Here is a 926,150-nt window from a genome sequence, read left to right as displayed (position 1 = left end):
CGTATATATACATTTTTAGAGAAATTCAACCTGCTCCACACCAAACAATATGCCTATCGATGTCACCGTTCGTGCGCCGCCGTCATTCGCGAAACGCTAGATAGCATAATACAAACTAAGGAAAAATCATCACACGTAGCCATTCTTTTGTGCGATATGACGCGTGCCTTTGACATTTGCGACCACAGTTTGAATACTTCGGATTGCGTGGTTAACTACTCATGGTTAACTACTTAAAAAATAGGCAGCAGTCAGTCGTACTGGAAAATGGACGGGTTAAATCGAACGAAGGCAGTGTTGATATAGGGGTCCCGCAGGGGTCGTCGCTCGCAAACCTACCTTTTAAAAATATATTAATTACTTACTTGCAGGTTATCGTCAGGTCCACTTCATTCTTTGTTTTCGAACGGATATGCTTAAACTGCCTAAAAAACACCTTAATCACCGTTAATGTTCTCTCTATTCCCTCAATTCAATTTCGCGGGCGATTTTGTCAACCATAGATTTTAAGCGAGCGAGATCGTTTCCGTGCGATGATTAAGTACCTATGTTTAGGTACTTATAAGTTTGGGCTAAATGCAGAGAACGATTAGTTTCAGCGTTTGGTCTGTGCAGTGTGCACTATCGCGTGCAATCATTTTCAGTGGTTTGCACAATTTTAATCATACTTATTTTATCATCTTTCTCCTTGAATGATGATGAAAGAAGTCCGCCCTGCGACTTCAGTTAGAGAAGAAAACAGCTTAACTGTAAAAATATATGAAGAAAGATTAAGAGTGAATTTCTCTTCCCGAAAATCAAACTTGGACTTCGTGACACGCGATTTAACAGGCCTCAGGATGCTCGGAATGCCTACTTGCAGTACCGGGAATGCTACAAATCATGGTTTAGGCGGATGAACCGACGCAAAAAAGCTAAAGGAGTTCCTATTTTTCGAAACTGTTATAAAAATATTTAAATAACTAGTATTTTTTTGTATCTCATAATTTACGTAGTGTGCAAAGGTAGGCGAGTCATTCTACATTTTCATGACCTAATAATCTATTGCCAGAAAAAGTATGATAGATATTGAATTCGTGTATAAAAATTGGATTCCCAAATTGTAACCTGAACCGAATGAGAGGAAATTTATGACCAAAATTCGTATTAATATTGATTAATTTAAAAAGATGGTAACGCAGTGGTAACTAAATGCCTTATTTTCATACAAATCGGGAGGACAATCAAGGACGTAACCAACGTGCAATCGCTCAGTAGTGAACGAAACGCAACTGTCACTGCCGCACTAGTGGAGAGGGTGATAGAGACTAGAGAGCGATGACTACGATACGCTACGGAGCGTTAACGATTGGCACGTTGGCTACGTGCCCTAGACCACTGAGTTGCTGTGACATACAACAAAAAGTAGAATGGCTCAGGTACATCATTCGTTGTCTTTTAAAGCAAGTTTTAGGTTTCTTAGAAAGGTTTCCGATTAAGTAAGTAAACCTTGCCGCTTAGAAACGCCCTTTTGGGGATTTATTACGTAGCATGAAGCTACCGAACCCTCCATTAAGGATGACTCACGCTAGAACGGCCCGGGTCCGGGCCGTGGCAACCGACACTCCAATTTCTATGACAAGGGACCGGTGTTCACGAGATGCTTCGTTCGTTCGTCCGGGCCGTTCTAACGTGAGTCACCCTTTATGTGCGGCCCGCCCGACACACACTTGTTTGTGTTCGCTCTGTACTATAAGGCTGTAAATTGTACGTTTTAATGTAAGTATTACAATATTGAAGACATTTAAATATGTATATTTTTTAGGGTTCCGTACCCAAAGGGTAAAAACGGGACCCTATTACTAAGACTCCGCTGTCCGTCTGTCCGTCCGTCTGTCCGTCTGTCTGTCACCAGGCTGTATCTCATGAACCGTGATAGCTAGACAGTTGAAATTTTCACAGATGATGTATTTCTGTTGCCGCTATAACAACAAATACTAAGAACAGATAGCCATCCAGCGGGGCAATGCCGTGAGCATTATGGGCACTTTTGCACCGGGAGATTAAAGAACGGGGTTGACTAATAGTTACTTCATGTAATTATTTGTATTCATAGGTTTATTTGACATTTGTATATATTTAGATAATAATAGTACAATGTTTCATATTTACAATTGTTTCTGTCTTATAGAACATGCATTTGAAAAAAAAACTTTCATTGAAGTGGGTTCAATAATAATAACATAATCCATTATAGTTAAAACAGAATAATATAAATATTTAAATGGGGCTCCCATACAAGAAACGTGATTTTTTTGCTGGTTTTTTTCCGTAATGGTACGGAACCCTTCGTGCTCGAGTCCGACTCGCACTTGCCCGGTTGTTTTTTTATATCGAAACGAGACTCGCAAAACAAAGCACCGGCGTTTTGCAAGTGATGCTATCAGAGAATCCCTCAGGAAATGAGACGGATCATTGACTTGATATTATCGCATTATTGCGTATTTTCGCTATGCCTTACGCCTTGAGGACTCACGGAAAAGAGATTGCTTTTGGAAGATTAGTTAAATAATTTGAAGGGAATAATCAATTTGCCGGCTGAGGAGTGGTTCAATGTATTTTATCAACGGCGCCCTGCAAAATTAAGATTTGTAGGTTTTAATGAGCTTAGAAGCCGTTTTCATCTCCGTCTCGTTAAATTGTGAAGATTTTTTTGAAAAGAAACTGTGCGGTGTGACCATCCAAGAACTGAGATTTGATGAACACCCCAGCGTTTTTCATAGTTTTCATGTGCAGCGCCACGCGTGGTAAATTAAAGAACTAATTCGAGTACAGTCAGCTGAATGCATAGAAGTTTTGTGCGAAGGAGGATACTTACGAGGGCGGTTTGATAAGTACCTGTTTTTAGAGACTGTCAATGCACAATCGGAGTAGGACTAACCTCGAAATCACTTCCAAAGTTATGAAATTTGGTATGTATGTTTATTAAAGGTCTCTTTTTCATGTCCACACTATTTGACATTTGGGGACCTCGAGTAATCGCAGCCATCTTGGAAAATGTGTACCATCCTTGAAAATTTGCGTTTTACTCTAAATCTACGTTTTCTGTGAAAATATGGTGTTAGGCAACATTAAAGCTTGTAGTATTCACATTAAACCCAGATATTCCGAGAGAAAAAGAAAAACCAAAAACGACATACTTTTCAAGATGGCGTTTGATCCTCGAAGCTCCAATTTTATGACACACAAACAGGGATTCCTGAAATTGTAGGTGTCAAATTTCATTACTGTCACTATTGCTTAAACCCCATTTAAGACCTAAAATCTGTTTTTGCTATCACATTTTTTAGTCCTAAACTTTTTTCTTCCGTTTATTTTAGTAAATTTGTATTGCATAGTACTCAAGTACCAATTATGGATCTACTGATGTCTATTTTGTTGAAACCCACTCAATAGTTTAGGCGCTAGAAGTAAAAATATGATTTAATATTCGGCGTCCTCTCAAGGCGGGCTGTATTGATTTTTCTTTAATAAAACAAGTGTGAACAGGTTGTGAAGGGTAAGAGGAATCTACCGATACGTTATTTTTAAAAATCCGTCCAGTATCCTGAGCTACAGGGTGTACTGATTATCAATATTTAAACGCATAACCCTACTTTCTGTTTAAGTCGCAGTCGAGTAAAATGTTAATATTGGGGTATAACGTGTACAAATGTATAGACAAAAGTGGAATTCATATTCCTCCAAGTTTCCTATTAAGAGAATATCCCCTGAAAGTGTATAAGCGCTAAATCTGGATTCAGCAAATATTTTCTATAACAAGATGTATTTTTCCGCAAAGATATCTAGGACTTTTTAGTGTAGAATTTAATAAGCTTTAAAGTTGCCTTACACCATATTTTCACAGAGATCGTAGATTTAGAGTAAAACGCAAATTTCTCCAGGATGGTACACATTTTCCAAGATGGTTGCAAGTCCTCGAGGTCCCCAAATGTCAAATAGTGTGGACATGAAAAAGAGACCTTTGATTACTTATATTGATGATGATTACTTATACACAAACATAACATACACACACACCACCTAACTCACACACACACACGCACACTCACACCTGCAATCGCCACATTTTAGTGAATTTTAACAACTGTATATAAAATATTAACTTAACTTCTTAGCATGATAGGTTAGATTAATTTATTTGTAAATTAATTTAATAATTTTCTTTCTAACAATTACTGCCTACCTACTTATATGTCTGATTGTGTTAATGTTTGCGCTACATGTCGTTAGAATACTCGTAACTGTGCCGGCTACCTACAGGACAGGCTCTGCCTAGTGTAGGAACCATGTATAAATTACTCCTGATTTATATTATTCGAGTATCTGCTAATGTTTTAAGATTATTATGTTTGATCAACATCATATATGTACTGAAATAAAGATTTACTTAAAAAAAACATACATACCAAATTTCATAACTTTGAAAGAGATTTGGAGGTTAGTCCAAATCCGATTGTGCTAATGTCATTGGTCAAAATAGATATTTACGATACAAGTGCGGAAAAGAGGAAATTCGAAACGAGTGGCGATAAATTAAAACACGACCGCACGGAGTGTTTTAAATCGACACGAGTTGCGAATTACCTATTCGCACGTGTATCGTACAACGTTTTACATTACATATGGCCCTTTATACTTTCGGCATATGCATAAAAAGTGTACTTTACGAACTAGCGAGAAAGTAGCACCATATGTACTGTAAATGTATTTTTCTACTCGTCGAGTATAATCCGTGTATTACAACTTCAGATGCAACACTACAACATTACTCTTTTCAACGTTGGATAGTCTATGGCACTTCCGACTCAAGCATAAGAATTTTATCGATACGGTTTAGTCAATTATAAAAATTTTGAAAATAGAACTTCATACATTTCAGTAAAATATTTCTTGTTTAAGGAGACTCGATTCAATGCAAATTAGCCTACTTGAACACGCTGCTGCGTCGCATCTGCTTTGTGATTGGTTGGCCAACAATTGCTTCATAAGTCATAAACGCGCATGTGACACCCTTCATATAGCAACATCCATATCCTACGATAACCGCTTAGCGTTGCTTGTTAGTCTCCATAGGCTACGGTGGCCACAATCGAGTAAAACAATTTTCTTAAAATTGTATTTAGCGCGGAGCAGGTACCAGGGCCTCATGAGTTACGAGGAGGTGTCGTTGACCAACCCGCCGGGGGCGCCGGGCCCGGCGGCCGGGGCGCGTACGAGTATGAAGGTTTCGCGGGCTGCGGGAGCTCGCGTATCTTAGCTGTATACTTTTGGTTTGTTTACCTAAGTATATGATTCTACTAGTTGAAAGTATTATTTTTTTATCTCGTAGAAAAAGTATTGTATACAATACTGATATAATCAAGCTTTTCAATCTCGTACCTTAACTTAAGCAACTCAGCAAGCTTCGTTGCTTAAACACGGTACTCGACTGAAAAGCTCTCTATTATATCACGATTGTATAAAATACTATTTGCACATTTGTAAGGCACCTTACATAAGCCTTAAAAGTAAAAAAAAAATTTGCGCTCTCTTGTTTTTTCGTCCTTAGAACGCTATCAAAGGTAAGCGGTCGACTATATTTGCAACTTGCAAGTATGAAGAAAGAACGGTATCAGTCCGTAGTTCGGTTCTTATTTTTAGAAAGAAAAACGTATGACGATATAAGAGTTATAACGACTTTTCTTCTTCCATAACAACCCTCATAACATGATGTTTAACGAATTTAAGCGTGGCAGTACATCTGTTTTTGATGAGGAGCAACCTGGTCAGCATATTGAGGTGACTTCAGAGGAAATGGCTAAAATAATCAAAATATTGTATTAACCTACTGCCAAATAGAATTTCGCAGAATCATTGACATTTTCAGAGTTGTTATCACGGATTTAGCGATATAAATTGACATGTAAAAGTGCCCCTGTGGCGACTGTGGCCTATTTGCTGAATAAATGTTTGAAGTGTGCTGTTTGATAATAAAAATTAGCAAGATTTCAGCAAGATGCCCGCGAAATTATGAGTCTCCATGCGCGAAATATTTGAACTAATTTAATACTACTATATAGTAAATGTGTTAGAATTGGCACCTACCTGTGAAATAACGATCATATATTTTATTATATATGAGAACCAGTTACATCCATTTGACATTTTCCTCCGTTCATTTAGTGACAATGCTAAAAAAACGAAAGTAATTGCGGATTGTTTCTCATTCACTCATAGACTAAAAGTAATAGCGTGTTGTGAATAAGATACCTTTCACCAAGCTTTTATTTTTGCCCGGTTTCTATATTCGTTATTATTCTGAGCTAAAGACATAAGTACATGCGGCAGAAGGAAATTTGTGCCCTGTGTTGCCTGTTGAAGCTCAGTGGTGCCCTCAATAAATTTATAGAATTTCTATTCGGTTCGTATACTAAAGGAATCTAATAAGAACAAAAAAATGATTCGTTAATAAGTTATAAGACAATAAACACTGACACATTAAGCTGTAAGACTAAGCTGGATGGATTGCTTCAAATACCTCTCGTAAGTGCAATCATCGTACGTTACATATTTGCTCGGGAATTTTCCTTAAGCATTTTCACACAAAGGAATTCGATTACTTACATTGAAAGCACTTTAGAGTTAAAACCTTTGCGCCATTCATTTCTTGAAAGAATCTGCAAATAAAAGATCCGGATGTCTTTTATTTATAATTCAAAGCACTTTACTTAATTTTCATATAATTTGCTTATCTGTAGGTATAAAAAAATATATATATAGGTAAATTTATCGTACCTATAAAATTTTCATTGGCGTATTATGTATATATATTCCAACTATCTAATAAAACTTAAACATGATTAGGTACGTTAAAAAGACATAGGCCCCTTATTGTATCTGTAAATTATCAGTTAAAGAAAATTAACCATTCATTATATAGATCCCCCCCCCCACCGCCCTTCTCACACGTAAAGGTAGGAGTAAGTAAATACCGGAGGGTGGCCTTTTATAAAATCCGGCCTTCTCCTATCTTATATCTACAGCGTAAATAATGCCGCATAGCATCACGTTTTAAATTTATTTTGTGAGGTACTGGGAAAAAACTTCGCCGTTACAACCCTATCACGATCAAGAAGGATGTTAACAACTCCGACCATCAATCAATGTCTACCGTCAGGGTTGAGTGAAAAATATTGTCGTATTTTCATTAAGCTTTTATTGCCGAAAAATTTAACGTTTATTTCAAACACTTATTAATACGTTTTATGTAAGTGTATGCGTGTAAGGTGTAACAAAAATAGTAAGGATCCATTTTAAATCGAACTATGATATGGTGATACTATGATAACAAACATTTTACAAAAATATTATCTATACTTTCATTAGAGTTAGGTACGTAAATGTTCCCCTTACGCCGCATGGTCCGATCGGCTTGTTCGATCAATCGGACTACGAATATATTTTTTCCCGCTGGCTCGATTGATCGAACTTTAAAGTTCTCGTAGCCCGATTATCGAATAGGTAAATAGAAAAAAAATTGATTTTTTCCTGTTGGATCGATTGATCGGAATATTTTTATCGAAACGGTTTTGTTAAGTCCAGCCAAAGTATATTAGATGAGTCCCGCTAATGATTCGAATCAAGGCCTATTGACTTCCTTGGAAATATATGACCCTTTATAATTGCGTATGTGTTGTCCGTTTTCAAGATAAAGTTGCCAGTAATTAACATAAAAATATTTTACTATAGCAACATTGCTCCCAACTGACTTTCTCTATACAAGTTTGGGAACAAATAAGTTATCTTTATCAAATATTTTGATTCGTGTTACACTAGCCTACCAATTATGTAAATAATTATTATTAATAATGTTTTTTTCAATATAAATTATTATCTATTTCAATTTGTCTTTGATTTATAATATTTGTCAATGTCGCTAATGTCGCTGTCCAACTGCTGCTGTCGTTGAACATCGACGCGTAAATTTTATTTATCACTGAACCAAAATATACCTAGGTGCTGGTGATCATGAACTACGGCAATGCCCCCCTGCTACAACTAAGTACTAATGGTAGCAGGTGGACGAGCGACGAGGTGTAATGCAAGCGATTGTTTTGTTATAGAGAGAGCTCACGTGCCACGGGTGATTCTCGCAGCAAAATTACACCTAAAGCGCGCTCCAGACTACGCGGCGCGAAGCCACGAACGCGAGTGTGGAACTGATTTCGCTGATTAGCGAACTAGACTCCACACTCGTGTTCGCGGCTTCGCGCCGCAATTCGCGCACGAGTATGGAGGGGCCCTTTAAATTAAAAAAAACCGGACAAGTGCGAGTCGGACTCGAGGGTTCCGTGTTCCGTACTTTTTAGTATTTGTTGTTGTAGCGGCAACAGAAATACACCATCTGTGAAAATTTCAACTGTCTAGCTATCACTGTTCGTGAGATACAGCCTGGTGACAGACAGACGGACAGCGGAGTCTTAGTAATAGGGTCCCGTTTTTACCCTTTGGGTACGGAACCCTAAAAACAGTCCCCGCCGCATCTGTCTGTTTGTGTGTATGTATGATCGCGATGAACTCAAAAAGTATTGAACAAATTTTCATGCGGTTTTCTCCTATCAATAAAGTGATTCTTGAGGAAGGTTTAAGTGTATAATTTATTAAGAGTCCCCCGCAAGCTCAGCCGAATTTCACCTTCCCATACAAACGGAGTTTCGTTCTCATTTTACAACTACGGGTTGGATTGTAATGAAACTCTGCATATACAATGACATGAGGTATATGTAGGTCTGTAATTAGTTTATATAGCTCCAGTTTATAAAACAAACGAAAAGGAGCAAAAACAAGTTTTGTATGAAAAACAAATTCGTACCTGAAGCTACATAAACTAATTACAAACATAGATATACCGTATCCTATTTATTGTAAGTACAAAGTTTCAGAGCAAACTAACTACTTGTTTTAAAATGAGAGCGTAAATACGTTTGTATGGGGAACCGAGCTTGCCGGTGTTGTGTAACCCGTGCAATGCCGGGGCGAATCGCTAGTCTATTTATACGACGTACTATTTCGAGTTCCCAATTTAATTAAACATTGTATTTAAATGGTGTTTTTACGCGAATAAATTATTTATAGGGCAGCAGCTTGGGCTACATATTGTTGGCCTGATCAAGACTGGTCTTCATCACTAAAATCTCTTAAAATGTTTTATGATAAGAAGAAGACTTGCGGAAGACATTTTCAAAATTCCTGCTACAATGATTCAAACAGGACAGCCCTCAGCCGGTATGCAGTTCCAGGGACAACAGAATATGTTGTCAAAACTTTATATTTATTAAAGTCAACCATATCAGCAGCTTCAATTGTACAACAGGTAAATATTATTTTAATTATAATGACAGTGGGTTTTACAAGTCATTAATTTAAAAATAATTATCATTCCAAATAAGGCAGCCATACGCGTATCTTATCAATAGGCGAGTCCACACAAAACGATCCGGCCCGCGAGGAAATCGCCGTGTGAAGCAGCTCGGTCGGTAGAAGTGGGATGAACGTCTGGGTTACTGTCAAAGCCATTTTTAGGGTTCCGTACCCAAAAGGTAAAAACGGGACCCTATTACTAAGACTCCGCTGTCCGTCTGTCCGTCCGTCTGTCCGTCTGACACCAGGCTGTATCTCATGAACCGTGATAGCTAGACAGCTGAAATTTTCACAGATGATATATTTCTGTTGCCGCTGTAACAACAAATCACAAACAACAAATACTAAAAACAGAATAATATAAATATTTAAATGGGGCTCCCATACAACAAACGTGATTTTTTTGCTGTTTTTAGGGTTCCGTACCCAAAGGGTAAAAACGGGACCCTATTACTAAGACTCCGCTGTCCGTCTGTCCGTCTGTCTGTCCGTCTGTCACCAGGCTGTATCTCATGAACCGTGATAGCTAGACAGTTGAAATTTTCACAGATGGTGTATTTCTGTTGCCGCTATAACAACAAATACTAAAAACAGAATAAAATGAATATTTAAGGGGGGCTCCCATACAACAAACGTGATTTTTTTTGCTGTTTTTAGGGTTCCGTACCCAAAGACGGATTAAGATTCAAGTTAGGGCATGTCATGTGCCAAATGAATAAATGGTTTTCGGCAAACGGGATGTTACTAAATGTTGAAAAAACGAATATAATACATTTTAGGTTAAGGAAAAGTAACATTCTACTGAATATAGCGACCAACAATACTCCCGTTCCGTAAGTGGACGCCACCAGGTACCTGGGCTTCGTGATCGACTCCGGGCTGACTCCGCACATCGACTATGCGTGCGACAGGCTGTCCTCGGCGTGCTATGCCCTCTCGAGACTGGCACCAACGTTAACAAGTGAAAACTTATAGAAAGCCTACTATGGCTATTTTCACTCCATACTAATACAAGGTGTCGATCTCTGGGCGGCGTCAGCTGGCCGGGACAGACTGTTCAGATTGCAAAAAAGAGCGCTGCGCATCATTGATCACCCGGCCCAGGACCTGTTTAGAAAACATCGAGTCCTGACTTTGCCCTGTGTCTTTATCTTAACTGCCTGTAAATATGTTCGGTCTGACCTACACAATTATAAAACTTACAGCGACAAAAATAAAAGGCTAGGCAGACAACACCTTCTAGTACCACCTCGACGAAGACTGGCAAAGGCCCGTGCGATGCGTGATGTTGTCGGACCTAACCTATACAACCGTGTCCCTATGGACATTAAAAATTCGCCTAGCGATGCCATATTTTCCAAAAAGCTTAAAAAAGTCGATCCATCCATCTCCGAGACATGGCTATCTCAGGCCAAAGGCAACCTTATGTCCTTTAATAACCACCATCTAGCAGCATCATTCTTTCGTGCGAAACACAACGGAGGTGGCATTTCCATATTACTACGCGATGACGTCGACTATGCTGAGCGAAAGGAGATATCGGACATGTCTGTCGAATACGTCATAGAAGCTTGTGCGATTGAACTTTTAAAATTTGATATTATATTGATATTATTGTGTTGGAACGGCAGAGAGACGGACACCTTTTATAATCAACTAAAAATAATTTTAGAATATCTTCAAAATAAATTTCCTAACAAAAATATTATCATTGGCGGTGACTTCAACGTTAACGTGTTAATAAAATCGCAGCAATCAAGTAACTTATTAAACCTAATGCTCGAATACAACTTCAAACAATATGTTCGTGAACCTACAAGGGTAAATAAAAATAGCGCGACATGTCTCGACTTAATTTTTACTAACTTCACTAAAAACATTACAACATCGGTAAACGAATTAGGTTTTTCGGATCACAGGTGCGTAACAATAAATATAGAAGATTTAAACATAAATCAACAAAGACGGAAAAAAAAACCTTTTGGTATCAGACATAGCGGGTATATAATTCAAAAAACATACAAACATTTAAACAAGAACTACAAAAAATTAACTGGGACACATACATTTCTCCACATCAAACTGTGAATGATAACTATAATTCGCTGAACAGGAAACTAATTGACATTCTGGATAAAACCATTCCAAAAAGACGTATAAAAATAAAACCAGTAAATTCAAATATTTGGCTCACACGAGGTATCAAAATATCATGTAGGCATAAGCGACTGCTGCGAATTCATGTTACGACATCTAGAAACCAAATCTTTAGTCAACACTATAAGTATTATGAAAAAACTCTAAAAATAATTATCATAAAATCTAAAAAACTACAATATGTTAGGAAGATGAACAAAGCATCAAATAAAATAAAATGCATGTGGCAAATAATTAATCAAAACAACAATAAGAAAATCAGGAGTAACAAGCAAAATATACAAATCACTATCAATGACAAATTAACATCTGATCCGAGGTTGGTTGTCAATGCTTTCAATAATTTGTTTTGTCAATGCTTCGCGGTCACGGCCGGACTCGGAGCCGTAGTACGCTGCGTTAGGTAATCCAACATACATCCGCATCTTTATCGAATTGCACCAAAATCACTATGAATATATGGTTTAAAATTTGGCTTGGCACCGACTTCAAACATATCAGTTGGTAACGCATATACTTAAACACGGAACCCTAAAAAGGATAATATTTTATTTCATCCTTTTTGAAGTCGGTTTATCTTTTTTTTATAAGTTTTTATTGCTGTGCCCTTACAGGGTTGTATTGAAACATAATAATAATCTTAAGATCTTTTTGTACACACAAAGCAATGATTAAAAATGAGTATGAGTATGAGTATGAGTATGAGTATGAGTATGAGTATGAGACATGCTCATCGAATTAGCATGTTATAGTACTAACGAGTTTCTGCAAAGAGATCGTTGCACTTACTTATAAATTTTGTATTATAGGTATATTTTATGCCTACTGTTACCATGTGTAATTTGTGTATAAAGCCCTACTTACTGTTACTGTTGGTTCTGCAATTGTGAACATGTAAATAAATAATATGCAACACTTAGTTATAAATTTTATCAACTTAGTTATAAGATATTGACGTGTAAACTGTATTTAATGTATGTTTATAAATAAAAAATCTGAATCTGAATCTGAAGTGTGATGTCCTGAACACAAATATATGAGATGATAAGCGCGAAAGTGGTGGGGGTAGTTGCTGTGACGTCAAAAATTTGGCAGTACACAGTTTTTTTTAGTTTTTTTTAATCATACCATGTGGGGTATCAAATGAAAGGGCTTTGTGAGTAGATCACATATAAATTTTGAAAATGGCGCCCACTAATGAAAAAAGGGTGGGGGGGGATTGTTTTTTTTTTCTTACTATAGCAATATGGGTCTCAAATGAAAGCTAGTGAAAATAGCATTTCAAAAATATATGTAAATAGTCTGGTTTTTTGTTTGTTTTAATGATAGTTGCAGTTTAATGTAACAGAAAATTATACTTTTTTTCAACTTGATGTACTTTTCTTATTTTTGGTTATATCTGGTTAACGTTATATAGAGGATATTCACAGTCAGTTGGTATGTATTTTGGAATGATCCATTCAGTCATTTTCAATTTAGAGCAGTTCAAAGTCAACTGTGGATTGTGAAATTTTTGAACGTTTTCTAATAATTTGTTAGACGAAGTAGTGAAAATGTTACAGTATGTTATATATTTGTGATCTACTCACGAAGCCCTTTCATTTGATACCCCACATGGTATGATTAAAAAAAAGTAAAAAACTTTGTACTGTCGTATTTTTGACGTCACAGCAACAACCCCCACCACTTTCGCGCTTGTCATCTCATATATTTGTGGTCAGGACATAACATTGAATGCACTGATACCAAATATATCCATATTTGCGACAACATGAGCGAAAAGTAACCTAAAGCCTGTTTAGCCAAGCCAATAATTTGCAGAAAGCGATGATGTTATCCCAACATTCCCAACACAATTTTTATTTAACACCAAGTTCACGTGTGTGCCGCGAGCATATTGATGCCGAAAACTGGCACTGCGTAATTAACGCCACTACGGCTGTCACGGATTTCAATGAGACCCACGCGGCAGATATAGTGCAAATTTACAAAAGTGTCCTTCAGTTGGCACATATGACTGTATCGTCTGCCTTAGAATAATATATATATATATATATATATATATATATATATATATATATATATATATATATAGATAGATATATATATATATATACCTCTACTATTCTCAAATAAATTGTATTTTATTTGACATACTTGCCTTATTCCGTGTTACTAAGGTTAGTTCTAGGGGATATGTATTTCCACCGAATGTTGATTTGATTTGTTTTTACCAATATTTCGTTGCATAGCTAGGCTATTATTGCAAAAAACTAGTGATTTTCCATCGCACTATACGATATTCTATTCAAGTATCGAAACAAACCACATATGAGTAGAACACAAAATTCCACGAAAATATCGGTGGAACCACCAGGAAAAATGAAATTTGTGTGATCAAATTAAGAGGATTTTACGAAGTCTAGTGGTTCGATCGATCGGACTAGATGTACGATTACAAGACTTTGAGAAGTCCTTATTTTCCGATCAATCGAGCCAGCAAAAATAATAATTCGTAGTCCGATTGATCGAACAAGCCGATCGGACCATGCGGCGTAAGGGAAATGTTTAAGCCAATTTTAATGTGTATTAGGTTACTGATCACGCGTACAAATTTCAATTGTGTGCGTTTCAGGGTGATCCTGTGCAAATGAAAATTTGTATACGTGTGATCAGAAACAGTAAAACACGCATTAAAATAAAGTGTTTTCTGTATTCTAAAACTTTCAGTTTGCCTTCCGTGTATTCTTAGCATTTATTAATACGCCCAAATCCAATAACTGCATTTAGGTATTAAAACAGTGTAAGTAACACGGAAATAAAACCCATTTTATACCTACAGCTTGTTTTATGCTGTCATACAATTTACTTTTTATGGGCGGCAGGAATCGCAAAAGTCATAACATTTCCAAATGCTTCATTCCATAAATATGACAGAAGGGTATAAAGATTTAGCAAAACAAACAGGGTAGGTACCTACCTATCACATTTTAAACGAGCAGTGAGAGGAATGGTTAGCGCTTCGATAAAGGTTGTTTAGTCACAAAAACAAATGGCCAATTTAGGTAACGTCGTCGTAATTGTACTTTTAGGGGGATTCACTGTTTATCCGCCTTAATTCAGACTTCTGGGCTACAGGGTAATAGTGCAGCTTAGTTCTAATAACAATGCAATGCAATATATAGTGGTTCAAGCAAATCTTCAGTAGAAAAAGGCGGCAAATTAGAAAAATCGCGGGTTAGCAACACTACGATTGAATTCTTCGCAAATTGCGTGTCATTTATATCCTCTCTGTGGAACTTTTTGTTGCGGTTTTCAGATATATAGTTTGTCAAAGGACTGTCTTATTTCAAACATAGACAGAGAGAATCATACTATCTTTATCTTACACTAGTACTAGCACCCGAAAGAAAAGGATGAGTATAGTTTTTTTTGTTCTTATTTACTGCCAATTTGGTTTGACCAACTATATCTTTGACATCATCATTGAAAGATAGACTAATAAGGCTGTGCGTTTGGCAGAGGGGAACGCCTGTAAATGACCTCCATATTGGTTTTATCCTCCTAGACACGTAGGCATCTGCTGTTCCTATGGATGGTATAGAAACCATATAAGGCAACAAATAACCCGACCAAATTACGTAGGTTATTTTTGGTAGTATTTCGGTGTATGGTGGCGCCGCCTAATTACTGTTTTTTGATGGACACTTTTTATACATAGAGATTTGGCTCCTTTATATAGTCTCCATGGCTGTTCCGTATACAAAATGTCAATTTTGAACATGGATGTAAGTAAAGGGAGGTAGATATGGCACCAGGCGCTTAATCGTGAGCCATCAAATATAGGTTCCGGAACCTATATTGAGTAAATGATTAAGTCGTATGGCTGACGCCAATGTGTCAAGATTGTCAAAATCATCTACTAAATATTGCCTGCATTTTAGTTTTGTCAACTATGAACGTCACGCGTCTATTATTAACAACAACTAAACCGGGACCCTTGGGCAGGGTTCCCAACAATTAACAATTTCTCTGGAAATCGACTTAATTTCAACATAATTTTGATACTTGAACAATCTACAACATTTGCTGAAACTATTCTTACTCTCTTAATACGGTGGTCAATTATACAATTTGTATAATTGACCACCGTAATTTTTTGATACATTTTTAGAAACTGCCCCTTCTCACAGATTAATAAATAGTTACTACGTAACAGATACATCATTCCCATACAAAAGCGAAAATACCTACGCTATAATAGCCTACAAAATCTTAATAATAATACCTGCTTCTCAGGACGAGAAGAAATGTACCATAAGTACGCGCACAAAGAGTCGAGACTGCCTTGCTCGCCGTGCGAGTCACGTTCCAACGCGTCATCGTAAGAATGCGCTAGGGTTGTACTGTTACTTATGTTATTATTGTAATAAAACAAATGTTGCGAATCAACCATATTTATTATTAGTCAATCAAATATTTAAAAACAACACTTATAATACCTGACTCAAAAAACTCCTTAATTTACGATTTATCTACTTATGTTCAAAGAAATAAATGGTGACAAAATTCATAAAGATAGATTTAAAATACTACTCACCTGATCAATGAAAAAACCGGCCAAGTGCGAGTCGGACTCGCCCACCGAGGGTTCCGTACTTTTTAGTATTTGTTGTTATAGCGTCAACAGAAATACATCATCTGTGAAAATTTCAACTGTCTAGCTATCACGGTTCATGAGATACAGCCTGGTGACAGACGAACAGCGGAGTCTTAGTAATAAGGTCCCGTTTTTACCCTTTGGGTACAGAACCCTAAAAAAACGAGAAATTTTCTTTTGTTTTTTGACTTTTACACCCATCTACTGCACAATAATTACGTGGTTTCGGCATTTCGAAGCGTAAGCGCGGGAAACGTGCGATGCGAGTCACGCGCGGGCGTTCGGCGGCCCTCTGTCGGTTGTATCGTCGACGATACGCCGAGCGGTAGGCATATAGCGCGTGGCCTTGAGCGAGTGAACGAGGCCTGCCCTTCTCTTCATATATTACCGGTGACGCACGCTTGCGACCTCATTATTAAAAGGCAAGATGAGAAGACGAAGACGTGCTAATAGAAACCAATACTTGTTATTTAGATATTACGTAACACAAAACGTGTATAATTTCAACGACTAAATCTATCAATTTTACATTTTTGCTTACAATTATGCTTGTTATTATTACTCAATGTTATTGTTAAATTCAACTTTAAATTCAAAATACCTAATAATTGTACTTTTTTTTCGGAGCAAAGGAATTTTGTATTAACTATAAGTGGAAACTCTTTTGGCCTATGTTCTTACTATATCTTTTACCTTATTGTATTATTATGTGCTGTATGTTTCCCAAATAAATAAATAAATAAATTAAAAAAAAAAAAAAAAATCGTTACCGGTATTAATCGTTATTTGAAAGGTCATTGATTTTGAAAGTACAAAATGTCAACTCATTTAAATTAAAAAAGAACAAATAACCGTAAGAGCAGCGAAACACTAACGGATTTTCATATTCACTGCGTAAACGTTGCGACAGATAATTGCATAATCTCCCACTAATGGAATGAAAACACTAATTTCCTCCGTGCAGTCGGCGGGTGGGTCGTGCGAGCGTTGCCACGTCGTCACGTCGCACGTTTTCTGCATTCATAAGTGGCTAAGGCTACCGCCGGAGATTTACGTCTCATAGAATTGAAACAACAGGATTTATTTTAATATTTTACACTTACTGCAAAAAGGCGTTTTGCCAACGAATAATTTTGAAAATCTCAAAACTTTTTCGATTCCTTTAACAAACACGATATATTTTTCCGAATCTGATAATTTTCTGGGAATAATCTTATAATGATAAAATTTCGCCTTTGCCGTACTTAACTTCAAAACGTCAGATTCTTTAGTAGGTACAGGTTTAGTGTAGTAGGTAGGCGTGGATATCTGTAATGCGTTTAATACGTTTTTTGAGAGTGTATTTGATACTACAAACTCTTCTTGTTACCTTCTTGTTCTATGAGCAGTAATCAGTGCGATGTAATGTCCGGAATCGATGTAACTTGCGAAATCGTACTAAAGTTCTTAAAGCGCCTAGATAAATCTAAGGGACCTGGCTGTGACGGCGTTCCATCGAATTAAATACGAATCAATACACTTAACTAAATTGCAATCCAATACCTGCTACCTACGTATAGTAAACTGGACTAACTAACTGCCAAAACATCAATCTACTAACGTAAATTGCGAAAATAAGTCAACTAAACTAAGAACCTACCTATTAATAAGTATAAAAATAATGCATGAAAAAAGCTTAATCCTACGACAAACAACAAAAGAGGAATAAGTATGAAAAAGACAACTAATTGTTGATGTAAGTAATGTTTTTTACGACATATTTATAGTTGGATATCTACCTAAAGACCTAAGTTTTTGAAATAAGCGTAGTCAACCCTAAGCGTTGTGTTGGCGCGCGCGGTGCAGGGAGCGGCGCGTTGAAGGTCACTCCATTGTATTTTTATGTAGGTATCAAAACGGTAGGTATTTGATTTTTCTTTGAGGGATAAGCATCTGTTAGTAAAAACAATTATATAATCTGTGGTTATTTATTTATCGTATGGCTTCGTTATATGTCACTGGATACAAAAATAAACTTAAAATTAAAATTTCGCCCTACTCAGGTAAGCAGCCGCTTCTTCAGCCAGGATATTGAAGGCACTCACATGGCCCGTGTATTTTGTGAGGGGACATTCCAGCACTATGTGTTCGATGGTCTGGTCTGGGTATCCACAGTCGCAGGCAGGCGAGGCGCTCCAGCCCCATTTGTGCCATTGGTGTGCACAGTTACCAATTCCGGTTCTAAAGCGGTTAAGAGGCCGTAGTCGATTTTGGAGCAAAAATTTTAAATTGATAGATTTAGTCGTTGAAATTATACACGTTTTGTTATGTAATATCTAAATAACAAGTATTGGTTTCTATTAGCACGTTTTCTCATCTTGCCTTTTAATAATGAGGTCGCGAGCGTCCGTCACCGGTAATATATGAAGAGAAGGGGCAGTTTTTAAAAATTCATCAAAAAATTATAGTGGTAAATTACACAAATTGATGTATAAGAATAGTTTCAGCAAATGTTGTAGATTGTTCAAGTATCCAAATTACGTTGAAATTAAGTCGATTTTCAGAGAAATTGTAACTTGTTTTGAAGTAATTTCTGGAGAAAATTGAATTCGTTTAACTTTCATTTTCTCGAACTCTAAGTCATATAACAAAAATGTAATCTGATAAAAGTCAAGTACAGAATATGTGTAATACAAATTTACCATTCTTAGCAGTCCAAACTTTACGAAATTTACAAATAAGAGCGACAAATTCAGTGCTTTACGCGCGTTTACCTAAACGTCCTTCAGAAAACTAATCATTACTAATTTAGTGAGTCTGTTTTCAAAAAATTGATCTGATAAAAGGCAAGATAAGAAGACGTGCTAATAGAAAGCAGTACTTGTTATTTCAATTTGGTAACAAAAGGTGTACAATTTCATCGTCGAAATCTATCAATTTTACATTTTTGCGACTAAAATCGACACCGGCCTCTTAAGGGCGGACCATACGCGGCGGGGATCTTTAAAGAAGGTAGGAGGTGTTCGAGGTGAGAGATGGATGAGAGGGTTTATTTGGTCCCCATGGTGCTCCCATTCCGCTTGCCACGCCTCCGCCAAACTCCAAGTGGTTTGTTGATTGGGCATCTGTAGGGCAGGAGGGTTTCTGGACTTTAACCTTTTTATGCTCATCTCGTTGAGGTCTCGGTGGATGGGAAGGTTAGAGCAACTGTGCATTTTGATAGCTTCTTGGTGAAGGCTTTTGTTCCTACGGAGGTGTGCAGGAGCTATGTTGCCCAGAATAGCGAGCCAGTGGGCTGGGGCATAATCTGTGGTGGGGGTTTATGATACGAGCCAACAGGTAAGATTCATAATAATATCGCATGTGTTACCTACAGTTATTATGACACTCGCCCTTCCATTATGTAACAGTCAAATAATAGCAGTTTATGCAACTGATACATAATGAAAGGCCTTAAAACACAAGTGTGGTTTTATGAAACGAGTGTCAGCGAGTTTCATAATAGAATCATACGAGTGTTTTAAGGCCTAATTATGTACAGTTGCATACACTACTTTATCTACACACATATCATAAGTACTCTAAGATGAGTTCAGAAGCCGTAGAGAAATGACCTGCATTGCTGCTAGTGCTACCTGTAAAATATCTAAAGACTATAGATATTAAAATAATGCAATAAAAAATAAATTTGAACAAATGCAGAAACAAACTACTCATATTTTCAACTAAAATATAAATTACAAACAATTTTTCACTATTCTACTTTCGTAACAGCAAAAAAGTCAAAAACCAACAAAACAATGATAACAGTACAGATTTTACCTACTACCACAGATAAGAAAGTTCTCATAGTAAAATTGGTTGTAATAATGCTGGTCATTTCCTACGGTTTCTGAACGCATTTTGAGCACTAACGATATGTGCGTAGATAAACTACTATTATTAGCATGTGTCAAGTTATGTTACTGTTTTATAAGAACATTAAGTATAAATTGGAGCACTATGCTCAGAAAAATATTAGGTCAGGATGCATTTGGCGTCGATCCAGAAAGCAATCTTGTTGCTGCGCTCTTTTTTTGTAACGAATAAGAACGTAACCAGTGTGACAAACACGTAAATTAAAAAAATTAAGGAACCCAACATCGTACATCAAATGAAGTAAGAAATTGTCAGTGACAATAGTTGCTAATATAGATGTACCGACTAGTCGGGAAAGCAGACTATCGGGCCACATTTTTAGTCAGCGATTAGTGGGCGACTAGTCGGTAGAAAAAGTTAGGTACAGAAAAACATGAAATAAACGAAACGAAATACATAAGAGGGGAAGCGAGATAACCATTTAAAAAAAAACTACAAGTTTCACGAATCTACCACTTTGGACGAAATATGTGTCAATGGAAAAAAAATATCTTACTTTAACGTAAAACGTAAAAGGCGATTTTTGTTCAAATGTAATATACTTTACTCTCTCTCTCTCTCTCTCTCTCTTTCTCTCTCTCTCTCTCTCTCTCTCTCTCTCTCTATGTACTGTAATGTACTCTGAAAGAAGTGTGGAACGTTGAAACATGTGTACAAGGATGTATGGAATATAAAATATACACATTTGTCATTAAAATCTGCAAACCCCATAGAAATCGGTTTAGTAGTTATTTAGATACCTGTTGCAGAAATTGGCTTAGTTTTTATTATACGATTTTTAGTCTAGTTTATAACCATAAACCGATTATTTTAAGAAATAGCTTAGTTTTTTTTTTCAAAATATAAATAAAGACTAATTCAATTTGTACTTATATTGATAGTACTTACTAGTTGAACTAGAAGAAACACATGCCACCAAACTATCTCTTTACAGAATTTGCAGTGACAGAGTGTGGCATGCCACCATACTCGTAAACGTTAAATTCCTATCAAAAATAGGACAATTATAGTGACATCATCACACTTTGTCACTAAACATTGTTTGCAGAGTTACCTTAGACGAACAATAATGTTGTTAGGGTTACCTAGTAGGTGTAGTCAAAGATAGATATAACTCCGTACTACTCCGTAGATGTTTACAGTCTAAGGAAAAAACGTACCTCGAAAATCAAGAAAATTTGATTCTCGTTCAGATTGCGCCACTAGTTTTGGCCCACTGTCGTATAGATGGCGTTGACTGTTTCGTTTGTTATTTAACAATTTTAACGCATATCAGTGAGGGAACATGGGTCAAAATCATAAAAATAATTAATGCATTTAAAAAAAATCATTTATCTATATTTAAATACATTTTATCGTATTTTTATAAATCTTAATTTTTAGTTTTAAAGTGTGTCGACAGATGGCAGTGAATTTACTGGGGTTACAAAATTTACTATTACAGTACCGCTCTAGTATAAGTTACTCTATGGTGTAGTGGACATACTAAGACAGTAAAAGGTTAAATGGCAGTATGTAGTAATAAATCCCTTGAACGATCAACACGTGTTCGCCATATATAAGAGGCATACTTACATAGGAACCGATACCTTAATCACTATCGAAAAGATTGTGTTTAACTTACCAGTTGCATTTATCTTTTTAACTACTCTAGAACTTCTATTTGTCAAGAAATTGACTGCCGGTGATGTCTAAATTAACTTCATTAGAGGCGCGGCGCGTGCGGCGTGGGGCGATCCGGCGTTTGTCATAACGAAACTGCTTAGCAGTTTTCTAATGATAGTCATGAATATTGATCCATAATTGTACATCGTTGTATTTATTTTAAAAGCTAACTAGGCAAAGGTTTACAAATCAAATTGATTACTCATGTATGGGTAGGTAATTCGATTTTATCTATCGTTTGATTGCTACTGTCTTAGAGAAAATATTACGTGCAACGGTATATAGTAATTAGGTCTTAAAATTCTCGGGCCTGTCTTTACGAAACTTGACTTCGTTTCGTTTTGTAACTTCGGCGTTTGAATTTTAAGAGTTACAAGCATAACTACAGTATTTTGTGCCAGTTGCACAAAATACTGTAGTTATGCTTGTAACATAGTTATAATGAGGCACTATACTAATAGGTACCTATTGTATTGTGTACTGCCAATATGCATGGCAAGTGACGCAGCACTATGCCTCGTAATTAAAGCCTGCATTTCAAGCATATTGGTCGTGGGCTTTTAGTTATATCATATCATTGTGTTGAAGGTGGTCTGGAAGAGATTGTAATTTGTCGCTAAGACCGGCTTTTTAAGATTTTTTGGGTCATTTCTCACCACCAGTAGGTCCCGTATCTTTTATTCGCCTACGGCTCATAAAATGTATAAAAAAAGTATTCAAAGAAAATTATGTGTGTGTGTGTGTGAGGTAGGTATGTAGGTATTGTGAAAAATGTAAAAATATTTGTTTTTTAGCTACCTTCAAACTAGGTAACTTAGCCCGCTTTTCGAAAAAACAAAATTTTCTAAAAAATATATGTGTGGTTAATTTTTTTTATTGCCTACTGCATCCATTTTACTAACTTGAGAAATGACACAAAAAATCTTAATGTATAAATTTACTAATAATGACACTTGCACATGTACATTTAACGTTTTTTAAATACATTTGGTTTTGTGTACTGTCTAGGCATCTTATCCCTCCACAATTTTTACAAATTACTGCCAGCTACCACGCACAGAAACCGATTGCCAACCGTTACTAGCTTTTATAGTGAAACTTCAAACACGGGAGCATAATGATTATAGGAGTCATCAGATTCCTGCAGCACACCGCTAGTATCGCGATTATCGCGCAGTACCTCAAAGCCTGTGCCCTGTGAATTGCACCTGTACAAGCGTCTTGTCCTATTTATATATTATTTTTTCATTATCCTTCACTTACTTAAGCCTTTAGTAATAGCCTCAGTTTTACTTTTAGATTAATTGTAATTTACGTATATTTTTAATTTGTATTTTTTTTAAAGATATAGTTGATGCCCCTTTGAACCCTTTCTTGTCCAACCCCAGCTGCTGCATCAGCAGAAAATCGAGTACGCTGTCCTCAATGTCCGGAACCGCACTTTTTTAAAGGCTCCCGAGGGGTCAACATACACCGGAAAGAAACATCGGCTATGTCACAGTCAACCCACTTGTCCCACGCTGTCTTAGCCTACCTTCCCAGCGCCTCTTCGTTCGCAAGTACCTAACACACCGTTTTGGAAAATCCTAAGGGACCTAAAAAATACACGCCCCGTTCTAAACCGGATACCGCGTGGTGCCCGCGTTTCCGTCGCCAAATTCCTATCTGATACCATTAAAAATTTATCTCATGTAACTCAATTCATAGCTGGGAAAATTTGTTAACTTTGATATTTAAAGTTCTCCATTTTGTACCAAATCAAAATTCTAAATCATTAACAAAAATAGTCAAAGACAACTGTAGTGCTGACATTTCACATTCACCAACAGCACATGGTTTTAGGCATCTAACTAATAATTTGTACAAAAAAGTCAAAAGTAAGGTCTCAGATGGCGACATCAAAGGGGCCGCTTGGCTCCTTTTTTCTGATGTGGCTCCCAACAGTTCAAACACACTGTTAGCCCTTCTTGCTAAACATCCATCTCCAGACATGAACTTTTGTCTGCCCGACCCACCCACCTAACGACCCCACGCTCATTGCTACCACTGAGGATGTTTTTGGCGCCATAATGTCATTTCCTAATGGCTCCGCAGCCGGCCTTGACGGTCTTTCACCACAACACCTGAAATACCTGCTGTTCTGCGGCTTCGGAGACACTAAGGAAATGCTTTTAAAATATTTGACGGCTTTATTAAATATAATGTTGGCAGGTGAAGTTCCTAGTGAAATTACAGGAATACTCTATGGAGCCAACTTGTGTGCGCTAACCAAAAAAGACGGTGGAATTCGCCCGATCGCAGTTGCCACTACCATACGCCGTCTCACAGTCAAAATTGCTTGCCATTCCGTCCGGGAGGAACTTAGTTCACTACTACAACCTGTGCAACTAGGTTTCGGGGTCTAAGAGCGGCTGCGAAGCCGCTGTCCACGCCGTCCGGACCTACATCGAGCACCACACAAACCGCACCGCACAAATTTCTTTTGCAATGTTACAGTACTCCGTCTAAATTATTATTCCAATCCAACGTTTTGGCTTCTTCTGTTATCAACAAGACAACAACACCCTCACAACAAGGCGACCCTCTCGGTCCAGCAACTTTAGCCTTGCCATTCATCCCATAATCAAAGAACTAAATTCAAAATTAAATGTATGGTACCTAGATGACGGTACCCTCAGTGGTGAAGCGACTTCAGTTCTCAGTGACCTAGAAAAGTTAATAACAGACCTTAAATCAATCGGCCTTTCCCTTAACTTTTCCAAATATAAACTGCTTATTACAGAGTCTTGCGCAAATGAAGAACGCGCATTAGAGCAGTTTAAACAGTTAGCTCCAGAAATTAAAATTATTACAAAAGAGTCGCTTCACCTCCTCCGGTGTCCCATTTCGGACCAATCTTTTAAAAATTTCACAAATACCAAAATTCTAAATTTCAAAGCATCTTCACATCACCATCAATCATCACTTATTTCAGTTCATTTTCACATCGTTTGCTAAAAATTTACATACATTCGGCTTATTGCATCACTAAACATTGTCTTTTTGTGCCAAAATCTACATATATTTATTGCGGATCACACTTTTGGAAACACCCTACTTTGATTTCAAACTTGGACGATTTAGTTTTAGAAACGCTCACTTCCATTTTTATATTTAAAATATATGTTATATGTTGGTGAATGAACATGGTCCCAGGCTAGCTTACCCATTAGGTTCGGCGGCCTGGGCATCCGCAAAATTTCTAGCGTGGCGCTACCTGCATTCTTGGCTTCGGTACACGGCACTCAAAGCCTCATTAGGATAATTTTGGCCCCATCCGTTGGGGTCCTGGAGGCTGCGCACTCTACCGAAGCCAAGAATGTATGGTCTGTAACATGCCCCAACACGGACGCGCCTGCCAACCCGTGTTCACAGAGACAGTGGGATGAGCCGCTTTGTCGTCTAACAAAGACGGCGCTCTTAAACACGGCGTTAAACCCAACAGATCGGGCTCGTCTCATTGCCACCGCGGAATGGGAGTCGGGTCTGTGGTTGCAGGCACTCCCCTCCACAACCATAGGTACATTGCTGGACAATACCACCTTCCGTCTAGCCATATCTTTAAGAATAGGGGCACCAACCAATGTACCCCACCGTTGCCAATGCGGAGCCACGGTGGATGGTCTCGGTCACCACGGCCTCTCATGCAGTCGAAGTGCTGGGAGAATCCCTCGGCATGCCAGCATCAACGACGTCATCCGAAGGGCCCTTGTTAGTGCCAAGGTGCCGGCAGTCCTCGAGCCCAATGGTCGGACCAGGGACGACGGCAAGAGGCCCGACGGAATGACTTTGGTGCTTTGGAGTATGGGTCGGCCCCTTGTCGGGGATGCTACTTGTGTAGACACCCTGGCGCCGTCCCACATTCCGGGCACCAAAGTTGATGCTGGTGCGGCTGCATCTTCAGCCGAAAACCTCAAGCGTCGCAAGTATGCTGCCCTTGGCAGTAGCTACTTGTTTGCGGCGTTTGGGGTTGAAACCCTGGGGCCGTAGGGGCCCAGGGCGCGCCGACTTCACAAGGAGATATCGGCGCGTCTTATTGAAGCTTCCGGCGACCAGAGGGCTGGTCACTATTTCGCGCAACGCATCAGCATAGCTATACAGCGCGGAAATGTGGCCAGCCTTCTGGGCACCCTACCACACGACCGAGACCTAGGTCTTGGCTAGTTCTCATATACGAATTATATTATAGCCTTCGAAAGTTCTAAAGCTGTAAGTTCTTATTTAATCTTCCGAAAATTTGGGTTGTTGGTAGAAACTAACCATTGAACATAGATAGGGCTCTTCCATGGCTGTTTTAGTACTTTTAGTAGGTAGGTACTTAATAATATGAGAACTTGCCAAGTGGAACCTTAGGCTTCAATATTATTATCCTGTTTTAAGAAAAAATGATATTTTGAGTTGTTATAAAAAAAACCGGCCAAGTGCGAGTCGGACTCGCGCACGAAGGGTTCCGTACCATTACGGTAAAAAACAGCAAAAAAAATCACGTTTGTTGTATGGGAGCCCCATTTAAATATTTATATTATTCTGTTTTTAGTATTTGTTGTTATACCGGCAACAGAAATACATCATTTGTGAAAATTTCAACTGTCTAGCTATCACGGTTCATGAGATACAGCCTGGTGACAGACGGACAGACGGACAGCGGAGTCTTATTAATAGGGTCCCGTTTTTACCCTTTGGGTACGGAACCCTAATTATGTTATCAATAAATTTCGGTGGAGCGACGACCTGGTGAAGGTCGCGGGAATTCGGTGGATGCGAGCGGCACAGGATCGGTCGGAGTGGCGAGCCTTGGGGGAGGCCTATGTCCAGCAGTGGACGTCTATCGGCTGACATGATGATGATGATGATGATGAAATTTCAGGACTGACCATTGATCAATCAATCAATCGTTTATTTGCACAAAAAACATAGTACAATGCATGCAAATACATTTATATGACACATTACTCCACTGGTAATGTCAAAGTTAATTACACAAAGAAAATACATTATAAAAAAAAATATATATATATGTATATTATATGTCAGTTAATTCATAAATTGCCAATAAAATTAAGAGAATAAGTTAAAGAAAGTATATAAATGTCAGATATTAATATTAATCTAAAGCTCTAGCAAAATATTTTTTGATGGAATAATAGGGCTTATTAGGAGAGGTTGTGTGACAGGTATCTGAGGGAGAGGGTGCTGAGTAATGTGCCCCTACATCCCAACCAACATGTCTACAGCCCTGGCAAATCGACAGAGTCGGCACTTCATGCAGTGGTAAGCAAAATCGAGGTGGCGATTAAAAGCAGGTCCATGTGCTTAGGAACCTTCATTGATATAGAGGGAGCTTTCGACAGGACCAGGTTCAGCAGCATAACAGCAGCACTGGTAAGGCACGGAGCGAATGCAGTTATGACCAAATGGATAAACAACATGTTGAGCCAGAGAGTCATCAAACTCGGGACAGGTGAAACACAACAGGCACTAGTGGCAAAGGGATGCCCCCAAGGCGGAGTCCTATCATCACTTCTATGGAACCTAGTGGTGAACGACCTGATCACTACACTAAACAACAATCACTACTACACAATCGGCTATGCCGACGACATAGTGATACTAACGAGCGGCAACCATTCAGGTACGGTATGCGAGGTTACCCGCTCTGCACTAGCCATCGTGGAGCGCTGGTGCAATAACAACGAACTCACAGTCAATCCACGCAAGACGGAGCTGGTTATGTTCACCAACAAACGCAATTTGGGAAACTACCGCCTTCCCAAACTGTTCAATACAGAACTCCAACTATCTGCAGAGGTAAAGTATTTAGGGGTAATACTCGACAGCAAATTAAATTGGAGTAATCACTTAAACGGCAAAATTGACAAAGCTACAATCGCATTCTGGCAATGTCGTAGAATGGTGGGTAAAACCTGGGGACTAACTCCCAGGATAACTCTATGGCTTTACCAGGCAATCATACGACCAATAATAAGCTACGGCGCGATAGTATGGTGGCCACGCACCAAACTATCCACAGTGGAAGCTAGACTACAACGACTCCAGAGGCTGGCCTGTATGGCGGTCACGGGCTGCATGAGGACAACACCAACTGCGGCCCTGGAAGCCCTACTGGGCCTGCCGCCGCTGCACCTCTTCATACAACAGGAAGCATTAGCTACGGCGGTACGTCTCAAAAAATCTAATCTCTGGAGACCGCCTAGGGTGCCACACACCGAGATCCTCTACGAGGCCATAGGTAAGGAACCGCTAATTGAGGCGGTGACTGACAGGATACCCAGGCAATTCGTCTTCGACAAAAAGTACAAAATACAATTATACGAAGAACCCCGTGAAGGACTCAACCCAAGGGAGCTGAGAATCTTCACGGATGGATCAAAGACAAGGTCAGGCACTGGCGCTGGGGCATTCTCAGAGGACCTAAACATACACATCTCGACACCACTTGGTACACATAACACAGTCTTCCAGGCAGAATGTATGGGCATCATAGTGGCAGCACACGCAATCGTCTCAAGGAAAGTATTGGACTACCCCATCCGCATACTCTCCGATAGTCGGTCAGTACTACAAGCCCTGCAAAGTTATACTTTGACCTCAGGGCTAATCTACGAATGCCACAAAGCTCTGTCAGAGGTATGTACCACCAATAGCGTAACTCTGCAGTGGATTAAAGGACACAGCAACTCGCGAGGTAACGATGCAGCCGACATATTAGCAAGAGGAGGCTCGGAACTGAAGGTGGCAGGACCGGAGCCAATCCTACCTCTGCCATATGCCTGGCTCCGGAACATGCTGCGACACAACACCAAGGTAAAACACCAACACTACTGGACTAACCTAGGTACTTGCAGACAGGCGAAGGAAGCCCTCCCGACGATAAACCCAGGTCTGCACGGAGGCTGCGACTGCTGAAGAGGCCACAGCTCCGGCTATTAACTGGAGCTATAACTGGCCACGCCCCACTAAACAAGCACTTACTAACCATGCGTGTTACAGATAGCCCCCTTTGCAGGGCATGCATGGAGGCAGAAGAGACAGCCGCCCACGTCATCCTCGAATGTCCAGGGGTGGCAGAATACCGGGCACAATACCTCGGCTCGCCGGGGTCTCTCCCAGAAGTCGTCGGCAACATCAAGGGTCTGCTAGGCTTCCTGGAGGAGTTGGGTTGGCAGTAGTGCCGTCAACCCATTACGCAAAATAGGCGCATTATATGACGTCGAGTTGCGGAAACCAAGCCCGCGAAAACCTATAACCTATATAGGGCTTACTAATAAAATATTGTTTCAGTTTTCTTTCAAATGTTTTTAGATCCTGGCATTCCTTTATATCTTTATCTAATTTATTATACACCCTTACTGCGGTATTGTGTAAACTCTTGTCAAAATATCTAAAATTACTTTTAATTACTAACATGTCATCCTTAATTCTAAAATTCCTACGAACATTCTGTCTGGCTGTTTTAAATAGGTCTTTATTTTTAATAACATATAGGCATATAGAGTAAAGGTAGAGAGAAAGAGCAGTTAAAATTTCGTATGTCTAGTTTGTAAGTATAATTTTCGTTTATTGAGACTACATTTTCTTATTCCTTTTGTAAGCCACGTGCGGTGTTTTTGTTTCAGTAAAACTTTTTTTATGGTAGTTTCTAGTATCGTTTAGGTAGCTTCTGTAAGTAATCATAATTATTTTTAAATGAGATGGTTAAGGTGGTTAATTAATTAATGGTATTGATAACATTTAGTTTTATTTGTAATTGGGCCATTTGCAATGTTTAGATTTAAATCGAAAGTAATAAGTGAGCCTGACCATAATTATGGTTTTTAACTACTTATCGTTAATTTTTACTGTCATACAATAGACGTACCAAATTTCAAAACTACTAGGTACTACAATAGTGAAATTTACTATCATATTAAGAAAAAACAAACGGATTTATAACACTTCACTGTGTTATAATCAGGCATCGTAAATTGCGAGCGAAATCCATTGGAATGACGTATGACAACCAGTTAGACGTATGAAAACCCTAGAACTTTAATGGATTTCGCTCGCAGTTTACGATGCCTGGTTATAATAAAAGCAATTGTTATTCCATCAATCGATTTCTTCTTATTGATTAGATTGCCAAAAATTTAAAAAGTTTTAGTATTATAAACTACTACTTGCGTCATCATGTAAAAGTCGATATTTGATATTTGGAAATTATATAGACGGTAGGTATAACAGTGACTTTTTTTATAGCAATTAATATTCAGAAATAAAAAAATGCATGGTTACTAAACTAAACATTATATTAAGGCGCTTCGCGCAGCTTTTGGCCAAAAACTGTTACTTTCTAGGGCTTATATCTTCTAAACGGGTCAACACAAAATTATGAAAAAAAAAATATGCATCTTCACTCTATGCACAATAATTGTAACATTTGACTTTTTTCCTGAAGTTTATAGTTTCACCGAAAAAATAATAATACGACAGGCTGTTTTGCGGCTAACTTTGCTTATAACTACTAAACGGCTTAACCGATTAAAATTATTTTTAAACTAACAAAAATGTTTTAACAGGTTCTACAAATGCAACATAGCTTTTGTTAATTAATATATATTTTGAAATAAAACTATGAAAACGGATTATATCGCGTATATTGAATTTATAATACATCCCGACGTTTCACCCACCCACCCGTCACCCGTTGACCACGAACGCTGTAAAGGGTTCGAAACGTCGGGATGTATTAAAAATTCAATATACGCGATGTAATCCGTTTTCATAGTTTTATTTCATGAGTAACTATCGCGGTAACCGAAGACAATACAATATATATATTTTTAAGAAATTGAACGTTTTTCCACATTTCATGCGTATGCAGCCTGAAAATGGCGTGGCCGGCAGTCGTGTGCCAGCTTTGAGACGAGAAGGCTGTGTCTCTCGTCGCTCCGTGCCTTCCTTGGACTATGTTCGCTTGTGCATAGCCCAAGTGCTATAATATCGGAGTTATTGTGGCCAAAGAATAAATAACTGCAGAGCGCTGATTTGGTTGTACCGCGCATTAGCGAGCGCAACACGGTGTTTCGCGGTCTATTATTACGAATGTAATGAAAATATCCGTATATATTATACTATAATATACGTATGTTTGAAAAAACTTAATTTGAAATAAATAAATAAATTCTAACAGACATATTATAATGTCATTCAAGTTTAACGTTTTGAATAATGTTCCATTCCATCTCGAAACAATTAATAATTACAGGATTAAACGAACTTACCTGAAGTGAAGTTCTATCCTGATTATATGAAGTACTTAGTCCGTGGTAAATCATTGTAGTTGTCCTCAGTTCTGCCTTGAACGTCGCGAATTTCAGAGGTAAAATAAAAGAGAAAAAACCCCGCCCCTAGCAATACTCCAGCCAAATGTCAGTAAGTTTAGAGCTAAATCAAGAGGCTAACAGGGGAAAAAGTTAACAACATTAATGTTAACTTGGGAGGGCGGGAAACTCCTACCACGGACTAAGTACTTCATATAATCAGGATAGAACTTCACTTCAGGTAAGTTCGTTTAATCCTGTAATTATATTTGTACTTAGTCCGTGGGAAATCATTGTAGATGTTTAGAGCATAACATCAATGAGTAACTTGTAATGATATAAAGTTTAACCTAGCAGGAACATCCTTTTGTCCATATTCATAATATGTAATTAAAATGATTGAGAGTACACAGATGAGAAACAAGTTAAAACTTATTATTAACAAATTTATAGAACTGTGTTATGGATTTAATAGCAGGCCTAAGGATAGTTATCGAAATATCCCATCATAATCATGATGCGCGGCTCATCTGAGTCCGCTTTGAAATATTTGTAACTATTAGTAAAACGTCTAATTAGCATTTTAAAAATGATAATGATTTGGGCACAATATGTATGGCAAACAATGATATCATACTACATCTTTCAATGCCTTAGTTGAGATTCATTGTTCTCTTAAGGCTCTAGAGAGTTATCTCGCTATTACAGACTTGATGTCTGTTAGATTGATTTGCTAATCTTAAATTGCAACCGTGAAAGTGTTTTTATATGATATGAAAATTGAAATAAGTTATTGTTTTTTTTTGCAATGTTATCATCGACGAACGTAATAGTGGTGAATTAACAATATCATTCAAGTTCAATGGAGAATTTGTAACTGCAACTATGGTGCTTGAGAGGCAGACAGAGCGAAGCAGATAGAAGAGACTGCGACAAGACTATAAGAAATACCATTCGACAATGCCTAAATCGTGTAGTAAATGTAGCACAGTGACCCACAAAAAATTTTTGGATTGTTGTTCCTGCCACTCCAGGTACTGCCTAAATTGTTTTGAAGAAATGGGCGTAAGTTTTAAACGGTTTACTCTTATGACCATACAAAATAAAAGTAACTGGAAATGCCGTCAATGTAACCAAACTTCTGTAAAGACGAATATCGTAAATAAAACAAAGAAGTCGATTACTCCTTTACCCAAACCCAGTACTTCCAACGCTCCTTCTGTTCCTATCGACGTAGCAGATAGTTCTGGAAACATAACAACACGACGAGAGCGGTCCCCAAATGTACTAAATACTAGTGTGCAGTATTGCAATGAGACTTTCCGCGACGATATTCTCTACTTTGAAAGTATTCGATCAATTGTACGCCAGGAGATTGAAGAATCATTCAGTGAACGCCTAGTCGATAAAATTTGCAAGAGGGTGTCAGAAGAATTAATCCCGACACTTATTAATAAGATTACTGCCTTACTGCATAATAATGTTACAGGAATAAGTGAGCACAATGGTCCCATTGCAGCTACCGGTCCCGTCGCTAAACCTGTCCCTGCCTTCACCTTCACCCCCGCTGCTCCCGTAGCAGCTTCTGCTACCACCACCGCCACTACCAATACTTATCCATCGTACGCCGCTGCTGCCGCCGCTATGACCACCACCACCACGCCAGCTTCTCCTGTCCTACTACCAGTCCAGCCCATTATTATTCGCTCCAGTCCTAAGGCAAGAACAACCAACAATTCCAAACCTAACAAAAATAAAGACAAACGAGTGTCTACCACTCCTGCCGCACCGCTTAAGGTACCGCCATCAACATCTAGCAAAACAAATCCAACCCAAAATGGCCTGTCAGAAATTAACGACCATAGAAAGTCACTAAAGGGAATCACACGGGGCTGTGCTACCACTTGCATTTCTCAACTCCAAGCGTCTGAATGGATGAGACAAATTCACCTATATTATGTAAAGTTGGGAACCCCTGAAGATGTAGTTAAAGATCACTTAAAAGTTATCACAGGTTATGATTGTGACACATTCAAAGTTGAGTGTCTTAAATCCCGCGGTCAATATGCTTCATTTAAGCTCACTGTGCCATCGAGTATGGTTGATAGAATTATGATCCCTGATAACTGGCCAAAAGACGTATGTGTAAAACCTTGGAATCAGCCCTTTCGACAAAATTACGCAGACCAAAACAATACATAGCTATAACCGCTTTACAAGAATACAATTAAGGTGGTTCGATTTTCATACAAAATTCAATCTGCTTTAATTAAGGCACTACACACTATTACTACACAAATATTTGCTCATTTATCTACTTTCGAATATTCGTTTGCGCTAAATTAATAGAAAAACTTTGTTTCATACAGAAATCATACATAAATCAACGTAATTTTTTCATCAATTTTACGTATGTGTGTGTCACAAATGTCGTGTACAAATACGTTGCGTGCGGCGTTGCCACTCTATGACGTTGGCGACGTTGCCTGGCCGACCTGGCAGGATTTGCAGTGCCGTCATGTTTAGTGCATTTTTATTTGACAGTGTTGACACTGACACATAGGGTCATGTTTATTGTGTCAATTTGTTTGTATAAATTGAAAATGATAGCAACGTCTAAATCAAGTTACAAAAATCATCGGTGTTCTGGTCCGCGAAAATCCAAAAAATTCAGACTCAATTGAAGCGGAATTCATGATGGTGAAGTTTCGTAAGGTAGGTACAGTTTCATTCCTTCATTGTACATTGTAATTTTCTCGTGCCGATCTTTTTAGAAAATAATTCTCACTTCTTCCGTAATGGTAGATATAAGCAGTGAACAATACCTCTATAATGTAATTATTACTGTTTTGGTTGCCGAATAGTCAATGTGTCACTAACTCTAGGTTTTTTTTAGGTATTGTGCAAAATGAAGAGGCATTCTTGGAAATAAAATGTTTTCCTTCATTAGCCAGAAAAAATCAGGACATCCTCACTGCAATAAAGTAAAATAAAACATTTCCTGGGGATGAAAATTATGGAATTTTGTCTATGAATGAAAAACACAATTATTACTAGGTAAGTAAATGATAACTTTATTAGAATCCATATTGTTGCATCATCTTTCTTCCTATAACATTAGAGATTTTGTGCTATCATGATATTATTTTTCTTTCAGGTACAGGGACAACTACGGATAACAAATATGAAAAAATGTTATTTCATTTGTTGTGTGAATCCATCTACACCAACAAGACATCCACTGCTGGACATAGGCCTCCCCAGGGATCTCCACAACGACTGGTCTTGCAAGACCGGCCAAAATATCGAGAAATGAATAATATAAATAAACATGATAAATATCCCGTTTTCTATAATAGTTATAATTAGAAGGCCATGCAATGTTGTTACTCACTGTACCTACTTGAATCCAAAAAAAAATTATAAAAAAAGTTTTAATTTTATTTTACAATTACTACTTTATTATTAGTACATTACGATACAAGTGCGAAAAGTAGGAAATTGGCAACGAGTGGCGATAAATTGAAACACGACCGAAGGAAGTGTTTTAATCGACACGAGTTGCGAATTTTCTCTTTTCCGCACTTGTATCGTAAATAACTATTTCAAACTGCAAGGGTACGATGATAGATCTCAATTCAATATAATTTTGCAACATTTGGCATTATTAGGTTATAAATTGTATGGAGATGAAATCTATCATCGTACCCTTCCAGTTTGAAAAATACTATAGAGGCTGGGCAGTAAGGGATTGCTTTACTTGTAGAACTATATTTAGCCCTTTAAAAAAAACTGATACCTAACACTTACAAACCTGGACTTCCTTGGGCTAGTGCTACTAAGAATCGTCAGTATTCTCCATCTTTCTGAGTTGGAAGAACCCAAAAAGGTGAGATTTGTGAGTCAGGTTTTCAATATATGTGGCGTTTTCAACCAAACGGGTACCTACTTATTGTTGTCATATTTCCATAAAGCTTCAAAATGAAATCAACCTAATCGACAACCGACAATGTGGTACCTTTTAGTTCAAAACGTCACATATTTTTATAAAACGTTATAAACTAATTTATTAATAATACTGAATATCTGGGAGAAAAAGAAAACATAAGTAAAAACTCAAAAATGCTCGTTTTCCCAGAGATAGGACCTAGCTAGATCGAACCCCTTACAACAAATTTCATCGAAATCGTTAGAGCCGTTTCCGATATCACTGAAATATATTTCGGTTATATCGGAATCGGACAAGAATTCGAAGAATAAAAGGTATAAGAAACATAAGATAACACAAAAAGGACAAAAAAAGTACCCCTGTCGTACCAGTCTCGAACCCGAATCCTCTTGCACGTATTTCCACGAACATACCGCAACGCCATTGCAGCATACTTACACTGCATGAAATTGTCTACTACAAGCATCACGGAAACACTGTTTGCATGTGTGAGTAATAGTAGGAAATAGCATGACAGAAACACTCTGTCGACTTTAAAAGTGTTTTTTGCACTAATGAAGTATTCAATGTTTATTATAATAGTTCAATATTTATGTAAAGAGTGCGCTAAACATACTTTTAAGTAGACAGATACCAACACTATTCCACAAAAAAATAAAACCTGAAAATTTGCGAAAGTGACGCCATCTAGCGGGGTTTAAGCTTTATACCAAAATGTTAGGGGACTACGTAGCCGAACCTCGCTCTTTTATAGAAATGCCCTCGCAAGTGCCTGTGACATTTTTGCGCTCACGGAAACATTTCTAACGAGCTCGATACAAGATGCTGAGCTCTTCCCACCAGGCTACACCGTGTTCCGTAAGGATAGGGCAGGTGACGCGGGGTGGGGAGGAGTACTTCTAGCAGCGAAAGATAAATACAAACCTCAGTTAGTAACGCAAATTGATGGCTGGTCATCAGACATGGAACTATTATTTGCTACACTTCATATTAAAAATAATAAAATACTTATATGTGTGGCATACATACCGCTAAATTATAATAGTAATCAATTTCTTGCAGTACTGACTTGTATCGAAAATGCAATTTGCACTTTTTCTGCTATAAAATCCATAATTATTGGTGACTTCAACCTCTCCTCCTGCACAAAAACTGTAGTTGACCAATTTAATTGTTTCACTGAATTTTGCAAACTTAGGCAATTAAACAAAATTTGTAACGAATATGGTGGCATTTGCGCATTTGGCAGTGATGTGTGCGTGGGTAGTGATGTAGAGCCGTTGATACCTATAGATCCATATCATCCACCTTTAGGAGTGACTGTCACCCTGCCAAGAGGACAGGCAAGGCGGGCCCTACCTTTACCGCGTAGTGTTGAACATAGTGATGCTCCGACCGGATGGAATTTTTTTAAAGCTGATTTCCCTGTCTTGTATACAGAGCTAGAGTCTATTGACTGGTCTGATGTTCTTAATACAGACAACATTGATTCTGCAGTGGACGTTTTTTACAAAAAACTCTACGGCGTTTTCAATGTTACTGTGCCCAAACGTCTACCCAAAACTAAAGTATATACATATCCATCGTGGTACACTCCGGAAATGAAAAAATATATCGAACTAAAATACTATCACTTAAAGAAATTTAAATCATTAGGCCTACAATTTAACCTCGAAATGTTTAAATATTACAGGTCTCAAGTAAAGGAGCTAATTAACAAATATTATAAAAAATATCTTCACGATATTGAATGTAATATAAGTAAAAACCCTCAAGAATTTTGGAAATACGTCAAAAGTAAACAACAGAATAGAAATCAAATATCTGAATACATATATAAAGGTAAAACAGTCGTTGATCAAGAAGCAGTCGATGCTTTTGCGTCCTTCTTCAGCTCAGTATTCCAACCTGAAGCTCCACAACTAGATCCCAAAAAGGCGGAACGGGAGGCTGGTAATAACAATGAATCTATAATTGCTATCCCAACGATCAGTATTTCAGAAATTAGAGCCGCTATTCGGAAACTCAAACCTAAGTCGTCAGCTGGGCCTGATGGTATACCCCCGTTTCTAGTCAAGGACTGTGTATATGTGTTAGAACACTCGCTACTTCACATATACAACCTATCGCTTAAGCTGGGCGTATACCCATCCCAATGGAAGGTCTCAAGAGTGACCCCAATTCCTAAGATAAGCAAGTCTTCTGATATCACAAACTTCAGGCCCATTGCTGTATTGTCCGTGTTTGGTAAAGTGTTTGAGACCATTCTAAACCACTGTTTACTCAATCAGATAAATCGTAAATTAGTAGATTGTCAACATGGATTTCGCGCTTCCCGATCTACTACCACCAACCACATCTGCTTCTTCGATAGCGTTTTACGCGAAATGGATACTGCACGACAAGTTGATGTTGTTTATTTTGACTTTAAGAAAGCCTTCGACTTAGTTGACAATGATACTCTCCTATGCAAACTATCAGCTTTAGGTTTCACCCCTCAACTTCTTATTTTCTTCTCTGACTACCTCAGGAACCGCAAACAATATGTTCAATTAAACTGTTACCAATCTGAAAGGTATTACACACGTTCCGGGGTTAGTCAAGGTAGCACTCTGGGGCCTACTCTTTTCTTAATAATGGTTAATGATCTACCAAGTAATATATCAGGTGTGGAATCACTATTCTATGCGGATGATCTTAAAATAATTCAACCGGTCGTAAATGCATCCGACTGTACGGTACTACAGCAAACAATCAACGAGGTCGACAGCTGGAGTAAAACAAACCGCTTGTACCTAAATGAATCTAAGTGCAAAGTAATAAGTTTTAGCCGGTCTCTAGATCCTATCCTCCAGACATATACTTTTACAAACATTCCCCTTGACCGAGTAACAGAAATAAAAGATCTAGGGTTAACACTCGACACTAAGCTAAACATGCACTCTCACATTATAAATATCTGCAAAAGTGCCTACAAAATTTTAGGGTTCATTATAAGAACGACTTCAGAGTTTCGTGACCCAAAAATTGCAATAATTCTATATAATGCCTATGTCCGTAGCAAGCTTGAGTACAGTTCCATCGCATGGGACCCTCGGGAAGCAAAGTATAACATCATGGTCGAGCGCGTCCAACGTAAATTTACTAGACATCTTTACAAAAGGTATTATGGATAATGGTAGGGTTGGAGTCTCTCGAGCTAAGGCGTAAGCAAACGCTTGCCTTACACTACTGTCTACTTCTAAGAAATCAAATTGACAACCCATCTGTTCTGGAGCGTATGCGTATTTTTACCCCAGACAACTACATAGCTGCAGTAGGGCGTAGCGCACGTAGAGCCAGAAACCTTTTCGCATATCCAAATGTCCGCACCTATCACGGTTCAAACGCACCCACGTACCGAGCAATAGAATTACTAAATAACTTCTTAGCTTCAATCCAAAACGCAGACATATTCGCAGACAAGTGGCCGTCCTTACAAAGTAGTGTCAGGATTTTTTTAAACTCTACCTATGTAACTTTGTAGTATGTATGTTTAATTTAAGTTCCTAGAGATACTCGTAGTTCGAAAAATGTATACATGTTTATGATACTGACTATGTATTAACAGTATAAGTGTCTTGGCGTAGGTCGCTGTAAACTCATACTTGTGTTTGTTTGAATAAAGAATAAAGAATAAAGATCAAGCAAATCGTGAGTAACTACATGACCTTACTAATTATCATGAGTTGTCTAAATAATCTGTGTGCCCATACTAAAAAAGTAAATAAGCTTGTAATTTATTCTAGTTCGGGAATAATCAAATTACCCACACAATATTTATTTAATAATAATATATAGTTGGGTAGGTAGGTACATCGCAAGTTATGTATTCGTATTTAAATAAACTATTATTTGTTCTTGTCATTTGTGCCAAGGCGCGCCTTAAATAATAATAATTATTATTTATCAGATAAAAGTTGCACTCTTGTGGTTGAAGTGAATCACACTGCTTCATCCTCTCTCTCTCTCATTATGAATAATTAGCTACCCAATAATATTTATGTTTAACAAATTACATTTTATTCAATAAGCTTGCACTATTTATATCTGTAACTGTTGACAAGACTAATGAAATGGTAAAATAGAAACATTAACATTATTATATATATGTCTATTAGATGATACGTCAAACTCGTTGAACTTTCAAATCGATTTCAATTTAATCTTTGTGTGTGTGTTTTACCATTAAAGTAAATAAGTTGTGACAAATGTTGTGAATGTAACAATTATAAATCTGGAGAGAATCATGGAATAATAAACTCTTTTTCATTGCGATATAACGCGATACCTAACGCGATAAATCGTTAGCCTTTGTACTTATTAATCTGTACGGATCTAACAAGCTGAGAGCTAGAACGAAGTATGTCTAGTAGCGTGTGTGGTGACACAATAAATAGTAACCCAAGTCTATGGTCGACTATGAAGTAGTTACAGATATGTACTACAAGTTAACAAAAAATTAAATTAAATACATTAAATTTGACATAATTAACCCCTTTTAGCGGGCATACAATGTTCAAAATTGTACCCTAACACTTTGAAATAAAGCTTAAAATATATTCAGTCAGCCTTGTTAAAGTCTGACGCCATAATTAAATAGGTATATATAAGTCAGTAAATAAATCTTTCCTCTCCTCATGTATGATAGGTTGGAGAAAATAATGATACCTATGCCTAAGTCTTAACTTTTGTTGAATGTGTAGCGATCTTTTGAATGCTACCTCTTTATTTCATATAATCCACCTATCCGCAAATCATTCAGCCGACTGACATCTACATTTTAAGATTTACTAGTTACGAAAGTAAAGATCAGTATGTATCTCAATCAAAATTATTATCAATCTGATATTTACTAATATATATATATATCTATAACCCCCAATCCTTTGGTGGTTACACACATACTTTTCCAGTTTCTTTTAATAGCATGATGAAGAGCGAATCACATTCCTCAATGTACAGATGGGACATGTCTAAGTATTGTGTGTTTCCTGCCTTTTTTGTTTTTAGGGCATTCAATCTACATATGTACCTATATATAGTGCTTGATTGCAATTATTTTGTGATACTACTTTATATCTCAAATCACTAGTTATCCTTGAATAGTTAGACTTGTTATAACAAACTGTTATCAAAAGAGACAGTTACCATTTTCAGAACCTGATTTTTCTAATATTCATAGACATAATTTATTGTATCTATGTACATGTTATTGGTAATGTTGGTAAACATATAAACACACTTATAACTAAATTCGATATTTTATGTGTTTATTTTATTTTATAACCATCTTATTTAACACCTAGCCAAAGAATCCAGGTAAATAAGGACCAAAATAAAGATTTCTCAATGTCATCTTAAAATGTGTCATTCTTATTTGTTATGTTATATATTGTTACAACCTCATGTGATTATGTTGTTTATGTTATTATTTCTCTGGGCAATTATAATAAATGTTTTATGAATGGTAAAAAGTTATATTTATTATATAGGATACACATATGTAAAGTTAGTCGGATATTTATTATCTATTTACTGTTATATAATGAATTATTCCATTATATTCAAGGGGAAATTGGATATTTTAGATTCTTTATTAATTCATGACACGAAATACAAAAAATGATGACTGCTGGAATGGAACATTGTGTATATATGTGCGTGTGTGTGCATAAATAGATGCAAACACTGCATTGCACTGTGTACTTTATAAATATAGATCTTGAACACCTATCTTATTGAGGATCCAAAATAGAATAAATATAGTCTCTAAAAGGACTGCTATCTTTAATACAGTAGTATTAATAAGGCCTAGGCAAACCCTTCTTGGTTGGCAACATAAATCATTTCATTTCATTTCTTTACCTATGTTGACTGAAAGATATTCTCTTTAAGTTAAAATCCATCAATTGAGTATAAATTTGTAATAAATTTGTAATATTTTGTAATAAACTATAGTTGGGTCCGAGAATATTATTATGATTATCTGTTTGTAATTAATAAAAATATACACATATATTAAACCATAAAGGTTGAAAAAACCTTATACTCCTCAATTGTCCATTCTGGGTTTTTAATTTGTGTGAGCAAAGTCGCTTAAATAAATAGATTGTTTTAATAAAATGTCTCAATTATGTAGGTTTCTGATGGTAATACCTATATATACCCGTATAACATTATAGCCTTAGTCATCTCATCAAATCCACTTCTTGGCGTTTGTTGTACATTAAGATTCATGTAAGACAGGAAATAAATTTAATGTTACTGTGTCACACTTACTATGACAGCTTGATGCCCCTTGAGTTATAATACTCGACTTATAATTGTATAAGAAACTTATAAAAACCATGACACTATCAGTGTTTGGAATTGAATCTGCTCAAAGTATTTAATATTTTGAGAACTTTGCTAACATTCACTTGATGGTATCTTAATATCAGGTATCTACTTACCAAAATAATAGACTGTTCCTTTAGTCACTTTAGTGTATGAATCAATTACTATTATCTGTCTGTACTTGCATTTTACACCGACTCTCCACCGCTGTCAAAACTCTCCATCTCTGTTTTGCTTGTAGTAGTTTATGTGGGTAATATGGAAGCATATAACATATGATTCAAATACCTAGATATTATTTGTATCTGAGCATATAAAAACTGAACTCTATCAAACTGTGACAACAGGGACGGTAATATCTACCATTACTAAGTTCCTTTTCCAAAGGTATCTTTTCTTGTCGGCCATCTTCTTCCAATCCATGACATATTTAATAGTTTTATTTATGTTAGTGTCCAGTCTATGTTATATTGTGGTTCCCATACCAGGAAACAAACCCGATCTTCCTGGGTGAGAGCCAAGCCAAGTATCTTGGCCACTAGACCATATGGGATCTGTATTTGGTATTCCCAGCATAACACTAAAATTGGATTCTTAATTCTCATTCTCATATGGAAATTAAGTTTAAGGGGACTTCATCTATTTATTTTACATTTGTTATTCCTCTTCTGTGGGTTCTTTTGGTCTAATTTCTAGTTTTGTAAAAAACAGCTTTTAATTCTTTAGTAATGAAAACATTGAGTCTGAGGCACATTTCAGATTATTGTATGACCAAAACTAACATCTTCTGGCAGTCTAATTTAGTACAAGGACAGATATAAAATCTTGTATACCAGGCTCATCCAAATATGTGTACCTATAGGTACTTACCCCAACTGTTTAGTTTCAACAATAAGTGGAAATGGGAATTGATATAGGTTGGTTCGACTTTGACTAGAACATCTATTGGAATGCCAGACATCTTAGCCCAACGGGCCAGAACAAATGAATATTTAGTTGTTTATTCACATGACTGCGAAAACTTATGCACTTCTCTCCCACCGGGAGGAAAACATAATATAACATATTATTTTGTAAACAGTGTATGTCCTGTACATATAACTTCACTCAACGAGTGACTGAGTAAATCTTATTTATGTATCTTGTCTCCCATCGGAATAAAAGATGTCGTGATTTCGCTTCCTTGTAAATTTGAAACTGTGCATACTTTTCCACCGGAAAAGCACCCTTTTCCAACGAAAAGGGGTGAAAAGGCGATCAGAGTAAAATCGTGATCGTGAATAAACAAATTTCGACACTGCAGGGACTGTACTGCAACGCAGTGTTATTGAGGTTATCATAACCTTATTCATTGTCATTATCATTCGCATATTGTCACAATAATATTGTTTTCCACCGGAAAACAAGTCATAATATTACATACTATGCCAGTAATAGTATTTGTATGAAACAACATATTGTTTGGATGACAGAAACATGTTATGGCCTCGTAAGTAAACTTCTCAATTTTTCGTCGTTTCTTATAATAATTCTTCTTTTTATAATAATTCAAACTTCCACTTAACATTTTAGATATAATAATTGGTCTGAATTCCTGAAATTCACTGAAAAAAAACTATTTTTCACACCGAAAAACCGGTTTCGCGATACGTTCCGTTAGCGCGAAACTAAAGACTGACATTTGGCTGGAGTATTGCCAGGGGCGGGGTTTTTTCTCTTTTATTTTAGCTCTGAAATTCGCGACGTTCAAGGCAGAACTGAGGACAACTACAATGATTTACCACGGACTAAGTACAAATATAATTGATTTAACATAAGCTACCTATTACCTATAACGTTGTATGTATGTATAGTACCTGTTAAAACGTTTTGTTTTTGTAGTTTTTTTAATTTTAATCGATTAAGAAATAGCAAAACGGCCTATCGTATTTTTATTTACGGAAAAACTTACTATTAAGCCCGTCACAGATGGAGCGATAATTCAGAGGCACTGCCTTATCATCCTTTTCTTAAAGCCACTCAGGCCATTTTCAACGTCCTGTAATTTTATTTAAAGATAATAAGTGTATCAGACTATTATATGACTATATTTTAGTACTTCAGTGTCTAAGTTCGCTACAAAAAAATCATGAACATAACGTATTGTTTCACGGAAAGTTGAGTAATTCAAAAGCTTGGTATCGGAAATTTAATTTCCTACACTCAGCATTTTTATAGGAAAGCTATCAGGTTATTTAGTATCATTTCAAAGCTTATTAAGTCTTCTTAAAATTGAGTACAAAAAAAAACTTATGTTATCGCTTTAGATTTTTTTATAAAAAATAGTTTTTTACAAAAATCCAGTAATTATTTCATTGGGTCAATTTGGTGTATTTTTAATTATTATTTTTATTATAACAGCACATAACTAAAGTATAAAAATAAATTTTTTCGTTTTGTTATCTTTATAAAATAGAAAGAATCGTTGCAAATGCTTTGGTACAAACAGTTATGGATTTTTGAAAATAACATGTCACTGTGCCGCCGACCCGTCGTATGAGTCGTATCTGCAAAATGTCAGAGCAATTCAGGGCACCTTTTGTTTAAATCGGAATCATGTGAGTGGCTAGAGCCTATTTCTTCTAAATGGGTAAACAAAAAATTATGAAAAAAATATATATGACTAGCTGTTGCCCGCGACTTCGTACGCGTGGATTTGTATGTTGGTGGTTATATATTCTACATGAGCATAATATAGAACATTACGCAGCACAAGATATCAGTAGGGATGGTTAATCATTTGTTAATAATTATACAACACATGAAATTTGTCTTTCACAAACTACGAAGTTTCAAGACCCTAACTGAAAAAAAATGTTCCCGATATAATCCCTCTCGACCCTCTTAGAAGATTTACAAGTCCACTATAAAAAAAAAATATTCGCTCCCGAAACAACGGTGTCATGTTCCTACCTTAAAAGAAAATTTGTACCACATATAAACTTACATCCTCTTTTTAACCCCTTTAGGGGTTGAATTTTTAAGAACGTTGAAATAACTTTTTTGGAATCCTATACAATGCCTTTCTAAGAAGTTTCAAAGCATTTGTAATAGATTCACTTTCAACCCCTTTTTAACCCTTTTAGGGGATGAATATTTAAAAACACTTAAATTACTTTTCTTGTATTCTAATAATATGCCTTTATACAAAGATTCAAGTCCCGCACTCAAATAATATTTGATCTCCATACAAACTTTTAACCCCATTTTTACCACCTTGGGGGATGAATTTTCAATAATGCTGAAATGTTTTTTTCTCTTTTAATTATATATGTTTCTATAAAGTTTCAAGTACCTAGCTTGAAATAAAATTAGGACCACGACAAACTTTCAACCCCTTTTTAACCAGTTTAGGGGATGCATTTTTAAAAACGCTGAAATAACTTTTCTTGTATTCTACTAACATGCCTTTATGCAAAGATTCTAGTCGCGCACTTAAAAAAATGTTTGACCTACATACAAACTTTCTACCCCTTCTTCACCACCTAGGTCAAACGGTTTGGGCTGGGCGTTGATTTAAGTGAGTCACTCAGTCAGTCAGGACTTTTACGTTTATATATATATGTCGGAGCGTGACTCCAGAAGGACACATTGCAGCGTTACATTTCAGTTTTAGACGCCTGTATACAATCGATTAATCGATTAGCAAAGTTTTGCTAACTGTTGATAATGTAATTTATCGAGTTATGTAGAGAGTAACGCCATCTATTGGCATTCTTGTTGAAATAAGATTAGGTACAGGCTTCGGAACGTCAAGTGGTTTAGCTTGCGTGAAGTTAGGTACGAGTTGGCAGTTTTGTTGGTAACTGGTCAAGCAAGTTGGCCTACATTCACTTTGGCGGAAGCGGTGAGGCCGCCGCATTCATTCTCGATCGGAATCGGACCGTGCTAGATATCGGACGTTAACCAACCTCGTGCCTAAACTCACTACGTTCCTGAAGGCTTATACCTGAAGGATTATTCTGAAAGCTTATAGATTCCAACATTATTTAATCATTTAGCTAAGTGTTTTATTCCAAGTGTTAATTTGATTTCTTATGAGTCATTAGAGGTTTACTATTGTAAAAATTAGAAAATAAGTGTTGTTTTGAAAAGATACGTCCCGCCGAGTTTGTTGCCGGTCCCATATAGGGTTAAATCTTCTCGGGTCAAGAGGTGTACGGTTGGAACCGGAATAGCTTTGTTTGACGTTCATAATCGCATTGTAATATGCCTACCTACTTGAATAAAGAATTGAACATTTCGTGATTCTTTTATTTTAAATGAAATCGATTTCCGTTGCTAGTGTGACGAGTTATTTTATCATTTAGTACGAAAGTATAGTAGGCACTAGGTTGATGAGTCCGTTGTATTATTTCATACACTGGTAGCAATGGTAGCATACTATTTAGCTGTGTAGGCATACATCGATGTACTGCGCCCACTACCGCCATCGTTATAGGCCACCACGCACCACAATCCACGACATATAGATTTATTTATTGTTCAACTATTATAACATTTAACTTTTTTCCTGATATTTATAGTTTCGCCGTAATAAAAACCGGCCAAGTGCGAGTCGGACTCGCGTTCCAAGGGTTCCGTACATGACATAATTTTAACAATGTATTATTTTTTATGTGAAACGTGAGTGAAATGTCTTAAAAAAAACCCGTAGGGGCCGGATCATAAACTAAGTAATTAAATCCGACTCACGCTTGACTACACATTTCTAATAGGATTTCCTGTAATCTATAGGTAAAGATCTATTTTGTTTATTTTTTTTTTAAATTTTAGACCCAGTAGTTTCGGAGGTAAAGGGGGGAATGGTCATTTTTTGCCTATTTTCTTGAATAACTTCTAAACCGTTTATCATAAAATTATAAAAAATATATATTTGAGATTCTCACAATGAGCTCTTTCATTTGATATGTAACACAATATAGTTTTTTTACGTTACATGTCCGTCTTTGGGTCACAAACTTACATATGTATACCAAATTTCAACTTAATAGGTTTCGGAGAAAATAGGTTGTGACAGACAGACAGACAGGCGGATAGACAGACAGACAGACACAGACAGATGCACGAGTGATCCTATAAGGGTTCCGTTTTTTCCTTTTGAGGTACGGAACCCTAAAAATAATATAACTGGTTATTTTTACTAAACGGCTAAATCAATTAAAATTATTTTTAAACTAACAATAATGTTTTAATAGCTGACGGTCTTTCCCCACCACGATACAACCGACCGACGATTTGTTTTATTAACAAAATCATCTAAACTACCGTCTGACAAAGTATGAAATGGGATGCGATGACTGAAAAGATTTTTTTTTACATGTTCATGTGACCAGCTGACGGTCCACCAAGATACAACCGGCTGACCATTTTTTTTATTCACAATAGCATCTAAACTATCATCTGACAAAGTATCAAGCGGGAGGCGATGACAATTTTTTTTGCGTGTTTCGGTGGCTGCCATTCCTCAACCCATCAACGGAGCGGCAGCTGACGTCCACAGCGGTTCATCATACATATCCGTTAACCACTAAAAAAAAATTGCAAATCGCTGATTTGGTTGTGGCGCGCTTGTAATATAATGATGATATTCCCACGTAATGTTTGAGAAATCTTCGAACTTCGAAAAATAACACAGTTGTAGTAGTATAATGTAGGTAGTAGGTACTTTAATTTGATAAGTTAACTATTAGTGGCATTATTTATATTTATTTAACACGGATAAAAAAAACTGTAAAAAGTAAACGCACTGTACGCCTCAATTTAGTACATACCAAGCTTTAGCTACAAATCTTAATCTGTCGATTTGACTTAGGTATTTATTTGTAAGAAACAGATAAAACACAAATTAACTAATAAAATTGAGGCTTGTAAAGCATAATGCATAAGGGAATATATTTTTATTATAATTTACGACCTCCACTAAACGCATGATCTACTCATACTCAAACGACAAAATATCTGCAAAAGATACACAAATACGAGTATAGCGCCAAATGCCGCGCGCCTCTGGGCTGTAGCTTATTCTTTGAACCTCGTTGTGGTGCACAGAGATGGGTAGGGGTGAGTAAATACTCAGTATTTACTCGGTATTTACTCAAAGCATACAGTAAATACTCGTATTTACTCATTTTGGTGAGTAAAAACGATTATTAACAAAATTTCAATACTTTGGTGAGATTTAAGTACTAAATTGGTTTTTATTTAATTGTGTTAACGTGTATTAATGATATTTATGTTACAAGAAGCTTATTACGCTTAGTTTTTGGCAAAAAGGTGATTATCAGTGAGAGGTCATTTGGAATTTAGCGGATATAGACGTGATAAAGTATAGTTAACAATTTTGTTTTAAATAAGATGGTACTTAATTAGTAATTACTTTCAAAGTTACTTAATTACTTGCGTTCTAGATAAGTGCATGTTGCAAGCTGATTCACATATTATACAGTTTTTAACCAGTTGTTTATTAAAATAAAACTGCGGCGATAATACTTTACAATGTTATATATCAGATAGCGCGGCGATCGTTACATAGTATGTATAGTAGTTCTTACGGCTAACTCTTTGTCTATTGTAAGTAAAACCGCACGTGCTACTACCTGCAAAAAAGGTTCGGTCATTGGCATATAATTCTAATAGGGTATTTGACTACTAGTCAAATCAGTTTCTTTTTTCGAACTGTCAAAACGATTTTGCTACTATGGAAACACTAGCATGTGACGTCACAATCAAATTACCTACTCTTTATAGTTTTATACGGGCTTTAAAATAGAAATTCTGTCTAAAAATAACTGCTGTCTACGTTTATCTATTAATCTTCTGGTGCTTTATTTCATGCATGGTGTAAAATAATAGCATGTATTTAACAGATCACCAGATTTAGTAAAATTTAACACCAAAAAATTCGTTTTTACCACCAAAAATAATGAATGATCACCAAAATAAGAACTCCTATTTAATGAGTAATGATTCCCAAATTTGTACCATATTTTTATCCTTTTAAAACAAATAACACCAAAATAATCATTTTTAACCCAAAAATTTTTAACGATCACCAAACTTAGAACTCCATTTTAATGTGAAATTATAACCAATTTTTTACACGACTGCCCAAAAAAAAGAGTGTAATGTTTTCAGCGTTCATGTTTGTATGTATATGTATGTATATATGTAAAAACTCGTACGAACAATCCTAGCATAGAATAAAAGCGGCCGCGTCGCGTCAAGTAGCACAGGTTCCTCGTCCGACGGCCATGAGGCGACTGCCCCGCGTCGCCCGCGCAGACACTCGCGCGCCGCGGTTACGCACGATATTGAATAGTATCGATTACTCAAAAACTATTGAATTAATTGAAAAATCGATAGATGCAAATGAAGTGTACATAATTTTTCACTATTGGTTAAAGTTTCATGTCTTAACGTTGCATAATAAGGTATTTAGCTCGAGAAAAGGGTTCACGGAAAAAATACGGATTTTAGCTCGAGAAAAGGGTTCACGGAAAAAAATATTTTCTTATGATACAGTATCTTTTTTGAAATATCAGTAGACATAATTAAAGAACAATTACCAAGCTACAATATTGTGTACAGAACTTTATTGTTTATACAATGTTCAAGTATGCTATAGCGACGTAAAACAGCGATTTCGGCCAGGTAGCCCCTTAAATGTGGATAGTGTTGCAGCAAAGCCACCACATTGTCCGCGTTACAGAAAATTTCTCGCCCATAAATTACCCAAAAGTTTACAGTTATCCAAAAAAAACATGTTTTCATCTTCGGGGAAAATTATATTACAGTCCTCAAATTCATCCGTGAAAAATAACATTGAGGCTAATAAATGGTCTGTATAAGTACATAAATCTTTCCTTAATTTTCGTTATTACGACGTCCATATATTATCTCTTTCCGCATTACTGTAAGACTCACATTACTTGGCCGGCGTTTTTTCTTGGACGAAGCGGGACCGAATTTTGTAACTCGCCTACAGTTTTCTCAAAGGCCGTAGCAGGATAAGGGAAGAAACAATGCCCTTCATGATTAAGAGCTGTTTTTTTTATAGTTACATCTAGTAGTACAATTGTGCCAAGTCTAGTTGAAAAATTCTCAGTACTTCAGCCGGGAAAAAATAAAATCCGAATTCATGAAATATGACTTTTCTCAAAAACTATTAAACTTTATCATACTATATTTGTTTCATTTTGGTTAATTAAATAGTATATATGCCCTGAAAGAAAATTGAGTCTTCATCTTTAAAATTTCTGTAAAAAACATTTGATCAAAATCCTATGTTAGCACAATCGGATTAAGTCTCACCTCGAAATCCTTCCAAAGATATGAAATTTGGTATGTATGTTAATTAAAGGTCTCTTTTTCATGTCCATACTATTTGACATTTGGGGACCTCGAGGAATCGCAGCCGTCTTGGAAATTGTGTACCATTCTGGGGAAATTTGCGTTTTACTCTAAATATACGTTCTCTATGAAAATATGGTGTAAGGCAACATTAAAGCTTAATAAATTCTACACGAAAATGTCCTAGATATTTTTGCGGAAAAAATACATCTTGTTATAGAAAATAATAGCTGAATCCAGATTTAGCGCTTATACACTTTCAGGGGATATTCTCTTAATATGAAACTTGGAGGAATATGAATTTCAATTTTGTCTATACATTTGTACACGTTCCACCCCAATATCAACATTTTACTCGACTGCGACTTAAACAGAAAGTAGGGTTATGGGTTTAAATACTGAAAATCAGTACATTCTGTGGCTCACGATACAGGACGGATTTTTTAAAATGACATATCGTTAGATTCCTCTTGACCTTCACAACCTGCTTACTCCTGTTTTATTAAAGAAAAATCAATACAGCCTCCTTGAGAGGACGCCGAATAGTAAATCATATTTTTACTTCTAGCGCCTTAACTATTGAGTGGATTTCAATAAAATAGACATCAGTAGATCCATAACTAGTACACGAGTGCTATGCAATACAAATTTACTAAAATAAATGGAGGAAAAATGTTTGACTTAAAAATGTGACTGCAAAATCATATTTAAGTCTTAAATGGGGTTTAAACAATAGTGACAGCAATGAAATTTGACACCTACAATTTCAGGGATCCCTGTTTGCGTGTCATAAAATTGGAGCTTCGGGGACCACGGGGATCAAACGTCATCTTTTCTGGTTTTTCTGTTTTTCTCGGAATATCTGGGTTTAATGTGAATACTGTGTATAGCGAAACAAAAGCTTATTAGGTTCTACACAAAAAAGGTATAAAACACCATGTCCCTAAAACGGAGCTTTCTTCTAGAAATATGGCTCAGAAGTCAAAAGGTTATACTTAATCATCTCCTACAAAAAATTTATTTTAAGACGGGTCAGAAAAAAATACTTGTATAATTTTTTTACCAATTTTTGGAACACAAAAACATTATGTACGGAAAAAAAAAATGTGTGGAAACTTGTAAGCTTCCCTTGTAACTTGTAAGCTATTTCTAGAAAAAGGCTTCGTTTTTGGGACATGGTGTTGTATTACTTTGTAGTGTGAAATTTAATAAGCTTTCGTTTCGCCATACACAGTATGCACATTATTCCAAGAAAAAAAGAAAAACCAAAAAAGACTTATACTTTTCAAGATGGCGTTTGATCCCCGTGGTCCCCGAAGCTCCAATTTTATGACACGCAAACAGGGATCCCTGAAATTGTAGGTGTCAAATTTCGTTACTGTCACTATTGTTTAAACCCCATTTAAGACCTAAATTCTGTTTTTGCAGTCACATTTTTAAGTCTTAAACATTTTTCCTCCATTTATTTTAGTAAATTTGTATTGTACTAATAATTATGGATCTACTGATGTCTATTTTATTGAAATCCTCTCAATAGTTAAGGCGCTAGAAGTAAACATATGATTTACTATTCGGCGTCCTCTCAAGGCGGCTGTATTGATTTTCATTAATAAAACAGGTTGTGAAGGTCAAAGGGAATCTAGCGATATGTCATTTTTTAAAATCCGTCCTGTATCCTGAGCTACAGAATGTACTGATTTTCAGTATTTAAACCCATAATCCTACTTTCTGTTTAAGTCGCAGTCGAGTAAAATGTTGATATTGGGGTAGAACATGTACAAATGTATAGACAAAAGTGAAATTCATATTCCTCTAAGTTTCATATTAAGAGAATATCCCCTGAAAGTGTATAAGCGCTAAATCGGGATTCAGCTATTATTTTCTATAACAAGATGTATTTTTCGCGCAAAGATATCTAGGACTTTTTCGTGTAGAATTTATTAAGCTTTTATGTTGCCTTACACCATATTTTCATAGATAACGTATATTTAGAGTAAAACGCAAATTTCTCCAGGATGGTACACATTTTCCAAGATGGCTGCGATTCCTCGAGGTCCCCAAATGTCAAATAGTGCGGACATGAAAAAGAGACATTTAATTAACATACATACCAAGGCTCGGAACCGGTATTCAAATATCAGTTAATATCGTTCCTAAACCGTTATTTTATTTCGTTCATTAATAAACCGGTTAATTGATGGAACGCGAACTTTAAAATTTAGTTCTCTCTTCTTACCGGTTAGTTGAGAGAACGATTTTTTTTGTTTTCGAGGAACGATATAATATCGGTTAATCTCAGCCGTCTACAATTCTCCGAACATCAAAATGTAGGTATTTGCTAGAACATTTGCATTAAAGTTTAAAAATCCAAATTGGTCATTTTCATGTTAATCCACTTATGCTTCTAGTATGTTTTTAGCAATATGCCCTGGGTTCTAAAACTGCCGGGAGACCATCTCTATTGTCCCTGACTGACAAATAATGACGTCATAATCACTGCCGAAATTCGTAAAATGTAAATTATAGCTATAACATGAGTCACACATCCACGTGTGCTATATTACTACATTTTTTTGCAAGCTACATGAGCGACAGACGTCAGTATGCTGAGTACGCGGGATTCAGGTCTGAGTCTTATTTTGTGAGATCTGGCGTAAGTCAAGGAAGTAACCTTGGTCCGCTGGAATTTATAGTAATGGTCTATGACTTGCCTCAGGTTATCAAAAATTCGGCTTGCCTGCTTTTTGCTGACGATCTAAAGATATATTTACCCATTAAAAATACTTCGGATTGTGCTAAATTACAGTGTGACATAGATAGGGTGGTTTCATGGAGTAAAGCTAATAAGTTGTATTTTAATACTTCCAAGTGCGTGACTATTAGTTTCACTCGAGTGCGAGACCCCATTGCACATGACTACCAAGTTAACGCGGAGATTTTAAATAGAGTGACAGAAGTTAAAGACTTGGGCGTTAAATTCACAGCTGATCTAAGGTTTAGGGATCATAATCGTCAATATCTGTAAAAAAGCCTATAGAATGCTGGGTTTTGTGCTTCGGCGGTCCCATGGCTTTACAAATATTGGCGCTATTATCGCCTTGTACAATGCACTAGTCCGCAGTAGCCTTGAATGCAACGCAGTGATCTGGGCTCCCCATGAAACGAAATATAGCTTAATGGTGGAGCGTATCCAGAACAAGTTTGTACGTTTTTTGTACTGGCGGAAATATGGTGTATACCCTTTCTACCCCTTAATGTATCCAACTTTATATGTGCTTGGTATGGTAGGATACAACGAGTTGCGGGTGCGCAGGGAACTATGCCTGGTAACATATATTTTTAAGCTACTCAGGGGCAAATTGTACAACAGTCAGGTGTTGAGTTATGTGAGTGTCCATGTGCCCGACAGGTATGTGTGGCGCCGGCTTCGGCCGCGACTGCTGGCCGAGCCGCGCGGGCGCACCAACTTGCTCGGTCTGGCGCCGTTAACGCGCGCTGTGCGGACCCTCAACATAACAGCGGAAAATATTGACATATTCTCATGTTCTCTGAATGAATTCTCAAAATCAGCATTGTATATATTATGTTATAGACGTGATGACATACTCTAGATATTTTTTATTGATAGTTACACTATTGTCTTAGGTTTACCTGTAAAAATAGTTGTGTAGAAAATAAATAAATAAAACGAAAGTTTATTTAAATATATTATGATTCGTTAATACATTATTTATAAAAACAATGTATATTTTAGGAGCTACAAATAAAGAAAAACCACTTTTCATGAGAAAAGCTCGTGTATATATATTTTATAGCTCAACTAAAAACGTTATAACAATGTTGCGTGTAATATAAAAGAAACTAGTTATTCAACTATACGACACAGCTTAAATTTTTAATTTCCGACAAAAATTGTGGAAGTTGTACAAAAAAAATTAAAACGCGCCAACAATTCTACCTTAATGCGCTTATATTATGCATAGAATAGTCCTAATTATCGGGTATTAAATGAAAGAACATTACATAAAACACATGAAAACGATATTTTGGAGTGGAATTATAATTTATAAATTGAATTTATTTGATAAATAAGCAAAACAACGGTTTGGTTTCGTACCTAATCTCCTCCTTTGAAAGTCGGTTAAAAGTTAAGTTTAGTGCACCTGGGCTACAAAGGCGAATAAATTGACACCTCATTTATCAAAAACAGTTTAGTAGTTCCATGTAAACAATACATCACACGTAGACAGCAAATTCTGCCTATTTCTATTGTCTGGGACAGGACACTGACTTGACTGGTTAGATTAGGTACCCCCATTTTTTTCCCCAATAGCTTTTGTTCCATTCGCGTTTTTCCCCATTCTGCTTTTTAACCAGGCGTTTATTTTTTCAGTAGTGAATTTAATCACACGCGTAAATCCCAGTCGCTTTTTTCTCCACAGAAAAATGTTTTCACGATAGTCACACTAAGTCGACAGATAGGTAGGTTAGGTTCGTTAGGTAGCTTCAGATGCCCGAAGGGCAAACCGCCCAGAAATAGGAGCCCCGCAAGGCGGGGCTCCGTCTAGTAGCGATGGAAATGTTCTCGGAAATATTACTTACTCTTTGGGGAAAAAAGCGACTGGGACATACGCGTGTGATTAAATTGATGATGATGATGATGTATTCCTGTTATCCCTCATTAGGGACATAGGGCTCGCAGAAGAATCCTCCATTTGTCACGATCTTGCGCGGCTACTTCCAGCTCTTTCCAGTTGAGTCCAGTTGAGCCAGCCTCTTTGTCAACTGATCGCCTCCAGGTCGCTTCGTCTGCAGGTGTTCATAAACAAATGCCTGCGACGCATTCTAGGGATTTACTGGCCACGAACCATCTGAAACGTCAGACTATGGCAGATGACTGAGCAGAAACCCATAGGACGTGAAATCCTTGAAAGGAATTGGCGTTGGATCGGACACGTACTCCGTAGGCCGGACAGCCATCTGGCCAAGCATTCGGCTGGCAGTAGACGGTCGGGGAGGCCGTGTACTACATGGAGGTGATTAAATTAACTACTGAAAAAATAAACGCCTGGTTAAAAAGCAGAATGGGGAAAAACGCGAATGGAACAAAAGCTATTGGGGACAAATATTTTTGGGTAATGAATCTATATACTACAGTCACTGACTTCTGTAACACAGGTTTTTTTACCTAGCTCAGAAGTCAGGGACTTCAACACCTATGTTCTACTTGCTTCTGTCAATATATTTTTTTTCTTCAAATTCAATTTATAAATTATGATTCCACTCCAAAATGTTTTCATGTATTTTATGTAATGTTCTTTCATTTAATACCCGATAATTAGGACTATTTCTTTGCATAATATGAGCGCATTAAGGTAAATTGTTGGCGCGCTTTAGTTTTTTTGGTACAACTTCCACAGTTTTTATCGGAAATTAAAAATGTAAGCTGTGACGTATTATACGCAACGCAACATTGGTATAACGATTTTAGTTGAGTTATAAAATGTATATACATGAACTTTTTTCATAAAAAGTGTTTTTTCTTTGTTTGTAGCTTTTAAAATATACATTGTTTTTATAAATAGTGTATTAACGAATCATAATATATTTAATAACCTTTTTCCTGTTGTAGTACACGTGTATATATGACTCATGGTATCGTTATAATTTAGATTTTGCAAACTTCGGTAGTGGTCACAGGTATGGTGCCATTATCTGTCACTCAGGCACCGTAGAGATTGTCTCCCAGCAGTTTTATGATCATTTTTATATTGCTAATAGGCATTTTATATTGCTTATTAGCAATATAAAAATTATATAAACCCTAATCTATTATAGTATAGAAATTTACTGAAATCGTATAGACTTTAACACTACAAATGCTAGTCTGTTGCGATCTAAAATTTGAATCATATTTTAGTAACGACTCCGATTGTATTAAATAAATTACCGTTCATGCAAATTACTTAACAATGCCTAAGATTTTTTTTTAGTTTTAGAATTATTTCAGTTCATAGGTACGAGTACTACCTTTATTTAGTACCGTTTGGTAACCAAAATTTACTAAATTTGGTAACTAGCTACAAAACAGGAATTTAAAATTCCTTGTATGTAGCCAGTTACGAATTGGGCCAGAGTGGAATTGTTTGGTAAATAAGTTTTGTAACTGGCTACAAAATGGGAATCCAAAATTACATTAAATCAATAGGTAGGTAGGTTAGGTTCGTTAGGTAGCTTCAAATGCCCGAAGGGCAAACCGCCCAGAAATAGGAGCCCCGCGAAGCGGGGCTCCGTCTAGTTACGTTGTGAAGTAATTTAAAAAAAAAAAACAGTCCAACGAACTCCAGATAACTAGACGGACGAACTAGATTTCTGGGCGGTTTGCCCTTCGGGCATTTAAAGCTACCTAACGAACCTAACCTACCTACTGATTTAGTGTAATTTTGGATTCCCATTTTGTAGACAGTTAGGTACAAAACATTTGCCAACCGTGGCTAGGAATAATCCATTTGAGTAAATAAGTATTATTAAAATTTAGATATCATATTCAAACGATACTGTCGTTACTAAACTCGACTAGGTTTTGTCGTGAATAATATTTGAAAATATGTAAGCAAAAAGCTAATCCATTTGAGTGACTACTTTTTACCGAAATGGTATAGATATTGTTAACTAATATGCATAAACAAAAGCTCCCCGATTATAATCTGAGGCGTGACTGAAATAGTTTAGCTTTTGTAAATACGCATCCCGCGTACGCACAAGTCGCACAACCATCTCGCTCATGCTTACGCTCAGTGAGAGTGAGAGAAGAACCTGAACCCACTGGACCTTAAGTGCACCTACTTATATTTTGCGTATAAATAAAAGTAGGTACAGTCAGCTGCAGAGAAAAGGCACCCCCCCTGCATACAAAGTTCTGTAAATTAGTATGGACGTGGGGTACCTTTTCTCTGCAGCTGACTGTACAACGCTCAGTTTCAAATTTTAGTTAAAAAAGACAATAATTATAATAAGAAATGACAGCAAAATAATATGTAAATTCAATTCAATTAAACGATTGCTTTGTTTAAATCGAGCTTAACGTAATGACGTACCTAAAGCCATTAATCAGTTTAATGGCAGTTTAATAAAATATACTTCACAGGGTAACTTGATAGTGCGCGTTGGTAAGAGCTATACATAAATTCTGATTAAAACGCTTAATTCCCATCGAAGTGATCCGTTTGTCGATAAACTGTCCTGACCCTGATGTGTGCCATACAGGGTGTAATCGCTAAATGTACCTAATCGGGCGATTATTACGTATTTAAACAGTCGAGGTCCATTGTAAACTATCGTGAGACATATTAAATTTAAGCGTTGTGACCACTACTCACTCATGCACTGTTAGTGCTTGAAAATGGAGACCTAGGCTCTCCGAAACATGTCGCGCGAGTGACTAAACATACATGAGTGAAACCGTAAAATTAGCTTAAAGTCAAGGTCCATTTCTCGAACGGTATTAATAGTACACGTGTAGTTATTTAGGGTTCCTTACTATTCCCTAGTCAAGAAACCCTTATAGTTTCGCTATGTCCGTCTGTATGTCTGTCTGTACGTCCGCGGCTTTACTCCGTGATACCGTGATCGGTAGTGCTACAAAGCTGCAATTTGACATGGTTATATAAATCAATCATGACGACAAGTCGGTAAAATTTAGAAAAAATAATTTTTTTAGAATACTTGCCCTACACATAGAGTGGGGATGGTTTTTTTCACTTCAACCCTATGGTGTGAGAGCCGTTGGATAGGTCTTTCAAAACAATAGGGGTCTCCAACAACCATTTTTTTATAGTGAATATTTTCGGAAATAATCTCTCCGGAAGAAAAATAAATGTATCCCTTGTCTAACTTTTGAACCATGGGTTCAAAAAAAAATAAAAAAAAATCGAGAAAGTAAAGCTTAATATAAACTTTTATTAAAATAGTAAATATGATCGGTTAAGCTGTTATTAAGTTTGTGCAAGCCTTCCCTTCTTAGTAAAAGACGCACAGCGCTGTTAAAGGTACTCCCTTAGTTATGTACAGTCAGCAGCAAATATAGTTGACCCCCCTGCAAACAAATGTCTATGCAGGGGGGTCAGTTATCTCTGCAACGGACTGTATATGATATCTAATAGTAGCCCCCGTTCAAGGTATCCTATAGGTATTGTGACGGAGGAGTAACTACGGAACCCTACACTGAACATGGCCCTGTGGCAACGCCACCTGTATGTATATACTTATAAATACATATTACTTACCTATATACATAAATATTACATACATACCAAGTATAGAAGTATATACTTAATAGTAAACATAACTAAATATATACATCATTACACTTACATATATAAATATAATAATACTAAACATAAATAATAAAGTTACTCATACAGTACATATAAATAAATACAATACAATACATATAAGTATAAACACATAAATAAATATATAAAAACATTCACTTATACTACAGTAACCCACATGCAGTACATACGTAAATAACGCATTAAAATCAACATAGATACAAACAAAATATTCCTATATATTTAATATCCCTAGCTAGGTACTGTATCGAAACGCCGGGCGCGGTGGACAGGCTGCCGTGACGTCACACCAGAAAACCGGATCGACGAGCTGCGCGCCCGCACGGCCGCGCCGGCCAGCCAGCCAGCCACGCCTCAGTGAGACACCCAAACTAACGGCGAATGCAAGTCGCTCCGCGCTCGCGCCCGCGCTTGTCTATCGCTTCGATCTGTGCTTTGTTTACATTATCTTCTCTTCGCTTGTGCCTCAACCTATGTACCGCTTTGTTTCAATACCGCTGTAAAAGTGAGTCGGTTGTTTTCTTTGGAACCAGATACCACAACAACTACCACAGCCCGACATTTTTATTACTCGTAGTTAAGTTACTTAGTCTAGCCATAAATTCTGTTACAAAGTTAATTGTCTCTAAGAGACTATTAATTTTCTCACCTCACCTTAATACATACCTTTTAAGGAGCAAGCCAAGAGGGCCTAATTTACGTATATTTTTTTGCGGAAATATGACCTTCTTGTTCTGAAAAAAATATTCTATGACCAAATGTTTTACACTTTTTAATGCATTCCTTCTCTGAATACAGATCTAAGGAAGCGGGAGATGTAGTTAACAAAGTGCTGCGAGTATCTCATCTCGTGTATTTTATGGTTTTATGAGCAGGCCCAGATAAAAGGGTCACTAAGCCCAATTTTTGCGAAAAATTTGTCCATTTTAGTGAATACACGTGCACGAATGTAACAAAATACCGTTAGAGACGCTTAAGTTTAACCTATTTGCAACACCGTATTCCATGATAAAAGATTGACATTTTGTTAAAGCTCATACCTAAAAGACGCAACTCCTACTTCTCAAACCAGAATATGGATTAATTTACCAAAGATATTGAGGCAACTTACTGACTCGGCAAGTCAATGTTTGATCCACTGGATAAAAATGTTATGTATCTTAGAGAACAAGGCCTGCACTACGCGTCGACATAAAAAATAGTTTGTTCCAGATTTTTTTTAAAGCTATGGGGTCGTGTTTTCCGATGGAGGTGGTGAAAAAGACGTGCGAATTTTCGCAAAAGATGACAAAATCTAATAATCATTACATTTTTTATAAATTCATCATTAGTTGACTATTTTGATATATGAAATTGGTTTCAATAACTTTTAATTTACAGCTGTTATGTGTAATTTACGTTATAACGGAATTTATGGCTAGACTATAGGTACAGTACTCGTTTATTCTAACCGACTGAAAGAAATGCGCACTTGTGAGTTATAGAAGCCTAATTTCGTTCGGGGATATGGACGACGTGCCTTTTATCATAATATACGTAAATATTAATAAATAGATAATTATAATTACTTTGTTCTTTCGGGTTCGCATTCCTGATTCAATTATGTGCGATTTGAATATCCATCATAAAGCTGTCACTGTATCGTGCGTAATTAATTTCACTCGCAATAGATACGCTGTGAGCGACACTCATTTGCATGAGATCTGTATCAGCGGTGCAAAATAGGTTCCATTCAAAGTGGACTGGACTGATTCTGTCATCAGGTTTGGTTCATATTATTTTACATTTGGGGTGAAATGGCGGTGGTTTTTAAATATGTAACATTTAACCTTATCATGAACCCAACTTGCAGATGTCCCTTTGGCTGCAGATGTTTCCATTATGTATTATTACCTATACTGTGTACTGTGACAGCTTGAAGTGAAATCTAATGGCGGATAAATAAAAGCAAATAATAATTTTAGTGCATTGTGCCGGCGTTATCTGCGGATTTATGATGGCGAAATTAATTATACTGTCAATAACTACATGTATTATTAACAAAATTTTAAAGGGACTGATATTTTGCATATTTATCTAATTGTAATTTATTATATATTTTAATTCGAGGTCTAACGCATTTAATTCATGAAAAATTTAACAATATCCGTGAATTCCGGTTTTAAGTATAGTAATAGAAACATTAGGTGAATATTGAGTAAAACTATCCGTTATTATTTAGTATTTGACATTCTAATTTATAGTTTTTGTTTTGCTTATTGTTACCTTAACATGGTGCAGTAGGCTTAGCTTGTAAGTAAGTCTAATAATAACAGTATAAGATGTATTTTCGTTCGTTTTGTAGCTGGTCCCGAACACCTAATCCTTTGTCTATTGTAAGTAAAACCGCACGTGCTACAAAAAATGGTCGGTCATTAATTGACGTATAATTCTAATTGAAACATGAGCGCAAGCTACTTTCAACGCTAAAAAAAGCAGTGTATGCTGTGGATGTAAGTGCGCTCTCCGATAACGCGCCTTTCTTACGCATCTGGATGACACATTTAAGACTGGTTCTGTAGCGTGGACTCGCCGGCACTCAGTAGAGGGACCACACAAGAAATCGCAAATTATTTTTCCATTGGTTAATTTTAAATCTTATTGCAATTTCCATAGGTGTAATTCAATAACCGGTTAAAGTGACCGGTCCTTTTTTATGCAGGTAAGTAGCACGTTCGGTGTTACTAACTATATACAATGAGTTAGCCGTAAGGGCCAGTATGAAATATAACGCTTGTCTGTGACTCATAACTTCTAGGTTCGACTGTAAGTTATACAAGAGAGTTGTGAGTGCTATACAAGGAGATATAAAATACTTTTTCTCAAATATACAATGAAATATTGATATTATGTTCCTTATATTAGGTTGGGTAGTATCACGTCTGGTGCACGGCTGGACGAGGGGACTTTAATTAAATTTCATACAAAGTTGCAGGCCTAGGCCGGGAAGCGGCACTTTTTTAATTTCCATTTTACATATATATTTCTGACACAGCATCATGTCAGTCATTAATAAAAAGTATAAGCAATATTATATGTGCTTTTTGGTTCGTTATGACATTCTGCCAATACGCCTATAAAAAAATAGTATTTTATGCAACAGTTGCATAAGTGGGGTCAAAAAATGCGAGTGGCGTGGGTAACATGCAATGCAGCATGCAAGGCGAACATTGTTAATAAATACGCCATGAGCATTTTTTGACTACTTATACAACGTTGCATACAATGCTTTTTCTATGAGTAGGCAATATTAAATAAAATACAAAAATTAATACACAAAATTTTATTTATGAAAATGTAAATGTAAATTTGTGGATAGTATTATGAGATATTGTTATAGTTGGAATGCTGGTCGATGCTGCCGTGTTGATGCGTATATCAGAGTTTTTCTGGATAATTTGTGACACAGTCTGTTGTGCTTCAGGTGTAGTTGGAGGGTTCTGCAGTTAATTTTCGGTAACATAAGCAGGTAAATTATTAATGTGTGGCTTAGTTTCTGGTATAAAAGTGAATGTAACATTCTTTTGTGGCATTTTTTCTTCTATGGATGTCATTAGAAGGTTGGAGACCTTTATTCTGCTCTTTATTGAGTTATGTATATAACCTTCGGCTACCGTAGTAGACTTCCACCCACCATGCCGTTTCAAAGATGTAATATCTCCCCCTGCATCCACTAATAGTGTTGCCGAGGTTCTTCGGAAGCAATGTCCCGTGTATAGCTCTGGGTTTGGAAGTTTCAAATAGGTTGCTATTGTCTTAACCATCATGCCGAATGTGTTAATACCTATATTTTGTGCTAAGCATTTGCCTTTTCAATATCTTAAAAACAGGTTGGGACTATTGCATACATTAGGGCGAAGGTTTAATTATTTTTTGCAAATTGCATAATATTTTCCAGTCACAGTAAATGTCCGGTCTATCCTGTTTTTGGTGTTCATTATATGCACTATAAGAGTATCATAAGCATCAACTACATCTTTTATTTTTAAATTATGTAGCTCTTGTCTGCGACAAGCACCCATTATACCAAATATTACTGCAACCTGTAACAAGGAAACGGAGATTTGTATAATATTCAGTTTCAATGCAAAAATATAAAATGTACATAATATATTATAAATATAGTTCGTTGTACTGTCTACACTATAATATGGAATCAGAAATGTTAAAAACATATACCAACCTTGCTTAAAAGATAGATCTGATCCGGTGCTTCATCAATAAATGTTTTTAAGTCGTCAGGCTAAAATGTTTGGGCTTTCTTTGCCTTGAAACCTTCATACTTTCGTTTCAATAACGCTAATAACTTTGAATATTTAAATATGTCGGTCTGGTGATATATATTAAGGGTCGACTTTAATTTGGAGTATTCCACCCACAGTGTTGAGGCAGGCCTATAGAACTCTCCGCGCGAGCTCGGATTTATACCTACGAATCGCCTCCCGTTCACGGTAGAAAAGCAAGCCAGTTGGTTGCCACACGCGCTCACGCACGCATGTCACCGCGCGCCGCACTTGCAATTTTTACGATAGTTACAAAGTATGTAGGGACTTATTATTGAATTTCTTTCATTAAACATACGACAAATTTATAGTTACAAAGTAAAACAGTTGTAAATGAATGACTAAAATACATAATATAAGATTTAGATTTCATTTTATTTCACTCCGCTGTTAGAAATGATAAATACCTATTGGCATTTACCATTTCTAATGATTCTCATGATAAATACATATTGGTGTTTATTATTTCTAAACATCGGCAACCCTAGCGTTGTGCCGGTGCGCGCGGTACGGGGAGCGGCCCGCCGAAGGTCACTCCATTGTATTTTTGTGTAGGTATCAAAACGGTAGGTATTTGCGTTTTCTTTGAGAGATAAGTATCTGTTCGTAAGAACTATTATATAATCTGTGATTGAGGGCTTGAATTTTCCAATTAGGCTTTGAAAATAAGCCAATAGGACGTTTTCAGAGAATGACGAAGTTATGTGCTCCAATCTCCACGCCATGAACTTCGTAGTAAAATTTAGTAGGTAACAAATTTTTGGTCGCTGCTTGTGCTGCAGTAGATATTTCTTCAGGTGTAGAAACAATGTTGTCCTCTTCGTCCATTTTCAATACTTTTTATGAACGCTAAATTGTAGTAACGCAAACTACTCAAAAAATAAGAAATTACCAGAAAAGGCGGGAAACGTAAAAATGTTTTTTTAAGCCCGCTTCAGACTACGCGGCGCGAAGACGCGAACGCGAGTGTGGAGTCGATTTCGCTGATTAGCGAACTAGACTCCACACTCACGTTCGCGGCTTCGCGCCGTGATTCGCGCATGAGTGTGGAGGGCCCTTAATACGCCCACCTTCCATTCCAATAGCGATGATACCAAAAAACGGTATTTTTTATTATGTTGGTAGCAATGAACTTGGTACAAATGTTTTTTAAATAAAAACTGTACTTATGCATTCAATTGTTTGTCAAGTTTGTAGCAATGTATCGGCATGTGGCACCTGCTGCTCTGCACAAGCGTACCGTGTCGTAATGTCTCTAAAACGACACAAGTGCTTTTTTGGGCAATAGACTATAGACTTTTATAAGGAGTAAATAATGTATGTCCTTATATGTACGTTCGCGTCTATCTAAATGACAGATAAAAGTACAAGAGTAGAAAAAACAATAAACGATATTTGATATATAGTGTCAAGCAAATCTTGTCAGTAGAAAAAGGCAGCTAATTTGAAAAATCGCGGGTTAGCAACACTGTGTTCGAATAATTCCAAAATCTATTCTCTATTCTAAAATTAACAGCCCCAAATGAACTTTCATTAGAGAATATCTCGAAAACTATTTGACATCGAAAAATTTTACTAAATTTAACTTGTAGCAAATTTAATCGGCTCAGTCAACGGAGTCAAAAATTGTGCTTATAGCATTTCCCTCTATACCTTCTTATTGCTTGGCCTACCAAACTGTAGTCGCAGATTACAATCACTCGACATCACAGTGTAATATATATAATTTGTTGTAAGAAATGTAAAAAATAGAATAAAATGTGTTTTGAAACCATGTTTATTTATTTTATACTCAATTACAAATTATGTCCAAAATAACAAAATTAAGTTCCAAAATACAATAATTAATAACCTAACAGATAAAATGAACAACGAAACATAATAAACTAAAATCTTCTTAACTATTACAAAAATCTTTGAAATCTTTGAATTTTGAGTTTTGAAATAGAATTGTTGTTTTTTAGTAACCCGACTCTTTCATGCCACTCACTAGTCACTACCCATGTCAAAATACAGTTTTCTAGTACCAATGATCACTGAGCTAAGCCGCGGATGGGCAGTCGGGCAGGCATACAGACAAGCGGACATATTTTACTACGGAACCCTAAATAGCGGGCAAATCAAATATACATACGAAAGCTGTGTATCCCGAAGTCTTTTCTGCTTTAAATCATCGAGCCAGACTTTGTCATACTTCGCTATGCCGCCACGTAGGTTACGCCATTTCGCTCTTTTAATAGGCTAACGAGTAATATAACACAAATAATCCACAGTTTTAGGGTTCCGTACCTCAAAAGGAAATCCTATAAGGACTCGTGCGTCTGTCTGTCTGTTTGTCCGTCTGTCACACCCAAATTTCTCCGAAACTACAGGACCATGCAAACAAATAAATTTTAATCATGGGGGCACTTTTGGGGGGTAAATGAGAAAATTAAAAAAAGTTTTTCAAACTATATCAAATGAAAGAGCTCACTTTAATATATATCTAATATTTTTTTATAATTGTAAAATAATTAGTTTTGAAATTATTTAAGAAAATAGGCAAAAAATGGCCACCCCCCCCCCCCTTTATCTCCGAAACTACTGGGTCTAAAATTTTGAAAAAATACCTATACACAAAATAATTCTTCACCTAATGACAGGAAACCTATTAGAATTGTACAATCAAGCGCGAGTCTTTGACCCGACCCCCTACGGTTTTTAGGGTTCCTTAGCCAAATGGCAAAAAACGGAACCCTTATGGATTCGTCATGTCTGTCTGTCTGTCTGTCCGTCCGTATGTCACAGCCACTTTTTTCCGAAACTATAAGAACTATACTGATGAAACTTGGTAAGTAGATGTATTCTGTGAACCGCACACAAAAATAGAAAAAAAAAAACAATAAATTTTGGGGGTTCCCCATACTTAGAACTGAAACTCAAAATTTTTTTCTTCATCAAACCCATACGTGTGGGGTATCTATGGATAAGTCTTCAAAAATGGTATTAAGTTTTCTAGTATCATCTTTTTTTTACTGAAAAGTTTGCGCGAGATACACTTCTAAAGTGGTAAACTGTGTCCCCCCCCCCCCCCTCCCCCTGTAATTTCTAAAATAAGAGAATGATAAAACTAAAAAAATATATTTGATGCACATTACCATGCAAACTTCCAACGAAAATTGGTTTGAACGAGATCTAGTAAGTAGTTTTTTTTAATACGTCATAAATCGTTAACCGCAATTTACCTTTCACTCACGTTTCACATAAAAAATACATTCTTTAAATTGTGTAATGTACGGAACTCTCGGTGCGCGAGTCCGATTCGCACTTTGCCGGTTTTTTTATATAATGTTTTCTCCGAAACTACTTGACCAATTAAGTTTAAATTTGGTACACGTATGTAAGTTTGTGACCCAAAGTCGGGCATGTAACGCAAACAAATGAATTTTAAACATGGAGGCCACTTTTGGGGGGTAAATGAGAAAATTTAAAAAATAAAGTTATTTAAACTATATCATGTTACATATCACGTGAAAGAGCTCCCTGTGAGAATTACAAATATATATTTTTGGTAATTTTAAAAGAATTAGTTTTGAAATTATTTAAGAAAATATCCAAAAAATAGTTCTTTACCTATAGATAACAGGAAAATCTATTTGAAATGTGCAGTCAAGCGTGAGTCGGACTTAATTACGTAGTCTTTGATCCGACCCCTATGCTTTTTTTTATTATGCTGAGGTAAAAAGATTAGAAGTTGATTAAGAAAATAGGCAAAAAATTACCATTCCCCGCCCCTTATCTCCGAAACTACTGGGTGTAAAATTCTGAAAAAAATACAATAAACAGTAAATAATAAGTTGAGTAAAGCGTTTCGTTGTCGAAGCGATAGCGATTGTCACATTGGCTAGGCCGGCAGACTAGATCAGAATACATATCCCTATAAGCTCTATACTTGACGTAGCACTTGGCATGAAAACTTAGCGTGGACCGACGCTATCGCTTAGGAATCTTGCCATAGTTTGTGCTTACCTATAAATAATAAATAAATAAATATTATAGGGAACATTCTTACACAAATTGACTAAGTCCCACGGTAAGCCCAGGAAGGTGTTGTGGGTACTCAGACAACGACATATATAATACTTAAAATACATAGAAAACATCCATGACTTAGGAACAAATATCTGTGCTCATCACACAAATAAATGTCCTTACCGGGATTCGAACCCAGGACCATCGGCTTCACAGGCAGGGTCACTACCCACTAGGCCAGACCGGTCGTCGATAGATTATAGGAAAACCTATAAGAACACTGATTTAAACTTTTACGAATGTACACATTATTCAATTGTAAAACGGGACTTAATCGCGTATTTAAGTATTTGAATCTTCTCTGAGACCACGGCGACAACTCTGTCCTCGAAACCTCGGAGGTAAATCTTAAAACTTAAATATGCGATTGTCCCGTTTTACAATTTAATAACCTATAAAAAATGTAAGAGAAATTTAACAAAAATGTATGAATTCCAAAGTATATTGAGATATTATCAAAAGATAGGAATCATTGTAGGAATGTAAAAATATATTTGTTTTTATCATTTTACCTTGTTTTTATAATGAAATAATGATTTTATTTTTAAACCTGTGGCGACAATTTTTAGTATTTTTATAAAGAATATAAATGTAATAACATTCAAATACCGTTGCGGTTTCGCGCGATGCGAGCGCGGTGTACAGGTACTTGTCTTATCGCTCGGTTAGTTCCGCCGTAGATCGGCGGCCCGATCGCGCATTGGTGCGCGCTCGGAAATTCCTGTTCTGTCAGTCGGCAATTTACTACTCTCGAGGCTGGACGCATGCGCTCGCGCCGCTCGAGCTAACGGTTATTGCTTACGCGCCGACTCGCTTGCATTATATTCGGTTTGCGTGCGCGCCGAATACGCTTATAATTTTAGTTTTTATGTACTCCTTCTTTATGTGCTATTTCTATCTTCTGTTTCCTCTGACTCTCTCTTCAACTATACTGTGCTGTGCTTTATACACTTACTTCTATTCTTTGTGCTTGTGACTCTTGTGTGCCGTTATTTGACAATATAATAATTAATGTGGAACTAGCTGTTTCACTTATCTCTTTAGGCTAGTTCACCACAAACCTATACGAATATGTAGTGTATGGTACCTAAAGTAACATGGCAAGTTTTCAATATTTGTGCGTATGCATTTCATCTGCAAATCTCCGAGCAATTTGCTTTGTCTACAATTATACTAGACCGTTTATCTGTGACCTTTACAATAGGTTTATGAACCGCCAGTTCTTTAACATTGTTTACGATGCTACGAGTAGATAACTACTAACTAGTATAATAACTTACTACTACTAAATTGTCAAAAACCTGTTAAAGGTACCTACAGTATATATAAGCTACTCTATGGTTTACTTAAAAGGCTAGTGCTGCACTCTGTTGGCAGAACATCACAGAAATATCCCCTAATGACACTACTTTCCTAAATCCGTTCATAGAATTATGAATTATCACTATAAACACCGCGCATAAAGGTAATTTTAGCTCTGAATCCGTCGTTTTAACGCAAAATCAGCGCCATCTCTATCAGCGGTACATTCAATTAGAATTTAATTTATTTACTTATTTTCTCTAGACATCATTATAAGCAACTTCACTCACGCTTCACGTCAAAAAAACATTGTTTAAAATCTTGTGATGTACGGAACCCTTGCGACGCGAGTCCGACTCGCACTTGGGCGGTTTTGTTTAATATCAATAGTTTTCTTTTAGTTTCTTAGTTGCCCAGGCCCGGTAACATGCGACAGTGCTATCTCATTTACTCCGTTACAAATAGACAGTGTGCGCGTTTTAGGTATTGACAGCCTCTTAACATAACTTTGTAGGGTTTCGTAAGGTTTACCAACTTTCGTCAGTCTCTGTTAGCGGTAATCGGTAGGTAAGTACTGCAGTGTGTAGGTATTTCTATTATCGCCGCCACGGCGACTAATCTGTTGCTTTCGTTTTGCCTAAAATAGCCCAGTGTGTAGAGAAGCCGATCAATTGAACAGAACAAACCCAAAATCGTAACGAGAGATCGGTAGATATACTAAATGTGTGCCGTTGCCGTGTGAGCGACGAGGACGAGGGTGACATATTGTGGCAAGTCCACCGGAATAAATCACTGACTGTACCTGAATGGGTATGCAACAAGAATACCGTATTGCTCTAGAATTGTCGTACTAAACTAATACTTTTATCAAATCACACTATTAACCAAAAGGTTTAAATTATTCGTCAGCAAATGTCATCATCTTCCTCGCGTTGTCCCGGCATTTTTGCCACAGCTCATGGGAGCCTGGGGTCCGCTTGGCAACTAATCCCAAGAATTGGCGTAGGCACCAGTTTTTACGAAAGCGACGGCCATCAGACCTTCCAACCCAGAGGGGAAACTAGGCCTTATTGGGATTAGCCCGATTTCCTCACGATGTTTTCCTTCACCGAAATTCGTCAGCAAATGTGAAGCCATAATTCTGGCGTATAAAATTGTGTGTTACGTATCTCAAACAAGAGGTCATAATGTGGTGACTAGGGAATGCAAACCGGTTAACCGAAAAACCAGTTAACCGAGACATTTTATGCTCGGTTAAAAACCGGTTTTTGAAGCCAACAACCGGTGAATAACCGAAATTATATTTATCGTATGAAACGACCTAAAAAGGTATAAAATAGCTTTAAAGTTACATTATTTTAAATGTAATCGTTATGATGTTATGTATTATTTATTATTTTTCAATGTAAAAACCATATTTAAAAATTTTTTTGGAAGTTGTTAATGCCATCCTCATTATTTTTTATAAGTGTCTTATCTCCCTGACAAAACCTGACAGTAGTTAGAATACTTGTAAAGTAAACGTAATATCCGTGAATTCTGTGATGAAACAAACAGCATTTACTAGACTTATATTGACCGTGATTACCTTTTGTATTATTTATGAGCTCCCGATATTTCGACGCATTTGTATTTGTGAATTTTAATGACTTTTCTTACCAATCTTGGCATATAAGAACAATGACGTTCGTAAGTCAGCTATTGCTCAGCATGTCCTTGAGTCGGGTACAAATCACTGGATCGAGTTGCATAGTCCCAAGGTCATTTCAACATAACGCCACTATATACCAAGATTGGTAAGAGAAGCCGTTGAAATTCACAAATACAAAAATTTCAAGATGGGTTTTCAAGTGAAGATGGGTTTAAACTGTCAAATGTGTGGAATCCTGTGATTTGTTCGTGTAAAAAACCAGTGATATCCGAATCAAACACGCGTAGTGACACTGTGAGTATAGTATGCTTGGACAGACCAAAGAGTGTGAACGCGACCAGACCAACAAGTGTGAATGCGACCGATGGTAACGTTGAAAGCGAGCGCAGCCGACCCACAAGAATGAGAGTAGACCGAGCGCGGTCTACACAACTATCTTCAGTTACCCGTGAACATGATGCATGTAACTGCGTCGAAATATCGGGAGCTCATAAATAATACAAAAGGTAATCACGGTCTATATCCCGTCCAATATAAGTCTAGTGAAACTAACCGTGAATCATTCAAAACTCTAAACAGCATTCATTTTCACTCAAAAACGTAATAAAGCGAAACCGTAATTCATCGATGAGAATGACATTAGTTACACATTTATAACAAATTAACTTAAGTTCATAGCGCTATAATGATAACATAGATGTACCTAAGCATGCCAATCGCCTCGTGCAGACTGCAAGTCAGTACGGTGTATTGATGTTAAGTGAAACATTCCAAAAATTGAACGCAGAACAATTTTGTAGCCTACCGTTATTATTGATCCGCGCTGGAACTGGTGATATATGGCGTCAAATTCATTGTATTTATATTTATCCAAGGTACTAGAAGTTGTTCATTTTCACGACAGATTTGTCCCCTACCCATATTTTAAAAGGACTGGGATACTAACTTTAACAGGAGATATAAGTATGTCAGACCAGATATCTCTCAAAAAAACCCTTAAATAAATGGCCATTGGCGTACTTTTCTTGTAAATGTGATGTAAGACTCACGGTGAGTCACGCATGTGCAGCAGTATCGTTGGTTTGTGATTGTGATACGACCGTGCAAGTAGTGAGGGAAATAAATAACTAGACCAACACAAAAAAAACTACGAAACTGTTACCTAGTCAACTACCCAGTTTACCTACCACCAATTTTTATTTTTTATTTTTGGATCTTATCATTATGTGCACATATCGAAATTGAATACTTAATTCCTCATCAATATCATCGCCGATAGTGTAGAGGTGCCATAAAGTAAAGCAGAACATCTAGTTAGAACCCTAAAGCGCTGAAAAAATGTTCAGAAATAATGTTTTGCAATGTTTTTCGTAAAACCGGTTTTTAATCGGTTAACCGGTTTTGTGTGATGTTTTTCGGTTAATAACCTGTTTTGAATTTTGTCCAATTTTTGCATTCCCTAGTGGTGACCGCTTCTTTCATAGAAAATTGTTATATACCTAGAACGTAATGTTTCGCAGAATTTTCATTTAATAGAAACTTTTTTTTCCCCTCACTAGCTCGGAAAGCCGTCTTTTATCCTTTAAAACAAGCGGGGAAAAACGCATTTTATCCACTAGTGGGGAAAGTAATTTGACCTTGGATGGAGCGTGTTTAAGTAGCTTGACAGATAACAAAACGTAAAACGCTCATAATAATGGTTCGTTCGATATTAATTATCATTAAATAAATGGTTTGAGAATCTAATAAAAAAGACCAAATTTAGCTTTATTTAATAATTTTAAGTCATAAACCTTAAATTTCCATAGGAAACGTTAGATTTTTTATTTATATAAATATAATTCTGAACGCACAAGTTGAGTCGAGAGAGTTGAGATGCAATTTCAAAACGCATCGTTGACATTTCATACGTCAGAACAGAAATGTCAACATTGTCAACAATTTTTTTACTTAAAAACACTTCTCACCGTTCACCGACTCACGTAAAAATCAGAATTTCCAGTGTTTTCTGTTATAATATCTTAAAAAAATAAGTGATTCCAGTGATGAAGATGATTTAACGCCTGTGGATGTTGCACTTTCCTCGCTATAGTGAGGGGAAAAGTTTTGTGTTACACACGGGTGCAAATGTATTTTACTTCTCGTGTGTTGAAAGACTCGCTACGCTCAGGATTCTATTTTAGAACCACTCGCTTCGCTCGTGGTTCAACTATAGAATCCCTTCGCTAGCTCGTGTTTCAATTCCACACTCGCGGGTAAAATACAACTTTGCACCCTTGTATAACAAATAACTATTTTTCAAAATCGGTAACTTTTTAGGTACAGCTAAAAGGTCATTGTGTAGAACCCATTAGTTCTAACAGAAAAGTAGGTTAGGTTAGGTTGGAACTGCGAAAAAATATGTTTTCTATGAAATGACAATTCTGCGAAACATTAAGTAGGTACATTCTATGAAAAAAAAACTGCAAAACAAGGTACAACCGTCATAATGTATATAGATCTTTCTCAAGTTATTGAAAAACAATCAAATGAAGAAGACATAAGGGACCATCTGCAAACACCTTTCATGACATGTTTTAAATACATTTATTATTATAAATAAATGTATTTAAAACATGTCATGTCTCATCGGAAGATCAGCGCTGGAAGTCGCCAGCCGCCAGCAGCATGCTGAGATGGGGCCATTTCGTGACACTTTATTTTCACTATGTTCTTTAAATGTTTACGAATAAAAAATATTCTATTCTATTCTATTCTATTCTATTCTAAATGTCTACAGTGATAGTGAATTGCCAGTAAAAGATAGGTAATCGTATCCTATTTCATAAATGACATATCCAGTATTTTATGTTCGTCTATACAGTGCCTACTGATATATACACTGAGGGCGAAATGCGGGTGATCCATTTTTTCCATGAATTATGGCACGGTGGGGACATATGAGCTGCGGCATTGCTAAAGTTTGATATCGTGCCACACTAGGTACTATGAACCACGACACATTTTCATGATATTTTGTCAGCTATTAGCTCTAGCAATACCTTAGGTACATTTAATGGCAAAATGGTAGTATAGTTAGTTTTCGTAATTATATTTTTTTACCGAACCTTGTGCAACGAGGGGAGGTAAGCGAGATTTTATAAACGAGGTCTATAATTCCCGACAGCCGCAGGCTGAAGGGAATTAAAGACTCGAGTTTACAATATTCTTACCCCCGGAGTTACACACAACGTTTTTCATCACACTTACGAAGACAAAACTAAATTTTAAGCGAAATAATTATTAAAAACGGTGACATTTCAAACATTCGTCCGGCCATATTGTCATTTCTTGACAGGTTAGGCATCGAAGGCACAGACCTTCTGCATTCAGCCACTATTGAAGATTGTGGAAACATATTTTAAACGGCTATTAAATTAATCAAATTAAATATTTTTAAACATAAACAAAAATATTTAGGTAATTATAAATGTCAGTATTGTAACAGCAATAGTACATTATGATACAAGTGTGCTACGTTGGTCATTACACACGAGGCGATATTGTGCGCGCGAGCTGTAAGCGAGTGCGCTATAAGAAAGCCGATGTGTGTAATAACCAATGCACACGCGTTTCATACGACGTTTTTCAACACACTTGCAAGGAAAAAACACTCACTTTTCACTCGGTTTTGATGGTAAAAGGCTATCGTTCTCGGCTCTTGCCTCTATTAGAATTGGCAGCGTCCACTTTATGCGTTCTTGTAGGACGGGGAGGTGAGGGCGAAGATAAAAGCCGGCGTTAGGTTAAGCGCGTGTATTTCCAACTTGGAGGTTTTACAATATTAGCACTTGCTTGCCGAGCAAGGCCTAGCAGTGGTAGGAGCAAGCTTGACCTGTGAGTTTTCTACAGCAGAGACACTACAACACTTCAGCAATAGTGAAGGTGTTGTCCCGAGAAGCTACTTGCATTTCTCCTCAAATAATCATCCGAGGGTCATGTTTCTACGTTGCACAGTCGTTAGCGAGATCTATCTCGATCACTGCGCCATCTATTGGTGGGCGCCGTAACTAGTATCCATAGTGGAGTGGTATCGGTGCGGCGGCTGCACTGCCCGTGCGTTGTGTGCTTTACGGTACTAGTAGCGCCATCTGTTGGCGTGTGGTGGTAGGGGCGTTACATTCTTCATTTTCAAGCATTTTCGTCAATATATAAACTAAAAACATGCAAAACTATTCCAATTTTATTACAAATACGGAAAATGGCTGGCGCGTTATTTTTTTTAGGCACGATTCCTATGCGCGCGCAAGGCAAAGGCGCGAACGAAATCGACAAACAGCCAATTAAAAAAAATGTAAAAAAGCTGATATTTTCGTATTTCTAACCGAAGGATGGAGATCAAATCGATAACCTATTATTTTTATTCATTAATCTAATTTACGAGATAATTTAATTTATAAATTAATATTTGGTGAGATAAAACCTCTTTGAACCCTAATAGTTGGTTAAAAAAATGTATTACTCGACCAAATTAAGAAGGCTCCGTTTCCATGCATATAATTAGCAATCAGTTACTTTCTTAACTCAGTCGGATAATATAATGAAAAAGCACGAGTGTTATAATATACTGAAAAACGCGCTTGTTTAATATCTAGGATTATGACCCAAAACTCGGTGGAATAAAAACGTCGTTTTGAGCAAGTGTGTTGAAAAACTCCCTTGTACCTTGATTTTAAACAAAGTATTTTACTTACAACCTACTTGGCTATAAATGGCCGTATTTCACGTTAACTTAGAAGTTAGATTTTTTTACAGCTTCAATTCAAGGGACCATAGACCTGAGCATATAGTCTTTATTTCAACTCGATATCTTCACGCGTTCCCGAGATAAAGGGTCTTGACAGACAGACGGACGGACGGACAGACGGACGGGCGGTCAACAAGATGATCTTATAAGGGTCCCTTTTTTTCTTTTATAGGTACGGAACCCTAAAAAGAAGGTTCAATCAAATTGAATAGGCAACTTAATTTTAATAAAAGATTTCTACTTATTTGTCTTGTTTCAGGGTTTATTATACGACGAAAGTAATATTTTTTTAATACAGTTGCTCAAAAAGTGCTACTATACGTATAGCACAATTGGATTAAGTCTAACCTCGAAATCCTTCCAAAGATGTGAAATTTGGTATGTATGTTAATTAAAGGTCTCTTTTTCATGTCCACACTACCTACATTTGGCATTTGGGGACCTCGAGGAATCGCAGCCATCTTGGAAAATGTGTACCATCCTGGAGAAATTTGCGTTTTACTATAAATATACGTTCTCTATGAAAATATGGTGTAAGGCAACATTAAAGCTTATTAAATTCTACACAAAAAAGTCCTAGATATCATTGCGGAAAAAATACATCTTGTTATAGAAAATAATAGCTAAATCCAGATTTAGCGCTTATACCCTTTCAGGGGATATTCTCTTAATAGGAAACTTGTAGGAATATGAATTCCACTTTTGTCTATACATTTGTACACGTTATGCCCCAATATTAACATTTTAGTCGACTGCGACTTAAACAGAAAGTAGGGTAGGGTAGGGTAGGGTTTAAATACTGATAATGAGTACACCCTGTAGCTCAGGATACTGGACGGATTTTTTTAAATGACATCGGCAGATTCCTCTTGCTTTTCACAACCTGTTTACACTTGTTTTATTAAAGAAAAATCAATAAAGCCGGCTTGAGAGGTTTTTTTTTTTTTTATAAACATTATAGGGACATTCTTACACAAATTGGCTAAGTCCCACGGTAAGGTCGAGAAGGCTTGTGTTGTGGGTACTCAGACAACGATATATATAATACTTATATAGGTACAAATACTTAAATACATAGAAAACATCCATGACTCAGGACCAAATATCTGTGTTCATCACACAAATAAATGACCTTACCGGGATTCGAACCCAGGACCATCGGCTTCACAGGCAGGGTCACTACCCACTAGGCCAGACCAGTCGTCGGATGCCGAATATTAAATCATATTTTTACTTCTAGCGCCTAAACTATTGAGTGGATTTCAATGAAATAGACATCAGTAGATCCATAATTGGTACACGAGTGTGTCTTGGAAAATGTGTACCAACACATTTTCCAAGATGGCTGCGATTCCTCGAGGTCTCCAAATGTCAAATAGTGTGGACATGAAAAAGAGACCTTTAATTAACATACATACCAAATTTCACATCTTTGGAAGGATTTCGAGGTTAGACTTAATCCGATTGTGCTAGTAGCTGTTTAGCGTGCGGAAAGTTGGTTTTCGCAAACTAGTGCTTTTCACTTTTCCAATTTTTTTTAAATTTATACTTGTTTCAATTCATGACTACTTATTGATGAGTGTTAATAATTAGTAGTTTCCTTTAAACGTAATCAACATAAAAACCTACTGTTAATGTAAGAATACGAAAAATACACATATTTCATTTATTATTACCACGAATTAATAAACTAGTGGATGTGAAATGACTGCTATTTAGTATGAAAACCAGTGTCGCTAAACTCACACATTCATAGGTGGTGATGTCGAGAAAATGTATAGGGCGATTGATCTTAACCCTTCTCAATGCTCTCTTCAACAAATAATTTGGCGATATGATTCCTCACAGCCTTTAAAAACCTATACTCTTAATACCGTCGGCTTTGGGCAAGCTTCGGCACCGTACCTAGCAACGAAGTGTTTGGTTTCATTGACATCTATTGCCATCGATAGCGATGTCAAAGAATCGATTCAGCGGGATTTTTATGTTGACGGTTATTTAACGATATTACTTTCTTGTTTTTGAAGTATTGACATTGTCGACGTTATGCACAGGCGCAGTGGTAACGTTGAGCACCGAGGTTGAAGCTATCTCATTTGTTAGTTCCGTGACTTGCTTTTGGGAGAGCTCAGAAGCTCTGCACATGGTTACCGCCTTTTGAAGCGTCAAATCCTCCGTGCGAAGAAGCCTCTCCTTCATTGCGGAATTAGCTATGCCTATTACGATGACGTCTTTCACCAGCTCCTCTCTCTTATCACCGAAGTCACAGGACATACTTTTGTTCTGAAGGTCAAGGAGAGGTCTTGAGGAAATCGTCAAATGGTTCTGTAGGTCCTTGCGCCTTTGTGAAGAATTTATGGCGTTGCATCGTTATATTTATTTTGGGAATAAAGTAGGCGTTGAATTTTTTTAGGACATCTTCAAAACTTTGTTTTGGCTCTAAATTAAATAAATTATAAATCTCAACACCTTGTCACCCATGTAACAAAGCGACTTTACGTTCATTAGAAACGGCTTCTAGGTCCTCGGCAAGAAGAAATATCTTAAATTTTTGGACCCAAATTTTCCAATTTTCCTCCATTGAATTATTAAGTTCTAATGGACGCATGTACGAGTAGGCATGTCCTTGCATATGTTGTGGACATTGTAGTGCCGGCGAAGTGGCCGCGCTTGGTGAAATTTTACCAGACTCACCCATTTTCAAATTTCACATCTATTATTTTATACTTCTGACACCATATTTGTTAATTTAATCACTATTTGGAGAATAGTAAATTATAAGACACCATTATTTGAAGCCATCATTTATTAAACTAGTTCTAAATACAAAACCCAACCATAAACTAAAACCATAGACTATATCATAACGTAACAGTAACTGCTGTAATTCTTCCATAGGTAGGTACTAATTATGCGATACTGCGAGGCAATGTTGCCAGCATTACGATACCATGCCACGTGGGGAGAATTTGTTTAACCGTGGGGCTTAGTTAATTTGTGTACTTAATAATGTCCTATAAAATTTAGAAGAGGCAGTGATCGCGTTCAAAAAAGGCGTAGAAGAGATACCGACAGAAACGTGGACCGATTCTTCACACAATGGTTTTATCGCATGAAGTATAAACTGTCGAGGATAATACTTCGTAAAGCAATATAATGTTAATGTCTTTATAGAGTCTGTTCGGAAAGAGAAGAGTCGTGGAATGTATTGGGCCCCATACATTCCACGACTGTTCTCTTTCCGCACACTATCTTATACGAATTTTGAGATTCTGAAATCTTTCAATGTTTTTAACGTAACCGAGGCAAGCCATTATTGCCGCGTGGATACATATATACCTATAATAGTATTAGGTATCTACAAATACAAGCCTATTAGAAAGTATCTTAAAGTTGAGAAGGCAGCAGCTTATATTCAGAAAATTGTAAGGCATATAATAAGCAGCGGAAGCATCAATCAGTCCTAGTGTACGGAACCGTTAATTGCAAAAGTTTAGATGCGGTGAACTCGGCGCCTCGTCGAAACCAATTTGTTGAAACTTACTGTGAAATGTGGAACATTTTACTTGTCGAGCCGATTTTGAGGTGAAAATTAAATAATAACATCATTAAGCTAATGATACGATAAAGATTAATTTACAGTCTACAATACAATACAAATCAATAATCATTTTTATGGCACAACCTCAAAATAAATGTACATGGAAATACAAATAAGTCTAGTAGGTATTTGCTATATACTTGGAGTTGGAATGTTTGGTGGCTTTGGGGTGAACAAGGAAGCATTGGAGTCGTTGTTGTAAATATTTTTGATTGAATGATTGAAAATGAAATAAAAACAAACTATATTGCTAAAATTCTCATGTGTTCAAGAGCTTGAATAACTTGCAATTGGAATAAAAGATTCAAAATCTTTTTCTTCTTTACCTGTTCCTCTTCTCAATTTTATCTGAAGTTGACAGTGACAGACTGACAGCGCCTGCTTCAAGGCCGCAGGAGTAATACCCTGACAGTAATGCAGTTGCTATCTGAATGTCACCTTCATTGTGGGAGTGTAACTCTATTTCAAATAGTCAATTATCACAAATCATTTCTTCCCTTCAGACCAAGAATAAAGAAAGCAGCATATTTTGGACATATATATAGAAACAATAAGGTAAATACAATTTACTGAAATTAATAATTGAAGGGAAGCGTGGTAGCGGTAAAAGGTGCACATCATGGACTGGAAATATAAGAGACTGGTTAAAAGTGAAGAGCATAGATAGACTAATTTGCATGACTGAACATAGAGAGACATATAGACATATGGTCGCCGACCTCCTGGACGGAGATGGCACGTGAAGAAGAAGACCGAGAATATATTGTGATCTCTCGAACAACTTGTATGAGGAATCGACGATTTTTAATTTGACTGTAATGGGATTAGCGCTCAATCGGGTAAAGAAAATTTAATACATTTTCCTGAAAATGGCACGTCTGTAAACAATAAATACCAACTTTATAAACATAACTGAATAACACATTCAACCCAGGCTTGTTAAATTGTAAAGGTTACCGTAAAATCTAGTCACGGGTACAAAGGGCCCTTAAATCACCACTTGAGATCTGTCAACCCTAGTTAATTGAACCCTATTAAATCGGGACATAAAGGATAGTAATGTTGGCATAAAGGCAATGTTAACTCGAAGCTACAAATTGTTGAATTTATTACACTCATCGTGTGTGAGGGTCGGCCGCTTGTCAAAAACTGACTCGCACTAATCTGCCCCACCACGCATTTTAACATCAGTAACAGCCATTGAAAAAGTAGTTTTAATTTAGATTTTGTATTTTGTTGCAATAAGGGGTGGTGACCATAGATCGGCTCCTTGTCGTCATTAATGACAATGATATGGGCATGGGACCTATGCATATTATTGAGCATGCCTCCAAAAATTATAATATTATTTCTTAACTGAATACCTAATCGATTTCTAGCCAGTAGTAAATAAATAGCACCAAGATTTGTTTTTGTATAGATTTATTAGGGAGAATAAACTGTATTTTTTGTTGTTTATTTGTGTGTAAAAAACCATCGTTGAAAAATTCAGCTCGCGCTCCATTAATTTCAATAAATTGAAATGTAATCTCAGGTAAGAAATCAATTTATAAAAAATATGGAGTCATTTCCACATCACTGCGAGTAATGACGCCAATAATTCGACCTCTGATGATGACACGATGAACAATCTGAGTGAAATGGGTCGGAAATTAGCAACCAATCATAACAAATGGAAATTGCAGATGAATATTGAAACTACCAATGGAATAAAACCCAGGAAGTCGAATTTAGTGTTTTCTCGATGAGTCACATCATGAAAAAAGTTGGAAGCAAGCCGCTTTGCAAGATGATAGTATATAGACCAAAGTAAATGTTTTTTTTTTCAGAGCACCTAAAATTTCATCCTTTAGGAGCTGAAAAAAAATCTACACGTTTCTTGGATCAACCGATTTCGATAAATAATGTGTCAGTTGAAAGAAAATGTTTAAATTTCACTGATTTAAACTTTCACGATTTTATTCATTATTAATTATTTAAACGGGACTTAATCGCATGAAATTAAGTTTTAAATTTACCTCCTACGTTTCGAGGACGGCGTTGTCCCCGTGGTCTTGGAGAAGCTGGCTAAAGTTGACATCAACATCTTCTAGCCGCGCGAGTTTTTCGAACTACCCGCACTTGGTCTTGTTTATCAACTTGAACGTTTTGCGCACTAGGGATGTCACCGAGTCGACACACGACACTCACGTTGTTGGGTTTACCTACCAACCCACGACATTTGTTTTTCTTATATTTACTAATGACTTGTATTATTTCGTTCCTTGGCGTGTCTCAAACAGAGACGCCTGCGTTGGCTAGGGCATATGCACAAGATGAAACCTTCTCGATTACCTCGTCTTGTTCTTCTTGGTGCGGTTGCGAATGCAAAACGTAGCGTTGGAAGACCATTGCTTTGCTTTAAGATTGCGCAGAGGGACATGATTGCCTTCCATATCGACCACCGAGACTGGGAAAGGCTCGCAGAACAGCGGACGAAATGGCGCAAACGTGTTGTTGAGGGATGCTGGTTCGCCGCACTCGCTGACAAGAGGAAAAAACGACGACAAGGCGTCTCAGTACCGTTTTCCGTAAATCTCTCTTGTCAGGCCTGTGGTAGACCGTCTGTCTCGCATCGATCTAGGTATTCAGCCACCTAAAACGGTGTTCCTCCGGTGTTACACCATAAATCGTCTGCTATAGACAAAAAGGCAAATGATGATGGTTTCATGTGTAAATCATCGTCTCGGTTGATTTGCTATGTTTTTTAATTTCAATAGCTTCACATATTTTTCTACTATAAACGTATCGGCTAATCGGTATAATTTTTTTAGGGTTATGAAGCTCAATCTTCATCTTGTTAGCATTTCATATTTTGTACTACTTTTATATTATATAGAATTAGTCCAAGCTTTACAACCAAACGGCTTAATAAAACAATATGGCTAATACAGTGTACGACCGCCAAAGGGCATAATACTTTGAGCGCGTAGGGCTGATATATGTTATCAGTGATAAGGTGGGCTATTCAACACTTGGCGATTTTTAACAGCTGCGATATGCTCCTTTACTCTTTCCACTACTAAGTTTGATGAATACAATACAAATCCTCTTTATTGTACAACCTCAGAATAGATGTACATGGAAACACAAATAATTAATGTTTTTTTTTCTCTTTTTTAAACAGCACAGAAGTTGTATCACAGCCGCTGAAAGCATGTAGAAACCAACTAATTTTTTTTGCAAGGGGAATTTTGTCAATTTTTTTAAGGAATACCTACTATAACTTTCGTTTTAAAATCTGTGCATGATCAGTAAATGATGTTAAAATCACTTTATAGTAGATATATGTTATGAGCACGAATATAGATGCTTTCCTTGTATTAAATGTTTTAAGTGTCACATAAAGCAATTACGGCCTGTAAAAACACCTCGTCATGTTTTTAATAAAAAAAAACTCAGTCGCCGATTTTAAGCGGCAGGTTCTGTTATTTCCAAAAATGATTGATTGCTACACGTTGTTTCCATGTCTGAGGTAATTTTCAACTGCTTGCACAATTTTTCCATGTCAAAAAAATTACATCCAGTTGTCGTAAACCAGCTAAGTTTTGACGGTATATATCGTGTGACATTTATTATTTTGTTCTCGTTCACACCAATATTGACATACTAAACATAAAAGTAGGTAAGAGGTACTTTAGTTTTACTGAAACCATCTAGAATATAGTTACATTACATAATCGCCGATAGTTATATTATTTATTGGTTATAAATACACAGTACCTAATATACAAGTTTAGTACATAGTACAACCAGTTATTGTGTCATAACATAATAACAACGCCAAAGAGTATGCTCGTAATAATACCTCAAATTACCAATTTTGTTAATTTCTTCAACTGCGATGAATATTTCTTATTCTTTTAATGTACTTGTCCCCTATAAAATTTATCTAACAGAAAAGTACCAGGCGACACAATTTTTTAAGTTACCTAACACTGTACAACAGTCACAAACCCTCAGTAGGCCATTCCATAAATACAAGTCGTAATTGTGACGTGTGATTCTAAGCGTTTAATGTGAAAATAATAATTTATAAAATAGCTAGAATCCTACAGAACGTGATTTTGATAAATAAATACTTGCCGTGTAAATGAACTTTAATAAAAACCATTTTATTCAATCCTCAAGCAATTAATGGTTTTATTGCTACTGACACAACTGCTGCAAGAATATGAAACTTTACCGCCTGACCGCACATCACAACAGCGCCACTAATGGCGAATTCACTCGCGGTAATCTTCATATATACTGGTTACTATTTATTATTCATAAAACTTTACAAGCCTCGATTAGTTTTTATGGGTTATCCTTTCTAGTGCGGCGGTTTTTAGTCTGAAGTCTTCTGGAAATCGATTTTCGCTCATGTCGTCACAAACATGAACATATTTGGTATCAGTGCATTCAGTGTGATATCCTGAACACAAATATATGAGATGACAAGCGCGAAAGTGGTGGGGGTAGTTGCTGTGACGTCAAAAATTCGGCAGTACAGTTTTATATTTTTTTTAATCATACCATGTGGCGTATCAAATGAAAGGGCTGTAACATACTGTAACATTCTTTTTAATACAGTTGCTCAAAAAGTGCTACTTTTCGTGGCTGTTTAGCGTGCGGAAAGTTGGTTTTCGCGAACTAGTGCTTTTTACTTTTCCATTTTTTTTAAATTTTTACTTGTTCCAATTCATGACTACTTATTGATGAGTGTTAATATTAGTTTCATTTAAACGTCGTAATCAACATAAAAACCTACTGGTTATGTAAGAATACGAAAAATATGCATATTTCATATTTTATTACTTACCTCTTCATCATTATAAGTATTATAACACGTTTATTTTTTAATGTTGAAAAACCGTTCTTAATAAGTTGTCTGAATGGAACGGAACGCCTGTCAAAGAAGAGGCGTATTTTCTTACTGCAAGAATTTTTTAAGTTTCCAAAGGCAACATTCGATATTGTTTTTATAAATATACGACACACAAATAATTATAAATAACGATATTAAGGTAATAATAGTACAATGTTTTAATATTTACAATTGTTTCTGTCTTATAGAACATGCATTTGAAAAAAAAAACTTTCATTGAAGTGGGTTCAATAATAATAACAAAATCAATTCTAGTCGAATAAAAGCTAGAAAAACACTTCTTCATAATGTCAATGATGTCACAGAATTAATAATATAAAAGTTTCGAATTCCGTTCCTTACTTGTTGCTTTTCTTATTTTTTCGCAACTGTATTAAAAAACGTCGTTCGATACACGTGCGGAAATGTCATTCTCGTGTCAGGCTCGTGGCAAGATATCTCGGTACTCGTGAAGTAATGACATACTTTCCGCACTAGTATCGAAATGTACTATACTACTTCGTCTAGCAAATTATTAGAAAACGTTAAAAATTTCACAATCCACAGTTGACTTTGAACTGCTCTAAATTGAAAATGACTAAATGGATCATTCCAAAATACATACAAAGTGACTGTGAATATCCTTTATATAATGTTAAAAATAATAATTAACCAGATATAACCAAAAATAAGAAATGTACATCAAGTTGAAAAAAAGTATAATTTTCTGTTACATTAAACTGCAACTATTATTAAAACAAACAAAAAACCAGACTATTTACATATATTTTTGCAATGGTCTTTTCACTAGCTTTAATTTGGTACCCATATTGCTATAGTAAGAAATAAACAATCCCCCCCTCCTTTTTTCATTAGCGGGCACCATTTTCAAAATTTATATAGCCCATATGTGGTTGAATTCGTCAGAATTGTGTTAGTGACAAAGGCTATATAAATTTTGAAAATGGCGCCCGCTAATGAAAAAGGGTGGGGGGATTGTTTTTTTCTTACTATAGCAATATGGGTACCAAATGAAAGCTAGTGAAAAGACCATTGCAAAAATATATGTAAATAGTATGGTTTTTTGTTTGTTTTAATAATAGTTGCAGTTTCATGTAACAGAAAATTATACCTTTTTTCAACTTGATGTACTTTTCTTATTTTTGGTTATATCTGGTTAAATATTTTTTAACATTATATAGAGGATATTCACAGTCACTTTGTATGTAATTTGGAATGAACCATTCAGTCATTTTCAATTTAGAGCAGTACAAAGTCAACTGTGGATTGTACATAATTCGTATGTGAAGTGAGTACAAGTATGTAGTCATTATATAAGAAATTGCTGGACCATAATTTACTGACAACATATTTTATCGGGTTATTTAAAATTTGATTCGTGCTTACTGACTTCAGTTAGTTTATTCTGCACCTGTTTATCCAACAACAAATCGGTTAAAAGGTAGGAACTTTTTTCTATCGTTATTTACATTTCGCTGATTTTGTATTTAGAGAATAATAACTGAAGTTTGGTAAAAATATATTGTATAGGAATACGCATAAATTTTATCCGACACACTTGGCTGACACAAATCGGAAGCTTGGCCTCACTCCAAATTCAGTAATGGCTCATGTGGAGATTGTGGAGCCTCAAGACGTAACGGATTACAACTTAGGGAATGTGATTGAGCAATAGTATTTTATACAATCGTGATATAATAGAGAGCTTTTTAGACGAGTACCGTGTTTAAGCAACGAAGCTTGCTGAGTTGCTTAAGTTAAGGTACGAGATTGAAAAGCTTGATTATATCACTATAGTATACAATACTTTTTCTACGAGACACAAAATTAATACTTTCAACTAATAGAATCATATAGGTAAACAAACCAAAAGTATACAGCTAAGATACGCGAGCTGCCGCAGCCCGCGATACCATAATACTCGTACGCGCCCCGGCCGCCGGGCCCGGCGCCCCCGGCGGGTTGGTCAACGACACCTCCTCGTAACTCATGAGGCCCTGGTACCTGCTCCGCGCTAAATTCAGTTTTAAGACAGTTTTTTTCTCGATTTTGGCCACCGTAGCCCAAACAGTAAAGTAAGTATAGGTAAAGAGAGCCCTCTTGAAGCATTTTATGGAAACTCATTTGAAAGCGCCATCTCTGATCTCATCCTGAAACTAAGTATGTATGTGTGCGTGCACAACTACATTTGCATCCATACGTGTACTTTCGTCCCACATAATATTAGGTCTACTTGGTCGGTTTACAAGTCATTTTTTGTTTGGTTTCTTTTAACAAAAAACTTATACCTACAGATTACAAGAAGTGAAATAAAAAATGGACTTGTAAACCGACCAAGTAGACCTAATATTATGTAAAAAAGGTTTTAAAGAGTGGAATGATTATAACAAAACCATAACAGTCAAGTAAGTATTTTTATTGCTTTCAATTTGGTATACAAATATAGTACCTACCTATTATAAGAGCAGGTGTATGTGTAAGTACCAAGTAAGTTGAATGTTGAATCCACCGCTTGCAGCTTCCGACTGATCCATTTTCTTGGAATAATAATTGTCACATCAGGGGAATTTCGGGTAATATCGCCACGCCACACTCTGTACACAGTTTGCTCCAAATATTATTTAAAATAAACACATGAGTAATGTAATGTTTGATGTCGTGATTCGGGTCCTTCTTGTAGCTGATTTATTTCACGCATAGGTCGTATGTTTTGTCTACGCACGTATCTTCATAGATGCACACTATCTTGTCTTACTTAGCGGAATCAAATTGCACAAATCTTTGCAGTGTCATCGGACAAGTTTGTCGTAAACAAAATTAAAATAGGTAATTTTAAAGGTATTTATCATAGCCAGCCTTTTTATCGCTGATTGCAATGAGCGCCCCGGATGGTATTTTCTTCTTACTTTCGAGGATATAGGCCTCCCGGCATTGCCTTGACTTGAGCACCGTTAAAAATTTAAACCTTCAGGTTTTGTAACAGAACTATTGGGATTCTGATTACCCTATTTGAATTTTAGTTGTGTTTTATGCTGCTTGCTTGCTTGCTCCGATTTTACTGTACTCTGCTATGCACTTTAAAGATATTAGTGAAATAATAAGTTCATATCAATCATATCTCTGTTTACGATATTTATTTTTTCTGACAGTATATATAAATAACGGTTGCTTGGTAACTACATTTCAACATTATGAATAAAGAAAGGTCTTGACGTACGAGGTATTTGCAACCTTTTTAATGTTGTATTCATGCCTTTAAATTGTATAAATTTTATAGTGACATCTGGCGACGTAGTTTGCATAATCGGAAGTCACCTTTACGCAATTGTTCTTTCATTCTTTCAAATCTACCCCATCGTCCTCCATCTTTAATGACGTTAACTATATTCCTAGTGTCCCCCCCCCCCCCCTGGTTGCCTATGGAGACTAACAAGCAACGCTAAGCGGATATTGCTATATGAAGGGTGTCACATGCGCGTTTCTGACTTATGAAGCAATTTTTTCTACTACAACATTAAATAAAATGTTTTTGTTAGCCAACCAATCACAAAGCAGATGCGACGCAGCAGCGTGTTTAAGTAGGCTAATTTGCATTGAATCCAGTCTCCTTAAACAAGAAATATTTTATCGAAATGTATGAAGTTCTATTTTCAAAAATTTTATAATTGACTAAACCGTATCGATAAAATTCTTATGCTTGAGTCGGAAGTGCCATAGACTATACAACGTTGAAAAGAGTAAGGTTGTAGTGTTGCATATGAAGTTGTAATACACAGATTATACTCGACGAGTAGAAAAAAATATTTAAGAGGCTAATAATAACATGTTGGTGGGTGTTTAATGGTTGGTGAGTGTTTAACTGTTTATTACCAACTGATATAATAGTAGTAAATAAATTCAAATAGGTACGAAATTTGCATATTTCCCTTTACTATATTATGTACTGCTGCGGTTCAATGAATTATTTGGTACCTACTAATAATAAGGAGGAGTTTTGGCCGAAGGGTGTCAAGTTCCGGCGGTTCTGCGGCCGACTCTGTAAACGATTACAGGCAGCGGCGGCTGGTGACTATACATTATGGGTGTTCACTCACAGTAATAAGACTACAATTACACATACTATTAACCGTCGCAAAATACCTATAGATGTCGGTTTTCGTCCACCCGGTCATTGAAGTCTAGGTTAACCCGGTTATAGATTTTCGGTATTACGAATATCTTGACGACCGATAGACGCCAACTGCAGTTAATTTTTCAAATGGATTCGAGGTTGTGAATGTTTTTTATTTTATTTTATGGAAAGATTTGCTAAATTGTTAACACACCGGTTTCGGTCCAAACAAACTCACCGCAAAGCCGCCCGCGCCCGCTCCAAACACAAGACATTAGGTAACACGAAAAACAAAATTCCTAGTAACTTTTATCACACTCGCACAACACAGCCACGGTGTTTTTGCATCAATATGCACCTGCAAACTTATACCTATGGCATATCAGACCAATGTCTGATATGACATAGGTATAAGTTTTTGTTTTCCTTCCAGTTCGTCCTTTTGTTTGAGTCAATTTTGTAAACTTTTATCAGAATCAGAATCAGAATCAGAAACATTTATTGTTCAAACTGTGTAGGTACACGAAGTATAGGTAGGTACATTTTTTATGGGTATCAACAGTTTTACCCTTTTCGGGCATACAATTTATTTTATCTTAAACTAAGGAATCTTAAACTAAATTTTAATATACATTTAGGTTTACAGTTATAAAATTCTTTTAGGTTATAGAAGACTGTCTATTAAAAAGTTTTTTAAGCATCTTTTAAAAGTATTTCCTTCGAGGCTTTTTATTTCATTAGGCAGATGATTAAAGACATTAATAGCGGATATGAATGTGCTTTTTTATATATTAAAGTGCTAACTCTCGGAAGTACCATATTATATTTATATTGCGATCTAATATTATCTTTGCATGAGCGCTTTGTGAAATGTTCAGGGTGATTTTTTTACAAATAGACTTAATTCTAATATATAAATGCCGGTAAGTGTCAAAAAGCGCTTTTCCCTAAACACGTCAATTATCACATTCTCACGTTAAATTCATTCATTTTTAAACACCTCACAACAAACAAATTGTGTGCACTCACTGTTTAAACTCTTGTTTAATTATTTAAAATGAAAAAAAAAAGCCAATATTTCATTCACGCGCGTACTTTAAAATTGACTAAGGTCTGTTTACAAACAAGTGACAATATGGCGCGCGTACCGAATGCACGCGCATTCGATGAAAGGGCGCAAGGTCAAACGGGCTTCCTATCCCGCTCCAATTTTACCTCTTTCTTTATAGACAATCTTCTGTTTCACGTGCGGAACTGTGGCGAAACTTCTATTTCGCTCTTATTGAATTTCCTATTGATTTCATGTACTAAATCTTTTTCATAGGAGCGCAATTCAAAACGCTATATGAAATTATAGGACTAGTAGTACAATCGGATTAGGTCTAACCTCGAAATCCTTCCAAAGTTATGAAATTTGGTATGTATGTTTGATGCCCCGAACAATAACCTACTTGAAAACTAATATCTGGTCGCGTTTTATTCGAGAGGTATATCAATGACCCTATCATCTCGCGATAAAGCTCATGAGACCTGGTATCAACTTTAACAGATGGATGTTCTTCTATCATAATCATTGGACATTACATTCTTTTGCATTATCAAGATTGAAGTTTTTAATAATTTTCTTACTATGTTTTCTAAAAAAACTGTAATCCCTTTTTCATCTTGCTTTATATCCAAACCTATGTAGTTATTTACTTCATCTAGAATTCTGAGTTCAAATGACTTTTTAATTGTTTCTATTATTTGCAATAGATCTTCTTCTCTTTCTTCAACTATTAATCCGTCATCAACATATACCGCAAGGATAATTTTTCTTTCACCTTCCATGACAAAGATGCATTAATCAAGTTTCATTTGTTCCCCCGGCATTCGATCGGGTCTGGCATCGGGGTCTCCTGTCGAAGTTACCATCTTATGGATTGCCGGAGGGACTATGCAAATGGATCGCTAGCTTTTTGTCCGGCAGACGCATACGAGCCGTAGTAGATGGAAGCTGCTCCGATAGCATGGACATTAACGCTGGCATTCCGCAAGGTTCTGTGCTATCCCCAACGCTGTTTTTGCTGCACATCAATGACATGTTGTCTATCGACGACATTCATTGCTATGCAGACGACAGTACTGGGGATGCCTATTACACAAGCCGTGCCAACATCCCTCGTTCCGTGGTGCTGGAGAGTCGTGAAAAGCTTGTGTCGGATATTGAAAGCACTCTATCCAGAGTCTCGGTGTGGGGCCGAGACAATTTAGTGCGATTCAACCCCACCAAGACACAAGTTTGCGCGTTTACCGCTAAGAAAACCCCATTTACTGTGGTCCCTCAGTTCGAAGGCACATTCCTTACCATGTCAGGGAGTATTGGGATCCTCGGTGTCGTGGCGACATCTCCAGTGACGTCCAATTCCGTAGCCACTTAGAAGGGAAGGCTGCACTGGCATCCAAAAACTCGGTGTGCTCAACAGGCGCGGCCTGCCTTAAGGAGCGCTTTGTGCACTCCCATAAATAATCATAATGAAATTATAGTACCTAATTAATATATTACTATTTAAGATCTATCGTAAAAAAGTCAATACCAATTAAATAATTACCTTTATTCATTATAAGTTTATAAACAACCTATACTGGACCCGGGTAGGTCCTTAAACTGCGTCCGGACCCGGAAATGTCCTTAAACTACGTCCAAAAGAGAGGTATGGGCACTGTGAATGACATCTCGCTTTGTGTGGTAGGGCACAGGACAGCGGATGTCATTCCAGATCTAGAGCAGAGCCCAACTGGGGAAGTACCTCCACCTTACAGAAAACTGCAGCCAAATAACACTAGACCCTACTCATAGTGTTGTGTTCCTGCCGATAAGTAAGGTTGCCAGAGCTCAACGAGGGAGAGGAGTGTTAGGGTCGGCAACGCGCGTGTAATATCTCCGGTGTTGCAGGCGTCCATAGGCTACGGTAACTGCTTACCATCAGGCGGGCCGTATGCTTGATTGCCACTGACGTGGTATTAAAAAAAAACTACTCGGCCTAGTCCTATAATTTCATATAGGAATCATAGGTATCGCACGAAGCGGAGCGCTTTGAATTGCGCTCCTATGAAAAAGATTTAGTACATGAAATCAATAGGAAATTCAATAAGAGTGAAAGAGAAGTTTCGCCACAGTTCCGCACGTGAAACAGAAGACTTTCTATGAAGAAAGAGGTAAAATTGGAGCGGCGCTCCTAGCCCGTTTGACCTTGCGCCCTTTCATCGAATGCGCGCGCATTAGGTACGAGCGCCATATTGTCACTTGTTTGTAAACAGACTTTAGTCAATTTAAAAGTACGCGCGTGACTGCAATTTTGGTTGTTTTTCTTTTTCATTTTAAATAATTAAACAAGAGTTTAAACAGTGAGTGCACACAATTTGTTTGTTGTGAGGTGTTTAAAAATGAATGAATTCAACGTGAGAATGTGATAAAAGTTTACAAAATCGACTCAAGTTAAATACAAAAGGACGAACTTGAAGGAAAACGAAAACTTATATGTCATATCAGACCAATATGCAAAAACACCGTGGCTGTGTTGTGTGGATGTGATAAAAGTAACTAGGTATTTTGTTTTTCGTGCTTCGTATGAGGGTGTGTGGTATTTTGTCTTGTGTTTGCGGTGCGGCTTTGCGGTGAGTTAGTTTGTTTGGACCGAAACCGGTGTGTTAACAATTTAGCACATCTTTCCATAAAATAAAAAATAAAAAACATTCACAACCTCGAATCCATTTGAAAAATTAACTCCAGTTGGCGTCTATCGGTCGTCAAGATATTCGTAATGCCGAAAATCTATAACCGGGTTAACCTAGACTTCAATGACCGGGTGGCCGAAAACCGACATCTATACGTATTTTGCGACGGTTAATAGTATGTGTAGTTGTAGTCTTCTTACTGTGAGTGAACTCCCATAATGTAAAGTCACCAACCGCCGCTGGTGCTCAATAAAGCGAGGCGGTACTTTACTCCGGGGCAAAGACTGCTGCTATATAAATCGCGTCAGACCCCATATGGAGTACTGCTGTCACCTTTGGGCAAGAGCACCTGGATGCCAGCTTGGACCCTTCGACTCAGTCCAAAGGCGCGCTGTACGAATTGTCGACGATCCTAAACTCACAAGCGGTATTGAACCTTTAAGTCTAAGGAGAGACTTTGCCTCCTTGTGTGTGTTCTACCGCTTGTACAATGGGCTGTGCTCTGAAGAATTGTTTGACATGATGCCAACGGCCGCTTTCTATCACCGCACCGCTCGCCATCGGCAGGGTGTCCATCCTCACACCCTAACACCTAAATGGTCGCGTACTGTGCGGTTTAAGAGGAATTTCCTCCCGCGGACGCTTCGGCTGTGGAATGAGCTCCCTGCCGAGGTTTTCCCGAGGGGCTACAGTATGGGGTTCTTCAAAAAAGGAGTGTACAGGTTTTTAAAGGGTCGGCAACGCGCATGTAATACCTCTGGTGTTGTAGGCGTCCATAGGCTACGGTGACTGCTTACCATCAGGCGGGCCGTATGCTTGTTTGCCACCGTCATGGTATAAAAAAGGCCCATCTTTGTTAAGAGCTCTTTAAATTTTATATTCCACATTAGTGATCCTTGTTTTAAGCCGTACAGGCTCTTGTTTAGTTTGCATATTTTGCCCTCTTTGTTAATGTAACCTTTAGGCACCTTCATATACATACATTCCTTTAAGCCTCCATGTAAAAAGGCCGGTTTCACATCAAACTGCTTCATTTTTAAAACTTTCGCTGCCGCAATTGATAATAATATTCTTAAAGAAGTAGTATTAACTACCGTACTATACGTCCCGTCGTAATCTATTTTGTACTTTTTTTGAAAGCCCCTTGCAACTAGTCTGACTTTATATCTACCATCAGACTTGACAGTAAAAATCTACTTGCTAGTAACTAATTTTCTTCCTTTTGCTTCTTGTTATTTCTTATTTTCTTCAAGTGATTTAATTTCCTCTTCTATAGCTTGTTTCGATTTGTCTTTCTCTCTTGATTCTATTGACTCCTCATAGGTCAACATCGATGTTTCAGTATCATAATTCATCAAAAAATCTTTATATCTGTCGGGTAGGTTACGTTCTCTGGCAGGTTGAACTCTTCTATTTTGATTATTATCACTATCATTATTTCGATTTTCATTACTTCCAACTCGACTTTCAACTAGTTCAGTATTAACAGGTTCTTCATTCCCATCATAATATTCTTCATTGCTTTCTTTTTCATCCGCTACTTCGTTTGGTTCTGGTTCATTTGTTTGACATTCTCGGAGAATGTCAATGTTATCAGATAATTCTGTTTCATAGAGACCGTTTCTAGTTTTGTAACCAGTAAGAATAATGTTATTATGTTTCTTTACAGATACCTTGTTTCCAACGAAGAGTACAGATGCGCCATGATCAGTGATTGAACTTATAGATATTAGGTTTCTAGAAATTGCAGGAACATATAGTACATCTTCCAGTTCAAGGCCATTTGTGTTGACTGTATCTATGGTTTGAGCGACGAGGTTCTCTGTATTGGCACATCTTATTTCAACATTTATATTTTCTGTGGAATTTATAATATTTAATTTTATTTATTGTCACTTAGCAACTATCCTTACAGGTTAACCCTAATACAATAGTGCCTTACTACTTACTAGCTATGTAATTTATATTAACTTATATTAATTATAATAATAACATAAAACATTTAAACAGATTTTTACAAATTCGGACATATTACACGAAAACAAGTCAGTTTGATCAGCCACTAAATTTAGTGTACGGACGGTGCGACTGAGGGGCGCCTTACGAAGCAGGTTGGTTCTGCCGATCGGCTCCACCAACAGACGCGGTTGCCGCCTCCGCTCCACGTACCCGTCGGGCACACATATGTACATTTGTTGCAGGATCCCCGGGTTGTAAATGCTACCACGAAGGATCTGCACTAAGTAGCATGCGAGTGCTAGATCCCTACGTGTTTCTAGTTTATTATAGCCCACCATGCCTATTATGAACAGCGTGGGATACATCAGCGGATAGAAAGGATACACTCCGTACAGTTTCCAATAGATGTACCTAGTAAACTTATTTTGTATCCTTTCTATCATGACGTTGTACTTCGACGCATGTGGAGCCCATATTGCAGCATTGCATTCCAGTTGGCTTCGTACTAGGGCATTGTACAAGGCCGAAATGGCCGTCACGTTCGTAAAGCTTACTGCTCGCCGAAGTACAAAGCCTAGGATTCGGAACGCCTTTTTGCACGTGCTTACAATATGGTCCCTGAAATTCGGGTCTGCATTCAAACCCACTCCTAGATCTCTTACCGATTTCACTCGTTTCAATTGCGATTCCGATATCAGATAATTATAGGAGAGTGGTGTTTTGGCCCGGGTGAATGTAATTGTCATGCATTTATTTACATTAAATTCTAACTTGCTTCTTCGGCTCCACTCCACCACTCTCTCTACGTCACTGAAGTCGCTTGCAGTCTTCCTCGTCTTTGACCGCCAGAAGCAACTTGAGGTCGTCCGCGAATAGTAGACATTTAGCTTCCTGCACTACTTTCGGGAGACCGTTAATCATGATTATAAATTCTAACGGCCCCAAGTTACGTCCCTGACTTACTCCGGTCCTGGTAAAATACGGTTCGGACTTGTACCCTGCATACTCAACATACTGCTGGCGGTCCCTCATATAGTCTGCGAAAAACTGCAGCAATTTGGGTGTGCAGCCAACCGCTGCCATCTTTGCCAACAAAACATCATTATCCTCCATGTCAAATGCTTTTTAACCGACTTCAATTTCATAGAAGGAGGAGGTCCTTTATTCGGTTGTGGCTATTTTTTTTTATGTATGTTCACCGTATATTCCGAGACCCGTGGTCCGACTTGAACAATTCTTTTTTTGTTTGAAACGAACTACCTCCAAGGTGGTCCCACATTAATCTGGTGCTGTTCTGATGATGGTATCCTCAAAAAATCCTCAATTTTTAAAGGCACATGTATGGTGATTTGGTCGTTTTCTTAAGCAACTTGAGCATTTTCTCTCGAAAACCACCAATTTGATGAAGTGGAGCTGATGATGGTGATTGTTTTGATGATAATGATTTCAGCGATTACTCCGGTACCCATGATTCGATTTGAGTTATTCTTTTTCTGTTTGAAACAAGTTACCTCTCCAAGGTATTTTCGTAATATTTATGGTTTTGGTCTGATGATGGAATCCGTGAAGAATTGAGGGAACTCCTCAATTTTTAAATGCACGTGTATGGTGATTTCGGTGTTTTCTAAAGTAACTCAAGCATTTCCTCACCAATACCACCAATTTGATGTAGTGCAACTGTAGCCTAACCACGAGTTTGGCACTAAATATTCTTCGTAACTTACTTTGTACACTAATACGCCAGTACGAGCGAGATGCATAAACAGTAAGTTACGCACACGATAGCGAATATATCAATGTCAAACTCGTGGTAAGGCTACTGATAACTTCCCTCGTATGTGTATTATGATTTTTGATGTAGGTAGTGTTGGAAACAACCAAAGAGACTGAGAGGTGAAGGTAGAGGGTATTAGTGTTTGGGGGGTTTGAGGTTGGGGGTTGAGGGGAGGTGAGTTGATGGGTCGGGGACTGAGGGGTTGGGAGTTAAGGAATTGGGGGTTAGGGTTAGGAGTTAAGGGGTCTGGGGTTAGGGGTCGGGGAATGGCGGTTGAAGGTTTGGTGGTTTAGGGTCGAGGGGTTCAGTGATCAGGGGATGATGTGCTGTGAGGTTGAGTGATCGGGGGGTTTGAGGGATTGGGTCAGTGGCGGGGCGGAGAATGGATTTAGTGACAGGAATGATTTCCCAGACGGACTCGAGGAAAATTCTGATTATTTAATAAAGTTTACGAATTTACAGTTAAACATGAATCTGTTTTTCATTCATGCATCACGCTCTTAACAATGTCTTAAAACTAAAAATGGAAAAATAAAAACTTTTATAAAAATAAGATAAACCGACTTCAAAAAGGATGAAATAAAAATATTATCCTTTTTAGGGTTCCGTGTTTAAGTATATGCGTTACCAACTGATATGTTTGAAGTCGGTGCCAAGCCAAGTAGTAACAATACCAGTCAAAAATAATCAGCTTTATGTCTATAAATCCCATTACAACTTTACAAATATTATAAACGTGAAAGTAATTATGTCTGCCTCTTACTTACCTTTTCATGGCTAAACAACTGAACCGCTTTAGCTGAAATTTTGCATGAAGGTTCCTTGAATTGTTTTATATTTTGAAATGTAGTCCTCTGGATAAGCGACAGAAAATAACTCAGTCCCAATCCCATACTTGCGTGCTATGACTGTTCAAGAATTAGTAAGAAATGTTCTTTAAAAAAATACGACGACAAAACGTATTAGATTTACACTAACGTGCCGACAAGCATGGTACGAACTGCGCTAAGAAGGTTCAACCGTGTGTTCTGTTCTGAGGTGTGTTCTTAAATACCTACAGAAAGTTCGTTTATTGTCGTCGTGTAACGCTGCGTCTTACATAGGCGGTTCACTCGCGAACGCGAAGCGAAGCAACGCGGCACGGCGCGGCCGGCCCAAGGCGTTCGCGTTCGCAACGAGATCGCCCACGTAGGACACTTCTATATAGGATCTATATAGATATTAAGGCGCCGTGCCGCGCCGCTTCGCATTCGCGTGTTGTTCGCCTACGTAGTACGCTGCGTTAGGTAATACAACGTACATACTTATATAGCGTACATCCTTATCGAATTGCACCAAAATCACTATGAATATATGGTTTAAAATTTGGCTTGGCACCGACCTCAAACATATCAGTTGGTAACGCATATACTTAAACACGGAACCCTAAAAAGGATAATATTTTATTTCATCCTTTTTGAAGTCGGTTTATCTTTTTTTTATAAAAGTTTTTATTTGAAGTCAAAGTACGCAGCGTCCACCTGCACCCCAGCGTCAACATAAGGGACCGCGTAAGCCATGGCGTCGAGTAGGTTGCTGGTCGTGCTCCGCGCCTTCCGGAATCCATGCTGAGCTGAGCCGACACCTGCTCTTGAATGCTGCGCTGCATAGGCGACTCGAAAACTTTTGCTGGCGTAGATAATATTGCCACTGGTCTAAATCCACTTACCTCCGACCCGGAATCCCCTTTGGGTATAGGAATCACCCGAGTGACTTTCCAGCGTTTCGGAAAATGCGACCTCTCCAGACACAAATTAAATATGTGCAGGAGCGGTTCCTCAAGGGCTCTGCCGCAATCTTTGACAATGAAAGCGGGAATGCCGTCCGGTCCTGCCGAGCGTTTTGGCTTGAGCGCAGTGAGCGCAGCGCGCACTTCACGCAGCGTCAGCCGCTGCAACGACACGCGCTCCCAGCCCGTGCCACCCTCCCGTATTGCGCCCTCTACGTCTAGCTTCGCCGGTGACTTCCCGTACACTGAATGAAAGTAGATAGCAAACTCCTTAGCACATTCTGGATCCCTTAAGCTACTTCCATTCTTCGTAACTGTCTTACGGTTTCCCGCTCCCCGTTTGGATCGGACGTAGTTCCAGAATGACTTCGGATCGTTTATTATCTCACCTTTCATCCGTGTCTGGTACTGATCGTGCGCCTCATTTATTCGTTTCTTAACTTTGGCCCTAAAAATAGAAAAAGCCATATAATCGTCTCTCGATCCGCTCGATTTATAAGCCTTGTGTAGTTTAGCTTTCTGTTGTATACACTTAATTATATCAAACCATTTAGGATAGACGTACCTGTCGTTGCCAATTTTCGGCTTCTTTTTAGGGACAGTCATCTATAATTCCCTCCACTATATCATAAAAATAATTAAGTGCATCCTCTGGCTCGCGTAACCCAAACAAAGGATTCCAATCTACTTTGGAGATTAATAAATACAATGCATTGAAATCAGCTTTTGCAAAATTCCACTGCGATGAAATTTTACCTCTATTTGATTGCGAGTTTTGTACGGAACCAGGAGTACAGTCCTCGCGGACCCCAACACGGTCGCCGCGCACCGCCATGGCCACCGCCAGCGGCGGGTGGTAAGCATCCACCGGCACCAGCGCCTCGTCCGCCGCCTCCACTGACACCCTGTCCGACATGTCCCTGTTACATAACACTAAATCCAGTTGCCGATCATTACAGTTTGGCACATTATTTTTTTGGTCAAACTCGCAAAAAATACGAAAATATTCAAAGTAATTCTTAACATTATCACAACATGAATACAGGTTAAAGTCACCTAGTATTATATAATTTTTATATTTAACACACCATTGTTCTAAAATTCTAAATAAAGTCATATATTTGCGTTCATTACTTTGTGGTGGAATGTATACCACACAACATAAAAACAAGTAAATATTATTAAGATATACTGCAGCGCCTACCAACTCAAACGCACAGCTATCTATATCAACGTCACTCGCACTCGGCATCGCGACCGGCCGTAGCTCAAACCGGTGTGTGGTCACGAAAAGCGCGCCGCCGTGTTTTCGCCCATCCGCTCGATCACACCTTATAATTTGGTACCCTGGTGGGATAATTTCTGCATCTTCTATGGAGGCATTGCATCCAGATTCCGTGATTCCAAATATATCTGCACCTGAACTTAATATTACTACTAAAATCATTCAGTTTCGTTCGTAGACCTCGTGCATTTTGGTAAAATATGTAGATAGATAGATATAGAGATAAATTATTTATTGCCACAACAAGGGTTTTTTTTTTCAAATTATTTTTACACACTTATGCTATACTTAATCTAGACAATTTATGTATAAATAAGTTCAGATTACATATCTACGTGACAATAGGACAGTCTCAGCTAATGTGCTGGAAGCCCCGCCGTTACTGCGCGGTTTCAGCGCTGGTTTTCAGCCTGCCCGAATTGAGGCGGTGACATAAGACGACTGCTAAGTACTAACATATTATATTATTACTATATTTTATTTATAGGTACTTATTTATACGATTAAAAATTACTAACGAAACTGAACCAAATTAAAGAGTAAATTTAACTACAAGACAAATAAAGTAATAAGTACCTAGATAATTATTTATGGATATGGACATTAGAGCTAGATAATTAATCATGTTCCTGTAGGTAATAGGTACACTGAATATGGAGTATTAAAGTCAATTTGCCTTTTAAGCAACACGGGTTTCAGTTTATCTTTGAACGATGTTTGGGACATGTTAAGTCGAAGAGGTGGGGGCAGGTTGTTCCATATCTTCGCTGCACTGACTTTAAATCCGCCTCTACATCCCTTGGTTTGGTGTTTAGGAATGACTGCCTTGTTTAATATTTTGCTGCGCGTATTAAAATGGTGTTGATCCTTTGCCCATGCAATTTTCTTAAACAAATATACAGGCCTTTTTGTGTGTACAACTTTGTGCACGAACGAAGCCAAATGCAATTCCCGTCGTAGGTTCATTTTCAGGATTCCCTTCTCGTTTAGGTAGGGCGTGATGTGCGCCCTACGAGGAACATTAAAACAAAACCTCGCGCATGCGTTTTGCACACGCTGAATAGCTTGTGCAGTTTTACAAAGTATCCTGGGTCCGTACACAGTGTCACAAATGTAAATCCTATTATGTTCCTTCTTTTGTTTTACTCGCTGTTCTCCGAAACCAGATCCACTCGCTGAACTCAGTATTCAAAGGCCAAATTTCCGGGTTTATTAATTTATCAGAATCCCTTTCCGATACAGTTATTATAAATGAAGCATAACCTCTATCCTTTTTTTGCGTTACCTTTTCTACTTTTAAATTAACTTGGGAGCCACATATTTTTTTAATATACATTGTTAAATTTTCTACAGTGGTATCCTTTTGTAATCGCCATACGTGCAAATATTTCATTCGTTCCATAGCCATAATATCCGTAAGGCTCTTGTTACTACCTCTTTGAACATTTTTCAACCGAGATGTTCCTTTTTCCTTTCTATGTGTCTCGAGTCCTTGAGTGTAATTTGTTCCGGTATTCTTATTTGCATGCTCATTTCCTGACGAGTGCGGTAATACTTCGGTGAAACAAGTTGACGGTTGTACAGATTTAGGCGATTTTATATTCCTAGTTGTGTCACTCTTAGTTGGTTTAACTTGTAACGTATTCGAGACCACTAGTTCTCTTTTATCTTTAATGCATGTAGAAGTATTCAACCCAGTAGTTTGCAGCTTATCTGTTAATGGGACCCCCTCGCAAGAAGTAACGCCCGCCGTTTTTGTGGCCCAACTCTCGATTTTATTCTGCATACAGTGGGTACTGGCCGAATCGCTTGCGCTTGCTCCTGCAGTTTCTATCCGCGCCCCGTTAGTATTGCACTTTATGTTTTGGTTACACGATCCAATACTTTTTTCTATGCCTTTCGATTCTGCTATAAACTTATCAAGCTGTTGAGTGGTAACCGATAGGTTATGTAGTTGTTGATCTAATGTCTTGTTAGCAGTAGCATTGTTTTGCAAGGTGGACTTTAAATCATGCAACTGCTCGCTCGTAGCCCGGCATACTTGATGGATGTTTGTAATTATGTGTGTCTGGGTGTCTAATCGGCTAATTAACTCGGATCGTAACTCAACTCGGCCAAAATACTGTGTTGATCGGTGTTTACATCGTGATCATGTGTAAGTGATGGTTGTGTTGTTTTGATGCGGTTACCGCGGTAAGTGTTCATTTTTGTACTTATTATTAATGTAAAACATGTGGGAAGAAGCACCTGAATCAATGATAGCTCTAGTACTAGTCGTATGCTTTATTTGTTCACTCACCAGGCTGAAATGCAACAAAATCTTTCAATGTGTCCCTTCCTGTTACATTTGCTACATACTTTTGTGGAAAAGCATTCACTGGAAGTGTGTCCATTTTTATTGCAAATTGTGCACTTTTTATTAAAGCAGAATCTCGCAATATGACCTTTTTTTTGTTTGTTTTCGGAGTGGGTAATGCATTTACGCACCGTCCCCCGGCCATGGCCATTGATGGGGGGGGGGGACTCGCCGCTCCTGTCCCCTCTCAGAGAATCTCGCAATATGACCTGCTGGTTGATTATAGTTGTAACACTTCTTTTCATCACTTTTCATGGCTTCTTCGAATGCTGATAGCGACCCTGCGGCACCCCATCTAAGGTGGATTCGGCACTCGTTGGTGGTTTTAGACGGTAGTCCTCTGGTTAGTCCGACATCCCTCCTGGTTCCCCCGGACCAGGTGGCATGCGTAAACGCATTTCCCCATTGTAAAAAAAAAATGGCTTCTTCTAATTGTGGATGTATTTGTGAAGGACTATTTTCAAAAAGCTTAAATTCTTTTTGAACACGTTCAATGAGAGTATGTATGGTTTGGTCGGATTTTGGAGTTACCTCCCATATAGTTCTAAAGTAATTTAATTTTGGTGGTAAAATTGTTAAAATCTTTTGTATAAGCATGTCATCACTTATTTTGTTTTCGGTAGACTGTGGTTCATAACACATATTTGGTAGTTTGCTGATGTCCTGAAGTATATCTTCGGTGAATTTATAGTTATAACATTCAATGTTTAAGGTGGCTGTCTTTTTCCACTTTGTAATTAAAAACAATATGTAATTTATAGAAAATGTCCTTTGTAGTTGAGGAATTAATAACGTTTTTGAATTGAATTTAAGATAAAATATTTTGCTTTTGCGCATTTACCTTTATCTTCGCTGTCATCTCCAATTCCTTTGGCATCCAAGAATAATTTTGCTAGTTTTTTCCAATTTGAATAATTTGTATTAGTTTCCAATTTGTTTAAGCAGTCCATGTTGTTCATGTTTGAAAGTTAAAGTTACGTACGGTTTTTCTTCAACTGAAATTCGGTCTGGTTGCTATCTTTATTTTATAAATAACTCCGTTGCTAGGAATATATTTTGAAATATTAGTGTATGAAACTAATTCGTTTTCCTGAAAACACTAAACAATTGTTTATAACGCGTTCTTTAGGGCTTCATAACCTGTAAACGATTACAGGAGATCCTTGGAGCTTCAGTGGAATAATGGGAAGGCACTTCTTTAAAATCACAACATATTTATTATTAAATTTATATTCACAATATTAATGACATCTATCTTGTAAAACAGTTAGAAGGAGAGTGACATATCAATTAGAAAGCCACTGACATATTCTTATTTGATATTCTATATTCGAAATCAGCTTTGTCAAGCTCGAGTCGATTGCTCATAAAACCTCTTTACACCAACATACTCCCTGAGTCCCTGACACAGCGAGATTGCGAAATGCATCGCAGCTCGTGTTTTTTAGTTTTTAAGATATGTTTTATAATATGTATGCTAGTTTTAAGGTATTTATCTATTTGCCATAGTTGCCTGAAAGATAATAATAATTTAACACCAAATTCGATAATTTGGGGAACATGAAAAAACCGGCCAAGTGCGGGTCGGACTAGCGCACGAAGGGTACCGTACCATTAACTGTCTAGCCTGGTGACAGACGGACAGACAGACGGACGGACAGCGGAGTCTTAGTAATAGGGTTCCGTTTTTACCCTTTGAGTACGGGAACCCTAAAAAGATCCAGTGGACCTCCTTCAAAATTTTGGTGTAGGTCAAAAACTGTTTTCTTCTTACGTAAGGTAAACCTGGCTCTTTTGGAAATACGGTCCTCTATCTGAGACAGACTTTTCGGTAGGTAAATACTCGTGATAGGCCATAGGTTTAGACTTTTGAGTGATGTATTTAACTGAAAATTTTATATTGTGTAGGATTTATATATGTTACGACTAACCGACGTAACTTGTGGTAGAGGTCATAGCAGCGGTAACGGCCCGTTAAAAACACCATATTCAGTACTAAATTGCGTTTAAAAGCAACTGGATACTAAATAATACCTTTACAACCATTAAAACGACGTAACAACTGTACCAACGAGCTGTACTGTTGTGGGGACTAGAGCCTTGCAATTTATAGCGACACAGCTTGCTGGGCCGATTTGGACATTTTGTTAGTGGTATTTTACTTGTTTTCTTTTATAGATGAACTACTATCCAAGCATGCCGGTAGCGGTGGCCTCCCTCGTCGCCGACAATGTATACGGGGAACTAGACGAGGCGGCCGGAGGTGGAACGAACATGGACGAAAAATACCTTCTTGTATTCAACTTTTAATAATTTATAAAAGTTACGTTTAAGTATCGAGTTAAAAGTATATTATTTTTTACCTTAACTCCCATTTCCTGAGTGTCGGCACTAAATTAAATATTGGGATACATGAGCCATTAGCAATGCAATATCTGACTGAATAAAAACAGACACAGACTAAAAAAGTCTGAACAATGTGTGTGGTACATAGGTCCTAGAATCAATAATCGTTTGCCAAATAATTTGAAGTCAGCTGAATTATCAGACAATATGTTTATAAGTAAGCTTAAAGAATATTTAATAGATAAGGCGTTCTACTCATTAGATGAATTTATGACTAAAAACAATGTTATGTGATTATTATTAAAATGGGATACTGATTATTGTTAATATAAAATAGACACAAGATGTAAATAATCTGAAACTGAAACTGAAACTGAATGCCTACAAACCAGAGACGTGCCCACAGTCGAGTTACCTAGAGTTACCCCAGCCGATCTTGACCGTATCCTAAAGTCCCTCATGAAATGTCGAAGCACTCTTGACATATATGACATATCCGTCAACATCATATTGTCCATCTGGCCGATACTTTCGGGGATGCTGGTAACTTTGATAAACGAAATATTTTTTAATTCTCATATATCCAGCACAGGTCTAAACTATTCTTAATAAATGAATAGAATTTAAGTTGGAGAGTTCATCTATTTATTTTCCATTTGTTATTTCTCTTCTGTGGGTTCTTTTGGTCTAATTTCTAGTAATTCTAGTCTTATCAACAATAGCTTTTGATTCTTTAATAATGAAAACAACCTTTGGTCTGAGGCACATTTCAGATTATTATATGACCAAAACTAACATTTTGTGGCAGTCTAATTTAGTACAAGGACAAATATAAAATCTTGTATACCAGGCTCGTCCAAATATAATATGTACCTATCTGTACTTACCCAACCGTTTAGAGTTTCAACAATAAAATATTTTCGACTGGTGTTTATCCCGATACGCCTAAATGCACAAGAGTTTGCCCCGTATACAAAAATAAGGGCGAAAAGATATCAGTCGATAACTACAGACCTATATCAATAGTACCCAGTATCTCCACAATTATCGAGTCAATGATATCACAGTGTTTAATTAACCACCTCGAAACTGACTTACTGACCGACAGACAATTCGCCTATCGTAAAAGCATGTCCACCACCACAGCAGCCTTTAGCATGATCGATAGCATATCATTGGCAATCGACGACAACTACAAAGTAGCCGGCATATTTTGTGACTTGTCGAAGGCTTTTGACGTGATCAACCACGATCTTTTAATGAAAAAGTTAGCATGCTATGGACTGCGGGAAAGGGGATATGAGTTGTTAAAATCTTTCTTAGGAAACCGAACTCAGACAGTAGAGGTAATGACCGGCGGAAGAATAATGCGGTCGGAGAGAGGCAGTGTGACAGTTGGGATTCCGCAGGGATCAGCATTGGGAAACACTCTTTTCCTTGCGTTTATAAACGACCTACCATCCACCATAAAAGAAGGAGAAATCACTCTGTTTGCTGACGATACGACAGTTGTAGTTAAGGCACGCACGTATGATGAATTAAACCAAAAAATCAATATAATATGCGGCCAGCTGCAGACGTGGTTTACGGCAAACGGTTTGATACTCAACATGAACAAATCAAACGTAATGCTGTTCTCTGGCAGGTGCGTCTCGGGCGTGAGTATTCAGTGCCCAATACCGATGAGCGACAAGTGTAGGTTCCTAGGTTTCACGCTAGACTCTACTTTAAATTGGAAACACCATGTGGACTCGTTGTGCGACAGGCTTGGTAGTGCAGTGCTCGCACTACGTAAACTAAAGCCGTTGATTTCCCGTGATGCTCTGAGGCAGGCTTACTTCTCCTATTTCCACTCGCTTGTGACTTATGGTGTGATTCTGTGGGGCAACTCAACGATGCTGAGAGAGTGTTATGTATGCAAAAACGGGCGTTGCGGACCATGCTCGGTCTTAATCAGAGACAGTCCTGCAAAACCTTGTTTTCTGAACACCAAATAATGACCCACTACTCTCAGTATCTTTTCGAGGTAATTATGTATACACGAAAAAACCTAGGACAGTATAGGCGAGTGGAAGTAATAGGCAAGTGCCTACGTAGTAAGGGTAAACTCTGGACAGTGCCGCGTCGCACAGTACTGCAAGCAAAAAACGCACGAGTTATAGGGCCGATATACTATGAACACCTACCTGACGACTTGAAAAATGAGACTAACGAAAAAACGTTTACGCAGACTGAAGAACCTTTTGTTGGAAAAGGAACTTTATTTATTTTATTTATTTTTATTTTATTTTGGTACGGGGAAAACCAACAGCGCTAAACATATCAACAAACTATAATAGAATTAGAGAGCCAATTATAGGTTTTCACTTATAGAAACGGAATAAAATATAACAAGCTTATTGCCCAACTTAATTACACATGTACAAGTTCATACAGCACAAGAACAGAGGATCGATATGAATATGATCGATTATTACAAAAAATAAGTAGAAAAGAAATACAAAAACTGGTACACTCCGCTGTTAGAATGGAACATTGTGTGCTATAAGTACATATAAGTAGATGCGAATACTGCATTGCACTGTGTAGTTTATAAAACAAACACCACCACACCTATGTTATTGAGGACCCAAAATAGAATAAAAAGATATAAATAGTCTCTAAAAGGACTGCCTTACTTAATACAGTAATAGTAAGGCCTAGGCAAACCCTTCTTGGTTGGTACCTATGTTGACTGAAAGTAATCAAGATCAAGATTTAAGCAAAAATCCATCAAATGAGTATATATGTCTATATTTTGTAATAAACTATAGTTGGGTCCGAGAAGATTATTATGATTATATATTTGTAATAAATCTGTTTTATTCACTTATGTAATATTGTATATTAAACATATATACATAAATTAAACCATAAAGGTTGAAACAACCTTATACTCCCAAATTATAAATTCTGGGTTTTTAATTTGTGTGAGCAAAGTCACTTAAATAAATAGATTGTTTTAATAAAATGTCTCATTTATGATGGCTTCTGATGGCAATATGCCTGTATAACATTATAGCATGAATCATCTCATCATTTAGTATTCAAATCTACTTATCGTTTGTTGTACATTAGCATTCATGTAAGACGGCAAATAAATTTAATGTTACTGTGTCACACTTACTATGACAGCTTGATGCCCCTTGAATTATAATACTCAACATGTACTTGTATAGGCAACTTATAAGAATCATGACACTATCAGTGTTTGAAATTGAATCTGCTCATTAAAGCATTTAATACTTTGAGAACTTTGCTAACATCCACTTGATGGTATGTTAATATCAGGTATCTACTTACCAAAATAATAGACTGTTCCTTTAATCACTGTAGTGCATGAATCAATTACTATTTTCTGTCTGTACTTGCATTTTCTACCGACGCTCCACCTCTGTCAATACCCCCGTCTCGCTTGCAGTAGTTTATGTGGGTAATGTGGAAGCATCTAACTAATCTATATGTTTTAAATACCCAGATATTATTTGTACCTGTGACAACAGGGATGGTAATACTCTCTATGGTTTACCATTACTAAGGTCCTTTCATTTTCTTCCAATCCATGATGTATAAAATAGTTTCGTACCGGGAAACGAACCTGAGCCTCCTGGGTGAAAGCCACTAGACCATACGGGACCTGTTATTCCCAGCATAACACTAAACTTGGATCTTTAATTCTCATATATCCAGCACAGGTCTAAACTATTCTTAATAAATGAATAGAATTTAAGTTGGAGAGTTCATCTATTTATTTTCCATTTGTTATTCCTCTTCAGTGGGTTCTTTTGGTCTAATTTCTAGTAATTCTAGTCTTATCAACAATAGCTTTTGATTCTTTAATAATGAAAACAACCTTTGGTCTGAGGCACATTTCAGATTATTATATGACCAAAACTAACATTTTGTGGCAGTCTAATTTAGTACAAGGACAAATATAAAATCTTGTATACCAGGCTCGTCCAAATATATATGTACCTATCTGTACTTACCCAACCGTTTAGAGTTTCAACAATAAGTGGAAATGGGAATTGGTATGAGTCAAATCGACTCTGACTGGAACATCTATGGAAATGTCAGTCATCTTAACCCAACGGGTCGGAATTAATAAATATTCAGCTGTTTATTTACATACCTGCAAAAACTTATGCACTTCTTCGCTCCCACCGGGAGGAAAACATAATATAACATATTATGTTGTAAACAGTATACACACACGTACACAACACAACAGTATACGTACAGGTTTATACTATATACCTTCACTCAACGAGTGACTGAGTAATCTTGTTTCCCACCGGGATAAACGATATCGTAATTTCGCTTCCTTGTAAGTTAGGAAATGTGCATACTTTTCCAACGGAAAAGAGTGGAAAGGCGATCAGAGTAAAATCGTGATCGTGAATAAATAAGGTACCTACTGCAACGCAGTATTATTGAGGTTATCATAACCTTATTCATGTTATTATCATTCCTATATTGTCACAAGAATATTGTTTTCCACCGGAAAACAGGTCATAATATTACATACTATGCGAGTAATAGTATTTATATGAATCAAACACATTATTTGGATCACAGAAATATGTTATGGCTTCATAAGTAAATTTCTCAATTTTTCGCCATTTTCCATAACAATTCTTCTTCTTATAGTAATTTACACTTCCAATTAACATTTTAGATATAATAATAGGTCTGAATTCCTGAAATTCACTGAAAAAAACTATTTTTTCACACCGAAAAAACGGTTTCGCGATACGTTCCGTTAGCGCGAAACTAAAGACTGACATTTAGGGTGTTGCCAGCGGCGGAGGTGTTCTTTTTAACCGACTTCAATTTCATAGAAGGAGGAGGTTCTGTATTCGGTTGTGGCTATTTTTTTTTTTTTTATGTATGTTCACCGATTATTCCGAGACCCGTGGTCCGATTTGAGTAATTCTTTTTTTGTTCGAAAGGAGCTACTTCCAAGTTGGTCCCATATTAATCTAGTTCTGATCTGATGATGGGATCCCTGAGGAATTGAGGGAACTCCTCAATTTTTAAAGGCACATGTATGGTGATTTGGATGTTTTCATAAGCAACTTGAGCAATTTCTCTCGAAAACGACCAATTTGATGAAGTGGACCTGATGATGATGATTGTTTTGAAGATAGTGATGATGATTTTTTTTAATGTAGGATGTTCAGCGATTACTCCGAGACCCGTGGTCCGACTGGAACAATTCTTTTTTTGTTTGAAAGGAACTACCACCAAGGTGGTTCCACATTAATCTGGTGCTGTTCTGATGATGGGATCCATGAGGAATTGAGGGAACTCCTCAATTTTTAAAGGCACATGTATGGTAATTTGGTCATTTCTTAAGCAACTTGATCATTTTTTCTAGAAAACCACCAATTTGATGAAGTGGAGCTGATGATGATGATTGTTTTGATGATAATAATTTCAGCGATTACTCCGGCACCCATGATCCGATTTGAGTTATTCTTTTTCTGTTTGAAAGAAGTTACCTCTCCAAGGTGTTTTCGTAATATTTTTGGTTTTGATCTGATGATGGAATCCGTGAGGAATTGAGGGAACTCCTCAATTTTTAAAGGCACGTGTATGGTAATTTCGGTGTTTTCTAAAGTAACTCAAGCATTTCCTCACCAATACCACCAATTTGATGTAGTGCAACTGTAGCCTAACCACGAGTTTGGCACTAAATATTCTTCGTAACTTACTTTGTACACTAATACGCCAGTACGAGCGAGATGCATAAACAGTAAGTTACGCACACGATAGCGAATATATCAATGTCAAACTCGTGGTAAGGCTACTGATAACTTCCCTCGTATGTGTATTATGATTTTTGATGTAGGTAGTGTTGGAAACAACCAAAGAGACTGAGAGGTGAAGGTAGAGGGTATTAGTGTTTGGGGGGTTTGAGGTTGGGGGTTGAGGGGAGGTGAGTTGATGGGTCGGAGACTGAGGGGTTGGGAGTTAAGGGATTGGGGGTTAGGGTTAGGAGTTAAGGGGTCTGGGGTTAGGGGTCGGGGAATGGCGGTTGAAGGGTTGGTGGTTTAGGGTCGAGGGGTTCAGTGATCAGGGGTTGATGTGCTGTGAGGTTGAGTGATCGGGGGGTTTGAGGGATTGGGTCAGTGGCGGGGCGGAGAATGGATTTACTGACAGGAATGATTTCCCAGACGGACTCGAGGAAAATTCTGATTATTTAATAAAGTTTACGAATTTACAGATAAACATGATTATGTTTTTCATTCATGCGTCACGCTCTTAACAATGTCTTAAAACTAAAAATGGAAAAATAAAAACTTTTATAAAAAAAAGATAAACCGACTTCAAAAAGGATGAAATAAAATATTATCCTTTTTAGGGTTCCGTGTTTAAGTATATGCGTTACCCTGATATGTTTGAAGTCGGTGCCAAGCCAAGTACTCCAAGTAGTAACAATACCAGTCAAAAATAATCAGCTTTATGTCTATAAATCCCATTACAACTGTACAAATGTTATACACGTGAAAACAATTATGTCTGCCTCTTTGCTACCTTTTCATGGCTAAACAACTGAACCGCTTTAGCTGAAATTTTGCATGAAGGTTCCTTGAATTGTTTTATATTTTGAAATGTAGTCCTCTGGATAAGCGACAGAAAATAACTCACTCCCAATCCCACACTTGCGTGCTATGACTGTTTAAGAATTAGTAAGAAATGCTCTTTAAAAAAATACGACGACAAAACGTATTAGATTTACACTAACGTGCCGACAAGTATGGTACGAACTGCGCCAAGAAGGTTCCACCGTGTGTTCTGTTCTGAGGTGTACAGGAAGTTCGTTTATTGTCGTCGTGTAACGCTGCGTCTTACATAGGCGAACACGAAGCGAAGCGACGCGGCACGGCGCGGTCGGCCCAATTCGTTCGCGTTCGCAACGAGATCGCCCACGTAGGACACTTCTATATAGGTATCAAAGGATTAATTAAGGCGCCGTGCCGCGCCGCTTCGCATTCGCGTGTTGTTCGCCTACGTAGTACGCTGCATTAGGTAATCCAACGTACATACTTATATAGCCGCATCTTTATCGAATTGCTCCAAAATCCCTATGAATATATGGTTTAAAATTTGGCTTGGCACCGACTTCAAATATATCAGTTGGTAACGCATATACTTAAACACGGAACCCTAAAAAGGATAATATTTTATTTCATCCTTTTTGAAGTCGGTTTATCTTTTTTTTATAAAAGTTTTTATTTGTTTTTAGCTTTAAAAATTCGCGACGTTCTAAGGCAGAACTGGGACAACTACAATAATTTACCACGGACTAAGTACAAATATAATTAAATAAATATTGAACACGCCTTGATTGATTAATTAATTTGTTATATAGTTATTTGACATTGATGCGTAGTGTTCACGCCACCACTGCGTGAAGACGGATGACGATTCCGGGCAGCGGGTCGCGGGCGGCGGGCACCGGCGCCGGAGCGGCGCGGCCGCCACCTCCCACAGTGGGAGTCCCACTCACACATCACGAACGACCGGCATGACATCATGTCGCGTCCGCGCATCAAGCGCCTGTATTTTTTACCGTTATACGTTATACTAATAAACAACATTTTACTGTGTACAGGGTTGTTTGTTTGCTGCCGAAGCCCCAATCCTGCACAAGTTGGCGACCAGCAACAGGACACTGCCTGCAAGAAATGGCCAGTGAAGTCCACAAGAAAGAATAAGAAGCCATCCCAGTGCCTGCACTATCACGCACTCGTCGGGCGAGGCGATCACCGGTCCAAGGTCAAGCGGCGGATCTTTCTCGAAGTCTCTCGGACAGCCATCGCTCTGGCTGGAAGACCATTCGCAAAGGAAGTAACCCGTTCCGTGTAAACCCCCGTTTTGATTCCCTTGCAACCCCTTTCGATTTGTTGTGAATAGTGTCGTGAGTTTGTGGATAGGTATAATTAGTGTTAGTGTGATCCAAATTTGCACTACCAAATCGTAAGTAAAACAAATAGTTAACTTACAATTCAAGTGAATTTAGTTCAGTCGCCGGTAGGTACAGAGAAATCTACCTAACCGGGATTGCAAACATAAAATATAGCATAGATTCAATAAGGATAATTTGCTTTAAATTCATCAACGCCGAGTTGTTTTTCAAGTTTCCAAGTAACTTGTTATTTACATATAAAGATATACTTAACGTAAATTATAAGAAATAACGTTTCTTTGTTCAATTTCGACTCCTTATATTTAATTTGCAGTTGCCTACCTACGTAAATACGTACAGTTTGAGAAATTAGTACGATTTATTGAATCTTTATTGCCTCCGTCAGACATTTAGGTATTTAGTCAGTTGTGATTAATATTGCAACGTGACAATTAACAACCCGAATAAAAGGTACAATATTTGTTACCATTTGTGCGCCGAGCATAAAAAAGGTGCCGATTAAGGATAAATACTTAAAATTACAATAAATAGTCCCACTTAACCCTTAGATGGTCCAAACTTACTTTTACTTAAAATATTTGTTTTCATTTACGCATTTTCGTGTTTATTTCACGGTGCATTTAATCGCTAAATATTCGTTTGTGCTCATCATATCTAACCTCCATATCTAAACTTAAAACTTATTTGCACATTTTGCTTCCCCCTGTTATCGCATCCGCAACAATCATTGCACCTCGCTTAGCCCACGCACCAAACATTCCAGGTGGTTGTGAAGAGGCGCTCGCTCGGCTACTTCGTTGCCGCGTGCTTGTTGCTAGGAGGTCAGCGCGCCGGCTACGGGGCCACGTGTCCGCGCAACAGCGCGTTCGCTTATCTTCTTGCTTCGCCTCGCTGGAATTTGGTTTGCTTGCACATTTTAACCCTTCTCTTCATTTATTTATTTGGGTGCTTCGATTCAGTGAATAAATAAAATGTCAGACACTGACAGCAAGGACAGCGGGGAAATGGACGAAGTGAAACTGAAAATGTTAGTTCGCAAACGCGGTACTATTAGATCGCGGATTACTAAATTTAAGGAATTTCTTACCGCGTATGAACAAATTAATAAGGAAGAGTTGACCACTAAGAATATAAGCGATATTAAGTTGAGACTGACAAAGGTCCACGAACTCTTTCAAGAGTTTGAATCTGTTCAGACGCGGATAGAATCCAAAGACAATGAAGAACATTTAGATAAACGTTTGCAAGAAAGATTTGAAAGAGAAAATCAGTTTTACTCTGCCATTTCTAGCGCTGAGGAAATGGTCTCCGGCCATGAGAAGCGAGCCGAAAGCCCCAGTAGGAGGCTTTCAATTGGAAGTAGTTCTAATTATCATTGCGCTGGTCACTCTGGCCAGCTACGTCTCCCGACGATAAAATTGCCCACTTTTGATGGGAATTACACAAAATGGCTCGAGTTTCGGGATACGTTCGACTCGCTGATCAATGGAAATGAGACTATTCCCAATATGAGCAAATTTCATTATCTCAGATCCTCCTTAGAGGCTGGTGCTGCAGTCACAATAAAATCAATCGAGTTTACGGCCGATAATTATCAAATAGCGTGGGACCTACTTTGTAATAGTTACAATAATAAGAACGTGCTGATTAATAATCACCTCAAATCATTTTTTACACTTGACTCTCTTAACAAAGAATCTCATAAGTCGCTAAGATTTATTGTAGACCATGTTTCAAAAAATTTGAGAGCCTTGAATACGCTTGGGGAGCGCACAGATATGTGGGATACTCTAATAATATACATAGTTGTTCAAAAATTGGACAGTGTGACTAGCATTAAGTGGGAAGAGTACAAAACCACCCTTGCGGAGTCTCCACGTCTTGAAGACTTTTACCAGTTTCTAAGAAATCGTGCTGACGTGTTGGAGACTGCAGGGAGGCAGCGCCAAGAGCGCTCAGACAAATAATAGTCAAAATAAAAATGATAAGTTTAATCATACAAAATATGGCAAGTTTAATAATTACAACAAAGAACATAATCAGGTTAAGTCCTTCTTTTCATCAGCGTCAAACAACAGATCATGTATCATGTGTAACCAGAATCATAGATTGTTTGAATGTAAAATGTTTGCAGAGATGTCACCTGAGGCAAGGGAACTTGAGATCACCAAGAGGAAGTTATGCCTCAACTGCCTTCGCCCCGGCCATCTCACACAGAACTGTCGTCTTAGCTCCTGCAGGGCCTGTAGTCAAAAGCATAATAGTTTATTATGTAGAAAAAATAATAATGAAAATAACAATAAAAATAAAAATGAGCCTTACCATGAAAACAAGAACATCAACTGCGACAAACCTGGTCCTAGTAGCGAAGGGCCAAATAATCATAACTCAGCGGTTGCTAGCACTTCGGTGACGTCACTTACAACATGCTTGGACGATAGCGAGGTTCTTCTGGGCACCGCGATCGTTGAAGTCAATGATGATCATGGTAATACTCACCTGGCACGAGCTATGATTGATTGTGGTAGCCAAAGATGTTTCATAACTGAAAACCTGAAAAGGAAACTTAATATTAAAAGTAACAATTCAAAAAGACGAGTAACTTTGCTCAATAATATAACATCAAGTGCCTCTGATAGCTGCACAATTAAAATTAAATCAAGATTTAATTCATATTCTGTTGACGTAACTTGTATGATTATTGAAGCGGTTTCTGACAATGTACCCGAAGTGGATCTGAATCTAGACGAATTGAACTTACCTAACAATATACGCTTGGCGGATCCTCTGTTTTATAAAAGCGACAAAGTTGATATTTTAATGGGGTCCGACATAATGTGGAATATTGTTAAGGCTGGGTATCAAAAAACGCTAGGCAAAAATGGACCTACGCTAATTTACTCAAAGTTAGGTTGGTTGGTAGCGGGTCCCATGTGCCCAACCACACCTATTTTGCCGCGAGGTAAAATATTATGTAATTTTAGCCAAGAGATCAAGGATTCACTTTTCAAGTTTTGGGAGTTGGAAACGTTTACGCACCTACTAAGGTATGTTCCACTGATGATCAAATATGTGAAGAATTGTTTGTAAAGAACACAATCCGGTTAGACTCCGGTCGATTTCAAGTTTCAATGCCATTGAAAGAGTCCCCAGAGGTCCTGGGAGACTCATTTGCTTTAGCTAAAAGATGTTTTTTCAATTTAGAGAGGCGCTTTCGAAAGCAGCGTACTTTAAAACAAATGTATAGTGAATTTATTCAAGAATATGCAACACTGGGCCACTTGACTGAAATAGAAAGGCCACCAAATGGCAATTTCCTCCCCCACCACGCTGTGTTGCGGGAAAAAAGTGAAACTACCAAATTGCGTACTGTATTTAACGGATCAGCACGCACCACATCAGGTAAATCATTAAATGACATTCAGTACGTGGGCCCAGTGGTGCAAAATGACCTATTGTCTATTTTGCTGAGATTTCGTCAACATAAGTTTGTTCTTACTTTCGACATAGCCAAAATGTATCGCCAGATCTCATTGGACGAATCTCAACGTCATTTGCAGCTGATATTATGGAGAGATAACGAATCTCAACCTTTGAGAACACTGCAACTCAACACTGTCACGTATGGCACGGCATCAGCATCTTTTTTAGCCTTCAGATGTCTAGTTCAGCTTTCAAAGGAATGCACAGATCCTAAAATTGCATATGTAATCAAAAATGACTTTTATTGCGATGACCTCATTACTGGCAGTGATGATTTAGTATAGTAGTAGAGTATAGTATAGTATAGTAGTAGATTCAGTGGTTGACAAGTTAGCCGAAGCTTGTCTCCCGCTAAGAAAATTTCGAACAAATGAGCCAAGTATATTTGCGAACGATCCCACTTCCACCACATGTGATGAAAAGAATTTATCGCAAGTAAGCGATCAATATTCAAATTTACAAAATCAGTCATCAGTGCTCGGTTTGAATTGGTGTCCTTCGCAAGATAAGTTCAATTTCTTAGCTGATATTGATATTGAGCCTGTGTCCACAAAGAGAAATATTCTGTCAGCTACGTGCAAGATATTTGATCCACTTGGCTTGCTAAGCCCTTGCACGATAGTACCCAAAATGTTGCTGCAGAAACTTTGGCTTTCTGGACTCGGGTGGGATGATCCGGTGCCTTGCGATATTGACAAAGAGTGGAATAATTTAATATCCAATATAAATCAAATTGCAGACATAAGGATTCCACGCTTTTTCATGCAAGACTCACCGGCATCGATACAACTTCATTGCTTTGCGGACGCATCCCAGAATGCATTCGCAACTTGCATTTATATACGTTGTGTGGACTCAAAGGGCAATGTTTCAGTAAAGTTGCTCTGTGCTAAGGCCCGGGTCACTATTAAAAAAATCGACTATTCCTAGACTTGAATTAGCTGCTGCTTTGCTGGGGGCTCAATTGAGCGCGAAGGTATGTCAGTCACTCACATGCAATTTTGACAAAAAATACTTTTGGAGTGATAGTACTATTGTTTTAGGTTGGGTCAAGAATGTGAACCTAAGCAATCTCAAACAGTTCGTTTACAATAGAGTAAATGAAATACACGAGCTGACTGACTAATCTTCGTGGAATCATGTACTTACGGATATGAATCCGGCAGACATTGCCTCGCGAGGCATCAGCCCGAGCCAATTGCAAAATGCTAGTATGTGGTTCAACGGTCCTTCATTCTTGATGAAATCCGAGAATAAGTGGCCTAGTACTGAAATGAGCAGCGTCGAGCTGCCAGAATTAAAGGTTTATACTTGCTTAGTCTCAAAGCAGCCGTCATTCGACTTTGATCGGTTTTCCAAGTTCCACCGAATGATTCGCGTGGTCGGATATATTTTAAGGTTTATTTTTAACTGTAGACAAGCAATAGATGCACGTCAAAATGGCTTTTTATCGACTGACGAAATAAATAAGTCTACTCGAACTCTCATCAAGGCCAGCCAAAGGGATTCTTTCGCAGACGACCTACAGTGCCTCAAGCAAGGTCGGCCTGTGAACCGTAAGTCCAAAATTTTAGCTCTTAATCCCTTCTTGGATGAGCATGACTTGATTAGAGTTGGAGGACGTATACAAGGATCGATTTGTGACTATTCTAAAAAACACCCAATATTATTGTGTTCAAAACACACATTTACTAAACTTTTATTGAGAAAGGATACATGAGAGCCACATGCATTGTGGTCCTCAATTGTTATTAAGTATTGTCAGAGACCAATATTGGCCTATAGGGGGAAGAAATCTTGCGCGTAGCACTTTTAGAAAATGCATAGTGTGCGTGCGTATTCAAGGCAACTCAATCCAGCCCATGATGGGTAACTTGCCCCCTCCCAGAGTTACACTGACCTACGCGTTTACAGTAACGGGCATGGATTTTGCAGGTCCCTTTTTAATTGCAAATCGCCAAGGCAGGGGCTGCAAGTTATCCAAATGTTGGCTATGTCTGTTTGTATGTCTTAGTACCAAGGCTGTTCACTTGGAAGTAGTAAGCAGTCTGAGTACTGAGGCCTTTCTCATGACTTTCCGTCGATTTATAATCCGCAGGCCTCATGACCTTTATTGTGATAATGGCACCAACTTCGTGGGAGCTTGTAACGAGTTGGGTAAAATGTTGCGAGCAAGCCAAAAGGCTATGACTGAGGCCGCCCATGATAAGGGCATCAAATTTCATTTTAGTCCGGCATATTCGCCTCACTTTGGAGGTATCTTTGAAGCAGGCATAAAATCGGCAAAGTCACTTTTAAAACGTGTAATTGGTAACTCTAGTCTGACGTTCGAAGGGATTACGTCACTATTCACTCAAATTGAAAGTATTTTGAACTCCCGGCCTTTGACCCCTCTGACGTCAGATCCCTCAGACCTGTCTCCTCTGACTCCACGGCACTTCCTGATAGGGCGTCCACTCACCGCCTTACCAGAGCCACCTGTTACTACAAATTGTCCGAACAGATATCAAAGAATAGAGCAGATGAGACAACACTTTTGGACCCGCTTCCACGATGAGTACCTGAGCGAGCTACAGCAGCGGACCAAATGGAGGAAGAGGCGGAACGAGCTAAAGGAAGGTGATCTCGTCGTAATCAAAGATGACAACGTTCCACCGATGCGGTGGCGCTTAGGACGAGTGCACCAACTGTATAAAGGCCAGGATGGCATCACCAGAGTGGCGGGCTTCAAAACTGCCAGAGGCATGGTCAAGAGGGCAGTAAACCGAGTCTGCCTCCTGCCAGTCCGAGACAGGGGAATGGATGGTTCTCTTGCAAGCCAGGGCTTCCAAGGCGGGGACCCTGTTCACGCCACCACTGCGTGAAGACGGAGGACGATTCCGGGCAGCGGGTCGCGGGCGGCGGGCACCGGCGCCGGAGCGGCGCGGCCGCCACCTCCCACTCACACATAACGAACGACCGGCATGACATCATGTCGCGTCCGCGCATCAAGCGCCTGTATTTTTTACCGTTATACTAATATACAACATTTTACTGTGTACAGGGTTGTTTATTTGCTGCTGAAGCCCCAATCCTGCACACGTAGTATATGCGTAGTGTAGATGCAGTACTAGATTTATTTCATAATCCTTTTTATTATTTTATCATATTTTAGACTTTTTTTAAATATTGACATCATTTACATTGTTTTCTTGTGTTCTTGTATTGACATTGTTTTATATATATATTTTTTTTACTATTGTGACATTTTAGCGTTCTTAATTTATTTCTATTTGCATTGTTTTATTAATATTAATTGTAACTTCATTTATACTGATGTTCAATTTTAATTCTTATTATTATTATTACAAAAAAAAAACGATCATTATACGACAAGTAGTACAAGCTGAAATGTACGTATATTTTACCTGTGTGAAAATTGTATACATGTGATAAATAAACTAAACTAACTAAACTAAACACAGCTTTTATATATACCTAAATTTAGCTGGCTCAACCGAATACAAAAATAGCTAAACTCATATAAATACATACAAATACATTCTCATTAGTTAAGAAAGTCCTATAACTTCAACAGATAACACTGTAATCCTCAAAATAAATCCGCACTTTTCTGCTGGGCGTACATGCTCCTGCATAGCCTGCCTGGAGAATCCTGATTTAGTACCTATACATTGAAAACTACTTATAGTGTGCGGTGTGTGTTCAGGGGAGCTTCTTTTAGCACGGAAGTAATCTCGCAGGTACTTGGCACTTGTTTCGCGTATCGTTCATATCTAAATATACCTATGTATAGTTTACCACCTCCATGGTAGATACTCACGACCTAGATATAAAACGGCAGATTTCTTTTCTGTTTTGAATAAAGTATAGGAAGTTTATTTTAAATACTGTGTACAAACATTTTTTTAGAGGGGGCTAACATTAAATTGTAGTTTTACCTATTGTAATCAAGGGCAAAATACTATATTTCCTTAAAAGGATACAGTTGGCTCGACAGGTAAAATACACGAAAATATGTCTATTTTTTATTTTATTTATTATAATGTATAAAAAATAGCTAACGATAATGCCGAGGGAGCTGATAAGCAAAATTTTAAACATAATTATATTTTCAGACTAATTGAGATAAAAGGTAAAATCCAGCACGATGGTCATTTCTTGCGTCGCTAAATTCGCGCGGCGCGCCGTATCTTTTGTCTCAAATAGTATGTACTGGTCTGTGGTATGTACTTACTTGCAGTGGCGGAAAGTGGAACGCCCCGTGTAGTGACGTCCTCAAATTGCAAAATAGAGCGGGGAATCTAACGAAAAAGGTTTTACATAAACAAAACTGCGGCTGTACGGAAACTCACAGGTGCAGCATAGCTGCGTGGCCACTAAATCCGAGTACCGACAAAGCATCCGGTTAGTTTTATTGCTCATTGCAGTCAGAACATTACTACAAATAACTAAACAGGTCGGGTTTTTTGGTTTCAATTTATTATAATAGTGGTTTATGTGACTGCTACTGCTACATAATCAAAGGCATCAAAACTCGAGTGTGGGTTTATGAAACGAACGAAGTGAGTTTCATAATAGAATCACACGAGTGTTTTAATGCCTAATTATGGATAGTTACATACACTGCTTTATCTACACGCATATTATAAACTTTCTATGATATATTCACTAACCTCATATTACAGCCGACATTGGGGCATAGTTGCTCTCTGGCGGAATCTTTACCGCACATTTTACACGAAACTTTTGCTAGAGTTACTTTAAAAACAACAAAACAAATTATTTTTTTACTTACAAACGAATTAAAAGATAAACTGCTCGTCAAATGGCGGCAAAGAAAACTTTTTTCACGCATATGTCACGCATCCGTAGTTTTTTTTTAAATTCAGAGACAAACTAGAGTGGGGGTCGATTGCCATATCGTTCGATACCAACTAACGGTCCCGGTCTTTAGCATCACTCAAAGTTAATCTGAAAAAGCTTTGGCTTTCCCACGAACTGTGATTTGGTTGAGTGCTAATATATATATTTTATTTATATATTATATATATATATATATATATATATATATTTAATATTTATTTAGTACTATATATTTATGTATGCTAGTACATATTTATTTTATTGCATAATGCTATTGATGTATTTTAGTTATTCGTAGACGTTAATATTGTAGTTTTCCTTTTTAAATATTATTGTACGTTCTGTAAGTTTGTCTATCTATCTAATTCGAATTTTCCACTCATTTACTCTAAGGTTAGCTGGAAGAAATCCCTTATAGGGATAAGCTCGCCTTTGTACCTAAATTTATATGAATTTCATGTTAACAATTTTTGTTTTGTACAATAAAGTGATTTACTACTACTACTACTACTAACAAGCGAGATTTGTCAAAATTGTATGCAATTGACATTTCATTTCGAATAAAACGTCATCTCGATTGATATTAGAATAGAGGTCAAATCAAATTTCTTTATTTTTCAGATGTTCGAAATTTGAATGAAATAATATTATCGAAATCGATGTTATTATTTAGCAATAAATATAAATTTGGTGCCGAACTCAAGCCAAACGCGAGACACGTCATCTGCAGCAGTTGGTTTTGGTAAACAAGTCGCAAGAACCTGCGATGACTCTTCACAATCGGGATATGAAAATATGCTTGAGACAGGTCTATCTTTGCAAGCCCTGCTCTGTACAAAATCCTGTATTTTGACAACGTTTATCAGGCGGAACGATTCGGTTCGGACGTAGAAATTCAGGGCCCGAAGGTTGAAAATGGGCCTCTGGGAGCCATCCGCCTTTTCTACCAAAAACATTGTGGATAAAAAGCTTGGACTCGTGGTGGCTGCCTCCAAGGTGCCCTGATCTTTCAGTTCCTGAATCACTGCAGTCATTTCTGGCGATGCCTGTGTTGCAAAGTTCTCGTTTTGAAGCGGTGCTATGAGAGGCGGTTTTGTTAAAAAGGATAGGCGATAACCCTGTACTATTTTTAAAATGAAAGGCGGTGCTTGTAAGTCTTTCCAATTTTTGTAAAAGCGTTGTAGCTGTCCTGCTTGGAAGGGCCTCGAGTCAAAAGCGCCTTCGTTTATTAGATTTATCCTTGTAAGAAGCGGATGCGCTCCGCTTATTGCCACGGGTGTCGCGCCCGTTCCTATTAGGTCGCCAGTTTCGGGGACGATAAGTGGTGTTATCGCGGCGTTGATTTGCCCTCTGATCCCCACCATTGTTTGTTCCTTGCGCAGGACAATGTTGGCAGTTGCTGGGACCTGCTCCCTGCGGGGATAATGACTGCACATACCCTGCGCGGGTGTGTATTGAGGAGGGCCACGCCTCTTACTCTGATATTGATAGCCTTGCGCAGGCATATTAGTAGCAAAGGACCACTGCGCGGGGCGATGCACATTTCCACTGCCACCTGCTTGCGCAGCAGGGGCACTGGTGGATGACTTTGGTTTAGGCCAGAAAGCCTTGCGTACGCCTCCAGCCTTCTCGAGCACAGCTGCGAAAGGTTGATGATCAAACAGGTTGGTAGTAGTGGGTGGAATTTTCCGTAAATTGGACTTATCGAGCGGGTCCCGCACTGCCCGCAATATCAAGTCCCTTCTCTGTTCAACTATATCAGCTCGATGACCGCACACAAGTTGTAAAGTATCTACGGACACCTTATGAAATTCACCGGTATCGAAAAGTCCTTCTAGTTTTTCTTTAATTGATGTAAACGTCAATTCACTATAGCCCTGTGCCCAGTCAAGGAATTCACGAATATTGTTCTCAATAGTTTCCTTTTGCTTTAACAACGCAAAAGTAAACGCAGCGTACGATCGCTCTGTATGTGACAGTGATTTAGATGTATCATAAGCTAGCACTTCCTCATTGGTTTCTAACTCCACAAAACCGGGAGAATGCGTGTATAGTTTTTGAACATCCAGATAACGCACATCGGTCCACGTCTTATTAGTAAAACGGTTTAATTTTTGCAAAGCTTCGAGATAACTATCAGGCGTTGTTGGAATAGCGGGTGCTTTTACGATAGTTTCTAAATTTATAGAAAACTTTGACTGGGCAGCGGCGTTCGCAGTAACTTGTTGCTCGATAACGATATCATTACCAACATTAGCATCAGCCAACACGTCGTCATACAAATCGCCACTAACATCATGATCGATAAAATTTAAATTATCGGCTGGCGGGTAGTTTGGAGTGCTGCTACCAGGGCGGCAAAACAATTTACGTAACTCGCTTAGCTCCTTTGCCAGTTTCTTCACCTTGTTGTTTGAATACTGATTCCGCCTTTTATGACGACGTCTTTTCTTTGCAGACGAATCACTGCTCGAACTTGAAGACGAACTCGAGCTTTCCGAATCATTCCTATTTCTCTCGGGGTCCTTACCTTGACCACTCATTGTTGCTGCAAGCAAATCACGTTAAAACAAAAAGAACAATCTTAAAATTACGTTAGACCGGAAATGTAACAGTTAAAATTTTACTTTTTCAAATATCGAACGGCAATAACCGTTATTCATTCAAAAAATGCTATTATTTAGACAGAACTAAAAATTCAATAAAGAATTTTAATGATACTATACGTTATGAAACTTGTGAACGGCTAAAATTTAAAAAGACTGTTCTCGGTAGGACGAGACGGGCTCATCTTAGACCACGACCGTTCACTTTGGGAAACAAAACGCTAATGAGGCAAGGGGCGAGCAGCTCCATCCAAGATGGCTGACTCACCAGGCTGGCAGTAGAGGGGGTGGTAGGGATACCGGAAAATGTAGGCAAATTATGTCTGATACTATTGGGAAACGGAAATGCTTCTCTCATTATGTTTGTAGGCTTCGAATACAGGTACAGGATTTAATAATACATTTTCAATCATTAATAATACGGAGAATACACAAGGCAGGGCAACTTGTGATGTGAATCAATTAGGTAAATTAAATTAAGACATTATATTTATACGTTACAAATACATTTTGAAATGCTACCCAAAGCCATTTTAGCCAAGCCAATATAGGTAGGTATATTTGTATGATAAAATGTTAAAAACAAACAATTTGATGTGAATGATTTTCGTTTTCCTACCGAAAACTAATCCATGCACCTAGCGGCGACGACAGTTTTTTTCGGGTTCCGTACCTCAAAAGGAATAAACGGAACCGTTATAGGATCACTCGTGCGTCTGTCTGTCAGTCTGTCACAGCCTATTTTCTCCGAAACTACTGGACCAAATAAGTTGAAATTTGGTATACATATTTTTTTTTAATTCAGAAACAAACAGTCATACATAGTTTATGAGCTTATTTTAAAGACAAGAAAATCAGACCTATAGTTTCATAACAAAATAACATATAAATAGGTCCGTTGCTATTAACTACATAAGAGAAAGACTAAGTTTGTATTTTACAATTACTATAAATATACTTAAAATATGTAAATCAATGAATTGATACCTTTGTCAAAATTAAATTGTAAGTGCGTTTAAACAAGATTTAAATTTAGTTATACGTAAAACACCCTAATCTCACCTGTCAAGCCAAACTTCGCCTAAAATAAAAATATTCCATTATCTACTAAAATTAGTATCAAACTTGACATATTAAACTACCATATCTATTGGGTAATTTATTTGAGTCAACACTGCTGTTACTTTTTTGTGTCTACCTTCAGCTTGTTCACTTTTAGAGTGTCTTAAAGAGTGTTAGGTGTGACAAAGATTTTTTTGCTCATGAATACTTCTGTCCCCAGCGGCACATATTTAACAGTTGAGAATACTTCAATCTATATTCGAAATTTAATGATCTTTCGCATGAAATAATTAGTTTTCACGTATCACTCGTAATTAAAAAGTTATCTTGTAATATGTCGCCTGGGAGGTCAAAACGCCATCTTCCTTCCAAACTTCGCCTACCCTTAGGGTTGTCACTTTAATGGAAAAAAGTAGGTAGTACTCGTTGCTTTTTTTTGTATTTCAAAACATGTTATGCACTTAAGTTATTGTTCCTCACCACTCTCCCTGCCCGTTACATTGGGTATTGGGTAGTGTTATGCACACGTTATGCAAAATAGTAATTAATATGTAATTAAATTACAAAAATATTAGTGGCGGGTAGTCGGTGTTTATGGTGTGGGGGTAGGGGGGGTTTGGGATTGATCGGTTACTAGTGCGGATTTAGGGTTGGTGGACGTTAACTCTTGAATCCCTTACGCCCAGCTCAGGACTCTATTTTTAATTAAGGATTTAGAATATTCATAGAAGAATCAGAAACTGAACCCGAATCGTGGGATCACTATAAGAGTTATCTATTGGATTCAGTAAATGACGAAGAGCATATTGATGAATTAAATACGAGCGCAGAATCAATAACCGAAGTCACATCCAGGAGATTATTCCTCCTGATTGTTGGCGACACTTGAGAACTGGCGACAACCCAGACAACTGTGGGTCGCGGGGACTCTTGCCGGACGACCTGATCCGCCATAGTAACTGGTGGAAGGGTCAATCTTGGCTCGTGATGGACAAGTCTGACTGGCCTAAGTCAACGTTGTCAGTCGACGTAGATGTCCTACACGAAGAGAGCAAGGTGACTGTCCTCACTGTCTCAGTGCAGGAGACGTGGACAGACAACTTAATGAATAAGTTCTCGGCACTGAGGACATTCCAGCGTGTCCTCGCATATTGTCTTCGTTTCGTGCACAACGTGAGTAACAAAAAAAGTCGCCCAACAACCTGTTTGACGGCCCTTTAACGCCCCTGGAAATAAAGCACTTATGTTCCTCGTGCGGTTTGTGCAACAACACCACTTTGCTTCGGAGAAAGTGAAGAACAATCTTTCAAACTCTCTTCTTGAAGCGAGCTATCCACGCAGTCACGTCGAAATGCATGAAATGCTTCCGTGTTCGACCACTCGGTGCTCCTGCGCCATTCATGGGTCATGGGCGACTTGGCGTCTTATCGGGTAGCCCAGCTCAAAGCGTTCCTGAGCGCTGCTGTCGACTTCGGAGCACCTTTTGACATATCTCTGGGTCATGGGCGAGGCAACAAGACCTACAAGGCTTACATTTGCGTCTTCGTGTGCACCTTGACAAAGGCTCTATCTGTACACTCGTCGCCCGTCGTGGTCGGGGTAATCGGCTGATGTTCGACCAGGGGAAGTATTTTGTCGGCGCGAGCAACATCCTGAAACGTCTCGTAGGAGATGTTGCTACGCATAGCGAGACTAAGTTCGAGTTTAATCTGCCAGGCAGCCCTCACTTCTCAGGTCTCGCTGAGGCCGGTATCAAAGCTGTCAAAACACATTTGGTTCGAGTCATCGGTACCAGAGGTTGACGTACGAAGAATTTCTAACAACCTTGACCCAGGTCGAGGCTCTTCTTGTCCGTTCTAACACAAAAGGAAGCCGCAGAGCGATCGCGCGAGGACAATGCGAACTCGCTCCCTCAGCGCCGAAGGGGACCAGGTAGGCGGCGAAGAGCCTTCGCAGCAAGGATGATGCCGCCTTAACGGGACCCAGCGGGTGATGGGTCGGGAGTTTCATCACTCGCATGAACAGGTTTTGAGCTGGAAGGCCCTCAAGTGTTCCGAGGAGCCTTCAACGAAGTAAGCTGCTAGAGCAGCTGCAAAGGATGGGTTCGCAAGAGCAACGCCGACGGGGTATTGGAGGTCTACAATCGAGTTCCCGAAACCCCGTCTACAAAGCGCGCGGCGGAACACCCCAGGGGGTTTAGTCCGTGGGAGTCGGACATACCCACTAGGCTTCTCCCGGGCCAGTGGGATCCATAAAGGTTTCCCCTGGGTCATCAAAAAAAAACCGATCCTAACGACTTATCGGCCCTCACTCCGGACCATTTTCTCAAGTTTAGTCTATCCCATTCAAAACATAAAAAATGAAACACAAGAAACACGTGACCCGGCCATTCTGAAATAACTGAGACTCAGTTATTTCAGAATGGCCGAGTCACGTGTTTAGTGCTCAGTTACTGTCATGTGGTGTTTTTGTTGACATGATTTTTAATAGACCATGTGTTTGGAAATGGATTATAAGAAGTTATTTTCTTCTAAGATAACTTGGTTCATGATATAAAATATTTACTTACTTATTGGGTCACTACCTACAAATCTTTGTTTTCAATCAGCTGCAAAATTGCGTGGACACTTTGATTTGCATGTAGGTGCATGCAATTATGCAGCTTGCTTTATGTTTTATGACATGAAAACCAGAAATCCTCTTTAATTGCAACAGTTGGTTAAAAACATGATTTTTGACAACCCTGAATTATCGTCGTGATATGTATGAAAACACGCTGGATGTCTTCCTATTTTCGCCTATGATGAAAAAATGTACGTAATAGGACCTTAATAACACCGGCGTACGATTCAATATAAATTACGTGAATCATACAGAGGGTAGAACTTAATTTTAATGGCGTGTGCCTATGTTGAGTCATGTTTGATAGGGTAGGCAAAATTAGGCAAAAAGATGAAACTTCGCCTATTGTCTTTGAGCTCCTTTTTTAGGTATAAATATACATAAAATTGGGTTATTTTTAATTTAAATTTAGATGTTATCATAATATACACCATTTAGACACTAGTGTTGACACAATAAACATGTACCTTAAGAGGAAACTTCAAAAATATGTCAAAAAGTAGGCGAATATAGGGTGTTTTACGTCGTTCCCGACGTTCACGTCGTTCGTTTACCGACGAATAGTTGTATTGTATAACTAGCCTTATGAACCGATTTTGCATGTACAACCAGCCTTAAAGTTTTAGTCTATGATGGTTCATTATTTTTAGTATGTGGGTATTTTTGCACTTTGTAGTTTTTCCTCAGTCACCCGATGACCACGAACGCTGTAAAGGGTTCGAAACGTCGGGATGTATTATAAATTCAATATACGCGATATAATCCGATTTCATAGTTTTATTTCATGAGTAACTGTCGCGGTAACCGAAGACAATAGGTATTTCTTAAAAAGATTTGGGTACAATTATAAAACCTGTACTCAATGTTTTATACTTATTTCTGTATCCTAATTCTAATTTTCTACGTGATATACGTACTACGTAAACTACGATATTAAAAAGCATCGATGGATAAAATAAAATATATACAAAATACCGCTCGCGGTAGGTATTTACTATTTAAATGCATTCTTAAGTTGTGTTAGTGTACAGTTAAAAATGTCTATATCATTAAGTTTAAAGTTCTCATTAAATAGTTAACATGCGCGTTTGATGAATACATTCCCACCGTAACCAGTACGGCTACCATGAGTTCCGTAAATGACAGTCGAAAGTGAGAAAGTTAAGGAGAATGTATGGAGTAATTGTACAGTGCCTCTACCGGTCACGTAAAAAACTAAAAAAATCAACTGGCACCATGAGTCACAAACGTTTTTACGTGAGTTTTCGATACATGCCTAACTTCACACCTAAAACGTTCTCTTTCTAACTATATAACGAAAACTGAGCCAGAATTATTCTAGTACCTCTACCATCAGTTGCCACAGTAAATTTCACTTACTTCAAGTGAATAAACGCGGCGTACATCACATATTTACGTCGGTTTACATCTCATACCGTCACAAGAAACGACTTCATCCATAGTTAATGTAGCCACTTTCATAAGTTTTACAAACAAATTAGAGGACAAATTGTACGTACAACAAACGCGTAACTGAACAAGACCACATCGACTAAATCTAGTTTGTCAAACATGAATCTAGATTCATGCTCATTTCAAACATAGACAGAGAGAATCATACTATCTTTGTCTTTCACTGGTACTAGCACCCAAAAGAAAAGGATGAGTATAGTTTTTTTGTTCTTATTTACTGCCAATTTGGTTTAACCAACTATATTCGGTTAGCCGCGACCACGACCAGTGAAACCGTGTCGAAACGTCGGTAAATAAGGCCCCATACGCACGAGAGTTTTTTCAACGCGCATTAAAAAAAGCGTTTGAATGACAAATGGATAACCATTTATGTATTCACACGAAGGCGGTTTTTAAGCGCGGCGCTTTTTAGGGTTCCGTAGCCAAATGGCAAAAATCGGAACTCTTATGGATTCGTCATGTCTGTCTGTCTGTCTGTCCGTCCGTATGTCACAGCCGCTTTTTTCCGAAACTATAGAAATTATAATGTTAAAACTTAAGTAGATGTATGTTGTGAACTGCATTAAGATTTTCACACAAAAATAGAAAAAAAAAAACAATAAATTTTAGAGCTTCCCCATACTTAGAACTTAGAACTGAAACTCAATTTTTTTTTCATGTCTTCAAAAATGATATTGAGGTTTCTAGTATCATATCTTTCTAAATTGAATAGTTTGCGCGAGAGACACTTCCAAAGTGGTAAAATGTGTGTCCCCCCCCCCCCCCCCAGTAACTTCTAAAAAAAATATATTATGTACATTACCATACCATATTACTATATATGATGTAAACCGCATTGTACCTTTCAATCTCGTTTCACATAAAAAATACATTGTTAAAATTGTGTAATGTACGGAACCCTCGGTGCGTGAGTCCGACTCGCACTTGGCCGGTTTTTATCGAGCACTGTTCGATTTTCGGCGTTGAGCGTTGGCCGTAAATTGAATTGAGCATACGGAACTCCGTGTATCTTATGGATGGTATAGAAAGGATGCCAACTCTTATGGCAGAATTGTTGCAAAAGTGACCGCTTTTAGCTTTAAATAATAGTTCCTCCGGTGGCGCCAGTTAGGCTCTGGGACATGAGTATAACATGAACCATATAAGCAATGATATAAGGCAACAAATAACCCGACCAAATTACGTAGGTTGTTTTTGGTAGTATTTCGGTGTATGGTGGCGCCGCCTAATTACTGTTTTTTGATGGACACTTTTCGTAGATAGAGAATTAATTGGCTCCTTTATATAGTCTCCATGGTGTATCTGTTCTCACAAGCGTTATAAAAGCGCTGGCGCTGCTGTCAGATGGCTGTCGATTGTCAATCTTTGGTGTCAATCGTCATGGCTCTGCCGAGACGCGTTTGAATACATAACTAATATCGTACCATTCGTAACAAATAACTATGTGGGAGCTCGATCCCGAATTATTAATTCAAGAAGTCGAGTCCCGACCATTACTTTATGTTAATTCTTTACCGGAATACGCAAATAAACTACTTAAAAAATGAAGCGTGTTTTTATTACTACACGTCCACAAGGCAGGGACTGCTTGCAGGGAGTACGACTCACAAGTGATTTTTAAACACAAATAATAGAAAAGGTAAAAAAGCTGCAACGTCGGGTTTTAACGCGACGCTTTTTAAGCTCTCGTGCGTATGGGGCCTAATCTAATATGTGTTCAAAACGCTAAAGTTTTAAATGTTATATATATATATATATATACCAACAAATAGTTATATTCGTTATAAGGCGGTTCCTAGGGTAGAGCGGAAAAGCAAGCCTGCGAGTGCAAGCGAATAGCTAAACATATCCTACGACTGATTTCTTTCGCGCGGAAGGGAAGTGGCGCCACGGCAAAAGTTTGCAACGCTCGCTGTCCGCGCGTTGTCGTTTGAATTACTAGGGGTTCATTTGGCGCGCGGTTTAGAAAACAATTATGTTGATCTTATCACTACGTAATGTCGGTGTAAGGCAACTAAGGTAAGCCTGGCTATTGGGCTTGTATGGAAGTACCGCCTAAATCATAGGTGCACTCCTCAGTTTGTCCCTAAAAAATTTGAAGTTGGCAAAGTGCCCTGGCAGACTGGCAGCAAAAGCCATTTTAACAAAAAAAAATACTTTCTATGCATCTCGCTCGTACTCACACATTAGTAACCCGACCAAGCCAAGCCTAACAGCAACACTTGGTAACAACAGCTTGGTATCATGGCGGCTAGGCATTATTTTGCTTGGGATATGCTTGCGACGGCCGAGCGTGAAGACGAAAGACGGAAACATAGCATATTCCAAGCAACCATGCGGGATATGCTTCATAATCCAATTGAAAATACAAGTGACTCGAACTTTGTTAAAGACTACCGAATAGACAAGGCGGCATTCGCTACCTTGTGCGACTTGTTGTCCAAAGAAACCGACTTGAAAGGGTCGCAAAGAGTGTCTCTACAAGCTAAGGTAAGCATGTTTCATAATACATTATATATATGTACTTGATTTGCATTCTACGATAGGTTAATTTTAGTCAACAATAAAACATCGTTTGCAGGTTTTATGTGCATTATTATTCTTTGGACACGGTAGCTACCAAAGGGTAACAGGAAAGGCGCACCATTTCTCCTAGGAGGCGGCCAGCGTGATCGAGGAGGTCACAAACGCGTTAAACCACCCCAACGTTTTAAATAAATTAATAAAATTCCCTTGTACACGAGAAGATCGGAATGCCGTCAAAGAAAGGTACATAATAAGATATACATAAAACTAAAGGTTAGTCAGGCAGGATGCGCCCACAGGAGCATCGCGAAAGCGACAGCGAGTCGGGTGTGTTGTGAACGCAAGATACCTAACACTCCTCCTCGCTTCGCTCGTCGTCGTACCTAATTTAACGCTGCCTCTGGCGCTGTATTTCCTTGTTGATAGCGAGTCGGTTGTGTTGTGAACGCCAGATACCTAACACTCCTCCTCGCTTCGCTCGTCGTCCTACCTAACGGTGACTGGCACTGTATTTACTTTTTGATGGCGAGTGGGGTGTGTTGTGATTGTGAATGCAAGATACCTAAAATTGTGTCACCTTTGAGGTCGAATATCTCGGCCATTTTTGATTTTAGAGAAAAGTTTTTCCTAAAAGACATGCTTATTTTAGCGTATTCTCTACGATTAAACAATAATAAATACCTGGTTACCCTTTCGTACACCCCAACCCCTTGTAGAAAAGCCCTTATAGTTATAGCCCTAAACATTTTTTTACAGTTTTTACAGTAAATATGGTATCCCGGGAGTAATTGGGTGCTTAGATTGCAGCCATTTTAAAATTTTCACCCCCGACAAGGGAGAAGAACATTTATACTTCTGCCGGAAACATTATCATTCGATTAATGTACAAATGGTATGTTTAATATGATAATAATTATGTAAGATTAACGTAGTAGGGTCTGTCATATTCCGTATTATATCCGTATTTTTTTGACATTTAGATTTTTATTCTAGAGTTTCTAAGACTAGTATTTTTTTATACAATTTTGGTGTTTGACGATCCTTTTGTGAAATTCTTATTATTAAGTTTGACATATCTATAATAATGCAATGTTTTTAAGAATAATAACTGCATCAATACATTGCTCTGATATTTAGATTAAGGTAATATTTGTAAAACTTGACAATTTAAAAGTGCTTGTTGCTAGGCCTATTTGAATAAAGTATCTTTTGCAATGCAATTCTTCAGTTCTTATTTTTCCTTGATGTAAGCAGCGGCTTGGCACTCGGCGAGTTCCTGCATGTCTGGTTGCACCTTAAGGGTAATACAAGATGAGACAGAATGTAGTAGTAGTAAAGAAAGTAAAAAAAGTGAAATATCTATCTCCTGGATGACATTAATTATATTTCTGAATACCTAACTCCTATTAGGTAAAAATACTCATACTAGATAAAAAATTTCAGATATGTGACCATGAATGCAGAATTTTAGCTGTGAATGCAAAGTATGGAGGTGCTGCCCACGATAGTTTCATTTGGGAAAACAGTAACATCAACGATCTCATGCAACTATTGCACAGGCGCAATGAAATTGTTTGGCTTCTGGGTAAGACGTTATTATTTACAACGTAATATTAAATATGTAACTATCGCTAACGATGTTGGTACAGCGATATTCTATGTTAACAGGTGATAAAGGGTATCCTCAACGGCCATGGCTAATGACACCGTATATAGACCCAAACCAGAACTCTGCAGAGGAAATTTACAACTTCGCACACAGTACTGCTAGAGTTCTGATAGAAAACACTTTTGGGCGATTGAAAAATCGTTGGCGTTGTTTACACCAGGAGAGGGCGTCGCACTACAGGCCAGAGAAATGTTCGCGGATCGTATTAGCATGTTGTGTATTGCACAACTTTGCTATAGATCATAACGTGCCGGTTCCCGAAGTGTCACCTGCAGCAGAATCTCAAGGTTGTTATAAAAAAAACATAATTATGATAGATCGAGTATAAGGTAAATGTACGGTTCACCGAACATTTAAGACCTGTATGTACGTTTCATTTTTTTATAAGGCCTTGTATGTTCATACGAGTATGATCAAGTACTTGAATAGAAACTTCGATAAATTTGACTTCGTGTAAATATACGTATAAATTACTAAAATGATTAGACATATACATATATAAAACATTTTTTTAATCTTTTCAACCGCTTTCCTTGATTAGTACCATTTACCGAACCAAGAAACGTGATTTGCACATAATACCGAATTGGGAGGCCGCATTACCGAACTAGAAAATAAATGTATGAAAAATATGGTAATGAGTGGTGCTCAAACTTTTTGTAGCTCACTGTTGATTACTACAAATTTCATCTGCTCTAGATTATGACAAGTTTCATTTCATTAAAAACACGAGTGATATTTATATTCTGTAAATAATTAATAAATATAATATTTAATTAATATACAGTGTGTATATCTAATACGGGCAATAAATTAAACCAGATATAGAATTTATCCGTCTAATCATTAATTAAGAAGTTTTTTTAAGTTACACTTAATTATGACCCCGTAATTATTATTTTTTTAATTTACCGAGCAGCAATGTACTTCTAACATTAAGAAACATAAGATGACATGACATTACGAGATACGAGCTTTTCATAGTAACTGCCAACAAGCGTTGACAGTTACTTTTAAAAGCTCGTATCCCGTTACTTGTGTGGTGTATTACATTTCGGGCCGAATTATTTTGTATGGTTAAAATATTCATTGTATTTCTAAGCAAAATCTATCTCAATATATTTGAATTTTAAGGACCGTTTTCGTCCGTTCGGTGAACCATACATTTACCTTAATAGTACTTATATGTGTCGTTCTCAAGCAAAAGGTACCACATTGTCACTTGCCATAAGGACGCTCTGACTCGATTTCATTGCACCTGTAACCAATCTTAAAGCCTTGGACTGAATAGAATCAATTTTTTTGATCGCTTGAACATTTCCAGGGTGTAGAAGGAAAGTGCCATAATCTAAAACACTTCTAATCAAAGCGTTGTATAGCAATCTCATAGTAAAAGGGTGAGCCCCCCACCAGACTCCTGTCAGACATCTTAAAATGTTCAGATTCCGTTCACATCTTAATGCAATATTTTCAAAATGAGGAAGTCCAGTAAGTTTACGGTCCAATATAACTCCCAAAAATTTTACTTTATCTTTAATTACTAATGGACTACCATTATAATTTATGTTAACAGGTGGAATATTCTGCTTGCGTAAAAAAACTACAACAGAACTTTTAGACGGCGAAAGATCTAATCCATTATTATTCAACCAATTATTTAAGGCACTCAAAGATGATGATAATACATTACTAATGTTTTCTAAAGATCGCCCAGAAACATATAAGAGCAAATCATCGGCATATTGAAGAACATTTACCTGCCCTTCAACAGAAAGTTCCAAATCATAAGTATAAATGTTGTATAGTAAAGGACTCAAGACAGATCCTTATGGCAGGCCCTTCCAAACTGTTCTTTGAATGACTTCATTTCCAGACTGGTCTAGTGGATACTTTATGTACCTTTCATGCAACATATTTATTATAAAATTAATTAAAAAGTTAGGAACATCTAGTTCAATTTTTTTTTAAGATTGAAATGTTGACGGTCGTATGCAGCATTTATATCTAGAAAGGCAGCAACTAAAAAGTCATTTCTAGAGAAACTTATTCTGATATCTGTGGTAAAAATGCTTAAACTGTCAAGAGTACATTTACCTTTCCTAAAACCAAATTGATTACAAGATAACAGTTCTATAAACCATTTTAATCGAATTTTTACTAAGTGTTCGGCAACTTTAGACAGTACAGTTGATAAAGCTATCGGTCTATACGGCTTCTGTATTAAAATTAATGTTTGAGTCCTCCATTCTTTAGGAACAAATCCTGTTATCATAACATTGTTAATCAAAGAAAGGAAATAACAAAGACTGTTATCGTCAAGTTTTGACAAGAAAGAGTACGGAATCACGTCTTCACCGGGTGCAGTCTTTAGTTGACGAAAGTACTCCTTTCAGTTCAAAAAGCGAAAAAGGGGAATTTAAAACATCTTCAGCATTATTATTAGATAACATGACTGGTCTGAGAATCATAGGATGCTCTGGGACGTAAGGTGGACCCAAACGATCCATGACTTGTTCTGCTAAAAGTGGAGATATTTTACTCTGTGTGTCTTTAAATGCCGACCTAAATCGTCTAATGTTTTGCCAGACTATAGATGGTGAAACGTTAGAACTTAATGATTTACAAAACCTATGCCACCCTTCAAAGTTTTTTTCTAAGTAATTCTTTAGTGGATTTAGCAACTTCTAAGTAGTTATCAAAGTTATTATTAGTCATTTTCTCTGCCTCCTTTCTTTGTTTAACTGCAAGAGTGCAATCTGAATCCCACCAAGGTGGAGATGGAATGAATTCTGGACCACTACTTTTCAAAGGAAAGGTTTCATTAGCAGCGTCAACCAAAGCTGTGGCAAATGCTTGTGAACTGTCTAATATATTCAAATGGCTTATTTCTGGCAAATTATTAATTTTTTGTTCTACAGCCTCTATACTGATGCCATCTATCATCAATCAGCTTGTGTTTTATACGGGGCTGTCTGACATGCCTTTGAGGTTTCTTAAACAAAGGAAAGGTAATGAGAATAGGAAAATGGTCGCTACCATAAGTGGAAACTGCAGTTGACCAAGATAGAGATGAAGCAAGATCTGGAGTACAAATGGACAGGTCTATTGCACTTGGATTTCGAGCAAGTCTAGTTGGAGATCCAGTGTTTAATATGCATAAATTACGTGAGCTAATTAGTTCCAACAACTTTTCTCCATTGTATAAAGTTTGAGCAGAGCCCCAGAACTCATGGTGAGCATTAAAATCCCCTAAGCATACAATGGTTTAGGCAGGACCTTAAAAAGTTGTTCAATTTCTTTAAAAATATTATTATTAGGTTTATTATAATATAATGATACAAAACAAATGCTATTTACAACCACTGCTATAACAGATAATTCATCACTATGTACAGTTAGAGTGATAAAATCATATGTTAATGAGTTTTTGACAAGTATGGCCACTCCACCATACCCATCAGGTCTGTCTTCTCTCAGACAGACATATCCTGGTATTTTAAACATTGAATCCTTTCTCAACCATGTCTCTTGAAGACAGATTAAAAAGGGATCATGTTTATTAATAACATGTATTAAATCTTGTTTTCTATTGATTAGACTGCGAACGTTCCACTGAACCACTAAGGCTCTCTGATCCATTATTGTTGTTATTTAGTTGGTATAAAGCATTAATAACTGCTGCAACGTTGGACGGTGATACTGTGTTAGATTGGGACATTAAATTCATAAGAGCTTTTACTATAGCATCAATACTAGGTGTTTCTTCTTGGTTACTATTAAAAACAGGTTTTTCCCAATGAATAACTGGTTGTCTTACTATTTCTGAATGAGCATTCCTATCATACCCTTTGCCTAACTTTACAGGAAAGGGTTTAAGAAAAACAGTTTTTTTATAAGATTGGTTGTTCAACACTGGTATTACTGCTGATTACTTTGTGAATCATGCTGTGTTTGTGAGGAAGATGACAATGGTGTTGCAAGCAAGGCCTCCGCATATGAGACCCTGGACACAGGCGGGTGAATTTTGGAAGCTTCCATGTAAGAGATGCAACTTTTGCTCATAGTTTCTTTAATAGCTCTTTGTCGGTTATTTTCTAAACATTTTTTGCTAGTGGCTTGACGTGAACCTTTACACAAGCAACACTGATAGTCATCCTCCTCTACATCACAAGATTCACCAGAGTGACCTTGTCCACACTTGAAACACCTTGGTGTTGAGCGGCACTGATTTTTAACATGTCCATAACGGCAACATAGGAAACACTGAACTGTTTGATATATATATAGTTCTACTGGCAAGGCCATGTAGCATATGTACACCCGGGTTGGTAATACTTGCCCATCAAAAGTAAGTATAACGGTACCAGTATTCACAAATTGAGTAGTGTTATTGACAACAATTTTCCTTTTAATTCTTCTTATTTTTATAATTAGCCCACAGCCAATTGGCAGGTTAATAGAAGTCTGTACTTCATCATCAGTTAAGTCAAGTGGTACACCTTTAATCACTCCCATGCGTGTGACATTGAATGTTGGAATGAAAGCATTGTATTTGTTTTTTCCTAAGCTGTCATTACTTAAAAAATTGTTAGCATCAGTGAATGAAGCAAATGCAATGCTGACTCTATTTCTGCCTATTCTCTTCAGACTGCCGTTCACAACACCTTGAATGTTATTTTGACGCATAAAACGACCAAAGTTATGGGATGGAGAGTTGTGCCGTCACTGCTGGCTTCTCTTTGAACATGTACAACAAAAGGTGCAATGTCAGACTGTTGGTAGCGGTCACGACCAACAGGCACCACTGCAGGCATGCTGTAGGTGGGGTCGAGATATTATGAGTAATTGTATTTTCAGAATTCAAGTTTACAATGGGATTTGGGTTTATTGCAGGCTGTGGAGTGGTAGCATTCTCTTTTAATTTTGCTTCAGCAATGCAAACGCAATCGGTATTTTTATTCTTGCTTGACGCAAATTTGCGTTTTCTTTTATTACAGGTGGTACACATTCGTGATAGAATTTTTCTCTTTAAAGTAACGTCTGTGGGATTTGATACTGACGCATCAGTATCCATCGATGACTCCATCGCAGAAATTAAAATATCTATTGGTGTTTTCGACCCTGAAGGAATTGTTCCCCCAGGGTCAGGGGGCTGACCATCCCCCATAAAACTACATATAACTAGCACTTACCGATCAATATGTACACCTAACTACTAAATAAAACTAAAAACTAAAACTAAATCTTCAAATATATACACTAAAAACAGACTCCAATCCTTTAAAAATACAATTTCAAAACTAGTTACGAGAACCGCGTCCGCCGCGCCCGAAGTTTCCCGCCCTTTTTTTTCTGTATAACATTTAAAACTCGCATTTTGAACACATAGTAGATTAGGCCCCATTCGCACGAGAGCTTAAAAAGCGTCGCGTTAAAACCCGACGTTGGAGCTTTTTTACCGTTTCTGATATTTGTGTTCATATGAACGCTTAAAAATCACTTGTGAGTCGTACTCCCTGCAGTCCCTGCCTTGTGGAAGTGTAGTAATAAAAACACGCTTCATTTTTTAAGTACTACGACTTCTTGAATTAATAATTCGGGATCGAGCTCCCACATAGTTATTTGTTACGAATGGTACGATATGCGTCATGTATTCAAACGCGTCTCAGCAGAGCCATGACGATTGACACCAAAGATTGACACTCGACAGCCATCTGACAGCAGCGCCGGCGCTTTTATAACGCTTGTGAGAACAGATACACGGAGTTCCGTATGCTCAATTCAATTTACGGCCAACGCTCAACGCCGAAAATCGAACAGTGCTCGATAAAAACCGGCCAAGTGCGAGTCGGACTCGCGCACCGAGGGTTCCGTACATTACACAATTTAAACAATGTAGTTTTTATGTGAAACGTGAGTGAAAGGTAAATTGCGGTTTACGATTTGTGACGTATTAAAAAAAACTACTTACTAGATCTCGTTTAAACCAATTTTTGGTCGAAGTTTGCATGGTAATGTACATCATATATTTTTTTTAGTTTTATCATTCTCTTATTTTAGAAGTTACAGGGGGGGGGACACATTTTACCACTTTGGAAATGTCTCTCGCGCAAACTATTCAGTTTAGAAAGATATGATATTAGAAACCTCAATATCATTTTTTAAAGACCTATCCATAGATACCCCACACGTATGGGTTTGATGAAAAAAAAAATTTGAGTTTCAGTTCTAAGTAACCTCTAAAAATTTTGGTTTTATTTTTGTGTGAAAATCTTAATGCAGTTACCCAACATACATCTACTTACCAAGTTTTAACATTATAGTTTTTATAGTTTCGGAAAAAAGTGGCTGTGACATACGGACGGACAGACAGACATGACGAATCCATAAGGGTTCCGTTTTTTGCCATTTGGCTACGGAACCCTAAAAAGCGCCGCGCTTAAAAACCGCCTTCGTGTGAATACATACATGGTTATCCATTTGTCATTTAAACGCTTTTTTAACGCGCGTTGAAAAAACTCGTGCGTATGGGGCCTTATTTACCGACTATAGTTGGTTAAACCAAATTGGCAGTAAATAAGAACAAAAAAACTATACTCATCCTTTTCTTTTGGGTGCTAGTACCAGTGAAAGACAAAGATAGTATGATTCTCTATGTCTATGTTTGAAATGAGCATGAATCTAGATTCATATGTTTGACAAACTATAGCAATTTTATTTGGTATGAAGTTAGCTGCATAGTTCGTACGAGCGCGTGTTTAATAATCAACATCAAGTATATTATTATTTAGTCGATGTGGCCTTGTTCAGTTACGCGTTTGTACTTACAATTTGTCCTCTAATTTTTTTGTAAAACTTATGAAAGTGGCTACATTAACTATAGATGAAGTCGTTTCTTGTGAAGGGAAGGGATGTGTCCACGTATTACTCAACGAAGGCAAGGTAAAATCGTTAAACTTTGTAGAAAAACGGGATATCATTTCCGCGCCAAAATCAACACACGACTTTTGTATTCTCAGATAAGTCAGTCGCATAAGAGAAAATTCTGTACGGCCGTTTACAAAACACAAGGGATTGTTGTTTTACTTCGATTAAGGCGTAAATAATTAGTGTGACAGAGAAAAATGCCTGCAACTTGCAAACTTCGGTGCATGGAGACTATATAAAGGAGCCAAATCTCTATGTATGAAAAGTGTCCATCAAAAAACAGTAATTAGGCGGCGCCACCATACGCCGAAATACTACCAAAAACAACCTACGTAATTTGGTCGGGTTATTTGTTGCCTTATATGGTTCATGTTATACTCGTGTCCCAGAGTCTAACTAGCGCCACCGGAGAGATTAAGAACTATTATTTAAAGCTGAAAGCGGTCACTTTTGTAACAATTCTGCCATAAGAGATTGGCATCCTTTCTATACCATCCATACTTCGGTGTTCGCGGATATATGTCAATGTCAAAACTGGTAGTTTGCTAAGGATTTCGATAGGTAATTTACCGTTTACTCATACGTTTGATATTCAGTTCTTTAGGTGACACCTAGAGGCGCTGTACAATACTCCGATATAATTCTTGCTCTGTTTTTTAGTATACTTAGAAAGGGACAGCATCGTTTGCAGTGGAGTGAAGTTGGGCACATGATACGTAAACCGACGTAAATATGTGACGTACGGCGCGTTTATTCACTTAAAGTAAGTAAAATTTACTCTGGCAACTGATGGTAGAGGTACAGTCCTACTGAATGGTATAGAAAATAAGTTTCTTTTATAGGCCAGAAAATAAATGCCCAAAAAAGGTGTAGAGGGAAATGCTTGGAACACAATTTTTGACTTCGTAGCTTTGTTTGGACTAGTTAGGAGGTGAACATATCAAAAGTCCCCGGCCATAACCCTGGTGCTGGGGGGAGAGTGGGGTTTGAAGGTTTCATTTTTAGGTTTTTCGATTATATCTCGGAAACTATGCGTCTGAGCGACTTGGCCACTTATACAAAATAAAAAGAGATTTAATTTGTTACAAGTTTTATTCCATGAAGTTTTTTGATATTTTGTATAGTTTTTGAGATATCCGCTCTTGAAGGTTTATTTAGGGCTCTCATTTTTATCTTGATTATCTACATCAGTGAAGCTGCTAGGCCGGGTTTGGGATCGTTTTCGTATAAATCGGGGGTGCTGAATTCATTTATGGTATCAACATTGACACCATTCCTAAGTAAAAACAAAATGTAAATTTTTTTTTTATAAAAACCGATTTCGTTGAAATTTTGTATACAGATGGTTTGAGCCCCGGGACAGTACATAGGACAGTTTTTATAACCAAAATCAACTTTTAAGGGTGTGAAAAGTGGGGTGGAAATTTGTATGGGGAATCAAAAACCGCTGAACCTATTTAAATAATATTTGGGATGGTCTACATGTTTGATTTAGTTGATAATGATACTGTTAGATGTTGAGGATATCTCAAACGGTCTTTTAGTTTTATTTTTAAATATCTGACAAGTGACAGATGGTTTGCCGCGGTTTTGGACAATAATGACATTGACAGGGGATTAAGTTAAGACAGAGAGAAAAAAGCAAGTTGTTGGATAAGAGATTTGTATTGCTTTAATTATAGAAAACTCAAAATAAATAATCTATTGTAAACTAATTTGGAGTTTTAGTGAGTGTCTTATATCAGAAGTGGCAAGAACGTTGAAGAATGGGCCTTAAATGTCAAAGAACAAATGATATAAAAGCGAAACCTACTGACTGAGCAAACTGAATGCTTTAGTGCAAAATCTTGAATATTGAGTATTGCACATATGCAAACATTTTAAAGCCTACATTCTTAGCTATGATGGCATATACGCATGTCAACAACTCAACAACAATGACAACCTTAGTGACAAGGTTATGCTAACCTTAAAACATGAAGAGAAATGTGTAAAATAAAAGTTGGGTTATTTATATAATGTTGAGTAATTGCTTCATGTTGATAAATATTTTAACTATTCTAAGATGAAAAGTAACGAGATTGAGAACTACATGCACAGATGATGATAGTTTGGGTGTTTGGATATCCACAAAGGCCTAATTGTTGAAGAATTATAATGAATTATTGCAATGTGCTATATCGCCATATATAAAAGCGAAAGCAAAGAGCATTGGCAAAAGAAAATCTGCGGTGAGAGATGACTGCAGCTAACTATTATGTCAAAAGTTACCAAGTGGATACTGCATTTGCTACTATGACAAAAGTTAAGTATTCTCTACACAAGTTCTTTGTTTGTTGGCTGTTGGCTTAAGGGTATACTTATCTAATCAGGTGAAGGATATTATTATTATTTTGTTTTAGACAGGCAGCTAATGCTGGTACGTCTAAATCATAGTTCACTTAGCATGATTTCACAGTTTTGATAGTTTGTCTAGTCTATTTTTAAATTGATTCACACTTGTAGAGTTCACAACTTCAGAGGGTAATTTGTTTCAAGCCTTTACTATTCGGTTTGCAATAAAGATGCAAGATAGTATGCTATTTGAAGTTCTCCAACAGTACTGCCATAAGTCAGTATTGGCTCACACTTCAGTGTCAGACACTTAAGGTTGAGACCAATTTGTGAGACTTCAGTGGAAATCGTGGATCGTGTAACTGTATGAGATATATGTGTGAGTTATCACTGGGTTAAGTGTTGTGTATAGAGGTGTTATGAAAAGTGTAGGATGCTGGCATACAAGAGAAATAAAATAAGACAGATTAGTATATGAGGATGGTAAATGGGCGATTTATAGTTATTTAAGAAGGGAGTAAATTTAGAGGTTGAGTTTTTGATCAAAAGTTGAGGGTTAGATAAAATAGTTGGTAAAAAGGTAAAAAATAATAATATGATATTAGACCGAGCAATTATTCCGTAATTTGGGTAAGGTCTACTACAATCCATTAGAATTAAAAAAAAAACTTGATTAAGAACAGGAACATTGGAGGAGGGGTTGGAGTAGTGGAGTGTTAGGTAGAGGAGCAGGTACTAGTTGTCAAGAACGGGCTGCGCAGTAGCATAGGGCTGGTCTCTGGTCTTGGTCCAGGTTTGAGCATGTTGGTGACAGTGTGAGGGGAGAGATAGATGGAGCCTCACTCAACAGGGTGTTGTTAAAGGCAGGAACCAGGAACAAGGATATTTAGAGGTGGACTGGTTACAAGAGGTCATGTATGTTCTTAATGGATTTACTATTTGGATCACATCACAATATAAAATATAGACTTAGAAAACTATGTAAGAAAATGTTGATATTTACTGATCAAAATTTTGTATTAAACTCAAAATTAATACTAAGAAAAGGGAATTTAGAATGTTATGTGCCAGAAATAGTATGAAGGTTGATAGTGTAACGCTTCGTAAAACCGTGGTACAAAAACTATAGCACAGGTTACAGTATTGGACCTACACCTTAGATCAATATTTTGATCACATGTTTTATTGATATTACTGAATGCTTATAAAACTTATTTTTACAAGTTTTTTATTTTTTTATTTACTTGCAATGTATCTATATAACTATGTATGTTTGCACGGGTCAAATCTTGCAAGCTAAATTTGACCCACTTTCTGGTTTCCGATGAAGCTAAAAATTGGCACACATAAGTGCCACAACAAGTTGGACAGCTTTGCAGCTATTTTGCGCAAAAGAGTGGCATCCTTAGTGAAGAGGTTGCGGGGCAGCCCAAACAGCATACTGAACACCATTGCAGAGCGATGTGAGGGGCGCTTCCAGAAGCACTGGAACCTTTTGCATTGCTCGCTAGGTTATGTATGATTGTTCTTGAGTGTGTTATTATGTATATATTAATTTAAGGTGCCTACTAATACTAGCTCTAAGTAAACTTTTTTTTTTACTAACAACTATGGACATTGTTTCCGAAATAATTTGAATTTGAATAAGTAAGTTGCGTGACAATGCAATATTATGGTACCATCCAGCTGATCTGATGATAGAGACAGGAGGTGTCCATAGGAACTCGGTGATAAAACAAGGCAACCTAATTTGCAAACCAAACCGTGTTTGGGATTATTGGAATTGTCTAAGTATTAGTTGTCTGTGAAAAGAAAAGTACAGTCAGCGATAAAAGCTTGAACCAAAAATGAAATATTTGCCAAAAATTTTTATAATATGAGGGATAGAGTTAAATCAAGAATCTCAATAGAGTATTTGACTTGTTTTGTAAGTGTACATCTTAGTGCATGTTGATATTGTTGATGTAATTGAAGCCTTCATCATTAATAACAGATGATGTCCCAGTGCTGGGCACAGGTCTTCTCCGCAAGGTCATATTTAATCCTTCTGATCACACATAAGTTTGATAAATTATTAGAAAAATGTTAGTGAGTCAAGAATAGTTGAACCGAAATTTGAAATGTTGAATCCAAACATGCTTTAACATGACGAATATAGTTATTGCCCTGAATTATGATTGCAGAATGTACTGGCAAGAGTCTGCGCACTTGAGCGGCGGTGCGAGTCTGCGCACTTAAGCGGAGGTGCGAGTCTGCATACTTGAGCGGAAGTGCTAGGCTATACGTCTAAGCGGCGGTGCGAGTGTGTGCGCCTGTGTGGCGGTGCGAGTCTGCAGGCCTAAGCAGTGCACAGTCATCGGGGTCAGTGGAGTCGCTGAGGACCAACTTAGCTACGTCGCAAATCTCCTGATGCGATTTAGAAGGCGCACGAGGTGTAGAAGATCTGAAGTGCTGCTTGCTGACCTTATTGGGCGAAGGCTTTTCATCATGAGGTCGAACTGATAACTGATTATGACGCTTGCTCGAGTGCAGTGCAGCCCTATGTTCAATGTTGCAGATGGTCTGATCACTATATACTGTTGTGGCCAGAGCATTGCCCATCATTGCTGGCGTCATTATGTGGTCTACCTAAACTAATGCTTATCCTAATATAATATAATATCTAATGGTTAATCCGTTATTTAATGATACATGTATGGTGTTTCTTCTTTAACACTACTAAACGCTTGTGACATCTCAGAAAAAATATGTCTAGGTTAATAATTGTATACAGTCATGCATGTCAATAGTACAAGATTGAGATGATTGATATGATATGTTGATGATTCAGGTTCGGTAGATTCATTAAAATATGATTGACTTTTACATGAAATATTATGAAATGTACGATATTATGGTATTAGGATATCTGAAACAAAGTAACAGATAGCGAAAAGAGAATAGTTAGTAAAATAGAATTATTTGGTTGAGAAAGAAGCTATTCCACCTAAGTAACGTGATGTAAATAGTAAGGAAAAATGAAAGTCAAAGAAAATGATTGTTGTTTATGAAAGTCATGTTTATATATGTGAACATATATTTAATTATGATAATACTTACTGCCTTTAGATGAATACTAAAGGTTATAATGTTGCCTTTTTGCCGCTGAGATTGTTATTTGTTGCAAATATGGATAAGTATACTAAACAAATGAGCAGGTTCACCCAGCCACACTGGTGACTGGTGTGGTGCAGAGCAAAATGCCTTCTTAGGTGAATACTGTTAATGTTTTAGACTGAGTGACCAGGTTCATCCGGCCCTAGTGTGGTGCGGAGTGAAATGTCACCTCAGGTGAATATTGTTAATCAGTTAATGTTTAGACTGAGTGACCAGGTTCATCCGGCCCTGGTGTGGTGCGGAGTGAAATGTCACCTCAGGTGAATATTGTTAATCAGTTAATGTTTAGACTGAGTGACCAGGTTCACCCGGCCCTAGTGTGGTGCGGAGTGAAATGTCACCTCAGGTGAATATTGTTAATGTTTAGACTGAGTGACCAGGTTCACCCGGCCCTAGTGTGGTGCGGAGTGAAATGTCACTTCAGGTGCATATTTTTAATGTTATAGACTGAGTGGCTAGGTTCGCACTGCCGCAAGTAGAGACTAATATGGTACGGAGTGGAATGTCACATCAGGTGAATGTTAATAATGTTTTAGACCGAGTGGGTAGGTTCACACGGCCGCATTGGAGGCTAATGTGGTACGGAGTGGAATGTCACATCGGGTGAATATTCTTAATATTCAAGACTGAGTGGGTAGGTTCACACGGCCGCAAGTAGAGACTAATGTGGTACGGAGTGAAATGTCACATCAGGCTATAATTTTTAATGTTAGGTATAGACTGAGTGGGTAGGTTCACACGGCCGCAAGTAGAGACTAATATGGTACGGAGTGGAATGCCACATCAGGTGGATGTTAATAATGTTCTAGACCGAGTGGGTAGGTTCACACGGCCGCATTGGAGGCTAATGTGGTACGGAGTGGAATGTCACATCGGGTGAATATTTTGAATATTCAAGACTGAGTGGGTAGGTTCACACGGCCGCAAGTAGAGACTAATGTGGTACGGAGTGAAATGTCACATCAGGCTATAATTTTTGATGTTAGGTATAGACTGAGTGGGTAGGTTCACACGGCCACAAGTAGAGACTAATATGGTACGGAGTGGAATGTCACATCAGGTGAATGTTAATAATGTTCTAGACCGAGTGGGTAGGTTCACACGGCCGCATTGGAGGCTAATGTGGTACGGAGTGGAATGTCACATCGGGTGAATATTCTGAATATTCAAGACTGAGTGGGTAGGTTCACACGGCCGCAAGTAGAGACTAATGTGGTACGGAGTGAAATGTCACATCAGGCTATAATTTTTGATGTTAGGTATAGACTGAGTGGGTAGGTTCACACGGCCACAAGTAGAGACTAATATGGTACGGAGTGGAATGTCACATCAGAGGAATGTTGATAATGTTCTAGACCGAGTGTGTAGGTTCACACGGCCGCATTGGAGGCTAATGTGGTACGGAGTGGAATGTCACATCGGGTGAATATTCTTAATATTCAAGACTGAGTGGGTAGGTTCACACGGCCGCAAGTAGAGACTAATGTGGTACGGAGTGAAATGTCACATCAGGCTATAATTGTTGATGTTAGGTATAGACTGAGTGGGTAGGTTCACACGGCCGCAAGTAGAGACTAATATGGTACGGAGTGGAATGTCACATCAGGTGAATGTTAATAATGTTCTAGACCGAGTGGGTAGGTTCGCACGGCCGCATTGGAGGCTAATGTGGTACGGAGTGGAATGTCACATCGGGTGAATATTCTTAATGTTTAAGACTGAGTGGGTAGGTTCACACGGCCGCAAGTAGAGACTAATGTGGTACGGAGTGAAATGTCACATCAGGCTATTATTTTGAATGTTATGGACTGAGTGGGTAGGTTCCCACGGCCGCAAGTAGAGACTAATGTGGTGCGTAGTGGAATGTCACATCAGGTGAATGTTAATAATGTTCTAGACCGAGTGGGTAGGTTCACACGGCCGCATTAGAGACTGATGTGGTACGGAGTGGAATGTCACATCGGGTGAATATTCTTAATGTTTAAGACTGAGTGGGTAGGTTCACACGGCCGCAAGTAGAGACTAATGTGGTACGGAGTGAAATGTCACTTCAGGCTATTATTTTGAATGTTATGGACTGAGTGGGTAGGTTCCCACGGCCGCAAATAGAGCCTAATGTGGTGCGGAGTGAAATGTCACATCAGGTGAATATTTGTCGCATTAGAGACTAGTGTGGTAAAGGTTGCATGAAGGCATGTCACGTAATGTAAATAAGGCTAATGAAACAAATTCTTTACGAGACTTTAGACTAATCTGTGATAAGTAAAAATGTTAAAATAAGTTAATATTGAAATGTAATAAGAGTCGTGTGGTACATTGGACAAGAAGGTTGTGAAAAGTTAAATCCTAGAGTGAGTTTGAGGACAAACTCCTAGATTGTCAGGATGGCCGAATGTTAGATGTTGAGGATATCTCAAACGGTCTTTTAGTTTTATTTTTAAATATCTGACAAGTGACAGATGGTTTGCCGCGGTTTTGGACAATAATGACATTGACAGGGGATTAAGTTAAGACAGAGAGAAAAAAGCAAGTTGTTGGATAAGAGATTTGTATTGCTTTAATTATAGAAAACTCAAAATAAATAATCTATTGTAAACTAATTTGGAGTTTTAGTGAGTGTCTTATAATACCAAACATGACTTCAAACCTAAATTTAAACAGTATTAACCTCAGGAATTCAACTTCGGCGAAGAAGCTGAATTCCCCTCACACCAAATTTCACACTTTCAAAGTATGATTTTTGAGATAAAACTATATTATATCCTGTCTCGGGACTTAAAACACCTATTTACCAAATTTCAACTAAATCGGTTCAGCGGTTTAAGCGTGAAGAGGAGTTAAAAAAAAGTTATTTGTTTAAAGTTTATATGTTTTTACTTCGGAAAGGTGTCAATGTTGATACCATAAATGAATTCAGCACCCCCGATTTATACGAAAACGTTACCAAACCCGGCCTAGCAGCTGTACTAATGTAGATAATCAAGATAAAAATGAGAGCCCTAAATAAACCTTCAAGAGCGGATATCTCAAAAACTATACAAGATATCGAAAAACTTGACTGATTAAACTTTGTAACAAATTAAATCTCTTTTCATTTTGTATAAGTGGCCAAGTCGCTCAGACGCATAGTTTCCGAGATATAATCGAAAAGCCGAAAAATGGAACCTTCAATCCCCCCCAGCACCAGGGTTACGGCTGGGGACTTTGGATGTGTTCATCTCCTAACTAGTCTAAACAAAGCTACGAAGTAAAAAATTGTGTTCCTAGCATTTCCCTCTATACGTTCTTATTGCTTGGCCTATTACGACAACGGCGCTTTCGTCTTCGCGGAACTCTAAAACAGATTTTATGTAAAAGAATAGGGGCTTCTAATTGAGAATGGAAAATTTTAAAGAGCAAAACGGAATCAGTGGAATCACGACGGTCACTAAGAGTTTGAATATTATAACGTTTACAAGTGTCGGTATAGGTATAGGCTAGTCCACTCCTGAAGGCCAGTGATTTAATAAATCTTTTTTGAAGACGCTCAATTCTGTTAATGTGTACTTTGTAGAAAGGTTTCCATACTGAGCTACAAAATTCAAGGTGGCTTCGAACATAACTGTTGTAGAGAATTTTGTATGTTAGGCGGCTTTTAAATGGTTTGCCAACGCGCATAATGAAACCTAGTGTACTAAAAGTCTGATAGTGTAAGGGGTTGCCATATAATTTCCAACGTTTATGATATTTTCGTTTTTCTCTTAATATCTTACGTAGGGGTAAGCTATGCCAGACAGGGGCGGAAAGAGTAGGCTGACGAACAATTCGTTGTGGAATATACTTGGAAATTAAAGTTTTAATCAAGTCATTAAATTTTGTCAGACAATCATCTATGTTCAAGTTTTTAAAGAAATTAATCCAATTAATAACCGAAAGTACAGCATTAATTCTTTCAAAATTACCAGCATAAAAGTTATAAACGAAGTGCGGCGCCGGCTTTAAGTGAGATAAAGTATTCAATTTTAAGTCTAAACAAATAGCCCCGTGGTGTGCATCCTCCGGCGTGAGTGGTGAATCGCAAGCTGATAAGCGGCAGTCATTGTTGGAAAAAATTAAATCTAATATTCGGTCATTGATATTAATTACTGAATTATACTGTTTAGTTCCCGTGTATGATAAGAATTCATATATTAATTGTGTACCAAAACTACAACACGCCGTCAGATCCATCCCAGATGCTGAATTCATAGCCCAGTTCGCCTCAGGTATCACCAGAAATTAAAAAGAGGTCATCCGGCCGGTCGACAATTATTTGACTAGCAAGGTCAACGAATGTGGTTAGTGCATCTCGGTAATTGGGTCCGTTATGAATATAAATACAGGCTATGTTAAGAAACGTTGTTTTTCATTATGACAAGGGAACGATGATGTCATGTTGTGTATATTACGTACAATGGTAAGTAAAACCCATAAACATTCACAATGGGCGAGCGATGGGACAGGCCAGTCACGGCGCAGCGGCTGGTACTCTGAGCGCACAGCAACCGCGACCCCTCCGCCCCGCGATGCACCACTCGCCTCTGCTGACCGATCACAACGTATAACGCTATAGGTACCTATTATCAAAGTACTCAGTCGTAAAAGTCAGCAGTCAGCCACGTCTCCGTTAAGCAAATAAAGTCATAGTCAGATTTGGTTACTTGTGAGAAAAAATCATGTGACTTTGTTCTTAAGCCCCTAACATTTTGATAATAACCTGAAAATAATATTCTATATATAGCAATAAAAATAGGCCACCCTGTATTAGTATTTCTATACAGAGGGACCCACCGACACTGTCCCTAAATTTTTATCGTCGTAACATTTTTTTGCAAAGACGGGAGCAAACGAGCGTTTGTAATATACAACAATAAGTGTAAACGGTAGGTACTGAAAGCCAAACCATTACAATTAAAACCAAACTGTTGAGCTTATAACGCTCGGCGGAACAAAGTACCGTCCACTGCTCTTGTTGTGAAGACTAGGGGCCCGTTTATCAAAAGCTTGTAGCTTGTAATACAAGTGGAAGTCCCTGTCAAAAAGCCCTTACCCTTTACCCTTATCCCACGTTATGTGGGGTCGGCACAACATGTTTTTCTCTTCCATTCTCCTCTATCTTTCGTCACCTCAGCACTCACTCCTTTCTTTCTCATATCCTCTTTCACACAATCCATCCATCGCTTTTTGGGTCTACCATACGCTCTCCGTCCATCAACATTCATCCCTAACATTCTTTTGCCTATATGGCATTCATCCCTCCTCATCACATGCCCATACCACGCTAACCTACTACTTCTTATCTTTTCCGTTACTGGTGCTACTTTCAAACTTCCCCTAATATACTCATTCTTAATCCGATCCTTCCTCGTCACTCCACACATCCATCTCAACATTCTCATTTCCGCTGCGTGCACTCTTCTTTCATCCGTCACTTTCGACGCCCAGCATTCTGATCCATACATTACAACAGGTCTCACGATCGTCCTGTAAATTTTCCCCTTAAGTTTAAGAGGCATTCGTGGATCGCAAGTTGTTCCAGAGACCTGTCGCCATTTCATCCATCCCGCATTTATTCTATTTTTCACGTCACTGTCGATGCGTCCGTCGCTCTGGATCAATGACTCAAGGTACCGGAAGTCGGAGCAGACTGGTAGGGATACACCATCTAAGGCAATATGGGAAAAACTGGTTAGACCACCGAAATCGCAGAACATGTGCTCCGTTTTGGTTCTGCTTATTTTCAGTCCCACACTTTCCAGCTTTTCTTGCGATTTTACCAGCCTGCTCTGGACCTGAAGTGCATTATCTCCGACAAGAACAATGTCATCGGCAAACAGCATACACCAGGGTGCCTCCTCCTGTATGTTCGATGTCAGAGGTCAAAAAGTCAAAAAGGGACTTCCACTTGTATACTGTATATGTACAAGCTACAAGCTTTTCATAAACGGGCCCTAGGTCTGGGTAGTAGTCAGTGGTCAAGTCTCCATCGAGCTGATTTGATATATACATACATACTAACTAAATAATCGATGGTATTTTCTTTATCGGAAGTCCTCTGTTCTAACTGGCCCTCTTCGGGACATTTTTCTTTTGCAAGTTTTACCTAAAAATGGTATGGTAACTATGTGATGAAATAGATAAGTATTAAAATTTACCAGTTATTCTATTTTTGTAGTAAAAATTATCCTTACGATATCATCCGATGTTGTTGCCTTCCTTTTTTCTTTTTTTGACAGTGGCACCTGCAAGCCGCTTCATTATTAATATTTTTTTGTTCACACTAAAATGCGAATTTGTATGTAAGTTTACCAATACCGACGCATATTAAAAAACATAAAAAGAAATAAACACATTTAAATCGCCAATAGCATGTTTTATTTTATGATAAAACTAACTGATATCCTAATGTTATAGTTATTTGTTATACAAGGGTGCAAAGTTGCAAGCAAGCGAAAGGATTCTATAGTTGAACCACGAGCGAAGCGAGTGGTTCTAAAATAGAATCCTGAGCGTAGCGAGTGTTTCAACACACGAGAAGTAAAATACATTTGCACCCGTGTGTAACACAAAACTTTTCCCCTCACTATAGCGAGGAAAGTGCAACATCCACAGGCGTTAGATCATCTTCATCACTGGAATCACTAATTTTTTTACGATATTATAACAGAAAACACTAGAAATTCTGATTTTTACGTGAGTCGGTGAGAAGAACAGTAAAAATTTTGTTGACAATGTTGACATTTCTGTTCTGACGTATGAAATGTCAACGATGCGTTTTGAAATTGCATCGACTCAACTTGTGCGTTCAGAATTATATTTAACATCATTATAAAAAATCTAACGTTTCTTATGGAATTTTAAGGTTTATGACTTAAAATTATTGAATAAAGCTAAATTTGGTATTTTTTATTACATTCTCAAACCATTTATTTAATGATAATTAATATCGAACGAACCATTATTATGAGCGTTTTACGTTTTGTTATCTGTCAAGCTACTTAAACACGCTCCATCCAAGGTCAAATTACTTTCCCCACTAGTGGATAAAATGCGTTTTTCCCCGCTTGTTTTAAAGGATAATAGACGGCTTTCCGAGCTAGTGAGGGGAAAAAATTATTTTAAAACACTATATAAGATAAAGCATCATCTCAAATAGTTTTCTTGAACTACCTTCGTTTAAAATTGTGAAAGGATGCATAGCTCAATAGTACATTTAGTATTCAATAATTATTTGTAGTAAAGTGATGCATTCTTAATTAAGCCAGTTTATCATGTACTTATTTTTTTAGTAAAACGCGCTAACTTGTAATGTTCCAATGTTTTACAAAAGATAGTTTAATTACTAACGTGACTTTTAATACAACAACGATTTATCTCCAAATGAAACACGAAAGTGACGTCTTCCTCGCAAACAAGTCGCAACAAAACTGAAGTCGGCTGCTTTAGCATGAAACGAAATATACCTTGTCTATGAAAGTAAACCGTAGCATAGTGTGCTATCTCTTTTTAACTCACGTTTTAGGCCGGTTTAAGAGAGAAATCTGGTAGTGCTATTGGTAATAGGCTGTTTTAATACAAAAACAAACTTTACACGAATTTTGAGTTAACTCCGTTTATCACTAAGCGAGCGAATTATGTAGGTCCGAGTATTAATCCGTAATTCCAGCGTAGTCAAATATAGTGATTTTCTGAAAAATGGTACAAAAAAAAAAAATCGGGGGTTAAAGGAGTATATAAAAAAAAACGGTGACGCCATGACCCCGGTTGACCTTAATTAGAATACCGGTGTGTTTGAAGAAGTAACTTAATTTAAGCTCAGGAATGCTGCTTCTTTGAAATTAACGTAGTTTATTGTAATAAAATAGTCAGATGAAAAATAGATATATATGGATATATATCCAAGGACTTACATAACTATAAAACGTGACTAGCGAATTGTGTTACATAAAAGTATCTTCAGTTATATTTTTGGCCCATTCCCGTATCTAGTCAAGTATAACACAAACCATTGTCGTCTTCCTTTCTTTTCGGGGACATAAATAAGAATTTTAGCGTGCTTGTAATGCGAGGGATACGTTACACTATCACACAAGGCGGGATTTATCGCGCCCGCTTGATTATGGCTTAGGGTGGTACGAGTCTAACGCAATTTATCTAAAAGTACCTATTTAACATGAAATTATAACTAGTTTTTCAAATGATCACAGGATATTAATTAGAAAACTGTAATGAAACTTAAATATCTCAAAATATTTATAAATCGAATCAGTGACATAATTTAGGTTGAATTTATTTAATTTATGTGACTGCTACATAATGATAGGCACTAAAATACGAGTGTGGGTTTAAGAAACGAACGAAATGAGTTTCTTAAAAGGATCACACGGGTGTTTTCATGCTTAAATAGTCTTTAACAATATACATCAACAGTTTTCATCTATAAAACCCACGGAGTAGGATGGAGATGGCAAGTGGGCGTTCCCGCCTATCCGACAGTTAGTAGCGACCGACTCACTTTATGCACAGACTATGCTCAGTTGTTGTGTAAACTTCATGCTCGAATGACATTCACGTAGTACGTACGCTCGTCTAACAAAAATTGATAATTAAATTTAAAATGCCGTATTGTGCAGTATTAAGCTGCAGAAATCACAGCGGTTTAAAAAATCTTTCACGTGGAGGTATTTCCTATCACCGGTGGTTATTTATTTAAATATAATCCAATAAATACGAAAAATCTGTTTATTTTGCATTATTTAGGAATGTTCGTCTTTGTCACTATTCTTTACGTTTATCTGGAATATTCGCTATCCTAAATGTCAAATAACTTCGCTACTCAGATGCTGCGCAATGTCGATATTTATATCGATAAAGTTAAAGTTACGATATTTCAAGTTTGATGTTTGGTTCTGTGATAAATTATTATTTTAGACACGTTTCTAATTATTATTTGGGATAATCAATGTCTTAGTAAATATGGCAGCTCTGGTCATCAAGCACTAAGTTAAGTCGGGGTCATTTCATGGTAACCTTTCAAACCTTCGTATTCCTTTACATACGTTTTTGTTTTTTACACCCATCATATTTTCATCGTTAATATAATTAGACTAGGTACTTAATGCACTTATGCGTAAAATGCATGCAATGTGCCATGAATAAACGTTTTATATTTTCTATTTCTTTATTATTAATTATTGTAGGTTACCACAAGTTGCCGATATTAAAAATAAATGGATCAATGCTACTGGGCAAGAAAATTAGTTTTCGCAAAAATATAGCACCATTTGCTAGGAGCATTTCTTAGAGAAAGATTTCTGGGGATAAAATTGCCATACATCTCATCTAGCGTCCACACGCAACTTAGTTACTAATTTAGTAATTATTAGTGACATTCGGGCTCACTAAATTAATAAAAAGTGTTCCGTACCACGCAAACTAGCGTCAAATATTGGAATTTTGCCGCCCCCCTTCCTGATTTGATAGGTCACAATCTTACAATCAAATCAAGTGGGATCGATGAGCCAGTTTCATGTATGCTTTCACACCATACAATTAATTTGACAATTTAATCAGGTTGTCCCGTCTAGATTGGCCTTAAGTGCTGCTACAACTAAATATATTGTTAAAGACGAATACTTACCTATGTAAGTAATTGCAGATTTGTGATTACAAAATAACAGCAATACCGAGTTAATAGACCTTTAAAGAACTATGATTTTATCTGTTTGACTTTAAGATATATTTAATGTTCACATTAACAACCTAGTTGGTCAATTAATAAGAAACAAATTTCTAGTTAGATATTTGTTGTACTGTACTACATATTATTTTTCATACAATCACGATTATCACTACCTATATTATAATCATAAATAAAGTATCATCTAAATGTGTTAAAACATACGGTAATGAAATATCAATACCTAACTGAACACACAAATATCGATAAAACACTCCGATTACACTGTCCCCTCCCTATATCGTCGAATGGAAAGAAGTTCCAACGGTTAGCTACTCGCAGGCGTGTAGAGATCTCGAAAGCACCAGTGTAACGTGACCGTGAGATCCGTAACAAACCATGCGTAATTAGACCTTACTTATACTGGTTTTTTAGCCCTTTTCTCGCCTGTAATAAGTAAGTGATTTTAAAATTATATAAAATAACGCCATCTGGTGTTGAGTAGTTGTATTAGGTGAACGTTGAGCGAGCTTTTGTGAGATGAATGAGATAATGAAAGAGTCGTATGTCATATAGCTTAGACATTATATTTTAAACCGTCACTCATGTAGCCTACAGTTGATATTCGTTCGAGAAATGTCCACCGGTAATAACCTTTTGGTATGGATAGTTGCTACGAATCAGAGCAATTTTGTAAGTGTGTGACATATTTTAACGTGGCTATGAATGTGTGAGTTTAGCGACACTGGTTTTCATACTAAAAAGGAGTCATTTCACATCCACTAGTTTATTAATTCGTGATAAAACCTAAAGTTGCCCGGGGCATCGTCCCCAGCACGCTTGCTGCGTTTCCGCGTTGGATTGCCAGACAGCCGCTGAGCGAAATATTCACCTGCTCGAAGGTCACTAGACACCCAGAGTCCAGGCAAGTTTATGAGAAATTTCTTTCACAATTTGTCGGGTGTCTGATGACCATGACCCAAAGGTTTTTGACTGGAAGCGCCACAAATATGTAATTGTCTTAAAAAAAAGCATATTTGCGGTGCTTATTAAGTTGGGCGTCTTCTGCAGCCGTCCCCGGTTACCGGGCCGAGCGCTGGACGTGGGACGAAGCCAAAGTACTCACGCAGGTCACATCCCACGCCAAGGATCGCCCCAAAAAACAAGGCACAAGCGAGCATCCATCGGGTCTTTTCCCATCCGCCGCTGACAAACCAACTGGTTCGAGGGTTGCTGGTATATGTTAACAGTGCCGAGGGCTCTGCGGATCAGATCATTGAGCGCCGCGTGCCTGAAATTTCAGCTCGCACTCGACTGGCAGTATAGTCCATGGCGTCCGAGGGCGTCGACTGCCTCCGCAGCGGTAGCAGGGGTGCGGTACACAGGTCTTAAGGCCCCGTCTGAGGCATACAGCTACACGCAGTGCGGCCGGGTCCAAAAACGATCCTAAGTTCCGCGACGGCAAAGCGTTGTTTAACCAATGCCCCGGCTCTGACTAAGATACTGCCAGTAATCGAGCACGCTCACTGGAGTTACAACTGTCGTTCAAAAGTGTTGTGTGGGCTGATTTTATATTTACCGCGTCCCAGGCAGCTTGGCTAGATTTTTCTGTAGGTGGGCTCTCGCCGGGAAATCTGGCTCCCCATGTACACTACCGCTCAAAACTCTTTAGGCACTGTTAAAATTTAGTTAATTATTATTTTAACAACTAACAACGTATTTGTTTTTTTATAGTGTAACGTATAAACAACGTAATAATTTAACTTTAAACAAATCACAACAATAATATTATATTTTCGCCTCATCATTATGCCCCTCCTTGTTTTTGATAACCGCGTCACATAGTCTAGGCGTCCTATCTACAAGTTTTTCTGAAGTTTCTGCTGGAATTTTCGAATGTGAAATACCCACTTTGCACAGCTTTGAAGAATGCTTGGGGTCATTGTCGTGTTGGAAGATTAACCAAAATTGTAGACTTCGAAGAACGCTGCACTTACTTGCTTAAGAAAGATTATTAGATGGCATCGCCTTCAAAAACTAAGTAATTACCCGGATGGTTATTAATTTGCTTATTATTAGGTATTAATTACTTTTTTTAGAAATTTGCTTTACGACGAGATAGGGACTGGACAAGAATAGGGGTGGGGTATATAACAATTATTTTGTGCTTTTCAGTGGGTTGGTTTTTTGAAGGCGGTTCCCTTTTTTTTAAAGTAACATAATTATTTTGGTTCCTTTTTTTTTAAGTTTTTTGTTTCAGTCTATTATTAGTTTTTTACGTTTAAGTGATAGTTATTTTTTTTTTATTTTTTTTTTTTTTTTTTTTATGCATATATACTTTCCATCCTCAGCTACAGCTAAACCCGCCTCATTATACCGCACCATCGAGACCAAAGTACATGACGGTGATCTGAGAGGAGCTGTCCGATTGCTTCTGTCAGACTCCGTACTTGCTCCCTCTAATGAGAATACCCTACTTGCTTTAAAACAGAAACATCCGCCACCATCTAGGTTAGTAACATTGCCGCCTGAGCCCAGCATTGCAAGCCCGTTTCTGTCCGTAATGTTTTCAGACGTTGCCACGGCAATCTCGTCCTTCTACAATGGGTCGGCCTCTGGTCTCGATGGTTTGCGGCCTCAGCACCTTAAAGAACTGATCTCGCCGGCCGCGGGGAACAACGGCCCCCGTCTACTAGAGGCCCTCGCCAAATTATGCAATTTCCTACTAAGAGGTATGCTGAATTTGGAGGTGTCCATTTTTTTATGGGGCCTCTCTTTGTGCCTTATCTAAAAAAGACGGTGGCATCAGACCGATTGCAGTAGGTAGTATTTTCCGGCGCCTCAAGGTTAGCCTCTAAAACTCTGTTGCCGAGCAGTGAGAGAAACAATGTCTGCCTATTTGCAGCCCAGACAGCTGGGTTTTGGCACAGTTCTGGGCTGCGAGGCGGCAATACACGCCACTCGTCACTTCGCAACAGAATACCATACAACCAATGACATCATCATCAAGATAGACATAAAAAATGCCTTCAATAGTGTAGAAAGAGACACCATCCTCAATGAAGTCCTAGACAAAATTCCACGCCTATACCCCTTTATTTATCAATGTTATGCCTCCCCGAGTAATCTCTTCTACTCGGGTGAGCTCATCCAGTCTCAAGTCGGCGCTCAACAGGGCGACCCCCTAGGGCCCCTTTTATTGTCTGGCCATATATAAAATTATTTCTGCAGTAAAAGCACCATTAAACGTATGGTATCTTGATGATGGTGTCATTGGAGGTAGCCCAGAGGTTGTCATAAAAAATTTAAAGACCTTAATACCGGCATTAAAAACAATAGGACTAGAAATTAACCCTTCAAAGTGCGAATTATTTACCTGCGGCGATATAACTTTTGAAACACTCACAGATCTCGAAACGGTTCTGCCGGGAATGAGGCAGATCGTTAAATCCTCTTTCCAACTCCTAGGTGCTCCCGTATTTTCCGAGGGTGTCAGCTCTGTTCTACAAATCAAAAGGCAGGCACACTCGGGGATCCGGCAGCACTTGGTGCATCTGTCTGGACACGTTTCCCTTATTCTTCTGCGGAACTGTTTCGGTCTACCTCGTACCGTGTACACCTTACGAACATCTCCGACTTGGCTTTTCGAACAGGACCTACAAAGCCTTGACGACACATTAAAACTCACCCTAGAAACAGTATTGAACGTAAGTTTGAGCGGAGATCAGTGGCGTCAGTCGTCTTTACCTGTTCGTTATGGCGGTCTCGGTGTCCGTTGAGTCCAGGACATCGGCTTGGTGGCTTTTTTGGCCTCGGTACACGGTTCAGCTGATTTAGTTGGGCGCATACTTGCAATAGAGAGCACCAATATCTGCATACCTTTCGCATCCGATGCCTTAGCAAAATGGGCAACATTATGTCCATCCAACGAACGTCCGGAAAGCCCGGCCGCTCAGAGGGGCTGGGATGACATCCTCTGCAGGCTACGTCACGCAAATTTACAGGCCGGTGCCTTGGGAACTGATCTGACGCTTCTTAAGGCCGCCTCCAAGCCTGAGTCGGGTGCGTGGCTGCACGCCTTGCCATCCCCTCATCTAGGCACACTGCTGGACAATGATTCCCTAAGGATCGCAGTGGCCTTAAGGTTGGGGTGCAAGGTGTCCGCTGCATTTGCAGAGTTATGGTGGAGGAGAACGGCTACCACGGGCTCAGCTGCCAAAGATGCGCCGGTCGTTTCCCCAGGCACCATGCTCTTAATGAAATTGTTCGCCGAGCGATGCTCTCGGTAGGTGTTCCGTGCCTCCTGGAACCACCAGGGCTGTCTCGAACAGACGGCAAACATCCCGATGGGCTGACGCTGGTTCCCAGCAGAGAGGGCGGTGTCTTATATGGGATCCAACCTGTGTGAGTATATTTGCTGCATCCCATGACACACTGCTAAGTCAGCAGGCTCAGCGGCAGAGACTGCCGCCAAAAGCAAGCGCCTCAAATACTCTACTTTGGAAGCCACCTATGACTTCGTGCCCGTCGCCGTCGAGACTGCCGGGCCCTGGGGGCGGGAGGCGCGTGAGCTCTTCCGAGAGCTTGGCAAGCGCCTCAGAGAGAAAGGGAGTGACCCACGTTCTAAGTCATGGCTTGTCCAACAGGTTTCCATCGCCATACAGCGGGGTAACGCTGCTAGTGTAATGGGGACCTTTGGACCCGGCATGGCTCAGAACGGGTTTTAGTTTCTAATTTTTTATATTTCTTGTATTAGAAATTAATTATATTTTTATATATTATGATTCCAGTCTAAAATTAAAATTACATTTGATTTTTATTTTTATTTTTAACTTTTGAGTGATAGTTGATTTTTAGTTCAATTTTTATTCTTTTATTTATTCATTTTATTTTTTACTTTATAGTGATAGGTACCTCATTTATTTTAGATTTTTCGCTAAAATATTAGTTTGTTTATTATAAAAGCTTAGTTTAGTTATAAAATCTCTCCATTTAGATTTGGGCTAGTAGGTACTAGTGTTGGCGAAGGCCAACCCCGATGATATTCTCGACGAAACTGACGTTTTGGTACTAAACGATTTGTAAATGTTGTTAGGTATAGGTATTATGTTTCGTCATATCGTGTTATTGTAACTAAGATTTAGTTTGCCTAGACACTCCCACTCCCAGGTCCGACTCCAACTCCCACTCCCACTCCCAAGTCCCACTATTTCATCTAAACACAAAATTTCATCTAAATCGCTTTCAGCAAATCATATTTAACGATAGGTATACCGATAGCAGCGCCACCTATCGAGTAAAATTGGTTTTTCAAACCATCCGTGTATACTAAAATCTCCAGAAAGTCCAGAATATAACAAGCATTTTTCTAAAAACCGCATCAAAATCGGTTCAGCCAAGGCGTGTCAGATGTCCAAAGCAGAGTGTGCCTATGTTGCACCAAACCTGAGTTCCACTAGGTACTGCCAGGGTTCAGCATCAGCTCTATCTTGGGTACTGCTCTCCTAAGCGCTCATCAAGACGTGTTTGATGACTAAAACAGCGTGTGCCTATGTTGCACCAAACCTGAGTTCCACTACAGGGTGAGTACAGGCACAAGCGTAGGATGGTTAATTTTAAAAAGTAAGTCGGAACAATCATGGAATTTTTTTAATTTTGAATTTATGGCTGGAGGGATGCCATCCTCGTATATTAGTGTGCCGAGTAAGGGATTCACGGGTTTTCAAGATAAAATTGGGCGTTAGGCTTGTGTAGTACATGTACTAAAATCAAAACGACACGATTCCCTCCACTGTACTAGACCGAACTATTCCCTAATGAAATAAAACTATGAAAACGGATTATAATCCGTATCCGATATATCGCGTATATTGAATTAATAATACATCACGACGTTTCGAACCCTTTACAGCGTTCGTGGTCAACGGGTGACTGAGGAAAAACTACAAAATGCAAAAATACATACAAAAAATAATGAACCATCATAGACTATAAACTTTAAGGCTGGTTGTACAAGCAAAATCGGTTCATAGGGCTAGTTATACAATACAATTATGTATTCATTCACAACATTTATAAATTATATTTAGTTAGTATTTAGAATAAGTTTTTATTTATTTAACTATCGATTACGAACACATTTCATAGTGCATTTTATATTGTTTAAACGGTATTCCATAGCTTATTTTTAGCATTTGATTAAACAATATTCTTGTGGAGCTTGTTTTCCTCTTTTTAGTGTGCAGTCGGGTTTTTTGTTTTTTTTTTATAATATTTTTTTTACAGTACCTAGGCATGATTCTATGAGTCTGTTTAACAAAATTTGTTAAACAGATTCATTTAATGACACTTGTGCAATAACCCGACTGCCATGTTTGTATGCGTCATATGTTTATAATGAGTCGACTTTGCTCAGGAAACACACACTTGCTTCTTACTACTTCTGCAGTACACTCGTTAATTATACGACAATGTATATTTCATTTACAGTGTTCTCTTTGCTTATTATTTTTGTAAACGTAGCAATAAAAATAACACGTCGCAATAAAGATGACTGTAAGTATGAAAAAGTGTTTGATCATGTAGATAACGCGAAATCCTCTTATTAACCAATTTGTATTGAACAATATAATCTTACTAATAAAATATCATCATATTTTATTATTGTAATATTGTTATTAACAAAATGGGGTTTAATCGCGTAAATGATATACATCTTGTATTAATAAAAAAAAACAAGAAAACTTATTTACGATCGCGGTGAGAGGGTGGGAACATTAATTGCATGCAAAAAAAGTATACTTATTCTTTTGTTTTTGCGTTATTCATGTATGGATACCTAATGTATATATTTTCTTATAATAAACAAATAAATAAATAATAAAATAAAAATGTTATTTATTTAGGTATCAACCCATTATATTAAATTTATAAATGCTAATCTATATTAAATTTAACTATTCTAAAACTAAACTAAAATTAAATAATCTAACACTAATTAAATATTTGCAGTGGAGGCCTTGCTCATACAGTAGCAGGTTGCGTACACTACGCTAACAATGCTGTTCGTCGATTCGGTCACTCTCCCGACAAACGAACAGTGCCTTTTACGCATTATAGCGTAAAAGTCATCTACTCTGTTCAAGGCGAACATGCCAGATGCACTACACCGCCACGGTAGCCGTAACATTGCACGAAACGCGTTGTTGTACCGTACTCGAAGCCTATTGAACGATCGTTTCGTGTAATGGTACCACAGCTGACTGGTGTAGAACGCCTGACAGTACGCCCTGAACAAAGTTATGTTGGCTTGGTCGGAACAATGAGCAAACCGACGCGCCAACATGTTGCTTCTCATCGCTATGGCCCGCCGCTGTTTTTCGAGATCGTCATCGTCCTTTAGTCTGTCTGTCAAAACGTGCCCTAGATACTTCAAACTATTTACAGTTTTTAATTCTGTCCCGTTTAGCCTAACAGGTGGAACGATATCTTGGCCCTTATCATATTTAAATACAATTAATTCAGATTTTTTTAACATTATATTTTAGTCCGTGTGTTGCAGCATAACGCTCACAAATCGACACTAGTATCCTAAGGCCCGTGATAGAGGGGCTCAACAGCACCATATCGTCCGCGTAGCTAAAGTTGTTGGCACATACGCCCGCGACGTGACATCCGACGGCGGCGCTGCTGAGCTCCTCTATCAGGTCGTTCATATAAAGATTAAACAGCAGTGGCGATGTCAGCCTTCCTGTCTAACTCCGCATTGCAACTTGTACGGGTCCAAATTAACATTTCCCCATCTAACGCTGTTTATCTGGTTACCGTACCAGTATCTCAACAGATTGGTTATTTTACTCGGTACACCTGCTTTTGACACTACCCCATAATAAATTATAGTCAATAGTATCAAAAGCACGGCTCAGATCTAGGAAACAGCCGTATACCGATGTCCTTTTCTTAAGATAACGATAATATCTTTCCCTCAATATTTTCTTAATGCGGAAACACGATATTAAGCTTTTTTGCACCTTGTGCCTTAAGACTGAAAGTCAGCACCTCGCAGCAAACACTTATGCTAAAATTGACTATTGTTGCATAGATGGGAAGCAAAGTGTTCCGATCACCCTTAAGTTTACCTAATGCAGTCCACTCTTAATAGTCCCAATATTTTTTTACTAAACTATCGCCATAACTTGAAGTGGTTTTTTGGCTCATTTGTAACGTGAACTTCATTTTCTAATGTGATAACTGCCTCCAGAATACTTGACCGTACCTCTTCATTGGTAATGTTTGTATTAATATGCACATTCGAGTACAAATGATTGTTTCGCATTAGCCACTCTAATGCTTTCTTTTTTTTTCAATGTCTACCGAGTATCGTCGATTGTTTGTCACGTTATCTATATTTTCAGTGACCACACTTATTCCCGCATTTGCTATATAAGCTATATTCAATGGAAGCTGTTCAGGTATCTCTTCAACTTGCTGTGCATAGAGAATGGCTTGACCCTTAAATCCCTGTTGTCTGAAACGACCACCCAAACGTACCACTTTTATAAATGGTTTTATCCGAGAAATGAGTCGCAGCTCCATCTCTGAAAGACATTCAATTTCAGGTGGAATAAGTGCAACATTCATGTTGTTCCAAAATGTATTTGATGGGCACTGATTCCTTGACTATTTGTTGGCACATCTATTGCAACAATATTGAGGTCTGAAACATTTTGTGGTAGAATAGTAACATTAGCAAAATATTTATCAGTACGGTTTTTACTCACTATAATTTTTAGTCGCTTTGTTTTTTTTTTGTGAGTAAAAACCGTACTGATAAATATTTTGAAATATGTCTCACGATAGTTTAAGTGCGAGTAACATTAGCAGTTAAGATACTGCGTGACTGTTTCTTGTATAGAAGCTTATGGCATACGTAGCACACCACATCCGCCACTTGAGAAATCGCTTCATCGAATGTAGCATCACTATTTATGAACAATTGCCGTCGAATACGAGACTGTGACCTCATAGCCGAAAGTCTTTCTAAACGTGAGACAGGTGATTCGTTGTTACGAGACTGCACAGCATGCTCTCTCATCTGCTGGAGGCGTGCAGTGCGGGATAGCAAAGACTCATGCTCAGGGATGAATTCGGTTTGCTCCCGCATTTGCTCGAGTCGAGCAGCGCGAGATGATGGGGATTCATGCTCACGAACATTTCCCGCATGCTCTCGTATCTGCTCAAGTCGTGCAGTGCGAGATGATGGGGACTCATGTTCACGAACATTTCCCGCATGCTCTCGCATCTGCTCAAGTCGTGCAGTGCGAGATGATGGGGACTCATGTTCACGAACATTTCCTGCATGCTCTCGCATCTGCTCAAGTCGTGCAGTTCGAGATGATGGGGACTCATGTTCACGACCGTTTGTGGCATGTTCCCGCATCTGCTGGAGTCGTGTAATACGAAACGACGGGGACTCAGCAGCTCTCTTTTCAGATTTGCTAGCTGCAAGCCTACGTCGCCTTTGTTGCCTATCAACGCTAGACTCACATGCTTGTAAGGTACGTCTATGGGTACTATTATTATTTATAAACTCTTGACGTGAAGTAGGTGAAAGTTGGTTGGCTGTCTTGCTTCTTTAAGGCATTTTTCGCGCGCCCCAGGAGATTCAGTTTTTAAATTCTTGGCCTGAGCCTGTGCCTTTTTAGTTTTGCGAGATAATCCCATATTATGTATATTTATCAAAATGGTCTTATACCTATTCAAACTGCCGAAAAAATCAATATTTATAGAAAAGTTATAAAGAAAAAGAGGAACCAGTTAAACGATACCTACAAATATTTACAAAAAGAATAAGTGAGGATAGATTAAAATTTCGGATAGATAAAGACTTTAATTAACAAAATGGTGATTAGTATATCACACACAGTTTAAGTATAAACTGTGTCGAAAAATAAATACCAATGGAAAAGTAATTAGAAAAGAGGCACCAGATTAAGTATTCTGTGGCACCACTTAAACGAAAGGTACAAATATTTACAAAATAGAATAAGTGAGGATTGATTTTTAAAAAAAGTCACTTTAACTAACAAAAAATAACGAGTTATTTAATTAATATGAAAGAACGTAAAAAAGAACCGAAAAGAAGGAACGAAATAACAGTGTGTTTATTTAGAAAGAACGAAGGAAGTAAAAAGAAGGAACGAAAGAACGAGTTAATTAATTAGAAAGAACGAATAAATGTAAAGAAAGAAACACGAACAAAAAAGAACACGTTATTACTATATAATTTTCGCTTCGGACGAGGAAGTATTGAAAAAAATCACTTAGAAAAGTCGACCGTCAACGACGTGTGCCCCCATGCGTGTGCCCGCGTTCGGGTTGTAGACTCGAGAATATCCCCCTCCGTACCGCACCGCGCGCCACAAGGCAGGCCACGCCCTCTTTGCCCGCTACCAGACCGCTACGCGAGAGGTGCGCGGGAGTTGCAGAACAAGTTATTTGCTCATTGCTTGCTGACGCGTGGGTAGCTTGAGTTTACGAAGAATTAACATGTTCCTGTAGGAATTTCGGGGTAAAATGTATCCTATGATCCTCCCGTGATCAAGGCGATTCTAATGATACCTCATACAAAATTTTTTTTTCAAAGTGAAATAAAGAAAATATTATCTCTGTATCCCGTAGGACTTTCGGGATAAAATGTATCCTATGACACTCCCGTGATCAAGACGAATCTAACGATACCTCATACATCAAAATCCATCAAGCCGTTTAGGCTACAGGAGGCCACAAAGAAACAGACATACATACATACATACGTACATACATACATACTTACATACACTCGAAAAACATTACCCTCCTCCTTTGGCAGTCGCGTAAAAACAGACTTTACATGTAATATAGTTCACGTTAACAACTTTTAATTGAGTAGATGTTCAATTTGTGGTGACATTGAGATATGAAATTGTAGCTCATCTGCCGTAATTGCGACTGAGTATAATCCCTTACCGCTTGTGATGGATCCCACATCACGCCCCTGTCTCCTATCACCTGAACATTGTGATTAATGACAGAAGTATTGTCATAGTTATGTAGAGAAGGTAAGAAAACGGTATTGTACTTGGTATCTATTTACATAATATATGAAATCATGCAAGACCTTCTTATGTTTGACAGGAATGTGGTATTTATGAAAAACCCGCCAAGTGCGAGTCGGACTCGCGCATGATGGGTTCCGTAACATTACCCAAAAAACGGCAAAAAAAATAACCTATGTTGTATGGGAGGTCCAGGACACATTCTTCACTTTGACAAAAACGCAATTATGTATTTTTAGTTCGCTTTCGGCACAGTGACGAATGTGTACTTAAGTTTATTTTTTGTGCGTTTTGGTCACTTCTGACCACTCCGGTCCGGTCCGGTCCGGTCCAGTCCGGTCCTTTAATATGTTCTCACTACTGAGGTGAAATTTTTTTTTACATACAAAGTTATTTTACATCTCGTGTTTTTGAGAGTCCCTCGTGATTCAATTATTGAATCTTTCGCTTTCATGGGACTCAAAATAAACACTCGCAAGAAAAACCGACTTTCCTCTCTTGTCGCACAAATAACTATTCCTGTAATATTCATGATTATGTTATTATTATGCAAAAATTTCATTTTTCGTTGGTAAACTTCGGAGATATGGTAGTAGGGGTATGGTATAATTTTTCACATTTTCCATCATAAGTAAATTTTTTTTACTATGAAAACTAATAAAAAATTGTTTTGTTATGTTCAAATATTCGAGCTCTTTCAAATGATATCCCACTCGACCCAGTAACTAGACTGATATTTTGCCCCCTCTTTATATTGGGCATTTTTCATAATTAATAAAAATAAAATAAAATAAATTACACTTCGAATTTGTGTTTGGGTAAGCGTTGTTCATAACCATTTCAAATTTCAAATCGATAGCTTCAGTAGTTCTCGAGATATTTAGCAATGTGACAAACAGACAGACTGACATAGTCGCACCATAAGGGTTCCTTTTGTACCTTTTTGGTACGGTACCCTAAAAATTTAAGCGGACTTTTAATGCTTTTAGGCTTACTCGTAGTAAGTATAGGTGCGCCACGATAATATCGCGCGAGGGTGATAAAATATTAAAATAAAATAAAAATATTGAATACTTACTGTTTCACTTCTTAGTTAATACTGTTAGAAAAAAAAGGTAGTCTATCTCAGGATTCTCAGGCGCGAGATACTGTTGCAGCGTACTCGTGCTAAGCCAATGTATGTCCGAGAGGTAGGTACCGTTTTTTTTTCTAGTTTTTTATTTAACCATTTTATCGGCGTAATTGATTTTACAAGCTTTACAACTTTCTAGTACTAACGATCACTGAGAACAAACAGACATGGCGAATTTATAAGGGTTCCTGAGGAAACCCCAAAAACCCTACAAAATCTAGAAGTTGCTGTTGTTTAAATCTTGTTAAAACTCACGTATTCTTACAAACACAAAACGCTCGGTCATTACGCGTTAGTTCAATTTACAGTTTGCTTCAAACGGATAACTGTTCTCTCATTAGTGAAACGTGCCAGCCCTGACCACAAATCCTAATAGTTTATGTGGCGATGCTCGTGCTTTTCTAATTCGGCTAATTTGTACTTATTCGTACATGCCTCATTAGTCATTAGCGTTTCATTAATTATTAATGGCATTGTTTTAATTTATAATATTATTTATGAAACTTAACACGCCTGTGGTGGTACACGAGAGCAAGACGTTGCTTTGACATGTCGCAATTTTCGACCTTCATGCATTGCGTACATTTCAAAATGCAGAGAATGGCAAAGTGACAAATGAAGTAAAAAAAATCATTTTTGTTACAAGCTTTTATCGATGAGGAGCGATTTCCATGTGTGTCGGTCTGCCTTCTCCTTGACAGCCTGATACGACACAACGTTGAGTTTTTCCTTTACTTCATCTATGTATGTTCTCCTTGGTCTCCTTGCCTCAACTCTCCCTTCAATTGTGTGTCGTAGCAGGTGTCCAAGCATCTTTCCCCTTCAATTTATATGGTTCTCAACAAACTCCTCTTCTCTCCTTCCATGCGTAAAACGTCTTCATTTGTTTTCTTCTCCGTCCACCTGACCTTTTCCATTCGCCGCCAGCACCACATCTCAAAAGCCTCCAGCCTTTCCCTATCACGTTGCCTCATTGTCTACGTTTCGCTTCCGTATAGTGCTATTCTCCAGATGTACACTTTTATGAGCCTCATGCGTATATTTCCGTTGCTAGTGTGACGAGTTATTTTATCATTTAGTACGAAAGTATAGTAGGCACTAGGTTGATGAGTCCGTAGTATTATTTCATATACTGGTAGCAGTGGTAGCATACTATTTAGCTGTGTAGGCATACATCGATGTACTGCGCCCACTACTGCCACCGCTATAGGCCACCACACGCCCCCATCCACGACAAATATAACGTCACGAGTCTGGCCACTTTTATTACATGTCTACGGTACCGCCTTTTTTCGGTTCGCCGAGGAAAATTTCTACAATCTGGGAGCGTTTCATATCACACGTTCTTTCATCATTTCTTTTTTATACTCTCTTATCGTGAAATTTCCTTTGAAGCTGTGCAGGATTTTGAATGAAAAAGTAAAAAGGAAGATACGTTTAAAACGTCTAACATGATTCAAATTACATACGTACTTACATACTCGTATGAAACGTAACTCAGTCATGGAATTGCAGGAAGGCAATTTTGTCTTTGGACGTTTTCTTAATAAACAGACAAGGCGATCGGACTAATGATTATTTTTAAACTAGAAAAAGTTAGTTAAGTGAGTAGGTATCTAAGATAGTTAGACTTATAAGCTGGCAGTCGATTATTAATAATGTATATTACTGACCCACATACCGTATCATTATAGTAGTTTATGCAACTGATACATAATGAGAGGCCTTAAAACACAAGTGTAAACATAATAGAATCACACGAGGGTTTTAGGGCCTAATTATGTACAGTTGCATACACTACTTTATCTACACACATATCATTAGTACTCTAAGATGGGTTCAGAAGCCGTAGGGAAATGACCATTGCTACTAGTGCTACCTGTAAAATATCTATAGACTATAGATATTAAAATAATGCAATAAAAAATAAATTTGAACAAATACAGAAACAAACTACTCATATGTTCGACTAAAATGTAAATTACAAACAACTTTTCACAATTCTACTTTCGTAACAGCAAAAAACCAACAAACAAATGACAACGGTAATGGTGGCAATTCGATCCTCCGCCAAGACGAATCTTTTTTAATTTTATTATAGACAAACGAATGAAGGACGTCCCTATTCTCATGTCACTCGAGATCAAATGTAGTGCGGTTTATATTCAAAAAAATCGGCCAAGTGCGAGTCGGACTCGCGCACGAAGGGTTCCGTACCAGTACCCGAAAAACGCCAAAATAAGGTTTATGTTTATGAAATTAAATTAAATGTTTTTTTGTTTTTATATTTGAGTTGATTGAATGAAAGGTCCCTTTGAGGGATCTCTTCCAGTTAACCTTTGAGTAACCGTAGATCTCGTTCAAACCAAATTTCGGTGGAAGTTTGCATGGTTTTTGTTGCAATATAAGTCTAAAAACCAAATTATTTGTTGTATAACTTGTATTTATTTCTACTTACCCAAGGACCATGGTAATTTTTAATTACAAGTAGTTTTTATTCTTTAATTTTTGTTTTTTAAGTCGGACGATGACGATGATCAATATTTAATAAGACGACAGGTATATAAGGTATATAAGGACAGGATCAACTTTACTTTTGAAAATAGTGCCCATCAGTTTTACGAAATGTTTCGTATGAAACCTACTGTTCGAGACAAGTCTGAACATAGCTTATAAAATTTTGTATGTTTAACTTTCGTGCTAATATTTGTTGCTTGCAACATTTTAGGATAAGTTTGTCTGGCGCGCTGTCAGCTCTCTCTTCATTCTGTGCCATAACCGATTGTAGTAGCTTTTAATTTAGCTTTCAATAAAAGTTAATTTTTTGTATAAATATAATCGCAGTTTGATTCAAACATGCGATTGTTGGTCCTTCGAGTGTAAAAAAAGTTTAGAATCAGTGATTCGGTCGTTTAACTATGAATTTCGTTGCTGGCTGGGCGAGCGTGACTTGCTATCTCTAGTCACCGCCCGCCGCAACCTCGCCCAACCTATAGTTTAGGCGAATTTATCATTGTGATTTCGGTTGATATTATCCCGAAATCGTTTATCTCCGTGCTGCAACAATCATCAGGAAAGTTCCCGTTCGTCGGCACAAAGGAATTTTTGTACAAGTACCGACAGATTTATTTGAGCGGTACATCGAGAACACTAACTTTGACAAGTTGTCAACTCAGGTGGGACTAGATTGCGAGGTTGGTACTACGGATCATAGTCATCGCTGCGTGTGTGCCTGCCTTTTCAGAGTTGGCGGTAAAAGTGACGTTTGGCTGTCAACGGTGACGTCTGTCAAGTAGAATTTTCACAATTTGTTTGTGCAAGTGCATAGCATACAGCTACGGCATACGGCGGCGTGGCGCTGTACACACGGGATGATATTAGTTATCGTCAACGTAATGACCTGCAAAAACCTTGGTCTTGAATTTCATTTTGAATTTACTGCCATAGAAATTTGTCAACTGAGATTAATTGTTATTGTTTTATATCGGACCGGAAACGGTGATTTTGACTTATATTTAAATAACTTGGAATTATTATTAGACAGACTTATTATCGAGAATAAAAGGTTCATTCTGGTCGGTGACCAAAACGTCGATTTTATGTCAGATAACGTAATGAGGCGGCGGTAGACGAGATCCTACAAAGCTATATGTGTAGAAATTGTGTTGAGTTTCCAACCCGTGTGTCCGCGCACAGTGCCAGTAGCATTCACTGCGGGCTAGTGCCGCGCGACTGCGGGGACATTCTGGCTACGCCACTTGACACCCCCATCAGTGACCATAATGCACAAGTGTTTACCTTGCCCGTTACGGAAACAAGACAAAAAATCAGACCAAATAATTTTATCTAAAACAGACTGTTTATTGATCAATCATTTATTGCATTTTATGTTGACGTCGACAAATACAATTGGAATTTTGTATTTGATGACATGGTCCCTATTGACGAAAAATTTTGTAAATTATTTAATGTATTACGATATTATATTGACATTCATTTTCCGATAAAAAAAGTATTAATTAAAAAACATAAACATGGCCATGGCTTACAGATTCCCTTTCGAAACTTATTTTAAACTATAATGATCTGACTGAAATAAAACGTCAATACCCGGAACTAACTAATATCTCTGAATGCATTAGTAACCAAGCAGATCGTATCAAAAATGAATCTCTTAGTGCTCGCCGAGAATACTATGCAAACCGAATAGTCAATAGTAAAAATCCGTCGAAGGAAATGTGGCGCGTAGTCAACGACGAAACGTCCACAAAACCCTCGGTGACTACTATCTCACTACTTAAAGATGAAAGTAGACACTCTGTACCGCCTCGCAACGTACCAGAACACTTGAACCAACACTTTCTTACAATAGCTTCAAAATACAATATAAACAACACAAAAAAATCGGACTGTACAGTACCTACGAAATTACCTTGAAAATTCAGATATACCTAATTTTGTCCTCCCTACTATTACACTAACGGACTTAACTCAAACCCTGAGGTCTATGTTGAGAGCTCGGACCACCATATATATGACATATCTCTGAACGTACTTGAGTACATATGGCCGATTATTGCGGGGATACTATTAAAACTCATAAACACTATGTTCTCTTGCGGTGTGTACCCCGACGTACTGAAAAGCACTCGAGTATGTCCAGTTTATAAGGGAAAGGGCGAAAAAAGTTCTGTGGATAATTACAGGCCAGTAACTATTGTACCTAATATTTCAAAACTAATTGAATCAATATTATCAAAATGCTTAATGAATCATCTGGAGACAAATGACTTACTGACAGACAAACAAAATGCATACAGAAAACATAGGTCTACTACAACTGCTGCATTAAAAATACACGATTGCATAACAACGGCATTGGACATGAAGGATAAGGTGGCAGGGGTATTCTGTGACCTATCTAAAGCGTTTGATGTGATTAGCCATAATTTGTTGCTAGAGAAGCTAAAGCACTACGGAATAAAAAAATGACGTTCATAGGCTATTCACATCATTCCTAGAAAACAGAAAACAGACAGTTGAGATCAAATTTGAGGGTAAAAACCTCAAATCCACGGCGGGTAAACTAGAACTAGGAATACCTCAAGGTTCGTCGCTTGGAAACACCTTGTTCTTGATGTTCATAAACGATCTTCTGTCATTGCTGATGGTACGATGGTGCTGTTTGCCGATGACACCACGGTCATAGTAAATGCGTCCACATACCCACTGCTTGAACAAAAACAGTCACTGATATGCAGCCAACTACATGAGTGGTTCTCGGCAAACGGTCTCATCCTCAATGTCGCGAAATCCAACATAATTCTGTTTTCAACCGGAAACAACACAAATATCCCACTGATACAGAGTCCGATGCCACGCTGCGACTCGACAAGGTTCCTCGGATTCATAATTGACGCCAAACTGAACTGGAAAGCACACGTAGACCAGTTGTATGAAAGGCTGTGCAGTGCTTTATTTGCACTGCGCAAACTAAAACCAATTGTTTCTGGTGATGCATTACTTCAGATTTACTATGCATATTTTTATTCAATAATGTCGTACGGTATAGTTTTGTACGGCAACTCGACAGATTCGGACAGAGTATTTAAACTACAAAAGCGAGCCGTACGTATCCTGGCAGGTGTGAATCCGAGGTACTCATGTCGAGAGTTGTTCAAAAAGTTTCATCTAATGACGCACTACTCTCTTTACATATACGAGGTGATTATGTTCACGCGTCTTAATATTAACTCGTTTAAACGTGCAAAAATGCCCGGCAGAATAACCCGCCAGACAGGGAGATTACTACAGGTGCGGCGGCGGTGATCGACGAGTGATCGGCCCGTCGTTGTATGAGCGACTACCCGCCAGCCTCAGAAACGAGACTTCCAATGACAAGTTTGCACACGAACTGAAAGAACTTTTAATAGAAATGTCGCTATATTCAGTTAAAGAATATAGCCAGAAATAATTTATTATGTTATAATTTTATATTGATTTTATACCTTGCTTAAATTAATAGCACAATCGAATTAAGTCTAACCTCGAAATCCTTCCAAAGATATGAAATTTGGTATGTATATTAATTAAAGGTCTCTTTTTCATGTCCACACTATTTGACATTTGGGGACCTCGAGGAATCGCAGCCATCTTGGAAAATGTGTACCGTCCTGGAGAAATTTGCGTTTTACTCTAAATATACGTTCTCTATGAAAATATGGTGTAAGGCAACATTAAATCTTATTAAATTCTACACAAAAAAGTCCTAGATATCTTTGCGGAAAAAATACATCTTGTTATAGAAAATAATAGCTGAATCCAAATTTAGCGCTTATGGGTTTTCAGGGGATATTCTCTTAATATGAAACTTGGAGGAATATGAATTCCACTTTTGTCTATACATTTGTACACGTTCTACCCCAATATCAACATTTTACTCGACTGCGACTTAAATAAAAAGTAGGGTTATGGGTTTGAATAGTGTGTAGAACTTAATAAGCTTTTGTTTCGCCATACACAGTATTCACATTAAACCCAGATATTCCGAGAAAAACAGAAAAACCAAATAAGACTTTTCCTTTTCAAGATGGCGTTTGATCCCCGTGGTCCCCGAAGCTCCAATTTTATGATACGCAAACAGGGATCCCTGAAATTGTAGGTGTCAAATTTCATTACTGTCACTATTGTTTAAATCCCATTTAAGACCTAAAATCTGTTTTTGCAGTCACATTTTTAAGTCCTAAATATTTTTCCTCCATTTATTTTAGTAAATTTGTATTGCATAGCACTCGTGTACCAATTATGGATCTACTGATGTCTATTTTATTGAAATCCACTCAATAGTTTAGGCGCTAGAAGTAAAAATATGATTTAATATTCGGCGTCCTCTCAGGGCGGCTGTATTGATTTTTCTTTAATAAAACAAGTGTAAACAGGTTGTGAAGGCCAAGAGGAATCTACCGATATGTCATTTTAAAAAATCCGTCCAGTATCCTGAGCTACAGAATGTACTGATTTTCAGTATTTAAACCCATAACCCTACTTTCTGTTTAAGTCGCAGTCGAGTAAAATGTTGATATTGGGGTAGAACGTGTAGAAATGTATAGACAAAAGTGGAATTCATATTCCTCCAAGTTACATATTAAGAAAATATCCCCTGAAAACCCATAAGCGCTAAATTTGGATTCAGCTATTATTTTCTATAACAAGATGTATTTTTTCCGCAAAGATATCTAGGACTTTTTTGTGTAGAATTTAATAATCTTTAATGTTGCCTTACATCATATTTTCATAGAGAACGTATATTTAGAGTAAAACGCAAATTTCTCCAGGATGGTACACATTTTCCAAGATGGCTGCGATTCCTCGAGGTCCCCAAATGTCAAATAGTGTGGACATGAAAAAGAAACCTTTAATTAACATACATACCAAATTTCATATCTTTGGAAGGATTTCGAGGTTAGACAATTCGATTGTGCTATAAGTGATGTTTATGATCTTTAGCCAATGACCTAATGTAAATTTGCTCAACTCGCCCGGCCTAATTATGTTCGAGAAAAGTCTGAACATAGCTTATAAAATATTTCATTTTTCACGCGGCGTTTCATTATTTCCACGCGGTCACGCTAAAGTAATGGCATAGCAAGGCCTGATGTTATGGAGGAGGATCTCTAGTTTCTCGTCCTCCGGTAAAGGTTTTGAGAGACGTGAGAATAACCCGGCCATGATTGATAGGTACACGGATTACCGTGGGAACATTAGTTTTCAGATTCACCCTGCCTATAATCATAGTCCTTGTGACCAAAATCTTGTTTAAGCAACGTGGCGAGTTCAACCCAGCTGGACACTTGACCCTTAATATTTCGGTACCAATGTAGTGCATCACCAGTAAAAATCTCTGTGGCATACGACAAAAGTTTTGAGTCCGAAATAGACCTAGCCTGACAAAATTCCGTTATGCGTATCGTTCGTAGTTTTCAAACAGTCCCCTTTCGGCTTATCCTTTGTCTATTGTTAAATGAAACCGCACGTGCTACTTACTAGCATAAAAAAATGGTATGGCCGTTTTAACCGGTTATTCAATTACCACTCTATGGAGATTGCAATAAGGTTTAAAATGAACTAATGGGAAAACATATTCCTTAGCTGTGTGGTCTTTGCGGTTACTGAGTGCCGGCAAGTCGAACGCTACAGAACCAGTCTAAAATGTGTCATCGATATGCGTAACAAAGGCGCGTTATCGGAGAGCGCACTTACACTGGTTTTTTTAGCGTTGGACTAGCCCGCGCTCGCCACGATGCACGAACCAGGTAAGGGACAGAGACGGATTGCGATTAAAACATTTTGATGGATTCATGACAAGTATGTATTTACATATTTAAAACAAACAATAATAACATTTTTTACTAATCAGTTAAATAATAACATTAGGTAATAATCCGTTTTACAAATAATCAACTATTAAAATATTCCTCTCTAATGTTACAGACTAAAAACTAAAACTATATTTAACAAAATTAATACATATATGCCCTTTTTAAACAATATCGGCTTTTTTACAATATATAGGTATTACAGACAAATTTTTAATAAACTAAAATAACGTTTTTTTATACAATGTAAATAATAAACAACCAGTCAAACAGTAATGAGTTATACATACATAAAATATAAATTACTAACTAAAAATATAAATAAACATGCATTGGTACAATATAAATAAAGATGTAGATATATTCAATTAATAAATAACAAAAATCACGACTACTTTTTTTAACTAGTTTCTTCATCTTCGGAATCTTCTGTCACATTAATTATGACAGAGGGGTGCCCATAATCTCGTTTCATTTTCTTTTCAATCTCTACAACATGCCTGCAGCAATTTTTCCATTGGCCACTAGTGCTGTTGACGATGTCTCTGATGTGTTTTAGCACCGCCTCGCTAAATTTGGGATCAGTGTTTCTTTTCCTGACACTTGTTTTCAGATTACCCCACATTAATTCTATGGGGTTAAGTGTGCAGTAATATGGGGGTAATCTTAGCACTTTACAATTATTTTCTTTCGCCATTTCGTCTACATAATAAACTTTTTCGAAATTATGTTTCTTCAAAATAGTTAATAATTCTTTTTTAGTGGCTTTTGCCGGGTAACTAATCCCATTCTTGTGCAAGAACGCTTGAATTATGCCCTTCCTTGTATTGGTGCAGGGAACTAATTCTTTCTGACGCGAGTGATAGGATGCGTTGTCCATTATTATAACGCTTTCCGCTGGGATATTTGGTAATAGTTGCTCCCTGAACCATGTTTCAAACAGGCTTGCTGTCATGTCCTGATGGTAGTCGGCGCTGCAGTTTGCAATATTTTTTGCTGATAGAAGTAATGCGCCGTCTACCCAACCACTTTCAGAGCCAGCGTGTAGTATTATTATGCGTTTTCCTCTAGACGCCGGCACATTTAAAGCACATCCACTGCTTCCATTGGCCCAACCTTTTTTTACGACATCGTGTGTATCATACCACGTTTCATCTAAATAAAAAACAGGCTTTCCCTGCTGTCGGTATTCTTCAATTTTGTTTAAGTAATCGTCCCGCAGGTTTATCAATCTCGGAGAGTCCAACAACTTTTTTCTTGTATCTAATGTCTTGTATTGATATCCCATCTCCTGCAATATTTTGTAGAGATATGATTTTTTGTACGGAAAAGTGCCCCCTTCCTTCGTGAGCTCTTCGTAAATCAGCGGAACCGTCGGTGAAATGTTTTTTGCATACAAATTATTGATAATTCGATCAATAAAGTCTTTTGCAAAACCGTCAATTTTATGAAACTTTGATTTAGTCATTCGTGTTCGCTGTTGTCGATCGCGATTGGCCACTATTCTCTTCACACTCCTTGTACTCGTATTTGTGAGAAACGCTGTACGTTTTACGGAGCCACGTCGTCCAATTTCACCTCGAACTCTGTCATATACTTGAAGAACACTACGTCGAGTACTAGCGTCCAAATGCCGCGATCCTCTTGTGGTCCGTTTATCAACCACGGGCACATTCGAGTGATGGCTGCTAAAGCTTGCATTTATTATCGGCGGCTGCGACACGTTATTATCGGGGGCTTCCCATGGTCGGAACATGACGCTGATATTAGCGCCTTCCCATGGTCGAAATATGACGGTGGTCTTAGCGCCTTCCCACGGTCGGAACATATTTACAATCGAATTATAAATATGCGATCGAAAGTCCAGTAAAACACAGCCAGGGGTCGAACAAAACTCAGTACACCAAGGTCCAAACAGTAGCAAGCAAAATCCAAAAAAACTGAGCCAGGTCGTAATAAAAAGAGCGGTATAGAATAAAGAGCACATGTATATGGGTATAGTATTCGTATATGACTGCCCACCTTCCTATAACTGGACGGTCCAAGTATTTTTTTCGGAACGTATGATAATGAGTAGTATTTTAATGCCATTACAGCTTTTGTTTACTTAAGGCAAGTACCAATTATTTATTTGTGAAACACATTTTAACAAGACTATGACCTTATGGCAGTCCACACTGGCTGTTAATACAAAGGCGTTATAATTATAGTATCGTGTGAAACAAACGATGTATTATTACAAAAAATAAACCAATATTCATTAAATTTAGCTGCTTCCGCAATTTAAATACTACCTGAAACGATGTGCTCAATATGATTACTTAGGTGTAAACAACTAATATGACAACAAATATTAAAAATCATACGCTTTACAATAATAGATGCCAATTTATTATTTAGTTGCCAAACTATCATTTCAAGATCCCAATTATTATTTTTGTGGTTTGAATTTGATGCTAGTTTTTTTAATAATATGATGCTTATATTTGGAGTTAATAAATTATTGGCCTTTAAAATATTAATACACGGCCAAATTATATTATTATATATTATGCCCAATGAAAGTTCCTGTTTAATATTTTAGTTGCCCAGTGAATAATAAGCCTTAAATAAATACATACTTGTCATGAATCCATCAAAATGTTTTAATCGCAATCCGTCTCTGTTCCTTACCTGGTTCGTGCATCGTGGCGAGCGCGGGCTAGTCCAACGCTAAAAAAACCAGTGTAAGTGCGCTCTCCGATAACGCGCCTTTGTTACGCATATCGATGACACATTTTAGACTGGTTCTGTAGCGTTCGACTTGCCGGCACTCAGTAACCGCAAAGACCACACAGCTAAGGAATATGTTTTCCCATTAGTTCATTTTAAACCTTATTGCAATCTCCATAGAGTGGTAATTGAATAACCGGTTAAAACGGCCATACCATTTTTTTATGCTAGTAAGTAGCACGTGCGGTTTCATTTAACAATAGACAAAGGATAAGCCGAAAGGGGACTGTTTGAAAACTACGAACCATACCACAAAGGAACGGACGCAAGACTTGCCATCAAACTTCTTGATCTTGCAAAGCTCATTGTGACTACCACGGTCGCAAGTAACATTAACGCTTATCGGCGCCGTGCTAACAACAGGTTCTGCGTTCGGAGCAGGCAAAACGGTCGCGGCAGCCGTGTCCCTGATGGAATTAAATCTAGCTGTAAGAGCTCGAAATTCTTGGTCGCAAACTTCATACATGGGCTTGGTCGATTCATCACATACTATACGGTTGAGACGGTGATGCAAGTGATTTAAAAGGTTTTGTGTGCGAAGCAAAACGTTCCGACTGAACTTTAGCGAGAGCATCACTGACATCCTTCAAGTCGGCAGAGACAGAGAAATTGCTTTCTAAAATATCCTCGGAAGGAAGCAAAGGCCCTAATTTCGAAATTTGTTTCCGCAAGTCCTGGACAGTGGATGCCGGCGTGTCACCACGTATGCTAACTTCATACTCCAACTCCGGCTTTTGGAGTGACAAAAATTTCACGGGAAATTCCATTTTGCTAAAATTTAAATAAAAATAATAATAATTTACCTAGTAATAATAACGTGCAAAATGGCAACCGTGGAAAGTGTTGAACGCTTGGTTTTAACTAACACTACTCCGCCTGTTACAATAATAAACTACGTAACGTTCTGGTTGGCAAAAAATAAAAACGCAAATTAAAAAATAAAAATAACAAGCACAAAAATAAAAAACAGAAAAAGCATTAAATAATCGCAACTAGTGTGTACCACAAAACTACATAATATATTATTGCACAATAAAAAAATATTAATAAATTATTTGACCGACTGTACTAGTCTATACTGCAATAGCACAGGGTGATATAAAAAATCAGAATAAATTAAAACACAAAATAAATTAAATTATTATAGAATATTAAAATTACAATTTAATTATTAATAAATAATTAAAATTATTACTGTAACGTCCGCTGTCATCGTGAGGGGGCTTGCTCAATAAAACACAAGGTTTAGTTCCGTCCACGTACGACACGTCCACCGTCTGTCTGATCTACCCACAGAATGGTCATGACAGCTGGCGGCTCGCCGTGCACATTTATTTATGTATACATTACAATTATTATTATTGGGGTACACCTTAGTTACATGCAACCAAAAAAAACAACGTTTCACAAAAATAAAAACACAACAAACACATAAATTCTGCGGGGCAAATTTAGACCATTTAGACCACGTTTAAGGCGCCAATGTAACGTTTAGGGAAGTTAGGTCCCTAAGTTGGTAGGGAAAGTAAATAAGTAACTACCAACTCGTTAACAAAATTAATGTATTTAAAAAAAAAAAAACTAAATAGGGTCGTGGGTGGTCAAGGCCCGTCCAAAATTTGCACCCGAGATCCGGTACTGCCCTGGCTGACCGAAGGTCCGGATCCGGAGCAGGTAGGTCCCACGTCCCACTCGGCAGCGCTTAAGAGGAGCAGGGGGCGACGGCGGGCGAACGGCTATGGCTCCAACCCTGCCGCCGAGGTGGTAGGTGGCGTGTTGGTATGGTTGTCGGCCGACGGTCTTCTTTTTTAATTATAATGACGCACCCTGTGAATTTCCAGACGTCTTAGAAATGTGTTCCTGCTCGCTCTGCTTTTGTTAACACCCTGTGATGATGATGATGGGACCATGGTAAAGCAGGTGCACCTTAAGCAGAAAGCGTGTTTGTGTTCACAAGTAGAGCGGAGTTACAAAAATGAAACAATAGGAATGTTATTAAAATGCGGAATATTGCGTAAGCAGAACAGCTACAGATATAGCATAGATATTGCACAAATATTTTAAGAATGTTAACATTTTATGGGGCAAAGGGTCTCATTCTTCAATCTTTTGTAACCCTTTGAATTTCCAATATCCAACCTGGATTGTATAATGGAAATTACCCTTGTACAGTCAGCATCAAATCCAAAGTGATGGTCAAAGTGGCCAAATACATTGAGACACTTCCTTATTACTATGGTAACATTGGTAGCTTCCACCGTCACTATCTATTTGATGAGACTGTACTAGCTTGCAGTCACCTTCAAGCTTCGCTATCTATAGATAAATATTGCAACTAAGATAAGAGTAAAATAGGAAGGAAAAAGAAAGCACCCACTACCATTTCAGGTATGTGGATCTTCTTCTTTGTCCGTCCCTGCTCCCGTTATCTGGGGTCGGGTCTCCTCACATTTCTGCGCCAGGCCGCGCCTCACATTTCAGGTATGTGGATAGGACAGAAAAAAATAGAAGGGTCCTCATAAGATCACACTATGCTTAGTATGCTGACATATAACTATGTGACACTTTTTAAGCGTCTTATTATTGACTTGTTTTTGCTGCATGGTGATTGATCAGATCATCAGATCATAGATATACACTAATCAGGGGAGGAGTTGGTTATAATATTTGTGTGCTTAGAGCTTTCTTTAGATTTCTATTTCAGCACTTACCATCAGGTGAGATTGCGGTCAAATGCTTGCCTTTTTGTAATAAATAAAAAAGTTGCAAACATAAAATAATACAAAGGCACCTCAGCGGTAAGATTCCTTTGCCATAAAGCTATGCCACAATTTAACTTTCAGCTTTGGCATAACAAAGTTGAGATCTACCCAGAATAAATTCTAAACAACTAAATTACAAACTTGATCAAAAACTTAAAATAAAAAATCTAAAAACAATCAGTCAATATACCTGCTGTCAAAATCATTGTTATACCTAGAATGTGTGTCGTCAATGTATCTAAGTGATCTCTTGTTCTGTGGAGGTGGGTTACTCAGCTTGAAGAACATAGCTAACAGTAAATAAAATCCTCCAACAATATTGCTCAAAAAATCTAAAAAACCCAAAAACGCTGGAGTTGAATTTTTAACCAAAATTAACAATTTTCTCAACAAAACTAAAATAAAATTGCCAAGGAAGTTGATAAATGCAGTGCTCCCAGTAAAAACTGCAATAACAAGTGCAAATATGAAAGTAAAGAATTCTTTTACATTGGTTATAGATAAACCACTTTTTAAATTAGCTTTTATCTCGTGAACAGAGTCACTAATAGCCTCAATAGGCTTTTCAACTTTGCCTTCACTTTTTTCCTTACTCTTGCTTGTACCTCCAGACCCTCCAGTCAGTATAGACTCCAATTCAAGAAATGCATCTGATATGTGCCGCAGACACTTAACACTCACTATAATTTCTTCATCCCTGAATTTAAGGTTCTTCACTTGAAACCAAAACACCCCGAAGGGTTGGTTGTCTATTTCGGTCCAGATGCATACGCCAGATGTGTAACCAAGTGGTTCAGAGTCAGTGATGCCTATCCATTGGATGTTTGGACAAACAATATGGAGACTGTTTTGCACTTCAAGCAAATCTCTCTTCAAGTCAACCTCAGCCGGACTAACAACAACAACATCTCTGTAGCCAATGCGTTGATTAATTAGCCGCCTTTCTATGTAGCGACCCAAGAAAATTCGAGATTTCAGCAAGTCCTTTGCGAGATTTTTCTTCTTCACAACATTTATGTCGCCGTGATCGTGGCTCTCTTGCGAAAATCCCGTTGAATCGAACTGCGCGCTTCTAATAGGACTCATCTTTCTATTAAACATAAATAATACAAACTGGTAATTTGGCTATCTTGATTTTTAAAGAAATAATAATGAAATAATGAATGCACTGACTGGCAGTGTTACCAGCCCGTATTCCCAGTTTCGGACGATGTTTAATCTAAAAAGGGACCACAATGGGACCAAAGATTGATACAACTCCGTAATAGATGGATACAGTCTAAGGAAAAAATGTGCCTCAAAAATCACGAAAATTTGATTCTCGATCAGATGTCGCTACTACCTTTGGCCTACACTCGTATAGAAGGCGTTGACGGTTTTGTTTGTTATTTAACAATTTTAACGCATATATCAGTGAAAGAACATGGGTTAAAATAATAAAAATAATTAATGCAAATAAAAAAAATCATTAATCCATATTTAAATACATTTTATCGTATTTTTATAAATCTTAATTTTTAGTTTTAAAGTGTGTCGATAGATGGCAGTGAATTTACTGTGGTTACAAAATTTACTATGACAGTACCGCTCTATAATATTATATCCTCTTTGATGGGACGAAAACGTCGGCAGTCGGCCATATTTGGAATTCTGGCCAATGAGGACAGACGTCAATATGGTGGATGACAGTGTTGACAGTTACCGCCCCTCAAGTATGGACAGTCAAACCTGTCCGCAATAGAGCGCAGGGTGGGGTGGGGTGGGGTGGGTTATGCCAAACAGCTAGAATGGAATGGGATGAAACAATAGGAATGTTATTAAAATGCGGAATATTGCGGAAGCAGAACAGCTACAGATATAGCATAGATATTGCACAAATATTTTAAGAATGTTAACATTTTATGGGGCAAAGGGTCTCATTCTTCAATCTTTTGTAACCCTTTGAATTTCCAATATCCAACCTGGATTGTATAATGGAAATTACCCTTGTACAGTCAGCATCAAATACAAAGTGATTGTCAAAGTGGCCAAATACATTGAGACACTTCCTTACTACTATGGTAACATTGGTAGCTTTCACCGTCACTATCTATTTGATGAGACTGTACTAGCTTGCAGTCACCTTCAAGCTTCGCTATCTATAGATAAATATTGCAACTAAGATAAGTATAGAATGAAAGCCAAGGGTCGCAATAAATAATCTGTATAATTAACTTGAACCAACGAAAGTACAATTAATATTAACAATTATCAAGACAACCTCCTCGCACGAAGTCAAGTACAAAAGTGAGGCGCGCCCGTCTTCTCCCTTCCACCATAACTTGGTGGCGTGAGAACCCGTCGGCCCCACTGCTCGCTGCTCGGATGTGACGTCAACCTACGTCACCAAGTGCTGCCATCTCGCGGCGACAACATAAGAGTAAAATAGGAAGGAAAAAGAAAGCGCCCACTACCATTTCAGGTATGTGGATAGGACAGAAAAAAAATAGAAGGGTCCTCATAAGATCACACTATGCTTAGTATGCTGACATTTAACTATGTGACACTTTTTAAGCGTCTTATTATTGACTTGTTTTTGCTGCATGGTGATTGATCAGATCATAGATATACACTAATGTATGTTATCAGATGGAGGAGTTGGTTATAATATTTGTGTGCTTAGAGCTTTCTTTAGATTTCTATTTCAGCACTTACCATCAGGTGAGATTGCGGTCAAATGCTTGCCTTTTTGTAATAAAAAAAAGTTGCGAACATAAAATAATACAAAGGCAACTCAGCGGTAAGATTCCTTTGCCATAAAGCTATGCCACAATTTAACTTTCAGCTTTGGCATAACAAAGTTGAGATCTACCCAGAATAAATTCTAAACAACTAAATTACAAACTTGATCAAAAACTTAAAATAAAAAATCTAAAAACAATCAGTCAATATACCTGCTGTCAAAATCATTGTTATACCTAGAATGTGTGTCGTCAATGTATCTAAGTGATCTCTTGTTCTGTGGAGGTGGGTTACTCGGCTTGAAGAACATAGCTAACAGTAAATAAAATTCTCCAACAATTTTGCTCAAAAAATCTAAAAAACCCAAAAACGCTGGAGTTGAATTTTTAACCAAAATTAACAATTTTCTCAACAAAGCTAAAATAAAATTGCCAAGGAAGTTGATAAATGCAGTGCTCCCAGTAAAAACTGCAATAACAAGTGCAAATATGAAAGTAAAGAATTCTTTTACATTGGTTATAGATAAAGCACTTTTTAAATTAGCTTTTATCTCGTGAACAGTGTCGCTACTAGCCTCAATAGGCTTTTCAACTTTGCCTTCACTTTTTTCCTTACTCTTGCTTGTACCTCCAGACCCTCCAGTCAGTATAGGCTCCTATTCAAGAAATGCATCTGATATGTGCCGCAGACACTTTACACTCACTATAATTTCTTCATCCCTGAATTCAAGGCTCTTCACTTGAAACCAAAACGCCCCGAAGGGTTGGTTGTCTATTTCGGTCCAGATGCATACGCCAGATGTGTAACCAAGTGGTTCAGAGTCAGTGATGCCTATCCATTGGATGTTTGGACAAACAATATGGAGACTGTTTTGCACTTCAAGCAAATCTCTCTTCAAGTCAACCTCAGCCGGACTAACAACAACAACATCTCTGTAGCCAATGCGTTGATTAATTAGCCGCCTTTCTATGTAGCGACCCAAGAAAATTCGAGATTTCAGCAAGTCCTTTGCGAGATTTTTCTTCTTCACAACATTTATGTCGCCGTGATCGTGGCTCTCTTGCGAAAATCCCGTTGAATCGAACTGCGCGCTTCTAATAGGACTCATCTTTCTATTAAACATAAATAATACAAACAATAATGAAATAATGATATAATGAATGCACTGACTGGCAGTGTTACCAGCCCGTATTCCCAGTTTCGGACGATGTGTAATCTAAAAAGGGACGGTTTTTATCACAATGGGACCAAAGATTGATATAACTCCGTAATAGATGGATACAGTCTAAGGAAAAAACGTGCCTCGAAAATCACGAAAATTTGATTCTCGATCAGATGTCGCTACTACCTTTGGCCTACACTCGTATAGAGGGCGTTGCGGTTTTGTTTGTTATTTAACAATTTTAACGCATATATCAGTGAAAGAACATGGGTTAAAATAATAAAAATAATTAATGCAAATAAAAAAAATCATTAATCCATATTTAAATACATGTTATCGTATTTTGATAAATCTTAATTTTTAGTTTTAAAGTGTGTCGATAGGTGGCAGTGAATTTACTGTGGTTACAAAATTTACTATGACAGTACCGCTCTATAATATTATATCCTCTTTGATGGGACGAAAACAAAGTTGGAACATTTTTATCATAATTTGTGTACCTGCGATCAATGCAAATAGTCAAAAATATCAAAGTTAGTGTGTCGTTAGTACATTAGGCTTCTTCAAAACAGGCAAATGATCGATGTATAGACAAATACATAGGTAAATGCTACTTAGTTACTCGATATTTACCGTCGATGGACGGTATTTCGGTAAAGATTTTCAAAATCTTTTATACTGGACGCTTGATGCCCAAAAGGGACGGTAGTTCGGAAGGGACTACAAAGGGACGGTGTGGCATTAAAAAGGACGGAAAATCTTCCTATTTGGGACGATCTGGCAACACTGCCAAGGAGGGCAAGGAGCGCAGCTGGCGGCGTGGATCCGTCGGTAAAGCAGTCGCATAAACGGCGCGGGTGAGAAAGCGAGACAGCAAGCATCTCCGTCGGTAAAGCAGCCTGCGGCGACGGATATTCGTCGGCAGTCGGCCATGTTTGGAATTCTGGCCAATGAGGACAGACGTCAATATGGCGGATGACAGTGTTGACAGTTACCGGGTCTGACTGGCCCGCGGACAGCGGCGCGGGGGCAGCGATCGAGAACCCGGCTTCTTCGATCTTTCCATGACGTCACTCAATGGACCAGTCGCGAGTATAGTCAGTACGGATAAAAAGCGAACGCCCGATAACATGCAATACCTATGAAATAAAACTATGAAAACGGATTATATCGCGTATATTGAATTTATAATACATCCCGACGTTTCGAACTCTTTACAGCGTTCGTGGTCAACGGGTGACTGAGGAAAAATTACAAAATGCAAAAATACCCACATACTAAAATAATGAACAATCATAGACTACAAACTTTAAGGCTGGTTGTACATGCAAAATCGGTTCATAAGGCTAGTTATACACTATAATTATTTTTCAAGTAAAGATATATATATATACGCGATAAAAAACTATGCCGGCTCCAACCCTACACCACGGACCCGAGAAGATTTAATTCCCTCCTAAATTGTAGGAGGGTATCCCAATATGGGACCGGCAACAAACTCGGCGGGACACATCTTTTCAAAACATCAGAATGTCCAGCATCATCCAACACTACGGTCTCACAGTCTATGTCTCGCTTGCTCCTTTATCAGGTGGACTACAGGATCCCAAGCTGGTGGTAGAGAAAAGCCATCTTCCCTATTAAAGTTTGGATATTTCTTAATCTCAATGGCCTCGCGCAGCATTCTGGGTATGTAACGCTTCTCCTTGGCAAGAACCAGAGGCTTATCAAACTTGATTGAGTGATTGGCTTTATCCATGACATGCTCACAGACAGCAGACCTAGGTCGACGGTGCTTGACATCAGCTATGTGTTCCTTCACCCGAGTGGAAATGCTCCGTTTCGTCTGCCCGACATATGATAGGCCACACTCACAGTCCAGCCTGTACACTCCTGCAGTCTGTAGAGGGGTATTGCATTTTACAGGCCTCAGGAATTGTGACATCTTCTTCATTGGCTTGAAATATGTTTTTATAGAAGCACGCTTCAAGATGTGGCTGATCCTGTCCGTGACCCCCCTGACAAAAGGCAGAATGGCAGGCCTGCGCTCAACTGTGGGGATCTTAATGTGGGACCTCCGGTTGACCCGCGGTATCCTGAGCTCGTTTGCCTGGAGCGCGCGCCTGGCATGCTGGAGCTCCGCGGCCAGATGCTTTGTACTTAATACTTCAGATTATAACCAGAAAATTAGGGAATTATTAGCGGATACTACAACCTACAAACATGTAAAGACGGACCCGACTATGAAAGTATTGAAAACCACTAAAGAACTAATTAGTGATTACTCGGACAGCCTTGATCTGAATGTTGCAAGTTTAGTTCCTGACTGCCCCGTGCCTCCAAAGTTGTATGGGTTGCCAAAAATACACAAACCTAGTGCCCCACTACGTCCCATAGTGAGCCAGATAGATGCTCCCACATATAAATTGGCTCAGTACCTCGCGGGAGCCCTCTCAGCATTACGTGGTAACACTAGCACGCATACAAAGGATTCTTACCATTTCATCGGTGAGATTAAAGACCTAACATTGACTGATGATGAGATCATGGTCAGTTTTGACGTCCAGTCGCTATTTACAAGCCTACCGGTACAAGACTGCATTGAAATTGTCAAGAAGAGGTTATGTGAGCAGAACATGTCAGAGGAATATGCTAAGCTGTTGGAACATTGCCTTACATCTGGCTACTTGCTATGGAATGGTGAATTCTACCTTCAAGTCGACGGCGTGGCCATGGGGTCTCCGGTGTCTCCAGTAGTCGCTGACATCTTTATGGAGGACTTCGAGGAGAGGGCACTCTCATTGGCTCCTGTGCGACCGAAGATATTTAAAAGATACGTAGATGACACTTTTACTATACTTCAAAAAAGTAGTGTTTCAACTTTCTTGGATCACCTAAATTCCATCCATAGCAAAATAAAATTTACTATGGAGTTGGAAAAAGACTGTTCTCTCCCCTTCTTAGATGTATTGGTAAAAAGAAATCCTGATAACACCCTAGGTCGCACTGTGTATAGGAAACCTACTCATACGGATAGGTACTTAAATGGCAAATCGCATCACCATGCCAGTCAACTTGTTACAGTATGGCAAATCTTTGTTTCAGAGAGCCCAGAGGATATGTGATGACCAGCATCTGGCCGCGGAGCTCCAGCATGCCAGGCGCGCGCTCCAGGCAAACGAGCTCAGGATACCGCGGGTCAACCGGAGGTCCCACATTAAGATCCCCACAGTTGAGCGCAGGCCTGCCATTCTGCCTTTTGTCAGGGGGGTCACGGACAGGATCAGCCACATCTTGAAGCGTGCTTCTATAAAAACATATTTCAAGCCAATGAAGAAGATGTCACAATTCCTGAGGCCTGTAAAATGCAATACCCCTCTACAGACTGCAGGAGTGTACAGGCTGGACTGTGAGTGTGGCCTATCATATGTCGGGCAGACGAAACGGAGCATTTCCACTCGGGTGAAGGAACACATAGCTGATGTCAAGCACCGTCGACCTAGGTCTGCTGTCTGTGAGCATGTCATGGATAAAGCCAATCACTCAATCAAGTTTGATAAGCCTCTGGTTCTTGCCAAGGAGAAGCGTTACATACCCAGAATGCTGCGCGAGGCCATTGAGATTAAGAAATATCCAAACTTTAATAGGGAAGATGGCTTTTCTCTACCACCAGCTTGGGATCCTGTAGTCCACCTGATAAAGGAGCAAGCGAGACATAGACTGTGAGACCGTAGTGTTGGATGATGCTGGACATTCTGATGTTTTGAAAAGATGTGTCCCGCCGAGTTTGTTGCCGGTCCCATATTGGGATACCCTCCTACAATTTAGGAGGGAATTAAATCTTCTCGGGTCCGTGGTGTAGGGTTGGAGCCGGCATAGTTTTTTATCGCGTATATATATATATCTTTACTTGAAAAATAATTATAGTGTATAACTAGCCTTATGAACCGATTTTGCATGTACAACCAGCCTTAAAGTTTGTAGTCTATGATTGTTCATTATTTTAGTATGTGGGTATTTTTGCATTTTGTAATTTTTCCTCAGTCACCCGTTGACCACGAACGCTGTAAAGAGTTCGAAACGTCGGGATGTATTATAAATTCAATATACGCGATATAATCCGTTTTCATAGTTTTATTTCATGAGTAACTATCGCGGTAACCGAAGACAATATTATGCAATACCTAATTCATCATAATGTTTTCCTAATTTTACTTTACTATAGTAAATTAGAATAAGACCATTAATGTAAATATAAAATTGATTAATTAAATTGTATAAATACATAATTAATTGTTTCTAATAATTAATAAAAATAATAATTGATTAGGATTAAAAATAAAATAATAATTCATGCAGTAATAATTTAAAATCTGTTATAAATAATTTAAATCCTAAAATTGTGGTAATTTAAAATGTAAAAATAAAATAATAAAAGCTTATAAATAAAATAATAATTCATGCAGTAATAATTTAAAATCTGTTATAAATAAGTTAAATCCTAAAATAATGGTAATTTAAAATGTAAAAATAAAATAATAAAAGCTTATAATTAAAACATGTACGTGCAACGTTACAGCATCACTAACCATGGCCGATTTTGAAGTAAAATCGCATTAAAATTTTCCATAAAAGTGTGAAAGTATGAATTATACATATTATTCGGACTCATGTTGGAAGACAGAAAGGGTAGCGCCTGAATTAAAATTAAAAATCCTTACAGTCTCAAACACCACTAATTGGCCTAAGTGGTCTGATTCTAAATTGCTGATTGTCATTACAAGAAGTAATAATAGAGATGTCAACTGCAAACATTACACACGTTTCATTTAGGATTTTAGGCAGGTCATTGATGTATATATATCAAGAATAATAGACACGAGAGGGCGCCACCTTGTGGTATTGAGCTTATTATTGGCAGTGAGTCGGATATAATTTTATGAATATTTCCGGGTATTTTGTCAATATTTTGAATTTCGACGTATTGTATGCGGTTTTGCAGATACGATGAAAACCATTTGTGATATGTCTCACGATAGCTTAAATTCGATCATATTTATAAACATATATTATTGACCGAGTGAGCGTTAGCGTTAGCTTTCGTTTGTCCAGCTCTACGGTCGCATTACTTAACATGAACATAATTTTTAGGGTTCCATAGTCAAATAAGAACCCTTATAGTTTCGCCCTGTCCGTCTACCTGTCTGTCTGACCGCGGCTTTGCACCGGAATCGTTAGTGCTAGAAATCAATTAATTCGACAAAGTGGTAAAATTAAATAAAATAAAAAATCTTTTTTACGGTGCCTCCCCTACACGTAAAGTGGAGGTGATTTTTTTATGTTCAACCCTATGGTGTGGAGGTGCCGTTAGATAGGTCTTTCAAAACGAATAGGGGTCTTTAATAATATTTTTTGATAAAGTAAATATTTTGGGAAATAATCGCTCCAAAATAAAATAAAAATGATGTCCCCTCTAACTTTTGAACTATAGTCCAAAAAATATGAAACAATCATAAAAATACAGCTTAATAAGGATATTCAATGAAAACTATAGCAAATATGATCAGTTAGGCCGTTTTTGAGTTATCGCAAAAAGTTTTCCCTTCATAGTAAAAAGGCGTACCAAGCGCTGTGAAGATACTCCCTTTTGCTTGTTACGTACATGATACTTACTAATAGCACCCGTTTAAGATCTATTGTGACGGACGGGTAACTACGGAACCGTACACTAAGCATGGCCTGATATGCTCTGGCCGATTTTCAAGACAAAATCGTGAAGAAACCTGCCTACATAACCCTCATCCATGAGAGGAAGCCCGTGCCTAGTAGTAGGACGAATATGTGTAATGTGTATAATTTATAAATAATATTTATGGTAATTACAAGCACAAAAGATTATTTGTAAGTACTTACTACCGATAATTTTCTAATGTTTGCCCACCAAACATCTCGAATGTACTCCCAATTTCTGATTTGGTTCACAATCCCCAAGCTTTGGGCGTATGCACCGATTTCTTTCCAGGGGCCCGTTTCTCAAAAGCTTGTAACTTGTAATACAAATGGAAGTCCCTTTCTAACAAAAGCTGTCAAAAAGTGACATCCGCTTGTATTACAAGTTACAAGCTTTTGAGAAACGGGCCCCAGGCGTTACTGCGAATATCTTTAGTAACCGTAGTTGAAAAAGGGCCGAACAAAACATCTTTATGCTGTTTCATTTTTGTTAAAACACACATTTTAGTTTTTGTTGCTCTTCTCTTTTACCAACAATGTTTGATAATGATAATTCGCGTGTTTGATAATTCGGAAAAAGCTCTTGTTGGTGGAGTAACCGCCACTCCGTTCTTCTTTCTATTACCACTGTTTTGAGCTCCTGATACGTCACTAAGTTACCCCGTACACCGGAACCATAACTGCGTTAATCCGGTACTGCTACGCGAAAATGGTACTTAGAAACCTTTCTAGCGAAGATACATAAAATGCGCTAATAAGTCGGATTTCGATTTACTACCATTATAGTTACATTGTTACTATGCGAACAGTGTAAACCCTTTGAACACAAAACTTAATCAACTTTATCAACTATTCATTATGTAACAAGATTTTTGTTTATTAAAAAAATTAACAGACGACAAAAATTGGCCTATCGCTAAATTTCTCCCAGTGCGAACTTTTAATCACCGATTCCTGTCCGGACAAGGAAAATACAATCGACCTTTTTAGACAACTCGCGCCGGGTATCAACCTATCAATATTATAAACACAGAATCGCTTCATCTCCTTGGTTGTCCCGTCTTAGATCAACCCTTTGAAAACTTCGTCGACTCAATAATTCAAAATTTCAAAGCAACATCACACCGTTTGGCCAAAATTAATCTTCATTCAGCCTATTCAATCATTAAGCATTGTCTTTTCGTCTCAAAATTTACACATATACTTCGCGGAACCCATTTTTGGAAATACCCCACTTTGGTTTCAAAATTAGATAAGTACATTAGTGTTAGAAACACTCATCTTCAATATTTCTTTTGACAATAGATCTTGGGCCCAGGCTTCTTGCTTCTTGTGTTGCTCTACCTGCGTTCTTGTCCTCGGTGCATGGTGCTCAAAACCTTATAGAGAAAATATTAGATCCTCCCATTGGATCCATGGAAGCCGCACACTGCTCCGAGGCCAAAAACGTTTGGTCCATAACCTGTCCCGATACGGACCCGCCTGCCAATCCCTGCTCGCAGAGGCAATGGGACGAGCCGCTCTGTCAACTAGTACGGAAAAACCTTTTAGATACGTCAACTAGTTCGGCACACCGTGCTCGTCTCCTTGCGACTGCGGAGTGGGAGTCGGGTCTGTGGCTGCAGGCGCTTCCCTCTCCAAACATAGGTACTAGATAACACTACCTTCCACCTGGCACCTAGCTTACTGCGGCGCCATGGTAGACATACTGGGCATCATGGCCTCTCATGTGTCCGGAGCGCTGGTAGGATCTCCCGCCACGCCAGTATTAACGATGTCATCCGTCAGGCCTTTGTCAGTGCGAAAGTGCCGGCAGTCCTCGAGCCCAGCGGGCTGGCCAGGGACGATGGCAAGAGGCCTGACGGAATGTCATTAGTGCCTTGGAGCATGGGTCGGCCGCTAGTTTGGGATGCCACTTCCGTTGATACCCTGGCACCGTCCCATGTCCAAGCACCAGCGCCGCCGCTGGCGCTGCGGCATCCTCGGCCGAAAACCTCCTGCGCCGCAAATATGCCGCCCTAGGAAGCAGCAACCAGGCCATGGGGGCCAAGTGCGCGTCGGCTATAGGGGTCACAAAACCGCCGCCGGTGGGGTCGCGCATGAGTACGCAAGCGTTCCTGTAACCCCACCAATAGGGCGGCGAGGCGGCATATGGGGGGTTTTTTAGTGGGTACACCGTGGGCCTCATTAGCCTAGACGGGAGTCCCACATAACTACTCAGGGCACCCCCCGTACCCGGGTGGTATGCGGAATGCATTTTTCCCTCCTAAAAAAAGGGGGTCACAAAACCGTGCGTATTTCATAAAACCGGTTCTTTGTTTTTTTTTAAAACATCAAAACCGGGTTTCCGGTTTTTTCGGTGATTTCGTGTTAGATCCGGGCGTAAAAGGAAACTATGAGAAGTCCATGTGAAGATATATATATTGTCAAGAGAATAAGCACTGATACAAATTTAGACTATTCAGCAGCAAAGTCGAAAAGAATGTGACGGCATCACGCACGCGAACAAAAGCTGTATATTATTCAAACTTGTCTCAAGCACAGAATAACTAATATTACTACCGTACAGAAAATTCACTCCTTCACAAAAGCCAGATTTAGGTATAAAATTATACCTACACTCGCCGCCTGCAAGCAAAATTGAAACTTATAACCGCGCACGAACCGTGAATCTTCTTTGCGCGCCGCAGTTTTATGACCGAGCTGCGAGTGTCGGCACGGGGTTGTCACTTGACAAGTTTTTGTACCTATACCTACTGATTTATTATTTTTAAGATAAATATGTAGGAATTACAAACATATTTTTTTTTGCCGGAGATTAGTATGTCTGATTCTCACGGAAGTAGGTATGCCACAGAAGTACTTATTCCTTTGAAAATATGTCGGTCATATATATAAATATGTATAGTCCGGAATTTAAAAAAAATGTTTTTTCTGCTTCCTTGTTCTTCCGTTTATTCAGACATCCGTAAACAGAACATTATCTTTTATACAGATTAGATCGCGATTTTTTAGGTTTCGAATTTAAAATTTCGCGCGAGCGCCACGTGACACGACTATTGTGCGAGCCGAGCGGCAGCCCACTGCCATACACCTGCCCGGGCGGTGTGCCGGTCAAATATACCTAAACTGCGCAGTGACACCCCCCTGTCTCAAGCGCGTTTATGCAGTTACCTATAAAACAAGATTCTTTCAGTTTACGAAGACACATTCTAACACTGGCCCTTAAACCAAAGCACTCTTGTTTGAACACACAAACACAAAACTAAAGTAGTGACCACACTTCACTACAACATAAAGTAAATTAACAAAAACATATGCACTGAACTTTCGCTACACTTCATCAACAAAGTTCAGTTATCGACATTTTGAATTGTAATTCAATAAATGTTTATGAAATAAACGAGCCTTTTAATTTCATGTAATCACTATCATGTTTGACTTAACCAACAAGTAACCATGATGGTAATTACACACACAACTATTACACAATACATAGTTTAAATTCAATTACCTATGTGAGCTATCTCACAAAGTATATCTGCCCACATATCATTAGTATTTAGATACTCAATAATAATCTTATTACTATTTACAAGTTCTCTAATAAAATGATGCCGTATATCAATATGTTTTGTCCTAGCATGATGTAAAGAGGTCCTACACAATTTTAGCGCTGACTGATTGTCTTGAAAAATTGTCGGTACAATTTCTATGTTTATAATTTCTTTCAGAAATGTACGAATAAACAAACCCTATTTACAAGAATTTGACAAAGAGTAGTATTCGGCTTCGGTAGAGCTAAGACTAACTGTCTTTTGCTTGCGACTTTCCCAAGTAACCACTGACTCACCTATTTTGAAGACATAGCCCGTGTACGACCGGCGGTCCACGTCGTCCCTGCCCCAGTCTGCATCCGCATATCCAGTGATGTCCAGCTGCTGCTTGCCTTTCTTAAAAGTCAAACGGAGATCCAAGGTACCTTTCAAGTAGCGCAGGGCTCTTTTGGCTGCTTTCCAGCGGGTCTCTGTAAATGATGCATTAAATTTGTAACCAGTATATTACGCTATGGACTATATGTAGGTTCTCTCAGTGTCGTGGGTCTCGACGCCTTTATCACAATACCCGTCTGGCAGTTTCCTAAGGTGTCTCCTAGTAGATAAAGTATATTAAGCTAAAGAAAGATTGGGCGCCAGCACACATAAAGCGTGCAAAAGAAGGAAGATTAATATGAGATGAAATAAACTATTGTTTGAGCTCAGTTACACATTTAATTACAATCCATAAATAAATGGATGACGGGCAGTGGGCCTGATACAGAATTTACATTACTTATGGTAATTATGCTATGAACTATACTATAATGAGACGTTAAACGTGAGAAAGTCTATGAAGTTCTGTTTCTATGCTTAACACTTCGCACTTGAAATCAAGGTTAATTAAGTCTTAAAAGATCACTAAGAGAAATTAGAGTTGACCACACCTGAGACACATGTTGCTACAGAGGCAGCAGAACTGTGGCCACGTGCCATCCCAGTGGCGCGCAGCAGACGGCAGGAGTTCTACTGGTACGCCACAGCCGCGATGAACAGCACGGAGTCACTAGGACGATACCGCAAGAGCAGGCTGCGCCAGCACGTTCCAGAAGATAAAACCAGGTATGCAGGGGCACAAGGAAGGATGCCGTGGGGAAGGAAGGAAGGAAGGACCGGCTTTCAAGCTACGAACAAAATTCCACATTGAAACACATGTTGGCAAAATTGGCATGTTGTACACCTCGATTTCATCTTCCACGAAAACAGACCAGACAATAATTAAAACTCCTACATTACTCTATTATTCATGAGAAAACTATTTAATTTAACCCATGGTCATTATTGCCACGTGTGCACAAAGACAAAGAAAACTTCACTTTTCTAAATTAAATCACAAATCCTTACCCGGACTTTTGATGAAATTGTTGGTGTCAACCTCTAACATGTTGACCCGAAACCATATTAAATTGTTCCCACAAGGGATTCAAAAAGCAGAGAACGCCATTGCCACGTTGTTCTATAGGTAACAAAGAAACCAAAAATTAATACATATCAGCACGGAGAAATTGGGCCGTGCCTTCACGATGACAAATATCAAGAAAGTTACCTTGCTACGGGTTATAAGCTGTAATGCTTAGTGTGTTTGCATTTTAGGGCTGCTTGCCCGAAGAGATTTCCTTTCGTGTCACGTTTTACATCGCCGTCAGATTCCAAGTGATCGAGCATTGCCCACCTTTCCACGTCCTCACGTACGAGTATTAAGTTGCCACAGAGTACAAAAAAAAACTCACACTCAGTCATCGAAATTATCTTTATAGTCGGTCAAACCAATTTGTCAGTCAGTAACAACCAGGAAAATTACATTCATCCCTTTCTTTCGGGCGCTAGTACTAGTGTAAGACAAAGATGGTATGACTCTCTCTGTCTACGTTTGAAATGTGACAGTCGAGTCGAGTGATAATGTGGCGAAACATCTGAAAACACGCCTTGCAATCAATGTTGCCAGGTTTTATGCAAAGGTGTTACCCGACCTCGACAGATGGCGTTAGGAGTATCAAAACGAGATTGATTCCTATATAAGCCAAAACCCAAGTTACGATTTTAAGACCGTAACAAATTGACTCAAGTAGCTAACAGCGGATGCGATGTCTGGTCGGGTACAGATAGCAATATACATAAGAGAACCTACAAGACCTCTATAATCATAGGTATCATCTCTTTGATTGCCCTTAGGTAATCTAAGTCCTGTTTTCATGGGAGTAGGCGAACACTTACACTCTTCCATTTTATATTTCTTCAGCACCATCGCGATGTAACTCGATTGATCGAGAGTAATTTTGTTTTCATCTCTACACAATCTCATACCTAACACCTGATGAGCTGGCCCTAGATTTGTCATATCAAATTCCTTTGACTTTGACATCTAGCTTATCACGTTCATCACCTGTTGAAAACAATATTATATCATCAACGTACAGAGCAATAATTATAAGCGAGCTGAAAATAAACACAAGTCTCAGATGATGACTTGTTGAACTTCAACTTACAACATAGAAAATGATCAATCTTCTCGTTCCAAGCCTTTGAGGCTTGTTTCAACCCGTAAATGGCTTTATTTAATTTGTAGACCTTACTTTCTTGACCTTTAGCTACAAAGCCTTCCGGTTGTTCCATAAACCCAGTTTCCTGCACGTCACCGTTGAGAAATGCTGTTTTTACGTCAAGATGTTCAATATTCATACTGTACTCGACCGCTAAGGCTAACAGAGTACGTATAGTGGAGTATCTGACAACCGGTGAAAACGTCTCCGCATAGTCTACGCCATATTGTTGCGTGTAGCCTTTAGCTACTAGACGTGCCCTATATTTCAGTAGTTCACCGTTCAATCCACGTTTCACTTTGAACACCCACTTGCATTTGACAGGATTTTGTGACTCGTCGATCTGTCAGTGTCCAACTCTCGTTCTTAATAAATGAGTTGTACTCACAAGACATTGCTTCCCTCCAATTGTCAGCATCTGGACCACTCAGTGCTTCTTGTACCAAAATAAATCCAAAATGTAGTAAACCCGATGAACTGTCATATTCCGAAGTATCCGTACTCTCCTCCTCTGGAATATAAGTTTCATCGGCCGGATCATCACATTCACTAGAACTAGACGAGTCATACTGTATTGTGATCGTACTCGTTCGATCGCTCGTACTCTGAGAATTTCGTGACAAATTAGCATCATCAGACGTACCGCTCACTACCGATGTTTCTGGTTGTACAGAAGTTGGGTCAGACAATTCGGTTTCAACATTTTTATTTACATTATTATTCTCATTTTGTGTAAATATTTCAATTGACTCAATGACATTGTCAATGTCATCATTTGATATTTTTTACACGACTGCCCAAAAAAAGGAGTGTATTGTTTTCAGCGTTCATGTTTGTATGTATGTATGTGAGTTTCTTTATTCCACCATAACTTCTAAATGCCTTAACCGATTTAGACGTATGATATATCATTAGAATCCTTACGTCATCCCGGGTGACATAGGATATGTGACGTCATTATAAAAACAACATGGCGGACGTAATACACAATAACGCGCGACATTTGAAAAAAAAAAACTTGCAAACTTATCGAGTGGGGTATCAAAATGAAGAGCGTTGAGAGACGATTCAAAATATATATGCAACATATGCGTTTGATTCTTACTTTAGTACAATAAGGATTTTTAAAATATGTTAAGAAATTAAATCCTTCTATCTTATTTAGTGACGTCTTAAATTTAAAAGAATTTTACCGCTGATCATAAAAGTATACGTACATAAAAAGATAATATGGTATAATGTAAATTTAAACTAAACACAAAGATTTTAAAATCGCGCTATTGAAATATTTAAAATCAAAAATTTGTGTGAACTTCTATTTAAACGATGATATTCGTATTGCTTATAAATTTGTACTTGTCTACTGATTTAAACCGGTTGTAAAGGAAAAAAAAACAGATTTTGTTTGAACTCGTGCATAGGTACCTACTAACTCCATTTCATATTAGCTTTAGTACTAACCGAATTTTCATGATTGTGAAAAGTGTTTAAGTCACAATGTTTATACTATATGTATGTTGATTTAACATGTAGGTATTGTAGAAATTGTAGGTATTGGTCATCTGGAAAGGGAAAGACATACGGAACCCGTTCTTTCTACCCATTCAGAGGCCAGCTACAGATTTGGTTTTAATGTAAACTATAGGTACCTAAACGGTTGGCATCTTGGCTAGGCACCCTGAACAGACCCGATCACCTAGGCGAAACAATTTAATATTTGTGCTATAAAATGTACCTATGATTACATTGATCACCTAAGGATCAAGATTTTCTAATCGCAGTATACTCGTACACCACTTCTCGGAACTAGCTCGCTAAGCGCGCCCGGCGGAGACTGAGCGCGCAGCGTCCGTGCAGCGTGATTTATACGTCTTTTAAAAATATTTAAATTTACGGCAAAATAGGTCCTAAAGTTATGATTTTTTTTTATAGGTTCACATAAAGTTAAAGTTTGCTATAATATTATTTTGAGGGCAAAATATAAGTACAATTTGCGATAAAAAAATATTATGCGACCCTGTTTTCACCGAAAAAATGAAGAAAACTCTGAAGGTATTTTATCAATCTTTTTAAATGAATCTTTGATTTTCAATCATTTCAGCCCCTCGTACAAGATATGGTGAATTGAATTGTAATCATTCATGTACCAAATGATTCTTGTTTATATGATAACAACAAATACTAAAAACATAATAAAATAAATATACAAGTGGGGCTCCCATACAACAAACCTGATTTTATATGCATTTTTTTGCGTAATGGTACGGAACCCTTCATATGTAAAATACAGATGTAAATACATAAAGATTGCTCTCATTTTTGTCATTTAGGATTGCTAAAGCTGCGTCCACTTTCGGTCGGTTAACGCATCGTGTTTGGGGATCGCATGATCTAAAGCTGCAGACGAAGTTGTCGGTGTACAAAGCCATGGTTCTTCCGATTCTTTTGTATGCTTCGGAAACATGGTGTTTGTACAAAGGCGACATTCGCTTGCTGGACACGTTCCACTTACGCTGTCTACGTTCCATTCTGCGAATAAAATGGCAAGATCGTGTCCCCAACACAGAGGTACTTCGTCGTTGTAAAATGCCTGGCATGTAGGCGCTCTTGATGAAGGGTCAGCTGAGGTGGTGTGGGCATGTTTGGCGTATGAGTGATTGTAGACTACCTAAAGCCGTTTTCTACTCTCAGCTATCAGCTGGTAAACGGAAGCAAGGTGGGCAGCACCTACGTTACAAGGACATGCTTAAGCGTCACCTAACTGCCTGCGGTATACCACCTGACAAATGGGAGGAGTATGCTTCTCAGCGGCCAGAATGGCGTTCTCGTGTTAAGATGAGCGTAAAGAACTTTGAAGACGCTCGTCTCATTGAACTTGATACGAAACGTCAGATACGTAAGTCCCGGCCGAAACCCTCCTATAATTACACTTACAATGATTCTGGTCAGCTTTACTGCCCCACCTGCGATAGAGTTTTTAAAAATAAGTTCGGCTTTGCCAGTCATGTCAGAGCCCACGCTCGTAATTAGTTAGGGTCGCCGTTGCCGATTACGGCGTGGAGCTATATATACATATGGAAGAGTGATAGAGGGACACAAAGCATTTCGTTGTCGTAGCACAAACAATGGTCACCTTGGCTAATAGGCACACTGATGAGAAAGTGGCATATTAAGTAATTAACTGTTTAACATTAGTATTTAAGTTTTTGTTACTAACACTTCTATGGGAGGGAAAATAAATGATTATTTAATGCATAAATTGCATTTTATCCACTGGTAAGGCAAAGTAATCTGATGCAAATTTTGAGTTGTTTCTTTATGTTAGCCGGTAAAATTTACTTTTAAATGATGATTTTGAATGACAAGTTTAGTATAACGTTCATTTGGATATGATTTTGGTTTGATTTTTTTTGATATTTTGCAGTTAGTATTTTCCTTGCGTCGATGTGGTGAAAAATCTTGTGTTTCACTTGGTGGTAAAATTTGTTACGTCACGAGGCCTTGACACCCTAGCAACGCTCAAGATTCCATTTATCAAACTTATCGAACTCGCTACGCTCGTGGTTTCATTTCGATATCTTTCGCTGGCTCGGGTATCAATATGAGCACAAGCAGTTAAACAAGAACTTTGCCCCTTTGTATACAACAAATAACTATTTTTACAGGGACGTAATGACGAATGACGATGAATACAGAACAGGATGACTCTTCCAAATGCTTTTGGTCGTCATCCGGAGACAACGACATTAACATCAACTATCAAACTCCAGAGTTTACCCAGGCCATTATGATTATTTCTTAGAATTCACACATTTTTATTACACACTTTTATTTAGCTTGACGCCGTATATCCAAACTATCTTTAGCCGTATATCCAATTATCTTTAGTATTTGTGTGTGCTTCAAATCTTGTACCTAACTTAAATTTGAACCACTTGCCGATGTCTGATTCAGTTGAAATTTGGAGTACATCCGTAATTCCCAAGACAATGCAATAATATGCTAACATGGAGCTGATCTGATGAACCAGTAGCAAACGTAAATCTTCTATGGAAAAACATAAACACATCGAATTTGGGTTCATTAGAAAGGTCTCGTACAGTCAGCAGTAAAAGTGTGTCAGTAACTTGTATACTCCACAACATGTGACATTATGAATTGTCACAAATTAAAATATTTTCTATAAATAATTTAATTTGTTCTCATTCTTCAGAAAGTTTTGTTATCTGAGAAGCCGCTTAATATTGTAATGATACTAATGATAATACATACTTATACGAATTCTTAGTTAAAATTGTAAAACATGGTCACTATCTTGAATTTGTTTATTCTTGGTATGAGCATGTTAAAAATGTATAGAGTTAGACCAAGAAAACTGCAATGATTTTGGTAGCACACGCAGTGCGTTATTTTAAACATTAAACTAATTACTAATGTAATTATGACGTTTAAATAACACTTACACTACGTTTGCTATTTAAATTGTTGCAGACTTACTTGGTCCAACTATGTATCTGAGGATTCGAAAGACTTTGTCATAGGAATCCGAAGTCAAAATTGTAAATAATGGCCACCATCTTGAATTCCTTAATTCTTGCCCTGCGGTGTCAACATGGTTGCATTTTTATCACCTGTCACTATGCCTGTCACTTTTGCACTTACATACTTGTTAGAACGTGACAGGCATGGTGACAGGCGATAAAAATGCTACCGTGCTAAGCCCGCGGATCATAATGAAAATTGATATAAGAATGGGGATTTAAGTGGCCCTTTAACATATTACATATTAATTCGTAGTTAAAATTGTAAGAAACGGCACGTGTTATGAATTTGTACATATTGTGTTCAATTGCGTCGAAAATGTAATAGGTACTGTAGCATGACGCTACATCTGTCGTTTTGTTTTGGAAACTACTTGCTTGTCAGTCATATCTAGTTTGCTTGTTTGTTTAGTCGTGTCGTATAGTGTGAATTGATTGACGCAATTACGGTTAGATGGCGGTTTAAAGAAACACATGGAACCTTTTTTGGACGATGATATTTTCGAGATTGGCAGGTTACAATTGCGTTGAATTTTGAATTTCAATTCTGATTCGGAAGGAGAAATTTGTTTTCTTCGGGGTACTTCAGATGGATTTTGGGATTGACGTGTAAAGATCTGTTTGTGATATATTAGATTTTTTCCTGGTTTTATTCGTCAAAGTTAACATTTTAAGCTTGAAGAGGAACGTTTTCTTCTGAGGTTGCTAATAACAACTTCGAGTGCGCTTTACTTCTTTACTTAAGATAAAAATGAGAGCCCTAAATAAACCTACAAGAGCGGATATCTCAAAAACTATACAAGATATCAAAAAACTTGACTGAATAAAACTTGTAACAAATTAAATCTCTTTTCATTTCATAATCGAAAAACCGAAAAATGGAACCTTCAAACCCCCCTCTCCCCCCAGCACCAGGGTTATGACCGGGGACTTTTGATATGTTCATCTCCTAACTAGTCCAAACAAAGCTACGAAGTTAAAAATTGTGTTCCTTGCATTTCCCTCTATACCTTCTTATGGCTTGGCCTATATAGAAAGAGCATAATACAATACAATAGGTATTAATAATAAATAACATAATAATTAAAACTAATAATAAACTAAACGTCTAATATGCGCTTCCACCCTGCATCGTACCAGGCTCAAAAGTTCCCATGATGCCTGCAGCATTCCCTCGCTGCACTGCAATTGAGATCTGTTGAATCAGGTACATTTTAGGTATTTATAGGTATTCTGTTATTTCAGGTCATCACGTGAGGTCAGGTCATTCCTATTTAGATACGGCTGTGGGATATGTACACATTTCTAGAGAAGGCGGAGAATGTAAAGTTATAGCAAGAATAGTGCCTGGGCATAGATTTAATAACAAACTATACAATTATTTTCTGGTTCAACAAGAGTAGAACCTACATCAACTTCAATTGAATGCTACTAAACAAAGCCCTCATTGTCAACATCATGTGCAGAACATGTTGAACATATAATACACTTTTTTGGAAAACATGTTTTTCCTAAATTAATAAAAAAGTAAAAAATAAGACATGTTTTATTTTTCACAACTATTTATTAACTTTAGTTTTGTCCGCCATGATCGTGATATCAGCAGCTTGAACCTTGAACTGCAACTTGTACCTGGAAATTATAAATTATCTTTTCAGTTTCATGTTGTATTTTGAGTATGACTATGTATTCTTGTATGTATTTTATTTATTGCTTACAAGATGGTTATAAGTTACATATATGTATGTCTGTTTATTGAATTTAACTTCAAAGCAGTAAAACGGAGCTAGAAGGGCAAAAGCTGTGTTAAACGGTTTGTCTTTAGATATTCTGGCTACATCATCACAGAAAATAAATAGGTAATAGTGATCCGACCACCAAAATGGACTTTTAAATATTCGTAGTAAAATAATATTAATTTTATACTTACATCGACGTGATCCTCGCAGCAATATTGTGTGTAACACTTGAAGTATTCCATTCCACATTTACTTCACGACAACACCGTCTTTCACGTAGGTCTTCGCGGACTATTATTTTTGTGAATCATTCCCACAAATGGGAACAAGGTTTTTGATATATTAAGCAATCAGAATCTACTGTTTAGGGTGGTTTAGGTATCTTCTTCTTCTTCTTCCTGCCCTTATCCCACGTTATGTGGGGTCGGCACAACATGTTTTTCTCTTCCATTCTCCTCTATCTTTCGTCACCTCAGCACTCACTCCTTTCTATCTCATATCCTCTTTCACACAATCCATCCATCGCTTTTTGGGTCTACCATACGCTCTCCGTCCATCAACATTCATCCCTAACATTCTTTTGCCTATATGGCATTCATCCCTCCTCATCACATGCCCATACCACGCTAACCTACTACTTCTTATCTTCTCCGTTACTGGTGCTACTTTCAAACTTCCCCTAATATACTCATTCTTAATCCGATCCTTTCTCGTCACTCCACACATCCATCTCAACATCCTCATTTCTGCTGCGTGCACTCTTCTTTCATCCGTCACTTTCATCGCCCAGCATTCTGATCCATACATTACAAGTCTCACGATCGTCCTGTAAATTTTCCCCTTAAGTTTAAGAGGCATTCGTGGATCGCAAGTTGTTCCAGAGACCTGTCGCCATTTTATCCATCCTGCAAAATTATAAATCAAATCGTAAAAAACTAGCGGTTTAACTGAAAATTTTAATTATGACAATTGATGACAATGACAACTTCGACAATTACGTGAGTGACGGATTTATTTACTATGGTTCGATAACTTTTATTATACGATGACTTTATTATATTCAGCCTCGCGAGAAGGTCAAACTAAAGTCATCAGTATATTTGTTAAAATATCTTTAATCCTCAATTATTATATCGCAGCAAATGTCGGAAACTGTTTAAAAACCTCATATCTCGAAATGGTTTTCGAAATAGAACATTAAAAAAAAAATGAACAATCCTAAAATCGGTGCGGGAGGACTTGGACTTGCTTCACACACCTGGCGTGACTTTGAGGTGACGTTACAGGAGGCGGTCGGAAGCGCGGGGGATACGCCGACGGTGCGTGCGGTTTATTTTATAGTGTCAGCAACACGCAAACTAACCGACTCGACACGAGTTTTAGATCAGTAATCGCTATTGAAATTTGAAGCTGCCGACCGAGTTGGAGCATTCGCAAACTTCTCCCTTAAACACTTTACGGGTTATAAAATCTGTTCTATTGGTCACAAAAATCTGTTCCTGGCTCGCGGTTTAAATATAATGTCCTGAGGAGAAAAACTGCTTAAAAGCAAATTGCGCTTTTGCGTTTACGTCGACCGAATACAAAGCCTACCAAGCGAAGTAAACGTACCTATACAAATTGTAATTAAAGTATTGTTTACCCCGCCTCAGGTGCTGTGATGTTATGCACAGCCTAAGTCAAGGAAGAAAGCGGCAAAAGGGCAATGCAGAACTGTCTTTACTAGTATGTTACTAAACTAAGATTAGGTCCTTGGTTTATTAAAAAAATATTGGTATGAGTATTTCCCTACGAAGTCATACATTTTCACTGGAAGTACTTTACGATTTTTGGAACAACCCTAAAAATTATATAGCCAATATAAATAAATTATGATGAAACTAAACCAGTACGTAGCTTAAGGATAACTGAAAAAAAAATGTAAAGTAGGTATACTGTGCGTTGGGGATGAAATAGATGTAACGAACAGTGTTGTTGCATTGGAACCACCGTAAAACAAAACACAAAGTTTTGTGAACTTTTGTGTTGAAAAACAGTACATTAGGGGGTGGGCAAATACTTAAGGTTCAGTGGAAGAGATCCCTGAAAGGGATAAGTTCACCTTTGTACAGATGATTAAAATTATTTATTTTGGTAGCATACAATGTTTCGGTAATTGGACTAGTATCTCTTTTTAAGTATTGTAAATGCTTGTATTAAGAGAATACCGCTCTTCCACTATAGGTAAGTTACAGATTTTTACATCAGTTGTAGTTACGCTAAAAATTTACAATTACAATTTAACATTAAAATTAAAATAACAATATCATGTTAAAATATGAATATTCGAGTAAATTTACACATTAAAGTAATAGCAGTTTATTATCTGAACAGTAGTCAGCAATTTGCGTACGAAATAGGTAACAATAAAGATAAAAATACTTTAAATAATTAGTATGTGAGTAGGTAAATCAGTGTGTGAGCACGCACGCAGGCGTGTGTGTGTGTGTGTGTGTGTGTGTGTGTGTGTGTGTGTGTGTGTGTGTGTGTGTGTGTGTGTGTGTGTGTGTGTGTGTGCGTGCTATATGTTTTAGATTTTAAACATATAGTGACATAGAAAAAATAATATCTAAAAGCTAATCATATCAATTCACTTAAGCAGACAAGCAATGATGTGTTTTTTCTTGTTTTATGTTTCTTTTTGTACAATAAAGAGTTTTACTACTAGTACTACTACTACTACTTAATAAACTCCTATTCTATCGATTTAAAGTTTTAGCTAAGTTTGTATTTTACTTTTACCTCATTGGGGTATGAAGCATTGCATATGGCTAATGCAGTTGACTATGTACTTCTTGAAATAAATAAAATCACATATGCTCATCAAACCTCGTGAAATTTTGCTGCGTAACGTGTTGTAAATCACAAAGCAAGAAAAACAGCCTTATTTAGATTTAATAAATCAAATAAAATAAAAAATTAATACATTAGTTATTTTATCTGAAAGAAGTTAAAGGATAGGGGATAAGATTGAAAATCGTTGAGTGGGTGACGATAATATGAGGAGTGACAAATTTGATCACAGCACACGACTTCGCACTTCCAGTCGGGATTGATCACTGAGCGACAGGGCACAACTAAATGGCAATCAGAATCATGATGCCGGCAATAAAAACCATCGCACTCATTTACAACAACTTAGGGTAGGGTGGTGTAAGATTGCGCAGTTTGCAATCAATAGCCCATAAAATAAATAATGTAAGTCTTATATGAGATTACTCATTTAAACTATTTTTATGAAGCAGAAACGTCTGCGAGCGTTACTCCAAATTTTTAAATTAAAGGAAAAATTGAAAATTTTACACCTAATGTATGTGTATTTTTTTGGTGTGTGTGTATTTTTTTGTTATTCGCACACATCCGGTAGGCCTTCATGGCTCAGTTGGCAGAAGCGATTGGACCGGTGTTCCAATGGTCGCAGGTTCGAGTCCTGCCGGAGGTGTAAATTTTTCAATTTTTTATTTAACCTTGTTTTGGCAACAAACTATTATACGAATTGTAATAAAAAATATACAATCTTCTTAGCAATAAAATTAAAACCACAAATCGGGAATTGCGCTATTTTGTACATCCTAGTGTGTAAAATTGCGCTTTGAGGTCGATAAGAATGCGCAACTATACTATATTATAAATTGCAAATACAAGCGCTGGAGTCATTGTAGTCTAAACAGTTTTCATGCCACCACTCCTTACATGTATTACAAGCGATCCATTCTTCTACTATTGGCTCCTTATATATTTCGTTACATTCTTCGCACCTCTAAATCTTCTTTTTATTCTTAATCTCTAATTTCGATACGTTTTTTATATTTTTTGGCGTTACATCCTTCGCACATCCAAATCTTCTTTTTATTCTTAGTCTCTAATTTAGTTATTTTTTAATATTTTTTGGATTTGTTTTTATTTGTTCTTATTCTTTTTAGGGTTCCGTACCTCAAAAGGAAAAAACGGAACCCTTATAGGATCACTCGTGCGTCTGTCTGTCTGTCTGCCCGTCTGTCACAGCCTATTTTTTCCGAAACTACTGGACCAATTAAGTTGAAATTTGGTATACTTATGTAAGTTTGTGACCCAAAGACGGACATGTAACGTAAATAAATGAATTTTAAACACGAGGGCCACTTTTGGGGGGTAAATGAGAAAATTAAAGAATAAAGTTTTTAAAAATATACCGTGTTACATATCAAATGAAAGATCTTATTATGAGAATCTCAAATATATTTATTTTATAATTTTAGGATAAACAGTTTAGAAGTTATTCAAAAAAATAGGCAAAAAATGACCATTCCCCCCCTTTATCTCCGAAACTACTGGGTCAAAATTTTTGAAAAAAATACACTAAATAGATCTTTACCTATAGATCACAGATCACAAAACTTATTAGAAATGTGCAGTCAAGCGTGAGTCGGACTTAATTACTTTGTTTTTGATCCGACCCCTTCGGGTTTTTTAAAGACATTTCACTCACGTTTTACATAAAAATACATTGTTTAAACTGTGTAATGTACGGAACCCTTGGAACGCGAGTCCGACTCGCACTCGTATTGCGAGTCAAAGAAGGAACAATAAATAAATAATTTCATTAGTCAAAATTTAACACAAAACTGTAAAGCTGACTGGATTAATGTAATTTTTTTTAAATATTTAACTACAAAAATAGGAACGTGTAAGATTGCGCGCGCAGTCTTACATGCACTCAAAGTGCATGTAAATTTTTACACAATTCAATACCACTCTAAACATTACTATATTACTGCCATCTCTTAGAAAATGTTCAAACTGCTTTCTATGAGGTCGAAACTTGAATGATACTGCCGTGACACATAAATTACTTCGATTTTTTGTACAGTAAGACAGTAACGCATTCATTTCAAATGTGAATAAAATCTTTGTACTTACGTATTTGTTATCCTTTTTTCGCTTTGATAATAATTATTTTGTTGGGAGCGCGTGCCAGTTGTGACAGCTAGCAAAACACAACTGAAGTTGACTACCTACGAAGATCACTCTGTTGTCCTGTTATGGCGTGTGTGTGTGTGCAGTTTTATCGACCGCACAATTTTATACCACCCTATTTATTATAATCATTGACCAATTTCAATGATTTCAACTGAAATTTTAGTTTAATTAGAGGTTCCGCCATTTTTTCAAACGTTTTGCTTCATGTAAAGCCCTTGGCGATACCATTTAGTTAGTGGGGGATAACGCTTTTACAAAAAACTATTATATATATTATATATAATAATTGTACCTATATTGTGTATTACGAGCAGTAAGAAGCGAATTACTAACATGATACACACAATGTTTTTCATCACATTTGCAAAAGAAATGTTAAATCTGTAAATAGTGTTAAATACTGTAAATTTACTGATATCGTTTCGATTAATAGTTTACATTTACTTCTGCGATTTAAGGAATCGGTATCGGACATACCTACTCTTAGCTACTACTTAGCGCCACCTGTCAGAGTCAATTATCCAAAAACACAAAAAAGACATAGGTAGTAACATACTTACATAGGTACGGAAGATGAGGTGGTAATCTTAGTAATCATGGCTAATTATAATTACAGCTATTTCAGGAACATCGTCACTTGTTTTTTCTCGCCGTTCGCTCAATTTTTTGTTGGAAGATTGACTACTTACCACTTATTGTAATGAGTGAACTCTCTCGTAACAGAGAAAACTCAAAACCTTGCCCCTACACGTGTTTACTAATTTTGGGTAGGTAATAAAATTCATTGCTACGCCTCATAAAACATAATAATATTAGGTTGGTAGGTACTAAGACTTTTTTTAGTCGAGCATAGAACTTTTATGTGATATATAGGAAAATCTGTGAGAATACCTAATGACTGATACTGACTATATTTAACTACCTACCCACCTTATTATGTTATGCGAGGCTGCGCCTACATTTTACATTCCCATAACTTAATGATATGCTTTGTAATTAGGTAGGTATAAAATGTTCGCTTCTCACTCGTGCCGAGAGGTTATTGTTACGTTTACCCTATGAATGATGACGCGGTCGCTCCATAATTGTTGCTCGTATGTTTCGTTGTTCCCGAATTTGTTGCGTGGAATGTTTCTGTCGTTTTGTGTTATATATAGGGATTTAGGGTGCTGTCAGATTTAATGTTTCGTGGTGAGTGGACATAAATAAGAGCTTGGGGAGATAATACTCATGGATTTTAGTTGATGATTGTTTTATCCAAATATCCACGTACTTGTTTATAAAAAATATTTACCTAAAAACATATTACTCGAACTCGGTTGTCAGCGTTTCCCTCCCAGCTTTTATTATTATTATTCCTTTATCTATATATATAAATGCACGTGTCCTGACTGACTCATCAACGCAGAGGCGAAACTATAAAAGCTAGAAAGTTGAAATTTGCACACCAGCGTAAAACCACTACCACACACACTAACCCAAGCGCAGGATATTACTAGGTTACCCTGTCTCGCTTACATTACATGGTACTGTCTCTTAAAACCCTTATTTTTCGAGCGCATTGGTTTTTTTGTCCTCATTCTGTTCCTGACAGTTCCCATCTGAATGGTTTGTGTGATTTCTTACTGTTACTGCTACTAATTCTATTAAGTCTATAGGATCTTATAAGAGTTAACCAATTAATTTCATTTGGACACACAACACACCTCATTCCAAACAGCGTATACAATTTATAGTATAATATGTTAGTTATACATGAACCTAGAGATTAAACAACTATACTTTGTCAACTTTAGCTTTGTCGTTAAGTGTACCAATTAAACTTCGCTATTTCGATATGAGCTTAGGTTGCTCCCAAGATTAAAGAAGCATATTTCGTCCCCCAATGAAAAGCTATTATTGTATGTATTTATTAGGTACTTTATTGTTTCGTAATTGGCCAATCACTAATTATCTTTTTTCTTTATCGTCTGGGCTGAAACGAAAACATTCTGACGCGACATGACCAATTAAGGAACACTTGTGCATTTTTTAAGGGCTTGGGACACCTTGACGAAGGATGCCCATCTCGTTTGCAATTATCACGAATTAATAAACTAGTGGATATGAAATGACAGCTTTTTAGTATGAATACCAGTGTCGCCACTCACACATTCATAGTTAAGTACAACACGGCATACATTACCGGTTGACATTTTTAGAATGAATATCAACTGTAGGTAACATATAACACGGTTTAAAATATAACGTCAAAGTTATGAACCACAATCTGTTCTTTAATTATTTCACAAAACCTCGCCTAACACTAATCTAATGCAGCTACTCAACACTAGATGACGCTTCAATAAACTTCAATCAAAATATTAAAATCATACGCAAGTGAAGGGCTAAAGAAACTGGGATAAGTAAGCTCTCCGATTACGCATATTTTGTTACGGAGCTTATGGTCACGTTTCACTGGGGAGTCCGAGATATCTACACGCCTACGAGTAGTCAGCTGTTGAGACCTGACCGACACACCAGTGATGGCAGTGACGTCCGAAAACAAAAGGTCAGCTTCCCATTATGATAAGACTACTTGGCATTCGCAGTAGCATTTGAGTAGCGTGTTATTTGACATTTAGAGTATCGAATATTCTAGACAAATATAAAGAATAAAGACAAAACCTTTTTAGTATTCAGTTTATATACAATTTAATTTTAACACTGATACTCTTGCATTTTATTTTCATTATTGTTGTTATTGTTTTTGTTCTTGTTTGCACAAATAGCTCTGTTTTACTCTGTAGGAACTTTATTAAACATGATGTTAAAATATTTTTATTAAGGAAACTGTAAGTCTAGCTTTAAGAAAATTTCCAGTGTTATGTATAACTATAAAAGACTGTTTGTTTCTTAAATAAATACATAAATAAAAGAATATGAACTCAAGTTCTTAGAAATAAAATAGAATTTTATTAACGTATTACGTAAATAATGCAACAGAAACTGTATTTTTGTATTTATCAGGTAACATTCTAAAATAATATTTTCTGGTTATAGAAAATACCTACGTGTGAAAGATTTATTATATAGCTATTATTTCGGCACCAGAATACGGCATTTTAAATTTAATAAACCATATTTTGTTACATAAACGCGTATGTTTATTTGCATGTGACACGTATGTCACATGAACGTCATTCAAGTAAATATGTAGTCAACCACGTTCATAACCAAGATTTCATAACCAGTTATGAATATGGATTTTTTTTCACTGTTTCATAACCAGTTATCAAACAAAACTTTGTTTTCCATTTTTACAACCCTTCATCCACGTTCATAACCAAGATTTCATAACCAGTTATGAATATGGATTTTTTTTTCACTGTTACATAACCAGTTATCAAACAAAACTTTTTTTTTCCATTTTTACAACCAGAACCTCCTATACATGTCTGGTCTCCTGGTACTTTTCTGAATAATAAGAGTTTACTCAAACATGCAATTGGGTATGAGATTCAGTTAAACTGAAAATACAAATTTAATAGTTAAAAACACTTATAACTATGAACACGAAAATAGTTATTTTGTCATTTTGATAAATAGTAAAACTTAAACTTGTTTGTTAAATATAGATATTGTATAATAGGAACTGTATGGTAAAAAACTGGCTAGCTTACACTCATAGATAACTGATGTATATAAGTGATAGATTATCATATTAGTTTCAAGTGTCAAATGTTTATTGTTGTGGAAAGTCATCCTGAAGAATTGATTGTATTTTCTTCTTTGTGTAAATAACGATGGAGTTTATTCCTACTAAACGAGGAGGTACAAAATTAATTTTTAACGGCCGTGAATACCATCTCCGAAAAACATATGTTGATGGTAATAAATTTTGGCATTGCAATCATACCAAGAAATGTAAAGGAAATTTAACGCTTAGTACCAAAAACATCGTGATAAAAGATAATCCCCACATCCCAGACTGTGTTCCAAATATGGCTAAATATATAATATCTCGTAAGATGGTTCAGTTAAAGAGCAAAATTTGCGAAAATTATGATCCTATTCAAAAACAATTTGAAGCGGCAATATGCGAACTAAAGGATGATGGTTTGGATATGATTGCGGAGCTGCCGACATATGAAAGTGTCAAAAGTGGTATGTACAATGCACGAAATAATGTATTGAAAGTTCCCAAACTTCAACATAAACTGCCCAAGGAAGTGATAGTGCCCGAGAAGTTCGAGAAATACCTAATAGGTGATTATAATGATGAGATCCGAATTCTAGTTTTCTGTTCTCCGGATACTGAAAGCATTTTACAAAACTTTGAAGTTTATTTACTCGATGGTACTTTCAAATCTTGCCCGCAACCATTCAAACAAATATATAGTATCCACGGTTACAATACTGACACAAAAAAAGTGATTCCGTTGTTTTTTGCCTTTCTCCAAGGAAAAACAACCAAAACCTACCAAAAATTGTTTGATATAATCAAAACAAGATTTCCAAATTGGAATCCATCAAAGATATTGTTGGATTATGAGGAAGCTGCTATGAATGCTCTTCGAAAAGTATTTCCAGATGCGACATTAAAGGGCTGTTTTTATCATTTTTGTCGCAGTCTCTTTAAAAAATCCAAACAGTTAGGAATCAAATCAAGAGTGCAGAGGAGACATGTTGCACGATGTGCTGGCCTGGCACGTTTACCCTTAAAATACATTACTGCGGGCTATAACTACATAATGAAAAAATCTCCAAAAAATAAGGAGGTAGCAAAGTTCAATGATTATTTCAATCGATTTTGGTTAAAGGATGTGCAATTTATTAAAACGTGGTGTTGTCAAGGCGAAGAAATAAGAAATACTAATCATCTAGAAGGGTGGCATTCACGAATAAACCGCTTTGTTGGGCAGAAAAGGCCCTCCATAGCTAAAATTTTGGATATTTTAGAAAAAGAATTTAAAATGAGGAACAGAAAAACCAAACGAAAAAATGATAACTACGTCGAAATCGACAAAGAAATTAATCAAACAATATAAGAATTAATGGCAAAAGAAATAAATGTAGGACACTGCTTAGAAATAATTGCACCTTTTATGTTCTAAGATAAGAAATCAATTGTACAATTAAACCTAAACGAAATTACAGTAGGTCATTGTATAGAATTGATATGTCCATTTCGATTTAATTTTTTTTCTACTTTAGTTCCATTTTTATTTAAGCCAGTTATGCGTAGTTTTTTTTTAGAAAAGGCTAAGCTTTAGTAAAGAAAGAAAGTAGCCCACTGGGAGAGTAAATTTGTTTTGTTGATGAACCTAATAAAAATATTAAAATAGTAAATACTTTTTTATTTGTCACTCATTGGCCTATATTGTGTAAAAAACATTAAATCTTAATCTATTTACTATACTGTCATATGTCTGTGTAAGTATATGTCAAACACTTCGTACGTCTTTTACGGGAACAATTATTTGTTACAATAAGAATATTTGTGTTGGATTGTCGTGAAAAGAATACTGAATTGTCGCGGAAATAATAACTAGTTGCAAAAAATAGATACTATGAACTTCGAAATTAGCCCAGTCGTCGAGCCGTTGACAATAATTAGAGCTGCAGAAAACATTGAAAAATGTATTTTTAATAGATGCGAGAACATTGAATCGCTGCAGGAAATACCTAACACGATAAGAATAAAACTATGCGATTTCGATTTCTATATTCCTCGGCATACACGTGTGTGCCGGGAGCATTTAGAAGCAGGTGCCTGGGAGGAGTTGGTTGTAGCACCCGACGTTGCACAAGATTTTAATAGAATGCATACTCAAGACATAGTAAACCTTATGAGACAAGCGTTGCTGAAAATTAATGGTATTGCCTCATCTTTTCTTTTTTATTCTTAGCTTGTTATGTAAGAACCTAACAGTACATTGTAACAAATTGTTAATTAATAATATGTGAAGGCAAATATATAACAGTTACGAGCACTTAGCAGTATTTTATTTATTTCAAAAGAAAACAATGAAGTAAAATTCACATACACCATAGAATATTGAAGATTTAAGTTTCTATTATATTCATTAAGAGTTTGTTTCTGACTATTCATCCTACCTGTAGTATACTGCACCTGCAGGAGTGGGGGTAGTTGGCTGTTAACCGTGGCGCCGAGCGGTCGTGCCAAGAGTGGTGTAGTGGTGTTATTGTGTATTTTACAAGTGGCGAACGAGGAAAATGTAAGTACATTACAACTATTTGTTAAAAGGAAAGGGAAGGAACATTAATTAGCTAAAAAGTTGTAGATACGAATGGAAGCGAACTTTATATCGAGGTGTTGTTTATTGGCTATGGAATTGATATAATATGAATAGTAAACAACGGCTTTTACCTATGATGAATAGTTAGTTGATGGAAAAGGTGATAACTGTTTTGTTTACGAAATTTGCAACGGCAGACGCAGCGCGGGGCAATGATAACTCGATGCATTATTGCACCTGCAACCATAAGTACCTACCTACTAGATGGAAATCAGCTTTCTTTATTATATTCGGAAGTACCGTTAATGAATGATCAGATAATTATTACTGGATTCCTTTCATTAAGTCTATTCTAGTACTTACCTAAGTTATAAAGAGGTTATTAAAGAAAAAACCCTTCATAATATATTGCAACATATTTACCACATTGAAATACCTACGGATTAAATGAACGGTCCTGTGATTGATTGTGGTGCATAATTGTTATTACTTCTACACCGCTATTTGTTTAAATGACGCGTGCTACCAAACGGCCAAATAATACAGTATTCGCTTTCATAAGTAAGAAATGTTTGCGGATGTTATTAAATGAAAAGTTATTACCGGTATTTTGACATACACGACGTACTGTATTTAAATAACTAAGATCTTAGGGTAGGTATTATAAGCGGTCGATACGACGGGCCATGCCGGTACCTACCTATGGCGGGTATTACAGTTACACGTAATGTCAATATGATAGACCATAGTTTCACTGTTGTTATTGTTTGTTGTACGGGTATGAAAGGTCAATTTGACAGACCATGTATGTAGATATTAAAAGTGTAATGGAAGACTTTTATATGGAAGGTCAATATGATAGGCCACGGCTTTGCCCGAGTTAAGTTATATATGAGAGGTCAATTTGATAGACCACATAATAATAAAAGTGATTTGGAAGACTTTTATATGGAAGGTCAATATGATAGACCATGGTTGCTGTAATTAAAGTTAACAGTGTGTTATGAGAGGCTAATTTGACAGGCCGTATATAGAAGTGATTTGGAAGACTTTTATATGAAAGGTCAATTTGACAGACCCTGGTCGTAGATGTTTACGAGATATAGTTGGTCATGTGTGATGTGGTCATGTGGTGAATGTTGATTAGGTACTCAATGGATTCTGTGTAGTTGCAAATTAGACTATACAGAATCACTTGTTGTTGCAGATCGCACCAAATGGCTCAAGTAACATCAACTATTCCAAGTTTAGACCATTTCGACTGTGGAGGCGACCCGGTTTCCGTCGGTGTAAGATGGGAAAAATGGAAACGCGCGCTGGAGATATACTTTCTGGCCGCTAATATTGTCGACGGTGTGGTCAAGCGGGCCACTTTACTACATCTTGGTGGCCTTTCTTTGCAAGATGTCTATTACAATTTGCCGGGTGCTCACGCCGAAGAAGCAGAGGACGTGGATGTCTATAATGTGGCTATGGAAAAATTAGATGCTTATTTTTCTCCTAAGCAGAGTAGATATTATGAACGCTACATCTTTAGACTTATGAAACAAGATGAAGGCGAAAGGTTTGAAGCTTTTCTTGTGAGACTTCGTCAACAGGCTGACAAATGTAAATTTACGGCAAAGGACGAACATTTAATTGACCAAATCACTGAAAAGGGAAATAGCTCTGAATTGCGAAAAAAGATTTTGTCGGCCGGCGATAGTGTCACTTTACACCAAGTGATCACTATAGCTACCACACTGGAGACTGTCAATAGGCAACTAGACACGTTTGGGAAAGCTGGATCATTTAAGGCGGGTGACATAGATAAATCGGATATCAATAAAATTGACACTAAAAAAAGTACCAGCTAGAGGTACCGCAAAGACTTGTTACCGATGCGGTAACAACAAACACTTGTCTTTTGCACCCGAATGCCCTGCCAGGGACAAAAAAATTTTGAAATGTGGGTTTGTCGGACATTTTAAAGACTACTGTAAAACTAGAAAACGGAAATTTGAACACAAAAAAGATGGAAAATTTGATAAAACAAAAAGGCAAAAGTTTGACAACCCACAAAAGGATACCGAAGAAGTGGACTATGTATTCCATCTAGATGACGATGAGGTTATCAACTGTCAGGTCGGTGGTGTCACTATTGAGATGTTGATAGACTCTGGGTGTAGATGCAATATCATTACTGATGAAACGTGGGAATATTTAAAGAGCCATAACGTGAAAACTTCAAACCAAATCGCAAAGCCTGACAAAACATTAGTGGCTTATGGCAGTCAAACGCCGCTGGCGGTAACGGGGAGATTCGAGGCACAGATATACATTCGTGATGGACTTGAAACAACGGCAACCCTATATGTCATTCGAAATGGGTCGCGTAACCTCTTGGGAAGGACAACCGCAAAACAACTCGGCGTTCTTCAGACTGGCATACCGGTTAACAACATCAGTACATTTCCTAAATTCAAAGGTGTTAAAATTCAAATTCCAATCGATGATAAGGTAAAACCGGTTAGCCAACCGTATAGAAGGATACCGATACCTTTGGAAGAAAAAGTAAACTACAGGTGTTAAAAGACAACGACGTCCTGCTTGATGAATCCAAATGCATTTATAAGACAGATAAAATTGAGTTCCTTGGCCATGAACTCACTGCTAAAGGGGAAAACCACTCGACAAATATATCCAAGCCATTCAGTCGGCGAAGAGACCAACCAATGTTGAGGAGATTCAAAGTTTTCTCGGATTGGTTAATTATGTGGGGAAGTGGATTCCTAATTTGGCATCATTATCGGAACCCCTTCGTCAGCTCGTACGACTTAAATTAAGCAAAACGACGGACCTTCGTAAATATTGGACTAGCTCCCAAGAACAAGCGTTTGACAAATTAAAAACGAGGTTGTCAAGCATACAAACGCTGGGCTACTATAATCCGGCTGACAGAACGCAAATAGTAGCTGATGCATCTCCCGTAGGTCTTGGGGCCCTGCTGATACAAATAGGTCAAAATGGTCCCCGTGTCATAGCGTTCGGTAACAAGAGCCTAACCGACTGTGAGAAAAGATATTGCCAGACCGAGAAAGAGGCCTTGGCCCTAGTCTGGGCAGTCGAACATTTTAAAACGTATTTGTTCGGCAAAGAGTTTGAGATTATAAGCGACCACAAGCCCTTGGAAACCATATTTGGTCCCAGATCTAAACCGTGCGCACGTATTGAGCGCTGGGTTCTCCGCTTGCAGGCCTACAAATACAAGGTGATTTACCGGCCAGGCAAGGACAATATTGCCGACCCCATTTCTCGGCTTTGCCAATCAATCAGTCCCAAACCGTTTGACAATGAAAATTATATTAATGCGATCGTACAATACAGCAGGCCGACAGCAGTACCACTAAAAGAAATTGAAGCCGTCTGTGCCACAGATGAAGAAATAATGGCGCTTAAAAGTGGAATGTATGAAAACAAATGGCATGAATCGGTCAGCGCTTATAAAGCCTTCCAAACTGAGATCTGTTTGCACGAAATATTGCTTTAAGAGGGAACAAATTGATTATCCCCAAAGAACTTTGAGACAGAGTACTGGAAGCTGCACATCAAGGTCATCCCGGTATCGTAGCCATGAAGACTCGTCTCAGAACTAAAGTGTGGTGGCCAAAGATAGATCGAGACGCTGAAAACAGAGTTAAGGCCTGTAAAGGATGCACACTCGTTTCAGCACCTAACGCCCCACACCCTATCAAGAGACGAGAGCTTCCAGTCGAACCCTGGATCGATGTTGCGGTTGACTTTTTAGGACCTCTGCTATCAAACGATTACATACTGGTTCTCATCGACTACTATAGTCGCTACAAAGAAATCAAGATTATGCGAAGTATCACGGCTGTAGATGCAGTTAGGGTCCTAAAAGAAATATTCTCCCGTTTGGGATATCCTGCGACTCTGACATGCGATAATGGTAATCAGTTTACCAGCCAGACCTTCAAGACTTTCTGTAAGGAATGCAACATTGTAATATACAACACGATTCCTTATTGGCCGCAGATGAACGGCGAAGTCGAACGCCAAAACAGAGATGTACTTAAACGGCTGAAAATCAGCCAAGTAGAGAAAAAGAACTGGAAAGATGATCTCCTAGAATACCTAATTATGTACAACAGCACTCCACACTCCACCACAGGTAAAACACCTTCAGAACTCTTCTTCCGAAGGCAGTTCCGAGACAAAATACCCACAGCGGCTGATATGGAGTGCAAAATATTCGATTCAGATGTAAGAGATAGGGATAAAGAAAAGAAAGAAAAGGGACGGGAATATACGGATAGGAAGAGGAAAGCAGCAGACAGTAATCTAGAAATCGGTGAAAAGGTCTACGTCAAAAACCTAATAAAAGATAACAAACTTACCCCTAACTTTAATCCTGATTCGCACACTGTTACAGACGTAAGCGGTGGTGATGTTAGAGTAAGGAATGACGCGACTGGAAAAGAATATCGCAGAAATGTTGTTCACCTCAAGAAAGCTGAAACTGGTGAATGGTCTGTTATAAATAAAAATAGCGAAAGTGCACCCCTACCGGACCAAGATCAAAATGAAGATTAATATGATTGTTGTATTTAATCTATAATTAACTGAAATATAAAAATGTATCGATTTCCAAATAATTGAATGATTACAAGACTGAGCGAATCAATACTCTTTTCTTTTCGTTAAAATAAGGAAGGGATGTAGTATACTGCACCTGCAGGAGTGGGGGTAGTTGGCTGTTAACCGTGGCGCCGAGCGGTCGTGCCAAGAGTGGTGTAGTGGTGTTATTGTGTATTTTACACTACCCTCGTACGAAACTAGTGTCGGAAAAAAACATAAAAGTTGTCGCTCGAATCCAGTTACGAAAGAATTACTAGGCTTTGTTTGAGTAAAAAAAAGACTCGTTATTCGTCGATTATTTCTTCTGCCACAATTGGTTACGAACCTGCGGTTTCGTACGCGGCCGAAGGGTTCAAGTTGACAAGATTAAGTTTTACGTGTTCATATAAGTGTTTTTTTACTATTAAATTTGTATTTTAAGACTTAATTTCACATTTTCAGTTTAACTGAATCTCATACCCAATTGCATGTTTGAGTAAACTCTTATTATTCAGAAAAGTACCAGGAGACCAGACATGTATAGGAGGTTCTGGTTGTAAAAATGGAAAAAAAAAGTTTTGTTTGATAACTGGTTATGTAACAGTGAAAAAAAATCCATATTCATAACTGGTTATGAAATCTTGGTTATGAACGTGGATGAAGGGTTGTAAAAATGGAAAACAAAGTTTTGTTTGATAACTGGTTATGAAACAGTGAAAAAAAATCCATATTCATAACTGGTTATGAAATCTTGGTTATGAACGTGGATGAAGGGAACAAAACTACTGATCATAGTCTGTGCATAAAGAGAGTGGACCACGACAATATGTACAATACATGGGAACGCCCACGATATTAGAAAAAGTTTCCTTGTTACTTTTATGAGAGGATCCAAGATTGTCTAACAGCTTTGTAAATTGAGATAAAAACTCACGTAAAGTATCTTTTGTAGCCGATGATTGCAGTTGTCTTCGAGAGGCTTCCCTAGATCGGTCGTAGCGTCGCAGTGGTTCCCTGGATCTGCTGCGACGCCGAGATTCCTGTTGATCGTTGTGGTGTCCGCTGCACCGCTCATTGAAGTAGAAACAGCTCCGGCTTCGAGTAAGACTTCTGTGTACATGTGAGCGTGACCTCACTGACGGTGAACGCTGCCGTAGGACCCTCCGTGGTGAAGGGCTTCGCAACGCTCGTCTTCGTCGAGTTCGTAGTATGTTACGTCTGCGAGCATCGTCGATACCCAGGTTGTCATCGACTGCTTCGGCTTGGAGTTCAGCCGGCAGTGGCGCCTCATCTCCGTCACTCATTTGCAGCTGTAAACAAAATACACGGCAACACTAATATGCTCATAGCCACTTTATTTCACTTACATCATATTTTGTTTACATTTTACTATTGTTTACATTTTACTATTGTTTACATTTTACTATTGTTTACATTTTACTATTGTTTACATCTTACTATTGTTTACATCTTACTATTGTTTCCATTTTACTACTGTTTACATTTTACTACTGTACATTTTACTATTGTTTACATTTAAGTATTGTTTACGGTTACATTTACTTTACAACAAAACATGTTAACATTGTTTATAGAGAAAATAAAATAATGCACTAATGTTACAAATATTAAAAAGTAAGATATTACCAGTCTATAATTGAGTCAAACAATTACTCATTACTCCTTTTAACAGTAACCGTTAAAATTTGAACGCTTTTTTTTACACGTGGTTTTGAAGGTTATAATTTCAACAACAATTATTTTTGGCACTGCATTCAGATTTAATTTCAGTAAATTTACTCAAATTATTAATGTAATCGTTCGTAGATATCGAATAGAATTATTAACTAGAAATCACTTTCAACTGGGTCAATTTATAAAGCACAAAATTCTAATATGTATTTAGAAAAAAGGATCACGTACCTTTAACGTATCACCACTTCTGAAATTTGTAAAACCACTACCACACACTAACCCAATGCCGCTAGATAGATAAATCAAACCACGGTTTCACTTTAAATAACTAGATTATATTTCGGTCACCTCACTTTACGATCATTTGTTCACAGTTTGCAATCCAATAACAGAATGGCGCTCGGACTTGGTATCGGTTACTGGTAAAAAACATCTCTCCTACTTCGTTTTAATAAAAGAGCGCGAACGGAAACCGCTTACCAATTCCAAGTCAATTACAGTACTTTATTATAATTGGAGGAATTAAATCATTTTATTCGTTCATAGAATATGTCTAAATTGATCTAATTATATTTATGATAATGTAGATTTGCTATTTAACACACATAACTTTTAACCATTGGACAACACTTTAGTACCATATTTGCACACTAGGGGATTTCACTCGAGTTTACTTAGTCAAAATATGACTATTAATTATAAAGAAGCTTACAAATATATTGGCAGAATGAGGCTGACTGATTTATGACGAGATGATGGTGCGAATACCCTCTTTGCGCCAGTTTTTTTCTGTATTGCCTGCTCTTTAGACTTCAATAATAATGTTACTGTTACAAATAACTTACTTGCTTCGTATCCACTCCCATAGTCAACCTTGATAACACTAAGTATAAGCCAAATAAAAATTTTAGGAACCATAACTAAATAATTCTCACAAATTGTGTAAGTATTGAGTTTCGTGTTACACGCCTTCAGTCAACTGTAAACAATAATACACTATCTCTCGTTATATACAATTTGGCCCGCATTAGTAATATGCAAATTTTACTTTCGATCGATAAAAACCAAATTACCCTTCGCTCTGTTTTCAGGTTAGTTTAAAACAAGTACATTGTCTCTACGGGTAGTTAAATATGTCTGTTAGGAAGTTTATTTAATTGTACATTAAGATTAGGAGCAGCTCGTTTATTCCGCGTAGCAAACTTTCCATTCGCATTTTTACCCACCCGAATTTCTACCCATACCTTTTTTTCGGCATTCGCCTATTCGCATTCTCAATACTCTCCAACTCCAAGTAATTTTGTTTCGCATTATTTTTATTTCTTAGACGATAATATTACAAAGCTGCTGCAGTCTCAATCTGAATGTAACCTTTAGAGAAACATTAGTAGAGGAACCGCTTTCGGTGTGAGATATAATATTAGTTATGCCTTCAGCTTTTTTTCTTTATTTAGGATTTATATTCTCATATTTATTTCAAGATACGATATGAGTGTCTAACAGATCATTATTTAAAATTTTAAACTTATAAGTACCGATTACTGTAGATTTACACCTTTCAAAATCCTTATGAAATTCAAAACAGTTATATTTTACCCTTAAGTTATTAAAGAAAGTAACTAGACACTGTAAAATTAACAAATACAAATAATATATTCTTAGAACAACGAAGAAAATGAAAGTTTTATTTATAGCCCTCGGACTTTAATTCAGTTAAAAGGACAACAGAGAAATTGGATAAATGTTTTTGAATTATTTAACGTCATTTTTGTTTGTTACGCACAGGGAGGGCGAGATCCGTATATTTAGTAAGAACCGTTTCATTCTTTATTTGAGTTTATGATGCTATTGAAAATATGTATGGAGATCAAACCTTTTTTTGAGTGCGACACTTAAATCTTTGTATAAAGGCATATTATTAGAATACAAGAAAAGTAATTTAAGCGTTTTTAAATATTCATCTTGTAAGAAAAACTCCAGCTTTCATAACAACAATATATTTCTTGATCACAATATTCCATTACAGTTCAACATCCAATCACCTCTCTTCACAATCGTCCACCCTTCACCTCTGCCCGTAACCGAATGCCCGTTAACCGCCATGCCAGTCGCATTTTTCTTTTCTTTAAACTACCTTCCATTTACAAATGTTAACAATCAATAACTTTACTTTTAAATTTAATTAATTATAGATTGACAATTATTATTCAACTCTTTATTTCATGAAATCTTTTCCAAATAATTAGTAATTTTAACCCTTAACTACCTACGTCCGATTTCTATAGCATAACCACCTACGAAAGGTCTGGTAGACCACTATTTGAAATGGGTCTAAAATATTTATAAGAATTATGTTAGAGGGACAATTAAATAATATTTACCTATCTATTGGTTGAAGTCATTTATTAACAAATACCGATACAAAATTAATCAATAACATATAGCTTGAACTTAACATATAAAATTTTTCCTACTTTTAACAAAAAAATCATTGTAAATCCTTTGGGACAAGGGATCACAAAATATTATTTGCATGATATATCCTTTTATTAATAAATCTTAAAGAACAATAATCAGTCTAGCTAATCAGCTATAATTTTTGTATAAAAACGTATTATTATTATAAAATTGCAAGCTATTCAAATAGCCATTTTTCGCGGCAGCCAATGCACAGCCAATAAATACAATACTTACACATTTTATTCAATACTTTATTATATCTGTCCTAGAAAGCTGAACTTTCCCATGTAGTCCAGGTTTTAGATACCTACATAGAACAGTAAAACTAATAAATCTGTATCTTTCACTCTCCCACCTCTAAAAAAGGGGGTGAAGTTCTGAATATATTACAAGTAAAACTAGGACACTTCTCGATGTCCTGATGAGCCTAGGGTTTACATAAAACGCTATACCGTGACCCCCCCCCCTCCCCCCACCCCCGCTTGCTATCCTAAAACTGCACCCCGTTATAAAGGGGGTGAAGTTCTAAATACTTATACAGAACTAGTGTACCCAGGGCACTTCCCGATGTCCTAGAGAGATAAAATATTTGGTATGAAGCCTATATGATTTCTATACAAAGATCATAAAAATTAAGAAATTTGTAACTTTTACCCTTCATCCCCTATTAGTGGAGTGCAGGCATAACAATTTTACAAAGAAAAAACATAAAATGCGTTAAAATATTAAAAACTACAAGCCCATAAAAATAAACGTAACCTTCTAGGCAAGCGAGATATATTAATATTTCGCACTCAGAAATTCTTCTATATTATAGAACGACTCGATACTTATGGACTAGATAATTATTGTATTTGATTCGAATAGAACATTGCTAGGCGTTTCTGTTGAGAAAAACAAGTGCCAGTACGGCTACCATGAGTTCCGTAAATGACAGTCGAAAGTGAGAAAGTTAAGGAAAATGTATGGAGTAATTGTACAGTGCCTCTACCGGTCACGTAAAAAACTAAAAAAATCAACTGGCACCATGAGTCACAAACGTTTTAACGTGAGTTTTCGATACATGCCTAACTTCACACCTAAAACGTTCTCTTTCTAACTATATAAAGAAAACTGAGCCAGAATTATTCTAGGTAAATACTTTACGCCGTTTACGCGAATAAACGATGATATTTCTATGTGACATTTCTGTTAACCTGGAAACAACAATATTTGAACGAAATATTTTTATTCGGATGTTTATTACCGTTATATCATGTTACAAATGCATTTCCGATTAAATTATCATTTATATGCTTAGTTAATCATTGTAGTTTTATCACAACTTACCTAAAACACACGAAAAAACAGAAGTATTTGAACGTACGCTAAGAGTGTCAAACATAAAAAGGTAAATTGCGGTTTACGATTTGTGACGTATTTAAAAAAAAAACTACTTACTAGATCTCGTTCAAACCAATTTTTGGTCGAAGTTTGCATGGTAATGTACATCATATATTTTTTTTAGTTTTATCATTCTCTTATTTTAGAAGTTACAGGGGGGGGGGACACATTTTACCACTTTGGAAGTGTCTCTCGCGCAAACTATTCAGTTTAGAAAGATATGATATTAGAAACCTCAATATAATTTTTTAAAGACCTATCCATAGATACCCCACACGTATGGGTTTGATGAAAAAAAAATTTGAGTTTCAGTTCTAATTTTTTTTTCTATTTTTGTGTGAAAATCTTAATGCAGTTCACAACATACATCTACTTACCAAGTTTTAACATTATAGTTTTTATAGTTTCGGAAAAAAGTGGCTGTGACATACGGACGGACAGACAGACAGACATGACGAATCCATAAGGGTTTCGTTTTTTGCCATTTGGCTACGGAACCCTAAAAAGCGCCGCGCTTAAAAACCGCCTTCGTGTGAATACATACATGGTTACCCATTTGTCATTCAAACGCTTTTTTAACGCGCGTTGAAAAAACTTTAGTGCGTATGGGGCCTTATTTACCGACTATAGTTGGTTAAACCAAATTGGCAGTAAATAAGAACAAAAAAACTATACTCATCCTTTTCTTTTGGGTGCTAGTACCAGTGAAAGACAAAGATAGTATGATTCTCTATGTCTATGTTTGAAATGAGCATGAATCTAGATTCATATGTTTGACAAACTATAGCAATTTTATTTGGTATGAAGTTAGCTGCATAGTTCGTACGAGCGCGTGTTTAATAATCAACATCAAGTATATTATTATTTAGTCGATGTGGCCTTGTTCAGTTACGCGTTTGTACTTACAATTTGTCCTCTAATTTTTTTGTAAAACTTATGAAAGTGGCTACATTAACTATAGATGAAGTCGTTTCTTGTGAAGGGAAGGGATGTGTCCACGTATTACTCAACGAAGGCAAGGTAAAATCGTTAAACTTTGTAGAAAAACGGGATATCATTTCCGCGCCAAAATCAACACACGACTTTTGTATTCTCAGATAAGTCAATCGCATAAGAGAAAATTCTGTACGGCCGTTTACAAGGGATTGTTGTTTTACTTCAATTAAAGCGTAAATAATTAGTGTGCCAGAGAAAAATGCCTGCAACTTGCAAACTTCGGTGTTCGCAGTAAGCCCTGATATGTTTGTAAAATTATATCTAGTAGTAGTATGAGTATGCCCTGTGCGCTTTCGGCTTGCCTTACTCCAAAATTCTAGGCACGCCACTGATGATTTAGCCCAGAATTTTGAATTCAGAGAATTATACTCATACTCATACTCATTTATTTATTATTTATATTATTTATAAACATTATATGATAGCTTAAATAATATTATTAATATTAAATTAACAATAAACACATACATATATACAAGAAAGTAAATTACGTTGACCGCGTAGACGTGAGTAAATATTATGTCAATGTCAAAACTGGTAGTTTGCTAAGGATTTCGATAGGTAATTTACCGTTTACTCATACGTTTGATATTCAGTTCTTTAGGTGACACCTAGAGGCGCTGTACAATACTCCGATATAATTCTTGCTCTGTTTTTTAGTATACTTAGAAAGGGACAGCATCGTTTGCAGTGGAGTGAAGTTGGGCACATAATACGTAAACCGACGTAAATATGTGACGTACGGCGCGTTTATTCACTTGAAGTAAGTGAAATTTACTCTGGCAACTGATGGTCGAGGTACAGGTGATGTAAAACGTTATTCGTACCCGCCCCGCCTGCGGTTTTTGTTTTCGCAATCCATAGTCCATACTATTATACTATAAATATAATATTATAAATGCTAAAGTTTGTCTGTCTGTCTTTCTGTCTGTGTGTTTCCTCTTCACGCTTAAACCGCTGAACCGATTTAGATGAAATTTGACATAGAGATAGGTTGAGTCCCTGAGAAGGACATAGGATAGTTTTTATCCCGAAAATCATCCCTTAAGAAAGTAAAAAGCGGGGTGGAATTGAGATAATTAACGAAGTGCCTGCTAATTTGTGTCATAATATGCTTAAATTTAGATTGCTATGAGGATTTTTCCAGGCGCTATTCTTACTCTAGCTGCGGTTACTAAGTCCACGCAGACGAAGTCGCGGGCAAAAGCTAGTAATATTATAAATGCGAAAGTATGTTTGTCTGTCTGTGTGTTACCTCTTCACGCTTAAACTGCTGACCCAATTTAGTTGAAATTTGGCATAGAGACAGTTTGAGTCCCGAGGAAGGACATAGAACAGTTTTTATGTCGGAAATCATCCCTAAAGAGGGTGAAAAGGGGGGTGGAATTGAGAGAGTTAATGAATTGCCTTATGAAATTACTAGCTTTTGCCCGCGACTTCTTTTGCGTTGACTTAGTAACAGCAGCTAAAGTAAGTTTAGCGCCTGGAAAAATTCTCATAGCAATTCAATTTGAGCATATTATGCACACAAATTAGCAGGCACTTTATTAATTATCTCAATTCCACCCCGCTTTTTACTTTCTTAAGGGATGATTTTCGGGATAAAAACTATCCTATGTCCTTCTCAGGGACTCGACCTATCTCTATGCCAAATTTCATCTAAATCGATTCAGCGGTTTAAGCGTGAAGAGGGAACACACAGACAGACAGACAGACAGACAGACTTTCGCATTTATAATATTAGTATGGATTAAGCTTATATGCTAAAATTGAATTATTGCTATTACACTTTATCCAGGCGCTATACTTACTCTAGCTGCTGTTACTAAGTCCACGCAGAAGAAGTCGCGGGCAAAAGCTAGTAAATAATTTTTCGCTATGTTTTTTTATTCTAATGACATAACATAGAACCTGTCCTCTATTAATGAGACAACTTTGGCACTTTTCACTTACTATGACTTTCCTTTTTCCTTTGCTGGACTGTCATTCTGACCTCCACTGACATCAAAGTAACTAGACCAGACATACTAAACTTTCATTAGCTAGACTATAGTCAAAATATCTACTGCTAGTTGAAATAGTACCTAAATCATAGTAGCTCTTAAAGAGGTCGTAAGTCGTAAAGTGGAATTATATCTTAAAAACCATTTCCCATTAAAAACTTAGCCATTATTTCTTTAGGGGTGAGACTGGTTGAACTATGTTTCGTCCTTTATCGCCTGTCTGCAGCTTGCGACGCTGCAAAGTATATTTAAGATTATGATTTCAGGGTATAATCTCGGATTAAAGAAGAAATTGAGAAATTATTTTGACGAGAAATCGGAGAGATTGGGTACACACTAAGACTTAAAAACTTTCCGTTTTATAGTTAACTGGCGACCCGCCCCGGCTTCGCACGGTTAGACTTAAGAGTTTAGAACAACACAAGACAAAATTACAATTTTACTACGAGCTACGAGTACTTGTAAGTTTTGCCATTTTATGTTTTATTTTGTTTGGTGATAGAAGAAAATCTATTACACTTATGCTGAAGAAAATCAATGTGTGAATATTTCATGTTGTAAGCTCTTGCTAGAAATTTGTTGGTTACATATTTTTGCGACTGAATGGAACAGATAGCAAAGCGGTGGACCGTGTACGATACGTACCTAGGCCATAGTCTAAAATAACATCTTGCTGAGAAGATCTTCCGAATCAATTAAATTATTTAATAATTTGTACAAGAAAATTGCATCTCGTTTTTCTCTTCTCTCTTGAGCGATTTTTTTATACTTTCTAATAAACGTACATTAGTAAGTCTTTTATTTTTAGTGTTCCGTGCAAAACCTTGTTTTGACAAACGGAATACTTATGGGATCACTTCGGTCTTGCAAATCAGTTAAATGCGTTTTTTGATAATTTGATAAGCTACTCGTTACAACATGCTACTGCTGCGGACTTCTACTGCTACTTCTTATCTTTTTGAGTTTCAGTTCAATGTTCAGTTCAGTGTATAATACTATAGTGGCCATCATTAAATAAGCATCGTCCACAGTCAATTCTTCAAGAAAAATCTTAAAGTAATCGTACTCGTAATTATCGTCTACGTCACAATTAGATCCGATGTAATGAGGTGAAGTTAAATTATTAACACTTTTATCTACACACATATAAACCCTCTATGATGCCTTCAAAATCCGTAAATAATGGCCAACATTAAGATAAACTGTTTTGTGCACTGTGTAATTTTTTTATCTGTCCCTGATAATTGCAGTCGGCTCAAGAAGAGCGGGTACATTGATGGTGGCAAGAGACCGACGGATTATGACATTAATGAAAAACGGCTGGCACTTTTTTGACAAGATAATCCATGGTGTCATTGGTGTCCCAGTCGGTCCACGTCCGTGCCACAAGAGCATAAGTGTGGTGTACACACCGAAACCCCGAGTCGCAAACCAGTCGCCAGTCTAAGGGAGGTCGGAGCCAAGAAAGTACCAGTATTAGGCGAAGGATGGGCATTTAGCCACTAGCCAGTAACCAGCTTCCCGGGCTCCGGCCATCAAAAGCCTCGCGCGGTCTGGACCTGTACAGTTGTTTAGGAGAATATTGTAAGTTAAATCACAGTAAACATGATCCCAACTCCTTTGTGAATTTGGGTACACTTGGGTATACTTAAAATTAGAATTCGCATGTAACTAACATATTACTAACTCGAGTCATAAAAATCCTCCGCTAGGTACGCATGTCGGCTAGTACCTACATATATTAAGTCTCTCGTTTACAATATTGTTTTTCCTCCTGCGGTGCACAATGTCTAGCTTAATTATGTGCCCGGACCCACAGGTATGCAGTAAACAAAGATTTGCGGCATTTTTGACGCTATCTTGGTCCTAAGGGCAGCAATTACGCAGCTCCCGAGCTGTGGTTTTACTGCGTCTCAGCCGCGATGAGCGGAGCCGCGCAAGTCAGGGACGGGCTACCTAGGACAAACGCTATTCCTACAAATATTGTTATTATTTTTTATTTGTTATTATATCTACATTTTATATGTGTCAAATGATAAAATTCAAACGACAGAAGCAATAAGATGCACAAAAAAACACAGAAAAGGAAAAAAAACATAGTAGGTTGGCGAATAAGGTTTCAGGTTACTTTCCGTCCAATATGTCGAAAATTTAATATGTACTGTAAAGCATTGTAAGATACACGAATAGGTAATTCGCAACTCGTGTCGATTTAAAACACTCCCTTCGGTCGTTTCTTATATCTAAAATTGTAATTTTTGAGAAGAGTTTGCTTCCAATTGGATAATATGTTTAAGGTAGTGAAATCGCCCAGGGTCCACATTTCGCCCGCTGAATGATAATGTGCTATATTCTACAAGCGCCTTTTACTTGCACCAAGACGACAGCGATTATTATCTTTTCACTAAATTAGACACAGCCGTGGAGAAGGGTTGAGTTTATCTCGCTCTTTATGTGAGTGAATGCGGGTTATATATTGTTTAGCTACCCTAAAACATTTATTCAACTACTGATCTTGGAACAACAAGTGTTAACATAAACACAGTGTTATACTTTTTGAAAAATTATGAAATTTACCCCCGGCTAGTACCAATGAGTTTTTCGGAACTTATGTACGGAATATCATTTGATATTTATACCAGTCGCTTTTAGGTGAAGGAAAACATCGTGAGGAAACCTGACTAATCCTAACAAGGCCTAGTTTCCCCCTCTGGGTTGGAAGGTCAGATGGCAATCGCTTTCGTAAAAACTAGTGCCTACGCCAATTCTTAGGATTAGTTGTCAAGCGGACCCGAGGCTCCCATGAGATGAAATTTACAATTTTCTTTTGCTATATTAAGCTGTGAAATGAAATGAAAAAGACAGCATCTTTTGCCTAATTATGTAGAAAAGGAGGTAAAACCACCCATTTTTCTAGTAGCATTTCGTTTTTGTAAGGGTCGCAGTTCTAACCTAACCTACTTTTCTGATAGCATTTCGTTTCTGTAAGGGTCACAGCTCTAACCTAACCTACTTTTCTGATAGCAGTTCTGTTCTGTGAGAATCGCAGTTCAAAACCCACCCACCCACCTAACCCACTTTTCTAGTAGCATTTCCGGGTCCGGGTCTGGGTCCGGATCCGAGTCCGGGTCCGTGTCCGGCTGTCCGGTCCAAGTTTGGGTCAGAGTTCGTTCCGGGTCCGGGTCCGAGTTGGGGTCCATGTCCAGACCCGGGTCTGGGTCCGAGTCCGGGTCCAAGTTTGGGTCTGGGTCCATGTCATTGAAGAGTTCCATTCTGATCATCATCAGCAGTTCCACTTCATCAAATGCCACTTTTTTAAATGTAAATGCTGGATTTGTTGATGAAAGTACAAAAATCACTATATGTACGCCTTTCACATTTGAGGAGTTCCCTCGGTTCCTCGTGGGTCTCATCATCAGAACTCGAGCTTGGCAAAAATATGTCTTAAAAACTTAAGTTGCTTAACAAACATAACGAAGAGGACAAATCGCCAAACGTAACTATGCGTCATTGAAGAGTTCCGTTCTGATCATCATCAGCAGTTCCACTTCATCAAATGTCACTTTTTTAAATGTAAGTGTTTGATTTGATGATGAAAATACTAAAATCACCATATGTATGCCTTTAACATTTGAGGAGTTCCTTCGATTCCTCATGGATCCCATCATCAGAACTGCTTTTTGACAGGGACCAATCTGTATGTATATACTTACAATAAAAAAAAATCAAAATCGGTCCAGAAATGACGGAGTTATGGAGTAACAAACATTAAAAAAAAAAAACAACCGAATTGAGAACCTCCTCCTTTGAAATCTTGAAGTCGGTTAAAAAGAAGGAGGTTATCGTGGAAGTTTATTATGCTGGCACTTCTCATGGCGTTGCGTGTTCGCGTATTTGCTTTATTCGACCAAAAAAAACATGTGAGGAGGATTTTGTCGTCTTTTTTGGATGGACCTCGTGGTTCTGAGTAAAAATAACATTTTTTCTATGAATTTTTACAGAAAAAATCATACATATCTAAAAGCGGCATTTTTTGAGAAAGTTTTTATTACAATTTATGATAAAAACATAGAAATAAACAAACATAATAAAACTTACTATTTAAGTACAAAAAAACCTACAGATAAAAAATTTGGCCCAGATCGCCGTCAACGGGCAAAGTGCCCAGAAGGCTGGCCGTATTTCCTCGCTGTATGGCGAATGATGATACTAATACGCTGTGCGAAATAGTGGCCAGTTCTCTGGTCATCAAAAGCCTCTGTTAGGCGCGCAGACAACGCTTTGTACAGTCGACGCGCACTCGGCCGCCATGGCCCCAAAGTTTCAACATCAGACGCCGCAAATATGTAGCTGCTTCCCAGAGCGGCATATTTGCGGCACTTGAGGCTTTCGGCCCAGGAAGCCGCAGCGCCAGCAGCATCTTTGGTGCTTGGAACATGGGACGGTGCCAGGGTATCAACGCAAGCAGCGTCCCAAACTAGCGGCCGACCCATGCTCCAAGGCAGCGTGTCATTCCGTCGGGCCTCTTGCCATCATCCCTGGCCAGACCGCTGGGCTCGAGGACTGCTAGTACTTTGGCACTAACAAGAGCCCGACGGATGACATCATTAATACTGGCATGGCGGGGGATCCTTCCAGAGCTTCGAACACATGAGAGGCCATAGTGGCCTAGAAAGTCCACCGTGGTGCCGCATTGACAGCGATATGGCTGATTGGTTGATGCCCCTAAACGTAAGCTAGCTGCTAGGCGGAACGTAGTGCTGTCTAGAAAAGTCCCAATGTTTGGAGAGGGTAACGCCTGCAGCCACAGACCTGACTCCCACTCTGCAGTTGCAAGGAGACGAACTCGTTCCATCGAACTAGTTGACGTATCTAAAAGGTTTTTCCGTACCAGTTCACAGAGAGGCAGGTCTGTGTTGGGACAGATTATAGACCAAACGTTCTTGGCCTCGGAGCAATATGCGGCCTCCATAGATCCAATAGAAGGATCTAGTATTTTCCCTATAAGGCATTGAGTACCATGCACCGAGGACAAGAATGCAGGTAAAGATACACAAGAAATTTTGCGGATGCCCAGGTCGCCAAATCTAATGGGTAGGCAAGCCTGGGTCCAAGACCTTTTGTCAAAAGAAATGTTAAAGATGGATGTGAGTGTTTCAGCTACTAAGGTATCTAATTTTGAGACCAAATTGGGGTGTTTCCAAAGATGAGTTCCGCGAAGAATATACGTGAATTTTGGAACGAAAAGACTGCTTAACGATCGAATAGGCTGAATGTAAATTAATTTTGGCCAGACAGTGTGCTTTATAATTTTGAATTTTTTAGAACGTAATTTTACGTCATGCTCCGTGGAAATCCCACTGTCTGTTTTGTGATTTATTGAAACGTAATGCTGTTGTACACAATATGTACTGAATTAGTACATATATGATCGTTTTATAAATTTTACCCTTCAACCGAAGGGGCATACGGGCGTCACAAATGGTTCCCGTAACCTGTCGCCATTTCATCCATCCTGTGTTACTAAATAATTTTTACATATATTCATGGATTTTAATATATTTAAGAATTGTATCAGATTTTTCAATATTTTAGTGTAGAAACATGTTTTAATTAATCTGATCAAAATTTTACACAATTTTTTGTGAGATTTAGATTTAGTGAGATTCGGCTTGACCCCCTTCCCCTCCCGCCTCCTTTGAAGCCCTCGCGTAATTAATGGACGCCCCCTCACTAATAAACTGTCAACGAATAAGCTAGGGTTTGCCCTACGTAAAGTGTAGTTCATATAGAATTGGTACATAATTAGTTGTGGCTAAAAATATATTTTTTTCATTACCGGAAAAAAATTGACAATTACAATTCAATCACCAGCCAAAGTATTCATGTTAAAATATTATTTTGCTAGCTGTATGCATTTTAATGTTTTCGACCATGAAAATTGAGAAAAATAGATTAATCGTGAACAAATACCTCGAAAATTCTTATCGGTCCGGAAGAAATACAGCTAAGTCGCATAAAACGCTAAAAACTAGTGCTTGTAGGGTCATAAAACGTTGCAAGGAGTCTCTATCCGCCGTCCGCCGACACGAAGATACAAACTACTTGGAGGTCTGGCACTAGAAATAAGATTTTGGAAAAAAGTCCTAAGGTCAGTCAAACAAATTCCTGGACTGTCTGATTACGATTTATCATGGATATTTACGAATTGGTAGTTGCGACCTTAAGACGAAAAGTTTTATTACATCGTCAACCATGAAGTCGGACATTTATATTAAAGAGTGCTTAGAGAAACGAGTTTTTCCATTTATTAGAACCCCATAACGGTCCCGTGAAATTTTGGCCTGATTTAGCCAGCTGCCACTACTCAAAAAAAAGTTTTGGCAATAATCAGGTTGATTACATGCCGCGAGGTGAATCCTCCGAATTGTTCCCAATTTCGATCTATCGAAAACTACTGGGCAATCAAAAAAAATTAAACATGACTAGCCAAAAATTGTCCAGGATATCAATTCGTTGCGATCTACATGGGATTAACACGCCAAGAATGTCGACAAAAACGTTGTTCAGAAGATGATGGGGTCTATTCCGAAAAAAGTTCGTAATTATTTACATAACAAACTTTTTATTTATTTATACATATTTATATTTCTTTGTAGTTTTACATGTATGTAAAATGTATAATTTTGGTGCAATAAAGAATATTTACTTACTTACTTACTTAAAAGCTATATACATTACTATTTAAAATTCAACATTATTTTTGTTCTTATATCGTTTGCTTAAAAAATAACAGTTTTCTAGTTGGTACTAATTCTATATGAACTATACTTAATTTATGAAATAAAACTATGAAAGCGGATTATATCGCGTATATTGAATTTATAATACATCCCGACGTTTCGAACCCTTTACAGCGTTCGTGGTCAACGGGTGACTGAGGAAAAATTACAAAGTGCAAAAATACCCACATACTAAAATAATGAACAATCATAGACTACAAACTTTAAGGCTGGTTGTACATGCAAAATCGGTTCATAAGGCTAGTTATACACTACAATTATTTTCAAGTAAAGATATAAATATACGCGATAAAAACTACGCCGGCTCCAACCCTACACCACGGACCCGAGAAGATTTAATTCCCTCCTAAATTGTAGGAGGGTATCCCAATATGGGACCGGCAACAAACTCGGCGGGACACATCTTTTCAAAACATCAGAATGTCCAGCATCATCCAACACTAAGGTCTCACAGTCTATGTCTCGCTTGCTCCTTTATCAGATGGACTACAGGATCCCAAGCTGGTGGTAGAGAAAAGCCATCTTCCCTATTAAAGTTTGGATATTTCTTAATCTCAATGGCCTCGCGCAGCATTCTGGGTATGTAACGCTTCTCCTTGGCAAGAACCAGAGGCTTATCAAACTTGATTGAGTGATTGGCTTTATCCATGACATGCTCACAGACTGCAGACCTAGGTCGACGGTGCTTGACATCAGCTATGTGTTCCTGCACCCGAGTGGAAATGCTCCGTTTCGTCTGCCCGACTTATGATAGGCCACACTCACAGTCCAGCCTGTACACTCCTGCAATCTGTAGAGGGGTATTGCATTTTACAGGCCTCAGGAATTGTGACATCTTCTTCATTGGCTTAAAATATGTTTTTATAGAAGCACGCTTCAAGATGTGGCTGATCCTGTCCGTGACCCCCCTGACAAAAGGCAGAATGGCAGGCCTGCGCTCGACTGTGGGGATCTTAATGTGGGACCTCTGGTTGACCCGCGGTATCCTGAGCTCGTTTGCCTGGAGCGCGCGCCTGGCATGCTGGAGCTCCGCGGCCAGATGCTGGTCATCACATATCCTCTGGGCTCTCTGAAACAAAGATTTGCCTACTGTAACAAGTTGACTGGGATGGTGATGCGATTTGCCATTAAAGTACCTATCCTAGTATTTAAGTAGTTATGTGAGCAGAACATGTCAGAGGAATATGCTAAACTGTTGGAACATTGCCTTACATCTGGCTACTTGCTATGGAATGGTGAATTCTACCTTCAAGTCGACGGCGTGGCCGATATATATATATATCTTTACTTGAAAATAATTGTAGTGTATAACTAGCCTTATGAACCGATTTTGCATGTACAACCAGCCTTAAAGTTTGTAGTCTATGATTGTTCATTATTTTAGTATGTGGGTATTTTTGCACTTTGTAATTTTTCCTCAGTCACCCGTTGACCACGAACGCTGTAAAGGGTTCGAAATGTCGGGATGTATTATAATTCAATATACGCGATATAATCCGTTTTCATAGTTTTATTTCATGAGTAACTATCGCGGTAACCGAAGACAATATTATATACTTTATTTGTTTAATAAAAATTTGGCTGTAATTGCTAGTCAGACATATAGTACATAACTACCTACTTAGCAATTTCTAAACAGACACCCAATCTGTCGCCAAAGCCAATAAACCCGACCCGATATTATGTGCCGAGGGTACGTTTACACATCGACTGGATAAATGTTCTAACTTAATCAACGCCTAGAAAGCGTCGCAAGTATTTGTTCTCACAGATTCTACTCGACACACTCTATAGCAATTACAAAATTTATTTACTTCCAAAGAAATTCATTTATTTACATTTGACAATAAACGAACAAATAAATTTAAAGTTAACGCTGTTATTATAAGTTGCCGCCTAAGGCAGTTAATCACACGGATGCGGTTTCGTTGGGATGATTGAGTTTCACCGTTCCCTCATCCGGTTGTGGAACCGATGTATTTAGTGCACAATACTGCCGTGTCAGACGTATCTCTGCTATCTCAAAAAACATAGTTTTGAGTAAATCGACTAAAGTTTTTGGTGAGCGTGAAAACTAATAAACTCATATATTTCGTGAGTTTATTGAGTTAAGTCATTTTTAATATGTGTTTTGTGTTTCAATAGACGTGAAGAATAATATTTCTTTACTTTTTTTTGTAAAAGTACATAGTTTTTGAAATAAACGCATAAACATAGTTTGGCGTAACCACTGTTTCATACATTTGGTGGTTGCGCGTAACTATGTTAACTTAAAGTTAGACGAGTTCGTTGTATGAGCGCTCATACTATTTCGCGTGGCCACGGCTCGCGGGCTTATTGCGGTTTTCGTTTATCTAAAGTTAGAAGACTACATTGTATCAACTTCTAGTAAAACGTGTAACCAGGGCATGGGGAATATTGAGGTGGTCACGCGTAGTTCTTTTATCTTAAGTTGTAAGAGTTCGTTGTATTAGTGCTCCTAGTAAAACGCGTAACCAGACTACACAAGATAATCCATTTTATATTGTGCTAACTCACATTACATACAAGGAGCCCGATTTCCATCAGTCCTTACATCATTGGTTATAAAGTAGATCAATCGTATGGTGAAGAGCCTTATGTTTAATAGCGTTTGCATGTATTGCATGTATGTATGTATGTATGTATGTATGTATGTATGTATGTATGTATGTACGTATGTATGTCTGTATGTATGTATGTGTGTGTGTGTGTGTTTGTTTGTATGTACTTTATTTAATATTTAATCCCAGTAAGTGTAAAAGGCGGAATTAACGGCAGAAGGTCAGTTACTCCAAAAAATTTAACCGCCTTAAAAAAAAGGTTCTCAGTTTGACCCGTATGTTTGTCCGAGATTATCTCGCGTTTGGCTCAACCGAGTTTGATGCGGTATTCAGAAAAATGTTTGTTACATTTTGGAGAAGGTTTTAGTATACATAGATCTGAGCTGATGCTGAACCCTGGCTGTACCTAGTGGAACTCAGGTTTGGTGCAACATAGGCACACGCTGTTTTGGTCATCCAACACGTCTTAATGAGTAGTTGGGGGAGCAGTACCCAAGATAAAGCTGATGCTGAACCCTGGCTGTACCTAGTGGAACTCAGGTTTGGTAGACAAACGCTGTTTTGGTCATCCGACACGCCTTGATGAGCACTTGGGAGAGCAGTACCCAAGATAGAGCTGATGCTGAACCCCGGCTGTACCTAGTGGAACTCAGGTTTGGTGTAACATAGGCACACGCTGTTTTGGTCATCTAACACGTCTTAATGAGCAACTGGGAGAGCAGTACCTAAGATAGAGCTGATGCTGAACCCTGGCTGTACCTAGTGGAACTCAGGTTTGGTGCAACGTAGGCAAACGCTGTTTTGGTCATCCCACACGCCTTGATGAGCACTTGGGAGAGCAGTACCCAAGATAGAGCTGATGCTGAACCCCGGCTGTACCTATTGGAACTCAGGTTTGGTGTAACATAGGCAAACGCTGTTTTTGGTCATCCCACAGGCCTTGATGAGCACTTGGGAGAGCTGTACCCAAGATAGAGCTGATGATGAACCCTGGCTGTACCTAGTGGAACTCAGGTTTTGGTTCAGGTTTGGTGTAAATTTATTGTGGGTATTAGAAGATATATAGTAAAAATATTAAGGTCAGTTACTCCAAAAAAATTATTCAGAATCAGAATCATTAACTATACGTTTCTATATATTTCAAAATAAGACACTCCAGCGATCCAAATATATGTTTAAACTAATATTTTACCTCTACTGACACTGTTTGAAACTTTTTCTTGCTTTTAGTAATAAAAATGAAAAGTAGAGTAAAAAAATATGTTTTATAAATTATGTTCATAACTTTACTTACTTTTTATGCATTTATTAGTTATCTTCTACAGAAGAAAGAAACTACTACAGAAGTATGTAACAAGATAGTACTCGTGCATTACTTATATTATATTGTCAGTTATTTCAATTAATTTTGTGTTTGTCATTTTTTATTTTTTATTTACGTTAAGATTTTTGTAAGTCGGGGCTTCTAACCTCCGTGGCGACCTGACATAGACCGACTGACTGACTGGCTGACATACATATTTGGAATATTGGAACATTTGGAACGACCGACATTTAAATTCAAAATTAGACATGACAATCACAAGACCAGTTGACGACTAGTTTATGACAGACAGCGGACGACGATAAACAGTTCAGTACCTATGTAGGTTATCTTAAGATTTAAAAAAAAAAAACGAAATAGTTTAGTTTTTCACAGGGTTTTCAGCAATGATTACAAAGTGAGATTAGCTAAGATAATTAGTCGCACAACCTTTGTTTTCTACCACATTTCTATCACTACACATTCGTAACAAGGCTCTACTTCGTAAAAAACTCATTTCAAAGACTAATTTATCATATTTTGAACAAACAACATAAAAAAACACCGGAACGCTAACTTAACCGGGTCAATATTACGTACGTAATGAAATGTAAATGTGACGTTTTCAATCAAAAGGTACCACATTGTCGCTTACCATAAGGACGAAAATTGCTTGTATCTTTATACGAAAAACCTGTCAGAATGTCCTTATGATAAGCGACAATGTGGTACCTTTTGCTTGAAAACGACACAAATAAACAAATACTCGTGGCAAGGAGCGACGAGCCGCTCCCTCCGCGCCTACCTGCGTGTGGTTACGCGAAACTATGATAACTCGAGATAGTAGATATCCAGTTTGCCGTAAAAAAACTGCGAAGAGTTACGCATAATTATTCTAACTTGAGTTAGAAGAGATACGCATAACTCAATGTCCAAAAATTCGAAAACGTCTATCTTAAAACATGAAATATCTCAGTAACTAAAGACATTTTTTGAAATTTTGTTTAAGTATTATATAAAGCATAGTGTCTAGTTTCATTAAGCACTGGTTAGGCGTATCTCTGCTATCTAAAGATAGCAGAGATACGTCTGACACGGCAGCATTGTCTGTCTGCGGACCCACCTGAAGGTTGTCTGGATAAGAAAATCCCTGTTTCTGTTTAAATACATTTATTTTACACAAAAAAAACTGAGTAGTTTAAAATGCATACAAGTAAAAAGTTATGACAATTCGTGAGCGTCTACATAGGTAACGTGGTTGTAGAAAGAAAAGAAATAAAACAATGTTATTAAAGTTATTAGTAAATATGAAACTAACAGTTAGGTACCTATGTATTTAAATTTTTTTCCTATTTTGCGACTATATTTAGTCGTATATGGCAGTTACTAAGTTTTGTATATGGCAGGCACCAGGCGATCGGCCAGTTGCTAAGCTCACGATAAGACATTGTGTTTCCCATGTACTTAGGTACTCGTATTTAGGTAACCGGGATTTCAGCATGTAATTAAAGCAAAGATTGACAAACTTGGCGTAACTTTAATATTTATTTTTGTGATTCTTGAAACAGAATCGATGAAGTTACAAGGGAAGCGTCAAGATTGCTATTGCAGTTTGCATTTGCAGTTTTTGGCAACCGTATAACTATCTTGCCTTATTTACTTGTTCAGGTTAGTCTGCCTAACTTCGACGACATTAATCGTGCGATAGCTATGGGTGTAGCACATAAGCAGATAAGGGGTTGTGAACATAAATAAATGTGAAAAAATAATGTATCAAGTGCCCCTTTTTATTTAAGCCTAATGACTGTAAGCCTGGTGGCCTTTATTAAGTAGCTCTTTCTGGAAACAGTGCAAGTAACAAAAGGTTCTGAAGGTTAAATTTATTTTTATAAAAGGCTTTTCGTTGTATTTGTAATGAAGTGTATCGTGACCTTACGATAAATACTCGCTTTGTATTGTTTGACGATCGATATATAAGTAGATGAACTTAATTGTCTTGACCCTTAACTTAAAAAGATTAAGTGTACTTTGACTAATTAATGTATTGTGCTTTAGTTTACTAGTTTTTATTTTTATTACCTATAATAGATTTGTATTTGATTTTTATTAATTTTAATGGATTGGAATGGAATGAAATGAAATGAAATTTAATGGATTTTAATGGAATGGATTATTTTATGTGGTTTAATTTTATTAGGTTAGGTTATTAACTATTGTATTTTGGAACATTTTTATTTTGTGATTTTTGATTGTGAACTATATGATTGTAATGAATAAACAGTATACTTTTCCAACATTGAATTAGGTATTTAACATTCGGAAGTTCGTTCAATATAACTTTTTCTAGTTATTACAATAACAATGTCGTACAAATTACCGACAACGACATAAGGCGGAGTTTAATTTTGGTTCTGAAATACATTGTCTTGTATAATGCGTTTTTTTGTAACAATACGGGTGGGTTTCCTTATGTTAGCTGGCAGAATTAACTTGTAAATTATAATTTTAAATGTAAAGTATTTAATAGCGCCTATTTGGATTTGAGTTGTAACATTTGACAGTCAGTATTTTCTTCGCTCCCTCGTGGTTTACTTTTGGAATCGTTTGCTGGCTCGAGTATCAACAACAACTTTGCTCTGCAAATAAAACAGATAAATCTATCTTTACCGTCATTGAAATCCTCCTACGTGATTAATTGATTACTAGGCCTAATAAAACATGTCTTTTTTTTTTGTTTATTTCATTCAACGATCTTAGTAGATAGTCTTCTTTCATGATATGTAATTTGGAATTTGATTAACCTTTAATAGCAGGTAGGTACATCAGTTTCCAAAGGACCTCTGGCGCCTCCTGTAGGTTGTGGTCCATAGTGAAACTGCCCCTGTGTAAAATGTAAGTTTCTTACGTGTAATATTTGTCTTATTAAATAGTTATTACTTATAAATTTTATGGTATTTAATTTTGAGATTATTGTTTTAGAAGAATAAATGTTTTTTTTAAAACACTTTTTTTGGACATAACATACCCATAATGATTCATTGTAACACAAAACATAAGCGTTCAATAATGAATTTAAACACAATCGATAACTAAACTTTTTGTGGTATAACCAGCACTGGTGTTATTTTGGTCGGTTACAAGTGAATTTAATATGTGATATGAATGAATTCGTTGTTTCCTGTAATTATTCGTCAACCTCCATGTAATAAGTTCTGGATTAGGAAGCGCACAGTTTGTGGCGTACTGTAAAGCGGTTGAGTAAGGTTTATTTTTATTTTTATAAAATGTATTTAGTTAGGTTCTGGTATACCTACAACGATCAGGCTTGTCAGAAAAAAGTAGCTACTTTGGTTTTGTCCGTCGTACCTAATGTCAATATTTCGTCAATTTAAAACAAATAGTATAATTACTAAGTAGCTATGTGCTAAGAAAAAAGGAGCAATTAAAAATACGGCAAGACAAAACTACATACTAGTTATATAAACAAGGACACAAGGGTACAAATGACGGCGCGTCTAAAAATTGCACAATTTGATATTTAAATACACTAGTATCAAAATGTATAAGCCGCCAATGGCACTCGAATTGCAAGTCATTTACTTTACCGTACTAAATATGCGGTATCATATCACTACTTCTCTCACAGTCGAAGTTCATTCTTGCTACATTTAGCAGATTAAGTATATTATCTTAATTTTATCAGTTTTAAATAAGTGCCATACAAATCGAGTTATAATGTTAAAGAACAATGTGTTTGGTATGAATAACGAAAATGAGTAAAAATGCTGTAACGTGTCGCTGGAGAATAATGCAGTCGAGCGCTCCTAAAGACAAGGATGATGATTTAAAATTGACAAACAAAATAGTTAATTTCGTCAAGGACAAAGGTATAGTTAAATAATTATTTTGAGTTTGGAAATTTATTTTGATATGGGTTTACTTATAGGCTATTTGACTAATTTTTGAAAATGGTTTTAATTTATTGTTTATGACTTAATAATTACACTACATTGATATTTCCGTGAAATTTACTGTATTAAATATAAAAAAACAATGTTAGTTTATTTATTTTGAACGCATCTTAAACGCTGTTTTTGCAGAGGGGCTAATCACGTGACACGTGTGACGTCACGCGCAAGTAAACTCAGTTAATGACCTTAGATAATCTTATGGTTTATTGCATTGAATTGATTATTTCACTGTAAAATGGTATATTAATGGTGTATAGTGCCGCAATGTTCAAGTACGACTATAAAACATCCAGACAAATCGTTTGTTTCCATTCCAACGAATCCCAAAAAACGAAAAATGTGGTTAAAACTAGCGCCACAGAATAACTAATAGTACTACTAGCGCGAAGAGACCCAAAGAGCATTTTAGCGCATACAAATGTTTTTATGTGTGCAGACCACTTCGATGTAAGTAATATTTAACTGTAAATAAATATGGTACTTAAAGCAGCGGATTTTGTTCTATTTCACGAACCAAGATCTAGGTATTTAATGTATTACTAGATAACCTCATAACATAGCTCTTTCAGCATTAGTAGTTAGTAGCATCATAGAGTAACTTATACTAGAGCGGTACTGTCATAGTAAATTTTGTAACCCCAGTAAATTCACTGCCATCTATCGACACACTTTAAAACTAAAAATGAAGATTTATAAAAATACGATAAAATGTATTTAAATATGGATAAATGATTTTTTTTTATTTGCATTAATTATTTTTATGATTTTGGCCCATGTTCTTTCACTGATATGCGTAAAAATTGTTAAATAACAAACGAAACCGTCAACGCCATCTATACGACAGTAGGCCAAAGCTAGTAGCGCCCTCTGATCGAGAGTCAAATTTTCTTGATTTTCGAGGCACGTTTTTTCCTTAGACTGTATCCATATATTACGGAGTTATATCTATCTTTGGTAGCATACTTTTTCTTACTTTTTCTTTTGTTGTAGATAATCGGCTCCATTTTGAGATTCTTATGAATATTGTGCCACTAGATATACGGATAAATCGGAATATATTAGAAAACTGGAACAATAACTAAAATTAACTAAATACAAATAAAACAGTTAAAACACTCAAGACAATCAAGAATGTTTACCCGCGTGTGACGTCATTCGAGCGTTGACCAATCACAGAGCGTTCACGTCCCTGATGATATTTCAAAAAATATTATATTTTCTTTCGTTTATTTTCCAAAAAATAACATAATTTATATCCAAATATAGTGAAATATACTTTATTAGTTTATTATCTTTCAGGATGACAACAATTCGTTATATATTTTTAATGTTGTCAAATACCCTATTGAGAAGTTAGTTAGTTATTTAATTTATTTCAAATATGTATACTCTTATTCAACAAGCCACACGGTAAGTGGAATAACAATCAACATATTAAAAAAAAAAAAAATTATATAATAATAACATATAAGTCGGTATGAAAATCGAGGCGAGTACCTGGTATCAAGTCACTTTATTGTGCCAGGCAATTCAACTAAAGCGGAAAAATCCAACAAAATTCCAAAAGGAGGCAAAATAAGATGATTCAGACATATTTATGTTATGTTAGGCCTCGAGCAAAATTAGATCAAAGGGACAAAAATATACCTAAATCAAAAGCTCAGATTTTCTGTTACCTAGTCAATTCAATTTTGCTTAGATAATATATGTTAAAGAAAACATGTACTCGGTCTAAGTATATTATCACGTAGGTATAGGTAATTTTAATATCATAGCAGAATGCTCATTAAATAATGTATAACAAGTTCGCGAACTTAGTAGTTATTGAATCGCATAAAATGTTTAAAATTTAAATGAAATACGCATAATGATCAATTTACAAATCAAACTTAAGAGTTGCCAGAAACTTAATATGAAACTAGCAATTTTTAAGGCAAGAAACTTAAACTTCTAAGCTTAACTAAAACTTCACAGACAAGCAGGCAAACTATGCGTTCCTAGAATTAATAACTACTACGGGGATAGAACTCTTAGGAAAAGAATTCCATATTTTTGCTTAATAGTTTGCCCGAAGCCATAAGATGTGAAAATAACAAGTCTAAATTTAAATCTATGTTAACAATACACTACCTCAATATTTTGTAGTAATTGCACTACTATAAAATTAAGTTAAGTACATATGTAACTAGAGACTGATGACCCCACAGTCAAACTCTTTATTGAGTTTTGCGGGGCTATAATTATTGTAAGAATATTCTTTATTTTATTAAATAAATAAATAATAATAAATAAAAGCCCTTTTTACAATACGAAAATAAAATAAACATAAATATTTACCCAAAACCATAAAAGGTACCGTACAACTTTATTTCTGAAGAGATCAAAAGTCTCTTAGACACCAGACAAGCAAAATATGTGGTTAGAGGTAATGGTCTAAAGTATAAGTAATCCCTACAAATTATAAAGGAAGTCTACATTTAAAAAAGTTGACTAATGGGGTACCATTATGACACCACTATTTTATTTCAAAATTATTAAATATATGCAAAACAAAATGGTTATAAACCATTTAAATTTTGATTTTTTGTCAACGTAGATTTGATTTTATTGTAGAAAATATACTAAAAACAGTATGGACGACCGTTTTTTTCACTGTATCTTTAAATTAAGATAAACCGGTACTGATACAAAACACTCAAAAGTATAAAACCCATTATAAAACTAATTCGCTACTTTCATTATGTAACCACCGTTTCTAAAAAAAAACCGGCCAAGTGCGAGTCGGACTCGCCCACCGAGGGTTCCTTACTTTTTAGTATTTGTTGTTATAGCGGCAACAGAAATACATCATCTGTGAAAATTTCAACTGTCTAGCTATCACGGTTCATGAGATACAGCCTGGTGACAGACAGACAGATGGACAGACGGACAGCGGAGTCTTAGTAATAGGGTCCCGTTTTTACCCTTTGGATACGGAACCCTAAAAACGGTCTTTAAATCCACATCCGCCACAGAAACGGTCCCAAATTTATTTAGTAGGTTGTTTCTGTGCCTCCAGTGTAAAAGGGAAGTCGAGTTCGTCCAAATTACAAATTTTGCTAGTAACAGGTTTATATTATAAAACTACATCTTTTGTGTTGACACTTACAGCCCTACGACTTCTAATTGCTGAGATATCGATTGTGTGAAAGGGTTAAAGTTTGCCAAAAATCTTTACTATTATGTTCAAAACGATTTATTTTCATATTATCTAGTTAAAAAATCGGTACTTAAGAATCGTGTTACGCACGATGGTTAAAGTAAAGTTTAATCTTAGTGAATAAACTACATTTCAAGTAACATTCGGTGTCAAGAAATCAAAATTCACTTAGATCTATTTCAACTACCGGGTCTAGTTCGTGAATGACGGCAAAACTTAAGTTTTTTTATGATCCACAAACAATTTTTAGGATTTCATGATATGTAAAGGGGTATAAATTCATTTACTTTGATCGTTTTTCACAATCTAGTTTAGCTAAATTGAGTCAACGATTATGGTTAATGTTCACATAGATTCCTTTTCATATTTAATTTTTAGTTGGTCAATGTGAAATAAAGTAAATTTAGCCCACTTTTACAATGTTATTCCATTCATATTTTACGTTCACATTGAAAAAATGTAGTGTTATCATAAAATTAAATAAACTGTTCGATGTTGTGCAAAATTAAGTCAAAACGGTGGAAGTCAATAGGATTCGCGGGCTGCAGAAGAGGGGTCGGCGGCGCGTACGCCGCTCGACTCCCAAAACTCCCGAGAGTCCCGCTCGTGTCATCATGACTTTTATAACTTCAGTGTGCTATAGAAAACTGAATTCACTGCAAGAAAAGTAAACGAAAAAAAGGAAAAGTTCTTGTAAATAAGTAGAGGTAAGTAAATTCAAATATCAAACAAAGTCCTGTAGAAGGAAATAAAACTGGAATGAGACTGATTTTGAAATAATTGGGAAACATAACAAAAAAGGAAAACAAAGGTGGGGAAGAAAAACCATCAAGTACAACTGCCCTGTTGTACTGAACCATTAGCAATTTCAGCAGAAAAATTAAAGATACCTCACTCTTTAATTACATTGATATTATTATTTTTGGTTTGGTTTTTTTACCATCATACTAAAAAAATGCTATATTGAATTCCCCAAATGGTTTCTTTACACAATACAAAAGTTAAAAAAGATTTTAGCAACGCTAGAAAAAGTGCACATTCATTATTTTTGTGAAAAGGGATATGTTTTTTTTGAAAGCCAATATTTCTGTTACGTTCACAAAAGCCAGGTCAATTTAAATGAAAATTTATTATTCATCACCTATCTCAACTAAAAACAAAAACCTAATTTTTTTTTTAAAGAATCCAGAGAAAACACGGTTTGAAACGTTTATCGGCCATACTGAAAAATGGCAGTTTTTGAGTTTAACCCTTTTACACTGGAGGCACAGGTTTAGTGGGGCTTATTAAATAAATATAATCATACAATGTAAAAATTACGAATGGTTAGCTCAAAAAATATTTTAGGGCGTCTTGTAATTTCAAACGGCCTTATAACTTATAATTTGCACCGGCCACCAAAACTGTCCTAAAAAAATGTAGGTACGCTATCTAGACTCTTCTATAAATTGCATTATACAGTATGTATCTAAACCTGAAGCAAAGCTTTAAACTGGCTAACGTCTAGATGGAGATGGAGCATAGTGTAATGGCATGGTTTGTATTAACGTTGAAGCCGTTTTTAGGGTTCCGTAGCCAAATGGCAAAAAACGGAACCCTTATAGATTCGCCATGTCTGGCTGTCTGTCTGTCGGTCCGTCCGTATTTCACAGCCACTATTTTCCGAAACTATAAGAACTATACTGTTGAAACTTGGTAAGTAGATGTATTCTGTGAACCGCATTAGGATTTTCATACAAAAATAGAAAAAAATCAATAAATTTTGGGGGTTCCCCATATTTAGACCTGAATCTCAAAAAAAATTTTTTCATCGAACTCATACGTGTGGGGTATCTGTGGATAGGTCTTCAAAAATGATATTGAGGTTTCTAATATCATTTTTTTTTAAAGTGAATAGTTTCCACGAGAGACACTTCCAAAGTGGTAAAATGTGTGTGTGTGAGGGAGGTAGTATACGTTTGCGGATTATAGCACTGAACGCCTCCACTCTAGCCCTAGCCCTAGTCCCATCAGCATGCGGAAACCATTATTGTATTGGAAGCGCAGGGCATTAAGGGTCTTTTTCGTGTAATTTGTCCACAGGCTGCACGCGTAAAAGGACTGACAAAAAGCCTTAAAAAGGGTCTCTGTCACACCGTGCGAACCTACGTGACAGCATGTTACACCTTACTGACAATGCCCTGCGCTCCCTTTCCATGTCAGCATCATCTTGGAGGTCCTCGGTGACCCAGTGCCCAAGGTACTTGAACCGTGACCTTTAACAGTTTGACAAGAGCGCTGATCGAGGGGCACAGCAGCACCATATCATCTGAATAGCTGATATTGTCGACAATGGTACCGCCAATTGAGCATCCATGACCCATGCTGCTTTATTTTATACTTTCGGTAATACATAATTTGAAAAAATCGCGTTATATACCACAAGCTTAGGGGGTCATCCATTAATTACATCACACGTATAGGGGTCAAGAAAATGCGACATGATGTGACATGGGGGAGGGGGGAATCACAAGCTTTGTGACGTCACTTTAACTTATTTTATTCGCTGTACAGTTAAATAACAAGTTTTTGGAACGATAATCGTTTTTAATCGTTTAATTTTCTTTCCTGACTGTTTTGGGTTATAAAATTACTAATTTTTCTTTTGTCAGAAATATTTTGATCAAATATTATTAATACTTACTTAATACAATTTGCCGATTTCATTGAAAAAATATGACGTCACACCAGGGGTGGAGGGGTTTGCCAAATGTGACCAAGTGTGACAAGGAGGGGGGGAGTTTATGTATAAAGCCCACTCCACACTCGCGGCTTCGCGTATGAGTGTGGAAGGCCCTTAATGTTGCCTGTTTCGTTGAACTCATATAATAGTGATGTACCACAACCGATACCAACCGAAAAAAATGAAGGTACCCACGTATACGTGCAAAAAAAAAACATAAATGTACGTAGGTGAAACGAAGTTCACCGGGTTAGCTAGCCACACATGCTGGTGGCTCGGATGATCGAAATCATAATTTTGGATCTTAGCCAGCCCATTACTACACTAAGGATTCTGTTTCACCGGTTTTCTCTTCTTCGGCGGATTTTAGGACGGATAATACCGGACGTGAGATATAAGAGGGGGCGTCGGTGTCTACGACACGGATATGAAATAACGCCTCCCTCTGTGCATCCCAGACACCGCGGCAGCTCTGCAGAGATCCCCGCGAAGTCCACCGTCGCTATCGGTGATGATGGGTTTTCTGACCACCTTCCCTTAAGCGTGCTGGCATAGCTCACAAAATAGATCTCTAATTTCGTTCTGGCGTCGTGTTATTAAGCCACCCGTTTTGCAGCAGAGAGCGTGGTCGACGATGAAGTCATCATTGCCGCAGCCATCACATGATTTGGGCATGGAGACAGGTGTTCTGTGGTATCGCAGTGCCTTTCCTTGTCGGTATCTCAGGTTATTAAGTGTTTAAGACGTACTCTTTAACATTTTATCAGTTCATGTGGTTAGGATTTTGATAATTTAGGCTACACTATTATTAGACACTATTGCTCTCATATTAGTATACAAATAACTATTAATGCGATACCCATTTTTATTAATGTTGAAGTTATGGTTCATCAGTCATCACGTTAAAGCCATTCAAAATTGTGTAAATTTATACGCATATTACTTAGAGAATATGCGTTTTCATATTAGGATACTTAATGTCATGCCAAATAGAGGACACACTTAAACTTGACATGGATGTTGGTATGTTTATATCCTTTTCGACTTTTACTGATAATCTTTTACCAACTTTTACTGATGATCTATTTTTCCGATATTGGCTGTCTCTACACCGAGATGAGAATCGGAAAGAACGATGTATGATGTACTTGTGACATATTTGCAATTTATTTATTGTAAGTTTAGTTAAGTAGCAATTAGTGTTAAATAGTGTAATTGTAGTTATGTCTGTAAATTTTTCATGGGTGATCCTTGGCTGTCAATAAACGTTTTATTTATTTATTTATTATTTAATTTCTGATAATTGTTTATCGATGTTAATCGATTCTACTTTCTGTGAAGTTCAGTGTTCAAACGTTGTTTAATAAACCTGCTAAATATGTACTACGAAAATAAATGTGGCCCATGGCTATGCTTTTAAATACATAGTTTCAATACAATTTTCTTTCTCGTTATGACATTACATAATAATAGTAGTTTATGCAACTGATACATAATGAGAGGCCCTAAAACAGAAGTGTGGTTTTATGAAACGAGCGTCAGTGAGTTTCATAATAGAATCACACGAGTTTTGTAAGGCCTAATTATGTACAGTTGCATACACTACTTTATCTACACAAATATCATAAGTACTTTAAGATGGGTTCAGAAGCGGTAGAGAAATGACCTGCATTGCTACTAGTGCTACCTGTAAAATATCTAAAGACTATAGATATTAAAATAATGCAATAAAAAATAAATTTGAACAAATACAAAAACAAACTACTCATATTTTCAACTAAAATGTAAATTACAAACAATTTTTCACAATTCTACTTTCGTAACAGCAAAAACGTCAAAAAACCAACAAACAATGACAGCAGTAATGGCGGCAATTCGATCCTCCGTCAAGACGAATGTTTTTTTTAAATTATAGACAAACGAATGAAGTCTTTATTCTCATGTCACTCGGAATCAAATGTCGTGCGTTTTATATTAAAAAAAACCGGCCAAGTGCGAGTCGGACTCGCGTTCCAAGGGTTCCGTACATTACACAATTTAAACAACGTATTTTTTATGTGAAACGTGAGTGAAATGTCTTTAAAAAACCCGTAGGAGTCGGATCATAAACTAAGTAATTAAGTCCAACTCACGCTTGACTGCACATTTCTAATAGGTTTTCCTGTGATCTATAGGTAAAGGTCTATTTTGTACACAAAAGTACCCAACACGCTACTCAGAAGGGCTTCTCGCTGCAGAAGAAATACTGGGGCCGCCTCAACAGAATCCGCACAGGTCATAGCAGGTGCAACTACTATATGCGACACAAATGGGGATGGAAAGAGAGCCCGTTGTGTAACTGCGGCCTTGAAGACCAATCTACCCAGCACATCGTTGAACGATGCTAAAAGAGACGTTTCCAAGGCAGCCCGGAAGACACACCCTACCAATCTGACACCTGACGCGATCGGATGGCTGCGTTGGATGTCGACTTATAATACCTATAAGTTATAATATTAGCATATATACTGCCTACAATATTACGCCATACGCTTAAATAAATAAATATAGAGGCATATTATTAGAATACTAGAAAAGTAATTTCAGCTAAGACGAGCTAAATCACTCCCCATTTTTAAGGCTCAGCTCAAAATCCACTATCTGTCCCTTCCTCAAACTCGTTAATTATTAGATTCTGTCTGTCTATCTGTATTGTGTGATATGTTTATGTATGTATGTATGAATATATATATATGTCGTGGATAATGGGGGGACGTGGTGGTGTGGTGGCCTATAGCGGTGGCGGTAGTGGGCGCAGTACATCGATGTATGCCTACACAGCTAAATAGTATGCTACCACTGCTACCAGTGTATGAAATAATACTACGGACTCATCAACCTAGTGCCTATTATACTTTCGTACTAAATAATAAAAATAACTAGTCACACTAGCAACGGAAATCGATTTAATTTAAAATAAAAGAATTACAATTAAACGTTCAAATCTTTATTCAAGTAGGTGGGCATATTACAATGCGATTATGAACGTCAAACAGAGCTATTCCGGTTCCAACCGTACACCTCTTGACCCGAGAAGATTTAACCCTATATGGGACCGGCAACAAACTCGGCGGGACATATCTTTTCAAAACAACACTTATTTTCTAATTTTACAATAGTAAACCTCTAATGACTCATAAGAAATCAAATTAACACTTGGAATAAAACACTTAGCTAAATGATTAAATAATGTTGGAATCTATAAGCTTTCAAAATAATCCTTCAGGTATAAGCCTTCAGGAACGTAGTGAGTTTAGGCACGAGGTTGGTTAACGTCCGATATCTAGCACGGTCCGATCGAGAATCCTTGAATGAATGCCGCGGAGCGGCGGAGCCTAAATCGCTCCCACCAAAGTGAATGTAGGCCAACTTACTTGACCAGTTACCAACAAAACTGCCAACTCGTACCTAACTTCACGCAAGCTAAACCACTTGACGTTCCGAAGCCTGTACCTAATCTTATTTCAACAAGAATGCCAATAGATGGCGTTACTCTCTACAAAACTCGATAAATTACATTATCAACTGAGTAATACATAGCAAAACTTTGCTAATCGATTGTATACAGGCGTCTAAAACTGAAATGTAACGCTGCAATGTGTCCTTCTGGAGTCTCGCTCCGACATATATATATATATTTATTGTATATATTACATTTATGCATGTATTGATATTGTTATATATTTAGTTGTGCTGATATTTTTTTTTTTCCTGTACTCGTTCTCCATTTATTTTTGCTACCCTTATACATATTTCTTCCTTGCGCTAATTTCTACTACCTGAAGGTTGTCTGGAAGAGATCGCTTTTAAGCGATAAGACCGCCTGTTGCTGCTTAGTTTTTTATGTTAATTTGCTGTATTTAATCATGTTTCATTGTGCACAATAAAGAATATTATTATTATTATTCAGCGTTTTTAAAAATTCATCCTCTAAAGTGGTTAAAGAGCGGTTGAAAGTTTGTAGGGGTTCCTCGTCACAAAGCTAGCACGCGACTGCCGGGTGCCGGCCACACCTGTTTTGTTTTACCTACGCAGGAAATGATGAATAATGCTCAATTTATTTAAAAAAAATAGTGACATATGACATGTTCACAATGTCAAAGTTAAAGTGACAAGATGGTTGAATACTTTATCTTATGCTGAGACGGAAAAACTGACAACGAAGGCTTAACCTACCCACATAATACAAACCTGCACACACTCCTTTTTGGCACACACACACACCACCCACACAAACACACGCTCACGCCGAAACTCGAATAACATGTTTAGATCATTTAGTTTAGTTATTCTGTATTCTTTAGCTTATATTGTAGTAATTACTTTTAGTATTAAGCAATGTATAATGTGGACATAATTGTCAATCGCTCTCGCAGACTTCCAAGACACAGGCTCAGCCTAGTTTGGAGTCAGATGGATATATCTGACATGAAAATTCACTATGAAAACTTAATAAGGAATAAAAAATCGACTTATTACATTAATTTAATTAAATCTAGCACTAATGTTTCAAAATGTATGTGGTCTGTAATTAATAAAGAACGGGGAAAAAATAGCACTCCGCTGTTAGATGTCGCAGATGTGCTGTTGACTGATGGAAAGAGGCGATGTAGATGCCTACAGGCCTGTTTCGATTATACCAGCAATAGTTAAGGTTTTTGAATGCGGCCTCAGTAGCCGGCTCACAGATTTCTTACTTGTAACGAATGCGCTATCAGACAGGCAGTATGCGTATCATGCAGCAAGGTCTACGACATCCTTAACCCGCGAACTGGTTCGCCGTATCATGGCCGCTAGAGAGGGTCAGCAGCAGGTGGCAATCTTGTGCTGCGACCTATCCAAGGCGTTTGACGTTGCTGATTACGCCTTACTCACCTGTAAGCTACAACATTATGGCATAAATGACTCGTCACTGTCCCTACTAAAGAGCCTACTCCACAATAGATCCCAAAGTAGTTGGAGATGGAGGAAGTATCAGATCTGATCCCCTGGAGGCAGACATGGGTGTAGCGCAAGGATCGTCAATCTCAAATATATTGTTTTCGCTGTTACTAAATGACTTACCTGATACGATACAATCAGCTGAGATTTTAATGTACGCAGACGATGTAGCGGCGGTGGTCACTGCACCTACAATAGAAGACATCGGCATGGCACTAAATGAAACGGCAGCTAAGATGGCTCAGTGGTGCGAGTGCAACGGACTTGCCCTAAATCTTAAGAAGACACATTATATACATTTTAACCTGTCAGGCCGTTGTGCGATGCCACTGACTGTTAGGTTGGACGGAAAAGCTCTCGAGCAAGCTGCCTCTACCACCTTCCTGGGTTTTGAGATTGACAGTGGACTAAAGTGGGACCAGCACGTCAACAAACTGTGCTGTAAACTCGGAAGCGCATGCTTCGCCCTTGGCCGGGTAGCGAAGACCTAGAACTAGACCTAGAAGAAGACCAGAGGTGGTCCGGTCGTGCTACTTTGCCACTGTTCATTCCCTTATTCAGTATGGTGCAGAACTCTGGGGCCGCTGTGCCCAATGGGAAAGAGTGTTCCGACTCCAGAAACGGGCAATTCGGTGTATCGCACGGGTACCTCCAGATACGCCAGCAAAGGAATTGCTTTAGAAATTAGGCATACTCACACTGCCTTCAATTATGGTTATGCAGGTAGCTATGTACGTAAGGGCCAATATATCGAACTACAAAACGAATGCAATGATACATAACTTTAACACTAGGAATGCCGAGAAACTAGTTAGTGTAGGTCGCAAACTTATGAAATCAAATAAGCTCACCCATGTAATGGGGCCCACTGTTTATAATAAACTGCCCAGAAATATCGTCGAAGCTCCCAATTTAATTAGCTTTAAGCGCCGATTAAAAAACTGGCTTGTCGAGCACCCATTCTACACCTACCAAGAGTTCTGTGCACACAAATAATGAACATTGTAGAAATAGTACACTTAATTACAATAATTTTTTTTTTTAAATAATGTATGTATAAATTGTAAATAATTATAAATCGACTGTTGACGTATAAATTGGTTTTATAAATAAAGATGATTATGATTATGATTATCGATGCACATGTAAACAACCTTTATGTTAATAAACTATTTGTATTTGTAAGCTATAAGCTACATTGTATTTCATCATCATCATTAGGCCTTGTCCATCTTTACAGATGATTTAAGCAGCATCCCTGAGTTGTGTTATCTAACGACAGCGTCGCTCGTGGCTAAATAACCCGATCCTTGAACGGCACAGTCGTCCACATCTATAACTAGCAAAAGTACATTGAGGGTCCACAGCGAGGCGACCCTCATCGCGGATGTGTCTTATTGCGCGTTTTCGGGCCAAGTCCTGAAACCAGGACCTATCGTGGGTTTCGCGACCTCTTAACAGGCTGTTCCTCCTCTCAGCGCGGTTTGTTGCCAGGTCTTCCCATGAGCCGCAGTTGATGTTAAACGCAACCATGTCGCGCTTTACGCAGTCCTTAAAGCGGAGTAATGGGCGTCCCACGTTGCGCTTGGTTTGTCTGGGCAGGCGTGCATTTTCCATGCGTTGCACATGCCCCAGCCACCGCAGAACATTGTATTTACAGAACTATTTACAGAACTGTTAAAAAATGTTTAATTTCAAGATAATTTTAATCGAATTGCCGTTTAGTAGAAATAGGTAAAAGCATACCTAGTAGCAAAACGGCATGTAGTAGTGTTTTTTATGAAAAAACTACAAGTCACAGGAAAAAAATAGTTCCGACTATAACTAATAGTTTGAAATTGATTACCTATTTTATTTGCCTATATTGATTAACTCGAAAAAAACAATAGTTTAATAGTAAGGTAACGATTCTAAAAATGTAGTACTTAGTTTACAAGTTAACTATTAATGGCATTATTTATATTTATTAATTTATTAAAGAGATAAAAAAACTATAAACGCACTATTAATTAATATATTTTTCTTATAATTTTCGACCTCCACTAAATGCATAATCTACTCATACTCAAAGGACAAAATAGCTGCAAAGCAGTCTTTGCAGTCAAAAGATACACAAATACGAATATCGCGCCATCGGCGCGTCTCTGGGCTGTCTTATTATATTCTTTGAACCTCATTGCCGTGCCGCGAGTCAAAATTCACGTACGATCGCAGTGAGTGCGGGGTGAAGCGGGTACATTTGCCCAGACGGTCAAGGCCAAATCAGCGAGAATCGTCTTAAATCTGCATAGAGGAAACCATGCCAATTCGCGTTGCATGGAATTCATGCCCTAAAAATAATGATTCCAGGAAATCCTGCTTTACAAAACTGAAGCTCCTAGCCTACTTGCTGCAGCTTTCTAAATTCGTGTCCGGCTGGTGACTAGTGGTGGCGGCTGGTGTGGCGGAGACTGAGCTGAAGGATCGCTCCTACCCACGATGCACATATTGCAGTTGACATTGACAAACTGTTTATTTGTGGATTTTATCGACATGTATCGATTATAAAAATCTTTGAAGTTATGTGTTCTTATGCTCTGAAGACGTATAAACACTGTTATAAATCTAAGATACATAAGCAGCAGGCTATTGTATTTTGGCATAGTTTAATAATAAACCACATGGGCTCGCAAATGTAACGGGATAATCAAAATTATTTTGTGTCAAACTTTGGCATGGGGAACAATACAACATACATTACATTCAATTTACTTATCCATATTAAACATCGAAAACTCACCAGATGTACGAGGGGTGGCTGGAAAGTAATATACCTAAGTATGAAGTAAAAAACTGTCGTGGCTAGTTTTTTTTTATTTTTCTATATAGTCTCCTGTAAGAGAAATGCACTTATTGCATTTGTCATAAAGTGACATTAGACCGCTAAAATAATATTCTTTTGTTTTGCTGTCAAAATGCTCGTTTACTGCAGACTTCATGTCTTCATCGGTCAAAAATCGCCGCCCTCTTAGGTCTTTTTTTAAAAGCCTGAACAAAAAGTAGTCGCAGGGGGCTAAATCTGGGCTATAAGGTGGGTGATCCAGCTGTTCGTAGCCGTTTGCTTTCATAGCTGCCTTCACAACTTGAGCGGTGTGCACGGGGCGTTGTCGTGCAATATAAGAATTCCTTTGGCAAGTTTGCCTCGTCGTGTCTGTTTTATTTTTTCTCGGAGCTGATATAATAAGTTTGCATAATATGTACCATTCATCGTAGTATTTTTTGGTAGATAATCTATTAATAAAATCCCCTCGGCATCCCAAAAAATTGTCGCCTACAGTTTGCCTGCTGACGGACGGACCTTAAACTTGCGAGAAGGCTTCTCACCCTTAAATATCCATTGCATGGACTCCTGTTTACTTTCAGGATCCCATTGGCGAATCCAGGTTTCGTCACAAGTCACTATTTTAGAAACAATTTCTTCCTCCATACCTTTGCTCATTTCTAAAAACGCGTTGCAGCACTCGACACGTCGCTCTTTATCAAACGGAGTCAGCATTCTGGGCACCCATCGAGCACTGACCTTGGACATTCCCAAATGTTCGTGAATAATTTGGTGCACCCGTTCTTTACTAATGCCAATATCTCGTGCAATCTCCCACTGCTTAATACGGCGGTCTTCCATAATGAGTTTTTTGACACCGGCCACATTTTCACCAGTAACCGCTGAAACAGGCCTTCCGCAGCGATGATCGTCTTCAAGGCTCTCGCGGCCATTTTTAAATTGTTTCGACCAAAACTTTACGACAAATTCGGAAGGACATGAGTCACCGAACACCGCCAACATGCGTTCTCGGATGTGCGATGGAGTATTACCCTCCCGAGTGAGGAACTTAATAACCGCACGTTGCTCAATTTTTACCATTTTACTTTTTTCTTCCGATATATTCACCAATTAATGCTGCCAATTCAAAGCAAAACGTAATAAACAAATAAATGGCGGCAAATTTTAAAAAGGAATAAACAGACATTTGGAAAACATAGTGGCCAGTGTGACTTTCTAATTGTAATAGACAAAGGAGATTACTTTCCAGCCACCCCTCGTATTTTCATAAAACAGTAGATTGTAACCATTACTTATGGGCTTACCACCACTACGCAATTACTTGCGCCTGAAATTATATGCGCTTATTTTCTTCTGTGGGAATAGGGCAAAGGGAGAGGTCGGAAAATCGTAGCATTTTGGAAGTACACCTCCACCTTTATTGTTACCACTTCTGATGACGAAGATTAATGATACTCGATGAATGCCGTTGCAAAAACGATACAATTGAAAAAATACAAATAACAGGAATGTAGTGAGGTTGACTGCGACACTTTCCAATTCAAATCTGACTGACGGTTTCTCTCAGGATGCCAGCCCCTTTCGCGCTGTCATCAGAATCAGCCAGTAACCAATACATTAAAGCAGCTGTTCGGGTCATTCAAATAAAAGCCACTGTATCGCAGCCAAACACACTCAAGCATAGACAATTTCAATATTTGACATTTCATCATACGCAGCCGTCATAAATTCATAATAGACGGTCTGCGATATATATATATATATATATATATATATATATATATATATATATATATATATATATATATATGTGCGGAAACACAATGACGGAAATGACGAATACACTTAAGTTGGTTTTAAGAAAATTAAAAGAATGTGAATTTAAATTAAAAGTCGAAAAGTGTAACCCGTGTGTCACCCGTTGACCACGAACGCTGTAAAGAGTTCGAAACGTCGGGATGTATTATAAATTCAATATACGCGATATAATCCGTTTTCATAGTTTTATTTCGAAAAGTGTAAGTTCTTCCGAAAAAGTATAGATGTTTTTGGCTATTGAATAGATAGACAAGGAATTAAAATTATAAAGGAAAATATTGAACCCATATTGAACCCACTTTATGAATGTACAAGGCAGGGAACTTTTGTCTGGACTGATGAGTGTCTAAAAGCTTTTAATTTAGTAAAAAGAAAATTAGGTTCTGCTACTAATTTAACCCATTACAATCCTGATCTCCCGATAATTTTAACATGCGATGCCTCTGCATACGGAGTTAGTGCTATAATTTCAAACCGAGGTACTAATCTAACAAAAAACTAAATAATACAGAACAAAAATATACCACCTTAGACAAAGAAGCTTTTGCAATAATCTTTGGGGTTACCAAATTTTACAATTACACATATGGCAGATCCTTTGAGCTAGAGACATACAATGCTGCTCTTACTCGGATATTTGGACCGCATAAAACAATACCCAGAATGGCAGCTGAATGCCTTCAGCATTATGCAATTTTTCTTTCAGCGTTTAATTATACTATTAAACACATCAGCACATACAGAAACCCAGCAGATTATTTGTCAAGACTGCCAAAAGATAATGATGATACAAAGTATCATGCATTATGGATAAATAACACAGAAATTGTAAATGAAAAATATATTAATGAGTCTGAATTGAAATCTCTGAACTAGAAATTAATCCAAAAAAATACCAAAAAAGCTGAAATTCTTTCTAAGGAACTTATGTATTGTCAGGATGGTTGGCCAGAAAAAAAATATACCCAAATTACTAAAGAAGACACGAGATTAGCACATACAGAAATTGCATAATGTGGGGTCATCGAATTGTAATACAAGAAAACTTACAACAAACTATTTTAGAAGAACTCCATCTTACACACTTTGGAAACTCAAGAATGATTGAAATGGCCAAAGCGTACTTTTGGTGGCCTAAGCTTAATGAATATACGAGTATTGAAAAGGTAGCAGGCTCTTGCAAATTATGTTTAGAAAATAAACATGACCCGTCTGAAGCGGCTACAAAGTGCTGGCCAATACCTCCGGGACCATGGTTTAGAATCCATGCAGATTTTTTAGGCCCATTATTTGGGAAAATGTATCTAATTATTGTTGACAGTTATTTCAAATGGCCTGAAGCCTTTCAAATGACTAATATTGGTTCTAGCTTAACAATAACTAAATTTGAAAAATTATATGTAAGATATGGGTTCCCCGTTTACTTCGTAATGGATAATGGCAAGAATTTTGTAGAGTCACAGGTGTTAAGCATACTTTCACTGCTCCTCACTATCCAGCCACTAATGGCGCGGCCGAAAGATTTGTAGAGACGTTTAAATTACACAAGATTTTTTTTATTGAAAGATATCTTTGTTTGATTACCGCACGACCACACACAAATCCAGCGGAGCAACTCCAGCTCGGTTGATGATGGGTAGGTAGAGAATTGCGAAATAGATTTTCACTATTAAGACCTGCACCCATATACATATCAAAATCTTGTAGAGGCCCAAGAAAAACAGTTAAAGTATGCTAAGGGTGCCAGAATTTTAGAATTATCTGAGGGTGACTTAGTTAATGTTAAGGATTTTAGAAGGGGGAAGAAGTGGTCAAAAGGTCACATAGTTAAGGTTTTGATGCCTGGCTCTACTTTCATGGTAGAAGTGGAAGGAGTAAAATGGAAGCGTCATGCTAACCAATTGCATAATCTTTAAAATAAGTATTTTAATTTCCATTAACTGTTATTTTGTTATGTAAGACTTTTAGAACTCTATAGAGTTCATAGTTTATTATTATTATTTGTATCTCCTGGATTTCACGGGCCTATAAATCCCGGTCTTTTGATAGGCTTGCGTGGGGATATAGATCCAACACGTAGAGGCCCCGTGGAGAGCTTTAATGTCATGTAGAATGCCTGCTGGTACCCGTTCACAGGTGCAACAATTTATTATTATTATTATGTGTATCTCCGTTTTAAAACTCTCGGGTCTTTCGATCCCGGTCATTTATAAGGCGTGCGTGGGGATATAGATCCAACACGTAGAGGCCGTTTGGAGAGATTTGATGTCATGTAGAACGCCTGCTGGAACCCATTCATGGGTACATCAATAGATACCCGTGAACCGGTTTCAGCAGGCATTGGAAGCTATTATAGAGAATATGGACAGAGTACTGGTCTATGGTTTAAGTTTGGGTGGAAAAAAGTCTGGGCTATTGCAAAGAAGTCCGGACACCTGCCATAACATTGCTTGCACAAGTTATCGAGGCAGGCGGTGACTCGCCACTCGTTAGATGGGCACCTGATGCGCCATCGTAAAGACGGCCAGGCGCAACACCGGCGTGAGCGGCTCAGGGGTGTCGAGAGGTGTGCTGCGCTTTCTCCGAAGTTACTCGCGGCGTTATGCCCTTTAACACTTCCACCCCTGGAGCATATAGCTCTTACGACTCCCCTCTGGACATCCAATGAAGGCAAGCCAGAGCTGAGAGTCCTGCGGGTCCCCTTGGGGTCCACTCCGACCGACGAAGACACGCCGGAGACGGAGACCCTGACCGACTCTCTGGAGCACTCGGGTCCGTGGGGTCGTCACTCCCCAACAGCTCGCCACAATTATTATTATTTTATTATTTATTTGATACACTAGCAGCTCTTGGAGCTGATGCGTGTATATCGAGCACTTGTATTTTGTTTAGTTTTAATTACTATTCGGAACGCATCCTTAAATTGTTTCGTTATGCCACTTTTGTCATCTCTTTCATTCTCACCTTTTATCATATATATATATATATATATATATGTTTGGGAGGTTAGCGATTGAGGTCTCAGGAGCAGCAGGCGGGGCTCTTCAATGACTTCTTCTTATTGTGATTTTACAGAATTGTTTTTATTGTATTTGTAAATTATTAAATGCAAATTTACAGAGCTTGAAAAGTAAGGCGATTTTTATATAAAAGTGCAAATAATCGCGTGAGCGGCTTGTGTGTCGTACCGTGTAGATGTTAAAGTGTTAGCTATCGCCGCGCCCCTGCGCGGCCGTGGTTGGAAACTCCGCCTCTTCCTGGGATGCCCGCTAGGTGGCGTTAGGCTCGCGAACAATATATATACCTATATATATATATCTCGTTTGGGGCATGCGCATAACATAAGCGGAAGCCATAACAAATGGAAGAGAATTTTGAATTTGATGGAAGAAGAAAGAAAATGTCAGAGCTCCGTGCGGTCGGATTTAATTGTGATTCGGTGAATTTTATAGTTTAAATACTTTAAAGAAAGTAATTGGACGGTGAAGATAGTGAAAGTGAAGTTACACTTAAAGTGGAGTTTAACTGGATCCACGAAGACCAGCACAAGCGCCACGGGGGTGAGTGTAGGGATATATTTATATATATACGTCTTTTTATTTTATCATTGCATCGGGAAACGGGTGCAAATTCATCCGAGGCGCGAACTAGAACCAGCGCAACAAAAAAGAGTCAAAATCCAGGTCAACCGGGACTGGAAGGCTTAGAAACCATATTTTATTTTGCACTTTTCAAAGTTCTAAAATGTGTATCTAGTCTATTTTTGAAAGTGTTCACTGACGGTGCACTAACAACAGTTTCTGGTAGAGAGTTCCACACATTTACCACATTATTTGGCAAGAAGTGTTTCCTAAGATTGCTAGGATACGGGGGTTTCACAAGTTTCTTAGAGTGTCCTCTAAACTTTACATTCTGGCTTGATATGTATAGGTCTTTAATATTTGTAACATTGTAGTGTCCAGACAAGATTTTGTATGTCTCAATAAGATCACCTCGCTTCTTTCTGTCCTCCAATGTTGTAAGACCTAGTTCCTGAAGCCGTTCTTCATATGGCTTGTCCTTCAATGAAGCAACCGTTTTCGTTGCTCTTCGCTGTACTTTTTCCAGCAATATGATGTCCTTTTCAAAGTAGGGGGACCATATCTGAAAAGCATACTCAAGAAAAGGGCGAAGGTATGACTTATATATTCTAATAAATAGGTCCTTATTAATTACATATAATGAAGAATTTGCTCTCTTGGTGATTTTGGTGATATGCGTGTCCCATTTAAAGTTGTGTGACGCAATGATGCCCAAATCTCTTTGACTAGCTACTGCTTGAAGGGGAACAGAGTCAATGTGGTAATTTAGTTTAGGGTTTGTTTTTCCTATGTGTAGAACTGTGCACTTGTCAGCATTTAGTGATATGAGCCAGTCTTTAGTCCACTGAATTATGCGATCTAAATCACTTTGGATAATATTATGAGTTACTAATGGATTACCCATGACTTTGGTGTCATGAGCAAATATTGACAGTTCCGACTGTACTACACTCTTCAAATCTGTTATAAATATGCCAAACAGGATTGGTCCAAGCACTGATCCCTGAGGAACACCACTATAGACGTTGTGTGCATTTGATAGAGTTTCCCCTACTCTTACTTTAAATATCCTGTGGGTTAAAAGGTCCGATATCCATTCAAGGAGCTGACCACGAATCGCAAAGTGCTCCAATTTCGCAATCAGCCTTCGAATAGGTACACGATCAAATGCCTTTACGTAGTCTAAGTATATGACGTCCGTAGGCTGACGATTGTCCCAGTCACGTGTCCACTTATCAAGACAAACAAGAAGATTCGTCACTGTGGATCTTTTCTTTTGTGGGTTTTTTCTTATTTCTTTTCTTTTCTTTTTTCTTTTTTTTTTTCTTTTTTTGGTATGAAGCCGTGCTCGTTGATAATTACAATTACATTCTCTTTACTTATGAAATTTCGCAATTCAGTGACTATAATTTTTTCCATGATTTTGCAGACTATACTTGTGAGGCTGATCGGACCATAGTTTGCAGCAACAAACTTATCACCCTTCTTGTATATGGGAGTGACATGTACTACCTTCCAGTCTCGAGGTAGGGTTCCATTCTTGAGGAACAAATTCATTATATAAGCCAGCTCATGAACAAGCACGCTACGAAGTTTATAATAGATTATAGGCTATTTAGGCTTAAGGGGGTGGAGAGTGTAATAACCTGTCACAGAGTTTACAGTGGCAACACTGAGACATGAACTGTCATTCATGCCATGTAACAGAACGCATGTGTATAGCTATTAATAAACCGTAATTAATTAATTTACAGTTTTATTTGGCTCCAAAATATAACAGTATCTCTACTCGCATTTGTTTCGTAGTACTACAACTCAACAAACGCTACTCCGTCAAGATAATCCAAGTATACGCTCAAACCTCAAGTCATCCTGATGAGGAAGTAGAAAACTTTTACGACTATATAGAAAAAGCTATTGAAGATTGTCCGTGCCAATACTTCACTATAATGGGTGATTTTAATGCCAAGGTTGGACAACAGCTGTCTAGTGAAAAAACTATCGGAATGTTTGGTCTGGGGCTCCGTAACAACTGAGGACAAACCCTAGCCAATTTTCTTGAACGAAGACACCTTTACGCAATGAACGCTTTTTTCCAAAAACGTGCTTCCATGAAGTGGACGTGGGCGAGTCCCGACGGCAAAACTAAGAACGAAGTTGACTACATCATAAGTTCTCGCAAGGATGTAGTCACTGATGTGACCGTTTTACAAAACTTCAGAGCTGGGAGTGACCACAGGTTGGTTAGGGCAACGTTGAGGTTTGATGATTATCACTCCTCCGAGACATTACAAGAAGGATATCGCTTTTCTTCAGAAAGCCTTCCGGCTAGACCTCCAAAACCAATTTGAGGGGCTGGAAGATAAAGAACCTTGACGTTGACCATATTAATAGTATGTTAAGCAAGGCATTAACTGAGACAGCAAATAAACATCTTGGCAAAAAATAGAAGAAGGAGGGAAAGCTATCACCGGAAACGCTAGCATTGTTGGAAGAGAGAAGGCAAATGAGGCATGCAACAGTAATAGATCAGAAACAAATTGAACGCATCAGTAAAAGAATTATCAAAAATATTAGAAAAGATTTAAGGAAACATAAAACTAAAATTATAGTCAGTACAATTGAAGACTGCAGAGGTTCAAAAGTATTCAGAAGGAAATTAAGAACAGGATTAAAGGAAATAGTCAAATTGAAAGACAATGATAACAATTTGGTAACGGACCGTGACCAAATTGTTAAAACTGTTGAGGAGTTCTATGGCACACTAAATTCATCGCAATCAGACGCATCAACAGTATCGACAATAGATCCGAAAGCATTCCCAATTCCATTGAAAGATAACGAGAGCATACCGCCAATAATAGCCAGTGAAGTCAGAAAGGCATTGTACCAAATGAAAGCCGATAAATCTCTTGGCGAAGATGGCATTACATCTGATCTACTTCGCGCTGGTGGTGACCCCGTCATTAATGTCCTTGTAAAACTTTTCAATCAGGTTTTGCAAGGTACTCGCACACCAAAATCATGGAAAACTGCCATAGTCACCATCCTACATAAAAAAGGAAATATATCGAAGCTAATTATCGCCCCATAAGCCTCCTTTCCCATACGTACAAACTCTTTGCAAAGGTTTTATGCAACCGCCTAACTCGTATCCTCGATGAATGCCAACCTCCCGAGCAGGCTGGTTTCCGCAGTGGATTCTCTACGATCGATCATATCTATGCGGTAAAGCAGTTAATGGAGAAAAGTCACGAGTACAACCGGACCCTGTGCATGGCCTTCGTAGATTACGAAAAACTGGCCAAGTGCCGGACTCGCGCACCGGGATGTGAAACGTGAGTAAAGGTAATTGCGGTTCACGATTTATGACGTATTAAAAAAAAACTACTTACTAGATCTCGTACAAACCAATTTTCGGTGGAAGTTTATCATCGTTCATCATATATTTTATTTAGTTTTATTATTTTCGTATTTTAGAAGTTAGGGTACGTATGGGTTTGATGAAAAAAAATTTTTTGAGTCAGTTCTAAGTATGGGGAACCCCCATATTTTTTTTAAAATATTTTTGTGTGAAAATCTTAATGCGGTTCACAGAATACATCTACATACGTACCAAGTTTCAACAGTATAGTTCTTATAGTTTCGGAAAAAAGTGGCTGTGACATACGGACGGACAGACAGACAGACAGACAGACATGACGAATCCATAAGGGTTCCGTTTTTGCCTGGCTACGGAACCCTAAAAAGCCTTTGACAGGTGTCGAGCACTGGGCCGTGTTTGACTCTCTCCATCGCTGCTCAATCGACAATCTCTACGTGGATCTGCTCCGGGAGCTATATAAATACATTGGCAACAATGCAAGTTCGGCTTCACAAACGCAGTAACCCAATATTCATCCAAAGGGGAGTGCGTCAAGGGGATACCATTTCACCCAAGCTTTTTACGGCGGTACTAGAAGACGTCATAAAAACGCTACCACTGGTATCAATATCCATGGTGTCTTCTTGTCGCACCTAAGATTTCCTGATGACATTGTCTTGTTTGCCGAGACCCTGGAAGATCTTCAAGGCATGGTTGAAAGGCTTTACCATGCTTCTTTGAAGATAGGTCCTAAGATTAATATGTCCAAGACTAAAGTTCTGACGAACATTCCCGGTAAATCGATTCCAACCATTATGGTTCGGAACGAAAGACTGGAGGTGGTCGAGCAATAAGTGTATTTTGGACATATTCTATCATTTGACAAAACACATCAGAAGAAGGTGATGTGAAGAAGAGGCGAAAATGTTAACGGAATGGTGGCCGCTTTCAGACGAAAGGAGTGCCTGGCGTCCATTGGCTCGTTGGGTGGACGAGATTGGCTCAGGACCGGGATAAGTGGCGTACTCGAAGAGAGGCCTATGCTCAGCAGTGGGCGATAGGTCATAGAAGGCTGATATGATTATGAATGAGAAAATTAAGAAAAAAAAATTAAAACTATATCGTGTTACATATCAAATGAAAGAGCTCGTAATGAGAATCTCAAATATATTTTTTTTGCAAAAAAGTTACCAGTTACCAGGGCCCTTTATCTCCGAAACTACTGGATCAAAAAATTTGAAAAAAATTATACAAAAAAGCTCTATACCTATATATCACAGTAAAACCTATTAGTAATGTGCATTCAAGCGTGAGTCGGACTTAATGACTTAGTTTTTGTTCCGACCCCTACGGATTTCTTAGAAATCTCACGTTTCATATAAAAAATAGGTACATTGTTAAAAATTGCGTAATGTACGGAACCCTTGGAACGCGAGTCCGACTCGCACTTGGCCGGTTTTTTTAAATATAATGTAGATGTAGTAAGTATGGTTACAGAATAGGGACTTTAAGTTTTTTTCGCATAATTGAATAGTTTTCATTTTATTTAAGTCAAAGGAGTTTGGCATGACCGACTTTTCTATCTATACTATACTATGCTGTGTAAGGATTACTCACGTTAGACCAGGCCGGGACCGGGCCGGAGCCTCCGGCGCTTGGTTTTCTATGGAAAGCATCACGTGATCACATGTCATGTCATAGAAAAATAAGCGCCGGAAGCTCCGGACGGACACGGCCCGGTCCAACGTGAGTCATCCTTGGTCACACGAAGGTATGTAAGTTAAGTTAGATGACATACGCGTGATTAGACGTGGCGCGTTATTACTTTACCCAATAAGTTACCTGACATTTTCTATGCATTTGGAAAATTATTGTACATGATTCATTTTCCAGTCATGCGTAACTCCGGTAACTTAAGAAACAATGGTGATATTTTGGTTTTGCCAGTCATGTATATATTATATCACGCAACTCAGGTTAAATGACTTGTGCTTGACGCCATCGGCAAAAAATGAAGTCATCCATGTTTTTTTTTTCAGTAATAAGAAGATTTTCAAAATTTTCTTTTAGTAGATATATTAGGGACATACATAGGGTTTTAAAGACGTTTTAGACTGGTTTAGGTTATCCGTAACTCATTAAAAACCGCTTAACCCCGGGTTAACTAGTGGGATGGTGCAAGTGGGCCTAAGAAAAACAAAATCCTAAGAAAAATTTCGATCCACCCTAGTATAAACAAATTAAATCGACCGGATTACTCCATCAGCGTTGCGGGCTGGCACATACATCGGTGTGATGTGCAACTTTACCTAATATTTAAAGGTACCTTATTCTATGTAGATTGTAATTTACATAAACATTTTTGCCGCACAATGTGTTTGTGCTTGTACACGAAACATTCTGCAATTTGAATTGGTACTGTTCAGTATTCTCACCATACCATTGTCTCTATATATTTATATTTGAACGTCGAAAACCGTAAGATAATAAAACAATGTTTTAAAGTAATTTAACTAACTTAATTTAATTACAATTAAATCAGGTTTCAATAATGGATCATTTGACAAAGTATTTATTATACAATCGGACACCAAAATCAAATGACAAAATGGATTATGAAGCGATAAAGGCGCAGCAAAAAGGGAACCAAGAAAAGGGAAATATTGATAAAAGACTACTTTTGCTATCACCGGATCTTGGGAGAAAGAATGAAGGTATGACATAGTTAAGCAAATAGTTGATAATATTAACGGCCAAGTCGTTGTTTTAGGGCAGAATAGAACTTTATTTTTCAGATTTTTTTAACGATCGCAGCGGGATAGGGGATAAACAAACGGTATTTTTAAAAATAAAACTAGTGCCTACACTAATTCTTGGGATTAGTAGCCAAGCGGACCCCAGGCTCCCATGAGCCGTGGCAAAAATGCCGGGACAACGCGAGGAAGATGATGAAGTCCATAAATTACTTTCAGCTAGTAGGTAGTGTAAAGATAGTACCTACACTATTTTTGTATTTCCTAATCTAGGTACAGTCAGCATCAAAGGTAGCGGATCATACTATGCGTCAAAAGTATCTACTATTCTCCATTCTCTAATAGGTAATTAGCTTAACAAAAAGAGTTGTCTCTTTATGTAGAACATTAAGACTGTAACGCCTACTTTTGAACGCGTAATGTAAAGATTTATCTCTAGCAAATGAAACATTTGTTGTTTTATTTGCTACTTTTGATGTTGACTGTACGCATTCATTTGAAGTATTAAAACTAGCAGCAAATATCGTAAAATATAAAATAAACGAAAAAGGTTAGATTATAATTTTATGAAAGCTGCTTGCTATTTATGATTTAAGTCACGTCCAGAAACTGGTCAAAATTATGTCAAGGCATATTTAATGAAGGATTCTGTAGTTGCATTCAAAGGGGTATTTATGTACATACGAGGGCGGTTTGATAATTAAGTAAGTACCTGTTTTTACACATTGTAAGGCACCTTTCATAAGCCTTAAAAGTAAAAAATAGCGCTCTTTAGCCCTTTGAAATCGTACTCAAAAAGGGGGGTTGCCTTTCATGAAATCGGGCAGTTCTGTTTTTTTTATGTTCTATGTGACGAAGTGGTTATGGCAAATCCGAGTTCTCGACCTCGGAAACCCAGCGGATCATTGTCAAATTTTTGAAAGGCAAAATGTACCATTTCAATGGATCAGCTTTTGTTTTTTCTTCCTTCGAACGCTATCAAAGGTAAGCGGTGGTGGAAAGAACAGTATCAGTCCGTAGTTCGGTTCTTGTATAGGGTTCCGTTTTTACCCTTTGGGTACGGAACCCTAAAAAGTAAAAAACTTTGTACTGCCGACTTTATGACGTCACAGCAACTACCCCCACCACTTTCGCGCTTGTCATCTCATATATTTGTGTTCGGGACATCATACTGAATGCACTGATACTAAATATACCCATGTCCGAGATGACATCAGATCCCCCGCCGCGTCTCTCTGTTTGTGTGTATGTACCTAGTTGGTTACTAAGTTCTGTTACTCGATTTGCAACCTCTTTCTTTGCGTAAAAACAAATGCTACCGAAAAAAAAGGAAATGACATAATATGGTGGATTTGTGAGCTAAAATTTTATACCACACATATCACTTATCTTCGTCGTATTTATAATGAATTGGGGTCTAAAAGAGAATCGTGTCGCTGTAATTGCGTTGCACAAATGTGGGCACCCGCCAAACATGATTTTGAAGTTGCTTCAAAACCTGAAAATCAAGAAACAATTCGTTTATCGCACAATTAGTAAGTACAATAGTACCCTGAGCTTCGATGACCGCAAGAGGTCTAGAAGACCACGTACCGTTCGAACCCCAGCTCTAATTACGGCAGTGAAGGCGAGAGTCGCAAGAAACCCCGTCCGGAAGCAAAAGTTGTTGGCAATTCAGATGTCTGTGAAGAGAGCTCCCTAAAAAAAGTTATCAATGAAGGACTACACGTTTGCCGCAGACCAAAAGGTCATTTGCTTAATGGACGATTGAAGACTATGAGGCTGAAGAGAAGTTGCGTGCTACTGAAGCGGTACGCAAAAAATGGCCACTGAAAAATACTATTTACCTACAGCTGAAAAAAAGAATGTTGTAACCGCCAGAATGACAGAATGTATGCAAAAAACAGTCAAGAGGCGAGTGTGGCTATACCGAGACTGCAACGAGGCCATCATCCCTCTTATGTGATGATTTGGCTGGATGTGTCTTACTCAGGGCTAACACAGGTCCATTTCTGTGAAAAAGGTGTGAAAACTGGGGCTAAAGTTTACCAGGAAACCGTTCTCGAACCAGTAGTGAAGCCTTTAAGCCACACCCTACCTATTTCAAAACCAGCCATGGGTCTTTCAACACGACTCAGCTCCTGCACATAAGGCCAAAACAACTCAAGCCTGGTTTCGAAGGAACAAAGTTGACTTTATTGCCCACGAAGACCTTAACCCCCTGGATTATGCCATACGGCAGGTTATTGAGGAGAAAGCCTGTGCTAAACCCCACACAAATCTTGACTCCCTCAAGCGGGCCATAATTAAGACAGTGACGGAATTAGATATGACAACCGTGCGTGCCGCTATTGATGACTGGCCTCGCCGTTTGAAGCCCAGTGTTTAGGCCCAAGGAGGCCATTTTGAATGATATTGACAAAATATGTAAATCCTGATTGTGTGTACTTCATTTTACTATATAGTTTATTCAACTTTCGTTAGTATTTTTTATGTAGATAAAGATTATTACAGTAACATAACCAACTAGGTACAGTCAGCAGCAGATATATGTGCGCGGGCCGGGTGTCCATAAAGGCATGCGCGTTTAAAGCATCAGAAATATGTTAACAGCTAAGATAGCTTTTTCATTTAGGCACTCTAAATGTCACAAATATATTAACAGATCAGATTTCATTTTTTCTTATACACTTACTAATCATAAAAATAAATACATCTAGAACGTCAGTCGTATATAAGCAGTCAAATTTCAAAAATATCTTAACAGACAGTCACAAACACGTGATCTTACGGGATACTACTAGTTGACCTAGTTGCTAAGCAGTTTATATTTCAATGGTAACTAAGCAGCAACTTGGCCAAAAATACTTATAATATAAAACTAAAAATGAAGATTTATAAAAATACGATAAAATGTATTTAAATATGGATAAATGTTTTTTTTTTATTTGCATTAATTATTTTTATGATTTTGACCCATGTTCTTTCACTGATATGCGTAAAAATTGTTAAATAACAAACGAAACCATCAACGCCATCTATACGACAGTTGGCCAAAGCTAGTAGCGCCCTCTGATCGAGAGTCAAATTTTCTTGATTTTCGAGGCACGTTTTTTCCTTAGACTGTATCCATCTATTACGGAGTTATATCTATCTTTGTTAATATATATAACATCAGACAAACGTGAGACAGACATTTGCAAAGACAAGTATGCACTCTTTTCGTGAAACGTCAAATAATTGCGTCCGAATTATTTTTACAGCAAGATATATGAAATATTTTCTTTTCACAGATCGCGTACTTAGATGAAGCATATTTTAATTCTGCTCCCATATTAATGTTATACGACAGCAAAACCGCTTTCTATTGCGTTTACAGTTATGAAATATTATGCTAGTGCAAATTACAATATTAATTTCTGTTCAAGTATAAAATGATGCAGGATGTTACCAAATGGTGCGCCTTATATTCGATTCGATATTAATATTCGATTAATATATTTTCGTAATAGTACATTACTACAGAGGCCGGGAAGTAAGGGGTTGCCGGCCGAATGCATATATACGGCCGAACGTAGTGAGGCCAGATAGTTATGAGGCCGACAACCCCTTTTCACGCCGATGTATGTATAGTGCTTTTCTCAAACATGCAATGAAATAAATAAAGAAATCTCCACGAAATCAAAGTTTTAATTCTAAACAAACTAAAAGTAAACTAGGCACAAAATATAACTACCACCTGTACCTATCTTTATCACACGTGTCGTATATTTTACACATGTAGTTAATCAATTAATTACACAAATGTTCAAAGGTATATTTATGTATCTTTGATTTTTCGCCTTGCATCCTTCTGACTGTAGTTTTAGCCACATAACTAAGATTACATGGTTTTATATATTGATATTATGCTTCACATACATCGTTGCCTTAAACATGGAGTATAATTAACAGGTATGCATTTAATATTTTCGTCGGAACTCATATTAAATAACACAATAAACAACGCACAATAAATCCAATAAAATAGAATTAATACACAATGAAAAATGTTCAACTTTACCTCCAAAACGATTTAAAAAACACCAACGCGTGTTTGAGTAGGCATTTTTACCGCTTATATTAAAATGAAATATAGTTTGTCAAAGGACTGTCTCATTTCAAACATAGACAGAGATAATCATACTATCTTTGTCTTACACTGGTACTAGCACCCAAAAGAAAAGAATGAGTATAGTTTTTTTGTTCTTATTTACTGACAAACTGGTTTGACCAACTATATTTTAAATCTGTATTTGTAGGTAAATTTGCAATTCAATATTATTGGAATTTGTTAATAATGTTTTATTTATATATTTTTTGTAAATTCGATACAAATAAAACTGCAAAATATATTAATTATCGTTTATTGTTTTTTTTAAGGGGTATTGGCAGAATGTCATTCCGAACCATAAGCAAATATTGATTATAGTTTTTTTTTGGCTGAATGCCATGATGCTGTGTCACAAATATATGTGAAATGGAAATTAAAAAAGAGCCACTTCCCGGCCTAGGCCTGCAACTTTGTATGAAATTTCATTACAGGCCCCCCGTCTAGCCGCGCCGGAGTCGTGATACTTCCCAGCCTAATATAAAGAACGTAATATCAATATTACATAGCATGTTTGAGAAAAATAATATATTATACGATAATCAATCAAAATAATCGATTGCTGGAAACAAGAAATAAAACACAAATACTAAACCATAGTTTTGCATCCCAATATTGCTGCGCCTCGCGGTGAGGTATTTTACAAATAAAAGAGCGCCTTATGTCATGACTATGAGTAGGTATTTAAAAGGGTTCCTATCTATAGGAGGAAGTCTATATACCTCTTGCATATTTATGAAATGATGACATTTAAACTAAAATATGTAAATAGATTCCATCAAAGTTACCACTGTGTTGCCATTAAAATAAAACATTCAATAAATAGAAGAAAAAAAATTGAGAAATAATGGACTTATATACATAATTTATTGGTAATTTTAATTATTGTGTTTAAATACTCAGTTTAAATAACCAGACTTCATAAAAAAACAGTCGGACAATTTAATATTTCATAAAAACTATTTTGTGGTACAAATGTCAGTTTAGGAATGGTAACACTTCAGGTGTAAACAACCTTTGGTAATCAATTTTAATGTAATTACCATTATTGTCTTAACATTGAGTGCATATCTTATCACCTCAAAACGGAAATTCGTATATGGGGTTGTTTATGTTTGTGTAGTGCGCCCTTTATGGGGATCATATGGCGGCCATGACACTTGTGGCTTGTCACTTCATTCGGCATGTGACGTCTGTCTTGAGCGCTCGAATGTTTTCTTTCCTCGTCGTGGTATTTTTCATTGTTGAGTTTTTGTTTTCTGTTAAGTTTGTTTTGTGTATTTACGTTGACTCTTTGTTAATTTTGTATCGTGAACGTGAGTTTTCGTTTTACGTAAGTAAAATGGGGTTCCATTTTACTTACGTAAAACGTCCCTCCCAGGACATGAAAGATAATATTTCTCTTTCCCCACCAAGGAAAAGACCGGCATCTCATATGTTTCCGAAAAATGTATGGTGATAAACTGCTACAAATATACGTACAATACGTGGCCCCAGGACAAGTATTGGACACAAGTTGAATGTGCTAAAAAAGTGGCGGAGATATTGGGAATATCCGAAAGAACTGTCAGAAATATTTATTATAAACACAGATGAAGATGAATTGAGTGGATCGGAACTTGAAGAATAAATATAAACTTATTAAAAAATATTGTTGTTTTCATTTGACACAATACACTTTTAGGCCATTGTGTATCGCATTATATAGGTAGTTGCAGCGTTTCAATAAAGGTAATTTAAGTATAGTAAATTACGTATTTTGACGCATGAATGCTTCAACATAATTATTCACCTAGATAATTGTATTTCTTATTATTATGAAAGGGTTGGCGATATCTGGTCCCACATATTGAAGTTGACAGATGTCATTGTGACAATGACATTTCTTGGTAGATTTGATGGAATCTATTTACATATTTTAGTTTAGGTGTCATCTTTAAACAAATAGGTTAAAAGTGCTCAGCTATTTATGGAATAGATACTAGCTTATGCCCGCGACTTCGTCTGCGTTAAATCGGAATGTAAATTCTTCGAATTCAGAGCAGGAATGTTGCGAATATTCGCATCCGCATCCGCAACCGCGGAGCTTCCGCATTATTTTCAACATCCACATCCGCATTTGCATAAAATCGATGCGGAGCTTAATGCGGATGCGGATGTGGAACAGGTAGGTACAGGAACGTCTTAGCGGCGGCAAAAGTGCTAGGTAATTTCGTCATTAGCCAATAGGAATCTCGTTTCGTTTTTGTGATTCGTCGATCGAGCACTTTAGCCTGACTGACAGCAACAAGAACTGAAAAGTTTGTTATATTTGGACTTTAGTATAGTAATGCGATAGTGGGGCACCTATATTCTTGTTCAGATACTAAGTTTCGTTTTTTTTAAATAAAAATTACTAAAATGAAATTTTTGACGTTTTTTATGTACCTAATCTCGACATCCGCATCCGCGTCCGCGGATGTCAAAAAATCGGCATTCGCAACATCCCTGATTCAGAGGACAAAGGTAGCACGTTGATGATTGTCAATCAAATACTATGGGCAAAGAATGTACTCTCAAGAGCAATAAAAACGGTTAACTTTTTATGTCATTATAATTATCTACAGAAAGTGATCTATTTCTTGTATCTTGAGTCTTCATTCAGAAAAATAAGGTTAAATACATCATCTGTGAAATTGTCTATCTATCACGGTTCATGAGATACAACCTGGTGACAGACAGACGGACAGCGGAGTCTTAGTAATAGGGTCCCGTTTTTACCCCTTGGGTACGGAACCCTAAAAAAAATACCAGGAAAATGACGCAGAATTTTCATTTTAAAAATACGCCCTGTACTTAAATAACTTTTTTTTTATTCTAACATAACGCCTTTCTACAAATAATTTCTTCATTAAAAATATTTTCAAATACATTTAACCCCATTTGGAGATTAACTTACTACGACAACAAGAAAAAGATAAAGAAGTATCTCCTTTGGTAAAGATAAAGAAGTATTTTATCGCTAAGTGACATCCTAGAAGAATATATTTGAAAATGATAGGTTTTTATTTTATTTGTCAATGTCCCCCGTCTTTTGTCGAGCTTCGTTCTTAGAGCTCGTTCCCACTATGTCGGATGTCGGGACGAATTTTAATCAGGTGTCGTAGCGGCAGAACATTTTATATGAAGCTTTTCACACATGAACGACAACGATTTTGTGTCGGATCCGACATAAAATATCTTGTGTTTTGTCAGCCCTCCGTCCGGAAAAAAATCGTGTCTGCGGCGCTGTTCACATGATGTCGGATGTCGGGCCGACCACGCCCGCGCCGCACCTCCTGTGCCTCCCGCGCGTGGCATCGCGTGTGGGGCCTCGTTTGAACTGTCGTTAAAATGGCACCAGCTGCGTTCGTGGCCGACAGCCGACTAGTGTGAACAGAGGCACCGACACCCGATTAAAAATCGTCCCGACAGCCGACTAGTGTGAACAGAGGCGCCGACACCCGATTAAAAATCGTTCCGACATCCGACATAGTGGGAACGAGCTCTTACAGTACTAAATACATTTCGTGTGGTTTAGTTCATTGTATATTCGTTGAGAAGCCATATCGATTCATTATTTGGTTCGTTTACCGTTAAAATACTATGCTTCGAATCGACCAACAAACAAAAGAGAAAATTATTGACTTGAAGAATGCTGGTCTGTGTGTTACCGATATTTCGGATGAATTAGGTCCGTAAGTATTGTTCAACCATATTCGGCGTCATTTTACTAAATTCACTTAATTGCAATGTATGGTGTAAATTGTATTATTCTCTTTCAGAGGAATACAGTATATCTTTGGGTAGAAAGATGGCGATACGAAAGGAACTTAAATTGCCATGTTATTTACTGGCCGCCCTCGCTGCACTAACGTCAACCAAGACAGGATTATTCTGGAAAAGGTACGAGCGGATAGAATCGTGAATACGAGTCATATTGCTGCTCAATTACAAGTATCCAACAGCACAATAAGGCGAAGACTAGATGAAAATGGTCTGAAGTATAGAATACCGGCCAAGAAACCTGTTTTAACTCAAAGACACAAAGATCTCCGATTAGAATTTGCGGCAAGATATCTTAACTACGATTTTAGCAAAGTATGTTTCATGGACGAAATAGTATTTTGCTCCTCGGATAATGGAAGGGTCAGTTTGTGGAGGGTTGACAATTCGAGGTACCATGAGCAGAATATTTTATTAAATGAACGAAGCGGTCGTATTACAAACACTTATTGGTGATGGATGTCGAAAAATAGCCTTGGGGAATTGGTTGAAATTTCGGGCAGAATGAACGCGATGCAATATAAAGGCATCCTGGAGGACTCATTCTTGCCTACCGCTCATGTCGTGTATCCCGGCGAACATATTCATTTCATTCAAGACTATAGTTCGATCCACAATTCAAGAATCGTTCAAAACTGGATTGGTGGTCTGCAAGAGAGAGGAGAATTGACGTTGATAAAATTACCACCGGAAATTAGTCCGGATCCTAATCCGATCGAAAATTTGTGGGGGAAAATGATTCAAGAATGGGATTGTTCGCAAGCTAGAACACGAGAAAACCTAAAAAGACACGTGTATAATATATGGGACTCCTTCAGGGGCACAAAGCTCTGTGAAAATTTAGTAGGCTCGATGCGAGAGCGTTTACAGAACGTCCTCAATGCTGAAGGGGGTTATACGCGATATTGAGGTATATTTTTTGTTTGAAATGTCACATGTGTCGATATTAAGGTATATTTTTTGTTTATAATGTCACATTGTGTCGATATTGAGGTATATTTTTTGTTTGAAAAATCACATGTCTCATGTAGGTCCGCCCTTTACGCAATATCACTATTCTGTGTCTCTTTCAACAACATAAAGAGAGCTGAATGCGAGCTAGTGATATTGGGTACAGGGGAGGGGGTATAATATTTTATTATATAAGAATGCCTAAGAATTTCTTTAATAAAATTTGCGTTTAAATATAATGTTTTATTTCTAAATAAAAAATGTATGTCCAAGTAGAGTTAGAAGTTAGGTGGTGCTCGATATATCAGCCGCAAATCTTTGACACTTTTTGTCTCATTCCAATCATAGTTCCATATGATCTCGTTGTGCTGATATATTTTGCTATGTTTGTAGTCTTATTGAATAATAGGCAAAAAAAATAGTGCAAATATTGACCATAATTTACGTTATGAGCAAATGCTCATAATGAATCAAAATTGATGCCTTGCAGCACCATCTACTACTGCTGACAAATTTAAGGCTATGATATGTGACGTTTTCAACCAAAAGGTACCACATTGTTGCTTGTTGATAAGGTTGATTTCTAATTGAAGCTATGGAAATAGCGCCTTACTGACAAGCGACAATAAGTACCCTTTTGGTTGAAAATGTCACATATTTTACCTATTTCAAACATCTGAGCATCCTTTGCCTCGCTTTGCCTTATACTGTGAGTTCATACAAAATATTTATTTTCATGTACAGTCGCCAACAGATATATCGGAGCGGCCAAGGTGCTCACAAATATCTGAACACGCCTCTATTTTTAAAGGCGTTAGAGTGCGTGTTCAGATATTTTTGAGCACCTCGGCCGCTCCGATATATCTGATGGCGACTGTACGTGTTCAGATATTTTTGAGCACCTCCTGTTGAAATATTATTGCAATATTTGACTGCTACCAGTGATTTTCTGACAGGTGATGTGTTAGTGATCCGCAATGTGTAAAGATATTATTAAAACCGACTGCTATGATAAGTTTGGCATACTGAGCGTTCATATTTAAATGCTATCCTAACTGTTAACATATTTTTGGCAAATGAAACTATAGCCACTTTGTGAGCACCTTAATTGTATACCAACTTCTGCTGCTGACTGTACATAATATATGTTTGCGAAAACTACTGAACAGATTTTTATGCGGTTTTCACCTAACAATAGAGTGACTCTTGAGGAAGGTTTAGGTGTAGGTATAATTTGTTAAGGTTTTGTGTAACCCGTGCGAAGCCGAGGCGGGTCGCTAGTTGATAGGTATAATGACCGGCCAAGAGCATGTCGGGCCATGCTCAGTGTAGGGTTCCGTAGTTACCCTTCCATCACAATAGTTTAACTGGAGTTATTAGTACAGAAGTTAGTTAACAAAGGGATGAAATTATGCTTGGTGCCTTTCACCCGAGTTAAACAATCTACATTTCATATCGAATACAAGGAAACATTTAGGAAACCAAACGTATTAGGTATAGCCATGATTTTTTCCTTAGAACTTACTTTCTATAGGAGACTTTTACGGGTCTGATCATAATAATCCATATCAAAAAACATTAAATTGCAATATTTATGATTAAACACATATTTTAGGAAACTGCAGTAGCTTAAAATTATTTGATAATTAAAGTACGAAAATCAGCGGGATTGCCACAAACTTTTGAATTTTTTACTTTTTCGTTCTAAAACTGCCAATATAGAGGGACGGTTTTTGGTTTAGAAGTCTTCTAGAAATCGATTTTCGCTCATGTCGTCGCAGACATGGATATATTTGGTATCAGTGCATTCAGTGTGATGTCCTGAACACAAATATATGAGATGACAAGCGGGAAAGTGGTGGGGGTAGTTGCTATGATATCATAAAGTCGTCAGTAAGAAGTTTTTTACCTTTTTTTTTAAATCATAACATGTGGGGCAGCAAATGAAAGGGCTTTGTGTGTAGATCAATTATTAGAAAACGTTCAAAAATTTCACAATCCACAGTTGACTTTGAACTGCTTTAAATTGAAAATGACGGAATGGATCATTCCAAAATACATACTAACTGACTGTGAATATCGTTTATATAATGTTAAAAAATAATTAACCAGATATAACCAAAAATAAGAAAAGTACATCAAGTTGAAAAAAAGTATAATTTTCTGTTACATTAAACTGCAATATGAGTAGTAATTGTAGTATAACTAATATTAATTTTGATGTTAGAGGTAAAAACTAGTATTCGGTTTAAATAGTAATTTCTTCAGTGAAAATGTATTCGGCTACAAATAAAATACAATATACAAATAATATATTTTAATAATTTACAAGAATAGACAAAGAATTTGACTAATTTTTGAAAATGGTTTTAATTTATTGTTTATGACTTAATAATTACACTACATTGATATTTCCGTGAAATTTCCTGTATTAAATATAAAAAAACAATGTTAAAGTTTATTTATTTTGAACGCGCCTTAAACGCTGTTTTTGCAAAGGGGCTAATCACGTGACACGTGTGACGTCACGCGCAAGTAAACTCAGTCAATGACCTTAGTTAATCTTATGGTTTATGTGCATTGAATTCATTATTTCACTGTAAAATTTCGAAATCGAAATGTTCTTAAAATAAACAATTTCTACGTATACTCACACAGCTGTTTTTACATTTCTATGTTCCGCAGCACAGTAATCCGGATTATCTTTAAAGAAAAGTGCAACCATTAATGCGTATGTCTGGTAGGTTGCGCTATCAGCTTTCACATATTTCGGCTCCATTTTGAGATTCTTATGAATATTTTGCTACTAGATATACGGATAAATCGGAATATATCAGAAAACTGTGGAACAATAACTAAAATTAACTAAATACAAATAAAACAGTTAAAACACTAAAGGCAATCAAGAATTTTTACCCGCGTGTGACGTCATCCGAGCGTTGACCAATCACAGAGCGTTCACGTCCCTGATGAAATTTCAAAATATATTAAATTTTCTTTCGTTTATTTTCCAAAAAATAAACATAATTTACATTCAAATATAGTGAAATATACTTTATTAGTTTATTATCTTTCAGGATGACAGCAATTCGTTATATATTTTTAATGTTGTCAAATACCCTATAGTAGCAGGGCTTCGTTTCTTTTCGTTCATAAACCCGGGAACGAAAAGGATTTCGGTTTAGTTTGTGGTTACCGGTTAAAGAACTGTTTATATTTAGATAACGTTGAGATGCGGTCGCCTTTCGTTTTTTTGGAATGAAATTAACCGGTTAAGTAAATTGAAAATATCGAAGTAAGATTGAACGAGTAAGTTATTGCTATCTCTTTCACGTATGACAAAGAGTTTAACCGAGAGTCTCCGAAAGGCTGCAGTAACCGGTAGTATATCGTTCCCCGCGAACCGTAAAATTCCGTTCCCTCTTCTTACCGGTTAGAAGAGAAAACGTAATTTTTTAGTTCATCATCATCATCATATCAGCCAGAGGATGTCCACTGCTGGACATAGGCCTCCCCCAAAGAGTGCCACAATGATCGGTCTTGCGCCACCCGCATCCAGCGGACTCCCGCGGCCTTTATCAGGTCATCAGTCCACCTTGTGGGGGGCCTACCCACGCTGCGCCTTCCGGTACGTGGTCGCCACTCGAGAACCTTTCCGCTCCAACGGCTATCGGTTCTACGTGCAATGTGTCCCGCGCACTGCTACTTACGTTTAGCGATTCGGAGGGCTACATCGGTTACTTTGGTTCTGCTGCGGATGGCCTCATTTCTGATGCGATCACGCAGAGAAACTCCCAGCATAGCCCTCTCCATTGCCCTTTGGGTGACTTTGAGCCTGCTTATGAGGCACACAGTAAGTGGCCACGTTTCAGTTCCATATGGCATCACTGGCAACACACACTGGTCGAAGACTTTCGTTTTGAGAGTGAGACACTGCGGAATATTGGACAAATAGTTGTGCCGTAGCGTAGCTTCCCAAACGCTGCCCATCCGAGTAGGATTCGTTGATTAACCTCTTTCTCCAAGTTGGACCAACCTAACTGGACAGTCTGTCCTAGGTATATATAATCGTCTACATCTTCAAGTGTAAAGTCTCTGATAGTAACGGGAGCTGGTTCTACATGGGCATTTGACATGATCTTCGTCTTGTCCATGTTCATCCTCGCCCCTCGCGCCTCGTTCAACTCGCTCGGAAGCTTTACTGAGGTCATCGAGCATCATACTCAAATCCTCCATGATCTCAGCCAAGACTACTATATCGTCCGCAAACTGAAGGTGAGAGATGTACTCGCCGTTTATGTTAATGCCAAGCCTTCCCCCGTCCAAAGTCTTGAAAACTTCCTCTAATGCAGCGGTAAACAGTTTAGGAGAAATACCATCCCCTTGCCTGCCTCCCCGCCGCAACGGAGTAGGCTTCGAGTTCCGGTCCTGGAGTCGGACTGACATAGTGGCGTTCTCGTACAAACACTTCAGCACTTCGATATAGCGGTAATCCACTTGGCACCTCTGGAGAGATTGTAGTACAGCCCAGGTTTCGATTACTTTCGATCGAATCGAAGGCTTTCTCGTAGTCTACAAACGCTAAGCAGAGAGGCAGGTTATACTCCTCAGTCTTCTGTATTACCTGCCGGAGCGTATGGATGTGGTCTACGGTACTGAAGCCTCTTCGGAAGCCGGCTTGTTCAGGAGACTGAGAGTCATCTAGCCTGCGTGCGAGACGGTTTGTAATGACTTGAAAACAGCTGCAGCAGCTTATAGACATGGCTCAGAAGTGAGTCAGAGTTTTAGTTCGCGTTCCATTAATTAACCGGTTTCTAATAAACGAATTAATTTAACGGTTTTGGAAAGACATTAACAGGCATTTCAATACCGGTTCCGAGCCCTGAATAGTAGTATGATAGGATTATTGGTTTTGATTTAATACATACCTGTACAAAACTAGTACCTATTCGGTGTAAATAGAAATTTCGGCAGTGAAAATGTGTTCGGCTACAAATAAAGTGAACTAGATGTGTGAATATCAATAATATGTGGCGAGATAGGATCATTAAGTGAAGTGAACCCCCTAAAAGACGGACAACCTTGGGCAGTGTTATTTAACGCAGCATTAATAAGGAATTTTGAGCCTAATATTACTAAACGACGTGATATACCTACCGGCTGAACTGTTACTGTGAAATAAGCCGATCTAGGGAACCATCATTAGTTCAAGCTCTTGAGCTTAGCACTGACGCACACAAGAAACTGCGTGAAATTGCTATTGAAAGAGGAGATAAAAAAATGCTTACTGCATCTCTAGAGATTATGTAGCTGCAGAAGCAATTTATCATAAATCTTGTTAACTCGCATACACCACCACTATCAGGCAACGACCAGATAAAATAAAAAAATATTAACGAGTATAGTACAGCAGAGAAGTTGTCATTTAACAAGCTTTACGACTTTACAAGAATATGTATTAATAAATAAACCCAAGAGTAAAATCTCAGTTCTCTATTTACTTGCGAAACTTATTTCTTACTTATTAGATGTCGTCAGCGTAACTAACAGATTCTACAAAGAAAAAATTCAATATAACTTAAGTAAAGAATTTTCATCCGGTATATCATGTCGTTTAATAATAAATAATAATAGGCTCAAAATTCCTTACTAACGCAGCATTAAAATTAAATAATACTGCCCAAGATTGTATATCGTTTGGGGGGTGTACTTAATTTAATGGTCCTATCTCGCAACATATTATACAAATATCTAGTTTACATTGTATATTTGCATCATCTTGATTTGTAGGCGAACACATTTTCACTAAAGAACCACTACTACTACTTAAACCGAATAGGTACTAGTTTTTACCTGTAACATATCAAAGTTAATATTACTATTATACTACAACTATCCTAAATTATTGCTAAAATTATTAAAATATACTAAGAGCATAATGTTTGTACTGTACAGCTTCTATTTGAAGCTTTTTATTCTGTACGAAGTTATTTAGTCGACGGTGAATTTCAACTGAAGTAAAATAAATTCATATTGCGTTTTCAGTGATCAGACCCATACAAACTATACGTCAAATTAAAGATAATTTAATACACTATTTTGTCTTATTTAAAACTGAAACAATACAAATTCTCACGGCGCGCGGGCTCAAATACTTTCTCGCTCGCACAGTACTGCGTCTCACCGGCCAGCCACCGAGGAGCACCGAGCGCGCACGACGATCGCCGACCGGACCGAATAAAAGCCGCGTCCGCGCCGCATCAGACACTTAGCTTGCGGCAGCCTTAGCGATAGGTACACCTCTGTCCTTTGGCGAGTCACAATGAGTCGGGAGTTCGATAACCCATTTGCAGTCTTCTCCCAGACTTACCTAGGTCCCTTGGCGATAGGTTCATAGACTGTCCCTTGGTTATTTTTACATTGTGAGTTGTCACGCTCAACAATGAGAACTACCCGCTCTTTTAAAGAAGAAGTTACACCTACCCTACATTATTTTCTACATACAAAATGGTTGTAAACGAGATAAATAAGGAGGTTAACGACGAATCATGTACAAAGAAGGTAGTAACAACACAACTTGAAGACAAAGTAGCAACAGAAGAATCCACAGTAACCCCAATGCAGTTGATGTATGCTATCAGACCAGCTTCACTCCAGGGGGAGGGTTCCGACGAACACCCTCTCAGGCGGTACCTACGGTAGGATAGTGCCAACTAGTCGACTTGGCGATACTGAAGGAGACAGCGTTCTACACAAGTCCTGTTACTCTCTCTTCAGACACACGTGTGCCAGAGGGAGAGACTATAACAATACAGATCCTGGTACTCTCACGGGACGTCATCGAGCACCAGAGGGGGAGAATGTAACAATACAAATCCTGGTACTCTCACGGGACGTCATCGAGTACCAGAGGGGGAGAATGTAACAATACAAATTCTCACGGCGCGCGGGCTCGAATACTTTCTCGCTCGCACAGTACTGAGTCTCACCGGCCAGCCACCGAGGAGCACCGAGCGCGCACGACGATCTCCGACTGGACCGAATAAAAGCCGCGTCCGCGCCGCATCAGACACCCGCCAGCACTAGCACCCACCTACGGCACACCCCCGGATGCCAACGACCCCTTCGACGCCCTCGTCTTAGAGGTCTTAAGCATGCCGGTCGGACCCAGAAGCCCCAGACGCGTCACGCCGCCGCCAGCGCCAGCATCCACCTACCGCACGCCCCCGGCTGCCGACCTCTTCGACGACCTCGTTGCGGTCTTGAGCAGCCCGGATGGACCTAGAAGCCCCAAACAATAACAACAACAGGGCCATACGAGCCCGCTAAGATGCCAGCCCACTTTTTTGGGCCTCAAGAGACCCGCCCGTTGTAACGGGCGGCGTATAGATGCCGCCAAAGATCCAATGTAAGGATGGGAAGGCAATTCGCCCCTCCTTCGGAGGTGCGAAAGAAGCAATGGAAGCATCAGACACATTCAGCTAGCGACTGCCTTAGCGATAGGTACACCCTCTGTCCTTTGGCTAGTCTCAGTGGAACGGGAGTTCGATAGCCACTTGCAGTCTTCTCCCTGACCTCCCTAGGATTTAGCTAGTGCCTTGGCGATAGGTTCCCGACTGTCCCTTGGCTCTTTGCAACGGAAGTAGGCGTGCTCAACCTTGCCGACTACTTCACGTTTTAATTTAGTTAGGAAGTAAACCTGTTTTTTTTTGTATGAACCCGTAACGTACTTATAAGTCAATAAAAAAGTATTGTTGACATTGGCGTTTGAGTGATCAACCCTAAAACCCTACAAAACTTTTTTGTAATGTTCAAGATATTTTGTAAAAACCAGATTAAAAAAAAAGTATCACAAAAAAATTAATAAAAAAAAAAACAATATTTCTTTAATTACTAATTAACGGTTGACTTTATCGATCAAATATGTGAACAAAATTTCAAGCACACATATGGAGCTTTTGTTTAAAAAAAATAGTAATGAATTCGGACGAATACTTCTTGAGTTATGGTTGATTTTTTAAAACTCAATATCCGCCATCTTGGATTGGCGGCCATTTTGGTTAGCTACCATTTTAAGATGGCAATCATGGTTTTTTAACATCATAATAAGCCTATCTAACTGCTGTGAAAAGGAAATTTGGTACCCCCAAATTATACTATTTTCCAAATTTTGGCTAGCTGGCCCATGGACTAATGTAGTAGAACTAACTATTCTAAAAATATGTTTATTAAGCGAGCATGTGCACTTTATAATAATAAGAACATTGTAAAAAATGTAGACATATTTAATTGTACCATAAGCTCAATAAAAAAATTATTCAGGACTAGTATGTAAATCTAGACGCGATCTGTCAATATTTAAAAGTGTTAATATAACTATTATGTCATGTTTGTCGATACCTATTCGCAAATTCTGTGTAACCTTTTACTAATCTGCTGACCCTAAGCCAAGATAGGTACTTTTTCGTGCTATATATAAAGATATGTTTAATAAAAATGGAAACTATAGGTCTAGACTAAGAGAAGAAACTGTAACAATATTTTATGTATGACCGTTTGTTTCATATTTAAATAAATAAAATAAAATAATTTGTTTGACGAAGTAGTCAAAATGTTACAGTATGTTATATATTTGTGATCTACTCACTAAGCCCTTTGATTTGGTACCCCACGTGGTATGATTAAAATAAAAAAGGTAAAAAACTTTGTACTGCCGACTTTTTGACGTCACAGCAACTACCCCCACCACTTTCGCGCTTGTCATCTCATATATTAAATTTGTGTTCAGGACATCTCACTGAATGCACTGATACCAAATATACCCATGTCTGCGACGACATGAGCGAAAAGTAACCTAAAGCCTGTTCCGCCAAGGTACTAATAGTCAACGTGAGTCAACGGCATTAGGAATTCACCCAATGAAACTGTTTTAGAGAAATTTAATAACAATTGAATGATTAAAGTAAGCAATTATTATCTTACATTTTACTTTATTTACATGAATAATGCCAAATAACTTTAAAAACCCATTTAATGTCGTAATAACCTTTAACTGTGGCTGTACGTCTTTTTACTATGAAGGGGAGTCTTTTTGCGATAACTCAAAAAAACGGCCAAGTGCGAGTCGGACTCGCGCACGAAGGGTTCCGTAAAATTACGGAACAAAAAAACAGCAAAAAAATCACGTTTGTTGTATGGGAGCCCCATTTAAATATTTATATTATTCTGTTTTTACTATTTGTTGTTATAGCGGCAACAGAAATACATCATCTTTGAAAATTTCAACTGTCTAGCTATCACGGTTCATGAGATACAGCCTGGTGACAGACAGACGGACAGACGGACAGCGGAGTCTTAGTAATAAGGTCCCGTTTTTACCCGTTGGGTACGGAACCCTAAAAACGGCTAAACTGATCATGTTCGCTATAGTTTTTATGTAATGTCTTTCTTAAGCTCTAATTCTATGATTTTTTTTTTCATATTTTTTGGACCGTTCAAAAGGTAGAGGTAGAGGTTTTACCTTCGGAGCAATTATTTCCGAAAATATTTACTTGAAAGACCCATCCAACGATACCCCACACTGTAGGGTTGAAGCGAAAAAAAAATTACACCCCCACTTTACGCCTACCCAAAAAAAAATGTTTTTTTTTTATTTTATTGTACGACTGCCGGATTTATTGATTTATATATAGGTATATTATCCATCCCAAATTGCATGCACTTTATTCTAGCACCAATACACGTAGGGTATTGCAGCACGAAGGGCGATAATTGCTTCAAATTCGAGGCAATTATCGCCTTTGTTTATGTTTTCAGTGTATTTTATGTTTTACGTCCCTCTTAGAACCTTGTCATACGGATAATGACGTGCCAGTTATGGTATTGCTACAAGGAAAATCGCTACTACCTACAACAAATCATGTGTAAATCTTAAATTTGCATGAACCTTTTCAATATACAAAAAGCATGACAAACAATAGTTATACACCAGGCAGAATGGAATAGTAGTTACAACCAAGAGATTTACAGCCATATATCACGGCAAACAAAAGTAAACGTTCTCTTATTCTAACTAAAGCTTATTTATCCATATTGTACAATGTGTAGGTGTAAAGTATATCACTGTCCAAAAAGAGACGTTTAGACAGGCTACACGAACAGTATAAAAATTCGAAAACTATATATCGAAAGAAGCATTTGAGTTATTTATTGGTCTGTTGTAGTCGTTCTCGATGGTAGATGTGGAACTATCAGTGGCGAGGTTGGCTATAATTAGCTCCATGCGTGATTTTTTTTAAATTTTGGTAATCATAATTTATATCGTTTGAACACCGAAAAAAATAAAAATACTGTTGTAAACCTTCACATTATTTTATTAAAAGACACCCTCGGAATCAGGAAGAAAAATGAGATTTTTCTATCTAGCAGTTATTTCTTTATCTCTAACAGGCCAAGATTTAGACAAGCATAACTACACGCCATTTTGGTAAAGTTACTTCCTTTTTGAGAAAAAAAAAGCATAAGTATATATTCATAGACAGAAAAGTACTAAAGTGACGACTTGTTTTTTTTTCTTTTGTGTTGAATTTAAGCCCAACATTTATTTATTTTCATAAGAAGAAAAACCATATTTTAGTATAACATAAAATTTCTATGTAAAAAACGCTTAAGTTGACAAAAATGTTCATTCTTTTTAGTAAAAAAATATTATTAGTCTTAACTCTTAGAACCTGAAAAAACATAAGTTGCACGTCATGTTTTTTCTATCTCGTGTGACTCTGCCTTATGCTTTTTCTGCTTAGTGTCGGTTTCAAAAACAGTGAACTTGTGGTTTATTTCTTAAACATTGTTGTCAGTTATGCTATGCTTTATCACGCTAGTAGATAGTTCCCCTCCGGTCCCCTCAAGGGCAGATTTCGGGCGGTTCACTTGGCGCGCGCGCCTTGATCGGTTTATTTTAGAGGTTGCGAGTACGACACACGTATTAATACTCCTGCCTATTTTGAAAAACATGAGAAGTGTTAACTTGTATTGGTGTATCGCATTCTGTTTCGACCTTAGATTTTAATACAAAAGGAGATTTTTGCAGGTAAAAATTTTGGCTTGGTATTTGGTTTCAGTTTCAGGGTTATATTCGTCTTTTAAAAACTACCCCAGCCTGGTTCAAATACAAAACTCTTTTTTTATTTTCTCTAGATACGCCTGTTTAGTTCGAACATCTAGACATACGGCAGCGTGTCCAGCCAAGTTCAAAGAAAAAGGAACTGGCGACGCAGCAACCGTGTGTAATATTACACGAACCATTTCGAGCTACTTTTGACCCCTTCATAACTTGAATCCTATATATAACCTGCACAATCATATGAAAATTGGCACATTTATTCAAGCCCCTTAGCTTGTCTAGAATACAAAATTTGGGTTGGGTATATTTGGAGCACCTAATGTATATTTGGGCAATGTGTCATAAACGTTACTATTTAATTTTGTTATGAAGAGAAAATACCTTTTTTTCTTACGAAATGTCATGTAATAACTTGTAATTATAACAATTCAGTTGTTCCTCGTAACTTCTTCAATTTCCACCACAAAATTTTTCTAACCTCGTAATAGGGAGCGTGACCGGTGTGACATCTTAATGATTTTGGTTTTTTCGTATTCTCGAAGCAATTTTCGTAAGTCGACGATACTCGGATTTGAGCCTGGCGATGATCGTAATTGTTTTATGAATTGCGATAATGTATCCTTTGTTAATTCTTAAAGTAGTGACATTATCGATCTTTAGATTGTACCTCATTTTCATTACATTATTACCTAAAGATCTCTAAAAGCACTTTACTTAGTGGAATCTAATTGTGGTAAATTTAAGTTTTGTATTACATTATTACCCAAATATATGTAAAGGTATCTCAAATAATTAGTAATTACTTAGTGCAATCTAATTGTGGTTAATTTTAGTTTTGTGTTACATTATCACTCAAAGATCTCTAAAAGTATCACATTTGTTTTCTTTTAATAAATAATTTTGATTCCTCATCGTATTTTTATGAATTCCTTTACCGAGATAAATCATAATTTGAGTTAAGCAAAAAAAACACAAATTACCCAATTGTGCTTTTTCAGCTTCTAGATCGATTAGTAACATAAGCACAACTGTGTACTTGTGCTTTTATTTCTTAGACATCGTAGTGCAAAACTAAAACAAAAAAAATAAGTACGCACTTATGTCATTTAATGTTAGTAAAGATATTTTTATTTTATTTGTTTTAGGAGGCAGTAACTTTTTTTTCTAAATAACTTATTTAAATAAATAGATAGTCGAATAATTTACAATGCATAAAAATTCTACATTATTACTTTGTTCATTAACAAAAGTTTCAACTTTGTTCTTTGAATTTAACCTATTTGAACAGGAGCGCAAAGTTTTTTGGCTTTTTCTCGAAACTTACTTTTTGTCAGTTATGGTTTTTTCCTTAAGGCGGCAGTATGGGAGTAACATTTTTAGAAGATAACAGTACCTACCTAACTTCCACATCAACTGTTAATTGATATGAAGATTAGTATAACCGTAAGTATCTAACTTGTATTTATATACCTACGTACTTTTTCTACCTAATTATATTGTTTTATAAGCAGAGGGCGGAATTGCTGGTGGCAAAAATCAAACGTTCAGTCACCTGACTTTAACATTAACCTCTTTGATTATCTAGTTGGCCATTTGAACTCTTTGATTAGATTAAAAGTAAATTGCATGGCAGTTAACTGTCATTTCTGCCACTAGTCTTTTTGCAACTAATTCACGTTTTAAAAAAATGGTAAATCCGAAAAGAAAAACAATTAACAAATGGATAAAGAAATATCCTTGTCTTACTTACAACGAAAACAACAATATACTGCTCTAAATTATGGTTCACTTAAAGCACCTAAAAAAAATATTGCGTTGAAACTCACATAACGAGTAAAACACATTCACCTGAGTTTAAAGAGGTAAAGAACGATAATAGTTTTTATCTAGATTTAATAATATTTCTCGTTTGTTGCAACATTCCATGGGGAAAAAATAATAATCCACATTTCCGGATTTTTTTAAGGTGACTGAACTTATCGATAGCTGAAAAGTCGATAAAATTCAACGTTCCAACTCTATTAACGTTTGATTTTTGCCATGAGCAATTCCGCCCTCTGTTTAAAAGATATCCTAAGATATTGTGGGCATAGGCGATATGGGTAGCGGCCAAGTAGCGGCGCAAACTTTAGAAATGGTTTTTCCTAGCTTGATTGTAAAGTAGATAGTTGACAATATTATGTTATTTGCATTGAATCTTAAATCTGAACGTCGGTTATTATTATACTTAATCTACTTGTAGTAGGTAATCAATATACTGCTTCTCTTAACCTGATAAGATGTGTAGGTACATAATATACTTTCACATTATGAGGTATACTTACCTAAAACCTCATAGGTACTTACTTATACAGAGCTCTTTCTAATCCTAAAATAAAATTTTAAAAGGGTCAACCTATTGACACAAATATGAATAAAAATTACATTCATGATACTCATAAATTTTCTAGGGTCATAATATTAGCATGTTTTTAAGTATTCTATTCTATTCTATTTATCACAGAGTTCCTATGGCCATCTCCTGTCTCCATCATAAGATCAGTTCGTTGATACCATAATATTGCATTGTCACCCAAAACTTGCAAGATTTGACCCGTACAGTGCGTACAAACATAGTTACATACATACATTGCTTAAATAAAAGCTTCATAAAAGACAGAAGTATTGCCTCTGCCTTTGCAACTTTTGCTAAACTATAGTGTTGTTTTGATTGCACATGTTTTTCTGTATATCGGAAAGTATATGTATAAGGGTGAACTGGGTCTAATGGTAAAATTAGATAAGATATTTATATCTGTGGATTAAACAAAAGGGCAAAAGTTTGTGTGGTTCTAATCTGATTTTATCTGATGTTTACTTAAACATAATGGTAGTAGAACTGTAAATCTGAATTATCACATCTCTTATACAGTCTTACTCTTTGTTGGTATGCAGTATGAAGTTAGTTAGTTCTAAATACTTACCAGATATGCTACAAAACCACATATGTATTAATTAAAGAAAAAATACCACAATATTTTAATTATTGATTACAACCACCTCGGGAAAGACTGCTTTATTTTAGGTAGCAAGTGTTCACAAAGTTCTACAATCTACTTCTATGATTATAACATTTTAAATAATTTTCCAAGTTGCCTGTGGCTTGCTTTATTTAAAATTAGCATTGCTATGTATATGTAGTTTGAAGCGGTTATAGTATAGATTACTTCAAGTCAAGGTGACTTATCAATAAGTAAGTATAACACATAATAACTTTCACTACCAAGGCATAGCTTTTTGTTCCAATTATTTTTTTAGTTCCACTGTATAGCACTATTCTTCAGGCAGGAGTTTTTATAGGCTGTGTGTGTAATGATGTTTACTGTCCATATTAAAGTCACAACCCAATCGCATCCAGAACATTGAACTGAGCAGCCTCATATGCGTTTGAACGTTTTAATCTGCCACATCATCTATATATCATTACAGTTCCATAGTTGCTACTTAATGTTACACCGGCTACTAGCCATTGATCATATGGTACATTTACGGTATTTACCTTGCACATAGCTCCTTTTATGTCGTAGACATCATCTCTCATCACTCCGTAATTGTATTTGTGGTGTTGTTTTCTTAGAGGAACAATATGTACTTTCACGTGACTTTCACTTCAAAAGGGTTAAATTCCAGAATTCCACCGAACTTTACACTCAGTGTACGTATCTTTTATAATAATATATTTTAATTATTGTCATAACCTAAACAGGCGCGCAGCGTTGTTTGACACTCTTGGCGCCCGTTCAATTACTTATTTTGTGTTTATGTTTGTTCATTTTATATTATTATTAGGTAAGTCGTGATACAAACGTTTGAGATATAACCATTTTCAATCGCTGAATCGCGACTAAAATACATTTTAATAATACCACATTTCTCAAAATCGGTGCGTCGCAGAACAAAACAACTAATCTGCCGAAACGCGTGACGTCACGTGACGTTTCGATCAATGGCGTTGCGTTTCGCTCACCAGCTTTTCGCGGGCAAATTTTTGAACTTTTGATTTATTATTTGCATTTGTAACATGATATTACGGTAACAAATATCCAAATAAAAAATATTTGGTTCAAATATAAACTTCATGCATGAGGCTAATTATGTATAAAGTCCAGTGAAATCTGAGTCTCAAGCCTCGTAGACCGGTGTTTCCCTTGAGCCATCTATATATTATGATGTCGGTTTATCTGGGGGCCCATCTTGTAACATCTGCCGGAAATAAAATTGGATACCATTATTATTATTATTGGTAATATAGACTAACCAATGGTGGTTTCAGATACAGCATCGTCCCCTCGATATGCCGCAATGTGATGGCTTCGGCGTCATTATGTGAGCATATATTTCGTGTTGATGTTGATTTTCTCAAAAAGCGCGAAAAGTATCAATTTCGTTAAAATGGGAGGACCTGTGGCCTGTGAAGACCTGTGACCTACCAAACGAATAAGTTTTTAAAACACTGATTTAAACTTTCACGATTTTTACTCATTATTATTCACAACGACGGGACTTAATCGCGTAAAATAAGTTTTAAATTTACCTCCGACGTTTCGAGGACGGCGTTGTCCCCGTGGACTCGGAGAAGACTGGCTAAAGTTGACATCAACATCTTCTAGGCGCGCGAGTTTTTCGAACTACCCGCACTTGGTCTTGTTTATTAACTTGAACGTTGTTACGCGATTAAGTCTCGTCGTTGTGAATAACAATGAATAAGTTTTTGGCAAAAAAATTATTTTTGGTACAGGCTTTTTTCGCTGACTGTACTTTTCTTTCCATAGTCAACTAATACTTATCGAGACAATTCTAAAAACCCTAAACACAATTAGGTTGCGTTGTTTTATCACAGAGTTCCTATTACCAATTTCTAGTAGTAGTAGGTTTGTTATAACCTTGAAACCTGATCGTGTTCAAAGTCCATAACGTGACCTTTCTCACAAGTGCAAACACGACTATGATACGATATTCCATCATGGAATGCCAGTGCCTATCTTCCCGCTTCATCATCAGACCTTGAAACCTAATCGTGGTCAAAGTTTAAAGAGTTCCTATTACCAATTTCTAGTAGTAGTAGGTTTGTTATAACCTTGAAACCTGATCGTGTTCAAAGTCCATAACGTGACCTTTCTCACAAGTGCAAACACGACTATGATACGATATTCCATCATGGAATGCCAGTGCCTATCTTCCCGCTTCATCATCAGACCTTGAAACCTAATCGTGGTCAAAGTTCATTACAAGACTTTTCTAACAAATCCAAACACAGCTATGATACGATATTCCATCATGAAGTTCCAGTTCATATCTTCCGGCTCCATCATCAGATCAGTTCGACAGTACCATATTATTGTATTGTCATCAGAACTACATACAGCTGCCAATTTTCATGACGCTACAATCCTTGGAGGATGGTTAAATAAGTTACCTTAGATTCCATTACATAGTTAGGTACAGGTCGATGAAGTTCCAGTTCATATATTCTGGCTCCATCATCAGATCAGTTCGACAGTACCATATATTATTATTGTATTGTCATCAGAACTACATACAGCTGCCAATTTTCATGACGCTACGATCCTAGCAAAAGATGGTTAAATTAGATACCTTAGATTCCATTACATAGTTAGTTACATACAGGTCGACCTAATAAAAGCGTGTTAAAAAAGAATACAAACAGTCGAAATGACAACTCTCCTTTTGTTTTTAGTATGTTAAAAACGTTTTCAGTTAAGAGATAGACCTAAAAGTACTGCAGCGGTACATAATTATGTAAAATGCATTGGAGTAACTTCGAAAATAAGAAAGTCGATAGGTATTCACAAATGTTTACTTAAAGAAGCAAAATTAGGTATACTCTGGCAGGATTGGCCTTAAGCGACATGTTTATTTGCCTTCGGTTCGCTCCGGGTCGCTAGTCGTGGAACCACTTATACCGGAAACAAATTTCGAAGTTTACTGCAATTTGATGCCTCTTACGGACTTTTGGAATTTCCTCATGTTATGTTATATTCATATTCATTGTCAACCTCTGTGATCTCTTTATCTTCTTCTTCAAGTGCCTTCTCCATCCCAGAGGTTGGCGACCTTATGCCTATATGCCGTTCTATCCGTAGTCATGCGAATTAGTTTTTCTGTACTGTCCACGTCTAACCAGTCTCTTATGTTCCGTGTCCATGATATTCTCCTTCTGCCACGTCCTCGTTTCCCTTCAATCTTCCCTTCAATTATTAGTTTTAACAAGTCGTATTTTGAGTTTCTATATATATGTCCGAAATATGAAGCTTTCCTTTCTTTAATAGTCGTTACGACTTCCACCTTTTTCTTCATTAATAACATGACTCTTTCGTTACTAACTTTGTCGGTCCATTTTATCTTAAGCATTCTACGATAGATCCACATTTCAAAAGCCTGTAATTTACTGATCAAATTTTTCCTTAGCGACCAGCTTTCGGAGCCATACATGAGGATTGGAAGAATATAGCATTTCACCATTCGCCACCTTAAGTGTAAATTAATCTTCCTGTTCGTCAACATTTTCTTCATATTTTGAAAGGCACTCTTGGCAATACCAATTCTGGTTTTAATCTCCTGCTCAGGGTCCCACGTTTCATTAAGCCAGCAGCCGAGGTATTTGTATTTTCTAACTCTCTCTATGGATTCTTATATATATTATTGTTGATTATTGTATGTAATTTCTTTGGTTATGACTTACGAGTCTAAACAAGAACTCTCCACTCACCGAACAATTAGTCAATGTTACACCAAAGCACCTAAAAGTCTCGTTTAAATATTACATACTATATCATGAATGTATTCTTTTTTATATTTGGCAGTTGTCTAAATTTACATGTACCTAATTTAATATTAAGTATATGAAATTAATTGTAATTAACCATTCGATTATAAATAACTTAGTATCATAGAAATGACTTCAAAATACTATCTATCAATGAATTTATTTATAAATATAAAGCACGACACTTTTGATAACATTATATTATTAACTTTTAATTCAGTTAACCTAAGTACATACAGACAGAATTTCGTTCTTAATTCGTTATTATATTTTTTGTTATATTTATGTAGTCTAGCATACTCACTGATATTATGCATTCACCCTAGTGTAACACCAGTAAATTCAGTATTATTACACCTTCACATGCAAGCACTTTGAATCACACACCTACGCTAGTATCACGTGCAGTTAGATTGCACATTTATGTGCGGTTAGAAACCGTTTTAGTTTATGAAGTAAATATAATTACAAAGATAACCGTTATAATAAAACCGTAATAAAACCGTTTTAGTTTATGAAGTAAATATAATCGTTAGTAGAAGAATTTTATCAGTGAATTAATAATAATTATTGATTATTACTTATTTGAACAATCTTTCAAATGTGTTTAGTGGCATTAAAAGGCTCGGAAAAATAAAATTATTTCAATAACTTAGAAGCATGCTTCCGGGAAAACGACACACTTCCGCCATACTTAATGAAGGTAAATGAATTAGCATGAAAAATAGCAACTATTCACTATTCAGCAACATAATTACTTTTTAGAAAAACAATCACTTCTACATCATTAGTTAGAGACCAACTGTTTAATTATATGAATTACACAAATTTATAATCTTTAGTAATGGGATATAAAAAAAAACCGGCCAAGTGCGAGTCGGACTCGCACACCGAGGGTTCCGTACTTTTTAATATTTGTTGTTATAACGGCAACGGAAATACATCATCTGTGAGAATTTCAACTGTCTAGCTATCACGGTTCATGAGATACAGCCTGGTGACAGACAGACAGACGAACAGCGCAGTCTTAGTAATAGGGTCCCGTTTTTACCCTTTGGGTACGGAACCCTAAAAACAACCCTATATTACTGGCACTGTTGTCTGATATAACGAGTTTGAAGTGACGTTCAAATTACCTTCATTATTTCGTAATCTCATACTTTTTTATGGACAACCATGATCTTATCAATAGTTTACTTAAAACTTGAATAAATATTAATTTCTGGTTATAAATATTAATATTTCACTAAAACAACCATCGTAAATATGTTAGGTTATTTGTCTAATGCTAACAAAAACAGCCATATTTGTTTACATTATTTGGCATTTCTATTGTATAGGTACTACACTCCAGTTTTTAACCGACTTCAAGATTTCAAAAGGAGGTTCTCAATTCGGTTGTATGTTTTTTTTTTAGGTTTGTTACTCCATAACTCCGTTATTTCTGGACCGATTTTGAAAATTCTTTTTTTGATTGTAAGTATATATATACAGATTGGTCCCGTTTTTGTCAAAACGCAGTTCTGATGATGGGATCCATGAGGAACCAAGGGAACTCCTCAAATGTTAAAGGAATACATATAGTGATTTTAGTATTTTCATCAACAAATCAAGCATTTACATTTAAAAAAGTGACATTTGATGAAGTGGAACTGCTGATGATGATCAGAACGGAACTCTGCAATGAGGCATAGTTCACGTTTGGCGATTTGTCCTCTTCGTTATGTTTGTTGAGCAAGTTAGGTTTTCAAGACGCATTTTTGTCAAGCTCGAGTTCTGATGCCATGGATCCATGAGGAATCTAGGGAACTCCTCAAATGTGAAAGGCATACATATAGTGATTTTTGTATTTTCATCAACAAATCCAGCATTTCCATTTAAAAAAGTGACATTTGATGAAGTGGAGCTGCTTATGATGATCAGAAATATCAGAATGGAACTCTTTAATGACGCATAGTTCAAATTTGTCGATTTGTCTTCTTTTTTATGTTTGTTAAGCAAGTTAAGTTTTAAAGACACATTTTCGTCAAGCTCGAGTTCTGAGGATGGGACGGAACTCCTCAAATGTAAAAGGGAGGTCTACCCTCTGATTCCAAAGAGCAAGTACCTACGTGTTAAAAAAACGCTAGCTATTTATTTAATCTAAAAATTTAAAAAACTGTGCAAAGCGTACCTAAAAGTGCAGGAAACATCCAAGAAACCATCACTCGACAAATGAATACAAAGAAGAACACTTGGTGAGATGTTTTACGCGTTAAAATTTCATAAAACCAAAACAAAAGTTCAGTTCCCCTATTTTATATTGCACGCACACATACAAACATTTCAAATTAACAGCAATATTGTCAAATATAGTAAAATAAAAAGGGGTAAACTTATTTTGAAACTAAATCAAGTCAGTAGCACCGGTGAAACTGTCAATGTCAACTGTCACTACTGCCACCGTACAAACAAAGTGACAGCAGAACAGAATCACACCGTTCAGAAATTTAGCATTTAGATACGTTCGAAAAGACAACTTTACAACAAAATGTCGGAATTGAAAAATATTAAATGTTTTAAATGCAACAAGGAAACAGAAACTAAAGATTACTTAAAATGCAAAGATTGTTCAATGGAATATGAAATCAATTGCGTGAATGTCACTATCAAACGTTTTGATTTAATGACAAAACTTCAAAAAACATCGTGGAACTGGCCTTCATGTCGTCCTTAACCAAACCAAATCCAAAAAAGGTCGTTTCTACAACAGTGTCCTTGAGAAAAAGACCTGTTCGCGTACTAAAAGCTACTACACCTGCTCCAAAATTAGAAGAAAAAATGGACAGTGAAACTGATAGCCAGCAAGAGGAAGAGCATGCCCAATCACTATCCGATATACAATCCGGTGACACAACATACAATGAAACTGATAGCCAGCTCGACGACTCCCAGTCATCATCATCATCGTCTGCTATGAAAAATTTCAACGAAACATTTCGCAGTACTCACAGTTTACCAAACATTTCGACGACTGATGCTCAGGCCATTGAAGACTTTAACTTAGAAATAACAAATCTGTCATGTCAGCTTGCCAGTGCACACGAGGAAATAGCTCGTTTAAACACCGAGGTAAATGGGCTCAACAAACTACTTACAGAAAAACAAAAGAAAATTGATACATACAAAAAGCTCTCATCAGATACTGGATCTTGTAAAAAGTCTACTCCCGTAAAAAAATCCGTAGCCGAACAAAGTCCAAAAACTCCTAAAGGGATCACTAGTCGTGTGAAAAGTATAAAAGATACTACGAGTCCTCAAGCTCAACCTGAAATACAAGTAAAGCAGGATGCTTCCACCAGTCCCATAAAATCGACTGCGGAAACACCTCAGAACAAAAGCAATATTCAGATATCGAATATAGCTGGAAATGATAAAATTATGATATTAGCAGACAATCAAGGGAAAGGAATCAATTTAAAAGTGGAAAAATTACTGCCTTGGGTGAGACTTGAACTCACGGCCTCTGGAGTTCAAGTCTCACCCAAGGCAGTAATTTTTCCTCTTTTAAATTTATTCTAAGCTTAATAGCATCGATCGCAGACGTTTCTGCTTGTTAAAAATTAATCAAGGGAAAAGAGTTGTACAAAATCTAAAAAAAAAAACAAAAGAAAACTTACAATTCAAAACATCTTCGATATTCAAGCGATCAAGAAAACAGATGCGAATACGGAAGAAGTGTTTAAATCGTGCGAAAGCATGTGTAAGGATTTGACGTACAAAGATCACGTGGTCCTCATGATTGGAAGAAATGACAGAAACCCATTCAAGATTCTGACAGAATTAAGTGCAGCACTAAAAAATTTAAACCATTGCAATGTGTTTGTCGTCAATGTAACTCATAATAAGCACTTAAACGAATACAAACTAAACGATAATCTAAAACTTGTAACCCAAAACTTTCCAAATTGTGTTTTTGTTGAAACAAACTATAATGTTGTAGATGGTTTAATACACGAAATAAACAAACTTGAATATCGTAGGAAATTCTTAACATTTAAGAGACCAATCACTCATACGAATACGCAGCAGACAAAATCGGGATCACTTGTCAATGAAGAAGTTAGTATCAAGGAAATGATAGATAAAAGCAAAATAACATACTATTTTAAATAAGCTCCGACCACTACTCCGAAAATCAAAAACAACGAAGCTCAGAAAACGAACGTCCCTCCATGCATCCTGAAACCCACTACAGAGGATAATCAAGGTATAATTTTGTCTGATGCTCCTATAGCAGAAAATAGTTTTTTTCGTGAATAATGTTACAGTATTTCATCAGAATATTTGTGGCCTTCTTGGCAAAAAAGAACCTTTAGAAATTTGTTTACATGAGTTTAGAGATAGAAACATAGATATTGATGTAATTTGTTTATCGGAGACTTTTATTAAATCTGGCGAAGAGAAAAATATCTACATTAAAGGTTACAAAGTGTGTTTATATTTTTCAAGAACTCAGCAAAAGTGAGGTGGAGTACTATGTAAAAATCATATAGAATATAAGGAACTTTCATAATTTTAAATGACATAGCTACTGATTTTATTTTCGAATGTTGCGGTATTGAAATATATTACAAAAACGCGTGTCGAAAAAAATAATAATTACGGGCGATTTTAATATAAATACTCTCCATGACACAGTACATACTCGAGAACTACATTCTATTTTGCAAAACTATAATTTTCGTCTACACATTAATACACCTACTAGATTAAAGTCTTGTATTGATCACTTTGTTAGCAACATACCAAACGCGATTGCTGTAGTTCACCCTCTATGCCTCTCTGATCACAATACAGGCCAAACTTTGTCTTTTGAGTCAGAAAATAAGTGTCAACCAATCCGATACTGGTATTTAAATAAACGAGACGTATGTGAGGAAATCATTCGTAAATTCATTGGGTGTATTGAAAATTTAAAATGGTCCAATGTGTATGAATGCACAGATATGAATGAGGCATTTGATGCATTTCACGATACATTCTTATTATTCTATGATCTCTGTTTTCCAATAAAAAGAATACAAAAGACAAAAATCAAAAACTAATTTATCAACAATACTCTAAAGTTTTAAGATCATGCATTATACTGTCGAAAAAAAGTAGAAATCTTCACTATCTGTGTAACTCTACAAATAAATGCAAAGCATCCTCGGATATTATTCAAAACAAAACACAAAAAGTTTCTAAACAAATAGAAACAATAAAAAGTCTAAACCACAAAGGAAATACAGTTACATGTAAAGAAGATATTGCAGATATATTTAACAGCTATTTTGTTAACTTAACAGGGAATGAATATGACTATAAAAACTATAATTTGAAACAGAAAACCTGTCAGTCAATAATTTTCTTATATCCATGTGACGAAAACGAGGTAATAAAAATAATTAAATCTCTAAGTAATACGAACTCTGTTGGTCACGATACAATAACAACACACGTATTACAAAAATGCGCAGACAAAGTTGCACGAATATTGTGTCACTTAATAAACTTAACATTCTCACTGGGAGTTTTTCCAGATAAACTGAAAAAGGCTATTGTGAAACCCATGTACAAAAAAAAAGTAAAGAGGAAGTTAGTAATTACCGTCCGATAGCATTATTGTCAGTATTCTCAAAATTTTTTGAAAGGGCAATGTACATACGAATACAAACTTCTGTAACAAATTCAAAATTATAATAGAGAACCAAAATGGTTTTCAAAAAGATAAATCAACTTCACTAGCGGCGTTTAACTTGGTAAGAAAGATCACGGAAGAAATTGACAAAAAAAACCCTGTTGTAACCCTGTTTTTCGATATGACTAAGGCGTTCGATTTCGTCTCACACGAACGCCTATTACAAAAGTGTGAAGCATACGGGCTCAGAGGACCGGCCATCGATTGGATAGCTAGTTACCTCACTAATAAATAATAAATAATTGGCGTTAGTATTAGAATTTATATTTAGAAATTTTTTTTTCGCATCGCATTGCACCCACCTTAACAATTTCTGTTTGGCCCAGTGGTTGACTGGTAGAGAATGCCTCAAGGCATTAAGTCCGCCTTTTGTACTTGTTCTTGTGCAATAAAGTTTAAAATAAATAAATAAATAATAAATAATAGAAGACAATGTGTGGAATTAGAAAGTATTACGGAGAATAACGTTTTGAACTTTACTAGATCGTCAGATAAATTGATAAATGCCGGAGTACCTCAAGGAAGCGTTTTAGGACCCCTTTTGTTTCTCCTCTATATAAATGATTTACCTATGGCTACAAAATATGAATGCATACTCTTCGCTGACGACGTATCAGTGGTAATACCTTGTGTAAATGTTGAGACATATAACACCGAAATTAATAACACAGTTTGTGACATAATACTTTGGATGAAACAAAATAATTTACAAGCAAACTTAGAGAAAACAAATTTTATAAATTTTTATAATATAAAAAAACGTATTAACATTAATATTAATTATAATAATGATAGAATACATGAAACAGATAACATCAAATTTTTAGGAATAATATTGGATAGACATTGTAATTGGACAAAACAAGTAGATAGGAAATGCTGCCAAATAAATCGTTTCGTTTATGTACTAAAACAACTCGCAACATTGGTCAATTAATCGACAGCCCTCACAGCATATCATGGGTATGTCGCATCTGTGCTCAGATATGGTATACTCCTATGGGGAAACTCAACTGAGATAAAAAGGGTTTTCGCGAGTCAAAAGAAATGCATCCGAGCTATCTGTAAAAAAACACCTTATACTCCATGTAAACCTTTATTCATTGATCTGAAATTGTTAACGTTGCCATCACTGTATATCTTGGAATCTTGCAAGTTCGTTAAATTACATCCAGAGCTGTTTACAAAATTGGAAAATATTTTTAATTTTAATAGTAGGTATCCGAATAGACTTGTAAGAACAACAAAATATAATACCACATTATGTAATCGAAACTGTTATTTAATGTGTATGAAAAATTTATAATAAGTTACCTAGTGATATTAAGGAATGTTAATGATGTTTTTAAAGAAACTACAGCAATGGCTAGTGCAGAATTCTTTCTATTCGATCCAAGAATATTTTAACAATTGATATATCAATTTGTAGTTTTAATTTAAATAATGTTTCATATTTAGATTTTGTTTAATATAACTTGCATGTTGTAAATTTTAATTTGTTATGTACATATAATTATAGTTTAGTATTAAGTAATATTGTTTGCACGCCAGTGTTGGCGAGATATGAGCGCACCTCTACTTATTGTAAACTATGTTAACACCTGTATATAATGTCTCTAGCAAATAAAAAATTCATTCATTCATATATATAGTGATTTTTGTATTTTCATCAACAAATCCAGCATTTACATAAAATAGTCATTTGATGAAGTGGAACTTTTTTGAACTGCGATCCTCACAGAACCGAACTGCTATCAGAAAAGTGGGTTAGGTTAGGTTAGAACTGTAACCCTTACAGAAACGAAATGCTATCAGAATATTGGATTAGGTTAGGTTAGAACTGTGACCCTTACAGAAACGAAATGCTACTAGAAAAGTGGGTGGTTTTGGTTTTACCTCCTTTTAATTAGGCAAACGGTGCTGTCTTTTTCATTTCATTGTCTGGAGTGCACTATCAACAATAAGTAACCTCTCAACGGCATCCCCCATTGAAGTCGGTTTTTTTTCTTATAAATCATGTACTTAAAATTACATAAAAATAAAATCCAATTGGTGGTACGCCAGAAGTCTTCAGATATATCTGAGCGGCCCGTCCTTCTTGCTCAAATTATATCTGAGCATGCACTCTTAACGCCTTGAAAATACCGACATGTTCGTTCGTCGTTTTGAGAGCATCTTGCCCTCAATATATAGATATCTGACGATTACTGTAGGTAAAAATAAAAATAGAGATTACCCAAACCAACAACAAAATGCCGTAAATAGTTACTATCTATATATATCTATATATATATATAAATGCACGTGTCCTGACTGATTGACTGACTGACTGACTCATCAACGCAGAGCCGAAACTAGAAAGTTGAAATTTGCACACCAAGTTACATTTAAAATGTATACAAGAAATAAGAAGGGATTTTGAGAAATTCAACCCCTAAGGGGGTTAAAAATGGGATGAAAGTTTGTATAGGATTCAAGATTTATTTTAAGATAGGAATTTGAAACTTCGGGAAAAGATATATTATTAAAATTAAAGAATACTAATTTCAGCGTTTTGGAAAATTCATCCCCTAAGGTGGTGAAAAAGGGGTTGAAAGTTTGTATGGAGGTCTACCATTTTTTGAGTGCAGGACTTCTTTGTATAAAGGCATATTATTAGAATACATGAATAGTAGATTGTGTTACAAGGGAGCAAAATGACATATTTACGGCGAGGGCGTACATTACATTGAATCCTAAACAAAGCGAAGGATTCTCTAAAGTAGAATCCTGAGCGTAGTTAAATATATATAAATTATCTATTATTTCATTGATTCCATATTTGTAATGGTATTGTATAATTTTTAGTTATTTTATTGCTTGTAAAAAATTGGAATGTAAAAGTGCCCCTGTGGCCTATTTGCTGAATAAATGTTTAAGTTGAATGTAATAACTACATTAAAATAAATGTCTAGCGGGGCGGAAAATCATGAAGTGCCAAATATCTAACTTCGTTGGATTTTAGGAGTGCCTTTTGGCAGATCCCTTTAGCTGATAAGGCCAGTTGTGAGAAAACCGCCTTTATCGTACCGCAAAGGGTTTTTTTTTAGTTCGTTCGCCTTCCTTTTGGTTTAACCAATGCTGCGTCCGAGATGCAGAGGCTCACTGACATGATTGTCAATTTCGAATATACCCCTGAGTCTGACGATTTTATCTTCGGCTATGTTGATGATTTGATCTTGGTGTCTCGTGATTTCGATAGTCATATACAATATTTTTTAGTGGTGTTCGCGTTCTGCACCCCTGTCTTGTGAGCAAAAATCTTCCTATTGCATCAAGTTTAGGTATATAGTATTCAGGCCAATGATTGGAAAAAAAAGGTCAAAATATAACGAAAACCACTACGGCTAACAGGTAATGGACCAATTAAGTCAATAGAAAGAAGATTCATTGGAGCAGCAACAGGACGAGGGCACAAACGAAGAAAAACCAGAGGAATTCCAAAACTCAATTCCTAAAATAAATGCATGTGTTTTTATTGAAGGCAACTTCAAAATCGAATCCAAGTAATAGATGCATGCCCTTGACACTTATAGCGGAGCGTGCAGCACGAAGGCAATTACTTGTAATGTAGTTCACATTTCACACTTCGACGCAGTTAGAAATCACTTTCCCACAGATAGGTACACCCGAACTGTTTAGAACGAACTCTGCGTTGCTTCACCATAAATAATCCATGTTCCCAGTTTCGCGATAAATAACGTCACCATTTACTTTTTAAATCAGGTCCTTGCACATATAATAGACGTGGTACCTAGTTTGCTCGAACATTTCAACACATTTTGAAACTCAACTAAAAGAAAACTAAGGAGACCAGTCAAAGTTTGGACCCACGCATACAATTGAATAATTTCTTGCGAAATGATACGAAAGAGTGCTCTGGGTACATCACAGGAAGAGTGTTTTGGTATTTTTTTTATTCAATCTTCTTCTATATGAATCATATTCCTAAGCTAAAATATTTTATTATAATAGTAATCATTACAGTGACCAATTTTTTGTATTATAATTTGTTTTTCTTGTGTTAAGTAACATCCATCATATCCATTAATATATCAGGAGGAATTAGATTAAGCATTATATATTTCAGTAAAAAAAACATCTTCAAAACCATAAAAATTCTCGTGATGGTTGAATAATTTGTTATGACTTATAAAATATATTACCTATAACAATAATTAGTCTTCAGTCCTTTAGTGTCAAATCGACAAAGTGGGACACTTCCTAACATTTAATAAAGAAAACTAAACTTTATCTTTTGTCATAAAAATGATTTAATATTTGGTATTTGCGTACTTTTAACATGCGATAAGTATGCTCAACGAGCAATCGTGATAGCGTAATCGTATGATTATAATGAAAACGCATATGACAATTGTATCTTATATAAAATTAAAATAAAGTTATTTGTTTTACAAGGGGGGGCAAAGTTGTTGTTTAACCACTCGTGCTTTTAATACCCGAACAAGCGAAAGACTCTAAATTGATGGGTGGTTCGAAAAGTGGAATCTTGAGCGTTGCGAGGGTTTCAGACACGAGAGTTAGATGTTGCTTCCCGGACTTTTGATATATACGGCAGTAATATAGTCTGCAGTAATGCCGTGCAGCAATACTGTATCAGTAATTCTGGTGCAGTCTGAATCCGAGCACCATCTTTGCTTTTTAAGTAAGTTTTCGCCATGTTGTGTTGTCTATCCGTATCCGTTTATTAAGTTGCAGTCTGGCATGGGTGTATACACGATGGAATTTTTAAATAAATATACTAAAACCAGCCGTTTCCCTTAAAATCGTGAGTTATTTTTATTTACTTCGCTACATATAAAATTAGCTTTCGATTCTCCGCCATTTCTTTATCTTAAAAAAATTGGAATAGCCTATATGCTATGCCTTTAAAGGGTGATACCACTCTGTAAAAAAATTTGACTGCGCCAAATAATGAAATTTGTATGCAACATTACAGTCACGAAAATCGATACAGCTAAGTTTTTAGCATTTTAAAAGTGATACTTTTATTCTATCGCCTCAAATTTTTTGGTCTGTCTTGAGCATGTCGCATTACAGAATTACAGCATTAGTAAAATTTTACTTTATTTCTAGTTCTTAGAGTACATAGTCTATACTTAATTCACGAAGGCTGATATTTACTTGTAATTTCATACAAAATTTTAAGGACAGTAGACCTTATTAACCTTAAATACGCTAAGGTTTAATACGTCAAACTCTACGGTGAATGGCAAATAGTCATATCATAATAGGAAGTTTACAGTCACATACGATTTTTTGTTTACGGACGTCACGATTCCGTCATACAATACCCAACGGTTGGCTACTCGCAAGCGTGTCGACGTCTCAAAAAGCCCAGTGTAATGTGACCGCTAGATCCGCAACAACCTATGTGTAATCGGAGAGCTTCCTTATAACGGTTCCTTTAGTCCTTGACTCGCTTATGATAATAATAATAATAATAAGCCCCCAGGGCAGCTTGTGGCGAGCTGAATGGGAAGTGACGTTTCTTGGGTCCCATACCCCCGAGAGTCGGTCAGGCCCCTCCCTCCGGTTTGCCTTCATTGGCCGGCTGGAGTGAACACTGAGCAGGGCCGCAGGACTCTCACCTCTGGCTTGCCTTTACCGGCCGTCCAGAGTGGGGTGTCAGAGCTATATGCTCGCAGGGTGGAAGTGAAATATGCATAAGACGCGAGTTGGCACATTGGCTGTGAGTGTTTACAGCCACTGGGTAGAAAGCGGTGCACACCTCTCCACACCCTGAGCCACTCACGCGATGTTGCCCCCTTGTCGCTCCGTGCGAGCGGCCGTTTTCGAGTGGGTTGGCGAGTCACCACCTGTCCATTTTTTTCGTGTTTTTAAACATAGATTGGGGCAGGTGCCATAATATTTCCATAGACCCGGTAACCAGTACACTAACATCTCAACACAATAGCCTAGTTTATTTTGTTTCTTATCATTGCAATAGTCCTGCACTAACCGGGGCTTGTCCTTGGGTGCACTACTATAGTGCATACAGGGATAATCGTCGGTTGGTGTCACATCACCTTTTAGAGTAAATTGTCTTTTTACAAGGGGCTCTGCGTGTTGGCTTCGGCCCCACGCACGCCTTCCAAATGTCTGGGACCCCATGGTCCCGAGATTATGTAAAGGACGAACATAATAATAATAACCGCTGACATTGACACACGCGTCAAGAAATTTTCTTCGCTATTTTATTTATTTTTATAGTATTTTTATCGCCGTTCTTGGTTTTACAAGCAGTTTTTTGTGTATTTTTATTCCTATGAAAGAATATATACTTAACATCGAACATGTGTTCAAGAACAACTGCAGCAAAATACACCGATATGATATATGTATGACCTGTCAAACTGCGATGATTTTTTTTTGAAATAGTGAAGATGATCACGAGATCGCGCACGAAAGCGGCACAAAGCGCACGACCACCACCCTGCCCCGCCCACAGCTCCCGCTGCCGGTGGTATAGTGCGTCGCATGAGATGCTCTCAATCCATTAATGAGAATGTCATGCGCGCCTATTATGGGGCTACAGAGGGGGGAACACAGCTATCCGCGTATCGTTCAAGAATACTGCCACTGTTTCAGGCTCTTGAACCCACCATCACCGTGTCGGAGCAACGATTATCGGATCAGGTGCGCGTCATTCAGCGGCTAAAGCGTTTGGATGATGCGACACTTGATCGGCTTCGCCTGGAGGCTCTCTCTGCTCACGCAGCCTCCGCCTCGGTGCGAGATCTGCCCGCCATGTCGCCGGATCCGGTGCCCGCACCCGACCTGGCACCGGGGGCGCCGCGGGTTGATTTTAGTACTGACGAGGGGGATTTTGCGAGACAGAGCGTGAGTACATCTGCCAATGAGCAACTGAGGAGGACTTTGGAAGAGGCGATTACGCAGTATCGCGCCACAACCAACTCTAGGACACGATTACTACGTCTGCCTATAAATAGACGCAATCTAGCGCTAGTGGGAGCCCTAAACGCTTTACTAGAGCCACATTTACGGACTAGTAAAGATTTAGATGATACGCACTCGATCATGTACTGCGGAGCCATCGCGGCGTGCCGTGTTGCTCGAGTCAAGTTTCCGGACGCTGAACGTGCACCTAGGACCGCCGGAGGTGTCCCTGCATGGCAAGCGCGGATCGAGCGACGTATCAGCTCGTTTAGAACTCTCATTGCAAAGCTGATCTGCTTTAGGGGGGACAACAACCGCCCCCGAGTAATGCGCTTTGTGAACCAGGCGTTCGCGGGGACGGATGTCAGACTACATGGCCAATGTCACAGAGCGCATCGACTTTCTAAAGCAGAGAGTCTATGCATGGGCAAACCGTATTCGCCGCTACAGAAAGCGTGTGGATCGATTCCAGCAGAATCGTCTTTTTCAAAGTGACCAAAGGAAGGTGTACCGAAGGTGGGAGGAAGCCGACTCTCGTGTGTCCGACGTGCGGCTGCCGGATGCTACTGCCATGACTGATTTCTGGCGTAGCATCTGGTCAGTGCCTGTGGAACACACGGAGGGCGGTTGGATAGACGTTGTCGAACGTGAGTGCGAGAACATCGAACCTATGGGGGCTATCACCATCAGCCCCGACGACGTAAGTTGTGCCATCCGTACGGCCCAGAACTGGAAAAGTCCTGGACCGGACGGATTGCACAACTTCTGGCTAAAATGGTTTCGATGCTCGCACGCACGGTTGGCAACGCAGTTCCAACAAGCCCTAGAGCTCGGTTCCCTCCCACCTTCCCTAACAACTGGTGTAACCTTCCTGCTCTACAAGTCCAGTAGTACCACGGAAGCGAAGAACTACAGACCAATCACGTGCTTGCCTACACTTTACAAGCTCCTTACATCCATTTTGAGAGCAAAAATTAACGCGCACATTGTCCAACATTTTGGCCTCCGCTCAAAATGGATGTAGGGTTGGGTCCCGTGGTACTAAAGAGCTCCTCCTCATAGACATGACCATACGCCAGCAAGTTCGGCGGAACAGGGGGGCCCTCTCTGCCGCCTGGATTGACTATAAGAAGGCCTATGATTCGGTGCCTCACTCATGGCTGAGAAGGGTATTGGAGCTGTATAAACTTGATACAGCTTTAATATCCTTCCTAAGTGCGTGTATGAGACAGTGGATCACAGTCCTTCGTCAACCAGAAGGTGGGGATGACCGCCCTGTCCCGCAGGACTTTATAAGGATCGAGCGAGGAATATTTTAGGGTGACAGTCTGAGTCCCCTGTGGTTCTGCCTAGCTCTGAATCCCCTCAGCACCCTGCTGAAGGATTCAGGGTTAGGTTGCCAGCTTCGGAGAGAGGATGAATTCATTTCTCACCTCCTGTACATGGATGACCTCAAGCTATTTGCGCCAAATAACCAAGACTTGATGGTGATATTGAAAACCACAGAAGTTTTCAGTACCGCCATCAGAATGGAGTTTGGTGTCGATAAGTGTGCGGTTATGCATGTACAGCTGGGGGAGGTTGTAAATTCAACAAATTTACAACTTTCTGAGACAATGTCTTTCAGATCTATCTCTGAATCAGAAACCTATAAATACCTTGGTATGTCACAGTCGTTGGGTATTGAGGGCGAGGGTATTAGACGGTCGGTGAAGGAGCGCTTTTTCAGTCGGCTCACAAAAGTCCATAACAGTCTTTTGTCAGGAGGCAACAAAGTGCGTGCCTTCAACGCCTGGGTAATGCCCATACTCATATACTCCTTTGGCATACTAAGGTGGACTCAGACCGAGCTGGACGCCCTGGATCGGAGGGTCAGTCTAATGCTCACCACACACCGTATGCTACACCCACGCTCGTCAGTTATGAGATTGTACATCTCACGGAAGTGTGGAGGTCGAGGCTTCCTTAACGCCAAAGATCTCCACAACCGCGAGGTGTGCAATCTCAGGAATTATTTCCTTAACAACGAGTGTGGTATGCATCGTGATGTGGTGGCAGTGGACAGGAGCTTCACGCCGCTCTCCTTGGCAAACGAGAACTGGCACAAACCTGTGGTACAAAGTACTGCGGGCCGCAGGGCGGTATGGGGGAGTAAGGTGCTACAAGAGCGGTTCTACAAGGCCCTCATGGTACCCGATGACCTGCTCGCGTCGGTGAACTGGTTACGATTCGGGGACCTCTTCGGAGAAACCGAGGGTTTTGCCTGTGCAATTGCGGACGAAGTTATGATGACGAACAACTATCGGAAATATATCCTGAAGGACGGTACGGTCGACATTTGTCGGGCATGCCGCCGTCCCGGAGAGTCACTCAGGCATATCATTTCCGGTTGTTCTTATCTTGCTAACGGCGAGTACTTGCACAGACATAATCTCGTAGCCAGGATTATTCACCAGCAGCTTGCTCTTCTATACGGCCTTGTGGACCGCGAAGTACCGTACTACAAGTATTTACCTGTGCCAGTTCTCGAGAATGGTCGTGCCACGCTCTATTGGGATCGATCTATTATCACTGACAGGACTATTGTAGCCAATAAGCCTGACATTGTAATAATAGATCGATCGCAGCGCCGGGCCGTGCTCGTCGACATCACCATCCCCCATGATGAGAATCTCGTGAAAGCCGAGAAGGACAAGTCCAGTAAGTACCTAGACTTGGCTCACGAGATAACCGCCATGTGGGATGTTGATTCGACGATCATTGTCCCGATAGTCGTTTCAGCGAACGGTCTCATAGCGAAGAGTCTCGACCAACACCTGGAGAGACTCTCGCTAGGTGGTGGTGGACACGGCGCGGATAGTCCGCCGGTTCCTCTCTCTGCGGCCCTGACCACCGGCAGCTGGGGCCCTGCCCCGCTGCTGGCGGCACCCTAGGTTAGGTTTTTTATAATTTGTTTATATGTATTTTGTATTGTTTTGTAAGTGTTTTTATATTTTAGATAACAAGATCCATTTTTGTTAGTAATCTACAAACTAAACCTAAAAACTATGTTAGTATTCGTACCTCACTAATGACAACGTATTTTTAATTAAGTGTTGCATTACTGAGCACTCATTCCTTACAGCTATTGTCTTCAGGAGGCTGTTTGGGCTGTCACGTATTCTGTTCAGAAGCGATGCCATCTTTTTCCGCAGCAGAGCATTGAAACTATCTACGCGTGCTTCCGCGAACATGGTCGATGCACTGCAGAAACGTGTCAACCCCAGCAGCGCCCTGAAAGCATTATTATACTGGACGCGCAGAGAGCTGAGCGACCGTTGCGTACAGTCCACCCACAGTGCAGCCGAGTACAGCGAAGTGCAGTATGCTCTAAAGAGCGTAGTTTTGACTGCAGGTGTACACCGCGCGAATCTGCGGGCGAGCATGTTCGCCCGAACCGCCAGCGCTCTGCGCTCCCGTTCAACATCTACATCATCTTTTAAATTGTCTGTTACCCAGTGGCCTAGATACTTAAACTGACTAACTCTATTAACTGGAGCTCCCTTTAGTATTACAGGTAGTGACATATCCGGGCCTTCCGTGCTCGGAGCCCTGAATATCATATACACCGTCTTACGCAGATTGTACGCGAGCCCGTGAGAAAGAGCATACTTTTCACAAATGCTAATCAATCTATTGAGTGCACCGACCGATGGAGCCAGCAGCGCCATGTCATCGGCATAGCTAATATTGTTATGACTAACGCCGTCTATAAAACACCCCGCATGCTCACTGCTTAGCTCCTCAATCAGTGCATTCATATATAAATTAAATAGCTTAGGTGAAGTAAGTCCCCCCTGCCTTACCCCGCACTCGAGCACATACGGCGAAGACAGTGCGTTTGCCCACTTTACAATATTGATTTGGTTACCATACCAATGCTGCAAAATGGTCACAAGGTCTAAAGGTACTCCAGCAAGTTTTAATTTATCCCACAAGATGTCGTATGAGACTAAATCGAACGCCTTTGAGAGGTCTAAGAAACAGCCAAAAACTGATGTCTTCCTCTGAGTATAATACCATTCCTGAGTATAATTGCACTTTCCGTGGAAAGCCCAGGCCTAAAACCGAACTGAGCTTCGTGTAATCGCACGTACTTGTCTAGATGTGTGTTGAGCACGCTGTCAAGCACCTTCGCCACTATTGTAGCCAGCGAAATAGGCCTGTAATTCGATTTATCCGATACGTCACCTGTTCTATTTTTAACAATGGGCACTACTAAAGTGCGCATGAGTGCTGGCGGCAGGTAGGAATGGCCGAGGCACAAGTTATAAAGCAAAGCAAGTACTCTGGGAAAGTGCGCTCCAGCATGTTTTAAATGCTCGATACTAAGCCCGTCATGGCCCGGCGATTTCCCCCTTTTCATCTTTCGTAGCGCAACACGAATGTCGTCTGCTTTAATCAGGGTAGGAACCGGTCCATGACGTTGCTCAGCAGCGATGCCAGTAGCTGTCGGTGCAAGCGGCGACTTTACTTGAAAATGCTCTTTAAAAAGGTTTGCAATCGCTTGCGCCTCGGCAACGCCATCAACGCTCACAGGGAGACTATGCGATGAACTTAACTTATTGGTAGTTTTCCAAAAACTGCTAAAGTCGGAACTAGAGTGGTGCGAAGCAAGTTTATCCATAATTATTTGATCCTGATGGTTCTGGCACCATTTCAGCCTACTTTTAAAAACTTTCCTCGCCTCCACCATTTCCTCAAAAATCTGACCTGATGACGGGCACCCGTACCACTTCCATCGCTAAGTAAGCGATATTAATAATTATTTACAGCGACATTCCGTGTTGAGTAGCTGAATTACATTGGCGTTGGGTGAGCTTTTGTATGATAATTAAAAGACAATATTTATTGTTAAAAACACGATTTTAATACCCTAAATCGAATGATTTTCCGAAAATTTTCAGTTAAATGCCTACAATCCGAAATAAGTCACTTGCATCGTGGTTTCATAAAACCACATAATTACTTTTTTTTGACAGACCATAAACTATGCAATTCGCCACCAAATTTTTAATCAGATAAGTCAACCTGACTAAAAATTTATGTTTTTTTTAATGTATAATATTGTTAAATTTTATTCGATTAACTGTATGGTGTGACTTGTCGTTGGATAGGTCTCGTGTTGACAAATCCCAATACCTAAGTACTGAAACGGTAAAATTATTTTTTATTTTTATGGATTTATTAATGGCTGTCTAACTATTATCATTCGATACTGCGTGTACTGGTGCATTCCTTGAGCTGTTTAACACGAGTCAATAGTTAATAGAGAAGAAGTTGACAAAATACTCATTACCTATTTTAATTTTTATATTATAAGTAAACGCTGTATTAGATTTTTAATGTGGATAATGCTGCTGGTTCTTACTACTTGTATCTCCATAAATCAGTACCCAATCTTCAAAAACCTCTGAGATATTTTCTTCTGACTACAGCGCCTGAATCAAAGAATATTAAAGTCAATGTACAAAAAAACTATTATTTTTATTTGAGTTTAAGTTCAGCAACATGCAAGAAATGTTAATGTATATACAGTGATCTATTTCAGAACGGGTGTTGTATCCGCGAAACAAGTTATCGCCTGGTACGAAACCTTGCGTCGTTGGAGGAAACCCGATAACTGAGGAGCTGGCAGTTGTGAGCTATTCATATTTTTAAAAGTTCTTTATTTAATTTTCATCGTTCGTGTCTTACGTTCGAAGAGCATCTACAGGGTGGAAAAAATTAATGGGCCCTGGAGGGAAAGTGCCTTAAAACCTTAAGTTAACCCATTTTACTTAAAGGAAACATTATTTTTTAATACAGTTGCTCAAAAAGTGCTACTTTTCGTGGCTGTTTAGCGTGCGGAAAGTTGGTTTTCGCGAACTAGTGCTTTTTACTTTTCCAATTTTTTTAAATTTTTACTTATTCCAATTCATGACTACTTATTAATGAGTGTTAATATTAGTTTACTTTAAACGTCCTAATTAACATAAAAACATACTGTTAATGTAAGAATACGAAAAATATGCATATTTCATATTTTATTACTTACCTCTTCATCATTATAAGTATTATAACACGTTTATTTTTTAATGTTGAAAAACCGTTCTTAATAAGTTGTCTGAATGGAACGGAACCCCTGTCAAAGAAGAGGCGTATTTTCTTACTGCAAGAATGTTTTAAGTTTCCAAAGGCAACATTCGATATTGTTTTTATAAATATATGATACACAAATAATCGTAAATAACGATATTTAGGTAATAATAGTACAATGTTTCAATATTTACAATTGTTTCTGTCTTATAGAACATCCATTTGAAAAAAAAAACTTTCATTGAATTGGGTTCAATAATATAGTTTGTCAAAGGACTGTCTCATTTCAAACATAGACAGAAAGAATCATACTATCTTTGTCTTACACTAGTACTAGCACCCAAAAGAAAGGGATGGGTATAATTTTCCTGGTTGTTACTGACTGACAAATTGGTTTGACCAACTATAATAACGAAATCTATTCTAGTCGAATAAAAGCTAGAAAAACACCTCTTCATAATGTCAATGTCAATAATGTCACAGAATTAATAATATATAAGTTTCGAATTCCATTCCTTACTTGTTGCTTTTCTTATTTTTTCGCAACTGTATTAAAAAACGTCGTTCGATACACGTGCGAAAATGTTATTTTTCACTCATCCCGAGTCTTGCCACTCGCCTACGGCTCGTGGCAAGACATCTCGGTACTCGTGAGGTAATGACATACTTTCCGCACTAGCATCGAAATGTACTATTATTTTTAAAAAGAAACAAAACTGCATTCAAAGATTTTTCTTTTTTTCTTCAATTTTGCTTGTCTTAAAAATATTCTTGAGTACTTATTATTCGATTGTATGGATATTTTGTAAGACAGACGAGTGTTGGAGAAATCGATTAGTAGAATAAAATAGCGAGTGTTTATTTTTTGGAAAATTTAGTCGGTTCGATTTCCGGGCAAGACAAGCGAATTTAAAAAAATCTTTGAATGCAGTTTTGTTTCTTTTTAAAAATAATAGAATGTTTACTTTAAGTCAATTGAGCTAACTTAAGGTTTTAAGGAACTTTTCCTCCAGGGCCCATTAATTTTTTCCACACTGTATATTTAATCTGAATCTGAAATTTAAAATTAGAATTTTCAATTAAGTACGTAGTTTTCGTAGAAAAAATCTCAGAAAATAACTACTTTTACAGGAACTTCGCGTAACTACTTTTGGCACGGCATCGTGCCCACCGCGAGTAGAATGGGTCAGGTCGCCCATTATAATGAGAGCACCCGACCAGCCTTTAGCGTACGGCCTGGCAGCTCCTCGCAATGGTACCAGGTCACTGCTTGCTGGCCTCCAAGCTCATGTTATCAAGTGGCTCCTGTTTGATTCTCGACCTTTGACTAAGGATAACAAGTCTGCCGACCCTCCAGAAACGTGAGTATTTTATCAGACATGTTCGAATAAGTCCGCAAAATTCCCCTTACACCTTTTACGTGTCTCCAATTCTAACTTTTCAACACGTGATTACGGGGACAGAACATATTCTTATTTACTTTTTAACCGACTTCAAGATTTCAAAGGAGGAGGTTCCCTATTCGGTTCTATGTTTTTTTTTTTCGTATTTTTTATTTTTTTTTATGTTTGTTACTCCATAACTCCGACATTTCTGGACCGATTTTGAAAATTCTTTTTTTTATTATAAGTATATACATACAGGTTGGTCCCGTTTTTGTCAAAAAGCAGTTCTGATGATGGGATCCATGAGGAATCGAGGGAACTCCTCAAATATTAAAGGCATATATAGGTATATAGTGATTTTAGTATTTTCATCAATAAATCAAGCACTTACATTTAAAAAGTGACATTTGATGAAGTGGAACTGCTGATGATGATCAGAACGGAACTCTTCAATGAAGCATAGTTCACGTTTGGCGATTTGTCCTCTTCGTTATGTTTGTTAAGCAAGTTAGGTTTTCAAGAAACATTTTTGTCAAGTTCGAGTTCTGATGATGGGATCCATGAGGAATCGAGGGAACTCCTCAAATGTGAAAGGCATACATATAGTGATTTTTGTATTTTTATCAACAAATCTAGCATTTCCATTTTAAAAAGTGACATTTGATGAAGTGGAACTGCTGATGATGATCAGAATGGAACTCTTTAATGATGCATAGTTTAGGTTTGGCGATTTGTCCTCTTCTTTATGTTTGTTAAGAAACTTAAGTTTTTAAGACATATTTTTGTCAAGCTCGAGTTCTGATGATGAGACTAACGAGGAACAGAGGGAACTCCTCAAATGTGAAAGGCATACATATAGTGATTTTTGTATTTTCATCAACAAATCCAGCATTTACATTTAAAAAAGTGACATTTGATGAAGTGGAAATGCTGATGATGATCAGAATGGAACTCTTCAATGACACATAGTTCACGTTTGGCGATCTGTTTTCTTCCTTATGGACCCAGACCTAAACTTGGACCCGGACTCGGACCCGGGTCTGAACATGGACCTTAACTCGGACCCGGACCCGGACCGAACTCTGTCCCAAACTTGGACCCGGACAGTCGGACACGGACCCGGACTCGGATCCGGACCCAGACTCGGACCCGGAAATGCTACTAGAAAAGTGGGTTAGGTGGGTGGGTAGGTTTTGAACTGCGATTCTCACAGAACAGAACTGCTATCAGAAAAGTAGGTTAGAGCTGTGACCCTTACAAAAAAGAAATGCTATCAGAAAAGTAGGTTAGGTTAGGTTAGAACTGCGACCCTTACAAAAACGAAATGCTACTAGAAAAGTGCGTCGTTTTACCTCCTTTTCTACATAATTAGGCAAAAGATGCTGTCTTTTTCATTTCATTGTCTGGAATCTAAGAGTGCACCATCAACAATAAGTTTACTTTCAGCGGCATCCCCCATTGAAGTCGGTATTTTTTTTCTTAAAAATAATTTTTTTCAATATATTTATTTTCATTTATTCATGGTATGACATCGCTGCTAACCCACCATGGATGCAAAAGAAATAAATACGAATCTGTTGAGTATTTCGTTGACCAAGGAAAAGTTCCTTGCCAATACAACTACTAATGGACAACTATTCAATCGAATAAATTAAAATTAATTAAAATTTTCCTCTGAGTTGCTTTTCATTACGTGTTACAAAAATACAATCTCTTATATTGGAATATCTAATTAGTTGAAGTATGTGAATAAAATAAATTTATAGCCTTACCTCCGCTTGGGATTATAAACACTGTCTACTTGGTCCACTTTTAATGCTGTCTTTGACTTTTTTTAAACAAGATATCATTAAGGAATCTCTTTAAAATTGGGTCACAGAAAACCATAGACCCAACTGATTTTCAATTCGCTTCCATATGTGCAACAATATATAAATATTTTTTTCCCCTCACTAGCTCGGAAAGCCGTCTTTTATTCTTTAAAACAAGCGGAGAAAAACGCATTTTATACACTAGTGGGGAAAGTAATTTGACCTTGGATGGAGCTTGTTTAAGTAGCTTTTGACAGATAACAAAACGTAAATCGCTCATAATAATGGTTCGTTCGATATTAATTATCATTAAATAAATGGCTTGAGAATTTAAAAAAAAAAACAAATTTAGCTTTATTTAATGATTTTAAGTCATAAACCTTAAATTCCATACGAAACATGTTTTTTTAAATGATTTTGAATGTAATTCTGAACGCACAAGTTGAGTCGATGCAATTTCAAAACGCATCGTCAGAAACGTCAACATTCTCAACAAAAATTTTCTCACCGACTCCGACACGTAAAAATACACAACTTCCAGTTTTCTGTTATAATATCGTAATAAATGAGTGATTCCAGTGATGAAGATGATCTAACGACGGCTGTGGATGTTGCACTTTCCTGGCTATATTGAGGGGAAAAGTTGTGTGTTACACACGGGTGCAAATGTATTTTACTTCTCGTGTGTTGAAACACTCGCGGGTAAAATACCTCTTTGCACCCTTGTATAACAAATAACTATTTTCAACTCTAGGGGTAACTTAGCACTCTCACTCAATCCGCTTCTCAAATAAACAATGACTACTTACTGTTAATTATTTTCTATTTTCTGAGTACGTATGAGAGATGAAATAAATATTCCTCATTCAAAAAGTTATGACCTTAATATTACTGATTCCAATGATAAATTAAATAAATACGGTCTTATTTTGAAAACAGATGAGATATTATTTTTTTGGAGTCGGTTTCCATAAAATAAATAGTAGCTACATAGGCTGTAAATAAAATTGGTATACCTACTAGTACGCTCTAAAACTACACGGGCGAAGGCATACGATATAACATCGAAATGCCTGTCATAATTCTCCTACCAGCCACGTGCTCCGGCATAAATTCCGACCATCTATGTACTGTTGGACAATATTTTATTTCAGTATTGAACATAACGGCCGAAGAATTCGAGTAAGTTTATTCAAATTTACGAAATATTGCTGAACATAAAGAATAGTATAATCGTTTTCGAATGTGCTTGAAGTACTAGATAGGTTAAGACGTGCTATCAAATCATATTCGATTGTTTGCGTAGGTGATATTTCTACCCACCACTTTGTAATGGCAATTGATAATCAATTTGTAACTGAAATTACTTAAGTAGTTACTCACATTACGGTAATCCTTTTTGGTGGAGTTTGAGAATTCGAGGGATTCAGTTTTGAGGTGTCGGGGGGCTGGGGGTTGAGGGATTCGGGCGTTTAGGAATTGAGGTGGGTTTGAGCACTTGTCTGGGTGGAGGTTCCTTTCCTTTTGACATATGTACCAACTGTTTTGATATGTTTGAAATCAATGCTATGCCAAAATTCATACCACGAACACACCATTAAACCAAATCACGACCTTGGTGCGGTTTGCTAAGGACGCAGATATGCGTATCGTATACGATCGAACCGATCGAACATGGTACGGGCCGCGCGAATTTCGAGGTTTGGCGTCATGTACAGAATGTATATTTAATTACTCCCGTATCATTTTAACCAATTTTTTTGCTAGTTCTCAAATTCCCCACGGTCTGTGTTAATTTGTCCTCCCTTTTCGAGAGGATGCGGTGCGGTGGTTTTAAAAAAACATAGGACGTCAATGTCTCTTAGGTCTTAAGGGGCTCGCTGGCCCCAATGACCTTCGATCTGAATCCCTTAGTTTTCTACTGTTTTTCTACCTTATCATATTATTTAACAGCAACGGCTTTAAGCAATATAGTATCACATATTTACTTCAAAGCTCAATGTCTTCGAGATATTTGGCATCAAAGTTGATAAATTTTACGCCAAAAAAAAACCTGAGCTCGATAAACTGGTTTCTGGCCATAACTTTTGTGTTAATTACTTTAAAATTAAAATCTCTGACCAGTTTTAAGAGACGTCAAAGCAAAGACGAACCCAAATATATAGATTTCGTATAATATATGTAAGATTCTCCACAGCAATCGAGTATCAAAAACAGTGTGTTTTTAGACAATGTTTAAAAAAATCACATTAAAAATCCTATTCATTTTATTGTTCTTTATGGGTGTACCGCAGGGATCGATATTAGGGCCGTTCTTGTTCCTTATCTACATAATTGACAAATTTATTTACATACAAGATATATACAGTGGTACTACGTAAACGAAATTAATAACTAGCTTAAATCTAAAATAGGCCCTTGAGGCATTGTACCAAGGATGCTGGCGGCATTTCCCCGCTGTATCGCAATGCTGATACGTTGTGCGAGAAAGCCGCCAGCTCTTCGGTCACCAGTTACGTCAACCAGACGCTTCGCGATTTCTGCAAACAACTTATGCGCGCTGGGACCCCATGGACCTAGAGTTTCAACTCCAAATGGAACGAAATGATACTCTCTACCGAGGCTCTTATATTTATTACGTTTTAAAATTTCGGCGCTTTCCGCCGCTCCGCCCGCTTTTACATTAGTCCGTTGGAGGTGGGACGGTGCCAGTGTGTCTACGCAGGTAGCATCCGTCCCAAGCTCCAAGGAACCAAGGACATCCCATCGGGCCTCTTGCCATCATCTCTGATAATGCCAGTCGGCTCAAGAAGAGCGGGTACATTGATGGTGGCAAGAGATCGACGGATTATGTCATTAAGCGACGCATGTCTTGAAAAACGGCTGGCACTTTTTTGACAAGATAATCCATGGTGCATAGTCGGTCCACGTCCGTGCCACAAGAGCATATGTGTGGCGTACACACCGAAACCCCGAGTCGCAAACCAGTTGCCAGTCTAAGGGAGGCCGGATCCTAGAAAGTACCAGTATTAGGCGAAGGATGGGCATGTACCTGCTTCCCGGGCTCCGACCGCCAAAAGCCTCGCGCGGTCTGGACCTGTACAGTTGTTTAGGAGAATATTGTAAGTTAAATCACAGTAAACATTATCCCAACTCCTTTGTGAATTTGGGTTGTCTGGAAAATTTTTTCCCGGGCAAGCAATTTTAAAAGCATTTTTGGCGTCCTCAAAGCCCGCAATCTCACAGTTTGTGGGCAAAGCCCTTAAAATATTTCCTATGAGACCAGACGTGCTACGAGTGGACGCCAAAAAGGCTGGGGAAGCCACACTGGAAATTTTGCAAATTCCTAAACCTCCAAACCGAATAGGGAGGGACGCTTGAGACCAGGAAGGCTCACTTAGCTGAATGTTTAGAATCGTCTCTAAACTAATTTTGATCAAATCATCTAAAGGCGACAATAAATTTTGATGTTTCCAAAAAGGACAGCAACGGAGCACATATGTAAATTTAGGGACGAAAAGACAAAATTTAAGCATAATGAGGGCTAATTTCGAGTAAGCGATTCGTGTGACTTTTGAATTTAGTTATAGAATTAGAAATATATATACTAAGTGTATACAGTTTAGGTTTAATAGGTTAGTTTTAATTTTATACTATTGTAATTTTATTTATTATAAAGTTTCTATAAAAAAAAAAAAAAAAAAATTAGAAATATAACCGGGAAAAGATTCTTCGAATATAGGAGATCCCAGGAGGCAAAGAGAATACTTGTCTACTGATTTGATATCAGGAGCCAGATCGTCAAATTTGGGTTGTAAGTCTGCCAAAGAACAAGAAGATTTTTGAATAAAGAGTTCACATTTGCTGAAATTCAGTTCTAAACCAATATTTTCGAAACTACTCTTAATAAAAGACAAATCAGAGAGCACAGTATTCACGTCGCCTCCTAGGGTTCCGTCATCTAAATACCAGACATTGAATTTTGATTTTAAATTTTTAATAATTGGATTTATAGCCAAACTAAAAATTGCTGGCCCGAGAGGGTCACCCTGCTGACAGCCAACCTCAGAAGATAATTCATGTGACTTGTACATTAATTTAGATGAGTTTGAATAGCACAAGAAAAGGTAATTGTATAGCTCTGGAATTTTGTCCTTTGTCAGCAAAGTGTCCCTACTAACCGAATTAAAAGCATTTTTAACGTCAATTTTGACTACAATTTCGCAATCATTGAGTGAAAGGTAGGTCCTTAGGGCATGGAGGGCTGCCTCGCACCCACCTTTCGTGCCGAAACCTAGCTGTATTGGTTCAAAAAGGGACTGCAATTTTGATCTAACGTGTCTAACCGCAATTTTTGATGCCAGACGTCGTAAAGTAGACCCCACAGCAATGGGTCTCACCCCTCCGTCCTTTTTGGTTAGGGCGATCAGGTTTGCACCGTATAGAATAGGGAGGATTTCAGTTTTAATTTTGCCTGAAAACATAAAATTTACTAATTTAGTAAGGGAACTGATAAGCTGCACAATGAGAAATTTGATCCTTCAAATGTTGGGGCGAGATCCCATCCAGGCCGGCCGCCGAACCGTTTTTGAAAGAAAATATGGCGTCAATAACGTCTGTCTTCGATTTGGAGGCAGGCCCGGTCAGATGTAGGTGGGGCAAACAAGTGTGGTACTGAAGGAGCTGGGGGATGTTTAGAACGTAAAGCCGAGAGGGTATCAGGAGTATCTGGCGATAGCACGTCATTTGTGAAAAGAAGACGAGCGGCACCTTTAAGATCGCCGTCGCTAATTTTACTTTCAATTAATTTAGTTCTATTGAAAGTGGATGAGGCGCACCCAGAAGGTCGAGAAATGTGTGGAATTGTATTCGAAACGCAATTGTTTTTGATTTTTTGTGTTAAAGAAATTGTCTTATCCTTTTTGGCATGAAGGGTTTTGAATGAAGAAAGGAAAAGATTATGCCAATCATCAATTTGATTATTTTCCACACATTTTATAATTAGGCCTGAAAGGTGATTAGCGACTGTGATCCTGGCGCCGCGCGGAACTCTTTTAACAACGGGCACATTATTTTTAAGTTCGCTAAGGTATGAATGGAAAGGGATGGAATTTGGTTGGTCAGAAAGGGGGGTGGTCAATAAGGGTGGGTCTAAATTTAAAACGGCATCATTTTGGCTGATACATAGACGGTGTTTTTTGGAAATATGAATATTGAGGCCTCTCTGCGTTTTAAAAGAGTTGTCGCATTGTACACAATTAAAATTTAGATATGGTGTGCCATCGCCTGATTGAGTTGCGGCATGCATCCACTTACCGGAACAGTATATACAATAACTAAAGCACAAAAAACTTAAACACAAAATAACAATACAGAAGACTGAGGAGTATAACCTGCCTCTCTGCTTAGCGTTCGTGGACTACGAGAAAGCCTTCGATTCGATCGAAACCTGGGCTGTACTACAATCTCTCCAGAGGTGCCAAGTGGATTATCGAAGTGCTGAAGTGTTTGTACGAGAACTATACTATGTCAGTCCGACTCCAGGACCGGAACTCGAAGCCTATTCCGTTGCAGCGGGGAGTCAGGCAAGGGGATGGTATTTCTCCTAAACTGTTTACCGCTGCATTAGAGGAAGTTTTCAAGACTTTGGACTGGGGAAGGCTTGGCATCAACATAAACGGCGAGTACATCACTTACCTTCGGTTTGCGGACGATATAGTAGTCTTGGCTGAGACCATAGAGGATTTGAGTATGATGCTCGATGACCTTAGTAAAGCTTCCGAGCGAGTTAATCTGAGGATGAACATGGACAAGACGAAGATCATGTCAAATGCCCATGTAGAACCAGCTCCCGTTACTATTGGAGACTTTACACTTGAAGATGTAGACGATTATAAGTACCTAGGATGTACCTGTCCAGTTAGGTAGGTCCAACTTGGAGAAAGATGTTAATCGATGAATCCGATCGGATGGGCAGCGTTTGGGAAGCTACGCTACGGCACATCTATATGTCCAATATTCCGCAGTGTCTCAAAACGAATGTCTTCTATACCAGTGTGTGTTGCCAGTGACGCCATATGGAACTGAAACGTGGCCCCTTACTGTGTGCCTCATAAGAAGACTCAAAGTCACCCAAAGGGCAATGGAGAGGGCTATGCTGGGAGTTTCTCTGCGTGATCGCATCAGAAATAAGGCCATCCGCAGCAGAACCAAAGTAACCGATGTAGCCCTCCGAATCGCTAAACTTAAGTGGCAGTGGGCGGGGCTCATTGCACGTTGAACCGATATCCGTTGGGGCGGAAAGGTTCTCGAGTGGCGACCACGTACCGGAAGGCGCAGTGTGGGTAGGCACCGACAAGGTGGACTGATGACCTGGTAAAGGCCGCGGGAGTCCGCTGGATGCGGGTGGCGCAAGACCGGTCATTGTGGCACTCTTTGGGAGGCCTATGTCCAACAGTGGACATCCTCTGGCTGATATGATGATGATGATGAACTAAAAAATTACGTTTTATCTTCTAACCGGTAAGAAGAGTGAACGGAATTTTACGGTTCGCGGGTAACGATATACTACCGATTACTGCAGCCTTTCGGAGACTCGGTTAAACTCGTTGTCATACGTGAAAGAGATAGCAATAACTTACTCGTTCAATCTTACTTCGATATTTTCAATTTATTTAACCGGTTAATTTCGTTCCACAAAAACGAAAGGCGAATGCATCTCAACGTTATCTAAATAGAACAGTTCTTTAACCGGTAACCACAAACGGAACCGAAATCCTTTTCGTTCCCGGGTTTATGAACGAAAAGAAACGAAGCCCTGCTACTATTCTTGTAAATTATTAAAATATATTATTTGTATATTGTATTTTATTTGTAGCCGAACACATTTTCACTGAAGAAATTACTATTTAAACCGAATACTAGTTTTTACCTGTAACATCAAAATTAATATTACTGTCATACTACAATTACTCTAACTAAATTATGGCTAAAATTATTAAAATGTACTAAAAACATAATTTTTGTACTCTACTACTTCTATGTGAAGCTTTTTGTTCTGTACGCAGTTATTTAGTCAAGGGTGAATTTCAACGGAAGTAAAATCAAATTCATGTTTCCATGTGTTCTCAGTGATCAGACCCATACAAGTTATACGTCAAATTAAAGGTAATTTAATACTATATTTTCCTCATTTAAAAGTTTTTTGTATTGTAACAGATATTTTGTAAAAATCTGATTTCAAAAAAAAGTATCACAAAAAAAATGTTTGTTTTTTTTTAATATTTCTTTAATTACTAATTAACGGTTGACTTTATTGATACAATATATAGAACAACATTTCAAGCACACATATAGAGGTATGATTTAAAACAAAAATTATTGAAATCGGATAAATATTTCTCGAGTTATGGTTGATTTTTTAAAACTCAATATCCGCAATCTTGGATTGGCGGCCATTTTATTTAGCTACCATTTTGAGATGGCAATCATGGGTTTTTAACATCATAATAAATCTATCTAACTGCTGTGAAAAGGAAATTTGGTACCCCCAAATTATACCGATATCTTGGCTGGCCCATGGACTATAAAAGTCCTCGGGGGTGGGGGTTGTGCTGAGGGTGTAGGGGGAGTTGAAGGTATATTTTTTCAGATTTTTGCTTGTATCTCGAATATCTGTACGAATAGCATTATAATTACTTTGAACAAGTTTCTACATAAAATTTTCTACAAATTAGGTTATATTTATTTTTACTCTACGATCAATACTTTAGGAGCTACAGGTTGTTTAAGTTAACAAAGAGATGAAAAATCGTGAAAGTAAAGCTTATTAAGACTTTCATGGAAAACTATAGCAATCCTGATCGGTTAAGCCATTTTTGAGTCTTTGCAAAAAGTATTTTTTGCCGGGCGGGTAACTACGGAAGTACGAAACCACACACTGAGCATGGCCCGACATGATCTTGGCCGGTTATTTTTATAATTGATCAGAAGGCGACTTAGCTTGCTGATTCTAAACGAAAAATTTGAGTAATGATGACGAAAAACGACGTTTTCTTAAATAGTCTATTTTTTATCTCTTTGTTAATTTAAACATCCTGTAACTCGTAAAGTATTGACCGTAGAGTAAAAATATGACCTAATTTGTAGAAATTTTTAGGTAGAATCTTTTGTCCGAAGTAATTATAACGCTATTCGTACAGATACTCATACTCATACTCATTTATTTATAATAATATTTCATATTACACGTCATAATTGGATTTACATAATATATTAAATTCATTCAAATAATCATTAATTAAATTAAAGTAAAATAATACAATATAAAAATAGTCAACACATTTCAAATTTCCAATAATTAATAAAAATACAAAATATAAAATTAAATTAAGATTAAATCATTATTATTATATAATATTGTCTTCGGTTACCGCGATAGTTACTCATGAAATAAAACTATGAAAACGGATTATATCGCGTATATTGAATTTATAATACATCCCGACGTTTCGAACTCTTTACAGCGTTCGTGGTCAACGGGTGACATTATTATTATATTCTGACATGTCATAAAAAGCTTTTGTGGTCAACCATTTTTTTTACTGATTATAGAATGTCAGGTCATTTTCAATATTTTAATGCTATCAGGTAGTTTATTGTAGATACCCGGCCCTGCATTAGTTATCGTTTTGGAGGATATTCGAGATATAGGCAAAAATCTGAAAAAGGTACCTTCACCCCCCCCCCTACACCCTCAGCACAATCCCCACCCCCGAGGACTTTTAGTATGTTCATCTGTACACCACAAGGTATAACTGTACCAATTTTCAAAACTACACAAATTATTTCCGCAGATCGCCCATTTTCGGCTTTTCTTACAACCTATAAATATTTTACTGTGCTGAACCTATTATTTCTTCTTAAACTATTTTAATTATTTTGGTACCTACTCGTACATACACTGCTTTAACGTGATTTTAAATTTGTTGTGATATCCAAATTTACGAGTTTTATTAACATAGGTAATTTTATTCTGACTAAAATAGTAGGTAATATATTTTTCTCAAACATGCTATGTAATATTGATATTACGTTCTTTATATTAGGCTGGGAAGTATCACGACTCCGGCGCGGCTAGACGAGGGGCCTGTAATGAAATTTCATACAAAGTTGCAGGCCTAGGCCGGGAAGTGGCTCTTTTTTAATTTCCATTTCACATATATTTGTGACACAGCATCATGGCATTCAGCCAAAAAAAAAACTATAACCAATATTTGCTTATGGTTCGGAATGACATTCTGCCAATACCCCTTTAAAAAAAAACAATAAACGATAATTAATATATTTTTCAGTTTTATTTGTATCGAATTTACAAAAAATATATAAATAAAACATTATTAACAAATTCCAATAATATTTAATTGCAAATTTACCTACAAATACAGATTTAAAATATAGTTGGTCAAACCAGTTTGTCAGTAAATAAGAACAAAAAAACTATACTCATCCTTTTCTTTTGGGTGCTAGTACCAGTGTAAGACAAAGATAGTATGATTATCTCTGTCTATGTTTGAAATGAGACAGTCCTTTGACAAACTATATTTCATTTAAATATTAGCGGTAAAAATGTCTACTCAAACACGCGTTCGTGTTTTTTTAATCGTTTTGGAGGTAAAGTTGAACATTTTTCATTGTGTATCTGTAATTCTATTTTATTGGATTTATTGTGCGTCGTTTATTGTGTTATTTAATATGAGTTCCGACGAAAATATTAAATGAATACCTGTTAATTATACTCCATGTTTAAGGCAACGATGTATGTGAAGCATAATATCAACATAAAAAACGATGTAATCTTAGTTATGTGGCTAAAACTAAAACTACAGTCAGAAGGATGCAAGGCGAAAAATCAAAGATACATAAATATACCTTTGAACATTTGTGTAATAAATTAAAGTGATTAACAGCATGTGTAGAATATACGACACGTGTGACAAAGATAGGTACAGGTGGTAGTTATATTTTGTGCCTACTTTACTTTTAGTTTCTTTAGAATTAAAACTTTGATTTCGTGGAGATTTCTTTATTTATTTCATTGCATGTTTGAGAAAAGCACTATACATACATCGGCGTGAAAAGGGGTTGTCGGCCTCATAACTATCCGGCCTCACTACGTTCGGCCGTATATATCCCGGCCTCTGTGGTAATGTACTATTTGAACACAGTTCAGAAAGTAATATAATTCCAGTTAGTCGTTTATTGCTTTAAAACAGGACCAATGTTTGAATCTAAAATAACGAGAGCAAATGTTTTAGTAGGTACCTAACATACTAAAACATTATATAGGTAAATGCTTGCCTACTAATATTACAAATGTCAAATTAAGTATGTAACATGTCAGTTACTTCTTCCCACTGAAGTCCGCAGCAAGCTCGACCGAATTTTCGTTCACACAAGTTTCGTTCTCATTTTAAAACTACGTGTTGGATTGTGTGTTGTGTATGAATTTCATATTGTATGTGCAATGTTTCATACTATGAAACTTTGCACATACAATTTCATTTTTAATTAATATTATTAAATTTGCATGACTTCAATTTGATTGTATTTAAATAATTATGTACTGTTTTGCTATTTGCATGTATAAATTTGCCAGCGCTTTGGTGCAAACTGTAAGGCTGTGTAAATATGTTGTTATAATCTATATATATAAATGCACGTCCTGACTGACTGATTCATCAACGCAGGCGAAACTACAAAAGCTAGAAAGTTGAAATTTGCACACCAGGTTACATTTATAATGTGTACAAGAGATAAGAAGCGATTTTGAGAAATTCAACCCCTAAGGGGGTTAAAAAGGGGATGAAAGTTTGTATGGGGTTCGTTTTATTTTAAGCTATGAATTCGAACCTTGGGTAAAAGATATATTATTAAAAAACAAGAAAACTAATTACAGCGTTTTAGAAAATTCATCCCCTAAGGTGGTGAAAAAGGTGTTGAAAGTTTGTATGGAGATCAAAAATTTTATCTAGTGCGGGACTTAAAAAATTGTACATGGGCATATTATTAGAATACAAGAAATGTAATTTCAGCGTTTTTCAAAATTCATCCTCTAAAAGGGTTAAAAAGGGGTTTGTTCAAGCTTTGAGTCTTGAGTATTAAATAAAAATTGCAGATACTTAAAAACAGCTTCTAATTCTGGTTCCACAAAGGTACTTAAGATTAAATGTATGTATGAGACAAATATATTGCGTGTATGACGCGCACACGAGCGTGTATCTCAGAGCCAAGTGGCTCGCACGGCGTCTATAGGCGGCGGGGGGAGCGGTAGATGGGCCAACTGGTTTAGCGGTGTATGTTCGCCACATCCCCTCCATTGGTAGGAGCCACAACATCCTGGGGGCCCTTGGAGGCGTCAGCCTTCAAGGCTTCATGGGTCTCGTCCAGCAGAGGGCAGAGGTATTTCACACCTCGTTTGTAGGTGCCCGTTCCAGTAGCAACTTCGGCTACTCGCGAAATCCCGTCAGCGCCAGAAAACAATTTGGCGATTCGTCCGAGCCGCCAGTGCATTGGGGGAGTATTCTCTTCCTTGATTAGGGCCAGGTCACCCAGTTGAAGAGCTCGTCCTGGAAAACGCCATTTCGTCCGTTGCTGGAGCTCGCAGACATATTCCATTTGCCAGCGTCGCCAGAAGTGCTGTATAAATGCCTCGAGCCTCTGAAACCTATCTAAACGGTTTGGGTTTATATCCGCGAGGTGGGGCGACGGCAACGAAGTGAGCGCGCGGCCGATGAGGAAGTGACCTGGGGTTAAGGGTTGGAAATCGTTTGGTGAGGACGATAAAGGACATAAAGGACGACTGTTAAGGATAGATTCCACATAACTAAAGAGACTTGCCAATTCTTCATATGTTAAATGAGCGTTACCTAATATACGATCAAAGAGGATAAAATAAGATAGAGCGGTACTGTCATAGTAAGTTTTGTAACCGCTGTAAATTCACTGCCATCTATCGACATACTTTAAAACTAAAAATGAAGTTTTATAAAAATACGTTCAAATGTATTTAAATATGGATAAATGATTTTTTTATTTGCATTAATTATTTTACATGATTTTGACCCATGTTCTTTCACTGATATGCGTTAAAATTATAAATAACAAACGAAACAGTCAACGCCCTCTATACGAGAGTAGGCCAAAACTAGTGGCGCCCTCTGTTCGAGAATCAAATTTTCTTGATTTTCGAGGCACGTTTTTTCCTTAGACTGTATTCATCTATTACGGAGTTATATCTATCTTTGATACGATTGAGGTGAAATTTGGCCGATTTGACTCCTGCTTTCCACAAACCACCAAAGTAAGGAGCATATGCCGGCTGGAATTTAAATTGTATTCCCTCATTTGCTGCAAAATTGCAAACCGTGTCTGAGTTTGAAGTAAGATAATCGCTAATTTCCTTGGCCGCTCCTACAAAATTGCGTCCATTGTCGCAAAAGATCTCGCGAGGTCGTCCTCTGCGAGAGATAAAGCGTCGCAGCGTAAGAATAAATGAAGCTGTCGACAGCGTGCTTACTGCCTCCAGATGCAAACACTTGTATCGGAGACAAACAAATATTGCTAAATAGCATTTGGTTATTTTGCAGCCTCTGCCATGCCTGTCAGTAATCATAAAAGTCCAGCGAAGTCTACGCCGACACTAATGAAAGGAAAATCAGGCGTTACTCGCTGAGAGGGCAGAGCGCCCATCAAAGGAGCAGAAGTGTTGCCAGCTGCGCGGCGACAGGTAACGCACTGTTGCGATACGGTACGCGCAAGTGTGCGCCCCGATACGGCCCACATCGACTCGCGAATGGCAGCCAGAAGCAGCTGAGGAGGAGCGTGCAGGAGACGGATATGTTCCTGTTGAAACAGCAGTCTAGTCAGTCTATGTTTGGCATGAAAAAGCATTGGGTGGCGTTTGTCAAATGGATAAAACGAGGAGGACAGACGTCCACCAACTCTGAGAAGCTTGTCGTCTTCATCGTAAAATGGATTCAACGATAAAATAGGGTTTTTAGGGCCTAGAGGTTGCTTGTCACGCAACAATTTCAATTCAAGGGCGAAACTAGCCGGCTTGGACAAAGCGACCAATTTTTTAAAAGAGACCTCGAGCTCCTCAGGTTGTAGCACACCCGTACCCGTAGTTTTATTTGATGAACGACGGCAGTTATGCGCAAACCTAAGCATATAAGCTACCGCACGTTGTAAATGTTTAAGTTTCGAATATCGATCGAGATCGATAACATCAGTTTTTTGCGAATCGTTAGTAATCGCGACGTTAACCTTTAGCTCGGGCAAATCGAGCTCCGAGTTTGAGGAAAACTGAGGCCAGTTATTCTGTGGCTCGTACAAAAAAGATGGCCCGGATCACCACATGTGCAAATCAGGCAAGCGACGCGCTTCGACCCCTCTAGATGGGTTAAAGCGGTTGGAACGTGACGAAACTCACTGCCATCGGTGAGTTCTAAAATATGAGCCACGCGATTGGCAACAATCGTTTGTAATTTTGTTTGATTCGTTTTAAGCCATGCGATTACAATTGACGAGTCAGTCCAATATAATTTCTGCGCAATCTGGCAACGCAACGTCCTAGAAACAGCTGACGCGAGCTGCGCGCCTAGAAGGCAAGCACATAATTCCAAACGAGGAGTAGTCGTAACCTGGACCGGTGTGATCTTGGCCTTTGCGCACAGCAACCTGACTACAATATCGCCCTTTTCGTTAGTGGACTTTAAATAAATACAGGCCGCGTATGCAACTGAGCTTGCGTCACAAAATACATGCATCTCGATATGCGTCGGCGAGTCGCAAAGAACATGACGAGGTATTTGGAGCGAAGTTAAAGACGTTAACCCGTTAACAAAGTCCTGCCAAGACTCGTTTATATAACTCGGCACGGGAACATCCCAGTCAATTTTTTCGATCCATAATTTTTGAATTAAAACTTTAGGTATAATCGTGAGCAAACACAGGAGGCCTAAGGGATCAAATATTTTACACCAGTCCGATAAAATTGAACGTTTCGTAGGGTGGCCGTCCTTGGCAGAATATTGTGTAGGAAAATGAATGATATCTGCCTCAGAGTCCCAGCCCACTCCTAGCGTATGCGACGACGAGCTAATGATCAAGCTACCTTTATCTTCACTAGCGTTTTGTGAGTCATGCAAAATTGACGATAAATTTGAGCGATATTTGCGCAGGGGAAAACAACCAGCTGCTAGCGCACGCTCAACCGAATCCTTAATGAAACGTAATTTCTCCTCTGTGTCTGACCCTGTTAATAAATCATCCACAAAAAAATCATTTTGAATGATAGTCTTAATTTTTTCATTTGCACATTCCTCGCCTAACTGCCACAAACAGCGTGTGCTCAAAAAACTAGCACTTGCAAATCCGTAAGTGACCGTGTTGAGTCTTAAAGTTTTTAAAGGTTCGTTCCCATTGGAGCGCCAAAGGATTAATTGTAAATCGCGGTCACACTCCTGAACCAGGACCTGCCGATACATCTTAGCGACATCCCCAGTCAAAAATATTTGTAAGTAAGAAACCTCAGGAGAATATTAAATAACGAATCTTGAATCGTCGGCCCAACCATCTGCAGGTGGTTTATAGAATATCCAGACGTGGTGGGGGCACTTCCATGGAACACGACCCTTAACTTCGTAGATTCGCTGGAGGGCTTTTGCACAGAATGATGTGGCACAAAGAAAGAAGGGTCCGGAATGTCAGAATCGGACACAGAGAGTTGGCCTAATTCGGCATATTCATTTATAAATTGCTCGTAAGCCGTTTTCAAAACAGGGTTGCGTTTAAATCGTTTCTCTAATGCAAAGAACCGTTTTTTAGCAAAGCGATGCAAGTTACCTAAACAATCGGGTTCCGTAACTAATGGCAAACGCACGTGAAACCTACCGTTATCGTCACGATAAGTGTGAGTGACAAAATGATGCTCACATTCCGCCTCTAAATCGGTAAACGGTTGACTAGGTTGGGGCACTTGCTCCAGCTGCCAGAATTTAGTAAGCGAGTCGTCCAGCTTATCACTTGTGTACAAGTGATTGCATTGTACAAAAGAATTGAACGACTTATCGTCATACATTGAAAATTCATTGTATTTACTGACCACTAACCAACCTAGTTTTGATTATTTGCGCAAAATAAGCGTATCGTGCCCTAAATCAATTTGCTCGCCTCCAACCAAAGTCCAAAAGACGTCACCGCCAAGTAAAATATCTACAGGTCCGGGCTGATTGAAATGAGGATCGGCGAGTTTTTTATTACGTGGCCACTTAACGTTCGACACATCGATAGGCTGTAGTGGCAAATTGCTGTTAATTACAGGCAGCGCTAAACATGAGATATCGAATTTATTATTTTTATCATGTTTAGACCGAATTTGCACAAAGCAGAGATCGGGATTACTGGATATAGGAACGTCAGATAATCCGAAGAGTTTTGAATTACTGGGCAGCGGTGCGAGATGCAATTTTTGTTTATAACTGCTTGTTACGATAGAAGTCATGCTGCCGCAATCTAAAAACGCGCGCGCCGTTACATAATCATTAGTAGCCGGGCTATATATGTCAATATACGCGGTAGGTAAGAGTATTTGATTTGAGCATGACACGGTTATATTGGACGACAGTCCGAGCTCGGGCTCCGAACGCGGCGGAGGCGCATCTACGGGCGCAGCGGCAACCTGAGGAGTTTCCCTTTGCAACAAAGTATTATGGCGCTTCTTACAAGTGTGACACGGAGCTACTCGGCAGCGATGAGAAGTGTGGCCCTTCCGCAAACAGTTGAGACAAAGGTGTAACCTTGACGCTCCGGAGATCCGGTCTTCAACTGGCAGGGACAGGAATGACGAGCAATCGAAAATTCGGTGCTCGCCGCTGCAGAACACACAGGCAGGAGGAGAGGCCGAGGCCGAAGTAGCAGGAGTGGCTGAAACCGCAAAACATTTGGTGCTAGACTTCTCGCGTTTATTATTATTTATTATTATTATTATTAGTGATAGGCTTAATGATATCGAAACCGCTACTTCTTAAGGCGCTGATCTACAATGACTCCTATATGTACTTAGTCGTAAACATGAACACAAAATTCACAAAAATCGATTGAGTGAGCTGAATCGGAGACCTTCACTAACGCTTACTTCATTAAAAACAATTCCGATTATGGTAATAATGCCTAAAAATTTGTAGAAACATACAATTTATAATACATAAAATTCCTGACTTATAATTTATATAGGCCCTACATATATAGCGCTAGCAATACGTAAGTTTTATAAAAATCTAATGTTAAAATATTTTAAATTATGCCTGTTTACATGATCCTGTATTATCGTAGATTCTATAAACGAATAATTGTCATTTCTATCTGGTATATCAACTCTTACAAAAATGAATGAAATCCCACCAAAAACATTTCATGTAAAGTGTTGCCAAGACTAGGCGCATAAAGCTTTTACACTAAAAAGCTATCAGATCCCGTAGTAGGTACCAAGACTTACTCTGTAAGTCCTAACTTTATAAGCTCTAACTGTATAAAGCCAACATCTTGGTCAAACGTACAGTACGGCTTGGCCGTTTCGTTGCAGTCACATAAACACTCCCTCGGTGGACTTGTTGTACAAAGTAGTAACACAAGTCTTTCAAATTCTGAGTATCAGTAAGGGATTGTCCAAATTGTCCATTTGACAGCAACGAAACGGCCAAGCCGTACTGTACGTTTGACCAAGATGTTGGCTTTATACAGTTAGAGCTTATAAAGTTAGGACTTACAGAGTAAGTCTTGGTACCTACTACGGGATCTGATAGCTTTTTAGTGTAAAAGCTTTATGCGCCTAGTCTTGGCAACACTTTACATGAAATGTTTTTGGTGGGATAAGAATGTCACTCAAATAAGCGTTTCTGTTCTTAAATAGTTTTAAATGCTTAAATTGCCGTAAAAGGCTATAGGTTTTTGATTTGGCTTTAAAGCAGCGACCAGATTATTTCACTGGCACTAGCTAATAAATGAGGATACGTGCTAAAAAATGTTTACGTCACTAGTGCAATAAAATGGCATACAATTAATTTAAGCACGGCAAAGGGTGAAGAACGGCAAAGCTAAATAGTCAAGTAGGTGGAGGAAAGTACGAGCAGAAAAATAGGAAATATGAAGGAATGGTGCACTTCCCTTGGTAAACCTTGGCTGCGGCGTAGTTGTTACCGGCGGGCTCGAAATAAGGGTGTCTGCAGCTTCCAAAATGGCGTCGTAAATCTCCAAATATATCCTTGTATCGTTCAACTGGCGTCGTAGATAGCTACGGCTGGTACAATCCAATAGGCGTCGTAAATCCAGAACACTGCGTTGACGCCGGGATAACCAATTTCTGCCACGTTGTAGCTGTCGTGACCTTTGTTCTCTTCATACGTAGCAATTCCGTTCGACTCGGGCAGAAGCTATCGTTGCGTATTAATCATGTTGATGGGTCACCATGTTCAAGCTTTGAGTCTTGAGTATTAAATAAAAATCGCACATACTTAAAAACAGCTTCTACCTATAATTCTGGTTCCACAAAGGTACTTAAGATTAAATGTATGTATGAGACAAATATACTCGTATTGCGTGTATGACGCGCACACGAGCGTGTATCTCAAAGCCAAGTGGCTCGCACGGCGTCTATAGGCGGCGGGGGGAGCGGTAGATGGGCCAACTGGTTTAGCGGTGTATGTTCCCCACATCCCCTCCATTGGTAGGAGCAACAGGGTTGAAAGTTTGAATCCATTACAAATGGTTTGAAACTTCTTAGAAAGGCATAATAGCCGCTAACAAATAAAAAATTTCGACGTTTTTGGAAATTCAACCCCTAAGTAGGTTAAAAAGGGGATGAAAGTTTTTCTTGGGGTTCAAATTTTATTATAAGCTAGGAACTTAACTTTGCAAAAAGGTATTATATTAAAAAACAAGAAAACAAATTTCAGCGTTTTTAAAAATTCATTCCCCAAGGTGGTGAAAACGGGGTTGAAAGTTTGTATGGAAATCAAACATTTTTTTGAGTGAGGGACTTGAATCTGTGTATAAAGGCATATTATTAGAATACGAGAAAAGTAATTTCGGCGTTTTTAAAAATTCATCCCCTAACAGGGTTAACAAGGGGTTAAAAGTTTAAATCCATTAAAAATGCTTTGAAACTTAGAAAGACATAATAGCCGATTACAAAAAAGTGATTTCGACGTTTTTGGAAATTCAACCCCTAAGGGGGTTAAAAATGGGATGAAATTTGTTTTAAGTTGCAGTTTTTATTCTAAGCTAGGAACTTGCAATGAAACTTTACAAAAAGGTATCATATTATAAAAACAAAAAAACTAATTTCAGCGTTGTTTTAAATTCGTCCCCCAGGGTGGTGAAAAGGGGGTTGAAAGTTTGTATGGAGATCAAACATTTTATTGAGTGTAGGACTTGATTTTTTGTAAAGGCATATTATTAGAATAGAAGAAAAGTAATTTCAGCGATTTTAAAAATTTTCCTCTTAAAGGGGTTAAAAAGGGGCTGAAACTTTGTATAGGGCTCCAATTTTATTTTAAGCTAGGAATTAGAAACTTCGTAAAAAGGTATTTCATTAAAAGAGTAGAAAACCGACTTCAGCGTTTTTGAAAGTTGAAATGGTTTGAAACTTCTTAGAAAGGCATAATAGCCGCTAACAAATAAAAAATTTCGACGTTTTTGGAAATTCAACCCCTAAGTAGGTTAAAAAGGGGATGAAAGTTTTTCTTGGGGTTCAAATTTTATTATAAGCTAGGAACTTAACTTTGCAAAAAGGTATTATATTAAAAAACAAGAAAACAAATTTCAGCGTTTTTAAAAATTCATTCCCCAAGGTGGTGAAAACGGGATTGAAAATTTGTATGGAGATCAAACATTTCTTTGTGTGCGGGACTTGAATCTTTGTATAAAAGCATATTATTAGAATACAAGAAAAGTAATTTCAGCGTTTTTAAAAATTCATCCCGTAAAGTGGTTAAAAAGGGGTTGAAAATTTGTAGGGGTACTAAATTTGAAATTTTGAATCTTCGTAGAAAAATATTTAATTAAAAGGGAAGAAAACTCATTTCAGCATTTTTCTAAATTCATCCCCCAAGGTGGTAAAAAAGAGGTTGAAACTTTGTATGGAGATCAAATTTTTTTTTGAGTACAGGACTTCAGGCTTCGTATAAAAGCATATTATTAGAATACAAGAAAAGTAATTTAAGCGTTTTTAAATATTCATCCCCTAAAGGGGTTAAAAAGGGGTTGAAAGTTTCAATCCATTACAAATGCTTTGAAACTTCTTAGAAAGGCATTGCATAATATTACAAAAAAAGTTATTTCAACGTTCTTAATAATTCAACCCAAAATCAAAGAGGTTTAAGAAGGGGATGTCAGTTTATATGTGATTCAAGTTTTCGTTTAAGCTAGGAACATAAAACTTGGTAAAAGGGGATTATATTAAAATAGACGAAAACTGATTGATAAAGTTTGGATCGGGAGCGAACATTTTTTTTTAAATAGTGGACTTGAAAATTAAAGTGTTGAGAGATATCGAGAACAACAACTTCGTAGTTTGTAAAAGACAAATTTCATGCGTTGTATAATTATTAACAAATGATTAACCGTACCTACTGATATCTTTTGCTGGATAATGTTCTATGCTCATGTAAAATATTATATTGTAAAGGGTTCTATTCGTGAGGAGTTGACGGGCGGAAACAATTGGTACAAGTTAAGCATCTATCATTTAATTCTAATTTTTATCTAAGCTAAAAGGGTGTAACAATATTCAGCGTGACAGTTACCACGGGATACAATTCTTAAATAATAATGATAGAAAAAAACCTAATAAGAAAGAAACATAATCCAGTGGAATGCAAGGAAAAATGTACGCAAGCTAACCTTGCTAAAAAACACATTAAAAGTAAAATTAAAAACAAAACAAAATACTAAATAAAAGAAAAAGAAAACAAAACAAAAATAAAATAATATAACAGTAAAGAAACAAAAAAATAAAACAAAGTTTCAATCGGTGCGGTTGGGATCCAAACTCGGAACCTCCTGCGGCTCAAGTCAACGCTTGAACCACAAACTCGGAACTCGGAACTTCAGAACCTGCTGCTTATATCTCAACCGCTTGAACCACTTGGCCAGAACTGCTACACAGACTGTGGTGAACAATCAATGAGTATTTGCGGTGACGGGAGGCTTCAATTATGAATTTCTGAATTTCCAAATTATCCTTTACAGCTAAACCAGCAAAGGGCGTTCCCTAATGCTGCGGACAAAGTGTCGAATGATAAATATTTATTACAACACTAAGTACAACAAGTTACACAACTTACATTACATTACACAATTTAAACAATGTATTTTTTATGTGAAATGTAAATAAAAAACCCGGGGTCGGATCAATAACTGAGTAATTAAGTGCGACTCACGCTCGACTGCACCTTTCTAATAGGTTTTCCTGTGATCTATAGGTAAAGATCTATTTTGTGTATTTTTTTCAAAACTTTTGACTTAGTTGTTTCGGAGATAAAGAAGGGAAATGGTAATTTTTTGCCTATTTTCTTGAATAACTTTTAAACTGTTTATCTTAAAATTATAAAAAAAAATTGAGATACTTATAATAAGCTCTTTCATTTGATATGTAACAAGACAAAACAAGATAGGATGTGGCAGACGGACAGACAGACAGACAGACGCACCGTTCCGTCCGTATGTCACAGCCACTTTTTTCCGAAACTATAAGAACTGTACTGTTGAAACTTGGTAAGTACATGTATTCTGTAAACCGCATTAAGATTTTCGCACAAAAATAGAAAAACAACCCCATACTTAGAACTGAAACTCAAAAATATTTTTTTCATCAAACCCATACGTGTGGGGTATCTATGGATAGGTCTTCAAAAACGATATTGAGGTTTCTAATATCATTTTTTTCTAAACTGAATAACTATTAGAGACACTTCCAAAGTTGTAAAATGTGTGTCCCCCCCCCCCTGTAACTTCTAAAATAAGGGAATGATAAAACTAAAAAAAATATATGAAGTACATTACCATGCAAACTTCCAACGAAAATTGGTTTGAACGAGATCTAGTCAGTAGTTTTTTTTTAATACGTCATAAATCGTACACCGCAATTTACCTTTCACTCACGTTTCACATAAAAAATACATTGTATAAATTGTGTAATGTACGGAACCCTCGGTGCGCGAGTCCGACTCGCACTTGGCCGGTTTTTTTCCTTTTGAGATACGGAACCCTAAAAACAAGTTTTGTATGAAAATTTTAAATTTGCTGTATTTTTAACTATGGTATCTGAAGCTACATAAACTAATAACAGGCATGGATATACCTTATTTTATTTTTAGTACAAAGTTTCAGAGCAATCTAGCTAGTTGTATGGACACGGACGTTGTAGTGCGTTGTAGAAGCGAGCTTGTTGCGGACTCTTAAATCGCTAAACCGATTCAGATGAACTTTCTTATGGAGATAGTTTTAGCACCAAAGCTTTCGTTGAATAGTTTATAAACTATTCACCGAAATTCTATAGTATACAATCATGACAGTTATGGGACATAGGGTAGTTTTTAGGACGGAAATCATCATTATACGCAGACGAAAACCCGGCCGAAAGCTACAAGTCCCAAAAATCTACCGAGATGGAGTTCAAATCTGTGCAATACCTACTAATATGTTTTGAGATTCATCAGTATACAAATATTGCGTAATTTTTGGAAGTCCAACAACAATAATTGTATTTTGTACATTAGATTTCTGATTGTAGTTACTTACGGCCTTCTGAGGAGCGTCAGGAAGAAGCTCTATGGCGTGCGTGCAGCGAAGTAATATGGCGCTGCGCGGGCGGCATGACCCCTCAGCAGGCGGGTCAGCCAAAGGCAGTGGTGGCACTGCCATCAGATATTACGTACGTGCAACACAGCTCGACCTACTATCAAGATGGAGTTACCGAAAAGGTAAAGCACCGGCTCAACTAAGTATCAGTATGCGATCTGCAAAACGACTAGTAGACCAATCAAATTAGAAAAAAAAAACCGGCCAAGTGCGAGTCGGACTCGCGCACGAAGGGTTCCGTACCATTACGGAAAAAACAGCAAAAAAATCACGTTTGTTTTATGGGAGCCCCATTTAAATATTTATATTATTCTGTTTTTAGTATTTGTTGTTATAGCGGCAACAGAAATACATCATCTGTGAAAATTTCAACTGTCTAGCTATCACGGTTCATGAGATACAGCTTGGTGACAGACAGACAGACGGACACTCCGCTGTTCGTCTGTCCGACGGACAGACGGACAGCGGAGTCTTAGTAATAGGGTCCCGTTTTTACCCTTTGGGTACGGAACCCTAAAAACAAGCTGGAAATCATTTTAATACTTTCATTTGTTCCTAAATGTGTGTAAACCGAGTCTGTGCAATCCCAGGAAGTCAAAAAATCATACTCGTACCTACCAATCAAACTGGGCTACTTAACTAAACTTTTATTGATGTTATGTTTACATTCTTAATGACAAATATTCTGACTATTTTTGAACTTGGTAATACGGATAGTTTACGAGATAATACCAAATTTTACCGCTTTTCTGTTGGTTTTTTCACGAGACTAACGCTGTATTAGATTAAGATTATTATACCACACTCCTTATACTCTATCGATAATATAAAAATCACAATCTAATTCCGCGCTATTTCTTAGCTGGAAAACACTCCCTAACTTCTTATTTAACGACGGTTGGCATTTACTTACAGAATTTTGAAAAATGCAGTCAGTCACAATTTTGTCCAAAGTTGCAGCGCGCCGGCCGCAACATCCGTGCATCCCCAGTGGACAACAATGGGTATTCATAGGATTGTTTTACTCCTAGGAGTTTAATAACCCTATGAAATGCCATCATTGTAGGCTGCGCGTCGGCCTAAATCGCAAACCTCGTAACTCAATTTGACCCAATTTTACAGTTGACACAAAAAACTTCATTACCAAAAATTTTGGATGAAGACTTGCTTAGTTTTTATTTACATAATGTAAAGTTAAATTTAGCCGTCAGATCGTTAAAATATATATATTTTTTTAAATCACCTGAACATGGAAAATTTGGAGTTACGAGTTTTTTTTTTAAATTTTAGAAATCTAATCGGGAGTTAAGAGTTTTGCTATAAAAATCCATTTAAATACAGGATAACCCTTTGATCTGAACAAGGTAATTGTGGATAAAAAAATATAAAACTTACAAATTAAAAAAATATTTATTAAACTTTAAACAAAAAAGCCTCTTCTGGCTTCACACGCTAAAGTGGGAGTACAGAATTGCAGCATTTGCAGCGAGTCGGTAGTAGGATCCCATGGTTTTGGTAGCCGAATCATAGGGGGAAAATGCTTGTCAACTTCCTCGAGAGAGAGGGGCTTTTCTTGATGAATTCGTTTTTGAAGAAGTGGACAGGGCGAGCCCCGATACTATGACTAAAAATGAGATCGACTTCATCATAACCGACAGAAAGCATATATTCAGAGACGTCGTCGTGTAGCGAGAGGAAATGGGAAGCGGTGGCCTCCTTCTGCGAGGAGGTCATGTCACAGAAGGAGGAGGCGGAGAGGGAGCGAGAAGCGGCTGCTGACGCGCTTCCTCTCCGACGCAGGCGGCAGGGTCGAAGGCTGAGAGCATATGCTCGCCTCGAGCCCTAGGAGGGCCAGCGGGTGTCGAACCCGCATTGTACGTCTGGGGGGGACCAAGCGTTTCTGATCCCCCCTCCATTGTGAGGGTACTCTGGCGACAAGCCGGGAATGTTATCGATCCCAGTGCGCCCTCACGAACGGCCAAGAGGGTGTGGTGTGCATTCCCACTCCGACAAAAAAAAAAAACACCGATAGTGACCAATTGTATCCTCCCGGACGGGGATTCTCTCTGAAATCAAATCCTTCTATGGCCAGCTATACGCTTCGCATGCATCTCAACCAGATCCCGAAAATGAGGATTCTAGAGCCACATTGATCCACACACATTTTATGCGGTAAAGCCTCTGGTTTATGACTGGTTACAAAGCGATTTTTTGTGGAGGCAAGCTCTTGGAATTAGCTGGTAACACACAAATTTCATGCTGCACAGTTGGTGAGATACAAGGTGGTGTCGGGTTCTGCGGTTATAAAACAAATCTCTTGTTGAGATGAATAGTGCTATTTCTGCACTAAAGTTAAAGATCCATCGTATTGGTTTACATCGAAATTGTAACATGCATAACGTCCTCCTCCTACATCTGGTACGTTTTTGTCTAGTTTTGAAAATATTTTTTGCAGTCTTGCTTTCCTTTGTTGATTCATTTTAGTATCCGCCTACAAAATAAAACAATGTTATAAGTAAATAAACTTAAGTAAAGCACCTATTTATTGTAGATGGGACGAGTTCGACTAGATATAATATAACATAAATCAAAATAGTGACAAAAACAAAACAGATGTCTATTCGAACAAGTCACAACTACATAGTAATATTTAAGTTTTTTTGCTTACATACTTTTTCTTGACTTTTGACCAGCGGCAAAACCACCGGGATCGGTTACTTTCATTACGGACGTAACATCGTATTAGAAACGTCGGGATTTATAAATTAATTATTTGAACACGAGATAAAGTCTCGACCAAAGTCATAGAAATATTAAATAATTTGCATAGAAAACCACGTAACTAATCTTCATGCGTAAATATCCACGCGAAGCAAACCTATAGGTATGCGATTTAGGCCGACGCTTCCGAGCATGTACGAGAAAAATAACTTACTGCCCGGCCCGCCCAAAAACACGCGCTTGAGATCTATTCTGTAATAAGAATTTTACTATTTATTTTCGCCCGCAAGCTGCACTTATTTGAATTCACGAATTTGGAGGATGTCCAGATTTTTATGAAGAGGTATTTATACTTGGTAGGTATAATTTGTGAAACAATAATTGTATGTACGGTCGACCGGCATAAAAGCGGCTCTTTTTAAACGCGAATCACAAGAGCTCCCGTCACCTAGTGATAAAAGCCTGAGCTATTTTTGGAGAATAAACCGTAACATAGAAGGCGTTCGGAACAATCGTATTCAAGAAATAACTAACGAAATGGACATAATACCCCATAGTTGCATTTATCCCGTTGACCTTACTTGTTTTATGCTAATATTGAGACCCTAGCAAGAGAACTATTCCAGATGCGTAGAGTGGTTCAAATAGTGGAAACTTTTGAGCTATGTAGGGTTTTCAAAGAACAAGGTACCTATATATATAAACTGCTGTAACTAAGTGAAACACCAAAATATAACACATTTTTTTTATTATAATACCACGTCGGTGGCAAACAAGCATACGGCCCGCCTGATGGTAAACAGTCACCGTAGCCTATGGACGCCTACAACACCAGAGATATATTACAAGCGCGTTGCCGACCCTTTAAAAGTCTGTACACTCCTTTTTTGAAGGACCCCATACTGTAGCCTCACGGGAAAACTTTGGCATGGGAGCTCATTCCACAGCCGAAGTGTCCGTTGGCGGAAATTCCTCTTAAACCGCACAGTACGCGACCATTTAGGATCTAGGGTGTGAGGATGAACACCCTGCCGACGGCGAGCGGTGCGGCCATTGTACAAGCGGTATTGTACAAACACAAGGAGGCAAAGTCTCTCCTTAGACTTAAAGGTTCAATACCGCTTGTGAGTTTGGGATTGTCGACGATTCGTACAGCGCGCCATTGGACTGAGTCGAAGGGTCCAAGCTAGCATCCAGGTGCTCCTGCTCAAAGGTGACAGCAGTACTCCATAAGGGGTCTGACTTGCGATTTATATAGCAGCAGTCTTTGCCCCGGGGTAAAGTATCGCCTCGCTTTATTGAGCACACCGAATTTTTGGATGCCAGCGCAGCCTTCCCTTCCAGGTGGCTACGGAATTGGACGTCACTGGAGATGTCGGCACCGAGGATCCCAATAGTCCCTGACATGGTAAGGGCTGTGCCTTCGAACTGTGGGACCACAGTAAATGGGGTTTTCTTAGCGGTAAACGTGCAAACTTGTGTCTTGGTGGGGTTGAATCGGACTAAATTGTCCCGGCCCCACACCGAAACTCTGGATAGAGTGCTCTCAATATCCGACGCAAGCTTTTCACGACTCTCCAGCACCACGGAACGAGGGATGTTGGCACGTCCTGTGTAATAGGCATCCCCGGTACTGTCGTCTGCATAGCAATGAATGTCGTCGATAGACAACATGTCATTGATGTGCAGCAAAAATAGCGTTGGGAATAGCACAGAACCTTGCGTAACGCCAGCGTTAATGTCCATGCTATCGGAGCAGCTTCCGTCTACTACGGTTCGTATGCGTCTGCCGGACAAAAAGCTAGCGATCCATTTGCATAGCCCCTCCGGCAATCCATAAGATGGTAACTTCGACAGGAGACCCCGATGCCAGGCCCGATCCAACGCCTTCGCTATATCTAGGCTAACTGCCAATGCCTCACCTTGACTCTCAATGGCCGAAGCCCAGCGGTGTGTGAGATACACTAGAAGATCACCAGTCGAGCGACCGTGTCGAAAACCATACTGGCGGTCGCTGATCAGATCGTGTTCTTCTAGGTATCTCAGGAGCTTTGCGTTAATTATACGCTCCATGACCTTAGAGAGAAGGGAGGTAATAGCGATAGGCCTGTAATTCGATGGGTCAGATCTATCGCCCTTTTTACGCACAAAATGACTGAATTACACGAATTATATTATGTATGTATTATTATATCACTGAAGAATTCAAATAAAAAAACGCTTGTTATCCATTTATTGCTAATGTAAGATTATCTAGAAAATAAGCGTAAGCAAATAATTTAATTTGTTTAGTTTAAAATTGAAGAAGGATGCGGCGCTTTGTTGTTGCTGTATGCTGCAGTGCTGTCAAGAGGATGTGAAAAGTAAGATCGTTTCATTTTGTTTTAACATGTTTTTTGCGTGTGATTGTTAAATTATTATAATCATTAATTAACTAATATTTAGGTATGTTACGCATGACGACGTAGCCCCAAACTAAGCAAAGCTTGTACTATTACGGGTACTAGGCGACGATATACATACCTACGTTAAACTGATAAATACGTACTTAGATACATAGAGAACAACCATAACTCAGGAACAAATATTCAATAACACTAAAATTAGTTTTCTTCTATTTTAGTGAAATACCTTTTAACAAAGAAGTGATTTTTCAAAATTTATTACACAAATAAATGGCTTAACCAGAATTCGTACCGTAGGCAAGTTTTCGACCGACTAGGCTAGGAGGCCGTTAAATCATACTTATGTCATGCTGATAAGCAATAATGTGTCAACCCACAAAACTTCAAAAATGAGATTTTAATTATTATTTACAATGACGGGACTTAATCGCGTAAAATAAGTTTTAAATTTACCTCCGACGTTTCGAGGACGGCGTTGTCCCCGTGGTCTCGGAGAAGACTGGCTAAAGTTGACATCAACATCTTCTAGGCGCGCGAGTTTTTCGAACTACCCGCACTATTCCTATAACTATTCCAAAAGAAGGAAAAAAGGTTAACACAAATCCGTTAACACGTGTTGTCTGTTTTGCATTTATGCGTCTAGTACCTTAACTTATTGCAGTAATGGGCAGAACGCATACTAAAATGTCAATAATGTCTTATGAGAGGTTAACTCATTACTGCGGAAATCCCAATCCATTAGTTCTGTTTTACCAGAAGCGCTCTGAAGGTAAGTGCTGCAAAAAATTGTGTTTTTAATAAGTAATTTTACGAATTTAGTGCACAAATCTATTAATTGTTGCACTTTTCAAGAGATAAATATGAAAGCGTAATCACACTAGATTTTAAGGGTTTTATTTTTTAGGTAAGTTTGCCGAAATAAATTAAACAAAACCGCTAAATGCTGTAGTTTTTATTATCAATTTATTTTAAATGCCAAGTTCAACAATTTGAATATACGCACATTCGTAAAATAATGTTATTTTAATAACTATAATGAATTTAAATTACTCGCTAGACTTGAATCATTCTTGCAAATCGAAAAACATATCTTATCAATGCATTATGAGGCTTGATTGATTATTGCAAAACAATTTTTTTATTAAGTTAGTATTTAACAACAACAAGTTATGTGCTATAACATGTAGATTATAAGTTCTTATGCAGATTTACACAATTAGCAAAACTGTGTTAAGTATAACGTTCTTAAGAAAGTTTCACGTAGAGTTGTGCCATTCCCGGTAACATTCCTCATTTTGTATGGGGAAACTTCTCGCTCGGTAACATTCCCCATACAAAATGGGTAATGTTACCGGGAACGGCACAACTCTAGTTTCACGTCATAATGCAATTCGCAATAAACATAAAGCGGATTATTACGATAAATTTAAATTTATTTCGAATAATATAATTATAAATCACTAGTATTCGTCGTATTTAAACTGACAAATACAACAGTTTGAGCAAAATCTTAAATTTATTAGAACAAACACTCAAAAACCACGAAAAAATCTTTAGACGCCATTTTCTCAAAATGGTGCTTACGTGGGTTAACACATTATTGCTTATCAGCATCCATGTCATCATCATCATCATCATGTCAGCCGATAGACGTCCACTGCTGGACATAGGCCTCCCCCAAGGCTCGCCACTCCGACCGATCCTGTGCCGCTCGCAACCACCGAATTCCCGCGACCTTCACCAGGTCGTCGCTCCATCTCGTTGGAGGCCTACCGGCAGTTCGTTTTCCGCATCCATGTATGAAATTATAATCTAAATGTAAAGTCAACATTTGTGAACAGCGTTAAGAAAGACTTGGATGGCAAACTGACGTACCTGGTGTCATCGCACGTAGAAGGGTCGCTAAACGTTGTAACGCTGCTGCTAACCGGGCGATCCACTCCATATCTTCACAACGGAGTCGTGTATATTGGTGACGAGGACCATTATGTGAGTTGTACTATACTTAGAAAACAATTGAAATAACTACATGGCACAAATGTCACATTACAATATTAAATAATAATAAGTAGGTACTTAGACTTTTATGTGCCAAAAATTTTTAATTAAAATGTTAGCTTTGATTTGTGAAATAAATTGGCAATGCAAATATCTAGTTATAAGTTCTCGTTAAGGCAATTATATATTTTAACTTTAAAACTCCCGTGAGACTCAAACATATTAAATTTATTTTAAAACGGGTCACACGTATTATTATGTCGAATGGCTCGACATGTTTCGATCCAATTTACGAGGACCGTCTTCACGGAGCAACGACACGTCTTCACTGGTCGAGGGCAAGGGCGCAAAGTTTGCGCGCATAAAACCGGTCAAATGCATTCGGGACTATGAATCATTCTTTCGTGTGGCGAATGAGAAGTTACTGGCGAAGATTATTTTATTTTATTTTATTTATTGTCACTTAGCAACTATCCTTACAGGTTAACCCTAATACAATAGTGCCTTACGACTTACTAGCTATGTAATTTATATTAACTTATATTAATTATAATAATAACATAAAACATTTAAACAGATTTTTACAAATTCGGACATATTACACGAAAACAAGTCAGTTTGATCAGCCACTAAATTTAGTGTACGGATGGTGCGACTGAGAGGCGCCTTACGAAGCAGGTTGGTTCTGCCGATCCCCGGCACACATATATACATTTGTTGCAGGATCCCTGGGTTGTAAATGCTACCACGAAGGATCTGCACTAAGTAGCATGCGAGTGCTAGATAACTACGTGTTTCCAGTTTATTATAGCCCACCATGCCTATTATGAACAGCGTCGGATACATCAGCGGATAGAAAGGATACACTCCGTACAGTTTCCAATAGATGTACCTTGTAAACTTATTTTGTATCCTTTCTATCATGACGTTGTAGTTCGACTCATGTGGAGCCCATATTGCAGCATTGCATTCCAGTTGGCTTCGTACTAGGGCATTGTACAAAGCCGAAATGGCCGTCACGTTCGTAAAGCTTACTGCTCGCCGAAGTACAAAGCCTAGGATTCGGAACGCCTTTTTGCACGTGCTTACAATATGGTCCCTGAAATTCAGGTCTGCATTCAAACCCACTCCTAGATCTCTTACCGATTTCACTCGTTTCAATTGCGATTCCGATATCAAATAATTATAGAAGAGTGGTGTTTTGGCCCGGGTGAATGTAATTGTCATGCATTTATTTACATTAAATTCTAACTTGTTTCTCCGGCTCCACTCCACCACTCTCTCTACGTCACTCTGAAGTCGCTTTCAGTCTTCCTCGTCTTTGACCGCCAGAAGCAACGAGGTCGTCCGCGAATAGTAGACATTTAGCTTCCTGCACTACTTTCGGGAGATCGTTAATCATGATTATAAATTCTAACGGCCCCAAGTTAGTTCCCTGACTTACTCCGGTCCTGGTAAAATACGGTTTTGACTTGTACCCTGCATACTCAACATACTGCTGGCGGTCCCTCATATAGTCTGCGAAAAACTGCAGCAATTTGGGTGTGCAGCCAACCGCCGCCATCTTTGCCAACAAAACATCATTATCCACCATGTCAAATGCTTTTTTGAAGTCAAAGTACGCGGCGTCCACCTGCACCCCAGCGTCAACATAAGGGACCGCGTAAGCCATGGCGTCGAGTAGGTTACTGGTCGTGCTCCGCGCCTTCCGGAATCGATGCTGCGCGTCCGACAGCTGAGCCGACACCTGCTCTTGAATGCTGCGCTGCACAGCCGACTCGAAAACTTTTGCTGGCGTAAATAATATTGCCACTGGTCTAAATCCACATACCTCCGACCCGGAATCCCCTTTGGGTATAGGAATCATCCGAGTGACTTTCCAGCGTTTCGGAAAATGCGACCTCTCCAGACACAAATTAAATATGTGAAGGAGCGGTTCCTCAAGGGCTCTGCCGCAATCTTTGACAATGAAAGCGGGAATGCCGTCCGGTCCTGCCGAGCGTTTTGGCTTGAGCGCAGTGAGCGCAGCGCGCATTTCACGCAGCGTCAGCCGCTGCAACGACACGCGCTCCGAGCCCGTGCCACCCTCCCGTATTGCGCCCTCTAAGTCTAGCTTCGCCGGTGAATTCCCGTACACTGAATGAAAGTAGATAGCAAACTCCTTAGCACATTCTGGATCCCTTAAGCTACTTCCATTCTTCGTAACTGTCTTACGGTTTCCCGCTCCCCGTTTGGATCGGATGTAGTTCCAGAATGACTTCGGATCGTTTATTATCTCACCTTGTATCCGTCTGGTACTGATCGTGCGCCTCATTTATTAGTTTCTTAACTTTGGCCCTAAAAATAGAAAAAGCCACATAATCGTCTCTCGATCCGCTCGATTTATAAGCCATGTGTAGTTTAGCTTTCTGTTGTATTATTTCGGATTACCGTCGAAAAATGGCTTTTGTCAGTGTTGAATTGTATTATTTGCATCTAGATCTTGGCAACCGCCTAGATGTGGATTTATGGACGACGTTGAATGTAATGTCGAGTAGAAGGCGAGACTATGAAGAGGCACAATCGTAAATTATCGCGGCTGACTAAGAGTGACCTACCCACACAAAATGTTGTTCCCCAAATGTCTACCAACACGGTTATAAACTTGTCGTCGTGTAACGTGAATAAAATTGCGGAGAGAGCCTTAGCGAAAGGCCTGAATATTGCTCCCACACCCAGTCGAATACCTACAGTCGATAATCACGAGTGTTGAGGGTACAAATGGTACAATCATGCGGAATAGAATTCCAGCCATTGATGCAGATTGTATTAGACAGGATGTTGCGTCCATGCTCCGTAGGTCCCACTTACCTGAATCTAACGTGCCGCATAGGAAGCTGAGGGCGTTGCGCGAGCTCCGTGATAACTTGGACGTATTGGTGTTGCCAGCCTACAAGGGGCACGCAACGGTCATTGTCGACACTCAGACGTATGATAATAAAATTGCCGAGTTGCTAAGAGATGAGACGACATACAAAAAGGTTAAATATAATCCCACGTCGAGAGTGACGACCAAAGTTAATAAGTTATTGCAGGATTTACCGGACAAGTGTCTGGCAGCACGGTTGCGTCCACATAACCCAACGTCGCCTAAAATTTATGGTTGCCTAAAATTCATAAACCTGACTGGCCGTTAAGACCGATAGTCAGATTGACTCGCCTACTTATAAACTTGCCCGTCATGTGTTGACAGTATTGCAGGATTTCACAGGCAAGACTGCGAGTTATATAAGAAATTCGAGGCATTTCATCAATTTCCTAACGGATATTCAACTGTGTGAAGACGAGCTTATGGTGAGCTTTGATGTAGCGTCACTGTTCACGAATGTACCAGTGGATGAGACAATAAAGATAATATCAGACCTTTTTGGCTGCTACAGATATACCTACTATGTACATGGACGCTATTGAGTTGTGTCTAAAATCTGGATATCTGATGTGGCACGGTGACTACTACCTCCAGGTTGCCATCAATGGCCATCAGTGGCCATGGGCTCACCGATAGCTCCCGTGGCTGCCAATATTTTTATGGAATGGCTAGAACGTAAAGCTTTAAACAGCGTGCCAGTAAAACCGAGATATTGGTGGCGCTATGTGGATATTATTTTTGCTATTGTCTCAAGGGATGGCCTACAGGAGCTCACGGAATATGTGAACACTTTACACCCTAAAATCGGGTTCACGGTGGAGGAGGAAGTAGGTGCGTATTTACCATTTTTGGACGTCCTAGTCATGCGAAATCTCAGTGGGCGTTTACAAACCACGGTATACAGGAAGCCATACTCACCGCTACCTAAGGGCTGATTCACACCACCACCCATCTCATTTGTCTTCTGGGCCAAGAACTTTGATTAATCGCGCTTTGAGTTTGTGTGATCAACAACACGTGGATCGCGAGTTGGCTCACGTTAAGCGTGTCCTGGAAAGTAACGGTTACAACTGGAGGCACAGTAATCGAGCCCACTAATCGCCCACGACCGCGTGTGGTGGAAAGACAGCCTATATACTTGCCTTACATTAAGGTTGTGACGGATAAGATCGGACACTTGTTACGCCGTAGATAATAGCATCAAGACGATTTTCCGCCCGCACGCGCAGCTCAGATAGTGGATGCGTTCGCCAAAGGACAAGGATCCCTTAAATATTCCTGGGGTGTACAGGATTCGGTGCTCCTGTGGAAAGTATTATATTGGGGAGACCGACCGGAATATTTCGACGAGACTTTCTGAGCACATACGCAGTATGAAAAACCGGGACGGCCAAAGCTCCGCAGTGACAGAACACGTACTGGATTCGGACGCGACGCACTATATTAGGTTTGATAATTGAGGTCGACCATTCGCTTCTCGCCAAGCTGTCATGTTACGGCTTAACAGGTAGTTTCCACAGTGCAATTGCGACGTTCCTGGGAAATCGAAAACAGCGCACCTACGTCCTCAATACGGGATCACATCTGGAACCAATTGGGGACTGCGCCGTGCCTCAAGGATCGGTTATGGAAAATAACCTGTTTTTGATTTTAATAAATGACATTACGGCTGCCTGTAATGAACCGGAATATGTGATCTTTGCCGACGATACGTGCATCATAGTTCATGCTGATGAAGTGGAAGCCTTGAAATTAAAACTAAGCTTAGTCATGGAACACATGTCTCGGTGGTTCTCCTCCAATGGCATGTTACTAAATGTAGATGAAACAAACATTATACATTTTAGTTTAAAAAAGAAATATAGCCTCTAAATATAACTACCAATAACACCACTGTACCTCAGGTAGACTCTGCTAGGTACCTGGGCTTCGTAATTGATTCAGGCCTGACATGGTCGTCACACATTGACTATTTATGTGACAAACTGTCCGCCGCTTACTATGCACTGTCTAGACTCGCACCCACCTTATCTTCTAGCAACTTGAGGAAAGCATACTTCGGTTACTTTCACTCAATTTTGATTCAGGGGGTTGATTTATGGGCAACGTCTGCTAATCGTGACAGGCTTTTTAAAATTCAAAAACGAGCTTTGCGCATCATAGATCGAAAACCGGTAGACCATCCCGCTAAAGACATATTCAGACATCACAAAATCCTTACCTTATCAAGTGTTTATATTATTATAAAACATACGGGCAATCTACCCAAAGACCTACACGCAGTCGGCACCTGTTGATGACCCCGCGCATACGTCTAGCTAAGGCTCGCGCGGCTCTCAGTGTTGCGGGGATCCATTTGTATAACTGTGTTCCAGAACACATAAAAAAACAGGATAGTAATGCCTCATTTACAAAAAAACTTTAAGCACTCCTTATTGACCTTGCGTGCTACAATGTAAACGAATTTCTGGAAAAAGATCATTGATCCTAACACAACAATCAGACCCTGTAAATAAAAAATAATGTGCAATTTAATATTATGTAACTTTATAATTTAATGTTTATCTTATCTTTGAATATTTTGTATTTTTGTTTGACATGTAAATGAGATGTACGTTTATCAATAAATTATCTGAAATCTGATAGGGTAACAGTTCTGGCGCGAGAAAAGTTCTTCGTTCAACGAAAAATACGGGCAGCTATTGAAATCAGTCGTTATTCGAATTTAAATTGTGACAGTGGTTGGTCGGTGCCGCCTAGTTGGAAAACGGTTTTGGGTGCTGCGTCGGTGATCAGTGTAGACCGCCCTTTAGCAAGTCTCAGTGAGTGTTGTGTGCGATCCGACATTTGACAAACGCAATGCGGAGGGTAGAGCCATCCTCGCAACGGTGACGTCGCCGGCACCGCCGACGCCGCCTGTCGTGAGCGGCCGTGCGAGTCGGGCTTTGGCCCGCAGTACACGGCGCGCCTTCGTAGATGTGTCGTTGTTCCGTGAAGACGGTCCTCGTAAATTGGATCGAAACATGTCGAGCTATTCGACTTAATAATACGCGAGTGGCCCGTTTTAATACAATTATATATTTCAGGCTATGCCGCAGTTCGGAGTATTGTCACGTAGCCCAGTCGGTCTTCTAGTGTTTTATGGAAATGAAGACAATGCTAAAAATAACGCTAACCAGCAGTATCCAGGATCTAGGCTTAAGACACCAGCTATGCCTATTTGGGTAAATAATACGTAACTCTTTGAAAAACATGCATGTCAGACCATCTATAGGAACACTAATTACTTATTTATTATTAAATCATAACACCGCCCAAGCTTGTGCTAGTTGAGCTCGCGTCTCGAGGGTTCCGTAACATTCCACTATTCTTTACAGTTTTTTTCTCATATGCTATTTATTTGTTGTCGATAAATAGATACGTTACTTGGTTTGTTACATTACGTACGTTACTTGTATGGAGCATCCTTATTTATTTTTATTTTTACTGTTAGTGTATGTAACGGCAATAATAAAACACAAGAGTTGGGTCAAATACACTTAAGAGGGGTCTGACGCAACATTATTTGATTTGCCGACCCCCGAGAAATCCCAAACAGGATTTCCATTCCAAAGTCGATGCGCTCGCTCGCGGAATCAAGCTTCTCCGAAACCGCATAGCTCGCAATAATTCAAGTTCCAATGCGTGCTGTGGCAAAAGCAGCGCAGAGTACTATGCCAACCTTAGTGAGTCACAAAATCCCAAAAAACATCAACGACGCTTGCAAGTTTGAGGCCGTTGATGGCTCACACAGCGCGCCCAAACCGAATAAAAGGATCAAGTCACCTCCAAGATCCAGAGACCATATCGGTTCAACCTCGCAATCAATTAAATATTCCACTAAAATTGTAACACTAACAAACTGGCAAGTAGTTTGATTTTCCAATATATAATAACTACAAATTTTCAACTACGAAAATCACTCAAGCAACCAACTAAACTGTCTTTCCAAGGCCTCCTACTTGTTTTATTTGACGAAGCTTTATGTCTATCCTATATGTAGGTATATCTTCTCCTGTGGGTAAATTATAATGTGCATTATTATTAGTTGAAGAATTTTAGTGACTTTTTCATCTTTCGCAACCATCGCAGTGTATAAGTTATATCTATCCCGGCCTAAATCGCCAAGCAACTTTAAGATTATATTGCCTTTATATACATATGTATTAATCACACTCTTATAACCTATTTTAACTGCCTACAGGCTTTTAAGATCGGGAAGCAATTCTATAAGGCTTGAACTACCCAAAGCCTAACACATTTCGCTTGGTTCATATTTATTGTAGGCCCATACAGTTGCAGCACACTACGCATAGTTTACATTTAATGCAGGCCTAAACAGGTGCAACACATTATGCATGGTTTACATTTTAAGTCAGGAGGCCCATACTGCGGCACCACATTAATGTACAATTCACATGTAGTGTAGGCCCATACTGCGGCAACACATAAACGCGTGATTCACGTGGAATGTAGGCCTATACTGCCGCACCACATAAATGTACTTCACATGTAATGTAGGCCTATATCGCCGCAACATATAAATGTATAATCCACATGTAATGTATGTCTGTACTGCCGCACCACATAAATGCATAATTGACATGTAATGTATGCCCATACTGCCGCACCACATAAATGCATAATTGACATTTATGTATGCCCATACTGCCGCACCACATAAAAATATAATTGACATGTAATGTAGGCCCATACTGCCGTAACACATAAACGTATGATCCAGATGTAAAGCGTCTGATAATTTGATACAGAAGTTCTACTAAAATTTGGTGTTCTAACTATTTCAGGTTACAAGTTGTTCTGGACATTATGGCGTGATGTTTAATACAAATCGTGAATTATTAAGAAATTATCATGCAGAAAGGAGGTTCGTGATTATTGTACTTATTAATGTTGACATGAAATTCTTAAATTTTAAGTGAGATGCTATAAGGACCCACAACGTACATAAATTTATTTCAGATTTGATGTCCATTATTACACTTCCGGCGGCTGCCATGTACTGTTGAGTGTCGATACGCGCGCTCATGATGACATTGCAGGTCCAATGCGGAATGATGACATTAGCGCCACGCCTCTCGAAAAACTCATTTATACAAAGTAAGACACAAATTCAAATTCCATTAAGCTAAACTATTTACACAGCCATTCAGTCAATATTGAATACATTTCATATTGAACTCTTTATTCTTAACCACAGACAATTTATTTAAGGGTTACACATATAAAATATATATTTAATGCTACAAAATATATTCCCCATACTTATAGTCCCCAATCCAGCTGGCCTATTCAGCGCTGATCTTCTGTTGACCCCATTTGGTGACGTCACGGTATATCTTCTTCTTCTACTACTATGCCCTAGCGGGCGTCGGTGGCCACCTTTTCAATGTCTTTTCTACTCTTGGCCAGTCTTGTTAGCGTGGCCGCGTCCTTGGTTTGTCCATTGTTTGATGTTATCGAGCCAGTTCATCCTCCTTCTTCCCCGTCCCCGTTTTCCCTCTATTTTTCCTTCTATTATAACTTTCAGCAGATTATACTTTTCATGTCTATGTACACGTCTATGTCTATGTATACTTTTCATGTCTATATGTATGTAAGCTGTCTATAAGCTTTCGTTTCGCCATACACAGTATTCACATTAAACCCAGATATTCCGAGAAAAACAGAAAAACCAAAAAAGACATACTTTTCAAGATGGCGTTTGATTCCCTAGCTCCCCGAAGCTCCAATTTTATGACACGCAAACAGGGATCCCTAAAATTGTAGGTGTCAAATATCATTACTGTCACTATTGTTTAAACCCCATTTAAGACCTAAAATCTATTTTTGCAGTTACATTTTTAAGTCCTAAACATTTTTCCTCCATTTATTTTAGTAAATTTGTATTGCATAGCACTCGTTACCAATTATGGATCTACTGATGTCTATTTTATCGAAATCCACTCAATAGTTAATGCGCTAGGAGTAAAAATATGATTTAATATTCGGCGTCCTCTCAAGGCGGCTGTATTGATTTTTCTTTAATAAAACAAGTGTAAGCAGGTTGTGAAGGGCAAGAGGAATCTACCGATATGACATTTAAAAAATTCCGTCCAGTATCCTGAACAGGGTGTACTGATTTTCAGTATTTAAACCCAGAACCCTACTTTCTGTTTAAGTCGCAGTCGAGTAAAATGTTGATATTGGGGTATAACGTGTACAAATGTATAGACAAAAGTGGAATTCATATTCCTCCAAGTTACATATTAAGAGAATATCCCCTGAAAGAGTATAAGCGCTAAATCTGGATTCAGCTATTATTTTCTATAACAAGATGTATTTTTTCCGCAAAAGTATCTAGGACTGTTTTGTGTAGAATTTAATAAGCTTTAATGTTGCCTTACACCATATTTTCACAGAGAACGTATATTTAGAGTAAAACGCAAATTTCTCCAGGATGGTACACATTTTTTAAGATGGCTGCGATTCCTCGAGGTCCCCGAATGTCAAATAGTGTGGACATGAAAAAGAGACCTTTAATTAACATACATACCAAATTTCATAACTTTGGAAGGATTTCGAGGTTAGACTTAATCCGATTGTGCTATATAGGATAGGTGTAAAAATACCTAGACCTGTGTCAAGTGGTTGGAAGAGATGTTGTGCGATGGTGATTTTTTAGTAGGTAGTGTACAGTTTCAGTCACATTCTTAAGCGGCGACGATATCTTTATATCGTCGTCGCTTAAGAATGTGACTACGAGCCAACATAGCAAACACTCAAATAAATACTCAAAAACTGTGTGACTGCAAAGCCTTTAGGGGCATATATGTCCAAGTGTCAGAACGTCCAGTCTATAAGTCCTACTGCCAATACGTCCAAACTCCAAATGTATTATTGCCCTAATGCCAAGAAGTCTAGGGGTCGTCATGTCCTTGTTGATTAAGTCAAACTGAATGTCCCACTGCCAGAATTACTTACTTTACTCTTTGGCCAGAATGGCCAGATGTCACAATGTCCAGATGTCAAAATGTAATTTTTTTATCAAATGGTCACATATTTATGTTTATAAGAAAGTTGGCGCTGCTATTAATTACTAACAACTACCATGGATGGAACTACTACTACTAGAGTTAGACCAAGAAAAGTCTGCAACGATTTTGATAGCACACGCAGTGCAAGTGTTATTTTAAACGTCAAATTTTTATGAAATTATGGAATAGAAATATGACATATGGACAATGTCCAGTGGATTATATTATATAAGTATTTATATTTATACTTACTGGAAACCGTATCTCGGAAGTCCTTTAGTTTAGGGTTAAAGTATCGTTAACAGAACTAATTGGCAACCAGATAGTATCATAGGTTTTATTTTTAGATACAAATAGTTTTCAAAGCCAAAATACATTGTGTCTGCGTAGCATCTCTCGAGGACGTGAATAAAATCCAAGTGGACGCTGATGCTAATAAGGCGGAGCCCGGGAATTCTTTAAACCAGTCTGACAAAGACCCTAAAAGGCTCCGAAGGCAAGCAGCGAAGTTGCGCACTTAGTACCTATTATAGAATCATAATTACTGTCTTTCTTCCATATTTTTTACTCCGGTCAAGTCTTCTCTTGATTGTTTTAGTGTGACTTTCATCCTTAGTCGTATAATGTAGTTTTTTCCTTTCCCACTTATATCTATATTGTAATTACTTGCGTCAGTCCATACATCGTGTATGACCATTGGCCGACTATTTTCGACAGAGGTGAACGCCTGTTAATAGCTGAACTCCGTTTGGTTATATCCTCTAAGCTCGTAGGTATAAATGTTACGCGATATGAGTGTCACTTCTGTTATTGCTTTTTTTTTAAGTACTGTCAAATCGTTGCTTCCGCGATAACGATGTATGATTATGTTATGACAATGATCCTATGCCTATGCCTTTCTGACACTTGAATATTTTTGCCCCTAAAAGCTATTTAGTAGCCTTTACTTAACTATTTACTTTTAAACTTTGTTATTTTGGTCACAGGTGGCAAGACGCGAAAATAAGCTGGACAGGTCCAGGCCCTCACGTCAGCGATTCTCCAATCTGAACAACAAGTGAAGAACCAACTTATGCAAAATCGTAGAATTAGCCATTGGAAAGTAGTTTACTAAAATAGTTGTTCAAATGTCATGAGCGCCTGACTATGATATTGATATTAATTAATTGAGCTGATTTTACGGAAGCCATCGTCAGAATTCAATTTTCAAAATTAAATAACTAGTAGTAAAGTTCGTAGTAGTAGTACGCGTAAGCAAGCGACGGTGCGAAGTTTATAGAAAACGCCAAACGAAATTGAAATAATATATGGAAATCATCACGTCTCGTTTTGTTGCATCTGATATCCCGATGTTCACTTCGATTTGCGTTTTGGCTACGGCCCCTGATGTTAGTTTTATATAAATGTTATAATGTACGTTTTAATGTAGGTATTGGAAATCTGTTTAGTAATTAAAATAACGAGACACGAAAATTGACACTAGAAGCTTAAAAGTATGGCTAGAATTGAGTATGTATGTTAGCAACATTATGTAAAATACTTTTAAAATTAATAAAGATTCAAAGCGTAATAGAGATTTTTAATTACTTACCTACTCTCAAACGATTTGACTCCATTTGACATTAAGGTATATAACAGTTTTTGGAAAAAAGGCCGCCAATTAGTGGGAGATCCGTTATACAGAATATATATGAGTTTCTACCCTCATTTGTAATTGACTCTACCAAGATTTCTAGGTACCCAATTAAACTTTTTGTATTAGTTAGAACAAGAAGGAGTTACCTTGGTAGGCTAGATGACAATTTTTTATTAATGGTATCAATCGATCAGGCTTGTATTGCATTAAAGCAATACAAAAGTCAGAAATGATAGTCAAAGTCTGACAGTCGTACTTCACTGGCGAAACGCTCCTAACAAAACGATAAGTGAACGTGACGTCACGCTCAATGAGAGCCCATCTTGAAAGTAGAAAAAATAAGTCAAATTGCGATTTTGTCGGTGAAATATTGCGTTTATGGATATAGTTGCTGTTTAACCTCGTGCCGCCCAAGAAAAAAAACGCGAGATCAGCTAAACGCCCAATGTGCAATCTATGAGACAATTTAATACTGCCGTTATTGTGTGCGGAATGAGCATCGTATTGTACACTGGGCGCCTAGCATTAAATTTAGTTTTTGACGTCTGTAGGCCGAGCACATGATTGGCGCGACAGTATCGCGCCGTGAGATAGACTACCCGTCTTTTACTACCTGTATGAATTAAAGTGGGACGGGTAGTTTATGTCGCGGCGAGATATTCACGCACCAATCATGTGCTAGCCCGGCTGGGCGTTTATGCTGTTACTTTTGTACAATATATTGCACATTGGTCGGCACGAGGATATTATTTTTTTATGTAAGGAATCGAACTGTACCCTTACTTTATTTCTTTTTGGATGTCATAGTCATAGTTTATTCATAAACAGTGTTCACTGTGTTTGAAATTAATTAATCATATTATATATATATACAATTTTTTTTATAAAATAATTATAATAACATACAAAACGTCAAATTAAATACATTTTAAGAAATAATATTACATAAACAAAAAACGTTAAAAAAAACTTTAAATATTGTAATCCTGATCCTGTATTTTTTATCACTTCCATATATTACTTTAATATCTACATTATTGCGATAAATTGCTCATTTGCTATCTATTTTACTAAATTTTGTTATAAAATTCAGCATGTGTCATCATCCCTGTTGTTTTGTTTGAGTTACAGGAGTATTTCATCAAAACCAGTAGTATACGAGTAGTTTATTATTTCTTAATTCAGTATTTCGACAATACCATATGATTGCAAGAACTATTTTGTGTTAGGATTGCCATAAACAGTTTTACAATTATAGTTTCAATAAATAAGGGCCATGTAAGAAGAGGCCTAAAGCCATGACATTAAAAGGAAACAAAATATATGGCGCGCCACGCGAAACTTGCGACGGGAGATATGGCCACAGCGTTCTAAAAATATACTTCTGTTTAAAATTTTGCTCGTCAGATCCCTCATCATCATCATGTCAGCCGATAGACGTCCACTGCAGGACATAGGCCTCCCCCAAGGCTCGCCACTCCGACCGATCCTGTGCCGCTCGCATCCACCGAATTCCCGCGACCTTCACCAGGTCGTCGCTCCATCTCGTTGGAGGCCTACCGGCAGTTCGTCTTCCGGTGCGCGGACGCCACTCAAGAACCTTCCGGCCCCACCGGCCATCAGTTCTGCGAGCAACGTGCCCCGCCCACTGCCACTTAAGATTTGCAATTCTGCGAGATATGTCGGTGACCCTAGTTCTACTGCGGATATCATCATTTCTGACTATCACGCAGAGAAACCCCGAGCATAGCTCTCTCCATTGCCCTTTGCCTTTGCCTATCGTTAGCTCCCACGTCTCAGATCCGTATGTCATCACAGGCAACACACACTGGTCAAAGACTTTGACTTAAGACACTGCGGCAATTTGGATGAAAAGATACTGCGGAGCTTCCCGAACGCTGTCCAACCGAGTCAGATTCGACGAGTGACCTCTTTCTCGAAGTTGGACCTACCTAACTTGACTGTTTGTCGTAGGTATACATAATCGTCAACAACTTCGAGCGCAGAGCCTCCGATTAATACGGGAGCTGGCACAACATGAACGTTAGACATGATTTTCGTCTTGTCCATGTTCATTTTCAGACCAACTCGTTCAGATACTCTGCTGAGATCAGCGAGCATCGCACTGAGGTCCTCCATGGTCTCAGCCATGACTACGATATCATCGGCAAACCGAAGGTGAGTGATGTACTCCCCATTTACATTGATGCCTCGTCCTTTCCAGTCCAGAACCTTGAAGGCATCCTCCAATGCAGCGGTGAACAGCTTTGGGGAGATTGCATCTCCTTGTGACTCCCCGCTGCAATGGAATAGGCTTCGTGCTCTGGCCCTGTAGTCGGACGGACATGGTGGCGTTTTCGTACAAACACTTCCTACAAATAAATAAATAATATTATATAAATCCATACTCCATACTATCCATACTTCCATACTAATATTATAAACATTTAAAACTTTCGCGGTTTGAACACATATTAAATCACATTTAGAAACGGGTCTATCGCGAATTTATTTTGTTACCTTTATTTACCGACGTTTCGACACAGGTTTCACTGGTCGTAGTCGCGGCTAACTGACGTCCCAGCAAAATGTCAAAACAGAGATTTGTGTGACTACCCCACGAAAAGTGCATTTAAAGTTTGAGGTAGACATCACTTTTTCAAACCACCCACTACACATAAATAGTAGATTGTGTTACAAGGGAGCAAAATTACATATTTACGGCGAGGGCGTACAATTGAATCCTAAACGAAGCGAAGGATTCTATAATAGAATCCTGAGCGTAGCGAGGGATTCTAACATAGAATCCTGAGCGTAGTGAGGGATTCAAGTGTTAACGCCCAAGGTGGAAATAATTTTGCTACCGTGTGACACATCTGCTTTTCACATCACCTATGAGGAAAATAAAAGATCTTAGTAATGAAACAAAAATCTAATTAAATACACTCTAAAAGTATCAAACTTAACAAGAAAATTTGTAGTACCTATACCTACTAGAGTTAGACCAAGATAAGTCTGCAACGATTTTGATAGCACACGCAGTGCAAGTGTTATTTTTAACGTCCAACTTCTATGAAATTATGGCGTATAATAACACTTGCACTGCGTGTGCTATCAAAATCGTTGCAGAATTTTCTTGTTCTAACTCTACCTATTATTCAAACCGTACCGACCCTGTATGGTGACGGTGACAGATGTCACTTACATACAATTTATAACCTTAAAACGTCAAATTCACAAAACTGTTTTAAGATCACATTGTCACCGCAATCATATTGTTTATAAAATACCTACTATAAATGAGTCACTTAACTTAAACTCAGGTAACTCCATTTGTCAGATTATGCGATTTTGGTATAAAGAAAAGGTAATAGGGTAGTTATTTGCTGAGAGGGTCGAATGGATTTACCCGAGTTTGAAGTAAAGTGACACAAATGAAAATAAAAATAACAATAACAAACAAAGGTTGTACATTTATTTTATAACTAAAAGTGCAAGAATATTTTAAAAATGAAGGGTTAAATTATGGTTAAATGTATATTTTTATTTGGTAGAGATATTTTAGTTCTGTTTATTTGAGTATTTTCTATGGATGAGCAAGGTAAAGGTGAAGCCGGTCTTGGTTTTTTATCAGGTGAGCATGCTGGCAAAGGTGAAACGGGTCTTGCTTTTATATTTTTGGAGCATCCTGGTGAAGGTGAAGCCGCTTTTGGTTTTATGTCTGGAGCATTCTGGCAAAGGTGAAACGGGTCTTATTTTAATATTATTGTAAGTTGGTTGCTTATCTTAGATTTGTTTTCTAGGGACTCTTCAATTTAGCCTTCTGCTACACAACTGGATTTCCAGCCCCCATGTCGCTTAAGTAAAGTTATATCTGCTCCGGAGTCAGCTAGAATAGTAGCAGAAGTACGTCTAAAACAATGACCCGTGTACATGTCTGGATTGTCTAATTTTAAAAATCTAGCTATATCTCCCGGAATTGAGCTTAATTTATTCTTTCCGATCACCTGTCTTACACATTTTCCATTGCGATATTGGACAAAAAAGCGATTATTGCTGTAGTCAGAAGGCCTCAGTGCTTGGTATTTTTCAACAATTTTCTTATTATCTCCTTTTATGACAAATGATCGCTGTCTTTTTGTTTTAGTGTCAGGCAAAACTACCAATATGAGTTCTTCATTGTGTTTTTGAACATTGTCAACAGTTAAAGTTAATAGTTCATTTCCGCGACAAGCACCGTTGAGCCCAAAGATAAGAACCACCTGTAACAAAAGTTAAATGTTAAACAAACTGAAGAGTATTATAGCCCAACTCCAGGTAATTTAAGCATTATATAGGGTTATTTTACTTACTTTCATTAACAAAAAACTGTAGTCTGGGGCTTCATTTAGAAACGTTTCAATATTATTACAACTAAGTACTTTTGACTTTTTCGGTTGATGGCCGTCACAGAATCTTTTTAATAATGTCAATAGTTTTGTGTAAGTTTTGATGTTTATATTGTGTCTCGTATTAATCGTTGCGTTTAACATGGAGTAAATACTCCATAGTGTAGGAGGTTGCATGTTTTTCGATAATTCCTCAAAATATACTAAAAGCACAGATTCTGAGATACGATTAACGTTTCTTGATGATTTCCATTTCAGAAAATTTTCATAAGCTTTTATATACTTCTGTTTCGATTTCACAGGCAGCAAATTATCAATAACTGTACCATTACACATACATACTGTAACATTTTTCTTTCTATTATTTTGGAATTAGAACTAACTTATAACAAATGATAACAGACAATACATTAACGCCATTTTTTTTTGTTCATTTATTTGGAGCATTGGCAACACGGCCATCAGCTCAAACATCAATACATCAGTACAAACTACAAACACATCCTTAACTACTTAGAAAAGAAATACACAAACAACTTAAAAACTACTAAAACTCAAAACAAAAGGAAAAAAAAGTGTCACCTATAAGAGGCCGAAAGTATTTTTAACGAAATCAAATATTACTTTATACAATTCAAAATGTCTTAATAGTTCCTGTACGGATGCTGGACATTTTTTGTCTTTCAATATATCACTATAAGTACAAATAAACAACAATCTCTGTAAATTAAAATAGGGGCAATTAAAAAATAAATGGTCTAGATTACAATCTTCAGCGGGACAGAACTTACAAACAGAATTACTTGACAATTTTAACCTATAAAGATGAGCTGGGAAATGGCAATGGCCAAGACGTAGCCTGCACAAACTTTTAATAAACTCTCTGCCTGAGTACACGTTACCTTTTTCGAACCAGGCTGAAGTTGACGGGTCAGGCTGAATCTCAGCCAGCCATTTCCCTTTGATAGTTCTGGAACTGATTAAAGAAGCATTCCACCACTTTAGCATGATATCTTTAAGAGGTTTGAATAAATCCGAACGAGAAACTTTAAAACTACAAATTTCAGAATTCACTGTGTGTTTAGCAAGAGAATCAACAATTTCATTGCCCAGTACACCTGAATGACCAGGAACCCAACAAAACTCTACATTGATTTTACAATTAAATAGATCATCAAATAGCTTTCGCAATTCATAAATTAAATAATTAACATTTGCTACAATTTGTTTTGATGAAAGACCTTGAAGGGCACTCATAGAATCAGATAAAATCAAAAAGTTGTGTGACGCAAAATCATTATACATCAAGGCATAAATCATAGCTAGAATTTCGGCTGAATAAATTGAAAAAAGATTATTACAGGAAAATACTTTGCCTGATTTAATAGAAGAATCATAGAAAGCAAAGCTAGTGCGAGTATTGGTTTTAGACCCATCAGTATAGATCTTAATACAATCTGACTTATCATTTAAAAACTCATAAAACTCATACTTAGATTTAAAATTAATTATAGTAACCGGAATATCTCTCATTAAGCAATGGTAGTTGTAAGTATAACAGGGCAAGAGATGGTACCAATATACTGTATCATGAAACTCAAAATTTAAATATGTAATCGATTCGCTTAAGGTATTACTAAAAGGCATTGATATTAAATTATAATTGGGAACAGTAAAATCCTCTAAATACCGACTCACAAGAACATTATCGGAACTGACTAAGGAAAGGCAAAATTTGTCAATAAGATAAGTTCTCCTTGTAAATAGTGGTGGAACACCAGACTCAACTTCTAAAGAATTTATAGGGGAAGACATCATGGCACCAGTGATAATACGTAAGGCTCTATTCTGAATGATATCCAGCCTTTTAAGCAAATAACTAGATGCGTTAGCATAGAAGATGGATCCATAATCAAATTGACTACGAACCATAGAAATGTACAATGTTTTTAATATCTTAGGGTCAGAGCCCCAAGTGACTCCGACTAATGACTTCAAGATATTTAAATGAAGCTCAGCTTTTTTACAAATATATTCTATGTGCTGGGTCCAAGATAATTCAGTCTAATATTATACCTAAGTATCGTTCAGAAGTACTATATGGTAACAGAGTGTTATTATAATAAACTTTGGGACGAAAAAGACAAGTATGACTAAAAATCATAACTGAACTTTTTCCTACATTAACTTCCAGTTTAAGTTGATTATGAAGTAAATTGTATACAGTTAATAAACACTGATTCATTGTAGTCTCACCGCAGGCGCGGATCCACCGTTGTGGGCAAGATGGGCATGCCCACAACCTTTTTTACACTTTCACGGTATATTGAGATCGATAGGCCTTCATAAAATAAAAAATAAAAACAATGAATCGTGCGTGATTCGGAACGCAGCAAAGAGCCATAGACAAAAATGGTGATACTTTTTGTCACATTTTTGACAACATATTATCTGTTTCTTTTTGGCGCATGAATATGTATTAGAAAAAAAGAGATGACTACTGGTTGGAAGCGCGCACTCGCGCAGACCATAGACAATAGACAGATCTACTAATTTAAAAGCAAGAGTGTATTGAGTTGTATGCATGCACATGTAGATTCCCGCCAAAATGCCAAAAGTTCCGAGGCAAGCCGCCATTCTTTAAAAGTTTTTTGTTAATGTCAGTCAGGGTAAAATAGCTGTGATAGTGTGATTGTTGTTTCGACACAATGGTAAGTTATTTTAATGAAATTATTGCTATTTTACCGCTCTAATGCAATGCCCTACTCTATATATCATTTGTAACTTTATTTTAACTTTGTTTTTTGTTAATTTCGGCCAGGGTTTACCTAAACAATCAGAGCAATTTATCGCTCTGATTGTTTCTCGACGTGTAAGTAAGCTACTCTATGTATATTACTTTTATAATAAAACAAAGTTACAAATTATCCAATAAAATATTCAATACCTACATTGTTTATCGATTTATTATTTGTACTTATGATATTTCGTGTTGTGTGTGATTTGTTTTCTTGAGGGGGTTTTTTGGCGTCTTCTAGTCAATGACTAAGTAAATATCTTGAAAATTAAATCCTACAACTACTCACGCAGCTGTGCAATAGGTATATATTTATGGGGCATATCATGCTATCTCGAATGAACATTTAGATTTAAAAATTTTAATTGGGTAGATTCTTTATGTACCTAGTCAAATATAAAATAATTTACCTACATATTTAGTGGTCGATTGAGTAGTAATGGAATACCTCATACTATAGGGAAATAAGTCAGCTAAGCGTAACTACGTTTACTAAGTATTAGGATCAAGGGAGTTTAAAAATGATTCATAATACGTATGTATTATTAGTAATTTTCAAACTTTACCATACTATATATTAAGTAAGGAAACTGGTATATGGAGTACTCTATGCTTATTTATTTATCTATGCGTCATACCTACACATAATTGCTTATGCTAATTATACACAACGAAAGGTTGAAACTTCATAGAACAGGAAATAGATTTAGTTTACGTTGGTAATTAAATTGCCTACCTATTTTTTTTTTAAGTTACAGTCCTACAGCTAACCAAGATTGGACCTAATATAAAATACATTTAAAAATAAGACCTCTCCCACCTCACGCCAATTTTTAATATTTTCGAAAAGCTTGCTTGTGCATGTTGTTTTGAGTTTTGGTTGCATTGTTTTACAGGGTGATGAGGGTAGAGGTAGTGTGGAGAAAAAGGGTAGTGGTACAAGTGGACGTAAGCGGAGTCATGATACTGCTTCAACGCGAAAGATTAACACATATTTTTTTTTTAAACCTAGAGCTGAGGTTGAGGCTGGGGCATTGAGTATTGGTAGTGAAATTGGGAGTCCTCCGGCTGAAGTGAATGACGATTTAGATATGTGTTATATTTCTGATCAGGCAACAACTTCATCAGCGTCATTGCCATCAACTAGGATTAATGACTTGTCATTGAACTCTGAATTTGCTTCAGATATCGGAAATTATATTTCTGCTATAAACAACATGCATGAATTACCTGATGCTACTAAAGCTGTACTACTAGAAAAACATTGGGTGCCTCCACCAAACTATGATTTTCCGTACCAAGTTCTGCAAAAACACGGAAGAATGTACAGAAAACATGTCCAAAAATCACATCTTGAAAAATTCCACTGGCTTGTGCTTTCACATAAAGATCAGGGACTTTATTGCAAATATTGTGCCTTATTTGTCACTACCCTCCACCTACCATATGCCTCCGATTTCGGTAGATCGAACCCTGGACGACTTGTGAAAGAACCATTGAAAGCCTTTAACAACTTATTAGGTGAAGGAGGGTTATTGCTGCATCATCAACGCAATCGTTACCATAATATGGCTGTCGAAAGTGGAAAGAACTTTTTGGCGTACTATCATAAACCTGAGGTTGATATTGCTAACCAGATTTCTACTCAAAGAATGGCCCTATTGGTTTACTAGCTGTGGCTAGTATAGGAAACAAAAAAAAAGATTGATTGAAATTGATTTGGAATTTAATCAAAACTGACTATTTAATTGGACGAAATCAGCTCTGAATTAATTCAAAGCCAAAGTCCTGATGCGCAGGAAAAAGGAAATAGGTAATCAAATTCAAAAGTCATTCATGACTCATAATTGCTTTATGAGCGAACTTAGAGTCGCACTTGGCCGATTTTCGGTTTTCGGGTGGCTGTGACCACAACCTTTTTTGAGGGCTGGATCCGCGCCTGTCTCACCGGCTGAAATATCATCACAATCTACATATAAAGTCGACGAGGCTCAATATAAACACTAAGGGAAAAATAACAGATCCTTGCGGAGTTCCTTTGAAAGTAGATTTAGGGCCATATAAATTGTTTTTTATTTTAAGTGAGACACTACGATCGTTTAAAAAATTGAAAATCCAATACAGAACAGATCCAGGAACACCGAGGTTGTGTAAACTTTTAATTAAATATTCGTGATTAATGTTATCAAAGGCCCCTTTTACATCCAGAAAAACTGTTAAAGTTAATTTATTGTTCATCATGTTGTTATTGATATCACCCAATAAGCAACCCAAATTATACATAGTATTTTTGCCTTTACGAAAGCCAAATTGAAATTCTGGAATCAAAGAATTATGTTCAATAAACCATTCAATCCGATTCTTTAACATAGTTTCAAATAACTTAGCAAAACATGAAGTAAGAGAAATGGGTCGATAAGCATCTATTCTAAACTATTAGAATCCTTATTTGGTTTTAAAATAGGAACTACAAATTGAACTTTCCAGATAGGCGGGATTTCTTTATGTAACCAAAGTTGATTGTAAATACTAAGTAGAATTTTCTTTACATTAATAGGTAAATTTTTAATAACTGAGTATGGAATGAAATCAGGGCCAGGAGACGTGTTCTTTTTGTTTTCCAAAGAAGCTTCAAATTCATAATATTCAAAGGAGTTCACGATCCATCGAGATATTTCGGAGCCTTCAGAGGCAAAAAATAAATCTCAAGTATTACGATCAGGGTCAACGCAATTAGAAGAGGCAATTTTATGTAAAAAATCACGAGCATTAGATGGGTTGTCCAAAAATTTAGATCTTGTATTGTTATTGTTTAACTTGGCAAACTTAAATCTTTTAATATGGTCCCAAATACGTTGCAAAGGAGTCATTCGATTAAAAGAAGAACAAAGTTTAACCCAACACAATAGTTTTTGTTCGGAAATAATTCTTTTCTTTCTAGCATCAAATTGTTTATAAAGCAAATAATTCTCCAACGTAGGATACTTCTTATAAGAATATAAGGCATATTTTGACTGATTGACGTCCCGAGAGCACAAGTCATTCCACCAAATAAGAGCTTTTCGTTTTTTAATATGGCAAGCATAAGATTTCTTTGGAAATGTCAACAAAATGTCAGTCAGAGATTGCATGAAGTTACTATAACTATCCAACGGATTAGGTGCTAGTACAAAAGACGCAAATTTTTCGGTGCAAAGTTTAGAAAATGTTTCCCAGTTGATTTTATTGAAGTTTATATTTGATACGGAAGAAGGAGTAACGGTACAAGAGTCGAAATCCGAATGCTGTGGAGAAGAGCGGTCTACATCATTAAAAATAACATTAATCAGAATTGGGAAATGGTTACTACTTAAAAGGTCATCGTGGACAGAAAACGAACAGCTAGAACTAACCGCCGGCGATGCAAATACTAAATCAAGAGTGTTACCTAGCTGGCCAAACGGGGCAAAAGTGGTTTCAGAGAAATCATTTAAACAAACTAGATTATATTTGTCTACAAAAGAACTAATAACATTGCCTCTACTGTTATTACGACGGCATCCCCAAGCTGAATTATGAGCATTAAAATCGCCTATGAGCAAGTAGTTCCTACTTGTAATTTTAGAAAAGGAATTGAGTAACATTTCTAAATTAAATCTACCATTAGGAGGGGGAGGTATATATAGACAAAGAATCTCAATAATAGTAGAGCCAATGATTATAGACAATAATAGGTTTTGAAAATGATAATTGGCAGGCGTGTTAATCAGAGTGAAAGAAAACTTATCTTTAACAGCCACTGTCCCTCGCCCTCATGGAGGCCCATGAGGGCGATCAGAGTCTCTGCGCACAAACCCGGTAACTTAAAAGACTTGGAAGGTTCCAACGATGTTTCATTTAATAAAATTATATCAATGTTATTGCAAGAAATGAAGTGTTTTAATTGGTCTATTTTAGTGATGATGCTGCGTGAATTCCAATGAAAGATATTAAGGTTATCAATATTGGTATTAGTATACATTATTGAGTAGATAGATTATTAATTAGAGTTTCTTTTATTACCTTACTACATATAGGAGCATCAATATTCAGTTGTTTAGACTGAATTAATTCCATTAATGTTTTAGTAAAAACATTTAATACCTCATCAGAATTAATTAAGTCTGTAAACAGAGCTCTGGAATGAGGCCGCTGGAGGGGCTTCTTGGGTTGTGGCTGTGGCCTGTTAGGGACACCGGGAGTAACTGGAGTCTTGGCCGATACCGTTGCCTAGGTAATCTTTCCATTTATTCTATCCTTCACCTCTTGATTTTTTGCAGCTTTGACAGGGCAGACATTACTTACGGCCATGTGAGCCCCCGCTGCAGTTGACACATTTTAAGTTGGATTTATCAGTACAGTCCTTGAATAGATGGCCAGCACCGCAAATAGAGCACACCTGGGGGCTCCTACAGGAACCACGTCCATGGCCAAACTTATAACATACTTAACACTGGCGAATTGGCTTCACATACTCTTTAACGTCGAACCTGGTGTAATCATATGTGACATAATCAGGTTGTAGCGAGCCTAGAAATGTAATGAGAACAGTAGGCGTTGGCAAAGTTGAGCCATCAACAGCATTTTTTCTTGTAAATCGCTTGACTCCAATGATCTCAGCACTTGACTTCAGGTCCTTCAAAAGTTCTTCTTCAGTAATTTCAATAGGCACTTTAACTATTCCTAAGCATTCTAGGTGATTATAAGGAATTTTAGCTTGCCAGCTATGTGACTCCTGCATCTGGGTATTTAAAAGAAAGTTGTTGGCATCTTTCTTGTTAGTGAAGAAGACTTTCATCATGAAATTTCCAATAGGTTTAACATGGCTTAGGCCAAGACACGTTTTTAGGATACCTGTGGTCTGCATGACATCAATTTTGGTATTTGGTGACGACATAGACAGTAAAATGGGATATTCTTGTTTATTGTCTTCTGTATATATGTGTGGGTATAGTCCTTAAATAGACCTCTTTTGTTTGATATAAAATTTGCCGCCATTTTAGTTGGTGGAGACTGTACCGCTTCACCTGCTTCACCTGATTTGCGTTTGGCGGCCTTGCCGCCGCTATCTTTACCCATCACCCAAACACTTTAACTCGGATAGTTAATAAAACTCGAAAAATGGATAGGGAATCAAAAAAGGGCTGTAGTAAAGAATTTACAAAATTAAATTCAAAAATTCCGTCTGATGTCGACGAAGTTCCCGCCCTTTTTTTCACAACGCCATATTTTTTTTACAATGGCGGCACCACAGATAACATATACGTCCATCAAATCGATAGTTATGCTGTCCGTGGACTGTCCATCATTAAAGTATCGATTTTCAAAATCGATAGTCAGTTAGCTGTTTTAAAAATTATTTATTTATAGCATACTAAATATAGCCATGTTTATTATATATAAATGTATACCTAGTAGTATTTTATTACCTTTAAAAATAATAGTGAGATTCAATAATTTTCATGCAGTTAATCGATTAAATTTTAATCGATTATGAGTGTTAGGTTCTAAGCTGTTTTAAATTATTTATTTATAGCACTCGAGTAAAGCTTTGCTTACATTAAGGGCCCTCCACACTCGTGCGCGAATCGCGGCGCGAAGCCGCGAACGCGAGTGTGGAGTATAGTTCGCTAATCAGCGAAATCGACTCCACACTCGCGTTCGCGGCTTCGCGCCGCGTAGTCTGGAGCGCGCTTTATATAATTATTTTGATATTTTATTATGTTACAAAATATATTATAGTTTGTCAAAGGACTGTAATTTCAAACATAGACAGATAGAATCATACTATCTTTATCTTACACTAGTACTAGCACCCAAAAGAAAAGGATGAGTATAGTTTTCTTTGTTCTTATTTACTGACAATTGGGTTTGACCAACTAGTTGGTCAAGCAAATCTTGCCAGTAGAAAAAGGCGGCAAATTTAAAAATGTAGGCGCGAAGGGTTATAGTTCCATAGAAAATTTGAATTTGCCGTCGTTTTCTACTGACAAGATTTGCTTGACCAACTTATATATAAGCTATTAAAATTGTATGCACGTAATCGATTATAAAGAAATTGTAATCGATTATATGCATACTAATTTCATATGTCTTTGTGTCAATATTTCATACTGGCAACATAATGTCCTTGAATAGAAAAGTGCCACTTTGATCCCTCCTAGCAGGGAAGAAAAGTTCCCTTTTCGAATAGGTGATGTGAAAAGTTAATTATTGTCAATAGTCCGCACACACAACACTCACAACATCCGCGCACGCATCCGAAGATAGATCCCTTGGCTTTAACTTCTGGATCACTGGTCCCCAAGTTGCCGATAAGTTAAAACCATCTTCCTTATTAAAATTTCTGGGGTGCTTCTTGATTTCAATCGCTTCTCGCACAACTCGAGGATAATAATGGCGATCAGTGGAGACAACTTTTGGTTTATGAAGCTCAATCCAGTGATTTGCGCCGCATGTAAGTAGATGTTCGGCGATCGCGGACTTGATTACTTGGCGATTTTTTACTGCCGCTATGTGTTCTTTCACTCTCTCTTGCACACTTCGTTTGGTTTGACCAATGTACACACTTCCGCTTTTATGTGTAGTGGGTGGTTTGAAAATGTGATGTCTACCTCAAACTTTAAATGCACTTTTCGTGGGGTAGTCACACAAATCTCTGTTTTGACATTTTGCTGGGACGTCAGTTAGCCGCGACCACGACCAGTGAAACCTGTGTCGAAACGTCGGTAAATAAAGGTAACAAGATAAATTCGCGACAGACCCGTTTCTAAATGTGATTTAATATGTGTTCAAACCGCGAAAGTTTTAAATGTTATATTGCAAACCGCTACGGGCAGTATTGTGCAAATAAAATAAAACATCTGGAGAAAGTTCGGAAAAGACGTGCATTTTTAGAGATATCATTGGACTTTTTAGTGAAGTTCCGCGATTTAAACTTAATACCGACGTGTGTTCGTTTAGCGCCTCGTCGGGATATCGCACATTCCGATGATATTCTTCGAAACGCAAGTGTCAAACTACTTAGGAGAATGATAAAAAACCATCAAAAAGAATATTTCTGGATACAGTGATTTATATAATTTACATCAGGATTGCAATGCGTTTTTGTCACAGGTGGATTTTGAGGTATGCGACCGTATAACATATCTGCAAGCAGCTAGGAAATATGAGTTAAGTAAGGAGACTCATGATCGAAAGTTGGAAAGATTGATCTCAAGACAAAACCGCCGACATGGTAGGGAACAAAGTACCTCAAAAACGATTTCGGAGACGAGGGACACGGTTATTAATCTATCAAAACAAGTGTTAGATCCACCTACAATGAGCGTTTTGTCTAAAGGCATGAATTTCGCTATAACCCCAAAAAGAATTCCGTACGAGAACGTAATATGTAGCGTAGAGGAGGCATTATTACGAAATAAAGTACCGTCAAGTGACGCGGAAACTGTGCGCCAAGATATTTCGGTGTTGCTACGGAAGGTCAGACTACCCTCGAGTAACATTACTACAGAGGAGCGTCAAGCACTGAAGGCCCTTCGTGATAATGAAAACCTGTTAGTCTTAAAAGCTGACAAAGGTAACTACATTATGGATAGTTCGGAGTATGATGGCAAAATAAAAGCGCAGCTGGCAGACAAGAAGGTCTATAAGTCAGTTAATTATAATCCAACTGCCAGAGTAACTCGTCGTCTACGAAACCTCATCAAAGACCACGAAGATCTTTTTAAAGAGGATAAATATAATCGGCTATACAGACCGAAATCAGTCCAACCGCTAAAGCTATATGGATTGCCGAAGGTACATAAGTCTAATGTGCCATTGCGACCAATTGTTAGTCAGATCAATTCGCCACCCTATGATCTCGCAAAACATGTAGCAAGCGTGCTTCAGGGACTAGTTGGAAAGACCTCGTCCTATGTAAAAGATTCTCGCCATTTCATTGATATTGTCAAGGGTATAAGACTGGAACCAGATGAGATTATGGTGAGTTTTGATGTGGAATCTTTGTTCACCAACGTTCCATTAACAGAATGTCTGGACATTATCAAAAAAAAACTACAGAAATGTAGGATATCGGAAAAGTATATCATTTTACTGGAACACTGCTTGGAGGAAAACTATTTCATATATCAAGGCCAGTATTTCCTCCAGGTGGATGGAGTAGCAATGGGTAGTGGTGGAGGAAAACTATTTCATATATCAAGGCCAGTATTTCCTCCAGGTGGATGGAGTAGCAATGGGTAGTCCGGTTGCTCCAGTAATCGCTAACATCTGGATGGAGCATTTTGAGGAGTTAGCACTGGAGTCGGGACCTAACGTCATTGCAATGTGGAAGAGGTACGTGGACGATATTTTCTGCATTTTTAAGGGGAATAACGATACCGTCAAAAGTTACACCGAGCATCTAAACTCCATCCACTTAAGAGTGAAATTCACACATGAAATAGAATGTGACAGATCCTTACCTTTTCTGGATGTCAAACTGATGGTGAGATCGGACGGCACCTTGGCACACTGTATACAGAAAACCTACGCATACCGACAGATACTTACAGGCATCCTCTCATCATCACCCAAGGCACCTACAATCCGTGGTCACGTCCTTGGTGAACAGGGCACATGACTTATGTGACCCTGAGCACCTGGGCGATGAACTAGCGCATGTCCAAGCTGTACTGGAAAAGAATGGATACCGAGAGGGGATGAAACGCAAGCCGAAGAGAACGGAAAGACATCCAGAGGTCAACAGACAACCAGCGTTCTTATCATATGTGAAAGGGATAACGGACAAAGTAGGAGCAGTACTTAAGAAATTCTCCATTATTCAAAGTAGCAGATCTTTTACGCAGTCCAAAAGATGTCATTCCGTACCAAAATCCGGGCGTTTACAAAATAGAATGTAGTTGCGGAAGTGTGTACATTGGTCAAACCAAACGAAGTGTGCAAGAGAGAGTGAAAGAACACATAGGGGCAGTAAAAAATCGCCAAGTAATCAAGTCCGCGATCGCCGAACATCTACTTACATGCGGAGCAAATCACTGGATTGAGCTTCATAAACCAAAAGTTGTCTCCACTGAACGCCATTATTATCCTCGAGTTGTGCGAGAAGCGATTGAAATCAAGAAGCGCCCCAGAAATTTTAATAGGGAAGATGGTTTTAACTTATCGGCAACTTGGGGACCAGTGACCCAGAAGTTAAAGCCAAGGGATCTATCTTCGGATGTGTGCGCGGATGTTGTGAGTGTTGTGTGTCGGACTATTGACAATAATTAACTTTTATGTGTAGTGGGTGGTTTGAAAATGTGATGTCTACCTCAAACTTTAAATGCACTTTTCGTGGGGTAGTCACACAAATCTCTGTTTTGACATTTTGCTGGGACGTCAGTTAGCCGCGACCACGACCAGTGAAACATGTGTCGAAACGTCGGTAAATAAAGGTAACAAAATAAATTCGCGATAGACCCGTTTCTAAATGTGATTTAATATTATAAATGCGAAAGTCTGTCTGTCTGTCTGTGTGTTGCCTCTTCACGCTTAAACCGCAGAACCGATTGAGTTGAAATTTGACATAGAGATAGTTCGAGTCCCGGGGAAGGTCATAGGGTAGTGTTTATTCCAGAAATCGCCCTTTAGGGGGGTGAAAAGGGGGGTGGAAATATGTATGGGGAATCAATAAGCACTGAACCGATTTAGATGAAATTGGGTATGGAGGTAGTTGTAAGGACATCGGGCAGTTCTGACCCCAAAAATCTATTCTCTTCTCTACTCATCCCCTCCCCTCTCCTCTCCTCCTCTCTCCTCTCTCCTCGCCTCGCCTTGACTGGACTTAGCTTATCTTAACAACAACCTCTCCTCTCCCCTCCCCTTATAGGGAGTGTCTACCAGGATACCTTTCATATACTTACGTCAACGTCCTCCTAAGGCTTAAGGTCCTACCTTTAGTACAGATAAATATCTGATTGGTTAAAAAATAATCTACCCAAATTACTAATTCCATGCAGACGAAGTCGCGGGCAAAGACTATCGATAATAATATTATAAATGCGAAAGTCTGTCTGTCTGTCTGTCTGTGTGTTCCCTCTTCACGCTTAAACCGCTGAATCGATTTAGATGAAATTTGGCATAGAGATAGGTTGAGTCCCTGAGAAGGACATAGGATAGTTTTTATCCCGAAAATCATCCCTTAAGAAAGTAAAAAGCGGGTGGAATTGAGATAATTAATGAAGTGCCGGCTAATTTGTGTGCATAATATGCTCAAATTGAATTATTCCTATGAGAATTTTTCCTGGCGCTATACTAACTTTAGCTGCTGCTGTTAGTAAGTCCACGCAGACGAAGTCGTGGGCAAAAGCTAGTAATATTATAAATGCGAAAGTGTATCTATCTGTCTGTTACCTCTTCACGCTCAAACCGCTGAACCGATTTAGTTGAAATTTGGTATAAAGATAGTTTGAGACCCGGGGAAGGACATACGGTAATTTTTATCCCAGAAGTCATCCTTTAAGGGGGTGAAAAGGGGGATGGAAGTTTGTATGGGGAATCTATAAAAAGCAGAATGGATAAAAGATAAGCTACCCAAATTACTTACTAAATCCACGCAGACGAAGTCGCGGGCAAAAGCTAGTAATAAATAAATATTAAGTATAGGACACTATTACATAATTTGACTAAGTCCCACAGCAAGCTCAATAAAGCTTGTGTTGTGGGTACTTATCTGCAACTAATAGGTGCTAACATATTAGTTGCAGATATTTTAACGCATGATACTTTACTTTAAAACAATTAACTTTAAATAGAAATTAAGAATATTTAATATATATTTTTTTTTGTTTTCATTAACCGAACAAAAAAATAATTATAATTTCGTCTAAAAATAATCACCATGTGCATTTAACTGACAAGACGTTAAAGACTATCTGTCATGACACTCATGTTAACAATTTTATTGTTGGTCTTAAATGTCATTATGGTTCGGTGGGAAAACTGCAAAAGGTCTATTTTAAGACATTAGGTTTTTTCCTTTCGGCCGTTAAGGAAACCGCAGTTTGGAAACCAGTTTCCTAAAAGGCTTTTTTATACCTCTACGTAACTGGTTTCCTATAAGTCTTTTTTACACTTCTATGTTACTAGTTTTCGAAAAGATTTATAATTCTACGTCACTGAATAACCTGATCTCTTTTGTATATCTGGCTAGTTATCGTTTTGAAAGACGTCATCTATCAGAAAATTATGATGTACATGACTATGGATGGTATAGAAAGGATCGCAATCTCTTATGGCAGAATTGTTGTAAAAGTGACCGCATTAAGCTTTAAATAATAGTTCCTAATCTCTCCGGTGGCGCTAGTTAGGCTCTGGGACATGAGTATAACATGAACCATATCAGGCAACAAATAACCCGACCAAATTACGTTGGTTGTTTTTGGTAGTATTTCGGTGTATGGTGGCACCGCCTAATTACTGTTTTTTGATGGACACTTTTCATACATAGAGATTTGGCTCCTTTATACAGTCTCCATGTACATGACATTCATTAAATGTCAACAGATAATTTTCTTGTTTGACCCAACTTATGTATTGTTACTCTGGCTAATTAATGTAATACAAATATTTATTTAAAATGGATTTGACAGATTTGGAATTCATATCAACGAAAAAAGGAGGAGTTGCCGCCCTACATGGGGGTCACAAATATCACAGAAAGAAAATATATACAAACGGTAACACGTTTTGGCTTTGTAACAATTATAGCCGATGGTTATAACATTGAATGAAAAAAATGAAGTGGTAAAATGCAATTTACATTTTGAGTGTTCGCCAAACAATGAACAAAATAAAGTTTTGAATGAAATCGATAAGCTAAAAGACGCAACAGGATCTAATTTTGAGTCTATTCAAAAACAGTACGATGAAATGGTATATAAATTGGAATGTGATGGAATACATTTGAAGGCTAACATTCCTCCATATGAAAATAAGAAAACGACTGTTTTATAATCGCAACAGAGTTCTAGGTGTACCTAAAATGCGATTTCCAACTTCAAGTGATGTGGTAGTGCCTAAAAACTTTGAAGAAAAATTTATTCTAGCTGACTACAACAGTGAAGAAGGTGATAAACGTATTCTCATATTCTGTAATAAAAATATGCGGCCCTTAGTAAAAAACTTCAAACACATATTGTGCGACGGGACATTCAAGTCCTGTCCAAAAGTATTTAAACAAGTATACACATTACATGGTTATAATGAACAACATAAATCTATAAATCCATTAATATATTGCTTACTCACAGATAAGAAACAGAAAACTTATGAAACACTTTTTGACTTATTAAATCTATCTTTCAAGATTGGAGGCCGTCTAAAGTAACAATGGACTTTAAAAAGGCTGCTATGAAAGTAGTACGTAAAGTTTATCGAGGAATCAAAGTCAAAGGTTTTGGTTTACTAATAATGAATTAATGCCTCAATTTAATAACCACCAGGTGGGAAGTTCGTTCACCAGACTTAGTTCCATACATGGTGGGTCGTTAATTATATTTAATAGTCAGTTAAAATTTAAGGAACGTAAGGACATTGTATCCATGTCTGTTGAACGGACTATAGAACTAAGTGCAGTAGAATTGGAGCAATTTATTGTTGTCTGTGTGTATAGGCCGCCTTTAAGTAATTTTGAAATATTTGAAAGCATAATGGAATCTGTCCTACTTAAAATATCACCTTCTAGTAAGAAATTACTTATATGCGGCGACTTTAATGTAAATATTTTGGAAAATTCAATAGTAACTTGTAGATTGTTGAATCTTTACAAATCATGTAATCTCAACCACATATTTATGGAGCCTACTAGAGTGACTGCCACTAGTGCCACCTGTAACGGCTGGGAGTCAAAGTCCGAAAATATGCACAAAAACTATATTTTTGAATTTAAAAACGGAAAGTAGGTACACAAACAAAAAAAATTTGCGCAAGAGACGTGCGGCTGGCGCGGAATCTAGTTCGGAACCAAAATCGGGTTTGTTCGGAAATGCATAGATGCACCCCGGCTCCCCGCACCTCTCTCAGCTCTTACACATTCATTGACGCGGTTAATTAAATAGTATTTTGCGTCGCGAACAGAGACATGTATAGATAATATTTTAACTGGCATTTTTCCTACCACTAAAAATGTAATCAGCAATTTAGAATCAGACCACTTAGGCCTATTAATGGTATTTGAGACTGTAAGGAAAAATACCTTGAGAAAACAAAAAACTTTTGTACCAGGAAAATTGAATTCAGGCGCTACCCTTTCTGTCTTCCAACATGAGTCCGAATAATATGTATAACTAGAGACCCGTTGCGGCGTCAAAACGCCGCTAGAGTATGGTTCTAAAAGTCAGGTTGCCTGTCCACTGGAGTGGAGCGGTAAGCGGGGAAAAAATCCAGCAATAGAATAACGGCCTGTTTCACAATGTCCAAGTAAAGTATTTGATAGCTAATTAACAAATAACTTATCTGCCAGATAAAACTACCTTAAGTTGTAAAGGTATTTATCTACCAGTTAAGCTTATTTGAATATTGTGAAACGCCAAAAATGACTTTATTCGTCAGATAAGTGGCAAGTAGCTTATTCAGGAGTTTACTTCGACATTGTGAAACAGGCCCTTAAACAATTATTATTAAACACTCAGTTTACTCACCGTTCAAAGCGACTGACCCATTTACTCATTTGTCCTATGGAAAAAAGGAGTAGTATACCTGCCCTTTATTGAAGGGTAGGTATGCTAATAGGTTAACAGGATGTGACTTCTATTATTATTATTTTCTACCTAATGTGAAAAAAAATATATTTTTCACTTGTCAAATAAATAATAAAACAAAATTATTAGGTACATAAGAATTATAATTATGTAATAAGTTACCATTAACATTGTTAACCAAAATAAAAAAAATTCATTTCCACAATGGTTGTAACCATTAAACAATCACAAAACAACGCTTTCATTTTTTATTTTCACAATGGTTGTAACCATTAAACAATCCCTGACTACACAAGGCCCTAAGGGACATGAAAGAAAATCTAACTAAAGTTACAGCATTTGTCAACAAACATGTATTTACTGCAGCGCTTATCAGTTGGAGTCTGGTTAATGAATGTAGAACTTAAGAATAGTTCATGAACACCAAGGGTCATCTACATTTTGACAAAAGTGTGGTAGCATAATTGACAATATTTGGATCTATTCTCATAAGCCAGACTCTAACAATAAACTAAACTTCACATAATATTAAATGGCTGAACCGATTTTCTTGAACTATGTATGACTTAATAGTGTTCTTAGGTATAGTTCAAGAAATTTCGATTAATTGCCTTTTAAACAAAAAATAACTAAATCGATTCATCCGTTTAGGAGCGTCGATACACAGACAGACGCAGAGACGCAGATACAGTATACCTACTTACGTCAAACATAATAATTATGAGTCGCTTAACTATAAACTCGGATAAATCCACGTTAATTTGTAACGGAATTTGAATCTTATTCATATTCAAAACAAATTTTAATAATTTACGTGGATTTATCCGAGTTTGAAGTTAAGCGACTCGTATAATAGCTTTAATTTTTCGTCGAACTTTAAAAGGGCTGAAATACCACCATGCTCCTACAATGGTAAGTACTTGAAAAAATGTATCCAACTTAAATTACAGCATATCTAAACTAATAGCCTGAAAATTATTCAGTTAAAAAGAATACGTTCCTCTCCGCGACCATTCAAGTATACATTATTTTTATAATGTTTATAATTGATGATTATAAGTTTTAATTTTGTTTATTTTTACTATGGTAAGTAAAAAACTTGAGGATAAATTACATATCTTACAAAATAAGGACTAACGGACCAACCTGCATAAGTTGACAATTCAATATTTTTAAGCAATTGTTCGACGTAATTGTTCGATTGTTATAAAAACAATTATTATTGGATTAACTTTGGCGGCAACTCGACTTTAATCAACAAATTTCATGATAGACTATATTCGAAGTGGTAAAACCTTGATGCTGTCCGATTATTCTTTGATCTTTGCATTGTTCTATAAATATTTTTACACCTTCAAAAGCTTGTGCCCTACTCAGAGCCACATAAAGCTGACCGTGAGAAAAAAACTGGTTTTGGAAGATAAACAGCCACTTTTTTCAAGGACTGACCCTGGCTTTTGTTTATAGTCATTGCAAATGCAAGAGTAACTGGAAACTGAAATCTTTGCATTTTGAATGGAAGGACAGTGTCTGAAGGACTAAGCTTAATTTTTGGGAGGCGAACTCTTTCGCCTGAACTTGCACCAGTTAAAACCTGGCAATCTAATGAATTGGTATATGCCTTTATTAACTGAAGTCGAGTGCCATTGATCAACCCTTTGGCAGTATTCAAATTTCTCATTAGCATGATAACGGCACCTTTTTTCAACTTAAGCTCATGTCTCGGAAGTCCACTTACTTCAATACTGTTGAGGAATTCAGTCGGAAAGTTTATATTAGAATTAACATCATCTGAGATCACCGTATCTACGCTCTTATATGTTACTTCTTCGTTACAGATGCGGTCAAGGACGTTCAAATTAATTTTTGAACAAATTTCGTTAGTAGGGGTGAGAATAGCTTTTTCATGTATATTATTATAGTTGGCCAAGTCATTGTATATAAAGTCAATCGGTGAACCAATACCCACAAGTCGCATATCTAATATTGACTGTCCATATTCATCCTTTGGTAATGTATCCTTGCCAACTTGAAGCAAATAATTTGCAAATTCCTCTTGCCCTTGATTTACCCGCATATTTCTGTCTAGCTTTAGAAAAGTCATTAATCGCCACAAATTATGGTTTTTGATACAGTGTTCGATGGTTACTGCTCGTCCAGCGTGGGGTACTACCGGCAGTGTCTGTCTAAAATCACCAGAAAATAATACAACTTTTCCTGCAAATGGTTGTCGTCGTTTATCTTCATTCATTGTGATATCCCGAAACATGCGATCCATTACTGTTAAGGCGGCTGCAGGTATCATGCTTGCCTCATCAATAATTATAAGGTAGGCGCTGTCAAGATATCTCCCGTGAGAAGAATTAGGTTTAACCCCAGATACAGATGACTCAAGAACTGGTATCGGTAATTTGAATTGATTGTGAAGAGTTCGACCTCCTTTAACTAAGCTTGCTGCAATTCCGGTAAATGCAACAGGAATAGAAATGCGACCAACGCTAGCTACTTTTGCGAGTAGAGTTTTTTGCACATATGTTTTGCCACAACCTGCGGGTGCATCAAGATAAAATAAGTTACTTTTATGTTCTGAACACTCAAGGGCTGTAATTATATTATTTATTACATTTCGTTGTTCATTAGTTGCCATATTGTACATGGCCTCGAATTCTGCTTGAGAATTTTCATTATTAACCATTGGAAGTTCCCGGTACAAACTATGCGTAGGTTCAGGCAGACCAAGTTCTTTGCAGTTCGTGTTATGTGTTATTAGTATTTCTTCAATTTCCAAAAGCGCAGCATTTGTAGCATCTTGCTCGTCGAGACCACTATGTAAAAAGTCTTCAATCATATATTCTCTGAAGCAGTTCCAGACTTCGACGGATTCTGAAGGTACGTTAATACCCAAGAGTATTGCAAATAACTCTCTTATTTGATGTGCAGTAAAGCAATTTACTGCTTATTGAAGAGTTTCGTGGTAATAAGCGGAGCTTGTTGTAACCCCTAATGCAATGGCTGCTTCTTGATACGTTGCGTATAAAACACTATTAATAGTACGTAAGTCTTCAAAGTTTTTGGCTCCTGTAACATGGAGGAGAAGAAGACGAAGGTGATAAAGTTCAACATCCTTCGGTGATACAGCATTAAGCCTAGTTACAATTTTATCAGCGCCCTTTTTTCGTGGTTGCCATGATTTTGTTGATGCTTGCCAAATAAATTGGTATGGTATGTCGATGTATCGATACTGTCTTGCAGCTTCATTAAGCTCATTTAACTTGAACCAAGCCATTAGTTTCGAATCGCGTTGATTTAAAGCTTGTTCTTCTTCTCCAATTCGGAAAGTAACACGTTGTAAATTCTCTAAATGGCATTCTAATGCAATCACTGCATGTGACTGGAAATGCATTTCGTATTCAAATATACGCCATGTGGCTACGGCCGAACCAATCCATCGAGCTGTAAGATACCCAGTAATTTCATCATAGTTAAGAACATCTCCATCTTTGAACACGATTGACGCTGAATCAAATCCTTTATATATATATTTGAAAATATATTTCACGCTTTTAACGGTTGTACATACCTCAACATTTATATGTGCTTGATACTTACGAAGAAGGTACGGATTATATGGTACAACGAATCTATTGTCAACGGTTACTCCGTTCTTTTCAACTGTGTTATCAGTATCTCGTCTTTGATAAATGGGATATTCATTGACATTGTCTCGAGTATGAGTCCTAAACTCTTTTGGAAACCCTTTTGTGCAAAATCCATCTTTCATACACACGCACTGTGGATTAATACTGCCACAAGGACCATGAATCATATGACGTGCCACTAAATCATGCAGTTGAGGATCATCTTCAACTGATGGTATTTCAGCGCACACCACTTTATCAATAATGTCCGCGTCATAGAGCTTATCGTCATTTTCAAGAGAGATAAGGATATGTGCATGTGGCAAACCTCTCTTTTGAAATTCAATTGTATAAATAACAGCTGCAACGCTTCCAAAAACTCGTTTCTTACATATGTCATCTATCAAAGATTGCAGTTTAGAATGAAAAACCCGTGCGATTAAATCAGGTCGAAAATTAGGTTGTTGATTCTCGTGCAAGTTAGATTTAATTTCATCCCAATTCGGATTACACGTAAATGTAACAAATATATCTGGTTTACCAAATTGGCGGACTATTGCCATTGCATTCAAGTAATTGAAGTGTAAGTTTCGATAGCTACCTTGAAAACTTTTTGGAAGTATCACTTGTCTTCCCACGCGAAGACCAAGATTTTCAGCACGATTATGGAGAGCGTCATGTACATTGAGGAGCAGTAGCTCAGCTCGTAGAAGTTCTTGCTGAGAACGAACAAACGCTAATCGCTCGCCCTCAATTCGTGTGTACATATCCACTACCCAACTAAGAAAAAGCTTTTGTGAACTATGCAAAGTACTAAAATCATCACGAATTGCCAAACGGTATGAAGCATATTGAAGTTGGGTAAGTTTATTGCGTATGGCGGTAGCGTGAGCTTCGTCATGAGTCATATTTCGGTGCCATCCTTCGTCTCCAAATGGAAAAAGAAGTGGGTATGCCATTGGATCTAGTGCTGAATTATAGCACCCAAGCATTTGAAGGCCACCTTCCATAGGATATATGATGAGATCTCTTTCGCCAACTAGACAGCCATCGTCTGCTCTAAAAACAGCAGCTACATCGCTTGCTGCAGGTAAATTAAATCTGCGCCTATCAGAACATCTGTCCGTGTAAATTACCATTCTAATACTTTTATGTTGATCTACTGGAAGTTCATTCATAACAGTTTTGACGCTACGAAATGCTCGAGCGAATGGATTATGCTGTAGAAGGTGATCTGATATATTTTGCATGATTGATGGTAAACATTGCTGATTGTCCGTATGGCCTGTCCTAATCTGAGTCGCTTCTTCAGTATCAAACAAATAAATCTGTGCATACGAAGGTGATATTCCTGACGGACGGTGTAGAGTCCCTATTCTGTGATATACTTGTCCATTAATTTTATAATAGTATGGACCTACAGCGGAATTTTGCTCGATATTGGCACTTGAACCTACCATGGCAAAAGCTGCGTTATAACATCGAATGTTTGATCTAAAGTTTTTTGAATCTGCATCATTGTCTAATAATAATCGCCGAATAAGTGAAGACTGAGAATATGGTTGAAGAACGAGTTTACCATTATGACAACACGAATGAACTTCACTTTTTTTTTTAGATCAAAATGAAGAGCTTTACAGTAATTACACCGGTGATTCAACCTACCAAGACTGTGAATTACCGGTCGGGTATTACCGAGTGCAATTTTGAATTGCACTACTTGGTTCCTTATTCTACTCGTAGTCATTCGTAACCGGGCATTATCACGGGTTATTCTACCCGCTACATTGGATCTACGCCGGGGTGGTGGCATTCTTATGTTAAAGTGTGGTTTGGTTAATATTAATAATTAAGATTAAGTTGAATATAATATTTAAGTCTAACATTACGTACGCTGTGTTAAAGAACAAATAAAAATAACTACTTTAGGTCAACTAAATAGGGGAAATAAAAAATCTGGTTGTACATGATCTGGTGCCTATATTTTTCTATTAACTGCTAACTTTGTAGCAGCACTTTTTTTATATAACCAGAGATGCATATCTCCAAAATAAAAATATATTAAAATGTATGAGCGTGTGTGAGTTTTCGCTTTAGGTATATATTTCATCATATGAAAAAAAATTTGAACAACGTTATTTAATTTTGACAATGATCATTCGCTTTCTACTACAATTCCATAATTTAATTTACATTTTAACATGCTGTTTTATGTTTTTAGAATATCATCTGACCAAAAAGTTACATATTAGATTCACTCCGAGCACTGAAAGTAGTTTTTCCATCGGAGGCAATAATTTGTCAAATATCAGTCAAAATCGAAATGGTCTAATAACTGCTCCACACAGAAGTCAATAAAAAAGTAGTAGTTTTTATGAAAAGACAAAAAATCTATGTTTAGACTCTTTGAGTGGCAGAAACCTAGTAAACTGACTGACTGACAGAAAATGTTGTTCAAAAAATATTCGTATAATGAAATATATAAAGCGAAAAACTCACACACACTCATACATTTTAATATGATTGTATTATTATTTTGTAGATATGCATCTCTCGATTATTAAAAAAAGTGCTGTTTCAAAATTAGCACCAGATCATGTATAACCAGATTTTTTCGTGTCCATCTTTCCAGCTTACGCAATACAGCTACGAGGGGCGTTCAATAAATTCTCGGTATGTGAATGAAAACAAACAAATACGATAAGTTTAATATTTTTATTTTTCAATATACTCCCCCCCTATGTTGATACACTTAAAAGATCGATCTATAATTTTTTTTAATCCCTCATAAAAATAATTTTTATCTTTGGTGTCAAAATGCTCCTCCACTGCCGCCTTCAACGCTTCATCGTCAGAAAATCGATTTCCACGCAGATCCTTTTTAAGATTGGGGAACAAAAAGAAGTCACTGGGGGCTAAGTCCGGACTATACGGTGGGTGAGTAATAGTTTCAAACCCAGATTCAAGAATAGCCGCCTTGGCAATATGAGCAGTATGCACAGGGGCGTTGTCATGCAGAAGCAGAACACCTTTGGTTAATTTTCCTCGCCTCTTGTCTTTGATTGCACCCCTTAATTGACGTAGAATATTAGCGTAGTACTGTCCTGTGATATTTACACTCTTTTGTTTGTAATCGATCAGTAATATTCCTTCACAATCCCAAAATATTGTGGCCATGACCTTGCCAGCTGAAGGGATGACCTTGAACTTCTTGGGATGAGCTGTACCCTTAACGTGCCACTGCATGGACTCCTGTTTACTTTCTGGGTCATAATAATGAACCCAGGTTTCATCTCCAGTAACTATCTTTTGCAGCACCTCATCAGGATTTTCACCGCACAGGTCAATAAAATCGGAACAACAAGCTACTCGCATATCTTTTTGAACCGGTGTCAGCATTCGCGGAACCCATCTCGCACTTACTTTTGACATATTAAGATGGTAATGGATAATATCATGTATGGTACCAACAGAAAGACCGGTTATTTGAGCTATTGATTTTACCTTCACTCGGCCGTCTTCCAATATAAGTTTTTCCACTTTGATAATATTTTCTTGTGAAGTAGCTACTACAGGCCTGCCTGGTCTAGGATCATCTTCAATACTCTCTCTCCCACGTTTAAATTCACTTGACCACTTTTGAATGGTAGATAAAGAAGGAGCAGACTCACGGTAAACACAATCCATTTCTTCTTTTATAGTTTTTTGATTTTTACCCTGATTGGTCAAGAATTTTATTACGGCTCGATGCTCTAATTTAATTAACATTGTTAAATCGCTCATGGTGCTCACGTTTGTTCGGCAATTGCAGAAAAACAAGAACATATCGGTTTGAATTTTACTTTTTTTTTTAAAGTCTATGAATGACTCTTAGTGGCCAGTAACAAAAGAAATACTCAAAAAGGTTGTAAGATATCAATATCGAGAATTTATTGAACGCCCCTCGTACTTAATCAAACATCATTCTCCGAACTGTCTTCACTGTCGTCAGAAATAGTTGATTTAGGAATAATTTCCGGTGGTATCTCTCTTTCATCCCGCACCGAGTCTGAGGCGAGTGTCTCGTTGGAGAACAACTCGCTCAGGTCTTCTGACGATACCTACAAAGAATAATACATAAGTTTGATTGCTCAGGTGGGTTACTTGACTGATACATTTATCCACCATGTACCATTATAATAATATAATAAATATACTCTTTATTGGCACCACAAAAAACAGAAAAAGAAAACACAGAGAAATAACAAAAACAATACAGTAGGTAACAATAGGCGGTCTTATCGCTAAAAAGCGATCTCTTCCAGACAACCATTATCTATAAAAACGGCAAAAAAATAACACGGTTGTTGTATGAGAGCCCGCTTAAATATTTATTTTATTCTGTTGTTTTAGTATTTAATGTTATAGCTGCAACAGAAATACATCATCTGTAAAAATTTCCACTGTCTAGCTATCACGGTTCATGAGATACAGCTTGGTGACAGACGGGCGAACGGACGGACAGCAAAGTCTTAGTAATACCCTTTCACCCTTTGGGTACCCCTGTAAAAACCTACATGAAATATTAGCTACTTACGTTCCAGTTAGGAAATATTTTGTTGTCCTTGTCGCTAACTGCAGTCACCTATCGAAGAAATCGTGCATTACATTATTTATAAAGTTATTTAAATGCTTAAGTAACAAACCAAATTTTAGTAAGCTCGTAATCACACTTACACATAATTTCGATTTTTGGCTTAACTGTCTTGCTTTATTTATTCTTGCTCCCCTAAGAGTTTCAAGGCCACACACTTCACAAAATTAAAAGTATCTGAAACAAAAATATAATTTAAATGTAAAAAATAAACGAAAAACACATTATGAATATTAATGAAAAGTAAGAAACCATATAAAATACCTACCTAAAATAAGTACGTCGCATTCAATACAGCGGTCGTATTTATCGTAGCACGTATTTTCCGTAAGCCAAGCAATAAGAAGGTATAGAGGGAAATGCTAGGAATACAATTTTTGACTAAGTAACTTTGTTTGGACTAGTTAGGAGATGAACATATCAAAAGTCCCCATCCGTAACCCTGGTGCCGGGGGAGAGAGGGTGGTTTGGAGGTTATGTTTTTCGGTTTTTCACATATCTTGGAAACCTTGCGTCTTAGCGACATGACTACTTAAACAAAACGAAAGCTGATTAAATTAGCTACAAGTTTAATTCAGTCATTTTTTTGATATCGTGAATAGTCTTCGCTTCGAGATATTCTCTATTGAAAGTTTATTTGGGGCTCTAAATTTTATCTTGATATCTACATCAATGAAGCTACTAGGCCATGTTTGGTATCGTTTTCGTATTAATCGGGAGTGCCAAATTCATTTATGGTATCACATTCACACCATTCCGAAGTAAAAACATATAAACTTTAAACAAATTCCTTTTTTTTTCACTCCTCTTCACAAACCGCTGAATCGGTTTAGTTGAAATTTGTAGAGATGTTTTAAGTCCCGAGACAGGACACAAGAAAGTTTTTATCTTAAAAATCATACTTTGAAGGTGTGAAATTTGGTGTGAGGGAAATTCAGCTTCTTCGCCGAAGTTGGCGCATGGCATTCATAGAACGCTGCGTGTACCTCGTCCACAGGCTGCAGGCGTACAGCGAAGTACAGTACGCTCGAAAAGGTGTTATTTTAACTTGCGCTGTACACCCGCTGAACCTACGGGCGACCATATTAGCTAATGCCCTACGTTCGCGTTCAATGTCCGCGTCGTCACGCAAATCGTCAGTGATCAAGTGCCTAAGATATTTGAATGAATATACCCTCCTCAGCTGCTCGCCATTCAAACGAATGGGTGGGACGTATGATGGGCACTTGCTCCCCGCCTTGAAAACCATGTACTCACTTTTCGCGACATTATATCGTAAGTTATGTATTTTACAATAAAAATCTTATTTTAACACATATCAACGAAACAACATGGGTCAAAACCATATGATGATCCAATAATAATAATTTATATATATATATATATATATATAAATCTTTTCGATATTTTTATACATTTTCATGTTTAGTTTCTATGCTGCGTCGACAGATGGTACAAAACGAATTATAATCATAATCAAGTTGTTAATAATAAAAATTACAAATCATAGTTATTGTCTATATCTAATAGGCAAATATAAAACACTTTTAATACATACAGAATACTGTACGTTGTATTACGTATTCAGATCACCTAGAATTTACCATAACAACCACCCTCTTAACAAACTATTCTCTTTGGTGTCTGCAGTCATTTTTTCTGGTTAACGGCCCACTTGGACACATGATTTGGTTAGAGTTTTTGTTTGTTGTTTGGAATTTGGCGTGAGAACACTTTTGGTTTTATTTACATATTGATTTACTGAATGCACACATATTTACTTTCATGTATTCTATTTTATGTAACATTGGTAATTAATAATCAAGATTTTAAGTTTATGAAAATATTATAGACCGATCAGCTGTGTCGGTCATCATAGTATAAACCAAAGTCGCTTTCCGCTGTCTGTATGTCTGTCCCTATGCATGCCTAGATCCCCAAAATCACGCAACGGACTTTGATGCGATCTTCCTCAATAGATAGAGTGACTTAAGAGGAAAGTTCATATTTTATTGAACTACCCGTGCGATGCCGGGGCGGGACGCTAGTTTTATAAATTAACTAGTTCAGCTAGTGCGTCTAGTTACACACTGTATTGAAATTATTTCACCATACGCATTTTTATTTTTATTTCTGAAAAAAACCACAGTGATGGCGTGGCACGGCATTGCACGGCAGGTTGCGCTGCGGCATCCCGCGGCGTTCCGTGGCATGTCGTGGCATACCGTGGCATGCCGTATCCAAATAAAGTAACATGAAATTTTAAACTCATTTCTATAGTCTTGTATAATTTCTTGCACATTGTGCAAGATTTTCGGCAGAGGGGTAAGTTACTGAAAGGCTCCTCCTGTTATTTTGTCGCGTTACGTCCTCCTCCACGTATATTGAAGGAGTGCGTAACGGAGCAGGGAGTGAAGGTAGAAAGGAAAGGATAGAAAGAACAGGGGTAGGTTCTTTATTTAACGGCTTAAGGCCCATTTACATGGTGCGAGTTTCTCGCACGTTTTGGGGCGAGAAATCGTATGACATTATCGTATGCAATAATCGCCAGGCGAGTATCGTATAAAAATGTTTACATTCATGCGAGAAATATAAACTCGCTTACGATTATGTCATTCGATACTCGCATGGAGATTATCGCCAGGTGAAATAGTTTACACGAGGAGCCGCATTCTAGGGAGATATTTGCTTACGATTTCTCGACTCGTCTAAACTCGTTCTCGTATGACATTTTTTCACGTACGTGCGAGTATCGCACGAATCGGTCCGAACCGATTTTCATACGAGTTTTGCCAGTCAACTTACGTGATTAGTTGCTAAACATTTACTTACTACATAAATATTCGTAATAATATTTCTTGTTTCTCACATTATTTTTAATGTTTGTTTGTTTAAATATGTTTGTTCTGGTCATATCTTGCAAATTTAACCCACTTCCCATTATTTGATTGAGCTGAAAATTCCTATACATATGTGAGTTGGGTGACAATGCAATATTATGGTACCATTGAACTGGTCTGATTATGGACACAGGAGGTGACCATGTGAACTCTATAAAACAACGCAACCTAGATGTGTTTAGGTTCGTTAAAATTCTCTCGATGAGTATTAGTTGTTGGTTAAAAGAAAAGTACAGTCAGCGATAATATCTTCTGTCAAAAATCTTTTTTTTTTAACAAAAACAAATTAATTTACTGATTTTAATATAATTTAAGTTGCATTTATTTTAATATTGGCTCTTGGCTGAAATGGCGTGACGTTGCACTTAAGAAAAAAAAGTTGGCGGGAAATAGTCAGCAGCATTCAAGAACTTATATTCAAAGAAAAATATTGTTGTGCCTTTTGGCGATTAATAAAACATTTAAAATGTAAAAGTAAAGTTTAAAACGTATAAAGTACCGACACAATCAGAACAGCCTCTTGCAATGCACTCATGATGACGACTGAAAAGCATATAAACTCGAAATACGATTCTCGCATTTAAGTTTTGTTTACAAGGAGACATCCAATCATCAAAGGCGAGGAGATTATCGCCCCTACTTGTACGATATCGTACGTAAAGTTTACATTATGCCATATTTTTTCTCATGCTACGATAATCGCATGGTCGAGTCGAGAAACTCGCACCATGTAAATGGGCCTTTAGTGTCAATATGACACGCTAACTAATAATAAAAAATGGTTTAGTTACAAAAGAATAAATACGATTGTAGAGTCGCGCTAGTAGAACGCGCAAGTCAGGACGCGCTGGCAGCACGCGCAAGGTAAGGCGCGCAGATGGCACGCGCAAGGTGAGGTGCGCTGCTAGCACGCTCACGGTAAGGCGCGCTGGTAGCACGCGCACGGTAAGGCGCGCTGGTAGCACGCGCACGGTAAGGCGCGCTGGTAGCACGCGCACGGTAAGGCGCGCTGGTAGCACGCGCACGGTAAGGCGCGCTGGTAGCACGCGCACAGTAAGGCGCGCTGGTAGCACGCGCAAGGTAAGGCGCGCTGATAGCACGCGCTTAGGAGAGGCGAGGCGCGCTGATAGCACGCGCCTGCAGAGGCGAGGCGCGCCGATAGCACGCTCTTAGAAGAGGCGAGGCGCGCTGATAGCACGCGCCTGCAGAGGCGAGGCGCGCCAATAGCACGCTCTTAGAAGAGGGGAGGTGCGCCGATAGCGCGCGCCTGTAGAGGGGAGGCCCACTAACGGCGTGCACTTGCAGAGGCGAGGCGCGCCGATAGCGCGCGCCTGTAGAGGCGCGCTGACAGCGCGCGCTTGCAGAGACGAGGCGCACCGATAGGGCACCCGCGAAGAACCACCGGACCTTGGGCGCGTGCAGAGAGAGCGCCAGACTTCGCGAGGAACGCAGAAACTTTTATGGAGCGCGAGCTAGCGATAAAATATTCTAGAATAAGAATTGCGATTTTCAAATTAGTTATTACCCAGTAACAAATTTTAGATAAATAGAATAAACTACTTTAAAACTATACGACCTAAACTTCATGCTAAAGAATTTAGAGTAAATTAACAGTTTGACCGCACGAAGGCAACCCAACCATGGCCGTGTGATCGTCAATACGCTTATCCGACTGCGAAATAACAAACCGCCGGTGCCGATCAACCGAGGAGGGGCTCCACAATTACACGTGATAGAGGAAGAACATGTACTAGACCATTTTCACAACCAACCGGGATCTAGTACAAGACGTGCAGGGCGCATTTTAGGCATGAGTCACTCCTCCGTCCATCGAATACCAAAACGGGATCGACAACACCCTTTCTCTATTAAAAAAGTTCATGAGTTACAAGCCGACAATTATGACAAACGGACTATGCAAATTGGGCTTTGCAAAAACTAAGACAAGATCGTAACTTTTTGAAAAAAGTTATTTGGAGTGACGAGAGCACGTTTGCTAGAAATGGAATGTGGAACCGGAGATGTGTCCACCATTGGGCTCCTAAAATTAGAAACCCTCACGTTGGTCGCGAATTATCACATCAGACTAGATGGTCGATAAATGTATGGGCGGGCATTAGGTAGAGGCGACGACATCATTGGTCCAGTATTTATAAATGGAACATTGAACGGTGAGCGGTATCTCGAAATACTGAATGACACTGTCAGTGACTACGTGGACAATTTACCTCTAGCTGACGATTTAAATACCTGGTACCAGCATGACGGTGCACCACCTCACATCTCGATGCAAGTACGAAACCGCTTAAATGAAATGTTTGGACAACAGTGGATTGGCCGATTCGGAGCGACCCTCTGGCCACCTCGTTCACCAGATCTCACTCCGCTTGATTTTTTCTTTTGGGGTTGGGTGAAACAATTAGTGTTTAAAAGGGAATCACAAACTCGCGAAGAATTACAAGAACGGATAATTCAAGCATTTGATAAAATTAGACACCGTGTCCGGTAAAATCCGAATTTGCTGCGAAAAGTACACGAAAATAATCGTCGTCGCTTGCTCAGATGTTTACGTACCGGCGGCCGGCACATCGAACTGCGTCGCATTTAAAACGTGAGTGTGCACTCAACTTTAGCTGTCTAACGTTATCAACTGACATTTATGACATTCACGTCATTTGATTTGTTGTTATTGATAACACTGTAAATAAATAATACAGGAGGTAATAAAAAAATAGTTTATTATTATTATTTTTCACTTTCATTAAAATATGCTAAATTTGCATACGCCCGGCACCATAATCATATTTATGGTCTATACATTAATGGGTCTCTTTCTTGACCTTTCGTTCTGATACATACTATATAAGGGTACTTATTTTCGTTTTGAGTTACGGTACCCTAAAAATTAACACTTTTTTTCGGAACACTTAATAAAACTTTTGTTTTTAATATTGATTTTGTTATTCCAAAAAGCTCAAATTTGAAGCTTATGAAAACAGTGTTTCAATAGACAGGGAGTCATTTGCAGAGTCGTTATAGGTAATATAAAACGAGGATGATTGATGGTCTATTCGACAAATGTACCAATAAAAGTAATTTATCAAACGCTTGTCAATCCCAATGGCGGCATGGTCTCACCTTTCCGAAAGATTTTTTTCGCATCCATTTGAAGGAATCTATTTTTGGTAATAAATTGTGCTTTAATGTGAAATAGCACGGGTGGTGTCGACATCTTATAAAAAAATGGTAAATGAATGAATGCAAAAACTCCTTAGAAAATTCTTAAATGAAAAATTTGTTGTTTGTTCGAAATCATAATAAAATATGTTTTTTTGTGCGTGTTTTTCAGATTGGCCTTAATTGTTCGCCTTATTTGTAACATAATTACATCACCACGAGGGTGTTAAGCAGCGTCCGCAGCCTAAGGGCGCTTAAAAATAAAGTGATAACCAATTAGTAATTTTCAATATATTTCTGTAATGTAACGAGTAGTCAATAATATGCGTAATTTTTTTATTAACCGACTTCAATTTCATAGAAGGAAGAGGTTCTGTATTCGGTTGTGGCTATTTTTTTTTTATGTATGTTATTCCGAGACCCGCGTGGTCCGATTTGAGTAATTCTTTTTTTGTTCGAAAGGAGCTACTTCCAAGTTGGTCCCATATTAATCTGGTTCTGATCTGATGATGGGATCCCTGAGGAATTGAGGGAACTCCTCAATTTTTAAAGGCACATGTATGGTGATTTGGGTGTTTTCATAAGCAACTTGAGCATTTTGCGTAGTTCTTTACATTTCACCCAAAGTAAAACCATAAAAGTTCTTTATTGTACATATGTCAGAAGCAAGCTTGAATACCCGTCTCAAATTTGGAATCCACATTATAATATTTATATTAACAGAATAGAACGTATAAAGAAAAAGTTTGTAAAATACCTCTACTTTAAGTTGAAAACCCCCTATAATTCATCAAATTATGATAATATTTGTAAAAAACATCACCTTCTCCCACTACATAAACGTCGACAGATTGCGGATATTACATATATACTCAAAATTTTAAATGGTAACATTGATTGTCCTGAATTGCTCGCTAAGCTCTCCTTCAATACTCCATCTAGACCTAAAAGATACTTCCCTCCCCTCTCAATTCCATTTTCATCACGTAATTACAGAAAGAATAGCTTTCTATTGCGAGCTGGTAAAAGTCTAAAAGAACTAACGAAAGAGTGTGATATTGACGTTTTTAATAGTAACATCACAACTATAAGACGGATTCTGGCAAACAAATTACTTAAGGCCGTTCCATCGGTTAGCCGCTGTCTTTGTCACATTTCGCAAGAAAGAACGGGAAAGAACATACACGCCATGTGTCAATTTTGATCGAATTTTGTCGGTTTTTATTTATTTTAAACACGTTACCTTACTATATCGAAATTCTAAAGCTATGAAATTACTATTTATGTTAAGATTGTTTTTTCTTCTTTTTTTTGTTTATAGTATCACATAATAAATAACCGAGTAAAGTAGGATTAAAAGTCAGAGTTAGAGGTTACTTTGGGAATTAATTGTATCGAGCGAAGTTTCATAAATAAAATAAAATAAATAAAATTCGTTTATTTCAGACTTCATAATGGTCCATACATGTTAGTACTTAATACTATCTTAAGCAACTAAACTTAAATTATTTATATTATTATTTGTATCTCCTTGGATATCACGGGCCTATAAATCCCGGTCTTTTGATAGGCTTGCGTGGGGATAAAGATCCAACACGTAGAGGCCCCTTGGAGAGCTTTAATGTCATGTAGAACGCCTGCTGGAACCCGTTCACAGGCGCAACAATAGACACCCATGAACCGGTCGCAGCAGGCATTGGGACTATTGCAGAAAAAGTGAACAGTATACCGGTCTATGGATTGAAGTTTGGGTGGGCAATGAGACTGGGCTATTGTAAAGAACTCCGGACACCTGCCATAACAATGTTAATACACGTTATCGCGGCAGGTGGTGACTTGCCGCTGACTAGATGGGCCCCTGAAACTGCCGTCGTGAAGACGACCAGGAGCAACACCGGTGTGAGCGGCTCAGGGGTGTCGAGAGGTGTGCGCCGCTTTCTACCCAGTGACTGTTAACAGCCACTGTGCCAACTCGCGTCTTATGCATCTTTCACTTCCACCCCTGGAGCATATAGCTCTTACGACTCCCCTCTGGACGGCCAATGAAGGCAAGCCAGAGCTGAGAGTCCTGCGGGTCCCCTTGGGGTCCACTCCGACCGACGAAGACACGCCGGAGACGGAGACCCTGACCGACTCTCTGGAGCACTCGGGTCCGTGGGGTCGTCACTCCCCAACAGCTCGCCACAAGCTGCCCTGCGGATATATTATTATTATTATTATTGTAATTCGTGTATCGGAAGCTATGTTGTTAAAGATAATATAATCAAGAACTACATATATTTTTTCCACGTCTACGAATATCAACGCTTCTTAGAAAAACATGATCATATAAGGAGATTTTTCGCCTTCTGGCTCAGGGAACCGCCTTAAGTGAGCGAGTCGTATGCGATAGCATACTCATAATAATATTATTGTATCGATCGATGTATTTTATTAATAAGTTTTGTTTTTCTTAGCTCAGTATATTAAGAGTATTGAATTGTGGGTATTTAATAAGTAGGTATTCACATTTTGAAATTAGTATTAGTTGAATACGTTGTAAAATTTTAGTGCTAACCACCAATTATGTGTTAACTTGTTGCTATTGGTGGGAACCTATAATTGGCTTTTTGTTATTTACTTATATAACTATTGTATAATTGATAGCTGTCGGTTCTCCGAAAAATAAATAAATAAATAAATTTTCTCTCGAAAACGACCAATTTGTTGAAGTGGACCTGATGATGATGATTGTTTTGAAGATAGTGATGTTTTTTTTTTAATGTAGGATGTTCAGCGATTACTCCGAGACCCGTGGTCCGACTTGAACAATTAGCTCCATGCATGAATTTATTTTTATTTTTGGATTCATAATTTATATCGTTGGAACACCGGAAATGATAAATAAAATAAATAAAATAAAATTTATTTATTTCGGACAATTCGGAATCCATATACAATTTACATATCATTAAAATTAGAATTAAAATTAAAATACAATCAACTTAAAAAAAAAACTTAAATATAAAATTTAAAATTAGAATTAAAATTATAGCATTGTTAAAATATAAAATTACAATTAAAATATAATTAAAATAAATATTTTAATTTTTTTTTTAAATTGATTGGATAAAATGAACCAATTAAATTAAATTAAATTAAATTACACATCTTAAATTAAATTATATTAAATTAAATTTATTAATAAGGCTAACGTGCATGGCGGACCAGTGCTTCAGAAGGCCACTGTCCCACCTGCTAGCCACGACGGCCAGGAGGCTGTGGCGGCTGTCACGCACCCTACCGAGCATCGCGGCGCAACGCTGGCGGAGCGTGGCGTGGAAACCGTCAACGCTCGCGTCCGCAAACATCCCGGACGCGCTGCAGTATCGCGGCAGCCGCAACAGCACCCTGAAAGCGTCGTTGTACTGGACCCGCAGAGCATTAAGCGATCGTTGTGTATATCTGGTCCATAGGCTGCAGGTATACAGCGATGTACGTACGCTCTGAACAGAGTTATTTTTACTTGGGCTGTACAACGGTGAAACCTGCGCGCTATCATATTAGCTCTTAAAATACTTTTGTAAACCTTAACATTATTTTATTAAAAAATATTTAATATGTTGAAAATTTTTGAGCGGTTGAAACGCTCATAATTTTTGGCGCGAATTCGACAGAGTGATGACGTCACACGTCGGGCGGCCCAACTGACGTTTGCTACTAATGACACTAATCTGTCGAACGCGTGACGTCACGTGGCGTTTCGAGCGTTTCGCTCACTAGCTTTTCGCGGGCAAATTTTTGTACTTATTATTTATAATTTTAAGTAATTAAATGGTAATTTAAAAACGGAAATGCATATGTAACATGATATAACGGTAACAAACATCCGAATAAAACATATTTCGTTCAAATATAAATTTCATGCATGAGGCTAATTCTTGTTTTGTTTGAAAGGAACTACCTCCAAGGTGGTCCCACATTAATCTGGTGCTGTTCTGCCGATGGGATCCATGAGGAATTGAGGGAACTCCTCAGTTTATTAAGGCACATGTATGGTGATTTCGTCGTTTTCTTAAGCAACTTGATCATTTTTTCTCGAAAACCACCAATTTGATGAAATGGAGCTGATGATGATGATTGTTTTGATGATAATGATTTCAGCGATTACTCCGGCACCCATGATCCGATTTGAGTTATTCTTTTTCTGTTTGAAAGAATTTACCTCTCCAAGGTGTTTTCGCAATATTTTTAGTTTTGATCTGATGATAGAATCCGTGAGGAATTGAGGGAACTCCTCAATTTTTAAAGGCACGTGTATGGTAATTTCGGTGTTTTCTAAAGTAACTCAAGAATTTCCTCACCAAAACCACCAATTTGATGTAGTGCAACTGTAGCCTAACCACGAGTTTGGCACTAAATATTCTTCGTAACTTACTTTGTACACTAATACGCCAGTACGAGCGAGATGCATAAACAGTAAGTTTAATAGCGAATATATCAATATCAAACTCGTGGTAAGGCTACTGATAACTTCCCTCGTATGTGTATTATGATTTTTGATGTAGGTAGTGTTGGAAACAACCAAAGAGACTGAGAGGTGAAGGTAGTGAGTTGATGGGTCGGGGACTGAGCGGTTGGGAGTTAAGGGATAGGGGGTTAGGGTTAGGAGTTAAGGGGTCTGGGGTTAGGGGTCGGGGAATGGCGGTTGAAGGGTTGGTGGTTTAGGGTCGAGGGGTTCAGTGATCAGGGGTTGATGTGCTGTGAGGTTGAGTGATCGGGGGGTTTGAGGGATTGGGTCAGTGGCGGGGCGGAGAATGGATTTAGTGACAGGAATGATTTCCCAGACGGACTCGAGGAAAATTCTGGTTATTTAATAAAGTTTACGAATTTACAGATAAACATGATTATGTTTTTCATTCATGCGTCATGCTCTTAACAATGTCTTAATACTAAAAATAGAAAAATTAAAACTTTTATAAAAAAAAAGAAAAACCGACTTCAAAAAGGATGAAATAAAATACTATCCTTTTTAGGGTTCCGTGTTTAAGTATATGCGTTACCAACTGATATGTTTGAAGTCGGTGCCAAGCCAAGTACTCCAAGTAGTAACAATACCAGTCAAAAATAATCAGCTTTATGTCTATAAATCCCATTACAACTGTACAAATATTATAAACGTGAAAGCAATTATGTCTGCCTCTTTGCTACCTTTTCATGGCTAAACAACTGAACCGCTTTAGCTGAAATTTTGCATGAAGGTTCCTTGAACTGTTTTATATTTTGAAATGTAGTCCTCTGGATAAGCGACAGAAAATAACTCAGTCCCAATCCCACACTTGCGTGCTATGTGTGGAATATGGAACTACTTACGGGAATAACGGGATAACATTGAAAATACGTGCTACCAAAACTATATGTATTTAAGGAATGAACATCGGAAATATAGACACATGTCAACAGAAGACATAATCATCCTACATGCAGTATGCATACATCACACTATGACTGTTTAAGAATTGCTCTTTAAAAAAATACGACGACAAAACGTATTAGATTTACACTAACGTGCCGACAGGCATGGTACGACTGCGCCAAGAAGGTTCAACCGTGTGTTCTGTTCTGAGGTGTACAGAAAGTTCGTTTATTGTCGTCGTGTAACGCTGCGTCTTACATAGGCGAACAATCGCGAACGCGAAGCGAAGCGACGCGGCACGGCGCGGCCGGCCCAAGGCGTTCGCGTTCGCAACGAGATCGCCCACGTAGGACACTTCTATACCTAGTCGGCTCATAAGTTCTGTCATATACATAGTATCAAATAAAATCAAAAGTTTAAGTTTATTCCGTATAATTTGTACAGCGTTTGAAAGCTTATAAACTAGAGAATCTAAATGTATAACATTTATTCAAAATGACCGCCATAATTATCTACACAGGCTTGAAGTCTTCGTGGCCAGTCGTCAATGGATTCACGCACCACTTTCATGTCGATATTGGCCACTGCCGTAGCAAGAGATTTTTTCAGCGAGTCTAGATTTGGATGAGGTTTTGAGCACACCTTTTCCTCTAAATACTGCCATATTTTATAGTCTAAAGGATTAAGATCTGGGCTAGAGGAGGGCCAATCTTCATGCCGTATAAAGTCGATTTTATTGGAGGCGAGCCAGGCTTGTGTAGACTTTGCCTTATGGGCTGGAGCAGAGTCCTGCTGGAAAACCCAATGCTGGTTTAGAAACATCGTATGGGATAGTGGTTTCACAATATTAGTCAACACCGTGTCTTGGTACACTTTGGCACTAGTTTTTACTCCTTTCTCACAAAAATGCATACTAGTGACGCCCGCATAAGAAACTCCCAGCCAAACCATCACAGATGAAGGGTGATGACCTCTTTGAATACGGGGAATGCTATTAGACGCTTCTTTACTATTGCGAGCGTACACTCTATCATTTTGTTTATTACAGTTTTCTTCTATGTCAAAAATTTTCTCGTCCGAAAACAGTATACAACGGTGCTTATTTTTAGCGTACTTCTTCAATAAAGCTTTAGATCTTTTAAGCCTTAAAGCTTTAAGCCGACCATTGAGAAGATGGCCAGTTTTTCGTTTATAAGCACGAAGTCTCAGGTCTTGATTAAGCACTCTTTTCACCGTGTTTTTGCTCAAACCCATCTGGAGGGACATAACTTTTTGTTTCCTAGCGGGATTTCTGGCAATGCGTGCCCTAATTGCTTGTACAACCGCTGGAGTCCTAGCTGTACGCGGACGACCGCTTCTTTTCTTGTCATTTAAACTAGAGACCTCACTGTATCTTTCTATGGTACGATACACAAATCTTAGAGAGAATTTTAAATTTTCAAGTAGCTTAAAAATTTTAGTCGGCGAGTGACCACAACGATATAGTGCAATTATTGCGGTACGGCTATCTTTAAGCGTCCACTCCATGTTGAAGAAAACAGAAAATTGCAAAATTATACTACTCAAATATTTAATAAAGATTCGAAATTCAAATGCAGAACGGTTTTTGTTTTAGGAGTTCCAAATTTAAATTTTAAAGGCCAGTGACAGAACTTATGAGCCGACTAGGTATAGGTATCAAAGGATTAATTAAGGCGCCGTGCCGCGCCGCTTCGCATTCGCGTGTTGTTCGCCTACGTAGTACGCTGCGTTAGGTAATCCAACGTACATACTTATATAGCCGCATCTTTATCGAATTGCACCAAAATCACTATGAATATATGGTTTAAAATTTGGCTTGGCACCGACTTCAAACATATCAGTTGGTAACGCATATACTTAAACACGGAACCCTAAAAAAGATAAATTTTATTTCATCCTTTTTGAAGTCGGTTTATCTTTTTTTATAAAAGTTTTTATTAATGGTATCAGTCAATCCGGTTTTTTTTTTCAATCCTGCAAGTTGTCTATCTTTGACATTTAGCTGGAGATTAAGAACTTCTAAGTGTCGTGCGTGGTGCGATATCCTTTGATACGCCCATCAATTTCATAAAATCTTAAAGTCTGTACACGATAAAACCCGGCCATGCGTGATCTGGGGCCCGTTTCTCAAAAGCTTGTGTAACCTGTATATTAAGCTATGGACTATATGTAGGTTCTCTCAGAGTCGTGGGCCTCGACGCTGCTATCACAATACCCGTCTGGCAGTTTCCTAAGGTGTCTCCTAGTGGACAAAGTATATTAAGCTAAAGAAGACTGGGCGCCAGCACACATAAAGCGTGCAAAAGAAGGAAGATTAATATGAGATGAAATAAACTATTGTTTGAGCTCAGTTACACATTTAATTACAATCCTTAAATAAATAGATGATGGGCAGTAGGCCTGATACAGAATTCACATACTTGTGGCAATTATGCTGGGGTGAACTATGCTATAATTAGACGTTAAACGTGATAAAGTCTATGAAGTTCTGCTTCTACGCTTAACACTTCGCACTTGAAATCAAATCTAAGAGGCCACTATTATATGTTCCTTACTAGGTTAATTAAGTTTAAAAAAAAAAACAGAGAAATTAGACACGTGTTGCTACAGAGGCAGCAGAACTGTGGCCACGTGCCATCCCAGTGGCGCGCAGCAGATGGCAGGAGTCGCGACGATACGCAGCGAGACCGTCGTTGCGTATCCAGCCAGCCGTTCTACTGGTACGCCACAGCCGTGATGAACAGCACGGAGTCACAAGGACGATACCGCAAGAGCAGGCTGCGCTAGCACGTTCCAGAAGACAAAGCCAGGTGTGCAGGGGCACAAGGAAGGATGCCGTGGGGAAGGAAGGAACGGCTTTCAAGCCGGGCTCTTGATGAAATTGTTGTTATCAACCTCTAACATGTTGACCCGAAGCCAAATTAAATTATTCCCACAAGGAATTCAAAAAGAAAAGGAACGCCATTGCCACGTTGTACGCTCGCTACGGGTTATAAGCTGTAATAAGCTTAGTGTGTTTGCATTTTTAGGGCTGCTTGCCCGAAGAGATTGACCTGAATCGTCTTTCGCGTCACGTTCTACATCGCCGCCAGATTTCCAAGTGATCGAGCACTGTCAACTTTTCCACGTCCCCACGTATTAAGTTGCCATATCAACAGAGGACAAAAAAAAACTCTCCCTCACCCATCGAAATTATATTTATAGTTGGTCAAACCAATCTGTCAGTCAGTAACAACCAGGAAAATCATATTCATCCCTTTCTTTTGGGCGCTAGTACTAGTGTAAGACAAAGACGGTATGATTCTCTCCGTCTATGTTTGAAATGAGACAGTCCTTTGACAAACTATAAGTCTAAAGTAATTTGAGAAAGACGATGGAATATATTGGAAAATATTCCGTGTGCACTGATTTAAACTTTCACGATTTTTACTCATTATTATTTACAACGACGGGACTTAATCGCGTAAAATAAGTATTAAACCCACCTCCGACGTTTCGAGGACGGCGTTGTCCCCGTGGTCTCGGAGAAGACTGGCTAAAGTTGACATCAACATCTTCTAGGCGCGCGAGTTTTTCGAACTACCCGCACTTGGTCTTGTTTATTAACTTGAAACGTTTTGCGCACTAGGGATGTTACCGGGTCGACACACAACACTCACAATATTCGATTTTTCAACTTTCGATATTTGGTTTCGCTTACACTTACTAATGACTGGGTTCCATGTGGATGAGATCTTAAAACCTTCGTCTCGATTGAAATTTCTATGTTTCTTGATTTCAATGGCTTCACGGATTTTTCTACTATAAAACCCACGATCTGTAGAAAGTATTCTAGGGTTGTGAAGCTCAATCCAGTGGTTTGGCCCTGACTCTAGTAAATGCTCAGCAACAGCAGACTTGTTCACCTGACGGTTCTTGACAGCTGCGATATGTTCCTTAACTCGCTCCGCAATGGTACGTTTCGTTTCCCCGATGTAGGAACTACCACAACTGCAATCGATCTTGTAAACGCCAGGTGACTGGAACGGGATAACGTCCTTCGGTGACCTCAGGTTTCCTGCAATTTTGGATAAAGGAGTGTATACCGTGTGTGTGTGTGGGTTTAATACTTATTTTACGCGATTAAGTCCCGTCGTTGTAAATAATAATATTCCGTGTGCGTTATTTTCAATCATACTTCCAGAACAAAACCTTAAATAATGTAGCGAAACATCTGAAAACACGTCTTGCAATAACTGTTGCCAGGTTTTGTCCAAAAGGTATTTATTACCCGACCTCGACAGGTGGCGTTAAACGCCTTCGACCCGACTATCGTTTTAACATACCTAACACTACCTGTATTTTTCTATAATTTCCTTATGTGTAACATCTTTACAAAATTTATCCGCACACAATTGAAATTCCGAAGGAAACTCTATTAATTTTAATTTATTGTTACATATGTTGCTGTAGTTTTCAATTTCATCGGTATTTCTCAAGCCCCAAATAACATATTTATTACAGTTGTCAGTGCTTATTTGTAACTTACTTCTAATATTACCTAAACCACACTCAACGCGCAATGGGAAATGGTCCGACCAGTATACGTCATACAAAACTTCGATATTTTTTATAGTGTTCCAAGCTGATTTGCTAACTATACAGTGGTCGAGCCATCTCTCACAACCGTGCGCCTCGCTTACGTAGGTATAAGTATTAGAGCCCATACCTAACTTCACAAGATCCGCACAAACTCATTCATTTTCACAACAAAAATTGAGTAGTTCCCCTCCGAAGGACGCTGAAGGATGCGCGTTTAGATCACCCAGTATATAAATATTTTCAATACTACTGTCCTGCACTAACGCATACAACTCACCTAAACATTGTGTAAATAAAGGCAAATTGTCCCACTGGTCCGTCGGCATATACACACACATTACCAAGATTTCAGTCTGGCCAGAAGTTACCGCTCTTATCGCGCAGATTCGATCACTACAACACTTAACCACCGACACATTCCGGAGTACACTGCTTCGCCACAATAACGCCACACCTCCATGAGGACGACCGCGAAGAATACCCGACGTTACATCGATTGCTGATTTACCCGTATAGTTGAAGTCTTTGTCAATGCTGCCAAGAAACGCCAGGTCGTGAGGCATCAGCCAAGTCTCTTGTAGTGCTACAACGTCCGCACTCTTACACAAAGACTGTACGCAACTTACGCTTCGCTTGATGTTTTTACAGTTGTAACTTATAAATATATTATTTTTCACTTCACTTGTTGTTGATGAATTCATTTATCCTTATATTTATACTTATGATGCGTTTAACGTCGCGCTGTCACTCTTCTCGCTCGCTTCGCTTTAAAATCTTGAAAGTGCCTAACTGTAACTCCCGCCGGCCACAACGAGTTATCCATAAAAGTGTCAAATTTTTCACTTGACACGTACATTTTATATGACTGGTAATCTCTTGGCTTACGTGTGTTTATTTTAAACATCCACACCCTCTCGTTAGTCTTCTCGTGAATATAGTCGATCACGTCGTTAATCACTACGTCATTGTGAACATTAGACACAAACAGAGGTACTCGCACGTTCGCCGCTTTAAACTTCATATTCCCAACGGGTTTTCCTTCACAGCCTATAATCCTATTTCTCAATCTCTTTCTTTGTGCCGTTTTCCATTCTCCGTCCATTTCTGGTGATTTCCAGACCTTTTCGCTACCTGCCATTTCCGCAAAAGATATTTTTTTCGATGCAATTGATAGGTTATCCTCGTTAACTTTTGTAGAAACCGTCTCATTTGAGAAGGTTGCACAGTTGTCTTTCATAGGATTTTGCACCTTAAGACCTTCTCGTAGAGTTGGTTCTTGTTTACGTTGGGGCGTGGACGGAGGCAAGATAGATTTATTTCCTAACTCATTAGGTGATGAGTGCGACGGAGACCACCTCGCTTCCTGTCCCTTACGCGACAAGGAGGGCGAATGCTGTGGCTCTGCCGGCTCGGTAGTTATGAGCTGCGATGAGTCATTCTCATTATTGCAAAAATTAACGGACATTACCGATTTACTACTTTCATTATGGTTTAAAAAACCCATCGGGCCGCTATCTAACATATTACACGCACCTCTCCTCGCGTTGACATTAATCTGGCCCTTTAAAAATGATCCATATTTGTCATTGTAATTGAAACACCTAGTTTCCAACTCGTCTACTCTTTTGTTTGTTGCATACAAACTCTTAATTTCCACAATGTCTGATTTCAGCCGTATTATGTCTTTTAATAAAGACGTTACATCAACATGGTCAAAAGTAACCGGGGGCAACTTGTTCAGTTCCCTAGCAACAAAAATCGGGAGCACTTCCGGATCAGTTTCCAGGAACACACGAATTATGTCCTCAAGATCTCGCTGCATTTTGCCCTCTTTTCGACGTGAAATCATCTTCTTTTGGCTTTTCATAACATCGAACAGCAGAGATTTTGCTGCGACCACTTCCTCCTCATTAAAAGCAGACGCGCATATCCGCATCATACTTTCCATATCCATGACGTGAACTTTATTCTGGATAAATGTTAGCAGCTCGGAAATTACAATGTTGCAGCTGGCACATTTCACAGTTTTAGAAGACGACATTTTGATAATACGACTAATGCATTGCGCACATGCCCGATCGAGACCGCGTTCGCGCGCTGACTGATATATATAAAAAAGAGCTAAAAATAACTTTTGTTATGTCAATCTTTTAGGTTTTAATCATTTTTTTACATATATATCTTCCAAAGGATTTCAAAATCGCTTCTACCGTTGAGAAGTTATGTTTTTTTTTGCTTTCGCTCGAAGTTTTTTCGCTCTGGTGTAAAGTTTTGATTTTGCGGGTTAGAGCATTATTGATTTCTTGCGACGATAGTGTGACGGTCAGTCAACTACGGAACCCTAAACTGAGCCTGGCCCGACATGCTCTTAGTTGGTTTGTTTTTTTTGTCGTGCGAAGAAACGGAACCATCTCCATTGTGCATGGGCCGATGTATATGTCGGCGGCAGATCGTAAAATCGGGCATATCGAGATATTCCTAGGCATATCATGAAACGTCGCCCTTTCACGATCTGACTAAGAATAACCCAGGCTTATCACGATCTGCCTAATAAAAGAGGCGGCAGATCGATCATACCAATTGCATTCGTTGATATTCCTAGCTTCATACCGGGTGCATCGTAAAATAACATGAAACGCCGGCATTTCGCGATCTGGCTAGCGACAACTAGCCATATCGTGCAATCTTTAAGGGTTTCAAGTGGAAAGATAAATATCAATTATAAATTAGAATTATATTGTATTAAGCGACTATATTTTACGGTTTTACAACAAAACAAAATGGAAAAACAGCAAAATCACATATGATGCCGTAGATAAACTAAACAGTTAAACTCGATCAGCTGATGCTTTTCCGCCATTTTGCCGCAAACCAAATTGCGAAATCGCCGTGAAGGGGTGATATGCCTAGACAGATCATGAAACGCCGGCATTTCATGATCTTCCTAGCGACCACTAGCCATATCGAGCAAACTTCTAGTTGTGATATTCCTAGGCAGATCATGAAACGCCGGCATTTCGTGAGCTTTCAAAAAGAGGATCCGCTAAACGAGGAAGCAGACGCATAAATGACCACAAAATGTGGATACCGTCCCTCATCGATGATACAGGACGACAAAATACAAACCGTAACAGTATAATCAGAATAGCAACTACATTTTACAAAACCCTATACTCTGAAAACAAAGACTCTACTCCGAGAGACGGACAAAGAACACCGAATAATATAGCGCCGCTATTAGAAAGCGAAATACATTGTGCTATAAATACATTGAAAAATATGAAAAGCCCTGGCGAAGACGGCGTAACTAACGACATCCTGAAGGCAATAGTAGCACCCTTAACTCCTCATCTGACAGCTCTATTCAATGAAATAATTAAGCAAGAAAAAATACCTAGAGAATGGGAAACATCTACTATTACACTAATATTTAAAAAAGGAGATCCATGTAAAATAAATAATTACCGCCCTATAAGTCTGCTCCAATCGACGTATAAACTATTTACGACTGTAATCTTAAACAGAATACGCAAAACACTAGATTTTGAACAACCTGTAGAGCAAGCAGGGTTTAGACGCAACTACTCGACAATCGACCACATTTTCACTCTACAACAAGTAATAGAGAAGTATAGTGAATACAACAAGCGACTCTACATAGCTTTCGTGGACTACACGAAAGCTTTTGACACTATTTCACATGAAGAGTTATGGATCGCACTAGATGAACAGGGCGTCGACAGCAAATACATAAATATTCTTTCAGAAATATACAGCAGGGGAAAGTCTCTTATTAAATTAGAAAAGAAAGGAGAGTATTTCGAAATTAAACGTGGCGTAAGACAAGGAGACCCAATCTCGCCCAACTTATTTACGGCTCTCCTAGAATACATATTTCGAAGTCTAGACTGGAAAAACTGTGGTATTTCTGTAAATGGAGAACGGCTTCATCACCTACGTTTCGCAGACGACATAGTTTTGATGACGGATGACCACGACGAGCTCGTATACATGCTGAAAACTTTACAACATGAAAGTAAAAAATGTGGTTTAGAAATGAACTCCGAAAAGACATGTATTATGACTAACGGCGACGTTAAATCTACGACAATATCATCCAAAAATATAGAAGTCGTTAAAGAATACCTATACCTTGGTCAAAATATAACTGTCAAGGATCGCGACCCGGTTCAAGAAGTCGAGAGACGAATTAAAAAAGCCTGGCAGGCGTACTGGTCGTACAAATACATATTTAAGTCTAAATTTGACATAAAATTAAAGAAAAAAAGTCATGGACTCGGTAGTAACGCCCACTCTATTGTATGGATGCCAAACATGGCCATTAACTAAAGAAATTGTGCACAAACTCAAAGTGTTTCAAAGATCAGCCGAAAGAAGTATGCTAAATCTTAAGTTAACAGATAGAGTACGCAGTTCAGATATCCGCCGTCGCACAAAGATAATAGATGCAGCGGAAATGGCTTGCAGATTAAAATGGCGATGGGCTGGGCACACGGCTCGCACTAATGACGGACGATGGAGCGAGAAAATCCTGCACTGGTACCCGCGCGGCGCCACGCGGCACGCGTACCGCCCGCGGCGACGCTGGCGAGACGACATCGTCGCCGAGGCGGGCATCACCTGGACTCGAGTAGCCGCCGACAGGAACGAGTGGCACAGGAGGGAGGAGGCCTATGTCGAAAAATGGACAGCCCAATAGAAATAAGGAAATAATTATAATAAATAAATACTTAGTTAAAATTATCACATCCTATATGTAAATTACCTAATAAATGCTATGAATGAACGCTGTACTAATACTAAACTTAATTATTGATACGTTAATAGTTAATGATGTGTTAAGTTTATGATATGATTTTAATGTAACTAATATATTTATGCATGAATGTAATCTTATTATGATAGAATCTATTGGAAATAAAAGGCTTAATTATTTTTATTATTAATTCTAATTTATAATTGATATTTATCTTTCCACATGAAACCCTTGAAGATTGCACGATATGGCTAGTTGTCGCTAGTCAGATCACGAAATGCCGGCGTTTCATGATCTGCCTAGGAATATCACACCTTGAAGTTTGCACGATATGGCTAGTGGTCGCTAGGCAGATCATGAAATGCCGGCGTTTCATGATCTGCATAGGAATATCACACCCTACTTATTTGATATGCCTAAACGTCGCCGGGCAAATCGTCAAACGTTGAGGTTTGAACGATATGGCCGGTACTCGCTAGTCAGATCGTGAAATCGCGGCGTTTCATGATATGCCTAGGAATATCTCGATATGCCCGGTTTTACGATCTGCCGCCGACATATACATTTTTGTTTATGGTACCTATTATTATCTTATTACTTCACTGTGCGGTTTACTGCCAACGTTCAATGCCTTAATAATTCCATTGTTGAATCTATGCTTATAAATCAATCGAGGCAAAATGCAGATAGTTCATAACTTTAGAAAACAATGCAGGCAAATAGCCGTTGTCAGCGGGAAGCGGTAGCGATACACTAAATCAATTTACGGGAACAAAGTGCGTCTATTGTGGTGATATCAATTTGTCCTTTTGAATCAATCCAATACGGCGCGCTTATTTTGGACTTAAGAACCTGGAGGTTTATTTGTTGATAGGATGGAATAGCTGGTGAAATAGTTACTCTCCCAAACATGCATTTATTATATTCGTAAATCGAACACGGAAAGTGCCCAATTGAAAATGAAATGAAATGAATGAAATGAAATGAAATGAAATGAAATGAAAATGAAAATGAAAGTTTGGCCTCTGGCGTGTTGTAGATGAATCACGTCTCTTTCACAGTTACAAATCTTGCCAAAAAGTATTTAGGATCTGCTTCTCCATTATCAACAATCTGTCTACACGTAACTTTAGATCGGCCGTATTTTTTTTAATAATGACACCAACTGAAAATTCGCAGGGTGACAGCTAAATAACGACAGTTGAAAATGGCGTGAGACGAATGTTTAAAAAACCGTTTTTATTGGCCAGGCCGCGAAATTTTCAACCCTCGTACCTATATAATAAATTCTTAGTTCGAATAAATATTACTTTCCATGTAGGTACATTACTGAATGTGCAGCTGGTTTACGATACGCCAATCCACAATTCATGGCCCACAATTCATAACCTTATTAAGTTCTTACAACATTTACCTGGCTAGGCACCAGGAGTTTAAAATTCCAACAGTTTTCACAAATTGGCTCCACATCCGGTGCGTTACAAAAAAGACTAGAATGTGTCGATTGAATTCTCTAAAAGCTCGCCTCTGCGGCATCGTAATTTTTTATCGGCTATCCCACGGGTGCATTTTACCCCTGAAACTGCCACGTACGTTGCCAAAAATGGCTTTGCCTGTTTTATGGTTGGTAAAACCTGAAAAACGTTAGTTGATGAACTTCTTTTGCGTGAGTGTTCTTTAAAGCAATGCGGTTTTATTTTACCTTAAACCATTGACAACTGAAAATAAAACATTTTTTTTGGTTTCTATCACTTAGTTTGTATTTGAAATTCATACGCGGTATATGTAATTAGGTTAAATTATTTTATTTCATGATTTCCTATCGCGGTAAGCGAAAACAATATCATTAGCATCATCGAAATATACATACCTTGATTTGGATTTGAAACTAGCTACATGATAAGTAAAAAAACCGGCCAAGAGAATGTCGGGCCATGTAGGGTTTCGTAGTTACCCCTCCGTCACAATAGACTGCCTTTAATGGGTGCCATTAGTAAGTAAGTATCATTTACATAACAAGCAAAAGGGAGTAGGTACCTTCACAGAGTTTTGTACGTCTTTTTAAAATGAAGGGAAGACGTTTTGCGACAAGTCGAAAACGGTTTAACTGATCATATTCGCTATAGTTTTCATCGAATGTCTTTATTAAGCTCTATTTTCACTATTCGAAAGTTAGAGGGGAGAGGGACACATGTTTTTTATGTCGGGGAGATCAAATAATGTTTGTTGAAAATTTTGCGTTTTAAGGTTATAAATTGTATGGAGATAACAGATATGTCACTCTAGCCAAGCTATTTAAAATATACTAAAGTCCTTCGAGCTAGATTGTATTTGAAACCTGACAACAACAGTTCTTTGGGTTTCTGATTAAGGTACTAAGCACTCAAAACAATTGGTAAACTATAATCGTATAGTTAAAACTCAATTGAACTAGTATTTACACTGAATTTGTCAACGTTCGATTTTAACTTAACTGATATTTATGCATTCGAAGGAAATAGTCGTTGCGATGCTAGTAGTGCGGAAAGTATGTCATTACTTCACGATTATTACCGTTATCAGATTAGTTACCCCGGAGAGTGATATTCGGCTATATTTCCGAAAGTTACAAATATAGACGAAAATCACTGGTGTCAAAAGATGCAGGAGCTTACGGGGCATCGTATCGTATCTACCAAATTTTTGAAAATCGATATGTAATTTTTTTTTAGAATATCGAAAATGGTGGGAAAAATCGACGAAAATTTCCGTATTTTCGGACAAAAAGTTGAGTAGAGTCGAGTCTAGGTTCTAGGGTCTAGTAAGGGTCTTAGTCTAGGGTCCGGGGTCTAAGGTCAGGGGTCTAGTATCTAGGGCTAGCTAGGTCTAAAAAAAAAAATGGAACTGATTTCAATGAGAAGAGGGCTAAACTAGATACTAAGTACTTTTTCACCACACCAGCTGGTAAAGGCTCTCTTGATTGTTCAAAAACTGATAAGAAAGTTGCATTTTATTCACATGTGAGGCAAAGTAATCAAATGCAAATTTTGAGTTGTTTCCTTAGTTTGACTTTTAAATGATGATTTTGAATAATAAGTATTTAATTGATTTTCTTTGATTATGTTTGATATTTTTCAGTTAGTGTTTTCCTTGTGTTGGTGTGGTGAAAAATTTTGTGTTTATATCGGTGGCAAAATTTGTTTAACCCTCGTGCCTTGAAACCCTCGCAACGCTCAAGATTCCATTTTTCGCTCGCTCCCTACGATCGTGGTTCAATTTTGGAATCTCGCTTACTCGGGTATCAATAGTTACGAGTACTACGAGTAGCACAACGTCGCTGCGCCTACAAAAGTCGCTATGTGATTTTTAACGACTTTTAGGTTTTAATGCCATTTTGAACCTTATTTCCATAGGCATATGCTCCAAAAACAGCGAGGCGCTTATTTCAATATTTAAGGATTTATCAAATGTAGGTATGTGACGGCCATACTTTGAATGCTCTTCCTATAATCGCTAACTGGAATAAATCACATAACTAGATTAGCTTATGTTAATAACAGTTACATACGTGCGCCTGCTATGTGATTCTTGGCACATAGCGATATTTTCTACAAGTTATTAAAAAAAATATTCGATGCTTGCGCCCACTATGTGGTTTCTCGCACATAGCTATATTTTTGTACTAGTTGGAGTCGACGTTATATTTCTAAACTGCGCGTTTTATAACACATAGCGGGATTTTCTTATAACAATCCAGCCTACCGTATGTTATACTTTTATCTACCATTAAGTTGTACACTAAACATGTTTATTTGAAAGCGAAGCATAAAGCATTTTCCAACGAAAAAAAAAACTGTGACCCTTACAGAAACGAAATTCTACTAGAAAAGTGGGTGGTTTTACCTCCGTTTAGTTAGGAAAACGGTCCAACATGCGTACCAAAAGGGAAAATCTACGGAGACTGCCCTACTCGACCTGGTTAACAAGGTGCAGAAAACCCTAGAGGAAAAGCAAACCGCTCTATGTGCGTTCCTTGACGTCGAGGGTGCTTTCGATAATACGCCCACAGAGACCATACTTAATGGTATGAAATCAAAGGGAGTAGACGAAACCACCACCAGATGCGTACATGGCATGCTCTCGAACAGAGTAGCCAATCTGACCCTCAATAATATAGAGCATGAATTTTATACCACAAAAGGGTGCCCACAAGGAGGCGTTCTATCCCCACTATTATGAACCCTAGCAGTGGACCAACTTCTTGCAATTATGTCAGGCCAAGACTATGACACACAAGGATATGCCGACGACCTTGTAGTCATTGTCAAAGGCCCTTGCCTCCACACGATATCCAACCTAATGCAAGGAGCTCTAAACACAATATTCAAATGGTGTAGAGAAAATGACTTGTCCATTAACCCGAGTAATACCGTAATAGTACCATTTACAAGAAAACGGAAGCTTGAAAAGCTTACAGAACCAAGACTTAATGGACAAATAATACCGTTCTCGGAAGAGGTCAAGTATCTAGGGGTCACTTTCGACCAAAAGTTAACTTGGAACGCTCACCTGAGGAATATTATACAAAAAGCGAAAATGGCCATGCTGTCGAATGGCAGGAGCAAGATGGGGTATAAGACCCAAAATTGCTATGTGGTTATACACAGCGGTAGTGAGGCCCATTATAACCTACGCCTCCGCAGTCTGGTGTAACAAAACCAGCCAAAAGACGGCAATAGATACTCTAAACAGCCTGCAACGCATGGCTTGTTTAACAGTAACAGGCGCCTTCTCATCGACACCGGGGGCGGCCCTCGATGCACTGCTGGACATTTTACCACTCCACTCGCAGGTGCAAAAGGAGGCCAAGCAGAATATGCACGCTAAACAGGCCAAAATGGCGCTCTCAAGCACTAACCAAACTGAAGGCCTGGGTTTTTGCAAATAAAACCCTTAGCATGCCCACTGATGACACGCACACAGAATGTCAATTTATCAAACTGTTCACAGTAGAAATACCTCCTAGAGACAAATGGACCAACGGCCAAATGTACGTTGAGGAGGGAAGCCATATTTGGTACACAGATGGTTCCAAGAAAGGCAATGATGTAGGATGTGGGATCTATAGTGAAAGACCTAAGCTCAGAGCTAGCGTCAGCATGGGCACACAGGCCTCAATCTTCCAGGCAGAAGTCTTCGCCATCAACAAATGTGCGGAGATCAACCTGGATAAAAACCTAAGACACCAACATATCTACATCAACTCAGACAGCCAGGCTGCTCTGCTGGCACTAGATTCACTTGAGTCAAACTGAAAACTAGTCCAGAACTGTAAAAAAAAACCTAAATGCACTGGCTAACTCCAACAAAGTCAAACTTAGATGGGTACCAGGGCACTCCGACATTAACGGAAACGAAGAAGCGAACGAACTTGCTAGAAAGGGCGCAGGCACAACCCTGGTCGGCCCAGAACCGTTCTGTGGAACCACAAAACGGGATGCATATTCTCTGCTCAGCAACTTAGATAAAGAGCAATCGATTGGTGGAAGTTCGTCAAAGGACAAAAACACTCGAAAGCTCTAATCAAAGGGTTCAACAGCAAAGTTGCTTCTAGGAGCTTCTAGGGCTCAAAAGACACAAAACCTGCGCGGTGACTAGAATACTGACTGGACACTGCAAGTTGAACAAACACATATTTCAAATAGGAAAGATACAAGATCCGACATGCAGGTTCTGCCAGGAGTCAGAGGAGACTGCAATGCACATTCTCTGTTCCTGTGGACCACTAATGTCAAAAAGAAGTACTACTTAGGGCGGCACGTACTGCAACCCTATGAGGTACAGAACATTACAGCCCAAAGAATCTGGAATTTTCTGGATTCAACGGGCATTAGTAATGAGCTTTAAAGGGCCGTCACAATAGATCACTGTTTGGTCGACGTGACACTCAAAGGCCCACAACGCCCCAATAATAATAAATAAATAATAGGCAAATGGTGCTGTCTTTTTCATTTCATTGTCTGGAGCGCACTATCGACAATACCTATAAGTAACCTCTCAAGGGCATCCCCCATTGAAGTCGGTTTTTTTTTTCTTAAAAATTATACCATATGAATTGAAATATGTGACTGGTATTAACAACTCTATATAATTTCCGCCAGAAGTAGTAAATGACGGTGTGACGTTCTGTTTTCAAATTAGGCCAAGCAATAAGAAAGTATAGAGGGAAATGCAAGAAACACAATTTTTAACTTCGTAGCTTTGTTTGGACTAGTTAGATGAACATATCAAAAGTCCCCGGCCGTAAACCTGGTGCTGGGGGGAGAGGGGGTTTGAAGGTTCCCTTTTCGGTTTTTCGGTTATATCTCGGAAACTATGCGTCTGAGCGACTTGGCCACTTATACAAAATGAAAAGAGATTTAATTTGTTACAAGTTTTATTCAGTCAAGTTTTTCGATATCTTGTATAGTTTTTGAGATATCCGCTCTTGTCGGTTTATTTAGGGCTCTCATTTTTATCTTGATTATCTACATCAGCACCCCCGATTTAAACGAAAACGATCCCAAACCCGGCCTAGCAGCTTCACCGATGAAGATAATCAAGATAAAAATGAGAGCCCTAAATAAACCTTGAAGAGCGGACATCTTAAAAACTATACAAGATAACGAAAAACTTGACTGAATAAAACTTGTAACAAATTAAATCTCTTTTCATTTTGTATAAGTGGCCAAGTCGCTCAGACGCATAGTTTCCGAGATATAATCGAAAAACCGAAAAATGTAACCTTCAAACCCCCCTCTCCCCCCAGCACCAGGGTTATGGCCGGGGACTTTTGATATGTTCATCTCCTAACAAGTCCAAACAAAGCTACGAAGTTAAAAATTGTGTTCATTTCCCTCGATACCTTTTTTTGGGCATTTATTTCCTGGCCTAAATTACCTCCGGACGAATTTCAAATTCTGATTCTATTTTATTTAGATTATGACAAAAAGTCAAATCGCAATATAGTCATCAACCGAATATTAAGCATAATGTCATTAAATTAGTGCTTATTTTACATTGAGACACTAAGTATCATTAACTTTTTGCGGTTAGTTTAAAACTTTTTGTGAGTTAATAAGAAAGCAGAACAGCAGTATCACCTTCGCATGTTACCGTCGATACCCGATGTATCTTTCTTAAATCCGAAGGTCATTCTCAGAATTAACGGACTGTACTTATTACTTAAGTTTAATAGCAATATAGTGTATAAACTCGTACTAAACACTAATCAATGTGTAAACAGGCCAAAAGGCAAGTGTACACGCTCGTAGTAGCCTTATCAGATTTTTTATTTATTGATTATCTCCGAAATTGAGTTAATTAGAATAGCGGTGTCTGTGAAAGTTACTCGACTTAAGCTCAGGAATGCACCCTTCAAATTAACGGAAATAATAAAAACACGGTGTATAGTAAATATGCAAACTATCTCTCTCATTGGCCAATAAAAAGGTCGCAAATTCGTTACACAAGTTTCAAAACGCTTGACAGTAAATCGCAAGTCCCGCGAACAAGGTTTTGTGCTCCAACTTTAGCAATTACGTTGGCCAGGATTAAATATATAGGCCAAGCAATAAGAAGGTATAGAGGGAAATGCTAGGAACACAATTTTTGACTTCGTAGCTTTGTTTGGACTAGTTAGGAGGTAAACGGTCAACATATCAAAAGTCCCCGGCCGTAACCCTGGTGCTGGAGGGGAGAGTGGGGTTTAAAGGTTCCATTTTTCGGTTTTTCGTTTATATCTCGGAAACTATGCGTCTGAACGACATGGCCATTAACGGACGGCATTATACAAAATGAAAAGTGATTGAATTTGTTATGAGGTTTATTAAGTCAAGATTTTCGATATCTTGTATAGTTTATGAGATATCCGCTCTTGAAGGTTTATTTAGGGCTCTCCTTTTTATCTTGATTATCTACATCAGAGAAGCTGCTAGGCCGGGTTTGGTAACGTTTTCGTATAAATCGGGGGTGCTGAATTCATTTATGGTATCAACATTGACACCTTTCCAAAGTAAAAACAAAATTTAAAAAAATGTTTTTTTTTTTTAAACTTACCTTCACGCTTAAACCCCTGAACCGATTTCGTTGAAATTTGGTGTAGAGATGGTTTGAGTCCCGGGACAGTACATAGGATAGATTTAATAACCCAGCACCAGGGTTACGGCCGGGGACTTTTGATATGTTCACCTCCTAACTAGTCCAAACAAAGCTACGAATGTGTTCCAAGCATTTCCCTCTATAGCTTTTTTGGGCATTCATTTCCTGGCCTATAAAGTTGAGTTTGATACTTTCAAAACAGGACAGGTAACAGTCGTGGGAACACATGGCGTTGATGTGTGCCGAATGTAAAAACTCCATACTTTACATTTCAATATCAGCATTTTTTTAAACTCATAACATCATGAACTACGAAATATGGGCCTTCTTAGCTTGGGGTGGACAAAAGTTAATCAGTATTCGGAACCTACATTGATACCGTTTATTCAAACAAGCTATTAATTTAATACATTTTACTATGTCAAGTGTCACTGATCAATTTGTATGACGTGACACAAGCCATTAAAAACCTGAAAACAGTTTGTTCAGAATCGAGAGTAGAATCTGTTTCATTACCTACTTATAAGTAGTACTTATTAATGCACGTATTTTTTTTACAAATATTTTACTGTGCCTGGTCTAAGTGTCAACCTGTCAGTTATTCGTAACTGTCAAATTTTTGTTGTAACTGACAGGCCGATTTCGTCCGGCGGACTGATAGTCAGTGGGCCCCCTTAGACAGCCGATGAGCTGACAGAAACAGTTCACGAAATACATATTGAGTAAAAGTTTAGTGTGAACAGAACAATTACATACGAATAACTTTTACTTCCAAAAAATATATATACCGATTCAGAATTTACAAAATCAGTTCAGGGTTCTGAGGTTTTCAGTACCTGGTGTTGCATGTTATATATACGTTACGTATCTAAGGCGAATACACGTACAATACCTACCTTATACTTTATATGTTATTTTTCTATTATTTTCCTATTATTTAAGGTGTTGTTGATGTTGTTATCATGCCTTCGTGGCTATAAGTAAATAATGTTTTTTTTTTTATAAACGACTAGCCGGCCGGATTCGAACAATGCAAGATGTCACAGCGTTACTATAACGATCTGTTAGTGTCAAAAGTGACATTTCTTTAACCTAAAACGTCACTTTTGACACTGACAGATCGGTATCGTATCGCTGTGACATCTCATAAGCATTATTCGAATACGGCCGTATATTAATTATAAGTTACACTGTCCTAAAAAGTAAATTCCTCTGTTATTAATACATAATGATTATATGTAAACGTTTGTGTCATTCTGCGTTTTCGGCGTTAAGCGTATTTTTTTGGCATAAAGCGTATTTGGCGTTGGGTTTTTTTTTTTCAATAGGAACGCGAAACGACAAATTTATTTTGCATTTATGGCATTATGCGTCGAATGCCACCCGGGAGACCTAATACTATGTGGTGTCTGGTTGCACCTATTAATCAGGCCACCTATCGTATTTCATCAACATTAAGAATCCTGCTACACACTCGCCAGGCAGTGCGAACGTGTTTGCGCAAAGAGGTCGGTAGATGGCGACTAATTGAACCTTTATAAAAGAAAGCGTTTCTAACTCTCGAAGGAAGAGGGCGTGTTTAACTACTTTTTACTATGCAGTACTTAAATACAGAGCTGATGTGCAAAATGCAGAAAGTTTTAAAAAGTTAAAAAGTTCTCGGAAATTGAAAATGTTACAAGAAATAAAGGAAGTTTTAGGAATAGACATTTTCGTTTCCCATATGTACGAAATTATATTAAGAATTTCGGCGTTCAGCTTTAAGGAAACTAGATGGCATAATTAGCATAGCATAGCACACAGTATAGGGATAAAGTGAAAAAAAACATCCTCACTTACGTGTACCTCCCCTACACGTAAGTGAGGATGTTTTTTTTTTTCCTAAAAATCCTAAGGATTTTTTTCGTTTTTTATTTTTTATTTTACCACTTTCTCGCCATAATTGATTTATGTATCCATGCAAAATAATGCCAATGCCAAATTGCAGCGTTCTAGCACAAACGATCACAGAGCAAAGCCGCGTACGGACAAACAGACGGACATGGCAAAACTTTTAGGCGCTAGTCTTACTTTCTAGAGTATATACTCGTATCTGCTTAACGGTTCAACAAAAAATTATAAAAAAAAAAATATATTAATTTACATTTTATCATAGAGTAACTTATACTAGAGCGGTACTGTCATAGTAAATTTTGTAACCCCAGTAAATTCACTGCCATCTGTCGACACACTTTAAAACTAAAAATAAATATTTATAAAAATACGATAAAATGTATTTAGATATGGATAAATGATTTTTTTATTTGCATTAATTATTTTTATATGATTTTGACCCATGTTCTTTTACTGGTATGCGTTAAAATTATAAATAACAAACGAAACACTCAACGCCCTCTATACGAGTGTAGGCCAAAACTAGTGGCGCCATCTGATCGAGAATCAAATTTTCGTGATTTTCGAGGCACGTTTTTTCCTTAGACTGTATCCATCTATTACGGAGTTATATCAATCTTTGATTTTATGTACAACATTCCTAACGTTTGACTTTTTCTCTGTGACTTATAGTTTCCCCATAAAAGGAACATTACGACAGGCCGTTTGTAACAGACTGACATCTACACTCATTTACTTACCCTCTCGGAACTATTGAATCAGTTACGATTCGATACAAGTCGGGCGCCATCTAGTACGTTGAGAGTGAACCAGTAGGTAGGTTAGTTTTGATTCACGCGTTACTACCCTAAATACATACATAAATAAATAAATAATTCATAATATAAATCGCTGAAATACATTTATTGTTTAATTAATTAAATACACTAAACTTTTTAGCTTTTTAATTTATTCATGTTGTCTTTAGAGACGCCATCTGCTGTAAGGCAGGTGAATCAAAATACGCGGGAATAAAGACAACCAATGACATGCAAGGATAATATAGGTTATCCAATCAGATCTCTTGATTTTGGTTGAACCAATAGGGAATTGGATTAACACGGCGGTTGTTAGGGGTTCTCATGGAAGCGGGGAGCGAGGTTATTTAAGTGACCGTAAGGAGGATTCGAGGCTTTTTCCATCGGCAGAGCGTCGTGTCAAAGGAGATCAGTGAGTGCTAGTTGTAAGATAAACCACGTGTTTGAGCTTGTTCACAGATGCGTATAATGGCTGCCATCTTCTAGTAGTACAAGACGTGGAAATGAGTGGCAACAATGGGCGTGACGCTCCTACAACAAATCATGGTGTACCAGAGCTACGGGCGTGTAGATCTACGACTGCCACGACGCTGCGACGAGGGCGGCAAGCTGTCGGAGCTTCACCAGGACCGTGGGCATGAAGAACTACATCAAACCATAACGGGTCAGCAGCCAAACAATATTCTGCCACGGTATGTTAATTCAATATGTTAAATGGTTTGTGAGTTATTTTACATCACGAAAGTACCTGCATACATATTGTGGTCATACATGTACGATAATTCAACATACTAATTTATTTGCGTGGAGTTAGTAATTATCTTATTTTTTACCTGATCTGGTTTTTTTATCGATTCTCCATACAAACTTCCAGGCCCCTTTTCACCCCTTTAAAGGATGATTTTAGAGATAAAAGCTACCCTATGTTCTTCCCCGAGGCCCAAACTATCTCAATACCAAATTTCAACTAAATCTCGGTTCCGCGGTTTAAGCGTGAAGAGATAACAGACAGACAGACACCCTTTAGCATCTATAATATTATTACGGTTTATGAGTTGTGATGTGTCAATTGCGGGTAGTTGGCGCATTGTACGGTGGATTGTGGAAAAAATAATAATAACTTGCATTCGAGGTTAACGTAGGACGTTTGTGTTATTTTTAGCAATTAAGGCAGTTTGATGAATTTGAGTTTAATATGTTTTGTTTCATTTGATCTATAAATTCTTAATCGTGAAAAGGCTTGAGTGTGGTTATATCAAACTAGTTTTATCAGTGTTTTGTGTAGACTGTGAGTATAGGACACCTAAGTATTGGTAATTAGATAGTATTTGTTGACCTGTGAATCTTTAGTCGTACATGTATGTAAATAAACAAGCTTGCTCGTGATAGTGATTTTGGACAACAAGACTGTGTGTAGGGGCGTACTTCCATCCTAAGGGCCGTCAACGCGGCTGCAGTATATCTGGTGTTGTAGACGATACGCCTGCTCGTTTGCCTTCATATCATTAACAGACCTACATTATTGTAAATATATCACCGTATAATTAGATTGCTTAGTAGGTACCCTTAATTGAATTATAACTTCCATAAATAGATTAGGCGTAAAATTAATAAACGTTGTAGGTGGTTTGGATTATGGTTTGTTTTAACATATAACTTAAATTGTGTATTTCTCAAATTCTCGGTTCACGTACGAGGAGCGTCTAGTCCAGCCAATGGCTCCTAAGGGCTCCAGGCTCCAGTTTTCCAGAGCATCCTCGCGACCCAGGCGAAGCTTAACCCATAGGCTAGATGGCCGAAGCTAGTCGAAATGGTGCGTTGGTTCTGATTTAACCTTATTTCAATTTTGATTCGACATATTTACATATATAGTAATTATATCTTATGCTTTCATATTTGAGTGTTAGTGAGTTGCATAATTCGGATTAATAATGTGGTTTGGTAGGTTGAGTGCGTTATAATACTTTGCCTACATAATTTACCTTATAACAATAATTCAATAAATAATTGGTTGTTTATTTGCAAATTTGGTTGTGTAACTATATGTGCGCGTTGTATGGGTATACCGCCATGTTTGTTTTAATTAGCAACCAAGTTCGAGTGACTAATCTTAAAATATCTTGTTTTGGGAATGAAGTTCAGAAATACCTGTTAATTTATGCTGAGTTATCTGGGTAGTGTCAATGTTCAATTATGCTATTTTAATTAATAAATAACATTCCCTGTCTAATTTAGAGACTGGTATTTACCAGACTCATACTTTAAAATCCAGTCATTGTTTTATTTATTAGTGCGTATGGTATTTATTTAGGACATTATATTAACAGGTTAATAGTGTATTATTTTGTAGCCATAATTTATAGGCTATTTCTAGTCACGTCATAGTTGCTTATATACTAATTTCGGTAGGTACGTCAGTGAGTTGACCCTTAACCTTCATTATTTCAGTTCGTTAATGGTATAGAATATACTTGCAATTCCAATTAAACCTCTCAAATTATAGCTTTTACAGTTGAAATGTTTCTCTATAAATGCCTATTTGTCTTTGTCCTTGTAAATCATTAACTTAATATTTTCCATATTGCATAAATGTTTTAGTTCAATTAAAATTAGGTACCTACTTCAACGATTGCTACAATACTTTGTTAAACACTATGTATTTTCTAATTTCCGGCTACGAGCGGATGCGGGCGAGCCTTTTCCCATTGGCGGCTTTGAAGGGTATCCCTGAGCAACATCACCTGCGAACCTGATCAACCTCACTGCTACGGCGACTACTCATCACGATGTGATAGCGTCGGAACTCTGCCAAGCAGAATCTACCTAAACGGTGATGTAGACCATATTCATGTATTTGCCTAAAATATTATTGTTCGTCGTTTAAATAATTATGTTGGCGTACTAAAGTGGTTGAATACTATTATTGATTTATTATGGGATGACGTCATTATCTGTAGGCAGAATTATGTAGTACGTTTGCCATTTAATTTTATTGTTATACCTTTGCGGGTTAATTATATAAATAGGTGGAAATACTCTTACGGATTCAGGTTTAGAATGTAGGCACGGATTTTAGTTCTTGACGTTTATTATTGGTTTAGTCTATGATTCTTATGACAATTTGAGATGATTTAGCTGAATGTAAATGATCTATGACAATGTGAGGTCTCTATGAAATCAGGTGAAGCCATCTGTGTGATAATTGATACCTATTTAATGTTGTGATTATACATTCATAATTTAATATAGGAGTTTACAAATTCTAGACACACCTATCTTATTATATTACGTATTCAATGTTGATGCGAAAATTCATGAGTACTATAGGTACATAAATACTGAATATATAACTTTATACAACTGGTTCAGCTTTAGTTGATTGCGAATCATTGTATCATTGCAGTTACATTGCTAAGTATCGTTATCTATCACTACTGATAATATTCGGTAAACAGATTGGTATATTTCTTATGGTCTTACATTTTATACTTTAACTTTGAATCTGAGTGATTTGCAAGCAACTATCTGCTCTATAAGTTCAAGAGCCATAAATTGCTATTGTGGGTGTATATTTTGATCATTTGGTATATAGTTTGACCTATATTTAGCCAATATTTTATACTTGCCCTAAATTCATCTGTCATATTGAATCAAGTCAATTTGACTAGTGTACATAGTACATAGTAACTTCCATTTTGGTTTACGTCCAATTGAAATCCTTTTATATTTATTTACTAACCAATGGTAGTTGTTAAAACCGGTCACAATGGTTATAAGTACATGTGGCTGTTTTAGCAATGAGGTATGAGGTATTTAGTTATATCTGGAATTACTGTCAACTGAGTTTTCCAGTTATGACAAAAAGGTTCTTGACTACCCAGAATTCAATAATTTTAAATATCGCTAAGCGATGGTTTTATCCCAGGTTGATGAAATACGACCTTGTGTTTTACTATAGGGCCCGTTCATTCGTTTCTATGAAGGGTGGCCCACCTTTGGTCACACCCACTGAAGTCGATCTTTGGAAAGGGATTGCTTCAGTGTTGTAGCACGTTCAGTGGAGCTAAGCTAAGTATATTGATTGTATTAATCTTATGATTCATGCAATACGTTTACCCACCTCCCCTCACATAGAGGTTCGTGCATCTTGGAGCGCCAAATTGCTGCTTATCGAAATCTGTCTGGATGCGTATAAAAGACGCATATATCCTTATAGATTTTTATAAGACGTCTATTCACCTCCCTGACGAGAAATCTGTGTTTGTCGTTTGCTGGTACAAGCCATTAAAGACTCCTTTATATATTAATACTGATAGGACTATATACATTTATAGGATGAGATGGTTATGTATCGGAGTCAACAATGATACAGATTATTGGTGGGGGCGCGTTTACCCCATTGCCCTTCATAGGTAACTGAATCCTTATTGGGTCTTACTTAGGTAAGCTCAGTAATGAGAACAACTTAGATTATAAGTGATCTTTTTAGTATGATTCAACCTGGATATAATCCTGTACTGTGAATGCTTGGCTTTTGACTACTTTATTGGGTAAAGGTAAAGGTAATGAAAGGTAACCCTAATCCACCTGGCCTTTAAGTAACAGTTGTATTTTACCCTTCGAGTGATGTACCTATGTGCATATAAAATGTGTAATGAAATGGCTGATCTCATGATAATAGGGGCAACGCTTATATCATTGTCTTGTATATGGTCGTTATTGGGCACTCATGTCAATTACTTACTAGATATGTCTCGGTTTCTGTACTCGATAGTATAAACCATTACGTGAAATATTCCATTTAAGCGACGGGCTTAGAAGGTATTGCAGACGGTGCAAGTCCTAGTGACATACCTATGGAAATATTCTCGTAGAGACTTGCGGCTCGACATATAAGGAGTGGTCCATAGTGCGGCGTATGCATGATAGTTTTATGAGATTCAAAAGGTTGCCTTATAATTGACTGCAAGCAGCTATTTTATTCTACAACATACTTAACTAAAATAATAAAACCCTTCGAAGCCAGACTTCACCCACCGATCCTGACGTATTCATAAATACGTCAGGCACACCATAAACTAACGTATCGTTATATATTACATCTGAATGTATTAGTTAATCTTATATATTATTAATAGATCGTGTTACAACCTATTTTCATATCTGAACATTTTGACTGAAACACATTCAATTATTTTAGATTGTCTGCATAAATTTCAGGCACCTTCTTATTTTAATTTAGAAGTATCCCACAATAGCATTTTATAGGAAGAAGGTAGGGTTTATAATAGTCGTATTAGTAATAATATTTAATAACTGTGATAGGATTTAACCAATTCTTATTGATTTAAATAATTTAAAATAGCGTTGTATTCTATGGACATGTGTTAATTTTACTTTACTTTAGGAGCGTTAGCTGTTATTTCCCATTTCTTGAAGCTTATTTATTAGGCAATATTTATGATGTATTGTGCTTGTTGGAACATATTTCAGATCTTATCTTATCGTGTAACATGTCTCACACCTCAGAGAGCTTTGGTTATTACTTGTCATGATGTTAGTCCTTACCTACCACTAGATGATCTTGCCATATTTTCTTATGTATTAATAGGTTTTAATTCTTACTATGACATATTTTATTATGTTTGTGTATAGGTTAAACTTGTGCAGTCAGGTTTTTGTTCCGCCTTGTTTTCCTGACTTAGGTTTGGCCCTAGCAATCAAGGCGGTGTATCCAATGTAGTCCTTACCAGACTTAATTGGATATAGAGTTTGTAAAATTTTGAATTAATATATCTTACAAACTTAATCAATTTAAATGCAATAAATCAAATTCGTTAGTATTCACAATCTTGTTTATTTTATACTTCACCCCTATAGTATAGATCCTTTTTACTAAAATTCAGTATTACTTTCCAAAGATTCAATAATAGAGCAGGTAGAGGAAAGTTTCATTATTTAAGATTATAAACTTCAGTAGTAGAGCTACTTGTCTTGGCTAAGTTTTTACACGTTTTGCGACTAACTTTGCTTATATCTGCTAAACGGTTTATTCGATTAAAGTTATTTTTAAACTAAAATAAATGTTTTAACAGGCACTACAAATGCAACGTTTCATAATGTTAAAAAATAATATTTTTTTAAAGAAATCTAATATTATTCGACATTTCGTGCGTAACTCAAAAAAAGCGTGGCCGGCAGTCGTGTGCTAGCTTTGAGACGAGGAGGCCGTGTCGCTCGTCGCTCCGTGCCTTCCTTGTATAGATGGAATCATATCAATTGAGCTAATGCACTTACCTGTTTACTCAAAGAGTCTCAAGAATACAATGCCATTGAGTGGTAAACCACAAATTAGGATAACTACCTCGTAGTAAAAGCAGATTATAACCGCCTTGAAATGTTAGTATAGATTAACGACTCTATTTTTAACAATATGCTACAAAATACTCTAACTAAATAATGGCTAACATAACTTTATTTGCATTTCACAACCGTCGAAATCCAAAACGAATGCACTCTGTAGAAAACCATTTGTTACAACATGTTTTTAGACCATTTTAACCCCATTCAACAAGGAATAAGGTGTAAAATTTAATATACATGCAATGCCCTTCTAACTTATTTTGTAAGTAACTAGTTGGCGGCTACAAGAACAAAAGCAGATAGTATTGTAATAATACAATGCCATGGTTAGTACAGGTAAGTGTATTAGCTCAGTTGATATGATTCGATCTATACTCTGTATGCTTGTGCTGAACCGAAGAGCAATAAAATTGGAGTTTTTGTGGCCAAAGACTAAATAACTGCAGAAAGATGATTTGGTTCTGACGCGCTTTAGCGCAGCCTATTATTACGAAAATAATGACAATATTTCCACTTATGTTTGAGAAAGCTTCATTTGAAAAATAAATAATTTTTAAGAAAAAAAAACCGACTTCAATGGGGGATGCCGCTGAAAGTTTACTTATTGTTGATGGTGCACTCTTAGATTCCAGACAATGAAATGAAATACACACCATATTTTGCGTAATTATCCTAATCCATCTTTTGACTAATTTTGCCTAATTGCCTAATTATTATAATATTGCCTAATAATGTAGAAAAGGTGGTAAAACCACCCACTTTTCTAGTAGCATTTCGTTTTTGTAAGGGTCGCAGTTCTAACCTAACCTAACCTACTTTTCTGATAGCATTTCGTTTCTGTAAGGGTCACTCGACCCTGTCGTTTGTAGTGTCCCGCGAATCCAGATAAAATGCGTCTAAGTCGTCCCGCCATCTCTTTTTCGGCCTCGAGGGTCGAGTGGAGGAAACGAGGGGAGGCCTTTGCCCAGCAGTGGGACACTAAATTAGGCTAGTAAAAAAAAAAGGTCACAGTTCTAACCTAACCTAACCCACTTTTCTAGTAGCATTTCCGGGTCCGGGTCTAGGTCCGGATCCGAGTCCGGGTCCGTGTCCGGCTGTCCGGGTCCAAGTTTGGGTCAGAGTTCGGTCCGGGTCCGGATCCGAGTTGGGGTCCATGTCCAGACCCGGGTCCGGGTCCGAGTCCGGGTCCAAGTTTGGGTCTAGGTCCATAAGGAAGAGAACAAATTCCATTCTGATCATCATCAGCAGTTCCACTTAATCAAATGTCACTTTTTTAAATGTAAATGCTGGATTAGTTGATAAAAATACAAAAATCACAATATTTATGCATTTCACATTTGAAGAGTTCCCTCGGTTCCTCATGGGTCTCATCATCAGAACTCAAGCTTGACAAAAATATGCCTTAAAAACTTAAGTTGCTTAACAAACATAAAGAAGAGGACAAATCGCCAAACGTAAACTATGCGTCATTAAAGAGTTCCTTTCTGATCATCATCAGCAGTTCCACTTCATCAAATGTCACTTTTTAAAATGGAAATGCTGGATTTGTTGATGAAAATACTAAAATCACTATATGTAAGCCTTTAACATTTGAGGAGTTCCCTCGATTCCTCATGGATCCCATCATCAGAACTGCGTTTTGACAAAAACGGGACCAATCTGTTTGTATATACTTACAATCAAAAAAAGAATTTTCAAAATCGGTCCAGAAATGACGGAGTTATGGAGTAACAAACATAAAAAAAAGCATACAACCGAATTGATAACCTCCTTTTGAAATCTTGAAGTCGGTTAAAAATAAAGTTTTCTAACATGCGCGGACATATTGCCATTTTTACGTGGCCCCTTCGCCCGGAAAGTGTCACAAATTGTAATTTTTAGGGTTCCGTACCTCAAAAGGAAAAAACGGAACCCTAAATATTCATAATAATATTCATATAATTTTTTGCATACATGTCTTATTTATATCTTAGGTTACAACATACACCCGTTAGGGCATAGCTACATTGTTACTTAACAATAATACTTAGTCTAAATTATATCTTAACAGCTATACATTGTTCACCAGCTTAAATTATATTAAATTATAATTTATCATAAAATTATCAAAATATTAATATAACATTTTCACATTATTATTACGAAATCCAATTTATTCCAAATTATCATTAAAAAATCATTTAACGAATAATAGCACTTGTGTAATAAAAATTCCTTGATTGCCTTTTATATAATAATAGCCATCTATGAAATAAAACTATGAAAACGGATTATATCGCGTATATTGAATTTATAATACATCCCGACGTTTCGAACTCTTTACAGCGTTCGTGGTCAACGGGTGACTGAGGAAAAATTACAAAATGCAAAAATACCCACATACTAAAATAATGAACAATCATAGACTACAAACTTTAAGGCTGGTTGTACATGCAAAATCGGTTCATAAGGCTAGTTATACACTATAATTATTTTTCAAGTAAAGATATATATATATACGCGATAAAAAACGCTGTAAAGAGTTCGAAACGTCGGGATGTATTATAAATTCAATATACGCGATATAATCCGTTTTCATAGTTTTATTTCATGAGTAACTATCGCGGTAACCGAAGTTAATAGCCATCTAAATGTATGCATGCAATTTTATCATCGGTCAACCAATGCTCCGTAAAAGCCACTATATCACTATTTAGGTCAGAGTTCAATAGCACTTCCAACCTCTCCGTATATACCTATAGGTTCGTATACTTGTATGTACATCTACGACAAGTATACTCGATTGGGTAGGCGACATTAATTCATTTATGTATTACTCGGTTCCAATTCATTTAACAAATATCTACCACCTTAAATTATCTACCACTTTCCTATTTATCAGTAAGTAAAAGTAAAACTAAGTAAAAGTATAAGTATGTATTGTGTACTTAGAAGTATCTAAATCATTTAGCAGATAATATAGAAATCACTAGCCTATTCAATCAGTATGTCTTCCATTTGAAGCCTTATACCTTTATACAACAACAACAACAACATGTAACAATTGTTATCAATAAATATTTTCATTTTCCTTTTCATTTTACACAATTCAGAAGTTTCGTTAATCTTTATCTAATCGCTAATCTATGAACTTTCCACACTAAGAATCAAGAATCAATGGTTCAATAATAATGAAATACTGTTATCCAAGTTGATATTACTGATTCTCATATAAGAATCTCTAGATTGGAATGTTAATTGGGAATAAATCGAGATACTGTGCTGTGCTACATCAAGAGAAAACCTTTTGAAACCTTAATGTAACGCTGATTAAACGCAATCCATAAAGTGAATATTATTTAAAAACAATTAATGCGTTTACAATCCCTTCAACCATTTCATAGCAGAAATATCATGCATGCCAATTAGTACCTATGTTACTACTGTTAAATCCATTTTTTGGCCGTTTGCTGGTGCCATTAGTCGGAATGGCTGCGCGATACTGATTGAGTCCCAGTGATGGTTCTGGTCCTTTGAGTTTGGGTAGCCATGTGCATTGTACATATGACATCAAATTGTAATCTGATTTCAATTGCCTCCTGCATTTTTACTCGGGCACATTACAGGTTACTACAACTAAATGATACCAACTTCTAAGAAACCAATTCGTTAGGTACAATTCTTTACGACTGTAACAACAAACAACGTCGAGGCATGAAATTCCATATTACTTCTCTTATGATATGAGTTGTTCTAGTCCTTCAAACGAGTTGAAAGGGTAAAATTCGAATTTCGAATTAAACTAAATGGTTCTGATTTTAGTTCAGTGAAAATATGGATGCGCAAAAGATACGATTATAATGGCCTGGTTTGCTTGTCTGGAAGATATCGCTCTTTAACGATAAGACCGCCTGTTGTGCACCATAGTTTAATAAAGTTTATTTGTACTGTATTGTTTAAAACATAAATATTTGTACATAAAACAAATTTTTTTTCATTCTAAAAGAATATGTAGGTACGGATCATATAAGTATAAGAAACGATATATTGTTGAATCTGGTTCCTATACCTAACATATTAAGCATGATACATTCGTCTCATATAAAGACGCGCAATATATTTTGTTTTTGAATTCACCACACTTGCGCGCACGACTAGTTAAATCAGGGCTGAGCTGATAATTTGGATGAAGCGGGTATTATGCAAGCAATGCATGTTATAGAAAAGCACGCAATCCGGTAAGAATGAACTTGGCACAGAACATCATGATTAGGCGATCTAATTCACAAAATATTGTATATCACTAATTTAACTAGATCCCGAAGTAATAGAAAATATACCAGATCTGAGGTCAGACCTAAACTGGTTTGTCAGCTAAGCAACAACAGTTGCCAAGTCATAATATCAACCCGCTACCCGCATGATAAATAAACTTTAAATTTGATACTATTAACTATTTGGCCACACAGAACAATGAATGTGAGATAGTGATCTTAATTCCTGCAACGTCACAAACAAAATTGCAAGGTCATAGAAGTCATAATTATCACTAGGAACCCTATTTCTAAACATATGTAATTAGTAATGTTAAATTGTTGATCAACTGCATAATTTGAATCTTGTAGCTCAGGTGATAAAGTCGCTGTTTGAAAGGATTCATGCTGGTTCACAAATCGACCAGCAAATTTTAATTCAAAAGTCGTAAATGTTTATTAGTGCAGGATTTTATCAAAGAAATCTAAACAAGCAAAAAAACTTGTCAACTACATAATCAATGATAAATATGAAAATTAAACCATGTTCGTGTAAACATAACCATAACAAACACCTAAATTTCTTCCTTTTCAACTTAAATTTGTTAGGTAATATGAGCAGGTATGGTAACGCGCGGTACCAATCATATGACATTTAAGAGAACAATTTGATTATTCACAACTTTGGGAAAAATCAAGTTGTTTTTTATCAAATATTGCCATTGGAGGGCTTCTTCACTTTTTCTTTGATATTTCAGTTTATATTGAATTATTGCGGATTAAGTGTAAAGTTTCTACTGCTTTAATGAAACATGTAGGTAATTGGTTTCAACATAATGAAATGTGAGATTTGAGCTGTTCCATGGCTCGTGTTGAAGGTGAAATATTACCAAGTTATTGCTTAAAAACTGATGATACACCTGTCTTACAGGATTCATGGTAAACATACCAAACCTGATGCCACACCCATAACAGGGGCGTTCACCATGTCTAATTACAAATGCTTCCTGATACCTTTTAGTAGGTATGTAGATGATCTTTTCTGATGTGATAATCTTTGCCACTCTCTCATTCTTATAACATAGAAATGTTGAATCTGCATAGTAATGTTTACGTTAACTGAGACTATGTTTTAAAGACTTTTTGTTATCTTGTTTTTCTTGAATTGTATATTGTATTAACCTCTGTTACTGAGATGCTGTCAACTTTGAACCTCTTTAACTAAGACTTATGTAGGACGAAAATAAATTTCCGTTTCGTTCTTAGTCTACTCGCAAATTTCGGACTTCGGCTTATTGTGCATAATGAGATGAGTACATATTTGAAATATGCGGAAACGAAGCCTTAAGCCTTCATCAATACGTGAAATACAACAGTCAATATCCGATTTTGAGTGGCTAGACACGCGATGAAATAAGTATATATTTGATATAATTTATTGCATTGAAAACATCTTAGTGCTGATGGTTTCCAAAGATAAACTAAAATGACAGATTTCTTTGAGTGATTCGCTTCTGTGTACAACAAACGGAAACTTGATTATTTTTGTTGATTTGTTACCTTTTTGTGATTACCTATATATAAAGATTACAACTGTTTGTTTAATATTTACAAAAAACGGTTGTTTCATTTAATTACCTCACCTCTAGGTATAACTGAACTAACCTGTATTTTTGAGACCTTCTTTATATGAGACACATTTTTTTCTTCAATCTGGATATCTGAGAAAACTGTGTAAGTGGAATACCTGTTTAAGTGAGACTAATTCGCAGATCCCTTGAAATCTCAGTTATCCAGGTTTCACTGTATTTTGCATTTAAATAATATACCAAGAAAGTGTTTGTATTTTGTTAGGTACCTACTTTTTATAAACTATATTTTTTTTATACCTACTGACATTTGCAATCTCTTGTATATCAAAGATCAAAGAGCAAGAATGTTCAATAAAATGTAGGTACTTAATTGCCTATATGTTCTGGTTAACTACTAACATATTCGCCTGCTTAACGCCTTTTTGCAAGAAAAGGATTACATAAATATTATGGGCTTCATGCCTGAAATGAAACATTAAATTGACCTGAACAAGCCAAAAGATGTAGCACTTTAATTGTACAGTCAGCTGCAGAGAAAAACTACCCCCTGCTTAGAAATTAGTATGCAAAGGTGCTAAGCTAATAGTATTGTTGACTGTACATGCGTAAGAAAATTGACTTTTCATCTGTTAGAGAGAAACATATGTTACATTTTACATTTGATGATGATAACAGTGAGTGCATAATAATTCCCAGCATCTCCACCATGTCGTCAAGCTCACTATAGTTATTAACCTATCGAATGAGCTGATACCTTTACTGAATGAGCTGATGCCTTTACTGATACTGGAAAAACGATATGTAAACATACTACATACCTATACGAGGCCTGGACGTTAGTGAGATGAGGATAATTCATTGCTGGTGTCCTAATTTGTTACCTACGTATAACATGAGTTACACCTGATTATCCATCTGGTTACTTGGGCTTCATAGTCGCCTCCAACCTCCCCTTATAGCGACCCCTTTCCGCACACTAAGTTTACCTTAAGTTCATATGATGAGTGGTTACACTTTCTCGTAACTACAATGTGTTCTATAATTCTAAATTACTAATATCTTGGGACGAAACCCTTCGTATAATTATGATTGAACTTCACTTACATTAGCCATGAACAATTCCCTCGGATCACTGTTGACACTCTGAATACTGATTTCACAATGAATGTTAGTCACAATCTACAAGAGACACCTCATTATTCTAATAACACCATAGGAAAGTTCTTGAATAGATCCTAAAGCAAATATCACTCTTCCCGTAGCTTTGTTCGCACACATACTCCTTTTCTAACTGTCGTTCGCGCGTATACCCTCTTGTCTTACCCTCAAAAATCACAACAAGCTAGAAGCGGTTATTTTACTTAAACGTGGCTACGAGCGCCATCTACTCCATGACGTTGGCAGCTATTAGCCGATTCGCGATATTCGCGACAGCATGCAAGCAAATGATATACAACTAAATATTTAATAATAATTTAAATTTTTTCGGGAATTTTTCCTGTCTAACCCACTATCACACCTAACATCTAACATCTACCATGGTCCATGCAGATATCTACGCGTTAAAGAACTAATTAGTTTCACTAAGTGAAGTAGCGTCTCGATAGCCAAGCGGCTAACAGTGCTACTTACTACTTAAACGGCCAGAGGGAAATCGGGTTCGATCCCCGACGCAGGTCTGAGATGGGACTCGGAAAAAATACAAAAACACTGGGGAATCCTTTACTTTACGAAATTAATATTTTGTTAGATTTGATATTATGAACTTGGCGTGTAAGTATCCGGATGCAAAGATTAATGTTTTAAAACTAGGGGGTTCCTTTTCTCTGACGCTGACTGTACTATGTTGCCGCTATAACAACAAATACTAAAAAAGTACGGAACACTCGGTGCGCGAGTCCGACTCACACTTGGCCGGTTTTTTTACTATGAAACTTGCATAATCCTCCCCAGGCCCCAGCCACACCACGTCTTCTGATTTCGCTGTGGTTAGAGTGGTGAAATGTATATCACAGATTTATTAGTCAAAACAAGAAAATAACATTGCACCAAAAAATAGATTTTTTAATTTAAATAGATATGCAAGCCAAAAGTAACATTTTCGGAAATTCTTTAAACTGGGATTGTTTATTTTGTTTTATAGTAGGTAGGTCCATATTTTCTGAATGTGCTTATGAATGTAGGTCATAGCGTAGGTGTTCACTAATTGCTACAGTTGCGTTAAGAAGCACTCTCAAGGCTTTTAGAGCTTCGACCTTTGCACGAGTTACACATATGTAAATTTTGAAGAAGGCACCTGCGTTATTTTATTTTTAGTATGTTATTTAATTCCTTTATTTATTTTCCTTCTTAGGTAAGGAGTTTTACAATATGTATATAAAAGTAAAATAAAAAAATAAATACATATAAACACATTATATAAAACCTAACCTAGGGTGCCGCCAGCAGCGGGCAGGGCCCAAGCTGCCGGTGGTCAGGGCCGCAGAGTGAGGAACCGACGTACTATACGCGCCGTGTTCAAAATTACCCAAGACCCTTGATCGAACCACATGAGTGACTCTCCGGGACGGCGGCATTCCCGACAAATGTCGACCGTACCGTCCTTCAGGATATATCTCCGGTAGTTATTCGTCATGATAACTTCGTCCGCAATTGCACAAACAAACCCTCGGTTTCTCCGAGCCAGTTCACCGACGCGGGCAGGTCTACAACGGGTCCCATGAGGGCCTTGTAGAACCGCCCGTGTAGCTGCTTATCCTTCCATACCGCCGCCTAGGATTTTATAATATAAATATTAGTGGCTTAGCGAAACAGGCTTTAGGTTACTTTTCGTTCATGTCGTCGCAAATATGGACATACTCGTATTTGGTATCAGTACCTATACATTCAGTATGATGTCCTGAACACAAATATATGCTATGCATAAATATATATATGCACAAGCGCGAAAGTGGTGGGGGTAGTTGCTGTGGGGTACACTACATAATTCCGAAAAATGTTATGCCGAATTTCAGAATGCCGAATTTTATTATTCCGATTTTTAAATGCTCGACCTATCAAAATTCCGACTGTCGTAATTACGAATGATGAAAATCACGAAGATTTATATTTCCGAAAAGCCGAAAAGCCGAATTATGCAAATTCCGAACCACATAATTCCGATTATAACAATTCCGATGGTGACAAACACCGAATTTTACAATTACGATTTTTGAAATCACGAATTCCGAATTGCCATTATTCCGAAATTTTAAATTCCGAACTGGGTACAAGTATGTATATTTTCTTAACATAATAAACTGAAATTACTACTACTATGCATATAAAATAAAATAAAAGAGCGGCTATAGCCTATAACAATAAAAATTATGTTACTTGCTATTGAAATCGACAACGATCAAGATTATTCTTCTCTGCGTTCAAAACGCGTTATAGTTGCCGGCGCTCGCCTACCGCGCGTCAACGCCATCTATTGAGTGTTATTTCGTGAAACACCGCTGGAGCATATAGCTCTTACGACTCCCCTCTGGACGGCCAATGAAGGCAAGCCAGAGCTGAGAGTCCTGCGGGTCCCCTTGGGGTCCACTCCGACCGACGTAGACACGCCGGAGACGGAGACCCTGACCGACTCTCTGGAGCACATCGGCTCCGTGGGGTCGTCACTCCCCAACAGCTCGCCACAAGCGGGCTATTTTTTTTTTTAATAATAACAATAATTTTTAGTAGGTACTGACATTTTACTTTTGTGTGAGGAGGCTAATGCAAAATTGTGGTTTTTATATTGAACTACCTTTTGTTCGTGACATCGTCTGCGAGGACTTAGTAACCGCAGCTAGAGTAAGAATAGCGCCTGGATAAAGTCTAATAGCAATCATTCCATTTGAGCATATACTTGATTGTTTACACAAATTATCAGGCATTTTAATTTGCAAGGGCAGACCCCAAGCAAAACTTTGCTAGGTGAAAATAGGCTTGATAGAAAAAATGTAAACATGAAATTTCATTTAATTGTATATCGTTACTCTGCATACAACAGCAGTATAATTTTAGTATAAATTTGCTATTGATATAACCGACCGACGTGATAAGTAGAATTTTCAACCCGCACAATGACCATAAATCTTCTGTCGCAAGTTTCGCGCGTCACGCCATATCTTTTATTCCCTTCTAATTTACTAGCTTAACCTAATTTAATTAATAATTTAAATAAATGACGCCACTTTAATGGAATATGAATATACCGTTTGTATTATTGTACCATATTGCTGAATTTTTAATGTTCGACAAAAAAAACTTTTTCGATATACGAGTAAGGTACAGATTTCGTTTCGATGACCCTCGAAAAAATTCAGACGCTCAAGTGGAGCCGCAAAACGTATATGCGTATCCTAAACGTTTCCACGTTTCCGTGTGACCCTTTCGAGTAGGTACGTAATAAATGACCTCTGTTTGTTTTCGAGAGTTGGTATTTGCCACTGTGACGCTTAAAGACAATAAAAATAAACAAAGTGACTTTTTATTTTGGTTTTAGTTCGGATTATTTACTTTACAATGCATGTGCTCGAAAAATGCGTTTCCTACGGAGCCATATCATGCGGAAAGTACTACTTTTCCGCACTAGTGCTTTTTGTTTTCATTTTTTTTACAGTACATATGGTGCTACTTTCTCGCACTAGTGCGGAAAAGAACACTATTCCGCACTAGTGCTTTTTGTTTTAAATTTTTTTAATAATTAAACTTATTTGCCACTAGCTGTGCCCGCGGCTTCGCCTGCGTGGAATTCGGTCTGTGTCAGTAAGTGGCTAATTCACCCCTAATTTATCTCCCTCTCCCCTGGAGGCGGAACTTGAAGTAAAGTTGACAGATGGATACGCTAGTCCAGATAAAACATTTTACAATTAGGTACCACTAAATAAAACTACACTCCAAAATCAATATTTTTTCGCACTTATTCAAATTTTTGACGTGATTTAAACGACATAGAGTAGTAGGTGTATATAAGACGATACAGTACCATTTTTGTATTTTTGCATCCTTGACTGTACCTATCCAAATCATGTCCATGGCAAATATCATCCAAATCGGTCCTCCAATCAAATCAGTCTAAGCATGACGCCGGCGGCGCGCAGCGTCTGCCCCTACGACTTGTTGATGGTCATGGCGAAGCAGACGCTCACGGGGACCTGTAGGCGCTTGAAGCGGAACGGGAAGTTGCTCGGGATGAGGGGGATGCGCGGGAGGAACACGGCTTCTCCGGCGCCACCCTCCGTCAGGATCTGCGCCTACATATGTATTGCGTACGATGTCCTTGGGATCACAATCGAGACTCGCGCTGGCTTGCCGTTTCAGCCGAAACCGAAGCGACCTGCCTTGCTAGAGCGCCACGGAGTCTCTCACCGTGATCTTTCTCAGACTCCTGAGACCGTGCCCCTTGTAGCCTAAATGCATTGCGAGACTTTCGCGAAAGATTCGATTTTTTTCGGGAAGGCATGGTAACGTGTATAAGTCCCAAATCGTTTGACATTTACTGAAAAATGTTTTTTTTTAAAGTACCCACCTTCGTGACCATTATTAAGAGGAAAGGGCACGGCCGCTTGTCCATGCAAACGCAGTTTCCATTTTCCTCTATCATTATGAAAATATTTTTAGGTACATAATTTGATGCATATTTACCATTGGTGTTCCTAAGATGTATTTAAGAAGTGTAGCTACCCAGATTTTTGATGTAGGGGGGTGGGGATGTTTTGAGATTAGGTTCTAAGTCGTATAGTATCATTTTCAACTAAATCACAAGACGTATACGTAGATTTCATGTAAATCAGTTCAGGCGGTTATTGATTCCCCCTACAATATTACACTGATCTTCTATTTTCTATCACGTTTAATTCATTATAACGGGTATTATTCAATCTCCACAATGACACTCGACCATCCATGCTTGACTGAAACACTTTTTCATCTAGAAACGCGACGTTCCTAAAATCAAAATTTAAATATTGATACGCAAAATCGAGTCTGAGGTCCTTATGTCTTCTTTGAAGCACTGGTTTTCGAGCAGGGACTCGATTTCTTAAGCCAGCCGCTTTCAATCTTCGACGGACACTATCGCGGGATATCCCATAATCATTTGCGACTCCGAGCGTTGAAGTTACAGGATTTTCTTGATATAAGCGAATAATATTTTGATCTTGAATGGCTGTAGTTTTACGGGGACGACCTAAACTTTTATGGTGGTCGACATTGCCTTCTGCTTCCCATCGTGTAATCCACAATTTCACGGTATTTCTCTAAAATAGAATTATAGCAATGTATTATTAAGAAAAGTCACTATAACAGTTCTTTGAGTAGGTTTTGCGTAATTAACTAAAAAATAACTTTCAGAAACTCCCAACACTTCCATAATTTCATGAACGGGTTTATTTTCCTCGTGCATGGATACAATTCTATGTTTCAAATGGTCGTCGACTCGATAAGTCGCCATTATATTGAGTTTTGTACCTAACTATTATGTTTATCCCTGCAAGATAATAATGAAGTAGATTTTTTGTAATGTGACATATTGAAGTTGACTTATTTATCTTTCTTTTTACGCTATGTAAAGAAGGAGGTTTATTAATAATTGTACAAATCTATTAAAAGTAGTGAGTATTGTATTCTTTGCTTCGGATCATCTTCGGATACCTGATTTTTAAATAAACCACACATAAAATCACAATTTAATTTTGCTAATGAAAACATGTGAGACAGACATATACAATGACAAGTCGGCACTGTTTTCGTGAATTGTCAAATAACTTCATACAATTTACGGCTCTATACTAAACAGGTATAGTTCGATTTTGCACGTTGATTACATATTTTTGATTTTCGTGTCAGATATATAGGCGGTCCATCTGCCATCCGATGTATTTCCTTTCACAGTTGATATATATTTATACCGTGAGAGTAATCACATAATTTTTAATTTTTATGAGTAATCAACTATTTTTAAGCGACCCAATCCGATATTTATACGGATACAGAGTAACGATGTTTTTGCCGGCCACAAAGCATTACATATTTTTACCAAGGTAGTGTCGTCATATACTTATGGCTCCAATGGAGGATCAGATATTTTTGCACGGCTGCCCACAGTCATATATTTGTGCCGGTTATTGGTGCCGGTGTTCACATAATTATGATTTTTATAAGTAATCAAATATTTTTAAACGACCGGATCCGATATTTATGCGGATACAGAGTAACGATGTTTTTGCTGGCCAAAAAGCATCACATATTTTTACGGAGTTAATGTCGTCATATACTTATGGCTCCAATGGAGGATCAGATATTTTTGCACGGCTGCCCACAGTCATATATTTATGCTGGTGACTGTACCATCCTTTTCTCGAAGCCATTCAGGCCATTTTTGACGTCCTGTAATTTTGTGCTGGCTAAAGATAGAGCCCTGAATTTTCAGTGACATATAGGGCATGATATGGCTTACATATGTTCCCAAGAACATTCAATTTGAACTTATAGTTTGAGAATTATTGCATGTCAAAGTTCCTTAGTTTCGTCACTGACACACTCACTCACGATCATCATAATTCTAAGGTACTTCTAGCAGACCCACGAGCTCCAAATTTGAAACGTAATTAGTTTTTAGCGTATTAGTCCAATAAAAACTTAAAAATACTGCAATAGATACTTACTACGTACTACGTACTTATTACGTATTTTTTTAATACTTATAATGACTTGGCAATCGCACGGCTACATAATGACATAAGAATAATTCGTCAAATATTTGAAATAATCCAAATTGAACATAGCGCTAGCCCTAATAATGCAATACAGTTTGAGCAAAGTAAAGCACTGTGTGCGATTGCCAAGTCATTATATGTATTAAAAAAAATAAAGTTAAGTATCTAATATTGTTACGGTTTTAACACCCCCTGGCACTGACTAAAATAACCGACTTGGTATCACATTACATCTCAAAACTTTTTTGTAGTAAAAGAACTGGGTTGCGAGACTTGCATCTTTTTACATGTAATGTTTTTGATGGGTTATAATCTTCATGCTGTAGAGTAAGTTAGAGTTAGACCAAGACAAGTCTGCAATGATTTTGATAGCACACGCAGTGCAAGCGTTTTTTATAAATCATAATTTCATAGAAGTTTGAAGTTTACAATAACACTTGCACTGCGTGTGCATTCAAAATCGTTACAGACTTATCTTGGTGTAACTCTATTAATATGTCCAACTTATATTTACCTAACTTATTATGCTTATGCGTTTTTTTTGCAAACTGTACACAACTATTTACACGAAAGAAGGGCTTTAGTAAAGATTTTTATATATGTATCTACCTTTTTATAAAGGTACGAGTACGTTTACATAGTTGAAATTAAATCACTTTCCATACATTGTATCTAGTCTTTTAATTGTAAAAAATTCAAACCAACACCATAGAGTAACTTATACTAGAGCGGTACTGTCATAGTAAATTTTGTAACCCCAGTAAATTCACTGCCATCTGTCGACACACTTTAAAACTAAAAATGAAGGTTTATAAAAATACGATAAATGATTTTTTTTATTTGCATTAATTATTTTTATGATTTTGACCCATGTTCTTTCACTGATATGCGTTAAAATTGTTAAATAACAAACGAAACCGTCAACGCCATCTATACGACAGTAGGCCAAAGCTAGTAGCGCCCTCTGAACGAGAATCAAATTTTCTTGATTTTCGAGGCACGTTTTTTTCTTAGACTGTATCCATCTATTACGGAGTTATATCTATCTTTGCCAACACTTATAGTTTCGTAGAATACAGCGACATCTAACTGAAGCGAATTGAACTATTTGTATAGCTTTCCCACAATCTGCCTTTCATCGACGCCGAGAGAGCAGAATACTGGGAAACCAACTTTATTTTACCGTTACCTATTACGCTAGCGCCTACGCGAAATGTTTCAGAATGAAGGTTCGCCCATTAGTTTGCTATTTTGCCACCGGTTACACATATATTGGTGTTGAGATTTGGAATTCAGAAGTCTTACTTCAGTCCGCGCTCGTCCGCGCTTTCGTGAAAACGTGCAAGGAAACTGTTGATGCTTAGAACAATATAAAAAATAGATTACAACATAAAAAAATAATGAAATAAGTTTCTACTTCTGACAGTTATGTGCTGATAATCTAGGTTTTAGGAGCTTTAACTAAGCAAAAGTGTAATTGTTTTTATCGTAAGCAAGGTACTTATTAAACAGAATAATCAAGTGAAAAGATTATGACCGGTGTAATTTAATACTTATGGACACCACGGCAAAAATTGTTGCAGCTACAAAAAGGTAAAAAAATATTACTTTTATATGTTTTTCGCGTATCGTAAGGTTTTTGTAATATTTTTTTTAATATATCAACAACCTAGATATTTTATTATTTATGTACCTATATAAATACTTGCATGACCGAAGCTTTTTGTTAGTTTACATATTTTTGTAGTATTTTTTGTGTTTTACTTCAAGAAAAACACTGGCTGCCATGCGAACTACCTATTTATTTAGCAAAATGGTATATTAATATACCCACATATAATATTAGCAGCCAATTACTGAAGAACGTGCAATGCGAAATGTGAAATTGCACCTAAGTATTCTATGTTATACTTATTTGTCAATAACTATGTGTCGAATTGTAGAAATTATTCATCATATCACTTTGTGACATAATTATACCTACTAAAAATTCAAAATATTTTGACTCTTTTTACAAAACGCCAAGTGAAGAGCTAAAAACAGCAGTAAGATCTTTATTTTTACTACAAGCTTTTATTTAACTTGCCCTGTTAGTTTATCTTGTTAGTGTGGTTCAAATCTTGGAAACTAAATTTTGAAATTTTGCATACATATGTAAATCGGATGGCAATGTAATATTATGATGACATGATGATGGAGACAGGAGGTGGCCATGGAAAGTCTAGAAAACAACGCAAACCAATTGTGTTTGGGGTTGTTAGAATTGTCTCGATGAGTATTAGTTGCACGTGGAAAGAAAATTACAATCAGCGATAAAAACTTGACCCGAAAATGATTTTTTGACAAAAACCTAGGTAGGTATACTTATAATTTATTCTTGTAAGAACAAAAATACACTGAAGTGAAATGGAAACGCGTCACTTTGTATAGGATTTACATTTTCAAAGTGACCCATTTTCATTATCGAGTGCATAACAGTGGAGTGAGGCAAATAAAACGTATACCATTATATTTGTCCGCTGCATGTTAATATTTAAATAACATTACGACTATGAAAAGCTGCTGTGTTGGCAAAAATTACGAGTGGCCCAACCCGGCAAGGTTAATCGTGAAGTTACATATATGTACGTAGGTATATTGGGACTCTTTCCCCTCAGGTCACATTCAGTTTTTACTTCGAATTTGTGAAATCAGAAAACCGCAGGAGGAGGAGTAGGTACTGAAAAATTAACAAAGTATAAGAATCGAATAGAAATGTATAGGAAGAATTAAAGAATGCCGTATAGCCGTATATTTTATCATTAACAAAAAAAACATATAATGCTGTTGCCTCCACTATTTTTTATTTTTGTGTTTTTGCAATTTTATTTAACCATTGAGTCGATCGTTTTCAATGGGTACTTAGACGTTAACATTCTTGACGAGCCATTTAGGCCCTACAACCAATTTTTTGAAACATTGTCGAAGTGTTATCTTCATGTTTGCCCGGTATTCTTGATAGGACTACCTATATACCTCAGGCCCCTAAGGGCAAATATCTTCTTCGCCAATAACTATAAATAAGCCAATAACTAATAAACTTCATCACTTCTTCAACAATAGCATATCACTTATTGACAAATCGGTCGCTTTTTCCATCTAAATTCTGGGGCAGGCAGCATATCAGGTAATAATTCTGGGGCAGGCAGCATATCAGGTAATAATTTAGGCAAAATTAAAAAAAGTAGATTATACGGATGAATTTCCAACTTAACTTACCTTCTTAGTGAAAATATCAGCAGGTTCTGTGGAAGGGTGATGAATCTGTTGAACCCTATAGATTCATTCCGCTATTCATACACCTCAAAATATGCCTTAATTTTAGATACATAAAGTATCAATCAAGTCACCTACCACCATCCACTAAAACGAAACGTTTGAAAGAGAGGCAAAACTGGAAAAAGGCTGATGTGAGAATAATACTTCGTGCCTCATGGAAATATATAAAAATCGTCAAATCCGAACCTCGTGTAAATAATACTGTCTGTGTCTGGGAAACTAAAAATAAAATTCATTAATGATATTGATAATTAGACTTACACAGCAGTGCTAACGTTTACGTATTTTTCCTACTGAGCGTAAGAAAAAAAAATTATACGTAGAAAGATATTTTTTCATAGGCTCAGTAGTCAGATTGCATTTCTCAATCATAACCGCATCTTATTTTTAACACAAAAATCTAACTGGCAATGGGCCGATCTCTTTGGAACCGCATTTCTTTCCTGGTTTAGTTTGATACATGCACTAGTTACATTCGCCTCTGTTAGCACAATGACAATAGAAACAAAGAATCTTTTTAATACAGTTGCTCAAAAAGTGCTACTTTTCGTGGCTGTTTAGCGTGCGGAAAGTTGGTTTTCGCGAACTAGTGCTTTTTACTTTTCCAATTTTTTTAAATTTTTATTGTTCCAATTCATGACTACTTATTGATGAGTGTTAATATTAGTTTCCTTTAAACGTTGTAATCAACATAAAAACCTACTGTTAATGTAAGAATACGAAAAATATGCATATTTCATATTTTATTACTTACCATTTCATCATAATAAGTATTATAACACGTTTATTTTTTAATGTTGAAAAACCGTCCTTATAAAGTTTCTGAATGGAACGAAACGCCTGTCAAAGAAGAGGCGTATTTTCTTACTGCAAGAATGTTTTAAGTTTTCAAAGGCAACATTCGATATTGTTTTTATAAATATACGATACACAAAAAATCGTAAATAACGATATTTAGGTGTTTAAATATTTACAATTGTTTCTGTCTTATAGAACATGCATTTGAAAAAAAAAACTTTCATTGAAGTGGGTTCAATAACAATAACAAAACCTATTCTAGTCGAATAAAAGCTAGAAAAACACCTCTTCATAATGTCAATGTAAATTATGTCAGTGTCACAGAATTAATAATATAAAATTTTCGAATTCCATTCCTTACTTGTTGCTTTTCTTATTTTTTCGCAACTGTATTAAAAAACGTCGTTCGATACACGTGCGGATATGTCATTCTTCACTCGTCCCGAGTCTTGCCACTCGCCTACGGCTCGTGGCAAGATATCTCGGTACACGTAACGTAATGACATACTTTCCGCACTAGCATCGAAATGTATTATTTTGATTGATTTTATTTTACGTTTACCGGAAACCTTTAAGAAGTAATTTTTTATTTATTTATAAATACTGTTTCGAACTTTCTCTAAAACTTTCTCAATTTAGCAAATAACGTAACTTTAAAGTATCTAAATTAATCAATAAACTACAAAGCTATAGTACTTTTCGATTCTAGTGCGGAAAGTATGTCATTACTTCACGAGTTCCGAGACATCGAGTACTCGGTACGAGTGAAGAATGACATTTCCGCACTTGTATCGAACGAAGTTTTTTAATACAGTTGCGAAAAAATAAGAAAACAACAAGTAAACTTTTATATTATTGTTTCTGTAACATCAATTTTTTAATACAGTTCTATCTTATTTATTTTTTATTGACATAATAATTAATAGCACAATTTGTACAATTATTGAGTGTAACATTGAAAGCTTTCGTTGGTAAGTTAAGTGTCGTCTGGCTGAGTGAATTATTAATTTCACATGTCTGTGAAGATTGTGGTTCGAAATTTACATATGGTCTTGACTGTTTAGATGGGCCTGGCTGGGGTTCAAAACTGTCAGGGTTGTCCGGTTGAAATGTGGATACTTGCTTTGTTGGACACTGCTGGGCCCGGCTTTATATTAATTGATGATGCTAGTTTTTGTCCAATTTTTAGTTTGTTTTGTACCGATTTTTCAATATATCCCTCTTCAACATTATTTGAACGCCAGCCACCATGTCTCTTCAGAGTTGTAATATCACCAGCACCACCAGTGTCAGCGAGTAAGGTGGCTGACGTCCTTCTAAATGTATGTCCTGTATACTGATCAGCATCGGGCAAATTCAAAAAGTTGACAATTTCCTTGGGCATATTACCAAATTTATTTAGGCCTTATGACCTGTGCTGTGCATTTACCTTTTTGGTAATTTTGGAAAAATCTGTCACTTTTGCCCTTTGATGATCGTTGTTGTTGATACTTTTTGATAATTTCGGCAAATGGGCCATCAACGGTAAAAGATGTTGTTGAGTTGAGTTGTTTTTGGTCCCATATAACCATTCCGGTCGCAGAATCATCAAAGTAGTAACTAAATGTCAGATGTGTCGAAACGGTGTCGTAACAGTTACTACACTTTGCGACTGTGCTGAGAATTGAATTGTTTCAGTAACTAAGTGTGGTCGCCGTGTCTACACTTTCCGGTAACAAGGTGTCGAAACATTGTGTGACCAAATCTGTACACAATGTGTCGTAACGGTTACCGAACTGTTTCGAAACATTGTGACAGCAAATGACAATATAGAATACCTCTTGAAAACCAAGGTTTGTCAAACTGTACCATTAGTGTCTCGTGTGCTCGTAATGCGAGTAAGTCATCATGAGCAATCCAAATGATGATATATGTATATAATGATAACCATATAAACGCTTGTCAATATTTTACAAAAAAGTGGGAATAATAAAAAATGTACAGAATAAAAATATTTTATTAAAATAGAAGAAAACTAATTTCAATAGTTTTGAAAATCGTCCCCCAAGGTGGAGATAAAGGGGTTGAAATCAAAGTTTGTATTTTTTGAGTGCTGGACTTGAATCTTTGTATAAAGGCATATAACTTATTAGAATACAAGAAAAGTAATTTCAACGTTTTTAAATATTCATCTCCTAAAACAGTTAAAAGGGGGTTGAAAGTTTGAATTCATTACAAATGCTTTGAAACTTCTTAGAAAGTCATTATTATATTATAAGATTACAAAAAAGTTATTCCAACCGTCTTAAAAATTCAACCCCTAAGGGGGTTAAAAAGGGAATGTAAGTTTATATGTGACATTTTCAACCATAAGGTACCACATTGTCGCTTGTCAATAAGGTTGATTTCAAATTGAAGCTGTATGGAAATAGCGCCTTATTGACAACCGCCAATAAGTACCATTTTCATTGAAAGTGGCACATAAGTGGTACAAGTTTTCTTTTAAGCTAGGAATTTGAAACGTGGTAAAAGTTTCAAGTTCCTAGCTTAAAATACATATATTATTGGTAAATACATATATTAAAATAGACGAAAACTAATTTCACAGTTTTTCAAACATCAAACATTTATTCAGCAAACAGGCACTTTTACATGTCAATTTTTACAAGCAATAAAATTATCCAATAATTACAAGAAACAATTACAAATATGGAATCAATAAAATATTCGATACTTTGTTAGATATGTATTCAGTCTAAATGTCAAATTACACAAAAAAAAACTAATAAAAAATATACAAACAACAGAAAAGTACTAAATTGGTTTAGAGATGTAAAAGTCTCTAGGTGTCAGAGATAAAATATATATAATTAAAAAACGATCATCCTTAGAGGTGTAAACTTTGTGAAAACTTTGTATCGGGAGCGAACATTTATTTTAAATAATGGACAAAAAAATATTCTAAGGGGTTTGAGAGGGATTATATCGAATACAATTTTTTTTTCAGTTGAAACCTCTTAGTTTTTGACAGACAAATCTCATGCGTTGTATAATTATTAACAAATGATTAACCGTCACTGTCCCTATGCTTTTGCTGCATAATGTTCTATGCTCATTATAACCACCAACACCAACAAATCCACGTGTACGAAGTCGCGGGCAACAGCTAGGCAAAACTATATCGTTGTCGAGATCCCAACAACATTTTTTTTTATATTCCTACGTCAACACTACTGACCACGGCATGGCTCTTACACTTTGAGAATATCTGAAAACAAATAAACACAAGGAGCCATTTTGCAAATGCAGTAACTTTGTTACCACTTTTGGTCACGCGCCGACATGTGTCTAAACAGAGTCTACACAGAGTCGTAAGTAACATTGCGACCACTTTGTGACTGGAATTTTTCTCAGCCTTAAACCATATATTTACATCATAATTAACAAGTTTAGTAGTATTGTTTAGTTTTAATACCAAACTATTCGGAACGCATCCTTAAATTGTTTCGTTATGCCACTTTTGTCATCTCGTTCATTCTCACCTTTTATCTTATATATATCTCTCGTTTGGGGCATGCGCATAACACAAACAAAAGGAACAGAATTTTGAATTTGATGGAAGAAAGGAAAGAAAATGTCAGAGCTCCGTGCGGTCGGATTTTAAATGTGATTCGGTGAATTTTATTATTAAAATACTTTAAAGAAGATCATTGGATGTGAAGATAGTAAAAGTGAAGTTACACTTAAAGTGGAGTTTAACTGGAGCCACGAAGACCTGCACAAGCGCCACGGGGGTGAGTGTAGGGATATATTTATATATACGTTTTTTTTGTTTTATCATTGCATCGAGAAACGGGTGCAAATTCTTCCGAGGCGCGAACTAGAACCAGCGCAACAAAAAACAGTCAAAATCCAGGTCAACCGGGTGACTGGAAGGCTTAGAATCCATTTGGTCTTCGAGCCGGATTTTTCATTTTCGGCGCCTCGGTAAATTTCATCCGTTTCTTATCATCTTTATATTTCGAGCGGTCGAAATATAATCATTTTTTCACTGCGGTTTCATTTCACACCAATTTTGTGGGAATTATATATTTTTAGGCCTCATTTTTTAATATTTTATATATTGGCTGGGGATTTTATTTTACTATATTTCATTCTTATATTTCATACATACCACATTTTTTGGTCGCGGACTTTGTAAAAGAAATTCAATTGCAAAATTCAATTTGTCATAAATTCATTATATTGGTTTTGACATTTCAAATTAAAACAGTTTTGGTTGCTAAGTTACCATATTGTCAGTTTCAGATACTATAGGGTTATTTCGTTCTGTTTGGTAACTGCTACTATAGCCTTGTGGTTGTAGTAGTTGCTTAATATTAGTGAGGTCGAGGGTTCGATCCTCAGCTATGGTGCAATTTTTGTATTTTTCTAAACATTTATATTTCTAGTAAAAGCGGTATAGAGTATTATTTATCGGTATTTAATGCTAATTACGGTACATAAACAATTTTTCAGGGGTTCTAAACATTTTCTTTCAAAGTTAGCGGAATAAATATTTTATAGTATATTAAAGTTAGCGGTTAAAACTTAATATATTAGTTGTGCGGTTTAAATTTAAAGATTTATTGCGGTGTGCGGTACAAATACATTAAAAATAAAAATAATGTGTAATTGTAATTTGTAGCTTTCATGGTGTGGTTCTTGTTCGGGTTCGGGATCCTATTGCTTATATTTATTTGGATTTCGTATTCAAATACTAACGTAAACATGGCGGCAGCTAGGCGGATACAGTTGCTGCAAATGAAATATCATACGGCATGTCGTAGTATGGATGTTTTGAATGGATTGGCTTGTAATCCCGAACTGTCTTCGGAACAAGAAAGTGATTTTATGGTGCGGTTTCAAGATTTAGAGAAAGTTTATGAGGCATTTACGGAAATGTTTTATGAACTTCAACTCTCTGCTGCGGATATAGAGAGTTTTGATTTGGAAGGTCATCTTCAGGAGTACGAGACGTACAACAAAATATATTATTTTATCAAACAACGTCATTTAGGGTTAACTAATTTGAACGCTTCAGCTAATGCGGACAATAGCTGTAGCAGCGGTAGCGGTAATGACAATCCTAAGAGCGCGCGGAATAGGGCAGTTCTCCCTAAAGTCAAACTTCCTACCTTTGCGGGACAGGTGGAAGAGTTTGTTTCTTTTATGGAATTATTCCAATCTTTGGTTGGCAATGATACCACTTTATCGGATACTGAAAAAATGTATTATTTAGCGGGGTCGCTTTTAGGTGAACCAAAGTCCTTGGTCCAGCATTTGTCGGCCACAGGGGACAATTATTCGGTCGCGATAGATTTGTTAAATACACGGTATAACAACAAAAGGTTGTTGGCGGATCGTCTGTTGCACAATTTGTTAAGTGCACCCCACGTCACCACTAAAGGGATAAGTGGTTTAAAAATGTTTCTAAATACTTTGATGGAAAACACAAAAGCCTTGGAAAAGATGGAGTTTCCTGTTGATTCGTGGTGCTATTTGCTGTTTTATATTAATTTTCAAAAGTTAGACGGCAACATGAAGAAACATTTTGAAGACAAACACGCTGATAAAGAATTACCCACATTCACGGACCTTATAAGGTTTTTGGAAACCGAAATACGGATTTTGGAATCCAGTGCGGAACCACAGGCCGGTACGTCAGCGGGAAGGCGTAGTGGAAGTGGACAGAGCCATGCGGTAAAGGCTCATGCGGCATTTCAGAGTTATGCGGGTTCGGCGTCGTCGTGTCGACTATGCGGAAAAAGCGGACACTTCATTGCTAAGTGTGATAAATTCTTAGAGATGAAACCTGCGGCTAGGAAGCGTCAGGTGGTATCGCTTAGGTTGTGCTTCAAGTGTTTGAATGGTCACAACATTAACCAGTGCACTTATAACAAGAACTGTTACAAGTGTAATTCGGCTAAACACCATTATTTATTACATTTCGATCTTCCGGCAACTGGTTCAGATCGTGAACAACGTTTGACGTCAAACAGTTTTACTACAAGTGGGGAGGTTCACAACGCTAGCTCGTCCTCTCCAAGTGCTCCTATTGTGAGTGCACCTTTTCCCAGCGGCAGTCCAGGAAGTGCGGTCCCTGGAGTCACTGGACTAATGGCATCACAGGTCAATAAACCTAATATGTATCAGCGAAAGGTGCTACTTGCGACGGCAATAATAAGAGTACTGGACAGTAGCGGAAGCTTCCAGGAGGCGCGGGCCTTACTGGATGGAGGAAGCGAGAGTACATTTATATCGGAGTCATGCGTGCAGAAGTTGGGCTTAAAGCGGTTTAAGCCTGACGCCTCAATCACAGGACTGAACTGTACTCCTATAAGCGGTTGCAGGGGAGCAGTTAACTTAACCATGGCACCTAGGCTGACGGATCAGCCTGTGCTAGTGACCACAGCTACGGTCTTAAATAAAATCACACATAACCTACCTGAATATTCGTTGCCGGCTCAATTAGCAGATAATTATCGGGGACTGTATCTTGCGGATGAACAGTTCTTTGTCAGTCGAGAGATTGACATTTTAATAGGCGAAGATCTACTTGGTGACACTGTACTTAGCGGGCGCATTAAAATCAATGATCACATTCCACTGATGACGAAAACGGTGTTCGGCTACGCGTTATCGGGTCCAGTCACTATTGCGGCTTCCTTTCAAGTTCTTTGTGCCTCAAATATTGTAAATACTGTACCATTAGCCAAGAAGCGGTCCTTAGCTATTGGAAAGCGGTTCCTTGCAAAGGGAAATCGAGTTCACAGATTGTGAATTGCGGTTTAGACATAGCCTGGAGACACTTACCTTCAGAAATGAACCCTGCTGATGTCGCGAGTCGCGGTGGTCGCGCATCAGTGCTGCTTGAGCACCCTTTATGGTGGGGTCCTCCTTGGTTGTCAGGTGATGCGGAAACCTGGCCCAGGAATATAATAGATAAAGCGGAAGATCCATTACCTGGATTGCGGAAGGTGAAGGTAAATGTTCGGGCCTTAGCCGGAATTGTTGACGAAGATAATATTTTTACGCGGTTTAGTCGGTTGGATATGTTATTGGCGGTCGTAGCATATTGTTTCCGGTTTGTCAACAATGCCAAGAATTCGTCTGAAAGACTTATAGGGGTGTTGACAGTCTCAGAGCGACGGTTCGCTTTGCAGCGGTTAATTAGATTGGTCCTGCAGGAGGAGTTTGCGGACGACATCCACTGCTTGGCCCAGAATAAACAATGTTCCACGCGGCTACGTCGGCTTCTGCCGTTTATTGGGGATGACGGCTTGTTGCGCGTTAGAGGTCGTTTGGAACATTCGAGTTTATCATTTCCAAGGAAGCATCCGGTGATTTTGCCCAAATCACATAGTTTAACGATTTTGATCGTAGATCATTTTCATGTGACTTATTGCCATGCGGGAGCTACGGTGGTCATGGCGGTATTACAACGGCAATTTTGGATTCTTTCAGCAGGACAAGTGGTTCGTACACGAATTTACAAGTGTATGAAATGTTTTAGGACCAAGGCTACGCCTACAGCGCCAATTATGTCAGCGTTGCCCTGGGATCGGGTTAACGCGACTGGTGTGTTTCACACTGTGCAAATTGACTTTGCTGGTCCGTTCAGCATTAAACATTCTCGTTTGCGGAACGCAAAAATTCTAAAGGCGTATCTTTGCGTATTTATATGCTCTGCATCCAAAGGAGTCCATTTAGAGTGCGTCACTGACCTTTCAACGGAAGGTTTTCTCGCGGCTTTGACTCGCTTCACATCTCGACGCGGTATGCCGAGTGAGATTGCGGAACTAATTATACCGGTGCAAATAGGTATTTGGATGATGTGCGTAGATACTTAACTTCTCAGGAAGTACAGCAAGGGCTTAGCGACGGCGCGGCCAAGCAGTCAATAACATGGCGGTCCAATTCTCCAGCGGCGCCACATTTCGGTGGTCTATTTGAGGCGACCGTAAAATCGGCTAAAACATTATTGCGGCGTGTCATAGGTGAACAGGTTTTGACGTTCGACGAATTGGTAACGGTATTTACCAGGATTGAAGCGGTTCTTAATTGTCGTCCGTTATGCCCGTTGTCCCAAGATCCTCATGAACTAGAGGTCTTGACGCCTGCCCATCTACTCATAGGTAGACCTTTGCTTTCGGTTCCGGAGTACAATTTTGAGGATATGCCAAACTCGCGGTTGAGTCGTTTTAACTTAATTCAAGCTATGTCTCAACGCCTGTGGAGAAAATGGAGTGACCAATATCTTCATTCTCTTCAAATGCGTAGAAAATGGACATCTCCAACTGATCCGCCTAAGCTGGGCGATCTTGTTCTTATAAAGGAGGAAAATTTACCTCCTCTGAAATGGAGGTTAGGAAGAATAGAGGAATTGCTACCCGGCAAAGACGGTGTTGTTAGGGTAGTGCGTCTTAAAACTTCTACAGGTAGCTTCACGCGGCCGGTTGTTAAAATTTGTAGGCTTCCTTTGGAAGATTAAGCGGAGGTAGCGATACCAAACTGTTTTAGTTTAGTGTTTTAATTTATTAATAGAGTTGAATTTTGTTTATTTGTTGATAAAGGCTTTAGCCTTTCTCGGGCGGGGGAATGTTTAGTTTTAATACCAAACTATTCGGAACGCATCCTTAAATTGTTTCGTTATGCCACTTTTGTCATCTCGTTCATTCTCACCTTTTATCTTATATATATCTCTCGTTTGGGGCATGCGCATAACACAAACAAAAGGAACAGAATTTTGAATTTGATGGAAGAAAGGAAAGAAAATGTCAGAGCTCCGTGCGGTCGAATTTTAAATGTGATTCGGTGAATTTTATTATTAAAATACTTTAAAGAAGATCATTGGATGTGAAGATAGTAAAAGTGAAGTTACACTTAAAGTGGAGTTTAACTGGAGCCACGAAGACCTGCACAAGCGCCACGGGGGTGAGTGTAGGGATATATTTATATATACGTTTTTTTTGTTTTATCATTGCATCGAGAAACGGGTGCAAATTCTTCCGAGGCGCGAACTAGAACCAGCGCAACAAAAAACAGTCAAAATCCAGGTCAACCGGGTGACTGGAAGGCTTAGAATCCAAGTATGTAAAGCGTTATTTTAATTATTTAAGTATAGTATACGCATCGGAGTACTAAAAATGCATCAAATACTGTAGTTATGAACACATGCATTGAGAAGTAAATAAATATATTTTTGGCTAAACTGAAATAATGTGGTGGCGCGTTGATAAAATTACACTTAGTTAATCAAATCACTCGAGCAGTTTAATTTCCCATAGTAATTTAAGCTCTATTGCAATATAAATGCAAATAAAAAATACTTATGTCTTGTTAATCCTCTTTAGAGATGGCGTTTTAATGTACGTCACTTATTTTTATTTAAGTATTTTTCCATCTGACAGTTCCAATTTGAAACGAACAAAATGAACGATTGAACGAATGATTTTGGGATAACTAGTCGCAAACTGGTAACAATGTGTGCACACGGCGACTACACTTTGTGACCACAATGTGTCTGTGTCGAGCCTTCCCCATTCTGGTAACGACGACGTAACGGCGACCGGTTTTGTGACCGGAAAAGACGGTGTCGACGCAAGAGTGTGTCTACACCGTGTCGTACCGGCGACCGAAAATGGTTATATGGGGTGTTAGGTATTTGTATTAGTAGTATATTTCCGTGAGTTTCAACATCTTTTAGTATAATGTTCGCCAGTTCCTCACGCCTGCAGGCTCCACAAATCCCAAATATGAGTGCAACCTACGAACAAAATCACACTTTACTTATAAAATCAAATGAATTACTTACCTCATGATGAACTGAAAAACATAAATTTTAGTGAAATCATAGCTTTGTAGCTAGATGTAGATGATCTAGAGCATTATTCATAAACTTTTCCCCTCACTAGCTCGTAAAGTTGTCTTTTATCCTTCAATACAAGCGGGGAAAAACGCGTTTTATCCACTAGTGGGGAAAGTAATTTGACCTTGGATGGAGCGTGTTTAAGTAGCTTGACAGATAACAATACGTAAATCGTTTATGATAATGATTCGTTCGATATTAATTATCATTAAATAAATGGTTTGAGAATCTAATGAAAATACCAAATCTAGCTTTATTTAATGATTTTAAGTCATAAACCTTAAAATTCCATAAGAAACGTTTGTTTTTTTTATAATGATGTTAAATATAATTCTGAACGCACAAGTTGAGTCGATGCAACTTCAAAACGCATCGTTGACATTTTCATACGTCAGAAATGTCAACATTGTCAACAAATTTTTTACTAAAAAACTTTTCTCACCGACTCGTGTAAAAATACACAACTTCCAGAGTTTTCTGTTATAATATCGTAAAGAAATGAGTGATTCCAGTGATGAAGATGATCTAACGCCTGTGGATGTTGCATTTTCCTCGCTATAGTGAGGTGAAAAGTTTTGTGTTATACACGGGCGCAAATGTATTTTACTTCTCGTGTGTTGAAACACTCGCTACGCTCAGGATTCTATTTTAGAACCACTCGCTTCGCTCGTGGTTCACCTATAGAATCCTTTCGCTTGCTCGTGTTTCAATTCTACACTCGCGGGTAAAATACAACTTTGCACCCTTGTATAACAAATAACTATTTCCACGTTTTCTGCGCTTAATACTTTTGATTTTTTACTTTGATAACCTGTAGATTGTCTCTTTAAAAATGCAGTCAATTTATTGTAACTTTTGATATCAATATCATTCCTTGTCTTTATCATAGTTTTCAGCATCGAGTACTTAGACCACAAGGCAGAAGCTGGTATTCTTCCGAGTTCTAGAAAATAGGCCATAACAACGTTTTCTGAGAATACCTTTGCATTATGTTCTGTTTTCCAGTTCACAAACTGTTCATAATAGCAATATACTTATTTTTAAATTTTTCTGGCAAAGCGCTCTCATTTGCAATTGCAGCCTTCTCACAAATGTCTGGCGGTGTTAAAACCAGATTAGAGTTTCAAATTGATTTAAATCTATTTCAAACTCTGATTCACTCATTTTATAAGCAACTTATTGAAAACTTAAAATTGGAAAACAAATTTACAAAGTCGTTATAAGATCGAACTATCGCAGTAAAAAATTTTGACATCATATTTTTTTTTAAATTTTGTAAATTTTAAACTAATTAAATAAATATTATTTAAATTAATTAAATAATTATTAAAATATTAAATTAAATAAATTTAAATAAATTAAAAATTTAATTTTATTTTTTTGTATAATAAAAAATTTTTTTTTTGCCTGATGGTAATCGGTGATGATGGTAAGGTGGTTTTATTCGACTAGAATATTCTATAAGACAGAAACAATTGTAAATATAAAACATTATACTATTATTACCTAAGTATCGTTATTTACGATTATTTGTGTATCGTATATTTATAAAAACAATATCGACTTGCCTTTGGAAACTTAAAAAATGCTTACGGTAAGAAAAAACGCCTCTTCTTTGACAGGCGTTTCGGCATATTCCGTTCCATTCAGACAACTTATTAAAAACGGTTTTTCAATAATTATTATTTAAAAATAAACGTGTTATAATGATGAAGAGATAAGTAATAAAATATGAAATATGTATATTTTTCGTATTTTTACATTAACAGTAAGTTTTTATGTTGATCACGACGTTTAAAGGAAACTAATATTAACACTCATCAAAATTGGAATAGAAAAAAACACTAGTTCGCGAAAACCAACTTTCCGCATGCTAAACAGCCACGAAAATTAGCACTTTTTGAGCAACTGTATTAAAAAATATATTATATTCAAAAAGGCCGCGTTACCACATTGGATAGCGATGGCCAACCTTTGCACCAGGTACGAACCCGCGCGAGCATCAGAATTTCAATTTCTCAATTTTCAATTACAATTAATTATATGTATTTGTGAATTTTAATTTTTCGCTTGATTATTCGACTTTACTAATAAAAACCGATCAAGCATGTTGGGCCATGCTCAGCGTACAGTATGCATAGGTAGGACATACTTAAAAGGAGTTGGTAGATATTACGAATGTAACAAGCAAAAGAAAGTATCTTGGCAGCACTTACGTTCTTTTATTAAAAAGGTTTACTTTAAAAATATTGCGATAGCGTAAACCGAGGTTACTTCGGTAAGGTTAAAGTCATGTTCAAGTGGCCAATTCCGTCATAGGGTCAATTCCGTACACGAGCGTTTTTTTTTATCGAAGTAGCGATTGCTTTTAGTTTCAGCAATCAAAAGATTGTTTTTTTTTTCCAGCGGTTGAATCCAAAAGAAACATAACATAGCCCGAGTACGGAATTGGTCACATTGACCTTAAATAAATTTTAGAGTTTGACACCATTTTATGACGATTCCTATATATGTACCTGCCCAAAATAGTATTTTATACAATCGTGATATAATAGAGAGCTTTTCAGTCGAGTACCGTGTTTAAGCAACGACGCTTGCTGAGTTGCTTAAGTAAGGTACGAGATTGAAAAGCTTGATTATATCACAATTGTATACAATACTTTTTCTACGAGACAAAAAAATAATACTTTCAATATAGTATAATCATACCACCAAACCAAACCAAAACCAAAAGTATACAGCTAAGATACGCGAGCTGCCGCTGCCCGCGATACCTTCATACTCGTACGCCCCGGCCGCCGGGCCCGGCGAGTTGGTCAACGACACCTCCGTAACTCATGACTCTCATGAGGCCCTGGTGCCTGCTCCTTGCTAAAGCGTATCGATATAGTTATGTACGATACAAGTACGGAAAAGAGGAAATTCGAAACGAGTGGCGATAAATTAAAACGCGACCGCAGGGAGTGTTTTAAATCGACACGAGTTGCGAATTACCTATTCGCACGTGTATCGTACAACGTTTTACAGTACATATGGCCCTTTAAACTTTCGACATATGCACGAAAAGTGCTCTTTACGCACTAGTGCGAGAAAGTAGCACCATATGTACTGTAAAAATTCTTATGCTTGAGTCGGAAGTGCCATAGACTATCCAACGTTGAAAAGAGTAAGGTTGTAGTGTTGCATGTGAAGTTGTAATACACAGATTATACTCGACGAGTAGAAAAATATGTATTTAGAATATAATAAACGTTTTTTTTTTCTTTCTTCAGCCTGCTAAGGAATAAAATATGGACTCTTGACTTCCAATCACTTAACTTTGACAACTAGATTATATCAATTAGATTATATAATTTTAGAACTTTAAGTTATATATTTGGGTGTGATATAATTTCTTTTGGTTTAATTTTATTAAGAATTTGAATTTGTGGTTTAATATTAATAGCAAGAGAAAATTTATTTGTTAAAATTTTATGTTAATTTTTTTTTAATTAATTATATTATATATAACTTTCTCAGTAATAAATTTATTTATATTTTATTTATTTTTTGAGGGGAGATTAATGCCTACATTATTATTAATTATGGGATGGGGATATAAACTAAACGAATTCAAGCTGGTTTATATCTATTATTTTATACTTTATTTGCTTCATTTCCTATATTATTTGGGATTTTTTTTATTTTTAACAAAGAAAATTATAATATAATTTATTTTTTAAATTTTTTTAATTTAAATTTATATTTACTTTATTTTAGAATAATTATAGCTTTTTTAGTAAAAATACCTCCTGTGTCTGGGTCAATAATTTTAGCTGGAATTATGATAAAATTAGGAGGTTATGGTTTATTACGAGTTATAATTTTTTTACAACAGGTGGGTTTAAAATTTAACTTTATTTGAATTATTATTAGTTTATTAGGGGGATTTTATGTTAGATTAAATTGTTTTTGTCAGGTTAATATTAAATCTTTAATTGCATATTCATCAGTGGCTCATATAAGTTTAGTTATTGGGGGGATTATAACAATAAGATATTGGGGATTGTTAGGTTCTTATGTATTAATAATTGGGCATGGTCTATGTTCTTCGGGGATATTTCGTTTAGCTAATATTAATAATGAGCGTTTACATAGACGAAGATTGTTTATTAACAATGGGATAATAAATTTTATTCCTTCAATAAAATTATGTTTTTTTTTTTAATGTCAAGTAATATAGCTGCTCCCCCCTCATTAAATTTAATAGGGGAAATTATATTAATTAATAGATTAGTGAGATGATGTTGATTTTCGATAATTTTTTTTAATGTTAATTTCTTTTTTTAGAGCAGGATATAGATTATATTTATATTCTTATACTCAACATGGTAAATATTATTGTGTAATTTATAGATTTTATACAGGAGTATCTCGGAAATATTTAATTTTACTTTTACATTGATTACTCAACTCAAAACTTAAGTGATTGGAAAACAAACAAAACAAAACAAAACGACGTACAGAGAATCACAGACATCCCGACAACGTGTACATGTATGGGTTATCGAGTTGAGGTTTTTTTTTTCAAACTCACGTATAATTAAAGTGTATAGTATATGTATTTATTATTGATGCAGGTACACTGAAAGTTTTTCACTCTTAAAAATTAGTAAGATAAGCGTACTTACCATTAACATTTTATTTTAGACGAAATAATAGTATTACAAGCGCAACCGGTCACAATGCGAAGCAACTATCAGTGTTGCCAATAACGAATATTGGCGTTTTACAGTACTTATTCCTACAGTTCTGATATCTAAGTATAGTATATTTACTTATTAAAAATTGGATAAATTCTTGAATTCCATTAATAATTCAACAGACATTTTGACATTTCAAATAAAGAGTATCAAAGCAAAGATAACCCTGTAAGTCTTTAAATCCCCGCAGATGATCGAAAACAATCTAAAGATGAGAAGGCATCGTGCGGGATTAGATAGATAGACGAAGGACCTAACTTAAAACATCTGTTGCCCCATTCTATTCGCACTTAAATCGTGCCTATAAAAGTACAAAACGACGCCCCAGGGACCATCTCGCAAATTGTTCCGGCGATCTCTCGTCCGACCCAAAAGGATTTACTTCTGATGGCCAAGTGAACCTTAATTATATAATTCGTAGTTTCGTTTACGTTTTCCTTGTTTCTCTTTTTGTTCTTTAGCTTTGTCTGTGATTACCTACTGTGTTTCATCATTAGTGTACGGTATGGTTAATTAGTTTATCTTTATTTTTCACTACTTTCAACATTGGTTTTACTTAGCAAAAAGTAAAAAGGATTCATAATTTTTATGTCAAAGTCTTGGTTTGGACTTTAGATATAAATCATAATGAATTGAAACATATTCTTAGTTATAATTAGGCCTCATCAATGATTAATATAGTATTGTACTATATTTCGGTCTTGCGTATACTTTTAGGAAACAATAAAGCACGAAAAATACGATGGGTCTTTACGATGTGCTTTTTGTTTTCATAAATATGAAATTAGAACATAACTCAAAGGTCTAAACTGAACAAGCGCGAGTGGTGCTTCTGAACGTGAACCATAGACATAGTATATTACAACTAGACATGAAACCGAGCGACCAGGGGTAAGAGAAAGACATATTGTGACGTCATAATATGGGGTTACCATGGTCGCAACAAAATACCCTAAAATGTGACTACATTTTAGGGTATTTTTTGCGACTGGAAAACGTTGCAAACAAGTACTCAAATTACGTAATGAGCGAGTCGCTATTTTGACTCACTAACTTACTAGTACCTATAGCAAGCGAAATCGCGAATGTAGTCGCAACCGGTCACTTTTGGTTATTCCCACTAGTTACCACCAAGTTGTTATCAGTGGTAACACTGGTAACTAATGGTAATTTGTTTCCCACCTTTTACCAGTGGTAACTACTGGGATTTTTGTTTCAGTAAGCACCGGTATTTTAAGGACCAGCCATACTCTATGCAGTAAATGAATTTATACCAATGCCGAAATCGCGAAGAAACATTTCGCTGTTTCATACATTCCAGTTGATGTGATGTCCCGATTTGTATGTGACAGCCAATTTCTTTTCCTATAATAAAAGTTGTTTAGTGTGACCTATACTATACAGTCGCTGCGCAGTATGGCTGGTCCCTACAATTTCAACTTGTATATGAAGTTTTCGACAAAAAATAAAATAATGTGGCTCAGGGAGTTGATATGAGATTAGGTGGTTGTTGGAATAAAAGGATAATTTAACAAAACAGGTTACCAGAAATGTCTAAAGTGAACTTTCAGCCAGATATAAGCTGTGCTGAATGTGGAACACCCTCTCTGCAGCCCTATGATAGATAGTATTCTTAGGATCGGCGAACCACACCAAAAGGAGAGCTAACCAAAAAATCACAGCTTAGGTTAGGTTAGTATTTGTGAGGTATCCAGTTTGTTTTTCCAGTTCCCGCAATCCATTGTTTAAGTATTTCATCTTCCGTCGGAAAGCTGGAAATATCAAATAGCTTGAAACTCCCGAAATATGGGGTAATTGCAGGGGTCTTTTTTTCTATTTGTTTGCAACCCTAAATAAAATACTACTGAATTTGACCATTTACGTAACCACACTTTCTGTTTTATTTTTAGCAATAATTTACTGATATATCCTATTTTATCTAGTTTGTCATAATCCAACTAATGATGTAACTCTGTAACTTGGTTCCTGTGAGATTTAGGAAAGAAATACATGATCAAAATACGAAAAACTTGTACTTACGCATGAAATGTTACACCCGCTTCTTTTCTCAAACTATTGCTTTTGCAGGCAACCACTGAACGCCCCGCCATGTTAAGAGGCCGGTGTCGATTTTAGTCGCAAAAATGTAAAATCGATAGATTTATACCGTGAAATTTTACAACTTTTGTTACCTAATTCATATAACAAGTACTGGTTTCTATTAGCACGTCTTCTTATCTTACCTTTTATTAGATCATTTTTTTGAAAACGGACTCACTAAATTAGTAATGTTTGCTTTTCTGATGGACGTTTAGGTAAACGCGCGTAAAGCACTGATTTTGTCGCTCTTATTTGTAAACTTCGTAATGTTTGGACTGCTAAACATGGTAATTTTGTATTACACATATCCTGTACTTGACGTTTATCAGACTACATTTTTATTATTATGACTTTGAAGTAGTGTAAATGAAAGTTAGACGAAATCAATTTTCTCCAAAAATGAATCGACTTAATTTCAACGTAATTTTGATACTTAAAACAATCTACAACATTTGCTGAAACTATTTTTATACATCAATTTGTATAATTTACCACCATGATTTTTTGATGAATTTTTAAAAACTGCCCCTTCTCTTCATGGATTACCGGTGACGAACGCTCGCGACCTCATTATTAAAAGGCAAGATGAGAAGACGTGCTAATAGAAATCAATACTTGTTATTTAGATATTACGTAACAAAACGTGTATAATTTTAACGACTAAATCTATCAATTTTACATTTTTGCTCCAAAATCGACTACGGCCTCTTAAGTGTACTTAAAAACACTGTTACACATCCGTTAAATAGTTAATAATCACAATTATTTACTTTTCTCAAACATGCTACGTAATATTGATATTACGTTCTTTATATTAGGCTGGGAAGTATCACGACTCCGGCGCGGCTAGACGAGGGGTCTGTAATGAAATTTCATACAAAGTTGCAGGCCTAGGCCGGGAAGTGGCTCTTTTTTAATTTGCATTTCACATATATTTGTGACACAGCATCATGACATTCAGCCAAAAAAAAACTATAACCAATATTTGCTTATGGTTCGGAATGACATTCTGCCAATACCCCTTAAAAAAAACAATAAACGATAATTAATATATTTTGCAGTTTTATTTGTATCGAATTTACAAAAAATATATAAAAACTGTAATAGATGTCATATATTAAAGAAAAAGTGACGAAGCCCTCCAGTGGTGAATCCGGCCTTCACCACTGGAGGGCTTCGTCACTTTTTCTTTAATATATGACATCTATTACAGTTTTTAATTTATATATAGTAGTGTGACTACTTTAAAAAAACACAAATCAAAATATTTAATAAAATAATTTGATTTGTTCCCAAACTTGTTAAAAAATATATAAATAAAACATTATTAACAAATTCCAATAATATTGAATTGCAAATTTACCTACAAATACAGATTTAAAATATAGTTCGTCAAACCAGTTTGTCAGTAAATAAGAACAAAAAAAACTATACTCATCCTTTTCTTTTGGGTGCTAGTTTCAGTGTAAGACAAAGATGAGTATGATTATCTCTGTCTATGTTTGAAATGAGACAGTCCTTTGACAAACTATATTTCATTTAAATATTAGCGGTAAAAATGTCTACTCAAACACGCGTTGGTGTTTTTTTAATCGTTTTGGATGTAAAGTTGAACATTTTTCATCGTGTCTCTGTAATTCTATTTTATTGGATTTATTGTGCGTTGTTTATTGTGTTATTTAATATGAGTTCCGACGAAAATATTAAATGAAAACCTGTTAATTATACTCCATGTTTAAGGCAACGATGTATGTGAAGCATAATATCAACATAATAACGATGTAATCTTAGTTATGTGGCTAAAACTACAGTCAGAAGGATGCAAGGCGAAAAATCAAAGATACATAAATATACCTTTGAACATTTGTGTAATAAATTGATTAACTACTGTAGTGTATTGACGCTTCGAGCGCTTACGTCATGGTGACGTCACTGACAGTTAGGGCCAGTCGATATTATGCCGTGAGCAGAGCCAGACGTACCGCGTGATGTTTGTGTTGGCGAATCGTTGGAAATACATTACATCGTATGATATACTGAGGTAAATACAGTACATTACATGTGGCGACGACGAAAACAAGAAAAGAGGAAAGGGAAGACAGGTCAGTCGATCTCGATTAATTATCAAGTTTTGTCAGTGTGCAAAAATTGGTTTAAAATCGAATCCACTGTTTCAAACAAGTGATAAGTGAGAGTACGCACTGGTGGTACACCTTTCACACTCACTTCTAAAAAACAAAGAAAACAATATTTCCATTCGGTAACGCCATCTAGCAATATGATATTTGAAGCGTTGAACGTTACAATTATAATTGTAGGCTTTAAAGTTGGATGTGCGACTAACAACAATTAGATCTACCTACAAATAAAAAAAAACATCTCGGAGGCAGCCAGTGTTAATAGCACTGTTTAAAGCTTATAGCCTGCCAGGCATCAACACTGCAAATAATTGCATGTTGACTTCCACTTTTAAACGTAGGTAGGTAGGTACAATGACACTACATTCATGGTCGACATGTTCACACTGGAGCTTTATTATTGCAACTTAGTTCCATCAGAATGCAATTGTGTGATGCAAATGTAATACATAGTTGGTTTATTTAAATATTATTGTAGTGAGAGGAAGAAAATATTTACTTTGCTACGAGTAATGTGAATATGTAAGGTGATTCCCAATCAGGAGCCCAAGTGACTTGATTATTTTGAAACAGCAGATTACAGAATCTGGACATTAAATTGTCACACGTAACATTATGGATGGCATAATGAAACCGATTTATGAAAACATAGCAGATAGATTTATCTGGTCATTAAGCTTCTAACCGTTTTATTGTAAGGTAAAACGCTGCTATTAGATTGACATGTAACAGCTGTAGCTAGCAGGTTACCGAATCTGGACATTAAATTGTCATGATTTATGAAATCATAGCAGATAAATTTATCTGGTAATTAGATAGACATAAAACAGCTGCAGCTAGCAGATTGCCGAATCTGGACATTAAATTGTCACGCAAATAACAGACGATAAAATCAGTTACGACAGATAATTTGATCTGGTCATGAAATTGACATGGCGGGTTACCGAACCTGGACATTAAATTGTCACGTTAATAACCAATCTGATTACAAAATCAGTTACGACAGATAATTTGATCTGGTCATGAAATTGACATGGCGGGTTACCGAACCTGGACATTAAATAACCAATCTGATTACAAAATCAGTCACGACAGATAATTTGATCTGGTCATGAAATTGACATGGCGGGTTACCGAACCTGGACATTAAATAACCAATCTGATTACAAAATCAGTCACGACAGATAATTTGATCTGGTCATGAAATTAACATAGCGGGTTACCAGACCTGACATTAAATTGTCACGTGAACAACAAATCTGATAACAAAATCAGTTAAGACAGATAGATTAATCTGGCCATTAAATTAAGATACGGGTTACCGTATCTGGACATTATATTGTCACGTAAATAACAAATCTGACAACAAAATCAGTTAGAACAGATAAACTGATCTGACCATTAAATTGAGATAGCAGGTTCCCGTACCTGTGCATTAAATTGTCACGGAAATAACAAATCTGATTACAAAATCGGTTAATACAGATGAATTGATTTGTTCATTAAATTGACATAGGTGCTTAGTACCCTAGCAGGTTCCCGATCCTAGACATTAAATTGTCACGTGTATATTAAAATCTGATTACTAAATCGGTCAATGCAAATAGGCATATCTTGTCTGCTCATTAAATAATATAAATATAGACTGAAAACACCAGGTTTTAAAGCCAGGACTAAATAGTCATGCTGTATAGCAAAATTGGTGTCAATCGACAGGTTCATTAAATCGGCATCGTACTTAGTACGACCTATTGTTTAATACATTGATGTTGTATTATATCGTCATACAATTGACAGCAAGGTCACACGTTGTATTAAAATAAATGGGTATACCCTGTAATAGGTCATCCAATAAAGCGTTTCTAATATGACGCAAGAAATCGCTTGAAGACCTCAAGAGCGGGGTAAAGTTATAATCCAAACGAAATTATATATATATAATAAACAATAATAAGTGAACTGTGCAGATATAATAAATTATCAGCGAACGCAAATAAAGTAAAATATATCTGGCTTATTTATAGATTTGATTTTGAGGTACTGGCATGACCATCCATCCAGTCATACTGATAAAAAAAAACTGGATAGTCTACAAATCTAGTCAGTATACTTTTGATTAAATTTTTAAATAAATGAGGTGAGGTAAAATTTACTTGTCTACCCCGAACATTTATATAAACTAATGTCGGGTAGTTTAGTGTTGTTTACCAATATCTCAAATCTCAATTGACATTTGCTGGGACGTCAGTCTTCCGTGACCACAGCTAGTGCAACCTAGTTGAAACGTCGGAAAAATGGTAAAATAATGAAATTTAATCGCGTTAGACCCGGTATAGACATTAATTAATTATGTGTACAAAACGCGAGAGTTTAAAGTGTTAAATGAGGTTAGCTAATCAAACAGCTACCTAATACAGTAATATGTAATAAATAAAAGGAGTATTGCCGATATAAAGATATAAATTAATTAAACAATGAGTTAAGTAAGCTTATTCCATAATCTAGTGGATATCAATTGCAAATACTTTAACTTGGCTGCTAGTCAGCGACATCCAATAATTATATAAAAAAAACGGTTGCAGGAAAACACTTACTGGTCATTCGTGACGTTTATATTACATAGCTAATAAGCTTCGAAGATTTAAACGAAATTCGCAGAACTTTACATGGACACTGCTTTCATTTGAAAAGGAAGGGATGAAGGTGTCTGCTTGAAGTCGTGATTATTTAGCAAATTCATAATAATCACTATAATTAGTTACTAGTGGCTATGTGTGAAACACTTGGTTCGTTGAGTCATTGTCATTATCATAGTGAACTCACAAGGGCCTTAAGCGCCATGGACGCTATTGGCACTAGTTATTTAATGCCAATCTACGCAGTTTGAAAAATTACCAAAACCTGGATCGGAAAAAATATATTTAATCTGGTCACAAAATTTCATGATAATCGGTCGAAAATTGTGACCTGTAGAGGAGAAACGAAAGCATTTGGCTCAAGTTAAAACGGAGACCTTCGCTAACGCTTCGGTCAACTTTTAAATACAGTGTATAGCAAAAAACTAAATTGTGAACGTTTCATTACACAACTACGGTACATAAATGGATACTTGTAAATAAGTACCAGTGATATTAAAATAACATTGTGACTTCAGACCATACGTCACATGTCACACGGCTACTATACAAAAAAAAAGAAATTATGAAATAATAAACATTGAATGTTTTATTAGTAAACCTACGTCCGATATGTTCCATAGGCATATTGTTAGCTACCTACGAGTTGGTATGTCAAAGGTTGAAAATGTGAATATATGTTTAAATTTAAGTAGATAGCCATAAAAATAAATCCAACTAATATATAAAATAAAAACTAAATAATTAAGCTATGCAGCTAGCTTATGTATGTATGTAGTTCGTAGTTTTAACCGTCTGCACGCGCATACTAGACTACATGCGGGAAAATAAAGAATTCTAGAGAAAACATGAAGTCCATTTTAGTGGTGAACGATACCACACGATACCATGTACAATATATTTATATGTATGTACAAAAAACATAGCGAACAGTGCAGTCTTTATCATATATAGGTATGTAATATGGGCATAATATGGGTAATGAATAAGCAACTGCCTGGTTTCACATTACCACAAGTATCTAACGAATTTGCTCTCGATTGATGGACGTTGCGTTGTATTGTAGATATATATATATACATATAAACACATTTGCAGGTCTATAGATACTATGTATATAACTCGTAGTTAATGGACGGGACTCATACATTTGAAAACCGATTTATAAAGCATCTTGTGTATAAAATATAAGATTACAATAAATAAATATTATAAAATAAGTTTTTATTGGTCTAAAATGTAGGTATACATGTTATTTGAACATACACAGAAAATTGCACAAGCTAGCAATTATCATTGACCTTCTGAAAGTGATAATAAAAATAAAACTAATGTTGGTTCAATATTTAATGTATAACATGCTGTATCACTGACTCAGCACAAATTGCATAGGAAGCTTATCTTCGTGAATTTGTATAAATTTAAAATGTATTTTCAAATGCCTAACTTATTACATTTTGTACTTTACTTTGGTACTTTAGTTCTTAGCTCTTAAATGTATTGCAATACCCTCACAGGGTTGTGTTAAGACATGTAATGATTTATGCATAAGATCTTTTGTACACACACTAAGCAAGGAATAAATGAAATGAAAATAAAATGAAATAAATGTTGCACATAATAAAGTAAACAGAAAATGTACGTGCACAAAGCGTATGTAACTAAACAATCAAGTTTCAAAATAAAAGAGATAACATGAATTTCACCAGAATCAATGTGAGATTGATGTAAGTGATACTGATGGTTGCCAATTAATTATTAATTCTATGTATTAAAAAAAAAGAAAGAGATGTGCTACAAACAATCACATATGGGTTCTTGATTTTCTGAGAGACAAGGAATTTGGAATTTAAATAGCTAATCCGTAGCACTGAAAGAAAAGATACAGCTCCGTAGCTCCGTTCTGTATTCACTATAAAGATGAAAGTAGCAAGGTAATTACACTGCACTGTGGGTACTGTGTATCTTGTAATGTGGTTATAATATCTCATATTATTAGTGTAAGCATAATTAGATCTTTTATTCGGATGATTTGTCATTCGCTTCTGTAAGACTGTTAATTGTGTCAGAAGTTCAAACATGCAGTTAGAAAAAGGAGAATAAAAACTAGAAGTGGCTAGCGTAAATGGAGTCCTGTAAGGCCTCTTTTACTCACACAGAAGTATAAGAGTGACCTTGCCTGCTTGCCTTTCTTATAAAAAAACTTCCAAGTCTTGAGGCCCACTTGAAAAAATGAACTTTTGAATTTTGTAATTATACTGTTTAGTCCACAACCCTACCTTGTCAAATCAAAGTTGGTTGGAGTTCTGTATATTGTATTAATAATAATGCATTGTATATAAGAACAACTTGGTTTAGGTTGGCAGTGTAGCTTATAGCTTAAGTGGCATTGTAACCTGTAAGTACACTTGTACAGTATTGAAAGTTGAAAATAAGCAAAAGAATGAGATAAGATAGTGAGCCATTATCGAGTACTCAAATAGGATTCGTTAGATCACTTTCGGGTCGTAGAAAGCTACACAAGGTGTAGAAAAATTAAATTTAACAATAGGAAATGTAAATAAATAACAAACGGACCAGAGATAAACCAAAACATGATCATCATGTCAGCATTCAATCGTCATGGGTTATAGAAAAAAAAAAATGAACCGTCATTGTCACCAAAATTGAAGAATGTCATTAATACTGTAATGATTGTTCAGCTCTTATTGTCTAGCTAATCAAATATAAAGAATTGGGGCCACAGTTTTATTTGGTAGAACTGTTTTGGACAACTAGGCGAAGAAAAATTAAAGGCCTTGCATCATAGTATTTCCACACAGACCACTCCCAAATGATAAGCTCATTAGCTCATGCAGTGACTTAGATGAGAGGTTTCTAGAGGGAAACTACTAACTCTTGGAGCAGTTGGAGCTTCATTAAATCATTTCATAATTAAAACAGATAATAAACTCAGTACCTAAATAAGTTAATTATCACAGACTGAGTTGGCTACGAATTGTTTTGTTAGGCATTACCCGATGATGTAGTCCACTATCCATATCACGAACATTTTAGGAACGGTTTTGACGATTATAAAAACAAGGGGATTAAGTATAAGCACTTAGACTTTACGGAAAAAGGGGGGAAAGGAAAAGGGATTCAGGTATCAGACTTACAGGAGCTATCGACAATACAGTAGAGAAATTGAAGATTACAAAAGTCCCAAGTGGGGTAAGTCATAGATCTCGGAGTCTTGGAGATGTCCACCCAAGGCAATGGTACCAGCGCATTCATAGAACGTTGGGTATGTAATTATGTAGTGTTATGATTAACTTAGTTCTCGAAAAATAAACAAAGGAAGGGATGTAGTGTATTGACGCTTCGAGCGCTTACGTCATGGTGACGTCACTGACAGTTAGGGTCAGTCGATATTATACCGTGAGCAGAGCCAGACGTACCGCGTGATGTTTGTGTTGGCGAATCGTTGGAAATACATTACATCGTATGATATACTGAGGTAAACACAGTACATTACATGATGTGTAGAATATACGACACGTGTGATAAAGATAGGTACAGGTGGTAGTTATATTTTGTGCCTAGTTTACTTTTAGTTTCTTTAGAATTAAAACTTTGATTTCGTAGAGATTTCTTTATTTATTTCATTGCATGTTTGAGCTTGAGATGCTTCTACACGTGCAGCCTATGGATCAGTTATACGCAGCGGGCATACAGCGCTCTGCGGGTACAGTACAACAACGCGTACAGGGTGGTATTCGGGCTGCCGCGACACTGTAGCGCATCAGGTATGTTCACGGAGGGACGGATCGATGGTTTCCATGCGATCATCAGGAAGCGGTGTAGCTCGCTGTTGAGGCGATGGCGCGCCAGCTCGAATGCCATCCTCTGCACGTTGGCCGACCGGTGGGACTCACCGTGGCTGAAGCACTGGGTGCAGCTACATGCATATAGCATGCATGTGAAATTTTGTTTTAATATTATGTTTGTACTAACCCTAGATTTAAGTATTAGTATGTATGTTACTTTTTTTTTTTTTTTTTATGAAATAGGAGGCAAACGAGCAGACGGATCACCTGATGGAAAGCGATTACCGCCGCCCATGGACACCCGCAACACCAGAGGGGTTGTAAGTGCGTTGCCGGCCTTTAAGATGGGAATACGCTCTTTTCTTGAAGGTTTGAAGGTCATATCGGTCCGGAAATACCGCAGGCGACAGTTCATTCCACAGTTTAGCTGTGCGAGGCAGGAAGTTTCTAGAGAAACGTACAGTTGAGGACTGCCAACCATCTAAGTGGTGAGGATGGTAATGTTTTCGCGTAGGGCGATGGCGAAAAGAAGCTGCAGGGATTAATCCGAACAATTCCTCGGAGCACTCCCCGTTATACACGCGATAGAAAATGCAGAGCGAGGCCACATCTCTACGCAGCGCCAAGGAGTCAAGCCGTTCCGAAGTACGCTGGCAGTCGACAATTCGAGTCGCTCTTCGCTGGATGCGGTCCAGAGGGAGAAGCTGGTATTGGGGTGCCCCTGCCCATAGATGAGAACAGTATTCCATGTGTGGGCGAACCTGCGCTTTATACAGCTGTAGGCGGTGGGCCGGCGTGAAATACTGTCTCGATCTGTTGAGCACACCGAGCTTTTTTGAGGCTAATTTGGCCTTACCCTCTAAATGGCCGCGGAACTGGACTTCACTCGAAATGTCGACGCCGAGGATTCCGATACTGGCTGCGGCAGTCAGGGGAGTGCTCTCAAAACGAGGTGATACGACAAATTCTAACTTTTTTGCGGTAAACGCGCAAACCTGTGTCTTGGCAGGGTTAAAACGGACTAAGTTTAGTCGACCCCATTCAGAGATTTCTTTTAGGGAAGTCTCAATTTCAGACACAAGTTTGTTCCGGCTCTCGATGACGTTTTCCCGAGAGATATTGGTGCGGCCGGTGTAAGAGGCATCTTACTAACACATTATGGACTTATTTGTTCGAAATAAATTATTGATTGATTGATTGATTGAGAAAAGCACTATACATACATCGGCGTGAAAAGGGGTATATATGCATTTGGCCGGCAACCCCTTACTTCCCGGCCTCTGTAGTAATGTACTATTATAGTAAGAAAACCACGTTGTTTGCAGCTAGCACTCTTAACAATAAAGATTGAATTGACTCGTGACGTGAAGTTTCAGAAGGTTGTAACTTTGTATCGACGAAATAAATTGAAATAAGGATGACCAAGGTGACGATGACAATGACAAAAGTAAATAGACCGCGGGCCAGGAACAAATTTCCATGACCAATCGCCTCCCGGGCGAAAACTCGTAGGTATAGTGGTTAACGGCTATGTATGATGAACCCTCGTGAAGGTCAGCTGCCGCTCCGTTGGTGGGTTGAGGAATGGCAGCAAATAAAGTCTATAATTTTTTTTTGTCATTGCCTCCCGCTTGATACTTTGTCAGATGATAGTTTAGATGCTATTGTGAATTAACAAAATCGTCAGCCGATTGTATCGCTGTAGAAAGATCGTCAGCTGGTCACATGAACATGTAAAAAAAAACTTTTCAGTCATCGGCGTCATCGCCTCCCGTTTGATACTTTGTCAGATGATAGTTTAGATGCTATTGTTAATAAAACAAATCGTCAGCCTTTTGTATCGCGGTGGAAAGACCGTGTTACGCGTTTCGGTGGCTGCCATTCCTCAACCCACCAACGGAGCGGCAGCTGACGTTCACGAGGGTTCATCATACATAGCCGTTAACCGCTATATGAGTTTTCGCCCGGGAGGCGATGACTGACGAAATTTGCGCCTGGCTCGCGGTCTAAAAAGTCGTGTCGACTTCGGCTTTGTGTTATTAGACTCGGCCGGGAGTTAGTATATTAGTATATACTAATCGAGTCGACGCCCGCGTGAGTAGAGTTAACGTTAGTTGAAAATTAGTAGTAATTCAACTAACGTCAACTCGACTCGCGCGGGCGTCGACTCGATTAGTATATACTAATATTCGAATGATTTTCAAATTAGTCGAATGATTATAATAATCGACTAATCGAATTAGTATCATTCAAAGTCGCGCATCACTGCTTCGATATCAGAGGTTGTAGTTTTTTTAAAGCATATATAGAACTGCTCAGCCTGTTACAAAGCTGGTCGACATGGCACTTCCAGTTAAGTATAATACGGTATTCCAAGCTGAATGTGTAGGAATAATAGAAGCTTGCAATGCTATTACAAGACGACAAATGAAACACGAAACCTTACTAATACTGTAAGACAGTAAATCGGTACTACAAGCGCTATGCAGCGACAAACTTACCTCAGAGCTTATACTTGAATGTCATCGGAGCCTCACTGAAGTGAGCAAAGAAGGCAACAAAGTAACAGTACAATGGATACAGGGGCATAGTGTATCAAGAGGAAACGATGCACCGGATGAACTGGCCAGGAAAGGTTCAGAAACACCGGCATATGGGCCCGAGCCAATTATGCCTCTACCAATATCCTACATACACAACCAGCTAGAACAACATCACAGACAACTGCACAACAAGTACTGGAGTGAATTGAAGACATGCAGGCAAACCAAAGAAATTCTACCGGAACTGAACCACAAGCTTACCAAAATATTACTGAAAACACCAAGAAGCCAACTACGTAAAATAGTAGGATTAATAACAGGACATAACAGACTAAACAAACACCTACATAATATGGGTAAAACTGACAGCCCCATGTGCAGAGCGTGCATGGAAGAAGAAACAACAAAACATATTCTCCTAGACTGTAAACAGGTAGAAGTATATGGGAGCAAATACCTAGGGAATCCATGCACACTAAAGGAGGCAACTAGCAACCTGAAGACTTTGCTAGGCTTCGTGGAGGAGCTGGGGTGGTTAGAGTAGCGCTACCTCGTTTCACGCAAAATAGGCACATTGGATGTCGATTTGCGGAAAATGCCCAGCATAACTTGTTACTTTAAATACTCATCTGTTTTATAAGACTGTTTGTTTCTTAATAAATAATACAAAAAATAACTAACTAACTAGCAAATGAGCAATTTATCACAATAATGTGGATAAAAAAATGCAGGATCTAAAAGTTTCACAATTTAAAGTTTTTTTTTTACTTCCAAAAAGGAATAAAGTAAAGATACCATTCGATACCTTCCATTTTATCAAAAAAAAAAATATTGTATGGCAACTATATGCTTAAACGCAATATTTCACCTACAAAATCGCAATTTTACTTATTTTCCATACATTCAAGATGGGCTCTCAGTAAATTTGACGTCATAGACCGCGGGCCAGGAACAGATTTCCATGACCAATCGCCTCCCGGGCGAAAACTCGTATAGTGGTTAACGGCTATGTATTATGAACCCTCGTGAACGTCAGCTGCTGCTCCGTTGGTGGGTTGAGGAATGGCAGCAACTAAAGTCCATAAAAAAAATTTAGTCATCGCCTCCCGCTTGATACTTTGTCAGATGATAGTTTAGATGCTATTGTGAATAAACAAAATCGTCAGCTGATTGTATCGCGGTGGAAAGGCCGTATTACGCGTTTCGGTGGCTGCCATTCCTCAACCCATCAACGGAGCGGCAGCTGACGTTCACGAGGGTTCATCATACATAGCCGTTAACCGCTATACGAGTTTTCGCCCAGGAGGCGATGACTGACGAAATTTGCGCCTGGCTCGCGGTCTATCACGTTCACATATCGTTTTGTAAGGAGCGTTTCGCGAGTAAAGTACGACTGTCGGACTGACTATCATTAAATTTCTGAATTTTGTATTGCTTTAATGCCCGTGGTTCCATTTAGACATTTGATCCCAAAAACAAACCTGATCGATTGATACCATTAATAAAAAATTGTCATCTAGCTACTGATTTTTAGTAAATCGTATCGATAATTATTCATTGTATCGACCATACCCTCTCTACCTACTCGTACTTTAAATTCTCGGGAGGGTGACATTTTAAATAAACCCTGCATATATAATTTTTAACTCTTTTTTAATTGCAGTTAGGTTCATTATTCCAAAATACGAAAATCAAGCCTCGTTTTGAGTGACGATTTTTCCGTAATTTTGTTTATTTAAAAAAAATGCTAATATTATTATCGACTCTTTTTCAAATAGCATTATATTATTTCTTACAAAGCATGCAGACCAAGTTTCGTGGGAGTGACGTTTTTTCCACGTTCGAATTGTAAATCGATTGAAAAATGGATTCATTTGACGTGTTGTAGGTGACAGGTTAAATAAAAGACGTAAATTCGCGAATTACAAGGCCAAAACTATGGGCGAGCGAGGAGCCAACGCGGCGGGTGTGAATTGGAAATGTACTTCTACCTTCAGTTACATATAGGTGCCGCGCATGACTTGGGCTCGCTACCTCCATTGTTTTTATGTAGCTTTAATTAACATAGTTTACACTAGATGGCATGACAAGTACCAAAATTAACCAACAACGATACCTCTGCAGGCTATCATCCGTCTCAAACCCATTATGGTCGAGTCGGTGGTAAGGCTTTCCGTTATTTCGACATGAACGGCTCGAACTGTCAGACATGTAAACAACATGCCATAGCGTTTTTGCCTACCACGACCTACGGTGACCTCCATTGGGCCAAAAAAGTCAATTCCGGTGAACGAAAACGGGCGACGGTTTTGCTGCAGCCGGGCAGCTGGCAGGTCACCCATGGTGATATTTGCTCAACAGACAATGAGCTGCGACTGCCCGTACAGTTGGTCGCAGTTGCAGAATCCAATAGAACACTATTCAGCCTTAACTCATTAACTACTAATTCTTGAGCTCGGTGCAGTGCTCGCCTGTGGTGGTGGTCTACGAGCAGTTTGGTGATTCGATGTTTGCCATCAAGAATCACTGGCCTCTTCGTGGACTCCTTGACACCCACAGTCTTGTCGATACGGCTTCCTACCCGTAGTAGGCCCGCATCGCCAACGATAAGGCGTTAACTGCAGTAGCCGGCTATCTTTCGATAACGGCTTATTTTTCCTTAAACGGTCAATTTCTAAAAGAAAAGAATCATGTTGACATTTTTTAATCAACAGGTCCTCTGCCAATTGTAACAGCCCGGTGTCGATTCGATTGCATTTACGTTGACATTTTTTAATAAATAATAATACCCGTGCAGTTGTCATAATTAATCGAATCCACGACGAAAGTTATTTTCGTTAGGTACCGGCAACGTGCTAGTACAGTCGACCGAGGACACGACGTTAATAACCTTACGTTCACAAACAGCCTCTTCGAGCTGCTTAGAACTCTTGAGATCCTTGGGCCACTCACTTTCGCGTTCACGCAAGAACCTAGGCCCCTGGAACCATACATCATTGAACTGCAGAGGTGGCGCATCCTCGCGAGTGGCCACATCGGCTACGTTTAAGGCCGTGGGCACGTAACGCCACTCTGACGCAGTGGTCAACTCGTCAATCTCACCAAGGCGGTGAGCGACTTATGGTTTATAGTCTCTTGGGTCACTGCGAATCCATTGGATGGCGGTATTTGAATCCGTCCAGAAATACCTCTTGTTTGGCTTAACGTCTTTGTGCTCGCTCTGTATTGTGGCGGCAAGACAAGCAGAGAGCAAACAACCTTGAAGTTCCAATCTCGGTATGGATACCGGACGAAGTGAGGTCACTCGGCTTTTACTAGCCACAAAACATACATTCAGAGTTCCATCTGAGCGAACGAAACGCCAATAAACAACAGCGGCATATGCCTTACTGCTGGCGTCACAAAAGGCATGCAATTCGGTAGTTATAATGGTGAGGTCACTCACCCCATCCGCCGAATCGTCATAGCATTGCGCCCATGCTCCCGCGTCAGCGTAGTGCCGTGGTATGCGCAGCGATGCTAGTAGTTTAAGCTCGTCGAGCCACCTTACCCAGCATGCATGTCCTCCGGTCGGATGCGGCTGTTCCAATCCACGCCACTGCGGTGAACGTTCTGAAATATTATTTTGCTCTTTATAATAAAAGGTGACAAAAAACCGTGAAGGTCATAAACCGACATGATGGGACTAAGCATTTTTGCTTTCGTAGGAGCCTCAGATCCATTTAATATCTCCTGTGGAACACGATTAAAAGAAATTCTAAATCCAAAAGTATCATATGAAGGATGAAACATTAACCCTAATGTGCGCTCAGTTGTGTTCATGACTTCGTCCTTGAAGTGAACAGCTGATTGCGCTAGCGCATCGGTAGGTATATTTTTCAATACTTCCTTACTATTACTGGACCATTTTCGTATCTCGAATCCACCGCTCTTGTGAATAAGAGTAATTTGTTCAACCAACTTAACTGCATTTTCTACACTGCTAGTTGAATATAAACAATCATCCATATAATGACTATTTACAATAACATTTACCGCCTCCGGATATAAATCATCGTACTTAGATGCATTTTTATTCTTAATGGATAATTGAAATTCCTATGGAGTCTAGGGAAAAAGAATGTTTAATTAAATCGTTTAATTCACCTATATTCTCGCTGCTTGTGTGACTGAGATGGAACACGTTGGCAGCGTTAGAGTGAGTGCGACCGCAATTGCCATGAATTGACCAACCTAACTTGCACAGAGATCCATAGGGCTCGGTTTCACTACATGAATGATTACAATCGGAGCGATTAAAAAGTAATTATCTTCCCCAATAAGAATGCGCGGCATAACACGACTTTTACATACATAATCCTTAATATGAGATAAACGTTTACAATTTAAACTGTTAATTACAGACAAATCTTGTGCTGGTAAATGTATTAATTTAGACACTTTACGCAACTTAATGTCATAACTATTGTTATTGTTTTGTCCGCTTATCTGAGCGATGACGGTCGGTACGGCTGATTGGTACAAACGCATCCAAACGCGTCGGTAAACTTTAAAGAACTCGGTTGTTCACATTTAAGACCTAACTCGGCTGCTAGGTCAGAGTCTATCATAGACACTGATGAGTAATCGTCCAGAAGCGCGTATGTACGGTACCTTTAGGTCCACGCAATCACACTGACACTACTTTTACCATAACGTTATCCGTAGAAGAAGGTTTAGCACAATCTGATGTAACATGTGCCACGGTGTCGGGGGCCGAAGGTGCCGGCTCGGGCGGCGGGTCGACGACCGCGTCAGCTGATTGTGATGACGTAGCCATCTTCCAGTGTAGTATCTTGTGGTGTGCGAGTCCACAACCATCTATGTCGCACACGGGCGCGGGGCATGTTTCTCTGTCGTGTCGTGACGTCAGACAACAATAACAAATTCCTTGCGATTTGATGAACTTCCATCTATCACGGCGCATGGCACGTTTGAACACACGGCACACTGGCAGCGGGTGAAAATTTTATTATTTATTATTTATTTATTTAAAATAAATCTGCCCCTCTACGCACCGCACAAATGCTCCTGTGGCATTGAGGTGGACACTGGGGCGCCACGGGCTTGCTTGCCAACGTAGCGCGGGTCGCCTTAAGCGCCACGCTGCACTTAACGACATAATCCGTCGGTCACTTGTCACCGTCAACGTTCCGGCTATACTGTAGCCTGCCGGTATAGCCAGAGACGATGGCAAGAGACCAGACGGGATGTCGTTGATTCCGTGGAAGATGGGACGTGTGCTCGTGTGGGACGCAACTTGTGTTGACACGCTATCGCCGTCCCACCTCCATGGTACTACACACAAAGCCAGCGCGGCAGCGGAGGCGGCCGAGACCCTCAAAAAGCGCAAATACGGGAGTCTCGACACCAACTACAACTTTGTTGCATTTGAAGTCGAGACACATGGTCCGTGGGGCCCCGCAGCACAGGGCCTATACCGGCAATTGGCGAAACGGCTAAATTTTTTTTTTAATGAAATAGGAGGCAAACGAGCAGACGGATCACCTGATGGTAAGCGATTACCGCCGCCCATGGACACCCGCAACACCAGAGGGGTTGTAAGTGCGTTGCCGGCCTTTAAGATGGGAATACGCTCTTTTCTTTTAATGGATGGCTAATGGATCATACCGACGGGGAATGGACCGGCGGGGATAAGAGAGTTGGCAGCTTCTTCGCCCAACGCTTGAGCATTCAGCATAGCGATCCAGCGAGGAAAAGCTGCCAGCATCCTCGGCACCATGCCACGGGGGCCCATTTCGGATTTAGATTTTTAGTTTTATAGTAGTTTTAGTTTAGTTAATTGTAGTTTATTTGTATACTTATTGTGTTAAATTTCCAATAAAGTATTTCACTTATTCTGAATTGCACTAAACTAAAGCACCGATGTAAGTCATGTTATCGTGCATGACTAAGATACCTTATTATTAAGGATTTGCAAAATGATTTCTTTAAAATAATAATATAATAGGTATACATATTTACAAAACTAGATCAAACTTATAGCTGACAAGGTTTACCTTGTTTATTTTTAACCGACTTCAATTTCATAGAAGGAGGTTCTGTATTCGGTTGTGGCTATTTTTTTTTTATGTATGTTCACCGATTATTCCGAGACCCGTGGTCCGATTTGAGTAATTCTTTTTTTGTTCGAAAGGAGCTACTTCCAAGTTGGTCCCATATTAATCTGGTTCTGATCTGATGATGGGATCCCTGAGGAATTGAGGGAACTCCTCAATTTTTAAAGGCACATGTATGGTGATTTGGGTGTTTTCATAAGCAACTTGAGCATTTTCTCTCGAAAACGACAAATTTGATGAAGTGGACCTGATGATGATGATTGTTTTGAAGATAGTGATGATGATTTTTTTAATGTAGGATGTTCAGCGATTACTCCGAGACCCGTGGTCCGACTTGAACAATTCTTTTTTTGTTTGAAAGGAACTACCTCCAAGGCAGTCCCACATTAATCTGGTGCAGTTCTGATGATGGGATCCATGAGGAATTGAGGGAACTCCTCAATTTTTAAAGGCACATGTATGGTGATTTGGTCGTTTTCTTAAGCAACTTGATCATTTTTTCTTGAAAACCACCAATTTGATGAAGTGGAGCTAATGATGATGATTGTTTTGATGATAGTGATTTCAGCGATTACTCCGGCACCCATGATCCGATTTGAGTTATTCTTTTTCTGTTTTAAAGAAGTTACCTCTCTAAGGTGTTTTCGTAATATTTTTGGTTTTGATCTGATGATGGAATCCGTGAGGAATTGAGGGAACTCCTTAATTTTTAAAGGCACGTGTATGGTAATTTCGGTGTTTTCTAAAGTAACTCAAGCATTTACTCACCAAAACCACCAATTTGATGTAGTGAAACTGTAGCCTAACCACGAGTTTGGCACTAAATATTCTTCGTAACTTACTTTGTACACTAATACGCCCGTAGGAGCGAGATGCATAAGCAGTAAGTTACGCACACGATAGCGAATATATCAATGTCAAACTCGTGGTAAGGCTACTGATAACTTCCCTCGTATGTGTATTATGATTTTTAAAGTAGGTAGTGTTGGAAACAACCAAAGAGACTGAGAGGTGAAGGTAGAGGGTATTAGTGTTTGGGGGGTTTGAGGTTGGGGGTTGAGGGGAGGTGAGTTGATGGGTCGGGGACTGAGGGGTTGGGAGTTAAGGGATTGGGGGTTAGGGTTAGGAGTTAAGGGGTCTGGGGTTAGGGGTCGGGGAATGGCGGTTGAAGGGTTGGTGGTTTAGGGTCGAGGGGTTCAGTGATCAGGGGTTGATGTGCTGTGAGGTTAAGTGATCGAGGGGTTTGAGGGATTGGGTCAGTGGCGGGGCGGAGAATGGATTTAGTGACAGGAATGATTACCCAGACGGACTCGAGGAAAATTCTGATTATTTAATAAAGTTTACGAATTTACAGATAAACATGATTATGTTTTTCATTCATGCGTCACGCTCTTAACATTTATCGAATTGCACCAAAATCACTATGAATATATAGTTTAAAATTTGGCTTGGCACCGACTTTAAACATATCAGTTGGTAACGCATATACTTAAACACGGAACCCTAAAAAGGATAATATTCTATTTCATCCTTTTTGAAGTCGGTTTATCTTTTTTTTATAAAAGTTTTTATTAGATTATTTAATACATGTTTTGTTTGTTTCCTAGTTGATAATGGTAACATTGTACTTAGAATTAATAATTAAAATTGCTATTCATGCAAAATGATGGTAGAGCTAATGCGTGGTGACCTCAATTTTTCTCTCCATCTAACATGTAAATTGTAAGTATCTGTGTCTTAGGCCATACTGTCTTCCTAATATACTTACTCTTTGGTCTTTGGCTAATGATTGCAATGATCATGATAGTTCACTCTACATTTTAGGGTTCCGTACCCAAAGGGTAAAAACGGGACCCTATTACTAAGACTCCACTGTCCGTCTGTCTGTCTGTCCGTCTGTCTGTCTGTCCGTCTGTCTGTCACCAGGCTTGTATCTCATGAACCGTTATAACTAGACAGTTGAAATTTTCACAGATGATGTATTTCTGTGGCCGCTATAACAACAAATACTAAAAACTACGGAACGGACGAGTCCGACTCGCACTTGTCCGGTTTTTTAAATGATTGAATAGTACGTTTTCTTTGCTGTTCGCGGCCATTACCTTCGACCGCCACTTTTTTGTTGTATACGTTAGAAAGTAAATAGTTTCAAGTTGGTTACTTTTTTGCCAAAATCCAGTTCATAGTCATAGTCATTTATTTTATAAAGCCAATTTACAAGTCAGTTGCTAAATAACATCAAATTACTATACAGTAAAGTTCATCGATTAAGTTACATCACATTAAAATAACAGTAAAATAACTTACATTAAAAACTATTGAATGAAAACTAATTTGCATAAACATACCTGTATCTCACCAAGGCCTTTGGCTGCGTTGATCACGAAATACTGCTAAGTAAACTTGATTTCTATGGGGTACGTGGCATTGCTCTGGCCTTGTGGAGATCATACCTGACCAACCGGTGCTAGAATAGAATAGAATGTAGAACTACATAATATCTCAAATGAAGATGCGATAAGTTCCGATGAGAAATATGTTAAATTTGGAGTTCCACAAGGATCAGTGCTAGGACCGTTACTATTTATAATATTTATAAATGACCTGCCTGATATGTTAAGCTCCATATCTCCATATCCATACGCTGACGATACAAGTGTTATCTTAAGTGCAATGTCCGTTGAAGATTTAAATGTACATATGCAAAATTCCTGGACGCAACTTACCAGATGGTTTGCAGCCAACGGGTTGAAAATGAACTGCAGTAAAAGCTTTTATATGGCATTTCGTAGGAGCACAACAAGTCCTGATTTTGACTGTGATATCCCAATCAGTAAAGCATAATGTGTGCAATTCCTAGGCGTAGATCTTGATCCGTACTTGAGATGGCATGATCAAATCGATAAGATTAATACAAAATTAGCAGGGGCTTGTTATGCTATGAAATCCCTAATGAACATTGCAAGCAAGGAAGTCTTACTAACTATGTACTTTTCATACTTCGAAAGCATAATTAGATATTGCATTGAGGTCTGGGGAAACGGAACTAATATAAATTCACTTCTGCTCAAGCAAAAAAAAGCCCTAAGAATAGTCGAAGGATGCCGTACTATACCTGAATCGCACCGTAATATATTTATAAAGAACAAAGTTTTGACTGTAATTTCTATGTACCTATACAGGATATGTGTTTATGTGTTCACTAACAAAGACTTGTACGCGGAACAGGGTGCGACCATTAACCATTACACACTGCGAATTAGAAATATGTTCCTCTTAAATAAAGCACATTATGTAAATTTTGATAAAAGCTTAAATAATACTGCCATAAGAGTATACAATTTATTGACTGACGAAATTAAAAGTATAGTAGATTTTAAAACTTTTGACAAAACAGTTAAAGAATATTTCTTGAGCCGTCCTTTTTATTCCATAAATGAATACTATGATAAGTTTTTTGACCAATGTACCTGACATCTCTTTTATTACTAATCTAACGCATTTTGTTCTTCTATAATAATTTGATATTTGATTTGACATTATTATTGTTTTTTATTTTACATAGTTTTTATTATTTGTGATCCTTTTTTTTTTTTTTTTAATATTATAGGACATTCTTACACAGATTGACTAAGTCCCACGGTAAGCCCAAGGAGGCTTGTGTTATGGGTACTCAGACAACGACATACATAATATATAAATACTTAAATACATAGAAAACACGCATGACTCAGGAACAAATATCTGTGCTCATCACACAAATAAATGCCCTTACCGGGATTCGAACCCAGGACCATCGGCTTCACAGGCAGGGTCACTACCCACTAGGCCAGACCGGTCGTCACCTCGTCACCTTGTATTAATGTTTTATTCTTTAAACTTACCTGTCTAATTTTAAGATGTGTGTGTGTATTATTATTTCTAATATGTATTGTTGTGATCTGTTTTTTTTTTAATTGTATTTGCATGCATTTTTATGTGTGACGCAAATATAAAAAAAATATAAAAATAAACAAATCATGAAATAAAACTATGAAAACGGATTATATCGCGGATATTGAATTTGTAGTTTCTCCTCAGTCAACCGTTGACCACGAACGCTGTAAAGGGTTCGAAACGTCGGGATGTATTATAAATTCAATATACGCGATATAATCCGTTTTCAGTTTTATTTCATGAGTAACTATCGCGGTAACCGAAGACAATATCATAAACAAATCTTTAAAAAAATAACCTTCTGACAATCCAAAAAATGTTTGCTTCAAAACATTTTTTCTTCTACTTTTTCCTAATCAGAACACGATACCGAATATGCCCTTAAACGGATCCCCAATTCCCCACTATTTTTGTTACAGCTTGTAGATTGTTATTAAAGGTTTATGTGTGTATATAAACATTTCGTTGAAATTCCTGTGGTGAGGCGATATGATCCTATTAAAATGAATACAAAGAGGCATGCGAGCCTTTTCACGTCGTTATCCATTTCTTGAAGCCGAATAGAAAAATGGCGAACTATTGTATTTTTCGAATGCCACTGCGAAACAAACAGTTCATTGTCTGAAACTCCTCGGTTAGCATACTAATGTTTGTCTTACCCACGATGAAAATGGTCTGTCCCTAAACAAAGATCTACGCGAAACTAGAAAGACTACTTGAATATTTTCATACTCTTACAAGACTTAAAACACTTATTTTGTTTTAAAGGTATCGCTTAAAATGAATGTAACTGATGCGCTTTGAAAACGAGTGCCATCATTCATTTATACGTACCTTTCAACCACAAAAATATATCAAGATAGAAAGGAAAGAGCTCAGCAATTTGTAGGGACCGAGCGTGTAACATTTTGCGTGGGTACTTTGACGTCACGAGCGTAATTTAGCGATGAGAAACATAAGCCGCGCTAAAACGATTCAAAAGCACAGATTGATTAGGACACGGCATCGATTCTAAAATATCGATAAGAACCGACAGAGGAAATGATAATTATTTTTGACAGAGAAAATGAGAAAGCTCAGAATTTTAAATCGAAATAGTACATTTCGATGCTAGTGCGGAAAGTATGTTAAGACTCGGGACGAGTGAATAATGACATTTCCGCACGTGTATCGAACGACGTTTTTAATACAGTTGCGAAAAAATAATAAAAACAACAAGTAAGGAATAAAAACAATATCGAATGGTGCCTTTGGAAACTTAAAACATACTTGCAGTAAGAAAAAACGCCTTTTCTTTGACAGGCGTTTCGGCAGCTATTCCTACCTCTACCTTATTGCTATTGCTATTGCTATTGCGTTCCATTCAGACAACTTATTAAGACCGGTTTTTCAATATTCAATATTAAAAAATAAACTTGCTATAATGATGAAGAGGTAAGTAATAAAATATGAAATATGTATATTTTTCGTGTTCTTACATTAACAGTAGGTTTTTATGTTGATTACGAGTTACGCTTACGACGTTTAAAGGAAACTAATATTAACACTCATCAATAAGTAGTCGTGAATCGGAACAAGTATAAATAAAAAAATAAAGTGAAAAGCACTAGCTCGCGAAAACCAACTTTCCGCACGCTAAACAGCTACGTAAAGTAGCACTTTTTGAGCAACTGTATTAAAAAATATATATATTGATGTTGTGACATTAATAATATAAGAACGTAATTATTATTTCGTCTGTTTTCAAAATCGATTTTAATAATCGAGTAAGAAAATCGCAGTGTAAGCGTGAGAGAGCTATAGCACGAGACTCGCCCAAGGGCGGAGCATTCTCCTTGCAGGGTAGGGAAACTGTATATTTCCCATTTGCATCTCGTGTGTGAGTATCGACGAAGATCGACTCACAGCGCAATTCATCTTTTATAAGATGTGGATGTTCTGGTAAGGATTCCAACTCCCAGAACTTTTGAAGTTTCATGTCGTTGGCAAGTGCTCAAGTTGACACTTAATCGTTTCATACTTTCATATGAAATTGGACCACCTATCAGATAACCAAAAATGCTGTTAATGGCCACGGGTGTGCCCGGTGGACCCTTGATATTATCCAGTAGCAGTATGCTATCCAGATAATCAGATCCCAGTATCAGTTCAACAGGCCGCGTTGAGCGCAATTCTGGGTCCGCTAGATCAAGATTTTGAAGGTGTTGAAACGTCTGAAAATTCCCAATTGATTTAGGAATATAAGCAGTGTAGCTTGTCAGGTCGATGGCTGCGATGGCGAAATACGCCGTAGATCTGGTATAGCCAAAAGTGCTATGGCGAACCTCGACAAGATCTGGAGGAACAGAAGCATTCGTCGTTCAACCAAGGTGCGTCTGACTCGATCTCTGGTATTCTCGATTTTCGTATACGGTGCCGAGACGTGGTTTGAAAAGTCGCGACAGGGCAAAAATCGACGCTTTTGAGATGTGGTGTTGGCGAAGACTCTTACGCATACCCTGGACGGCTATGAGAACCAATAAGTCCATCCTAGAGGAGCTGAAAATCAAGAACGCGCACTCAGCTTTTTTGGACATATCATGCGGTCTAAGAAGCATGACCTAGAAAGGCAGATTATCTTGGGTCAAATGGATGGCAAGCGCGGGCGAGGAAAAGCACCCACGAGATGGTCTGATGGTGTGAAGAGGGTGGTTGGCGGCAACATGCAGTGCGTGACTCATGTGGCTTATGACCGCACACTATGGAGACGGAGCATACATGGTCGCGATCCTCAGCAATGAGGGACCGAGGAAGAAGAAGCTTGTCAGGTCAGATAGGATATAAGCTTCGATGTGAAGCTTCGGCTCGGGTTTGTTGTGAGGTGTGACCTCGCACAACACGTAACCACGCGGCTGGACTTCGCCACCAATACCGATGAGAGTGGTGCCCGTGGGCGCGGAGTACCGCGGCAGGCCGAGACGTTGGACGCACGACTCAGAAATGAGCGTGGTCTGCGCACCTTGATCCACAAGGGTGCGAACGGACCGCGGCGTGTAAGGCCCCTTTCCGTTCCTTTAAAGCAAGCGCATTAAACTTCTCACATTTATATCAAGGATGAGAATTGTCCTTACAATACGCGCATTTAATTTTATTTAAATAGTCCACCGCAGTTGTAGCATGGACGCTCATAGTACGCGAGTTACGCGCAAACGAAGAGTTATTATTGCGCGGTGCATTATATTGCACATCGGAGTGCGCGCGAGTAAGCGACATTGCACGTTTTCCCGCCATAGCATGGCGCGATGACGTCACCGCAGCTGGGCGGGCCGAGCCGGCCGCTCCGCCAGCCGCAGCGAGCGCGGGCGCCGCGCGCTGCGCAGGCCCCGCGGAAGTACCTAAAGTACGCGCGGACGCGGTCATCACTTCAGATGCCGCTAATTCCTTATCGAGGAAATCGAGTAATTCGGTCACGTCAGGCATTTCACATGAAGTTTTTAATGATAATTCAAAACGCCTACGAACATTAGGTGTAATTTTGCGTAGCAAAATATTTAAAAGTACAAAACTCCAGTCGTCAACTGGTAAACGTAATATTCTCGTGATAACAATTCATCAAATTACGTAATTCAACATTTTTCTCATTAACTGATTCACAGTCATAAATGTCAAAATGTTTTGTTGAAATAATTCGTTTATTTTCATAACGCGAAATTAATACCTGTAAGGCATTTTCGTAATTAGCATCCGTAACAGGAATAGATTTGATAAGATTATACGGTTCATCTTTTAAAAACAATAACAAATACCGGAAGCGTTCGACATTTGTTAAGGTGACGTTGTCATGTACAAGTGATTTAAATAAATCGTAGAAAGCATTCCATTCAGTTAGAACACCTGTGAATGTTCGAAGAGATAAGCGCGGTAAGCGAATATGCGATTGATTTGATTGCTGAGCGCAGCAACTCGCATGTGACACCCCATTAAGTCCGCCGCAGACGGACGTAATGCTTTGTTTGCGCTCCTCCTTAAGCGTGTCCAAGGCAACTTGGACCTTAAAGTACAAAGAATCGAATTGATTTCTCACAGCTAAATTATCATCGCGGTTGAATGACTCATTCTTTGCCGATAATTTCTCAATTTTCGTTTGAACTTGGAAAAATGTTTTTTTAATTGAAGCTAACTCCTTAACTCGAACTCGAAATTCCGCTATATTAATCGAACAGTACAATTTTTTGAATATTGTTAATCGCTAAATCACGTTCGAATGTCAATTGTTCAATCTCCATAGCGGTCATTTTATAAGAAATTTAATTATTATACTGTGGAAAATAATAATATTATCACGAGATAAGAGACTAAACTTGTAAATATATTTGTATGTATAGTGTATACGTTATGTTAAGTTTTAAGATCTGTAAAATGGCTAGGTACTAGCAAAATGTTAGTTAGTTAATAAAATATTGATATAATTTGTCGCAAATTAAAAGTAAGTTGCAATTAAACATGCAATGTTAATTACAAAGATAATATTTCCCGTCGGTAGAACCCGAGCTAAAGAAATTTGAACTCTGTGCCGTACGCAATACGGGCGACAGTTTACTCGATACTGTAATTATGACAGCAAACGGTAACTTGGTTTTGGTATGAACCTTAAAAATACACTTAAGTACGTAAATACTAAATGTAATGTAATGTTGTCACGTTACGCCCTCCTCCACGTATATTGGAGGAGTGAGTAACGGAGCAGGGAGTGAGGAGGTAGAAAGGAAAGGATAGATATAACAGGGGTAGGTTCTTTATTTATCGGCTTTTGTCTCAATATGACACGCTAACAAATGGTATAATTACAAAAATAATAAATACGATTGTAGTAGCGCTAGTAGCACGCGCAAGGCAGGAGCACGCGCACGGTAAGGCGCGCAGATAGCACGCGCAAGGTGAGGCGCGCTGGTAGCACGCGCACAGTAAGGCGCGCTGGTAGCACGCGCACGGTAAGGCGCGCAGATAGCACGCTCAAAGGTAAAGCGCGCAGATAGCACGCGCAAGGTGAGGCGCGCTGGTAGCACGCGCACAGTAAGGCGCGCTGGTAGCACGCGCACGGTAAGGCGCGCAGATAGCACGCGCAAAGGTAAGGCGCGCAGATAGCTCGCGCAAGGTGAGGCGCGCTGGTAGCACGCGCACGGTAAGGCGCGCAGATAGCACGCGCAAGGTGAGGCGCGCTGGTAGCGCGCGCACGGTAAGGCGCGCTGGGAAAGGCGCGCTGATAGCGCGCGCACGGTAAGGCGCGCTGATAGCACGCGCTTAGGAGAGGCGAGACGCTCTGATAGTACGCGCCTGCAGAGGCGAGGCGCGCCGATAGCACGCTCTTAGAAGAGGCGAGGCGTGCTGATAGCACGCGCCTGTTGAGGCGAGGCGCGCCGATAGCGCGCGCCTAGGAGAGGCGAGGCGCACTGACAGCGTGCGCTTGCAGAGGCGAGGCGCGCCGATAGCGCGCGCTTGCAGAGACGAGGCGCACCGTTAGGGCAACCGCAAAACACCACCGGACTTGGGCGCGTGCAGAGAGAGCGCCAGACTTTGCCAGGAACACAGGTACTTTTATGGAGCGCGAGCGAGGGTTTCTTGATGGTGCGGGGCCTGGCTTGGCCCGCACAGACCCTTATAACTGACGTTCCTTAGTTGGGAACCAGAATCAAACTGAATTGCAGATGGCCGCTGGGCCGCTTATATTGCTAGCGATAACATTTTCTAGAATTATAAATTATTTTAAAATATTTTTGAAAAACCTACACAAAAAAATAAGAAGCATTTCATACCACCCATTAGGTATAATGGTTAAAAAAGATATTATGGTTACATCATGCATGGTTCTTTAAATTTCTCAGGACCTAAATAATAGAACTGGCGTAATGAAGTGAACGACTGGGGCCAAGTTTATAACTAAGATTATAAACTAGTTGTTGGTAATTGTGTCGTTTCTGAAAAAATAAATCTGACTATTTTCTGGGTAAACATGGCAAAGTCGTTTACATAGTGCAACTTCTACAGTCGGCTGCATTGTTTGTTATTTAATAAAACAAGTGTAAACACCCGTAAACGTCAAAAGGAATCTATCGATACGTCATTTGAAGAAATCCGTCCAGTATCCTGGGCTCCAGGGTGTACAGAATCGTAAATACTGAAACCCATTACTCTACTTTCTGGTCGTCGCAGTCGAGTAAAATGTTGATATTGGGGTAGATCATGTACAAATGTATGGACATAAGTGGAATTCCTATTCGTCCAAGTTTCATATCAAGAGAATGTCCCCTGGTAAAGTATAAGCGCTCAATCTGGATTCAGCAAGTATTTTCTACAAGATTTAATTTTTCCGCATTTAATATGCTTTAAGAGGCCGTAGTCGATTTTAGAGCCAAAATTTTAAATTGATAGATTTAGTCGTTGAAATTATACACGTTTTGTTACGTAATATCTAAATAACAAGTATTGGTTTCTATTAGCACGTTTTCTCATCTTGCCTTTTAATAATGAGGTCGCGAGCGTGCGTCACCAGTAATATATGAAGAGAAGGGTTAGTTTTTAAAAATTCATCAAACAATTATGGTGGTATATTATACAAATTGATGTATAAGAATAGTTTCAGCAAATGTTGTAAATTGTTTAAGTATCAAAATTACGTTGAAATTAAGTCGATTTTCAGAGAAATTGTCACTTGTTTTGAAGTAATTTCTGGAGAAAATTGAATTCGTTTAACTTTCATTTCCTCGAACTCTAAGTCATATAACAAAAATGTAATCTGATAAAGGTCAAGTACAGAATATGCATAATACAAATTTACCACTTTTAGCAGTCCAAACTTTACGAAATTTATAAATAAGAGCGACAAAATCAGTGCTTTACGCGCGTTTGCCTAAACGTCCTTCAGAAAAAAAAACATTACTAATTTAGTGAGTCCGTTTTCAAAAAATTGATCTGATAAAAGGCAAGATAAGAAGACGTGCTAATAGAAACCAGTACTTGTTATTTCAATTTGGTAACATAAGGTGTACAATTTCATCGACTAAATCTATCAATTTTACATTTTTGCGACTAAAATCGACACCGGCCTCTTAAATACAATTTCCATAGAATACGTATAAATTCAGAGTAAAAAGCGAATTTTTCTAGGAAGGCACACATTTTTCAAGATGGCTGCGGTTCCTCGAGGTCCACAAACTTAATGTCAAATGGTGTGGACATGAAAAAGGGACCTTTAATTAACATATACTTATACCAAATTTCATTGCTGTCCAAGAGATTTCGCAGTTTGTCCTATTCCGAGCTACAACCACGGTTCGGTTTGAAAGTTGATTCAGGAAAATTTGAAACAACCTCTAAAGCGGAAAGTTATAACGAGTTGTAAACACCCCGCGGCTGTTTTACTCTTTATGGTCCAAGGTAAAGAAAACGACACTGATTATAATAGAATTTTTTTTTATATTATTTAGCTTGAATTGAAAGAATATAATTACTACATATGCGCAACGTTTGAAACACAATACTTTATAAACTATTTCACTTTTGTGATATGTTCAATGTTTGTGGTGTTCAACATTAAAACTTGTTTATTTCACTCGCAAACTAAGACTTACGCAAAGTTTTAAGGAACCTTCATATGTTGAAGTTCCAAATTTTATGCTGGACTTGTAGACTTCAGTTGCGATGTTGAACGTATTTTATTTTTTTATTCAAACAGAGCCATGATATGCTAGCTATCTCTTTAGGTTTAGGTTCTCATACGACAGCATTTGTTGTTCCACTTATTTATGTTTTCATGAGACATAAAACAATTAAATCGTACGATTATATGTGGAAGTTATTAAAATCAAGAATCTCTGATATTTCGCCAATCAAGTTCACCATGTTCTTTGAACCCCCAGTCAACAAATCAATACGTGAGAACTTTCGTGAGAAATTGTTGCCCAGGTCTGGAAAGAAAGGCATTTTCTAACGAAGGTTTACCTATAGATGCCGCAAAATGTCCGAGTCAGAAAATGCCTATTTCCGCCGAGGTAAACATAGTGCTTTTCTCAAATATATGAGGAAATAAAATAAAAATAAAGTATTATATAGCAAATGTCGCATACGTTATGTTCACGTTCCTTCCACGATGCTATTCCTTCTACGCGTTGTCGACGCTGGGATAATAATGGGCACTTTGCGTCTTTGACTTAAGAACAACATGCGACCATTGCCGCGCATGTTTGAGAAAAGGTTGTTTATTCCATTTTTACACAAATATTTGGAATCTCTTAGACTACTAAAATCGAGGTTCACGAGAAAATTTGTCATATTAAGTGTCACTTTGGCTTTTCTGCCGAAATTTGTAAGACAACAGTCCACCTACCCTACCTATGTACCTAATGTACCTATTGGGACCGTGCACGACGACAGCGCCACATAGCGGTTGAACCTACAGGCATATTTTGATACAACTGTCAAGCGAGAAGTAAAAATCGTAATATATAGTTGGTCAAACCAAATTGTTAGTAAATAAGAACAAAAAAAACTACCTATAAACTCATCCTTTTCTTTTGGATGCTAGTACTAGTGTAAGACAAAGATAGTATGATTCTCTCTGTCTATGTTTGAAATGAGGCAGTCCTTTGACCAACTATGTAATTTTAATGAAATCTCATGATCATGATAGGTATTATGTAAAGCCTGACCAGAAATATATGAACACGCGCCATGTTGCGGAATTTCACTGGAACTATTTTTTTCATACTATACTGAAATGTCACCCTATACATGAGAATAACAGCGCCCTCTTGACAATGATCATATATTTCTGGTCAGGCTTTTATTATACTATCTTAGCCAATTCTGGATGATTGGCAATTACATTAACATTGTTGTTTTCAGTTAAAAAAGAACTTGTTTGTTCGTTTTTCTTCTTACGGAAATTATCCACTTATTTCGTTGTACTTGTTTATACCATACTTTTGGAAATCTGTAGAATTTGCAATAACTATTCATGTTTGTGTTTTTACAATTCACAACAATACATATTGTTTTTAGATGCAATAACGATAAAATTGATTAATGGACTGTATTTGCTAAAAAATGTTTACACTAACTTTACACACCCGTGTATACTATATTTTAATAAGAAATCGCGGAACAAGTAAATATCAATGGAAAGTGCACAAATCACATACCTTGAACTCGAGGTTTGCTGCGAAGAAGGCTAGCTTTGGGCGGCTCTGGTATCTAGGAATATCGTGCAGCTGCTGTCTTACCGAATTACCCTCTACCTGGACCAGCCTACGAGCTTAGCTTTGTACTTTTCCACCGCACACATGTGATTGGCACTGATTTTATACTATTCTATACTTGGTTAAGGCTAAAGAGCGACTTTAAAGTAGTTTTCGACAACGGAGCACAGGACAATGTGTGCTCTCCGAAAGTAACGAGAACGAGTTATAGCTACCGGAAATGGACTCTTAGTGTTGCCCTAAATATCACGGAAGTCGTAAGAAAATAGGGTTGTGATCCAAAACCGATACGAGAGTTAAACATACCGCCTACCTAAATATACAATATTTAATAGCATTAGAATACGACAAACTTAAGACTAAATCTATGCTAAGTGACGATACTATGGATGTTAATCTGAAAGTGGCAGTGGGCACAGCTTGACGACGGGTCTTCTGTATTGACCAGTAGCTGTCTGAACTGTGACAACCCTGCACACACCATCAGCTCCAGGATGTAGAGCCACAATGCGGCCAAGCGGCCATTTTAAGGGACTTGTCTGCTCATTCAACAACAGAACCAAGGAACCGACGACAATATTCGTGTTCACTTTATTCCATTTTGTCCTCTGTTGCAAGGTATGAACGTATTCAGCATGCCACCTGCGCCAAAAGTCCTGATGCATTTTCTGGATCAGCTTCCAGCGATGGCAGGGGCTTATTTTTTGATCGACAAGAGTTTCCTCAGGGACGATCGACAGAGGTTCTAACGTTAGAAAATGACCGGGCGTGAGCGCGGCGAGGTCATTTGAGTCCGAGCTGAGGGGAGTCAAAGGACGAGAGTTCAGCAAAGATTCAATAATTGTCGTCACGGTATAAAGCTGTTCGAAGGTTAACCTCTGGTTCCCTATAACTCTAGCTAGATGCGTTTTTACTGAACGAATCCCAGCTTCGGCTAAGCCATTGAAGTGGGGACTTCCCGATGGATTAAATGAGAATTTTATTTCTTCCGCATCAGCAGCACCTTTCATGAGAGAACCGAGGTAATTACTGGCTCCAACAAAGTTTCGACCTTGATCAGAGACAATATGGCTACACCGACCGCGACGAGCGACAAAACGTTTCAGTGCACAGAGAAAAGCTTCAGTCGACAACTCTGAAGCAAGTTCAATGTGGATGGCCTTGGTGCTGGTACAAACAAAGACACAAATATATCCTTTGAACGTCTTAACACCGCGACCACGTGCGAAGGCGATATCGAAAGGTCCGCCATAATCTATGGCGACACTCGAAAAAGGTTTTATTTGAGAAACCCGACATAAGGGTAAATTTCCCATAAGCGGCGCAGACGCCGGGGAGGGATTGGCGCGGAAGCATTTGACGCAGCCACCATCCACTGCCTGGATTGCTCGCTTGGGCGATAAAATCCAAAAGGATTGCACAAGTAAATTTTGTAACGTTTGGGCACCTGGGTGTAAGAATCTTCTATGATATTCGTCAATTATTAAGACTGTTAACCGGTGGGAGCGAGGCAATAATATAGGATGCTTGACCGAATATTTAATAGGCGAATTAGCCAAGCGACCGCCCACCCTGACGATACCCGCACTATCAATGAACAACGAAAGCTTGCGCAAGTATTTTGGCAATGAATTTAAACGACCCTCTCTCAAGTGATTGATCTCTACACCGAACGAAGTGAGCTGCACATGTTTTACTAAAAACATGAGAGCTGCTGTCGTCTCAGAGGACTGTAGAGATCCGACAACCTTCTCGTTCTTAGACGACCGTAAGAAACGAAAACAGTAGGCTAACACACGCTTTAATGTGAAAAGCGAGGAAAACCTGTTGAGAAGTGTATCAACCAAGTCAGGTTCGCTGGTGGCGACTAAACTACAAATCCGTTGCTCATCAACGATAGCATCGTTGGCTGGAGCGTCCAAAGCTGAACAAGGCCAATCTTCTTCCTTCTCTAGGAGCCATGAAGGGCCCTTCCACCAAAGATCACAATCGACCAGGTCTCCAGGCAATAACCCTCTGGATCCTGCGTCAGCAGGATTATGATGGGTGCTTACATGGTGCCAACGATCAGGAGCGATTATATCCTGTATATGGCTAACTCGGTTAGCCACAAAGGTTTTCCAGCGCGATGGACACGACTTAATCCAAGCCAAAGTTACGCTAGAGTCAGACCAGGCACATATTTCCTCCACAACATGCAGAGGTTCTAACGCTTCTTGGACAGACTGCATCAGATCCGCCAGCAGGACGGCAGCCTGAAGCTCCAGACGACAAATAGATTGTTTACGCAAGGGCGCAACCTTCGATTTTGCACAGCAGAACTCTACAAATATAGAGCCCTCTGCAGTAACAACACGACAGTAAACGACAGCGGCGTAGCCTCGTTCTGAGGCATCACAATATCCATGCAATTGTAACGAAACAAAAGAGTGGATGATGCGACGAGGAATGACTACGGATTTCAACAACGACAATTGAGATCTGAGTCTCTTCCACTCTAAGGCAACTGCTTCAGGTACATCATCGTCCCACTGGACCCCGGATGACCACAGGACCTGCATTAAGTATTTCGCATGGAAAGCGACAGGACAGAGGAATCCTAACGGATCATAGATGCGTGCGATGTTCGACAAGATAATGCGCTTGGTGCATCTTTGATCAGTGGGTGTCGCTACCTCAAACTGGAACGAATCTGTCTGAGGACGCCACGACAAACCTAATATTTTAAGCGACAAGTCAGAGAGTTCGTCAAAGTGTTTGAATTCACTTGAATATAACTCCGAGGAGGGAAGATCAGCGATAAATCCCTTTTGATTGGAGGTCCATTTTCTCAAATGGAACCCACCCGACGACAAAATTTTGGAGAGGTCTGATCTGATTTGTAAAGCTTGCTCAATAGAGTCAGCGCCCGTGACAATGTCATCGACATAAATATCTCTACCTAGCACGCGTGCACCTTCAGGATAGACGGTTTCAGTCTCCTTAGCCAACTGCGCTATAGTCCGCAAAGCTTGGTACGGAGCCGACTTTACCCCATAAGTAACTGTGCGCAATCTATAGTCTTTAACCGGGCCGTCACTCGAGGAACGCCACAAAATCCGCTGATAATCCGTGTCTTCTTCCGGCACGAGAATCTGACGGTACATGGCTTTAATGTCACCTGTGAAAACTACTTTGTGCCACCGAAATCGAGTAAGTACATCAAAGATATTAGTTTGTAATTTAGGTCCTGCCAAAAGGGTATCATTCAGCGATATACCGTTGCTGTCTCGAGCACTTGCATCGAAAACTGCACGAAGAGGCGTAGAGACAGACTCTGGACGCAACACAGCATGGTGTGGCACGTAGTTAAATTTCCCGACACTACTTGAAGGAGGCTCTACCTGTTCCATGTGACCGCTGGTTTCATACTCTTCCATGAAAGAGACATAAGCTTTACGAAAATCCGCATGCCGAGATAGCTTGCGCTCTAACGAGAAAAGTCTTCGCAATGCGATTTCACGAGTGTCCGAAAATGTAGGCTTATTCGTAGGGTCGACGAAAGGTAAGGGTACCTCGAAACGGCCTTCACTCGTACGACAAAAATTATTAACGAACGTATCTTCGCAAAGTTGGTCCTCTTTCGACAACACAGGTTTACTGGGACTACTAATATTTTCTAACTCCCAAAACCTTTTTAGAGAACTATCCAACGACAAATCTGATTGCGAAGGGTTCGGCACGAAAAAACAATCCTTCCGACAAGTTGCAAAGGATTGTGCATAACAATCACTGCAGTCCCCCATAAGAACCCAACCAAAAGTGGTCTCTATTGCTCTTGGTTGACCCGGCTTGCCATCTCTTCGACCGCTCAGAAGAGACGAAGCGAAAATCTGAGCATTAAAAAGTAAATCGATTGGTCCCGGAGTAGCAAAGTCAGGGTCAGCAAGAGACAAGTGTTTAATATGCGGCCATTGCGACGAATTAATTGCAAAGCATGGCTGGTCTGGAACGATGGAAGGAAGCAAGGCTACTCGACAATCAAAACCCTTTACATTTGTTCGATTGGGTTTAACAGAACACACTAAAGAACCACAAGAATTAACCCCGGTGTGTCCAATGCCAGTTATTGATTCACCCGATTGACTAATGTGCAGCCCGAGCCGCTTAACACAATCTTGTGACATGAAGTTAACCGCACTAGCAGGATCTAGCAAAGCACGAACAAGCTGATACTGGCCCGAGCCATCTCTAACAGCTACTCGAGCAGTAGCAAAGACAACTGTTCCATTATCTGAGACAGTGGTCAAACTCACTGCACTGTTCGACGAACCGCTCACAACTGGTTGCGGTGAAGGAACAGTTTCCGAATGTTCATCTTCCTTTTTACCGAAATGTAATAAAGTGTTGTGTGAGTACCCACAAATACTACAACGTGATGTGTTCTGACACTGCTTTACTTTATGGTTCTTTGAAAAACAAGACACGCACAAACCTTTCCCTTTAATGAATTTAAACCGGGCAGAGGCATCTAACTTTTTAAATTTGTCACAAGTATCCAAATTATGCTGGTCAGAACAGAAGTCACATACTGCTGTTGCTGCCACAAGAGTGACCTTTGTCTTTTTTTGATTAAAAGTAACATTAGTTTGTGTCTTATTTGAAGAATTGCCACCTACCATAGACTTAGTGTCCGTCGCTTCTAATGCACGAATCTGCTTTTCAAGAAATTGTTGCAAAACTTCAAAGTCAGGAATTTCATTTGAATTAAATTCGAGTTGAAAAGCCTCACGTGTTGATTTATCTAATTTGGACCACATTAAATAAAATAGCATAAAATTTTTATCCGGTAAACCAAATTTTCCTAAAACCTGTAAGGTTTCCTTAAATGTGCGACTTACTTTTTCCAATTCCACTGCAGACTTCGACTTGACTTGCTCACACAACAACATTTTCTCATAATAACTAAAAACTATCTGTCGTTTCTTATTGTAGAAGTCGTTGAGTGCATTATAAGCATCTATGTAACTGTCGTCTGAAATTGGGTAATTCTTTATTAAGTCTAACGCCTTACCTTGAACGCATGTTAATAGATAGTGCAACTTTTCTATGTTTGCTATATCTCGTTTGTGAATCAATGAATTAAACAATTCAATGAACGATAACCAATTTTCTAATTTACCATCAAAAGGTTTAATCTGAATTTTAGGTAATTTGGCCGAAACACTTTCACATTTTTTGGTTTTGAAAGAATCTTCATCACTCTTTATGACTGGCGCCTTTTGCCGTAACCTACTCAATATTGATTTCACCTTGCGTTCAAAGTCAACTGTAACCGAGAATTCTGCACTAATATCTTTACACTTTGCTAAAATAAGCTTTTGAGAACTATGAAAAGAGGACGTGATGTCCGCTATATCTGAATCTACATACCCATCTAGGTCATCACAGTCATACAAAAATTCTAGTCTCATGATAGCATAGTTACGCTCTATCATATCCGGATCAGCACTGACACTGTCACCACTTTTTTCACTGTCCGAAACCATTGTTATCTCCGCGTAATAAACAGAAACCGAAACGAAAATCCGCGTAATATACAAGAAAACACGGAACGCAAAACGACAATAAATGTTTTTGTTTACAGAATACGGTATAGATAACAACTGACAGCAGTGACAGTGACAAGAACGGAAAAATGGAGCGTATTTGTCACTTGGCTTGACAACTAACTTATAAGGCAACGACACTTCACGAATGGATAAACGGAACGCAGCTGTCACAATGCTGCCAACAAAAATACTACTAAATTCTACCAAACTAGTAAACTACCAAGTCGAACTTTCCGGCAGCCATTAACTAACCGAACGAAATAAGTACCCTACGAGTACAATAAAAAATCAAATTTTACAACGCGACAAATATGATATTTTTAGCTTAAAATAGGGAACTTTTCACAATTATCGGGTCGAAGGAACAATGTTTTTAGATGCAATAACGATAAAATTGATTAATGGACTGTATTTGCTAAAAAATGTTTACACTAACTTTACACACCCGTGTATACTATATTTTAATAAGAAATCGCGGAACAAGTAAATATCAATGGAAAGTGCACAAATCACATACCTTGAACTCGAGGTTTGCTGCGAAGAAGGCTAGCTTTGGGCGGCTCTGGTATCTAGGAATATCGTGCAGCTGCTGTCTTACCGAATTACCCTCTACCTGGACCAGCCTACGAGCTTAGCTTTGTACTTTTCCACCGCACACATGTGATTGGCACTGATTTTATACTATTCTATACTTGGTTAAGGCTAAAGAGCGACTTTAAAGTAGTTTTCGACAACGGAGCACAGGACAATGTGTGCTCTCCGAAAGTAACGAGAACGAGTTATAGCTACCGGAAATGGACTCTTAGTGTTGCCCTAAATATCACGGAAGTCGTAAGAAAATAGGGTTGTGATCCAAAACCGATACGAGAGTTAAACACATATTGTAAGGAAAATATTAATCTTAAAAACCGGCCAAGTGCGAGTCTTACTCGCGCACGAAGGGTTCCGTACCATTACGCATAAAAAAACATAGTATGGGAGCCCCACCTAAATATTTATTTTATTCTGTTTTTAGTATTTGTTGTTATAGCGTCAACATAAATACATCACAGGTTCGAATATTATATGGTTTTGGGCTATTTTAGAATCACGAGCAAGCGTCAATCCTAATAGGAGAAAAAAAGTGTCCTAGAATTTCTTAAACTTTTCCACACGATCCATTCGGTTTCCGTCATACAAAGTCTGTGAAAAATGCTAAAAATAAGTGTACATTATCTACTACAACTTCAAATTAACTAGTTAACTCATGAAATAGTAGGTCAATCCGACCCTTTTAGGTCGAGGTTATTTCATCTGACCCTTCCCGGGACAGTTCATCCTGAATCTAAATGACCGTAACGACGACAAAAAAAAGAATACAAAGACGTTTATCGTCCATTTTCTTAACAAACGATGCAATTTACGAGACATAAGCATTGCACCAATTTCAAATGAAAAAAAAGTTAAAAAATAACTACGTAGATACATTAATTATTATTTCTTTGCCGGATTTTTTGATAATTATTATGAAAATAGATCTGAGGATCCGAAAGGTACCTACCTTAATTGACTCGTGGTCAAAGTTTGTAAAAAGTGGCCGCCACTTGAAATATCTTTTTTTTTTGTTTAATCATGTTAAAAATCTGAAAACTCTTTTTCACCAGTGTCTGATCAACAAAACCTTGCTAGTAGTGCCATTGTAATTGATGGTGAGTTCCTTCTACATCGAGTGGTTTGGCAATCCAAGGCAAAAAATATCTCCTAAGGCTCCTAAAATTTATGTACACCTCCTTGGATGGAGCAAACTCGGATTACACGCATTTAGGACCAAATGAAAGTATTAAAATGATTTCTAGCTGGCTGGGAATTAATTTCTCAAAGCCCTATTGGAACTAATTTGATTGGCCTATAAAGTTACATGGCTGATGCAATGTTCATAATTAGCTCATGAATTTGTAATTCAATTATCACACCGATCACTATAGATATGCATAGAGCTGCCTCGCTCTAACACCGGCCGTGTGATGCAATGTTCATTATTAGCTCATGAACTTGTAATTCAGTTATCACACCGATCACTACAAGTATGCATAGAGCTGCCTCGCTCTAACACAGGCCGTGTGATGCAATATTCATTATTAGCTCATGAACTCGTAATTCAGTTATCACACCGATCACTATAAATATGCATGGAGCTGCCTCGCTCTAACACCGGCCGTGAGATGCAATATTCATTATTAGCTCATGAACTTGTATTTCAGTTATCACACCGATCACTATAAATATGCATAGAGCTGCCTCGCTCTGACACCGGCCGTGTGATGCAATGTTCATTAGTAGCTCATGAACTTGTAATTCAGTTATCACACTGATCATTATAAATATGCATAGAGCTGCCTCGCTCTAACACCGGCCGTGTGATGCAATATTCATTATTGGCTCATGAACTTGTATTTCAGTTATCACACCGATCACTATAAACATGCATAGAGCTGCCTCGCTCTAACACCGGCCGTGTGATGCAATATTCATTATTAGCTCATGAACTCGTAATTCAGTTATCACACCGATCACTATAAATATGCATAGAGCTGCCTCGCTCTAACACCGGCCGTGTGATGCAATATTCATTATTAGCTCATGAACTTGTATTTCAGTTATCACACCGATCACTATAAATATGCATAGAGCTGCCTCGCTCTGACACCGGCCGTGTGATGCAATGTTCATTAGTAGCTCATGAACTTGTAATTCAGTTATCACACCGATCACTATAAATATGCATAGAGCTGCCTCGCTCTAACACCGGCCGTGTGGTGCAATATTCATTATTAGCTCATGAACTTGTATTTCAGTTATCACACCGATCACTATAAATATGCATAGAGCTGCCTCGCTCTAACACCGGCCGTGTGATGCAATATTCATTATTAGCTCATGAACTTGTATTTCAGTTATCACACCGATCACTATAAATATGCATAGAGCTGCCTCGCTCTAACACCGGCCGTGTGATGCAATATTCATTATTAGCTCATGAACTTGTATTTCAGTTATCACACCGATCACTATAAATATGCATAGAGCTGCCTCGCTCTAACACCGGCCGTGTGATGCAATATTCATTATTAGCTCATGAACTTGTATTTCAGTTATCACACCGATCACTATAAATATGCATAGAGCTGCCTCGCTCTAACACCGGCCGTGTGATGCAATATTCATTATTAGCTCATGAACTTGTATTTCAGTTATCACACCGATCACTATAAATATGCATAGAGCTGCCTCGCTCTGACACCGGCCGTGTGATGCAATGTTCATTAGTAGCTAATGAACTTGTAATTCAGTTATCACACCGATCACTATAAATATGCATAGAGCTGCCTCGCTCTAACACCGGCCGTGTGATAACCGCTACGCTTTACCTAACTACTGTCTAAGTAATAAAATTATTTTTTTAATTTATTAAAAATGAATCACTGTAGGCGATATTTATACTAATATTGTATTAGGTGGGTCTTCAGCCATCAAATATTTATTCATAGCGAAAATGGACAATCTATGTAAACCGTTAGTTAAATTAGTTAGTAACAGAACCACGTAATGTAGTATAAATAGTTCTTATTTATGACTTAATGCGTCAATGGGTAAACAACGTATTAAGGATGCTAGATAGTTACTATTTCTCTCTTATGTATAGGAGTGTTGTAGCAACCGTACATTGATATATATGAGCTATTGAATTGTATACAATATAAATGAAACACTGTTGTCACGAATTTAATTTTAAACACATATTATTGCTGTAATGCGGTAGCGACTTTACAAAGAATCTAACTCGGCTTAAAAGGTAGAATTATTTAACGAATTAATAAATCTGTAGAATATAAAATATAACATAAAACTAATTAATTATGTAAAAAATAATTCTTTTCGTTACTTTTGCTTCAGATGCAGAGCCACAATACACAACTTAGTGAAAATACGTCTCCAGAAGAATACACAGCCGCGATGATTTCCTGACTAATTACTTATAACTTAGAAAAAAAACATTTCAATTCACTTCAGTGACATGGACATATGTCTAAAAAAATTTAAGAAAAGGATGCTAAAAACAAATTACAATTGTAATTTAGCTCGAAAATCCTTAAATTTGTATTGTATCACCCTCATACTTTGTCTGTCACTGAATTCTGTTAATTCCAACACAACATATATCAGTCGCCATTTAAGCGAAAAGAGCAGCGTAAGCAAAGAATTTAACTTTAGTGACGGTGCACGTGACAGTCGCGACTCACATGACGACTACGAGGAACCTCCTGATACCGAGCATTCCGAACAAGAGTCGCATTATACTAAAGTTAATTTCGAACAAAACCCATTTTACGATAGTAATAAATACGTACATATAAAGAAAAAAAATCACGCCAACGAGCCCAACACCTACAGCAACTACGAAGACTACAAACATTTTTATTTAACCCCTTCTAATCCACTACCAAATACGAATGTGAAATTTAAAATAAGTAGTAGGATCGTTCAGACTAAATATGGTAAACTGCAGGGCATAATTTTGGGCATGGATGAACATAAATATTTAAGACCATTAGAAGTATTCTTAGGCGTTCCGTACGCCACTCCGCCAGTAGGATCAAACAGGTAAAATCGCTCATTATTTTATTACTTAAATAATAAGGTCAGATTTTAGTTACTATTTAGACCTGAGGAATAATAATAATATATATATATATGTTACGGGTAATGTTAGGTTAATTAAACTCGAGTTTACCCTGGTATCTAGTATTACCCATGCATTTTGGGTAAAGTCCAAAAATTGAAACAACATTAAAAGGATTCTGACATTACCCTCCCAGTGTTGGGTAGACCTAGATGTATACGGGTAAACGCCGAATACAAAATAAAGTCGATTTAATTTTCGTGCTTTACCCAAATGGCTTGGGTAATACTAGGTACAAGTATACCCAGGTAAACTTAAGTTTACTTAAATTAAGTATACCCATGAATAAGCTTTATTGAAAAGATGATAAATAAAATTTACATTAATTGTATAAAACAAAATTAAGACTACTTATAAAATAAAACGATTAAAACTAAACCTACCTAAAAAAAAACCCTATAACAAACCCTGACCTCTTGGCAAAGTGCCCATCACGCAGGCAGCATTCCCGCGCTGTATCGCGATAGCAAGTCTTTGCGCGAGAAAGCTGCCCGCGCGAGGGTCCCCCGTTGCCTCCCTCAACCGCTTTCCGAGCTCCTTGTGGAGTCCGCGTGCACCCCTGCCCCATGGACCGAGTGTCTCGACACCAAAAGCTACGAATTCGTAGTTGGCGCCAAGACAGCCATATTTCGTATTTGCTTTTAAGCGCTCTCGGGCGTCGGCCGCCGCCGCGGCATTTCTGCTGGTTGATGAAATGTAGGACGCTGCCAGCGTATCGGCGCTAGCGATGGGCGAGTCGAGTTGTCTGATTCGAATGATTCGAATCACATTACAGGCGAGTCAACTCGAATCAAGTCTCCGTGCAATTCGAATCAACTCGACGTAGCGATTTCCACGCGCGAACAACGAACATTTGTTAACCGATCCGGTGAGTCGGCGATGCCGTTCGAATCGCCAACGCCAACTCGCCGAGCCGGGCTAGATGCGAATCGGATCGAACCAATTCACAAATGAAAACTTACCTACTTGCCTTACACTTACAACTGGCCAGCGTTAAGTGACTCCTCTGATCATATACATATTATGAAAAGAGGTGTCAAACAACACTGGCTATGCTCACAGACGAGAGAAATTTTTAGTGAATTAGTAGCGTACTATCTGTCGCCGTCGCCCCGTCGCTCTCGCTCCTACTAATGGGAGTGATAGTGATGGCGATAGGATAGGTACACGAATTTTGAAAATACTTGACTATAGTCGGAGAGTCCGAGTAAGGCGATTCTCTCATCTCATCCGTTATGCATTATTATACGTTTTTAAGCAAATAAATGATTACATCGAAAAAAAAAAACATTTAAATATCACTGCAATGGTTTACATTGGTGAAAAGATTTTGTTTGTTTGGACACTTTCTTTACTATGGCATAAACAAAAAAATATTTTCTAGTAATAAGAAATGCATCAATAACAAGAAACATTTTAAAAACGAAATAAAATACGGCCCAAAATGGGGAATTTCCTTTTTATCGTTTCTATTTTGATTAGTTTCTTATTACGGAGAAAAATAATGAAAAATTCATCAAAATGAACAAAAATGACCTGTAAACTTTTCTCTGCGGATCACAATTGCACACATATTATATATGTATACTTTTTGAGACACATATAAGGATCTTTATCTATATATTAACCACATGGAGCTACAATTTCTCAGTCCACACATTATCTAACATACTTACTACACATAACATACGTCTTAGATTGAATCAATTAAGAGGTGAAGGTACGTAAAAATTAGTTATCGTTTCTTAGACTATGTCCTTGACCTTGTTAGGTCTGGCGATGTCCCTTTTACTTAATCTGATATCTCTGTGTACCACTTGACTCGCCGTTACAACTCGAGTTTGCGGGCCTTATCCGTGCACGTTGGACCCGGTTGCCGTGTCGCGAATCACGATCCTTCGATCCTACAGCCGCCAACCAAACATTTTCGTCGAGTCGAATCAACTCGAGTTTCAATTCGAATCAGCAGACGAATCAATTCGAATCATTCGAATTGGAAAAAAGTGGACTCGTCCCATCGCTAATCGGCGCAGGTAGCGTCCCACACCAGTGCACGGCCCATCCTCCAGGGGATCAACGACATCCCGTCGGGGCGCTTGCCATCGTCCCGCGCGATCTGGGGCTCCAGAGCAGCGGGGACGCCGGCGCTGACGAGCGCCCTTCTTATGATGTCGTTGAGTGCCGCATGATGAGATAGGCGGCCGGCGCCCGAAGAGCAGGCAAGTCCATGGTATACCCATGTTATGGGTAATGCTAAAATTAAGGTAAACTTAGGTTTACCCGGGGTTACTTAGTATTACCCAAGCTTTTTAGGTAAAGTCCGAATATGAAAAAAAAATGTCCGAATATGTGTTCGGCGTTTACCCGTACACACCTAGGTCTACCCAACACTTGCTGGGTAATGTTAGAATAATTAGTGAAATTAAAAACCAAATGCATATATAGTTTTTATTTAAATTAAATAATAACAAGGAATAACAGAAGAACAGCTTTCCTAAGCATTCCGCAAAAAACAAAATTGAGTATTTTTACCAAAGATGATTCTTATTGTTATTCTAAATTATGAAATTAATCTTGAATTTGTTTATAACAATATTTCACAAAAGGAAAGCTGTTCTGTGATTCTTTGTTATTTTTTAGGGTTCCGTACCCAAAGGGTAAAAACAGGACCCTATTACTAAGACTTCGCTGTCCGCCTGTCACCAGGCCGTATCTCATGAAGCGTGATAGCTAGACAGTTGAAATTTTCACAGAAGACGTATTTCTGTTGCCGCTATAACAACAAATACTAAAAAGTACGGAACCCTCGGTGCGCGACTCCGACTCGCACTTGGCCGGTTTTTTTAATTTAAATAAACTCTATCAATGCTGTCTACCTAACACTGGGAGGGTAATGTCAGAAGTGGTGAATTGATGATGCAATACCTAACATTACTCAGCCAGTGTTGGGTAGACCTAGATCTGTACGGGTAAACGCCGAATATAGATTAATGCTGTTTAAATTTCCGGACTTTACCCAAAAGGCTCGGGTAATACTTGTTATACCAGGGTATTACCCGTAAGTGTAACATATACATTTTATAACCAACTTTAAGTCACGCATTTTCATAACATGAAATTTTTTTTGCAGTTTGAAAGTCCACAGATCCGGATATTACAAAAAACGTTTTACAGTTCCTTTGCAGAATAAGCCAAAATACTTAAATGAATATATTTATAGTATACACAAATGTAACATTGGTTCTGTTTTGCAGGTTCAGTCCTACAAGAGCACCATCTCCGTGGGATGGTGTGCGTGTCTCCGATCGGCCAGGCCCAGCGTGCCCTCAAAAGTTACCCGACCTCCACGATGAAAGGGCCATGTTAGACACTATGCCTAAAGGCAGACTGGAATACTTGAAAAGACTGATGCCTTATCTTAAAAACCAGAGTGAAGATTGTCTCTACTTAAACATTTTTGCACCCTTGCAAAGTAAGTTAGAAGGTATCGATATCATTATTTTAATTGATGATAATACTGGTGCCACGTGTAATTTAAATTATCATTTTCCCACCCATTTGGTTGGATTATATTCTCGTAGTTTTGCTTCAAATAACACTAAAATCTAAATTAAAACTTTTAGCCATTATACCATGAGTCAGAAACCGTACCGTGATGAAGTCACCACGGTACGGTTTCTTCATACAGATTAACATTTAATAAAAACTGTACCTAATAAATAAATAAACAAAAATCTTTACAGAATCCGGAACCCAATTTGTTAAACTACCTATCGGAAGTGGTTTTTATCTCGAAAATATTCAATGCGTCATTATAGTCATTAAAGCCTGCATTATGTTTCCATTAAACAAATCGCTCTATATCTTAAGGTAATATCACAAGGTTAATTTTGTGTTCATTTTCGTGTTTTTATTTGCATCTTTCACACAAAGTGACACGTCTGTTCACAAAGTGAATCAATAATGCAAAATGAATTCATTAGTGAAAAGATTCAACATTGTTGAATATTTTCATTTTTTATCATTCACTTGCACTCCGAATTAACAAAAATAATATTAGCCTGAGCACACATAGAACGGTTACTTGGATTCTACAACTGAAAAAGTTAAAGGTTTTTTTTTATTCGACTTATCTGAGGTAGAAAATAAATTTCTTCTTGCAATTCATGATCGCAGGAAGGAGGGTTGCATTTACCGTTGTCGATACTTTCACTGTTTCTTACTTATTTGTTAACGTTTTGATGAAATTTTCACAAACCAAACTTATTTCATACACACGATTATTACGACTTATTTCATTCGCCGCCATTATGAAAGAAAATAACTGGTGAACTTTCATTTATGTGTCATTCTAGCTAAGCCGTGTGAACATGGAATAAAAGAAAAATGAAACATTCGCTCAAGTGAACATTCATTCGAGTGAACCGTCTGAAATGTATTCCTACAATCCGTTGATCGCATGCGTTCAACGCTGGGTTAATCGCATAAAACAACCGCGCGTTTTAGTTTTGGATCAGCATTTTCCTTTTCCCATCCTTGAGTTCCGAATAGAAAACGGATTTAGCGAGTCTACAGTCATCAATGCGACAAACGCGGCCACCCAATCTTAGCTGGCTCTTCATTAGAAAGGCCTATATCCTAAAATATAAATGACAACGGAATAAAATATACTTATAAATATTTATAAATTGTTTTATTTTCATAAATTATGTGTCAATTTTTTTATATGACCTCTTAGGGGCTCATTCTAATATCTTTCAGTGTTACCTTATATGTGTTTAAAGATAAACTTCGTCTATATAATTTGTTTTCCAGTGGATGAACTCAAAGTGGCCATACCAGTGCTGGTTTATATACACGGGGAAAGCTTTACGTGGAGCTCTGGAAATCCGTACGACGGAGCTGTTCTGGCCAGTTACGCTGATTTGATCATTGTCACCTTAAATTTTAGACTTGGTATTTTAGGTAAGTTAAATCTATACCTAAAAATTAATTCAATTCTCATTAATCCATTTTTTCCTTCACAGCTAAATTTTCAGCCGGTTTCCTGTTTTGTACCTATTCCTTTTCCCTTTATGCGGAAGACAGACATCCACAACCATCCGTTAAATTATTCTGTTGAAAAAGTGTTTTTATAAATTTTGAAGAAAATTGTCGTCATTTTATACACCGTGTAAAATGTAATCCTAATTATCGAACCGAACCGAACCGAAATATTTTTTGTATAAGTGCTAAAATTACACGTGTAACGCAGAAGAAGTTGACTGCAAATTGGTTAATTTTAATTCAAATTAATTTAATTTAATTTAACCTATCAAAATTATAAACATACTCGTACAATTAAATATAAGCAGCGACGCTCTGGTTACACCTCAAACCTAACCAAATATGTAAGAACGAAACGTTTTCATCTGTATTAAATAAACTTATTATTTAATACAATAGAGCTTTGCTCGTAGGCTTTTTAAGCGATTGTAAGTGAAGAAGATACATAATTATCGATGTTTTTTGGGATTATACCGAGCAACTTTTACTATGGGACCAATCCCGAAATCGCGAAAAAATATGATAAATCTCCCATAGAATATGATAATTTTGTTTTTAGCGATTTCGTGGTTGGCAACGGGAATGCACTTATTTTTTTGCCATCGTGTATATACGAGGATGAATCAAAAAGTTATTAGAACTACATATTTACAAAACTTCTTTACCCGTAGTTTTATTTTTATTTTAAACTGTCATTATGACGTATTATTTGACAGTTATTTGTTTTCGAAATTCTCCCGCCATTTCATTGTAATTAATTATTTTGTGCAACAAGTTGGCAAATTAGTTCAATTATGGAAAAAAATGAGTTGCGTGCCGTGATAAAATACCTGTGTTTAAAAAAAATGTCTACCAAAGAATTTTTTATGGTTATTCAGCAAACTGTTGGCATTGATGCTTTACCCTATTCTACGGTCGCTTACTGTGTTGCTGAATTAAAAAGAGGCAGATCTGGCTGTAAAGATGACCCCCGCTCAGGCCGGCCTTCCACCTCGGTTAATGAAATAATGTTGAAAAAAATCGAAAAAATGGTGTTAGAAGATAGGCGAATTACTATTAACTACCTAGCAGAGACCCTTAAGATTTAATTTGGTAGCGTGCAATCAATATTAACGGATGTTTTAGGGTTTAAAAAAGTATCCGCCAGATGGGTTCCACGAATGTTAACCGAGGCTAACAAATATTTGCGTTTGGAGATTTCAAAGCGAAATCTAAAAATTATCGAGCGTGATCCGGATACTCTTTATCTGCGTTTTGTCACCATGGATGAAACATGGGTTCACCATTTTGATCCCGAAACGAAAATAGTAGATTGTGTCACAAGGGAGCAAAATGACATATTTACGGCGAGGGCGTACAATTGAATCCTAAACGAAGCGAAGGATTCTATAATAGAATCCTGAGCGTAGCGAGGGATTCTAACATAGAATCCTGAGCGTAGTGAGGGATTCAAGTGTTAACGCCCAAGGTGAAAATAATTTTGCTACCATGTGACACATACTGCCTTTCTCATCACCTATGAGGAAATTACATACATATATTAGGTTTCAAAACATTATTATTTTAAGCAAAGATCGATACGGACAAAGTGCCCAAAATATGTATACACGACCTTAGTATAGGTAGGTACATACTTCTGGCACTTTGTCCGTATCGATATTTTCAGACGTGACTGTACTGACAAATTAAAAGTACCTACAGCTCATAATTATGTACCTAATATATTTTCAAAGACAGCAGCAAACACCTAAAATGATACAATGAAAATCAAGTGCATTATTTTTGTAGATTTTTCTGGTAACAAATTAGCTCTTAAGTACCCTTTTGAACCAAATCTTCGGAAGAACACTATGAAGACTGATATCACTTATATTTATTATTATAAAGTTATTGATTTAAACTAAGTATTTACAAATTTATACACAATACAGAACCGCATAATTATGCTTTGTGAAATATTTGTACAAAACTTTTTAAATATAAACTTTTTAAATTGCATAGACAAGTATGGTTGCGTTTAAGGAGACCTAAAATGTCAAAATAAAAATTAAATTAATAAACTAATGTTTTTTACGTTTCTTTGTAAATAATACGCTAATTAATTAATTTACTTAATTTAAATATGCTATTAATTAATTTAAAATACGCTAATTACATTTATTGTTTACAATTACAACAAAATATTATTTAAGTTAGAAAATTTTATGCACGTAATCGATTATAAAGAAATTGTAATCGATTATATGCATACTCATTTCATATGGCTTTGTGTCAATATTTCATACCGGCAACAAAATGTCCTTGAACAGAAAAGTGCCACTTTGATCCCTCCTAGCAGGGAAGAAAAGTTCCCTTTTCGAATAGGTGATGTGAAAAGCAAATTATGTCCTGGAAACGCCCGTCTTCTCCGCCAATGAAGAGATTTCGAGTATTTCCGACGGCAGGGAAAGTCATGGACTCAGTTTTCTGGGATACGGATGGTATCCTTTTGATTGACTATTTGCCAAAAGGAAAAACCATAACAGGTGCTTATTGCACGGAATTGATCCCGAAAGTGCGGCAGGCAATTTAAAAAAAACGTCGAGGAAAATAGCGTGCTGGCGTGTTGTTCCACGATGATAACGCTCCTGCTCCTCGGTCACAGATGGCTGTCACTACAATCCGCCACGCTGGTTTTGAGATCTTCGACCACCCACCCTACTCACCAGACTTAGCTCCGAATGATTTTCACTTATTTCCCAAATTAAAAGAGCACATCCGTGGAACTAAATTTGATGACGATAACGCGGTGATGAGTGCTGTGGAGGAGTTTTTCGAGACTCAAGAAAAAAACATTTTTTTCGGAAGGAATAAAAAAACTTGAAAAACGGTACTTAAAATGTATTGAAAAAGAAGGAGATTATGTAGAAAAATTAAAATAAAAACAATGATTATCTTTTGTTTTTGACCCTATTTCTAAGAACTTTTTGATTTACCCTCGTAGAGCTGATTCATAGATATTAATTTTATATTCGTCGCGATTGAACTAAAATAGTAGGATTAAGATGGCGATCACTTTTTGACTATTTCGATTATGGATTTACATTAAAGGGCCTTTCGGGTCCTCAATGAGGACTCCTCAGAACCTCAAACCAAAACCAAAGAAATTAAATATCGCAGCCGTTTTTAACAATTTTGACTAAGGGTCCATATTAAGAGGCATTCCAGATACACCATGATCACACCAAAAATAAAGATATTCAAGATGGCAGCCACTTTTTCAAATTTGACTACGGATTCATATTAAGAGGCCTCTAGTTAGACAGTTGAAATTTTTACAGATGATATTTTCACTATACCAACAAACACTAAAAACAGAATAAAATAAATATTTAAGTGGGGCTCCCATACAACAAACGTGATTTTGTTGCGTAATGGTACGGCACCCTTCTTGCGCGAGTCCGACTCGCACTTGGCCGGTTTTTTTTCTAATGTTGACTATGGAATGAGCCCTTTCGGAGCCTTATATTGCAAATTTCAATATGATCAGTCCGAACTCTCAGATCTCGGTTTCCAAGTCTTTCTAACAAGTGATATACCTACAAATGTTAAATATGCCCCCTAAAACGGCCAGTTTCCCGCGTATCGTATCTACCACCAACAATCGACCAACCAACCAACGGTCCACTGTATAGAGCCCTACGGTATGGCCACGCATAGGTATATAACAAGACCCCTCAACAATCGATTACCCCTTGATCCATTCTGCTCATGTTACCGCGGAACAAACTATTCAATTAAAAATTTCAAAATGACGGCACATGGCCCTAGCCAGATGTGTTACAAGTTGAAACTAAGAACTTCGGTTCGCTTTGCTCGCTCGTACGATTAAATTACTCGCTACGTTTGTTGCTCAATCATAATTAATATAATACCAATAATAACGTGAGTATGTCACGCAATCACTTACCTACTCACCCCCTTATCCATACAATTGTACAATACTCAATTAGTTAATTAATGTGCTGTCCTTTTCTAATAAATACTTAAGTCAAAATGACAGAAGATAAACGAGGAATAGGTAATTGAGGCTTGTAGCGCATTTATGAATAACGCCATTAATTCGTAGGCGGACGGGCGATAGCTATCATACTGCGCTCGACATTTAGCGAGGTTTGACATAAATAGAGCTTCAAAATGGGACTTCATTTGAATTTAATGAAGTCCCATGACGATACATTTTTCTTCAAATTTTTACAGGAATGAGGTGTAACTACGTACCTAAATTACCAAAAACATGTTTTAATGATAACGTTAGATTCAGTCAAAAATTGTAGAAGAGGTAAAGTGAAAAAGTCATCCCCGCAAATTTGATTTTGATTTGAATGTGTTTTATGGTTACTGTCTTGTCAAACGTAAATTTTTGACAAATTGAATTATCTCGTACGAGGCCACATAGCGACATCTACTTCAGCTGTTAAACTCGGGAATCACTTTTTATACTCAGTACCTCTTTTACTATAATTAATAATCAAATGAACTTACCTGTGAAGTTTGATTACAATTATACGAGTATCCAAATCTAAGACAACAAATTCCCGCCCTCCCAACCCCGAAAATTAAAATGCTTCAAATTATAGATGAACTACCTTTATTAATACAGAACTTGTCTTTCTTTACGTATCTGACCGATGAAGACTACACGTGACACAAGTTGCTATCAAAGTACCTATATGCATAAATGTATCCATTGTTTTATTGTGGGTACAAGATAATTAATAAACGTATACATATAAGTGGGTCTAAACTAATACCCACTATATACTATAACCCATAACGTAATGCGGGCATAGATTAGATTAGATTATTTGTTTCATGCAAGACAATTACATAATAAGTTTGGATTGATGTCAAAGATATAAGAATTTCTATCATGATGTCGCATGTACGCATTTCGTAATGCGAGCATACCAGGCGGGTCCAAGGTAGGTACCCTCAATCAGACCGGGTCCAAGATAGGCACCCATGCACAGCGGGGTTCAAGGTAGGTACCCGTGCGGATTTAATTTTTTCGAGGTTATGTGAAGGTACACTTAACCAACTTAAAATATAACTCAATAGTTTGTAAACCTATTAATGACAATATTTATTATTGTTTAAGGATATAAATCCTTATTGCGATTGTCCATCTAGCTATTTAGCGAAGGCGACTCATGTAACAGGTTTCAGCATAACTCTGGTTGCATGGTTGTACAATTGTGCATATTGATTTCCAGCGTTGATTTCGCGTCGTGGGCTATGTGCACCAGCCGTGGTGCAGCCCTTGTTAGTTGCGGCGACGGTCCCCTGAAGTTTAGAGATGAGATAACCAGTAAACATATCGTACTGGATTTGTTCCGAGTAGGTATCGGGCTCGTTGAGATGGTATATATTCGACTACAGGTCAAAGATGCTGTTTGAAGCTATTAGGAACACATGACGTCGTTATATATATAAAAATACGATTGAAAATCGGTTAAATGGTATATATTGTTCACTCGTCATACAGCACTCCAAATGGCGTACATTTTGTTAACAGGATATTAGGCTGCATAAACACCAATTACATTGCTTCGACGCAACTAAAATCTCCTTTGTATTTCATTCTACATATATGCAAATCATGTAACTTTAGCTCAATCCTTAAATAAGTACCTCGTATTTACTATTTACATACGTAAAACAACTTCATCACTATTAAAGTGGAGTCAATTTAAAGGTTTGGACACAGACTAATATGACAAGTACTGTTGAGCGTAGACTGTTTTTCTTGAAGCTCGTACGCCGAAGACTGGAACGCGCTGGCCGAAGTGAAGCTGCCGCTGCCAATTACCTCAGAAATACCACCACCATGTTACCGGGTTAGTGTGAGGGTTAGTAAGAACACTTATTTTAGGGTTAATAAGTTGTTAAGTGTAGACTAGTTGTTGATGGACTAGTTGTTGACGGACTGACGAGGCTAGGTTGGGCAGTCATATTTATATGAGAGCGCGACCGCGCCCCGCCCACTGTGTCACGTGGGTGAGTTGTGCAGAGTCAGTATCCATTTATTGGCCAATCAGCTTACGCTATTTCACAAAGTTAGGGAATAGGTAATATTTATTGTGGGACATTGATTCTTATAACTATGCACGAAATATAAAAATAAAACATAAACACACAATGATTAAAAGACATAGAAAGTTACACAATAATAAAACACAAAATTAGAGAATCACAAAACGTACAATAAAAATATCTTAAAAGCTATATACGACAATCTCCCCCGCGTGTGCCAACACCGTCTCCATTCGTGGAGTATATAGGTATAAGCCGGGAAACTGGACGGCGGACTTCACCCGCTCGGGTGCGAACAATAGCTACTCTTACGTGGCCATCAGGGCCGGGAAAGAGTTGTGCGATTTCGCCTCTAGGCCATGTTCCTCGTGGCATAGAGCTGTCCGCTACGATGACGATGTCGCCTATATTTAGCTTCTGCACGTTCTGGTGAGCACTGGGCCGAGGGAGGAGGCTGGGTCTGTATTCTTTCTGCCAGCGCCTCCAAAAGTGATCGGCTAAGTTCTGCGCTGTCTTCCATGACGACAGTGACATATCTTTGTCTGTGAAGACGCCCAGCGGTGCCATTGCGCTCGACCGGCCGATGAGAAAATGGTTCGGCGTCAGAGCCTCGACATCTAGGTCTGGATTCACAGGTGTCAGTGGTCTGGAGTTCACTACGTGCTCGGCTTCTAGAAGCAGCGTATGTAGAACTTCTTCATGAGGTGCTCTCTCTTTTAGTGTAGCTTTCAATGCAGTTTTCACGCTGCCCACGAGTCGTTCCCATGCACCGCCGGCGGAAGGGTTGCCAGGCGGTATCTTTTTCCAGGTGATCGCTCGTTCAGTCAGGAATGGCTTTAGACTGTCTGGCAGCGTTTTCTTGGCCTCTGCAATTTCTCGTTCTGCTCCGTAGAAGTTAGTTGCGTTGTCGGAGTACAGAACGGTAGGCGTGCCGCGCCGAGCTATCATTCTGCGCAGTGAGAGTATCATAGAGGATGCCGAAAGTGAGGCGGCAAGCTCTAAGTGCACAGCTCGGGTAGTGAGGCAAGTATATAATACGCCCCATCTTTTCTCGCGGCGGCGGCCTATTGTAATATTCATTGGGCCAAATAAATCTACGGCTGCGGCGGTAAATGGCGGTTGATTCGCCTGGAGCCTCTCTGGTGGTAAGTCGCCTACAGGAACCTTGAGTGTGGTCCCCTTATAGGTCCGGCACCATTGGCACTTATTCGTTATATAACGAATGCTACCGCGCAGACCGATAATATAATATCTCTGTTTCAGCTCGTTTATCACTGTTGAGTGGTTGCCGTGATTGTAGAGAGCATGAAAATGATGTATTAGCAGCTTGACGAAATCTTCTTTAGCGTGTAGAACGGGTATGTGTACATCTTTATCTATTCTGGCGTTCAGCACGATGACCCCATTTTTGTCGAGTTTTACTGCGATTTTATGGAGTGGCGATTTCTTCGGAATCGGCCGTCCAGTTTCCATTAACTTGATTTCCTCTGGAAAGGCTTCATGTTGACTCCGGCGTATAAGCAATATCTCTGCTAAGTTCAAATGCCCCTTATTTATGTCTGTGTCTGGTTTCTTTTTAAGCAATGCGGCTTTAAAAACCTCGGCGGCAACCAGTGTTTTAGCGGTGGCGCGGACTAAGCGTACGAACTTTGAGAACCTACATACCTCCGGCAGGTACTCAAACTTATTTTTCGCGGCGCCTACCGAGCATACGAGCTTGTTAACGCGTTCTTCGCCCGTATCGGCGACGGGCGCGGGCGTTTTCTCTGTCGGCCAATGCTCCTCGCTTTTACGTATGAAATCGGGCCCTATGAACCATCGGTGGTTCGCTCCAAATTGCGTAGGTATACCGCGCGTCGCGTCGTCAGCTACGTTAGCTGCACTAGGCACCCAGCGCCAGTTGGCGGGGGTGGTAGTGTTCTCGATTTCCGCTAACCTATGTGCGACGAACGTTTTGTACCTACGTGGGTCCGACCGTATCCACGTGAGTGCCGTTTTGGAGTCAGACCAAAAATACTTGTCCTTTATTACGTAGTCTGACTCTTTGACTATGGTCTCCGCTAACCTAGTCGCTAGTACGCAGCTCTGTAATTCCATTCGTGGAATACTAACTACCCGGAGAGGTGACACTCGGGCCTTTGCGGCCACTAATGCGGACGTTCTAGTCCCCTCGGGGTTGACGCTGACTAGGTACACGGCCGCGGCATATATTTTTTCACTTGCGTCGCAAAAAACATGCATATATGCCTCCCTATTAAATGCGGGCACGTGTCGCGGAATTTCCAAGTCCCGTAATTGTTGTACGTTATCTATGAACGATCGCCATGCGGGTGCGAGCGAGACGGGTATGGGCGAGTCCCATCCGATTCCGGTGCGCCATATCTCCTGCATTAATGCCTTGCCTAAGACGGATATGGGGCTTACGTATCCGATCGGATCGAATATTGACATCGCACTACTCGTAACCTGTCGTTTTGTGGGTAATTTCTGACCGTTAAGTACGTCCTCGGGCGTGTTGCGAAAGTTTACGTTGAAACCTAAGGTGTCACGCTTGTGATTCCATTTCAAACCTAACGTACGTTCGCTCTCGCTAGCGCCTAACAATGACGTTTCCTCTTTACTGTTAACTACGTCAGCAATAACCGCAGGATGATTCAACGCGAACCCGCGAAGCTCGAATGACGCGCGCATATTTAATTCGTAAACCTCGTTTACTATGCGCCTGGCGTCGTCCTCGGACGTATCGAGCGCGATCAACATGTCGTCCATGTACGTATTTTTTATTGTTTTTTCAGCTGCGATCGGAAATTGTTCGCTATGCGTTCTTGCGTTTTCGTTTTTGACGTATAGCGCGGTTGTCGGCGACGCTGCCGATCCAAATATAAGCCGCTTCATTCTGTATTCTTGCGGTGGAGAGGTGCGGTCCTCCCCCCGCCAAACGAAACGTAACGCATCGCGATCTTGTTCAATTATCTCGATCTGTAAAAACATTTCTTTGACGTCCGCTATTACCGCGATTTTACCCTCGCGGAAACGCACTAGTACGCCAAAGAGTGACTCTAACAAGTCGGGGCCGGCCAAAAGCGCGCTATTGAGCGACCGTCCGTAGGCTGTGGCGGCCGCGTCCCACACTAATCTCATTTTGCCGCGTTGCGGGTGAAATGTTGGGAAATGCGCTAAGTACCACACCCGGGGCGCATCGAGGGGGGGCGGCGACTCCATTTTCTCCGCGTAACCTTTGTCAAGCAAGTTAGCCATATGCTTTGCATATTCGGCCTTTAACGTTGCATCTCGGTCTAGTTTTCGTTCTAGACTGTACAGCCGTTTTAATGCTTGCGCTCGGTTATCTGGGAGCTTTTCGTCGTCTGTCCGCCATAATAAGCCCGCTCGATACCTATTTTCCCCCGGTATTTTTACACAGGTGGTTTTCAGCAAGTCTAGCGCGCGCTGGTCGGGATCGGCCCGAGGTAGTTTTTGTGAAACGCCTAATGATTCTATGTCAAAATGCCGTTTCATTAGCTCTAAAGCCTCGTCGTCCGCGGTTTTAGGCCGTGCGTGCCCTACAAAATTTACCGCGGCGCGGCGCGTTCTATCTGGGCCGTGTAAAACCCAGCCCAGTCTAGTTAGGCTAGCAATGGGAAGCTCAGGCGGGCCCTCTAAAATTTGCCGAGAAATGATGAGGTGCCAATTATCTTGTCCTATCACGATGGTAGGTATGCCGGTCGGGTAACTTAATTCGTCCGCGATTTTAGTCAAGTGTTCGCACTTGTCGACTACGTCACGTGGTACGCCCTGCATTCCTATGCCAATATCGCCAATCGTGATTACCTCCATCATTTCCATGTGTCGGCTACAAAAACCCCGTATTGCGACTCGTAACGTATACGAATCTGGATTTCTGACTACGCCGCCTATGCCTTCTATCTCTAAAGTTTCGCCTTTTACGCGAGGCGCGAGTTTATCGGCCGTTTCGTGAAGCATCAAAGTCATAGCCGCGCCTTCGTCTAGCAGCGCGAGGGTTTGCACGGTACCTAGCGGTCCCGACACCTCTACAGGCATGACTTTGAGGTACGTTTGCGGGAGCCTAATATTATTAACCGCTACCGCCGGAGTACTATTACCGTTCGCGGGCGCGGCCGCGTTCAGTCCGTGTAATAGCTTATGATGTCCGGCTTCGCATTGGTTAACTCCGCACGCGATGTACTTGCACTTGAACTTACGGTGAGCCGCGTCTAAGCACCTATAGCATAATCTAGCGCCCTTCGCTAAGTCCCACCGTTCAGGAATCGTCGCCGCTAAAAATTTACGACACGCGCTAACTTTGTGCTCGTGGCCGTTCTGGCAAACGGCGCACGTGCTGCGCGAGACAGGGACGGACGATGTCGGTTGTTTGGGCTTAGCTCCGGTCGACGCGGGTTTTTTTTTGTTACTATCGCGAGGCTTAACTTGCGCGATAGCGGGTTTATTACTACGCGGCGCTTCGCGTACGTAATGATCGTGGGAATCTGATTCCGACTCCGTGCTAGGATCGCGGGAAAACGCGGGGGCGCGACGCCTATCGCGAGAACTGCTTGCTCGCCTAGGGTCGTGCTCAAAAAATACCGTGTTTACTGTGTTCCGCAATCTGTTCGACGGCCTATGTCGGTTGACGCGTTTGGCTGCAGTGCTAATTTCGTTCAAAAACTCCGATAATGCAACTAGACCGGGAGTTTGACTATTAGACTGCCTATATTTTGCCCATTCGTAACGCACAATCAGATTGAGTTTGTCCACGATTTTGTTTACAAGTTCAGGCGCGTGTAAATACTGCTCTTGTCGCAGCGAACGTATGGTTGCGACGGCATTCGCAATATGTGCGGCGAAGGAAGTTGTGTTCGCGTTGTCTTCTGACAAGCGCGGCATACGTTTTATATTATGCAACTCCGTTAACACAATTTCCTCCGGGTCGCCGAATTGCCGTTCTAGCGCCTCCATAATTTCGTACGGGTCCTGAACTGTGTACATTATTGATTTCACGGCGGTCCGAGCCTCGCCTTTGAGCGCGCGCCTAATACGACTTACGTTATTGACGGCACTAAACATGGGAGACGTGTCCTCGAACTCTGCCCTAAATGAAATCCATTCGGTTATATCTCCTCCGAATGAGGGTAACTCGGGCGGCTTATGGTAGATAGGTGCATAACTGCCGTGTGGCATCTCTAAATAACGCGGTTGCGGCCTACTAGTACCCCGCTCAATGGCGGCGGCGCGCGGCGGCGGCGCTGTCTCCTTCGGCAAGGGAATTTTACTATTCTCGATCGCGACGTCGTGCTCCTGTGGCCTACACTGTTGTCCTACCCAATTCCTAGTACGCCGTTCAGACTCGTCAGCCACGGTACTGCCTCTGTCAGAATTCGCCTCCAATTCGGCGATCTGCAGCTTTAATTTGGCAGTATCGGACTGCTTCTGAGCGACAACTAGAGCGGCTTTATGAACCTCGAGCTCGGCCATGAGCACCGATAATTGACTATCACGATCCCTATTTACCGATTCGCGACCTCTGATTGATCCACGAACAGACGGCGCCCGCGGCGGCGGCGGCGCGACCACGGGGTCTTTATTCACTAGCGTATTCGACCTACTGCGAACTACTACCGTATTTTCTAACGCGTCCGAGTGTACCGAATTGTTGTCTATCTCTCCACCGCTATTCACTTGGTTGCCGGTGGAGCCTTTGCTCCATGTATGTGTCTCGGTAGACGTGGTCTTGCCGGACGAGGGGGTAAGGGTGTCTGTGGGCGCGGGGGCAGGCGGGCCCTTAGCGCGCGGTCGAAGATTTCTCGTACTCTTCGTAGACATCTTCTTCTTTCTTGACACACACGCGGGGGGTCCCTAACTATATACAAATTTACCTGCCTAACACCTATGCCCTGACGCCACAGAGCGCAACGTCAGTGCCCCTAAGCGTAAATCCCTCGGTGCACTGAATCTCCCGCAATGACAAAGTGCAATGCCTAGAGCGTTCGAAAGCAGTGTGATGGCATCACCATGTGACACATGCAACGAAAGTTGCCAGGACGCGTGAGTGGAGGAAAACCTACAACACAGCACGGTCCGACCGGCAAGCCGGTATGGTGGGGTATGGAGGGGTAATTGGGTAAGGGTCTGAGCCGAAGCGTACTTCAAGGCTCAGCGCGTTCGTTTTTCAAGCTTCTTTTTTCTATCTGAGTGGAGAAAAATCTCGACACTCAGCGCGTACTTGTTTCTTTGTTCTTTCTTCTATCTGAGTGGAGAAAATCTCAACACTCAGCGCGTACTTGTTTCTTTGTTCTTTATCCGGTTCGAAGGACCATAATTGTTGAGCGTAGACTGTTTTTCTTGAAGCTCGTACGCCGAAGACTGGAACGCGCTGGCCGAAGTGAAGCTGCCGCTGCCAATTACCTCAGAAATACCACCACCATGTTACCGGGTTAGTGTGAGGGTTAGTAAGAACACTTATTTTAGGGTTAATAAGTTGTTAAGTGTAGACTAGTTGTTGATGGACTAGTTGTTGACGGACTGACGAGGCTAGGTTGGGCAGTCATATTTATATGAGAGCGCGACCGCGCCCCGCCCACTGTGTCACGTGGGTGAGTTGTGCAGAGTCAGTATCCATTTATTGGCTAATCAGCTTACGCTATTTCACAAAGTTAGGGAATAGGTAATATTTATTGTGGGACATTGATTCTTATAACTATGCACGAAATATAAAAATAAAACATAAACACACAATGATTAAAAGACATAGAAAGTTACACAATAATAAAACACAAAATTAGAGAATCACAAAACGTACAATAAAAATATCTTAAAAGCTATATACGACAAGTACATTATATTGGCATCAACACTGTTACAGTAGAGCAACGTTATATATCTTTGACTCAATTTATAATGAGCAAGGCGACTGCATACCAAACATTCCGAAGAGGGAAAGGACCGAAGAGCGAAGTGACTGAAGAACGAAGCGATCGAAGGGCGAAGCGACCGAAGAGCGTAGCATCCGAAGAGCGAAGCGACCGAAGAGCGAAGCGACCGAAGAATCTAATGACCGAAGCAATCGAAGCGCGAGTCCACCATTATTATGTAGTTTACGATATCACGCAATAATCATCATAAAAATCTTCGACACAATAAATGTGGAGTAAAGATAGCCTATACACTTAAAGTGGGGAATTTATAGCCTCAACACTGCGACAGTTGCGTCAGCGGAGTCCTCGACACAAATTTTTGTGGAGTAATGATAGCCGCGTCACTATTAAAGTGGGGCAAATTTTGCCTCGACGCTATGGAAGCGAAGCTCTCAACACGATAATTGTGGAGTAAAGATAGCCTATACACTCAAAGTGGCGAATTTATAGCCTCAACACTGCGACAGTTGCATCACCGGAGTCCTCGACACAAATTTTTGTGGAGTAATGATATTTATAGCCTCAACACTGCGACAGTTGCGTCAGCAGAATCCTCGACATAAATTTTTGTGGAGTAACGATATTTATAGTCTTAACACTGCGACAGTTGCGTCATCACTATTAAAGTGGGGCAAATATAACCTCGACGCTGTGAAGGCGGAGTTCTCAAACACAATACCTGTGAAGCAATGATAGCCTCATCACTATTAAAGTGGGACAAATTTTGCCTCGACGCTGTAAAAGCGGAGCTCTTGACACTATCATCGTGGAGTAATTATAGCTTCTTCACTATTAAAGTGGGGTAAATTTAGCCTCGACGCTGTGCAAGCGGAGCTGACGACACAATCATTGTAAAGTAATGATAGCCTCTTCACTATTAAAGAAGGGCAAATTTAGCCTCGACGCTGTGAAAGCGGAGCTCTCGACACAATCATTGTGGAGTAATTATAGCTTCTTCACTATTAAAATAGGGCACATTTAGTCGACGTCTGATTTTTAACTAAATAATTATTTGATAAAAAAAAAATTTTTACCTGTTAATTAATGTGCAATGTTATAAACTCTTCTTTTGGCATTGACTTTTATTTGGTAACACGGTTAATACCGAGTACCAGTTTGATGATCGTCTTGTTGCATAGTATACCTAAGCTTCTAAGTACTCAGTCTACTCAAGCTACCAATTTCTGAATCCCAGTGTCATTAGGAGGTTTTACTTATATTCCCGATACGGTTCATGCGTGGGTAAATGATCCTCGACGCTATTGTCGTAGCGGAGTATTATTATTACGTACTTAGTTCAGAATATTACAGAAATCAAGTACCTATACTTAGTCCATGATTTATTTCATCCTAAAATTACATTGAGTTGAGAATGTGCGAGTGTGATAACAATTTGACCGAAGCACATTTATGAGGTTTACACGTACAGAGATAAACTTCTTCATAGTTTGTACGACTTCGTTATGAGTACCATTGTAGAGATTAACTAATATCTGGCTGTGATGCGTGGCATATAGCATACTTAATAGTGTCAATTAAGGATGTCTTAGTTATCACAAGCAGGTGACTAACTGATGAGTGATGAGCAAAAGGAGGCGACCACACCGACTGGACCAGAGACTCGACGATACCGCGATTAAAGCCAGTATCTACGAGGATGAATCAAAAAGTTATTAGAACTACATATTTACAAAACCTCTTTACGCGTAGTTTTATTTTTATTTTAAACTGTCATTATGACGTATTATTTGACAGTTATTTGTTTTCGAAATTCTCCCGCCATTTCATTGTAATTAATTATTTTGTGCAACAAGTTAGCAAATTAGTTCAATTATGGAAAAAAATGAGTTGCGTGCCGTGATAAAATACCTGTGTTTAAAAAAATGTCTACCAAAGACATTTTTTTGGATATTCAGAAAACTGTTGGCATTAATGCTTTACCCTATTCTATGGTCGCTTACTGGGTTGCTGAATTTAAAAGAGGCAGATCTGGCTGTGAAGATGACCCCCGTTCAGGCCGGCCTTCCACCTCAGTTAATGAAATAAATGTTGAAAAAATCGAAAAAATGGTGTTAGAAGATAGGCGAATTACTATTAACTATCTAGCAGAGACCCTTAAAATTTCATTTGGTAGCGTGCAATCAATACTAACGGATGTTTTAGGGTTTAAAAAAGTATCCGCCAGATGGGTTCCACGAATGTTAACCGAGGCGAACAAAGATTTGCGTTTGGAGATTTCAAAGCGAAATCTAAAAATTATCGAGCGTGATCCGGATACTTTTTATCGGCGTTTTGTCACCATGGATGAAACATGGGTTCACCATTTTGATCCCGAAACGAAAAAGCAAAGCATGTCCTGGAAACGCCCGTCTTCTCCGCCAATGAAGAAATTTCGAGTATTTCCGACGGCAGGGAAAGTCATGGCCTCAGTTTTCTGGGATACGGATGGTATCCTTTTGATTGACTATCTGCCAAAAGGAAAAACCATAACAGGTGCTTATTACACGGAATTGATCCCGAAAGTGCGGCAGGCAATTAAAGAAAAACGTCGAGGAAAATTGCGTGCTGGCGTGTTGTTCCACCATGATAACGCTCCTGCTCATCGGTCACAGATGGCTGTCACTGCAATCCGCCAAGCTGGTTTTGAGATCTTCGACCACCCACCCTACTCACCAGACTTAGCTCCGAGTGATTTTTACTTATTTCCCAAATTAAAAGAGCACATCCGTGGAACTAAATTTGATGACGATAATGCGGTGATGAGTGCTGTCGAGGAGTTTTTCGAGACTCAAGGAAAAACATTTTTTTCGGAAGGAATAAAAAAACTTGAAAAACGGTTCTTAAAACGTATTGAAAAAGAAGGAGATTATGTAGAAAAATAAAAATAAAAACAATGATTATCTTTTGTTTTTGACCCTATTTCTAAGAACTTTTTGATTTACCCTCGTAATCCGTTATAATCCGTATGATACATTCACTATAAGGGTGCCTGGGGCGCTTGGTATCGGAGCACGCATAGTGCGTTCTTTGTATACATCGGTTACTGGCATTAAACACTAAACAGTCGGTCAAACTGTTCTTCAAATATATTGTATATTGTGTATATAGTTTAATTTTTCATGTATACCTATATTTATAATTTTATACCTGTAGGTATCCTCATAAGATGCTCATTAAACTTGTTGGATACAGAATATGTACTATTTGTATAAAGACGCATTTGCTATCGTTCATAGGCACTTATTACCAATCGGGAAGGATTAATATTGTTACCTATCTATTTTATTATATGATAGGGTAGGTCGGACATGGCAGGAGCCGTTTTGGTGAAACGATTACCTACATGTATACTTATGTAAACTTTATTCAATTCAGATAGGATTTGTATACTAGTATACAGTATATAAAATCTGTAGGTAAATCATGTCAATTTAATACAATAATATGGTGTTCGCATTTGTAAACAATTTAGTTATTTATTTATCGTATGGCATATGTACATGTCACTGGATTATAATTTAAAAACAAAACTTATGGTTAGTTAGAATTTCGCCCTTCCCAGGTACGCGACTGCTTCATCTGACAGGATCTTAAAATCGTCTACATGGCCTCTGTATTTAATAAGAGGGCATTCCAGAATGATGTGGTTGATGGTCTGATCCGGGTGCCTGCAGCTACAGGCAGAAGAGGAGCTCCAGCCCCATTTGTACCAGTGGTGGCCGCAGTTGCCAACTCCTGTTCTTAGGCGGTTAAGAGCGGACCACACCCGACGGGGTTCCTTAAAGCCTGCTGGGGGTACTCGCAGGGTAGAGCAGAGAAGGGGTTGGCTTGGTCTCTGAGGGCTTCCCATTCTGCGGTCCATGCCTCCTCCAGGGTACGGGTGGTCAGGGAATCTCCCATCAGTAATGCAGGGGGGTTTCGTGATTTAAGACGTTTTCTTCCGAAGCCCTCGAGGTCTTGGTGGATTGGTAGCTCAGGACTACAGTGCGCTTTCGCTAGTTTGCGTTGGAGGCATTTTTCTCTTCGCAGGTACGCAGGGGCTATGTTGCTAAGAGCGGGGAGCCAGTGGGTGGATGTTGGCTTAAGGCATCCCGTTATTAAACGTAAAGTCTGGTTAAGCTGCGTGTCGATGGCTGAGGTATGAACACTATTTATCCAGACTGGAGCGCAGTACTCGGCCGTCGAGTAAACCAGGGCCAGCGCTGTGGTTCGGAGACAGGAGGCAGAGGCTCCCCAAATTGTTCCTGTTAATTTTTGCACTAGACTATTCCTGGTCTGCAGTTTAGCCGATACTTTTTGTAGGTGACACTTGTAAGTAAGGCTTCTGTCCAGAGTAACTCCAAGGTACTTAGGGTGCGGGTTATGTCGAAGCATTGTGCCTTTAAACTTGACGGTCAGTGTTTTTCTGCAAACTTATTGTTAAGATTTTCAAAGAAAAAGCTTGTCTAGCTACCCTGAAACTATGTTCTATGAGAGTGAATCTGCATCTACACCTAAACAAATTGTAGATTTATTCTCCAAGTTCTTTTTCTCCGTATTTGAGCCGAACGGTGACATAGACCATGACGTTCTGACAAACCTACCACAGTGTAAGGGAGCACCTAACTTATCAAGTTTATATATTAAGAAATCAGATATTTTTAAGAAACTATCAAAAGTCGATACAAATAAGGGAATCGGGCCTGACAAAGTTAGCTAGGGCTAAGGATTTGTTAAGAACTCTGCTAAGGCGCTTACTAATCCACTATATATTATATTTAATAAATGCCTAAGTTTAGGTGTATTTCCCGAGCAGTGGAAAAATTCTCATGTTACACCAATTCACAAAAATGGGTCACGCGCTGATATTACTAATTATCGACCCATATCAGTGCAATCGTGCATCCCTAAAGTATTTGAGAGTTTAATACATGACCTTTTGTATCCCTCGCTTGTTAATGCTATAATACCAGAGCAGCATGGTTTCATGAAAGGTAAATCTACAATCACTAATCTTACACTTTACACAAACTATGTATTAGAATCTATGGATAAAAGAGTACAGGTTGAAGTGATATTCACTGATTTCAGAAAGGCTTTTGACAAGGTGGACCATGTACTACTTCTGGAAAAGCTGGCTTACAGTGGCATTCGGGGTAACCTCCTACGTTGGTTTATGTCGTACCTTTCAAACAGAACCCAAGTCATTACCCTGAATGGATTTAGGTCTGACCTCACAACTGTGTCTTCTGGGGTAATGCAGGGTTCTATTCTGGGTCCCTTGTTGTACATTATTTTTATCAATGACATTAAGGACTGTTTTAAGAACTGTAATATACGAATGTTTGCGGACGACTTAAAAATATTTAAATCAGTAAAATCTCGTGATGACATTCACTTAATTCAGGATGATATCAACAACTTTACCTCGTATTGCCATAAAAATAAACTTCAATTAGCGGGTGATAAATGTTTGCACATGTGTTTTACTAAAAATAAAAAAAGGGTAATTGATTCTGAATTTAAGATTGGCAATACGACCATTACAAAAGTATCTTCTGTACGGGACTTAGGTATATTGTTTGACAATAAACTTGATTTTAACAGTCACATTGAACGAATTATCTCTAAATCATATCAAATGTTAGGATTTGTTTTGAGAACAGCAAAAGTCTTTAAAAAATCATCCACGTACATTCTATTATACAAAGCTCTTGTTAGACCGCATTTGGAATATGCATCAATTGTGTGGAACCCATTTAATTCCAAGTATTCGAATGCAATTGAAATGGTCTAAAAAATTTTTTTGCGGGCTACACATAGACGCCTAACCGGCAAACGTATGTCCTACTGCAATTTATTGAAATATTATAAGCTATCCTCTCTTGACTCAAGACGCATGCGTTCTGATATGATGGTTCTTCACAACATCTGCCGTGACAGGTACGACTGCTCGGAGCTGCTTGACAATTCCGCTTTAGGGTCCCCTCACGCAGTACCGCCCGTTCTAACGCCTTGTTCGCCGTCCCGACTTGCTCAACTAACGCTGGGATCCGCGCACCTCTGCGCCGCCTTTGCAATACATATAATAAACTATTCACGGCCGTAGACATTTTCAACACAAACAAAGTACGTTTCCAAAAGCAAGTCCTTGAAATCTTAGCTGAGACAACTGAACTTCCTTGTGTAGCTTGTTTCTCTAGTGTGCGTTAAGTTTAGTTAAGTTTACTGTAGCATTAAGTACCTTACCTATATTATGTATAGTTCTTAGTGAGAGCGCTTTAGGAGGTAGGTGCATATGTTTTGAACTGTATCTTATTATCATTTGCTATTATTGTAAGTACTTACTTCTGTTGTTTCTCCAATAAAGAAAATAAAAATAAAAGATGGAAGCAGCAGACTTCCGTCTTACTTGGGTTAGGACAGAGGCGCCAGCGGGTGAAAAAGTCGTCGAGGGCTTCTAGGTCTCTCTGTAGAATTGGTTCGGTGGATTCCATTTTGTGGTGTTGAGTGATCATAGCCAGGTCGTCGGCGTATCCGAATTTACGTGACACAGTATCGGGAAGGTCATGCACGTAGATATTAAACAGAAGAGGAGCTAGGACAGAACCCTGCGGGAGCCCATTGTTTAGTGTTCTGACGCTGCTGGTTTCGTCACCCAGGAAAACCTGTATCGGCCTGTTAGTAAGGGTGTTTTCAAAAAGCCTGTAGATTTTCATGCATGGAATTATTTTCAACAGTTTGTATAGCAATCCCTGGCGCCAGACCTCGTACCATATGCCGCAGTCAAGTCGATAAAAACTGCAGATGATTGAAGGCTTTTATTAAACCCGTTTTCGAGATGTGTTGTAAGAGCGAGCACCTGATCACAACAGCTACGGTTAGGTCTAAAGCCGGCCTGTTCCTGGGGGATGATTGCGTTTACGGCGTCATGGATGCGATTGTGGACTAGTCTCTCCAGCAATTTGTATACAACGCTTAAGAGAGCGATCAGTCTATAGCTCTCTGCTCTGTCGTCAGACTTTCTTGGTTTGAGGATAGCGATTACCCTAGCCCGTTTTAGTGATGTAGGCATTTTCCCGGAATCCATTATGGAAGTGTAAAAGTTTGCCATCCAGGCTCGGATCTTTGGTTCACTATGAATAAGGAATTCAGGAAATATACCATCCTCTCCGCAAGCTTTGTTCGTTGAGATGTGGCTCAAAGATTTTGTGACCGTAAGGGGTCTACTGTATGTGGCGTTAGGTGCAGCACTAGATTTAAGTGCAGAGAGTTCTTTGCGTATATTCCTGGTGTGGCATTTGTGGTTTGGCGCCCTAGACATCCTTAATCCTTATCATCCTGTCTGCGATTGCGTTGGGGCTTACGTTTGGTTTGGTCCTCTTCGTTCTTGTTCCGTTAGTCAATTTTCTCACTAGGTGCCATGCCTTTTTGCTGGAGTGCGTAAAGTTCATTTTTTTGAACAGTTTTCTCCCATTTCTCGCGGCGGGCTAAGTCGAGTAATTTAATGACTTCATGAGCTGTGGAGCGGTCACCAGTACTTTGAAAGTTCTGCCAAAGATCTTCTGTTTCCTTATTCCAGCATGGTATATATTGCCGTCTGAAACCTCTGGATATAAACTCTTTAGCAGGAGTAGTTTTTTAAAGCGTTCATAGCTATCCGGGACAGGTGGGATCCACCTGACGCTACTATCAAGGTTCTTTTTGAAACCATCCCAGCACGCTTTCTGGAAGTTCCAGCGGGGGACTCGGTAAGATGGCACAATTGGTATCTTGAGACCAATTTCGAACACAACAGGACGGTGTTGGCTATGAGGGAAGTCTGTGAGTACCGTTCTTTGGACTGGAAGCGGGTTACCTTCAGTATCTTTTGTTACAAAGGCCAGGTCGGGATTGTAATCTCTTCCCCAGCGCGCCGATTTAAAAGTTCCCTTACTCTTGCCATCGTATACTAGGTAAGAATTCGCAGCGTCAGCCCATTGTCGTTCTCTTTATACCCCCAGCTTGTGTGATGACTATTGAAATCCCCGATATAAAAAGCGGGGTGGGCAAGTTTTGGGAGGATTGGATCTGGCCATTTGCTGTTTGGTGGTTTGTAGACGTTGCAAAATTTGATATCTCCAAGTTGGACGATGTTAGTGGCAATATTTTCTTCATTTATGTCGTTTGCTATTATATGACATGTGGGAGCAAGAGATAGGCGGACATAGACAGCTGTACCGTATTGGCCATGGTATGCCGCTGCGACAATTGTATAGTCCTGGAGCACACCTCTTCGCAGCAGCTGGGCATCATCCTTTGTATGGGTTTCCTGGACAAGGGCAACGTCGATGCCGTAATTAAATAGAATTTTCTGCATGCATTCAGCTTTTGCAAGACTCATCCCTTCAATGTTTAAAGAGCAGACACGAACAGAAGGTTCTATGTTCCTTGTCGTATGGTTCTGTAGCGTATTTGCAGTAGCAGGTCTAGTTAGCATCTCGGAAGGTAAAGTTAGCGGGAAAAATATGTGACAAATCCAGTGAGGGCTGCGAGGTCACGGGAGCAACAGTGCAGCAGCCAAATTTGTTACTCGTTTAGCACCACCCGGGGATCACGTGTAGGGTTATCTAAGGTAATTCCTACGGACGTGGAGTAACATCGACCCCCCCCCCCCCCCCCCCGTGGAGTAACAATTTAGTGAGCGAACATTGCAGTGTATGCAATCATACAATGTAACATATTTTATTCGAAACATGAAATGTAAGTAATATCTTACATATAACTATAATCTTTGGATTATGGATTAGTCATAATAACTGGGTTAAGGTTCATTTTGCCCCGTATTTCTTTTTCCGTAATTCTTTTATTCGAAAAAGAAGGTAGTTGTAATAAGTGATTTCGTACGAAAGCAAAGATTACTTACTTAGTTGATTTCTTAGGTGAAGAGGTTATTACGCTAAATGAAAATGCAATTTCAAGTGAAAGTTTACCAGCCATATACTCGATTACTCGTAAGTATTGCAAACGAGATAAGACTTGCCGTACCGAAAAAACATTTATTTTTCGTTCGGGGACGGTCGGCAATAAAAATATTTCTATAATTATGAATTGTCATTCAGCGCACAGTAGGTACAATAAATTTACTCACCCTAACATCATCAATCGAAACACACACACACACACAGCAATTATAGAGTACACTATTTTTGGCGAAAATACGTGTGACTCGGACTGACACAAAAACCTGTAATGACGGGTCTGTGGAGATTGGTTGGAGGGGGAAGGCAGGGAATTATGGCATAGTAAGACAGGGACAGCGCGAACTTGTTTTTTTTTTAATATTATATCTCTAAAATGTGTGACAACGACGGCATGATTCCATGCACTGCTGTTAGTAATAGTAGATTGTGTCACAAGGGAGCAAAATGTCATATTTACGGCGAGGGCGTACAATTGAATCCTAAACGAAGCGAAGGATTCTAACATAGAATCCTGAGCGTAGTGAGGGATTCAAGTGTTAACGCCCAAGGTGAAAATAATTTTTCCCCTCACTAGCTCGGAAAGTTGTTTTTTATCCTTTAAAACAAGCGGGGAAAAACGCATTTTATCCACTAGTGGGGAAAGTAATTTGACCTTGGATGGAGCGTGTTTAAGTTGCTTGACAGATAACTAAACGTAAAACGCTCATAATAACGATTCGTTCGATATTAATTATCATTAAACAAATGGTTTGAGAATCTAATAAAAAATACCAAATTTAGCTTTATTTAATGATTTTATGTCATAAACCTTAAAGTTCCATAAGCAACGCTTGTTTTTTAATAATGATGTTAAATATAATTCTGAACGCACAAGTAGAGTCGATGCAATTTCAAAACGCATCATTGACATTTCATACGTCAGAAATGCCAACATTGTCAACAAATTTTTTACATAAAACTTCTCACGTAAAAATACAGAATTTCCAGTTTTATGTTATAATATCGTAAAAAAATTTGTGATTCTGGAATCACTGGTGATGAAGATGATCTAACGCCTGTGGATGTTGCACTTTCCTCGCTATAGTGAGGTGAAAAGTTTTGTGTTACACACGGGTGCAAATGTATTTTACTTCTCGTGTGTTGAAGCACTCGCTACGCTCAGGATTCTATTTTAGAACCACTCGCTTCGCTCGTGGTTCAACTATAGAATCCTTTCGCTTCCTCGTGTTTCAATTCCACACTCGCGGGTAAAATACAACTTTGCACCCTTGTATAACAAATAACTATTGCTACCATGTGACACATACTGCTTTTCACATCACCTATGAGGAAATTACATACATATATTAGGTTTCAAAACATTATTATTATAAGCAAAGATCGATACGGACAAAGTGCCAAAAATATGTATACACGACCTTAGTATAGGTACATACTTCTGGCACTTTGTCCGTATCGATATTTTCAGACGTGACTGTACCAGGCGCGGATACAGGGGGGGGGGGGGCACTAGGGGCAATTGCCCCCACCTGAACCCCTGACACAAGACTCGGTGCAATTTTTCAACAATTGACTAAAGTATAACGAAACTGGGTCCTGTAATACAGGGTTTCCTAGCTCAGGACACAGGGTCGTGATTTACTGTATGTTTAAATTTACACAATAAACTTTTTTCATTTTCAATTGGAAAAAAATGCCCACCCTACGTACTTAAATATGAGTACAACAAATAGTTTCCACGATCCCGCGGCTCCGCTCGGATTTTGACAAAAGAGTGCCCGCAAGCCGCGCGAAGAGAAATTACGTAATCGTTTCGACGGATATACGAGTATGAGTATACATATACAATAACACAACGCTTTTGATTTTATACACTCATAAGAATCGTCTCGTCTTGATAAATTAACTTTTATTTTGTTGTTAGTTTAATTTTTTTTACAAACCCCAATCCTACCTACGATTTATTTCTACCATTTTTGTAATTTGGCAAGAATTTGCCCCCCCTGATTGAAATCCTGGATCCGCGCCTGGACTGTACTGACAGCTCATAATTATCTACCTTATATCTTTTTAAAGACAGCAGCAAACACCTAAAATGATACAATGAAAATCAAGTACATTATTTTTCACCTCAGCAGCTCGAACAAGCCTACTTTCGTCACTCCCTGGAGTGAGGAAAGTGCGACTTTCCTCACTCCAGGGAGTGAAACAATGTAGCTTTTTAATTTAGTTAATGGGCCAAGAACTTCATACTTTTATTACATTTTTTTATGGTATGGTACGGTACGGTCCGTTCCGGTCCGGTACGGTCCGTTCCGGTCCGGTCCGGTCCGGTCTCGTCTCGTATCGTATCGTATCGTATCTTATTGTATCGTACATATTATAATACTTTTTTTTTCTGGTTATTCTGTGTAATTCGAAATACATTTTAACCTTTAATATGTTCTCACTACTGAGGTGAAAAATTATGTGTGCAACACGAGAGAAAAGTTATTTTACATCTCGTGTTTTTGAGTCCCTCGCTACGCTCAAGATTCTACCTTAGAATCTTTCGCTTACTCGGGACTCAAAATAAACACTCGCAAGAAAAACCAACTTTCCTGTCTTGTTGCACAAATAACTATTTGTAGATTTTTCTGGTAACAAATTAGCTCTTACCCCTTTGAACCAAGTCTTCGGAAGAACACTATGAAGACTGATATCACTTATATTTATTATTATAAAGTTATTGATTTAAACTAAGTATTTACAAATTTATACACAATACAGAACCGCATAATTATGCTTTGTGAAATATTTGTACAAAACTTTTTAAATATAAACTTTTTAAATTGCATAGACAAGTATGGCTGCGTTTAAGGAGACCTAAAATGTCAAAATAAAAATTAAATTATAAAACGAATGTTTTTTACGTTTCTTTGTAAATATTACGCTAATTAATTAATTTACTTAATTTAAATATGCTATTAATTAATTTAAAATATGCTAATTAAATTTATTGTTTACAATTACAACAAAATATTATTTAAGTTAGAAAATTGTATGCACGTAATCGATTATGAAGAAATTGTAATCGATTATATGCATACTAATTTCATATGTCTTTGTGTCAATTTTTCATATTGGCAACAAAATGTCCTTGAACAGAAAAGCGCCTCTTTGATCCCTCCTAGCAGGGAAGAAAAGTTCCCTTTTCGAATAGGTGATGTGAAAATCATATTTGTTGTCTTGGATTTGGATACGAAGTATAATAATATATCTTTGGTGTAACAAAAGCAGCTGTTGTAATTAATTATTTAACAGGGTTCCTAAATGCAAATCCGGCGCCACATTTAAAAGCCCGGGTGGCGAATTATGGTTTGATGGATCAAATAGCTGCGTTGCACTGGGTTCAACAGAACATTGTGTTATTCGGAGGTGATCCAACAAACATTACACTAATGGGGCACGGCTCAGGGGCCGCCTGCATTAATTTTCTCATGATATCACCCACGGTCATGCCAGGTAAACATACCCTCTTTTTACAAGCTTTTATTTAACTCGCAATATTTGTTTGTAATATGTTTGTTCGGGACAAATCTTGCAAGTTAAATTAGACCCACTTCCCATTATTGGATTGATTGAGCTGATAGCATAGGAACTCTGTGATAAAACAACGCAGCCTCGACTCAGTCTCGATGAGTATTAGTTGCCTGTTGAAGGAAAAGTAGAGCGATAAAAGCTTGTATCATGAATTATTTAATTAAAATATGTTTACATCCCTATATGCCAATGCCAAAATTAAATTAATTTTATTCCATAAATGCCTTACATCATTTTGGAAAACATGGTTAAGAACCAACGCACGGAAACTCGCTTTCAAGTAAAAAAGACCGCATCGAAATCGGTCCATCCGTTGGAGAGCTACGATGCCACAGACAGACATATAACAGCCCCACTTTTTTCGTCGGGATGTTATGTTTTTTTTTCACAAAAAAATATATTTTTAGTAAGCAGTAAGCAGCAAGCATGTTTAAAACCTTTTATCTACACACATATCATAAACCCTCTATGATATGTTCTAAAACCGCAAATTACGGCCAGCATAAAGATAAACTCTTTTGTTAAAACACATTGTTATCTGTGAAAATGTTATAATTGCGCAATATTAATAACATCGATTTTATATTTTAACATTCAAATTTCAAACATGTCTGAAAAACAAAGGAATATTGTTTGACCTGTATACTAACATCAGTCATAATAAGGTTTTATTCGAAATGTAATGTCATTTGCAAACAATTCAGACTTTCGCATGTAGGTACTCGTATATCTACCTACTAGCACAATCGGATTAAGTCTCACCTCGAAATCCTTCCAAAGATATGCAATTTGGTATGTATGTTAATTAAAGGTGTCTTTTTCATGTCCACACTATTTGACATTTGGGGACCTCGAGGAATCGCAGCCATCTTGGAAAATGTGTACCATCCTGGAGAAATTTGCGTTTTACTCTAAATATACGTTCTCTATGAAACTATGGTGCAAGGCAACATTAAACAAGGCATTATTAAATTCTACACAAAAAAGTCGAAAAAAATACATCCTATTATAGAAAATAATAGCTGAATCCAGATTTAGCGCTTATACCCTTTCAGGGGATATTCTCTTAATATGAAACTTGGAGGAATATGAATTCCACTTTTATCTTTACATTTGTACACGTTCTACTCTAATATCAACATTTTACTTGACTGCGACTTAAACAGAAAGTAGGGTTATGGGTTTAAATACTGAAAATCAGTACACCCCGTAGCTCAGGATACTGGACGGATTTTTTTAAATGACATCGGTACATTCCTCTTGCCCATCACATCCTGTTTACACCTGTTTTATTAAAGAAAAATTAATATAGCCGCCTTGAGAGGACACCGAATAGTAAATCATATTTTTACTTCTAGCGCCTAAACTATTGAGTGGATTTCAATAAAATAGACATCAGTAGATCCATAATTGGTACACGAGTGCTACGCAACAAAAATTTACTAAAATAAATGGAGGAAAAATGTGTAAAACTTAAAAATGTGACTACAAAAACAGATTTTAGGTCTTAAATGGGGTTTAAACAATAGTGACAGCAATGAAATTTGACACCTACAATTTCAGGGATCGCTGTTTGCGTGTCATAAAATTGGAGCTTCGAGGACCACGGGGATCAAACGCCATCTTGAAAAGTATGTCTTTTTTGGTTTTTCTTTTTTCTCGGAATATCTGGGTTTAATGTGAATACTGTGTATGGCGAAACGAAAGCTTATTAAATTCCACACTAAAAAGTTATACAACACCATGTCCCAAAAACGAAGCCTTTTTCTAGAAATAGGGATTACAAGTTACAAGGGCAGCTTACAAGTTTCCACACATTTTTTTTCGTGGTTGGGTAGATAATATTTTTGTGTTCCAAAAATTGTTAAAAAAAGTATACAAGTATTTTTTTCTGACCCGTCTTAAAATAAAATTTTAGTAGGAGATGATTAAGTATAACCTTTTGACTTCTGAGCCATATTTCTAGAAGAAAGCTCCGTTTTAGGGACATGGTGTTTTACACCTTTTTTGTGTAGAACCTAATAAGCTTTTGTTTCGTTATACACAGTATTCACATTAAACCCAGCTATTCCGAGAAAAACAGAAGAACCAAAAAAGACATACTTTTCAAGATGGCGTTTAATCCCCGTGGTCCCCGAAGCTCCAATTTTATGATCACTATTGTTTAAACCCCATTTAAGACCTAAAATCTGTTTTTGCAGTCACATTTTTAAGTCCTAAACATTTTTCCTCCATTTATTTTAGTAAATTTGTATTGCATAGCACTCGTGTACTAATTATGGATCTACTGATGTCTATTTTATTGAAATCCACTCAATAGTTAAGGCGCTAGAAATAAAAATATGATTTACTATTCGGCGTCCTCTTAAGGCGGCTGTATTGATTTTTTTTAATAAAACAGGTGTAAACAGGTTTTGAAGGTAAAGAGGAATCTCCCGATATGTCATTTTAAAAAATCCGTCCTGTATCCCGAGCTACAGTATTTTATACTATATACTGATTTTCAGTATTTAAACCCATAACCCTACTTTCTGTTTAAGTCGCAGTCGAGTAAAATGTTGATATTGGGGTAGAACGTGTACAAATGTATAGACAAAAGTGAAATTCATATTCCTCCAAGTTTCATATTAAGAGAATATCCCCTGAAAGTGTATAAGCGCTAAATCTGGATTCAGCTATTATTTTCTATAACAAGAATATATAGTGTATATAGTATGTAGTGTATGTCTGTGTATTTAGTTCCGATCACAATGCTATCCTAAAACTACTGTCGGACCTCCTAGTGGGAATTGTCTTAGGATGTAGGCTATATGTACTGTTTTAACTTTGCCTGTAAATCTTATTGGCCTGTATCTGTTTTTTTCCCCAATAAAGAAAATAAAATAAAATAAAATAAGATGTATTTTTTCCGCAAAGATATCTAGGACTTTTTCGTGTAGAATTTATTAGGCTTTAATGTTGCCTTACACCATATTTTCATAGAGAACGTATATTTAGAGTAAAACGCAAATTTCTCCAGGATGGTACACATTTTCCAAGATGGCTGCGATTCCTCGAGGTCCCCAAATGTCAAATAGTGTGGACATGAAAAAGAGACCTTTAATTAACGAGGTGAGACTTGAGGCCCATTTACATAGTGCGAGTTTCTCGCCTCGACCATGCGATTATCGTAGCACGAGAAAAAATATGGCATCATGTAAACTATACGTACGATATCGTACAAGTAGGGACGGTAATCTCCTCGCCTTGGATGATTGGATGTCTCCTTGTAAACAAAACTTAAATGCGAGAATCGTATTTCGAGTTTATATGCTTTTCAGTCGTCATCATGAGTGCATTGCAAGAGGCTGTTCTGATATACATAGGTACTTTATACGTTTTAAATTTTTTACATTTTCATTTTCAAAACGCACAACAATTTTTTTTCTTTGAATATAGGTACTTAAATGCAGCTAACTATTTCCCGCCAAGAGCCAATATTAAAATAAATGCAACTTAAATTATATTAAAATCATTAAATGAATTTGTTTTTGTTAAAAAAAAACATTTCTGATAGAAGATATTATCGCTGACTGTACTTTTTTATAACAGATAACTAATACTCATCGAGAGAATTTTAACGAACCCAAACACATCTAGGTTTTATAGAGTTCCCATGGCCACCTCCTGTGTCCATAATCAGACCAGTTCAATGGTAGCATAATATTACATTGTCACCCAACTCACATATGTATAGGAATTTTAAGCTCAATCAAATAATAGGAAGTGGGTTAAATTTGCAAGATTTGACCAGAACAAACATATTCAAACAAACAAACATTTACAAGTTAAATAAAAGCTTGTAAAAATATTGTGAGAAACAAGAAATATTATTACGAATATTTACGGTATACGTATACCTTGTGGTAAATGATTAGCAACTAATCACGTAAGTTGACTGGCAAAACTCGTATGAAAATCGGTTCGGACCGATTCGTGCGATACTCGCACGTACGTGAAACAATGTCATACGAGAACGAGTTTAGACGAGTCGAGAAATCGTAAGCAAATATGGGAGGGGCGAGAAATCGTATGACATTATCGTATGCAATAATCGCCAGGCGAGTATCGTATAAAAATGTTTACATTCATGCGAGAAATATAAACTCGCCTACGATTATGTCATTCGATACTCGCATGGAGATTATCGCCAGGCGAAATAGTTTACACGAGGAGCCGCATTCTAGGGAGATATTTGCTTACGATTTCTCGACTCGTCTAAACTCGTTCTCGTATGACATTTTTTCACGTACGTGCGAGTATCGCACGAATCGGTCAGAAGCGATTTTCATACGAGTTTTGCCAGTCAACTTACGTGATTAGTTGCTAATCATTTACCACTAGGTATACGTATACCGTAAATATTCGTAATAATATTTCTTGTTTCTCACAATATTTTTACAAGCTTTTATTTAACTTGTAAATGTTTGTTTGTTTGAATATGTTTGTTCTGGTCAAATCTTGCAAATTTAACCCACTTCCTATTATTTGATTGAGCTTAAAATTCCTATACACGTGTGAGTTGGGTGACAATGTAATATTATGCTACCATTGAACTGGTCTGATTATGGACACAGGAGGTGGCCATGGGAACTCTATAAAACCTAGATGTGTTTGGGTTCGTTAAAATTCTCTCGATGAGTATTAGTTATCTGTTATAAAAAAGTACAGTCAGCGATAATATCTTCTATCAGAAATGTTTTTTTTAACAAAAACAAATTCATTTAATGATTTTAATATAATTTAAGTTGCATTTATTTTAATATTGGCTCTTGGCGGGAAATAGTTAGCTAAATTCAAGTACCTATATTCAAAGAAAAAAAATGTTGTGCGTTTTGAAAATGAAAATGTAAAAGTAAAATTTAAAACGTATAAAGTACCGACACAATCAGAACAGCCTCTTGCAATGCACTCATGATGACGACTGAAAAGCATATAAACTCGAAATACGATTCTCGTATTTAAGTTTTGTTTACACGGAGACATCCAATCATCAAAGGCGAGGAGATTATCGCCCCTACTTCTACAATATCGTACGTATAGTTTACATGATGCCATATTTTTTCTCGTGCTACGATAATCGCATGGTCGAGGCGAGAAACTCGCACCATGTAAATGGGCCTTAAGTGTGTAGATAAAGCAGTGTATGTAACTGTACATAATTAGGCATTAAAGCATTATGTAGCAGTCACATAATAGTATATTGTGATACAAGTGTACTACGTTGGTCATTACACAGGAGGCGATATTGTGCGCGCGAGCTGTAAGCGACCAATGCACACGCGTTACGTTTTTCAACACACTTGCGAGGAAAAAAAGGAATTTTTCATATTATTAATCAAATTTTAATTGTGAAAACAGTAAAAGTCTCGCATCTGTCATGCTGCCTGCCGCGCCTCTCGCCTGCCGCTGGCGGGCCGGCCGGCCCGCGGCAGGCGGTCGACGGGGCACCCGGCGCCCGCCAGTCCGTGTTGTAAGATCTACTCGACAAATTTAAGAAGGCTCCGTTTCCATACATATGTATTATTAGCAATCAGTTACCTTCTTAAGTCAGTCGGATTACCATTCATTACCTAACAAGTTCTATAATGTAATGAAAAAGCACGCGTGTTTAATATCTCTAGGATTATGAGCCTAAAAGCGGTTCAATAACTTGCATGCTTTGAGCGTTTTGAAAAGTACTATACAAGATTAATTAATGGATAAGTATTTTTCAGGTTTATTCCACAGAGCATTACTTCTCTCCGGTTCGGCGCTAAGTTCATGGGCTATTGTCGACGATCCAGTTTTTTATACACTAAAATTAGCAAAGCATATGAACTGTACCATCCCAGACGACATGGCGAAGGATCATGAAATTATAGTTGACTGTCTCAGAGATGCCACCACGGAACAATTGTTATCAATAGACATATCTCCTCCAAATTATATGACAGCGTTTGGCCCGTCTGTCGACGGAGTTGTTATAAAGACAGATTTTGCAAAAGACTTTTTAACCACGTTTCCGACAGGAGATTTTCCAAGTTTCGGACCGTTGAATAATATGAATCAAAATCACAACATGCACTCCAAGAGAAGTGATAGTGGAAGAAGACGTTTTCAAAATAAGTACGACTTGATGTTTGGAGTTGTAACTAGTGAAGCTTTGTGGAAGTTTTCAGCTCACGACATTCAAAATGGCATCGATCCAGACAAAAGAGATCGCATGTTAAGGCAAGACATAAATATAAAATATATTAACATTATAACATATTGTCACTACCTGTAATAATAAAACCATGTTTCACTTGGTTTTCAGGACGTATGTGAGAAATTCGTACATGTACCATTTAAATGAAATATTTTACACCATAATCAACGAATACACAGACTGGGAAAAAACGGTACAAATTTGTTTATATAATGAATCATTAATGATGCAATTTTTGTTTGTGATAAAAGTTTGGAACAAGGAATTATAAAACAGCTTGGCTAAGCAAAAAAGCAATACCTATACTTAAGTTTGGAATTGCCTTTCCACGCATTTATCACACGTTTTGCAAATTATTTAAATATTTATGTTACGAATAACTCTATTAAATGGGCATTATTAATATGGAGCGACTATTATGAATAAATTATCAAGCACGTCAAACAAACTGATAAACTTATTACTTTGACCGTAAAATAATGACGTCTACATACTCGTATAAGCTGGATCACTTTTACTCCAAGGCATATATTCGATTGTTAGCTCGATATAATACACCTATATACAGAATGTGTTTTTAAATGGGGCACATTTTTCCGAAATTTATAAATTAAATCTTCCCTAATCAAAAGGATAGGGAAAGTCTCCTATCGCTGCGTCTTACGTAAAGGGTCAGTCCGCCGGACGATATCGGCCTGTCAGTTAGATCAAAAATTTGACAGTTCCGAACAACTGACAGGCCGATATCGTCCGGCGGACTGATAGTCAGTAGCAGTGGGCCCTTTTAGCGAACAACTCGCGAACGCGAAGCAAAGCGGCGCGACGCGGCGCGGCGGGCCCACGGGCCCACAGCGTTCGCGTTCGCAATGAGATCACCTACGTAGGTCACTTCTATAGGTAACAAAGGATCGATTCACCCCGCGCCGCATCGCTTCACTTCGCGTTCGCGTGTTGTCCGCTTACCTAGTACGCTGTGTAAGACCTTTTCGCTGCACGGGATCAGGTAGCTACTTTCAGGGCCCATGCATTACATTCCCACGGCAATCAGAGGTATATAGAAAAACTACGAGTTTTTTGAGCTCAATAAACTTGTACTTTTTCTTTATCAACAACGTTCAATTTTGACATCAATCTCTTTCCTAATCCTAATAAGTCATTTTAAAAATACATTGACGGCAATATATATAAAAAAATGCTGTTATTCATCGATATTTTATCGGTGTAATCTACTTGTGGCATGACAACGTTGTTTGTGTATTACTGACCACAGGAGCCTTAATTATTTCGCTAGCGCATACATTATTTCGCTACAGCTATTATAAGAATCTTTCTTAATTCGAAACAAAACAATTATTGACAAAATAATGGGTACCTAATACAGTATGTAAATAATATATGCCATATTTAATTAACAACGGTGTTTTAGAACTTGATCAATACAAGAGATGCGACTGTGGCAGCGTTCTCAGATGCTCAATATGTGGCACCATTAGTCCAAAGCGGAGATTTGCTCAGCGGAGGACCTAAACCAGCACCAGGTGACGAGGACGGGCCGGGTCGACAAACTAAGACATTTTTTTACGTGTTTGACTATCAGACGAAAGACGGTTTTTATCCACCGGTAAGTGTAAAATAAGTATTATGTACATATGAAGTTTCAGTATCTTGGCTGCAACAGACTAAAGTATAATTAATACATCATTTTAAGTCCATAAATCCACAGTAAGCGGACTCATAAATTTTAAAGTTCGTAGTCATTTTATATTTAGTGTGAAACCTGAAAACCGCCTTTAACCGGCAAACTAGCCGATTTTGCCCTTTTGTTTTTGAAAGAACAATATTTTCTAAGAAATATATACTTTTTTAGCAATTTTAAGGACGGGTAAATTTATCTAATTTTTTTAGCAATGTTAATGACGGGTAAATTTATCTAATTTTTTATCCAACATTGTCCACGTCAATTCCGTATGGAAATATGGCTTATAAGTCGTTGAAACAACGATCACTTCATGGCAAAGGGTAATTCTATCGTTCCCTTAACTGGATATTTGTCTGACATTACTTTTTATTTGCTGGCCCTATTTTTGTCTAAAATTTAACACAAAAATAGGGCCGACAGTTAAAAAATAATGTCAGACAAATATCCACCTATGGCAGCATTGCAGATGTGAACCCTTTTCATTGGGTTTTTATTACATTTCACATATTTCTTGCGTTACGTCAGTGCCTCTCGGATATTTTGTTTTATAATTGTTGATGGTTTTTACACTGGTTTAACATAGATAACGTCTCTTCAGATAGCGGCACAAAAAAAATCCGAGGATCATGGCGGACAATCAATGTCACCGTTTTTTTAAATTGATCGACCCGGAATAGTTATTTGTACAACAAGATAACAAAGTTTGATGTTTCTTTGAATGCTTATTTTGAGGCACGTGCAACCAAAATATTATAATATTACAATCTTAAAGTAAGGGACTAAAAATGCACGAGATGTAAATAACTGATCTTGTGTAGTAAATACGATTTTTACCTCAGCAGTGAGAACATATTAGTAGGAAAAATACAACCTGAAAAAATGTAATCCTTCCACTTTTTTACCCATGTTTTTGTAAGGTATTCTAACAATAAACATTAATTATCGCAATAAAACACAAAAACAAAACTAATTCAATTTCAGTAAGATAATAATGTAAATAACCAACATCAGTTAAAATAAATGTTCAATCGAGAAATTTTTGTAAAAATAGTTTTTAGGGTACGTTTGGAATTGCTGATACCACTATTTGACCACTAAATCGTTAAAAGTAGAATTATTTATTTTGCGTTATATTCTTTGTATTTTAAAGTTTTATTGTTTTTATTTTATAAGTGCAATAAAATAAGTAAAGTACTACGTTTATCCAAAATTTTACTTTAACTATTTATTTTATGTGTTAATTATTACGAATACTCGGAGACCATTTTGAACGATGCTGACTCATTTTGCTCACTATTTTAAATCATAAAAGTACCCTTGTTCGAGCTGCTGAGGTGAAATAGTACATTATTGTCGAGGCTCGGAAGTAGCTACTTGCTGGCTGAGGATTCGTTTTAAACGGACGACCTTGGGAGTCCGTTTAATTGAATCCGAAGCCAGCAAGTAGCCTTCCAGCCGAGTCATATATAGTGCTTTTCTCAAAAATGGCGCAATAAATACAAATATAATAGAAATATTTTACAGAAGCAACGTTCTTATTTTCACAGAAAAAAGTAATATTATTTGCTTTGCCGCCGTTTTATTTTTTTTATTAAAAATAGAAGTGTATTTTTCTGCTGAAAATATGCCAACCTATTTGAGACACCTAAATAGTCCCGGTACCAACATTATAATAATGTGCTGATCATCTGTTTGGCTGTTTAATGGACCTATGCCTTCATTTGATATGGCCACTTCAACTTTCAAAAAGTTTGGAACTCTACAAATAATGGAATTTGTATGCAACATTGCAGTCCCAAAATCGAGACTGCAATATTTTTAACTTTTTAATTTTTTGACTGACCATAAACAACGCACTTTGCGACCTACTTTTTAACCGGCAACGTCGACTTTGCCGTCCATTTTTGAGAAAAAGTTATTTTCAATGTTTCGATTATGGCTCGGGTTTAGGGTTTGCAATCCGAATATTCGGATATGAATAATATTCGAATATCCGCTAATAATAATATCCGAAAATATTCGAATAATACAACTCAAAATATTCGAATAAACGGATATTTTAGATAACACAGAAATAACGTTTTTGACTATGTTTTCATACAAAGACGTCACCCCAACCAATTTTAAATGATTACTATAACAGCTAAACATGCATATGTACATAGACTTTACGCAAATAAATGATCTGAATCTAAATCTAACATATTAATGTTATCTTTAAAACCGTACGTTTATAATTATCTGGATTCACTGGTGCCTAGTCGGAAATACATCTAGTGCCTCACCTCGTGTTCATTCGTCTACTCGTCTTTATCAATCCAGTAGCAATTAAATGCTAACAATGAAAGCAATACTTACTTACTCCACTGGATGAGTGACCCAAAAAGGATATTGGCCTCTTGATTTTGGCATTCTGTCCTATTCTGCGCCACTGCCACTACTATGATCCTATAGCCATGGCCTCCAGATCGCTTCTGGTGTTGATTCTGAGACCAATCTTCTCTCCTTCCTACTCTATGATCCTAGCCATGGCCTGGAGCGACCTGGAGGTCGCTTTTGTTTTGAGCCTATAGCCCCAAGTCATCAGCATAATCCAATGATTATGTTGAATTATGTTTGCCGTTCAACTCTACACTCCCATCACACATAAACAATTTTCGGACGATGTATTCGAGTGCGAAGTTGATCAGCATTGGCGAAAGAGCGGCTCCTTGTTTCAGACCAGTGACTAGTTTAAATTTGGCTGTTGTTCTCCATAAGCTTTTTACACTCATCCTGCTTACTTTGGTGGCAACAATTATCATTTTTAACAAGTTGTCTGGCACTTTAAAGCACTGCAAAATTAGACAGTGTCTCTCTGACAAATTTATGCTTTGGCAAAATCAACAAATATAATATGGATGTTTTGTGCCTACTTCCATTTCCGATTCATCACCTATTTCAACAGGTATAATCCACAGTGCTGCGGTTCTAATACTAAAACTAATTATCACCAACAACGAAATGAAAATTTGCATTCGGGATATTTTTACTCTGCATGAGTCTCCGCCTGATAATGCGATCTCAAAGCATCCCATAGGGTGTCTCTGTAACTAGCATCTCACCTTTTTATGAGAGTTCTAGTAGCACCCTTAATAGTTCTATAGCCCTAGGTGGTATTTTTTCCATAGTTCTGCTGATTTACGCAAAAAAAATTGAAACTTCGCATTATGGCACTCTAGCATCCCCGCCGTTATTAACTCCACGCTTATTTTAGCGCTAAATTTACGAATTATATTACTTGGAATAAATATTTTGGTTTCATTTATAATTATCCGAAATTATCCGAAATATTCGAATATTCGGATAATACAAATTGTATTATTCGAATTATCCGAATAAGAAAATCGGACGGATATTGCAAACCCTACTCGGGTTCAATACAATGTGTGGCCTGTAATAGGAGCAAAAAATTAAACTGTAGGCTGTACTCCTCATACCGACCAACATTTGTTCAGCGACTTTTAAAAATAACTTGTGTTTTGATTTTTAATACACTTAGTTTTTTCCAAGACGCAATGTATTGCGAATTTTGTTATGTTTAAGGTGTGACAGGCAACGTCAATCACAATGATAATGGCGTACATTGAAGATAATATTTATTTTGTATGAAAAATACGAAGTCTAAAGTCTTCATTATTTTTAAAAGTCGCCGAACAAATGTTGGTCAGTTTGAGGAGTATAGCCTACAGTTTAATTTTTTGCTCCTATTACAGGCCACACATTGTATACGCCGCCGGTATTCGTGGTGCACCTTAAACTAAACTGATTGAATGCTGAGTAGAAAATAAAAAATTTAGTTTTCTTAAACAAGTTTTGAAATTGGAAATCTGCCGCGGGACACCCGTCACCTCACGTTCATGTACCTACCTAATCTGAATAAATACGACTTATTTTTAAACAGGCTAATTAGATTTATTTTGGTGCTTCTTACGTATCTATATTAGGTATACTAGTATATACTTATTAAACAGGTAGGTTTTTGCTTATTGTACTATTGTTCAGCTAGCCTTGTCTTATTTTTAAAGAAAATGGGCGCCGTCCACGGTGAAGAAGTGCCATATATTTTCGGGGCTCCAGTGGTAGATGGGTTTGGTCATTTCCCACAGAACTACACGAAGTCTGAGGTTGCATTGTCCGAATCCATAATGCTCTTTGTATCTAACTTTGTGAGAACTGGGTAAGTGACTTAGTAAATTACTCAAGTAAACTGTAAATTAACTAAATTTGCTTTATACCTACCGCAGCGCCTGAAATTAGGGTTAAATAATAGTTTCGAAGTTTATTTTAACTTCCAACAATATAATTTTATCAAGAAATATACCTAATAATATAATTTCATATACAATACAATTCCATTTGTAATCGCTGTGAATGGGTAGCAGCTTTTAAGGATGACTCACGTTAGACCGGGCCGTATCCGGGCCGGAGCTTCCGGCGCTTACTTTTCTATGACATGACAGGTGATCACGTGATGCCTTCCATAGAAAACGAAGCGCCGGAAGCTCCGGCCCGGACGCGGCCCGGTCTAACGTGAGTCATCCTTAACACGTAATTCATAAAATACAATAAAATAATAATGAACATTACTTTGTATGAAAAATACCAAAAGATAAACAAATTATGTTAATAATATTATCTTCGGTTACCGCGATAGTTACTCATGAAATAAAACAATGAAAACGGATTATATCGCGTATATTGAATTTATAATACATCCCGACGTTTCGAACCCTTTACAGCGTTCGTGGTCAACGGGTGACTGGGTGATGCTGTATTATAATACAATATACGCGATATAATCCGTTTTCATAGTTTTGTTTCAAATTATGTTAATTTCCTTTTGACCACACCAGCTGATAAAAGCTCTCTTGATTGTTCAAAAACTGATGAGAAAGTTGCATTTTATCCACATATTGTGTGGCAAAGTAATCAAGAGCAAAATTTAAGTTGTTTCCCTATGTTGGCTGGTAGAATTGACTTTTAAATTAGTATTATGAATAATAAATGTTAAATTTAATAACATTAATTTTGAATTGTTTTGGTTTGATTTCGTTTGATATTTTACTCATTATTTTCTTAGCGTTGGTGTGGTGAAAATGTTTGTGTTTTACTCGGTGGCAAAATTTGTTTAATCCTCGTGCCTTGAAACCCTCGCCGCGCTAAAGGTTCACTTTTCGGCCCACTTGCTACGCTCGTGGCTCAATTTTTGCTTGCTCGGGTATCAATTTAGCAGGAAAGGTTAAACAACAACTTTGCCCCCTTGTAAAGCAAATAACTATTAACAGGCCATAGCTTAATTAATGTTTGGTTTTTGCAATGACGAGAGTATAGGGTAATTGACTGTATTTAAAATAAATTACTTTTCTCAAACATGCAATGAAATATTGATATTATGTTCTTCATATTAGGCTGGGAAGTATCACGTCCCAGGCGCGGCTAGGGCTAGACGAGACGTCCGTAATGAAATTTCATACAAAGTTGCAGGCCTAGGCCGGGAAGTGGCTCCTTTTTAATTTTCATTTCACATATATTTGTGACACTAAAAATGTTTATTAAAAAAAACTAACCAATAATTGCTTTTTGGTTCGGAATGACATTCTGCCAATACGCCCATAAAAAAACAATAAACGATATAGTTGGTCAAACCAAAGTAAGAACAAAAAAAAGATAAATAAGAACAAAAAAAAATATACCCATTCTTTTCTTTTGGGTGCTAGTACTAGTGTAAGACAAAGATAGTATGATTCTAAAAAAAACGCCGTGTAAAAATTCTCTCTGTCTATGTTTCAAATGAGACAGTCCTTTGACAAACTATAGTTGGTCAAACCAAATTGGCAGTAAATAAGAACAAAAAAACTATACTTATCCTTTTCTTTTGGGTGATAGTACTAGTGTAAGACAAAGATAGTATGATTCTCTCTTTCTATGTTTGAAATGAGACAATCCTTTGACAAACTGTATATTTGATATATTTTTCAGTTTTATTTGTATAAAACCTACAAAAAAATAATAAATAAAACATTATTAACAAATTCCAATAATTTTGAATTGCAAATTTATATAACTACAAATACACATTTAAAATATTTCATTTAAATATTAGCGGTAAAAATGTCTACTCAAACACGCGTAGGTATTTTTTTAATCATTTTGGAGGCAAAGTTGAACATTTTTAATAATAATAAAAAACAGTGCGTGGAGTCCCTCCGCGTGAAAGAAGTGAAAATTCGTAATGTTAAATTATCTATGGGAGCGTTAAACGTTTAACGCAACTGTCAATTGGAAGTCCCATAAGAAGTTTAACTTCAATAATTCTATTTTTAAAAATTCTATTTTATTGGATTTATTGTGCCCCACAAGGTACCAACTCGCGACCATACACTAGAAACGATGGTGCATACTTTGAAACTTAATTGACGGCGCTATTTATGGCAAATTGAACCCTGGGAATGAACACGTCCCAGGACCTATGGTCATCCTCAACAAAAGTGGAAATACAAGTAATAATCATACGATTGTAACGTTCCACCAAATTAACCTGTGGACTATATCTCGGAGTGAAAAAAACGTTTGGGACATTATAAAATAAAAATAAAATATCCATAACCTACCCCGCAAATTGTGGCCCATTGTCCATTAGGACCGTTTGTGGTACCCCGTGCACTAGAAAAACGGAATCTTCTAAGATTTGTACAATCACCTCCGCAGTGGCCTGTTTAAGTGGGAAAATGTTGTGTTATACAATATGAGTTCCGACGAAAATATTAAATGAATACCTGTTAATTATACTTCTACAGAGTTGAGAGCGGAAGCAGAATTGACTTAAAATAACTTGCTGTCGCGAAAATCAAAGGCGAAATGGATGTTTAAGGCAATTTTATGAATTGAGAAAAATGCTCATAGTTTATCATATAAGTTTTTGAGGCATATTTTAAAGAACTAAATGTAACAATAAAATCGTCAACACTGTGGGAATTATACTCCATGTTTAAGGGAATGATGAATGTGAAGCATAATATAAACATGAAAAACTATGTAATCTTAGTTTTGTGGCTTAAACGACAGTCAGACGGATGCAAGGCGAAAAAATCAAAGATACATAAATATATCTTGAAAATTTGTGTAATAAATTGATAAACTACATGTGTAATATACACGACACGTGTGATAAAGATACGTATAGGTGGTAGTTATATTTTGTGCCTATTTTACGTTTAGTTTCTTTAGAAATAAAACTCCGATATCGTGGAGATTTCTTTATTTATTTCATTGCATGTTTGTGATAAGCATTATACATACATCGGCCTAACAAGGGGTTGTCGGCCTCATAACTATCCGGCCTCACTACGTTCGGCCATCTATATGCATTCGGCCGGCAACCCCTTACTTCCCAGCCACTGTAGTAGTAGCCTCTGTACCATACAAGAAATAGAGCACCAAAAAATTAATAGAGAAACGTAGACAGCACTTATTTTTAGACACAATTTCTATTTTAAAACCCATATAAAACTATAAAGAGTAGGCAATTTAATCGTGATGTCACATGCTAGTGTTGATAGAAATTACATAGTAGATTTGACTAGTAGTCAAATACCCTATTGTCCATGATATAAATTAAACATTGCAAATATACCTATACATTTCTTGATAAACTATTTTCTTTGCAAAATAAAATCATTATTTTTATGAACAAAAAAAACCAAGTACTTACATTCATTAAAGCCTGTACAGTACCTACTATCCTTAGAATGTATGTATTTTTTATATTGTATTTTTATAATGTATTTCGTATAATGTAATTAGTATACTGTATTTTATAATGTATGAATGTTTTCTTATAATGTATTTATTTAGAAGCATGTTGAATAGTTAGTCTCTGATAACAATTATTTCGTTAAAGGAGTTATTAAAGCATTAGTGTCAACGTAGATAATTTTACATTATTTAAGTACATTAGAGAGCAAAGACTGTTAACTTTGAATGGAAAATTTAAACCAAGTGCCCCGTTCATTACTCTTGAGGGTATACGTAACATAGAATTAAACTATTATTATAATCAGTGATCGGAATAAGCAGAGTATAAATACTTAAACTTGGTAGAACAAAGTAATAAAGTGGAGACTGCCTTGCGATAACATTTTTTTCCGGGACTAAAATCCCGGAAACGTACAAAGTAAATAATAATTGTTACAAAAACAGTAAAAAACAATGCATTTCTCGTTTTTGTCCAACACAACCAATAGGCGTAAAAAACAAGCATTTTTTTGTAACTATATATATTTCATAAATCTAAACATCAAACATTTATTCAGCAAATAGGCCACAGGGGCACTTTTACATGTCAATTTTTACAAGCAATAAAATTAACCAAAAATTACAAAAACAATTACACATATGGAATCAATAAAATATTAGATACTTTGTCACAGATGTAACCAGTCTAAATGTCGAATTACACAAAAAAAGAAAACTAATAAAAAATATACAAACAAAACTTCCGTGAGACATAGACATATTAAATATATTAATAACGGGTCACTCACGTGTTTTAAGTCGAAAACGCTCGACATGTTTCACTCCGTACCGAGTAGCATCATCAGGAGCTTGCGTCGACGGTGACGGACCGGCGCAGACTGCGGGCCGCAGCCCTCCGCGCTCGATGACTCGGCGCGGGCGCCGGTGGCGGCAGGGGGGGCGAGAAACTGCCCTCGTTTACGGCATTATTGTCAAATGATGGGTTGCACACAACACTCACTACGTCATTCGCTAATGGTTCGTCCACACTGTCCACCGACGTAGTACCCAAAACAGTGCTGCGGCCCGCAGTCTGCGCCGGTCCGTCACCGTCGACGCAAGCTCCTGATGACGCTCCTCGAAGAGGATGGGGAAGAAAATTTCACATTGTGAACTTACCTTAATGTTAAGAATAATTTTTCCTCTGCATTAATTTTATTTGAGTAATTTGATTGTATTTCGTCAATTATTAAGTCTCATTCAATGTTGAATTGCTTTTCATTTAATCGGCAATATTCCCTGAATAAACGATCACCATTAAATATCAGATTTTTTATTAATATTGCGTAGCTGCCTTCGTCGGACTCTGACTATTGTAGAAAGGCAAACTGGTCTTCTTTTTCATATAGCATGTAGAATTATCGTCACTCGCTTCTTCCCGTAAAAAATACAAAAGTAAATTAGTATTTTATTTGTACGTCTGACATTATATGACTTGACATTGACAAGCCATCAACGAACGCTGTCGCGACTGCACGCCGCAACAGCCGCAGTCGTGCTGCTACAGTAGTGCGGCACCGCGTAACGTCGCAACTGCAGTGCAGCGGCAGTTATAAATGGACAGTCACCTTTACTTGACAAACAGCGCTTAACATGTGACTTATAGTACATTACTGCAGGTGCCGGGAAAGAACGGCTTGCCGGCTGAGTAGGTATAGACGGCCGACCGTAGGAAGGCCAGATAGTGATACGAAGCCGGCAAGCCCTTCTCACGGCCAGGCATGTATAGTGCTTTTCTCAAACATATGCAATGAAATAAAGAAATACACCACTAAAAAAAAACAAATTCCCCTTCGACTTTGGCGACAACAATTTATTAATTGCTAATTCTGCCTCCGCCCTCAATTGCGACGGAGTACAATTAATTTCTTCGTCGCTATTATCATCCAAACTCACATTGAAATTTTATTTATAAATATCAATCACAAATATATCATCTGCTTACCATCAGGCGGGCCGTATGCTTGATTGCCACCGACGTGGTATAAAAATATATAAAATCCAGCTACTCGACAAAAGTTTTTTTTAATTTTCCCTCCAATCCCTACATAATGTTTTTTTATACGGAAATCGTGCGTATTTCGCGTGTGTAGTGTTTGAATAAACCTTAGTAGGGTTATTATACACAACCTGATATAGTTGGTCAAACCAAATTGTCAGTAAATAAGAACAAAAAAAAAATACTATACTCATCCTTTTCTTTTGGGTGCTAGTACTAGTTTAAGACAAAGATAGTATGATTCTCTCTGTCTATGTTTGAAATGAGACAGTCCTTTGACAAACTATAAATGCACAGGGTTTTAAATATTGTCTATGATCTCTGGTGACTTAGGCCCCATTCGCACGAGCATTCGCTAATCAGCGAAATCGACTCCACACTCGCGTTCGCAGCTTCGCGTCGCGTAGTATGGAGCGGGCTATTCAGATTAGTATACTTAATATCAGTTCGTGTGTAATAGGCGTTAACGCGGATATTTTTGGTCCGATAACCATTCAGCCACTAGAAAAAAATTAAAAAATATAATTCAGCTGTTTAGCCAGTTCATGAACACAGACGCCATGTTTACATTAAAATTAAAAAAAAAATTACTTCCCGGCCTAGGCCTTCAATTTCGTATGAAATTCCTTTACAGTTCTCTCGAGTTGCTCCGCCCGAAACGTGATACGTGATACTTTGAAGCCTGTTTTGACGCACATAAGGACGATATTTCATTGCATGTTTGAGAAAAAATTGTTATGTGTATAACATAATTAATTAATCATTAATCATTCATTAATTGTTATATATATATATTATAATCTCTCTACTGAATGTAAAAACAAAATTATTTAAACTATATGGGGCATTTTCTATGAAAAGGGACCTTATTGTCGATGGCGCTCACGCCGCACAGCGTCGCGCCGCATTGTATTTATATCGGAGCATCGTTAATAATGGCGTAAGCGCCATCGACAATAAGGTCCCTTTTTATAGAAAATACCACATATATCGTCAATGTCGGCAGAATACGGATCTTGTTTACAACTAATATATAATTGACGATATATAATATAAATAATTTTGTATTCACATTGAGTAGTGAGATTATGTGTATTTAGATTTAAGAAATATATATAGAAAGTTACAAAAAAAAATTGGTTGTTTAATTTACGTCTATTGATTGTATTGGACAATAACGAGGAATGCATTGTTTTTTACCGTATATCACTATATCACTATATCTATATCACTTTCCGAGACTTTAGTTCTGGAAAAAAATGTTATTACAAGGCAGTCTCAGCCTATTCCTATCATAGATTATAATATACTACAAGTATAATAAACACTTAAAAACATTGATTCAATTTTAATCATCTCATAAGTGTTCGCTTGTTATAGAAGTCCAAACGACAACACCAGACAGGAGGTTTTGTTGCCAGCGTCGAGGGAGCGTAATAAATTTCGAGGCATAAATTGGGAAGAGTACGACTCCACGCACCAGAAGTACTTAGAAATAGGTCAGTGATACGCGTAGTGATATACGGCCGATATAGGGAGCGGATATGTAGGCGGATACTAGCGAGACTTGATGAGTATCTCTTTTCAACTAACTATGAAAAGAGAAGGCTCGCCGACCTGTTTGTAACTTCGTTTGTCTCTATAAAACTTTTCTAGGGTTTTGTGAAACTCCGTGTTTTACATGAATTTCACAGTATAAGAAAAATATTTTTACAGTTATGAGGTTTATTAGTTTGTTGTTTTTCAGTGATTGAGTACCTAGTTATAGTTTAATTTTCGGCAGCAATTTAAAGTTCTAGGACAATTTTTTGACGTTATGGATGGTTCGATAATTATAAAAATTTGCTTTGACGATTCTACAAAAAGAATGTTGACACATGTTGGATTTTATTACATTACCTGGTTAAATAGATATAAAATGATCAAGGAATAAAATCTCTGTTTCAATATTTTTTGGTTTTATAAGGGGGCAAATTTAACCCCTCTTTCGTATATTACCGAGCGTAGCCAGTGGTTGAAAAATTGGAATTTTGATGATTGGGAGATATTTTGCTACCAAGTGAAATACAATTTTTTTCACCTCAGCAGCTCGAACAAGCCTACTTTCGTCACTCCCTGGAGTGAGGAAAGTGCGACTTTCCTCACTCCAGGGAGTGAAACAATGTAGCTTTTTAATTTAGTGAAGGCCATGAACTTCATACTTTTATTACATTTTTTTACGGTACGGTACGGTCTGGTCCGGTCCGGTCCGGTCTCGTCTCGTCTCGTCTCGTATCGTATCGTATCGTATCGTATCGTATCGTATCATATCGTATCGTACATATTATAATACTTTTTTTTCCTGTTTATTCTGTGTAATTCGAAACACATTTTAACCTTTAATATGTTCTCACTACTGAGGTGATAAATTATGTGTGCAACACGAGAGCAAAGTTATTTTACATCTCGTGTTTTTGAGTCCCTCGCTACGCTCAAGATTCTACCTTAGAATCTTTCGCTTTCTCGGGACTCAAAATAAACACTCGCAAGAAAAACCAACTTTCCTCTCTTGTTGCACAAATAACTATTTCACCACACCAACTCGAGCAAAATACTAACCTTAAAACATTACAAATCGAATCCAAAGTAATGCTATTGCATACTTATAAATAAAAATCATCAGATCAAGTGATCTCACCAACTTGAGGACACAATTTTTATTTATTTATTCGGGTTACGCACGTATTATTAAGTCGAATAAACGCTCGACAGGTTTGTATCCAATTCCAAAAGAGGATAGATCCGTCCTCGCAAACGGTGACACGCCACGAGCAGCCATGCGAGTCGGGCTTTGGCCCGCAGTACACGTCGCGCTCTTGACCAGTAAGGGGCGGTGCTCCATGAAGAAGATCCTTGAAAATTGGATCAGAACATGTCGAGCGTTTATTCGACCTAATAACACGTGAGTAATCCGTTTAAAAATAATTTTAATATGTTTGAGTCTCACGGGAGTTTTATAATTAAAATTGAGGACACATCCTAATGACTATTCATTTATTATGTTTTTTTTTATATATATTTACCTATATATACATCTTATTAATATTTATATGTCACTCCCTAAGGCCTTGGCAGAATAACAGCATTGGAATTTGCCTCGCTTGCAAATTGCAACAATATGCTGACAGGGCCTCTTCCCTACTGCACATATTGCTGGACCCGTGTGTAATTTTTATGTTTTTTATGTTTTTAATGTGTAAATAATTTAATTTTTTGTTTTTTTTTTTGTTTTTGTTTTTGCTATTATTTTTATATTCCCCTTTTTAAACATCTTTTATTCTTTCATTGTATTGTCCTGTGTATGTGTGCTTTATGGAATAAATGTCTTTCTTCTTCTTCTTCTTCTAATATTTGCATCAAGTTACTTTAACACTTCTGAGGATGAAGTTCAACTTTGCTATCTATTTCTGAAATATAAAGAGAGCCTTTCTGAGCTAGTGTGGTGAAAAATAATTTTGTATAGTCCAAAATAAAATTTATCTCTATATGCACAACGTTTATCATTTTAATTAACTTATGCCAAACAAAATTGTTTACTGGTTCAGGGATATAGTAAAAAAATATACATACATCTCTTTTAATGGCTTAGTGTAAGTCTGGGCTAAAATTTGTTCATGTAAATTTACAGTTATCTACAAAATTAATATTATAAATCTTATCAAAACTAGAAAAATACACTGTCATATACCTATAAATTAATGAATTAATTGCTCACTCAAAAAAGAACATCCAAACCTAATAACCAAAAATCATGATTTTTTGGCTTATAATTTTTTTTGTTGTATTCTATAAAATAAAAGGCACAATTTTGAAAAAAAATGTGACCTGTAGGGCTAAGATGGTCGGCTCTTTGTCATATTTGTCACCATGCCTGTCACGTTCTAACAAATATTTATGTAAGTGCGAAAGTGACGCATGGCATGACATGACAGGTGATAAAAAGGCGACCATGATACCGCTGCCGATTAGTTTTTGTCTTAATAATATATAACAATTTGTTATATTCTATTTTTTGTATTTATACAGGCTGTACATCCTACAGTCTGCGTTTAAACAGTTTACATTCGAACCGTTAAATTTAAAAATAAATGCTTAATTTTAATATTCTATTGTAAAAATTGCAATATACTTACTTTTCAATATCGTTTCATACATTCAATACCTATATCTGTTTATGTCGCTTATAATGTTATCTGTCAGTCTTGTAGTATAGCATAATAAACAAATTCGAGCATGCTTTCAAAATGTATGATTTTATTTTTTGTTTCTCGATTTTGTGCTGTCTTGATGGCGTTGTTTCCATGTAAACATTGGATCCTCAAAACAATAAAATATTTTATCACCATAACAAAGTGCTGTAAAGAGGGGTCAATGTCCAGTCAACATGCGTGTAGTACAGTACATACATAGTTAATCCTAACCATTTTTAAAACAGTTCTATTATTTATATTTGCGGTAGGTATTAAGCCTTCATTTATTGTTTAGGTATGAAGCCGCGTCTGAAGAATCACTTTAGGGCCCATCAACTTTCTGTGTGGCTGAGGCTAGTCCCCGAGTTGCACAGAGCGGGAATGGAGGATATCGCTACTCGACATAACCTGTTTAAAAATCACAATGAACAAGAACTATACGAAGGCATCATCAGGCCTGACCCTTTGGTGAGAAATATAAACGACAACGATCAATTGAAACGAGTAAATGGATCGGTTTACGCTGACGCGGCTTTGACTACCGTCGATACTATCCTGGTGACATGCGTTACGCTATTACCGAATAGTAGGGACGTACAAACGTTGAATGCCACAGAAAACACTTTAGCAAATTTAGAGGCAGCAGGTTACGCCGCCTATTCAACGGCATTAAGCGTTACCATAGCTATAGGTTGCTCACTATTGATTTTAAATGTTCTGATATTCGCTGGAGTATACTATCAGCGAGATAAATCTAGGTCGCGGGGAAAACAACAACGCTTTAATGAGAAACAATTTGAGACTATCTCTGGAAAACATTCACATTACCACATGGATCCGACGCATACTCCCAGTTTAGTCGTAGACGTGGAAAGACACAATCGGAAGAAGCATCAAATGGAAAGCGATTCTCACTTCGCTAACCTGAACTTTAAAGGTCCGCTGAACGTATCGAAATCGCCACCGAGTCCGTCACTTAGTATAGAAAATATGATGATACCCAGCAAAATAGTAAGTAGAAACAGTAGTTTTAGATTGCCCAACGTGAGTTATACGCATATGGTTGGATACGGCACGATGCCAAAGAATTTGAACCAGTTTAATAACTCGCCGCCCTCACAGGAGTTGAGACAGCAAAAATTCCTGCCTCCGAACGGTTCAGCTTCGCAGGGCTCCCCCTTAGGGCGGGAGAACGCAGCGAAAGGGGGGCCTCATGCCACTCTCCGGCGCGGAAAAAGCCCCCACCACGCCTCAAGTCTGCCACAAGCAGCTATTGGCGAAATGAGAGTGTGACAGTTAATTATATTTGACTATAGTTAATTATATTTAAAAACTGTGAATATTTTAACATGTGATATTGGCTGCATTTCGTTTGTTAATATGAACTCGTACATCTAAATTACTTGAGTATTATAAAATTATGTGTAATTAAATTGTGTTTCATTAATATCTGTTTACAATTAATTCAAAAACATCGACTTTATTGAGATTGTTTGTTAGTTTTATTACTTTTATCATATGGTGTGTACCATATTCTTTGTGATTTGGCTTCTTAGCTAGTTTATACGCTCTATGTATAGCTACGTGCTGACGTGTAAGTTCAACGTAAATTATAGCCGTAAAAGAATATTATTAGAAGAAATATGCCACGTGGTCGTTCTGTAGTAAACCCCGTAATGTTGAATTAGTGGGCTTCCCTAAGTGTTCTATTTGAGGTGAGATTGTACACAATGGAATCAAAAAGAGGGTCCTTAAAACGATCATTTTGCTGCAAACGTCTTGCGGTCGACGATAAACAAGAACAAGGTCATAAAAGGGTATTTGTTTGGTTCCCGGGCGGGTATGGCAGCCGCATACGTAATTGCGATTGGAGAAAGACCTGTGGTGTAATGTACCTAAACGGTATTTGTTAAACCAAGAAAAGTCTGCAGCTGTCATTTAATTAAAAACTATATATGGCAATGTTTTTAACAGTCACTAAACGTTATTCACATGGCATGTGTATTGTCAGAATCGTATAAATAAACTTGTGTTTTGGTGTTTTGTGACAAACGGGGAAACCATGGTAAAATCTTATAAAATCGGCGTCCGGGTGCTACTTTTCCGCATGATAAATAATTATTTATAAACATTGGATTCTCAAAACAATGTAAAATTTTACAATAATAAAAAATCTGCACGAGGCTATTCAAGCTGAAAAAAGGCAATATTTACAATATTTGATGACAGGTAAGTGGAATGAAACATATTAATACTTGCACAATACGTACCATTATGATGTCCTTGTTATTCTTTATGCGAATGACCTTCAAGTATGACCAGATAAGTATACTGAACCAGAGTTGGGCAAAAATATTATCTATTTACGAATAACCGGGAAGATAAATCATCTTTTATTTGAACTAACTAAATAATCCGTCATTTGTTATTTTGAGTTTATCTAGATCAGTTTCATTTTTATCTAGATAAATTAGTTGGGATTTTAAATAAAAGATTAATGTCAGTAGTAGGTTCAGTCATGTAGAACTAGAACATGAAATTGCAACAATAATTTTCTGACTTTATGAGCAATGTCAGTGTGACGGTTTGACCCTCAGAATAATAACTAAAGCATAGAAGCCGGGCAAAAATAAGAGCTTGGTAAAAGATATCGTATTCACAACAAGCTATTACTTTTTGTCTATGAGTGAGTGAGACAACAATCGCAAGTTCTTTCGTTTTTTTTTTCAGTATTGACACAAGATGAACTGAGGAAAATGTCAAATGGTTGTGTTTTGGTTGTCATTTAATCCAGCCAAATAATAGCACATTTCGATGCTAGTGCGGAAAGTATGTCATTACTTCACGAGTACCGAGATATCTTGCCACGAGCCGTAGGCGAGTGGCAAGACTCGGGACGAGTGAAGAATGACATATCCGAACGTGTATCGAACGACGTTTTTTAATACAGTTGCGAAAAAATAAGAAAAACAACAAGTAAGGAATGGAATTCGAAACTCTTATATTATTAATTCTGTGACACTGACATCATTTACATTGACATTATGAAGAGGTGTTTTTCTAGCTTTTATTCGACTAGAATAGATTTTGTTATTATTATTGAACCCACTTCAATGAATGTTTTTTTTTTCAAATGGATGTTCTATAAGACAGAAACAATAGTTAAAATATATTACCTACATAATAACTACAAACATTTACAATACAAATTTCATAATACAGATATTAAAAACCTAAAGATGCATGGGGCATCGTCCCCAGGACGCTTGCTGCGTTTCCCCGCTGGATTGCCAGACTTAGCCGCTGAGCGAAATATTCGCCCGCTCGAAAATCGCCAGACACCCAGACAAGTTTATTTGAAATTTCTTTCACAACTTGTCTGGTGTCTGATGACCATGGCCCAAAGGTTTCGACTGCAAGCGCCGCAAATATGTAATTCTCTTTTAAAAATGCATATTTGCGGCGCTTGTTAAATTGGGCGTCTTCTGCAGCCGTCCCCGGTTTCCGGGCCGAGCGCTGGACGTGGGACGGAGCTAAAGTATCCACACAGGTCACATCCCACGCCAAGGATCGCCCCAAAAACCAAGGCACAAGCGAGCATCCGTCGGGTCTTTTCCCATCCGCCGCTGACAAGCCAGCTGGTTCGAGGGTTGCCGGTATGTTAACTGTACCGAGAGCTCTGCGGATCAGCTCATTGAGCGCCGCGTGCCTGAAATTTCGGCCCGCACTCGACTGGCAAGATAGTCCATGGCGTCCGAGGGCGTCGACTGGGCCTCCGCAAATTGAAACAATTGTAAATATTAAAACATTGTACTATTATTACCTAAATATCGTTATTTACGATTATTTGTGTATCGTATATTTATACAAACAATATCAAATGTTGCCTTTGGAAACAGGAAACTAATATTAACACTCATCAATAAGTAGTCATGAATTGGAACAAGTAATAATTTAAAAAAATTTGAAAAGTAAAAAGCACTAGTTCGCGAAAACCAACTTTCCGCACGCTAAACAGCCACGAAAAGTAGCACTTTTTGAGCAACTGTATTAAAAAAAATATGCTCGTTATTTAACATTTAGGTGTTTACATAGTCGTATAATTTTAGTTGAAATATTTCGCGGTCATCTCGCTGATTTTTAGTTATAATATTTATATATTCGTAAACGATTCTTGGAAAACGTGCCTAGATATTATTTGTTATGGTTCCAAGTTTCTTATCTCACAATGGCTTGCGTGATCGAAGGATGTAAATCACATACATCACGAAAAGAAAATTCGGAAGAACGGGTAACCTTTCATCGGTGAGTTTCGTTAAATTTTGATGATATTAATTTATAAGACCCAACCTAAACATAAAAATCAATATTAGTAGTTTATCTAACTATCACCGTATTATATTCTGAATAGATTTTAACATGTATTTTCGGAATTTTCTGCGAACTATGAAAGGTTATGTTTTTCGCATAGTGATATGTAATGTTATCGACCTTAGAATAGTAATATCGACATTCATAGCTTTGTTTAGTTCACACTACTTACTATTTAATACAATGCTAACTACATACTTTCTTTAGTTAGGTACTTATTTATTCTCTTGTTACCTATCTGGCTTGTTACCTTTTATTTTTAACTTCTAGTACTATTTTATGTCGCACTGTATGACTAGGCACATAGTGATCAAGCACATGTAAACTGCCTTGTATATTTTTGATTACTATTATCTGTGCCAAATTCGTGATTTTTTTTACAGAGAGAATAAAAGTGCGTAATTTATCGATATAATAAATCGACACACTACATCCCTAGGTATTAACAAAACTTGTGACCAACTTAATATGACACCGTACGTAAATGAGAAATAACAAGCATATCGAATACCGTAGGCTCAAAGGGCGCAAAGGACAAAATGGCAAAAATGAGAATGCAGTTATACTCAGATTTTTTTTCTCTATCGAATGGTATATTTAACGTCTCGATAACTTGAAAAAAATGTCCGTTACGCCCCACAAAAAAATAGTGGTTGAACTCAATTTTCCAACGCATTTTGCAGTGTCCTAAGACATTTGGGCGTAACTCCCAACCGTGTACGATACGCCCTTTTGCATCGGAACTTATATTCAATGTGTGCTATTTTTTTGTACCTTACGCCCATTTGCAATAGATTTTCGAGTGCTCACTGTACGTTACGACCACAGCTAGTTGTTATTTATACGACTGTTAGAGAAATAAATATAAGAGATAATCAAAGTAATACGTACATTTTTGAATTTTAAAATAACAATAAGTACTTGCATTAGTTCCTTATTAGTTATTTACTTATAGGGTTAATGAAATATGTGAATATTGATTGAACGAATGGGGACGTAGTTCATAAATTCTATAAAAATAACAAAACGCCACAATAGTTCGATACCAGATAAAACACTAAATAACAGGCGCGGTTTATAATAAACGTGGAGTTAGTTTGGGGTAGCTTCTATAAAGAATCATAATTAATTATAATTAAATGAGGCTGTTAATGTGAGAAATAATTAATGTAATTGATAACATTTAATGGGTCATTTGCAATTTGAAAGTCATTGCCTATTATGTTCGGATTTAAATAAAAGTAGTAAAAGGGCCTGACCATATGGCTGTTTTACTAATCTGTTATGTCATGAATAATCAAATATTCGTTAATTTTTACTATAATATAAATAGACGTACGAAATTTCAAATCTACTGCTATTTATAAAGTACACTTTTACTATCATATTAAGAAAAAACAAACAGAAATAACGCTTAAATATTTATGTTCTAATAAAAGCAATTGTTTTTCCATCAATCAATTTCTTATTGATATTACTACTACTTATTTGATATCTGATAAAAAATAGTAGGTGGTAGGGCAACAGTAGTTTTTTTAAGCTATATTAAAATATTTAAAAATATGCATGATTACTAAAGTAATAATTATAATAAATAGTCAATGATTTTGTGGCAAAAAATTCCTTGTTTGAATATCCAAAATAACAAGATTAGGAAAAATAACTAAACAATTAATAAATACTCTATAAGTTTTTGAAAAAAAAATGTTTGTACACTCTGTACATTATAGTACCCAGAAAAGTGTATCTTCAATGGGACTACCAATATTGTAAGATAATGGTTGGACTTACGCCAATTGGTACTAAAAAGGTATTATTTTTTGTACATTACGCCCTTTTGCTAATAAGCTTAACATTGTAAAATGGGCGCAAGGGACGCCCTTCTTAAAAAACACTCCTGTGTTTTGGCGTAACGGACACGCTATTTTCGTAAATAAGCATTGTATCGTAAGTTCAACAAAACAGTTTAAATGAGCTCAGAAAGCTAAGAATAAGCCACAAACAGGCATCAGTTTATTCAAAGAAATACAAAAGTATTGATTTTTTTTCTCAAAATAAAACAGTTTTTTGGCTCTCCTGAAAAAATCGCATTTTGTCAGTTACGCCCATTGAGCCTACGGTAGTCGATATATGCATCTCTTTTCGACACATTATCTAATTCGTAAGGAAGTAAAGGATGGGTATACATATTTGCGAAGCATTTTTGCCCGGCTTCTATGCTTTAGTTATTATCCTGAGGACACCCGACGTGACGTGACATTCTACATAAATTTATTATTATAAGCTTACTTCAATAACAAACGAGGTCAGTTATCTTCATCTAGATAATTTATCTAAATAAAAAAGTTGTCAACGCACTATTGGTTGAACACCCTGGTGATTGAATTTATCTTCGAATAAATTTATTTGAAATAATTATCTAGATAAGAAATTATCTAAATAACACCCAACTCTGTACTGAACTGCTGAAGTAAAGAACTACATGAATCCGAACTGAACTAGTGAATGAAAGAGTGACATCAAGTGAAGTACTTCATTTGAATCTTTCATTCACGAACTACTCATGTCTAATCCTACTATCAGTACCTCTACCATCAGTTGCCAGAGTAAATTTCACTTACTTTAAGTGAATAAACGCGCCGTAAGTCACATATTTACTTTTGTTTACGTACTTATGTGCCTAAATTCACTCTACTGCAAACGATGCTGTCCCTTTCTAAGTATACTAAAAAACAGAGCAAGAATTATATCGGAGTATTGTACGGCGCCTCTAGCTGTCACCTAAAGAACTAAATATCAAAAATATGAGTAAACTGTAAATTACCTATCGAAATCCTTAGCAAACTACCAGTTTTGACATTGACATATTTACTCACGCACAGAACTAAATCAAGATAGAAGGAAAGAGTGTATGTGCCTCGCGTGGCGAAACGACGACCCGGTGGCTCCATTGCTCGCCGCGAACTTTAGTCTGCTCCCGATCGATGTCTGCTTGCGACGTCAGGTTTTAAAAACAAAATGGTTTCTTGCGCAATAATTAACTGTTCAAACACTACCAATAAAGTTGGAGCTGTTAATGGAGGTATTTCCTTTCATCGCTAAGCACAATTTGTCCTTAAATATCTGTTATTAATTAAAAAACTATTTATTTTATTATTTTCATCAAAACAGTAGCGGGCGATTGTGTGCCAACGCTAGCTTTTCATTGCGGCTTAAATTTGACGAGCCAGACCTGGCGTGCGTTCAAAACCAATGATGTAAAAATAAGCTATTCAAACTGTCGAATCACGTTCAAGGTCGATTTCTCATTTTTTACCGACGTCAAGATTTCCAAGGAGGAGGTTCTCAATACGTTTTTTTTTTTTTTTTTTTTAATGTTTGTTACTCCATAACTCCGTCATTTCTGATTGTAAGTATATACATACAGATTGGTCCCGTTTTTTTCAAAAGGCAGTTCTGATGATGGGATCCATGAGGAATCGAGGGAACTCCTCAAATGTTAAAGGCATACATATAGTGATTTTAGTATTTTCATTAACAAATCAAGCACTTACATTTAAAAAAGTGACATTTGATGAAGTGGAACTGCTGATGATAATCAGAACGGAACTCTTCAATGACGCATAGTCCTCTTCGTTATGTTTGTTAAGCAAGTTAGATTTTCAAGAAACATTTTTGTCAAGCTCGAGTTCTGATAATGGGATCCATGAGGAATCGAGGGGACTCCTCAAATATGAAAGGCATACATGTAGTGATTTTTGTATTTTTATCAACAAATCCAGCATTTCCATTTTAAAAAGTGACATTTGATGAAGTGGAACTGCTGATGATGATCAGAATGGAACTCTTTAATGACGCATAGTTTACGTTTGGCGATTTGTCCTCTTCTTTATGTTTGTTAAGCAACTTAAGTTTTTAAGACATATTTTTGTCAAGCTCGAGTTCTGATGATGAGACCCACGAGGAACCGAGGGAACTCCTCAAATGTGAAAGGAATACATATAGTGATTTTTGTATTTTCATCATTAAATCCAGCATTTACATTAAAAAAAGTGACATTTGGTGAAGTGGAACTGCTGATGATGATCAGAATGGAACTCTTCAATGACACATAGTTCACGTTTGGCGATTTGTTCTCTTCCTTATGGATCCAGACCCAAACTTGGACTCGGGCCCGGACCCGGGTCTGGACATGGACCCCAACTCGGAACCGGACCCGGACCGAACTCTGACCCAAACTTGGACCCGGACAGCCGGACACGGACCCGGACTCGGATCCGGACCCAGACCCGGACCCGGAAATGCTACTAGAAAAGTGGGTTAGGCGGGTGGGTGTGTTTTGAACTGCGATTCTCACAGAACAGAACTCTATTAGAAAAGTAGGTTAGGTTAGGTTAGAGCTGTGACCCTTACAGAAAAGAAATGCTATCAGAAAAGTAGGTTAGGTTAGGTTAGAACTGCGACCCTTACAAAAACGAAATGCTACTAGAAAAGTGGGTGGTTTTACCTCCTTTTCTACATAATTAGGCAAAATATGCTGTCTTTTTCATTTCATTGTCTGGAATCTTAGAGTGCACCAACAACAATAAGTGAACTTTCAGCGGCCCCCATTGAAGTCGGTTTTTTTTTCTTAAAAATTATTTCTGTCAAAAGTAAGAATAGTGCTGTACACTGCGATTTTCTTACTCGATTATTAAAATCGATTTTGAAAACAGACGAAATAATAATTACGTTTAATATTATTATGCAGCTATATAATGTACGTAGTGCAAAGCTATAGTTATTTACGATACAAGTGCGGAAAAGAGGAAATTCGAAACGAGTGGCGATAAATTAAAACACGACCGCAGGGAGTGTTTTAAATCGACACGAGTTGCGAATTACCTATTCGCACGTGTATCGTACAACGTTTTACAGTACATATGGCCCTATAAACTTTCGACATATGCATGAAAAGTGCTTTTTACGCACTAGGGCGAGAAAGTTGCACCATATGTACTGTAAATATTATTAACAAACGGGTTATGGTTACTTCTATAATGTAATTTTGTATTAGTTTTCCGAATGATCCCACTATTAAAAATAAATGGATTGAAGCAACTGGTCGTAAAAAATGGTTTCCTACAAAGAACAGCCGGATGTGTTTTATACATTTCCACGAAGACACCTTTACTGGCCCATCAAAGTACCGACGAGTAATCAGTACAGCTTATCTGATTATTGATGTAGTGATGATGTCAAATGATGAAAAGGTACACATTTACATAAGGCTAAATATTATTTTTAAAAATGTGCGTGCGTGCGTGTGTGTGGTATATTTTGTCTTATTAATATTACTATTTGTGCAATAGATAAAAGGTCAATATTCAATCAGAGAAAGACTCTAAGAACAACACGCCCAGGAAGAGAAAGCTTGAAGTGGTCAGTATTAGCATACATTATCAGAAGATATGTTGTTTTTAAAATTGTGTTTGTGTCATCTTCACTTTTATATTGAATACTATATTTCAACTTGTATTACAGGATACTAATGAACCATCCACATCAGACGAGATTCCATTACATACGCCAAAAAAGAAAAAAATATTGAACCAACTGAACAATGCACGGCAAATGATAAAACAGAAAGACAAACAAATTAAACGCCTGAAGGAACAAAACCGTCGAAAAGTAAAAAAATACTTACCCTAGTGGCATTGCTGGGGTGCTTAAAAAAGAATACCTTGATCAGTGACGAACAAGCTGACACCTTAAAAGCAACAAATGTTACGACTAAAGAACTTTATTCTAGACAGATGAAGAATGCAAAAGGATCAGTCACAACATCAAAATACTCACCAGCACTTCGGAGTTTTGCATTAACGTTACATTATTATTCGAGCAAAGCATATAACTATGTCAGAAAGGTTTTCAATTTAAGCTTGCCACATCCTGTCACTATCCGGAATTGGTACAAAAAGTAATTGACGGGAATCCTGGCTTCACAACTGAATCATTAGAAGCTTTGAAATTGATGGCGAAAAAAAAGAAAAGTCCCCTGTATGGCTGTCTGTATGGTGCATAGAATCGGTGCCGTGTTCTAATTGATCTGTGAATCGATGCTTTTGAATCGTTTTCGCGCGGCTTATGTTTCTCATCACTAAACTACGCTCGTGACGTCGAAGTACCTACGCAAAATGTTACACGCTCGGTCTCCCTACAAATTGCTGAACTCTTTCCTTCTATCTCTATATAGTTCTGTGATTTTTATTTTAAAATTTAATTCAGGCAACAAGACCTATATTACATATACCTTATAGACTAACATACATATAAATTTTATAAACTTAAAAACTAAACACTATTTTGGCAATAGAACGTCGTGGCTCCGTTGAATCGTCAACGTGAATTATCATTTCCTCTGTCGAAAATAATTATAATTTCTTCTGTCGGTTCTTATCGATATTTTAGAATCGATGCCGTTTCGCACGGCTTATGTTTCTCATCACTAAATTACGCTCGTGACGTCAAAGTACCTACGCAAAATGTTACACGCTCGGTCTCCTTACAATTTGCCGAGCTCTTTACTTCTATCTTGATTTAGTTCTGTGTACTCACGTCTACGCGGTCTACGTAATTTACTTTCTTGTATGCATCTATTGTGTTTATTGTTAATTTAAGCTGTTATATAATGTTTATAATTCTCTGAATTCAAAATTATGGGCTAAATCATCAGTGGCGTGCCTAGAGTTTTGGAGTAAGGCAAGCCGAAAGATTATGTTTTCGTAATAACTGTCCAATCTTCACTCTTTGTACTCAAATGAATTTCCTACCATATCTAGGCGAGCTAATCATAGCGCACAGGGCATACTCATACTACTACTAGATAGAATTTTAAAAACATATCAGGGCCTACCGCGAACACCGAAGATTGCAAGTTGCAGGCATTTTTCTCTGTCACACTTATTACGCCTTAATTGGAGTAAAACAACAATCTCGTTCTCGCTCTCACTTATGGGTGCGGCGCACCAATGCGTGCGGTGCGGTAGTGTGTTACGCTTTAACATGATATAACGGTAACATTACAAACATCCGAATAAAAAATATAGTTGTCAGTAAATAAGAACAAAAAAAACTATACTCATCCTTTTCTTTTGGGTGCTAGTACTAGTGTAAGACAAAGATAGTATGATTCTCTCTGTCTATGTTTGAAATGAGACAGTTCTTTGACAAACTAAAGTTGGTCACGCAAATCTTGTCAGTAAATAAAAACAAAAAACTACACTCATCCCCTTCTTCTGGGCGCCAGCACTAGTGCAAGACAAAGACAGTATGACTCTCTCCGTCTACGCCCGAAATGAGACAGTCCCTTGACAAACTATATATTTCATTTAAATATAAACTTAATGCATGAGGCTAATTGCATCTGTGTATTTGTTGTGTTTCCAAGTTGACAGAAATGTCAAGTCGGAAACGCACGTATAGGCAGTATGGCTTAGAGCTTTAGCCTGTCCAGATGAACGAAAAAAAATAAGGAAACGCACGTTTTTTTCGAAGACATCTGTCACGTTTATTCGCGTAAGTATTTACCTAGAATAATTCTGGCTCAGTTTTCGTTATATAGTTAGAAAGAGAACGTTTTAGGTGTGAAGTTAGGCATGTATCGAAAACTCACGTTAAAACGTTTGTGACTCATGGTGCCAGTTGATTTTTTTAGTTTTTTACGTGACCGGTAGAGGCACTGTACAATTACTCCATACATTTTCCTTAACTTTCTCACTTTCGACTGTCATTTACGGAACTCATGGTAGCTGTACAGAACTAGGTTTCGACAAAAACAGGACCAATCTGTATGTATACCTACTTTCCATCAAAAAAAAAATTTTGAAAATCGGTCGAGAAATAATTATGTCGGAGTTATGGAGTAACAAACATTAAAAAAACCGAATCGAGAACCTCCTTTTGAAATCTTGTAGTCGGTTAGAAATAAGAGTTTGTCAAAATTTTCATCCTAAACGATATTGCCTAAAAATGGTCAATAAGAAGGCGTGCGCTTCTCCTAAGGGTTGGCAGTATTCAGCAATTTTATGGTTTTATTTCTTCGGGCCCTTCATCAAAAAACTATTTGCTAAATGGAAAGTGCCGATTTGACTTCCAGGGCGGGTCTCTCACAAAATGTAAAGGTCAAGTTTAGTAGACCGTGTGAATGGTGTGATCTATTTTACCAACCTAATCTCGTGCACAAGATAATGTAAAGTACCTTTATATTGTTTTTCTTTTGTAAATTTGATCATTCGTTTTTACGATTAAGTTACCTTCCAATAAATATGTAGGTAAAAAAGACTATCAAAATGGATGTGCTCCGTTGACGCTCAAATTATTACGCATTAAAATTATTAACTTATAATATAATTAACTTATGTTTGCGTAATTTGCGTTACAAGTTTTTTGTGTGTGATAATTATAGACTTTAAACGAAATAAATGACCAAGGCCTCCAGTCAGGCCAGGGGGCGCCACGAGCCTTCGGAAATTGTCATACACTTGGAAATGAGGGCTAACGCGTATGAATTCGCCGCTAGGGGCGCTAGTGTAGATGGTGGTCTTTTCCATAGTTCGAAATGTCAAATGTCACTTGCCACTTCAATGACTGACAGCTGTTCTTTAGTCTTTTGGACCACCATCAACAGAGGCGCCAACTGGTGAGCAAAAAAACGATAGCCCTCATTTCGACCCATGCCATCGAGCCCGCCCGAGCCCAGGTGGCCGAGTGGTTCAGGAATCTGCCGCGTAAACGGAGGATGCACTGGAGGCCTTGGTCTTTTTTTCTTTGTATATGACATATCTTTCATTTACATATTGAATAGTAGTGTGTCTACTTGTAAAAAATCACAAATTAAAATATTTTCATAGAAACTATGAGTAAATTAATTTGTTAGGTTAATGTCTTAGAATTATTAATATACTTGTTAGAGAATTAGGTATAAATCTGTGCATAATTTCATTAAATAATACCATAAAATTGCCTATTTTGAGTTTTAGGAAACTGATTTGTAGCAATTGTATTTTTTCTATACGGGGTGATTTAGAAGACGTGTGCAGGATCAACACTGCGTATTTTGTAAATTACAAGCAACTGTTTCGTATCAGTATTAGTGAGATTAACGTACCTACATTTTTAAGTTGCGTTGAAAAAAGTCATTAATTTATTTACGATACGCATGGTCGTAATAAGTACTAAACTACCGATATTCTGTCAAATTGAGTGTCATCATCATCATCATCATTCATCACTGTCATCACCAGTGTCAGTCTGGTTACTTTTGAAAACTCGTGTCTCACTCAAGTTTGACAGTTTATTTTCTTCATAATCAAAATGCTGTCGCTTAAGTTAAAGAGGTTTTATGTTTATTAATTAGGTGTTGTAGGGTAGGGGTCATAGTATAAACAGGGCAAAGTATGTTATCTTTATACAAACGCACCGCGCGCGACTTGTATGTGTGCGCAATAGTATCTATGCGTCGCCGCACGCACACTCAAACAAAATCTCGACCCGTTTCTCAGTGCGCCAGTCGGGGCTAACACCGCACAAGGTTCGCGCGTCTTGGCTTTTCGGCACCGCTAAATAAATAAAAAATGTGTGATAATCGCAGGAGAACTTATTTCTCAGTATTGTAGGTAGGTATAGTAACTAAGTACCTACTTACAGTTTATCTAATATTCCAAATGCGATAGGCGAAGTGCTTCCACTGGGCCTTTCAGATCATAATACAGGCCAATTACTTAGTATACCAAACTTAGATAAACTTTATTCCCCTACTTACGTTTACGTAATGAAAAGAGACTTCAGCCAAGAAAATGTTGAAAAGTTTTGTAATTGCTTAATAAATCTTTCATGGAGTGAAGTTTACGAGGAACCCGATGCCAATATAGCTTTTAACACTTTTCACGAGATGTATACTTTACTATTTAACCTGTGCTTTCCAAAATTCAAAGTCAGAGTTAAAAAATCAAACAAAAATACAAAGTGGATCACGAAAGGTTTGAGAAATGCCTTAAAAACTAAACGACACTTGAGATACCTGTATTACAAAAACAAAACTCCTGAAGATAGAGCAAACTATAACAAATATAATAAAATATTTAAAAAAATGCATGCATACATCTAGGCAAATATCAAACAGAAATTATATAAATAATGCTAAAACTATATTTGCAAAAATAATAGAAAAAGCAATGTTACTAGACTAATGAGCTTCTTAAACAAATGTAACATAATATGTGACCAACAACATGGCTTCCAAAAATGAAAGAAAAATATTTCAAAGGCTAGTTGGGACATAATTAAATTGGATACAAAGCAGAGTGATAGTTTTAAAACAAGAAAGATTAATGAAATGAATTATAATAACAAAATAATCAATAAGCCAGAAGATATTGCAAACGCATTCAATGACTACTTCATTAGTATAACTCATAAAAACGCCAACTCTGACATAAACTTAAGGCAATATAACCACGCCCTAAAACATAACAATTCAAATATGTTTCTCTCTCCTACTGATTCAACAGAGGTAGCCAAAATGATAAGAAAACTTAAGAATACTCAATCTGTGGGCTACGATGAGATTACGACAAAAATAACTAAGTTAACAGCTGATATTATTGCTCCAATACTTTCTCATTTAATAAATCTAATGTTTGAGCAAGGCATATTCCCTGAAGTGCCAAAAGTGTCTATTGTAAAGCCTATTTTTAAAGCAGGGGAAAAAATACAACCAGGTAACTATAGACCAATTACTCTTATACCTATATTTGCAAAAATAATAGAAAAAGCTATGTTTACTAGACTAATGAGCTTCTTAAACAAATGTAACATAATATGTGACCAACAACATGGCTTCCAAAAATGAAAGAAAAATATTTCAAAGGCTAGTTGGGACATAATTAAATTGGATACAAAACAGAGTGATAGTTTTAAAACAAGAAAGATTAATGAAATTAATTATAATAACAAAATAATCAATAAGCCAGAAGATATTGCAAACGCATTCAATGACTACTTCATTAGTATAACTCATAAAAACGCCAACTCTGACATAAACTTAAGGCAATATAACCACGCCCTAATACATAACAATTCAAATATGTTTCTCTCTCCTACTGATTCAACAGAGGTAGCCAAAATCATAAGAAAACTTAAGAATACTCAATCTGTGGGCTACGATGAGATTACGACAAAAATAACTAAGTTAACAGCTGATATTATTGCTCCAATACTTTCTCATTTAATAAATCTAATGTTTGAGCAAGGCATATTCCCTGAAGTGCCAAAAGTGTCTATTGTAAAGCCTATTTTTAAAGCAGGGGAAAAAATACAACCAGGTAACTATAGACCAATTACTCTTATACCTATATTTGCAAAAATAATAGAAAAAGCAATGTTACTAGACTAATGAGCTTCTTAAACAAATGTAACATAATATGTGACCAACAACATGGCTTCCAAAAATGAAAGAAAAATATTTCAAAGGCTAGTTGGGACATAATTAAATTGGATACAAAACAGAGTGATAGTTTTAAAACAAGAAAGATTAATGAAATTAATTATAATAACAAAATAATCAATAAGCCAGAAGATATTGCAAACGCATTCAATGACTACTTCATTAGTATAACTCATAAAAACGCCAACTCTGACATAAACTTAAGGCAATATAACCACGCCCTAAAACATAACAATTCAAATATGTTTCTCTCTCCTACTGATTCAACAGAGGTAGCCAAAATCATAAGAAAACTTAAGAATACTCAATCTGTGGGCTACGATGAGATTACGACAAAAATAACTAAGTTAACAGCTGATATTATTGCTCCAATACTTTCTCATTTAATAAATCTAATGTTTGAGCAAGGCATATTCTCTGAAGTGCCAAAAGTGTCTATTGTAAAGCCTATTTTTAAAGCAGGGGAAAAAATACAACCAGGTAACTATAGACCAATTACTCTTATACCTATATTTGCAAAAATAATAGACAAAGCTATGTTTACTAGACTAATGAGCTTCTTAAACAAATGTAACATAATATGTGACCAACAACATGGCTTCCAAAAATGAAAGTCTACAACTTTAGCTAACTTAATTAAAAAAATTGTGGATTATGTAGATAAAGGAGACAATACAGTTGCAGTATTTTTTGATATGAGCAAGGCGTTTGACCATGTCTCTCATAAACTTCTATTGTACAAATGCGAAAAATATGGCATAAGAGGCTTGGTCTACTCATGGCTAGAGAGTTACTTAAGCAATCGATATCAAACAGTTGAAATAACAGATCTAGACACTGATAATATTCAAAAGCAGTACAGATCAGACACAAAAAAACAACAAAGTAGGAGTACCTCAAGGAACCATTTTAGGACCCTTGTTATTCCTGTTATATATTAATGATCTGCCCACGATTACAGAACACGAATGTACACTATTTGCAGACGACATATCAGTTGTAATATCTGATACTTCAACGCGAAATTACAACCAAGTCATTAATGAAACTATCGTTACCATAATGAAATAGTTAAGAGATAACAGCTTACAAGTCAATGTCGAAAAAACCAAATATATCCAATTTATTAATCAACTGGGTAAAAAAGAACAACTTAATTTGACTTATAATGACCAAGCTTTAACAGAATGTGATAGCACTAAGTTTCTAGGTATTGTTCTAGACGACCGTTGCACATGGATGACATGGAGCAGGCATGTTGATAAAGTCTGTACCAGCATTAATAGATTTTCATATGTTTTATTACGCTTATCAAGAATATCTGATAAAAACACTGTCCTAAAAGCATATCACGGATTCGTTGTGTCCAATTTAAGATACGGAATACGAAAAAAAGACCCTTAACGGCATGAAACAGCTGAAGCTTTATGGAAGGGTACTGGAAATGTCCGATGAAGTGAAATATCTAGGTTTAACACTAGATAAAGAACTGAACTGGAAAAAGCATGTCGAAACTACCATAACCAAGGCACTGAGGGTGTTTGGAATGTGTAGAACGGCATATGGCAAAACGTGGGGTTTAAACCCAAAGGTACTGAGATGGATCTATACCATGATAGTAAGACCTATCATTCTGTACGGATGCCTGGCATGGTGGCCAAGGACACTAAAGAGCACATGCAGGGATGCCCTTACGAAAATACAAAGAACGGCGTGCATGGCTATTACTGGCGCGTTTAGAACGACGCCAACAGCGGCGATGGAGGTACTACTAGACCTCCCGCCGCTACACCTAGTGATACAATCTGAGGCGCGGAAATCGTTACACAGGCTGGCTTTGACAGGCCTCTGGAGCGATAGCAAGCCAAAGACTAAACACACAAACATGGAATGTGACAATTTCATGAAAAGGATTACGAATATGGGCTGCGATAAGATGCAACCCAAGTTTGTGTTCCGTAAGAATTTTAATGTTAAAGTTCCAACAAGGGCTGAATGGACCGAAGGTCTTGAAGCACCAATGTCTGATGAAAATGACATCATATGGTACACAGACGGGTCCAAGACAGATTCTGGTACTGGGGCAGGCATTTATGCAAATGACTTTAGTAGTAGCATAAGCATGGGCAATTACGCCACTGTCTTCCAAGCCGAGACATACGCTATAATTGCCTGTGCACATGAGAATATAGTTAGGCAAACCCAAGGGAAGAATATCTATATTCTCAGCGACAGTCAAGCTGCACTCAAAGCGCTTAAGGCGCCTAGAGTGGACTCTAGACTGGTATACAATGGCATCCAAGCTCTGAACAAGCTTGGAAGGCAAAACAAAGTGCAACTGGTGTGGATCCCAGGGCACGAGGGATTCATGGGCAATGAAAATGCCGATGAACTTGCCAGAGCCGGATCTGCAAACAACCTTATAGGTCCGGAACCATTCGTGGGGCTCTCACAGGGAACCATCACAACGGCTATCAAAGACCTTACTAAGACCAAACACCAGGAAGAATGGGACAGTCTGACGGGTCTAAAGCACTCAAAGCTCTTTATACAAGGGGTAGACTCTGGTTGGAGCAAAAAGCTTTGGAAACTTAGCAAACGGCAACTCCAAATAATAACGGGGGTGTTTACTGGCCATTACGGGGTCAAGGGAATCCTGGCCAAGATGGGGCACGCTGACAACACCGATTGTCGTATGTGTGGCGAAGAGGAAGAGACAATAGAACACCTTATGTGTGAATGTCACGCCCTCGCCAGACAAAGAATGAAGGACTTTGGAACAGGCTACCTGCTACCAAAGGAATTCAAAAAGCTACCCATAAGGTCCATCATCCGGCATATGGAGATGGTGGGGAAAGCTCTTGAGTAGCGGACGGATCTTTCCTAGGGGGTAACTGCACAAAAGATCCCTATGGGTCGAAGTGTATCCGTAAGGGCCCCCGAAACTATAAGATAAGATAAGATACGGAATTTTGATTTATGGCAATTCTCCGGATATAGATCGTACCTTTATAGCCCAAAAAAAGTGTATCAGGGCAATGTGTAACACCTCGCGACGGTCATCTTGCAAAAACTTATTTACTGAATTGAAGTTATTAACAGTACACTCACTGTACATATATGAAGTCTGTGTCTTTGTAAAATTGCACCCCGACATGTTTAAAAAAAAGGGGGAAATAACCCACTTCAATACAAGATACCCGAACAGATTAATCCTACCAAAAACTAACACAAAAATGAAAAGTGTCTGCTTTTACGCGATGTGCATTAAAATATTTAATAAACTGCCCGACGACATTAAAGAATTGCCCCTTAACAGATTTAAAAACAAATTGTACGCTTATCTGACCCAACAGTGTTATTACAATTTAAAAGACTTCCTAAATTACGATAATGTACAAACTGATTATTAAAGCAGTAATATTAGATAAAAACTTGTATAATTTAATATTTATTTTATTAGTGACTTGTTGTTTATAATTGAATAATTTGATTGTATATTTGAAAACTTTTGTTTATTCTTTGTGACCTATTTATATTTTAATTCAATTAAACAGTTTTTATTTTAATGTTTCATTCTCCTTTTGTATTGAAATCTTTTTATGAATGTCAGTAATTTTTCAAATATACATAACTGACTATACTGATTATATTATTTTAAATTTCATTTTTAATTTGTAATTCGATTGTGTTGCTTTGTTTCTTTTTATTCTTATTTGTTTACATGTAATTACCGTTAATAATTTAACTGAATATTTAAATAGTAATTATAAGTTCAGATTTAGCTATTAAGGAAATAATTTGCATGACTTATTAAAGTCTTAATGTACGCTCATTTAACCATTGTAACACCACAATTGTACTACATTTAAAGCAAATAAATTACTATTACTATTACTATTACTATAAATCGTAATCCATACTAATATTATAAATGCGAAAGTGTGCCTGTCTGTCTGTCTGTAACCTCTTAGCGATTAAACCGCTGAACGGATTTGGATGAAATTAGGTATGGAGATAGTTTGAGACCCGGGGAAGGACATAGGATAGTTTTTATCCCAGGTATCATCCTTTACGGGTGTGAAAAGGGGGGTGATAGTTTGTATGCAGGTATGATATAAACGAGCTCCACGCGGACAAAGTCGCGGGCAGAAGCTAGTTTAAAATAATACAACACAAGTAAAAAATACAACTTCCCGGCCCTTGCCAATTTCTAAGCACTGAATTAAAATTTTGCTAAAAGTGACAACCCCGAGACAGGCAAGTACGGTAGGCAATTATATCGCGGATTGGGCCGGAGATAGCCCTCTTTCTTTATTCTATGCCATGATTGTAGAGAATTAAATTTATCCTCGTCAAAAAGTAAAAAATCGAATGCAGTTTAATAGGAACTAAATAAAATTCTGCAAAGCTGAAGCATGAACCTACTTTGGAATTTAAAATTTAAACACTTCAATAACATCACTAGACGAAAAACTCCTAAAACGAGTTAAATAATCAAGTTGTATCAATATAAACGATCGAGCTCGGCGAATTCACCGTATTATGACCGCATAAATTTTATAGCCATACGACCTATAAAAAATGGCGAATTATCAAACTGGATCGGAATTACTGACATAAATTGTTACGGTTTTGAGGGGTTAGTGAGAAGTTTAAGGCCGTTCCGTTAGTACAATTCATGAACGTGTATTTCAGCGTTTATTTCCTAAAGAAACGCTACAGAGTATTTTGTCCGCACTGAACTTATTAATCGCATTAACGTTCTCACGTACCTACATAATTTCCTTTATTTACTTTAAATATTATATTATAAAAAATGTAGCTCCTTGCTGTCCTTCTTATTATTGGGGAACACTTTAAATAAGGTTTTCATTGAATATTATTTATCTTTGTATAATTGTGTTGGTTTTTATCGCGATTTTAATGACACATTTCGGATTTTGAAAATAATTAGTACATCACATTAGTTTGTAAAGGACTAACAACACTAGGGTGGTCGAAAAATCTTTTTTTTTAATATTTCGTTGGGCCACCTCCTTATTTTGTTACACCTATTATGTTGATAAAATATGCCAAGTTTTGTAAGTAATTCTATCTCAACTACAAAGGGATGATGAAAAAAAAATCAGAAAAATGTAACGTTCCACGGGAAAAGGTACCTTATGGCGGCTCGCCTTTACGTAGCATAGCAACGCAATAGTATTGGGTTATTTGGGTTTCATACAAAATACAATTTTTCAAAGTCGTTGAGCACCCTTTTGTAGTTTAGATAAAATTACGAAACTTGGCGTAAGTATTTTATCAAAATAGTTGGTGTAACAAAATACGGGCGTGCCGTGTGTTGTCGCCGACCCACCCTATTGAGCACCCGAGCAAGATGGTACTGTTAAGGTTTGTAACCTTTACAGCCTTTTTTTATCAGTAGCTGCCAACAGCCACGTTCTAAATTTAGAATCGTATCGCCCTGTCAAATGCAACGGGGGTGCGTGATCGCCATTCCTGAAGTCATTCTGTATAGATGATTTGTCAATTAGCTAACCTGTGAGTAAAATAAATATATTGAAGATCAATCCTCTATGTTTATCTACCACATCTTCCCTACTAGGCGTATCCCCTTTACATACCGGAGGATGCGAAATTAGCGTGAAGTTCCCCCCAGTTTCTCGCGTTTTAGGTGACGTGAAGAAAGAGGAAATACGCTAAGAAGAACCCCGACCTCATATCGCACGCCAAGCGAAAGAATAAAGAAACGGGGAACACGACAGCACGACAGAATCCGGGTGATACAATTTTTATTATTCAAATTTCATAATCACCTATTCTAGGTGTATACACTAGTTGAAATAGAAAAAAGCTGTGCAAAATATACGTAAAATGGAGTCAAAAATTCAACGGGACGACTGATGTTGAAGATTTCATTATTCAGTATAAAATGGTTTCTTAAGTAAAAAAATATAAAGAGGAAAAAAAATTATACCGTAGCAGCCTATCTCAGTGGACCGGCTCTGCAATTTTACAAAGCTAACTTCAACGCCTTCACATCTTTAGAAGATATTTTTGAAAAGCTCAAAATAGTTATTTTCCCCTCACTAGCTCGGAAAGCCGTCTTTTATCCTTTAAAACAAGCGGGGAAAAACGCATTTTATCCACTAGTGGGGAAAATAATTTGACTTTGGATGGAGCGTGTTAAAGTAGCTTTTGACAGATAATAAAACGTAAAACGCTCATAATAATGGTTCGTTCGATATTAATTATCATTAAATAAATGGTTTGAGAATTTAATAAAAAATACCAAATTTGGCTTTATTTAATGATTTTAACTCATAAACCTTAAACTCCATAAGAAACATTTGTTTTTTTAAATGATGTTGAAAGTAATTCTGAACGCACGAGTTGAGTCGATGCAATTTCAAAACGCATCGTCAGAAATGTCAACATTGTCAACAAATTTTTTCTCACCGGCTCCGACACGTAAAAATGCACAACTTCCAGAGTTTTCTGTTATAATATCGTATTATCGTAAAAAAATTAGTGATTCCAGTGATGAAGATGATCTAACGCCTGTGGATGTTGCACTTTCCTCGCTATAGTGAGGGGAAAACGACACGAGCGAAGCGAGTGGTTCTAAAATAGAATCCTGAGCGTAGCAAGTGTTTCAACACACGAGAAGTAAAATACATTTGCACCCGTGTGTAACACAAAACTTTTCCCCTCACTATAGCGAGGAAAGTGCAACATCCACAGGCGTTAGATCATCTTCATCACTGGAATCACTAATTTTTTACGATATTATAACAAAAAACTCTGGAAATTCTGTATTTTTACGTGAGAAGTTTTTAAGTAAAAATTTTGTTGACAATGTTGACATTTCTGACGTATGAAATGTCAATGATGCGTTTTGAAATTGCATCGACTCAACTTGTGTGAGAGTTGCTTGACGACCGCCATCTTGGCGACGTCGAGTCGGGATTAATTTTTTGTTTTTGCTCATTAACGTTGTTTGAAGTGTAATACTGATAGCTTATTATGCAGTAAACTAATGAAGACGTGTGCGGATAATGAATAATTAATCTAGATACGAGTTTATCCACCGTTTTGGCGTCAACGCCAAGTAGCTCCACGTGGCCCTTGTATAGTCGCTATCGCTATACAAGAGCTCATAATCACAACTACCGAACAACGTCGTGCTCTAAGAGCATTTGGAATTTCTACCTCTAACCGTATCTGGATAGAGCCCTAGAGGCCATAATTGTATTATTTATACTTTTACCGTACACTGGCTGATTTACATGAAGATTGAAGAAATATAACTCGATCCCACGTGGATCCCACTTTGACGTTGGCGAAATCATCGACAGTATCGATGGAGCCATTCTACATAAAGATTGATTGATTGATTGACTCAACTTGTGCGTTCAGAATTATATTTAACATCATTATTAAAAAACAAACGTTTCTTATGGAACTTAAAGGTTTATGACATAAAATCATTAAATAAAGCTAAATTTGGTTTTTTTATTAGATTCTCAAACCATTTGTTTAATGATAAATAATATCAAACGAATCATTATTATGAGCGTTTTACGTTTTGTTATCTGTCAAGCTACTTAAACATGCTTCATCCAAGGTCAAATTACTTTCCCACTAATGGATAAAATGCGTTTTTCCCCGCTTGTTTTAAAGGATAAAAGACAACTTTCCGAGCTAGTGAGGGGAAAAGGAATTTCCATCACGCGTCAATTACGCAAGCGTTTTACTATAGAACACAAGCATCTCATGAATCACCTTTAGTACGCCCTCGATGCTTTGGCTACCAAAGCCACCGGCATTAATGATGCAGCATTTGTCAAACACTTCCAGAGAAATCTCGTAGAAAAATACAAACTATACTTTGCAACAATACAAATGCAAACAAAGGAACAGTTACGAAAAGCGATTTGGCAATATCTAGACATTGTTGAAGCTGATAAATCTCAAAGTGTTTCTCTTTCACTGTCAGCCGCTACCTCTGAACAAAACACAATGCCTGATTTTTCTACGTTAACATTGACGCCATCCCCATATACATCTTCACCATGCGCGTCAACGGCACCAGCGGTAGCATATAATACACCAGTACCGACGCCAACAGCGAGAGTGGCAGTTACTACTGAGAACGTGGTTCCGGACCCAAACAGCACTCCTGTTCGTGGTATTTCAGAGACTCAACCCTACGTCAACCACAATATCGCAGCCAACCACAGTACGGTGGCAGGGGCCAATACCGTCCGTACGGATACGGACAATCCCAAGAGGAGGATTTACACCTCGTCAGCCCAGTAGCAATGAGAACACCCCAAACGACAACCAGCATCGAGGCAACGGAGCTCCGCGCCGCTGAACGTCCTACGCTCCGAGAAACCCAAAGGCAAATCCAGATTAAATGGATACACTTTTATTACCTTTTATTGTAGGACATTTGTTGCATTGATAGACACTGGTGCAGAGACATCGTGCATAAATTTATCAATAGTTTATAAATTAAATATGTAGAGGAGTTTACTTCGGGAGTGGTGGGGCGTGCGGTGTAGAGCGATGAGAAACACGTAGTAATGGCAGATAGCCGTGTCGTGTGTATTTCAGCAGTCGGCGCAAATCCTAAGTCCAATAATGACTAAACTAACGTAATCCCAAGGCCGAACAGCGTCCAAAAGTACAACTGCCGAGCACCGGGGAAAGCGGGATACACTAATTAGGTTTTCCTAGTAATACAGTCGAGATGGCCCACTGAGGTCCGAATGGTACGCAAAGTGTTCACAGTCTTATCAAATATCAAATATCTTTATTTTGCTTAAAATATGGTACAAAAGATGGACTTAGTAACTAAGAAGCACATGCATACTTCACCAGCAACAGCAACACCAAAAAAATCCAAACGCGAGCTATGCTACATGGAATTAATAATGCTAATAAATCTAAATATTATAAAATAAAACTATGAAAACGGATTATATCGCGTATATTGAATTTATAATACATCCCGACGTTTCGAACCCTTTACAGCGTTCGTGGTCAACGGGTGACCCCGAACCCCCCCCCCCGGGGGGGGAGTCACCCGTTGAATCAAATACCCGTATACCCGTTCAATATACGCGATATAATCCGTTTTCATAGTTTTATTTCATGAGTAACTATCGCGGTAACCGAAGACAATACTAAATATTATAATTGTTACATGTCACTTCTTATAATTACAACGTTAAAAACAAATGTCATACTTAATCTAATTACAATTGTCAGAATCTAGCCATATTTGAAATAGTCAAAAAATTCATCAATTGAATAAAAACATTCCTGTATCAACCAACTCTTACGTTTACGCTTAAAAAGACTAAGTGGTAATACTTTCAGATCATCTTGGAGACAGTTATATTGCCATACAATAGGCGCTCTTACCATATAATACTGTCTTCTTAGCAGGTATGACGAGACGATTCGGATATTTTGTATTAAACCGACAAATGTCCCTATACGTAGTAAAAAGTTCCGGATGCACTTTTCATATAGGTACATACTTGGCACAGTCAGAAGTTTCATATTTCTAAATAGAGGTCTGCATGAGGTCATTATATCCACATCACAAATAGCTCTGATGCACTATTTCTGTGCTAACAGTGCTTGGTTTGCGTAAATAGAATTACAATAGTAATATGTTAATAACGTTAGTAAATAACACACTTCTTAAACCGTTAGGAACGATAAATGCGTTTGTGCTTGGGAGCGCTGTTTTTACGTATACATTCCAGGTGTTAGATCTACCACATGACCAGTTCATTTTGGGCAGTGACTTTGGAGAAGATTACATTGCAAACATTAATTACGAAACGAGTCTTGCAGTAAGTATTACTAAATAGATTTTCATCACCACTTTTACGACGGCATCAGGTACAAGAATTTTTCGCAAAAACAAACAGCAAACCGCCAAGCTTAGCGACGGAGTCGCCAAGTGACACGTTTGCCATCAAGAAAATGAATGACATCGACATGTCAAAAAAGTCAAAAGCTGAAGAAAATAATGATGAACCATTGACGGAGAGCTTAGAGCCTCAGGTAGCCGAAGATGGAACTACAAATAAATAGTATTTTATACAATCGTGACATAATAGAGAGCTTTTCAGTCGAGTACCGTGTTTAAGCAACGAAGCTTGCTGAGTTGCTTAAGTTAAGGTACGAGATTGAAAAGCTTGATTATATCACTATTGTATACAATACTTTTTCTACGAGACAAAAAAATAATACTTTCAACTAGTAGAATCATATACTTAGTAAACAAACCAAAAGTATACAGCTAAGATACGCGAGTTGCCGCAGCCCGCGATACCTTCATACTCGTACGCGCCCCGGCCGCGGCGGTCAACGACACCTCCTCGTAACTCATGAGGCCCTGGTACCTGCTCCGCGTTAAATTCAATTTTAAGACAATTAGCCTCATGCATGAAGTTTATATGTTTGTTACTGTTATATCATGTTACAAATGCATTTCCGTTTTTAAATTACCATTTAATTACTTAAAATTATAAATAAAAAGTACAAAAATTTGCCCGCGAAAAGCTAGTGAGCGAAACGCTCGAAACGCCACGTGACGTCACGCGTTCGCCAGATTAGTGTCATTAGTAGGAAACATCAGTTGGGCCGCCCAACGTGTGACGTCCACAGGTAAGGGGCAGATCTTGGTAAAATCTCTGCGCAGCAGCCCAGTGGCAGTTTGAATTTCTGCGACTCGGGTAACACCGTCGCGCCCTGGGAAGACTCGTTGTATTCTCCCTAGGAGCCATTTTATTGGAGGCTGTTGCTTATCTTTAATAACGACGAGGGTCCCAATCTTTAGTTGCCCGTTCGTCGATTGCCTCCATTTAGTTCGGATCTGAAGTTCGCTGATGTACTCCAGTTGCCAACGTGCCCAGAAGTGCTGGCGTAGCTGCTGGATCTTCTGGTATCTGTCCACTAATCTGGTACGTAAAGTGAGATCTACCTCCGGGATCGCTGTCATACTTCGCCCGATTATGAAGTGGCCAGGTGTGAGTGGCAATAGGTCATTCTGGTCCGAGCTAAGTGGGGTCAAGGGTCGAGAATTTAAAAGTGCCTCTATATAAGTCAGTGTAGAATATAAATCCTCATAAGTTAGGTTAGCCGAACCTAGTACGCGGCGCAAATGATGTTTTATAGATCGTACACCGGCCTCATGTAGGCCACCGAAGTGTGGCGCATATGGAGGCAAAAAATGAAAATTTATTGATTCTGAAGTTATAGCGTCTGAAATGTCAGAAGCGTTTTGTGCAATAAAAGGTTTGAGCTCGTTAGCCGCTCCTACAAAATTCGAGCCATTATCGCAAAATATGTCTAAAGGTTTTCCTCTGCGAGCAATAAACCTCTTGAGAGCGGCAATAAAGTTAGCTGTGCTCAAATCGCCCACCAGCTCGATATGTATCGCCTTAGTTTTGCAGCACACAAAGATACAAATGTAGGCCTTTATGAGACGACAACCACGCCCCCTACGATTAGCCATCATTACGGGCCCAGCGTAGTCCACATTGACTTCCAAAAACGGAGAGCCTGGTTGAAGTCTTTGTTTGGGTAGATTGCCCATGATTGGAGTTACGGTACGACCACCAAAACGACGGCAAGTTACACATTGGTGTGAAATAGATCTCGCTATACCGCGTCCCCCAATAGGCCAATATCGTTCCCTTATCGAATAAAGCAAGTGCTGAGGACCGGCGTGCATGAGAGCTTTGTGTTGACATTCGAATAACAATTTAGTTATACGATGATTTTTGCTTAATAGAATCGGATGAACCTTGTCATACTCATAATCCGAATTCGATAATCTGCCACCTACCCTAATTAAATTGAAATCATTTGTGTCTATGTACGGGTTCAGTGACGAAATTGTAGATTTTTTGATGGACGTTCCCGATTTCAACTTAGTATATTCTGTGGGAAACGATTCCTTTTGTGAAATTAATATTCAATGTTTTTTAATGCATTGTCTAATTCCTCAGCACTGAGTGGGCCATTTCTTTTGGACTTAAAGCGCGTGTTGTGAATGAATCGTGCAATATAAGCAAACGTGCGTTGCATGCGCTTCAGGTCTGAGAATTTGTTAAAGGGAAATGGCTCATCAGTGCCGGAATTGACTGCCAGGCATGTAGTTTGGGTCTTGACTTCAGGTAAGTTACTAGTATTTAGTTTTGATTTTAATTGAGGCCATGAGTGCTCTGGTTGGGATAAAAATTGTGGACCTTTCCACCATAACTGGTTGTGCACTATTTCGTTGGCTGTCAATCCACGTGAAATGTGGTCTGCGGGATTTTCGTTGGTTGGAACATGTCTCCAAGTATGGTTGGCACAAGTGGACTGTATCTCTGCAATTCTGTTACGAATGAATGTTTGCAACTTACTTGGATGCATGCTCAACCAACCCAATACAATAGTTGAGTCAGACCACAGAAAGCAACTGTCAAATTGCAGTCTCATGGATGTCAAAATCTTGTCTAGCAACCGAGAACCTAGTAGGGCTGCGCATAATTCCAGACGGGGGGTGGTCAACGGTTTAAGTGGGGCCACTTTCCCCTTTGAGCACAGCAAGTCGACAGTCACTTCGTTATTTTCGTTTGTTGAACGCACGTATGCACAAGCACCATGGGCTACTTCGGATGCGTCCACGAAGATATGTAATTGTAAATTGACAGGACTGTGACATATTGCGTGTCTAGAGATTTGTACCTCGTTGAGGTTGTGCAACGTGAGCACAAAAGCTTGCCAAACATCTTTAATGTCATCAGGGACACCTGAGTCCCACGATAACTGGTGCAACCACAACTTCTGCATCATGACCTTGGCTTCTAAAACAGTTGGTGCGACTAAACCTAAAGGGTCAAAAATCTTAGAGATAGTTGACAATATGCTGCGCTTAGTGACAGAGCCCTTAAGGTCTACATTGGTTGTGATGCACAAGCTATCGGAGATGCTGTTCCAGGTAATGCCTAAAACCTTGGGACTATGCTCAGGGCATAGGTCCAGGTTTCCTTCGGCGTCTACAGTCTTGTCATTAGCTATATTTTGAAGTACGCTAGTGTCGTTTGATCTCCATTTTCTCAGTGGAAAACAAGCACTATTCAAGACTTCTGTAAGTTTTGTGTAGATCCTAGTGGCGCCCTCCGCAGAGGAGCACCCGGTGATAAGGTCATCGACATAAAAATCCCTAGCTATGATTTCTTTTATAATAGGATCATCACACTCAATTGATAATTGTCGTAAACAGCGGATGGCCAGAAAAGCCGCCGACGAAGTACCATAAGTTAAGGTATTTAATTGAAAGGTTTTTATAGGTTGGGAGGGGTCGTCCCTCCACAATATTTGTTGCAAAGGTCGTTGCGATTCAATGACGTCGCACTGGCGATACATTTTTGCGATATCTGCAGTCAAGGCCACGTCATGCTGTCTAAAACGCATTAAAGTTGAAAACAAATCGTCTTGTATAGTCGGGCCAACTTGCTGCAAATCATTGAACGAGTAACCAGATGACGATTTAGCTGAGCAGTCGAAAACAGCCCTTAATTTGCTAGTGATACTGTCGCTTTTTAACACAGCATGATGTGGCGCAAAATAGGTAATTTGCGACCTATCGTTATGTGATTCACTCATGTGACCTAACTGTATATATTCATGAATGAATTTTGTGTAGGATTCTTTTAAGCTAGGGTTTTTTTGTAGTTTATTTTCTAAAGAAAGAAACCTTTGCTTTGCTAAGCAATAGCTATCACCTAATACGGTAGGCGATTCTTTGAGTGGAATGGTAAGTAAAAATCGACCGTCAGGTAAACGTGTCGTGTTTTGTACAAAGCTTTGTTCACATTCCATCTCCTCTACACTCAAAGACGTAGAATCATTTGTTATGGAATCTAGTTCCCAAAACCTTGCTAATTGTTTTTGTATAGTGCAATCTTCTATGTTATTTTTGTTTTGTAATTGTGTACTTGTGATATTTTGTGCATGCGCGAACCCGCATATGTCCGTCATGCCTGGTTCCGCGCCTCCTAGGACCCAACCGAATTTTGTTTCATGCAAAATTAAATTTGTATTATCTAAGTCGATTTGTTCTGAGTCTAATAAACCCCAAAATATCTTGTTCCCTAGTAGGATGTCAATATTGGACTTTTCATAAAAATTAGGATCAGCCAACTTGATGTTTTTGGGTATATTGACTGCTTCAATATTCATTGGTTCACATGGCCACGGCCTAGTTGTGACAGGTATGACAGTACAACTTATTTCAATAGAATAATCACTGTATTTTGATATTAAATTAACCGTACAAGTTTTATTTAGAATAGATTCATGTTCGTTTATTCCTGTTATCGAAATAAAAACGTCTTTCGTTTCCAGATTCAACTCTGTGCACAACCGCTCAGTTATAAAATTTGTTGTACTACCACAATCTAGCATAATACGTACTGGATAAGTGTTATTATTAGCAGCGCGCACGTCAACTATAGCTGTTGTCAATACCCCTTCTTCCGGCTCGGCGCAAACCAGGCCAATAGGCGCAGGTGCGGTGGTCGCGCCGTCCGCCCGGCCAGCAGGCGCAGACGCGGCCGGTGCGGCCGGCGCGGGCGCAGGTGGCGCGACCGCGACGGGCAGCGCGAGACCGCTTGTGCTAGGTACCGAGGTATTCGGCGCGTTGTTGTCACGCGCAGTCGGTGTAGTCGAGTGCAAAATAGTGTTATGTTTTTTTTTGCAAACTCTGCACGGGCTTAAACGACACTTATTGGTAGGATGCCCGTGGCGGAGACAATTGAGACACAGATTAGGGCCTTGTTTTCCCTATCTTTTGCATTCAAATCTATAAATGTTTTGCAATTGTAAATGGTGTGAACGCTCGAATTGCATACAGGACACGATTTTTTATTATTATTGGTAATATTCGTTTTAGTAGGTGAATCATAAGTGACCAAGGCTCGCGGCTTCTCTTGCCTAACATTTCTTTGCTCGAGAGTTTCTAGTAAATCGGCCCGCATCCTAACAAATTTGACCAAGTCGTCAAATGTGTTAAAATCGCCTTCTAATGTTAATTTGTATTTTTCCCACTCAAATAATGTTTGGGTGTCGAGCTTGGTACACACAATGTAAGTCAACAATGTATCCCACTTATCAACTGGTTCCTTTAATATTTGCAAGGACTTTAGGTTTTTTATGAAAGTATCAATTAACCTGCGTAACTGAAAAGCTGTATCCTTTTGCACTGCAAATACGTTAAATAAGGCTTTAACGTGATTGGATATAAGTAAGCGTTTATTATTGTATCTGTCACACACAAGCTCCCATGCAATTTGGTAGTTCGATGCGCTAAATTCGATTGATTCAATCACGAGCAATGCACTGCCTTCTAAGTAAGATCGTAAGTAATGAAACTTCGTAATATCGGATAAGCTAGTATCGTTATGAATCATAGATTCATACATGTCACGAAACTCCAACCATTGACTGTACGTACCATCAAACTTACTGAGATTTATTTCAGGCAATTTTACCTTTGTGCGCTTCATATCCGTCACCTTCATATCGGCTGGTGACGATTTAGCATTACTGACTGCAGGTCCCTCCGCCTCGCTCAGCAGGAGCTGGGCGCGAGCGATGCTGCTGTAGTACGTTGCCTCGAACGTATTTCGCTGGTTGTATTGCTCGGCAGCATCCTCATGGGCACATTCGATCTGTAATTGTACGTCGTGGAAGTCATAAAACACTAATTCCAACCTCGAAATGCGCAGCTCGAGCTCAAACCTATTATGAGGAGTTAATTTTTCTGGTAATTCACTCAAATAGGTATTGAAATTAGTTAACTGAGCCTTACAAGTACCACGACGTTTAATATTTTCTTTTAAAATGGCTTCAGTCATTTTTCACCTCCACAAACGACACTGCAATGCAAAAGCAATCAATAGGAAACGAATGTAAACAAAACTTACTCGTAATTAGTAATTTTAGGTTAAGATTATTTGCACTATAATCTTTGTTGGCTATAATCTTTGAACACTAGTTGTATTTATTGAAAATGTATATGTAATACTCTTGTTTTATGCACTAGAAGTTAAAATAACTGCACTTTGATCACTATAGGCAAGGATTTTTAGTTAATTTAGTTGTAATTGCGATAAGCCGGCAACTAGTACTGACGGCGTAAACATGTGATTTTTACCGTTAACTGCAACTAGATAACGATGGCTAAGTAGATATCTATAGTTGCACTTTATGAGGATTCGTATTCAAATTCACTGCTTATTAGGTAAATAAGGTATGATTTACGTTGTGATCTAGTTTTAATAAGATTACATTAGTAATTTTGAAATGATACCTAAGTAGGCACTTATAACAAAGGGAGTGGATGGGAACTTAGCTGGTTTCTAGTAATCCTGGGCTTCTGGTTCCTTAAATCCGTCCATATAGGCTTGTAGATCCCTTGTTGAAGTATTTTTAGTAGACTTAGCTTGTTTCTTGCGGCGAACTCGACGTAACTTAGCTTGTAATTTCGAATGGTTAACTGCGCTGTGACAATAGCGGTGCACGGACACGTTGGCTGGACAGTTAATTCGTAGTTACTCGCTGGTTCTTGATTTGTAGGTTCGAAGACCAATGTTGAGGGGCTATCCTGGTATTTGGATGCTAAATATGAACTCCATAATAATTATACTATGAGTTTAATGATATAAAAATATCTACAAATGCAACGGAGCCGAGTTATGGCCGCGGTGGCTAGTTGGCAAGTCATCGGTCACTTGGCTGCCCCCCCGCTCGCACCTCACCCCGCGGTCGCCCTGCTGGAGTGGTACGCGACAACGTCATCACGCTCTGTCGAATTCGCGCCAAAAATTATGAACGTTTCAACCGCTCAAAAATTTTCAACATTTTAAATATTTTTTAATAAAATAATGTTAAGGTTTACAAAAGTATTTTTATCATTTCCGGTGTTCCAACGATATAAATAATGAATCCAAAAATAAAAATAAATTCATGCATGGGGCTAATTGTTTTACTCGATTGTGGCCACCGTAGCCTATGGAGACTAACAAGCAACGCTAAGCGGTTATCGTAGGATATGGATGTTGCTATTTGAAGGGTGTCTCATGCGCGTTTATGACTTATGAAGCAATTGTTGGCCAACCAATCACAAAGTAGATGCGACGCAGCAGCGTGTTTAAGTAGGCTTTACCTTTGCTTTACCTTACCGTCAAGGCTTGCGAAGGCCGAAGGCCGAGCTCCGCGTAGGGCCGAAGGCCCGAAGCGTCACACGAGAGGGGGAAGTTGGAGCTTAAACACGACCCAATAGTGAAAATGTCTTAGACAAGCGAAACGGCGGGCCGAAGGCCGTAGGCCCGACGTGAGCCTGTCAAGACATTTTTACTATTGGGTCGTATTTAAGCTCCAACTTCCCGCTTACCGCCCAAAGCAAAACCAACCCTCCCCAAGTGTTTTAATAAGCGAAGCCGGCGGGCCGAAGGCCCGACGGCGGAGCGTCAAGACTTGCGAAGGGCGAAGGCCGAGCTCCGCGTAGGGCCGAAGGCCCGAAGCGTCACACGAGAAGGGGAAGTTGGAGCTTAAACACGACCCAATAGCAAAAATGTCTTAGACAAGCTAAACGGCGGGCCGAAGGCCGAAGGCCGTAGGCCCGACGTGAGCTTGTCAAGACATTTTTACTATTGGGTCGTGTTTAAGCTCCAACTTCCCGCTTACCGCCCAAAGCAAAACCAACCCTCCAAGTGTTTTAATATGCGAAGCGGCGGGCCTAAGGCCCGACGCTGAGCTTCGAAACCCAGCTAAGGCCGAAGGCCGAGCTCCGCGTAGGGCCGAAGGCCCGAAGCGTCCCTCACGATTTCCCAAGCACGCGAGGCCGAAGGCCGAGCTGCGGGTATGAAGTGCTCGCATGCGGATCTTTTCTTTCTACCAAAAGTAAAATTTCATTACTTTTTCCCTTTGGAAAACAAAACTACTGCACCAACAACAGCAACAACAACAACTACACATCAACAACAGCACCACCAACAACAACACATCAACAACAGCACAAACAACGGCACCAACGACAACAACTACAGCACCAAAAACAACAGCACCAACATCAACAACAGCACCAAAACAACAGCACCAAAAACAACAACACCAACAACAACAACAACAACAACAACACGATGACCGCGGGGCCCTCGGGCCCCGCGCACCGCGCAAAAAACTTAAACACTACTGAAATGTATGAAGTTCTATTTTCAAAAAAATTATAATTGACTAAACCGTATCGATAAAATTCTTATGCTTGAGTCGGAAGTGCCATAGACTATACAACGTTGAAAAGAGTAAGGTTGTAGTGTTGCATATGAAGTCGTAATACACAGATTATACTCGACGAGTAGAAAAATTATTTTATTTATTTCAACAACGGTACGGATGTATCTTCAAAATGCAGATCTCAGCAGCGATCAACTTCATTTCTTCGGAGATGGTACACACCATTGCGTACCTAAGCCTTTCTTCCAACTATATTTATTACACGTGGATATCAGCTCAACTGAGAAAAGTACAAACATAGTCCCATTTATTTTTGGGTTACTTCCGGACAAGAGACAAGAAACGTATGTTCGATTTTTTAATTAATTAAAAGAAAAAATGTCTGTAAGCGTACTGAACTTCAAATGCGATTTCGAATTAGCGGTCATGAACGCTATAAAAATAGTTTTTTCCAAATTGCACAATTTTTAACTGTTTCTAGCATTACAACAAAGCCATATGGCGAAACGCTAAATCATATAAGTTAAAAGAATCAAAAGAAAACCGAAAAATTATCAGCTTGATATCTTACCTGCCTTTGTTGCCCGAAAGGTTAATTAAAAACACATGATTGTCCATAATAAACCAAGGAAAAGTCATTGACAGTGATAAATTTTCAACATTTGAAAATAAGTATTATAATAAGCAGTGGTTGCCCCTTATTAATGAAAACATTCTAAACTGTGAATACCAAAGTCACAGAACAACTAATCCCGTCGAGGATTGGCACCATCGCATAATTAATGCAAGATTCGGCAGTAAGCACCCGCCCTTTTTTAAATTTTTCTCAAAATTATCCGAAAATTAAAAAAAGAAGTGGTTCACCAAGACCACCGTATAATGAAATCAAGTTTTGGCGTGCCAAAAAAATAGACGGAATCGTCATATACGTGTGGATCAACTTCTAACAAAATTGGTTCATGAAGTTGAATCTGAGAAGATCTCCCCGACAGTTTTTCTAAAAAAAATTATTTCGTACAAGGTCGCGGAACGAAAAAAGTAGATAGAAGTGAATTTAGCTAGAAGTGGCTTTATGTTTACTAATTTATTAAGATAAGTTATGTTTATGTTTACTAAGTTACTCGTAAGTTATGAAGTCTAGTGAAGTTAAGTTTATGTTTGCTAAGTTTAATATATTTATTTTTATTAAAAGCTATTTCCATTTTTCATTTTGTTTCGTTATGACTCGTGATATAGCAATTTGGATATTTTTTAACAGCTAATCACCACGTCATAACCGTGAGCATTGAGCTTCTGAGACCCAACCAAGCCTCTCTACGTGGGGTTTGTTCCTCTCAGATCCATAAAAAAATGGGCTGAGGGGAATTTTTCAAAAATCGATAAGGGTTTTGTACAAACCTCACGCAGGGAGGCTTTGAGGCACTGATTTCGAAATATCGAAATATTAACATTAATGGTTAAATCAGCAACTGGTCATTTCCGAAAGTGATGATAACTATAACTGGGCAATTTACAAAAATGTAATTTCAATAATTAGTCATTATAGAAATATAGTCATTAACTAGAAATGGTTAATATTTTACAAAGTGAGTAGTCTTCATTTGAATATCATGAATTTCATTTTTCCGACCTTACAAAAAACCGAATTTCTGAATACCGAATTATTCAAACGAAACGTGTCTTCATTTGAATATCACGAATTTCAATTCCGAATTAGTTTATTTCCGATCGGACAATGGTTTTTCGCAATTTAAGAATTCGGAAAAACATTTTTTCGGAAAAGTGTTAAATCGGAACTTTAAGCTTTCGGTAAAATGACAATCGGATTTTAAATTTTCGGAAATAGCACATTCGTGATTTTCTTCAATCGTGTTTTTAAAAATTGTACTTTTGATATTTCGGACTTGTAAAAATCGGGATTATGAAAATCGTGCTTATGAAATTCGGAAAAGTTCCCCCCCCCCCCCCCCCAGAGAAGGGCCCGCTGCATGTGGTAGTGGCGGGCGGCGCCGGCGTGGTCGCGGTTGCGTACTTAAGAGAACCCGTGGCCACGCCCCATTGGCGGCGCGCAGGCATACCGTTGGTTTTTTATAGTGGCGCCTTTTGCCGAGTCCCACATAACCCGCACTTACTCCCCCGATAGTGTGGGTATGCATAAAGCATTTTTCCAACGATAAAAAAAAACAAAAGGTTAGAACTGCGACCCTCAAGAAAACGAACTGTTGCCAGAAAAGTGGTTTAGGTTAGGTTAGAACTGCGACCACCAAGAAAACGAACTATAGCCAGAAAAGTAAGTGTAGGTTAGGTTAGAACTGCGACCCTCAAGAAAACGAACATCAATATATTCGGAATATCGTTATTCGGAAATTTATAACGGGATATTTAACATAGGAATCACGTCAATTCGGAATAAGAGTAATTCAGAATTGGTGCTTTTGAAAATCATAAATGTTAAATTCGGCGTTTGTCATTGTCGGAATTGTTATAATCGGAATTATGTGGTTCGGAATTTAAAATTTCGGAATAATGGCAATTCGGAATTCGTGATTTCAAAAATCGTAATTGTTAAATTCAATGTTTGTCACAATCGGAATTGTTATAATCGGAATTATGTGGTTCGCAATTTACAAACTTCGGCTTTTTGGGTTTTCGGAAATATAAATCTTCATGATTTTCATCATTCGTAATTACGACAGTCGGAATTTTGACGGGTCGAGCATTAAAAAAACGGAATGATAAAATTCGACATTCTAAACTTCGGAATAAAAATTTTCGGAATTATGTAGTGTACCCCTTTACAATACCTACCTGTTTTAACCTCTTGAAGCTCGAACGACAAAATGACCAAGCAAAATTGTTCTCCAAGCCATTGCATTAGTTTTACGAACTTGCTTTAAGAACTATTTGTAAGAATATACTATTCCAATAATATACTTGTAAAAGACACTCACTAAAACTCCAAATTAGTTTACAATAGATTATTTATTTTGAGTTTTCTATAATTAAAACAATACAAATCTCTTATCCAACAACTTGCGTTTTTCTCTCTGTCTTAACTTAATCTCCTGTCAATGTCATTATTGTCCAAAACCGCGGCAAACCATCTGTCACTTGTCAGATATTTAAAAATAAAACTAAAAGACCGTTTGAGATATCCTCAACATCTAACATTCGGCCATCCTGACAATCTAGGAGTTTGTCCTCAAACTCACTCTAGGATTTAACTTTTCACAACCTTCTTGTCCAATGTACCACACGACTCTTATTACATTTCAATATTAACTTATTTTAACATTTTTACTTATCACAGATTAGTCTAAAGTCTCGTAAAGAATTTGTTTCATTAGCCTTATTTACATTACGTGACATGTCGACCTTTACCACACAGCACACTAGTCTCTAATGCGACAAATATTCACCTGATGTGACATTTCACTCCGCACCACATTAGGCTCTATTTGCGGCCGTGGGAACCTACCCACTCAGTCCATAACATTCAAAATAATAGCCTGAAGTGACATTTCACTCCGTACCACATTAGTCTCTACTTGCGGCCGTGTGAACCTACCCACTCAGTCTTAAACATTAAGAATATTCACCCGATGTGACATTCCACTCCGTACCACATCAGTCTCTAATGCGGCCGTGTGAACCTACCCACTCGGTCTAGAACATTATTAACATTCACCTGATGTGACATTCCACTACGCACCACATTAGTCTCTACTTGCGGCCGTGGGAACCTACCCACTCAGTCCATAACATTCAAAATAATAGCCTGATGTGACATTTCACTCCGTACCACATTAGTCTCTACTTGCGGCCGTGTGAACCTACCCACTCAGTCTTAAACATTAAGAATATTCACCCGATGTGACATTCCACTCCGTACCACATTAGCCTCCAATGCGGCCGTGCGAACCTACCCACTCGGTCTAGAACATTATTAACATTCACCTGATGTGACATTCCACTCCGTACCATATTAGTCTCTACTTGCGGCCGTGTGAACCTACCCACTCAGTCTATACCTAACATCAACAATTATAGCCTGATGTGACATTTCACTCCGTACCACATTAGTCTCTACTTGCGGCCGTGTGAACCTACCCACTCAGTCTTGAATATTAAGAATATTCACCCGATGTGACATTCCACTCCGTACCACATTAGCCTCCAATGCGGCCGTGTGAACCTACACACTCGGTCTAGAACATTATCAACATTCACCTGATGTGACATTCCACTCCGTACCATATTAGTCTCTACTTGTGGCCGTGTGAACCTACCCACTCAGTCTATACCTAACATCAAAAATTATAGCCTGATGTGACATTTCACTCCGTACCACATTAGTCTCTACTTGCGGCCGTGTGAACCTACCCACTCAGTCTTGAATATTCAGAATATTCACCCGATGTGACATTCCACTCCGTACCACATTAGCCTCCAATGCGGCCGTGTGAATCTACACACTCGGTCTAGAACATTATCAACATTCACCTGATGTGACATTCCACTCCGTACCATATTAGTCTCTACTTGTGGCCGTGTGAACCTACCCACTCAGTCTATACCTAACATCAAAAATTATAGCCTGATGTGACATTTCACTCCGTACCACATTAGTCTCTACTTGCGGCCGTGTGAACCTACCCACTCAGTCTTGAATATTCAAAATATTCACCCGATGTGACATTCCACTCCGTACCACATTAGCCTCCAATGCGGCCGTGTGAACCTACCCACTCGGTCTAGAACATTATTAACATTCACCTGATGTGGCATTCCACTCCGTACCATATTAGTCTCTACTTGCGGCCGTGTGAACCTACCCACTCAGTCTATACCTAACATTAAAAATTATAGCCTGATGTGACATTTCACTCCGTACCACATTAGCCTCCAATGCGGCCGTGTGAACCTAGCCACTCAGTCTATAACATTAAAAATATGCACCTGAGGTGACATTTCACTCCGCACCACACTAGGGCCGGGTGAACCTGGTCACTCAGTCTAAACATTAACAATATTCACCTGAGGTGACATTTCACTCCGCACCACACTAGGGCCGGGTGAACCTGGTCACTCAGTCTAAACATTAACTGATTAACAATATTCACCTGAGGTGACATTTCACTCCGCACCACACTAGGGCCGGATGAACCTGGTCACTCAGTCTAAAACATTAACAGTATTCACCTGAGAAGGCATTTTGCTCTGCACCACACCAGTCACCAGTGTGGCTGGGTGAACCTGCTCATTTGTTTAGTATACTTATCCATATTTGCAACAAATAACAATCTCAGCGGCAAAAAGGCAACATTATAACCTTTAGTATTCATCTAAAGGCAGTAAGTATTATCATAATTAAATATATGTTCACATATATAAACATGACTTTCATAAACAACAATCATTTTCTTTGACTTTCATTTTTCCTTACTATTTACATCACGTTACTTAGGTGGAATAGCTTTTTTTCTCAACCAGATAATTCTATTTTACTAACTATTCTCTTTTCGCTATCTGTTACTTTGTTTCAGACATCCTAATACCATAATATCGTACATTTCATAATATTTCGTGTAAAAGTCAATCATATTTTAATGAATCTACCGAACCTGAATCATCAACATATCATATCAATCATCTCAATCTTGTACTATTGACATGCATGACTGTATACAATTATTAACCTAGACATATTTTTTCTGAGATGTCACAAGCGTTTAGTAGTGTTAAAGAAGAAACACCATACATGTATCATTAAATAACGGATTAACCATTAGATATTATATTATATTAGGATAAGCATTAGTTTAGGTAGACCACATAATGACGCCAGCAATGATGGGCAATGCTCTGGCCACATCAGTATATAGTGATCAGACCATCTGCAACATTGAACATAGGGCTGCACTGCACTCGAGCTAGCGTCATAATCAGTTATCAGTTGGACCTCATGATGAAAAGCCTTCGCCCAATAAGGTCAGCAAGCAGCACTTCAGAACTTCTACGCCTCGTGCGCCTTCTAAATCGCATCAGGAGATTTGCGACGTAGCTAAGTTGGTCCTCAGCGACTCCACTGAACCCGATGACTGTGCACTGCTTAGGCCTGCAGACTCGCACCGCCACACAGGCGCACACACTCGCACCGCCGCTTAGACGTATAGCCTAGCACTTCCGCTCAAGTATGCAGACTCGCACCTCCGCTCAAGTGCGCAGACTCGCACCGCCGCTCAAGTGCGCAGACTCTTGCCAGTACATTCTGCAATCATAATTCAGGGCAATAACTATATTCGTCAAGTTAAAGCATGTTTGGATTCAACATTTCAAATTTCGGTTCAACTATTCTTGACTCACTAACATTTTCTAATAATTTATCAAAATAATGTTTGATCAGAAGGATTAAATATGACCTTGCGGAGAAGACCTGTGCCCAGCACTGGGACATCATCTTTAATTAATGATGAAGGCTACAATTACATCAACAATATCAACATGCACTAAGATGTACACTTACAAAACAAGTCAAATACTCTATCGAGATTCTTGATTAGGTAACTCTATCCCTCATATTATAAAAAAAATTGGCAAATATTTCATTTTTGGTTCAAGCTTTTATCGCTGACTGTACTTTTCTTTTCACAGACAACTAATACTTAAACAATTCCAATAATCCCAAACACGGTTTGGTTTGCAAATTAGGTTGCCTTGTTTTATCACCGAGTTCCTATGGACACCTCCTGTCTCTATCATCAGATCAGCTGGATGGTACCATAATATTGCATTGTCACGCAACTTACTTATTTAAATTCAAATTCAAATTATTTCGGAAACAATGTCCATAGTTGTTAGTAAAAAAAAAAAAAAAAAGTTTACTTAGAGCTAGTATTAGTAGGCACCTTAAATTAATATATACATAATAACACACTCAAGAACAATCATACATAACCTAGCGAGCAATGCAAAAGGTTCCAGTGCTTCTGGAAGCGCCCCTCACATCGCTTTGCAATGGTGTTCAGTATGCTGTTTGGGCTGCCCCGCAACCTCTTCACTAAGGATGCCACTCTTTTGCGCAAAATAGCTGCAAAGCTGTCCAACTTGTTGTGGCACTTATGTGTGCCAATTTTTAGCTTCATCGGAAACCAGAAAGTGGGTCAAATTTAGCTTGCAAGATTTGACCCGTGCAAACATACATAGTTATATAGATACATTGCAAGTAAATAAAAAATAAAAAAAAAACTTGTAAAATAAGTTTTATAAGCATTCAGTAATATCAATAAAACATGTGATCAAAATATTAACCTAAGGTGTAGGTCCAATACTGTAACCTGTGCTATAGTTTTTGTACCACGTGTTTACGAAGCGTTACACTATCAACCTTTATACTATTTCTGGCACATAACATTCTAAATTCCCTTTTCTTAGTTTTAATTTTGAGTTTAATACAAAATTTTGATCAGTAAATATCAACATTTTCTTACATAGTTTTCTAAGTCTATATTTTATATTGTGATGTGATCCAAATAGTAAATCCATTAAGAACATACATGACCTCTTGTAACCAGTCCACCTCTAAATATCCTTGTTCCGGTTCCTGCCTTTAACAACACCCTGTTGAGTGAGGCTCCATCTATCTCTCCCCTCACACTGGCACCAACATGCTCAAACCCGGACCAAGACCAGAGACCAGCCCTATGCCACTGCGCAGCCCGTTCTTGACAACTAGTACCTGCTCCTCTACCTAACACTCCACTACTCCGGCCCCTCCTTTAATGTTCCTGTTCTTAATCAAGATTTTTTTTTTTTAATTCTAATGGATTGCAGTAGACCTTACCCAAATTACGGAATAATTGCTCGGTCTAATATCATATTATTATTTTTTACCTTTTAACCAACTATTTTATCTAACCCTCGACTTTTGATCAAAAACTCAACCTCTAAATTTACTCCCTTCTTAAATAACTATAAATCGCCCATTTACCATCCTCATATACTAATCTGTCTTATTTTATTTCTCTTGTATGCCAGCATCCTACGCTTTTCATAACACCTCTATACACAACACTTAACCCAGTGATAACTCACACATATATCTCTTACAGTTACACGATCCACAATTTCCACTGAAGTCTCACAAATTGGTCTCACCCTTAAGTGTCTGACACTGAAGTGTGAGCCAATACTGACTTATGGCAGTACTGTTGGAGAACTTCAAATAGCATACTATCTTGCATCTTTATTGCAAACCGAATAGTAAAGGCTTGGAACAAATTACCCTCTGAAGTTGTGAACTCTACAAGTGTGAATCAATTTAAAAATAGACTAGACAAACTATCAAAACTGTGAAATCATGCTAAGTGAACTATGATTTAGACGTAGCAGCATCAGCTGCCTGTCTAAAACAAAATAATAATAATATCCTTCATGTGATTAGATAAGTATACCCTTAAGCCAACAGCCAACAAACAAAGAACTTGTGTAGAGAATACTTAACTTTTGTCATAGTAGCAAATGCAGTATCCACTTCGTAACTTTTGACATAATAGTTAGCTGCAGTCATCTCTCACCGCAGATTTTCTTTTGCCAATGCTCTTTGCTTTCGCTGAAAAAATAAATCCTTGTGCACAATTTGGTGAAGATTCCCATCAAGCAGCTGCAGTGATCATTGGGAAAGACTTTGACATTTTCATTCAATCTTATATGGCTGATTATATTTCATAAACCTTTTATATATGGCCATATAGCACATTGCAATAATTCATTATAATTCTTCAACAATTAGGCCTTTGTGGATATCCAAACACCCAAACTATCATCATCTGTGCATGTAGTTCTCAATCTCGTTACTTTTCATCTTAGAATAGTTAAAATATTTATCAACATGAAGCAATTACTCAACATTATATAAATAACCAAACTTTTATTATACACATTTCATGTTTTAAGGTTAGCATAACCTTGTCACTAAGGTTGTCATTGTTGTTGAGTTGTTGACATGCGTATATGCCATCATAGCTAAGAATGTAGGCTGTAAAATGTTTGCATATGTGCAATACTCAATATTCAAGATTTTGCACTAAAGCATTCAGTTTGCTCAGTCAGTAGGTTTTGCTTTTATATCATTTGTTCTTTGACATTTGAGGCCCATTCTTCAACGTTCATCCCACTTCTGATAAAAGACACTCACTAAAACTCCAAATTAGTTTACAATAGATTATTTATTTTGAGTTTTCTATAATTAAAACAATACAAATCTCTTATCCAACAACTTGCGTTTTTCTCTCTGTCTTAACTTAATCTCCTGTCAATGTCATTATTGTCCAAAACCGCGGCAAACCATCTGTCACTTGTCAGATATTTAAAAATAAAACTAAAAGACCGTTTGAGATATCCTCAACATCTAACACTTGTAACCGGTATATTAAGCTATGGACTCTATGTAGGTTCTCTCAGTGTCGTGGGTCTCGACGCTGCTATCACAATACCCGTCTGGCAGTTCCCAAGGTATCTCCTAGTAGATAAAGTACATTAAGCTAAAGAAAGATTAGGCGCCAGCACGCATAAAGCGTGCAAAAGAAGGAAGATCAATATGAGATAAAGTAAACTATTGTTTGAGCTCAGTTACACATTTAATTACAATTCTTAAATAAATGGATGACGGGCAGTGGGCCTGATACAGAATTTTCATACTTATGGTAATTATACTAGGGTGAACTATACTATAATGAGACGTTAAACGTGAGAAAGTCTATGAAGTTCTGTTTGTACGCTTAACACTTCGCACTTGAAATCAAATCTAAGAGGCCACTATTATATGTTCCTTGCTAGGTTAATTAAGTATTTAAAAAAAACACTAAGAGAAATTAGAGTTGACCACACCTGAAACACGTGTTGCTACAGAGGCAGCAGAACTGTGGCCACGTGCCATCCCAGTGGCGCGCAGCATACGGCAGTAGTCGCGACGATACGCAGCGAGACCGTCGTTGCGTGTCCAATCAGCCGTTCTACTGGTACGCCACAGCCGCGATGAACAGCACGGAGTCACAAGGACGATACCGCAAGAGCAGGCTGCACTAGCACGTTCCAGAAGACAAAGCCAGTTGTGCAGGGGCACAAGGAGGATGCCGTGGGGAAGGTAGGAAGGAAGCAAGCACCGGCCTTCAGGCTACAAACAAAATTACACATTGAAACACATGTTGACAAAATTGCATGGACACGTGCACCTCGATTTCATCTTCCACGAAAACAGACCAGACAATAATTAAAACTCCTACAATACTCAACTACTCATGAGAAAACTATTAAAGTTTTCGCGAACTAGTGCTTTTTACTTTTCAAACTTTTTAATTTTTCACCTGTTCCAATTCATGACTACTTATTGATGAGTGTTAATATTAGTTTCCTTTAAACGTCGTAATCAACATAAAAACCTACTGTTAATTGTAAGAATACGAAAAATATGCATATTTCATATTTTATTACTTACCTCTTCATCATTATAAGTATTATAACACGTTTATTTTTTAATGTTGAAAAACCGTTCTTAATAAGTTGTCTGAATGGAACGGAACGCCTGTCAAAGAAGAGGCGTATTTTCTTACTGCAAGAATGTTTTAAGTTTCCAAAGGCAACATTCGATATTGTTTTTATAAATATACGATACACAAATAATCGTAAATAACGATATTTAGGTAATAATAGTACAATGTTTTAATATTTACAATTGTTTCTATCTTATAGAACATGCATTTGAAAAAAAAAAACTTTCATTGAAGTGGGTTCAATAATAATAACAAAATCTATTCTAGTCGAATAAAAGCTAGAAAAACACCTCTTCACAATGTCAATGTCAATGATGTCAGTGTGACAAAATTAATAATATAAAAGTTTCGAACTCCATTCCTTACTTGTTGCTTATCTTATTTTTTAATACAGTTGTTCAAAAAGTGCTACTTTTCGTGGCTGTTTAGCGTGCGGAAAGTTGGTTTTCGCGAACTAGTGCTTTTTACTTTTCCTATTTTTTAAAATGTATACTTGTTCCAATTCATGACTACTTATTGATGAGTGTTAATATTAGTTTCCTTTAAACGTCGTAATCAACATAAAAACCTACTGTTAATGTAAGAATACGAAAAATATGCATATTTTATTACTTACCTCTTCATCATTATAAGTATTATAACACGTTTATTTTTTAATGTTGAAAAACCGTTCTTAATAAGTTAATTGTCTGAATGGAACGGAACACCTGTCAAAGAAGAGGCGTTTTTTCTTACTGCAAGAATGTTTTAAGTTTCCAAAGGCAAGATTCGATATTGTTTTTATAAATATAAGATACACAAATAATCGTAAATAACGATATTTAGGTAATAATTGTACAATGTTTTATATTTACAATTGTTTCTGTCTTATAGCACATGCATTTGAAAAAAAAACTCATTGAAGTGGGTTCAATAATAATAACAAAATCTATTCTAGTCGAATAAAAGCACAAAAACACCTCTTCATAATGTCAATGTCAATGATGTCACAGAATTAATAATATAAAAGTTTCGAATTCCTTACTTGTTGTTTTTCTTATTTTTTCGCAACTGTATTAAAAAACGTCGTTCGATACACGTGCGGAAATGTCATTCTTCATTCGTCCCGAGTCTTGCCACTCGCCTACGGCTCGTGCCAAGATATCTCGGTACTCGTGGAGTAATGACATACTTTCCGTACTAGCATCGAAATGTACTATTTTCGCAACTGCATCAAAAAACGTCGTTCGATACACGTGCGCATATGTCATTCTTCGCTCGTCCGTAATGACATACTTTCCGCACTAGCATCGAAATGTACTATTATCTTGCTACTCTTACCTAAATCAAATTAAGTTACAAACAAGCCTTCGTAAAGCTTCAGACACAATAGCCACCCGCTATAATGGGCCTTTTGATAAACTTTCCTCTCAATGCAGGCTTTTCTTCTGGTCTATTGTGTCCACAATTCGGCAATAAATCGCCTATTTGCAGTAGGTAATCGGGAAAAGTGGACAAAATAGTGGGTTAATTAGTTTTATAATTTTTAATAGGTAGGTCTCAGTAAAACTTTACTGTGTTCAAATTTGAAGAGCATACTTTGAGCGCGTAGGGCTGATATATGTTATCTGTGAAAACTTAACCTTGCCTGTCAACTTGTCAAGAATTACCGCTTAAATGAGAAAACCAGATTTGTAAAACTAATTAAAAACCTGTCAAGAAGAACATCGTCTTTAATAATAATAATAAAATAATAAATTAAATAAATTCGTTTATTGACAGGCAAGTGACACCCATAGAAATGTTACATACAAATAATTCAACTAAAATACAAAGAAAAAACAAATAATAAAAATTATAATAAAATTAAAATAATACGATATGTACTAAATAGCACATATATAGTCACTTCCGATTCCCGTCCCGGTGCACAGATAGCCAATATCGGATTGTACAAAGAAAAATCGATAAGGTATATCGTATCTGAAGGATACAACCTTGATATTTTGTGTCAAAAACTAAACAAACTATACCAACCGATGAAAAGGCGCAGTTAAAGGGTTAATGAGGTATTTCCCGTTCGATATATGGATATTACCTATCATTTTATGATTAATATGTACCGTCTGCAGTATAGTTCCATAAGTCTCGTGAAATAGGTATTGAAGTAGAACTGCGTCACTTTGTAAAATTTAAAAATAATAAAAAAAATTGTTTTTGATATTATTTTCAAAGTTGCTTTCTTGGGTTTAGACATGAGGATATCACGTATCATTTGTGGTATATTGTACAAAAAAAATCAGCCATATCGTGTCTGGAGGAGCCCAAACTTGGTATGTTTCGAAAATTCTTTTTGTTTTAATTTTAAAAAAGTGCCCGAAATGTAATGATGTGATATATTTTTATAATCGCTTCAAAAAGCCCTTTCGTATGATACCACACTCGATAGGTTTTGGTTTTTTTTTCTTTTCCATACAAAAAAAATGTTTTACCACTCCCCCCCCCCAGCGAAATTTTTTTAGGAACTGCGGGTCAAAAATTCCGCTAGATGGTTTATCTACTAACAAGGCCGGGCTAGCGTAGGCAGAACAGCTGTGGCGAATGATACCATTTTTCAAAAGTTCGTCTGTAAGTTCCCGTGTTTTTGCCTTCTCTGCTTCCGACATCCTATAAGGCCGTTGACAAACCGGCTTATTTGACGTCAGTTCAATTGACAATTCTACACACCATGTTTTGCCTAAACTAGTCAACTTGCGGTGTGCACTGAGGGTACCTTGAAAAAAGATTATTTACTGTATCTTGATGCTCGCTAGATAAATCACTAATCAAACTATTGTCTACACTACTTACGCTTAAGACATGTGCAGGATCAAACGTTAAAGTATCTCCCGAGCGCGTGTACATGATGCTTTGGTTTTCCGTGAAATTACGTCCTATTATCAAATTACAACCGTTTAACATGTCAACAGCATACAATGTTATAAATAGTTGCACATTGTCTACCTTCAAGTTAGCCGCGACTGCTTCGGTGACTTGGAAAGAAACCTCATCTCTAAGCCCTACTAAACTAATAGGTTTTATTTTGAAGGGTTGTAATTTGCAACGTTTTATTACGTCTGCCGTTAAAAGTGAACACTCGCTCCCCATATCAAAGAACGCATCGCACTCTGTATTATTCAAATCTACCTTCTTATAAAACTTTTGTTTTGAGTGCGAACCGGAATAAATCATTTTAACCTCAACTTCCTTTTCAGGTTGAGGTTTTAATTTAGATTTGCAAGCAGCTTCTAAATGACCTATTTTACTGCATAAAGTACAACGGATAGTATCTTTCACAGTACATGTATTTCTTTAATGTCCTGTTTCACCACAACGATAACAAGCCATGTTATTTAAATGATTGCTACTGCTAGGAGATGCCTCAATTTTGACAGCGGGGTCCGACCTATAATTGCTATTAAGGCTTGATGAGCCACTGTTACGATACGCATGCTTAGGTGCTGTATACGAATGAGTCTTTAGAATAGGGGGCTTATCGGTCGCAGTGTACGTCCTACCGTGCAAAAACGCAGCTAAATATTCACAGTATCTAAAGTTCCCTGCTTCAACTGCCGTACTTATACTGCTATCGCCAATCGAACCGACAATAATTGAATTAATATCTCTCTCACTGAATCTTAACTGTAGCCTATCAATTTTACCCTTTTGTTGAAAGAAAAACTCGTCTACCAGAGGGTCATATTCGGGATGCTAGGACAACATTTTGACTCACAGTTTGCGATCCCTTACGGCCACGTTTTCTTCTTTTCCTTGAGGCATGGTCGCTGTTGGAGCTCGAACATGCAGAGCGAGATGACGAACTGGACGATGTGCTTGATATCGATGAGCTTGAGCTGGTGTCACGCTTATTTGCGTGACGCCTCGACTTCTTCCGATGGCGTGGCATGGCGTGGTGCTACTCTTCACTTCTGATGAAATAAACATCCAAGCAACATTAATACATTTATTTATTTATCAATTTTTAACAATAATACGAGGAAATCAACTGGTCGTATTAAGCATGATATGTGAACCATATTATATTTAATACGACCATAGATGGTACAGCAAATAGGTATGATACATTTATACCCAAATCCACAATACACTGTATCAGAAGTACTCCGTCGCTGGTGACTGCTAGATGGCAAGTGGTTGCTCCCGCCTTGTGCTTGCCCTTTTATGACATTGGGTTTGGCAGCTCCGGATGTACGTCACGCGCAGTGTTGCCAGGATCGTCGTCGTGGTGTTGTCAAAATGCCGCGGCGACAACATGAACACAAATATGTCTTCCTGAGTCATGGATGTTTCCTATGTATATAAGTATGTGTTTTTTTTTTTTTTCTTTGCGATACAGCGGGGAAATGCCACCAGCATCCTTGGTACAATGCCTCAAGGGCCTATTTTAGATTTAAGCTAGTTATTAATTTCGTTTACGTAGTACCACTGTATATATCTTGTATGTAAATGAATAAAGTTAATTAGTATGTTTTTATCTATATATTATATAAGTATGTATATTGTCGCCTAGCACCCATAGTACAAGCTTTGCTTAGTATGGGGCTAGGTCGATCTGTGTAAGATGTCCTCTAATATTTATTAATTTAAAAGTGTTTGGAAGACAAGCAAATATCTATTAAATTAACAAATTTAAAAACTCCTTTTTCTAATTTTCTAAAAATATGCCTTATATCATTTTGGAAAAGAGCTGATACTCTTCAAACTGCTGGATTGATTTCTACCAAACAACCAAGAACCACGCGAAAGGAAACTCGCTTTCACGTAAATTAAACCGCAGACAGACTGACAGACATTGGCGTAAAACATGTAATAGCTACCTCTCTTTTGGCGACGGGTGTTAAAAAATAACCAGTGAGAACAGTGTGTATAGAAACATTTTTTGTTTCATACCTACAGGTACCTAAACTTAAGAGCCATGGTACTACGGAGTTGTTTTACTCCACGTCTAAGAAATACAGTCTATTTTATAAGAGAAGAAACTGTTCATTTGCAAAAACAAAACAATATTTTAAAGGGAAATTCCAGCGCATAAACCTCTTTCTTGTTTTTATTACCAGTGAAGCACGTAATTGAAATTAATTATTGCGAAAAGTGGAAGTGAAACAAAAAAAATAAGACTAAACGGTTTAGTAGTACTGTACTGTGTACAAAATCCTGAGATTTTGCGAACTTAGACGCTAAAATGGAGTATTTTATTGTTATTAAAATATTTGTTTAGGGTACGTAATTGATTACTGCCAGTCAAATGAAACCGTTATATTTACCTAAGTGTATTCAGAAATTGTTATGTACCTATGCGAGTTTGCAGTTGATACCTAGTTGTTGTATTGCTCAAAAAGTGCTACTTTACGTAGCTGTTTAATAATAATAATTTCTGCAATAGTCCCAATGCCTGCTGCGACCGGTTCATGGGTGTCTATTGTTGCGCCTGTGAACGGGTTCCAGCAGGCGTTCTACATGACATTAAAGCTCTCCAAGGGGCCTCTACGTGTTGGATCTATATCCCCACGCAAGCCTATCAAAAGACCGGGATTTATAGGCCCGTGAAATCCGAGGAGATACAAATAATAATAATAATAATAGTTCTTTATTTACAGGTAAACACCCAATTTAAATACATGTACAGTGTAAAAATAAGTACAGTGTAAAAATACAAAAATAAAATACAATTAAAAATAAAAATACCTAAAATTAATAAAAATTAGGTAGTCAAAGTTAGGATCGTCACTTCCTGTTCCTCTCACGGTGCACGGAAACCCAATATTTATATACAGGATTGTCCAGATACCCGGACAGCTCACGGAGAATACTGTTGTCAGACGTTCTTAGGCGACTCCAGAAGGTAGCGACGCGGGAGCGAATGATGGCAAAAAAGTCAGGGACTTCGGCCTCAGCAAACATGGTCGACGCGCTGCAGTATCTTGGCAGTTTCATTAGAATGCGGTATGCGTCATTATACTGAACTCTAATTTTATTCATCGCGCGTCTTGTGAATCTGCTCCAGAGCTGACATGTATAGAAGCATAAACAATATGCCCTAAACAATGTCACCTTCACTTCATCACTACAACGCGCGAATCTACGCGCAAGCATGTTGCACCGCACGGCCAAAGCCCTGCGCTCCCGCTCAATGTCTTCATCATCAAGCATACCCTGAGCATATGTCCGAGGTACTTGAACCCTGTCACTCTTTCCACTTGTGCTCCATCCAAATACACAGGCGGGACATTCGTCGGACCTCTCCCTGACTTGAAAACCATCATTTTTGTCTTTAGTACATTGTACTTCAGACCATGGGCTTGAGCATATTGCTCACACACCGTCAGAAGTCTTCTTAGGCCCCTGATTGATGGGCTGAGAAGCACCATGTCATCGGCATAGCTAAAATTATTTGTACATGTAGTGCCTATATGGCAGCCCACTCTGGTTTCTCTCAGCTCAACAATCAGGTCGTTCACGTATAGACTGAAGAGGTCCGGCGAAGTCAGGCCTCCCTGGCGTACTCCACACTCTAATCTATATTCATTAGAGGTTGTGTCGCCCCATCTTACACAGTTTGATTGGTTCTCGTACCAGTACCTCAACAGATTCACGATCTTTGGAGGCACATTAGATTTAGAAAGTTTCTCCCATAGCAACTTCAAGTTAACTAGGTCAAAAGCTCTACTAAGATCTAGAAAACAGGCATACACTGAGCTTTCACGCGCCACATAGTAATTAACCGTGCTTTTAAGACTGAAAATCGCAGAATCTGTTGAGAGGCCGGGACGAAAACCAAACTGGGCATCATCTACACACATATTGCGCTGCAATTCTGGGTGTATTAACCTTTCAAGTATTTTACCTAGAATTGTACCTAAGGAAATCGGTTTAGCATGCGGAAGTTGGTTTTCGCGAAGTAGTGCTTTTTACTTTTCCAATTTTTAGGGTTCCGTACCCAAAGGATAAAAACGGGACCCTATTACTAAGACTTCGCTGTCTGTCCGTCTGTCTGTCTGTCTGTCTGTCTGTCTGTCTGTCTGTCTGTCTGTGTCTGTCTGTCCGTCTGTCACCAGGCTGTATCTGATGAACCGTGATAGCTAGACAGTTGAAATTTTCGCAGATAATGTATTTCTGTTGCCGCTATAACAACAAATACTAAAAACAGAATAGAATAAATATTTAAGGGGCCTCCCATACAACAAACGTGATTTTTTTTGTTGTTTTTATGCATAATGGTACGGAACCCTTCGTGCGCGAGTCCGACTCGCACTTGGCAGGTTTTTTAAATTTATACTTGTTCCAATTCATGACTACTTATTGATGAGTGTTAATATTAGTTTCCTTCAAACGTCGAAAATAAAAACCTACTGTTAATGTAAGAATACGAAATAGTATTTTATACAATCGTGATATAATAGAGAGCTTTTCAGTCGAGTACCGTGTTTAAGCAACGAAGGTTGCTGAGTTGCTTAAGTTAAGGTACGAGATTGAAAAGCTTGATTATATCACTATTGTATACTATTAGATACACTTCAAGTTACTGATAAGTTTGTTAATTAATGATAACTTTGTTTTCCGCTTACTGCTCCTACACTAGCTACTTTAGATTAGAAATTATTTAATTAAGGTAGGGCACTCAAGGTCTATTAACACATTGCTTATTATTACATCATTTTTGTATATGACTGTTTGTTGCCTAAATAAATAAATAAAATAATAATAATACTTTTTCTACGAGTTAACTAAAAAATAAGTTATTTAAAAGTCAATATTACTATTATTACTACTTTCTATTCTACTTCTACTATCTGACTTCTTATACTCAAGTTAACTGAAATAGTAAAATAAATAATATGAAAAACTACTGTGTACATTTTGTTAAGGTGAATTAATTTAATTTCGGAAAAAAAAAATCAAAAATATCGTCTTACCGAAATTAACCCAATGTACCTAATGGTATACTTATTTCTACTAGTGAATAATAAAACACTCAATATAATAAAAATAATTTATTTTTGAATGCTTACATAGCTTGTTGGATACTTAAATGTTAAGGTCAACACCGGTAAGTTTGCCTGGGAGTTTGCGAATCGACAACAAAGAATGTGCGATAAGCTCATGCAGTCAACTGCATTTTTTTTTTAGGATTGTAAATTTAAACACTTAGTTTATAAGGTTGAAATTAGCACACCATAGCATTTGCACCAGTGATTAGCATATAAGTATTATAAGTTAACTTTTACGTTTTGCAAAATACCCACACACTTGTGTAGCATAAACATTGTTATAAGAATGATTGCCTTAGTTAATAGTTATATGTACAAATGTAATATTAGTTTTTTATTTTTATTTTATAGATATAATAGTGAGTACTTACATTTAATGTAAACTGCTCTTTTGATGCTCTTGTAATTCAAGATACACTTGTATTGTATGCAATTTTCTCATTAAGCGAAATGTAAATTTCTTTGGGAAATAAAGTTCTTTAAACCTAAGTGTGGCATGGGGACAAGTGTGGCCGGCCTTCACATTGGGACCAATTTATACATTGATTAGTCTTATTTGCGAGTTCATACATTTGCCATTTAATACAGTATCTAGTAGCTAATGTAAGATCTCGCAATAAACACTAATCAATGTACAAACAGGCCCCAATGTCAGCTACACTTACCTACCTGTATTGTATGGGCTGTATGCAACACTTACCCGTACCTGACCTTACATGAGGCTAAACTGAACATAGGTACTATTTATGGTAATGGATATGAAGGTTTTGGATATGGTTTTTGGTTATAATTAAAGCGGAATTTTGTTTGAGAATTTGGGATAGATTAATTTTAATAGATGCGGTAGCGGTGTGTGGTTGAGACATATGAGATAAAATATTGATATTTTCATTGTATATTGGAGTAAACCGTTGGACTTGGTGGAGGCTGGGCTTCGCTCAGTTGGGCTTGAAGTTCCTCTTTTGCAGACGAGGCTGAGCTCCTGCTCGGGATGTAGGTGGCATTTGATGATACACAGACGGGTACTTTGCTCTATGGAATTTAATATGGTTTTGGATCATTAATATATATTAATGATCTCCCGAAAATATCCAATCACAAGTGTATCTTATTCGCCGACGATATCTCATGCCTTTTCAACCATGACAATAATTCCAGCGATTACGATCATATAAAGAAAACTTTTAATGATATCTCCGAATGGCTACAAGACCACAACTTACTACTAAACACCAACAAAACTATGATAATCCAATTTAGACCTTACCAAAAACGACCTACCCTTTTACTAGACTTGAACATAGAAGAAGTGACAGAATTCGAGCTATTAGGACTGGTATTAGACTCACATCTCAACTGGAAAAGACACGTAGCTAAAATTAGCTCTAAATTATCTTCTTTCCTTTTCGCCTTGAGCATACTAAAATCCAACACAAGCATGGCATGCGCTTTATTTGTCTATCACGCGTACGCTGAGGCCTGGCTTCGCTATGGTTTATTGTTATGGGGAAATAGTACAGACTCGAACGATCTATACCTCCTCCAAAAGAAATGCATTAGAATATTAGTAAACATCCCACAGACAGACACCTGCAAACCGCACTTTTTGAACCTAAACTTATTAACTCTACCTTCTTTGTACATTCTGGATATTGCTACCTTCGTCAGAAACGATATCGAAATGTTCGAATTCTGCAAAAGTGCACGCAGAAAAGATAACATTGTCCCACCGGAACCAGTCCTAGACATATACAAAAAAGGTCCATATTCCAAGCTATACAAATTTACAACAAATTACCCTCAGATATGAAAAACATTGAGAGCAAAAACCTATTCATAAGTAAACTCAAGACACATTTGATAAACAAAATTTATTACACTGTTAAAGAATTTATGGAAGACACAATTAATTAATTTTTTATAATGTAGCCTATATATATATCTTGATCCACAAATTATAAATAGAATAGAATAGTTTATTTCACAAACAGATTTACAAAACATAGTTACCAGGGGCCCCGCACTAGGTTGTACCTGTATCGCGGGGAACCAGTTACATTTGTACAACAGAATTTTGTTTCGTATGCAAGTCATAGTTTATCATATAACATAAATTTAAAATTTAAATGTAATACTTAAAACTAAAAACATAAATAAACTAGGGTTAGGTGACACTCTGTATAATAGCTTCTGTCTCTGTGTAATTCAGTGATTGAAGTAATTTAAAAGTAGTATTTTTGGCCTCGTTTACAGTGCTGTTCCTTAAGTCACAAAGCTTGAGAATGGCGTTATAGGATGCTGCCTTTATGTAGTCCCCAAAACGTTTAGCAAAAGCAGATGATACTTTAGGTACCGGTAAATTAAATATGCGTTTTTTAAGGAGCGAATTGTAACAAGTCAAGTACTTGGATGAAATATGCGTAAGCACAACTATTTTATGCAGAAACAGTTAACGAACAGTTAGAACCCTCGCTTCAGCATAGAGATCTGATGTTGGAAATCGAAAGGGCTTCTTAAACATTACTTTTAACACGGAGCGTTGGGCTCTTTCGAGTTCAAGCATTGTGGTCTTAGGTGCTCCACCCCACACTGTAATGCAGTAACTGATCACTGGTTGGCATAGCGCAGTATAGACCATTTTTAGCAAAGGCTTGCAGGCTGAATTGCGGAGCTTTTTGAAAATAAAGATGGATGTCCTAACTTTATCAGCGAGATTATGAATATGATGTTTAAAATCTAGTTTTTCATCAACTAATAAGCCCAGGTACTTAATAACGTCTGTGCGCTGGATATGATCACAATTACAAAGGTTAGTGGTAGAATCATTACATAGGTGAATTTTTATTTTTGGGTCAAAAGATGGTTTCGATAAGGCAGTTTTATGGAAGCATATGAATTTGGTTTTATCACTGTTTAGAGTTAGGAGATTGGTACGAAACCAATGCGCTGCAATTTTCATGCCGTGCTCTGCTGTAGCGATGACTCTTTCCCAGTCCTTGTCATTGAAATGTATTACGGTGTCATCAGCATAACATATTACTTCAGAATTTGGAATATGGAGTTTTAAAATATCGTTGATATAAATTGTGAAAAGGGTGGGACCGAGAATGCTGTCTTGTGGAACGCCGAACTTAATAGGCTCCTCTGGACTTTTGTGTGTCTATTTTAACTTGCTGACTTCTTCCAGACAGATAGCTTTCAAACCATGACAGCGGGACGCCACGTATACCAACGTTTTGCAGTTTCCGGAGTAGAATCGGAATTGATACCGAATCGAATGCCTTAGCAAGATCTAGGAAGACGCCGATGCATTTTAAATTGTTGTCTAAGTAAGAAGAAACAAGGTTGACTAGAAGGGAAGTGGCGTCTTCCGTGGATCGATTCCGTCTAAAATCGAATTGTCTATCAGAGAGGAGACCGAAGTTTTCCAAGTATTTAACGAGTCTGGAATTTACGAGCTTTTCTAGAATTTTGGAAAAAGCACTAAGGAGGGATATGGGCCTGTAGTTTCCGGGAATGTCTTTTGCTCCGGCTTTGTGAATTGGGGTAACGGAAGCTGTCTTCCATTGATCAGGGAAGTAGCCTGAGCTAAGGCTAAGATTATAGATATGAGTAAGTGGCTCACTGATGATATACCTTATATATTTTAAGAGTTTATTACTAATCCCGTCTAAGCCTGGTGCGCTGTGGTCTTTTAGCTGCATAATAATGAATTCAATTTCTCTAAAGTCGGTAGGCTGCATAAAGAAAGATAAATTTGAGGCATTGAGTGGTTGAACTTTATTGGCAAGACTTTCCTCGCTTTCCCCTATTTGTGTGATTATTTGTTCAGCTAAATTTTGTCCCACAGATGAAAAGAATTTGTTACAATCACTTAAAGATTCCTCAGGGTTTGACGTGGAGTAGAGTGCGTGGGGTTGAGTGTTTGAATTATTCATGTTGCATATGTTTTTAACGGTTTGCCAGAGCTTTTTTGTATTGGTGGAGTTTGTCGAGAGTTCATGTTTTTCATGTTGTTCCTTAAGTTTTTTTAAGAGATCGTTGCAGAAATTTTTATATCTGATATAAGAAATTTGAAGGACTGCATCATTCGGAAATCGTTTTGCTTTTGCATGTAACCTGTCGCGGTGCCGAATACAACGGAACAGGCCAGGAGTCATCCACGGCTTCAAAGTGAATTTAGATCTAGGAATCCTCACTTGTTTAGAGTGTGAAAAAAATGAAAATGAAAATGAAAATGAAAAAGCGTTTATTGGTTACAATATTGTGTACAGCAAATTATGGTTGGAAGCTCCAAGTAAGTAAAATTATACTTGTGGCAGGAGATCCCGCTCTTCCTACCAGAGTTACATACAAAGTAACCGAACAAATACTTAAAATGAATATCCTACAAACTAAACTAAAATTAATTAAAGCTAAGATGTGTGTGTGTGTGTGTGTGTGTGTGTGTGTGTGTGTGTGTGTGTGTGTGTGTGTGTGTGTGTGTGTGTGTGTGTGTGTGTGTGTGTGTGTGTGTGTGTGTGTGTGTGTGTGTGTGTGTGTGTGTGTGTGTGTGTGCATGTTTGTAGTTGTGTGGGGTGTAAACACATATATATTTATTATTTATTTTTATTTATTATTTATTGTCTTTGTAAAAGTGCTTCTGTTTCCTCGTAGTCTAATTTTTTAATCCATTCGACTATAGCTTTTTTACAACTGTATAAGTGCAAAGGGTATATAGAAATAATTTTATTTATGTGATTATATAGGTGAACAGACTGGCTTGTAAATTGTCTTCTGGCATAAACAGATTTAGTAGGTGGCTTAGAAATTACATTTGTTTTCCTTCTCCGCGTTACTGTGAGGGGTTTAAATTTTATTGTTTTATGTAGCTTTAGTAGTGTAAATAGAATATAAAGTTTCCTCATAGTAAGTAGATCACAATCCTTGTACAGTTCAGTGGTTGGGTATCTGTAAGGTTTGGAGTATATAACTTTAAGAAGGCATCTTTGACCCCTTTCAGCATCAATGAATTTGGTCTTGTTTGTTCCGCCCCATACTGGGATACAATAAGTCATAACGGACTGGGCTAGAGTTAAATATAGTTGTTTAAGTAAAGCTTTAGCCGCGACATGCTTAAGTATTTTAAATATCCAGACTAACTTTCGAATCCGACCAGCTATAAACTCAATATGCGGATGCCACGAGAGCCTCTGATCTAGCATTATTCCTAAATACCTAGTGCTGCTTACTCTTTTTATTTCGTTACACTTACAATCTAAAGTATTTTGAGGGTTACAAGTGTGTATTTTTAATTTAAGAGTATCAGGTGGTTGTGTGTTTTTATACTTTGTGAAGCATATATAATTTGTTTTGGTAATATTTAGTGTTAGAAGGTTAGCATTCAACCATGAAAATATATGCTGAAGACCTTGTTCAGCTTTATCAAAAACGCCAGCCCAGGTACTATCGTTAAAAATAACCACAGTGTCATCCGCGTAAGAGAAAATCTCTCCTCCGTCAATGCCAAGATTCGACAAATCGTTGATATATGTTAGAAACATAGTTGGGCCTAGCACACTTCCCTGAGGGACGCCATACGTGATATCACTTTTTGTACTAACATGATGTCCAATCTTAACAATTTGGCAGCGACCGCGGAGGTAGTTATCCAAGAGCTGTAGAGGTTTCCCTCTTATACCTATGGTCTCCAGCTTTCGAACAAGAATGGAGTGAGAGACGGTGTCAAAGGCCTTTTTTAAATCAAGGAAGACAGCCAAACATTTACGGCCCATGTCCACTTGCTTGGTGATTGAGGTAGTGAGGGCTAGTATAGCATCCTCTGTACATTTCCCGTGTCTAAATCCGTACTGAGAGTCGGACAGAATTTCGAATTTATTTAGATAGTTAGTAATTCGAACGTTAATCAATTTTTCTAAAATTTTGGATATAGGTGATAATACAGAAATTGGTCTATAATTATTAACTTCGTCTCTCTCTCCACTCTTGTATACTGGGGTCACAAGGGCAAGTTTAAGCTGGGTGGGAAAGATACCAGTGGCAAAGCATAGGTTTGCTAGTTTACATATTATTGGAACAATAATTTGTCTAGCAAGCTTTAAGAATACAGTAGGTATTCCATCATACCCGGGAGCACTGTCGTTCTTTAAACTCATTAAAATGCTGTCAACTTCCTGGTAGTCAGTGTCTAGCAGAACAAAGGATGCTAATCTAGAGTCATTTGTTAGGGTTTGAGCGTGGCGATGTACGTCCTTGTATTCCTGCAAGATATTGTTAGCTAATTTTGTACCAGTATCAGCAAAAAACTCATTAACATAGTTAACGGCTTCAATAGGGTTAGGCTTAGCGCTAAGCAGTTCAATAGGATGACCATTATCTCTTTTATATTGCGTAATAGATTTAATTACCTTCCACATAGCTTTCGGGTTGCTAGCCGCCTTTGATAGTTGTTCCCTATCATATTTTCGCTTGACCTTTTTGATTAAATTAGTACAGAAATTGCGGTATCTCTTGAAGGTGACACTCAGAATCTCATTTTCAGGATCAGCACGTAATTTGAGTTGCATCTTATTCCTATTTCTTATACATCTCAAAATACCTGGTGTAATCCAGGGTTTGATTATGCGTTTCTTATTTGAAATCCGTTTTTTAGTTTTGCTCTCTTCAAGTGATTCCTTTAGTATTTTTATAAGTTGTTCTGCTATATGTTCCGGATCATTGCTATTTATGATGTAGTCAAGATTTTTAAGAAGTAGGTTATTGATAGCTGTTTCATAATTAAAGCGTTCTATTATATTTGTAGTTTTATAACTAAAGTCTTTTGTTACGTGATCAAAAAGTGCCATAAGCGTAGTGAGATGGTCTGTTATTGATGTGTTAAGCACAACCGAATAGGCTGTTATTTTACTTACATCAAATTTTATCATGAGGTGGTCGAGACAGTTCCTTCCTCTGGTCGCTAGAGTATGACCTGGGAGTAGGCCAAAAGTAGAGAGCATATATAAGTATACAGACCTATTTCTCCTTTCATGTGCAGGTTCATCGTTTCGAGAGATTAAATTGATATTTAAGTCGCCAGTAATTATAATAGTTTTATGTGATTGTATGGTTTCTAGGTAAAGACGAAGAGATTCTATGAAATTTGTAGCGTCTGTATTTGATGGCGATCTATATATACCAAGAATTATTGTATCATTTATCGTAATCTGAAGGCATTGAGCTTGCACGAGCATAATCTCTTTATTATTGACATTTAAATGATTCCGTATGTAACACGCAACCCCACCATTTTGGTTTAAGTTGTTTGTAGTAACAAAAGATGTGTAGTTTGTGAGACAGGGAATAGGTTTAATTGGGTCTAGCCTGCATTCCGTTAGGATCAAAACATCAATGTTAAGTTGTATTTGAGATACAGTTACTAGAAGGAGTGTTTATCGATGGCGTTCCGAATTATTGTCACCAAGGAATTAATTGCTACGTTAACATCAGCTTTATCCAACACTTTTTGCCAATTTGTTTCTGAGAGCTCCCGAGCGACACTTTCATATTCGATTACGGTTTTTAATCTGCTGGGCTTAAAAGAACTAAAGGAATGCATTGATATTTCGATAGCTGCAGCTTTATGATCAGTTACATTAAAGTCACAGACTAAACCAGCAACCAGTTCGTTAGTTTTAACAAATATATGATCCAAACAGGCTTCTTGGCGCGTAGGCAAGGTAATTGCGGGTGACAGACCATGTTCAGCAAGTAAGCAAAGATATTCGGTTGCGTAGGCACGTTGGGCTAGAATATCAATATTTATGTCGCCGGCCAGGACTATCTGATTGGCATGGCTAAGTGAGTTAAGGATACTATCTAGGTCTCGAAAGAAGCTGGTCGGACAATGAAAGGAAGGGGATCTGTAGATACCCAGAATAGTAACCTTGTTCGGAATGTCCATCATCAAACAACATGCTTCGTCAAAGTGGGGTTCAGATACGTTTATCATCCATCGGTCTTTAATGAAAATTACGACACCGCCGTTTTGGTTATGGTTATGGGTTGAGAAGTATGAGGAATATCCTGGGATGTGGTCTATCAAAGCCGTGTCTTGTAACCTGCATTCAGTTAAGACCAGCACATTGAACTCGACTTGTGTACGGTGCAAGTTTAGTAGGATCATATTCAAGTTTTTGTTTATGCTGCGAATATTAAATTAGCTTTCTGGTCAAAAATGGTACTAAAACATTCAGGGGAAAGTACTTCACGACAAGTTACGTTGCAAACTGAGTCATGATCGTCTGCCACAAGTACACTATTCATTAAGAAAGTAAAAACCTATATTATCAGCAGTAAAAAAGATAGCGTTGGCTGAGCGTGCATTGTGTACGATATGGTAAGGTTCATTGGTGTGATTGGTGAGCGTTTGCACATTATAATAATACTGTTGCAATTATGGGAGTAACCGGAATGCCGTAAGTTTGACCCTTTTTTTATTTTGTTTAGTATGCATATAGACGAATTAATTATTATTAAGCTTGACTGATAACTAAGGCAGAGGCTAGATTTTGTGCGTTTTATGCGTGGCTTATTTCTAGTATGCTTATTATAATACACAATCAGACTTTTCACTGTATGGTATCCCTTTGTCGAGGCATTATGAAACAAGTAAAAGGCATTATTCGACAACAGTCTACGAGTTACATGTAGAGACAAGAAGTTAGTATTACTATAGTACAACATAAGAAAATAAACAATATTACTAATACCAAAAAATCTTATAAGTATAGTCACACAAAGCGTTTTTAGAAACGGTATAACATTGTAACCGACATTAATTAATGGCGACCTGAAACGACTCGGGCCGGTTCTCAGATGTCGATTCCTTGCGAAGCTTGTCCAGTATTGATTCCGAAGAGATACGAACAACAGAACTTGTTTCAGTGCGGCGCATATAAATGGAACCGTTTGAGGTCCATACAAATTTAAATTTTAGTTCAGCTCCTGTAGCTCGGGCTTTACTGAAAAGGTACAATACACCTAATGTACAATAGACCTAGCGCTTTCATTATTAAAGTAGTTAAGTTTAGTTTTGTGTTTAAGCTAGTTATAAGAAAAATTGCTACACCCCACCGGGGTCCATGTGAAACTTTACATAATTTGTAACATCTATGTACATACCATCGTTTGCAATAAAGATTTACTTACTTACTTACTTACTTACTTTCATTTTATTTTGGATGGAATTATCTATGTAGCCCTCGGCTACTGTGTATTTGCCATGTTCTGGCTAGTGCATTTGCCATTATAATATTTTATGAAAAAATGATCATTTCCGCAACCAACTGGCCTCAGATCAATGTAATTCTTGATCAGTTGGTAATATTTACCAGTAATTGTAAAAGTTCTATCTGTTTTATTTTTGGTATTCAATACAGTCACTAAGAATGCCTTATTTAAGTCTTTGACATTTTCAAACATCAAACTGTGCAGTTATTACGCCGAAGATGACTGCTGCCTGAAACCAACAAACGATTGCACTTTAGAATGTTGTTAAATTGTAAGTACTTATTAAAATGAAATATAGGTAATATGAAAATTATGTATTACCTTGGTCAAAAGATACACTGCGTTAGGTGCTTCATTGAGGAATTGCTGTATTTCCAATGATGAAAACGTTTTAGACGTTTTGGCCTTGTATCCATCCGACTTTCTTTTTAAGAGCCGACGATTTAAGTCGCAAAAATGTAAAATTGATAGATTTAGTCTGTGAAATTGTACACCTTTTGTTACCTAATTGAAATAACAAGTACTGGTTTCTATTAGCACGTCTTCTTATCTTGCCTTTTATCCGATCAATTTTTTGAAAACAGACTCACTAAATTAGTAATGATTTTTTTTCTGATGGACGTTTAGGTAAACGCGAGTAAAGCACTGATTTTGTCGCTATTATTTGTAAATTTCGTAATGTTTGGACTGATAAAAATAGTAAATTTGTATTACACATATTCTGTACTTGACGTTTATCAGATTACATTTTTGTTATATGACTTATATAGTTCGAGGAAATGAAAGTTAAACGAATTCAATTTTCTCCAGAAATTACCTCAAAACAAGTGACAATTTCTCCGAAAATTTACTTATTTTCGACGTAGTTTTCATACTCAAATAATCTGCAATGTTTACTTAAGTCGGTTCCCTGAGCCAGAAGGCGAAAAATCTCCTTACGTGATCATGTTTTTCTAAGAGGCGTTGATATTAGTAGACGTGGAAAAAATATATGTAGTTCTTGACTATATTATCTTTAATAACATAGCTTCCGATACACGAATTATGACACTTCGCTCGATAGAATTAATTCCTAGAGTAACCTCTAACTCGGACTTTTAATCCAACTTTACTCGGTTATTTATTATGTGATACTATAAACAAAAAAAGAAGAAAAAACAATCTTAACTTAAATAGTAATTTCATAGCTTTCGAATTTCGATTTTGTAAGGTAATGTTTTTATAATAAATAAAAATCGACAAAATTCGATCAAAACTGACACTTGGCGTGCATTATCTTTCCCGTTCTTTCTTGCGAAATGTGACAGTGACAGCGGCAAACCGATGGAACGGCCTTAAACTGTTGTTGTACATCATTCTATATAAATTGCACCTTTTATTTTTTGACGATTTTTTATAAACTTCCCCTTTTATTCGTATATTACCGGTGATACGCGCTCGCGGCCTCAGTCCCGCGCGGGAGCTGGTAGAGGCAGGACGTTTGTTGATCCTATCGCAAATAACAATTGAGATATCGTCCGCAAATAAGCTACAACTGTGATTTGTAATTAGAGGCAAATCGTTAATATATAGAAGAAACAATAAAGGTCCAAGTATAGTCCCTTGAGGTACTCCGACCCTATTACATAACATGTTTGATCTATAATTCTGTTGCATTTTGTCATCGTCTGCACCTAATATTTCAACTATTTGGCGTCGATTGCTGAGATAGCTCTCAATCCACGAGTTTACCAGTCCTCTCATGCTACAGGCTTCACATTTTTTTAGTAATAACCTGTGCGAAACATGGTCAAAAGCTTTGCTCATATCAGAGAAAATGGCAACAGTTTTGTGACCCTTATCTACATTATCAACTATCTTGTTTATTAAATTAAACGTGGCCAATGTGGTGGATTTACCTTATTGGAACCCATTTTGGTGGTCACTTATTATTCCACTTATTTTAATAAATGACAACAGCCTTGTATACATTGATTTCTCCAAGATTTTAGCGAAAATTGGTATAAGCGTAATTGGTCTATAGTTTCCAGGAAAGTTTTTGTCTCGTGCTTTAAAAATGGGTTTAACAATGGAAATATTTAACTTGTCAGGAAACACCGCCTGTTGAAAGGTCATATTGATTAAGTACAGGGGCAATAATGTCACTTGTTAACTTAACTATATATGTAGGGATGTCATCATAGCCAACCGAACGGGTGTTTCTCAGTTTTTTTATTATATTTACTACTTCTATTGGGTCAATAGGGAAAATGAACATGTTAGAATTGTTGAATTGAAGAGAATATTCATATGGATTAGCATTATTATTAAAATTATTTGTATCTCCTTCTGGATTTCACGAGCCTATAAATCCCGGTGTTTTGATAGGCTTGCGTGGGGATATAGATCCAACACGTAGAGGCCCCTTGGAGAGCTTTAATGTCATGTAGAATGCCTGCTGGAACCCGTTCACAGGTGCAACAATAGACACCCATGAACCGGTCGCAGCAGGCATTGGGACTATTGTAGAAAAAATGAACAGTATACCGGTTTATGGATTGAAGTTTGGCTGGTCAAAAGATTGGGCTATTGCTGAGAGGTCCGGACACCTGCCATAACAGTGTTTGTACACGTTATCGAGGCAGGCGGTGACTCGCTGTTACCAGCCACTGTGCCAACTCGCGTCTTATGCATCTTTCACTTAAAATTAAAATTATTATTATGAGTGGTGTCGATGAAAAAATTATTAAATACATTTGCAATGTCACTTGGTTTATCTATGATTTGATTATTATCTGTAATTTTGTCAATCATTTTATTCCTCTTATTTAATTTACCTGCGTCTTTATTTATGATTTCCCAACTAGTTTTCGAGATATTCTTAGCATTATTTAGCCTTGCCTTATTATCTAACTTATTAGATGTTAATATACACTTTTTTAACAATTTATTGTATTTATTATAGTTCAATTTATTTTCAGTTGTCTTGTCCTTGTATAACCTATATCTTAGTTGTCGTTTGGTCTTTAAAGCATTTCTCAAACTCTTAGTAATCCATTTAGTACAATGCCGCGTTTTTTTAACTCTGACTTTACAAATAGGAAACCACAAATTAAATAATAACGTATATACATTGTTACAGTTATTTTCGAGGGGTTCTAAATATTACCAGAAACAAATATAAACACTAAATGAGAGTAACAAAGCTTTATTGACTATAGAATAGGTAACCAGAAATTGCCGGAACCCGGACCCTCTTTTAATAATATTCTACCAGTAATTACATTTATACTTAAATTACACAGAACATTTATACTTAAATTTTACCTTTACTTATGGCTACACAAATAAATAACCGGCTAGCTTCGGTTGCACAGGACTCTACGGTAAGTACTTATTATTTAAACTATAGCTTCAGGGAACAAATACGGGTAGAAACACAACAATTTGGTAGAAACGGCGAACTGCAGAACTAAGTTTTAACGTTAAATAGATATGTAAGGCGCCAGGGACCGTCGAACCGGTCCCGATTTACACGGTAATAATAGGGTTGATCTAACCTCAAAGGTGGCAATTTACCACAACCGCCTCGTCACGGAGCCTTGACGTGGAGATACGAAGCGGCCAGCGTCAGCTTGCTGGGTATCGTGATTACCGGAGTATTCAGCCAGACGCATGCGGCGGGCGCGAGCGCCTAACGGGCGGCCACGCGGTGAACCCTGTAATTATTGTACAACTCGTAAGGAAAGGCCAACATTTTACGGCCGGAATAAAATCCCGTTAGCACCGTAGGACGGAATTTGCCTAAGATTTGAATTTGGAACACTAGCACAATTCGACAATCAGCCTATGCGACTTTCGATTTACATGGAACCTACTTGGAGTCAAACCAGGTTTCTAAAAAAAAATTTAGAACTCACCTGTTGGTTGACAAAAGGCCTGCGTGGGCATGCGTAATGCCTTATTTCGACACCGGGCCACGCGATAGACCGCCATACAAATACGAAGTTTCAAGTTGGTCCCATATTAATCTGGTTCTGATCTGATGATGGGATCCCTGAGAAGTGATTTGGGTGGTTTCATAAGCAACTTGAGCATTTTCTCTCGAAAACGACCAATTTGATGAAGTGGACCTGATGATGATGATTGTTTTGAAGATAGTGATGATGATTCTTTTATGTAGAATGTTCAGCGATTACTCCCTGACCCGTGGTCCGACTTGAACAATTCTTTTTTTGTTTGAAAGGAACTACCTCCAAGTACCAACTATATAATTCAAGAGTAACACGATGGATTCTTTATTTAGAACAATTTCAATATGAAATTCAACATATTCAGGGTAAAGAGAATATTGTTCCTGATATATTATCAAGATATCCCCCAGTGGGTGATCTAATGCAAGAAGACAAAGTTAGATTGCCAGAGATATTATATACAGAAGTAGGAGTAACCAAAAAATTACTGAAACAATTCAAACAAATTAAAGAATTACAGAGAGAGGATAAAGAGATAGGACCACTTATTAAAAGTCTTGGGAATGAAGAATTTATAGATAAAATGGGAAGAATAGCGCAAAGTTGTGTTATAGAAGAAGGGATATTGTATTTTGTACCAGAGAAAACGGGTAAAAAGGTAATTTACTTACCGGAACTATTAAGAGAGGAAGTTATTAAACAAATACATTTGGAAATGGGACATCAAGGTGCATTTAAAGTTATTAAATATATAAAAGACCGATTTTATTGGAGAGGCTTAACTAAAAAAATGTAAAACATATCATTAGAACTTGTCATGAATGTCAGATATCAAAGAGTGATAACATGAAACATAGTAGTAGGGCCTTGTCGATCTATTGTTACAGAAAACATAGGGGATATGGTGGTTAGTGATTTATATGGACCATTACCGTCAGGGCAATTTGGTATGAGTTATATACTAGTAATACAGGATACTTTTAGTAAATTTGTAAAATTGTATGCAATAAGAAAAGCAACGGCCAGAACTTTAATTAGCAAAATGAGACTATTTTTCAAAATTATTAAACCAAAAGCGATTATGACAGATAATGGTTCACAATATGCAAGTAAGCAATGGAAAGATTTCATGATCAAAGAGGGAGTTAGATTAATTTACACAACAGTTAGAAATCCTAAACCCAATTTTTGTGAACATACAAATAGGGATCTTAATAATTTGTTTAGACTGTATTGTAGTACTAATCATAAAGGATGGGTCTCAATTTTACCTAAATTAGAAGTATTATATAATAATATCTTTCATAATAATACAGGTTATAGCCCTTGTGAGATAATGTATGGGAAATCTGAACAATTTACATTTGATAAAGAGCTAAATGAAAAAGAAATTCTAGAAGTTGATACAGTAAGGGAAGAAGTAAAAAACAATCTAGCAAAAGCGGCAAAATATAGACAAAAGAAGTTCAATCAGAAATATAGACTAATACAATTTCAGATAGGAAATTGGGTCCATAAATCAGTTGCAAATCGTAAATTAACAAAGAAATTTGGAAAGTTATATGCTGGACCTTATATAGTGGCCGCGATTCCTTATCAAAATGTTTATATATTGGTAGACCCTAAAACAGATAAAGTTAAAGGAAAATATAATACAATACATTTAGCTCGTTATCATAAAAAGAAAGAAGTAGTAGTTAATGAAAGGAGTAACAGTTAAGTCAGAATATTGTGCAGAATGTTAACAATATGGTCAGAAGGACTATTGTGATTAAAAAAATAAATAATAAATGGAGATGTAAAATTAGTTAATTAACGTACAAATAATACGCATAACCTATACACTGAGGACGGCGCCTACATGGTTTTTTAGGCAGGAGGTCAGTGACTTCGATGGTGTGCTCAGGCGGGGCCTCGAATCCATATTGAACGTACACTTTGATGAGGTTCAGTAGCGGCAGGCAATGCTTCCTATTCGTTATAGGGGTGTAGGAGTCCGTGCCATGCAAGATGTCGGGGTTGTCGCTTTTCTTGCCTCGGCTCACGCGTCGTCGGTACTTGTCGCTAAGATATTGTGTTTGGACGGTGACAGTACCTACGTTCCGTTTGTTCGTGAGGCGCTGGTTGAGTAGTCTTCTCGCTCGCCAGAAGGCTTACAACCCGAGAATCCTGCTTCACAGAGGCTTTGGGACGACATTCTTTGTAAACAAGTACATGCGAGTTTGTTGGATGGCGCATTCGGGGCAGATGCAGCCCGTTTGAAGGCCGTTGCGGAGCCCGAATCAGGAGCTTGGCTGCACGCGTTGCCATCGCCTCACTTAGGAACGTTGCTGGACAATGACACTGTGAGGGTGAGTGTCGCATTACGTCTTGGGAGCAGGGTATGTGAGCCCCACAGATGCCCTTGCGGGGTAATGGTCGAGGTTAATGGGCACCACGGGCTTAGTTGCGTCCGATGTGTAGGGCGAATACCTAGGCACCAAGCCATTAACGAGCTGCTTCGACGCGCTTTAGTCTCGGCGAACATACCATGCATTTTAGAGCCTCCTGGCTTAAGCCGTACAGATGGCAAAAGGCCGGACGGTCTTACACTGGTCCCGTGGGCAAAAGGCCGGAGCCTGCTGTGGGATGCCACATGTGTGTGCACGTTTGCTCCCTCTCATGTCGGCCACACATTTAAAAAGGCAGGTGCAGCGGCTGAGGCCGCTGCTAAGGTCAAACACAGCAAATACGCCAACCTTGGACCAGTGTATGACTTCATTCCGGTTGCTGTCGAAACGGCTGGGCCATGGTGCGCCGAGGCCAAAAAGCTGGTCAGGGAGATCGGGCGTCGGTTGAGGGACAGAGGCTGTGACCCCCGTGCTGGATCTTACCTGGTCCAACAAATATCCTTAGCCATTCAGCGTGGCAACGCAGCTGGCATATTTGGAACATTTGGGCCAGGTGGGGAACAGTTCGGGACTTAAAAGGAAATTTTTGACGGGACTAGCTTGTGATTAATAAGTTTTTATATACTAAGTGTTTAGTTTAGGTTTAATAGGTTAGTTTTAATTTTATAATATTGTAATTTTATTTATTATAATAATAAACTGATAAAAAAATATATATGAGTGTGTATATATATTATATTTCCTGGTATAGTACGGTAGAATGTGTAAATACGAGTTTTAAATCCGAATTTTAGAAAAACAAGGATAGATGAACAAATAAGTTTTTCGGTAAAAAAAAGGGCACAAAAATCGAAACTTTCTAAGAGGATACTTCATTGCAACTATGTTGTTTTGAATTTGCCACTCTTTTCGATTGAAGGAAATCACTTGATAGAGTATAATGTTTCACTTCGTTGATGTCTGTAGAAGCCTAAAATGCGACCACAGACAAATGCAACTCCTAGACCAGACAAGATGGTCTACAAATAACCTAAAAAATTTAATATGACCGATATGATAATAAAATATTTAAATTTATTGCTCAATTATAAATGAAGTTGAAGTGAGCATAATGATGAAACGTTCCGTCATCAAGAGAAGAAGAAAGTCTTTGGATAAATCTGTCTTCGAGATCTGTAAAGAATCTTGAACAGAAGAACCTTAATGGAAATGACAGTAGTGGCAATGTTATCAAAATTCTGTTAACAGTGTTATCAAAGTTATTAGGAGCTTTTACTTACATCCACCAATTGAAGAGCAAGATTGCATCTGGAGTCTAATTGTGTGGGGACTTTAGTATTTTAATCAGGAAAGAAACATAGGTACAGATATTAACAAAAGAAAAGAAATGGAATAAATACAGAACGATGAAAGTTATCTACATTGGAATTTAATTTTAGAATATTTTGTTCATATAAAATACCTGTAAATCTATTCTTATAAAACTAAGGTTATATTTAGATTGATGAAAGTGAAAATAGCAAAATAGATTGAAATTGAACAATAAAAATAAATTGAGTTATTAGTTAGTTAGTTATTAAGGAAATTAAATTGGTGGATAGTTAATAATAAAATAAGAATTTATTAAAAAAATATTGAACTAATTGAAATAGATCTTTCTGGAAAAAGGAGTGGGATAATTAAGGAAAGTTGTCGGGCAGATAACTAGAAAAAAAAAGATTTGTAAGAAAAAAAAATTAAAGTAGGAAATATTTTTTTTACCTCTGAGAAGGAAAATCTATTTTTTAATACAGTTGCTCAAAAAGTGGTACTTTTTGTGGCTGCGTAGCGTGTGAGAAGCTCAATTTCTCGAACTAGTGCTTTTTACTTTTTAGTTCCAAACTATACTTTCGAAACGCAGTAATTTTATATTAGATTTTTTACTTGGAAATTATGAAATTAAAAACGCTTACGAATACTAGGAGTATTTATTTAAAGTATTCATTAATATATAAATGACGAAAAAGTTAAGAATTTGCATTTTATAGCCTACTCTGTCTTAGGTATCTATGTATGAAATATTTACTTTCCTAAAAATCGTTCTTTGATTTGGCTGAATGATACAAGCATATGCCTAGAAAAAAAAGTTTAAAAGCAAATCAGCCCGCCCTTTTGAAATAACTTCAAACATTATTTAAACACATTAACGCATATAAAGTCCAGGCTTAAACAAGTTTGGGAATATGCCGAGAGATATCGCTCAGTACTTAAATTTGCCTGATGCAAATCTTTACACCGGACATGCATTTAGGAGAACCTCTGCTACATTACTTGCCGACTCAGGAGCAGACATAACAACTTTGAAGAGGCATGGAGGTTGGCGGTCAAGTAATGTAGCAGAAGGATACATAGAAAACTCCATTGATAACAAATTAAAAATTGGAAAACAAATTGCAAAATCAATTAATGTAAAGTCGCAAGAGTCCACAAAATTTTCGTCATCCACATTCCAATCTGGTCTTAATGTACCTGTTAATACTGAACCTCAACCAGGACCGTCACATGCTAACAACACTTCGGTTACACCCAGCCCTGTTAACCAACCAGGACCGTCACGTGCCAACAACACTTGGATTACACATAGCCCCTCTAACTTTGACCCACAGGAATTATCACAACAGCAGGAACCTGAAAATACACCATGCCTGACTAGTCAGACACTTAATTTACATGGAAGAACTCACAACATAACTATGAACTGCACTAATTGTACCATTAACTATAATTATTACTGAAAATAAAATATTACAAATACATACATACAAATATATATTTTTTTAATTCTCATTTAATCACAAAAGCAAGTAATTCTTCTTAGACCTCATTTGATATAGTTCTCTTTTCGTAATGTTAAACATAATCATCATTTCTTCTAAACATGGTCATCAACGTGGCACTTGAGCAGCAGTTGTAGGTACATAGTAATTGACTGGTTGACTTCCTAGGAGCCGCTTTGAGTGAATATTATCCTTCCGCCAATTTGTTAGGGACCTGCAAAATGTTAATAATTTAGTAACATTTATAGATTTCACCTGCTTCTTGTTCAAAAAATAACCTTAAACATAACTAATAATGTGATTTAATGTTTCTTTTACCTCTAATTATCCTTGATAGTCTTCAAATATTCAAACAATTCATGATATTTTAGTTGTAAACGTGTCCTTGGTCACATGTCGCAGATCACAAATTTGGCACTAAAACTCTTGTATCTGTTTCTGTTTGTTGATACTGTAATGTCTTGTACTTCTGTTTTGATAATGTTAAAGGTTCTAATTAATGTCGTTTCAGTATTATAATTATCTGCATTGGGCTGTGGCAAGCTAAATATTATCCTTATGAATACTGCCAGTGTCAACTGCCAAGTGTCAATTTAGTTTCTCAACTCGAGGCCGATGGCGCTGATTCCAATAGTATGCTGTCACTGTCAGTGTCATTTGTAAAGTATGGGTTCGTTCAAAAATAACTTCGAAGCAAGCATATTTTATCGCAATGATATATTAATTTATTATTTTTTCGCAATTGTATTAAAAAACGTCGTTTACAACACGTGTGAAATGTCTTTCAGCTCGTGGCAAGATACCTTGGTACTAGTGGTAAAAAGACATTCTTTTCACACTAGTTGTAAAATGTACTATTAAATATCTCGTTCTGGTTCCTGAAATTAATAGAATATTTAGAACAGGGATGCATACATAAGGTATAAAAATAAAAGAAAGGTCAAAGTTATGATAAAGGGAATAAATATATTACCTCGTGGTCATGTAACACGTTAGTTAGTTAGTTTTGCTGGGCATTTTCCGCAACTCGACATCCAATGTGCCTATTTTGCGTGAAACGAGGTAGCGCTACTCTAACCACCCCAGCTCCTCCACGAAGCCTAGCAAGGTCTTCAGGTTGCTAGTTGCTTCCTTTAGTGTGCATGGATTTCCTAGGTATTTGCTCCTATATACTTCTACCTGTTTACAGTCTAGGAGAATATGTTTTGTTGTTTCTTCTTCTGCCATGCACGCTCTGCACATGGGGCTGTCCGTTTTACCCATGATATGTAGGTGTTTGTTTAGTGTGTTATGTCCTGTTATTAATCCTACTATTTTACGTAGTTGGCTTCTTGGTGTTTTCAGTAATATTTTGGTATGTTTGTGGTTCAGTTCCGGTAGAATTTCTTTGGTTTGCCTGCATGTCTTCATTTCATTCCAGTACTTGTTGTGCAGTTGTCTGTGATGTTGTTCTAGCTGGTTGTGTATGTAGGATATTGGTAGAGGCATAATTGGCTCGGGTCCATATGCCGGTGTTTCTGAACCTTTCCTGGCCAGTTCATCCGCTGCATCGTTTCCTCTTGATCCACTATGCCCCTTTATCCATTGTACTCTTACTTTGTTGCCTTCTTTGCTCACTTCAGTGAGGCTCCGATGGCATTCAAGTATAAGCTCTGAGGTAAGTTTGTCGCTGCATAGCGCTTGTAGTACCGATTTACTGTCTGACAGTATTAGTATGGTTTCGTGTTTCACTTGTCGTCTTGTAATAGCATTGCAAGCTTCTATTATTCCTACACATTCAGCTTGGAATACCGTATTGTGTTCACCAAGGGGTTTTGTGATGTGAATGTTCAGGTCCTCTGAGAAGACACCACATCCTGTCCCTTCGTTTGTTTTTGAGCCATCTGTGAATATTCTTAGGTTTGTTTGGTTTAGTCCTTCTTTCGGATCTTCTGTTAAGGATATGGCGTAATCTTTCCAGAAGATCATAGTTTTTGGTATTTTGTCGATAGGCGCTTCCAGCATGGGCATTTTTGAGATCGTATTTTCATAGATCTTCTTGTGCGATGAGCTGAAAGATGTCCATAGGTTTAGATTCTTCAAACGAAGAGCTGTGGCAGCCGCTTCTTTCTGTATGTACATGTGTAGTGGCAGGAGTCCTAGCATTATTTCTAGAGCTGCAGTCGGAGTAGTTCTCATGCAGCCCGTTGCAGCCACACATGCTAGTCTTTGTGTTTTATTTAGTTTGTCTATTACTGTGGTTAGCTGGGTGCGGGGCCACCATACAACCGCGCCGTAGCTGATCATTGGCATTATTACCATTTTGTACAGCCATAGTATAATGTGAGGGGCAAGTCCCCATCTTTTGCCTACCATCCTCCGGCATTGCCAAAAGGCTACTGTTGCTTTGTTCAGTTTATTGTCCAGGTGTTTGTTCCAGTTCAGTTTATCGTCCAGGATTATGCCTAGGTACTTTACATCCTTTGAAAGTGTCAGTTTTGTGCCAAAAAGTGTCGGCATTTCGTATGTATCCAGTTTTCGTTTATGGGTGAAGAGAATTGTGTCGGTCTTTTTTGGGTTTACCGATAGGTCATTCTCCTTGCACCATTTCTCTACTATCTTCAGTGCTGTCTGTGTGAGATCGCACAGTGTGTTTATTACTAGGCCGCTGATTAGTATTACTAAGTCATCTGCGTACCCTATGGTCATAAAATGTTTGTTGTTTAGTTTTGTTATCAAATCGTTTACAACCAGGTTCCAAAGCAATGGTGAGAGTACTCCTCCCTGGGGGCATCCTCTCATGACTAGTGCCTGGTGATTTTGATTTTCTGTTAGTCTTATTATTCTCTGTCTTAGCATGTTCATTATCCATTCGATTATGAGCGGGTTGGTTCCATGTCTATGTAATGCTTGTTGAATGCTGCTGAAATTGGTCTTGTCAAAGGCTCCCTCTATGTCGATGAAGGTGCCTAGACAGGAGTTTTTCCTCGCCAACGCATTCTCTATGTTGCTTACTACAGCGTGGAGAGCTGAGTCAGTTGATTTACCTTGACTGTAGGCGTGTTGGTTTGGATGAATTTCTATGTTTTTTAGAGCCGTGTCCTTCAGCTCTCTGTCACATAGTCTTTCTAGTGTTTTTAGCATGAAGGACGTAAGGCTGATAGGTCTAAAAGACTTAGGATCTGAATAATCGGTTTTTCCTGGTTTTGGTAGGAAAATCACTTTCACTTCCCTCCATTTCTGTGGTATATATCTAAAGGCTATACAGCTGCACAGTAGATTGGATAAATGTTTTATTAATGTATGTCCTCCCCACTTTAGTAGGGCTGGGTAGATTCCGTCCGTTCCCGGCGATTTAAAGTTATCGAAACTATTTACCGCCCAGGTCGTTTTGCTATGTTCTGTTATGCGTTCTGCTGTCTTCCATTCTCTTTCAGTTGGATTGTAGTTCATTGTATGTTGTTCTGGGTCTTGCTCATTTACTACCTTGCATCCTGGGAAGTGGGTCTCAACCAGTAGCCTTTCTGTCTCTGCTGGGCTGCTGGTGGTGCTATTATCCTGTCTCCTCAGGGTGCCCAGTAGTTGCCTTGGTTGGTCTGCAAGGATTTTCCTTGTTCTGTTTGCCTGTGTTACATTGGATATGTTGTCGCAGAAATTCCGCCATGTGGCTGATTTTCTGTATCTTAGCCTTTTCTTATAGTCTGTTTTAGCTGTTTTGTACTTATCCCAGTCCTCTTCAGCTCTTGTGTTCATTGCTCTGTTAAGTAACCTTCTCATTTTTGTTCTCATTCGGTCCAACTCCGGTCCCCACCAGCTGTTGTTGTTACTGCTTTTTCCTCTAGCTGATAAGGTCGATAGTGGACATGTGTTTTCGTAGCTATCGGTAATGTTTTTAATAAGTAAGTTTACCTGTTCCTCCAACTCCTTTGTATTGCTAGGTCTGTCTGTGTGTGTGTTATTGTCTAGTTTACCTTCCAGAAGTTCCTTGTACGCCGGTATGTCCGTGCGTCTCGGGTTTCTTCTAGTTGTGGTAGTGTGTGTGTCGGCTGTCAGGTCGTACCGAATCCATCTGTGGTCGGAGCAGGATAGCTCATCCGACACGTGCCAGTTGGATATGTGTTGAGCTGCCAGTCCTGTGCTTAGAGTAATGTCAATTATAGTATTGCATCTACGAGTGACAAAGGTTGGTTTGGATCCTGTGTTTAATATATCTAGGTTAGTTGACATAAGGTATTCAACAATATCGTTACCTCTTTTGTTGTTGGTTTCCATTCCCCATAGGTTGTGATGGCCGTTGCAGTCTGCAGATATGACCAGCTCGAGCCTTTCTCGTTCGCAGTAGCGTATGAGGTTGTTCATCTCCACTGGAGGTGGTTCGTCCTCCGCCGCCATGTAGGTGGACGCCAGGACTATCTCCGGTAGACTTGAGTTTTGTGTTCTGAGGAGTTTTATGGCACACACGTCTCTGGAACAGAATTGAGTTAGTGGTTGTGCCATTATGTTACGGGATATGTATATACAGGATCTTGGTTTGTAATGTGTATTATAAACTAAATTACCTCCGGTGTTACAAAGGCCGTTTATGCGTGTGTTCCTGATCCACGGCTCTTGAATCAGGGCTATGGATGTTGGGTTAACCTCCAGCCATCTTCGAAGTTGAGCCGTTGCAGATTCGCTGTGCTGGAGGTTAACCTGAAGGACCTTACAGTGGGAAGGCGCCATCGGGGGGTGTCCCTTCCGCCCTTCCCTTTAGGTCCAGGAGACTGATCCCCTTCGGTAGTCCATCCTCATCCTCCGAGTCCAGCAAAATGCCTTCCTCTATGTCTGAGGTGTGTTCGTTTGCGACATCGGTGTCCATGGCAGAGGGGGTATTCTTTGGTGATGATGTTGCGTTTTCTGCGGGTTTGTCCTCCCCTCCGTCTGTGTTCGCCTCTGTTGCGTTCTTCTCTGGTGGGGAATCTCTGAAGCGTCCTCCGCTGTGTTGGAAACGAATGTAGACTGTCCCACATAGGTAGTTCAGTCTCCTTCCCTTTTCCATCACTGTAGGGACAACGTCTTCAGGTATTCCCACCAGGAGTAGGGTACAGGCCCTTTTCTTTAGGGGGATCGCCTGGTGTAGTGTCCACTTCCTCACCATGGCCCACGGGTTCTGGAAGTTGAGGACCCTTCCTACCTTGGTGAGGTTGTCTTCCAGGGACGGGATCAGAATACCGCACCTTGTGTTCCGGACCATCTCGTCCTCCCTCTTCCCAACGAGACGGTCTCCGTTCTGAAGGGTGGCCGACTCCAACCATTTCATCAGCCATGCCTTGGTGTTCGCGTCCTGGCACCACAGCTTCAGGTACCCATCCACTAAACTGGGTCTACCTGAGAACGCTGGGGCCTCCGCTACGGTGTCCAGATCGGTTTCTATGGCTGCCTGGAAGATGGCATCCCCGATCTTCTTCTCCACATCTGCTGCGTCTTGCTGCGTCAGTCTGCCCGTGCGATCGTTGGTGATCGCCACCGTCAGGTCTGTCGCTGCTGCCGCCGCATAGGAGGAGGGTGGTTCTTTGTTGCCCGAGGCGTCCGTCCGCTGTTTTTTGTGGTCGCCTCTTGGGGATATGGTTTCGTCCAGGCGTGCCCTCTTGGCTTTCCCTTCTGGTTTGTTCTTAGCCTGGGTTTGTTCCGCAGGGGTCGTCGCTCCTTCGGCCCGTCCCTCCGGGGCGTCAACCTCCTGTTTGTCTCCAGAGGGGCGGCTTTCTGCTTCTCTTCGCTTTTGGAGCCGCTGCCTCTTCCTCTGCGAAAGTTTTAGTGAAACAGTTTCACCACCACAAAGAAATTATTGTAAAGCTGATTTCCCTCTTTTGTATGCTGAAATAGCTATCAATCGATGGGACGATACCTATTCTCATAATAATATCAATGATGCAGTCTCTGCTTTTTATAGTGCGCTCAACAGAAATATTGCCAATGCAGTGCCTTTTAAGGTACGTAAAATACATAAAACCCGATACCCGTTATGGTTCTCCCCAGAAACTATCAAAATGAATAAGCTAAAAAATCATTATCACAAATTGTATAAACAAAGTAACTATCAAATTAATGATCTGAATTATAGTTTATTTACATATTACAGACGACAAACAAAAATACTGTCAGAACAGGATTTCAAGATATATAATAAACGCGTCCAAATGAACATTAAGCAAGACGTTACATCATTTTGGTCCTATGTTAAAAGCAACCGGGTAAATAACGAGCAAGCCACTTTTGGTGATTTAACTTCAGCTCAAATTGCCGAACAATTTTCAAAGTATTTTAGTAGTGTATTTCTACCAGACTCTCCCATATTAAATGTTCATAATGCAAGTCAACACTGGGATCCGTCACATCACCTTATTTCCATTGACCACATTAATGAAAATGATGTACGTACAGCTATAAAGCGACTGGCTCCCAAGACCACGCAAGGCCCAGACTCCATTCCACAGTATCTCGTGCGTGACTGCTGCGAAGCTTTCGTGAAACCATTATTATTCATTTTTAATTTAGCCATTAAAACACACACTTATCCATCTAGCTGGAAAATCTCAAAAGTTCTCCCAATTCATAAAACTGGTTCTAAATCGGATTTTAAAAACTATCGACCAATTGCCATTCTTTCTGTGTTTGGTAAAGTATTTGAAAGTATTCTATATAAAAAAATTTATCAACAATTAAAGGGATGGTTTACTGACTCCCAGCATGGTTTTATACATAACAGATCCACCAGTTCTAATCTCCTCAATATTGTAACGTACACAGCCCACCATTTGGATGACAGAAAACAAGTCGACGTTATATATTTAGATTTTGAAAAGGCTTTTGACAGGATTGATTGTGATATTTTACTACAAAAAATGGCCAAGTCAGGTTTTTCCGAAATACTGTTAAAGTTCTTCGCTAATTATCTTTCAGATCGAAAACAATATGTCATGTATAACGCAGCCAAATCCGAAACATACTCCGTCTCCTCTGGTATAGGTCAAGGAAGCAGTCTTGGTCCGCTATTATTTCTAATAACTATAAATGATCTCCCGGATTACATTAAGCATTCGTTAATACTGATGTTTGCTGATGATGTTAAGCTCGCTTTGCCTATACACGATCAATCTGACATTATCAAGCTCCAAACAGATATTGATAGCGTGTACCAATGGGGTGTACGTAATAGTTTACATTTAAATACAAGCAAATGTGCAGTCATGACCTACTCAAAGACGCCACACACCATGGATCGATCTTATACATTGAATGGTGAAAACCTGCAAAGCGTTAAAGATATGCGTGACCTCGGTACATCTTTTGATTCAGAAATATCATTCAGTCAACATATAATTAAAATTTGCAAAAGAGCGAGAAAAGCCCTCGGCTTTGTTATGCGCCAGTCAAAACACTTTAATATTTGTCATGTCATTACATTATTATATAATGCATTTGTACGTAGCCTACTGGAAACTAACTGTATTGTATGGAACCCGCACGAAAAAAAATACATTCTTCTTATTGAAAAAATCCAAAAGTCATTTATTAGGTATCTCTACTGGAAAACACATGGGTACTATCCCTACATGTATCCCACGCCGTTTGTATTGGGAATGGTCTCATATCAAAGACTTGAAGTACGAAGGCAGCTTGCAACAGTAAAATACTTTTTTAGAGTAATACGTGGATCAATAGTTAATCCATTGCTACTAGAATATGTTCATTTTAAGGTACCGACACCATTCGTTAGAGCTACTCTCAGACCTCGCATTTCACCAATGTTCGTAATTCCTAAGACCAGCACAATGACACTAGTCACTAGTCCTCTATTTATCGCACTTAACCATATTAATAACATAATTTTACATAATCCCACTCTTGACATATTCTCGCAATCAGAACCGAAATTCCTAGCCACAGCAGCCCGCTACCTAGAATCAATATCCACGCCCACAACTATTAATATTAATTAATTTAGTGATAAGCATATTATTTTAGTTTTAAGTACATATATGTTTATAACCCATAACTTGCATGTTTGGTTTAACTGTAAATGTAAAGTTGGTTAATAAATAAAATAAAATAAAATAAAATAAGTTTTTTCCGCATAGGTGCGTCTTCTTCGGTCTGGGCAGGCTTCCCTCTTGGTTTGCACCTGATCTCCCAGCCGGGATCTATGACCTGCTTTGAGGGTTCAACAGATGTCGTCCCACTCTCCGCCGCCATCGTTTTTTCCGTCGAGGGTCCAGCTGTTGAAAGTTCCATCGTCTCTGGCTTAGTCACCTGGGCCGGGGTTCCGATAGGTACCCCGGCTTTCAGTGGCCTCTCCAGCTTCGATGGCTCCTTCTCGGCCTTCCCACTCTCTGTTAGTTTCGCCCCCCTTAGTGCTTCAGCATTTGCCGTCTCATCTAAGGAGGTCGTTCGTTTTGTTTGTTTTTTTTTTAAAGATTTTATTTTGTTGCTCTCCATATAGTTCCCACGAGTAGCTAGGGATATAAGGGTCAGTACTACGCAGAGCCCCGCTTCCGTAGACAAGGCTATATACAACGGGTTTCGCCCGGTACCCGAGACCTATCGTTCGCGACTGAGCGCCCTCTCAGCCATGCATCCATCGGCACGATGAGTTACACCTTGGATTAGGGTTTTTGAGTCGAGGTTGTCTCCTCCAGGAAGGGGTTAAAGGGGGGTTAGGGGAAGTGTAAGGAGAAGTGACACGGGAAATTTTGACAGGAGATGACAGGAAATGACTTTTTGGAGCATGGGATTTAAAGCCTGGTTCACACCTGTCCTCCGCGCCGCGCCGCGCCGCGCCGCGGCGCACACCGGCCCCACACACCCAACGCGATCGCGCCCACATCTGTCCGACGCAGCGTGCATCAGACAAATGCGTACGCAACCACAACCAATGCACGAGACCGATACGCGCCACGACACAACACAACACGACACGTCAGACAAATGTGAACCCGGCTTAAGACAGGAAATCTAGGGTAAAGCGGGATTTACATTACGAGACCAGCGGCGCGAAACCAATGCCGCGGCAGCAGTTCCACCAACAGTCCCACGCGCAGCTCAAACACCCTTCGCAATGCATGCATTAATTACGAAATGCATGCATTATGAAGGAATCAAAATCACACGTGCAACCGTTGGCAAAAACCACCGCCACTACACCAATCCCACGCCACCAATCCCGCAATGCAAATCCCGCTTCAGGAAAAGGAACACCTGGCGGGTGGGGATGCCACATCTCTTGGCGTGGCCCACACCAGGCGAGGCCCTCATACTCTGCTACTAGTGGTCCGGGGTATGTTGGTAAACATAGCGACGCCCGTAACGACCACTAGCATTGCCCGGGGGGGACGACTGGGACGTGTATGATGGACTTGAGGAGTTGGCCAATAGCCCAGCGTCGCATACCTGGGCGTACCTACTCCCCCTCCCCCCCAGCACCTTTTAAGATTAAAGCACTCCGTGGTCGACCATCGCAGTCTGGTTTTGTACAAACAGTTAAGAGAAATATTTTAGTCAAAGATGAAAAATCTGACAGTGATATTTCTTGTTTTGAAAGTGGTCGCTCATCACAATTTATAACTACATCATCATCAAGGGTTACTGATTCTGATACTAATGTTACAGATACCAATGAGAATATTGAGAAATTGCAGTGTCTCAAGATCACTATGAGTTTAATTTCTAAGAAACCTCTATTGTATACAGGTATTTCCAAGGGATGCTACTATTTAATTCAGTTGATGCATAAAATAACAGGTATAAAAGTAGAACACATCTTGCTATGCTTGAAAAAAATTAGATTAAATACCACCTTTTCTGAACTAGAAGATAATTTTGGAATGTCATTATCTTATGCTAGTAAAATATTTTTACAAAATGTACCTATAATAAGTAGTTGTTTGAGACCATTTATTGTACAATTAGATGACAGGTTAATAAGGAAAAATCTTCCAATTGCGTTTAGACATAATTATTATAATGTAAGCTGTATCATTGATTGTCTAGAAATTGATATACAAAAATCATCAAAGTCTCTTTATCAGGCAAGTTCCTGGTCAGAGTACAAAAAGGGAAATACTGCAAAGTACTTAATATCATGTACACCTAATGGGCTAGTTAACTACATTTCTCAAGGGTTCGGGGGAAGAACAAGTGATATTGCTATAGTAGAAAACTGTAACTTTTTAGATGGATTACAGCCGGGAACTGTTATCTTAGCTGACAGAGGCTTCAAACATTTGGAACAGATACTTCATCAAAAGGGTATTAAACTATTAAGGCCACCCAGTGTAAGTGGTGGTGCAAAGCTATCAAAAGCTGAAGTCCGCCTAACTAAAATAATTGCTAGCTTGCGAATTCATATTGAAAGAGTAATAAGGCGATTAAGAGAATTCCATATGCTAAAGCAACATTCAGTGATAAATACTAATACTCTTCGGCTACTAGATCATGCCGTTATTATTGCATGTGGTCTAATTAATTTGCAGGATTCGCTTATAAGATAATGTTACTAATTTACTAACTACGTTGTAACTTGTAAATAAAAACAAAAACGATCTGGATGTTTTTATTTTATTTAAACTTCAACATTTATTCAGCAAATAGGCTACAAGAACACTTTTACACGTCAACATTGAATTTTCATACAAGCAAATAAAAATCTAAAATTATTTAGTTGTAAATGTCTTGAGTGTCAGAACTGTAACATTATATAGGGTAAGACCTCCAGTGAATGAACACTTAAGCAATTATCTAAGTTTGAAAAAATATTTCTCAGCATTCATTAATAATTGGAATAATTAATTGCAATCTAATCAATCGTCATTTAATAATTAAGAAAGTAATTTCTGCGATTTTTTATTACTTTCATAGTTTTTGTGCTATAGCATAATTAAATTTATCAAAAAGTACCCAAAAACCTAATGAATGAACATGAAAACTAGTGAATGAACACCGCAAAACCCAGTGAATGAACATAATTTAGGACTTTTCAATCAGCATTAAAAAGACAATTTTAAGACAAAACCCGTTTCCAGCTCTACTTTAGTAGGTATAGCGAAAGCGTTCACATCTTTTTATCCCCTACATATTGATTTTATTTATATTAGAATGTAATAAAATTATGGTAATTTACCAATAACACAGAAATCTGTTACATTTTAATAAGAAAAAGAGAATCAATCTTTAAAACAGGAAACACCGTGCATATTTTGATGAAAAAAGGTCAGGCTCAGCAAATAATGCTTAAAATAATAGGCTTTTCATTGCGTTGTTCGTGGTTACATTATTCATACATAGAATTAGTAGAAACCTAATAAATGAACAAACCAAATCTTGTACTGTTCATACATAGGCATGAAAAATCTAGTGAATGGACTATAGAAATTTGGTTTGTTCCAATACTGGCTAAATGAATCAGAATCGTTTTCTATGCAGAATCACAAAAAACAAGTTCAATACCATTTTGTTTACATATAAATTTAGAAAAAGAATGAAATCTAGACAACACCAGTAAATGAACACAGTGTTCATTTACTGGTTTTAGAACATTTGATAAGCCAGTAATGGAACTATAAAAAATAAAGACTTAATTGCCTAATACGCCGACAAAGTGTGCAAAAGAAGTGTGTGTGTGTGCGTGTGTGTGTGTGTGTGTGTGTGTGTGTGTGTGTGTGTGTGTGTGTGTGTGTGTGTGTGTGTGTGTGTGTGTGTGTGTGTGTGTGTGTGAAGAAGGTTTAACTCCTAATCTATCCAAATAACAAAACTTTGTACAGGTAAACATTAAATAAGCACTTCATATGTTGCTCCAAACGTAAACTGTTCTTATCTGGGATCTAATTTTTCCATATAAAACTTCAAAACCAAAAACACGTCGACTTCAAACGCCAGTCACATTCAAACTGGTCAAAATAGTAGATTGTGTCACAAGGGAGCAAAATGACATATTTACGGCGAAGGCTTAAATTGAATCCTGAACGAAGCGAAGGATTCTATAATTGAATCCTGAGCGTAGCGAGGGATTCTAAAATAGAATCCTGAGCGTAGTGAGGGATTCAAGTGTTAACGCTCAAGGTAGAAATAATTTTGCTACCATGTGACACATACTGTTTTTCACATCACCTATGAGGAAATTTTTATGTTCCAAAATATTATTTTAACCTAAAAATATTGTATACAAAAAAGAAAAAAAATCATGTCCTAGAACAGGAAAGTGCTACTTTGATCCCCCCTAGCAGGGAAGAAAAGTGCTACTTTGATCCCTCCTATAGGGGAAGAAAAAGCCTCTTTTCGAATAGGTGATGAGAAAATAAATTTATCATTTGTTTATAGGAAAAAAATACGACAAGTGGTAGAAATTGCTATATTTCTTATTTTAGACAAAAAACGTGAATTTGTTCATTCACTGGAGGGTTTACCTAGTTTATCAAATTATCCTTAGAGATGTATAGGGTCTCCAAGAGTCAAAATCCTGTATAATTAACACATTCATTAAGAGAAAAGAAACATACAAGAAGTGAATGAGGCGTCTCACTGTAATTATTACTAATTACAGTGGAAACTGGATAAGTGGAATCGCATGGGACCGGCTGTTTAGTTCCGCTTATCCAGGTTTTCCATTCATCCAGTTTTCCACTTAACCAGGTTCAAATAAAACGTTTTCTCACTTACAGAGGCTCTCACTAACAGAGGTTGTGGATGCTAGTAATGTCGCTTATAGAGGTCACGTATAGGTATGGTCAAATAAAAGATGAAAGACTTAAATAATCATATTTTATTAAATATGTATGTAGATATGTATTAACAACAAATAGGTAGGTATGTAATCCTGACTTTAAAAAAAGCAATACTGTAAATAATCCACAGTACTCGTGTACAAAAATAATATCTGTCCTTTGTTATGAAATAACTTACATTTAAACAAAATCACTCCTAATATTTATTTATGCAAGGGAAACCAGTATGGTTAAATAAATCAATGTATCGATTGTACTTTAATGAAAAAAAATCCGTCATTTTGGTTTGTATCCGCACCACGGCTAATAAAAACCAAACTGAACAATGTGTGATCTGATACAAAATACGTAGTTAAAACACGAACCATAATGTTAACGAAACAAACTAGCCTCCTTGTGACGTGACGGTTTATTAAAAATACAAATTTTATAACGCCGAGCTATTCCACTCATAGAGGTTTCGGAGACGGCTGCTTCCAGTTACAGAGGTAAAAATAAGAAATTTTCGAAAAAATGGATTCCGCTTATAGAGGTCCCAAAATTCCACTTATAGAGGTAATTCGTTGCCAAGGGACTGGAATCGAGAACTTTGGTCCACTTAAAGAGGTTTTCCACTAACCCAAGTTCCACTTATCCAGTTTCCACTGTATACTCAATAAATAAAGTTACTAAATATAATAGCACAAGTTAGCTTAAACCGACCAGTCTTCACAAACAGCGCCCGTTCACGAGTATGATGCGTATCTCAGCCATCATTCAGGAAAGTGGTGACCCGATCAATGATTTCATATTAATATATTGGTGCTTCGATACAAAACAGGATATATATTCGTTTTCCAGAAAATAACTAGTTTCTGTATTAAGTTATGAACATAGCCACTATCATATGTGACTTCAATGATTTCAACATTTTTCGTTGTTTCAAAATTGCTGTCTGCGACACAGAAATAACATTTCTTAATACCAGTTGCATACATTTGCATGTGCACCTGTGCCTTGCATTTTTCTGTTATCAAACCATTTTTTAAATATTTCTCCTTCAACTTTGCCTTTGTTGGGCATTTGATTTCAATTATGGCATCTTTCATTACACCATCAGGAGATGCTCCAATAATTGGGTATTCTTGGCACACATAGAACCCGCAAGAAGTAATTTTTCTTTTCAATTTATTGCTTACTGTCTTTTGGACGGAGTGTTCCAATTTCCTCCCCCTTTTCATAGCAGGTGTATCTGGGATTTTTGCACCCATTATAGCAGCTACTAAAGAGCCATCTGGTGTTTGGCACACACTAACCTCATGGGCCTTGGAGGCTGTGATACGACCATACCTCATTTCGTACCACATGCTGTTCTTGTTCTGACTCCTTGTTGCTTCCTCAATGGTATTAATTGCAGCTTCAGTGAATGTATACTTAAATTTTTCAATAACTTGGTCAACATCCTGTTCAATTTGTGGAGGTAGATCCATAAAAAGGCAGTGCAATGAATATTGCATCACGCCAGTATGGGTAAAATCATCCTGATATTTCAGCAGTTCACAATTTTCAATTTTTCGCTTTTTAGCTTCCACTATAAATTCAGTATAAAGTTCCGAAGAACTTTGTCTATGAGGTACCACTTTTTTAGCCATCTGCTGCACAGTAATGTACTTTAGGGTAGTCCCGACTCTAGATAAAGCAGGTTTCGTCCAATAACACTCGATGGAAGTGCATGCAGGTTCTTCGGAGCGACGATGAATCCACATTAAAAAAGCAACTGCGTGCTTGCATCCACCTGCTGAAGCAGTACAATCGTGGCATTGACAGCTTATAACTTTGCACTCATTTTCGTTTATAACCATTGTCACATTGTAAGCTTTGGACCTCACTTTAGTTTCTGGACACACTTTACATTTAATAGTACAAACACCATGCTCCCGATGAAGTTGTACATAGCCGATGGCATCATCTCCGTAGGACTCCCTTGCAGACCTGTGAAACAAAGTAAAAATTATGAAGACTATAATATAGGCACATAAAATAACCTAAATTGTCATTTTACGTATCATCGAAATCGAAATGTTCGTAAATAAACAATTTCTACATATACTCACACAGCTGTTTTTACATTTCTAAGTTCCGCAGCATAGTAATCCGGATTATCTTTAAAGAAAAGTGCAACCATTAATGCGTCTAAGTCTGGTAGGTTGCCGCTATCAGCTTTCACATATTTCGGCTCCATTTTGAGATTTTTATGAATATTGTGCCACTAGATATACTGATAAATCGGAATATATCAGAAAACTGTGGAACAATAACTAAAATTAACTAAATACAAATAAAACAGTTAAAACACTCAAGACAATCAACAATGTTTACCCGTGTGTGACGTCATCCGAGCGTTGACCAATCACAGAGCGTTCACGTCGCTGATGAAATTTCAAAAAATATTAAATTTTCTTTCGTTTATTTTTCAAAAAATAAACATAATTTACATCCAAATATAGTGAAATATACTTTATTAGTTTTTTATCTTTCAGGATGACAGCAATTCGTTATATATTTTTAATGTTGTCAAATACCCTATTGTAACTTCTTTTGAGAAATAAAGATCTTTAAACCGAAGATTAGAATCGTATACATTTATGAGACAAACAGTCAGCAGCAGAAGTTGCTAAGCGGGCGAGGTGTTCTAAATGATCTTGACGCGACTTTATTGTTAAGGAAATGAGAGCATGTCAAGGTAATTCTGAACACCTCGCCCGCTTAGCAACTTCTGCTGCTGACTGAACAAACAATATCAGCTGACACTAACTTGCATTTTTTCTAGCATGCCGGCATCGGCATGTTGCCAAGCGTTAATTTAAACGTAAACAAGTATTAGAGCATGCAAATAATACGATAACGTAACGCTGTGTCTCTCTATCACTCTTAGCATGTTGGCTATGCATCCAGAGATATTCATCAGATAAATTTTGCCGTTAGTTATTAAAAATTAACCCGATTGATAGATGGAGAGGGTTGCTTACAACCATGGAGTATTTATCTCATGTCTAACCGAAAAATTTATGTCACTGAGAAAGGTTTTCTGACAAAAAAACTAGAATCCCCAAAAAGATAGCATAAAAAGAAGTAAATAAATAGGTTATTACCATTATAACTTTATATTAATTAGACGAATTGAACAACATATAAAACAGGTTTAAAGATTGAATGCTCTGAATAAAAATTTTGCTGCTAAATAATTGTATTTCCATACCGCCTTTATTTACATTTACAAGCCTCATAATGGTACAGTCGACGTGTTTCTAAAACGCCTTTATTTACCAATGTATCATTTTGATGGCGCTACTCGATCCTTAGTACGCAGTCGTAGCCAGCTTCATTGGGCCCAAGTTGCATTTTGTGAAAGTTTTATGGGCCATTAGCAAAACGTGTCGCTTGAATTTACTAAGCGTTCCTTACATATTTGACGAAAAAGGTTAATTTACTTAACGTACGTTCATAGCAAGATATCGTGTAAAATATAATGTGTAAGTACAACATAAGACATGTACTTATAATTCCATATTGTGAGTTTTATGATACATAAAGTCAGGTAGTCCTGCACCTGGTTATAGCAGTCCCTACTATCCCCAGTAATTATAATATTGCGTGTGTAATATCTAATATAATTGTAGCCGACAGTTGCAGCCACAGGTGGAGAGAAGCAGAATAAGAACAACTAGGGATACTTTTTGAGGTAAGTGTTAGAGCGCATGGACATGCGTGTATCGCTCGGTGGCGTACAGGGAACTGACGTTGATTGGTCGATAGCCGATGCTCGTTGCACACATGTGCATGCTCTCGCGCACACAAGTACCTAAATATGATTTTTATAATATTAAATTAAAATGTATATTAATTACTGTTTTATGTTTCAGGTCCTACTCATTTCAGGTACAGTTTATTGTGTCGTCTAAAATAATTTTAATTTAAAGTATCATACACTTGCCATAATGCCATTTGATATACATATGTATGTCATTACATGCTATGCTGTATTTTTAGGGTTTCGTACCCAAAGGGTAAAAACGGGACCCTATTACTAAGACTCCGCTGTCTCTCTGACTGTCCGTCTGTCACCAGGCTGTATCTCATGAATCGTGATAGCTAGACAGTTGAAATTTTCACAGATCATGTATTTCTGTTGCCGCTATAACAACAAATACTAAAAACAGATAAAATAAATATTTAAGCGGGGCTCCCATACAACACACGTGTTTTTTTTTGCCGTTTTTTGCGGAATGGCAAGGAACCCCTCGTGCGCGAGTCCGACTTGCACTTGGCCGGTTTTTTATTAAACGTTGATTTTGTTATACAGGTGTTGAACAGTCTGTCGTCGTCGTCTGCCTTGTTTGGTGGTCTGTCGTGAACTGGGTCTGATTTTGTCATGTCTAATTTTGAATTTAAATGTCGGTCGTTCCAAATAATGTATGTCAGCCAGTAAGTCGGTCAGTCTACGTCAAGTCGCCACGGAGTTTAGAAGCCCCGACAGGTTGATTCAGAAGTTCACAACTCGTGATCAGAAATATGGATTTCTTACTCTGTACATGTACTATAAATACTTGTACGTAAGAATATTCAAACATCTTTAAATGCATTTTGTTATATAGTCAAACCAAATTGTCAGTAAATAAGAACAAAAAATACTATACTCATCCTTTTCTTTTGGGTGCTAGTATTAGTGTAAGACATTGATAGTATGATTCTCTTTGTCTATGTTTGAAATGAGACAGTCCTTTGACAAACTATAATTAATAAATAAAAATGAAATTTACCCTACTTAGAATTAGAATTATTTTATTAGTAAGCACAAACAAACGAGACATTACATAATATAAAAGAAAATATGGAAATGTTTCGTAGAGAAATATTTTAATTTCCCGAACGGTTCTTTTCCAGCAGTTTATTATCTACATTATTTACAATGTTTCGCACTTGACTATGTATAGTTTTGGGCATTTTTTGTAATTTATTGTTTAATATTCAACACTTAAGTATGATTCAAGTAAACCGCCACAATGACACTGACAACAGTGACAACCTATCATTAATATTATTGCCAGTGTAAGAAATCAGTTCCAATGAAATTCCGCAACATGGCGCATGATCATATATTACTGGTCAGGCTTTATAAGATTTGCTTATTAACAAGACAGCATCAGAGGAAGACGAACACTAACATAAAATAATCTTTTAATTTTTCGTAAGAAATAAAGAATGTTAATGCATTTTTGACCAGTTAGCCATCTCTTTAGGTGGTGAACAGGGGGTGGAAGTTTGTATGAGGAATTAATAAAAAGCAGATTGGATAAAAATAAGCTCTCTCGCGGGAAAAAGCTAGTCCTCTATAACAGTTAAATATAATATGGAATGAAGCAAAATAGGACTGAGAACCAAGTTTACTGAATACTTACAGTTAATCCTTGGAAACACGTTTAATTCACACCGTGTTAAGTGTAGGTTTGATGCTCGGCTAATTCTATGCAAATGGCGCGACGCGTTTTGTAGCTTTGAATATTCATGTCCTCTCAGCGTTACTATAGCAACGACCATCACGTTCGTCCTGCTGTCTAGTAAGTCTTATTTCAACCATTTGAGATATGAATTAGAGCATTTTAACGGAGTCAGACATCGATGAAGAAAAATTCAGTAAGACGGACTGCTCAATTAAACTTGTTGCTTCTGTGAGCTGTTACAGCAGACCACGCGAGTCGTCAACCGCCATGGCTCCGCCATTTGAAAAAAAAATTGAATCGAACAAAATATTCCTTATAATTATCGAAACTGTTGAAATTACAGGCCTAGCATGCGAGACGTGTGTACTAGTAGACCTTCACTGATTTGTTAACCGGACAAAAATTATATATTACTAGCTGTTGCCCGCGACTTCGTACGCGTGGATTTGTATGTTGGTGGTTATATATTCTACATGAGCATAATATAGAACATTATGCAGCAAAAGATATCAGTAGGGACGGTTAATCATTTGTTAATAATTATACAACGCATGAAATTTGTCTTTCACAAACTACGAAGTTTCAAGACCCTAACTGAAAAAAATTGTTCCCGATATAATCCCTCTCGACCCTCTTAGAAGATTTACAAGTCCACTATTAAAAAAAAAAACGCTCCCGAAACTATTAATACAAACTTTTCAAACACGGTGTAAGTAATCACTTTTCGTCTATTTTAATATAATGGCCTTTTTACCAAGTTTCAAGTTTGTAGCTTCAAAGACTTTTTAACCCCTTTAGGGGTTCAATTTTTAAGAACGTTTGTACGATTCGTGGGTTCGTTTTCACGATGAAAAAATAGCCAAACTAAAGAAACTACTTATATTTTTAAAGAGAGCGGTACATCCACAAAAAAACTAGCATAAAGGGACGTGCGGAGAGTGCAACAGCTTGTATTGACTGCTTTAAAATTGCTTTAGTGCGGTAAATTATCGGGGCCGCTCCCGCGCACCCCCGCCTTCCCCGTGCGTCCCCTAGCTTTAACAAACGTAAAACTGGTATTTAAAAAATATTGTCTTCGGTTACCGCGATAGTTACTCATGAAATAAAACTATGAAAACGGATTATGGTATTTAAAAACTTATATCTAATTGCGTCGCTCACATGCCCCACCCCAGTGCTGCCCTAGCAGCACTCTTCTCCTATAGGTATTCGAGCAACGCGTGCGGCGGATCTGGTTAGGACACCCGATTTCGTCCATATTTTAACCATTCTGGTTCGCCCGTCTCGTCCTGGTAATGTCTGTTCGATAATGCCTCGCGGCCAGATGTTACGGGGCCCATCACTGCCGTCTCAAGGAAAAAAACCATAACTGACAAAAAGTAAGTTTCGAGAAAAAGCCAAAAAACTTTGCGCTCCTGTTCAAATAGGTTAAATTCTAAGTACAAAGTTGAAACTTTTGTTAATGAACAGTAATAGTGTAGAATTTTTATGCATTATAAATTATTCGATTATCTATTTATTTAAATAAGTTATTTAGAAAAAATAGTTACTATCTCGTAAAACAAATAGAATAAAAATATCTTTACTAAGATCAAATGACATAAGTGCGTACTTATGTTTTTTGTGTTAGTTTTGCACTATGATGTCTAAGTAATAAAAGCACAAGTACACAGTTGTGCTTATGTTACTAATCGACCTAGAAGCTGAAAAAGCACAATTGGGTACTTTGTGGTTTTTTGCTTAGTTAAAGTAATCAAATTATGATTTTACAGTACATATGGTGCTACTTTTCTGCACTAGTGCGTAAATTAGCACATTTCGTAACTATGTCAAAAATTTAAACTGCCATATGTACTGTAAAACGTTGTACGATACACGTGCGAATAGGTAATTCGCAACTCGTGTCGATTTAAAACACTCCCTTCGGTCGTGTTTTAATTTATCGCCACTCGTTTCGAATTTCCTCTTTTACGCACTTGTATCGTAAATAACTATATCTCGTTAAAGGAATTCATAAAAATACGATGAGGAATCAAAATTATTTATTAAAGGAAAACAAATAAGATACTTTTAGAAATCTTTGAGTAATAATGTAACACAAAACTAAAATTAACCACAATTTGATTGCACTAAGTAATTACTAATTCTTTGAGATACCCTTAATAATAGTAATAATGTGTACATTATTATTATTATTATTACATTTTTCGTACATCTCACGGAAGTGTGGAGGTCGAGGCTTCCTTAACGCCAAAGATCTCCACAACCGCGTGGTGTGCAATCTCAGGAATTATTTCCTTAACAACGAGTGTGGGATGCATCGTGATGTGGTGGCAGTGGACAGGCACTTCACGCCGCTCTCCTTGGCAAACAAGAACTGGCACAAACCTGTGGTACAAAGTGCTGCGGGCCGCAAGGCGGTATGGGAGAGTAAGGTGCTACACGGGCGGTTCTACAAGGCCCTCACGGGACCCGATGTAGACCTGCTCGCGTCGGTGAACTGGTTACGATTCGGGGACCTCTTCGGAGAAACCGAGGGTTTTGCCTGTGCAATTGCGGACGAAGTTATGATGACGAACAACTATCGGAAATATATCCTGAAGGACGGTACGGTCGACATTTGTCGGGCATGCCGCCGTCCCGGAGAGTCACTCAGGCATATCATTTCCGGTTGTTCTCATCTTGCTAACGGCGAGTACAGACATAATCTCGTAGCCAGGATTATTCACCAGCAGCTTGCTCTTCTATACGGCCTTGTGGACTGCGAAGTACCGTACTACAAGTATTTACCTGTGCCAGTTCTCGAGAATGGTCGTGCCACGCTCTATTGGGATCGATCTATCATCACTGACAGGACTATTGTAGCCAATAAGCCTGACATTGTGATAATAAATCGATCGCAGCGCCGGGCCGTGCTCGTCGACATCACCATCCCCCATGATGAAAATCTCGTGAAAGCCGAGAAGGACAAGTCCAGTAAGTACCTAGACTTGGCTCACGAGATAACCGCCATATGGGATGTTGATTCGACGATCATTGTCCCGATAGTCGTTTCAGCGAACGGTCTCATAGCGAAGAGTCTCGATCAACACCTTGAGAGACTCTCGCTAGGTGGTTGGATCAAGGGTCAGATGCAGAAGGCGGTGATCTTGGACACGGCGCGGATAATCCGCCGGTTCCTTCCTCTGCGGCCCTGACCACCGGCAGCTTGGGCCCTGCCCCTCTGCTGGCGGCACCCTAGGTTAGGTTTTTTATAATTTGTTTATATATATTTTGTATTGTTTTGTAAGTGTTTTTATATTTTACTTTTATATGCATATTATAAAAACCTAACATAAGAAAATAAATAAATAAAGAGAGTAATAATGTAATACAAAACTCAAATTTATTACAATTAGATTCCACTAAGTACAGATGCTTTTAGAGATCTTTAGGTAATAATGTAATGAAAATGAGGTACAATCTAAACATCGATAATGTCACTACTAGAGGAATTTAAAATAAAAATTGCAAGTGGTAATACAAGAATTAACAAAGGATACGGAAAGTACTACTTTTCTACTAGTGCTTTTTGTTTTCAATTTTTTTTACAGTACATATGCTGCTACTTTCTCGCACTAGTGCGGAAAAGAGCACTTTTCGTGCATATGTCGAAAGTTTAAAGGGCCATATGTACTGTAAAACGTTGTACGATACAATAGGTAATTCGCAACTCGTATCGATTTAAAACAGTCCTTTTAATAATTAAACTTATTTGCCATGATATGTTTTTTTATTTACTCGCACAATGCATAGTAAAACATTGTTTGATACACGTGCGTAAAGATGATTTTCGACTCGTATTCCTTTATACACTCGCTCGCTTTGCTCGCTCGTGAATAAAATTCCACTCGTCAGAAATCATACACTTTCCGCACTTGTTGCATAAATAGCTATTGTCTATTAAGACTTCATTGAAAGATTAATAAGTCGGGGAATAGAAAAAGATAATGTTAAGAAACGGAAAAGATTCTAAACCATTTTAAGGGCTTTACCATTAAAAGTATAGTTGAGGCTTTTACTCGTGTAGGTACAGGTACTCACATCACGTAACCTTGTCACGTATCCGGCCCCAAGAGAGTTGCATGAAAATAAATTGCATGGAATAAAGACTTCAGATCCACTCACGTACCAGATTTCCATACATAAATACAGTAATCAAGCGAGATCTTTCCCTTTTGATAGCCAATCTATAATGTGGACAAAACACAAGGGATTGTTGTTTTACTTCAATTAAGGCGTAAATAATTAGTGTGACAGAGAAAAATGCCTGCAACTTGCAAACTTCGGTGTTCGCGGTAGGCCCTGATATGTTTGTAAAATTCTATCTAGTAGTAGTATGCCCTGTGCGCTATGATTAGCTCGCCTCGATACGCTAGGAAATTCATTTGAGTACAAAGAGTGAAGATTGGACAGTTATTACGAAAACATAATCTTGCCTTACTCCAAAACTCTAGGCACGCCACTGATGATTTAGCCCAGAATTTTGAATTCAGAGAATTATAAACATTATATGATAGCTTAAATAATATTATTAATATTAAATTAAAAATAAACACATACATATATACAAGAAAGTAAATTACGTTGACCGCGTAGACGTGAGTAAATATGTCAATGTCAAAACTGGTAGTTTGCTAAGGATTTCGATAGGTAATTTACCGTTTACTCATACGTTTGAATTTAGTTTTTTAGGTGACACCTAGAGGCGCTGTACAATACTCCGATATAATTCTTGCTCTGTTTTTTAGTATACTTAGAAAGGGACAGCATCGTTTGCAGTGGAGTGAAGTTGGGCACATAATACGTAAACCGACGTAAATATGTGCGTACGGCGCGTTTATTCACTTAAAGTAAGTGAAATTTACTCTGGCAACTGATGGTAGAGGTACAGTAATATAAAGCGGGATTTACATTACGAAATTAGTGGCGTGAAATTGATTTCGTGACAGTAGTTTTACCAACATTTTCACGTGTAAATTAATATTTTCGTAATGCATGCATTAATTTCATGAAGCAAATCAAACCAATTTTTAAATCTTGCTGACCAAATAATAATTTTGCAGATCAACTATTTATTAAGCAGATTGGATATTGGTTACAATGTTGACTGTTGCTGAACAAGAGTTGCAGCACGATTTTTATTTATTGCCGGCAACATATTTGTATGCTGCCCAAATGATTTAATGGCTATTTTTTTTGCAGATCAGTAAAGTTTTAAAAATGGCTGATCATTTAATTACTTCCCCTTTTTTTTGCTAAGACATAGAATAAATTAATATTCAAAAACATGATATCCGTGGTCCCGAGCACGCACATCCTGTCAGGTTCATAGCGGGGCTGGAATCGCAGAATCAACACAGCATGACACGCATCAGCCAGAATCCAGGAAAACATTTAAAAAAAGTAACCAGAGATGTGCCGATATCAGATTCGACATTGTTTATAGATGTTACATTAATATACCTATACCTATACAAATGAGAAAAGTGGGAAATCATTATGAGTTGCGAATTACTTATTCGCACGTGTATCGGGCAATGTTTTACGGCCCTTTAAATTTTCGACATAAGCACGCAAAGTGAAAGAAGACGGACAGACGAACATGACGAAATTTCCATCCCATTCCATTTTTCCCGTTCTGGCTGAGGAAACCCTAAAATTACATTTTGAAATAAATAATCTCTTATAAATAAATCGACGACGACACGAGCATCATTGTTAACGCTGACAACATTGATCAATTAAAATCCACGTTATCCATGATAATGCTTAAAATGTCCAGATGGTTTTCCGCTAACGGAATGATCCACAACGTTGACAAAACTAACATAATACACTTTAAACTAAAAAATAATAATGATAACACTCAACTTGACATATCAATAAATAACGCCATGGTCCCACAGATCAAGGAGACTAAGTACCTCGGGTTTATTATCGACTCAGGGCTGACCTGGACTCGCAACATAGACCAATTATGTAATAAACTGGCCTCGGCGTGCTTTGCTCTGTCTATAAGGCTTGCCCCGACGTTGTCTACTGACAATCTCAAAAAAGCATATTTTGGATATTTTCACTCTATCCTCATACAAGGAGTAGATCTATGGGCCACATCCGCTGATCGAGATAGACCATTTAAAGTACAAAAGCGAGCATTACGAATCATTGCTAGAAAAACGGCCGATCACCCGGCTAGGGACCTGTTTAGACACCACAAAATCTTGACGCTGCCCAGTATATACATACTGACCGCTTTTCTATACGTTAGAGAAAATACGCACAACTACTCAGCTTACGGTGTTAGAAGCGATAGGCGTCGCGCGCTAAATCTACTTGCGCCCCCGCGGCGACGGTTGGCCAAGGCCCGAGCATCTCTCAGCGTCTTTGGACCCAAAATATACAATAAAATTCCAATTGACATAAGAAATGCAGGCAGTGACACAATTTTCAAAAATAAATTAAAGGCGTTACTAATTAAATGTGCTTGTTACGATATAAATGAATTTGAAAACCAAAGTGATAATTTTCAGTATTAAGAAGTGGATATTTGTTGCATGCATCTTTTGTTTGTAATTTATTCGAATCAATGACACTGACATTTTGTAATTTAATTATTAATTTATAACAGTATTCTATGATTATTAACTTGAACCAATAACTGACATATTGAAATTGTATTTAATTATATCTATCGTACATTTAAGTCTAATTTTAAAGCACTTGGAAATATGACGTGTAAAAAAATGTATTATTTTTACCAATAAATAATCTGAATCTGAATCTGAATCTGACGGACACGGACGAGTCGTTTTGAGCGTGGTTTCGACCACACTTCCTTAATTCAAACCTTTTGTCTCTGAAACAAAAGGAGCTTACAATTAAAGCACCATTGCGAAGTGTGATAATGAGAGTTTTCCCGTTTATACTGATATCCACTTACATAAAGAAAATACTAAACACCTGGATTTAATTATTTTTCTAATGAATTTTGAAGCAAACGGCAGTATTTTTTAATTAGACGTGGTAGAACATTAAGCCGGATTAATCATTCTGTGGCATGATGCGATATTTTCTAATTTATGTTTATATACTCTATAAATTGTTATTATTATTTTTAATTTATTTCTAACTTACACAATAAACAAAATATGCATCGTTAAAATTTCCCCAAACTGCAGAACAGTTTTTCGTGAATTCAATCTTCGTTGTAACTGATTTTATTAAATATCGCTATATTCAAAGTATTCACTCTTAACAATACGTCAGCACTCATCAAGCGTTATCACCATAGACCTAGCATTACATAGACCAGCTATACGCGTGCGCCCGTAAGGGATAGACATAGATGACGTCATAAACGTGGGGATACCATATTGGTAAAAATTACCCCAATATTTGATATCACGTTGGGGCGATTACCCTGGAGGCAAAGTTAGCTTGTTTGACGGTATTAAAAAATTGTTAAATAAAATGTCAATGGGCCGTTCTTTTTAGGCGTATAAACAATGAAATACCTCCTATAATTCGCGCAGGTGGTACAAAACTAAACATGTTTAGTAAATAAAACGTAAAATAAAATGTATTATGGGTTTTAATTTAAAGAAATCACAAATCGCAATCATACCAATTAATGTACACCACATTTAATCTTCACAACATTTGTTTATTTATTTTTTGGAATTAGAAGTACGAAAAAACTTCGAGGTCAAAATTACCCATAAAATTATGATATTTTCATCTGGTATCCCTAACATGATTGTTATGCAGCTAAATTAAGAAGAAGTTTAAAAATGGCTGACCTCAGACTCCTACCTACCTACGTAATTTGGGCGGATAATTTTACAAATAATGTTTTGTTAATTTGCGTAAATAATTGTGATATTTTTATTGAAATCGTTTGATTCTACATTGCTTTGAGTGTAACGTAATTTTACGATGTTATTCTCACATATTGCGTTAAGAGGAAGGTGTAAAATACCGTACTTACGTGTGAAAGGTTATGATCTCATATTTTTGCTCAGAGCGGCTATTACAGCCGATTACAGAACAATTCACCAGTATTTTATCAAAGTTCAAGCATTCAAAACGCTAACCATCACTATATTTCATAAAAGAAAGCACAATTTCATACAAAACAACGATAATTAAACAAGCAACGAACAAACATGACATGTCACGTACTTATTTGTTTGCCACAACCTCGGTTGTGGCAGCGGTGGAAAAGTGAAACTATGACAAGGACAAACAATAACAGCGCTTTCTCTGCTACTCCTACTGAAAGATACATAAGACTATCCCGTTCAGTCATTTTCCCCCACCCCTCATGACCGATCCAGTTATACTAGATTCATGGTTATCACCATCATACCCGCCTTTTGCAACCAACATGGCGCCTAGAACCGGACCGGAAACAAGTCGGATTGGCGTTTTTATACTCGCCCGTGATTGGTTAGTTGGAACCGGACTGTCAATTTGGCATTTGTGTTGCTAGACTTAATAATTGTGACCAAAAGATTGTAATATTATTTAAAAATCATAACAAGTTTGTTGGCAAATAAAAACACTCGTTTCTTAACCTATTGTGTGCGCTTACATAACTTATAATAATACACTAAACCTAATTGTGAATCTAATTCTAATTACGGACTAATTACTTGGGTTCGGTTTCGCAGAGTTCTCTAGTAATGACATTTTTAACTTCTTTTTAAATATTTGTTTAGATGAGCAGTCTTTTTCCGGGGGAATGCTATTGAATATTCGCGGTATCAGTACTTTCGCGTTCTCTGTCCGTAATAGTTACATGCTCTCGGTTCATCATATTTCTTACGTACGAAAGAAGAAGAAGTTTCTTAAATTTCTACCGCAGTTTTGGCGTTTTAAATAACGGTGACAGATATTGCTCTATAGCTAATAAATATAGGTATTTAAACTTTACTTGAATAACGTTTTAGTTTTTTTAAATAGTATATTGTAGTCCTTGTTGCATTTTTCTTTAGTCTGTTTGTCTACTAACATTTTAATTAACCTAAGTTGTAAGTTTTCGATCTTATTTAGCTGTGTTTGGAATGTGCGGCCATAAGCCAGAAGTTTCCAGTTAAAGTTACAGTCTATATTCAAGCCAAGTTATCTATAATTATCGACAAATTCTAGACCACATTTACACTGCGCCATATTATTATGTAGGCATTCATATATTTTCCACTATTTTAAGGTCTTTATATGGTTTCTTCAATTACGGGGATTTGACAAGCACACATTTGGTTGACAAATTGGTAAGTAACTAAAATTACACTTAAACAACGATCAAACACGCAAAGATGAGGCTTTGAAACGGGTTAGCACTAACTAATCTAAGCAATATTATTAAGCAATAGCTAACCAATATTATTGTTTTAATTAGCAGCTGAATAGTTTTTTTTAATTATGAACCCTTATGTGACTTAAAGACCATATCAAATCAGATTTAACATGAGACTGCAGACACAGCACCGAATGGCGTTAAAACGTGTAAAAAATCATCGAGAGCTATTAACCTTGACGGATAAAAGGGATGATAAACCTGTGCATGATCGTTATGATGCAGATTAGTGCCGCAATGAACTCGACCGCAGTATTTGTTTTTTTTTCGCATTCCCGCCAATTAGGCAAAGACACGCCAAAGGTGGAAACTTTAGAACTAATCAGCTAAACAAAATGACATTTTCATTATCTTTTAAAGCCTGACCAGTAATGATCATGCGTCATGTTGCAGAATTTCATTTGAACTAATTTCTTACACTGGCAATAATTTTAATGATAGGTTGTCATTGTCAGTGTCATTGTGGCGGTTTATTTGAATAATACTTAAGTGTTGAATATTAAACAATAAATTACAAAAAAATCCCAAAACTATACATAGTCAAGAGCGAAACATTGTAAATAATGTAAATAATATACTGCTGAAAAATAATCGTTCGGGAAATTAAAATATTTCCCTCCTAAACATTTCCATATTAACATCAGAGCTGACAGGTAAACAAATCAAAATGTTATTATAGTCTGGTTATTACGACTTGCTTATTGTAGTGTCATACAAGTGAGGAAATAAATACAGTAACAAAAATGAGTTTGTCTTTCAAAATATTTACTACTAGCTGTGCTCGCGGCTCCGCCCGCGTGGAATTCGGTCTGTGTCAGTAAGCGGCCAATTCACCCCTAATTTCTCTCCCTTTGCCCTGGAGGCGAAACTTGAATAAAGTTGACAGATGGATACGCTAGAGGACTGTAAGTAGTCCAGATAAAATATTTCACAATAAGGTACCGCTCAATAAAACTACACTCCAAAATCAAGTTTTTTCGACCTTACTCAAAATTAAATTGGTTCAGCGGTTTAAGCGTGAAGAGGAATATAGAAAAGTATTTTTTTCATATTTTTTGGGTTTTTACTTCGGAATGGCATCATTTTGATATCATAAATGAATTCGGCATCCCTGATTTATGAGTGATTCTCAAAAAAGTGGCATCGGCAGGTTAGTTAATGAAAAAAAATTTTTTTGTACTTTTTTCACTTTTAAGAATGAAAAATATTTTTTACTATTTCAAGTACTCCAAATTTCTTGGAGGCAACGGAATGTTAATAAAAATGAAGAAGTTATGACAAGTTGAAGTTTTGTCATACAGGTTAAAGTTAAACTACACAGGTTAGGCGGGAAATGTAGCAAAAAAAGTGAGTTTTAATATAAAATATATGATAAAACTTATTAAAATAGGATATTGTGTAGATCTGATATTCGTGATATACACATATGGGTAAGTAAGTAAAGTACGAGTCAGTCTCAGCCCGAACTTGTTGTTTGATTTACATCCTTAACATTGGCGCAGTCGGTAGGATAGGCACCTACTTAGTTAAAATTAAATATTTACGGAAGTTAAAATTAAATATTTGTTTAAAGTGAACGGCATGATTCCAGTTTGGGTGTTTAATATAAAGCCCTACCATCAGTCTATCATCGTTGAACGTTGGCGTAGGCTTATATTAACGGCCGCTTCCGTAAAAGCAAACCTGTCATTCAAAAATGCATAGTCGCAGAAAGAGCCAAGGCCACCGCCTGACCCCTGTGTTAAGCGCGCTAGTGCCACTGTGTTAGATATGGACACGGCTAAAAAGACGAATCACATCAGACGAGCCGCTTGCTACCTAAAACTTCGGCACGCTCACCGGACTCGCAACTCTCGCAAGGTAGTCCAGGGTGGAATGACCGACTGATCGTGGAGTTCTTGCAGGAGGCTCATTGGAACGGCAACAGATCTCAATACATTAAGATTACAGAAGCCGAAATACGGAGGGGGCCCTGGATGGAGATGGGAGTGCTAAAAACGCCTCGGGATATTTACAAGTGCACCTGCAACCCTGTAATGCGGGGGACCTCGCGGTGAAGGAAAAATGGCGGTCATACTTTCACGAGCCACCCTATTTATCTCAGAAACAAATACTATTTTATGTTATTGATAATGCTTGTGGAAGTCCACTCAGCTCTTCACCACATATATTACAAATGGTAGAAACGGTGAAAGCTCTTAAAGTTAAGGGAGCCTTCGAAACCTGGAAGCCGAGGACTAGTAGTGTGGGCATTTGAACAATCCTATTCAACCGCATACTCCTCTCCAGTACCATTCATAACCAAGTACCAACACCAGTACCAACCATTGGTATTATTAATCATATTCAAGGAAAGAGCCATGTTCCCCACCGTTAAAATGTGTGAAGATGTACGTACGGTCTTGAGGGGTTCTAGCTCTGTATTCTGGGTCTGGAACATCCCGTTTTATGCGGGTACGGTTTTCTGCAGGATCCCATTTGAATGGATGATGCAGAGAAAGAGCAATTAAAACGAGCCCGCACTAGTCTGCCACACCCAAAATAGGCCCTTCGGCCGCGTATGTAACCGGAGTTTTGTAACCAGTTATCTAAGAAGAAAAAAATATCGTCATTGGATGGATACTGGTATCCAAGAGATGTATTTTTTTCCTTTCACGTAACCGAGTTACAAACTAGGAAAACTTCCTAATGATTACGAGAAAGTACTTTGTATTCCTCGTAGGTAACTACTTGAAAGATAGATAGGTATGGTATTATCAACCTCTTTTGATATCATGGCACTCAACATTCTTTATATAACTGACGTTTTCATAACACCTAGGTGGCAATGTTAATGTCAGTGAATATAAAACAGTGGTTCATGATTTTTATCTTCTATTAAGTACAGAAAATAATTTCAGTTGCGTAAGATCCCAAATGACTGAAATTGAATTTATCTCTACTAAGAGAGGGGGAGAGCACTGTTGAGCGATGGTCGTAAGTACCATAGGAAATAAACCTATTCCAATGATTCAACCTTTTGGCTTTGTCACAATATTAAGTATCGTCACAATATAAATTCCAGTGTCGTAGGCGATCTTCTTTTTTCCTGAAATGGCAATATATTTCTGTCAAAATAGTACATTTTGATACAAGCATTCCAACCGATAGTTTGCATTAAACCATAACCGACTTATCAAGACTATCACATGCATGGTATAGTATCTCTGAAGAGGAGTAATGTAATGCTGATAATAATGCCATCTCTGGGTTATGCTGGACATATATTCCTCAGCCGTGGTGCCCTGCTGAGCTAAAAAGCGGTATCTCAATTGAAGATTGCATGCAAATAAGTACCTTAAATTTGAATCATAACGTTCCATTTCCAGTTCATTCGTTTTTGAGATACCGCCTTTAGCATAAGGAGGGCTGAGTGTGGCTAGATATCATTCTTGTGTGTAGATAGTAGAAAACAAAATATACCAAAACAAATATTTAAGCAGGTAACTTAATCGTATTTAATTAAATCTAGAAGAATATATTTTAATAAAAAATGTTTTGATAGTGTTACTAACCTTACGTTGCAAATGAACTAGGAAACAAAATAAATTTGAAACGTAAAAGTAGTTTTTTTAATATGTAGTGCAAACACCGTACAATGACAGACTGACGTATTTAGACGAATAAAAAAACCAAATGACGTTTGGTTTGACGGGAAATTTTGAAATTATTTCTAAGTTGTTTTTTAATATAAATTCCGTTTAAACATATTTTTGGTCAGATTTATGTTAAGATATTAACAAACAGCGTTTCTTTATATCACAACCAACCTTGTAAGTTGTGTTGAGTTGTGCTCTTACTCATTCAACCAAACCAACGCAGGCAAGATGAAAAGCAATGCCGGCCGGGCCGCGCCGAATCTGTGTACCTTCTTGTATGTACATCGGTATAAGGGCAAGGTAAGTAAATTTTCGAGTTTATAATATATATATATACCTCCTGAACATTTATTTATTATTTCATCTTTATCAAAAGCTTTGATAGAGGCTTCGGGTAAAGCATATTTATGAAATGTTGGCGATGGAACATGGAACATTGTAACATTTCAAATAACAGCCGTTGAACTAGCACCATTCTTAGTGCCCGTAAGGCCCGTCATACACGTTGCTCTGATTATCATAATTAAGATACTATTTTCCGTGCCTAGGTCTTAATCTGATAAATCAACTACAACCTGCCAAAATTAGAAAGACATACATCTAATGATAAAATCCAACCACAATACGTTACCTTTGTCGACATTTTACATGAATAATATCCCGATTCACTGATTTCTTGTTACCTAACATTAAATGTGAATAGCACACCCTTAAAATGCATGCTCAACACTTGTCCTGTTTCGCTGTAAAATAACCTTTTTATACTTTTGATAACATCTTAACTGTTAATATATTTTCAGGTATTAAAAAGCTTTCAGAATAAAGTTGCGACACGGCAGGTATCGTGCTTTTCTTCGATAAGTTTTTCGATGTTGTCAATGGCAATTTCAGTGAACCTAAAAAAGGAAAATCTACCTATGCGCTGTAACACCCAGATCACCGCACCACAAATTGTGGATAAAAAGCTTGAATGTTCTCAAAACTATGAAATATGCGACAAAAATGGATCTAAATTAAATCAAAAAAAGTTGGATCAAACTATTGAAGCTTTCCAAGTTATTTTGGGATCAAGAAGAAGAAATGAATTAGGTTGCCTCTAATTATTGTTTAAAACATAGTCAGGAAATAAATTGTTACATACTTGCTGTTAAGTTATTTTCACGGAAGTGCGCTTAAAGCGTCGCTGTATTTGCATGTGTCTTAGTTACTTGGAATGGAACGTATGTAAATAAGTAGGTACTTATAAATAATATATTGTACTTGATTCAACATAAGTTTTCATTTATTTATTCTGAAAAACTGATTTATGTAGTTTTCTAAGCAAATGGAAATTGGTACGACAAAGATTACTACATAAATCAGTTTCCAATATTAAAGTTGTTACATGTAGGTAAAGAACCCATAAGTACGTGTGTGTGTGTGTGTGTGTGTGTGTGTGTGTGTACATGTGTGCGTGTTTACTGCATATAATCTCTCTCATTTCTCATTAGTTGAGAGCAGGACCGCTAGGGGCAGCACTAGTAGAGACGTGAACGTGAAATGTCCGAGAGTTCCTTATCTATTACAGTAATAACATATACTAATCTATGATCACATGTTTTACAATTCAATTCAATATATTCTTTATTCAAATAGGCCTAGCAACAAGCACTTTTAAATTGTCAAGTTTTAAATATTACCTTAATCTAAATATCAGAGCAATTTATTGATGCAGTTATTATTATTCTTAAAAACATTGAATTATTATAGATATTTCAAAATTAATGATAAGAATTCACAAAAGGATCGTCAAACACCAATATTGTATAAAAAATACTAGTCTAGAAACTTTCTAGAATAAAAATCTACATGTCAAAAAATCCGCGGATTACCTAATATAGGAATTATCAATTTCATCATTATTAACACAATAATAAATAATTAATTATTTTCAATCACAATCCCACGGTGTTTCATCATTCATGTAGTCTTGTGTGCTATAAGTTACTTTAGAGATAAGTTTACGTTTTACATATTTTTTAAATTTATTAACAGATATTCAGTGATGATATTTAGAAGTTTATTATAAAATCTTACACAGTTACCCATGAATGATTTTTTAATTTTATGGAGCCGAGTGAAGGGTACTGCAAGCTTATGCTTATTTCTAGTATTAATGTTATGTATGTCACAGTTTTTCTTAAAACTGGCAATGTTTTTATGTACATACAGAATATTCTCATAAATATATTGACAGTGCACTGTCATTATGTCAATTTTCTTAAATTGAGCACCTCAGTCGCTCCGATATATTTGATGCAGCGTCGTGAATCCTACTACGACGCAATAAATTACGTCGTGTAAGTAGGAAAAAAACTTTCGATTCTCATCATACGGTCAGCAGCGGTGCAGTCGCCATTAAATATATCGGAGCGGCCGAGGTGCTCAAAAATATCTGAACACGTACTCTAGCGCCTTGCTAATAGAGTCGTGTTCAGATATTTGTGAGCACCTTGGCCGCATAAATACCTGATGGCGACTGTACCTGAACACAACTTTGTTGTTAAGAGAAATGGAGCGTATATTGTGTACCTAGGTCCTTATCAACATCCATTGCTAGTGCAGGATGTACCTTTTTTCGACGATATTGAGCTGAAAATAAATGTTAGTTTATTTAATTGTAAAAGGCCGTTAAGTCCCAGGCGTTGTATTAGGGTTGTACCGGCAGTATCACTCTTAACGTTAAAAATGAGGTAGTAAAGGTGAAGACGCATAATGAAACCTGCAAACAAGATTTTGCTAATAATAGAATTCTGAAGGAGTTAAACAAGTTGAAGGAACAATGTAGTCATAATTTCGAGAGCATACAGAAACAATATGACAGCATGGTTCATAGCCTCGAAGGGTTCGATATTGTACGAGAAATCCCCAATTTTCAAAATGTTATGACTGGTTTGTACAACGAACGAAATAAAGTTTTGGGAGCACCAAGGTTGAGGTCTAAATCGTCCGTAGAAGCCGTAACACCAGAAAAAATTAGAAAGTTCTTGTTGGCGCAATATTGTGATGACGAAAAGAAGATTTTACTATTTTGTTCCAAAGACCCTAAATCGATTGTAAAGTACAAGTAAATTCTAGCTGATGGTACTTTTAGTTCGTGCCCGACTGAATTGAAACAATTATATACAATACATGGCGTCGACGAAACTACATCGGCTATTGTACCCTTAATTTTTAGCTTACTGCCTGACAAGTAACAGCATACTTATGACACACTTTTCTGGCTAATAAAATCCCAATTTAAATATTGGCGTCCAAAAAAAATAACTGTTGATTTTGAGTTGGCACCTATGAACGCTGTTCGGAAAGTTTTCCCTACCATCGCTATCAAGGGTTGTTATTATCACCTAAATAGGTGCTTGTTTGCAAAAGCAAAGAAGTTAAAATTAAACACAAGGGTTAAAAAAAGACATGTAGCAAGGTGTGCTGGCCTTGCACGTCTACCCAAAGTCTACATTAAAAAGGGGTACCAATATATCATGAAGAAAAGTGCGCCTGGAGATGACATAATTAAGTTCAACAAATAGTTTCGTAAACAATGGATGGCAAAGACTGACTTTAAAAAAAACTGCTGTTGCTCTGCAGCTAAAATACGAACAACAAACAACATCGAAGGTTGGCATAGTCGCCTGAACCGATATATCGGACGAAAAAGATCGACATTGGCTCACCTGCTGCATGTACTAAAAAAGGAAGCAACGATTAATATCCTCAAAAGAAAAATAAAACTGTGCCGAGAGTACAAAGAAATTGACGAAGAGATCAATGACGCAATATCGGAACTTAATCAAAACGAAATCACTGTTGGTCATTGTATTGAAATAATATCACCATATTCTTTTAGATATTAATAAACTACTGATAATTTACTAATTCCTAGTTTTCTTGATTTATTTCACTACGGAACGGTGCGTTTAGACGCAAAGTACAGTCAAGGGCATAAATATATGTACAACTTTTTCATTACTTTATATGGAATCATATGGACAAAGTGTATAGATATGTATGCTCTTGACTGTACCAGAAACGCGAATGATATACTGAATAATACTCAAATTACCTGTACGCTTACCATGAGTTTGACAATGACGGCTTACGCTAACGAGTATCGAGTTTTCTATCTGTGCATCCCGCTCGTACTGTCAAAGATAGAAAACTCGATTCTCATTAACGAAAAATGACAATGTCAAACTCATGGTAGCCGTACTGATTTGGTTTCGGAAATGACCAGATTATTTACATTACATTACATACGTTGAAATCAAATTACCGAAATTAATGTCAAATACATTTCTGGATAATAAGGAATAATCATTTTTCTGTGATGGTGTAATAGCGGTCTAGGACATACTGGTAACTAACAATTGATAAAAAGTAAATGTGTGTTGTTTATTTATGTCATAGTTATGACGAAGAGACGTCATTTATTCTTCATGCATTGTAATCTAACTTATTAATAAAATTAATAACGATGTCGAGTTATTTTGAATTCAATGGCGGTAATAATCTCAGTTGTCGCCCTTTAAAAAGAGCGGTATGCGGCACCGATGAATGCATATTCCCAACGTGCTCCACGATGTACTTACGCCCAATACCTTATTTACAAAAGGCAATGTTACTATCGAAGTTTAACTTTTACGTACCTTTTCATGCACGGGTTTGCAGGGAGCATGTGGATGCTGAGGACTGGAGCAATGTGGTTGATTCCGATACTGCCGTAATGGATTTTAATCAATCCCATACTGCTGATATAGTAAATATTAATAAAAGTGTTTTACTGTTGGTGCAGGTGACAACTTCATCAGCATTAGAATAAATTATTATTCGTTATAAAGTCTTTTGATTTATTTTTGAAAATATGTATCAAGTGAAAAAGAGCTATATATTTACAAAAATACTTAGGAATAGTATACAGTTGTAGAACCGCTCGTAAATCATAGGTAATAAAGGTGTAAAATTTTAATTTTATTAATAAATGATTGTATTGTATTGTATTGTATAATACGCGAATTCGCGTCCGTGGCATTACGTTCAAACTCTTGAGGTCGCGATATCGCGTTCGCGGCGTTACGTTCGAGTTATTGAGGACGTGATACATCGTGTCTGCGGCATTAAGTTGAGGTTCTTGAAGACGCAATATCGAAGAATATATTTTATTGCATGCCAGTTTCACACGAGGGCAGAGCAGTGGGACAGAACAGTAGGCAGCACGGTACTGCTACAACCTGAACGCATAAACTGAGACAGAATAGTATAGTACTGTTCTGTCTCAGCTTGTGCTGCCTACTATTCTGCCCCACTGTTCTGCCCTCGTGTGAAACGGGCGTAACTTTGCAAGTCAAATATAATGAACTAAGCGTAGACTAACTCGTAATACTTCTAAGACTACTTTTCACTCTTTTCTCACCACGAAATTCGTCACTTATTCCACACCATGTCTTCAATTACAAAAAAAAAATATGGTATAGGTCCTAGGTAAAGCATGGGTCCGGATCACTCATGGTTTCATAAGAGTATTATTTATTCCTTACTGGATACTAGTTACGAACAATCATACAGGTATCAGTAAAGGTAAAAATCCTATTACTTGGATACCAGTATCCTATGAGGATCATTTTTTATTTTTATGTAGCTGGTTACAAAACTCCGGTTACATACGCGGCCGAAGGGAAAATAGGCACAATGGTTGTCGATTTGCCGAAAATGCCCAGCAAAACTAACTTACTAACTAGTCTAGTGACTATGAATTTCGGTTTTGGCTACAATAAGTTTATGGAGAAATATAAAATCGAAAAAGTCGAAAAACGCGTCCTGCATTTTATGTTTCTGAACATCCAGACGGCTTGCACAAGCTCACGATATTATGCTAGTGAAAGAGGTCATATATAGACTAAAAGGTATTGTCAATATATAAATCGAGTCAGAAGTCACAATAACCTGCCAAGACTTACTATAACCTGTACATTGATCACAGTTTAAAGTTACGCAGGTTACAGTGAAAAACGCATTTTATAGATTTTATCTTTTCAACGAAAAATAATACGAATGTCTCACTTTTGACATAGATAGATATACCTTCATGCAATATTAAAATATATTATTACATTATGCCCCACACCAATTTCGTAAAATCATCGAGACAAGTTAAAGTTATCATTCATGTTACAAACTCCAGATTTCTGCCTTTAAACACTTGTCTCTCTGAAACTACGACACTTGGGTCATGATGGTTCCATACTATGGTTAGTTTGATACTTACTTAATATTTTGCGACAACTATGATCTAAATATAATTTTCTATGTGTGAGTGAGATGCAATACCGCGGATGAACAGGTTACAGTGAAAATATCCTTGGACAAACTTCATGCATGAATATTGTTGTAAAAAATTTATATATAAGACCCGTGCAACGTACATTTTAAAAGGTATTGTATATGTTATCTTAAAGCATGATACTTTATTAACATCAATTGGGGCTTATAAAATCTACAGAACTAAAACTGGAAGAGCGATGCATTTGGACAAGACAGGTTACAGTAAAAAGTGATACTCTTTATTTTTTTTAAATATAAGTATTAAATTTAAATACAAATAATGACTTGGCCTCGATAAACATTGTTTTTGTTTATGTATAAATATTTTTTTCACATATGAAAAACAGAAAATAAGCATACATTCAATTCAAAAACTCGATGACAGGTTAAGATGCCACTCTTTTGAGAATCACTCTTATACGAAAACGATACCAAATTTGGCCTAGTAGCTTAAATGATATAGATATCAAGATAAAGTTGAGAATTATTATAGCATATAACCTGGCCGGAGATTTCTCGACAGATTAGTAAAGTTTTCATCAAAATCAGTTCAGCGGTTTTCACGTGATGCGCGGTCAAATAAACAGACAAACAGACAAAAATTCTAACAACTATTGGAACGTGTTCTGTTAATATCGATTCTAAGTATCCCCAGTCACTTTTTTTCGAATATCTTCCATGTACAGACTTTCGACCCTCTTCCGCTTTATTATAATATGTAATTTTAGTTTTATTTTATTTATTTAGGAAATGCTAATTTAAAAACATCACCTAACAAAAACAAAAAATACAAAAAGAAATTCCCTCGCTGGGATTCGAACCCAGGACAAAGAATAGAATAGAATAGAATAGAAATAATTTATTCGTTAGCACACACAAATAGAAAATTATACAAAACAAAGAAACATAAATAAAAAGAAAAAAAGCCACGAAATGGTCTCACCTCAGCATGTTGCTGGCGACTTCCAGCGCTGATCTTCCTGTGAGACCATCCGGTGAAACAATCACGACAGGTAACAAGAAAAACAACAAAATTAATATATATAATAACATACAAAAGACAGAGACAGAGATGTGTTAAAAATACATATTACAATAAACGCTATCACCACGTACAGCTGTTATATCCGGCCGAACTCAGCTTGGCCGTACATTATGCCTAAGATTATAACTAGCGCCATGCGGCAGATACGCAAACTAAACTAAAATGACAGCTAAGACAGGTCGATTTTATCAGAATTTCTCTTTGATTAGAACAAAAGCAATACTGTATCAATCTAAATTTGACTGCTTAAGTGCTTACAGACAGTCGCATGAGGGCGAGAACAGAGTTATTTAAAGTAATGTGCCATGGCAATGCAGAGGGAACGTAATCTAAGTGGTAAGTAAAAGCAAAAAGCTACAGGCAGCAGCAAGTTGGTGGCCGATAATACTCAGGACCATTAGCTTCCTGAACCGGTGGCAGCATGGTTGCATTTTTATCGCTAGTCACTATGCCTGTCACTTTCACACTTACGTACTTGTTAGAACGTAACAGGCATGGTGCCAGGCGATAAAAATGCGACCGTGCTTAGCCCGCTGGATTACTGCCAATACCCGCTAGGCTAAACGGGTTGTCAATTTTAGTTAATGCTATATGATAGATACGGAAAGGAGCGAGTAAAACCACAGACGGCCGTTAGCGCACTGACATATATTTCAACGAGTAACAGCGTGTGGACGCAGCCTCACGCACACATATGCAACACTTCCTCCCCCTAGTTACATAACTAACCTAAAACAATTCTTAAAAATATTTCTTAAAACTAATATTGGAACGCTTCCGTAATATTCTTTTGGGGACTATTGGCGCATTGCTCGCCATGTCTGGCTTCTGGCCTCCTGCTTCCGCCTCATGGAATTCATCCTCATCATCTGAGCTTGTCACCTCTTTCCTTACTTCGCTCTTTGCCTTACTTTCCCCCTCTGCGGGGTCGTCCGATGATGGGGCTAAAGTCCCCGTGAGTGAGGGACCCGGCGGTAGTTCATGGGTTGACATCGGCAATGGTGACGGCAGTGGAGTTGGTGGCGATGGCGTTTGCGGCAGCGGCGGTGGCGGCGGCGGTGTTTGCGGCGGCGACGGTGGCGGCGGCAGCGTTTGCAGCGGCGGCGGCGGCGGCGTTTGCGGCGGCGGCGGCGTTTGCAGTGCAGAGGGTAAGGATGTCTCAGGTAAGTCACAATCCAGTGCGTCACAATAGTCCCAGTTACTTTCAGTACCTTTGTACTTAAGTATATGATTTTTATGTTTTTTAATCAACGCTGAAGTAGTAATGTCTTTTATTAAGTATAAAACTTTGCCTAGTCTTCTGTTAACCACGCCTTTAGACCAAGTGAACTTATTTTTATTAGTAAATTTTTTGTATAGTACGCGCTCGTCGGTTGTAAAAGTTTCATTGTTCTTCCTATTTAACTTGTTATTCTGCGAACACTGTTTATTTTTGATAATATTAGCAAGGGTGACCGATGAGGATGAAGGCGTTGGCGTAACCGGGTGCAGTAAATCTAAACGCGATCTTAGTTTGCGTCCATACACTAGTTCAGTTGGCGAAGAGCCCGTGGTAGAATGAACGGAGTTCCTGTAATTGAACAAGTACTGTAATAGTTTAACCTTACTATCCCGTACATTAAGCCCTGTTATTAAACTAGATTTGATCCCTTTTTTGATCACTTTGACCATACTTTCCGCCTGGCCATTACTAGCCGGATGGTATGGTGGTGACGTCACGTGTTGTATCCCGTTTAAGTTACAAAAAGTGGTAAACTCGTGCGAACAAAAGGATGCACCGTTATCACTTACGATTACCGTAGGTAACCCGAACCTTGAAAAAAAATCACATAATTTATCTATGACCGCCATTGATGATGTCGAGTTTCCCATATCATAGACCTCCACCCATTTGGAATATGCATCCACAGCGATTAAATATGTGTGGTTATTTATAGGACCCAGGAAATCAATGTGGAGCCTAAAAAAAACCGTGGGGGGTAGGTCCCAATGTGCCAATGGAACCCGCGCCGGAGATGGGCGTAATTGAATGCAAACGTCGCACGAACCTATCATTTTTTCGATCGCCTCGTCTATACCGGGAAACCATAACCTTGAACGTGCCTCCGCTTTAGTTTTAACGATACCTAAGTGTGAGGTATGTAATTCAGACAACACTTTCCCCTGCAATCTTTTCGGTATCACGGCTTTATGGCCGCGCATAATACACCCGTTTTCAATTGATAGTTGTGTACGACATAAAAAGAATGGTTTTATTTTTATATCGTTAACTTTATGAGGCCAGCCATTCACGGTATACTTAATTACCTGTTGGAGAACAATGTCTTTACTAGTTTCATTACGAAGCTCATTAACAGAAATTGGCAAATTACCATCCGTGACAAAACAAATGTATGCAGCTCGATCCCAATCATCGCGCGGGTCGACCCGAGTTTCATCCTCCTCGCCCCCTCGCGGCGGCAGACAAGCCCGCGACAAGTAGTCCGCGCTGTTATCAGCGCTGCGTACGTATTCTATGACGTAATTATACCCACTTAGAAACATTGCGTATCTCTGTAATCTATTCGCAGATACTTCGGGAATGCCACGCTCGGGATGGAAAATGCTGGTTAAGGGCTTATGATCTGTACGTAAAACGAAGGGTACCGACCTTCCGTACAGGTACTGGTGAAATCGACGTATACCAAACACGATACTAGTGGCTTCCTTCTGTAACTGCGAGTAACGTTTTTCGGCCGCGTTAAGACTGCGCGAGGCAAAGGAAACCGGTCTTTCGGTGCCATCTGATTCGATCTGTGATAAAATGGCAGATAGCCCGGTGGGGGATGCATCAACTGTCAAGATGACCTTCGCGTTAGGATTGAAATGCGCAAGTACCTGATCCGACGCTAAGACACTTTTAATCTTTTCAAACGCAGTGTCATGCTCGCTAGACCAATGCCACTTTATATTTTTTTTTAATAGGTCATACAATGGGCTCAAGATTGTTGATGCTTCCGGTACAAAACTCCGGTAATAGTTTACGAGTCCCAAAAAAGACTGTAATTCGTTAACATTTTTAGGTTTTGGTGCATTTACCATCGCTACTATTTTATCCGATGATTTTTTTAAACCGTTTTTACTTATGACGTACCCTAAATATGAAACTTCGTCCTGGAAAAACACGCACTTTTCCTTTTGTAGGGTTAACCCCGCTGATTGTAATCGCTTAAGGACTGCGTGCAACCGGTCTAGTGCTGTTTTTCATCACTGCCCGTGATGAGCACGTCGTCCAACAAACACAACACGCCATCCATGCCCGCTAGTAGCCCCTCCATAGCACGCTGAAAAATCGCTGGTGCCGAGGATAACCCGAACACTAATCTTGTATATTTATAAAGGCCTCGGTGTGTATTAATACACGTTATATTTTGTGAGGCCTCGTCGAGCATAAACTGATTATATGCCATCGATAAATCGAGTTTTGAAAATTGTTTGCCCCCACATAGTTTAGAAAATAACTCATTTGCCGTAGGTAGCGGGTATTGCTCAACGACTAGTTGTTTATTAATACTCACCGAGTAATCTGCGCATAGTCTAACGGTTCCGTTTCGTTTTAATACGGGGACAATTGGGGAGGCATATTCAGAGTGTTCGACCGGAACGAGAACGCCTAGATTGACTAGCCTATCTATCTCCTTATCGATTTTATCTCGCAATGCGAACGCGATCGGCCGGGCTTTAATAAAAACCGGTTTAGAGTGTTCTTTTAAAGTTAATTTAATTTTAGTTTTATTGTAACACCCGAGTTCATCCGAGAAAAGCTGAGGGTATCCCTTTTGTAACCGTTTAACTATAGTTTCATCACTACAATAATGCACAGGGGTTAATTGTAAATTAAATGTAGAAGTGAAATCTCTTCCTAGTAGTGCGGGGCCCTCATCACAGACTACATATGCGTTTATCGAATGCGTGCTCCCCGCATATGAAATGGGTAGTGGAATCATTCCTATACACTGAATACATTCCCCAGAATACCCGTGCAACCTTTTGCTCGTGGATCGTAAGGGAATGTCACTAAAACTCTTATTGTATGTATTTTGCGGTACAACCGTGACGGCACTGCCCGTATCAATTTCAAATTTAAATTGTTTTTTACGAATAGTGACGGTTTCGACCATAGGCTCTCCGCGAAATGAACGAATAAAATAAATCTTACCGTCGTCATCGCCCTCATCCTCTGGTCCCAAATTAACGTATTTCACTTTACACATTCTACGCAAATGTCCCTTTACATGACACTTTTTGCACACGAAATTTGTAAACCGACACTCTGCAGTCTTATGATTTGTGTAACCGCAAACCGTACACGGAACCTTCGCGCCGACACCTTCTGTTTTCTTCGGAATCTTTGATATCTTCAACAGCTGATCAGTGCCGGGTTCGGAACCCGACGCCGTAGCTCCCGCGCTGGCGCACCGAATAGTTTCTGCCAACTCGACAGCTTTAGCCAGCGTCTAATCCTTCAACTCCCGAGCATAAAGTTTCTCCTTCTCCCGGCCTGGCAACATGCCTATCAGGAACCGGTCACGCAGTGCCTCTTCTACATTAGCAAATTCACAGTGTGCAGTCAGACCACGGAGCCTCGCCGCCCATTGCGTGTGAGACTCGCCTACCTGCTGTGACGCGGAGTAGAACTTATGACGCTCCCCGAAGCCCACCCGTGTCGGTGTAAAATGTCCGTCCAAAAGCGTCAAAATGTCCTCGAATGGCACGCTTTCCAATTGCTTTGGCAACGCTAAATCCTCAACTAATTTATACGTGCCTTCGCTGAGTGCGCTTAAAAGAATGGCTTTCCTCTTCTTCCCCGTAGCATCTGTCGTCCCGTCCACATCATTAGCCAAAAAAAATTGTAGAATCCTGCCTTTGTAACTCTTCCAACTTTGGCCATCGTGATCAAAAATAGTTAAAATCCCGAGATTAGCACTTGCCATGATTTTTTTTTTGCGGAACGGGTAGATTACGCACGCGAGTCGCCACTGATAGATACGGAAAGGAGCGAGTAAAACCACAGACGGCCGTTAGCGCACTGACATATATTTCAACGAGTAACAGCGTGTGGACGCAGCCTCACGCACACATATGCAACACTATACAACCAGAGCGCTAGTCGTATAAAATAACTTTTGAAAGGGACATTTTTTTGTATGGAGTTATCGTTCTTCTCCTAGTGAGTATTATATTCTTTGGTCAGGTGTCAGATTGGTAGGTATAGAGGTCCTCCTGGCTGCCTTGGAATCGTCTATTTTGGCATCGTTCAACAATGTGCTGGGTAGTTTGGTCTTCAAGACTGCAGTCACAACGGGCTCTCTTTCCATCTCCATTTCTGCCACATATAATTGCACCTGCCATGACCTGTGCGGATTTTGTTGTGGCGGCCCCAGTATTTCCTCTGCAGCGAGAAGCCCTTCTTCTGAGTAGGGTATTGGGTACTTTTGTGGTGGCCAGTCGTCGTTGTGCCTTTATATAAAGATTCAAGTTTCGCACTCAAAAAATGTTTCAACTCCATACAAACTTTTAAGCCCTTTTTTTACCACCAGGGATCAATTTTCTTTCGCAAAGTTTTAAGTTCCTAGCTTAAAATGAAATGTGCACCCCAAGACAAACTTTCATCCCCTTTTCAACCCCCAGAGGGGTTAAATTTCCAAAAACGTTGAAGTTACTTTTTTTGTAATCGTCTATTATGCCTTTCTAAGAAGTTTCAAAGCATTTGTAATGGATTCAAAATTTCAACCCCCTTTTAACCCCGTTAGGGGATGAATTTTTAAAAACGCTGAAATTTCTTTTCCTGTATTATAATAATATGCCCATATACTAAGTTTCAAGTAACGCACTCGAAAAAAAAAATTGATCTCGGTACAAACTTTCAACCTTTGTTTCACCACCTTAGGGGATGAATTTTCAAAAACGCTGAAATTAGTTTTCTTGTATTTCAATTATATATGTTTTTACGAAGTTTCAAATTGCTAGCTTAAAATAAATCTTGAACCCCATACACACTTTCATCCCCTTTTTAACCCCGTTATTTTCATACCCTATAACCTGGCCGTGTATTTTTTCGACAGATTAGTAAAGTTTCCATCCAAATCCGTTCAGCCGTTTTCACGTGATGCGCGGTCAAATAAACAGACAATAGAAGCCACACCATCAGGTCAGTTCATCTGGTATATGTTACGACTAAATTAAATATAAGTATCTGCAGTAATTATAGTCACTAATATGCCGGGATGGATGAACGATCACGTAGATTAATGATACTCGATGAATGCCATTGCTATAACGATACAATTGATAAAAATACAAATAATAGGAATGTAGTGAGGTTGACTGCGACACTTTCCAATTCAAATCTGACTGACGGTTCCTCTCAGTATGTCAGCCCCTTTCGGGCTGTCATCAGAATCAGCCAGGAACCAATCCATTCAAGCAGCTGTTCGGGTCATTCAAATAAAAGCCACTGTATCGCAGCCAAACACACTCAAGCATAGACAATTTCAATACTTGACATTCCATCAAACGCAGCCGTCATAAATTCATAATAGACGGTCTGCGATATATAAAATTTCTAGGTAGATCAGAGGCATCGATTACGCGGATTACGAGAGAAGGTCGTTCCTCCTGAGGTATTAGGCTGCCAAAGGAAAGCAAAACAAAAATAAAAACTTTTATAAAAAAAAAGATAAACCGACTTCAAAAAGGATGAAATAAAATATTATCCTTTTTAGGGTTCCGTGTTTAAGTATATGCTGTTGTATATGTAGGTAGATTAGGAATGCATGTATTGAGGGTAGGCTTGGTGAAAATAAATCAGTTCTCTTGGAGTTAGCAAATGGATTGTTTCATTGCACTTTTCCTAAACATTACATGGTGTCAGGTGTGAATATTCGTGTTAGTTCCTTCATAAGATTGTAACAGTCAATTAGTAGAATGAGTGACAGTGAAAATAAAACTGATAAGCGTAAGCCAGGTCCGGGCGGTGCGGCCGTAAGCGGTACGGCGTACACGGCGGTGCAACAACCACCCGCCATGTTGAATACGGGCAACCTCGCCGATAACTGGCGGGATTAGAAACAAACGTTTGATTGGTATTTAATCGCATCAGGCCGAGAAAAGTCCTCAAGTCGTGAAAAATGTGCCCTATTACTTCATGTGATAGGAAAAACCGGTCGTGACCTATATGAAGAATTTGATATTAGTTCGAGCGAACAAAGTAATTATGAGGCGTTATGTAAAAAGTTCGCTGACCGCTGTGACCCACAGAAAAATGTTAATTTCGAACGGCACTTGTTCTTTGAGACATATCAAACAAGTGAAAATTTTGAGAAGTACTTAGCGTCACTTCGTGTGAAAAGTAAAACGTGTGAGTTTGGAACATTGAGGGAAAGTTTAATTCTAACACAAGTAATCCGGGGAATTAAAGATGGTCAATTAAGAGAGAGGATGTTAAGAAAAAGGGACTTAAAATTGGAGGATGCGACGGCTTGGTGTCGCGCAGCAGAATTAGCGAGTGAGCAGGCGGGAGCGGTGCGGGGCGGAGCGAGCGCAGAAGCGACGCGAGCAAGTACAAGCGCGCCGCTCGCCGACGTCGAGCAAGTTCGCGTGCGCCCTTACCGCCGCGCGCCGACGCCGACGCCGACCACATCTCGCGCCGCCGCGCCAGGTGCTCCGATAACGCGACGACCGCAACAACAGTATCGTGGCGGGACTGGCTCTAAATTCAAATGTACAAATTTCGACTACGTACACGAACGTGATCAGTGTCCCGCGTATAAGGTTAAATGTTTCAGATGCGATCGTGTCGGACATTTTATGAGGTGTTGCAGAAGTAATTATGTGCGGGAAGTGTATAATGCTACAGACGAGATAAGTGATTGCGAGGAACTGATAATACAGGGAGTGGAGATTTTGTCAGTCGACAGCAAGGGGTGGTTCGAGAGTGTAGCGGTGAACGGAGTTCCTGTGACGTTTAAGCTGGACTGTGGTGCGGACGTCTGCGTCATGTCGCGCGACAGCTTCAGGACGGCAGGGTACAGTGAGGACATTTTGAGCAATACTACGGTATTGCGTGAGGTTAGTAAGAACATTTTACCTGTGGTGGGATATTTTGTAGCGGAATTGTCGCATCATAACAGTGAAAAAAAGTGCAAAGGCAAGATTTACGTATTAGATGTAAATTGTAATAATTTATTGTCACGAGATTTATGCAGTGAGTTAAATCTAATTAAAAGAGTAAACGAAATTTCTGATAATAGTAATTGTATTAATTTAGTAAATAAATACAAAACTGTGTTTCAAGGGATCGGTCGTTTACCGGGTGTACACAAATTAACTGGGGACGAGTCAGTTCCTCCGGTCGTAAGATGCTCAAGGAAAATACCTATTAAATTAAGACCACGATTGCGAGAGGAACTGGATCGTCTGCAGGAGCTAGGCATTATTGAACCAGTGGAGGAACCTACCGACTGGGTGTCGAGTATTGTTCTTGTTGAAAAACCGGACGGCAAATTGCGATTGTGTATAGATCCTCAAAATTTGAATAAGGCAATCAAGCGTAGTCATTTTCAACTTCCCACACTAGACGAGGTCACAGCGAATCTATCAGGAGCTAAGTATTTTTCACATTTGGATGCTAGTAAGGGTTTTTACATGATCGCTCTTGATGATTTTAGTGCAAAGCTTTGTACTTTTGCCACACCATTTGGAAGATGGAAATTTTTACGTTTACCTTTTGGCATCTGTTCGGCATCGGAGGTATTCCATAATGCAATGATTAAGATATTTTCAATGGAGGGAGTGGAATGTTTCATCGATGATTTACTCGTGTACGGGAGAACAAAGGAAGAGCATGATTCGAGGTTGGAGGCCGTGTTACAGCGCGCGCTACACAATGGAGTTAGGTTCAACAAAGAGAAATGTGTTTTAGGCGTAGAAGAAGTGAAATATTTAGGTCACGTGTTTAACTCTAAGGGTATGCGTCCCGACGGCGACCGCGTGAAGGCTATCAGGGACATGCCTCCTCCTAGTTGCAGGAAGGAGTTGGAGAGGTTTCTCGGGATGACGAATTATGTGTCGAGATTTTTACCAAACTATGCAGAGCTTGTCGAGCCATTGAGAGGACTGCTTAAGAGAGATACCGAATTTCAGTGGTATGAAATTCATACCAGCGCATTTGAGAGAGTTAAAAAATGTTTAATGGAGGCGCCAACGCTACAATACTATGACCCCGGGGAGGGGGTAGTGGTGTCGGTAGATGCGAGTTCGCGAGGGCTGGGCGCGTGCTTGCTGCAGGGCGGGCGGCCGGTCGCCTTTGCCGCCCGCACGCTCACGCCTGCCGAAACGCGTTGGGCACAAATTGAAAAAGAATTATTGGCGATTCTGTTTGGTTGCCAAAAATTCCACCAATTTATTTATGGCCACAAAAGTGTATTAGTGGAAAGCGACCATAAACCACTAGAGGCTATATTCAGAAAGGCACTCAATGATACGCCCGTAAGACTGCAAAGAATGCTACTGAGGCTACAAAAATACTCAATAGAGATAAAATACGTTCCCGGGAGACTAATGTATGTCGCCGACACACTATCGCGCGCCCCTACTGACGGTGACGACACGTGCGACGACAAAACGGGCAACGACATTGATGTTCACGTTAATGCTCTCTACGACAGCGTTAACTTTAGCGCTGACAAGTTGAAGAAGATCAAAGAGGAAACGGATAAAGAACCAGGGCTATCGAACGTTAGGCAATACTGCTTGAAAAGCTGCCCGCATACTAAAAATATCCTAGAAAGTGAGGCTAAGCCTTACTGGGGTATTAAGGAGGAACTTCATGTGATAAAAAATATAGTATTCCGAGGCAATCGCGTTGTAATACCTACTAGCCTCAGGAAGGAAATGCTGCACAGGATTCACGAGGGGCATTTAGGCATTGAAAAATGCAAGTACAGAGCACGAGACGTAATGTGGTGGCCAGGCATGTCGGCACAGGTGGAGGCGCTAGTGGCCGCGTGCACGACGTGCGCCGAGCGACGCGCCGCACAACCGCGCGAGCCGATGCGCCCGCATCAAGTACCTGGCAAACCCTGGGAAGTGCTAGCTACTGATCTATTTGAATTTAAAAACAAACACTACATCTTAGTAGTTGATTATTATTCAAAATATGTCGAGGTGATTTCTCTGTCTGATATTCGAAGTGAAACTATAATTAACCAACTAAAATCCATTTTTGCCCGCCACGGTATTCCCAAGAAACTCATATCGGACAATGGCCCACAGTTTACCTCGGCAGTGTTCCAATCCTTTGTAGAAAAGTGGGAATTCGAACACGTCACGAGTTCACCTTACTATCCTCGGTCGAATGGACTAGCCGAACGAAACGTGCAAACGATTAAAAAGTTAATGGAAAAAGCGCAGAGTAATGGCACGGATCCATATTTGGCTCTCTTAAACTTCCGAAACACTCCGGTTTCCGGCGAGTCATTCTCCCCGGCACAACTTCTTATGGCACGGAGACTCAACACCAGATTACCTGTGTCAGAACAATTACTTGCGCCAAGGGTACCTACTTCAGGAGCTGTTAAAAAATGTAGGTCAGAGAAAAGTCTAAAATCCAAAAAACATTACGATGTCGGAACCCGGCCACTAATACCGCTTGTTCCGAACGAGCAGGTACGAATGCGGGAGTCAAACATTGGTCGCAAAGTACGATGGATGCCAGCGCGAGTCGAAGGTGAAGCAGGTCAGCCTCGCTCCTACTGGTTACGCACACCGGACGGCTCCCTATATCGCAGAAACAGACAACACATTTTATTACAATCACAAAATGACCGGGCTAGTGACCAACACAAAGCGTATCACATACCACAATCTACAATCCGCGAGCGAAACCATAACCTAACTTACAAACATTACGACGATTTCGAAGACAACGATAATGCTAATACACAATCGCAACGCACTGTCAGCAATAATAACCCCGGGCGCGCAGACACAGGTGGCTATTACGTAACGCGCTCCGGCCGGCAGGTCATTCCACCCGACCGCTTGTAATAGGTACATATATGTACCAATGTACCCAAATATCATTAAAACATATCATTATTACTGTCTTACCCAATACGTCATTGAAATGAAATAACTATGTCCATAAATTCGTCATTAATGCACCCATATGTAAAACAATAAATGTATTATATATATGTATAATATACTATTGTAGTTGGCGGTACAAAAATCATGTAAATAAGTCAACTTTATTTAATGTCAAATCTTAAAACTACAGATTCACTTAGCATGTTATAATTATGTAATCATTTTGTTATCTTGTTAGGCTTTTGTAAGATAAAGTCCAATTAAGACAATTATAATTATTAGACCTAAGTAATACCTATATCTATAGCCCGTTGTGAAAAAGGGACATGTTGTATATGTAGGTAGATTAGGAATGCATGTATTGAGGGTAGGCTTGGTGAAAATAAATCAGTTCTCTTGGAGTTAGCAAATGGATTGTTTCATTGCACTTTTCCTAAACATTACATATGCGTTACCAACTGATATGTTTGAAGTCGGTGCCAAGCCAAATTTTAAACCATATATTCATAGGGATTTTGGTGCAATTCGATAAAGATGCGGCTATATAAGTATGTACGTTGGATTACCTAATGCAGCGTACTACGTAGGCGAACAACACGCGAATGCGAAGCGGCGCGGCACGGCGCCTTAATTAATCCTTTGATACCTATATAGAAGTGTCCTACGTGGGCGATCTCGTTGCGAACGCGAACGAATTGGGCCGACCGCGCCGTGCCGCGTCGCTTCGCTTCGTGTTCGCGAGTGTTCGCCTATGTAAGACGCAGCGTTACACGACGACAATAAACGAACTTCCTGTACACCTCAGAACAGAACACACGCTTGAACCTTCTTGGCGCAGTTCGTACCATGCTTGTCGGCACGTTAGTGTAAATCTAATACGTTTTGTCGTCGTATTTTTTTAAAGAGCATTTCTTACTAATTCTTAAACAGTCATAGCACGCATGTGTGGGATTGGGAGTGAGTTATTTTCTGTCGCTTATCCAGAGGACTACATTTCAAAATATAAAACAATTCAAGGAACCTTCATGCAAAATTTCAGCTAAAGCGGTTCAGTTGTTTAGCCATGAAAAGGTAGCAAAGAGGCAGACATAATTGCTTTCACGTTTATAACATTTGTACAGTTGTAATGGGATTTATAGACATAAAGCTAATTATTTTTGACTGGTATTGTTACTACTTGGAGTACTTGGCTTGGCACCGACTTCAAACATATCAGTTGGTAACGCATATACTTAAACACGGAACCCTAAAAAGGATAATATTTTATTTCATCCTTTTTGAAGTCGGTTTATCTTTTTTTTTTATAAAAGTTTTTATTTTTCAATTTTTAGTTTTAAGACATTATTAAGAGCGTGACGCATGAATGAAAAACATAATCATGTTTATCTGTAAATTCGTAAACTTTATTAAATAATCAGAATTTTCCTCGAGTCCGTCTGGGAAATCATTCCTGTCAGTAAATCCATTCTCCGCCCCGCCACTGATCCAATCTCTCAAACCCTCCGATCACTCAACCTCACAGCACATCAACCCGTGATCACTGAACCCCTCAACCCTAAACCAACAACCCTTCAACCGCCATTCCCCGACCCCTAACCCCAGAACCCTTAACTCCTAACCCTAACCCCCAATCCCACTCCCAACCCCTCAGTCTCCGACCCATCAACTCACCTCCCCTCAACCCCCAACCTCAAACCCCCCAAACACTAATACCCTCTACCTTCACTTCTCAGTCTCTTTGGTTGTTTCCAACACTACCTACATCAAAAATCATAATACACATACGAGGGAAGTTATCAGTAGCCTTACCACGTGATTGACATTGATATATTCGCTATCGTGTGCGTAACTTACTGTTTATGCATCTCGCTCGTACTGGCGTATTAGTGTACAAAGTAAGTTACGAAGAATATTTAGTGCCAAACTCGTGGTTAGGCTACAGTTGCACTACATCAAATTGGTGGTTTTGGTGAGGAAATGCTTGAGTTACTTTAGAAAACACCGAAATTACCATACACGTGCCTTTAAAAATTAAGGAGTTCCCTCAATTCCTCACGGATTCCATCATCAGATCAAAACCAAAAATATTACGAAAACACCTTGGAGAGATAACTTCTTTCAAACAGAAAAAGAATAACTCAAGTCGGATCATGGGTGCCGGAGTAATCGCTGAAATCATTATCATCAAAACAATCATCATCATCAGCTCCACTTCATCAAATTGGTGGTTTTCGAGAAAAAATGATCAAGTTGCTTAAGAAAACGACCAAATCACCATACATGTGCCTTTAAAAATTGAGGAGTTCCCTCAATTCCTCATGGATCCCATCATCAGAACAGCACCAGATTAATGTGAAACCACCTTGGAGGTAGTTCCTTTCAAACAAAAAAAGAATTGTTCAAGTCGGACAACGGGTCTCGGAGTAATCGCTGAACATCCTACATTAAAAAAATCATCATCACTACCTTCAAAACAATCATCATCATCAGGTCCACTTCATCAAATTGGTCGTTTTCGAGAGAAAATGCTCAAGTTGCTTATGAAAACACCCAAATCACCATACATGTGCCTTTAAAAATTGAGGAGTTCCCTCAATTCCTCAGGGATCCCATCATCAGATCAGAACCAGATTAATATGGGACCAACTTGGAAGTAGCTCCTTTCGAACAAAAAAATAATGACTCAAATCGGACCACAGGTCTCGGAATAATCGGTGAACATACATAAAAAAAAAAATAGCCACAACCGAATACCTCCTCCTTCTATGAAATTGAAGTCGGTTAATAAAATACTATTAGACGATTTTGACCTATATACCACCCTCTTGACAATGATCATATTCCTGGTCAGGCTTTAAATAGAAACATTAAAATAATTTTGAACCTTACAACAGCTTAATTCTAAGCAATAAAGTACAACTGTTGTAAAAGATTCAACTTGTAGGCAATAATTATAATATTGTCTTCGGTTATAGTTACTCATGAAATAAAACTATGAAAACATGTTGTATGTGTGTTGTTGTAGGCAATATGTTTGAAAAATTAATGTTTTAAGTTAAAATAATCCCCTTAGACTTCCGTTAATCTTGGCTTAATTTGTCTGCCTTTATTTAAGTTTTTTATTTTTCAATATTCCATTTCAATAATCTAAATATATAAAAGAAGAAACTGACTGACTGACATATTAACACTAACACACAGCCCAAACCGCTGGTTCTAGAGATTCCAAATTTGGCACGTATAGGTTTCTTATAAGGTAAAAATAAGAGAGTGAAATGGGGGTCCAAAATTAGTATGGGGACACAAGATTAGTTAGACTATTTTATTCGAAACTTCACAGGAGTATTCCTAACCATAAATAAAGAAACACGTCTTTCAGGTTTCTTGAAAATTCAACCCCTAAAAGGGGGAAATGTGGTGAAAAAGTCTGAAAATCAACATGAGTATTGTTTCTATGGTTTATCGGGTCGCTGATTACGAAAACAACAACGATTTTAAAATCCAACGTGGCGGACGTGAAAAACCATCTCCCCTGTTGGGGTGCAATGGGGTTGAAATGTCTAAATATCAATATGGGTGTCGTTTTTATGGTTTTTTTGGGACGTTAATTACGAAAATGGCATCGATTTTGAAATATAATAATGTGGTCCGTATCCGTATAGTGACTACACCAGCCAGCCGTTCTGCTGCAAGGACGCAGAACCGTTGGTCACACAAGGGAGGGAGAGACGGAGAGGCTCGTCGAGCTTGCTCAAATGCACGTGCTGGTACGATCCAGGCCGTCGGTCAGAGGCGTATGCTACGGTACGCTAACGACCTCCGTCCAGACAAACCTGTTCCGAGGCAGGACGTGTATTCGGGCCTACTCGTATACCCTTCATCTGCCGCCCCGGCATGCTCAACTGACCCTCCTGCCCGAGACACCGGTGAGCCAATAATACAGGTGACGAGTGTGGGGCTGTTGCAGTCGAGGATAGGAGTTGACGGGAGTTGAAGAACCAGACCGAATACCAGCATCGTGCCCAGTTTAGGGAAGATGTAGATAAATATTTTTATTTATTTATTTATTTATTTAAACTTTATTGCACGATATAAAATTGTACAAAAGGCGGACTTAATGCCTTAAGGCATTCTCTACCAGTCAACCATTGGGTCAAACAGAAACGTGTAGTTAGTGCAGGATTGTAGAAAGCGAGAGGAAATATGAAACACAAATCAAATTATTCTAAACAATATATATTTTGTTTATACACTTACACATATAAGAATAATAACAATATATACCTATATATATACAAACATGCATACATACATACATATATAAATAAATATTGTATTATGTACCCAAGTATACAAGTAACATGCGGATCATTTATTTTTAAGCGAGTTAGAGAGGTGCTTACGTAATTTTCTTTTAAAAGAAAATTTGCTCTGTGCTTGCCTTAAAGGAAGAGGGAGATCGTTCCAAAGACGAATTGCCTGAAGGGCGAAAGAGTTGGAAACAAAGCCAGTGCGGTGATGGGGAATGGTCAGTTTCAGACTTCGAGATGTACGCAACTCGCAACCGGGACGTGGTGCTACAAAATTGAATTTAGATTTAAGGTAATCAGGAGCGGCAGGATCAAATAATATAGAGTAAAGGGTACAGAGAATTTTTAGTGACCTGCGTTCACGGATGGGAAGCCAGTTCAGTTTGCGGCGGAAGGCCGATACGTGATCGTATTTACGAAGTCCATATATGAACCTAATGCAACTATTCAGAAGTCTGTCTAGTTTGTTGAGTAACTCCTGGCTTATATTAGAGTAACACACATCTGCATAATCAATCACGGGCAACACCAATGCCTGAATAATAAGAGTTTTTGTGCTAACTGGGAGAGAGTTCTTGAACCTATAGAGAGATCTCAGCATGTTGGTTACTTTGCGACAAATTTCAGACACCTGGGAGGTCCAAGTCAAACCACTGTCAACGATTAGACCGAGGTTTTTCACGGTAGACTGAAACGGAACCACATTATTTTCGAATTTAATCGGATCTAAGAATGTGATGTCAAGTAAGGACAGCAGACGAGGGCTACCCAGTATAATGGCCTGACACTTGTTGGGGTTGACAGAGATCCCAAAATTGCGAGACCACGCAGATATGCTTTCCAGGTCATCATTTATTTTCAGGATCGCGTTATCTAAGGTACTTGGGCTTGCTTGGGCATAAAGTTGCAGATCGTCAGCGTATAAGTGGTGTGGGCATTTAATTCGATCAGTGATTAAGTTTATAAATACAGAGAACAAAAGAGGAGACAGAATACCGCCCTGAGGAACGCCGGAAGAAAGCTCATCAAGGGCGAGATAGAAAACTGTGAATAAAATTTCACGTTTTCTCCATAGTAAATGAATGGAAAAAGTTTTTTTTTTTATTTGTGGCTTTTTAGTACATTACCGTAAGTTGACCCTTAGGAAACTATTGATACTGGATATGAATGGAATCGATTGGCATAAAAAAATAGCATGTGAAAAATAAAAGTTCATTTACATACAAATTGTATGGGAAGTTTTCCCCGATTTGTGGCTTTTCTAGCCGTTTGTTTTTTTTGGTCCCATACAAGCTTTTGATCCTGGATAGGAATGAGATCGATTGGCATCAAAGAAAAAGTTTGTCAAAAATGACCTTTTTCTCGCACCCTGTATGTTTTTTCCAAAATCTGTAAACGCCAACCTTTATTAATTTGAAATCGAGGGAAGGTCTTCTAAGACCGTTTTCGCGTAGCAGCACAGTATCTGGTAGCTGCCTTCACTGACCCATTTAGAAATTCCACCCTGTATATATTCTACCTAAGAACAATAAACCATAAAAACCATCTTTTGTAAGTCGTTATAATTATAATTATGCTAGCTTATAGGGGAGGCTGATGTTTAGCAGTGGATGTCTTCACCACTTGTAGTTCGGAAACGGCCCTAACGAGTAACGATTAATGAAATGATGAAAATATTAATGGTCAGTTTGCATTTTACTTTTCAAGGTTATTTACCTAACTTAGTATCTTCTTAAAAAAACACGATTCAACAAAAAAAAACACCGAGCAAAGCTCGGCTCCCAGGTACTTTATATTAACACACGAAGAATTCGGTGTGCGACAATCTACACGCTGATTCCTTTCAGAGATAATGGAATACATGCGTGACTATCGGCTTCTATCAGGGGGGAATGTGCAAAAGGTATTTCGTTTTAGCGAGTCATTACTCTTTCATGAGTTCCTATACTTAATGATACACCATCCGGAAAAGGTCGTTTTGCTAAGCTTTGAAGTTTTTCTAGCTTGGTATTATTGTGTGTGTTGAGCCGATAAATAATTTGCTTTTACACAAGGGAACTAATTAATTAATAATTCACCCCACATCTCACTTTACGTCTGTAGGAAAAAAGTAGTACCTAGTCCTTAATTTATAAATTGAAACAGACATCATATATCTGTCGCAGGCAAATTGTAAGAAACCGCCGTTTACAGTTTACGTTGTCATTTTACAATAGTTTTCACTGAATGATCTGGGTAGCTCCGGTGCTGCGGAAGATATACCTGTATCAATAACTTCTGAGGTTATAAGAATATTAATGTTGCTTATTTTTTATATATAGTTTCCAGACTATAGGTATACTAAACCTAAAAATAATATTTTGTGTCATCCTAGGTATTTGCTTAGGTAGAAATTTAGGTATTTCTTTTTTCAATCAGCATTCTGTAAAAAAAAATATTAGAGACGAAATTCTTTGTTTCCCTGTAAAGGCAAAGTGGCTTCCGACGTACACACGCATTTTGTGTCATTTTCATCCACGGGTATAATGGCATTTAATAAATACCTAATATTGATCCTAAAACGCCTAAAATAATATTAGAGTCGGTAAGTGAAGTGTTGTACTTTACAGAACATTGTTATATGTTATTCAAACAAATCTGTGTCAAATTCATCCACCGCTTTTATTTAAAAAAAAATTTTCTAATTAACACCCTGTATCTGCCACAAAAAAAAATTCATATTATTAAGTTTACGTCTACAATATTATAATACCACATTGAGACATCATTCATAATTTGGGTCATTTTGATCCACGGTTTTTTTACTATCTGGCAAAATAAAACTCAATTGAGCAAGAAGGGCGTGCGCGGGGAAGGGTACCTACGCGGGTGGGGTGCTTATTATACTTGCCGCAATATCAGCTGGCGACTGAGATCTTAATACTATCTCCTTTACCCTTGTTAAGACCAACCAAGAGTGAAAGAGATGACATTATGAGCTGTCTTGCCACTTAGTTTTGCGATACAGTGTATTTATTTCATTCGGAGGCATAATTACATTGTCTTATCAATCTTACCGTAGTAGGTATGTAAATATAATTAAAAATAAGCTATTATATGTTATTTGTATAAAGATATAATCAAATTTCGTCTTTATGGTAAACGACAAAGTGGTACCTACCTTTTGATTGAGAATGTCACATCAGCGACTTTTAAAAATTACTTTTGTTTCGATTTTTAGTAGACTTTTTAAGTTTATTTTAAGACGCAATTTATTGTGATTTTTGTTATGTTTAAGCGTGGCAAGCAACATAAATTACAATAATGATGATGTACATTAAATAAAAGACTATAATACCTACATATTTGAAAGTTATTGAAAAAAAGTGCCATCGTTTGATGAGTAGAATATTATGTTTTAATTGTTTTGGTCGAGTTACAGGCCCCACCTGGTATATTAGTTTGTTACAAAGTTATGGCTTGCGATTATCGTTAGCCAAGCCCCCACAACATAACATGAATTGAACGCTTTCGTTTCAGGACGTCTCCAACGGATAACATTATTTTTATCAATATAAAAAAAATCTAAGTAAAGCCTGACCAGGAATATATGATTACGCGCCATGTTGCGGAATTTCACTGGAACAAATTTTTTCATACTATACTGAACTGTCACCCTATACATGAGAATGAACAGCGCCCTCTTGACAATGATATTACTGGTCAGGCTTTAATATGTGTCATAATTTAGTAGTCCCCTTTGTGGATTCTAAGTTTCCGAGTTACAGCAGTTTAGTGAAAGCTCGCAAAATTTACCTAAATCCATTTTGGACAAAAACTGATACAACATTTAGTACTAATTTAAAACAGGAAACCTAGTGAAAATTTCAATTGGAAACTCAAAATCCCATACAAAATGACACTTAACGCAAACGCATTCATCACCTATCAACCACCTCAGGTAAAAGGTACACCTAGTATTGTTACTTCTCATTAAAGAACAGGAATTGCCCATTGTAATAATTTATAATGTAATGTTTTTTTGCGTTTTTTTTTTAAATATAAATTAAGGGTGGAATAAAGAGGAAAGAAAATTTGATTATTTTTACGCTACAATGCACGGTTTAGGAGATACAGCCCTATAAAGATTTTTTTTGGTTTTTTATTATGGTAATTATGGGTTGCATAAAGGGGAACGAAAATTTTATTATTTTTGCGCTACCACGCACGGTTTAGGAGATATTATATCTATGTATAATAATATATATATAGCTATAATAGCTCTATAAAGTTTTATTTCCTAGTTTTTTTAAAGTTTTAATTAAGGATTTCTTAAAGGGGAACGAAAATTTGATTATTTTTGTGCTACGATGCACGGTTTAAGAGATGCAGCCCTATAAAGTTTTTTTTTTTTTCATTGTGTTTTTTGTATATTACTTTGGGGTTCCGTAAAGGGGAACGAAAATTTTGTTATTTTTGCGCTACCACGCACGGTTTAGGAGATGTAGCTCTATAAAGATTTTTTCCTGGTTTTTTTCCGTTTTTTTTAAGTATTAATTAAGGGTTTCTTAAAGGGGAACGAAAAATTGATTATTTTTGCGCTACGATGCACGGTTTAGGAGATGCAGCCCTATAAAGATTTTTTTTGTTTTTTTTCATTGTCTTTTTTGTATATTACTTTGGGGTTCCATAAAGGGGAACGAAAATTTGATTATTTTTGCGCTATAAAGATTTTTTTTTCTTTTTTTGTCATTGTATTTTTCATGTATTACTTTAGGGTTACATAAAGGGGAACGAAAATTTTATTATTTTTGCGCTACGACGCATGGTTTAGGAGATACAGCCCTATATTTTTTTTACAATGCATGTGCTCGAAAAGTGCGTTTCCTACGGAGCCATATCGTGCGGAAAGTACTACTTTTCCGCACTAGTGCTTTTTGTTTTCAATTTTTTTTTACAGTACATATGGTGCTACTTTCTCACACTAGTGCGGAAAAGAGCACTTCGTGCATATGTCGAAAGTTTAAAGGGCCATATGTACTGTGTTCAGGCATAATAAAACATGTCTATCGGCTACATAATTCAAATGACGCGGGAAAACGCCGCCCTTGCGCCGATCGCGCGACAGTCACGCCACTCTTTGGTGAGTTCCGCCCGTGGCTAAAAAGGGAAACCAGTCGCAAGAGAAAACAAAATACGGGCGGCACGTTTTTGCTGTCGCGCTGTAATAAAAACGGTTTTATTGTGAAAATGCTATACATTTGACCTGTGACGGTTCTGTGTTTGTGTAAAAGGTGTTAAGGAACTCGGAACATTAAATTTAAGAACCAACGAGAGCGGGGGCTCTGCCCAATGCCCCATTGAAGCCGGCTTCGAGGCGGTTAGCAACAGGTAATTACCGTGTTATTTGTTTATGTAGTTGATGATGTGTATTTGCCTGAACATACGATACACGTGCGAATAGGTAATTCGCAACTCGTGTCGATTTAAAACACTCCTTTTAATAATTAAACTTATTTGCCATGATATGTTTTTTTATTTACTCGCACAATGCATAGTAAAACATTGTATGATACACGTGCGTAAAGATGATTTCCGCACTTGTTGCATAAATATCTATTTTTTTATCAAAGTAGAATTTTATCAAAGAATGAAAGAAAGTCACGGTATTAATAACCAAATTTTACTTTAGTGGTACCTTTTCCCTATCACTGTCACAAATGTATGTGGCGTTCACGTAAACGCGATATTTTTAAGCTTTCCCTGCGCAATGTTGCCAGCTCGCTCGCAAATCAAACATGTACTTACAGTTCTTTTGCATAATGGTGACATTGTAACAATATCTATAAGTTTTAAACAGGTAAAAGATAATTCGATGCATTATTTGCTTGCTTGTAATAGTATAACTTCTTTGAATAAGTTGCGTTAATTTGGCGCACAGGCGAAGTAAGCATGCGTTGCGTACGGCAAGGTCACGCCGCGGCCCAACCCTGCACGGCCTCCGTTGCCCATTCAGACCGCCCGCTAGCTTCGTTTGAACGCAAATAATATTTTTGTAATATTTGTTTATGCAGTGGATGCAAGTGACACAAATTCATATATCTTATTTATCCCGCATTTCAAATTAATAAGATGTAAACTCTAATATCTTTAATATTCTTTTGTAACGGTGACAGCCTGTTACAACAAAATCATCAAATATCTTATGAAGCTATGCCTTAATAAGACACAAAATCATTTAATGGACCTATTTAAACGATTAAATTCGACCTAAGTAATTTTTTTTAACTCTAATTATTTTTTGTGTCATTTAGAATATTATGACATAGTATCAGATTGCATTGGACGCAATTGACACAAGCTATGTTTTCACACTAAAAACACTATCCTAAATGCAACACAGTTACATGTTTTCTCTCGAATATTTTTTTCTCCAAAATAATTCAAAATAAAAAATAATTACCACAAATTAACAAATTACTAGAAAAGCAAATTATGTATATGACACAAAACAAAATGTAAGATTTACATCTTAACAAAGTATTCATAAGCGAAAACAGAATTGACTTTAATATTTTTATAACCTAGGGGTCAAAATATAGCCAGCGGTACAGGTCTAAGAGGCTGATTAGCCCTTCTGCTCTCGCGTGACGAAGCACAGCGGGCGAGGGCTGCTCTCCCTCCGCGCCTCCGATTTCGTAATTGCTCTCTAGGGGTAGGACAGACAAGACAACGTGGATAGTGGGGTGCTCTGATTCGGTTTTGGGTGACCTTGAGATTTTGGTGGCCGTGAGGATGGTGGTGTGGTATAAAAGTTAATATAAATTGATAAAATATCCAACCATGGTCACCTTCAGACCACCGTCACGTTTACGTTGACCTTATTGAGCGCACTAACAATTTGCCTTCGGCAATTTGTAAAAGTGAATTGTAAAATGATGACGCCGTTTGTAAAATGTCGAATCTTACAATTTGCCTGCGACATCTACCTAGTAAATAAAAAAGTGGCAGTGCCTCAGTGTTCGAGGCTGAATTTAAAAACGCTATAACCTATAGTGCACTGCCTTATGGGAATATAGGTCAGATCCGGAAACCGCTACCAAATTTTAGTATGTTGTTGGGCATGGTACTAGGTCTCCAAAACTACCGGAAGACAGCAGCGCCGGCCATCTACTTCAGCGGAATGACGTCATCAAAATGACTCCCGCCTCGTTGCGAATATTGCATTTTGCACCCAAACTATGCATTGCACATACACGTGTGGGGTATTAAACGAAAGCCAATAAAATATTATATATTTCACTTATACACTATATACCAAAATATACAATAGTTTAAGAGAAATGTATGCTACGACGGTCAGCTGGCGTCACACTCTTGGACAAGATCCGGAATGAGTACATAAGGGGAAGTTTTAAAGTCGTACCAATAATCGATAAAGCCAACGAAAAACGCCTTAGATGGTACGGCCGCGTCCAAAGACGCGAAGAAGACCACCCGGTAAAACTGGCCTTAAACCTGCCTGTAACCCAGCCACGCGGCCATGGAAGACCCTCCGCCACTTGGCTGACGACGGTCAAATTCATACAAACGTCGGGAGAAGCTCAAATTGATACAAACGCCGCACGCAATCGTGCTCAGTGTAGAGATCCACGCCGCAGCCAAAAAACCCGGCGGCGGCGCGCTGGGTTTTGAACCCAGCGCGGCGCGGCGTCGCCGGCGTGAGAACATTTTTAGGAGGAATAATAAAATAAAAAAAACATAACTATGCTAGGAACAAACATTTATTTCTTATCTCCAATCACTGACTAAAAATTGTTTACAGTACAGCTACAGTGGTTTTAATTTACGTGAATAAAAAATATTTTGTTCACCTTTGCCGGATTTAAGCGCGATAGCTTAGCAGTCAAAACCATCCCAGCTACAGAAAACACCCTTTCACTGGGTGTACTTGTAGCTGGAATGCTTAAAAGTGACCGCGCCAACCCTGCAAGCTAAGGAAACATTTTTTTTGTTCCCAATACAATATCGCCTACCCTGTTCCTTCTGCATATCAATTATTTACTAACAATATTCATTGCTTTGCGGATGACAGCACTGGTGATAGCTGTTATACAGGTCGCGCAAACGCCCCCCCTGAGAAGGTGTCGGAGTGCAGGATGCGACTTGTGTCTGAGATCGAGACGTCCCTTGAATAGGTCTCCGAATGGGGTAGACGTAACCTCGTCCAGTTCAACCCTAGTAAGACACAAGTCTGCGCGTTTTCCGCCAAAAAAACCCCATTTGTCACGGCGCCAAAGTTTCAGGGCATTCCCCTTACCACCGCTAAAAGTATCGCGATACTTGGTGTCCACATTACGAATGAAGTCCAGTTTCGTAGTCATCTGAAACAAAAAGCCAAACTGGCCTCCAAAAAGCTTGGGGTGCTTAACAGAGCCAAACAGTACTTCACACCGGGTCACCGACTTTTGTTATATAAAGTGCAGGTTCGACCTCATATGGAGTACTGTTCTCATATCTGGTCTGGCGCTCCACAATACCAGCTCCTTCCCCTTGACTCCATCCAACGGCGGGCAGTTCGTATTGTCGGCGATCCCGAACTTACTGACGGCTTAGAGCCTCTTTAGTCTTCGGAGAGACATTGGCTCTCTTTGCATGTTCGTCTGTACAATGGGGAATGTTCCGAAGAACTTTTTGATCTGGTGCCATCGTCTTGTTTCTATCACCGCACCTCCCGCCAAAGGAGCAAAACTCATCCTCACTTCTTAGATACATGGCACACCAAGAATAATCATAATCATAATCATAATCATCATTTATTAATAATATAAAATTACAAGTCAATAGGTACTACAATATGTAGGTATTATACAATATTATTCTTATTCTATGACATGGGTTTACTTATAAAAAGCTCTTTGTGGTCATAGAACGTCTGCTCGAGGAGCCATTGTCTGAGTTTAGTTTTAAACATTGACGCACTTTTTGCAGTAACAATTTCACGCGGAAGGCAATTATACACTTTTCGACCCATAACATGTGATAGCTTTTTAGTTTTCGCAAGTTAATAAGCGGGCATCTCGCTCGTTTCTTCCCAGAACGTGCAGAATGTGGAATGAGTTGCCTCCTGAGGTGTTTCCTTTGCGCTTCGACATGGGATTCTTCAAGAAGCGGGTATTTAGGGTTCTCAAGGGTCGGCAATGCTTAATGGCTCCTGTGATGTTGCTTATGTCCATGGGCGACGATGACTGCTTCCCTACAGCCGGCTCGTCTGCTCGTTTGCTGACTATCACATAAAAAAAACTAGTCAAGCCAAGCACTGCAATGAAGTGAGTGAGCCAGCGTTCGTTCGTTCACTTCACTCACGCGGCGTGATGGATAGATGATGCGGTGGGGATGGGGGTCAGTGGAGCGAGCGGGAGTGATGCATGCAGCGACCAGTCGCTAGCGCACGGAATGGCGACAGCGCATTGTTTGTTTTGGTTGGTTTGGTCATCATATTTATTCGAATTTCGAGGTCGGCGCGAAATTTTGAACGACCCGGCGGCGGCGGCGGCGCGCTGAGGTTGGTCGGCGGCGGCACGCCGGCGCGGCGTGGACTAGTCATGCGCAAAATGTGTCACTGAAAAGAAAAGATTGATATGTGTCTTTCGTACGCTGTGAAGTACTTCACTCTTTTAGTTCACTAGTTCAGTTTAGTTCAGTGGCTCAACGGATCCGTCTATATCATCAGTACTGGTTTTCTCTCTCGTTCGCGGATATATTGAGTGAAATATAGAATTTGATAGATTATTTCATTCAATCGAATATATGAAGTAATGAAACGAAGGTTGTAGACTTGGAAAAGGGAATGTGGAGTGGGTCAATTATATCTTTGAAAAATATCCCGTTTTTCTTATTCGAGTCAAGTAGGTACTGAAAAAATGTAGGTATCCTGCCTGTAAGAGTTTAACGTAATTTTTTTCTTTAGATTCCCTTATTTTTGCGATGTCTACAGAAAAGACGCGAACGAGTTAAGCGCTATAAAGTGTGTATGACTAGAGTTGTAAAACTCGCAGTCTTTAATTTTTTTTAGTAGGTACCTATATAAATACCTGTGATTAACGGTTGCTTGCTGGCTCGTTCAAAGGTCTTTGTGCTTGTGCTTGTAATATAGGTCTATTTTGAGTATTTTGTGCCAGATCTTCTACCAAAACTACTTCAGTCTCTGGCTGGGTCGCACTTGGCTTGGAACAGCATCAGCATGAGGCATATCCTGTCGCTCAGTATTAAGAGGCACAATTGGATGTTTAGTCTTTAGATGTATATTCAAATTTCCTACATTGCCGCCCGAAATACACAGTGTTTGTGCAGTATGAACATTTTGCACATGTCGATTCCACTTCCGTGAAGTGGTTCCACACAGCGCTCCTTTTTCTTGATGACGACATTTTTGTGCAATTATGTACACGACACGGCCAGTTATTAACAAATGTTACAGTTTTATTTACAATAACTACACTTCTACTACATATATACACTTTAGACAATAAACACTGTGAAGATTAACGAGAATTAAAGATAATCTACAGATATATCTAAGCACAGGCTTAAATTAGGAATAAAAGTTTTAGAAATCACAAGTCACGTAAACGCGCGAAATTGAAATAAAATTACTTCTCGTAAATTTCACAACTGCAAAATTTTCTTATTATTATGTACGAAATTATTTATAAGTAGCCTAAAAAGTGTCTTATGCAACTCTTTTAAAGATCAATTTAATTTAAAAATATTTTCAGTATCATAGGGTAGCTTTCGGTCTACGTAGCAGTCCTTTTCTGGCACTGCGCACTATCAAACGAATGAGATGAGAAACGATGAAGGTGATAGATACCCACTCGCCAAATAAATTGCATATTTATATGGATGATGTAGCCAGTTCAGTTATTGATGAAGACCAAGCTGTACAAGCTACTAAACAGCTGCTGGATTTGTTCTTGAAAGGTGGATTCCAACTGGCAAAGTGGTCGTCAAATTCTACAGCTGTTCTGAAAGAAATACCGAAAGAACTACATTTGTCCCAAAGTGTCACCTTCGATGATGATACAACGTTGAAGATTTTAGGTCTACGTTGGTATTCTGGTGAAGATGTATTCAAGTTCAAGGTTAGTCCCGACGATCGACCGTGTAGTAAAGGAAACGTTCTTTCATCGGTAGCTCGACTATTCGATGTTCTGCGCCTGGTTGCCCCTGTAATAGTGTTCGCTAAGCTTCTAATAAAGGAGTCATGGCTTTTGAAATCGATTGGGATGAATTGCCACCTGATCATATTGTACGCCAATGGAAACAGTTCCAAAGTGAACTACCGCTATTATGTAACATTAGCATTCCCAGACATATAATGTAGCATGACGCTACATCTGTCGTCAATTTTGGAAACTACTTGCTTGTCTGTCATGTCTAGTTTGTTTGTTTGTTTAGTCGTGTCGTACAGTGTGAATTGATTCACGCAAGTACGGTTAGATGGCGCTCTATAAAAACACATGGAACCCTTTTTGAATTTTGAATTTCATTTCTGATTCAGAAAGAAGAAATTTGTTTTCTGTGGGGGACTTCAGATGGATTTTGAGATTGACGTGTATAGATCTGTTTGTGGTCCGCGAATATTTTTCAATTTTTTCCTTGTTGCGAACGCAACCTTTTATGTGTATAATGCAGTAGCAAAACGCAGCCGTCGGGCTCGCTTACTATGCGAAGGCTTATTTAAATGCACCAATAGGAGCGCTCCACATAACCTGTATCGCGGCCAATTAGAGGCACCTAAATTTAGACTACCATTTTTAACATTCAAAATTAGCTTAACCACTTTCGCATCAGCCTCCATACTATTACCACCACTGCTACACCTTTAACCGTTTACGTCAACTGTACCTTGTAAAGCAACCAGCACCTATATGATTACACGTTTAGTTCAAATCCAAGTCTTTTTATTTGTCGTCGAGACCTGCACGGCGGCTACATATGGTCCTTCGAAACCTTCAAGACAAGGGCAGATTTGACCAACAACGGGTTCATCGTGGAAGTGGACTTTGGCCATACTTCGCAACCGTCTTCGTTGTCTTCAGTTTCTTCGGCTTAGGAAGAACACGCAACGGACGGAGAAAACAAAGGATCCCAGCGTCTACCGGCATAAGGGAGGCGTTCGTTGGACATCCACCACATCAAGGACTTCAGTTCCAGTACATCGCATCACCTGAATACGTAGGACTAGACAGAGTGAGTTCGTTCCAATTTCCCTTCATTTCCCTTCTATACCTCTTTTACTTGGAATTAAGAATAGCTCTGTACGTATCAGGTACAAATAATTAATTTTTCATACATATTATTTGCTAAATACCTACATTTAAAATCCAAATTCATCGCAATAAAAAATCTTAGCTTCATATAACTTCGTTGTAAAAAATTTATTTCATATTAAAAAGCCGTCTCCATCGCCTATTATCATCGCCTCAGTAACATAAATTTATTGCTAATTCATCAAATTCCGCGCGCAGCTGCTTACCTACTCCGCTTCTTTGTTCTCGTCAGTTGCATTTTAACTCGATAGTGTTCACAGTTCACACTTCTCTTGCATAGGTAATTGCAGTTTTAAATTTACGTGTAAATCAAAATGGCTGACACGTTAAAGGAGTTAGTTAGGAAACGTGGCAGTTTAAAGGCTAAATTAACTTTGTTCAACACTTACATTAATGTAGTTAAAACGTGTGAAAACTTAAGTGAGTTGCAAATAACGGAGTTGCAGTGTCGCTTAGATAAAATAGAATCGGTATACCCAGAGTTTGACGCTTTACAGATGGAGATTGAAGCGTTAACTGAGAAACCCGACGAGGCATATGCGGACCGGGAGCAGTTTGAAAGCCAGTTCTTTGTGTTGGTGTCGACTGCTCGACTTCTTTTGAGTCCTACGGTGCACTCGAGCGGCGGTCGGCCCGGGCCCGGGTCCACGGCTTCCACGTCGTGCGGCGCCGCCCGGCAAGACTTCGTTCGGCTGCCCAAGCTTGACCTGCCTCACTTCGATGGGAACTATCAGCATTGGCTCGGCTTTAGAGATACGTATATTACCCTTATTCATAATAATCCCGCTATTAATGACATAAGCAAATTCACTAGCTTCGTGCATCTTTATAGAGCAGTGCCGCCCTAGTGATTCAAAGTCTTGATTTTAGCAGTGACAACTATCACAAAGCGTGGCAGTTAGTTTCTGAGCGGTATGATAACCCGCGCCTTTTAATTAACAATCATATCCAGGCTTTGTTTAACCTTGAACCTATGCAACACGAATCAAGTAATTTATTACGTAACATGGTGGACGTAACTAACAAAAATTTGCGTGCGCTTGGCACTTTAGGGGAGCCCACCGACCATTGGGACACCTTAGTTGTCTATATAATATCTAAGAAGTTAGTAGATCTAGTAACTAAGCGTGAGTGGGAGGAGCATAGGAACCTTTTAACAGGCTCGCCGACGTTGCAGCAATATATTACATTTTTAAATAACAGGGCCGACTTATTAGAATCGCTTGGTAATAATAACGTCAATAATAGTGGTTACAAGACATCGAAATATAAATCTCAGTTGCATTCGACTATCGAGCAACAAAAAACAAACAATTATCTTACAACAACAAAAAACAATGCTTATCGCAAACCTATTGTTTGCCCTTATTGTAAGCAAAATCATTTCTTATTTAATTGTGAATCCTTTCGTAAATTAGACACTGATATTAGGATAAAAAATGTGGACAGTTACACAGTATGTAAGAACTGTCTTCGGCCGGGACACTTAGAAAACCAATGCGTGTTATCTCACTGCAAATATTGCAAACTTAAGCATAATACTCTTTTGCATCAAGATGTAGACAAAGCATCTTCTAGCAGTGACGTTCCGATGCCAGATGTTCATTTTAACGGCAATATCCAAACAAATGTGTTTAGCCCCACTGAGACTTCCGGTCTACTGTCCTCAGCGTTGGTGCACGTGAGTGACGCGAATGGAGTACTTCGTGATGCGCGTCTACTCCTGGACAACGGTTCTGCTTCCAACTTCGTGACGCAGGATCTGTGCAGGCAGCTTGGGTTAGCGACACGCAGCGCCGGAGCTACGATCACAGGTATCAATGAGCAATCTTCACATTGTCCGGAGTCGGAGTCTTGTGATATTACAATTCATTCACTTCATAGTAACTATACGACGACCGTAAACTGTTACGTTGCCAAAGTAATAAACCCAGCTTTGCCATCATGTCGTATAGATCTTACGAACATACCTATTCCTGCCGGCATCATATTGGCAGACCCATCATTTTATGAGCCTTCCGCTATTGATATTTTGGTCGGGGCGGAAGTGTTTTGGGACGTCTTAGGTTCCGCGTGTATCAAATTAGGTAAAAATAAACCTCTGTCCTCTGTCCTCAGCGTTGGTGTACGTGAGTGACGCGAATGGAGTACTTCGTGATGCGCGGCTACTCCTGGACAACGGTTCTGCTTCCAACTTCGTGACGCAGGATCTGTGCAGGCAGCTTGGGTTAGCGACACGCAGCGCCGGAGCTACGATCACAGGTATCAATGAGCAATCTTCACATTGTCCGGAGTCTTGTGATATTACAATTCATTCACTTCATAGTAACTATACGACGACCGTAAACTGTTACGTTGCCAAAGTAATAAACCCAGCTTTGCCACCATGTCGTATAGATCTTACGAACATACCTATTCCTGCCGGCATCATATTGGCAGACCCATCATTTTATGAGCCTTCCGCTATTGATATTTTGGTCGGGGCGGAAGTGTTTTGGGACGTCTTAGGTTCCGCGTGTATCAAATTAGGTAAAAATAAACCTCAATTACGTGAAACAACGTTAGGTTGGCTCGTATGCGGCTCCATACCGGCTTACAATAAAAACACAAACGAATCTTATTTTTGTTCGTTCCTCACACATAATGAAGATACTAATCTTACTCGTTTTTGGGAATTAGACTCGGTGTCTTCTACACATTGCATGTCTTATGAAGAGCAGGCGTGCGAAAAAAGTTTTTTAGATAATACCATTCGTGATCAAGATGGCCGCTTTGTTGTGACGTTACCTTTAAAAGAGTCGCCGGAAGTACTTGGCGACTCATATCAAATGGCCAAGCGTCGTTTCTTGGCATTAGAGAAACGGCTCGCACGCGATCCTGCCTTCAAATCCTTATATTTTGATTTTATTCGCTAATACATCGACTTAGGCCACATGAGCGAAAATCAATCATCATCATCATCTTCTGAGCCATCAGAAAATTCATTTTTCAGTCTGGAACTTTGCGGCGCGTTGCTTGGTGCAAGACTCTGGGCAAAGGTCATTTCATCACTGACCGTGAAGGTTGATCATAGTTACTTTTGGTCTGACTCTATGATCGTGCTGGGACTAGTGATGTGTCAAATCGCAAAATTTTCAAATCGAACAAGTCGACCTCGATTTACACCCAAACCGGTTTGCAAACCGGTTTGGCCAAATCGAATTAACTTCTACAGTTTTTAAGTATCAGTAGTTCAAACCGCACTGTGTAGGCCGTGTCGTCACTTGGTTTTGAGTCGACCAAATCGATTTGTCAATTTTACGGTTTGTTCGATCGTTAGGGTGGTACTCCGCCCGTCCAACTTCGCGGTTCGATGTGCATACTGCATTTGCGTCTCATATTTTGCTTAATGAGAGAGTGAGTCTGGATGCTTCTTTTTAATGTGCTTCGTGCTTGTGTTTCCAACATATTTATATGAAAAAGCACATCTTTTACACACAACTTTCTCAGCACTCGGTTTTTCAAATACATTCCACACAGCAGATCGTTCCCGGCATCGTAACAAGTAACAAAACTATTAAATTTGAATTTTTTTACACAATTTACTTTTATTTGCTACATATAACACACAACAAAAACTTTGACTAAAAATTCTTGAAAACATTTGTAATAATTTAGTTTAGCGTTGCGCGGTAGATCACGCTGAAACAGGAAAGCAGTATAAGAGTAAGCAGGAAAGAGCGTGCGGTTCCGTCAGTCATCGCCGCGAATTCGTACATTTCCGTAAGCCGCGCGCAAAGCGACGCGGCGCGAAACTGACAAATCGAATCGAAGTTTACCGCCAAACCGATCTCTTTAAGCCCATGCGAAAGTGAACCTTGCAACTCAAATAATACGTTTTCTTTTACTTTGCCTAGAGGTACCAAGTTTCGACTGAACTGTCTTAAGTCGACTCAATAATGGCGGCAATGTGCATGGCAACATTTTTCTTCTTGTTTTGGAGTCGATTCGCGTTAGTACAAACATCTCTTTCCTTAATATGTCAAACGAAAGTGACGCAGCAACAAATGGATATTGCAAGTTGCGATGGTTAATAAGGTAAATTGAACTCGACGTCACACAATTTTGTTCGTATCTTTGAGTCGATTTACGGTACATTCACGTCGATTTAGTCGACTTCAGGCCTAGCTCGGTTTGGACCGATTTGTGAAGTCGAATCGTAACATCGCTAGCTGGGACCCTCAAAGCTGAACCCGGCAGATCTAGTGTCACGCGGAATGTAGGCTGATGACCTCAGCATCTCCACATTATGGTGGACCGGTCCAGACTTTTTGCATCTTTCGATCTTTCAATTTCCTACAACGCCTAATACAAGTGCAGATAATCTGCCAGAAGTGTCATTTCATACAAACGTACAAACAAACATAAATGAAAATGACAATCTTATAACTAAACTTATCACTAACAATTCAAAACTTACAAAACTAATACGAATCGTAGCATATATTTACAGATTTATACATAATTGCAAAAATAAAAATAACAAAACCACATCAAATTTAACATATACAGAAATAAAATCAAGTAGAAGTAAACTTCTACAACTTGCACAGCAGGAATCATTTCCTGAAGAGTACAAACTCTTATCTTTGGGCAAGCCCTTACAGCCGAAAAGTAGGCTACTTTCGTTAACGCCCTTCTTAGACGACCAGAAATTAATACGTGTCGGTGGTCGTCTTTTGGCTTACTATAGTTACGACATTAAGCACCCAATCTTATTGTGTAGCAGACATCACCTTACCAAACTGCTCTTTGATATGCAACATATGGCATTATTGCACGCCCCGCCTCAGCTCTTACTAGCAAGCATTCGGCAAACATACTATCCGCTCGGTGGAAGAAACCTGGAGCGCCACTTAGTTCATAAATGCGTTCGCTGCATCAGGTTCAAGGCTAAGCCTCTTCAAATGTCAATGGGCAACTTACCTACCGATAGAACACAATTAGAATATCCCTTTTTACACACGGGAATGGATTTTGCCGGACCAGTGCTGATAGCTGACCGAAAGGGTAGGGGTAGCAGAACAATTTAAATCGTATATTTTAGTTTTTGTCTGTCTTTCAGTCAAGGCTCTTCACTTGGAACTTGTCACAAGTCTTACGACAGAGTCGTTCCTTGCTGCTCTCCGCCGCTTCATGAGTCGTCGGGGAAAGCCTCAAACTCTGTATTGTGACAACGGGACTTCGTTTGTCGGGGCATCAAACGAACTTACTAACTTTTTAAAACAAAATCATGATAAGCTGCAGTCAGGTATGGCAGAAAACCTTATTAACTTCAAATTTAGCCCGGCTTACTCACCGCACTTCGGCGGACTTTGGGAAGCCGCAGTAAAATCAACAAAATATCATTTCAAACGCATTCTATCTCTTACACACTTAACGTATGAAGAATTAAATTGTTGCCTGATTCAGATTGAAGCTTTTCTAAGTTCTAGACCCCTTACCCCCTTATCTTCTGATCCATCTGATCTGACCTACCTATCGCCCTCTCATTTCCTTATTGGACGTTCTCTTCTGTCAGTCCCAGAAAAACCTCTGACTGAAGAATACATCACACGGCTTGAACGGTTCCAGATAGTTGAAAAACTCAAGCAGCATTTCTGGAGCCGCTTTTCTAATGAGTATGTTACTCTCCTCCAGCAGAAGACGAAGTGGCACACCTCAACGGACCAACTGCAAGTCGGGACTATGGTCTTAGTCAAGGACCGCGCACTTCCTCCTCTCCTGTGGCTGCTGGGACGCGTCACGAAGCTGTACCCGGGCACGGACAACGTCACCAGAGTCGCCGACATACGGACGAAGAAAGGAGTCATCCGTAGGGCTTATAATAACTTGTGCCCCCTCCCTATTACATAGTTTATTTTTTAACTTTAATATTTCTTCTTTAATTTCTGTTGAGTCTCTCAAGTCTCAACGCCCGGGAGTATGTTGCGAACGCAACCTTTTATGTGTATAATGCAGTAGCAAAACGCAGCCGTCGGGCTCGCTTACTATGCGAAGGCTTATTTAAATGCACCAATAGGAGCGCTCCACATAACCTGTATCGCGGCCAATTAGAGGCACCTAAATTTAGACTACCATTTTTAACATTCAAAATTAGCTTAACCACTTTCGCATCAGCCTCCATACTATTACCACCACTGCTACACCTTTAACCGTTTACGTCAACTGTACCTTGTAAAGCAACCAGCACCTATATGATTACACGTTTAGTTCAAATCCAAGTCTTTTTATTTGTCGTCGAGACCTGCACGGCGGCTACATTCCTTGTTTCCGTCAAGTTAACCTTTTAATCGAGAGGAACGTTTTCTTCTGAAGTTGCCAATAATAACTTGGAGTGCGCTTTTCTTCCCGTCGTTCCGCGGCCTTGTTGGCCGTAGTTGCCTGCATCAGAAGCTTTTTAAGGCCACCGTCGAGCAGTGCTCCGGTGGTGTGTAGTGGCCGTATCAACGACGGGGCGCAGCCGCCGACGGGCAGTCGGCAGTGGATGGTCGTCGACCGGCGGTCAGGTATCAGACCCACGGAGGACACGAGCCCGCATACTGCGTGGTTCGATAGGTCACGGTACAGCGTGGGTTGGTCGAACGTTTTCTTTGGAAAGGAACTAGCAAATTGTCATCGTCTACGGAACTTGAATATTTTTTAACGTTATGGAATCGGTTCCCGTTTAATAAACCTATAATTGTTCATTGTTATTTTTTGTGCCATATTTCTTTTAACTCTGTAAAGCCGCTGTTATCCGTATTCCGCATTTCTTTACGGCAGTTTCAAAATTCTAATTGCCCCTAATTGTCAGGCGAAACTAATATTCGGCATTAAATTTAGGCACCTCATGAGTCCTATCACCCGTTGAAACAGCCATTATCGTCCATAATCTCCATCTCATTAACCCATTTCTTTCCTTCTACAGCCAAATTTATACGCCGTTATCTTTCGCTCGTACACCAGTTCACGCCAGTGCGGAAAGCGGACCGTCAGAAAAATAATTTGTTTTGGTTATATATATTTTTTTAATTGCATGTGTAGATTTTTTTTGTGGTGTTCGGAAGGGCTTTACAAAATATTATATGTGTTGTGCAGAAATATGTGTTTTTTTTTACTGCAATAGGTGTTATTGAAAACTGTTTATTAACCATAGTCGGTTTTTCGGATGCTAGTGAGTGGTTTATGGTGGAGTGGTTTATGCCTACGTCACCTTTTCTAATGATGACCGAGGTGTCATTAGTTTAATTTGAGCTAAATCTAAAATAGCGCCCGTGAAGGTTGTCAGCTGAGCAAGACTGAAATTATGCGCAGCATTGCTATTGTCACAACTGATAAAAAGGGTGGTTGACACCTGCTCAACCAGATATTCAATTGACTCTGTGTTAGCCTTTTCCGATTCAACAGTGACACTCTGTTGGATTTATTCGTCGCCCCATCGATGGCAAACCTTTGTGGCCAATCCTGTTACCAAGATCCAGGACAACTTGTCAAGCGATCATTTCTATCATATCAAGGGAACAGAAAATCAAAGCGACTGCCTGTCTAGAGGCTTAACTCTAGCTCAATTGGTGAACCATCACCAGAGGGCGGAATTGCTCATGGCAAAAATCAAACGTCAATAGAGTTGGAACGTTGAATTTTATCGACTTTTTCAGCTATCGATAAGTTCAGTCAGCTGACTTTAACATTAACCTCTTTGATTAGCTAGTTGGCCATTTGACCTCTTTGATTAGATTAAAAGTTAATTGCATGGCAGTTAACTGTCATTTCTGCCACTAGTCTTTTTGCAACTAATTTACGTTTTTAAAAAATGGTAAATCCAAAAAGAAAAATAATTAACAAATGGATAAAGAAATATCCTTGTCTTACTTACAAAGAAAACAACTCAACAATATACTGCTCTAAATGTAAGGTTCACTTAAAGCACCTAAAATAGTAGATTGTGTCATAAGGGAGCAAAATGACATATTTACGGCGAGGGCGTACAATTGAATCCTAAACGAAGCGAAGGATTCAATAATAGAATCCTGAGCGTAGCGAGGGATTCTAACAGAATCCTGAGCGTAGTGAGTGATTCAAGTGTTAACGCCCAAGGTGAAAATAATTTTGCTACCATGTGACACATACTGCTTTTCACATCACCTATGAGGAAATTACATACATAGGTATATTAGGTTTCAAAACATTATTATTTTAAGCAAACATCGATACGGACAAAGTGCCAAAAATATGTATAGACGACCCTAGTATAGGTACATACTTCTGCCACTTTGTCCGTATCGATATTTTCAGACATGACTGTACTGACAAATTAAAAGTACCTACAGCTCATAATTATGTACCTAATATTATTATATTTTCAAAGACAGCAGCAAACACCTAAAATGATACAATGAAAATTAAGTACATTATTTTTGTAGATTTTTCTGGTAACAAATTAGCTTTTACCCCTTTGAACCAAATCTTCGGAAGAACACTATGAAGACGGATGTCACTTATATTTATTATTATAAAGTTATTGATTTAAACTAAGTATTTACAAATTTATACACAATACAGAACCGCATAATTATGCTTTGTGAAATATTTGTACAAAAATTATTAAATATAAACTTTTTAAATTGCATAGACAATAGACATGTGTAAGTAATGCTCGTAATATCACAAATGAGATCTCTCGAACGCGTAATATGCCATTACGTATCACACGGAAAAATCAACCATTACTTCATGTATCACTCATCACGCGCGCGTAATGGTTTCAATTCCAGATAAATTCAATAGATTGACGCGCCGATATGAATGGTCAGTTCAACTCTATACACAGTGCGCGTAATGTATAATGCCAATTGCAATAGTGTCATCACAGTTGGTTGTTTGCCAAGCCATGCTTTGTTATCTCGCACTCGCACTCAGTGATCGCGCGCTCTCGCTCTGCGATTCTTTCGGCTATCTTCGGAAGACTTCGGGTCAGGCCGCTCGGCCGATTGCGTTTAAGTTTTCGCAAATTTCACTAATATTCCTACGAATATGATTTTCTGCATCTGCAATAAATTTAAAACTCTAGTGCGTCCGCGTAGAGCTTATAATGTTTTCTTATAGTACGAGAAGGATGCGGCTAAATCAAGTAATTTGTTTGAGATTTTGAATGTGACGAAAACAAAACCGTTTTTTACATAGACCTAGCATTACATAGACCAGCTATACGCGTGCGCCCGTAAGGGATAGACATAGATGACGTCATAAACGTGGGGATACCATATTGGTAGGAATTACCCCAATATTTGATATCACGTTGGGGCGATTACCCTGGAGGCAAAGTTAGCTTGTTTGACGGTATTAAAAAATTGTTAAATAAAATGTCAATGGGCCGTTCTTTTTAGGCGTATGAACAATGGAATACCTCTTATAATTCGCGCAGGTGGTACAAAACTAAACATGTTTGGTAAATAAAACGTAAAATAAAATGTATTATGGGTTTTAATTTAAAGAAATCACAAATCGCAATCACACCAATTAATGTACACCACATTTAATCTTCACAACATTTGTTTATTTATTTTTTGGAATTAGAAGTACGAAAAAACTTCAAGGTCAAAATTACCCATAAAATTATGATATTTTCATCTGGTATCCCTAACATGATTGTTATGCAGCTAAATTAAGAAGAAGTTTAAAAATGGCTGAACTCAGATTCCTACCTACCTACGTAATTTGGGCGGATAATTTTACAAATAATGTTTTGTTAATTTGCGTAAATAATTGTGATATTTTTATTGAAATCGTTTGATTCTACATTGCTTTGAGTGTAACGTAATTTTACGATGTTATTCTCTCATATTGCGTTAAGAGGAAGGTGTAAAATACCGTACTTACGTGTGAAAGGTTATGATCTCATATTTTTGCTCAGAGCGGCTATTACAGCCGATTACAGAACAATTCACCAGTATTTTATCAAAGTTCAAGCATTCAAAACGCTAACCATCACTATATTTCATAAGAGAAAGCACAATTTCATACAAAACAACGATAATTAAACAAGCAACGAACAAACATGACATGTCACGTACTTATTTGTTTGCCACAACCTCGGTTGTGGCAGCGGTGGAAAAGTGAAACTATGACAAGGACAAACAATAACAGCGCTTTCTCTGCTACTCCTACTGAAAGATACATAAGACTATCCCGTTCGGTCATTTTCCCCCACCCCTCATGACCGATCCAGTTATACTAGATTCATGGTTTTTTAATATTGTTATGAAATGTTTGGTTGACTTTCGCGGTTCGCGGCAAACTAAGTACGAGTTACTTGTTTATCCTTTAATTTAATTGTGAATTAGTGCGTACCGTACCGAGACTGAGTGTAGAAATTAGATTTGTGTATGTATATATAGACTGTTTGAACTAAATTATAAATATACTTAAATGAAATTGTAAATAATAGTAAAATAATTATAGAAGTTTGCCAGTCCTAAGGCTGGAGTTCCATTTTATTTTGGTAAAGTATGAAGGGAAATCAATTTGAATGCAGGCATGGTATATCTACCTGCAAAACTTACATACATAATTAATTACATACCTGTATCAGTGTCATATCAATTTTATGCAAATAATAATAAATTATGCATATTTTATGATTTATGAGAATTAACAAAAAAATATTTCACATAGCGGTGACAAAACGCAACGCGTAATAAATTAAATAAATCGATCGGCGATACGGATTACGGATAGGTACGAGACGCGCTAGTCACTAGAGTGCTGTAATGCGCTGCGTAATGTAGGAGAAGCTGTAATTTGACCATCACGCGCGCGCCGGAGTGATGAGTGATGTGATATCTCAGTGTACTATTACGTTTTCGAAAAAGTGATGTGATATAGCATTACTTTTTGGAGCACTGTTTCGCGCATGTCTAATAGACAAGTATGGCTGCTGTTATGGATGCTCTGACATCGAACATACAAGAGGAGGCACCCTGGTGTATGCTGTTTGCCGATGACATTGTTCTTGTCGGAGATAATGCACTTGAGGTCCAGAGCAGGCTGGTAAAATGGCAAGAAAAGCTGGAAAGTGTGGGACTGAAAATAAGCAGAACCAAAACGGAGCACATGTTCTGCGATTTCGGTGGTCTATCCAGTTTTTCCCATATTGCCTTAGATGGTGTATCCCTACCAGTCTGCCCCGACTTCCGGTACCTTGGGTCATTGATCCAGGGCGACGGACGCATAGACCGTGACGTGAAAAATAGAATAAATGCGGGATGGATGAAATGGCGACAGGTCTCTGGAACAACTTGCGATCCACGAATGCCTCTTAAACTTAAGGGGAAAATTTACAGGACGATCGTGAGACCTGTTGTAATGTATGGATCAGAATGCTGGGCGACGAAAGTGACGAATGAAAGAAGAGTGCACGCAGCGGAAATGAGAATGTTGAGATGGATGTGTGGAGTGACGAGAAAGGATCGGATTAAGAATGAGTATATTAGGGGAAGTTTGAAAGTAGCACCAGTAACGGAGAAGATAAGAAGTAGTAGGTTAGCGTGGTATGGGCATGTGATGAGGAGGGATGAATGCCATATATGCAAAAGAATGTTAGGGATGAATGTTGATGGACGGAGAGCGTATGGTAGACGCAAAAAGCGATGGATGGATTGTGTGAAAGAGGATATGAGAAAGAAAGGAGTGAGTGCTGAGGTGATGAAAGATAGAGGAGAAAGGAAGAGAAAAACATGTTGTGCCGACCCCAAATAACGTGGGATAAGGGCAGGAAGAAGAAGAAGGAGGAGAAGTATGGCTGCGTTTAAGGAGACCTAAAATGTCAAAATGAAAATTAAATTATTAAACTAATGTTTTTTTACGTTTATTTGTAAATATTACGCTAATTAATTAATTTACTTAATTTAAATATGCTATTAATTAATTTAAAATACGCTAATTACATTTATTGTTTACAATTACAACAAAATATTATTTAAGTTAGAAAAATTGTATGCACATAATCGATTATAAAGAAATTGTAATCGATTATATGCATACTAATTTCATATGTCTTTGTGTCAATATTTCATACTGGCAACAAAATGTCCTTGAACAGAAAAGTGCCACTTTGATCCCTCCTAGCAGGGAAGAAAAATTTAGTTTCCGAATAGGTGATGTGAAAAAAATATTGCGTTGAAACTCACATAACGAGTAAAACACATTCACCTGAGTTTAAAGAGGTAAATAACGATAATAGTTTTTATCTAGATTTGATAATATTTCTCGTTTGTTGCAACATTCCATGAAAAAAAAATTATAATACACATTTCCGGAATTTTTTAAGGTGACTGAACTTATCGATAGCTGAAAAGTCGATAAAATTCAACGTTCCAATTCTATTAACGTTTGATTTTTGCCATGAGCAATTCCGCCCTCTGACCATCACCTATGGCTATCAGGCCCTCCATGGATGAAGCTTCCGAAAAATGAATGGCCGATTCAAGCGTTTGTACCAGACGAAGTCAACGTTCGTGAAGATTTTATGATTTGTCTAAACGGTTCTCGTCATGGATTAGATATGTACGCACAGTTGCCTATATCTTCAAATTTATAAAACGAAGACCTAAAGGTCCTATTAGTGTTGATGATTTAACTACAGCCGAATTGGAAATTATACGAGCTCTACAAAGAGTTTATTTCATTCAATATATTTTAGATATGACTTTGAAGAAAGGGTTTACAAAGGCTTTAGCAAGCCTGAAGCCATTTATTGAAGATGGAATCCTTCGCGTCGGAGGACGTCTCAGTAATTCTAATGAAGATTACGATTATAAACATCCTTTGTTATTGCAACGTCGTGATCACATCATTAATTTTCTGGTCGATTATTATCATCAACACCATTTACATGCAGGACCTGAAACTATATATCTATTCTGCGACATCGATTCTGGATCATAGCGGCTCGATGTATTATTCGTCATCGGATTCATTTATGCAATTACTATTTCAGGACCAAGCCAACGGCTAACTGCCCAATGATGGCAGATTTACCTGCATGTAGGGTAAATCAAGTTGAGAAGGCCTTTTTTTTGTTATCGGAGTGGGCGAATGCTGTTACGCACCATCCCCCCGGCCGCGAGAAGGCCATTGATGGGGGGTGTGTGAGACTCGCCGCTCCTGTCCCCTCTCAACTGGCGAGAGGGGAGGGAGAACCTGGCCCTACCCACTAAACCCACTCCGGCGTTTCGTATCCTCTCTGCCGTTTGTGAGGGCGCCATGGGATCGAGAACACTCTACCATGGCGCTCCCCGGCAGCCCCGGCTTGGCGCCAGGACACCCGCACAATGGGGGGGATCAGAAACGCTGGATCCCCCCCCCGACGACGTATGTGGAGCCGTGCAATGCGGGTCTCGCACCCGCTGGCCCCACTAGGGGTCGAGGCGAATATACGCTCTTCGCCCTCGACCCCGCCGCCTGCGTCGGAGAGGCAGCGCGTCAGGATCAGCTTCGCGCCCCCTCTCCGCCTCCTCCTTCTGCAACATGACTTGTTCGCAGAAGGAGGCCACCGCTTCCCAATTCCTATCGCTGCTCAGAATCGCCGCTATGATGCTGTGCAAGTTGAGAAGGCCTTACATACTGGTTGAGATTACGCTGGCCCGTTGTATTGTACACCTGTTCGACGAAGAGGCGTGAAGAGTCAAAAGGTTTATTTGTGCTTATTCACTTGTCTCACAATGCGAGCAATTCGTTTAGAACTTGCAACTGACTTTCCTGATTTTTATCCAGACATGGTCCTGTAAAATATATGTACAGTGATAACGGAACCAACTTTCAGGGAGCCAATACAAGCCAAGACGACGAGGACTAGAAAGTAGGTTTTTATATTGTTTATATTTTTTATACCTTTTTTGTCTATGTCTCTGTCACACTATTATATTGTTTTTGAGTTGTCAGTAAATCCTGTTCATGAAAGTTATGGTAGGCATTTCACCCTTAGGACTGACCACAAACCTTTGGTATCCATCTTCGAATCTGCAATTCTACATTTGTGCCTTATTTATATCGTTATATCCCTATTTTACATTAGCGACGAAAGGAAATTCGGAAAAGCGTGTGTGTATTTTTTTTCTCGCAATATATATAAATTAGAGCAAAAAAAAATGTCGATTGGTAAAATAAAAGAGTTTGACGTTAAAAACGGAACATGGTCGGCTTACATTGAAAGAATGGAAATGTATTTTAAGGTAAATGATATTAAAACTGAGAATCAATTGCCTACATTGATGGCTACAGTCGGGGACGAGGCGTATTGAGCTGATAACGAACCTCGCGAGTCCGAAGAAGCCATCGGAGCTAGCATACGATGCAGTTGTCAAATTAGTCAAAGATCATTTACAACCGACTCCGTCAGTTTTAGCCGAACGCTACAGATTTAGGCAAAAGAGACAGGGCACGGAATGTATCAGCGATTATGTGGCGGAGTTAAAGAAGGCAGCTCGGTTTTGTAAATTTGAGGCTAATTTAAACACTGATCTGCGGGACCAGTTCGTATGTGGTATCAGAAGCGATCAGATTAGAGAACGGTTGTTTGCCGAAGATGAAGGTTTGAGCTTCACGGACGCGGTTAAGAAAGCGACGACTTTAGAGGCGGCAATCAAAGACTCGGCTGCGGTTGACGGTTCGGCGGGAGCAGCCAACGGCGAGGGTGCTGCGGCGGGAGCTGACCCAGTACACGCCATAACCGCAGCATACGGTCGGCGTATCAACGCTGGCGGTCACGGTGGACGTGGCGGGACGCGCGGAACGCGCGGACATGGTAGCTCACCAGGGCGGAGCTGGGGCGGAGGCACCCACCACTGCGGAGGGTGCGGTGCGTACAGCCATACCTACCAGACTTGCAAGTTCCGGAGTTACGAGTGCATCCGGTGCAGGCGCATTGGACATTTACGTCGCGTCTGTTCAGAACTGACAGCGGAAGGGTCGCGCGCTAGACGGACTGATCTTCATCAACTATGCGGGAAAACGGAAGATGACGGAGTAGAACATCGCACGTTGGAGGCCCTGCAGGAGGAAGATTTTCATCACTTATGCTTAAGCGATTATCCACCGGTGAGATTATCTGTTTCCATAAATAATCGTTCACTGACTATGGAAGTCGACACGGGTTCGGCTGCTTCCTGCATAAGTAGTGAGACATACCACACCTATTTCAAGGATATTCCTTTGCAACCACCAAGTGCTAACTTTACGTTTTATGACGGAACACCGCTAACTCCTTTCGGAATGATAAAGCCCAAGGTTCGTTATGGTGCTACAGAGAAAGAGTTAGAGTTGTTTGTAATTAAGGGTGGTAAAATCCCATTAATAGGTCGACATTGGTTAGTGGAATTAAAAACAGGTATTCCGATTTTTGATAACTGTCATAATGTAAATGTAAATAATGAAAATTATAAATTAAATGATAACATTAAAACTTTATGTGACAGGTATAAGGAGTTGTTTCAAGGCGGTTTGGGGCGGTACATGGGCGGTAAAGCGACGTTGCGGTTGCGGCCCGGCACGGTCCCGGTATTCCACCGTGCGCGTCCGCTGCCGTATGCGCTCCGCGCACGCGTCGATGCCGAGCTGGACGCCATGCTCCGCGACGGCATCATCGAGCCATTGGTACCGGTAAACAAACCAGACGGCTCCTTAAGGATTTGTGCGGATTACAAGGCGACTGTCAATCCGGCATTATTAGTAGACCGCTGCCCTATCCACTACCAAAGATTGACGATTTAATTGTTCGATTGGGCGAATCACGTTTCTTTTCAAAAATCGATTTATCACAAGCGTACAATCAAATAGAGTTGGATTCGTCCAACAACTGCACGGTTATAAACACTCATCGCGGTTTATTCAAATACAACAGACTTGTTTTCGGTCTTGCTTCTAGCCCAGGTCTTTTCCAACGAATTATGTGTACCGTGTTGGGCGGAATTCCCAACGTCGAAGTGTTTTTGGACGACGTAGTAATTGGGGGCAAGAATGTGGCGGAGCATTTACAGGCTTTAGAGACAGTTTTCAGTCGGTTACGTCAAAACGGGTTAAGATTGAAGGCTGTGAAATGTGTATTTCTAGTTAGCGAGATTAAATATTTGGGGTATGTTCTTAGTAAAAACGGGGTCAAAACGGATCCGGATAAGATTGAAGCAATTACCAAGATACCCAGACCCGGTAATGTCACAGAGTTACGGTCATTTCTTGGGTTGATTAACTTTTATGCAAAGTTTGTTAGGAATTTAAGCGGTAGGCTCGTACCCCTGTATGATTTACTTAAGAAAAACGTAGAGTGGCACTGGTCGAGAGCTTGTGAGCAGGCGTTCGTAGAAATTAAAACAGTGTTATCCACTGCGCCGGTTTTAGCTTACTATGACCCAGATCGTCCTCTGACTCTGACTTGTGATGCATCATCAAGGGGTGTTGGTGGTGTTTTGTCGCAAGTGTCGCAACCCAACCAGAGTGGAGGGGGTGAACGTCCAGTCGCTTACATTTCTAGGACGCTAACGGACGCAGAGAAAAATTACTCCCAAATACATCGGGAAGCATTAGCTATAATTTTTTGTGTCAATAAGTTCCATCAGTACCTATATGGTAGGCATTTCACCCTTAGGACTGACCACAAACCTTTGGTATTCATCTTCGGATCTGCAATTCTACATTTGTGCCTTATTTATATCGTTATATCCCTATTTTACAAAAGTCAGCTTTTTCTTTCTGCTCTCCTCAAGCTATTGATTTATGTAAGCGTCCACAATTCCCGGACATTTTGGTCCTTCGAAGAACATGATCACGCGTTCCAGAACGAAGCAGCTGAACACACCAGCAAAAAGTGCTACCAAGGCGCGCTCGGACTCAGGAGCGTTGGCTGCGGGTAGGGCCGGCCGGTCCTCGAAGATGGACACCGTATCGGCCGGTGCCACTGTTACGCCCGCACCCCGCGTTTTCAAAAACATCGAGGACCCCGGAGCGTTGGTTGCGGGTGGGCCCGGTCAGTCCACAAAGCTGGACACTGTTTTGACCGGTACCACATTATACGCCTGCACCCTACGTCTCCAAAGGCCCCGAGCGCCCCGAGACGCCTCTCCAGTGCCGTGTACATAGTGCTGAATATATTAATGTTGTTTCTCCCAGTAACAGGTCGCGCGTTTCGTCTTCTCGTTCATCAGCCACAATAAAGGCACTGAGGTTGAACGAGGAGGCCCAATTGGCTCGTCGCAGCCTGGAGCGTGAACAGCAGCTATTTGAACATGAGCAGGCGCTACTGCAACTACAACGCGAACAGGAGGTCGCACGCCAGTAGCTCGATTTCAAACGTAAGCTCTTCGAACAAGCTAAGCAAGTGGAAGAGCTCGAAATACTAATATTATAAATGCGAAAGTCTGTCTGTCTGTCTGTCTGTGTGTTCCTTCTTCACGCTTAAACCGCTGAATCGATTTAGATGAAATTTCGCATAGAGATAGGTTGAGTCCCTGAGAAGGACATAGGATAGTTTTTATCCCGAAAATCATCCCTTAAGAAAGTAAAAAGCGGGGTGGAATTGAGATAATTAATGAAGTGTCTGCTAATTTGTGTGCATAATATGCTCAAATTGAATAATTGCTATAAGACTCTCTTCAGGCGCTATTCTTACTCTAGCTGGGGTTACTAAGTCCACGCAGACGAAGTCGCGGGCAATAACTAGTAATAATATATCTTAAACTAATTATCAAAGCAATTTATTGATGTTAATTTATGATTTGGGTATTATGTTATAAACTATTCCAATGTAATTTTGTACGTACTAACATAAAACAACAGAAAATATTGGCCATGATCCCGAAAAATCTAAAATCAATTTCAATTTTTCAAGCATGCCGTCCTCTGGGGAAATTATTGTACAAGTACCTATCTTATCGGTGTCTCCCCCAATGTTCGTATTTTACTTGAAAAAAGCAGAAAATACTTGAGTTGCGAATACCTATTGGGGCTGTTGGTAGAAAGAAACCTACACATCAAGAGACATAAAAATAATTCTTTTTTTTTATCTCATGCACACTTAGAAAGAGGGTTGTTGTTTTTTTCTGAGAAGCGGGTTGAAAGTAATATACGTTTCGAACGTAAATAGGGTTGAAAAGTATGTAGCATAAAACTTAATGCGTAATATTTATCCCCTTCTTAGGTGAAAAAAACACTTGTAAATGAAGGAAGAGTGAATTAAGCAAAAATAACAACGGGTACTCCGGGAGTGCCGGCTGAAGTGAAAACTTGAATATTAACGTTGTGCATTTTTGATCAAATTATCAGAATGGTTAGGAAATAATTTTGCACGAATTGCTTTAGTTATCAGTAGAAAAGTACTATCATTTATGTGGTAAAATACAATATTCATTTATTGCGCTATCGTACACAAACAACAATTTATATTACATTAAAAATTTAACACTTCAGAACACACAACACTAAAAACATTAAACATTAAAAAGTTTATCTCTCAGAAAAATCAACTTCCATCCATAATTTCGATCAGGTCACGTGTCCGTCTTACAAATTTTCAATCTGTCGGTCATGTGACCTGTCGCGAGTTCTGTCGCGAGTTTAACATTTTTTCCCCATCACAAAAAGTGCACAGCGCCGCTGAAGAAGTTTTCACTACAATAAAACCGGCCAAGTACGAGCTGAACTTGCACCCCAAGGGTTTGGTAATCACATTTTTTTTACACAATGTATTTTTTCCTTAAGGTGGTTCGACTAGGTTACCCAAAGCTTAAACCCCGCTAGATGGCGTCACTTTCGGAAATTTTCAGGTTTTATTTTTTTGTGGAATAGTGTTGGTATCTGTAGTATACTTAAAAGTATGTTTAGCGCACTCTTTACATAAATATTGAACTATTATAATAAACATTGAATACTTCATTGTGCAAAAACCACCTTTAATGTCGACAGTGTTTCTGTCATGCTAGTTCCTACTATTACTCACACATGCAAACAGTGTTTCCGTGATGCTTGTAGTAGACAATTTCATGGAGTGTAAGTATGCTGCAATGGCGTTGCGGTATGTTCGTGGAAATACGTGCAAGAGGATTCGGGTTCAAGACTGCTACGACAGGGGTACTTTTTTTTGTTCTTTTTGTGTTATCTTATCTTTCTTATACCTTTTCTTCTTCGAATTCTTGTTCGATTCCGATATAACCGAAATATATTTCAGTGATATCGGAAACGGCTCTAACGATTTCGATGAAATTTGCTTTAAAGGGTTCGATCTAGCTAGGTCTTATCTCTGGGAAATTTGAATCGTACCCTTGCTTGAAATAGTTATTTACGATACAAGTGCGGAAAAGAGGAAATTCGAAACGAGTGGCGATAAATTAAAACACGACTGCAGGGAGTGTTTTAAATCGACACTAGTTGCGAATTACCTATTCGCACGTGTATCTTACAACGTTTTACAGTACATATGGCCCTTTAAACTTTCGAAATATGCACGAAAAGTGCTCTTTACGCACTAGGGCGAGAAAGTTGCACCATATGTACTGTAAAGTACTTTTTAGTACATATGGTGCATATACGTGCATATGTCGAAAATGTAAAGGGCCATAATTATGTACTGTAAAACGTTGTACAATACACGTGCGAAAAGGTAATTCGCAACTCGTGTCGATTAAAACACTCCCTTCGGTCGTATTTCAATTTATCGCCACTCGTTGCCAATTTCCTACTTTTCGCACTTGTATCGTAATGTACTAATAATAAAGTAGTAATTGTAAAATAAAATTGAAACTTTTTTTATATATTTTTTTTTTGGATTCAAGTACAGTGAGTAACAACATTGCATGGCCTTTTAATTATAACTATTATAGAAAACGGAATATTTATCATGTTTATTTATATTATTTATTTCTCGCTATTTTGGCCGGTCTTGCAAGACCGGTCGTTGTGGAGATCCCTGGGGGAGGCCTATGTCCAGCAGTGGATCTTGTTGGTGTAGATGGATTCACACAACAAATTAAATAACATTTTTTCATATTTGTTATCCGTAGTTGTCCCTGTACCTGAAAGAAAAATAATATCATGATAGCACAAAATCTCTAATGTTATAGGAAGAAAGATGATGCAACAATATGGATTCTAATAAAGTTATCACTTACTTACCTGGTAGTAATAATTGTGTTTTTCATTCATATACAAAATTCCATCATTTTCAACCCCAGGAAAGTTTCTATTTTATTGCAGTGAGGATGTCCTGATTTTTTCTGGCTAATGAAGGAAAACATTTTATTTCCAAGAATGCCTCTTCATTTTGCACAATACCTAAAAAAACCTAGAGTTAGTGACACATTGACTATTCAGCAACGAAAACAGTAATAATTACATTATATAGGTATTGTTCACTGCTTATTATCCTACCATTACGGAAGAAGTGAGAATTATTTTCTAAAAAGATCGGCACGAGAAAATTACAATGTACAATGAAGGAGTGAAACTGTACCTTACGAAACTTCACCATCATGAATTCCGCTTCAATTGAGTCTGAATTTTCCTGGATTTTCGAGGACCAGAATACCGATGATTTTTGTAACTTGATTTAGACGTTGCTATCATTTTCAATTTACACAAACAAATTGATGTCACAATAAACATGACCCTATGTGTCAGTGTCAACACTGTCAACAAAAAATGCACTAAACATGACGGCACTGCAAATTCTGCCAGGTCGGCCAGGCAACGTCGCCAACGTCATAGAGCGGCAACGCCGCACGCAACGTAGACGACATTTGTGACACACACATACGTAAAATTGATGAAAAGATTACGTTGATTTATGTATGATTTCTGTATGAAACAAAGTTTTTCTATTAATTTAGCGCAAACGAATATTCGAAAGTAGATATATGAGCAAATATTTGTGTAGTAATAGTGTGTAGTGCCTTAATTAAAGCCGATTGAATTTTGTATGAAAATCGAACCACCTTAAGTTCAACTAACGACTTACTATTCATATTATAGCTTTCCTGTATTCCATGCGCAATGAACCATTCTCTGTAGTACTTCTTTCAAAATGTTGGCCTAGTAGTTTCGGTCAATTTACGCTTATTTTCTTAATTAACTTCAACATTATCTACCTAATTATTACAAAAAAATATACTTAAAATCCTCACAACAAGCACTTTTCTTTGATATGCCACAATACCTATACATTACTTGGATTGATTGTATGGATGTTCGACACGACATTGAAATGTCATAGTTTTGTAATTAAAGAGAAAAGGGTTGAGTTAAAGAGAAAAGTTTACAAAGTGGTCGATGAAGGTTTTAATTATTTTGCATGAAAATTTTAATAATTAAATTTCCCCAACTTACGAAGAGTAACTATGCTTTTTAGTTTCCTTAAGCCAGCCATACGTGCTGAATAATATGGTTTATGTCGATATAAGTACATACATACTAGCAAACTTGACAATGGTGTAACCATAATATTGTCTTCGGTTACCGCGATAGTTCTCATGAAATAAAACTATGAAAACGGATTATATCGCGTATATTGAATTTATAATACATCCCGACGTTTCGAACTCTTTACAGCGTTCGTGGTCAACGGGTGACTGAGGAAAAATTACAAAGTGCAAAAATACCCACATACTAAAATAATAAACAATCATAGACTACAAACTTTAAGGCTGGTTGTACATGCAAAATCGGTTCATAAGGCTAGTTATACACTACAATTATTTTCAAGTAAAGATATATATATACGCGATAAAAACTACGCCGGCTCCAACCCTACACCACGGACCCGAGAAGATTTAATTCCCTCCTAAATTGTAGGAGGGTATCCCAATATGGGACCGGCAACAAACTCGGCGGGACACATCTTTTCAAAACATCAGAATGTCCAGCATCATCCAACACTAAGGTCTCACAGTCTATGTCTCGCTTGCTCCTTTATCAGATGGACTACAGGATCCCAAGCTGGTGGTAGAGAAAAGCCATCTTCCCTATTAAAGTTTGGATATTTCTTAATCTCAATGGCCTCGCGCAGCATTCTGGGTATGTAACGCTTCTCCTTGGCAAGAACCAGAGGCTTATCAAACTTGATTGAGTGATTGGCTTTATCCATGACATGCTCACAGACAGCAGACCTAGGTCGACGGTGCTTGACATCAGCTATGTGTTCCTTCACCCGAGTGGAAATGCTCCGTTTCGTCTGCCCGACATATGATAGGCCACACTCACAGTCCAGCCTGTACACTCCTGCAGTCTGTAGAGGGGTATTGCATTTTATTGGCTTGAAATATGTTTTTATAGAAGCACGCTTCAAGATGTGGCTGATCCTGTCCGTGACCCCCCTGACAAAAGGCAGAATGGCAGGCCTGCGCTCGACTGTGGGGATCTTAATGTGGGACCTCTGGTTGACCCGCGGTATCCTGAGCTCGTTTGCCTGGAGCGCGCGCCTGGCATGCTGGAGCTCCGCGGCCAGATGCTGGTCATCACATATCCTCTGGGCTCTCTGAAACAAAGATTTGCCTACTGTAACAAGTTGACTGGGATGGTGATGCGATTTGCCATTTAAGTACCTATCAGTATGAGTAGGTTTCCTATACACAGTGCGACCTAGGGTGTTATCAGGATTTCTTTTTACCAATACATCTAAGAAGGGGAGAGAACAGTCTTTTTCCAACTCTATAGTAAATTTTATTTTGCTATGGATGGAATTTAGGTGATCCAAGAAAGTTGAAACACTACTTTTTGGAAGTATAGTAAAAGTGTCATCTACGTCTCTTTTAAATATCTTCGGTCGCACAGGAGTCAATGAGAGTGCCCTCTCCTCGAAGTCCTCCATAAAGATGTCAGCGACTACTGGAGACACCGGAGACCCCATGGCCACGCCGTCGACTTGAAGGTAGAATTCACCATTCCATAGCAAGTAGCCAGATGTAAGGCAATGTTCCAACAGCTTAGCATATTCCTCTGACATGTTCTGCTCACATAACCTCTTCTTGACAATTTCAATGCAGTCTTGTACCGGTAGGCTTGTAAATAGCGACTGAACGTCAAAACTGACCATCATCTCATCATCAGTCAATGTTAGGTCTTTAATCTCACCGATGAAATGGTAAGAATCCTTTGTATGCGTGCTAGTGTTACCACGTAATGCTGAGAGGGCTCCCGCGAGGTGCTGAGCCAATTTATATGTGGGAGCATCTATCTGGCTCACTATGGGACGTAGCGGGGCACTAGGTTTGTGTATTTTTGGCAACCCATACAACTTTGGAGGCACGGGGCAGTCAGGAACTAAACTTGCAACATTCAGATCAAGGCTGTCAGAGTAATCACTAATTAGTTCTTTAGTGGTTTTCAATACTTTCATAGTCGGGTCCGTCTTTACATGTTTGTAGGTTGTAGTATCCGCTAATAATTCCCTAATTTTCTTGTTATAATCTGAAGTATTAAGTACAACCGTCGTATTTCCCTTATCCGCTCGAAGAATAGTAAGGTCTGGATCATCGCGTAACGTTTTCAACGCGGCCAATTCATCTCTAGGCAAATTCCTTTTCGGAGGCTTGGCTTTCCGTAATAATGACGAAACATCCTGCCGTATAGCCTCCAAATCTTCCTTCTTTACCTGTTTTTTCACCAGACAGTCTTCTACACTAACAATAATGTCCTCAAAAGGGATCTTTCGCGGCGCCACAACATAATTAAGACCTTTTTCTAATACTTTTTTTTTCCTCAGTCACCCGTTGACCACGAACGCTGTAAAGAGTTCGAAACGTCGGGATGTATTATAAATTCAATATACGCGATATAATCCGTTTTCATAGTTTTATTTTAACCCTTAAATGCATAATGATGTATATATGCATCGTATATTTGATGGTCCGTGGCTCAATATGCAGCTATCCAAAATCACATTTATTACTTTTATACAGCATGACACATCTATTTCAATTTATTAAAAAGTTATACAAAAAATCATGCATTTAAGGGTTAATGGTGTAACCGTTATAAACCAACGGTTGGGAATCTGCGCCAAAACGAGGGCGTAACTTGGGCGTATAAGTTGACTTGTAGATAAGAATGAAGCCTTTTACTACCTACGTTTTGTATTTTTCGTTTATTTTTCTTTTATACCTAAAACCTGGTGTGATTTTTATAAAACCATGATTAGGATGGGATTAAGCACATTCTATAAATTTTAAATAAATACATGAAATGACTTTGTCATTGGTAGAGTTTGCAGTTAAATAAGATTAGGTTTTTAGTACGACGGAGTTCTAAAAGTAGGAAAAAAACAAATTTCAAATTAAATTTCATTAAGTAATTATTTAAAAAATATGGTATTCCTATACATTCACATTTGTCATCATACCTACATATATCATTGACAGACTAATAAATTATTATATGATGTTAATGAAAACGTCACGCACTCAATCTTAAGCCTCGTGGCTTCATCACAGTCGACTTTAAGAGCTTTCATTACTGTAACGATTGTATAAACAAGAAATAACAACTGTTTTATCCCGTTGGACGGGACATGTCTGGCGCATGCACCCGGAAAGGTGGGCCAAAATGGTTCCTGAGTGGAACCCACGCAACACCATAGACGGTGCAGGCCGGGTTTAGGCAGACCAAAAAGGAGATGGCGGAACGACTTGGACGCATTCTACCCCAAATGGTGGGAAAATGCCGATGACAGGGTCGAGTGGAGAAAACGAGGGGAGTCCTCTGCCCAGCAGTGGGACACCAAAGTAGGCTAATAAAAAAAAACAATAAACAGCTGTTTTGGAAGTCAGTCGAAAAGTCGAAGTCGTAACGTTACCCAGTCGTCTCCTTTTCCAAACAGTGAATCTTCCGGAGACATTAAGGCCAAATCGCACATCTCGAAGGGCGAACAGATAAAGCAGCGTAAAATATAATGTCAGCCGAAAGTGACTTAAACAACGATTTCTGAAAAAACAGAAAGTTTTATTACACTATTCAAGATGTTTACAAAACCTTAATTAGGTACTTATAATAACAATACTAGAAGGATTCTCAATTGGTCTTATATATAAATAGCAAGACGACCTAAAATTATATTGTTGATTGAATTCATCCTGGTTTTTAGTAGAACTATTATTTTTAGGGTTCCGTAGCCAAATGGCAAAAAACGGAACCCTTATGGATTCGCCATGTCTGTCTGTCTGTCTGTCTGTCTTAAACTAGGTTCAATCGCACAGTGACGCCAGTCAGGCCTATTAGTCCACAAAAACCATCAGCTAATTTAACGCCAAAACAGTGCAATTCGAGAACGCATTCACACTATTTCACACGTTATAAAAAACAGCCTGACGCCATATAAACGTGGGAACGTACCCTTAAGCACGTACCGCATAAGGGTCGGCTGCAACTTTTTATGATAAATCGTAGGTATGTCATATAAGCGACCAAGAAATAATTTTTAAGAAAAAAAAACCGACTTCAATGGGGGATGCCGTTGAAAGGTTACTTATTGTTATGGTGCACTCCAGACAATGAAATAAAAAAGCCGCATCTTTTGCCTAACTAAAATGAGGTAGAACCACCCACGTTTCTAGTAGCATTTCGTTTCTGTAAGGGTCATAGTTCTAACCTAACCTAACCCAATGTTCTGATAGCATTTCGTTTCTGTAAGGGTCACAGGGTGAAAGCCTCGACCTGCTTCCTCCGAGGGACGACTTCCGGGAACCGACTGAAATAGAACAGCAGGTAAACATCTTAACCGATGCCCTCGTAGACAGCTACCACAAGGCGTGTCCCTTAAAACCACCGGCAAGGACTGCCATAACGGGACACAAGTGGTGGGGTCCAGAACTGGAGAGACTCCGACGGAAAACCAGGAGACTCTTCAACAGGGCCATGAACACAACGGCCGAGGTAGACTGGGACAACTACTATGAAGCCAAGGCCAATTACAAAAAAAGACTGCGGTACTGGAGATCCTTATCATGGAGGAACTTCTACAGCAGCATCGAAACACTAGACCACGCCAACCGTGTAAGGAAAACATTAGCGTACAAGACCACATCACAATTGGGCTCACTCCGGAAACCCGATGGCACGTATACATCTTCCCCTGCAGAGACCCAACGCCTTCTCCTGGAAACTCACTTTCCAGGATGCGTAAGTCTCGCCGATGAAGATCAGCAGGATGAGGTATACAGTACAGCAGACAACAACTGGCAAATGGCGCACAGAGTCGTCACCGCTGAGAAACTCAGGTGGGCTATAGACAGTTTCCATCCCTTCAAGGCGGCTGGTCCGGATGGGATCTTCCCTGCTCTCCTACAGTGGGGTCTAGAGCTCATCCAGGAAACCCTGACCAACATCATGGCAGCATATGGAGATGCGTGCCCAGGAGATGGAGGGATGTGAACGTGATATTCATACCAAAACCAGGTAAGAATGACTACACGGCGGCTAAATCCTTCAGGCCCATCAGTCTCACATCATTCCTGCTGAAAACACTGGAAAAACTGTGCGACAGGGATCTGAGGGATCGAACGCTAAAGAACACACCGATGCACAACAACCAGCACGCGTACAGCTCAGGTAAATCCACAGAATCGGCACTACACATGGTCGTCAGCCGCATTGAGAGAGCCATCCATGCCAAAGAACTGTGCCTTGGCACCTTCGTTGACATCGAGGGCGCTTTCGACAAAACCCACTTTACCAGCATAGGGAATGCCTTGGATAGCCACGGCGCGGAACCCAGACTAACAAAGTGGATTATGAACATGCTAAACAAAAGAACTATAAGGTATGCAGGTGAACCGCAGGCCGTGGCGGCGGTGCGAGGATGCCCTAAAGGGGGAGTCCTGTCACCTCTGCTGTGGGACCTAGTAGTCAACAACCTTATAACCAAACTGAACGAGGAACACTTCTACACAATAGGCTACGCTGATGATCTGGCAATATTAATATCAGGTAAATTTGCCAGTACAGTCTACGATCTCACCCAGGTTGCTCTTCGGATTGTAGAACGCTGGTGTAGAGAATTCGACCTATCAGTCAACCCCACCAAAACAGAAATGGTAATGTTCACCAATAAAAGGGCGCTTGGCAACTTTACCAGACCAACACTTTTCCAAACCGAGCTACAGCTGACCGATGAAGTTAAGTACTTAGGGCTAACTCTCGACAGTAAACTCAACTGGAACAATCACATCAACAAACGTATAGACAAGGCGGGAGTTGTCTTCTGGCAATGCAGAAGGATGATTGGTAAGAGGTGGGGACTCAACCCAAAAATTACTCTCTGGCTCTATAAGACAATAATCCGCCCCCCTTACTCTGTTACGGTGCTCTGGTTTGGTGGCCGAGAACAAACCTAGGCAACGTACGAGACAAGCTACAAAGACTCCAAAGGCTCGCATTCGCGGCCACCACTGGCTGTACGAGGTCCACACCGACTGCAGCCATGGAGGTCATGTTAAGCCTTCCACCGCTGCACCTACACATACAACAAGAGGCCAGTCTCTCAGCGGTAAGGCTGCGAGCCTGGTCCAACATCATAGGAGCTCTTCACACAACTTGCCTGGATAAGGTATATGACGAATTTCCAGTGCTCAATTCGGGCACGGATCGGATTCATAACCAAGCTATCTTCGACAAAAGGTACAAAATACAGTTATACGAGGACGACAATTACGAAGGACTCAATCCTCGGGAGCTCAGAATCTTCACTGATGGGTCCAAAACAGACAGCGGATCGGGCTCTGGAACCTTCTCAGAAGACCTGAACATGTCAATCACCACTCCGCTAGGAGCCCATTACTCGGTATTCCAAGCTGAGTGCATGGGCATCAAAAACGCGGCGGCTGCCATCACTGCAAGGAAGGTAGTAGGATCCTCCATCCGCATATTCTCCGACAGTAGAGCAGTCTTGATGGCTCTAAAAAGCCATATAGTCACATCCAAACTTATACACGAATGCCACGAACGACTAATGGAGGTATGTCATAACAATAAGATCGCCCTACAATGGATCAAAGGACACCGCGGATCCCGGGGTAACGATGCTGCGGACGAGCTTGCCAGGCAATGATCGAGTGCGGGAGCGATTGGCTCAGAACCGATCCTCCCGATACCGTTTAGCAAGGTACGCTCAATGCTGCTGGCACGTACAGGGAAACTACACACAGAACGTTGGCTAAACCAGACTGGATGCAGACAGGCCAAACAAGCCATGCCTGGCATCAACGGAAAGCTCACAAGGGTGCTCCTTCAATTGGGAAAGACCCGACTGAGCATGGTAACCAATGTCATAACAGGTCATGGACTATTTAACAAACATCTTTTTATAACAGGTGTCACAGACAGTCCCCTATGCAGAGGATGCATGGAGATAGAAGAAACAGCCTCTCACGTGGTGCTGGAGTGCAGCGGAGTGGCCCCATACAGGGCAAAACATCTCGGATCCCCGAGAGACCTCCCCGAGGTCCTACTCAACATCAAAGGTTTGATAGGTTTCCTCGAGGAGCTGGGCTGGCAGGACTGGCCCACCAAAATACGTCACGCAAAATAGGCGCCAGTCATCGAGTTGCGGAAAATCGCCCGAACTACAATACAACAATACAAGGGTCACAGTTCTAACCTAACCTAACCCACTTTTCTGATAGCAGTTCGGTTCTGTGAGGATCTCAGTTCAAAAAAAAGTCCAGGTCCAAGTTTGGGTCTGGGTCCATAACGAAGAGCCAAACGTGAACTATGTGTCGTTGAAGAGTTCCATTTTGATCACCATCAGCAGTTCCACTTCATCAAATGTCACTTTTTTATGTAAAAGCTGGATTTGTTGATGAAAATACAAAAATCACTATATCCTTTCTCATTTGAGAAGTTCCCTCGATTCCTCATGGCTCCCATCATCAGAACTCGAGCTTGACAAACATGTGTCTTGAAAACCTAACTTGCTTACCAATCATAACGAAGAGGACAAATCGCCAAACGTGAACTATGCGTCGTTAAAGAGTTCCATTCTGATATTTCTGATCATCATCAGCAGCTGCACTTCATCAAATGTCACTTTTTTAAATGGAAATGCTGGATTTGTTGATGAAAATACAAAAATCACTATATGTATGCCTTTCACATTTGAGGAGTTCCCTCGATTCCTCATGGATCCCATCATCAGAACTCGAGCTTGACAAAAATGTGTCTTAAAAATCTAACTTACTTACCAATCATAACAAAGAGGACAAATCGCCAAACGTGAACTATGCGTCATTGAAGAGTTCCGTTCTGATCATCATCAGCAGTTCCACTTCATCAAATGTCACTTTTTTAAATGTAAATGCTTGATTTGTTGATGAAAATACTAAAATCACTATATATATGCCTTTAACATTTGAAGAGTTCCCTCGATTCCTCATGGATCTCATCATCAGAACTGCGTTTTGACCAAAACGGGACCAATCTGTATGTATATACTTACAATCAAAAAAAGAATTTTCAAAATCGGTCCAGAAATGACGGAGTTATGGAGTAACAAACATAAAAAAAAAGAAAAAAACATACAACCGAATTGATAACCTCCTCCCTTTGAAATCTTGAAGTCGGTTAAAAAATAAGTCATGACGCTTTTCTAGTTTAAGAGGCCGGTGTCGATTTTAGACGCAAAAATGAAAAATTGATAGATTTAGTCTGTGAAATTGTACACCATTTGTTACCAAATTGAAATAACAAGTATTGGTTTCTATTAGCACGTCTTCTTATCTTGCCTTTTATCAGATCAATTTTTTGAAAACAGACTCACAAAATTAGTAATGACTTTTTTCTGATAGACGTTTAGGTAAACGCGCGTAAAGCACTGATTTTGTCGCTCTTATTTGTAAATTTCGTAAAGTTTGCACTGCTAAAAATGGTAAATTTGTATCACACGTATTCTGTACTTGACCTTTATCAGTTCACATTTTTGTTATATGAAGAGTTCGAGGAAATGAAAGTTAAACGAATTCAATTTTCTCCAGAAATGACCTCAAACAAGTGACAATTTCTCCGAAAATCTACTTATTTTCGACGTAATTTTGATACTTAAACAATCTACAACATTTGCTGAAACTATTCTTATACATCAATTTGTATAATTTACCACCATAATTTTTTGATGAATTTTTAAAAACTGCCCCTTTTCTTTATATATTACCGGCGACACACGCTCGCGACCTCATTATTAAAACAAGCAAGATGCAGCAAGCAAGATGAGAAAACGTGCTAATAGAAACCAATACTTATTATTTAGATATTACGTAACAAAACGTGTATAATTTCAACGACTAAATCTATCAATTTTAGATTTTTGCTCCAAAATCGACACCGGCCTCATAAGCTTAGGCGACAAATAATGAAACACCTGACTCGATTTTTAAACCTAACTTACCTAACATATGTACATAAACCATTTTTAAACAAACATCGAATTACAGAATTAAACCTGAGAAAAAAGATCTCTGTAGAAAAGAAATTATAACATTCACGAATTGCACTTTCAGATTGCACTGCTCAGCTTTGAAGGCAAAAATAAATTCACAAAATATTTACCGCTGCAATATTTGCGCCCGTCAGAGCAACGAGACGGCGGGCTGTGCTTATCAAAATATTTATAACCATCTCTTATTTTAAAAGGGAAATAGTAGATTGTGTCACAAGGGAGCAAAATGACATATTTACGGCGAGGGCGTACAATTGAATCTTAAACGAAGCGAAGGATTATATAATAGAATCCTGAGCGTCCTGATTCGTTTTTTTTTTTTTTTTTTTATTGATAATAACATGGAAAATACAACATGTGCACCATAATACAATGTTTCGCCAAACTGCGGAGCAGTTTGTTGGCGATTGCGGAGTGTTAACGCCCAAGGTGAAAATAATATTGCTACCATGTGACACATACTGCTTTTCACATCACCTATGAGGAAATTACATACATATATTAGGTTTCAAAACATTGTTATTTTAAGCAAAGATCGATACGGACAAAGTGCCAAAAATATGGATACACGACCTTAGTATAGGTACATACTTCTAGCACTTTGTCCGTATTGATATTTGATTGACAGTATGTCAAATTAGAAGTACCTACAGCTCATAATTATGTACCTAATATCTTTTCAAAGACAGCAGCAAACACCTAAAATGATACAATGAAAATAACTGCCGTTTTTACTTAGGAATGGTGTCAATGTTGATACCATAAATGAATTCAGCACCCCCGATTTATACGAAAACGATCCCAAACCCGGCCTATCAGCTTCACTGATGTAGATAATCAAGATAAAAATGAGAGCCCTAAATAAACCTTCAAGAGCGGATATCTCAAAAAGATATCGAAAAACTTGACTGAATAAAACTTGTAACAAATTAAATCTCTTTTCATTTTGTATAAGTGGCCAAGTCGCTCAGACGCATAGTTTCCAAGATATAATCGGAAAACCGAAAAATGGAATCTTCAAGCCCCCCTCTCCTCCCCAGCACCAGGGTAATGGCCGGGGACTTTTGATATGTTCACCTCCTAACTAGTCCAAACAAAGCTACGAAGTCAAAAATTGTGTTCCTAGCATTTCCCTCTATACATTCTTATTGCTTGGCCTATATATATTAAGTACTTTACCGTACCGTAGTTCTTTGGTTGCAGCTGTCAGCTGTTTGGTGGCAGTTGTTCATCGAGGTCATCGTGCGAGGTCAGATATTGCAGACCACTTGAAGGATGCAAGTTTTAGAGTTCTGGGTTTGGTGAAGTAATAAGGGGAATAATTATGAGTTTAATTCAAATATAACATTGGCAGATGTTACTGTTGAGATAACAGTGCCAGGTGATAATTATCGCCAAAACGATACGAGTACAATTTATCATTCTATCCTCAATATTTAGATAGCTACTTAGCTACCTAATAACCGGAATGTAAACGAGCGATAATCGGCAGATAGAGTACAATTTGGAGTCACTGACCAGCAACCACCAAGTTAAATAGAGCGCGAGCAATACAACCTTACGACCAAATAAAAACTAAATACCTTGCTACCCCCTTAAGAGGCCGGTGTTGATTTTAGTCGCAAAAATGTAAAATTGGTAGATTTAGTCGGTGAAATTGTACACCTTTTGTTACCTAATTGAAAAAACAAGTACCGGTTTCTATTAAACGTGTATAATTTCAACGACTAAATCTATCAATTTTACATTTTTGCTCCAAAATCGACTAGGTCTTAACACACCTAAAAAATATAAGAAATTTTTTTTTTAAGTAACTAGAGAATACATACAGTGCCGTGCTATTTACCATTTTCTCTAATGAGGTACGTACGACTACGGTATTCTTAAATGGCACGTATTTAACCGGTCAACTAATTAATCGAATTTGGATAGTTGAAAAAAAAAATGAAATGATAATTAATAGATTACCAACAAAAACGGATCCTTTAAATATATCAATATGAGTTGTATTTTAATGCCGTTACAGCTTTTGTTTATTTTTAGGCAGGTACCAACTATTTGTTTGGCAACTGAATTACTATATAGGAGACCATTTATGAAGCATATTTTGAAAAGCAAACGGCTATCTATTAATTCAAAAATGAAGTGCTTTTAAAATATTTTGATGCCCATTCAAAATGTGTATATCTATAATCATCACTATATAAGCTGTCATTTTAATAAGTATAAAAAAGGATCCTTATAAAATTACTGTGGTCGTATAATCATTGAACCTATGAGTAGAAAACTTAGTATTCGCTTGTGTCGTGGTTAAGATAATGTTTATGGAATGGTTCATAAGTTTAATGGTTCATATATAATTATGTATTATAATGTTTACGTTATTACCCGTTTTCATAAACGTCATAAAGACTTATTATAAAAAGTGACCAATATTCAATAAAGGCCATGCCAGGATAAGCTAAGTGAGCCCAGCGAGTTTAGTACCAAGTATGCATAATTTCAGACCCTAAAACTTTAGTTTTTTGTAAAAATAATTTTTAAGAAAAAAAAACGACTTCAATGGGGGATGCCGCTGAAAGTTCACTTATTGTTGATGGTGCACTCTTAGATTCCATACAATGAAATGAAAAAGACAGCATCTATTGCCTAATTATGTAGAAAAGGAGGTAAAACGACCCACTTTTCTAGTAGCATTTCGTTTTTGTAAGGGTCGCAGTTCTGACCTAACCTAACCTACTTTTCTGATAGCATTTCGTTTCTATAAGGGTCACAGCTCTAACCTAACGTAACCAACTTTTCTGATAGCAGTTTTGTTCTGTGAGAATCGCAGTTAAAAAAAAAACACTTCTCTAGTAGCATTTCCGGGTCCGGGTCTGGGTCCGGATCAGAGTCCGGGTCCGTGTCCGGCTGTCCGGGTCCAAGTTTGGGTCAGAGTTCGGTCCGGGTCCGGGTCCGAGTTAAGGTCCATGTTCAGACCCGGGTCCGGGTCCAAGTTTAGGTCTGGGTCCATAAGGAAGAAAACAAATCGCCAAACGTGAACTATGCGTCATTAAAGATTTCCATTCTGATCATCATCAGCAGTTCCATTTCATCAAATGTCACTTTTTAAAATGGAAATGCTGGATTTGTTGATAAAAATACAAAAATCACTATATGTATGCCTTTCACATTTGAGGAGTTCCCTCAATTCCTCATGGATCCCATCATCAGAACTCGAACTTGACAAAAATGTTTCTTGAAAACCTAACTTGCTTAACAAACATAACGAAGAGGACAAATCGCCAAACGTGAACTATGCGTCATTGAAGAGTTCCGTTCTGATCATCATCAGCAGTTCCACTTCATCAAATGTCACTTTTTAAATGTAAGTGCTTGATTTGTTAATGAAAATACTAAAATTACTATATGTATGCCTTTAATATTTGAGGAGTTCCCTCGATTCCTCATGGATCCCATCATCAGAACTGCTTTTTGACAAAAACGGGACCAATCTGTATGTATATACTTATAATCAAAATAAGAATTTTCAAAATCGGTCCAGAAATGACGGAGTTATGGAGTAACAAACATTACAAAAAACATACAACCGAATTGAGAACCTCCTTTGAAATCTTGAAGTCGGTTAAAAAAGAAGGAAATATGATCTTTCTTTGATATTTTTCTGTCTAGCCAGCCGATTTTGACGTGCGTCACGTATGTTGTTCGTATAGTAATGACAATTATATGACAATTATCATAGCTTATCGTGGCCACGAATGTAGATTTAATAAACCGGATGGAGTACACGGGCCAAAAAGTGTGTCCACATGAGAAGTCAAAGTGGGCGGTTGCATCTCTTTCTAATTAGGGTGACCATAAGTCATATGTATGTGGGATATTAGGATAAGTTGGAATGTATAGTTTGGCCAAGATCTTTTCTCATTCATGCATAGGAAGTCAGAGAGAATGGATATAGTTTTTTCTCCTCTGTAAAACGCTTCACAAAACCTTACTTAATTTAGTCGTTATAAAAGCTGTTACTGATGGGCGTATTGGATCGCGATCATGGTCGATTGTGAGGAAGGTGGTCCGCCGTACGTCCATCAAAAACACAGCTATAAGTGAGAGCGAGATAGCTATCCAGGGTCGCGAACCGGTACGGTACGCCCGTCTATTACAGATTTTAAATAAGGCGCTGGTCACTGAGAAAAGCATACTTATTATTTTTCTTTCGATAGTATTGTGGACCTTGTTACACATGTAGTGCATAATCCTTAAGGCCTCTCCAGACTATGTGCGCGAATCGCGGCGCGACCTCGCGGAGAGAACATGTTGCGACGTTGACGTATGACCCCACACTCGCAAACTTCACGGCTATTTCGCAGTTTGGTTCGCGTCAAGATAGCGGAAAAGCATCAGCTGATCGAGTTTAACTGCTAGTTATCTACGGCATCATACGTGATTTAGCTATTTTTCCATTTTGTTTTGTTGTAAAACCGTAAAATATAGCCGCTTTATATAATATTATTATTATTTATCTTGCCACATATGAGTCAAAATAGTGTGTAATGTGGAGTCTTGCCAGTTCGCGCTTCGCGCCTCCTTTGACGCGGGCTATTAAACCGACAAAAACGGGGAAATAGGTGCGCAGGAGTGAACAATCTGCGAAATCGACGCCACACTTACGTTCGCAGCTTCGCGCCGTGATTCGCGCATGAGTGTGGAGGGCCCTTTAGCCATTGTATTTTTTTGGAAACGTTCGTATTTGACATGCAACTTGTCAACCTCGGTACTTTTTGTGCTGAGACTGACTGAATGACTGAAATAGCAAAACACGCTCGTGCGTTTCCGTGACAATACGATGGTAAAGGATTATGCCTACCGCGAACACCCAAGTTCGCAAGTTGCGCATACGCATGCTTTCAACTTTCCGATGGGTACGCATACTACGCATAGGGTTGCCACCTTTTTTCTATACACACATATCTAGTATTTTTGTCAAAATATTGAAAAATATAGTATTTACTGGGAAAAATAAAATAAAAAATAGGACGCCGATTTGAGGCGAATTAAATTAAAAATCCAATTCGCATACGATGTGATATCGGTGACATTTGTATAACCCTATCTTGAGTTATGAAAATATAGTATTTTTCGTACTATATTGTGTAGTACAATTGACTAAAATATAGTACGATAATATATATTATAGTATGGGTGGCAACCCTAACTACGCATCATCTTGATACTAACGAGCGATTTCTCATATAGAATAAGGCGGCGCGATGCTGATAGATGTGATTCCACCATTTCTATGTCACTCTAATTACGCCTTAATTAGAGTAAAAGAGAAAGATGTCCGCAATTTGCGAACTTCGGTGTTCGCGGTAGGCCCTCTGTAAAAATAAATTAACCAAGGCGTAAATTAGAGTAACATAATACTATAACTATGAGAAGTATAATCAGTAAGTCATGATAAATTGGTAATTGATGGTGGATTATTCATATCTGACTTCGTGGTTTTGCTAATGGTGGCTTTTGTTATAAATAGACAATGTCACACAAATCGACATAGTCCCATAGTAAACTCCACAAGACTTGTCATATGGGTACTATTGCGCGCTGATTACATAATAATATATACATAGACAAGATAAATACATACATACATTGAAAACATCTACCTCTGAGGAGCAGATATTCATGAATCATGAGAAATACTCAGATAAATGCACAAGTCACAATCAATTCGGCTAGAAGGTCGTTTAAATAACTAATAATTAATAATCATCTTTTTATTTACTAGTGTAAGAGCTTATACATCAAAATTTTAAAAATATTTACATCTCATTTATTATTGCTATAGATTGCTAAACAATATAGTCTTGTGTAATTTTTGTCTCAGTCCTACTTTATTTCCCTGTCCTCTTAAAAATGTCGTTTTTGCGTGCATGCGCCATGCGCAAATTAAAAAAACACGAGGCAATGACTTTTACGATTTGAATTTCGTGATGATCTTCTGTGCTTATAGATGTTTTTGGGTGTTCAGCAATGTTAAACTTTTGCAAATTGTTTGTTACATGTTGCATTGTTAATAACATCAGTTTACTTCGAGTGACTTCCTTCATAGAGTATGTATTTACTGAAAAAGTAAATAATTTCTCAGCCACTATCACTACTTGAAAGGGGAACTGTGAGACGTATTTCAAGCCTCCTCGATCAACAAATGTTGTAAATGCTGAAAAATTTTGCAAATCAATCGCGTAACAGTGATCGTTTTCTTTTTTGTTTGTTAATAAAGCCTCTCGGCAATATTCACAGTTTATTTTTTGTAAGAGTTTATTCACAATGGCGCCTGTTATATAGTACAAAATGTTTGCCTTAAACTCTGAGATATTTAATGTATCAAGCAACATGTTGATTTGCTGTTCTTCAAGTTCCATGTTTTGTTCTTCCTTTCTCAATAGGGATCTCTTTTTGCTTCGAAAATCAACTATCGGCGACAGCTCAAAAGCATCGTCAGTGCAATTCGCATTGATGCTGGGTTTCACACTGTTATGAAATAAAAGTTTCCTTAATATATATCTTAACTCTAAAGCGTTTGGATTATCGTTGCTTCCACCCAGGGACCGGCCCGCTATCCCTTATCGGGGTTTTATAAGGGTATTGCATAAGGCTTAACTCACCATACCCTTTGCCAGACGATACCCTTTGTTTTGGTTTTAAAAACCCTTATATAAAGCTACCACATTTGAGTAATCGGTAGCCCAAATACCCTTACAAAACCCTTATCATCCGCTCACCAACACCTTGCATATTGCTTATAAGGGTTAGCTTTATAAAGGGCTTCTCTTTTAGCATATAAGCGTGCTAATTTAAGTCGTCTACCTTGTTCATAAAGCACACATTACTTCGAATCCGAGCGATCGTCGGCGGCGACGGCGGCGTTCTTTGACTAGGCACGTATTTTCTTTCCTTTTCATACACTACCGTACATATATACTAATCCTGTCTCTTTCACGCAAAGGGAAACCTTTATAAAAAGTGCTTAAAGATAAGGGTAACCCATATTAAGAGTTAGCCTTATTTTTGGTTAGCTTTTCGGTAAGGGTTAGTCAAAGGTAAGGGTATGAATGGGCTTGCAGTTCAAAAGGGAAAGTCTTTCAATGTGTTAGCCGTGTTAAAGTGTCGCCCATTGAAAGGGTTTTATCGCGGAAAGGGTTGTCCGGTCCCTGCTTCCACCGCGTGCCCTTATGCATGAAAAAAACATTTCTAGGTGGTCTTGGGAAGTTTTGTGCGGGAGAAAATATGTGTACCCTGCCTGATTTAATATGTCTAGGGTTAAATTGTGAAAGCTGAATGTATTTGCAATTAAACCAAGTGCTGGAATTTTTCGTCTAGTTGTTAGAATGGGTTCCCTATTTACTTTTAAAGTCAGTAAATATTCTCTCGTGTCTTTTAACACATTACACCAGTAATCTTTGTTTTCTAATCTTAGGGCAGACTTGAAACCACTACTTCGCGGATCTTTGGCATTCATTAAATCAAAAATTCTGTCTAAATATCTAATAAACTCTACAGTTGCCTCGCTGCCAGCAAATTTGGGATGACCGGTTTTACATAAAAATTCAATCGCGTCGGCCACTGAAGAACTCAATAATTGAGTAGCTAACTTCACATTCATTTTCTTTTGAAAAATTTTTACATGTGCATTGCAAAGTTTATTTGCTAATCTTAGACCCTCCTGTTCTTGCAGATCATGCAATTCTTTCACATATTTGTATTCTATTGGACCAGAATTAGATTCTAGGTTTGTTTCAGCAAACAAGTTTCTAGCCAGCTTAATCATGTGGGGTGGATCGAATATACATTGCACTTTCTGGTCCTTTAATGGGTGCTTAAAGCTTGTTACCATATGTGGTGGAGAAAAATTGCAGCCTAAAATTTCATATGTCTTTTTATTTGTCGACGTGCCATCACAAGTTATTGAGTGAACATCGATTCCAACTTCACTTAACATTCGAATCGATGTCATTATAAGCTGAGCTTGCACGTTAGCCGTCATTTTGTTTGTGAGAAAGTAAGCAATAGGACACTTGAACTTTTTTTTTAGTGATACTATTTGAAACATTAGTACCTCTGTTGCTAACACTTCTGAGTCTGGTTGAAGGATTCCGCCATAATCCACATATCCTACATATTTACCGTTGTGTCTATCTAGTACGGGTTCTGATTTAATTCACATTCCATCAAATATTAAAGCTACTTCCTTTATACTATCATCCTTTGTTGAGAGATCTCGCAAGAACTCAAATGATTATTTTATGAACCCAACATCACAGTCTGTTTTTGTGGCATGTGGCAAGGCTATGTGATTTCGTAGCAAATTGTATGCTGGTCCGGAATAATAATATAAAGTTAGTGCAAACTGCTTTAATTCATCTGAGTATCGTACACCCTTATTACTTTTGTGTGAATTGAAGTGTTTATGGATATTATTAAAATTGTTTTCCATGAGTACTTGCACTTCATCAAAATTCGAGCATTTTTTTTATTATTTGCAATAAGCTCTGTAAATTTTGAATTTTGCTATTTTTTCTTTTAAGTTTTTGCTGCAAAGTTTTTACTTTTCTTTGTAATGTTGAATTTTTAGAGACCAATGATGGGTTTGTTTGGGTGCCACTATCGCAATATTCAAGCCTTGGACGTTTTGGTTGTGGTTCAACATATGCAATATTTTTTTCAGATGTAGGGTCTTTTTCAGGTTCAAATGTTGCAATGTTTTTTTCAGATGAAGTACCCGGAGAAGGGTCAGAGTGTATTAATATATTACTTAGAACATTTATTCTCTTCGTTGTGGGCTGTGAACAAAACACGCATACCATAATTAAATCTACAATGTCAATAATTTGATAGAAATAATTACAATAAAGTGGAATCTCGCTAGCTCAAACCTCGATAAGACGAAATCCTCGTTAACACGATATAAAATGCTATTCCCTTCCCTTCAAGGCCCAAAACCTCCTATGGCGGTCAGCAAAATATTATCAGCGCGTGTCGATAACTTAGTATAGGTTAGAGCACGCGCTGATTTAGTTAAGGTTAAGATAATGTCTGTATCGCCACAGATTAGAGATGTGATGTTAAGATAGCATGATATATAAAACAGTTATGATGGAATAAAGCAGTCTAAATTTACAGGGGTAAACTTAGACTGCTTTATTCCATCCTGACGGCAACGGTACCTTTTACTCACACAGCTACTTTCCTCTAAACTTCCATAGCTCGAAATATTTAACCTCATTAAGACGAAGTAATCAACGATTCTCTACTCGACTATCCAGTAGGTACAAGTTTTACCTCCATATCTTGAAATCTAAAATTTGACCACTATAACTCGAAAAAATTGATGTATTCTAATATCACCTCTATATCTCGAAATTATTTATCAACAACCCTCTGTAACTCGAAGAATATAATAAGACCGTACTTTATACGTTTGTATAATTACCTCCCTAATACGAATTTTTCATTAATTTTACCTCTGAAACTCGAAATCTCTTTAAAATGAATAAAAACCATAAAAACCTCTCTAAACTCTCTCAGGCTCCCTCTCTGACAGAGAGTTTCTTATAGTTTTTTATGCTCTTTGGCCCTTAGGGTATGGAAAACTAGTTACTCGTAGTTTAACAGGAATTTTTTGGCGTATCCCTTCAGATTCGTGCTATCGAGGTTCCACTGTACTTTAGGAAATGAGTTCCGGAATGAAAAGTTCAGGTTAAAGTCATAGGTATAACGAACATAGATATTTAATATGTGCTAAATTGTATTCAAATCGGCTTATCGGTTTTTGCGTAAGTGAAGAACAAACATCTAATCATACAAACTTCTTTTATGTATAATAGAAGCATCATCTTCTTTGTGTTATCCCGGCTTTTATAACGGATCATGGGAGCCTGGGATCCGCTTGGCAACTAATCTCAAGAATTGGCGTAGGCACTAGCTTTTACGAAAGTGACTGCCATCTGACCTTCCAACCCACAGAGGGTAAACTGTGCCCTATTGGAATTAGTCTAGTTTCCTTACAATGTTTTCATTCACCGTAAAGCGACTGGCAAATATCAAATGATATTACATTTCGTACATAAGTTCCGAAAAACTCATTGGTACGAGCCGGGGGCGACCTTCGGATTGAAAGTAGCACACTCTCACCGCTAGACCACCAGCACTTCTTTGTAATATTAATAGGATAATTTAATTTATTTCTACCCACTATATATGGTACTGCATTGTCAGTTAATCTTAGCAGAGTAGCAGTCGTTTTAAAATTTTCTTTTTTAAAATGACGGCTGCAAACAACTGGATTTTTGCATGTCACCTGACCGCCTATAGCATCCAACCACTTGGCCTTTAATTGTTCATCTCTTGGAAAACTGAAATTTAAAATAAATTATTTATTATATTTGCACAGAAACCATGACATTCCATGGAAATCCTGCAGGTAGGCGTATTGCAGGTGAGAACTTGGAGGTGGAAGAACTGGTGGGCGAGCCCAACATCATCGGCGAGAGCGAGCGGCTGCTCGGCTTCGCTGGCTCGGCCACGTGGAGAGGATGGGAGAGGATGGTGCGGTCAAGAGAGCTTATCTGGGGCGACTAATCGTACCGGTGGATCGATGAGGTCCAGAAGGACCTATGTGACATCCAGGCAGCTGAATGGCGTCGGATCGCACAGGATAGGAACGAATGGCGAAACCTAGTATCGGAGGCCAAGATCCACTTCGGGTCGCTGAGCCAGCGAAATAAGTAAGTAAGTAAGTAAGGCGTATTGCAAATCACAGCCCAAAGCACATTTTACCTAAGTCATATAAACAAAGAATGGTAAAGAGCTTTTAAAACGAGATAATATACTAAACGGCTTAAAATATGAGACTAAAAAAGTTTTACACATCACCTATTCAGAAAAGGCCTTTTTCTTCCCTGCTAGGAGCTAATTTATACGAACCAAGTACCTACTTAAAAAGCTATAACTCCCTAGGGAGTTATATTATTAATGAAAATTACAGTTTGTTTTTTCAAAATCCCGCGGGAACAAAATAGACCTTTGTCCTTTAGTACGCCTGCATGAAATAAAATATTTTTTGACCAAGTGTGATTAAAAATCACGAAATGTCATGATAAATTAGGTGTGATAACTTAAATACCTATAAGATTTTATTATGGTGTTTGAAGAAGATGATGATGATGATGATATGGTGATCGGTGTTTGACTGATTAAATTTATCGATAACATTTTTAAATTTCTTTTTTTTTTCATACAAATATAAATGTTATACGAGTATTATTAGTTTTATTAGGCCCTATTAGCGCCTATTGTTTATTTAATTTTATTTTACAAATAAAAGTAACTAACGAGACTGATAACTGACGGCAGTAGAATTTTTTTTTACTAGCCTAATTTAGTGTCCCACTTGCTGGGCAAAGGCCTCCCCTCGCTTCCTCCACTCGACCCTGTTGTTTGTAGTTTCCCGCCAAACGGCAGTAAAATAAGGCGGCAAATTTAAAAAACCGTACAAGTGCGAGTCGGACTCGCGCTCTAAGGGTTCCGTACCATTACACAAAAAACGGCAAAAAAATCACGTTTGTTGTATGGGAGCCCCACTTAAATATTTATTTTATTCTGTTTTTAGTATTTGTTATTATAGCGGCAACAGAAATACATCATCTGTGAAAATTTCAACTGTCTAGCTATCACGGTTTATGAGATACAGCCTTAGTAATAGGGTCCCGTTTTTACCCTTTGGGTACGGAACCCTAAAAATGTAGACGCGAAATGTAGATCGTCAAATAGAAAATTTGAATTTCGCGCCTTTTTCTACTGACTTGCTTGACCAACTATATTATAAATAAATGTCAGCCGTTGGCGTCCACTGTCGAACTCAAAAATCGGCCAAGTGCGAGTCGAACGCGCACCGAGGGTTCCGTACTCTTTTGTATTTGTTGTTATAGCGGCAACAGAAATACATCATCTGTGAAAATTTCAACTGTCTAGCTATCACGGTTCATGAGATACAGCCTGGTGACAGACAGACTGACAGACGGACAGCGGAGTCTTAGTGATAGGGTCCCGTTTTTACTCTTTGGGTACGGAACCCTAAAAATGGTCACGTTTTTTCATTTGTAGTCTGCCTCTTTCGCACTCATGGTATGTTCATATACGTAATGGCTTCTCTTTTGCACACTTCAGGTATTCTTTAAGCGTCATCGTAGTTAATTGCACCATTTTTTTTAATTTGCCGCCTTTGTGTACTGACGGAAATGTGTGTTCAACCTATATATATGGTTTGAGAGCAACGGGATGCATGTGAATGTTGCCAAAACAAATCTCATTCATTTTTCACTCAGTGGAAAAGCGCTAATGAAAATGAATGTTGATGTAAATGGCAACCTGATTGAGCCTGTATGTCAAGCTCGCTATGTGGGCTTCACTTTTGATAGAGGTTTGCAGTGGGGTGAGCACATCGACGCGTTATGTGCTAAACTAAACACTAAACTCTGCCTACTACGCTCTTTCTCGCTTAAAGCGTACTTTATCACAGAAGAACCTTATTACAGCATACTATGCTTACTTCCATACTCATCAAAGTAGCGGAATATACCTATGGGGCCTAGCAGCGGATAGAGACCGGCCATTCATTATACAAAAAAAACTATTCGGCTAATATGCGGTGTTCCTCAGGACGAGCCGGCCAAACAACTTTTTATTGATCTAAGGATATTGACAGTGCCTTCTCTATGTTTTTGAGGTCGGTAAGTATGTAAGAAGGAACCTGCATGAGTTCCCAATGGCAAAGGCTCACTCCGCAAGGAGGAAACCAGGGCTGGCTGTCCCCGCGCATAGGCTTCAGAAAACCGGTAAGTCTCTTGGTGTAATGGGTGCTAAAATATATAATAAAATACCTGAGCCAATCAAAACAGTTACGACAGATTGTGCCTTTGTTCGTAAGCTCAAAATGTATTGTACTAACATGGCCTACTACTCGGTAAATGAGTTCCTGGAGAATTCATGTGACATGTGACCAAGTACATAGATTAGAATAAATAAATTGTGTAATTTTATATTGTAATTAGAATTATATCTTATTGTTATTATTGTTATTTGTGATTATCGAATTGTTGACATTATTAATTTATAGTTATGTGCATTTTAAAAATATTGACATGTGAATCTAAATTTATTATCATTTTGTAAGTAATTATTGTTATGTAACTGACAGTGTACGATTAATACCAATAAAATTATATTCTATTCTATTCTATAGAATATTATGTATAAATGTGTCTGTAATATTTAAGGATATTGGATTTAAATTTTGGCAATTTTAAAGATCTCATTACGTCAACCAAATAATTAAACATGCCGAAATAAAGATATACTTATTTAGGTAAACTTATTTTTACATTAAGTAAGTACGTAGGTAATAAGAATTATGTAAGACCGATTCACATCTTGCCGACATCATAGTCACCCTAATGAGTTTGACAACGTTTTCTTGTATTTTTATCGTAAACTTTAATAGTTGAGGCTTACCTGTGAAAAGATATACCACAATCAGCAAAACTTTCACTCCTGCAACCTTTTACACAACATCTTTTACCCATTTTATACTTTATTTCCCAAATAAATCTTGAGCGCCGCCATTCATGAAGTTTGAAAATTTCTTCATCAATTTGGGGATACCAATTAACATTCAAAGTTACTACAATGTCTACCATATTAAAATTAATGTATTTTTTGTTGTGCTCATGCTTGGTTAAATCAGATAATAATATTGACATCATAATTATTTACAAATTACGTAAAAGATATCAGAACCGTACTCTGAATATAGCACTTAAATAATATAAGAAGGTATTTAATTTTAGTAGTTATTGATATAAATACTACCAAAATGGTATCTTTTTAACATTGGCAACACGTGCGAGTGGGACACCGCGACCCACTTTTTCTATCTCATGTGGACCGTTTTCTCTAGTCTGGTACGAACACCTTTCTGGCTCGGTGATAAGGTTCAATTTAGTATGGCAAAAAAAGTGACAGATCGCTCCAGTTTAGGTATAACTTCGTGATCGTGGCATGACCTTTAGCTAAAATAATTTAGGTGTGAACAAGTAGATGACAACAAAAGTTTTAAATCACATTTACAATATTAAGAGTTGTAACTTATTATTTTGGACCTATATAGGTATGTATATTCGTTGCGCGAATAATCCTTCTTTTAAGCCTTCTTAAATAGCCTGTGCCCGCAACTTTGACCGCGTTGTAGTCTCGTTATGCTGATAGATAGTCATAATATAATTATAATTTCGATTGCAGGGAATGTTTACATGATTATTCTACTTATATTATTATTCTACTTGTAATTATTGTACCTACCCTTTATATTATGCTTAGAGATATATTTATAATTATTTAGAGATTTTCAGGTTGATTATTTCATAAACTTTCCTTGACATGGTATTTTGTAGTGTTAAAAATTATTCTATTTCAAACGAATATTTTTTTATGTATACACAGACGATATTATTGTGAACATGTAAAATTTTATTTTATCAATAAAGTATTGAAATTGAATTCATAATTATTATTAGATAGTGTAAGATTTGTCAAATACAACGTAATTTTCAATAAGAAATAAATGTTTCTAGGTAATTATCTATATGCGTCGTTTTTAAGCAAAAGGTACCACATTGTCGCTTGCCATAAGGACGCTCTGACAGGTTTTTCGTATAACGATACAAGCAATTTTCTTCCTTATGGTAAGCGACAATGTTATACCTTTTGATTGAAAACGTCACATATTATGTATATCTATTCGAAACAGGTTAATAGGAAGGTACTTAAAATCTGCAAAGCCAAGTCCAATCCGCCAAGTCGAGCAAAACAAAGAGGCACGGCCGTACCATCCTTTTCTCGAAGCCACTCAGGCCAATTTCAACATTCTGTAATTTTGTGGCAGCTAAAGCTAGAACCCTGAATTTTCAGTGACGTAATAACATGATTTAGATAATTATATTCTCAATAACATATAATTTGAACATGTAGTTTAAGAATTATTGCATCTCACGATCATTATAATTCTAAGGTACTTCTAGCAGACCCACAAGATCCAAATTTGAAACGTAATTAGTTTTTAGCGTATTAAGCCAATAAAAACTTAAAAATACTGCAATATCAGTCACGTTTTAGACTTAATAACTGCACAAGTAAGTTTGTAATCCTATATAAACATATGCGATAACAAGGTTACGTTTGCAGTTGCTAAAATTAGTATGTTAAGTATAGGTACACTACGTTGTACGATGTGAGTATGAATGAAGATGTGTATAATTATGATATGTGTAATTGTGTATACATAGTATGAGTATGGTATGGGTATGAGTACACAAAAAGAAGGACTGCCTACAAATAGAGATGAGATCCCATCAAAAACATTACATGTAAAAAGATGCAAGTCTCGAAAAGCAATTCTTCTACTGCAAAAAAGTTTTGAGATGTAATGTGATACCAAGTCGGTTATTTTAGTCAGTGCCAGGGGAAGTTAAAACCGTAACAATATTAGATACTTACATTTATTTTTTTAATACATATAAGGACTTGGCAATCGCACACAAAATGCTTTACTTGTACTCGTATGTGTTTCAAACTGTTTGTCATTATTAGGGCAAGCATAATTATAATTAAGGCAAGCATAATTCGTCAACTATTTGAAACATCTTCATTGAACATAGCGCTAACACGCTAACGCTATGTTCAATTAGGATGTTTCAAATAGTTGACGAATTATCCTTATGTCATTATGTAGCTGTGTGATTGCCAAGTCATTATAAGTATTAAAAAAATAAAGGTAAGTATCTAATATTGTTACGGTTTTAACTTCCCCTTGCACTGACTAAAACAACCGACTTCGTATCACATTACATCTCAAAACTTTTTTGCAGTAGAAGAATTGCGTTGCGAGACTTGCATCTTTTTACATGTAATGTTTTTGATGGGATAAAGAACATTCTTGCAGTAACAGAATACGTAATGTTATCAAATTGAGCGTTATTATAAGTAATAATAAACTGTTCGTCACATTTTGACAAATGTCATTATTTGCGAAGGCCTCCAGTAGTGTAATCAATCAGCAGACCTCTCGGACCCCTATCGATCTTTCGCCAATTCGGATCCCACCCGACCCGTACATCATTCCGATATTTTTTTCTGGATTTCTACAAATTATTAACGTTATTGCTTTTCACATAACTATGATATTTAGTTTTTAACACGCTTTTATTAATATTGTCTTCGGTTACCGCGATAGTTACTCATGAAATAAAACTATGAAAACGGATTATATCGCGTATATTGAATTTATAATACATCCCGACGTTTCGAACTCTTTACAGCGTTCGTGGTCAACGGGTGACTGAGGAAAAATTACAAAATGCAAAAATACCCACATACTAAAATAATGAACAATCATAGACTACAAACTTTAAGGCTGGTTGTACATGCAAAAACGGTTCATAAGGCTAGTTATACACTATAATTATTTTTCAAGTAAAGATATATATATATACGCGATAAAAAACTATGCCGGCTCCAACCCTACACCACGGACCCGAGAAGATTTAATTCCCTCCTAAATTGTAGGAGGGTATCCCAATATGGGACCGGCAACAAACTCGGCGGGACACATCTTTTCAAAACATCAGAATGTCCAGCATCATCCAACACTACGGTCTCACAGTCTATGTCTCGCTTGCTCCTTTATCAGGTGGACTACAGGATCCCAAGCTGGTGGTAGAGAAAAGCCATCTTCCCTATTAAAGTTTGGATATTTCTTAATCTCAATGGCCTCGCGCAGCATTCTGGGTATGTAACGCTTTTCCTTGGCAAGAACCAGAGGCTTATCAAACTTGATTGAGTGATTGGCTTTATCCATGACATGCTCACAGACAGCAGACCTAGGTCGACGGTGCTTGACATCAGCAAAGAACGCTGTAAAGAGTTCGAAACGTCGGGATGTATTATAAATTCAATATACGCGATATAATCCGTTTTCATAGTTTTATTTCACGCTTTTATTAATTTATTATTTTTATTATATTAGGTCGACCTGTATGTAACTAACTATGTAATGGAATCTAAGGTAACAAATAGGTGGTTCGACTAGGTTACCCAAAGCTTAAACCCCGCTAGATGGCGTCACTTTCGCAAATTTTCAGGTTTTATTTTTTTGTGGAATAGTGTTGGTATCTATACCTATATACTTAAAAGTATGTTTAGCGCACTCTTTACATAAATATTGAACTATTACAATAAACATTGAATACTTCATTGTGCAAAAACCACCTTTAATGTCGACAAAGTGTTTCTGTCATGCTATTTCCTACTATTACTTACACATGCAAACAGTGTTTCCGTGATGCTTGTAGTAGACAATTTCATGCAGTGTAAGTATGCTGCAATGGCGTTGCGGTATGTTCGTGGAAATACGTGCAAGAGGATTCGGGTTCGAGACTGGGACGTCAGGGGTACTTTTTTTTTTCCTTTTTGGTTATCTTTCTTATACCTTTTCTTCTTTGAATTCTTGTCTGATTCCGATATAACCGAAATATATTTCAGTGATATCGGAAACGGCTCTAACGATTTCGATGAAATTTGCTGTAAGGTGTTCGATCTAGCTAGGTCTTATTTCTGGGAAAACGAGCATTTTTGAGTTTTTACTTATGTTTTCTTTTTCTCCCAGATTATTAATTAATTAGTATTATTAATAAATTAGTTTATTAACGTTTTATAAAAATATGTGACGTTTTGAACTAAAAGGTACCACATTGTCGGTTGTCGATTAGGTTGATTTCATTTTGTAGCTTTATGGAAATATGACAACAATAAGTAGGTACCCGTATGGTTGAAAACGCCACATATATTGAAAACCTGACTTTGACAAATCTCACCTTTTTGGGTTCTTCCAACTCAGAAAGGATGGAGAATACTGACGATTCTTAGTAGCACTAGCCCAAGAAAGTCCAGGTTTGTGTCAGGTATCAGTTTTTTTTTAAAGCGCTAAATATAGTACTACATGTAAAGCAATCCCTTACTGGAAGGGTACGATGATAGATTTCATCTCCATACAATTTATAACCTAAAAATGTCAAATGTTGCAAAATTATATTGAATTGAGATCTATCATCGTACCCTTGTTTGAAATAGTTATTTACGATACAAGTGCGGAAAAGAGAAAATTCGACACGAGTGGCGATAGATTAAAACAGTGACTGACAGGATACCCAGGCAATTCGTCTTCGACAAAAAGTACAAAATACAATTACACGAAGAACCCCATGAAGGACTCAACCCAAGGGAGCTGAGAATCTTCACGGATGGATCAAAGACAAGGTCAGGCACTGGCGCTGGGGCATTCTCAGAGGACCTAAACATACACATCTCGACACCACTTGGTGCACATAACACAGTCTTCCAGGCAGAATGTATGGGCATCATAATGGCAGCACACGCAATCGTCTCAAGGAAAGTACTGGACTACCCCATCCGCATACTCTCCGATAGTCGGTCGGTATTACAAGCCCTGCAAAGTTATACTTTGACCTCAGGGCTAATCTACGAATGCCACAAAGCTCTATCAGAGGTATGTACCACCAATAGCGTAACTCTGCAGTGGATTAAAGGACACAGCAACTCGCGAGGTAACGATGCAGCCGACATATTAGAAAGAGGAGGCTCGGAACTGAAGGTGGCAGGACCGGAGCCAATCCTACCTCTGCCATATGCCTGGCTCCGGAACATGCTGCGACACAACACCAAGGTAAAACACCAACAGTATTGGACTAACCTAGGTACCTGCAGACAGGCGAAGGAAGCCCTCCCGACGATCAACCCAGGTCTGTCACGGAGGCTGCGACTGCTGAAGAGGCCACAACTCCGGCTACTAACTGGAGCCATAACTGGCCACGCCTCACTAAACAAACACTTACTAACCATGCGTGTTACAGATAGCCCCCTTTGCAGGGCATGCATGGAGGCAGAAGAGACAGCCGCCCACGTCATCCTCGAATGTCCAGGGGTGGCAGAATACCGGGCACAATACCTCGGTTCGCCGGGGTCTCTCCCAGAAGTCGTCGGCAACATCAAGGGTCTGCTAGGCTTCTTGGAGGAGTTGGGTTGGCAGGAGTAGTGCCGGCAACCCATCACGCAAAATAGGCGCATCGTAAGACGTCGAGTTGCGGAAACCTAGCCCGCGAACACCTATAACCTATAACCTATATAGATTAAAACACGACCGCAGAGTGTTTTAAATCGACACGAGTTGCGAATTACCTATTCGCACGTGTATCGTACAACGTTTTACAGTACATATGGCCCTTTAAACTTTCGACATATGCATGAAAAGTGCTCTTTACGCACTAGGGCGAGAAAGGTGCACCATATGTACTGTAAAATACTTTTTAGTACATATGGTGCTACATATACGTTACCGCCCTAGTGCGGTAATTAGTACAATACGTGCATATGTCGAAAATGTAAAGGGCCATAATTATGTACTGTAAAACGTTGTACAATACACGTGCGAAAAGGTAATTCGCAACTCGTGTCGATTAAAACACTTCCTTCGGTCGTGTTTCAATTTATCGCCACTCGTTGCCAATTACCTACTTTTCGCACTTGTATCGTAATGTACTAATAATAAAGTAGTAATTGTAAAATAAAATTAAAACTTTTTTTATATATTTTTTTTTGGATTCAAGTAGGTACAGTGAGTAACAACATTGCATGGCCTTCTAATTATAACTATTATAGAAAACGGGATATTTATCATGTTTATTTATATTATTTATTTCTCGATATTTTGGCCGGTCTTGCAAGACCCGTCGTTGTGGAGATCCCTGGGGAGGCCTATGTCCAGCAGTGGATGTCTTGTTGGTATAGATGGATTCACACAACAAATGAAATAACATTTTTTCATATTTGTTATCCGTAGTTGTCTCTGTGCCTGAAAGAAAAATAATATCATGATAGCACAAAATCTCTAATGTTATAGGAAGAAAGATGATGCAACAATATGGATTCTAATAAAGTTATCATTTACTTACCTAGTAATAATTGTGTTTTTCATTCATAGACAAAATTCCATAATTTTCATCCGCAGGAAATGTTTTATTTTACTTTATTGCAGTGAGGATGTCCTGTTTTTTTCTGGCTAATGAAGGAAAACATTTTATTTCCAAGAATGCCTCTTCATTTTGCACAATACCTAAAAAAACCTAGAGTTAGTGACACATTGACTATTCGGCAACCAAAACAGTAATAATTACATTATACCTATACATATAGGTATTGTTCACTGCTTATCTATCATTACGGAAGAAGTGAGAATTATTTTCTAAAAAGATCGGCACCAGAAAATTACAATGTACAATGAAGGAATGAAACTGTACCTACCTTACGAAACTTCACCATCATGAATTCCGCTTCAATTGAGTCTGAATTTTTCTGGATTTTCGCGGACCAGAACACCGATGATTATTGTAAATTGATTTAGACGTTGCTATCATTTTCAATTTATATAAACAAATTGATAAGTCACAATAAACATGACCCTATGTGTCAGTGTCAACACTGTCAAATAAAAATGCACTAAACATGACGGCACTGGAAATCCCGCCAGGTCGGCCAGGCAACGTCGCCAACGTCATAGAGTGGCAACGCCGCACGCAACGTATTTGTACACGACATTTGTGACACACACATACGTAAAATTGATGAAAAAATTACGTTGATTTATGTATGATTTCTGTATGAAACAAAGTTTTTCTATTAATTTAGCGCAAACGAATATTCGAAAGTAGATAAATGAGCAAATATTTGTGTAGTAATAGGGTGTAGTGCCTTAATTAAAGCCGATTGAATTTTGTATGAAAATCGAACCAAATTGGCAGCTGTATGTAATTCTGATGACAATACAATAATATGGTACTGTGGAACTGATCTGATGATGGAGCTGGAAGATTAGTACATTACTACAGAGGCTGGGAAGTAAGGGGTTGCCGGCCGAATGCATATATACGGCCGAACGTAGTGAGGCCGGATAGTTATGAGGCCGACAACCCCTTTCCACGCCGATGTATGTATAGTGCTTTTTTCAAACATGCAATGAAATAAATAAAGAAATCTCCACGAAATTAAAGTTTTATTTCTAAAGAAACTAAAAGTAAACGAGGCACAAAATATAACTATCACCTTTACGTTTCTTTATCACACGTGTCGTATATTTTACACATGTAGTTTATCAATTTATTACACAAATTTTCAAGATATATTTATGTATCTTTGATGTTTTCGCCTTGCATCCGTCTGACTGTAGTTTTAGCCACATATTTAAGATTACAGTTTTTTATGTTGATATTATGCTTCACATACATCGTTGCCTTAAACATGAAATATAATTAACAGGTATTCATTCAATATTTTCGTCGAAACTCATATTAAATAACACAATCAACAACGCACAATAAATCCAATGAAATAGAATTACATAATAAAAAATGTTCAAGTTTACCTCCAAACCGATTAAAATAATTTTTAAGAAAAAAATAACAGTGCGTGGAGTCCCTCCGCGCGGAAGAAGTGAAACTTCGTAATGTGGAAATGAAAATAGGAAGGGGTAGAAATTGATTTTTAGTGAACTCATATTGTTTCTTTAAGATAAACTTTATTAGCTTTTTTATTAGCTATATTTAATTTAACTTTCTAAACCTCCTTCGCCTGGTACCTTGTATTGCGTTCGAGTCCGCTTTGTCGGCGCCTTGCGTCCCCTATAATAGTCGATAGAAGGCCAACTGTGAATAACTTTTATATACTCCTGATATCAAAACCACTATAAAACTGCTAAAACCACAATTTCCATAATTAAATGAAAATGACACATTTTGACCTTTTGTAACTTATGTATTCCTGGACTTGAAGCTTCAGTGTGGTAGCCGCCGTAGCCGTTGACTGTTTGGCACGGAAATGTAAGCCTCCCGGACATGTCCCGGATACCAGGAAGACATAGGTTACACAAGGTCGAATGTCGAAACAGGCCGGCTACCGCGAAGATCGTAAATTTCGAATTTTCTTTCTCCATCCCTTTCTAAGTGAGTTAACAATAGAGTATATATCAGGGGGGACACTAGGAATATAGCTAACGTCATTAAAGATGGAGGATGATGGCGTAGATTTGAAAGAATGAAAGAAAAATTGCGTAAAGGAGACTTCCGATTATGCAAACTACGTCACCAGATGTCACTATAAAATTGATACAATGAATACAACATTAAAAAGTGCATATACCTCGTACATCAAGACCTTTCTTTATTCGTAATGTTGTTACCTAGGAACCGTTATTTATATATACTGTCAGAAAAAAATTAACTTGCTTAACAAACATAAAAAAGAAGACAACTCGCCAAACGTGAACTATGCGTCATTAAAGTGTTCCATTCTGATATTTCTGATCATCATCAGCATAGAGGTCCACGCTAGACATGAGTAGTTCGCGAATGAAAGATTCAAATGAAGTACTTCACTTGATGTCACTCTTTTATTCACTAGTTCAGTTCGGATTTATTTAGTTCTTTACTTCAGCAGTTGAGTTTAATTATCTTTTCATTTACTTGCTCATTCACTTAGAGAGTGACAAGGACGCCACGTTTAAACCTTGATTCATAAATTCATTTATTTGAGTGATTCATATTGAATGAAATTATCAATCGAATCCTTCATTCAACTCAATATATCCGCGAATGAGAGATAGGAAACCAGTACTGTTGATATAGATGAATCTTTTGAGCTACTGAACTAAACTGAACTAGTGAACTAAAAGAGTGAAGTACTTCACAGCGTATGAAAGATGCATATCATTATTTTCTATTTAGTGACACATTTTGCTCATGACTACTAAAGATCACTAAGAGCTTCTAAGATCTTTTCAGCTTCTAGATCGAATAGTAACATAAGCACAACTGTGTACTTGTGATTTTATTTCTTAGACATCGTAGTGCAAAACTAACACAAAAAACATAAGTAAGGTCAATGAGGGCATTTCCGTCATACTTTTTCATTAGTTCACTTTGGCCGGTCATAACTATGATGATATTTACTTTTTAATAAACCTGATCAATGTAATAGATTAAGCATTTCTTTAACTATATGAAGGTACTCATATTAAAATGCTAGTAACGTTGGTTATTTAAATATGTTTTTTTACTTAAAACGTGTCAGTTGACGGATTTTCCCTACGGTTTGGGGCTATTCCGTCAACCAACGATTTTTCTTGTATCGTGACGTATTACAAACATATCCTTCAAGTGAACAAATACCGCTATACTCTTAATCGAAACTAAACCTTAGCGAACTCAATATAAGCTTTATTTTCGATTGTATTGCAAAGTACCTATATTTTTTTTTGGGGCAATTCCGGCCTATTTTTACGATCAGGAGTAGTAAACCTTTTAAAACAGATTCCCAAACCCTAGGGAAAATCCGTCAACTACATGTTTTTAATAACTACTGTTTTTGTGCTCACCAGTTGGTGCCACTGTTGAGTAAGGTCTGAAGTACAGTGTCCAAGTAATTATGGGCGCGACAATATTTTTAATTACTTACAAATCATTAAATAATTTCACGGTTTAGATTCACTTGTTTTAGTCACTCGCGCGACATGTTTCGGAGAGCCTAGGTCTCCTAATTATTTAATGTTAGTATGTCTCACAACAGTTTAAATTCGATTACTTACAAATCATATTTAATACATACAATAACACTATATCTTAATAACTTTCTCCTTCGACCTGCTTAGTTTTACACCTCTTTTTCTTAACTCCCCTTACTGACATGATTGTTGAACCGTAACTCATATTTACGATATAATCCGGTATATTATAAAAAGTCCACAAAATAATGATAATCGTATATGGCCTAATCAACACATGCTAAGATGTATACAGTCATACCAGATGTGTATGTAGACATGCATGAAAATAGCTGTGTTAAGCAAACCCACAAATTTGAATTATTTTTATTATTTTACTAATCTACAATACCTAACTTGTTCGGATTAAAAGATTTTCATCAATTTTTCGGGCAAAACTCCTGACTCCCATTATATACAAATAATAGTTTTACGATTTCCTTAAGAAAAACTCGTAACTCCATATTTTCTGGGTTCTGATTACATTTTTTATTGAATAAATGTGAACAATCATTAGTAAAAAAAAATTGTATTTTGTGCTATAAAGTTTAAATAAATACATAAATAAATCTGACGGCTTCATTTGAGTTAACATTTTGTAAAAAAACACTAAGCGTCGGCATAAAAAAATCGACAATGAAGTTTTTTGTGCCTCCTGCAAAATTTGGTCAGGTTCAGTTACGAGGTTTGCGCCTTTAGCCGACGATATTAACATTAAATCGAGACTGAAACTCGGTATTTAGTTTCATAGTTATTATTTATGTTTAAGTCAAATCAAAAAGGTTGGCAATATAAGAAATGGGGAAATTCCGGCACATGACGATTTTGCCCGTTTCGCAATTGACGGATTTGTCTGCTCGATCATTTTGTTAATACGAATATTTAACCACCCATAGTTTCTCACAAACAGCTTATAATTATAAAATTGATAAAACTACCAGCAAGCATGCATATCGAACTATATAATAAACCTACTTACTAAGCCGTAACTTACATTTTCTCATCGCACCGTCACGAAACACAGCAGCATACTACACTCGCGTTCGAGCTCGGAGCGCAACTAAACTTTAAAGCGGTTTTTTTTTCCATTCACTGGCTAGACAGCGCCAACTGTTTTTGACTGCGGGTATTAAATTTTCTCGCTGTTTTACCGATCGAGTCAGTAAGTGTGTACTGTTGTTTGTATAGCCGCAAACGCTGTTTGACGGAAATGCCCCGTTGATGGAAATGACCGCATTGACCTTACGCACTTATGTCATTTAATCTTAGTAAAGATATTTTTATTCTATTTGTTTTACGAGGTAGTAACTATTTTTTCTAAATAACTTATTTAAATAAATAGATAATCGAATAAATTATAATGCATAAAAATTCTACACTATTACTTTGTTCATTAACAAAAGTTTCAACTTTGTACTTAGAATTTAACCTATTTGAACAGGAGCGCAAAGTTTCTTGGCTTTTTCTCGAAACTTACTTTTTGTCAGTTATGGTTTTTTTCCTTGAGACGGCAGTATAGTAGTTTATGTGACTGCTACATAAAGAAAGGCATTAAAATAGTGCGGCGGTTTTTTGGTCTAGAAGTCTTCTGGTAATCGTTTTTCGCTCATGTCGCCGCAGACATATTTGATATCAGTGCATTCAGTGTGATGTCCTGAACACAAATATATATGAGATAACAAGCGCGAAAGTGGTGGGGGTAATTTTAACTTATATAGCCCATATGAGATGTGGTTGAATTCGTCAGAATTGTGTTAGTGATATAGGCTATATACATTTTTAAAATGGCGCTCGCTAATGAAAAATGGTGGGGGGGGGCTATTTTTTTCTTCTTACTATAGCAATATGGATACCAAATCAAATGAAAGCTAGTGAAAAGACCATTTCAAAAATATATGTAAATAGTATAACTAACTTCTAAACTGTTTATCCTAAAAATAAAAAATAAAAATATACTTAAGATTCTCACAATGAGCTCTTTCATTTGACATGTAACACAATATAGTATGAAAAACTTTATTTTTTAATTTTCTCATTTACCCCCCGAAAGTGGTCCCCGTGTTTATAATTCATTTGTCTTACATGTCTGCACTCACCCTTACCTAGCTGCTTGACGAGAGAGGGGCGAGACGCGCGGGAGGATTACATATGACCTTTTGTCATTACCTGTCCATCTACAGCACGATCAAGCGCTGCCGTGTACTTAAATATTAACATATACCAAATTCTGATATATATTATACTCATTGTGGAAGCGGATTATACTATATATACTCCAAACCGTCTACTTCATTGAAGAGCACCGAATTATCCTACATTACATGTCCGTCTTTGGGTCACAAACTTACATGTGTATACCAAATTTCAACTTAATTGGTCCAGTAGTTTCGGATAAAATAGGCTGTGGACAGACGGGACGGACAGACAGACAGACAGACGCACGAGTGATCCTATAAGGGTTCCGTTTTTTCCTTATGAGGTACGGAACCCTAAAAAGTAAAAAACTTTGTACTGCCGACTTTTTGACGTCACAGCAACTACCCCCACCACTTTCGCGCTTGTCATCTCATATATTTGTGTTCAGGACATCACACTGAATGCACTGATACCAAAAATGTCCATGTCTGCGACGACATGAGCGAAAAGTAACCTAAAGCCTGTTCCGCGAAGCCACCAAAACCAGAGTGTGGGTTTATGAAACGAACGAAGTGAGTTTCATAATAGAATAAGCACACGAGTGTTTTAATGCCTAATTATGTACAGTTACATACACTGCTTTATCTACACACATATTATAAACATTCTATAATATATTCACTAACCTCATATTACAGCCGACATTGGGGCATAGTTGCTCTGCTGCTCTCTCGCGGAATTCGCGGATATGAGGTGGCATCTCCGAAATATCTTTATCACACATTTTACACGAAATGTTTGCTAGTTTCTTTTAAAACAACAAAACAAATTATTTTTTACTTACAAACTAATTAAAAGATAAACTGCAAGTCAAATGGCGGCAAAGAAAACTTTTTTCACGCATGTCACGCATCCTTAGTTTGTGCGTAGTATGATGAACAGAGATAGCCGGGGCTCTGCGGTAACGGAGCACGTATTGGACTCGAATGCGACTCACCATATCCGTTTCGATAAAGTAACATGCCGAGCAATCATCGACTTTATAAACGTGAGTGACCCGGTTCAATATATTTACTGCTTATCTATATTTATCGTTAGGCGACGAACTAGTCCTGGCCAGTTTATAATTGTGAAGTGTAATTTAATTACATAGAGCACAGAAAGGTCATCAATACGAGGTACACCAATTGTACAATAGGTTATATGCAACTTAAAAAAATACAAAACGTCGGAGAACGTTTAATGAGCAAGGGAATTAAGTAAACGAAGTCAAAGTTTTCTCATTTCCCTAAAAAGATTAACACGTTGTACAGGCGACGTGATCCGAATACCAAACTGCTGGCGTATTTTTAATTTTGTTACGTCAATAGGTACTTAATTTAGCTTAGAAGGTTAGTACTTAGTTAATACTTTAAAAGTACTAACCTTCTAATCTAAATTAATTACCTATAGGTAGAAAAGTACTAACCTTCTAAGCTAAATTAAGTACCTGTAGGTAAATACTTTGTAAAGAGTTAATATATCATACTAGAGACCCGTTGCGGCGTCAACACGCCGCTAGAGTATGGTTCTAAAAGTTAGGTTGCCTGTCCACTGGAGCGGAGCGGTAAGCGGGGAAAAAATCCAGCAATAGGATTTCATTAAAATTTCAGAGCGGAGATTTTTCCTCGCTCATCGCTCCGCCACCTCGCTCTGCTCCTGTGGACAGGCAGCCTAAGACTGAACGCTTAATGAAATCAGGAAATGTGACGTCTTCAGATGAATCACCCCAAGCAGCATTTATACGTCATTATGACGTCCGTTACGTCATTAAGACGTATAAATAACGTCATTATGACGTCGCTGACGTCACTTTGCTACCTGGGACTGGCTGTCACTATCTATTTGATGCTGACTCTACCCACAGAATATGAAATCTTATACATAATTATCCATACTACAATAATATTATAAATGCGAAAGTCTGTCTGTCTGTCTGTCTGTCTGTCTGTCTGTGTGTTACCTCTTCACGCTTAAACCGCTAAACTGATTTAGTTGAAATTTGGTATACAGATAGTTTGAGTCCCGGGGAAGGATATAGGATACATTTTATCCCAGAAGTCACCCCTCAAGGGGGTAAAAAGGGAGGTGGAAATTTGTATGGGGAATCAATAACCGCTCAACCGATTTAGATGAAACTTGGTATGGGGATGGTTTGAGCTGTAGGAAATGATATAAAATAACTTTTATTCCCGAAATCATCCCTTAAGGGTGTAAAAAATGGGGTGGAAATGTATAGTGTGGACCAATTTGGGGGTGAAAAAAGGATGGATTAAAAAGCAGATTTGTTTAAGAATTAAGATACCCAAATTACTAATTCCACGCAGACGAAGTCGCGGGCAAAAGCTAGTTTCTTATAAAATGGCGACACGTTTGTATAATTTTTGCGTATTATATTTCGGTCGCGTAGCACCTACTAGCATGTTTTGTGATCGTTAGTTTTGATGCAAAAAAGACATAATTATTGTCTATCTTTTCGCATCTTTCTAAACTAAAAATCATGATACGCGATCGCGATATGATACGGTAAATCAAGATTTCGTGGATAGGATGCCTTCTTGTCATTTGGCTCTCATGCCTAAAATTTCATAGGGCTAGAGTATAATTTATATTTAATTCTCTTTTTCCTATTATTCATGAGACTGAAGTTTACAAACATTTTACAAACATTCCGTGACATTCCGTGTCTGGGCTATACGGCGAAAATCGAAGTTCAAATTGCGGGCATCTTTCTCTGTCACTCTAATTACGCCTTCATTGGAGTAAAAGAGAAAGATCCCCGCAATTTGCGAATTTCGGTTTTCGCGGTAGACTCTCTGACCTAATAATAGACTTAGTATATACACGTAGTTATAGACATGAAACCGAGCGACCAGGGGTAAGAGATGGGGAGGGGGGGGATATTCATGTATTGACAGTTTCATGTATGGCAGCATAATCCTTTTTAGGGTTCCGTACCCAAAGGGTAATAACGGGACCCTATTACCAGAGAGCGAAACTTTGGTGCCGATGACAGACGTATGACGTCAAGCTAAATACAGAGTGTTGTTACCTAGATTATAGATACTTAATCAAATAACAACTTATTAGCCTCTTTAGTTTACTGATATTGAAACTTGAGTTGAGAGTTTTTATACGTACTGGCCACGTATAAAAACATAACTAACTGTCTTTCTCATGTTTAAAACAAGATTGTTGGAAATTACAACCAGTTCTTGTTTAATAATTATTTTATTAGTAAAATATAACCAAAATATTATTGTTTAAAGTCGCTATGGAGTCTATGCAGCCGTATTTGCAGAAATTTCCTTTTCTGATTGTAAAATGTTCGCCGCGGAACGAACTGACGACTTCTATGCCGTCAGGCGTAAGCGAATAGCGTCTCTGTTGTGTCGGGTTCGGGGCAGTCACAACAGTATACTCAAGGTCATAGCAGACAGGGTGGATTATACATGTAACTTCCTGAAATTCTGGATTGAACTGTGTGTAAATAATTAAATAATAATAATAATAATTTAGTAGTAGTAAGTAACTAACGTATTCATAAGCCAAACTAACAATTCTATGGATAAAATAATTATCTGAAATAAAGAATTAATAATAATAATACCAGAGTCGGTCAGGGTCTCCGTCTCCGGCGTGTCTTCGTCGGTCGGAGTGGACTCCAGCTCTGGCTTGCCTTCATTGGCCGTCCAGAGGGGAGTCGTAAGAGCTATATGCTCCAGGGGTGGAAGTGAAAGATGCATAAGACGCGAGTTGGCACAGTGGTTGTTAACATCAGTCACTGGGTAGAAAGCGGCGCACACCTTTCGACACCCCTGAGCCGCTCACACCGGTGTTGCTCCTGGTCGTCTTCACGACGGCAGTTTCAGGGGCCCATCTAGTCAGCGGCAAGTCACCACCTGCCTCGATAACGTGTGTTAGCATTGTTATGGCAGGTGTCCGGACTTCTTTTCAATAGCCCAGTCTCATTGTCCACCCAAACTTCAATCCATAGACCGGTATACTGTTCACTTTTTCTACAATAGTCCCAATGCCTGCTGCAACCGGTTCATGGGTGTCTATTGTTGCACCTGTGAACGGGTTCCAGCAGGCGTTCTACATGAAGCTCTCCAAGGGGCCTCTACGTGTTGGATCTATATCCCCACGCAAGCCTATCAAAAGACCGGGATTTATAGGCCCGTGAAATCCGAGGAGATACAAAAAAATTTAATAATAATAAAAAATGAAAATAGTACTGCTCCTGCTGTGACCAAAATTTAACAGCAGAAGCAAACAATACAGGATTACTTTTTAGTCAGTTAACAAAAAAAAACCCTGAATTCAGTATCGTTAATAGAACCCATTTCAATAAAAAAACATGTACTTTTTATTTTTACGATTTATTATTTTTATTCCTATTTTTTTTACAAATTATGCACACCCTACACACAGCTGGTTTTGGGGTCAATTTGAGTTCATGCGCGGCGCATGAGTGAGGGTGTGCGACGGGGGTGCGCGCGGCGGGGGAGGCGGGGAGCGCGCGCGCCGCCTTACCGCCGCTGGCGCTCACCGCTCAGTCTCGCGCCGCGCTGTGTGACGGACGGACTGTTGTTTCATGTTCTCCTCGCTTGCCCAGTCGCCGCTGAGCCGCGAAACGATGTACTCAAACCGCGAGTTTTATGAAATGGTGAGAGTGTACGCCAGGGCCGATAACAATCTGAGAGCGGCTCGTAGGTTGTACGAGGCAGAGATTCTGCCTGCGTTAAGAAATACCGGTTTGCCTAATGCTCGTCTCCCAAGTCTGCCTACAATTTTGTCGGCGAGTCAGAGGCTACTGGATTTTGGACAGTTTGCAGTGCCTGCGCATGCTCAAGGTCGTGGAGCACTACGTTTAGCTGTGGAAATTGAAGAGGAGGTGTTAGGCTATTTCGCTATCAACCCGAGGGCCAGCACAAATGACGCAGCACGGCGTTTCGGTGTGAGCCAGTATGCTGTGTGGAAACTTTTAAATTCAGCTGGAATGCACCCTTATCATTTTCAGCCGGTGCAAGCTTTAAATGACCAAGATGCAGGGCCACGGCGAATTTTCTGCAACTGGTTGATTAACAACGCCGACCAGAACATTTTGTGGACTGACGAGGCCCTTTTTACCAGAGTGGGCCTTTACAACATCCACAACGAGCATTGGTGGGAGTACAATAATCCCCACGTGATAAGGGAACATTACCACCAAGTACGGTTCAGTGCAAATGTGTGGGCAGGAGTTTTTAGAGACCAGATTTTAGGACCTTATTTTGTAGAAGGCCGCCTTACCGGAGCCACGTACCTCGACATGTTACGGGGTGTAATTGAGGACCACATCGAGGAAAACGTGCCTCTGCGCTACCTACGGGAGCTTTATTTCATGCACGACGGCGCCCCTCCTCATTACAGCCGTATCGTGCGCGAGTACCTCGGTGAGAGATATGGAAACCGCTGGATAGGGCGCGGTGGACCGGTGCCTTGGCCAGCTCGATCACCTGACCTAACTCCTTGTGACTTTTTTTTGTGGGGTGAAGTGAAACGTAGAGTTTACGTCGAAGAAGCTCAGAATATCGATGATTTGAAAAACAAAATTATTTTAGCATTTGATCAAGTGAAAAATGAACATTTTGTGTTAAGGAACATTAGTGGAAATGTCCTAAAACGTGCTAGACTGTGCTTGCAGCAAAATGGACTGCATTTTGAACAATTAATAAAATACACTTAGTGTAAGTGAGGACTGGAGAAATGGACTCCATTTGTAAGTAAATTAAACAATTATTGTAATTAGCTGATTCCAATTTTTAAATACGCCTAAGCACATGTCGTTTTTCACTTTATCGACTTCTTATTATCTGAGAATTAATTTGTCTTAAAATGTTAGTTTTTTATTGATCGACATGGGTTTTGACGGTCCTAAGCCCGTGAAAGTATGAAGGAAGATTTGGGAATCAATTTAAAACCGCCGGGACTAATTTAACCCGTCAAGGAGTGGGGGGGGGGACGCTCCGCCTGCGCGGCGAAGAACAAAAGCGGCCATCTTTGAACTCCGCTGACACCGCACAGCTACCCCATGTGCAAGCGCTTGCCGCTGGCCGCGAGCGGGTGCCCCGCTCACTCCTCGCCTCCGCCACTGCCGTCAGAAAGTAGGGTGACCAAGTTTTCTACTGTTTCTGTGGAATCATTTGGGTGCGCTTTTCTTTTTTTTTAATTGAGAAGGGATGAAAATAAAACAAAACGTATATTTCATTTACTTTAGCGATCATTTATACGAAGTTTGTTAACTAACTAAAAAGTAACCCTGTATAGAGAAACATTTGAATACAACAAAGCATATTGAACGAGAAGGGGCGAAAATGACACAATATGATTTTAACACGGATTTAACAAATTTTATGATAGCTTCGAATATACCTTGGAAACAATTACAAAATAAAAACTTTTCTATTCTAATTTTTGCTATAAGCGGAAAATATGCAAAATTTATATTTTTATAAATAAACAGTTATATATAGATATTATCATTATTAAGAATCATTGAGGCGTTACGTTGTTTGAAAAACATCCTTTATGCGACTTAAGGCCGTTCCGTCGGTTCCGCTGTCTCTGTCACATTTCGCAAGAAAGAACGGGAAAGATCATGCGCGCCAAGTGTCAATTATGATCGAATTTTGTCGATTTTTATTTATTTTTAAAAACGTTACCCTACAATATCGAAATTCGAAAGCTATGAAATTATTATTTAAGTTAAGATTGTATTTTCTTCTTTTTTTATTTATAGTATCACATAATAAATAACCGAGTAAAGTTGGATTAAAAGTCCGAGTTAGAGGTTACTTTGGGAATTAATTGTATCGAGCGAAGTGTCATAATTCGTGTATCGGAAGCTATGATATTTAAGATAATGTAGTCAAGAACTACATATATTTTTTCCACGTCTACGAATATCAACGCCTCTTAGAAAAACAGGATCATATAAGGAGATTTTTCGCCTTCTGGCTCAGGGAACCGCCTTAACGTCATACGTTTGTCATCGGCACCAAAGTTTCGCTCTCTGCCTATTACTAAGACTCCGCTGCCCGTCTGTCTGTCACCAGGCTGTATCTCACGAACCGTGATAGCTAGACAGTTGAATTTTCACAGATGATGTATTTATGTTGCCGCTATAACAACAAATACTAAAAAGTACGGAACCCTCGGTGGGCGAGTACGACTCGCACTTGGCCGGTTTTTTCTCTTTCACTCTTATAAATTTCGGTATTTCGCCATCGCCTCTATTTCATTCGGCATTTTTTCATGGTCGGGTTATTCCATCATAGCAAACCCGACCATGAAAAAATGCCCGGTCGGTGATAAAGATAAAGCATGGCACTATTTTCTCTTTCCTCTTATAGGAATCGCAATAAGACTATCTTTCTCTATCAAAGAGTGTCAGGCCCTTGAACCTAATTAAGTTTTTTTTTAATTTACTTTTTTAAAGTATGTACAACGACTGGACCGCGACCTTGGTACCGTCAAAATATCTCTTTCTCGCTCTCAGCGTACGGCAGCCCACCTTAAGCGCCTAACACATTACCGCACCGCACTGGTCATTGTGCGATGCACCTATAAGTAAGAACGAGAAAGAGATATTGCTTTCTCGCTCTTACTTATGGGTGCGTCACACAATGACCTGGTAGTTCGGGTAGTTTATGACGCTTCATACAGAGGAGCCAACGGAGTAAGCCTCAACTCAGAACTGCTAATTGGTCCGTCACTTCTGGGAGATCTTCGAGACATTCTTATGAGATGGAGAACGCATAAAGTCTGCTTTGTCGCCGATGTCATCAAAATGTACCGGCAGATCCTTGTAAGAAGAGAAGACACAGACTTTCAGAGAATACTTTGGAGATTCAGCCCTGATGAAGACATAAGAGAGTATAGAATGCTAACTGTAACCTTCGGAACAGCATGTGCACCATTCTTAGCAATCAAAACCCTGAGACAGATAGCAATCGATGAGGCAAACACAGAAGATTATGCACAAGCTCGAGAAATCATCAACCATTCTTTCTACATGGATGATGTACTGTCAGGGGGAAATACAATAGAAACCGCAGTAGAGGCTAAACGTCAACTGACAGAAGTACTAAGAAGAGGAGGCTTCGAGTTACAAAAATGGTCTTTAAACAGCAAAGAATTCATAAACACAGTAGAACCAGAGAAGAGAGCGAAGAATTCTGAGATAGACATCAACAAAAAAGAGACAATCAAAACATTAGGAATCACTTGGAACTCAAATGAAGATACCCTCTTAGTAACAAACAAAATCAACACTTTATCTGAGCAGCGAGTAACAAAGAGAAACGTCTTAACAGTCATCGCTTCCCTGTTTGATCCAATGGGTTGGCTAGCACCATCTGTAGCCATGGCGAAAATATTTCTACAGAAGACCTGGTCAAGAGAATTATCATGGGACACAGAGTTACCTGAAGACTTGAAGACAGAGTGGAAGACTTTCTGCAGAGGCATAGAGCACCTGTCAGACGTGAAGCTTGAGAGATGGATCGGAACGACCAACAACAGCGAGTTAGTAGAACTGCATGGCTTTGCTGATGCATCAATGTCAGCCTACGCAGCAGTAGTCTACAGCAAAGTAATCCAACCAGACGGAGAAGTCAAAATATCACTCATCATGGCAAAAACAAAAATCTCACCGTTGAAAAAACAACTCACTTTGCCCCGTCTTGAACTGAGTGCAGCACTGCTACTGAGCCAACTACTGAAACACGTCGCTACAGCTATGAGAATCGAGCACAACCATACATACGCTTATTCAGATTCAAAAGTAACCTTAGCCTGGATTCTCGGAGACCCGCTGAAGTGGACAACATTTGTGAAAAACCGAGTCATTGCAATCAACAACAACATAGATACAACATGGTCGTACGTGAATACAAAAGAAAACCCTGCAGATCCAGCATCGAGAGGAGTCACACCTGAGAAATTAAAAGAACATACACTATGGTTTCAAGGCCCAACATTTTTACATCAAAGAGAATGGAGAAGAGAACACTATGAAGTAGAAGATACAGATCTAGAAACAAGAAAATCTATCAAATGCGCAACTACTACCTTGTCAGAGAAGACTCAGAAGACAGAAGATTTCATACTTACAATTTCAAAGAGATATTCATCATTGAGAAAACTCATCTCAGTCATAGCCTACTGTAGAAGATGGCTTATCTTAAAAAACAAACATGTAAAAGAAAACTTACCTCAATATGTAACTCATGATGAGCGAGAAGAAGCACTTACAACTTTTTTTTTTTTTTTTTTTTTTTTTTTTTTTTTTTTTTTTTTTTTTTTTTTTTTTTTTTTTTTTTTTTTTTTTTTAACCCAGGGGAAATCCGTTAGGGATCCCACCCGGCCCGGGAGAGGCCGAGTGGGTATGTCCGACTCGCACGGACTAAAACCCCTGGGGTGTTCCGACGCTCGCTTTTGGGCGGGGTTACGGGAACAACTTTGCAGACCTCCGAGACCCCGCCAGAAGCACTTACAACATGTATCAAGCTTTCTCAACAACTAGAATTTCCACAAGAAATCGAAGCTCTGAGAAATCACACAACATTGAAGAAAAGAAGTCGTTTACTGTCATTTACGCCCTTTCTCGATGACAAACAAATCCTGAGAGTTGGAGGAAGATTGAAACATGCAGATTTAGAGTTCCTGAGCAAACATCCAATTATCCTGTCCAAGAACAACGTACTGATACCACTTTTACTTAACGACTCACACAAGAAGACGTTGCATGGAGGCCCTCAACTGATGATTACATATCTTAGAGGAAGATACTGGCTGATTGACGCAGGAAACACTATAAAAACATACGTGAGAAATTGCTTTCCTTGTGCTAAACAAAAAGCAAAGACAGTAACTCAACTGATGGGTGACTTACCTGAGATACGAGTGAAGCCGTCAAGAGCGTTCCTTACAACTGGTGTAGATTTCGCAGGTCCAGTAAACGTGCGCATGAGCCCTGGACGAGGAACAAAGACTTTCAAAGCATATATAAGCATCTTCATCTGCATGGTAACTAAAGCAATACATATAGAATGTGTGAGCAACATGTCTATGGAAGCGTTCATGGCAGCATTTAGAAGATTTACATCAAGAAGAGGATTCGTCAAGGAGATGTGGAGTGACCACGGGACTAACTTCATTTCCTCGAGCAAAGAAATACTAGAGACTTGGAGACTTGGCAAGTCAACAATCCCTGTTGAACTAGCAGCCCTACTAGATACAGAAGGCACCAAGTGGAAGTTCATCCCTCCTGGATCACCAAACCATGGCGGATTGTGGGAGGCCGGAGTCAAGAGTATCAAGTTTCATCTTAAGAGAACTCTCGGAGACGCTACACCTACCTTCGAAGAATTTACAACTCTTTTGAACCAGGTCGAGGCTTGTCTGAACTCAAGACCTTTATCACCGCTGAGCGATCATCCTGATGACCTAGAGCCGCTGACACCAGCACATTTTCTTGTCGGAGAACCGTTAGTCACCATCCCGGAGAGAGATTTGACACAACATAAGACAAATTCATTATCAAGGTGGCAAAACATTCAGAAAATGCTACAAATATTTTGGAGAAAATGGCAAACTGAATTTCTAACAAGATTACAAGAGAGACCGAAGTGGAAAATCAGAAAACAAGAGTTTAACGTCGGAGACCTCGTACTAATTAAGGATCATAGATTACCTCCTAGTAAATGGCTACTAGGTAGAGTTGTACAGAAACACCCTGGACAAGACAACGTGACACGAGTCTACGAAGTCCGCACAGCAACTGGAGTGCTAACCCGCTCGATTTCGAAGCTCTGTCCACTACCAGATGTGAGAAGAAAGGATTCTGCTATTCTTTAGGCGGGAGTATGTTGCGGCAAGCAAGAAAGCATACTCAATTTCATGGTAGATGGCGCTGCGCTGCACACATCGCGCGCTACGGGTTTCCTGCGACCTATATAAGCGCGGCCATTGTCAAGCTTTTTTTTTTTGCAATATCCTTCAAAGAAATAACGTCATGTATACGCGTCTAACACAATTAATAATATAATTGTGTTGCAAATCGGCGTTTCAATTCTTATTTCACGTTATGAGGAACTAGAGTCTACAAACTATATACAAATTACAAACAGATGCATTGGGTGACCGTGTAGAAAGGACAGACAAAACAGGTATACATTATTATTGAGCTGACTGAAATTATATTAAAACTTGTGTCATGCCGTAATGCCTCCTGTGACTGCTGGTGTTGAAGTTTATTTTAAATTTGGTTTTAAAACTTGTAACACTTTGTAAGTTCCTGAGTGGAGAGGGAATAATGTTCCAGCACTTGGTTGCTACATACCTAAAGCTCCCACGAAAAGCTGCTGACGCATGTCGAGGTGTCATCAATTGTACACTGCAATTACGTGCTCCAAGTGACCTACGAGTGGACATCCATGACAACTTCTCGAAGAGATATGACGAGGACTTATATACTTACCAGTTACCGATGTCTTCTATATCTATATATTTGGGTATTATTTGCATAAATATATTTCTTTTTCAGCCAGAGGGGATCTACCTATTATTTCTACATATCTTCTAGTTGACTTTTGCCTAAAAATATAGTTTTAATCCTAAATATGTACCAAGTCAAACAATGTAACGAAACGGAAAACTTGACAGTCCTTGTTACATTCAATGCTAATGGAGAATTATTGGAGATGTCTGTCCCCCATGCGTGGCATTTCCCTACGTGGAACCACCACCGCTAGTTAAGTGGTAAAGAGCATGCCACCGGATTGGTGCTTGAGCAGATCTAAGACAGAATGTACGCGGGGAGACGTCTTTTTCGAATATATTAATAATGATTTTAACAACTGGCTTGAACGCAATAATAGACTGTTCTGCAGCCTAGCTCAGCCTTTTTTGTGAGTTCAATCCCACTTGAAGTACCAAAGACTGCCACAGAAGACCTGGTTTTATCCGGCGACGACACTACCGAAAAAGACACGGCATCTTCTATTGTAATACTAGCGACAGCTGAAATACTTATCCATGCAAAAACAAGTCATACAGAAACAGAATGGAATGCTTGTTACAATATTCCAACTGAAATTGCATTAGATCAAGAGAATCAATTTTATTTTGAAAATTAATTTGAAACACCATCACTGATATTCCCGAGAAACGCCCCAACTCGAAAATAATGGAATGTCCAACTGCAACATCAAATACCTTAACTAACGAGTCCATAGTAATCGATCCTTTTGAGCACTACTTATATTTGCCAGACCATCTTGTATACCCAAAAAAGTCAACGAATAATAAAATCAAAATAACGAATAACAAGTTATGTAAGTAATTTGTACTGCAAAAAATTTAAAATATCAATAATTTCACCCCACTTTCACTAAACAATCAACTAATAAATAATAAAACAGACGAAAAATATCTTGGCTTAATATTCGACGGTCAATTTAAAAAAAAAAAAGTTGAAGTTGTCAAGACTGTCAAAAAAATTATCAACAATTTTATTTATAGTTTTATGTATTATTGTTTACATTTATTAACTTTAGCTATTTATATAGTGTGGAAATTATTTTTCTCATCAATAATGGTGTGCGCGCAGTGTAAAAAGGTCCTATCTAAGAGAGGCTCGCACTTCGTATGCCAAGGCCCTTGTCAAGGCACTTTCCATCGCCACTGCGTTAAAGGACTTGCTGCAGATATGAATGCGGGAAAGGACCGAATATACTGCAATAACTGCGAAGAATCTGAAGATGAGGACCTAGACGAAAATACCTCGGAAGACTTTAGTGTAATCCTAAAAGACATCCAAAAGAAGGTGAGCGCGCTGCCGAGTCTAAATAAACAACTAGCGGCAATCAAACTGAGTATGAATGTACTCTCTGATAAGTACGACTCCTTGCTATCGGAACAAGCAAAATCTAAAGACAGGATAACTACATTAGAAAAAAGTGTTGCCAATATTAACAATAAATGTGTATATATAGAGAAATGCAATGTGGCCCTAGAACAAAAACTAGTGGAGTATGAACAAGCATCACTTAAGCACAATATTGAAATTGTCGGTGTGGAACAGCTACCGGGCGAGAGTGTGATTAACGTTATAACTAAATTAGGCGACAAATTAAATGTTAACAGCACTGACATTGAATGGGCACGACGAAGTCAACCACGAAAACAAGGAGAGAACAAGTCACCTTCGATCATCGTTGGATTCAAAAGCTCCGGGATTGGATCGCGTGACACATGGCTCTTCCAACGCCGGAAAGTTTTAGAGATTACAAGCGACGTGGTAACAGGCGGCACGAAAACTAACAACATTTACATAAACGAAGACTTACCAAAAGCAACTCGGGCTCTATTGTGGAACACTAAAAAGAAATTACACAGTATCTACAAGTTCGTCTGGATCTCAAATGGCAAGGTACTAGTAAAGAAGGCGGAAGGAGACAAGACGGTATGGAATAAATCCGATAGCGATGTGAACGACATTCTTAAATCATAGGGTTTAACTCACTAACCTAATATTATATATTTTTTTTAAATATATCAAATATGGTAGATTTAAATATTTTAGATAATATAATAGATGAATCAGTCAACTACGTATGTCACACGCAGAGAAATTGTCATGGGCAAGATAATAGAATCGTGTATAGATCATATATATGTAAGGTCATCTAAGTCCGTTATCGATTCGGCAGTTATTACACATAAGATCTCTGACCACTATCTTATTGCAGCTGCAATTCAATGGAAACAACTTAGTTGCGCGTTGAACGATAGGGGGGCGGGAGTCGTGGTTCCGGCAGGGTCTCGCGGGTCGGCCGTACACTCGACGTACACGTCCACACAGTGTGCTACTAAACACGTACTCGACAATCGTTTAGTAAGGGAAAAGCTGCTGGAAACTAATTTCGAGAAACTGCTAACAATACAATCGCTTGGCAGAAGTCGCGGGCAGAAGCTAGTAACTAACTAAAAATTTTCTATATAACATAATAAGTTCTATAGATATTGGCAAACATAACTGACATATTTTTACACCCGAAACTTATGGAACTGTACAACGTCTAAGCTAAAAGTAATTGTTTTTGGCAAAAATTTCATTTTTGGTACAAACTTTTATCGCTGACTGTACTTTTTTTCCACAGGCAACTAATACTCATCGAGACAATTCTAAAAACCCCAAACAAAATTAGGTTGCGTTGTTTTATCACAGAGTTCCTATGACCACCTCCTGTCTTCATCATCAGATCAGCTCGATGGTACCATAATATTGCATTGTCACCCGACTTACATGCGTATGCAAATTTTCAGCTTCATCGGAAACCGAGTTAAATTAGTTACCTTAGATTCCATTACATAGTTGATTCCATCATGAAGTTCCAGTTCATATCTTTCGGCTCCATCAGGGACCGGGGCGTCGTGGCCGCGGGACAGGGGTAAAGTATATAAAACGGCCGTGAGACCTGCCATGTTATACGGCGCGGAATGCTGGACAGCCCTTAGCAAGCACGAACAGCAACTGCACACGGCAGAAATGAAGATGCTGAGATGGGCTGGAGGAGTTACGCGCATAGACAGGGTAAGGAATGAACATATCCGGGGTTCATTCAAAGTGGCTCCAGTAACAGAAAAACTCCGAGAAAGTAGGCTCCGCTGGTATGGACATGTTATGCGCCGCGACGATACCTACTCTGTGAAGACTGTACTTAACATCAATACAGGGCCTAGAGGAAGAGGCAGACCACCAGCCACTTGGTGGTCAACCGTCAAAAAGGATTTGAAAGCCCAGAAGCTTGCACCAGTGACAACCCGGGATAGAATATCCTGGCGCCGATGCACAAGGAGGCCCGACCCCAGATGAACTGGGACAGAGGCAGGAAGAAGAAGAAGAATGGCATAAGCAATACTTGGTTATGCTGCAGAGTAGGCCAAAGTGGAGAAATGAGTCTCCTAACTTAGAAATAGGCAATTTAGTTTTGTTGAGGGAAGATAATACCTCTCCGTTGTGTTGGCCAGTAGGTCGAATAAGGTTCGAGCCTTGCATGTAAAAAACGCAAAGGGTTTCATTGTTAAAACGAGTGTTACCAAGGTGTGTCCCTTACCAATTGATTATAGTTAGGTTTAACTGCTTTGTTTATTTGTTAAATTTAATGATAATGCAGGAGTTAGTTAGCATTAAATTTTTGTTGTTTTTTAACATTGTAATTGTTGTTTTTTGGCTTGGCCCCCAACATGTTCATGATAATGCAGGAGTCAGTTAGCATTAAATTTTTGTTGTTTTTTAACATTGTAATTGTTGTTTTTTGGCTTGGCCCCCAAAATGTTCATGATAATGCAGGTGTTAGTTAGCATTAAATTTTTGTTGTTTTTTAACATTGTAATTGTTGTTTTTTGGCTTGGCCCCCAACATGTTCATAACCGAACACAAGTTATCGAAACTCTTTAGGTTTTTTGTTATACTTTTGTCTATGGTAGAAATATCTGAATAAAATAAGAAAATGGAAGATATGAATCAGTTTTTATTGTTATAAAATAAATTTATTTATGTGGAGACACGGTCGGGACTAGGGCCCCTTTCATTTTAATATTGTCTCCAACAGTTACAAAAATGTTTGACCACAATAATGCCAATTTTCTATGTTTTTCATCAACTGCATTTCAACAATAAAATGGTAAGTACATACAAAACCTGCATAATCTGAACTTTCCACCAAACTAAGTTTCGACAATTTCCCATGTAATGACTACATACATGCATCCAATCCACATAGAAATTACAAACATTGCTACTTTAGTTTTATTTTAATATAATTAACAAAATTAAGTTTTAAAATATATGTCCGCTCGCCTGTGTTTTCATACTTAATAATCAAAATATATTTGAATTGCTATACACCATACTTGTCCATTAAATATGTTAGCATGTATGTATCCATGACACAGTTTAAGAAGCTAAGTTAGCCTACAATAAATAATTAGAATTTGCTTGTTGACATATTGTGAATACATCTGTTTTCCCTTGACTTAAGCATTCCTTATGAATCTAAATGTACATTATTTTAAATAATAAGAGCAGTGGACTCCCACTCGCTACAACGGTGAACCTGTGCGCGCCCTCGCGCTATGTGTGGCGCCGACACCAACCGCAGCTGCTAGCCGTGCCGCGCGCGCGTACCGCTCTACTGCACCAGAGATGGGCATTAATCGATTAATCTTTTAGTTAACTAATCAATCGATTAAAAATATCAATCGTCATTTTTTAATCGCGATTAATTTAGTTGCGATTAAATTAGTTGTGAGAATGTTCGACTAACAACTAAATTAGTTTTAGTTTCAATCGACTAAATTTCACGATTAAATCTATATTCAAACTACGTAGTCGCCCGTTTTTGCATTTTTTATCTTGCAATATGTAACTACAAGTACGTATGTATGTAACATACGGAGGTACTCGTATGTTGTAACTATGTTAGTTTGGGTAGAATTTTGCGACTTATTTGAAGCAGATGTCTTCATCCGATTGACCTAAAATTATGTATACACGTTTAATTTGAAATGCTTGAATGACAATGCAAATAATGCCATAATATTATTATAACGATATATTGGTAATAACGACAAATAGCGAAAAACTGCATTGTTTACAAATCGCAAACAATAAAGTAGGTTGGTGCATTATTAATTTATTAATACTTTGAATTATACGATACTGAGTAAATCTTAGACATAGAAACTATCAATATTTTGCTGTCTCTGACAATAGTAAAACTCTTTTTAGTGTCACGCGGTGACAAAACAATGGGATAATCCTACTTACCTGGAACTGGAAGTTGTTTGTTGCATTTTGGTGCAAGTGCCGACGCATCTTCTAAAAATAACACGTTCTATTGAATGACACATCTGCATGTTGTTTATTATCTACGCGGTCTATTTTGTTTTCAACGTGTGGTCATTAAACTTACTTACTTTAGTAACAGATCTCACTCCTTAGAAACGGTCAAAATATCGTAAGTAATACATGACTAATATTGTCTTTGGTTACCGCGATAGTTACTCATGAAATAAAACTATGAAAACGGATTATATCGCGTATATTGAATTTATAATACATCCCGACGTTTCGAACCCTTTACAGCGTTCGTGGTCAACGGGTGACTGAGGAAAAATTACAAAGTGCAAAAATACCCACATACTAAAATAATGAACAATCATAGACTATAAACTTTAAGGCTGGTTTTGCATGTACAACCAGCCTTAAAGTATTTATATTATATTTATAGTCTATGATTGTTCATTATTTTAGTATGTGGGTACCACGAACGCTGTAAAGGGTTCGAAACGTCGGGATGTATTATAAATTCAATATACGCGATATAATCCGTTTTCATAGTTTTATTTCATAATACATGACTATTTTATTTTTAAACATCCGTTAAGATGTCCTAATCAGTCTGTCAACATAGTCATACCGAGGTATTCTATTCAATTTGCTTCTAACATTAGTCGCGAGAAAATAGTCTAACTAATTAGTCGATTACAAAATTTAGTTGTCCGAAATCAATCGGCAACTAATTTAGTTGCAACTAAATTAGTTGCACTCTATGCAACTAAGATTGATCAATCGTCGTTTTCAATCGTCAGTCGCAATTAATTCTTGTAATCTTAATCGTTAATCGTTAGTCGATTACATTTTGCCCATCTCTGTACTGCACGAGGCGCCGCGCCGTGGATTGATGTGTTCCATTGTTATGAGAATAACTTTATCAATGTACTTTGCTTGTGATATGTTATACTTATAGATAGTTTTATAAATATTTTATTATGTCTAGTTTACATTTTGCTACACTATCGCATTGGGCAACTGTTATGACAGCTGTATCGTTATTATCAATAAATAAATAAATAAAATCATACATACTACATAATTATAGGTACCTACAAGCCAAATTTTTATTAGTTGTATTTTTGTCATTAAATGGGCTTTATTGAAAAGTTAGGAAGTATTTAGGTACGATTCATTCGGTCAAATGGCGGCAAAGAAAACTTTTTTCACGCATGTCACGCATCCGTAGTTTTTTAATCGACTTCAAGATTTCAAAGGAGGAGGTTCTCAATTCGGTTGTATGTTTTTTTTTGTTTTTTTTTTTATGTTTGTTACTCCATAACTCCGTCATTTCTGGACCGATTTTAAAAATTCTTTTTTTGATTGTAAGTATATACATACAAATTGGTCCCGTTTTTGTAAAAAAGCAGTTCTATTGATGGGATCCATGAGTAATCGAGGGAACTCCTCAAATGTTAAAGGCATACATATAGTGATTTTAGTATTTTCATCAACAAATCAAGCACTTACATTATAAAAAGTGACATTTGATGAAGTGGAACTGCTGATGATGATCTGAACGGAACTCTTCAATGACGCATAGATCTATCTTCAGGGCTTACACTTTGCTAAATTTAGTAACTAACAAGAGGGACGCCGCTATAAGTGAGACGCGATAAGAGATACATCCTATCGTTTCTCACGTATAACAGCGTCCCTCTTGTTAGTCACTAAATTAGGATAGTGTAATAAGCTCTTTTATCTTTCATACTTCGTCCTTCGTCCATCTTCATCCTTCGTACTTCGTCCTTCATCCTTCGTCTTCGTCCTTAGTTCTTCTATCTTCATCCTTCGTCCTTCATCCTTCGTGGTTCGTCCTTCATACTTCGTCCTTCGTCCTTTGTCCTTTGTCCTTCGTCCTTCTTTCTTCATCCTTCATACTTCGTCGATAGAAGGACGAAGTATGAAGGACGAAGGACGAAGAGCTTATTACACTATCCTAATTTAGTGACTAACAAGAGGGACGCCGCTATACGTGAGAAACGATAGGATGTATCTCTTATCACGTCTCACGTATAGCGGCGTCCCTTTTTTTAGTCACTAAATTTATCAAAGTGTAATAAAAAGCCCTGAAGTATGAAGTATGAAGGTTGAAGATATAAGGACGAAGGATGAAGATGGACGAAGGACGAAGTATGCAGAATGAAGATAGAAGGACGAAGGATGAATATAGAAGGACTAAGGACAAAGTATGAAGACGAAGTATGAAGGATGAAGGACGAAGGACGCTTCAAAATTTGGCTTGGCACCGACTTCAAACATATCAGTTGGTAACGCATATACTTAATAAAGGATTATATTATATTTTATCCTTTTTGAAATAGGTTTCTTTTTTGTAAAACGTTTTTATTTAAATCTACACGAAGTTTGTAAAGATTATCCGTATCATTTAAGTAATTCTTATTGATAACCAATAGTTTTTACGGGACCCTATTACTAAGACTCCGCTGTCCATATGTCTGTCCGTCTGTCTGTATCTCCTGAACCGTGATAACAAGACAGTTGAAATTTTCACAGATGATGTATTTCTGTTGCCCCTATAACAACAAATACTAATAAGTACGGAACCCTCGATGGGCGAGTCCGTATATTTTCTAATACACATAACCTTGAAATAAGTTTATATGAATTTCTTTATTAAAATAAATCCTTCTTTTACACGGGACCATCTTTTAGTTACCTTAGTTTGTGCGGCCCAACACGATCGACCATCCTGCCGATGTTCCTTCAGCAAGACTATATAGCTGCAATTTCTCAGGATAAGCGTCCGTCTATTCCAGTCGACATTGACAGATGACTCTTCGCCATTTTGGATGATTGAAGAAAAGCTGTTGATTGAGGGTTCGCGTCCTGCGTGTACGTTAATTAAATAGTAATCGATTACTAGGTTAAAAGCGACTTATCGCAAACATCGTTTGTGTTTATTTTTATAGTGGCAGGATGTCATTACGAACCATAAACCCAATACTGCTATAGTTTTTTTTATGGCTGAATGCCCTGATGCCTTGTCACAAAACTATCCGTGAAATGGGAATTAAAAAAGAGCACCTTGCCGGCATAGGTCTGCAATTTTGTATGCAATTTTATTAAAGACCTCTAGTCTAGCCAAGCCTGAAACGTGATACTTCGCAGCCTATTATATAAGGAACATAATATCAATATTTCATTGCATGTTTGAGAAAACATTTTTATTTTACCATCAAAAGACAAAATAGAGGTCATGTGGTCAGTCATTACATTTTCAGTATACTCTCATAAAACATCAACAAATCTACAGTACTAGAAAAATCTAATTATAATGAACATATAATTTATCAAAATCGAGACTTAAATGTAGTTCTGATAGCCATAACACTCGCGTAATATACACATGGATGGGTGAATTATGATATTAACTAATTATTTATTTATATTTTTAGTAGTATTTGGACTGTTCATTTATTAAAAAGTTACTTTAAGATAAGTCACGTCAACATTAATCTCCCTACTCCATCACGTCAACATTAATCTCTCCCTTTCTTTAAGAGCTTAATCCCAAAACAGGGTACAAGCTCGGGCTAATATATTTTAATTCAAGTCGTTCACAGTGACATGCTCCTCTTAATTAACTCAGAAGTGGCAACTTTATTGCCTATTCGGTTTATTTTATATGCGAGGAAAATGCGTGACGCGTGACTGCGTAGACACGCTATCGACTTAAGGTCTAAAATGGAGACCAAGATTGAAAAGACCAAGAAGAAAATTTCAAGAGGTATATGAAACTAAGTGTTAGAAAAGCACGTGCTAAAGTGTAGTTCATATAGAATATTATCATGAGACTCAGTGCGATTTGCATATTGTGATTGGTTTTTGAGACAGACAGTACAGCGTTATGTGATATGGACGGATGAATCCACTTTTAAAACAATGGGAAATGAAATCGAAAGAAAATACACTACTGGAGTAGTCACAACCCTTATTATATGAGACAAACAGCTCATCAGTACCGCTTTTCCCTAAACGTTTGGGCAGCTAAGTATTCATGGGAGCACTATAATTGAAACATCCTTACAAACTGTTAAATGTGCAAGTTACCCTGTGAAGATTAGCATATGTACGTAATTATTAAACGTTAAACGTAATTTTTTTACTCGACAGTCCTGGCACCCCTTTTAAAAGTCGTTTGTACTACGCTGTCCGCGGATCGAACGGTAAAAAAATATCTCACGGCTAATTTGAAGGTCTAATTGACGAAGCCTGGACAAATTAGTTTTAGAAACCACTTGTATCTTGTATCTTGTTCGCAAAGGCAGTGGGACGAGCCTCTCTGTCGTCTATAACAATAAACCGTGTCCTAGAGACGGCACTTAGGGCCAGTTGCACCAACCACAATTAACAGACTGATCAACATCAAGCAGCAGAGAACTATGAAACTTCCCATACAATAAAATTTTGCGAACGCTAAAACGGTGGCAATGGGAACTGGGTCTGTAAGGGGTTGCCCTTGTGGTTGCAGACACTCCCATCCACAACAATAGGTACATTGCTGGATAATACGACATTCCGGTTTGCCACATGTCACAGAAGGGGGGCATCAACGAACATGCCCCACCGGTGCCAATGCGAGTTATGGTGGATAATCTGGGCTTCGCCACGCCAGGCTCAACGAAGTCATCCGAAGGTTCCTTGTCAGTGCCAATGTCAAGGTACTGGCAACCGCAACCGGCAACCGTCTGGCCATTCTGACGGAATAACGCACCAGCGCGCGCAAAGGCACCAGCCTTGGAGTATGAGTCGGCCGCTTGTCTGGGATGCTACCTACCTACCCTAGCCGTCCCATACTCCAGGCACTGGCGCTGGTGCGGCCATATCCGCGGCCGAAAACCTTAGATGTCGCGAGTAAGTCACCCACGGTCAGGGAGCTCCGCTGCATCCTCCATATTAAGGATATGGAGAAAACAGGTGTTTTATTTTTATTTTCTCTGAATTCAATGGAAAAAATAGTACATTACTACAGAGGCCGTGAAGTAAGGGGTTGCCGGCCGAATAGAATAGATACGGATAGTTATGAGGCCGCCAACCCCTTTTCACGCCGAGGTCTGTATAGTGCTTTTCTCAAACATGCAATGAAATAATAATACAAACATGATGATGATGATGATGATTGTTTCATGTCGTAACGTGATAGGTTGTTCAGTGCGTGGAGTATCGAGGAGAAACAAAAATTTGATTATTTTTGCGCTACGACGCACGGTTTAGGAGATACAGATAAAAAAAAAAAAATTTTTTTTTTTAGTTTTGCGCTACGACGCATGGTTTAGGAGATACAGCCCTATAAAAAAATGCTTTTTTTTGTTTTTTTCGGGTTTTTTTCCAAATATAAATCAAGGGTCACCTAGAGGGGAACGAAAATTTTATTATTTTTTTGCTACGACGCATGGTTTAGAAGATACACAGCCCTATTAAGTTTTTTGTTTCTTTTTTATTTTTTGATTTTTATTGTGTTTTTGTATATTATTTTGGGGTTCCTTAAAGGGGAACGAAAATTTTATTATTTTTGCGCTACGACGCATGGTTTAGGAGATACAGCCCTATAAAGATTTTTGTTATTTTGTTTTTTATTTTGGTTCTTTTTTTTTATATAAATTAAGGGCCACCTAGAGGGGAACGAAAATTTTATTATTTTTGCACTACGACGCATGGTTTAGGAGATACAGCCCTATAAAGTTTTTTTTTTTTCATTGTGTTTTTTTTTTATATTACTTTGGGGTTTCATGAAGGGGAACGAAAATTTTATTTTTTTTGCGCTACGACGCATGGGTTAAGAGATACAGCCCTATAAAGATTTTTTTCTAAAACATACTCCAAAATGTATGCGTTAATGTCACGAAATAAAGACATGAAGTTGCTCATTTGTGGCTCCTTACATCACTTCTTGACCTAGGCCAAGAAGTAATGTAGGGAGTTAGTATGAAACGTACATTATTGTCCGCTGCTCTAACTTTTTAAATTTGCTCACTAAGATTAGACTGACAAAGGAAATATTACATACAGCCAACGACCACTCTCTCTGTAAGCATACTTGCGACATTAAAAAAAATCTATGGTACTATATTTATAAGCGGTTAAACATGGTGCTCGAATAGCTTTTTCAAATGTCAAGTTTATAAATAAATAAAAAATTAATTATTATAAAAAAACAAAAAACCCGACTGCACACTAAAAAGAGGAAAACAAGCCACACAAGAAATATTGTTTAATCAAATGCTAAAACCAAGGTACTGAAAGTACCGGGAAATCCCGGGAAATTTCAACTTTTCGGGTACCGGTTCTGGTAATGAAAATCCCGGTTCTTCGGTACGTTTCGGTACTGAAAAGTTAGTAAAGTAAACCGCATCACTTTAAAATTTGGCGCGTAATCTCCGTAGCACCCGTGTAGTACTCTCGGCAGTCTCGGCGGCCCACGGTTTGTCCCACTCGGTATTTTCCGGCTACGATTTGGGCTTTAATGCGATAACTACCCAAAGTCCCCAACTTTGACAGTGCGGCTTGAGTAGTCAGATAAATACTTATTATTATAAGTATTGTAGCTGTTGTAGTTTGATGGTCTATATATGTGAATTAAATAAAACAAAGAATTTAAGATTAGGGGGCCAATCAGAGCGTACTTTTAGATATTTAATTTATTTTATTTTTTCTTATTATTTGCGCGTACATTATGTGAAAAAGAAAAAGACAAACTACACACATCAGTGCGGGAAAGTTTTAAAAACGTAAGGTGGATCAACTAGTGCTAGTGGATAGCGTAATCCACTAGCATTTAAAAAAAGGTTAATTTAATTGTCCTTGACATGCAGCCAGACCCACAACCAGGACCCAGTACAAGAGATAATTCTTTGCACACAGACGTTTTCCCAACGCCAACTACTCAAGAACGTGAAGCTTATAGTCTACTTAATGAATTTGATTGTAAACCCAAAAATAACAAAAACGACAGAATTTGCCGCATGATTGCACTCGACAGAGTTCCTTTGAAACAGTTTACCATATCTGGATTTGACACCGCTGTTTGAAGGAGCTGGTCAACCGCTGCCTAATAAATCTCCTAGCACAATCAGGGAAATTTCACTCAAGGAATATGACACAAAAAGAGAACGCCTTCGTGAAGGTCTACGAAAGGTAATGAGTGAAGAAAGAAAATATACTATTTCTCTTAATTAGTATAGAAGGTTATGAAACTGTTGTTTGTTCTTATGAGTCATTAATTTGCTTCTCCATTTATTGATTATTAAAATAATAATATACAAAAAAAAAATAGATCTTGTGCGTAAAATTTCGCATTTTACGAAGATTATTGAATAAAGTATGAAAGCTTAGGTACATAATTGTGATTTTTTGCTAGTTCATCATTTTGTTCTTTTCTAGGTTGTATTTGTATTGAATTACACAAAATTGAATCTTTACTTTCAGTTTCATATAAGTAATTCTCATTTAACAAATAATATAACAGTAACTACTCAGTACCGAAAAGTACCGAAGAACCGGGAAATCCCGGTTCTTCCGGTTCTGGGAACAGTACCGGTTCCGCATTCCCTACTATGGAATGTAATCGATAGTTAAATAAATAAAAACTTATTCTAAATACTAACTAAATATAATTTATAAATGTTGATGGTAAGTATCGCAGGCGGGGACCAACACCGGGTTACTTATAGTCATTTTGGTTGTTGGTTGTTAAGAGCCAACAGGAGTGGTCATTTCTCCATACAAACGTACTCGACTGTTTCCTCCCTGGTTTTTGAAGCTAGAGGAATGATTTTTTCAACACAGATTAATATTGTCAATATCTGTGTCGGTGTGTTTTGCTTTTTTTGATATTTTTGTTTTTTAAGGCGCTAGAGCCCTTCAAACATGGCCAAAAATGGCCTCACTGACTATGCCGCAATGAGAGGCGTGGTATTCAAAACTGGTATCAATTAGCCAAAAAATCAAAACAGTCCGACACAGACAATTTCATAAACATTTAGATTTCCAAATTTGGTTACGATTGCTTAAGTTTTGGAGGAGGAAACAGTCGAGTACGAAACCTCGATTTTTGAGATTTTTACGCAGGATTTTTCGCCTAAGCTGCAGTTGTCCTTATCGCACTAATTTTAGGGGCGGGGTCAAGTTTCTAAATACGTACACGGACAGAAAAGTGATGGGCAATAGTCGACATTGAAAGTCGATAATCTAGTGATGTGATAAGTTATCGATAAACCATAACAAAGTCGCGATTTGCCTCTTAGTAGGCGAAGTAAGTAAAGTGAGTATGCACTTTGGCCTCAGGGGATATCGTTTAACACTATTTATTATTCCTTGGTTCATACAAAGCTGAGCTGACGCACTAGCTACGAGATTAAGTCCTGGCTACCCCCAAAAAGGGAGGGGAAAAGTCGGCTTCTGCGGTCCAGTTTGCCTCTATTTCTACCTATCTCTAGATATGAGATCAAATTTGGTATAAATTTTGTGTAAATTAGGGACGAATAATTTATTTTAGAAATAATAGTTTCACATTTTCATACACAAATCTGAATATACGAACGAAAAATTAAAACTATATATAATTTTTGGTCACAGATTTGCTCTTTAGAAGCAAATTGTGGTGATTTGCACTAAAAATTAATTACACAATTTAGTTTATTCATTCTTTATTTAGAAAAGTATCAGTTCTAAGTACGTATTATTATATTGCTTTATATTTTACAATTTTCACTATTATTCAAAAATTTATTTTAAACAAAGTATTAATTTTATTAAAACTTTTGTGACGTGATCTCATGAAAGGGGCTCCACGAGGCGAAATACTTTTTACGCCAATTATTTTCTTTTTTTTTAATTTACAACAAAGACGAAAGTTCGAAAAAAATGTGGTGACTTAATAATTGCCTAACTTGTTGAAAAAATTACTTTACATAATATCAATTTATAAACGTAGTATATTCCATGATATGTTTTAAATACACCATATTATTTCCTAATTTTTAAAAGAATATTTAATACCTTTAAAATAATATCTGTCTGTCTGTCTGTCAATCTGCCTGTCCGTCTGTCACCAGGCTGTATCTCGTGAACCGTGATAGCTAAAAAGTTGCAATATTTACGGATGATGTATTTCTGTTGCCGCTATAACAACAAATACTAAAAACAGAATAAAATATTTTTTTAAGTGGGGCTCCCAAACAACAAACGGGATTTTTTGCCGTTTTTTGCGTAATGGTACGGAACCGACTCGCACTTGGCCGTTTTTTGTTAATAGCTTTGAACTTTTTTTATGTGGGAATAAACGCTTCGAATACATTTTTCTAGACATCATTCTGAATCCAATGAGGTATCATACGTATTTTTAGGAGTTAGTATCTCTATTAGTGGCAGCCGTACAAGCCCAATTTCAAAGAAAAACCGCAAATCGATGTACAGGTTAGCCGTTTGGCACACGCATACTAAGAGGTCAAAACAAAATTTTTGACCCGCAGTTTCTAAAAAAAATCCCTTAGGAGGGGTATGCTGAAACATTTTTTTTGTATGAAAAAAAAAAACATATTTTTTTTCCAAAAACCTATCGTGTGTGGTATCATACGAAAGGGCTTTTTGAGGCGATTCTAAAATTATACCACATCATTACATTTTAGCCATTTTTTTGTAAATTAAAACAAATAGAATTTTCAAAACACACCAAGTTTGGGGTCAAGTTAAAGGGTTAAGTAGAACTGTGTCACTTTGTATTGAAAAAAAAAAACTAAATAAATTTTTTATTGCTTTTTTGGGGTTACATTATGAGGATATCACGTATCATTTGTACAAAAAAAAAATCAGCCATATCGTATCTGGAGGAGCCCAAACTTGGTATGTTTTGAAAATTCTTTTTCTTTCAATTTAAGAAAAAACCGGCCAAGTGCGAATCGGAATCGGGCGCCGAGGGTTCCGTACATTACACAATTTAAACAATGTATTTTTATGTGAAACGTGAGTGAAAGGTAAATTGCGGTTTACGATTTATAACGTATTTTAAAAAAAACTACTAACTAGATCTCGTTCAAACCAGTTCTCGGTAAAAGTTGGCAAGGTAATGTACATCATATATTTTTTCAGTTTTATCATTCTCTTATTTTAGAAGTTAGAGGGGGGTTACACATTTTACCACTTTGGAAGTGTCTCTCGGTCTCGCGCAAACTATTCAGTTTAGAAAAAAAATATATGAGAAACCTCAATATCATTTTTGAAGACCTATCCATAGATACCACACACGTATGGGTTAAATGAAAAAAAAATTTTTTTGGGTTTCAGTTCTAAGTATGGGGAACCCCTAAAATTTTTTTTTTCCTATTTTTGAGTGAAAATCTTAATGCGGTTCACAGAATACATCTACTTACCAAGTTTCAACAGTTCTTATAGTTTCGGAAAGAAGCGGCTGTGACATACGGACGGACGACAGACAGACAGACATGACGAATCCATAAGGGTTCCGTTTTTTGCCATTTGGCTACGGAACCCTAAAAATGGCTAAAATGCAATGATGTGGTATATTTTCAGAATCGCTTCAAAAAGCCCTTTCGTATGATAGATGAGAAGTATACGATAGGTTTAAAAAAAAAGTTTTTTTTTTATACAAAAAAAGGTTTCAGCACTCCCCTCCTAAGGGAATTTTTTTTAGGAACTGCGGGTCAAAATTTTTGTTTTGACTAGTATATACGTGTACCAAACGGCTAACCTGTACATCGATTTGCGGTTTTTTTTATGCGAACAGCTTATACTATTTTTTTCACCACCTTGAACCTTTTGTAGACTAGACTATTGTCCCAAAATATTGGGCGACGACCGGTCGTCTGGCCTAGGAGGTAGTGACCCTGCCTGTGAAGCCGATGGTCCTGGGTTCGATGATATGATATGATGAGCACAGATATTTGTTCCTGAGTCATGGGTGTTTTCTATTTGTATTTAAGTATTTATATATTATGTATATCGTTGTCTGAGTACCCATAACACAAGCCTCCTTGGGCTTACCGTGGGACTTAGTCAATCTGTGTAAGAATGTCCTATAATATTGATTTAATATTTATTATTATTTATTTATTTATTGGGTTTCATATTTATTCCGATCAGAATTAGGAGCTCTTCAATTTATACCAATTTTTATCAAAATCTGACACATAAATAAAAAAACGGACCATCAATAAAACTGTATAATTACATCAAAGTAAGAAATATCACATGTCACATGTTTCTTTATTATGATAAAAAAGCGGCAAATTTGTTTTTCAAGACGCTTGCTCGAAAAGATCTTATTTCATGCAGGTGTACTGAAGGGAAAAGGCCTATATTGTTCCCGCGGGAGTTATAGCTTTCTTTTTTAATTAGGTATGTCACTAATTCATACGAACCAAGTAAGTTATAAGTAAAATACTTTGTTTAAAATCAAGGTATAAGGGAGTTTTACTTTTAAAATACTCACGACTATAATTTAATATTTTTGTTTATCATATTTAAAAATATTTAATTGGATTAATTTAACAGCCGTTATCTTGTATGTTTTTATACAACAATGTTTTCTTGTATGTCCATGTTATGTTATGTTTTTTTACTATTCTGTAACTCGAAATGTTAATTAGATTGCAGGTTGTAGAAGGATATTGAATTTAGTTACTAAAAACGCGAGCGGCGTGAGGCCGGCGAGGAGCGCAAATAACGTGCGCGTCGGTGTGCGTGCACCACACACACTGGGATAGTCCCTCGGTACGCGGTACCGCCCCCGTCAGCGCGACGACGATATTCTCTTTCAAATCTCAAAATTGAGTTTGGTCTCGGCTCCTGTTGGCTCTTAAGTTCACTATTTAGCAGAATGGTAATTAGGTAGGTATTTTCGTTGGTGGCGGTCAAGTTGGTCCCCGCCTGCGATACTTACCATCAACATTTAGAAATTATATTTAGTTAGTATTTAGAATAAGTTTTTACTTGTTTAACTACCGATTACATTCCATAGCTTGGTTTTAGCATTTGATTAAACAATATTTCTTGTAGGGCTTGTTTTCCTCTTTTTAGTGTGCAGTTGTTTTTTTTTTATAATAATTAATTTTTTATATTACTTTATAATTTTCGATTCGAACGAGGAAGTATCGAAAAAAATCACTTAGAAAAGTCGACCGTCAACGACGTGTGCCCTCATGTCATGCGCGTAGAGAATGCAATCCCGCATGAGGAATTCAATCCCGGTATTTAGCGGGATTGTCAGTCTCAGTCCCGCGGGATCCTGGTATTTGCGGGATCCCGCAAGTTACTATACAATTTTACGAATTGGTACTAAATTTGAAGGTTCAATACAAAAAGTAAACAATATTTAGAAATAGTACATTGTGTATTATGGGCGGTAAACAAAAATGTACGAACGAGTGTGAACTGAAGGCTAAAAACACGATTTCGTCATTCCTGTACCGTGGCACGCCAAATGTTCCTCACAAGTTTCATCACACCTTGTTAGAAAAAAAGACGGAAAAAATAAAACTTCTGCTTAATATTGGAACCTACGTACATTAAATCAGCCCTAGTTCCAAATTTAGGATTTACGGACCGCATCACCTAGCAAGTGTGACGTAAAAAAATACTACATCCCCAGGTCGAAATTTACGATTTTACGGACCGCATCGCCTACGTGTATAACACCTTTTACGAGAAAAGTAAGATGAAAAATTCTTTATTTTACTTCTTAAAGAATAATTATTAGACATTACTGGTATTAAATACGCCCCACAGTTTTATTATTGTTTGGCACAACTTGCATTTAGCACTGCGAATCTTTCGCCTTCAAAAAATACTTTCACACACAGCGTAAATTTCCTAGTAGGTACTGTTGCTGTACTGCCAGTACTTGGAAACTCTTTGTACACCGTCTCCAACATACTTAACAGTATGTACATACAAGCAAGAATATTTGTTCATATAAATAAATGTTTATTTTTGAATATTTAATCAAAACAAATATTACTCAATTCACAAGATAGCAAAAAATAGACAAATTCGGGAGAAATTCTCTTCCGTGTCCTTCCCCCTTCCTCCACAGATGCATCTAGACTCCGTGAAGAATTTTCGCCAGTAGGAGACATGTTACTTGTACTTAGTAACACGTAAGAACCACGTCGCTCCTCAATCCCGCAAATCCCGCGCGATCCCGCTTAATTTACGCGCGGGATTAATCCCGCAAAATGCATGCGGGATCCCGGTATTTCGGGATCCTGGTATCCCGGTATTGCATTCCCTACATGCGCGTGGGCCCGCGTTGGGCACTCGAGAATATCCCCCTCCGTACCGCACCACGCGCCACAAGGCAGGCCACGCCCTTCTTTGCCCGCTACCAGACCGCTACGCGAGAGGTGCGCGGGAGTTGCAGAACTAGTTATTTGCTCATTGCTTGCTGACGCGTGGGTGGCTTGCGTTTACGAAAAAATAACATGTTCATGTAGGAATTTCGGGGTAAAATGTCCTATGAAACTCCCGTGATCAAGACGAATCTAATGATACCTCATACATCAAAATCCATCAAGCCGTTTAGGCTACAGGAGGCCACAAAGAAACAGACATACATACATACATACATACATACACTCGAAAAACATTGCCCTCCTCCTTTGGCAGTCGGGTAAAAAGGCGGCAATTTGAATTTTTTTTATTTATTCTCGTTCGTTCCGATTGTTATATCACCAAAAATAAAAATGACGTCAAGTGACGAGAGCGATAGGGAAACTATGGACTGTACTCAGCCTAATTTAAGAGAGGAAGCCACCTTAGTTATGCGTAATATGCTACCGGAAAAAAGCAAACATATCTACATGAAAAATTACGACGCATTCATAAATTGGCAAAAAGAAACCAAGACAAGCTCGTTTTCGGAGAATGTATTTCTCGCATATTTCAACATAGCTGCAAAAACCAAAAAGCCCTCAACACTATGGGCTATGTATTCTATGCTAAGATGTACCGTACAGTTGAAACACGGTATTAATATTAAAGAATACAAGAATCTAAACTCGCTGCTGAAGCGGCAATCTGCGGGGTATAAAAGCAAGAAATCTAAAATATTTCAAAATTCTTGTCGGAAGCTCCCGATGACCGCTTTTTGGCAATCAAGGTAATCGCACTTAAACTATCGTGAGACATATTTCAAAATATTTATCAGTACGGTTTTTACTCACTATTATGTTTAGTCGCTTTTGGCGACATGTTTCGGATTCTTTGGGAATCCATCCTCAGGCACGAGTGTCCGCGGCGGTTGTACGTCGTGCACTGCCCGCGCCGCCCGCCTCGTCGCTCGTTGCGCACGCGCTGATGGGGCGGGGGCGGGGGGCGCGGGGCAGTCCGCAGATGGAGTCGTCAAGTTAAGGTCTGGTAGGGCGGCTGTATCGAACGAAGTCAAGCACACTGCACTCACTATGTCCCCGCGATCGTCACAACACACTTGCCGCTTGTCCCTAGGTATTATAGGCTTCCATGCAGGTGGCCAAGGTGGTGGTAGGTGTATAGAAATCAAAATCGGGAGAAAAATAATTGGCCGCATATGAAACTTTTATACAATGGAAAATCAGCAAAAACGCCCAGTCTTTCTTGGAAACGTGTTGGTAGCTTACTTCAATGAACTGTTTGTTGTCGTTTTGTTTTTTCCTCGCAAGTGTGATGAAAAACGTCGTATGAAACGCGTGTGCATTGGTCATTACACACATCGGCTTTCTTATTGCGCGCTCGCTTACAACTCGCGCGCACAATATCGCCTCGTGTGTAATGGCCAACGTAGCACACTTGTATCATAATGTACTATTAATTGAATTTTGAAACACTAACAAACACTCGAAAAAGTAAGTATTAATTTTTTTCTTTTATCACTCAGATTATTGCGTAAAATCGTGCTTGTAGTAGAAAATTGTGTCTTTCCAGGGTAACCTTTAGTGGGTATCCACGTGTCACGTCTGTGAAGTCTAATTTATAAGCCAAAAGAATTCGTAGTTTTTCTTTAAACGTATAAAGGGATTTTGAAATTCGGCAGCATGCGAGGCATCTTGTCAATCGCCAAAGACAAAGAGTAATGTAATTTATCACCGCCTATAATCGCAGACGCAAACCTCGTAACTCCATTTCAAGGACATTAGGGATTTGCTACTTTAGCCAACAATACCTAAAGTAGCAAATCCCTTGACTCCTTTCGGAGGAGATAAGAGGTTTGCAACTTTAACTTACCCGCTGAACCGCCTGTCCGTTGAAGTATTTAACTGTTGAAATATTTCCTTAGTGGCACCATCTCCTGTGTCTCAATTAAATTGGTCTATATATATATTTAGATCTCTCTCTCTCTCTGTACAATATAATAAAAAACAGTAAAAATCAATGTAGTATTTTAAGAGTAATATTTATTAATCCACACATATGTACCTATATAAATAATACTAAGCGTCAAAGTATATAATTGGCATGTTTCGTGAAGTGTATTTCTTTTCTATCACGGAACAATGGTGTTTCAGACCTTTGTGAGGCGTGCGCGGAGCCGAAGTCAATACGTAGAGGCCTTTTTGACACTAATGAAATGTAAGGGGTACACCGAGCGGATACTGCCCCTGCACTTGCCCGTGACTGGGACGCAAGCAGAGGCAGCATCCGCCAGGGTGTAAGGACTATTGAGAATTGATGGAAACTAAAAAATGAACTAGGCATTGGGTAAAAGCGATGGACTAAATACTGGGCTTTGGGATATAAAACCGGACGCCTAAAATGGTATACAATTTTATTTTCGTCAGACGGTGACTCGCCCCCACATAAAGCGACATCTAAGATGGCTCAAGGGCAACACCGGTGTGAGGGCTGAGGGTAGAGAAGTGTGTGTGGAGGTTCGGCTCAAAATCCTAACGGTACCGTGTCTCTATATTCTAGTCATACTGACTGGTGTCGTAAACACTAGAGAGATACGAAACCGAGGAAGAAAGAATCTCTAGAATGAACACACGCAGGAAGGAATTGGATAACTTGTTAGCGCCTAAATTGAAAGTTGTTCACCATTGTGTGCGATATCAAGCAGTAAAACTGTATAATTGCCTCCCCACTGAGCTCAAAACAATACATAATGTGAACAACTTTAAAAGCCGGCTAAGAGACCATTTAATCAGTAAATGCTATTACGAAATCAACGATTTTATTTGTAATCTGTAATTTATTCTTCGATATGTTCTTAAATTTGACTAAACTAAACTAAATATAAGACTGTGATTGTTTTTATCTTGTATATTTTAATTTAATCTATAATATGCATGTTATTTATAAAATTGTAATTTATTTTAGTAGCTTGTAAGATATTTCCGACATGATTGTAAAATTGTTATGGAATAAATTATCTTATCTTATCTGACACTGGACTTTAAACATAATTATAGCCAACTCGCCGAAGTGTATTTATTATTTACCCCAGAATTTTGCACGTGTGAGAATCACAAAATAAAGAAAATTTTTTTTGCCAAGCAGCTTCTTATACAACTAATGGTCAGTTGTTCGGAACTGTCAATTTTTTGTTCTAACTGACAGGCCAATATCGTCCGGCGGCCTGATAGTCAGTGGGCCCCTTAAAGTGAAATTGTGTATTATGATCCTTGAATTACCCATTACGAATTTAAAACAAAAATAAAGGAGGGTGGGCTAATTGGCCCTTTTGACCAATAAGGGTTAGCGGATAGGTTATTCTGAGTTGTAAAACTTTTACTATGGCAGGTAGTCCCAAAACTTTGTGTGTAAAAAGTTATCGCCGTAAAAAGTAGTGCGAGTTGAAACGTGACTATAATATCCTCCTCCTCCTTTTTAGAATAACTTTCAAATTGGAAACCGTAAAACCTCCCAACTATAGTCCAATATTGCAACTATGATCCATAAATTCAAAAGGAAATTAAGTATCAATACAAATGTTTCTTTTGGTTTACTCCGAGTTTTTTCTGCCATATATAAACATATCTAGAGTTAGAACTACAAAAAACAGTAAATGTAAAAGAGACACCTGAACGATAAAATTACAGTAAATTTTGGATCATAGTTGGGAGCTTTGGACTATAGTTGGGAGGTTTTACGGAACTCAATATACGCCGCTCGCTATTAAGTAGCTTTATTCAAAAGGGCAGTAAATAAAAATGCAAAAATGAGACCTACGTTGATTTAACTTTTTTTACTCTTAAAGCCGTTGGGAATACGTGGTTAAAGTCCTTTAACGGGGCTAAGGGGTTATTAGCGCCCACAAAAGATCACAGGTTTGGTTTACCTAAAGGATTTATTTCTGAAATTAAATGATACTAATATTAGAATTTTTAAAGAAATGTCATTTGCTCTTTTTCGAGATTTCCATTTTCTTCACGGTACCAGTACTAGCTTCTGTATCGTTAGATGAACCGGAATTTGAATGTTCTAGTTTGTTTTGATCACTTTTATCATTACTTATTGCACTTTTTAAACTTCGGTTTAATATCGTAGAGGATCGTATAAAACCCCTTTGTATTACTTTTACCGCTTTTTCTGAGGGTCTATGAATACCTTCACTTCTTTGTTGTAATTTACTAATACCGTAGTTAGGTTTGATTTGGGCTGTTTTTTCAACACATGAGTCATTCGGTAGTTGTAAATCTGTTATGCACACGTAATTTTCTTTAGATATTGGAACCGTATAAGTAGTATTTATTTTCACTGGAACTATTTCCATTTTTTTCTCATGTATTGTTGCTGGACCCTTCGAATCTAACATGTCCTCGGAATTAGTAGGAGAGTCTACCCGTCCCACTAACTCTTGAATGAGTTTATCTTCACCTAAGTCTTCGGTGAAGTCACATTCCAAAATATCCATGTCATCGTCAGAACAAACTGAAGAAAATGATGCTACTGAGTAGTCGTTACAAGTATGAAAATTGTCAGGCAATCTCACTCTTGGTACGTTACTCGACATACTTGTTAAACTCGGTGATGCTTGAATAAAATCAGACACGGATACATTAATTGCATCATCAGACGATATTATTACTTTTGGATATTCTCTGTTCTGAGAAGTTACAATGGAATCTCCGCCTTTATAAGTGCTCGCTTTTCGCGTTGAAAATTCATCAATATTCTCATAGTTAATAGGAGAATTATTATATTTGACATTTCTACCTGCATCGGATGATTCAAAAGAAGACAATGGTTTGGTATATTTATACGCGAGACGACGATCCAAAGTTGTTGTTCTTGGTGGTGGTTGTGGAGGAACCTTAAGAGAAGCTGAATCACTTTCTATACTTCTTTTGTAATGACGAAATGTTTGCAGAGCTGTAGGCTGCAAAGAAAACCTTTTTTGCAGTTGAGGTAAATCTGGCAAAACTTTTGGAAAATTCCTCCTCTTAATTGTCAGCAGAGCTTCTGATGTTGATAAGGGCTCTACTTTTACACTGTCACTTGCAGACGTAACATTAATATCATTTCGGAACGTAACAGGTGGCAATATATCTTCTAATCCTTTATATGCCTTAATTGTGTTTTTAAAAATATTGTCGTAGTTCACGTCTGTGACTGGATCTGAAGTGGAATGTTTATGAGATATTTTTAAAAAAGTCTCATCTTTTTCTATAGACAACGTTACTTCGTTAGTAAATTTAATTTTAGTATCCTTATTTTCATTTTCGGAATGTTTCTGGTCAGTTCTTTTGACTGACTTTTGTAGCTCTATAGGTTCTTGTTGAAGTATAGAATTTGTCCGAGCCGTTGGTGTTGCGTCTATTGCTACAGAAACCTTTTTAGAGGCAGAGCTTTCGGTATTCTTGCTTTTTATAGAGTCCGTTGATTTACCTGCATCTTTAATACTAGAATTGATTGATTTTTTATGACTAGAAATGGATGATGATGAACTAAATTTAGAAACTGAGGTGTTTTTTTGACAATTGGCATTATGTAGTATAGATTCTTTTCGCCCGAAATCAGTTATGATGTGTAATGTTTTAGGAATTTTAGCATTCGGTAGTAATTCTTCTGATCTTGTAAATATGTTAGGAGGAGCAGATGGATTGTTGACGTTAAGTGCATTATTAGATGTTCGCATTATATTAGGTGAGCATCTATGCATTACTTCATTCGCTATCCAGTCCCTTACTTTAGTATGTGCATCTAAAGTACTAGTTGAAAGATGTCGCCTGAGTTGGAATCGTTCTCGGAAACCACCTGAATCGTCTGATTTAGGCGTTTTGCACAATTCTTGTTTATTTTTTACATTCTGATTGCCTCTCATCTTACTAAGACTCATTGATTTTATAACGCTACAACTAGTTTTTAGCGTTTGAAGAGCATTCTTATCATCTTTTGACTTTTTTTGACCGATTATGTCAACCTCGCCAACATTTGCGCGGTTTCGACGATTAAGTTGTACCATGTTTTCCCGTAAATTGATATTTCTCTTCTTGAAACATAAGACGGCGCAAATTCCAACATTTACTGCTAGAAAAAGGATTCCCAGTGACACAATAAGAGTAATTGTTGATGTGGATGTTTTTACTTGAACATCGTTGAGATTTTTAGGTTTTGAGGTTGAAGAATAAATTGTACTTTTCTCTATTATTTTCGGTGAAATAGTTCTAGACGGTGATTTTATTGATTGTATTTCATGGTAAATAGAGTCAGTATTTGGGGAATAGACTGGCGGAGAATAAGGTTTTACTCTACCATACATTGGCGAATTAACACTAGGCGTTTCAATGATAGTCGGTGTCCAAATTCTTCTTATAGGATCTGAAAAACATAAAAAAAACATAATCATACCTACACGTGTAATAGACCAATGTAATATATTGGTAGTAGACCATTTAAACTCGCTTTTTTAGGAAACTTCGTATGCTGGAAATATTTCTCACTTGAAAGTTGGTCGATGCTTTATGATAAATTGAATTTCCTCCTGAGCTCTGTATAAGATTTTGCCCCTCATTTTGCCAGCCATCTTTTTTACTTTTTATCCCCTAAATCATCCTTTAAGAGTGTAAAAAATGGGGTGGAAATTTGAAGAGCGATCAATGATTTCTTTAAAAAAGGACAATGCTTTTACTATTTAAGTTTTCGTAAGAAATAAACAAATATTTATGCATTTTTGACCAATCAGTCATCTTCTCTTTTGGGGGTGAAACCCAATCCCTATCGCTAATCGTAACAGTTTGAAAAAATAAATAAACGTAGTACTTTTAGGGTGGTAAAAGCGATTCTCAACACGTATCTGAAAAAATAAATAAAGTACCTTGTGCTCTGTTAACCACTTTTGGCTTTTGTGTTGTCGGCATAAGCGTAAACTCGTATAAAGGGTCTCGGACAAATTTCGTCATATTATTAGGCAAGGTGTTAATCCAAAACTTGGTATAGCGGGATCTGTAAAAACTGCTTACTAAAGGCGGAATTTCTGAAATAAAAATATTTTTTATTAATTAACTAATCCATAATTGATCTGAATTATTCCTTAATTATTTTAATTTGACAAACAACGGGGTAAAAGACCCAAATATGTATTGCGGTATGGGGTGGAAACATTTAACACTGTAAGATGAAGCCATGTTTACAGACAGCAGACCCATTTCCTTATTGCAAATTCTTCCATTCGTACATATTCATTGGATTGCCTGATCTCGTAAATGGCAGCAAGCAATGTACTTATAAAACTTCATTTAATAAAATAAAAAAATCGGTTATTAAATATTAATTTTACATTTTATTAATATAAGCTTATACACAGCAATTAGTGTGCAATTTAATAGCAGTTAGTTTATATTAGATTAACTTGAGTACATAATTTATAAAAATAGGTTATAAACAGTCACCAGAACCTCAAGCAAGCAAACATACCAAGTAGTCGGTCAAAAATCAACAACAAAGTCCGAATGTTGGACCAACACTGCGAGTAGAATCCTCTTATAGATTTGGTTTCATATTTTCTTAATGTGATTGGTTTAAATGTAAAGCTGAGATTAAAAATAATGGACAATTATACTAAATTGAAATAATTCTTCTCAATTATATTTTTATTGAGTTTTCCAGTTTAATAAGAATCTGCTACGAAGTTTATTTTTGAAGTAAACTTTACAGTTAATTTTGAATGAAGGTGGATGTCAAGGGAAGTCATGTCGATTAGCGACCAAAAGATAGCGTGATTTCCATACCCCGGGGTTTTCGGTGTGGAAATAATTTGAAAAATAAACAGACAGGTTAGTCTGAGAAAATATCATATAATGCCTAATGAATAACCAACTCTCTGCGAATTGTATACCCACTATGATATACAGATACAATTTTGCTTTTACTCATGCTTTAACTTTACTACGAATAATTTTTAATAAAAAAAAAACCGCCTTCAATGGGGGATGCCGTTGAAAGGTTACTTATTGTTGATGGTGCACTCCAGACAATGAAATAAAAAAGACAGCATCTTTTGCCTAACTAAAATGAGGTAAAACCGCCCACGTTTCTAGTAGCATTTCGTTTCGTCATAGTTCTAACCTAACCTAACCCAATGTTCAGATAGCATTTCGTTTTTGTGAGGATCGCAGTTCAAAAAAAAGTTCAGGTCCAAGTTTGGGGCTGGGTCCATAACGAAGAGAATAAATCGCCAAACGTGAACTATGTGTCGTTGAAGAGTTCCATTCTGATCATCATCAGCAGTTCCACTTCATCAAATGTCACTTTTTTATGTAAAAGCTGGATTTGTTGATGAAAATACAAAAAATCACTATATGTATGCCTTTCTCATTTGAGGAGTTACCTCGATTCCTCATGGATCCCATCATCAGAACTCGAGCTTGACAAAAATGTGTCTTGAAAACCTAACTTGCTTACCAATCATAACGAAGAGGACAAATCGCCAAACGTGAACTATGCGTCGTTAAAGAGTTCCATTCTGATATTTCTGATCATCATCAGCAGTTGCACTTCATCAAATGTCACTTTTTTTACAAAAATCACTATATGTATGCCTTCCACATTTGAGGAGTTCCCTCGATTCCTCATGGATCTCATCATCAGAACTCGAGCTTGACAAAAATGTGTCTTGAAAACCTAACTTGCTTACCAATCATAACGAAGAGGACAAATCGCCAAACGTGAACTATGCGTCATTGAAGAGTTCCGTTCTGATCATCATCAGCAGTTCCACTTCATCAAATGTCACTTTTTTAAATGTAAATGCTTGATTTGTTGATGAAAATACTAAAATCGCCTTTAACATTTGAGGAGTTCCCTCGATTCCTCATGGATCCCATCATCAGAACTGCGTTTTGACCAAAACGGGACCAATCTGTATGTATATACTTACAATAAAATAAAAAAAAATTCAAAATCGGTCCAGTAATGACGGAGTTAAGGAGTAACAAACATTAAAAAAAAAAAACAACCGAATTGATAACCTCCTCCTTTTGAAATCTTGAAGTCGGTTAAAAAGATGAAACGTAATGGTGGACTGAGCGAATAAAAGGAGAGAATTATTGCTTGACAAAAATGTGTCTTGAAAACCTAACTTGCTTACCAATCATAACGAAGAGGACAAATCGCCAAACGTGAACTATGCGTCGTTAAAGAGTTCCATTCTGATATTTCTGATCATCATCAGCAGTTGCACTTCATCAAATGTCACTTTTTTTACAAAAATCACTATATGTATGCCTTTCACATTTGAGGAGTTCCCTCGATTCCTCATGGATCTCATCATCAGAACTCGAGCTTGACAAAAATGTGTCTTGAAAACCTAACTTGCTTACCAATCATAACGAAGAGGACAAATCGCCAAACGTGAACTATGCGTCATTGAAGAGTTCCGTTCTGATCATCATCAGCAGTTCCACTTCATCAAATGTCACTTTTTTAAATGTAAATGCTTGATTTGTTGATGAAAATACTAAAATCGCCTTTAACATTTGAGGAGTTCCCTCGATTCCTCATGGATCCCATTATCAGAACTGCGTTTTGACCAAAACGGGACCAATCTGTATGTATATACTTACAATCAAAAAAAAAAAATCAAAATCGGTCCAGAAATGACGGAGTTAAGGAGTAACAAACATTTAAAAAAAAAACAACCGAATTGATAACCTCCTCCTTTTGAAATCTTGAAGTCGGTTAAAAAGATGAAACGTAATGGTGGACTGAGCGAATAAAAGGAGAGAATTATACCTTCGATATTAGTTTAATTATCAATATAAATTTACAATACTTAAATAAGAAAATCACAGCAATGACACAACCAATCAATAAAAACCTGAAGTAATGAAATGACAATTCTAAATTTGAATTAGAATTATAATAGACAGATAAGAAAAATAAACATGATGCTGCAAAGAGTCTGCAACGACTGCAACATCCTGCCCCTCGTGTAGCTAGTTATGCACCAACTAATCTAAGTACAATAATTAAGCCTTAGGTGGCAAGTCTAATTAGTTTTTTATGGGGACGGCGAAGCGTACCCCCAGTCGTCGCAACGTTCACGCCATCTTTTCCGGGAAACATATTGGTTACTCTTCCTTTTGGCCATGTTCAGGCGCCACAGTGATTCATCCACTATTGTCACCGCATCTCCTATTTGGTTCCTGACCAGGATCTCCCTTTACGTTTATTCGTGTTTGCATAGTTGGCAAGACTTCACGCACCCAGCGTTTCCAAAAGTGGTCTGATAACCTGATTGCCTTCTTCCACTCTGAGCGGCCTAACGGTCTTCTAAGGTCGATGACAGGATTTGGATTGATGGACACCCAGTTAGGAAGTAGAAGTCCTCTGGGTCTGTGGCACGTGCGCCAGCGGACGAGAATTCGCAATCGCTTCAGCTTCCATCAGCAGTGTTATTAGTCTTTCCTGTCCTTGGGAAACCTTTCGTTAAGTGTTGCCTTCAGTGCCACTTTTACTGTTCTTACGAGACGCTCCCAACATCCACCAAAAGACGGCGCTGCAGCGGGAAAAAAACTCCACTTGATTCCTCTGGTCGCTGCTTCGATGGAGGCGGTCCCATTGTCTGAGTAAATTGTAATCGATTCATTTAAAGTTTAAGGATGAATATAAGATAAAACAATTTTAAATGTAGTAAATGTTACTTACAAAACTTGTATTGTACCTACTTACTATGCTCTGCATTGCGCAATAACAAAGCAAGTTCAGACCTAACCCGCTATGGCGTGGCGTGCGCTTGTTTCGCCGCTATTATGCTCTCATTGTAGCTATTTATTGCGTGTTACGGTTAATTATGGAAGATTTTGATTTACGATCTATGACATGCCATTGAAGGCAGTACTTGACCTACCCTTGATACCTCGTCTGGAAATCAAACGCCTCAAGCTCATTATGGCGGAATCTAAAGAAAGGCTGTGTACTAATTCCAGGTGTAATGCCCTTGTGAGCCATGTACAGTAAAGGATGACTCACGTTAGACCGGGCCGGAGCTTCCGGCGCTTACTTTTCTATGATATGACAGGTGATCACGTGATGCTTTCCATAGAAAACGAAGCGCCGGAAGCTCCTGCCCAGTCACGGCCCGGTCTAACGTGAGTCATCCTTAAAGGGCCACGGATCCTTTTTTTATGGCGGCGGCCCATAGTAACATTAACAGGGCTAGCTACTAGCTAGTAGAATTTTTATTTCGTGCTTCAACCTTCGTGGAGGTAGGACACGCCAGCTGCGAGCGTCTACTTTAACATCTTGTCGAGGTTAGGGAGTTTTTTCTTTCGGGCTTAACCTTATTCCTTATTCAGTATAATCAGTATTAGTGGATATAATATATTCATATATATATTTTGATAGATATTCTCCGGCACTTTGTCTCGCCCTTGGTACCATTTACTCTCATTGATGCTAAGGCATCCTCTCCTACTATGATTTTATATTGTTCTCTGGTCATTTGCTTCGGGTTTGATCTATGATTAACTGTGTGTTCTTATTTGGATTTATTTATTAGTTTACCCGATCCTTCATTTAATTCAAACTGATTATTTTCTTCGCCTTACGGATTCTCTTCCGCCAACACAAGAATTCGGATAAAGGTTCCTTATCGTAACTGGATTGAATGTTCTGTTCAGGCTCCTTTTTTTAATGCTGTGTTGTCCTTCATATAAGAGCCTCTACGTTTTAGTGATCCATTATTGTCATGCGCCAAATCAGCCACTTCTCGCATCTCAAAGCAGGCGGCTTTGTGCACGATGATAATGTCTGCCGCTAACTCAGCAGCTTCGTCGACGCCATCTTGTGAGTCGATGTAGTCATCCATGTAGTGGCTAAACAAAATGGCGTCCACGGCTTGTGGATACAAATCACTATGTTCAAGAGCATTTTTTCTATAAATTGCGCAATATAGGGGGCTAAAGCAGGCACCGAAGATGACAGACGTCATTCTGTACTCCCTCTTCGCGTTCGCGAATTGTTCGCTTACGTAAGACGCAGCGTAAGTAGCTTAATCCTTTGCTATCATATTATTAATAAATGCGTTGTACGACCCACTGGGTCTTTTAGGATGTTCTTAAGGGACGAATTTGGTTCCAACAGACTTGGAAATCTAACATCGATTGGGATATCGAGCTCCCACAGACTGAAGCATCTAAGTGATTTGAATGGTTTCAAGACCCGTTTTTTTATTTAATAAGAAACAAACAGTCTCGTATATTATTATGTTACATTAGATACGATGATTAAAAACAGAAGGGGAAACATGTTGGGGCACCTGATACGGCACGATACTTACATAGTCTATAATAGAAGGAAGAATAGAAAAAAGGAGAGGCAGAGGAAGTCCGAGACGTGCGTTTTTGGACCAAGCCAAAGAGACAATCAACGTAGTGACGTATCAGGAGCTCAAAACAGCGGCAGAAAGAAGAACGCAGTGGCGGTTACTTCACCGACAAGAGCCAGGCTCTTAAGAGTTATGATGATTATGATGATGATAGATACAATATACAAGATACAATATTTTCATTTTTGGTTTCATTTGAAAGAATTGCATGTAGAACAGACCATGAGTGTATTAAAAAATAAAAAAAACTGTAATTTGTAGTCAAATATTGCTGTTACAAACTGACAATTTAAACTTTCGCGCCAAAACGGATCTACAGTTCTTGTGACGTCACTCATGCTTGTCACTTGTCACAAGCAATTTTTTTGTTCGTCTGTGGTTCCCATGTGGTTCCTCTCTTGATAGCCATACTTGTTATGAACAAAATGCTGCACTTCATGATAAAAGCAAGCCGCTTTGCACAGTGATAGTAGGGACCAAACTGAGTGATTTGACCCGCAGCAGTGGCAGTTTCACCCTTTAGGAACAGAGATGGCGCCACTTCTTTAAAAATTATTTCAAAAAATTCTACAAGCTAAACCAATGAACCGATTTAAATGTTTAATATCTCAAATGAAAGCTCATTATATACATTACTTTTAAAAAAATACTCAAAAATTATATACTGAATAATTTTGACAAAAAAGGCATCTTAAATTTTTATTTTTTACTCGATTGATAGTTTTTACTTGATTTCTCAAAAAAAGTGTATTGAACATGAATAGTTTAATGCATGTATATATTACTGAATAAATAACAAGTATTATAAAAAAAACCGACACCGATACCTCTCATACTTCACGAAATATGAAAGTTTGAATGTGAGTGTAAATTTCTTCAAAATATATTTCAAAAAATTCTACAAGCTAAACTTATTGACCGATTTCAATGTTTAATATCTCAAATAAAAGGTCATTATATACATTACTTATAAAAAATACACAAAAAACATATACTGAATACTTTTGACAAAAAAACGGCATCTTAAGTTTTTTTTTCTTACTCGATTGATAGTTTTTACTTGATTTCTTTAAAAAAAATGGAACATGAATAGTTATATACACACATATAGTACTGAGTATATAAAAAGTATTACAAAAAAACCCGACACCGATACCTTTCATTCTTCACGAAATATTTAAGTTCAATTATGCACACTCTTACAAATAAATTTATTTAAAAGAAATCTTCAACCGCAGTAAGAGCACTGATTTTAATATGAAATGTGTCATATGAAAAGAAATTACCCAATTTATTTTAATAAATAAATTAATTAAACCTGAATAGTTTTTTCCTGGTGCTGAATTACAAAAAAAATATAACAAAATAGAAATTATTTTTATTTAAAGTGACTACATTCGTAAACAAAAAACTTAAATGTCCTCTTCGGGTTCACCGAATAGATGTATAACTGAAAAAGAAAAGTCGTTTTGAGGTACTCGTACCATTCCAATGCTACAAAAATCACCGATCATACATGAACTGGTTGCTGTAGATTACTGTTGAATTATTTTTGTGCCTAGCTGATTACCATTAAACCTATAATTTTGTGCCAAACCTATAATCAGTGGCCAGCATGCAAAATAACCCTGGGTTGAAAATTACATTAACTTACTTTTGATTTGTACAGCTACCTTTGCATGATTTACACTGGGCTGTGCATGGTAAGCTGACGCGACGACACCCACAACGCATAGTTTCGCAGCTAGATTTGCAGCCACAATGGTCCAAGAGGCTTAATTGCGACCAAATCGCTGTAACTGCCGACCATTCTAGAGTCCAACTCTCTTTTTCCTTAGTCCATCCCTAAGATGTACATGGTATGGAAACTTCTGGTTTCAGAGGAGCGTTTCCCCATATCTGGCCCGCTTGGTAAGCTGCTCGAAGTGCATGTTTATAGAGAGCGGCTGATGTAGGTGGCAGAGGCTGGTCACAAGCTTGTTGTTTGAAATTGTCACTATAGCAAAACAATAACACAAATCTAGGGTTACCTTATACTTAAATTAAAATATGTAGGTACACACCTGAAAACAGACAAAATCAAAAACTTAAAAGTTGACTTACTCCTATTTTCCCGTCTTTTATAGTGGCCAGAGAAAGGCAGCACGATCTGAACGAATTCTTCCAGTACGAAAACCAAATTTGTCCACCTTCGTTGTCAGTCAATGGAGGGCTTCGTTCAGGGAACAAATTTGGCCGAGAAATTGGAACCTGCCAACCCTGCCACCTACATCAGCTGCTCTCTATAAACATGCACTTCGAGCAGCTTACCAAGCGGGCCATATATGGGGAAACGCTCTGAAATCAGAAGTTTCCATACCATGTCCATCTTCTTGGGGATGGACTAAGGAAAAAGAGAGTTGGGCTCCAGAATGGTCGGCAGTTACAGCGATTTGGTCGCAATTAAGCTTCTTGGACCATTGTGGCTGCAAATCTGGCTGCGAAACTAAGCGTTGTGGGTGTCGTCGCGTCAGCTTACCGTGCACAGCCCAGTGTAAATCATGCAAAGGTGGCTGTACAAATCAAAAGTAAGTTAATGTAATTTAAACCACTGGTCTGGCACAAAATTATGGGTTTAATGGTAATCAGCTAGGCACAAAAATAATTCAACAGTAATCTACAGCAATCAGTTCATGTATGATCGGTGATTATGTAGTATTGAAATGGTACGAGTACTTCAAAACGACTTTTCTTTTTCAGTTCTACATCTATCGGTGAACCCGAGGAGGACATTTAAGTTTTTTGTTTACATAATTATGTAGTCACTTTAAATAAAAATAATTTCGATTTTGTTATATTTTTTTGTAATTCAGCACCAGGAAAAAACTAAATTCAGTTTTTATTTATTTATTTTTTATTTATTTATTAAAATAAATTTGGTGATTTCTTTTAATATGACACATTTCATATTAAAATCAGTGCACTTACTGCGGTTGAAGATTTCTTTTAAATAAATTTATTTGTAAGAAAGTGCATAATTGAACTTAAATATTTCGTGAAGAATGAAAGGTATCGGTGACGGGTTTTTTTGTAATACTTTTTATATACTCAGTACTATATATGTACATTTGTTAAACTATTCGTTCCATAATTATTTTTTAAGAAATCAAATAAAAACCATCAATCGAGTAAGAAAAAAAAACTTAAGATGCCGTTTTTTGCCAAAAGTATTCAGTATATGTTTTTTGAGTATTTTTTTATAAGTAATGTATATAATGAGCTTTTATTTGGGATATTAAACATTGAAATCTGTCAAATAGTTTAGCTTGTAGGATTTTTTGCAATATATTTTGAAGAAATTTACACTCACATTCAAACTTTCATATTTCGTGAAGTATGAGATGTATCGGTGTAGGGTTTTTTGTATAATACTTGTTATTTATTCAGTAATATATACATGCAATAAAATATTCATGTTCCGTACATTTTTTTTTGAGAAATCAAGTAAAAACTATCAAGTATTTTTTTAAAGTAATGTATATAATGAGCTTTCGTTTGAGATATTAAACATTTAAATGGGTTCATTAGTTCAGCTTTTAGAATTTTTTGAAATATTTTTTAAAGAAGTGGCGCCATCTCTGTTCCTAAGGGGTGAAACTTGCGCTGCTGCGGGTCAAATCACTCAGTTTGGTCCCTTCTAGCACTGTGCAAAGCGGCTTGCTTTTATCATGAAGTGCAGCATCCGGGCAAAAAATGGCCATAACAAGTATGACTATGATGTCAGTTACCCAATTTTGACTTTTGATTTAATTTTTTGAATAAATAAAAATAAAAGCACTGTAAACTATTAAAAAACCGGCCAAGTGTGAGTCGGACTCGCGCACCGAGGGTTCCATACTTTTTAGTATTTGTTGTTATAGCGGCAACTAAAATACATCATCTGTGAAAATTTCACCTGTTAGCTAACACGGTTTATGAGATACAGCCTGGTGACAGACAGACAGACAGACGGACAGACGGAGAGACGGACAGAGGGACAGCGGAGTCTTAGTTATAGGGTCCCGTTTTTACCCTTTCGGTACGGAACCCTAATAACATAGATCTAGGTAAAAAGGGGTAGATATGTGACGTTAATAGTTGACAAAACTAAAATCTGGTCCAGCACCCACACATTTGCAAATACTACACACCGTTATAATGAATATGTGCACAACGAGCAACAGGGATAACCGAATACAGTTAACACAACTGTGCAAGCGAGACCCCTATATTTTAAGTATTGCTCGAGGTGCAATAGAGATAAACTTATAACACATACAGATGTGTAGGCGAGACTTACATACTTCTTACATTGTCGTCTTAAGGTGACATTAAGTTATTTAGATTTTTTTTAAATATCTCTATTTGATATTATCTAATCTTAGTCCGTCTCTCTCACGCAAATATATGAGCGAGCGAGTTGCACTGAGATTAATATCGAATCATTGAGTATCATATTTTAAAGCATAAAATTGACCCTCGTTTTATACTTCTGAAACCCTGGTCAAGTATTCGCCATGTTAAACGCCGATTAATATGGGAGTTGGCACAACATGGCGGAACTAAACAGCGTCTGAAGGGCCTTAAGGACTGGTTTACCACCCGCCTTCAGGAGTTCGGCCGTAATTCCGTCATCACCTGGGGCTTTGCCATTCTTAAGCTGTTTGAGAGCCATACTAATCTCGTACAGGCTGACGTCCGGGATATCTTCGGTATAGTGTCGAGTTAGTCTAGCTCTAGGGTCTCTAGCTAGATCCATGACGGGTGCTCGGGTTGTTGTGTATAACTGTCCATAGAACTTCTCGACTTCTCCCAAGAGCTCAGGTTTGGATGAGATGATCCTGCCGTCGCCGTCGTCGTCTTCAAACCTAATATTAGTAAATATTATAGCTGCAGCTTCCCTATTGCGCTATTGTAGTTACTAATATAGTATACTTGCAGTTTCCTTAATGTAAACCTAAACATTAAAACATTAAAGTATTTATACGAATTATCGAATTATTCTTTAAAAACCTTTTAAACTTTTTCTTCGTTTAAGATCCCGCTGTTTGTTTGGTATTCAAAGATCCAGAGGCTCGGAGCCTTCCTAACGAGAATTGCACGTCCTTGCAGATGCGAGTGAGCTTGCCTACGCCTGCGTTGCATATTGGCGATTGGTACACTCTCATGGTAATGTCGAGCTCACTCTCGTCGCAAGCAAAACGAGGGTCTCTTCCCTGAAACCGATGTCAATCCCGCGTTTGGAACTGCAAGCCGCTATGATAGCTTCCCGAATCGCACTCGTTATCAAGGACAGCCATCGCAAAAAACCAACGCGTACATATTTTTGGACCGATTCGATGACTGTCCTCCAATGGTTGCAAGAGCTTAGCTTAACGATAATATAAATAACTCCTTACTGGTAAAGTTTGTGTGAAGTTGAACGTTGCCGTTATGTCAATTCTGATTAAAGACTATTAGAAGTATTAGAACAAATTAAATTATTTTCAGAAAATATTTTAATTAAACTAACTTAGCGGTTTCACTCACGTATTTTTAGTCACTCGCGCGACATCCGCAAGATGTCGTCCGTAGCGGTTGCGGCACTCTTCCAGTCTTGCTTGTATATTTTCAAAGACTTAACAAGACTTTCGTGTTAAGAGATTTCCTGGCTCCGAAACTTCACGAATCGTATGGTTACAACAACAACAACACGTGGTTTCAGCAAGACGGGGCCACCTGACAAGTAACGTGACCCTGGAAGTTTTGCGTGAAATATTTCCTCAAAAATTGATATCGAGGCGAGGCGAGGTGACATTGCTTGGACTCCGGAGCCCTGACTTAACTTCGGCAGACTTCTTTTTGTGGGGTTACTTGAAGAGTAAAGTATACTCCAATAATCCGACAACCACAGCAGAATTAAAGGAGAATATTCATCAAGAAATCTAATCAATATCTCCGCAACTTCTAACGAAAGTCTTTCAAAATTTACAAGCAAGACTGGAAGAGTGCCGCAACCGCTACGGACGACATCTTGATGATTTAATTTTTAAAACGTAAAATTTACTTCTTTATCTACACACATATCATAAACCCTCTATGATGCCTTCAAAATCCGTAAATAATGGCCAACATTAAGATAAACTGTTTTGTTACAGCAAATTTTTTATCTGTGAAAATGTTATTATTGCTAAATAATAACATCGATTTCGATAATATTATTTTATATATACAGCTGTCAATCACAATGAAAAAATCAACGATGATCAAACTCTGGTCAACGTGGGACTCGAACCCACATCCTTGGATTGCCGGTCCAATGAGTTACCAAATGCGCCAGCTGACCATCCGTCAATCGACGCGAATTTAATCATTGCAACTGTGACGACGTCGTATTAAGGTTCACAACCTTGACCACCTGTGAACCTTAATAAGCAGATGTCGCTAGTGACAGAGTTGATCATCGTTGATTTTTTCATTGTGATTGACAGCTGTATATACAATTTATAGATTGTAATAATGTGGTACGTCCCACAATAAAAAAGGAAAAATATATTAACATTTAAATATTATTTTATTCAAATTTTGAACGTCTCTGAAAAACAAAGAAATTTGATTTGACCTCTATTCTAATATCAGTCGAGATGACGTTTTATTCGAAATGAAATGTCAATTGCATACAAATTTGACAAATCTTGCTTGTTAGTTGGTATCGAACGATATGGCAATCGACCCCCACTCTAGTTTGTCTCAGAATTTAAAAAAAAACTACGGATGCGTGACATGCGTGAAAAAAGTTTTCTTTGCCGCCATTTGACGTGCAGTTTATCTTTTAATTAGTTTGTAAATAAAAAAAATATTTGCTTTGTTGTTTTTAAAGTAACTAGCAAAAGGTTCGTGTAAAATGTGCGATAAAGATATTTCGGAGACGCCACCTCATATCCGCGAATTCCGCCAGAAAGCAACTATGCCCCAATGTCGGCTGTAATATGAGGTTAGTGAATATATCATAGAAAGTTTATAATATGTGTGTAGATAAAGCAGTGTATGTAACTGTACATAATTAGGCATTAAAACACTCGTGTGATTCTTTTATGAAACTCAATACGTTCGTTTCATAAACCCCCACTCGAGTTTTAATGCCTTTCATTATGTAGCAGTCACATAAAATACTATTAGCCCAAATTCTAATTTTAATTTTTATTTAAAAACAATTTTTTTTAATGTATTTATTACTGGCCCATCCTGTATATAAATATAAATTATAAACTGAAATAATTGTCTTATACTATGAAAAAGTGACCAAGGCCTCTAGTGCCCCAGGCTGAAATCGAACCAGCTTCATCTGCTATCGCGGCAGGTGCCTGTGCCATACGGCCACCGCTCCACAGCGGCATAGGTCGAATTTTTCCAAGTATATGCACTTCTTACTGAAGAATTATGGCGCCCTCTGGCCATCCCTAACGTAGGTCAGTATGGGTCGACCTTCTAACTGGATCATCTCAGGTGATACCGAGCTAGGGAGAGAGAGGCAACCGTTTACTCACAGATCTTTAAAAAAAAAGAATGCATTTTTTTGCAAATTAGCTCTGTTTAGTTCTCACAATGAGTTTGAAGGGTGACGAGTTAGAAAAACATGTTTTTTTATTTTATTCCTATAAAAACAAAGCAAATATTCAGGTAATCTGAAAACTAGATCAAGAAATTCAGTTTGATTGGAATACCTAAATGGTTAGTTTTTGCAATTCAGCGTTAGTCCACATATATTTTTGTTATATTAAACATATTTAGTTAGGTACATACGCTACACGTGTTAGAAAAGTGGATTTAAATAAAAATGTTTACCTAATTTTAAATACGATTTATGCTCCTCGTTGTACTCTGGCCATTCAACGTTATATTGATCCCATTGCCTACGGTCTAAAGTAAAATATTCGTTTACACTCTGCGTATTGGGCGTCCTGAAAAATTAAGTAAGTTTATATATATAATCGAAATAGCTTATTTGCAAGTATAATTGTTAAAATTATGCTCACCCAATTTTTACAAAGTTAGTCCATAATCTCATTATAGCTTCACTCAGCAGTTTTTCTTTCGGTGTGTATTCGGAATGAAAGTGATTATTGGCACCCCCCAGAGGTGCTCCCAATACATAAGGCAATTCTTCTCCGTGGACACTTTTATTTAGCTGCAATATAATATAATGATTTATGAAAGTCCAATACACTCCAGAGCAATAAAAACAGATCACTATGTATTGTATAGGAGTCTCTATACTAGATGAGCCGTTTTATTATGGTCCCATAGCCATAGTTTGTCTGTATGTCACAGCCATTTATCTCAAAATTTTGGAATATAGGTGTATTTTGTGATCCGCTACTAAATTTGAACATTACAATTAATAATATGTATATAAAAATGAAAGCCTAATAAGATCATTTTGTTGACCGTCCATCCGTCTGTCTGTCAAGACCCTTTATTTCGGGAACGTGTATCGAGTTGAAATTAAAACCATAATATAAAATACTCGTCTACAGTCCCTTGAAGCTGTGAAAAAAATCAGACTTCTAAGTTAACGTAAAACAAGATACGGCCGTTTATGCCGCAAAAATAGTTATTTGTTATACAAGGGTGCAAAGTTGTATTTTACCCGCGAGTGTGGATTAAAACACGAGCAAGCGAAAGGATTCTATAGTTGAACCACGAGCGAGGTGAGTGAGCGTAGCGAGTGTTTCAACACACGAGAAGTAAAATACATTTGCACCCGTGTGTAACACAAAACTTTTCACCTCACTATAGCGAGGAAAGTGCAACATGCAAAAAACAGCTCATAAAAAATAATTCTTTATTTATGTTAATTATAATCATAATCAATATAGTATAACATAATTTAAGATTGTAATTTACTACTTAAGATAACAAATCAGTCTTCATTTGTACATGCAACTAACTTAATAAATGTAATCATTATTTAACAATTCAGATTTTTTTAATCATCCTTTAAAATTGTAATTATTTAACAGTTCTGAAAATATGTACTTAACGTCCAGTAAAATTTTCATTAACTAATAAACATGCAAAATTAAACAGTGTAAATTACTTGTGCCAAATTCAGTTTAAATTCCCTTTAAAAATGTTAAGTGGCACTAAAAATTTAAAGTTATATTGCTACAATTTGATATGGTAATGTTTAGATTTTTTTGGGAACATTTATGCTTGTGTTGGTAACTTGGGTGTTACATAGTATAACATTATTTAAAATTGTAATTTACTAATTAAGATAACAAATCAGTCTTCATTTGTACATGCAACTAACTTAATTAATGTAATAATTATTTAACAATTCAGATTTTTTTTATCATCCTTTAAAATTGTAATTATTTAACAGTTCTGAAAATATGTAACGTCCAGTATAATTGTTATTAACTAATAAACATGCAAAATTAAACAGTGTAAATTACTTGTGGCAAATTCAGTTTAAATTCCCTTTAAAAATGTTAAGTGGCACTAAAAATTTAAAGTTATATTGCTACAATTTGACATGGTAATGGTTAGGTTTTTTTTGGGAACATATATGCTTGTGTTGGTAACTTGGGTGTTACTGTTATTGCATGGTAATTTATTCTCTTTATCCATGGTTTCTAAACTTTCTAAGGTAAATGTAGTAGAGTGAGCGGGAGAAATACAAGCAGCAGCAATTTCAACGGGGACTTCTTTGGTATCTGATGGACAACTTTCTAAGAGCAGTGCATCTCTAGAAGTGGATGGTCGGCTTAGTGCATCAGTGGCTAAATTGTTGAGCTTAATAATACTAACAACCTTTTGCATATTTTGGATTTGTTCTCAATCGAGTCTTCGAGGTACGCCACGGTGCTGGATTTCCAGCCACCGTGGCGCGTCAGTCTGCCAATAGAGTGGCCGATGTCCGTCTAAAACAATGTCCAGTGTATTGTTTGGGTGATGTTAGCCCCAGGAAAGATGCTATTTCGCGTTCCGACTTTCCTTTGCGGTAGCCAAGAAAAAATCTGTCCACTGATGTATTGGGCGGCCGCAGCTTTTGATATTTTTCAATAATTTTTACATATTCATCTCGTACTACAAAATTTCTTTCAATGTTTGTTTTTGTGTTCGGTAGTTTAAATAATAATAAGGTGTCAGAATGTTTCTCAACATCCTTTGCTCCGCTTATGCCAATGATGAGGATTACCTGAAAAATAAACAAAGAATTAGATTCGTACTAGATATGTACCACAACAGGTTTTGAGGCTTCTACCTTTATTGCATACACTAAGTTGTTTTAAGAAAAGTAAAATTTAACTTACTTTTGCTGCTCTGCCGTGTCAGACGTATCTCTGCTATCTCAAAAAACACAGTTTTGAGTAAATCGACTTTAAAGTTTTTGGTGAGCGTGAAAACTAATAAACTCATATATTTCGTGAGTTTATTAAGTGATTTTTAATATGTGTTTTGTGTTTCAATAGACGTGAAGAATAATATTTCTTTACTTTTTTTTTGTAAAAGTACATAGTTTTTGAAATAAACGCATAAACATAGTTTGGCGTAACTATGTTAAGTTAGATGAGTTCGTTGTATAAGCGCTCATAATAATTCGCGTGGCCACGGCTCGCGGGCTTATTGAGGTTTTCGTTTATCTAAAGTTAGAAGACTACTTTGTATCAACTTCTAGTAAAACGTGTAACCAGGGCATGGGGAATATTGAGGTGGTCACGCGTAGTTCTTTTATCTTTAGTTGTAAAAGTTCGTTGTATTAGTGCTCCTAGTAAAACGCGTAACCAGATTACAAAAGATAATCCATTTTATAATGTGCTAACTCACATTACATACAAGGAGCCCGATTTCCATCAGTCCTTACATAATTGTTTATAAAGTAGATCAATCGATTAGTGGAAAGAGCCTTATGTTTAATAGCGTATGCATGTATTGCATGTATGTATGTATGTATGTATGTATGTGTGTATGTGTGTGTTTGTATGTACTTTATTTAATATTTAATCCCAGTAAGTGTAAAAGGCGGAATTAACGGCAGAAGGTCAGTTACTCCAAAAATTTTAACCGCCTTAAAAAAAAGGTTCTCAGTTTGACCCGTATGTTTGTCCGCGATTATCTCGCGTTTGGCTGAACCGATTTTGATGCGGTTTTCAGAAAAGTGTTTGTTACATTCTGGAGAAGGTTTTAGTATACATAGAGCTGAGCTGATGCTGAACCCTGGCTGTACCTAGTGGAACTCAGGTTTGGTGCAACATAGGCACACGCTGTTTTGGTCATCCAACGTCTTAATGAGCACTTGGGGGAGCAGTACCCAAGATAAAGCTGATGCTGAACCCTGGCTGTACCTAGTGGAACTCAGGTGTGGTGCAACGTAGGCAAACGCTGTTTTGGTCATCCGACATGCCTTAATGAGCACTTGGGAGAGCAGTACCCAAGATAGAGCTGATGCTGAACCCCGGCTGTACCTAGTGGAACTCAGGTTTGGTGTAACATAGGCACACGCTGTTTTGGTCATCCAACACGTCTTAATGAGTACTTGGGAGAGCAGTTCCCAAGATAGAGCTGATGCTGAACCCCGGCTGTACCTAGTGGAACTCAGGTTTTGGTTCAGGTTTGGTGTAAATTTATTGTGGGTATTAGAAGATACCTAGTAAAAATATTAAGGTCAGTTACTTCAAAATTTTTATTCAGAATCAGAATCATTAACTATACGTTTCTATGTATTTGAAAATAACACACTCCAGTGTTCCACTATATGTTTAAACTAATATTTTGCCTCTACTGACACTGTTTGAAACTTTTTCTTGCTTTTAGTAATACAAATAAAAAGAAGAGTAAAAAAATTATGTTTTATAAATTATGTTCATAATTTTACTTACTTTTTATGCATTTATTAGTTATCTTCTACAAAAGAAAGAAACTACTACAGAAGGTTAACTTTAAAATTCCAATAAGTTTTATTTAATTTAGTTAGAATCAATATAATTTAAGATAGTTTTAGAATGCTTGTTTCTTAATAATTTATTGTAAAAAAAATGTGATATTAATTCTGTTTTTTATCTCCTCTTCTTATAGGCTTTAAGTTATGTTAATTAATTGTATAAACTCATTCGAGTCTGGGTTACCTACGAGACAGGCTAAGCCTAGTGTAGGAACCAGAGTAACCTGACTGTATTTTTCTATGCCAGGTACATTTTGTCAACTGTGTTTAATTTAAGTTAATCTTAACAACCCTGTAAATATTTTTGTGTACCTACAATAAATTTTTTGAAGATTTGAAGTATGTAACAAGATAGTACTCGTGCATTACTTATATTATATTGTCAGGTATAACTATCATTCAATTATTTTTGTTTGTCATTTTTTATTTTTTATTTACGTTAAGATTTTTGTAAGTAGGTACCTGTCGGGGCTTCTAACCTCCGTGGCGACCTGACATAGACCGACTCATTAACTGGCTGACTGACATACATAATTAGATTATTGGAACATTTGGAACGACCGACATTTAAATTCAAAATTAGACATGACAATCACAAGACCAGTTGACGACTAGTTCATGACAGACAGCGGACGACGACAAACAGTTCAGTACCTATGTATATTCTGTTTTTTTATTCCGTAGACTAAAATGACATTTCATGTGGTACTAAGAAATGTCATCTCATACACATGAAACGTCATTTTAGTCTACGGAATAAACAAACAGACCTTAGGTTATCTTAAGATTTAAATAATTACTCAAATCGGACCACGGGTCTCGGAGTAATCAGTGAACATACATAAAAAAAAAATAGCCACAACCGAATACAGAACCTCCTCCTTCTATGAAATTGAAGTCGGTTAAAAAGGAGCAAAAACCTTCTCCGAAACAGTTTTACTGTCTTATTTTATAGAATTAGCCAGCTCTAAAAAACCCAGCACTCTTTGGAGCATATTTTCTATGCTCAAATCGACACTAAAACTCAAAAAAGATATTCACATAGAAAAATACCCAAAGCTGTTGGCGTTCCTGAAAAAAACCGCTACCGGACACAGAGCAAAGAAATCAAAAAAAATCACAGCCGATTGTTTTGATGATAGTGATGATTTTTTTAATGTAGGATGTTCAGCGATTACTCCGAGACCCGTGGTCCGACTTGAACAATTCTTTTTTTGTTTGAAAGGAACTACCTCCAAGGTGGTCCCACATTAATCTGGTGCTGTTCTAATGATGGGATCCATGAGGAATTGAGGGAACTCCTCAATTTTTGAAGGCACATGTATGGTGATTTGGGTGTTTTCTTAAGCAACTCGAGCATTTTCTCTCGAAAACCACCAATTTGATGAAGTGGAGCTGATGATGATGATTGTTTTGATGATAATGATTTCAGCGATTACTCCGACACCCCTGATCCGATTTGAGTAATTCTTTTTCTGTTTGAAAGAAGTTACCTCCAAGGTGTTTTCGTAATATATTTTGTTTTGATCTGATGATGGAATCCGTGAGGAATTGAGGGAACTCCTCAATTTTTAAAGGCACCTGTATGGTGATTTCGGTGTTTTCTAAAGTAACTCAAGCATTTCCTCCCAAAAACCGCCAATTTGATGTAGTGCAACTGTAGCCTAACCACAAGTTTGACACTAAATATTCGCTAGCGTCTTCGTAACTTTGTACACTAAAATGCCAGTACGAGCGAGATGCATAAACAAGTAAGTTACGCACACGATAGCGAATATATCAATGTCAATCTCGTGGTAAGGCTACTGATGATGAAGACTACGGACGAAATGTGGAACTTCCCTCGTCGTATGTGTATTATGATTTTTGATGTAGGTAGTGTTGGAAACAACCAAAGAGACTGAGAAGTGAGGGGTATGTGTGAGAGGTGAAGGTAGCGGGTATTAGTATTTGGGGGGTTGCGGGGTTGAGGGGAGGTGAGTTGATGGGTCGGGGACTGAGGGGTTGGGAGTTAAGGGATTGTGGGTTAGGGTTAGGAGTTAAGGGGTCTGGGGTTGGGGGTTGGTGGTTTAGGGTCGAGGGGTTCAGTGATCAGGGGTTGATGTGCTGTGAGGTTGAGTGATCGGGGGGTTTGAGGGATTGGGACAGTGGCGGGGCGGAGAATGGATTTAGTGACAGTAATGATTTCCCAGACGGACTTGAGGAAAATTCTGATTATTTAATAAAGTTTACGAATTTAGAGTTAAACACGATTATGTTTTTCATTCATGCGTCACGCTCTTAACAATGTCAAAACTAAAAATGGAAAAATAAACTTTTATAAAAAAAAAGATAAACCGACTTCAAAAAGGATGAAATAAAATATGATCCTTTTTAGGGTTCCGTGTTTAAGTATATGCGTTACCAACTGATATGTTTGAAGTCGGTGCCAAGCCAAGTAGTAACAATACCAGTCAAAAATAATGAGCTTTATGTATATAAATCCCATTACAACTGTACAAATATTATAAACGTGAAAGTAATTCTGTCTGCCTCTTTGTTACCTTTTCATGGCTAAATAACTGAACCGCTTTAGCTGAAATTTGGCATGAAGGTTCCTTGAATGGTTTTATATTTTGAAATGTAGTCCTCTGGATAAGCGATAGAAAATAACTCAGTCCCAATCCCACACTTGCGTGCTATGGACTGTTCAAGAATTAGTAAGAAATGCTCTTTAAAAAATACGACGACGACAATGTGCCGACAAGCATGGTACGAACTGCGCCAAGAAGGTTAAACCGTGTGTTCTGTGAGGTGTGTTCTTAAATACCTACAGAAAGTTCGTTTATTGTCGTCGTGTAACGCTGCGTCTTACATAGGCGAGCATTCGCGAACGCGAAGCGAAGCGACACGGCGCGGCGCGGCCCAAGGCGTTCGCGTTCGCAAAGAGATCGCCCACGTAGGACACTTCTATAGGTATCAAAGGATTAATTAAGACGCCGTGCCGCGCCGCTTAGCGTTCGCGTGTTGTTCGCCTACGCTGCGTTAGGCAATCCAACGTACATACTTATATAGCCCAGCCTTTATCGAATTGCACCAAAATTACTATGAATATATGGTTCAAAATTTGGCTTGGCACCGACTTCAAACATATCAGTTGGTAACGCATATACTTAAACACGGAACCCTCAAAAGGATCATATTTTATTTCATCCTTTTTGAAGCCGGTTTATCTTTTTTTTATAAAAGTTTATTTTTTATTTTTCCAGTCATTGAATTGCTCGAAAGTCTTCATGTACTTAGCACAGGATTTTTGCGGCAACAAACTTAATTCCGCGTTTTTGACAGCTTCCAATAGTACCACAGGCGTCAGATCATCATTTCGTCCGTAGTCTTCATCATCAGTAGCCTTACCACGAGATTGACATTGATATATTCGCTATCGTGTGCGTAACTTACTTGTTTATGCATCTCGCTCGTACTGGCATATTAGTGTACAAAGTTACGAAGACGCTAGCGAATATTTAGTGTCAAACTTGTGGTTAGGCTACAGTTGCACTACATCAAATTGGCGGTTTTTGGGAGGAAATGCTTGAGTTACTTTAGAAAACACCGAAATCACCATACAGGTGCCTTTAAAAATTGAGGAGTTCCCTCAATTCCTCACGGATTCCATCATCAGATCAAAACAAAAAATGTTACGAAAACACCTTGGAGGTAACTTCTTTCAAACAGAAAAATAATTACTCAAATCGGATCAGGGGTGTCGGAGTAATCGCTAAAATCATTATCATCAAAACAATCATCGTCATCAGCTCCACTTCATCAAATTGGTGGTTTTCGAGAGACTCGAGTTGCTTAAGAAAACACCCAAATCACCATACATGTGCCTTCAAAAGTTGAGGAGTTCCCTCAATTCCTCATGGATCCCATCATCAGAACAGCACCAGATTAATGTGGGACCACCTTGGAGGTAGTTCCTTTCAAACAAAAAAAGAATTGTTCAAGTCGGACCACGGGTCTCGGAGTAATCGCTGAACATCCTACATTAAAAAAATCATCATCACTATCATCAAAACAATCGGCTGTGAATTTTTTTGATTTCTTTGCTCTGTGTCCGGTAGCGGTTTTTTTCAGGAACGCCAACAGCTTTGGGTATTTTTCTATGTGAATATCTTTTTTGAGTTTTAGTGTCGATTTGAGCATAGAAAATATGCTCCAAAGAGTGCTGGGTTTTTTAGAGCTGGCTAATTCTATAAAATAAGACAGTAAAACTGTTTCGGAGAAGGTTTTTGCTCCTTTTTAACCGACTTCAATTTCATAGAAGGAGGAGGTTCTGTATTGGGTTGTGGCTATTTTTTTTTATGTATGTTCATTAACCGACTTTAATTTCATAGAAGGAGGAGGTTCTGTATTCGGTTATGCCTATTTTTTTTTAATGTATGTTCACTGATTACTCCGAGACCGGTGGTCCGATTTGAGTAATTAAAAATACCAAATTTAGCTTTGTTTAATGATTTTAAGTCATAAACCTTAAATTTCCATAAGAAGCATTTGTTTTTTTATAATGATGTTGAATATAATTCTGAACGCACAAGTTGTGTCGATGCAATTTCAAAACGCATCGTTAGAAATGTCAATATTGTCAACAAAAAATTTACTTGAAAACCGACTCAGACACAACGCATAGTTTCCTGTTAAATAATATCGTAAAACAATTTGTTTTTCGATATTATTTAACAAAAATTTTCTCTCTTCAAAATTTTCTGAGTCGGTTTTCAAGTAAAATCAGACACAACTTGCATAGTTTCCTGTAAATTTTTGTTGACAATATTGACATTTCTAACGATGCGTTTTGAAATTGCATCGATACAACTTGTGCGTTCAGAATTATATTCAACATCACTATAAAAAAACAAAAGGTTTCTTATGGAAATTTAAGGTTTATGACTTAAAATCATTAAACAAAGCTAATTTTGGTATTTTTAATTAAATTCTCAAACCATTTATTTAATGATAATTTATATCGACCGAACCATTATTATGAGCGTTTTGCGTTTTGTTATCTGTCAAAAGCTACTTAAACACGCTTCAAGGTCAAATTACTTTCCCCGCTAGTGGATAAAATGCATTTTTCCCAGCTTGTTTTAAAGGATAAAAGACGGCTTTCCGAGCTAGTGAGGGGAAAACGTATATTTCGACACTTTCAAGGGAATCAAAATTTATAGGGTACTTCCCGTTGACCTAGAACCATGAAAGGCAAGTAATATCGTCTTACATTACAAATACAGGAAAAAATCTCAAAAATATATTAGTTGCTCATGGGACGGCTCTGCGCCCTACTGATGTCAGGGCCAAAATAATACTGGGCAATACTATCCCATAGGCGGTAGTACGTTTCTAGGCTCAAGCAAACATTTAATTTTCAAAGTATTTCGACAGTAGTTTTATAATAGCCAAGTTTGATTTTAAATCGAAATAAATAAGAATCGGTTACGGGTGAGAACAATATGAACAAGTAGAGGCAAAGAGGCTGGTTCCTCCTTGTACTTAACAGTTCATTGACACACCTTTTGAAATGTAAAAGTTTTAAAAGAACTGGAAAATATCAGCCTGTAGAAGCCGGGAATATGTCTTTACCTACTGTTCGACATTGTGCGAAGTCGGAAACAAAGGCAAAGTTTAACCTACCAATCTGCAATATTTGGCCTCGGGTGAAGTTGCGTTAAACATTAGGTACTCTGTTCCAGCACGCAGCAGCTTACACGATTAAACAGACAAAGGTACCTTGTTAATTTTTCGAAATTCAAAAATAAGATTTAAGCTCAATTGGCTTCTTTCATCGAATCAAAAATATTAATACAGGTACTCACTGCAGCGTAATGTGTGCTAATTGAATTATGCCCGAACACATAGAAGTATGATTGCGCATTTGCTTTAGAATGATAATTAGCAAAACTAATTAGGGGTGACAGAGTCCTGGCGTCGCTGAATAGATTGAGGATTACGTCACGGTTCGTTTCGACGTTCCATCTTTGAGGATCTAGCTTTGAAGGGGCGTATCTGAAAAAGGTAGTGATAATATAAGTATGTATAAGAATAGTTTCAGCAAATATTGTAGATTGTTTAAGTATCAAAACTACGTTGAAATTAAGTCGATTTTCAGAGAAATTGTCACTTGTTTTGAAGTAATTTCTGGAGAATATTGATTTCGTCTAACTTTCATTTACACTACTTCAAAGTCATAATAATAAAAATGTAGTCCGATAAACGTCAAGTACAGGATATGTGTAATACAAAATTACCATGTTTAGCCGTCCAAACTTTACGAAATTTACAAATAAGAGCGACAATATCAGTGTTTTACGCGCGTTTACCTAAACGTCTATCAGAAAAGCAAACATAACTAATTTAGTGAGTCTGTTTTCAAAAAATTGATCTGATAAAAGGTAAGATAAGAAGACGTGCTAATAGAAACCAGTACTTGTTATTTCAATTAGGAAACAAAAGTTGTACAATTTCACCAACGAAATCTATCAATTTTACATTTTTGCGACTAAAATCGACACCGGCCTCTAGGAAAAATCTACATTTTAGTTTTTAGATTTTAAATTCGCTCCAAAACGCTTGTAAGTGTCATGGCGTCCCTAGTGACGTCAAGTTCATATAAACAAAATGCACGTTCTAGGCGTTCCTTAGAAGTTTACGAAATAATTTGTTTATTTTGTATTATTAAATATGAATACCAAAGTGTTTAAATGTTGTGCAGTTTCTCAGTGTAATAATACATCCATTATAACTCCTAATAAGTTATTTATGCATGTTCCACACGATATAACAACACAAAACAAGTAGCTACACTTGCAAGGCGAGACAACGGCCGTATTGTCTAAGACTCATCTTTATTTTTGCGAAGATCATTTCGATGTGAGTATTTAATTTATTTTTCAGTTACTATACCTAACAGTATCTATCTTGTTTGAGGCGTAACTTTAATATAAAAGTTGCATGAGAGTAGGTTTTTGAAGTTAGGTTTCAAATTGCACCAATGCCAAATTCTAATATTAACCTGCTATGGAATACATATAAAAAGCGATTTTACAGGATTTGGATTTAGTTAATTACTTAAATTAGTATGATTTTTATATAATTATGAATATTGTTTATTCTACTTACAAGGAACTTTTAAAATTTCTAAATTCTGCTGAACAAAAGTCTTCGTTTGATTGTAAAAACTCGCCAAGCATCATCACATCGATTCTAGGCAAATTAGCACTGTTTGCCTTAGTAAATCTTTGTTCCATAATCCAAGTTATTATTATTAGTTAGTATTCGGTTTAAACTACTAAAATTGAATCCGTGAATCATAAATAAAATAGCAGGAGAACCATAGGAGAACCAGTACTTTCAGTACTTTGGATATTTGTTGACATGAACGTGACGTCATTCGCTTTGATTGGTGTTCACCGAATCATGGCGGACTTGTGTATTTTGTACTATTATTTTAACAAAACATTTACCAATCTCGTTAAAAATATAAAATATAATGCGTTTTTCATTAAATAAATATAATATTTTAGTGACTTTTAATTACTGTCATCATGCCTATTAATTGGCAGTAAAAGTACTGTAAATAGTAGTTTTCGGTGGTCAAAGTTGCGCTTTATAACTTACCAGTCGAAATTGCCCCCCTGTACGTACCTTACTTAATCTTATTCAATTCTATTGAATTTGCATGTTTCCTGTATTATAGTAATAAATAATATAGTGACAATGTTACTTTTAGAGGAGCGGGATTTCCTGACACAAGTATTTATTATGCTTACTAGTAAATCATAACCTTGATTCTTATTTTGTAAACGATAAGAACGAAATAAATCATTTTCATTTTCATGATGCATACGCGTACTGCGCAGCATCTGCATGACGCATGATGTAGGCTGCATACTTAGTTGTCAGTTGTTACTTAAAAACATTAATTGTGTACAACTCATAAATATTCACTTATACATTTTTCGGTCAAAAATAAAACATCATGCATTTAAGCGTCGCCATCAGATTATATCGGAGCGGCATTATAAAATAAATAAATCGCACTTACTGTTTCAATATATCTTTTATGGGCACATCGTCGGCACCTTCAAATATTAACTTAATATATTTAGTAATGAATTCGTCACGCTGAGTTTCCAAAATACCATGTTCAAGTTCGATAGCCCCGAAATCGTGATAGGTTTCATATTCCGTAACTCCGCTTAAAAGTTGATACCTAGAAATCAATAATACTACATTACTATTACAAATCACACAATACTTTAATAGCAATAAAAACGGATCATATTAAATGCGACATAAATTGTATTATAAAATTATTAAGCGTAGGTAATAAAAAAATTCTCAAAAATGGACGGCAAAGTGAACTTTACCGATAAAAAAAAAGAAAAACCGGCTTCAAAAAGGATAAAATAAAATAATATTATTCCTTTTCTATGCGCTAGCAACTGATACGTTTGAAGTCGGTGCCGAACCAATAAGTGATATGTATATGTATTCAAATCGAATGCCAACCCTAGTGTAGACTGTAGTTTGATAAGAAAGAAAGAACCAGTATATAATGAGTATTGAAATTCCTCAAATATTAGGCATACATATACATATCACTTATTGGCTTGACACCGACTTTAAACGTATCAGTTGCTAGCGCATAGAAAAGGAATAATATTATTTTATTTTATCCTTTTTGAAGTTGGTTTTTCTTTTTTTTTCTACTTTTTAGTAAAAAAAATTCATGTCCACTGACAAATGGCACTATTTAATTTTTAATGCTTAGTTTATTGATGAAAATACAAAAATTGCTGTATGTATGCTTATAATATTTCAAGAGTTCCCTCAATCCCTCATGGAATTCATCATCAGACTAAACCTTGATAAAAATGTTTTTTACTCGTATAAATCTTACTGGCTAAGTAATTATAACGAAGAGGACATATTGTCAAAGTGAACTATGCAACGTTAAAGAGTTTCGTTTTGATCATCATCAGCAGTTCCACTTCATTAAATGTCACTTTCTGAACGTAAATACTTGATTTATTAATAAAAATACAAAATCCATCATCAAAAATGTTCTTTACAAATCATCCTGGCTTAGTAAACAACGAAGAGGACAAATCGCTAAAGCGAACTATGCATCGTTAGAGAGTTCCGTTCTGGTCTTCATCAGCAGTTCCACTTTATCAAATGGCACTTTAATTGTTAATGCTTAGTTTGTTGATGCAAATACAAAACTCGTTGTATGTACGCTCATAACATTTGAAGGGTTCCCTCAATCACCAATGGAATCCATCATCAGTTATGCATGTTAAATATGTACATAGATTAATTACTTATTCATTATAGAATAAAGAGGCGTATTATTATTATTATTGTTGGTTGTTACCTTTTTAAAATTCCTTAATCGATGAAATGATTATTCTAGCTAATTATTACTTATTCATTTTTTCTAATTAATTATATTTGTTGTCTAATCTAAATTTGGTACCTGCGAGGATGTGATATCCCAGGTTGCTTTACATTTGTTATTATTAGAAGATAATATATATATTTGCCAGTGCAAATTTGTTGCGATTTGTATATATATTTTCTTAATAAATATTTTACCATATTTTTTTAAGAGTTGGTTTGTTAGTTAGTGTTATCAGAATTGCTGCTTTGAAAAGGGCATATGTCGCTTAACGTGACAGAACTGGCGGATACTTTTAGATAACCACTTAATTCCCTTTTGTTGATGATAATGATGGTAATGATGGGAAAACGCAGATCAAAAAAAAAAGTCTCAACAAGTCACAGAGCATGTTAAACGCTTTCTGAGCGTTGTTTCAGCTTATAACCTCACAAAAGGAGTAAGCCTCTATGGTACTATCATTAAAATTTCGAATGTTATCTCTACAAATGGTCTCTTTTCAGTACAAACCAGGTCGTACCGGTCTTGATCTTAATAATGTTTAAAGTAATTGATTGTGCCAGGTTATGATTAAACGATTCAAGTTGGTGAATGTCAGATTTAACATTACGCATATGATATTACGCACGTTAATCCTGGTTGGTGCCTTGATGTGCATTGCCATGTTAAAACTTTTCAATATACTTAGTTCCTTTGTGGTGAATTATCTTTTAGTGTCTATATTCCGTTCACTACATACAGAAATCTTTTTAGTAAATTCTCAAACTTGTAAGGAAAAGCACAGTAATGGGACTGAGTTTTTATGATATCCGATAAATTGTAACTAAGTATTATGCAGTGAAGGCCGGTTACTTCAACGCCGCAACATTTGCAAGTTAGACGCTAATTGTGGAATCATAACCTTATATTTATTTTTATTGTTCACAGTGACAGTTATTTTGCTGTTGAGTTGAGGTGCTGTTACATGGAGAATTGACAAATAACTTGTTAGTAGTCAGCTACTAATTGCATTACCAGTTGTATTTGACATGAGTTGTGTTTCAGCGTTTGGAGTATGGGATCATGCCTACGACGACGTGTCCATATAAGATGGAATGCGTGATCTCGTCTACAGTGACGTGACGCGTATAGCCATATATATATAAGAAGGTATGTGTGATCTCGTCTACGGTGACGTGTCCACATAAGATGGAATGCGTGATCTCGTCTACGGTGACGTGACGCGTAAAGCCATATATATGAGAAGGATGTGATAGCTCGTCTGCGGTGATGAGTACACATAAGAATTTAAGGCATATGAATGAAGGTGATGCACACAAAAGAAGAAGCGCGAAGGCGGGAATCTGCGGTGACGTGCACACTTGCAAAGAAGCGACGTCTACGCTGAAGAACTGTTTAATTAAATAGACGACGATGAGTGCAATTTCTGAAATAATTGCTTGCATAATTAATGTAATGTTATATCAAAGTGATACATTGTCATATAAAATTTATTTTCTTTTAGTTTTTTTTTATCCATATGCTTATTAATGATGTATAAGATTAGTTACAGACTGTTTATTGTAATTAAATTCTTAATTTTATAGAAACACACAATAATTGTATGCGGCCATACGCCTTGTGTAGAATGGCCGAGCATTTAATCGGAGTAGAGACATTCCTACAACAGAATGGCCGTCTGTTAGCAACACTAGCAATCTTTTTAAATAAAACAAAAGAAATGTGGGTAAGAATTGATTTTTAATAAAAAATAACAGGCGGGTTTTCTAGGGAGTCAAGATGATCAAGGCGTAACGGCTGGTTCTTTGTAACAAAAAAGATAAGTATTAGATAAATTGAAGAAGCTTAATATATTGGTTTACAAATCGAATGGTGTATTACATTTCCAGAGGCTGATGAAGTGATGTCCTTTAATAATAAGGTGGATGAGCTTTCTGTTAGATGACGAAGCCTGCGCTGTGGAGCTGACGAGGCTGATGAAGTGAGGACCTCTAATAATAGTATTCAGTATAATACTTTAAATTGTGATCTATATAGTGAATTCATACTGCAAGTGCATTTTATGTGCACGCGTTATTGTAACAGCGCATCTGTTCTACCTACATTCAAAGGCACATGAAATTGTGCCTTCTTATTTTAATAATGAAATACCCTGATCGCCCTGGAACCTGCCATTTAATTTATCCATCCTGTTGAGGGAGGCTCCTATCGACCTACCCCCTCACAATAACGAGTTATAAAACTTACTTGCTCAAGAGATTAGGATAAGAAGCCATGATTTTGGACGGCTTGTCGGGTATGAACGAACCAGCCACGACTGGTCCAAGCGGAGTTTCAAATTCCCTCGCCAGGATTTGAATTTTTTTTATTTCTGATAATCTGAAAGATGATATAAATAATGTTTATTATAAATAATCTTGCACAGTAAACATATCATAATCCATACTTAATATTATAAATGCGAAAGTGCGTCTTTCTGTCTGTCTGTAACCTCTTCACGCTTAAACCGCTAAACCGATTTAGTTGGAATTTGGTATACAGATAGTCCCGGGGAAGGACATATGATACTTATTATCCCAGAACTCACCCCTAAAGGAAGAGAAGAGGGGGTGGAAATTTGTATGGGGAAGCAATAACTGCTGAACCGATTTAGATAAAACTTGGTATGAGGATAGTTCGAGCTGTGGGGAAGGATATATAGAATAATTTTTATCCCCGAAATCATCCCTTAAGGGTGTTAAATATTGGGTTAAAATTTATAGTGGAGCAATTTGGGAGTGAAAAAAAGGATGGGTGTAAAACAAGATTTGTTGAAAAATTAAGGTACCCAAATTACTAATTCCACGCAGACGAAGTCGCGGGCAAAAGCCAGTTAATTAATAACGATGTGTTTACATCAATCGTTCTAATAAAAATAAAAACTACCTAAAGCCAAATTATTTATTACGTGTAAATAAAATAATTACATATATTTATAAAACAGTCTGTAAAAAAGCACATAGCAAGCGGTTAAACTTCTGCTAGGATTTTTAACCTTTCGTATGCGCATGTCAAGAAATTGCCATATAAATAGCAATCGTGGCAACTTCATGTTTAAGTTGAATATATATGGAGCAGATCTGCTCCTAAGCATACGAAAGGTTAAGAACAGCCCGTTTAAGGCCCAGTAGGTTCGTGTTTTTTCTCTCACTCACTGAGCGTAAGCGTGAGCGAAATGGATGTGCGATGTGCGTACTGCACGGGATTAATCGATCTCGATCTAAAAAGGGCTATTCATAAACTTTGTTTTCTGAGCCTACTGGATCTTAAGCCCACAATACACACACATGCCGCCCGCCGGGTCGACTTCCCTCCTTTAATTAAGGTGCAATGGATTCAGGATATGGAATTTTTAAAAAGTCGTAGCGCTTTTTTATCACAATATGGCTGCCATATTTTAATTAGTAATCTTGAGGCCTTTTTCGTGGGACTTATCGATTCGAATCCTGCATTTTCATGTTTGAGGCAAATCGCCAATAGGGTATTTGACTACTAGTCAAATCAGTTTCTTTTTTCGAACTGTCAAAACGATTTTGCTAATATGGAATTTATATGAAACACTAGCATGTGACGTCACAATCAAATGACCTACTCTTTATAGTTTTATACGGGTTTTAAAATATAAATTGTGACTAAAAATAACTGCTGTCTACGTTTCTCTATTAATCTTCTGGTGCTTTATTTCATGCATGGTGTAAAATAATTTATTTTAATTACAGTCAAATACCCTATATCGAAAGCAATTAATTATCGATTACAATTAAAAAACATGACATCCGCACTCTCGGGCACGCACTTCGATTACGCTTACGCTTAGGTGTTTGCTGCTGTCTCGGAAAATAACTATTGTACAACTTGCGCTCGTGGCCTAGCGGAAAGAGTGTGCGACTTGCAATCCGGAGGTCGTGGGTTCAAACCCCGGTTCGCTTTCGTAAAAACTAGTGCCTTGGGCCGATTCTTGGGATTAGTCGCCAAGCGGAGCCCTAGGCTCCCATGAGCTGTGGCAAAATGCCGGGACAACGCGAGGAATATGAGTATTTTGTACAACTAGTACATAATAAGGGTTTTTAAAATTCAAGGGCCGAAGTAACAAAAGGAGATGTAGTCAATCGATTTGTTTAAATAGATCCGAGAGTTTTTAGACCTTGTTATGTACCGTCACACAAAATACTATTGATGTAAAACCGTAGATATAATAATGTTGAAAATATATTTTTAATACAGTTGCTCAAAAAGTGCTACTTTTCGTGGCTGTTTAGCGTGCGGAAAGTTGGTTTTCGCAAACTAGTGCTTTTTACTTTTCCAAATTTTTTAAATTTATACTTGTTCCAATTCATGACTACTTATTGATGAGTCTTAATATTAGTTTTCTTTAAGCGTCGTAATCAACATAAAAACCTACTGTTAATGTAAGAATACGAAAAATATGCATATTTCATATTTTATTACTTACCTCTTTATCATTATAAGTTTTATTATACGTTTATTTTTTAATGTTGAAAAACCGTTCTTAATAAGTTGTCTGAATGGAACGGAACGCCTGTCAAAGAAGAGGCGTTTTTTCTTACTGCAAGAATGTTTTAAGTTTCCAAAGGCAACATTCGATATTGTTTTTATAAATATACGATACACAAATAATCGTAAATAACGATATTTAGGTAATAATAGTACAATGTTTTATATTTACAATTGTTTCTGTCTTATAGAACATGCATTTGAAAAAAAAACTCATTGAAGTGGGTTCAATAATAATAATAAAATCCATTTTAGTCGAATAAAAGCTAAAAAAACACCTCTTCATAATGTCAATGTCAATGATGTCACAGAATTAATAATATAAAAGTTTCGAATTTCTTACTTGTTGTTTTTCATATTTTTTCGCAACTGTATTAAGAAACGTCGTTCGATACACGTGCGGAAATGTCATTCTTCACTCGTCCCTCGGTACTCGTGAAGTAATGACATACTTTCCGCACTAGCATCGAAATGTACTATTTTGACAGTTTTATTCAATGTTACTCAGTGTTAGTTACTTTATTGTAAATTTTGACTGTCTACACCTTGTATAATAGATTATGTAGGTATTGTTTGTGTCGTGTGTTCCACGGTAGCGATAACATTATATGCCGAGCCGATTCTGTTGTAGGTATTGTATGGGATGTTAACCAATTCGTGTTTATGGTACGGTTAGGCTACATCTATGTGAATTCGGTAAAATATTTATTGTTTCATTCATAGATATCGCAGCAACACTGAATTATGTTATTGTATAAAGATATTCCGACTTGCGGGAATTGAGTGTTCGCGTGTTGCTGGACGAGAACACGCGCATCGTACGCATGTAACTATCGATTGTATCACGGCCCCAAACTTTGAATGATTGGCCGTATGAAAACTAGGTTTCTGAGCTTTTAAGGTTGGGCTAAGGCAGAGATTAGGTTAATAGGGTCAGGTTAGCGTAAGCATGCCCACGGAACCCGGAAAATGCCGAACCACAAGTGATTGCACTGTATGCTTTTTAAGGTTTGGTGTTTGTAAAATTCACCGAAGAACTCCCTGTGATATTTAATTTAGGCACTTTATTATTATGCCGAGCCAGATTTAAAAACACTTATTCCACTCCGGAGTTTGGGTTACCAAAATGGCTGTTTTGTATGCGTCAACCGCCTCTTCTATTGTTCGGTACCGTGAAGAGGTTTCTTGATTTTAGTACACAATTCATTTATTAGGACTCAAGTTAGGCCTGTACGGCTGGTAGGTAGTCAACAATATCGTCGTTTTGTTCTGTAGCACAATCGAACCTGAGCAAATGTCGAAATATTTAGTACAGCTATACTGTATAACTTATTAACTTCCTGCCGAGCCATCTGACGTCCACCGTCCACCCCCGCCATCTTGGAAAATGTGTTTCATCATTTACTTTGAATCTACGCACTATGTATATATGGTATCTACCTACATACTCGAACATAAAAAAATCAGGGCTAGAGATTTAGATTTCGAACTTAGTCTTAGTTCGATTGTGCTGTAAATAGGTCAATGAATAAATATAACCTGGAAATCAGTTGTATATGAGTGTTCTAGGCCATCTCCGTTAGCTACCGGCACCTTTGAGCAAATATGGTGGGTATGTACCTATCCAAAGTGAAGTAATTTTTTTATATTTTGCCTAGCAGTTCATGCAAGACTTTTTTAATGGATTTCCCTTAAGAGTCCCCGGCATACAAAACATGGAATCATGTAAACCCTACTTTATTAAGCTAAATATTCTCACGCTTCCCTGTCTCTATATATATACGGTCGCATTATATGTTAAGTATAACCCTGACCAATTCTCCTATTTCAATAGTTATCGCCATCAATATAGAATACAATCTAGATCATGTAAAACAGCGTTACTAGCAAAAAGCTTTTTTGGTATGGCACCAAAAATTTATAATAAGCTACCAAAACAAATTTTAAAAATTGATGATTTAAAGAAATTTAAAAAATGTTGTATGATTTCCTAGTAAGTAAAGCATACTATTCTGTTCAAGATTTTTTTCCCCTCACTAGCTCGGAAAGTTATCGTTTATCCTTCAATACAAGCGGGGAAAAACGCGTTTTATCCACTAGTGGGGAAAGTAATTTGACCTTGGATGGAGCGTGTTTAAGTAGCTTGACAGATAACAAAACGTAAAACGCTCATGATAATGGTTCGTTTGATATTAATTATCATTAAATAAATGATTTGAGAATCTAATAATAAATACCAAATTTAGCTTTATTTAATGATTTTAAGTCATAAACCTTAAAATTCCATAAGAAACGTTTGTTTTTTTTATAATGATGTTAAATATAATTCTGAACGCACAAGTTGAGCCGATGCAATTTCAAAACGCATCGTTGACATTTCATACATCAGAAATGTCAACATTGTCAACAATTTTTTTACTTAATACCTTTTCTCACCAACTCTCGTAAAAATACACAACTTGCAGAGTTTTCTGTTATAATATCGTAAAGAAATGAGTGATTCCAGTGATGAAGATGATCTAACGCCTGTGGATGTTGCACTTTCCTCGCTATATTTAGTGAGGTGAAAAGTTTTGTGTTGCACACGGGCGCAAATGTATTTTACTTCTCGTGTGTTGAAACACTCGCTACGCTCAGGATTCTATATTAGAACCACTCGCTTCGCTCGTGGTTCACCTATAGAATCCTTTCGCTTGCTCGTGTTTCAATTCTACACTCGCGGGTAAAATACAACTTTGCACCCTTATATATTTAACAAATAACTATTGTCTCACTCAGGAAATTTCATTTCCTTTTAATTTGTTGTGTTGTGTATATTTTATTAAGACTAGTTTATAATCGCAAGCTACGGCTCTGTAGCTATTTGTGTGCCATGTGGCGAAATATAGTTATACTAATATATAAGTTTATATAGCTCTAGTATATAAAACAATCGAAATAGAGCAAAAACAAGTTTTGTATGAAAAACTTAAATTCGCTGTATTTTGTTTACTATGGTATCTAAAGCTACATAAACTAATTTCAGACCTAGATATACCTAGATATACCTATTGTATTGACATGTAATAAAGATTCGATTTGAAAGAAAAGAAAGTAAAAAACATAAAGGAGTGTTTTTTGCAAGTTTCTGTACAAGCGGAAATAATACATAAATAAATTACAGTTTTATGTATGGGAAATTCAAGGATTAAAATGTTAGATTTTTATACCATCAGATCGGTTAAAGATTTATATTTACCATCATTATTCTGGTAGGTATGATATAAAATTTAAACTAGAGTAACAATCAAACATACAAATTACTTATAAATTAAAATAAACCTACGAAAAAGTAAAACTAAATGACAACAAATACAATATTACCCCCCACTCTGATTATCCCCCGGACCAAATGTGCCAAAAATACTGGCGGCATTACCTTGCTGAATGGCCAGGCATATCTTTTGGACAAGAAAAGAACCAGAGCGAGGGTCGCCGCCCCTTTCCCTTAAGCGTCGCCCTATATCCTTAATAAAGGCTTTGGCCTCGGCACACCAAGGCCCCGCCGTCTCAACGGCAAGATATACCTTAACCTATTGTACTTAGTTTCAGAGCAATCTAGCAAGTCGTTTTAAAATGAGAGCTACGTTTGTATGGAGAACCGAGCTTGCCGGGAACTCTTAAATGCCTACAGTAGCTTCTGTCTCGCGGTATCGCCTGCCGTAGAGCCTCAATGTTTTCCTGGTTTATATGTAGCAGTTTTTCGGTGACCTTCATCTATCACTGAGATTTAAAAGCAACCGCGTTGAAATTCTAAATACCACAGTTCCACAGTGCGAAGCATGTCTGAAGGCGCGGTTTTTTTTTTCATTCATTTAATTTCGAATTTTAAATTCTATTAGTTTGACATGACACTACTTTTTAAATACACAACTGTGGGAGGTAACGACAAGATTTAAAAGGCTGCCCTCGTAGTACACGTATCTATGTTAATGAAGCTGACACAGATTTAGAACCAAAAAATATTACTTACGGCTTATTCTGCAAACAAGTCATTAAATATTTAGATGTTGGATTACATCCTAGACTTTGAGCTACTTGTAAGGTATATTGCGTGGGGTCTTTTGTCAATGCCCAGTCGGATAACGCAGACCCAGACATGAGAATAGCCCGATGAAATAGTCCTGTAAATTAAATTAATGGGTGTGGTATTGTGACGTATTAATTATAGTAGTAATGTGTATTCTGGTAAATCCTTTTATTTCAGAATGTAGGGTAATTCCGAGAATGGACCATATTTTTATTTATTTATTTTTATTTTATTTTTTATTTTATTTATTTGGGGCATAATAAGGAACCATGAGTGATTTTCGTAAATACCCGTCATTCTGAAGTATTAAGATTAACCGCCACACGAAAATGTATTCCATTTTTGTTTACCGGATTTTGAAATAAATGAATACTACTTATTTTTATATGATTTTTGTAAACATTGTGTAAAAACCCGGCCAAGGGTTCCCTACCATTACGCAATAAAACGGCAAAAAAATAACGTTTGTTGTATAGGAGCCCCACTTAAATATCAATTTTATTCTGTTTCTATAGTATTTGTTGTTATAGCGGCAACAGAAATACATCCTCAGTGAAAATTTCAACTGTCTAGCTATCACGGTTTATGAGATACAGCCTGGTGACAGACGGACAGACGGACGGGCAGACAGCGAAGTAATATGGTCCCGTTTTTACCCTTTGGGTACGGAACCCTATTACCAAAGATAGATATAACTCCGTAATAGATGGATACAGTCTAAGGAAAAAACGTGCCTCGAAAATCACGAAAATTTGATTCTCGATCAGATGGCGCTTTGGCCTACTCTTGTATAGAGGGCGTTGACGGTTTCGTTTGTTATTTATAATTTTAACGCATATCAGTGAAAGAACATGGGTCAAAATCATATAAAAATAATTAATGCAAATAAAAAAAACATTTATCCATATTTAAATACATTTTAACGTATTTTTATAAATCTTCATTTTTAGTTTTAAAGTATGTCGATAGATGGCAGTGAATTTACAGTGGTTACAAAATTTACTATGACAGTACTGCTCTATCTTATTATATCTTCTTTGCTATTACTACGACTCCGCTGTCCGTCCGTCCGTCTGTCACAAGGCTGTAAAAACAGTTTTTTCGTATCTCGATTGCTGTGATAGATCTTATATATTCGAAATCAACATATTTGGGTTCTCTAAAAGTTTTAATTTTAAACTAAATAACACAAAAGTTATGACCAGAAAACCAGTTTGTTAGCCTAAACCTGTTCACTTTAGCTAAATATCTGGAAAACAATGAACTTTGGAGTAAATATGGGATACTATATTGCTTAAAGCCGGTTCTGTTAATATGATATCTAAGCTACAAAAAACATTAGAAAACCAATGGTTTTTAAACATAGAAAGCAAAATGAAATTGTAAACTAGAAAACTATTAATTATGTTTTATTTATGATGTCAAAGGGACAGTTTGATAGTTCTTAGGTGGTTTAGGGCTAAACATTGTCGACTGATGTACCATTAGATATAGGCGACAGCATCAGAAAACTAACGCATGCAGCCCCGGTCCCGTGACCCATTAATGTGACGGAGCTGGGATCCCCATTGAGATCTTCAATATTGTCCTTGATCCATTGTAATGCAGCCAGTTGATCAAGAAGACCATTATTATTGTATACATATTCAGTCATGCTTGGCTTCAGAAAACCTGGAAGAAGAAATAAAAAGTTACGAAATACCAAGATCTTGTAAAGATTCGGCCACATCCCTGTTCAAAAGACGTTGACGCACCGTAAACACAAGTGACGTCACTCATTTAACGCATCCAGTATCGATGTGACGTACTTACGCGTTTGCGTTGTCATTTTGTATGAGATTTTGAGTTTCCAAAACGTCCCGCTTGGCGCGCTGTTCAAAATCCCATGCAAAATAGACAACGTTCGTCACGCTATCGAATGAAATTTACACTAGGGGTTCCTCCGACCACATCGGAGCTCAAAAAACGTTAAACCCAGGTTGTGACTCATGCGTCACTTTATTGACGCGGTCCTTCGAAACTGGAGTTTAAGATACCTACGCAGAAACAGCTAGTATGTAGTAAAAAGTTATGCTATTTTCTTATATTAATTTATATAACACATGACAGAGGGTGAATAACTGAATATTGAACGATTCACCCCATTTGTATTTTATCTTGAAGTAGGTACCTATTTTTCCGTAGTCGATTTTGGAGCAAAAATTTTAAATTGATAGATTTAGTCGTTGAAATTATACACGTTTTGTTACGTAATATCTAAATAACAAGTATTGGTTTCTATTAGCACGTCTTCTCATCTTGCCTTTTAATAATGAGGTCGCAAGCGTGCGTCACCGGTAATATATGAAAAGAAGGGGCAGTTTTTAAAAATTCATCAAAAATTTATGGTGGTAAATTATACAAATTGATGTATAAGAATAGTTTCAACAAATGTAGTAGATTGGTTAAGTATCAAAATTACGTTGAAATTAAGTCGATTTTCAGAGAAATTTTCACTTGTTTTGAAGTAATTTCTGGAGAAAATTGATTTCGTCTAACTTTCATTTACACTACTTCAAAGTCATAATAATAAAAATGTAGTAAATGTAGTAGTTACCATGTTTAGCCGTCCAAACTTTACGAAATTTACAAATAAGAGCGACAAAATCAGTGCTTTACGCGCGTTTACCTAAACGTCTATCAGAAAAGCAAACATTACTAATTTAGTGAGTCTGTTTTCAACAAATTGATCTGATAACAGGTAAGATAAGAAGATGCGCTAATAGAAACCAGTACTTGTTATTTCAATTAGGTAACAAAAGGTGTACAATTTCACCGACTAAATCTATCAATTTTACATTTTTGCGACTAAAATCGACACCGGCCTCTTACTGGTCCGATCATTTAGCCTTGGAAATAAGCTGTGATATTAATGTATTGAAACCTGTGTATACTCAGTCTAACTATGTGTATAATGGGGTATTGTGGGGACATAGAGATGCTACTCAAATTGAACAGTACCATTATTTGTGTAATGAGAGACTTAGACACATAGACTTGCCGAAGGATCTGACTGAATGTTGTGATGGTTTGTGTAGCAACAGTAATCATAGGGTGATTATAGATAATTTGTATAATGATATTGTTACTGCGCTGAAGTATGCGGCGGAGGAGAGTGTGTCTGGGTCTGGTAGTAATAACAACAAAATAAAAAGAAAGTGTGTAGTAGGCTGGAACAAATATGTTTATCCGTATCACAAAGAGGCCAGGCTCTATTTTCAGCTTTGGGTCTCGCATGGTAAGCCGTCGAATGGGCACTTTTATGAGCGGATGGTGGAAACCAAGCGCATTTTTAAGTCCAGGCTGAAGTGGTGCCAGGACAACGCTGATCGGATAAAGATGGATGTTTTAGCCTCGCACCATGCTAAAAAAGACTTTCGAAATTTTTGGAAAGAGACCAACAAACTTAACCCTAGACCATGTGTCCCTCTCAATGTCGATGGTCTTAGCGAGCCCACTGACGTGGCTAATATGTTTAGGGACAGTTTTTCAGCTAAGCCGCTAAATTGTGTATCTAATGTTCCTCGGGCGAGGGCAAGTGTCGCGGGCGGGGCAGGGATAAAGTTTGACGCGTCAGAGGTCGCTTCGGTCATACGAAATATGACTAGAGGTAAATCTCCTGGCCATGACGGGATTAGTGTGGAACATTTTAAGCATGCCGGAGGGCACCTGCCGCGCGTGCTAGCGATATTTTACACCCTGGCTGTCCGTCACTCGTATTTGCCTGAGGATTGTATGAAAGCGGTGGTTGTACCAATAATCAAGAACAAAACAGGGGATCCGTCTGACAAGGCCAATTATAGACCCATATCATTAGCGACCACGGTGGCCAAGGTGTTGGACAGTTTGCTTGATCGACAATTGTGTAAATACCTTAAGCTGCACGATGCCCAGTTTGGTTTCCGAGCAGGGTTATCGACTGAAACAGCAATTTTATGTCTCAAGCACACTGTCCGATACTACACCGATAGGAAAACGCCAGTTTACGCTTGTTTTCTTGACCTATCAAAAGCTTTTGATATGGTGTCTTACGACCTTCTTTGGTATAAGCTTCGTACAGAGACAGATGTACCGGAGGATGTAATAGGTGTTTTTGATTATTGGTATAATAACCAAACGAATGTCGTCAAGTGGGGCAACGCCTTTTCTGATGAGTACAGGTTGGAGTGCGGGGTGAGGCAGGGGGGGTTAACCTCGCCGCGTCTCTTCAACTTGTATATCAATGCTCTCATAGGGGATCTCAGCAGTACCAGAGTTGGATGTGCAATTGCCGGGGAAATGGTAAACAATATCAGCTACGCGGATGACATGGTGCTGCTGGGGCCCTCTGTCTGTGCAATCAGAAAACTTTTGAGTAAGTGCGAGGAGTATGCCGTGACTCATGGACTTAGGTACAATGTGGCTAAAAGTGAGGTTCTTGTTTTCCAGCCGCGTGAGCATAAGGTGGATAGGGTACCGGAGATCTCGCTCTATGGAATACCTCTGAAAAGGACTAAGAAGTTCAAGTACCTGGGTCACTGGGTCACGGAGTGCCTCTTGGATGATCCAGACATTGAGAGGGAGCGCAGGGCGTTGGCTGTCCGGGGTAACATGGTGGCTCGCAGGTTTGCACGTTGTACAAGGGAAGTTAAGATAACTCTGTTTAAGGCATATTGCCAATCCTTTTACTCGTGCAGCCTGTGGGTCAACTATACTCAGAGGACAGTCAGCGCCTTGCGCGTTCAGTACAATAACATATTTAGGATGCTGTTGGGTCTTCCTAAGTTCTGTAGCGCTTCGGGTATGTTTGCGGATACGCGAGTAGATGGTTTTCATGCCATAGTGCGAAAACGGGCCGCCTCCCTTATGCGCCGCGTACGTGAGAGCTCCAACGGCATCCTAAGTCTGGTAGCTAATAGGCTAGATTGCCCAATAGCAAGGCACTGGGATAGTCTCCATGTTCCCACATTATCCTAACTTAAGAATAGTTTTTAAGTCCTGACATTCTAACTAAACTTGACTGCGCATACCTTTAGAGCGTTTAACTTTATTTTTATTTTTATTTTGATTTTAATATGTGGATTTTATAATTATTGGTTTTATTTTTTATCATTTATCAAATGCCCAGTTATTTTAGTTCTAATGTCTAGTCATGGATCCTTGTATTATATACCTATCTTATTGTTTTGTTTTTAGTTTTAAGTTTTGACATTTTAACTAAATTTGACTGTGCATAATATATCTTAATTACAATTTTATAGTTTTAAATTTTTTATCTTTTTAATAATCAATTAATTTTATTATTACCCATCAATTAATTGTCAAGATCTTTTATATTTTATCATTCAATTATCAAATGCTTGGTCAATTTAATTTTAATGGATCTATCTTTTATACTTAATCTTATTTATTTTTATTTTTATTGCAAATGTTTTGTATGTTTTAATTATGGATCAATGTTATCTGGATTAAATGATTAAATTAAATTAAATTAATTAAAGAATCGCTGCCCTTACGGGACAGTTGCGTATTTTAAAGTGACGGGTGTGATTGCACCCATAAAAATGCCATGTGATCAGTTGTTGCGATTTTGACGCAACCCAATTTACTGGGTACACCTATTTTGAGCACCGATCTGGACAATACGGAAAAAACATGACCTGAGTCACGCCACTGCATGTACAGTGCGTGCGTGTAAATGGTGCATTTCTCATACCACCATTCCGCACACACTATCCGATCTTCCTCATATATTTTTTTTCGAAACCTGGATATTTAATCCAATTTTTTATGTATTGTTTTTGGCTTTGGTTTGTCAATCTTCTTTTTTACAGTATTTGATTTAGGTTTCATAATACTCGTATGTTTGCCACTAGTACTTGTAGATGCTTAGATTTTAAGTACTTATTTCTTACTGTGTGGGTTTTCTCTTTTCTTTACTTTGTTGTTGGAGTTCAGCTTTGTATGAAGAACTACTGACTACCTATGTCAGATTTTTTGTTACATATTAGATGCATGTTTTACTTGGGATTGGGACTTGATAACGGTGAAATATCAGAAAATCTAGTAAAATACTTTTCTGTGATTTTACAATAAAAAAACAAATTACAACTATAAATTTACATAGGAAAACCGCTCCCCGCTGTCACCGGTGCGAAGGTGCCCATGATGCTCGCGGCATTTCCAAGCTTGATTACCATGGACAGCCTATGAACCAGGTACGAATCGGAGCGCGAGCCCTTCCCCTTCTGCCTGAGATGACGGCCTAGCTCGCGTCTAAAGCGCTTCGCGTCAGCTCCCCAGCAACCCGCTGTTTCTACCGCGAAAGGGACAAATATGTATCCTGGGCCAATAGGAGCATATTTTTGCCTCTGTAAATCTATAAATCAAAGTTGTTTACAATCGAAAAAACTAACAAAAAGATATCTACGATAAAAAGTGTCGTGTAAGACTGAGCGCGCAATCTTACCTGAATTCAGTATTTATAAGGTTCAGGTTCAGGTTCAATTATTTTTAGGTAGCTATATCGGGAAACTCGACACTTCATACTAGCACTGCACTGAAGTATGCTACGAAGCCTATTCTGTTTTTACGTTTAAATTATGAGTGAAAATCGTTTTAATTTAGTTTTTGCTACTGGTAGAGGAGCCCAATAGGAGACATTGGTAGTAACTCGAGCGTGCCAGATTAAGATATCAAAGATATCTTGCTACCTGTGGAGTAGTCTACTTTAACCATTTTTAGTCGTTAATTGTAACACAAAACTCTATTGAAAACAAAGTATGTAATCATAAAAAACCGGCCAAGTGCGAGTCGGACTCGCGCACCGAGGGTTCCGTTCATTACACAATTTAAACAATGTATTTTTTATGTGAAACGTGATTGAAAGGTAAATTGCGGTTTACGATTTATGACGTATCATTTTACCACTTTGGAAGTGTCTCTCGTGCAAACTATTTAGTTTAGAAAAAAATAATATTTAAAATCGCATTTCATTTTGAATCAGCATCATTTTGAAGACCTATTCATAGATACCCCACACGTATGGTTTGATGAAAAAATTTTTTTTTGAGTTTTAGTTCTAAGTATGGGGAACCCCCAAAAATTTTTTTTTCTATTTTTGTGTGAAAATCTTAATGCGGTTCACAGAATAGTTTTTAGGTTCCGTAGCCAAATGGCAATCAACGGAACCCTTATGGATTCATCATGTCTGTCTGTCTGTCCGTCCGTATGTCACTGCCACTTTTTTCCGAAACTATAAGAACTATATTGTTGAAACTTGGTAAGTAGATGTATTCTGTGAACCGCATTAAGGCCGTTCCATCAGTTTGCCGCTGTCACTGTCATATTTCGCAAGAAAGAACGGGAAAGAGCATGCGCGCCAAGTGTCAATTTTGATCGAATTTTGACGATTTTTATTTATTTTAAAAACGTTACCTTACAATATCGAAATTCGAAAGCTATGAAATTACTATTTAAGTTAAGATTGGTTTTTCTTCTTTTTTTGTTTATAGTATCACATAATAAATAACCGAGTAAAGTTTGATTAAAAGTCCGAGTTAGAGGTTACTTCGGGAATTAATTGTATCGAGCGAAGTGTCATAATTCGTGTATCGCTAGCTATGTTATTAAAGACAATATAGTCAAGAACTACATATATTTTTTCCACGTCTACGAATATCAACGCCTTTTAGAATAACATGATCATATAAGAAGATTTTTCGCCTTGTGGCTCAGGGAACCGCCTTAAGATTTTCACACAAAAATAGAAAAAAAAAAAACAAATTTTTGGGGTTCGCCATACTTAGAACTGCAAGTCAATTTTTTTTTTATCAAACCCATACGTGTGGGGTATCTATGGATAGGTCTTCAAAAATTATATTGAGGTTTGCGCGAGAGACACTTCCAAAGTGGTAAAATGTGTGTCCCCCCCCCTGTAACTTCTAAAATAAGAGAATGATAAAACTTAAAAAAATATATGATGTACATTACCATGCAAACTTCCACCGAAAATTGGTTTGAACGAGATCTAGTAAGTAGTTTTTTTTAATACGTCATAAATCGTAAACCGCAATTTACCTTTAACTCGCGTTTCACATAAAAAATACATTATTTAAATTGTGTAATGTACGGAACCCTCGGTGGGCGAGCTCGACTCGCACTTGGCCGGTTTTATTTGCCATTTGGCTACGGAACCCTAAAAAGGAACATTTACATTAAATAAAACTCACCTAAAATACCCAAACGATAATTTAAGGTTATAACCATGATATTTCCATACGAAGCCAAGATTCTACCGTCGTATGCATTTCCAGTACTCCATTCAAAGGAATCGCCATGGATGAATACTAATACAGGAAACTTTTTTGGTTTTTGTTCTGCAATGAGAAAATGCACTTAAGTTAGTATAAATAGCACATGCCAGCAGTGGTTGAAAAATTATGTTGGTATCACAGATAGGAAATATGTACCAAATAGATACTTTACTATAAATACGTTATTGGTAAACGTGGAGAGGAAATTAGGTTACACACGTTCCGTGTGTAGGTACCTACTTCATGTATATAGGTATGTTATACTCTGGGTATAAACCCCTGGGTGGCTTTTTGCATTCATAAAATATTTTTGCAATAGGTTACATAAAGTGTGATACACTTTTCTGTTAAATACCACAAATCATTACATATCAGTTTTAGCATAGGCGTATTCATTGAGGATATGAACACAGTCGTATCTTTATTCAAGCGTAATAATATTTATACTTCGTATTAATTTTATATAATAGTTATTTACGATACAAGTGCGAAAAAGAGGAAATTCGACACGAGTGGCGATAAATTAAAACACGACCGCAGGGAGTGTTTTAAATCGACACGAGTTGCGAATTACCTATTCGCACGTGCATCGTTTTACAGTACATATGGCCCCTTAAACTTTCGACATATGCACGAAAAGTGCTCTTTTACGCACTAGTGCGAGAAAGTAGCACCATATGTACTGTAAAAAATATCCCACCAAAAACATTTCATGTAAAGTGTTGCCAAGACTAGGTGCATAAAGCTTTTACACTAAAAAGCTATCAGATCCCGTAGTAGGTACCAAGACTTACACCGTAAGTCCTAACTTTATAAGCTCTAACTGTATAAAGCCAACATCTTGGTCAAACGTACAGTACGGCTTTGCCGTTTCGTTGCTGTCAAATGGACAAATTGGACAATCCCTTACTGACACTCAGGAATTGAAAGACTTGTGTTACTTACTTTGTACAACAAGTCCACCAAGGGAGTGTTTATGTGACTGCAACGAAACGGCCAAGCCGTACTGTACGTTTGACCAAGATGTTGGCTTTATACAGTTAGAGCTTATAAAATTCAGCTCTCTAGCATTGTCCAAGCCGAAACTACGAGGGTTCTAAACAGGGACCGGCCCGCTATCCCTTATCGGGGTTTTATAAGGGTATTGCATAAGGCTTAACTCACCATACCCTTTGCCAGACGATACCCTTTGTTTTGGTTTTAAAAACCCTTATATAAAGCTACCACATTTGAGTAATCGGTAGCCCAAATACCCTTACAAAACCCTTATCATCCGCTCACCAACACCTTGCATATTGCTTATAAGGGTTAGCTTTATAAAGGGCTTCTCTTTTAGCATATAAGCGTGCTAATTTAAGTCGTCTACCTTGTTCATAAAGCACACATTACTTCGAATCCGAGCGATCGTCGGCGACGACGGCGGCACGTATTTTCTTTCCTTTTCATACACTACCGTACATATATACTAATCCTGTCTCTTTCACGCAAAGGGAAACCTTTATAAAAAGTGCTTAAAGATAAGGGTAACCCATATTAAGAGTTAGACTTATTTTTGGTTAGCTTTTCGGTAAGGGTTAGTCAAAGGTAAGGGTATGAATGGGCTTGCAGTTCAAAAGGGAAAGTCTTTCAATGTGTTAGCCGTGTTAAAGTGTCGCCCATTGAAAGGGTTTTATCGCGGAAAGGGTTGTCCGGTCCCTGGTTCTAAAATACGGCGAAACGTCCCGAGAAAAGATATGCACTGCCTTTTGCCCTTTGTCTCGTCTTGGCGGGGGCACGGCCGTGCCCCCAGATTGCCAATTGGTGGTCCCACACTGGCTGTTAACTATATAATGTTATATAACAACTGTGTGACAGGGAAAATATGATAAAACACTATCAATATATATTATCATCCATGTCACACGATGTTATACGTTATAGAACAGCCAGTGTGGGACAACCATAATAAGAACTGCGCTATTTGTAGAATATATATATATATATTTTTTTTTATTGTACATAAGGAGCACGTTACATAATAAACAATTACACAAGGGTTTGTACAAACATGACAGTAAGGAGAGGTCAGACTTTCGACCCCTAAACTAGGTAAGCACCTGTGCCTTAGGGGCTAAAGTTCGTCTAAATTCGATGTCGAAACAAAAATGAAGGTCGTGTACAGCAGTAAGATAGTAAAACATTAAACTAATTGCTATAAATAAATAGTTGCTTAAGTTATTTAAATTTATCTACACTTTAATTATACATTAGCTAGTTGCCTCTGCCTATGTTATTATAACGAGGAGATTTTCAGTCTCATTGTATGTTAGATTTAGCAGCCAGTCTTGTACTTTAATTTTGACTTCCCGCCTTGTCAAGCTATAAATTGCGATTAAATTATTAATTTTGTTATATAGACGTGCGCCCTGCGCTTCGATCTGTCGACGGCCAAACGCTGTGCGGCAAGACACCGTTTTACAGACAGCGTGTCCCTGTCGTTTTTGGGCGTTAATATTATTAAATGGCACTAATGAATGCTGTCTCAAAATTGTACGCAGTAAGTATATCTGCCTTACAGAGAGCACTTTGGACTCTAAGTAGAGTTGAGTTGTGGGGTGGTTTAAAGTGCATCACTTTGAGGATTGCCCTTTGCGCTCTCTCTACCCTGAGCAGTGTGGTTTTATAGGTTCCGCCCCACACTGGGATGCAATAGGTAATGACAGCTTGGCACAAGCTCTGATAGACTAGGGAGAGGATTTCAGTAGATGCAGTGTGCCGAAGCTGCTTGAAGATGTATATTAGCTTGCGGAGTCGAGTACATAGAGCGTCAGTATGCGACGACCAATCAAGCTTGTGATCCACATCAGAATCAGAAGTATTTCCAGTTGAAGAAACTACTAAGAGCTTAGTAGCATTAGCATAGCATTTTTTTCTGTAGTGATGCACTGGACTTTTTTTTCCAAAATAGGTAAATTTAATGTTTTCCTACTCAGAATCACGAGCTCCTTCTTTCCTACTAGGGGGAAAAAAGCGTCCCAAGTTTTATTTTTCCACTCCGTTACCATTTTTCAAACACTGCACGGCCGAGTACGGCGGTAACGAAATGGAAAGTTTGTAAAATGTACGAAAATTTTGGGACATTGTTTCTTTCCTAGGAGCATGGAATCAGCTCATGATTCTGGGCACGAATAACATTAAATTTACATTATTATTATTATTTGGAGTCTTACGTGTCCCACTGCTGTGCAAAGGCCTCCCCTAAATTTCTCCACAGATCTCTGTCCAGTGCTGTGTCTGGCCACTCCTTCAAAAAGGAGTCTAGTTCATCCCGCCATCGCCGGCGGGGTCTGCCATATGGTCTGTTATATAGTTTTCGGGCTCCCACTCTGTGGCGATTTTGCCCCACAACTCATTCGGCATTCGGCAGACGTGACCAGCCCAGTCCCATTTTAGCGTGGCCGCCTTCCGAGCTACATCGACGATTTGGGTTTTGGAGCGCAGCGTGGTGTTCCGGACTCGATCCACCAATTTGACACCTAATATGCTACGCTCCATGGCTCGTTGGCAAACCCCGATTTTGGACTTCTGAGCTTTGGTCAAAGACCAAGTCTGTGCACCGTAGGTTAAAACTGGAAGTATGCACATGTCCATGAGCTTCCGTTTGAGTGACATCGAAAGATTACCTTTCATCAGGTGTTTCATGGACCAATAGCTCCTCCAGGCGTTTTCAATCCGTCTTTCGACCTCTTTTTCCTGACGCGCCTGGAAGAAGACCAATTGGCCCAAATAAATGTACTCATGAACATATGCACCATGTTCTGCATTTATTTCTATCCTACGTGATGTGCTGTTCGTCATAAGCTTGGTCTTTGACATATTCATCTTCAGTCCAACCTCGAGGCTTGCGGTGCTTAGTTCTTCAAGCTTTTGTTGTAGCTAGGAAGCAGTTGAGGAGAAAACGACAATGGCGTCTGCAAACCGCAGATTAGTTAATCTGCGATCTCCGACGACAAGCCCCTTCTCTCCCCAACTTGGCGCAAGTTTTCTGAACACATGTTCCAGAGTGCTGGTAAAGAGTTTCGGCGATAGCGGGTCTCCTTGCTTAACTCCTCTCTCTTTTTTGAAGGACGGACCAGAGGATTGCAGTTTGATGGAGGCGGTACTATTTGTATATAATATATGGTGTTCAGGACTTTTATGTAGGATAGATCTATGTCTTGGTTGACCAGGGCAGTGAATACGGAATCGTGGGTGATGCTGTCAAATGCTTTGGAATAATCTATGAAGGCGATGTAAATTTACATAACCTAAAAAAGTCCAGTGCATCACTACAGAAAAAAAATGCCTTACTACATTGTAACTACTATTACATTGTATTTTTCATATCACCTATACAAAAAAGGGCCTTTTCTTCCCTGCTAGGGTGCCACTTTTCTGTTGTAGGACAAAAGTGCCTTTAAATGAATCCGTCCTTACCCATAATTATAACTTAGGTACATTGATTTAAACAAACACTTTTTTGACTCATAAATCATATAAGTATTTTATTTTATTTTATTTTATTTATTGGAGAAACAACAGAAGTATGCGACAGGATAATAGGTTACATTGTTAGGTACATATATGATTGAGATGAACACTTACTTCCTCAAACGCTCTCACTAAAACGTATTTAAAATAAACGGACTTAACTAAAAGGTATGTTTACATACAAGTTTACCAAGTGTTCCAGACCATGCGTATGTGTACTGTAATTAGGTACTATAATTGAAATGAAAGAGAAAATAACACAAAAATGCCAAAAACTAGGAAATACTGACAATCTAATCAATATATGTAGGTAACATTAAGTACGTACAATGACAGTAGCGATACTTATAGCAATGATGACGACACATTACTGACGAACACTATGTTGGCCGTTGATATTTGGGCTTAGTGACATTGAATATATCGATGGAAGTAAATTATTTATTGTAAGTGTTACAAATACGACGTAAGGGGGCTCGCAAACCGGCGTTACTAGAGGCGATGGAAACCGAGAAAAAAACATTAGAGCGCGAGTCGCAACGAGCTAGGACTCTGAACCGTATGCTCCAGCAGTTCTATACTGTTAAAATGACCTTTGCAGATATTAAAGAGAGTAATTGCGTCACAGCATTTGCGTCTGGTATCTATAGCAATTTATAATAGTGCAACAGATCAACGTACGGAAGACTTTTACCTGTCAATCGTCTATGTAGTGCCCGTAAGAACTTTTTTTGAACCATTTCTATAGCATTTGCATATTTTTTATACAGTGGATTCCAAATTCCTGAGCCATATTCTAAGTGGGGTCTAACCAGTGATTTATACAGCAGAAGATAACTTGAAGATTATTTAAAAACCTTTGCAGTTCTCAGAACGAAACCTAGTATTTGATACGCTTTTGAAATTATACGCTCTATGTGCAATTGGAAGTCTAGTTTATCGTCGACAAAGATAGATATAACCGTAATAGATGGATACAGTCTAAGGAAAAAACGTGCCTCGAAAATCAAGAAAATTTGACTCTCGATCAGAGGGCGCTACTAGTTTTGGCCTACTGTCGTATAGATGACGTTGACGGTTTCGTTTGTTATTTAACAATTTTTACGCATATCAGTGAAAGAACATGGGTCAAAATCATAAAAATAATTAATGCAAATAAAAAAAATCATTTATCCATATTTAAATACATTTTATCGTATTTTTATAAATCTTCATTTTTAGTTTTAAAGTGTGTCGATAGATGGCAGTGAATTTACTGTGGTTACAAAATTTACTATGACAGTACCGCTCTAGTTCGAATAGGATTCCTAGATCTCATGCCGTTGACACTTTTTTGATATAATCATTAGCTATTTTATATTTCGAGTTGATAATTCTTTTTTTATTTTTTGTAAAGATCATCTGCAAGCATTTATCACTTGCCAATTGCAGCTTTTTAGAAAAGTATTCAAGAAAAGCATTTACATCATTTTGAAGTAAATTACTGTCGTCAATAGACTCAACGGTTTTAAATATTTTTAGATCGTCGGCGAACATAAGGAAATGGCTATTCGTGAAGCACTGTTTAATATCGTTAATGAACAGTGTATACAGGAATGGGCCTAATATGGATCCCTGAATTACCCCTGATGTGACTCATTTGCTAGTAAAGATATAAGTGTGCGTGCGGCAGGCGTGCAAAGGGCTTTAAATACCGTTAAAAAGTTGGTATCGGTACCGCTGGGAGACAGATTTAACGTTAAATTGTAATTAACGTTAAACCATGTACCGTTACTTATACTTTAAATACCGTTAAAAAGTTGGTATCGTTACCGCTGGGAGACAGATTTAACGTTAAATTGTAATTAACGTTAAACCATGTACCGTTACCTATACTACTCTTTACCGGTAAAAAAAATGGTTACTAGCTGTGCATTGAGCTAACGTTAAGTCAAATGTATCGTTAAAGGGTGAATTTCAAAATCCGGCGAAAAGTTATGGTTCGGTCTTTATAACAAAAAACTAGTAAGTTGTCCGAGTTGCAACTTTTTTCATATGTTTTTAAGAACTATTATCTTAATGTTCCTTCAATTACCATCTATTCTATAGGTACAAATAATAGAAAGAAGAAAGAAAGAAAGAAAAGACATTTATTGTAAAGACCTTCTACAAACAGCGCCTCAGTTACAAAAAAGAACTTACTCACTAAACACTTAAAGCTAGGTACAATGGTAGTTATAGAAAAAGGAGTAAGGTAAGGTAACAACAAATTTTGGCGCCGCTATAGTGGCTACAAAAGGACGCCACTCAGCATATGCTCTGGTATAAATAAATACCACAGCGCTGGTTTTCTGTGGCACCCCGGGCCGGAGGGTAGCTTAGAACTATTTGAGATAAATATAAAAATATAAATAATATAAGTACTTACTATAAAGATACAGATAGGTTATAGCTTCATGTAGGGTAAAATGTTATGATGGTAAGGGTAGGTAGATATTATTAGTATTATAGACATTAGAAGAGGTAGATAAAATAATAACTTTATGTATAACTCTGGTAAAAAAAACTAAGTCCGACGATTTGAGAAATCCATGGGACGCAACGAGCACGGCAATTGCAGGCTAAAAAGATATTTTTTAAATTTGAGTTTAAATGTGAATAGTGTCTTAGAGTTACGTATAGGCGGAGGTATGTTGTTCCAGCATTTCGTGGCAGAGTAGCGAAAACTGCCACGAAATGCTGCTGAACTGCCGTGTCTCGGGCAGATAAGTCGAATGGCTTCTCTAGTCGGGCGGGTGGAAAACTTTAATTTGTTGAAGAGGTACAGAGGTTGTTGAAAATGGACAACACCGAAAAGCAGTGACGCAAAATGCAACGAACGTCGTGCATCCATTTTCAACATCCTACCACTATTAATATAGGGAGTCACGTGAGTCCGTGGAGGGATGGGGAAGCAGAAACGGGCGCAAGCGTTTTGGATACGTTGAAGGAGCGCCTTAGAGCGAGCTAGTAGGCAACCGTTTATAACAGTGTCGACATAGTTAAGCCTGGATAATATTAGCGTGTCACATAGTTTTATTCTAATGTCAACACTAAGGTATTTACGCACTTGGTACAGTACTCGAAGTCTATAATAACAGCTTTTAGCGGCTTCAAGTACATGTTTTTCGAAATGAAGCTGTTCGTCAAGGAGTAGTCCGAGATTACGTGCTATGGTGACTCGTTCGAGGAGATCCCCACCAAGTAAAACTTTGGGGTCTAAACTGGTGACTTTTTCAACTTGGCCTTTAGTACCAAGCACTATAAATTTAGACTTGTTGGGATTGAGAACTAAGTCACAGTGTCCGGACCAGTCGACGATACGAGCAAGATCTTGATTTAGTAACTCAACGGCAGCTTCAGCCTCTCGGGGAAGGAACGTCTTGTAGATTTGCAGATCATCTGCGTACATGTGATAGCTACAATTCTTTATGCAACCCGTAATGTCCGCCACGTACAAAATAAACAAAATCGGTCCCAAAATCGAACCCTGAGGGACTCCGCAATTTACAGAGGTTTTTAGAGAGAAATCTGTCAATCCGGAAGAGTTACGCAGCCCTACACGTTGGGAACGACCCGAGAGATAACTATCAAACCACTTTATTGTTCCCTCATCAAAACCATAGTACGCAAGTTTGGACAAAAGTAGTGAGACGTTTATTGTGTCGAAGGCACGAGAGAAATCGAGTAGGACTAAGATGGATGCTTCTCCCTTATCCTGTGCTGTTAGTACGTCATCCATTACGTCTAGAAGAGCCGTGGCTGTACTGCGTGCTTTACGAAACCCAGACTGCTTATTTGGCAATATATTATTTGTTTCTAAAAAAGCAGTCAACTGCAGGCAGACGATCTTCTCCAAGACTTTTGACAAGAAGCAGAGAATACTTATTGGCCTGAGGTCCTTTAAATCTGTAGGCTCTGGTGTTTTCGGTATAGGCTTAACTATCGCCGATTTCCAGCCGTCTGGAAAAATACCAGTAGTAATTGATTGATTTATAATTTTAGTGATAGTGGGCAAAGTTCTAGGTAAAGTGAAATCAACCATATTTAATGTGATGTCGTCAGTACCAACCGCGTTGCTTGAAAAAGATTTAATAACCTTAAGAACAGCGCTTTCATCGACTGTCTTTAACCTAAAACTAATGGGGCCAAATCTATGGAACTCATAATATGTTAGACTGGATATGGTGACGCCTCTTCCCCCGGGAAGATTAAGAAAGTGATTATTGATCTGATCTGGGTTATTGAAATTTGAAGGTGGGTCGTGACTTTTCTTAAAATCAGCGATGTTACTTTTAATATTTTGCCAAAGCAGTCGGGGATTATTTTGATTAAGATTAATACGAGTCTTGAAAAAGGCCGACTTTTCGGTGAAGAGGGCAGTGTTAACTATGCTTTTCAAGTCCTTATAGTACTGTTTGTGTGTGTCGAGGCCTGTACTACGAAATCTTGCGTGCGCTTCATCGCGGAGTCGCATCATCTCCTTTACCGTATAAGTGATCCACGGGTGTGATTGTTTTTTAATAAGGGTTTTTTTAAAAGGTGCGTGAAGTTCGAAGAGCCGTAAGATGGACACATTAAATTGATGAAGGGTGTCATTGACGTTGTCACACATCAAGCGTTCCCAGTTTATAGACTCAAGGTCAGCGTTGAACCTCCGCACATCGATGTCCTTAAGCGGCCTATACACTACCCATTTTGGGACGGGCTTGTTTTTTCTAACGCTAAGCTCAGTGGTAATAAGCGCATGGCTGCTAAGATCTGGTATATAAAGCATGGTTCACTTAGAACTGGCACGCGATTATCATAAAATAAAAAATATATCGTTCGAAAAACAAAAAAAATGACAATCACAATTCGCTGTCAATATATTAAAGAGAGAATGCTAGAAATTTGGTTGGTCTGACTTTTTGCGTTTGTAAATTATCGAGGATGGAAGTTGAACGGCGAAAATCTATTGTGAACAAATTTAATACCTGGAAAATCCCTCTTGGTCTGGGTCGATGATCGCTAAATCGTTAAAATTTCCCAAAAGAACTGTTTGTAGAGTCATAAAAACATACAAGGATTCTCTGTCCTTCGATAGGAAGCCTCAAATCAACCGACGATCTGGGACTACAGATAAAATTTTGGAGAAGAATGTTTTAAGGTCAGTGGCACAGAATCCAGGGCTCTCAGATTATGATTTATCTCGAAAATTTTAAAAAAACCGGAGTACAGTAAGACGGATTCGCCTTCGAGCAGGCTATAAGAGCTATAGAGCCGTCAAGCAGCCAAATAGAACCATAAAACAGAATGAAGTAGCTAAAAATCGAGCTCGTCGGCTGTACGACCAAATTCTCACCAAATACAACGGCTGCCTCTTGATGGATGATGAGACATACGTAAAGCTCGACTTTAACCAACTCCCAGGTTCAAAATTTTACAAGGCCGATGCTAGAGGGAATGTTGATGAAAAATACAAATTTCACAAACTCGAGAAATTTGCAAAAAAACACATGATTTGGCAGGGTATATGTAGTTGCGGTCTTAAGACCAAAGTTTTCGTCACTAAGGCAACAATGACATCAGATGTTTATGTGAAAGAGTGTCTGAAAAAACGAATTTTGCCTTTCATTCAAAACCACAAGGGTCCTGTAAAATTCTGGCCTGATTTGGCTAGCTGCCATTACTCCAAAAAGGTTTTGGAGTGGTATGCAGCAAATCACATTGATTTCATACCACGTGAGCTGAACCCACCCAACTGTCCCCAGTTTCGGCCCATAGAGAACTACTGGGCGATTATGAAAGGAAAATTAAATAAAACTGGCAGAATAGTCCAAGACATCAACTCTTTGCGGTCCACATGGAATCTACAGGCAAAAAAGGTGGACAGTGGCCTTGTTCAGAGGATGATGAAGACTATTTCGAAAAGAGTCCGTAATTTTATACATAACAAAAGTAAATGATTAAAATTTATGTAACATGCTTAAATGAATAAATGATCTTTCATATTAATGAATTAAAAATATTGTTATCTATTTTATTTAAAAATTATATGCATTTGATCGCGTGCCATTTCTACATGAAATATGCTTTAGTTCACTGACACATTGTTTATTCTTGTATTCGAACATATTAGGTCTATCAGAGTTTCCGAATGGTCAGTAAAGTGGGTCGGTTGATTAACGAATTGTGATAGTTGCACAGTGGTCAGGAAATCAGATAACTTGAGTGTGTTAGGATCGTGGGGGCGCAAAGTATATAATAAAGCGGAAGAGGGTCGAAAGTCTGTACATGGAAGATATTCGAAAAAAATTGGCTGGGAATACTTAGAATCGGTAACAGAACACTTTCCAACAGTTTTTAGAATTTTTATCTATTTGTCTGTTTATCTGTTTATTTAACCGCGCATCAATTGAAAACGGCTGAACGGATTTTGATGCAAACTTTACTAATCTGTCGAAAAAATCCACGGCCAGGTTATAGGCTATAAAAATTTAAGAACCTTCACCCCTAAAGGGGTTAAAAAGGGTAATGAAAGTTTGTATGGGGTTCAAGATTTATTTTAAGCTAGCAATTTGAAACTTCGTAAAAAGATATATTATTGAAATACAAGAAAACTAATTTCAGCGTTTTTGAAAATTCATCCCCTAAGGAGGTGAAAAAGAGGTTGAAAGTTCGTATGGAGATCAAATTTTTTTTTAAGAGCGTTACTTGAAACTTTGTATATGGACATATTATTATAATACAGGAAAAGTGATTTCAGCGTTTTCAAGAATTCGTCCCCTAACGGGGTTGAAAGTTTGAATCCATTACAAATGCTTTGAAGCTTCTTAGAAACTTCTAAGACGATTACAAAAAGTTATTTCGACGTTTTTGGAAATTTAACCCCTCAGGGGGTTGAAAATGGGATGAAAGTTTGTCTTGGGGTGCAAATTTTATTTTAAGCTAGGAACTTGAAACTTTGCAAAGAGGTTAATATACCCAAAAAGCAAGAAAATTACTTTCAACGTTTTTAAAAATTCATCCCTCAAGGTGGTGAAAAAGGGGTTAAAAACTTTATCTTGATAACTATATCATTTAAGCCGCTAGGCCAAGTTAGGTATCGTTTTTGTATAAATCGGGTATGCCGAATTCATTTATGATATTCCGGAGTCAAAACACAAAAAATATGAGAAAAAAATTACTTTTTTTAATTCCTCTTCACGCTTAAACCGCTGAACCGATTCAGTTTAAATTTGGTATAGAGATAGTTATTAGTTATAGTTATTAGTCCCTAGAAGAACATAGGGTAGTTTTTATCCCAAAAATTACCTTAAAACTGATAAGGAAGGTGTAATATTGTAGGGGGAATCAATAGTTAGTTAGTTTTGCTGGGCATTTTCCGCAAATCGACATCCAAATGTGCCTATTTTGCGTGAAACGAGGTAGCGCTACTCTAGCCACCCCAGCTCCTCTACGAAGCCTAGCAAAGTCTTCAGGTTGCTAGTTGCCTCTTTTAGTGTGCATGGATTACCTAGGTATTTGCTCCTATACGCTTCTACCTGTTTACAGTCTAGGAGAATATGTTTTGTTGTTTCTTCTTCTTCCATGCACGCTCTGCACATGGGGCTATCAGTTTTACCCATATTATGTAGGTGTTTGTTTAGTGTGTTATGTCCTGTTATTAATCCTACTATTTTACGTAGTTGGCTTCTTGGTGTTTTCAGTAATATTTTGGTAAGCTTGTGGTTCAGTTCCGGTAGAATTTCTTTGGTTTGCCTGCATGTCTTCAATTCACTCCAGTACTTGTTGTGCAGTTGTCTGTGATGTTGTTCTAGCTGGTTGTGTATGTAGGATATTGGTAGAGGCATAATTGGCTCGGGTCCATATGCCGGTGTTTCTGAACCTTTCCTGGCCAGTTCATCCGCTGCATCGTTTCCTCTTGATCCACTATGCCCCTTTATCCATTGTACCGTTACTTTGTTGCCTTCTTTGCTCACTTCAGTGAGGCTCCGATGGCATTCAAGTATAAGCTCTGAGGTAAGTTTGTCGCTGCATAGCGCTTGTAGTACCGATTTACTGTCTGACAGTATTAGTATGGTTTCGTGTTTCACTTGTCGTCTTGTAATAGCATTGCAAGCTTCTATTATTCCTACACATTCAGCTTGGAATACCGTATTGTGTTCACCAAGGGGTTTTGTGATGTGTATGTTCAGGTCCTCTGAGAAGACACCACATCCTGTCCCTTCGTTTGTTTTTGAGCCATCTGTGAATATTCTTAGGTTTGTTTGGTTTTGTCCTTCTTTCGGATCTTCTGTTAACGATATGGCGTAATCTTTCCAGAAGATCATAGTTTTTGGTATTTTGTCGATAGGCGCTTCCAGCATGGGCATTTTGAGATCGTATTTCCATAGATCTTCTTGTGCGATGAGCTGAAAGATGTCCATAGGTTTAGATTCTTCAAACGAAGAGCTGTGGCAGCCGCTTCTTTCTGTATGTAGGGGGGAATCAATAACCGCCTGAACTGATCTACAAGAAATCTACGTATACGTCTTTAGATTTAGTTGATAATGATACTAAACAACTTAGAACCTAATTTTAAACATCCCCACCCCCTACATCAAAAATCTGGGTAGCTCCACTTCTTAAATACATCTTAGGAACACCAGGATTAATTCTGCCAAAGGAAATCTTTTATTCAGAGAACGCCGTAATCGACATTTTTATCGCTTGAGCACACTCGACTAATTGAGTTAGGTTGTACCTGAATCTTATAGCGCTACTTAAGAAGGAGGTGCAAACTTTTTCTTTAAATATGTGCTACGGCTATCGAGTACCCTGCCAAACTAACTGATGGCGCTGAAATTAATACGATGTGACATGATAAGCTACCGAGAAAGGATTTTGCCAAATTAACTCTAAGTTTAGAAGAGGGGGTACGGATATCAACAAATTTAATTTTTTAATTTAACAATGCATTAACTGCCACACATTGCACAGTGCCATCTTTTGGGGAACAGAGTAAACATTAAGTAATCAAGTATTCATAGTTACGTAGTGGTAAAATCTACACGCGTTTAATTGCATAGGTAATTATTTAAAATTATTAATTTTCTCCAATTATACCAAATCGTAATTATATCGCATCCATATTCATACGTATCGCCTCCTTTAAGCACTTAAGAGGCCGTAGTCGATTTTGGAGCAAAAATTTAAAATTGATAGATTTAGTCGTTGAAATTATACACGTTTTGTTACGTAATATCTAAATAACAAGTATTGGTTTCTATTAGCACGTCTTCTCATCTTGCCTTTTAATAATGAGGTCGCGAGCGTGCGTCACCGGTAATATATGAAAAGAAGGGGCAGTTTTTAAAAAATCATCAAAAATGTATGGTGGTAAATTATACAAATTGATGTATAAGAATAGTTTCAGCAAATGTTGTAGATTGTTTAAGTATCAAAGTAACGTTGAAATTAAGTCGATTTTCAGAGAAACTTGTTTTGAAGTAATTTCTGGAAAAATTGATTTCGTCTAACTTTCATTTACACTACTTCAAAGTCATAATAATAAAAATGTAGTCTGATAAACGTCAAGTACAGGATATGTGTAATACAAAATTACCATGTTAAGCAGTCCAAACTTTACGAAATTTACGAATAAGAACGACAAAATCAGTGCTTTACGCGCGTTTACCTAAACGTCCAAAGGAAAAGCAAACATTACTAATTTAGTGAGTCTGTTTTCAAAAAAACGATATAATAAAAGGTAAGATAAGAAGACGTGCTAATAGAAACCAGTACTTGTTATTTCAATTAGGTAACAAAAGGTGTACAATTTCACCGACTAAATCTATCAATTTTACATTTTTGCGACTAAAATCGACACTGGCCTCTTAAGACGGAAGTGGAGGACCCACACGAAATCACTTTTTCGTACAACTGTAGTACTCATTTTCCTCTCTTGATATTAACATTATTCAAAATATTTTGACGCAATTAGTTGTATATCAACCACAGCTATGTACCGTGTACGTTTGTGTTTGTGAAATTTTTAATTACTTATTATAAAAGTTAAAAGCATTAAAAAAATTGCATGAAATCTGTTTTTTGCTCCTAATTTTTACAATAATCTAAAAATCTAAAAAAGTCAAACGTAGAAAACGTAGCGTTTAGCTATGGTAAATATACATTAAATTATATACCTAAAAATATTTTCATAATGATAGAGGAAAATGGAGACTGCGTTTGTATGGAGAAGCGGCCGTACCCTTTCCTCTTAATAATGGCCACGAAGGTGAGTACATTTAAAAAAAATCATTTTTCTATGTCGTTTGCGGAGTAAATGTCAAAAGATTTGGGACTTATACGCGTTACCATGCCTTTCCGAAAAAAATCGAATATTTCGCGAAAGTCTCGCAACGCATTGAGGTTACAAGGGGCACGGTCTCAGAAGTCTGAGAAAGACCACGGTGAGAGACTCAGTGGCGCTCTAGCCAGGCAGGTCGCTTCGCTTTCGGATGAAACGGCAACCCAGCGCGAGTCTCGATTGTGATCCCAAAGACATCGTACGCAATACACATGTAGGCGCAGATCCTGACGGAGTGTGGCGCCGGAGAAGCCGTGTTCATCCCGCGCATCCCCCTCATCCCGAGCAACTTCCCATTCCGCTTCAAGCGCCTACAGGTCCCCGCGAGCGTCTGCTTCGCCATGACCATCAACAAGTCGTAGGGGCAGACGCTGCGCGCCGCCGGCGTCATGCTTAGTGATTTGACTGGAGGACCGATTTGGATAATATTTGCCATGGACATGATTTGGATAGGTACAGTCAAGGACGTAAAAATACAAAAATGGTACTGTATCGTTCGATATACACGATGTCGTTTAAATCACGTCAAAAATTTTAATAAGGGCAAAAAAAAATTTGATTTTGGATTGTAGTTTTATTTAGTGGTACCTAATTGTAAAATATTTTATCTGGACTACAGTCCTCTTAAAGGATAAAAGACGGCTTTCCGAGCTAGTGAAGGGAAAAACTAATTTCAGCGTTATTAAAAATTCATCCCCCAAAGTGGTGAAAAGGGGGTTGAAAGTTTGTATGGAAATCAAACATTTTATTGAGTACGGGACTTGAATATTTGTATAAAGGTATATTATTAGCATAGAAGAATTTAATTTTAGCGAATTTAAGAATTCATCCCTTAAATTTTATTTTAAGCTAGAAATTAGAAACTTCGTAAATAGGTAAATCATTAAAAGAGCAGAAAAGTAATTTAAGCGATTTTTTTTAATTCATCCCGTAAAGTGGTTAAAAAGGGGTTGAAAATTTGTAGGGGTCCTAATTTAATTTTAAGCTAGGTACTTGAAACTATGTAGAAAGATATTTAATTAAAAGGGAAGAAAACTTACTTCAGCATTTTTGAAAATTCATCCCCCAAGGTGGTAAAAAAGAGGTTGAAAGTTTGTATGGAGATCAAACCTTTTTTTGCGCACAGGACTTCAGCCTTTGTATAAAGGCATATTTTTAGAATACTAGAAAAGTAATTTAAGCGTTTTTAAATATTCATACCCTAAAAGGGTTAAAAAGGGGTTGAAAGTTTGAAACCATTACAAATGCTTATTGAAACTTCTTAGAAAGGCATTGTATAATATAAAAAAAAAGTTATTTCAACGTTCTTAATAATTCAACCCCTAAGGGGATAAAAAGAGGATGTAGTTTATATGTAGTACAAGTTTTCGTTTAAGCTAGGAACATGAATCTTGGTAAAAGGGATTATATTATAATAGACGAAAACTGATTGCATCGTGTTTGTAAAGTTTGTATTAATAAAGTTTGCATCGGGAGCGAACATTTTATTTTAATAGTGGACTTGAAAATCTAAGTGTTGAGAAGGATTATATCGAGAACATTTTTTTTTTTCAGTTAGGGACTTGAAACTTCGTACTTTGTGAAAGACAAATTTCATGCGTTGTATAATTATTAACAAATTATTAACCGTCCCTACTGATATATTTTGCTGCATAATGTTACAAATCCACGCGTACGAAGTCGCGGGCAACAGCTAGTAAATTATATTCCTGGTTTCGTTATAACCTTCTTACAGTGAATACTTCCAAAACATCTTACGTTATTTTTAAAGCGAAAAATAAAAAACCGGCCAAGTGCGAGTCGGACTCGCGCACGAAGAGTTCCGTACCATTACGAAAAAAACAGCAAAAAAATCACGTTTGTTGTATGGGAGCCCCATTTAAATATTTATATTATTCTGTTTTTAATATTTGTTGTTATAGCGGCAACAGAAATACATCATCTGGGAAAATTTCAACTGTCTAGCTATCACGGTTCATGTGATACAGCCTGGTGACAGACAGACAGACGGACAGACGGATAGACGGACAGACGGACAGCGGAGTCTTAGTAATAGGGTCCCGTTTTTACCCTTTGGGTACGGAACCCTAAAAAATACCGTCACATTTGCCTCTTAAAATCAACGGAGAAGTACTACAGCAAAAAACAGACGAAAAATACTTAAGCCTTACATTAGACACCTTTCTAAACGTTTAGAATCTAAACTGGACAACATCACAACACACATTGAAAAAGCAAGGTCAAAGCTATCATCTCTGTTAGGCTCCCTTCGCAATATTGTACACTGCCTTCCACATCGAGTACGCCAGACTATATACAACTCTCTTATCAAACCCTATCTAATGTATTTAATTGAAATCTGGGGTAATGCTTGTAAAACAAACCTGAAACCACTTCAAATTGCGCAAATTAAAATCATAAAAATGCTTTTTCATTACGACTATCTAACACCCAGTAAACAAATATACAAGGAAACAAAAATTATGAATATTAAACAACTATATATCTACAGTACATGTATACTAATAAAAAAAATCTAAGTAATATGATTCATAGTCAAATCACATTTATTAAAAAACACCAAATATCCAAACGCAATAGCTGACGAAAGGATCACATTGTTTTGCCACAAATAAAAAGCGCTCAGGGTAAACGAATGGTAACTTTTGCAGGAGTACAGTTATATAATAAATTACCTGATACTATAAAAAACGCGCGCACTAATAATATTTAAAAATAGCTTAAAACACCATATCCTAAATGACGAAAGCCTTCTGAGTTATAACTGATCTACTGTTTTACTGTTTCCACTATGTAAACCTTGTTTGTGCAACTTGCTTGTTGCAATTCTATGTCTACCTCATTTTGAATGTGTGATTTCTGGATCTCTCGATCTAATAGTTATGTATGATAATCCCTTCAATTACAAAACATGTAATTTTAGTGATACTGCACTACTTAGAAATAGAATAATATTATTGCTTTTATTTATCGTATTATAATACTGTATGTTTGTTGAAGCAAACATTAAATTTTGTAAAATGTAAATACTTTATCTACTATATAATATGAATGTTATGTACCTATTAATCAAATTTTATAGAAATAATGTCTCTCATATAAGTGAAAATGTTAATTTCTTTTTGAGAAAATAAAATTTCTTTAAGCCGAGATATACGCGATAAAGCTACGCTACCTATGACCCGAAAAGATTTAATTCCCTCTTAAATTGTAGGAGGGTATCCCAATATGGGACCGACTGAAAAGGGTTCGAAACATCGGCATGTATTATAAATTCAATATACGCGTTATAATCCGTTTTCATAGTTTTATTTCATGAGTAACTATCGCGGTAACCGAAGACAATACCTATTATAAGTTTTATTGCAGTATAATGTTGTATAACCAAGTAATGATGACTTGTAATATTGTGACTTGACTGACTTGACTTGTAATATTATTTCGGTGTATTTAAAGGTGTATTGTTACGCGATACATTACAATTCGAGATTTATAACAGTCAATGTAGTTGATTTACCAAACTAGGCCGCGGAGAGCGCCGCGTGCTTGACGCTGCTGTGCTGTCAGTATTGTCGCGAATCCCTATAAGTGTTTATATTACAATCCAGTACAAGTGAAGACTTAACCTGGTAAATGGAGTGTACTTGTGCATGGTGCTCGAAACGAGCGTTGCCGTGTAGCTATCATAATGTTTAGAAATTATTAACATCCAATTCTAAGTGAACGTAAGAGCTTGCTATTCTTACATATACGTATTAATGTATATTATTCAAGAATCAATTTTATCAGTTTTTTTTAATAAAAAAAATAACATTTGCGGCGCCATCTACGATCACACGTGGCAATATGTAGGAATACTGGAGGAGGAGTGTTTTAATCAGTCACTAACAATATAGAGATGTCGCTATCAATACAGTTAGTATAGTCAAAAGAGTTATTGATTGACTGATTGTAGATGTTATTAGACTATACACAACATTTTGTTTACTTTTAAATAATGTTTGCAAACATACATCGTTGGATTCGTAGGCAAACTTCAAAAGCTTTATTTAATACGAAATTATCATAGAAACTACTAAACAACAAGCGCCATCTAACTAGCATGGAAAAAATTACAATGTAAGCCTATCATGCAATTTCTCTGATATATTAGGTTTTGACGTAAAGGCGCCATCTAGTATATTTTGACGAGATTACTGTATATTAATGTACCTACTTCTTAACTGAGGCTTCACAAATGGAACTAGTTTTAAATCTTTGTAATAATTAACTCGTGCGGCCGGAGATGGCGCTATTGTGTATATTAGTGGTGAAAGTGACACAAATTATCCTAAAGATGGCTTAAAACTCACTTTAAAAACGATCAATACTAAAGAGACGGCTTATTAGTACTTATTTATTCTTGACTTGTATAACCTTGTGTACCTACCTATTATGATTTCAAATATTTTGCGTCGGGAAGAATATAGTTTGTAAGTATATTGAACTCGTAATGAAGTACGTATAATTATACAGTATGTATCAGAACGAAAGGCCCAGCTGAAGCCTGGTTGATGGTAAAGTGGAGTATGTTCTAACAGAATACTTACTATTAACTTGTATTTGCTTTTTTTAACTTTGCTCAATCTCAACATGACTTTGAGGACTCTTATTTGCAGTCGGTTAAAAATTCTTGTAACAGCCTGTAGAAACAGTAAGACGTCAGTTTATAAGCGTAAACAAACTAATTAAAACCAATCCAGATCATATCAGATTACTGCAATTTCAACTATCACCAAATATTGATAAGCCTTATACATACGAAACACTAAACTCTTCTTGAAATTATCATTTAAGGACTATTTTATGTTATTATTTCATTATTATTTACAACAGGGATTTTGCATATCATTGTAGTTCACTTTGACATTAATTATGACATTTCATTAGATTTGGCATCTTGTTATTTTTATTTTGAAAGAGGTCAGGTTAAATCAATTAATTGGACTTTTTCCTTTAAATTTAAACTTCAAGTCAGAGTTTGACATTCGTCTGCCAAGAAAGTCTAATAAATAGAAATTTAAATTAAAAATTACTGGTAATGCCTTTAAATTTTTCTGCGGAGGAACTTTTGGATATGATCCTTCTTTACGGAGAGTGTAGGGGAAACGGGAATGCCGCTCTTCGTCTGTACGCGGAGAGGTTTCCCGCACGAAGGCAACCCAACCATGGCCGTGTGATCGTCAATACGCTTATCCGACTGCGAAATAACAACCCGCCGGTGCCGATCCACCGAGGAGGGGCTCCACAATTACACGTGAGAGGGGAAGAGCATGTACTAGACCATTTTCACAACCAACCGGGATCTAGTACGAGACGTGCAGGACGCATTTTAGGCATGAGTCACTCCTCCGTCCATCGAATACTAAAACGGGATCGACAACACCCTTTCTCTATTAGAAAAGTTCATGCGTTACAAGCCGGCGATTATGACAAACGGACTGAGTCATGCATGAGAGACATGCAGATTGGGCTTTGAAAAAAATAAGACAAGATCGTAACTTTTTGAAAAAAGTTATTTGGAGTGACGAGAGCACGTTTGCTAGAAACGGAATGTGGAATCGGAGATGTGTCCACCATTGGGCTCCTAAAATTAGAAACCCTCACGTTGGTCGCGAATTATCACATCAGACTAGATGGTCGATAAATGTATGGGCCGGCATTAGAGGCGACGACATCATTGGTAGAGTATTTATAAATGGAACACTGATATCTATCTATAAAACTCCCGTGAGACTCAAACATATTAGATTATTTTAAACCGGGTCACTCACGTATTATTAAGTCGAATAGCTCTACATGTTTCGGTCCAATTTACGAGGACCTAGTAAATTGGACCGAAACATGTCGAGCTATTCGACTTAATAATACGTGAGTGACCCGGTTTAAAATAATCTAATATGATATCTATCTATAAATACTATATCTCGAAATACTGAATGGCACTGTCAGTGACTACGTGGACAATTTACCTCTAGCTGACGATTTAAATACCTGGTACCAGCATGACGGTGCATCACCTCACATCGCGATGCAAGTACGAAACCGCTTAAATGAAATGTTTGGACAACAGTGGATTGGCCGATTCGGAGCGACCCTCTGGCCCCCTCGTTCACCCGATCTCACTCCGCTTGATTTTTTTCTTTTGGGGTTGGGTGAAACAAGTAGTGTTTAAAAGGGAATCACAAACTCGCAAAGAGTTACAAGCACGGATAATTCAAGCATTTGATAAAATTAGACACCGTGTCCGGCAAAATCCGAATTTGCTGCGAAAAGTACACGAAAATAATCGTCGTAGCTTGCTCAGATGTTTACGTACCGGCGGCCGGCACATCGAACTGCGTCGCATTTAATAATACGTGAGTGTGCACTCAACTTTAGCTGTCTAACGTTATCAACTGACATTTATGACATTTACTTCATTTTATTTGTTGTTATTGATAACACTGTAAATAAATAATACAGGAGGTAGTAAAATCATTGTTTATTATATATTTTTTTCACTTCCATTAAAAGATGCTAAATTTGCATACGCTCGGCACCATAATCGTATTTATGGTCTAAACATTAATGGGTCTCTTTCTTGGCCTTTCGTTCTGAAACATACTGTATACATATTGACATTTGGCGAAAATAATGAATCTCCTTAATATGGATATTTATTTAGGATAGATCCTTAAATTTTTTGGTCCTGTCTTGTGTTTTTATTGTCAACTTGTCCTTTGTAATTTTAATGTTATTAAGTATTATGTTATGTATCAATATCTGTCTCAACATTTATAATAGCTCTAAAATAACCAAAATCAAATTATATGAAGTTCCCTGGATTAAATCGGCAGGTCCTGATTTAATAACAATGGGAAGTATAACCCTTTAAATAAATAAATAATTATATAAACATGCCCACAGCATAATTTGTACAAATGGTTGCAGCAATCGCGTAATACGCGTGTCTTATACCTACTATGTATTTTGCTCAATTGTGCTTTAATTTGTGAATTGCACTGTTTTTTTTGGAAATTTTAACTTACTGTACCCGAGAGACATCAAGCACGAAAACTATTTTAGATCACGTCTGCTCTAATATCAAAGATATTCCCTGTCACCTCGCAGTCGTAGAAACCACGATTTCAGATCATAAGCAGCTATATTTGGAAGTACATAAATTTAAGTCAATAAAAAATAAAAAGGTCCAATATCAAGCAATCGACTACATCAGACTCAATAGTGAACTACAAGCAGCCAACCTCAGCAGATGTAACAGTGAATATTTAAAACTGGAGCAAATCATTACAGAAGAGATCAGAAAGAGTAAAACATCAAAAACTAAAATACTTAACCCACCAAGAAAAGATTGGATCAATAAGGACATCATAGACGCAATAAACCAACGAAATCAACTTGGATACACTCACAGATTATAACATGATGAAGCAGCTAAAGAAGAATACATACTTAAAAAAAGAGAAGTCCAACGTAGCATCCAAACCACAAAAAGCAACTACTACCAAGACCTGTTCCAGAAATGTTTAAATAAACCCCGCAAGATGTGGACATAAATCAAAGAACTCAGCGATAATAGTAAAAATACCAGCAACCCACCCCAAAAAATTACAACAGATGACGGTCATATTACAGATCCTACAGATATATGTAACTACCTCAATCATTACTTTGCCAATGTAGGGTCTACTCTTGCAAATAATATACCCGCTCAATACCATAACCAATCTCCTAACGTTTCATCGTTTGACGTATATTTATATATAAATAATTAATAATACTGCCTCCTCGACATGCTCTCGAGGATGCTGGCAAAAAAAAACTTATAATCAACAAAGTAATTCCAAATGAAATAAAAAATACTTATTAATCGTAAAAATAAATAAATACATCAAAAATTATAATATTATAATTGCTATCAGCGCGTAGGGCGCCATAGCGATTTAAAGTTAACACGTAATATAACCCCATGCATGCTGTAGGACTGTTATCGCCAACTGCCGGGCGAGCTCGGAGGACATGTTGATCACGCAGACCAACCATTATAAACGCGTATCTCTGGCGCGCTCTCTTTATTAACGTCTAGGTCACGTTAGACTATTATAGCTTACCAGTTGCCGATTCATACTGTACATACCCACTTTTTTCTTGTAAAAATAAATAAGTTACTTTGTTCTTTTTTAGAATATATTTTATGCTATTCGTGCACCCTGTAAATAATGTATATAATGTTTGTTTGTATTTCTCTATGTAAGTGATTTGTAAAATTCTTTTGGAGAAATAAATTCTTAAACCATAAATACGGTTCTAAAACAACCAACTTCTGATTATATTTTTCTGGTTTTTTTGTACGGTCAGCTGCAGAGAAACGGTGCCACGCTGCATACAAACTTCTATGCAGGGGTGGCATGTTTTCTCTGCAGCTGACTGTACATATTTCCATCATATACTACTTTCATTACTGGTTATGTTAAATTTGTTTTCATTCTACTATTTTATGTAGTGAATATTTACAATAATTAGTTAGTTAATTCTCCTTATTAGATTACATGTACATGTCGCTTAACGGGTGATAACAAAAAAATGAGAATCATTGAAGGTGGTGAAAAAATTACATAACAGGGTCCGAAATCTAAGTTAAGTATAATTGCATCAAAAATACACTGTTTGTCGTACTAAAACTATTAATGCACATTTCAATGATCAGCTGTTCGACGGAGCTTAGTCAAAATGGTCGCACAAGAACGTTAGACGGCAATCTTATCCATTTTGCATACACAAGATTTTATCCTCTTAATCAGTTGAAAGCAATTTTCGGCTCTCCATTCTTGTAAACCAATTAACTCAAATACCCGAAAAAATCTTCAATTGGCCGACATTGAGGAAGATTTGTTGGGTATTTATTTATTTTGGTACAAATGCGATGTTATTGGAGTCCAGAAAACTGACCGTTTTTTAACCGACTTCAAGAGGAGGAGGTTCTCAATTCGGTTTCTCCGTCATTTCTGGACCGATTTTGACAATTATTTTTTTGATTGTAAGTATGTACATACAGATTGGTCCCGTTTTTGTCAAAACGCAGTTCTGATGATGCGATCCACGAGGAATCGAGGGAACCCCTCAAATGTCAAAGGCATACATATAGTGATTTTAGTATTTTCATCAACAAATCAAGCATTTACATTTAAAAAAGTGACATTTGATGAAGTGGAACTGCTGATGATGATCAAAACGGAACTCTTCAATGACGCATAGTTCACGTTTGACGATTTGTCCTCTTTGTTATGTTTGTTAAGCAAGTTAGGTTTTCAAGACACATTTTTGTCAAGCTCGAGTTCTGATGATGGGATTCATGAGGAATCGAGGGAACTCCTCAAATGTGAAAGGCATACATATAGTGATTTTTGTATTTTCATCAACAAATCCAGCATTTCCATTTAAAAAAGTGACATTTGATGAAGTGGAGCTGCTGATAATGATCGGAATGGAACTCTTCAACGACACATAGTTCACGTTTGGCGATTTATTCTCTTCGTTATGGACCCAGATCCAAACTCGGACCTGGACTTTTTTTCGAACTACAATCCTCACAGAACCGAACTGCTATCAGAAAAGTGGGTTAGGTTAGAACTGTGACCCTTACAGAAACGAAATGCTATCAGAACATTGGGTTAGGTTAGGTTAGAACTGTGACCCTTACAGAAACGAAATGCTACTAGAAAAGTGGGTGGTTTTACCTCCTTTTAGTTAGGCAAAAGATGCTGTATTTTTCATTTAATTGTGGAGTGCACAATCAACAATCCGCGGCATCCCCCATTGAAGTCGGTTTTTTTTTCTTAAAAATTATTGGCATACCTAATGCGACGACGCCTTATCCGGCCAAAACACATATTTACCATTGGAGTGTTATTTCTGAATAAATGGCATTAATATTTTCCTTAAGCATTTTTTTTGGTATATGTTTTGATTCACGGCTAAACCACTAGGTCTTTTGGTCATTATCTTTGCCGGTCTGCCACTGCCCGTTTTACGAGTTGTAGTCTGAGATGCCAAGATTCTATTCGCAGTAGATGCTAGTACATTCTCTTGAGAAAAATGATTCACTGTAAACTTTTTCCCTAACGTCAAATTAGAATGATAAAAATTTACAATGCGTTTTCTCCGGATTTTTTGTTTACATGCCATTTTTGACAACAATAAAATAAATGCAGGAAAATAAGTTCTTGGCAAAAAAATAATTTTTGGTACAAGCTTTTATCGTGTACTTTTTTTCCACAGGCAACTAATACTCATCGAGACAATTCTAAAAACCCCAAACACAATTAGGTTGCGTTGTTTTTTCACAGAGTTCCTATGACCACCTCCTGTCTTCATAATCAGATCAGCTCGATGGTACCATAATATTGCATTGTCACACGACTTACATATGTATGCAAATTTTCAGCTTCATCGGAAACCGGGAAGTGGGTCAAATTTAACTTGCAAGATTTGACCCTTACAAACATTTTACATACATAAAATACATACTTACCTACATAGGTACATTGCAAGTTAAATAAAAGCTTGTAAAAAAAAATAAGTGACTACCATCACGAAAGAGATAGCAACAACATAGGTACATACCACTTTTAGGGTTCCGTAGCCAAATGGCAAAAAACGGAACCCTTATGGATTCGTCATGTCTGTCTGTCTGTCCGTCCGTATGCCACTTTTTTGCGAAACTATAAGAACTTTACTGTTGAAATTTGGTAAGTAGATGTATTCTGTGAACCGCATTAAGATTTTCACACAAAAAAAGAAAAAAAAACAATACATTTTGGGGGTTCCCCATACTTGGAACTGACTCAAAAAAAATTTTTTTAATCAAGCACATACGTGTGGGGTATCTATGGATAGGTCTTCAAAAAATTGAGGTTTCTAATATCATCTTTTTTTTTTACTGAATAGTTTGCGCGAGAGACACTTCCAAAGTGGTAAACTGCGTGTGTCCCCCCCCCCCCCCCCCCTGTAACTTGTAAAATAAGAGAATGATAAAACTGAAAATAATATATGATATACATTACCATGCAAACTTCCACCGAAAATTGGTTTGAACGAGATCTAGTAAGCAGTTTGTTTTTAATACGTCATAAATCGTAAACCGCAATTTACCTTTCACTCACGTTTCACATAAGAAATACATTTTTTAAATTGTGTAATGTACGGAACCCTCGGTGCGCGAGTCCGACTCGCCCTTGGCCGATTGTATTTATTTATGCGGCTAGTTTTTTTTTTTTAAAGTGCGATAAGTATTCTCAGTTTTTGTTATCACCCGTTAAAAAGGACGTTGCCCCTAATGGGCACTAATTGCGGAACTTTGTGGTGTCACTTGTAACGGACATTGCCCGTGACATCCAAATAATATCTACCTACCTTACACTGTTGACATAAAATGCATTTTATTGTTGTATTATGTGATGATGATCGAGGAGAACTATAGCTCTGCCAGTGCCAACATTATGTCGACGTTTCGAAGACGTCTTTTCTCGCCTAGTGACAGAAATTACACCAGTTGATTGTGCAACAAGAAAGCAAAGTTAGTGTTTGCTTCGAGTGGTAATTTTAAGTAGGGCGAGTTGTTCATCAGTTAACCACCCTTTTTTCGAGCGGTCATATCTCGCATATTTTCAATTAAAATATAAATTATTGCGATGATTAATCGATAGACTATTTAATTGGCTACAAATGAGCATTCAAGAAATTATAATTTTTCTTATAGGTTTGACATTATTGTGCTTATAGATGTCCACCCTATAGGACAGTATTAACATTTAATCACTAATTTAAATGTTTTTAATTATTTAAAAAAAAATAAACCTCACGAATTTAAGAACGTAGATTTCATTAATTACAAAGACAAAATGATAAAAAAATAAAAGAAAATATTTTTACTCATGTATAAAACTACATTCAACATCAAAAATCAATATTTTGTAACATAGTGATTAACCGTAAAATATTTCAATTTTCTTGCATATGACAAGTGGAATTACTATGTAAATATCATAGTAGTAACTTCTGTTTATTTGTTATAACTAGTTCATATTTATATGTATAAGTTTTGCTATGATTGCTCCTTTTTTTGTCAAAAATAACATTCACATTACTTTTAATATGACTTGCCATGGCTAAATGTTCAATATCAGATTTTGGTTAAATGATCGACATCCCCCTCTCGACGCGGTTCTGTTCATCTGACTTTTAAACTATCAGTTTAAGATAAATAATTAATGTCATTATTAACGGGTCTTACGCGATTAAATTTCATTAATTTACCTTTTTTCCGACGTTTCAGCTAGGTTGCACTAGCTGTGGTCACGAAAGACTGACGTCCCAGCAAAATGTCAATTGAGATATTGGTAAACAACACTAAACTACCCGACATTTAGTTTATATAAATGTTCGAGGTAGACAAATAAAATGTATCTACCCGTTTCTGTTGAATGTTTATGCCGTTTAATGTTTTTGTCGTGCCGTGGACAATAAACATTAAACAGAAACAGGTAGATAAATATGATTTGTCTACCCCGAACATTTATATAAACTAATGTCGGGTAGTTCAATCTCAGTTGACATTTTGCTGGGAAGTCATTCTTCCGTGACCACAGCTAGTGCAACCTAGCTGAAACGTCGGCAAAAAGGTAAAATAATGAAATTTAATCGCGTTAGATCCCTTAATGACATCTAAGTAGTTAAAATATTATGATTCTTCTAAACCTTAACAAAAATGCATGAAGCGAATACAATCTTTATTTCCTAATAGTAGTTTATGCAACTGATACATAATGAGAGGCCTTAAAACACAAGTGTGGTTTTATAAAACGAGCGTCAGCAAGTTTAATAATAGAATCACACGAGTGTTTTAAGGCCTAGTTATGTACAGTTGCATACACTACCTTATCTACACACATATCATAAGTACTCTAAGATGGGTTCAGACGCCGTAGAGAAATGACCTGCATTGCTACTAGTGCTACCAGTAAAATATCTAAAGACTATAGATATTAAAATAAAGCAATAAAAAATAAATTTGAACAAATACAGAAACAAACTACTCATATTTTCAACTAAAATGTAAATTACAAACAATTTTTCACAATTCTACTTTCGTAACTGCAAAAAAGTCAAAAAACCAACAAACAATGACAACAGTAATGGCGGCAATTCGATCCTCCGTCAATACGAATGTTTTTTTTTAAATTACAGACAAACGAATGAAGTCCCTATTCTCATGTCACTTGGGATCAAATGTCGTGCGGTTTATATTTAAAAAAAATATACTGAATTGACGTTTCGTTTCGATAACTGTTTTAATATCTTTGGATACTAGAATAGGGACCTACTTGAGTTCCGACAGCCGTTCCAAATTTAAACTCATAACCTTACAAAAATCTATAACGTATAACATATAATAACATTAAAGTACAGATTTCACCTACTACCACAGATAAGAAAGTTCTCATAGTAAAATTGGTTGTAATAATGCTGGTCATTTCACTAACGATATGTGCGTAGATAAAAAGTTTTTACGAAATATTGAAATTCTTGTCTCACTCGTCCGTAAATGGAGCGAGCAAGCTGTTATAACTGGGGAGTAGGGCAGGCAAGTGCTTAGGTATCTAATGCCATTGGTTGCACCAAGCGGCAACGTCGCGTTCGCCAGATATCCGCTTGGCTATTTATGTACTAGTGGCTAACTGATGAACACCCGACCCTACGTTTTATAATAAACCATCGGAGTGCCGAATAAATCAAATCTTTTGCACCAAACACAAATGTGGAACTCTCTATTATTATAATTAAGGAAAAATTGCTAATATACAGTGCGGAAAAAAATTATGGGCCCTGCAGGGAAAGTGCCATAAAACCTTATGTTAGCTCATTTTACTTAAAGGAAACATTCTTTTATTTTTAAAAAGAAACAAAATTGCATTAAATAAAAATTTGCTTGTCTCGCCGGGAAATCGAACCGACTAAAAATTCCAAAAAATTAAAAAAAATCGCTATTTTATTCCAGTAATCGATACAGTTAATGTTAAAATTTTTCCAAGAAACATTAAGTCTTACACTCGTCTGTCGTACAAAATATCCATAATTTTTTGGACACCATCCGGTTCTAAAGTTAAAGGAGGGAAAGGAGGGGAGAGTTTCAGATGTTTAGAAACCTTTTAGTTATTTTTAGTGATCCAATTTAGCCAAGGTACTCAAAATAACTCATTCTAAAATACCTATCGAGTAATGTGCCTTGCTTGCTATACGTTGATATTTTCCAATTTTCTTTTTATTTACTTCTGAATATATATTTTTCGTAATTTAATTACAAAACTAAGTAAGTACCAGCACACAAAACACTCCCATATTCTGAATTTTATTAAGATAATTATAACAACAGGGCTGATATTATTACCCTTCATGACAAAACCGCAAAAATTGTATATCCGATCGACGTTGTGATTCCTAACACCCACAACCTCACCTTCACACACACCGAAAAGATCACTAAATATACAGACCTGTTTATAGAGATTAAAACCCAATGGCGAGAGAACACAGTTAAAACCATTCCTATTATCATTTAATCCAAAGGTGTTATCCCCCGTACTCTGCCTTCCAGCCTCAAGACTCTTGACATTCATCCACTCACGTACATAATCCTACAAAAAGCTGCCATTATGTTGAACACATGCAGAATGGTTCGGAAATTCCTAGCTCTAAAACAACAGTCTAAAATATATTTTTATATCCGTTTGGCCAAAAGCCCGCGGATATGGAAACAAAATTTACTCCAATTGGAGAGAAGAAATAAAGAAATACCAAAATAGAGTTGCCAAATACACCGACATAAAAACAAATTAACATCTCGAAACTATTATTAAACGCACTTTTTTAGGGTACCGTTTTTGCCTTTTTGACTACGGTACCCCAAAAAAGTGCGTAAGGAAATGGAGATCGTGTGCTTGTGAAAAAATTTAAATATACCTATCACTAGTCTAGTTTTAGGGTTTCGTGCCCAAAGAGTAAAACGGGACCGTATAACGAAGACTCCGCTGTCTGTCTGTCTATCCATATGTCACCAGGCTGTATCTCATGAACCGTGATAGTTAGACAATTGAAATTTTCACAGATTATGTATTTCTGTTGCCGCTATAACAACAAATAATAATATTTAAGGGGGCTTCCATACAACAAACGTGATTTTTTTGCCGTTTTTAGGGTTCCGTACCTCAAAAGGAAAAAACGGAACCCTTATAGGATCACTCGTGCATCTGTCTGTCTGTCTATCCGTCTGTCTGTCTGTCTGTCCGTCTGTCACAGCCTATTTTCACCGAAACTACTGGACCTATTAAGTTGAAATTTGGTATACATATGTAAGTTTGTGACCCAAAGACGGACATGTAACGTAAACAAATGAATTTTAAACACGGGGGCCACTTTTGGGGGGTAAATGAGAAAATTAAAAAATAAAGTATTTCTAGCTATATTGTGTTACATATCAAATGAAAGAGCTCATTGTGAGAATATCAAATATATTTTTTTTATAACTTTATGATAAACAGTTATTCAAGAAAATAGGCAAAAAATGACCATTCCCCCTTTATCTCCGAAACTACTGGGTCTAAAATTTTGAAAAAAATACACAAAATAGATCTTTACCTATAGATTACAGGAAAACCTATTAGAAATGTGTATGTATGTATGTATGTATGTAAACACTTTATTGTACATAAGACAGATTACAAACACAATAAAAGAACATAAATATATACAATGTACAAAGGCGGACTTATCCCTATAAGGGATCTCTTCCAGTCAACCTTTGAGCAATTGAGAATGAAACAATAAACAGATCAAGATAGACAAACGAACACTATGAACAGAAAGTAAATTATGGTTCAATTATTACAAACGTAAATAATTAAAACCTGTAATCTAGAATATAAAATAAACTCATATATATATATATATATACAATACATATCCATATAAACACAAATATATACCTATAAATATACATATATATATTATCACAACTAAATAAATAATCTTAGTACTCAACTAAGTACAACACAAGTCATCAGAAAGCCACAACTTATGTAATTTTCCCTTGAGTGATGCTACCGACTGGGACTGTCTAAGGGATAATGGCAACTTGTTCCACAACTGTACAGCGCGCACTGTGAAAGACTTCGCATATGACCGGGTCTTGTTACACGGCACAGCGAGAGTCAGGTTTGCACTCGATCTCAAGCGATGACCACTACCATCTGCCAGATAAGTAAATCTCTCAGAGAGATATGGAGGGTAGGTCGGATTGAATAGGACGTTGAACAGTAAGGACAAGACATGCACATCCCTGCGCCGACGGATCCGAAGCCAACCGAGCTGAGAACGGAAGTCGGAGATGTGGTCATATTTCCGCAAACCAAAAATGTAACGGATACACACATTTTGGAGACGCTCCAGCTTGTCAAGTAGTTCCTCTTTGAGGTCCACGAACGCAATGTCACCATAGTCCAGAAGTGGCATCAAGAGGGATCGCGCTATAGTCAGCTTGGTGTGAACAGGGAGAAAGTTTTGGAGACGCTTTAAAGAGTGGAGAGATGCAAATATCCTCCTACTCACCTCAGCCGTATGGGCCGACCAGGAAAGCGTCTCATCCATGGTGATACCCAAATTCCTAACAGTAGAGGAGAAAGAGATGGGAATTCCATCAAAAAGAATGTCGGGTACCACCATGTCTGAGAGCCCACTAATATAATAAGGACTACCGATAACAATTGCCTGCGATTTCTGTGCGTTAACCTTTAAACCGAAGTTACATGCCCATCTGCGAATCAGTTCTAAATCATCATTTATTTGACTGACTAGCGAAGGGACATCATCAATGCCAGCCGCTGCATAGATCTGTAGGTCGTCCGCATAAAGATGGTAAGAGGATTTAAGGGACTCTGTGATACCATTAATGAAGATAGAGAAGAGTAGAGGAGAAAGCACTCCTCCCTGTGGAACACCAGCTAAGAGTTCGCGCCAATCGGAAAACTTGTCATCGAGCATAACACGCTGGCGCCTACCATACAGGTAATCGCGGAACCAAGATAAGCTGTTGTGGGAAAAATTTAAAGATTGAAAGATACCGAGTAAAATATCAAAGTCCACTGTATTAAATGCGCTACTAAAATCTAGAAGAACCAGAATAGTCAGTTTTTTGCTTTCGATATTAAGGCGAATGTCGTCGGTGACCTTAACCAGAGCGGTCACAGTGCTATGCCCGGGGCGGAATCCAGACTGGAAGGGATTCAATAGGAAATTACTATTAAGGTGGGATAGGAGTTGATGGTTAACATGGTGTTCTATAATTTTTGACAGTACAGGGAGAATGGAAATAGGGCGATATTGTGAAAAAGAGATAGGATTGGAGGTTTTAGGAAGCAATGTGCAGTCAAGCGTGAGTCGGATTTAATTACTTAGTTTATGATCCGGCCCCTACGGGTTTTTTAAGACATTTCACTCACGTTTCACATAAAAAATATAGGTACATTGTTTAAATTATGTCATGTACGGAACCTTTGGAACGCGAGTCCGACTCGCACTTGGCCGGTTTTTTTATAGCATTTGCCCGCGATTTCGTCTGCGCGGACTTAGAGTAGCCGCAGCTAGAGTAAGAATAGCGCCTGGATGAAGTGTAATAGCAATTATGCAATTTGAGCATATGCTTAATTGCTTATGTACACAAATTATCAGGCACTTCATTAATTTCAATTTCACCCGGCTTTCGACCCTCTTAAGTGATGATTTTCGGGATAAAAACTATCCTATGTCCTTCTCCGGGACTCAAACTATCATTATGCCAAATTTCAACTAAATCGGTTCAGCGGTTTAATCGTGAAGAGGTAACAGACAGACAGACAGACTTCCGCATTTATAATATTAGTATGGATGGTACGGAACCCTTAGCGCACGAGTCCGACTCGTACTTGGTCGGCTTTTTTACGTTTTTAAGATCCTTAAAACTTTTGGCGTTGCCCTAGTATCAGATCAAAGGATAAATGGCCCAAAGGACTAACCCAAAATTGGTGTATTGGTGTATCTCGGAAAACCACCTTGTTCTACACGGTGTTTTTTTTCGTTCGTTCGTTAATTTCAAAGGTGCGTTTCTGAGCTTTAAACAAGTAACTTTCTTAAAGAAACTGGTATTCTAAGGAACTCCACTTTGTAGGATACAAACAATAAATAAAAAATTAACTGCCATTCAATTTCTTTAAATGTACTTACTTAACCATACCCCGAAATTAAGAGTTAAAAAAAAAACCTTCTATATGGATCTTAATTGCATATAAAACCGGCCAAGTGCGAGTCGGACTCGCGCACGAAGGGTTCCGTACCATTACGCAAAAAACGGCAAAAAATCACGTTAGTTGTATGGGAGCCCCACTTAAATATCTGTTTTATTTTATTTTTAGTATTTGTTGTTATAGCGACAACAGAAATACATCATCTGAAAATGTCAACTGTCTAGCTATCACGGGTCATGTGATACAGCCTGGTGACAGACAGACGGACAGACGGACAGACGGACAGACAGACAGACAGACGGACAGTGGAGTTTAGTAAATTTAATAGGGTCCCGTTTTTACCCTTTGGGTACGGAACCCGAAAAAATCTAAATATGTAGAAATAACTGGGGACAAGGCAGTGCCCCGCCAAGTCGAGCAAAACAAAGAGGCACGGCCGTACCATCCTTTTCTCGAAGCCACTCAGGCCATTTTTAACGTTCTGTAATTTTGTGATAGTTTAAGCTAGAACCCTGAATTTTCAGTAAGATGATTTATATATATTCTCAATAACATGTAATTTTAACATGTAGTTTAAGAATTATTGCATGTCAAAGTTCCTTAGTTTTGTCACTGACACACTCACGATCATCATAATTCTAAGGTACTTCTAGCAGACCAACAAGCTCCAAATTTGAAACGTAATTAGTTTTTAGCGTATTAATCCAATAAGAACTTAAACATACAGCAATATCAGTCAGTTTTAAAGATTTAATAACTGCACAAGTAAGTTTGTAATCCTATATAAATATATGAGATAACAATTAGTAGAATAAATTTAAAAGTGGAAAAATTACTGCCTTGGGTGAGACTTGAACTCACGGCCTCTGGATCCAGCAGCAGCGGCAGCTAGAATAGCATCGATCGCAGACGTTTCTGCTTGTTAAAAATTAACAATTAGTAGGTTAAGTATAAGGTACGTTACGTTGTACAATGTGCGTATGAATGAAGATGTGTATAATTATGATATGTGTATACATAGTATGAGTATGGCATGGGTATGAGTACACGAAAAGAAGGACTGCCTACAAAAAGAGTTGAGATCCCATCAAAAACATTACATGTAAAAAGATGCAAGTCTCGCAACGCAATTCTGCTACTACAAAAAAGTTTTGAGATGTATTGTGAAACCAAGTTGGTATTTTAGTCAGTGCCAGGGGGTGTTAAAATCGTATCAATATTAGATATCTTTATTTTTCAATACATATAATGACTTGGCAATCGCGCACACTGCTTTACTCGTACCGTAATTACCGTACTCGTAATAAATATGTGTAATGCTCAAACTGCATGTGATTAGCGCTAGTTATGTTCAATTAGAAATATTATTTAGAATTATTTTTAATAGTAGACGATGTTTCTTATGTCATGACCAAGTAATTATATGTATTAAAAAATAAAGATATCTAATATTGATACGATTTTAACACCCCCTGGCACTGACTAAAATACCGACTTGGTTTCACATTACATCTCAAATCGAATTGCGTTGCGAGACTTGCATCTTTTTACATGTAATGTTTTTGATAGGATTATGTTTTCTGTACCTACATTTAAAATATCATGATTAGGTGCTTTTAAAGTTTTAAGCTCTCTTGTACGTTTTTGATAAAAAAATCTATGAATAGGTAACGCAAACGGAAATAAGCAAACAGGCGCGCCGGCACCGACATCCGGTTCTAATCAACGAAACGGCTGAGCGCTTATTGTCTTTGGTGCGTTTCCGGTTTTTTTCAGACACTTTTGTTGAATTCATTAATAATATAATTTTGAACAAAGACACCCAGTTAATACTGTGGATAACTACGTACTTATTATGTAACTATAATATTTTGCACATAGCTTGGGTACCGTGACACTGACCGCTGACATCTCCATACGATTTATAACCTTGTATTGAGATGAAAGCAGTCATCGTGCTCAAGCCATGTGAAAAACACAAAAAAAAAATAAGGCCCTTCACCGAGCGGGTGAGCGGGTAAGCGAAAAATAGTATGAGCAACTGAGGGCCTACCGCGAACCACGTTCGACGTGTAGCCTCTCTGTCGCACTTGTACATTCTTACGTAAGTGTGACAGGCCCTCTGGCGTCTGGCGGGCGCGAGGCGCGGACGCGTCTGACGGATTTAACCTACAAGTACCCGCGTGAATCCGATCAAGTCGACGAAGGGCCTAAGAGTAGGGTAGAGTACGAGTTGGTATGTACTGATTTACTGAAAAGGAAAACTAGCTAAGCGCGAGTCAAAGCATGTACCTATGTAACATACTGGTATTTAAATAAATAACTCTATCTCTATCTCTAAAACTTTGCACCATGAATTACGTCTGGTTCTGGTCTAGGTATAACCCAAAATAAAATAAAATACTTATGATCGCCCAACGCTTAGGATAGAATCATATTATTTAATTGGATTTTTAATATCTTTCACATACCTTTCGGAACGGTGACTGGGTGCGGTTGTTCCAGGGAACGGTAGTGACAGTCGTCATAACAGCGAAACTAGTTAGTGCTAGAGAGCTGCAATTTGGTAGGTCTATCTAAGCGACTGTTTGTCGGGTGTTCAACCAACCATTTTTTTGATCAAATGAATGTTTCCGGAAAAAAAATATTGTGATGGACCGGTAACTACGGAACCCTACACTGAGCATGACCCGACAAGCTTTAGATTATTTGGCTCAGCAGTCATGTGCGTTGGGTGCACGTTTGTGACAAATTTTGTGGGTACGGTTGTGATTTATTGTTTTTTGTGTTTTGCTTTTAGATGCCCAGACGACGCTTGTGAACGAAAGAACGCGTACTGATAATAGTAAATATGAAGTTTGTTGGTTAATACTAGGTAGAAGGCATTCATTTTTTCCTAACTAACCATACAGCTGCAAACACGATGGTGTTAGTATTTTTTTTCCGAATTAGACAATAAAGTTGCCAGCTGGTTGGTCAGGTAGTACGTTTTCCCAACAGACCAACAAGACATGCATGCAGGTTGACCAGTTAGTATATTATATATTCATCCCAACAGGTTAACCAGACACGCCAGCTGGTTGGTCGGTAATGAGGCTTATTAAATTTGCGGGATTGTAGGCCAGGAAATGAACAATTTTTGACTTCGTAGCTTTGTTTGGACTAGGTAGGAGGTGAACATATCAAAAGTCCCCGGCCGTAACCCTGGTGCTGGGGGGAGAGTGGGGTTTGAAGGTTCAATTTTTCGGTTTTTCGATTATATCTCGGAAACTATGCGTCTGAGCGACATGGCCACTTATACAAAATGAAAAGTGATTTAATTTGTTACAAGTTTTATAAAGTCAAGTTTTTATATCTTGTATAGTTTTTGAGATCTCCACTTGAGGTTTATTTAGGGCTCACATTTTTATCTTAATTGTCTACATCAGTGAAGCTGCTAGGCTGGGTTTGGTATCGTTTTCGTATAAATCGGGGGTGCTAAATTCATTTATGGTATCAACATTGACACCATTCCTAAGTAAAAACAAAATTTAAAAAAAATGATTGTTTTTAAACTTATCTTCACGCTTAAACCGCTGAACCGATTTCGTTGAAATTTGGTGTAGAGATGGTTTGAGTCCCGGGACAGTACATAGGATAGATTTTATAACCAAAATCATCTTTTGAGGGTGTGAGAAGTGGGGTGGAAATTTGTGTGGGAAATCAATAACCGCTGAACCTATTTAAATAATACTTGGGATGGTCTACATGTTTGATTTAGTTGAAAATGATACTTAACATGACTTCAAACCTAAATCTTCTAAACAGTATTAACCTCAGGAATTCAACTTCGGCGGAGACGCTGAATTCAACTCACACCAAATTCCACCCCTTCAAAGTATGATTTTTGAGATAAAAACTATCTTATATCCTGTCTCGGGACTTAAAACATCTGACGCTCCTCGGTACGGAGTGAAACATGTCGAGCGTTTTCGACTTAAAACACGTGAGTGACACGTTATTAATATATTTAATATACTTAAAACATCTAATTACCAAATTTCAACTAAATCTGTTAAGCGGTTTAAGCATGAAGAGGAGTTTAAAAAAAAAGTTATTTGTTTAAAGTTTATATGTTTTTACTTCGGAAAGGCGTCAATGTTGATACCATAAATGAATTCAGCACCCCCGATTTATACGAAAACGTTACCAAACCCATACTAGCAGCTTCTCTGATGTAGATAATCAAGATAAAAATGAGAGCCCTAAATAAACCTTCAAGAGCGGATATCTCAAAAACTATACAAGATATCGAAAATCTTGACTTAATAAACCTTATAACCAATTAAATCACTTTTCATTTTGTATAAGTGGCCTCTGAGGCCCTAAAATCGAAACTCAAGGTTTGCCAGCGAGCTATGGAGCGTAGTATATTAGGTGTTCGTAGAACTGATCGAATCAACATTCCGGCTACGGCAGCGGTCGAGTGAGGTCGTGCTCACAGTGCGCTCTTGCTTGATTGTTGTCATAGCTTGGTGATCTCTCAGACTTGCTCTGTCTCGCTCGCTCTCTGCTCCCCCTCGTGGTAATTTATCGCAAATTATCACAAGGACAGCCCCGGGTGTGTTAGCTCAGACTTTCTTAAGTCCCCAGTTGACCCGTGTGTCTCAGCCCCTCTGGAAATCCACGCTCGTAGTGGTCGCTCAGTGTTAAAACTGAGTGGGCTTGACGCCGATTGGCCGATACCCGTTAGTTAAGACTTTCTTAAGTCAGACCCGCGTGTCTCTGCCCGTTGAAAAGACCACGCTCGCAGTGGCCGTTTGTGGTGGATACTATAACAGTGCCAAACGAAGCCACGAACGGGGTGGATACCACCACGAAGCCCAATAACCTCAACCCAGTCCGATTCTCTCCCCTCGTGTAGGCACACATTTAGTGGACTGACACGGCGGACAAGTGCGTACCAACCCGACAACGACCCTAGACTCACATTCACAGCCCGGTACCCTAGTAGGCCTAGTTTGTAAGTACGTGCGGCGACCACATTAGGATGGAGGTGACAGCCGAGATTGCGGCGTTGCGGGAGCAAATGGAGGAGCTACGGGCCAGTCACGACCGCCAGTCGGTCGAGATAAGCAACCTGAAGTCTGAAAACGACCTCTTGCGTGCGGCTCTCGACAAGGCTGTTGTCGTGGCCGGCCCAGGCAAGGCCATCCGCCCCTCAATACCGCCATCCGAAGCTGCGCACAGCCAGGCCCCTCTGGCCACCCCGGCAGACACCACGCCTGCCCCGGCCCCTCCGGCCATCATGGGACCGCCGCCGCCGCCGCCGGCGCCGACGGCCGCCATACCAGCCCCCCTGCCCCCGGCCCCTCAGGCCATCGCACCCACAAGCGTGGGCGCCCGTAGGAAGCCCCGTAAAAAGGCAGCCGCGCCTGTCTATGACTCCCCTCCGGCCCATAAGGCCCGCTCCCCCGCGGTTCCTAGCGTAAGGAAATCCCGCTCTCGCTCGCCAAAAGCGCGTGAAGAGCGGGTGTCTGATCGCGACCGCGGCTACTCCCATTCTCCTTTTACCCACATACTGACGGACCAGGAGAACCTAGACCTCATTTACTCCACCGACGACATGGACGACGACACTGACACCAACAAGGAGGAGTGGAAAAAGGTGGAACGCAGCCGTAAGGGCAAACGATCGCGGCCGAAGTCTCCAGCGGACTCGACGCCGGCGTCGAAGACGCCTCGGACTCCCTCCGTCACGGCACCCTCTGTGCAGGCCCCTCAGGCCCGTAGTGCCACTCTGGCAAATGGCGGAGGGTCTTCGGACTCAGAAGTAGATGCGGCGACCCCGCCGACTCCTGCCTCCAAGGCGCCCTCAGCGCCGGCCCCTCAGGCCCGTAGAGCCACTCTGGCTAATGGCGGCGGGTCTTCGGCACCAGGGGTCAGCCATAATAGGCTCGATTTCCTGGTACTGGTGGACGTGCACAGATGGACCGCTGTTAGGGCTATGTTCCAACAGCGGGGCATCCCGGTGCACCACACCGAAATCCAAACCGAGCCCTATTACGGTCTCAAAATATGGGTTCAGGGATCCGATAACTACCGCGCCCTGGCCAGACTCCTAGAGGAACTTAGCGTGCAGTTCAACAGGCGACAGTTCCCCGAGGAGAAAGACCATAGGGCCGTCATCAGGAATGTCCCCAGGGACATCCCTGATGACGAGGTCAAAGCGGACCTCCAAAAACAAGGAGTCATCGTCAGGGAAGTCTGCCGCCTCCATCATAAGACTAGGGGCAAATATGATATCGTATTGGTGAAGACCGATCCGACCCCGGACACTCGTAAGGCTCTTCAAGCCATAAAACACTGCGTAGGAATTTCAGTTAGGGTAGAACCTCCTAACAAGAGGAACTACATCTCGCAGTGTCACAACTGCCAGAGGTACGGCCACAGCGCGCGTGGCTGTCGCTCTGCCCCCCGGTGCGTCAAGTGCGCTGGCGACCACGAGTCTCGCGGCTGCAAACGTCCGAAGGGTTGCAAGGACCCGGAAGGCAGGCGGTGCTGCAACTGTTTGGAGCGTAAACTCCCCCATGGGCATACTGCCAACTTTGGGGGCTGTCCTTGCGCTCCAAAACGTAGAAACACCGCTGGCAAACCGCAGTCCACGCAACCAAGCGGGCGCAAGCAGGAAGCGAGACAGGTGACTCTCCAGTCCGCTTACGCACAAGCTCCACAAGCCCCTCCGGCCGTAGGGTTAGGCACTCCGCGTAGGACCCCGCCGCCCTCAGCGGCCGCAGCCCCCCGCCCGGCGCCTCCAGCGCCCTGGTCCCAGAGGGACCCCCGATCAGTCCGGGGTGCTCCCGCCAGTCAAGCAGGCCGGCCTGCTCAAGGCCCCCACTCAGGTGTCGATCCACGCATCGGAGCCCTCTCTCCTCTGGAGCGAAGGGAATACGAAGCGCTGATCGACATCGCACTGTCCAAAATAATCGCCGCTAGGTCCGGCAGTCAGAGCGGTCAACACCAATATGAATCATAGTTCCCTTAAGCTTAAACCCAGTTCGCTTACCATTGGCATCTACAATGCCAATGGCCTGAGCCGAATGAAGGATGAGGTGACTCTCTTCCTGCGCGATCATTCCGTAGACATTTTACTAGTTCAGGAGACATTCTTCAAACCGTTTATGAGAAGTTTTCGAGTCCCTGGGTTCACTCAGATTAGGAACGATAGGGTGGATAGGCCACTCGGGGGCACGTGCATTTTCTATAAAAGTAGTTTACATTGCATAAGTCTCGACCCCCCGCCACTGACTAACATGGAAGTGTCGGTCTGCCGCATATCGATGGAAGGTCATCCCCCAATATCGATTGCGTCAACCTACCTTTCACCACAACGCGACATACTTCAGACTGACCTTGATAGGCTCGCCTCCTTAGGTCCTTCGGTCATCGTGGCCGGAGACCTAAACAGTAAGCATGTTCAATGGGGATGCGTGGCATCCAACCCCAACGGCATCCGACTCAATCGTCTCTTGCTCGAAAGCATCCCTTTCGATCTCCTCACTCCCCTTGAACCCACTCACTATCCCCATAACGTAGAACACCGACCCGACATACTTGACATAGCACTCCTAAAGAACGTAGGGCTAACCCTGCGTTCTATAGAAGTGGTACACGAACTAAACTCCGATCACAGGCCGGTCCTTTTGAGACTCGGGCCGCACCCTAATCATGCACCTCCTACCAGGACAGTTGTGGACTGGGATCAGGTAGCGCGTGGTCTCCTAAAGACAGATTCTCCCCTGTTAAGAGCCATCCCCGACAACATTACCACAACTCAACAGACAGACGAAGCGATCGACCTTTTCACCAACTACCTCAACGCTGTAAAAAGCGAGGCCTCAAGGGAGGTGTCGGCCGAGGACATCCAACGCCGCCCTCTGCCTAGGGAGCTGAGAGAGTTGGTGACTAGGAAAAATCGAGCTATCAGGACTTACTCTAACTGGCCTTCCCCCGAAAACCGTCAAATCCTGAAGGACTTGTGCCGCGAGTCCAAGCAGCGAATTGCCGAATTTCGGGAGAACTCGTTCAGGGATCTGATGGGTGAGATAAAGCCTAGTCATCTGGCGTACTGGAAACTAGCTAGATCTCTCAAATCAGATGCCGTTTGGTCTACTCCCCCCTTGGATCGCCCGGATCACCCGACCCCCGCGTTCGAGGACGACGAGAAAGCCGAATGCCTTGCGAGTAGCTTAGAGTCCCAATGTACGCCCAGCCTCCTGCCTGCCGATGAAGCCCACGTCGAGAGGGTGAATTCCGAGGTGGACAGGAGATCGCGTCTCCCAGTAACTTCACCTTTCGTTCCGGTGTCGGTTGAGGAAGTCAGCTCCCGCGTAAGGTATCTGCGTGTTCGGAAGTCTCCGGGTGCGGATGGCATTTCCAACCGCATGCTGAGACTTTTGCCCGCGCATCTACTGCTCGTTTTGGTCGGCATCTTCAATGCCGCCCTGACCAATTGTCACTTTCCAGCCGCGTGGAAACGTGCAACGGTCATCGGAATTCCGAAACCGGGTAAACCCCGTACGTCTGCGTCCTCTTACAGGCCGATTAGCTTACTTAGTTCCGTCGCGAAGCTATTCGAGCGAATCCTTCTTACTAGGATTCTTAACTTCACGGTCGCAAATTCAATCGTCATTGACGAACAGTTCGGGTTCCGCGCAGGGCACTCGTGTGTCCAGCAGGTGCACCGCCTCACGGAGCACATCTTAGACGGCTTCTCACGGCTAAGTGGGGTAAAGACTGGTGCGATCTTTCTTGACGTAGCAAAAGCCTTCGACAAGGTCTGGCATAACGGGCTGATATACAAGTTATATCAGATCGGAATGCCGGATAGACTCGTACTCATAATACGAGATTTCCTTACGGACAGAAGCTTTTGCTACAGATTGGAGGGAACGCTATCAGCCCCACACCCCATTAGGGCAGGAGTCCCGCAAGGCTCCGTCCTCTCTCCTACGCTTTATTCGTTGTTCACAAATGACATTCCAAGACACCCGATGGTGCAACTTGGTCTGTTTGCTGATGACACCGCGCTTTTCACGTCTCACGTTCGTCGCGACCTTATCCGGAAATACCTCCAAGAGGCAATCATCGACCTCGGTCAATGGTTTCGTCTTTGGCGTATTGAAGTCAATCCGGATAAGAGCGCGGCTATCATATTCCACCCTACTTTCACCGCGCCGGTCGAAAGGAAGGTGGAACCGGTACGGCTATTTGACCAACCCATCCCGTGGGTGAACGAGGTCAAATATCTCGGCGTCACACTCGACCGTCGGCTGACTTTCCGAAACCACATCCGTAGGGTACGTAACAGAGCGCTGTTCGTATTAGGAAGGCTCGGGTCGATGATTAACAAGTTTAGTAAAATGTCACTTAGAAATAAGCTGACCCTTTACAAGACTTGTGTTCGTCCAATCATGACATACTCAAGTGTGGCATTCTCACACGTGAGTATGTCAAGTCTCAAGCCGCTTCAGGTCGTTCAAAATCGTTTCCTCCGTAGGGCGACTGGTGCCCCGTGGTACCAGACGAACCTCAGTTTGCACCGTGACTCGGGGCTTAACTCCATTTACGGTTTCTTTAAGCAGACTTCGCGGCGTTACTTTGATAACGCTCCGCACCATAGAAATCCGTTAGTTAGGAAGGCTGCGAACTACGTTCCCACTCCTCCACCTCCCCCCTCTGAAGTAACCCGATCCACACTGATTAGGGGACGCTCGGTCCGTCGTCCCAGGCACACACTCACGGATCCGGACGACGCAATCTCAGCGTCCATCGCTAGGATGGCCGCTGAGCGTGCGGCGTCCATCGCGGACACAACGCGTACACAAAGGCTTGCCCGCCGGCGGGGACGTCCACCACGCGACCACATCGACACATTCAGTCCGTTATCAACCCGGTACCGCCGCGTACCGGTTAGCATCATTCCGACAGTCGTCGGGCCTAGCTGAGTTTCTTGCTGGAGTCTTCTCGGCTAGGCTAGGTTGTAGCGAACCAGCGACAAAACTCCCATTAGCTCGATTCCCTTTACACCCTCAGATCAGGTTGAGACCGCTCAACCGATCTGCGCTGGAGCGAAAACTCTTTAGGAGTATTCCAGCGTAGCAAAAACCGTCTCGTGTGATGCGGAAGGGTCCTGGATTTTCCCCAGGCTACCATCCCCCCACACAGTCCTACCGCTCTACTTGCCCCCCCTGCAATAGAGCCCAAGTCAGGTTCAAAAAAAAAAAAAAAAAAAAAAAAAAAAAAAAAAAAAAAAAAAAAAAAAAAAAAAAAAAAAAAAAAAAAAAAAAAAAGATCGAATCAGAAACACGGAACTACGCTCCAGAACTAGAGTTGCAGATGTAGGCGTCAAGACCGCTAAGCTTAAGTGGGACTGGGCGGGACATGTCTGTCGCATGCACCCGGAAAGATGGGCCAAAATGGTTACTGAGTGGGACCCACGGAGCACCATAGACGGTGCAGGCCGGGGTTCAGGCAGACCAAAAAGGAGATGGCGGGACGACTTGGACGCATTCTACCCCAAATGGTGGGAAAATGGCGATGACAGGGTCGAGTGGAGAAAACGAGGGGAGGCCTTTGCCCAGCAGTGGGACACCAAAATAGGATAATAAAAAAAAATAAAAAAAAAATAAGTGGCCATGTCGTTCAGACGCATAGTTTCCGAGATATAAACGAAAAACCGAAAAATGGAATCTTCAAACCCCACTCTCCCGCCCAGCACCAGGGTTACGGACTTTTGATATGTTCACCACCTAACTAGTCCAAACAAAGCTACTAAGTCAAAAATTGTGTTCCTAGCATTTCCCTCTATACCTTCTTATTGCTGGGCCTATTTGGAGATAATGACAAAACTGTCGTTACTTGGAATAATAATTGGTTGTGTTATTGTCGTTATTGATGATAAGTTGATATTAGTTACCCGGTGGCGGTGTTAAAAGTGAGATTTTATATTATCCCGTAGTCTGCGGCTTAGCTAAGCGATGGTATCTACAACAGAAAAAAAACGTACTTCACAGAACAGTTTAAAATCTTATAACAATTACAATCAGCCCCAAGACGTAAAATACTTGTCGTGGAGTTGCATTCTGGACTTTATCTGCAGTTCCACTTCATCAAATGTCACTTTAATTTAATTTAAATGCTTGATTTGTTGATGTTAATATACAAATCTCTATTATGTGCCTATGCCTATAAGATTACAAGAGTTGCTCCACTAGTTCCCTCGATCCCTCATGGATCCCATCATCAGAACTGAATTTTGATAAAGATGGAACCAATCTATAAGTAAATACTTTCAATGATTTTTGTAATCCGTTGCGAAATGACGGGAGTTATGAGGTAACAAACATTTATAAAAATATACAACCGAATTGAGAACTTGCTCCTTTTGAACTTAAAAATAGACGTGTTACCAGCTTAATATCTTAAACATACCTACATTTTAGGAAAGTATAAACTTTGCAGCGCAGATTGGCGAGAGGCGAATGGCGAGTGCCTTCGGCAGGGCAGGGCGAGCGTATGGTTACTATGGTTTACACCCGGCGAGTCAGTCAGCGAGTTAGTGCGGGGAGCGCGGGGGTACGCGGTCTATTTAGTATAAATTAATAAAATGGTTCGGGGCCAAGTGGGCGTCTCGGTATTTTTTTCGGCCGAACACGGCGATTTATTAAGACTTTGCCAGCGCTCGGTCGAGAGCACTGTTTAGCCACTGTACTCGTAATTCAGGCATGGTCCAAGGATCGCAATTAGTTCAAATAGCTTAATTCTAAAGAGCGTTGCATATATGTATTTATTTCGTGCATGAGTGCCATAAACATGGTCTATATTGCCTATGTCGTGGTGGCCGTGATTTCAAAGGATTTAGGTATGGTATTAACGTATGTATTTAATATTATTTAATTAATACAGTTAGTTATGTGGATAGTATTAATTTCGAAATGTCTAGTACGTGCACGATTGACAAATATTTTTTATACCTACATCTAAATTAATATTTCGCTTAAGCATTCAAATAAACTAACATAGCTAATTCGCAAAGCAATAACAAATGGGTAGTATTGAATCCATCACCAATCAATTTTAAAACGGTTACTTTTATATGTTTTTTGCATGTTGACCTAAATTTAGGCTTAATTTTATCGTCTCACTGTCAAGCTATCGGGAGTGTACATCAAAAACAGAAATTTCGTTATACAGAGCATTCTATTTAAGCGATAGAAAGGACAATAGCCGATAGAACGAAGTGGTTGGATTATACACCCAATGATTCCATGAAGCCATCAAAATAATGGCTTCGAATTCCTTCGGATTCATTCAATTTGAGAATAAGTATAGTACTAGTAATACCTATATATACGATAAATTAAAATATGTAACCGTTGCATATTGTTCAGTGCATTTTTGTGTCGTTTGTACTTTTTTGTCTTTTTGAGTGAAACATATTTTATTGTTGGCGACTCTGCACTTAAAGGAAAAATGACGGCTTATAAAAATCTCCACTAATAATTTCCCACATCATAATTTTGTTACCGTTAACATCCGTTGGTGCGAACACACTTGCAAGAGATAAGAAAAAGTGCAAACAATCAATTTACAACGATTTTGCCCCCATTCAAAGCACGTTCGAAAAACACAATCATGGAACCTCTAAAAATGTAAAATGAGACAGTCTTAGATGTAATGCTCCTTTTTAGCCAATTAAAAGACGGTCCCTACAAGGCAAGAAAAAGGGATCTAATAAAATTACATACAAAAATTTTGCTGATGCTGAAGTTCCTAAAGGCTTAGCGCGTAGTTATTGGTGGCTGATGATAGAGGCCGTAAGAAAATGTTCATGTTTCCTTCAGCAGTAAAGTTGCCCGAGACTATTTGAGCACATTTAACGACGAGGAATTCTTCTTGGGGGACGGCACATTAAAGCTAAGCTCCGGACTCTTCGTCCAGCTGTATACGGTAAACCTGGACTTGGGATTAAGCTTGGACACGAATAACGTCGTTCCAATAGCATATGGTTTATGGGAGTATATTATTACCCAACAAAAATAAATGCTTACGTAAAATTTTTCGAACTACTATTAGGTACTAAAACAAAAAATAAATATTAATAAAAAACAATTTATATGTGTATACGAGATAGCAACAACTAAAGTTCTGATGAGTTTTTCCGGAAGTCGATATTTTTGATTGTTCTTTTTTCATTATCAAAAAGCAAATAAATAAATGGCTAAGGATATCCGACTTTACAATACAAAGATTACAAAGGATGAAAGGAGCATAACACAGCTGATAACCAACCTGCCTTTACTACCGGCCGGACTGATGCTCGGGGGATGGAGGTCAATTTTTTTTTTTTTATATCGGTTAAATCGATACCGAACCGACAATTAAAAATGTTCACATAAGTATAAACACCGGGTGTAGTTGGACAGCCTTTGAAAAATTGCCCCCAAAGCCTTGAGTTCAAAACTATTGCAAGATGATGCCTTGTGAGGAGAAATAACTTCAAACAAATTTTACTCTCTGCCTCTTGGATCCTCACGGCATCCATAAGAAGGATTTTTTTCTCACGAGGCATCATCTGGTAATAGTTTTGAACTCAAAGGGTGGCACAGAAGGGGATCCCTTTGTTTCCCATAAACTTATTGTTTCGAATTTCGACAGAAATTGATATCCATATGATTTATGGACATAAACTGTCATATATATACTCATATGTGTGGGTAGATAAATAAACAATCAGTCTTACAACTAGCTTACGTGTATTTCTTGCTCCTCCGTCCCAATACATATTTTACATGGCGCAGTTGGTAGGATCTTATTCCGACTATGTTTTCTATAGTCCCACTTTTCCACTCTTTATTTATGAGTGCTTTTACTTTTTGACCTATTTTAACGATGGAAGATCATGAGCATGTTTATCGTAATAATGTTTTTGAATTATCTGCCTATCTTGCAACTTTTTTAAAATATTTTGCTGAAATTTAGATGTAGACACGGTAGACGCACATGGTACTATGCTACGAATTTTTCTGTGATATAGAAGTTCTGCAGGTGAAGGTAACTAATCCGTGACTAATTTGTTAGCACCTTAAATATATTTTGTTAAGTATAGCACTAAATATTAGTAAATTGTAAAACGGGACTCAATCGCGTATTTAAATACGCGACCTAAACCTGCCTTTAAGGGGGCCACTGACTATCAGTCCGCCGGACGATATCGGCCTGTCAGTTAGAACAAAAATTTGACAGTTCCGAACAACTGACAGGCCGATATCGTCCGGCGAACTGATAGTCAGTGGGCCCTTTAAGACCTGATACCTTAAGGTAGTTCGAAAAACTCGCGCGGCTAGAAGATATTAATGTCAACTTTAGCCAGTCGTCTCCGAGACTACTGACACAACGCCGTCCTCGAAACCTCGGAGGAAATCTTAACACGATACACGATTAAATCCCGTTTTACAATTTAATAATGTGTAACAATCGTGTATAACACTAAATACTTCTAATATTAAAGATCTATACTAATATTAAAGACTATAATTACAAAAGTTATAATATTGATGACTATAATATTCAATCAAATGTCTATCAATAATTATTCAGATATATTTTAACGTACTAATATAGGTAGTTGTTGCTACTAAAAAAGTCGGTTAGGTTAGGTTAGAACTTTACTGCGACCCTTACAGAACCAAACTGCTATCAGAAAAGCGGGTTAGGTTAGAACTGTGACCCTTACATAACCTAAATGCTACTAGAAAAGCAGGTTGGGTTAGGTTATGACCGGTGAAAAAAGACCTTACAACAATTCTTACAAGCAAGTTTATTGCCTTCAACATTATGTAATGATATACCATCTGGACTTGAATATTATGACTAACAAATTCTATGACTAACAATAATGATGACCTACAAAAATCGGAACTGCAAATTATATTGTATACTTTATGCCTATTGACAACAAATGACTAATAAAAATTATGGTGGAAAATGGAAAATAAAAATGTATGGGAACCAATAGAGACCCCACAGAAGACTTAAGTCTAAATTTCAAGACCGGCTAACTTTGTTATAATTCATCTATAGGTGTATACTCAAAAAAGAGGCAACCATTATGATTACATTATACGAAATATGAGGGCTGATCCGAAAGTTGTTAGCTGCTCTGGCTCTACTCATGAGGTCACAATATTATTTATACCATTGTGTGGGATATTTCAATGCTAATTATGGCTGTTTTTAGGGTTCCGTACCTCAAAAGGAAAAAACGGAACCCCTATAGGATTACTCGTGCGTCTGTCTGTCCGTTTGTCACAGCCTATTTTCTCCGAAACTACTGGACCAATTAAGTTGAAATTTGGTATACATATGTAAGTTTGTGACCCAAAGATGGACAAGTAACGTAAACAAATAAAATTTAAACATGGAGACCAGTTTTGGGGGTAAATGACAAAATTAAAAAAAAAGTTTTTCAAACTATATCGTATCGTGTTACATATCAAATGAAAGAGCTCATTGTGAGAAACTCAAATTTTTTTTTTTATAATTTTAGGATAAACAGTTTCGAAGTTATTCAAGAAAATAGGCAAAAAAGACCATTCTCCCTTTATCTCCGAAACTACTGGGTCAAAAATTTTGAAAAAAATACACAAAATAGTTCTTTACCTATAAATCACAGGAAACCTATTAGAATTGTGTAGTCAAGCGTGAGTCGGACTTAATTACTTAGTTTTTGATCCGACCCCTACGGGTTTTTTAAAGACATTTCACTTACATTTCATAAAAAAATACATTGTTTAAATTGTGTAATGTACGGAACCCTTGGAACGCGAGTCTGACACGCACTTGGCTGGTTTTTTTAATTAATGCGATTTTTTTTTATTATTGTATATTTTTAACTGAAAGCTGTTTCGTATGGTTACGAATTCCTTAGAAAAAACGGCAGTTTTAGGCACAATTAAATGAATTTCGTATTAAAATTTTAGTAACAAAACTTCCGTGAGACAGACATATTAAATATATTTATAACGGGTCACTCACGTAAATTAAGTCGAAAACGCTCGACATGTTACACTCCGTACCGAGGAGCGTTGTCGAGGAGCGTAAAATACGTGTGTGACCCGTTATTAATATATTTAATATGTTCGTATTGAAATCTTTGAAAATCGAACTTAAATTTACCCGGGACTAATTATTCTAATCGATAATTAATGTTATATGTATATATATATTTAGATATCAGAAATTTTTACTTTTAATGAAATGACTCATTGTTGACACCTATTAAATCATAATAATGTTTACTCAATTAAAACGATGTACATGTAAAAAAACGGTCGAGATTCGTAATTAACAGCACCTAAAAAAACTAATTGTTTTTTTTAACAATACTGTTTATAAAATGACATTGACAGCACATAATATATGGAGTCTCAATTACTGATTTTCATGACTGATGGTTAGGCAATTAAATATTTATTATTATTATTAAATATTTAATAATAATATAATATATAGGTATGAATATAAATATATAAAATTTAATTTTTTACGTTAATTTATAAAATTTTAAATGGCGAATGTCATTTTCAATATAAAGCCGCGTCGAAGTACAGTAGCAGTACAATAACGACGCCCAAGGGACCACTGATATAATGATATTACGTCGTAATAACCGGACGTCGTACTAAACGAACTGCCAATTTTAATATATATTTTTAATCAAAAGAATTACATCATTTTATATTTATTAATGCGATCATCAAAGAAAAAAAACCATTACAATTAAAATATTTATATTTACGTTAATATTACGACATCTGGTCTTAAATGGAGAGACTTGTGTGTTTGGAAGAAGCCACTTTTGTACGCGTATCACCCGCAAATTACTCGAATCCCGTAAAATAAAAAGTCATAATTCTTGGGGATTTAATAAAAATGACAATCGTACATCAGCAATCAAGCAGTAAAAAAGTTTTTTGCCAAAATTTTCAATTTTAATACAAGCCTTTATCGCTGACTGTGTACTTTTGTTTCAACACGCAACTTATACTCATTGAGACAATTCTAACAAACCCAAACCCAAAAACGTTGGGTTGTTTTATCACACAGTTTCTATGGCCACCTTCTGTGTCCATCGTCAGAAGTGGGTGACAGTCCAAAATACTGCAGTCACCCAGCTTACATAATTTTGTATGTGCATTGTGCAGTTTGAGCTTAATTAAATATTGGGAAGTGGGTTTTATTTAGCTTGCAAGATTACGAAAAGGCATATGACTATTTCATCTTGCTGCGCATAGTCAAAGGGGGGAGAGGAGTTGGGTGCGCGGGACGGAGTAAGCTTTTTACCAACAATTTATTTGTATAAACTACGTCGCTCGTCGTTGTAACCGGACTTGACGGACGGATTTTGTGTCAATTTCCGTCGTTAAAAGCGGTCGGTCGTTATAAGCGGAGTCGTAATAAACGGTTGTACTTTCATAGTAGCTCATACTAGAACCAAACATGTGCCTATACTAACGTCGCTATAACCGGTTGGTTGTTATATGCGAAGTCGTACTAACCGGACTCCACTGTAAAACAAAATAAAAAATAAACTAATCATTTTCTAAAAATGTATTTACACCACTTCAATAAGTACTGAAAGATCCCTCACAATAGTATAAATAATATTGTGATCGCATGAGTAGAGCCGGAGCAGCTAACAACTTTCGGATCAGCCCTCGTAGTTTATTTTATTCGCCAAGAAAATATAGACGTAACAAGGACATTCTGTTCGATAAAACATATTAAAGTATTAGGTCCAAGTGATCATTGAAGATATTTGTATGTATGTATGTATGTATAAACTCTTTATTGTACAAAACACAGAACACAAATATGGCACAGAATAGCAAGTACGAAGGCGAACTTAAGGATGACTCACGTTTGACCGGGCCGTGACCGGGCCGGAGCTTCCGGCGCTTACTTTTCTATGACATAACAAGTGATCACGTGATGCTTTCCATAGAAAAAGAAGCGCCGGAAGCCCCGGCCCGGTCACGGTCCGGTCTAACGAGAGTCATCCTTTATCCCTCTTATGTTTCTGCCTGGAGCTACTTAAAAAAGTCGTGTAACGTATGTTTACAAGAAAAGCACCTATTTTAGATTGCAAAGAGTGTAGCAGGACAGCCTTGGAAGATTGCCCCCAAAGCTAGATGATTCAAACTACTTAGCCAAATGATGCCTTATATTATAAGGTTGTAAGGATATACATAATACTACGCACAACTTTGGAACCCTCCCACTACCCCCTGGAAGGTGACGGTAACCAATCCATAATATGTCTATAATGTATGTCTGTCTGTTACCTCTTCACGCTTATCTGCTGAACCAATTTAGTTGAAATTAAATATAAATATAGTTTGAGTCTCGAGGAAGGATATAAAATAGTTTTTATCCCCGTATAGCTGTAACAATGGGAATGAAAGTTGTAAAGGGAATCAAAATTATCTTGAAATAAACCTTACCTTTTTGTAAGAAATAAAGAATGTTTGTTCATTTTTCATCATTAGGGGGTGAAAGCTGGTAGTGTATGACACGATAGCTCAAGACCTGGACACCTTCCTGACGAGCAGACGCTGCTTCTGGGAGAATAGGGCTACCACACGATGAAAGTTTAGCCGCCGCCTTTTAAGGGGTCTAAAGAGGGTGGAAGTTCGCATGGGGGAAACAATAAAAAGCAGATTGGCTAAAAAATAAGCTGCCCAAATTCGACGAAGATACAATAGACGATAGAAGATAATAAGAAAGATATCAGACGAAGTCGCAGGCAAAAGCTTGTATAAAAGGGCTGGTCTGAAAGTTGTTAGCTGCTCCGGCTCTACTGATGCGATCACAATATTATTTATACCATTGTGAGGGAAATTTCATGCATACTTAATTATATCTTCCTCGCGTTGTCCCGGCTTCTTCCACGGCTCATGGGAGCCTGGCGTCCACTTGGCAACTAATCCCGAGAATTTCGTAAAACTAGTAAGTGTCTACTAGTTTTACGAAAGCGACTGACATCTGACCTTCCAACCCAGAGGGTAAACTAAACCATTTGAACCCGCGACCTCCGGATTGAAAGTCGCACGCTCTAAAGGGGCCCACTGACTATCAGTCCGCCGGACGATATCGGCCTGTCAGTTAGAACAAAAATTTGACAGTTCCGAACAACTGACAGGCCGATGTCGTCCGGCGGACTGATAGTCAGTGGGCCCCATTACCGCTAGGCCACCAGCGGTCTCTTATTATTTAGGTAGGTCTTATTTAATGATTAATGGTATTAAGAGACAGAGAGAGCTCAAGGTGCATTCAGATATCGAAAGAACCAGCACAATATGACCTTGGGACCCGTATAACCTTCGTAACTAGAGAGGGCACTAAACGCGACGGCGACGTCAAGCCTGTACTGCAACTGCAATGACATGAATGACACTAGGCTGCGTGTTATTATGATTACGATAGAGCGCAGGTAAGGCTTAGCCACTGTAACTTAAACCTTGAAGTACTATCCATTGCATAATTAAGGATTGCTCTCGTACTGGTTTACCTTAGCGTTGGTCACAGGTGCGCTTGATGAGCAAGTGGTCTTACATTAAAGTACATGCGATGCCCTGATTGGCTGTAACATTCTACTCAATCAATCAATCAAATCAATCAATCTTTAATGTCAAAAACACATGTCAAAAATTGCAATACAAATAAAATTAAAAATACACAACACAATATATACAAATGTCAAAAATAAAAAACCATTAAAAATCAAAAATACAAATGTCAATAAAATAAAATACACTGGGAATCATTTCATGTTAAACTTAGTATAAAATTCTTTCACTGTGAAAAATGCCTTGTCAATTAAAAACGCTTTCAACTTTTTAACAAATAGCTCGTAAGAAGCCGCCTCTTTTATTTCACAGCTCAGGCTGTTGTAAAAATTTTTTTCTACTCGTCGAGTATAATCTGTGTATTACAACTTCACATGCAACACTACAACCTTACCCTTTTCAACGTTGGATAGTCTATGGCACTTCCGACTCAAGCATAAGAATTTTATCGATACGGTTTAGTCAATTATAAAAATTTTGAAAATGGAACTTCATACATTTCGATTAAATATTTCTTGTTTAAGGAGACTCGATTCAATGCAAATTAGCCTACTTAAACACGCTGCTGCGTCGCATCTGCTTTGTGATTGGTTGGCCAACAAAAACATTTTATTTTAGTAGTTGTAGTAGAAACAATTGCTTCATAAGTCAGAAACGCGCATGTGATACCCTTCATATAGCAACATCCATACCCTACGAAAACCGCTTAGCGTTGCTTGTTAGTCTCCATAGGCTACGGTGGCCAAAATCGAGAAAAAAACTATCTTAAAATTGAATTTAGCGCGGAGCAGGTACCAGGGCCTCATGAGTTACGAGGAGGTGTCGTTGACCAACCCGCCCGGGGCGCCGGGCCCGGCGGCCGGCGCGCGTACGAGTATGAAGGTATCGCGGGCTGCGGCAGCTCGCGTATCTTAGCTGTATACTTTTGGTTTCGGTTTGGTTTGGTGGTATGATTCTACTAGTTGAAAGTATTATTTTTTTGTCTCGTAGAAAAAGTATTGTATACAATAGTGATATAATCAAGCTTTTCAATCTCGTACCTTAGTTAAGCAACTCAGCAAGCTTCGTTGCTTAAACACGGTACTCGACTAAAAAGCTCTCTATTATATCACGATTGCATAAAATACTAATGCCAACAACCCCCAACGAGTTGGACGATTTTGCGAGTCTGACCAAGACGGATTTAATATTACGATCAGTTTGCCTCTGATCCGGTCCCACTATCCCTTCCTAGTGATGTATTGTGCTTGACATAATATTGCACGAGTACAGTGACCATATGATGGATACAAATGACAAAAAAGTACCAGTAAGTTTTTCAAAAATGTGGTACTTACTTCTGATCTATAATGACATATTCAAATACGGTTAACTGGTCAAAAATTACCCTATATATCACTACACAGTCTAAAACAAAGTCGCTTCCTGCTGTCTGTCTGTCCCTATGTATGCTTAGATCTTTAAAACTACGCAACGGATTTTGATGCGGTTTTTTATAAATAATGATTCAAGAGGAAGGTTTATATGTAATATAATACATCAGCATTGCACCCGGGTCGCTAGTATTATAAAAGCAAAACAGTCCGACGCATATACTGAAAATATTATCAATTCGTCTTTAGAAAATCATTGCTATGGGATAGGGTTAAGAACCACGGATGCATCAGTCAGGAACGTTTATATAGGAAAAATTCCGCTACCTTTTCGTCTCAAAGTAGACATTTTAATCCGCTGCCGTTTTCCATTTTAGTCCAAAGTTATTTTATACCATGATAGTAAACATTATTATACTTTGGCTTAATTAGATTAAGAGGAAAGAGGACGGCCGCTTCTCTATACAAACGTAGTCCCCATTTTCCTCTCTAGAAAATATTTTTACATAATTTGATGTATATCGACCATAGCTATGCCCTTACGTTTGACTTTTTTTGTTTTTTTTTTATTATTGTAAAAATGAGGACCGAAAACAGTTTTCATACAAATTTTTAAAAGCCCTTAAAACTTAAAATAGTTAAATATTTGAAAAAATCTAACAGCTTTGGTTGATATACAACAAATTATGTCAAAATATTTACAATAATTTTAGTTAATATCTATAGAGGAAAATGAGGACTACGTTTGTATGAAAAGGCGATTTCGCACGGGTAGGTATTTCGTCTTAAAACGTTTCAATTCATTGGTTTTATAATACTTAAGACAAAAATATTGATTGGAACTAGACTTTTTTCGACATCGTCACATTCCTTTTAAGTCCAACAGTCGCATAAATCCTCCTACGAGTAGCTATGTCATTGAAATTGTGCTATATTATTTGTTTAAATAAGTATTTGCTAATACGTGTTTTCTTCACCATACCTTATCCACCGTTGGCTATATTCATCAAGTTTAATTCAACACACCTTTTAGGTAATAAAATTGATCTAATTTTTTTATGCCAGTACCTCATTAGTCCAGCCATCACGCACGTAGCATGTGAACTATTTTCAACACGTTCAGTCCACTAAAATAGATTTTCTAAATTGAAGGATGGACTTGTGTTTACGTATTAAAGTTGGGTTGTGTTTGGAATACTGTTTTATTATAGGAAGGACAAAATAATATTTATTGCTGTAGAAATAAGTAATACGCAAAGCTAAAATATATTTACTCGTCAAATTTTTGTTTTAATTAACCAACTTTGTTCATAATATTGTCTTCGGTTACCGCGATAGTTACTCATGAAATAAAACTATGAAAACGGATTATATCGCGTATATTGAACTTTGTTCATGTTTTTCTACTCGTCGAGTATAATCTGAGTATTACGACTTCATATGCAACACTACAACCTTACTCTTTTCAACGTTGTATAGTCTATGGCACTTCCGACTCAAGCATAAGAATTTTATCGATACGGTTTAGTCAATTATAAAATTTTTTAAAATAGAACTTCGTACATTTCAGTAAAATATTTCTTGTTTAAGGAGACTCGTTTCAATGCAAATTAGCCTACTTAAACACGCTGCTGCGTCGCATCTGCTTTGTGATTGGTTGGCCAACAATTGCGTCATACGTCATAAACGCGCATGTGACACCCTTCATATAGCAACATCCATATCCTACGATAACCGCTTAGCGTTGCTTGTTAGTCTCCATAGGCTACGGTGGCCACAATCGAGTAAAACAATTGTCTTAAGGCGCTTCGCGCAGTTTTTGGCCAAAAACTGTTACTTTTTAGAGCTTATAACTTCTAAATGAGTCAACCAAAAATTATGAAAAAAATATATATGCATCTTCACTCTATGGACAACAATCGCAACATTTGACTTTTTTCCTGAAATTTGTAGTTTCACCGAAAAAAAAATAACACGACAGGCCGTTTTGCGGCTAACTTTGCTTATAACTTCTAAACGGCTTAATCGATTAAAATTATTTTCAAACTAACAAATATGTTTTAACAGGTTCTACAAATGCAACATAGCTTTTCTTAATAAAAAAATATTTTCTTAAGAAAACGAACGTTTTTCCACATTTCATGCGTATGCAGCCTGAAAATGGCGTGGCCGGCAGTCGTGTGCCAGCTTTGAGACGAGGAGGCTGTGTCGCTCGTCGCTCCGTGCCTTCCTTGCACTATGTTCGCTTATGCACAAGCAAAGTGCTATAATATCGGAGTTATTGTGGCCAAAGAATAAATAACTGCAGAGCGCTGATTTGGTTGCGACGCGCATTAGCGAGCGCAACACGGTATTTTGCGGTCTATTACAATGAATGTAATGATAATATCCGTATATAATATACTATGATATACGTATGTTTGAGAAAACTTCATTTGAAATAAATAAATAAATGTTTTTTAACCGACATATTATAATGTCATTCAAGTTTTACGTTTTGAATAATGTTCCATTCCATCTCGAAACAATAAATAATTGATTTAACATAAGCTACCTATTACCTATTACGTTGTATGTATGAATAGTACCTTTTAAAAAACATTGTTTTTGTAGTTTAAAAATAATTTTAATCGATTAAGAACTAGCAAAATGGCCTATCGTATTTTTATTTACGGAAAAACGTACTATTATGTTTATTGTAGGTTTAGTTAAGTAGTAATTAGTGTTAAATAGTGTAATTGTAGTTATGTCTGTAAATTTTTCATGGGTGATCCTTGCCTGTTAATAAACGTTTTATTATTTTATTATTATTATTTGTATCTCCTTCTGGATTTCAGTAATTATTTCATTGGGTCAACTTGGTGTATTATGTCTTCTAAATGGGTAAACAAAAAATTATGAAAAAAATATATATGAATCTTCATTTATTGTTCAACAATTATAAAATTAAACTTATTTCCGGATATTTATAGTTTTACCGTAATAAAAATAATAAAACAGGCCATTTTGCGGCTAACTGGTTATTTTTACTAAACGGCTAAATCAATTAAAATTATTTTTAAACTAACAATAATATTTTAATAGCTGACGGTCTTTCCACAGCGATACAACCGGCCGACGATTTGTTTTATTAACAATATCATCTAAACTACCATCTGACAAAGTATGAAATGGGATGCGATGACTGAAAAGATTTTTTTACATGTTCATGTGACCAGCTGACGGTCCACCGAGATACAACCGGCTGACCATTTTTTTTATTCACAATAGCATCTAAACTATCATCTGACACAGTATCAAGCGGGAGGCGATAACAATTTTTTTTGCGTGTTTCGGTGGCTGCCATTCCTCAACCCATCAACGGAGCGGCGGCTGACGTCCACAGGGGTTCATCATACATAGCCGTTAACCACTAAAAAAAATGACTGCAAAGCGCTGATTTGGTTGTGGCGCGCTTGTAATAAAAACCGGCCAAGTGCGAGTCGGAGTCGCGTTCCAAGGGTTCCGTACATTACTCAAATTAAACAATTTATTTTTTATGTGAAGCGTGCGTGAAATGTCTTTAATAAACCCGTAGGGGTTGGATCAAAAACTAAATAATTATGTCCGACTCACGCTTGTCTGCTCATTTCTAATAAGTTTTCCTGTGATCTATAGGTAAAGATCTATTTTGTGTATTTTTTTCAAAATTTTATACTTAGTAGTTACGGAGATAAAGGGGGGAATGCTCATTTTTTGCCTATTTTCGTGAATAACTTCTAAACAATTTAAAAGTGCTTGTTGCTAGGCCTATTTGAGTAAAGAATATATTGAATTGAATTGAATTGAATTGAATTGACTGTTTATCCTAAAATTATAAAAAATATACATTTGAGATTCTCACAATGAGCTCTTTCATTTGATATGTAACACGATATAGTTTGAAAAACTTTTTTTTTTAATTTTCTCTTTTACCCCCCAAAACTGGCCCCCGTGTTTAAAATTAATTTGTTTACTTTACATGTCCGTCTTTGGGTCACAAACTTACATATATACACCAAATTTCAACTTAATTGGTTCAGTCGTTTCCGAGAAAATAGGCTGTGACAGACGGACAGACAGACAGACAGACGCACGAGTGATCCTATAAGGGTTCCGTTTTTTTCTTTTGAGGTACGGAACCCTAATAATGATGATATTCCCACGTAATGATTGAGAAAACTTCGAACTTCGAAAAATAACACATTTGTATTAGTATATGAAGCTAGTAGGTACTTTAATTTTATAAGTTAACTATTAATGGCATTATTTATATTTATTTATTACGGATAAAAAAACTGTATAAAATAAACGCACTGTACGCCTCAATTTAGTACATACCAAGCTTTAGCTATAAATCTTAATCCGTCGATTTGACTTAGGTATTTATTTGTAAGAAACAGATAAAACACAAATTAACTAATTGAGGCTTGTAAAGTATAATGCATAAGGGAATATATTTTTATTATAATTTACGACCACTACACGCATAATCTACTCATACTCAAACAACAAAATATCTGCAAAAGATACACAAATACGAGGTATGGCGCCAAATGCCGCGCGCCTCTGGGCTGTAGGTTATTCTTTGAACCTCGTTCCGCCGCAGTCGCCGCACCGAGACGAAATTCACGTACGATCGCAGTGAGCGGGGTGCGGGTAGAGAGACGCTGAGACGCTCAAGGCCAAATCAGCGAGAATCGTCTTAAAATTGAATTTAACGCGGAGCATCATGAGTTACGAGGAGGTGTCGTTGACCAACCCGCCGGAGGCGCCGGGCCCGCGGCGGCCGCGGCCGGGGGCGTCCGAGTATGAAGGTATCGCGGGCTGCGGCAGCTCGCGTATCTTAGCTGTATACTTTTGGTTTGTTTACCTAAGTATATGATTCTACTAGTTGAAAATATTATTTTTTTGTCTCGTAGAAAAAGTATTGTATACAATAGTGATATAATCAAGCTTTTCAATCTCGTACCTTAACTTAAGCAACTCAGCAAGCTTCGTTGCTTAAACACGGTACTCGACTGAAAAGCTCTCTATTATATCACGATTGTATAAAATACTATTAACACCTGTAATTTTACATCGATTAATATTTACAATTTAAGAAAAAACCGGCCAAGTGCGAGTCGGACTCGCGTTTCAAGGGTTCCTTACATTACACAATTATTAATGTATTTTTAATGTGATACGCGAGTGAAATGTCTTTAAAAAACCCGTAGTAGGGGTCGGATCAAAAACTAAGTAATTAAGTCCGACTCGCGCTTTACTCCACATTTCTAATAGGTTTTCCTGTCATTTAGATGTAAAGAACACACACATGTTCGGATGAGGGGGGGGGGATGGTCATTAATGAATTATTATTGACAAATAAATTATCAATCAATCAATCAATCAATAACTTCTAAACTATTTATTTTATTTAAAATTACAAAATAATATTATAATTATATTTGAGATTCTCACAATAAATTTTCTATTTACCTCCCCAAAGTGGCCCCCATGTTTAAGGTTACATGTCCGTCTTTGGGTCACAAACTTACGTAAGTAATATGTGTACCAAATTTCAACTTAATTGGTCCAGTAGTTTCGGAGAAAATAGGCTGTGACAGACGGACCGACAGATATACAGACGCACGAGTGATCCTATAAGGGTTCCGTTTTTTCTTTTTGAGGTACGGAACCCTAAAAATGGCCATGTGCATATGTATATTGAAGGGTTCCGTATCTATTTATGATTCAAAAAAGTCATACAAGCAAGTGCGTTAAAAAAATTAGTAGCAAGAATATGTATCTAAGTACCAAGGCTTTTAACATTCTGATGTGCGTTAGACTCGTTGCAAATCTTCAAAAACATTTTTTGAAAATAGACCGTGTGAGAAGTATTAAAGATAAAATAAATACACATTTTAACTTAAACTCATACTAAATCTGTCATACAGATATCTCACACGACAGAACATATAGTAATTGTAAGTAGTGTAATGTATTCTTATTTGTACGTACCTAATATTGCCCTTTGGGCATCGTGAGGAAACCGCCGCACTAGTCCCAATAAGGCTTAGTTTCCCGCCTAGGTATTGGAAGGCGGATGACATACGCTTTCATAAAACAGTGCCCTAGTGAGCCGTGTCAAAATGCCTGGACAATGCTAGAAAGATGATTATAATTTACCTCTATAAGGAACGTAGATATTAAGGTATAGACAGTCTTCTGACTCATGTGCTAAAAATGGCTCCAGCCGCTCCATGTACCGCTGCCTACCCAAGGACTGTGGATCATCTTTTTTTTTCACAGGAAGCGATTGTAGACACACAGGAGCAAATCGTGTTGCCATCTTTACACCGGACCATGACGGTGCACTGGCTGCAAATTATAGTTAAAAATATATTCATAACTTAAAAGGCGAAAATATGAATTTTATTAATAATTCTATAATATAGATATGTCCTTATTATCTTCTTACCCGGTGGCATAAAACGGAAGTTGCCCACGGGTGGTGCAGCGTAAGGTATACCCAAAAACATTTCAACATTTTGCAAGTCGTATTGACGACTTGGTTTTACAATTAACCCTCTGAGTGCACCCTGTCTCAGATCGTATTCTCGGGTCAGTCTTCGTCCTCCGTCTTCATTGGGCACTCGCCGGTTATCATCAAACGTCCTCGCCGCACTCTTTGGCGCAGATGGAAGCAAGAGGCAGATGAGAACACAAATAAACGTATTGTGATTTATAAGTGAACTCGCGTGCCGGTTAGAAGCCATCTTGTTTATGTGCTTCAGTTTGCACAGTTTACGATGTGCTTAAAATAGTAGGAAGCTTGTTTTTTTATTTGTTTACGCGTTGGTCTTAACAGGAATTATATTATTTTATCTTGTGGAATTAATAAATGCTTCTAGTTACACGTATTATGATTAAACAGGTCAGAGTTTAGTTAAAAATTTACAACATAATTATCACAAGCAAAAGTTCTTAAACAAATATTGGTAGTTACACTTTAGTCCGAGATATTCAACGAAATTTTATTACACACACATACACAGTTTCTTTGTATAACTCTAGATTTCGGCATGAAATGATTATCAGTTTCCGATAAATTGTATTGTTGTTTGCGCGCTCGCGGGTGAGCTCAGCGCACGACTGGATCGCGTCCAAACTGTCCCTGCGCGACTCTAATACCAAAATACTACAGAATGCGGTGCAGAGGGGGATAACATTTGTGAGATATTTTCATCACGAAAAAGAAATCTCAACACGGATAGCGCGAAATAAGCGGAAGCAGCGTAATAGTAAGCTATTTCTATATTAAATCAATAGTTTCCTGGAAAACTAAACAAAAGAAGGAAATTACGGCTACCATGAGTTCCGTAAATGACAGTCGAAAGTGAGAAAGTTAAGGAAAGTGTATGGAGTAATTGTACAGTGCCTCTACCGGTCACTTAAAAAACTAAAAAAATCAACTGGTACCATGAGACAAACGTTTTAACGTGAGTTTTCAATACATGCCTAACTTCACACCTAAAACGTTCTCTTTCTAACTATATAATGAAAACTGAGCCAGAATTATTCTAGGTAAATACTTAGGCGAATAAACGTGACAGACGTCATCGAAAAAAACGTGCGTTTCCTTTTTTTTTTTCGTCCATCTGGACAGGCTAAAGCTCTAAGCCATACTGCCTACGTGCGTTTCCGACGTGACATTTCTGTCAACTTGGAAACACAACAAATACACAGATGCAATTAGCCTCATGCATTAAGTTTATATTTAAGTGAAATATATAGTTTGTCAAGGGACTTTCTCATTTCGGGCGTAGACGGAGAGAGTCATACTGTCTTTGTCTTGCACTGGTGCTGGCGCCCAGAAGAAGGGGATGAGTGTAGTGTTTTGTTCTTATTTACTGACGAGATTTGCTTGACCAACTTTAGTTTGTCAAAGAACTTTCCATTTTAAACATAGAGAAAGAGAATCATACTATCTTTGTCTTACACTAGTACTAGCACCCAAAAGAAAAGGATGTATAGTTTTTTTTTTGTTTTTATTTACTGACAAGATTTGCTTGACCAACTATATTTTTTATTCAGATGTTTGTAATGTTACCGTTATATTATGTTACAGCCGTAACACACTACCGCACCGCACCCATAAGTGAGAGCGAGAACGAGATCTGTTTTGTGCGGCGCATCAAGATCGCGGTGCGGTGCGGTAGTGTGTTACAGCTTTAACATAACATAGCATGATATATAACGGTAACAAACATCCGATTAAAAAATATATAGTTGGTCAAGCAAATATTGTCATTAGAAAAAGGCGCGAAATTCAAATTTTCTATGAGACGATATCCCTTCGCGCCTACATTTTTTTAAATTTGCCGCCTTTTTCTACTGACTCTCTTTGTCTTTTTCTTTTTGAATCTTGTAAGTAAATAAGAACAAAAAACTATCCTCATCCTTTTCTTTTGGGTGCTAGTACTAGTGTAAGACAAAGATAGTATTATTCTCTCTGTCTATGTTTGAAATGAGACAGTCCTTTGACAAACTATAGCAATTTTATACGACGATTTAAGACTGGCTTTTGGTATGAAGTTAGCTGCATAGTTCGTACGAGCGCGCGTTTAATAATCAACTTCAAGTGTATGTATTACTAGCAAAAAGCAGAGCTTTTTAAGGGCTCGCGAAGTTTTTCTACCTCATCATCATATATTTTAGAGTTAGACTTGTCGGTGGAGTGATTTCTATGCATGTTGGTTCTCTGCCTTCTCCTCGATACGACGCGACTATGACGTTGAGACAACATCATAGATGTTGTTTTTTGTGAGGACCCATTTTGTGAGGGCGAAGTCATCGTCTGCTCATGCTGGCAATAACATTTTATTAGGCTCTCAATAGTCCTTACGCCGCGCCATTCCGGTTGCTGCCTCTGCGTGCGTCCCATGACACGGGCAAGAGCAGCAACCGCTCGTTGTAAATGTCAAAAAGGCCTCTACGTGTTGGCTTCGGCTCCGCGCAAGCCTCCTAAGTGTCCAGAACTATTGTTCCGCGAAGGGCGTCAGTCATCATGAGATACTCGGTCGGTCGGTAAGTACCTTTACCAGAAGCATAGAAAACTGCTGTCTAAACGCGAATTATAATAATAATAGCTGCCCGCAGGGCAGCTTGTGGCGAGCTGTTGGGGAGTGATGACCCCACGGACCCGAGTGCTCCAGAGAGTCGGTCAGGGTCTCTGTCTCCGGCGTGTCTTCGTCGGTCGGAGTGGACTCCAAGGGGACCCGCAGGACTCTCAGCTCTGGCTTGCCTTCATTGGCCGTCCAGAGGGGAGTCGTAAGAGCTATATGCTCCAGGGGTGGAAGTGAAAGATGCATAAGACGCGAGTTGGCACAGTGGCTGTTAACATCAGTCACTGGGTAGAAAGCGGCGCACACCTCTCGACACCCCTGAGCCGCTCACACCGGTTGCTCCTGGTCGTCTTCACGACGGCAGTTTCAGGGGCCCATCTAGTCAGTGGCAAGTCACCACCTGCCTCGATAACGTGTGTTAGCATTGTTATGGCAGGTGTCCGGACTTCTTTTCAATAGCCCAGTCTCATTGTCCACCCAAACTTCAATCCATAGACCGGTATACTGTTTACTTTCTCTACAATAGTCACGCAAAAAAAAAAATAACGCCTTTAACTTCACATTCATAGACCCTTGTGGATACCCTGGTTTGATTCTGCCAACCTCTCTAGAAAAGTGTTAGTCTCAGCTTCCCGAGTCCGGTCCGGACACATCCCTACAAACAAATTTCTGTGCATGATGGGTGTTAAATCGTCACCACTGTGTGCAAACTGTCAGAAGACTGATGACTTGTCTCACGTGTTGTTGGAATGCGTCCGGAATTCGGACTTGAGAAAAAGAATTTTTGGTAGTCTGGGCTCCATGCACAATGGACAGATCAATTGTTGGTTGGCAGAGCCTATATCGGACAAAGCAATCAGTGTTTACTACTTTATTGACCTCTCCCTTGAGTAGGGAACTATGATAGCACCCATGAGGCTGACATGTTCACCTAGAGTGTCCAAAGCCTCCATAAAAACCAGATTAAAAAAAAAAAAAAACAACATTTAAATATCCAACTTCTTGTCCTAAGCCTTTGTCCATATCCAACGATTTTATTTATTATTGTAACCAGGGTGCGTACTTGCGTAGCCCACATGCCGAATATCGTTTACGATCCGTAACGAACGAAAGGCAGATATCACTGTCGCACTAATATGGAAGAGTGATAGAGAGACAGAAAGTTCGGCCGAATTACACCTTCCCATACAAACGGAGTTTCGTTCTCATTTTAAAACTACGTGTTGGTTTGTAATGAAACTTCGCACATACAATGACATGAGGTTATATCTATGCGTGTAATTAGAATATAGCTACAGCTTATAAAACAAACGAAATAGAGAAAAACAAGTTTTTGTACAAAAAAAAAACGTAAATTCGCTGTATTTTTTAAACTATGGTATCCGAAGCTACATAAACATTACAGGCATATCCTATTGTAAGTACCTACAAAGTTTCAGAGTAATCTAACTTGTCGTTTTAAAATGAGAGCCTATAACTACGTTTGTATGGAGAACCGAGCTTGCTGCGGACTCTTAAAGTCGCAGCTATAAGTGACAGCTAAGAATAGCTATAGCGGTTAGCAAAATGAAACTGCACTTTATGCAGAAAGCAAGCCGCTTTGCCCAGTGATAGGGACCAATCTGAATGATTTCATCCGAGGAAACACAAATTTCATCCACTAGAATTCAAGATGGCGGACCTTTTCCAAAATGGCGGCTGCAAAATTTAAAAAAATTGTAGACACAAAACGGGTGCACCGATTTTAGTCATTGATATATCAATCAATTCGTATTGACACCTGTAATCGGAAAAAAAATATCCCATTTAAGAAATTAAAGATGGCGGCCGAATATTAAGAAAATTATGTTTTTATTTTTTTACTCCTACTGAAAATAACAACTAAATGTTCTATAGTATGGTCACATATTCTTTCATTTAAATGAAACCTGATAATATTAGCTACAACATAAAACAAAAAACTTGACAATCCGTTGAGTAGTTTTTTAACTATACGCATTACAAAAAGCGCGTAACTCCCGTCCGAAACGGCCTCCTCGCGTCAAAACTGATGATATTTCTTTATATTTTAAGGTTAAAAAAGAAAATAATACATATTTACTTTATTTATTGAGCTATAAATAAATGTATTGCCGCTTATTATTTGTGACGTTCCACGGAAAAAGGAACCTTATAGAGGCTGGCGCTTACCTCGCCTAGCACCGCGATAGTATTGGAGCGGCGTTAATAATAGCTTAAGCGCCTACCGCCATAAGGTACCTTTACCTGTGGGACGTCACATTTACTCCTCTTTGTCATCTTCGTCCGATGTGGTTGAACTGTAAAAAAAAGAAAATAGAAATGAACTACTCCAAACTGTCCCGCCCCTCCAGTACTATTTCAATTTGTGTAGTATTGAGGTTTCATGAAGTACCTGAACAGTATATAGCATTAATTCAGGATATGTATACCAATGTCACCACCCAGATAGTTTATCCAGCTGGAACCTGTGAAAAGTTTGAAATAATCAACGGAGTGCATCAAGGGTCAATATTAAGCCCGTTATTATTTAACGTCACCATAAATTACCTAACAAGGGCTGACCAAAAACCAGTGCCATGGAACATATTATATGCTGATGACGTCGCCCTAATATCAGATAATGTCGAAGACCTCCAAAATCAACTAAAAATTTGGACTAAATCATTAGAGGAAAATGGTTTGAGAGTAAGCCGTAAGAAAACAGAACACATGTCATGTTTGTTTGACGGTACAACAGATCCCAACTCAATCAAGCTCTACATAAATGATGTCGCACTGCCTACAGTGAAATAACTTAAATACTTAGGGTCGATAATCAGCAACGATGGTAAAATTGATAGAGACGTATCTCATAGAACCACAGTGGGCTGGATGAAGTGGAGGCAGTTGACCGGTGTTGTGTGATAACAGAATGCCTTTAAAAATAAAGGGTAAATTATATAAAACCACAGTGCGACCCGCCATACTTTATGGAACCGAATGCTGGGCATCAACAAAACAACACGTTCAAAAACTGCATATAACAGAGATGCGCATACTTCGCTGGTCAGCTGGAGTCACCCGGAGGGATAGGATCCGTAACGAATACGTGAGAGGCAGTTTTAAAATTGCTCCTATTGAAGAAAAGCTGAAGGAAAAGCGACTACGCTGGTACTGTCACGTACTCAGGCGGTCTTCAGATCACATGGTACGAGTGGCATTGGATCTACCAACGACGAAACGGGGCCGTGGAAGACGCCCTGCTGCTTGGCTGACAACGGTCCAAATTGACCTGAAAAACACAAATATTGACGCCGGAACAGCACAAAATCGTCCTGTGTGGAGAAAGAGGACAAGGAGAGCCGACCCCAGATAATGGGAAAAGGTTTAGGTAGAAAAAGAAGAAGAAGAATGTGCGTAGTATTGAAATAGTAATGGAGGGGCGGAATAGTTTGGCGTAGTTTATCTATAAGTACCTTTCGTTTTTGCAGTTGCCTTTGCATATGCGTCATTCTGCATTGCACTGTGCAGGGTAGTCCCACCCTCCGACACGTGCAGCACATTGTTTCGTAACCTTTTTTTACAGGTTTTCATAATTAAAAATCTAATGAGATATGTACTTGAAAGAATTTTAAGCATTAAAATGCAACTTCTTGTTGTATGAACTCAAAAAGGGTTGCTATTGCTAATTTGCGAAGAAGGTAATGTAAACAATTATTCATTGTGTGTTTTAAATTGTGTCTTCATCCAATTGTTTGAAATTGATTTATTTCGTCAATATTTTTTGTTCGTCGCTTATGTGCCTTTAGATTGCCATAATGCGAGTGTTGCAGTATCTAAAAGGAAATTCGATTGGGCATTACAGAAAAAGCGGTGGATGTCTACTTATAGCTATGCTGATGCAGGTTGGACCGATTGTCCTGTACATCGTCGTTCGTTTCGGAATTTTCTTTTATGTGGCCGGTGGCGCAATTTCGGGGGAGAGTAAGAAGTAGAGATTGCTTGTTCACCGACCGAAGCAGATGTTGTGTGCTTGTCCAGTGCGACGAAGGATGCTGTGTTCTTAAAGCGGTTGATGTTTTAATATACCTTTTGGTAAGTCAACTATTGCCTTTATTAATATTTCGCAGTCTGCCCGAAAGTTGGCCTAGAATCCAGTCCGCCAAGACAGAACCAAGCATGTAGTTACTATATTTTATTGTATAATAATATGTGTCCTATTTAAACAGACAATATTGTTAATACCTGCTATACTTCTACTTTGGAGATGTGGGCTAGTGTGCTCATCAAGCCATTAGCTCTTATAGGGTATCAGAATCGTGTAAAAGGTATAGGTTTATGTTTATAAAGGTGACTGTCCATTTGTAACTGCCGCTGCACTGCAGTTGCGACGTTACGCGGTGCCGCACTACTATAGCAGCACGACTGCGGCTGTTGCGGCGTGCAGTCGCGACAGCGTTCGTTGATGGCTTGTCAATGTCAAGTCATATAATGTCAGACGTACAAATAAAATACTAATTTACTTTTGTATTTTTTACGTGAAGAAGCGAGTGACGATAATGCTACATGCTACATGAAAAAGAAGACCAGTTTGCCTTTCTACAATAGTCAAGAGTCCGACGAAGGCAGCTACGCAATATTAATAAAAAATCTGATATTTAATGGTGATCCTTTATTCAGATAATATTGCCGATTAAATGAAAAGCAATTCAACATTGAATGAGACTTAATAATTGACGAAATACAATCAAATTACTCAAATATAATTAATGCAGAGGAAAATTTATTCTTAACATTAAGGTAAGTTCACAATGTGAAATTTTCTTCCCCATCCTCTTGCCTAAATGCGTGACCACCAGGTGACCACCGCACACAACAATCCGATGCGATGAATAAAATTATTTGTAAGAGCTATAAGTAATTGCGCAATTTACACTTCATATTGTCAAGTTTCCTGTTTGAAACTGAAACACAAATTAAAATCCCTCTTGTGTTGCAGGTGTCCATGGGCGGCACGGCACTCTTTATGATATGACCGTGCATCCATATAAAACTTGACGGGCGAGACAAGAAATCCTTTATGAAGAAAGCTATTGCCCTCACCTTGGCCGATAGAAAGAACTTCAAATAAATTAATTTGAATAATAAATGGTTTCCTCGTGTTGGTGTGATGAAAAATTGCGTGTTGCACTGTAACAAAGTTTGTTTAACCCTCATGCCTTAAGACCCCCGCAACTGTCAATATTCTAAATTTTAAACCATTCGCATCTCTCGTGGTTCAATTTTGTATCCTTTCGTATGTTTGGATATCAATATGAGTATTATCAGGAGGTATTAAACAACATCTTTGCCCCTTGTAATAAAAATTAATGATTGCTTTGTTTATTTAGCTCAGGAATGGCTTTGCAAATTTTGCAATGACAAAATTAGAAAGTGTCGCCATAAACGACATTATATAATATGATATTACGACTAGAGTTGCCAGGAATATTCGGCAACTATTCGGCCTATTCGACCACTTTGCCGAACATTTGGTATTCTATTTGCCCCTCTATCACTCGTGCCCTGTCGAGCTTATATAGCTATCCTCGCAAAAGTACGAAAAAATAAAAGAACAGTTTTTTTAATGAATTTATCATGAAATGATAAAAAAATCACGTAGGAGAATATAGCTTGGCCAGGATTAGGGAATATTACGCGAAACTGCGTAGGGGGCACCAGGGCGCCACTACCACAATCTGAGGGTCTATCGCGAACCAAGATGAAAATCGAAATTTCGTTATCTAACATCTCTGTCACTCTTGCGTATTCGAGCGATAAAGAGGCAGATAGCGAAATTTCGGATTCGCGTTTTCCGGTAGGTCCTCTGTAAACAAACCGCCTTGATGCATAAATGTCATATTTTGTTATCTCTGAAAACTTGTCAAAAACCCGTTAAAGGTACAGTATGTATACGTTACTCTATGGTTTACTAAAAAGGCTAGTCCTGCACTCTGGTGGCAGAACATTGCAGTAATATCCCCTTTTGTCTTAGGCTAGTATACTAGTACCTAAAGGAAATGGATGAGTAGATTTTTGTTTTTTCTTATTTACTGACAAATTGGGACACTATTTCCCCTCTGCCGAGGTACAAGATCAATTGTGCATGCATACAACTAGCGCGGTGCGTGTTGTACACAATTATTGTGTACAACACACACGTTTCCTAACTGGCTCGGTGATATGTCTCAATATAGATTAGCAAAAAAGTTTACAGTAGGGACAGTCGCCATCAGATATATCGGAGCGACCGAGGTGCTAAAAATATCTGAACACTCTAGCGCCTTGACAATAAAGGCGTGTTCAGATATTTGTGAGCTCCTGGGCCGACCCGATATATCTGCGATATATGGCGACTGTACCATCGGGGTTGTATATCCTTGGGTGTAATAAGCTCCTTATTAGAACGTAGTGGTTATATCCTCTTTGCTTAGAACTACTCATATCTGTGACCCAAAGACATTTCAGTGCAGGTGACAGATTTGACGTGCGGTCTGCAGCCGCAGTTGCAATAATACACTAAATACGCAAAAATGGCCATGCTACGTGCAGTCGGCCTTGTCATTAATTTTACTATGGAAATTGACAATAACACCGACGTGTCGGAGCAGTAGTGCAGCTGCGGTTGGGAAAACGTTAAAATCACCATATTACGTGCAGTCGATATCGTCATTCATTTTACTATGGAAATTGACAATAACACCGACGCGTTCAGGCCGCTGCAGTAGTGTCGGAGCAGTAACGCAGCTGCGGTTGGAAATAGACAGTCACCTTAACCATATTTTGATTACGGGGGAGTATGTTGTAAATTACTGGCTGATCAAGATTTTGAATTTATACTTTTTCTACACAATATGTATTCCATTGATGTCTGTTGTCACTTCAATAAACTAAGTCAACAAACAACATTTATACATACCGAGTACATATTGCCTTTCACAGTCTTTTGACAAGTTTTCACTATGACATTGATGCATCAAGGCGGTTGCGTGCACTCTTGCGTTTTCGAGCGATAGAGAGGCAGATAACGAAATTTAGATGTTCGAGTTTGGCGGTAGGCCCTCTGTTTGTGCTAGTGGCGCCCTCTACGCAGAGTTTTGCATAATATTGCCTAATTTAGAGGGCAAACTTACATTGCATTCAGTAGCGCCTTGCAGACCGTGTGCTGGGCTGATGTGTGAAGATCCTCGGCTTTTATCGACAGCTGACATATATCCGATAGGCACTGGGTTACGATGGAGTCTCTGGTTGATTTTCACTTAAATTGCAGCGACAGAACTCGATATATGAATTATTTTAACCGGAGCGTGGCGCGGTACGTGCTTTCGCTTTTTTACCTTCACTAGGTGGCGCGTATGTCGAGATAGCGCCGCAAAGTAGTTTAAATCGGCAAGTAAAAAAAATCTGGGGAAACGTGTTTAACTAAAAACGGGTTACTAGGGTAAAACAAATAAAATTATAAATCGTAAGTACTTAGTCAAATTAAACGAGAAAACGTCCAGTGATGTGAAATGTGACCAATCCATTTATAGTTGTTAAAAATTTACGGCGCTGACAGAGCGCTGCTCGGTCCCGAGAGAAATAAGCGTGAGTGCCGATATCGTGTGCTGAGATCGACATCCGTCAAGTTTATGATAATAACCAATGAAAAACTACTTTTAATAAATTATATTTCGCCCCTGTTGTTACTGACGGAGATTCAGTAAAGCCTGAATATCTGTGATGATAATTATACGTACCGTCTAAGGCCTCGGTCGTTCTCACCCGCCGCCCGCGGCGTCTGTATTGTGTGCTCGTAGATGTTTGGGAGCCGGTCGTAATAAAGCAACAATCCAAACTTTCACATAACGCATACCTACATTACGGATAAATACAAGGCGAAAACATAAACGTGTAAAATGTAAGTGTGATAAAGATATACGTGTTAGTGATATTTTGTGTCTAGTTTACTTAAGTTTCCCTAGAAATATTACATTTATTCGTGGAGTTTTTATTTATTTATTTCGTTGCATGTTTGAGAAAAGCACTATACATACCTCGGCGTGAAAAGGGGTTGTCGGCGCCATAACAACTATCCCCTCTATCTATATGCATTCGGCTGGCAAACCCTTACTTCCAAGAGTTCCAAGCCTCTGTAGTAATGTACTATTTCAACACTCCTGCTCATAACTACAGATTAATAAATAGTTACTACGTAACAGATACATCATTCCCATACAAATGCGAAAATACCTACGCTATAATAGCCTACAAAATCTTAATAATAATACCTGCGGCTCAGGACAAAAAGAAATGTACCATAAGTACGCGCACAAAGAGTCGAGACTGTGGTGTCCGCCGTGCGAGTCACGTGCCAACGCGTCATCCAAAGAATGCGCTAGGGTTGTACTGTACGTATGATGATTATTGTAATAAACGAATGTAGCGAATCAACCTTATTTTTTATTAGTCAATCAAATATTTAAAAACAACACTTATAATACCCGACTCAAAAAACTCCTTCATTTACGATTTACCTACTTATGTTCAATGAAATAAATGGTAACAAAATTCATAAAGATAGATTTAAAATACTACTCACCTTTCTTCGTCTCTCGGCAATTAAAAAAACGACAAATTTTCCTTTGTTTTTGACTTTTACACCCATCTACTGCACAATAATTACGTGGTTTCGGCATTTCGAAGCGTAAGAGCCCTTATTCCCTGGAGCGTTCATCGATTTCACGAAATAACACTCAATAGATGGCGTTGACGCGCGGTACGCGAGCGCCGGCAACTATAACGCGTTTTGAACGCAGAGAAGAATAATCTTGATCTTTGTCGATTTCAATAGCAAGTAACATTATTTTTATTGTTATAGCCACTCTTTTATTTTATTTTATATGCATGGTAGTAGTAATTTCAATTTATTATGTTAAGAACATATACATACTTGTACCCAGAGATGACCAGGGTGCCTAGCCAAGATGCCAGCCGTTTAGGTACTTATAGTTTACATTAAAACCAAATCTGCAGCTGGCCTCTGAAAAGGGCAATAGAAACGCGATCCGTATGTCTTTCATTTTCCAAATGACCAGGGTGCCTAGCCAAGATGCCAACCGTTTATGGCGTAGCAAACGAAACGTAACTGTCTCTGTCGCACTAATATTGAAGAGTGACAGAGAGAGATTACGCTATTGTTCGCTTCGGAACGAACGACTGGAATCTTGGCTAGGCACTCGGGTTTAGTACCTACAGTTTACGTTAAAACCACTTAAAACCAAATCTGTAGGTGGCCACTGAAATGGGTAATAGAACCGCGTTCCGCCTGTGTTTTGCTTTCCAGATAATCAGAGTACCTAGCCAAGATGCCAGTCGTTCGTTCCGTAGCGAACGATAGGGTAATTTCTCTCTATCACTCTTCCATATTAGTGCGACAGAGACGGTTGCGTTTCGTTCGCTACGGAGCGTAAACGGTTGGCATCTTGGCTAGGCACCCTGGTCATCTGCAAAGCGAAACACATACGGAACGCGTTTCTATTACCCATTACAGTGGCCAGCTATAGATTTGGTTTTAATGTAAACTATAGGTACCTAAACCTGGGTGCCTAGCCAAAATGCCAGTCGTTCGTTCCGCAGCGAACGATAGGGTAATCTCTCTCTATCACTCTTCCATATTAGTGCGACAGAGACGGTTGCGTTTCGTTCGCTACGGAGCGTAAACAGTTGGCATCTTGGTTAGGCACCCTGGTCATCTGCAAAGCGTAACACATACGGAACGCGTTTCTATTACCCATTACAGTGGCCAGCTATAGATTTGGTTTTAATGTAAACTATAGGTACCTAAACCTGGGTGCCTAGCCAAGATGCCAGTCGTTCGTTCCGCAGCGAACGACAGGGTAATCGCTCTCTATCACTATTCCATATTAGTGCGACAGAGACGGTTGCGTTTCGTTCGCTACGGAGCGTAAACAGTTGGCATCTTGGCTAGGCACCTTGGTCATCTGGAAAGGGAAAGACATACGGAACCCGTTTCTACTACCCATTCAGAGGCCAGCTACAGATTTAGTTTTAATGTAAACTATAGGTACCTAAACGGTTGGCATCTTGGCTAGGCACCCTGGTCATCTAGAAAGCGAAAGATACAAGGAACGCGTTTCTACGACCCATTTTAGAGGCCAGCTACAGATTTGGTTTTAATGTAAACTATATTCTAGGTACCTAAACGGTTGGCATATTGGCTAGGCACCTTGGTCATCTGGAAAGGGAAAGACATACGGAACCCGTTTCTACTACCCATCCAGAGGCCAGCTACAGATTTGGTTTTAATGTAAACTATAGGTACCTAAACGGTTGGCATCTTGGCTAGGCACCTTAGTCATCTGGAAAGGGAAAGACATACGGAACCCGTTTCTACTACCCATCCAGAGGCCAGCTACAGATTTGGTTTTAATGTAAACTATAGGTACCTAAACGGTTGGCATCTTGGCTAGGCACCCTGGTCATCTAGAAAGCGAAAGATACAAGGAACGCGTTTCTACTACCCATTTTAGAGACCAGCTACAGATTTGGTTTTAATGTAAACTATAGGTACCTAAACGGTTGGCATCTTGGCTAGGCACCTTGGTCATCTGGAAAGGGAAAGACACACGGAACCCGTTTCTACTACCCATTCAGAGGCCAGCTACAGATTTGGTTTTAATGTAAACTATAGGTACCTAAACGGTTGGCATCTTGTCTAGGCACCCTGGTCATCTAGAAAGCGAAAGATACAAGGAACGCGTTTCTACGACCCATTTTAGAGGCCAGCTACAGATTTGGTTTTAATGTAAATTATATTCTAGGTACCTAAACGGTTGGCATATTGGCTAGGCACCTAGGTCATCTGGAAAGGGAAAGACATACGGAACCCGTTTCTACTACCCATTCAGAGGCCAGCTACAGATTTGGTTTTAATGTAAACTATAGGTACCTAAACGGTTGGCATCTTGGCTAGGCACCCTGGTCATCTAGAAAGCGAAAGATACAAGGAACGCGTTTCTACGACCCATTTTAGAGGCCAGCTACAGATTTGGTTTTAATGTAAACTATATTCTAGGTACCTAAACGGTTGGCATATTGGCTAGGCACCTAGGTCATCTGGAAAGGGAAAGACATACGGAACCCGTTTCTACTACCCATTCAGAGGCCAGCTACAGATTTGGTTTTAATGTAAACTATAGGTACCTAAACGGTTGGCATCTTGGCTAGGCACCCTGAACAGACCCGATCACCTAGGCGAAAAAATTTAATATTTGTGCTATAAAATGTACCTATGATTACATTGATCACCTAAGGATCAAGATTTTCTAATCGCAGTATACACCACTTCTCGGAACTAGCTCGTTGATTACGAACGAAACAAACGCCTGACGATCGAGCGCAGGTCCGTCCCCTAAGCGCGCCCGGCGGAGACTGGGCGCGGAGCGTCCGTGCAGCGTGATTTATACGTCTTTTAAAAATATTTAAATTTACGGTAAAATCGGTCCTATAGTTATGATTATTTTTTTATGGGTTCACATAAAGTTAGAGTTTGCTATAATATTATTTTGAGGGCAAAATATAAGTACAATTTGCGATAAAAAAATATAATGCGACCCTGTTTTCACCGAAAAAATGAAGTAAACTCGGAAGGTTATTTATCAATTTTTTTAAATGAATCTTTGAATTTCAATCATTTTAGCCCCTCGTACAAGATATGGTGAATTGAATTGTAATCATTCATGTACCAAATGATTCTTGTTTACTGCAAAATTGGCAACCGAAATGACACCTTTCACTGCAAATTTTGAAAAATACTCCCAGGAAAACTCATTTATTTTAGGTTTAAAAAGAGAAAATGCAAACTTTAATTATTTCAGCCGCTAGTTTAGGAAATGATTATTTAAGAACGTTAACAGTTTTTGAATAAATACTTATAGTTACGTCGTAATGTTGAATGAAAAAGGAAGCATTTTGCAAAATACGCTCTTTTGTAGGAATAAGGCCTCGTAAGCGCGGGAAACGTGCGGTGCAAGCGCTCAGGCGGGCGTTCGGCGACCCTCTGTCGGTTGTATCGTCGACGATACGCCGAGCGGTAGGCATATAGCGCGTGGCCTTGAGCGAGTGACGGAGGCCTGTCATAACGTAGAACTTATTGAACCGCTTTTAGGCTCATAATCCAAAATATTACGCACGCGTGCTTTTTCATTATATTATAACACTTGTTCTGTAACGTATGATAATCCGACTGACTTAAGAAGGTAACTGATTGCTAATAATATGTATGGAATGGAAACGGAGCCTCCGTAAATTGGTCGAGTAGATTTTACAACAAGGACTGAAGGACGCCGGCGGCCAACCGACAGCCTATGACAGATTTTAGACTTTTACTGTTAACATTTTTAAATTTGATTAATATGAAAGTTTCTTTTTTTTCCTCGCAAGTGTGTCGAAAAGCTTCGTATGAAACGGCGTGCTCGCTTACAACTCACGCGCACAATATCGCCTCGTGTGTATTGACCAACGTAGTAGACTTGTATCACAATGTTCTAATTTCAACACACTTGCTCGTAACGTGGAACTTATTGAACCGCTTTTAGGCTCATAATCGTAGATATTATACGCGTGCTTTTTTCCATTATAATATTGCACTTGTACGGTAATGTATTATAATCCGTTTGACTTAAGATGGTAACTAATTGAGTAATAAAATGTATGGAGATGGAGCCTTCTTAAGAGTCCTTATTCCTACAAACGAGCGTAGTTTGCAAAATGCCTCCTTTTTCATTCAACGTAACTATTAGTATTTATTTAAAAACTGTTAACGTTCTTAAATAATCATTTCCTAAACTAGCGGCTGAAATAGTTATAGTTTTCATTTTCTCTTTTTAAACCTAAAATAAATGAGTTTTCTTTTTCAAAATTTGCTGTGAGAAGTGTCGTTTCGGTTACCAATTTTGCAGTAAACAATTCAATTCACCATATCTTGTACGAGGGGTTGAAATGATTTAAAAACAAAGATTCATTTAAAAAGATAAATAAAATAAATTCCGAGTGTTCTTCATTTTTTCGGTGAAAACAGGGTCGCATGATATTTTTATATCGCAAATTGTACTTATATTTTGCCCTCAAAATAATATTATATCAAACTTTAACTTTATGTGCTCATAAAAAAAAATCATAACTATTTTGCCGTAAATTTAAATATTTTTAAAAGACGTATAAATCACGCTGCACGGACGCTCCGCGCTCAGTCTCCGCCGGGCCGGGCGCGCTTAGGGGACGGACCTGTGCTCGATCGTCAGGCGTTTGTTGCGTTTGTAACCAGCGAGCTAGTTCCGAGAAGTGGTGTATACTGCGATTAGAAGATCTTGATCCTTAGGTGATCAATGTAATCATAGGTACATTTTATAGCACAAATATAATTTTTTTTCGCCTAGGTGATCGGGTCTGTTCAGGGTGCCTAGCCAAGATGCCAACCGTTTAGGTACCTATAGTTTACATTAAAACCAAATCTGTAGCTGGCCTCTGAATGGGTAGTGAAAACGGGTTCCGTATGTCTTTCCCTTTCCAGATGACCAAGGTGCCTAGCCAAGATGCCAACCGTTTAGGTATCTATAATATAATTTACATTAAAACCAAATCTGTAGCTGGCCTCTAAAATGGGTAGTAGAAACGCGTTCCTTATGTCTTTCGCTTTCCAGATGACCAGGTTGCCTAGCCAAAATGCTAACCGTTTAGGTACCTATAGTTTACATTAAAACCAAATCTGTAGCTGGCCTCTGGATGGGTATTATAAACGGGTTCCGTATGTAGCCCTTTCCAGATGACCAAGGTGCCTAGCCAAGATGCCAACCGTTTAGGTACCTAGAATATAATTTACATTAAAACCAAATCTGTAGCTGGCATCTAAAATGGGTCGTAGAAACGCGTTCCTTGTGTCTTTCGCTTTCTAGATGACCAGGGTGCCTAGCCAAGATGCCAACCGATTAGGTATCTATAGTTTACATTAAAACCAAATCTGTAGCTGGCCTCTGAATGGGTAGTAGAAACGGGTTCCGTATATCATTCCCTTTCCAGATGACCAAGGTGCCTAGCCAAGATGCCAACCGTTTAGGTATCTATAATATAATTTACATTAAAACCAAATCTGTAGCTGGCCTCTAAAATGGGTAGTAGAAACGCGTTCCTTATGTCTTTCGCTTTCCAGATGACCAGGTTGCCTAGCCAAAATGCTAACCGTTTAGGTACCTATAGTTTACATTAAAACCAAATCTGTAGCTGGCCTCTGAATGGGTAGTAAAAACGGGTTCCGTATGTCTTTCCCTTTCCAGATGACCAAGGTGCCTAGCCAAGATGCCAACCGTTTAGGTACCTAGAATATAATTTACATTAAAACCAAATCTGTAGCTGGCCTCTAAAATGGGTAGTAGAAACGCGTTCCTTATGTCTTTCGCTTTCCAGATGACCAGGTTGCCTAGCCAAAATGCTAACCGTTTAGGTACCTATAGTTTACATTAAAACCAAATCTGTAGCTGGCCTCTGAATGGGTAGTAAAAACGGGTTCCGTATGTCTTTCCCTTTCCAGATGACCAAGGTGCCTAGCCAAGATGCCAACCGTTTAGGTACCTAGAATATAATTTACATTAAAACCAAATCTGTAGCTGGCCTCTAAAATGGGTAGTAGAAACGCGTTCCGTATGTCTTTCCCTTTCCAGATGACCAAGGTGCCTAGCCAAGATGCCAACCGTTTAGGTACCTAGAATATAATTTACATTAAAACCAAATCTGTAGCTGGCCTCTAAAATGGGTAGTAGAAACGCGTTCCTTATGTCTTTCGCTTTCTAGATGACCAGGGTGCCTAGCCAAGATGCCAACCGTTTAGGTACCTATAGTTTACATTTTTTCAATTCAATTCAATTCAATTATTTATTCATAAAATTTTACATTTTATACGTCCGTCAGTTTACGATTACACATTACATTACATATTAAATATACATTAAACAACTATTACTATTACAACCTAAATACTTATTTACAAAAAGAATTCGTCAATGGTGTACAATGCATCTTTGACTAATTTTGTTTTCATTTGCCGTACAAATGAAGCATAACTCGGGGCCTGCTTTATTGCCGGAGGGATCTTATTATAAATCTTTGGACCAATGAAGTTAAGGCATTTTTTAGTTTTAGCCAGTCGTGTGTGTGGCAAGCTCAGGTCATGTCGCCGTCGCGTGATGGAGCCGTGCGCATCAGCGTTGGTATGGAAGTGGTTAATATTACTTCTAACATACTTAGCCATTTCCAAGATGTAAAGACTAGGTACGGTTAGTATGTTGTATTTTATGAACAAATCCTTTGCAGGATGATCCCAACTATTAAAACCAAATCTGTAGCTGGCCTCTGGATGGGTAGTAGAAACGGGTTCCATATGTAGCCCTTTTCCAGATGACCAAGGTGCCTAACCAAGATGCCTACCGTTTAGGTATCTATAATATAATTTACATTAAAACCAAATCTGTAGCTGGCCTCTAAAATGGGTAGTAGAAACGCGTTCCTTATGTCTTTCGCTTTCTAGATGACCAGGGTGCCTAGCCAAGATGCCAACTGTTTAGGTACCTATAGTTTACATTAAAACCAAATCTGTAGCTGGCCTCTGGATGGGTATTATAAACGGGTTCCGTATGTAGCCCTTTCCAGATGACCAAGGTGCCTAGCCAAGATTCTCTTTCTCTTACGCGGATGACACTGTGGTTATTTTTAACGATAGTACCTGGGCTGGCGTTTTTGATAAAGCTGAACAAGGTCTTCAGCATATATTTTCATGGTTGAATGCTAACCTTCTAACACTAAATATTACCGAAACAAATTATATATGCTTCATAAAGTATAAAAACACACAACCACCTGATACTCTTAAATTAAAAATACACACTTGTAACCCTCAAAATACTTTAGATTGTAAGTGTAACGAAATAAAAAGAGTAAGCAGCACTAAGTATTTAGGAATAATGCTAGATCAGAGGCTCTCGTGGCATCCGCATATTGAGTTTATAGCTGGTCGGATTCGAAAGTTAGTCTGGATATTTAAAATACTTAAGCATGTCGCGGCTAAAGGTTTACTTAAACAAGTATATTTAACTCTAGCCCATTCCGTTATGACTTATTGTATCCCAGTATGGGGCGGAACAAACAAGACCAAATTCATTGATGCTGAACACACACACACACACACACACACACACACACACACACACACACACACACACACACACACACACACACACACACACACACACACACACACACACACACACACACACACACACACACACACACACACACACACACACACACACACACACACACACACACACACACACACACACACACACACACACACACACACACACACACACACACACACACACACACACACACACACACACACACACACACACACACACACACACACACACACACACACACACACACACACACACACACACACACACACACACACACACACACACACACACACACACACACACACACACACACACACACACACACACACACACACACACACACACACACACACACACACACACACACACACACACACACACACACACACACACACACACACACACACACACACACACACACACACACACACACACACACACACACACACACACACACACACACACACACACACACACACACACACACACACACACACACACACACACACACACACACACACACACACACACACACACACACACACACACACACACACAGTTTGTAAGATATTCATTTTAAGTATTTGTTCGGTTACTTTGTATGTAACTCTGGTAGGAAGAGCGGGATCTCCTGCCACAAGTATAATTTTACTTACTTGGAGATTCCAACCATAATTTGCTGTACACAATATTGTAACCAATAAACGCTTTTTCATTTTTCATTTTCATTTTTCATTTTCATTTTTCATTAACAATAAAATTAATGTTACTTGCTATTGAAATCGCCAACGATCAAGATTATGCTTCTCTGCGTTCAAAACGCGTTATACTTGCCGACGCTCGCGTACCGCGCGTCAACGCCATCTATTGAGTGTTATTTCGTGAAATCGATGAACGCTCCAGGGAATAAGGCCTCTTAATTAGTCGAGTAGATTATACAACAAGGACTCGGGGGTGCCGGTCGCCAGCTGCAGGGTTGGGGGTGCCGCTCGCCAGCTGCATTGTTGGGGGGCGCCGGCCGCCAGCTGCAGCAGCAGGCAGTATGACGGTCGCATTTTTATCGCTTGTGGTCACCATGCCCGTCAAGTTCTAACAAGTATGTAAGTGCGAAAGCGACGGGCATAGTGACAGGCGATAAAAATGGAACTATGCTGCGCCCGCTGGACTTACAAACTGTTTTAACTTTTTGACTTACAAAATGTTATTGGAACTGTTTTAACAATTCCAATAACATTTTCCTCGCAACTGTGTTGAAAAACGTCGTATGAAACCCGTGTGCATTGCTCATTAGACACATCGGCTTTCTTATTGGCACAATATCTCCTCGAGTGTAATGACTAACGTAGCACACTTGTATCATAATGTACTATTAGGAAGTAGGTACCTAATGTTTACTTCGAATAAATGCTTTAACAGAGGCTCTATGATCTGACAAAAGCATTTGACTGTATCGATCACAGCACACTTCTAGACAAACTCGAATATTATGGAGTTCGTCGCTCTGTTCCGAGTCTCTTTTGTTTGAGTCATATTCAAGAAATCGTAAATGTGATATTTTAATGTAAAGTCAGATGCTGGATACAATCAGTCCATGCAGGGGGGTCATCTCTCTCTGCATCTGACTACCTAACATAAAACATTACATATACATACAACAGAAAACAATCCCTACCAAATTATATACATTAGTAAACTAGACAATTGTATGCGCATTTTAATTGCCCTTTATACTATTTAAAATTACTTAGTACCTTGGAAGAGTTGGAAGCAATCACAAAATTAAATCTAACGCCCAAAACACGAACACATCCTAACGGACAAGTAGTCGCCCTCGTAGTATGAGCAGGATGGTGTTACACTATTTCACTGCTCGCCATACCACGCCATACTCACTGCACTTCCCTCAACGGCAAACTGTAAACGGGATATGAGAGTAGGTTAAAGCAAACTATTTGTACAAATAAAAATTTAAAATCTAAAGATTAATTTCTAAAACTAAAACAACAAAAATGACCATTTAACTTACACTCAATTTTAACAAACATGATATTGTAACTTAAATAATTTATAATAATAACTATAAATGCATGAAAAACGTGTGTGTGTGTGTGTGCGTGCGTGCGTGCGTGCGTGTGTGTGTGTGTGTGTGTGTGTGTGTGTGTGTGTGTGTGTGTGTGAACACAATCTTAATAATAATACCTGCTGCTCAGGACGAGAAGAAATGTACCATAAGTACGCGAACAAAGAGTCGAGACTGCCTTGCTCGCCTGGTCTGGACGCGATCGCGCGGGTCAGAGACTTCGCGCAAGAGGAAGTTTCACGGGGTGGGGTGGTGATGTCTGTATCGCTCGACATCTACAACGCATTCAACACCCTACCCTGGGAAACAATAAAGGCGGCTCTTAAGTATCACAGCGTGCCCGAATACTTGCAAAACCTAGTGGCGGATTACTTTGCCGGGCGCTCTGTGATATTCCCAACTGCTAACGGATGGGGGCGAAGGCAAATGTCGTGCGGTGTTCCACAGGGCTCAGTGCTGGGCCCGCTCCTGTGGAACATAGGTTATGACTGGGTCCTACGCGGGGCCACTATGCCGGGAGTCAGCGTCACTTGCTACGCTGACGATACCCTGGTGTCGGCTCGCGGTAGGACCCACAGAGAGGCTGCCCACGTAGCTACAGCAGGGGTAGCATACGTGGTCCACAGAATACGGGCACTGGGCCTAGAGGTGGCTTTACACAAATCGGAAGTCCTGGTCTTTCATGGGCCTCGCAACAAACCACCACATGGCTTAGAAATCACTGTAGGGGGAACTTCCATTGCCGTCGGGTCATCGATGAAGTACCTGGGACTCGTCCTCGACGGCAGGTGGAGGTTTGAAGAACACTTTCGGCGATTGGCTCCAAAGCTGATGGCTGCCGCTGGAGCGCTCGGGCGGATCCTCCCGAATCTGGGTGGGCCAAGAGGAGTATGCAGGCGGCTCTACATAGGTGTGGTCCGCTCTGTGGCGCTTTACGGGGCTCCGATATGGGCGGATACCCTGAGAGCCCGAAACGCAGCCCTACTACGGCGGCCGCAGCGGGCCATAGCTCTCAGGGCAGCTAGAGCGTACCGCACCGTCTCACACGTAGCAGCCTGTCTGCTGGCTGGGAGCCCGCCTTGGGACCTCGAAGCTGAGGTCCAATCCAGCGTATACTGGAGAGTTATTAAGTTATTACTTTATTTTAGGTGGCATTGACGACGATTTCGAGTTCACAGGGAAATCGGCGGTGGATACGGGAGCCGGTATTTTACGCGGTAGGCCGTACGGCGGTGTGGCACTGTTGTGGCGTAAATGTTTATTTACATCGGTTTCGATTGTGCATTGTAAAAGTGCGCGACTCTGTGCTGTAATGATAGTGTTATCGGATCGCTCGCTCTTAGTGTTCTCTGTGTACATGCCCGTCGATTCAGCGGAGACTCTTACCAAATTTACGAAATGCCTAGGTGAAATGGCGGCAATAGTGGAAGAGTGTCAGATAGACTCCGTGTTCATATTAGGGGACTTCAACGCTCACCCGGGCAGACGATTCGGTAAGGAGTTATTAGACTTTTGTGCGGAGGTTAGATGGCAGTGTGCGGACATAGACTTTCTAGGAGTGACCTCGGATACATACACTTATGTTAGTGACATTAATGGCTCTAAAAGCTGGTTGGACCACTGTGTAGTATCTGACGCGGCACGGAGAATAATACGGAGTGTAAAAATACATTATGACGTGTACTGGTCGGACCATCATCCCTTAGAATTAGTTTGTAATTTAAATTTAATCAGAAATAATAATGTAACAAGTAATATAGTATGTAATAGGATTATTTGGGGAGAGCGTGACGTAGAACAATTGACATTATATGAGAATTATTGCAATGAGAAATTTAAATGTATTGACTTTCCAATTGAATTTACCGAATGTAGTGACAGAAAATGTAACAATAATGAGCATAGGTTATATATTGACAACTTGTACGCAAATATCATTAATATTCTCGGGGGTGCCGCTAGTTATAGTTATATTGACAAGAGATCGAATAAGAAGCGTCATGTGGTAGGTTGGAACAAACATGTGCGTCAAGCTCACGCGGAGGCTCGGCTTGGGTTTCAAAATTGGGTCATGTGTGGAAAACCAAGGGCCGGGGTTGCTTATATGAACATGGTTGAAACTCGGAAAGCTTTCAAGGACAAATTAAAATGGTGTCAGAACAATGCAGAGCAAATTAAAATGGACATTTTAGCTACACACCATTCTAATAAAAAATTTAAAAATTTCTGGAAGCAAACCAATAAATTGAGACCGAGGGCGGGCCTTCTTGTGAGTGTAGAGGGTGTTAGCGAGCCTAATAAGATAGCTGATTTGTTTCAGAAACATTTTAAGGTTGAGTGTCCCATGGGGCCCTGCGGGGACCCATCTCCAATGAGGTGTGTGCCTGCGGGACCTCTAATGAGAATTACGGCCAAGGAGGTGGCATCGGTGGTGAAGAACATGACGCGAGGAAAGTCGCCAGGTCACGACTCCCTTAGCATTGAGCACCTGCAGCATGCAGGGGTACACCTACCTAGAGTACTCGCCATGTTCTTCAGCTTCTGTGTCAGCCATACTTATATACCGAGCGATATGATGCGAACTGTGGTAGTACCAATTATCAAAAACCGTACAGGAGACACCTCGGACATTAAAAATTATAGGCCCATTTCGTTGGCTACCATTGTAGCAAAGGTGTTGGACAGTGTGCTGGACAAACAGTTGGAAAAGCACACGGTGCTTCATGACGCACAATTTGGATTTCGGTCGGGCTTGTCCACGGAGACGGCAGTCCTTTGTCTTAAGCACACTGTCCGATACTACACAGATAGGAAAACACCAGTTTTTGCGTGTTTTCTTGATCTCTCGAAAGCCTTCGATTTGGTGTCCTATAACAGACTTTGGCAAAAACTGTACGAGGAGATGTCATTACCCGGGGAATTGGTGGAACTTTTTAGATTTTGGTACGGCCACCAAACCAATGTCGTAAAGTGGGCGCTATCCGATGAGTATAGGTTGGAGTGCGGCGTCAGGCAGGGGGGGCTTACGTCGCCCAGACTCTTCAGCCTATACGTCAATCGGCTGATCGAGGAGCTCAGCAACACTATGGTCGGATGTTCAATAGATGGAACTTTCGTAAATAACATCACTTACGCGGACGACATGGTGTTGCTGAGCCCATCGATCGACGCCCTTAGGATGCTAGTAAGTGTTTGTGAGAGGCCCAGGGTCTCAAGTACAATGTCTCTAAAAGTGAGCTGCTAGTCTTCAGAGGAAGAACCGTCCAATTAGACGACCTAATGTTACCTCCAGTGAGACTGAATGGCACTCCACTTAAAGTCGTAAGAGAATTTAAGTACTTGGGACACTGGGTAACCTCATCGCTAAAAGATGACGTAGATGTGGAAAGGGAGCGTAGGGCGCTGGCAGTAAGAAGTAATATGTTGATTCGTAGGTTCGCAAGATGTACTAGCAACGTTAAAATCACCCTGTTTAAGGCGTACTGTAAGTCATTTTGTCATCCTATGGATCAACTTTACTCAAAAAACTTACAGCGCCCTACGCGTCCAATATAATAATGCTTTTAGGATGCTGTTGGGGCTGCCGCGCTATTGCAGCGCTAGTGGTATGTTCGCGGAGGCGCGCACCGACGGCTTCCACGCCATCATGCGCAAGCGGGTGGCGTCGCTGGTGCGGCGCGTGCGCGGCAGCACTAACAGCATCCTAGCCACAGTCGCAGACAGGATAGATGGCGCTTTCTGGAAATACTGGAGTAGCCTACATGTTTATAATAGTTAAAGTATAGATAGATACACTATAAACAATGTTATAACGAAAGCACAAAGTGACCTGGATCTTCTCAATGCGTGGTTTCAGAGTAATTTACTTACCATTAACACTACAAAGACTAACTATATTATATTCTTAGCAAAAAACAAGAAAATTGATGAATTTGATCCGCTTACAATAAATAACCAAATAATTGAACAAGTAGACAAAGAGAAATATCTTGGCCTAATTTTAGACAAAAGCTTAAGTTGGAAACCACACACTGAAAAAGTAAGAAACCGAATAGTTTCCTTGACAGCAGCCACACGGGGAATTGCACGTTTCCTGCCCAAAATAACGCGTTATATGATTTACAACTCCCTCATTAAGCCACATATTGATTATTTGATTGAAGTCTGGGGCTCGGCAGCCATAACGAATCTACAGTTACTACAAGTAGCCCAAAACAAATTAATAAAAGCATTATTTCATTATGACTATTTAACACCAACAACAAAAATATACAAAGAAACTCGGATACTTAATATCAAACAGACATATACATACAATACATGTTTATTAGTACGAAAAATAATCAATAAAAATATACACACTCAAATAGGTTTTTCGCAAAAGAATACTAGACAAAAAATTAAACTCAGAAATGCCAATGACCTAATTCTACGGCAAACCAGAACAAAATTCGGACAAAAATGTATACTATATGAAGGCGCTCAGCTGTATAATAAACTGCCAAAAAATATAAAAGAAATCAAGTCTATGTACAGCTTTAAAAAACAATTGAAAAAACACGTAAGCAATGATTCGCCATAGAATAAATTTAAATATTCGGAAAGTAAATGTCAATCATAAACAGCAGCTGTATAAAATAAAATAAAAATTCGCATACCTATATAATTTATATAAATTAAAAATAACATTACCAAAAAAAATTGACCATTTAAAATTTAATCTTGTCTGTATATACCTAAATAGCACCTTTGTAATATATCATTGTGTATATAATCTACATATCACATTACCAAGAACGCTTAGAGTTATAAAATTGAACACCTAATAAATAAAATAAAAACAATAACTGTAATAAAACTATAATATAATTGTAATAATACATAAAAACATTGCCACTTCCAGTATCTGTAAGTTAGCGTACTTGCTGCACTGCATTGTACCGTTCATACGATAAATAAAATATGTACATGACCATTACAAAAAAAGACCCTAACATAACTAGGTAATAAGATCGATAGTTGAATATTTAATAAACTCATAGCAACTAAAAACCAGTCCCGACATTCGCGACACCTACGGTCTACTTACCCATTATACTAACCAGTACAGGGATGATCCCCGCTGACGCACAGTTATTACTAATCTCGGAAATAAGTTAAACTGGGCCTTAGCTTATTGTCAACTACAAAACGTTTTGTGTACATCTCAAGTAGACGAAATGTTAACCACTAATCACCTTGTTTTGTTAAAAGTCGGCCGATTTTATTTTACTGTATGTTTAAATACCCTCTATGTTATTAGTTCTTTCGCTAATTTCATGCAAAATAAATGTATTTGTGTAGTTTTAAGTTCTCATGTAAGTGAATTGTCAAATTCTTAGTGAGAATAAAGAATCTTAAACCTAAAAAATAATTATTTAATTTAATTTAATTTAATTTTTTTTTATATTCGTCCTTCTGGACAGGCTAAGACCATAGGCCACACTGCCTCTTCTTCAGTAAGATTAAATTTCATAAGTCAGTTTCAGATATAAGTCGAAACTGACATGACATTTTATATTTTTAAAATTATATGACAATGTCATCGACATGGAAAGCGAGTATAATAAACTCTTTAACAACCTTCTTAGTATAAAATACTCAGTTTAAAAGGAGTTTTACTAATAATTGTGCGGGTGCAATATACCTAAGATATCGTCTAACTATTTACACCTACTACGCACATTTTTCTTCAGCTTAACCCATTCGCTAGGTAGGACCTTATTATGAGTCCTATTCACGAAAGAACAGAAAAGTCCGCTCCGACCGCGTCGTTGGCTAAGTACGATAAATAGATTTAGCCGGAAATAATTTATTAAAAATTATATGTGCATAGGTAACAGTACATTTCGATGCTAGTGCGGAAAGTATGTCATTACTCCACGAGTACCGAGATATCTTGCCACGAGCCGTAGGCGATGACATTTCCGCACGTGCATCGAACGACGTTTTTTTAATACAGTTGCGAAAAAATAAGAAAAGCAACAAGTAAGGAATGGAATTCGAAAGTCGAAACTTTTATATTTTTAATTCTGTGACATCATTGACATTGACATTAAGAAGAGGTGTTTTTCTAGCTTTTATTCGACTAGAATTAACCCTTACTTACTTACTGCTTACTGCTAGCCTTTCTCCGCAGACGTCTTGTCTGGTTGCCCTTGGCATAGGCCTCTCCCATATTCCTCCACGAGTCCCTGTCCAGACCCTGTCTTCTCCAGAACTCGTCTTCCCATCTCATTTTTTGTCTTCCATCATCCCTTTTTCCGTCTCTTGGGTACCATGTTGTGATGTCTTTTGACCATTTTTCTCTTTTGTCTCGGAGCATGTGGCCGGTCCACTTCCATTTTAGTTTTTTCATAGTGTGGTTTACGTCGATTATTTTTGTTCTCTTTCTAATGTCCTCCAGTTTTATTCTATCTCTAAGTTTTATATTCAACATGCTTCTTTCCATACTATTTTGGCAGACTTGGAGAGCTTTCCTCTCCTTGACAGTTAGGGCCCAAGTTTGACATTCATATGTAAGGCAGGGAAGGATACAAGTGTTAAATACTTTGGACTTAATGTTTGTTGGTATTTGGTTGTTCTTCACTATTTCCTTTAATGACCAATATCTTTTCCATGAGTTCCCGATTCTAATGTCTACTTCTTGTTGTGTCAAGTTTTGAGGTGATATCACTTGTCCAAGATATGTGTATTGTTCTACATAGGCAATGAGGTTGTGGTCTATGTATATGTCTTCCTTTACACTGTTGGTCATTATCTTGGTCTTTTCAGTGTTCATAGATAGCCCCACTTCTTTGCTGCGGTCTGCAAGCTGTTGTAGCATTAGGTTTAGGTCCTTCGGGTTGTCAGAAGAAGAACCCACTTCAATGAAAGTTTTTTTTTCAAACGCATGTTCTATAAGACAGAAACAATTGTAAATATTAATACATAGTACTATTATTACCTAAATATCGTTATTTACGATTATTTGTGTATCGTATATTTATAAAAACAATATCGAATGTTGCCTTTGAAAACTTAAAACATTCTTGCAGTACGAAAATATGCCTCTTCTTTGACAGGCGTTCCGTTAAATTCAGACAACTTATTAAGAACGGTTTTTCAACATTAAAAAATAAACGTGTTATAATACTTATAATGATGAAGAGGTAAGTAATAAAATATGAAATATGCATATTTTTCGTATTCTTACATTAACAGTAGGTTTTTCTGTTGATTACGACGTTTAAAGGAAACTAATATTAACACTCATCAATAAGTAGTCATGAATTGGAACAAGTAAAAATTTAAAAAAATTGGAAAAGTAAAAAGCACTAGTTCGCGAAAACCAACTTTCCGCACGCTAAACAGACACGAAAACTAGCACTTTTTGAGCAACTGTATTAAAAAATTAGGTAAAGTTTTGAAAGTGTAGTTTAGTGAAAAGTTGCTTATAATGCCAATAAACTCTTGTGTAGATATTTTAAGTGTTAAAACTCTATTTCTTATGTAGGATGGCAGGGAGCCCCTGGACATTCAAAAACAAAGTAATAACTTAGGTTTCCCTTTCTAGACCTATGGTCTGATTTCACAAGGTCCCTTTGTGGTCGGCTTTTCTTTCAGGTCGTTGTTGTTTTGTTGCGCGACGGAGCTTATACTAAAGTTAGTATTTAGTTATTAAATTACAACATTGTAAATCTACATGTCAAATCAGGTAATTAAGTCAACTAATTAATTTTGTTTTTTAGCCATGCTGTCTTCGGTGAGTTGCATGTTCATTTATGTAGTATACCGATCCCAATAGAGCGTGGCACGACCATTTTCGAGAAGTGGCACAGGTAAATACTTGTAGTACGGTACTTCGCGGTCTACAAGGCCGTATAGAAGAGCAAGCTGCTGGTGAATAATCCTGGCTACGAGATTATGTCTGTGCAAGTACTCGCCGTTAGCAAGACGAGAACAACCGGAAATGATATGCCTGAGTGACTCTCCGGGACGGCGGCATGCCCGACAAATGTCGACCGTACCGTCCCTCATTATATATTTCCGATAGTTGTTCGTCATCATAACTTCGTACGCAATTGCACAGGCAAAACCCGCTGTTTCTCCGAAGAGGTCCCCGAATCGTAACCAGTTCACCGACGCGAGCAGGTCTACATCGGGTCCCGTGAGGGCCTTGTAGAACCTTCCGTGTAGCTGTTTATCCTTCCATACCGCCTTGCGGTCCGCAGTAGTTTGTACCACAGGTTTGTGCCAGTTCTCGTTTGCCAAGGAGAGCGGCGTGAGTTTCCTGTCTACTGCCACCACGTCACAATGTATCCCACACTCGTTGTTAAGAAAATAATTCCTGAGATTGCACACCTCGCGGTTGTGGAGATCTTTGGCGTTTAGGAAGCCTCGGCCTCCACACTTCCGTGGGATGTACAATCTCATAACTGACGAGCGTGGGTGTAACATACGGTGTGTGGTGAGCAGTAGCCGGACCCTCCGATCCAGGGCATCCAGCTCGGTCTGAGTCCACCTTAGTATGCCAAAGGAGTATATGAGTAGGGGTATTACCCAGCCGTTAAAGGCGCGCACTTTGTTGCCTCCTGACAAAAGACTGTGTGAAGTATGTTCTACCAAACATACCTTCTTATACTTTAGAAGATTAATCCTCTATGGCAATCGTTGCCATGGTAGCAATCTTCTTATGGAAAAACATTCTTGTCAAATAAAACGTAAATATACTATCTGAGCATATTATAGAGAAAAAATCGTACCCTGATTAAAAAAGCAAGAGCCCTAATGATTGACGCAAACGCGCCACGAAAATGCTGGGGTGAAGCAATCATGACAGCGAACTACTGTGAACTGTTGGACAAATCCAACAGGAGCTTAAACAGTGCTATCGAAAACAAAACACCATTCGAACTATGGGTTGGTAGAAAACCTATCATTCACCACCTGTATATATTTGGCTCTAAAACTTTTGTTCTCATCAAAGGCACTAATGGTCACAAATTCGCACCAAAAGCAATTCCTGGCATGTTCGTTGGCTACTCTGAAACATCAAAAGCATTCAAGATTCTTCTACCATCAAAAAACAAAGTGGTAATATCGAAGGACATCCTTGTGATGAAATCCATGTTTTACGACAACACAAACAAAAACGACATCACCGATACTTTCAACAATGACAGTTCCTTCGAATCTCCAGAACCTTCTAAACCGTCAAGATTACCACGTAAGCAAGTAACAATAAAAACTGGATTCAAGCAGAGTGAAGCGGATCCTTGCCTATTCGTTCGAACCAAAGGTCAATCAAAGGTCGCTATAGCTCTTTACGTGGACGACGGACTTGTAGCGCACAACTCAACGACAGCAGGTGACGAGTTTTTGAAGGAACTAAAAGCTAGATTCAAAATAACGACCAAACCTGCGTCATACTTCCTCGGAATGGAAATAAACGTGCAAAAAGACTCCATATCTCTATGCCAAAAGTCTTATATCAAGAAAATCCTAGAAAAATATGGAATGTCTCAGTGCAAGTCAGCACCATCACCCATGATTAAAGATAATGATCCGGGAGGGGATGAAAACATGAAGTCGAACTTTCCTTATAGACAAGCCGTAGGCGCTTTGGCCTATCTGTCTGTAGGTACGAAGCCCGATATTTCCTACGCTGTTGGAGTCGCCTCAAGACATCTAGAAGCACCTACAAAGGACGATGTGATGCTAGTTAAGCGCATCTTCAGATATCTGAAAGGGACCCAAGAAAAGGGCCTAATATTTACAAAAAAGTCAACGCCGCACTTGGTCTGCTACAGCGACGCAGATCATGGAGGAGACCAGTCAACTGGGCGATCGACTTCTGGTGTGGTATGCCTATTCTCTGGCGCCGCTATAAGCTGGAGAAGCCAAAAGCAAACTACAGTTTCCATTTCATCAACGGAGGCTGAAGTTATAGCGGCGAGCGAAGCGGCTCAAGAAATACTATGGCTGAATCGATTGTTTAACGATCTAACAAAAACAGAAAAGCCAGTCTTAAACATAGACAACAAGTCGGCAGTGTTCTTAGCGCACAACCCAAAATACGAATACCACAAGCGCACCAAACATATCAAAATAAAACACTTCTTTGTTAGAGAATGTGTAACTAATGAAGAGTTCAGTGTCAAACAAGTTTCTGGCGAAGTCCAACTCGCTGACTTATTTACCAAGCCGCTATTTGGGCCCAGACTACAGGATTTAAGTTCCAGAATGGGACTTAAGAATTTAACCTAAAATTCTTGAAACTTCCGAGGGTGTGAAGTATGTTCTACCAAACATACCTTCTTATACTTTAGAAGATTAATCCTCTATGGCAATCGTTGCCATGGTAATCTTCTTATGGAAAAACATTCTTGTCAAATAAAACGTAAATATACTATGTGAGCATATTTTAATGTACTGAGATTTATTATTAAAAATAAATATAAAATGCTTCAGCTTTTTATATTGTAATTAAACGAAGTTCTCACGCCACCATCGTCGTGGGTTAATATCACAGAACTTCACAGACTGTTAAAGACTTTTGTGAGCCGACTGAAAAAGCGCTCCTTCACCGTCCGTCTAATACCCTCATCCTCAATACCTAACGACTGTGACATACCAAGGTATTTATAGGTTTCTGATTCAGAGATAGATCTGAAGGACATAGTCTCAGAAAGTTGTTAATTTGTTGAACTTTACCTTCCCCCGCTGTACATGCATAACCGCACACTTATCGACACCAAACTCCATTCTGATGGCGGTACTGAAAACTTCTGTGGTTTTCAGTAGCACCATCAAGTCTTGGTTATTTGGCGCAAATAGTTTGAGGTCATCCATGTACAGAAGGTGAGAAATGACTTCACCCTCTCTCCGAAGCCGGCAACCTAACCCTGAATCCTTCAGCAGGGTGCTGAGGGGATTCAGAGCTAGGCAGAACCACAGGGGACTCAGACTGTCACCCTGAAATATTCCTCGCTCGATCCTTATAAAGTCCTGCGGGCCAGGGCGGTCATCTCCACCTCCTGGTTGACGAAGGACTGTGATCTACTGCCTCATACATGCACTTAGGAAGGATATTAAAGCTGCATCAAGTTTATACAACTCCGATACCCTTTTCAGCCATGAGTGAGGCACCGAATTATAGGCCTTCTTATAGTCAATCCAGGCGGCCGAGAGGGCCCCCCCGTTCCGACGAACTTGTTGGCATATGGTCATGTCTATGAGGAGGAGCTCTTTAGTACCACGGGACCCAACCCTACATCCATTTTGAGCGGAGGCCAAAATATTGATTGCGACAATATGCGCGTTGATTTTTGCTCTCAAAATGGATGTAAGGGGCTTGTAGAGTGTAGGCAAGCATGTGATGGGTCTGTAGTTCTTCGCTTCCGTGGTACTACCGGACTTGTAGAGCAGGAAGGTGACACCAATTGTTAAGGAAGGTGGGAGAGAACCAAGCTCGAGGGCTTGTTGAAATTGTGCTGCCAAGCAGGAGTGCGAGCATCGGAATCATTTTAGCCAGAAGTTGTGCAATCCATCCGGCCCAGGACTTTTCCAGTTCTGGGCCGTGCGGATGGCACAACTTATGTCATCGGGGCTGATGGTGACTGCCCCCATAGGTTCGATGGACTCGCACTCATGCTCAACAACACTCATCCAACTCCCCTCGGTGTGTCCGACAGGCACCGACCAGATGCTACGCCAGAAGTCAGTCATGACAGTAGCATCCGGCGTCTGCGTGTCGGACGCGCGAAGGTTGGTTTCCTCCCTTCGGTACATCTTCCTTTGGTCACTCTGGAAAAGACGATTCTGTTGGAATCGATCCACACGCTCTCTGTAGCGGCGAATACGGTTTGCCCATGCATAGACTTTCTGCTTTAGAAAGTCGACGCGCTCTGTAACATTGGCCATGTAGTCGCGGGGCCTGATACCCGTCCGCGCGAACGCCTGGTTCACAAAGCGCATTACTCGGGGGCGATTATTGCCCCCCCTAAAGCAGATCAGCTTTGCACTGAGAGTCCTAAATGAGCTGATACGTCGCTCAATCCGCGCTTGCCATGCAGGGACACCTCCGGCGGTCCTAGGTGCACGTTCAGCGTCCGGAAACTTGACTCGAGCAACACGGCACGCCGCGATGGCACCGCAGTACATGATCGAGTGCGTATCTTCTAAATCTTTACTAGTCCGCAGATATGGCTCTAGCAAAGCGTTTAGGGCTCCCATTATCGCTAGATTGCGTCTATTCATAGGCAAACGTGGTAATCGTGGCCTAGTGTCGGGTGCGGAGCGATACTGTGTAATTGCCTCTTCCAGATTCCTTCTCAGTTGCTCATTGGCTGTGCTACTCACCCTCTGCGCGAACTCCTCCTCGTCGGCACTGAGATCCACCCGCGGCGCCCCCGGTGCCTGGTCGGGTGCCGGCACCGGATCCGGCAACGTGACGGACGGGTCCCGCGCCGAGGTGGAGGCCGCGCGAGCAGAGAGAGCCTCCAGGCGAAGCCGATCAAGTGTCGAGTCATCCAACCGCTTTAGCCGCTGAATGACACGCACCTGATCCGATAGTCGTTGCGCAGTCACGTCGATGGTCGGTTCAAGGGCCTGAAACAGAGGATGCATCCGGACACGATACGCGAATAGATTAGTTCCCCCCTCTGTAGCCCCATAGTAGGCGCGCATGACGTTCTCATTCATGGATTGAGACCATCGCATGCGACGCACTACACCACCGGCAGCGGGAGCCGTTGGCGGGGCAGGATGTCCCGCAGGCCCCAAGCGTGCCGGCAGCGGTGGCCGCCCTCGTCGCGCAGGTGGTCGTGGCGGCGGCGGCGGCGGCGGCCCGCACTCGTCGCTCGACTCGCTGGTGTCGGGCGCGGTGGCGAATTCATCGCCCGACGACGATTGCGAGGAGACGGACGAAGCGGGCGAGAGTGGTGGACGTGCGCATTGTAGAGACGCTGATTGACTGCGTGTTTTGCTTCTCGTTATCATTCCTTTGACGTATGTATCTTGTAGTACATGTCGAACATATTTATGGTAGCTTAAACCCGATATATACTTGATCGTATGTAGACATGTCTAGGGTACCATTTCCCATAAAAGTAACTTAAAAATCAACACGTAAATACAAAATATAGAAAATAATTGAAGAGAAATTAGAAAAACACGTTTGAAGTTGACAGCGTAATTTTTTTTTAATATTATTATTCTCTTTATTTATTCATTTTCTTATGTTAGGTTTTTTATAATATGGATATAAAAGTAAAATATAAAAACACAAAACAATACAAAATACATTTAAACAAATTATAAAAAACCTAACCTAGGGTGCCGCCAGCAGCGGGGCAGGGCCCAAGCTGCCGGTGGTCAGGGCCGCAGAGAGAGGAACCGGCGGACTATCCGCGCCGTGTCCAAGATCACCGCCTTCTGCATCTGACCCTTGATCCAACCACCTAGCGAGAGTCTCTCAAGGTGTTGGTCGAGACTCTTCGCTATGAGACCGTTCGCCGAAACGACTATCGGGACAATGATCGTCGAATCAACATCCCACATGGCGGTTATCTCGTGAGCCAAGTTTAGGTACTTGCTGGACTTGTCCTTCTCGGCCTTCACGAGATTCTCATCATGGGGGATGGTGACGTCGACAAGCACAGCCCGGCGCTGCGTTCGATCTATCAGCACGATGTCAGGCTTATTGGCTACAATAGTCCTGTCAGTGATGATAGATCGATCCCAATAGAGCGTGGCACGACCATTCTCGAGAACTGGCACAGGTAAATACTTGTAGTACGGTACTTCGCGGTCCACAAGGCCATATAGAAGAGCAAGCTACTGGTGAATAATCCTGGCTACGAGATTATGTCTGTGCAAGTACTCGCCGTTAGCAAGATGAGAACAACCGGAAATGATATGCCTGAGTGACTCTCCGGGACGGCGGCATGCCCGACAAATGTCGACCGTACCGTCCCTCATTATATATTTCCGATAGTTGTTCGTCATCATAACTTCGTACGCAATTGCACAGGCAAAACCCTCTGTTTCTCCGAAGAGGTCCCCGAATCGTAACCAGTTCACCGACGCGAGCAGGTCTACATCGGGTCCCGTGAGGGCCTTGTAGAACCTTCCGTGTAGCTGTTTATCCTTCCATACCGCCTTGCGGTCCGCAGTAGTTTGTACCACAGGTTTGTGCCAGTTCTCGTTTGCCAAGGAGAGCGGCGTGAGTTTCCTGTCTACTGCCACCACGTCACAATGTATCCCACACTCGTTGTTAAGAAAATAATTCCTGAGATTGCACACCTCGCGGTTGTGGAGATCTTTGGCGTTTAGGAAGCCTCGGCCTCCACACTTCCGTGGGATGTACAATCTCATAACTGACGAGCGTGGGTGTAACATACGGTGTGTGGTGAGCAGTAGCCGGACCCTATTTATTATTATTATTATTATTTTTTATTATAATCATTATTTATCTTTTTTTCCTCGGTTTTCACCGGCGTACTGCTACGCACGGGCCGAAGCCAAGTGCATCTCAGGTAACTCTATGTTACATCTTCATTCATTTGTTTGTTGTGTAGCTGGTTGTGCACACGTAGGGGTATTTGAGGTTACATGTGTGGTTGGGTGTGAGCTGGCCTGTAAGGTTGGTATCGTCGGGGAAGGGGTTGATTGGTCAGTTTGTAAGAATTTTCTTACTAGCCTGCATGTGTTAAGAATTACTGCTTTTTGGAGGAGGTTGTATGTGTTCGCCGGTATTTTTAGGGTCTTTAAAGACTGATGGAGTTGTTTTGGTATCACGCCTGTTGTGGATAGGACAATCGGTACTATTGTTACTTTCTGCAAATGCCAGATGCGGGATATCTCGTCTTTTAATTCAATGTATTTTGTTAGTTTCTCAGATATAGTACTTTGCAAATTGTGTGTATTGGGGACGGCTACATCTATGAGGAATCCGGTTTTAGTTGTTTTGTCTATCAACGTGATGTCAGGCCTGTTATGATGAGTGGTTCGGTCGGTGAGAATGGTTCTATCAAAGTAAAGCTTAGTTGAAGAGTTGTCTAGTACACTTTCGGGTTTATACTTATAGTAGGGTTCTATGTCAGTAATAAAGTGATATTGATGAGCGAGTTTTTGGTGAATAATATTCGTCACTTGGTCATGCCTATGTTTATAGTCAGTCTGGGCTATTGTTTTACACGCACCTGTAATATGCTGGATAGTTTCCGGGCAGCTACTGCATTTTCTACATGTGTCCTTGGTTAGGGTTTTTGTAATGTATCGCTGGTAGTTTCTGGTTTCTATTACCTGATCTTGTATCGCTGTCATGAACCCTTCAGTCTCCTTCAGCCACGCGTTCGACGCCTCCTTGTCGACATTAGGTTGGCAAAGGTCATGACGATGTCTGCCATGAAGAGACTTCCTAGTCCACTCGGCAATTTTTGTTTTATCGTCTGTAAGGGTTTCATTTTTTTGTGTAGTTATTATTATTATTTCTTTTGCGGTTATCTTTTTGCAAACGGATGTTTTTCTGCGACAATTTTGTTTATACGTTTTATTAAATAAGGAGTTTCGAAATTAATTTATTTTAATTTTAAATACAACGATTTCATAACGATATTTTATCACAACGTAGAGGTTTCTACAATTTGAACGAGACGATCACAAATATTTAAGGCCAAAGTTTAAATAAATTATTTCTTTGAAGCATTAGGGTTAGTGTATTTACAGTATGTCACCAAATTTATGATACAGTCGACATCAAAGATATGATTACATTTATACAAGGGAGTAAGGTGCAAAAATGTAAACATATCTTTGACGTCGCCTGAGAGGAAACGTATTCCCCATTTTCCTACCTGGAGATTAACATTATTGAAAATATTTTTACACAATTTGATGTATTATAATCATAGCTGTGCCCGACAGTATGATTTTATTCTATTTTTTTATTAAGTATTATAGGATTTAGGAACGAAAAACAGGTTTCATACAAATTGTTAAAAGCTCCTAACTCTTATAAAAACCGTCCAAGTGCGTGTCGGACTCGCGTTCCAAGGGTTCCGTACATTACACAATTTAAAGTATTTTTTATGTGAAACGTCAGTGAAATGTCTTTAAAATACCCGTAGGGGTCGGATCAAAAACTAAGTAATTAAGTCCGACTCACGCTTGACTGCACATTTCTAATAGGTTTTCCTGTAATCTATAAGATCTATTTTGTATATTTTTTTCAACATTTTAGACCCAGTAGTTTCGGAGATAAAAGGGGGGGATGGTCATTTTTTGCCTATTTTCTTGAATAACTTCTAAATTGTTTATCCTAAAATTATAAAGAAAATATATTTGAGATTCAAACAATGAGCTCTTTCATTTAATATGTAACACGATATATTTTGAAAATTTTTATTTTTTTTATTTTTTCATTTACCCCCCAAAAGTGCCCCCCATGTTAAAAATTCATTTGTTTACGTTACATGTCCGTCTTTGGGTCACAAACTTACATATGTATACCAAATTTCAACTTAATTGGTCCAGTAGTTTCAGAGAAAATAGGCTGTGACAGACGGACAGACAGACGCACGAGTGATCCTATAAGTATAAAACTCCCGTGAGACTCAAACATATTAAATTATTTTAAATCGGGTCACTCACGTATTATTAAGTCAAATAGCTCGACATGTTTCGGCCCAATTTACGAGGACCGTCTTCACGGAGACACGACACGTCTTCACTGGTCGAGGGCGCGGCGTGTACTGCGGGCCAAAGCCCGACTCGCCCGGCCGCTCACGACAGACGGCGTCGGCGGTGCCGGCGACGTGTCCGTTGCGAGGATAGCTCTACCCTCCGTATTGCGAGTTCTTCGAAAAGTTCTTCGTTCAACGAAAAATACGGGAAGCTATTGAAATCAGTCGTTATCCGAATTTCAATCCTACCTATACCATATTCATATCCTTACAATACTCATAGCCATACTATACTCATACTACACACATATAATAACTATACACATGTTCATACTCACATCGTACATGACCTTTTCTATACCTAGATACTATTTGCAGGAACCGCAAAAGTAACTTTGCAATAGCATATATTTATATGGAACTACAAATTTTCTTATTTATTTATTTATTTTAAACTTTATTGCACAGTAAAAAAATATACAGTGACAAAAGGCGGACTCAATGCTACACGGCATTCTCTACCAGTCAACCTTTAGGCCAAATAGAGAAGCATAGTTGGTACGAAAAGAACACTAAAACTAAATGCTTTAAATTAATTAGGCACAAATATATATATACTTATGCAGTTCTTAAAACGTGACTGATAGTGCAATATTTTTAGGTTTTTTATGGCTTGGTAAGCTAAAAACTACTTAGGTATGTTTAAAATTTGAAGCCTGTGGGTCTGCTAGAAGTACCTTAGAATTATGATGATCGTGAGTGAGTGAGTGTGTCAGTGACAAAACTTTGCCAGGAACTTTGAACTTTGAACTCTTAAACTACAAGTTCAAATTGAATGTTCTTGGCAATATATCTAAGCCATATTATGCCCTTTATGTCACTGAAAATTCAGGGTTCTAGCAGCTTTAGCCAACACAAAATTACAGGACGTCGAAAATGGCGTGAATGGCTTCGAGAAAAGGATGGTACGGCCGTGCTCTTTGTTTTGCCCGACAGATTGAATTAATTATTTCGAAAGCTTACCTTTACTTACAGTACATCTGGTGCTCCATTACGACACCCTGTGCTAATAAGCACATTACGTAACTATGTCGAAAATTTTATGGGCCATAATATGTACTGTAATAGTACATTATGATACAAGTGTGCTAAGTTGGTCATTACACACGGGGCGATATTGTGCGCGCGAGCTGTAAGCGAGCGCGCAATAAGAAAGCCGATGTGTGTAATGACCAATGCACACGCGTTTCATACGACGTTTTTCAACACACTTGCGAGAAAAAAAAAGATACTCATATTATTCAAATTTTAATAGTTAAAACAGTTAGTATTGTGTGTTGCATCTGTCATACTGCCGGCCGCCCCTCGCCCAGGCCGCGGGCGGCGCGGCGGGCGGGCCGGCCGGGCCGCGCGCCGTGCGCCGCGCAGGCGGTCGGGCGCGCCCGTGCCCGCCAGTCCGACCAATTAAAGAAGGCTCCCTTTCCATGCATATTATTAGCAATCAGTTAGCTTCTTAACTCGTTCCAATAATATAATGAAAAAGCACGAGTGGAATAATACACTGAAAGAACACGCGTGTTTAATATCTAGGATTATGAGCCAAAAATCGGTGGAATAAAAACGTCGTTTTGAGCAAGTGTGTTGAAAAACATTGTACCATACACGTGCTAATAGGTAATTCGCAAAATTATTAAATTAAAACAGTCCCTTCGGTCGTGATTTAAAATTCGCCACTCGTTGCGAATATCGCGCTTGTATCGTAAATAACTATTAAACACGTGCGACAAACGTACATGGCCAACAATAAATTATCTATCCCATTATTCACTTAAAAATAAAATAATAAATTATCGTTGAAAAATATTGCATATAAAACCTGTTCTATTGCATGAAACCGTCTAATAAACAGTTTTCATTGTCATGTATTTTCAAGTGACAGTGTTACGGCATGGTTACGGCCAATCAGAGCCACTAATTATATGATAGACCAATAGTATTTCGGGTCGGTGAAATTGACCAATCATAATCTTGGCCAAGAAAACCCATACCTAAACTTTGACTGAATGCTACTAAACAAAGCCGTCATTGTCAACCTCACGTGCAGAACAATGTTGAACATATAATGTATACACATATAAAATGTTTTTCCTAAATTAATAAAAAAGTAAAAAATAAGACATGTTTTATTTTTCACAACTATTTATTAACTTTAGTTTTGTCCGCCATGATCGTGATATCAGCAGCTTGAACCTTGAACTGCAACTTGTACCTGGAAATTAGAAATTATCTTTTCAGTTTCATGTTGTATGTTGAGTATGACTATGTATTCTTGTATGTATATTATTTATTGCTTACAAGATGATTATAAGTTACATATATGTATGTTTTACAATATTGTGTGTAACAACTTGAAGTATTCCATTTCACATTTACTTCACGACAACACCGTCATTCACGTAGGTCTTCGCGGACTATTATTTTTGTGAATCATTCCCACAAATGGGAACAAGGTTTTTGATATATTAAGAAATCAGAATGTACTGTTTAGGGTGGTTTAGGTATCAAAATTATAAATCAAATCGTAAAAAAACTAGCGGTTTAACTGAAAAATTTAATTATGACAATTGATGACAATGACAACTTTGACAATTACGTGAGTGACGGATTTATTTACTATGGTTCGATAACTTTTATTACACGATGACTATTATATTCAGCCTCGCGAGAAGGTCAAACTAAGGTCATCAGTATATTTGTTGAAATATCTTCAATCCTCGATTATTATATCGCAACAAATGTCGGAAACTTTAAAAAAAAATGAATAATCCTAATTGGTCCGCTGATGAGCATGCGTATTTTAATTTTGTAGCCAATATAAGCTGATATTTTCTTTGAAGTTAGTCTTCCATGTTTTTCTTCGTTCGCTGGGATTTAGTGCAACCCCATCCGCCCGACCGGATTGCAATCCCTGCATCGAAGTGCATTTTTTTTTGCATTTCAGATTCATCTCCGAGAACAAAACGTCTTGTTGAG

General features: G+C 38.1%; 9 protein-coding genes, 3 long non-coding RNA genes and 4 pseudogenes across 15 annotated transcripts; 9 read left to right on the top strand and 7 right to left on the bottom strand.

Moving 5' to 3' along the window:
• Positions 1-65,429: 65,429 nt before the first annotated feature.
• Positions 65,430-127,063, bottom strand: LOC134754509 (uncharacterized). Its single transcript, XR_010128914.1, has 2 exons — positions 127,023-127,063; positions 65,430-65,544 (listed from the first exon to the last, which is right to left on the bottom strand). It is a non-coding gene; the product is annotated as an uncharacterized LOC134754509 (long non-coding RNA).
• Positions 65,467-222,672, top strand: LOC134754506 (uncharacterized). The gene is made up of 2 exons (XR_010128912.1): positions 65,467-65,570; positions 222,479-222,672. It is a non-coding gene; the product is annotated as an uncharacterized LOC134754506 (long non-coding RNA).
• On the top strand, positions 128,541-141,813 carry LOC134754784 (putative nuclease HARBI1; annotated as a pseudogene).
• Positions 178,757-179,828, bottom strand: LOC134754768 (uncharacterized). The gene has a single exon (XM_063691108.1). The coding sequence runs from the start codon at positions 179,826-179,828 to the stop codon at positions 178,920-178,922; it is 909 nt and encodes a 302-aa protein (XP_063547178.1). The 3' UTR covers positions 178,757-178,919.
• LOC134754767 (uncharacterized) lies at positions 181,521-182,571 on the bottom strand (annotated as a pseudogene).
• On the top strand, positions 215,903-216,663 carry LOC134753911 (uncharacterized). Its single transcript, XM_063689876.1, has one exon. The coding sequence runs from the start codon at positions 216,047-216,049 to the stop codon at positions 216,602-216,604; it is 558 nt and encodes a 185-aa protein (XP_063545946.1). The 5' UTR covers positions 215,903-216,046; the 3' UTR covers positions 216,605-216,663.
• Positions 222,673-244,661: 21,989 nt separating the features above from the next.
• LOC134754504 (uncharacterized) lies at positions 244,662-824,369 on the top strand. Its single transcript, XR_010128910.1, has 2 exons — positions 244,662-244,919; positions 824,188-824,369. It is a non-coding gene; the product is annotated as an uncharacterized LOC134754504 (long non-coding RNA).
• LOC134754351 (inactive ubiquitin carboxyl-terminal hydrolase MINDY-4B) lies at positions 292,487-502,285 on the top strand. 4 transcript variants are annotated; one of them, XM_063690637.1, is made up of 12 exons: positions 301,153-301,583; positions 310,188-310,276; positions 311,846-312,075; positions 335,764-335,953; positions 338,843-338,908; positions 340,845-340,915; positions 342,799-342,946; positions 348,950-349,087; positions 350,711-350,790; positions 350,886-351,023; positions 353,926-353,993; positions 502,275-502,285. In XM_063690637.1, exons 1-11 carry the CDS (start codon positions 301,538-301,540, stop codon positions 353,987-353,989), a joined length of 1,260 nt encoding a protein of 419 aa, XP_063546707.1. In that variant the 5' UTR covers positions 301,153-301,537; the 3' UTR covers positions 353,990-353,993; positions 502,275-502,285. The 4 variants fall into 4 exon arrangements, with proteins under 4 accessions (XP_063546708.1, XP_063546707.1, XP_063546706.1 ...); XM_063690638.1 differs by lacking the exons at positions 301,153-301,583; positions 502,275-502,285 and adding an exon at positions 292,487-292,618 and having other exon boundaries at positions 353,926-354,085; XM_063690636.1 differs by lacking the exon at positions 502,275-502,285 and having other exon boundaries at positions 301,154-301,583; positions 353,926-354,085.
• On the top strand, positions 436,479-550,862 carry LOC134754469 (neuroligin-4, Y-linked-like). The gene is made up of 11 exons (XM_063690802.1): positions 436,479-436,978; positions 496,171-496,878; positions 500,212-500,429; positions 501,773-501,922; positions 527,253-527,453; positions 533,288-533,783; positions 533,869-533,953; positions 535,187-535,381; positions 539,527-539,678; positions 546,675-546,793; positions 549,819-550,862. Exons 2-11 carry the CDS (start codon positions 496,292-496,294, stop codon positions 550,814-550,816), a joined length of 3,201 nt encoding a protein of 1,066 aa, XP_063546872.1. The 5' UTR covers positions 436,479-436,978; positions 496,171-496,291; the 3' UTR covers positions 550,817-550,862.
• On the bottom strand, positions 623,850-626,500 carry LOC134754766 (uncharacterized; the record flags this gene model as incomplete). The annotated part of the gene is made up of 2 exons (XM_063691107.1): positions 623,850-624,818; positions 624,936-626,500. A coding segment is annotated over one exon (1,113 nt), but the record flags the coding sequence as incomplete, so codon positions are not given.
• Positions 630,343-631,211, top strand: LOC134754659 (uncharacterized). Its single transcript, XM_063690998.1, has one exon. The coding sequence runs from the start codon at positions 630,375-630,377 to the stop codon at positions 631,209-631,211; it is 837 nt and encodes a 278-aa protein (XP_063547068.1). The 5' UTR covers positions 630,343-630,374.
• LOC134754765 (uncharacterized) lies at positions 634,226-635,661 on the bottom strand. Its single transcript, XM_063691106.1, has 2 exons — positions 635,605-635,661; positions 634,226-635,464 (listed from the first exon to the last, which is right to left on the bottom strand). The coding sequence occupies exons 1-2, from the start codon at positions 635,659-635,661 to the stop codon at positions 634,226-634,228; spliced, it is 1,296 nt and encodes a 431-aa protein (XP_063547176.1).
• LOC134754763 (uncharacterized) lies at positions 654,823-656,813 on the top strand (annotated as a pseudogene).
• LOC134754027 (uncharacterized protein K02A2.6-like) lies at positions 659,966-664,446 on the bottom strand (annotated as a pseudogene).
• On the top strand, positions 685,633-693,031 carry LOC134754762 (uncharacterized). Its single transcript, XM_063691100.1, has 5 exons — positions 685,633-685,920; positions 687,609-687,868; positions 688,750-689,011; positions 689,199-689,373; positions 692,216-693,031. The coding sequence occupies exons 1-5, from the start codon at positions 685,633-685,635 to the stop codon at positions 693,004-693,006; spliced, it is 1,776 nt and encodes a 591-aa protein (XP_063547170.1). The 3' UTR covers positions 693,007-693,031.
• Positions 777,613-886,056, bottom strand: LOC134754159 (uncharacterized). Its single transcript, XM_063690280.1, has 12 exons — positions 885,396-886,056; positions 885,104-885,295; positions 824,533-824,679; positions 817,766-817,954; positions 816,227-816,377; positions 809,908-810,039; positions 806,302-806,469; positions 804,074-804,263; positions 794,308-794,459; positions 794,117-794,232; positions 780,764-780,922; positions 777,613-780,267 (listed from the first exon to the last, which is right to left on the bottom strand). Exons 1-12 carry the CDS (start codon positions 885,691-885,693, stop codon positions 777,842-777,844), a joined length of 4,320 nt encoding a protein of 1,439 aa, XP_063546350.1. The 5' UTR covers positions 885,694-886,056; the 3' UTR covers positions 777,613-777,841.
• Positions 886,057-926,150: the final 40,094 nt, after the last annotated feature.

The sequence above is a fragment of the Cydia strobilella genome, chromosome Z (genome assembly GCF_947568885.1).
Source record: "Cydia strobilella chromosome Z, ilCydStro3.1, whole genome shotgun sequence".
NCBI lineage: Eukaryota > Metazoa > Arthropoda > Insecta > Lepidoptera > Tortricidae > Cydia > Cydia strobilella.
Note: the sequence above shows the minus strand (reverse complement) of the source record. Positions and strands in the feature narration are given on the sequence as shown.

Excerpts from the sequence above, each read along its gene's own strand:
- LOC134754159 (XM_063690280.1), bottom strand. The coding sequence starts at position 885,693 with ATGGCTTCTAACCGGCACGCGAGTTCACTTATAAATCACAATACGTTT. Across the intron at positions 885,296-885,395 it reads CTTCCGTTTTATGCCACCGG|CCAGTGCACCGTCATGGTCC; the intron begins GTAAGAAGATAA and ends TATAATTTGCAG. Across the intron at positions 794,460-804,073 it reads TTAGCACACATTACGCTGCA|CTAAATAAAAGTGTCCACGG; the intron begins GTGAGTACCTGT and ends ATTATATTGCAG.
- LOC134753911 (XM_063689876.1), top strand. The coding sequence starts at position 216,047 with ATGAACGGCGAAGTCGAACGCCAAAACAGAGATGTACTTAAACGGCTG.
- LOC134754762 (XM_063691100.1), top strand. The coding sequence starts at position 685,633 with ATGAAGGTGATAGATACCCACTCGCCAAATAAATTGCATATTTATATG. Across the intron at positions 685,921-687,608 it reads AAGATGTATTCAAGTTCAAG|ATGGAGATTGAAGCGTTAAC; the intron begins GTTAGTCCCGAC and ends GACGCTTTACAG. Across the intron at positions 689,012-689,198 it reads ATAGTAACTATACGACGACC|GTAAAAATAAACCTCTGTCC; the intron begins GTAAACTGTTAC and ends GTATCAAATTAG.
- LOC134754469 (XM_063690802.1), top strand. The coding sequence starts at position 496,292 with ATGGACATATGTCTAAAAAAATTTAAGAAAAGGATGCTAAAAACAAAT. Across the intron at positions 533,784-533,868 it reads AAAAGAGATCGCATGTTAAG|GACGTATGTGAGAAATTCGT; the intron begins GCAAGACATAAA and ends CTTGGTTTTCAG. Across the intron at positions 539,679-546,674 it reads TCTAACTTTGTGAGAACTGG|AAGTCCAAACGACAACACCA; the intron begins GTAAGTGACTTA and ends CGCTTGTTATAG.
- LOC134754659 (XM_063690998.1), top strand. The coding sequence starts at position 630,375 with ATGAGTTTAATTTCTAAGAAACCTCTATTGTATACAGGTATTTCCAAG.
- LOC134754351 (XM_063690637.1), top strand. The coding sequence starts at position 301,538 with ATGATACGAAAGAGTGCTCTGGGTACATCACAGGAAGAGTGTTTTG. Across the intron at positions 301,584-310,187 it reads ATCACAGGAAGAGTGTTTTG|AACGGGTGTTGTATCCGCGA; the intron begins GTATTTTTTTTA and ends GATCTATTTCAG. Across the intron at positions 342,947-348,949 it reads TTGGTGACGAGGACCATTAT|GCTATGCCGCAGTTCGGAGT; the intron begins GTGAGTTGTACT and ends TATATATTTCAG.
- LOC134754765 (XM_063691106.1), bottom strand. The coding sequence starts at position 635,661 with ATGGAGCCGAAATATGTGAAAGCTGATAGCGGCAACCTACCAGACTTA. Across the intron at positions 635,465-635,604 it reads TACCAGACTTAGACGCATTA|GTTATTTTATGTGCCTATAT; the intron begins ATGGTTGCACTT and ends ATGACAATTTAG.
- LOC134754768 (XM_063691108.1), bottom strand. The coding sequence starts at position 179,828 with ATGAGTCCTATTAGAAGCGCGCAGTTCGATTCAACGGGATTTTCGCAA.